The sequence below is a fragment of the Phyllobates terribilis genome, unplaced genomic scaffold (genome assembly GCF_046119375.1).
Source record: "Phyllobates terribilis strain yellow unplaced genomic scaffold, ASM4611937v1 Scaffold_236__1_contigs__length_3049075, whole genome shotgun sequence".
NCBI lineage: Eukaryota > Metazoa > Chordata > Amphibia > Anura > Dendrobatidae > Phyllobates > Phyllobates terribilis.
In genome coordinates this window covers 1-1,066,232 of record NW_027362996.1, presented here as the reverse complement: position 1 = coordinate 1,066,232, position 1,066,232 = coordinate 1, and the positions used below count along the sequence as shown (strand labels likewise).

Genomic DNA, 1,066,232 nt, shown 5'->3' with positions numbered 1-1,066,232 from the left:
GGCGGGATACCTGGATGGCTGAATGTCACTGAGAAGCTCACAGAGACCGCCATAAGCAACAGTTTAAAAGAATGCCACAGACTAATCAACCAAACTTTTTGGGTTGGTTTCTCTTTTATAGTCTGCAGGCATTAAATGAAAGAAGTCAGTGTTCCAGCAGAGGGAGACAACGTTTCAGAAAAGGCATTGTAGCAAACCAAAAAAGAAATTTTAAGCGCAGCAGAGTAACCAGCTCACATACCTGTTAGCTCAGGTGAGTTTAAAAGGCTGCTGTTGATAACAAGGGCATTTGCTAAATAGATGGTGTGTGTGCAACAATATACTGAAAGGTCAATTATATTGTGCAGCTTATCTCACCACCTGTAGTTATTTAGGTGAAAGCTCCAAAATGCTTGCCTAATATGTCTGTTTATCCAAAAGGAAGTATAGAGGGAGAGCTAGATAGATAGCATTGCATTACATTACATTACATGGCAATGCAATGCACAGTTGCTGAAGTTGAACCAAAATGAGCTTGTCATCTGGCTTCTGCAACTTTTAACATGAAAAATCCAATGAGGAGAAGAAAAGCAAAGCCAAAGAGTCCATCCCAAAATCCGACAAACAAGCAAAATGAACAAAAAGCATTGAATTCAATTCTTTCTGATTTTAGAAACTGCATTAAAGAAGGGGTGCACCGGTCCTGGAGATACTGCAATACCAGGTCAATGCGTGGAGTGGACAGAGCAAGCTCTTTTTCCATCTCCCTGTTCTAAAAATCCATTTAATATATGGTCCCCAGATAGGGGACGTATCAGATATTAAACTGATAAGAACAGATACTACACTTGATCTTAGCCAAAAGGCCGAGAAGCGATAACCAGAATTGGTTTCCGACTACGGTGCCACCCAAGGATTCTGAAAAGTCCATTTGTGGAGATGGCCACCTGGACTCCCGTTAAGAAGACATGCTGTCAACCTCTAGATCCCTCACATGCCTGCACTTTTCGGCTTGCTGCTGCTGCAATCCACGCGTTTTAGATCTGCATAACTCCACCTCTTTTAGCACAGTACCCTCAACCCCCGGCTGTTCCCACCCGCCTCAACACCGTTGGAAGGGAGGAGAACCAATTAAGGCGGGGGGGGGGGTGGAACGAGCAGCTGTCTACCCTTAGCAGGAGGGTTGCTGATTAATTACCTCTCCTGCTGCTGCTGCTGCTGGCTGTCCAGCAGCAGACTGAAGGTGGCTGCTGCTGTGCGCAGGTATATAAAGGCTCAGAGCCTATTATGACACGCGCAGCCAGCGTTCCATTGCCACATTCCGTCTACTGCAGGCGGGATACCTGGATGGCTGAATGTCACTGAGAAGCTCACAGAGACCGCCATAAGCAACAGTTTAAAAGAATGCCACAGACTAATCAACCAAACTTTTTGGGTTGGTTTCTCTTTTATAGTCTGCAGGCATTAAATGAAAGAAGTCAGTGTTCCAGCAGAGGGAGACAACGTTTCAGAAAAGGCATTGTAGCAAACCAAAAAAGAAATTTTAAGCGCAGCAGAGTAACCAGCTCACATACCTGTTAGCTCAGGTGAGTTTAAAAGGCTGCTGTTGATAACAAGGGCATTTGCTAAATAGATGGTGTGTGTGCAACAATATACTGAAAGGTCAATTATATTGTGCAGCTTATCTCACCACCTGTAGTTATTTAGGTGAAAGCTCCAAAATGCTTGCCTAATATGTCTGTTTATCCAAAAGGAAGTATAGAGGGAGAGCTAGATAGATAGCATTGCATTACATTACATTACATGGCAATGCAATGCACAGTTGCTGAAGTTGAACCAAAATGAGCTTGTCATCTGGCTTCTGCAACTTTTAACATGAAAAATCCAATGAGGAGAAGAAAAGCAAAGTCAAAGAGTCCATCCCAAAATCCGACAAACAAGCAAAATGAACAAAAAGCATTGAATTCAATTCTTTCTGATTTTAGAAACTGCATTAAAGAAGGGGTGCACCGGTCCTGGAGATACTGCAATACCAGGTCAATGCGTGGAGTGGACAGAGCAAGCTCTTTTTCCATCTCCCTGTTCTAAAAATCCATTTAATATATGGTCCCCAGATAGGGGACGTATCAGATATTAAACTGATAAGAACAGATACTACACTTGATCTTAGCCAAAAGGCCGAGAAGCGATAACCAGAATTGGTTTCCGACTACGGTGCCACCCAAGGATTCTGAAAAGTCCATTTGTGGAGATGGCCACCTGGACTCCCGTTAAGAAGACATGCTGTCAACCTCTAGATCCCTCACATGCCTGCACTTTTCGGCTTGCTGCTGCTGCAATCCACGCATTTTAGATCTGCATAACTCCACCTCTTTTAGCACAGTACCCTCAACCCCCGGCTGTTCCCACCCGCCTCAACACCGTTGGAAGGGAGGAGAACCAATTAAGGCGGGGGGGGGGTGGAACGAGCAGCTGTCTACCCTTAGCAGGAGGGTTGCTGATTAATTACCTCTCCTGCTGCTGCTGCTGCTGGCTGTCCAGCAGCAGACTGAAGGTGGCTGCTGCTGTGCGCAGGTATATAAAGGCTCAGAGCCTATTATGACACGCGCAGCCAGCGTTCCATTGCCACATTCCGTCTACTGCAGGCGGGATACCTGGATGGCTGAATGTCACTGAGAAGCTCACAGAGACCGCCATAAGCAACAGTTTAAAAGAATGCCACAGACTAATCAACCAAACTTTTTGGGTTGGTTTCTCTTTTATAGTCTGCAGGCATTAAATGAAAGAAGTCAGTGTTCCAGCAGAGGGAGACAACGTTTCAGAAAAGGCATTGTAGCAAACCAAAAAAGAAATTTTAAGCGCAGCAGAGTAACCAGCTCACATACCTGTTAGCTCAGGTGAGTTTAAAAGGCTGCTGTTGATAACAAGGGCATTTGCTAAATAGATGGTGTGTGTGCAACAATATACTGAAAGGTCAATTATATTGTGCAGCTTATCTCACCACCTGTAGTTATTTAGGTGAAAGCTCCAAAATGCTTGCCTAATATGTCTGTTTATCCAAAAGGAAGTATAGAGGGAGAGCTAGATAGATAGCATTGCATTACATTACATTACATGGCAATGCAATGCACAGTTGCTGAAGTTGAACCAAAATGAGCTTGTCATCTGGCTTCTGCAACTTTTAACATGAAAAATCCAATGAGGAGAAGAAAAGCAAAGCCAAAGAGTCCATCCCAAAATCCGACAAACAAGCAAAATGAACAAAAAGCATTGAATTCAATTCTTTCTGATTTTAGAAACTGCATTAAAGAAGGGGTGCACCGGTCCTGGAGATACTGCAATACCAGGTCAATGCGTGGAGTGGACAGAGCAAGCTCTTTTTCCATCTCCCTGTTCTAAAAATCCATTTAATATATGGTCCCCAGATAGGGGACGTATCAGATATTAAACTGATAAGAACAGATACTACACTTGATCTTAGCCAAAAGGCCGAGAAGCGATAACCAGAATTGGTTTCCGACTACGGTGCCACCCAAGGATTCTGAAAAGTCCATTTGTGGAGATGGCCACCTGGACTCCCGTTAAGAAGACATGCTGTCAACCTCTAGATCCCTCACATGCCTGCACTTTTCGGCTTGCTGCTGCTGCAATCCACGCGTTTTAGATCTGCATAACTCCACCTCTTTTAGCACAGTACCCTCAACCCCCGGCTGTTCCCACCCGCCTCAACACCGTTGGAAGGGAGGAGAACCAATTAAGGCGGGGGGGGGGGGGTGGAACGAGCAGCTGTCTACCCTTAGCAGGAGGGTTGCTGATTAATTACCTCTCCTGCTGCTGCTGCTGGCTGTCCAGCAGCAGACTGAAGGTGGCTGCTGCTGTGCGCAGGTATATAAAGGCTCAGAGCCTATTATGACACGCGCAGCCAGCGTTCCATTGCCACATTCCGTCTACTGCAGGCGGGATACCTGGATGGCTGAATGTCACTGAGAAGCTCACAGAGACCGCCATAAGCAACAGTTTAAAAGAATGCCACAGACTAATCAACCAAACTTTTTGGGTTGGTTTCTCTTTTATAGTCTGCAGGCATTAAATGAAAGAAGTCAGTGTTCCAGCAGAGGGAGACAACGTTTCAGAAAAGGCATTGTAGAAAACCAAAAAAGAAATTTTAAGCGCAGCAGAGTAACCAGCTCACATACCTGTTAGCTCAGGTGAGTTTAAAAGGCTGCTGTTGATAACAAGGGCATTTGCTAAATAGATGGTGTGTGTGCAACAATATACTGAAAGGTCAATTATATTGTGCAGCTTATCTCACCACCTGTAGTTATTTAGGTGAAAGCTCCAAAATGCTTGCCTAATATGTCTGTTTATCCAAAAGGAAGTATAGAGGGAGAGCTAGATAGATAGCATTGCATTACATTACATTACATGGCAATGCAATGCACAGTTGTTGAAGTTGAACCAAAATGAGCTTGTCATCTGGCTTCTGCAACTTTTAACATGAAAAATCCAATGAGGAGAAGAAAAGCAAAGCCAAAGAGTCCATCCCAAAATCCGACAAACAAGCAAAATGAACAAAAAGCATTGAATTCAATTCTTTCTGATTTTAGAAACTGCATTAAAGAAGGGGTGCACCGGTCCTGGAGATACTGCAATACCAGGTCAATGCGTGGAGTGGACAGAGCAAGCTCTTTTTCCATCTCCCTGTTCTAAAAATCCATTTAATATATGGTCCCCAGATAGGGGACGTATCAGATATTAAACTGATAAGAACAGATACTACACTTGATCTTAGCCAAAAGGCCGAGAAGCGATAACCAGAATTGGTTTCCGACTACGGTGCCACCCAAGGATTCTGAAAAGTCCATTTGTGGAGATGGCCACCTGGACTCCCGTTAAGAAGACATGCTGTCAACCTCTAGATCCCTCACATGCCTGCACTTTTCGGCTTGCTGCTGCTGCAATCCACGCGTTTTAGATCTGCATAACTCCACCTCTTTTAGCACAGTACCCTCAACCCCCGGCTGTTCCCACCCGCCTCAACACCGTTGGAAGGGAGGAGAACCAATTAAGGCGGGGGGGGGGGGGGTGGAACGAGCAGCTGTCTACCCTTAGCAGGAGGGTTGCTGATTAATTACCTCTCCTGCTGCTGCTGGCTGTCCAGCAGCAGACTGAAGGTGGCTGCTGCTGTGCGCAGGTATATAAAGACTCAGAGCCTATTATGACACGCGCAGCCAGCGTTCCATTGCCACATTCCGTCTACTGCAGGCGGGATACCTGGATGGCTGAATGTCACTGAGAAGCTCACAGAGACCGCCATAAGCAACAGTTTAAAAGAATGCCACAGACTAATCAACCAAACTTTTTGGGTTGGTTTCTCTTTTATAGTCTGCAGGCATTAAATGAAAGAAGTCAGTGTTCCAGCAGAGGGAGACAACGTTTCAGAAAAGGCATTGTAGCAAACCAAAAAAGAAATTTTAAGCGCAGCAGAGTAACCAGCTCACATACCTGTTAGCTCAGGTGAGTTTAAAAGGCTGCTGTTGATAACAAGGGCATTTGCTAAATAGATGGTGTGTGTGCAACAATATACTGAAAGGTCAATTATATTGTGCAGCTTATCTCACCACCTGTAGTTATTTAGGTGAAAGCTCCAAAATGCTTGCCTAATATGTCTGTTTATCCAAAAGGAAGTATAGAGGGAGAGCTAGATAGATAGCATTGCATTACATTACATTACATGGCAATGCAATGCACAGTTGCTGAAGTTGAACCAAAATGAGCTTGTCATCTGGCTTCTGCAACTTTTAACATGAAAAATCCAATGAGGAGAAGAAAAGCAAAGCCAAAGAGTCCATCCCAAAATCCGACAAACAAGCAAAATGAACAAAAAGCATTGAATTCAATTCTTTCTGATTTTAGAAACTGCATTAAAGAAGGGGTGCACCGGTCCTGGAGATACTGCAATACCAGGTCAATGCGTGGAGTGGACAGAGCAAGCTCTTTTTCCATCTCCCTGTTCTAAAAATCCATTTAATATATGGTCCCCAAATAGGGGACGTATCAGATATTACACTGATAAGAACAGATACTACACTTGATCTTAGCCAAAAGGCCGAGAAGCGATAACCAGAATTGGTTTCCGACTACGGTGCCACCCAAGGATTCTGAAAAGTCCATTTGTGGAGATGGCCACCTGGACTCCCGTTAAGAAGACATGCTGTCAACCTCTAGATCCCTCACATGCCTGCACTTTTCGGCTTGCTGCTGCTGCAATCCACGCGTTTTAGATCTGCATAACTCCACCTCTTTTAGCACAGTACCCTCAACCCCCGGCTGTTCCCACCCGCCTCAACACCGTTGGAAGGGAGGAGAACCAATTAAGGCGGGGGGGGGGGGGGGTGGAACGAGCAGCTGTCTACCCTTAGCAGGAGGGTTGCTGATTAATTACCTCTCCTGCTGCTGCTGCTGCTGGCTGTCCAGCAGCAGACTGAAGGTGGCTGCTGCTGTGCGCAGGTATATAAAGGCTCAGAGCCTATTATGACACGCGCAGCCAGTGTTCCATTGCCACATTCCGTCTACTGCAGGCGGGATACCTGGATGGCTGAATGTCACTGAGAAGCTCACAGAGACCGCCATAAGCAACAGTTTAAAAGAATGCCACAGACTAATCAACCAAACTTTCTGGGTTGGTTTCTCTTTTATAGTCTGCAGGCATTAAATGAAAGAAGTCAGTGTTCCAGCAGAGGGAGACAACGTTTCAGAAAAGGCATTGTAGCAAACCAAAAAAGAAATTTTAAGCGCAGCAGAGTAACCAGCTCACATACCTGTTAGCTCAGGTGAGTTTAAAAGGCTGCTGTTGATAACAAGGGCATTTGCTAAATAGATGGTGTGTGTGCAACAATATACTGAAAGGTCAATTATATTGTGCAGCTTATCTCACCACCTGTAGTTATTTAGGTGAAAGCTCCAAAATGCTTGCCTAATATGTCTGTTTATCCAAAAGGAAGTATAGAGGGAGAGCTAGATAGATAGCATTGCATTACATTACATTACATGGCAATGCAATGCACAGTTGCTGAAGTTGAACCAAAATGAGCTTGTCATCTGGCTTCTGCAACTTTTAACATGAAAAATCCAATGAGGAGAAGAAAAGCAAAGCCAAAGAGTCCATCCCAAAATCCGACAAACAAGCAAAATGAACAAAAAGCATTGAATTCAATTCTTTCTGATTTTAGAAACTGCATTAAAGAAGGGGTGCACCGGTCCTGGAGATACTGCAATACCAGGTCAATGCGTGGAGTGGACAGAGCAAGCTCTTTTTCCATCTCCCTGTTCTAAAAATCCATTTAATATATGGTCCCCAGATAGGGGACGTATCAGATATTAAACTGATAAGAACAGATACTACACTTGATCTTAGCCAAAAGGCCGAGAAGCGATAACCAGAATTGGTTTCCGACTACGGTGCCACCCAAGGATTCTGAAAAGTCCATTTGTGGAGATGGCCACCTGGACTCCCGTTAAGAAGACATGCTGTCAACCTCTAGATCCCTCACATGCCTGCACTTTTCGGCTTGCTGCTGCTGCAATCCACGCGTTTTAGATCTGCATAACTCCACCTCTTTTAGCACAGTACCCTCAACCCCCGGCTGTTCCCACCCGCCTCAACACCGTTGGAAGGGAGGAGAACCAATTAAGGCGGGGGGGGGGTGGAACGAGCAGCTGTCTACCCTTAGCAGGAGGGTTGCTGATTAATTACCTCTCCTGCTGCTGCTGCTGCTGGCTGTCCAGCAGCAGACTGAAGGTGGCTGCTGCTGTGCGCAGGTATATAAAGGCTCAGAGCCTATTATGACACGCGCAGCCAGCGTTCCATTGCCACATTCCGTCTACTGCAGGCGGGATACCTGGATGGCTGAATGTCACTGAGAAGCTCACAGAGACCGCCATAAGCAACAGTTTAAAAGAATGCCACAGACTAATCAACCAAACTTTTTGGGTTGGTTTCTCTTTTATAGTCTGCAGGCATTAAATGAAAGAAGTCAGTGTTCCAGCAGAGGGAGACAACGTTTCAGAAAAGGCATTGTAGCAAACCAAAAAAGAAATTTTAAGCGCAGCAGAGTAACCAGCTCACATACCTGTTAGCTCAGGTGAGTTTAAAAGGCTGCTGTTGATAACAAGGGCATTTGCTAAATAGATGGTGTGTGTGCAACAATATACTGAAAGGTCAATTATATTGTGCAGCTTATCTCACCACCTGTAGTTATTTAGGTGAAAGCTCCAAAATGCTTGCCTAATATGTCTGTTTATCCAAAAGGAAGTATAGAGGGAGAGCTAGATAGATAGCATCGCATTACATTACATTACATGGCAATGCAATGCACAGTTGCTGAAGTTGAACCAAAATGAGCTTGTCATCTGGCTTCTGCAACTTTTAACATGAAAAATCCAATGAGGAGAAGAAAAGCAAAGCCAAAGAGTCCATCCCAAAATCCGACAAACAAGCAAAATGAACAAAAAGCATTGAATTCAATTCTTTCTGATTTTAGAAACTGCATTAAAGAAGGGGTGCACCGGTCCTGGAGATACTGCAATACCAGGTCAATGCGTGGAGTGGACAGAGCAAGCTCTTTTTCCATCTCCCTGTTCTAAAAATCCATTTAATATATGGTCCCCAGATAGGGGACGTATCAGATATTAAACTGATAAGAACAGATACTACACTTGATCTTAGCCAAAAGGCCGAGAAGCGATAACCAGAATTGGTTTCCGACTACGGTGCCACCCAAGGATTCTGAAAAGTCCATTTGTGGAGATGGCCACCTGGACTCCCGTTAAGAAGACATGCTGTCAACCTCTAGATCCCTCACATGCCTGCACTTTTCGGCTTGCTGCTGCTGCAATCCACGCGTTTTAGATCTGCATAACTCCACCTCTTTTAGCACAGTACCCTCAACCCCCGGCTGTTCCCACCCGCCTCAACACCGTTGGAAGGGAGGAGAACCAATTAAGGCGGGGGGGGGGGGGGTGGAACGAGCAGCTGTCTACCCTTAGCAGGAGGGTTGCTGATTAATTACCTCTCCTGCTGCTGCTGCTGCTGGCTGTCCAGCAGCAGACTGAAGGTGGCTGCTGCTGTGCGCAGGTATATAAAGGCTCAGAGCCTATTATGACACGCGCAGCCAGCGTTCCATTGCCACATTCCGTCTACTGCAGGCGGGATACCTGGATGGCTGAATGTCACTGAGAAGCTCACAGAGACCGCCATAAGCAACAGTTTAAAAGAATGCCACAGACTAATCAACCAAACTTTTTGGGTTGGTTTCTCTTTTATAGTCTGCAGGCATTAAATGAAAGAAGTCAGTGTTCCAGCAGAGGGAGACAACGTTTCAGAAAAGGCATTGTAGCAAACCAAAAAAGAAATTTTAAGCGCAGCAGAGTAACCAGCTCACATACCTGTTAGCTCAGGTGAGTTTAAAAGGCTGCTGTTGATAACAAGGGCATTTGCTAAATAGATGGTGTGTGTGCAACAATATACTGAAAGGTCAATTATATTGTGCAGCTTATCTCACCACCTGTAGTTATTTAGGTGAAAGCTCCAAAATGCTTGCCTAATATGTCTGTTTATCCAAAAGGAAGTATAGAGGGAGAGCTAGATAGATAGCATTGCATTACATTACATTACATGGCAATGCAATGCACAGTTGCTGAAGTTGAACCAAAATGAGCTTGTCATCTGGCTTCTGCAACTTTTAACATGAAAAATCCAATGAGGAGAAGAAAAGCAAAGCCAAAGAGTCCATCCCAAAATCCGACAAACAAGCAAAATGAACAAAAAGCATTGAATTCAATTCTTTCTGATTTTAGAAACTGCATTAAAGAAGGGGTGCACCGGTCCTGGAGATACTGCAATACCAGGTCAATGCATGGAGTGGACAGAGCAAGCTCTTTTTCCATCTACCTGTTCTAAAAATCCATTTAATATATGGTCCCCAGATAGGGGACGTATCAGATATTAAACTGATAAGAACAGATACTACACTTGATCTTAGCCAAAAGGCCGAGAAGCGATAACCAGAATTGGTTTCCGACTACGGTGCCACCCAAGGATTCTGAAAAGTCCATTTGTGGAGATGGCCACCTGGACTCCCGTTAAGAAGACATGCTGTCAACCTCTAGATCCCTCACATGCCTGCACTTTTCGGCTTGCTGCTGCTGCAATCCACGCGTTTTAGATCTGCATAACTCCACCTCTTTTAGCACAGTACCCTCAACCCCCGGCTGTTCCCACCCGCCTCAACACCGTTGGAAGGGAGGAGAACCAATTAAGGCGGGGGGGGGGTGGAACGAGCAGCTGTCTACCCTTAGCAGGAGGGTTGCTGATTAATTACCTCTCCTGCTGCTGCTGCTGGCTGTCCAGCAGCAGACTGAAGGTGGCTGCTGCTGTGCGCAGGTATATAAAGGCTCAGAGCCTATTATGACACGCGCAGCCAGCGTTCCATTGCCACATTCCGTCTATTGCAGGCGGGATACCTGGATGGCTGAATGTCACTGAGAAGCTCACAGAGACCGCCATAAGCAACAGTTTAAAAGAATGCCACAGACTAATCAACCAAACTTTTTGGGTTGGTTTCTCTTTTATAGTCTGCAGGCATTAAATGAAAGAAGTCAGTGTTCCAGCAGAGGGAGACAACGTTTCAGAAAAGGCATTGTAGCAAACCAAAAAAGAAATTTTAAGCGCAGCAGAGTAACCAGCTCACATACCTGTTATCTCAGGTGAGTTTAAAAGGCTGCTGTTGATAACAAGGGCATTTGCTAAATAGATGGTGTGTGTGCAACAATATACTGAAAGGTCAATTATATTGTGCAGCTTATCTCACCACCTGTAGTTATTTAGGTGAAAGCTCCAAAATGCTTGCCTAATATGTCTGTTTATCCAAAAGGAAGTATAGAGGGAGAGCTAGATAGATAGCATTGCATTACATTACATTACATGGCAATGCAATGCACAGTTGCTGAAGTTGAACCAAAATGAGCTTGTCATCTGGCTTCTGCAACTTTTAACATGAAAAATCCAATGAGGAGAAGAAAAGCAAAGCCAAAGAGTCCATCCCAAAATCCGACAAACAAGCAAAATGAACAAAAAGCATTGAATTCAATTCTTTCTGATTTTAGAAACTGCATTAAAGAAGGGGTGCACCGGTCCTGGAGATACTGCAATACCAGGTCAATGCGTGGAGTGGACAGAGCAAGCTCTTTTTCCATCTCCCTGTTCTAAAAATCCATTTAATATATGGTCCCCAGATAGGGGACGTATCAGATATTAAACTGATAAGAACAGATACTACACTTGATCTTAGCCAAAAGGCCGAGAAGCGATAACCAGAATTGGTTTCCGACTACGGTGCCACCCAAGGATTCTGAAAAGTCCATTTGTGGAGATGGCCACCTGGACTCCCGTTAAGAAGACATGCTGTCAACCTCTAGATCCCTCACATGCCTGCACTTTTCGGCTTGCTGCTGCTGCAATCCACGCGTTTTAGATCTGCATAACTCCACCTCTTTTAGCACAGTACCCTCAACCCCCGGCTGCTCCCACCCGCCTCAACACCGTTGGAAGGGAGGAGAACCAATTAAGGCGGGGGGGGGGGGGGTGGAACGAGCAGCTGTCTACCCTTAGCAGGAGGGTTGCTGATTAATTACCTCTCCTGCTGCTGCTGCTGCTGGCTGTCCAGCAGCAGACTGAAGGTGGCTGCTGCTGTGCGCAGGTATATAAAGGCTCAGAGCCTATTATGACACGCGCAGCCAGCGTTCCATTGCCACATTCCGTCTACTGCAGGCGGGATACCTGGATGGCTGAATGTCACTGAGAAGCTCACAGAGACCGCCATAAGCAACAGTTTAAAAGAATGCCACAGACTAATCAACCAAACTTTTTGGGTTGGTTTCTCTTTTATAGTCTGCAGGCATTAAATGAAAGAAGTCAGTGTTCCAGCAGAGGGAGACAACGTTTCAGAAAAGGCATTGTAGCAAACCAAAAAAGAAATTTTAAGCGCAGCAGAGTAACCAGCTCACATACCTGTTAGCTCAGGTGAGTTTAAAAGGCTGCTGTTGATAACAAGGGCATTTGCTAAATAGATGGTGTGTGTGCAACAATATACTGAAAGGTCAATTATATTGTGCAGCTTATCTCACCACCTGTAGTTATTTAGGTGAAAGCTCCAAAATGCTTGCCTAATATGTCTGTTTATCCAAAAGGAAGTATAGAGGGAGAGCTAGATAGATAGCATTGCATTACATTACATTACATGGCAATGCAATGCACAGTTGCTGAAGTTGAACCAAAATGAGCTTGTCATCTGGCTTCTGCAACTTTTAACATGAAAAATCCAATGAGGAGAAGAAAAGCAAAGCCAAAGAGTCCATCCCAAAATCCGACAAACAAGCAAAATGAACAAAAAGCATTGAATTCAATTCTTTCTGATTTTAGAAACTGCATTAAAGAAGGGGTGCACCGGTCCTGGAGATACTGCAATACCAGGTCAATGCGTGGAGTGGACAGAGCAAGCTCTTTTTCCATCTCCCTGTTCTAAAAATCCATTTAATATATGGTCCCCAGATAGGGGACGTATCAGATATTAAACTGATAAGAACAGATACTACACTTGATCTTAGCCAAAAGGCCGAGAAGCGATAACCAGAATTGGTTTCCGACTACGGTGCCACCCAAGGATTCTGAAAAGTCCATTTGTGGAGATGGCCACCTGGACTCCCGTTAAGAAGACATGCTGTCAACCTCTAGATCCCTCACATGCCTGCACTTTTCGGCTTGCTGCTGCTGCAATCCACGCGTTTTAGATCTGCATAACTCCACCTCTTTTAGCACAGTACCCTCAACCCCCGGCTGTTCCCACCCGCCTCAACACCGTTGGAAGGGAGGAGAACCAATTAAGGCGGGGGGGGGGGGGGTGGAACGAGCAGCTGTCTACCCTTAGCAGGAGGGTTGCTGATTAATTACCTCTCCTGCTGCTGCTGCTGCTGGCTGTCCAGCAGCAGACTGAAGGTGGCTGCTGCTGTGCGCAGGTATATAAAGGCTCAGAGCCTATTATGACACGCGCAGCCAGCGTTCCATTGCCACATTCCGTCTACTGCAGGCGGGATACCTGGATGGCTGAATGTCACTGAGAAGCTCACAGAGACCGCCATAAGCAACAGTTTAAAAGAATGCCACAGACTAATCAACCAAACTTTTTGGGTTGGTTTCTCTTTTATAGTCTGCAGGCATTAAATGAAAGAAGTCAGTGTTCCAGCAGAGGGAGACAACGTTTCAGAAAAGGCATTGTAGCAAACCAAAAAAGAAATTTTAAGCGCAGCAGAGTAACCAGCTCACATACCTGTTAGCTCAGGTGAGTTTAAAAGGCTGCTGTTGATAACAAGGGCATTTGCTAAATAGATGGTGTGTGTGCAACAATATACTGAAAGGTCAATTATATTGTGCAGCTTATCTCACCACCTGTAGTTATTTAGGTGAAAGCTCCAAAATGCTTGCCTAATATGTCTGTTTATCCAAAAGGAAGTATAGAGGGAGAGCTAGATAGATAGCATTGCATTACATTACATTACATGGCAATGCAATGCACAGTTGCTGAAGTTGAACCAAAATGAGCTTGTCATCTGGCTTCTGCAACTTTTAACATGAAAAATCCAATGAGGAGAAGAAAAGCAAAGCCAAAGAGTCCATCCCAAAATCCGACAAACAAGCAAAATGAACAAAAAGCATTGAATTCAATTCTTTCTGATTTTAGAAACTGCATTAAAGAAGGGGTGCACCGGTCCTGGAGATACTGCAATACCAGGTCAATGCATGGAGTGGACAGAGCAAGCTCTTTTTCCATCTACCTGTTCTAAAAATCCATTTAATATATGGTCCCCAGATAGGGGACGTATCAGATATTAAACTGATAAGAACAGATACTACACTTGATCTTAGCCAAAAGGCCGAGAAGCGATAACCAGAATTGGTTTCCGACTACGGTGCCACCCAAGGATTCTGAAAAGTCCATTTGTGGAGATGGCCACCTGGACTCCCGTTAAGAAGACATGCTGTCAACCTCTAGATCCCTCACATGCCTGCACTTTTCGGCTTGCTGCTGCTGCAATCCACGCGTTTTAGATCTGCATAACTCCACCTCTTTTAGCACAGTACCCTCAACCCCCGGCTGTTCCCACCCGCCTCAACACCGTTGGAAGGGAGGAGAACCAATTAAGGCGGGGGGGGGGTGGAACGAGCAGCTGTCTACCCTTAGCAGGAGGGTTGCTGATTAATTACCTCTCCTGCTGCTGCTGCTGGCTGTCCAGCAGCAGACTGAAGGTGGCTGCTGCTGTGCGCAGGTATATAAAGGCTCAGAGCCTATTATGACACGCGCAGCCAGCGTTCCATTGCCACATTCCGTCTATTGCAGGCGGGATACCTGGATGGCTGAATGTCACTGAGAAGCTCACAGAGACCGCCATAAGCAACAGTTTAAAAGAATGCCACAGACTAATCAACCAAACTTTTTGGGTTGGTTTCTCTTTTATAGTCTGCAGGCATTAAATGAAAGAAGTCAGTGTTCCAGCAGAGGGAGACAACGTTTCAGAAAAGGCATTGTAGCAAACCAAAAAAGAAATTTTAAGCGCAGCAGAGTAACCAGCTCACATACCTGTTATCTCAGGTGAGTTTAAAAGGCTGCTGTTGATAACAAGGGCATTTGCTAAATAGATGGTGTGTGTGCAACAATATACTGAAAGGTCAATTATATTGTGCAGCTTATCTCACCACCTGTAGTTATTTAGGTGAAAGCTCCAAAATGCTTGCCTAATATGTCTGTTTATCCAAAAGGAAGTATAGAGGGAGAGCTAGATAGATAGCATTGCATTACATTACATTACATGGCAATGCAATGCACAGTTGCTGAAGTTGAACCAAAATGAGCTTGTCATCTGGCTTCTGCAACTTTTAACATGAAAAATCCAATGAGGAGAAGAAAAGCAAAGCCAAAGAGTCCATCCCAAAATCCGACAAACAAGCAAAATGAACAAAAAGCATTGAATTCAATTCTTTCTGATTTTAGAAACTGCATTAAAGAAGGGGTGCACCGGTCCTGGAGATACTGCAATACCAGGTCAATGCGTGGAGTGGACAGAGCAAGCTCTTTTTCCATCTCCCTGTTCTAAAAATCCATTTAATATATGGTCCCCAGATAGGGGACGTATCAGATATTAAACTGATAAGAACAGATACTACACTTGATCTTAGCCAAAAGGCCGAGAAGCGATAACCAGAATTGGTTTCCGACTACGGTGCCACCCAAGGATTCTGAAAAGTCCATTTGTGGAGATGGCCACCTGGACTCCCGTTAAGAAGACATGCTGTCAACCTCTAGATCCCTCACATGCCTGCACTTTTCGGCTTGCTGCTGCTGCAATCCACGCGTTTTAGATCTGCATAACTCCACCTCTTTTAGCACAGTACCCTCAACCCCCGGCTGCTCCCACCCGCCTCAACACCGTTGGAAGGGAGGAGAACCAATTAAGGCGGGGGGGGGGGGGGTGGAACGAGCAGCTGTCTACCCTTAGCAGGAGGGTTGCTGATTAATTACCTCTCCTGCTGCTGCTGCTGCTGGCTGTCCAGCAGCAGACTGAAGGTGGCTGCTGCTGTGCGCAGGTATATAAAGGCTCAGAGCCTATTATGACACGCGCAGCCAGCGTTCCATTGCCACATTCCGTCTACTGCAGGCGGGATACCTGGATGGCTGAATGTCACTGAGAAGCTCACAGAGACCGCCATAAGCAACAGTTTAAAAGAATGCCACAGACTAATCAACCAAACTTTTTGGGTTGGTTTCTCTTTTATAGTCTGCAGGCATTAAATGAAAGAAGTCAGTGTTCCAGCAGAGGGAGACAACGTTTCAGAAAAGGCATTGTAGCAAACCAAAAAAGAAATTTTAAGCGCAGCAGAGTAACCAGCTCACATACCTGTTAGCTCAGGTGAGTTTAAAAGGCTGCTGTTGATAACAAGGGCATTTGCTAAATAGATGGTGTGTGTGCAACAATATACTGAAAGGTCAATTATATTGTGCAGCTTATCTCACCACCTGTAGTTATTTAGGTGAAAGCTCCAAAATGCTTGCCTAATATGTCTGTTTATCCAAAAGGAAGTATAGAGGGAGAGCTAGATAGATAGCATTGCATTACATTACATTACATGGCAATGCAATGCACAGTTGCTGAAGTTGAACCAAAATGAGCTTGTCATCTGGCTTCTGCAACTTTTAACATGAAAAATCCAATGAGGAGAAGAAAAGCAAAGCCAAAGAGTCCATCCCAAAATCCGACAAACAAGCAAAATGAACAAAAAGCATTGAATTCAATTCTTTCTGATTTTAGAAACTGCATTAAAGAAGGGGTGCACCGGTCCTGGAGATACTGCAATACCAGGTCAATGCGTGGAGTGGACAGAGCAAGCTCTTTTTCCATCTCCCTGTTCTAAAAATCCATTTAATATATGGTCCCCAGATAGGGGACGTATCAGATATTAAACTGATAAGAACAGATACTACACTTGATCTTAGCCAAAAGGCCGAGAAGCGATAACCAGAATTGGTTTCCGACTACGGTGCCACCCAAGGATTCTGAAAAGTCCATTTGTGGAGATGGCCACCTGGACTCCCGTTAAGAAGACATGCTGTCAACCTCTAGATCCCTCACATGCCTGCACTTTTCGGCTTGCTGCTGCTGCAATCCACGCGTTTTAGATCTGCATAACTCCACCTCTTTTAGCACAGTACCCTCAACCCCCGGCTGTTCCCACCCGCCTCAACACCGTTGGAAGGGAGGAGAACCAATTAAGGCGGGGGGGGGGGTGGAACGAGCAGCTGTCTACCCTTAGCAGGAGGGTTGCTGATTAATTACCTCTCCTGCTGCTGCTGCTGCTGGCTGTCCAGCAGCAGACTGAAGGTGGCTGCTGCTGTGCGCAGGTATATAAAGGCTCAGAGCCTATTATGACACGCGCAGCCAGCGTTCCATTGCCACATTCCGTCTACTGCAGGCGGGATACCTGGATGGCTGAATGTCACTGAGAAGCTCACAGAGACCGCCATAAGCAACAGTTTAAAAGAATGCCACAGACTAATCAACCAAACTTTTTGGGTTGGTTTCTCTTTTATAGTCTGCAGGCATTAAATGAAAGAAGTCAGTGTTCCAGCAGAGGGAGACAACGTTTCAGAAAAGGCATTGTAGCAAACCAAAAAAGAAATTTTAAGCGCAGCAGAGTAACCAGCTCACATACCTGTTAGCTCAGGTGAGTTTAAAAGGCTGCTGTTGATAACAAGGGCATTTGCTAAATAGATGGTGTGTGTGCAACAATATACTGAAAGGTCAATTATATTGTGCAGCTTATCTCACCACCTGTAGTTATTTAGGTGAAAGCTCCAAAATGCTTGCCTAATATGTCTGTTTATCCAAAAGGAAGTATAGAGGGAGAGCTAGATAGATAGCATTGCATTACATTACATTACATGGCAATGCAATGCACAGTTGCTGAAGTTGAACCAAAATGAGCTTGTCATCTGGCTTCTGCAACTTTTAACATGAAAAATCCAATGAGGAGAAGAAAAGCAAAGCCAAAGAGTCCATCCCAAAATCCGACAAACAAGCAAAATGAACAAAAAGCATTGAATTCAATTCTTTCTGATTTTAGAAACTGCATTAAAGAAGGGGTGCACCGGTCCTGGAGATACTGCAATACCAGGTCAATGCGTGGAGTGGACAGAGCAAGCTCTTTTTCCATCTCCCTGTTCTAAAAATCCATTTAATATATGGTCCCCAGATAGGGGACGTATCAGATATTAAACTGATAAGAACAGATACTACACTTGATCTTAGCCAAAAGGCCGAGAAGCGATAACCAGAATTGGTTTCCGACTACGGTGCCACCCAAGGATTCTGAAAAGTCCATTTGTGGAGATGGCCACCTGGACTCCCGTTAAGAAGACATGCTGTCAACCTCTAGATCCCTCACATGCCTGCACTTTTCGGCTTGCTGCTGCTGCAATCCACGCGTTTTAGATCTGCATAACTCCACCTCTTTTAGCACAGTACCCTCAACCCCCGGCTGTTCCCACCCGCCTCAACACCGTTGGAAGGGAGGAGAACCAATTAAGGCGGGGGGGGGGGTGGAACGAGCAGCTGTCTACCCTTAGCAGGAGGGTTGCTGATTAATTACCTCTCCTGCTGCTGCTGCTGCTGGCTGTCCAGCAGCAGACTGAAGGTGGCTGCTGCTGTGCGCAGGTATATAAAGGCTCAGAGCCTATTATGACACGCGCAGCCAGCGTTCCATTGCCACATTCCGTCTACTGCAGGCGGGATACCTGGATGGCTGAATGTCACTGAGAAGCTCACAGAGACCGCCATAAGCAACAGTTTAAAAGAATGCCACAGACTAATCAACCAAACTTTTTGGGTTGGTTTCTCTTTTATAGTCTGCAGGCATTAAATGAAAGAAGTCAGTGTTCCAGCAGAGGGAGACAACGTTTCAGAAAAGGCATTGTAGCAAACCAAAAAAGAAATTTTAAGCGCAGCAGAGTAACCAGCTCACATACCTGTTAGCTCAGGTGAGTTTAAAAGGCTGCTGTTGATAACAAGGGCATTTGCTAAATAGATGGTGTGTGTGCAACAATATACTGAAAGGTCAATTATATTGTGCAGCTTATCTCACCACCTGTAGTTATTTAGGTGAAAGCTCCAAAATGCTTGCCTAATATGTCTGTTTATCCAAAAGGAAGTATAGAGGGAGAGCTAGATAGATAGCATTGCATTACATTACATTACATGGCAATGCAATGCACAGTTGCTGAAGTTGAACCAAAATGAGCTTGTCATCTGGCTTCTGCAACTTTTAACATGAAAAATCCAATGAGGAGAAGAAAAGCAAAGCCAAAGAGTCCATCCCAAAATCCGACAAACAAGCAAAATGAACAAAAAGCATTGAATTCAATTCTTTCTGATTTTAGAAACTGCATTAAAGAAGGGGTGCACCGGTCCTGGAGATACTGCAATACCAGGTCAATGCGTGGAGTGGACAGAGCAAGCTCTTTTTCCATCTCCCTGTTCTAAAAATCCATTTAATATATGGTCCCCAGATAGGGGACGTATCAGATATTAAACTGATAAGAACAGATACTACACTTGATCTTAGCCAAAAGGCCGAGAAGCGATAACCAGAATTGGTTTCCGACTACGGTGCCACCCAAGGATTCTGAAAAGTCCATTTGTGGAGATGGCCACCTGGACTCCCGTTAAGAAGACATGCTGTCAACCTCTAGATCCCTCACATGCCTGCACTTTTCGGCTTGCTGCTGCTGCAATCCACGCGTTTTAGATCTGCATAACTCCACCTCTTTTAGCACAGTACCCTCAACCCCCGGCTGTTCCCACCCGCCTCAACACCGTTGGAAGGGAGGAGAACCAATTAAGGCGGGGGGGGGGGGTGGAACGAGCAGCTGTCTACCCTTAGCAGGAGGGTTGCTGATTAATTACCTCTCCTGCTGCTGCTGCTGCTGGCTGTCCAGCAGCAGACTGAAGGTGGCTGCTGCTGTGCGCAGGTATATAAAGGCTCAGAGCCTATTATGACACGCGCAGCCAGCGTTCCATTGCCACATTCCGTCTACTGCAGGCGGGATACCTGGATGGCTGAATGTCACTGAGAAGCTCACAGAGACCGCCATAAGCAACAGTTTAAAAGAATGCCACAGACTAATCAACCAAACTTTTTGGGTTGGTTTCTCTTTTATAGTCTGCAGGCATTAAATGAAAGAAGTCAGTGTTCCAGCAGAGGGAGACAACGTTTCAGAAAAGGCATTGTAGCAAACCAAAAAAGAAATTTTAAGCGCAGCAGAGTAACCAGCTCACATACCTGTTAGCTCAGGTGAGTTTAAAAGGCTGCTGTTGATAACAAGGGCATTTGCTAAATAGATGGTGTGTGTGCAACAATATACTGAAAGGTCAATTATATTGTGCAGCTTATCTCACCACCTGTAGTTATTTAGGTGAAAGCTCCAAAATGCTTGCCTAATATGTCTGTTTATCCAAAAGGAAGTATAGAGGGAGAGCTAGATAGATAGCATTGCATTACATTACATTACATGGCAATGCAATGCACAGTTGCTGAAGTTGAACCAAAATGAGCTTGTCATCTGGCTTCTGCAACTTTTAACATGAAAAATCCAATGAGGAGAAGAAAAGCAAAGCCAAAGAGTCCATCCCAAAATCCGACAAACAAGCAAAATGAACAAAAAGCATTGAATTCAATTCTTTCTGATTTTAGAAACTGCATTAAAGAAGGGGTGCACCGGTCCTGGAGATACTGCAATACCAGGTCAATGCGTGGAGTGGACAGAGCAAGCTCTTTTTCCATCTCCCTGTTCTAAAAATCCATTTAATATATGGTCCCCAGATAGGGGACGTATCAGATATTAAACTGATAAGAACAGATACTACACTTGATCTTAGCCAAAAGGCCGAGAAGCGATAACCAGAATTGGTTTCCGACTATGGTGCCACCCAAGGATTCTGAAAAGTCCATTTGTGGAGATGGCCACCTGGACTCCCGTTAAGAAGACATGCTGTCAACCTCTAGATCCCTCACATGCCTGCACTTTTCGGCTTGCTGCTGCTGCAATCCACGCGTTTTAGATCTGCATAACTCCACCTCTTTTAGCACAGTACCCTCAACCCCCGGCTGTTCCCACCCGCCTCAACACCGTTGGAAGGGAGGAGAACCAATTAAGGCGGGGGGGGGGGTGGAACGAGCAGCTGTCTACCCTTAGCAGGAGGGTTGCTGATTAATTACCTCTCCTGCTGCTGCTGCTGCTGGCTGTCCAGCAGCAGACTGAAGGTGGCTGCTGCTGTGCGCAGGTATATAAAGGCTCAGAGCCTATTATGACACGCGCAGCCAGCGTTCCATTGCCACATTCCGTCTACTGCAGGCGGGATACCTGGATGGCTGAATGTCACTGAGAAGCTCACAGAGACCGCCATAAGCAACAGTTTAAAAGAATGCCACAGACTGATCAACCAAACTTTTTGGGTTGGTTTCTCTTTTATAGTCTGCAGGCATTAAATGAAAGAAGTCAGTGTTCCAGCAGAGGGAGACAACGTTTCAGAAAAGGCATTGTAGCAAACCAAAAAAGAAATTTTAAGCGCAGCAGAGTAACCAGCTCACATACCTGTTAGCTCAGGTGAGTTTAAAAGGCTGCTGTTGATAACAAGGGCATTTGCTAAATAGATGGTGTGTGTGCAACAATATACTGAAAGGTCAATTATATTGTGCAGCTTATCTCACCACCTGTAGTTATTTAGGTGAAAGCTCCAAAATGCTTGCCTAATATGTCTGTTTATCCAAAAGGAAGTATAGAGGGAGAGCTAGATAGATAGCATTGCATTACATTACATTACATGGCAATGCAATGCACAGTTGCTGAAGTTGAACCAAAATGAGCTTGTCATCTGGCTTCTGCAACTTTTAACATGAAAAATCCAATGAGGAGAAGAAAAGCAAAGCCAAAGAGTCCATCCCAAAATCCGACAAACAAGCAAAATGAACAAAAAGCATTGAATTCAATTCTTTCTGATTTTAGAAACTGCATTAAAGAAGGGGTGCACCGGTCCTGGAGATACTGCAATACCAGGTCAATGCGTGGAGTGGACAGAGCAAGCTCTTTTTCCATCTCCCTGTTCTAAAAATCCATTTAATATATGGTCCCCAGATAGGGGACGTATCAGATATTAAACTGATAAGAACAGATACTACACTTGATCTTAGCCAAAAGGCCGAGAAGCGATAACCAGAATTGGTTTCCGACTACGGTGCCACCCAAGGATTCTGAAAAGTCCATTTGTGGAGATGGCCACCTGGACTCCCGTTAAGAAGACATGCTGTCAACCTCTAGATCCCTCACATGCCTGCACTTTTCGGCTTGCTGCTGCTGCAATCCACGCGTTTTAGATCTGCATAACTCCACCTCTTTTAGCACAGTACCCTCAACCCCCGGCTGTTCCCACCCGCCTCAACACCGTTGGAAGGGAGGAGAACCAATTAAGGCGGGGGGGAGGGGTGGAACGAGCAGCTGTCTACCCTTAGCAGGAGGGTTGCTGATTAATTACCTCTCCTGCTGCTGCTGCTGCTGGCTGTCCAGCAGCAGACTGAAGGTGGCTGCTGCTGTGCGCAGGTATATAAAGGCTCAGAGCCTATTATGACACGCGCAGCCAGCGTTCCATTGCCACATTCCGTCTACTGCAGGCGGGATACCTGGATGGCTGAATGTCACTGAGAAGCTCACAGAGACCGCCATAAGCAACAGTTTAAAAAAATGCCACAGACTAATCAACCAAACTTTTTGGGTTGGTTTCTCTTTTATAGTCTGCAGGCATTAAATGAAAGAAGTCAGTGTTCCAGCAGAGGGAGACAACGTTTCAGAAAAGGCATTGTAGCAAACCAAAAAAGAAATTTTAAGCGCAGCAGAGTAACCAGCTCACATACCTGTTAGCTCAGGTGAGTTTAAAAGGCTGCTGTTGATAACAAGGGCATTTGCTAAATAGATGGTGTGTGTGCAACAATATACTGAAAGGTCAATTATATTGTGCAGCTTATCTCACCACCTGTAGTTATTTAGGTGAAAGCTCCAAAATGCTTGCCTAATATGTCTGTTTATCCAAAAGGAAGTATAGAGGGAGAGCTAGATAGATAGCATTGCATTACATTACATTATATGGCAATGCAATGCACAGTTGCTGAAGTTGAACCAAAATGAGCTTGTCATCTGGCTTCTGCAACTTTTAACATGAAAAATCCAATGAGGAGAAGAAAAGCAAAGCCAAAGAGTCCATCCCAAAATCCGACAAACAAGCAAAATGAACAAAAAGCATTGAATTCAATTCTTTCTGATTTTAGAAACTGCATTAAAGAAGGGGTGCACCGGTCCTGGAGATACTGCAATACCAGGTCAATGCGTGGAGTGGACAGAGCAAGCTCTTTTTCCATCTCCCTGTTCTAAAAATCCATTTAATATATGGTCCCCAGATAGGGGACGTATCAGATATTAAACTGATAAGAACAGATACTACACTTGATCTTAGCCAAAAGGCCGAGAAGCGATAACCAGAATTGGTTTCCGACTACGGTGCCACCCAAGGATTCTGAAAAGTCCATTTGTGGAGATGGCCACCTGGACTCCCGTTAAGAAGACATGCTGTCAACCTCTAGATCCCTCACATGCCTGCACTTTTCGGCTTGCTGCTGCTGCAATCCACGCGTTTTAGATCTGCATAACTCCACCTCTTTTAGCACAGTACCCTCAACCCCCGGCTGTTCCCACCCGCCTCAACACCGTTGGAAGGGAGGAGAACCAATTAAGGCGGGGGGGGGGGGGTGGAACGAGCAGCTGTCTACCCTTAGCAGGAGGGTTGCTGATTAATTACCTCTCCTGCTGCTGCTGCTGCTGGCTGTCCAGCAGCAGACTGAAGGTGGCTGCTGCTGTGCGCAGGTATATAAAGGCTCAGAGCCTATTATGACACGCGCAGCCAGCGTTCCATTGCCACATTCCGTCTACTGCAGGCGGGATACCTGGATGGCTGAATGTCACTGAGAAGCTCACAGAGACCGCCATAAGCAACAGTTTAAAAGAATGCCACAGACTAATCAACCAAACTTTTTGGGTTGGTTTCTCTTTTATAGTCTGCAGGCATTAAATGAAAGAAGTCAGTGTTCCAGCAGAGGGAGACAACGTTTCAGAAAAGGCATTGTAGCAAACCAAAAAAGAAATTTTAAGCGCAGCAGAGTAACCAGCTCACATACCTGTTAGCTCAGGTGAGTTTAAAAGGCTGCTGTTGATAACAAGGGCATTTGCTAAATAGATGGTGTGTGTGCAACAATATACTGAAAGGTCAATTATATTGTGCAGCTTATCTCACCACCTGTAGTTATTTAGGTGAAAGCTCCAAAATGCTTGCCTAATATGTCTGTTTATCCAAAAGGAAGTATAGAGGGAGAGCTAGATAGATAGCATTGCATTACATTACATTACATGGCAATGCAATGCACAGTTGCTGAAGTTGAACCAAAATGAGCTTGTCATCTGGCTTCTGCAACTTTTAACATGAAAAATCCAATGAGGAGAAGAAAAGCAAAGCCAAAGAGTCCATCCCAAAATCCGACAAACAAGCAAAATGAACAAAAAGCATTGAATTCAATTCTTTCTGATTTTAGAAACTGCATTAAAGAAGGGGTGCACCGGTCCTGGAGATACTGCAATACCAGGTCAATGCGTGGAGTGGACAGAGCAAGCTCTTTTTCCATCTCCCTGTTCTAAAAATCCATTTAATATATGGTCCCCAGATAGGGGCGTATCAGATATTAAACTGATAAGAACAGATACTACACTTGATCTTAGCCAAAAGGCCGAGAAGCGATAACCAGAATTGGTTTCCGACTACGGTGCCACCCAAGGATTCTGAAAAGTCCATTTGTGGAGATGGCCACCTGGACTCCCGTTAAGAAGACATGCTGTCAACCTCTAGATCCCTCACATGCCTGCACTTTTCGGCTTGCTGCTGCTGCAATCCACGCGTTTTAGATCTGCATAACTCCACCTCTTTTAGCACAGTACCCTCAACCCCCGGCTGTTCCCACCCGCCTCAACACCGTTGGAAGGGAGGAGAACCAATTAAGGCGGGGGGGGGGGTGGAACGAGCAGCTGTCTACCCTTAGCAGGAGGGTTGCTGATTAATTACCTCTCCTGCTGCTGCTGCTGCTGGCTGTCCAGCAGCAGACTGAAGGTGGCTGCTGCTGTGCGCAGGTATATAAAGGCTCAGAGCCTATTATGACACGCGCAGCCAGCGTTCCATTGCCACATTCCGTCTACTGCAGGCGGGATACCTGGATGGCTGAATGTCACTGAGAAGCTCACAGAGACCGCCATAAGCTACAGTTTAAAAGAATGCCACAGACTAATCAACCAAACTTTTTGGGTTGGTTTCTCTTTTATAGTCTGCAGGCATTAAATGAAAGAAGTCAGTGTTCCAGCAGAGGGAGACAACGTTTCAGAAAAGGCATTGTAGCAAACCAAAAAAGAAATTTTAAGCGCAGCAGAGTAACCAGCTCACATACCTGTTAGCTCAGGTGAGTTTAAAAGGCTGCTGTTGATAACAAGGGCATTTGCTAAATAGATGGTGTGTGTGCAACAATATACTGAAAGGTCAATTATATTGTGCAGCTTATCTCACCACCTGTAGTTATTTAGGTGAAAGCTCCAAAATGCTTGCCTAATATGTCTGTTTATCCAAAAGGAAGTATAGAGGGAGAGCTAGATAGATAGCATTGCATTACATTACATTACATGGCAATGCAATGCACAGTTGCTGAAGTTGAACCAAAATGAGCTTGTCATCTGGCTTCTGCAACTTTTAACATGAAAAATCCAATGAGGAGAAGAAAAGCAAAGCCAAAGAGTCCATCCCAAAATCCGACAAACAAGCAAAATGAACAAAAAGCATTGAATTCAATTCTTTCTGATTTTAGAAACTGCATTAAAGAAGGGGTGCACCGGTCCTGGAGATACTGCAATACCAGGTCAATGCGTGGAGTGGACAAAGCAAGCTCTTTTTCCATCTCCCTGTTCTAAAAATCCATTTAATATATGGTCCCCAGATAGGGGACGTATCAGATATTAAACTGATAAGAACAGATACTACACTTGATCTTAGCCAAAAGGCCGAGAAGCGATAACCAGAATTGGTTTCCGACTACGGTGCCACCCAAGGATTCTGAAAAGTCCATTTGTGGAGATGGCCACCTGGACTCCCGTTAAGAAGACATGCTGTCAACCTCTAGATCCCTCACATGCCTGCACTTTTCGGCATGCTGCTGCTGCAATCCACGCGTTTTAGATCTGCATAACTCCACCTCTTTTAGCACAGTACCCTCAACCCCCGGCTGTTCCCACCCGCCTCAACACCGTTGGAAGGGAGGAGAACCAATTAAGGCGGGGGGGGGGGGGGTGGAACGAGCAGCTGTCTACCCTTAGCAGGAGGGTTGCTGATTAATTACCTCTCCTGCTGCTGCTGCTGCTGGCTGTCCAGCAGCAGACTGAAGGTGGCTGCTGCTGTGCGCAGGTATATAAAGGCTCAGAGCCTATTATGACACGCGCAGCCAGCTTTCCATTGCCACATTCCGTCTACTGCAGGCGGGATACCTGGATGGCTGAATGTCACTGAGAAGCTCACAGAGACCGCCATAAGCAACAGTTTAAAAGAATGCCACAGACTAATCAACCAAACTTTTTGGGTTGGTTTCTCTTTTATAGTCTGCAGGCATTAAATGAAAGAAGTCAGTGTTCCAGCAGAGGGAGACAACGTTTCAGAAAAGGCATTGTAGCAAACCAAAAAAGAAATTTTAAGCGCAGCAGAGTAACCAGCTCACATACCTGTTAGCTCAGGTGAGTTTAAAAGGCTGCTGTTGATAACAAGGGCATTTGCTAAATAGATGGTGTGTGTGCAACAATATACTGAAAGGTCAATTATATTGTGCAGCTTATCTCACCACCTGTAGTTATTTAGGTGAAAGCTCCAAAATGCTTGCCTAATATGTCTGTTTATCCAAAAGGAAGTATAGAGGGAGAGCTAGATAGATAGCATTGCATTACATTACATTACATGGCAATGCAATGCACAGTTGCTGAAGTTGAACCAAAATGAGCTTGTCATCTGGCTTCTGCAACTTTTAACATGAAAAATCCAATGAGGAGAAGAAAAGCAAAGCCAAAAAGTCCATCCCAAAATCCGACAAACAAGCAAAATGAACAAAAAGCATTGAATTCAATTCTTTCTGATTTTAGAAACTGCATTAAAGAAGGGGTGCACCGGTCCTGGAGATACTGCAATACCAGGTCAATGCGTGGAGTGGACAGAGCAAGCTCTTTTTCCATCTCCCTGTTCTAAAAATCCATTTAATATATGGTCCCCAGATAGGGGACGTATCAGATATTAAACTGATAAGAACAGATACTACACTTGATCTTAGCCAAAAGGCCGAGAAGCGATAACCAGAATTGGTTTCCGACTACGGTGCCACCCAAGGATTCTGAAAAGTCCATTTGTGGAGATGGCCACCTGGACTCCCGTTAAGAAGACATGCTGTCAACCTCTAGATCCCTCACATGCCTGCACTTTTCGGCTTGCTGCTGCTGCAATCCACGCGTTTTAGATCTGCATAACTCCACCTCTTTTAGCACAGTACCCTCAACCCCCGGCTGTTCCCACCCGCCTCAACACCGTTGGAAGGGAGGAGAACCAATTAAGGCGGGGGGGGGGGTGGAACGAGCAGCTGTCTACCCTTAGCAGGAGGGTTGCTGATTAATTACCTCTCCTGCTGCTGCTGCTGCTGGCTGTCCAGCAGCAGACTGAAGGTGGCTGCTGCTGTGCGCAGGTATATAAAGGCTCAGAGCCTATTATGACACGCGCAGCCAGCGTTCCATTGCCACATTCCGTCTACTGCAGGCGGGATACCTGGATGGCTGAATGTCACTGAGAAGCTCACAGAGACCGCCATAAGCAACAGTTTAAAAGAATGCCACAGACTAATCAACCAAACTTTTTGGGTTGGTTTCTCTTTTATAGTCTGCAGGCATTAAATGAAAGAAGTCAGTGTTCCAGCAGAGGGAGACAACGTTTCAGAAAAGGCATTGTAGCAAACCAAAAAAGAAATTTTAAGCGCAGCAGAGTAACCAGCTCACATACCTGTTAGCTCAGGTGAGTTTAAAAGGCTGCTGTTGATAACAAGGGCATTTGCTAAATAGATGGTGTGTGTGCAACAATATACTGAAAGGTCAATTATATTGTGCAGCTTATCTCACCACCTGTAGTTATTTAGGTGAAAGCTCCAAAATGCTTGCCTAATATGTCTGTTTATCCAAAAGGAAGTATAGAGGGAGAGCTAGATAGATAGCATTGCATTACATTACATTACATGGCAATGCAATGCACAGTTGCTGAAGTTGAACCAAAATGAGCTTGTCATCTGGCTTCTGCAACTTTTAACATGAAAAATCCAATGAGGAGAAGAAAAGCAAAGCCAAAGAGTCCATCCCAAAATCCGACAAACAAGCAAAATGAACAAAAAGCATTGAATTCAATTCTTTCTGATTTTAGAAACTGCATTAAAGAAGGGGTGCACCGGTCCTGGAGATACTGCAATACCAGGTCAATGCGTGGAGTGGACAGAGCAAGCTCTTTTTCCATCTCCCTGTTCTAAAAATCCATTTAATATATGGTCCCCAGATAGGGGACGTATCAGATATTAAACTGATAAGAACAGATACTACACTTGATCTTAGCCAAAAGGCCGAGAAGCGATAACCAGAATTGGTTTCCGACTACGGTGCCACCCAAGGATTCTGAAAAGTCCATTTGTGGAGATGGCCACCTGGACTCCCGTTAAGAAGACATGCTGTCAACCTCTAGATCCCTCACATGCCTGCACTTTTCGGCTTGCTGCTGCTGCAATCCACGCGTTTTAGATCTGCATAACTCCACCTCTTTTAGCACAGTACCCTCAACCCCCGGCTGTTCCCACCCGCCTCAACACCGTTGGAAGGGAGGAGAACCAATTAAGGCGGGGGAGGAGGTGAAACGAGCAGCTGTCTACCCTTAGCAGGAGGGTTGCTGATTAATTACCTCTCCTGCTGCTGCTGCTGCTGGCTGTCCAGCAGCAGACTGAAGGTGGCTGCTGCTGTGCGCAGGTATATAAAGGCTCAGAGCCTATTATGACACGCGCAGCCAGCGTTCCATTGCCACATTCCGTCTACTGCAGGCGGGATACCTGGATGGCTGAATGTCACTGAGAAGCTCACAGAGACCGCCATAAGCAACAGTTTAAAAGAATGCCACAGACTAATCAACCAAACTTTTTGGGTTGGTTTCTCTTTTATAGTCTGCAGGCATTAAATGAAAGAAGTCAGTGTTCCAGCAGAGGGAGACAACGTTTCAGAAAAGGCATTGTAGCAAACCAAAAAAGAAATTTTAAGCGCAGCAGAGTAACCAGCTCACATACCTGTTAGCTCAGGTGAGTTTAAAAGGCTGCTGTTGATAACAAGGGCATTTGCTAAATAGATGGTGTGTGTGCAACAATATACTGAAAGGTCAATTATATTGTGCAGCTTATCTCACCACCTGTAGTTATTTAGGTGAAAGCTCCAAAATGCTTGCCTAATATGTCTGTTTATCCAAAAGGAAGTATAGAGGGAGAGCTAGATAGATAGCATTGCATTACATTACATTACATGGCAATGCAATGCACAGTTGCTGAAGTTGAACCAAAATGAGCTTGTCATCTGGCTTCTGCAACTTTTAACATGAAAAATCCAATGAGGAGAAGAAAAGCAAAGCCAAAGAGTCCATCCCAAAATCCGACAAACAAGCAAAATGAACAAAAAGCATTGAATTCAATTCTTTCTGATTTTAGAAACTGCATTAAAGAAGGGGTGCACCGGTCCTGGAGATACTGCAATACCAGGTCAATGCGTGGAGTGGACAGAGCAAGCTCTTTTTCCATCTCCCTGTTCTAAAAATCCATTTAATATATGGTCCCCAGATAGGGGACGTATCAGATATTAAACTGATAAGAACAGATACTACACTTGATCTTAGCCAAAAGGCCGAGAAGCGATAACCAGAATTGGTTTCCGACTACGGTGCCACCCAAGGATTCTGAAAAGTCCATTTGTGGAGATGGCCACCTGGACTCCCGTTAAGAAGACATGCTGTCAACCTCTAGATCCCTCACATGCCTGCACTTTTCGGCTTGCTGCTGCTGCAATCCACGCGTTTTAGATCTGCATAACTCCACCTCTTTTAGCACAGTACCCTCAACCCCCGGCTGTTCCCACCCGCCTCAACACCGTTGGAAGGGAGGAGAACCAATTAAGGCGGGGGGGGGGGGGGGTGGAACGAGCAGCTGTCTACCCTTAGCAGGAGGGTTGCTGATTAATTACCTCTCCTGCTGCTGCTGGCTGTCCAGCAGCAGACTGAAGGTGGCTGCTGCTGTGCGCAGGTATATAAAGGCTCAGAGCCTATTATGACACGCGCAGCCAGCGTTCCATTGCCACATTCCGTCTACTGCAGGCGGGATACCTGGATGGCTGAATGTCACTGAGAAGCTCACAGAGACCGCCATAAGCAACAGTTTAAAAGAATGCCACAGACTAATCAACCAAACTTTTTGGGTTGGTTTCTCTTTTATAGTCTGCAGGCATTAAATGAAAGAAGTCAGTGTTCCAGCAGAGGGAGACAACGTTTCAGAAAAGGCATTGTAGCAAACCAAAAAAGAAATTTTAAGCGCAGCAGAGTAACCAGCTCACATACCTGTTAGCTCAGGTGAGTTTAAAAGGCTGCTGTTGATAACAAGGGCATTTGCTAAATAGATGGTGTGTGTGCAACAATATACTGAAAGGTCAATTATATTGTGCAGCTTATCTCACCACCTGTAGTTATTTAGGTGAAAGCTCCAAAATGCTTGCCTAATATGTCTGTTTATCCAAAAGGAAGTATAGAGGGAGAGCTAGATAGATAGCATTGCATTACATTACATTACATGGCAATGCAATGCACAGTTGCTGAAGTTGAACCAAAATGAGCTTGTCATCTGGCTTCTGCAACTTTTAACATGAAAAATCCAATGAGGAGAAGAAAAGCAAAGCCAAAGAGTCCATCCCAAAATCCGACAAACAAGCAAAATGAACAAAAAGCATTGAATTCAATTCTTTCTGATTTTAGAAACTGCATTAAAGAAGGGGTGCACCGGTCCTGGAGATACTGCAATACCAGGTCAATGCGTGGAGTGGACAGAGCAAGCTCTTTTTCCATCTCCCTGTTCTAAAAATCCATTTAATATATGGTCCCCAGATAGGGGACGTATCAGATATTAAACTGATAAGAACAGATACTACACTTGATCTTAGCCAAAAGGCCGAGAAGCGATAACCAGAATTGGTTTCCGACTACGGTGCCACCCAAGGATTCTGAAAAGTCCATTTGTGGAGATGGCCACCTGGACTCCCGTTAAGAAGACATGCTGTCAACCTCTAGATCCCTCACATGCCTGCACTTTTCGGCTTGCTGCTGCTGCAATCCACGCGTTTTAGATCTGCATAACTCCACCTCTTTTAGCACAGTACCCTCAACCCCCGGCTGTTCCCACCCGCCTCAACACCGTTGGAAGGGAGGAGAACCAATTAAGGCGGGGGGGGGGGGGGTGGAACGAGCAGCTGTCTACCCTTAGCAGGAGGGTTGCTGATTAATTACCTCTCCTGCTGCTGCTGGCTGTCCAGCAGCAGACTGAAGGTGGCTGCTGCTGTGCGCAGGTATATAAAGGCTCAGAGCCTATTATGACACGCGCAGCCAGCGTTCCATTGCCACATTCCGTCTACTGCAGGCGGGATACCTGGATGGCTGAATGTCACTGAGAAGCTCACAGAGACCGCCATAAGCAACAGTTTAAAATAATGCCACAGACTAATCAACCAAACTTTTTGGGTTGGTTTCTCTTTTATAGTCTGCAGGCATTAAATGAAAGAAGTCAGTGTTCCAGCAGAGGGAGACAACGTTTCAGAAAAGGCATTGTAGCAAACCAAAAAAGAAATTTTAAGCGCAGCAGAGTAACCAGCTCACATACCTGTTAGCTCAGGTGAGTTTAAAAGGCTGCTGTTGATAACAAGGGCATTTGCTAAATAGATGGTGTGTGTGCAACAATATACTGAAAGGTCAATTATATTGTGCAGCTTATCTCACCACCTGTAGTTATTTAGGTGAAAGCTCCAAAATGCTTGCCTAATATGTCTGTTTATCCAAAAGGAAGTATAGAGGGAGAGCTAGATAGATAGCATTGCATTACATTACATTACATGGCAATGCAATGCACAGTTGCTGAAGTTGAACCAAAATGAGCTTGTCATCTGGCTTCTGCAACTTTTAACATGAAAAATCCAATGAGGAGAAGAAAAGCAAAGCCAAAGAGTCCATCCCAAAATCCGACAAACAAGCAAAATGAACAAAAAGCATTGAATTCAATTCTTTCTGATTTTAGAAACTGCATTAAAGAAGGGGTGCACCGGTCCTGGAGATACTGCAATACCAGGTCAATGCGTGGAGTGGACAGAGCAAGCTCTTTTTCCATCTCCCTGTTCTAAAAATCCATTTAATATATGGTCCCCAGATAGGGGACGTATCAGATATTAAACTGATAAGAACAGATACTACACTTGATCTTAGCCAAAAGGCCGAGAAGCGATAACCAGAATTGGTTTCCGACTACGGTGCCACCCAAGGATTCTGAAAAGTCCATTTGTGGAGATGGCCACCTGGACTCCCGTTAAGAAGACATGCTGTCAACCTCTAGATCCCTCACATGCCTGCACTTTTCGGCTTGCTGCTGCTGCAATCCACGCGTTTTAGATCTGCATAACTCCACCTCTTTTAGCACAGTACCCTCAACCCCCGGCTGTTCCCACCCGCCTCAACACCGTTGGAAGGGAGGAGAACCAATTAAGGCGGGGGGGGGGGGGTGGAACGAGCAGCTGTCTACCCTTAGCAGGAGGGTTGCTGATTAATTACCTCTCCTGCTGCTGCTGCTGCTGGCTGTCCAGCAGCAGACTGAAGGTGGCTGCTGCTGTGCGCAGGTATATAAAGGCTCAGAGCCTATTATGACACGCGCAGCCAGCGTTCCATTGCCACATTCCGTCTACTGCAGGCGGGATACCTGGATGGCTGAATGTCACTGAGAAGCTCACAGAGACCGCCATAAGCAACAGTTTAAAAGAATGCCACAGACTAATCAACCAAACTTTTTGGGTTGGTTTCTATTTTATAGTCTGCAGGCATTAAATGAAAGAAGTCAGTGTTCCAGCAGAGGGAGACAACGTTTCAGAAAAGGCATTGTAGCAAACCAAAAAAGAAATTTTAAGCGCAGCAGAGTAACCAGCTCACATACCTGTTAGCTCAGGTGAGTTTAAAAGGCTGCTGTTGATAACAAGGGCATTTGCTAAATAGATGGTGTGTGTGCAACAATATACTGAAAGGTCAATTATATTGTGCAGCTTATCTCACCACCTGTAGTTATTTAGGTGAAAGCTCCAAAATGCTTGCCTAATATGTCTGTTTATCCAAAAGGAAGTATAGAGGGAGAGCTAGATAGATAGCATTGCATTACATTACATTACATGGCAATGCAATGCACAGTTGCTGAAGTTGAACCAAAATGAGCTTGTCATCTGGCTTCTGCAACTTTTAACATGAAAAATCCAATGAGGAGAAGAAAAGCAAAGCCAAAGAGTCCATCCCAAAATCCGACAAACAAGCAAAATGAACAAAAAGCATTGAATTCAATTCTTTCTGATTTTAGAAACTGCATTAAAGAAGGGGTGCACCGGTCCTGGAGATACTGCAATACCAGGTCAATGCGTGGAGTGGACAGAGCAAGCTCTTTTTCCATCTCCCTGTTCTAAAAATCCATTTAATATATGGTCCCCAGATAGGGGACGTATCAGATATTAAACTGATAAGAACAGATACTACACTTGATCTTAGCCAAAAGGCCGAGAAGCGATAACCAGAATTGGTTTCCGACTACGGTGCCACCCAAGGATTCTGAAAAGTCCATTTGTGGAGATGGCCACCTGGACTCCCGTTAAGAAGACATGCTGTCAACCTCTAGATCCCTCACATGCCTGCACTTTTCGGCTTGCTGCTGCTGCAATCCACGCGTTTTAGATCTGCATAACTCCACCTCTTTTAGCACAGTACCCTCAACCCCCGGCTGTTCCCACCCGCCTCAACACCGTTGGAAGGGAGGAGAACCAATTAAGGCGGGGGGGGGGTGGAACGAGCAGCTGTCTACCCTTAGCAGGAGGGTTGCTGATTAATTACCTCTCCTGCTGCTGCTGCTGCTGGCTGTCCAGCAGCAGACTGAAGGTGGCTGCTGCTGTGCGCAGGTATATAAAGGCTCAGAGCCTATTATGACACGCGCAGCCAGCGTTCCATTGCCACATTCCGTCTACTGCAGGCGGGATACCTGGATGGCTGAATGTCACTGAGAAGCTCACAGAGACCGCCATAAGCAACAGTTTAAAAGAATGCCACAGACTAATCAACCAAACTTTTTGGGTTGGTTTCTCTTTTATAGTCTGCAGGCATTAAATGAAAGAAGTCAGTGTTCCAGCAGAGGGAGACAACGTTTCAGAAAAGGCATTGTAGCAAACCAAAAAAGAAATTTTAAGCGCAGCAGAGTAACCAGCTCACATACCTGTTAGCTCAGGTGAGTTTAAAAGGCTGCTGTTGATAACAAGGGCATTTGCTAAATAGATGGTGTGTGTGCAACAATATACTGAAAGGTCAATTATATTGTGCAGCTTATCTCACCACCTGTAGTTATTTAGGTGAAAGCTCCAAAATGCTTGCCTAATATGTCTGTTTATCCAAAAGGAAGTATAGAGGGAGAGCTAGATAGATAGCATTGCATTACATTACATTACATGGCAATGCAATGCACAGTTGCTGAAGTTGAACCAAAATGAGCTTGTCATCTGGCTTCTGCAACTTTTAACATGAAAAATCCAATGAGGAGAAGAAAAGCAAAGCCAAAGAGTCCATCCCAAAATCCGACAAACAAGCAAAATGAACAAAAAGCATTGAATTCAATTCTTTCTGATTTTAGAAACTGCATTAAAGAAGGGGTGCACCGGTCCTGGAGATACTGCAATACCAGGTCAATGCGTGGAGTGGACAGAGCAAGCTCTTTTTCCATCTCCCTGTTCTAAAAATCCATTTAATATATGGTCCCCAGATAGGGGACGTATCAGATATTAAACTGATAAGAACAGATACTACACTTGATCTTAGCCAAAAGGCCGAGAAGCGATAACCAGAATTGGTTTCCGACTACGGTGCCACCCAAGGATTCTGAAAAGTCCATTTGTGGAGATGGCCACCTGGACTCCCGTTAAGAAGACATGCTGTCAACCTCTAGATCCCTCACATGCCTGCACTTTTCGGCTTGCTGCTGCTGCAATCCACGCGTTTTAGATCTGCATAACTCCACCTCTTTTAGCACAGTACCCTCAACCCCCGGCTGTTCCCACCCGCCTCAACACCGTTGGAAGGGAGGAGAACCAATTAAGGCGGGGGGGGGGGGGGGGTGGAACGAGCAGCTGTCTACCCTTAGCAGGAGGGTTGCTGATTAATTACCTCTCCTGCTGCTGCTGCTGCTGGCTGTCCAGCAGCAGACTGAAGGTGGCTGCTGCTGTGCGCAGGTATATAAAGGCTCAGAGCCTATTATGACATGCGCAGCCAGCGTTCCATTGCCACATTCCGTCTACTGCAGGCGGGATACCTGGATGGCTGAATGTCACTGAGAAGCTCACAGAGACCGCCATAAGCAACAGTTTAAAAGAATGCCACAGACTAATCAACCAAACTTTTTGGGTTGGTTTCTCTTTTATAGTCTGCAGGCATTAAATGAAAGAAGTCAGTGTTCCAGCAGAGGGAGACAACGTTTCAGAAAAGGCATTGTAGCAAACCAAAAAAGAAATTTTAAGCGCAGCAGAGTAACCAGCTCACATACCTGTTAGCTCAGGTGAGTTTAAAAGGCTGCTGTTGATAACAAGGGCATTTGCTAAATAGATGGTGTGTGTGCAACAATATACTGAAAGGTCAATTATATTGTGCAGCTTATCTCACCACCTGTAGTTATTTAGGTGAAAGCTCCAAAATGCTTGCCTAATATGTCTGTTTATCCAAAAGGAAGTATAGAGGGAGAGCTAGATAGATAGCATTGCATTACATTACATTACATGGCAATGCAATGCACAGTTGCTGAAGTTGAACCAAAATGAGCTTGTCATCTGGCTTCTGCAACTTTTAACATGAAAAATCCAATGAGGAGAAGAAAAGCAAAGCCAAAGAGTCCATCCCAAAATCCGACAAACAAGCAAAATGAACAAAAAGCATTGAATTCAATTCTTTCTGATTTTAGAAACTGCATTAAAGAAGGGGTGCACCGGTCCTGGAGATACTGCAATACCAGGTCAATGCGTGGAGTGGACAGAGCAAGCTCTTTTTCCATCTCCCTGTTCTAAAAATCCATTTAATATATGGTCCCCAGATAGGGGACGTATCAGATATTAAACTGATAAGAACAGATACTACACTTGATCTTAGCCAAAAGGCCGAGAAGCGATAACCAGAATTGGTTTCCGACTACGGTGCCACCCAAGAATTCTGAAAAGTCCATTTGTGGAGATGGCCACCTGGACTCCCGTTAAGAAGACATGCTGTCAACCTCTAGATCCCTCACATGCCTGCACTTTTCGGCTTGCTGCTGCTGCAATCCACGCGTTTTAGATCTGCATAACTCCACCTCTTTTAGCACAGTACCCTCAACCCCCGGCTGTTCCCACCCGCCTCAACACCGTTGGAAGGGAGGAGAACCAATTAAGGCGGGGGGGGGAGTGGAACGAGCAGCTGTCTACCCTTAGCAGGAGGGTTGCTGATTAATTACCTCTCCTGCTGCTGCTGCTGCTGGCTGTCCAGCAGCAGACTGAAGGTGGCTGCTGCTGTGCGCAGGTATATAAAGGCTCAGAGCCTATTATGACACGCGCAGCCAGCGTTCCATTGCCACATTCCGTCTACTGCAGGCGGGATACCTGGATGGCTGAATGTCACTGAGAAGCTCACAGAGACCGCCATAAGCAACAGTTTAAAAGAATGCCACAGACTAATCAACCAAACTTTTTGGGTTGGTTTCTCTTTTATAGTCTGCAGGCATTAAATGAAAGAAGTCAGTGTTCCAGCAGAGGGAGACAACGTTTCAGAAAAGGCATTGTAGCAAACCAAAAAAGAAATTTTAAGCGCAGCAGAGTAACCAGCTCACATACCTGTTAGCTCAGGTGAGTTTAAAAGGCTGCTGTTGATAACAAGGGCATTTGCTAAATAGATGGTGTGTGTGCAACAATATACTGAAAGGTCAATTATATTGTGCAGCTTATCTCACCACCTGTAGTTATTTAGGTGAAAGCTCCAAAATGCTTGCCTAATATGTCTGTTTATCCAAAAGGAAGTATAGAGGGAGAGCTAGATAGATAGCATTGCATTACATTACATTACATGGCAATGCAATGCACAGTTGCTGAAGTTGAACCAAAATGAGCTTGTCATCTGGCTTCTGCAACTTTTAACATGAAAAATCCAATGAGGAGAAGAAAAGCAAAGCCAAAGAGTCCATCCCAAAATCCGACAAACAAGCAAAATGAACAAAAAGCATTGAATTCAATTCTTTCTGATTTTAGAAACTGCATTAAAGAAGGGGTGCACCGGTCCTGGAGATACTGCAATACCAGGTCAATGCGTGGAGTGGACAGAGCAAGCTCTTTTTCCATCTCCCTGTTCTAAAAATCCATTTAATATATAGTCCCCAGATAGGGGACGTATCAGATATTAAACTGATAAGAACAGATACTACACTTGATCTTAGCCAAAAGGCTGAGAAGCGATAACCAGAATTGGTTTCCGACTACGGTGCCACCCAAGGATTCTGAAAAGTCCATTTGTGGAGATGGCAACCTGGACTCCCGTTAAGAAGACATGCTGTCAACCTCTAGATCCCTCACATGCCTGCACTTTTCGGCTTGCTGCTGCTGCAATCCACGCGTTTTAGATCTGCATAACTCCACCTCTTTTAGCACAGTACCCTCAACCCCCGGCTGTTCCCACCCGCCTCAACACCGTTGGAAGGGAGGAGAACCAATTAAGGCGGGGGGGGGGTGGAACGAGCAGCTGTCTACCCTTAGCAGGAGGGTTGCTGATTAATTACCTCTCCTGCTGCTGCTGCTGCTGGCTGTCCAGCAGCAGACTGAAGGTGGCTGCTGCTGTGCGCAGGTATATAAAGGCTCAGAGCCTATTATGACACGCGCAGCCAGCGTTCCATTGCCACATTCCGTCTACTGCAGGCGGGATACCTGGATGGCTGAATGTCACTGAGAAGCTCACAGAGACCGCCATAAGCAACAGTTTAAAAGAATGCCACAGACTAATCAACCAAACTTTTTGGGTTGGTTTCTCTTTTATAGTCTGCAGGCATTAAATGAAAGAAGTCAGTGTTCCAGCAGAGGGAGACAACATTTCAGAAAAGGCATTGTAGCAAACCAAAAAAGAAATTTTAAGCGCAGCAGAGTAACCAGCTCACATACCTGTTAGCTCAGGTGAGTTTAAAAGGCTGCTGTTGATAACAAGGGCATTTGCTAAATAGATGGTGTGTGTGCAACAATATACTGAAAGGTCAATTATATTGTGCAGCTTATCTCACCACCTGTAGTTATTTAGGTGAAAGCTCCAAAATGCTTGCCTAATATGTCTGTTTATCCAAAAGGAAGTATAGAGGGAGAGCTAGATAGATAGCACTGCATTACATTACTTTACATGGCAATGCAATGCACAGTTGCTGAAGTTGAACCAAAATGAGCTTGTCATCTGGCTTCTGCAACTTTTAACATGAAAAATCCAATGAGGAGAAGAAAAGCAAAGCCAAAGAGTCCATCCCAAAATCCGACAAACAAGCAAAATGAACAAAAAGCATTGAATTCAATTCTTTCTGATTTTAGAAACTGCATTAAAGAAGGGGTGCACCGGTCCTGGAGATACTGCAATACCAGGTCAATGCGTGGAGTGGACAGAGCAAGCTCTTTTTCCATCTCCCTGTTCTAAAAATCCATTTAATATATGGTCCCCAGATAGGGGACGTATCAGATATTAAACTGATAAGAACAGATACTACACTTGATCTTAGCCAAAAGGCCGAGAAGCGATAACCAGAATTGGTTTCCGACTACGGTGCCACCCAAGGATTCTGAAAAGTCCATTTGTGGAGATGGCCACCTGGACTCCCGTTAAGAAGACATGCTGTCAACCTCTAGATCCCTCACATGCCTGCACTTTTCGGCTTGCTGCTGCTGCAATCCACGCGTTTTAGATCTGCATAACTCCACCTCTTTTAGCACAGTACCCTCAACCCCCGGCTGTTCCCACCCGCCTCAACACCGTTGGAAGGGAGGAGAACCAATTAAGGCGGGGGGGGGGGGGTGGAACGAGCAGCTGTCTACCCTTAGCAGGAGGGTTGCTGATTAATTACCTCTCCTGCTGCTGCTGCTGCTGCTGGCTGTCCAGCAGGAGACTGAAGGTGGCTGCTGCTGTGCGCAGGTATATAAAGGCTCAGAGCCTATTATGACACGCGCAGCCAGCGTTCCATTGCCACATTCCGTCTACTGCAGGCGGGATACCTGGATGGCTGAATGTCACTGAGAAGCTCACAGAGACCGCCATAAGCAACAGTTTAAAAGAATGCCACAGACTAATCAACCAAACTTTTTGGGTTGGTTTCTCTTTTATAGTCTGCAGGCATTAAATGAAAGAAGTCAGTGTTCCAGCAGAGGGAGACAACGTTTCAGAAAAGGCATTGTAGCAAACCAAAAAAGAAATTTTAAGCGCAGCAGAGTAACCAGCTCACATACCTGTTAGCTCAGGTGAGTTTAAAAGGCTGCTGTTGATAACAAGGGCATTTGCTAAATAGATGGTGTGTGTGCAACAATATACTGAAAGGTCAATTATATTGTGCAGCTTATCTCACCACCTGTAGTTATTTAGGTGAAAGCTCCAAAATGCTTGCCTAATATGTCTGTTTATCCAAAAGGAAGTATAGAGGGAAAGCTAGATAGATAGCATTGCATTACATTACATTACATGGCAATGCAATGCACAGTTGCTGAAGTTGAACCAAAATGAGCTTGTCATCTGGCTTCTGCAACTTTTAACATGAAAAATCCAATGAGGAGAAGAAAAGCAAAGCCAAAGAGTCCATCCCAAAATCCGACAAACAAGCAAAATGAACAAAAAGCATTGAATTCAATTCTTTCTGATTTTAGAAACTGCATTAAAGAAGGGGTGCACCGGTCCTGGAGATACTGCAATACCAGGTCAATGCGTGGAGTGGACAGAGCAAGCTCTTTTTCCATCTCCCTGTTCTAAAAATCCATTTAATATATGGTCCCCAGATAGGGGACGTATCAGATATTAAACTGATAAGAACAGATACTACACTTGATCTTAGCCAAAAGGCCGAGAAGCGATAACCAGAATTGGTTTCCGACTACGGTGCCACCCAAGGATTCTGAAAAGTCCATTTGTGGAGATGGCCACCTGGACTCCCGTTAAGAAGACATGCTGTCAACCTCTAGATCCCTCACATGCCTGCACTTTTCGGCTTGCTGCTGCTGCAATCCACGCGTTTTAGATCTGCATAACTCCACCTCTTTTAGCACAGTACCCTCAACCCCCGGCTGTTCCCACCCGCCTCAACACCGTTGGAAGGGAGGAGAACCAATTAAGGCGGGGGGGGGGGTGGAACGAGCAGCTGTCTACCCTTAGCAGGAGGGTTGCTGATTAATTACCTCTCCTGCTGCTGCTGCTGCTGGCTGTCCAGCAGCAGACTGAAGGTGGCTGCTGCTGTGCGCAGGTATATAAAGGCTCAGAGCCTATTATGACACGCGCAGCCAGCGTTCCATTGCCACATTCCGTCTACTGCAGGCGGGATACCTGGATGGCTGAATGTCACTGAGAAGCTCACAGAGTCCGCCATAAGCAACAGTTTAAAAGAATGCCACAGACTAATCAACCAAACTTTTTGGGTTGGTTTCTCTTTTATAGTCTGCAGGCATTAAATGAAAGAAGTCAGTGTTCCAGCAGAGGGAGACAGCGTTTCAGAAAAGGCATTGTAGCAAACCAAAAAAGAAATTTTAAGCGCAGCAGAGTAACCAGCTCACATACCTGTTAGCTCAGGTGAGTTTAAAAGGCTGCTGTTGATAACAAGGGCATTTGCTAAATAGATGGTGTGTGTGCAACAATATACTGAAAGGTCAATTATATTGTGCAGCTTATCTCACCACCTGTAGTTATTTAGGTGAAAGCTCCAAAATGCTTGCCTAATATGTCTGTTTATCCAAAAGAAAGTATAGAGGGAGAGCTAGATAGATAGCATTGCATTACATTACATTACATGGCAATGCAATGCACAGTTGCTGAAGTTGAACCAAAATGAGCTTGTCATCTGGCTTCTGCAACTTTTAACATGAAAAATCCAATGAGGAGAAGAAAAGCAAAGCCAAAGAGTCCATCCCAAAATCCGACAAACAAGCAAAATGAACAAAAAGCATTGAATTCAATTCTTTCTGATTTTAGAAACTGCATTAAAGAAGGGGTGCACCGGTCCTGGAGATACTGCAATACCAGGTCAATGCGTGGAGTGGACAGAGCAAGCTCTTTTTCCATCTCCCTGTTCTAAAAATCCATTTAATATATGGTCCCCAGATAGGGGACGTATCAGATATTAAACTGATAAGAACAGATACTACACTTGATCTTAGCCAAAAGGCCGAGAAGCGATAACCAGAATTGGTTTCCGACTACGGTGCCACCCAAGGATTCTGAAAAGTCCATTTGTGGAGATGGCCACCTGGACTCCCGTTAAGAAGACATGCTGTCAACCTCTAGATCCCTCACATGCCTGCACTTTTCGGCTTGCTGCTGCTGCAATCCACGCGTTTTAGATCTGCATAACTCCACCTCTTTTAGCACAGTACCCTCAACCCCCGGCTGTTCCCACCCGCCTCAACACCGTTGGAAGGGAGGAGAACCAATTAAGGCGGGGGGGGGGTGGAACGAGCAGCTGTCTACCCTTAGCAGGAGGGTTGCTGATTAATTACCTCTCCTGCTGCTGCTGCTGCTGGCTGTCCAGCAGCAGACTGAAGGTGGCTGCTGCTGTGCGCAGGTATATAAAGGCTCAGAGCCTATTATGACACGCGCAGCCAGCGTTCCATTGCCACATTCCGTCTACTGCAGGCGGGATACCTGGATGGCTGAATGTCACTGAGAAGCTCACAGAGACCGCCATAAGCAACAGTTTAAAAGAATGCCACAGACTAATCAACCAAACTTTTTGGGTTGGTTTCTCTTTTATAGTCTGCAGGCATTAAATGAAAGAAGTCAGTGTTCCAGCAGAGGGAGACAACGTTTCAGAAAAGGCATTGTAGCAAACCAAAAAAGAAATTTTAAGCGCAGCAGAGTAACCAGCTCACATACCTGTTAGCTCAGGTGAGTTTAAAAGGCTGCTGTTGATAACAAGGGCATTTGCTAAATAGATGGTGTGTGTGCAACAATATACTGAAAGGTCAATTATATTGTGCAGCTTATCTCACCACCTGTAGTTATTTAGGTGAAAGCTCCAAAATGCTTGCCTAATATGTCTGTTTATCCAAAAGGAAGTATAGAGGGAGAGCTAGATAGATAGCATTGCATTACATTACATTACATGGCAATGCAATGCACAGTTGCTGAAGTTGAACCAAAATGAGCTTGTCATCTGGCTTCTGCAACTTTTAACATGAAAAATCCAATGAGGAGAAGAAAAGCAAAGCCAAAGAGTCCATCCCAAAATCCGACAAACAAGCAAAATGAACAAAAAGCATTGAATTCAATTCTTTCTGATTTTAGAAACTGCATTAAAGAAGGGGTGCACCGGTCCTGGAGATACTGCAATACCAGGTCAATGCGTGGAGTGGACAGAGCAAGCTCTTTTTCCATCTCCCTGTTCTAAAAATCCATTTAATATATGGTCCCCAGATAGGGGACGTATCAGATATTAAACTGATAAGAACAGATACTACACTTGATCTTAGCCAAAAGGCCGAGAAGCGATAACCAGAATTGGTTTCCGACTACGGTGCCACCCAAGGATTCTGAAAAGTCCATTTGTGGAGATGGCCACCTGGACTCCCGTTAAGAAGACATGCTGTCAACCTCTAGATCCCTCACATACCTGCACTTTTCGGCTTGCTGCTGCTGCAATCCACGCGTTTTAGATCTGCATAACTCCACCTCTTTTAGCACAGTACCCTCAACCCCCGGCTGTTCCCACCCGCCTCAACACCGTTGGAAGGGAGGAGAACCAATTAAGGCGGGGGGGGGGTGGAACGAGCAGCTGTCTACCCTTAGCAGGAGGGTTGCTGATTAATTACCTCTCCTGCTGCTGCTGCTGCTGGCTGTCCAGCAGCAGACTGAAGGTGGCTGCTGCTGTGCGCAGGTATATAAAGGCTCAGAGCCTATTATGACACGCGCAGCCAGCGTTCCATTGCCACATTCCGTCTACTGCAGGCGGGATACCTGGATGGCTGAATGTCACTGAGAAGCTCACAGAGTCCGCCATAAGCAACAGTTTAAAAGAATGCCACAGACTAATCAACCAAACTTTTTGGGTTGGTTTCTCTTTTATAGTCTGCAGGCATTAAATGAAAGAAGTCAGTGTTCCAGCAGAGGGAGACAACGTTTCAGAAAAGGCATTGTAGCAAACCAAAAAAGAAATTTTAAGCGCAGCAGAGTAACCAGCTCACATACCTGTTAGCTCAGGTGAGTTTAAAAGGCTGCTGTTGATAACAAGGGCATTTGCTAAATAGATGGTGTGTGTGCAACAATATACTGAAAGGTCAATTATATTGTGCAGCTTATCTCACCACCTGTAGTTATTTAGGTGAAAGCTCCAAAATGCTTGCCTAATATGTCTGTTTATCCAAAAGGAAGTATAGAGGGAGAGCTAGATAGATAGCATTGCATTACATTACATTACATGGCAATGCAATGCACAGTTGCTGAAGTTGAACCAAAATGAGCTTGTCATCTGGCTTCTGCAACTTTTAACATGAAAAATCCAATGAGGAGAAGAAAAGCAAAGCCAAAGAGTCCATCCCAAAATCCGACAAACAAGCAAAATGAACAAAAAGCATTGAATTCAATTCTTTCTGATTTTAGAAACTGCATTAAAGAAGGGGTGCACCGGTCCTGGAGATACTGCAATACCAGGTCAATGCGTGGAGTGGACAGAGCAAGCTCTTTTTCCATCTCCCTGTTCTAAAAATCCATTTAATATATGGTCCCCAGATAGGGGACGTATCAGATATTAAACTGATAAGAACAGATACTACACTTGATCTTAGCCAAAAGGCCGAGAAGCGATAACCAGAATTGGTTTCCGACTACGGTGCCACCCAAGGATTCTGAAAACTCCATTTGTGGAGATGGCCACCTGGACTCCCGTTAAGAAGACATGCTGTCAACCTCTAGATCCCTCACATGCCTGCACTTTTCGGCTTGCTGCTGCTGCAATCCACGCGTTTTAGATCTGCATAACTCCACCTCTTTTAGCACAGTAACCTCAACCCCCGGCTGTTCCCACCCGCCTCAACACCGTTGGAAGGGAGGAGAACCAATTAAGGCGGGGGGGGGTGGAACGAGCAGCTGTCTACCCTTAGCAGGAGGGTTGCTGATTAATTACCTCTCCTGCTGCTGCTGCTGCTGGCTGTCCAGCAGCAGACTGAAGGTGGCTGCTGCTGTGCGCAGGTATATAAAGGCTCAGAGCCTATTATGACACGCGCAGCCAGCGTTCCATTGCCACATTCCGTCTACTGCAGGCGGGATACCTGGATGGCTGAATGTCACTGAGAAGCTCACAGAGACCGCCATAAGCAACAGTTTAAAAGAATGCCACAGACTAATCAACCAAACTTTTTGGGTTGGTTTCTCTTTTATAGTCTGCAGGCATTAAATGAAAGAAGTCAGTGTTCCAGCAGAGGGAGACAACGTTTCAGAAAAGGCATTGTAGCAAACCAAAAAAGAAATTTTAAGCGCAGCAGAGTAACCAGCTCACATACCTGTTAGCTCAGGTGAGTTTAAAAGGCTGCTGTTGATAACAAGGGCATTTGCTAAATAGATGGTGTGTGTGCAACAATATACTGAAAGGTCAATTATATTGTGCAGCTTATCTCACCACCTGTAGTTATTTAGGTGAAAGCTCCAAAATGCTTGCCTAATATGTCTGTTTATCCAAAAGGAAGTATAGAGGGAGAGCTAGATAGATAGCATTGCATTACATTACATTACATGGCAATGCAATGCACAGTTGCTGAAGTTGAACCAAAATGAGCTTGTCATCTGGCTTCTGCAACTTTTAACATGAAAAATCCAATGAGGAGAAGAAAAGCAAAGCCAAAGAGTCCATCCCAAAATCCGACAAACAAGCAAAATGAACAAAAAGCATTGAATTCAATTCTTTCTGATTTTAGAAACTGCATTAAAGAAGGGGTGCACCGGTCCTGGAGATACTGCAATACCAGGTCAATGCGTGGAGTGGACAGAGCAAGCTCTTTTTCCATCTCCCTGTTCTAAAAATCCATTTAATATATGGTCCCCAGATAGGGGACGTATCAGATATTAAACTGATAAGAACAGATACTACACTTGATCTTAGCCAAAAGGCCGAGAAGCGATAACCAGAATTGGTTTCCGACTACGGTGCCACCCAAGGATTCTGAAAAGTCCATTTGTGGAGATGGCCACCTGGACTCCCGTTAAGAAGACATGCTGTCAACCTCTAGATCCCTCACATACCTGCACTTTTCGGCTTGCTGCTGCTGCAATCCACGCGTTTTAGATCTGCATAACTCCACCTCTTTTAGCACAGTACCCTCAACCCCCGGCTGTTCCCACCCGCCTCAACACCGTTGGAAGGGAGGAGAACCAATTAAGGCGGGGGGGGGGGTGGAACGAGCAGCTGTCTACCCTTAGCAGGAGGGTTGCTGATTAATTACCTCTCCTGCTGCTGCTGCTGCTGGCTGTCCAGCAGCAGACTGAAGGTGGCTGCTGCTGTGCGCAGGTATATAAAGGCTCAGAGCCTATTATGACACGCGCAGCCAGCGTTCCATTGCCACATTCCGTCTACTGCAGGCGGGATACCTGGATGGCTGAATGTCACTGAGAAGCTCACAGAGACCGCCATAAGCAACAGTTTAAAAGAATGCCACAGACTAATCAACCAAACTTTTTGGGTTGGTTTTCTCTTTTATAGTCTGCAGGCATTAAATGAAAGAAGTCAGTGTTCCAGCAGAGGGAGACAACGTTTCAGAAAAGGCATTGTAGCAAACCAAAAAAGAAATTTTAAGCGCAGCAGAGTAACCAGCTCACATACCTGTTAGCTCAGGTGAGTTTAAAAGGCTGCTGTTGATAACAAGGGCATTTGCTAAATAGATGGTGTGTGTGCAACAATATACTGAAAGGTCAATTATATTGTGCAGCTTATCTCACCACCTGTAGTTATTTAGGTGAAAGCTCCAAAATGCTTGCCTAATATGTCTGTTTATCCAAAAGGAAGTATAGAGGGAGAGCTAGATAGATAGCATTGCATTACATTACATTACATGGCAATGCAATGCACAGTTGCTGAAGTTGAACCAAAATGAGCTTGTCATCTGGCTTCTGCAACTTTTAACATGAAAAATCCAATGAGGAGAAGAAAAGCAAAGCCAAAGAGTCCATCCCAAAATCCGACAAACAAGCAAAATGAACAAAAAGCATTGAATTCAATTCTTTCTGATTTTAGAAACTGCATTAAAGAAGGGGTGCACCGGTCCTGGAGATACTGCAATACCAGGTCAATGCGTGGAGTGGACAGAGCAAGCTCTTTTTCCATCTCCCTGTTCTAAAAATCCATTTAATATATGGTCCCCAGATAGGGGACGTATCAGATATTAAACTGATAAGAACAGATACTACACTTGATCTTAGCCAAAAGGCCGAGAAGCGATAACCAGAATTGGTTTCCGACTACGGTGCCACCCAAGGATTCTGAAAAGTCCATTTGTGGAGATGGCCACCTGGACTCCCGTTAAGAAGACATGCTGTCAACCTCTAGATCCCTCACATGCCTGCACTTTTCGGCTTGCTGCTGCTGCAATCCACGCGTTTTAGATCTGCATAACTCCACCTCTTTTAGCACAGTACCCTCAACCCCCGGCTGTTCCCACCCGCCTCAACACCGTTGGAAGGGAGGAGAACCAATTAAGGCGGGGGGGGGGGGGTGGAACGAGCAGCTGTCTACCCTTAGCAGGAGGGTTGCTGATTAATTACCTCTCCTGCTGCTGCTGCTGCTGGCTGTCCAGCAGCAGACTGAAGGTGGCTGCTGCTGTGCGCAGGTATATAAAGGCTCAGAGCCTATTATGACACGCGCAGCCAGCGTTCCATTGCCACATTCCGTCTACTGCAGGCGGGATATCTGGATGGCTGAATGTCACTGAGAAGCTCACAGAGACCGCCATAAGCAACAGTTTAAAAGAATGCCACAGACTAATCAACCAAACTTTTTGGGTTGGTTTCTCTTTTATAGTCTGCAGGCATTAAATGAAAGAAGTCAGTGTTCCAGCAGAGGGAGACAACGTTTCAGAAAAGGCATTGTAGCAAACCAAAAAAGAAATTTTAAGCGCAGCAGAGTAACCAGCTCACATACCTGTTAGCTCAGGTGAGTTTAAAAGGCTGCTGTTGATAACAAGGGCATTTGCTAAATAGATGGTGTGTGTGCAACAATATACTGAAAGGTCAATTATATTGTGCAGCTTATCTCACCACCTGTAGTTATTTAGGTGAAAGCTCCAAAATGCTTGCCTAATATGTCTGTTTATCCAAAAGGAAGTATAGAGGGAGAGCTAGATAGATAGCATTGCATTACATTACATTACATGGCAATGCAATGCACAGTTGCTGAAGTTGAACCAAAATGAGCTTGTCATCTGGCTTCTGCAACTTTTAACATGAAAAATCCAATGAGGAGAAGAAAAGCAAAGCCAAAGAGTCCATCCCAAAATCCGACAAACAAGCAAAATGAACAAAAAGCATTGAATTCAATTCTTTCTGATTTTAGAAACTGCATTAAAGAAGGGGTGCACCGGTCCTGGAGATACTGCAATACCAGGTCAATGCGTGGAGTGGACAGAGCAAGCTCTTTTTCCATCTCCCTGTTCTAAAAATCCATTTAATATATGGTCCCCAGATAGGGGACGTATCAGATATTAAACTGATAAGAACAGATACTACACTTGATCTTAGCCAAAAGGCCGAGAAGCGATAACCAGAATTGGTTTCCGACTACGGTGCCACCCAAGGATTCTGAAAAGTCCATTTGTGGAGATGGCCACCTGGACTCCCGTTAAGAAGACATGCTGTCAACCTCTAGATCCCTCACATGCCTGCACTTTTCGGCTTGCTGCTGCTGCAATCCACGCGTTTTAGATCTGCATAACTCCACCTCTTTTAGCACAGTACCCTCAACCCCCTACTGTTCCCACCCGCCTCAACACCGTTGGAAGGGAGGAGAACCAATTAAGGCGGGGGGGGGGTGGAACGAGCAGCTGTCTACCCTTAGCAGGAGGGTTGCTGATTAATTACCTCTCCTGCTGCTGCTGCTGCTGGCTGTCCAGCAGCAGACTGAAGGTGGCTGCTGCTGTGCGCAGGTATATAAAGGCTCAGAGCCTATTATGACACGCGCAGCCAGCGTTCCATTGCCACATTCCGTCTACTGCAGGCGGGATACCTGGATGGCTGAATGTCACTGAGAAGCTCACAGAGACCGCCATAAGCAACAGTTTAAAAGAATGCCACAGACTAATCAACCAAACTTTTTGGGTTGGTTTTCTCTTTTATAGTCTGCAGGCATTAAATGAAAGAAGTCAGTGTTCCAGCAGAGGGAGACAACGTTTCAGAAAAGGCATTGTAGCAAACCAAAAAAGAAATTTTAAGCGCAGCAGAGTAACCAGCTCACATACCTGTTAGCTCAGGTGAGTTTAAAAGGCTGCTGTTGATAACAAGGGCATTTGCTAAATAGATGGTGTGTGTGCAACAATATACTGAAAGGTCAATTATATTGTGCAGCTTATCTCACCACCTGTAGTTATTTAGGTGAAAGCTCCAAAATGCTTGCCTAATATGTCTGTTTATCCAAAAGGAAGTATAGAGGGAGAGCTAGATAGATAGCATTGCATTACATTACATTACATGGCAATGCAATGCACAGTTGCTGAAGTTGAACCAAAATGAGCTTGTCATCTGGCTTCTGCAACTTTTAACATGAAAAATCCAATGAGGAGAAGAAAAGCAAAGCCAAAGAGTCCATCCCAAAATCCGACAAACAAGCAAAATGAACAAAAAGCATTGAATTCAATTCTTTCTGATTTTAGAAACTGCATTAAAGAAGGGGTGCACCGGTCCTGGAGATACTGCAATACCAGGTCAATGCGTGGAGTGGACAGAGCAAGCTCTTTTTCCATCTCCCTGTTCTAAAAATCCATTTAATATATGGTCCCCAGATAGGGGACGTATCAGATATTAAACTGATAAGAACAGATACTACACTTGATCTTAGCCAAAAGGCCGAGAAGCGATAACCAGAATTGGTTTCCGACTACGGTGCCACCCAAGGATTCTGAAAAGTCCATTTGTGGAGATGGCCACCTGGACTCCCGTTAAGAAGACATGCTGTCAACCTCTAGATCCCTCACATACCTGCACTTTTCGGCTTGCTGCTGCTGCAATCCACGCGTTTTAGATCTGCATAACTCCACCTCTTTTAGCACAGTACCCTCAACCCCCGGCTGTTCCCACCCGCCTCAACACCGTTGGAAGGGAGGAGAACCAATTAAGGCGGGGGGGGGGGTGGAACGAGCAGCTGTCTACCCTTAGCAGGAGGGTTGCTGATTAATTACCTCTCCTGCTGCTGCTGCTGCTGGCTGTCCAGCAGCAGACTGAAGGTGGCTGCTGCTGTGCGCAGGTATATAAAGGCTCAGAGCCTATTATGACACGCGCAGCCAGCGTTCCATTGCCACATTCCGTCTACTGCAGGCGGGATACCTGGATGGCTGAATGTCACTGAGAAGCTCACAGAGACCGCCATAAGCAACAGTTTAAAAGAATGCCACAGACTAATCAACCAAACTTTTTGGGTTGGTTTTCTCTTTTATAGTCTGCAGGCATTAAATGAAAGAAGTCAGTGTTCCAGCAGAGGGAGACAACGTTTCAGAAAAGGCATTGTAGCAAACCAAAAAAGAAATTTTAAGCGCAGCAGAGTAACCAGCTCACATACCTGTTAGCTCAGGTGAGTTTAAAAGGCTGCTGTTGATAACAAGGGCATTTGCTAAATAGATGGTGTGTGTGCAACAATATACTGAAAGGTCAATTATATTGTGCAGCTTATCTCACCACCTGTAGTTATTTAGGTGAAAGCTCCAAAATGCTTGCCTAATATGTCTGTTTATCCAAAAGGAAGTATAGAGGGAGAGCTAGATAGATAGCATTGCATTACATTACATTACATGGCAATGCAATGCACAGTTGCTGAAGTTGAACCAAAATGAGCTTGTCATCTGGCTTCTGCAACTTTTAACATGAAAAATCCAATGAGGAGAAGAAAAGCAAAGCCAAAGAGTCCATCCCAAAATCCGACAAACAAGCAAAATGAACAAAAAGCATTGAATTCAATTCTTTCTGATTTTAGAAACTGCATTAAAGAAGGGGTGCACCGGTCCTGGAGATACTGCAATACCAGGTCAATGCGTGGAGTGGACAGAGCAAGCTCTTTTTCCATCTCCCTGTTCTAAAAATCCATTTAATATATGGTCCCCAGATAGGGGACGTATCAGATATTAAACTGATAAGAACAGATACTACACTTGATCTTAGCCAAAAGGCCGAGAAGCGATAACCAGAATTGGTTTCCGACTACGGTGCCACCCAAGGATTCTGAAAAGTCCATTTGTGGAGATGGCCACCTGGACTCCCGTTAAGAAGACATGCTGTCAACCTCTAGATCCCTCACATGCCTGCACTTTTCGGCTTGCTGCTGCTGCAATCCACGCGTTTTAGATCTGCATAACTCCACCTCTTTTAGCACAGTACCCTCAACCCCCGGCTGTTCCCACCCGCCTCAACACCGTTGGAAGGGAGGAGAACCAATTAAGGCGGGGGGGGGGGGTGGAACGAGCAGCTGTCTACCCTTAGCAGGAGGGTTGCTGATTAATTACCTCTCCTGCTGCTGCTGCTGCTGGCTGTCCAGCAGCAGACTGAAGGTGGCTGCTGCTGTGCGCAGGTATATAAAGGCTCAGAGCCTATTATGACACGCGCAGCCAGCGTTCCATTGCCACATTCCGTCTACTGCAGGCGGGATATCTGGATGGCTGAATGTCACTGAGAAGCTCACAGAGACCGCCATAAGCAACAGTTTAAAAGAATGCCACAGACTAATCAACCAAACTTTTTGGGTTGGTTTCTCTTTTATAGTCTGCAGGCATTAAATGAAAGAAGTCAGTGTTCCAGCAGAGGGAGACAACGTTTCAGAAAAGGCATTGTAGCAAACCAAAAAAGAAATTTTAAGCGCAGCAGAGTAACCAGCTCACATACCTGTTAGCTCAGGTGAGTTTAAAAGGCTGCTGTTGATAACAAGGGCATTTGCTAAATAGATGGTGTGTGTGCAACAATATACTGAAAGGTCAATTATATTGTGCAGCTTATCTCACCACCTGTAGTTATTTAGGTGAAAGCTCCAAAATGCTTGCCTAATATGTCTGTTTATCCAAAAGGAAGTATAGAGGGAGAGCTAGATAGATAGCATTGCATTACATTACATTACATGGCAATGCAATGCACAGTTGCTGAAGTTGAACCAAAATGAGCTTGTCATCTGGCTTCTGCAACTTTTAACATGAAAAATCCAATGAGGAGAAGAAAAGCAAAGCCAAAGAGTCCATCCCAAAATCCGACAAACAAGCAAAATGAACAAAAAGCATTGAATTCAATTCTTTCTGATTTTAGAAACTGCATTAAAGAAGGGGTGCACCGGTCCTGGAGATACTGCAATACCAGGTCAATGCGTGGAGTGGACAGAGCAAGCTCTTTTTCCATCTCCCTGTTCTAAAAATCCATTTAATATATGGTCCCCAGATAGGGGACGTATCAGATATTAAACTGATAAGAACAGATACTACACTTGATCTTAGCCAAAAGGCCGAGAAGCGATAACCAGAATTGGTTTCCGACTACGGTGCCACCCAAGGATTCTGAAAAGTCCATTTGTGAAGATGGCCACCTGGACTCATGTTAAGAAGACATGCTGTCAACCTCTAGATCCCTCACATGCCTGCACTTTTCGGCTTGCTGCTGCTGCAATCCACGCGTTTTAGATCTGCATAACTCCACCTCTTTTAGCACAGTACCCTCAACCCCCGGCTGTTCCCACCCGCCTCAACACCGTTGGAAGGGAGGAGAACCAATTAAGGCGGGGGGGGGGGGGGTGGAACGAGCAGCTGTCTACCCTTAGCAGGAGGGTTGCTGATTAATTACCTCTCCTGCTGCTGCTGCTGCTGGCTGTCCAGCAGCAGACTGAAGGTGGCTGCTGCTGTGCGCAGGTATATAAAGGCTCAGAGCCTATTATGACACGCGCAGCCAGCGTTCCATTGCCACATTCCGTCTACTGCAGGCGGGATACCTGGATGGCTGAATGTCACTGAGAAGCTCACAGAGACCGCCATAAGCAACAGTTTAAAAGAATGCCACAGACTAATCAACCAAACTTTTTGGGTTGGTTTCTCTTTTATAGTCTGCAGGCATTAAATGAAAGAAGTCAGTGTTCCAGCAGAGGGAGACAACGTTTCAGAAAAGGCATTGTAGCAAACCAAAAAAGAAATTTTAAGCGCAGCAGAGTAACCAGCTCACATACCTGTTAGCTCAGGTGAGTTTAAAAGGCTGCTGTTGATAACAAGGGCATTTGCTAAATAGATGGTGTGTGTGCAACAATATACTGAAAGGTCAATTATATTGTGCAGCTTATCTCACCACCTGTAGTTATTTAGGTGAAAGCTCCAAAATGCTTGCCTAATATGTCTGTTTATCCAAAAGGAAGTATAGAGGGAGAGCTAGATAGATAGCATTGCATTACATTACATTACATGGCAATGCAATGCACAGTTGCTGAAGTTGAACCAAAATGAGCTTGTCATCTGGCTTCTGCAACTTTTAACATGAAAAATCCAATGAGGAGAAGAAAAGCAAAGCCAAAGAGTCCATCCCAAAATCCGACAAACAAGCAAAATGAACAAAAAGCATTGAATTCAATTCTTTCTGATTTTAGAAACTGCATTAAAGAAGGTGTGCACCGGTCCTGGAGATACTGCAATACCAGGTCAATGCGTGGAGTGGACAGAGCAAGCTCTTTTTCCATCTCCCTGTTCTAAAAATCCATTTAATATATGGTCCCCAGATAGGGGACGTATCAGATATTAAACTGATAAGAACAGATACTACACTTGATCTTAGCCAAAAGGCCGAGAAGCGATAACCAGAATTGGTTTCCGACTACGGTGCCACCCAAGGATTCTGAAAAGTCCATTTGTGGAGATGGCCACCTGGACTCCCGTTAAGAAGACATGCTGTCAACCTCTAGATCCCTCACATGCCTGCACTTTTCGGCTTGCTGCTGCTGCAATCCACGCGTTTTAGATCTGCATAACTCCACCTCTTTTAGCACAGTACCCTCAACCCCCTACTGTTCCCACCCGCCTCAACACCGTTGGAAGGGAGGAGAACCAATTAAGGCGGGGGGGGGTGGAACGAGCAGCTGTCTACCCTTAGCAGGAGGGTTGCTGATTAATTACCTCTCCTGCTGCTGCTGCTGCTGGCTGTCCAGCAGCAGACTGAAGGTGGCTGCTGCTGTGCGCAGGTATATAAAGGCTCAGAGCCTATTATGACACGCGCAGCCAGCGTTCCATTGCCACATTCCGTCTACTGCAGGCGGGATACCTGGATGGCTGAATGTCACTGAGAAGCTCACAGAGACCGCCATAAGCAACAGTTTAAAAGAATGCCACAGACTAATCAACCAAACTTTTTGGGTTGGTTTTCTCTTTTATAGTCTGCAGGCATTAAATGAAAGAAGTCAGTGTTCCAGCAGAGGGAGACAACGTTTCAGAAAAGGCATTGTAGCAAACCAAAAAAGAAATTTTAAGCGCAGCAGAGTAACCAGCTCACATACCTGTTAGCTCAGGTGAGTTTAAAAGGCTGCTGTTGATAACAAGGGCATTTGCTAAATAGATGGTGTGTGTGCAACAATATACTGAAAGGTCAATTATATTGTGCAGCTTATCTCACCACCTGTAGTTATTTAGGTGAAAGCTCCAAAATGCTTGCCTAATATGTCTGTTTATCCAAAAGGAAGTATAGAGGGAGAGCTAGATAGATAGCATTGCATTACATTACATTACATGGCAATGCAATGCACAGTTGCTGAAGTTGAACCAAAATGAGCTTGTCATCTGGCTTCTGCAACTTTTAACATGAAAAATCCAATGAGGAGAAGAAAAGCAAAGCCAAAGAGTCCATCCCAAAATCCGACAAACAAGCAAAATGAACAAAAAGCATTGAATTCAATTCTTTCTGATTTTAGAAACTGCATTAAAGAAGGGGTGCACCGGTCCTGGAGATACTGCAATACCAGGTCAATGCGTGGAGTGGACAGAGCAAGCTCTTTTTCCATCTCCCTGTTCTAAAAATCCATTTAATATATGGTCCCCAGATAGGGGACGTATCAGATATTAAACTGATAAGAACAGATTTTTTTTTTTTTATCGAAAGCCCGAATTCGTGTACAAAACCCGAGTGCGCTTAAAAAAGTGACAAGTGCCACAAAAAAAGTGCACTAGGATGCTGGTCTTCTTGAAACCCTCTCCAAAAGGAGAAGGGTCCCCCAAACCATTCCCCGTCCCTCCGAGCCAAAAGGCCACAGCGAGGAACAGGGACAAAAAGCCACCTCCAGCCGAAGCCAGAGGCGACCCAATCTTACCCCCAGCACCTGCCCGAGTTCTCACCCGAGCAAGGCACTGGGAGCCAAAGACTGTGCTCCCCTCCCGGAAGAGGGGAGCCAACAACGCTCTCCTCCCGAAAGAGGAGAGCCAGGGGGGTTCAGGGGGGAGCGGAACCTGATGGCCACACACTCCCCCCCTAGACCTGCCAAGAGAGGAACCCGTAAGGGAACCGCATCCCGACAAAATCCTAGTAGGACGTGACACACGTGAATAAGTGGACACACAGTGACAAAGAAATTAAATAAATAGTGAAGGTTTCACAGTATAATACTGCCCGGACCTTCGACCGGGAATTGAAAAATTCCCCATCCTAAGGCCAGAAGGCCCGGAATAAGGGTGTGTGCGAAGAAAGAAAATTTGAAGTGCTTGTGCAAATGTGCCATAAACTCAAGTGGGGTTCCCAATCCCAGTGAGTTAAGGCACCCCAGGGTCACCACTCCTGGGGCACTTCACACTTCGGGCTTTCGATCTTCCCCGGCCCAATGGCGTCGATCCTGGGGGGCCATGCTTTCCACCAGATGACTATATTAGCCACCTGGCGTACTAACAAGCGCCTAAACCCCAGTGTGCATAATGTATCAATCTACTAGGGCGGCCAACATCCAAAACCGCCTTTTCGAAAGATACTACACTTGATCTTAGCCAAAAGGCCGAGAAGCGATAACCAGAATTGGTTTCCGACTACGGTGCCACCCAAGGATTCTGAAAAGTCCATTTGTGGAGATGGCCACCTGGACTCCCGTTAAGAAGACATGCTGTCAACCTCTAGATCCCTCACATGCCTGCACTTTTCGGCTTGCTGCTGCTGCAATCCACGCGTTTTAGATCTGCATAACTCCACCTCTTTTAGCACAGTACCCTCAACCCCCGGCTGTTCCCACCCGCCTCAACACCGTTGGAAGGGAGGAGAACCAATTAAGGCGGTGGGGGGGGTGGAACGAGCAGCTGTCTACCCTTAGCAGGAGGGTTGCTGATTAATTACCTCTCCTGCTGCTGCTGCTGCTGGCTGTCCAGCAGCAGACTGAAGGTGGCTGCTGCTGTGCGCAGGTATATAAAGGCTCAGAGCCTATTATGACACGCGCAGCCAGCGTTCCATTGCCACATTCCGTCTACTGCAGGCGGGATACCTGGATGGCTGAATGTCACTGAGAAGCTCACAGAGACCGCCATAAGCAACAGTTTAAAAGAATGCCACAGACTAATCAACCAAACTTTTTGGGTTGGTTTCTCTTTTATAGTCTGCAGGCATTAAATGAAAGAAGTCAGTGTTCCAGCAGAGGGAGACAACGTTTCAGAAAAGGCATTGTAGCAAACCAAAAAAGAAATTTTAAGCGCAGCAGAGTAACCAGCTCACATACCTGTTAGCTCAGGTGAGTTTAAAAGGCTGCTGTTGATAACAAGGGCATTTGCTAAATAGATGGTGTGTGTGCAACAATATACTGAAAGGTCAATTATATTGTGCAGCTTATCTCACCACCTGTAGTTATTTAGGTGAAAGCTCCAAAATGCTTGCCTAATATGTCTGTTTATCCAAAAGGAAGTATAGAGGGAGAGCTAGATAGATAGCATTGCATTACATTACATTACATGGCAATGCAATGCACAGTTGCTGAAGTTGAACCAAAATGAGCTTGTCATCTGGCTTCTGCAACTTTTAACATGAAAAATCCAATGAGGAGAAGAAAAGCAAAGCCAAAGAGTCCATCCCAAAATCCGACAAACAAGCAAAATGAACAAAAAGCATTGAATTCAATTCTTTCTGATTTTAGAAACTGCATTAAAGAAGGGGTGCACCGGTCCTGGAGATACTGCAATACCAGGTCAATGCGTGGAGTGGACAGAGCAAGCTCTTTTTCCATCTCCCTGTTCTAAAAATCCATTTAATATATGGTCCCCAGATAGGGGACGTATCAGATATTAAACTGATAAGAACAGATACTACACTTGATCTTAGCCAAAAGGCCGAGAAGCGATAACCAGAATTGGTTTCCGACTACGGTGCCACCCAAGGATTCTGAAAAGTCCATTTGTGAAGATGGCCACCTGGACTCATGTTAAGAAGACATGCTGTCAACCTCTAGATCCCTCACATGCCTGCACTTTTCGGCTTGCTGCTGCTGCAATCCACGCGTTTTAGATCTGCATAACTCCACCTCTTTTAGCACAGTACCCTCAACCCCCGGCTGTTCCCACCCGCCTCAACACCGTTGGAAGGGAGGAGAACCAATTAAGGCGGGGGGGGGGGGTGGAACGAGCAGCTGTCTACCCTTAGCAGGAGGGTTGCTGATTAATTACCTCTCCTGCTGCTGCTGCTGCTGGCTGTCCAGCAGCAGACTGAAGGTGGCTGCTGCTGTGCGCAGGTATATAAAGGCTCAGAGCCTATTATGACACGCGCAGCCAGCGTTCCATTGCCACATTCCGTCTACTGCAGGCGGGATACCTGGATGGCTGAATGTCACTGAGAAGCTCACAGAGACCGCCATAAGCAACAGTTTAAAAGAATGCCACAGACTAATCAACCAAACTTTTTGGGTTGGTTTCTCTTTTATAGTCTGCAGGCATTAAATGAAAGAAGTCAGTGTTCCAGCAGAGGGAGACAACGTTTCAGAAAAGGCATTGTAGCAAACCAAAAAAGAAATTTTAAGCGCAGCAGAGTAACCAGCTCTCATACCTGTTAGCTCAGGTGAGATTAAAAGGCTGCTGTTGATAACAAGGGCATTTGCTAAATAGATGGTGTGTGTGCAACAATATACTGAAAGGTCAATTATATTGTGCAGCTTATCTCACCACCTGTAGTTATTTAGGTGAAAGCTCCAAAATGCTTGCCTAATATGTCTGTTTATCCAAAAGGAAGTATAGAGGGAGAGCTAGATAGATAGCATTGCATTACATTACATTACATGGCAATGCAATGCACAGTTGCTGAAGTTGAACCAAAATGAGCTTGTCATCTGGCTTCTGCAACTTTTAACATGAAAAATCCAATGAGGAGAAGAAAAGCAAAGCCAAAGAGTCCATCCCAAAATCCGACAAACAAGCAAAATGAACAAAAAGCATTGAATTCAATTCTTTCTGATTTTAGAAACTGCATTAAAGAAGGTGTGCACCGGTCCTGGAGATACTGCAATACCAGGTCAATGCGTGGAGTGGACAGAGCAAGCTCTTTTTCCATCTCCCTGTTCTAAAAATCCATTTAATATATGGTCCCCAGATAGGGGACGTATCAGATATTAAACTGATAAGAACAGATACTACACTTGATCTTAGCCAAAAGGCCGAGAAGCGATAACCAGAATTGGTTTCCGACTACGGTGCCACCCAAGGATTCTGAAAAGTCCATTTGTGGAGATGGCCACCTGGACTCCCGTTAAGAAGACATGCTGTCAACCTCTAGATCCCTCACATGCCTGCACTTTTCGGCTTGCTGCTGCTGCAATCCACGCGTTTTAGATCTGCATAACTCCACCTCTTTTAGCACAGTACCCTCAACCCCCGGCTGTTCCCACCCGCCTCAACACCGTTGGAAGGGAGGAGAACCAATTAAGGCGGGGGGGGTGGAACGAGCAGCTGTCTACCCTTAGCAGGAGGGTTGCTGATTAATTACCTCTCATGCTGCTGCTGCTGCTGGCTGTCCAGCAGCAGACTGAAGGTGGCTGCTGCTGTGCGCAGGTATATAAAGGCTCAGAGCCTATTATGACACGCGCAGCCAGCGTTCCATTGCCACATTCCGTCTACTGCAGGCGGGATACCTGGATGGCTGAATGTCACTGAGAAGCTCACAGAGACCGCCATAAGCAACAGTTTAAAAGAATGCCACAGACTAATCAACCAAACTTTTTGGGTTGGTTTCTCTTTTATAGTCTGCAGGCATTAAATGAAAGAAGTCAGTGTTCCAGCAGAGGGAGACAACGTTTCAGAAAAGGCATTGTAGCAAACCAAAAAAGAAATTTTAAGCGCAGCAGAGTAACCAGCTCACATACCTGTTAGCTCAGGTGAGTTTAAAAGGCTGCTGTTGATAACAAGGGCATTTGCTTAATAGATGGTGTGTGTGCAACAATATACTGAAAGGTCAATTATATTGTGCAGCTTATCTCACCACCTGTAGTTATTTAGGTGAAAGCTCCAAAATGCTTGCCTAATATGTCTGTTTATCCAAAAGGAAGTATAGAGGGAGAGCTAGATAGATAGCATTGCATTACATTACATTACATGGCAATGCAATGCACAGTTGCTGAAGTTGAACCAAAATGAGCTTGTCATCTGGCTTCTGCAACTTTTAACATGAAAAATCCAATGAGGAGAAGAAAAGCAAAGCCAAAGAGTCCATCCCAAAATCCGACAAACAAGCAAAATGAACAAAAAGCATTGAATTCAATTCTTTCTGATTTTAGAAACTGCATTAAAGAAGGGGTGCACCGGTCCTGGAGATACTGCAATACCAGGTCAATGCGTGGAGTGGACAGAGCAAGCTCTTTTTCCATCTCCCTGTTCTAAAAATCCATTTAATATATGGTCCCCAGATAGGGGACGTATCAGATATTAAACTGATAAGAACAGATACTACACTTGATCTTAGCCAAAAGGCCGAGAAGCGATAACCAGAATTGGTTTCCGACTACGGTGCAACCCAAGGATTCTGAAAAGTCCATTTGTGGAGATGGCCACCTGGACTCCCGTTAAGAAGACATGCTGTCAACCTCTAGATCCCTCACATGCCTGCACTTTTCGGCTTGCTGCTGCTGCAATCCACGCGTTTTAGATCTGCATAACTCCACCTCTTTTAGCACAGTATCCTCAACCCCCGGCTGTTCCCACCCGCCTCAACACCGTTGGAAGGGAGGAGAACCAATTAAGGCGGGGGGGGGGTGGAACGAGCAGCTGTCTACCCTTAGCAGGAGGGTTGCTGATTAATTACCTCTCCTGCTGCTGCTGCTGCTGGCTGTCCAGCAGCAGACTGAAGGTGGCTGCTGCTGTGCGCAGGTATATAAAGGCTCAGAGCCTATTATGACACGCGCAGCCAGCGTTCCATTGCCACATTCCGTCTACTGCAGGCGGGATACCTGGATGGCTGAATGTCACTGAGAAGCTCACAGAGACCGCCATAAGCAACAGTTTAAAAGAATGCCACAGACTAATCAACCAAACTTTTTGGGTTGGTTTCTCTTTTATAGTCTGCAGGCATTAAATGAAAGAAGTCAGTGTTCCAGCAGAGGGAGACAACGTTTCAGAAAAGGCATTGTAGCAAACCAAAAAAGAAATTTTAAGCGCAGCAGAGTAACCAGCTCACATACCTGTTAGCTCAGGTGAGTTTAAAAGGCTGCTGTTGATAACAAGGGCATTTGCTAAATAGATGGTGTGTGTGCAACAATATACTGAAAGGTCAATTATATTGTGCAGCTTATCTCACCACCTGTAGTTATTTAGGTGAAAGCTCCAAAATGCTTGCCTAATATGTCTGTTTATCCAAAAGGAAGTATAGAGGGAGAGCTAGATAGATAGCATTGCATCACATTACATTACATGGCAATGCAATGCACAGTTGCTGAAGTTGAACCAAAATGAGCTTGTCATCTGGCTTCTGCAACTTTTAACATGAAAAATCCAATGAGGAGAAGAAAAGCAAAGCCAAAGAGTCCATCCCAAAATCCGACAAACAAGCAAAATGAACAAAAAGCATTGAATTCAATTCTTTCTGATTTTAGAAACTGCATTAAAGAAGGGGTGCACCGGTCCTGGAGATACTGCAATACCAGGTCAATGCGTGGAGTGGACAGAGCAAGCTCTTTTTCCATCTCCCTGTTCTAAAAATCCATTTAATATATGGTCCCCAGATAGGGGACGTATCAGATATTAAACTGATAAGAACAGATACTACACTTGATCTTAGCCAAAAGGCCGAGAAGCGATAACCAGAATTGGTTTCCGACTACGGTGCCACCCAAGGATTCTGAAAAGTCCATTTGTGGAGATGGCCACCTGGACTCCCGTTAAGAAGACATGCTGTCAACCTCTAGATCCCTCACATGCCTGCACTTTTCGGCTTGCTGCTGCTGCAATCCACGCGTTTTAGATCTGCATAACTCCACCTCTTTTAGCACAGTACCCTCAACCCCCGGCTGTTCCCACCCGCCTCAACACCGTTGGAAGGGAGGAGAACCAATTAAGGCGGGGGGGGGGGTGGAACGAGCAGCTGTATACCCTTAGCAGGAGGGTTGCTGATTAATTACCTCTCCTGCTGCTGCTGCTGCTGGCTGTCCAGCAGCAGACTGAAGGTGGCTGCTGCTGTGCGCAGGTATATAAAGGCTCAGAGCCTATTATGACACGCGCAGCCAGCGTTCCATTGCCACATTCCGTCTACTGCAGGCGGGATACCTGGATGGCTGAATGTCACTGAGAAGCTCACAGAGACCGCCATAAGCAACAGTTTAAAAGAATGCCACAGACTAATCAACCAAACTTTTTGGGTTGGTTTCTCTTTTATAGTCTGCAGGCATTAAATGAAAGAAGTCAGTGTTCCAGCAGAGGGAGACAACGTTTCAGAAAAGGCATTGTAGCAAACCAAAAAAGAAATTTTAAGCGCAGCAGAGTAACCAGCTCACATACCTGTTAGCTCAGGTGAGTTTAAAAGGCTGCTGTTGATAACAAGGGCATTTGCTAAATAGATGGTGTGTGTGCAACAATATACTGAAAGGTCAATTATATTGTGCAGCTTATCTCACCACCTGTAGTTATTTAGGTGAAAGCTCCAAAATGCTTGCCTAATATGTCTGTTTATCCAAAAGGAAGTATAGAGGGAGAGCTAGATAGATAGCATTGCATTACATTACATTACATGGCAATGCAATGCACAGTTGCTGAAGTTGAACCAAAATGAGCTTGTCATCTGGCTTCTGCAACTTTTAACATGAAAAATCCAATGAGGAGAAGAAAAGCAAAGCCAAAGAGTCCATCCCAAAATCCGACAAACAAGCAAAATGAACAAAAAGCATTGAATTCAATTCTTTCTGATTTTAGAAACTGCATTAAAGAAGGGATGCACCGCTCCTGGAGATACTGCAATACCAGGTCAATGCGTGGAGTGGACAGAGCAAGCTCTTTTTCCATCTCCCTGTTCTAAAAATCCATTTAATATATGGTCCCCAGATAGGGGACGTATCAGATATTAAACTGATAAGAACAGATACTACACTTGATCTTAGCCAAAAGGCCGAGAAGCGATAACCAGAATTGGTTTCCGACTACGGTGCCACCCAAGGATTCTGAAAAGTCCATTTGTGGAGATGGCCACCTGGACTCCCGTTAAGAAGACATGCTGTCAACCTCTAGATCCCTCACATGCCTGCACTTTTCGGCTTGCTGCTGCTGCAATCCACGCGTTTTAGATCTGCATAACTCCACCTCTTTTAGCACAGTACCCTCAACCCCCGGCTGTTCCCACCCGCCTCAACACCGTTGGAAGGGAGGAGAACCAATTAAGGCGGGGGGGGGGGGGTGGAACGAGCAGCTGTCTACCCTTAGCAGGAGGGTTGCTGATTAATTACCTCTCCTGCTGCTGCTGCTGCTGGCTGTCCAGCAGCAGACTGAAGGTGGCTGCTGCTGTGCGCAGGTATATAAAGGCTCAGAGCCTATTATGACACGCGCAGCCAGCGTTCCATTGCCACATTCCGTCTACTGCAGGCGGGATACCTGGATGGCTGAATGTCACTGAGAAGCTCACAGAGACCGCCATAAGCAACAGTTTAAAAGAATGCCACAGACTAATCAACCAAACTTTTTGGGTTGGTTTCTCTTTTATAGTCTGCAGGCATTAAATGAAAGAAGTCAGTGTTCCAGCAGAGGGAGACAACGTTTCAGAAAAGGCATTGTAGCAAACCAAAAAAGAAATTTTAAGCGCAGCAGAGTAACCAGCTCACATACCTGTTAGCTCAGGTGAGTTTAAAAGGCTGCTGTTGATAACAAGGGCATTTGCTAAATAGATGGTGTGTGTGCAACAATATACTGAAAGGTCAATTATATTGTGCAGCTTATCTCACCACCTGTAGTTATTTAGGTGAAAGCTCCAAAATGCTTGCCTAATATGTCTGTTTATCCAAAAGGAAGTATAGAGGGAGAGCTAGATAGATAGCATTGCATTACATTACATTACATGGCAATGCAATGCACAGTTGCTGAAGTTGAACCAAAATGAGCTTGTCATCTGGCTTCTGCAACTTTTAACATGAAAAATCCAATGAGGAGAAGAAAAGCAAAGCCAAAGAGTCCATCCCAAAATCCGACAAACAAGCAAAATGAACAAAAAGCATTGAATTCAATTCTTTCTGATTTTAGAAACTGCATTAAAGGAGGGGTGCACCGGTCCTGGAGATACTGCAATACCAGGTCAATGCGTGGAGTGGACAGAGCAAGCTCTTTTTCCATCTCCCTGTTCTAAAAATCCATTTAATATATGGTCCCCAGATAGGGGACGTATCAGATATTAAACTGATAAGAACAGATACTACACTTGATCTTAGCCAAAAGGCCGAGAAGCGATAACCAGAATTGGTTTCCGACTACGGTGCCACCCAAGGATTCTGAAAAGTCCATTTGTGGAGATGGCCACCTGGACTCCCGTTAAGAAGACATGCTGTCAACCTCTAGATCCCTCACATGCCTGCACTTTTCGGCTTGCTGCTGCTGCAATCCACGCGTTTTAGATCTGCATAACTCCACCTCTTTTAGCACAGTACCCTCAACCCCCGGCTGTTCCCACCCGCATCAACACCGTTGGAAGGGAGGAGAACCAATTAAGGCGGGGGGGGGGGTGGAACGAGCAGCTGTCTACCCTTAGCAGGAGGGTTGCTGATTAATTACCTCTCCTGCTGCTGATGCTGCTGGCTGTCCAGCAGCAGACTGAAGGTGGCTGCTGCTGTGCGCAGGTATATAAAGGCTCAGAGCCTATTATGACACGCGCAGCCAGCGTTCCATTGCCACATTCCGTCTACTGCAGGCGGGATACCTGGATGGCTGAATGTCACTGAGAAGCTCACAGAGACCGCCATAAGCAACAGTTTAAAAGAATGCCACAGACTAATCAACCAAACTTTTTGGGTTGGTTTCTCTTTTATAGTCTGCAGGCATTAAATGAAAGAAGTCAGTGTTCCAGCAGAGGGAGACAACGTTTCAGAAAAGGCATTGTAGCAAACCAAAAAAGAAATTTTAAGCGCAGCAGAGTAACCAGCTCACATACCTGTTAGCTCAGGTGAGTTTAAAAGGCTGCTGTTGATAACAAGGGCATTTGCTAAATAGATGGTGTGTGTGCAACAATATACTGAAAGGTCAATTATATTGTGCAGCTTATCTCACCACCTGTAGTTATTTAGGTGAAAGCTCCAAAATGCTTGCCTAATATGTCTGTTTATCCAAAAGGAAGTATAGAGGGAGAGCTAGATAGATAGCATTGCATTACATTACATTACATGGCAATGCAATGCACAGTTGCTGAAGTTGAACCAAAATGAGCTTGTCATCTGGCTTCTGCAACTTTTAACATGAAAAATCCAATGAGGAGAAGAAAAGCAAAGCCAAAGAGTCCATCCCAAAATCCGACAAAAAAGCAAAATGAACAAAAAGCATTGAATTCAATTCTTTCTGATTTTAGAAACTGCATTAAAGAAGGGGTGCACCGGTCCTGGAGATACTGCAATACCAGGTCAATGCGTGGAGTGGACAGAGCAAGCTCTTTTTCCATCTCCCTGTTCTAAAAATCCATTTAATATATGGTCCCCAGATAGGGGACGTATCAGATATTAAACTGATAAGAACAGATACTACACTTGATCTTAGCCAAAAGGCCGAGAAGCGATAACCAGAATTGGTTTCCGACTACGGTGCCACCCAAGGATTCTGAAAAGTCCATTTGTGGAGATGGCCACCTGGACTCCCGTTAAGAAGACATGCTGTCAACCTCTAGATCCCTCACATGCCTGCACTTTTCGGCTTGCTGCTGCTGCAATCCACGCGTTTTAGATCTGCATAACTCCACCTCTTTTAGCACAGTACCCTCAACCCCCGGCTGTTCCCACCCGCCTCAACACCGTTGGAAGGGAGGAGAACCAATTAAGGCGGGGGGGGGGGTGGAACGAGCAGCTGTATACCCTTAGCAGGAGGGTTGCTGATTAATTACCTCTCCTGCTGCTGCTGCTGCTGGCTGTCCAGCAGCAGACTGAAGGTGGCTGCTGCTGTGCGCAGGTATATAAAGGCTCAGAGCCTATTATGACACGCGCAGCCAGCGTTCCATTGCCACATTCCGTCTACTGCAGGCGGGATACCTGGATGGCTGAATGTCACTGAGAAGCTCACAGAGACCGCCATAAGCAACAGTTTAAAAGAATGCCACAGACTAATCAACCAAACTTTTTGGGTTGGTTTCTCTTTTATAGTCTGCAGGCATTAAATGAAAGAAGTCAGTGTTCCAGCAGAGGGAGACAACGTTTCAGAAAAGGCATTGTAGCAAACCAAAAAAGAAATTTTAAGCGCAGCAGAGTAACCAGCTCACATACCTGTTAGCTCAGGTGAGTTTAAAAGGCTGCTGTTGATAACAAGGGCATTTGCTAAATAGATGGTGTGTGTGCAACAATATACTGAAAGGTCAATTATATTGTGCAGCTTATCTCACCACCTGTAGTTATTTAGGTGAAAGCTCCAAAATGCTTGCCTAATATGTCTGTTTATCCAAAAGGAAGTATAGAGGGAGAGCTAGATAGATAGCATTGCATTACATTACATTACATGGCAATGCAATGCACAGTTGCTGAAGTTGAACCAAAATGAGCTTGTCATCTGGCTTCTGCAACTTTTAACATGAAAAATCCAATGAGGAGAAGAAAAGCAAAGCCAAAGAGTCCATCCCAAAATCCGACAAACAAGCAAAATGAACAAAAAGCATTGAATTCAATTCTTTCTGATTTTAGAAACTGCATTAAAGAAGGGATGCACCGCTCCTGGAGATACTGCAATACCAGGTCAATGCGTGGAGTGGACAGAGCAAGCTCTTTTTCCATCTCCCTGTTCTAAAAATCCATTTAATATATGGTCCCCAGATAGGGGACGTATCAGATATTAAACTGATAAGAACAGATACTACACTTGATCTTAGCCAAAAGGCCGAGAAGCGATAACCAGAATTGGTTTCCGACTACGGTGCCACCCAAGGATTCTGAAAAGTCCATTTGTGGAGATGGCCACCTGGACTCCCGTTAAGAAGACATGCTGTCAACCTCTAGATCCCTCACATGCCTGCACTTTTCGGCTTGCTGCTGCTGCAATCCACGCGTTTTAGATCTGCATAACTCCACCTCTTTTAGCACAGTACCCTCAACCCCCGGCTGTTCCCACCCGCCTCAACACCGTTGGAAGGGAGGAGAACCAATTAAGGCGGGGGGGGGGGGGTGGAACGAGCAGCTGTCTACCCTTAGCAGGAGGGTTGCTGATTAATTACCTCTCCTGCTGCTGCTGCTGCTGGCTGTCCAGCAGCAGACTGAAGGTGGCTGCTGCTGTGCGCAGGTATATAAAGGCTCAGAGCCTATTATGACACGCGCAGCCAGCGTTCCATTGCCACATTCCGTCTACTGCAGGCGGGATACCTGGATGGCTGAATGTCACTGAGAAGCTCACAGAGACCGCCATAAGCAACAGTTTAAAAGAATGCCACAGACTAATCAACCAAACTTTTTGGGTTGGTTTCTCTTTTATAGTCTGCAGGCATTAAATGAAAGAAGTCAGTGTTCCAGCAGAGGGAGACAACGTTTCAGAAAAGGCATTGTAGCAAACCAAAAAAGAAATTTTAAGCGCAGCAGAGTAACCAGCTCACATACCTGTTAGCTCAGGTGAGTTTAAAAGGCTGCTGTTGATAACAAGGGCATTTGCTAAATAGATGGTGTGTGTGCAACAATATACTGAAAGGTCAATTATATTGTGCAGCTTATCTCACCACCTGTAGTTATTTAGGTGAAAGCTCCAAAATGCTTGCCTAATATGTCTGTTTATCCAAAAGGAAGTATAGAGGGAGAGCTAGATAGATAGCATTGCATTACATTACATTACATGGCAATGCAATGCACAGTTGCTGAAGTTGAACCAAAATGAGCTTGTCATCTGGCTTCTGCAACTTTTAACATGAAAAATCCAATGAGGAGAAGAAAAGCAAAGCCAAAGAGTCCATCCCAAAATCCGACAAACAAGCAAAATGAACAAAAAGCATTGAATTCAATTCTTTCTGATTTTAGAAACTGCATTAAAGGAGGGGTGCACCGGTCCTGGAGATACTGCAATACCAGGTCAATGCGTGGAGTGGACAGAGCAAGCTCTTTTTCCATCTCCCTGTTCTAAAAATCCATTTAATATATGGTCCCCAGATAGGGGACGTATCAGATATTAAACTGATAAGAACAGATACTACACTTGATCTTAGCCAAAAGGCCGAGAAGCGATAACCAGAATTGGTTTCCGACTACGGTGCCACCCAAGGATTCTGAAAAGTCCATTTGTGGAGATGGCCACCTGGACTCCCGTTAAGAAGACATGCTGTCAACCTCTAGATCCCTCACATGCCTGCACTTTTCGGCTTGCTGCTGCTGCAATCCACGCGTTTTAGATCTGCATAACTCCACCTCTTTTAGCACAGTACCCTCAACCCCCGGCTGTTCCCACCCGCATCAACACCGTTGGAAGGGAGGAGAACCAATTAAGGCGGGGGGGGGGGTGGAACGAGCAGCTGTCTACCCTTAGCAGGAGGGTTGCTGATTAATTACCTCTCCTGCTGCTGATGCTGCTGGCTGTCCAGCAGCAGACTGAAGGTGGCTGCTGCTGTGCGCAGGTATATAAAGGCTCAGAGCCTATTATGACACGCGCAGCCAGCGTTCCATTGCCACATTCCGTCTACTGCAGGCGGGATACCTGGATGGCTGAATGTCACTGAGAAGCTCACAGAGACCGCCATAAGCAACAGTTTAAAAGAATGCCACAGACTAATCAACCAAACTTTTTGGGTTGGTTTCTCTTTTATAGTCTGCAGGCATTAAATGAAAGAAGTCAGTGTTCCAGCAGAGGGAGACAACGTTTCAGAAAAGGCATTGTAGCAAACCAAAAAAGAAATTTTAAGCGCAGCAGAGTAACCAGCTCACATACCTGTTAGCTCAGGTGAGTTTAAAAGGCTGCTGTTGATAACAAGGGCATTTGCTAAATAGATGGTGTGTGTGCAACAATATACTGAAAGGTCAATTATATTGTGCAGCTTATCTCACCACCTGTAGTTATTTAGGTGAAAGCTCCAAAATGCTTGCCTAATATGTCTGTTTATCCAAAAGGAAGTATAGAGGGAGAGCTAGATAGATAGCATTGCATTACATTACATTACATGGCAATGCAATGCACAGTTGCTGAAGTTGAACCAAAATGAGCTTGTCATCTGGCTTCTGCAACTTTTAACATGAAAAATCCAATGAGGAGAAGAAAAGCAAAGCCAAAGAGTCCATCCCAAAATCCGACAAAAAAGCAAAATGAACAAAAAGCATTGAATTCAATTCTTTCTGATTTTAGAAACTGCATTAAAGAAGGGGTGCACCGGTCCTGGAGATACTGCAATACCAGGTCAATGCGTGGAGTGGACAGAGCAAGCTCTTTTTCCATCTCCCTGTTCTAAAAATCCATTTAATATATGGTCCCCAGATAGGGGACGTATCAGATATTAAACTGATAAGAACAGATACTACACTTGATCTTAGCCAAAAGGCCGAGAAGCGATAACCAGAATTGGTTTCCGACTACGGTGCCACCCAAGGATTCTGAAAAGTCCATTTGTGGAGATGGCCACCTGGACTCCCGTTAAGAAGACATGCTGTCAACCTCTAGATCCCTCACATGCCTGCACTTTCGGCTTGCTGCTGCTGCAATCCACGCGTTTTAGATCTGCATAAGTCCACCTCTTTTAGCACAGTACCCTCAACCCCCGGCTGTTCCCACCCGCCTCAACACCGTTGGAAGGGAGGAGAACCAATTAAGGCGGGGGGGGGGGTGGAACGAGCAGCTGTCTACCCTTAGCAGGAGGGTTGCTGATTAATTACCTCTCCTGCTGCTGCTGCTGCTGGCTGTCCAGCAGCAGACTGAAGGTGGCTGCTGCTGTGCGCAGGTATATAAAGGCTCAGAGCCTATTATGACACGCGCAGCCAGCGTTCCATTGCCACATTCCGTCTACTGCAGGCGGGATACCTGGATGGCTGAATGTCACTGAGAAGCTCACAGAGACCGCCATAAGCAACAGTTTAAAAGAATGCCACAGACTAATCAACCAAACTTTTTGGGTTGGTTTCTCTTTTATAGTCTGCAGGCATTAAATGAAAGAAGTCAGTGTTCCAGCAGAGGGAGACAACGTTTCAGAAAAGGCATTGTAGCAAACCAAAAAAGAAATTTTAAGCGCAGCAGAGTAACCAGCTCACATACCTGTTAGCTCAGGTGAGTTTAAAAGGCTGCTGTTGATAACAAGGGCATTTGCTAAATAGATGGTGTGTGTGCAACAATATACTGAAAGGTCAATTATATTGTGCAGCTTATCTCACCACCTGTAGTTATTTAGGTGAAAGCTCCAAAATGCTTGCCTAATATGTCTGTTTATCCAAAAGGAAGTATAGAGGGAGAGCTAGATAGATAGCATTGCATTACATTACATTACATGGCAATGCAATGCACAGTTGCTGAAGTTGAACCAAAATGAGCTTGTCATCTGGCTTCTGCAACTTTTAACATGAAAAATCCAATGAGGAGAAGAAAAGCAAAGCCAAAGAGTCCATCCCAAAATCCGACAAACAAGCAAAATGAACAAAAAGCATTGAATTCAATTCTTTCTGATTTTAGAAACTGCATTAAAGAAGGGATGCACCGCTCCTGGAGATACTGCAATACCAGGTCAATGCGTGGAGTGGACAGAGCAAGCTCTTTTTCCATCTCCCTGTTCTAAAAATCCATTTAATATATGGTCCCCAGATAGGGGACGTATCAGATATTAAACTGATAAGAACAGATACTACACTTGATCTTAGCCAAAAGGCCGAGAAGCGATAACCAGAATTGGTTTCCGACTACGGTGCCACCCAAGGATTCTGAAAAGTCCATTTGTGGAGATGGCCACCTGGACTCCCGTTAAGAAGACATGCTGTCAACCTCTAGATCCCTCACATGCCTGCACTTTTCGGCTTGCTGCTGCTGCAATCCACGCGTTTTAGATCTGCATAACTCCACCTCTTTTAGCACAGTACCCTCAACCCCCGGCTGTTCCCACCCGCCTCAACACCGTTGGAAGGGAGGAGAACCAATTAAGGCGGGGGGGGGGTGGAACGAGCAGCTGTCTACCCTTAGCAGGAGGGCTGCTGATTAATTACCTCTCCTGCTGCTGCTGCTGCTGGCTGTCCAGCAGCAGACTGAAGGTGGCTGCTGCTGTGCGCAGGTATATAAAGGCTCAGAGCCTATTATGACACGCGCAGCCAGCGTTCCATTGCCACATTCCGTCTACTGCAGGCGGGATACCTGGATGGCTGAATGTCACTGAGAAGCTCACAGAGACCGCCATAATCAACAGTTTAAAAGAATGCCACAGACTAATCAACCAAACTTTTTGGGTTGGTTTCTCTTTTATAGTCTGCAGGCATTAAATGAAAGAAGTCAGTGTTCCAGCAGAGGGAGACAACGTTTCAGAAAAGGCATTGTAGCAAACCAAAAAAGAAATTTTAAGCGCAGCAGAGTAACCAGCTCACATACCTGTTAGCTCAGGTGAGTTTAAAAGGCTGCTGTTGATAACAAGGGCATTTGCTAAATAGATGGTGTGTGTGCAACAATATACTGAAAGGTCAATTATATTGTGCAGCTTATCTCACCACCTGTAGTTATTTAGGTGAAAGCTCCAAAATGCTTGCCTAATATGTCTGTTTATCCAAAAGGAAGTATAGAGGGAGAGCTAGATAGATAGCATTGCATTACATTACATTACATGGCAATGCAATGCACAGTTGCTGAAGTTGAACCAAAATGAGCTGGTCATCTGGCTTCTGCAACTTTTAACATGAAAAATCCAATGAGGAGAAGAAAAGCAAAGCCAAAGAGTCCATCCCAAAATCCGACAAACAAGCAAAATGAACAAAAAGCATTGAATTCAATTCTTTCTGATTTTAGAAACTGCATTAAAGGAGGGGTGCACCGGTCCTGGAGATACTGCAATACCAGGTCGATGCGTGGAGTGGACAGAGCAAGCTCTTTTTCCATCTCCCTGTTCTAAAAATCCATTTAATATATGGTCCCCAGATAGGGGACGTATCAGATATTAAACTGATAAGAACAGATACTACACTTGATCTTAGCCAAAAGGCCGAGAAGCGATAACCAGAATTGGTTTCCGACTACGGTGCCACCCAAGGATTCTGAAAAGTCCATTTGTGGAGATGGCCACCTGGACCCCCGTTAAGAAGACATGCTGTCAACCTCTAGATCCCTCACATGCCTGCACTTTTCGGCTTGCTGCTGCTGCAATCCACGCGTTTTAGATCTGCATAACTCCACCTCTTTTAGCACAGTACCCTCAACCCCCGGCTGTTCCCACCCGCATCAACACCGTTGGAAGGGAGGAGAACCAATTAAGGCGGGGGGGGGGGGTGGAACGAGCAGCTGTCTACCCTTAGCAGGAGGGTTGCTGATTAATTACCTCTCCTGCTGCTGCTGCTGCTGGCTGTCCAGCAGCAGACTGAAGGTGGCTGCTGCTGTGCGCAGGTATATAAAGGCTCAGAGCCTATTATGACATGCGCAGCCAGCGTTCCATTGCCACATTCCGTCTACTGCAGGCGGGATACCTGGATGGCTGAATGTCACTGAGAAGCTCACAGAGACCGCCATAAGCAACAGTTTAAAAGAATGCCACAGACTAATCAACCAAACTTTTTGGGTTGGTTTCTCTTTTATAGTCTGCAGGCATTAAATGAAAGAAGTCAGTGTTCCAGCAGAGGGAGACAACGTTTCAGAAAAGGCATTGTAGCAAACCAAAAAAGAAATTTTAAGCGCAGCAGAGTAACCAGCTCACATACCTGTTAGCTCAGGTGAGTTTAAAAGGCTGCTGTTGATAACAAGGGCATTTGCTAAATAGATGGTGTGTGTGCAACAATATACTGAAAGGTCAATTATATTGTGCAGCTTATCTCACCACCTGTAGTTATTTAGGTGAAAGCTCCAAAATGCTTGCCTAATATGTCTGTTTATCCAAAAGGAAGTATAGAGGGAGAGCTAGATAGATAGCATTGCATTACATTACATTACATGGCAATGCAATGCACAGTTGCTGAAGTTGAACCAAAATGAGCTTGTCATCTGGCTTCTGCAACTTTTAACATGAAAAATCCAATGAGGAGAAGAAAAGCAAAGCCAAAGAGTCCATCCCAAAATCCGACAAAAAAGCAAAATGAACAAAAAGCATTGAATTCAATTCTTTCTGATTTTAGAAACTGCATTAAAGAAGGGGTGCACCGGTCCTGGAGATACTGCAATACCAGGTCGATGCGTGGAGTGGACAGAGCAAGCTCTTTTTCCATCTCCCTGTTCTAAAAATCCATTTAATATATGGTCCCCAGATAGGGGACGTATCAGATATTAAACTGATAAGAACAGATACTACACTTGATCTTAGCCAAAAGGCCGAGAAGCGATAACCAGAATTGGTTTCCGACTACGGTGCCACCCAAGGATTCTGAAAAGTCCATTTGTGGAGATGGCCACCTGGACTCCCGTTAAGAAGACATGCTGTCAACCTCTAGATCCCTCACATGCCTGCACTTTCGGCTTGCTGCTGCTGCAATCCACGCGTTTTAGATCTGCATAACTCCACCTCTTTTAGCACAGTACCCTCAACCCCCGGCTGTTCCCACCCGCCTCAACACCGTTGGAAGGGAGGAGAACCAATTAAGGCGGGGGGGGGTGGAACGAGCAGCTGTCTACCCTTAGCAGGAGGGTTGCTGATTAATTACCTCTCCTGCTGCTGCTGCTGCTGGCTGTCCAGCAGCAGACTGAAGGTGGCTGCTGCTGTGCGCAGGTATATAAAGGCTCAGAGCCTATTATGACACGCGCAGCCAGCGTTCCATTGCCACATTCCGTCTACTGCAGGCGGGATACCTGGATGGCTGAATGTCACTGAGAAGCTCACAGAGACCGCCATAAGCAACAGTTTAAAAGAATGCCACAGACTAATCAACCAAACTTTTTGGGTTGGTTTCTCTTTTATAGTCTGCAGGCATTAAATGAAAGAAGTCAGTGTTCCAGCAGAGGGAGACAACGTTTCAGAAAAGGCATTGTAGCAAACCAAAAAAGAAATTTTAAGCGCAGCAGAGTAACCAGCTCACATACCTGTTAGCTCAGGTGAGTTTAAAAGGCTGCTGTTGATAACAAGGGCATTTGCTAAATAGATGGTGTGTGTGCAACAATATACTGAAAGGTCAATTATATTGTGCAGCTTATCTCACCACCTGTAGTTATTTAGGTGAAAGCTCCAAAATGCTTGCCTAATATGTCTGTTTATCCAAAAGGAAGTATAGAGGGAGAGCTAGATAGATAGCATTGCATTACATTACATTACATGGCAATGCAATGCACAGTTGCTGAAGTTGAACCAAAATGAGCTTGTCATCTGGCTTCTGCAACTTTTAACATGAAAAATCCAATGAGGAGAAGAAAAGCAAAGCCAAAGAGTCCATCCCAAAATCCGACAAACAAGCAAAATGAACAAAAAGCATTGAATTCAATTCTTTCTGATTTTAGAAACTGCATTAAAGAAGGGGTGCACCGGTCCTGGAGATACTGCAATACCAGGTCAATGCGTGGAGTGGACAGAGCAAGCTCTTTTTCCATCTCCCTGTTCTAAAAATCCATTTAATATATGGTCCCCAGATAGGGGACGTATCAGATATTAAACTGATAAGAACAGATACTACACTTGATCTTAGCCAAAAGGCCGAGAAGCGATAACCAGAATTGGTTTCCGATTACGGTGCCACCCAAGGATTCTGAAAAGTCCATTTGTGGAGATGGCCACCTGGACTCCCGTTAAGAAGACATGCTGTCAACCTCTAGATCCCTCACATGCCTGCACTTTTCGGCTTGCTGCTGCTGCAATCCACGCGTTTTAGATCTACATAACTCCACCTCTTTTAGCACAGTACCCTCAACCCCCGGCTGTTCCCACCCGCCTCAACACCGTTGGAAGGGAGGAGAACCAATTAAGGCGGGGGGGGGGTGGAACGAGCAGCTGTCTACCCTTAGCAGGAGGGTTGCTGATTAATTACCTCTCCTGCTGCTGCTGCTGCTGGCTGTCCAGCAGCAGACTGAAGGTGGCTGCTGCTGTGCGCAGGTATATAAAGGCTCAGAGCCTATTATGACACGCGCAGCCAGCGTTCCATTGCCACATTCCGTCTACTGCAGGCGGGATACCTGGATGGCTGAATGTCACTGAGAAGCTCACAGAGACCGCCATAAGCAACAGTTTAAAAGAATGCCACAGACTAATCAACCAAACTTTTTGGGTTGGTTTCTCTTTTATAGTCTGCAGGCATTAAATGAAAGAAGTCAGTGTTCCAGCAGAGGGAGACAACGTTTCAGAAAAGGCATTGTAGCAAACCAAAAAAGAAATTTTAAGCGCAGCAGAGTAACCAGCTCACATACCTGTTAGCTCAGGTGAGTTTAAAAGGCTGCTGTTGATAACAAGGGCATTTGCTAAATAGATGGTGTGTGTGCAACAATATACTGAAAGGTCAATTATATTGTGCAGCTTATCTCACCACCTGTAGTTATTTAGGTGAAAGCTCCAAAATGCTTGCCTAATATGTCTGTTTATCCAAAAGGAAGTATAGAGGGAGAGCTAGATAGATAGCATTGCATTACATTACATTACATGGCAATGCAATGCACAGTTGCTGAAGTTGAACCAAAATGAGCTTGTCATCTGGCTTCTGCAACTTTTAACATGAAAAATCCAATGAGGAGAAGAAAAGCAAAGCCAAAGAGTCCATCCCAAAATCCGACAAACAAGCAAAATGAACAAAAAGCATTGAATTCAAATCTTTCTGATTTTAGAAACTGCATTAAAGAAGGGGTGCACCGGTCCTGGAGATACTGCAATACCAGGTCAATGCGTGGAGTGGACAGAGCAAGCTCTTTTTCCATCTCCCTGTTCTAAAAATCCATTTAATATATGGTCCCCAGATAGGGGACGTATCAGATATTAAACTGATAAGAACAGATACTACACTTGATCTTAGCCAAAAGGCCGAGAAGCGATAACCAGAATTGGTTTCCGACTACGGTGCCACCCAAGGATTCTGAAAAGTCCATTTGTGGAGATGGCCACCTGGACTCCCGTTAAGAAGACATGCTGTCAACCTCTAGATCCCTCACATGCCTGCACTTTTCGGCTTGCTGCTGCTGCAATCCACGCGTTTTAGATCTGCATAACTCCACCTCTTTTAGCACAGTACCCTCAACCCCCGGCTGTTCCCACCCGCCTCAACACCGTTGGAAGGGAGGAGAACCAATTAAGGCGGGGGGGGGGTGGAACGAGCAGCTGTCTACCCTTAGCAGGAGGGTTGCTGATTAATTACCTCTCCTGCTGCTGCTGCTGCTGGCTGTCCAGCAGCAGACTGAAGGTGACTGCTGCTGTGCGCAGGTATATAAAGGCTCAGAGCCTATTATGACACGCGCAGCCAGCGTTCCATTGCCACATTCCGTCTACTGCAGGCGGGATACCTGGATGGCTGAATGTCACTGAGAAGCTCACAGAGACCGCCATAAGCAACAGTTTAAAAGAATGCCACAGACTAATCAACCAAACTTTTTGGGTTGGTTTCTCTTTTATAGTCTGCAGGCATTAAATGAAAGAAGTCAGTGTTCCAGCAGAGGGAGACAACGTTTCAGAAAAGGCATTGTAGCAAACCAAAAAAGAAATTTTAAGCGCAGCAGAGTAACCAGCTCACATACCTGTTAGCTCAGGTGAGTTTAAAAGTCTGCTGTTGATAACAAGGGCATTTGCTAAATAGATGGTGTGTGTGCAACAATATACTGAAAGGTCAATTATATTGTGCAGCTTATCTCACCACCTGTAGTTATTTAGGTGAAAGCTCCAAAATGCTTGCCTAATATGTCTGTTTATCCAAAAGGAAGTATAGAGGGAGAGCTAGATAGATAGCATTGCATTACATTACATTACATGGCAATGCAATGCACAGTTGCTGAAGTTGAACCAAAATGAGCTTGTCATCTGGCTTCTGCAACTTTTAACATGAAAAATCCAATGAGGAGAAGAAAAGCAAAGCCAAAGAGTCCATCCCAAAATCCGACAAACAAGCAAAATGAACAAAAAGCATTGAATTCAATTCTTTCTGATTTTAGAAACTGCATTAAAGAAGGGGTGCACCGGTCCTGGAGATACTGCAATACCAGGTCAATGCGTGGAGTGGACAGAGCAAGCTCTTTTTCCATCTCCCTGTTCTAAAAATCCATTTAATATATGGTCCCCAGATAGGGGACGTATCAGATATTAAACTGATAAGAACAGATACTACACTTGATCTTAGCCAAAAGGCCGAGAAGCGATAACCAGAATTGGTTTCCGACTACGGTGCCACCCAAGGATTCTGAAAAGTCCATTTGTGGAGATGGCCACCTGGACTCCCGTTAAGAAGACATGCTGTCAACCTCTAGATCCCTCACATGCCTGCACTTTTCGGCTTGCTGCTTCTGCAATCCACGCGTTTTAGATCTGCATAACTCCACCTCTTTTAGCACAGTACCCTCAACCCCCGGCTGTTCCCACCCGCCTCAACACCGTTGGAAGGGAGGAGAACCAATTAAGGCGGGGGGGGGTGGAACGAGCAGCTGTCTACCCTTAGCAGGAGGGTTGCTGATTAATTACCTCTCCTGCTGCTGCTGCTGGCTGTCCAGCAGCAGACTGAAGGTGGCTGCTGCTGTGCGCAGGTATATAAAGGCTCAGAGCCTATTATGACACGCGCAGCCAGCGTTCCATTGCCACATTCCGTCTACTGCAGGCGGGATACCTGGATGGCTGAATGTCACTGAGAAGCTCACAGAGACCGCCATAAGCAACAGTTTAAAAGAATGCCACAGACTAATCAACCAAACTTTTTGGGTTGGTTTATCTTTTATAGTCTGCAGGCATTAAATGAAAGAAGTCAGTGTTCCAGCAGAGGGAGACAACGTTTCAGAAAAGGCATTGTAGCAAACCAAAAAAGAAATTTTAAGCGCAGCAGAGTAACCAGCTCACATACCTGTTAGCTCAGGTGAGTTTAAAAGGCTGCTGTTGATAACAAGGGCATTTGCTAAATAGATGGTGTGTGTGCAACAATATACTGAAAGGTCAATTATATTGTGCAGCTTATCTCACCACCTGTAGTTATTTAGGTGAAAGCTCCAAAATGCTTGCCTAATATGTCTGTTTATCCAAAAGGAAGTATAGAGGGAGAGCTAGATAGATAGCATTGCATTACATTACATTACATGGCAATGCAATGCACAGTTGCTGAAGTTGAACCAAAATGAGCTTGTCATCTGGCTTCTGCAACTTTTAACATGAAAAATCCAATGAGGAGAAGAAAAGCAAAGCCAAAGAGTCCATCCCAAAATCCGACAAACAAGCAAAATGAACAAAAAGCATTGAATTCAATTCTTTCTGATTTTAGAAACTGCATTAAAGAAGGGGTGCACCGGTCCTGGAGATACTGCAATACCAGGTCAATGCGTGGAGTGGACAGAGCAAGCTCTTTTTCCATCTCCCTGTTCTAAAAATCCATTTAATATATGGTCCCCAGATAGGGGACGTATCAGATATTAAACTGATAAGAACAGATACTACACTTGATCTTAGCCAAAAGGCCGAGAAGCGATAACCAGAATTGGTTTCCGACTACGGTGCAACCCAAGGATTCTGAAAAGTCCATTTGTGGAGATGGCCACCTGGACTCCCGTTAAGAAGACATGCTGTCAACCTCTAGATCCCTCACATGCCTGCACTTTTCGGCTTGCTGCTGCTGCAATCCACGCGTTTTAGATCTGCATAACTCCACCTCTTTTAGCACAGTACCCTCAACCCCCGGCTGTTCCCACCCGCCTCAACACCGTTGGAAGGGAGGAGAACCAATTAAGGCGGGGGGGGGGTGGAACGAGCAGCTGTCTACCCTTAGCAGGAGGGTTGCTGATTAATTACCTCTCCTGCTGCTGCTGCTGCTGGCTGTCCAGCAGCAGACTGAAGGTGGCTGCTGCTGTGCGCAGGTATATAAAGGCTCAGAGCCTATTATGACATGCGCAGCCAGCGTTCCATTGCCACATTCCGTCTACTGCAGGCGGGATACCTGGATGGCTGAATGTCACTGAGAAGCTCACAGAGACCGCCATAAACAACAGTTTAAAAGAATGCCACAGACTAATCAACCAAACTTTTTGGGTTGGTTTCTCTTTTATAGTCTGCAGGCATTAAATGAAAGAAGTCAGTGTTCCAGCAGAGGGAGACAACGTTTCAGAAAAGGCATTGTAGCAAACCAAAAAAGAAATTTTAAGCGCAGCAGAGTAACCAGCTCACATACCTGTTAGCTCAGGTGAGTTTAAAAGGCTGCTGTTGATAACAAGGGCATTTGCTAAATAGATGGTGTGTGTGCAACAATATACTGAAAGGTCAATTATATTGTGCAGCTTATCTCACCACCTGTAGTTATTTAGGTGAAAGCTCCAAAATGCTTGCCTAATATGTCTGTTTATCCAAAAGGAAGTATAGAGGGAGAGCTAGATAGATAGCATTGCATTACATTACATTACATGGCAATGCAATGCACAGTTGCTGAAGTTGAACCAAAATGAGCTTGTCATCTGGCTTCTGCAACTTTTAACATGAAAAATCCAATGAGGAGAAGAAAAGCAAAGCCAAAGAGTCCATCCCAAAATCCGACAAACAAGCAAAATGAACAAAAAGCATTGAATTCAATTCTTTCTGATTTTAGAAACTGCATTAAAGAAGGGGTGCACCGGTCCTGGAGATACTGCAATACCAGGTCAATGCGTGGAGTGGACAGAGCAAGCTCTTTTTCCATCTCCCTGTTCTAAAAATCCATTTAATATATGGTACCCAGATAGGGGACGTATCAGATATTAAACTGATAAGAACAGATACTACACTTGATCTTAGCCAAAAGGCCGAGAAGCGATAACCAGAATTGGTTTCCGACTACGGTGCCACCCAAGGATTCTGAAAAGTCCATTTGTGGAGATGGCCACCTGGACTCCCGTTAAGAAGACATGCTGTCAACCTCTAGATCCCTCACATGCCTGCACTTTTCGGCTTGCTGCTGCTGCAATCCACGCGTTTTAGATCTGCATAACTCCACCTCTTTTAGCACAGTACCCTCAACCCCCGGTTGTTCCCACCCGCCTCAACACCGTTGGAAGGGAGGAGAACCAATTAAGGCGGGGGGGGTGGAACGAGCAGCTGTCTACCCTTAGCAGGAGGGTTGCTGATTAATTACCTCTCCTGCTGCTGCTGCTGCTGGCTGTCCAGCAGCAGACTGAAGGTGGCTGCTGCTGTGCGCAGGTATATAAAGGCTCAGAGCCTATTATGACACGCGCAGCCAGCGTTCCATTGCCACATTCCGTCTACTGCAGGCGGGATACCTGGATGGCTGAATGTCACTGAGAAGCTCACAGAGACCGCCATAAGCAACAGTTTAAAAGAATGCCACAGACTAATCAACCAAACTTTTTGGGTTGGTTTCTCTTTTATAGTCTGCAGGCATTAAATGAAAGAAGTCAGTGTTCCAGCAGAGGGAGACAACGTTTCAGAAAAGGCATTGTAGCAAACCAAAAAAGAAATTTTAAGCGCAGCAGAGTAACCAGCTCACATACCTGTTAGCTCAGGTGAGTTTAAAAGGCTGCTGTTGATAACAAGGGCATTTGCTAAATAGATGGTGTGTGTGCAACAATATACTGAAAGGTCAATTATATTGTGCAGCTTATCTCACCACCTGTAGTTATTTAGGTGAAAGCTCCAAAATGCTTGCCTAATATGTCTGTTTATCCAAAAGGAAGTATAGAGGGAGAGCTAGATAGATAGCATTGCATTACATTACATTACATGGCAATGCAATGCACAGTTGCTGAAGTTGAACCAAAATGAGCTTGTCATCTGGCTTCTGCAACTTTTAACATGAAAAATCCAATGAGGAGAAGAAAAGCAAAGCCAAAGAGTCCATCCCAAAATCCGACAAACAAGCAAAATGAACAAAAAGCATTGAATTCAATTCTTTCTGATTTTAGGAACTGCATTAAAGAAGGGGTGCACCGGTCGTGGAGATACTGCAATACCAGGTCAATGCGTGGAGTGGACAGAGCAAGCTCTTTTTCCATCTCCCTGTTCTAAAAATCCATTTAATATATGGTCCCCAGATAGGGGACGTATCAGATATTAAACTGATAAGAACAGATACTACACTTGATCTTAGCCAAAAGGCCGAGAAGCGATAACCAGAATTGGTTTCCGACTACGGTGCCACCCAAGGATTCTGAAAAGTCCATTTGTGGAGATGGCCACCTGGACTCCCGTTAAGAAGACATGCTGTCAACCTCTAGATCCCTCACATGCCTGCACTTTTCGGCTTGCTGCTGCTGCAATCCACGCGTTTTAGATCTGCATAACTCCACCTCTTTTAGCACAGTACCCTCAACCCCCGGCTGTTCCCACCCGCCTCAACACCGTTGGAAGGGAGGAGAACCAATTAAGGCGGGGGGGGGGTGGAACGAGCAGCTGTCTACCCTTAGCAGGAGGGTTGCTGATTAATTACCTCTCCTGCTGCTGCTGCTGCTGGCTGTCCAGCAGCAGACTGAAGGTGGCTGCTGCTGTGCGCAGGTATATAAAGGCTCAGAGCCTATTATGACACGCGCAGCCAGCGTTCCATTGCCACATTCCGTCTACTGCAGGCGGGATACCTGGATGGCTGAATGTCACTGAGAAGCTCACAGAGACCGCCATAAGCAACAGTTTAAAAGAATGCCACAGACTAATCAACCAAACTTTTTGGGTTGGTTTCTCTTTTATAGTCTGCAGGCATTAAATGAAAGAAGTCAGTGTTCCAGCAGAGGGAGACAACGTTTCAGAAAAGGCATTGTAGCAAACCAAAAAAGAAATTTTAAGCGCAGCAGAGTAACCAGCTCACATACCTGTTAGCTCAGGTGAGTTTAAAAGGCTGCTGTTGATAACAAGGGCATTTGCTAAATAGATGGTGTGTGTGCAACAATATACTGAAAGGTCAATTATATTGTGCAGCTTATCTCACCACCTGTAGTTATTTAGGTGAAAGCTCCAAAATGCTTGCCTAATATGTCTGTTTATCCAAAAGGAAGTATAGAGGGAGAGCTAGATAGATAGCATTGCATTACATTACATTACATGGCAATGCAATGCACAGTTGCTGAAGTTGAACCAAAATGAGCTTGTCATCTGGCTTCTGCAACTTTTAACATGAAAAATCCAATGAGGAGAAGAAAAGCAAAGCCAAAGAGTCCATCCCAAAATCCGACAAACAAGCAAAATGAACAAAAAGCATTGAATTCAATTCTTTCTGATTTTAGAAACTGCATTAAAGAAGGGGTGCACCGGTCCTGGAGATACTGCAATACCAGGTCAATGCGTGGAGTGGACAGAGCAAGCTCTTTTTCCATCTCCCTGTTCTAAAAATCCATTTAATATATTGTCCCCAGATAGGGGACGTATCAGATATTAAACTGATAAGAACAGATACTACACTTGATCTTAGCCAAAAGGCCGAGAAGCGATAACCAGAATTGGTTTCCGACTACGGTGCCACACAAGGATTCTGAAAAGTCCATTTGTGGAGATGGCCACCTGGACTCCCGTTAAGAAGACATGCTGTCAACCTCTAGATCCCTCACATGCCTGCACTTTTCGGCTTGCTGCTGCTGCAATCCACGCGTTTTAGATCTGCATAACTCCACCTCTTTTAGCACAGTACCCTCAACCCCCGGCTGTTCCCACCCGCCTCAACACCGTTGGAAGGGAGGAGAACCAATTAAGGCGGGGGGGGGGTGGAACGAGCAGCTGTCTACCCTTAGCAGGAGGGTTGCTGATTAATTACCTCTCCTGCTGCTGCTGCTGCTGGCTGTCCAGCAGCAGACTGAAGGTGGCTGCTGCTGTGCGCAGGTATATAAAGGCTCAGAGCCTATTATGACACGCGCAGCCAGCGTTCCATTGCCACATTCCGTCTACTGCAGGCGGGATACCTGGATGGCTGAATGTCACTGAGAAGCTCACAGAGACCGCCATAAGCAACAGTTTAAAAGAATGCCACAGACTAATCAACCAAACTTTTTGGGTTGGTTTCTCTTTTATAGTCTGCAGGCATTAAATGAAAGAAGTCAGTGTTCCAGCAGAGGGAGACAACGTTTCAGAAAAGGCATTGTAGCAAACCAAAAAAGAAATTTTAAGCGCAGCAGAGTAACCAGCTCCCATACCTGTTAGCTCAGGTGAGTTTAAAAGGCTGCTGTTGATAACAAGGGCATTTGCTAAATAGATGGTGTGTGTGCAACAATATACTGAAAGGTCAATTATATTGTGCAGCTTATCTCACCACCTGTAGTTATTTAGGTGAAAGCTCCAAAATGCTTGCCTAATATGTCTGTTTATCCAAAAGGAAGTATAGAGGGAGAGCTAGATAGATAGCATTGCATTACATTACATTACATGGCAATGCAATGCACAGTTGCTGAAGTTGAACCAAAATGAGCTTGTCATCTGGCTTCTGCAACTTTTAACATGAAAAATCCAATGAGGAGAAGAAAAGCAAAGCCAAAGAGTCCATCCCAAAATCCGACAAACAAGCAAAATGAACAAAAAGCATTGAATTCAATTCTTTCTGATTTTAGAAACTGCATTAAAGAAGGGGTGCACCGGTCCTGGAGATACTGCAATACCAGGTCAATGCGTGGAGTGGACAGAGCAAGCTCTTTTTCCATCTCCCTGTTCTAAAAATCCATTTAATATATGGTCCCCAGATAGGGGACGTATCAGATATTAAACTGATAAGAACAGATACTACACTTGATCTTAGCCAAAAGGCCGAGAAGCGATAACCAGAATTGGTTTCCGACTACGGTGCCACCCAAGGATTCTGAAAAGTCCATTTGTGGAGATGGCCACCTGGACTCCCGTTAAGAAGACATGCTGTCAACCTCTAGATCCCTCACATGCCTGCACTTTTCGGCTTGCTGCTGCTGCAATCCACGCGTTTTAGATCTGCATAACTCCACCTCTTTTAGCACAGTACCCTCAACCCCCGGCTGTTCCCACCCGCCTCAACACCGTTGGAAGGGAGGAGAACCAATTAAGGCGGGGGGGGGGGGTGGAACGAGCAGCTGTCTACCCTTAGCAGGAGGGTTGCTGATTAATTACCTCTCCTGCTGCTGCTGCTGCTGGCTGTCCAGCAGCAGACTGAAGGTGGCTGCTGCTGTGCGCAGGTATATAAAGGCTCAGAGCCTATTATGACACGCGCAGCCAGCGTTCCATTGCCACATTCCGTCTACTGCAGGCGGGATACCTGGATGGCTGAATGTCACTGAGAAGCTCACAGAGACCGCCATAAGCAACAGTTTAAAAGAATGCCACAGACTAATCAACCAAACTTTTTGGGTTGGTTTCTCTTTTATAGTCTGCAGGCATTAAATGAAAGAAGTCAGTGTTCCAGCAGAGGGAGACAACGTTTCAGAAAAGGCATTGTAGCAAACCAAAAAAGAAATTTTAAGCGCAGCAGAGTAACCAGCTCACATACCTGTTAGCTCAGGTGAGTTTAAAAGGCTGCTGTTGATAACAAGGGCATTTGCTAAATAGATGGTGTGTGTGCAACAATATACTGAAAGGTCAATTATATTGTGCAGCTTATCTCACCACCTGTAGTTATTTAGGTGAAAGCTCCAAAATGCTTGCCTAATATGTCTGTTTATCCAAAAGGAAGTATAGAGGGAGAGCTAGATAGATAGCATTGCATTACATTACATTACATGGCAATGCAATGCACAGTTGCTGAAGTTGAACCAAAATGAGCTTGTCATCTGGCTTCTGCAACTTTTAACATGAAAAATCCAATGAGGAGAAGAAAAGCAAAGCCAAAGAGTCCATCCCAAAATCCGACAAACAAGCAAAATGAACAAAAAGCATTGAATTCAATTCTTTCTGATTTTAGAAACTGCATTAAAGAAGGGGTGCACCGGTCCTGGAGATACTGCAATACCAGGTCAATGCGTGGAGTGGACAGAGCAAGCTCTTTTTCCATCTCCCTGTTCTAAAAATCCATTTAATATATGGTCCCCAGATAGGGGACGTATCAGATATTAAACTGATAAGAACAGATACTACACTTGATCTTAGCCAAAAGGCCGAGAAGCGATAACCAGAATTGGTTTCCGACTACGGTGCCACCCAAGGATTCTGAAAAGTCCATTTGTGGAGATGGCCACCTGGACTCCCGTTAAGAAGACATGCTGTCAACCTCTAGATCCCTCACATGCCTGCACTTTTCGGCTTGCTGCTGCTGCAATCCACGCGTTTTAGATCTGCATAACTCCACCTCTTTTAGCACAGTACCCTCAACCCCCGGCTGTTCCCACCCGCCTCAACACCGTTGGAAGGGAGGAGAACCAATTAAGGCGGGGGGGGGGTGGAACGAGCAGCTGTCTACCCTTAGCAGGAGGGTTGCTGATTAATTACCTCTCCTGCTGCTGCTGCTGCTGGCTGTCCAGCAGCAGACTGAAGGTGGCTGCTGCTGTGCGCAGGTATATAAAGGCTCAGAGCCTATTATGACACGCGCAGCCAGCGTTCCATTGCCACATTCCGTCTACTGCAGGCGGGATACCTGGATGGCTGAATGTCACTGAGAAGCTCACAGAGACCGCCATAAGCAACAGTTTAAAAGAATGCCACAGACTAATCAACCAAACTTTTTGGGTTGGTTTCTCTTTTATAGTCTGCAGGCATTAAATGAAAGAAGTCAGTGTTCCAGCAGAGGGAGACAACGTTTCAGAAAAGGCATTGTAGCAAACCAAAAAAGAAATTTTAAGCGCAGCAGAGTAACCAGCTCACATACCTGTTAGCTCAGGTGAGTTTAAAAGGCTGCTGTTGATAACAAGGGCATTTGCTAAATAGATGGTGTGTGTGCAACAATATACTGAAAGGTCAATTATATTGTGCAGCTTATCTCACCACCTGTAGTTATTTAGGTGAAAGCTCCAAAATGCTTGCCTAATATGTCTGTTTATCCAAAAGGAAGTATAGAGGGAGAGCTAGATAGATAGCATTGCATTACATTACATTACATGGCAATGCAATGCACAGTTGCTGAAGTTGAACCAAAATGAGCTTGTCATCTGGCTTCTGCAACTTTTAACATGAAAAATCCAATGAGGAGAAGAAAAGCAAAGCCAAAGAGTCCATCCCAAAATCCGACAAACAAGCAAAATGAACAAAAAGCATTGAATTCAATTCTTTCTGATTTTAGAAACTGCATTAAAGAAGGGGTGCACCGGTCCTGGAGATACTGCAATACCAGGTCAATGCGTGGAGTGGACAGAGCAAGCTCTTTTTCCATCTCCCTGTTCTAAAAATCCATTTAATATATGGTCCCCAGATAGGGGACGTATCAGATATTAAACTGATAAGAACAGATACTACACTTGATCTTAGCCAAAAGGCCGAGAAGCGATAACCAGAATTGGTTTCCGACTACGGTGCCACCCAAGGATTCTGAAAAGTCCATTTGTGGAGATGGCCACCTGGACTCCCGTTAAGAAGACATGCTGTCAACCTCTAGATCCCTCACATGCCTGCACTTTTCGGCTTGCTGCTGCTGCAATCCACGCGTTTTAGATCTGCATAACTCCACCTCTTTTAGCACAGTACCCTCAACCCCCGGCTGTTCCCACCCGCCTCAACACCGTTGGAAGGGAGGAGAACCAATTAAGGCGGGGGGGGGGTGGAACGAGCAGCTGTATACCCTTAGCAGGAGGGTTGCTGATTAATTACCTCTCCTGCTGCTGCTGCTGCTGGCTGTCCAGCAGCAGACTGAAGGTGGCTGCTGCTGTGCGCAGGTATATAAAGGCTCAGAGCCTATTATGACACGCGCAGCCAGCGTTCCATTGCCACATTCCGTCTACTGCAGGCGGGATACCTGGATGGCTGAATGTCACTGAGAAGCTCACAGAGACCGCCATAAGCAACAGTTTAAAAGAATGCCACAGACTAATCAACCAAACTTTTTGGGTTGGTTTCTCTTTTATAGTCTGCAGGCATTAAATGAAAGAAGTCAGTGTTCCAGCAGAGGGAGACAACGTTTCAGAAAAGGCATTGTAGCAAACCAAAAAAGAAATTTTAAGCGCAGCAGAGTAACCAGCTCACATACCTGTTAGCTCAGGTGAGTTTAAAAGGCTGCTGTTGATAACAAGGGCATATGCTAAATAGATGGTGTGTGTGCAACAATATACTGAAAGGTCAATTATATTGTGCAGCTTATCTCACCACCTGTAGTTATTTAGGTGAAAGCTCCAAAATGCTTGCCTAATATGTCTGTTTATCCAAAAGGAAGTATAGAGGGAGAGCTAGATAGATAGCATTGCATTACATTACATTACATGGCAATGCAATGCACAGTTGCTGAAGTTGAACCAAAATGAGCTTGTCATCTGGCTTCTGCAACTTTTAACATGAAAAATCCAATGAGGAGAAGAAAAGCAAAGCCAAAGAGTCCATCCCAAAATCCGACAAACAAGCAAAATGAACAAAAAGCATTGAATTCAATTCTTTCTGATTTTAGAAACTGCATTAAAGAAGGGATGCACCGCTCCTGGAGATACTGCAATACCAGGTCAATGCGTGGAGTGGACAGAGCAAGCTCTTTTTCCATCTCCCTGTTCTAAAAATCCATTTAATATATGGTCCCCAGATAGGGGACGTATCAGATATTAAACTGATAAGAACAGATACTACACTTGATCTTAGCCAAAAGGCCGAGAAGCGATAACCAGAATTGGTTTCCGACTACGGTGCCACCCAAGGATTCTGAAAAGTCCATTTGTGGAGATGGCCACCTGGACTCCCGTTAAGAAGACATGCTGTCAACCTCTAGATCCCTCACATGCCTGCACTTTTCGGCTTGCTGCTGCTGCAATCCACGCGTTTTAGATCTGCATAACTCCACCTCTTTTAGCACATTATCCTCAACCCCCGGCTGTTCCCACCCGCCTCAACACCGTTGGAAGGGAGGAGAACCAATTAAGGCGGGGGGGGGGGGGTGGAACGAGCAGCTGTCTACCCTTAGCAGGAGGGTTGCTGATTAATTACCTCTCCTGCTGCTGCTGCTGCTGGCTGTCCAGCAGCAGACTGAAGGTGGCTGCTGCTGTGCGCAGGTATATAAAGGCTCAGAGCCTATTATGACACGCGCAGCCAGCGTTCCATTGCCACATTCCGTCTACTGCAGGCGGGATACCTGGATGGCTGAATGTCACTGAGAAGCTCACAGAGACCGCCATAAGCAACAGTTTAAAAGAATGCCACAGACTAATCAACCAAACTTTTTGGGTTGGTTTCTCTTTTATAGTCTGCAGGCATTAAATGAAAGAAGTCAGTGTTCCAGCAGAGGGAGACAACGTTTCAGAAAAGGCATTGTAGCAAACCAAAAAAGAAATTTTAAGCGCAGCAGAGTAACCAGCTCACATACCTGTTAGCTCAGGTGAGTTTAAAAGGCTGCTGTTGATAACAAGGGCATTTGCTAAATAGATGGTGTGTGTGCAACAATATACTGAAAGGTCAATTATATTGTGCAGCTTATCTCACCACCTGTAGTTATTTAGGTGAAAGCTCCAAAATGCTTGCCTAATATGTCTGTTTATCCAAAAGGAAGTATAGAGGGAGAGCTAGATAGATAGCATTGCATTACATTACATTACATGGCAATGCAATGCACAGTTGCTGAAGTTGAACCAAAATGAGCTTGTCATCTGGCTTCTGCAACTTTTAACATGAAAAATCCAATGAGGAGAAGAAAAGCAAAGCCAAAGAGTCCATCCCAAAATCCGACAAACAAGCAAAATGAACAAAAAGCATTGAATTCAATTCTTTCTGATTTTAGAAACTGCATTAAAGGAGGGGTGCACCGGTCCTGGAGATACTGCAATACCAGGTCAATGCGTGGAGTGGACAGAGCAAGCTCTTTTTCCATCTCCCTGTTCTAAAAATCCATTTAATATATGGTCCCCAGATAGGGGACGTATCAGATATTAAACTGATAAGAACAGATACTACACTTGATCTTAGCCAAAAGGCCGAGAAGCGATAACCAGAATTGGTTTCCGACTACGGTGCCACCCAAGGATTCTGAAAAGTCCATTTGTGGAGATGGCCACCTGGACTCCCGTTAAGAAGACATGCTGTCAACCTCTAGATCCCTCACATGCCTGCACTTTTCGGCTTGCTGCTGCTGCAATCCACGCGTTTTAGATCTGCATAACTCCACCTCTTTTAGCACAGTACCCTCAACCCCCGGCTGTTCCCACCCGCATCAACACCGTTGGAAGGGAGGAGAACCAATTAAGGCGGGGGGGGGGGGGGGGGTGGAACGAGCAGCTGTCTACCCTTAGCAGGAGGGTTGCTGATCAATTACCTCTCCTGCTGCTGCTGCTGCTGGCTGTCCAGCAGCAGACTGAAGGTGGCTGCTGCTGTGCGCAGGTATATAAAGGCTCAGAGCCTATTATGACACGCGCAGCCAGCGTTCCATTGCCACATTCCGTCTACTGCAGGCGGGATACCTGGATGGCTGAATGTCACTGAGAAGCTCACAGAGACCGCCATAAGCAACAGTTTAAAAGAATGCCACAGACTAATCAACCAAACTTTTTGGGTTGGTTTCTCTTTTATAGTCTGCAGGCATTAAATGAAAGAAGTCAGTGTTCCAGCAGAGGGAGACAACGTTTCAGAAAAGGCATTGTAGCAAACCAAAAAAGAAATTTTAAGCGCAGCAGAGTAACCAGCTCACATACCTGTTAGCTCAGGTGAGTTTAAAAGGCTGCTGTTGATAACAAGGGCATTTGCTAAATAGATGGTGTGTGTGCAACAATATACTGAAAGGTCAATTATATTGTGCAGCTTATCTCACCACCTGTAGTTATTTAGGTGAAAGCTCCAAAATGCTTGCCTAATATGTCTGTTTATCCAAAAGGAAGTATAGAGGGAGAGCTAGATAGATAGCATTGCATTACATTACATTACATGGCAATGCAATGCACAGTTGCTGAAGTTGAACCAAAATGAGCTTGTCATCTGGCTTCTGCAACTTTTAACATGAAAAATCCAATGAGGAGAAGAAAAGCAAAGCCAAAGAGTCCATCCCAAAATCCGACAAAAAAGCAAAATGAACAAAAAGCATTGAATTCAATTCTTTCTGATTTTAGAAACTGCATTAAAGAAGGGGTGCACCGGTCCTGGAGATACTGCAATACCAGGTCAATGCGTGGAGTGGACAGAGCAAGCTCTTTTTCCATCTCCCTGTTCTAAAAATCCATTTAATATATGGTCCCCAGATAGGGGACGTATCAGATATTAAACTGATAAGAACAGATACTACACTTGATCTTAGCCAAAAGGCCGAGAAGCGATAACCAGAATTGGTTTCCGACTACGGTGCCACCCAAGGATTCTGAAAAGTCCATTTGTGGAGATGGCCACCTGGACTCCCGTTAAGAAGACATGCTGTCAACCTCTAGATCCCTCACATGCCTGCACTTTTCGGCTTGCTGCTGCTGCAATCCACGCGTTTTAGATCTGCATAACTCCACCTCTTTTAGCACAGTACCCTCAACCCCCGGCTGTTCCCACCCGCATCAACACCGTTGGAAGGGAGGAGAACCAATTAAGGCGGGGGGGGGGTGGAACGAGCAGCTGTCTACCCTTAGCAGGAGGGTTGCTGATTAATTACCTCTCCTGCTGCTGCTGCTGCTGGCTGTCCAGCAGCAGACTGAAGGTGGCTGCTGCTGTGCGCAGGTATATAAAGGCTCAGAGCCTATTATGACACGCGCAGCCAGCGTTCCATTGCCACATTCCGTCTACTGCAGGCGGGATACCTGGATGGCTGAATGTCACTGAGAAGCTCACAGAGACCGCCATAAGCAACAGTTTAAAAGATTGCCACAGACTAATCAACCAAACTTTTTGGGTTGGTTTCTCTTTTATAGTCTGCAGGCATTAAATGAAAGAAGTCAGTGTTCCAGCAGAGGGAGACAACGTTTCAGAAAAGGCATTGTAGCAAACCAAAAAAGAAATTTTAAGCGCAGCAGAGTAACCAGCTCACATACCTGTTAGCTCAGGTGAGTTTAAAAGGCTGCTGTTGATAACAAGGGCATTTGCTAAATAGATGGTGTGTGTGCAACAATATACTGAAAGGTCAATTATATTGTGCAGCTTATCTCACCACCTGTAGTTATTTAGGTGAAAGCTCCAAAATGCTTGCCTAATATGTTTGTTTATCCAAAAGGAAGTATAGAGGGAGAGCTAGATAGATAGCATTGCATTACATTACATTACATGGCAATGCAATGCACAGTTGCTGAAGTTGAACCAAAATGAGCTTGTCATCTGGCTTCTGCAACTTTTAACATGAAAAATCCAATGAGGAGAAGAAAAGCAAAGCCAAAGAGTCCATCCCATAATCCGACAAAAAAGCAAAATGAACAAAAAGCATTGAATTCAATTCTTTCTGATTTTAGAAACTGCATTAAAGAAGGGGTGCACCGGTCCTGGAGATACTGCAATACCAGGTCAATGCGTGGAGTGGACAGAGCAAGCTCTTTTTCCATCTCCCTGTTCTAAAAATCCATTTAATATATGGTCCCCAGATAGGGGACGTATCAGATATTAAACTGATAAGAACAGATACTACACTTGATCTTAGCCAAAAGGCCGAGAAGCGATAACCAGAATTGGTTTCCGACTACGGTGCCACCCAAGGATTCTGAAAAGTCCATTTGTGGAGATGGCCACCTGGACTCCCGTTAAGAAGACATGCTGTCAACCTCTAGATCCCTCACATGCCTGCACTTTTCGGCTTGCTGCTGCTGCAATCCACGCGTTTTAGATCTGCATAACTCCACCTCTTTTAGCACAGTACCCTCAACCCCCGGCTGTTCCCACCCGCCTCAACACCGTTGGAAGGGAGGAGAACCAATTAAGGCGGGGGGGGGGGGGGGGGTGGAACGAGCAGCTGTCTACCCTTAGCAGGAGGGTTGCTGATTAATTACCTCTCCTGCTGCTGCTGCTGCTGGCTGTCCAGCAGCAGACTGAAGGTGGCTGCTGCTGTGCGCAGGTATATAAAGGCTCAGAGCCTATTATGACACGCGCAGCCAGCGTTCCATTGCCACATTCCGTCTACTGCAGGCGGGATACCTGGATGGCTGAATGTCACTGAGAAGCTCACAGAGACCGCCATAAGCAACAGTTTAAAAGAATGCCACAGACTAATCAACCAAACTTTTTGGGTTGGTTTCTCTTTTATAGTCTGCAGGCATTAAATGAAAGAAGTCAGTGTTCCAGCAGAGGGAGACAACGTTTCAGAAAAGGCATTGTAGCAAACCAAAAAAGAAATTTTAAGCGCAGCAGAGTAACCAGCTCACATACCTGTTAGCTCAGGTGAGTTTAAAAGGCTGCTGTTGATAACAAGGGCATTTGCTAAATAGATGGTGTGTGTGCAACAATATACTGAAAGGTCAATTATATTGTGCAGCTTATCTCACCACCTGTAGTTATTTAGGTGAAAGCTCCAAAATGCTTGCCTAATATGTCTGTTTATCCAAAAGGAAGTATAGAGGGAGAGCTAGATAGATAGCATTGCATTACATTACATTACATGGCAATGCAATGCACAGTTGCTGAAGTTGAACCAAAATGAGCTTGTCATCTGGCTTCTGCAACTTTTAACATGAAAAATCCAATGAGGAGAAGAAAAGCAAAGCCAAAGAGTCCATCCCAAAATCCGACAAACAAGCAAAATGAACAAAAAGCATTGAATTCAATTCTTTCTGATTTTAGAAACTGCATTAAAGAAGGGGTGCACCGGTCCTGGAGATACTGCAATACCAGGTCAATGCGTGGAGTGGACAGAGCAAGCTCTTTTTCCATCTCCCTGTTCTAAAAATCCATTTAATATATGGTCCCCAGATAGGGGACGTATCAGATATTAAACTGATAAGAACAGATACTACACTTGATCTTAGCCAAAAGGCCGAGAAGCGATAACCAGAATTGGTTTCCGATTACGGTGCCACCCAAGGATTCTGAAAAGTCCATTTGTGGAGATGGCCACCTGGACTCCCGTTAAGAAGACATGCTGTCAACCTCTAGATCCCTCACATGCCTGCACTTTTCGGCTTGCTGCTGCTGCAATCCACGCGTTTTAGATCTGCATAACTCCACCTCTTTTAGCACAGTACCCTCAACCCCCGGCTGTTCCCACCCGCATCAACACCGTTGGAAGGGAGGAGAACCAATTAAGGCGGGGGGGGGGTGGAACGAGCAGCTGTCTACCCTTAGCAGGAGGGTTGCTGATTAATTACCTCTCCTGCTGCTGCTGCTGCTGGCTGTCCAGCAGCAGACTGAAGGTGGCTGCTGCTGTGCGCAGGTATATAAAGGCTCAGAGCCTATTATGACACGCGCAGCCAGCGTTCCATTGCCACATTCCGTCTACTGCAGGCGGGATACCTGGATGGCTGAATGTCACTGAGAAGCTCACAGAGACCGCCATAAGCAACAGTTTAAAAGAATGCCACAGACTAATCAACCAAACTTTTTGGGTTGGTTTCTCTTTTATAGTCTGCAGGCATTAAATGAAAGAAGTCAGTGTTCCAGCAGAGGGAGACAACGTTTCAGAAAAGGCATTGTAGCAAACCAAAAAAGAAATTTTAAGCGCAGCAGAGTAACCAGCTCACATACCTGTTAGCTCAGGTGAGTTTAAAAGGCTGCTGTTGATAACAAGGGCATTTGCTAAATAGATGGTGTGTGTGCAACAATATACTGAAAGGTCAATTATATTGTGCAGCTTATCTCACCACCTGTAGTTATTTAGGTGAAAGCTCCAAAATGCTTGCCTAATATGTCTGTTTATCCAAAAGGAAGTATAGAGGGAGAGCTAGATAGATAGCATTGCATTACATTACATTACATGGCAATGCAATGCACAGTTGCTGAAGTTGAACCAAAATGAGCTTGTCATCTGGCTTCTGCAACTTTTAACATGAAAAATCCAATGAGGAGAAGAAAAGCAAAGCCAAAGAGTCCATCCCAAAATCCGACAAACAAGCAAAATGAACAAAAAGCATTGAATTCAAATATTTCTGATTTTAGAAACTGCATTAAAGAAGGGGTGCACCGGTCCTGGAGATACTGCAATACCAGGTCAATGCGTGGAGTGGACAGAGCAAGCTCTTTTTCCATCTCCCTGTTCTAAAAATCCATTTAATATATGGTCCCCAGATAGGGGACGTATCAGATATTAAACTGATAAGAACAGATACTACACTTGATCTTAGCCAAAAGGCCGAGAAGCGATAACCAGAATTGGTTTCCGACTACGGTGCCACCCAAGGATTCTGAAAAGTCCATTTGTGGAGATGGCCACCTGGACTCCCGTTAAGAAGACATGCTGTCAACCTCTAGATCCCTCACATGCCTGCACTTTTCGGCTTGCTGCTGCTGCAATCCACGCGTTTTAGATCTGCATAACTCCACCTCTTTTAGCACAGTACCCTCAACCCCCGGCTGTTCCCACCCGCCTCAACACCGTTGGAAGGGAGGAGAACCAATTAAGGCGGGGGGGGGGGGTGGAACGAGCAGCTGTCTACCCTTAGCAGGAGGGTTGCTGATTAATTACCTCTCCTGCTGCTGCTGCTGCTGGCTGTCCAGCAGCAGACTGAAGGTGGCTGCTGCTGTGCGCAGGTATATAAAGGCTCAGAGCCTATTATGACACGCGCAGCCAGCGTTCCATTGCCACATTCCGTCTACTGCAGGCGGGATACCTGGATGGCTGAATGTCACTGAGAAGCTCACAGAGACCGCCATAAGCAACAGTTTAAAAGAATGCCACAGACTAATCAACCAAACTTTTTGGGTTGGTTTCTCTTTTATAGTCTGCAGGCATTAAATGAAAGAAGTCAGTGTTCCAGCAGAGGGAGACAACGTTTCAGAAAAGGCATTGTAGCAAACCAAAAAAGAAATTTTAAGCGCAGCAGAGTAACCAGCTCACATACCTGTTAGCTCAGGTGAGTTTAAAAGTCTGCTGTTGATAACAAGGGCATTTGCTAAATAGATGGTGTGTGTGCAACAATATACTGAAAGGTCAATTATATTGTGCAGCTTATCTCACCACCTGTAGTTATTTAGGTGAAAGCTCCAAAATGCTTGCCTCATATGTCTGTTTATCCAAAAGGAAGTATAGAGGGAGAGCTAGATAGATAGCATTGCATTACATTACATTACATGGCAATGCAATGCACAGTTGCTGAAGTTGAACCAAAATGAGCTTGTCATCTGACTTCTGCAACTTTTAACATGAAAAATCCAATGAGGAGAAGAAAAGCAAAGCCAAAGAGTCCATCCCAAAATCCGACAAACAAGCAAAATGAACAAAAAGCATTGAATTCAATTCTTTCTGATTTTAGAAACTGCATTAAAGAAGGGGTGCACCGGTCCTGGAGATACTGCAATACCAGGTCAATGCGTGGAGTGGACAGAGCAAGCTCTTTTTCCATCTCCCTGTTCTAAAAATCCATTTAATATATGGTCCCCAGATAGGGGACGTATCAGATATTAAACTGATAAGAACAGATACTACACTTGATCTTAGCCAAAAGGCCGAGAAGCGATAACCAGAATTGGTTTCCGACTACGGTGCCACCCAAGGATTCTGAAAAGTCCATTTGTGGAGATGGCCACCTGGACTCCCGTTAAGAAGACATGCTGTCAACCTCTAGATCCCTCACATGCCTGCACTTTTCGGCTTGCTGCTTCTGCAATCCACGCGTTTTAGATCTGCATAACTCCACCTCTTTTAGCACAGTACCCTCAACCCCCGGCTGTTCCCACCCGCCTCAACACCGTTGGAAGGGAGGAGAACCAATTAAGGCGGGGGGGGGTGGAACGAGCAGCTGTCTACCCTTAGCAGGAGGGTTGCTGATTAATTACCTCTCCTGCTGCTGCTGCTGCTGGCTGTCCAGCAGCAGACTGAAGGTGGCTGCTGCTGTGCGCAGGTATATAAAGGCTCAGAGCCTATTATGACACGCGCAGCCAGCGTTCCATTGCCACATTCCGTCTACTGCAGGCGGGATACCTGGATGGCTGAATGTCACTGAGAAGCTCACAGAGACCGCCATAAGCAACAGTTTAAAAGAATGCCACAGACTAATCAACCAAACTTTTTGGGTTGGTTTATCTTTTATAGTCTGCAGGCATTAAATGAAAGAAGTCAGTGTTCCAGCAGAGGGAGACAACGTTTCAGAAAAGGCATTGTAGCAAACCAAAAAAGAAATTTTAAGCGCAGCAGAGTAACCAGCTCACATACCTGTTAGCTCAGGTGAGTTTAAAAGGCTGCTGTTGATAACAAGGGCATTTGCTAAATAGATGGTGTGTGTGCAACAATATACTGAAAGGTCAATTATATTGTGCAGCTTATCTCACCACCTGTAGTTATTTAGGTGAAAGCTCCAAAATGCTTGCCTAATATGTCTGTTTATCCAAAAGGAAGTATAGAGGGAGAGCTAGATAGATAGCATTGCATTACATTACATTACATGGCAATGCAATGCACAGTTGCTGAAGTTGAACCAAAATGAGCTTGTCATCTGGCTTCTGCAACTTTTAACATGAAAAATCCAATGAGGAGAAGAAAAGCAAAGCCAAAGAGTCCATCCCAAAATCCGACAAACAAGCAAAATGAACAAAAAGCATTGAATTCAATTCTTTCTGATTTTAGAAACTGCATTAAAGAAGGGGTGCACCGGTCCTGGAGATACTGCAATACCAGGTCAATGCGTGGAGTGGACAGAGCAAGCTCTTTTTCCATCTCCCTGTTCTAAAAATCCATTTAATATATGGTCCCCAGATAGGGGACGTATCAGATATTAAACTGATAAGAACAGATACTACACTTGATCTTAGCCAAAAGGCCGAGAAGCGATAACCAGAATTGGTTTCCGACTACGGTGCAACCCAAGGATTCTGAAAAGTCCATTTGTGGAGATGGCCACCTGGACTCCCGTTAAGAAGACATGCTGTCAACCTCTAGATCCCTCACATGCCTGCACTTTTCGGCTTGCTGCTGCTGCAATCCACGCGTTTTAGATCTGCATAACTCCACCTCTTTTAGCACAGTACCCTCAACCCCCGGCTGTTCCCACCCGCCTCAACACCGTTGGAAGGGAGGAGAACCAATTAAGGCGGGGGGGGGGTGGAACGAGCAGCTGTCTACCCTTAGCAGGAGGGTTGCTGATTAATTACCTCTCCTGCTGCTGCTGCTGCTGGCTGTCCAGCAGCAGACTGAAGGTGGCTGCTGCTGTGCGCAGGTATATAAAGGCTCAGAGCCTATTATGACATGCGCAGCCAGCGTTCCATTGCCACATTCCGTCTACTGCAGGCGGGATACCTGGATGGCTGAATGTCACTGAGAAGCTCACAGAGACCGCCATAAACAACAGTTTAAAAGAATGCCACAGACTAATCAACCAAACTTTTTGGGTTGGTTTCTCTTTTATAGTCTGCAGGCATTAAATGAAAGAAGTCAGTGTTCCAGCAGAGGGAGACAACGTTTCAGAAAAGGCATTGTAGCAAACCAAAAAAGAAATTTTAAGCGCAGCAGAGTAACCAGCTCACATACCTGTTAGCTCAGGTGAGTTTAAAAGGCTGCTGTTGATAACAAGGGCATTTGCTAAATAGATGGTGTGTGTGCAACAATATACTGAAAGGTCAATTATATTGTGCAGCTTATCTCACCACCTGTAGTTATTTAGGTGAAAGCTCCAAAATGCTTGCCTAATATGTCTGTTTATCCAAAAGGAAGTATAGAGGGAGAGCTAGATAGATAGCATTGCATTACATTACATTACATGGCAATGCAATGCACAGTTGCTGAAGTTGAACCAAAATGAGCTTGTCATCTGGCTTCTGCAACTTTTAACATGAAAAATCCAATGAGGAGAAGAAAAGCAAAGCCAAAGAGTCCATCCCAAAATCCGACAAACAAGCAAAATGAACAAAAAGCATTGAATTCAATTCTTTCTGATTTTAGAAACTGCATTAAAGAAGGGGTGCACTGGTCCTGGAGATACTGCAATACCAGGTCAATGCGTGGAGTGGACAGAGCAAGCTCTTTTTCCATCTCCCTGTTCTAAAAATCCATTTAATATATGGTCCCCATATAGGGGACGTATCAGATATTAAACTGATAAGAACAGATACTACACTTGATCTTAGCCAAAAGGCCGAGAAGCGATAACCAGAATTGGTTTCCGACTACGGTGCCACCCAAGGATTCTGAAAAGTCCATTTGTGGAGATGGCCACCTGGACTCCCGTTAAGAAGACATGCTGTCAACCTCTAGATCCCTCACATGCCTGCACTTTTCGGCTTGCTGCTGCTGCAATCCACGCGTTTTAGATCTGCATAACTCCACCTCTTTTAGCACAGTACCCTCAACCCCCGGCTGTTCCCACCCGCCTCAACACCGTTGGAAGGGAGGAGAACCAATTAAGGCGGGGGGGGGGGTGGAACGAGCAGCTGTCTACCCTTAGCAGGAGGGTTGCTGATTAATTACCTCTCCTGCTGCTGCTGCTGCTGGCTGTCCAGCAGCAGACTGAAGGTGGCTGCTGCTGTGCGCAGGTATATAAAGGCTCAGAGCCTATTATGACACGCGCAGCCAGCGTTCCATTGCCACATTCCGTCTACTGCAGGCGGGATACCTGGATGGCTGAATGTCACTGAGAAGCTCACAGAGTCCGCCATAAGCAACAGTTTAAAAGAATGCCACAGACTAATCAACCAAACTTTTTGGGTTGGTTTCTCTTTTATAGTCTGCAGGCATTAAATGAAAGAAGTCAGTGTTCCAGCAGAGGGAGACAACGTTTCAGAAAAGGCATTGTAGCAAACCAAAAAAGAAATTTTAAGCGCAGCAGAGTAACCAGCTCACATACCTGTTAGCTCAGGTGAGTTTAAAAGGCTGCTGTTGATAACAAGGGCATTTGCTAAATAGATGGTGTGTGTGCAACAATATACTGAAAGGTCAATTATATTGTGCAGCTTATCTCACCACCTGTAGTTATTTAGGTGAAAGCTCCAAAATGCTTGCCTAATATGTCTGTTTATCCAAAAGGAAGTATAGAGGGAGAGCTAGATAGATAGCATTGCATTACATTACATTACATGGCAATGCAATGCACAGTTGCTGAAGTTGAACCAAAATGAGCTTGTCATCTGGCTTCTGCAACTTTTAACATGAAAAATCCAATGAGGAGAAGAAAAGCAAAGCCAAAGAGTCCATCCCAAAATCCGACAAACAAGCAAAATGAACAAAAAGCATTGAATTCAATTCTTTCTGATTTTAGAAACTGCATTAAAGAAGGGGTGCACCGGTCCTGGAGATACTGCAATACCAGGTCAATGCGTGGAGTGGACAGAGCAAGCTCTTTTTCCATCTCCCTGTTCTAAAAATCCATTTAATATATGGTCCCCAGATAGGGGACGTATCAGATATTAAACTGATAAGAACAGATACTACACTTGATCTTAGCCAAAAGGCCGAGAAGCGATAACCAGAATTGGTTTCCGACTACGGTGCCACCCAAGGATTCTGAAAAGTCCATTTGTGGAGATGGCCACCTGGACTCCCGTTAAGAAGACATGCTGTCAACCTCTAGATCCCTCACATGCCTGCACTTTTCGGCTTGCTGCTGCTGCAATCCACGCGTTTTAGATCTGCATAACTCCACCTCTTTTAGCACAGTACCCTCAACCCCCGGCTGTTCCCACCCGCCTCAACACCGTTGGAAGGGAGGAGAACCAATTAAGGCGGGGGGGGGTGGAACGAGCAGCTGTCTACCCTTAGCAGGAGGGTTGCTGATTAATTACCTCTCCTGCTGCTGCTGCTGCTGGCTGTCCAGCAGCAGACTGAAGGTGGCTGCTGCTGTGCGCAGGTATATAAAGGCTCAGAGCCTATTATGACACGCGCAGCCAGCGTTCCATTGCCACATTCCGTCTACTGCAGGCGGGATACCTGGATGGCTGAATGTCACTGAGAAGCTCACAGAGACCGCCATAAGCAACAGTTTAAAAGAATGCCACAGACTAATCAACCAAACTTTTTGGGTTGGTTTCTCTTTTATAGTCTGCAGGCATTAAATGAAAGAAGTCAGTGTTCCAGCAGAGGGAGACAACGTTTCAGAAAAGGCATTGTAGCAAACCAAAAAAGAAATTTTAAGCGCAGCAGAGTAACCAGCTCACATACCTGTTAGCTCAGGTGAGTTTAACCCCTTAAGCCCCGCGGGTGGTTTGCACGTTAATGACCGGGCCAATTTTTACAATTCTGACCACTGTCACTTTATGAGGTAATTACTCTCGAACGCTTCAACGGATCCCCCTGATTCTGAGATTGTTTTTTCGTGACATATTGTACTTCATGATTGTGGAAAAATTTCTTCGATATCACTTGCGTTTATTTGTGAAAAAAACGGAAATTTGGCGAAAATTTTGAAAATTTTGCAATTTTCAAAATTTGAATTTTTAAGCCCTGAAATCAGAGCGATATGTCACACAAAAGAGTTAATAAATAACATTTCCCACATGTCTACTTTACATCAGCACAATTTTGGAACCAAAATTTTTTTTTGTTAGGGAGCTATAAGGGTTAAAAGTTGACCAGCGATTTCTCATTTTTCCAACAAAATTTACAAAACCATTTTTTTAGGGACCACATCACATTTGAAGTCACTTTGAGAGGTCTTTATGACAGAAAATACCCAAAAGTGACACCATTCTAAAAACTGCACCCCTCAAGGTGCTCAAAACCACATTCAAGAACTTTATTAACCCTTCAGGTGCTTCACAGGAATTTTTTGAATGTGGAAGAAAAAAATGAACATTTAACTTTTTTCACAAAAATGTTAATTTAGACCCAATTTTTTTTATTTTCACAGGGGTAACAAGAAAAAATGGACCCCAAAATTTGTTGTGCAATTTCCCCTGGGCACGCAGATACCCAATATTTGGGGAAAAAATACTGTTTGGGCGCACGGCAGGGCTCGGAAGGGAAGGAGCGCTATTTGACTTTTTGATTGTAAAATTTGCTTGAATAATTAGCGGACGCCATGTTGTGTTTGGAGAGCCCATGTGTGCCCAAACTTTGGAGCTCCCCCACAAGTGACCCCATTTTGGAAACTAGACCCCCCAAGGCACCTATCTAGATGCATAGTGAGCACTTGGAACCCCCAGGTGCTTCACAAATTGATTCGTAACAATGAAAAAGTGAAAAAAAAAACACTTTTTCATTTTTATGAATCAATTTGTGAAGCACCTGAGTGTTCCAAGTGCTCACAATGCATCTAGATAGGTGCCTTGGGGGGTCTAGTTTCCAAAATGGGGTCACTTGTGGGGGAGCTCCAATGTTTGGGCACACAGCGGCTCTCCAAACGCAACATGGTGTCGCTAACAATTTGAGCCGATTTTCCGTTAAATTTGTTAGAGGACACCATGTTGCATTTAGAGAGTCCCTGTGTGCCCAAACATTGGAGCTCCCCCACAAGTGACCCCATTTTGGAAACTAGACCCCCCAAGGCACCTATCTAGATGCATAGTGAGCACTTGGAACCCCCAGGTGCTTCACAAATTGATTCGTAACAATGAAAAAGTGAAAAAAAAAACACTTTTTCATTTGTATGAATCAATTTGTGAAGCACCTGAGGGTTCCAAGTGCTCACTATGCATCTAGATAGGTGCCTTGGGTGGTCTAGTTTCCAAAATGGGGTCACTTGTGGGGGAGCTCCAATATTTGGGCACACAGCGGCTCTCTAAATGCAACATGGTGTCCGCTAACAAATTTAACGCAAAATTGGCTCAAATTGTTAGCGACACCATGTTGCGTTTGGAGAGCTGCTGTGTGCCCAAACATTGGAGCTCCCCCACAAGTGACCCCATTTTGGAAACTAGACCCCCCAAGGCACCTATCTAGATGCATAGTGAGCACTTGGAACCCCCAGGTGCTTCACAAATTGATTCGTAACAATGAAAAAGTGAAAAAAAAAACACTTTTTCATTTTTATGAATCAATTTGTGAAGCACCTGGGGGTTCCAACTGCTCACTATGCATCTAGATAGGTGCCTTGGGGGGTCTAGTTTCCAAAATGGGGTCACTTGTGGGAGAGCTCCAATGTTTGGGCACACAGGGACTCTCTAAATGCAACATGGTATCCGCTAACAAATTGAATGGAAAATCGGCTCAAATTGTTAGCGGACACCACATTGCGTTTGGAGAGCTTCTCTGTGCCCAAACTTTGGAGCTCCCCCACAAGTGACCCCATTTTGGAAACTAGACCCCCCAAGGCACCTTTCTAGATGCATAGTGAGCACTTGGAACCCCCAGGTGCTTCACAAATTGATTCGTAATAATGAAAAAGTGAAAAAAAAAACACTTTTTCATTTTTACGAATCAATTTGTGAAGCACCTAGGGGTTCCAAGTGCTCACTATGCATCTAGATAGGTGCCTTGGGGGGTCTAGTTTCCAAAATGGGGTCACTTGTGGGGGAGCTCCAATGTTTGGGCACACAGGGACTCTCTAAATGCAACATGGTATCCGCTAACAAATTGAATGGAAAATCGGCTCAAATTGTTAGCGGACGCCACATTGCGTTTGGAGAGCCCCTCTGTGCCCAAACTTTGGAGCTCCCCCACAAGTGACCCCATTTTGGAAACTAGACCCCCCAAGGCACCTTTCTAGATGCATAGTGAGCACTTGGAACCCCCAGGTGCTTCACAAATTGATTCGTAATAATGAAAAAGTGAAAAAAAAAACACTTTTTCATTTTTACGAATCAATTTGTGAAGCACCTAGGGGTTCCAAGTGCTCACTATGCATCTAGATAGGTGCCTTGGGGGGTCTAGTTTCCAAAATGGGGTCACTTGTGGGGGAGCTCCAATGTTTGGGCACACAGGGACTCTCTAAATGCAACATGGTATCCGCTAACAAATTGAATGGAAAATCGGCTCAAATTGTTAGCGGACGCCACATTGCGTTTGGAGAGCCCCTCTGTGCCCAAACTTTGGAGCTCCCCCACAAGTGACCCCATTTTGGAAACTAGACCCCCCAAGGCACCTTTCTAGATGCATAGTGAGCACTTGGAACCCCCAGGTGCTTCACAAATTGATTCGTAATAATGAAAAAGTGAAAAAAAAAACACTTTTTCATTTTTACGAATTAATTTGTGAAGCACCTAGGGGTTCCAAGTGCTCACTATGCATCTAGATAGGTGCCTTGGGGGGTCTAGTTTCCAAAATGGGGTCACTTGTGGAGGAGCTCCAATGTTTGGGCACACAGGGACTCTCCAAATGCAACATGATATCCGCTAACAATTTGAGCCGACAATTTGTTAGCGGATATCATGTTGCATTTGGAGAGTCCCTGTGTGCCCAAACATTGGAGCTCCCCCACAAGTGACCCCATTTTGGAAACTAGACCCCCCAAGGCACCTATCTAGATTCATAGTGAGCACTTGGAACCCCAGGTGCTTCACAAATTGATTCATAAAAATGAAAAAGTGTTTTTTTTTTCACTTTTTCATTTTTACGAATCAATTTGTGAAGCACCTGGGGGTTCCAAGTGCTCACTATGCATCTAGAAAGGTGCCTTGGGGGGTCTAGTTTCCAAAATGGGGTCACTTGTGGGGGAGCTCCAAAGTTTGGGCACAGAGGGGCTCTCCAAACGCAATGTGGTGTCCGCTAACAATTTGAGCCGATTTTCCATTTAATTTGTTAGCGGATACCATGTTGCATTTAGAGAGTCCCTGTGTGCCCAAACATTGGAGCTCCCCCACAAGTGACCCCATTTTGGAAACTAGACCCCCCAAGGCACCTATCTAGATTCATAGTGAGCACTTGGAACCCCAGGTGCTTCACAAATTGATTCATAAAAATGAAAAAGTGTTTTTTTTTTCACTTTTTCATTTTTACGAATCAATTTGTGAAGCACCTGGGGGTTCTAAGTGCTCACTATGCATCTAGATAGGTGCCTTGGGGGGTCTAGTTTCCAAAATGGGGTCACTTGTGGGGGAGCTCCAATGTTTGGACACACAGGGGCTCTCCAAACGCAACATGGCGTCCGCTAACAATTTGAGCCGATTTTCCATTCAATTTGTTAGCGGACACCATGTCGCGTTTGGAGAGCCCGTGATGTGCCTAAACAGTGGAGCTCCCCCACAAGTGTCCCCATTTTGGAAACTATACCCCTCAAAGATTTTATTAAGGTGTATAGTGAACATTTTGAACCCAGAGGTACGGCACATTATTTGTTTACATTAGGTCATCATATTGAATAAGTTTTCATTATTCTTGAGCGCAAGTGCTCGCTACTTGAGTTTGCATCGGGTACTCAGGTATGCACCATGTACAGCGTGTGCTCGAGTGACATGCTCGAGTCCCTGCTCCGCATGTTTCACGGTTATTAGACACCCAAAAAAAAACATGCGGGGATCGCTCGTGCATGGCAGGCAATCCCCGTAAAGTTTTTTGGCCGCGAAGCATATGGGGCAGAGACTCGAGCATGTCACTCAAATACCCACGATACTAAATGCATACCAGAGCACCCGATGCAAACTCAAGTAGCGAGCACTTGCTCTCAACACTAGTCGCCATATCGTCATCTTTTTTTCTTACTTTTGAAAAAAATCCCAACCCCAGCCCTAACCCTAGCACAACCCTAGCCCCAGCACAACCCTAGCCCCAGCACAACCCTAGCCCCAGCACAACCCTAGCCCCAGCACAACCCTAGCCCCAGCACAACCCTAGCCCCAAACCCAGCCCTAACCCTAGCCCAATCCTAACTCAAGAGTTTATTTTTGACGCCGTTCCTTGTGCGGTATAAGTGATTAGACGACTTTATTCTTCGGGTCGGTGTGATTACAGCAATGCCAGAATCATATGGGGTTTTTATGACTGACAGCTGTCACACACTAAAAGACGCATTTTTTGTAAAATCTAGTTTTTGCATCGCCATATTTTGAGAGCTATAATTTTTCCAAATTTTGGCAGACAGTCATGTGACGGCTCGTTTTTTGCGGGATGACTTGACGTTGTTATTGGTGCCATTTTCAGGCACGTGACATTTTTTGATCGCTTTCTATTCCGATTTTTGGGAGGCAGAATAAACAAAAACCAACAATTCAGGAATTGTTTTTTTTTTTTTTTTTTTATTCTGTTCCGCGTGTGGTAAAATTGATGAGGCAGCTTTACTCTTCGGGTCAGTACGTTTACAGCGGTACCACATTTGTATAATTTTTCTATGTTTTGGCGCTTATACACAATAAAAGCTATTTTATAGAAAAAAATATTTTTTAGTATCGCTTTATTCTGAGAGCTATAACTTTTTTATTTTTCGGCTGATGGAGCTATATGGCGGCTTGTTTTTTGCGGGACGAGATGACGTTTTCAGCGGTATCATTTTTATTTATATGCGTCTTTTTGATCGCGTGTTATTCCACTTTTTGTTTGGCGGTATGGTGATAAAGCATTGTTTTTTGCTTGGTTTTTTTTTTTTTTTTTTTACCGTGTTCACTGAAGGGGTTAACTAGTGGGACAGTTTTATAGGTCAGGTTGTTCCGGACGCGGCGATACCAAATATGTGTACTTTTATTGTTTTTTTTTTATTTTTTTTATAATAATATTTATTGATGGGTACATTATATTTTTATTTTTGGTGTATTATTTTTTTTATTTTTTTATAATATTTTTGCACATTTTTTTTTTTTTTTTTTTCCACTTTCACACAGTTTATACACTTTATTACTTTGTCCCACTCTGGGACTTTCACTTTTTTTTTTCTGATCGCCTGCATGGCACAGGAATGGAGCACCATCCCTATGCCATGAAGGCTGTCAGAAGTGCACAGTGTGAAGATTGCTTGGAGATGCACTGCGCATGTCCAAGCAATCTTCCTGCTCTCTGGTGACCCGGATGTTGTCATGACGACATCGGGTCGTCATGGCAACACCCGGGAAGCCTTTGCAGACTGCGCTGGAAGCCGGAAGAGGAGGTGAGTATCGGCGATCACCTCCCCTTGCCCCCGCAATGCCGCGATCGACTTCGATCGACTTCGATCGCAGCATCGCGGGGGTTAATGTGCTGGGAGCGGTGCGTGACCGCTCCCTGCACATAGTACCGGGTGTCAGCTGTGACAATCAGCTGACACCCGGCGGCGATCGCGCCCGCACAGCATGTGTGCGCGCGCGATCGCCATGACGTACTAATACGGGTCTGGCTCTTAAGTCCCAGGGCACAGACGCGTATTAGTACGTCAGATGTTATTAAGGGGTTAAAAGGCTGCTGTTGATAACAAGGGCATTTGCTAAATAGATGGTGTGTGTGCAACAATATACTGAAAGGTCAATTATATTGTGCAGCTTATCTCACCACCTGTAGTTATTTAGGTGAAAGCTCCAAAATGCTTGCCTAATATGTCTGTTTATCCAAAAGGAAGTATAGAGGGAGAGCTAGATAGATAGCATTGCATTACATTACATTACATGGCAATGCAATGCACAGTTGCTGAAGTTGAACCAAAATGAGCTTGTCATCTGGCTTCTGCAACTTTTAACATGAAAAATCCAATGAGGAGAAGAAAAGCAAAGCCAAAGAGTCCATCCCAAAATCCGACAAACAAGCAAAATGAACAAAAAGCATTGAATTCAATTCTTTCTGATTTTAGAAACTGCATTAAAGAAGGGGTGCACCGGTCCTGGAGATACTGCAATACCAGGTCAATGCGTGGAGTGGACAGAGCAAGCTCTTTTTCCATCTCCCTGTTCTAAAAATCCATTTAATATATGGTCCCCAGATAGGGGACGTATCAGATATTAAACTGATAAGAACAGATACTACACTTGATCTTAGCCAAAAGGCCGAGAAGCGATAACCAGAATTGGTTTCCGACTACGGTGCCACCCAAGGATTCTGAAAAGTCCATTTGTGGAGATGGCCACCTGGACTCCCGTTAAGAAGACATGCTGTCAACCTCTAGATCCCTCACATACCTGCACTTTTCGGCTTGCTGCTGCTGCAATCCACGCGTTTTAGATCTGCATAACTCCACCTCTTTTAGCACAGTACCCTCAACCCCCGGCTGTTCCCACCCGCCTCAACACCGTTGGAAGGGAGGAGAACCAATTAAGGCGGGGGGGGGGGGTGGAACGAGCAGCTGTCTACCCTTAGCAGGAGGGTTGCTGATTAATTACCTCTCCTGCTGCTGCTGCTGCTGGCTGTCCAGCAGCAGACTGAAGGTGGCTGCTGCTGTGCGCAGGTATATAAAGGCTCAGAGCCTATTATGACACGCGCAGCCAGCGTTCCATTGCCACATTCCGTCTACTGCAGGCGGGATACCTGGATGGCTGAATGTCACTGAGAAGCTCACAGAGTCCGCCATAAGCAACAGTTTAAAAGAATGCCACAGACTAATCAACCAAACTTTTTGGGTTGGTTTCTCTTTTATAGTCTGCAGGCATTAAATGAAAGAAGTCAGTGTTCCAGCAGAGGGAGACAACGTTTCAGAAAAGGCATTGTAGCAAACCAAAAAAGAAATTTTAAGCGCAGCAGAGTAACCAGCTCACATACCTGTTAGCTCAGGTGAGTTTAAAAGGCTGCTGTTGATAACAAGGGCATTTGCTAAATAGATGGTGTGTGTGCAACAATATACTGAAAGGTCAATTATATTGTGCAGCTTATCTCACCACCTGTAGTTATTTAGGTGAAAGCTCCAAAATGCTTGCCTAATATGTCTGTTTATCCAAAAGGAAGTATAGAGGGAGAGCTAGATAGATAGCATTGCATTACATTACATTACATGGCAATGCAATGCACAGTTGCTGAAGTTGAACCAAAATGAGCTTGTCATCTGGCTTCTGCAACTTTTAACATGAAAAATCCAATGAGGAGAAGAAAAGCAAAGCCAAAGAGTCCATCCCAAAATCCGACAAACAAGCAAAATGAACAAAAAGCATTGAATTCAATTCTTTCTGATTTTAGAAACTGCATTAAAGAAGGGGTGCACCGGTCCTGGAGATACTGCAATACCAGGTCAATGCGTGGAGTGGACAGAGCAAGCTCTTTTTCCATCTCCCTGTTCTAAAAATCCATTTAATATATGGTCCCCAGATAGGGGACGTATCAGATATTAAACTGATAAGAACAGATACTACACTTGATCTTAGCCAAAAGGCCGAGAAGCGATAACCAGAATTGGTTTCCGACTACGGTGCCACCCAAGGATTCTGAAAAGTCCATTTGTGGAGATGGCCACCTGGACTCCCGTTAAGAAGACATGCTGTCAACCTCTAGATCCCTCACATGCCTGCACTTTTCGGCTTGCTGCTGCTGCAATCCACGCGTTTTAGATCTGCATAACTCCACCTCTTTTAGCACAGTACCCTCAACCCCCGGCTGTTCCCACCCGCCTCAACACCGTTGGAAGGGAGGAGAACCAATTAAGGCGGGGGGGGGTGGAACGAGCAGCTGTCTACCCTTAGCAGGAGGGTTGCTGATTAATTACCTCTCCTGCTGCTGCTGCTGCTGGCTGTCCAGCAGCAGACTGAAGGTGGCTGCTGCTGTGCGCAGGTATATAAAGGCTCAGAGCCTATTATGACACGCGCAGCCAGCGTTCCATTGCCACATTCCGTCTACTGCAGGCGGGATACCTGGATGGCTGAATGTCACTGAGAAGCTCACAGAGACCGCCATAAGCAACAGTTTAAAAGAATGCCACAGACTAATCAACCAAACTTTTTGGGTTGGTTTCTCTTTTATAGTCTGCAGGCATTAAATGAAAGAAGTCAGTGTTCCAGCAGAGGGAGACAACGTTTCAGAAAAGGCATTGTAGCAAACCAAAAAAGAAATTTTAAGCGCAGCAGAGTAACCAGCTCACATACCTGTTAGCTCAGGTGAGTTTAAAAGGCTGCTGTTGATAACAAGGGCATTTGCTAAATAGATGGTGTGTGTGCAACAATATACTGAAAGGTCAATTATATTGTGCAGCTTATCTCACCACCTGTAGTTATTTAGGTGAAAGCTCCAAAATGCTTGCCTAATATGTCTGTTTATCCAAAAGGAAGTATAGAGGGAGAGCTAGATAGATAGCATTGCATTACATTACATTACATGGCAATGCAATGCACAGTTGCTGAAGTTGAACCAAAATGAGCTTGTCATCTGGCTTCTGCAACTTTTAACATGAAAAATCCAATGAGGAGAAGAAAAGCAAAGCCAAAGAGTCCATCCCAAAATCCGACAAACAAGCAAAATGAACAAAAAGCATTGAATTCAATTCTTTCTGATTTTAGAAACTGCATTAAAGAAGGGGTGCACCGGTCCTGGAGATACTGCAATACCAGGTCAATGCGTGGAGTGGACAGAGCAAGCTCTTTTTCCATCTCCCTGTTCTAAAAATCCATTTAATATATGGTCCCCAGATAGGGGACGTATCAGATATTAAACTGATAAGAACAGATACTACACTTGATCTTAGCCAAAAGGCCGAGAAGCGATAACCAGAATTGGTTTCCGACTACGGTGCCACCCAAGGATTCTGAAAAGTCCATTTGTGGAGATGGCCACCTGGACTCCCGTTAAGAAGACATGCTGTCAACCTCTAGATCCCTCACATACCTGCACTTTTCGGCTTGCTGCTGCTGCAATCCACGCGTTTTAGATCTGCATAACTCCACCTCTTTTAGCACAGTACCCTCAACCCCCGGCTGTTCCCACCCGCCTCAACACCGTTGGAAGGGAGGAGAACCAATTAAGGCGGGGGGGGGGTGGAACGAGCAGCTGTCTACCCTTAGCAGGAGGGTTGCTGATTAATTACCTCTCCTGCTGCTGCTGCTGCTGGCTGTCCAGCAGCAGACTGAAGGTGGCTGCTGCTGTGCGCAGGTATATAAAGGCTCAGAGCCTATTATGACACGCGCAGCCAGCGTTCCATTGCCACATTCCGTCTACTGCAGGCGGGATACCTGGATGGCTGAATGTCACTGAGAAGCTCACAGAGACCGCCATAAGCAACAGTTTAAAAGAATGCCACAGACTAATCAACCAAACTTTTTGGGTTGGTTTTCTCTTTTATAGTCTGCAGGCATTAAATGAAAGAAGTCAGTGTTCCAGCAGAGGGAGACAACGTTTCAGAAAAGGCATTGTAGCAAACCAAAAAAGAAATTTTAAGCGCAGCAGAGTAACCAGCTCACATACCTGTTAGCTCAGGTGAGTTTAAAAGGCTGCTGTTGATAACAAGGGCATTTGCTAAATAGATGGTGTGTGTGCAACAATATACTGAAAGGTCAATTATATTGTGCAGCTTATCTCACCACCTGTAGTTATTTAGGTGAAAGCTCCAAAATGCTTGCCTAATATGTCTGTTTATCCAAAAGGAAGTATAGAGGGAGAGCTAGATAGATAGCATTGCATTACATTACATTACATGGCAATGCAATGCACAGTTGCTGAAGTTGAACCAAAATGAGCTTGTCATCTGGCTTCTGCAACTTTTAACATGAAAAATCCAATGAGGAGAAGAAAAGCAAAGCCAAAGAGTCCATCCCAAAATCCGACAAACAAGCAAAATGAACAAAAAGCATTGAATTCAATTCTTTCTGATTTTAGAAACTGCATTAAAGAAGGGGTGCACCGGTCCTGGAGATACTGCAATACCAGGTCAATGCGTGGAGTGGACAGAGCAAGCTCTTTTTCCATCTCCCTGTTCTAAAAATCCATTTAATATATGGTCCCCAGATAGGGGACGTATCAGATATTAAACTGATAAGAACAGATACTACACTTGATCTTAGCCAAAAGGCCGAGAAGCGATAACCAGAATTGGTTTCCGACTACGGTGCCACCCAAGGATTCTGAAAAGTCCATTTGTGGAGATGGCCACCTGGACTCCCGTTAAGAAGACATGCTGTCAACCTCTAGATCCCTCACATGCCTGCACTTTTCGGCTTGCTGCTGCTGCAATCCACGCGTTTTAGATCTGCATAACTCCACCTCTTTTAGCACAGTACCCTCAACCCCCGGCTGTTCCCACCCGCCTCAACACCGTTGGAAGGGAGGAGAACCAATTAAGGCGGGGGGGGGGGTGGAACGAGCAGCTGTCTACCCTTAGCAGGAGGGTTGCTGATTAATTACCTCTCCTGCTGCTGCTGCTGCTGGCTGTCCAGCAGCAGACTGAAGGTGGCTGCTGCTGTGCGCAGGTATATAAAGGCTCAGAGCCTATTATGACACGCGCAGCCAGCGTTCCATTGCCACATTCCGTCTACTGCAGGCGGGATATCTGGATGGCTGAATGTCACTGAGAAGCTCACAGAGACCGCCATAAGCAACAGTTTAAAAGAATGCCACAGACTAATCAACCAAACTTTTTGGGTTGGTTTCTCTTTTATAGTCTGCAGGCATTAAATGAAAGAAGTCAGTGTTCCAGCAGAGGGAGACAACGTTTCAGAAAAGGCATTGTAGCAAACCAAAAAAGAAATTTTAAGCGCAGCAGAGTAACCAGCTCACATACCTGTTAGCTCAGGTGAGTTTAAAAGGCTGCTGTTGATAACAAGGGCATTTGCTAAATAGATGGTGTGTGTGCAACAATATACTGAAAGGTCAATTATATTGTGCAGCTTATCTCACCACCTGTAGTTATTTAGGTGAAAGCTCCAAAATGCTTGCCTAATATGTCTGTTTATCCAAAAGGAAGTATAGAGGGAGAGCTAGATAGATAGCATTGCATTACATTACATTACATGGCAATGCAATGCACAGTTGCTGAAGTTGAACCAAAATGAGCTTGTCATCTGGCTTCTGCAACTTTTAACATGAAAAATCCAATGAGGAGAAGAAAAGCAAAGCCAAAGAGTCCATCCCAAAATCCGACAAACAAGCAAAATGAACAAAAAGCATTGAATTCAATTCTTTCTGATTTTAGAAACTGCATTAAAGAAGGGGTGCACCGGTCCTGGAGATACTGCAATACCAGGTCAATGCGTGGAGTGGACAGAGCAAGCTCTTTTTCCATCTCCCTGTTCTAAAAATCCATTTAATATATGGTCCCCAGATAGGGGACGTATCAGATATTAAACTGATAAGAACAGATACTACACTTGATCTTAGCCAAAAGGCCGAGAAGCGATAACCAGAATTGGTTTCCGACTACGGTGCCACCCAAGGATTCTGAAAAGTCCATTTGTGAAGATGGCCACCTGGACTCATGTTAAGAAGACATGCTGTCAACCTCTAGATCCCTCACATGCCTGCACTTTTCGGCTTGCTGCTGCTGCAATCCACGCGTTTTAGATCTGCATAACTCCACCTCTTTTAGCACAGTACCCTCAACCCCCGGCTGTTCCCACCCGCCTCAACACCGTTGGAAGGGAGGAGAACCAATTAAGGCGGGGGGGGGGGGGTGGAACGAGCAGCTGTCTACCCTTAGCAGGAGGGTTGCTGATTAATTACCTCTCCTGCTGCTGCTGCTGCTGGCTGTCCAGCAGCAGACTGAAGGTGGCTGCTGCTGTGCGCAGGTATATAAAGGCTCAGAGCCTATTATGACACGCGCAGCCAGCGTTCCATTGCCACATTCCGTCTACTGCAGGCGGGATACCTGGATGGCTGAATGTCACTGAGAAGCTCACAGAGACCGCCATAAGCAACAGTTTAAAAGAATGCCACAGACTAATCAACCAAACTTTTTGGGTTGGTTTCTCTTTTATAGTCTGCAGGCATTAAATGAAAGAAGTCAGTGTTCCAGCAGAGGGAGACAACGTTTCAGAAAAGGCATTGTAGCAAACCAAAAAAGAAATTTTAAGCGCAGCAGAGTAACCAGCTCACATACCTGTTAGCTCAGGTGAGTTTAAAAGGCTGCTGTTGATAACAAGGGCATTTGCTAAATAGATGGTGTGTGTGCAACAATATACTGAAAGGTCAATTATATTGTGCAGCTTATCTCACCACCTGTAGTTATTTAGGTGAAAGCTCCAAAATGCTTGCCTAATATGTCTGTTTATCCAAAAGGAAGTATAGAGGGAGAGCTAGATAGATAGCATTGCATTACATTACATTACATGGCAATGCAATGCACAGTTGCTGAAGTTGAACCAAAATGAGCTTGTCATCTGGCTTCTGCAACTTTTAACATGAAAAATCCAATGAGGAGAAGAAAAGCAAAGCCAAAGAGTCCATCCCAAAATCCGACAAACAAGCAAAATGAACAAAAAGCATTGAATTCAATTCTTTCTGATTTTAGAAACTGCATTAAAGAAGGTGTGCACCGGTCCTGGAGATACTGCAATACCAGGTCAATGCGTGGAGTGGACAGAGCAAGCTCTTTTTCCATCTCCCTGTTCTAAAAATCCATTTAATATATGGTCCCCAGATAGGGGACGTATCAGATATTAAACTGATAAGAACAGATACTACACTTGATCTTAGCCAAAAGGCCGAGAAGCGATAACCAGAATTGGTTTCCGACTACGGTGCCACCCAAGGATTCTGAAAAGTCCATTTGTGGAGATGGCCACCTGGACTCCCGTTAAGAAGACATGCTGTCAACCTCTAGATCCCTCACATGCCTGCACTTTTCGGCTTGCTGCTGCTGCAATCCACGCGTTTTAGATCTGCATAACTCCACCTCTTTTAGCACAGTACCCTCAACCCCCGGCTGTTCCCACCCGCCTCAACACCGTTGGAAGGGAGGAGAACCAATTAAGGCGGGGGGGGGGTGGAACGAGCAGCTGTCTACCCTTAGCAGGAGGGTTGCTGATTAATTACCTCTCCTGCTGCTGCTGCTGCTGGCTGTCCAGCAGCAGACTGAAGGTGGCTGCTGCTGTGCGCAGGTATATAAAGGCTCAGAGCCTATTATGACACGCGCAGCCAGCGTTCCATTGCCACATTCCGTCTACTGCAGGCGGGATACCTGGATGGCTGAATGTCACTGAGAAGCTCACAGAGACCGCCATAAGCAACAGTTTAAAAGAATGCCACAGACTAATCAACCAAACTTTTTGGGTTGGTTTTCTCTTTTATAGTCTGCAGGCATTAAATGAAAGAAGTCAGTGTTCCAGCAGAGGGAGACAACGTTTCAGAAAAGGCATTGTAGCAAACCAAAAAAGAAATTTTAAGTGCAGCAGAGTAACCAGCTCACATACCTGTTAGCTCAGGTGAGTTTAAAAGGCTGCTGTTGATAACAAGGGCATTTGCTAAATAGATGGTGTGTGTGCAACAATATACTGAAAGGTCAATTATATTGTGCAGCTTATCTCACCACCTGTAGTTATTTAGGTGAAAGCTCCAAAATGCTTGCCTAATATGTCTGTTTATCCAAAAGGAAGTATAGAGGGAGAGCTAGATAGATAGCATTGCATTACATTACATTACATGGCAATGCAATGCACAGTTGCTGAAGTTGAACCAAAATGAGCTTGTCATCTGGCTTCTGCAACTTTTAACATGAAAAATCCAATGAGGAGAAGAAAAGCAAAGCCAAAGAGTCCATCCCAAAATCCGACAAACAAGCAAAATGAACAAAAAGCATTGAATTCAATTCTTTCTGATTTTAGAAACTGCATTAAAGAAGGGGTGCACCGGTCCTGGAGATACTGCAATACCAGGTCAATGCGTGGAGTGGACAGAGCAAGCTCTTTTTCCATCTCCCTGTTCTAAAAATCCATTTAATATATGGTCCCCAGATAGGGGACGTATCAGATATTAAACTGATAAGAAAAGATTTTTTTTTTTTTATCGAAAGCCCGAATTCGTGTACAAAACCCGAGTGCGCTTAAAAAAGTGACAAGTGCCACAAAAAAAGTGCACTAGGATGCTGGTCTTCTTGAAACCCTCTCCAAAAGGAGAAGGGTCCCCCAAACCATTCCCCGTCCCTCCGAGCCAAAAGGCCACAGCGAGGAACAGGGACAAAAAGCCACCTCCAGCCGAAGCCAGAGGCGACCCAATCTTACCCCCAGCACCTGCCCGAGTTCTCACCCGAGCAAGGCACTGGGAGCCAAAGACTGTGCTCCCCTCCCGGAAGAGGGGAGCCAACAACGCTCTCCTCCCGAAAGAGGAGAGCCAGGGGGGTTCAGGGGGGAGCGGAACCTGATGGCCACACACTCCCCCCCTAGACCTGCCAAGAGAGGAACCCGTAAGGGAACCGCATCCCGACAAAATCCTAGTAGGACGTGACACACGTGAATAAGTGGACACACAGTGACAAAGAAATTAAATAAATAGTGAAGGTTTCACAGTATAATACTGCCCGGACCTTCGACCGGGAATTGAAAAATTCCCCATCCTAAGGCCAGAAGGCCCGGAATAAGGGTGTGTGCGAAGAAAGAAAATTTGAAGTGCTTGTGCAAATGTGCCATAAACTCAAGTGGGGTTCCCAATCCCAGTGAGTTAAGACACCCCAGGGTCACCACTCCTGGGGCACTTCACACTTCGGGCTTTCGATCTTCCCCGGCCCAATGGCGTCGATCCTGGGGGGCCATGCTTTCCACCAGATGACTATATTAGCCACCTGGCGTACTAACAAGCGCCTAAACCCCAGTGTGCATAATGTATCAATCTACTAGGGCGGCCAACATCCAAAACCGCCTTTTCGAAAGATACTACACTTGATCTTAGCCAAAAGGCCGAGAAGCGATAACCAGAATTGGTTTCCGACTACGGTGCCACCCAAGGATTCTGAAAAGTCCATTTGTGGAGATGGCCACCTGGACTCCCGTTAAGAAGACATGCTGTCAACCTCTAGATCCCTCACATGCCTGCACTTTTCGGCTTGCTGCTGCTGCAATCCACGCGTTTTAGATCTGCATAACTCCACCTCTTTTAGCACAGTACCCTCAACCCCCGGCTGTTCCCACCCGCCTCAACACCGTTGGAAGGGAGGAGAACCAATTAAGGCGGTGGGGGGGGTGGAACGAGCAGCTGTCTACCCTTAGCAGGAGGGTTGCTGATTAATTACCTCTCCTGCTGCTGCTGCTGCTGGCTGTCCAGCAGCAGACTGAAGGTGGCTGCTGCTGTGCGCAGGTATATAAAGGCTCAGAGCCTATTATGACACGCGCAGCCAGCGTTCCATTGCCACATTCCGTCTACTGCAGGCGGGATACCTGGATGGCTGAATGTCACTGAGAAGCTCACAGAGACCGCCATAAGCAACAGTTTAAAAGAATGCCACAGACTAATCAACCAAACTTTTTGGGTTGGTTTCTCTTTTATAGTCTGCAGGCATTAAATGAAAGAAGTCAGTGTTCCAGCAGAGGGAGACAACGTTTCAGAAAAGGCATTGTAGCAAACCAAAAAAGAAATTTTAAGCGCAGCAGAGTAACCAGCTCACATACCTGTTAGCTCAGGTGAGTTTAAAAGGCTGCTGTTGATAACAAGGGCATTTGCTAAATAGATGGTGTGTGTGCAACAATATACTGAAAGGTCAATTATATTGTGCAGCTTATCTCACCACCTGTAGTTATTTAGGTGAAAGCTCCAAAATGCTTGCCTAATATGTCTGTTTATCCAAAAGGAAGTATAGAGGGAGAGCTAGATAGATAGCATTGCATTACATTACATTACATGGCAATGCAATGCACAGTTGCTGAAGTTGAACCAAAATGAGCTTGTCATCTGGCTTCTGCAACTTTTAACATGAAAAATCCAATGAGGAGAAGAAAAGCAAAGCCAAAGAGTCCATCCCAAAATCCGACAAACAAGCAAAATGAACAAAAAGCATTGAATTCAATTCTTTCTGATTTTAGAAACTGCATTAAAGAAGGGGTGCACCGGTCCTGGAGATACTGCAATACCAGGTCAATGCGTGGAGTGGACAGAGCAAGCTCTTTTTCCATCTCCCTGTTCTAAAAATCCATTTAATATATGGTCCCCAGATAGGGGACGTATCAGATATTAAACTGATAAGAACAGATACTACACTTGATCTTAGCCAAAAGGCCGAGAAGCGATAACCAGAATTGGTTTCCGACTACGGTGCCACCCAAGGATTCTGAAAAGTCCATTTGTGAAGATGGCCACCTGGACTCATGTTAAGAAGACATGCTGTCAACCTCTAGATCCCTCACATGCCTGCACTTTTCGGCTTGCTGCTGCTGCAATCCACGCGTTTTAGATCTGCATAACTCCACCTCTTTTAGCACAGTACCCTCAACCCCCGGCTGTTCCCACCCGCCTCAACACCGTTGGAAGGGAGGAGAACCAATTAAGGCGGGGGGGGGGGGTGGAACGAGCAGCTGTCTACCCTTAGCAGGAGGGTTGCTGATTAATTACCTCTCCTGCTGCTGCTGCTGCTGGCTGTCCAGCAGCAGACTGAAGGTGGCTGCTGCTGTGCGCAGGTATATAAAGGCTCAGAGCCTATTATGACACGCGCAGCCAGCGTTCCATTGCCACATTCCGTCTACTGCAGGCGGGATACCTGGATGGCTGAATGTCACTGAGAAGCTCACAGAGACCGCCATAAGCAACAGTTTAAAAGAATGCCACAGACTAATCAACCAAACTTTTTGGGTTGGTTTCTCTTTTATAGTCTGCAGGCATTAAATGAAAGAAGTCAGTGTTCCAGCAGAGGGAGACAACGTTTCAGAAAAGGCATTGTAGCAAACCAAAAAAGAAATTTTAAGCGCAGCAGAGTAACCAGCTCTCATACCTGTTAGCTCAGGTGAGATTAAAAGGCTGCTGTTGATAACAAGGGCATTTGCTAAATAGATGGTGTGTGTGCAACAATATACTGAAAGGTCAATTATATTGTGCAGCTTATCTCACCACCTGTAGTTATTTAGGTGAAAGCTCCAAAATGCTTGCCTAATATGTCTGTTTATCCAAAAGGAAGTATAGAGGGAGAGCTAGATAGATAGCATTGCATCACATTACATTACATGGCAATGCAATGCACAGTTGCTGAAGTTGAACCAAAATGAGCTTGTCATCTGGCTTCTGCAACTTTTAACATGAAAAATCCAATGAGGAGAAGAAAAGCAAAGCCAAAGAGTCCATCCCAAAATCCGACAAACAAGCAAAATGAACAAAAAGCATTGAATTCAATTCTTTCTGATTTTAGAAACTGCATTAAAGAAGGGGTGCACCGGTCCTGGAGATACTGCAATACCAGGTCAATGCGTGGAGTGGACAGAGCAAGCTCTTTTTCCATCTCCCTGTTCTAAAAATCCATTTAATATATGGTCCCCAGATAGGGGACGTATCAGATATTAAACTGATAAGAACAGATACTACACTTGATCTTAGCCAAAAGGCCGAGAAGCGATAACCAGAATTGGTTTCCGACTACGGTGCCACCCAAGGATTCTGAAAAGTCCATTTGTGGAGATGGCCACCTGGACTCCCGTTAAGAAGACATGCTGTCAACCTCTAGATCCCTCACATGCCTGCACTTTTCGGCTTGCTGCTGCTGCAATCCACGCGTTTTAGATCTGCATAACTCCACCTCTTTTAGCACAGTACCCTCAACCCCCGGCTGTTCCCACCCGCCTCAACACCGTTGGAAGGGAGGAGAACCAATTAAGGCGGGGGGGGGGTGGAACGAGCAGCTGTATACCCTTAGCAGGAGGGTTGCTGATTAATTACCTCTCCTGCTGCTGCTGCTGCTGGCTGTCCAGCAGCAGACTGAAGGTGGCTGCTGCTGTGCGCAGGTATATAAAGGCTCAGAGCCTATTATGACACGCGCAGCCAGCGTTCCATTGCCACATTCCGTCTACTGCAGGCGGGATACCTGGATGGCTGAATGTCACTGAGAAGCTCACAGAGACCGCCATAAGCAACAGTTTAAAAGAATGCCACAGACTAATCAACCAAACTTTTTGGGTTGGTTTCTCTTTTATAGTCTGCAGGCATTAAATGAAAGAAGTCAGTGTTCCAGCAGAGGGAGACAACGTTTCAGAAAAGGCATTGTAGCAAACCAAAAAAGAAATTTTAAGCGCAGCAGAGTAACCAGCTCACATACCTGTTAGCTCAGGTGAGTTTAAAAGGCTGCTGTTGATAACAAGGGCATTTGCTAAATAGATGGTGTGTGTGCAACAATATACTGAAAGGTCAATTATATTGTGCAGCTTATCTCACCACCTGTAGTTATTTAGGTGAAAGCTCCAAAATGCTTGCCTAATATGTCTGTTTATCCAAAAGGAAGTATAGAGGGAGAGCTAGATAGATAGCATTGCATTACATTACATTACATGGCAATGCAATGCACAGTTGCTGAAGTTGAACCAAAATGAGCTTGTCATCTGGCTTCTGCAACTTTTAACATGAAAAATCCAATGAGGAGAAGAAAAGCAAAGCCAAAGAGTCCATCCCAAAATCCGACAAACAAGCAAAATGAACAAAAAGCATTGAATTCAATTCTTTCTGATTTTAGAAACTGCATTAAAGAAGGGATGCACCGCTCCTGGAGATACTGCAATACCAGGTCAATGCGTGGAGTGGACAGAGCAAGCTCTTTTTCCATCTCCCTGTTCTAAAAATCCATTTAATATATGGTCCCCAGATAGGGGACGTATCAGATATTAAACTGATAAGAACAGATACTACACTTGATCTTAGCCAAAAGGCCGAGAAGCGATAACCAGAATTGGTTTCCGACTACGGTGCCACCCAAGGATTCTGAAAAGTCCATTTGTGGAGATGGCCACCTGGACTCCCGTTAAGAAGACATGCTGTCAACCTCTAGATCCCTCACATGCCTGCACTTTTCGGCTTGCTGCTGCTGCAATCCACGCGTTTTAGATCTGCATAACTCCACCTCTTTTAGCACAGTACCCTCAACCCCCGGCTGTTCCCACCCGCCTCAACACCGTTGGAAGGGAGGAGAACCAATTAAGGCGGGGGGGGGGGGTGGAACGAGCAGCTGTCTACCCTTAGCAGGAGGGTTGCTGATTAATTACCTCTCCTGCTGCTGCTGCTGCTGGCTGTCCAGCAGCAGACTGAAGGTGGCTGCTGCTGTGCGCAGGTATATAAAGGCTCAGAGCCTATTATGACACGCGCAGCCAGCGTTCCATTGCCACATTCCGTCTACTGCAGGCGGGATACCTGGATGGCTGAATGTCACTGAGAAGCTCACAGAGACCGCCATAAGCAACAGTTTAAAAGAATGCCACAGACTAATCAACCAAACTTTTTGGGTTGGTTTCTCTTTTATAGTCTGCAGGCATTAAATGAAAGAAGTCAGTGTTCCAGCAGAGGGAGACAACGTTTCAGAAAAGGCATTGTAGCAAACCAAAAAAGAAATTTTAAGCGCAGCAGAGTAACCAGCTCACATACCTGTTAGCTCAGGTGAGTTTAAAAGGCTGCTGTTGATAACAAGGGCATTTGCTAAATAGATGGTGTGTGTGCAACAATATACTGAAAGGTCAATTATATTGTGCAGCTTATCTCACCACCTGTAGTTATTTAGGTGAAAGCTCCAAAATGCTTGCCTAATATGTCTGTTTATCCAAAAGGAAGTATAGAGGGAGAGCTAGATAGATAGCATTGCATTACATTACATTACATGGCAATGCAATGCACAGTTGCTGAAGTTGAACCAAAATGAGCTTGTCATCTGGCTTCTGCAACTTTTAACATGAAAAATCCAATGAGGAGAAGAAAAGCAAAGCCAAAGAGTCCATCCCAAAATCCGACAAACAAGCAAAATGAACAAAAAGCATTGAATTCAATTCTTTCTGATTTTAGAAACTGCATTAAAGGAGGGGTGCACCGGTCCTGGAGATACTGCAATACCAGGTCAATGCGTGGAGTGGACAGAGCAAGCTCTTTTTCCATCTCCCTGTTCTAAAAATCCATTTAATATATGGTCCCCAGATAGGGGACGTATCAGATATTAAACTGATAAGAACAGATACTACACTTGATCTTAGCCAAAAGGCTGAGAAGCGATAACCAGAATTGGTTTCCGACTACGGTGCCACCCAAGGATTCTGAAAAGTCCATTTGTGGAGATGGCCACCTGGACTCCCGTTAAGAAGACATGCTGTCAACCTCTAGATCCCTCACATGCCTGCACTTTTCGGCTTGCTGCTGCTGCAATCCACGCGTTTTAGATCTGCATAACTCCACCTCTTTTAGCACAGTACCCTCAACCCCCGGCTGTTCCCACCCGCATCAACACCGTTGGAAGGGAGGAGAACCAATTAAGGCGGGGGGGGGGGTGGAACGAGCAGCTGTCTACCCTTAGCAGGAGGGTTGCTGATTAATTACCTCTCCTGCTGCTGATGCTGCTGGCTGTCCAGCAGCAGACTGAAGGTGGCTGCTGCTGTGCGCAGGTATATAAAGGCTCAGAGCCTATTATGACACGCGCAGCCAGCGTTCCATTGCCACATTCCGTCTACTGCAGGCGGGATACCTGGATGGCTGAATGTCACTGAGAAGCTCACAGAGACCGCCATAAGCAACAGTTTAAAAGAATGCCACAGACTAATCAACCAAACTTTTTGGGTTGGTTTCTCTTTTATAGTCTGCAGGCATTAAATGAAAGAAGTCAGTGTTCCAGCAGAGGGAGACAACGTTTCAGAAAAGGCATTGTAGCAAACCAAAAAAGAAATTTTAAGCGCAGCAGAGTAACCAGCTCACATACCTGTTAGCTCAGGTGAGTTTAAAAGGCTGCTGTTGATAACAAGGGCATTTGCTAAATAGATGGTGTGTGTGCAACAATATACTGAAAGGTCAATTATATTGTGCAGCTTATCTCACCACCTGTAGTTATTTAGGTGAAAGCTCCAAAATGCTTGCCTAATATGTCTGTTTATCCAAAAGGAAGTATAGAGGGAGAGCTAGATAGATAGCATTGCATTACATTACATTACATGGCAATGCAATGCACAGTTGCTGAAGTTGAACCAAAATGAGCTTGTCATCTGGCTTCTGCAACTTTTAACATGAAAAATCCAATGAGGAGAAGAAAAGCAAAGCCAAAGAGTCCATCCCAAAATCCGACAAAAAAGCAAAATGAACAAAAAGCATTGAATTCAATTCTTTCTGATTTTAGAAACTGCATTAAAGAAGGGGTGCACCGGTCCTGGAGATACTGCAATACCAGGTCAATGCGTGGAGTGGACAGAGCAAGCTCTTTTTCCATCTCCCTGTTCTAAAAATCCATTTAATATATGGTCCCCAGATAGGGGACGTATCAGATATTAAACTGATAAGAACAGATACTACACTTGATCTTAGCCAAAAGGCCGAGAAGCGATAACCAGAATTGGTTTCCGACTACGGTGCCACCCAAGGATTCTGAAAAGTCCATTTGTGGAGATGGCCACCTGGACTCCCGTTAAGAAGACATGCTGTCAACCTCTAGATCCCTCACATGCCTGCACTTTCGGCTTGCTGCTGCTGCAATCCACGCGTTTTAGATCTGCATAAGTCCACCTCTTTTAGCACAGTACCCTCAACCCCCGGCTGTTCCCACCCGCCTCAACACCGTTGGAAGGGAGGAGAACCAATTAAGGCGGGGGGGGGGGTGGAACGAGCAGCTGTCTACCCTTAGCAGGAGGGTTGCTGATTAATTACCTCTCCTGCTGCTGCTGCTGCTGGCTGTCCAGCAGCAGACTGAAGGTGGCTGCTGCTGTGCGCAGGTATATAAAGGCTCAGAGCCTATTATGACACGCGCAGCCAGCGTTCCATTGCCACATTCCGTCTACTGCAGGCGGGATACCTGGATGGCTGAATGTCACTGAGAAGCTCACAGAGACCGCCATAAGCAACAGTTTAAAAGAATGCCACAGACTAATCAACCAAACTTTTTGGGTTGGTTTCTCTTTTATAGTCTGCAGGCATTAAATGAAAGAAGTCAGTGTTCCAGCAGAGGGAGACAACGTTTCAGAAAAGGCATTGTAGCAAACCAAAAAAGAAATTTTAAGCGCAGCAGAGTAACCAGCTCACATACCTGTTAGCTCAGGTGAGTTTAAAAGGCTGCTGTTGATAACAAGGGCATTTGCTAAATAGATGGTGTGTGTGCAACAATATACTGAAAGGTCAATTATATTGTGCAGCTTATCTCACCACCTGTAGTTATTTAGGTGAAAGCTCCAAAATGCTTGCCTAATATGTCTGTTTATCCAAAAGGAAGTATAGAGGGAGAGCTAGATAGATAGCATTGCATTACATTACATTACATGGCAATGCAATGCACAGTTGCTGAAGTTGAACCAAAATGAGCTTGTCATCTGGCTTCTGCAACTTTTAACATGAAAAATCCAATGAGGAGAAGAAAAGCAAAGCCAAAGAGTCCATCCCAAAATCCGACAAACAAGCAAAATGAACAAAAAGCATTGAATTCAATTCTTTCTGATTTTAGAAACTGCATTAAAGAAGGGATGCACCGCTCCTGGAGATACTGCAATACCAGGTCAATGCGTGGAGTGGACAGAGCAAGCTCTTTTTCCATCTCCCTGTTCTAAAAATCCATTTAATATATGGTCCCCAGATAGGGGACGTATCAGATATTAAACTGATAAGAACAGATACTACACTTGATCTTAGCCAAAAGGCCGAGAAGCGATAACCAGAATTGGTTTCCGACTACGGTGCCACCCAAGGATTCTGAAAAGTCCATTTGTGGAGATGGCCACCTGGACTCCCGTTAAGAAGACATGCTGTCAACCTCTAGATCCCTCACATGCCTGCACTTTTCGGCTTGCTGCTGCTGCAATCCACGCGTTTTAGATCTGCATAACTCCACCTCTTTTAGCACAGTACCCTCAACCCCCGGCTGTTCCCACCCGCCTCAACACCGTTGGAAGGGAGGAGAACCAATTAAGGCGGGGGGGGGGGTGGAACGAGCAGCTGTCTACCCTTAGCAGGAGGGCTGCTGATTAATTACCTCTCCTGCTGCTGCTGCTGCTGGCTGTCCAGCAGCAGACTGAAGGTGGCTGCTGCTGTGCGCAGGTATATAAAGGCTCAGAGCCTATTATGACACGCGCAGCCAGCGTTCCATTGCCACATTCCGTCTACTGCAGGCGGGATACCTGGATGGCTGAATGTCACTGAGAAGCTCACAGAGACCGCCATAATCAACAGTTTAAAAGAATGCCACAGACTAATCAACCAAACTTTTTGGGTTGGTTTCTCTTTTATAGTCTGCAGGCATTAAATGAAAGAAGTCAGTGTTCCAGCAGAGGGAGACAACGTTTCAGAAAAGGCATTGTAGCAAACCAAAAAAGAAATTTTAAGCGCAGCAGAGTAACCAGCTCACATACCTGTTAGCTCAGGTGAGTTTAAAAGGCTGCTGTTGATAACAAGGGCATTTGCTAAATAGATGGTGTGTGTGCAACAATATACTGAAAGGTCAATTATATTGTGCAGCTTATCTCACCACCTGTAGTTATTTAGGTGAAAGCTCCAAAATGCTTGCCTAATATGTCTGTTTATCCAAAAGGAAGTATAGAGGGAGAGCTAGATAGATAGCATTGCATTACATTACATTACATGGCAATGCAATGCACAGTTGGTGAAGTTGAACCAAAATGAGCTGGTCATCTGGCTTCTGCAACTTTTAACATGAAAAATCCAATGAGGAGAAGAAAAGCAAAGCCAAAGAGTCCATCCCAAAATCCGACAAAAAAGCAAAATGAACAAAAAGCATTGAATTCAATTCTTTCTGATTTTAGAAACTGCATTAAAGAAGGGGTGCACCGGTCCTGGAGATACTGCAATACCAGGTGATGCGTGGAGTGGACAGAGCAAGCTCTTTTTCCATCTCCCTGTTCTAAAAATCCATTTAATATATGGTCCCCAGATAGGGGACGTATCAGATATTAAACTGATAAGAACAGATACTACACTTGATCTTAGCCAAAAGGCCGAGAAGCGATAACCAGAATTGGTTTCCGACTACGGTGCCACCCAAGGATTCTGAAAAGTCCATTTGTGGAGATGGCCACCTGGACTCCCGTTAAGAAGACATGCTGTCAACCTCTAGATCCCTCACATGCCTGCACTTTCGGCTTGCTGCTGCTGCAATCCACGCGTTTTAGATCTGCATAACTCCACCTCTTTTAGCACAGTACCCTCAACCCCCGGCTGTTCCCACCCGCCTCAACACCGTTGGAAGGGAGGAGAACCAATTAAGGCGGGGGGGGGGTGGAACGAGCAGCTGTCTACCCTTAGCAGGAGGGTTGCTGATTAATTACCTCTCCTGCTGCTGCTGCTGCTGGCTGTCCAGCAGCAGACTGAAGGTGGCTGCTGCTGTGCGCAGGTATATAAAGGCTCAGAGCCTATTATGACACGCGCAGCCAGCGTTCCATTGCCACATTCCGTCTACTGCAGGCGGGATACCTGGATGGCTGAATGTCACTGAGAAGCTCACAGAGACCGCCATAAGCAACAGTTTAAAAGAATGCCACAGACTAATCAACCAAACTTTTTGGGTTGGTTTCTCTTTTATAGTCTGCAGGCATTAAATGAAAGAAGTCAGTGTTCCAGCAGAGGGAGACAACGTTTCAGAAAAGGCATTGTAGCAAACCAAAAAAGAAATTTTAAGCGCAGCAGAGTAACCAGCTCACATACCTGTTAGCTCAGGTGAGTTTAAAAGGCTGCTGTTGATAACAAGGGCATTTGCTAAATAGATGGTGTGTGTGCAACAATATACTGAAAGGTCAATTATATTGTGCAGCTTATCTCACCACCTGTAGTTATTTAGGTGAAAGCTCCAAAATGCTTGCCTAATATGTCTGTTTATCCAAAAGGAAGTATAGAGGGAGAGCTAGATAGATAGCATTGCATTACATTACATTACATGGCAATGCAATGCACAGTTGCTGAAGTTGAACCAAAATGAGCTTGTCATCTGGCTTCTGCAACTTTTAACATGAAAAATCCAATGAGGAGAAGAAAAGCAAAGCCAAAGAGTCCATCCCAAAATCCGACAAACAAGCAAAATGAACAAAAAGCATTGAATTCAATTCTTTCTGATTTTAGAAACTGCATTAAAGAAGGGGTGCACCGGTCCTGGAGATACTGCAATACCAGGTCAATGCGTGGAGTGGACAGAGCAAGCTCTTTTTCCATCTCCCTGTTCTAAAAATCCATTTAATATATGGTCCCCAGATAGGGGACGTATCAGATATTAAACTGATAAGAACAGATACTACACTTGATCTTAGCCAAAAGGCCGAGAAGCGATAACCAGAATTGGTTTCCGATTACGGTGCCACCCAAGGATTCTGAAAAGTCCATTTGTGGAGATGGCCACCTGGACTCCCGTTAAGAAGACATGCTGTCAACCTCTAGATCCCTCACATGCCTGCACTTTTCGGCTTGCTGCTGCTGCAATCCACGCGTTTTAGATCTGCATAACTCCACCTCTTTTAGCACAGTACCCTCAACCCCCGGCTGTTCCCACCCGCCTCAACACCGTTGGAAGGGAGGAGAACCAATTAAGGCGGGGGGGGGGTGGAACGAGCAGCTGTCTACCCTTAGCAGGAGGGTTGCTGATTAATTACCTCTCCTGCTGCTGCTGCTGCTGGCTGTCCAGCAGCAGACTGAAGGTGGCTGCTGCTGTGCGCAGGTATATAAAGGCTCAGAGCCTATTATGACACGCGCAGCCAGCGTTCCATTGCCACATTCCGTCTACTGCAGGCGGGATACCTGGATGGCTGAATGTCACTGAGAAGCTCACAGAGACCGCCATAAGCAACAGTTTAAAAGAATGCCACAGACTAATCAACCAAACTTTTTGGGTTGGTTTCTCTTTTATAGTCTGCAGGCATTAAATGAAAGAAGTCAGTGTTCCAGCAGAGGGAGACAACGTTTCAGAAAAGGCATTGTAGCAAACCAAAAAAGAAATTTTAAGCGCAGCAGAGTAACCAGCTCACATACCTGTTAGCTCAGGTGAGTTTAAAAGGCTGCTGTTGATAACAAGGGCATTTGCTAAATAGATGGTGTGTGTGCAACAATATACTGAAAGGTCAATTATATTGTGCAGCTTATCTCACCACCTGTAGTTATTTAGGTGAAAGCTCCAAAATGCTTGCCTAATATGTCTGTTTATCCAAAAGGAAGTATAGAGGGAGAGCTAGATAGATAGCATTGCATTACATTACATTACATGGCAATGCAATGCACAGTTGCTGAAGTTGAACCAAAATGAGCTTGTCATCTGGCTTCTGCAACTTTTAACATGAAAAATCCAATGAGGAGAAGAAAAGCAAAGCCAAAGAGTCCATCCCAAAATCCGACAAACAAGCAAAATGAACAAAAAGCATTGAATTCAAATCTTTCTGATTTTAGAAACTGCATTAAAGAAGGGGTGCACCGGTCCTGGAGATACTGCAATACCAGGTCAATGCGTGGAGTGGACAGAGCAAGCTCTTTTTCCATCTCCCTGTTCTAAAAATCCATTTAATATATGGTCCCCAGATAGGGGACGTATCAGATATTAAACTGATAAGAACAGATACTACACTTGATCTTAGCCAAAAGGCCGAGAAGCGATAACCAGAATTGGTTTCCGACTACGGTGCCACCCAAGGATTCTGAAAAGTCCATTTGTGGAGATGGCCACCTGGACTCCCGTTAAGAAGACATGCTGTCAACCTCTAGATCCCTCACATGCCTGCACTTTTCGGCTTGCTGCTGCTGCAATCCACGCGTTTTAGATCTGCATAACTCCACCTCTTTTAGCACAGTACCCTCAACCCCCGGCTGTTCCCACCCGCCTCAACACCGTTGGAAGGGAGGAGAACCAATTAAGGCGGGGGGGGGGTGGAACGAGCAGCTGTCTACCCTTAGCAGGAGGGTTGCTGATTAATTACCTCTCCTGCTGCTGCTGCTGCTGGCTGTCCAGCAGCAGACTGAAGGTGACTGCTGCTGTGCGCAGGTATATAAAGGCTCAGAGCCTATTATGACACGCGCAGCCAGCGTTCCATTGCCACATTCCGTCTACTGCAGGCGGGATACCTGGATGGCTGAATGTCACTGAGAAGCTCACAGAGACCGCCATAAGCAACAGTTTAAAAGAATGCCACAGACTAATCAACCAAACTTTTTGGGTTGGTTTCTCTTTTATAGTCTGCAGGCATTAAATGAAAGAAGTCAGTGTTCCAGCAGAGGGAGACAACGTTTCAGAAAAGGCATTGTAGCAAACCAAAAAAGAAATTTTAAGCGCAGCAGAGTAACCAGCTCACATACCTGTTAGCTCAGGTGAGTTTAAAAGTCTGCTGTTGATAACAAGGGCATTTGCTAAATAGATGGTGTGTGTGCAACAATATACTGAAAGGTCAATTATATTGTGCAGCTTATCTCACCACCTGTAGTTATTTAGGTGAAAGCTCCAAAATGCTTGCCTAATATGTCTGTTTATCCAAAAGGAAGTATAGAGGGAGAGCTAGATAGATAGCATTGCATTACATTACATTACATGGCAATGCAATGCACAGTTGCTGAAGTTGAACCAAAATGAGCTTGTCATCTGGCTTCTGCAACTTTTAACATGAAAAATCCAATGAGGAGAAGAAAAGCAAAGCCAAAGAGTCCATCCCAAAATCCGACAAACAAGCAAAATGAACAAAAAGCATTGAATTCAATTCTTTCTGATTTTAGAAACTGCATTAAAGAAGGGGTGCACCGGTCCTGGAGATACTGCAATACCAGGTCAATGCGTGGAGTGGACAGAGCAAGCTCTTTTTCCATCTCCCTGTTCTAAAAATCCATTTAATATATGGTCCCCAGATAGGGGACGTATCAGATATTAAACTGATAAGAACAGATACTACACTTGATCTTAGCCAAAAGGCCGAGAAGCGATAACCAGAATTGGTTTCCGACTACGGTGCCACCCAAGGATTCTGAAAAGTCCATTTGTGGAGATGGCCACCTGGACTCCCGTTAAGAAGACATGCTGTCAACCTCTAGATCCCTCACATGCCTGCACTTTTCGGCTTGCTGCTGCTGCAATCCACGCGTTTTAGATCTGCATAACTCCACCTCTTTTAGCACAGTACCCTCAACCCCCCGCTGTTCCCACCCGCCTCAACACCGTTGGAAGGGAGGAGAACCAATTAAGGCGGGGGGGGGGTGGAACGAGCAGCTGTCTACCCTTAGCAGGAGGGTTGCTGATTAATTACCTCTCCTGCTGCTGCTGCTGCTGGCTGTCCAGCAGCAGACTGAAGGTGACTGCTGCTGTGCGCAGGTATATAAAGGCTCAGAGCCTATTATGACACGCGCAGCCAGCGTTCCATTGCCACATTCCGTCTACTGCAGGCGGGATACCTGGATGGCTGAATGTCACTGAGAAGCTCACAGAGACCGCCATAAGCAACAGTTTAAAAGAATGCCACAGACTAATCAACCAAACTTTTTGGGTTGGTTTCTCTTTTATAGTCTGCAGGCATTAAATGAAAGAAGTCAGTGTTCCAGCAGAGGGAGACAACGTTTCAGAAAAGGCATTGTAGCAAACCAAAAAAGAAATTTTAAGCGCAGCAGAGTAACCAGCTCACATACCTGTTAGCTCAGGTGAGTTTAAAAGTCTGCTGTTGATAACAAGGGCATTTGCTAAATAGATGGTGTGTGTGCAACAATATACTGAAAGGTCAATTATATTGTGCAGCTTATCTCACCACCTGTAGTTATTTAGGTGAAAGCTCCAAAATGCTTGCCTAATATGTCTGTTTATCCAAAAGGAAGTATAGAGGGAGAGCTAGATAGATAGCATTGCATTACATTACATTACATGGCAATGCAATGCACAGTTGCTGAAGTTGAACCAAAATGAGCTTGTCATCTGGCTTCTGCAACTTTTAACATGAAAAATCCAATGAGGAGAAGAAAAGCAAAGCCAAAGAGTCCATCCCAAAATCCGACAAACAAGCAAAATGAACAAAAAGCATTGAATTCAATTCTTTCTGATTTTAGAAACTGCATTAAAGAAGGGGTGCACCGGTCCTGGAGATACTGCAATACCAGGTCAATGCGTGGAGTGGACAGAGCAAGCTCTTTTTCCATCTCCCTGTTCTAAAAATCCATTTAATATATGGTCCCCAGATAGGGGACGTATCAGATATTAAACTGATAAGAACAGATACTACACTTGATCTTAGCCAAAAGGCCGAGAAGCGATAACCAGAATTGGTTTCCGACTACGGTGCCACCCAAGGATTCTGAAAAGTCCATTTGTGGAGATGGCCACCTGGACTCCCGTTAAGAAGACATGCTGTCAACCTCTAGATCCCTCACATGCCTGCACTTTTCGGCTTGCTGCTTCTGCAATCCACGCGTTTTAGATCTGCATAACTCCACCTCTTTTAGCACAGTACCCTCAACCCCCGGCTGTTCCCACCCGCCTCAACACCGTTGGAAGGGAGGAGAACCAATTAAGGCGGGGGGGGGTGGAACGAGCAGCTGTCTACCCTTAGCAGGAGGGTTGCTAATTAATTACCTCTCCTGCTGCTGCTGCTGCTGGCTGTCCAGCAGCAGACTGAAGGTGGCTGCTGCTGTGCGCAGGTATATAAAGGCTCAGAGCCTATTATGACACGCGCAGCCAGCGTTCCATTGCCACATTCCGTCTACTGCAGGCGGGATACCTGGATGGCTGAATGTCACTGAGAAGCTCACAGAGACCGCCATAAGCAACAGTTTAAAAGAATGCCACAGACTAATCAACCAAACTTTTTGGGTTGGTTTATCTTTTATAGTCTGCAGGCATTAAATGAAAGAAGTCAGTGTTCCAGCAGAGGGAGACAACGTTTCAGAAAAGGCATTGTAGCAAACCAAAAAAGAAATTTTAAGCGCAGCAGAGTAACCAGCTCACATACCTGTTAGCTCAGGTGAGTTTAAAAGGCTGCTGTTGATAACAAGGGCATTTGCTAAATAGATGGTGTGTGTGCAACAATATACTGAAAGGTCAATTATATTGTGCAGCTTATCTCACCACCTGTAGTTATTTAGGTGAAAGCTCCAAAATGCTTGCCTAATATGTCTGTTTATCCAAAAGGAAGTATAGAGGGAGAGCTAGATAGATAGCATTGCATTACATTACATTACATGGCAATGCAATGCACAGTTGCTGAAGTTGAACCAAAATGAGCTTGTCATCTGGCTTCTGCAACTTTTAACATGAAAAATCCAATGAGGAGAAGAAAAGCAAAGCCAAAGAGTCCATCCCAAAATCCGACAAACAAGCAAAATGAACAAAAAGCATTGAATTCAATTCTTTCTGATTTTAGAAACTGCATTAAAGAAGGGGTGCACCGGTCCTGGAGATACTGCAATACCAGGTCAATGCGTGGAGTGGACAGAGCAAGCTCTTTTTCCATCTCCCTGTTCTAAAAATCCATTTAATATATGGTCCCCAGATAGGGGACGTATCAGATATTAAACTGATAAGAACAGATACTACACTTGATCTTAGCCAAAAGGCCGAGAAGCGATAACCAGAATTGGTTTCCGACTACGGTGCAACCCAAGGATTCTGAAAAGTCCATTTGTGGAGATGGCCACCTGGACTCCCGTTAAGAAGACATGCTGTCAACCTCTAGATCCCTCACATGCCTGCACTTTTCGGCTTGCTGCTGCTGCAATCCACGCGTTTTAGATCTGCATAACTCCACCTCTTTTAGCACAGTACCCTCAACCCCCGGCTGTTCCCACCCGCCTCAACACCGTTGGAAGGGAGGAGAACCAATTAAGGCGGGGGGGGGGTGGAACGAGCAGCTGTCTACCCTTAGCAGGAGGGTTGCTGATTAATTACCTCTCCTGCTGCTGCTGCTGCTGGCTGTCCAGCAGCAGACTGAAGGTGGCTGCTGCTGTGCGCAGGTATATAAAGGCTCAGAGCCTATTATGACATGCGCAGCCAGCGTTCCATTGCCACATTCCGTCTACTGCAGGCGGGATACCTGGATGGCTGAATGTCACTGAGAAGCTCACAGAGACCGCCATAAACAACAGTTTAAAAGAATGCCACAGACTAATCAACCAAACTTTTTGGGTTGGTTTCTCTTTTATAGTCTGCAGGCATTAAATGAAAGAAGTCAGTGTTCCAGCAGAGGGAGACAACGTTTCAGAAAAGGCATTGTAGCAAACCAAAAAAGAAATTTTAAGCGCAGCAGAGTAACCAGCTCACATACCTGTTAGCTCAGGTGAGTTTAAAAGGCTGCTGTTGATAACAAGGGCATTTGCTAAATAGATGGTGTGTGTGCAACAATATACTGAAAGGTCAATTATATTGTGCAGCTTATCTCACCACCTGTAGTTATTTAGGTGAAAGCTCCAAAATGCTTGCCTAATATGTCTGTTTATCCAAAAGGAAGTATAGAGGGAGAGCTAGATAGATAGCATTGCATTACATTACATTACATGGCAATGCAATGCACAGTTGCTGAAGTTGAACCAAAATGAGCTTGTCATCTGGCTTCTGCAACTTTTAACATGAAAAATCCAATGAGGAGAAGAAAAGCAAAGCCAAAGAGTCCATCCCAAAATCCGACAAACAAGCAAAATGAACAAAAAGCATTGAATTCAATTCTTTCTGATTTTAGAAACTGCATTAAAGAAGGGGTGCACCGGTCCTGGAGATACTGCAATACCAGGTCAATGCGTGGAGTGGACAGAGCAAGCTCTTTTTCCATCTCCCTGTTCTAAAAATCCATTTAATATATGGTACCCAGATAGGGGACGTATCAGATATTAAACTGATAAGAACAGATACTACACTTGATCTTAGCCAAAAGGCCGAGAAGCGATAACCAGAATTGGTTTCCGACTACGGTGCCACCCAAGGATTCTGAAAAGTCCATTTGTGGAGATGGCCACCTGGACTCCCGTTAAGAAGACATGCTGTCAACCTCTAGATCCCTCACATGCCTGCACTTTTCGGCTTGCTGCTGCTGCAATCCACGCGTTTTAGATCTGCATAACTCCACCTCTTTTAGCACAGTACCCTCAACCCCCGGTTGTTCCCACCCGCCTCAACACCGTTGGAAGGGAGGAGAACCAATTAAGGCGGGGGGGGTGGAACGAGCAGCTGTCTACCCTTAGCAGGAGGGTTGCTGATTAATTACCTCTCCTGCTGCTGCTGCTGCTGGCTGTCCAGCAGCAGACTGAAGGTGGCTGCTGCTGTGCGCAGGTATATAAAGGCTCAGAGCCTATTATGACACGCGCAGCCAGCGTTCCATTGCCACATTCCGTCTACTGCAGGCGGGATACCTGGATGGCTGAATGTCACTGAGAAGCTCACAGAGACCGCCATAAGCAACAGTTTAAAAGAATGCCACAGACTAATCAACCAAACTTTTTGGGTTGGTTTCTCTTTTATAGTCTGCAGGCATTAAATGAAAGAAGTCAGTGTTCCAGCAGAGGGAGACAACGTTTCAGAAAAGGCATTGTAGCAAACCAAAAAAGAAATTTTAAGCGCAGCAGAGTAACCAGCTCACATACCTGTTAGCTCAGGTGAGTTTAAAAGGCTGCTGTTGATAACAAGGGCATTTGCTAAATAGATGGTGTGTGTGCAACAATATACTGAAAGGTCAATTATATTGTGCAGCTTATCTCACCACCTGTAGTTATTTAGGTGAAAGCTCCAAAATGCTTGCCTAATATGTCTGTTTATCCAAAAGGAAGTATAGAGGGAGAGCTAGATAGATAGCATTGCATTACATTACATTACATGGCAATGCAATGCACAGTTGCTGAAGTTGAACCAAAATGAGCTTGTCATCTGGCTTCTGCAACTTTTAACATGAAAAATCCAATGAGGAGAAGAAAAGCAAAGCCAAAGAGTCCATCCCAAAATCCGACAAACAAGCAAAATGAACAAAAAGCATTGAATTCAATTCTTTCTGATTTTAGGAACTGCATTAAAGAAGGGGTGCACCGGTCGTGGAGATACTGCAATACCAGGTCAATGCGTGGAGTGGACAGAGCAAGCTCTTTTTCCATCTCCCTGTTCTAAAAATCCATTTAATATATGGTCCCCAGATAGGGGACGTATCAGATATTAAACTGATAAGAACAGATACTACACTTGATCTTAGCCAAAAGGCCGAGAAGCGATAACCAGAATTGGTTTCCGACTACGGTGCCACCCAAGGATTCTGAAAAGTCCATTTGTGGAGATGGCCACCTGGACTCCCGTTAAGAAGACATGCTGTCAACCTCTAGATCCCTCACATGCCTGCACTTTTCGGCTTGCTGCTGCTGCAATCCACGCGTTTTAGATCTGCATAACTCCACCTCTTTTAGCACAGTACCCTCAACCCCCGGCTGTTCCCACCCGCCTCAACACCGTTGGAAGGGAGGAGAACCAATTAAGGCGGGGGGGGGGTGGAACGAGCAGCTGTCTACCCTTAGCAGGAGGGTTGCTGATTAATTACCTCTCCTGCTGCTGCTGCTGCTGGCTGTCCAGCAGCAGACTGAAGGTGGCTGCTGCTGTGCGCAGGTATATAAAGGCTCAGAGCCTATTATGACACGCGCAGCCAGCGTTCCATTGCCACATTCCGTCTACTGCAGGCGGGATACCTGGATGGCTGAATGTCACTGAGAAGCTCACAGAGACCGCCATAAGCAACAGTTTAAAAGAATGCCACAGACTAATCAACCAAACTTTTTGGGTTGGTTTCTCTTTTATAGTCTGCAGGCATTAAATGAAAGAAGTCAGTGTTCCAGCAGAGGGAGACAACGTTTCAGAAAAGGCATTGTAGCAAACCAAAAAAGAAATTTTAAGCGCAGCAGAGTAACCAGCTCACATACCTGTTAGCTCAGGTGAGTTTAAAAGGCTGCTGTTGATAACAAGGGCATTTGCTAAATAGATGGTGTGTGTGCAACAATATACTGAAAGGTCAATTATATTGTGCAGCTTATCTCACCACCTGTAGTTATTTAGGTGAAAGCTCCAAAATGCTTGCCTAATATGTCTGTTTATCCAAAAGGAAGTATAGAGGGAGAGCTAGATAGATAGCATTGCATTACATTACATTACATGGCAATGCAATGCACAGTTGCTGAAGTTGAACCAAAATGAGCTTGTCATCTGGCTTCTGCAACTTTTAACATGAAAAATCCAATGAGGAGAAGAAAAGCAAAGCCAAAGAGTCCATCCCAAAATCCGACAAACAAGCAAAATGAACAAAAAGCATTGAATTCAATTCTTTCTGATTTTAGAAACTGCATTAAAGAAGGGGTGCACCGGTCCTGGAGATACTGCAATACCAGGTCAATGCGTGGAGTGGACAGAGCAAGCTCTTTTTCCATCTCCCTGTTCTAAAAATCCATTTAATATATGGTCCCCAGATAGGGGACGTATCAGATATTAAACTGATAAGAACAGATACTACACTTGATCTTAACCAAAAGGCCGAGAAGCGATAACCAGAATTGGTTTCCGACTACGGTGCCACCCAAGGATTCTGAAAAGTCCATTTGTGGAGATGGCCACCTGGACTCCCGTTAAGAAGACATGCTGTCAACCTCTAGATCCCTCACATGCCTGCACTTTTCGGCTTGCTGCTGCTGCAATCCACGCGTTTTAGATCTGCATAACTCCACCTCTTTTAGCACAGTACCCTCAACCCCCGGCTGTTCCCACCCGCCTCAACACCGTTGGAAGGGAGGAGAACCAATTAAGGCGGGGGGGGGGGTGGAACGAGCAGCTGTCTACCCTTAGCAGGAGGGTTGCTGATTAATTACCTCTCCTGCTGCTGCTGCTGGCTGTCCAGCAGCAGACTGAAGGTGGCTGCTGCTGTGCGCAGGTATATAAAGGCTCAGAGCCTATTATGACACGCGCAGCCAGCGTTCCATTGCCACATTCCGTCTACTGCAGGCGGGATACCTGGATGGCTGAATGTCACTGAGAAGCTCACAGAGACCGCCATAAGCAACAGTTTAAAAGAATGCCACAGACTAATCAACCAAACTTTTTGGGTTGGTTTCTCTTTTATAGTCTGCAGGCATTAAATGAAAGAAGTCAGTGTTCCAGCAGAGGGAGACAACGTTTCAGAAAAGGCATTGTAGCAAACCAAAAAAGAAATTTTAAGCGCAGCAGAGTAACCAGCTCACATACCTGTTAGCTCAGGTGAGTTTAAAAGGCTGCTGTTGATAACAAGGGCATTTGCTAAATAGATGGTGTGTGTGCAACAATATACTGAAAGGTCAATTATATTGTGCAGCTTATCTCACCACCTGTAGTTATTTAGGTGAAAGCTCCAAAATGCTTGCCTAATATGTCTGTTTATCCAAAAGGAAGTATAGAGGGAGAGCTAGATAGATAGCATTGCATTACATTACATTACATGGCAATGCAATGCACAGTTGCTGAAGTTGAACCAAAATGAGCTTGTCATCTGGCTTCTGCAACTTTTAACATGAAAAATCCAATGAGGAGAAGAAAAGCAAAGCCAAAGAGTCCATCCCAAAATCCGACAAACAAGCAAAATGAACAAAAAGCATTGAATTCAATTCTTTCTGATTTTAGAAACTGCATTAAAGAAGGGGTGCACCGGTCCTGGAGATACTGCAATACCAGGTCAATGCGTGGAGTGGACAGAGCAAGCTCTTTTTCCATCTCCCTGTTCTAAAAATCCATTTAATATATTGTCCCCAGATAGGGGACGTATCAGATATTAAACTGATAAGAACAGATACTACACTTGATCTTAGCCAAAAGGCCGAGAAGCGATAACCAGAATTGGTTTCCGACTACGGTGCCACACAAGGATTCTGAAAAGTCCATTTGTGGAGATGGCCACCTGGACTCCCGTTAAGAAGACATGCTGTCAACCTCTAGATCCCTCACATGCCTGCACTTTTCGGCTTGCTGCTGCTGCAATCCACGCGTTTTAGATCTGCATAACTCCACCTCTTTTAGCACAGTACCCTCAACCCCCGGCTGTTCCCACCCGCCTCAACACCGTTGGAAGGGAGGAGAACCAATTAAGGCGGGGGGGGGGGGGTGGAACGAGCAGCTGTCTACCCTTAGCAGGAGGGTTGCTGATTAATTACCTCTCCTGCTGCTGCTGCTGCTGGCTGTCCAGCAGCAGACTGAAGGTGGCTGCTGCTGTGCGCAGGTATATAAAGGCTCAGAGCCTATTATGACACGCGCAGCCAGCGTTCCATTGCCACATTCCGTCTACTGCAGGCGGGATACCTGGATGGCTGAATGTCACTGAGAAGCTCACAGAGACCGCCATAAGCAACAGTTTAAAAGAATGCCACAGACTAATCAACCAAACTTTTTGGGTTGGTTTCTCTTTTATAGTCTGCAGGCATTAAATGAAAGAAGTCAGTGTTCCAGCAGAGGGAGACAACGTTTCAGAAAAGGCATTGTAGCAAACCAAAAAAGAAATTTTAAGCGCAGCAGAGTAACCAGCTCACATACCTGTTAGCTCAGGTGAGTTTAAAAGGCTGCTGTTGATAACAAGGGCATTTGCTAAATAGATGGTGTGTGTGCAACAATATACTGAAAGGTCAATTATATTGTGCAGCTTATCTCACCACCTGTAGTTATTTAGGTGAAAGCTCCAAAATGCTTGCCTAATATGTCTGTTTATCCAAAAGGAAGTATAGAGGGAGAGCTAGATAGATAGCATTGCATTACATTACATTACATGGCAATGCAATGCACAGTTGCTGAAGTTGAACCAAAATGAGCTTGTCATCTGGCTTCTGCAACTTTTAACATGAAAAATCCAATGAGGAGAAGAAAAGCAAAGCCAAAGAGTCCATCCCAAAATCCGACAAACAAGCAAAATGAACAAAAAGCATTGAATTCAATTCTTTCTGATTTTAGAAACTGCATTAAAGAAGGGGTGCACCGGTCCTGGAGATACTGCAATACCAGGTCAATGCGTGGAGTGGACAGAGCAAGCTCTTTTTCCATCTCCCTGTTCTAAAAATCCATTTAATATATGGTCCCCAGATAGGGGACGTATCAGATATTAAACTGATAAGAACAGATACTACACTTGATCTTAGCCAAAAGGCCGAGAAGCGATAACCAGAATTGGTTTCCGACTACGGTGCCACCCAAGGATTCTGAAAAGTCCATTTGTGGAGATGGCCACCTGGACTCCCGTTAAGAAGACATGCTGTCAACCTCTAGATCCCTCACATGCCTGCACTTTTCGGCTTGCTGCTGCTGCAATCCACGCGTTTTAGATCTGCATAACTCCACCTCTTTTAGCACAGTACCCTCAACCCCCGGCTGTTCCCACCCGCCTCAACACCGTTGGAAGGGAGGAGAACCAATTAAGGCGGGGGGGGGGGGGGTGGAACGAGCAGCTGTCTACCCTTAGCAGGAGGGTTGCTGATTAATTACCTCTCCTGCTGCTGCTGCTGCTGGCTGTCCAGCAGCAGACTGAAGGTGGCTGCTGCTGTGCGCAGGTATATAAAGGCTCAGAGCCTATTATGACACGCGCAGCCAGCGTTCCATTGCCACATTCCGTCTACTGCAGGCGGGATACCTGGATGGCTGAATGTCACTGAGAAGCTCACAGAGACCGCCATAAGCAACAGTTTAAAAGAATGCCACAGACTAATCAACCAAACTTTTTGGGTTGGTTTCTCTTTTATAGTCTGCAGGCATTAAATGAAAGAAGTCAGTGTTCCAGCAGAGGGAGACAACGTTTCAGAAAAGGCATTGTAGCAAACCAAAAAAGAAATTTTAAGCGCAGCAGAGTAACCAGCTCACATACCTGTTAGCTCAGGTGAGTTTAAAAGGCTGCTGTTGATAACAAGGGCATTTGCTAAATAGATGGTGTGTGTGCAACAATATACTGAAAGGTCAATTATATTGTGCAGCTTATCTCACCACCTGTAGTTATTTAGGTGAAAGCTCCAAAATGCTTGCCTAATATGTCTGTTTATCCAAAAGGAAGTATAGAGGGAGAGCTAGATAGATAGCATTGCATTACATTACATTACATGGCAATGCAATGCACAGTTGCTGAAGTTGAACCAAAATGAGCTTGTCATCTGGCTTCTGCAACTTTTAACATGAAAAATCCAATGAGGAGAAGAAAAGCAAAGCCAAAGAGTCCATCCCAAAATCCGACAAACAAGCAAAATGAACAAAAAGCATTGAATTCAATTCTTTCTGATTTTAGGAACTGCATTAAAGAAGGGGTGCACCGGTCGTGGAGATACTGCAATACCAGGTCAATGCGTGGAGTGGACAGAGCAAGCTCTTTTTCCATCTCCCTGTTCTAAAAATCCATTTAATATATGGTCCCCAGATAGGGGACGTATCAGATATTAAACTGATAAGAACAGATACTACACTTGATCTTAGCCAAAAGGCCGAGAAGCGATAACCAGAATTGGTTTCCGACTACGGTGCCACCCAAGGATTCTGAAAAGTCCATTTGTGGAGATGGCCACCTGGACTCCCGTTAAGAAGACATGCTGTCAACCTCTAGATCCCTCACATGCCTGCACTTTTCGGCTTGCTGCTGCTGCAATCCACGCGTTTTAGATCTGCATAACTCCACCTCTTTTAGCACAGTACCCTCAACCCCCGGCTGTTCCCACCCGCCTCAACACCGTTGGAAGGGAGGAGAACCAATTAAGGCGGGGGGGGGGTGGAACGAGCAGCTGTCTACCCTTAGCAGGAGGGTTGCTGATTAATTACCTCTCCTGCTGCTGCTGCTGCTGGCTGTCCAGCAGCAGACTGAAGGTGGCTGCTGCTGTGCGCAGGTATATAAAGGCTCAGAGCCTATTATGACACGCGCAGCCAGCGTTCCATTGCCACATTCCGTCTACTGCAGGCGGGATACCTGGATGGCTGAATGTCACTGAGAAGCTCACAGAGACCGCCATAAGCAACAGTTTAAAAGAATGCCACAGACTAATCAACCAAACTTTTTGGGTTGGTTTCTCTTTTATAGTCTGCAGGCATTAAATGAAAGAAGTCAGTGTTCCAGCAGAGGGAGACAACGTTTCAGAAAAGGCATTGTAGCAAACCAAAAAAGAAATTTTAAGCGCAGCAGAGTAACCAGCTCACATACCTGTTAGCTCAGGTGAGTTTAAAAGGCTGCTGTTGATAACAAGGGCATTTGCTAAATAGATGGTGTGTGTGCAACAATATACTGAAAGGTCAATTATATTGTGCAGCTTATCTCACCACCTGTAGTTATTTAGGTGAAAGCTCCAAAATGCTTGCCTAATATGTCTGTTTATCCAAAAGGAAGTATAGAGGGAGAGCTAGATAGATAGCATTGCATTACATTACATTACATGGCAATGCAATGCACAGTTGCTGAAGTTGAACCAAAATGAGCTTGTCATCTGGCTTCTGCAACTTTTAACATGAAAAATCCAATGAGGAGAAGAAAAGCAAAGCCAAAGAGTCCATCCCAAAATCCGACAAACAAGCAAAATGAACAAAAAGCATTGAATTCAATTCTTTCTGATTTTAGAAACTGCATTAAAGAAGGGGTGCACCGGTCCTGGAGATACTGCAATACCAGGTCAATGCGTGGAGTGGACAGAGCAAGCTCTTTTTCCATCTCCCTGTTCTAAAAATCCATTTAATATATTGTCCCCAGATAGGGGACGTATCAGATATTAAACTGATAAGAACAGATACTACACTTGATCTTAGCCAAAAGGCCGAGAAGCGATAACCAGAATTGGTTTCCGACTACGGTGCCACACAAGGATTCTGAAAAGTCCATTTGTGGAGATGGCCACCTGGACTCCCGTTAAGAAGACATGCTGTCAACCTCTAGATCCCTCACATGCCTGCACTTTTCGGCTTGCTGCTGCTGCAATCCACGCGTTTTAGATCTGCATAACTCCACCTCTTTTAGCACAGTACCCTCAACCCCCGGCTGTTCCCACCCGCCTCAACACCGTTGGAAGGGAGGAGAACCAATTAAGGCGGGGGGGGGGGGGGTGGAACGAGCAGCTGTCTACCCTTAGCAGGAGGGTTGCTGATTAATTACCTCTCCTGCTGCTGCTGCTGCTGGCTGTCCAGCAGCAGACTGAAGGTGGCTGCTGCTGTGCGCAGGTATATAAAGGCTCAGAGCCTATTATGACACGCGCAGCCAGCGTTCCATTGCCACATTCCGTCTACTGCAGGCGGGATACCTGGATGGCTGAATGTCACTGAGAAGCTCACAGAGACCGCCATAAGCAACAGTTTAAAAGAATGCCACAGACTAATCAACCAAACTTTTTGGGTTGGTTTCTCTTTTATAGTCTGCAGGCATTAAATGAAAGAAGTCAGTGTTCCAGCAGAGGGAGACAACGTTTCAGAAAAGGCATTGTAGCAAACCAAAAAAGAAATTTTAAGCGCAGCAGAGTAACCAGCTCACATACCTGTTAGCTCAGGTGAGTTTAAAAGGCTGCTGTTGATAACAAGGGCATTTGCTAAATAGATGGTGTGTGTGCAACAATATACTGAAAGGTCAATTATATTGTGCAGCTTATCTCACCACCTGTAGTTATTTAGGTGAAAGCTCCAAAATGCTTGCCTAATATGTCTGTTTATCCAAAAGGAAGTATAGAGGGAGAGCTAGATAGATAGCATTGCATTACATTACATTACATGGCAATGCAATGCACAGTTGCTGAAGTTGAACCAAAATGAGCTTGTCATCTGGCTTCTGCAACTTTTAACATGAAAAATCCAATGAGGAGAAGAAAAGCAAAGCCAAAGAGTCCATCCCAAAATCCGACAAACAAGCAAAATGAACAAAAAGCATTGAATTCAATTCTTTCTGATTTTAGAAACTGCATTAAAGAAGGGGTGCACCGGTCCTGGAGATACTGCAATACCAGGTCAATGCGTGGAGTGGACAGAGCAAGCTCTTTTTCCATCTCCCTGTTCTAAAAATCCATTTAATATATGGTCCCCAGATAGGGGACGTATCAGATATTAAACTGATAAGAACAGATACTACACTTGATCTTAGCCAAAAGGCCGAGAAGCGATAACCAGAATTGGTTTCCGACTACGGTGCCACCCAAGGATTCTGAAAAGTCCATTTGTGGAGATGGCCACCTGGACTCCCGTTAAGAAGACATGCTGTCAACCTCTAGATCCCTCACATGCCTGCACTTTTCGGCTTGCTGCTGCTGCAATCCACGCGTTTTAGATCTGCATAACTCCACCTCTTTTAGCACAGTACCCTCAACCCCCGGCTGTTCCCACCCGCCTCAACACCGTTGGAAGGGAGGAGAACCAATTAAGGCGGGGGGGGGGGGGGGTGGAACGAGCAGCTGTCTACCCTTAGCAGGAGGGTTGCTGATTAATTACCTCTCCTGCTGCTGCTGCTGCTGGCTGTCCAGCAGCAGACTGAAGGTGGCTGCTGCTGTGCGCAGGTATATAAAGGCTCAGAGCCTATTATGACACGCGCAGCCAGCGTTCCATTGCCACATTCCGTCTACTGCAGGCGGGATACCTGGATGGCTGAATGTCACTGAGAAGCTCACAGAGACCGCCATAAGCAACAGTTTAAAAGAATGCCACAGACTAATCAACCAAACTTTTTGGGTTGGTTTCTCTTTTATAGTCTGCAGGCATTAAATGAAAGAAGTCAGTGTTCCAGCAGAGGGAGACAACGTTTCAGAAAAGGCATTGTAGCAAACCAAAAAAGAAATTTTAAGCGCAGCAGAGTAACCAGCTCACATACCTGTTAGCTCAGGTGAGTTTAAAAGGCTGCTGTTGATAACAAGGGCATTTGCTAAATAGATGGTGTGTGTGCAACAATATACTGAAAGGTCAATTATATTGTGCAGCTTATCTCACCACCTGTAGTTATTTAGGTGAAAGCTCCAAAATGCTTGCCTAATATGTCTGTTTATCCAAAAGGAAGTATAGAGGGAGAGCTAGATAGATAGCATTGCATTACATTACATTACATGGCAATGCAATGCACAGTTGCTGAAGTTGAACCAAAATGAGCTTGTCATCTGGCTTCTGCAACTTTTAACATGAAAAATCCAATGAGGAGAAGAAAAGCAAAGCCAAAGAGTCCATCCCAAAATCCGACAAACAAGCAAAATGAACAAAAAGCATTGAATTCAATTCTTTCTGATTTTAGAAACTGCATTAAAGAAGGGGTGCACCGGTCCTGGAGATACTGCAATACCAGGTCAATGCGTGGAGTGGACAGAGCAAGCTCTTTTTCCATCTCCCTGTTCTAAAAATCCATTTAATATATGGTCCCCAGATAGGGGACGTATCAGATATTAAACTGATAAGAACAGATACTACACTTGATCTTAGCCAAAAGGCCGAGAAGCGATAACCAGAATTGGTTTCCGACTACGGTGCCACCCAAGGATTCTGAAAAGTCCATTTGTGGAGATGGCCACCTGGACTCCCGTTAAGAAGACATGCTGTCAACCTCTAGATCCCTCACATGCCTGCACTTTTCGGCTTGCTGCTGCTGCAATCCACGCGTTTTAGATCTGCATAACTCCACCTCTTTTAGCACAGTACCCTCAACCCCCGGCTGTTCCCACCCGCCTCAACACCGTTGGAAGGGAGGAGAACCAATTAAGGCGGGGGGGGGGTGGAACGAGCAGCTGTCTACCCTTAGCAGGAGGGTTGCTGATTAATTACCTCTCCTGCTGCTGCTGCTGCTGGCTGTCCAGCAGCAGACTGAAGGTGGCTGCTGCTGTGCGCAGGTATATAAAGGCTCAGAGCCTATTATGACACGCGCAGCCAGCGTTCCATTGCCACATTCCGTCTACTGCAGGCGGGATACCTGGATGGCTGAATGTCACTGAGAAGCTCACAGAGACCGCCATAAGCAACAGTTTAAAAGAATGCCACAGACTAATCAACCAAACTTTTTGGGTTGGTTTCTCTTTTATAGTCTGCAGGCATTAAATGAAAGAAGTCAGTGTTCCAGCAGAGGGAGACAACGTTTCAGAAAAGGCATTGTAGCAAACCAAAAAAGAAATTTTAAGCGCAGCAGAGTAACCAGCTCACATACCTGTTAGCTCAGGTGAGTTTAAAAGGCTGCTGTTGATAACAAGGGCATTTGCTAAATAGATGGTGTGTGTGCAACAATATACTGAAAGGTCAATTATATTGTGCAGCTTATCTCACCACCTGTAGTTATTTAGGTGAAAGCTCCAAAATGCTTGCCTAATATGTCTGTTTATCCAAAAGGAAGTATAGAGGGAGAGCTAGATAGATAGCATTGCATTACATTACATTACATGGCAATGCAATGCACAGTTGCTGAAGTTGAACCAAAATGAGCTTGTCATCTGGCTTCTGCAACTTTTAACATGAAAAATCCAATGAGGAGAAGAAAAGCAAAGCCAAAGAGTCCATCCCAAAATCCGACAAACAAGCAAAATGAACAAAAAGCATTGAATTCAATTCTTTCTGATTTTAGAAACTGCATTAAAGAAGGGGTGCACCGGTCCTGGAGATACTGCAATACCAGGTCAATGCGTGGAGTGGACAGAGCAAGCTCTTTTTCCATCTCCCTGTTCTAAAAATCCATTTAATATATGGTCCCCAGATAGGGGACGTATCAGATATTAAACTGATAAGAACAGATACTACACTTGATCTTAGCCAAAAGGCCGAGAAGCGATAACCAGAATTGGTTTCCGACTACGGTGCCACCCAAGGATTCTGAAAAGTCCATTTGTGGAGATGGCCACCTGGACTCCCGTTAAGAAGACATGCTGTCAACCTCTAGATCCCTCACATGCCTGCACTTTTCGGCTTGCTGCTGCTGCAATCCACGCGTTTTAGATCTGCATAACTCCACCTCTTTTAGCACATTATCCTCAACCCCCGGCTGTTCCCACCCGCCTCAACACCGTTGGAAGGGAGGAGAACCAATTAAGGCGGGGGGGGGGGGGGTGGAACGAGCAGCTGTCTACCCTTAGCAGGAGGGTTGCTGATTAATTACCTCTCCTGCTGCTGCTGCTGCTGTGCGCAGGTATATAAAGGCTCAGAGCCTATTATGACACGCGCAGCCAGCGTTCCATTGCCACATTCCGTCTACTGCAGGCGGGATACCTGGATGGCTGAATGTCACTGAGAAGCTCACAGAGACCGCCATAAGCAACAGTTTAAAAGAATGCCACAGACTAATCAACCAAACTTTTTGGGTTGGTTTCTCTTTTATAGTCTGCAGGCATTAAATGAAAGAAGTCAGTGTTCCAGCAGAGGGAGACAACGTTTCAGAAAAGGCATTGTAGCAAACCAAAAAAGAAATTTTAAGCGCAGCAGAGTAACCAGCTCACATACCTGTTAGCTCAGGTGAGTTTAAAAGGCTGCTGTTGATAACAAGGGCATTTGCTAAATAGATGGTGTGTGTGCAACAATATACTGAAAGGTCAATTATATTGTGCAGCTTATCTCACCACCTGTAGTTATTTAGGTGAAAGCTCCAAAATGCTTGCCTAATATGTCTGTTTATCCAAAAGGAAGTATAGAGGGAGAGCTAGATAGATAGCATTGCATTACATTACATTACATGGCAATGCAATGCACAGTTGCTGAAGTTGAACCAAAATGAGCTTGTCATCTGGCTTCTGCAACTTTTAACATGAAAAATCCAATGAGGAGAAGAAAAGCAAAGCCAAAGAGTCCATCCCAAAATCCGACAAACAAGCAAAATGAACAAAAAGCATTGAATTCAATTCTTTCTGATTTTAGAAACTGCATTAAAGAAGGGGTGCACCGGTCCTGGAGATACTGCAATACCAGGTCAATGCGTGGAGTGGACAGAGCAAGCTCTTTTTCCATCTCCCTGTTCTAAAAATCCATTTAATATATGGTCCCCAGATAGGGGACGTATCAGATATTAAACTGATAAGAACAGATACTACACTTGATCTTAGCCAAAAGGCCGAGAAGCGATAACCAGAATTGGTTTCCGACTACGGTGCCACCCAAGGATTCTGAAAAGTCCATTTGTGGAGATGGCCACCTGGACTCCCGTTAAGAAGACATGCTGTCAACCTCTAGATCCCTCACATGCCTGCTCTTTTCGGCTTGCTGCTGCTGCAATCCACGCGTTTTAGATCTGCATAACTCCACCTCTTTTAGCACAGTACCCTCAACCCCCGGCTGTTCCCACCCGCCTCAACACCGTTGGAAGGGAGGAGAACCAATTAAGGCGGGGGGGGGGGGGTGGAACGAGCAGCTGTCTACCCTTAGCAGGAGGGTTGCTGATTAATTACCTCTCCTGCTGCTGCTGCTGCTGGCTGTCCAGCAGCAGACTGAAGGTGGCTGCTGCTGTGCGCAGGTATATAAAGGCTCAGAGCCTATTATGACACGCGCAGCCAGCGTTCCATTGCCACATTCCGTCTACTGCAGGCGGGATACCTGGATGGCTGAATGTCACTGAGAAGCTCACAGAGACCGCCATAAGCAACAGTTTAAAAGAATGCCACAGACTAATCAACCAAACTTTTTGGGTTGGTTTCTCTTTTATAGTCTGCAGGCATTAAATGAAAGAAGTCAGTGTTCCAGCAGAGGGAGACAACGTTTCAGAAAAGGCATTGTAGCAAACCAAAAAAGAAATTTTAAGCGCAGCAGAGTAACCAGCTCACATACCTGTTAGCTCAGGTGAGTTTAAAAGGCTGCTGTTGATAACAAGGGCATTTGCTAAATAGATGGTGTGTGTGCAACAATATACTGAAAGGTCAATTATATTGTGCAGCTTATCTCACCACCTGTAGTTATTTAGGTGAAAGCTCCAAAATGCTTGCCTAATATGTCTGTTTATCCAAAAGGAAGTATAGAGGGAGAGCTAGATAGATAGCATTGCATTACATTACATTACATGGCAATGCAATGCACAGTTGCTGAAGTTGAACCAAAATGAGCTTGTCATCTGGCTTCTGCAACTTTTAACATGAAAAATCCAATGAGGAGAAGAAAAGCAAAGCCAAAGAGTCCATCCCAAAATCCGACAAACAAGCAAAATGAACAAAAAGCATTGAATTCAATTCTTTCTGATTTTAGAAACTGCATTAAAGAAGGGGTGCACCGGTCCTGGAGATACTGCAATACCAGGTCAATGCGTGGAGTGGACAGAGCAAGCTCTTTTTCCATCTCCCTGTTCTAAAAATCCATTTAATATATGGTCCCCAGATAGGGGACGTATCAGATATTAAACTGATAAGAACAGATACTACACTTGATCTTAGCCAAAAGGCCGAGAAGCGATAACCAGAATTGGTTTCCGACTACGGTGCCACCCAAGGATTCTGAAAAGTCCATTTGTGGAGATGGCCACCTGGACTCCCGTTAAGAAGACATGCTGTCAACCTCTAGATCCCTCACATGCCTGCACTTTTCGGCTTGCTGCTGCTGCAATCCACGCGTTTTAGATCTGCATAACTCCACCTCTTTTAGCACAGTACCCTCAACCCCCGGCTGTTCCCACCCGCCTCAACACCGTTGGAAGGGAGGAGAACCAATTAAGGCGGGGGGGGGGTGGAACGAGCAGCTGTCTACCCTTAGCAGGAGGGTTGCTGATTAATTACCTCTCCTGCTGCTGCTGCTGCTGGCTGTCCAGCAGCAGACTGAAGGTGGCTGCTGCTGTGCGCAGGTATATAAAGGCTCAGAGCCTATTATGACACGCGCAGCCAGCGTTCCATTGCCACATTCCGTCTACTGCAGGCGGGATACCTGGATGGCTGAATGTCACTGAGAAGCTCACAGAGACCGCCATAAGCAACAGTTTAAAAGAATGCCACAGACTAATCAACCAAACTTTTTGGGTTGGTTTCTCTTTTATAGTCTGCAGGCATTAAATGAAAGAAGTCAGTGTTCCAGCAGAGGGAGACAACGTTTCAGAAAAGGCATTGTAGCAAACCAAAAAAGAAATTTTAAGCGCAGCAGAGTAACCAGCTCACATACCTGTTAGCTCAGGTGAGTTTAAAAGGCTGCTGTTGATAACAAGGGCATTTGCTAAATAGATGGTGTGTGTGCAACAATATACTGAAAGGTCAATTATATTGTGCAGCTTATCTCACCACCTGTAGTTATTTAGGTGAAAGCTCCAAAATGCTTGCCTAATATGTCTGTTTATCCAAAAGGAAGTATAGAGGGAGAGCTAGATAGATAGCATTGCATTACATTACATTACATGGCAATGCAATGCACAGTTGCTGAAGTTGAACCAAAATGAGCTTGTCATCTGGCTTCTGCAACTTTTAACATGAAAAATCCAATGAGGAGAAGAAAAGCAAAGCCAAAGAGTCCATCCCAAAATCCGACAAACAAGCAAAATGAACAAAAAGCATTGAATTCAATTCTTTCTGATTTTAGAAACTGCATTAAAGAAGGGGTGCACCGGTCCTGGAGATACTGCAATACCAGGTCAATGCGTGGAGTGGACAGAGCAAGCTCTTTTTCCATCTCCCTGTTCTAAAAATCCATTTAATATATGGTCCCCAGATAGGGGACGTATCAGATATTAAACTGATAAGAACAGATACTACACTTGATCTTAGCCAAAAGGCCGAGAAGCGATAACCAGAATTGGTTTCCGACTACGGTGCCACCCAAGGATTCTGAAAAGTCCATTTGTGGAGATGGCCACCTGGACTCCCGTTAAGAAGACATGCTGTCAACCTCTAGATCCCTCACATGCCTGCACTTTTCGGCTTGCTGCTGCTGCAATCCACGCGTTTTAGATCTGCATAACTCCACCTCTTTTAGCACATTATCCTCAACCCCCGGCTGTTCCCACCCGCCTCAACACCGTTGGAAGGGAGGAGAACCAATTAAGGCGGGGGGGGGGGGGGTGGAACGAGCAGCTGTCTACCCTTAGCAGGAGGGTTGCTGATTAATTACCTCTCCTGCTGCTGCTGCTGCTGGCTGTCCAGCAGCAGACTGAAGGTGGCTGCTGCTGTGCGCAGGTATATAAAGGCTCAGAGCCTATTATGACACGCGCAGCCAGCGTTCCATTGCCACATTCCGTCTACTGCAGGCGGGATACCTGGATGGCTGAATGTCACTGAGAAGCTCACAGAGACCGCCATAAGCAACAGTTTAAAAGAATGCCACAGACTAATCAACCAAACTTTTTGGGTTGGTTTCTCTTTTATAGTCTGCAGGCATTAAATGAAAGAAGTCAGTGTTCCAGCAGAGGGAGACAACGTTTCAGAAAAGGCATTGTAGCAAACCAAAAAAGAAATTTTAAGCGCAGCAGAGTAACCAGCTCACATACCTGTTAGCTCAGGTGAGTTTAAAAGGCTGCTGTTGATAACAAGGGCATTTGCTAAATAGATGGTGTGTGTGCAACAATATACTGAAAGGTCAATTATATTGTGCAGCTTATCTCACCACCTGTAGTTATTTAGGTGAAAGCTCCAAAATGCTTGCCTAATATGTCTGTTTATCCAAAAGGAAGTATAGAGGGAGAGCTAGATAGATAGCATTGCATTACATTACATTACATGGCAATGCAATGCACAGTTGCTGAAGTTGAACCAAAATGAGCTTGTCATCTGGCTTCTGCAACTTTTAACATGAAAAATCCAATGAGGAGAAGAAAAGCAAAGCCAAAGAGTCCATCCCAAAATCCGACAAACAAGCAAAATGAACAAAAAGCATTGAATTCAATTCTTTCTGATTTTAGAAACTGCATTAAAGGAGGGGTGCACCGGTCCTGGAGATACTGCAATACCAGGTCAATGCGTGGAGTGGACAGAGCAAGCTCTTTTTCCATCTCCCTGTTCTAAAAATCCATTTAATATATGGTCCCCAGATAGGGGACGTATCAGATATTAAACTGATAAGAACAGATACTACACTTGATCTTAGCCAAAAGGCCGAGAAGCGATAACCAGAATTGGTTTCCGACTACGGTGCCACCCAAGGATTCTGAAAAGTCCATTTGTGGAGATGGCCACCTGGACTCCCGTTAAGAAGACATGCTGTCAACCTCTAGATCCCTCACATGCCTGCACTTTTCGGCTTGCTGCTGCTGCAATCCACGCGTTTTAGATCTGCATAACTCCACCTCTTTTAGCACAGTACCCTCAACCCCCGGCTGTTCCCACCCGCATCAACACCGTTGGAAGGGAGGAGAACCAATTAAGGCGGGGGGGGGGGGGGGTGGAACGAGCAGCTGTCTACCCTTAGCAGGAGGGTTGCTGATCAATTACCTCTCCTGCTGCTGCTGCTGCTGGCTGTCCAGCAGCAGACTGAAGGTGGCTGCTGCTGTGCGCAGGTATATAAAGGCTCAGAGCCTATTATGACACGCGCAGCCAGCGTTCCATTGCCACATTCCGTCTACTGCAGGCGGGATACCTGGATGGCTGAATGTCACTGAGAAGCTCACAGAGACCGCCATAAGCAACAGTTTAAAAGAATGCCACAGACTAATCAACCAAACTTTTTGGGTTGGTTTCTCTTTTATAGTCTGCAGGCATTAAATGAAAGAAGTCAGTGTTCCAGCAGAGGGAGACAACGTTTCAGAAAAGGCATTGTAGCAAACCAAAAAAGAAATTTTAAGCGCAGCAGAGTAACCAGCTCACATACCTGTTAGCTCAGGTGAGTTTAAAAGGCTGCTGTTGATAACAAGGGCATTTGCTAAATAGATGGTGTGTGTGCAACAATATACTGAAAGGTCAATTATATTGTGCAGCTTATCTCACCACCTGTAGTTATTTAGGTGAAAGCTCCAAAATGCTTGCCTAATATGTCTGTTTATCCAAAAGGAAGTATAGAGGGAGAGCTAGATAGATAGCATTGCATTACATTACATTACATGGCAATGCAATGCACAGTTGCTGAAGTTGAACCAAAATGAGCTTGTCATCTGGCTTCTGCAACTTTTAACATGAAAAATCCAATGAGGAGAAGAAAAGCAAAGCCAAAGAGTCCATCCCAAAATCCGACAAAAAAGCAAAATGAACAAAAAGCATTGAATTCAATTCTTTCTGATTTTAGAAACTGCATTAAAGAAGGGGTGCACCGGTCCTGGAGATACTGCAATACCAGGTCAATGCGTGGAGTGGACAGAGCAAGCTCTTTTTCCATCTCCCTGTTCTAAAAATCCATTTAATATATGGTCCCCAGATAGGGGACGTATCAGATATTAAACTGATAAGAACAGATACTACACTTGATCTTAGCCAAAAGGCCGAGAAGCGATAACCAGAATTGGTTTCCGACTACGGTGCCACCCAAGGATTCTGAAAAGTCCATTTGTGGAGATGGCCACCTGGACTCCCGTTAAGAAGACATGCTGTCAACCTCTAGATCCCTCACATGCCTGCACTTTCGGCTTGCTGCTGCTGCAATCCACGCGTTTTAGATCTGCATAACTCCACCTCTTTTAGCACAGTACCCTCAACCCCCGGCTGTTCCCACCCGCCTCAACACCGTTGGAAGGGAGGAGAACCAATTAAGGCGGGGGGGGGGTGGAACGAGCAGCTGTCTACCCTTAGCAGGAGGGTTGATGATTAATTACCTCTCCTGCTGCTGCTGCTGCTGGCTGTCCAGCAGCAGACTGAAGGTGGCTGCTGCTGTGCGCAGGTATATAAAGGCTCAGAGCCTATTATGACACGCGCAGCCAGCGTTCCATTGCCACATTCCGTCTACTGCAGGCGGGATACCTGGATGGCTGAATGTCACTGAGAAGCTCACAGAGACCGCCATAAGCAACAGTTTAAAAGAATGCCACAGACTAATCAACCAAACTTTTTGGGTTGGTTTCTCTTTTATAGTCTGCAGGCATTAAATGAAAGAAGTCAGTGTTCCAGCAGAGGGAGACAACGTTTCAGAAAAGGCATTGTAGCAAACCAAAAAAGAAATTTTAAGCGCAGCAGAGTAACCAGCTCACATACCTGTTAGCTCAGGTGAGTTTAAAAGGCTGCTGTTGATAACAAGGGCATTTGCTAAATAGATGGTGTGTGTGCAACAATATACTGAAAGGTCAATTATATTGTGCAGCTTATCTCACCACCTGTAGTTATTTAGGTGAAAGCTCCAAAATGCTTGCCTAATATGTCTGTTTATCCAAAAGGAAGTATAGAGGGAGAGCTAGATAGATAGCATTGCATTACATTACATTACATGGCAATGCAATGCACAGTTGCTGAAGTTGAACCAAAATGAGCTTGTCATCTGGCTTCTGCAACTTTTAACATGAAAAATCCAATGAGGAGAAGAAAAGCAAAGCCAAAGAGTCCATCCCAAAATCCGACAAACAAGCAAAATGAACAAAAAGCATTGAATTCAATTCTTTCTGATTTTAGAAACTGCATTAAAGGAGGGGTGCACCGGTCCTGGAGATACTGCAATACCAGGTCAATGCGTGGAGTGGACAGAGCAAGCTCTTTTTCCATCTCCCTGTTCTAAAAATCCATTTAATATATGGTCCCCAGATAGGGGACGTATCAGATATTAAACTGATAAGAACAGATACTACACTTGATCTTAGCCAAAAGGCCGAGAAGCGATAACCAGAATTGGTTTCCGACTACGGTGCCACCCAAGGATTCTGAAAAGTCCATTTGTGGAGATGGCCACCTGGACTCCCGTTAAGAAGACATGCTGTCAACCTCTAGATCCCTCACATGCCTGCACTTTTCGGCTTGCTGCTGCTGCAATCCACGCGTTTTAGATCTGCATAACTCCACCTCTTTTAGCACAGTACCCTCAACCCCCGGCTGTTCCCACCCGCATCAACACCGTTGGAAGGGAGGAGAACCAATTAAGGCGGGGGGGGGTGGAACGAGCAGCTGTCTACCCTTAGCAGGAGGGTTGCTGATTAATTACCTCTCCTGCTGCTGCTGCTGCTGGCTGTCCAGCAGCAGACTGAAGGTGGCTGCTGCTGTGCGCAGGTATATAAAGGCTCAGAGCCTATTATGACACGCGCAGCCAGCGTTCCATTGCCACATTCCGTCTACTGCAGGCGGGATACCTGGATGGCTGAATGTCACTGAGAAGCTCACAGAGACCGCCATAAGCAACAGTTTAAAAGAATGCCACAGACTAATCAACCAAACTTTTTGGGTTGGTTTCTCTTTTATAGTCTGCAGGCATTAAATGAAAGAAGTCAGTGTTCCAGCAGAGGGAGACAACGTTTCAGAAAAGGCATTGTAGCAAACCAAAAAAGAAATTTTAAGCGCAGCAGAGTAACCAGCTCACATACCTGTTAGCTCAGGTGAGTTTAAAAGGCTGCTGTTGATAACAAGGGCATTTGCTAAATAGATGGTGTGTGTGCAACAATATACTGAAAGGTCAATTATATTGTGCAGCTTATCTCACCACCTGTAGTTATTTAGGTGAAAGCTCCAAAATGCTTGCCTAATATGTTTGTTTATCCAAAAGGAAGTATAGAGGGAGAGCTAGATAGATAGCATTGCATTACATTACATTACATGGCAATGCAATGCACAGTTGCTGAAGTTGAACCAAAATGAGCTTGTCATCTGGCTTCTGCAACTTTTAACATGAAAAATCCAATGAGGAGAAGAAAAGCAAAGCCAAAGAGTCCATCCCATAATCCGACAAAAAAGCAAAATGAACAAAAAGCATTGAATTCAATTCTTTCTGATTTTAGAAACTGCATTAAAGAAGGGGTGCACCGGTCCTGGAGATACTGCAATACCAGGTCAATGCGTGGAGTGGACAGAGCAAGCTCTTTTTCCATCTCCCTGTTCTAAAAATCCATTTAATATATGGTCCCCAGATAGGGGACGTATCAGATATTAAACTGATAAGAACAGATACTACACTTGATCTTAGCCAAAAGGCCGAGAAGCGATAACCAGAATTGGTTTCCGACTACGGTGCCACCCAAGGATTCTGAAAAGTCCATTTGTGGAGATGGCCACCTGGACTCCCGTTAAGAAGACATGCTGTCAACCTCTAGATCCCTCACATGCCTGCACTTTTCGGCTTGCTGCTGCTGCAATCCACGCGTTTTAGATCTGCATAACTCCACCTCTTTTAGCACAGTACCCTCAACCCCCGGCTGTTCCCACCCGCCTCAACACCGTTGGAAGGGAGGAGAACCAATTAAGGCGGGGGGGGGGGGGTGGAACGAGCAGCTGTCTACCCTTAGCAGGAGGGTTGCTGATTAATTACCTCTCCTGCTGCTGCTGCTGCTGGCTGTCCAGCAGCAGACTGAAGGTGGCTGCTGCTGTGCGCAGGTATATAAAGGCTCAGAGCCTATTATGACACGCGCAGCCAGCGTTCCATTGCCACATTCCGTCTACTGCAGGCGGGATACCTGGATGGCTGAATGTCACTGAGAAGCTCACAGAGACCGCCATAAGCAACAGTTTAAAAGAATGCCACAGACTAATCAACCAAACTTTTTGGGTTGGTTTCTCTTTTATAGTCTGCAGGCATTAAATGAAAGAAGTCAGTGTTCCAGCAGAGGGAGACAACGTTTCAGAAAAGGCATTGTAGCAAACCAAAAAAGAAATTTTAAGCGCAGCAGAGTAACCAGCTCACATACCTGTTAGCTCAGGTGAGTTTAAAAGGCTGCTGTTGATAACAAGGGCATTTGCTAAATAGATGGTGTGTGTGCAACAATATACTGAAAGGTCAATTATATTGTGCAGCTTATCTCACCACCTGTAGTTATTTAGGTGAAAGCTCCAAAATGCTTGCCTAATATGTCTGTTTATCCAAAAGGAAGTATAGAGGGAGAGCTAGATAGATAGCATTGCATTACATTACATTACATGGCAATGCAATGCACAGTTGCTGAAGTTGAACCAAAATGAGCTTGTCATCTGGCTTCTGCAACTTTTAACATGAAAAATCCAATGAGGAGAAGAAAAGCAAAGCCAAAGAGTCCATCCCAAAATCCGACAAACAAGCAAAATGAACAAAAAGCATTGAATTCAATTCTTTCTGATTTTAGAAACTGCATTAAAGAAGGGGTGCACCGGTCCTGGAGATACTGCAATACCAGGTCAATGCGTGGAGTGGACAGAGCAAGCTCTTTTTCCATCTCCCTGTTCTAAAAATCCATTTAATATATGGTCCCCAGATAGGGGACGTATCAGATATTAAACTGATAAGAACAGATACTACACTTGATCTTAGCCAAAAGGCCGAGAAGCGATAACCAGAATTGGTTTCCGATTACGGTGCCACCCAAGGATTCTGAAAAGTCCATTTGTGGAGATGGCCACCTGGACTCCCGTTAAGAAGACATGCTGTCAACCTCTAGATCCCTCACATGCCTGCACTTTTCGGCTTGCTGCTGCTGCAATCCACGCGTTTTAGATCTGCATAACTCCACCTCTTTTAGCACAGTACCCTCAACCCCCGGCTGTTCCCACCCGCCTCAACACCGTTGGAAGGGAGGAGAACCAATTAAGGCGGGGGGGGGGGGGTGGAACGAGCAGCTGTCTACCCTTAGCAGGAGGGTTGCTGATTAATTACCTCTCCTGCTGCTGCTGCTGCTGGCTGTCCAGCAGCAGACTGAAGGTGGCTGCTGCTGTGCGCAGGTATATAAAGGCTCAGAGCCTATTATGACACGCGCAGCCAGCGTTCCATTGCCACATTCCGTCTACTGCAGGCGGGATACCTGGATGGCTGAATGTCACTGAGAAGCTCACAGAGACCGCCATAAGCAACAGTTTAAAAGAATGCCACAGACTAATCAACCAAACTTTTTGGGTTGGTTTCTCTTTTATAGTCTGCAGGCATTAAATGAAAGAAGTCAGTGTTCCAGCAGAGGGAGACAACGTTTCAGAAAAGGCATTGTAGCAAACCAAAAAAGAAATTTTAAGCGCAGCAGAGTAACCAGCTCACATACCTGTTAGCTCAGGTGAGTTTAAAAGTCTGCTGTTGATAACAAGGGCATTTGCTAAATAGATGGTGTGTGTGCAACAATATACTGAAAGGTCAATTATATTGTGCAGCTTATCTCACCACCTGTAGTTATTTAGGTGAAAGCTCCAAAATGCTTGCCTAATATGTCTGTTTATCCAAAAGGAAGTATAGAGGGAGAGCTAGATAGATAGCATTGCATTACATTACATTACATGGCAATGCAATGCACAGTTGCTGAAGTTGAACCAAAATGAGCTTGTCATCTGGCTTCTGCAACTTTTAACATGAAAAATCCAATGAGGAGAAGAAAAGCAAAGCCAAAGAGTCCATCCCAAAATCCGACAAACAAGCAAAATGAACAAAAAGCATTGAATTCAATTCTTTCTGATTTTAGAAACTGCATTAAAGAAGGGGTGCACCGGTCCTGGAGATACTGCAATACCAGGTCAATGCGTGGAGTGGACAGAGCAAGCTCTTTTTCCATCTCCCTGTTCTAAAAATCCATTTAATATATGGTCCCCAGATAGGGGACGTATCAGATATTAAACTGATAAGAACAGATACTACACTTGATCTTAGCCAAAAGGCCGAGAAGCGATAACCAGAATTGGTTTCCGACTACGGTGCCACCCAAGGATTCTGAAAAGTCCATTTGTGGAGATGGCCACCTGGACTCCCGTTAAGAAGACATGCTGTCAACCTCTAGATCCCTCACATGCCTGCACTTTTCGGCTTGCTGCTTCTGCAATCCACGCGTTTTAGATCTGCATAACTCCACCTCTTTTAGCACAGTACCCTCAACCCCCGGCTGTTCCCACCCGCCTCAACACCGTTGGAAGGGAGGAGAACCAATTAAGGCGGGGGGGGGTGGAACGAGCAGCTGTCTACCCTTAGCAGGAGGGTTGCTGATTAATTACCTCTCCTGCTGCTGCTGCTGCTGGCTGTCCAGCAGCAGACTGAAGGTGGCTGCTGCTGTGCGCAGGTATATAAAGGCTCAGAGCCTATTATGACACGCGCAGCCAGCGTTCCATTGCCACATTCCGTCTACTGCAGGCGGGATACCTGGATGGCTGAATGTCACTGAGAAGCTCACAGAGACCGCCATAAGCAACAGTTTAAAAGAATGCCACAGACTAATCAACCAAACTTTTTGGGTTGGTTTATCTTTTATAGTCTGCAGGCATTAAATGAAAGAAGTCAGTGTTCCAGCAGAGGGAGACAACGTTTCAGAAAAGGCATTGTAGCAAACCAAAAAAGAAATTTTAAGCGCAGCAGAGTAACCAGCTCACATACCTGTTAGCTCAGGTGAGTTTAAAAGGCTGCTGTTGATAACAAGGGCATTTGCTAAATAGATGGTGTGTGTGCAACAATATACTGAAAGGTCAATTATATTGTGCAGCTTATCTCACCACCTGTAGTTATTTAGGTGAAAGCTCCAAAATGCTTGCCTAATATGTCTGTTTATCCAAAAGGAAGTATAGAGGGAGAGCTAGATAGATAGCATTGCATTACATTACATTACATGGCAATGCAATGCACAGTTGCTGAAGTTGAACCAAAATGAGCTTGTCATCTGGCTTCTGCAACTTTTAACATGAAAAATCCAATGAGGAGAAGAAAAGCAAAGCCAAAGAGTCCATCCCAAAATCCGACAAACAAGCAAAATGAACAAAAAGCATTGAATTCAATTCTTTCTGATTTTAGAAACTGCATTAAAGAAGGGGTGCACCGGTCCTGGAGATACTGCAATACCAGGTCAATGCGTGGAGTGGACAGAGCAAGCTCTTTTTCCATCTCCCTGTTCTAAAAATCCATTTAATATATGGTCCCCAGATAGGGGACGTATCAGATATTAAACTGATAAGAACAGATACTACACTTGATCTTAGCCAAAAGGCCGAGAAGCGATAACCAGAATTGGTTTCCGACTACGGTGCAACCCAAGGATTCTGAAAAGTCCATTTGTGGAGATGGCCACCTGGACTCCCGTTAAGAAGACATGCTGTCAACCTCTAGATCCCTCACATGCCTGCACTTTTCGGCTTGCTGCTGCTGCAATCCACGCGTTTTAGATCTGCATAACTCCACCTCTTTTAGCACAGTACCCTCAACCCCCGGCTGTTCCCACCCGCCTCAACACCGTTGGAAGGGAGGAGAACCAATTAAGGCGGGGGGGGGGTGGAACGAGCAGCTGTCTACCCTTAGCAGGAGGGTTGCTGATTAATTACCTCTCCTGCTGCTGCTGCTGCTGGCTGTCCAGCAGCAGACTGAAGGTGGCTGCTGCTGTGCGCAGGTATATAAAGGCTCAGAGCCTATTATGACATGCGCAGCCAGCGTTCCATTGCCACATTCCGTCTACTGCAGGCGGGATACCTGGATGGCTGAATGTCACTGAGAAGCTCACAGAGACCGCCATAAGCAACAGTTTAAAAGAATGCCACAGACTAATCAACCAAACTTTTTGGGTTGGTTTCTCTTTTATAGTCTGCAGGCATTAAATGAAAGAAGTCAGTGTTCCAGCAGAGGGAGACAACGTTTCAGAAAAGGCATTGTAGCAAACCAAAAAAGAAATTTTAAGCGCAGCAGAGTAACCAGCTCACATACCTGTTAGCTCAGGTGAGTTTAAAAGGCTGCTGTTGATAACAAGGGCATTTGCTAAATAGATGGTGTGTGTGCAACAATATACTGAAAGGTCAATTATATTGTGCAGCTTATCTCACCACCTGTAGTTATTTAGGTGAAAGCTCCAAAATGCTTGCCTAATATGTCTGTTTATCCAAAAGGAAGTATAGAGGGAGAGCTAGATAGATAGCATTGCATTACATTACATTACATGGCAATGCAATGCACAGTTGCTGAAGTTGAACCAAAATGAGCTTGTCATCTGGCTTCTGCAACTTTTAACATGAAAAATCCAATGAGGAGAAGAAAAGCAAAGCCAAAGAGTCCATCCCAAAATCCGACAAACAAGCAAAATGAACAAAAAGCATTGAATTCAATTCTTTCTGATTTTAGGAACTGCATTAAAGAAGGGGTGCACCGGTCGTGGAGATACTGCAATACCAGGTCAATGCGTGGAGTGGACAGAGCAAGCTCTTTTTCCATCTCCCTGTTCTAAAAATCCATTTAATATATGGTCCCCAGATAGGGGACGTATCAGATATTAAACTGATAAGAACAGATACTACACTTGATCTTAGCCAAAAGGCCGAGAAGCGATAACCAGAATTGGTTTCCGACTACGGTGCCACCCAAGGATTCTGAAAAGTCCATTTGTGGAGATGGCCACCTGGACTCCCGTTAAGAAGACATGCTGTCAACCTCTAGATCCCTCACATGCCTGCACTTTTCGGCTTGCTGCTGCTGCAATCCACGCGTTTTAGATCTGCATAACTCCACCTCTTTTAGCACAGTACCCTCAACCCCCGGCTGTTCCCACCCGCCTCAACACCGTTGGAAGGGAGGAGAACCAATTAAGGCGGGGGGGGGGTGGAACGAGCAGCTGTCTACCCTTAGCAGGAGGGTTGCTGATTAATTACCTCTCCTGCTGCTGCTGCTGCTGGCTGTCCAGCAGCAGACTGAAGGTGGCTGCTGCTGTGCGCAGGTATATAAAGGCTCAGAGCCTATTATGACACGCGCAGCCAGCGTTCCATTGCCACATTCCGTCTACTGCAGGCGGGATACCTGGATGGCTGAATGTCACTGAGAAGCTCACAGAGACCGCCATAAGCAACAGTTTAAAAGAATGCCACAGACTAATCAACCAAACTTTTTGGGTTGGTTTCTCTTTTATAGTCTGCAGGCATTAAATGAAAGAAGTCAGTGTTCCAGCAGAGGGAGACAACGTTTCAGAAAAGGCATTGTAGCAAACCAAAAAAGAAATTTTAAGCGCAGCAGAGTAACCAGCTCACATACCTGTTAGCTCAGGTGAGTTTAAAAGGCTGCTGTTGATAACAAGGGCATTTGCTAAATAGATGGTGTGTGTGCAACAATATACTGAAAGGTCAATTATATTGTGCAGCTTATCTCACCACCTGTAGTTATTTAGGTGAAAGCTCCAAAATGCTTGCCTAATATGTCTGTTTATCCAAAAGGAAGTATAGAGGGAGAGCTAGATAGATAGCATTGCATTACATTACATTACATGGCAATGCAATGCACAGTTGCTGAAGTTGAACCAAAATGAGCTTGTCATCTGGCTTCTGCAACTTTTAACATGAAAAATCCAATGAGGAGAAGAAAAGCAAAGCCAAAGAGTCCATCCCAAAATCCGACAAACAAGCAAAATGAACAAAAAGCATTGAATTCAATTCTTTCTGATTTTAGAAACTGCATTAAAGAAGGGGTGCACCGGTCCTGGAGATACTGCAATACCAGGTCAATGCGTGGAGTGGACAGAGCAAGCTCTTTTTCCATCTCCCTGTTCTAAAAATCCATTTAATATATGGTCCCCAGATAGGGGACGTATCAGATATTAAACTGATAAGAACAGATACTACACTTGATCTTAGCCAAAAGGCCGAGAAGCGAGAACCAGAATTGGTTTCCGACTACGGTGCCACCCAAGGATTCTGAAAAGTCCATTTGTGGAGATGGCCACCTGGACTCCCGTTAAGAAGACATGCTGTCAACCTCTAGATCCCTCACATGCCTGCACTTTTCGGCTTGCTGCTGCTGCAATCCACGCGTTTTAGATCTGCATAACTCCACCTCTTTTAGCACAGTACCCTCAACCCCCGGCTGTTCCCACCCGCCTCAACACCGTTGGAAGGGAGGAGAACCAATTAAGGTGGGGGGGGGGGGGTGGAACGAGCAGCTGTCTACCCTTAGCAGGAGGGTTGCTGATTAATTACCTCTCCTGCTGCTGCTGCTGCTGGCTGTCCAGCAGCAGACTGAAGGTGGCTGCTGCTGTGCGCAGGTATATAAAGGCTCAGAGCCTATTATGACACGCGCAGCCAGCGTTCCATTGCCACATTCCGTCTACTGCAGGCGGGATACCTGGATGGCTGAATGTCACTGAGAAGCTCACAGAGACCGCCATAAGCAACAGTTTAAAAGAATGCCACAGACTAATCAACCAAACTTTTTGGGTTGGTTTCTCTTTTATAGTCTGCAGGCATTAAATGAAAGAAGTCAGTGTTCCAGCAGAGGGAGACAACGTTTCAGAAAAGGCATTGTAGCAAACCAAAAAAGAAATTTTAAGCGCAGCAGAGTAACCAGCTCACATACCTGTTAGCTCAGGTGAGTTTAAAAGGCTGCTGTTGATAACAAGGGCATTTGCTAAATAGATGGTGTGTGTGCAACAATATACTGAAAGGTCAATTATATTGTGCAGCTTATCTCACCACCTGTAGTTATTTAGGTGAAAGCTCCAAAATGCTTGCCTAATATGTCTGTTTATCCAAAAGGAAGTATAGAGGGAGAGCTAGATAGATAGCATTGCATTACATTACATTACATGGCAATGCAATGCACAGTTGCTGAAGTTGAACCAAAATGAGCTTGTCATCTGGCTTCTGCAACTTTTAACATGAAAAATCCAATGAGGAGAAGAAAAGCAAAGCCAAAGAGTCCATCCCAAAATCCGACAAACAAGCAAAATGAACAAAAAGCATTGAATTCAATTCTTTCTGATTTTAGAAACTGCATTAAAGAAGGGGTGCACCGCTCCTGGAGATACTGCAATACCAGGTCAATGCGTGGAGTGGACAGAGCAAGCTCTTTTTCCATCTCCCTGTTCTAAAAATCCATTTAATATATGGTCCCCAGATAGGGGACGTATCAGATATTAAACTGATAAGAACAGATACTACACTTGATCTTAGCCAAAAGGCAGAGAAGCGATAACCAGAATTGGTTTCCGACTACGGTGCCACTCAAGGATTCTGAAAAGTCCATTTGTGGAGATGGCCACCTGGACTCCCGTTAAGAAGACATGCTGTCAACCTCTAGATCCCTCACATGCCTGCACTTTTCGGCTTGCTGCTGCTGCAATCCACGCGTTTTAGATCTGCATAACTCCACCTCTTTTAGCACAGTACCCTCAACCCCCGGCTGTTCCCACCCGCCTCAACACCGTTGGAAGGGAGGAGAACCAATTAAGGCGGGGGGGGGGGGGGGTGGAACGAGCAGCTGTCTACCCTTAGCAGGAGGGTTGCTGATTAATTACCTCTCCTGCTGCTGCTGCTGCTGGCTGTCCAGCAGCAGACTGAAGGTGGCTGCTGCTGTGCGCAGGTATATAAAGGCTCAGAGCCTATTATGACACGCGCAGCCAGCGTTCCATTGCCACATTCCGTCTACTGCAGGCGGGATACCTGGATGGCTGAATGTCACTGAGAAGCTCACAGAGACCGCCATAAGCAACAGTTTAAAAGAATGCCACAGACTAATCAACCAAACTTTTTGGGTTGGTTTCTCTTTTATAGTCTGCAGGCATTAAATGAAAGAAGTCAGTGTTCCAGCAGAGGGAGACAACGTTTCAGAAAAGGCATTGTAGCAAACCAAAAAAGAAATTTTAAGCGCAGCAGAGTAACCAGCTCACATACCTGTTAGCTCAGGTGAGTTTAAAAGGCTGCTGTTGATAACAAGGGCATTTGCTAAATAGATGGTGTGTGTGCAACAATATACTGAAAGGTCAATTATATTGTGCAGCTTATCTCACCACCTGTAGTTATTTAGGTGAAAGCTCCAAAATGCTTGCCTAATATGTCTGTTTATCCAAAAGGAAGTATAGAGGGAGAGCTAGATAGATAGCATTGCATTACATTACATTACATGGCAATGCAATGCACAGTTGCTGAAGTTGAACCAAAATGAGCTTGTCATCTGGCTTCTGCAACTTTTAACATGAAAAATCCAATGAGGAGAAGAAAAGCAAAGCCAAAGAGTCCATCCCAAAATCCGACAAAAAAGCAAAATGAACAAAAAGCATTGAATTCAATTCTTTCTGATTTTAGAAACTGCATTAAAGAAGGGGTGCACCGCTCCTGGAGATACTGCAATACCAGGTCAATGCGTGGAGTGGACAGAGCAAGCTCTTTTTCCATCTCCCTGTTCTAAAAATCCATTTAATATATGGTCCCCAGATAGGGGACGTATCAGATATTAAACTGATAAGAACAGATACTACACTTGATCTTAGCCAAAAGGCCGAGAAGCGATAACCAGAATTGGTTTCCGACTACGGTGCCACCCAAGGATTCTGAAAAGTCCATTTGTGGAGATGGCCACCTGGACTCCCGTTAAGAAGACATGCTGTCAACCTCTAGATCCCTCACATGCCTGCACTTTTCGGCTTGCTGCTGCTGCAATCCACGCGTTTTAGATCTGCATAACTCCACCTCTTTTAGCACAGTACCCTCAACCCCCGGCTGTTCCCACCCGCCTCAACACCGTTGGAAGGGAGGAGAACCAATTAAGGCGGGGGGGGGGTGGAACGAGCAGCTGTCTACCCTTAGCAGGAGGGTTGCTGATTAATTACCTCTCCTGCTGCTGCTGCTGCTGGCTGTCCAGCAGCAGACTGAAGGTGGCTGCTGCTGTGCGCAGGTATATAAAGGCTCAGAGCCTATTATGACACGCGCAGCCAGCGTTCCATTGCCACATTCCGTCTACTGCAGGCGGGATACCTGGATGGCTGAATGTCACTGAGAAGCTCACAGAGACCGCCATAAGCAACAGTTTAAAAGAATGCCACAGACTAATCAACCAAACTTTTTGGGTTGGTTTCTCTTTTATAGTCTGCAGGCATTAAATGAAAGAAGTCAGTGTTCCAGCAGAGGGAGACAACGTTTCAGAAAAGGCATTGTAGCAAACCAAAAAAGAAATTTTAAGCGCAGCAGAGTAACCAGCTCACATACCTGTTAGCTCAGGTGAGTTTAAAAGGCTGCTGTTGATAACAAGGGCATTTGCTAAATAGATGGTGTGTGTGCAACAATATACTGAAAGGTCAATTATATTGTGCAGCTTATCTCACCACCTGTAGTTATTTAGGTGAAAGCTCCAAAATGCTTGCCTAATATGTCTGTTTATCCAAAAGGAAGTATAGAGGGAGAGCTAGATAGATAGCATTGCATTACATTACATTACATGGCAATGCAATGCACAGTTGCTGAAGTTGAACCAAAATGAGCTTGTCATCTGGCTTCTGCAACTTTTAACATGAAAAATCCAATGAGGAGAAGAAAAGCAAAGCCAAAGAGTCCATCCCAAAATCCGACAAACAAGCAAAATGAACAAAAAGCATTGAATTCAATTCTTTCTGATTTTAGAAACTGCATTAAAGAAGGGGTGCACCGGTCCTGGAGATACTGCAATACCAGGTCAATGCGTGGAGTGGACAGAGCAAGCTCTTTTTCCATCTCCCTGTTCTAAAAATCCATTTAATATATGGTCCCCAGATAGGGGACGTATCAGATATTAAACTGATAAGAACAGATACTACACTTGATCTTAGCCAAAAGGCCGAGAAGCGATAACCAGAATTGGTTTCCGACTACGGTGCCACCCAAGGATTCTGAAAAGTCCATTTGTGGAGATGGCCACCTGGACTCCCGTTAAGAAGACATGCTGTCAACCTCTAGATCCCTCACATGCCTGCACTTTTCGGCTTGCTGCTGCTGCAATCCACGCGTTTTAGATCTGCATAACTCCACCTCTTTTAGCACAGTACCCTCAACCCCCGGCTGTTCCCACCCGCCTCAACACCGTTGGAAGGGAGGAGAACCAATTAAGGCGGGGGGGGGGTGGAACGAGCAGCTGTCTACCCTTAGCAGGAGGGTTGCTGATTAATTACCTCTCCTGCTGCTGCTGCTGCTGGCTGTCCAGCAGCAGACTGAAGGTGGCTGCTGCTGTGCGCAGGTATATAAAGGCTCAGAGCCTATTATGACACGCGCAGCCAGCGTTCCATTGCCACATTCCGTCTACTGCAGGCGGGATACCTGGATGGCTGAATGTCACTGAGAAGCTCACAGAGACCGCCATAAGCAACAGTTTAAAAGAATGCCACAGACTAATCAACCAAACTTTTTGGGTTGGTTTCTCTTTTATAGTCTGCAGGCATTAAATGAAAGAAGTCAGTGTTCCAGCAGAGGGAGACAACGTTTCAGAAAAGGCATTGTAGCAAACCAAAAAAGAAATTTTAAGCGCAGCAGAGTAACCAGCTCACATACCTGTTAGCTCAGGTGAGTTTAAAAGGCTGCTGTTGATAACAAGGGCATTTGCTAAATAGATGGTGTGTGTGCAACAATATACTGAAAGGTCAATTATATTGTGCAGCTTATCTCACCACCTGTAGTTATTTAGGTGAAAGCTCCAAAATGCTTGCCTAATATGTCTGTTTATCCAAAAGGAAGTATAGAGGGAGAGCTAGATAGATAGCATTGCATTACATTACATTACATGGCAATGCAATGCACAGTTGCTGAAGTTGAACCAAAATGAGCTTGTCATCTGGCTTCTGCAACTTTTAACATGAAAAATCCAATGAGGAGAAGAAAAGCAAAGCCAAAGAGTCCATCCCAAAATCCGACAAACAAGCAAAATGAACAAAAAGCATTGAATTCAATTCTTTCTGATTTTAGAAACTGCATTAAAGAAGGGGTGCACCGGTCCTGGAGATACTGCAATACCAGGTCAATGCGTGGAGTGGACAGAGCAAGCTCTTTTTCCATCTCCCTGTTCTAAAAATCCATTTAATATATGGTCCCCAGATAGGGGACGTATCAGATATTAAACTGATAAGAACAGATACTACACTTGATCTTAGCCAAAAGGCCGAGAAGCGATAACCAGAATTGGTTTCCGACTACGGTGCCACCCAAGGATTCTGAAAAGTCCATTTGTGGAGATGGCCACCTGGACTCCCGTTAAGAAGACATGCTGTCAACCTCTAGATCCCTCACATGCCTGCACTTTTCGGCTTGCTGCTGCTGCAATCCACGCGTTTTAGATCTGCATAACTCCACCTCTTTTAGCACAGTACCCTCAACCCCCAGCTGTTCCCACCCGCCTCAACACCGTTGGAAGGGAGGAGAACCATTTAAGGCGGGGGGGGGGTGGAACGAGCAGCTGTCTACCCTTAGCAGGAGGGTTGCTGATTAATTACCTCTCCTGCTGCTGCTGCTGCTGGCTGTCCAGCAGCAGACTGAAGGTGGCTGCTGCTGTGCGCAGGTATATAAGGCTCAGAGCCTATTATGACACGCGCAGCCAGCGTTCCATTGCCACATTCCGTCTACTGCAGGCGGGATACCTGGATGGCTGAATGTCACTGAGAAGCTCACAGAGACCGCCATAAGCAACAGTTTAAAAGAATGCCACAGACTAATCAACCAAACTTTTTGGGTTGGTTTCTCTTTTATAGTCTGCAGGCATTAAATGAAAGAAGTCAGTGTTCCAGCAGAGGGAGACAACGTTTCAGAAAAGGCATTGTAGCAAACCAAAAAAGAAATTTTAAGCGCAGCAGAGTAACCAGCTCACATACCTGTTAGCTCAGGTGAGTTTAAAAGGCTGCTGTTGATAACAAGGGCATTTGCTAAATAGATGGTGTGTGTGCAACAATATACTGAAAGGTCAATTATATTGTGCAGCTTATCTCACCACCTGTAGTTATTTAGGTGAAAGCTCCAAAATGCTTGCCTAATATGTCTGTTTATCCAAAAGGAAGTATAGAGGGAGAGCTAGATAGATAGCATTGCATTACATTACATTACATGGCAATGCAATGCACAGTTGCTGAAGTTGAACCAAAATGAGCTTGTCATCTGGCTTCTGCAACTTTTAACATGAAAAATCCAATGAGGAGAAGAAAAGCAAAGCCAAAGAGTCCATCCCAAAATCCGACAAACAAGCAAAATGAACAAAAAGCATTGAATTCAGTTCTTTCTGATTTTAGAAACTGCATTAAAGAAGGGGTGCACCGGTCCTGGAGATACTGCAATACCAGGTCAATGCGTGGAGTGGACAGAGCAAGCTCTTTTTCCATCTCCCTGTTCTAAAAATCCATTTAATATATGGTCCCCAGATAGGGGACGTATCAGATATTAAACTGATAAGAACAGATACTACACTTGATCTTAGCCAAAAGGCCGAGAAGCGATAACCAGAATTGGTTTCCGACTACGGTGCCACCCAAGGATTCTGAAAAGTCCATTTGTGGAGATGGCCACCTGGACTCCCGTTAAGAAGACATGCTGTCAACCTCTAGATCCCTCACATGCCTGCACTTTTCGGCTTGCTGCTGCTGCAATCCACGCGTTTTAGATCTGCATAACTCCACCTCTTTTAGCACAGTACCCTCAACCCCCAGCTGTTCCCACCCGCCTCAACACCGTTGGAAGGGAGGAGAACCAATTAAGGCGGGTGGGGGGTGGAACGAGCAGCTGTCTACCCTTAGCAGGAGGGTTGCTGATTAATTACCTCTCCTGCTGCTGCTGCTGCTGGCTGTCCAGCAGCAGACTGAAGGTGGCTGCTGCTGTGCGCAGGTATATAAAGGCTCAGAGCCTATTATGACACGCGCAGCCAGCGTTCCATTGCCACATTCCGTCTACTGCAGGCGGGATACCTGGATGGCTGAATGTCACTGAGAAGCTCACAGAGACCGCCATAAGCAACAGTTTAAAAGAATGCCACAGACTAATCAACCAAACTTTTTGGGTTGGTTTCTCTTTTATAGTCTGCAGGCATTAAATGAAAGAAGTCAGTGTTCCAGCAGAGGGAGACAACGTTTCAGAAAAGGCATTGTAGCAAACCAAAAAAGAAATTTTAAGCGCAGCAGAGTAACCAGCTCACATACCTGTTAGCTCAGGTGAGTTTAAAAGGCTGCTGTTGATAACAAGGGCATTTGCTAAATAGATGGTGTGTGTGCAACAATATACTGAAAGGTCAATTATATTGTGCAGCTTATCTCACCACCTGTAGTTATTTAGGTGAAAGCTCCAAAATGCTTGCCTAATATGTCTGTTTATCCAAAAGGAAGTATAGAGGGAGAGCTAGATAGATAGCATTGCATTACATTACATTACATGGCAATGCAATGCACAGTTGCTGAAGTTGAACCAAAATGAGCTTGTCATCTGGCTTCTGCAACTTTTAACATGAAAAATCCAATGAGGAGAAGAAAAGCAAAGCCAAAGAGTCCATCCCAAAATCCGACAAACAAGCAAAATGAACAAAAAGCATTGAATTCAATTCTTTCTGATTTTAGAAACTGCATTAAAGAAGGGGTGCACCGGTCCTGGAGATACTGCAATACCAGGTCAATGCGTGGAGTGGACAGAGCAAGCTCTTTTTCCATCTCCCTGTTCTAAAAATCCATTTAATATATGGTCCCCAGATAGGGGACGTATCAGATATTAAACTGATAAGAACAGATACTACACTTGATCTTAGCCAAAAGGCCGAGAAGCGATAACCAGAATTGGTTTCCGACTACGGTGCCACCCAAGGATTCTGAAAAGTCCATTTGTGGAGATGGCCACCTGGACTCCCGTTAAGAAGACATGCTGTCAACCTCTAGATCCCTCACATGCCTGCATTTTTCGGCTTGCTGCTGCTGCAATCCACGCGTTTTAGATCTGCATAACTCCACCTCTTTTAGCACAGTACCCTCAACCCCCGGCTGTTCCCACCCGCCTCAACACCGTTGGAAGGGAGGAGAACCAATTAAGGCGGGGGGGGGTGGAACGAGCAGCTGTCTACCCTTAGCAGGAGGGTTGCTGATTAATTACCTCTCCTGCTGCTGCTGCTGCTGGCTGTCCAGCAGCAGACTGAAGGTGGCTGCTGCTGTGCGCAGGTATATAAAGGCTCAGAGCCTATTATGACACGCGCAGCCAGCGTTCCATTGCCACATTCCGTCTACTGCAGGCGGGATACCTGGATGGCTGAATGTCACTGAGAAGCTCACAGAGACCGCCATAAGCAACAGTTTAAAAGAATGCCACAGACTAATCAACCAAACTTTTTGGGTTGGTTTCTCTTTTATAGTCTGCAGGCATTAAATGAAAGAAGTCAGTGTTCCAGCAGAGGGAGACAACGTTTCAGAAAAGGCATTGTAGCAAACCAAAAAAGAAATTTTAAGCGCAGCAGAGTAACCAGCTCACATACCTGTTAGCTCAGGTGAGTTTAAAAGGCTGCTGTTGATAACAAGGGCATTTGCTAAATAGATGGTGTGTGTGCAACAATATACTGAAAGGTCAATTATATTGTGCAGCTTATCTCACCACCTGTAGTTATTTAGGTGAAAGCTCCAAAATGCTTGCCTAATATGTCTGTTTATCCAAAAGGAAGTATAGAGGGAGAGCTAGATAGATAGCATTGCATTACATTACATTACATGGCAATGCAATGCACAGTTGCTGAAGTTGAACCAAAATGAGCTTGTCATCTGGCTTCTGCAACTTTTAACATGAAAAATCCAATGAGGAGAAGAAAAGCAAAGCCAAAGAGTCCATCCCAAAATCCGACAAACAAGCAAAATGAACAAAAAGCATTGAATTCAATTCTTTCTGATTTTAGAAACTGCATTAAAGAAGGGGTGCACCGGTCCTGGAGATACTGCAATACCAGGTCAATGCGTGGAGTGGACAGAGCAAGCTCTTTTTCCATCTCCCTGTTCTAAAAATCCATTTAATATATGGTCCCCAGATAGGGGACGTATCAGATATTAAACTGATAAGAACAGATACTACACTTGATCTTAGCCAAAAGGCCGAGAAGCGATAACCAGAATTGGTTTCCGACTACGGTGCCACCCAAGGATTCTGAAAAGTCCATTTGTGGAGATGGCCACCTGGACTCCCGTTAAGAAGACATGCTGTCAACCTCTAGATCCCTCACATGCCTGCACTTTTCGGCTTGCTGCTGCTGCAATCCACGCGTTTTAGATCTGCATAACTCCACCTCTTTTAGCACAGTACCCTCAACCCCCAGCTGTTCCCACCCGCCTCAACACCGTTGGAAGGGAGGAGAACCATTTAAGGCGGGGGGGGGGTGGAACGAGCAGCTGTCTACCCTTAGCAGGAGGGTTGCTGATTAATTACCTCTCCTGCTGCTGCTGCTGCTGGCTGTCCAGCAGCAGACTGAAGGTGGCTGCTGCTGTGCGCAGGTATATAAGGCTCAGAGCCTATTATGACACGCGCAGCCAGCGTTCCATTGCCACATTCCGTCTACTGCAGGCGGGATACCTGGATGGCTGAATGTCACTGAGAAGCTCACAGAGACCGCCATAAGCAACAGTTTAAAAGAATGCCACAGACTAATCAACCAAACTTTTTGGGTTGGTTTCTCTTTTATAGTCTGCAGGCATTAAATGAAAGAAGTCAGTGTTCCAGCAGAGGGAGACAACGTTTCAGAAAAGGCATTGTAGCAAACCAAAAAAGAAATTTTAAGCGCAGCAGAGTAACCAGCTCACATACCTGTTAGCTCAGGTGAGTTTAAAAGGCTGCTGTTGATAACAAGGGCATTTGCTAAATAGATGGTGTGTGTGCAACAATATACTGAAAGGTCAATTATATTGTGCAGCTTATCTCACCACCTGTAGTTATTTAGGTGAAAGCTCCAAAATGCTTGCCTAATATGTCTGTTTATCCAAAAGGAAGTATAGAGGGAGAGCTAGATAGATAGCATTGCATTACATTACATTACATGGCAATGCAATGCACAGTTGCTGAAGTTGAACCAAAATGAGCTTGTCATCTGGCTTCTGCAACTTTTAACATGAAAAATCCAATGAGGAGAAGAAAAGCAAAGCCAAAGAGTCCATCCCAAAATCCGACAAACAAGCAAAATGAACAAAAAGCATTGAATTCAGTTCTTTCTGATTTTAGAAACTGCATTAAAGAAGGGGTGCACCGGTCCTGGAGATACTGCAATACCAGGTCAATGCGTGGAGTGGACAGAGCAAGCTCTTTTTCCATCTCCCTGTTCTAAAAATCCATTTAATATATGGTCCCCAGATAGGGGACGTATCAGATATTAAACTGATAAGAACAGATACTACACTTGATCTTAGCCAAAAGGCCGAGAAGCGATAACCAGAATTGGTTTCCGACTACGGTGCCACCCAAGGATTCTGAAAAGTCCATTTGTGGAGATGGCCACCTGGACTCCCGTTAAGAAGACATGCTGTCAACCTCTAGATCCCTCACATGCCTGCACTTTTCGGCTTGCTGCTGCTGCAATCCACGCGTTTTAGATCTGCATAACTCCACCTCTTTTAGCACAGTACCCTCAACCCCCAGCTGTTCCCACCCGCCTCAACACCGTTGGAAGGGAGGAGAACCAATTAAGGCGGGGGGGGGTGGAACGAGCAGCTGTCTACCCTTAGCAGGAGGGTTGCTGATTAATTACCTCTCCTGCTGCTGCTGCTGCTGGCTGTCCAGCAGCAGACTGAAGGTGGCTGCTGCTGTGCGCAGGTATATAAAGGCTCAGAGCCTATTATGACACGCGCAGCCAGCGTTCCATTGCCACATTCCGTCTACTGCAGGCGGGATACCTGGATGGCTGAATGTCACTGAGAAGCTCACAGAGACCGCCATAAGCAACAGTTTAAAAGAATGCCACAGACTAATCAACCAAACTTTTTGGGTTGGTTTCTCTTTTATAGTCTGCAGGCATTAAATGAAAGAAGTCAGTGTTCCAGCAGAGGGAGACAACGTTTCAGAAAAGGCATTGTAGCAAACCAAAAAAGAAATTTTAAGCGCAGCAGAGTAACCAGCTCACATACCTGTTAGCTCAGGTGAGTTTAAAAGGCTGCTGTTGATAACAAGGGCATTTGCTAAATAGATGGTGTGTGTGCAACAATATACTGAAAGGTCAATTATATTGTGCAGCTTATCTCACCACCTGTAGTTATTTAGGTGAAAGCTCCAAAATGCTTGCCTAATATGTCTGTTTATCCAAAAGGAAGTATAGAGGGAGAGCTAGATAGATAGCATTGCATTACATTACATTACATGGCAATGCAATGCACAGTTGCTGAAGTTGAACCAAAATGAGCTTGTCATCTGGCTTCTGCAACTTTTAACATGAAAAATCCAATGAGGAGAAGAAAAGCAAAGCCAAAGAGTCCATCCCAAAATCCGACAAACAAGCAAAATGAACAAAAAGCATTGAATTCAATTCTTTCTGATTTTAGAAACTGCATTAAAGAAGGGGTGCACCGGTCCTGGAGATACTGCAATACCAGGTCAATGCGTGGAGTGGACAGAGCAAGCTCTTTTTCCATCTCCCTGTTCTAAAAATCCATTTAATATATGGTCCCCAGATAGGGGACGTATCAGATATTAAACTGATAAGAACAGATACTACACTTGATCTTAGCCAAAAGGCCGAGAAGCGATAACCAGAATTGGTTTCCGACTACGGTGCCACCCAAGGATTCTGAAAAGTCCATTTGTGGAGATGGCCACCTGGACTCCCGTTAAGAAGACATGCTGTCAACCTCTAGATCCCTCACATGCCTGCATTTTTCGGCTTGCTGCTGCTGCAATCCACGCGTTTTAGATCTGCATAACTCCACCTCTTTTAGCACAGTACCCTCAACCCCCGGCTGTTCCCACCCGCCTCAACACCGTTGGAAGGGAGGAGAACCAATTAAGGCGGGGGGGGGTGGAACGAGCAGCTGTCTACCCTTAGCAGGAGGGTTGCTGATTAATTACCTCTCCTGCTGCTGCTGCTGGCTGTCCAGCAGCAGACTGAAGGTGGCTGCTGCTGTGCGCAGGTATATAAAGGCTCAGAGCCTATTATGACACGCGCAGCCAGCGTTCCATTGCCACATTCCGTCTACTGCAGGCGGGATACCTGGATGGCTGAATGTCACTGAGAAGCTCACAGAGACCGCCATAAGCAACAGTTTAAAAGAATGCCACAGACTAATCAACCAAACTTTTTGGGTTGGTTTCTCTTTTATAGTCTGCAGGCATTAAATGAAAGAAGTCAGTGTTCCAGCAGAGGGAGACAACGTTTCAGAAAAGGCATTGTAGCAAACCAAAAAAGAAATTTTAAGCGCAGCAGAGTAACCAGCTCACATACCTGTTAGCTCAGGTGAGTTTAAAAGGCTGCTGTTGATAACAAGGGCATTTGCTAAATAGATGGTGTGTGTGCAACAATATACTGAAAGGTCAATTATATTGTGCAGCTTATCTCACCACCTGTAGTTATTTAGGTGAAAGCTCCAAAATGCTTGCCTAATATGTCTGTTTATCCAAAAGGAAGTATAGAGGGAGAGCTAGATAGATAGCATTGCATTACATTACATTACATGGCAATGCAATGCACAGTTGCTGAAGTTGAACCAAAATGAGCTTGTCATCTGGCTTCTGCAACTTTTAACATGAAAAATCCAATGAGGAGAAGAAAGCAAAGCCAAAGAGTCCATCCCAAAATCCGACAAACAAGCAAAATGAACAAAAAGCATTGAATTCAATTCTTTCTGATTTTAGAAACTGCATTAAAGAAGGGGTGCACCGGTCCTGGAGATACTGCAATACCAGGTCAATGCGTGGAGTGGACAGAGCAAGCTCTTTTTCCATCTCCCTGTTCTAAAAATCCATTTAATATATGGTCCCCAGATAGGGGACGTATCAGATATTAAACTGATAAGAACAGATACTACACTTGATCTTAGCCAAAAGGCCGAGAAGCGATAACCAGAATTGGTTTCCGACTACGGTGCCACCCAAGGATTCTGAAAAGTCCATTTGTGGAGATGGCCACCTGGACTCCCGTTAAGAAGACATGCTGTCAACCTCTAGATCCCTCACATGCCTGCACTTTTCGGCTTGCTGCTGCTGCAATCCACGCGTTTTAGATCTGCATAACTCCACCTCTTTTAGCACAGTACCCTCAACCCCCGGCTGTTCCCACCCGCCTCAACACCGTTGGAAGGGAGGAGAACCAATTAAGGCGGGGGGGGGTGGAACGAGCAGCTGTCTACCCTTAGCAGGAGGGTTGCTGATTAATTACCTCTCCTGCTGCTGCTGCTGCTGGCTGTCCAGCAGCAGACTGAAGGTGGCTGCTGCTGTGCGCAGGTATATAAAGGCTCAGAGCCTATTATGACACGCGCAGCCAGCGTTCCATTGCCACATTCCGTCTACTGCAGGCGGGATACCTGGATGGCTGAATGTCACTGAGAAGCTCACAGAGACCGCCATAAGCAACAGTTTAAAAGAATGCCACAGACTAATCAACCAAACTTTTTGGGTTGGTTTCTCTTTTATAGTCTGCAGGCATTAAATGAAAGAAGTCAGTGTTCCAGCAGAGGGAGACAACGTTTCAGAAAAGGCATTGTAGCAAACCAAAAAAGAAATTTTAAGCGCAGCAGAGTAACCAGCTCACATACCTGTTAGCTCAGGTGAGTTTAAAAGGCTGCTGTTGATAACAAGGGCATTTGCTAAATAGATGGTGTGTGTGCAACAATATACTGAAAGGTCAATTATATTGTGCAGCTTATCTCACCACCTGTAGTTATTTAGGTGAAAGCTCCAAAATGCTTGCCTAATATGTCTGTTTATCCAAAAGGAAGTATAGAGGGAGAGCTAGATAGATAGCATTGCATTACATTACATTACATGGCAATGCAATGCACAGTTGCTGAAGTTGAACCAAAATGAGCTTGTCATCTGGCTTCTGCAACTTTTAACATGAAAAATCCAATGAGGAGAAGAAAAGCAAAGCCAAAGAGTCCATCCCAAAATCCGACAAACAAGCAAAATGAACAAAAAGCATTGAATTCAATTCTTTCTGATTTTAGAAACTGCATTAAAGAAGGGGTGCACCGGTCCTGGAGATACTGCAATACCAGGTCAATGCGTGGAGTGGACAGAGCAAGCTCTTTTTCCATCTCCCTGTTCTAAAAATCCATTTAATATATGGTCCCCAGATAGGGGACGTATCAGATATTAAACTGATAAGAACAGATACTACACTTGATCTTAGCCAAAAGGCCGAGAAGCGATAACCAGAATTGGTTTCCGACTACGGTGCCACCCAAGGATTCTGAAAAGTCCATTTGTGGAGATGGCCACCTGGACTCCCGTTAAGAAGACATGCTGTCAACCTCTAGATCCCTCACATGCCTGCACTTTTCGGCTTGCTGCTGCTGCAATCCACGCGTTTTAGATCTGCATAACTCCACCTCTTTTAGCACAGTACCCTCAACCCCCGGCTGTTCCCACCCGCCTCAACACCGTTGGAAGGGAGGAGAACCAATTAAGGCGGGGGGGGGGGTGGAACGAGCAGCTGTCTACCCTTAGCAGGAGGGTTGCTGATTAATTACCTCTCCTGCTGCTGCTGCTGCTGGCTGTCCAGCAGCAGACTGAAGGTGGCTGCTGCTGTGCGCAGGTATATAAAGGCTCAGAGCCTATTATGACACGCGCAGCCAGCGTTCCATTGCCACATTCCGTCTACTGCAGGCGGGATACCTGGATGGCTGAATGTCACTGAGAAGCTCACAGAGACCGCCATAAGCAACAGTTTAAAAGAATGCCACAGACTAATCAACCAAACTTTTTGGGTTGGTTTCTCTTTTATAGTCTGCAGGCATTAAATGAAAGAAGTCAGTGTTCCAGCAGAGGGAGACAACGTTTCAGAAAAGGCATTGTAGCAAACCAAAATAGAAATTTTAAGCGCAGCAGAGTAACCAGCTCACATACCTGTTAGCTCAGGTGAGTTTAAAAGGTTGCTGTTGATAACAAGGGCATTTGCTAAATAGATGGTGTGTGTGCAACAATATACTGAAAGGTCAATTATATTGTGCAGCTTATCTCACCACCTGTAGTTATTTAGGTGAAAGCTCCAAAATGCTTGCCTAATATGTCTGTTTATCCAAAAGGAAGTATAGAGGGAGAGCTAGATAGATAGCATTGCATTACATTACATTACATGGCAATGCAATGCACAGTTGCTGAAGTTGAACCAAAATGAGCTTGTCATCTGGCTTCTGCAACTTTTAACATGAAAAATCCAATGAGGAGAAGAAAAGCAAAGTCAAAGAGTCCATCCCAAAATCCGACAAACAAGCAAAATGAACAAAAAGCATTGAATTCAATTCTTTCTGATTTTAGAAACTGCATTAAAGAAGGGGTGCACCGGTCCTGGAGATACTGCAATACCAGGTCAATGCGTGGAGTGGACAGAGCAAGCTCTTTTTCCATCTCCCTGTTCTAAAAATCCATTTAATATATGGTCCCCAGATAGGGGACGTATCAGATATTAAACTGATAAGAACAGATACTACACTTGATCTTAGCCAAAAGGCCGAGAAGCGATAACCAGAATTGGTTTCCGACTACGGTGCCACCCAAGGATTCTGAAAAGTCCATTTGTGGAGATGGCCACCTGGACTCCCGTTAAGAAGACATGCTGTCAACCTCTAGATCCCTCACATGCCTGCACTTTTCGGCTTGCTGCTGCTGCAATCCACGCGTTTTAGATCTGCATAACTCCACCTCTTTTAGCACAGTACCCTCAACCCCCGGCTGTTCCCACCCGCCTCAACACCGTTGGAAGGGAGGAGAACCAATTAAGGCGGGGGTGGGGGTGGAACGAGCAGCTGTCTACCCTTAGCAGGAGGGTTGCTGATTAATTACCTCTCCTGCTGCTGCTGGCTGTCCAGCAGCAGACTGAAGGTGGCTGCTGCTGTGCGCAGGTATATAAAGGCTCAGAGCCTATTATGACACGCGCAGCCAGCGTTCCATTGCCACATTCCGTCTACTGCAGGCGGGATACCTGGATGGCTGAATGTCACTGAGAAGCTCACAGAGACCGCCATAAGCAACAGTTGAAAAGAATGCCACAGACTAATCAACCAAACTTTTTGGGTTGGTTTCTCTTTTATAGTCTGCAGGCATTAAATGAAAGAAGTCAGTGTTCCAGCAGAGAGAGACAACGTTTCAGAAAAGGCATTGTAGCAAACCAAAAAAGAAATTTTAAGCGCAGCAGAGTAACCAGCTCACATACCTGTTAGCTCAGGTGAGTTTAAAAGGCTGCTGTTGATAACAAGGGCATTTGCTAAATAGATGGTGTGTGTGCAACAATATACTGAAAGGTCAATTATATTGTGCAGCTTATCTCACCACCTGTAGTTATTTAGGTGAAAGCTCCAAAATGCTTGCCTAATATGTCTGTTTATCCAAAAGGAAGTATAGAGGGAGAGCTAGATAGATAGCATTGCATTACATTACATTACATGGCAATGCAATGCACAGTTGCTGAAGTTGAACCAAAATGAGCTTGTCATCTGGCTTCTGCAACTTTTAACATGAAAAATCCAATGAGGAGAAGAAAAGCAAAGCCAAAGAGTCCATCCCAAAATCCGACAAACAAGCAAAATGAACAAAAAGCATTGAATTCAATTCTTTCTGATTTTAGAAACTGCATTAAAGAAGGGGTGCACCGGTCCTGGAGATACTGCAATACCAGGTCAATGCGTGGAGTGGACAGAGCAAGCTCTTTTTCCATCTCCCTGTTCTAAAAATCCATTTAATATATGGTCCCCAGATAGGGGACGTATCAGATATTAAACTGATAAGAACAGATACTACACTTGATCTTAGCCAAAAGGCCGAGAAGCGATAACCAGAATTGCTTTCCGACTACGGTGCCACCCAAGGATTCTGAAAAGTCCATTTGTGGAGATGGCCACCTGGACTCCCGTTAAGAAGACATGCTGTCAACCTCTAGATCCCTCACATGCCTGCACTTTTCGGCTTGCTGCTGCTGCAATCCACGCGTTTTAGATCTGCATAACTCCACCTCTTTTAGCACAGTACCCTCAACCCCCGGCTGTTCCCACCCGCCTCAACACCGTTGGAAGGGAGGAGAACCAATTAAGGCGGGGGGGGGGTGGAACGAGCAGCTGTCTACCCTTAGCAGGAGGGTTGCTGATTAATTACCTCTCCTGCTGCTGCTGCTGCTGGCTGTCCAGCAGCAGACTGAAGGTGGCTGCTGCTGTGCGCAGGTATATAAAGGCTCAGAGCCTATTATGACACGCGCAGCCAGCGTTCCATTGCCACATTCCGTCTACTGCAGGCGGGATACCTGGATGGCTGAATGTCACTGAGAAGCTCACAGAGACCGCCATAAGCAACAGTTTAAAAGAATGCCACAGACTAATCAACCAAACTTTTTGGGTTGGTTTCTCTTTTATAGTCTGCAGGCATTAAATGAAAGAAGTCAGTGCTCCAGCAGAGGGAGACAACGTTTCAGAAAAGGCATTGTAGCAAACCAAAAAAGAAATTTTAAGCGCAGCAGAGTAACCAGCTCACATACCTGTTAGCTCAGGTGAGTTTAAAAGGCTGCTGTTGATAACAAGGGCATTTGCTAAATAGATGGTGTGTGTGCAACAATATACTGAAAGGTCAATTATATTGTGCAGTTTATCTCACCACCTGTAGTTATTTAGGTGAAAGCTCCAAAATGCTTGCCTAATATGTCTGTTTATCCAAAAGGAAGTATAGAGGGAGAGCTAGATAGATAGCATTGCATTACATTACATTACATGGCAATGCAATGCACAGTTGCTGAAGTTGAACCAAGATGAGCTTGTCATCTGGCTTCTGCAACTTTTAACATGAAAAATCCAATGAGGAGAAGAAAAGCAAAGCCAAAGAGTCCATCCCAACATCCGACAAACAAGCAAAATGAACAAAAAGCATTGAATTCAATTCTTTCTGATTTTAGAAACTGCATTAAAGAAGGGGTGCACCGGTCCTGGAGATACTGCAATACCAGGTCAATGCGTGGAGTGGACAGAGCAAGCTCTTTTTCCATCTCCCTGTTCTAAAAATCCATTTAATATATGGTCCCCAGATAGGGGACGTATCAGATATTAAACTGATAAGAACAGATACTACACTTGATCTTAGCCAAAAGGCCGAGAAGCGATAACCAGAATTGCTTTCCGACTACGGTGCCACCCAAGGATTCTGAAAAGTCCATTTGTGGAGATGGCCACCTGGACTCCCGTTAAGAAGACATGCTGTCAACCTCTAGATCCCTCACATGCCTGCACTTTTCGGCTTGCTGCTGCTGCAATCCACGCGTTTTAGATCTGCATAACTCCACCTCTTTTAGCACAGTACCCTCAACCCCCGGCTGTTCCCACCCGCCTCAACACCGTTGGAAGGGAGGAGAACCAATTAAGGCGGGGGGGGGGTGGAACGAGCAGCTGTCTACCCTTAGCAGGAGGGTTGCTGATTAATTACCTCTCCTGCTGCTGCTGCTGCTGGCTGTCCAGCAGCAGACTGAAGGTGGCTGCTGCTGTGCGCAGGTATATAAAGGCTCAGAGCCTATTATGACACGCGCAGCCAGCGTTCCATTGCCACATTCCGTCTACTGCAGGCGGGATACCTGGATGGCTGAATGTCACTGAGAAGCTCACAGAGACCGCCATAAGCAACAGTTTAAAAGAATGCCACAGACTAATCAACCAAACTTTTTGGGTTGGTTTCTCTTTTATAGTCTGCAGGCATTAAATGAAAGAAGTCAGTGTTCCAGCAGAGGGAGACAACGTTTCAGAAAAGGCATTGTAGCAAACCAAAAAAGAAATTTTAAGCGCAGCAGAGTAACCAGCTCACATACCTGTTAGCTCAGGTGAGTTTAAAAGGCTGCTGTTGATAACAAGGGCATTTGCTAAATAGATGGTGTGTGTGCAACAATATACTGAAAGGTCAATTATATTGTGCAGTTTATCTCACCACCTGTAGTTATTTAGGTGAAAGCTCCAAAATGCTTGCCTAATATGTCTGTTTATCCAAAAGGAAGTATAGAGGGAGAGCTAGATAGATAGCATTGCATTACATTACGTTACATGGCAATGCAATGCACAGTTGCTGAAGTTGAACCAAGATGAGCTTGTCATCTGGCTTCTGCAACTTTTAACATGAAAAATCCAATGAGGAGAAGAAAAGCAAAGCCAAAGAGTCCATCCCAACATCCGACAAACAAGCAAAATGAACAAAAAGCATTGAATTCAATTCTTTCTGATTTTAGAAACTGCATTAAAGAAGGGGTGCACCGGTCCTGGAGATACTGCAATACCAGGTCAATGCGTGGAGTGGACAGAGCAAGCTCTTTTTCCATCTCCCTGTTCTAAAAATCCATTTAATATATGGTCCCCAGATAGGGGACGTATCAGATATTAAACTGATAAGAACAGATACTACACTTGATCTTAGCCAAAAGGCCGAGAAGCGATAACCAGAATTGGTTTCCGACTACGGTGCCACCCAAGGATTCTGAAAAGTCCATTTGTGGAGATGGCCACCTGGACTCCCGTTAAGAAGACATGCTGTCAACCTCTAGATCCCTCACATGCCTGCACTTTTCGGCTTGCTGCTGCTGCAATCCACGCGTTTTAGATCTGCATAACTCCACCTCTTTTAGCACAGTACGCTCAACCCCCGGCTGTTCCCACCCGCCTCAACACCGTTGGAAGGGAGGAGAACCAATTAAGGCGGGGGGGGGGTGGAACGAGCAGCTGTCTACCCTTAGCAGGAGGGTTGCTGATTAATTACCTCTCCTGCTGCTGCTGCTGCTGGCTGTCCAGCAGCAGACTGAAGGTGGCTGCTGCTGTGCGCAGGTATATAAAGGCTCAGAGCCTATTATGACACGCGCAGCCAGCGTTCCATTGCCACATTCCGTCTACTGCAGGCGGGATACCTGGATGGCTGAATGTCACTGAGAAGCTCACAGAGACCGCCATAAGCAACAGTTTAAAAGAATGCCACAGACTAATCAACCAAACTTTTTGGGTTGGTTTCTCTTTTATAGTCTGCAGGCATTAAATGAAAGAAGTCAGTGTTCCAGCAGAGGGAGACAACGTTTCAGAAAAGGCATTGTAGCAAACCAAAAAAGAAATTTTAAGCGCAGCAGAGTAACCAGCTCACATACCTGTTAGCTCAGGTGAGTTTAAAAGGCTGCTGTTGATAACAAGGGCATTTGCTAAATAGATGGTGTGTGTGCAACAATATACTGAAAGGTCAATTATATTGTGCAGCTTATCTCACCACCTGTAGTTATTTAGGTGAAAGCTCCAAAATGCTTGCCTAATATGTCTGTTTATCCAAAAGGAAGTATAGAGGGAGAGCTAGATAGATAGCATTGCATTACATTACATTACATGGCAATGCAATGCACAGTTGCTGAAGTTGAACCAAAATGAGCTTGTCATCTGGCTTCTGCAACTTTTAACATGAAAAATCCAATGAGGAGAAGAAAAGCAAAGCCAAAGAGTCCATCCCAAAATCCGACAAACAAGCAAAATGAACAAAAAGCATTGAATTCAATTCTTTCTGATTTTAGAAACTGCATTAAAGAAGGGGTGCACCGGTCCTGGAGATACTGCAATACCAGGTCAATGCGTGGAGTGGACAGAGCAAGCTCTTTTTCCATCTCCCTGTTCTAAAAATCCATTTAATATATGGTCCCCAGATAGGGGACGTATCAGATATTAAACTGATAAGAACAGATACTACACTTGATCTTAGCCAAAAGGCCGAGAAGCGATAACCAGAATTGGTTTCCGACTACGGTGCCACCCAAGGATTCTGAAAAGTCCATTTGTGGAGATGGCCACCTGGACTCCCGTTAAGAAGACATGCTGTCAACCTCAGATCCCTCACATGCCTGCACTTTTCGGCTTGCTGCTGCTGCAATCCACGCGTTTTAGATCTGCATAACTCCACCTCTTTTAGCACAGTACCCTCAACCCCCGGCTGTTCCCACCCGCCTCAACACCGTTGGAAGGGAGGAGAACCAATTAAGGCGGGGGGGGGGTGGAACGAGCAGCTGTCTACCCTTAGCAGGAGGGTTGCTGATTAATTACCTCTCCTGCTGCTGCTGCTGCTGGCTGTCCAGCAGCAGACTGAAGGTGGCTGCTGCTGTGCGCAGGTATATAAAGGCTCAGAGCCTATTATGACACGCGCAGCCAGCGTTCCATTGCCACATTCCGTCTACTGCAGGCGGGATACCTGGATGGCTGAATGTCACTGAGAAGCTCACAGAGACCGCCATAAGCAACAGTTTAAAAGAATGCCACAGACTAATCAACCAAACTTTTTATGTTGGTTTCTCTTTTATAGTCTGCAGGCATTAAATGAAAGAAGTCAGTGTTCCAGCAGAGGGAGACAACGTTTCAGAAAAGGCATTGTAGCAAACCAAAAAAGAAATTTTAAGCGCAGCAGAGTAACCAGCTCACATACCTGTTAGCTCAGGTGAGTTTAAAAGGCTGCTGTTGATAACAAGGGCATTTGCTAAATAGATGGTGTGTGTGCAACAATATACTGAAAGGTCAATTATATTGTGCAGCTTATCTCACCACCTGTAGTTATTTAGGTGAAAGCTCCAAAATGCTTGCCTAATATGTCTGCTTATCCAAAAGGAAGTATAGAGGGAGAGCTAGATAGATAGCATTGCATTACATTACATTACATGGCAATGCAATGCACAGTTGCTGAAGTTGAACCAAAATGAGCTTGTCATCTGGCTTCTGCAACTTTTAACATGAAAAATCCAATGAGGAGAAGAAAAGCAAAGCCAAAGAGTCCATCCCAAAATCCGACAAACAAGCAAAATGAACAAAAAGCATTGAATTCAATTCTTTCTGATTTTAGAAACTGCATTAAAGAAGGGGTGCACCGGTCCTGGAGATACTGCAATACCAGGTCAATGCGTGGAGTGGACAGAGCAAGCTCTTTTTCCATCTCCCTGTTCTAAAAATCCATATAATATATGGTCCCCAGATAGGGGACGTATCAGATATTAAACTGATAAGAACAGATACTACACTTGATCTTAGCCAAAAGGCCGAGAAGCGATAACCAGAATTGGTTTCCGACTACGGTGCCACCCAAGGATTCTGAAAAGTCCATTTGTGGAGATGGCCACCTGGACTCCCGTTAAGAAGACATGCTGTCAACCTCTAGATCCCTCACATGCCTGCACTTTTCAGCTTGCTGCTGCTGCAATCCACGCGTTTTAGATCTGCATAACTCCACCTCTTTTAGCACAGTACCCTCAACCCCCGGCTGTTCCCACCCGCCTCAACACCGTTGGAATGGAGGAGAACCAATTAAGGCGGGGGGGGGGGGTGGAACGAGCAGCTGTCTACCCTTAGCAGGAGGGTTGCTGATTAATTACCTCTCCTGCTGCTGCTGCTGCTGGCTGTCCAGCAGCAGACTGAAGGTGGCTGCTGCTGTGCGCAGGTATATAAAGGCTCAGAGCCTATTATGACACGCGCAGCCAGCGTTCCATTGCCACATTCCGTCTACTGCAGGCGGGATACCTGGATGGCTGAATGTCACTGAGAAGCTCACAGAGACCGCCATAAGCAACAGTTTAAAAGAATGCCACAGACTAATCAACCAAACTTTTTGGGTTGGTTTCTCTTTTATAGTCTGCAGGCATTAAATGAAAGAAGTCAGTGTTCCAGCAGAGGGAGACAACGTTTCAGAAAAGGCATTGTAGCAAACCAAAAAAGAAATTTTAAGCGCAGCAGAGTAACCAGCTCACATACCTGTTAGCTCAGGTGAGTTTAAAAGGCTGCTGTTGATAACAAGGGCATTTGCTAAATAGATGGTGTGTGTGCAACAATATACTGAAAGGTCAATTATATTGTGCAGCTTATCTCACCACCTGTAGTTATTTAGGTGAAAGCTCCAAAATGCTTGCCTAATATGTCTGTTTATCCAAAAGGAAGTATAGAGGGAGAGCTAGATAGATAGCATTGCATTACATTACATTACATGGCAATGCAATGCACAGTTGCTGAAGTTGAACCAAAATGAGCTTGTCATCTGGCTTCTGCAACTTTTAACATGAAAAATCCAATGAGGAGAAGAAAAGCAAAGCCAAAGAGTCCATCCCAAAATCCGACAAACAAGCAAAATGAACAAAAAGCATTGAATTCAATTCTTTCTGATTTTAGAAACTGCATTAAAGAAGGGGTGCACCGGTCCTGGAGATACTGCAATACCAGGTCAATGCGTGGAGTGGACAGAGCAAGCTCTTTTTCCATCTCCCTGTTCTAAAAATCCATTTAATATATGGTCCCCAGATAGGGGACGTATCAGATATTAAACTGATAAGAACAGATACTACACTTGATCTTAGCCAAAAGGCCGAGAAGCGATAACCAGAATTGGTTTCCGACTACGGTGCCACCCAAGGATTCTGAAAAGTCCATTTGTGGAGATGGCCACCTGGACTCCCGTTAAGAAGACATGCTGTCAACCTCTAGATCCCTCACATGCCTGCACTTTTCGGCTTGCTGCTGCTGCAATCCACGCGTTTTAGATCTGCATAACTCCACCTCTTTTAGCACAGTACCCTCAACCCCCGGCTGTTCCCACCCGCCTCAACACCGTTGGAAGGGAGGAGAACCAATTAAGGCGGGGGGGGGGGTGGAACGAGCAGCTGTCTACCCTTAGCAGGAGGGTTGCTGATTAGTCACCTCTCCTGCTGCTGCTGCTGCTGGCTGTCCAGCAGCAGACTGAAGGTGGCTGCTGCTGTGCGCAGGTATATAAAGGCTCAGAGCCTATTATGACACGCGCAGCCAGCGTTCCATTGCCACATTCCGTCTACTGCAGGCGGAATACCTGGATGGCTGAATGTCACTGAGAAGCTCACAGAGACCGCCATAAGCAACAGTTTAAAAGAATGCCACAGACTAATCAACCAAACTTTTTGGGTTGGTTTCTCTTTTATAGTCTGCAGGCATTAAATGAAAGAAGTCAGTGTTCCAGCAGAGGGAGACAACGTTTCAGAAAAGGCATTGTAGCAAACCAAAAAAGAAATTTTAAGCGCAGCAGAGTAACCAGCTCACATACCTGTTAGCTCAGGTGAGTTTAAAAGGCTGCTGTTGATAACAAGGGCATTTGCTAAATAGATGGTGTGTGTGCAACAATATACTGAAAGGTCAATTATATTGTGCAGCTTATCTCACCATCTGTAGTTATTTAGGTCAAAGCTCCAAAATGCTTGCCTAATATATCTGTTTATCCAAAAGGAAGTATAGAGGGAGAGCTAGATAGATAGCATTGCATTACATTACATTACATGGCAATGCAATGCACAGTTGCTGAAGTTGAACCAAAATGAGCTTGTCATCTGGCTTCTGCAACTTTTAACATGAAAAATCCAATGAGGAGAAGAAAAGCAAAGCCAAAGAGTCCATCCCAAAATCCGACAAACAAGCAAAATGAACAAAAAGCATTGAATTCAATTCTTTCTGATTTTAGAAACTGCATTAAAGAAGGGGTGCACCGGTCCTGGAGATACTGCAATACCAGGTCAATGCGTGGAGTGGACAGAGCAAGCTCTTTTTCCATCTCCCTGTTCTAAAAATCCATTTAATATATGGTCCCCAGATAGGGGACGTATCAGATATTAAACTGATAAGAACAGATACTACACTTGATCTTAGCCAAAAGGCCGAGAAGCGATAACCAGAATTGGTTTCCGACTACGGTGCCACCCAAGGATTCTGAAAAGTCCATTTGTGGAGATGGCCACCTGGACTCCCGTTAAGAAGACATGCTGTCAACCTCTAGATCCCTCACATGCCTGCACTTTTCGGCTTGCTGCTGCTGCAATCCACGCGTTTTAGATCTGCATAACTCCACCTCTTTTAGCACAGTACCCTCAACCCCCGGCTGTTCCCACCCGCCTCAACACCGTTGGAAGGGAGGAGAACCAATTAAGGCGGGGGGGGGGGTGGAACGAGCAGCTGTCTACCCTTAGCAGGAGGGTTGCTGATTAATTACCTCTCCTGCTGCTGCTGCTGCTGGCTGTCCAGCAGCAGACTGAAGGTGGCTGCTGCTGTGCGCAGGTATATAAAGGCTCAGAGCCTATTATGACACGCGCAGCCAGCGTTCCATTGCCACATTCCGTCTACTGCAGGCGGGATACCTGGATGGCTGAATGTCACTGAGAAGCTCACAGAGACCGCCATAAGCAACAGTTTAAAAGAATGCCACAGACTAATCAACCAAACTTTTTGGGTTGGTTTCTCTTTTATAGTCTGCAGGCATTAAATGAAAGAAGTCAGTGTTCCAGCAGAGGGAGACAACGTTTCAGAAAAGGCATTGTAGCAAACCAAAAAAGAAATTTTAAGCGCAGCAGAGTAACCAGCTCACATACCTGTTAGCTCAGGTGAGTTTAAAAGGCTGCTGTTGATAACAAGGGCATTTGCTAAATAGATGGTGTGTGTGCAACAATATACTGAAAGGTCAATTATATTGTGCAGCTTATCTCACCACCTGTAGTTATTTAGGTGAAAGCTCCAAAATGCTTGCCTAATATGTCTGTTTATCCAAAAGGAAGTATAGAGGGAGAGCTAGATAGATAGCATTGCATTACATTACATTACATGGCAATGCAATGCACAGTTGCTGAAGTTGAACCAAAATGAGCTTGTCATCTGGCTTCTGCAACTTTTAACATGAAAAATCCAATGAGGAGAAGAAAAGCAAAGCCAAAGAGTCCATCCCAAAATCCGACAAACAAGCAAAATGAACAAAAAGCATTGAATTCAATTCTTTCTGATTTTAGAAACTGCATTAAAGAAGGGGTGCACCGGTCCTGGAGATACTGCAATACCAGGTCAATGCGTGGAGTGGACAGAGCAAGCTCTTTTTCCATCTCCCTGTTCTAAAAATCCATTTAATATATGGTCCCCAGATAGGGGACGTATCAGATATTAAACTGATAAGAACAGATACTACACTTGATCTTAGCCAAAAGGCCGAGAAGCGATAACCAGAATTGGTTTCCGACTACGGTGCCACCCAAGGATTCTGAAAAGTCCATTTGTGGAGATGGCCACCTGGACTCCCGTTAAGAAGACATGCTGTCAACCTCTAGATCCCTCACATGCCTGCACTTTTCGGCTTGCTGCTGCTGCAATCCATGCGTTTTAGATCTGCATAACTCCACCTCTTTTAGCACAGTACCCTCAACCCCCGGCTGTTCCCACCCGCCTCAACACCGTTGGAAGGGAGGAGAACCAATTAAGGCGGGGGGGGGGTGGAACGAGCAGCTGTCTACCCTTAGCAGGAGGGTTGCTGATTAATTACCTCTCCTGCTGCTGCTGCTGCTGGCTGTCCAGCAGCAGACTGAAGGTGGCTGCTGCTGTGCGCAGGTATATAAAGGCTCAGAGCCTATTATGACACGCGCAGCCAGCGTTCCATTGCCACATTCCGTCTACTGCAGGCGGGATACCTGGATGGCTGAATGTCACTGAGAAGCTCACAGAGACCGCCATAAGCAACAGTTTAAAAGAATGCCACAGACTAATCAACCAAACTTTTTGGGTTGGTTTCTCTTTTATAGTCTGCAGGCATTAAATGAAAGAAGTCAGTGTTCCAGCAGAGGGAGACAACGTTTCAGAAAAGGCATTGTAGCAAACCAAAAAAGAAATTTTAAGCGCAGCAGAGTAACCAGCTCACATACCTGTTAGCTCAGGTGAGTTTAAAAGGCTGCTGTTGATAACAAGGGCATTTGCTAAATAGATGGTGTGTGTGCAACAATATACTGAAAGGTCAATTATATTGTGCAGCTTATCTCACCACCTGTAGTTATTTAGGTGAAAGCTCCAAAATGCTTGCCTAATATGTCTGTTTATCCAAAAGGAAGTATAGAGGGAGAGCTAGATAGATAGCATTGCATTACATTACATTACATGGCAATGCAATGCACAGTTGCTGAAGTTGAACCAAAATGAGCTTGTCATCTGGCTTCTGCAACTTTTAACATGAAAAATCCAATGAGGAGAAGAAAAGCAAAGCCAAAGAGTCCATCCCAAAATCCGACAAACAAGCAAAATGAACAAAAAGCATTGAATTCAATTCTTTCTGATTTTAGAAACTGCATTAAAGAAGGGGTGCACCGGTCCTGGAGATACTGCAATACCAGGTCAATGCGTGGAGTGGACAGAGCAAGCTCTTTTTCCATCTCCCTGTTCTAAAAATCCATTTAATATATGGTCCCCAGATAGGGGACGTATCAGATATTAAACTGATAAGAACAGATACTACACTTGATCTTAGCCAAAAGGCCGAGAAGCGATAACCAGAATTGGTTTCCGACTACGGTGCCACCCAAGGATTCTGAAAAGTCCATTTGTGGAGATGGCCACCTGGACTCCCGTTAAGAAGACATGCTGTCAACCTCTAGATCCCTCACATGCCTGCACTTTTCGGCTTGCTGCTGCTGCAATCCATGCGTTTTAGATCTGCATAACTCCACCTCTTTTAGCACAGTACCCTCAACCCCCGGCTGTTCCCACCCGCCTCAACACCGTTGGAAGGGAGGAGAACCAATTAAGGCGGGGGGGGGGGTGGAACGAGCAGCTGTCTACCCTTAGCAGGAGGGTTGCTGATTAATTACCTCTCCTGCTGCTGCTGCTGCTGGCTGTCCAGCAGCAGACTGAAGGTGGCTGCTGCTGTGCGCAGGTATATAAAGGCTCAGAGCCTATTATGACACGCGCAGCCAGCGTTCCATTGCCACATTCCGTCTACTGCAGGCGGGATACCTGGATGGCTGAATGTCACTGAGAAGCTCACAGAGACCGCCATAAGCAACAGTTTAAAAGAATGCCACAGACTAATCAACCAAACTTTTTGGGTTGGTTTCTCTTTTATAGTCTGCAGGCATTAAATGAAAGAAGTCAGTGTTCCAGCAGAGGGAGACAACGTTTCAGAAAAGGCATTGTAGCAAACCAAAAAAGAAATTTTAAGCGCAGCAGAGTAACCAGCTCACATACCTGTTAGCTCAGGTGAGTTTAAAAGGCTGCTGTTGATAACAAGGGCATTTGCTAAATAGATGGTGTGTGTGCAACAATATACTGAAAGGTCAATTATATTGTGCAGCTTATCTCACCACCTGTAGTTATTTAGGTGAAAGCTCCAAAATGCTTGCCTAATATGTCTGTTTATCCAAAAGGAAGTATAGAGGGAGAGCTAGATAGATAGCATTGCATTACATTACATTACATGGCAATGCAATGCACAGTTGCTGAAGTTGAACCAAAATGAGCTTGTCATCTGGCTTCTGCAACTTTTAACATGAAAAATCCAATGAGGAGAAGAAAAGCAAAGCCAAAGAGTCCATCCCAAAATCCGACAAACAAGCAAAATGAACAAAAAGCATTGAATTCAATTCTTTCTGATTTTAGAAACTGCATTAAAGAAGGGGTGCACCGGTCCTGGAGATACTGCAATACCAGGTCAATGCGTGGAGTGGACAGAGCAAGCTCTTTTTCCATCTCCCTGTTCTAAAAATCCATTTAATATATGGTCCCCAGATAGGGGACGTATCAGATATTAAACTGATAAGAACAGATACTACACTTGATCTTAGCCAAAAGGCCGAGAAGCGATAACCAGAATTGGTTTCCGACTACGGTGCCACCCAAGGATTCTGAAAAGTCCATTTGTGGAGATGGCCACCTGGACTCCCGTTAAGAAGACATGCTGTCAACCTCTAGATCCCTCACATGCCTGCACTTTTCGGCTTGCTGCTGCTGCAATCCACGCGTTTTAGATCTGCATAACTCCACCTCTTTTAGCACAGTACCCTCAACCCCCGGCTGTTCCCACCCGCCTCAACACCGTTGGAAGGGAGGAGAACCAATTAAGGCGGGGGGGGGTGGAACGAGCAGCTGTCTACCCTTAGCAGGAGGGTTGCTGATTAATTACCTCTCCTGCTGCTGCTGCTGCTGGCTGTCCAGCAGCAGACTGAAGGTGGCTGCTGCTGTGCGCAGGTATATAAAGGCTCAGAGCCTATTATGACACGCGCAGCCAGCGTTCCATTGCCACATTCCGTCTACTGCAGGCGGGATACCTGGATGGCTGAATGTCACTGAGAAGCTCACAGAGACCGCCATAAGCAACAGTTTAAAAGAATGCCACAGACTAATCAACCAAACTTTTTGGGTTGGTTTCTCTTTTATAGTCTGCAGGCATTAAATGAAAGAAGTCAGTGTTCCAGCAGAGGGAGACAACGTTTCAGAAAAGGCATTGTAGCAAACCAAAAAAGAAATTTTAAGCGCAGCAGAGTAACCAGCTCACATACCTGTTAGCTCAGGTGAGTTTAAAAGGCTGCTGTTGATAACAAGGGCATATGCTAAATAGATGGTGTGTGTGCAACAATATACTGAAAGGTCAATTATATTGTGCAGCTTATCTCACCACCTGTAGTTATTTAGGTGAAAGCTCCAAAATGCTTGCCTAATATGTCTGTTTATCCAAAAGGAAGTATAGAGGGAGAGCTAGATAGATAGCATTGCATTACATTACATTACATGGCAATGCAATGCACAGTTGCTGAAGTTGAACCAAAATGAGCTTGTCATCTGGCTTCTGCAACTTTTAACATGAAAAATCCAATGAGGAGAAGAAAAGCAAAGCCAAAGAGTCCATCCCAAAATCCGACAAACAAGCAAAATGAACAAAAAGCATTGAATTCAATTCTTTCTGATTTTAGAAACTGCATTAAAGAAGGGGTGCACCGGTCCTGGAGATACTGCAATACCAGGTCAATGCGTGGAGTGGACAGAGCAAGCTCTTTTTCCATCTCCCTGTTCTAAAAATCCATTTAATATATGGTCCCCAGATAGGGGACGTATCAGATATTAAACTGATAAGAACAGATACTACACTTGATCTTAGCCAAAAGGCCGAGAAGCGATAACCAGAATTGGTTTCCGACTACGGTGCCACCCAAGGATTCTGAAAAGTCCATTTGTGGAGATGGCCACCTGGACTCCCGTTAAGAAGACATGCTGTCAACCTCTAGATCCCTCACATGCCTGCACTTTTCGGCTTGCTGCTGCTGCAATCCATGCGTTTTAGATCTGCATAACTCCACCTCTTTTAGCACAGTACCCTCAACCCCCGGCTGTTCCCACCCGCCTCAACACCGTTGGAAGGGAGGAGAACCAATTAAGGCGGGGGGGGGGGTGGAACGAGCAGCTGTCTACCCTTAGCAGGAGGGTTGCTGATTAATTACCTCTCCTGCTGCTGCTGCTGCTGGCTGTCCAACAGCAGACTGAAGGTGGCTGCTGCTGTGCGCAGGTATATAAAGGCTCAGAGCCTATTATGACACGCGCAGCCAGCGTTCCATTGCCACATTCCGTCTACTGCAGGCGGGATATCTGGATGGCTGAATGTCACTGAAAAGCTCACAGAGACCGCCATAAGCAACAGTTTAAAAGAATGCCACAGACTAATCAACCAAACTTTTTGGGTTGGTTTCTCTTTTATAGTCTGCAGGCATTAAATGAAAGAAGTCAGTGTTCCCGCAGAGGGAGACAACGTTTCAGAAAAGGCATTGTAGCAAACCAAAAAAGAAATTTTAAGCGCAGCAGAGTAACCAGCTCACATACCTGTTAGCTCAGGTGAGTTTAAAAGGCTGCTGTTGATAACAAGGGCATTTGCTAAATAGATGGTGTGTGTGCAACAATATACTGAAAGGTCAATTATATTGTGCAGCTTATCTCACCACCTGTAGTTATTTAGGTGAAAGCTCCAAAATGCTTGCCTAATATGTCTGTTTATCCAAAAGGAAGTATAGAGGGAGAGCTAGATAGATAGCATTGCATTACATTACATTACATGGCAATGCAATGCACAGTTGCTGAAGTTGAACCAAAATGAGCTTGTCATCTGGCTTCTGCAACTTTTAACATGAAAAATCCAATGAGGAGAAGAAAAGCAAAGCCAAAGAGTCCATCCCAAAATCCGACAAACAAGCAAAATGAACAAAAAGCATTGAATTCAATTCTTTCTGATTTTAGAAACTGCATTAAAGAAGGGGTGCACCGGTCCTGGAGATACTGCAATACCAGGTCAATGCGTGGAGTGGACAGAGCAAGCTCTTTTTCCATCTCCCTGTTCTAAAAATCCATTTAATATATGGTCCCCAGATAGGGGACGTATCAGATATTAAACTGATAAGAACAGATACTACACTTGATCTTAGCCAAAAGGCCGAGAAGCGATAACCAGAATTGGTTTCCGACTACGGTGCCACCCAAGGATTCTGAAAAGTCCATTTGTGGAGATGGCCACCTGGACTCCCGTTAAGAAGACATGCTGTCAACCTCTAGATCCCTCACATGCCTGCACTTTTCGGCTTGCTGCTGCTGCAATCCACGCGTTTTAGATCTGCATAACTCCACCTCTTTTAGCACAGTACCCTCAACCCCCGGCTGTTCCCACCCGCCTCAACACCGTTGGAAGGGAGGAGAACCAATTAAGGCGGGGGGGGGGGTGGAACGAGCAGCTGTCTACCCTTAGCAGGAGGGTTGCTGATTAATTACCTCTCCTGCTGCTGCTGCTGCTGGCTGTCCAGCAGCAGACTGAAGGTGGCTGCTGCTGTGCGCAGGTATATAAAGGCTCAGAGCCTATTATGACACGCAGAGCCAGCGTTCCATTGCCACATTCCGTCTACTGCAGGCGGGATACCTGGATGGCTGAATGTCACTGAGAAGCTCACAGAGACCGCCATAAGCAACAGTTTAAAAGAATGCCACAGACTAATCAACCAAACTTTTTGGGTTGGTTTCTCTTTTATAGTCTGCAGGCATTAAATGAAAGAAGTCAGTGTTCCAGCAGAGGGAGACAACGTTTCAGAAAAGGCATTGTAGCAAACCAAAAAAGAAATTTTAAGCGCAGCAGAGTAACCAGCTCACATACCTGTTAGCTCAGGTGAGTTTAAAAGGCTGCTGTTGATAACAAGGGCATTTGCTAAATAGATGGTGTGTGTGCAACAATATACTGAAAGGTCAATTATATTGTGCAGCTTATCTCACCACCTGTAGTTATTTAGGTGAAAGCTCCAAAATGCTTGCCTAATATGTCTGTTTATCCAAAAGGAAGTATAGAGGGAGAGCTAGATAGATAGCATTGCATTACATTACATTACATGGCAATGCAATGCACAGTTGCTGAAGTTGAACCAAAATGAGCTTGTCATCTGGCTTCTGCAACTTTTAACATGAAAAATCCAATGAGGAGAAGAAAAGCAAAGCCAAAGAGTCCATCCCAAAATCCGACAAACAAGCAAAATGAACAAAAAGCATTGAATTCAATTCTTTCTGATTTTAGAAAATGCATTAAAGAAGGGGTGCACCGGTCCTGGAGATACTGCAATACCAGGTCAATGCATGGAGTGGACAGAGCAAGCTCTTTTTCCATCTCCCTGTTCTAAAAATCCATTTAATATATGGTCCCCAGATAGGGGACGTATCAGATATTAAACTGATAAGAACAGATACTACACTTGATCTTAGCCAAAAGGCCGAGAAGCGATAACCAGAATTGGTTTCCGACTACGGTGCCACCCAAGGATTCTGAAAAGTCCATTTGTGGAGATGGCCACCTGGACTCCCGTTAAGAAGACATGCTGTCAACCTCTAGATCCCTCACATGCCTGCACTTTTCAGCTTGCTGCTGCTGCAATCCACGCGTTTTAGATCTGCATAACTCCACCTCTTTTAGCACAGTACCCTCAACCCCCGGCTGTTCCCACCCGCCTCAACACCGTTGGAAGGGAGGAGAACCAATTAAGGCGGGGGGGGGGGTGGAACGAGCAGCTGTCTACCCTTAGCAGGAGGGTTGCTGATTAATTACCTCTCCTGCTGCTGCTGCTGCTGGCTGTCCAGCAGCAGACTGAAGGTGGCTGCTGCTGTGCGCAGGTATATAAAGGCTCAGAGCCTATTATGACACGCGCAGCCAGCGTTCCATTGCCACATTCCGTCTACTGCAGGCGGGATACCTGGATGGCTGAATGTCACTGAGAAGCTCACAGAGACCGCCATAAGCAACAGTTTAAAAGAATGCCACAGACTAATCAACCAAACTTTTTGGGTTGGTTTCTCTTTTATAGTCTGCAGGCATTAAATGAAAGAAGTCAGTGTTCCAGCAGAGGGAGACAACGTTTCAGAAAAGGCATTGTAGCAAACCAAAAAAGAAATTTTAAGCGCAGCAGAGTAACCAGCTCACATACCTGTTAGCTCAGGTGAGTTTAAAAGGCTGCTGTTGATAACAAGGGCATTTGCTAAATAGATGGTGTGTGTGCAACAATATACTGAAAGGTCAATTATATTGTGCAGCTTATCTCACCACCTGTAGTTATTTAGGTGAAAGCTCCAAAATGCTTGCCTAATATGTCTGTTTATCCAAAAGGAAGTATAGAGGGAGAGCTAGATAGATAGCATTGCATTACATTACATTACATGGCAATGCAATGCACAGTTGCTGAAGTTGAACCAAAATGAGCTTGTCATCTGGCTTCTGCAACTTTTAACATGAAAAATCCAATGCGGAGAAGAAAAGCAAAGCCAAAGAGTCCATCCCAAAATCCGACAAACAAGCAAAATGAACAAAAAGCATTGAATTCAATTCTTTCTGATTTTAGAAACTGCATTAAAGAAGGGGTGCACCGGTCCTGGAGATACTGCAATACCAGGTCAATGCGTGGAGTGGACAGAGCAAGCTCTTTTTCCATCTCCCTGTTCTAAAAATCCATTTAATATATGGTCCCCAGATAGGGGACGTATCAGATATTAAACTGATAAGAACAGATACTACACTTGATCTTAGCCAAAAGGCCGAGAAGCGATAACCAGAATTGGTTTCCGACTACGGTGCCACCCAAGGATTCTGAAAAGTCCATTTGTGGAGATGGCCACCTGGACTCCCGTTAAGAAGACATGCTGTCAACCTCTAGATCCCTCACATGCCTGCACTTTTCGGCTTGCTGCTGCTGCAATCCACGCGTTTTAGATCTGCATAACTCCACCTCTTTTAGCACAGTACCCTCAACCCCCGGCTGTTCCCACCCGCCTCAAAACCGTTGGAAGGGAGGAGAACCAATTAAGGCGGGGGGGTGGTGGAACGAGCAGCTGTCTACCCTTAGCAGGAGGGTTGCTGATTAATTACCTCTCCTGCTGCTGCTGCTGCTGGCTGTCCAGCAGCAGACTGAAGGTGGCTGCTGCTGTGCGCAGGTATATAAAGGCTCAGAGCCTATTATGACACGCGCAGCCAGCGTTCCATTGCCACATTCCGTCTACTGCAGGCGGGATACCTGGATGGCTGAATGTCACTGAGAAGCTCACAGAGACCGCCATAAGCAACAGTTTAAAAGAATGCCACAGACTAATCAACCAAACTTTTTGGGTTGGTTTCTCTTTTATAGTCTGCAGGCATTAAATGAAAGAAGTCAGTGTTCCAGCAGAGGGAGACAACGTTTCAGAAAAGGCATTGTAGCAAACCAAAAAAGAAATTTTAAGCGCAGCAGAGTAACCAGCTCACATACCTGTTAGCTCAGGTGAGTTTAAAAGGCTGCTGTTGATAACAAGGGCATTTGCTAAATAGATGGTGTGTGTGCAACAATATACTGAAAGGTCAATTATATTGTGCAGCTTATCTCACCATCTGTAGTTATTTAGGTGAAAGCTCCAAAATGCTTGCCTAATATGTCTGTTTATCCAAAAGGAAGTATAGAGGGAGAGCTAGATAGATAGCATTGCATTACATTACATTACATGGCAATGCAATGCACAGTTGCTGAAGTTGAACCAAAATGAGCTTGTCATCTGGCTTCTGCAACTTTTAACATGAAAAATCCAATGAGGAGAAGAAAAGCAAAGCCAAAGAGTCCATCCCAAAATCCGACAAACAAGCAAAATGAACAAAAAGCATTGAATTCAATTCTTTCTGATTTTAGAAACTGCATTAAAGAAGGGGTGCACCGGTCCTGGAGATACTGCAATACCAGGTCAATGCGTGGAGTGGACAGAGCAAGCTCTTTTTCCATCTCCCTGTTCTAAAAATCCATTTAATATATGGTCCCCAGATAGGGGACGTATCAGATATTAAACTGATAAGAACAGATACTACACTTGATCTTAGCCAAAAGGCCGAGAAGCGATAACCAGAATTGGTTTCCGACTACGGTGCCACCCAAGGATTCTGAAAAGTCCATTTGTGGAGATGGCCACCTGGACTCCCGTTAAGAAGACATGCTGTCAACCTCTAGATCCCTCACATGCCTGCACTTTTCGGCTTGCTGCTGCTGCAATCCACGCGTTTTAGATCTGCATAACTCCACCTCTTTTAGCACAGTACCCTCAACCCCCGGCTGTTCCCACCCGCCTCAACACCGTTGGAAGGGAGGAGAACCAATTAAGGCGGGGGGGGGGGGTGGAACGAGCAGCTGTCTACCCTTAGCAGGAGGGTTGCTGATTAATTACCTCTCCTGCTGCTGCTGCTGCTGGCTGTCCAGCAGCAGACTGAAGGTGGCTGCTGCTGTGCGCAGGTATATAAAGGCTCAGAGCCTATTATGACACGCGCAGCCAGCGTTCCATTGCCACATTCCGTCTACTGCAGGCGGGATACCTGGATGGCTGAATGTCACTGAGAAGCTCACAGAGACCGCCATAAGCAACAGTTTAAAAGAATGCCACAGACTAATCAACCAAACTTTTTGGGTTGGTTTCTCTTTTATAGTCTGCAGGCATTAAATGAAAGAAGTCAGTGTTCCAGCAGAGGGAGACAACGTTTCAGAAAAGGCATTGTAGCAAACCAAAAAAGAAATTTTAAGCGCAGCAGAGTAACCAGCTCACATACCTGTTAGCTCAGGTGAGTTTAAAAGGCTGCTGTTGATAACAAGGGCATTTGCTAAATAGATGGTGTGTGTGCAACATTATACTGAAAGGTCAATTATATTGTGCAGCTTATCTCACCACCTGTAGTTATTTAGGTGAAAGCTCCAAAATGCTTGCCTAATATGTCTGTTTATCCAAAAGGAAGTATAGAGGGAGAGCTAGATAGATAGCATTGCATTACATTACATTACATGGCAAAGCAATGCACAGTTGCTGAAGTTGAACCAAAATGAGCTTGTCATCTGGCTTCTGCAACTTTTAACATGAAAAATCCAATGAGGAGAAGAAAAGCAAAGCCAAAGAGTCCATCCCAAAATCCGACAAACAAGCAAAATGAACAAAAAGCATTGAATTCAATTCTTTCTGATTTTAGAAACTGCATTAAAGAAGGGGTGCACCGGTCCTGGAGATACTGCAATACCAGGTCAATGCGTGGAGTGGACAGAGCAAGCTCTTTTTCCATCTCCCTGTTCTAAAAATCCATTTAATATATGGTCCCCAGATAGGGGACGTATCAGATATTAAACTGATAAGAACAGATACTACACTTGATCTTAGCCAAAAGGCCGAGAAGCGATAACCAGAATTGGTTTCCGACTACGGTGCCACCCAAGGATTCTGAAAAGTCCATTTGTGGAGATGGCCACCTGGACTCCCGTTAAGAAGACATGCTGTCAACCTCTAGATCCCTCACATGCCTGCACTTTTCGGCTTGCTGCTGCTGCAATCCACGCGTTTTAGATCTGCATAACTCCACCTCTTTTAGCACAGTACCCTCAACCCCCGGCTGTTCCCACCCGCCTCAACACCGTTGGAAGGGAGGAGAACCAATTAAGGCGGGGGGGGGGGGTGGAACGAGCAGCTGTCTACCCTTAGCAGGAGGGTTGCTGATTAATTACCTCTCCTGCTGCTGCTGCTGCTGGCTGTCCAGCAGCAGACTGAAGGTGGCTGCTGCTGTGCGCAGGTATATAAAGGCTCAGAGCCTATTATGACACGCGCAGCCAGCGTTCCATTGCCACATTCCGTCTACTGCAGGCGGGATACCTGGATGGCTGAATGTCACTGAGAAGCTCACAGAGACCGCCATAAGCAACAGTTTAAAAGAATGCCACAGACTAATCAACCAAACTTTTTGGGTTGGTTTCTCTTTTATAGTCTGCAGGCATTAAATGAAAGAAGTCAGTGTTCCAGCAGAGGGAGACAACGTTTCAGAAAAGGCATTGTAGCAAACCAAAAAAGAAATTTTAAGCGCAGCAGAGTAACCAGCTCACATACCTGTTAGCTCAGGTGAGTTTAAAAGGCTGCTGTTGATAACAAGGGCATTTGCTAAATAGATGGTGTGTGTGCAACAATATACTGAAAGGTCAATTATATTGTGCAGCTTATCTCACCACCTGTAGTTATTTAGGTGAAAGCTCCAAAATGCTTGCCTAATATGTCTGTTTATCCAAAAGGAAGTATAGAGGGAGAGCTAGATAGATAGCATTGCATTACATTACATTACATGGCAATGCAATGCACAGTTGCTGAAGTTGAACCAAAATGAGCTTGTCATCTGGCTTCTGCAACTTTTAACATGAAAAATCCAATGAGGAGAAGAAAAGCAAAGCCAAAGAGTCCATCCCAAAATCCGACAAACAAGCAAAATGAACAAAAAGCATTGAATTCAATTCTTTCTGATTTTAGAAACTGCATTAAAGAAGGGGTGCACCGGTCCTGGAGATACTGCAATACCAGGTCAATGCGTGGAGTGGACAGAGCAAGCTCTTTTTCCATCTCCCTGTTCTAAAAATCCATTTAATATATGGTCCCCAGATAGGGGACGTATCAGATATTAAACTGATAAGAACAGATACTACACTTGATCTTAGCCAAAAGGCCGAGAAGCGATAACCAGAATTGGTTTCCGACTACGGTGCCACCCAAGGATTCTGAAAAGTCCATTTGTGGAGATGGCCACCTGGACTCCCGTTAAGAAGACATGCTGTCAACCTCTAGATCCCTCACATGCCTGCACTTTTCGGCTTGCTGCTGCTGCAATCCACGCATTTTAGATCTGCATAACTCCACCTCTTTTAGCACAGTACCCTCAACCCCCGGCTGTTCCCACCCGCCTCAACACCGTTGGAAGGGAGGAGAACCAATTAAGGCGGGGGGGGGGGTGGAACGAGCAGCTGTCTACCCTTAGCAGGAGGGTTGCTGATTAATTACCTCTCCTGCTGCTGCTGCTGCTGGCTGTCCAGCAGCAGACTGAAGGTGGCTGCTGCTGTGCGCAGGTATATAAAGGCTCAGAGCCTATTATGACACGCGCAGCCAGCGTTCCATTGCCACATTCCGTCTACTGCAGGCGGGATACCTGGATGGCTGAATGTTACTGAGAAGCTCACAGAGACCGCCATAAGCAACAGTTTAAAAGAATGCCACAGACTAATCAACCAAACTTTTTGGGTTGGTTTCTCTTTTATAGTCTGCAGGCATTAAATGAAAGAAGTCAGTGTTCCAGCAGAGGGAGACAACGTTTCAGAAAAGGCATTGTAGCAAACCAAAAAAGAAATTTTAAGCGCAGCAGAGTAACCAGCTCACATACCTGTTAGCTCAGGTGAGTTTAAAAGGCTGCTGTTGATAACAAGGGCATTTGCTAAATAGATGGTGTGTGTGCAACAATATACTGAAAGGTCAATTATATTGTGCAGCTTATCTCACCACCTGTAGTTATTTAGGTGAAAGCTCCAAAATGCTTGCCTAATATGTCTGTTTATCCAAAAGGAAGTATAGAGGGAGAGCTAGATAGATAGCATTGCATTACATTACATTACATGGCAATGCAATGCACAGTTGCTGAAGTTGAACCAAAATGAGCTTGTCATCTGGCTTCTGCAACTTTTAACATGAAAAATCCAATGAGGAGAAGAAAAGCAAAGCCAAAGAGTCCATCCCAAAATCCGACAAACAAGCAAAATGAACAAAAAGCATTGAATTCAATTCTTTCTGATTTTAGAAACTGCATTAAAGAAGGGGTGCACCGGTCCTGGAGATACTGCAATACCAGGTCAATGCGTGGAGTGGACAGAGCAAGCTCTTTTTCCATCTCCCTGTTCTAAAAATCCATTTAATATATGGTCCCCAGATAGGGGACGTATCAGATATTAAACTGATAAGAACAGATTTTTTGATTGAAGCTGCATCCAAGGCACTGAAAAATGTGACCGAAGTCACACCAAAACAGCGCACGAGGCGAGGATTCATGTGGACCCTTCCCGGAGGAGAGGGTCCCCAATAAACCATCCCCATCCCTCCGAGCCAGAAGGCCACAGCGAGGGTCAGGGATCTCCGATGCTCTCCCTAGCCGAAGCCGGAGAAGAGCCGTTTTCGTGCTCCCAGCTTCCATCTAGGCTGCCACCCTAGTGGAGCTGGAGCCTGTGTTGGTTTCTCAGCCCAAAGCTGACCGGACCTCCGACCAGGTTTATAAAAATTCCCCTTCCTAGCCCGGAGGCCAGGAATAGGGGGGGTTGCTCAGAAAGTATGATTGGCAAAGGTGCGGCGTGCTACGAAGCCAAGTCTTTCTGGGGTTCCCAGTCCCAGTAAGCTTGGACTCCCACCAGGGCGCCTACTCCTGGGGCACATTGCTCCAAAGCCCTCACACTTACCCAGCCTAGTGACTTCGATCCTGGAGGGCCATGTTTTCCATCAGATAACTCTATGAGCCACCTGGCGTACTAACAAGTGCACCAAACCAGTGTGTAAAATGCATCAATTTACTAGGGCAGCCCAAGGACAAAACTGCCTTTTCAAAAGATACTACACTTGATCTTAGCCAAAAGGCCGAGAAGCGATAACCAGAATTGGTTTCCGACTACGGTGCCACCCAAGGATTCTGAAAAGTCCATTTGTGGAGATGGCCACCTGGACTCCCGTTAAGAAGACATGCTGTCAACCTCTAGATCCCTCACATGCCTGCACTTTTCGGCTTGCTGCTGCTGCAATCCACGCGTTTTAGATCTGCATAACTCCACCTCTTTTAGCACAGTACCCTCAACCCCCGGCTGTTCCCACCCGCCTCAACACCGTTGGAAGGGAGGAGAACCAATTAAGGCGGGGGGGGGGTGGAACGAGCAGCTGTCTACCCTTAGCAGGAGGGTTGCTGATTAATTACCTCTCCTGCTGCTGCTGCTGCTGGCTGTCCAGCAGCAGACTGAAGGTGGCTGCTGCTGTGCGCAGGTATATAAAGGCTCAGAGCCTATTATGACACGCGCAGCCAGCGTTCCATTGCCACATTCCGTCTACTGCAGGCGGGATACCTGGATGGCTGAATGTCACTGAGAAGCTCACAGAGACCGCCATAAGCAACAGTTTAAAAGAATGCCACAGACTAATCAACCAAACTTTTTGGGTTGGTTTCTCTTTTATAGTCTGCAGGCATTAAATGAAAGAAGTCAGTGTTCCAGCAGAGGGAGACAACGTTTCAGAAAAGGCATTGTAGCAAACCAAAAAAGAAATTTTAAGCGCAGCAGAGTAACCAGCTCACATACCTGTTAGCTCAGGTGAGTTTAAAAGGCTGCTGTTGATAACAAGGGCATTTGCTAAATAGATGGTGTGTGTGCAACAATATACTGAAAGGTCAATTATATTGTGCAGCTTGTCTCACCACCTGTAGTTATTTAGGTGAAAGCTCCAAAATGCTTGCCTAATATGTCTGTTTATCCAAAAGGAAGTATAGAGGGAGAGCTAGATAGATAGCATTGCATTACATTACATTACATGGCAATGCAATGCACAGTTGCTGAAGTTGAACCAAAATGAGCTTGTCATCTGGCTTCTGCAACTATTAACATGAAAAATCCAATGAGGAGAAGAAAAGCAAAGCCAAAGAGTCCATCCCAAAATCCGACAAACAAGCAAAATGAACAAAAAGCATTGAATTCAATTCTTTCTGATTTTAGAAACTGCATTAAAGAAGGGGTGCACCGGTCCTGGAGATACTGCAATACCAGGTCAATGCGTGGAGTGGACAGAGCAAGCTCTTTTTCCATCTCCCTGTTCTAAAAATCCATTTAATATATGGTCCCCAGATAGGGGACGTATCAGATATTAAACTGATAAGAACAGATACTACACTTGATCTTAGCCAAAAGGCCGAGAAGCGATAACCAGAATTGGTTTCCGACTACGGTGCCACCCAAGGATTCTGAAAAGTCCATTTGTGGAGATGGCCACCTGGACTCCCGTTAAGAAGACATGCTGTCAACCTCTAGATCCCTCACATGCCTGCACTTTTCGGCTTGCTGCTGCTGCAATCCACGCGTTTTAGATCTGCATAACTCCACCTCTTTTAGCACAGTACCCTCAACCCCCGGCTGTTCCCACCCGCCTCAACACCGTTGGAAGGGAGGAGAACCAATTAAGGCGGGGGGGGGGTGGAACGAGCAGCTGTCTACCCTTAGCAGGAGGGTTGCTGATTAATTACCTCTCCTGCTGCTGCTGCTGCTGGCTGTCCAGCAGCAGACTGAAGGTGGCTGCTGCTGTGCGCAGGTATATAAAGGCTCAGAGCCTATTATGACACGCGCAGCCAGCGTTCCATTGCCACATTCCGTCTACTGCAAGCGGGATACCTGGATGGCTGAATGTCACTGAGAAGCTCACAGAGACCGCCATAAGCAACAGTTTAAAAGAATGCCACAGACTAATCAACCAAACTTTTTGGGTTGGTTTCTCTTTTATAGTCTGCAGGCATTAAATGAAAGAAGTCAGTGTTCCAGCAGAGGGAGACAACGTTTCAGAAAAGGCATTGTAGCAAACCAAAAAAGAAATTTTAAGCGCAGCAGAGTAACCAGCTCACATACCTGTTAGCTCAGGTGAGTTTAAATGGCTGCTGTTGATAACAAGGGCATTTGCTAAATAGATGGTGTGTGTGCAACAATATACTGAAAGGTCAATTATATTGTGCAGCTTATCTCACCACCTGTAGTTATTTAGGTGAAAGCTCCAAAATGCTTGCCTAATATGTCTGTTTATCCAAAAGGAAGTATAGAGGGAGAGCTAGATAGATAGCATTGCATTACATTACATTACATGGCAATGCAATGCACAGTTGCTGAAGTTGAACCAAAATGAGCTTGTCATCTGGCTTCTGCAACTTTTAACATGAAAAATCCAATGAGGAGAAGAAAAGCAAAGCCAAAGAGTCCATCCCAAAATCCGACAAACAAGCAAAATGAACAAAAAGCATTGAATTCAATTCTTTCTGATTTTAGAAACTGCATTAAAGAAGGGGTGCACCGGTCCTGGAGATACTGCAATACCAGGTCAATGCGTGGAGTGGACAGAGCAAGCTCTTTTTCCATCTCCCTGTTCTAAAAATCCATTTAATATATGGTCCCCAGATAGGGGACGTATCAGATATTAAACTGATAAGAACAGATACTACACTTGATCTTAGCCAAAAGGCCGAGAAGCGATAACCAGAATTGGTTTCCGACTACGGTGCCACCCAAGGATTCTGAAAAGTCCATTTGTGGAGATGGCCACCTGGACTCCCGTTAAGAAGACATGCTGTCAACCTCTAGATCCCTCACATGCCTGCACTTTTCGGCTTGCTGCTGCTGCAATCCACGCGTTTTAGATCTGCATAACTCCACCTCTTTTAGCACAGTACCCTCAACCCCCGGCTGTTCCCACCCGCCTCAACACCGTTGGAAGGGAGGAGAACCAATTAAGGCGGGGGGGGGGGGTGGAACGAGCAGCTGTCTACCCTTAGCAGGAGGGTTGCTGATTAATTACCTCTCCTGCTGCTGCTGCTGCTGGCTGTCCAGCAGCAGACTGAAGGTGGCTGCTGCTGTGCTCAGATATATAAAGGCTCAGAGCCTATTATGACACGCGCAGCCAGCGTTCCATTGCCACATTCCGTCTACTGCAGGCGGGATACCTGGATGGCTGAATGTCACTGAGAAGCTCACAGAGACCGCCATAAGCAACAGTTTAAAAGAATGCCACAGACTAATCAACCAAACTTTTTGGGTTGGTTTCTCTTTTATAGTCTGCAGGCATTAAATGAAAGAAGTCAGTGTTCCAGCAGAGGGAGACAACGTTTCAGAAAAGGCATTGTAGCAAACCAAAAAAGAAATTTTAAGCGCAGCAGAGTAACCAGCTCACATACCTGTTAGCTCAGGTGAGTTTAAAAGGCTGCTGTTGATAACAAGGGCATTTGCTAAATAGATGGTGTGTGTGCAACAATATACTGAAAGGTCAATTATATTGTGCAGCTTGTCTCACCACCTGTAGTTATTTAGGTGAAAGCTCCAAAATGCTTGCCTAATATGTCTGTTTATCCAAAAGGAAGTATAGAGGGAGAGCTAGATAGATAGCATTGCATTACATTACATTACATGGCAATGCAATGCACAGTTGCTGAAGTTGAACCAAAATGAGCTTGTCATCTGGCTTCTGCAACTTTTAACATGAAAAATCCAATGAGGAGAAGAAAAGCAAAGCCAAAGAGTCCATCCCAAAATCCGACAAACAAGCAAAATGAACAAAAAGCATTGAATTCAATTCTTTCTGATTTTAGAAACTGCATTAAAGAAGGGGTGCACCGGTCCTGGAGATACTGCAATACCAGGTCAATGCGTGGAGTGGACAGAGCAAGCTCTTTTTCCATCTCCCTGTTCTAAAAATCCATTTAATATATGGTCCCCAGATAGGGGACGTATCAGATATTAAACTGATAAGAACAGATACTACACTTGATCTTAGCCAAAAGGCCGAGAAGCGATAACCAGAATTGGTTTCCGACTACGGTGCCACCCAAGGATTCTGAAAAGTCCATTTGTGGAGATGGCCACCTGGACTCCCGTTAAGAAGACATGCTGTCAACCTCTAGATCCCTCACATGCCTGCACTTTTCGGCTTGCTGCTGCTGCAATCCACGCGTTTTAGATCTGCATAACTCCACCTCTTTTAGCACAGTACCCTCAACCCCCGGCTGTTCCCACCCGCCTCAACACCGTTGGAAGGGAGGAGAACCAATTAAGGCGGGGGGGGGGTGGAACGAGCAGCTGTCTACCCTTAGCAGGAGGGTTGCTGATTAATTACCTCTCCTGCTGCTGCTGCTGCTGGCTGTCCAGCAGCAGACTGAAGGTGGCTGCTGCTGTGCGCAGGTATATAAAGGCTCAGAGCCTATTATGACATGCGCAGCCAGCGTTCCATTGCCACATTCCGTCTACTGCAGGCGGGATACCTGGATGGCTGAATGTCACTGAGAAGCTCACAGAGACCGCCATAAGCAACAGTTTAAAAGAATGCCACAGACTAATCAACCAAACTTTTTGGGTTGGTTTCTCTTTTATAGTCTGCAGGCATTAAATGAAAGAAGTCAGTGTTCCAGCAGAGGGAGACAACGTTTCAGAAAAGGCATTGTAGCAAACCAAAAAAGAAATTTTAAGCGCAGCAGAGTAACCAGCTCACATACCTGTTAGCTCAGGTGAGTTTAAAAGGCTGCTGTTGATAACAAGGGCATTTGCTAAATAGATGGTGTGTGTGCAACAATATACTGAAAGGTCAATTATATTGTGCAGCTTATCTCACCACCTGTAGTTATTTAGGTGAAAGCTCCAAAATGCTTGCCTAATATGTCTGTTTATCCAAAAGGAAGTATAGAGGGAGAGCTAGATAGATAGCATTGCATTACATTACATTACATGGCAATGCAATGCACAGTTGCTGAAGTTGAACCAAAATGAGCTTGTCATCTGGCTTCTGCAACTTTAACATGAAAAATCCAATGAGGAGAAGAAAAGCAAAGCCAAAGAGTCCATCCCAAAATCCGACAAACAAGCAAAATGAACAAAAAGCATTGAATTCAATTCTTTCTGATTTTAGAAACTGCATTAAAGAAGGGGTGCACCGGTCCTGGAGATACTGCAATACCAGGTCAATGCGTGGAGTGGACAAAGCAAGCTCTTTTTCCATCTCCCTGTTCTAAAAATCCATTTAATATATGGTCCCCAGATAGGGGACGTATCAGATATTAAACTGATAAGAACAGATACTACACTTGATCTTAGCCAAAAGGCCGAGAAGCGATAACCAGAATTGGTTTCCGACTACGGTGCCACCCAAGGATTCTGAAAAGTCCATTTGTGGAGATGGCCACCTGGACTCCCGTTAAGAAGACATGCTGTCAACCTCTAGATCCCTCACATGCCTGCACTTTTCGGCTTGCTGCTGCTGCAATCCACGCGTTTTAGATCTGCATAACTCCACCTCTTTTAGCACAGTACCCTCAACCCCCGGCTGTTCCCACCCGCCTCAACACCGTTGGAAGGGAGGAGAACCAATTAAGGCGGGGGGGGGGGTGGAACGAGCAGCTGTCTACCCTTAGCAGGAGGGTTGCTGATTAATTACCTCTCCTGCTGCTGCTGCAGCTGGCTGTCCAGCAGCAGGCTGAAGGTGGCTGCTGCTGTGCGCAGGTATATAAAGGCTCAGAGCCTATTATGACACGCGCAGCCAGCGTTCCATTGCCACATTCCGTCTACTGCAGGCGGGATACCTGGATGGCTGAATGTCACTGAGAAGCTCACAGAGACCGCCATAAGCAACAGTTTAAAAGAATGCCACAGACTAATCAACCAAACTTTTTGGGTTGGTTTCTCTTTTATAGTCTGCAGGCATTAAATGAAAGAAGTCAGTGTTCCAGCAGAGGGAGACAACGTTTCAGAAAAGGCATTGTAGCAAACCAAAAAAGAAATTTTAAGCGCAGCAGAGTAACCAGCTCACATACCTGTTAGCTCAGGTGAGTTTAAAAGGCTGCTGTTGATAACAAGGGCATTTGCTAAATAGATGGTGTGTGTGCAACAATATACTGAAAGGTCAATTATATTGTGCAGCTTATCTCACCACCTGTAGTTATTTAGGTGAAAGCTCCAAAATGCTTGCCTAATATGTCTGTTTATCCAAAAGGAAGTATAGAGGGAGAGCTAGATAGATAGCATTGCATTACATTACATTACATGGCAATGCAATGCACAGTTGCTGAAGTTGAACCAAAATGAGCTTGTCATCTGGCTTCTGCAACTTTTAACATGAAAAATCCAATGAGGAGAAGAAAAGCAAAGCCAAAGAGTCCATCCCAAAATCCGACAAACAAGCAAAATGAACAAAAAGCATTGAATTCAATTCTTTCTGATTTTAGAAACTGCATTAAAGAAGGCGTGCACCGGTCCTGGAGATACTGCAATACCAGGTCAATGCGTGGAGTGGACAGAGCAAGCTCTTTTTCCATCTCCCTGTTCTAAAAATCCATTTAATATATGGTCCCCAGATAGGGGACGTATCAGATATTAAACTGATAAGAACAGATACTACACTTGATCTTAGCCAAAAGGCCGAGAAGCGATAACCAGAATTGGTTTCCGACTACGGTGCCACCCAAGGATTCTGAAAAGTCCATTTGTGGAGATGGCCACCTGGACTCCCGTTAAGAAGACATGCTGTCAACCTCTAGATCCCTCACATGCCTGCACTTTTCGGCTTGCTGCTGCTGCAATCCACGCGTTTTAGATCTGCATAACTCCACCTCTTTTAGCACAGTACCCTCAACCCCCGGTGGAACGAGCAGCTGTCTACCCTTAGCAGGAGGGTTGCTGATTAATTACCTCTCCTGCTGCTGCTGCTGGCTGTCCAGCAGCAGACTGAAGGTGGCTGCTGCTGTGCGCAGGTATATAAAGGCTCAGAGCCTATTATGACACGCGCAGCCAGCGTTCCATTGCCACATTCCGTCTACTGCAGGCGGGATACCTCGATGGCTGAATGTCACTGAGAAGCTCACAGAGACCGCCATAAGCAACAGTTTAAAAGAATGCCACAGACTAATCAACCAAACTTTTTGGGTTGGTTTCTCTTTTATAGTCTGCAGGCATTAAATGAAAGAAGTCAGTGTTCCAGCAGAGGGAGACAACGTTTCAGAAAAGGCATTGTAGCAAACCAAAAAAGAAATTTTAAGCGCAGCAGAGTAACCAGCTCACATACCTGTTAGCTCAGGTGAGTTTAAAAGGCTGCTGTTGATAACAAGGGCATTTGCTAAATAGATGGTGTGTGTGCAACAATATACTGAAAGGTCAATTATATTGTGCAGCTTATCTCACCACCTGTAGTTATTTAGGTGAAAGCTCCAAAATGCTTGCCTAATATGTCTGTTTATCCAAAAGGAAGTATAGAGGGAGAGCTAGATAGATAGCATTGCATTACATTACATTACATGGCAATGCAATGCACAGTTGCTGAAGTTGAACCAAAATGAGCTTGTCATCTGGCTTCTGCAACTTTTAACATGAAAAATCCAATGAGGAGAAGAAAAGCAAAGCCAAAGAGTCCATCCCAAAATCCGACAAACAAGCAAAATGAACAAAAAGCATTGAATTCAATTCTTTCTGATTTTAGAAACTGCATTAAAGAAGGGGTGCACCGGTCCTGGAGATACTGCAATACCAGGTCAATGCGTGGAGTGGACAGAGCAAGCTCTTTTTCCATCTCCCTGTTCTAAAAATCCATTTAATATATGGTCCCCAGATAGGGGACGTATCAGATATTAAACTGATAAGAACAGATACTACACTTGATCTTAGCCAAAAGGCCGAGAAGCGATAACCAGAATTGGTTTCCGACTACGGTGCCACCCAAGGATTCTGAAAAGTCCATTTGTGGAGATGGCCACCTGGACTCCCGTTAAGAAGACATGCTGTCAACCTCTAGATCCCTCACATGCCTGCACTTTTCGGCTTGCTGCTGCTGCAATCCACGCGTTTTAGATCTGCATAACTCCACCTCTTTTAGCACAGTACCCTCAACCCCCGGCTGTTCCCACCCGTCTCAACACCGTTGGAAGGGAGGAGAACCAATTAAGGCGGGGGGGGGGTGGAACGAGCAGCTGTCTACCCTTAGCAGGAGGGTTGCTGATTAATTACCTCTCCTGCTGCTGCTGCTGCTGGCTGTCCAGCAGCAGACTGAAGGTGGCTGCTGCTGTGCGCAGGTATATAAAGGCTCAGAGCCTATTATGACACGCGCAGCCAGCGTTCCATTGCCACATTCCGTCTACTGCAGGCGGGATACCTGGATGGCTGAATGTCACTGAGAAGCTCACAGAGACCGCCATAAGCAACAGTTTAAAAGAATGCCACAGACTAATCAACCAAACTTTTTGGGTTGGTTTCTCTTTTATAGTCTGCAGGCATTAAATGAAAGAAGTCAGTGTTCCAGCAGAGGGAGACAACGTTTCAGAAAAGGCATTGTAGCAAACCAAAAAAGAAATTTTAAGCGCAGCAGAGTAACCAGCTCACATACCTGTTAGCTCAGGTGAGTTTAAAAGGCTGCTGTTGATAACAAGGGCATTTGCTAAATAGATGGTGTGTGTGCAACAATATACTGAAAGGTCAATTATATTGTGCAGCTTATCTCACCACCTGTAGTTATTTAGGTGAAAGCTCCAAAATGCTTGCCTAATATGTCTGTTTATCGAAAAGGAAGTATAGAGGGAGAGCTAGATAGATAGCATTGCATTACATTACATTACATGGCAATGCAATGCACAGTTGCTGAAGTTGAACCAAAATGAGCTTGTCATCTGGCTTCTGCAACTTTTAACATGAAAAATCCAATGAGGAGAAGAAAAGCAAAGCCAAAGAGTCCATCCCAAAATCCGACAAACAAGCAAAATGAACAAAAAGCATTGAATTCAATTCTTTCTGATTTTAGAAACTGCATTAAAGAAGGGGTGCACCGGTCCTGGAGATACTGCAATACCAGGTCAATGCGTGGAGTGGACAGAGCAAGCTCTTTTTCCATCTCCCTGTTCTAAAAATCCATTTAATATATGGTCCCCAGATAGGGGACGTATCAGATATTAAACTGATAAGAACAGATACTACACTTGATCTTAGCCAAAAGGCCGAGAAGCGATAACCAGAATTGGTTTCCGACTACGGTGCCACCCAAGGATTCTGAAAAGTCCATTTGTGGAGATGGCCACCTGGACTCCCGTTAAGAAGACATGCTGTCAACCTCTAGATCCCTCACATGCCTGCACTTTTCGGCTTGCTGCTGCTGCAATCCACGCGTTTTAGATCTGCATAACTCCACCTCTTTTAGCACAGTACCCTCAACCCCCGGCTGTTCCCACCCGCCTCAACACCGTTGGAAGGGAGGAGAACCAATTAAGGCGGGGGGGGGGGGGTGGAACGAGCAGCTGTCTACCCTTAGCAGGAGGGTTGCTGATTAATTACCTCTCCTGCTGCTGCTGCTGCTGGCTGTCCAGCAGCAGACTGAAGGTGGCTGCTGCTGTGCGCAGGTATATAAAGGCTCAGAGCCTATTATGACACGCGCAGCCAGCGTTCCATTGCCACATTCCGTCTACTGCAGGCGGGATACCTGGATGGCTGAATGTCACTGAGAAGCTCACAGAGACCGCCATAAGCAACAGTTTAAAAGAATGCCACAGACTAATCAACCAAACATTTTGGGTTGGTTTCTCTTTTATAGTCTGCAGGCATTAAATGAAAGAAGTCAGTGTTCCAGCAGAGGGAGACAACGTTTCAGAAAAGGCATTGTAGCAAACCAAAAAAGAAATTTTAAGCGCAGCAGAGTAACCAGCTCACATACCTGTTAGCTCAGGTGAGTTTAAAAGGCTGCTGTTGATAACAAGGGCATTTGCTAAATAGATGGTGTGTGTGCAACAATATACTGAAAGGTCAATTATATTGTGCAGCTTATCTCACCACCTGTAGTTATTTAGGTGAAAGCTCCAAAATGCTTGCCTAATATGTCTGTTTATCCAAAAGGAAGTATAGAGGGAGAGCTAGATAGATAGCATTGCATTACATTACATTACATGGCAATGCAATGCACAGTTGCTGAAGTTGAACCAAAATGAGCTTGTCATCTGGCTTCTGCAACTTTTAACATGAAAAATCCAATGAGGAGAAGAAAAGCAAAGCCAAAGAGTCCATCCCAAAATCCGACAAACAAGCAAAATGAACAAAAAGCATTGAATTCAATTCTTTCTGATTTTAGAAACTGCATTAAAGAAGGGGTGCACCGGTCCTGGAGATACTGCAATACCAGGTCAATGCGTGGAGTGGACAGAGCAAGCTCTTTTTCCATCTCCCTGTTCTAAAAATCCATTTAATATATGGTCCCCAGATAGGGGACGTATCAGATATTAAACTGATAAGAACAGATACTACACTTGATCTTAGCCAAAAGGCCGAGAAGCGATAACCAGAATTGGTTTCCGACTACGGTGCCACCCAAGGATTCTGAAAAGTCCATTTGTGGAGATGGCCACCTGGACTCCCGTTAAGAAGACATGCTGTCAACCTCTAGATCCCTCACATGCCTGCACTTTTCGGCTTGCTGCTGCTGCAATCCACGCGTTTTAGATCTGCATAACTCCACCTCTTTTAGCACAGTACCCTCAACCCCCGGCTGTTCCCACCCGCCTCAACACCGTTGGAAGGGAGGAGAACCAATTAAGGCGGGGGGGGGGGGGTGGAACGAGCAGCTGTCTACCCTTAGCAGGAGGGTTGCTGATTAATTACCTCTCTTGCTGCTGCTGCTGCTGGCTGTCCAGCAGCAGACTGAAGGTGGCTGCTGCTGTGCGCAGGTATATAAAGGCTAAGAGCCTATTATGACACGCGCAGCCAGCGTTCCATTGCCACATTCCGTCTACTGCAGGCGGGATACCTGGATGGCTGAATGTCACTGAGAAGCTCACAGAGACCGCCATAAGCAACAGTTTAAAAGAATGCCACAGACTAATCAACCAAACTTTTTGGGTTGGTTTCTCTTTTATAGTCTGCAGGCATTAAATGAAAGAAGTCAGTGTTCCAGCAGAGGGAGACAACGTTTCAGAAAAGGCATTGTAGCAAACCAAAAAAGAAATTTTAAGCGCAGCAGAGTAACCAGCGCACATACCTGTTAGCTCAGGTGAGTTTAAAAGGCTGCTGTTGATAACAAGGGCATTTGCTAAATAGATGGTGTGTGTGCAACAATATACTGAAAGGTCAATTATATTGTGCAGCTTATCTCACCACCTGTAGTTATTTAGGTGAAAGCTCCAAAATGCTTGCCTAATATGTCTGTTTATCCAAAAGGAAGTATAGAGGGAGAGCTAGATAGATAGCATTGCATTACATTACATTACATGGCAATGCAATGCACAGTTGCTGAAGTTGAACCAAAATGAGCTTGTCATCTGGCTTCTGCAACTTTTAACATGAAAAATCCAATGAGGAGAAGAAAAGCAAAGCCAAAGAGTCCATCCCAAAATCCGACAAACAAGCAAAATGAACAAAAAGCATTGAATTCAATTCTTTCTGATTTTAGAAACTGCATTAAAGAAGGGGTGCACCGGTCCTGGAGATACTGCAATACCAGGTCAATGCGTGGAGTGGACAGAGCAAGCTCTTTTTCCATCTCCCTGTTCTAAAAATCCATTTAATATATGGTCCCCAGATAGGGGACGTATCAGATATTAAACTGATAAGAACAGATACTACACTTGATCTTAGCCAAAAGGCCGAGAAGCGATAACCAGAATTGGTTTCCGACTACGGTGCCACCCAAGGATTCTGAAAAGTCCATTTGTGGAGATGGCCACCTGGACTCCCGTTAAGAAGACATGCTGTCAACCTCTAGATCCCTCACATGCCTGCACTTTTCGGCTTGCTGCTGCTGCAATCCACGCGTTTTAGATCTGCATAACTCCACCTCTTTTAGCACAGTACCCTCAACCCCCGGCTGTTCCCACCCGTCTCAACACCGTTGGAAGGAAGGAGAACCAATTAAGGCGGGGGGGGGGGTGGAACGAGCAGCTGTCTACCCTTAGCAGGAGGGTTGCTGATTAATTACCTCTCCTGCTGCTGCTGCTGCTGGCTGTCCAGCAGCAGACTGAAGGTGGCTGCTGCTGTGCGCAGGTATATAAAGGCTCAGAGCCTATTATGACACGCGCAGCCAGCGTTCCATTGCCACATTCCGTCTACTGCAGGCGGGATACCTGGATGGCTGAATGTCACTGAGAAGCTCACAGAGACCGCCATAAGCAACAGTTTAAAAGAATGCCACAGACTAATCAACCAAACTTTTTGGGTTGGTTTCTCTTTTATAGTCTGCAGGCATTAAATGAAAGAAGTCAGTGTTCCAGCAGAGGGAGACAACGTTTCAGAAAAGGCATTGTAGCAAACCAAAAAAGAAATTTTAAGCGCAGCAGAGTAACCAGCTCACATACCTGTTAGCTCAGGTGAGTTTAAAAGGCTGCTGTTGATAACAAGGGCATTTGCTAAATAGATGGTGTGTGTGCAACAATATACTGAAAGGTCAATTATATTGTGCAGCTTATCTCACCACCTGTAGTTATTTAGGTGAAAGCTCCAAAATGCTTGCCTAATATGTCTGTTTATCCAAAAGGAAGTATAGAGGGAGAGCTAGATAGATAGCATTGCATTACATTACATTACATGGCAATGCAATGCACAGTTGCTGAAGTTGAACCAAAATGAGCTTGTCATCTGGCTTCTGCAACTTTTAACATGAAAAATCCAATGAGGAGAAGAAAAGCAAAGCCAAAGAGTCCATCCCAAAATCCGACAAACAAGCAAAATGAACAAAAAGCATTGAATTCAATTCTTTCTGATTTTAGAAACTGCATTAAAGAAGGGGTGCACCGGTCCTGGAGATACTGCAATACCAGGTCAATGCGTGGAGTGGACAGAGCAAGCTCTTTTTCCATCTCCCTGTTCTAAAAATCCATTTAATATATGGTCCCCAGATAGGGGACGTATCAGATATTAAACTGATAAGAACAGATACTACACTTGATCTTAGCCAAAAGGCCGAGAAGCGATAACCAGAATTGGTTTCCGACTACGGTGCCACCCAAGGATTCTGAAAAGTCCATTTGTGGAGATGGCCACCTGGACTCCCGTTAAGAAGACATGCTGTCAACCTCTAGATCCCTCACATGCCTGCACTTTTCGGCTTGCTGCTGCTGCAATCCACGCGTTTTAGATCTGCATAACTCCACCTCTTTTAGCACAGTACCCTCAACCCCCGGCTGTTCCCACCCGCCTCAACACCGTTGGAAGGGAGGAAAACCAATTAAGGCGGGGGGGTGGGGGTGGAACGAGCAGCTGTCCACCCTTAGCAGGAGGGTTGCTGATTAATTACCTCTCCTGCTGCTGCTGCTGCTGGCTGTCCAGCAGCAGACTGAAGGTGGCTGCTGCTGTGCGCAGGTATATAAAGGCTCAGAGCCTATTATGACACGCGCAGCCAGCGTTCCATTGCCACATTCCGTCTACTGCAGGCGGGATACCTGGATGGCTGAATGTCACTGAGAAGCTCACAGAGACCGCCATAAGCAACAGTTTAAAAGAATGCCACAGACTAATCAACCAAACTTTTTGGGTTGGTTTCTCTTTTATAGTCTGCAGGCATTAAATGAAAGAAGTCAGTGTTCCAGCAGAGGGAGACAACGTTTCAGAAAAGGCATTGTAGCAAACCAAAAAAGAAATTTTAAGCGCAGCAGAGTAACCAGCTCACATACCTGTTAGCTCAGGTGAGTTTAAAAGGCTGCTGTTGATAACAAGGGCATTTGCTAAATAGATGGTGTGTGTGCAACAATATACTGAAAGGTCAATTATATTGTGCAGCTTATCTCACCACCTGTAGTTATTTAGGTGAAAGCTCCAAAATGCTTGCCTAATATGTCTGTTTATCCAAAAGGAAGTATAGAGGGAGAGCTAGATAGATAGCATTGCATTACATTACATTACATGGCAATGCAATGCACAGTTGCTGAAGTTGAACCAAAATGAGCTTGTCATCTGGCTTCTGCAACTTTTAACATGAAAAATCCAATGAGGAGAAGAAAAGCAAAGCCAAAGAGTCCATCCCAAAATCCGACAAACAAGCAAAATGAACAAAAAGCATTGAATTCAATTCTTTCTGATTTTAGAAACTGCATTAAAGAAGGGGTGCACCGGTCCTGGAGATACTGCAGTACCAGGTCAATGCATGGAGTGGACAGAGCAAGCTCTTTTTCCATCTCCCTGTTCTAAAAATCCATTTAATATATGGTCCCCAGATAGGGGACGTGTCAGATATTAAACTGATAAGAACAGATACTACACTTGATCTTAGCCAAAAGGCCGAGAAGCGATAACCAGAATTGGTTTCCGACTACGGTGCCACCCAAGGATTCTGAAAAGTCCATTTGTGGAGATGGCCACCTGGACTCCCGTTAAGAAGACATGCTGTCAACCTCTAGATCCCTCACATGCCTGCACTTTTCGGCTTGCTGCTGCTGCAATCCACGCGTTTTAGATCTGCATAACTCCACCTCTTTTAGCACAGTACCCTCAACCCCCGGCTGTTCCCACCCGTCTCAACACCGTTGGAAGGGAGGAGAACCAATTAAGGCGGGGGGGGGGGGTGGAACGAGCAGCTGTCTACCCTTAGCAGGAGGGTTGCTGATTAATTACCTCTCCTGCTGCTGCTGCTGCTGGCTGTCCAGCAGCAGACTGAAGGTGGCTGCTGCTGTGCGCAGGTATATAAAGGCTCAGAGCCTATTATGACACGCGCAGCCAGCGTTCCATTGCCACATTCCGTCTACTGCAGGCGGGATACCTGGATGGCTGAATGTCACTGAGAAGCTCACAGAGACCGCCATAAGCAACAGTTTAAAAGAATGCCACAGACTAATCAACCAAACTTTTTGGGTTGGTTTCTCTTTTATAGTCTGCAGGCATTAAATGAAAGAAGTCAGTGTTCCAGCAGAGGGAGACAACGTTTCAGAAAAGGCATTGTAGCAAACCAAAAAAGAAATTTTAAGCGCAGCAGAGTAACCAGCTCACATACCTGTTAGCTCAGGTGAGTTTAAAAGGCTGCTGTTGATAACAAGGGCATTTGCTAAATAGATGGTGTGTGTGCAACAATATACTGAAAGGTCAATTATATTGTGCAGCTTATCTCACCACCTGTAGTTATTTAGGTGAAAGCTCCAAAATGCTTGCCTAATATGTCTGTTTATCCAAAAGGAAGTATAGAGGGAGAGCTAGATAGATAGCATTGCATTACATTACATTACATGGCAATGCAATGCACAGTTGCTGAAGTTGAACCAAAATGAGCTTGTCATCTGGCTTCTGCAACTTTTAACATGAAAAATCCAATGAGGAGAAGAAAAGCAAAGCCAAAGAGTCCATCCCAAAATCCGACAAACAAGCAAAATGAACAAAAAGCATTGAATTCAATTCTTTCTGATTTTAGAAACTGCATTAAAGAAGGGGTGCACCGGTCCTGGAGATACTGCAATACCAGGTCAATGCGTGGAGTGGACAGAGCAAGCTCTTTTTCCATCTCCCTGTTCTAAAAATCCATTTAATATATGGTCCCCAGATAGGGGACGTATCAGATATTAAACTGATAAGAACAGATACTACACTTGATCTTAGCCAAAAGGCCGAGAAGCGATAACCAGAATTGGTTTCCGACTACGGTGCCACCCAAGGATTCTGAAAAGTCCATTTGTGGAGATGGCCACCTGGACTCCCGTTAAGAAGACATGCTGTCAACCTCTAGATCCCTCACATGCCTGCACTTTTCGGCTTGCTGCTGCTGCAATCCACGCGTTTTAGATCTGCATAACTCCACCTCTTTTAGCACAGTACCCTCAACCCCCGGCTGTTCCCACCCGCCTCAACACCGTTGGAAGGGAGGAGAACCAATTAAGGCGGGGGGGGGGGGGTGGAACGAGCAGCTGTCTACCCTTAGCAGGAGGGTTGCTGATTAATTACCTCTCCTGCTGCTGCTGCTGCTGGCTGTCCAGCAGCAGACTGAAGGTGGCTGCTGCTGTGCGCAGGTATATAAAGGCTCAGAGCCTATTATGACACGCGCAGCCAGCGTTCCATTGCCACATTCCGTCTACTGCAGGCGGGATACCTGGATGGCTGAATGTCACTGAGAAGCTCACAGAGACCGCCATAAGCAACAGTTTAAAAGAATGCCACAGACTAATCAACCAAACTTTTTGGGTTGGTTTCTCTTTTATAGTCTGCAGGCATTAAATGAAAGAAGTCAGTGTTCCAGCAGAGGGAGACAACGTTTCAGAAAAGGCATTGTAGCAAACCAAAAAAGAAATTTTAAGCGCAGCAGAGTAACCAGCTCACATACCTGTTAGCTCAGGTGAGTTTAAAAGGCTGCTGTTGATAACAAGGGCATTTGCTAAATAGATGGTGTGTGTGCAACAATATACTGAAAGGTCAATTATATTGTGCAGCTTATCTCACCACCTGTAGTTATTTAGGTGAAAGCTCCAAAATGCTTGCCTAATATGTCTGTTTATCCAAAAGGAAGTATAGAGGGAGAGCTAGATAGATAGCATTGCATTACATTACATTACATGGCAATGCAATGCACAGTTGCTGAAGTTGAACCAAAATGAGCTTGTCATCTGGCTTCTGCAACTTTTAACATGAAAAATCCAATGAGGAGAAGAAAAGCAAAGCCAAAGAGTCCATCCCAAAATCCGACAAACAAGCAAAATGAACAAAAAGCATTGAATTCAATTCTTTCTGATTTTAGAAACTGCATTAAAGAAGGGGTGCACCGGTCCTGGAGATACTGCAATACCAGGTCAATGCGTGGAGTGGACAGAGCAAGCTCTTTTTCCATCTCCCTGTTCTAAAAATCCATTTAATATATGGTCCCCAGATAGGGGACGTATCAGATATTAAACTGATAAGAACAGATACTACACTTGATCTTAGCCAAAAGGCCGAGAAGCGATAACCAGAATTGGTTTCCGACTACGGTGCCACCCAAGGATTCTGAAAAGTCCATTTGTGGAGATGGCCACCTGGACTCCCGTTAAGAAGACATGCTGTCAACCTCTAGATCCCTCACATGCCTGCACTTTTCGGCTTGCTGCTGCTGCAATCCACGCGTTTTAGATCTGCATAACTCCACCTCTTTTAGCACAGTACCCTCAACCCCCGGCTGTTCCCACCCGCCTCAACACCGTTGGAAGGGAGGAGAACCAATTAAGGCGGGGGGGGGGGTGGAACGAGCAGCTGTCTACCCTTAGCAGGAGGGTTGCTGATTAATTACCTCTCCTGCTGCTGCTGCTGGCTGTCCAGCAGCAGACTGAAGGTGGCTGCTGCTGTGCGCAGGTATATAAAGGCTCAGAGCCTATTATGACACGCGCAGCCAGCGTTCCATTGCCACATTCCGTCTACTGCAGGCGGGATACCTGGATGGCTGAATGTCACTGAGAAGCTCACAGAGACCGCCATAAGCAACAGTTTAAAAGAATGCCACAGACTAATCAACCAAACTTTTTGGGTTGGTTTCTCTTTTATAGTCTGCAGGCATTAAATGAAAGAAGTCAGTGTTCCAGCAGAGGGAGACAACGTTTCAGAAAAGGCATTGTAGCAAACCAAAAAAGAAATTTTAAGCGCAGCAGAGTAACCAGCTCACATACCTGTTAGCTCAGGTGAGTTTAAAAGGCTGCTGTTGATAACAAGGGCATTTGCTAAATAGATGGTGTGTGTGCAACAATATACTGAAAGGTCAATTATATTGTGCAGCTTATCTCACCACCTGTAGTTATTTAGGTGAAAGCTCCAAAATGCTTGCCTAATATGTCTGTTTATCCAAAAGGAAGTATAGAGGGAGAGCTAGATAGATAGCATTGCATTACATTACATTACATGGCAATGCAATGCACAGTTGCTGAAGTTGAACCAAAATGAGCTTGTCATCTGGCTTCTGCAACTTTTAACATGAAAAATCCAATGAGGAGAAGAAAAGCAAAGCCAAAGAGTCCATCCCAAAATCCGACAAACAAGCAAAATGAACAAAAAGCATTGAATTCAATTCTTTCTGATTTTAGAAACTGCATTAAAGAAGGGGTGCACCGGTCCTGGAGATACTGCAATACCAGGTCAATGCGTGGAGTGGACAGAGCAAGCTCTTTTTCCATCTCCCTGTTCTAAAAATCCATTTAATATATGGTCCCCAGATAGGGGACGTATCAGATATTAAACTGATAAGAACAGATTTTTTTTTTTTTTTTTTTTTATCGAAAGCCCGAATTCGTGTACAAAACCCGAGTGCGCTTAAAAAAGTGACAAGTGCCACAAAAAAAGTGCACTAGGATGCTGGTCTTCTTGAAACCCTCTCCAAAAGGAGAAGGGTCCCCCAAACCATTCCCCGTCCCTCCGAGCCAAAAGGCCACAGCGAGGAACAGGGACAAAAAGCCACCTCCAACCGAAGTCAGAGGCGACCCAATCTTACCCCCAGCACCTGCCCGAGTTCTCACCCGAGCAAGGCACTGGGAGCCAAAGACTGTGCTCCCCTCCCGAAAGAGGGGAGCCAACAACGCTCTCCTCCCGAAAGAGGAGAGCCAGGGGGGTTCAGGGGGGAGCGGAACCTGATGGCCACACACTCCACCCCTAGACCTGCCAAGAGAGGAACCCGTAAGGGAACCGCATCCCGACAAAATCCTAGTAGGACGTGACACACGTGAATAAGTGGACACACAGTGACAAAGAAATTAAATAAATAGTGAAGGTTTCACAGTATAATACTGCCCGGACCTTCGACCGGGAATTGAAAAATTCCCCATCCTAAGGCCAGAAGGCCCGGAATAAGGGTGTGTGCGAAGAAAGAAAATTTGAAGTGCTTGTGCAAATGTGCCATAAACTCAAGTGGGGTTCCCAATCCCAGTGAGTCAAGGCACCCCAGGGTCACCACTCCTGGGGCACTTCACACTTCGGGCTTTCGATCTTCCCCGGCCCAATGGCGTCGATCCTGGGGGGCCATGCTTTCCACCAGATGACTATATTAGCCACCTGGCGTACTAACAAGCGCCTAAACCCCAGTGTGCATAATGTATCAATCTACTAGGGCGGCCAACATCCAAAACCGCCTTTTCGAAAGATACTACACTTGATCTTAGCCAAAAGGCCGAGAAGCGATAACCAGAATTGGTTTCCGACTACGGTGCCACCCAAGGATTCTGAAAAGTCCATTTGTGGAGATGGCCACCTGGACTCCCGTTAAGAAGACATGCTGTCAACCTCTAGATCCCTCACATGCCTGCACTTTTCGGCTTGCTGCTGCTGCAATCCACGCGTTTTAGATCTGCATAACTCCACCTCTTTTAGCACAGTACCCTCAACCCCCGGCTGTTCCCACCCGCCTCAACACCGTTGGAAGGGAGGAGAACCAATTAAGGCGGGGGGGGGGTGGAACGAGCAGCTGTCTACCCTTAGCAGGAGGGTTGCTGATTAATTACCTCTCCTGCTGCTGCTGCTGCTGGCTGTCCAGCAGCAGACTGAAGGTGGCTGCTGCTGTGCGCAGGTATATAAAGGCTCAGAGCCTATTATGACACGCGCAGCCAGCGTTCCATTGCCACATTCCGTCTACTGCAGGCGGGATACCTGGATGGCTGAATGTCACTGAGAAGCTCACAGAGACCGCCATAAGCAACAGTTTAAAAGAATGCCACAGACTAATCAACCAAACTTTTTGGGTTGGTTTCTCTTTTATAGTCTGCAGGCATTAAATGAAAGAAGTCAGTGTTCCAGCAGAGGGAGACAACGTTTCAGAAAAGGCATTGTAGCAAACCAAAAAAGAAATTTTAAGCGCAGCAGAGTAACCAGCTCACATACCTGTTAGCTCAGGTGAGTTTAAAAGGCTGCTGTTGATAACAAGGGCATTTGCTAAATAGATGGTGTGTGTGCAACAATATACTGAAAGGTCAATTATATTGTGCAGCTTATCTCACCACCTGTAGTTATTTAGGTGAAAGCTCCAAAATGCTTGCCTAATATGTCTGTTTATCCAAAAGGAAGTATAGAGGGAGAGCTAGATAGATAGCATTGCATTACATTACATTACATGGCAATGCAATGCACAGTTGCTGAAGTTGAACCAAAATGAGCTTGTCATCTGGCTTCTGCAACTTTTAACATGAAAAATCCAATGAGGAGAAGAAAAGCAAAGCCAAAGAGTCCATCCCAAAATCCGACAAACAAGCAAAATGAACAAAAAGCATTGAATTCAATTCTTTCTGATTTTAGAAACTGCATTAAAGAAGGGGTGCACCGGTCCTGGAGATACTGCAATACCAGGTCAATGCGTGGAGTGGACAGAGCAAGCTCTTTTTCCATCTCCCTGTTCTAAAAATCCATTTAATATATGGTCCCCAGATAGGGGACGTATCAGATATTAAACTGATAAGAACAGATACTACACTTGATCTTAGCCAAAAGGCCGAGAAGCGATAACCAGAATTGGTTTCCGACTACGGTGCCACCCAAGGATTCTGAAAAGTCCATTTGTGGAGATGGCCACCTGGACTCCCGTTAAGAAGACATGCTGTCAACCTCTAGATCCCTCACATGCCTGCACTTTTCGGCCTGCTGCTGCTGCAATCCACGCGTTTTAGATCTGCATAACTCCACCTCTTTTAGCACAGTACCCTCAACCCCCGGCTGTTCCCACCCGCCTCAACACCGTTGGAAGGGAGTAGAACCAATTAAGGCGGGGGGGGGGGGGGTGGAACGAGCAGCTGTCTACCCTTAGCAGGAGGGTTGCTGATTAATTACCTCTCCTGCTGCTGCTGCTGGCTGTCCAGCAGCAGACTGAAGGTAGCTGCTGCTGTGCGCAGGTATATAAAGGCTCAGAGCCTATTATGACACGCGCAGCCAGCGTTCCATTGCCACATTCCGTCTACTGCAGGCGGGATACCTGGATGGCTGAATGTCACTGAGAAGCTCACAGAGACCACCATAAGCAACAGTTTAAAAGAATGCCACAGACTAATCAACCAAACTTTTTGGGTTGGTTTCTCTTTTATAGTCTGCAGGCATTAAATGAAAGAAGTCAGTGTTCCAGCAGAGGGAGACAACGTTTCAGAAAAGGCATTGTAGCAAACCAAAAAAGAAATTTTAAGCGCAGCAGAGTAACCAGCTCACATACCTGTTAGCTCAGGTGAGTTTAAAAGGCTGCTGTTGATAACAAGGGCATTTGCTAAATAGATGGTGTGTGTGCAACAATATACTGAAAGGTCAATTATATTGTGCAGCTTATCTCACCACCTATAGTTATTTAGGTGAAAGCTCCAAAATGCTTGCCTAATATGTCTGTTTATCCAAAAGGAAGTATAGAGGGAGAGCTAGATAGATAGCATTGCATTACATTACATTACATGGCAATGCAATGCACAGTTGCTGAAGTTGAACCAAAATGAGCTTGTCATCTGGCTTCTGCAACTTTTAACATGAAAAATCCAATGAGGAGAAGAAAAGCAAAGCCAAAGAGTCCATCCCAAAATCCGACAAACAAGCAAAATGAACAAAAAGCATTGAATTCAATTCTTTCTGATTTTAGAAACTGCATTAAAGAAGGGGTGCACCGGTCCTGGAGATACTTCAATACCAGGTCAATGCGTGGAGTGGACAGAGCAAGCTCTTTTTCCATCTCCCTGTTCTAAAAATCCATTTAATATATGGTCCCCAGATAGGGGACGTATCAGATATTAAACTGATAAGAACAGATACTACACTTGATCTTAGCCAAAAGGCCGAAAAGCGATAACCAGAATTGGTTTCCGACTACGGTGCCACCCAAGGATTCTGAAAAGTCCATTTGTGGAGATGGCCACCTGGACTCCCGTTAAGAAGACATGCTGTCAACCTCTAGATCCCTCACATGCCTGCACTTTTCGGCTTGCTGCTGCTGCAATCCACGCGTTTTAGATCTGCATAACTCCACCTCTTTTAGCACAGTACCCTCAACCCCCGGCTGTTCCCACCCGCCTCAACACCGTTGGAAGGGAGGAGAACCAATTAAGGCGGGGGGGGGTGGAACGAGCAGCTGTCTACCCTTAGCAGGAGGGTTGCTGATTAATTACCTCTCCTGCTGCTGCTGCTGCTGGCTGTCCAGCAGCAGACTGAAGGTGGCTGCTGCTGTGCGCAGGTATATAAAGGCTCAGAGCCTATTATGACACGCGCAGCCAGCGTTCCATTGCCACATTCCGTCTACTGCAGGCGGGATACCTGGATGGCTGAATGTCACTGAGAAGCTCACAGAGACCGCCATAAGCAACAGTTTAAAAGAATGCCACAGACTAATCAACCAAACTTTTTGGGTTGGTTTCTCTTTTATAGTCTGCAGGCATTAAATGAAAGAAGTCAGTGTTCCAGCAGAGGGAGACAACGTTTCAGAAAAGGCATTGTAGCAAACCAAAAAAGAAATTTTAAGCGCAGCAGAGTAACCGGCTCACATACCTGTTAGCTCAGGTGAGTTTAAAAGGCTGCTGTTGATAACAAGGGCATTTGCTAAATAGATGGTGTGTGTGCAACAATATACTGAAAGGTCAATTATATTGTGCAGCTTATCTCACCACCTGTAGTTATTTAGGTGAAAGCTCCAAAATGCTTGCCTAATATGTCTGTTTATCCAAAAGGAAGTATAGAGGGAGAGCTAGATAGATAGCATTGCATTACATTACATTACATGGCAATGCAATGCACAGTTGCTGAAGTTGAACCAAAATGAGCTTGTCATCTGGCTTCTGCAACTTTTAACATGAAAAATCCAATGAGGAGAAGAAAAGCAAAGCCAAAGAGTCCATCCCAAAATCCGACAAACAAGCAAAATGAACAAAAAGCATTGAATTCAATTCTTTCTGATTTTAGAAACTGCATTAAAGAAGGGGTGCACCGGTCCTGGAGATACTGCAATACCAGGTCAATGCGTGGAGTGGACAGAGCAAGCTCTTTTTCCATCTACCTGTTCTAAAAATCCATTTAATATATGGTCCCCAGATAGGGGACGTATCAGATATTAAACTGATAAGAACAGATACTACACTTGATCTTAGCCAAAAGGCCGAGAAGCGATAACCAGAATTGGTTTCCGACTACGGTGCCACCCAAGGATTCTGAAAAGTCCATTTGTGGAGATGGCCACCTGGACTCCCGTTAAGAAGACATGCTGTCAACCTCTAGATCCCTCACATGCCTGCACTTTTCGGCTTGCTGCTGCTGCAATCCACGCGTTTTAGATCTGCATAACTCCACCTCTTTTAGCACAGTACCATCAACCCCCGGCTGTTCCCACCCGCCTCAACACCGTTGGAAGGGAGGAGAACCAATTAAGGCGGGGGGGGGGGTCTGGGGTGGAACGAGCAGCTGTCTACCCTTAGCAGGAGGGTTGCTGATTAATTACCTCTCCTGCTGCTGCTGCTGCTGGCTGTCCAGCAGCAGACTGAAGGTGGCTGCTGCTGTGCGCAGGTATATAAAGGCTCAGAGCCTATTATGACACGCGCAGCCAGCGTTCCATTGCCACATTCCGTCTACTGAAGGCGGGATACCTGGATGGCTGAATGTCACTGAGAAGCTCACAGAGACCGCCATAAGCAACAGTTTAAAAGAATGCCACAGACTAATCAACCAAACTTTTTGGGTTGGTTTCTCTTTTATAGTCTGCAGGCATTAAATGAAAGAAGTCAGTGTTCCAGCAGAGGGAGACAACGTTTCAGAAAAGGCATTGTAGCAAACCAAAAAAGAAATTTTAAGCGCAGCAGAGTAACCAGCTCACATACCTGTTAGCTCAGGTGAGTTTAAAAGGCTGCTGTTGATAACAAGGGCATTTGCTAAATAGATGGTGTGTGTGCAACAATATACTGAAAGGTCAATTATATTGTGCAGCTTATCTCACCACCTGTAGTTATTTAGGTGAAAGCTCCAAAATGCTTGCCTAATATGTCTGTTTATCCAAAAGGAAGTATAGAGGGAGAGCTAGATAGATAGCATTGCATTACATTACATTACATGGCAATGCAATGCACAGTTGCTGAAGTTGAACCAAAATGAGCTTGTCATCTGGCTTCTGCAACTTTTAACATGAAAAATCCAATGAGGAGAAGAAAAGCAAAGCCAAAGAGTCCATCCCAAAATCCGACAAACAAGCAAAATGAACAAAAGCATTGAATTCAATTCTTTCTGATTTTAGAAACTGCATTAAAGAAGGGGTGCACCGGTCCTGGAGATACTGCAATACCAGGTCAATGCGTGGAGTGGACAGAGCAAGCTCATTTTCCATCTCCCTGTTCTAAAAATCCATTTAATATATGGTCCCCAGATAGGGGACGTATCAGATATTAAACTGATAAGAACAGATACTACACTTGATCTTAGCCAAAAGGCCGAGAAGCGATAACCAGAATTGGTTTCCGACTACGGTGCCACCCAAGGATTCTGAAAAGTCCATTTGTGGAGATGGCCACCTGGACTCCCGTTAAGAAGACATGCTGTCAACCTCTAGATCCCTCACATGCCTGCACTTTTCGGCTTGCTGCTGCTGCAATCCACGCGTTTTAGATCTGCATAACTCCACCTCTTTTAGCACAGTACCCTCAACCCCCGGCTGTTCCCACCCGCCTCAACACCGTTGGAAGGGAGGAGAACCAATTAAGGCGGGGGGGGGGTGGAACGAGCAGCTGTCTACCCTTAGCAGGAGGGTTGCTGATTAATTACCTCTCCTGCTGCTGCTGCTGCTGGCTGTCCAGCAGCAGACTGAAGGTGGCTGCTGCTGTGCGCAGGTATATAAAGGCTCAGAGCCTATTATGACACGCGCAGCCAGCGTTCCATTGCCACATTCCGTCTACTGCAGGCGGGATACCTGGATGGCTGAATGTCACTGAGAAGCTCACAGAGACCGCCATAAGCAACAGTTTAAAAGAATGCCACAGACTAATCAACCAAACTTTTTGGGTTGGTTTCTCTTTTATAGTCTGCAGGCATTAAATGAAAGAAGTCAGTGTTCCAGCAGAGGGAGACAACGTTTCAGAAAAGGCATTGTAGCAAACCAAAAAAGAAATTTTAAGCGCAGCAGAGTAACCAGCTCACATACCTGTTAGCTCAGGTGAGTTTAAAAGGCTGCTGTTGATAACAAGGGCATTTGCTAAATAGATGGTGTGTGTGCAACAATATACTGAAAGGTCAATTATATTGTGCAGCTTATCTCACCACCTGTAGTTATTTAGGTGAAAGCTCCAAAATGCTTGCCTAATATGTCTGTTTATCCAAAAGGAAGTATAGAGGGAGAGCTAGATAGATAGCATTGCATTACATTACATTACATGGCAATGCAATGCACAGTTGCTGAAGTTGAACCAAAATGAGCTTGTCATCTGGCTTCTGCAACTTTTAACATGAAAAATCCAATGAGGAGAAGAAAAGCAAAGCCAAAGAGTCCATCCCAAAATCCGACAAACAAGCAAAATGAACAAAAAGCATTGAATTCAATTCTTTCTGATTTTAGAAACTGCATTAAAGAAGGGGTGCACCGGTCCTGGAGATACTGCAATACCAGGTCAATGCGTGGAGTGGACAGAGCAAGCTCTTTTTCCATCTCCCTGTTCTAAAAATCCATTTAATATATGGTCCCCAGATAGGGGACGTATCAGATATTAAACTGATAAGAACAGATACTACACTTGATCTTAGCCAAAAGGCCGAGAAGCGATAACCAGAATTGGTTTCCGACTACGGTGCCACCCAAGGATTCTGAAAAGTCCATTTGTGGAGATGGCCACCTGGACTCCCGTTAAGAAGACATGCTGTCAACCTCTAGATCCCTCACATGCCTGCACTTTTCGGCTTGCTGCTGCTGCAATCCACGCGTTTTAGATCTGCATAACTCCACCTCTTTTAGCACAGTACCCTCAACCCCCGGCTGTTCCCACCCGCCTCAACACCGTTGGAAGGGAGGAGAACCAATTAAGGCGGGGGGGGGGGTGGAACGAGCAGCTGTCTACCCTTAGCAGGAGGGTTGCTGATTAATTACCTCTCCTGCTGCTGCTGCTGCTGGCTGTCCAGTAGCAGACTGAAGGTGGCTGCTGCTGTGCGCAGGTATATAAAGGCTCAGAGCCTATTATGACACGCGCAGCCAGCGTTCCATTGCCACATTCCGTCTACTGCAGGCGGGATACCTGGATGGCTGAATGTCACTGAGAAGCTCACAGAGACCGCCATAAGCAACAGTTTAAAAGAATGCCACAGACTAATCAACCAAACTTTTTGGGTTGGTTTCTCTTTTATAGTCTGCAGGCATTAAATGAAAGAAGTCAGTGTTCCAGCAGAGAGAGACAACGTTTCAGAAAAGGCATTGTAGCAAACCAAAAAAGAAATTTTAAGCGCAGCAGAGTAACCAGCTCACATACCTGTTAGCTCAGGTGAGTTTAAAAGGCTGCTGTTGATAACAAGGGCATTTGCTAAATAGATGGTGTGTGTGCAACAATATACTGAAAGGTCAATTATATTGTGCAGCTTATCTCACCATCTGTAGTTATTTAGGTGAAAGCTCCAAAATGCTTGCCTAATATGTCTGTTTATCCAAAAGGAAGTATAGAGGGAGAGCTAGATAGATAGCATTGCATTACATTACATTACATGGCAATGCAATGCACAGTTGCTGAAGTTGAACCAAAATGAGCTTGTCATCTGGCTTCTGCAACTTTTAACATGAAAAATCCAATGAGGAGAAGAAAAGCAAAGCCAAAGAGTCCATCCCAAAATCCGACAAACAAGCAAAATGAACAAAAAGCATTGAATTCAATTCTTTCTGATTTTAGAAACTGCATTAAAGAAGGGGTGCACCGGTCCTGGAGATACTGCAATACCAGGTCAATGCGTGGAGTGGACAGAGCAAGCTCTTTTTCCATCTCCCTGTTCTAAAAATCCATTTAATATATGGTCCCCAGATAGGGGATGTATCAGATATTAAACTGATAAGAACAGATACTACACTTGATCTTAGCCAAAAGGCCGAGAAGCGATAACCAGAATTGGTTTCCGACTACGGTGCCACCCAAGGATTCTGAAAAGTCCATTTGTGGAGATGGCCACCTGGACTCCCGTTAAGAACACATGCTGTCAACCTCTAGATCCCTCACATGCCTGCACTTTTCGGCTTGCTGCTGCTGCAATCCACGCGTTTTAGATCTGCATAACTCCACCTCTTTTAGCACAGTACCCTCAACCCCCGGCTGTTCCCACCCGCCTCAACACCGTTGGAAGGGAGGAGAACCAATTAAGGCGGGGGGGGGGTGGAACGAGCAGCTGTCTACCCTTAGCAGGAGGGTTGCTGATTAATTACCTCTCCTGCTGCTGCTGCTGCTGGCTGTCCAGCAGCAGACTGAAGGTGGCTGCTGCTGTGCGCAGGTATATAAAGGCTCAGAGCCTATTATGACACGCGCAGCCAGCGTTCCATTGCCACATTCCGTCTACTGCAGGCGGGATACCTGGATGGCTGAATGTCACTGAGAAGCTCACAGAGACCGCCATAAGCAACAGTTTAAAAGAATGCCACAGACTAATCAACCAAACTTTTTGGGTTGGTTTCTCTTTTATAGTCTGCAGGCATTAAATGAAAGAAGTCAGTGTTCCAGCAGAGGGAGACAACGTTTCAGAAAAGGCATTGTAGCAAACCAAAAAAGAAATTTTAAGCGCAGCAGAGTAACCAGCTCACATACCTGTTAGCTCAGGTGAGTTTAAAAGGCTGCTGTTGATAACAAGGGCATTTGCTAAATAGATGGTGTGTGTGCAACAATATACTGAAAGGTCAATTATATTGTGCAGCTTATCTCACCACCTGTAGTTATTTAGGTGAAAGCTCCAAAATGCTTGCCTAATATGTCTGTTTATCCAAAAGGAAGTATAGAGGGAGAGCTAGATAGATAGCATTGCATTACATTACATTACATGGCAATGCAATGCACAGTTGCTGAAGTTGAACCAAAATGAGCTTGTCATCTGGCTTCTGCAACTTTTAACATGAAAAATCCAATGAGGAGAAGAAAAGCAAAGCCAAAGAGTCCATCCCAAAATCCGACAAACAAGCAAAATGAACAAAAAGCATTGAATTCAATTCTTTCTGATTTTAGAAACTGCATTAAAGAAGGGGTGCACCGGTCCTGGAGATACTGCAATACCAGGTCAATGCGTGGAGTGGACAGAGCAAGCTCTTTTTCCATCTCCCTGTTCTAAAAATCCATTTAATATATGGTCCCCAGATAGGGGATGTATCAGATATTAAACTGATAAGAACAGATACTACACTTGATCTTAGCCAAAAGGCCGAGAAGCGATAACCAGAATTGGTTTCCGACTACGGTGCCACCCAAGGATTCTGAAAAGTCCATTTGTGGAGATGGCCACCTGGACTCCCGTTAAGAAGACATGCTGTCAACCTCTAGATCCCTCACATGCCTGCACTTTTCGGCTTGCTGCTGCTGCAATCCACGCGTTTTAGATCTGCATAACTCCACCTCTTTTAGCACAGTACCCTCAACCCCCGGCTGTTCCCACCCGCCTCAACACCGTTGGAAGGGAGGAGAACCAATTAAGGCGGGGGGGGGGTGGAACGAGCAGCTGTCTACCCTTAGCAGGAGGGTTGCTGATTAATTACCTCTCCTGCTGCTGCTGCTGCTGGCTGTCCAGCAGCAGACTGAAGGTGGCTGCTGCTGTGCGCAGGTATATAAAGGCTCAGAGCCTATTATGACACGCGCAGCCAGCGTTCCTTTGCCACATTCCGTCTACTGCAGGCGGGATACCTGGATGGCTGAATGTCACTGAGAAGCTCACAGAGACCGCCATAAGCAACAGTTTAAAAGAATGCCACAGACTAATCAACCAAACTTTTTGGGTTGGTTTCTCTTTTATAGTCTGCAGGCATTAAATGAAAGAAGTCAGTGTTCCAGCAGAGGGAGACAACGTTTCAGAAAAGGCATTGTAGCAAACCAAAAAAGAAATTTTAAGCGCAGCAGAGTAACCAGCTCACATACCTGTTAGCTCAGGTGAGTTTAAAAGGCTGCTGTTGATAACAAGGGCATTTGCTAAATAGATGGTGTGTGTGCAACAATATACTGAAAGGTCAATTATATTGTGCAGCTTATCTCACCACCTGTAGTTATTTAGGTGAAAGCTCCAAAATGCTTGCCTAATATGTCTGTTTATCCAAAAGGAAGTATAGAGGGAGAGCTAGATAGATAGCATTGCATTACATTACATTACATGGCAATGCAATGCACAGTTGCTGAAGTTGAACCAAAATGAGCTTGTCATCTGGCTTCTGCAACTTTTAACATGAAAAATCCAATGAGGAGAAGAAAAGCAAAGCCAAAGAGTCCATCCCAAAATCCGACAAACAAGCAAAATGAACAAAAAGCATTGAATTCAATTCTTTCTGATTTTAGAAACTGCATTAAAGAAGGGGTGCACCGGTCCTGGAGATACTGCAATACCAGGTCAATGCGTGGAGTGGACAGAGCAAGCTCTTTTTCCATCTCCCTGTTCTAAAAATCCATTTAATATATGGTCCCCAGATAGGGGACGTATCAGATATTAAACTGATAAGAACAGATACTACACTTGATCTTAGCCAAAAGGCCGAGAAGCGATAACCAGAATTGGTTTCCGACTACGGTGCCACCCAAGGATTCTGAAAAGTCCATTTGTGGAGATGGCCACCTGGACTCCCGTTAAGAAGACATGCTGTCAACCTCTAGATCCCTCACATGCCTGCACTTTTCGGCTTGCTGCTGCTGCAATCCACGCGTTTTAGATCTGCATAACTCCACCTCTTTTAGCACAGTACACTCAACCCCCGGCTGTTCCCACCCGCCTCAACACCGTTGGAAGGGAGGAGAACCAATTAAGGCGGGGGGGGGGGTGGAACGAGCAGCTGTCTACCCTTAGCAGGAGGGTTGCTGATTAATTACCTCTCCTGCTGCTGCTGCTGCTGGCTGTCCAGCAGCAGACTGAAGGTGGCTGCTGCTGTGCGCAGGTATATAAAGGCTCAGAGCCTATTATGACACGCGCAGCCAGCGTTCCATTGCCACATTCCGTCTACTGCAGGCGGGATACCTGGATGGCTGAATGTCACTGAGAAGCTCACAGAGACCGCCATAAGCAACAGTTTAAAAGAATGCCACAGACTAATCAACCAAACTTTTTGGGTTGGTTTCTCTTTTATAGTCTGCAGGCATTAAATGAAAGAAGTCAGTGTTCCAGCAGAGGGAGACAACGTTTCAGAAAAGGCATTGTAGCAAACCAAAAAAGAAATTTTAAGCGCAGCAGAGTAACCAGCTCACATACCTGTTAGCTCAGGTGAGTTTAAAAGGCTGCTGTTGATAACAAGGGCATTTGCTAAATAGATGGTGTGTGTGCAACAATATACTGAAAGGTCAATTATATTGTGCAGCTTATCTCACCACCTGTAGTTATTTAGGTGAAAGCTCCAAAATGCTTGCCTAATATGTCTGTTTATCCAAAAGGAAGTATAGAGGGAGAGCTAGATAGATAGCATTGCATTACATTACATTACATGGCAATGCAATGCACAGTTGCTGAAGTTGAACCAAAATGAGCTTGTCATCTGGCTTCTGCAACTTTTAACATGAAAAATCCAATGAGGAGAAGAAAAGCAAAGCCAAAGAGTCCATCCCAAAATCTGACAAACAAGCAAAATGAACAAAAAGCATTGAATTCAATTCTTTCTGATTTTAGAAACTGCATTAAAGAAGGGGTGCACCGGTCCTGGAGATACTGCAATACCAGGTCAATGCGTGGAGTGGACAGAGCAAGCTCTTTTTCCATCTCCCTGTTCTAAAAATCCATTTAATATATGGTCCCCAGACAGGGGACGTATCAGATATTAAACTGATAAGAACAGATTTTTTTTTTTTTTTTTCGAAAGCCCGAATTCGTGTACAAAACCCGAGTGCGCTTAAAAAAGTGACAAGTGCCACAAAAAAAGTGCACTAGGATGCTGGTCTTCTTGGAACCCTCTCCAAAAGGAGAAGGGTCCCCCAAACCATTCCCCGTCCCTCCGAGCCAAAAGGCCACAGCGAGGCACAGGGACAAAAAGCCACCTCCAGCCGAAGCCAGAGGCGACCCAATCTTACCCCCAGCACCTGCCCGAGTTCTCACCCGAGCAAGACACTGGGAGCCAAAGACTGTGCTCCCCTCCCGGAAGAGGGGAGCCAACAACGCTCTCCTCCCGAAAGAGGAGAGCCAGGGGGGTTCAGGGGGTAGCGGAACCTGATGGCCACACACTCCCCCCCTAGACCTGCCAAGAGAGGAACCCGTAAGGGAACCGCATCCTGACAAAATCCTAGTAGGACGTGACACACGTGAATAAGTGGACACACAGTGACAAAGAAATTAAATAAATAGTGAAGGTTTCACAGTATAATACTGCCCGGACCTTCGACCGGGAATTGAAAAATTCCCCATCCTAAGGCCAGAAGGCCCGGAATAAGGGTGTGTGCGAAGAAAGAAAATTTGAAGTGCTTGTGCAAATGTGCCATAAACTCAAGTGGGGTTCCCAATCCCAGTGAGTTAAGGCACCCCAGGGTCACCACTCCTGGGGCACTTCACACTTCGGGCTTTCGATCTTCCCCGGCCCAATGGCGTCGATCCTGGGGGGCCATGCTTTCCACCAGATGACTATATTTGCCACCTGGCGTACTAACAAGCGCCTAAACCCCAGTGTGCATAATGTATCAATCTACTAGGGCGGCCAACATCCAAAACCGCCTTTTCGAAAGATACTACACTTGATCTTAGCCAAAAGGCCGAGAAGCGATAACCAGAATTGGTTTCCGACTACGGTGCCACCCAAGGATTCTGAAAAGTCCATTTGTGGAGATGGCCACCTGGACTCCCGTTAAGAAGACATGCTGTCAACCTCTAGATCCCTCACATGCCTGCACTTTTCGGCTTGCTGCTGCTGCAATCCACGCGTTTTAGATCTGCATAACTCCACCTCTTTTAGCACAGTACCCTCAACCCCCGGCTGTTCCCACCCGCCTCAACACCGTTGGAAGGGAGGAGAACCAATTAAGGCGGGGGGGGGGTGGAACGAGCAGCTGTCTACCCTTAGCAGGAGGGTTGCTGATTAATTACCTCTCCTGCTGCTGCTGCTGCTGGCTGTCCAGCAGCAGACTGAAGGTGGCTGCTGCTGTGCGCAGGTATATAAAGGCTCAGAGCCTATTATGACACGCGCAGCCAGCGTTCCATTGCCACATTCCGTCTACTGCAGGCGGGATACCTGGATGGCTGAATGTCACTGAGAAGCTCACAGAGACCGCCATAAGCAACAGTTTAAAAGAATGCCACAGACTAATCAACCAAACTTTTTGGGTTGGTTTCTCTTTTATAGTCTGCAGGCATTAAATGAAAGAAGTCAGTGTTCCAGCAGAGGGAGACAACGTTTCAGAAAAGGCATTGTAGCAAACCAAAAAAGAAATTTTAAGCGCAGCAGAGTAACCAGCTCACATACCTGTTAGCTCAGGTGAGTTTAAAAGGCTGCTATTGATAACAAGGGCATTTGCTAAATAGATGGTGTGTGTGCAACAATATACTGAAAGGTCAATTATATTGTGCAGCTTATCTCACCACCTGTAGTTATTTAGGTGAAAGCTCCAAAATGCTTGCCTAATATGTCTGTTTATCCAAAAGGAAGTATAGAGGGAGAGCTAGATAGATAGCATTGCATTACATTACATTACATGGCAATGCAATGCACAGTTGCTGAAGTTGAACCAAAATGAGCTTGTCATCTGGCTTCTGCAACTTTTAACATGAAAAATCCAATGAGGAGAAGAAAAGCAAAGCCAAAGAGTCCATCCCAAAATCCGACAAACAAGCAAAATGAACAAAAAGCATTGAATTCAATTCTTTCTGATTTTAGAAACTGCATTAAAGAAGGGGTGCACCGGTCCTGGAGATACTGCAATACCAGGTCAATGCGTGGAGTGGACAGAGCAAGCTCTTTTTCCATCTCCCTGTTCTAAAAATCCATTTAATATATGGTCCCCAGATAGGGGACGTATCAGATATTAAACTGATAAGAACAGATACTACACTTGATCTTAGCCAAAAGGCCGAGAAGCGATAACCAGAATTGGTTTCCGACTACGGTGCCACCCAAGGATTCTGAAAAGTCCATTTGTGGAGATGGCCACCTGGACTCCCGTTAAGAAGACATGCTGTCAACCTCTAGATCCCTCACATGCCTGCACTTTTCGGCTTGCTGCTGCTGCAATCCACGCGTTTTAGATCTGCATAACTCCACCTCTTTTAGCACAGTACCCTCAACCCCCGGCTGTTCCCACCCGCCTCAACACCGTTGGAAGGGAGGAGAACCAATTAAGGCGGGGGGGGGTGGAACGAGCAGCTGTCTACCCTTAGCAGGAGGGTTGCTGATTAATTACCTCTCCTGCTGCTGCTGCTGCTGGCTGTCCAGCAGCAGACTGAAGGTGGCTGCTGCTGTGCGCAGGTATATAAAGGCTCAGAGCCTATTATGACACGCGCAGCCAGCGTTCCATTGCCACATTCCGTCTACTGCAGGCGGGATACCTGGATGGCTGAATGTCACTGAGAAGCTCACAGAGACCGCCATAAGCAACAGTTTAAAAGAATGCCACAGACTAATCAACCAAACTTTTTGGGTTGGTTTCTCTTTTATAGTCTGCAGGCATTAAATGAAAGAAGTCAGTGTTCCAGCAGAGGGAGACAACGTTTCAGAAAAGGCATTGTAGCAAACCAAAAAAGAAATTTTAAGCGCAGCAGAGTAACCAGCTCACATACCTGTTAGATCAGGTGAGTTTAAAAGGCTGCTGTTGATAACAAGGGCATTTGCTAAATAGATGGTGTGTGTGCAACAATATACTGAAAGGTCAATTATATTGTGCAGCTTATCTCACCACCTGTAGTTATTTAGGTGAAAGCTCCAAAATGCTTGCCTAATATGTCTGTTTATCCAAAAGGAAGTATAGAGGGAGAGCTAGATAGATAGCATTGCATTACATTACATTACATGGCAATGCAATGCACAGTTGCTGAAGTTGAACCAAAATGAGCTTGTCATCTGGCTTCTGCAACTTTTAACATGAAAAATCCAATGAGGAGAAGAAAAGCAAAGCCAAAGAGTCCATCCCAAAATCCGACAAACAAGCAAAATGAACAAAAAGCATTGAATTCAATTCTTTCTGATTTTAGAAACTGCATTAAAGAAGGGGTGCACCGGTCCTGGAGATACTGCAATACCAGGTCAATGCGTGGAGTGGACAGAGCAAGCTCTTTTTCCATCTCCCTGTTCTAAAAATCCATTTAATATATGGTCCCCAGATAGGGGACGTATCAGATATTAAACTGATAAGAACAGATTTTTTTGATTGAATATATCTTTTATTAGCACAAAAAATAAGTTAACAGACAGTGTACAGTGCCGCAGCCCAGTACACACAGAATTCTACATCATATTTACATAGCATGAGGATACGACGCACTAACTAGACACATCACACCCCTATGCTACACAAAACACTCAATCTGAAAGAAAAAGCATGTCAATCAATACAGTACGACGGACCGTGATAAGGGATGGGGATTGGGAAAAAGGGGATGGGGAGGGGAAAATCACAGGCCCGAAGCTTTATTGAAAGACAAGACACATAAGGGGAGAGGGGGAGGAGGGGTTTAGTCCTCATCCTCGTCCTCCGGACCGTCCACGAAGGAATAGTCTCTGAGCAGGCTGTGGATCAGCCTGCGGCAGTCCTGGATGGACATCCTCTCCCTCCTCAAGATGAGCCGGTTCCTGGCGAACTGATAAGAACAGATTTTTGATTGAAGCTGCATCCAAGGCACTGAAAAATGTGACCGAAGTCACACCAAAACAGCGCACGAGGGGAGGATTCATGTGGACCCTTCCCGGAGGAGAGGGTCCCCAATAAACCATCCCCATCCCTCCGAGCCAGAAGGCCACAGCGAGGGTCAGGGATCTCCGATGCTCTCCCTAGCCGAAGCCGGAGAAGAGCCGTTTTCGTGCTCCCAGCTTCCATCTAGGCTGCCACCCTAGTGGAGCTGGAGCCTGTGTTGGTTTCTCAGCCCAAAGCTGACCGGACCTCCGACCGGGTTTATAAAAATTCCCCTTCCTAGCCCGGAGGCCAGGAATAGGGGGGGTTGCTCAGAAAGTATGATTGGCAAAGGTGCGGCGTGCTACGAAGCCAAGTCTTTCTGGGGTTCCCAGTCCCAGTAAGCTTGGACTCCCACCAGGGCGCCTACTCCTGGGGCACATTGCTCCAAAGCCCTCACACTTACCCAGCCTAGTGACTTCGATCCTGGAGGGCCATGTTTTCCATCAGATAACTCTATGAGCCACCTGGCGTACTAACAAGTGCACCAAACCAGTGTGTAATATGCATCAATTTACTAGGGCAGCCCAAGGACAAAACTGCCTTTTCAAAAGATACTACACTTGATCTTAGCCAAAAGGCCGAGAAGCGATAACCAGAATTGGTTTCCGACTACGGTGCCACCCAAGGATTCTGAAAAGTCCATTTGTGGAGATGGCCACCTGGACTCCCGTTAAGAAGACATGCTGTCAACCTCTAGATCCCTCACATGCCTGCACTTTTCGGCTTGCTGCTGCTGCAATCCACGCGTTTTAGATCTGCATAACTCCACCTCTTTTAGCACAGTACCCTCAACCCCCGGCTGTTCCCACCCGCCTCAACACCGTTGGAAGGGAGGAGAACCAATTAAGGCGGGGGGGGGGGTGGAACGAGCAGCTGTCTACCCTTAGCAGGAGGGTTGCTGATTAATTACCTCTCCTGCTGCTGCTGCTGCTGGCTGTCCAGCAGCAGACTGAAGGTTGCTGCTGCTGTGCGCAGGTATATAAAGGCTCAGAGCCTATTATGACACGCGCAGCCAGCGTTCCATTGCCACATTCCGTCTACTGCAGGCGGGATACCTGGATGCTGAATGTCACTGAGAAGCTCACAGAGACCGCCATAAGCAACAGTTTAAAAGAATGCCACAGACTAATCAACCAAACTTTTTGGGTTGGTTTCTCTTTTATAGTCTGCAGGCATTAAATGAAAGAAGTCAGTGTTCCAGCAGAGGGAGACAACGTTTCAGAAAAGGCATTGTAGCAAACCAAAAAAGAAATTTTAAGCGCAGCAGAGTAACCAGCTCACATACCTGTTAGCTCAGGTGAGTTTAAAAGGCTGCTGTTGATAACAAGGGCATTTGCTAAATAGATGGTGTGTGTGCAACAATATACTGAAAGGTCAATTATATTGTGCAGCTTATCTCACCACCTGTAGTTATTTAGGTGAAAGCTCCAAAATGCTTGCCTAATATGTCTGTTTATCCAAAAGGAAGTATAGAGGGAGAGCTAGATAGATAGCATTGCATTACATTACATTACATGGCAATGCAATGCACAGTTGCTGAAGTTGAACCAAAATGAGCTTGTCATCTGGCTTCTGCAACTTTTAACATGAAAAATCCAATGAGGAGAAGAAAAGCAAAGCCAAAGAGTCCATCCCAAAATCCGACAAACAAGCAAAATGAACAAAAAGCATTGAATTCAATTCTTTCTGATTTTAGAAACTGCATTAAAGAAGGGGTGCACCGGTCCTGGAGATACTGCAATACCAGGTCAATGCGTGGAGTGGACAGAGCAAGCTCTTTTTCCATCTCCCTGTTCTAAAAATCCATTTAATATATGGTCCCCAGATAGGGGACGTATCAGATATTAAACTGATAAGAACAGATACTACACTTGATCTTAGCCAAAAGGCCGAGAAGCGATAACCAGAATTGGTTTCCGACTACGGTGCCACCCAAGGATTCTGAAAAGTCCATTTGTGGAGATGGCCACCTGGACTCCCGTTAAGAAGACATGCTGTCAACCTCTAGATCCCTCACATGCCTGCACTTTTCGGCTTGCTGCTGCTGCAATCCACGCGTTTTAGATCTGCATAACTCCACCTCTTTTAGCACAGTACCCTCAACCCCCGGCTGTTCCCACCCGCCTCAACACCGTTGGAAGGGAGGAGAACCAATTAAGGCGGGGGGGGGGTTGGAACGAGCAGCTGTCTACCCTTAGCAGGAGGGTTGCTGATTAATTACCTCTCCTGCTGCTGCTGCTGCTGGCTGTCCAGCAGCAGACTGAAGGTGGCTGCTGCTGTGCGCAGGTATATAAAGGCTCAGAGCCTATTATGACACGCGCAGCCAGCGTTCCATTGCCACATTCCGTCTACTGCAGGCGGGATACCTGGATGGCTGAATGTCACTGAGAAGCTCACAGAGACCGCCATAAGCAACAGTTTAAAAGAATGCCACAGACTAATCAACCAAACTTTTTGGGTTGGTTTCTCTTTTATAGTCTGCAGGCATTAAATGAAAGAAGTCAGTGTTCCAGCAGAGGGAGACAACGTTTCAGAAAAGGCATTGTAGCAAACCAAAAAAGAAATTTTAAGCGCAGCAGAGTAACCAGCTCACATACCTGTTAGCTCAGGTGAGTTTAAAAGGCTGCTGTTGATAACAAGGGCATTTGCTAAATAGATGGTGTGTGTGCAACAATATACTGAAAGGTCAATTATATTGTGCAGCTTATCTCACCACCTGTAGTTATTTAGGTGAAAGCTCCAAAATGCTTGCCTAATATGTCTGTTTATCCAAAAGGAAGTATAGAGGGAGAGCTAGATAGATAGCATTGCATTACATTACATTACATGGCAATGCAATGCACAGTTGCTGAAGTTGAACCAAAATGAGCTTGTCATCTGGCTTCTGCAACTTTTAACATGAAAAATCCAATGAGGAGAAGAAAAGCAAAGCCAAAGAGTCCATCCCAAAATCCGACAAACAAGCAAAATGAACAAAAAGCATTGAATTCAATTCTTTCTGATTTTAGAAACTGCATTAAAGAAGGGGTGCACCGGTCCTGGAGATACTGCAATACCAGGTCAATGCGTGGAGTGGACAGAGCAAGCTCTTTTTCCATCTCCCTGTTCTAAAAATCCATTTAATATATGGTCCCCAGATAGGGGACGTATCAGATATTAAACTGATAAGAACAGATACTACACTTGATCTTAGCCAAAAGGCCGAGAAGCGATAACCAGAATTGGTTTCCGACTACGGTGCCACCCAAGGATTCTGAAAAGTCCATTTGTGGAGATGGCCACCTGGACTCCCGTTAAGAAGACATGCTGTCAACCTCTAGATCCCTCACATGCCTGCACTTTTCGGCTTGCTGCTGCTGCAATCCACGCGTTTTAGATCTGCATAACTCCACCTCTTTTAGCACAGTACCCTCAACCCCCGGCTGTTCCCACCCGCCTCAACACCGTTGGAAGGGAGGAGAACCAATTAAGGCGGGGGGGGGGTGGAACGAGCAGCTGTCTACCCTTAGCAGGAGGGTTGCTGATTAATTACCTCTCCTGCTGCTGCTGCTGGCTGTCCAGCAGCAGACTGAAGGTGGCTGCTGCTGTGCGCAGGTATATAAAAGCTCAGAGCCTATTATGACACGCGCAGCCAGCGTTCCATTGCCACATTCCGTCTACTGCAGGCGGGATACCTGGATGGCTGAATGTCACTGAGAAGCTCACAGAGACCGCCATAAGCAACAGTTTAAAAGAATGCCACAGACTAATCAACCAAACTTTTTGGGTTGGTTTCTCTTTTATAGTCTGCAGGCATTAAATGAAAGAAGTCAGTGTTCCAGCAGAGGGAGACAACGTTTCAGAAAAGGCATTGTAGCAAACCAAAAAAGAAATTTTAAGCGCAGCAGAGTAACCAGCTCACATACCTGTTAGCTCAGGTGAGTTTAAAAGGCTGCTGTTGATAACAAGGGCATTTGCTAAATAGATGGTGTGTGTGCAACAATATACTGAAAGGTCAATTATATTGTGCAGCTTATCTCACCACCTGTAGTTATTTAGGTGAAAGCTCCAAAATGCTTGCCTAATATGTCTGTTTATTCAAAAGGAAGTATAGAGGGAGAGCTAGATAGATAGCATTGCATTACATTACATTACATGGCAATGCAATGCACAGTTGCTGAAGTTGAACCAAAATGAGCTTGTCATCTGGCTTCTGCAACTTTTAACATGAAAAATCCAATGAAGAGAAGAAAAGCAAAGCCAAAGAGTCCATCCCAAAATCCGACAAACAAGCAAAATGAACAAAAAGCATTGAATTCAATTCTTTCTGATTTTAGAAACTGCATTAAAGAAGGGGTGCACCGGTCCTGGAGATACTGCAATACCAGGTCAATGCGTGGAGTGGACAGAGCAAGCTCTTTTTCCATCTCCCTGTTCTAAAAATCCATTTAATATATGGTCCCCAGATAGGGGACGTATCAGATATTAAACTGATAAGAACAGATACTACACTTGATCTTAGCCAAAAGGCCGAGAAGCGATAACCAGAATTGGTTTCCGACTACGGTGCCACCCAAGGATTCTGAAAAGTCCATTTGTGGAGATGGCCACCTGGACTCCCGTTAAGAAGACATGCTGTCAACCTCTAGATCACTCACATGCCTGCACTTTTCGGCTTGCTGCTGCTGCAATCCACGCGTTTTAGATCTGCATAACTCCACCTCTTTTAGCACAGTACCCTCAACCCCCGGCTGTTCCCACCCGCCTCAACACCGTTGGAAGGGAGGAGAACCAATTAAGGCGGGGGGGGGGGTGGAACGAGCAGCTGTCTACCCTTAGCAGGAGGGTTGCTGATTAATTACCTCTCCTGCTGCTGCTGCTGCTGCTGGCTGTCCAGCAGCAGACTGAAGGTGGCTGCTGCTGTGCGCAGGTATATAAAGGCTCAGAGCCTATTATGACACGCGCAGCCAGCGTTCCATTGCCACATTCCGTCTACTGCAGGCGGGATACCTGGATGGCTGAATGTCACTGAGAAGCTCACAGAGACCGCCATAAGCAACAGTTTAAAAGAATGCCACAGACTAATCAACCAAACTTTTTGGGTTGGTTTCTCTTTTATAGTCTGCAGGCATTAAATGAAAGAAGTCAGTGTTCCAGCAGAGGGAGACAACGTTTCAGAAAAGGCATTGTAGCAAACCAAAAAAGAAATTTTAAGCACAGCAGAGTAACCAGCTCACATACCTGTTAGCTCAGGTGAGTTTAAAAGGCTGCTGTTGATAACAAGGGCATTTGCTAAATAGATGGTGTGTGTGCAACAATATACTGAAAGGTCAATTATATTGTGCAGCTTATCTCACCACCTGTAGTTATTTAGGTGAAAGCTCCAAAATGCTTGCCTAATATGTCTGTTTATCCAAAAGGAAGTATAGAGGGAGAGCTAGATAGATAGCATTGCATTACATTACATTACATGGCAATGCAATGCACAGTTGCTGAAGTTGAACCAAAATGAGCTTGTCATCTGGCTTCTGCAACTTTTAACATGAAAAATCCAATGAGGAGAAGAAAAGCAAAGCCAAAGAGTCCATCCCAAAATCCGACAAACAAGCAAAATGAACAAAAAGCATTGAATTCAATTCTTTCTGATTTTAGAAACTGCATTAAAGAAGGGGTGCACCGGTCCTGGAGATACTGCAATACCAGGTCAATGCGTGGAGTGGACAGAGCAAGCTCTTTTTCCATCTCCCTGTTCTAAAAATCCATTTAATATATGGTCCCCAGATAGGGGACGTATCAGATATTAAACTGATAAGAACAGATACTACACTTGATCTTAGCCAAAAGGCCGAGAAGCGATAACCAGAATTGGTTTCCGACTACGGTGCCACCCAAGGATTCTGAAAAGTCCATTTGTGGAGATGGCCACCTGGACTCCCGTTAAGAAGACATGCTGTCAACCTCTAGATCCCTCACATGCCTGCACTTTTCGGCTTGCTGCTGCTGCAATCCACGCGTTTTAGATCTGCATAACTCCACCTCTTTTAGCACAGTACCCTCAACCCCCGGCTGTTCCCACCCGCCTCAACATCGTTGGAAGGGAGGAGAACCAATTAAGGCGGGGGGGGGGGGGGTGGAACGAGCAGCTGTCTACCCTTAGCAGGAGGGTTGCTGATTAATTACCTCTCCTGCTGCTGCTGCTGCTGGCTGTCCAGCAGCAGACTGAAGGTGGCTGCTGCTGTGCGCAGGTATATAAAGGCTCAGAGCCTATTATGACACGCGCAGCCAGCGTTCCATTGCCACATTCCGTCTACTGCAGGCGGGATACCTGGATGGCTGAATGTCACTGAGAAGCTCACAGAGACCGCCATAAGCAACAGTTTAAAAGAATGCCACAGACTAATCAACCAAACTTTTTGGGTTGGTTTCTCTTTTATAGTCTGCAGGCATTAAATGAAAGAAGTCAGTGTTCCAGCAGAGGGAGACAACGTTTCAGAAAAGGCATTGTAGCAAACCAAAAAAGAAATTTTAAGCGCAGCAGAGTAACCAGCTCACATACCTGTTAGCTCAGGTGAGTTTAAAAGGCTGCTGTTGATAACAACGGCATTTGCTAAATAGATGGTGTGTGTGCAACAATATACTGAAAGGTCAATTATATTGTGCAGCTTATCTCACCACCTGTAGTTATTTAGGTGAAAGCTCCAAAATGCTTGCCTAATATGTCTGTTTATCCAAAAGGAAGTATAGAGGGAGAGCTAGATAGATAGCATTGCATTACATTACATTACATGGCAATGCAATGCACAGTTGCTGAAGTTGAACCAAAATGAGCTTGTCATCTGGCTTCTGCAACTTTTAACATGAAAAATCCAATGAGGAGAAGAAAAGCAAAGCCAAAGAGTCCATCCCAAAATCCGACAAACAAGCAAAATGAACAAAAAGCATTGAATTCAATTCTTTCTGATTTTAGAAACTGCATTAAAGAAGGGGTGCACCGGTCCTGGAGATACTGCAATACCAGGTCAATGCGTGGAGTGGACAGAGCAAGCTCTTTTTCCATCTCCCTGTTCTAAAAATCCATTTAATATATGGTCCCCAGATAGGGGACGTATCAGATATTAAACTGATAAGAACAGATACTACACTTGATCTTAGCCAAAAGGCCGAGAAGCGATAACCAGAATTGGTTTCCGACTACGGTGCCACCCAAGGATTCTGAAAAGTCCATTTGTGGAGATGGCCACCTGGACTCCCGTTAAGAAGACATGCTGTCAACCTCTAGATCCCTCACATGCCTGCACTTTTCGGCTTGCTGCTGCTGCAATCCACGCGTTTTAGATCTGCATAACTCCACCTCTTTTAGCACAGTACCCTCAACCCCCGGCTGTTCCCACCCGCCTCAACATCGTTGGAAGGGAGGAGAACCAATTAAGGCGGGGGGGGGTGGAACGAGCAGCTGTCTACCCTTAGCAGGAGGGTTGCTGATTAATTACCTCTCCTGCTGCTGCTGCTGCTGGCTGTCCAGCAGCAGACTGAAGGTGGCTGCTGCTGTGCGCAGGTATATAAAGGCTCAGAGCCTATTATGACACGCGCAGCCAGCGTTCCATTGCCACATTCCGTCTACTGCAGGCGGGATACCTGGATGGCTGAATGTCACTGAGAAGCTCACAGAGACCGCCATAAGCAACAGTTTAAAAGAATGCCACAGACTAATCAACCAAACTTTTTGGGTTGGTTTCTCTTTTATAGTCTGCAGGCATTAAATGAAAGAAGTCAGTGTTCCAGCAGAGGGAGACAACGTTTCAGAAAAGGCATTGTAGCAAACCAAAAAAGAAATTTTAAGCGCAGCAGAGTAACCAGCTCACATACCTGTTAGCTCAGGTGAGTTTAAAAGGCTGCTGTTGATAACAACGGCATTTGCTAAATAGATGGTGTGTGTGCAACAATATACTGAAAGGTCAATTATATTGTGCAGCTTATCTCACCACCTGTAGTTATTTAGGTGAAAGCTCCAAAATGCTTGCCTAATATGTCTGTTTATCCAAAAGGAAGTATAGAGGGAGAGCTAGATAGATAGCATTGCATTACATTACATTACATGGCAATGCAATGCACAGTTGCTGAAGTTGAACCAAAATGAGCTTGTCATCTGGCTTCTGCAACTTTTAACATGAAAAATCCAATGAGGAGAAGAAAAGCAAAGCCAAAGAGTCCATCCCAAAATCCGACAAACAAGCAAAATGAACAAAAAGCATTGAATTCAATTCTTTCTGATTTTAGAAACTGCATTAAAGAAGGGGTGCACCGGTCCTGGAGATACTGCAATACCAGGTCAATGCGTGGAGTGGACAGAGCAAGCTCTTTTTCCATCTCCCTGTTCTAAAAATCCATTTAATATATGGTCCCCAGATAGGGGACGTATCAGATATTAAACTGATAAGAACAGATACTACACTTGATCTTAGCCAAAAGGCCGAGAAGCGATAACCAGAATTGGTTTCCGACTACGGTGCCACCCAAGGATTCTGAAAAGTCCATTTGTGGAGATGGCCACCTGGACTCCCGTTAAGAAGACATGCTGTCAACCTCTAGATCCCTCACATGCCTGCACTTTTCGGCTTGCTGCTGCTGCAATCCACGCGTTTTAGATCTGCATAACTCCACCTCTTTTAGCACAGTACCCTCAACCCCCGGCTGTTCCCACCCGCCTCAACACCGTTGGAAGGGAGGAGAACCAATTAAGGCGGGGGGGGGGGTGGAACGAGCAGCTGTCTACCCTTAGCAGGAGGGTTGCTGATTAATTACCTCTCCTGCTGCTGCTGCTGCTGGCTGTCCAGCAGCAGACTGAAGGTGGCTGCTGCTGTGCGCAGGTATATAAAGGCTCAGAGCCTATTATGACACGCGCAGCCAGCGTTCCATTGCCACATTCCGTCTACTGCAGGCGGGATACCTGGATGGCTGAATGTCACTGAGAAGCTCACAGAGACCGCCATAAGCAACAGTTTAAAAGAATGCCACAGACTAATCAACCAAACTTTTTGGGTTGGTTTCTCTTTTATAGTCTGCAGGCATTAAATGAAAGAAGTCAGTGTTCCAGCAGAGGGAGACAACGTTTCAGAAAAGGCATTGTAGCAAACCAAAAAAGAAATTTTAAGCGCAGCAGAGTAACCAGCTCACATACCTGTTAGCTCAGGTGAGTTTAAAAGGCTGCTGTTGATAACAAGGGCATTTGCTAAATAGATGGTGTGTGTGCAACAATATACTGAAAGGTCAATTATATTGTGCAGCTTATCTCACCACCTGTAGTTATTTAGGTGAAAGCTCCAAAATGCTTGCCTAATATGTCTGTTTATCCAAAAGGAAGTATAGAGGGAGAGCTAGATAGATAGCATTGCATTACATTACATTACATGGCAATGCAATGCACAGTTGCTGAAGTTGAACCAAAATGAGCTTGTCATCTGGCTTCTGCAACTTTTAACATGAAAAATCCAATGAGGAGAAGAAAAGCAAAGCCAAAGAGTCCATCCCAAAATCCGACAAACAAGCAAAATGAACAAAAAGCATTGAATTCAATTCTTTCTGATTTTAGAAACTGCATTAAAGAAGGGGTGCACCGGTCCTGGAGATACTGCAATACCAGGTCAATGCGTGGAGTGGACAGAGCAAGCTCTTTTTCCATCTCCCTGTTCTAAAAATCCATTTAATATATGGTCCCCAGATAGGGGAGGTATCAGATATTAAACTGATAAGAACAGATACTACACTTGATCTTAGCCAAAAGGCCGAGAAGCGATAACCAGAATTGGTTTCCGACTACGGTGCCACCCAAGGATTCTGAAAAGTCCATTTGTGGAGATGGCCACCTGGACTCCCGTTAAGAAGACATGCTGTCAACCTCTAGATCCCTCACATGCCTGCACTTTTCGGCTTGCTGCTGCTGCAATCCACGCGTTTTAGATCTGCATAACTCCATCTCTTTTAGCACAGTACCCTCAACCCCCGGCTGTTCCCACCCGCCTCAACACCGTTGGAAGGGAGGAGAACCAATTAAGGCGGGGGGGGGTGGAACGAGCAGCTGTCTACCCTTAGCAGGAGGGTTGCTGATTAATTACCTCTCCTGCTGCTGCTGCTGCTGGCTGTCCAGCAGCAGACTGAAGGTGGCTGCTGCTGTGCGCAGGTATATAAAGGCTCAGAGCCTATTATGACATGCGCAGCCAGCGTTCCATTGCCACATTCCGTCTACTGCAGGCGGGATACCTGGATGGCTGAATGTCACTGAGAAGCTCACAGAGACCGCCATAAGCAACAGTTTAAAAGAATGCCACAGACTAATCAACCAAACTTTTTGGGTTGGTTTCTCTTTTATAGTCTGCAGGCATTAAATGAAAGAAGTCAGTGTTCCAGCAGAGGGAGACAACGTTTCAGAAAAGGCATTGTAGCAAACCAAAAAAGAAATTTTAAGCGCAGCAGAGTAACCAGCTCACATACCTGTTAGCTCAGGTGAGTTTAAAAGGCTGCTGTTGATAACAAGGGCATTTGCTAAATAGATGGTGTGTGTGCAACAATATACTGAAAGGTCAATTATATTGTGCAGCTTATCTCACCACCTGTAGTTATTTAGGTGAAAGCTCCAAAATGCTTGCCTAATATGTCTGTTTATCCAAAAGGAAGTATAGAGGGAGAGCTAGATAGATAGCATTGCATTACATTACATTACATGGCAATGCAATGCACAGTTGCTGAAGTTGAACCAAAATGAGCTTGTCATCTGGCTTCTGCAACTTTTAACATGAAAAATCCAATGAGGAGAAGAAAAGCAAAGCCAAAGAGTCCATCCCAAAATCCGACAAACAAGCAAAATGAACAAAAAGCATTGAATTCAATTCTTTCTGATTTTAGAAACTGCATTAAAGAAGGGGTGCACCGGTCCTGGAGATACTGCAATACCAGGTCAATGCGTGGAGTGGACAGAGCAAGCTCTTTTTCCATCTCCCTGTTCTAAAAATCCATTTAATATATGGTCCCCAGATAGGGGACGTATCAGATATTAAACTGATAAGAACAGATACTACACTTGATCTTAGCCAAAAGGCCGAGAAGCGATAACCAGAATTGGTTTCCGACTACGGTGCCACCCAAGGATTCTGAAAAGTCCATTTGTGGAGATGGCCACCTGGACTCCCGTTAAGAAGACATGCTGTCAACCTCTAGATCCCTCACATGCCTGCACTTTTCGGCTTGCTGCTGCTGCAATCCACGCGTTTTAGATCTGCATAACTCCACCTCTTTTAGCACAGTACCCTCAACCCCCGGCTGTTCCCACCCGCCTCAACACCGTTGGAAGGGAGGAGAACCAATTAAGGCGGGGGGGGGGTGGAACGAGCAGCTGTCTACCCTTAGCAGGAGGGTTGCTGATTAATTACCTCTCCTGCTGCTGCTGCTGCTGGCTGTCCAGCAGCAGACTGAAGGTGGCTGCTGCTGTGCGCAGGTATATAAAGGCTCAGAGCCTATTATGACACGCGCAGCCAGCGTTCCATTGCCACATTCCGTCTACTGCAGGCGGGATACCTGGATGGCTGAATGTCACTGAGAAGCTCACAGAGACCGCCATAAGCAACAGTTTAAAAGAATGCCACAGACTAATCAACCAAACTTTTTGGGTTGGTTTCTCTTTTATAGTCTGCAGGCATTAAATGAAAGAAGTCAGTGTTCCAGCAGAGGGAGACAACGTTTCAGAAAAGGCATTGTAGCAAACCAAAAAAGAAATTTTAAGCGCAGCAGAGTAACCAGCTCACATACCTGTTAGCTCAGGTGAGTTTAAAAGGCTGCTGTTGATAACAAGGGCATTTGCTAAATAGATGGTGTGTGTGCAACAATATACTGAAAGGTCAATTATATTGTGCAGCTTATCTCACCACCTGTAGTTATTTAGGTGAAAGCTCCAAAATGCTTGCCTAATATGTCTGTTTATCCAAAAGGAAGTATAGAGGGAGAGCTAGATAGATAGCATTGCATTACATTACATTACATGGCAATGCAATGCACAGTTGCTGAAGTTGAACCAAAATGAGCTTGTCATCTGGCTTCTGCAACTTTTAACATGAAAAATCCAATGAGGAGAAGAAAAGCAAAGCCAAAGAGTCCATCCCAAAATCCGACAAACAAGCAAAATGAACAAAAAGCATTGAATTCAATTCTTTCTGATTTTAGAAACTGCATTAAAGAAGGGGTGCACCGGTCCTGGAGATACTGCAATACCAGGTCAATGCGTGGAGTGGACAGAGCAAGCTCTTTTTCCATCTCCCTGTTCTAAAAATCCATTTAATATATGGTCCCCAGATAGGGGACGTATCAGATATTAAACTGATAAGAACAGATACTACACTTGATCTTAGCCAAAAGGCCGAGAAGCGATAACCAGAATTGGTTTCCAACTACGGTGCCACCCAAGGATTCTGAAAAGTCCATTTGTGGAGATGGCCACCTGGACTCCCGTTAAGAAGACATGCTGTCAACCTCTAGATCCCTCACATGCCTGCACTTTTCGGCTTGCTGCTGCTGCAATCCACGCATTTTAGATCTGCATAACTCCACCTCTTTTAGCACAGTACCCTCAACCCCCGGCTGTTCCCACCCGCCTCAACACCGTTGGAAGGGAGGAGAACCAATTAAGGCGGGGGGGGGGGTGGAACGAGCAGCTGTCTACCCTTAGCAGGAGGGTTGCTGATTAATTACCTCTCCTGCTGCTGCTTCTGCTGGCTGTCCAGCAGCAGACTGAAGGTGGCTGCTGCTGTGCGCAGGTATATAAAGGCTCAGAGCCTATTATGACACGCGCAGCCAACGTTCCATTGCCACATTCCGTCTACTGCAGGCGGGATACCTGGATGGCTGAATGTCACTGAGAAGCTCACAGAGACCGCCATAAGCAACAGTTTAAAAGAATGCCACAGACTAATCAACCAAACTTTTTGGGTTGGTTTCTCTTTTATAGTCTGCAGGCATTAAATGAAAGAAGTCAGTGTTCCAGCAGAGGGAGACAACGTTTCAGAAAAGGCATTGTAGCAAACCAAAAAAGAAATTTTAAGCGCAGCAGAGTAACCAGCTCACATACCTGTTAGCTCAGGTGAGTTTAAAAGGCTGCTGTTGATAACAAGGGCATTTGCTAAATAGATGGTGTGTGTGCAACAATATACTGAAAGGTCAATTATATTGTGCAGCTTATCTCACCACCTGTAGTTATTTAGGTGAAAGCTCCAAAATGCTTGCCTAATATGTCTGTTTATCCAAAAGGAAGTATAGAGGGAGAGCTAGATAGATAGCATTGCATTACATTACATTACATGGCAATGCAATGCACAGTTGCTGAAGTTGAACCAAAATGAGCTTGTCATCTGGCTTCTGCAACTTTTAACATGAAAAATCCAATGAGGAGAAGAAAAGCAAAGCCAAAGAGTCCATCCCAAAATCCGACAAACAAGCAAAATGAACAAAAAGCATTGAATTCAATTCTTTCTGATTTTAGAAACTGCATTAAAGAAGGGGTGCACCGGTCCTGGAGATACTGCAATACCAGGTCAATGCGTGGAGTGGACAGAGCAAGCTCTTTTTCCATCTCCCTGTTCTAAAAATCCATTTAATATATGGTCCCCAGATAGGGGACGTATCAGATATTAAACTGATAAGAACAGATACTACACTTGATCTTAGCCAAAAGGCCGAGAAGCGATAACCAGAATTGGTTTCCGACTACGGTGCCACCCAAGGATTCTGAAAAGTCCATTTGTGGAGATGGCCACCTGGACTCCCGTTAAGAAGACATGCTGTCAACCTCTAGATCCCTCACATGCCTGCACTTTTCGGCTTGCTGCTGCTGCAATCCACGCGTTTTAGATCTGCATAACTCCACCTCTTTTAGCACAGTACCCTCAACCCCCGGCTGTTCCCACCCGCCTCAACACCGTTGGAAGGGAGGAGAACCAATTAAGGCGGGGGGGGGGTGGAACGAGCAGCTGTCTACCCTTAGCAGGAGGGTTGCTGATTAATTACCTCTCCTGCTGCTGCTGCTGCTGGCTGTCCAGCAGCAGACTGAAGGTGGCTGCTGCTGTGCGCAGGTATATAAAGGCTCAGAGCCTATTATGACACGCGCAGCCAGCGTTCCATTGCCACATTCCGTCTACTGCAGGCGGGATACCTGGATGGCTGAATGTCACTGAAAAGCTCACAGAGACCGCCATAAGCAACAGTTTAAAAGAATGCCACAGACTAATCAACCAAACTTTTTGGGTTGGTTTCTCTTTTATAGTCTGCAGGCATTAAATGAAATGCAGCCTATCAATTTCTGGTATATATTTTTCACTGCTTGTGTGATCTGTCCTGAAAACTGCATTATATCTCCATGCAATGCTCTGCAGCCTATCAATTTCTGGTATATATTTTTCACTGCTTGTGTGATCTGTCCTGAAAACTGCATTATATCTCCATGCAATGCTCTGCAGCCTATCAATTTCTGGTATATATTTTTCACTGCTTGTGTGATCTGTCCTGAAAACTGCATTATATCTCCATGCAATGCTCTGCAGCCTATCAATTTCTGGTATATATTTTTCACTGCTTGTGTGATCTGTCCTGAAAACTGCATTATATCTCCATGCAATGCTCTGCAGCCTATCAATTTCTGGTATATATTTTTCACTGCTTGTGTGATCTGTCCTGAAAACTTCATTATATCTCCATGCAATGCTCTGCAGCCTATCAATTTCTGGTATATATTTTTCACTCCTCTAGCTTTTTTATTCCATGATACTTAAAGGTCATCACACTTACTTTAAGAGTTTATGATCCATGCCGAGTTTACTAGTCTGTTTTTTTTTTTTTTTTTTTTCCCTGCACTTTATGGTCTCCTGTTGTCTTTTAAGCTAGTGATTGATTGTTAATGAGTTAAATCTGTGCAGATCTAAGCAGATACGTCCCTATATATTGAGACTTAGTTAAGGGGAGGCATTTATGCGGGGGCATTTATGCATATAGCATTTATGCATACTTTATCGAAGTGCCATAATTTAGCAAAGTGCCCTGGCAGTTAGAAAATGGCAGTTGGACAGGGCAGGAGACAGGTAAGACATGCAAGACAATTAAACAAACTTGCTTCCAGGTCATCTTTTTGGCAAACAGTATTCACCATTTGTATCTGTGCCATTTATACTCTGGTTGCTACAATCATCCACATTCACCGTTCACCCACAAATGCGGCACACTTCATCCATATTAATCCCTCACTCCTCTCTTCTCCTATGTACAGTTGTCATGCTCTCTTCACAATGTTATACCACGCAGATCCATTCATTCCCACCATACAACGCAGGAAACGCTCTCACAAATTACTCAATCATCTGCTCACTCTCTGTATCTTCCTTCTATTAGTCGCAGGTGATATTTCTCCCAACCCAGGACCCTCCAGTAATAATAACACTAACTCTTTCCCTGTTACATTCAGAAACCCTGCTAATCTCATTAATATTCCCTGCATATCTTCTGTCTCATTCAACTGTGCCCTTTGGAATGCACGCTCAGCTTGTAATAAACTCTCTTACATCCATGACTTTTTCCTCTCTAATTCCCTCAACCTTCTGGCTCTCACTGAAACCTGGATCCAGCAGTCGGACACCACCGCCGCTGCAGCTCTCTCCTATGGTGGCCTACATTTCTCTCATACCCCGCGACCTGACAACAGATCAGGTGGAGGTGTTGGTCTGCTTTTTTCAACAAAATGTACTTTTCAGGTTATCCCCCCTGTACCCTCCCTTATCTTCCCGTCCTTTGAGGCCCACACAGTCAGACTCTACCGGCCCTTCTCCCTGCGAGTGGCGGTTGTCTATCGCCCCCCAGGTCCCCCCCGTCAATTCCTGGATCACTTTGCTGCCTGGCTTACAAATTTTCTATCCTGCGACATCCCCACGATAATCATGGGAGACTTTAACATCCCAATTGGCGATCCTCTTTCCCCATCTGCCACGCATCTTTTATCATTAACCTCCTCCTTCGGCCTTTCACAGCTTGCTAATTCTCCTACACATGAGGACGGGAACACATTGGACCTGATCTTCTCCCGGCTTTGCTCAGTACATGACTTTACTAACTCTCCCCTTCCACTCTCTGACCATAATCTTCTTTCATTCTCTGTCAAGAACTGTGACTTTACTCAAGACACTCCCACCGTCCACACTTATAGAAATTTACGCGCCATTAACACCCAGAAATTTATAAAAAGGTTGCAATCATCATTGGCCCCAATCTCCTCCCTCTCATGTCCCGAATCTGCATTGAAGCATTATAACAAAATAATGCTATGCGCCCTGGATGAAGCCGCACCTCCTACACAAAGAACAATTCGGCATAGACGGCGACAACCCTGGCACACGCCTCAAACACGTCTTCTCCAGAGGTACTCCAGGTGCGCTGAACGGCTGTGGAGAAAATCAAATCTGCCCGAAGATTTCCTCCACTATAAATTTATGCTGAAAACATATAACTCTGCCCTTCACCTCTCCAAACAAACCTACTTTAACAACCTCATCATCTCACTTTCCAATAATCCTAAACGACTCTTTGACACGTTTCATTCTCTCCTCAATCAAACAGCACAGGCCCCGACCACCGACCTCAGCGCTGACGATCTGGCTAACTATTTCAAAGAAAAAATTGACCATATCCGACAGGAAATTTTCTCCCAATCCCCAAATGTTATGCATGCTCCCCCCCGCCACATTGTATCTTGCTCATTTTCTGACTTCGAACCAGTCACGGAAGATGAAGTGATCAGGCTCCTTGCATCTTCTCGCCCTACCACCTGCACCAGCGACCCTATTCCCTCACATCTCCTTCAGTCCCTTGCTCCAGCTGTCACCTCTCACCTAACTAAAATTTTCAACCTTTCCCTCTCATCTGGTATCTTTCCCTCTTCTTTTAAACACGCCAGCATACAACCATTACTTAAAAAACCATCCCTCGACCAGAACTGCAAGGCCAACTACAGACCTGTTTCCAATCTTCCCTTTATCTCTAAACTCCTGGAACGCCTGGTCCACTCCCGTCTAATCCGCTATCTCTCAGACAACTCTCTTCTTGACCCTTTACAATCTGGTTTCCGCTCTTTACATTCTACTGAAACTGCCCTCACTAAAGTCTCTAATGATCTACTAACAGCTAAATCTAATGGTCACTACTCCCTGCTGATTCTCCTGGATCTCTCTGCAGCATTTGACACTGTGGATCACCAGCTCCTCCTCACTATGCTCCGCACTATTGGCCTCAAGGACACGGTTCTCTCCTGGTTCTCCTCTTATCTCTCTGACCGCTCCTTCTCTGTGTCTTTTGCCGGCTCCTCCTCCTCCCTACTTCCTCTTACTGTCGGGGTTCCTTAAGGATCAGTCCTAGGCCCCCTTCTTTTCTCCTTATACACCGCTCCTATTGGACAAACAATCAGTAGATTCGGTTTTCAGTACCATCTCTATGCTGATGACACCCAATTATACACCGCTGCTCCGGACATCACCCCTGCATTACTACAAAAGACCAGTGATTGTCTTTCTGCTGTGTCTAACACTATGTCCTCCCTCTACCTAAAACTGAATCTGTCAAAAACTGAACTACTCGTCTTTCCTCCCTCCATTAATCTACCTGTGCCCGATATTGCCATCTCCGTTTGTGGCTCAACCATTACTCCCCAGCTACAAGCCCGCTGTCTTGGGGTCATTTTTGATTCAGATCTTTCTTTCACTCCTCACATCAAATCACTCGCTCGTTCATGTCATCTACACCTCAAAAACATCTCAAGAATCAGGACTTTTCTCACCTTTGACTCGGCAAAAACTCTTACTGTCGCTCTTATTCATTCTCGTCTTGACTATTGCAACGCTCTACTAATCGGTCTCCCTCTTACTAAACTCTCCCCTCTCCAATCCGTCCTGAACGCAGCAGCCAGGATCATATTCCTCGCCAACCGCTACTCAGATGCCTCTTCCCTGTGCCAGTCATTGCATTGGTTGCCCATCCAATATAGAGTTCGTTTTAAACTTATCACGCTTACCCACAAAGCGCTCCATGCTTCAGTACCCCCCTACATCTCCTCCCTTGTCTCAGTCTACCACCCTACACGTGCCCTCCGTTCTGCAAATGACTTGAAACTAAAATCCTCCATAATCCGAACTTCCCACTCCCGTCTCCAAGATTTCTCGCGTGCTGCGCCAATTCTCTGGAATGCATTACCCAGGACAGTTCGATTAATTCCCAATACCCACAGTTTCAAGCGAACCCTAAAAACACATTTCTTTAGACTGGCGTATCACCTAAACACACTCTGTCCATCCCAGCTTTCCCCCATATTAAAATCTTCTTCAACTTCGGGTTCAAACCAACCATGCACATAAAAGCCTCTGTCAGGACTGTACACATACTGGCTGGCGACCAGTCCATGTATTATTATTTATCCTATTCAGTATATCAAGGCTGCATTATACAATATATGTACTTTTTACCTTTTGTGTCTCCCCCACTTCCTCATAGACTGTAAGCTCGCGAGCAGGGCCCTCACTCCGTTCGATATGAGATATGCTTATTCTGTATTGTCTGTATAAGTCCCCCCTAAAATTTGTAAAGTGCTGCGGAATATGTTGGCGCTATAAAAATAAACTATTATTATTATTATTATAGTGTTCCAGCAGAGGGAGACAACGTTTCAGAAAAGGCATTGTAGCAAACCAAAAAAGAAATTTTAAGCGCAGCAGAGTAACCAGCTCACATACCTGTTAGCTCAGGTGAGTTTAAAAGGCTGCTGTTGATAACAAGGGCATTTGCTAAATAGATGGTGTGTGTGCAACAATATACTGAAAGGTCAATTATATTGTGCAGCTTATCTCACCACCTGTAGTTATTTAGGTGAAAGCTCCAAAATGCTTGCCTAATATGTCTGTTTATCCAAAAGGAAGTATAGAGGGAGAGCTAGATAGATAGCATTGCATTACATTACATTACATGGCAATGCAATGCACAGTTGCTGAAGTTGAACCAAAATGAGCTTGTCATCTGGCTTCTGCAACTTTTAACATGAAAAATCCAATGAGGAGAAGAAAAGCAAAGCCAAAGAGTCCATCCCAAAATCCGACAAACAAGCAAAATGAACAAAAAGCATTGAATTCAATTCTTTCTGATTTTAGAAACTGCATTAAAGAAGGGGTGCACCGGTCCTAGAGATACTGCAATACCAGGTCAATGCGTGGAGTGGACAGAGCAAGCTCTTTTTCCATCTCCCTGTTCTAAAAATCCATTTAATATATGGTCCCCAGATAGGGGACGTATCAGATATTAAACTGATAAGAACAGATACTACACTTGATCTTAGCCAAAAGGCCGAGAAGCGATAACCAGAATTGGTTTCCGACTACGGTGCCACCCAAGGATTCTGAAAAGTCCATTTGTGGAGATGGCCACCTGGACTCCCGTTAAGAAGACATGCTGTCAACCTCTAGATCCCTCACATGCCTGCACTTTTCGGCTTGCTGCTGCTGCAATCCACGCATTTTAGATCTGCATAACTCCACCTCTTTTAGCACAGTACCCTCAACCCCCGGCTGTTCCCACCCGCCTCAACACCGTTGGAAGGGAGGAGAACCAATTAAGGCGGGGGGGGGGTGGAACGAGCAGCTGTCTACCCTTAGCAGGAGGGTTGCTGATTAATTACCTCTCCTGCTGCTGCTGCTGCTGGCTGTCCAGCAGCAGACTGAAGGTGGCTGCTGCTGTGCGCAGGTATATAAAGGCTCAGAGCCTATTATGACACGCGCAGCCAGCGTTCCATTGCCACATTCCGTCTACTGCAGGCGGGATACCTGGATGGCTGAATGTCACTGAGAAGCTCACAGAGACCGCCATAAGCAACAGTTTAAAAGAATGCCACAGACTAATCAACCAAACTTTTTGGGTTGGTTTCTCTTTTATAGTCTGCAGGCATTAAATGAAAGAAGTCAGTGTTCCAGCAGAGGGAGACAACGTTTCAGAAAAGGCATTGTAGCAAACCAAAAAAGAAATTTTAAGCGCAGCAGAGTAACCAGCTCACATACCTGTTAGCTCAGGTGAGTTTAAAAGGCTGCTGTTGATAACAAGGGCATTTGCTAAATAGATGGTGTGTGTGCAACAATATACTGAAAGGTCAATTATATTGTGCAGCTTATCTCACCACCTGTAGTTATTTAGGTGAAAGCTCCAAAATGCTTGCCTAATATGTCTGTTTATCCAAAAGGAAGTATAGAGGGAGAGCTAGATAGATAGCATTGCATTACATTACATTACATGGCAATGCAATGCACAGTTGCTGAAGTTGAACCAAAATGAGCTTGTCATCTGGCTTCTGCAACTTTTAACATGAAAAATCCAATGAGGAGAAGAAAAGCAAAGCCAAAGAGTCCATCCCAAAATCCGACAAACAAGCAAAATGAACAAAAAGCATTGAATTCAATTCTTTCTGATTTTAGAAACTGCATTAAAGAAGGGGTGCACCGGTCCTGGAGATACTGCAATACCAGGTCAATGCGTGGAGTGGACAGAGCAAGCTCTTTTTCCATCTCCCTGTTCTAAAAATCCATTTAATATATGGTCCCCAGATAGGGGACGTATCAGATATTAAACTGATAAGAACAGATACTACACTTGATCTTAGCCAAAAGGCCGAGAAGCGATAACCAGAATTGGTTTCCGACTACGGTGCCACCCAAGGATTCTGAAAAGTCGATTTGTGGAGATGGCCACCTGGACTCCCGTTAAGAAGACATGCTGTCAACCTCTAGATCCCTCACATGCCTGCACTTTTCGGCTTGCTGCTGCTGCAATCCACGCGTTTTAGATCTGCATAACTCCACCTCTTTTAGCACAGTACCCTCAACCCCCGGCTGTTCCCACCCGCCTCAACACCGTTGGAAGGGAGGAGAACCAATTAAGGCGGGGGGGGGGTGGAACGAGCAGCTGTCTACCCTTAGCAGGAGGGTTGCTGATTAATTACCTCTCCTGCTGCTGCTGCTGCTGGCTGTCCAGCAGCAGACTGAAGGTGGCTGCTGCTGTGCGCAGGTATATAAAGGCTCAGAGCCTATTATGACACGCGCAGCCAGCGTTCCATTGCCACATTCCGTCTACTGCAGGCGGGATACCTGGATGGCTGAATGTCACTGAGAAGCTCACAGAGACCGCCATAAGCAACAGTTTAAAAGAATGCCACAGACTAATCAACCAAACTTTTTGGGTTGGTTTCTCTTTTATAGTCTGCAGGCATTAAATGAAATAAGTCAGTGTTCCAGCAGAGGGAGACAACGTTTCAGAAAAGGCATTGTAGCAAACCAAAAAAGAAATTTTAAGCGCAGCAGAGTAACCAGCTCACATACCTGTTAGCTCAGGTGAGTTTAAAAGGCTGCTGTTGATAACAAGGGCATTTGCTAAATAGATGGTGTGTGTGCAACAATATACTGAAAGGTCAATTATATTGTGCAGCTTATCTCACCACCTGTAGTTATTTAGGTGAAAGCTCCAAAATGCTTGCCTAATATGTCTGTTTATCCAAAAGGAAGTATAGAGGGAGAGCTAGATAGATAGCATTGTATTACATTACATTACATGGCAATGCAATGCACAGTTGCTGAAGTTGAACCAAAATGAGCTTGTCATCTGGCTTCTGCAACTTTTAACATGAAAAATCCAATGAGGAGAAGAAAAGCAAAGCCAAAGAGTCCATCCCAAAATCCGACAAACAAGCAAAATGAACAAAAAGCATTGAATTCAATTCTTTCTGATTTTAGAAACTGCATTAAAGAAGGGGTGCACCGGTCCTGGAGATACTGCAATACCAGGTCAATGCGTGGAGTGGACAGAGCAAGCTCTTTTTCCATCTCCCTGTTCTAAAAATCCATTTAATATATGGTCCCCAGATAGGGGACGTATCAGATATTAAACTGATAAGAACAGATACTACACTTGATCTTAGCCAAAAGGCCGAGAAGCGATAACCAGAATTGGTTTCCGACTACGGTGCCACCCAAGGATTCTGAAAAGTCCATTTGTGGAGATGGCCACCTGGACTCCCGTTAAGAAGACATGCTGTCAACCTCTAGATCCCTCACATGCCTGCACTTTTCGGCTTGCTGCTGCTGCAATCCACGCGTTTTAGATCTGCATAACTCCACCTCTTTTAGCATAGTACCCTCAACCCCCGGCTGTTCCCACCCGCCTCAACACCGTTGGAAGGGAGGAGAACCAATTAAGGCGGGGGGGGGGGTGGAACGAGCAGCTGTCTACCCTTAGCAGGAGGGTTGCTGATTAATTACCTCTCCTGCTGCTGCTGCTGCTGGCTGTCCAGCAGCAGACTGAAGGTGGCTGCTGCTGTGCGCAGGTATATAAAGGCTCAGAGCCTATTATGACACGCGCAGCCAGCGTTCCATTGCCACATTCCGTCTACTGCAGGCGGGATACCTGGATGGCTGAATGTCACTGAGAAGCTCACAGAGACCGCCATAAGCAACAGTTTAAAAGAATGCCACAGAATAATCAACCAAACTTTTTGGGTTGGTTGCTCTTTTATAGTCTGCAGGCATTAAATGAAAGAAGTCAGTGTTCCAGCAGAGGGAGACAACGTTTCAGAAAAGGCATTGTAGCAAACCAAAAAAGAAATTTTAAGCGCAGCAGAGTAACCAGCTCACATACCTGTTAGCTCAGGTGAGTTTAAAAGGCTGCTGTTGATAACAAGGGCATTTGCTAAATAAATGGTGTGTGTGCAACAATATACTGAAAGGTCAATTATATTGTGCAGCTTATCTCACCACCTGTAGTTATTTAGGTGAAAGCTCCAAAATGCTTGCCTAATATGTCTGTTTATCCAAAAGGAAGTATAGAGGGAGAGCTAGATAGATAGCATTGCATTACATTACATTACATGGCAATGCAATGCACAGTTGCTGAAGTTGAACCAAAATGAGCTTGTCATCTGGCTTCTGCAACTTTTAACATGAAAAATCCAATGAGGAGAAGAAAAGCAAAGCCAAAGAGTCCATCCCAAAATCCGACAAACAAGCAAAATGAACAAAAAGCATTGAATTCAATTCTTTCTGATTTTAGAAACTGCATTAAAGAAGGGGTGCACCGGTCCTGGAGATACTGCAATACCAGGTCAATGCGTGGAGTGGACAGAGCAAGCTCTTTTTCCATCTCCCTGTTCTAAAAATCCATTTAATATATGGTCCCCAGATAGGGGACGTATCAGATATTAAACTGATAAGAACAGATACTACACTTGATCTTAGCCAAAAGGCCGAGAAGCGATAACCAGAATTGGTTTCCGACTACGGTGCCACCCAAGGATTCTGAAAAGTCCATTTGTGGAGATGGCCACCTGGACTCCCGTTAAGAAGACATGCTGTCAACCTCTAGATCCCTCACATGCCTGCACTTTTCGGCTTGCTGCTGCTGCAATCCACGCGTTTTAGATCTGCATAACTCCACCTCTTTTAGCACAGTACCCTCAACCCCCGGCTGTTCCCACCCGCCTCAACACCGTTGGAAGGGAGGAGAACCAATTAAGGCGGGGGGGGGGGGGTGGAACGAGCAGCTGTCTACCCTTAGCAGGAGGGTTGCTGATTAATTACCTCTCCTGCTGCTGCTGCTGCTGGCTGTCCAGCAGCAGACTGAAGGTGGCTGCTGCTGTGCGCAGGTATATAAAGGCTCAGAGCCTATTATGACACGCGCAGCCAGCGTTCCATTGCCACATTCCGTCTACTGCAGGCGGGATACCTGGATGGCTGAATGTCACTGAGAAGCTCACAGAGACCGCCATAAGCAACAGTTTAAAAGAATGCCACAGACTAATCAACCAAACTTTTTGGGTTGGTTTCTCTTTTATAGTCTGCAGGCATTAAATGAAAGAAGTCAGTGTTCCAGCAGAGGGAGACAACGTTTCAGAAAAGGCATTGTAGCAAACCAAAAAAGAAATTTTAAGCGCAGCAGAGTAACCAGCTCACATACCTGTTAGCTCAGGCGAGTTTAAAAGGCTGCTGTTGATAACAAGGGCATTTGCTAAATAGATGGTGTGTGTGCAACAATATACTGAAAGGTCAATTATATTGTGCAGCTTATCTCACCACCTGTAGTTATTTAGGTGAAAGCTCCAAAATGCTTGCCTAATATGTCTGTTTATCCAAAAGGAAGTATAGAGGGAGAGCTAGATAGATAGCATTGCATTACATTACATTACATGGCAATGCAATGCACAGTTGCTGAAGTTGAACCAAAATGAGCTTGTCATCTGGCTTCTGCAACTTTTAACATGAAAAATCCAATGAGGAGAAGAAAAGCAAAGCAAAAGAGTCCATCCCAAAATCCGACAAACATGCAAAATGAAGAAAAAGCATTGAATTCAATTCTTTCTGATTTTAGAAACTGCATTAAAGAAGGGGTGCACCGGTCCTGGAGATACTGCAATACCAGGTCAATGCGTGGAGTGGACAGAGCAAGCTCTTTTTCCATCTCCCTGTTCTAAAAATCCATTTAAAATATGGTCCCCAGATAGGGGACGTATCAGATATTAAACTGATAAGAACAGATACTACACTTGATCTTAGCCAAAAGGCCGAGAAGCGATTACCAGAATTGGTTTCCGACTACGGTGCCACCCAAGGATTCTGAAAAGTCCATTTGTGGAGATGGCCACCTGGACTCCCGTTAAGAAGACATGCTGTCAACCTCTAGATCCCTCACATGCCTGCACTTTTCGGCTTGCTGCTGCTGCAATCCACGCGTTTTAGATCTGCATAACTCCACCTCTTTTAGCACAGTACCCTCAACCCCCGGCTGTTCCCACCCGCCTCAACACCGTTGAAAGGGAGGAGAACCAATTAAGGCGGGGGTGGGGTGGAACGAGCAGCTGTCTACCCTTAGCAGGAGGGTTGCTGATTAATTACCTCTCCTGCTGCTGCTGCTGCTGGCTGTCCAGCAGCAGACTGAAGGTGGCTGCTGCTGTGCGCAGGTATATAAAGGCTCAGAGCCTATTATGACACGCGCAGCCAGCGTTCCATTGCCACATTCCGTCTACTGCAGGCGGGATACCTGGATGGCTGAATGTCACTGAGAAGCTCACAGAGACCGCCATAAGCAACAGTTTAAAAGAATGCCACAGACTAATCAACCAAACTTTTTGGGTTGGTTTCTCTTTTATAGTCTGCAGGCATTAAATGAAAGAAGTCAGTGTTCCAGCAGCGGGAGACAACGTTTCAGAAAAGGCATTGTAGCAAACCAAAAAAGAAATTTTAAGCGCAGCAGAGTAACCAGCTCACATACCTGTTAGCTCAGGTGAGTTTAAAAGGCTGCTGTTGATAACAAGGGCATTTGCTAAATAGATGGTGTGTGTGCAACAATATACTGAAAGGTCAATTATATTGTGCAGCTTATCTCACCACCTGTAGTTATTTAGGTGAAAGCTCCAAAATGCTTGCCTAATATGTCTGTTTATCCAAAAGGAAGTATAGAGGGAGAGCTAGATAGATAGCATTGCATTACATTACATTACATGGCAATGCAATGCACAGTTGCTGAAGTTGAACCAAAATGAGCTTGTCATCTGGCTTCTGCAACTTTTAACATGAAAAATCCAATGAGGAGAAGAAAAGCAAAGCCAAAGAGTCCATCCCAAAATCCGACAAACAAGCAAAATGAACAAAAAGCATTGAATTCAATTCTTTCTGATTTTAGAAACTGCATTAAAGAAGGGGTGCACCGGTCCTGGAGATACTGCAATACCAGGTCAATGCGTGGAGTGGACAGAGCAAGCTCTTTTTCCATCTCCCTGTTCTAAAAATCCATTTAATATATGGTCCCCAGATAGGGGACGTATCAGATATTAAACTGATAAGAACAGATTTTTTGATTGAAGCTGCATCCAAGGCACTGAAAAATGTGACCGAAGTCACACCAAAACAGCGCACGAGGCGAGGATTCATGTGGACCCTTCCCGGAGGAGAGGGTCCCCAATAAACCATCCCCATCCCTCCGAGCCAGAAGGCCACAGCGAGGGTCAGGGATCTCCGATGCTCTCCCTAGCCGAAGCCGGAGAAGAGCCGTTTTCGTGCTCCCAGCTTCCATCTAGGCTGCCACCCTAGTGGAGCTGGAGCCTGTGTTGGTTTCTCAGCCCAAAGCTGACCGGACCTCCGACCGGGTTTATAAAAATTCCCCTTCCTAGCCCGGAGGCCAGGAATAGGGGGGGTTGCTCAGAAAGTATGATTGGCAAAGGTGCGGCGTGCTACGAAGCCAAGTCTTTCTGGGGTTCCCAGTCCCAGTAAGCTTGGACTCCCACCAGGGCGCCTACTCCTGGGGCACATTGCTCCAAAGCCCTCACACTTACCCAGCCTAGTGACTTCGATCCTGGAGGGCCATGTTTTCCATCAGATAACTCTATGAGCCACCTGGCGTACTAACAAGTGCACCAAACCAGTGTGTAATATGCATCAATTTACTAGGGCAGCCCAAGGACAAAACTGCCTTTTCAAAAGATACTACACTTGATCTTAGCCAAAAGGCCGAGAAGCGATAACCAGAATTGGTTTCCGACTACGGTGCCACCCAAGGATTCTGAAAAGTCCATTTGTGGAGATGGCCACCTGGACTCCCGTTAAGAAGACATGCTGTCAACCTCTAGATCCCTCACATGCCTGCACTTTTCGGCTTGCTGCTGCTGCAATCCACGCGTTTTAGATCTGCATAACTCCACCTCTTTTAGCACAGTACCCTCAACCCCCGGCTGTTCCCACCCGCCTCAACACCGTTGGAAGGGAGGAGAACCAATTAAGGCGGGGGGGGGGGGGTGGAACGAGCAGCTGTCTACCCTTAGCAGGAGGGTTGCTGATTAATTACCTCTCCTGCTGCTGCTGGCTGTCCAGCAGCAGACTGAAGGTGGCTGCTGCTGTGCGCAGGTATATAAAGGCTCAGAGCCTATTATGACACGCGCAGCCAGCGTTCCATTGCCACATTCCGTCTACTGCAGGCGGGATACCTGGATGGCTGAATGTCACTGAGAAGCTCACAGAGACCGCCATAAGCAACAGTTTAAAAGAATGCCACAGACTAATCAACCAAACTTTTTGGGTTGGTTTCTCTTTTATAGTCTGCAGGCATTAAATGAAAGAAGTCAGTGTTCCAGCAGAGGGAGACAACGTTTCAGAAAAGGCATTGTAGCAAACCAAAAAAGAAATTTTAAGCGCAGCAGAGTAACCAGCTCACATACCTGTTAGCTCAGGCGAGTTTAAAAGGCTGCTGTTGATAACAAGGGCATTTGCTAAATAGATGGTGTGTGTGCAACAATATACTGAAAGGTCAATTATATTGTGCAGCTTATCTCACCACCTGTAGTTATTTAGGTGAAAGCTCCAAAATGCTTGCCTAATATGTCTGTTTATCCAAAAGGAAGTATAGAGGGAGAGCTAGATAGATAGCATTGCATTACATTACATTACATGGCAATGCAATGCACAGTTGCTGAAGTTGAACCAAAATGAGCTTGTCATCTGGCTTCTGCAACTTTTAACATGAAAAATCCAATGAGGAGAAGAAAAGCAAAGCAAAAGAGTCCATCCCAAAATCCGACAAACAAGCAAAATGAAGAAAAAGCATTGAATTCAATTCTTTCTGATTTTAGAAACTGCATTAAAGAAGGGGTGCACCGGTCCTGGAGATACTGCAATACCAGGTCAATGCGTGGAGTGGACAGAGCAAGCTCTTTTTCCATCTCCCTGTTCTAAAAATCCATTTAATATATGGTCCCCAGATAGGGGACGTATCAGATATTAAACTGATAAGAACAGATACTACACTTGATCTTAGCCAAAAGGCCGAGAAGCGATTACCAGAATTGGTTTCCGACTACGGTGCCACCCAAGGATTCTGAAAAGTCCATTTGTGGAGATGGCCACCTGGACTCCCGTTAAGAAGACATGCTGTCAACCTCTAGATCCCTCACATGCCTGCACTTTTCGGCTTGCTGCTGCTGCAATCCACGCGTTTTAGATCTGCATAACTCCACCTCTTTTAGCACAGTACCCTCAACCCCCAGCTGTTCCCACCCGCCTCAACACCGTTGGAAGGGAGGAGAACCAATTAAGGCGGGGGTGGGGTGGAACGAGCAGCTGTCTACCCTTAGCAGGAGGGTTGCTGATTAATTACCTCTCCTGCTGCTGCTGCTGCTGGCTGTCCAGCAGCAGACTGAAGGTGGCTGCTGCTGTGCGCAGGTATATAAAGGCTCAGAGCCTATTATGACACGCGCAGCCAGCGTTCCATTGCCACATTCCGTCTACTGCAGGCGGGATACCTGGATGGCTGAATGTCACTGAGAAGCTCACAGAGACCGCCATAAGCAACAGTTTAAAAGAATGCCACAGACTAATCAACCAAACTTTTTGGGTTGGTTTCTCTTTTATAGTCTGCAGGCATTAAATGAAAGAAGTCAGTGTTCCAGCAGCGGGAGACAACGTTTCAGAAAAGGCATTGTAGCAAACCAAAAAAGAAATTTTAAGCGCAGCAGAGTAACCAGCTCACATACCTGTTAGCTCAGGTGAGTTTAAAAGGCTGCTGTTGATAACAAGGGCATTTGCTAAATAGATGGTGTGTGTGCAACAATATACTGAAAGGTCAATTATATTGTGCAGCTTATCTCACCACCTGTAGTTATTTAGGTGAAAGCTCCAAAATGCTTGCCTAATATGTCTGTTTATCCAAAAGGAAGTATAGAGGGAGAGCTAGATAGATAGCATTGCATTACATTACATTACATGGCAATGCAATGCACAGTTGCTGAAGTTGAACCAAAATGAGCTTGTCATCTGGCTTCTGCAACTTTTAACATGAAAAATCCAATGAGGAGAAGAAAAGCAAAGCCAAAGAGTCCATCCCAAAATCCGACAAACAAGCAAAATGAACAAAAAGCATTGAATTCAATTCTTTCTGATTTTAGAAACTGCATTAAAGAAGGGGTGCACCGGTCCTGGAGATACTGCAATACCAGGTCAATGCGTGGAGTGGACAGAGCAAGCTCTTTTTCCATCTCCCTGTTCTAAAAATCCATTTAATATATGGTCCCCAGATAGGGGACGTATCAGATATTAAACTGATAAGAACAGATTTTTTGATTGAAGCTGCATCCAAGGCACTGAAAAATGTGACCGAAGTCACACCAAAACAGCGCACGAGGCGAGGATTCATGTGGACCCTTCCCGGAGGAGAGGGTCCCCAATAAACCATCCCCATCCCTCCGAGCCAGAAGGCCACAGCGAGGGTCAGGGATCTCCGATGCTCTCCCTAGCCGAAGCCGGAGAAGAGCCGTTTTCGTGCTCCCAGCTTCCATCTAGGCTGCCACCCTAGTGGAGCTGGAGCCTGTGTTGGTTTCTCAGCCCAAAGCTGACCGGACCTCCGACCGGGTTTATAAAAATTCCCCTTCCTAGCCCGGAGGCCAGGAATAGGGGGGGTTGCTCAGAAAGTATGATTGGCAAAGGTGCGGCGTGCTACGAAGCCAAGTCTTTCTGGGGTTCCCAGTCCCAGTAAGCTTGGACTCCCACCAGGGCGCCTACTCCTGGGGCACATTGCTCCAAAGCCCTCACACTTACCCAGCCTAGTGACTTCGATCCTGGAGGGCCATGTTTTCCATCAGATAACTCTATGAGCCACCTGGCGTACTAACAAGTGCACCAAACCAGTGTGTAATATGCATCAATTTACTAGGGCAGCCCAAGGACAAAACTGCCTTTTCAAAAGATACTACACTTGATCTTAGCCAAAAGGCCGAGAAGCGATAACCAGAATTGGTTTCCGACTACGGTGCCACCCAAGGATTCTGAAAAGTCCATTTGTGGAGATGGCCACCTGGACTCCCGTTAAGAAGACATGCTGTCAACCTCTAGATCCCTCACATGCCTGCACTTTTCGGCTTGCTGCTGCTGCAATCCACGCGTTTTAGATCTGCATAACTCCACCTCTTTTAGCACAGTACCCTCAACCCCCGGCTGTTCCCACCCGCCTCAACACCGTTGGAAGGGAGGAGAACCAATTAAGGCGGGGGGGGGGGTGGAACGAGCAGCTGTCTACCCTTAGCAGGAGGGTTGCTGATTAATTACCTCTCCTGCTGCTGCTGCTGCTGGCTGTCCAGCAGCAGACTGAAGGTTGCTGCTGCTGTGCGCAGGTATATAAAGGCTCAGAGCCTATTATGACACGCGCAGCCAGCGTTCCATTGCCACATTCCGTCTACTGCAGGCGGGATACCTGGATGGCTGAATGTCACTGAGAAGCTCACAGAGACCGCCATAAGCAACAGTTTAAAAGAATGCCACAGACTAATCAACCAAACTTTTTGGGTTGGTTTCTCTTTTATAGTCTGCAGGCATTAAATGAAAGAAGTCAGTGTTCCAGCAGAGGGAGACAACGTTTCAGAAAAGGCATTGTAGCAAACCAAAAAAGAAATTTTAAGCGCAGCAGAGTAACCAGCTCACATACCTGTTAGCTCAGGTGAGTTTAAAAGGCTGCTGTTGATAACAAGGGCATTTGCTAAATAGATGGTGTGTGTGCAACAATATACTGAAAGGTCAATTATATTGTGCAGCTTATCTCACCACCTGTAGTTATTTAGGTGAAAGCTCCAAAATGCTTGCCTAATATGTCTGTTTATCCAAAAGGAAGTATAGAGGGAGAGCTAGATAGATAGCATTGCATTACATTACATTACATGGCAATGCAATGCACAGTTGCTGAAGTTGAACCAAAATGAGCTTGTCATCTGGCTTCTGCAACTTTTAACATGAAAAATCCAATGAGGAGAAGAAAAGCAAAGCAAAAGAGTCCATCCCAAAATCCGACAAACAAGCAAAATGAACAAAAAGCATTGAATTCAATTCTTTCTGATTTTAGAAACTGCATTAAAGAAGGGGTGCACCGGTCCTGGAGATACTGCAATACCAGGTCAATGCGTGGAGTGGACAGAGCAAGCTCTTTTTCCATCTCCCTGTTCTAAAAATCCATTTAATATATGGTCCCCAGATAGGGGACGTATCAGATATTAAACTGATAAGAACAGATACTACACTTGATCTTAGCCAAAAGGCCGAGAAGCGATTACCAGAATTGGTTTCCGACTACGGTGCCACCCAAGGATTCTGAAAAGTCCATTTGTGGAGATGGCCACCTGGACTCCCGTTAAGAAGACATGCTGTCAACCTCTAGATCCCTCACATGCCTGCACTTTTCGGCTTGCTGCTGCTGCAATCCACGCGTTTTAGATCTGCATAACTCCACCTCTTTTAGCACAGTACCCTCAACCCCCGGCTGTTCCCACCCGCCTCAACACCGTTGGAAGGGAGGAGAACCAATTAAGGCGGGGGGGGGGTGGAACGAGCAGCTGTCTACCCTTAGCAGGAGGGTTGCTGATTAATTACCTCTCCTGCTGCTGCTGCTGCTGGCTGTCCAGCAGCAGACTGAAGGTGGCTGCTGCTGTGCGCAGGTATATAAAGGCTCAGAGCCTATTATGACACGCGCAGCCAGCGTTCCATTGCCACATTCCGTCTACTGCAGGCGGGATACCTGGATGGCTGAATGTCACTGAGAAGCTCACAGAGACCGCCATAAGCAACAGTTTAAAAGAATGCCACAGACTAATCAACCAAACTTTTTGGGTTGGTTTCTCTTTTATAGTCTGCAGGCATTAAATGAAAGAAGTCAGTGTTCCAGCAGAGGGAGACAACGTTTCAGAAAAGGCATTGTAGCAAACCAAAAAAGAAATTTTAAGCGCAGCAGAGTAACCAGCTCACATACCTGTTAGCTCAGGTGAGTTTAAAAGGCTGCTGTTGATAACAAGGGCATTTGCTAAATAGATGGTGTGTGTGCAACAATATACTGAAAGGTCAATTATATTGTGCAGCTTATCTCACCACCTGTAGTTATTTAGGTGAAAGCTCCAAAATGCTTGCCTAATATGTCTGTTTATCCAAAAGGAAGTATAGAGGGAGAGCTAGATAGATAGCATTGCATTACATTACATTACATGGCAATGCAATGCACAGTTGCTGAAGTTGAACCAAAATGAGCTTGTCATCTGGCTTCTGCAACTTTTAACATGAAAAATCCAATGAGGAGAAGAAAAGCAAAGCCAAAGAGTCCATCCCAAAATCCGACAAACAAGCAAAATGAACAAAAAGCATTGAATTCAATTCTTTCTGATTTTAGAAACTGCATTAAAGAAGGGGTGCACCGGTCCTGGAGATACTGCAATACCAGGTCAATGCGTGGAGTGGACAGAGCAAGCTCTTTTTCCATCTCCCTGTTCTAAAAATCCATTTAATATATGGTCCCCAGATAGGGGACGTATCAGATATTAAACTGATAAGAACAGATACTACACTTGATCTTAGCCAAAAGGCCGAGAAGCGATAACCAGAATTGGTTTCCGACTACGGTGCCACCCAAGGATTCTGAAAAGTCCATTTGTGGAGATGGCCACCTGGACTCCCGTTAAGAAGACATGCTGTCAACCTCTAGATCCCTCACATGCCTGCACTTTTCGGCTTGCTGCTGCTGCAATCCACGCGTTTTAGATCTGCATAACTCCACCTCTTTTAGCACAGTACCCTCAACCCCCGGCTGTTCCCACCCGCCTCAACACCGTTGGAAGGGAGGAGAACCAATTAAGGCGGGGGGGGGGTGGAACAAGCAGCTGTCTACCCTTAGCAGGAGGGTTGCTGATTAATTACCTCTCCTGCTGCTGCTGCTGCTGGCTGTCCAGCAGCAGACTGAAGGTGGCTGCTGCTGTGCGCAGGTATATAAAGGCTCAGAGCCTATTATGACACGCGCAGCCAGCGTTCCATTGCCACATTCCGTCTACTGCAGGCGGGATACCTGGATGGCTGAATGTCACTGAGAAGCTCACAGAGACCGCCATAAGCAACAGTTTAAAAGAATGCCACAGACTAATCAACCAAACTTTTTGGGTTGGTTTCTCTTTTATAGTCTGCAGGCATTAAATGAAAGAAGTCAGTGTTCCAGCAGAGGGAGACAACGTTTCAGAAAAGGCATTGTAGCAAACCAAAAAAGAAATTTTAAGCGCAGCAGAGTAACCAGCTCACATACCTGTTAGCTCAGGTGAGTTTAAAAGGCTGCTGTTGATAACAAGGGCATTTGCTAAATAGATGGTGTGTGTGCAACAATATACTGAAAGGTCAATTATATTGTGCAGCTTATCTCACCACCTGTAGTTATTTAGGTGAAAGCTCCAAAATGCTTGCCTAATATGTCTGTTTATCCAAAAGGAAGTATAGAGGGAGAGCTAGATAGATAGCATTGCATTACATTACATTACATGGCAATGCAATGCACAGTTGCTGAAGTTGAACCAAAATGAGCTTGTCATCTGGCTTCTGCAACTTTTAACATGAAAAATCCAATGAGGAGAAGAAAAGCAAAGCAAAAGAGTCCATCCCAAAATCCGACAAACAAGCAAAATGAACAAAAAGCATTGAATTCAATTCTTTCTGATTTTAGAAACTGCATTAAAGAAGGGGTGCACCGGTCCTGGAGATACTGCAATACCAGGTCAATGCGTGGAGTGGACAGAGCAAGCTCTTTTTCCATCTCCCTGTTCTAAAAATCCATTTAATATATGGTCCCCAGATAGGGGACGTATCAGATATTAAACTGATAAGAACAGATACTACACTTGATCTTAGCCAAAAGGCCGAGAAGCGATTACCAGAATTGGTTTCCGACTACGGTGCCACCCAAGGATTCTGAAAAGTCCATTTGTGGAGATGGCCACCTGGACTCCCGTTAAGAAGACATGCTGTCAACCTCTAGATCCCTCACATGCCTGCACTTTTCGGCTTGCTGCTGCTGCAATCCACGCGTTTTAGATCTGCATAACTCCACCTCTTTTAGCACAGTACCCTCAACCCCCGGCTGTTCCCACCCGAATCAACACCGTTGGAAGGGAGGAGAACCAATTAAGGCGGGGGGGGGGGGGTGGAACGAGCAGCTGTCTACCCTTAGCAGGAGGGTTGCTGATTAATTACCTCTCCTGCTGCTGCTGCTGCTGGCTGTCCAGCAGCAGACTGAAGGTGGCTGCTGCTGTGCGCAGGTATATAAAGGCTCAGAGCCTATTATGACACGCGCAGCCAGCGTTCCATTGCCACATTCCGTCTACTGCAGGCGGGATACCTGGATGGCTGAATGTCACTGAGAAGCTCACAGAGACCGCCATAAGCAACAGTTTAAAAGAATGCCACAGACTAATCAACCAAACTTTTTGGGTTGGTTTCTCTTTTATAGTCTGCAGGCATTAAATGAAAGAAGTCAGTGTTCCAGCAGAGGGAGACAACATTTCAGAAAAGGCATTGTAGCAAACCAAAAAAGAAATTTTAAGCGCAGCAGAGTAACCAGCTCACATACCTGTTAGCTCAGGTGAGTTTAAAAGGCTGCTGTTGATAACAAGGGCATTTGCTAAATAGATGGTGTGTGTGCAACAATATACTGAAAGGTCAATTGTATTGTGCAGCTTATCTCACCACCTGTAGTTATTTAGGTGAAAGCTCCAAAATGCTTGCCTAATATGTCTGTTTATCCAAAAGGAAGTATAGAGGGAGAGCTAGATAGATAGCATTGCATTACATTACATTACATGGCAATGCAATGCACAGTTGCTGAAGTTGAACCAAAATGAGCTTGTCATCTGGCTTCTGCAACTTTTAACATGAAAAATCCAATGAGGAGAAGAAAAGCAAAGCCAAAGAGTCCATCCCAAAATCCGACAAACAAGCAAAATGAACAAAAAGCATTGAATTCAATTCTTTCTGATTTTAGAAACTGCATTAAAGAAGGGGTGCACCGGTCCTGGAGATACTGCAATACCAGGTCAATGCGTGGAGTGGACAGAGCAAGCTCTTTTTCCATCTCCCTGTTCTAAAAATCCATTTAATATATGGTCCCCAGATAGGGGACGTATCAGATATTAAACTGATAAGAACAGATACTACACTTGATCTTAGCCAAAAGGCCGAGAAGCGATAACCAGAATTGGTTTCCGACTACGGTGCCACCCAAGGATTCTGAAAAGTCCATTTGTGGAGATGGCCACCTGGACTCCCGTTAAGAAGACATGCTGTCAACCTCTAGATCCCTCACATGCCTGCACTTTTCGGCTTGCTGCTGCTGCAATCCACGCGTTTTAGATCTGCATAACTCCACCTCTTTTAGCACAGTACCCTCAACCCCCGGCTGTTCCCACCCGCCTCAACACCGTTGGAAGGGAGGAGAACCAATTAAGGCGGGGGGGGGTGGAACGAGCAGCTGTCTACCCTTAGCAGGAGGGTTGCTGATTAATTACCTCTCCTGCTGCTGCTGCTGCTGGCTGTCCAGCAGCAGACTGAAGGTGGCTGCTGCTGTGCTCAGGTATATAAAGGCTCAGAGCCTATTATGACACGCGCAGCCAGCGTTCCATTGCCACATTCCGTCTACTGCAGGCGGGATACCTGGATGGCTGAATGTCACTGAGAAGCTCACAGAGACCGCCATAAGCAACAGTTTAAAAGAATGCCACAAACTAATCAACCAAACTTTTTGGGTTGGTTTCTCTTTTATAGTCTGCAGGCATTAAATGAAAGAAGTCAGTGTTCCAGCAGAGGGAGACAACGTTTCAGAAAAGGCATTGTAGCAAACCAAAAAAGAAATTTTAAGCGCAGCAGAGTAACCAGCTCACATACCTGTTAGCTCAGGTGAGTTTAAAAGGCTGCTGTTGATAACAAGGGCATTTGCTAAATAGATGGTGTGTGTGCAACAATATACTGAAAGGTCAATTATATTGTGCAGCTTATCTCACCACCTGTAGTTATTTAGGTGAAAGCTCCAAAATGCTTGCCTAATATGTCTGTTTATCCAAAAGGAAGTATAGAGGGAGAGCTAGATAGATAGCATTGCATTACATTACATTACATGGCAATGCAATGCACAGTTGCTGAAGTTGAACCAAAATGAGCTTGTCATCTGGCTTCTGCAACTTTTAACATGAAAAATCCAATGAGGAGAAGAAAAGCAAAGCCAAAGAGTCCATCCCAAAATCCGACAAACAAGCAAAATGAACAAAAAGCATTGAATTCAATTCTTTCTGATTTTAGAAACTGCATTAAAGAAGGGGTGCACCGGTCCTGGAGATACTGCAATACCAGGTCAATGCGTGGAGTGGACAGAGCAAGCTCTTTTTCCATCTCCCTGTTCTAAAAATCCATTTAATATATGGTCCCCAGATAGGGGACGTATCAGATATTAAACTGATAAGAACAGATACTACACTTGATCTTAGCCAAAAGGCCGAGAAGCGATAACCAGAATTGGTTTCCGACTACGGTGCCACCCAAGGATTCTGAAAAGTCCATTTGTGGAGATGGCCACCTGGACTCCCGTTAAGAAGACATGCTGTCAACCTCTAGATCCCTCACATGCCTGCACTTTTCGGCTTGCTGCTGCTGCAATCCACGCGTTTTAGATCTGCATAACTCCACCTCTTTTAGCACAGTACCCTCAACCCCCGGCTGTTCCCACCCGCCTCAACATCGTTGGAAGGGAGGAGAACCAATTAAGGCGGGGGGGGGGGTGGAACGAGCAGCTGTCTACCCTTAGCAGGAGGGTTGTTGATTAATTACCTCTCCTGCTGCTGCTGCTGCTGGCTGTCCAGCAGCAGACTGAAGGTGGCTGCTGCTGTGCGCAGGTATATAAAGGCTCAGAGCCTATTATGACACGCGCAGCCAGCGTTCCATTGCCACATTCCGTCTACTGCAGGCGGGATACCTGGATGGCTGAATGTCACTGAGAAGCTCACAGAGACCGCCATAAGCAACAGTTTAAAAGAATGCCACAGACTAATCAACCAAACTTTTTGGGTTGGTTTCTCTTTTATAGTCTGCAGGCATTAAATGAAAGAAGTCAGTGTTCCAGCAGAGGGAGACAACGTTTCAGAAAAGGCATTGTAGCAAACCAAAAAAGAAATTTTAAGCGCAGCAGAGTAACCAGCTCACATACCTGTTAGCTCAGGTGAGTTTAAAAGGCTGCTGTTGATAACAAGGGCATTTGCTAAATAGATGGTGTGTGTGCAACAATATACTGAAAGGTCAATTATATTGTGCAGCTTATCTCACCACCTGTAGTTATTTAGGTGAAAGCTCCAAAATGCTTGCCTAATATGTCTGTTTATCCAAAAGGAAGTATAGAGGGAGAGCTAGATAGATAGCATTGCATTACATTACATTACATGGCAATGCAATGCACAGTTGCTGAAGTTGAACCAAAATGAGCTTGTCATCTGGCTTCTGCAACTTTTAACATGAAAAATCCAATGAGGAGAAGAAAAGCAAAGCCAAAGAGTCCATCCCAAAATCCGACAAACAAGCAAAATGAACAAAAAGCATTGAATTCAATTCTTTCTGATTTTAGAAACTGCATTAAAGAAGGGGTGCACCGGTCCTGGAGATACTGCAATACCAGGTCAATGCGTGGAGTGGACAGAGCAAGCTCTTTTTCCATCTCCCTGTTCTAAAAATCCATTTAATATATGGTCCCCAGATAGGGGACGTATCAGATATTAAACTGATAAGAACAGATACTACACTTGATCTTAGCCAAAAGGCCGAGAAGCGATAACCAGAATTGGTTTCCGACTACGATGCCACCCAAGGATTCTGAAAAGTCCATTTGTGGAGATGGCCACCTGGACTCCCGTTAAGAAGACATGCTGTCAACCTCTAGATCCCTCACATGCCTGCACTTTTCGGCTTGCTGCTGCTGCAATCCACGCGTTTTAGATCTGCATAACTCCACCTCTTTTAGCACAGTACCCTCAACCCCCGGCTGTTCCCACCCGCCTCAACACCGTTGGAAGGGAGGAGAACCAATTAAGGCGGGGGGGGGGGTGGAACGAGCAGCTGTCTACCCTTAGCAGGAGGGTTGCTGATTAATTACCTCTCCTGCTGCTGCTGCTGCTGGCTGTCCAGCAGCAGACTGAAGGTGGCTGCTGCTGTGCGCAGGTATATAAAGGCTCAGAGCCTATTATGACACGCGCAGCCAGCGTTCCATTGCCACATTCCGTCTACTGCAGGCGGGATACCTGGATGGCTGAATGTCACTGAGAAGCTCACAGAGACCGCCATAAGCAACAGTTTAAAAGAATGCCACAAACTAATCAACCAAACTTTTTGGGTTGGTTTCTCTTTTATAGTCTGCAGGCATTAAATGAAAGAAGTCAGTGTTCCAGCAGAGGGAGACAACGTTTCAGAAAAGGCATTGTAGCAAACCAAAAAAGAAATTTTAAGCGCAGCAGAGTAACCAGCTCACATACCTGTTAGCTCAGGTGAGTTTAAAAGGCTGCTGTTGATAACAAGGGCATTTGCTAAATAGATGGTGTGTGTGCAACAATATACTGAAAGGTCAATTATATTGTGCAGCTTATCTCACCACCTGTAGTTATTTAGGTGAAAGCTCCAAAATGCTTGCCTAATATGTCTGTTTATCCAAAAGGAAGTATAGAGGGAGAGCTAGATAGATAGCATTGCATTACATTACATTACATGGCAATGCAATGCACAGTTGCTGAAGTTGAACCAAAATGAGCTTGTCATCTGGCTTCTGCAACTTTTAACATGAAAAATCCAATGAGGAGAAGAAAAGCAAAGCCAAAGAGTCCATCCCAAAATCCGACAAACAAGCAAAATGAACAAAAAGCATTGAATTCAATTCTTTCTGATTTTAGAAACTGCATTAAAGAAGGGGTGCACCGGTCCTGGAGATACTGCAATACCAGGTCAATGCGTGGAGTGGACAGAGCAAGCTCTTTTTCCATCTCCCTGTTCTAAAAATCCATTTAATATATGGTCCCCAGATAGGGGACGTATCAGATATTAAACTGATAAGAACAGATACTACACTTGATCTTAGCCAAAAGGCCGAGAAGCGATAACCAGAATTGGTTTCCGACTACGGTGCCACCCAAGGATTCTGAAAAGTCCATTTGTGGAGATGGCCACCTGGACTCCCGTTAAGAAGACATGCTGTCAACCTCTAGATCCCTCACATGCCTGCACTTTTCGGCTTGCTGCTGCTGCAATCCACGCGTTTTAGATCTGCATAACTCCACCTCTTTTAGCACAGTACCCTCAACCCCCGGCTGTTCCCACCCGCCTCAACATCGTTGGAAGGGAGGAGAACCAATTAAGGCGGGGGGGGGGGGGGAACGAGCAGCTGTCTACCCTTAGCAGGAGGGTTGTTGATTAATTACCTCTCCTGCTGCTGCTGCTGCTGGCTGTCCAGCAGCAGACTGAAGGTGGCTGCTGCTGTGCGCAGGTATATAAAGGCTCAGAGCCTATTATGACACGCGCAGCCAGCGTTCCATTGCCACATTCCGTCTACTGCAGGCGGGATACCTGGATGGCTGAATGTCACTGAGAAGCTCACAGAGACCGCCATAAGCAACAGTTTAAAAGAATGCCACAGACTAATCAACCAAACTTTTTGGGTTGGTTTCTCTTTTATAGTCTGCAGGCATTAAATGAAAGAAGTCAGTGTTCCAGCAGAGGGAGACAACGTTTCAGAAAAGGCATTGTAGCAAACCAAAAAAGAAATTTTAAGCGCAGCAGAGTAACCAGCTCACATACCTGTTAGCTCAGGTGAGTTTAAAAGGCTGCTGTTGATAACAAGGGCATTTGCTAAATAGATGGTGTGTGTGCAACAATATACTGAAAGGTCAATTATATTGTGCAGCTTATCTCACCACCTGTAGTTATTTAGGTGAAAGCTCCAAAATGCTTGCCTAATATGTCTGTTTATCCAAAAGGAAGTATAGAGGGAGAGCTAGATAGATAGCATTGCATTACATTACATTACATGGCAATGCAATGCACAGTTGCTGAAGTTGAACCAAAATGAGCTTGTCATCTGGCTTCTGCAACTTTTAACATGAAAAATCCAATGAGGAGAAGAAAAGCAAAGCCAAAGAGTCCATCCCAAAATCCGACAAACAAGCAAAATGAACAAAAAGCATTGAATTCAATTCTTTCTGATTTTAGAAACTGCATTAAAGAAGGGGTGCACCGGTCCTGGAGATACTGCAATACCAGGTCAATGCGTGGAGTGGACAGAGCAAGCTCTTTTTCCATCTCCCTGTTCTAAAAATCCATTTAATATATGGTCCCCAGATAGGGGACGTATCAGATATTAAACTGATAAGAACAGATACTACACTTGATCTTAGCCAAAAGGCCGAGAAGCGATAACCAGAATTGGTTTCCGACTACGATGCCACCCAAGGATTCTGAAAAGTCCATTTGTGGAGATGGCCACCTGGACTCCCGTTAAGAAGACATGCTGTCAACCTCTAGATCCCTCACATGCCTGCACTTTTCGGCTTGCTGCTGCTGCAATCCACGCGTTTTAGATCTGCATAACTCCACCTCTTTTAGCACAGTACCCTCAACCCCCGGCTGTTCCCACCCGCCTCAACACCGTTGGAAGGGAGGAGAACCAATTAAGGCGGGGGGGGGGGTGGAACGAGCAGCTGTCTACCCTTAGCAGGAGGGTTGCTGATTAATTACCTCTCCTGCTGCTGCTGCTGCTGGCTGTCCAGCAGCAGACTGAAGGTGGCTGCTGCTGTGCGCAGGTATATAAAGGCTCAGAGCCTATTATGACACGCGCAGCCAGCGTTCCATTGCCACATTCCGTCTACTGCAGGCGGGATACCTGGATGGCTGAATGTCACTGAGAAGCTCACAGAGACCGCCATAAGCAACAGTTTAAAAGAATGCCACAGACTAATCAACCAAACTTTTTGGGTTGGTTTCTCTTTTATAGTCTGCAGGCATTAAATGAAAGAAGTCAGTGTTCCAGCAGAGGGAGACAACGTTTCAGAAAAGGCATTGTAGCAAACCAAAAAAGAAATTTTAAGCGCAGCAGAGTAACCAGCTCACATACCTGTTAGCTCAGGTGAGTTTAAAAGGCTGCTGTTGATAACAAGGGCATTTGCTAAATAGATGGTGTGTGTGCAACAATATACTGAAAGGTCAATTATATTGTGCAGCTTATCTCACCACCTGTAGTTATTTAGGTGAAAGCTCCAAAATGCTTGCCTAATATGTCTGTTTATCCAAAAGGAAGTATAGAGGGAGAGCTAGATAGATAGCATTGCATTACATTACATTACATGGCAATGCAATGCACAGTTGCTGAAGTTGAACCAAAATGAGCTTGTCATCTGGCTTCTGCAACTTTTAACATGAAAAATCCAATGAGGAGAAGAAAAGCAAAGCCAAAGAGTCCATCCCAAAATCCGACAAACAAGCAAAATGAACAAAAAGCATTGAATTCAATTCTTTCTGATTTTAGAAACTGCATTAAAGAAGGGGTGCACCGGTCCTGGAGATACTGCAATACCAGGTCAATGCGTGGAGTGGACAGAGCAAGCTCTTTTTCCATCTCCCTGTTCTAAAAATCCATTTAATATATGGTCCCCAGATAGGGGACGTATCAGATATTAAACTGATAAGAACAGATACTACACTTGATCTTAGCCAAAAGGCCGAGAAGCGATAACCAGAATTGGTTTCCGACTACGGTGCCACCCAAGGATTCTGAAAAGTCCATTTGTGGAGATGGCCACCTGGACTCCCGTTAAGAAGACATGCTGTCAACCTCTAGATCCCTCACATGCCTGCACTTTTCAGCTTGCTGCTGCTGCAATCCACGCGTTTTAGATCTGCATAACTCCACCTCTTTTAGCACAGTACCCTCAACCCCCGGCTGTTCCCACCCGCCTCAACACCGTTGGAAGGGAGGAGAACCAATTAAGGCGGGGGGGGGGGGTGGAACGAGCAGCTGTCTACCCTTAGCAGGAGGGTTGCTGATTAATTACCTCTCCTGCTGCTGCTGCTGCTGGCTGTCCAGCAGCAGACTGAAGGTGGCTGCTGCTGTGCGCAGGTATATAAAGGCTCAGAGCCTATTATGACACGCGCAGCCAGCGTTCCATTGCCACATTCCGTCTACTGCAGGCGGGATACCTGGATGGCTGAATGTCACTGAGAAGCTCACAGAGACCGCCATAAGCAACAGTTTAAAAGAATGCCACAGACTAATCAACCAAACTTTTTGGGTTGGTTTCTCTTTTATAGTCTGCAGGCATTAAATGAAAGAAGTCAGTGTTCCAGCAGAGGGAGACAACGTTTCAGAAAAGGCATTGTAGCAAACCAAAAAAGAAATTTTAAGCGCAGCAGAGTAACCAGCTCACATACCTGTTAGCTCAGGTGAGTTTAAAAGGCTGCTGTTGATAACAAGGGCATTTGCTAAATAGATGGTGTGTGTGCAACAATATACTGAAAGGTCAATTATATTGTGCAGCTTATCTCACCACCTGTAGTTATTTAGGTGAAAGCTCCAAAATGCTTGCCTAATATGTCTGTTTATCCAAAAGGAAGTATAGAGGGAGAGCTAGATAGATAGCATTGCATTACATTACATTACATGGCAATGCAATGCACAGTTGCTGAAGTTGAACCAAAATGAGCTTGTCATCTGGCTTCTGCAACTTTTAACATGAAAAATCCAATGAGGAGAAGAAAAGCAAAGCCAAAGAGTCCATCCCAAAATCCGACAAACAAGCAAAATGAACAAAAAGCATTGAATTCAATTCTTTCTGATTTTAGAAACTGCATTAAAGAAGGGGTGCACCGGTCCTGGAGATACTGCAATACCAGGTCAATGCGTGGAGTGGACAGAGCAAGCTCTTTTTCCATCTCCCTGTTCTAAAAATCCATTTAATATATGGTCCCCAGATAGGGGACGTATCAGATATTAAACTGATAAGAACAGATACTACACTTGATCTTAGCCAAAAGGCCGAGAAGCGATAACCAGAATTGGTTTCCGACTACGGTGCCACCCAAGGATTCTGAAAAGTCCATTTGTGGAGATGGCCACCTGGACTCCCGTTAAGAAGACATGCTGTCAACCTCTAGATCCCTCACATGCCTGCACTTTTCGGCTTGCTGCTGCTGCAATCCACGCGTTTTAGATCTGCATAACTCCACCTCTTTTAGCACAGTACCCTCAACCCCCAGCTGTTCCCACCCGCCTCAACACCGTTGGAAGGGAGGAGAACCAATTAAGGCGGGGGGGGGGGTGGAACGAGCAGCTGTCTACCCTTAGCAGGAGGGTTGCTGATTAATTACCTCTCCCGCTGCTGCTGCTGCTGGCTGTCCAGCAGCAGACTGAAGGTGGCTGCTGCTGTGCGCAGGTATATAAAGGCTCAGAGCCTATTATGACACGCGCAGCCAGCGTTCCATTGCCACATTCCGTCTACTGCAGGCGGGATACCTGGATGGCTGAATGTCACTGAGAAGCTCACAGAGACCGCCATAAGCAACAGTTTAAAAGAATGCCACAGACTAATCAACCAAACTGTTTGGGTTGGTTTCTCTTTTATAGTCTGCAGGCATTAAATGAAAGAAGTCAGTGTTCCAGCAGAGGGAGACAACGTTTCAGAAAAGGCATTGTAGCAAACCAAAAAAGAAATTTTAAGCGCAGCAGAGTAACCAGCTCACATACCTGTTAGCTCAGGTGAGTTTAAAAGGCTGCTGTTGATAACAAGGGCATTTGCTAAATAGATGGTGTGTGTGCAACAATATACTGAAAGGTCAATTATATTGTGCAGCTTATCTCACCACCTGTAGTTATTTAGGTGAAAGCTCCAAAATGCTTGCCTAATATGTCTGTTTATCCAAAAGGAAGTATAGAGGGAGAGCTAGATAGATAGCATTGCATTACATTACATTACATGGCAATGCAATGCACAGTTGCTGAAGTTGAACCAAAATGAGCTTGTCATCTGGCTTCTGCAACTTTTAACATGAAAAATCCAATGAGGAGAAGAAAAGCAAAGCCAAAGAGTCCATCCCAAAATCCGACAAACAAGCAAAATGAACAAAAAGCATTGAATTCAATTCTTTCTGATTTTAGAAACTGCATTAAAGAAGGGGTGCACCGGTCTTGGAGATACTGCAATACCAGGTCAATGCGTGGAGTGGACAGAGCAAGCTCTTTTTCCATCTCCCTGTTCTAAAAATCCATTTAATATATGGTCCCCAGATAGGGGACGTATCAGATATTAAACTGATAAGAACAGATACTACACTTGATCTTAGCCAAAAGGCCGAGAAGCGATAACCAGAATTGGTTTCCGACTACGGTGCCACCCAAGGATTCTGAAAAGTCCATTTGTGGAGATGGCCACCTGGACTCCCGTTAAGAAGACATGCTGTCAACCTCTAGATCCCTCACATGCCTGCACTTTTCGGCTTGCTGCTGCTGCAATCCACGCGTTTTAGATCTGCATAACTCCACCTCTTTTAGCACAGTACCCTCAACCCCCGGCTGTTCCCACCCGCCTCAACACCGTTGGAAGGGAGGAGAACCAATTAAGGCGGGGGGGGGGTGGAACGAGCAGCTGTCTACCCTTAGCAGGAGGGTTGCTGATTAATTACCTCTCCTGCTGCTGCTGCTGCTGGCTGTCCAGCAGCAGACTGAAGGTGGCTGCTGCTGTGCGCAGGTATATAAAGGCTCAGAGCCTATTATGACACGCGCAGCCAGCGTTCCATTGCCACATTCCGTCTACTGCAGGCGGGATACCTGGATGGCTGAATGTCACTGAGAAGCTCACAGAGACCGCCATAAGCAGCAGTTTAAAAGAATGCCACAGACTAATCAACCAAACTTTTTGGGTTGGTTTCTCTTTTATAGTCTGCAGGCATTAAATGAAAGAAGTCAGTGTTCCAGCAGAGGGAGACAACGTTTCAGAAAAGGCATTGTAGCAAACCAAAAAAGAAATTTTAAGCGCAGCAGAGTAACCAGCTCACATACCTGTTAGCTCAGGTGAGTTTAAAAGGCTGCTGTTGATAACAAGGGCATTTGCTAAATAGATGGTGTGTGTGCAACAATATACTGAAAGGTCAATTATATTGTGCAGCTTATCTCACCACCTGTAGTTATTTAGGTGAAAGCTCCAAAATGCTTGCCTAATATGTCTGTTTATCCAAAAGGAAGTATAGAGGGAGAGCTAGATAGATAGCATTGCATTACATTACATTACATGGCAATGCAATGCACAGTTGCTGAAGTTGAACCAAAATGAGCTTGTCATCTGGCTTCTGCAACTTTTAACATGAAAAATCCAATGAGGAGAAGAAAAGCAAAGCCAAAGAGTCCATCCCAAAATCCGACAAACAAGCAAAATGAACAAAAAGCATTGAATTCAATTCTTTCTGATTTTAGAAACTGCATTAAAGAAGGGGTGCACCGGTCCTGGAGATACTGCAATACCAGGTCAATGCGTGGAGTGGACAGAGCAAGCTCTTTTTCCATCTCCCTGTTCTAAAAATCCATTTAATATATGGTCCCCAGATAGGGGACGTATCAGATATAGTGTTGAGCCACCCCCGTAGTGTTCGGGTTCGGTTCGGTTCGTCGAACACCGGGATGTTCGAGGAACTGTTCGTCGAACTGTTCGTCGAACACCTTAGAACACCGTCGAACACCGTTAAAACCAATGGCAGGCAAACAAAAACACATAGAAACACATAGAAAACACCTGCAAAGGTGTCCAAAAGCTGACAAACTGCTCAGAAGACACTCTCTTTAAAAAAGCCGGCCGGCAAATTCAGCAGCGGCATACACCGGTACCCGACAATTTAGACAAGAAGGAATAGAGCATCACACATAGATTAGATAGATAGAAACATGTCAGTCACACATATAAGAAGCACAGTGACAGTGTTGGTTACTGCACTTGTCATTTAGTGTAAAGGATTTATTAAAAAAAATATTAGTGTTTTCATGCACCGTCTCTTTAAAAAAGCCGGCCGGCAATTCAGCATCTGTACCCGACAATTTAGAACAGAAAGAATAGAGCTTCACACATAGATTAGATAGATAGAAACATGTCAGTCACATATATAATAAGTACAGTGATAGTGTTGCTTACTGTACTTGTCATTTAGTGTAAAGGATTTATTTAAAAAAATAATAGTGTTTTCATGCACTGTCTCTTTAAAAAAGCCGGCCGGCAATTCAGCAGCGGTACCCGACAATTTATAACAGACAGAATAGAGCTTCACACATAGATTAGATAGATAGAAACATGTCAGTCACATATATATGAAGTACAGTGATAGTGTTGGTTACTGTACTTGTCATTTAGTATTAAAATAAAGGATTTATTATTAAAAAAATTGGCGTGGGGTTCCCCTTAATTTTAGGCTCTAGCGGAGGTTAAGCAGACGGCTGGGGCAGATGTTTGAAGCCTGGGAAGGGGGTAATACCCACGGAGCTTCCCAGGCTACTAATATCAGCCCCCAGCTGAATACATAGCCTTTACTAGCTATTAAAATGGGGGACCCCCCCAAAAAAATGACGTGGGGTCCCCCCTAATTTAATAGCTAGCAAAGGCTAGGCAGACAGCTGGGGGCTGATATTAATAGCCCAGGAAGGGAGCCATGAATATTGGCCCCCTCCCAGGCTAGAAACACCAGCCGTCAGCCGCCCCAGAAATGGCGCATTCATAGGATGCGCCAATTCTGGCACTTAGCCTCGCTCTTCCACGCTGCCCTGGTGCGGTGGCAGGGGGTAATAGGGTTGGGGTTGATGTCAGCTTATAATGCCAGCTGACATCAAGCCCAGGTTAGTAATGTAGAGGCGTCTATAAGACACCCCCATTACTAACCCCATAGTCAAAGTTAAAAAAAACACAAACACCCAGAATAAAGTCCTTTAATTGAAATAAAGACACAATCCTTTATTGTTCTAAATTAAACCATACTTACCATCACGCCCATTCCAGCTGAAGCCAACGATCTCCTGCAATAAAAGAAAAATAATAAAGCAACCTCATCCTTACCTTTCCATGGTTCCCACGACAGCTTCAGCTCTGCTACATCGAGATGACAGGCTGGACCGCAGCAGAACGCTGCCATCCAGCCTGTCATCCCGCAGACACTGAGAAGCGCAGGCTTGCTTGCGCTGCTCAGCGTCTCTCTGTGACGACATCCAGAAGAGCCGAGTTCATGTCCAATTAACTCGGCTCACCTCATGCACGTCACTGACAGCGTGGGAAAATTCTCACGCTGAAGCGCTGATTGCAGGAGAATTTTCCCACGCTGTCAGTGACGTGCAGGAGGTGAGCTGAGTTCATTGGACATGAGCTCACCTCATGCACATCACTGACAGCGTGGGAGAATTCTCCTGCACTCAGCACTTCAGCGTGAGAATTTTCCCACGCTGTCAGTGACGTGCATGAGGTGAGCCGAGTTCATTGGACATGACCTCGGCTCATCTGGATGCCGTCACAGCGAGACAGTGAGGAGCGCAAGCATGCCTGCGCTTCTCAGTGTCTGCGGGATGACAGACTGGATGGCAGCGTTCTGCTGCGGTCCAGCCAGTCATCTCGATGTAGCAGAGCTGAAGCTGTCGTGGGAACCATGGAAAGGTAAGGATGAGGTTGGTTTATTATTTTTCTTTTATTTCAGGAGATCGTTGGCTTCAGCTGGAATGGGTGTGATGGTAAGTATGGTTTAATTTAGAACAATAAAGAATTGTGTCTTTATTTCAATTAAAGGACTTTATTCTGGGTGTTGTGTTTTTTTTAAATACTTTACTAGAAATTCATGGCGGTCATGTCTAATACTGGCGTGACCCCATGAATTTTGGGCTTGGGGCCAGCTGATAATACCAAGCTGGCCCTAACCCCTTTATTACCCAGTGAGCCACCGCACCAGGGCCCTGGATGAGTTGGGCACAGCGCCAGAAGATGGCGCTTCTATGAAAGCGCCATTTTCCGGGGTGGCTGCGGACTGCAATTTGTAGCGGGGGGGGGCCCAGAAAGCTTGGGCCTCCCTGCGCTGCAGATTCCAGCCCCCAGCTGCCTAGTTGTACCTGGCTGGACACAAAAATAGGGCGAAGCCCCACGTACTTTTTTTTTTAATTATTTCATGAAATTCATGAAATAATTAAGAAAAAAAGGGCTTCCCTATATTGTTGTGTCCGGCCAGGTACAAATAGGCAGCTGGTGGATGGGGGCAGCCCGTTCCTGCCTGCTGTACCTGGCTGGACACAAATATAGTGCGAAGCCCCACTTAAATTTTTTTAAATTATTTCAGGAAATTCATGAAATAATTTAAAAAAAATTGACGTGGGGCTTCGCACTATATTTGTGTCCAGCCAGGTACAGCAGGCAGGAACGGGCTGCCCCCAACCACCAGCTGCCTATTTGTACCTGGCCGGACACAACAATATAGGGAAGCCCTTTTTTTCTTAATTATTTCATGAAATAATTTAAAGAAAATTGACGTGGGGCTTCGCCCTGTTTTTGTGTCCAGCCAGGTACAACTAGGCAGCTGGGGGCTGGAATCCGCAGCGCAGGGAGGCCCAAGCTTTCTGGGCCACCCCCGCTGCAAATTGCAGTCCGCAGCCATCCCGGAAAATGGCGCGTTCATAGAAGCGCCATCTTCTGGCGCTGTACCCAACTCATCCAGGGCCCTGATGCGGTGGCTCACTGGGTAATAAAGGGGTTAGGGCCAGCTTGGCATTATCAGCTGGCCCTAAGCCCGAAATTCATGGGGTCACGCCAATATTAGACATGACCACCATGAATTTCTAGTAAAGTATTTAAAAAAAACACAACACCCAGAAAAAAGTCCTTTAATTGAAATAAAGACACAATTCTTTATTGTTCTAAATTAAACCATACTTACCATCACACCCATTCCAGCTGAAGCCAACGATCTCCTGAAATAAAAGAAAAATAATAAAGCAACATCATCCTTACCTTTCCATGGTTCCCATGACAGCTTCAGCTCTGCTACATCGAGATGACAGGCTGGACCGCAGCAGAACGCTGCCATCCAGCCTGTCATCCCGCAGACACTGAGAAGCGCAGGCTTGCTTGCGCTCCACAGTGTCTCTCTGTGAGGGCATCCAGATGAGCCGAGTTAATGTCCAATGAACTCGGCTCACCTCATGCACGTCACTGACAGCGTGGGAAAATTCTCCTGCACTCAGCGCTTCAGCGTGGGAGAATTCTCACACTGAAGCGCTGAGTGCAGGAGAATTCTCCCACGCTGTCAGTGACGTGCAGGAGGTGAGCTGAGTTCATTGGACATGAGCTCACCTTATGCACGTCACTGACAGCGTGGGAAAATTTTCCTCCACTCACCGCTTCAGCGTGAGAATTTTCCCACGCTGTCAGTGACGTGCATGAGGTGAGCCGAGTTCATTGGACATGAACTCGGCTCATCTGGATGTCGTCACAGAGAGACGCTGAGCAGCGCAAGCAAGCCTGCGCTTCTCAGTGTCTGCGGGATGACAGGCTGGATGGCAGCGTTCTGCTGCGGTCCAGCCTGTCATCTCGATGTAGCAGAGCTGAAGCTGTCGTGGGAACCATGGAAAGGTAAGGATGAGGTTGCTTTATTATTTTTCTTTTATTGCAGGAGATCGTTGGCTTCAGCTGGAATGGGCGTGACGGTAAGTATGGTTTAATTTAGAACAATAAAGGATTGTGTCTTTATTTCAATTAAAGGACTTTATTCTGGGTGTTTGTGTTTTTTTTAACTTTGACTATGGGGTTAGTAATGGGGGTGTCTTATAGACGCCTCTCCATTACTAACCTGGGCTTGATGTCAGCTGGCATTATAAGCTGACATCAACCCCAACCCTATTACCCCCTGCCACCGCACCAGGGCAGCGTGGAAGAGCGAGGCTAAGTGCCAGAATTGGCGCATCCTATGAATGCGCCATTTCTGGGGCGGCTGACGGCTGGTGTTTCTAGCCTGGGAGGGGGCCAATATTCATGGCTCCCTTCCTGGGCTATTAATATCAGCCCCCAGCTGTCTGCCTAGCCTTTGCTAGCTATTAAATTAGGGGGGACCCCACGTCATTTTTTTTGGGGGGTCCCCCATTTTAATAGCTAGTAAAGGCTATGTATTCAGCTGGGGGCTGATATTAGTAGCCTGGGAAGCTCCGTGGGTATTACCCCCTTCCCAGGCTTCAAACATCTGCCCCAGCCGTCTGCTTAACCTCCGCTAGAGCCTAAAATTAAGGGGAACCCCACGCCTATTTTCTTAATAATAAATCCTTTATTTTAATACTAAATGACAAGTACAGTAACCAACACTATCACTGTACTTCATATATATGTGACTGACATGTTTCTATCTATCTAATCTATGTGTGAAGCTCTATTCTGTCTGTTATAAATTGTCGGGTACCGCTGCTGAATTGCCCGCCGGCTTTTTTAAAGAGACGGTGCATGAAAACACTATTATTTTTTTTGATAAATCCTTTACGCTAAATGACAAGTACAGTAAGCAACACTGTCACTGTACTTCATATATATGTGGCTGACATGTTTCTATCTATCTAATCTATGTGTGATTCTCTATTCTTTCTATTCTAAATTGTCGGGTACCGCTGCTGAATTGCCGGCCGGCTTTTTTAAAGAGACGGTGCATGAAAACACTATTATTTTTTTTGATAAATCCTTTACACTAAATGACAAGTACAGTAAGCAACACTGTCACTGTACTTCATATATATGTGGCTGACATGTTTCTATCTATCTAATCTATGTGTGAAGCTCTATTCTGTCTGTTATAAATTGTCGGGTACCGCTGCTGAATTGCCCGCCGGCTTTTTTAAAGAGACGGTGCATGAAAACACTATTATTTTTTTTGATAAATCCTTTACGCTAAATGACAAGTACAGTAAGCAACACTGTCACTGTACTTCATATATATGTGGCTGACATGTTTCTATCTATCTAATCTATGTGTGATTCTCTATTCTTTCTATTCTAAATTGTCGGGTACCGCTGCTGAATTGCCGGCCGGCTTTTTTAAAGAGACGGTGCATGAAAACACTATTATTTTTTTTGATAAATCCTTTACGCTAAATGACAAGTACAGTAAGCAACACTGTCACTGTACTTCATATATATGTGACTGACATGTTTATATCTATCTAATCTATGTGTGAAGCTCTATTCTTTCGGTTCTAAATTGTCGGGTACCGGTGTATGCCGCTGATGAATTGCCGGCTTTTCATGTTTCACTGTTGGCACTGTTCCCATCGATTTGGGCAATCACTGTAATGCCACAACCACCATGGCTGCGGCATTACAGTGAGTGGCAGACAATCCCTGCATGATTGGTGCTCTAAATAGCGCCAGACATGCAGGACACGCTTTTGGTGCACGAACAGTTATCGAACATAACCTCGAACAGCCGAATTTTTTGCAAATCGTTCGGGTTCGTGGAACAACTCGAACACCGCCCAAAACAGCTCGAATTTGAGATTGGCGAACAGTTCTAGTCGAACACCGCTCATCTCTAATCAGATATTAAACTGATAAGAACAGATACTACACTTGATCTTAGCCAAAAGGCCGAGAAGCGATAACCAGAATTGGTTTCCGACTACGGTGCCACCCAAGGATTCTGAAAAGTCCATTTGTGGAGATGGCCACCTGGACTCCCGTTAAGAAGACATGCTGTCAACCTCTAGATCCCTCACATGCCTGCACTTTTCGGCTTGCTGCTGCTGCAATCCACGCGTTTTAGATCTGCATAACTCCACCTCTTTTAGCACAGTACCCTCAACCCCCGGCTGTTCCCACCCGCCTCAACACCGTTGGAAGGGAGGAGAACCAATTAAGGCGGGGGGGGGGGTGGAACGAGCAGCTGTCTACCCTTAGCAGGAGGGTTGCTGATTAATTACCTCTCCTGCTGCTGCTGCTGCTGGCTGTCCAGCAGCAGACTGAAGGTGGCTGCTGCTGTGCGCAGGTATATAAAGGCTCAGAGCCTATTATGACACGCGCAGCCAGCGTTCCATTGCCACATTCCGTCTACTGCAGGCGGGATACCTGGATGGCTGAATGTCACTGAGAAGCTCACAGAGACCGCCATAAGCAACAGTTTAAAAGAATGCCACAGACTAATCAACCAAACTTTTTGGGTTGGTTTCTCTTTTATAGTCTGCAGGCATTAAATGAAAGAAGTCAGTGTTCCAGCAGAGGGAGACAACGTTTCAGAAAAGGCATTGTAGCAAACCAAAAAAGAAATTTTAAGCGCAGCAGAGTAACCAGCTCACATACCTGTTAGCTCAGGTGAGTTTAAAAGGCTGCTGTTGATAACAAGGGCATTTGCTAAATAGATGGTGTGTGTGCAACAATATACTGAAAGGTCAATTATATTGTGCAGCTTATCTCACCACCTGTAGTTATTTAGGTGAAAGCTCCAAAATGCTTGCCTAATATGTCTGTTTATCCAAAAGGAAGTATAGAGGGAGAGCTAGATAGATAGCATTGCATTACATTACATTACATGGCAATGCAATGCACAGTTGCTGAAGTTGAACCAAAATGAGCTTGTCATCTGGCTTCTGCAACTTTTAACATGAAAAATCCAATGAGGAGAAGAAAAGCAAAGCCAAAGAGTCCATCCCAAAATCCGACAAACAAGCAAAATGAACAAAAAGCATTGAATTCAATTCTTTCTGATTTTAGAAACTGCATTAAAGAAGGGGTGCACCGGTCCTGGAGATACTGCAATACCAGGTCAATGCGTGGAGTGGACAGAGCAAGCTCTTTTTCCATCTCCCTGTTCTAAAAATCCATTTAATATATGGTCCCCAGATAGGGGACGTATCAGATATTAAACTGATAAGAACAGATACTACACTTGATCTTAGCCAAAAGGCCGAGAAGCGATAACCAGAATTGGTTTCCGACTACGGTGCCACCCAAGGATTCTGAAAAGTCCATTTGTGGAGATGGCCACCTGGACTCCCGTTAAGAAGACATGCTGTCAACCTCTAGATCCCTCACATGCCTGCACTTTTCGGCTTGCTGCTGCTGCAATCCACGCGTTTTAGATCTGCATAACTCCACCTCTTTTAGCACAGTACCCTCAACCCCCAGCTGTTCCCACCCGCCTCAACACCGTTGGAAGGGAGGAGAACCAATTAAGGCGGGGGGGGGGGTGGAACGAGCAGCTGTCTACCCTTAGCAGGAGGGTTGCTGATTAATTACCTCTCCCGCTGCTGCTGCTGCTGGCTGTCCAGCAGCAGACTGAAGGTGGCTGCTGCTGTGCGCAGGTATATAAAGGCTCAGAGCCTATTATGACACGCGCAGCCAGCGTTCCATTGCCACATTCCGTCTACTGCAGGCGGGATACCTGGATGGCTGAATGTCACTGAGAAGCTCACAGAGACCGCCATAAGCAACAGTTTAAAAGAATGCCACAGACTAATCAACCAAACTGTTTGGGTTGGTTTCTCTTTTATAGTCTGCAGGCATTAAATGAAAGAAGTCAGTGTTCCAGCAGAGGGAGACAACGTTTCAGAAAAGGCATTGTAGCAAACCAAAAAAGAAATTTTAAGCGCAGCAGAGTAACCAGCTCACATACCTGTTAGCTCAGGTGAGTTTAAAAGGCTGCTGTTGATAACAAGGGCATTTGCTAAATAGATGGTGTGTGTGCAACAATATACTGAAAGGTCAATTATATTGTGCAGCTTATCTCACCACCTGTAGTTATTTAGGTGAAAGCTCCAAAATGCTTGCCTAATATGTCTGTTTATCCAAAAGGAAGTATAGAGGGAGAGCTAGATAGATAGCATTGCATTACATTACATTACATGGCAATGCAATGCACAGTTGCTGAAGTTGAACCAAAATGAGCTTGTCATCTGGCTTCTGCAACTTTTAACATGAAAAATCCAATGAGGAGAAGAAAAGCAAAGCCAAAGAGTCCATCCCAAAATCCGACAAACAAGCAAAATGAACAAAAAGCATTGAATTCAATTCTTTCTGATTTTAGAAACTGCATTAAAGAAGGGGTGCACCGGTCTTGGAGATACTGCAATACCAGGTCAATGCGTGGAGTGGACAGAGCAAGCTCTTTTTCCATCTCCCTGTTCTAAAAATCCATTTAATATATGGTCCCCAGATAGGGGACGTATCAGATATTAAACTGATAAGAACAGATACTACACTTGATCTTAGCCAAAAGGCCGAGAAGCGATAACCAGAATTGGTTTCCGACTACGGTGCCACCCAAGGATTCTGAAAAGTCCATTTGTGGAGATGGCCACCTGGACTCCCGTTAAGAAGACATGCTGTCAACCTCTAGATCCCTCACATGCCTGCACTTTTCGGCTTGCTGCTGCTGCAATCCACGCGTTTTAGATCTGCATAACTCCACCTCTTTTAGCACAGTACCCTCAACCCCCGGCTGTTCCCACCCGCCTCAACACCGTTGGAAGGGAGGAGAACCAATTAAGGCGGGGGGGGGGTGGAACGAGCAGCTGTCTACCCTTAGCAGGAGGGTTGCTGATTAATTACCTCTCCTGCTGCTGCTGCTGCTGGCTGTCCAGCAGCAGACTGAAGGTGGCTGCTGCTGTGCGCAGGTATATAAAGGCTCAGAGCCTATTATGACACGCGCAGCCAGCGTTCCATTGCCACATTCCGTCTACTGCAGGCGGGATACCTGGATGGCTGAATGTCACTGAGAAGCTCACAGAGACCGCCATAAGCAGCAGTTTAAAAGAATGCCACAGACTAATCAACCAAACTTTTTGGGTTGGTTTCTCTTTTATAGTCTGCAGGCATTAAATGAAAGAAGTCAGTGTTCCAGCAGAGGGAGACAACGTTTCAGAAAAGGCATTGTAGCAAACCAAAAAAGAAATTTTAAGCGCAGCAGAGTAACCAGCTCACATACCTGTTAGCTCAGGTGAGTTTAAAAGGCTGCTGTTGATAACAAGGGCATTTGCTAAATAGATGGTGTGTGTGCAACAATATACTGAAAGGTCAATTATATTGTGCAGCTTATCTCACCACCTGTAGTTATTTAGGTGAAAGCTCCAAAATGCTTGCCTAATATGTCTGTTTATCCAAAAGGAAGTATAGAGGGAGAGCTAGATAGATAGCATTGCATTACATTACATTACATGGCAATGCAATGCACAGTTGCTGAAGTTGAACCAAAATGAGCTTGTCATCTGGCTTCTGCAACTTTTAACATGAAAAATCCAATGAGGAGAAGAAAAGCAAAGCCAAAGAGTCCATCCCAAAATCCGACAAACAAGCAAAATGAACAAAAAGCATTGAATTCAATTCTTTCTGATTTTAGAAACTGCATTAAAGAAGGGGTGCACCGGTCCTGGAGATACTGCAATACCAGGTCAATGCGTGGAGTGGACAGAGCAAGCTCTTTTTCCATCTCCCTGTTCTAAAAATCCATTTAATATATGGTCCCCAGATAGGGGACGTATCAGATATAGTGTTGAGCCACCCCCGTAGTGTTCGGGTTCGGTTCGGTTCGTCGAACACCGGGATGTTCGAGGAACTGTTCGTCGAACTGTTCGTCGAACACCTTAGAACACCGTCGAACACCGTTAAAACCAATGGCAGGCAAACAAAAACACATAGAAACACATAGAAAACACCTGCAAAGGTGTCCAAAAGCTGACAAACTGCTCAGAAGACACTCTCTTTAAAAAAGCCGGCCGGCAAATTCAGCAGCGGCATACACCGGTACCCGACAATTTAGACAAGAAGGAATAGAGCATCACACATAGATTAGATAGATAGAAACATGTCAGTCACACATATAAGAAGCACAGTGACAGTGTTGGTTACTGCACTTGTCATTTAGTGTAAAGGATTTATTAAAAAAAATATTAGTGTTTTCATGCACCGTCTCTTTAAAAAAGCCGGCCGGCAATTCAGCATCTGTACCCGACAATTTAGAACAGAAAGAATAGAGCTTCACACATAGATTAGATAGATAGAAACATGTCAGTCACATATATAATAAGTACAGTGATAGTGTTGCTTACTGTACTTGTCATTTAGTGTAAAGGATTTATTTAAAAAAATAATAGTGTTTTCATGCACTGTCTCTTTAAAAAAGCCGGCCGGCAATTCAGCAGCGGTACCCGACAATTTATAACAGACAGAATAGAGCTTCACACATAGATTAGATAGATAGAAACATGTCAGTCACATATATATGAAGTACAGTGATAGTGTTGGTTACTGTACTTGTCATTTAGTATTAAAATAAAGGATTTATTATTAAAAAAATTGGCGTGGGGTTCCCCTTAATTTTAGGCTCTAGCGGAGGTTAAGCAGACGGCTGGGGCAGATGTTTGAAGCCTGGGAAGGGGGTAATACCCACGGAGCTTCCCAGGCTACTAATATCAGCCCCCAGCTGAATACATAGCCTTTACTAGCTATTAAAATGGGGGACCCCCCCAAAAAAATGACGTGGGGTCCCCCCTAATTTAATAGCTAGCAAAGGCTAGGCAGACAGCTGGGGGCTGATATTAATAGCCCAGGAAGGGAGCCATGAATATTGGCCCCCTCCCAGGCTAGAAACACCAGCCGTCAGCCGCCCCAGAAATGGCGCATTCATAGGATGCGCCAATTCTGGCACTTAGCCTCGCTCTTCCACGCTGCCCTGGTGCAGTGGCAGGGGGTAATAGGGTTGGGGTTGATGTCAGCTTATAATGCCAGCTGACATCAAGCCCAGGTTAGTAATGTAGAGGCGTCTATAAGACACCCCCATTACTAACCCCATAGTCAAAGTTAAAAAAAACACAAACACCCAGAATAAAGTCCTTTAATTGAAATAAAGACACAATCCTTTATTGTTCTAAATTAAACCATACTTACCATCACGCCCATTCCAGCTGAAGCCAACGATCTCCTGCAATAAAAGAAAAATAATAAAGCAACCTCATACTTACGTTTCCATGGTTCCCACGACAGCTTCAGCTCTGCTACATCGAGATGACAGGCTGGACCGCAGCAGAACGCTGCCATCCAGCCTGTCATCCCGCAGACACTGAGAAGCGCAGGCTTGCTTGCGCTGCTCAGCGTCTCTCTGTGACGACATCCAGAAGAGCCGAGTTCATGTCCAATTAACTCGGCTCACCTCATGCACGTCACTGACAGCGTGGGAAAATTCTCACGCTGAAGCGCTGATTGCAGGAGAATTTTCCCACGCTGTCAGTGACGTGCAGGAGGTGAGCTGAGTTCATTGGACATGAGCTCACCTCATGCACATCACTGACAGCGTGGGAGAATTCTCCTGCACTCAGCACTTCAGCGTGAGAATTTTCCCACGCTGTCAGTGACGTGCATGAGGTGAGCCGAGTTCATTGGACATGACCTCGGCTCATCTGGATGCCGTCACAGCGAGACAGTGAGGAGCGCAAGCATGCCTGCGCTTCTCAGTGTCTGCGGGATGACAGACTGGATGGCAGCGTTCTGCTGCGGTCCAGCCAGTCATCTCGATGTAGCAGAGCTGAAGCTGTCGTGGGAACCATGGAAAGGTAAGGATGAGGTTGGTTTATTATTTTTCTTTTATTTCAGGAGATCGTTGGCTTCAGCTGGAATGGGTGTGATGGTAAGTATGGTTTAATTTAGAACAATAAAGAATTGTGTCTTTATTTCAATTAAAGGACTTTATTCTGGGTGTTGTGTTTTTTTTAAATACTTTACTAGAAATTCATGGCGGTCATGTCTAATACTGGCGTGACCCCATGAATTTTGGGCTTGGGGCCAGCTGATAATACCAAGCTGGCCCTAACCCCTTTATTACCCAGTGAGCCACCGCACCAGGGCCCTGGATGAGTTGGGCACAGCGCCAGAAGATGGCGCTTCTATGAAAGCGCCATTTTCCGGGGTGGCTGCGGACTGCAATTTGTAGCGGGGGGGGGCCCAGAAAGCTTGGGCCTCCCTGCGCTGCAGATTCCAGCCCCCAGCTGCCTAGTTGTACCTGGCTGGACACAAAAATAGGGCGAAGCCCCACGTACTTTTTTTTTTAATTATTTCATGAAATTCATGAAATAATTAAGAAAAAAAGGGCTTCCCTATATTGTTGTGTCCGGCCAGGTACAAATAGGCAGCTGGTGGATGGGGGCAGCCCGTTCCTGCCTGCTGTACCTGGCTGGACACAAATATAGTGCGAAGCCCCACTTAAATTTTTTTAAATTATTTCAGGAAATTCATGAAATAATTTAAAAAAAATTGACGTGGGGCTTCGCACTATATTTGTGTCCAGCCAGGTACAGCAGGCAGGAACGGGCTGCCCCCAACCACCAGCTGCCTATTTGTACCTGGCCGGACACAACAATATAGGGAAGCCCTTTTTTTCTTAATTATTTCATGAAATAATTTAAAGAAAATTGACGTGGGGCTTCGCCCTGTTTTTGTGTCCAGCCAGGTACAACTAGGCAGCTGGGGGCTGGAATCCGCAGCGCAGGGAGGCCCAAGCTTTCTGGGCCACCCCCGCTGCAAATTGCAGTCCGCAGCCATCCCGGAAAATGGCGCGTTCATAGAAGCGCCATCTTCTGGCGCTGTACCCAACTCATCCAGGGCCCTGATGCGGTGGCTCACTGGGTAATAAAGGGGTTAGGGCCAGCTTGGCATTATCAGCTGGCCCTAAGCCCGAAATTCATGGGGTCACGCCAATATTAGACATGACCACCATGAATTTCTAGTAAAGTATTTAAAAAAAACACAACACCCAGAAAAAAGTCCTTTAATTGAAATAAAGACACAATTCTTTATTGTTCTAAATTAAACCATACTTACCATCACACCCATTCCAGCTGAAGCCAACGATCTCCTGAAATAAAAGAAAAATAATAAAGCAACATCATCCTTACCTTTCCATGGTTCCCATGACAGCTTCAGCTCTGCTACATCGAGATGACAGGCTGGACCGCAGCAGAACGCTGCCATCCAGCCTGTCATCCCGCAGACACTGAGAAGCGCAGGCTTGCTTGCGCTCCACAGTGTCTCTCTGTGAGGGCATCCAGATGAGCCGAGTTAATGTCCAATGAACTCGGCTCACCTCATGCACGTCACTGACAGCGTGGGAAAATTCTCCTGCACTCAGCGCTTCAGCGTGGGAGAATTCTCACACTGAAGCGCTGAGTGCAGGAGAATTCTCCCACGCTGTCAGTGACGTGCAGGAGGTGAGCTGAGTTCATTGGACATGAGCTCACCTTATGCACGTCACTGACAGCGTGGGAAAATTTTCCTCCACTCACCGCTTCAGCGTGAGAATTTTCCCACGCTGTCAGTGACGTGCATGAGGTGAGCCGAGTTCATTGGACATGAACTCGGCTCATCTGGATGTCGTCACAGAGAGACGCTGAGCAGCGCAAGCAAGCCTGCGCTTCTCAGTGTCTGCGGGATGACAGGCTGGATGGCAGCGTTCTGCTGCGGTCCAGCCTGTCATCTCGATGTAGCAGAGCTGAAGCTGTCGTGGGAACCATGGAAAGGTAAGGATGAGGTTGCTTTATTATTTTTCTTTTATTGCAGGAGATCGTTGGCTTCAGCTGGAATGGGCGTGACGGTAAGTATGGTTTAATTTAGAACAATAAAGGATTGTGTCTTTATTTCAATTAAAGGACTTTATTCTGGGTGTTTGTGTTTTTTTTAACTTTGACTATGGGGTTAGTAATGGGGGTGTCTTATAGACGCCTCTCCATTACTAACCTGGGCTTGATGTCAGCTGGCATTATAAGCTGACATCAACCCCAACCCTATTACCCCCTGCCACCGCACCAGGGCAGCGTGGAAGAGCGAGGCTAAGTGCCAGAATTGGCGCATCCTATGAATGCGCCATTTCTGGGGCGGCTGACGGCTGGTGTTTCTAGCCTGGGAGGGGGCCAATATTCATGGCTCCCTTCCTGGGCTATTAATATCAGCCCCCAGCTGTCTGCCTAGCCTTTGCTAGCTATTAAATTAGGGGGGACCCCACGTCATTTTTTTTGGGGGGTCCCCCATTTTAATAGCTAGTAAAGGCTATGTATTCAGCTGGGGGCTGATATTAGTAGCCTGGGAAGCTCCGTGGGTATTACCCCCTTCCCAGGCTTCAAACATCTGCCCCAGCCGTCTGCTTAACCTCCGCTAGAGCCTAAAATTAAGGGGAACCCCACGCCTATTTTCTTAATAATAAATCCTTTATTTTAATACTAAATGACAAGTACAGTAACCAACACTATCACTGTACTTCATATATATGTGACTGACATGTTTCTATCTATCTAATCTATGTGTGAAGCTCTATTCTGTCTGTTATAAATTGTCGGGTACCGCTGCTGAATTGCCCGCCGGCTTTTTTAAAGAGACGGTGCATGAAAACACTATTATTTTTTTTGATAAATCCTTTACGCTAAATGACAAGTACAGTAAGCAACACTGTCACTGTACTTCATATATATGTGGCTGACATGTTTCTATCTATCTAATCTATGTGTGATTCTCTATTCTTTCTATTCTAAATTGTCGGGTACCGCTGCTGAATTGCCGGCCGGCTTTTTTAAAGAGACGGTGCATGAAAACACTATTATTTTTTTTGATAAATCCTTTACACTAAATGACAAGTACAGTAAGCAACACTGTCACTGTACTTCATATATATGTGGCTGACATGTTTCTATCTATCTAATCTATGTGTGAAGCTCTATTCTGTCTGTTATAAATTGTCGGGTACCGCTGCTGAATTGCCCGCCGGCTTTTTTAAAGAGACGGTGCATGAAAACACTATTATTTTTTTTGATAAATCCTTTACGCTAAATGACAAGTACAGTAAGCAACACTGTCACTGTACTTCATATATATGTGGCTGACATGTTTCTATCTATCTAATCTATGTGTGATTCTCTATTCTTTCTATTCTAAATTGTCGGGTACCGCTGCTGAATTGCCGGCCGGCTTTTTTAAAGAGACGGTGCATGAAAACACTATTATTTTTTTTGATAAATCCTTTACGCTAAATGACAAGTACAGTAAGCAACACTGTCACTGTACTTCATATATATGTGACTGACATGTTTATATCTATCTAATCTATGTGTGAAGCTCTATTCTTTCGGTTCTAAATTGTCGGGTACCGGTGTATGCCGCTGATGAATTGCCGGCTTTTCATGTTTCACTGTTGGCACTGTTCCCATCGATTTGGGCAATCACTGTAATGCCACAACCACCATGGCTGCGGCATTACAGTGAGTGGCAGACAATCCCTGCATGATTGGTGCTCTAAATAGCGCCAGACATGCAGGACACGCTTTTGGTGCACGAACAGTTATCGAACATAACCTCGAACAGCCGAATTTTTTGCAAATCGTTCGGGTTCGTGGAACAACTCGAACACCGCCCAAAACAGCTCGAATTTGAGATTGGCGAACAGTTCTAGTCGAACACCGCTCATCTCTAATCAGATATTAAACTGATAAGAACAGATACTACACTTGATCTTAGCCAAAAGGCCGAGAAGCGATAACCAGAATTGGTTTCCGACTACGGTGCCACCCAAGGATTCTGAAAAGTCCATTTGTGGAGATGGCCACCTGGACTCCCGTTAAGAAGACATGCTGTCAACCTCTAGATCCCTCACATGCCTGCACTTTTCGGCTTGCTGCTGCTGCAATCCACGCGTTTTAGATCTGCATAACTCCACCTCTTTTAGCACAGTACCCTCAACCCCCGGCTGTTCCCACCCGCCTCAACACCGTTGGAAGGGAGGAGAACCAATTAAGGCGGGGGGGGGGGGGGGTGGAATGAGCAGCTGTCTACCCTTAGCAGGAGGGTTGCTGATTAATTACCTCTCCTGCTGCTGCTGCTGCTGGCTGTCCAGCAGCAGACTGAAGGTGGCTGCTGCTGTGCGCAGGTATATAAAGGCTCAGAGCCTATTATGACACGCGCAGCCAGCGTTCCATTGCCACATTCCGTCTACTGCAGGCGGGATACCTGGATGGCTGAATGTCACTGAGAAGCTCACAGAGACCGCCATAAGCAACAGTTTAAAAGAATGCCACAGACTAATCAACCAAACTTTTTGGGTTGGTTTCTCTTTTATAGTCTGCAGGCATTAAATGAAAGAAGTCAGTGTTCCAGCAGAGGGAGACAACGTTTCAGAAAAGGCATTGTAGCAAACCAAAAAAGAAATTTTAAGCGCAGCAGAGTAACCAGCTCACATACCTGTTAGCTCAGGTGAGTTTAAAAGGCTGCTGTTGATAACAAGGGCATTTGCTAAATAGATGGTGTGTGTGCAACAATATACTGAAAGGTCAATTATATTGTGCAGCTTATCTCACCACCTGTAGTTATTTAGGTGAAAGCTCCAAAATGCTTGCCTAATATGTCTGTTTATCCAAAAGGAAGTATAGAGGGAGAGCTAGATAGATAGCATTGCATTACATTACATTACATGGCAATGCAATGCACAGTTGCTGAAGTTGAACCAAAATGAGCTTGTCATCTGGCTTCTGCAACTTTTAACATGAAAAATCCAATGAGGAGAAGAAAAGCAAAGCCAAAGAGTCCATCCCAAAATCCGACAAACAAGCAAAATGAACAAAAAGCATTGAATTCAATTCTTTCTGATTTTAGAAACTGCATTAAAGAAGGGGTGCACCGGTCCTGGAGATACTGCAATACCAGGTCAATGCGTGGAGTGGACAGAGCAAGCTCTTTTTCCATCTCCCTGTTCTAAAAATCCATTTAATATATGGTCCCCAGATAGGGGACGTATCAGATATTAAACTGATAAGAACAGATACTACACTTGATCTTAGCCAAAAGGCCGAGAAGCGATAACCAGAATTGGTTTCCGACTACGGTGCCACCCAAGGATTCTGAAAAGTCCATTTGTGGAGATGGCCACCTGGACTCCCGTTAAGAAGACATGCTGTCAACCTCTAGATCCCTCACATGCCTGCACTTTTCGGCTTGCTGCTGCTGCAATCCACGCGTTTTAGATCTGCATAACTCCACCTCTTTTAGCACAGTACCCTCAACCCCCGGCTGTTCCCACCCGCCTCAACACCGTTGGAAGGGAGGAGAACCAATTAAGGCGGGGGGGGGGGGTGGAACGAGCAGCTGTCTACCCTTAGCAGGAGGGTTGCTGATTAATTACCTCTCCTGCTGCTGCTGCTGGCTGTCCAGCAGCAGACTGAAGGTGGCTGCTGCTGTGCGCAGGTATATAAAGGCTCAGAGCCTATTATGACACGCGCAGCCAGCGTTCCATTGCCACATTCCGTCTACTGCAGGCGGGATACCTGGATGGCTGAATGTCACTGAGAAGCTCACAGAGACCGCCATAAGCAACAGTTTAAAAGAATGCCACAGACTAATCAACCAAACTTTTTGGGTTGGTTTCTCTTTTATAGTCTGCAGGCATTAAATGAAAGAAGTCAGTGTTCCAGCAGAGGGAGACAACGTTTCAGAAAAGGCATTGTAGCAAACCAAAAAAGAAATTTTAAGCGCAGCAGAGTAACGAGCTCACATACCTGTTAGTTCAGGTGAGTTTAAAAGGCTGCTGTTGATAACAAGGGCATTTGCTAAATAGATGGTGTGTGTGCAACAATATACTGAAAGGTCATTTATATTGTGCAGCTTATCTCACCACCTGTAGTTATTTAGGTGAAAGCTCCAAAATGCTTGCCTAATATGTCTGTTTATCCAAAAGGAAGTATAGAGGGAGAGCTAGATAGATAGCATTGCATTACATTACATTACATGGCAATGCAATGCACAGTTGCTGAAGTTGAACCAAAATGAGCTTGTCATCTGGCTTCTGCAACTTTTAACATGAAAAATCCAATGAGGAGAAGAAAAGCAAAGCCAAAGAGTCCATCCCAAAATCCGACAAACAAGCAAAATGAACAAAAAGCATTGAATTCAATTCTTTCTGATTTTAGAAACTGCATTAAAGAAGGGGTGCACCGGTCCTGGAGATACTGCAATACCAGGTCAATGCGTGGAGTGGACAGAGCAAGCTCTTTTTCCTTCTCCCTGTTCTAAAAATCCATTTAATATATGGTCCCCAGATAGGGGACGTATCAGATATTAAACTGATAAGAACAGATACTACACTTGATCTTAGCCAAAAGGCCGAGAAGCGATAACCAGAATTGGTTTCCGACTACGGTGCCACCCAAGGATTCTGAAAAGTCCATTTGTGGAGATGGCCACCTGGACTCCCGTTAAGAAGACATGCTGTCAACCTCTAGATCCCTCACATGCCTGCACTTTTCGGCTTGCTGCTGCTGCAATCCACGCGTTTTAGATCTGCATAACTCCACCTCTTTTAGCACAGTACCCTCAACCCCCGGCTGTTCCCACCCGCCTCAACACCGTTGGAAGGGAGGAGAACCAATTAAGGCGGGGGGGGGGGTGGAACGAGCAGCTGTCTACCCTTAGCAGGAGGGTTGCTGATTAATTACCTCTCCTGCTGCTGCTGCTGCTGGCTGTCGAGCAGCAGACTGAAGGTGGCTGCTGCTGTGCGCAGGTATATAAAGGCTCAGAGCCTATTATGACACGCGCAGCCAGCGTTCCATTGCCACATTCCGTCTACTGCAGGCGGGATACCTGGATGGCTGAATGTCACTGAGAAGCTCACAGAGACCGCCATAAGCAACAGTTTAAAAGAATGCCACAGACTAATCAACCAAACTTTTTGGGTTGGTTTCTCTTTTATAGTCTGCAGGCATTAAATGAAAGAAGTCAGTGTTCCAGCAGAGGGAGACAACGTTTCAGAAAAGGCATTGTAGCAAACCAAAAAATAAATTTTAAGCGCAGCAGAGTAACCAGCTCACATACCTGTTAGCTCAGGTGAGTTTAAAAGGCTGCTGTTGATAACAAGGGCATTTGCTAAATAGATGGTGTGTGTGCAACAATATACTGAAAGGTCAATTATATTGTGCAGCTTATCTCACCACCTGTAGTTATTTAGGTGAAAGCTCCAAAATGCTTGCCTAATATGTCTGTTTATCCAAAAGGAAGTATAGAGGGAGAGCTAGATAGATAGCATTGCATTACATTACATTACATGGCAATGCAATGCACAGTTGCTGAAGTTGAACCAAAATGAGCTTGTCATCTGGCTTCTGCAACTTTTAACATGAAAAATCCAATGAGGAGAAGAAAAGCAAAGCCAAAGAGTTCATCCCAAAATCCGACAAACAAGCAAAATGAACAAAAAGCATTGAATTCAATTCTTTCTGATTTTAGAAACTGCATTAAAGAAGGGGTGCACCGGTCCTGGAGATACTGCAATACCAGGTCAATGCGTGGAGTGGACAGAGCAAGCTCTTTTTCCATCTCCCTGTTCTAAAAATCCATTTAATATATGGTCCCCAGATAGGGGACGTATCAGATATTAAACTGATAAGAACAGATACTACACTTGATCTTAGCCAAAAGGCCGAGAAGCGATAACCAGAATTGGTTTCCGACTACGGTGCCACCCAAGGATTCTGAAAAGTCCATTTGTGGAGATGGCCACCTGGACTCCCGTTAAGAAGACATGCTGTCAACCTCTAGATCCCTCACATGCCTGCACTTTTCGGCTTGCTGCTGCTGCAATCCACGCGTTTTAGATCTGCATAACTCCACCTCTTTTAGCACAGTACCCTCAACCCCCGGCTGTTCCCACCCGCCTCAACACCGTTGGAAGGGAGGAGAACCAATTAAGGCGGGGGGGGGTGGAACGAGCAGCTGTCTACCCTTAGCAGGAGGGTTGCTGATTAATTACCTCTCCTGCTGCTGCTGCTGCTGGCTGTCCAGCAGCAGACTGAAGGTGGCTGCTGCTGTGCGCAGGTATATAAAGGCTCAGAGCCTATTATGACACGCGCAGCCAGCGTTCCATTGCCACATTCTGTCTACTGCAGGCGGGATACCTGGATGGCTGAATGTCACTGAGAAGCTCACAGAGACCGCCATAAGCAACAGTTTAAAAGAATGCCACAGACTAATCAACCAAACTTTTTGGGTTGGTTTCTCTTTTATAGTCTGCAGGCATTAAATGAAAGAAGTCAGTGTTCCAGCAGAGGGAGACAACGTTTCAGAAAAGGCATTGTAGCAAACCAAAAAAGAAATTTTAAGCGCAGCAGAGTAACCAGCTCACATACCTGTTAGCTCAGGTGAGTTTAAAAGGCTGCTGTTGATAACAAGGGCATTTGCTAAATAGATGGTGTGTGTGCAACAATATACTGAAAGGTCAATTATATTGTGCAGCTTATCTCACCACCTGTAGTTATTTAGGTGAAAGCTCCAAAATGCTTGCCTAATATGTCTGTTTATCCAAAAGGAAGTATAGAGGGAGAGCTAGATAGATAGCATTGCATTACATTACATTACATGGCAATGCAATGCACAGTTGCTGAAGTTGAACCAAAATGAGCTTGTCATCTGGCTTCTGCAACTTTTAACATGAAAAATCCAATGAGGAGAAGAAAAGCAAAGCCAAAGAGTCCATCCCAAAATCCGACAAACAAGCAAAATGAACAAAAAGCATTGAATTCAATTCTTTCTGATTTTAGAAACTGCATTAAAGAAGGGGTGCACCGGTCCTGGAGATACTGCAATACCAGGTCAATGCGTGGAGTGGACAGAGCAAGCTCTTTTTCCATCTCCCTGTTCTAAAAATCCATTTAATATATGGTCCCCAGATAGGGGACGTATCAGATATTAAACTGATAAGAACAGATACTACACTTGATCTTAGCCAAAAGGCCGAGAAGCGATAACCAGAATTGGTTTCCGACTATGGTGCCACCCAAGGATTCTGAAAAGTCCATTTGTGGAGATGGCCACCTGGACTCCCGTTAAGAAGACATGCTGTCAACCTCTAGATCCCTCACATGCCTGCACTTTTCGGCTTGCTGCTGCTGCAATCCACGCGTTTTAGATCTGCATAACTCCACCTCTTTTAGCACAGTACCCTCAACCCCCGGCTGTTCCCACCCGCCTCAACACCGTTGGAAGGGAGGAGAACCAATTAAGGCGGGGGGGGGTGGAACGAGCAGCTGTCTACCCTTAGCAGGAGGGTTGCTGATTAATTACCTCTCCTGCTGCTGCTGCTGCTGGCTGTCCAGCAGCAGACTGAAGGTGGCTGCTGCTGTGCGCAGGTATATAAAGGCTCAGAGCCTATTATGACACGCGCAGCCAGCGTTCCATTGCCACATTCCGTCTACTGCAGGCGGGATACCTGGATGGCTGAATGTCACTGAGAAGCTCACAGAGACCGCCATAAGCAACAGTTTAAAAGAATGCCACAAACTAATCAACCAAACTTTTTGGGTTGGTTTCTCTTTTATAGTCTGCAGGCATTAAATGAAAGAAGTCAGTGTTCCAGCAGAGGGAGACAACGTTTCAGAAAAGGCATTGTAGCAAACCAAAAAAGAAATTTTAAGCGCAGCAGAGTAACCAGCTCACATACCTGTTAGCTCAGGTGAGTTTAAAAGGCTGCTGTTGATAACAAGGGCATTTGCTAAATAGATGGTGTGTGTGCAACAATATACTGAAAGGTCAATTATATTGTGCAGCTTATCTCACCACCTGTAGTTATTTAGGTGAAAGCTCCAAAATGCTTGCCTAATATGTCTGTTTATCCAAAAGGAAGTATAGAGGGAGAGCTAGATAGATAGCATTGCATTACATTACATTACATGGCAATGCAATGCACAGTTGCTGAAGTTGAACCAAAATGAGCTTGTCATCTGGCTTCTGCAACTTTTAACATGAAAAATCCAATGAGGAGAAGAAAAGCAAAGCCAAAGAGTCCATCCCAAAATCCGACAAACAAGCAAAATGAACAAAAAGCATTGAATTCAATTCTTTCTGATTTTAGAAACTGCATTAAAGAAGGGGTGCACCGGACCTGGAGATACTGCAATACCAGGTCAATGCGTGGAGTGGACAGAGCAAGCTCTTTTTCCATCTCCCTGTTCTAAAAATCCATTTAATATATGGTCCCCAGATAGGGGACGTATCAGATATTAAACTGATAAGAACAGATACTACACTTGATCTTAGCCAAAAGGCCGAGAAGCGATAACCAGAATTGGTTTCCGACTACGGTGCCACCCAAGGATTCTGAAAAGTCCATTTGTGGAGATGGCCACCTGGACTCCCGTTAAGAAGACATGCTGTCAACCTCTAGATCCCTCACATGCCTGCACTTTTCGGCTTGCTGCTGCTGCAATCCACGCGTTTTAGATCTGCATAACTCCACCTCTTTTAGCACAGTACCCTCAACCCCCGGCTGTTCCCACCCGCCTCAACATCGTTGGAAGGGAGGAGAACCAATTAAGGCGGGGGGGGGGGTGGAACGAGCAGCTGTCTACCCTTAGCAGGAGGGTTGTTGATTAATTACCTCTCCTGCTGCTGCTGCTGCTGGCTGTCCAGCAGCAGACTGAAGGTGGCTGCTGCTGTGCGCAGGTATATAAAGGCTCAGAGCCTATTATGACACGCGCAGCCAGCGTTCCATTGCCACATTCCGTCTACTGCAGGCGGGATACCTGGATGGCTGAATGTCACTGAGAAGCTCACAGAGACCGCCATAAGCAACAGTTTAAAAGAATGCCACAGACTAATCAACCAAACTTTTTGGGTTGGTTTCTCTTTTATAGTCTGCAGGCATTAAATGAAAGAAGTCAGTGTTCCAGCAGAGGGAGACAACGTTTCAGAAAAGGCATTGTAGCAAACCAAAAAAGAAATTTTAAGCGCAGCAGAGTAACCAGCTCACATACCTGTTAGCTCAGGTGAGTTTAAAAGGCTGCTGTTGATAACAAGGGCATTTGCTAAATAGATGGTGTGTGTGCAACAATATACTGAAAGGTCAATTATATTGTGCAGCTTATCTCACCACCTGTAGTTATTTAGGTGAAAGCTCCAAAATGCTTGCCTAATATGTCTGTTTATCCAAAAGGAAGTATAGAGGGAGAGCTAGATAGATAGCATTGCATTACATTACATTACATGGCAATGCAATGCACAGTTGCTGAAGTTGAACCAAAATGAGCTTGTCATCTGGCTTCTGCAACTTTTAACATGAAAAATCCAATGAGGAGAAGAAAAGCAAAGCCAAAGAGTCCATCCCAAAATCCGACAAACAAGCAAAATGAACAAAAAGCATTGAATTCAATTCTTTCTGATTTTAGAAACTGCATTAAAGAAGGGGTGCACCGGTCCTGGAGATACTGCAATACCAGGTCAATGCGTGGAGTGGACAGAGCAAGCTCTTTTTCCATCTCCCTGTTCTAAAAATCCATTTAATATATGGTCCCCAGATAGGGGACGTATCAGATATTAAACTGATAAGAACAGATACTACACTTGATCTTAGCCAAAAGGCCGAGAAGCGATAACCAGAATTGGTTTCCGACTATGGTGCCACCCAAGGATTCTGAAAAGTCCATTTGTGGAGATGGCCACCTGGACTCCCGTTAAGAAGACATGCTGTCAACCTCTAGATCCCTCACATGCCTGCACTTTTCGGCTTGCTGCTGCTGCAATCCACGCGTTTTAGATCTGCATAACTCCACCTCTTTTAGCACAGTACCCTCAACCCCCGGCTGTTCCCACCCGCCTCAACACCGTTGGAAGGGAGGAGAACCAATTAAGGCGGGGGGGGGTGGAACGAGCAGCTGTCTACCCTTAGCAGGAGGGTTGCTGATTAATTACCTCTCCTGCTGCTGCTGCTGCTGGCTGTCCAGCAGCAGACTGAAGGTGGCTGCTGCTGTGCGCAGGTATATAAAGGCTCAGAGCCTATTATGACACGCGCAGCCAGCGTTCCATTGCCACATTCCGTCTACTGCAGGCGGGATACCTGGATGGCTGAATGTCACTGAGAAGCTCACAGAGACCGCCATAAGCAACAGTTTAAAAGAATGCCACAAACTAATCAACCAAACTTTTTGGGTTGGTTTCTCTTTTATAGTCTGCAGGCATTAAATGAAAGAAGTCAGTGTTCCAGCAGAGGGAGACAACGTTTCAGAAAAGGCATTGTAGCAAACCAAAAAAGAAATTTTAAGCGCAGCAGAGTAACCAGCTCACATACCTGTTAGCTCAGGTGAGTTTAAAAGGCTGCTGTTGATAACAAGGGCATTTGCTAAATAGATGGTGTGTGTGCAACAATATACTGAAAGGTCAATTATATTGTGCAGCTTATCTCACCACCTGTAGTTATTTAGGTGAAAGCTCCAAAATGCTTGCCTAATATGTCTGTTTATCCAAAAGGAAGTATAGAGGGAGAGCTAGATAGATAGCATTGCATTACATTACATTACATGGCAATGCAATGCACAGTTGCTGAAGTTGAACCAAAATGAGCTTGTCATCTGGCTTCTGCAACTTTTAACATGAAAAATCCAATGAGGAGAAGAAAAGCAAAGCCAAAGAGTCCATCCCAAAATCCGACAAACAAGCAAAATGAACAAAAAGCATTGAATTCAATTCTTTCTGATTTTAGAAACTGCATTAAAGAAGGGGTGCACCGGACCTGGAGATACTGCAATACCAGGTCAATGCGTGGAGTGGACAGAGCAAGCTCTTTTTCCATCTCCCTGTTCTAAAAATCCATTTAATATATGGTCCCCAGATAGGGGACGTATCAGATATTAAACTGATAAGAACAGATACTACACTTGATCTTAGCCAAAAGGCCGAGAAGCGATAACCAGAATTGGTTTCCGACTACGGTGCCACCCAAGGATTCTGAAAAGTCCATTTGTGGAGATGGCCACCTGGACTCCCGTTAAGAAGACATGCTGTCAACCTCTAGATCCCTCACATGCCTGCACTTTTCGGCTTGCTGCTGCTGCAATCCACGCGTTTTAGATCTGCATAACTCCACCTCTTTTAGCACAGTACCCTCAACCCCCGGCTGTTCCCACCCGCCTCAACATCGTTGGAAGGGAGGAGAACCAATTAAGGCGGGGGGGGGGGTGGAACGAGCAGCTGTCTACCCTTAGCAGGAGGGTTGTTGATTAATTACCTCTCCTGCTGCTGCTGCTGCTGGCTGTCCAGCAGCAGACTGAAGGTGGCTGCTGCTGTGCGCAGGTATATAAAGGCTCAGAGCCTATTATGACACGCGCAGCCAGCGTTCCATTGCCACATTCCGTCTACTGCAGGCGGGATACCTGGATGGCTGAATGTCACTGAGAAGCTCACAGAGACCGCCATAAGCAACAGTTTAAAAGAATGCCACAGACTAATCAACCAAACTTTTTGGGTTGGTTTCTCTTTTATAGTCTGCAGGCATTAAATGAAAGAAGTCAGTGTTCCAGCAGAGGGAGACAACGTTTCAGAAAAGGCATTGTAGCAAACCAAAAAAGAAATTTTAAGCGCAGCAGAGTAACCAGCTCACATACCTGTTAGCTCAGGTGAGTTTAAAAGGCTGCTGTTGATAACAAGGGCATTTGCTAAATAGATGGTGTGTGTGCAACAATATACTGAAAGGTCAATTATATTGTGCAGCTTATCTCACCACCTGTAGTTATTTAGGTGAAAGCTCCAAAATGCTTGCCTAATATGTCTGTTTATCCAAAAGGAAGTATAGAGGGAGAGCTAGATAGATAGCATTGCATTACATTACATTACATGGCAATGCAATGCACAGTTGCTGAAGTTGAACCAAAATGAGCTTGTCATCTGGCTTCTGCAACTTTTAACATGAAAAATCCAATGAGGAGAAGAAAAGCAAAGCCAAAGAGTCCATCCCAAAATCCGACAAACAAGCAAAATGAACAAAAAGCATTGAATTCAATTCTTTCTGATTTTAGAAACTGCATTAAAGAAGGGGTGCACCGGTCCTGGAGATACTGCAATACCAGGTCAATGCGTGGAGTGGACAGAGCAAGCTCTTTTTCCATCTCCCTGTTCTAAAAATCCATTTAATATATGGTCCCCAGATAGGGGACGTATCAGATATTAAACTGATAAGAACAGATACTACACTTGATCTTAGCCAAAAGGCCGAGAAGCGATAACCAGAATTGGTTTCGACTACGATGCCACCCAAGGATTCTGAAAAGTCCATTTGTGGAGATGGCCACCTGGACTCCCGTTAAGAAGACATGCTGTCAACCTCTAGATCCCTCACATGCCTGCACTTTTCGGCTTGCTGCTGCTGCAATCCACGCGTTTTAGATCTGCATAACTCCACCTCTTTTAGCACAGTACCCTCAACCCCCGGCTGTTCCCACCCGCCTCAACACCGTTGGAAGTGAGGAGAACCAATTAAGGCGGGGGGGGGGTGGAACGAGCAGCTGTCTACCCTTAGCAGGAGGGTTGCTGATTAATTACCTCTCCTGCTGCTGCTGCTGCTGGCTGTCCAGCAGCAGACTGAAGGTGGCTGCTGCTGTGCGCAGGTATATAAAGGCTCAGAGCCTATTATGACACGCGCAGCCAGCGTTCCATTGCCACATTCCGTCTACTGCAGGCGTGATACCTGGATGGCTGAATGTCACTGAGAAGCTCACAGAGACCGCCATAAGCAACAGTTTAAAAGAATGCCACAAACTAATCAACCAAACTTTTTGGGTTGGTTTCTCTTTTATAGTCTGCAGGCATTAAATGAAAGAAGTCAGTGTTCCAGCAGAGGGAGACAACGTTTCAGAAAAGGCATTGTAGCAAACCAAAAAAGAAATTTTAAGCGCAGCAGAGTAACCAGCTCACATACCTGTTAGCTCAGGTGAGTTTAAAAGGCTGCTGTTGATAACAAGGGCATTTGCTAAATAGATGGTGTGTGTGCAACAATATACTGAAAGGTCAATTATATTGTGCAGCTTATCTCACCACCTGTAGTTATTTAGGTGAAAGCTCCAAAATGCTTGCCTAATATGTCTGTTTATCCAAAAGGAAGTATAGAGGGAGAGCTAGATAGATAGCATTGCATTACATTACATTACATGGCAATGCAATGCACAGTTGCTGAAGTTGAACCAAAATGAGCTTGTCATCTGGCTTCTGCAACTTTTAACATGAAAAATCCAATGAGGAGAAGAAAAGCAAAGCCAAAGAGTCCATCCCAAAATCCGACAAACAAGCAAAATGAACAAAAAGCATTGAATTCAATTCTTTCTGATTTTAGAAACTGCATTAAAGAAGGGGTGCACCGGTCCTGGAGATACTGCAATACCAGGTCAATGCGTGGAGTGGACAGAGCAAGCTCTTTTTCCATCTCCCTGTTCTAAAAATCCATTTAATATATGGTCCCCAGATAGGGGACGTATCAGATATTAAACTGATAAGAACAGATACTACACTTGATCTTAGCCAAAAGGCCGAGAAGCGATAACCAGAATTGGTTTCCGACTACGGTGCCACCCAAGGATTCTGAAAAGTCCATTTGTGCAGATGGCCACCTGGACTCCCGTTAAGAAGACATGCTGTCAACCTCTAGATCCCTCACATGCCTGCACTTTTCGGCTTGCTGCTGCTGCAATCCACGCGTTTTAGATCTGCATAACTCCACCTCTTTTAGCACAGTACCCTCAACCCCCGGCTGTTCCCACCCGCCTCAACACCGTTGGAAGGGAGGAGAACCAATTAAGGCGGGGGGGGGGGGTGGAACGAGCAGCTGTCTACCCTTAGCAGGAGGGTTGCTGATTAATTACCTCTCCTGCTGCTGCTGCTGCTGGCTGTCCAGCAGCAGACTGAAGGTGGCTGCTGCTGTGCGCAGGTATATAAAGGCTCAGAGCCTATTATGACACGCGCAGCCAGTGTTCCATTGCCACATTCCGTCTACTGCAGGCGGGATACCTGGATGGCTGAATGTCACTGAGAAGCTCACAGAGACCGCCATAAGCAACAGTTTAAAAGAATGCCACAGACTAATCAACCAAACTTTTTGGGTTGGTTTCTCTTTTATAGTCTGCAGGCATTAAATGAAAGAAGTCAGTGTTCCAGCAGAGGGAGACAACGTTTCAGAAAAGGCATTGTAGCAAACCAAAAAAGAAATTTTAAGCGCAGCAGAGTAACCAGCTCACATACCTGTTAGCTCAGGTGAGTTTAAAAGGCTGCTGTTGATAACAAGGGCATTTGCTAAATAGATGGTGTGTGTGCAACAATATACTGAAAGGTCAATTATATTGTGCAGCTTATCTCACCACCTGTAGTTATTTAGGTGAAAGCTCCAAAATGCTTGCCTAATATGTCTGTTTATCCAAAAGGAAGTATAGAGGGAGAGCTAGATAGATAGCATTGCATTACATTACATTACATGGCAATGCAATGCACAGTTGCTGAAGTTGAACCAAAATGAGCTTGTCATCTGGCTTCTGCAACTTTTAACATGAAAAATCCAATGAGGAGAAGAAAAGCAAAGCCAAAGAGTCCATCCCAAAATCCGACAAACAAGCAAAATGAACAAAAAGCATTGAATTCAATTCTTTCTGATTTTAGAAACTGCATTAAAGAAGGGGTGCACCGGTCCTGGAGATACTGCAATACCAGGTCAATGCGTGGAGTGGACAGAGCAAGCTCTTTTTCCATCTCCCTGTTCTAAAAATCCATTTAATATATGGTCCCCAGATAGGGGACGTATCAGATATTAAACTGATAAGAACAGATACTACACTTGATCTTAGCCAAAAGGCCGAGAAGCGATAACCAGAATTGGTTTCCGACTACGGTGCCACCCAAGGATTCTGAAAAGTCCATTTGTGGAGATGGCCACCTGGACTCCCGTTAAGAAGACATGCTGTCAACCTCTAGATCCCTCACATGCCTGCACTTTTCGGCTTGCTGCTGCTGCAATCCACGCGTTTTAGATCTGCATAACTCCACCTCTTTTAGCACAGTACCCTCAACCCCCGGCTGTTCCCACCCGCCTCAACACCGTTGGAAGGGAGGAGAACCAATTAAGGCGGGGGGGGGGGTGGAACGAGCAGCTGTCTACCCTTAGCAGGAGGGTTGCTGATTAATTACCTCTCCTGCTGCTGCTGCTGCTGGCTGTCCAGCAGCAGACTGAAGGTGGCTGCTGCTGTGCGCAGGTATATAAAGGCTCAGAGCCTATTATGACACGCGCAGCCAGCGTTCCATTGCCACATTCCGTCTACTGCAGGCGGGATACCTGGATGGCTGAATGTCACTGAGAAGCTCACAGAGACCGCCATAAGCAACAGTTTAAAAGAATGCCACAGGCTAATCAACCAAACTTTTTGGGTTGGTTTCTCTTTTATAGTCTGCAGGCATTAAATGAAAGAAGTCAGAGTTCCAGCAGAGGGAGACAACGTTTCAGAAAAGGCATTGTAGCAAACCAAAAAAGAAATTTTAAGCGCAGCAGAGTAACCAGCTCACATACCTGTTAGCTCAGGTGAGTTTAAAAGGCTGCTGTTGATAACAAGGGCATTTGCTAAATAGATGGTGTGTGTGCAACAATATACTGAAAGGTCAATTATATTGTGCAGCTTATCTCACCACCTGTAGTTATTTAGGTGAAAGCTCCAAAATGCTTGCCTAATATGTCTGTTTATCCAAAAGGAAGTATAGAGGGAGAGCTAGATAGATAGCATTGCATTACATTACATTACATGGCAATGCAATGCACAGTTGCTGAAGTTGAACCAAAATGAGCTTGTCATCTGGCTTCTGCAACTTTTAACATGAAAAATCCAATGAGGAGAAGAAAAGCAAAGCCAAAGAGTCCATCCCAAAATCCGACAAACAAGCAAAATGAACAAAAAGCATTGAATTCAATTCTTTCTGATTTTAGAAACTGCATTAAAGAAGGGGTGCACCGGTCCTGGAGATACTGCAATACCAGGTCAATGCGTGGAGTGGACAGAGCAAGCTCTTTTTCCATCTCCCTGTTCTAAAAATCCATTTAATATATGGTCCCCAGATAGGGGACGTATCAGATATTAAACTGATAAGAACAGATACTACACTTGATCTTAGCCAAAAGGCCGAGAAGCGATGACCAGAATTGGTTTCCGACTACGGTGCCACCCAAGGATTCTGAAAAGTCCATTTGTGGAGATGGCCACCTGGACTCCCGTTAAGAAGACATGCTGTCAACCTCTAGATCCCTCACATGCCTGCACTTTTCGGCTTGCTGCTGCTGCAATCCACGCGTTTTAGATCTGCATAACTCCACCTCTTTTAGCACAGTACCCTCAACCCCCGGCTGTTCCCACCCGCCTCAACACCGTTGGAAGGGAGGAGAACCAATTAAGGCGGGGGGGGGGTGGAACGAGCAGCTGTCTACCCTTAGCAGGAGGGTTGCTGATTAATTACCTCTCCTGCTGCTGCTGCTGCTGGCTGTCCAGCAGCAGACTGAAGGTGGCTGCTGCTGTGCGCAGGTATATAAAGGCTCAGAGCCTATTATGACACGCGCAGCCAGCATTCCATTGCCACATTCCGTCTACTGCAGGCGGGATACCTGGATGGCTGAATGTCACTGAGAAGCTCACAGAGACCGCCATAAGCAACAGTTTAAAAGAATGCCACAGACTAATCAACCAAACTTTTTGGGTTGGTTTCTCTTTTATAGTCTGCAGGCATTAAATGAAAGAAGTCAGTGTTCCAGCAGAGGGAGACAACGTTTCAGAAAAGGCATTGTAGCAAACCAAAAAAGAAATTTTAAGCGCAGCAGAGTAACCAGCTCACATACCTGTTAGCTCAGGTGAGTTTAAAAGGCTGCTGTTGATAACAAGGGCATTTGCTAAATAGATGGTGTGTGTGCAACAATATACTGAAAGGTCAATTATATTGTGCAGCTTATCTCACCACCTGTAGTTATTTAGGTGAAAGCTCCAAAATGCTTGCCTAATATGTCTGTTTATCCAAAAGGAAGTATAGAGGGAGAGCTAGATAGATAGCATTGCATTACATTACATTACATGGCAATGCAATGCACAGTTGCTGAAGTTGAACCAAAATGAGCTTGTCAACTGGCTTCTGCAACTTTTAACATGAAAAATCCAATGAGGAGAAGAAAACCAAAGCCAAAGAGTCCATCCCAAAATCCGACAAACAAGCAAAATGAACAAAAAGCATTGAATTCAATTCTTTCTGATTTTAGAAACTGCATTAAAGAAGGGGTGCACCGGTCCTGGAGATACTGCAATACCAGGTCAATGCGTGGAGTGGACAGAGCAAGCTCTTTTTCCATCTCCCTGTTCTAAAAATCCATTTAATATATGGTCCCCAGATAGGGGACGTATCAGATATTAAACTGATAAGAACAGATTTTTTTTTTATCGAAAGCCCGAATTCGTGTACAAAACCCGAGTGCGCTTAAAAAAGTGACAAGTGCCACAAAAAAAGTGCACTAGGATGCTGGTCTTCTTGAAACCCTCTCCAAAAGGAAAAGGGTCCCCCAAACCATTCCCCGTCCCTCCGAGCCAAAAGGCCACAGCGAGGAACAGGGACAAAAAGCCACCTCCAGCCGAAGCCAGAGGCGACCCAATCTTACCCCCAGCACCTGCCCGAGTTCTCACCCGAGCAAGGCACTGGGAGCCAAAGACTGTGCTCCCCTCCCGGAAGAGGGGAGCCAACAATGCTCTCCTCCCGAAAGAGGAGAGCCAGGGGGGTTCAGGGGGGAGCGGAACCTGATGGCCACACACTCCCCCCCTAGACCTGCCAAGAGAGGAACCCGTAAGGGAACCGCATCCCGACAAAATCCTAGTAGGACGTGACACACGTGAATAAGTGGACACACAGTGACAAAGAAATTAAATAAATAGTGAAGGTTTCACAGTATAATACTGCCCGGACCTTCGACCGGGAATTGAAAAATTCCCCATCCTAAGGCCAGAAGGCCCGGAATAAGGGTGTGTGCGAAGAAAGAAAATTTGAAGTGCTTGTGCAAATGTGCCATAAACTCAAGTGGGGTTCCCAATCCCAGTGAGTTAAGGCACCCCAGGGTCACCACTCCTGGGGCACTTCACACTTCGGGCTTTCGATCTTCCCCGGCCCAATGGCGTCGATCCTGGGGGGCCATGCTTTCCACCAGATGACTATATTAGCCACCTGGCGTACTAACAAGCGCCTAAACCCCAGTGTGCATAATGTATCAATCTACTAGGGCGGCCAACATCCAAAACCGCCTTTTCGAAAGATACTACACTTGATCTTAGCCAAAAGGCCGAGAAGCGATAACCAGAATTGGTTTCCGACTACGGTGCCACCCAAGGATTCTGAAAAGTCCATTTGTGGAGATGGCCACCTGGACTCCCGTTAAGAAGACATGCTGTCAACCTCTAGATCCCTCACATGCCTGCACTTTTCGGCTTGCTGCTGCTGCAATCCACGCGTTTTAGATCTGCATAACTCCACCTCTTTTAGCACAGTACCCTCAACCCCCGGCTGTTCCCACCCGCCTCAACACCGTTGGAAGGGAGGAGAACCAATTAAGGCGGGGGGGGGGGTGGAACGAGCAGCTGTCTACCCTTAGCAGGAGGGTTGCTGATTAATTACCTCTCCTGCTGCTGCTGCTGCTGGCTGTCCAGCAGCAGACTGAAGGTGGCTGCTGCTGTGCGCAGGTATATAAAGGCTCAGAGCCTATTATGACACGCGCAGCCAGCGTTCCATTGCCACATTCCGTCTACTGCAGGCGGGATACCTGGATGGCTGAATGTCACTGAGAAGCTCACAGAGACCGCCATAAGCAACAGTTTAAAAGAATGCCACAGACTAATCAACCAAACTTTTTGGGTTGGTTTCTCTTTTATAGTCTGCAGGCATTAAATGAAAGAAGTCAGTGTTCCAGCAGAGGGAGACAACGTTTCAGAAAAGGCATTGTAGCAAACCAAAAAAGAAATTTTAAGCGCAGCAGAGTAACCAGCTCACATACCTGTTAGCTCAGGTGAGTTTAAAAGGCTGCTGTTGATAACAAGGGCATTTGCTAAATAGATGGTGTGTGTGCAACAATATACTGAAAGGTCAATTATATTGTGCAGCTTATCTCACCACCTGTAGTTATTTAGGTGAAAGCTCCAAAATGCTTGCCTAATATGTCTGTTTATCCAAAAGGAAGTATAGAGGGAGAGCTAGATAGATAGCATTGCATTACATTACATTACATGGCAATGCAATGCACAGTTGCTGAAGTTGAACCAAAATGAGCTTGTCATCTGGCTTCTGCAACTTTTAACATGAAAAATCCAATGAGGAGAAGAAAAGCAAAGCCAAAGAGTCCATCCCAAAATCCGACAAACAAGCAAAATGAACAAAAAGCATTGAATTCAATTCTTTCTGATTTTAGAAACTGCATTAAAGAAGGGGTGCACCGGTCCTGGAGATACTGCAATACCAGGTCAATGCGTGGAGTGGACAGAGCAAGCTCTTTTTCCATCTCCCTGTTCTAAAAATCCATTTAATATATGGTCCCCAGATAGGGGACGTATCAGATATTAAACTGATAAGAACAGATACTACACTTGATCTTAGCCAAAAGGCCGAGAAGCGATAACCAGAATTGGTTTCCGACTATGGTGCCACCCAAGGATTCTGAAAAGTCCATTTGTGGAGATGGCCACCTGGACTCCCGTTAAGAAGACATGCTGTCAACCTCTAGATCCCTCACATGCCTGCACTTTTCGGCTTGCTGCTGCTGCAATCCACGCGTTTTAGATCTGCATAACTCCACCTCTTTTAGCACAGTACCCTCAACCCCCGGCTGTTCCCACCCGCCTCAACACCGTTGGAAGGGAGGAGAACCAATTAAGGCGGGGGGGGGGGGGGTGGAACGAGCAGCTGTCTACCCTTAGCAGGAGGGTTGCTGATTAATTACCTCTCCTGCTGCTGCTGCTGCTGGCTGTCCAGCAGCAGACTGAAGGTGGCTGCTGCTGTGCGCAGGTATATAAAGGCTCAGAGCCTATTATGACACGCGCAGCCAGCGTTCCATTGCCACATTCCGTCTACTGCAGGCGGGGTACCTGGATGGCTGAATGTCACTGACAAGCTCACAGAGACCGCCATAAGCAACAGTTTAAAAGAATGCCACAGACTAATCAACCAAACTATTTGGGTTGGTTTCTCTTTTATAGTCTGCAGGCATTAAATGAAAGAAGTCAGTGTTCCAGCAGAGGGAGACAACGTTTCAGAAAAGGCATTGTAGCAAACCAAAAAAGAAATTTTAAGCGCAGCAGAGTAACCAGCTCACATACCTGTTAGCTCAGGTGAGTTTAAAAGGCTGCTGTTGATAACAAGGGCATTTGCTAAATAGATGGTGTGTGTGCAACAATATACTGAAAGGTCAATTATATTGTGCAGCTTATCTCACCACCTGTAGTTATTTAGGTGAAAGCTCCAAAATGCTTGCCTAATATGTCTGTTTATCCAAAAGGAAGTATAGAGGGAGAGCTAGATAGATAGCATTGCATTACATTACATTACATGGCAATGCAATGCACAGTTGCTGAAGTTGAACCAAAATGAGCTTGTCATCTGGCTTCTGCAACTTTTAACATGAAAAATCCAATGAGGAGAAGAAAAGCAAAGCCAAAGAGTCCATCCCAAAATCCGAAAAACAAGCAAAATGAACAAAAAGCATTGAATTCAATTCTTTCTGATTTTAGAAACTGCATTAAAGAAGGGGTGCACCGGTCCTGGAGATACTGCAATACCAGGTCAATGCGTGGAGTGGACAGAGCAAGCTCTTTTTCCATCTCCCTGTTCTAAAAATCCATTTAATATATGGTCCCCAGATAGGGGACGTATCAGATATTAAACTGATAAGAACAGATACTACACTTGATCTTAGCCAAAAGGCCGAGAAGCGATAACCAGAATTGGTTTCCGACTACGGTGCCACCCAAGGATTCTGAAAAGTCCATTTGTGGAGATGGCCACCTGGACTCCCGTTAAGAAGACATGCTGTCAACCTCTAGATCCCTCACATGCCTGCACTTTTCGGCTTGCTGCTGCTGCAATCCACGCGTTTTAGATCTGCATAACTCCACCTCTTTTAGCACAGTACCCTCAACCCCCGGCTGTTCCCACCCGCCTCAACACCGTTGGAAGGGAGGAGAACCAATTAAGGCGGGGGGGGGGTGGAACGAGCAGCTGTCTACCCTTAGCAGGAGGGTTGCTGATTAATTACCTCTCCTGCTGCTGCTGCTGCTGGCTGTCCAGCAGCAGACTGAAGGTGGCTGCTGCTGTGCGCAGGTATATAAAGGCTCAGAGCCTATTATGACACGCGCAGCCAGTGTTCCATTGCCACATTCCGTCTACTGCAGGCGGGATACCTGGATGGCTGAATGTCACTGAGAAGCTCACAGAGACCGCCATAAGCAACAGTTTAAAAGAATGCCACAGACTAATCAACCAAACTTTTTGGGTTGGTTTCTCTTTTATAGTCTGCAGGCATTAAATGAAAGAAGTCAGTGTTCCAGCAGAGGGAGACAACGTTTCAGAAAAGGCATTGTAGCAAACCAAAAAAGAAATTTTAAGCGCAGCAGAGTAACCAGCTCACATACCTGTTAGCTCAGGTGAGTTTAAAAGGCTGCTGTTGATAACAAGGGCATTTGCTAAATAGATGGTGTGTGTGCAACAATATACTGAAAGGTCAATTATATTGTGCAGCTTATCTCACCACCTGTAGTTATTTAGGTGAAAGCTCCAAAATGCTTGCCTAATATGTCTGTTTATCCAAAAGGAAGTATAGAGGGAGAGCTAGATAGATAGCATTGCATTACATTACATTACATGGCAATGCAATGCACAGTTGCTGAAGTTGAACCAAAATGAGCTTGTCATCTGGCTTCTGCAACTTTTAACATGAAAAATCCAATGAGGAGAAGAAAAGCAAAGCCAAAGAGTCCATCCCAAAATCCGACAAACAAGCAAAATGAACAAAAAGCATTGAATTCAATTCTTTCTGATTTTAGAAACTGCATTAAAGAAGGGGTGCACCGGTCCTGGAGATACTGCAATACCAGGTCAATGCGTGGAGTGGACAGAGCAAGCTCTTTTTCCATCTCCCTGTTCTAAAAATCCATTTAATATATGGTCCCCAGATAGGGGACGTATCAGATATTAAACTGATAAGAACAGATACTACACTTGATCTTAGCCAAAAGGCCGAGAAGCGATAACCAGAATTGGTTTCCGACTACGGTGCCACCCAAGGATTCTGAAAAGTCCATTTGTGGAGATGGCCACCTGGACTCCCGTTAAGAAGACATGCTGTCAACCTCTAGATCCCTCACATGCCTGCACTTTTCGGCTTGCTGCTGCTGCAATCCACGCGTTTTAGATCTGCATAACTCCACCTCTTTTAGCACAGTACCCTCAACCCCCGGCTGTTCCCACCCGCCTCAACACCGTTGGAAGGGAGGAGAACCAATTAAGGCGGGGGGGGGGGTGGAACGAGCAGCTGTCTACCCTTAGCAGGAGGGTTGCTGATTAATTACCTCTCCTGCTGCTGCTGCTGCTGGCTGTCCAGCAGCAGACTGAAGGTGGCTGCTGCTGTGCGCAGGTATATAAAGGCTCAGAGCCTATTATGACACGCGCAGCCAGCGTTCCATTGCCACATTCCGTCTACTGCAGGCGGGATACCTGGATGGCTGAATGTCACTGAGAAGCTCACAGAGACCGCCATAAGCAACAGTTTAAAAGAATGCCACAGGCTAATCAACCAAACTTTTTGGGTTGGTTTCTCTTTTATAGTCTGCAGGCATTAAATGAAAGAAGTCAGAGTTCCAGCAGAGGGAGACAACGTTTCAGAAAAGGCATTGTAGCAAACCAAAAAAGAAATTTTAAGCGCAGCAGAGTAACCAGCTCACATACCTGTTAGCTCAGGTGAGTTTAAAAGGCTGCTGTTGATAACAAGGGCATTTGCTAAATAGATGGTGTGTGTGCAACAATATACTGAAAGGTCAATTATATTGTGCAGCTTATCTCACCACCTGTAGTTATTTAGGTGAAAGCTCCAAAATGCTTGCCTAATATGTCTGTTTATCCAAAAGGAAGTATAGAGGGAGAGCTAGATAGATAGCATTGCATTACATTACATTACATGGCAATGCAATGCACAGTTGCTGAAGTTGAACCAAAATGAGCTTGTCATCTGGCTTCTGCAACTTTTAACATGAAAAATCCAATGAGGAGAAGAAAAGCAAAGCCAAAGAGTCCATCCCAAAATCCGACAAACAAGCAAAATGAACAAAAAGCATTGAATTCAATTCTTTCTGATTTTAGAAACTGCATTAAAGAAGGGGTGCACCGGTCCTGGAGATACTGCAATACCAGGTCAATGCGTGGAGTGGACAGAGCAAGCTCTTTTTCCATCTCCCTGTTCTAAAAATCCATTTAATATATGGTCCCCAGATAGGGGACGTATCAGATATTAAACTGATAAGAACAGATACTACACTTGATCTTAGCCAAAAGGCCGAGAAGCGATGACCAGAATTGGTTTCCGACTACGGTGCCACCCAAGGATTCTGAAAAGTCCATTTGTGGAGATGGCCACCTGGACTCCCGTTAAGAAGACATGCTGTCAACCTCTAGATCCCTCACATGCCTGCACTTTTCGGCTTGCTGCTTCTGCAATCCACGCGTTTTAGATCTGCATAACTCCACCTCTTTTAGCACAGTACCCTCAACCCCCGGCTGTTCCCACCCGCCTCAACACCGTTGGAAGGGAGGAGAACCAATTAAGGCGGGGGGGGGGGTGGAACGAGCAGCTGTCTACCCTTAGCAGGAGGGTTGCTGATTAATTACCTCTCCTGCTGCTGCTGCTGCTGGCTGTCCAGCAGCAGACTGAAGGTGGCTGCTGCTGTGCGCAGGTATATAAAGGCTCAGAGCCTATTATGACACGCGCAGCCAGCATTCCATTGCCACATTCCGTCTACTGCAGGCGGGATACCTGGATGGCTGAATGTCACTGAGAAGCTCACAGAGACCGCCATAAGCAACAGTTTAAAAGAATGCCACAGACTAATCAACCAAACTTTTTGGGTTGGTTTCTCTTTTATAGTCTGCAGGCATTAAATGAAAGAAGTCAGTGTTCCAGCAGAGGGAGACAACGTTTCAGAAAAGGCATTGTAGCAAACCAAAAAAGAAATTTTAAGCGCAGCAGAGTAACCAGCTCACATACCTGTTAGCTCAGGTGAGTTTAAAAGGCTGCTGTTGATAACAAGGGCATTTGCTAAATAGATGGTGTGTGTGCAACAATATACTGAAAGGTCAATTATATTGTGCAGCTTATCTCACCACCTGTAGTTATTTAGGTGAAAGCTCCAAAATGCTTGCCTAATATGTCTGTTTATCCAAAAGGAAGTATAGAGGGAGAGCTAGATAGATAGCATTGCATTACATTACATTACATGGCAATGCAATGCACAGTTGCTGAAGTTGAACCAAAATGAGCTTGTCAACTGGCTTCTGCAACTTTTAACATGAAAAATCCAATGAGGAGAAGAAAACCAAAGCCAAAGAGTCCATCCCAAAATCCGACAAACAAGCAAAATGAACAAAAAGCATTGAATTCAATTCTTTCTGATTTTAGAAACTGCATTAAAGAAGGGGTGCACCGGTCCTGGAGATACTGCAATACCAGGTCAATGCGTGGAGTGGACAGAGCAAGCTCTTTTTCCATCTCCCTGTTCTAAAAATCCATTTAATATATGGTCCCCAGATAGGGGACGTATCAGATATTAAACTGATAAGAACAGATTTTTTTTTTATCGAAAGCCCGAATTCGTGTACAAAACCCGAGTGCGCTTAAAAAAGTGACAAGTGCCACAAAAAAAGTGCACTAGGATGCTGGTCTTCTTGAAACCCTCTCCAAAAGGAAAAGGGTCCCCCAAACCATTCCCCGTCCCTCCGAGCCAAAAGGCCACAGCGAGGAACAGGGACAAAAAGCCACCTCCAGCCGAAGCCAGAGGCGACCCAATCTTACCCCCAGCACCTGCCCGAGTTCTCACCCGAGCAAGGCACTGGGAGCCAAAGACTGTGCTCCCCTCCCGGAAGAGGGGAGCCAACAATGCTCTCCTCCCGAAAGAGGAGAGCCAGGGGGGTTCAGGGGGGAGCGGAACCTGATGGCCACACACTCCCCCCCTAGACCTGCCAAGAGAGGAACCCGTAAGGGAACCGCATCCCGACAAAATCCTAGTAGGACGTGACACACGTGAATAAGTGGACACACAGTGACAAAGAAATTAAATAAATAGTGAAGGTTTCACAGTATAATACTGCCCGGACCTTCGACCGGGAATTGAAAAATTCCCCATCCTAAGGCCAGAAGGCCCGGAATAAGGGTGTGTGCGAAGAAAGAAAATTTGAAGTGCTTGTGCAAATGTGCCATAAACTCAAGTGGGGTTCCCAATCCCAGTGAGTTAAGGCACCCCAGGGTCACCACTCCTGGGGCACTTCACACTTCGGGCTTTCGATCTTCCCCGGCCCAATGGCGTCGATCCTGGGGGGCCATGCTTTCCACCAGATGACTATATTAGCCACCTGGCGTACTAACAAGCGCCTAAACCCCAGTGTGCATAATGTATCAATCTACTAGGGCGGCCAACATCCAAAACCGCCTTTTCGAAAGATACTACACTTGATCTTAGCCAAAAGGCCGAGAAGCGATAACCAGAATTGGTTTCCGACTACGGTGCCACCCAAGGATTCTGAAAAGTCCATTTGTGGAGATGGCCACCTGGACTCCCGTTAAGAAGACATGCTGTCAACCTCTAGATCCCTCACATGCCTGCACTTTTCGGCTTGCTGCTGCTGCAATCCACGCGTTTTAGATCTGCATAACTCCACCTCTTTTAGCACAGTACCCTCAACCCCCGGCTGTTCCCACCCGCCTCAACACCGTTGGAAGGGAGGAGAACCAATTAAGGCGGGGGGGGGGGTGGAACGAGCAGCTGTCTACCCTTAGCAGGAGGGTTGCTGATTAATTACCTCTCCTGCTGCTGCTGCTGCTGGCTGTCCAGCAGCAGACTGAAGGTGGCTGCTGCTGTGCGCAGGTATATAAAGGCTCAGAGCCTATTATGACACGCGCAGCCAGCGTTCCATTGCCACATTCCGTCTACTGCAGGCGGGATACCTGGATGGCTGAATGTCACTGAGAAGCTCACAGAGACCGCCATAAGCAACAGTTTAAAAGAATGCCACAGACTAATCAACCAAACTTTTTGGGTTGGTTTCTCTTTTATAGTCTGCAGGCATTAAATGAAAGAAGTCAGTGTTCCAGCAGAGGGAGACAACGTTTCAGAAAAGGCATTGTAGCAAACCAAAAAAGAAATTTTAAGCGCAGCAGAGTAACCAGCTCACATACCTGTTAGCTCAGGTGAGTTTAAAAGGCTGCTGTTGATAACAAGGGCATTTGCTAAATAGATGGTGTGTGTGCAACAATATACTGAAAGGTCAATTATATTGTGCAGCTTATCTCACCACCTGTAGTTATTTAGGTGAAAGCTCCAAAATGCTTGCCTAATATGTCTGTTTATCCAAAAGGAAGTATAGAGGGAGAGCTAGATAGATAGCATTGCATTACATTACATTACATGGCAATGCAATGCACAGTTGCTGAAGTTGAACCAAAATGAGCTTGTCATCTGGCTTCTGCAACTTTTAACATGAAAAATCCAATGAGGAGAAGAAAAGCAAAGCCAAAGAGTCCATCCCAAAATCCGACAAACAAGCAAAATGAACAAAAAGCATTGAATTCAATTCTTTCTGATTTTAGAAACTGCATTAAAGAAGGGGTGCACCGGTCCTGGAGATACTGCAATACCAGGTCAATGCGTGGAGTGGACAGAGCAAGCTCTTTTTCCATCTCCCTGTTCTAAAAATCCATTTAATATATGGTCCCCAGATAGGGGACGTATCAGATATTAAACTGATAAGAACAGATACTACACTTGATCTTAGCCAAAAGGCCGAGAAGCGATAACCAGAATTGGTTTCCGACTATGGTGCCACCCAAGGATTCTGAAAAGTCCATTTGTGGAGATGGCCACCTGGACTCCCGTTAAGAAGACATGCTGTCAACCTCTAGATCCCTCACATGCCTGCACTTTTCGGCTTGCTGCTGCTGCAATCCACGCGTTTTAGATCTGCATAACTCCACCTCTTTTAGCACAGTACCCTCAACCCCCGGCTGTTCCCACCCGCCTCAACACCGTTGGAAGGGAGGAGAACCAATTAAGGCGGGGGGGGGGGGGGGTGGAACGAGCAGCTGTCTACCCTTAGCAGGAGGGTTGCTGATTAATTACCTCTCCTGCTGCTGCTGCTGCTGGCTGTCCAGCAGCAGACTGAAGGTGGCTGCTGCTGTGCGCAGGTATATAAAGGCTCAGAGCCTATTATGACACGCGCAGCCAGCGTTCCATTGCCACATTCCGTCTACTGCAGGCGGGGTACCTGGATGGCTGAATGTCACTGACAAGCTCACAGAGACCGCCATAAGCAACAGTTTAAAAGAATGCCACAGACTAATCAACCAAACTATTTGGGTTGGTTTCTCTTTTATAGTCTGCAGGCATTAAATGAAAGAAGTCAGTGTTCCAGCAGAGGGAGACAACGTTTCAGAAAAGGCATTGTAGCAAACCAAAAAAGAAATTTTAAGCGCAGCAGAGTAACCAGCTCACATACCTGTTAGCTCAGGTGAGTTTAAAAGGCTGCTGTTGATAACAAGGGCATTTGCTAAATAGATGGTGTGTGTGCAACAATATACTGAAAGGTCAATTATATTGTGCAGCTTATCTCACCACCTGTAGTTATTTAGGTGAAAGCTCCAAAATGCTTGCCTAATATGTCTGTTTATCCAAAAGGAAGTATAGAGGGAGAGCTAGATAGATAGCATTGCATTACATTACATTACATGGCAATGCAATGCACAGTTGCTGAAGTTGAACCAAAATGAGCTTGTCATCTGGCTTCTGCAACTTTTAACATGAAAAATCCAATGAGGAGAAGAAAAGCAAAGCCAAAGAGTCCATCCCAAAATCCGACAAACAAGCAAAATGAACAAAAAGCATTGAATTCAATTCTTTCTGATTTTAGAAACTGCATTAAAGAAGGGGTGCACCGGTCCTGGAGATACTGCAATACCAGGTCAATGCGTGGAGTGGACAGAGCAAGCTCTTTTTCCATCTCCCTGTTCTAAAAATCCATTTAATATATGGTCCCCAGATAGGGGACGTATCAGATATTAAACTGATAAGAACAGATACTACACTTGATCTTAGCCAAAAGGCCGAGAAGCGATAACCAGAATTGGTTTCCGACTACGGTGCCACCCAAGGATTCTGAAAAGTCCATTTGTGGAGATGGCCACCTGGACTCCCGTTAAGAAGACATGCTGTCAACCTCTAGATCCCTCACATGCCTGCACTTTTCGGCTTGCTGCTGCTGCAATCCACGCGTTTTAGATCTGCATAACTCCACCTCTTTTAGCACAGTACCCTCAACCCCCGGCTGTTCCCACCCGCCTCAACACCGTTGGAAGGGAGGAGAACCAATTAAGGCGGGGGGGGGGTGGAACGAGCAGCTGTCTACCCTTAGCAGGAGGGTTGCTGATTAATTACCTCTCCTGCTGCTGCTGCTGCTGGCTGTCCAGCAGCAGACTGAAGGTGGCTGCTGCTGTGCGCAGGTATATAAAGGCTCAGAGCCTATTATGACACGGGCAGCCAGCGTTCCATTGCCACATTCCGTCTACTGCAGGCGGGATACCTGGATGGCTGAATGTCACTGAGAAGCTCACAGAGACCGCCATAAGCAACAGTTTAAAAGAATGCCACAGACTAATCAACCAAACTTTTTGGGTTGGTTTCTCTTTTATAGTCTGCAGGCATTAAATGAAAGAAGTCAGTGTTCCAGCAGAGGGAGACAACGTTTCAGAAAAGGCATTGTAGCAAACCAAAAAAGAAATTTTAAGCGCAGCAGAGTAACCAGCTCACATACCTGTTAGCTCAGGTGAGTTTAAAAGGCTGCTGTTGATAACAAGGGCATTTGCTAAATAGATGGTGTGTGTGCAACAATATACTGAAAGGTCAATTATATTGTGCAGCTTATCTCACCACCTGTAGTTATTTAGGTGAAAGCTCCAAAATGCTTGCCTAATATGTCTGTTTATCCAAAAGGAAGTATAGAGGGAGAGCTAGATAGATAGCATTGCATTACATTACATTACATGGCAATGCAATGCACAGTTGCTGAAGTTGAACCAAAATGAGCTTGTCATCTGGCTTCTGCAACTTTAACATGAAAAATCCAACGAGGAGAAGAAAAGCAAAGCCAAAGAGTCCATCCCAAAATCCGACAAACAAGCAAAATGAACAAAAAGCATTGAATTCAATTCTTTCTGATTTTAGAAACTGCATTAAAGAAGGGGTGCACCGGTCCTGGAGATACTGCAATACCAGGTCAATGCGTGGAGTGGACAGAGCAAGCTCTTTTTCCATCTCCCTGTTCTAAAAATCCATTTAATATATGGTCCTCAGATAGGGGACGTATCAGATATTAAACTGATAAGAACAGATACTACACTTGATCTTAGCCAAAAGGCCGAGAAGCGATAACCAGAATTGGTTTCCGACTACGGTGCCACCCAAGGATTCTGAAAAGTCCATTTGTGGAGATGGCCACCTGGACTCCCGTTAAGAAGACATGCTGTCAACCTCTAGATCCCTCACATGCCTGCACTTTTCGGCTTGCTGCTGCTGCAATCCACGCGTTTTAGATCTGCATAACTCCACCTCTTTTAGCACAGTACCCTCAACCCCCGGCTGTTCCCACCCGCCTCAACACCGTTGGAAGGGAGGAGAACCAATTAAGGCGGGGGGGGGGGGGTGGAACGAGCAGCTGTCTACCCTTAGCAGGAGGGTTGCTGATTAATTACCTCTCCTGCTGCTGCTGCTGCTGGCTGTCCAGCAGCAGACTGAAGGTGGCTGCTGCTGTGCGCAGGTATATAAAGGCTCAGAGCCTATTATGACACGCGCAGCCAGCGTTCCATTGCCACATTCCGTCTACTGCAGGCGGGATACCTGGATGGCTGAATGTCACTGAGAAGCTCACAGAGACCGCCATAAGCAACAGTTTAAAAGAATGCCACAGACTAATCAACCAAACTATTTGGGTTGGTTTCTCTTTTATAGTCTGCAGGCATTAAATGAAAGAAGTCAGTGTTCCAGCAGAGGGAGACAACGTTTCAGAAAAGGCATTGTAGCAAACCAAAAAAGAAATTTTAAGCGCAGCAGAGTAACCAGCTCACATACCTGTTAGCTCAGGTGAGTTTAAAAGGCTGCTGTTGATAACAAGGGCATTTGCTAAATAGATGGTGTGTGTGCAACAATATACTGAAAGGTCAATTATATTGTGCAGCTTATCTCACCACCTGTAGTTATTTAGGTGAAAGCTCCAAAATGCTTGCCTAATATGTCTGTTTATCCAAAAGGAAGTATAGAGGGAGAGCTAGATAGATAGCATTGCATTACATTACATTACATGGCAATGCAATGCACAGTTGCTGAAGTTGAACCAAAATGAGCTTGTCATCTGGCTTCTGCAACTTTTAACATGAAAAATCCAATGAGGAGAAGAAAAGCAAAGCCAAAGAGTCCATCCCAAAATCCGACAAACAAGCAAAATTAACAAAAAGCATTGAATTCAATTCTTTCTGATTTTAGAAACTGCATTAAAGAAGGGGTGCACCGGTCCTGGAGATACTGCAATACCAGGTCAATGCGTGGAGTGGACAGAGCAAGCTCTTTTTCCATCTCCCTGTTCTAAAAATCCATTTAATATATGGTCCCCAGATAGGGGACGTATCAGATATTAAACTGATAAAACAGATACTACACTTGATCTTAGCCAAAAGGCCGAGAAGCGATAACCAGAATTGGTTTCCGACTACGGTGCCACCCAAGGATTCTGAAAAGTCCATTTTTGGAGATGGCCACCTGGACTCCCGTTAAGAAGACATGCTGTCAACCTCTAGATCCCTCACATGCCTGCACTTTTCGGCTTGCTGCTGCTGCAATCCACGCGTTTTAGATCTGCATAACTCCACCTCTTTTAGCACAGTACCCTCAACCCCCGGCTGTTCCCACCCGCCTCAACACCGTTGGAAGGGAGGAGAACCAATTAAGGCGGGGGGGGGGTGGAACGAGCAGCTGTCTACCCTTAGCAGGAGGGTTGCTGATTAATTATGACGCGCCCCTGGGCCTGTGTCGCGCTGCGTTGCGCACGCGGGAGCTTACCCGGAGCCGGATCTGTTTAGGGTTGTAGTCTCGTGGCGGTGACCCGGTCCGTGCCCAGGGAGTCAAACTGGACGGCAGTCTGTTAGCGGTAGAAAATGGTTGATGACTACGCCACCCGTTGAATGCAGCCAGGGGGCTGCTGCTGCAGGGCAGACCGCTGAGGCCGGTGGAAGGATGGTGCAGCGTGATAGTATAACCCCCAACGGGAGGGGTATGGCCTCAGGGCAGCCGACGTGGATGATGGGGGTAGCAGGAACCACTCAGAGACGGTATGGTAGCGTTCAGGGTCTTTACTGGTAACAACGATAGACCCTCCCGGAGTACTTGCTAGCGAACGGGGCCTGGTCAGTCCTTGAGCAGATGGGATCTCCCCTGGCCAGGCGTAGTTGTAGGCCTCCCAAGCTGACTGTACTCTTCTGGCTACCTTGCTAGAAGCTGATGTAAGTAGCCCACGTCCCTGAGTGTACCGTGTGGTGCTCACCCGTATGGCCGGTGACTCGGGGCCTTCTAATGGCTTCCGCTCCACGATGGCGGTGCTGGTCCCACGCGTGTGACCGGGCCTTCGGGCTTCTGGGCCAGGGGACCTGAAATCCCCTGCCTGACGGATTCTGCTGCTGGGTAGAAGTTAGTCCCCACAGCCTCGGACTCCGGGTCCGGTAAAGAATCTTCTTAGTCAGGGCGAGCTCTTTAGCTGCCAGCCCCTGACTCCTTGTGACTCTGCTGCTTCCTATGCTGCTCTTGTCTCTACTCTTCCTGGACTCACTAACTCTGCCTCAGCCCCGGGTTTATACAGGGGAAGTTCTTCCCCTCCCAAGGCTGGGCAGGAGGTGTGGCATGCACAGGATCCCTGACCAAAGGACCTCCCACCTGCTCTCAGACGTAATATCTCTATCACTGTGACAACCAGACCCCTGGGGTGTCACACTCCCCCCTAGTGAAATTTAGTACTCCGGGACTAAACACTTTTAGAAAAATATAACAAGGTATATCAAAGAACAATAACATACAATAAGGAAACACAATAAGATGGTCACGGATGTCCGCAACCGGGTGCAGTCTTTGAAGAAAAGCAAAGGTGTCCATTTCACCAACACAGGGAGACGTAACCAGGTAGGGGTCTGTCCTACCCCAAGTCCTTAACAGTCTCTAGTCCATCCTGGGTTACGCTCCAACTATATACAAAGGATTCCCGGTAAATCCACCGAAGACTCCTAAAAACAACTAGAAACACAAAATTACACACAAGCAACAATAAACAGGTAAACATTGTAAAACAACTTAAACATTTAGATCCTCCAACGTGCGGGTAACTGGCCTCTAGTGGCCCTAGTGGACCTACGGAGCTGACTGTCTGGCCCTGAACTACAGGGTGTAGGAGCTGTCAAGGGTAAACTGGGCAGCTGTCTACCGGCTCTTTGTCTCACTAGGGGTACGGCAGGCTCACTATAAGCAGAGGGTGGATTCTCCTGTTCCGCTTGGGTGGAGTCTTCTGCCTCCTGGACCGGCTGCTCTTCCAGCTCTACCCGTTGCTCCGTAGGTTCTTGGGATGATGGTTGGAGGAAGGTGAGTACGGGTACCACAACTGCACCATTGACTTGAGTCCAAGACCGAGGGAAGTCCCCGAGCACGGTACTAACCATATCTTCCCTTTCTTCCACGGGTCGATGGTCTTCCTGTTCCTCCTCAGGGTTCCTCAGTTGTTCGGGGCACTTCTTCAGGTGGTCCCGGGATACAATGGCTGTGGTTTCCCCTCCGTCTTTACTGATGGTACAGACCTTCGGGTTCTCGTGGCTTGAGGGCAGTACGGTGTAGAGGATGAAGGGCTGGCTATAGTCCGGGTACGCCAAGATTTCATCCCCCGTGAGGGCCATCTTCAGCTGGCGGAAGGACTCTTCTTCTAGCTTTTCCCATTTGAAGGGCGGCTTCTGGTTCTTGGCCTTCCGGGACTGGCCTATCAGGAGGTCCTGCATAGGTGCTGCCTTTTTGGTGAAACCGGGAATAAACCTTCGGTAGTAGCCTACCAACCCTAGGAACTGCCGCACTTCTTTTACGCTGGAGGGGCTTGGCCATCCCTTAATTGCGGTGATCTTATCGGGGTCGGGAGCCACTCCGTCAGCGCTCACCACGTGTCCCAGGTATTGCACCTTTGGTTTCAGGAGGTGACACTTGGAGGGTTTCACCTTTAGGCCGTAACTCGCCAGAGCTTCGAACACCTCCGCCAGGTGTTTCAGGTGGTCCTCATAAGTTTTGGAGTATACGATGACATCGTCCAGGTACAACAGGACCGTCTCGAAGTTTCTGTGGCCCAGACAGCACTCCATTAATCGTTGGAAGGTTCCTGGGGCGTTGCAGAGTCCGAACGGCATGCAGGTGAACTCGCTAAGTCCCATCGGGGTGGTGAATGCGGTCTTCTCCCGGTCCGCCTCTGCTACAGGAACCTGCCAGTACCCGCTAGTGAGATCCAAGGTAGAGAAGAAGTTAGCAGATCTTAAAGCAGCCAATGACTCCTCTATCCTTGGTAAGGGGTACGCATCCTTGTGTGTGATACGGTTGATTTTCCGGTAATCTACACACATCCTCATGGTGTTGTCTTTCTTTTTGACTAAAACTAGTGGGGCTGCCCAGGGGCTACAGCTATCCCGGATTACCCCAGCCTCCTTCATGTCTCTAAGCATCCCCTTGGCGTGTTGGTAATGTGCAGGGGGTACGGGTCGATACCTCTCTTTTATGGGAGGATGATCTCCCGTGGGGATGCGGTGTTCTACCCCCTTGACTCGCCCGAAGTCTAACGGGTGTTTACTAAACACTCTCTCATACTCTTGAACCACCCGATAGACTCCTTGTTTCTGGTGTGAGGGAGTGGAGTCAGTACCCAGATGTAGTTGCTGACACCAGTCCTCCATGTCTTTCTTAGAGCCGTTACCTTCCTCCGGGTGAGATGGAGGCAAGGGTTCCACAGATTGTATAGAATTTTGATTAGTGGTATATAATTTGGCTAGCGTGGCATACCGGGGCAGGTACACTTCCCTCTCCCCGATATTTATTATGCGAACGGGCACCCTCCCATGGCGTACATTGACCACCCCCCGTGCTGTCAAAATGGTGGGCCTACTGTCTGAGTAAACTGGTTCTACCATTGCCTGGTAATCTCTACCTCTCAGACCAATAGCTGCCCGGCACCAAATCATCATTTCACTTTTTGGGGGCATGGCAATAGGAAAAGGGTCACACATTCTTACGCTACCAATCTCACCGCCGGAGAGTTCCACTTGTTGCCGTTGCATCAGTGCCCGGATCTCTTTCTGGAGCACCCGCTGCTCGCCGGAGCTGGCATTCTTGGCAACCTGCTGTAAAAGGAAAATCACCTCTGCAAGACAATTTTCAATTACATTAGTTCCTAGAGTTATTTTTGGGTGACTCTCATGTTTGTCAATATCTACAATGATCAGTCCCTGTGCGGCCAGTTCGACTCTACCAATTTTGATGGTCACCTCTTTAAATCCGATCTGTGGCACGGGCTGACCATTGCTGGCGATGATACTCAAGTCGTCGTCAGGGTAGCGGGTAATATCCGAGTCATTCCAGTACTGCTTGAAGAGCACGTACGGGATGGTGGTAACCTGTGACCCGGTGTCCAGTAGGGCACTCATGGGAATGCCATCCAGTACCACAGGCAAGACTGGACGTCCTCCCACATATCTGTCGCGCCAGTTCGATGGGCCTGGTGATCTTTTTCCTGGGGGTTGGCCCTCTACCCCAGGTTGTGCCCGTTTAAAGAACAGTACCTTTCCATATGTCCGGGTTGATTGCAGCGGCGGCAGATGGGTCGTCCGTCCTCGCTGTATCGGTCACTGGGTCTTCCTCTGGCCGGTGGGGTCCTCCTTGGTCGACGCCACGGGATGTCCTCCGGTCCGGATGCCAGCTGGATCTTCCCTGGAGTGGAAACCTGTAAAGACTGCACAGTTCGGGTTAGCGCAGCAACGCTTTTAGCTAGCTCTTGGACCTGATGGTGCAGGTCTGGAGCCGGGTCATTGTCCAAAGCCTGCGCATCAGCTCCCACAGGCCCTGCTGACAAGGGCGCCGCCTCCTGGTAGTAAGCGGTAGTGGGGCGTCTGTGGGTCACAACGCCACCTGGTGCCGGTTCTCGGAGCACCCGGATGGCTCTGTCCTTGAACTGTGCAAATTCTAGATGAGGGTCCTGTAAGGCCATTGCCCGCAACTGGGTGCGGTGGGCATTGCAATATAAACCCTCTATAAATTGTTCGGTCAACAGCCTGTCCTCGTTTCCCACTCCATTAGGGTCGGTCTGCTTAATGGCCCTCAGGGCCTCTTGTAGGTTGAGTGCATAGTCCCTTATACTCTCATGCGCTCGCTGCTTGCACCCGTAGAATCTAAGTTTAATCTCGGCTGAGGTGCGGGTATCAAAGGTGTCCTTCAGCCGGGTTAGTATCCCTGCGACAGTCTTCCTCCCAGGTGGCCAGGATTTTACTTCCCTTTTGGCTGCCCCAGTTAGTTGGGCCACCAGGATGCTCACTTTTTGCTCTTCTGTGAGGGGGTACACCTGGAAGAGGCTATCCAGCTTTTCTCTAAAGTCATGCAGGGTATGTGACTCCCCTGAGTACTGGGGTAGCCAAGCTGCTCCCGGGATATAGGGCATGGTGAAGGGCATAACTGCAACAGCGGTAGCGCTGGCGGGGGTTGAGGCAGTGGAGCTCTCCTCCGTATCCGACATCTTCCTCCCCCCTAGTGGACCGTGGCCTACCTTGCGATGATCCTGTTCCGTAGGCCGCGGCTCCGCAGTGGATCGTCAGGGTTGAGGACCTTCCGTCGCGCTCCTGTGACGTCGGCGTCTGCTGGGCTCCTTCCAGGACCTTACGCAACGTCCGGACGTGAGGCGGGGCTTCAGTTCTCGCGCGCTTTCGGAGTCCACGCCCCTCTTCTTCCCGCGCGGCGTCCTCAAGATGGCGTCCAATGGCGGGAAAACTCCACGGATGGCGGGAAGAAGGCTGAAGATGGCGCCGGATGGCGGGAAACTTCACCGATGGCGGGAAGAAGGCTGAAGATGGCGCCGGATGGCGGGAATCTTCACCGATGGCGGGAATCTTCACCACTGGTAAGTTTGAACAGTCTTTGCTTTTCAGGCACGCAGTACCCGGTGGTTGCGGGCACGTGATCCTGCCGGCTACGCCAAAATTGACGCGCCCCTGGGCCTGTGTCGCGCTGCGTTGCGCACGCGGGAGCTTACCCGGAGCCGGATCTGTTTAGGGTTGTAGTCTCGTGGCGGTGACCCGGTCCGTGCCCAGGGAGTCAAACTGGACGGCAGTCTGTTAGCGGTAGAAAATGGTTGATGACTACGCCACCCGTTGAATGCAGCCAGGGGGCTGCTGCTGCAGGGCAGACCGCTGAGGCCGGTGGAAGGATGGTGCAGCGTGATAGTATAACCCCCAACGGGAGGGGTATGGCCTCAGGGCAGCCGACGTGGATGATGGGGGTAGCAGGAACCACTCAGAGACGGTATGGTAGCGTTCAGGGTCTTTACTGGTAACAACGATAGACCCTCCCGGAGTACTTGCTAGCGAACGGGGCCTGGTCAGTCCTTGAGCAGATGGGATCTCCCCTGGCCAGGCGTAGTTGTAGGCCTCCCAAGCTGACTGTACTCTTCTGGCTACCTTGCTAGAAGCTGATGTAAGTAGCCCACGTCCCTGAGTGTACCGTGTGGTGCTCACCCGTATGGCCGGTGACTCGGGGCCTTCTAATGGCTTCCGCTCCACGATGGCGGTGCTGGTCCCACGCGTGTGACCGGGCCTTCGGGCTTCTGGGCCAGGGGACCTGAAATCCCCTGCCTGACGGATTCTGCTGCTGGGTAGAAGTTAGTCCCCACAGCCTCGGACTCCGGGTCCGGTAAAGAATCTTCTTAGTCAGGGCGAGCTCTTTAGCTGCCAGCCCCTGACTCCTTGTGACTCTGCTGCTTCCTATGCTGCTCTTGTCTCTACTCTTCCTGGACTCACTAACTCTGCCTCAGCCCCGGGTTTATACAGGGGAAGTTCTTCCCCTCCCAAGGCTGGGCAGGAGGTGTGGCATGCACAGGATCCCTGACCAAAGGACCTCCCACCTGCTCTCAGACGTAATATCTCTATCACTGTGACAACCAGACCCCTGGGGTGTCACAATTACCTCTCCTGCTGCTGCTGCTGCTGGCTGTCCAGCAGCAGACTGAAGGTGGCTGCTGCTGTGCGCAGGTATATAAAGGCTCAGAGCCTATTATGACACGCGCAGCCAGCGTTCCATTGCCACATTCCGTCTACTGCAGGCGGGATACCTGGATGGCTGAATGTCACTGAGAAGCTCACAGAGACCGCTATAAGCAACAGTTTAAAAGAATGCCACAGACTAATCAACCAAACTTTTTGGGTTGGTTTCTCTTTTATAGTCTGCAGGCATTAAATGAAAGAAGTCAGTGTTCCAGCAGAGGGAGACAACGTTTCAGAAAAGGCATTGTAGCAAACCAAAAAAGAAATTTTAAGCGCAGCAGAGTAACCAGCTCACATACCTGTTAGCTCAGGTGAGTTTAAAAGGCTGCTGTTGATAACAAGGGCATTTGCTAAATAGATGGTGTGTGTGCAACAATATACTGAAAGGTCAATTATATTGTGCAGCTTATCTCACCACCTGTAGTTATTTAGGTGAAAGCTCCAAAATGCTTGCCTAATATGTCTGTTTATCCAAAAGGAAGTATAGAGGGAGAGCTAGATAGATAGCATTGCATTACATTACATTACATGGCAATGCAATGCACAGTTGCTGAAGTTGAACCAAAATGAGCTTGTCATCTGGCTTCTGCAACTTTTAACATGAAAAATCCAATGAGGAGAAGAAAAGCAAAGCCAAAGAGTCCATCCCAAAATCCGACAAACAAGCAAAATGAACAAAAAGCATTGAATTCAATTCTTTCTGATTTTAGAAACTGCATTAAAGAAGGGGTGCACCGGTCCTGGAGATACTGCAATACCAGGTCAATGCGTGGAGTGGACAGAGCAAGCTCTTTTTCCATCTCCCTGTTCTAAAAATCCATTTAATATATTGTCCCCAGATAGGGGACGTATCAGATATTAAACTGATAAGAACAGATACTACACTTGATCTTAGCCAAAAGGCCGAGAAGCGATAACCAGAATTGGTTTCCGACTACGGTGCCACCCAAGGATTCTGAAAAGTCCATTTGTGGAGATGGCCACCTGGACTCCCGTTAAGAAGACATGCTGTCAACCTCTAGATCCCTCACATGCCTGCACTTTTCGGCTTGCTGCTGCTGCAATCCACGCGTTTTAGATCTGCATAACTCCACCTCTTTTAGCACAGTACCCTCAACCCCCGGCTGTTCCCACCCGCCTCAACACCGTTGGAAGGGAGGAGAACCAATTAAGGCGGGGGGGGGGTGGAACGAGCAGCTGTCTACCCTTAGCAGGAGGGTTGCTGATTAATTACCTCTCCTGCTGCTGCTGCTGCTGGCTGTCCAGCAGCAGACTGAAGGTGGCTGCTGCTGTGCGCAGGTATATAAAGGCTCAGAGCCTATTATGACACGCGCAGCCAACGTTCCATTGCCACATTCCGTCTACTGCAGGCGGGATACCTGGATGGCTGAATGTCACTGAGAAGCTCACAGAGACCGCCATAAGCAACAGTTTAAAAGAATGCCACAGACTAATCAACCAAACTTTTTGGGTTGGTTTCTCTTTTATAGTCTGCAGGCATTAAATGAAAGAAGTCAGTGTTCCAGCAGAGGGAGACAACGTTTCAGAAAAGGCATTGTAGCAAACCAAAAAAGAAATTTTAAGCGCAGCAGAGTAACCAGCTCACATACCTGTTAGCTCAGGTGAGTTTAAAAGGCTGCTGTTGATAACAAGGGCATTTGCTAAATAGATGGTGTGTGTGCAACAATATACTGAAAGGTCAATTATATTGTGCAGCTTATCTCACCACCTGTAGTTATTTAGGTGAAAGCTCCAAAATGCTTGCCTAATATGTCTGTTTATCCAAAAGGAAGTATAGAGGGAGAGCTAGATAGATAGCATTGCATTACATTACATTACATGGCAATGCAATGCACAGTTGCTGAAGTTGAACCAAAATGAGCTTGTCATCTGGCTTCTGCAACTTTAACATGAAAAATCCAATGAGGAGAAGAAAAGCAAAGCCAAAGAGTCCATCCCAAAATCCGACAAACAAGCAAAATGAACAAAAAGCATTGAATTCAATTCTTTCTGATTTTAGAAACTGCATTAAAGAAGGGGTGCACCGGTCCTGGAGATACTGCAATACCAGGTCAATGCGTGGAGTGGACAGAGCAAGCTCTTTTTCCATCTCCCTGTTCTAAAAATCCATTTAATATATGGTCCTCAGATAGGGGACGTATCAGATATTAAACTGATAAGAACAGATACTACACTTGATCTTAGCCAAAAGGCCGAGAAGCGATAACCAGAATTGGTTTCCGACTACGGTGCCACCCAAGGATTCTGAAAAGTCCATTTGTGGAGATGGCCACCTGGACTCCCGTTAAGAAGACATGCTGTCAACCTCTAGATCCCTCACATGCCTGCACTTTTCGGCTTGCTGCTGCTGCAATCCACGCATTTTAGATCTGCATAACTCCACCTCTTTTAGCACAGTACCCTCAACCCCCGGCTGTTCCCACCCGCCTCAACACCGTTGGAAGGGAGGAGAACCAATTAAGGCGGGGGGGGGGGTGGAACGAGCAGCTGTCTACCCTTAGCAGGAGGGTTGCTGATTAATTACCTCTCCTGCTGCTGCTGCTGCTGGCTGTCCAGCAGCAGACTGAAAGTGGCTGCTGCTGTGCGCAGGTATATAAAGGCTCAGAGCCTATTATGACACGCGCAGCCAACGTTCCATTGCCACATTCCGTCTACTGCAGGCGGGATACCTGGATGGCTGAATGTCACTGAGAAGCTAACAGAGACCGCCATAAGCAACAGTTTAAAAGAATGCCACAGACTAATCAACCAAACTTTTTGGGTTGGTTTCTCTTTTATAGTCTGCAGGCATTAAATGAAAGAAGTCAGTGTTCCAGCAGAGGGAGACAACGTTTCAGAAAAGGCATTGTAGCAAACCAAAAAAGAAATTTTAAGCGCAGCAGAGTAACCAGCTCACATACCTGTTAGCTCAGGTGAGTTTAAAAGGCTGCTGTTGATAACAAGGGCATTTGCTAAATAGATGGTGTGTGTGCAACAATATACTGAAAGGTCAATTATATTGTGCAGCTTATCTCACCACCTGTAGTTATTTAGGTGAAAGCTCCAAAATGCTTGCCTAATATGTCTGTTTATCCAAAAGGAAGTATAGAGGGAGAGCTAGATAGATAGCATTGCATTACATTACATTACATGGCAATGCAATGCACAGTTGCTGAAGTTGAACCAAAATGAGCTTGTCATCTGGCTTCTGCAACTTTAACATGAAAAATCCAATGAGGAGAAGAAAAGCAAAGCCAAAGAGTCCATCCCAAAATCCGACAAACAAGCAAAATGAACAAAAAGCATTGAATTCAATTCTTTCTGATTTTAGAAACTGCATTAAAGAAGGGGTGCACCGGTCCTGGAGATACTGCAATACCAGGTCAATGCGTGGAGTGGACAGAGCAAGCTCTTTTTCCATCTCCCTGTTCTAAAAATCCATTTAATATATGGTCCTCAGATAGGGGACGTATCAGATATTAAACTGATAAGAACAGATACTACACTTGATCTTAGCCAAAAGGCCGAGAAGCGATAACCAGAATTGGTTTCCGACTACGGTGCCACCCAAGGATTCTGAAAAGTCCATTTGTGGAGATGGCCACCTGGACTCCCGTTAAGAAGACATGCTGTCAACCTCTAGATCCCTCACATGCCTGCACTTTTCGGCTTGCTGCTGCTGCAATCCACGCATTTTAGATCTGCATAACTCCACCTCTTTTAGCACAGTACCCTCAACCCCCGGCTGTTCCCACCCGCCTCAACACCGTTGGAAGGGAGGAGAACTAATTAAGGCGGGGGGGGGGTGGAACGAGCAGCTGTCTACCCTTAGCAGGAGGGTTGCTGATTAATTACCTCTCCTGCTGCTGCTGCTGCTGGCTGTCCAGCAGCAGACTGAAGGTGGCTGCTGCTGTGCGCAGGTATATAAAGGCTCAGAGCCTATTATGACACGCGCAGCCAGCGTTCCATTGCCACATTCCGTCTACTGCAGGCGGGATACCTGGATGGCTGAATGTCACTGAGAAGCTCACAGAGACCGCCATAAGCAACAGTTTAAAAGAATGCCACAGACTAATCAACCAAACTTTTTGGGTTGGTTTCTCTTTTATAGTCTGCAGGCATTAAATGAAAGAAGTCAGTGTTCCAGCAGAGGGAGACAACGTTTCAGAAAAGGCATTGTAGCAAACCAAAAAAGAAATTTTAAGCGCAGCAGAGTAACCAGCTCACATACCTGTTAGCTCAGGTGAGTTTAAAAGGCTGCTGTTGATAACAAGGGCATTTGCTAAATAGATGGTGTGTGTGCAACAATATACTGAAAGGTCAATTATATTGTGCAGCTTATCTCACCACCTGTAGTTATTTAGGTGAAATCTCCAAAATGCTTGCCTAATATGTCTGTTTATCCAAAAGGAAGTATAGAGGGAGAGCTAGATAGATAGCATTGCATTACATTACATTATATGGCAATGCAATGCACAGTTGCTGAAGTTGAACCAAAATGAGCTTGTCATCTGGCTTCTGCAACTTTTAACATGAAAAATCCAATGAGGAGAAGAAAAGCAAAGCCAAAGAGTCCATCCCAAAATCCGACAAACAAGCAAAATGAACAAAAAGCATTGAATTCAATTCTTTCTGATTTTAGAAACTGCATTAAAGAAGGGGTGCACCGGTCCTGGAGATACTGCAATACCAGGTCAATGCGTGGAGTGGACAGAGCAAGCTCTTTTTCCATCTCCCTGTTCTAAAAATCCATTTAATATATGGTCCCCAGATAGGGGACGTATCAGATATTAAACTGATAAGAACAGATACTACACTTGATCTTAGCCAAAAGGCCGAGAAGCGATAACCAGAATTGGTTTCCGACTACGGTGCCACCCAAGGATTCTGAAAAGTCCATTTGTGGAGATGGCCACCTGGACTCCCGTTAAGAAGACATGCTGTCAACCTCTAGATCCCTCACATGCCTGCACTTTTCGGCTTGCTGCTGCTGCAATCCACGCGTTTTAGATCTGCACAACTCCACCTCTTTTAGCACAGTACCCTCAACCCCCGGCTGTTCCCACCCGCCTCAACACCGTTGGAAGGGAGGAGAGCCAATTAAGGCGGGGGGGGGGGTGGAACGAGCAGCTGTCTACCCTTAGCAGGAGGGTTGCTGATTAATTACCTCTCCTGCTGCTGCTGCTGCTGGCTGTCCAGCAGCAGACTGAAGGTGGCTGCTGCTGTGCGCAGGTATATAAAGGCTCAGAGCCTATTATGACACGCGCAGCCAGCGTTCCATTGCCACATTCCGTCTACTGCAGGCGGGATACCTGGATGGCTGAATGTCACTGAGAAGCTCACAGAGACCGCCATAAGCAACAGTTTAAAAGAATGCCACAGACTAATCAACCAAACTTTTTGGGTTGGTTTCTCTTTTATAGTCTGCAGGCATTAAATGAAAGAAGTCAGTGTTCCAGCAGAGGGAGACAACGTTTCAGAAAAGGCATTGTAGCAAACCAAAAGAGAAATTTTAAGCGCAGCAGAGTAACCAGCTCACATACCTGTTAGCTCAGGTGAGTTTAAAAGGCTGCTGTTGATAACAAGGGCATTTGCTAAATAGATGGTGTGTGTGCAACAATATACTGAAAGGTCAATTATATTGTGCAGCTTATCTCACCACCTGTAGTTATTTAGGTGAAAGCTCCAAAATGCTTGCCTAATATGTCTGTTTATCCAAAAGGAAGTATAGAGGGAGAGCTAGATAGATAGCATTGCATTACATTACATTACATGGCAATGCAATGCACAGTTGCTGAAGTTGAACCAAAATGAGCTTGTCATCTGGCTTCTGCAACTTTTAACATGAAAAATCCAATGAGGAGAAGAAAAGCAAAGCCAAAGAGTCCATCCCAAAATCCGACAAACAAGCAAAATGAACAAAAAGCATTGAATTCAATTCTTTCTGATTTTAGAAACTGCATTAAAGAAGGGGTGCACCGGTCCTGGAGATACTGCAATACCAGGTCAATGCGTGGAGTGGACAGAGCAAGCTCTTTTTCCATCTCCCTGTTCTAAAAATCCATTTAATATATGGTCCCCAGATAGGGGACGTATCAGATATTAAACTGATAAGAACAGATACTACACTTGATCTTAGCCAAAAGGCCGAGAAGCGATAACCAGAATTGCTTTCCGACTACGGTGCCACCCAAGGATTCTGAAAAGTCCATTTGTGGAGATGGCCACCTGGACTCCCGTTAAGAAGACATGCTGTCAACCTCTAGATCCCTCACATGCCTGCACTTTTCGGCTTGCTGCTGCTGCAATCCACGCGTTTTAGATCTGCATAACTCCACCTCTTTTAGCACAGTACCCTCAACCCCCGGCTGTTCCCACCCGCCTCAACACCGTTGGAAGGGAGGAGAACCAATTAAGGCGGGGGGGGGGGGGGGTGGAACGAGCAGCTGTCTACCCTTAGCAGGAGGGTTGCTGATTAATTACCTCTCCTGCTGCTGCTGCTGCTGGCTGTCCAGCAGCAGACTGAAGGTGGCTGCTGCTGTGCGCAGGTATATAAAGGCTCAGAGCCTATTATGACACGCGCAGCCAGCGTTCCATTGCCACATTCCGTCTACTGCAGGCGGGATACCTGGATGGCTGAATGTCACTGAGAAGCTCACAGAGACCGCCATAAGCAACAGTTTAAAAGAATGCCACAGACTAATCAACCAAACTTTTTGGGTTGGTTTCTCTTTTATAGTCTGCAGGCATTAAATGAAAGAAGTCAGTGTTCCAGCAGAGGGAGACAACGTTTCAGAAAAGGCATTGTAGCAAACCAAAAAAGAAATTTTAAGCCCAGCAGAGTAACCAGCTCACATACCTGTTAGCTCAGGTGAGTTTAAAAGGCTGCTGTTGATAACAAGGGCATTTGCTAAATAGATGGTGTGTGTGCAACAATATACTGAAAGGTCAATTATATTGTGCAGCTTATCTCACCACCTGTAGTTATTTAGGTGAAAGCTCCAAAATGCTTGCCTAATATGTCTGTTTATCCAAAAGGAAGTATAGAGGGAGAGCTAGATAGATAGCATTGCATTACATTACATTACATGGCAATGCAATGCACAGTTGCTGAAGTTGAACCAAAATGAGCTTGTCATCTGGCTTCTGCAACTTTTAACATGAAAAATCCAATGAGGAGAAGAAAAGCAAAGCCAAAGAGTCCATCCCAAAATCCGACAAACAAGCAAAATGAACAAAAAGCATTGAATTCAATTCTTTCTGATTTTAGAAACTGCATTAAAGAAGGGGTGCACCGGTCCTGGAGATACTGCAATACCAGGTCAATGCGTGGAGTGGACAGAGCAAGCTCTTTTTCCATCTCCCTGTTCTAAAAATCCATTTAATATATGGTCCCCAGATAGGGGACGTATCAGATATTAAACTGATAAGAACAGATACTACACTTGATCTTAGCCAAAAGGCCGAGAAGCGATAACCAGAATTGGTTTCCGACTACGGTGCCACCCAAGGATTTTGAAAAGTCCATTTGTGGAGATGGCCACCTGGACTCCCGTTAAGAAGACATGCTGTCAACCTCTAGATCCCTCACATGCCTGCACTTTTCGGCTTGCTGCTGCTGCAATCCACGCGTTTTAGATCTGCATAACTCCACCTCTTTTAGCACAGTACCCTCAACCCCCGGCTGTTCCCACCCGCCTCAACACCGTTGGAAGGGAGGAGAACCAATTAAGGCGGGGGGGGGGGGGTGGAACGAGCAGCTGTCTACCCTTAGCAGGAGGGTTGCTTATTAATTACCTCTCCTGCTGCTGCTGCTGCTGGCTGTCCAGCAGCAGACTGAAGGTGGCTGCTGCTGTGCGCAGGTATATAAAGGCTCAGAGCCTATTATGACACGCGCAGCCAGCGTTCCATTGCCACATTCCGTCTACTGCAGGCGGGATACCTGGATGGCTGAATGTCACTGAGAAGCTCACAGAGACCGCCATAAGCAACAGTTTAAAAGAATGCCACAGACTAATCAACCAAACTTTTTGGGTTGGTTTCTCTTTTATATTCTGCAGGCATTAAATGAAAGAAGTCAGTGTTCCAGCAGAGGGAGACAACGTTTCAGAAAAGGCATTGTAGCAAACCAAAAAAGAAATTTTAAGCGCAGCAGAGTAACCAGCTCACATACCTGTTAGCTCAGGTGAGTTTAAAAGGCTGCTGTTGATAACAAGGGCATTTACTAAATAGATGGTGTGTGTGCAACAATATACTGAAAGGTCAATTATATTGTGCAGCTTATCTCACCACCTGTAGTTATTTAGGTGAAAGCTCCAAAATGCTTGCCTAATATGTCTGTTTATCCAAAAGGAAGTATAGAGGGAGAGCTAGATAGATAGCATTGCATTACATTACATTACATGGCAATGCAATGCACAGTTGCTGAAGTTGAACCAAAATGAGCTTGTCATCTGGCTTCTGCAACTTTTAACATGAAAAATCCAATGAGGAGAAGAAAAGCAAAGCCAAAGAGTCCATCCCAAAATCCGACAAACAAGCAAAATGAACAAAAAGCATTGAATTCAATTCTTTCTGATTTTAGAAACTGCATTAAAGAAGGGGTGCACCGGTCCTGGAGATACTGCAATACCAGGTCAATGCGTGGAGTGGACAGAGCAAGCTCTTTTTCCATCTCCCTGTTCTAAAAATCCATTTAATATATGGTCCCCAGATAGGGGACGTATCAGATATTAAACTGATAAGAACAGATTTTTTTTTTTTTTTAATTTGGCTATCCCCCACATGGGGATAAAAACCGTTTATTTAAAATTTAACAAATTACAGAAATAAAACCATTACATCCACATTACACTTTCGGGACTTCAAAGAAAAATAAATATTCCATCACAGCAAATTTTACAAGACTTCAAATATTCCATAGGTTAAAAAGCCATTTGCCTGCCAATGTTACATTCTTTTTCCTGTCCAATAAATAGTATATGTACATTTCACTTTTACAAAAGGCTAAAACATCATCTACTGGTAACATTTCATGTTTAAAAACAGCAATATTTCTAGCATTCCAGAGCGCTATCTTGGCACAATTCACTATCTTCCACGCCATTATTTTTTGGTCCATTGTTGGGCATTCCAGAAGACCATATAACACTCATGCAAAATTAAAGTCCTTGAGGTCCACCATTTTCTCCAGCAGGGGGATTAGTCTTCTCCAGAACTCTTTAGCAAAAGCACAAGTCCATAAAAGATGCTTCACTGTCTCTTCTTCTTGACAACCTTCTCTTGGGCAGATGGCAGACCTCACAAAACCTCTTCTGTACTGGAATGCCCGGCAAGGAAGACAGTGGTGTGCGCAGCTCCAAGACATGTCTTTCTGTACATTAAAAAGATAAGGGGCGTTAATCATTTTCCATATGTGTACAGTTTTGTCATCATCATAACGTTCAATATCACACAACGTCACATCAGTACTAATTTGTTTGAGTAGTGTCTTGCTGTTACATAGATCCCCTGTCTGTTTCTTATTCAATTTAAAATCAAGAATAATTTTCTTTAAAATCTCATAATGTGCAGGTAGGTTAAAAGCATAAGGAGAGGATAAAACTGTTTCAAACCAACCAAACCTTCTCATGAGAAAACCAGTGTTAAAACGCATAAAATAGGAAAGGTAATTATCTTTAAAAAGGGTTTTAAAACAGAAACAGAAAAAATGTATTAAAAGAAACTTATCTAAAACAGGGAAATCTTTCCCACCTTTAACCTTTGGCTTTGTCACAATTTCTCTTTTGAGTTTCTCCATTTCTGAGCCCCAAAAAAAGGTAAAACATACTTTTGTAATTCGTTTCAAAAAATTTGTAGGAGGGGGGAACACCAAACTAAGATATAACAGGATAGGTAATATCACCATTTTTACAATCAGAACTTTACCTTCCATTGACAGCTTTCTCATATTCCACATGCAGATTTTCTGATTAATTTTCTGTGCTGCCGCATCCCAGCTATTAAAACCATTATTAGATTCATTAAAAGAAACACCTAAAATAGTAATGGAATCTGTAACTGCAATTGGTACATCATGTAAACTCATCCCCCCGACATTTAAAATATTACATTTAGTAAGATTAATTTTAAAACCGGAAACTGTACAAAAAGACTGAATTTGGCTTATCGTTTTTTGTATTGAAGGTACATCACATCCAAACACTGCTACATCATCGATATAGCTTACAACTTTAACTTGTAGACCGTTCCCTCCGGGTAAGGGTACTCCACATATTTGCTTATCCCGGCGTATTGTACATAAAAGGGGTTCTATAGCACATATAAAAAGCAGGGGGGACAAAGGGCAACCCTGCTTCACCCCTGATTTTAAAACTACCTCTTTTGTTTTAAAACCATTAACTAAAATCTTACTCGTACAATCATTATAAAAAGCTTTAAGAGACAATAAAAACCCACCCGGAATGCCCATTTTTTCTAAAACTTTAAAAAGATAAAAATGAGACACGCGGTCAAAAGCTTTCTCAAAATCCACCGCTAGGATTGACATCTTTGTCTTTCTGGTTTTTACATCTTCAATACAATCTTTCACCAGGTTTAAATTGTCCCAGATACTACGCCCAGGTACCCCGCATACCTGATTTGCATGAATTACTTTATGTATCACTTTTTTCAACCGATTTGCACAGATCTTAGCCATAATTTTGTAATCACTATTTAAAAGAGTTATCGGCCTCCAGTTTTTAAGATCCGTTTTGTCACCTTTTTTGTATAGTAGTGATACCTCACCTTTCTTCCATGAGTTGAGTAAAACCTTATTATTAAAAACTTCGGAAAACAAATTAAACAAATCATCTTTTAAAATATCATAAAAACTTATATAAAACTCTATGGGGATACCATCAGGGCCGGGCACTTTACCATTTTTAAAACTCTTCATGGTTTCTAAAATCTCTTAGTCACATAGAGGTTGGGATAAAAAACTTTGGGCATCAGCATCTAGGGTGGACTTGATCTCCCCCAGGAAAGTGTGTATTAAATCATGGTCTACAGTTTTTACATTAAAAAGATCATTAAAATAGACATTTACCTTATCCAATATAACGTTGATATTATTATCTCCATCTATGTTATCAATTATTGTTTTCGCCTGTTTGTTTTTCTTAAAAAAATACCTGGAACAAGTCTCATCCTCTTCTACGTGTTTTACCTTTGAACGAAAAATCAGTTCTTTTCCTTTTTGTTCCAACCACTTTGAAATTTCTCCTTTAAGACTCAATATATCATTACCTACATCCAGACCATTGTCTTTGAATTTGTACAATGTCTGTAACCTGATATTAAGAAAATTATAGATCTCAAACTTTTCTTTAGCTTTTTGTATGCTTTTCTTTATAAAGAAATCTTTAATGCTTATTTTCATTCTATCCCACCAGGAGCTAAAAGAAATATTGGGGTTTTTCCTTTTTCTACAGTTTACATAAAACTCAATAAAATCCGATAAAATTTGTGGATCTTTTAAAAGGGACACATTCAATTTCCAAGATTTCTTACCACATTTCTTCTTTCCATTAATCCTCACTCTAAAAGATAAAACCTTGTGATCTGAGAGAATATTAGTTAAAACTTCACATTTCACTGGCAGTATTTTTTCTGAACCTAAAACAAAATCTATCCTGGAGCTACATGTAGAATTGCTCCAGGTGAAACCAGCGTCTATAGGGCTATCCTTGTTACATTCTTTATACACATCAGTTAATTTACAATCATTTATAATATTGCTTAACATTCCAGACGTTTTGTCATAATTTCTACTCACGGAACCCGAGCGTCGGCTTTCGCCTTTTAAAATACAATTAAAATCACCTGCCAGGATAAAAGGTTCTGAAATGTTAATAAATAAAGGTAAAATTTCCAGCATATCAGCCCTTTCATTTTTATCAGGTGACCCATAAAAATTTAAAAACTGCCATCTTGTCCCATCAATAAAAGCCTTAACTAAAAGAATACGACCCGGTAAAATATCTTGGATAAAATCAATAGACACATTTCCCTTAAAAAGTATAGCTACCCCGGCTGATCCGGTTGCATTTGATCCAGACCAGACCGATGGACCATGTTTCCACTCTTCCTTATATTTTTTGTAAGAAATCTTATGAGGGATATGACATTCTTGTAAAAAGAAAACAGAAGCTGTAAAACAGGTTAAAAAATGTAAAACAGTAGCTCTTCTGGTCTTGGATCCTATGCCTCTCACATTGAGGGAAACACCACTAATGTCAGCCATCATAACAAATGGTTAGGAAGAAACAAAAACTGGACTTTACCTATCCGATGGACGGATCAGACCACTTGGACTTTCACCAACGCCCTCTTCTGAATCCACCGTTATCAAAGAGTCTTCATCATCGGAGAAGGAACATTCACTTAAATTAAGACCCGACGCTACTGGGGTGTAGCTCGGAAGGATATTGTGAGAAAGGTTACACTGGGTCTCCATAGGCTGACCATTTAGGTCCTCGTCAGGTGGGTCTCCGAGAGGCTCCGCACTCCCCTGCTGACCCGCAGAGGGTCGTAACACAGGGGCAGGCTGCGCACATGGCGGAGCCTCAGAGTCCCCGGAGGCAGCCAGGTTCGGGGCCCCACCTGGGGCAGCAGAGCCCCGGGACCTCGGGATTCCAGAGTCTACACCCCCGTGAGGGGATGTATCCATCTCCTCCCTATTAGCCACCTCCACGGAACCATTCTTTTTCTTATTATGAGACCTCACCAAATGCCACGTACCGCCCTCGCTCTCGTGAGACCCAGTGGGAATTTTGGGCTCGGTGTCAGCCTTTTGGCGTTCTTTTTTGGCCTTACCGACCGCCCCTTTATGATCTTTCTCAGCCTTACTTTTAGCCTCCTTATGGTCTTTCAGCCAGCTCCTGGGCTCCTGTGAGTTACCTGTCATTGACTCGGAGGGATTGTTACTAGTCGAAGCGCCCTTATCACCTCCCGAGGCTCCAGGTTGCTGTTCCTCCTCCTGAGGGGTGGTCTGATTGGCCCGTCCATTCCCGGATGTCTTGGACTTCTCCTTTTGTTTTTGTTCATCCTCTCTGAACCTGTGAGGGCAAGAAAAATAGAAATGACCAGGTGTCCGACAAAAAGAGCATTTTTTTTCATTTGGGCACTCCTTTGTGTCATGTTCAGTACTGGCACAATTTCTACAAGTGGCACCACAACTATCCTTAGAGTGCCCATAGAGACCACAATACCTACAGAAAAGTGGCATTCCTGAGAAAAAAAAATCCCCATTAGTTTGCCCTATTTTAAATCGAGCTGGAGGAAGTCTCACACCTCCAGGGAATTTAGGGTCTCTTTCACATTTTACTAAAAACTTCCATTTTGAGGTCCAGATGTTAAACTCATTCAACACTTTCCCAATCAATTTCACACTTTTAAAATAAACTGACAAAAAGGAAATAACCTCTGGTGCTGTTATGAAGGGTGAGAAGATTTTCACAACCACCATCTTTACCTCATCCAGGACGTGCTCGATGATCTGAATCCCTTTTAGACCAGGGCTATTTTCTACCGACTTAACTCTGGACAAAACATCTTTGAAAATACCTTCGCCAGTAAAGGTTACATCATAATCTCCACGTCGAGGATAATCCTGGATAGAAAGGATTTCGTTGGTTCTGACGTGGAGCAGTTTCTCAAGCACGTCCTGGACTACATATCCCAGATTCCGCATATCGGAACCACCAGCCGTAAAGCGGACCCTTATGGTGTTCTTAAGCCTCGCATATAGAGGCACGAGGTTGGGGTCAACCTCCATGGTATGGCGCAACAAAATGCAAATTGCAACCGCCTGCAATCTGCGCCTTCAGAGCTTTGAGATAAAGCACCTGAAGGCTGGGGGATCGCTGCCCGTTACCCTAGGACTAATCCCTCTCCCTAATAGCAGCAGGCAGGTGAAGCCCACCGAAGTGGACGATCCTGCCAGGCCAAGGAGAGGGGTACCTGAGTGCCCTTCAACTGAAACCTCCTGCTGTGAAGCACTTGGTCTCAGCCAAAAGGCCGAGAAGCGATAACCAGAATTGGTTTCGAACTAGGGAGCCACCCAAGGATCCTGAAGAGTGTTATGTTCTGCTACCAAAGCTAAGGAAAGAGAGGAGATCTGTCCCTACTATAAGACTCAGCTGAATCCCTACGATGTAACAGGGAACCTGATCCTGCGATCAGACCTGCTAAAGTCCTAATCTAGTCTGTACGGAGACCTATAGATGTGAGGAGGGAATCCCTACAAGTACTAAGGACTGGGAGGAATATGGGACACCTCCTAACAGAAATAGTAGCAGACAGACGAACAAACAAAATAGATAGAACATAGAGGTCCGTAGACCAAGCAAACTAACAGAGTTAGATACAGAGCACAGGCTAGCTAGAAAGTAGATATACAATGAAGTCCAGCAAAGCCAGAAGGGCGGAGCAGGATTAAATAGGCCAACAAGGTCATGTGACCAGCAAAGGAAAAAAAACCTAACAGCAAGGTTCTAACAGTACCCCCCCTTCTAAGAGGATCCTCCGGATCCCCTAGGACCAGGCTTATCAGGAAATCTCCTGTGAAACGCTCTGATAAGTCTGGACGCGGAAACATCATCTGACCTCACCCAAGAGTTATCCTCGGGTCCGAAACCTTTCCAGGCCACAAGATACTGCAAACTACCTCTATACCGTCTAGAGTCAAGGATGCGAGAAATTTCATATTCCCCGTCCTCCACCACCGGAGGAACAGAGGCAGAGGCGTCACCATCCGACACAACAGCTTTTTTTAACAGAGAGACATGAAAGACCGGATTAATTCTCCAGGAGGTAGGAACCTCCAACCTAACAGCAGATTGGTTGACAACCTGAAGCACCTTAAAGGGCCCTACAAACTTGGGACCCAATTTCTTAGAAGGAATCCTCAACCGCAGATTCCTAGAGGACAACCAAACCATGTCACCAACAGCGAACAAAACCTCCTGTCGTTTCCTATCAAAGTAGTCTTTAGATTTTCTGTTGGCCTCCTGAAGATTACCACGCACATCCGTCCAAACTCTTTCCAAATCACCGGAAAAATTCTCCTCCTCAGGCACGGCAGATCCCAACTTGGAGAACGACCCAAACGACGGATGTCTCCCAGAACAACAAAAAAAAGGCGAACAACCAGCAGAAGAAGATGTATGATTGTTCAGAGCAAATTCGGCAAGTGGCAGAAACTCAGACCACCCCTCTTGATTGTCTGCCACAAAACAACGCAAGAACTGCTCAACATCCTGGTTTTTCCTTTCTGTCTGGCCATTAGATTCAGGATGATATCCGGACGAAAACGACAAATGAATTCCCAACCTGTCACAAAAGGCACGCCAAAAACGAGCCACGAACTGAGGACCCCTATCAGAAACAATGTCAGTAGGAACGCCATGAAGTCTGACAATTTCCTTGACAAAGGCCTTAGCGAGAGTTTTAGTGCAGGGCAGTTTGACGAAGGGAACCAAGTGACACATCTTGCTAAAACGGTCCACGACCACCCAGATGACAGTAAAACCCTCAGAGGAGGGAAGGTCAGTTATAAAGTCCATAGCCAAATGTGTCCAAGGAGCACTGGGGACCTCCAAAGGACAAAGCAACCCCGCAGCAGGAGTATGTGAGGACTTAGATCTAGCACATATAGTACATTGGCGCACCCACTTAATGACTTCCTTCTGCCATCCAGGCCACCAAAAACTGCGACCCACCAGTCTCTTGGTCTCAGAGATTCCGGGATGACCTGCCAACCGAGATTCGTGACACTCAACAAACAAATCTCTCCTAAAGGTCCCAGGCACAAACAACCTCCCATGAGGAGTGTTAGATGGGGCATTCTCCTGAGCTTTAAGAATCTCATCTTCCAAAACGGAGTCTAAAGCAGCTATCACAACACCTTCTTGTAAAATGTTTTCCTCTTTCTCAACACCGACTATGGGAGAAAAACTGCGAGACAAGGCATCCGCCTTAACATTCTTAGTACCAGGGATGTAAGTAACGGAGAAATTAAACCGCGAGAAAAACAGTGCCCACCTAGCCTGACGGGCATTCAGGCGCTTGGCAGCATCAAGATATATCAGATTTTTATGATCCGTAAGAACCTGAACGGGAAATTCCGCACCTTCCAAGAAGTGACGCCAGTGTTCAAATGCGAGTTTAATAGCCAATAATTCCCGATTACCAATATCGTAATTCAGTTCAGTCTCCGAAAATTTTTTTGAAAAAAAGGCACAGGGATGTAATCCATCCCCGTTATCCTGAGACAATACTGCGCCAACCCCCACAGAGGAAGCATCAACCTCAACCAAAAACGGCCTAGTAACATCAGGCTGCATAAGGATGGGAGCAGAGGTGAACCTCTCCTTGAGATACACAAAAGCTTCAATGGCCTCAGAAGACCACTGAACCGCATCAGCACCTTTCCTGGTGAGATCAGTCAGAGGTTTGACAATACTAGAAAATTTTTTTATGAATTTTCTGTAGTAATTGGCGAAACCCAAAAACCTCTGTATCGATTTCAAACCAATAGGCCTAGGCCATTCCTGCACAGCCTGAACCTTAACCGGATCCATCTCAAAACCTTTGCTGGAGATAATGTAGCCCAAAAAACTAATTCTCTGTACAGCGAACTCACATTTCTCCAGCTTAGCAAAAAGCGAATTGTCCATTAATAACTGTAATACCTCACGCACGCTCCGCCAATGAGACTCCAGATCTGGCGAATAAATCAAAATGTCATCCAAATACACAACCACATTTTTACCGATCAAAGGTCTAAGGATGTCATTAATCAGATTCTGAAAAAATGCAGGAGCATTAGTAAGACCAAAAGGCATAACCAGATTCTCAAAATGACCCACAGGAGTGTTAAAAGCAGTCTTCCATTCATCACCCTCCTTCATGCGCAACAGATTGTATGCCCCCTTAAGGTCAATTTTAGAGAACCACTTGGCCCCCAATAACTGGTTAAACAGATCAGGAATCAATGGCAGTGGGTAAGGATTGCGTACCGTAATTTTGTTAATCTCACGAAAATCCAGACAAGGACGTAAACCGCCGTCCTTTTTTTTTACAAAAAAAAATCCAACCGCCACAGGAGACTTAGAGGGCCTAATGTGACCGGCGGCCAAACTTGTCTGTATGTATTCCTCCAAAGCCTTCCTCTCAGGAATGGTAAGGTTAAATAAACGACTTTTAGGAAGAGTCGCTCCAGGGAAAAATTCAATAGAACAATCATTGTCTCTATGGGGAGGCAAAACCTGCGATTCCTTCTCAGAAAAAACTCTCCAAAAATCCTGAATAGGAACAGGCAATTCTCCCCTATCCAAAGCTGCAATACGCCCGTTACAACACTTGTCATAACATTTATGGCTCCAGGATTTAATTTCACTGGTAGACCAATCCAGTACAGGATTGTGAAATTAACCAGGGCAAACCCAATATTACTGGAGAAGGCAAGTTATTCAACACTACCAAATCCAATTTCTCATGGTGAACACCATTAATAGTGAGAGGAAATTCACTGACCTTGAGAGTAATATTCTTCAAAGGGGAGCCATCCACAGAAACCACAGCAATGGGGGATGATAAAGGTTCAGGTTTTAAATTGAGTTTTTCCACGAATCCCCCATCAATTACATTCAGTGTAGACCCGCAATCAACAAACACCCGAAATTCCATTAATTTTTCCTGAGCAATCGTGGAAGCAGCTAAAAATATACCCTTGGAATTTAAACAGGCAATACGGGCGTGACTGACCATTTTTTTTTCTTTCTTCATACGAAGCTCACAGCCTTTAATCAAATGACCAGATTTTCCGCAATAGAAACACAAGCCTTCTGAAAAACGACGGTCTTTTTCTTGAGAGCGAGGTGCCACCGATCCAATCTCCATCGGTTCACCACTGTTAGTACACACATTATCATAACCAGAAACTGACATAGCAGAGGATTTGCTCTCATTAACCCTAGCACGCAGTCTTCTATCCACCCGTATAGCTAATTGCATAGCCTGTTTCAAATCCTCAGGTGTAGGATAAGCAATTAGCAGGTCTTTAACCCTTTCACTGAGCCCAGCAAGAAATAGACTTTTCAGAGCAGAATCGTTCCACCCTGTTTGAGTGGACCAACGACGAAAATGAGTACAATATTTTTCGACATTACCTGATCCTTGTTTTAAACGTCTCAACTCAGTCTCAGCTGATGCCACACGGTCAGGATCATCATATAATAGTCCTAAAGCAGAAAAAAAACTATCCACTGATCTGAAGCATGTATCACTAGGTTGCAAAGAAAAGGCCCACTCCTGAGGGTCTTTGCGCAAAAGTGACATTATGAACCCTATGCGCTGGGATTCATCCCCAGAGGACTTGGGTCTCAAACGAAAATACAATAAGCAAGCATTTTTAAATGAAAAAAATTCTCGATGTTCACCAAAAAATAAATCCGGCAAACATACCTTAGGCTCCAAGAAATATGCTCCAGGACAGTTACTCACGTGCTGACGGAGCTCGGCCACTTCCAGAGAGAGTCCCTGCAGGTGTTTAGCCAAATCCTGAACCGACACCATGATGGAACAAAAAAAAAAAAAAAAAATCTTTCCTTAGAGAATTTGCAGGCTGGACTTACTGTTATGTTCTGCTACCAAAGCTAAGGAAAGAGAGGAGATCTGTCCCTACTATAAGACTCAGCTGAATCCCTACGATGTAACAGGGAACCTGATCCTGCGATCAGACCTGCTAAAGTCCTAATCTAGTCTGTACGGAGACCTATAGATGTGAGGAGGGAATCCCTACAAGTACTAAGGACTGGGAGGAATATGGGACACCTCCTAACAGAAATAGTAGCAGACAGACGAACAAACAAAATAGATAGAACATAGAGGTCCGTAGACCAAGCAAACTAACAGAGTTAGATACAGAGCACAGGCTAGCTAGAAAGTAGATATACAATGAAGTCCAGCAAAGCCAGAAGGGCGGAGCAGGATTAAATAGGCCAACAAGGTCATGTGACCAGCAAAGGAAAAAAAACCTAACAGCAAGGTTCTAACAAAGAGTCCATTTGTGGAGATGAGCGCCTGGACTCCCGTTAAGAAGACATGTTGTCAACCTCTAGATCCCTTACATGCCTGCACTTTTCGGCTTGCTGCTGCTGCAATCCACGCGTTTTAGATCTGCATAACTCCACCTCTTTAAACACAGCACCCTCACCCCCTGCTGTTCCCACCCGCCTCAACACCGTTGGAAGGGAGGAGAACCAATTAAGGCGGGGGGTGGGGTGGAACGAGCAGCTGTCCACCCTTAGCAGGAGGGCTGCTGATTACTTACCTCTCCTGCTGCTGCTGGCTGTCCAGCAGCAGACTGAAGGTGGCTGCTGCTGTGCGCAGGTATATAAAGGCTCAGAGCCTATTATGACACGCGCAGCCAGCGTTCCATTGCCACATTCCATCTACTGCAGGCAGGATACCTGGCTGGCTGAATGTCGCTGAGAAGCTCACAGAGACCGCCATAAGCAACAGTTTAACAGAATGCCACAGACTAATCAACCAAACTTTTTGGGTTGGGTTCTCTTTTATAGTCTGCAGGCATTAATTGAAAGAAGTCAGTGTTCCAGCAGAGGGAGACAACATTTCAGAAAAGGCATTGTAGCAAACCAAAAAAGAAATTTTAAGCGCAGCAGAGTAACCAGCGCACATACCTGTTAGCTCAGGTGAGTTTAAAAGGCTGCTGTTGATAACAAGGGCATTTGCTAAATAGATGGTGTGTGTGCAACAATATACTGAAAGGTCAATTATATTGTGCAGCTTATCTCACCACCTGTAGTTATTTAGGTGAAAGCTCCAAAATGCTTGCCTAATATGTCTGTTTATCCAAAAGGAAGTAAAGAGGGAGAGCTAGAAAGATAGCATTGCGTTACATTACATGGCAATGCAATGCACAGTTGCTGAAGTTGAACCAAAATGAGCTTGTCATCTGGCTTCTGCAACTTTGAACATGAAAAATCCAATGAGGAGAAGAAAAGCAAAGCCAAAGAGTCCATCCCAAAATCCGACAAACAAGCAAAATGAACAAAAAACATTGAATTCAATACTTTCTGATTTTAGAAACTGCATTAAAGAAGGGGTGCACCGGTCCTGGAGATACTGTAATACCAGGTCAATGCGTGGAGTGGACAGAGCAAGCTCTTTTTCCATCTCCCTGTTCTAAAAATCCATTTAATATATGGTCCCCAGATAGGGGACGTATCAGATATTAAACTGATAAGAACAGATACTACACTTGATCTTAGCCAAAAGGCCGAGAAGCGATAACCAGAATTGGTTTCGAACTACGGAGCCACCCAAGGATCCTGAAGAGTCCATTTGTGGAGATGAGCTCCTGGACTCCCGTTAAGAAGACATGTTGTCAACCTCTAGCTCCCTTACATGCCTGCACTTTTCGGCTTGCTGCTGCTGCAATCCACGCGTTTTAGATCTGCATAACTCCACCTCTTTAAACACAGCACCCTCACCCCCTGCTGTTCCCACCCGCCTCAACACCGTTGGAAGGGAGGAGAACCAATTAAGGCGGGGGTGGGGTGGAACGAGCAGCTGTCTACCCTTAGCAGGAGGGCTGCTGATTACTTACCTCTCCTGCTGCTGCTGGCTGTCCAGCAGCAGACTGAAGGTGGCTGCTGCTGTGCGCAGGTATATAAAGGCTCAGAGCCTATTATGACACGCGCAGCCAGCGTTCCATTGCCACATTCCATCTACTGCAGGCAGGATACCTGGCTGGCTGAATGTCGCTGAGAAGCTCACAGAGACCGCCATAAGCAACAGTTTAACAGAATGCCACAGACTAATCAACCAAACTTTTTGGGTTGGGTTCTCTTTTATAGTCTGCAGGCATTAATTGAAAGAAGTCAGTGTTCCAGCAGAGGGAGACAACGTTTCAGAAAAGGCATTGTAGCAAACCAAAAAAGAAATTTTAAGCGCAGCAGAGTAACCAGCGCACATACCTGTTAGCTCAGGTGAGTTTAAAAGGCTGCTGTTGATAACAAGGGCATTTGCTAAATAGATGGTGTGTGTGCAACAATATACTGAAAGGTCAATTATATTGTGCAGCTTATCTCACCACCTGTAGTTAATTAGGTGAAAGCTCCAAAATGCTTGCCTAATATGTCTGTTTATCCAAAAGGAAGTAAAGAGGGAGAGCTAGAAAGATAGCATTGCGTTACATTACATGGCAATGCAATGCACAGTTGCTGAAGTTGAACCAAAATGAGCTTGTCATCTGGCTTCTGCAACTTTGAACATGAAAAATCCAATGAGGAGAAGAAAAGCAAAGCCAAAGAGTCCATCCAAAAATCCGACAAACAAGCAAAATGAACAAAAAACATTGAATTCAATACTTTCTGATTTTAGAAACTGCATTAAAGAAGGGGTGCACCGGTCCTGGAGATACTGTAATACCAGGTCAATGCGTGGAGTGGACAGAGCAAGCTCTTTTTCCATCTCCCTGTTCTAAAAATCCATTTAATATATGGTCCCCAGATAGGGGACGTATCAGATATTAAACTGATAAGAACAGATACTACACTTGATCTTAGCCAAAAGGCCGAGAAGCGATAACCAGAATTGGTTTCGAACTACGGAGCCACCCAAGGATCCTGAAGAGTCCATTTGTGGAGATGAGCTCCTGGACTCCCGTTAAGAAGACATGTTGTCAACCTCTAGATCCCTTACATGCCTGCACTTTTCGGCTTGCTGCTGCTGCAATCCACGCGTTTTAGATCTGCATAACTCCACCTCTTTAAACACAGCACCCTCACCCCCTGCTGTTCCCACCCGCCTCAACACCGTTGGAAGGGAGGAGAACCAATTAAGGCGGGGGGTGGGGTGGAACGAGCAGCTGTCTACCCTTAGCAGGAGGGCTGCTGATTACTTACCTCTCCTGCTGCTGCTGGCTGTCCAGCAGCAGACTGAAGGTGGCTGCTGCTGTGCGCAGGTATATAAAGGCTCAGAGCCTATTATGACACGCGCAGCCAGCGTTCCATTGCCACATTCCATCTACTGCAGGCAGGATACCTGGCTGGCTGAATGTCGCTGAGAAGCTCACAGAGACCGCCATAAGCAACAGTTTAACAGAATGCCACAGACTAATCAACCAAACTTTTTGGGTTGGGTTCTCTTTTATAGTCTGCAGGCATTAATTGAAAGAAGTCAGTGTTCCAGCAGAGGGAGACAACGTTTCAGAAAAGGCATTGTAGCAAACCAAAAAAGAAATTTTAAGCGCAGCAGAGTAACCAGCGCACATACCTGTTAGCTCAGGTGAGTTTAAAAGGCTGCTGTTGATAACAAGGGCATTTGCTAAATAGATGGTGTGTGTGCAACAATATACTGAAAGGTCAATTATATTGTGCAGCTTATCTCACCACCTGTAGTTATTTAGGTGAAAGCTCCAAAATGCTTGCCTAATATGTCTGTTTATCCAAAAGGAAGTAAAGAGGGAGAGCTAGAAAGATAGCATTGCGTTACATTACATGGCAATGCAATGCACAGTTGCTGAAGTTGAACCAAAATGAGCTTGTCATCTGGCTTCTGCAACTTTGAACATGAAAAATCCAATGAGGAGAAGAAAAGCAAAGCCAAAGAGTCCATCCCAAAATCCGACAAACAAGCAAAATGAACAAAAAACATTGAATTCAATACTTTCTGATTTTAGAAACTGCATTAAAGAAGGGGTGCACCGGTCCTGGAGATACTGCAATACCAGGTCAATGCGTGGAGTGGACAGAGCAAGCTCTTTTTCCATCTCCCTGTTCTAAAAATCCATTTAATATATGGTCCAAAGATAGGGGACGTATCAGATATTAAACTGATAAGAACAGATACTACACTTGATCTTAGCCAAAAGGCCGAGAAGCGATAACCAGAATTGGTTTCGAACTACGGAGCCACCCAAGGATCCTGAAGAGTTCATTTGTGGAGATGAGCTCCTGGACTCCCGTTAAGAAGACATGTTGTCAACCTCTAGATCCCTTACATGCCTGCACTTTTCGGCTTGCTGCTGCTGCAATCCACGCGTTTTAGATCTGCATAACTCCACCTCTTTAAACACAGCACCCTCACCCCCTGCTGTTCCCACCCGCCTCAACACCGTTGGAAGGGAGGAGAACCAATTAAGGCGGGGGTGGGGTGGAACGAGCAGCTGTCTACCCTTAGCAGGAGGGCTGCTGATTACTTACCTCTCCTGCTGCTGCTGGCTGTCCAGCAGCAGACTGAAGGTGGCTGCTGCTGTGCGCAGGTATATAAAGGCTCAGAGCCTATTATGACACGCGCAGCCAGCGTTCCATTGCCACATTCCATCTACTGCAGGCAGGATACCTGGCTGGCTGAATGTCGCTGAGAAGCTCACAGAGACCGCCATAAGCAACAGTTTAACAGAATGCCACAGACTAATCAACCAAACTTTTTGGGTTGGGTTCTCTTTTATAGTCTGCAGGCATTAATTGAAAGAAGTCAGTGTTCCAGCAGAGGGAGACAACGTTTCAGAAAAGGCATTGTAGCAAACCAAAAAAGAAATTTTAAGCGCAGCAGAGTAACCAGCGCACATACCTGTTAGCTCAGGTGAGTTTAAAAGGCTGCTGTTGATAACAAGGGCATTTGCTAAATAGATGGTGTGTGTGCAACAATATACTGAAAGGTCAATTATATTGTGCAGCTTATCTCACCACCTGTAGTTAATTAGGTGAAAGCTCCAAAATGCTTGCCTAATATGTCTGTTTATCCAAAAGGAAGTAAAGAGGGAGAGCTAGAAAGATAGCATTGCGTTACATTACATGGCAATGCAATGCACAGTTGCTGAAGTTGAACCAAAATGAGCTTGTCATCTGGCTTCTGCAACTTTGAACATGAAAAATCCAATGAGGAGAAGAAAAGCAAAGCCAAAGAGTCCATCCCAAAATCCGACAAACAAGCAAAATGAACAAAAAACATTGAATTCAATACTTTCTGATTTTAGAAACTGCATTAAAGAAGGGGTGCACCGGTCCTGGAGATACTGTAATACCAGGTCAATGCGTGGAGTGGACAGAGCAAGCTCTTTTTCCATCTCCCTGTTCTAAAAATCCATTTAATATATGGTCCCCAGATAGGGGACGTATCAGATATTAAACTGATAAGAACAGATACTACACTTGATCTTAGCCAAAAGGCCGAGAAGCGATAACCAGAATTGGTTTCGAACTACGGAGCCACCCAAGGATCCTGAAGAGTCCATTTGTGGAGATGAGCTCCTGGACTCCCGTTAAGAAGACATGTTGTCAACCTCTAGATCCCTTACATGCCTGCACTTTTCGGCTTGCTGCTGCTGCAATCCACGCGTTTTAGATCTGCATAACTCCACCTCTTTAAACACAGCACCCTCACCCCCTGCTGTTCCCACCCGCCTCAACACCGTTGGAAGGGAGGAGAACCAATTAAGGCGGGGGTGGGGTGGAACGAGCAGCTGTCTACCCTTAGCAGGAGGGCTGCTGATTACTTACCTCTCCTGCTGCTGCTGGCTGTCCAGCAGCAGACTGAAGGTGGCTGCTGCTGTGCGCAGGTATATAAAGGCTCAGAGCCTATTATGACACGCGCAGCCAGCGTTCCATTGCCACATTCCATCTACTGCAGGCAGGATACCTGGCTGGCTGAATGTCGCTGAGAAGCTCACAGAGACCGCCATAAGCAACAGTTTAACAGAATGCCACAGACTAATCAACCAAACTTTTTGGGTTGGGTTCTCTTTTATAGTCTGCAGGCATTAATTGAAAGAAGTCAGTGTTCCAGCAGAGGGAGACAACGTTTCAGAAAAGGCATTGTAGCAAACCAAAAAAGAAATTTTAAGCGCAGCAGAGTAACCAGCGCACATACCTGTTAGCTCAGGTGAGTTTAAAAGGCTGCTGTTGATAACAAGGGCATTTGCTAAATAGATGGTGTGTGTGCAACAATATACTGAAAGGTCAATTATATTGTGCAGCTTATCTCACCACCTGTAGTTAATTAGGTGAAAGCTCCAAAATGCTTGCCTAATATGTCTGTTTATCCAAAAGGAAGTAAAGAGGGAGAGCTAGAAAGATAGCATTGCGTTACATTACATGGCAATGCAATACACAGTTGCTGAAGTTGAACCAAAATGAGCTTGTCATCTGGCTTCTGCAACTTTGAACATGAAAAATCCAATGAGGAGAAGAAAAGCAAAGCCAAAGAGTCCATCCCAAAATCCGACAAACAAGCAAAATGAACAAAAAACATTGAATTCAATACTTTCTGATTTTAGAAACTGCATTAAAGAAGGGGTGCACCGGTCCTGGAGATACTGTAATACCAGGTCAATGCGTGGAGTGGACAGAGCAAGCTCTTTTTCCATCTCCCTGTTCTAAAAATCCATTTAATATATGGTCCCCAGATAGGGGACGTATCAGATATTAAACTGATAAGAACAGATACTACACTTGATCTTAGCCAAAAGGCCGAGAAGCGATAACCAGAATTGGTTTCGAACTACGGAGCCACCCAAGGATCCTGAAGAGTCCATTTGTGGAGATGAGCTCCTGGACTCCCGATAAGAAGACATGTTGTCAACCTCTAGATCCCTTACATGCCTGCACTTTTCGGCTTGCTGCTGCTGCAATCCACGCGTTTTAGATCTGCATAACTCCACCTCTTTAAACACAGCACCCTCACCCCCTGCTGTTCCCACCCGCCTCAACACCGTTGGAAGGGAGGAGAACCAATTAAGGCGGGGGGTGGGGTGGAACGAGCAGCTGTCTACCCTTAGCAGGAGGGCTGCTGATTACTTACCTCTCCTGCTGCTGCTGGCTGTCCAGCAGCAGACTGAAGGTGGCTGCTGCTGTGCGCAGGTATATAAAGGCTCAGAGCCTATTATGACACGCGCAGCCAGCGTTCCATTGCCACATTCCATCTACTGCAGGCAGGATACCTGGCTGGCTGAATGTCACTGAGAAGCTCACAGAGACCGCCATAAGCAACAGTTTAACAGAATGCCACAGACTAATCAACCAAACTTTTTGGGTTGGGTTCTCTTTTATAGTCTGCAGGCATTAATTGAAAGAAGTCAGTGTTCCAGCAGAGGGAGACAACGTTTCAGAAAAGGCATTGTAGCAAACCAAAAAAGAAATTTTAAGCGCAGCAGAGTAACCAGCGCACATACCTGTTAGCTCAGGTGAGTTTAAAAGGCTGCTGTTGATAACAAGGGCATTTGCTAAATAGATGGTGTGTGTGCAACAATATACTGAAAGGTCAATTATATTGTGCAGCTTATCTCACCACCTGTAGTTATTTAGGTGAAAGCTCCAAAATGCTTGCCAAATATGTCTGTTTATCCAAAAGGAAGTAAAGAGGGAGAGCTAGAAAGATAGCATTGCGTTACATTACATGGCAATGCAATGCACAGTTGCTGAAGTTGAACCAAAATGAGCTTGTCATCTGGCTTCTGCAACTTTGAACATGAAAAATCCAATGAGGAGAAGAAAAGCAAAGCCAAAGAGTCCATCCCAAAATCCGACAAACAAGCAAAATGAACAAAAAACATTGAATTCAATACTTTCTGATTTTAGAAACTGCATTAAAGAAGGGGTGCACCGGTCCTGGAGATACTGCAATACCAGGTCAATGCGTGGAGTGGACAGAGCAAGCTCTTTTTCCATCTCCCTGTTCTAAAAATCCATTTAATATATGGTCCCCAGATAGGGGACGTATCAGATATTAAACTGATAAGAACAGATACTACACTTGATCTTAGCCAAAAGGCCGAGAAGCGATAACCAGAATTGGTTTCGAACTACGGAGCCACCCAAGGATCCTGAAGAGTCCATTTGTGGAGATGAGCTCCTGGACTCCCGTTAAGAAGACATGTTGTCAACCTCTAGATCCCTTACATGCCTGCACTTTTCGGCTTGCTGCTGCTGCAATCCACGCGTTTTAGATCTGCATAACTCCACCTCATTAAACACAGCACCCTCACCCCCTGCTGTTCCCACCCGCCTCAACACCGTTGGAAGGGAGGAGAACCAATTAAGGCGGGGGGTGGGGTGGAACGAGCAGCTGTCTACCCTTAGCAGGAGGGCTGCTGATTACTTACCTCTCCTGCTGCTGCTGGCTGTCCAGCAGCAGACTGAAGGTGGCTGCTGCTGTGCGCAGGTATATAAAGGCTCAGAGCCTATTATGACACGCGCAGCCAGCGTTCCATTGCCACATTCCATCTACTGCAGGCAGGATACCTGGCTGGCTGAATGTCGCTGAGAAGCTCACAGAGACCGCCATAAGCAACAGTTTAACAGAATGCCACAGACTAATCAACCAAACTTTTTGGGTTGGGTTCTCTTTTATAGTCTGCAGGCATTAATTGAAAGAAGTCAGTGTTCCAGCAGAGGGAGACAACGTTTCAGAAAAGGCATTGTAGCAAGCCAAAAAAGAAATTTTAAGCGCAGCAGAGTAACCAGCGCACATACCTGTTAGCTCAGGTGAGTTTAAAAGGCTGCTGTTGATAACAAGGGCATTTGCTAAATAGATGGTGTGTGTGCAACAATATACTGAAAGGTCAATTATATTGTGCAGCTTATCTCACCACCTGTAGTTATTTAGGTGAAAGCTCCAAAATGCTTGCCTAATATGTCTGTTTATCCAAAAAGAAGTAAAGAGGGAGAGCTAGAAAGATAGCATTGCGTTACATTACATGGCAATGCAATGCACAGTTGCTGAAGTTGAACCAAAATGAGCTTGTCATCTGGCTTCTGCAACTTTGAGCATGAAAAATCCAATGAGGAGAAGAAAAGCAAAGCCAAAGAGTCCATCCCAAAATCCGACAAACAAGCAAAATGAACAAAAAACATTGAATTCAATACTTTCTGATTTTAGAAACTGCATTAAAGAAGGGGTGCACCGGTCCTGGAGATACTGCAATACCAGGTCAATGCGTGGAGTGGACAGAGCAAGCTCTTTTTCCATCTCCCTGTTCTAAAAATCCATTTAATATATGGTCCCCAGATAGGGGACGTATCAGATATTAAACTGATAAGAACAGATACTACACTTGATCTTAGCCAAAAGGCCGAGAAGCGATAACCAGAATTGGTTTCGAACTACGGAGCCACCCAAGGATCCTGAAGAGTCCATTTGTGGAGATGAGCTCCTGGACTCCCGTTAAGAAGACATGTTGTCAACCTCTAGATCCCTTACATGCCTGCACTTTTCGGCTTGCTGCTGCTGCAATCCACGCGTTTTAGATCTGCATAACTCCACCTCTTTAAACACAGCACCCTCACCCCCTGCTGTTCCCACCCGCCTCAACACCGTTGGAAGGGAGGAGAACCAATTAAGGCGGGGGGTGGGGTGGAACGAGCAGCTGTCTACCCTTAGAAGGAGGGCTGCTGATTACTTACCTCTCCTGCTGCTGCTGGCTGTCCAGCAGCAGACTGAAGGTGGCTGCTGCTGTGCGCAGGTATATAAAGGCTCAGAGCCTATTATGACACGCGCAGCCAGCGTTCCATTGCCACATTCCATCTACTGCAGGCAGGATACCTGGCTGGCTGAATGTCGCTGAGAAGCTCACAGAGACCGCCATAAGCAACAGTTTAACAGAATGCCACAGACTAATCAACCAAACTTTTTGGGTTGGGTTCTCTTTTATAGTCTGCAGGCATTAATTGAAAGAAGTCAGTGTTCCAGCAGAGGGAGACAACGTTTCAGAAAAGGCATTGTAGCAAACCAAAAAAGAAATTTTAAGCGCAGCAGAGTAACCAGCGCACATACCTGTTAGCTCAGGTGAGTTTAAAAGGCTGCTGTTGATAACAAGGGCATTTGCTAAATAGATGGTGTGTGTGCAACAACATACTGAAAGGTCAATTATATTGTGCAGCTTATCTCACCACCTGTAGTTATTTAGGTGAAAGCTCCAAAATGCTTGCCTAATATGTCTGTTTATCCAAAAGGAAGTAAAGAGGGAGAGCTAGAAAGATAGCATTGCGTTACATTACATGGCAATGCAATGCACAGTTGCTGAAGTTGAACCAAAATGAGCTTGTCATCTGGCTTCTGCAACTTTGAACATGAAAAATCCAATGAGGAGAAGAAAAGCAAAGCCAAAGAGTCCATCCCAAAATCCGACAAACAAGCAAAATGAACAAAAAACATTGAATTCAATACTTTCTGATTTTAGAAACTGCATTAAAGAAGGGGTGCACCGGTCCTGGAGATACTGCAATACCAGGTCAATGCGTGGAGTGGACAGAGCAAGCTCTTTTTCCATCTCCCTGTTCTAAAAATCCATTTAATATATGGTCCCCAGATAGGGGACGTATCAGATATTAAACTGATAAGAACAGATACTACACTTGATCTTAGCCAAAAGGCCGAGAAGCGATAACCAGAATTGGTTTCGAACTACGGAGCCACCCAAGGATCCTGAAGAGTCCATTTGTGGAGATGAGCTCCTGGACTCCCGTTAAGAAGACATGTTGTCAACCTCTAGATCCCTTACATGCCTGCACTTTTCGGCTTGCTGCTGCTGCAATCCACGCGTTTTAGATCTGCATAACTCCACCTCTTTAAACACAGCACCCTCACCCCCTGCTGTTCCCACCCGCCTCAACACCGTTGGAAGGGAGGAGAACCAATTAAGGCGGGGGGTGGGGTGGAACGAGCAGCTGTCTACCCTTAGCAGGAGGGCTGCTGATTACTTACCTCTCCTGCTGCTGCTGGCTGTCCAGCAGCAGACTGAAGGTGGCTGCTGCTGTGCGCAGGTATATAAAGGCTCAGAGCCTATTATGACACGCGCAGCCAGCGTTCCATTGCCACATTCCATCTACTGCAGGCAGGATACCTGGCTGGCTGAATGTCGCTGAGAAGCTCACAGAGACCGCCATAAGCAACAGTTTAACAGAATGCCACAGACTAATCAACCAAACTTTTTGGGTTGGGTTCTCTTTTATAGTCTGCAGGCATTAATTGAAAGAAGTCAGTGTTCCAGCAGAGGGAGACAACGTTTCAGAAAAGGCATTGTAGCAAACCAAAAAAGAAATTTTAAGCGCAGCAGAGTAACCAGCGCACATACCTGTTAGCTCAGGTGAGTTTAAAAGGCTGCTGTTGATAACAAGGGCATTTGCTAAATAGATGGTGTGTGTGCAACAATATACTGAAAGGTCAATTATATTGTGCAGCTTATCTCACCACCTGTAGTTATTTAGGTGAAAGCTCCAAAATGCTTGCCTAATATGTCTGTTTATCCAAAAGGAAGTAAAGAGGGAGAGCTAGAAAGATAGCATTGCGTTACATTACATGGCAATGCAATGCACAGTTGCTGAAGTTGAACCAAAATGAGCTTGTCATCTGGCTTGTGCAGCTTTGAACATGAAAAATCCAATGAGGAGAAGAAAAGCAAAGCCAAAGAGTCCATCCCAAAATCCGACAAACAAGCAAAATGAACAAAAAACATTGAATTCAATACTTTCTGATTTTAGAAACTGCATTAAAGAAGGGGTGCACCGGTCCTGGAGATACTGCAATACCAGGTCAATGCGTGGAGTGGACAGAGCAAGCTCTTTTTCCATCTCCCTGTTCTAAAAATCCATTTAATATATGGTCCCCAGATAGGGGACGTATCAGATATTAAACTGATAAGAACAGATACTACACTTGATCTTAGCCAAAAGGCCGAGAAGCGATAACCAGAATTGGTTTCGAACTACGGAGCCACCCAAGGATCCTGAAGAGTCCATTTGTGGAGATGAGCTCCTGGACTCCCGTTAAGAAGACATGTTGTCAACCTCTAGATCCCTTACATGCCTGCACTTTTCGGCTTGCTGCTGCTGCAATCCACGCGTTTTAGATCTGCATAACTCCACCTCTTTAAACACAGCACCCTCACCCCCTGCTGTTCCCACCCGCCTCAACACCGTTGGAAGGGAGGAGAACCAATTAAGGCGGGGGGTGGGGTGGAACGAGCAGCTGTCTACCCTTAGCAGGAGGGCTGCTGATTACTTACCTCTCCTGCTGCTGCTGGCTGTCCAGCAGCAGACTGAAGGTGGCTGCTGCTGTGCGCAGGTATATAAAGGCTCAGAGCCTATTATGACACGCGCAGCCAGCGTTCCATTGCCACATTCCATCTACTGCAGGCAGGATACCTGGCTGGCTGAATGTCGCTGAGAAGCTCACAGAGACCGCCATAAGCAACAGTTTAACAGAATGCCACAGACTAATCAACCAAACTTTTTGGGTTGGGTTCTCTTTTATAGTCTGCAGGCATTAATTGAAAGAAGTCAGTGTTCCAGCAGAGGGAGACAACGTTTCAGAAAAGGCATTGTAGCAAACCAAAAAAGAAATTTTAAGCGCAGCAGAGTAACCAGCGCACATACCTGTTAGCTCAGGTGAGTTTAAAAGGCTGCTGTTGATAACAAGGGCATTTGCTAAATAGATGGTGTGTGTGCAACAATATACTGAAAGGTCAATTATATTGTGCAGCTTATCTCACCACCTGTAGTTATTTAGGTGAAAGCTCCAAAATGCTTGCCTAATATGTCTGTTTATCCAAAAAGAAGTAAAGAGGGAGAGCTAGAAAGATAGCATTGCGTTACATTACATGGCAATGCAATGCACAGTTGCTGAAGTTGAACCAAAATGAGCTTGTCATCTGGCTTCTGCAACTTTGAACATGAAAAATCCAATGAGGAGAAGAAAAGCAAAGCCAAAGAGTCCATCCCAAAATCCGACAAACAAGCAAAATGAACAAAAAACATTGAATTCAATACTTTCTGATTTTAGAAACTGCATTAAAGAAGGGGTGCACCGGTCCTGGAGATACTGCAATACCAGGTCAATGCGTGGAGTGGACAGAGCAAGCTCTTTTTCCATCTCCCTGTTCTAAAAATCCATTTAATATATGGTCCCCAGATAGGGGACGTATCAGATATTAAACTGATAAGAACAGATACTACACTTGATCTTAGCCAAAAGGCCGAGAAGCGATAACCAGAATTGGTTTCGAACTACGGAGCCACCCAAGGATCCTGAAGAGTCCATTTGTGGAGATGAGCTCCTGGACTCCCGTTAAGAAGACATGTTGTCAACCTCTAGATCCCTTACATGCCTGCACTTTTCGGCTTGCTGCTGCTGCAATCCACGCGTTTTAGATCTGCATAACTCCACCTCTTTAAACACAGCACCCTCACCCCCTGCTGTTCCCACCCGCCTCAACACCGTTGGAAGGGAGGAGAACCAATTAAGGCGGGGGGTGGGGTGGAACGAGCAGCTGTCTACCCTTAGCAGGAGGGCTGCTGATTACTTACCTCTCCTGCTGCTGCTGGCTGTCCAGCTGCAGACTGAAGGTGGCTGCTGCTGTGCGCAGGTATATAAAGGCTCAGAGCCTATTATGACTCGCGCAGCCAGCGTTCCATTGCCACATTCCATCTACTGCAGGCAGGATACCTGGCTGGCTGAATGTCGCTGAGAAGCTCACAGAGACCGCCATAAGCAACAGTTTAACAGAATGCCACAGACTAATCAACCAAACTTTTTGGGTTGGGTTCTCTTTTATAGTCTGCAGGCATTAATTGAAAGAAGTCAGTGTTCCAGCAGAGGGAGACAACGTTTCAGAAAAGGCATTGTAGCAAACCAAAAAAGAAATTTTAAGCGCAGCAGAGTAACCAGCGCACATACCTGTTAGCTCAGGTGAGTTTAAAAGGCTGCTGTTGATAACAAGGGCATTTGCTAAATAGATGGTGTGTGTGCAACAATATACTGAAAGGTCAATTATATTGTGCAGCTTATCTCACCACCTGTAGTTATTTAGGTGAAAGCTCCAAAATGCTTGCCTAATATGTCTGTTTATCCAAAAGGAAGTAAAGAGGGAGAGCTAGAAAGATAGCATTGCGTTACATTACATGGCAATGCAATGCACAGTTGCTGAAGTTGAACCAAAATGAGCTTGTCATCTGGCTTCTGCAACTTTGAACATGAAAAATCCAATGAGGAGAAGAAAAGCAAAGCCAAAGAGTCCATCCCAAAATCCGACAAACAAGCAAAATGAACAAAAAACATTGAATTCAATACTTTCTGATTTTAGAAACTGCATTAAAGAAGGGTGCACCGGTCCTGGAGATACTGCAATACCAGGTCAATGCGTGGAGTGGACAGAGCAAGCTCTTTTTCCATCTCCCTGTTCTAAAAATCCATTTAATATATGGTCCCCAGATAGGGGACGTATCAGATATTAAACTGATAAGAACAGATTTTTTTTTTTTTTTTTTTTTTTCTCCTCAGACGAGGAAATTCCACAGTCTATGGAAACCAGACAAAGGAAAATTCCATCAAAACAGCTGCGTCAAATCCAATACGCAATTTGCTGTCCCCATCATCATCGGAAATATTTATTTCATATTTCAAAACAACAATAACAAAAATCAAGAGGTACTAACAATATATCTCCACTTTTTAACTTTCCATATTCCCTCCGCATCCACTTCCCCTCTCCTCTTTTTGTCCCATAGGAAACACACATACATCTTCCCCAAAATCACCTTCACACTATCCTTTACAGCAATTTCCTTCCTTTTAAACACATACACATTCCTCACATCCCATAACACTTCCTTTATACATGCAAGCATCAACCACAAGACTCTTTCCTTCGTCCCATCACATATTCCCAAACCAAACATAAACAACTCAAAAGACAACAAATTCACACCACACAATTCTTTACACAAAGGCCCCATTCTCCCAATCACATCTCTAGCATACTGGCAATTCCAAAAAACATACAACACACTTTCCCTTCCACCACAGCCATTTCTTGGACACATTTCACTCCTCACCAAACCTCTATTCCTCTGAAACTCTCTCACAGGTAATACTCCATGTAAAGACTGCCACACAACTTCACTCTGTTTGTTGGTCATACCACTCATCCGCACTTTCTTCCAAACCTTCTGCACATCACCACCCCTAACCATATTTATTCCACATTCTACCTCTCTACATTCAATCATCCTATACACAGCCTTCTTATTCTCCAGCAATCTCACATCTGCATCACACAGTTCATACCTCACCAAAAACGTATAAACCCACACATACCATACAGGCACCTCAAAAGCAATCGGACATCGCAAATCCCTTTCTTGCCACTTTAAACGAAACAAATACGCTCCAAATAAATACCTACACATAGATGAAAACTTTCCATCCGCCCTAATCACTTTCAAAACAAACACAACGATATTCACACCAAAAAACACGTCCAAATTCGGAAAACCCAAACCACCTTTTTCCACTCTTTTAACCAAAATTTCTCTCCTAGCTCTCTCCATTTTCGAGTTCCACAAAAAAACAAATAAAATTCTATTCAAGCTTCTCATACACATATATCCTGGTGGAAATACTACCGCAATATATAAAAATATTGGCAACACCACACTCTTAACAATTAAAATCTTCCCAAAAAAGGATAAACTCCTCAATTTTCAAAAATTCAACTTCTGCTCAACTTTTCCTTTCGCATCATCCCAACTTTCTTTCCCATCCAAACTCTCTGAAAACTTCACACCCAAAACTTTAATAGGTCCATTCACTACATTCACACCTACATCCCTACTTAAACTTCCGCCTCCAAAACCCTTACACTCACTCTTTTCCCAATTCACTTTAAACGCAGATGCACCACAAAAAATAGACACTAACAACTTCACCCGCCTCACCGAACATTCAGAATCACATAATACACACACGTCATCCATATAACCACTCACCTTCCATTCTTTTCCTCCACCTCCCGGCACTTGCACACCACGAATTACCTTATCTTTCCTCAGCATACACAACAATGGCTCAATTGCACAAATAAATGCTACAGGGGACAAAGGACACCCCTGTCGCACACCCGAAAACACATTCACTTTCCTACCCACATACCCATTCATTAAAACACAGCTATAAACACCCGCATACAAACTTCTCACTCGCCCAACAAAATCAGCCGGAAAACCCATTTTTAACAACACTCTGAACAAAAAACCATGCGACAACCTATCATAAGCCTTTTCAAAATCCAAACTTAACAAAAATACACTCTTCTTACGACCCATGCAATCCCATAGACAATCTCTTAACATACACACACACTCATGAATCCGCCTCCCAGGTACCGCACAACACTGCTCATCCCCAATCACACTCTCTATCACATCACGCATCCTATTAGCCATAAGTTTTGCATAGATTTTATAATCACAATTAAGTTTTTTACCAGGATATATAAAGATTACCCAGTAAAACATGAAGTACCAAAATAATTTTAAAATAAATATTTTATTTAAACATATTAAAATCCAGAATTAGACCATAAAAAGAGAAAGGTACCAAACATGAGGAGGCAGGAGAAACAACACTGAAATCTTAGGAAAGTTTGAGCAGTCTTATAATAATTTGATTATGCTATGAATGAAGCACTAATCACAAATGAAAAGAGTGTAGTGGTGTAATATATAGCAGCATAGGATGTCAAAAAGAAATTAATTCATCATGCCACACATTGGATCAAATCAACAGGGCAGCAGTGCTGTGGCATACTAGTGCTCTCGTGCATACAGATGTATAGACCCGCATTATTCATTAATTGCATGGACAGCACCTGCGGCCGAAGTGATCGATTCAGTGCATATAAATAAATAAAAGATCTCCTGCTGTCACTAACACCTAATACTAGATGGATACATTCAATACATAAGTATATCTAAACAATGAAGTGTAAGAAACTTATTCCATACCAGTGTGGATGCTCCTGCTTCCTGCCCCGACGCGCACGTTTCGCATTAGCTTCTTCGGAAGGCGTGTGACTGCTCAAACTTTCCTAAGATTTCAGTGTTGTTTCTCCTGCCTCCTCATGTTTGGTACCTTTCTCTTTTTATGGTCTAATTCTGGATTTTAATATGTTTAAATAAAATATTTATTTTAAAATTATTTTGGTACTTCATGTTTTACTGGGTAATCTTTATATATCCTGGTAAAAAACTTTTGTGGTAATAATTGAATGTTCGGAAGTACTATTAACTTAATCTGGACACTTCTTGTGAAAAATAATCACAATTAAGTAACGTTATTGGCCTCCAATTCCTCAGACTTTTCAAATCCCCTTTCTTAGGAATTAACACAACCATACCTGCACGCATACTCTCAGCCACCTCCATGTTTCCCCACATATACTTACATACATCCACAAAGTCCTTACCAATCACACCCCACATCACACGATAAAATTCTACTGGGAGGCCATCCTCCCCCGGCGTCTTATTCAAAGCCATACTACACATAACCTTCCATACCTCATCACCAGTCACCTCACCCATCACTCTCTCTCTTTCTGCTTCACTCAACTTACTCTCTAACACACTCAAAACATCATTCTCCAAACATTCATCCCTCTGTTTCACTGCATACAGATCCTCATAAAACTTAGCCACCTCTTCACACATATCCTCTCCACTCACCTCACTTCCATCTGCTCCATACACCACGCTCATACTCTGTTTCTTTCCAAAAACTTTTTTAAAGAAAAACCGAGAACATTTCTCATCCTGCTCCATCTTATCAATCTTTGCCCTAAACACTATGCTTCTCCCTCTCTCCAACAAAAACTCACTAATCTCCTTTTTTACCTCTAAAATATCCTCCTCCACCTCAACTCCTCCTTCCCTTAACTTATACAAACCGCTCAACCGCGAGTTCAGTTTAACAAAACTCTCTCTTTTAATTGCTGCATACTTGTATCCTAAATTTTTAAAGAACATTTTTGTTTGTTTCTTCACCCAGTCCCACCACTCACAAACATTCCCAAACTCATTTTTATGCTTACACCATTCTTCATACCGCCTTTCATACTCCTTTCTCACATCTTCATTCTCTAACAGTTTAACATTTAACTTCCACAATCCTCTCCCAAACACTCCATCAACTTTTATATCCAACTCACACAACATACACACATGATCTGAAAAAAGAACGTTTTCCTGCCTATAATTAACAGAAACCATATTTTTAGAAATAAAACAATAATCCAATCTGGATTGTACCCTACCACTCTCAGAAAAGAAAGTGTTCAACAAAGGATTCATGTTACACACGCGCTGCATATCACACAACCCAAAATCATTCACTAACTCCAATAATGCTTTCCCAGACACATCCACATTCACTCTCCCCACATCACAGTTCATATCACCCACAATTACCACAGGTATTCTTCCTGGAACAAAAAGCTTAATTTTTTCAAATAAATTTTTGCGCTCATTTTTTTCAACTGGCGCATAAACATTAATAACACAAAACTTTACATTCTTGTATACAAAATTAGCAAGGATACATCTCCCCACCTCAATAACCAAATAATCACTCAAAACAACCTCCCTTCCTTTAACCAAAATACCCACACCATCATTCTTATTACATGCACTCCCCGACCACACAGACGCTCCATAAGACCATTCATCCCCTTTCACACCATCCACTACCCCACATTGTTGTAAACAAAAATAGATGCATTTTGCATAGCTAAAAACTCAAAAATAGCAGCTCTTCTTACTTTACTTTTAAACACTCTTACGTTTTGGGACACTATGGTAAATCCCATAATACTTCTACTCCTTCACCAATTACACAAAGAAATAGCCTTTGGCCTAAACCAAAGCTCACAAGAGGACAAAAAGAAAAAACATTTACAATATTATATGGTGACACTATCCAGCACCACCACTATCCTCCTCCGCCATCAGAACAGAACAGCTGGTTTCCGACCCGCTGGCTTCACCAGCCACACTCCTCATTCTGGCAGTTCTGATCTTCCTCTGAGGCTCACTAAAATCTGCATCATCACTGCCCCCACCATCCTCCCTACGACTCTTCTTTGCACCCCTATCATCCTCCGAAGAAAAATCTTCAATGTTTTCAGGACCCGAAGGGTGTTCAGGACTGTCGGGTTCCGAGATTTGCACTTCACATCCTGTTGCGTCCATTGCCTCTCCAAAAGTCATCATCTCAGGCAGCTCTGCTTCCACCACTTTCCTAGATATTCTCGCAGACACTGCCTTTTTCTCCACCTTTGCCACTTCCCTCCAGAACTCCTTTTCTTCCCTCCGCTTCTTCCTCATTTCTTCAGCAGAAGAAGAACATGGTCTCAGGGACACCTCCTCTGGCGCCGTAGAGGGAGAGGCTCTACCAGTTTCCCGCCTCCTTCCCTCTCTCTCCTCCCTCTCCAATCTTTCCAGCACTTTCAGTGCGCTTGCCATCTGCCTCCTCTCCAGCTCCTCCTCCTTCTGTTCTTTATCAGAACGTCTAGGTGCACTCATAGGACAGTCCTTATACATGTGATCACTACTGCCACAGACATCACAGGACTTGGCCTCTGGACACTGGTTGGCCATATGCCCCTCCTTTCTGCAATTTCGGCAACACTGCCCTTTAAGGCATGTTACCATGGTATGTCCGAAAGAAAAGCATCTACGGCAAAACATGGGCTGGCCTGGGTAAAAGAGGAAACCTCTATGGCCTGCAACGGAAAAATTTGATGGAGGGTGTCTAAAGCCCCCCACACTGTCAGGATGCCTTTTCAATTTCACACGGAATTTATACTGACAGTTAAAGATTCCTAGACAATTGACTTGCTTCACTCCCTTCCGCACATATTCACAGTAGCGAGAGAGGAAGCACTCCAGCAGCTCAGGGTCTGTAAAAGGGTTATAGACAGTCACAGTCACCTCCTTTTCTTGCAGACCAAACAAAGGTTCCCATCTAACTCCTTCCAAGCAGGGGTCACTAGAGTGACCAGGGAGCCATTCAAAGACATTAAGGCAAACATCCTGGTCCATAAAGGTAACGTCATAATTACCTTGACGTGAAAATTCGTTGACACTGAAGATCTCAGAACGTCTTGCTCCAGCTTTGCCTTCAACGATGTCTTGGACAATGAAAACCACGTTGTTCTTGTTCTGGTCAGATGGATCCACGGACAAACGGATGGTGTTCTTCACAAAAGACATCTTGGATTCTGTCGGTATGGAATACCACAGGAAAAAGCAGAAAATCCTCCACAAAAGGGTCCGGATTCCTCCAGGAGACTCGCACCAATCAAGGTACAGTCATACGATCGCAGCCAAAAGGCCGAGAAGCGATAACCAGAATTGGTTTCGGAATACGGTGCCACCCAAGGATCCTGAAGAGTCCATTTGTGGAGATGAGCTCCTGGACTCCCGTTAAGAAGACATGTTGTCAACCTCTAGATCCCTTACATGCCTGCACTTTTCGGCTTGCTGCTGCTGCAATCCACGCGTTTTAGATCTGCATAACTCCACCTCTTTAAACACAGCACCCTCACCCCCTGCTGTTCCCACCCGCCTCAACACCGTTGGAAGGGAGGAGAACCAATTAAGGCGGGGGGTGGGGTGGAACGAGCAGCTGTCTACCCTTAGCAGGAGGGCTGCTGATTACTTACCTCTCCTGCTGCTGCTGGCTGTCCAGCAGCAGACTGAAGGTGGCTGCTGCTGTGCGCAGGTATATAAAGGCTCAGAGCCTATTATGACACGCGCAGCCAGCGTTCCATTGCCACATTCCATCTACTGCAGGCAGGATACCTGGCTGGCTGAATGTCGCTGAGAAGCTCACAGAGACCGCCATAAGCAACAGTTTAACAGAATGCCACAGACTAATCAACCAAACTTTTTGGGTTGGGTTCTCTTTTATAGTCTGCAGGCATTAATTGAAAGAAGTCAGTGTTCCAGCAGAGGGAGACAACGTTTCAGAAAAGGCATTGTAGCAAACCAAAAAAGAAATTTTAAGCGCAGCAGAGTAACCAGCGCACATACCTGTTAGCTCAGGTGAGTTTAAAAGGCTGCTGTTGATAACAAGGGCATTTGCTAAATAGATGGTGTGTGTGCAACAATATACTGAAAGGTCAATTATATTGTGCAGCTTATCTCACCACCTGTAGTTATTTAGGTGAAAGCTCCAAAATGCTTGCCTAATATGTCTGTTTATCCAAAAGGAAGTAAAGAGGGAGAGCTAGAAAGATAGCATTGCGTTACATTACATGGCAATGCAATGCACAGTTGCTGAAGTTGAACCAAAATGAGCTTGTCATCTGGCTTCTGCAACTTTGAACATGAAAAATCCAATGAGGAGAAGAAAAGCAAAGCCAAAGAGTCCATCCCAAAATCCGACAAACAAGCAAAATGAACAAAAAACATTGAATTCAATACTTTCTGATTTTAGAAACTGCATTAAAGAAGGGGTGCACCGGTCCTGGAGATACTGCAATACCAGGTCAATGAGTGGAGTGGACAGAGCAAGCTCTTTTTCCATCTCCCTGTTCTAAAAATCCATTTAATATATGGTCCCCAGATAGGGGACGTATCAGATATTAAACTGATAAGAACAGATACTACACTTGATCTTAGCCAAAAGGCCGAGAAGCGATAACCAGAATTGGTTTCGAACTACGGAGCCACCCAAGGATCCTGAAGAGTCCATTTGTGGAGATGAGCTCCTGGACTCCCGTTAAGAAGACATGTTGTCAACCTCTAGATCCCTTACATGCCTGCACTTTTCGGCTTGCTGCTGCTGCAATCCACGCGTTTTAGATCTGCATAACTCCACCTCTTTAAACACAGCACCCTCACCCCCTGCTGTTCCCACCCGCCTCAACACCGTTGGAAGGGAGGAGAACCAATTAAGGCAGGGGGTGGGGTGGAACGAGCAGCTGTCTACCCTTAGCAGGAGGGCTGCTGATTACTTACCTCTCCTGCTGCTGCTGGCTGTCCAGCAGCAGACTGAAGGTGGCTGCTGCTGTGCGCAGGTATATAAAGGCTCAGAGCCTATTATGACATGCGCAGCCAGCGTTCCATTGCCACATTCCATCTACTGCAGGCAGGATACCTGGCTGGCTGAATGTCGCTGAGAAGCTCACAGAGACCGCCATAAGCAACAGTTTAACAGAATGCCACAGACTAATCAACCAAACTTTTTGGGTTGGGTTCTCTTTTATAGTCTGCAGGCATTAATTGAAAGAAGTCAGTGTTCCAGCAGAGGGAGACAACGTTTCAGAAAAGGCATTGTAGCAAACCAAAAAAGAAATTTTAAGCGCAGCAGAGTAACCAGCGCACATACCTGTTAGCTCAGGTGAGTTTAAAAGGCTGCTGTTGATAACAAGGGCATTTGCTAAATAGATGGTGTGTGTGCAACAATATACTGAAAGGTCAATTATATTGTGCAGCTTATCTCACCACCTGTAGTTATTTAGGTGAAAGCTCCAAAATGCTTGCCTAATATGTCTGTTTATCCAAAAGGAAGTAAAGAGGGAGAGCTAGAAAGATAGCATTGCGTTACATTACATGGCAATGCAATGCACAGTTGCTGAAGTTGAACCAAAATGAGCTTGTCATCTGGCTTCTGCAACTTTGAACATGAAAAATCCAATGAGGAGAAGAAAAGCAAAGCCAAAGAGTCCATCCCAAAATCCAACAAACAAGCAAAATGAACAAAAAACATTGAATTCAATACTTTCTGATTTTAGAAACTGCATTAAAGAAGGGGTGCACCGGTCCTGGAGATACTGCAATACCAGGTCAATGCGTGGAGTGGACAGAGCAAGCTCTTTTTCCATCTCCCTGTTCTAAAAATCCATTTAATATATGGTCCCCAGATAGGGGACGTATCAGATATTAAACTGATAAGAACAGATTTTTTTTTTTTTTTTTTTTTAAAACCACTCAGGTTTAGATATAAGCAAACAGTTAACCAGACTTCGTCATAAGTTATACTGCCACTTCATAAACATCATTGTGGTTTCTTTATTAAAGTATTATTCAACAAAAATACATCCAAGTAATCCTATGCCAGAGACATTTCCAGAAAAAATATCAACGGTATTTAACCATATCCTGCCACTTAAGGTATTTCCACACACCTTCAGAATCTGTTCCACCACCACCACCTTCTCTTGTATCCCACAAATAGATTACATATAGTCTTGCTAAGATCAACCTAATACAATCATTTACTGTTAAATTTACTCTTTTAAACACACACAAATTTCTCACATCCCACAAGCTCTCCTGCACACACACCATAATAAACCACATCATCCTTTCTAGGCCACGACGACTAGCACCAAAACCAAACATAGCCACTCTCCAATCAATAAACTTCACACCAGCAACCCCTTTACACAGTCCACCCACACCTTTCCACACATCATACGCAAAATTACAATCCCACATAAGGTGCCTCACCGTCTCATTCGCTCCACAACCATCCCTTGGACATACTGCAGATCTTATGAGATCTCTTTTCTTCTGAAAATCCCTCACTGGCAAAATATTATGAAGGCCCATCCATACTATATCTCGCTGTCTATTCGACACACCTTGAATGCTTAACTTCTTCCATACCCGCGCAACTTCCATAGAACGCAATCCCACCACATTACTCTCACACTCATTCACACACATCTTCCCCATCACCTTCTTAACCAACATAAAGTCTTTCATTGCAACTGCTAACAAATCATTCTTCCTCACAAACTTCTCAATCAAACCATACCACTCAGGACACTTAAAAGCAACAGGCACATTCTTATCACGCTTCACCCAATTCAGACCATACAGCATCCATCCAGCCAAATACTTACACATAAATGCCCCTTTATTATTCTTCCCAATCAAAATGACCGTAGTCTTAATAAAATGCAATGTTAGAAACACTTCAATATTCGGAAACTTCAGTCCCCCATACAAATATTGCTTAAACAAAATCTCTCTCTTAAGTCTTTCCATCCTACTGCCCCAAAAAAACACAAAAATTAGTTTCTCCACTTTTTTAATTTTCCTATAGGGCACTGGAAAAATACAAGAAACATAAAGCAAAATAGGGAGAATAACAGCCTTAATAATAAGAACCTTCCCTACCAAAGACAAAGAACGTAACTTCCAAAAATTCATCTTCCGCACAATCCGCTCACCACATTCATCCCAACTCTCATAACCTTTCAAATCATCATTAAAAAAAACTCCCAACACTTTAATTGCACCATTCACACCAGCCACACCATCCATCTTAATCCTATTGTCACCAAAACATTTAAACATGCATTTGTTCCAATTCACACGAAACGCTGACGCGCCACAAAAAAAATTCAACAACAATTTTACTCTCTCCATAGAGGCCACACTCTCACTCACCACTACTACATCATCCATATATCCTAAGACTTTCACAGTCATTCCACCACTCCCTGGCACTAACAAACCACGCACCACTTTCTCTTTCCGAATCATACACAGCAGTGGCTCAATCACACACACAAATAATACCGGTGACATGGGACAACCTTGCCTCACACCAGACCTAATACACACTTTCTCACTCAAAAACCCATTCACCAGAAATTCACTCACCACCTCCCCATACAATCCTCTCACGGCACGCACAAATTTCTCCGGAAAACCCATTCTACGCAAAACCTCAAATAGAAACACATGAGACACGCGATCAAACGCCTTTTCAAAGTCAACAGCCATCACCATACACTTCTGCTTTCTTACTTTACAATCCCACAACACATCTCTTAAAAGACACAGATTATCCGTCATACATCTACCAGGCACTGCACACACTTGATCTTTACCAATCACATCAGCTACAACCACACGCATCCGACACGCCAAAATTTTACTGAATACCTTGTAATCGGCGTTCAGAAGCGTAATTGGCCTCCAATTACTCAAACACCTTTTATCCCCTTTCTTATGGATTAAGACCACCACTCCCTCCTTCATTGAACTCGCAAGCATCCCATTCTCCCACATAAACTGACACACTTCCACTAAATCCATACCCATCACTTCCCACATCATAACATATAGCTCCACAGGCAAACCATCCTTCCCAGGCGTCACATTTTTCCTTGCACCAAACACCGCTTTCTTAACTTCCTCCTCAATCACTGCCTCACATAGACCAGAACATCCATCCTTATCCACCTTACAATCCAAAGTCTTAAGCACTTCTTCTTTCAAACTCTCATCCACCCACTTCCTGCCAAACAACTCAGCATAAAACGTGACCACTTCCTTCATTACATCCTCCCCACTCACACAAACACCATCCACATCAAAAATCTCCTCCATACCCTCCTTCTTACCATTTATTTTTTTAAAGAAATATCTTGAACACTTTTCATCTTTATCAAGATGGACCACCTTTGACCTAAAAATTATTTCCCTTCCCTTCCTCTCCAAAGTCCTCTTCAAATCCTCTCTCGCACTTCTTAACAAATCATCCACATCCACACCACACATCCTCATTTTCTCCAGCCATTCCACCCTCATCATTAAATCTTTATATTGACTCCTAACCATGGCAGCCTTTTTATAGCCCCATCGACGAAAAAACTTTTGCACTTCATACTTCATCCAATCCCACCACACCAACACACTTTCAAACTTACTCTTTTGAGATTTACACCAACTATATTTTTTCTTAAAATCATTCACAATTCTCTCATCCTCAAGCAAACTCACATTCAATTTCCACACACCTCTCCCATGCACCCGCCTTAAATCCCCTCTAAACTCACCTTTCAGGCACACATGGTCCGAAAAAGGAACTGAAAATTGAGAAAAACCATCACATATTATATTTTTAGAAAAAAACATCCTATCAATCCTAGATGTTATCCCACCCCTGTCAGCTTTATAGGTTGGTGGTGGTGGCTTCCCCAAATAAACCTCAGCAGCATCAAAAAAGAAAAAATCAGAAATAATGTTTGCCAATTTTTTTCCTGAGGCATCAACTTTCCCCTCAGTTACACAGTTAAAATCACCTGTTACTATCACAGGGACCCTACCAGGTAATTCTAAACATAATTTATCTAATAAACTTAACCTGTCTTCTTTTTTTGTAGGACCATAAATATTTATAATTTTAACTTTCCACCCCCTCCCACACACAACTGCAGAGATGCAACGACCCACCTCTATTACCTTATAATATTCAAAAACAAAATTTCTATTATTTAATACTATCCCAACTCCATCATTTTTATTCCCACTAGAGCCAGACCAGATATGCTGGCCATATGGCCAATCAGCGTCTTCCAGGGGTTCTTCTATACCACACTCCTGTAGACACATAATATCAAAAGAATGGTTATGTAAGAAGTCCAGAATCACAGATCTTCTAACTCTAGACTTTAAAAGTCTTACATTAAGGGACGCAATGTCCCAATTTGGTTTAGAGACCATTCTTTGGCTCAAAAACCAGAAACACCAGTCTCAGCAAAAAAACATGCCTTCCTTATCCTTTGTCATCCGGCGAACTCCCACTTAGCTGAAAGATAGTGGACTCCAAATTCTCCTCCAGGTAAGCCGTTGACGCAGGAGAAAGAGAAACCACTGGGTAATCCCGCTCACTCACCGGACTTGCCACGCATTGGCTACTTGATGGTTCAGACAACCGGGCCCTTTTATTCTTAGCGCGGTCCGGTTCCTCAGAAGACCTCACCCCAGTCTCAGTGAAGTCTCCTTGACCTCCAGCTCCCTCTTCATCCATACTTTCACTGCTCCAACTGAGAGCCGGGTCCCCTGGGATTTCCAAGGCTCCCTCACGTTCTTCACAAAAGGAGTCAATGAAACCCCCCTGATAGGAAGAAATGTCCATCTCAGCTGCCAGAACCTCTTCCACTCTCCCGGGCTCCACCAGTAGGTCAGCAGACGCCCTCACTGGAGCAGTCTCCACACGCTGTTCCACTACCTTCACCCTGGAAGAAACTGCGGCCTCAGGTGCCACACTCTTAGGCCTCGGAGAGTTCGAGACCACCTCAGAGTATGCCCTTGCCTTGCCCTCGTTCGCACGACGAGTACAATCCTTAAAGGCATGCCCCTCCATACCACAAGCATTGCAAACAATTGGATTGGTACAGTCCTTAGCAACATGCCCACTTTGGTTGCACTTGGAGCAAACAGGCACAGCAGTACAAACCTCTTGTAAGTGTCCGTACTTCTTACATTTCCTGCAAAAAACTGGGGCCTCAGGAAAGAAGAGAATACCCCTATCTCTCCCGATAGAGAAACTTTGGGGAGGGTAATGAACACCTCCAGGCTCCGAAGAACTTTCCCCAAATCTGACAAAATATCTGTATTTGCCAGTCCATAAGTTCTCCTCGTTCATGATTTTGTGACTGTTGCTCACAAAGTCACAATGCCTCTTAAGAAAAGTCGCAATGTCATGTTCGTGCACAAAGGGATTATACATAAATATGACTAGGGGAACATTGTCACGGGTGTGTTGCCACGAAGATCGTCACGAGTACACAGCCTGACTTCTCGCAGCTGACTTGTTGGTGCTTTGTGTTTTTTCGGCAGTGTAGGAGTTAATTCTCTCTCTCTCTGGGCTAGCTGAGGTCCAGCCTCGCCCAGCTGCAATCAATGCTTCTTTAGTGAGACTCCTTTATATTCCTGCAGGTCTGTTTGGGAGGTGTCGGTGAAAGCTTTTCATTCTGACTTACAGAGCGGATCGTGGTGTTTGGAGTTGCTGAGATAAGTGCATTTGGAAGTGTTTTTTCCCTTTCCTCGCTTTATCATTTATCTCCTTTCCCGTTGGTGTTCCCTCTGTTGTAGTTGTGTAGAAGTTGTATGCAAGGTGGTTTTGGTTTTTCCCTTGTACTGTCTCGTTCGTCTAAATACTGTGTGTGGGCATATTATTTCTGGTTCCCTATTGTTGTGATCGGGGTCCTTCTCAGGACTAGATTACTTAGGTGCAGGGATCCTCAGGAGGTAGGGGTTACGCTGGCGGCCTGGACCTCTGTACCTTTAACAGTACCTCCAGGTTGAGGGGTTAGTCAGGGTCCCAGCTTAGGGTCAGCTTAGGCCCCCTACCTCCAGTATTCTGTGACAGTGTGACATTTTCACCGACCATCTTAGTTTTCTCCAGCTACCATGGATCCAGTAGCCGGTCTAGCTCGGCAGTTGCAGAGTTTGTCCATGGGGCTGGCGGACGTTAAGTCCAAGGTTTTGCATCCTCCGGAGCAAGCCGGACCAGAACCTAAAGTAGCTCTCCCTGACAGGTTCACTGGGGGGCGAGACAAGTTTTTTGTTTTCCGGGAGGCATGCAAATTGTACTTTCGGCTGCGGCCTCGGTCATCGGGCAGTGAAGAACAAAGGGTGGGAATTGTCATCTCGCTCCTACAAGGGGACCCTCAATCTTGGGCGTTCTCTCTTCCCCCAAGCTCCCCGGTTCTCCAGTCAGTGGATAGGTTTTTCGCTGCTCTGGGACTCGTATATGATGACCCAGATCGGATCTCCCTTGCTGAGTCTAAGTTACGTAGGATTCAGCAGGGAGATCGTCCGGCGGAGGAATTCTGTTCGGAGTTCCGTAGGTGGGCCACGGACACCCAGTGGAATGACCCGGCTCTTAGGAGCCAGTTTTGTCATGGTTTATCCGACAAATTACAGGATGTGTTGGCACAGTATGACTCTCCCGCGTCACTGGAAGCCGCTATGGCCCTTGCTATTCGTGTTGACAGACGGCTTCGGGAGAGGTGCGGGATAACTCTACCCCCTGTAATGTCTCCACCTCCTACAAGGTCCCCTCATATGGTGGTTCCCCTGGTCAGTCCGGAGGAGCCTATGCAATTAGGAGGGACATCATTTCGGGGAAGGGGACCGGTGGTGCGCCATAAGACAGGAAGGTGTTTCCTCTGCGGGAAAAAGGGACATTTTATTGGGGGGTGTCCATCCCGTCCCTTGCAGAGTAAAGAGTCGTCGAAAAAACTGTTGATCCCAGGTTGTGTGGTGGACGGCAATCTGGGAGTAGGTATTTCGTCCCTAGGTTCGTCTCAGTTTCTCGTACCGGCGGAGGTGGTGGTGGGTACGAGAACTGAGAGGATATCTGTTCTTCTGGATAGTGGGGCCGGGGCTAATCTGGTTGATGCTCGGTTTGCCCGGGTTCAAGGTATGCGATTGAGTGAGTTGGCTAAACCCATCCCCATATTCTCGATCGATGCCAGGCCTCTCGGTCAGGGAAGTTTTTTGCAAGCTGTGCATGGTGTAAAACTTCAAGTGGGGGCAATACATAAAGAACTGTTGTCTTGCTACGTGTTGGAGGGTCTTCCCACTCCTATAGTGTTGGGCCTTCCTTGGTTAGCTAAGCATAACCCGGTTATTAATTGGCAAACCAGAGAGATAAGCCAATGGAGTAAATTCTGTAATAAAAACTGCATGAACACGGTCATCGGTGCAGTTACTCCTTGGGTCTTACCTCCATTTCTGGCGGACTTTGAGGATGTATTCTCGGAGAATGGGTGTCAGGAACTACCTCCTCATCGCGAGTATGACTGTTCTGTAAAACTGCTCCCTGAGGCCAAGTTACCTAAAGCTAGGTTGTATAACCTTTCTGGTCCTGAGAGGCAGGCCATGAAGGATTATATTTCTGAAAGTCTGGCTAAGGGGCATATTAGACCTTCATCTTCACCGGTGGCCGCGGGGTTCTTCTTTGTTAAGAAGAAAGATGGAGGCCTACGCCCTTGCCTGGATTTCCGTGAACTTAATCGGATTACGGTCCGAGATCCGTATCCGCTCCCACTTATTCCCGATCTCTTTAATCAGATCGTGGGCGCCAAATGGTTCTCTAAGTTGGATCTCAGGGGGGCGTACAATCTGATTAGGATGAAGGAGGGGGATGAGTGGAAGACGGCTTTTAACACTCCGGAGGGGCATTATGAGAACCTTGTCATGCCATTCGGTCTGACTAATGCCCCGGCGGTGTTTCAACACTTTGTTAATGATATTTTTCGCCACCTGGTGGGACAGTTTGTTGTCATATATCTGGATGATATCTTAATTTACTCGCCGGATCTGGTGTCTCATCAGGAGCACGTTAGACAGGTGTTACAGATCTTGTGGGATAATAAACTGTATGCCAAGTGGGAAAAGTGTGTGTTCGCCGTACAGGAACTCCAGTTTTTAGGCTTCCTGGTTTCAGCGTCCGGTTTTCGTATGGACCCTGGGAAAGTGCAGGCAGTTCTTGAGTGGGATCGGCCGGAGAATCTTAAGGCACTACAACGTTTCCTGGGGTTTGCTAACTATTACCGGAAGTTCATTCGTAATTTCTCGTCCATGGTTAAGCCTCTCACAGACATGACTAAAAAGGGGACGGATTTTTCTAGGTGGTCTGACAAGGCTTGTCAAGCATTCTCCTCCTTGAAAAAATGTTTTGCCTCGGCACCCATTCTCATTCAACCTGATGCGTCTCAGCCATTCTTTGTAGAGGTAGACGATTCCGAGGTAGGGGTGGGAGCAGCATTGTCACAGGGTTCGTCCCCTGGTAAGTGGCATCCATGCGCCTTTTTCTCTAAAAAGTTGTCGTCCGCTGAGAGGAATTACGATGTCGGCAATAGGGAACTCTTGGCCATTAAGTTAGCTTTTGAGGAGTGGCGCCATTTTTTGGAGGGGGCAGTTCATCCGGTCACCGTCATCACCGATCACAAGAACCTGCTATATCTGGAGTCCGCTAAACGTCTGAATCCCAGACAAGCTAGGTGGTCATTGTTTTTTACCAGGTTTAATTTCGTCGTTACATATCGTCCTGGGTCTAAAAATGTAAAGGCGGATGCCTTATCTCGCAGTTTCCCTGGGGCCGGGAATACGGACGACCCGATTCCTATTCTTCAGGAGGGGGTGGTGGTTTCGGCAGTATGCTCTGAGCTGGAGGAGGAGATATTGGAGGCTCAGGGGGACGCCCCTGTTGGACCTTCGGGGAGACTGTTCGTTCCAGATCAGTTGCGACAAAAGGTGATCGAGGCACACCATAACTCAGTTTTTGCAGGACACCCGGGGAGTAAAGCAACTGTGGATCTCCTCTCGCGTCGGTTTTGGTGGCCTAACTTACATAAAGAGGTGGTAACTTTTGTCGCGTCCTGTGGGGTTTGTGCGCGCTCTAAGACCTCACATACCCGTCCGTCTGGGGCCCTCTTACCTTTGAAGATCCCGGAGCGTCCTTGGACTCATCTGTCTATGGACTTTATTACGGACCTCCCTCCGTCTTCGGGTAAAACGGTCATACTCGTTGTAGTGGACAGGTTCAGCAAGATGGCACATTTTATCGCTCTTCCGGCTCTTCCTAATGCTAAAACTCTTGCGCAGGTATTCATTGGGGAGATTGTGAGGCTTCACGGGGTACCCTCCGAGGTGGTGTCTGATCGGGGGTCTCAGTTTGTGTCCAAGTTCTGGAAGGCGTTTTGTGCTCGGCGGGGGATGCATTTGTCATTCTCGTCGGCTTTTCATCCTCAGACCAATGGTCAGACGGAACGTATGAACCAGAGCTTGGAGACATATCTTCGGTGTTTTGTGTCAGAGAACCAGGAGGACTGGGCTTCTTTCCTACCTCTGGCAGAGTTTGCTCTCAATAATAGGCGGAGCGAGTCCACTGGTAAGTCCCCGTTTTTTGGGGCATATGGTTTTCACCCCCAGTTTTGTACTTTCAGTAGGGGGGGCTCTTCGGGGGTTCCGGAGGAGGAACGATTTTCCTCATCTCTCGCTTCAGTATGGAGAGGGGTGCTGAAGAATCTGAATACTATGGGGAACCGATACAAACGTATGGCTGATAGGAGGAGAGTATCTGGTCCGGACCTAAGTGTGAACGATCAGGTATGGTTGTCTACCAGGAATATTAAACTTAAGGTTCCCTCCTGGAAACTGGGTCCCAGGTTCATCGGGCCGTACAGAATCAGTTCTGTTATTAATCCGGTGGCATTCCGTCTTGACCTCCCCCCTACGTTTAAAATTCACAACGTGTTTCACAGATCATTGCTTAAGAGGTATGTGGCGCCGGTGGTACCGTCACCTTTACCTCCCCCTCCTGTGGTTGTCAATGGTAACTTGGAGTTCCAGGTATCGAGGGTCATTGATTCACGCTTTAATCGCCGGTCCCTTCAGTACTTGGTTCATTGGAAGGGGTATGGTCCTGAGGAGAGGATGTGGGTTCCTGCGTCGGATATTAACGCAGACCGATTAGTTCGGGCCTTCCACTCGACTCACCCGGATAAACCTGGCCCTGAGGGTCCGGAGGCCCCTCGTAGAAGGAGGGGTACTGTCACGGGTGTGTTGCCACGAAGATCGTCACGAGTACACAGCCTGACTTCTCGCAGCTGACTTGTTGGTGCTTTGTGTTTTTTCGGCAGTGTAGGAGTTAATTCTCTCTCTCTCTGGGCTAGCTGAGGTCCAGCCTCGCCCAGCTGCAATCAATGCTTCTTTAGTGAGACTCCTTTATATTCCTGCAGGTCTGTTTGGGAGGTGTCGGTGAAAGCTTTTCATTCTGACTTACAGAGCGGATCGTGGTGTTTGGAGTTGCTGAGATAAGTGCATTTGGAAGTGTTTTTTCCCTTTCCTCGCTTTATCATTTATCTCCTTTCCCGTTGGTGTTCCCTCTGTTGTAGTTGTGTAGAAGTTGTATGCAAGGTGGTTTTGGTTTTTCCCTTGTACTGTCTCGTTCGTCTAAATACTGTGTGTGGGCATATTATTTATGGTTCCCTATTGTTGTGATCGGGGTCCTTCTCAGGACTAGATTACTTAGGTGCAGGGATCCTCAGGAGGTAGGGGTTACGCTGGCGGCCTGGACCTCTGTACCTTTAACAGTACCTCCAGGTTGAGGGGTTAGTCAGGGTCCCAGCTTAGGGTCAGCTTAGGCCCCCTACCTCCAGTATTCTGTGACAGTGTGACAAACATCACCTTTGGAGCACAAGACTGTAAAAGTCAAACCATGCAAGGTTGGATTCTTCTCCTGCTCCCTCAACTTCTTATACAGGTTCCGGCAAGCCGCCATAGATTGCAGCACCAAGACATACCGTCCTTCTTTCCGGGATTCCTGCAGGCAGACGATGTTTTCTCTTGTCACTTCCAGGATTTTGAAGATCACCTCGTGCACCATATACGACAGATTGAAACGCTCTCTCACAGCAGCATCAACTTCAATGCGGAATGCATTGCGAACCCGATTGTCATCGGTCCCAGCATAGCGTATCTTCACGCCCATTATGATCACTCTCTCGTTCCTCCTCGTTCTCCCCCTAAAGCAGCAACCGGCTTAAGCCATCAAGATGGCGATGACGGAAGGCCAAGGGAAAACACTCAAGGACCCCAGACAAGACACTTGGTCTTAGCCAAAAGGCCGAGAAGCGATAACCAGAATTGGTTTCGAACTACAGAGCCACCCAAGGATCCTGAAGAGTCCATTTGTGGAGATGAGCTCCTGGACTCCCGTTAAGAAGACATGTTGTCAACCTCTAGATCCCTTACATGCCTGCACTTTTCGGCTTGCTGCTGCTGCAATCCACGCGTTTTAGATCTGCATAACTCCACCTCTTTAAACACAGCACCCTCACCCCCTGCTGTTCCCACCCGCCTCAACACCGTTGGAAGGGAGGAGAACCAATTAAGGCGGGGGGTGGGGTGGAACTAGCAGCTGTCTACCCTTAGCAGGAGGGCTGCTGATTACTTACCTCTCCTGCTGCTGCTGGCTGTCCAGCAGCAGACTGAAGGTAGCTGCTGCTGTGCGCAGGTATATAAAGGCTCAGAGCCTATTATGACACGCGCAGCCAGCGTTCCATTGCCACATTCCATCTACTGCAGGCAGGATACCTGGCTGGCTGAATGTCGCTGAGAAGCTCACAGAGACCGCCATAAGCAACAGTTTAACAGAATGCCACAGACTAATCAACCAAACTTTTTGGGTTGGGTTCTCTTTTATAGTCTGCAGGCATTAATTGAAAGAAGTCAGTGTTCCAGCAGAGGGAGACAACGTTTCAGAAAAGGCATTGTAGCAAACCAAAAAAGAAATTTTAAGCGCAGCAGAGTAACCAGCGCACATACCTGTTAGCTCAGGTGAGTTTAAAAGGCTGCTGTTGATAACAAGGGCATTTGCTAAATAGATGGTGTGTGTGCAACAATATACTGAAAGGTCAATTATATTGTGCAGCTTATCTCACCACCTGTAGTTATTTAGGTGAAAGCTCCAAAATGCTTGCCTAATATGTCTGTTTATCCAAAAGGAAGTAAAGAGGGAGAGCTAGAAAGATAGCATTGCGTTACATTACATGGCAATGCAATGCACAGTTGCTGAAGTTGAACCAAAATGAGCTTGTCATCTGGCTTCTGCAACTTTGAACATGAAAAATCCAATGAGGAGAAGAAAAGCAAAGCCAAAGAGTCCATCCCAAAATCCGACAAACAAGCAAAATGAACAAAAAACATTGAATTCAATACTTTCTGATTTTAGAAACTGCATTAAAGAAGGGGTGCACCGGTCCTGGAGATACTGCAATACCAGGTCAATGAGTGGAGTGGACAGAGCAAGCTCTTTTTCCATCTCCCTGTTCTAAAAATCCATTTAATATATGGTCCCCAGATAGGGGACGTATCAGATATTAAACTGATAAGAACAGATACTACACTTGATCTTAGCCAAAAGGCCGAGAAGCGATAACCAGAATTGGTTTCGAACTACGGAGCCACCCAAGGATCCTGAAGAGTCCATTTGTGGAGATGAGCTCCTGGACTCCCGTTAAGAAGACATGTTGTCAACCTCTAGATCCCTTACATGCCTGCACTTTTCGGCTTGCTGCTGCTGCAATCCACGCGTTTTAGATCTGCATAACTCCACCTCTTTAAACACAGCACCCTCACCCCCTGCTGTTCCCACCCGCCTCAACACCGTTGGAAGGGAGGAGAACCAATTAAGGCGGGGGGTGGGGTGGAACGAGCAGCTGTCTACCCTTAGCAGGAGGGCTGCTGATTACTTACCTCTTCTGCTGCTGCTGGCTGTCCAGCAGCAGACTGAAGGTGGCTGCTGCTGTGCGCAGGTATATAAAGGCTCAGAGCCTATTATGACACGCGCAGCCAGCGTTCCATTGCCACATTCCATCTACTGCAGGCAGGATACCTGGCTGGCTGAATGTCGCTGTGAAGCTCACAGAGACCGCCATAAGCAACAGTTTAACAGAATGCCACAGACTAATCAACCAAACTTTTTGGGTTGGGTTCTCTTTTATAGTCTGCAGGCATTAATTGAAAGAAGTCAGTGTTCCAGCAGAGGGAGACAACGTTTCAGAAAAGGCATTGTAGCAAACCAAAAAAGAAATTTTAAGCGCAGCAGAGTAACCAGCGCACATACCTGTTAGCTCAGGTGAGTTTAAAAGGCTGCTGTTGATAACAAGGGCATTTGCTAAATAGATGGTGTGTGTGCAACAATATACTGAAAGGTCAATTATATTGTGCAGCTTATCTCACCACCTGTAGTTATTTAGGTGAAAGCTCCAAAATGCTTGCCTAATATGTCTGTTTATCCAAAAGGAAGTAAAGAGGGAGAGCTAGAAAGATAGCATTGCGTTACATTACATCGCAATGCAATGCACAGTTGCTGAAGTTGAACCAAAATGAGCTTGTCATCTGGCTTCTGCAACTTTGAACATGAAAAATCCAATGAGGAGAAGAAAAGCAAAGCCAAAGAGTCCATCCCAAAATCCGACAAACAAACAAAATGAACAAAAAACATTGAATTCAATACTTTCTGATTTTAGAAACTGCATTAAAGAAGGGGTGCACCGGTCCTGGAGATACTGCAATACCAGGTCAATGCGTGGAGTGGACAGAGCAAGCTCTTTTTCCATCTCCCTGTTCTAAAAATCCATTTAATATATGGTCCCCAGATAGGGGACGTATCAGATATTAAACTGATAAGAACAGATACTACACTTGATCTTAGCCAAAAGGCCGAGAAGCGATAACCAGAATTGGTTTCGAACTACGGAGCCACCCAAGGATCCTGAAGAGTCCATTTGTGGAGATGAGCTCCTGGACTCCCGTTAAGAAGACATGTTGTCAACCTCTAGATCCCTTACATGCCTGCACTTTTCGGCTTGCTGCTGCTGCAATCCACGCGTTTTAGAGCTGCATAACTCCACTTCTTTAAACACAGCACCCTCACCCCCTGCTGTTCCCACCCGCCTCAACACCGTTGGAAGGGAGGAGAACCAATTAAGGCGGGGGGTGGGGTGGAACGAGCAGCTGTCTACCCTTAGCAGGAGGGCTGCTGATTACTTACCTCTCCTGCTGCTGCTGGCTGTCCAGCAGCAGACTGAAGGTGGCTGCTGCTGTGCGCAGGTATATAAAGGCTCAGAGCCTATTATGACACGCGCAGCCAGCGTTCCATTGCCACATTCCATCTACTGCAGGCAGGATACCTGGCTGGCTGAATGTCGCTGAGAAGCTCACAGAGACCGCCATAAGCAACAGTTTAACAGAATGCCACAGACTAATCAACCAAACTTTTTGGGTTGGGTTCTCTTTTATAGTCTGCAGGCATTAATTGAAAGAAGTCAGTGTTCCAGCAGAGGGAGACAACGTTTCAGAAAAGGCATTGTAGCAAACCAAAAAAGAAATTTTAAGCGCAGCAGAGTAACCAGCGCACATACCTGTTAGCTCAGGTGAGTTTAAAAGGCTGCTGTTGATAACAAGGGCATTTGCTAAATAGATGGTGTGTGTGCAACAATATACTGAAAGGTCAATTATATTGTGCAGCTTATCTCACCACCTGTAGTTATTTAGGTGAAAGCTCCAAAATGCTTGCCTAATATGTCTGTTTATCCAAAAGGAAGTAAAGAGGGAGAGCTAGAAAGATAGCATTGCGTTACATTACATGGCAATGCAATGCACAGTTGCTGAAGTTGAACCAAAATGAGCTTGTCATCTGGCTTCTGCAACTTTGAACATGAAAAATCCAATGAGGAGAAGAAAAGCAAAGCCAAAGAGTCCATCCCAAAATCCGACAAACAAGCAAAATGAACAAAAAACATTGAACTCAATACTTTCTGATTTTAGAAACTGCATTAAAGAAGGGTTCACCGGTCCTGGAGATACTGCAATACCAGGTCAATGCGTGGAGTGGACAGAGCAAGCTCTTTTTCCATCTCCCTGTTCTAAAAATCCATTTAATATATGGTCCCCAGATAGGGGACGTATCAGATATTAAACTGATAAGAACAGATACTACACTTGATCTTAGCCAAAAGGCCGAGAAGCGATAACCAGAATTGGTTTCGAACTACGGAGCCACCCAAGGATCCTGAAGAGTCCATTTGTGGAGATGAGCTCCTGGACTCCCGTTAAGAAGACATGTTGTCAACCTCTAGATCCCTTACATGCCTGCACTTTTCGGCTTGCTGCTGCTGCAATCCACGCGTTTTAGATCTGCATAACTCCACCTCTTTAAACACAGCACCCTCACCCCCTGCTGTTCCCACCCGCCTCAACACCGTTGGAAGGGAGGAGAACCAATTAAGGCGGGGGGTGGGGTGGAACGAGCAGCTGTCTACCCTTAGCAGGAGGGTTGCTGATTACTTACCTCTCCTGCTGCTGCTGGCTGTCCAGCAGCAGACTGAAGGTGGCTGCTGCTGTGCGCAGGTATATAAAGGCTCAGAGCCTATTATGACACGCGCAGCCAGCGTTCCATTGCCACATTCCATCTACTGCAGGCAGGATACCTGGCTGGCTGAATGTCGCTGAGAAGCTCACAGAGACCGCCATAAGCAACAGTTTAATAGAATGCCACAGACTAATCAACCAAACTTTTTGGGTTGGGTTCTCTTTTATAGTCTGCAGGCATTAATTGAAAGAAGTCAGTGTTCCAGCAGAGGGAGACAACGTTTCAGAAAAGGCATTGTAGCAAACCAGCAAACCAAAAAAGAAATTTTAAGCGCAGCAGAGTAACCAGCGCACATACCTGTTAGCTCAGGTGAGTTTAAAAGGCTGCTGTTGATAACAAGGGCATTTGCTAAATAGATGGTGTGTGTGCAACAATATACTGAAAGGTCAATTATATTGTGCAGCTTATCTCACCACCTGTAGTTATTTAGGTGAAAGCTCCAAAATGCTTGCCTAATATGTCTGTTTATCCAAAAGGAAGTAAAGAGGGAGAGCTAGAAAGATAGCATTGCGTTACATTACATGGCAATGCAATGCACAGTTGCTGAAGTTGAACCAAAATGAGCTTGTCATCTGGCTTCTGCAACTTTGAACATGAAAAATCCAATGAGGAGAAGAAAAGCAAAGCCAAAGAGTCCATCCCAAAATCCGACAAACAAGCAAAATGAACAAAAAACATTGAATTCAATACTTTCTGATTTTAGAAACTGCATTAAAGAAGGGGTGCACCGGTCCTGGAGATACTGCAATACCAGGTCAATGCGTGGAGTGGACAGAGCAAGCTCTTTTTCCATCTACCTGTTCTAAAAATCCATTTAATATATGGTCCCCAGATAGGGGACGTATCAGATATTAAACTGATAAGAACAGATACTACACTTGATCTTAGCCAAAAGGCCGAGAAGCGATAACCAGAATTGGTTTCGAACTACGGAGCCACCCAAGGATCCTGAAGAGTCCATTTGTGGAGATGAGCTCCTGGACTCCCGTTAAGAAGACATATTGTCAACCTCTAGATCCCTTACATGCCTGCACTTTTCGGCTTGCTGCTGCTGCAATCCACGCGTTTTAGATCTGCATAACTCCACCTCTTTAAACACAGCACCCTCACCCCCTCCTGTTCCCACCCGCCTCAACACCGTTGGAAGGGAGGAGAACCAATTAAGGCGGGGGGTGGGGTGGAACGAGCAGCTGTCTACCACTAGCAGGAGGGCTGCTGATTACTTACCTCTCCTGCTGCTGCTGGCTGACCAGCAGCAGACTGAAGGTGGCTGCTGCTGTGCGCAGGTATATAAAGGCTCAGAGCCTATTATGACACGCGCAGCCAGCGTTCCATTGCCACATTCCATCTACTGCAGGCAGGATACCTGGCTGGCTGAATGTCGCTGAGAAGCTCAAAGAGACCGCCATAAGCAACAGTTTAACAGAATGCCACAGACTAATCAACCAAACTTTTTGGGTTGGGTTCTCTTTTATAGTCTGCAGGCATTAATTGAAAGAAGTCAGTGTTCCAGCAGAGGGAGACAACGTTTCAGAAAAGGCATTGTAGCAAACAAAAAAAGAAATTTTAAGCGCAGCAGAGTAACCAGCGCACATACCTGTTAGCTCAGGTGAGTTTAAAAGGCTGCTGTTGATAACAAGGGCATTTGCTAAATAGATGGTGTGTGTGCAACAATATACTGAAAGGTCAATTATATTGTGCAGCTTATCTCACCACCTGTAGTTATTTAGGTGAAAGCTCCAAAATGCTTGCCTAATATGTCTGTTTATCCAAAAGGAAGTAAAGAGGGAGAGCTAGAAAGATAGCATTGCGTTACATTACATGGCAATGCAATGCACAGTTGCTGAAGTTGAACCAAAATGAGCTTGTCATCTGGCTTCTGCAACTTTGAACATGAAAAATCCAATGAGGAGAAGAAAAGCAAAGCCAAAGAGTCCATCCCAAAATCCGACAAACAAGCAAAATGAACAAAAAACATTGAATTCAATACTTTCTGATTTTAGAAACTGCATTAAAGAAGGGGTGCACCGGTCCTGGAGATACTGCAATACCAGGTCAATGCGTGGAGTGGACAGAGCAAGCTCTTTTTCCATCTACCTGTTCTAAAAATCCATTTAATATATGGTCCCCAGATAGGGGACGTATCAGATATTAAACTGATAAGAACAGATACTACACTTGATCTTAGCCAAAAGGCCGAGAAGCGATAACCAGAATTGGTTTCGAACTACGGAGCCACCCAAGGATCCTGAAGAGTCCATTTGTGGAGATGAGCTCCTGGACTCCCGTTAAGAAGACATGTTGTCAACCTCTAGATCCCTTACATGCCTGCACTTTTCGGCTTGCTGCTGCTGCAATCCACGCGTTTTAGATCTGCATAACTCCACCTCTTTAAACACAGCACCCTCACCCCCTGCTGTTCCCACCCGCCTCAACACCGTTGGAAGGGAGGAGAACCAATTAAGGCGGGGGGTGGGGTGGAACGAGCAGCTGTCTACCCTTAGCAGGAGGGCTGCTGATTACTTACCTCTCCTGCTGCTGCTGGCTGTCCAGCAGCAGACTGAAGGTGGCTGCTGCTGTGCGCAGGTATATAAAGGCTCAGAGCCTATTATGACACGCGCAGCCAGCGTTCCATTGCCACATTCCATCTACTGCAGGCAGGATACCTGGCTGGCTGAATGTCGCTGAGAAGCTCAAAGAGACCGCCATAAGCAACAGTTTAACAGAATGCCACAGACTAATCAACCAAACTTTTTGGGTTGGGTTCTCTTTTATAGTCTGCAGGCGTTAATTGAAAGAAGTCAGTGTTCCAGCAGAGGGAGACAACGTTTCAGAAAAGGCATTGTAGCAAACCAAAAAAGAAATTTTAAGCGCAGCAGAGTAACCAGCGCACATACCTGTTAGCTCAGGTGAGTTTAAAAGGCTGCTGTTGATAACAAGGGCATTTGCTAAATAGATGGTGTGTGTGCAACAATATACTGAAAGGTCAATTATATTGTGCAGCTTATCTCACCACCTGTAGTTATTTAGGTGAAAGCTCCAAAATGCTTGCCTAATATGTCTGTTTATCCAAAAGGAAGTAAAGAGGGAGAGCTAGAAAGATAGCATTGCGTTACATTACATGGCAATGCAATGCACAGTTGCTGAAGTTGAACCAAAATGAGCTTGTCATCTGGCTTCTGCAACTTTGAACATGAAAAATCCAATGAGGAGAAGAAAAGCAAAGCCAAAGAGTCCATCCCAAAATCCGACAAACAAGCAAAATGAACAAAAAACATTGAATTCAATACTTTCTGATTTTAGAAACTGCATTAAAGAAGGGGTGCACCGGTCCTGGAGATACTGCAATACCAGGTCAATGCGTGGAGTGGACAGAGCAAGCTCTTTTTCCATCTCCCTGTTCTAAAAATCCATTTAATATATGGTCCCCAGATAGGGGACGTATCAGATATTAAACTGATAAGAACAGATACTACACTTGATCTTAGCCAAAAGGCCGAGAAGCGATAACCAGAATTGGTTTCGAACTACGGAGCCACCCAAGGATCCTGAAGAGTCCATTTGTGGAGATGAGCTCCTGGACTCCCGTTAAGAAGACATGTTGTCAACCTCTAGATCCCTTACATGCCTGCACTTTTCGGCTTGCTGCTGCTGCAATCCACGCGTTTTAGATCTGCATAACTCCACCTCTTTAAACACAGCACCCTCACCCCCTGCTGTTCCCACCCGCCTCAACACCGTTGGAAGGGAGGAGAACCAATTAAGGCGGGATGTGGGGTGGAACGAGCAGCTGTCTACCCTTAGCAGGAGGGCTGCTGATTACTTACCTCTCCTGCTGCTGCTGGCTGTCCAGCAGCAGACTGAAGGTGGCTGCTGCTGTGCGCAGGTATATAAAGGCTCAGAGCCTATTATGACACGCGCAGCCAGCGTTCCATTGCCACATTCCATCTACTGCAGGCAGGATACCTGGCTGGCTGAATGTCGCTGAGAAGCTCACAGAGACCGCCATAAGCAACAGTTTAACAGAATGCCACAGACTAATCAACCAAACTTTTTGGGTTGGGTTCTCTTTTATAGTCTGCAGGCATTAATTGAAAGAAGTCAGTGTTCCAGCAGAGGGAGACAACGTTTCAGAAAAGGCATTGTAGCAAACCAAAAAAGAAATTTTAAGCGCAGCAGAGTAACCAGCGCACATACCTGTTAGCTCAGGTGAGTTTAAAAGGCTGCTGTTGATAACAAGGGCATTTGCTAAATAGATGGTGTGTGTGCAACAATATACTGAAAGGTCAATTATATTGTGCAGCTTATCTCACCACCTGTAGTTATTTAGGTGAAAGCTCCAAAATGCTTGCCTAATATGTCTGTTTATCCAAAAGGAAGTAAAGAGGGAGAGCTAGAAAGATAGCATTGCGTTACATTACATGGCAATGCAATGCACAGTTGCTGAAGTTGAACCAAAATGAGCTTGTCATCTGGCTTCTGCAACTTTGAACATGAAAAATCCAATGAGGAGAAGAAAAGCAAAGCCAAAGAGTCCATCCCAAAATCCGACAAACAAGCAAAATGAACAAAAAACATTGAATTCAATACTTTCTGATTTTAGAAACTGCATTAAAGAAGGGGTGCACCGGTCCTGGAGATACTGCAATACCAGGTCAATGCGTGGAGTGGACAGAGCAAGCTCTTTTTCCATCTCCCTGTTCTAAAAATCCATTTAATATATGGTCCCCAGATAGGGGACGTATCAGATATTAAACTGATAAGAACAGATACTACACTTGATCTTAGCCAAAAGGCCGAGAAGCGATAACCAGAATTGGTTTCGAACTACGGAGCCACCCAAGGATCCTGAAGAGTCCATTTGTGGAGATGAGCTCCTGGACTCCCGTTAAGAAGACATGTTGTCAACCTCTAGATCCCTTACATGCCTGCACTTTTCGGCTTGCTGCTGCTGCAATCCACGCGTTTTAGATCTGCATAACTCCACCTCTTTAAACACAGCACCCTCACCCCCTGCTGTTCCCACCCGCCTCAACACCGTTGGAAGGGAGGAGAACCAATTAAGGCGGGGGGTGGGGTGGAACGAGCAGCTGTCTACCCTTAGCAGGAGGGCTGCTGATTACTTACCTCTCCTGCTGCTGCTGGCTGTCCAGCAGCAGACTGAAGGTGGCTGCTGCTGTGCGCAGGTATATAAAGGCTCAGAGCCTATTATGACACGCGCAGCCAGCGTTCCATTGCCACATTCCATCTACTGCAGGCAGGATACCTGGCTGGCTGAATGTCGCTGAGAAGCTCACAGAGACCGCCATAAGCAACAGTTTAATAGAATGCCACAGACTAATCAACCAAACTTTTTGGGTTGGGTTCTCTTTTATAGTCTGCAGGCATTAATTGAAAGAAGTCAGTGTTCCAGCAGAGGGAGACAACGTTTCAGAAAAGGCATTGTAGCAAACCAGCAAACCAAAAAAGAAATTTTAAGCGCAGCAGAGTAACCAGCGCACATACCTGTTAGCTCAGGTGAGTTTAAAAGGCTGCTGTTGATAACAAGGGCATTTGCTAAATAGATGGTGTGTGTGCAACAATATACTGAAAGGTCAATTATATTGTGCAGCTTATCTCACCACCTGTAGTTATTTAGGTGAAAGCTCCAAAATGCTTGCCTAATATGTCTGTTTATCCAAAAGGAAGTAAAGAGGGAGAGCTAGAAAGATAGCATTGCGTTACATTACATGGCAATGCAATGCACAGTTGCTGAAGTTGAACCAAAATGAGCTTGTCATCTGGCTTCTGCAACTTTGAACATGAAAAATCCAATGAGGAGAAGAAAAGCAAAGCCAAAGAGTCCATCCCAAAATCCGACAAACAAGCAAAATGAACAAAAAACATTGAATTCAATACTTTCTGATTTTAGAAACTGCATTAAAGAAGGGGTGCACCGGTCCTGGAGATACTGCAATACCAGGTCAATGCGTGGAGTGGACAGAGCAAGCTCTTTTTCCATCTACCTGTTCTAAAAATCCATTTAATATATGGTCCCCAGATAGGGGACGTATCAGATATTAAACTGATAAGAACAGATACTACACTTGATCTTAGCCAAAAGGCCGAGAAGCGATAACCAGAATTGGTTTCGAACTACGGAGCCACCCAAGGATCCTGAAGAGTCCATTTGTGGAGATGAGCTCCTGGACTCCCGTTAAGAAGACATATTGTCAACCTCTAGATCCCTTACATGCCTGCACTTTTCGGCTTGCTGCTGCTGCAATCCACGCGTTTTAGATCTGCATAACTCCACCTCTTTAAACACAGCACCCTCACCCCCTCCTGTTCCCACCCGCCTCAACACCGTTGGAAGGGAGGAGAACCAATTAAGGCGGGGGGTGGGGTGGAACGAGCAGCTGTCTACCACTAGCAGGAGGGCTGCTGATTACTTACCTCTCCTGCTGCTGCTGGCTGACCAGCAGCAGACTGAAGGTGGCTGCTGCTGTGCGCAGGTATATAAAGGCTCAGAGCCTATTATGACACGCGCAGCCAGCGTTCCATTGCCACATTCCATCTACTGCAGGCAGGATACCTGGCTGGCTGAATGTCGCTGAGAAGCTCAAAGAGACCGCCATAAGCAACAGTTTAACAGAATGCCACAGACTAATCAACCAAACTTTTTGGGTTGGGTTCTCTTTTATAGTCTGCAGGCATTAATTGAAAGAAGTCAGTGTTCCAGCAGAGGGAGACAACGTTTCAGAAAAGGCATTGTAGCAAACAAAAAAAGAAATTTTAAGCGCAGCAGAGTAACCAGCGCACATACCTGTTAGCTCAGGTGAGTTTAAAAGGCTGCTGTTGATAACAAGGGCATTTGCTAAATAGATGGTGTGTGTGCAACAATATACTGAAAGGTCAATTATATTGTGCAGCTTATCTCACCACCTGTAGTTATTTAGGTGAAAGCTCCAAAATGCTTGCCTAATATGTCTGTTTATCCAAAAGGAAGTAAAGAGGGAGAGCTAGAAAGATAGCATTGCGTTACATTACATGGCAATGCAATGCACAGTTGCTGAAGTTGAACCAAAATGAGCTTGTCATCTGGCTTCTGCAACTTTGAACATGAAAAATCCAATGAGGAGAAGAAAAGCAAAGCCAAAGAGTCCATCCCAAAATCCGACAAACAAGCAAAATGAACAAAAAACATTGAATTCAATACTTTCTGATTTTAGAAACTGCATTAAAGAAGGGGTGCACCGGTCCTGGAGATACTGCAATACCAGGTCAATGCGTGGAGTGGACAGAGCAAGCTCTTTTTCCATCTACCTGTTCTAAAAATCCATTTAATATATGGTCCCCAGATAGGGGACGTATCAGATATTAAACTGATAAGAACAGATACTACACTTGATCTTAGCCAAAAGGCCGAGAAGCGATAACCAGAATTGGTTTCGAACTACGGAGCCACCCAAGGATCCTGAAGAGTCCATTTGTGGAGATGAGCTCCTGGACTCCCGTTAAGAAGACATGTTGTCAACCTCTAGATCCCTTACATGCCTGCACTTTTCGGCTTGCTGCTGCTGCAATCCACGCGTTTTAGATCTGCATAACTCCACCTCTTTAAACACAGCACCCTCACCCCCTGCTGTTCCCACCCGCCTCAACACCGTTGGAAGGGAGGAGAACCAATTAAGGCGGGGGGTGGGGTGGAACGAGCAGCTGTCTACCCTTAGCAGGAGGGCTGCTGATTACTTACCTCTCCTGCTGCTGCTGGCTGTCCAGCAGCAGACTGAAGGTGGCTGCTGCTGTGCGCAGGTATATAAAGGCTCAGAGCCTATTATGACACGCGCAGCCAGCGTTCCATTGCCACATTCCATCTACTGCAGGCAGGATACCTGGCTGGCTGAATGTCGCTGAGAAGCTCAAAGAGACCGCCATAAGCAACAGTTTAACAGAATGCCACAGACTAATCAACCAAACTTTTTGGGTTGGGTTCTCTTTTATAGTCTGCAGGCGTTAATTGAAAGAAGTCAGTGTTCCAGCAGAGGGAGACAACGTTTCAGAAAAGGCATTGTAGCAAACCAAAAAAGAAATTTTAAGCGCAGCAGAGTAACCAGCGCACATACCTGTTAGCTCAGGTGAGTTTAAAAGGCTGCTGTTGATAACAAGGGCATTTGCTAAATAGATGGTGTGTGTGCAACAATATACTGAAAGGTCAATTATATTGTGCAGCTTATCTCACCACCTGTAGTTATTTAGGTGAAAGCTCCAAAATGCTTGCCTAATATGTCTGTTTATCCAAAAGGAAGTAAAGAGGGAGAGCTAGAAAGATAGCATTGCGTTACATTACATGGCAATGCAATGCACAGTTGCTGAAGTTGAACCAAAATGAGCTTGTCATCTGGCTTCTGCAACTTTGAACATGAAAAATCCAATGAGGAGAAGAAAAGCAAAGCCAAAGAGTCCATCCCAAAATCCGACAAACAAGCAAAATGAACAAAAAACATTGAATTCAATACTTTCTGATTTTAGAAACTGCATTAAAGAAGGGGTGCACCGGTCCTGGAGATACTGCAATACCAGGTCAATGCGTGGAGTGGACAGAGCAAGCTCTTTTTCCATCTCCCTGTTCTAAAAATCCATTTAATATATGGTCCCCAGATAGGGGACGTATCAGATATTAAACTGATAAGAACAGATACTACACTTGATCTTAGCCAAAAGGCCGAGAAGCGATAACCAGAATTGGTTTCGAACTACGGAGCCACCCAAGGATCCTGAAGAGTCCATTTGTGGAGATGAGCTCCTGGACTCCCGTTAAGAAGACATGTTGTCAACCTCTAGATCCCTTACATGCCTGCACTTTTCGGCTTGCTGCTGCTGCAATCCACGCGTTTTAGATCTGCATAACTCCACCTCTTTAAACACAGCACCCTCACCCCCTGCTGTTCCCACCCGCCTCAACACCGTTGGAAGGGAGGAGAACCAATTAAGGCGGGGGGTGGGGTGGAACGAGCAGCTGTCTACCCTTAGCAGGAGGGCTGCTGATTACTTACCTCTCCTGCTGCTGCTGGCTGTCCAGCAGCAGACTGAAGGTGGCTGCTGCTGTGCGCAGGTATATAAAGGCTCAGAGCCTATTATGACACGCGCAGCCAGCGTTCCATTGCCACATTCCATCTACTGCAGGCAGGATACCTGGCTGGCTGAATGTCGCTGAGAAGCTCACAGAGACCGCCATAAGCAACAGTTTAACAGAATGCCACAGACTAATCAACCAAACTTTTTGGGTTGGGTTCTCTTTTATAGTCTGCAGGCATTAATTGAAAGAAGTCAGTGTTCCAGCAGAGGGAGACAACGTTTCAGAAAAGGCATTGTAGCAAACCAAAAAAGAAATTTTAAGCGCAGCAGAGTAACCAGCGCACATACCTGTTAGCTCAGGTGAGTTTAAAAGGCTGCTGTTGATAACAAGGGCATTTGCTAAATAGATGGTGTGTGTGCAACAATATACTGAAAGGTCAATTATATTGTGCAGCTTATCTCACCACCTGTAGTTATTTAGGTGAAAGCTCCAAAATGCTTGCCTAATATGTCTGTTTATCCAAAAGGAAGTAAAGAGGGAGAGCTAGAAAGATAGCATTGCGTTACATTACATGGCAATGCAATGCACAGTTGCTGAAGTTGAACCAAAATGAGCTTGTCATCTGGCTTCTGCAACTTTGAACATGAAAAATCCAATGAGGAGAAGAAAAGCAAAGCCAAAGAGTCCATCCCAAAATCCGACAAACAAGCAAAATGAACAAAAAACATTGAATTCAATACTTTCTGATTTTAGAAACTGCATTAAAGAAGGGGTGCACCGGTCCTGGAGATACTGCAATACCAGGTCAATGCGTGGAGTGGACAGAGCAAGCTCTTTTTCCATCTCCCTGTTCTAAAAATCCATTTAATATATGGTCCCCAGATAGGGGACGTATCAGATATTAAACTGATAAGAACAGATCAGGTTTCAACATATTTTATTAAGTGCCTAAAAGATGGTTTACAATCAAAAACAACAACACAAACAGTACATTATTAAAACACAGAATTCCACCCATAAAAACCCCATATACGATTGGCATCCCTTCTCCCAATACATTTGACATCCCTCAAGTAATAAATATACATCTGGCTAAAAGCAATTTTAAGACAATCCTTCACAGAAATAGCATCACGTTAAAAAAGTAAAATATTGCGTGCCTTCCAAAGGGCGTCTTTAAAACAGTTAATCATACACCAACATATACAATACTGTTGAGGGGTCGGACATTTAAAAAGGCCATATAAAACATATTCATGGTTAAAATCTCTTAAACCGCAAGTCCATTTTAAAAGAATCCCAACTTTGTGCCAAAGTTCCTGTGCAAATGGGCAATTCCACATAAGGTGCAAGGTGGTTTCGTCATTAACACATGAGTCTTTGGGGCATTTGGCTCTGGCCACCAGGCCTCTCCTGTGTTGAAACTCTCTGGTGGGGAGGCACTGGTGGACCACCATCCATGCGATATCCTTATGTCCATTTGCTAAGAATTTCCCGAAGACATTCTTCCAAACTTGCTTCGACCTCTCTTCTGAGAAATTTACTATGGGGGTCACATCTTCATTCCTCCTCAGAAAAGATAAAAGCTTCTTGCGGTCTTTAAAAATGTCCATATTAAAATCACCAAGGCTATAAAATCGAACAGTCTTTTCTAAGATTGCTTGGTGTTTGGGGGGGCATAGTAAAACAGGGGAATTCAACGACAACTTAAACCATCTTTTAAAAATCATCCCACAAGTATATTTTAAAAAATAACTTAGCGCACTATTACCATTAAAATGTTTGAAACAAAAGCAGAAATAATTTAAATACAAATAAATATGTAAGTCGGAGACATCCCTTCCGCCGTTCATTTTATTCTTCCTCATTATTTCTCGCCTTAATTTTTCCATTTTGGAGTTCCATAAAAACATAAAGATCATCCTAGTCATTTTTTTAATTAAAACATCAGAGGGGGGGTACACCATAGCTATATACAGTATGAGGGGTAACAACACTGATTTTATAATTAAAATTTTCCCCTCCATTGTTAGGGACCTCAAACCCCAAAATGATATTTTCTTTGACATTTTTTCTATGACATTCTCCCAGCTTTGAGTTCCCACATTCTCCTCGTTAAAAACAACTCCAAGAATTTTTACATTGTCTCGTTTTATAGTGAGCTGCGGGAGTTGGGCGGTGTCCCAGGATCCCAAAGTCAGACATTCAGATTTATTTAAATTAAGTTTCAAACCGGATGCCTGGGAAAAAAAATCAATGCGCAACACCGCCCTCCGGAGGGAAGCAGGGTTCACGCACACAACCGTCACGTCATCCATGTAGCCAAAGACTCTCACATCACTGCCACCTCCGCCAGGAACAGGAACCCCTCTAATCACTTTGTCTTTTCTTATTGCGCTCAGCAGGGGCTCCATGGCGCAGATGAACAGGATGGGCGACAAGGGGCATCCCTGCTTCACTTTGGACTCACGGGGAACTCCATCTGTTAAAAAGCCATTAAGAGAAATTTGACTAAAACAATTTTTATATAAAATCTTAATACAATTTAAAAGCATATTAGGGATACCCATTCTTTTTAAAACTCTAAAAAGAAATCTATGAGAGACTCTATCGAAAGCTTTTTCAAAATCTAGGGCTAAAAGAGCTACATTTTGACCCCGGTCTCTGGAATACCAAATTCCATCCCTTAATACGTTTAAAACCTCTGAAATACTTCTGCCTGGTACACTACATACCTGCTCAGGCCGGATCAGTTTGGCAATGACACTCCTGAGCCGGTCAGCAACCACCTTAGCAAGTACCTTGTAATCAACATTTAGGAGAGTTATAGGTCTCCAATTCACTAGAGCACTGCGGTCACCTTTTTTATATATCAAAGACACCACTCCTCTCCTCCACGAAAATGGCAACTGTTCAGAAATAAAAACTTCTTTAAAAAGCATAAAAAGGTCCTCTTTTAAAATGTCCCAAAAAGTAAGGTAAAATTCTTCAGGTAGTCCGTCACACCCAGGTGCTTTACCCTTAGAGAAACTTTTAAAAACATAAAATAATTCCTCTAAAACAATATCGCGTTCTAAAAACTCCTGGTCTGTAAAATTTAACTTAAAATCGAGATCATTAAGAGCATCAGATAAAAAGGACTCATCTATACACTTTTTACTAAAAAGATGCTTATAAAAGTTAAAAGTAGCATTCAACATTCCCTGCATAGATGTTTCACCCTCTAGATTTGTGATCACTTCTCTTTTATCCATGACTTTTTTGAAGAAGAAGCGAGAGCACTTCTCCCCCTCCTCCAAGTGCTGCACTCTAGAGTTAAAAATAATCTCTTTCCCCTTTGTGTCTATGCAGTTCTGGATTTCAGTTTTTAGGCTAGCAATATCATCTCCCACCTCCACCCCTAGCTCTTTGAATTTAAAAAGTGTTTGCAGTTTGGTGTTAAGATCACTAAAACATCTTTTTTTCTCTCTAGCTTTACGTCTCCCTGCTTTTATAAAAAACATTCTGACTTTTTTTTTCAAATTTTCCCACCAGGTTACCATAGGGGCATCAGAAGGTTTTTGTCGCCGCCAGGCTTGATAGGCTTTACCAAAGTCTTGTCGAATCAGAGGGTCCTCCAGCAGGTAAGTACTTAGACGCCAGAGGCCCCTGTTGACCCTCTGTTCATCCCGGTATTCTAGGTGCACCTCCAAGCCCTTATGGTCAGAAAATATATTTGATGTTAAAACACATTTTACAGGGTTAAAATCATCTGATAGGAAAATAAAATCGATCCTGGAAGACACCCCTCTTCCGGACCACGTATAACCAGGGTCCGTCGGCAGAAGTGACCTCCACGCATCGCATAATTTAAAATCAGTTATAAAATCTTTCAATAGATGACATGACTTATCCAATTTGCGTAAAGGGTCACCCCCCGCTCGTTGTTCACTAGCACAAAGACAATTAAAATCACCCCCTACGATCAGGGGAGATGACCCAGTACAGTACAATGGCAATATCCCAAATAAATTAATTCTCTCTTGCTTATCAGGGGAAGCATAAACATTCATTACACGTAGGGTAAAACCATTACATTTAAAATGCACTAAAACCACTCTGCCTGGTACTATTTCTGTGACAGTATTTATAGTAATATTTCTCCCACGACAGAGGAAGCCCACCCCCGCTGACTTGTTGTCATTGGAGCCAGACCAGATGGAGGGCCCCAGTCTCCAATCTGTCTTGATGTCATTATAATTTAGTGCATGTTGTATCCTGCATTCCTGTAATAAACATATGTCAAAGTCAGTGGTTTCTAAGTACTTAAATAGAGCAGCCCTACGAACTGGGCTCTTTAATGACCTCACATTCAGTGAGACAAGTCTTAATGTGGGCATTCATAGGTCAGGGTGGTGGATCTTCCATGAGGACACCTGACTCAAAGCCCTGTATGTCAAATTGCTCCAGGACATCCGGGCTAGAGGACCCAAACGACTGATATTCTGTGAGCCGGCGGTTGCCCCCTCGTAGGTCACGGTTCCCAGCCACATTCCAGGAGACGCTGGGGCTTCGACATTCCGTCTCTTTTTCGGGGCAGACTCCACCAGGTCACTGGTGCAGTCCTCCTCTTCCTCCACCTCCTCCAGGGGGAGAGACTGGTCCATCAGGATAAGATCACCAACACAGATTCCCTGATGTTCGCCACCTAGAAGCAAAGCCCCCTCATCTGGCTGGCTAATCGCCCTGGAAGATCCTGAGGCCATCGCTGCGTGGTCCCCTGTAGCCAACCGCACAGGGGCACCACCCTCCAGCCCAACAGGATCGGTATCGGGAACCATCGACACGGAGGATACCCTCCCAGAAGGAGGACCCCTCCGCTCCGGTCCATGCGAGGTCCGCCCATCGTTAAGGGACTTCGATGCAGGGGCCGCCCCAGAGGGGCCTCCGGCTCCCTGCTCCATCCCAGCCTTCTCGCCCTTCGAACCGCCCTCCGACGCCGGCCCGCCAGTGAAGACCGGCGGGCGCATCGGCTCAGCTGCAGAAGATGCAGCTTCTGCGTAGGTCCTGGTCCTGGTCCTGTTGGGGCATCCTCGGAACATGTGCCCCGCCTCACCACAAAGATTGCATTTCCTCCCAGTGGGACAGTCCTTCATTAAATGTCCGTAACAGCTGCAATTATTGCAGCGGTCTACTTTCCTGCCCGTGCAGGACGTTTGGGTATGACCCATTTGTCCACAGTTCCTGCAACATACCGGCATTCCAGGGTAAAATAAGTAGCCTCTGCTCTTACCGATCACAAATGTTGAGGGAGGGTGTAGCATTCCTCCCACTCCGCTTGGGTCCCTCTTTAGACGGGCCATGTACCTCCTCTTGCCGCACCAGAAGCCTACCGCGTTCTTCACAGTGCCCAGGTATCTCAGATCATCACAATAACGGATAAGGTAGGTCGAGATGTCTGCAGCTTCCACAAAGGGGTTCGGGAAATGCACCACGATAGGGATCTCGTCATAGGCATACAAGAGACAAAAGGTTAGTCCATCCAATTCATCTAAGTAGTTTTTCTCATTTAACTTTTGTACGAGTTGGTGACAGCATCCCTGGCTCTTGAAGGTGATGGTGTAAGTCCCCTTGTACTCATTGTCCTGGAAGCAGAATATGTCTTCCCGCCGAAACTCCAGAACTCCAAGCAGAATCCTATGGCAGATGTAGTCCAAGTTCTTCTCCGTCCTCGATCCTGCTCCAACTTCAATCCTCACGGTGTTCCACATCCGGGCATCACCCGATGAATATGTGAGCGTTGCCGGCATCCTTCACTCAGGAACGTACCGACTCTTCTCTCTGAAAGGCGCAAGCCTTCATGGGATCCCTTCCCGTTGCTCCCGGACTAATCCTTCCTCCCAATAGCAGCAGGGGGGTTAAGTCCCTCCGAAGAGGAACGATCCCCCCAGGCCGAGAGAAAGGGTACCAAGAGCACCTCACAGGCAAGACCACACAGGTAAACCTGATAGATCGTGCCAAAAGGCCAAGAAGCGATCACCAGAATTGGTTTCGAACTACGGAGCCACCCAAGGATCCTGAAGAGTCCATTTGTGGAGATGAGCTCCTGGACTCCCGTTAAGAAGACATGTTGTCAACCTCTAGATCCCTTACATGCCTGCACTTTTCGGCTTGCTGCTGCTGCAATCCACGCGTTTTAGATCTGCATAACTCCACCTCTTTAAACACAGCACCCTCACCCCCTGCTGTTCCCACCCGCCTCAACACCGTTGGAAGGGAGGAGAACCAATTAAGGCGGGGGGTGGGGTGGAACGAGCAGCTGTCTACCCTTAGCAGGAGGGCTGCTGATTACTTACCTCTCCTGCTGCTGCTGGCTGTCCAGCAGCAGACTGAAGGTGGCTGCTGCTGTGCGCAGGTATATAAAGGCTCAGAGCCTATTATGACACGCGCAGCCAGCGTTCCATTGCCACATTCCATCTACTGCAGGCAGGATACCTGGCTGGCTGAATGTCGCTGAGAAGCTCACAGAGACCGCCATAAGCAACAGTTTAACAGAATGCCACAGACTAATCAACCAAACTTTTTGGGTTGGGTTCTCTTTTATAGTCTGCAGGCATTAATTGAAAGAAGTCAGTGTTCCAGCAGAGGGAGACAACGTTTCAGAAAAGGCATTGTAGCAAACCAAAAAAGAAATTTTAAGCGCAGCAGAGTAACCAGCGCACATACCTGTTAGCTCAGGTGAGTTTAAAAGGCTGCTGTTGATAACAAGGGCATTTGCTAAATAGATGGTGTGTGTGCAACAATATACTGAAAGGTCAATTATATTGTGCAGCTTATCTCACCACCTGTAGTTATTTAGGTGAAAGCTCCAAAATGCTTGCCTAATATGTCTGTTTATCCAAAAGGAAGTAAAGAGGGAGAGCTAGAAAGATAGCATTGCGTTACATTACATGGGAATGCAATGCACAGTTGCTGAAGTTGAACCAAAATGAGCTTGTCATCTGGCTTCTGCAACTTTGAACATGAAAAATCCAATGAGGAGAAGAAAAGCAAAGCCAAAGAGTCCATCCCAAAATCCGACAAACAAGCAAAATGAACAAAAAACATTGAATTCAATACTTTCTGATTTTAGAAACTGCTTTAAAGAAGGGGTGCACCGGTCCTGGAGATACTGCAATACCAGGTCAATGCGTGGAGTGGACAGAGCAAGCTCTTTTTCCATCTCCCTGTTCTAAAAATCCATTTAATATATGGTCCCCAGATAGGGGACGTATCAGATATTAAACTGATAAGAACAGATACTACACTTGATCTTAGCCAAAAGGCCGAGAAGCGATAACCAGAATTGGTTTCGAACTACGGAGCCACCCAAGGATCCTGAAGAGTCCATTTGTGGAGATGAGCTCCTGGACTCCCGTTAAGAAGACAAGTTGTCAACCTCTAGATCCCTTACATGCCTGCACTTTTCGGCTTGCTGCTGCTGCAATCCACGCGTTTTAGATCTGCATAACTCCACCTCTTTAAACACAGCACCCTCACCCCCTGCTGTTCCCACCCGCCTCAACACCGTTGGAAGGGAGGAGAACCAATTAAGGCGGGGGGTGGGGTGGAACGAGCAGCTGTCTACCCTTAGCAGGAGGGCTGCTGATTACTTACCTCTCCTGCTGCTGCTGGCTGTCCAGCAGCAGACTGAAGGTGGCTGCTGCTGTGCGCAGGTATATAAAGGCTCAGAGCCTATTATGACACGCGCAGCCAGCGTTCCATTGCCACATTCCATCTACTGCAGGCAGTATACCTGGCTGGCTGAATGTCGCTGAGAAGCTCACAGAGACCACCATAAGCAACAGTTTAACAGAATGCCACAGACTAATCAACCAAACTTTTTGGGTTGGGTTCTCTTTTATAGTCTGCAGGCATTAATTGAAAGAAGTCAGTGTTCCAGCAGAGGGAGACAACGTTTCAGAAAAGGCATTGTAGCAAACCAAAAAAGAAATTTTAAGCGCAGCAGAGTAACCAGCGCACATACCTGTTAGCTCAGGTGAGTTTAAAAGGCTGCTGTTGATAACAAGGGCATTTGCTAAATAGATGGTGTGTGTGCAACAATATACTGAAAGGTCAATTATATTGTGCAGCTTATCTCACCACCTGTAGTTATTTAGGTGAAAGCTCCAAAATGCTTGCCTAATATGTCTGTTTATCCAAAAGGAAGTAAAGAGGGAGAGCTAGAAAGATAGCATTGCGTTACATTACATGGCAATGCAATGCACAGTTGCTGAAGTTGAACCAAAATGAGCTTGCCATCTGGCTTCTGCAACTTTGAACATGAAAAATCCAATGAGGAGAAGAAAAGCAAAGCCAAAGAGTCCATCCCAAAATCCGACAAACAAGCAAAATGAACAAAAAACATTGAATTCAATACTTTCTGATTTTAGAAACTGCATTAAAGAAGGGGTGCACCGGTCCTGGAGATACTGCAATACCAGGTCAATGCGTGGAGTGGACAGAGCAAGCTCTTTTTCCATCTCCCTGTTCTAAAAATCCATTTAATATATGGTCCCCAGATAGGGGACGTATCAGATATTAAACTGATAAGAACAGATACTACACTTGATCTTAGCCAAAAGGCCGAGAAGCGATAACCAGAATTGGTTTCGAACTACGGAGCCACCCAAGGATCCTGAAGAGTCCATTTGTGGAGATGAGCTCCTGGACTCCCGTTAAGAAGACATGTTGTCAACCTCTAGATCCCTTACATGCCTGCACTTTTCGGCTTGCTGCTGCTGCAATCCACGCGTTTTAGATCTGCATAACTCCACCTCTTTAAACTCAGCACCCTCACCCCCTGCTGTTCCCACCCGCCTCAACACCGTTGGAAGGGAGGAGAACCAATTAAGGCGGGGGGTGGGGTGGAACGAGCAGCTGTCTACCCTTAGCAGGAGGGCTGCTGATTACTTACCTCTCTTGCTCCTGCTGGCTGTCCAGCAGCAGACTGAAGGTGGCTGCTGCTGTGCGCAGGTATATAAAGGCTCAGAGCCTATTATGACACGCGCAGCCAGCGTTCCATTGCCACATTCCATCTACTGCAGGCAGGATACCTGGCTGGCTGAATGTCGCTGAGAAGCTCACAGAGACCGCCATAAGCAACAGTTTAACAGAATGCCACAGACTAATCAACCAAACTTTTTGGGTTGGGTTCTCTTTTATAGTCTGCAGGCATTAATTGAAAGAAGTCAGTGTTCCAGCAGAGGGAGACAACGTTTCAGAAAAGGCATTGTAGCAAACCAAAAAAGAAATTTTAAGCGCAGCAGAGTAACCAGCGCACATACCTGTTAGCTCAGGTGAGTTTAAAAGGCTGCTGTTGATAACAAGGGCATTTGCTAAATAGATGGTGTGTGTGCAACAATATACTGAAAGGTCAATTATATTGTGCAGCTTATCTCACCACCTGTAGTTATTTAGGTGAAAGCTCCAAAATGCTTGCCTAATATGTCTGTTTATCCAAAAGGAAGTAAAGAGGGAGAGCTAGAAAGATAGCATTGCGTTACATTACATGGCAATGCAATACACAGTTGCTGAAGTTGAACCAAAATGAGCTTGTCATCTGGCTTCTGCAACTTTGAACATGAAAAATCCAATGAGGAGAAGAAAAGCAAAGCCAAAGAGTCCATCCCAAAATCCGACAAACAAGCAAAATGAACAAAAAACAATGAATTCAATACTTTCTGATTTTAGAAACTGCATTAAAGAAGGGGTGCACCGGTCCTGGAGATACTGCAATACCAGGTCAATGCGTGGAGTGGACAGAGCAAGCTCTTTTTCCATCTCCCTGTTCTAAAAATCCATTTAATATATGGTCCCCAGATAGGGGACGTATCAGATATTAAACTGATAAGAACAGATTTTTTTTTTTTTTTTTTTTTTTTTATCGAAAGCCCGAATTCGTGTACAAAACCCGAGTGCGCTTAAAAAAGTGACAAGTGCCACAAAAAAAGTGCACTAGGATGCTGGTCTTCTTGAAACCCTCTTCAAAAGGAGAAGGGTCCCCCAAACCATTCCCCGTCCCTCCGAGCCAGAAGGCCACAGCGAGAAACAGGGACAAATAGCCACCTCCAGCCGGAGCCAGAGGCGACCCAATCTTACCCCCAGCACCTGCCCGAGTTCTCACCCGAGCAAGGCACTGGGAGCCAAAGACTGTGCTCCCCTCCCGGAAGAGGGGAGCCAACAACGCTCTCCTCCCGAAAGAGGAGAGCCAGGGGGGTTCAGGGGGGAGCAGAACCTGATGGCCACACACTCCCCCCCTAGACCTGCCAAGAGAGGAACCCATAAGGGAACCGCATCCCGACAAAATCCTAGTAGGACGTGACACACGTGAATAAGTGGACACACAGTGACAAAGAAATGAAATAAATAGTGAAGGTTTCACAGTATAATACTGCCCGGACCTTCGACCGGGAATTGAAAAATTCCCCATCCTAAGACCAGAAGGCCCGGAATAAGGGTGTGTGCGAAGAAAGAAAATTTGAAGTGCTTGTGCAAATGTGCCATAAACTCAAGTGGGGTTCCCAATCCCAGTGAGTTAAGGCACCCCAGGGTCACCACTCCTGAGGCACTTCACACTTCGGGCTTTCGATCTTCCCCGGCCCAATGGCGTCGATCCTGGGGGGCCATGCTTTCCACCAGATGACTATATTAGCCACCTGGCGTACTAACAAGCGCCTAAACCCCAGTGTGCATAATGTATCAATCTACTAGGGCGGCTAACATCCAAAACCGCCTTTTCGAAAGATACTACACTTGATCTTAGCCAAAAGGCCGAGAAGCGATAAGAACAGATTTTTTTTTTTTTTTTTTTTTTTTTTAAAAACCACTCAGGTTTAGATATAAGCAAACAGTTAACCAGACTTCGTCATAAGTTATACTGCCACTTCATAAACATCATTGTGGTTTCTTTATTAAAGTATTATTCAACAAAAATACATCCAAGTAATCCTATGCCAGAGACATTTCCAGAAAAAATATCAACGGTATTTAACCATATCCTGCCACTTAAGGTATTTCCACACCCCTTCAGAATCTGTTCCACCACCACCACCTTCTCTTGTATCCCACAAATAGATTACATATAGTCTTGCTAAGATCAACCTAATACAATCATTTACTGTTAAATTTACTCTTTTAAACACACACAAATTTCTCACATCCCACAAGCTCTCCTGCACACACACCATAATAAACCACATCATCCTTTCTAGGCCACGACGACTAGCACCAAAACCAAACATAGCCACTCTCCAATCAATAAACTTCACACCAGCAACCCCTTTACACAGTCCACCCACACCTTTCCACACATCATACGCAAAATTACAATCCCACATAAGGTGCCTCACCGTCTCATTCGCTCCACAACCATCCCTTGGACATACTGCAGATCTTATGAGATCTCTTTTCTTCTGAAAATCCCTCACTGGCAAAATATTATGAAGGCCCATCCATACTATATCTCGCTGTCTATTCGACACACCTTGAATGCTTAACTTCTTCCATACCCGCGCAACTTCCATAGAACGCAATCCCACCACATTACTCTCACACTCATTCACACACATCTTCCCCATCACCTTCTTAACCAACATAAAGTCTTTCATTGCAACTGCTAACAAATCATTCTTCCTCACAAACTTCTCAATCAAACCATACCACTCAGGACACTTAAAAGCAACAGGCACATTCTTATCACGCTTCACCCAATTCAGACCATACAGCATCCATCCAGCCAAATACTTACACATAAATGCCCCTTTATTATTCTTCCCAATCAAAATGACCGTAGTCTTAATAAAATGCAATGTTAGAAACACTTCAATATTCGGAAACTTCAGTCCCCCATACAAATATTGCTTAAACAAAATCTCTCTCTTAAGTCTTTCCATCCTACTGCCCCAAAAAAACACAAAAATTAGTTTCTCCACTTTTTTAATTTTCCTATAGGGCACTGGAAAAATACAAGAAACATAAAGCAAAATAGGGAGAATAACAGCCTTAATAATAAGAACCTTCCCTACCAAAGACAAAGAACGTAACTTCCAAAAATTCATCTTCCGCACAATCCGCTCACCACATTCATCCCAACTCTCATAACCTTTCAAATCATCATTAAAAAAAACTCCCAACACTTTAATTGCACCATCCACACCAGCCACACCATCCATCTTAATACTATTGTCACCAAAACATTTAAACATGCATTTGTTCCAATTCACACGAAACGCTGACGCGCCACAAAAAAAATTCAACAACAATTTTACTCTCTCCATAGAGGCCACACTCTCACTCACCACTACTACATCATCCATATATCCTAAGACTTTCACAGTCATTCCACCACTCCCTGGCACTAACAAACCACGCACCACTTTCTCTTTCCGAATCATACACAGCAGTGGCTCAATCACACACACAAATAATACCGGTGACATGGGACAACCTTGCCTCACACCAGACCTAATACACACTTTCTCACTCAAAAACCCATTCACCAGAAATTCACTCACCACCTCCCCATACAATTCTCTCACGGCACGCACAAATTTCTCCGGAAAACCCATTCTACGCAAAACCTCAAATAGAAACACATGAGACACGCGATCAAACGCCTTTTCAAAGTCAACAGCCATCACCATACACTTCTGCTTTCTTACTTTACAATCCCACAACACATCTCTTAAAAGACACAGATTATCCGTCATACATCTACCAGGCACTGCACACACTTGATCTTTACCAATCACATCAGCTACAACCACACGCATCCGACACGCCAAAATTTTACTGAATACCTTGTAATCGGCGTTCAGAAGCGTAATTGGCCTCCAATTACTCAAACACCTTTTATCCCCTTTCTTATGGATTAAGACCACCACTCCCTCCTTCATTGAACCCGCAAGCATCCCATTCTCCCACATAAACTGACACACTTCCACTAAATCCATACCCATCACTTCCCACATCATAACATATAGCTCCACAGGCAAACCATCCTTCCCAGGCGTCACATTTTTCCTTGCACCAAACACCGCTTTCTTAACTTCCTCCTCAATCACTGCCTCACATAGACCAGAACATCCATCCTTATCCACCTTACAATCCAAAGTCTTAAGCACTTCTTCTTTCAAACTCTCATCCACCCACTTCCTGCCAAACAACTCAGCATAAAACGTGACCACTTCCTTCATTACATCCTCCCCACTCACACAAACACCATCCACATCAAAAATCTCCTCCATACCCTCCTTCTTACCATTTATTTTTTTAAAGAAATATCTTGAACACTTTTCATCTTTATCAAGATGGACCACCTTTGACCTAAAAATTATTTCCCTTCCCTTCCTCTCCAAAGTCCTCTTCAAATCCTCTCTCGCACTTCTTAACAAATCATCCACATCCACACCACACATCCTCATTTTCTCCAGCCATTCCACCCTCATCATTAAATCTTTATATTGACTCCTAACCATGGCAGCCTTTTTATAGCCCCATCGACGAAAAAACTTTTGCACTTCATACTTCATCCAATCCCACCACACCAACACACTTTCAAACTTACTCTTTTGAGATTTACACCAACTATATTTTTTCTTAAAATCATTCACAATACTCTCATCCTCAAGCAAACTCACATTCAATTTCCACACACCTCTCCCATGCACCCGCCTTAAATCCCCTCTAAACTCACCTTTCAGGCACACATGGTCCGAAAAAGGAACTGAAAATTGAGAAAAACCATCACATATTATATTTTTAGAAAAAAACATCCTATCAATCCTAGATGTTATCCCACCCCTGTCAGCTTTATAGGTTGGTGGTGGTGGCTTCCCCAAATAAACCTCAGCAGCATCAAAAAAGAAAAAATCAGAAATAATGTTTGCCAATTTTTTTCCTGAGGCATCAACTTTCCCCTCAGTTACACAGTTAAAATCACCTGTTACTATCACAGGGATCCTACCAGGTAATTCTAAACATAATTTATCTAATAAACTTAACCTGTCTTCTTTTTTTGTAGGACCATAAATATTTATAATTTTAACTTTCCACCCCCTCCCACACACAACTGCAGAGATGCAACGACCCACCTCTATTACCTTATAATATTCAAAAACAAAATTTCTATTATTTAATACTATCCCAACTCCATCATTTTTATTCCCACTAGAGCCAGACCAGATATGCTGGCCATATGGCCAATCAGCGTCTTCCAGGGGTTCTTCTATACCACACTCCTGTAGACACATAATATCAAAAGAATGGTTATGTAAGAAGTCCAGAATCACAGATCTTCTAACTCTAGACTTTAAAAGTCTTACATTAAGGGACGCAATGTCCCAATTTGGTTTAGAGACCATTCTTTGGCTCAAAAACCAGAAACACCAGTCTCAGCAAAAAAAACATGCCTTCCTTATCCTTTGTCAGCCGGCGAACTGCCACTTAGCTGAAAGATAGTGGACTCCAAATTCTCCTCCAGGTAAGCCGTTGACACAGGAGAAAGAGAAACCACTGGGTAATCCCGCTCACTCACCGGACTTGCCACGCATTGGCTACTTGATGGTTCAGACAACCGGGCCCTTTTATTCTTAGCGCGGTCCGGTTCCTCAGAAGACCTCACCCCAGTCTCAGTGAAGTCTCCTTGACCTCCAGCTCCCTCTTCATCCATTTCACTGCTCCAACTGAGAGCCGGGTCCCCTGGGATTTCCAAGGCTCCCTCACGTTCTTCACAAAAGGAGTCAATGAAACCCCCCTGATAGGAAGAAATGTCCATCTCAGCTGCCAGAACCTCTTCCACTCTCCCGGGCTCCACCAGTAGGTCAGCAGATGCCCTCACTGGAGCAGTCTCCACACGCTGTTCCACTACCTTCACCCTGGAAGAAACTGCGGCCTCAGGTGCCACACTCTTAGGCCTCGGAGAGTTCGAGACCACCTCAGAGTATGCCCTTGCCTTGCCCTCGTTCGCACGACGAGTACAATCCTTAAAGGCATGCCCCTCCATACCACAAGCATTGCAAACAATTGGATTGGTACAGTCCTTAGCAACATGCCCACTTTGGTTGCACTTGGAGCAAACAGGCACAGCAGTACAAACCTCTTGTAAGTGTCCGTACTTCTTACATTTCCTGCAAAAAACTGGGGCCTCAGGAAAGAAGAGAATACCCCTATCTCTCCCGATAGAGAAACTTTGGGGAGGGTAATGAACACCTCCAGGCTCCGAAGAACTTTCCCCAAATCTGACAAAATATCTGTATTTGCCAGTCCATAAGTTCTCCTCGTTCATAATTTTGTGACTGTTGCTCACAAAGTCACAATGCCTCTTAAGAAAAGTCGCAATGTCATGTTCGTGCACAAAGGGATTATACATAAATATGACTAGGGGAACATCACCTTTGGAGTACAAGACTGTAAAAGTCAAACCATGCAAGGTTGGATTCTTCTCCTGCTCCCTCAACTTCTTATACAGGTTCCGGCAAGCCGCCATAGATTGCAGCACCAAGACATACCGTCCTTCTTTCCGGGATTCCTGCAGGCAGACGATGTTTTCTCTTGTCACTTCCAGGATTTTGAAGATCACCTCGTGCACCATATACGACAGATTGAAACGCTCTCTGACAGCAGCATCAACTTCAATGCGGAATGCATTGCGAACCCGATTGTCATCGGTCCCAGCATAGCGTATCTTCACGCCCATTATGATCACTCTCTCGTTCCTCCTCGTTCTCCCCCTAAAGCAGCAACCGGCTTAAGCCATCAAGATGGCGATGCCGGAAGGCCAAGGGAAAACACTCAAGGACCCCAGACAAGTCACTTGGTCTTAGCCAAAAGGCCGAGAAGCGATAACCAGAATTGGTTTCAAACTACGGAGCCACCCAAGGATCCTGAAAAGTCCATTTGTGGAGATGAGCTCCTGGACTCCCGTTAAGAAGACATGTTGTCAACCTCTAGATCCCTTACATGCCTGCACTTTTCGGCTTGCTGCTGCTGCAATCCACGCGTTTTAGATCTGCATAACTCCACCTCTTTAAACACAGCACCTTCACCCCCTGCTGTTCCCACCCGCCTCAACACCGTTGGAAGGGAGGAGAACCAATTAAGGCGGGGGTGGGGTGGAACGAGCAGCTATCTACCCTTAGCAGGAGGGCTGCTGATTACATACCTCTCCTGCTGCTGCTGCTGCTGCTGGCTGTCCAGCAGCAGACTGAAGGTGGCTGCTGCTGTGCACAGGTATATAAAGGCTCAGAGCCTATTATGACACGCGCAGCCAGCGTTCCATTGCCACATTCCATCTACTGCAGGCAGGATACCTGGCTGGCTGAATGTCGCTGAGAAGCTCACAGAGACCGCCATAAGCAACAGTTTAACAGAATGCCACAGACTAATCAACCAAACTTTTTGGGTTGGGTTCTCTTTTATAGTCTGCAGGCATTAAATGAAAGAAGTCAGTGTTCCAGCAGAGGGAGACAACGTTTCAGAAAAGGCATTGTAGCAAACCAAAAAAGAAATTTTAAGCGCAGCAGAGTAACCAGCGCACATACCTGTTAGCTCAGGTGAGTTTAAAAGGCTGCTGTTGATAACAAGGGCATTTGCTAAATAGATGGTGTGTGTGCAACAATATACTGAAAGGTCAATTATATTGTGCAGCTTATCTCACCACCTGTAGTTATTTAGGTGAAAGCTCCAAAATGCTTGCCTAATATGTCTGTTTATCCAAAAGGAAGTAAAAAGGGAGAGCTAGAAAGATAGCATTTCATTACATTACATGGCAATGCAATGCACAGTTGCTGAAGTTGAACCAAAATGAGCTTGTAATCTGGCTTCTGCAACTTTGAACATGAAAAATCCAATGAGGAGAAGAAAAGCAAAGCCAAAGAGTCCATCCCAAAATCCGACAAACAAGCAAAATGAACAAAAAACATTGAATTCAATTCTTTCTGATTTTAGAAACTGCATTAAAGAAGGGGTGCACCGGTCCTGGAGATACTGCAATACCAGGTCAATGCGTGGAGTGGACAGAGCAAGCTCTTTTTCCATCTCCCTGTTCTAAAAATCCATTTAATATATGGTCCCCAGATAGGGGACGTATCAGATATTAAACTGATAAGAACAGATTTTTTTTTTTTTTTTTTTAAACCATTCAGGTTAGTTTTATAGCAAATCAGTAGGATATACCAAAACTGTTGCAAAAAAAACTTCTCATCATCATGGCCATATTTATTAAGCATAAAGTAACCTAATATTACAGAAAGAAGAACATCTTATTAATATAAACCAAAAGATCACTGAAATTTTACAATATGCCTCCACTTTTCAATTTCCATATTCCCTCGGCATCTGTTCCACCACCGCTACTACTATCCATCTTGTAAATCAAAAATAGCCTAGAAAGAATAATCCTAATACATTCATTTACTGTAATTGATTTCCTTTTAAATACACAAAGATTCCTCACATCCCACAAACTTTCTAACACACAAGCCATAATTAACCACAAAACTCTCTCCTTTACACGTCCACTTGCACCAATACCAAACATAACCACACGCCAATCCACAAAAGTCACTCCCGCCAAACTCCTACACAACCCCCCTACACATTTCCACACGTCTTGCGCAAAATCACAATTCCACATCAGATGCATAACCGTCTCACAACCATTACATCCATCTCTTGGACAAACATCCGACCTAATCAAACCTCTCTTCTTTTGAACGTCTCTCACTGGAAGAATATTGTGAAACGCCATCCACACTACATCCTTCTGTTTGTTGGACATCCCATACATACCCAACTTTCTCCAAGCATCCGCAACCTCATTCCCTCTCAAACCAACAATATTAGACTCGACCTCATTTGCACACAATTTCCTATACACCCTCTTAGTCATTCTAAACTCATCCACCGGCACACTCAGCAAATCATACTTCTTGACAAACTTCTCAATCACCTCATACCACACCGGACACTTAAAAGACACAGGCACTCTCGCATCCCTCTTTCTCCAACCTAACCCATACAACATCCATCCTGCAGAATAACTTGCCATACATGCACCCTTATTACCTTTACCCAACAATACCACAATCGTCTTAATATAATGGAGCCCTAAAAAAAACCTCAACATTAGGAAATCCCAAACCACCATGCTGGCAGGCCTTATAAAGGCTTTCCCTCTTCAGCTTCTCCATCTTGCTGCACCAGAAAAAGGAAAAAATCATTTTCTCAACTCTCTTCACTTTCCTAAAAGGGGATGGAAAAATTATGGCCACAAAAAGCAGAATGGGTAAGATCACTGCTTTGATAACTAGAACTTTGCCCCGCAAAGAAAGATCTCTCATTCTCCAAAAATTCAATTTTCGCTCAACACGCATACCACACTCGTCCCAACTCTCATTTCCTTTCAGATCATCATTGAAAAATACCCCTAAAACCTTAATTGCACTCTCCTCATACTTAACACCTTCCATACGAATACTGTCATCTCCAAAGCATTTGAAACTACACTTAGTCCAGTTAACTCTAAAACCTGATGCACCACAGAAAAAATCCAAAAGCAACCTCACCCTACTCATTGAAGCCATACTTTCACTCACCATCACAACATCATCCATGTAACCTAACACCTTCACATGCTTACCACCACTCCCAGGCACTAACAATCCTCTCATCATTTTCTCACGTCTCACTAAACACAGCAAAGGCTCAATCACACATACAAACAAGACAGGGGACATAGGGCACCCCTGTCTTACACCAGACCTAATCATCACTTTGTCAGACAACCATCCATTCACTAAAAACTCACTTGACACATAATCATATAAAGACTTAACTCCATTCAGAAAAACCCTAGGGAAACCCATCCTCTCCAATACTTTAAACAGAAACACATGCGAAACTCTATCAAAAGCCTTTTCGAAATCAATTGCTAACACCATACACTTCTGCTTTCTAGTCTTACAATCCCCAAGCATATCCCTTAACAATAACAAATTATCACTTATACTCCGACCAGGCACGGCACACACTTGGTCATCCTCCACAACCCTACCAATCACCTCACGCATACGATTTGCTAACAATTTACTGTAGACCTTATAATCAGCGTTAAGCAATGATATGGGTCTCCAGTTCTCCAAACGCTTTTTCTCACCCTTCTTAAACACAAGAACCACTATACCCTCTTTCATACTGTCACACAAAACACCATTCATCCACATATACCTACAAACCTCAGTCAAGTCCTTACCCAAAAACTCCCAAGCTTTCACATACAGCTCCACAGGCAACCCATCCTTCCCAGGCGTCTTATTCTTTTTAGCACTCATAACAACATTCCTCACCTCATCCAAAATAACATCCTCACACAAAGCATCACATTCATCCGAACCAAGTCTCTTCTCCATACCACTCAATACATGCGACACAAGTCCAGGATCAATCCATTTCTCATCGTACAACTTACTATAGAAGCCATTCACCTCATTCAACACATTCTTCCCAACCACACTAGATCCATCTTCACCTACCACTTCACTCAAATCCAACTTCCTTCCATTCATTTTTTTAAAAAAGTACCTGGTGCACTTTTCATTCTTTTCCAAATGCTCTAACTTGGTACGGTAAATAATCTCTTTACCTTTTTCATCCAGAAGACATTTTAACTCATTCTTAGCAACCTCAAGCTGATCAGACATATCCATTCCTTTCCTAACACACCCACGCAACCAATCAATCCGTCTACTTAAGTCATTAAATCTATTACGATATCTGGCAGCTTTTTTGTAGCCCCATTTTTTAAAGAAAGTTTTTAACTGTAATTTCACCCAATCCCACCATTCAAGCACACTACCAAAATCACGCTTACGCCACCTCCAACTTGCATACCTTTTCTCCAACTCACTCATCACCTCCTCATCCTCCAACAACCTCGTATTCAATTTCCAAACCCCACCCCCAAACACCATGTCCCCATTCGCACTAAAAACTCCACGCAAACACTCATGATCAGAAAAAGGTACCTTATGTTGAACATAACTTGAACAAACCATATTTTTGGAAAATAACATCCTATCTATCCTCGATGAAATATTACCACGGTCAGCATAATATGTAGGCGGTGGTGGAATGCCATACTCAAGTATTGCAGCGTCTAAGAAAGAAAAATCAGAAATAAGTTGAGATAACTTTTTTCCCGTAATGTCCACATTACCTTCTGTGACACAATTACAGTCACCAACAAAAACTGTAGGAATTTTTCCAGGGAGAAAAAAACTCAATTTCTCAAGAAGAGCAAGCCGCTCCTCTTTTTTAGTAGGACAATATAAATTAATCATTCTAACCTTCCACCCTCTATAACTCAAAAAAACAATAATGCAGCGACCCACCTCCACAACCGTGTAACTATCAATAGTAATATTCTTATTACCAACTAAAATCCCCACACCATCATTTTTGTTAAAGCTGGACCCCGACCAAACATACTGGCCATAAGGCCAGTCCTTATCCCCTGGAGATTCAGTAATCCCACACTCTTGTAGACAATAGACATCTGCACTCAAACCCTTTAGATAATCCAGAACTGTTGTTCTTCGGGTAACAGATCTAATTTGCCTAACATTAAGGGACACAATGTCCCATCCAGAATGATGCGGCATAACTAAAGGGGATCACACATAACCTGAAAAAAAAAGAAAGAAAACATCAACTCAACCTTCATCAAGCAAAGCAAAGCTATTACCATCTGGCTGAATGCCAAATGTAACAATGTCAGGAGAAAATACATCTGACGGGTAAGCACGAGAGTCCACCGGGCTATCACACACGGCAGCAATGGATGAACACTCAGTCCTTGGCTTCTTCTTGACCACATCAGGATCCTCCTCATCAGAGAAACGGACAGCAGACAAGTCCCCTTGGCCACCGCCCCCGATCTCCTCTGAAGCAGTATTGCACCAAGATATGACAGGAGAATTGGACAAGTCCATTTCCCCCTCACCACGGACACCAAACTGGGGAGGGAAAGGTGACATCACCTCTGGAATCACCATGTCAAAGCCTCCTGACGCAGGAGGCTGAAGCTGGGCATCTTCAAATATGTCGTCCATCTGAGTGCCATCCTCTTCCTCTTGGGGAGCAGTTGCCTCCCCGACATCCGGAAGGGGACCTTGTGGAACCCTAGTAGAAGTCGAAGGAACAGCAGGCCCCTCCGCGACCACTTGAGCAAAAGACTTAGGAGTGGTTCTAGCTTGACACTGCCTAAGAACATGCCCCTCCTCACCACAAGCATCACACTTTACCTGGTTCTTGCAGTCTTTCGCCATATGACCAGACGTGTTACACCTCCTGCAGGTTGGCGGATACCTGCAGGACTCCTGGACATGACCATACTTGTTACATCTTCTGCAGAAAAAAGGAGCATCAGGAAAGTACAAGAAACCAGTGTCTCTCCCAATAGAGAAACTCATAGGAGGATAATGTATGCCCCCTGGCCCCTCGGGGTCTGTAGCAAAACGAACAAAGTACTTGTATTTGCCAGTCCACAAGCCTTCTTCATTCGAGATCTTGTGGGAAAAATGCACATAAGTACAATGCCTCCTCAAGAATACAGTAATGTCCTCCTGGGGGATAAAGGGATTGTGCATAAACACAACAACAGGAACATCCCCCTTTGAATAGAGGACAGTAAAAGTGAGTCCATCTAGGAGGGAGTTCTCAGTATGGCCTTTCAAGGTTCTATAAAGATTTTGGCAAGCAGCCATAGTAGAAAGAACCAGCACATACCTTCCATGACTTCTAAATTCCTGCAGGCAAAGAATGTCCGACTTCTTAATCTTCAATGCTTCATAGAAGATGGCATTCACCAGGTAGGACATGGAAAAATGTCCCTTCTTCTCCTCGGAAATCTCAATGCGAAATCCATTCTTGACCCGGGGGTCCCCGGTCCCAGCAAATTTCAGCTTGACTCCCATAGTCAGCCACGGAAATCGCCTTCCCGTTTCCTCCTCACTCTCCCCATATAGCAGCATCCAGCTTAAGCCACCGGAGTGGCGATGCTGGAAGGCCGAGGGCTAGCACTCAAGGAACCTGATGTCCAGACACTTGATCTGAGCCAAAAGGCCGAGAAGCGATAACCAGAATTGGTTTCAAACTACGGAGCCACCCAAGGATCCTGAAAAGTCCATTTGTGGAGATGAGCTCCTGGACTCCCGTTAAGAAGACATGTTGTCAACCTCTAGATCCCTTACATGCCTGCACTTTTCGGCTTGCTGCTGCTGCAATCCACGCGTTTTAGATCTGCATAACTCCACCTCTTTAAACACAGCACCTTCACCCCCTGCTGTTCCCACCCGCCTCAACACCGTTGGAAGGGAGGAGAACCAATTAAGGCGGGGGGTGGGGTGGAACGAGCAGCTGTCTACCCTTAGCAGGAGGGCTGCTGATTACATACCTCTCCTGCTGCTGCTGCTGCTGCTGGCTGTCCAGCAGCAGACTGAAGGTGGCTGCTGCTGTGCACAGGTATATAAAGGCTCAGAGCCTATTATGACACGCGCAGCCAGCGTTCCATTGCCACATTCCATCTACTGCAGGCAGGATACCTGGCTGGCTGAATGTCGCTGAGAAGCTCACAGAGACCGCCATAAGCAACAGTTTAACAGAATGCCACAGACTAATCAACCAAACTTTTTGGGTTGGGTTCTCTTTTATAGTCTGCAGGCATTAAATGAAAGAAGTCAGTGTTCCAGCAGAGGGAGACAACGTTTCAGAAAAGGCATTGTAGCAAACCAAAAAAGAAATTTTAAGCGCAGCAGAGTAACCAGCGCACATACCTGTTAGCTCAGGTGAGTTTAAAAGGCTGCTGTTGATAACAAGGGCATTTGCTAAATAGATGGTGTGTGTGCAACAATATACTGAAAGGTCAATTATATTGTGCAGCTTATCTCACCACCTGTAGTTATTTAGGTGAAAGCTCCAAAATGCTTGCCTAATATGTCTGTTTATCCAAAAGGAAGTAAAAAGGGAGAGCTAGAAAGATAGCATTTCATTACATTACATGGCAATGCAATGCACAGTTGCTGAAGTTGAACCAAAATGAGCTTGTAATCTGGCTTCTGCAACTTTGAACATGAAAAATCCAATGAGGAGAAGAAAAGCAAAGCCAAAGAGTCCATCCCAAAATCCGACAAACAAGCAAAATGAACAAAAAACATTGAATTCAATTCTTTCTGATTTTAGAAACTGCATTAAAGAAGGGGTGCACCGGTCCTGGAGATACTGCAATACCAGGTCAATGCGTGGAGTGGACAGAGCAAGCTCTTTTTCCATCTCCCTGTTCTAAAAATCCATTTAATATATGGTCCCCAGATAGGGGACGTATCAGATATTAAACTGATAAGAACAGATACTACACTTGATCTTAGCCAAAAGGCCGAGAAGCGATAACCAGAATTGGTTTCAAACTACGGAGCCACCCAAGGATCCTGAAAAGTCCATTTGTGGAGATGAGCTCCTGGACTCCCGTTAAGAAGACATGTTGTCAACCTCTAGATCCCTTACATGCCTGCACTTTTCGGCTTGCTGCTGCTGCAATCCACGCGTTTTAGATCTGCATAACTCCACCTCTTTAAACACAGCACCTTCACCCCCTGCTGTTCCCACCCGCCTCAACACCGTTGGAAGGGAGGAGAACCAATTAAGGCGGGGTGTGGGGTGGAACGAGCAGCTGTCTACCCTTAGCAGGAGGGCTGCTGATTACATACCTCTCCTGCTGCTGCTGCTGCTGCTGCTGGCTGTCCAGCAGCAGACTGAAGGTGGCTGCTGCTGTGCACAGGTATATAAAGGCTCAGAGCCTATTATGACACGCGCAGCCAGCGTTCCATTGCCACATTCCATCTACTGCAGGCAGGATACCTGGCTGGCTGAATGTCGCTGAGAAGCTCACAGAGACCGCCATAAGCAACAGTTTAACAGAATGCCACAGACTAATCAACCAAACTTTTTGGGTTGGGTTCTCTTTTATAGTCTGCAGGCATTAAATGAAAGAAGTCAGTGTTCCAGCAGAGGGAGACAACGTTTCAGAAAAGGCATTGTAGCAAACCAAAAAAGAAATTTTAAGTGCAGCAGAGTAACCAGCGCACATACCTGTTAGCTCAGGTGAGTTTAAAAGGCTGCTGTTGATAACAAGGGCATTTGCTAAATAGATGGTGTGTGTGCAACAATATACTGAAAGGTCAATTATATTGTGCAGCTTATCTCACCACCTGTAGTTATTTAGGTGAAAGCTCCAAAATGCTTGCCTAATATGTCTGTTTATCCAAAAGGAAGTAAAAAGGGAGAGCTAGAAAGATAGCATTTCATTACATTACATGGCAATGCAATGCACAGTTGCTGAAGTTGAACCAAAATGAGCTTGTAATCTGGCTTCTGCAACTTTGAACATGAAAAATCCAATGAGGAGAAGAAAAGCAAAGCCAAAGAGTCCATCCCAAAATCCGACAAACAAGCAAAATGAACAAAAAACATTGAATTCAATTCTTTCTGATTTTAGAAACTGCATTAAAGAAGGGGTGCACCGGTCCTGGAGATACTGCAATACCAGGTCAATGCGTGGAGTGGACAGAGCAAGCTCTTTTTCCATCTCCCTGTTCTAAAAATCCATTTAATATATGGTCCCCAGATAGGGGACGTATCAGATATTAAACTGATAAGAACAGATACTACACTTGATCTTAGCCAAAAGGCCGAGAAGCGATAACCAGAATTGGTTTCAAACTACGGAGCCACCCAAGGATCCTGAAAAGTCCATTTGTGGAGATGAGCTCCTGAACTCCCGTTAAGAAGACATGTTGTCAACCTCTAGATCCCTTACATGCCTGCACTTTTCGGCTTGCTGCTGCTGCAATCCACGCGTTTTAGATCTGCATAACTCCACCTCTTTAAACACAGCACCTTCACCCCCTGCTGTTCCCACCCGCCTCAACACCGTTGGAAGGGAGGAGAACCAATTAAGGCGGGGGGTGGGGTGGAACGAGCAGCTGTCTACCCTTAGCAGGAGGGCTGCTGATTACATACCTCTCCTGCTGCTGCTGCTGCTGCTGCTGGCTGTCCAGCAGCAGACTGAAGGTGGCTGCTGCTGTGCACAGGTATATAAAGGCTCAGAGCCTATTATGACACGCGCAGCCAGCGTTCCATTGCCACATTCCATCTACTGCAGGCAGGATACCTGGCTGGCTGAATGTCGCTGAGAAGCTCACAGAGACCGCCATAAGCAACAGTTTAACAGAATGCCACAGACTAATCAATCAAACTTTTTGGGTTGGGTTCTCTTTTATAGTCTGCAGGCATTAAATGAAAGAAGTCAGTGTTCCAGCAGAGGGAGACAACGTTTCAGAAAAGGCATTGTAGCAAACCAAAAAAGAAATTTTAAGCGCAGCAGAGTAACCAGCGCACATACCTGTTAGCTCAGGTGAGTTTAAAAGGCTGCTGTTGATAACAAGGGCATTTGCTAAATAGATGGTGTGTGTGCAACAATATACTGAAAGGTCAATTATATTGTGCAGCTTATCTCACCACCTGTAGTTATTTAGGTGAAAGCTCCAAAATGCTTGCCTAATATGTCTGTTTATCCAAAAGGAAGTAAAAAGGGAGAGCTAGAAAGATAGCATTGTGTTACATTACATGGCAATGCAATGCACAGTTGCTGAAGTTGAACCAAAATGAGCTTGTAATCTGGCTTCTGCAACTTTGAACATGAAAAATCCAATGAGGAGAAGAAAAGCAAAGCCAAAGAGTCCATCCCAAAATCCGACAAACAAGCAAAATGAACAAAAAACATTGAATTCAATTCTTTCTGATTTTAGAAACTGCATTAAAGAAGGGGTGCACCGGTCCTTTAGATACTGCAATACCAGGTCAATGCGTGGAGTGGACAGAGCAAGCTCTTTTTCCATCTCCCTGTTCTAAAAATCCATTTAATATATGGTCCCCAGATAGGGGACGTATCAGATATTAAACTGATAAGAACAGATTTTTGATTGAATATATCTTTTATTAGCACAAAAAATAAGTTAACAGACAGTGTACAGTGCCGCAGCCCAGTACACACAGAATTCTACATCATATTTACATAGCATGAGGATACGACGCACTAACTAGACACATCGCACCCCTATGCTACACAAAACACTCAATCTGAAAGAAAAAGCATGTCAATCAATACAGTACGACGAACCGTGATAAGGGATAGGGATTGGGAAAAAGGGGATGGGGAGGGGAAAATCACAGGCCCGAAGCTTTATTGAAAGACAAGACATATAAGGGGAGAGGGGGAGGAGGGGTTTAGTCCTCATCCTCGTCCTCCGGACCGTCCATGATGGAATAGTCTCTGAGCAGGCTGTGGATCAGCCTGCGGCAGTCCTGGATGGACATCCTCTCCCTCCTCAAGATGAGCCGGTTCCTGGCGACCCAAACGGCATCCTTGAAGCAGTTCATAAGGCGCCAAGCCTCCTGGATGGCTCCGACGGTATGAACCCCAGGGAATAGTCCATAAAGCACAGAATGGTGCGATAGGCTCGCCCTGGGGACAGAGTTCCTCAGGTCGTCCTCAAGTGCAGTCAATAGGCGCTGTGCAAATCCGCAGTCCCAAAAAGTGTGCAAAGATGTTTCCTCCACGAAGGGGCACCTTGGGCAGTACCGGGTCTTGCACAGGTTCCGGGCATGCATGAATGACCGGACGGGCAGTCCGCCCTGAATCGCCATCCACGACAAGTCCTTGTGCCCGTTGGTCAGCCTGTCAGACGACACATTTGTCCACACAGTCTCCAGCGTGTCCTGGTGAAGTCCTGTGATGTTCTCCACGTCATCCTTGGCTCTGATTAGCTTGTGGATAGTTTTGGGCTTCCACAAGTCGGGCTTGAGTCCCTCCAGTTGATGCTCCCCCACAAATCGAACGACGTCTCCGTAGAACCATGGCGTCGTCCAGTTGTAGGGGAAGGAGCTGTCCCACTTGTCCCAGCCGAGTCGCCTCCAAAGAGGAAGCAGGAAGAAGTGAGACATGGACTTGCCCGCGGAGCCATTCTTGACTTGCAAAGTCCGGCGGACACAATCACACACAAAAGAGGATCGCAGGAGGGTGGGGATTTCTGGAACGCCCTTCCCACCCTTGCGAGGCTCCTTGTACATGACGGCCCGCCTGACTCTGTCCATCTTGGATCCCCAGACAAAGTGAAACACTGTCTTGGTAATGGCCCTGCACACAGTGACGTGTGGGGGCCAGGCCTGCGCCGTGTACTGCAAGACGGGCAGGACCTCATTACGCAGGACGAGTGCCTTACCCTCACAAGTGAGGTGTCTGAGGCTCCAGAGTCCGATCCGTTGCTTCACCTTGGCCAAGCGTTCTTGCCAGGACTTGAGGGCCGCTCCTTCCTTCCCGAACCAGACTCCCAGCACCTTGAGGAAATCCGGTTGAATGTTGAAGGGGAAGGGGGCAGAGGAGGCCGGCTGCCAATCCCCGAAGAGCATGGCTTCCGACTTCCTGCAGTTGACTTTGGCCCCTGAAGCCCGGCCGAACCTCTCACACGTCTGGACGAGGGCGTCGACTGAACCACGATCAGCGCAGAAGACGGTGACGTCGTCCATGTAGAGCGAGCACTTGACCTCGTGTCGTCCCGGACCCGGTGCGGTGATCCCTCTGAGCTCTCCATTCTGCCGGATAGCCTCTGCGAAGAGTTCTATAACACAAACAAAAAGAAGAGGTGATAGAGGGCAGCCTTGTCTGACCCCAGAGAGGACAGGGAAGGGGTCAGTCTTCCAGCCGTTCACCAACACCGAGCTGTGGATATCAAAATACATCAGACGGACATACGAACAAAACATGTTACCCAAACCTAACCGGTGCAGAGCTCGGCCCATGAACTCGTGGGAAACCCGGTCGAAGGCCTTCTCCTGATCCAAGGAGACCAGGGCCGCGTGTGCGCGGCGGACCTTGATGTACTCGACCGTGTCCCGCACGAGAGCGAGGCTGTCTGCGATGCGACGTCCAGGGATGCCGCAGGTCTGGTCCGGGTGGATGATCCGTCCGATGACCGTCTTAAGTCGTGTCGCCATCGTCTTGGCCAGGATCTTGTAGTCCACGTTGAGCAGAGTGATGGGACGCCAATTCCTCAGGTCGCACCTCTCTCCCTTCCGCTTGTACAGGATCGTGACCATTCCTTCCCTCAAAGATGGAGGCATTCTACCCTCCACCACCATCTCCTCGTACAGGTCCAACAGGTCCGGACAGATGAGGTCTCCCAGCGCTACATAGAGCTCCGCTGGAAGACCATCACTGCCCGGGGTCCTGCCGGTCCTAAAGGATTTAGCGGCAGAGAGCAATTCGCCCACCATCAGAGGTTTGTCCAAGGCTGCCGTGCCTGCAGGATCAAGATGGTTAGTGATACCTGACAGGAACTTATCAGCAGCGTCGGGGTCGGTAGTCTTGTGGGAGTAGAGTTCGCTGTAGAAGTCGCTGACGACCCTCATCACGTCCTCCTTCCCACGTCGCATGTTTCCGCTCTCGTCTCGCAGCTCGTTCAGGGGCGTGTGACCGGCATGAAGTTTCCTGAAAAAGAATGAGTTACATTTCTCACCCTTCTCCAGATTCTCCACTTTGGAACGGAAGACGATTCGCTTGGACTCCTCCTCAAAGTGCCTTTTCAGGCTCTTCTTGGTCTCCTCCAGCTCCTCCCTCACGTCCCAGCCGCAGTGAAGAAGGTCCTGCAGCGACCGCAGCTCGCGCTGCAGCCCTCTGAAGTCCCTCCTCTTCTCACACGCCTGTTGTCGACCCTTGGCCTGAAAGAAACAGCGAAACTCAAGTTTAACATATTCCCACCAATCAGAGACTGTTTGGAAGCTACCCTTGTAGGACTGCCACATTGCGTAGGCTGCTCTCAGCTCCTCCACGACTTCATCCTGAGCCAGCAGAGCACAATTCAGCTTCCAGGAGCCGGGGCCGGACGGAAAACCGTCGCCGAGGACACCTTGTAAGTGAATGGCTCTGTGGTCGGAGAAGAAGCAGGAGACCATCGAGTGCCTACTCTGCCTGACTGCCCGAGAGGTGAACACAAAGTCAATCCTGGAGCGGAGTGAGCCATCGGGTCGGCTCCACGAATAGTTCGTGGAGCCTCTCCCCATGGAGCCCACCACGTCCTGAAGAGAGGCCTCGGTTACCATCTCGATGAGCAGCTTGGACGTGATGTCCAACTTGGCAGATGTGCCAGAACTACGACCATCCTCCTCGATGGGGCAGTTGAAATCCCCGGCCATCACTAAGGTCCTGGTGGTGGCAAGCTGAAGCCGCAGGGTCTGGAAAAGCTCCAAACGCTCATTCTTCAGTGGGGACGCATACACGTTGATGAACCTGACAGGTTCTCCCGCCCAGTTGCCATCTACAACAAGAGCCCTGCCGCAGATGAGCTCCTGGACGGACTCAAGCGTGAATGCGCCCCCCCTGATCAGAATTGCGACCCCCGCAGACTTGCAGTCACCCCCACCGGACCAGTAGGATGGACCGTGGGACCACTCCCTGGCCAGATGTTTGAAGGACCTAGAGGAGGGAAGGGAACATTCCTGCAACATATAAACATCACACAACTGGGAAGTAAGGAAGGCATAAATAGTCTGACGTCTGAACTTGTCCTTGATGCTCCTGACATTAATGGAAAATAAGTTAATATTAGCCATCATGTAGGGAAAAAAAGAAAAAGTTAGCGCAGGCAATACACCTTAGTTACCACTCCGGTCGGGTGGTCCCTCGTCGGTGTTGACTTCTGGTGACGGGATCACCAGCAGGCCCTCTTCCTCCATCTGGTCAAGCAGCGTGGCCTCGATCTCGGCGACCACCAGTTCCTCCTCTTCTGGCTCGGCCACCAGGGTCTCAACCATGTGCTCCATCTCTTCTGGCTCAGGGAGGGTATCCTCCTTTTCGCCTACGAAATCCAGAATCTTCTTTTTGGAGGATTCAGTAGCAGGGCTGTCCTCCACCTTCCTCTTTCCCCGGGTTGGAACTGGGGAGACAAGAAGGGGAAAATCCTCCTCGGAATAGATAGCGGCGGGTGGAGGAAAGGTTAATTCCACCGCTACCATGGTCTGGGGAGGGAGAGTGGCTGCCGGGGCAGGGGAAAGGACACCTGCTGAGGAGTAGGGGAAGGAGGAAGAGGAAGTGGAATCCTCAGCAGGGGTGGCCGGGGTGGGGGGGGATTGGACGGGGGTGGCAGGGGGAGGGATCGAGAGAGGGGTGACAGAACTCTTACCCTCCTTTGACTTTTTCTTCTGCTTCGGAGCTGCTGGGACCGTCGCTGGGGCTTTGGCCACCGACTCCTTGACCGCTTTGGCCTTGGTCGTCTCGGCCTTGGCCGCTGGGGCCTTGGTCGTCGCGTCCTTGACCTTCACAGGCCTGGTCATCGGGGCCTTGTCCTCCGTAGCTGGGGTCGTCGCAACCACTGATGCCCAGGATCTCTCACACTTGGGGCAATCCTTGTACAGATGAGCCGCCAGCCCACACAGGTTGCAGGACGTCTTCTTCGGGCAGTCCTTCGAGCTGTGTCCCGTCACTCGACAAATCCTGCAGGCATCCTCCTTGCAGTCCTTCATCTCGTGGCCGTTCTTGCCGCATCTCCTGCAGTTCCGCGGCATGTCCGGGTAATAGATGAGGCCGTAGGAGTTGCCCAGGGAGAATGTCGGGGGCAGGTGCCGAAGTCCGTCTGAGTACGCCAGGTCCCTGTGAAGTCTAACGGTCACCGACCACTTACCTGTCCAGAAGCCGAGTCCATTCAGGATGTGAGAAGGTTCCTTCACAACCAAACAGAAGCGTCTCAGGAAGGTACAGATGTCTTGGCCTGGGGTGTGCGGGTTGCGCATGGAGACCGTGATCCTCCTTTCGTCCCTCTGGATAGGGCAGCTACCTGTAAAGGCAGAGAAAGAATTATCCGGTCCTTTTGCGCTTACCATTTCCCAGAACCTCCTGCAGGTGTTCACAGTGGCGAAGGTGACGAAGAAGATCCCCGTCAAGAAGGTCTGGATGCTGAGGGTGTCCGACCTGGAGAAGCCTCGATCCAGCAGCATCTTCTAGCAGAACACGTCCGAGGACATGTCCGGCACCCTCCCATCCACTTCCTTCAGCTTCAGGGCCACCGTCTGCCGCATCCATGGCTCCAGGGCTGGAGCTTCGTGGCGGGGCTTCTGGGGTCCCTTCTGCTGGCCAGCCGTGGAGGCAGAGTCCTTGGGGTCAGAATCGGCTCCTGGCTGGGCCCTCCTGGCTGTCCCCTGCTCCAGGCTCTTCTTTTCGGCCTTCCTCGCAGCGCTTGCCATGGCTTTCCTCCTGCAGTTACTTCTTGGAGCTGGATCTGGAACTTTTCCCGGAATGGGTGGAGCTATGCAGATTCTTCTCCCGTCGTGTTCTGGACAAATTCCCCGAAAGGTCTTTGTCTCGATGATTTTCTTCCTCGAAGATTCCACAGGACAGCCCGATTCTTCTCCGAGTCTTCGTCTTCTTCTGGATTCTTTAGAGCTTCTTCCTCCCACCGATATCCGCCTTCCTTCTCCGATGTCAGCTGGGCTCCGAAGCTCTTCTCCTTCCGAGTTCGATCGCTCTCGTCAAGTGTAGATCGTAGCTCTTGTGTTCTTATAAGAACAGATACTACACTTGATCTTAGCCAAAAGGCCGAGAAGCGATAACCAGAATTGGTTTCGAACTACGGAGCCACCCAAGGATCCTGAAGAGTCCATTTGTGGAGATGAGCTCCTGGACTCCCGTTAAGAAGACATGTTGTCAACCTCTAGATCCCTTACATGCCTGCACTTTTCGGCTTGCTGCTGCTGCAATCCACGCGTTTTAGATCTGCATAACTCCACCTCTTTAAACACAGCACCCTCACCCCCTGCTGTTCCCACCCGCCTCAACACCGTTGGAAGGGAGGAGAACCAATTAAGGCGGGGGGTGATGTGGAACGAGCAGCTGTCTACCCTTAGCAGGAGGGCTGCTGATTACATACCTCTCCTGCTGCTGCTGCTGCTGCTGCTGGCTGTCCAGCAGCAGACTGAAGGTGGCTGCTGCTGTGCACAGGTATATAAAGGCTCAGAGCCTATTATGACACGCGCAGCCAGCGTTCCATTGCCACATTCCATCTACTGCAGGCAGGATACCTGGCTGGCTGAATGTCGCTGAGAAGCTCACAGAGACCGCCATAAGCAACAGTTTAACAGAATGCCACAGACTAATCAACCAAACTTTTTGGGTTGGGTTCTCTTTTATAGTCTGCAGGCATTAAATGAAAGAAGTCAGTGTTCCAGCAGAGGGAGACAACGTTTCAGAAAAGGCATTGTAGCAAACCAAAAAAGAAATTTTAAGCGCAGCAGAGTAACCAGCGCACATACCTGTTAGCTCAGGTGAGTTTAAAAGGCTGCTGTTGATAACAAGGGCATTTGCTAAATAGATGGTGTGTGTGCAACAATATACTGAAAGGTCAATTATATTGTGCAGCTTATCTCACCACCTGTAGTTATTTAGGTGAAAGCTCCAAAATGCTTGCCTAATATGTCTGTTTATCCAAAAGGAAGTAAAAAGGGAGAGCTAGAAAGATAGCATTTCATTACATTACATGGCAATGCAATGCACAGTTGCTGAAGTTGAACCAAAATGAGCTTGTAATCTGGCTTCTGCAACTTTGAACATGAAAAATCCAATGAGGAGAAGAAAAGCAAAGCCAAAGAGTCCATCCCAAAATCCGACAAACAAGCAAAATGAACAAAAAACATTGAATTCAATTCTTTCTGATTTTAGAAACTGCATTAAAGAAGGGGTGCACCGGTCCTGGAGATACTGCAATACCAGGTCAATGCGTGGAGTGGACAGAGCAAGCTCTTTTTCCATCTCCCTGTTCTAAAAATCCATTTAATATATGGTCCCCAGATAGGGGACGTATCAGATATTAAACTGATAAGAACAGATTTTTTTTTTTTTTTTTTTCTTTTTTTTTTTAACCAAATCAGATAGGCCGGAGCATAAGCTCAATCAAATCGACTTACAAAAGCCTTTCATTGACACTTAGCCTTTCATCACACTTGGTATATAATCAAAAATAAAACCAAACCTTATCATCAGGTACATTATACACTACTAATTAAACTTTACCAAAAACCTCCACTTTTTAAACTTCCAGATCCCTTCAGCATCTATAATACTTCCACGTTCCTGATCCCAGAGGTATATTACATACATACGTGACAGAATCAATCTCAAACATTCATTAACTGACATTTTCTTCCTTTTAAAAACTAACAAATTCCTCGCATCCCACAAACTTTCAATTACACACACCACCAACAACCATAAAATCCTATCCTTAATTCTACTACATGCACCCATCCCAAACATAGCAAGTTTCCAATTAACATACTTTACACCCACCAATTCCTTGCAAAGTCCCCCTATACCCTTCCATACATCATATGCAAAATCACAATCCCATACCATATGTCTAACATGCTCTCTCAAACCACATCCATCCCTCGGGCATACCTCAGATTTAACTAAATCCCTCTTCTTTTGCACATCTCTAACAGGCAAAATGTCATGCAATATCATCCAAGCGATATCTCTCTGTCTGTTAGTCACACCATCTATACTTAATTTTCTCCACATCTCGGTTACTTCCTCCCCTCTCAACCCATTGATATTACATACCACCTCACGCTCACGCACCATCCTAATGACTTTCTTCTTTTGCCTAAAATCACTCATGTTAACGGACAACAAATCATACTTCCTTACAAATTTCTCAACACAACCATACCATACAGGACACTTAAAAGCAACAGGCACTCTAGCATCCCTTTTGACCCACTTTAAGCCATAAAGCATCCATCCAGCCGAATACTTCATCATATAAGCACACTTATTACTTTTCCCTAGAACCACCACCACCATTTTCACGTAACTAATCCCTAAAAAGAAATCAATATTTGGAAAATCCAAACCTCCATTTACACATAACTTATAGACATATTCCCGTTTCAATTTCTCCATGCGACTTCCCCAAAGAAAATTAAAGATGAATTTCTCAGTTTTCCTAATTTTCTTAAAAGCAGCAGGATATACATTCGCAACAAACAACAAAATAGGCAAAATAACCGCCTTAATAATCAGAACTTTCCCAGTCAGAGTTAGTTCTCTCATTCGCCAAAAATTCAACTTGCGCACCACTCTCACCCCACAATCTTCCCAACTCTCATTTCCTTTCAAATCATCATTAAACTTAATCCCAAGCACCTTTATTGCACCATCCTCACACCTCACACCATCCATCCGTACATTCCTCTCACCAAAACATTTAAAGGAACTCTTAGTCCAATTGACCTTAAAAGCTGAGACACTACAAAACAAACTTAATATCAACCTTGCCCTACTCATCGCAGCCATATTCCCACTCACAATCACTACATCATCCATGTAACCTAGAATTCTCACATCCTTTCCATTACTCCCAGGAATCATCACACCTCTCATAACCTTATCCTTCCTAACCATACACATCAACACTTCAATCACACTAATAAACAAAAAAGGGGACATAGGGCACCCCTGACGCACTCCTGATTTAATTCTCACTTTCTCACTCAACCACCCATTCACCAAAAATTCACTTGAAACATTACAATACAAACTCCTAACACAGTTTACAAAATTCCTGGAATAACCCATCTTAGACAAAACCTTAAACATAAAGCTATGTGACACACGGTCAAAAGCTTTTTCAAAATCAACCGAAAACAACAAACATTTCTGCTTACGACTCATACAATCCCCAATCACATCACGCAGCAACACCAAATTTTCAGTCATACTTCTCCCAGGCACTGCACACACTTGATCTTCATCCACCACACCGCCAATCACTTCCCGCATCCGGCTAGCCAACAATTTACTAAAGACCTTATAGTCTGCATTCAAAAGGGTGATTGGCCTCCAATTCCCCAAATCCTTTTTATCACCTTTCTTATGAACCAAAACCACCACCCCATCTCTCATAGATTCACTCAACATATTCTCCGTGAACATATACTGGCACACCTCCAATAAGTCATTTCCCATCGTGTCCCATTCCTTAACATATAACTCCACGGGCAGTCCATCCTTCCCAGGTGTTTTATTCTTACTCGCAGACATCACCACTTTTTTAACTTCATCCAACACAATTACATCATCCAATATTTCACGTTCATCCTCACCCAAACAACCTTCTAAACACCCCAAAGCATCAGTCAACATCCTATCATCAACCCATTTTTCCCCATACAACTCCTTATAAAACAACACCACCTCCTGCATCACATCCTTCCCACTCACACACACCCCATCACCATTCACCACCTCATCCATATCTACTTTCTTCCCAAAAACTTTTTTGAAAAAAAATCTTGTGCATTTCTCATTTTTCTCCAAATGTTCAATCTTAGAACGGTAAATAATTTCTTTCCCTTTACCCTCAATATATTTCTTAATCTCTTCTTTCACTTGACACATCAAAACATCCACATCCACTCCAATCATCCTTAACTTCCTCAGCCACTCCAGTCTAGAGCTTAAATCATTAAATTTTGCTCTATTCATTGCTGCTTTCCTCCTGCCCCTTTTTCTAAAGAAAAAAACAATCTCACTCTTCATCCAGTCCCACCACTCAAGCACATTCCTGAAATCACTTTTTTTATCCCTCCACCTAACATACATTCGCCTAAAATCACGCATGATCCTATTATCTTCCAGCAAACGCACATTAAGTTTCCACACGCCACCACCATATACAAAGGAAATCTTACCTTCTAGACGTGCCCTCAAACACACATGGTCAGAGAAGGGAACATCTTCCTGCTGGAAATTCCTACAAATAACATTTTGTGAAGAAAAGAAGATACGGTCTATTCTAGACTCTATGCCTCCCCTGTCGGCCTTATAGGTCGCAGGAGGTGGATTACCTAAAAAAACTTCCGCAGCATCCTGTAAGGAAAAATCCGCCACAAGACTCTTGAGTCTTTTACCTGTAACATCCATCTTATCCCCCTCCGTCACACAATTGAAATCTCCAACAAAAATTATTGGCATTTTGCCAGATAAAAAAAAACATAATTTCTCAAAAATTTCCAGCCTCTCCCCTTTATCTATTGGTGCATACATATTTACCACCCTAACCCTCCACCCCCTACAATTTAACTTACATATTACACACCTCCCCGCCTCCACCACCATGTAACTTTCTATCTTAACACTATAACCCTTCACCAAAACACCTACCCCACAATTTTTATTACATACAGAACCAGACCACACACTTTGACCTAAAGGCCATGCATTTTCACTTAAGGGATCGGAGATCCCACACTCCTGGACACAGTATACGTCCGCATCCAAGTTGCTCAAGTAGTCCAAAATTGCCACTCTTCTCGACTCAGATTTAATCAGCCGAACATTTAGCGACAAGATGCTGAGAGCAACTTGGGCACCCATCTATTAATTTGATGTGGCAGGTCACGACAACATGCCCACCTGTACATCATCCTAACCCTTCTGGGGGTAGGACGCTGGACGTGCAGATATCGTAGTTTGTGCCTTCCCCCAAAAAAGACACATCTTGGGGATCGGATGCAGTAGGGTACACCCGGGCTGGACTCACACTGCAGTCACTTAAAGGGGAAAAGGATGGTTCGGTTTTCTTGTTTTTCTTCACTGAAGCGCCTCCATCTTCATCTGAACTATAATCCCGCCGCTGGGGGTCAAAGTCCCCCTGACCTCCCTCCTCCTCAAGGTCAGAAACGACATCGCTCCAGGCCACATGCGGTGTTCTGGTCAGATCAGACTCCTCTTCCCCCTGCAATGTAACCATCATGTCTGGAATTTCAGCCTCCAGATCCTCCACCGGGGCCACTTCCATGCCTATACGATCATCAGTTATCGTCTCAGACTCACTGACATCTGAAGCCACAGACGCGGCCCTCTGCACCGGTGGCTCAGGTGCCAGCTCCATATTTCCTCTTACATTCACACGAACCAGTTCTGGAAAAGCAACCCGAGCCTCCTCCTCATCCAGTAAAGCCAGAGTAGATATCGGAGCAGTCGGAGTTGGAGCAGTCGGAGTTGTAGCTGTGGGTGCAGGAGATTCATTTCTTCTCCTTCCCCTTCCCGCTGCCCCCGCATATGAACCAGGATGGAATATACAGTCTCTGAAGGCATGCCCCTTCTCTCCGCAGAGGTTACAGACTATTTCATTTTTGCAATTATTGGAAGAATGACCCACCTCATTGCACTTCCTGCAAATAATCTGTCTGATGTCGCATGCTTCCTGAGTATGGCCATACCTCCTACAATGACGACAAAACCTGGGCGCATTGGGGAAGAACAGGTAACCCCGCTCACTCCCAATGGAAAAATTTGATGGAGGATAATGTATACCCCCTGGTTCATCAGGACTTTCCCGGAACTTGACCATGAAACGATATTTACCGGTCCATAGTTCCTCCTCATTCATGACTTTTACTGCCACCTTGGTAATATAGCAGTGCCTATTTAGAAAGGCATAAATCAAAGCCAAGTCCACATGTGGGTTGTACATGAAAACAGTCAGAGGTACCTCTTTGGAGCAATACAAGATGACAAAAGTCAGCCCATCCAAATATTGATTGTCCAGATTCTTTTTCAAACAATCATAGAAATTGTTGCAAACAGCCATAGAAGTAAATACAAGATTATACTTGCTTTTGAATTGCTGGAGGCACAAGATTTCTTCCTTCTTCACTTCAAGGAGTCCAAACAAAATCTCCTTCACCACGAAGCTGAGGGTAAAGATTCCTTCTTTGCCTTCTTCCACATCAATCTGGATTCCAAACTTCACTCGAGCCTCACCGGGCCCAACGTATCGAATGCGTCCCATTATCGCTAGTCGTGTCTACTGGCCAACTCCTTATAGCAGCAAGTGGCTTAAGCCATAAAATGGCGATGCCACAGGGCCAAGAGTTAACGCACAGACAGCCAAATGACTAGACCCATTACAGATCTGAGCCAAAAGGCCGAGAAGCGATAACCAGAATTGGTTTCGAACTATGGAGCCACCCAAGGATCCTGAAGAGTCCATTTGTGGAGATGAGCTCCTGGACTCCCGTTAAGAAGACATGTTGTCAACCTCTAGATCCCTTACATGCCTGCACTTTTCGGCTTGCTGCTGCTGCAATCCACGCGTTTTAGATCTGCATAACTCCACCTCTTTAAACACAGCACCCTCACCCCCTGCTGTTCCCACCCGCCTCAACACCGTTGGAAGGGAGGAGAACCAATTAAGGCGGGGGGTGGGGTGGAACGAGCAGCTGTCTACCCTTAGCAGGAGGGCTGCTGATTACTTACCTCTCCTGCTGCTGCTGGCTGTCCAGCAGCAGACTGAAGGTGGCTGCTGCTGTGCGGAGGTATATAAAGGCTCAGAGCCTATTATGACACGCGCAGCCAGCGTTCCATTGCCACATTCCATCTACTGCAGGCAGGATACCTGGCTGGCTGAATGTCGCTGAGAAGCTCACAGAGACCGCCATAAGCAACAGTTTAACAGAATGCCACAGACTAATCAACCAAACTTTTTGGGTTGGGTTCTCTTTTATAGTCTGCAGGCATTAATTGAAAGAAGTCAGTGTTCCAGCAGAGGGAGACAACGTTTCAGAAAAGGCATTGTAGCAAACCAAAAAAGAAATTTTAAGCGCAGCAGAGTAACCAGCGCACATACCTGTTAGCTCAGGTGAGTTTAAAAGGCTGCTGTTGATAACAAGGGCATTTGCTAAATAGATGGTGTGTGTGCAACAATATACTGAAAGGTCAATTATATTGTGCAGCTTATCTCACCACCTGTAGTTATTTAGGTGAAAGCTCCAAAATGCTTGCCTAATATGTCTGTTTATCCAAAAGGAAGTAAAGAGGGAGAGCTAGAAAGATAGCATTGCGTTACATTACATGGCAATGCAATGCACAGTTGCTGAAGTTGAACCAAAATGAGCTTGTCATCTGGCTTCTGCAACTTTGAACATGAAAAATCCAATGAGGAGAAGAAAAGCAAAGCCAAAGAGTCCATCCCAAAATCCGACAAACAAGCAAAATGAACAAAAAACATTGAATTCAATACTTTCTGATTTTAGAAACTGCATTAAAGAAGGGGTGCACCGGTCCTGGAGATACTGCAATACCAGGTCAATGCGTGGAGTGGACAGAGCAAGCTCTTTTTCCATCTCCCTGTTCTAAAAATCCATTTAATATATGGTCCCCAGATAGGGGACGTATCAGATATTAAACTGATAAGAACAGATACTACACTTGATCTTAGCCAAAAGGCCGAGAAGCGATAACCAGAATTGGTTTCGAACTACGGAGCCACCCAAGGATCCTGAAGAGTCCATTTGTGGAGATGAGCTCCTGGACTCCCGTTAAGAAGACATGTTGTCAACCTCTAGATCCCTTACATGCCTGCACTTTTCGGCTTGCTGCTGCTGCAATCCACGCGTTTTAGATCTGCATAACTCCACCTCTTTAAACACAGCACCCTCACCCCCTGCTGTTCCCACCCGCCTCAACACCGTTGGAAGGGAGGAGAACCAATTAAGGTGGGGGGTGGGGTGGAACGAGCAGCTGTCTACCCTTAGCAGGAGGGCTGCTGATTACTTACCTCTCCTGCTGCTGCTGGCTGTCCAGCAGCAGACTGAAGGTGGCTGCTGCTGTGCGCAGGTATATAAAGGCTCAGAGCCTATTATGACACGCGCAGCCAGCGTTCCATTGCCACATTCCATCTACTGCAGGCAGGATACCTGGCTGGCTGAATGTCGCTGAGAAGCTCACAGAGACCGCCATAAGCAACAGTTTAACAGAATGCCACAGACTAATCAACCAAACTTTTTGGGTTGGGTTCTCTTTTATAGTCTGAAGGCATTAATTGAAAGAAGTCAGTGTTCCAGCAGAGGGAGACAACGTTTCAGAAAAGGCATTGTAGCAAACCAAAAAAGAAATTTTAAGCGCAGCAGAGTAACCAGCGCACATACCTGTTAGCTCAGGTGAGTTTAAAAGGCTGCTGTTGATAACAAGGGCATTTGCTAAATAGATGGTGTGTGTGCAACAATATACTGAAAGGTCAATTATATTGTGCAGCTTATCTCACCACCTGTAGTTATTTAGGTGAAAGCTCCAAAATGCTTGCCTAATATGTCTGTTTATCCAAAAGGAAGTAAAGAGGGAGAGCTAGAAAGAGAGCATTGCGTTACATTACATGGCAATGCAATGCACAGTTGCTGAAGTTGAACCAAAATGAGCTTGTCATCTGGCTTCTGCAACTTTGAACATGAAAAATCCAATGAGGAGAAGAAAAGCAAAGCCAAAGAGTCCATCCCAAAATCCGACAAACAAGCAAAATGAACAAAAAACATTGAATTCAATACTTTCTGATTTTAGAAACTGCATTAAAGAAGGGGTGCACCGGTCCTGGAGATACTGCAATACCAGGTCAATGCGTGGAGTGGACAGAGCAAGCTCTTTTTCCATCTCCCTGTTCTAAAAATCCATTTAATATATGGTCCCCAGATAGGGGACGTATCAGATATTAAACTGATAAGAACAGATACTACACTTGATCTTAGCCAAAAGGCCGAGAAGCGATAACCAGAATTGGTTTCGAACTACGGAGCCACCCAAGGATCCTGAAGAGTCCATTTGTGGAGATGAGCTCCTGGACTCCCGTTAAGAAGACATGTTGTCAACCTCTAGATCCCTTACATGCCTGCACTTTTCGGCTTGCTGCTGCTGCAATCCACGCGTTTTAGATCTGCATAACTCCACCTCTTTAAACACAGCACCCTCACCCCCTGCTGTTCCCACCCGCCTCAACACCGTTGGAAGGGAGGAGAACCAATTAAGGCGGGGGGTGGGGTGGAACGAGCAGCTGTCTACCCTTAGCAGGAGGGCTGCTGATTACTTACCTCTCCTGCTGCTGCTGGCTGTCCAGCAGCAGACTGAAGGTGGCTGCTGCTGTGCGCAGGTATATAAAGGCTCAGAGCCTATTATGACACGCGCAGCCAGCGTTCCATTGCCACATTCCATCTACTGCAGGCAGGATACCTGGCTGGCTGAATGTCGCTGAGAAGCTCACAGAGACCGCCATAAGCAACAGTTTAACAGAATGCCACAGACTAATCAACCAAACTTTTTGGGTTGGGTTCTCTTTTATAGTCTGCAGGCATTAATTGAAAGAAGTCAGTGTTCCAGCAGAGGGAGACAACGTTTCAGAAAAGGCATTGTAGCAAACCAAAAAAGAAATTTTAAGCGCAGCAGAGTAACCAGCGCACATACCTGTTAGCTCTGGTGAGTTTAAAAGGCTGCTGTTGATAACAAGGGCATTTGCTAAATAGATGGTGTGTGTGCAACAATATACTGAAAGGTCAATTATATTGTGCAGCTTATCTCACCACCTGTAGTTATTTAGGTGAAAGCTCCAAAATGCTTGCCTAATATGTCTGTTTATCCAAAAGGAAGTAAAGAGGGAGAGCTAGAAAGATAGCATTGCGTTACATTACATGGCAATGCAATGCACAGTTGCTGAAGTTGAACCAAAATGAGCTTGTCATCTGGCTTCTGCAACTTTGAACATGAAAAATCCAATGAGGAGAAGAAAAGCAAAGCCAAAGAGTCCATCCCAAAATCCGACAAACAAGCAAAATGAACAAAAAACATTGAATTCAATACTTTCTGATTTTAGAAACTGCATTAAAGAAGGGGTGCACCGGTCCTGGAGATACTGCAATACCAGGTCAATGCGTGGAGTGGACAGAGCAAGCTCTTTTTCCATCTCCCTGTTCTAAAAATCCATTTAATATATGGTCCCCAGATAGGGGACGTATCAGATATTAAACTGATAAGAACAGATACTACACTTGATCTTAGCCAAAAGGCCGAGAAGCGATAACCAGAATTGGTTTCGAACTACGGAGCCACCCAAGGATCCTGAAGAGTCCATTTGTGGAGATGAGCTCCTGGACTCCCGTTAAGAAGACATGTTGTCAACCTCTAGATCCCTTACATGCCTGCACTTTTCGGCTTGCTGCTGCTGCAATCCACGCGTTTTAGATCTGCATAACTCCACCTCTTTAAACACAGCACCCTCACCCCCTGCTGTTCCCACCCGCCTCAACACCGTTGGAAGGGAGGAGAACCAATTAAGGTGGGGGGTGGGGTGGAACGAGCAGCTGTCTACCCTTAGCAGGAGGGCTGCTGATTACTTACCTCTCCTGCTGCTGCTGGCTGTCCAGCAGCAGACTGAAGGTGGCTGCTGCTGTGCGCAGGTATATAAAGGCTCAGAGCCTATTATGACACGCGCAGCCAGCGTTCCATTGCCACATTCCATCTACTGCAGGCAGGATACCTGGCTGGCTGAATGTCGCTGAGAAGCTCACAGAGACCGCCATAAGCAACAGTTTAACAGAATGCCACAGACTAATCAACCAAACTTTTTGGGTTGGGTTCTCTTTTATAGTCTGAAGGCATTAATTGAAAGAAGTCAGTGTTCCAGCAGAGGGAGACAACGTTTCAGAAAAGGCATTGTAGCAAACCAAAAAAGAAATTTTAAGCGCAGCAGAGTAACCAGCGCACATACCTGTTAGCTCAGGTGAGTTTAAAAGGCTGCTGTTGATAACAAGGGCATTTGCTAAATAGATGGTGTGTGTGCAACAATATACTGAAAGGTCAATTATATTGTGCAGCTTATCTCACCACCTGTAGTTATTTAGGTGAAAGCTCCAAAATGCTTGCCTAATATGTCTGTTTATCCAAAAGGAAGTAAAGAGGGAGAGCTAGAAAGAGAGCATTGCGTTACATTACATGGCAATGCAATGCACAGTTGCTGAAGTTGAACCAAAATGAGCTTGTCATCTGGCTTCTGCAACTTTGAACATGAAAAATCCAATGAGGAGAAGAAAAGCAAAGCCAAAGAGTCCATCCCAAAATCCGACAAACAAGCAAAATGAACAAAAAACATTGAATTCAATACTTTCTGATTTTAGAAACTGCATTAAAGAAGGGGTGCACCGGTCCTGGAGATACTGCAATACCAGGTCAATGCGTGGAGTGGACAGAGCAAGCTCTTTTTCCATCTCCCTGTTCTAAAAATCCATTTAATATATGGTCCCCAGATAGGGGACGTATCAGATATTAAACTGATAAGAACAGATACTACACTTGATCTTAGCCAAAAGGCCGAGAAGCGATAACCAGAATTGGTTTCGAACTACGGAGCCACCCAAGGATCCTGAAGAGTCCATTTGTGGAGATGAGCTCCTGGACTCCCGTTAAGAAGACATGTTGTCAACCTCTAGATCCCTTACATGCCTGCACTTTTCGGCTTGCTGCTGCTGCAATCCACGCGTTTTAGATCTGCATAACTCCACCTCTTTAAACACAGCACCCTCACCCCCTGCTGTTCCCACCCGCCTCAACACCGTTGGAAGGGAGGAGAACCAATTAAGGCGGGGGGTGGGGTGGAACGAGCAGCTGTCTACCCTTAGCAGGAGGGCTGCTGATTACTTACCTCTCCTGCTGCTGCTGGCTGTCCAGCAGCAGACTGAAGGTGGCTGCTGCTGTGCGCAGGTATATAAAGGCTCAGAGCCTATTATGACACGCGCAGCCAGCGTTCCATTGCCACATTCCATCTACTGCAGGCAGGATACCTGGCTGGCTGAATGTCGCTGAGAAGCTCACAGAGACCGCCATAAGCAACAGTTTAACAGAATGCCACAGACTAATCAACCAAACTTTTTGGGTTGGGTTCTCTTTTATAGTCTGCAGGCATTAATTGAAAGAAGTCAGTGTTCCAGCAGAGGGAGACAACGTTTCAGAAAAGGCATTGTAGCAAACCAAAAAAGAAATTTTAAGCGCAGCAGAGTAACCAGCGCACATACCTGTTAGCTCAGGTGAGTTTAAAAGGCTGCTGTTGATAACAAGGGCATTTGCTAAATAGATGGTGTGTGTGCAACAATATACTGAAAGGTCAATTATATTGTGCAGCTTATCTCACCACCTGTAGTTATTTAGGTGAAAGCTCCAAAATGCTTGCCTAATATGTCTGTTTATCCAAAAGGAAGTAAAGAGGGAGAGCTAGAAAGATAGCATTGCGTTACATTACATGGCAATGCAATGCACAGTTGCTGAAGTTGAACCAAAATGAGCTTGTCATCTGGCTTCTGCAACTTTGAACATGAAAAATCCAATGAGGAGAAGAAAAGCAAAGCCAAAGAGTCCATCCCAAAATCCGACAAACAAGCAAAATGAACAAAAAACATTGAATTCAATACTTTCTGATTTTAGAAACTGCATTAAAGAAGGGGTGCACTGGTCCTGGAGATACTGCAATACCAGGTCAATGCGTGGAGTGGACAGAGCAAGCTCTTTTTCCATCTCCCTGTTCTAAAAATCCATTTAATATATGGTCCCCAGATAGGGGACGTATCAGATATTAAACTGATAAGAACAGATTTTTTATCGAAAGCCCGAATTCGTGTACAAAACCCGAGTGCGCTTAAAAAAGTGACAAGTGCCACAAAAAAAGTGCACTAGGATGCTGGTCTTCTTGAAACCCTCTCCAAAAGGAGAAGGGTCCCCCAAACCATTCCCCGTCCCTCCGAGCCAAAAGGCCACAGCGAGGAACAGGGACAAAAAGCCACCTCCAGCCGAAGCCAGAGGCGACCCAATCTTACCCCCAGCACCTGCCCGAGTTCTCACCCGAGCAAGGCACTGGGAGCCAAAGACTGTGCTCCCCTCCCGGAAGAGGGGAGCCAACAACGCTCTCCTCCCGAAAGAGGAGAGCCAGGGGGTTTCAGGGGGGAGCGGAACCTGATGGCCACACACTCCCCCCCTAGACCTGCCAAGAGAGGAACCCGTAAGGGAACCGCATCCCGACAAAATCCTAGTAGGACGTGACACACGTGAATAAGTGGACACACAGTGACAAAGAAATTAAATAAATAGTGAAGGTTTCACAGTATAATACTGCCCGGACCTTCGACCGGGAATTGAAAAATTCCCCATCCTAAGGCCAGAAGGCCCGGAATAAGGGTGTGTGCGAAGAAAGAAAATTTGAAGTGCTTGTGCAAATGTGCCATAAACTCAAGTGGGGTTCCCAATCCCAGTGAGTTAAGGCACCCCAGGGTCACCACTCCTGGGGCACTTCACACTTCGGGCTTTCGATCTTCCCCGGCCCAATGGCGTCGATCCTGGGGGGCCATGCTTTCCACCAGATGACTATATTAGCCACCTGGTGTACTAACAAGCGCCTAAACCCCAGTGTGCATAATATATCAATCTACTAGGGCAGCCAACATCCAAAACCGCCTTTTCGAAAGATACTACACTTGATCTTAGCCAAAAGGCCGAGAAGCGATAACCAGAATTGGTTTCGAACTACGGAGCCACCCAAGGATCCTGAAGAGTCCATTTGTGGAGATGAGCTCCTGGACTCCCGTTAAGAAGACATGTTGTCAACCTCTAGATCCCTTACATGCCTGCACTTTTCGGCTTGCTGCTGCTGCAATCCACGCGTTTTAGATCTGCATAACTCCACCTCTTTAAACACAGCACCCTCACCCCCTGCTGTTCCCACCCGCCTCAACACCGTTGGAAGGGAGGAGAACCAATTAAGGCGGGGGGTGGGGTGGAACGAGCAGCTGTCTACCCTTAGCAGGAGGGCTGCTGATTACTTACCTCTCCTGCTGCTGCTGGCTGTCCAGCAGCAGACTGAAGGTGGCTGCTGCTGTGCGCAGGTATATAAAGGCTCAGAGCCTATTATGACACGCGCAGCCAGCGTTCCATTGCCACATTCCATCTACTGCAGGCAGGATACCTGGCTGGCTGAATGTCGCTGAGAAGCTCACAGAGACCGCCATAAGCAACAGTTTAACAGAATGCCACAGACTAATCAACCAAACTTTTTGGGTTGGGTTCTCTTTTATAGTCTGCAGGCATTAATTGAAAGAAGTCAGTGTTCCAGCAGAGGGAGACAACGTTTCAGAAAAGGCATTGTAGCAAACCAAAAAAGAAATTGTAAGCGCAGCAGAGTAACCAGCGCACATACCTGTTAGCTCAGGTGAGTTTAAAAGGCTGCTGTTGATAACAAGGGCATTTGCTAAATAGATGGTGTGTGTGCAACAATATACTGAAAGGTCAATTATATTGTGCAGCTTATCTCACCACCTGTAGTTATTTAGGTGAAAGCTCCAAAATGCTTGCCTAATATGTCTGTTTATCCAAAAGGAAGTAAAGAGGGAGAGCTAGAAAGATAGCATTGCGTTACATTACATGGCAATGCAATGCTCAGTTGCTGAAGTTGAACCAAAATGAGCTTGTCATCTGGCTTCTGCAACTTTGAACATGAAAAATCCAATGAGGAGAAGAAAAGCAAAGCCAAAGAGTCCATCCCAAAATCCGACAAACAAGCAAAATGAACAAAAAACATTGAATTCAATACTTTCTGATTTTAGAAACTGCATTAAAGAAGGGGTGCACCGGTCCTGGAGATACTGCAATACCAGGTCAATGCGTGCAGTGGACAGAGCAAGCTCTTTTTCCATCTCCCTGTTCTAAAAATCCATTTAATATATGGTCCCCAGATAGGGGACGTATCAGATATTAAACTGATAAGAACAGATACTACACTTGATCTTAGCCAAAAGGCCGAGAAGCGATAACCAGAATTGGTTTCGAACTACGGAGCCACCCAAGGATCCTGAAGAGTCCATTTGTGGAGATGAGCTCCTGGACTCCCGTTAAGAAGACATGTTGTCAACCTCTAGATCCCTTACATGCCTGCACTTTTCGGCTTGCTGCTGCTGCAATCCACGCGTTTTAGATCTGCATAACTCCACCTCTTTAAACACAGCACCCTCACCCCCTGCTGTTCCCACCCGCCTCAACACCGTTGGAAGGGAGGAGAACCAATTAAGGCGGGGGGTGGGGTGGAACGAGCAGCTGTCTACCCTTAGCAGGAGGGCTGCTGATTACTTACCTCTCCTGCTGCTGCTGGCTGTCCAGCAGCAGACTGAAGGTGGCTGCTGCTGTGCGCAGGTATATAAAGGCTCAGAGCCTATTATGACACGCGCAGCCAGCGTTCCATTGCCACATTCCATCTACTGCAGGCAGGATACCTGGCTGGCTGAATGTCGCTGAGAAGCTCACAGAGACCGCCATAAGCAACAGTTTAACAGAATGCCACAGACTAATCAACCAAACTTTTTGGGTTGGGATCTCTGTTATTGTCTGCAGGCATTAATTGAAAGAAGTCAGTGTTCCAGCAGAGGGAGACAACATTTCAGAAAAGGCATTGTAGCAAACCAAAAAAGAAATTTTAAGCGCAGCAGAGTAACCAGCGCACATACCTGTTAGCTCAGGTGAGTTTAAAAGGCTGCTGTTGATAACAAGGGCATTTGCTAAATAGATGGTGTGTGTGCAACAATATACTGAAAGGTCAATTATATTGTGCAGCTTATCTCACCACCTGTAGTTATTTAGGTGAAAGCTCCAAAATGCTTGCCTAATATGTCTGTTTATCCAAAAGGAAGTAAAGAGGGAGAGCTAGAAAGATAGCATTGCGTTACATTACATGGCAATGCAATGCACAGTTGCTGAAGTTGAACCAAAATGAGCTTGTCATCTGGCTTCTGCAACTTTGAACATGAAAAATCCAATGAGGAGAAGAAAAGCAAAGCCAAAGAGTCCATCCCAAAATCCGACAAACAAGCAAAATGAACAAAAAACATTGAATTCAATACTTTCTGATTTTAGAAACTGCATTAAAGAAGGGGTGCACTGGTCCTGGAGATACTGCAATACCAGGTCAATGCGTGGAGTGGACAGAGCAAGCTCTTTTTCCATCTCCCTGTTATAAAAATCCATTTAATATATGGTCCCCAGATAGGGGACGTATCAGATATTAAACTGATAAGAACAGATTTTTTATCGAAAGCCCGAATTCGTGTACAAAACCCGAGTGCGCTTAAAAAAGTGACAAGTGCCACAAAAAAAGTGCACTAGGATGCTGGTCTTCTTGAAACCCTCTCCAAAAGGAGAAGGGTCCCCCAAACCATTCCCCGTCCCTCCGAGCCAAAAGGCCACAGCGAGGAACAGGGACAAAAAGCCACCTCCAGCCGAAGCCAGAGGCGACCCAATCTTACCCCCAGCACCTGCCCGAGTTCTCACCCGAGCAAGGCACTGGGAGCCAAAGACTGTGCTCCCCTCCCGGAAGAGGGGAGCCAACAACGCTCTCCTCCCGAAAGAGGAGAGCCAGGGGGTTTCAGGGGGAAGCGGAACCTGATGGCCACACACTCCCCCCCTAGACCTGCCAAGAGAGGAACCCGTAAGGGAACCGCATCCCGACAAAATCCTAGTAGGACGTGACACACGTGAATAAGTGGACACACAGTGACAAAGAAATTAAATAAATAGTGAAGGTTTCACAGTATAATACTGCCCGGACCTTCGACCGGGAATTGAAAAATTCCCCATCCTAAGGCCAGAAGGCCCGGAATAAGGGTGTGTGCGAAGAAAGAAAATTTGAAGTGCTTGTGCAAATGTGCCATAAACTCAAGTGGGGTTCCCAATCCCAGTGAGTTAAGGCACCCCAGGGTCTCCACTCCTGGGGCACTTCACACTTCGGGCTTTCGATCTTCCCCGGCCCAATGGCGTCGATCCTGGGGGGCCATGCTTTCCACCAGATGACTATATTAGCCACCTGGCGTACTAACAAGCGCCTAAACCCCAGTGTGCATAATATATCAATCTACTAGGGCGGCCAACATCCAAAACCGCCTTTTCGAAAGATACTACGCTTGATCTTAGCCAAAAGGCCGAGAAGCGATAACCAGAATTGGTTTCGAACTACGGAGCCACCCAAGGATCCTGAAGAGTCCATTTGTGGAGATGAGCTCCTGGACTCCCGTTAAGAAGACATGTTGTCAACCTCTAGATCCCTTACATGCCTGCACTTTTCGGCTTGCTGCTGCTGCAATCCACGCGTTTTAGATCTGCATAACTCCACCTCTTTAAACACAGCACCCTCACCCCCTGCTGTTCCCACCCGCCTCAACACCGTTGGAAGGGAGGAGAACCAATTAAGGCGGGGGGTGGGGTGGAACGAGCAGCTGTCTACCCTTAGCAGGAGGGCTGCTGATTACTTACCTCTCCTGCTGCTGCTGGCTGTCCAGCAGCAGACTGAAGGTGGCTGCTGCTGTGCGCAGGTATATAAAGGCTCAGAGCCTATTATGACACGCGCAGCCAGCGTTCCATTGCCACATTCCATCTACTGCAGGCAGGATACCTGGCTGGCTGAATGTCGCTGAGAAGCTCACAGAGACCGCCATAAGCAACAGTTTAACAGAATGCCACAGACTAATCAACCAAACTTTTTGGGTTGGGTTCTCTTTTATAGTCTGCAGGCATTAATTGAAAGAAGTCAGTGTTCCAGCAGAGGGAGACAACGTTTCAGAAAAGGCATTGTAGCAAACCAAAAAAGAAATTGTAAGCGCAGCAGAGTAACCAGCGCACATACCTGTTAGCTCAGGTGAGTTTAAAAGGCTGCTGTTGATAACAAGGGCATTTGCTAAATAGATGGTGTGTGTGCAACAATATACTGAAAGGTCAATTATATTGTGCAGCTTATCTCACCACCTGTAGTTATTTAGGTGAAAGCTCCAAAATGCTTGCCTAATATGTCTGTTTATCCAAAAGGAAGTAAAGAGGGAGAGCTAGAAAGATAGCATTGCGTTACATTACATGGCAATGCAATGCTCAGTTGCTGAAGTTGAACCAAAATGAGCTTGTCATCTGGCTTCTGCAACTTTGAACATGAAAAATCCAATGAGGAGAAGAAAAGCAAAGCCAAAGAGTCCATCCCAAAATCCGACAAACAAGCAAAATGAACAAAAAACATTGAATTCAATACTTTCTGATTTTAGAAACTGCATTAAAGAAGGGGTGCACCGGTCCTGGAGATACTGCAATACCAGGTCAATGCGTGGAGTGGACAGAGCAAGCTCTTTTTCCATCTCCCTGTTCTAAAAATCCATTTAATATATGGTCCCCAGATAGGGGACGTATCAGATATTAAACTGATAAGAACAGATTTTTTTTTTTAATTTGGCTATCCCCCACATGGGGATAAAAACCGTTGATTTAAAAATTAAACAAATTACAGAAATAAAACCATTACATCCACATTACACTTTCGGGACTTCAAAGAAAAATAAAAATTCCATCACAGCAAATTTTACAAGACTTCAAATATTCCATAGGTTAAAAAGCCATTTGCCTGCCAACGTTACATTCTTTTTCCTGTCCAATAAATAGTATATGTACATTTCACTTTTACAAAAGGCTAAAACATCATCTACTGGTAACATTTCATGTTTAAAAACAGCAATATTTCTAGCATTCCAGAGCGCTATCTTGGCACAATTCACTATCTTCCACGCCATTATTTTTTGGTCCATTGTTGGGCATTCCAGAAGACCATATAACACTGATGCAAAATTAAAGTCCTTGAGGTCCACCATTTTCTCCAGCAGGGGGATTAATCTTCTCCAGAACTCTTTAGCAAAAGCACAAGTCCATAAAAGATGCTTCACTGTCTCTTCTTCTTGACAACCTTCTCTTGGGCAGATGGCAGACCTCACAAAACCTCTTCTGTACTGGAATGCCCGGCAAGGAAGACAGTGGTGTGCGCAGCTCCAAGACATGTCTTTCTGTACATTAAAAAGATAAGGGGCGTTAATCATTTTCCATATGTGTACAGTTTTGTCATCATCATAACGCTCAATATCACACAACGTCACATCAGTACTAATTTGTTTGAGTAGTGTCTTGCTGTTACATAGATCCCCTGTCTGTTTCTTATTCAAATTAAAATCAAGAATAATTTTCTTTAAAATCTCATAATGTGCAGGTAGGTTAAAAGCATAAGGAAAGGATAAAACCGTTTCAAACCAACCAAACCTTCTCATGAGAAAACCAGTGTTAAAACGCATAAAATAGGAAAGGTAATTATCTTTAAAAAGGGTTTTAAAACAGAAACAGAAAAAATGTATTAAAAGAAACTTATCTAAAACAGGGAAATCTTTCCCACCTTTAACCTTTGGCTTTGTCACAATTTCTCTTTTGAGTTTCTCCATTTTTGAGCCCCAAAAAAAGGTAAAACATACTTTTGTAATTCGTTTCAACAAATTTGTAGGAGGGGGGAACACCAAACTAAGATATAACAGGATAGGTAATATCACCATTTTTACAATCAGAACTTTACCTTCCATTGACAGCTTTCTCATATTCCACATGCAGATTTTCTGATTAATTTTCTGTGCTGCCGCATCCCAGCTATTAAAACCATTATTAGATTCATTAAAAGAAACACCTAAAATAGTAATGGAATCTGTAACTGCAATTGGTACATCATGTAAATGTGACACCCCAGGGGTCTGGTTGCCACAGTGATAGAGATATTATGTCTGAGAGCAGGTGGGAGGTCCTTTGGTCAGGGATCCTGTGCATGCCACACCTCCTGCCCAGTCTTGGGAGGGGAAGAACTTCCCCTGTATAAACCCGGGGCTGAGGCAGGGTGAGTCAGACAAGGAGAGTGGAGAAGAGAAGCAGCATAGGAAACAGCAGAGTTACAAGGAGTCAGGGGCTGGCAGCTACAGAGCTCGCCCTGACTAAGAAGATTCTTTACCGGACCCGGAGTCCGAGGCTGTGGGGACTAACTCCTACCCAGCAGCAGAATCCGTCGGGCAGGGGATTTCAGGTCCTCTGGCCCAGAAGCCCGAAGGCACGGTCACACGCGTGGGACCAGCACCGCCATCGTGGAGCGGAAGCCATTAGAAGGCCCCGAGTCACCGGCCATACGGGTGAGCACCCCACGGTACACTCAGGGACGTGGGCTACTTACATCAGCTTCTAGCAAGGTAGCCAGAAGAGTACAGTCAGTTTGGGAGGCCTACAACTACGCCTGGCCAGGGGAGATCCCATCTGCTCAAAGACTGACCAGGCCCCGTTTGCTAGCAAGTACTCCGGGAGGGTCTGTCGTTGTTACCAGTAAAGACCCTGAACTACACCGTACCGTCTCTGAGTGGTTCCTGCTACCCCCATCATCCACGTCGGCTGCCCTGAGGCCATACCCCTCCCGTTGGGGGTTATACTATCACGCTGCACAATCCTACCACCGGCCTCAGCGGTCTGCCCTGCAGCAGCAGCTTCCTGGCTGCACTCAACGGGTGGCGTAGTCATCAACTATTTACTACTAATAGACTGCCGTCTAGTTTGACTCCCTGGGCACGGACCGGGTCACCGCCACGAGATTACAACCCTCCACGGATCCGGCTCCGGGTAAGCGCCCGCGTGCGCACCGCAGCGCGACACAGGCCCAGGGGCGCGTCAACTTTGGCGTAGTCGGCAGGATTTCGTGCCCGCAACCACCGGGTACTGCGTGCCTGAAAAGCAAAGACTGTTCAAACTTACCAGTGGTGAAGGTTTCCCGCCATCCGGCGCCATCTTCTACCTTCTTCCCGCCATCCGCGAAGTTTTCCCGCCATCCGGCGCCATCTTCGACCTTCTTCCCGCCATCCGTGGAGTTTTCCCGCCATTGGACGCCATCTTGAGGACGCCGCGCGGGAAGAAGAGGGGCGTGGACTCCGAAAGCGCGCGAGAACTGAAGCCCCGCCTCACGTCCGGACGTTGCGTAAGGTCCTGGAAGGAGCCCAGCAGACGCCGACGTCACAGGAGCGCGACGGAAGGTCCTCAACCCTGACGATCCACTGCGGAGCCGCGGCCTACGGAAGAGGATCATCGCAAGGTAGGCCACGGTCCACTAGGGGGGAGGAAGATGTCGGATACGGAGGAGAGCTTCACTGCCTCAACCCCCGCCAGCGCTACCGCTGCTGCAGTTATGCCCTTCACCATGCCCTATATCCCGGGAGCAGCTTGGCTACCCCAGTACTCAGGGGAGTCACATACCCTGCATGACTTTAGAGAAAAGCTGGATAGCCTCTTCCAGGTGTACCCCCTCACAGAAGAGCAAAAAGTGAGCATCCTGGTGGCCCAACTAACCGGGGCAGCCAAAAGGGAAGTAAAATCCTGGCCACCTGGGAGGAAGACTGTCGCAGGGATACTAACCCGGCTGAAGGACACCTTTGATACCCGCACCTCAGCCGAGATTAAGCTTAGATTCTACGGGTGCAAGCAGCGAGCGCATGAGAGTATAAGGGACTATGCACTAAACCTACAAGAGGCCCTGAGGGCCATAAAGCAGACCGACCCTGATGGGGTGGGAAACGAGGACAGGCTGTTGACTGAACAATTTATAGAGGGTTTATATTGCAATGCCCACCGAACCCAGTTGCGGGCAATGGCCTTACAGGATCCCCATCTGGACTTTGCACAGTTCAAGGACAGAGCCATCCGGGTGCTCCGAGAACCGGCACCAGGTGGCGTTGTGACCCACAGACGCCCCACTACCACTTACTACCAGGAGGCGGCGCCCTTGTCAGCAGGGCCTGTGGGAGCTGATGCGCAGGCTTTGGACAATGACCCGGCTCCAGACCTACACCATCAGGTCCAAGAGCTAGCTAAGAGCGTTGCTGCGCTAACCCGAACTGTGCAGTCTTTACAGGTTTCCACCCCAGGGAAGATCCAGCTGGCATCCGGACCGGAGGACATCCCGTGGCGTCGACCAAGGAGGACCCCACCGGCCAGAGGAAGACCCAGTGACCGATACAGTGAGGACGGACGACCCATCTGCCGCCGCTGCAATCAACCCGGACATATGGCAAGGTACTGTTCTTTAAACGGGCACAACCTGGGGTAGAGGGCCAACCCCCAGGAAAAAGATCACCAGGCCCATCGAACTGGCGCGACAGATATGTGGGAGGACGTCCAGTCTTGCCTGTGGTACTGGATGGCATTCCCATGAGTGCCCTACTGGACACCGGGTCACAGGTCACCACCATCCCGTACGTGCTCTTCAAGCAGTACTGGAATGACTCGGATATTACCCGCTACCCCGACGACGACTTGAGTATCATCGCCAGCAATGGTCAGCCCGTGCCACAGATCGGATTTAAAGAGGTGACCATCAAAATTGGTAGAGTCGAACTGGCCGCACAGGGACTGATCATTGTAGATATCGATAAACATGAGAGTCACCCAAAAATAACTCTAGGAACTAATGTAATTGAAAATTGTCTTGCAGAGGTGATTTTCCTTTTACAGCAGGTTGCCAAGAATGCCAGCTCCGGCGAGCAGCGGGTGCTCCAGAAAGAGATCCGGGCACTGATGCAACGGCAACAAGTGGAACTCTCCGGCGGTGAGATTGGTAGCGTAAGAATGTGTGACCCTTTTCCTATTGCCATGCCCCCAAAAAGTGAAATGATGATTTGGTGCCGGGCAGCTATTGGTCTGAGAGGTAGAGATTACCAGGCAATGGTAGAACCAGTTTACTCAGACAGTAGGCCCACCATTTTGACAGCACGGGGGGTGGTCAATGTACGCCATGGGAGGGTGCCCATTCGCATAATAAATATCGGGGAGAGGGAAGTGTACCTGCCCCGGTATGCCACGCTAGCCAAATTATATACCACTAATCAAAGTTCTATACAATCTGTGGAACCCTTGCCTCCATCTCACCCGGAGGAAGGTAACGGCTCTAAGAAAGACATGGAGGACTGGTGTCAGCAACTACATTTGGGTACTGACTCCACTCCCTCACATCAGAAACAAGGAGTCTATCGGGTGGTTCAAGAGTATGAGAGAGTGTTTAGTAAACACCCGTTAGACTTCGGGCGAGTCAAGGGGGTAGAACATCGCATCCCCACGGGAGATCATCCTCCCATAAAAGAGAGGTATCGACCCGTACCCCCTGCACATTACCAACACGCCAAGGGGATGCTTAGAGATATGAAGGAGGCTGGGGTAATCCGGGATAGTTGTAGCCCCTGGGCAGCCCCATTAGTTTTAGTCAAAAAGAAAGACAACACCATGAGGATGTGTGTAGATTACCGGAAAATCAACCGTATCACACACAAGGATGCGTACCCCTTACCAAGGATAGAGGAGTCATTGGCTGCTTTAAGATCTGCTAACTTCTTCTCTACCTTGGATCTCACTAGCGGGTACTGGCAGGTTCCTGTAGCAGAGGCGGACCGGGAGAAGACCGCATTCACCACCCCGATGGGACTTAGCGAGTTCACCTGCATGCCGTTCGGACTCTGCAACGCACCAGGAACCTTCCAACGCCTAATGGAGTGTTGTCTGGGCCACAGAAACTTCGAGACGGTCCTGTTGTACCTGGACGATGTCATCGTATATTCCAAGACGTATGAGGACCACCTGAAACACCTGGCGGAAGTGTTCGAGGCTCTGGCGAGTTACGGCCTAAAGGTGAAACCCTCCAAGTGTCACCTCCTGAAACCAAAGGTGCAGTACCTGGGACACGTGGTGAGCGCTGACGGAGTGGCTCCCGACCCCGATAAGATCACCGCAATTAAGGGATGGCCAAGCCCCTCCAGCGTAAAAGAAGTGCGGCAGTTCCTCGGGTTGGTAGGCTACTACCGAAGGTTTATTCCCGGTTTCACCAAAAAGGCAGCACCTATGCAGGACCTCCTGATAGGCCAGTCCCGGAAGGCCAAGAACCAGAAGCCGCCCTTCAAATGGGAAGAGCTGGAAGAAGAGTCCTTCCGCCAGCTGAAGATGGCCCTCACGGGGGACGAAATCCTGGCGTACCCGGATTATAGCCAGCCCTTTATCCTCTACACCGACGCCAGTAACATCGGGCTAGGAGCCGTACTGTCCCAGATCCAGCAGGGGAAGGAACGAGTAATCGCCTACGCCAGCCGAAAGCTGCGACCCACCGAAAGGAACCCCGAGAATTACAGCTCATTTAAGTTAGAGTTCCTGGCCGTAGTATGGGCAATCACTGAGCGCTTTAAGCATTACCTCGCTTCTTCCCGGTTCACCGTGTACACGGATAACAACCCGCTGACACACCTGGACACGGCAAGACTCGGTGCCCTGGAGCAGAGGTGGATGGCCCGTCTGTCCAACTACGAGTTCGCAATTAAATACCGGGCAGGACGCTCCAATACCAACGCGGACGCCCTGTCCAGGATGCCCAACCTGCCGGACGGAGGAGAAGATCCGGAGGGACTGGAAGAAGTTGAACTCCCTGCGTTCCACCGTCATGGGACTATTCAGTATTCCCACCGGGTAAGGAGTAAGCAGGCTGCTACGTTGAACCCCTTACCCCACTACAACTGGGCGGAAACGCAAGACAGCGACCCTGCCGTCCGACTGGTGAAGGAGATGCTGACTCGGCCGGAGGCTCGCCTTGAACCAGACGCTCCGGAGGAAGCCAAACAACTATGGGCAGAGAAGAGTCGACTGTTCCTTTACAAAGGGAAGTTGTGCCGCAGAATGGTTAACTCCCGGACGCATGAATTACTCTGGCAAGTAGTGGTGCCACGAAGAGACGCAGCCATGGTGATGGAGGCATACCACGACGGAGCTGGACACTTTGGGTGGAAAAAGCTGGAGTTCCTGCTGCGCGAGCGGTTCCACTGGGTAGGCATGAGGGGAACCATCGAGAAGTGGTGCAGAGATTGTGGCCCGTGCAACCTGAGAAGGAAGGACCGAGCCAGCCAGAAGACTCCCCTGCAGTCCATCGTCACCCGGCAACCGTTGGAACTGGTAGCCTTGGATCATGTAAAACTGACCCCAAGCAGAAGTGGCTACGTCTACGCGTTAACCATCGTGGATCATTACTCCCGGTTCTTGGTTGTCGTCCCCGTCAAGGACTTAACGGCTCAAACAGCAGCTAGAGCCTTCCAGCAGCACTTCTGCCGTCCACACGGGTACCCGGACCAAGTGCTGACGGACCAGGGACCTGCCTTTGAAGCGGAGGTCTTTCAGGAATTCTGCAATCTGTATGGCTGCCGGAAGATAAGGACGACACCCTACCATCCGCAGACTAATGGACTTTGTGAAAAAATGAACCAGGTGGTAATGGATCTTCTAAAAACGTTGCCCCTGGAAGAACGCAGTCTGTGGCCTGAAAAGTTGCCCGATCTGGTGGACCTATACAACCACATCCCGGTAGGTTCCACCAACTGTACCCCGGCTTACCTAATGAGGGCAAGACCTGGTAAGTTACCTGTTGACCTGGAAATGGGAGTCCTGACCCCCGAGGACACTTCACCAGAGACAGACTGGGACACAGAGAGGCAGCAGCAGTACCGGAGAGTACAGGAGAGCGTGGAGCGAAGTCTCTGTCAGGCTAGGGAAAGACAAGAGAAAACTTACAACCAGTATGCTCCCGCTGTTCCCCTGGTACCCGGAGAGCAGGTCTTGAAGAGGAAGAGACGGCTCCACAAGTTGGACGACCAGTGGGAGAAGGACCCGTACACCGTACTGCCCTCAAGCCACGAGAACCCGAAGGTCTGTACCATCAGTAAAGACGGAGGGGAAACCACAGCCATGGTATCCCGGGACCACCTGAAGAAGTGTCCCGAACAACTGAGGAACCCTGAAGAGGAACAAGAAGACCATCGACCCGTGGAAGAAAGGGAAGATATGGTTAGTACCGTGCTCGGGGACTTTCCTCAGTCTTGGACTCAAGTCAATGGTGCAGTTGTGGTACCCGTACTCACCTTCCTCCAACCATCATCCCAAGAACCTACGGAGCAACGGGTAGAGCTGGAAGAACAGCCGGTCCAGGAGGCAGAAGACTCCACACAAGCAGAACAGGAGAATCAACCCTCTGCTTATAGTGAGCCTGCCGTACCCCTAGTGAGACAAAGAGCCGGTAGACAGCTGCCCAGTTTACCCTTGACAGCTCCTACACCCTGTAGTTCAGGGCCAGACAGTCAGCTCCGTAGGTCCACTCGGGCCACTAGAGGCCAGTTACCCGCACGCTGGAGAATTTAAAGTGTATAAATTGTTTTATTTATGTTTTTCTGTGTCTTGTTGCTTGTGTATAATTTTGTGTTTCTAGTTATTTTTAGGAAACCTTGGTGGATTTACCGGGAATCCTTGTATATAGTTGGAGCGTAACCCAGGATGGACTAGAGACTGTTAAGGACTCGGGGTAGGACAGACCCCTACCTGGTTACGTCTCCCTGTGTTGGTGAAATGGACACCTTTGCTTTTCTTCAAAGACTGCATCCGGTTGCGGACACGCCGTAACCATCTTATGTGTTTTTCTTATAGTATTGTTATTGTTATACTTTGTTATGTTTTTCTAAATGTGTTTAGTCCCGGAGTACTAAATTTCACTAGGGGGGAATGTGACACCCCAGGGGTCTGGTTGCCACAGTGATAGAGATATTATGTCTGAGAGCAGGTGGGAGGTCCTTTGGTCAGGGATCCTGTGCATGCCACACCTCCTGCCCAGTCTTGGGAGGGGAAGAACTTCCCCTGTATAAACCCGGGGCTGAGGCAGGGTGAGTCAGACAAGGAGAGTGGAGAAGAGAAGCAGCATAGGAAACAGCAGAGTTACAAGGAGTCAGGGGCTGGCAGCTACAGAGCTCGCCCTGACTAAGAAGATTCTTTACCGGACCCGGAGTCCGAGGCTGTGGGGACTAACTCCTACCCAGCAGCAGAATCCGTCGGGCAGGGGATTTCAGGTCCTCTGGCCCAGAAGCCCGAAGGCACGGTCACACGCGTGGGACCAGCACCGCCATCGTGGAGCGGAAGCCATTAGAAGGCCCCGAGTCACCGGCCATACGGGTGAGCACCCCACGGTACACTCAGGGACGTGGGCTACTTACATCAGCTTCTAGCAAGGTAGCCAGAAGAGTACAGTCAGTTTGGGAGGCCTACAACTACGCCTGGCCAGGGGAGATCCCATCTGCTCAAAGACTGACCAGGCCCCGTTTGCTAGCAAGTACTCCGGGAGGGTCTGTCGTTGTTACCAGTAAAGACCCTGAACTACACCGTACCGTCTCTGAGTGGTTCCTGCTACCCCCATCATCCACGTCGGCTGCCCTGAGGCCATACCCCTCCCGTTGGGGGTTATACTATCACGCTGCACAATCCTACCACCGGCCTCAGCGGTCTGCCCTGCAGCAGCAGCTTCCTGGCTGCACTCAACGGGTGGCGTAGTCATCAACTATTTACTACTAATAGACTGCCGTCTAGTTTGACTCCCTGGGCACGGACCGGGTCACCGCCACGAGATTACAACCCTCCACGGATCCGGCTCCGGGTAAGCGCCCGCGTGCGCACCGCAGCGCGACACAGGCCCAGGGGCGCGTCATAAACTCATCCCCCCGACATTTAAAATATTACATTTAGTAAGATTAATTTTAAAACCGGAAACTGTACAAAAAGACTGAATTTGGCTTATCGTTTTTTGTATTGAAGGTACATCACATCCAAACACTGCTACATCATCCATATAGCTTACAACTTTAACTTGTAGACCGTTCCCTCCGGGTAAGGGTACTCCACATATTTGCTTATCCTGGCGTATTGTACATAAAAGGGGTTCTATAGCACATATAAAAAGCAGGGGGGACAAAGGGCAACCCTGCTTCACCCCTGATTTTAAAACTACCTCTTTTGTTTTAAAACCATTAACTAAAATCTTACTCGTACAATCATTATAAAAAGCTTTAAGAGACAATAAAAACCCACCCGGAATGCCCATTTTTTCTAAAACTTTAAAAAGATAAAAATGAGACACGCGGTCAAAAGCTTTCTCAAAATCCACCGCTAGGATTGACATCTTTGTCTTTCTGGTTTTTACATCTTCAATACAATCTTTCACCAGGTTTAAATTGTCCCAGATACTACGCCCAGGTACCCCGCATACCTGATTTGCATGAATTACTTTATGTATCACCTTTTTCAACCGATTTGCACAGATCTTAGCCATAATTTTGTAATCACTATTTAAAAGAGTTATCGGCCTCCAGTTTTTAAGATCCGTTTTGTCACCTTTTTTGTATAGTAGTGATACCTCACCTTTCTTCCATGAGTTGAGTAAAACCTTATTATTAAAAACTTCGGAAAACAAATTAAACAAATCATCTTTTAAAATATCATAAAAACTTATATAAAACTCTATGGGGATACCATCAGGGCCCGGCACTTTACCATTTTTAAAACTCTTCATGGTTTCTAAAATCTCTTCCTCACATAGAGGTTGGGATAAAAAACTTTGGGCATCAGCATCTAGGGTGGACTTGATCTCCTCCAGGAAAGTGTGTATTAAATCATGGTCTACAGTTTTTACATTAAAAAGATCATTAAAATAGACATTTACCTTATCCAATATAACGTTGATATTATTATCTCCATTTATGTTATCAATTATTGTTTTCGCCTGTTTGTTTTTCTTAAAAAAATACCTGGAACAAGTCTCATCCTCTTCTACGTGTTTTACCTTTGAACGAAAAATCAGTTCTTTTCCTTTTTGTTCCAACCACTTTGAAATTTCTCCTTTAAGACTCAATATATCATTACCTACATCCAGACCATTGTCTTTGAATTTGTACAATGTCTGTAACCTGATATTAAGAAAATTATAGATCTCAAACTTTTCTTTAGCTTTTTGTATGCTTTTCTTTATAAAAAAATCTTTAATGCTTATTTTCATTCTATCCCACCAGGAGCTAAAAGAAATATTGGGGTTTTTCCTTTTTCTACAGTTTACATAAAACTCAATAAAATCCGATAAAATTTGTGGATCTTTTAAAAGGGACACATTCAATTTCCAAGATTTCTTACCACATTTCTTCTTTCCATTAATCCTCACTCTAAAAGATAAAACCTTGTGATCTGAGAGAATATTAGTTAAAACTTCACATTTCACTGGCAGTATTTTTTCTGAACCTAAAACAAAATCTATCCTGGAGCTACATGTAGAATTGCTCCAGGTGAAACCAGCGTCTATAGGGCTATCCTTGTTACATTCTTTATACACATCAGTTAATTTACAATCATTTATAATATTGCTTAACATTCCAGACGTTTTGTCATAATTTCTACTCACGGAACCGGAGCGTCGGCTTTCGCCTTTTAAAATACAATTAAAATCACCTGCCAGGATAAAAGGTTCAGAAATGTTAATAAATAAAGGTAAAATTTCCAGCATATCAGCCCTTTCATTTTTATCAGGTGACCCATAAAAATTTAAAAACTGCCATCTTGTCCCATCAATAAAAGCCTTAACTAAAAGAATACGACCCGGTAAAATATCTTGGATAAAATCAATAGACACATTTCCCTTAAAAAGTATAGCTACCCCGGCTGATCCGGTTGCATTTGATCCAGACCAGACCGATGGACCATGTTTCCACTCTTCCTTATATTTTTTGTAAGAAATCTTATGAGGGATATGACATTCTTGTAAAAAGAAAACAGAAGCTGTAAAACAGGTTAAAAAATGTAAAACAGTAGCTCTTCTGGTCTTGGATCCTATGCCTCTCACATTGAGGGAAACACCACTAATGTCAGCCATCATAACAAATGGTTAGGAAGAAACAAAAACTGGACTTTACCTATCCGATGGACGGATCAGACCACTTGGACTTTCACCAACGCCCTCTTCTGAATCCACCGTTATCAAAGAGTCTTCATCATCGGAGAAGGAACATTCACTTAAATTAAGACCCGACGCTACTGGGGTGTAGCTCGGAAGGATATTGTGAGAAAGGTTACACTGGGTCTCCATAGGCTGACCATTTAGGTCCTCGTCAGGTGGGTCTCCGAGAGGCTCCGCACTCCCCTGCTGACCCGCAGAGGGTCGTAACACAGGGGCAGGCTGCGCACATGGCGGAGCCTCAGAGTCCCCGGAGGCAGCCAGGTTCGGGGCCCGACCTGGGGCAGCAGAGCCCCGGGATCTCGGGATTCCAGAGTCTACACCCCCGTGAGGGGATGTATCCATCTCCTCCCTATTAGCCACCTCCACGGAACCATTCTTTTTCTTATTATGAGACCTCACCAAATGCCACGTACCGCCCTCGCTCTCGTGAGACCCAGTGGGAATTTTGGGCTCGGTGTCAGCCTTTTGGCGTTTCTCTTTTGGCCTTACCGACCTCCCCTTTATGATCTTTCTCAGCCTTCCTTTTAGCCTCCTTATGGTCTTTCAGCCAGCTCCTGGGCTCCTGTGAGTTACCTGTCATTGACTCGGAGGGATTGTTACTAGTCGAAGCGCCCTTATCACCTCCCGAGGCTCCAGGTTGCTGTTCCTCCTCCTGAGGGGTGGTCTGATTGGCCCGTCCATTCCCGGATGTCTTGGACTTCTCCTTTTGTTTTTGTTCATCCTCTCTGAACCTGTGAGGGCAAGAAAAATAGAAATGACCAGGTGTCCGACAAAAAGAGCATTTTTTTTCATTTGGGCACTCCTTTGTGTCATGTTCAGTACTGGCACAATTTCTACAAGTGGCACCACAACTATCCTTAGAGTGCCCATAGAGACCACAATACCTACAGAAAAGTGGCATTCCTGAGAAAAAAAAATCCCCATTAGTTTGCCCTATTTTAAATCGAGCTGGAGGAAGTCTCACACCTCCAGGGAATTTAGGGTCTCTTTCACATTTTACTAAAAACTTCCATTTTGAGGTCCAGATGTTAAACTCATTCAACACTTTCCCAATCAATTTCACACTTTTAAAATAAACTGACAAAAAGGAAATAACCTATGGTGCTGTTATGAAGGGTGAGAAGATTTTCACAACCACCATCTTTACCTCATCCAGGACGTGCTCGATGATCTGAATCCCTTTTAGACCAGGGCTATTTTCTACAGACTTAACTCTGGACAAAACATCTTTGAAAATACCTTCGCCAGTAAAGGTTACATCATAATCTCCACGTCGAGGATAATCCTGGATAGAAAGGATTTCGTTGGTTCTGACGTGGAGCAGTTTCTCAAGCACGTCCTGGACTACATATCCCAGATTCCGCATATCGGAACCACCAGCCGTAAAGCGGACCCTTATGGTGTTCTTAAGCCTCGCATATAGAGGCACGAGGTTGGGGTCAACCTCCATGGTATGGCGCAACAAAATGCAAATTGCAACCGCCTGCAATCTGCGCCTTCAGAGCTTTGAGATAAAGCACCTGAAGGCTGGGGGATCGCTGCCCGTTACCCTAGGACTAATCCCTCTCCCTAATAGCAGCAGGCAGGTGAAGCCCACCGAAGTGGACGATCCTGCCAGGCCAAGGAGAGGGGTACCTGAGTGCCCTTCAACTGAAACCTCCTGCTGTGAAGCACTTGGTCTCAGCCAAAAGGCCGAGAAGCGATAACCAGAATTGGTTTCGAACTACGGAGCCACCCAAGGATCCTGAAGAGTCCATTTGTGGAGATGAGCTCCTGGACTCCCGTTAAGAAGACATGTTGTCAACCTCTAGATCCCTTACATGCCTGCACTTTTCGGCTTGCTGCTGCTGCAATCCACGCGTTTTAGATCTGCATAACTCCACCTCTTTAAACACAGCACCCTCACCCCCTGCTGTTCCCACCCGCCTCAACACCGTTGGAAGGGAGGAGAACCAATTAAGGCGGGGGGTGGGGTGGAACGAGCAGCTGTCTACCCTTAGCAGGAGGGCTGCTGATTACTTACCTCTCCTGCTGCTGCTGGCTGTCCAGCAGCAGACTGAAGGTGGCTGCTGCTGTGCGCAGGTATATAAAGGCTCAGAGCCTATTATGACACGCGCAGCCAGCGTTCCATTGCCACATTCCATCTACTGCAGGCAGGATACCTGGCTGGCTGAATGTCGCTGAGAAGCTCACAGAGACCGCCATAAGCAACAGTTTAACAGAATGCCACAGACTAATCAACCAAACTTTTTGGGTTGGGTTCTCTTTTATAGTCTGCAGGCATTAATTGAAAGAAGTCAGTGTTCCAGCAGAGGGAGACAACGTTTCAGAAAAGGCATTGTAGCAAACCAAAAAAGAAATTTTAAGCGCAGCAGAGTAACCAGCGCACATACCTGTTAGCTCAGGTGAGTTTAAAAGGCTGCTGTTGATAACAAGGGCATTTGCTAAATAGATGGTGTGTGTGCAACAATATACTGAAAGGTCAATTATATTGTGCAGCTTATCTCACCACCTGTAGTTATTTAGGTGAAAGCTCCAAAATGCTTGCCTAATATGTCTGTTTATCCAAAAGGAAGTAAAGAGGGAGAGCTAGAAAGATAGCATTGCGTTACATTACATGGCAATGCAATGCACAGTTGCTGAAGTTGAACCAAAATGAGCTTGTCATCTGGCTTCTGCAACTTTGAACATGAAAAATCCAATGAGGAGAAGAAAAGCAAAGCCAAAGAGTCCATCCCAAAATCCGACAAACAAGCAAAATGAACAAAAAACATTGAATTCAATACTTTCTGATTTTAGAAACTGCATTAACGAAGGGGTGCACCGGTCCTGGAGATACTGCAATACCAGGTCAATGCGTGGAGTGGACAGAGCAAGCTCTTTTTCCATCTCCCTGTTCTAAAAATCCATTTAATATATGGTCCCCAGATAGGGGACGTATCAGATATTAAACTGATAAGAACAGATACTACACTTGATCTTAGCCAAAAGGCCGAGAAGCGATAACCAGAACTGGTTTCGAACTACGGAGCCACCCAAGGATCCTGAAGAGTCCATTTGTGGAGATGAGCTCCTGGACTCCCGTTAAGAAGACATGTTGTCAACCTCTAGATCCCTTACATGCCTGCACTTTTCGGCTTGCTGCTGCTGCAATCCACGCGTTTTAGATCTGCATAACTCCACCTCTTTAAACACAGCACCCTCACCCCCTGCTGTTCCCACCCGCCTCAACACCGTTGGAAGGGAGGAGAACCAATTAAGGCGGGGGGTGGGGTGGAACGAGCAGCTGTCTACCCTTAGCAGGAGGGCTGCTGATTACTTACCTCTCCTGCTGCTGCTGGCTGTCCAGCAGCAGACTGAAGGTGGCTGCTGCTGTGCGCAGGTATATAAAGGCTCAGAGCCTATTATGACACGCGCAGCCAGCGTTCCATTGCCACATTCCATCTACTGCAGGCAGGATACCTGGCTGGCTGAATGTCGCTGAGAAGCTCACAGAGACCACCATAAGCAACAGTTTAACAGAATGCCACAGACTAATCAACCAAACTTTTTGGGTTGGGTTCTCTTTTATAGTCTGCAGGCATTAATTGAAAGAAGTCAGTGTTCCAGCAGAGGGAGACAACGTTTCAGAAAAGGCATTGTAGCAAACCAAAAAAGAAATTTTAAGCGCAGCAGAGTAACCAGCGCACATACCTGTTAGCTCAGGTGAGTTTAAAAGGCTGCTGTTGATAACAAGGGCATTTGCTAAATAGATGGTGTGTGTGCAACAATATACCGAAAGGTCAATTATATTGTGCAGCTTATCTCACCACCTGTAGTTATTTAGGTGAAAGCTCCAAAATGCTTGCCTAATATGTCTGTTTATCCAAAAGGAAGTAAAGAGGGAGAGCTAGAAAGATAGCATTGCGTTACATTACATGGCAATGCAATGCACAGTTGCTGAAGTTGAACCAAAATGAGCTTGTCATCTGGCTTCTGCAACTTTGAACATGAAAAATCCAATGAGGAGAAGAAAAGCAAAGCCAAAGAGTCCATCCCAAAATCCGACAAACAAGCAAAATGAACAAAAAACATTGAATTCAATACTTTCTGATTTTAGAAACTGCATTAAAGAAGGGGTGCACCGGTCCTGGAGATACTGCAATACCAGGTCAATGCGTGGAGTGGACAGAGCAAGCTCTTTTTCCATCTCCCTGTTCTAAAAATCCATTTAATATATGGTCCCCAGATAGGGGACGTATCAGATATTAAACTGATAAGAACAGATTTTTTGATTGAATATATCTTTTATTAGCACAAAAAATAAGTTAACAGACAGTGTACAGTGCCGCAGCCCAGTACACACAGAATTCTACATCATATTTACATAGCATGAGGATACGACGCACTAACTAGACACATCACACCCCTATGCTACACAAAACACTCAATCTGAAAGAAAAAGCATGTCAATCAATACAGTACGACGAACTGTGATAAGGGATGGGGATTGGGAAAAAGGGGATGGGGAGGGGAAAATCACAGGCCCGAAGCTTTATTGAAAGACAAGACACATAAGGGGAGAGGGGGAGGAGGGGTTTAGTCCTCATCCTCGTCCTCCGGACCGTCCATGATGGAATAGTCTCTGAGCAGGCTGTGGATCAGCCTGCGGCAGTCCTGGATGGACATCCTCTCCCTCCTCAAGATGAGCCGGTTCCTGGCGACCCAAACGGCATCCTTGAAGCAGTTCATAAGGCGCCAAGCCTCCTGGATGGCTCCGACGGTATGAACCCCAGGGAAGAGTCCGTAAAGCACAGAATGGTGCGATAGGCTCGCCCTGGGGACAGAGTTCCTCAGGTCGTCCTCAAGTGCAGTCAATAGGCGCTGTGCAAATCCGCAGTCCCAAAAAGTGTGCAAAGATGTTTCCTCCACGAAGGGGCACCTTGGGCAGTACCGGGTCTTGCACAGGTTCCGGGCATGCATGAATGACCGGACGGGCAGTCCGCCCTGAATTGCCATCCACGACAAGTCCTTGTGCCCGTTGGTCAGCCTGTCAGACGACACATTTGTCCACACAGTCTCCAGCGTGTCCTGGTGAAGTCCTGTGATGTTCTCCACGTCATCCTTGGCTCTGATTAGCTTGTGGATAGTTTTGGGCTTCCACAAGTCGGGATTGAGTCCCTCCAGTTGATGCTCCCCCACAAATCGAACGACGTCTCCGTAGAACCATGGCGTCGTCCAGTTGTAGGGGAAGGAGCTGTCCCACTTGTCCCAGCCGAGTCGCCTCCAAAGAGGAAGCAGGAAGAAGCGAGACATGGACCTGCCCGCGGAGCCATTCTTGACTTGCAAAGTCCGGCGGACACAATCACACACAAAAGAGGATCGCAGGAGGGTGGGGATATCTGGAACGCCCTTCCCACCCTTGCGAGGCTCCTTGTACATGACGGCCCGCCTGACTCTGTCCATCTTGGATCCCCAGACAAAGTGAAACACTGTCCTGGTAATGGCCCTGCACACAGTGACGTGTGGGGGCCAGGCCTGCGCCGTGTACTGCAAGACGGGCAGGACCTCATTACGCAGGACGAGTGCCTTACCCTCACAAGTGAGGTGTCTGAGGCTCCAGAGTCCGATCCGTTGCTTCACCTTGGCCAAGCGTTCTTGCCAGGACTTGAGGGCCGCTCCTTCCTTCCCAAACCAGACTCCCAGCACCTTGAGGAAATCCGGTTGAATGTTGAAGGGGAAGGGGGCGGAGGAGGCCGGCTGCCAATCCCCGAAGAGCATGGCTTCCGACTTCCTGCAGTTGACTTTGGCCCCTGAAGCCCGGCCGAACCTCTCACACGTCTGGACGAGGGCGTCGACTGAACCACGATCAGCGCAGAAGACGGTGACGTCGTCCATGTAGAGCGAGCACTTGACCTCGTGTCGTCCCGGACCCGGTGCGGTGATCCCTCTGATCTCTCCATTCTGCCGGATAGCCTCTGCGAAGAGTTCTATAACACAAACAAAAAGAAGAGGTGATAGAGGGCAGCCTTGTCTGACCCCAGAGAGGACAGGGAAGGGGTCAGTCTTCCAGCCGTTCACCAACACCGAGCTGTGGATATCAAAATACATCAGACGGACATACGAACAAAACATGTTACCCAAACCTAACCGGTGCAGAGCTCGGCCCATGAACTCGTGGGAAACCCGGTCGAAGGCCTTCTCCTGATCCAAGGAGACCAGGGCCGCGTGTGCGCGGCGGACCTTGATGTACTCGACCGTGTCCCGCACGAGAGCGAGGCTGTTTGCGATGCGACGTCCAGGGATGCCGCAGGTCTGGTCCGGGTGGATGATCCGTCCGATGACCGTCTTAAGTCGTGTCGCCATCGTCTTGGCCAGGATCTTGTAGTCCACGTTGAGCAGAGTGATGGGACGCCAATTCCTCAGGTCGCACCTCTCTCCCTTCCGCTTGTACAGGATCGTGACCATTCCTTCCCTCAAAGATGGAGGCATTCTACCCTCCACCACCATCTCCTCGTACAGGTCCAACAGGTCCGGACAGATGAGGTCTCCCAGCGCTACATAGAGCTCCGCTGGAAGACCATCACTGCCCGGGGTCCTGCCGGTCCTAAAGGATTTAGCGGCAGAGAGCAATTCGCCCACCATCAGAGGTTTGTCCAAGGCTGCCGTGCCTGCAGGATCAAGATGGTTAGTGATACCTGACAGGAACTTAGCAGCGTCGGGGTCGGTAGTCTTGTGGGAGTAGAGTTCACTGTAGAAGTCGCTGACGACCCTCATCACGTCCTCCTTCCCACGTCGCATGTTTCCGCTCTCGTCTCGCAGCTCGTTCAGGGGCGTGTGACCGGCATGAAGTTTCCTGAAAAAGAATGAGTTACATTTCTCACCCTTCTCCAGATTCTCCACTTTGGAACGGAAGACGATTCGCTTGGACTCCTCCTCAAAGTGCCTTTTCAGGCTCTTCTTGGTCTCCTCCAGCTCCTCCCTCACGTCCCAGCCGCAGTGAAGAAGGTCCTGCAGCGACCGCAGCTCGCGCTGCAGCCCTCTGAAGTCCCTCCTCTTCTCACACGCCTGTTGTCGACCCTTGGCCTGAAAGAAACAGCGAAACTCAAGTTTAACATATTCCCACCAATCAGAGACTGTTTGGAAGCTACCCTTGTAGGACTGCCACATTTCGTAGGCTGCTCTCAGCTACTCCACGACTTCATCCTGAGCCAGCAGAGCACAATTCAGCTTCCAGGAGCCGGGGCCGGACGGAAAACCGTCGCCGAGGACACCTTGTAAGTGAATGGCTCTGTGGTCGGAGAAGAAGCAGGAGACCATCGAGTGCCTACTCTGCCTGACTGCCCGAGAGGTGAACACAAAGTCAATCCTGGAGCGGAGTGAGCCATCGGGTCGGCTCCACGAATAGTTCGTGGAGCCTCTCCCCATGGAGCCCACCACGTCCTGAAGAGAGGCCTCGGTTACCATCTCGATGAGCAGCTTGGACGTGATGTCCAACTTGGCAGATGTGCCAGAACTACGACCATCCTCCTCGATGGGGCAGTTGAAATCCCCGGCCATCACTAAGGTCCTGGTGGTGGCAAGCTGAAGCCGCAGGGTCTGGAAAAGCTCCAAACGCTCATTCTTCAGTGGGGACGCATACACGTTGATGAACCTGACAGGTTCTCCCGCCCAGTTGCCATCTACAACAAGAGCCCTGCCGCAGATGAGCTCCTGGACGGACTCAAGCGTGAATGCGCCCCCCCTGATCAGAATTGCGACCCCCGCAGACTTGCAGTCACCCCCACCGGACCAGTAGGATGGACCGTGGGACCACTCCCTGGCCAGATGTTTGAAGGACCTAGAGGAGGGAAGGGAACATTCCTGCAACATATAAACATCACACAACTGGGAAGTAAGGAAGGCATAAATAGTCTGACGTCTGAACTTGTCCTTGATGCTCCTGACATTAATGGAAAATAAGTTAATATTAGCCATCATGTAGGGAAAAAAGAAAAAGTTAGCGCAGGCAATACACCTTAGTTACCACTCCGGTCGGGTGGTCCCTCGTCGGTGTTGACTGCTGGTGACGGGATCACCAGCAGGCCCTCTTCCTCCATCTGGTCAAGCAGCGCGGCCTCGATCACGGCGACCACCAGTTCCTCCTCTTCTGGCTCGGCCACCAGGGTCTCAACCATGTGCTCCATCTCTTCTGGCTCAGGGAGGGTATCCTCCTTTTCGCCTACGAAATCCAAAATCTTCTTTTTGGAGGATTCAGTAGCAGGGCTGTCCTCCACCTTCCTCTTTCCCCGGGTTGGAACTGGGGAGACAAGAAGGGGAAAATCCTCCTCGGAATAGATAGCGGCGGGTGGAGGAAAGGTTAATTCCACCGCTACCATGGTCTGGGGAGGGAGAGTGGCTGCCGGGGCAGGGGAAAGGACACCTGCTGAGGAGTAGGGGAAGGAGGAAGAGGAAGTGGAATCCTCAGCAGGGGTGGCCGGGGTGGGGGGGAATTGGACGGGGGTGGCAGGGGGAGGGATCGAGAGAGGGGTGACAGAACTCTTACCCTCCTTTGACTTTTTCTTCTGCTTCGGAGCTGCTGGGACCGTCGCTGGGGCTTTGGCCACCGACTCCTTGACCGCTTTGGCCTTGGTCGTCTCGGCCTTGGCCGCTGGGGCCTTGGTCGTCGCGTCCTTGACCTTCACAGGCCTGGTCGTCGGGGCCTTGTCCTCCGTAGCTGGGGTCGTCGCAACCACCGATGCCCAGGATCTCTCACGCTTGGGGCAATCCTTGTACAGATGAGCCGCCAGCCCACACAGGTTGCAGGATGTCTTCTTCGGGCAGTCCTTCGAGCTGTGTCCCGTCACTCGACAAATCCTGCAGGCATCCTCCTTGCAGTCCTTCATCTCGTGGCCGTTCTTGCCGCATCTCCTGCAGTTCCGCGGCATGTCCGGGTAATAGATGAGGCCGTAGGAGTTGCCCAGGGAGAATGTCGGGGGCAGGTGCCGAAGTCCGTCTGAGTACGCCAGGTCCCTGTGAAGTCTAACGGTCACCGACCACTTACCTGTCCAGAAGCCGAGTCCATTCAGGATGTGAGAGGGTTCCTTCACAACCAAACAGAAGCGTCTCAGGAAGGTACAGATGTCTTGGCCTGGGGTGTGCGGGTTGCGCATGGAGACCGTGATCCTCCTTTCGTCCCTCTGGATAGGGCAGCTACCTGTAAAGGCAGAGAAAGAATTATCCGGTCCTTTTGCGCTTACCATTTCCCAGAACCTCCTGCAGGTGTTCACAGTGGCGAAGTTGACGAAGAAGATCCCCGTCAAGAAGGTCTGGATGCTGAGGGTGTCCGACCTGGAGAAGCCTCGATCCAGCAGCATCTTCTGGCAGAACACGTCCGAGGACATGTCCGGCACCCTCCCATCCACTTCCTTCAGCTTCAGGGCCACCGTGTGCCGCATCCATGGCTCCAGGGCTGGAGCTTCGTGGCGGGGCTTCTGGGGTCCCTTCTGCTGGCCAGTCGTGGAGGCAGAGTCCTTGGGGTCAGAATCGGCTCCTGGCTGGGCCCTCCTGGCTGTCCCCTGCTCCAGGCTCTTCTTTTCGGCCTTCCTCGCAGCGCTTGCCATGGCTTTCCTCCTGCAGTTACTTCTTGGAGCTGGATCTGGAACTCTTCCCGGAATGGGTGGAGCTATGCAGATTCTTCTCCCGTCGTGTTCTGGACAAATTCCCCGAAAGGTCTTTGTCTCGATGATTTTCTTCCTCGAAGATTCCACAGGACAGCCCGATTCTTCTCCGAGTCTTCGTCTTCTTCTGGATTCTTTAGAGCTTCTTCCTCCCACCGATATCCGCCTTCCTTCTCCGATGTCAGCTGGGCTCCGAAGCTCTTCTCCTTCCGAGTTCGATCGCTCTCGTCAAGTGTAGATCGTAGCTCTTGTGTTCTTAAAAGAACAGATACTACACTTGATCTTAGACAAAAGGCCGAGAAGCGATAACCAGAATTGGTTTCGAACTACGGAGCCACCCAAGGATCCTGAAGAGTCCATTTGTGGAGATGAGCTCCTGGACTCCCGTTAAGAAGACATGTTGTCAACCTCTAGATCCCTTACATGCCTGCACTTTTCGGCTTGCTGCTGCTGCAATCCACGCGTTTTAGATCTGCATAACTCCACCTCTTTAAACACAGCACCCTCACCCCCTGCTGTTCCCACCCGCCTCAACACCGTTGGAAGGGAGGAGAACCAATTAAGGCGGGGGGTGGGGTGGAACGAGCAGCTGTCTACCCTTAGCAGGAGGGCTGCTGATTACTTACCTCTCCTGCTGCTGCTGGCTGTCCAGCAGCAGACTGAAGGTGGCTGCTGCTGTGCGCAGGTATATAAAGGCTCAGAGCCTATTATGACACGCGCAGCCAGCGTTCCATTGCCACATTCCATCTACTGCAGGCAGGATACCTGGCTGGCTGAATGTCGCTGAGAAGCTCACAGAGACCGCCATAAGCAACAGTTTAACAGAATGCCACAGACTAATCAACCAAACTTTTTGGGTTGGGTTCTCTTTTATAGTCTGCAGGCATTAATTGAAAGAAGTCAGTGTTCCAGCAGAGGGAGACAACGTTTCAGAAAAGGCATTGTAGCAAACCAAAAAAGAAATTTTAAGCGCAGCAGAGTAACCAGCGCACATACCTGTTAGCTCAGGTGAGTTTAAAAGGCTGCTGTTGATAACAAGGGCATTTGCTAAATAGATGGTGTGTGTGCAACAATATACTGAAAGGTCAATTATATTGTGCAGCTTATCTCACCACCTGTAGTTATTTAGGTGAAAGCTCCAAAATGCTTGCCTAATATGTCTGTTTATCCAAAAGGAAGTAAAGAGGGAGAGCTAGAAAGATAGCATTGCGTTACATTACATGGCAATGCAATGCACAGTTGCTGAAGTTGAACCAAAATGAGCTTGTCATCTGGCTTCTGCAACTTTGAACATGAAAAATCCAATGAGGAGAAGAAAAGCAAAGCCAAAGAGTCCATCCCAAAATCCGACAAACAAGCAAAATGAACAAAAAACATTGAATTCAATACTTTCTGATTTTAGAAACTGCATTAAAGAAGGGGTGCACCGGTCCTGGAGATACTGCAATACCAGGTCAATGCGTGGAGTGGACAGAGCAAGCTCTTTTTCCATCTCCCTGTTCTAAAAATCCATTTAATATATGGTCCCCAGATAGGGGACGTATCAGATATTAAACTGATAAGAACAGATACTACACTTGATCTTAGCCAAAAGGCCGAGAAGCGATAACCAGAATTGGTTTCGAACTACGGAGCCACCCAAGGATCCTGAAGAGTCCATTTGTGGAGATGAGCTCCTGGACTCCCGTTAAGAAGACATGTTGTCAACCTCTAGATCCCTTACATGCCTGCACTTTTCGGCTTGCTGCTGCTGCAATCCACGCGTTTTAGATCTGCATAACTCCACCTCTTTAAACACAGCACCCTCACCCCCTGCTGTTCCCACCCGCCTCAACACCGTTGGAAGGGAGGAGAACCAATTAAGGCGGGGGGTGGGGTGGAACGAGCAGCTGTCTACCCTTAGCAGGAGGGCTGCTGATTACTTACCTCTCCTGCTGCTGCTGGCTGTCCAGCAGCAGACTGAAGGTGGCTGCTGCTGTGCGCAGGTATATAAAGGCTCAGAGCCTATTATGACACGCGCAGCCAGCGTTCCATTGCCACATTCCATCTACTGCAGGCAGGATACCTGGCTGGCTGAATGTCGCTGAGAAGCTCACAGAGACCGCCATAAGCAACAGTTTAACAGAATGCCACAGACTAATCAACCAAACTTTTTGGGTTGGGTTCTCTTTTATAGTCTGCAGGTATTAATTGAAAGAAGTCAGTGTTCCAGCAGAGGGAGACAACGTTTCAGAAAAGGCATTGTAGCAAACCAAAAAAGAAATTTTAAGCGCAGCAGAGTAACCAGCGCACATACCTGTTAGCTCAGGTGAGTTTAAAAGGCTGCTGTTGATAACAAGGGCATTTTCTAAATAGATGGTGTGTGTGCAACAATATACTGAAAGGTCAATTATATTGTGCAGCTTATCTCACCACCTGTAGTTATTTAGGTGAAAGCTCCAAAATGCTTGCCTAATATGTCTGTTTATCCAAAAGGAAGTAAAGAGGGAGAGCTAGAAAGATAGCATTGCGTTACATTACATGGCAATGCAATGCACAGTTGCTGAAGTTGAACCAAAATGAGCTTGTCATCTGGCTTCTGCAACTTTGAACATGAAAAATCCAATGAGGAGAAGAAAAGCAAAGCCAAAGAGTCCATCCCAAAATCCGACAAACAAGCAAAATGAACAAAAAACATTGAATTCAATACTTTCTGATTTTAGAAACTGCATTAAAGAAGGGGTGCACCGGTCCTGGAGATACTGCAATACCAGGTCAATGCGTGGAGTGGACAGAGCAAGCTCTTTTTCCATCTCCCTGTTCTAAAAATCCATTTAATATATGGTCCCCAGATAGGGGACGTATCAGATATTAAACTGATAAGAACAGATACTACACTTGATCTTAGCCAAAAGGCCGAGAAGCGATAACCAGAATTGGTTTCGAACTACGGAGCCACCCAAGGATCCTGAAGAGTCCATTTGTGGAGATGAGCTCCTGGACTCCCGTTAAGAAGACATGTTGTCAACCTCTAGATCCCTTACATGCCTGCACTTTTCGGCTTGCTGCTGCTGCAATCCACGCGTTTTAGATCTGCATAACTCCACCTCTTTAAACACAGCACCCTCACCCCCTGCTGTTCCCACCCGCCTCAACACCGTTGGAAGGGAGGAGAACCAATTAAGGCGGGGGGTGGGGTGGAACGAGCAGCTGTCTACCCTTAGCAGGAGGGCTGCTGATTACTTACCTCTCCTGCTGCTGCTGGCTGTCCAGCAGCAGACTGAAGGTGGCTGCTGCTGTGCGCAGGTATATAAAGGCTCAGAGCCTATTATGACACGCGCAGCCAGCGTTCCATTGCCACATTCCATCTACTGCAGGCAGGATACCTGGCTGGCTGAATGTCGCTGAGAAGCTCACAGAGACCGCCATAAGCAACAGTTTAACAGAATGCCACAGACTAATCAACCAAACTTTTTGGGTTGGGTTCTCTTTTATAGTCTGCAGGCATTAATTGAAAGAAGTCAGTGTTCCAGCAGAGGGAGACAACGTTTCAGAAAAGGCATTGTAGCAAACCAAAAAAGAAATTTTAAGCGCAGCAGAGTAACCAGCGCACATACCTGTTAGCTCAGGTGAGTTTAAAAGGCTGCTGTTGATAACAAGGGCATTTGCTAAATAGATGGTGTGTGTGCAACAATATACTGAAAGGTCAATTATATTGTGCAGCTTATCTCACCACCTGTAGTTATTTAGGTGAAAGCTCCAAAATGCTTGCCTAATATGTCTGTTTATCCAAAAGGAAGTAAAGAGGGAGAGCTAGAAAGATAGCATTGCGTTACATTACATGGCAATGCAATGCACAGTTGCTGAAGTTGAACCAAAATGAGCTTGTCATCTGGCTTCTGCAACTTTGAACATGAAAAATCCAATGAGGAGAAGAAAAGCAAAGCCAAAGAGTCCATCCCAAAATCCGACAAACAAGCAAAATGAACAAAAAACATTGAATTCAATACTTTCTGATTTTAGAAACTGCATTAAAGAAGGGGTGCACCGGTCCTGGAGATACTGCAATACCAGGTCAATGCGTGGAGTGGACAGAGCAAGCTCTTTTTCCATCTCCCTGTTCTAAAAATCCATTTAATATATGGTCCCCAGATAGGGGACGTATCAGATATTAAACTGATAAGAACAGATACTACACTTGATCTTAGCCAAAAGGCCGAGAAGCGATAACCAGAATTGGTTTCGAACTACGGAGCCACCCAAGGATCCTGAAGAGTCCATTTGTGGAGATGAGCTCCTGGACTCCCGTTAAGAAGACATGTTGTCAACCTCTAGATCCCTTACATGCCTGCACTTTTCGGCTTGCTGCTGCTGCAATCCACGCGTTTTAGATCTGCATAACTCCACCTCTTTAAACACAGCACCCTCACCCCCTGCTGTTCCCACCCGCCTCAACACCGTTGGAAGGGAGGAGAACCAATTAAGGCGGGGGGTGGGGTGGAACGAGCAGCTGTCTACCCTTAGCAGGAGGGCTGCTGATTACTTACCTCTCCTGCTGCTGCTGGCTGTCCAGCAGCAGACTGAAGGTGGCTGCTGCTGTGCGCAGGTATATAAAGGCTCAGAGCCTATTATGACACGCGCAGCCAGCGTTCCATTGCCACATTCCATCTACTGCAGGCAGGATACCTGGCTGGCTGAATGTCGCTGAGAAGCTCACAGAGACCGCCATAAGCAACAGTTTAACAGAATGCCACAGACTAATCAACCAAACTTTTTGGGTTGGGTTCTCTTTTATAGTCTGCAGGTATTAATTGAAAGAAGTCAGTGTTCCAGCAGAGGGAGACAACGTTTCAGAAAAGGCATTGTAGCAAACCAAAAAAGAAATTTTAAGCGCAGCAGAGTAACCAGCGCACATACCTGTTAGCTCAGGTGAGTTTAAAAGGCTGCTGTTGATAACAAGGGCATTTGCTAAATAGATGGTGTGTGTGCAACAATATACTGAAAGGTCAATTATATTGTGCAGCTTATCTCACCACCTGTAGTTATTTAGGTGAAAGCTCCAAAATGCTTGCCTAATATGTCTGTTTATCCAAAAGGAAGTAAAGAGGGAGAGCTAGAAAGATAGCATTGCGTTACATTACATGGCAATGCAATGCACAGTTGCTGAAGTTGAACCAAAATGAGCTTGTCATCTGGCTTCTGCAACTTTGAACATGAAAAATCCAATGAGGAGAAGAAAAGCAAAGCCAAAGAGTCCATCCCAAAATCCGACAAACAAGCAAAATGAACAAAAAACATTGAATTCAATACTTTCTGATTTTAGAAACTGCATTAAAGAAGGGGTGCACCGGTCCTGGAGATACTGCAATACCAGGTCAATGCGTGGAGTGGACAGAGCAAGCTCTTTTTCCATCTCCCTGTTCTAAAAATCCATTTAATATATGGTCCCCAGATAGGGGACGTATCAGATATTAAACTGATAAGAACAGATACTACACTTGATCTTAGCCAAAAGGCCGAGAAGCGATAACCAGAATTGGTTTCGAACTACGGAGCCACCCAAGGATCCTGAAGAGTCCATTTGTGGAGATGAGCTCCTGGACTCCCGTTAAGAAGACATGTTGTCAACCTCTAGATCCCTTACATGCCTGCACTTTTCGCCTTGCTGCTGCTGCAATCCACGCGTTTTAGATCTGCATAACTCCACCTCTTTAAACACAGCACCCTCACCCCCTGCTGTTCCCACCCGCCTCAACACCGTTGGAAGGGAGGAGAACCAATTAAGGCGGGGGGTGGGGTGGAACGAGCAGCTGTCTACCCTTAGCAGGAGGGCTGCTGATTACTTACCTCTCCTGCTGCTGCTGGCTGTCCAGCAGCAGACTGAAGGTGGCTGCTGCTGTGCGCAGGTATATAAAGGCTCAGAGCCTATTATGACACGCGCAGCCAGCGTTCCATTGCCACATTCCATCTACTGCAGGCAGGATACCTGGCTGGCTGAATGTCGCTGAGAAGCTCACAGAGACCGCCATAAGCAACAGTTTAACAGAATGCCACAGACTAATCAACCAAACTTTTTGGGTTGGGTTCTCTTTTATAGTCTGCAGGCATTAATTGAAAGAAGTCAGTGTTCCAGCAGAGGGAGACAACGTTTCAGAAAAGGCATTGTAGCAAACCAAAAAAGAAATTTTAAGCGCAGCAGAGTAACCAGCGCACATACCTGTTAGCTCAGGTGAGTTTAAAAGGCTGCTGTTGATAACAAGGGCATTTGCTAAATAGATGGTGTGTGTGCAACAATATACTGAAAGGTCAATTATATTGTGCAGCTTATCTCACCACCTGTAGTTATTTAGGTGAAAGCTCCAAAATGCTTGCCTAATATGTCTGTTTATCCAAAAGGAAGTAAAGAGGGAGAGCTAGAAAGATAGCATTGCGTTACATTACATGGCAATGCAATGCACAGTTGCTGAAGTTGAACCAAAATGAGCTTGTCATCTGGCTTCTGCAACTTTGAACATGAAAAATCCAATGAGGAGAAGAAAAGCAAAGCCAAAGAGTCCATCCCAAAATCCGACAAACAAGCAAAATGAACAAAAAACATTGAATTCAATACTTTCTGATTTTAGAAACTGCATTAAAGAAGGGGTGCACCGGTCCTGGAGATACTGCAATACCAGGTCAATGCGTGGAGTGGACAGAGCAAGCTCTTTTTCCATCTCCCTGTTCTAAAAATCCATTTAATATATGGTCCCCAGATAGGGGACGTATCAGATATTAAACTGATAAGAACAGATACTACACTTGATCTTAGCCAAAAGGCCGAGAAGCGATAACCAGAATTGGTTTCGAACTACGGAGCCACCCAAGGATCCTGAAGAGTCCATTTGTGGAGATGAGCTCCTGGACTCCCGTTAAGAAGACATGTTGTCAACCTCTAGATCCCTTACATGCCTGCACTTTTCGGCTTGCTGCTGCTGCAATCCACGCGTTTTAGATCTGCATAACTCCACCTCTTTAAACACAGCACCCTCACCCCCTGCTGTTCCCACCCGCCTCAACACCGTTGGAAGGGAGGAGAACCAATTAAGGTGGGGGGTGGGGTGGAACGAGCAGCTGTCTACCCTTAGCAGGAGGGCTGCTGATTACTTACCTCTCCTGCTGCTGCTGGCTGTCCAGCAGCAGACTGAAGGTGGCTGCTGCTGTGTGCAGGTATATAAAGTCTCAGAGCCTATTATGACATGCGCAGCCAGCGTTCCATTGCCACATTCCATCTACTGCAGGCAGGATACCTGGCTGGCTGAATGTCGCTGAGAAGCTCACAGAGACCGCCATAAGCAACAGTTTAACAGAATGCCACAGACTAATCAACCAAACTTTTTGGGTTGGGTTCTCTTTTATAGTCTGCAGGCATTAATTGAAAGAAGTCAGTGTTCCAGCAGAGGGAGACAACGTTTCAGAAAAGGCATTGTAGCAAACCAAAAAAGAATTTTTAAGCGCAGCAGAGTAACCAGCGCACATACCTGTTAGCTCAGGTGAGTTTAAAAGGCTGCTGTTGATAACAAGGGCATTTGCTAAATAGATGGTGTGTGTGCAACAATATACTGAAAGGTCAATTATATTGTGCAGCTTATCTCACCACCTGTAGTTATTTAGGTGAAGGCTCCAAAATGCTTGCCTAATATGTCTGTTTATCCAAAAGGAAGTAAAGAGGGAGAGCTAGAAAGATACCATTGCGTTACATTACATGGCAATGCAATGCACAGTTGCTGAAGTTGAACCAAAATGAGCTTGTCATCTGGCTTCTGCAACTTTGAACATGAAAAATCCAATGAGGAGAAGAAAAGCAAAGCCAAAGAGTCCATCCCAAAATCCGACAAACAAGCAAAATGAACAAAAAACATTGAATTCAATACTTTCTGATTTTAGAAACTGCATTAAAGAAGGGGTGCACCGGTCCTGGAGATACTGCAATACCAGGTCAATGCGTGGAGTGGACAGAGCAAGCTCTTTTTCCATCTCCCTGTTCTAAAAATCCATTTAATATATGGTCCCCAGATAGGGGACGTATCAGATATTAAACTGATAAGAACAGATACTACACTTGATCTTAGCCAAAAGGCCGAGAAGCGATAACCAGAATTGGTTTCGAACTACGGAGCCACCCAAGGATCCTGAAGAGTCCATTTGTGGAGATGAGCTCCTGGACTCCCGTTAAGAAGACATGTTGTCAACCTCTAGATCCCTTACATGCCTGCACTTTTCGGCTTGCTGCTGCTGCAATCCACGCGTTTTAGATCTGCATAACTCCACCTCTTTAAACACAGCACCCTCACCCCCTGCTGTTCCCACCCGCCTCAACACCGTTGGAAGGGAGGAGAACCAATTAAGGCGGGGGGTGGGGTGGAACGAGCAGCTGTCTACCCTTAGCAGGAGGGCTGCTGATTACTTACCTCTCCTGCTGCTGCTGGCTGTCCAGCAGCAGACTGAAGGTGGCTGCTGCTGTGCGCAGGTATATAAAGGCTCAGAGCCTATTATGACACGCGCAGCCAGCGTTCCATTGCCACATTCCATCTACTGCAGGCAGGATACCTGGCTGGCTGAATGTCGCTGAGAAGCTCACAGAGACCGCCATAAGCAACAGTTTAACAGAATGCCACAGACTAATCAACCAAACTTTTTGGGTTGGGTTCTCTTTTATAGTCTGCAGGCATTAATTGAAAGAAGTCAGTGTTCCAGCAGAGGGAGACAACGTTTCAGAAAAGGCATTGTAGCAAACCAAAAAAGAAATTTTAAGCGCAGCAGAGTAACCAGCGCACATACCTGTTAGCTCAGGTGAGTTTAAAAGGCTGCTGTTGATAACAAGGGCATTTGCTAAATAGATGGTGTGTGTGCAACAATATACTGAAAGGTCAATTATATTGTGCAGCTTATCTCACCACCTGTAGTTATTTATGTGAAAGCTCCAAAATGCTTGCCTAATATGTCTGTTTATCCAAAAGGAAGTAAAGAGGGAGAGCTAGAAAGATAGCATTGCGTTACATTACATGGCAATGCAATGCACAGTTGCTGAAGTTGAACCAAAATGAGCTTGTCATCTGGCTTCTGCAACTTTGAACATGAAAAATCCAATGAGGAGAAGAAAAGCAAAGCCAAAGAGTCCATCCCAAAATCCGACAAACAAGCAAAATGAACAAAAAACTTTGAATTCAATACTTTCTGATTTTAGAAACTGCATTAAAGAAGGGGTGCACCGGTCCTGGAGATACTGCAATACCAGGTCAATGCGTGGAGTGGACAGAGCAAGCTCTTTTTCCATCTCCCTGTTCTAAAAATCCATTTAATATATGGTCCGCAGATAGGGGACGTATCAGATATTAAACTGATAAGAACAGATTTTTTTGATTGAATATATCTTTTATTAGCACAAAAAATAAGTTAACAGACAGTGTACAGTGCCGCAGCCCAGTACACACAGAATTCTACATCATATTTACATAGCATGAGGATACGACGCACTAACTAGACACATCACACCCCTATGCTACACAAAACACTCAATCTGAAAGAAAAAGCATGTCAATCAATACAGTACGACGAACCGTGATAAGGGATGGGGATTGGGAAAAAGGGGATGGGGAGGGGAAAAACACAGGCCCGAAGCTTTATTGAAAGACAAGACACATAAGGGGAGAGGGGGAGGAGGGGTTTAGTCCTCATCCTCGTCCTCCGGACCGTCCACGATGGAATAGTCTCTGAGCAGGCTGTGTATCAGCCTGCGGCAGTCCTGGATGGACATCCTCTCCCTCCTCAAGATGAGCCGGTTCCTGGCGACCCAAACGGCATCCTTGAAGCAGTTCATAAGGCGCCAAGCCTCCTGGATGGCTCCGACGGTATGAACCCCAGGGAAGAGTCCGTAAAGTACAGAATGGTGCGATAGGCTCGCCCTGGGGACAGAGTTCCTCAGGTCGTCCTCAAAGGCAGTCAACAGGCGCTGTGCAAATCCGCAGTCCCAAAAAGTGTGCAAAGATGTTTCCTCCACGAAGGGGCACCTTGGGCAGTACCGGGTCTTGCACAGGTTCCGGGCATGCATGAATGACCGGACTGGCAGTCCGCCCTGAATCGCCATCCACGACAAGTCCTTGTGCCCGTTGGTCAGCCTGTCAGACGACACATTTGTCCACACAGTCTCCAGCGTGTCCTGGTGAAGTCCTGTGATGTTCTCCACGTCATCCTTGGCTCTGATGAGCTTGTAGATAGTTTTGGGCTTCCACAAGTCGGGCTTGAGTCCCTCCAGTTGATGTTCCCCCACAAATTGAACGACGTCTCCGTAGAACCATGGCGTCGTCCAGTTGTAGGGGAAGGAGCTGTCCCACTTGTCCCAGCCGAGTCGCCTCCAAAGAGGAAGCAGGAAGAAGCGAGACATGGACCTGCCCGCGGAGCCATTCTTGACTTGCAAAGTCCGGCGGACACAATCACACACAAAAGAGGATCGCAGGAGGGTGGGGATATCTGGAACGCCCTTCCCACCCTTGCGAGGCTCCTTGTACATGACGGCCCGCCTGACTCTGTCCATCTTGGATCCCCAGACAAAGTGTAACACTGTCCTGGTAATGGCCCTGCACACAGTGACGTGTGGGGGCCAGGCCTGCGCCGTGTACTGCAAGACGGGCAGGACCTCATTACGCAGGACGAGTGCCTTACCCTCACAAGTGAGGTGTCTGAGGCTCCAGAGTCCGATCCGTTGCTTCACCTTGGCCAAGCGTTCTTGCCAGGACTTGAGGGCCGCTCCTTCCTTCCCGAACCAGACTCCCAGCACCTTGAGGAAATCCGGTTGAATGTTGAAGGGGAAGGGGGCGGAGGAGGCCGGCTGCCAATCCCCGAAGAGCATGGCTTCTGACTTCCTGCAGTTGACTTTGGCCCCTGAAGCCCGGCCGAACCTCTCACACGTCTGGACGAGGGCGTCGACTGAACCACGATCAGCGCAGAAGACGGTGACGTCGTCCATGTAGAGCGAGCACTTGACCTCGTGTCGTCCCGGACCCGGTGCGGTGATCCCTCTGATCTCTCCATTCTGCCGGATAGCCTCTGCGAAGAGTTCTATAACACAAACAAAAAGAAGAGGTGATAGAGGGCAGCCTTGTCTGACCCCAGAGAGGACAGGGAAGGGGTCAGTCTTCCAGCCGTTCACCAACACCGAGCTGTGGATATCAAAATACATCAGACGGACATACGAACAAAACATGTTACCCAAACCTAACCGGTGCAGAGCTCGGCCCATGAACTCGTGGGAAACCCGGTCGAAGGCCTTCTCCTGATCCAAGGAGACCAGGGCCGCGTGTGCGCGGCGGACCTTGATGTACTCGACCGTGTCCCGCACGAGAGCGAGGCTGTCTGCGATGCGACGTCCAGGGATACCGCAGGTCTGGTCCGGGTGGATGATCCGTCCGATGACCGTCTTAAGTCGTGTCGCCATCGTCTTGGCCAGGATCTTGTAGTCCACGTTGAGCAGAGTGATGGGACGCCAATTCCTCAGGTCGCACCTCTCTCCCTTCCGCTTGTACAGGATCGTGACCATTCCTTCCCTCAAAGATGGAGGCATTCTACCCTCCACCACCATCTCCTCGTACAGGTCCAACAGGTCCGGACAGATGAGGTCTCCCAGCGCTACATAGAGCTCCGCTGGAAGACCATCACTGCCCGGGGTCCTGCCGGTCCTAAAGGATTTAGCGGCAGAGAGCAATTCGCCCACCATCAGAGGTTTGTCCAAGGCTGCCGTGCCTGCAGGATCAAGATGGTTAGTGATACCTGACAGGAACTTATCAGCAGCGTCGGGGTCGGTAGTCTTGTGGGAGTAGAGTTCGCTGTAGAAGTCGCTGACGACCCTCATCACGTCCTCCTTCCCACGTCGCATGTTTCCGCTCTCGTCTCGCAGCTCGTTCAGGGGCGTGTGACCGGCATGAAGTTTCCTGAAAAAGAATGAGTTACATTTCTCACCCTTCTCCAGATTCTCCACTTTGGAACGGAAGACGATTCGCTTGGACTCCTCCTCAAAGTGCCTTTTCAGGCTCTTCTTGGTCTCCTCCAGCTCCTCCCTCACGTCCCAGCCGCAGTGAAGAAGGTCCTGCAGCGACCGCAGCTCGCGCTGCAGCCCTCTGAAGTCTCTCCTCTTCTCACACGCCTGTTGTCGACCCTTGGCCTGAAAGAAACAGCGAAACTCAAGTTTAACATATTCCCACCAATCAGAGACTGTTTGGAAGCTACCCTTGTAGGACTGCCACATTGCGTAGGCTGCTCTCAGCTCCTCCACGACTTCATCCTGAGCCAGCAGAGCACAATTCAGCTTCCAGGAGCCGGGGCCGGACGGAAAACCGTCGCCGAGGACACCTTGTAAGTGAATGGCTCTGTGGTCGGAGAAGAAGCAGGGGACCATCGAGTGCCTACTCTGCCTGACTGCCCGAGAGGTGAACACAAAGTCAATCCTGTAGTGGAGTGAGCCATCGGGTCGGCTCCACGAATAGTTTGTGGAGCCTCTCCCCATGGAGCCCACCACGTCCTGAAGAGAGGCCTCGGTTACCATCTCGATGAGCAGCTTGGACGTGATGTCCAACTTGGCAGATGTGCCAGAACTACGACCATCCTCCTCGATGGGGCAGTTGAAATCCCCGGCCATCACTAAGGTCCTGGTGGTGGCAAGCTGAAGCCGCAGGGTCTGGAAAAGCAACAAACGCTCATTCTTCAGTGGGGACGCATACACGTTGATGAACCTGACAGGTTCTCCCGCCCAGTTGCCATCTACAACAAGAGCCCTGCCGCAGATGAGCTCCTGGACGGACTCAAGCGTGAATGCGCCCCCCCTGGTCAGAATTGCGACCCCCGCAGACTTGCAGTCACCCCCACCGGACCAGTAGGATGGACCGTGGGACCACTCCCTGGCCAGATGTTTGAAGGACCTAGAGGAGGGAAGGGAACATTCCTGCAACATATAAACATCACACAACTGGGAAGTAAGGAAGGCATAAATAGTCTGACGTCTGAACTTGTCCTTGATGCTCCTGACATTAATGGAAAATAAGTTAATATTAGCCATCATGTAGGGAAAAAAGAAAATGTTAGCGCAGGCAATACACCTTAGTTACCACTCCGGTCGGGTGGTCCCTCGTCGGTGTTGACTGTTGGTGACGGGATCACCAGCAGGCCCTCTTCCTCCATCTGGTCAAGCAGCGTGGCCTCGATCTCGGCGACCACCAGTTCCTCCTCTTCTGGCTCGGCCACCAGGGTCTCAACCATGTGCTCCATCTCTTCTGGCTCAGGGAGGGTATCCTCCTTTTCGCCTACGAAATCCAGAATCTTCTTTTTGGAGGATTCAGTAGCAGGGATGTCCTCCACCTTCCTCTTTCCCCGAGTTGGAACTGGGGAGACAAGAAGGGGAAAATCCTCCTCGGAATAGATAGCGGCAGGTGGAGGAAAGGTTAATTCCACCGCTACCATGGTCTGGGGAGGGAGAGTGGCTGCCGGGGCAGGGGAAAGGACACCTGCTGAGGAGTAGGGGAAGGAGGAAGAGGAAGTGGAATCCTCAGCAGGGGTGGCCGGGGTGGGGGGGAATTGGACGGGGGTGGCAGGGGGAGGGATCGAGAGAGGGGTGACAGAACTCTTACCCTCCTTTGACTTTTTCTTCTGCTTCGGAGCTGCTGGGACCGTCGCTGGGGCTTTGGCCACCGACTCCTTGACCGCTTTGGCCTTGGTCGTCTCGGCCTTGGCCGCTGGGGCCTTGGTCGTCGCGTCCTTGACCTTCACAGGCCTGGTCGTCGGGGCCTTGTCCTCCGTAGCTGGGGTCATCGCAACCACCGATGCCCAGGATCTCTCACGCTTGGGGCAATCCTTGTACAGATGAGCCGCCAGCCCACACAGGTTGCAGGATGTCTTCTTCGGGCAGTCCTTCGAGCTGTGTCCCGTCACTCGACAAATCCTGCAGGCATCCTCCTTGCAGTCCTTCATCTCGTGGCCGTTCTTGCCGCATCTCCTGCAGTTCCGCGGCATGTCCGGGTAATAGATGAGGCCGTAGGAGTTGCCCAGGGAGAATGTCGGGGGCAGGTGCCGAAGTCCGTCTGAGTATGCCAGGTCCCTGTGAAGTCTAACGGTCACCGACCACTTACCTGTCCAGAAGCCGAGTCCATTCAGGATGTGAGAGGGTTCCTTCACAACCAAACAGAAGCGTCTCAGAAAGGTACAGATGTCTTGGCCTGGGGTGTGCGGGTTGCGCATGGAGACCGTGATCCTCCTTTCGTCCCTCTGGATAGGGCAGCTACCTGTAAAGGCAGAGAAAGAATTATCCGGTCCTTTTGCGCTTACCATTTCCCAGAACCTCCTGCAGGTGTTCACAGTGGCGAAGGTGACGAAGAAGATCCCCGTCAAGAAGGTCTGGATGCTGAGGGTGTCCGACCTGGAGAAGCCTCGATCCAGCAGCATCTTCTGGCAGAACACGTCCGAGGACATGTCCGGCACCCTCCCATCCACTTCCTTCAGCTTCAGGGCCACCGTCTGCCGCATCCATGGCTCCAGGGCTGGAGCTTCATGGCGGGGCTTCTGGGGTCCCTTCTGCTGGCCAGTCGTGGAGGCAGAGTCCTTGGGGTCAGAATCGGCTCCTGGCTGGGCCCTCCTGGCTGTCCCCTGCTCCAGGCTCTTCTTTTCGGCCTTCCTCGCAGCGCTTGCCATGGCTTTCCTCCTGCAGTTACTTCTTGGAGCTGGATCTGGAACTCTTCCCGGAATGGGTGGAGCTATGCAGATTCTTCTCCCGTCGTGTTCTGGACAAATTCCCCGAAAGGTCTTTGTCTCGATGATTTTCTTCCTCGAAGATTCCACAGGACAGCCCAATTCTTCTCCGAGTCTTCGTCTTCTTCTGGATTCTTTAGAGCTTCTTCCTCCCACCGATATCCGCCTTCCTTCTCCGATGTCAGCTGGGCTCCGAAGCTCTTCTCCTTCCGAGTTCGATCGCTCTCGTCAAGTATAGATCGTAGCTCTTGTGTTCTTAAAAGAACAGATACTACACTTGATCTTAGCCAAAAGGCCGAGAAGCGATAACCAGAATTGGTTTCGAACTACGGAGCCACCCAAGGATCCTGAAGAGTCCATTTGTGGAGATGAGCTCCTGGACTCCCGTTAAGAAGACATGTTGTCAACCTCTAGATCCCTTACATGCCTGCACTTTTCGGCTTGCTGCTGCTGCAATCCACGCGTTTTAGATCTGCATAACTCCACCTCTTTAAACACAGCACCCTCACCCCCTGCTGTTCCCACCCGCCTCAACACCGTTGGAAGGGAGGAGAACCAATTAAGGCGGGGGGTGGGGTGGAACGAGCAGCTGTCTACCCTTAGCAGGAGGGCTGCTGATTACTTACCTCTCCTGCTGCTGCTGGCTGTCCAGCAGCAGACTGAAGGTGGCTGCTGCTGTGTGCAGGTATATAAAGGCTCAGAGCCTATTATGACACGCGCAGCCAGCGTTCCATTGCCACATTCCATCTACTGCAGGCAGGATACCTGGCTGGCTGAATGTCGCTGAGAAGCTCACAGAGACCGCCATAAGCAACAGTTTAACAGAATGCCACAGACTAATCAACCAAACTTTTTGGGTTGGGTTCTCTTTTATAGTCTACAGGCATTAATTGAAAGAAGTCAGTGTTCCAGCATAGGGAGACAACGTTTCAGAAAAGGCATTGTAGCAAACCAAAAAAGAAATTTTAAGCGCAGCAGAGTAACCAGCGCACATACCTGTTAGCTCAGGTGAGTTTAAAAGGCTGCTGTTGATAACAAGGCCATTTGCTAAATAGATGGTGTGTGTGCAACAATATACTGAAAGGTCAATTATATTGTGCAGCTTATCTCACCACCTGTAGTTATTTAGGTGAAAGCTCCAAAATGCTTGCCTAATATGTCTGTTTATCCAAAAGGAAGTAAAGAGGGAGAGCTAGAAAGATAGCATTGGGTTACATTACATGGCAATGCAATGCACAGTTGCTGAAGTTGAACCAAAATGAGCTTGTCATCTGGCTTCTGCAACTTTGAACATGAAAAATCCAATGAGGAGAAGAAAAGCAAAGCCAAAGAGTCCATCCCAAAATCCGGCAAACAAGCAAAATGAACAAAAAACATTGAATTCAATACTTTCTGATTTTAGAAACTGCATTAAAGAAGGGGTGCACCGGTCCTGGAGATATTGCAATACCAGGTCAATGCGTGGAGTGGACAGAGCAAGCTCTTTTTCCATCTCCCTGTTCTAAAAATCCATTTAATATATGGTCCCCAGATAGGGGACGTATCAGATATTAAACTGATAAGAACAGATACTACACTTGATCTTAGCCAAAAGGCCGAGAAGCGATAACCAGAATTGGTTTCGAACTACGGAGCCACCCAAGGATCCTGAAGAGTCCATTTGTGGAGATGAGCTCCTGGACTCCCGTTAAGAAGACATGTTGTCAACCTCTAGATCCCTTACATGCCTGCACTTTTCGGCTTGCTGCTGCTGCAATCCACGCGTTTTAGATCTGCATAACTCCACCTCTTTAAACACAGCACCCTCACCCCCTGCTGTTCCCACCCGCCTCAACACCGTTGGAAGGGGGGAGAACCAATTAAGGCGGGGGGTGGGGTGGAACGAGCAGCTGTCTACCCTTAGCAGGAGGGCTGCTGATTACTTACCTCTCCTGCTGCTGCTCTCTGTCCAGCAGCAGACTGAAGGTGGCTGCTGCTGTGCGCAGGTATATAAAGGCTCAGAGCCTATTATGACACGCGCAGCCAGCGTTCCATTGCCACATTCCATCTACTGCAGGCAGGATACCTGGCTGGCTGAATGTCGCTGAGAAGCTCACAGAGACCGCCATAAGCAACAGTTTAACAGAATGCCACAGACTAATCAACCAAACTTTTTGGGTTGGGTTCTCTTTTATAGTCTGCAGGCATTAATTGAAAGAAGTCAGTGTTCCAGCAGAGGGAGACAACGTTTCAGAAAAGGCATTGTAGCAAACCAAAAAAGAAATTTTAAGCGCAGCAGAGTAACCAGCGCACATACCTGTTAGCTCAGGTGAGTTTAAAAGGCTGCTGTTGATAACAAGGGCATTTGCTAAATAGATGGTGTGTGTGCAACAATATACTGAAAGGTCAATTATATTGTGCAGCTTATCTCACCACCTGTAGTTATTTAGGTGAAAGCTCCAAAATGCTTGCCAAATATGTCAATTTATCCAAAAGGAAGTAAAGAGGGAGAGCTAGAAAGATAGCATTGCGTTACATTACATGGCAATGCAATGCACAGTTGCTGAAGTTGAACCAAAATGAGCTTGTCATCTGGCTTCTGCAACTTTGAACATGAAAAATCCAATGAGGAGAAGAAAAGCAAAGCCAAAGAGTCCATCCCAAAATCCGACAAACAAGCAAAATGAACAAAAAACATTGAATTCAATACTTTCTGATTTTAGAGACTGCATTAAAGAAGGGGTGCACCGGTCCTGGAGATACTGCAATACCAGGTCAATGCGTGGAGTGGACAGAGCAAGCTCTTTTTCCATCTCCCTGTTCTAAAAATCCATTTAATATATGGTCCCCAGATAGGGGACGTATCAGATATTAAACTGATAAGAACAGATTTTTTTTTTTTTTTTTTTTAAACCAAATCAGATAGGCCGGAGCATAAGCTCAATCAAATCGACTTACAAAAGCCTTTCATTGACACTTAGCCTTTCATCACACTTGGTATATAATCAAAAATAAAACCAAACCTTATCATCAGGTACATTATACACTACTAATTAAACTTTACCAAAAACCTCCACTTTTTAAACTTCCAGATCCCTTCAGCATCTATAATACTTCCACGTTCCTGATCCCAGAGGTATATTACATACATACGTGACAGAATCAATCTCAAACATTCATTAACTGACATTTTCTTCCTTTTAAAAACTAACAAATTCCTCGCATCCCACAAACTTTCAATTACACACACCACCAACAACCATAAAATCCTATCCTTAATTCTACTACATGCACCCATCCCAAACATAGCAAGTTTCCAATTAACATACTTTACACCCACCAATTCCTTGCAAAGTCCCCCTATACCCTTCCATACATCATATGCAAAATCACAATCCCATACCATATGTCTAACATGCTCTCTCAAACCACATCCATCCCTCGGGCATACCTCAGATTTAACTAAATCCCTCTTCTTTTGCACATCTCTAACAGGCAAAATGTCATGCAATATCATCCAAGCGATATCTCTCTGTCTGTTAGTCACACCATCTATACTTAATTTTCTCCACATCTCGGTTACTTCCTCCCCTCTCAACCCATTGATATTACATACCACCTCACGCTCACGCACCATCCTAATGACTTTCTTCTTTTGCCTAAAATCACTCATGTTAACGGACAACAAATCATACTTCCTTACAAATTTCTCAACACAACCATACCATACAGGACACTTAAAAGCAACAGGCACTCTAGCATCCCTTTTGACCCACTTTAAGCCATAAAGCATCCATCCAGCCGAATAATTCATCATATAAGCACACTTATTACTTTTCCCTAGAACCACCACCACCATTTTCACGTAACTAATCCCTAAAAAGAAATCAATATTTGGAAAATCCAAACCACCATTTACACATAACTTATAGACATATTCCCGTTTCAATTTCTCCATGCGACTTCCCCAAAGAAAATTAAAGATGAATTTCTCAGTTTTCCTAATTTTCTTAAAATCAGCAGGATATACATTCGCAACAAACAACAAAATAGGCAAAATAACCGCCTTAATAATCAGAACTTTCCCAGTCAGAGTTAGTTCTCTCATTCGCCAAAAATTCAACTTGCGCACCACTCTCACCCCACAATCTTCCCAACTCTCATTTCCTTTCAAATCATCATTAAACTTAATCCCAAGCACCTTTATTGCACCATCCTCACACCTCACACCATCCATCCGTACATTCCTCTCACCAAAACATTTAAAGGAACTCTTAGTCCAATTGACCTTAAAAGCTGAGACACTACAAAACAAACTTAATATCAACCTTGCCCTACTCATCGCAGCCATATTCCCACTCACAATCACTACATCATCCATGTAACCTAGAATTCTCACATCCTTTCCATTACTCCCAGGAATCATCACACCTCTCATAACCTTATCCTTCCTAACCATAGACATCAACACTTCAATCACACTAATAAACAAAAAAGGGGACATAGGGCACCCCTGACGCACTCCTGATTTAATTCTCACTTTCTCACTCAACCACTCATTCACCAAAAATTCACTTGAAACATTACAATACAAACTTCTAACACAGTTTACAAAATTCCTGGAATAACCCATCTTAGACAAAACCTTAAACATAAAGCTATGTGACACACGGTCAAAAACTTTTTCAAAATCAACCGAAAACAACAAACATTTCTGCTTACAACTCATACAATCCCCAATCACATCACGCAACAACACCAAATTTTCAGTCCTACTTCTCCCAGGCACTGCACACACTTGATCTTCATCCACCACACCGCCAATCACTTCCCGCATCCGGCTAGCCAACAATTTACTAAACACCTTATAGTCTGCATTCAAAAGGGTGATTGGCCTCCAATTCCCCAAATCCTTTTTATCACCTTTCTTGTGAACCAAAACCACCACCCCATCTCTCATAGATTCACTCAACATATTCTCCGTGAACATATACTGGCACACCTCCAATAAGTCATTTCCCATCGTGTCCCATTCCTTAACATATAACTCCACGGGCAGTCCATCCTTCCCAGGTGTTTTATTCTTACTCGCAGACATCACCACTTTTTTAACTTCATCCAACACAATTACATCATCCAATATTTCACGTTCATCCTCACCCAAACAACCTTCTAAACACCCCAAAGCATCAGTCAACATCCTATCATCAACCCATTTTTCCCCATACAACTCCTTATAAAACAACACCACCTCCTGCATCACATCCTTCCCACTCACACACACCCCATCACCATTCACCACCTCATCCATATCTACTTTCTTCCCAAAAACTTTTTTGAAAAAAAACCTTGTGCATTTCTCATTTTTCTCCAAATGTTCAATCTTAGAACGGTAAATAATTTCTTTCCCTTTACCCTCAATATATTTCTTAATCTCTTCTTTCACTTGACACATCAAAACATCCACATCCACTCCAATCATCCTTAACTTCCTCAGCCACTCCAGTCTAGAGCTTAAATCATTAAATTTTGCTCTATTCATTGCTGCTTTCCTCCTGCCCCTTTTTCTAAAGAAAAAAACAATCTCACTCTTCATCCAGTCCCACCACTCAAGCACATTCCTGAAATCACTTTTTTTATCCCTCCACCTAACATACATTCGCCTAAAATCACGCATGATCCTATTATCTTCCAGCAAACGCACATTAAGTTTCCACACGCCACCACCATATACAAAGGAAATCTTACCTTCTAGACGTGCCCTCAAACACACATGGTCAGAGAAGGGAACATCTTCCTGCTGGAAATTCCTACAAATAACATTTTGTGAAGAAAAGAAGATACGGTCTATTCTAGACTCTATGCCTCCCCTGTCGGCCTTATAGGTCGCAGGAGGTGGATTACCTAAAAAAACTTCCGCAGCATCCTGTAAGGAAAAATCCGCCACAAGACTCTTGAGTCTTTTACCTGTAACATCCATCTTATCCCCCTCCGTCACACAATTGAAATCTCCAACAAAAATTATTGGCATTTTGCCAGATAAAAAAAAACATAATTTCTCAAAAATTTCCAGCCTCTCCCCTTTATCTATTGGTGCATACATATTTACCACCCTAACCCTCCACCCCCTACAATTTAACTCACATATTACACACCTCCCCGCCTCCACCACCATGTAACTTTCTATCTTAACACTATAACCCTTCACCAAAACACCTACCCCACAATTTTTATTACATACAGAACCAGACCACACACTTTGACCTAAAGGCCATGCATTTTCACTTAAGGGATCGGAGATCCCACACTCCTGGACACAGTATACGTCCGCATCCAAGTTGCTCAAGTAGTCCAAAATTGCCACTCTTCTCGACTCAGATTTAATCAGCCTAACATTTAGCGACAAGATGCTGAGAGCAACTTGGGCACCCATCTATTAATTTGATGTGGCAGGTCACGACAACATGCCCACCTGTACATCATCCTAACCCTTCTGGGGGTAGGACGCTGGACGTGCAGATATCGTAGTTTGTGCCTTCCCCCAAAAAAGACACATCTTGGGGATCGGATGCAGTAGGGTAAACCCGGGCTGGACTCACACTGCAGTCACTTAAAGGGGAAAAGGATGGTTCAGTTTTCTTCTTTTTCTTCACTGAAGCGCCTCCATCTTCATCTGAACTATAATCCCGCCGCTGGGGGTCAAGTCCCCCTGACCTCCCTCCTCCTCAAGGTCAGAAACGACATCGCTCCAGGCCACATGCGGTGTTCTGGTCAGATCAGACTCCTCTTCCCCCTGCAATGTAACCATCATGTCTGGAATTTCAGCCTCCAGATCCTCCACCGGGGCCACTTCCATGCCTATACGATCATCAGTTATCGTCTCAGACTCACTGACATCTGAAGCCACAGACGCGGCCCTCTGCACCGGTGGCTCAGGTGCCAGCTCCATATTTCCTCTTACATTCACACGAACCAGTTCTGGAAAAGCAACCCGAGCCTCCTCCTCATCCAGGAAAGCCAGAGTAGATATCGGAGCAGTCGGAGTTGGAGCAGTCGGAGTTGTAGCTGTGGGTGCAGGAGATTCATTTCTTCTCCTTCCCCTTCCCGCTGCCCCCGCATATGAACCAGGATGGAATATACAGTCTCTGAAGGCATGCCCCTTCTCTCCGCAGAGATTACAGACTATTTCATTTTTGCAATTATTGGAAGAATGACCCACCTCATTGCACTTCCTGCAAATAATCTGTCTGATGTCGCATGCTTCCTGAGTATGGCCATACCTCCTACAATGACGACAAAACCTGGGCGCATTGGGGAAGAACAGGTAACCCCGCTCACTCCCAATGGAAAAATTTGATGGAGGATAATGTATACCCCCTGGTTCATCAGGACTTTCCCGGAACTTGACCATGAAACGATATTTACCGGTCCATAGTTCCTCCTCATTCATGACTTTTACTGCCACCTTGGTAATATAGCAGTGCCTATTTAGAAAGGCATAAATCAAAGCCAAGTCCACATGTGGGTTGTACATGAAAACAGTCAGAGGTACCTCTTTGGAGCAATACAAGATGACAAAAGTCAGCCCATCCAAATATTGATTGTCCAGATTCTTTTTCAAACAATCATAGAAATTGTTGCAAACAGCCATAGAAGTAAATACAAGATTATACTTGCTTTTGAATTGCTGGAGGCACAAGATTTCTTCCTTCTTCACTTCAAGGAGTCCAAACAAAATCTCCTTCACCACGAAGCTGAGGGTAAAGATTCCTTCTTTGCCTTCTTCCACATCAATCTGGATTCCAAACTTCACTCGAGCCTCACCGGGCCCAGCGTATCGAATGCGTCCCATTATCGCTAGTCGTGTCTACTGGCCAACTCCTTATAGCAGCAAGTGGCTTAAGCCATAAAATGGCGATGCCACAGGGCCAAGAGTTAACGCACAGACAGCCAAATGACTAGACCCATTACAGATCTGAGCCAAAAGGCCGAGAAGCGATAACCAGAATTGGTTTCGAACTACGGAGCCACCCAAGGATCCTGAAGAGTCCATTTGTGGAGATGAGCTCCTGGACTCCCGTTAAGAAGACATGTTGTCAACCTCTAGATCCCTTACATGCCTGCACTTTTCGGCTTGCTGCTGCTGCAATCCACGCGTTTTAGATCTGCATAACTCCACCTCTTTAAACACAGCACCCTCACCCCCTGCTGTTCCCACCCGCCTCAACACCGTTGGAAGGGAGGAGAACCAATTAAGACGGGGGGTGGGGTGGAACGAGCAGCTGTCTACCCTTAGCAGGAGGGCTGCTGATTACTTACCTCTCCTGCTGCTGCTGGCTGTCCAGCAGCAGACTGAAGGTGGCTGCTGCTGTGCGCAGGTATATAAAGGCTCAGAGCCTATTATGACACGCGCAGCCAGCGTTCCATTGCCACATTCCATCTACTGCAGGCAGGATACCTGGCTGGCTGAATGTCGCTGAGAAGCTCACAGAGACCGCCATAAGCAACAGTTTAACAGAATGCCACAGACTAATCAACCAAACTTTTTGGGTTGGGTTCTCTTTTATAGTCTGCAGGCATTAATTGAAAGAAGTCAGTGTTCCAGCAGAGGGAGACAACGTTTCAGAAAAGGCATTGTAGCAAACCAAAAAAGAAATTTTAAGCGCAGCAGAGTAACCAGCGCACATACCTGTTAGCTCAGGTGAGTTTAAAAGGCTGCTGTTGATAACAAGGGCATTTGCTAAATAGATGGTGTGTGTGCAACAATATACTGAAAGGTCAATTATATTGTGCAGCTTATCTCACCACCTGTAGTTATTTAGGTGAAAGCTCCAAAATGCTTGCCTAATATGTCTGTTTATCCAAAAGGAAGTAAAGAGGGAGAGCTAGAAAGATAGCATTGCGTTACATTACATGGCAATGCAATGCACAGTTGCTGAAGTTGAACCAAAATGAGCTTGTCATCTGGCTTCTGCAACTTTGAACATGAAAAATCCAATGAGGAGAAGAAAAGCAAAGCCAAAGAGTCCATCCCAAAATCCGACAAACAAGCAAAATGAACAAAAAACATTGAATTCAATACTTTCTGATTTTAGAAACTGCATTAAAGAAGGGGTGCACCGGTCCTGGAGATACTGCAATACCAGGTCAATGCGTGGAGTGGACAGAGCAAGCTCTTTTTCCATCTCCCTGTTCTAAAAATCCATTTAATATATGGTCCCCAGATAGGGGACGTATCAGATATTAAACTGATAAGAACAGATTTTTTCTTTTTTTTTTTTTTTACACTCAGATTACAAAGTCTTGGAATCAACAAAAAGATAAGAAGACTCAAATCCATCATCGTGCATTCTACCAATTTTAATACTTCTCCAAATCTTTTATTTTCTTTTTCTTTTATATATATATATTTATTTATTTTTTCCCTCTTTTTTTTTTAAAAAAAAATTATATAGTTTTGGCTATTTTTTTTTGTTTGTTTTTGTTCTTCTTTTTTTGTTTTTCCACAGGTTTTCAAAAAATCAAAGCTTACAAGGTAAGTTCATTCCATTTACATTGTTTCCATTTCTCATTTGCTTTCACCTTGCCAAGCGTCATTTTGTCCCTCCAGAAATACATGTACAAATAACTTAGACATAATTTAATACACTGGTCGACTGTTACTTCCTTATGTTTAAACACTAAAATGTTCCTTGCTTTCCACAATGCCGCCTTCACACATGCAATAATAATCCATACAATTTTAAAATCCTCCTCTCTTATCCCCATCCCATAAAATACTCTGTTAAAATCCAAAAAATTAACAGTACTCACAGCTCTCACTATATTGCACACTTTCCTCCATATTGTCTGTGCAAAATTACAATTCCAGAAGATGTGCATGGGTGTTTCACTATTCCCACACCTGGATCTTGGGCACACTTCAGATCTTACCAACCCACGCCTGTGTTGGAACTCACGGGTTGGCAGGCAGTCTTTTACTATACACCAGAGTAAATCCCTGTGTTCATTAGATAACACACTATAATTTACATTCATCCAGATTCTTTCCACAATTTTGAATGAAAAATGTTCCACAGGACTGATACCTATTCTCTCTTCCAGGATTTTTAGGATTTTTTTATGGCATTTAAGAACATTTATTTCGACCATCTTAAGTTTAAAATCTCTTAAAATTTTTTCTAAAACAATATAATTTCCTGGAGGTAAAAACCTATAAGGCCTATTTAGAGACATCTCCAACCATTTATAATTTCTAATATAGAAACCTAAATTATATATAGAAAACAACTTTAGCTTAGAGCCTGGTCCTAATAAAGTGCATACACAGTTCGCTACATACTTTGCATATAAAAAGGACCTAATATCCGGAAAACCTTTCCCACCTTTTTTCTTTGATTTATATATCTCCTCTCTCTTTACTCTTTCCATCTTGGATCTCCATAAAAAATTAAAACATACCTTAATAACTCTCTTCATGATATTATTTTGGGGGATAAAAACTGTTGAGACATATAAAAACATTGGGAGTAAAACCTGTCTAATAATTAAAATTTTTCCTTCCAGGGTAAGATCTCTCAACTGCCAGAAAGTAATCTTTTTCTTAACTCTTTCCAGCAGAGACTCCCAATTTCTTACATTACCACCTGACTCTGAGAAATAAATACCTAAAATTTTTACTTCATTCATTCTTGTTAATTTACACTCAGAATCTACAATAAAATCACCAACAGTTAAAATACCAGATTTTTCCATGTTAATTTTAAAACCCGATGCGCCCCCAAACCAATCCACTGTTCTTATGGCTCTGTTCATGCTTCTAGTGTCTTTAACTAAAACCGTCACATCATCCATATATGCCACCACTTTAACTTGTTCATTGCAACTCCCGGGAATAAAAAAACCATTGATTACCTTATCTCTCCTAAAAGCTGCTAAAAGTGGTTCAATTGCACAAATAAAAAGAATAGGGGATAAGGGACACCCCTGTTTAACGCCACAGTTTATTTTTACATTATCAGATAAAAAACCATTAATAGATATTTTGCTAAAACATGATTTGTAAAGAGATTTAATACGTTTGCTAAAAACATCCGGGCATCCCATTTTCTCTAAAACTGCAAATAAAAAATCATGGGCAACTCTATCGTACGCTTTTTCAAAATCCAAAGTAATTAGAGCAAGCTTTTGTTTTCTGTCTAAAACATCCCATAAAACATCCCTGATTAAAATCAATGAGTCGCTGATTCTCCGATTTGGCACTGCACACGTCTGATCCACTTCTATTACTGAGCCGATTACCTTTTTTAATCTATTTGCTAGTAACTTTGCATATACCTTACAGTCCGTATTTAAAAGGGTTATTGGTCTCCAATTTTTAATCAGTTCTTTATTTCCTTTCTTAAATAATAAAACAATAAGACCCTCCCACCACGACTCTGGGACACTAAAAGATGCTTCTGCTTCTAAAATTACTTCATAAAAATCCTCACCCATGATCTCCCATAAACACTTGTAAAATTCAACAGGTAGTCCATCTGCTCCCGGCGTTTTGTTATTTTGTAGCGTATTAATTGTATTAAAAACTTCCTCTTTAGTAAAATTCCCTATTAAAAAAGATTTATCTTCCGCATTAAAATTTTTTTCCAGTCCTTCTAAAAAATGTTTTTTTAGAGACACATCCGTGTTTTTAACAGAAAATAAATCATCATAAAATTCTTTTGCTTTCATCTTCTTCCCCTCCAAACTTGTTTCTCCTTCCAAAACCTTCATATAATCCTTCTTGTCACATATTTTTTTAAAAAAGAATTTTGTGCATTTTTCATCCTCGTCTAAAACTTTTACTTGGGAATTAAAAATAATTTCTTTACCTTTTTCTTTCAGGCAGTTTTGGATCTTTTCTTTTGTTGTTCGGATCGCCTCCTCCATATCACATCCGTTATTTTCGAGGTGAAAAAAACATTGCAGTTTAGCATTAAGATCATTATAAAAAATACGTTTTGCAGCAGCTTTCTTCTTTCCTTCTTTAATAAAAAATATTTTTACCTCCTTCTTGACAAAATCCCACCAATTAAAAATAGATTTAAAAAACGTTTTTTTTAGCTTCAGTTTTTCATACAGCTTTTTAAAACCTTCCATAACCACCTCGTCTTGTAGTAGGGATACATTAAATTTCCAGTGTGACGGTCTTTTATCCACATCTGATTCTATTTTAAAACTACATTCTATTATTTTATGATCTGAAAAAGGTGTTGAATGCGTTTTAAAACCTGAGCATGTTAGGGCTTGAGATATAAAAATATAATCTATTCTGGATGAAACACCTCTCCCCACCCAAGTGACTTCATGCTCCTTTTTTTGTCCATCTAATGCCCATGTATCTTTAAGATTAAAAGCTGCTAAAATATTTCTAAGACATGAAGCTGACCCATCTTTTACATTTTTTAAATGACAATTAAAATCCCCACCTAAAACTAATGGATCTACTCCAGGTAAAAACAGCTGCAACAGTTCAAACAAATGTAATCTCAAGGCTTTTTCTGCATTTGCATACACATTAAAACACCTCACTTTCTTCCCATTTTTCTGCACATCAATTCTTAAAATCCTCCCAGGGTATATCTCTTCATAATTTACAATCTCCCAATCTTTAGAGCATAAAAACCCCACACCATCACTTTTTGACTCGTTCCCACCAGAAAAGCATAAGTTACCCTTCCATATACCCTGTAAATATTCATAGCTTATTTTTTTTGTCAAATTACATTCTTGTAGAAAGATAAAATCAATATTTTCATTATTTAAAAAATCATATAAAGCAGTTCTCTTATATAGGTCGTTAAACCCCTGAACATTCAGAGACATTGAGCGGATCATCTTCTAACATTTAGTGCAGGGCTCTTCCCTCCGCCCTCATTCTCTACTGCCGGAGAAGATGGGTCTACCTCCAGATCTGATACATCCGAAGATGACACACTCCCCAGCAGACTTGTTGCTTCTAATGCCTTTACTTTCCCACCACATGGTATTCCTTCATTATCACTTCTATCCACACTTCTTTTTAGAGATTTTTCTGTGCAGTCCATTTGTACCTGCGCGCAAGGTAAGCTCTGCGACAGGGAATTAGTAGGAGTGGACTCCACTACTTCTGGAATATCACTTTCCCCTCCACAACTACTCCCTTTACTTAGTGGAGAAATTTCTTGCAACATTTGACTCTTCTCTTCTCTCTTCTGATCTTCTTTCTTCTGTTCTTCTATCTTCTTCTTTTCATTCTTATCTTCTTTCTTCTTATCTTCTTTCTTCTGCTCTTCTCTCTTTTTCCTTTCCATCTGTTTCTTTATCTCCATGGCCCTTTTTTCTATGTCCTCTATCCTCTTCTGTTTTTCCTCTTCCTTCTTTCTCTTCCTTTCTTCCAACTTCCTTTCCTCTTCTTCTTGTGATTTTTTAACCCGTTCCTCCTTCTTCTTCTCCTTCATTGCCCGTCCCTCCTCTTCCTCTTTTCTCTTTCTTTCTGTCTCCTCCTTCTCACTCCTTTCTTTCTCCTCTTCCCCTTTTTCCTCTTCAGCAGCAATGCCTGCTTCCACATCGTCTTTAGCTTCTTGTTGCTGTTCTTCAGGCGATGTGTCCATCTCCTCTACATCCTTTTTCTTATTTTTAGGGCACTCATCCATCTGGTGAGGAGTACCCATGCAACTAAAACACTTGTTACATTCTGCATCCAGATGTCCATATTTTTTACACACACGGCAGTAGTGTGGCATCCCTGGGAAGAATAAATAACCGCGGCTATGGTTGATATAAACCTGCGGCGGAGGTCTGGACACGCCCCCCTCCTCATTCGGGTTCTTCCTAAATGATACCACATACACACGTTTCCCGTTCCACACTCCAAACTGTGTTTCCCCGCGTCTCTTAGGGATGATTTTGTCACAATACATTGATAGGTAACTTTCAACCTCAGAGTCTGTAATAAATGGACTAAACAAATGAATCGTCAGTACTTTCATTGAAAACTGAAAAGAGGGGATTACTTTCACCCCCTCCAGCTCTACCTTCTCTTTATTTACTTCATAAAGAGCGTAGGCACTTTCACACTGCGAGGCTTTATTAAGCGTAACATCATAAAGTCCTCGAGAAAAAAAAGATTGAAAGCAAAAAAGATGCTCCTTGTCGATCTTCAAGAGCTTACAAATAACATTGAAAATAAATTGAGAATCTTTCACCTGCCGGTGGTCAGGAGCAACCACGAACCTGATGGTGTCCTTCAGCGGATGCTCCTCCGAGAAATAATCATTCGGGTTGCTTGCTTGATTCTCCTTCCTTCCTCCAGGGTTTCTCCTTGTCTCCATGATTTTCCTCTTCTTTTCCAGATACCAAGGAAAATATCACACACGGATCGCAGCCTCCACGAAGTTCGTCCTCCCTCCAACACACCGTCCTCCGTAAAGAAAAGGCACTGCAGCTTTAGCACCGATTCCCAAAAGCAGCACTGGATATCTCCAAAGGCCAAGAATCGGTTCTGCCACCACAGTAACCTTCAGCCCAATGTCACAACCCACTACAGATCGTGCCAAAAGGCCGAGAAGCGATAACCAGAATTGGTTTCAAACTACGGAGCCACCCAAGGATCCTGAAAAGTCCATTTGTGGAGATGAGCTCCTGGACTCCCGTTAAGAAGACATGTTGTCAACCTCTAGATCCCTTACATGCCTGCACTTTTCGGCTTGCTGCTGCTGCAATCCACGCGTTTTAGATCTGCATAACTCCACCTCTTTAAACACAGCACCTTCACCCCCTGCTGTTCCCACCCGCCTCAACACCGTTGGAAGGGAGGAGAACCAATTAAGGCGGGGGGTGGGGTGGAACGAGCAGCTGTCTACCCTTAGCAGGAGGGCTCCTGATTACATACCTCTCCTGCTGCTGCTGCTGCTGGCTGTCCAGCAGCAGACTGAAGGTGGCTGCTGCTGTGCACAGGTATATAAAGGCTCAGAGCCTATTATGACACGCGCAGCCAGCGTTCCATTGCCACATTCCATCTACTGCAGGCAGGATACCTGGCTGGCTGAATGTCGCTGAGAAGCTCACAGAGACCGCCATAAGCAACAGTTTAACAGAATGCCACAGACTAATCAACCAAACTTTTTGGGTTGGGTTCTCTTTTATAGTCTGCAGGCATTAAATGAAAGAAGTCAGTGTTCCAGCAGAAGGAGACAACGTTTCAGAAAAGGCATTGTAGCAAACCAAAAAAGAAATTTTAAGCGCAGCAGAGTAACCAGCGCACATACCTGTTAGCTCAGGTGAGTTTAAAAGGCTGCTGTTGATAACAAGGGCATTTGCTAAATAGATGGTGTGTGTGCAACAATATACTGAAAGGTCAATTATATTGTGCAGCTTATCTCACCACCTGTAGTTATTTAGGTGAAAGCTCCAAAATGCTTGCCTACTATGTCTGTTTATCCAAAAGGAAGTAAAAAGGGAGAGCTAGAAAGATAGCATTGCATCACATTACATGGCAATGCAATGCACAGTTGCTGAAGTTGAACCAAAATGAGCTTGTAATCTGGCTTCTGCAACTTTGAACATGAAAAATCCAATGAGGAGAAGAAAAGCAAAGCCAAAGAGTCCATCCCAAAATCCGACAAACAAGCAAAATGAACAAAAAACATTGAATTCAATTCTTTCTGATTTTAGAAACTGCATTAAAGAAGGGGTGCACCGGTCCTGGAGATACTGCAATACCAGGTCAATGCGTGGAGTGGACAGAGCAAGCTCTTTTTCCATCTCCCTGTTCTAAAAATCCATTTAATATATGGTCCCCAGATAGGGGACGTATCAGATATTAAACTGATAAGAACAGATACTACACTTGATCTTAGCCAAAAGGCCGAGAAGCGATAACCAGAATTGGTTTCAAACTACGGAGCCACCCAAGGATCCTGAAAAGTCCATTTGTGGAGATGAGCTCCTGGACTCCCGTTAAGAAGACATGTTGTCAACCTCTAGATCCCTTACATGCCTGCACTTTTCGGCTTGCTGCTGCTGCAATCCACGCGTTTTAGATCTGCATAACTCCACCTCTTTAAACACAGCACCTTCACCCCCTGCTGTTCCCACCCGCCTCAACACCGTTGGAAGGGAGGAGAACCAATTAAGGCGGGGGGTGGGGTGGAACGAGCAGCTGTCTACCCTTAGCAGGAGGGCTCCTGATTACATACCTCTCCTGCTGCTGCTGCTGCTGGCTGTCCAGCAGCAGACTGAAGGTGGCTGCTGCTGTGCACAGGTATATAAAGGCTCAGAGCCTATTATGACACGCGCAGCCAGCGTTCCATTGCCACATTCCATCTACTGCAGGCAGGATACCTGGCTGGCTGAATGTCGCTGAGAAGCTCACAGAGACCGCCATAAGCAACAGTTTAACAGAATGCCACAGACTAATCAACCAAACTTTTTGGGTTGGGTTCTCTTTTATAGTCTGCAGGCATTAAATGAAAGAAGTCAGTGTTCCAGCAGAAGGAGACAACGTTTCAGAAAAGGCATTGTAGCAAACCAAAAAAGAAATTTTAAGCGCAGCAGAGTAACCAGCGCACATACCTGTTAGCTCAGGTGAGTTTAAAAGGCTGCTGTTGATAACAAGGGCATTTGCTAAATAGATGGTGTGTGTGCAACAATATACTGAAAGGTCAATTATATTGTGCAGCTTATCTCACCACCTGTAGTTATTTAGGTGAAAGCTCCAAAATGCTTGCCTAATATGTCTGTTTATCCAAAAGGAAGTAAAAAGGGAGAGCTAGAAAGATAGCATTGCATCACATTACATGGCAATGCAATACACAGTTGCTGAAGTTGAACCAAAATGAGCTTGTAATCTGGCTTCTGCAACTTTGAACATGAAAAATCCAATGAGGAGAAGAAAAGCAAAGCCAAAGAGTCCATCCCAAAATCCGACAAACAAGCAAAATGAACAAAAAACATTGAATTCAATTCTTTCTGATTTTAGAAACTGCATTAAAGAAGGGGTGCACCGGTCCTGGAGATACTGCAATACCAGGTCAATGCGTGGAGTGGACAGAGCAAGCTCTTTTTCCATCTCCCTGTTCTAAAAATCCATTTAATATATGGTCCCCAGATAGGGGACGTATCAGATATTAAACTGATAAGAACAGATACTACACTTGATCTTAGCCAAAAGGCCGAGAAGCGATAACCAGAATTGGTTTCAAACTACGGAGCCACCCAAGGATCCTGAAAAGTCCATTTGTGGAGATGAGCTCCTGGACTCCCGTTAAGAAGACATGTTGTCAACCTCTAGATCCCTTACATGCCTGCACTTTTCGGCTTGCTGCTGCTGCAATCCACGCGTTTTAGATCTGCATAACTCCACCTCTTTAAACACAGCACCTTCACCCCCTGCTGTTCCCACCCGCCTCAACACCGTTGGAAGGGAGGAGAACCAATTAAGGCGGGGGGTGGGGTGGAACGAGCAGCTGTCTACCCTTAGCAGGAGGGCTCCTGATTACATACCTCTCCTGCTGCTGCTGCTGCTGGCTGTCCAGCAGCAGACTGAAGGTGGCTGCTGCTGTGCACAGGTATATAAAGGCTCAGAGCCTATTATGACACGCGCAGCCAGCGTTCCATTGCCACATTCCATCTACTGCAGGCAGGATACCTGGCTGGCTGAATGTCGCTGAGAAGCTCACAGAGACCGCCATAAGCAACAGTTTAACAGAATGCCACAGACTAATCAACCAAACTTTTTGGGTTGGGTTCTCTTTTATAGTCTGCAGGCATTAAATGAAAGAAGTCAGTGTTCCAGCAGAAGGAGACAACGTTTCAGAAAAGGCATTGTAGCAAACCAAAAAAGAAATTTTAAGCGCAGCAGAGTAACCAGCGCACATACCTGTTAGCTCAGGTGAGTTTAAAAGGCTGCTGTTGATAACAAGGGCATTTGCTAAATAGATGGTGTGTGTGCAACAATATACTGAAAGGTCAATTATATTGTGCAGCTTATCTCACCACCTGTAGTTATTTAGGTGAAAGCTCCAAAATGCTTGCCTACTATGTCTGTTTATCCAAAAGGAAGTAAAAAGGGAGAGCTAGAAAGATAGCATTGCATCACATTACATGGCAATGCAATGCACAGTTGCTGAAGTTGAACCAAAATGAGCTTGTAATCTGGCTTCTGCAACTTTGAACATGAAAAATCCAATGAGGAGAAGAAAAGCAAAGCCAAAGAGTCCATCCCAAAATCCGACAAACAAGCAAAATGAACAAAAAACATTGAATTCAATTCTTTCTGATTTTAGAAACTGCATTAAAGAAGGGGTGCACCGGTCCTGGAGATACTGCAATACCAGGTCAATGCGTGGAGTGGACAGAGCAAGCTCTTTTTCCATCTCCCTGTTCTAAAAATCCATTTAATATATGGTCCCCAGATAGGGGACGTATCAGATATTAAACTGATAAGAACAGATACTACACTTGATCTTAGCCAAAAGGCCGAGAAGCGATAACCAGAATTGGTTTCAAACTACGGAGCCACCCAAGGATCCTGAAAAGTCCATTTGTGGAGATGAGCTCCTGGACTCCCGTTAAGAAGACATGTTGTCAACCTCTAGATCCCTTACATGCCTGCACTTTTCGGCTTGCTGCTGCTGCAATCCACGCGTTTTAGATCTGCATAACTCCACCTCTTTAAACACAGCACCTTCACCCCCTGCTGTTCCCACCCGCCTCAACACCGTTGGAAGGGAGGAGAACCAATTAAGGCGGGGGGTGGGGTGGAACGAGCAGCTGTCTACCCTTAGCAGGAGGGCTCCTGATTACATACCTCTCCTGCTGCTGCTGCTGCTGGCTGTCCAGCAGCAGACTGAAGGTGGCTGCTGCTGTGCACAGGTATATAAAGGCTCAGAGCCTATTATGACACGCGCAGCCAGCGTTCCATTGCCACATTCCATCTACTGCAGGCAGGATACCTGGCTGGCTGAATGTCGCTGAGAAGCTCACAGAGACCGCCATAACCAACAGTTTAACAGAATGCCACAGACTAATCAACCAAACTTTTTGGGTTGGGTTCTCTTTTATAGTCTGCAGGCATTAAATGAAAGAGGTCAGTGTTCCAGCAGAAGGAGACAACGTTTCAGAAAAGGCATTGTAGCAAACCAAAAAAGAAATTTTAAGCGCAGCAGAGTAACCAGCGCACATACCTGTTAGCTCAGGTGAGTTTAAAAGGCTGCTGTTGATAACAAGGGCATTTGCTAAATAGATGGTGTGTGTGCAACAATATACTGAAAGGTCAATTATATTGTGCAGCTTATCTCACCACCTGTAGTTATTTAGGTGAAAGCTCCAAAATGCTTGCCTAATATGTCTGTTTATCCAAAAGGAAGTAAAAAGGGAGAGCTAGAAAGATAGCATTGCATCACATTACATGGCAATGCAATACACAGTTGCTGAAGTTGAACCAAAATGAGCTTGTAATCTGGCTTCTGCAACTTTGAACATGAAAAATCCAATGAGGAGAAGAAAAGCAAAGCCAAAGAGTCCATCCCAAAATCCGACAAACAAGCAAAATGAACAAAAAACATTGAATTCAATTCTTTCTGATTTTAGAAACTGCATTAAAGAAGGGGTGCACCGGTCCTGGAGATACTGCAATACCAGGTCAATGCGTGGAGTGGACAGAGCAAGCTCTTTTTCCATCTCCCTGTTCTAAAAATCCATTTAATATATGGTCCCCAGATAGGGGACGTATCAGATATTAAACTGATAAGAACAGATACTACACTTGATCTTAGCCAAAAGGCCGAGAAGCGATAACCAGAATTGGTTTCAAACTACGGAGCCACCCAAGGATCCTGAAAAGTCCATTTGTGGAGATGAGCTCCTGGACTCCCGTTAAGAAGACATGTTGTCAACCTCTAGATCCCTTACATGCCTGCACTTTTCGGCTTGCTGCTGCTGCAATCCACGCGTTTTAGATCTGCATAACTCCACCTCTTTAAACACAGCACCTTCACCCCCTGCTGTTCCCACCCGCCTCAACACCGTTGGAAGGGAGGAGAACCAATTAAGGCGGGGGGTGGGGTGGAACGAGCAGCTGTCTACCCTTAGCAGGAGGGCTCCTGATTACATACCTCTCCTGCTGCTGCTGCTGCTGGCTGTCCAGCAGCAGACTGAAGGTGGCTGCTGCTGTGCACAGGTATATAAAGGCTCAGAGCCTATTATGACACGCGCAGCCAGCGTTCCATTGCCACATTCCATCTACTGCAGGCAGGATACCTGGCTGGCTGAATGTCGCTGAGAAGCTCACAGAGACCGCCATAAGCAACAGTTTAACAGAATGCCACAGACTAATCAACCAAACTTTTTGGGTTGGGTTCTCTTTTATAGTCTGCAGGCATTAAATGAAAGAAGTCAGTGTTCCAGCAGAAGGAGACAACGTTTCAGAAAAGGCATTGTAGCAAACCAAAAAAGAAATTTTAAGCGCAGCAGAGTAACCAGCGCACATACCTGTTAGCTCAGGTGAGTTTAAAAGGCTGCTGTTGATAACAAGGGCATTTGCTAAATAGATGGTGTGTGTGCAACAATATACTGAAAGGTCAATTATATTGTGCAGCTTATCTCACCACCTGTAGTTATTTAGGTGAAAGCTCCAAAATGCTTGCCTAATATGTCTGTTTATCCAAAAGGAAGTAAAAAGGGAGAGCTAGAAAGATAGCATTGCATCACATTACATGGCAATGCAATACACAGTTGCTGAAGTTGAACCAAAATGAGCTTGTAATCTGGCTTCTGCAACTTTGAACATGAAAAATCCAATGAGGAGAAGAAAAGCAAAGCCAAAGAGTCCATCCCAAAATCCGACAAACAAGCAAAATGAACAAAAAACATTGAATTCAATTCTTTCTGATTTTAGAAACTGCATTAAAGAAGGGGTGCACCGGTCCTGGAGATACTGCAATACCAGGTCAATGCGTGGAGTGGACAGAGCAAGCTCTTTTTCCATCTCCCTGTTCTAAAAATCCATTTAATATATGGTCCCCAGATAGGGGACGTATCAGATATTAAACTGATAAGAACAGATACTACACTTGATCTTAGCCAAAAGGCCGAGAAGCGATAACCAGAATTGGTTTCAAACTACGGAGCCACCCAAGGATCCTGAAAAGTCCATTTGTGGAGATGAGCTCCTGGACTCCCGTTAAGAAGACATGTTGTCAACCTCTAGATCCCTTACATGCCTGCACTTTTCGGCTTGCTGCTGCTGCAATCCACGCGTTTTAGATCTGCATAACTCCACCTCTTTAAACACAGCACCTTCACCCCCTGCTGTTCCCACCCGCCTCAACACCGTTGGAAGGGAGGAGAACCAATTAAGGCGGGGGGTGGGGTGGAACGAGCAGCTGTCTACCCTTAGCAGGAGGGCTCCTGATTACATACCTCTCCTGCTGCTGCTGCTGCTGGCTGTCCAGCAGCAGACTGAAGGTGGCTGCTGCTGTGCACAGGTATATAAAGGCTCAGAGCCTATTATGACACGCGCAGCCAGCGTTCCATTGCCACATTCCATCTACTGCAGGCAGGATACCTGGCTGGCTGAATGTCGCTGAGAAGCTCACAGAGACCGCCATAAGCAACAGTTTAACAGAATGCCACAGACTAATCAACCAAACTTTTTGGGTTGGATTCTCTTTTATAGTCTGCAGGCATTAAATGAAAGAAGTCAGTGTTCCAGCAGAAGGAGACAACGTTTCAGAAAAGGCATTGTAGCAAACCAAAAAAGAAATTTTAAGCGCAGCAGAGTAACCAGCACACATACCTGTTAGCTCAGGTGAGTTTAAAAGGCTGCTGTTGATAACAAGGGCATTTGCTAAATAGATGGTGTGTGTGCAACAATATACTGAAAGGTCAATTATATTGTGCAGCTTATCTCACCACCTGTAGTTATTTAGGTAAAAGCTCCAAAATGCTTGCCTAATATGTCTGTTTATCCAAAAGGAAGTAAAAAGGGAGAGCTAGAAAGATAGCATTGCATCACATTACATGGCAATGCAATGCACAGTTGCTGAAGTTGAACCAAAATGAGCTTGTAATCTGGCTTCTGCAACTTTGAACATGAAAAATCCAATGAGGAGAAGAAAAGCAAAGCCAAAGAGTCCATCCCAAAATCCGACAAACAAGCAAAATGAACAAAAAACATTGAATTCAATTCTTTCTGATTTTAGAAACTGCATTAAAGAAGGGGTGCACCGGTCCTGGAGATACTGCAATACCAGGTCAATGCGTGGAGTGGACAGAGCAAGCTCTTTTTCCATCTCCCTGTTCTAAAAATCCATTTAATATATGGTCCCCAGATAGGGGATGTATCAGATATTAAACTGATAAGAACAGATACTACACTTGATCTTAGCCAAAAGGCCGAGAAGCGATAACCAGAATTGGTTTCAAACTACGGAGCCACCCAAGGATCCTGAAAAGTCCATTTGTGGAGATGAGCTCCTGGACTCCCGTTAAGAAGACATGTTGTCAACCTCTAGATCCCTTACATGCCTGCACTTTTCGGCTTGCTGCTGCTGCAATCCACGCGTTTTAGATCTGCATAACTCCACCTCTTTAAACACAGCACCTTCACCCCCTGCTGTTCCCACCCGCCTCAACACCGTTGGAAGGGAGGAGAACCAATTAAGGCGGGGGGTGGGGTGGAACGAGCAGCTGTCTACCCTTAGCAGGAGGGCTCCTGATTACATACCTCTCCTGCTGCTGCTGCTGCTGGCTGTCCAGCAGCAGACTGAAGGTGGCTGCTGCTGTGCACAGGTATATAAAGGCTCAGAGCCTATTATGACACGCGCAGCCAGCGTTCCATTGCCACATTCCATCTACTGCAGGCAGGATACCTGGCTGGCTGAATGTCGCTGAGAAGCTCACAGAGACCGCCATAAGCAACAGTTTAACAGAATGCCACAGACTAATCAACCAAACTTTTTGGGTTGGGTTCTCTTTTATAGTCTGCAGGCATTAAATGAAAGAAGTCAGTGTTCCAGCAGAAGGAGACAACGTTTCAGAAAAGGCATTGTAGCAAACCAAAAAAGAAATTTTAAGCGCAGCAGAGTAACCAGCGCACATACCTGTTAGCTCAGGTGAGTTTAAAAGGCTGCTGTTGATAACAAGGGCATTTGCTAAATAGATGGTGTGTGTGCAACAATATACTGAAAGGTCAATTATATTGTGCAGCTTATCTCACCACCTGTAGTTATTTAGGTGAAAGCTCCAAAATGCTTGCCTAATATGTCTGTTTATCCAAAAGGAAGTAAAAAGGGAGAGCTAGAAAGATAGCATTGCATCACATTACATGGCAATGCAATGCACAGTTGCTGAAGTTGAACCAAAATGAGCTTGTAATCTGGCTTCTGCAACTTTGAACATGAAAAATCCAATGAGGAGAAGAAAAGCAAAGCCAAAGAGTCCATCCCAAAATCCGACAAACAAGCAAAATGAACAAAAAACATTGAATTCAATTCTTTCTGATTTTAGAAACTGCATTAAAGAAGGGGTGCACCGGTCCTGGAGATACTGCAATACCAGGTCAATGCGTGGAGTGGACAGAGCAAGCTCTTTTTCCATCTCCCTGTTCTAAAAATCCATTTAATATATGGTCCCCAGATAGGGGACGTATCAGATATTAAACTGATAAGAACAGATACTACACTTGATCTTAGCCAAAAGGCCGAGAAGCGATAACCAGAATTGGTTTCAAACTACGGAGCCACCCAAGGATCCTGAAAAGTCCATTTGTGGAGATGAGCTCCTGGACTCCCGTTAAGAAGACATGTTGTCAACCTCTAGATCCCTTACATGCCTGCACTTTTCGGCTTGCTGCTGCTGCAATCCACGCGTTTTAGATCTGCATAACTCCACCTCTTTAAACACAGCACCTTCACCCCCTGCTGTTCCCACCCGCCTCAACACCGTTGGAAGGGAGGAGAACCAATTAAGGCGGGGGGTGGGGTGGAACGAGCAGCTGTCTACCCTTAGCAGGAGGGCTCCTGATTACATACCTCTCCTGCTGCTGCTGCTGCTGGCTGTCCAGCAGCAGACTGAAGGTGGCTGCTGCTGTGCACAGGTATATAAAGGCTCAGAGCCTATTATGACACGCGCAGCCAGCGTTCCATTGCCACATTCCATCTACTGCAGGCAGGATACCTGGCTGGCTGAATGTCGCTGAGAAGCTCACAGAGACCGCCATAAGCAACAGTTTAACAGAATGCCACAGACTAATCAACCAAACTTTTTGGGTTGGGTTCTCTTTTATAGTCTGCAGGCATTAAATGAAAGAAGTCAGTGTTCCAGCAGAAGGAGACAACGTTTCAGAAAAGGCATTGTAGCAAACCAAAAAAGAAATTTTAAGCGCAGCAGAGTAACCAGCGCACATACCTGTTAGCTCAGGTGAGTTTAAAAGGCTGCTGTTGATAACAAGGGCATTTGCTAAATAGATGGTGTGTGTGCAACAATATACTGAAAGGTCAATTATATTGTGCAGCTTATCTCACCACCTGTAGTTATTTAGGTGAAAGCTCCAAAATGCTTGCCTACTATGTCTGTTTATCCAAAAGGAAGTAAAAAGGGAGAGCTAGAAAGATAGCATTGCATCACATTACATGGCAATGCAATGCACAGTTGCTGAAGTTGAACCAAAATGAGCTTGTAATCTGGCTTCTGCAACTTTGAACATGAAAAATCCAATGAGGAGAAGAAAAGCAAAGCCAAAGAGTCCATCCCAAAATCCGACAAACAAGCAAAATGAACAAAAAACATTGAATTCAATTCTTTCTGATTTTAATAACTGCATTAAAGAAGGGGTGCACCGGTCCTGGAGATACTGCAATACCAGGTCAATGCGTGGAGTGGACAGAGCAAGCTCTTTTTCCATTTCCCTGTTCTAAAAATCCATTTAATATATGGTCCCCAGATAGGGGACGTATCAGATATTAAACTGATAAGAACAGATACTACACTTGATCTTAGCCAAAAGGCCGAGAAGCGATAACCAGAATTGGTTTCAAACTACGGAGCCACCCAAGGATCCTGAAAAGTCCATTTGTGGAGATGAGCTCCTGGACTCCCGTTAAGAAGACATGTTGTCAACCTCTAGATCCCTTACATGCCTGCACTTTTCGGCTTGCTGCTGCTGCAATCCACGCGTTTTAGATCTGCATAACTCCACCTCTTTAAACACAGCACCTTCACCCCCTGCTGTTCCCACCCGCCTCAACACCGTTGGAAGGGAGGAGAACCAATTAAGGCGGGGGGTGGGGTGGAACGAGCAGCTGTCTACCCTTAGCAGGAGGGCTCCTGATTACATACCTCTCCTGCTGCTGCTGCTGCTGGCTGTCCAGCAGCAGACTGAAGGTGGCTGCTGCTGTGCACAGGTATATAAAGGCTCAGAGCCTATTATGACACGCGCAGCCAGCGTTCCATTGCCACATTCCATCTACTGCAGGCAGGATACCTGGCTGGCTGAATGTCGCTGAGAAGCTCACAGAGACCGCCATAAGCAACAGTTTAACAGAATGCCACAGACTAATCAACCAAACTTTTTGGGTTGGGTTCTCTTTTATAGTCTGCAGGCATTAAATGAAAGAAGTCAGTGTTCCAGCAGAAGGAGACAACGTTTCAGAAAAGGCATTGTAGCAAACCAAAAAAGAAATTTTAAGCGCAGCAGAGTAACCAGCGCACATACCTGTTAGCTCAGGTGAGTTTAAAAGGCTGCTGTTGATAATAAGGGCATTTGCTAAATAGATGGTGTGTGTGCAACAATATACTGAAAGGTCAATTATATTGTGCAGCTTATCTCACCACCTGTAGTTATTTAGGTGAAAGCTCCAAAATGCTTGCCTAATATGTCTGTTTATCCAAAAGGAAGTAAAAAGGGAGAGCTAGAAAGATAGCATTGCATCACATTACATGGCAATGCAATACACAGTTGCTGAAGTTGAACCAAAATGAGCTTGTAATCTGGCTTCTGCAACTTTGAACATGAAAAATCCAATGAGGAGAAGAAAAGCAAAGCCAAAGAGTCCATCCCAAAATCCGACAAACAAGCAAAATGAACAAAAAACATTGAATTCAATTCTTTCTGATTTTAGAAACTGCATTAAAGAAGGGGTGCACCGGTCCTGGAGATACTGCAATACCAGGTCAATGCGTGGAGTGGACAGAGCAAGCTCTTTTTCCATCTCCCTGTTCTAAAAATCCATTTAATATATGGTCCCCAGATAGGGGACGTATCAGATATTAAACTGATAAGAACAGATACTACACTTGATCTTAGCCAAAAGGCCGAGAAGCGATAACCAGAATTGGTTTCAAACTACGGAGCCACCCAAGGATCCTGAAAAGTCCATTTGTGGAGATGAGCTCCTGGACTCCCGTTAAGAAGACATGTTGTCAACCTCTAGATCCCTTACATGCCTGCACTTTTCGGCTTGCTGCTGCTGCAATCCACGCGTTTTAGATCTGCATAACTCCACCTCTTTAAACACAGCACCTTCACCCCCTGCTGTTCCCACCCGCCTCAACACCGTTGGAAGGGAGGAGAACCAATTAAGGCGGGGGGTGGGGTGGAACGAGCAGCTGTCTACCCTTAGCAGGAGGGCTCCTGATTACATACCTCTCCTGCTGCTGCTGCTGCTGGCTGTCCAGCAGCAGACTGAAGGTGGCTGCTGCTGTGCACAGGTATATAAAGGCTCAGAGCCTATTATGACACGCGCAGCCAGCGTTCCATTGCCACATTCCATCTACTGCAGGCAGGATACCTGGCTGGCTGAATGTCGCTGAGAAGCTCACAGAGACCGCCATAAGCAACAGTTTAACAGAATGCCACAGACTAATCAACCAAACTTTTTGGGTTGGGTTCTCTTTTATAGTCTGCAGGCATTAAATGAAAGAAGTCAGTGTTCCAGCAGAAGGAGACAACGTTTCAGAAAAGGCATTGTAGCAAACCAAAAAAGAAATTTTAAGCGCAGCAGAGTAACCAGCGCACATACCTGTTAGCTCAGGTGAGTTTAAAAGGCTGCTGTTGATAACAAGGGCATTTGCTAAATAGATGGTGTGTGTGCAACAATATACTGAAAGGTCAATTATATTGTGCAGCTTATCTCACCACCTGTAGTTATTTAGGTGAAAGCTCCAAAATGCTTGCCTAATATGTCTGTTTATCCAAAAGGAAGTAAAAAGGGAGAGCTAGAAAGATAGCATTGCATCACATTACATGGCAATGCAATGCACAGTTGCTGAAGTTGAACCAAAATGAGCTTGTAATCTGGCTTCTGCAACTTTGAACATGAAAAATCCAATGAGGAGAAGAAAAGCAAAGCCAAAGAGTCCATCCCAAAATCCGACAAACAAGCAAAATGAACAAAAAACATTGAATTCAATTCTTTCTGATTTTAGAAACTGCATTAAAGAAGGGGTGCACCGGTCCTGGAGATACTGCAATACCAGGTCAATGCATGGAGTGGACAGAGCAAGCTCTTTTTCCATCTCCCTGTTCTAAAAATCCATTTAATATATGGTCCCCAGATAGGGGACGTATCAGATATTAAACTGATAAGAACAGATACTACACTTGATCTTAGCCAAAAGGCCGAGAAGCGATAACCAGAATTGGTTTCAAACTACGGAGCCACCCAAGGATCCTGAAAAGTCCTTTTGTGGAGATGAGCTCCTGGACTCCCGTTAAGAAGACATGTTGTCAACCTCTAGATCCCTTACATGCCTGCACTTTTCGGCTTGCTGCTGCTGCAATCCACGCGTTTTAGATCTGCATAACTCCACCTCTTTAAACACAGCACCTTCACCCCCTGCTGTTCCCACCCGCCTCAACACCGTTGGAAGGGAGGAGAACCAATTAAGGCGGGGGGTGGGGTGGAACGAGCAGCTGTCTACCCTTAGCAGGAGGGCTCCTGATTACATACCTCTCCTGCTGCTGCTGCTGCTGGCTGTCCAGCAGCAGACTGAAGGTGGCTGCTGCTGTGCACAGGTATATAAAGGCTCAGAGCCTATTATGACACGCGCAGCCAGCGTTCCATTGCCACATTCCATCTACTGCAGGCAGGATACCTGGCTGGCTGAATGTCGCTGAGAAGCTCACAGAGACCGCCATAAGCAACAGTTTAACAGAATGCCACAGACTAATCAACCAAACTTTTTGGGTTGGGTTCTCTTTTATAGTCTGCAGGCATTAAATGAAAGAAGTCAGTGTTCCAGCAGAAGGAGACAACGTTTCAGAAAAGGCATTGTAGCAAACCAAAAAAGAAATTTTAAGCGCAGCAGAGTAACCAGCGCACATACCTGTTAGCTCAGGTGAGTTTAAAAGGCTGCTGTTGATAACAAGGGCATTTGCTAAATAGATGGTGTGTGTGCAACAATATACTGAAAGGTCAATTATATTGTGCAGCTTATCTCACCACCTGTAGTTATTTAGGTGAAAGCTCCAAAATGCTTGCCTAATATGTCTGTTTATCCAAAAGGAAGTAAAAAGGGAGAGCTAGAAAGATAGCATTGCATCACATTACATGGCAATGCAATGCACAGTTGCTGAAGTTGAACCAAAATGAGCTTGTAATCTGGCTTCTGCAACTTTGAACATGAAAAATCCAATGAGGAGAAGAAAAGCAAAGCCAAAGAGTCCATCCCAAAATCCGACAAACAAGCAAAATGAACAAAAAACATTGAATTCAATTCTTTCTGATTTTAGAAACTGCATTAAAGAAGGGGTGCACCGGTCCTGGAGATACTGCAATACCAGGTCAATGCGTGGAGTGGACAGAGCAAGCTCTTTTTCCATCTCCCTGTTCTAAAAATCCATTTAATATATGGTCCCCAGATAGGGGACGTATCAGATATTAAACTGATAAGAACAGATACTACACTTGATCTTAGCCAAAAGGCCGAGAAGCGATAGCCAGAATTGGTTTCAAACTACGGAGCCACCCAAGGATCCTGAAAAGTCCATTTGTGGAGATGAGCTCCTGGACTCCCGTTAAGAAGACATGTTGTCAACCTCTAGATCCCTTACATGCCTGCACTTTTCGGCTTGCTGCTGCAGCAATCCACGCGTTTTAAATCTGCATAACTCCACCTCTTTAAACACAGCACCTTCACCCCCTGCTGTTCCCACCCGCCTCAACACCGTTGGAAGGGAGGAGAACCAATTAAGGCGGGGGGTGGGGTGGAACGAGCAGCTGTCTACCCTTAGCAGGAGGGCTCCTGATTACATACCTCTCCTGCTGCTGCTGCTGCTGGCTGTCCAGCAGCAGACTGAAGGTGGCTGCTGCTGTGCACAGGTATATAAAGGCTCAGAGCCTATTATGACACGCGCAGCCAGCGTTCCATTGCCACATTCCATCTACTGCAGGCAGGATACCTGGCTGGCTGAATGTCGCTGAGAAGCTCACAGAGACCGCCATAAGCAACAGTTTAACAGAATGCCACAGACTAATCAACCAAACTTTTTGGGTTGGGTTCTCTTTTATAGTCTGCAGGCATTAAATGAAAGAAGTCAGTGTTCCAGCAGAAGGAGACAACGTTTCAGAAAAGGCATTGTAGCAAACCAAAAAAGAAATTTTAAGCGCAGCAGAGTAACCAGCGCACATACCTGTTAGCTCAGGTGAGTTTAAAAGGCTGCTGTTGATAACAAGGGCATTTGCTAAATAGATGGTGTGTGTGCAACAATATACTGAAAGGTCAATTATATTGTGCAGCTTATCTCACCACCTGTAGTTATTTAGGTGAAAGCTCCAAAATGCTTGCCTAATATGTCTGTTTATCCAAAAGGAAGTAAAAAGGGAGAGCTAGAAAGATAGCATTGCATCACATTACATGGCAATGCAATGCACAGTTGCTGAAGTTGAACCAAAATGAGCTTGTAATCTGGCTTCTGCAACTTTGAACATGAAAAATCCAATGAGGAGAAGAAAAGCAAAGCCAAAGAGTCCATCCCAAAATCCGACAAACAAGCAAAATGAACAAAAAACATTGAATTCAATTCTTTCTGATTTTAGAAACTGCATTAAAGAAGGGGTGCACCGGTCCTGGAGATACTGCAATACCAGGTCAATGCGTGGAGTGGACAGAGCAAGCTCTTTTTCCATCTCCCTGTTCTAAAAATCCATTTAATATATGGTCCCCAGATAGGGGACGTATCAGATATTAAACTGATAAGAACAGATACTACACTTGATCTTAGCCAAAAGGCCGAGAAGCGATAACCAGAATTGGTTTCAAACTACGGAGCCACCCAAGGATCCTGAAAAGTCCATTTGTGGAGATGAGCTCCTGGACTCCCGTTAAGAAGACATGTTGTCAACCTCTAGATCCCTTACATGCCTGCACTTTTCGGCTTGCTGCTGCTGCAATCCACGCGTTTTAGATCTGCATAACTCCACCTCTTTAAACACAGCACCTTCACCCCCTGCTGTTCCCACCCGCCTCAACACCGTTGGAAGGGAGGAGAACCAATTAAGGCGGGGGGTGGGGTGGAACGAGCAGCTGTCTACCCTTAGCAGGAGGGCTCCTGATTACATACCTCTCCTGCTGCTGCTGCTGCTGGCTGTCCAGCAGAGGACTGAAGGTGGCTGCTGCTGTGCACAGGTATATAAAGGCTCAGAGCCTATTATGACACGCGCAGCCAGCGTTCCATTGCCACATTCCATCTACTGCAGGCAGGATACCTGGCTGGCTGAATGTCGCTGAGAAGCTGACAGAGACCGCCATAAGCAACAGTTTAACAGAATGCCACAGACTAATCAACCAAACTTTTTGGGTTGGGTTCTCTTTTATAGTCTGCAGGCATTAAATGAAAGAAGTCAGTGTTCCAGCAGAAGGAGACAACGTTTCAGAAAAGGCATTGTAGCAAACCAAAAAAGAAATTTTAAGCGCAGCAGAGTAACCAGCGCACATACCTGTTAGCTCAGGTGAGTTTAAAAGGCTGCTGTTGATAACAAGGGCATTTGCTAAATAGATGGTGTGTGTGCAACAATATACTGAAAGGTCAATTATATTGTGCAGCTTATCTCACCACCTGTAGTTATTTAGGTGAAAGCTCCAAAATGCTTGCCTAATATGTCTGTTTATCCAAAAGGAAGTAAAAAGGGAGAGCTAGAAAGATAGCATTGCATCACATTACATGGCAATGCAATGCACAGTTGCTGAAGTTGAACCAAAATGAGCTTGTAATCTGGCTTCTGCAACTTTGAACATGAAAAATCCAATGAGGAGAAGAAAAGCAAAGCCAAAGAGTCCATCCCAAAATCCGACAAACAAGCAAAATGAACAAAAAACATTGAATTCAATTCTTTCTGATTTTAGAAACTGCATTAAAGAAGGGGTGCACCGGTCCTGGAGATACTGCAATACCAGGTCAATGCGTGGAGTGGACAGAGCAAGCTCTTTTTCCATCTCCCTGTTCTAAAAATCCATTTAATATATGGTCCCCAGATAGGGGACGTATCAGATATTAAACTGATAAGAACAGATACTACACTTGATCTTAGCCAAAAGGCCGAGAAGCGATAACCAGAATTGGTTTCAAACTACGGAGCCACCCAAGGATCCTGAAAAGTCCATTTGTGGAGATGAGCTCCTGGACTCCCGTTAAGAAGACATGTTGTCAACCTCTAGATCCCTTACATGCCTGCACTTTTCGGCTTGCTGCTGCTGCAATCCACGCGTTTTAGATCTGCATAACTCCACCTCTTTAAACACAGCACCTTCACCCCCTGCTGTTCCCACCCGCCTCAACACCGTTGGAAGGGAGGAGAACCAATTAAGGCGGGGGGTGGGGTGGAACGAGCAGCTGTCTACCCTTAGCAGGAGGGCTCCTGATTACATACCTCTCCTGCTGCTGCTGCTGGCTGTCCAGCAGCAGACTGAAGGTGGCTGCTGCTGTGCACAGGTATATAAAGGCTCAGAGCCTATTATGACACGCGCAGCCAGCGTTCCATTGCCACATTCCATCTACTGCAGGCAGGATACCTGGCTGGCTGAATGTCGCTGAGAAGCTCACAGAGACCGCCATAAGCAACAGTTTAACAGAATGCCACAGACTAATCAACCAAACTTTTTGGGTTGGGTTCTCTTTTATAGTCTGCAGGCATTAAATGAAAGAAGTCAGTGTTCCAGCAGAAGGAGACAACGTTTCAGAAAAGGCATTGTAGCAAACCAAAAAAGAAATTTTAAGCGCAGCAGAGTAACCAGCGCACATACCTGTTAGCTCAGGTGAGTTTAAAAGGCTGCTGTTGATAACAAGGGCATTTGCTAAATAGATGGTGTGTGTGCAACAATATACTGAAAGGTCAATTATATTGTGCAGCTTATCTCACCACCTGTAGTTATTTAGGTGAAAGCTCCAAAATGCTTGCCTAATATGTCTGTTTATCCAAAAGGAAGTAAAAAGGGAGAGCTAGAAAGATAGCATTGCATCACATTACATGGCAATGCAATGCACAGTTGCTGAAGTTGAACCAAAATGAGCTTGTAATCTGGCTTCTGCAACTTTGAACATGAAAAATCCAATGAGGAGAAGAAAAGCAAAGCCAAAGAGTCCATCCCAAAATCCGACAAACAAGCAAAATGAACAAAAAACATTGAATTCAATTCTTTCTGATTTTAGAAACTGCATTAAAGAAGGGGTGCACCGGTCCTGGAGATACTGCAATACCAGGTCAATGCGTGGAGTGGACAGAGCAAGCTCTTTTTCCATCTCCCTGTTCTAAAAATCCATTTAATATATGGTCCCCAGATAGGGGACGTATCAGATATTAAACTGATAAGAACAGATACTACACTTGATCTTAGCCAAAAGGCCGAGAAGCGATAACCAGAATTGGTTTCAAACTACGGAGCCACCCAAGGATCCTGAAAAGTCCATTTGTGGAGATGAGCTCCTGGACTCCCGTTAAGAAGACATGTTGTCAACCTCTAGATCCCTTACATGCCTGCACTTTTCGGCTTGCTGCTGCTGCAATCCACGCGTTTTAGATCTGCATAACTCCACCTCTTTAAACACAGCACCTTCACCCCCTGCTGTTCCCACCCGCCTCAACACCGTTGGAAGGGAGGAGAACCAATTAAGGCGGGGGGTGGGGTGGAACGAGCAGCTGTCTACCCTTAGCAGGAGGGCTCCTGATTACATACCTCTCCTGCTGCTGCTGGCTGTCCAGCAGCAGACTGAAGGTGGCTGCTGCTGTGCACAGGTATATAAAGGCTCAGAGCCTATTATGACACGCGCAGCCAGCGTTCCATTGCCACATTCCATCTACTGCAGGCAGGATACCTGGCTGGCTGAATGTCGCTGAGAAGCTCACAGAGACCGCCATAAGCAACAGTTTAACAGAATGCCACAGACTAATCAACCAAACTTTTTGGGTTGGGTTCTCTTTTATAGTCTGCAGGCATTAAATGAAAGAAGTCAGTGTTCCAGCAGAAGGAGACAACGTTTCAGAAAAGGCATTGTAGCAAACCAAAAAAGAAATTTTAAGCGCAGCAGAGTAACCAGCGCACATACCTGTTAGCTCAGGTGAGTTTAAAAGGCTGCTGTTGATAACAAGGGCATTTGCTAAATAGATGGTGTGTGTGCAACAATATACTGAAAGGTCAATTATATTGTGCAGCTTATCTCACCACCTGTAGTTATTTAGGTGAAAGCTCCAAAATGCTTGCCTAATATGTCTGTTTATCCAAAAGGAAGTAAAAAGGGAGAGCTAGAAAGATAGCATTGCATCACATTACATGGCAATGCAATGCACAGTTGCTGAAGTTGAACCAAAATGAGCTTGTAATCTGGCTTCTGCAACTTTGAACATGAAAAATCCAATGAGGAGAAGAAAAGCAAAGCCAAAGAGTCCATCCCAAAATCCGACAAACAAGCAAAATGAACAAAAAACATTGAATTCAATTCTTTCTGATTTTAGAAACTGCATTAAAGAAGGGGTGCACCGGTCCTGGAGATACTGCAATACCAGGTCAATGCGTGGAGTGGACAGAGCAAGCTCTTTTTCCATCTCCCTGTTCTAAAAATCCATTTAATATATGGTCCCCAGATAGGGGACGTATCAGATATTAAACTGATAAGAACAGATACTACACTTGATCTTAGCCAAAAGGCCGAGAAGCGATAACCAGAATTGGTTTCAAACTACGGAGCCACCCAAGGATCCTGAAAAGTCCATTTGTGGAGATGAGCTCCTGGACTCCCGTTAAGAAGACATGTTGTCAACCTCTAGATCCCTTACATGCCTGCACTTTTCGGCTTGCTGCTGCTGCAATCCACGCGTTTTAGATCTGCATAACTCCACCTCTTTAAACACAGCACCTTCACCCCCTGCTGTTCCCACCCGCCTCAACACCGTTGGAAGGGAGGAGAACCAATTAAGGCGGGGGGTGGGGTGGAACGAGCAGCTGTCTACCCTTAGCAGGAGGGCTCCTGATTACATACCTCTCCTGCTGCTGCTGCTGGCTGTCCAGCAGCAGACTGAAGGTGGCTGCTGCTGTGCACAGGTATATAAAGGCTCAGAGCCTATTATGACACGCGCAGCCAGCGTTCCATTGCCACATTCCATCTACTGCAGGCAGGATACCTGGCTGGCTGAATGTCGCTGAGAAGCTCACAGAGACCGCCATAAGCAACAGTTTAACAGAATGCCACAGACTAATCAACCAAACTTTTTGGGTTGGGTTCTCTTTTATAGTCTGCAGGCATTAAATGAAAGAAGTCAGTGTTCCAGCAGAAGGAGACAACGTTTCAGAAAAGGCATTGTAGCAAACCAAAAAAGAAATTTTAAGCGCAGCAGAGTAACCAGCGCACATACCTGTTAGCTCAGGTGAGTTTAAAAGGCTGCTGTTGATAACAAGGGCATTTGCTAAATAGATGGTGTGTGTGCAGCAATATACTGAAAGGTCAATTATATTGTGCAGCTTATCTCACCACCTGTAGTTATTTAGGTGAAAGCTCCAAAATGCTTGCCTAATATGTCTGTTTATCCAAAAGGAAGTAAAAAGGGAGAGCTAGAAAGATAGCATTGCATCACATTACATGGCAATGCAATGCACAGTTGCTGAAGTTGAACCAAAATGAGCTTGTAATCTGGCTTCTGCAACTTTGAACATGAAAAATCCAATGAGGAGAAGAAAAGCAAAGCCAAAGAGTCCATCCCAAAATCCGACAAACAAGCAAAATGAACAAAAAACATTGAATTCAATTCTTTCTGATTTTAGAAACTGCATTAAAGAAGGGGTGCACCGGTCCTGGAGATACTGCAATACCAGGTCAATGCGTGGAGTGGACAGAGCAAGCTCTTTTTCCATCTCCCTGTTCTAAAAATCCATTTAATATATGGTCCCCAGATAGGGGACGTATCAGATATTAAACTGATAAGAACAGATTTTTTTTTGATTGAATATATCTTTTATTAGCACAAAAAATAAGTTAACAGACAGTGTACAGTGCCGCAGCCCAGTACACACAGAATTCTACATCATATTTACATAGCATGAGGATACGACGCACTAACTAGACACATCACACCCCTATGCTACACAAAACACTCAATCTGAAAGAAAAAGCATGTCAATCAATGCAGTACGACGAACTGTGATAAGGGATGGGGATTGAGAAAAAGGGGATGGGGAGGGGAAAATCACAGGCCCGAAGCTTTATTGAAAGACAAGACACATAAGGGGAGAGGGGGAGGAGGGGTTTAGTCCTCGTCCTCGTCCTCCGGACCGTCCATGATGGAATAGTCTCTGAGCAGGCTGTGGATCAGCCTGCGGCAGTCCTGGATGGACATCCTCTCCCTCCTCAAGATGAGCCGGTTCCTGGCGACCCAAACGGCATCCTTGAAGCAGTTCATAAGGCGCCAAGCCTCCTGGATGGCTCCGACGGTATGAACCCCAGGGAAGAGTCCGTAAAGCACAGAATGGTGCGATAGGCTCGCCCTGGGGACAGAGTTCCTCAGGTCGTCCTCAAGTGCAGTCAATAGGCGCTGTGCAAATCCGCAGTCCCAAAAAGTGTGCAAAGATGTTTCCTCCACGAAGGGGCACCTTGGGCAGTACCGGGTCTTGCACAGGTTCCGGGCATGCATGAATGACCGGACGGGCAGTCCGCCCTGAATCGCCATCCACGACAAGTCCTTGTGCCCGTTGGTCAGCCTGTCAGACGACACATTTGTCCACACAGTCTCCAGCGTGTCCTGGTGAAGTCCTGTGATGTTCTCCACGTCATCCTTGGCTCTGATTAGCTTGTGGATAGTTTTGGGCTTCCACAAGTCGGGCTTGAGTCCCTCCAGTTGATGCTCCCCCACAAATCGAACGACGTCTCCGTAGAACCATGGCGTCGTCCAGTTGTAGGGGAAGGAGCTGTCCCACTTGTCCCAGCCGAGTCGCCTCCAAAGAGGAAGCAGGAAGAAGCGAGACATGGACCTGCCCGCGGAGCCATTCAGAACAGATTTTTTTTTTTTTTTTTTGTTCGAAAGCCCGAATTCGTGTACAAAACCCGAGTGCGCTTAAAAAAGTGACAAGTGCCACAAAAAAAGTGCACTAGGATGCTGGTCTTCTTGAAACCCTCTCCAAAAGGAGAAGGGTCCCCCAAACCATTCCCCGTCCCTCCGAGCCAGAAGGCCACAGCGAGGAACAGGGACAAATAGCCACCTCCAGCCGGAGCCAGAGGCGACCCAATCTTACCCCCAATACCTGCCCGAGTTCTCACCCGAGCAAGGCACTGGGAGCCAAAGACTGTGCTCCCCTCCCGGAAGAGGGGAGCCAACAACGCTCTCCTCCCGAAAGAGGAGAGCCAGGGGGGTTCAGGGGGGAGCGGAACCTGATGGCCACACACTCCCCCCCTAGACCTGCCAAGAGAGGAATCCGTAAGGGAACCGCATCCCGACAAAATCCTAGTAAGGACGTGGACACACGTGAAAAAGTGGACACACAGTGACAAAAAAAATTTAAATAAATAGTGAAGGTTTCACAGTATAATACTGCCCGGACCTTCGACCGGGAATTGAAAAATTCCCCATCCTAAGGCCAGAAGGCCCGGAATAAGGGTGTGTGTGAAGAAAGAAATATTGAAGTGCTAGTGCAAATGTGCCATAAACTCAAGTGGGGTTCCCAATCCCAGTGAGTTAAGGCACCCCAGGGTCACCACTCCTGGGGCACTTCACACTTCGGGCTTTCGATCTTCCCCGGCCCAATGGCGTCGATCCTGGGGGGCCATGCTTTCCACCAGATGACTATATTAGCCACCTGGCGTACTAACAAGCGCCTAAACCCCAGTGTGCATAATGTATCAATCTACTAGGGCGGCCAACATCCAAAACCGCCTTTTCGAAAGATACTACACTTGATCTTAGCCAAAAGGCCGAGAAACTACGGAGCCACCCAAGGATCCTGAAAAGTCCATTTGTGGAGATGAGCTCCTGGACTCCCGTTAAGAAGACATGTTGTCAACCTCTAGATCCCTTACATGCCTGCACTTTTCGGCTTGCTGCTGCTGCAATCCACGCGTTTTAGATCTGCATAACTCCACCTCTTTAAACACAGCACCTTCACCCCCTGCTGTTCCCACCCGCCTCAACACCGTTGGAAGGGAGGAGAACCAATTAAGGCGGGGGGTGGGGTGGAACGAGCAGCTGTCTACCCTTAGCAGGAGGGCTCCTGATTACATACCTCTCCTGCTGCTGCTGCTGCTGGCTGTCCAGCAGCAGACTGAAGGTGGCTGCTGCTGTGCACAGGTATATAAAGGCTCAGAGCCTATTATGACACGCGCAGCCAGCGTTCCATTGCCACATTCCATCTACTGCAGGCAGGATACCTGGCTGGCTGAATGTCGCTGAGAAGCTCACAGAGACCGCCATAAGCAACAGTTTAACAGAATGCCACAGACTAATCAACCAAACTTTTTGGGTTGGGTTCTCTTTTATAGTCTGCAGGCATTAAATGAAAGAAGTCAGTGTTCCAGCAGAAGGAGACAACGTTTCAGAAAAGGCATTGTAGCAAACCAAAAAAGAAATTTTAAGCGCAGCAGAGTAACCAGCGCACATACCTGTTAGCTCAGGTGAGTTTAAAAGGCTGCTGTTGATAACAAGGGCATTTGCTAAATAGATGGTGTGTGTGCAACAATATACTGAAAGGTCAATTATATTGTGCAGCTTATCTCACCACCTGTAGTTATTTAGGTGAAAGCTCCAAAATGCTTGCCTAATATGTCTGTTTATCCAAAAGGAAGTAAAAAGGGAGAGCTAGAAAGATAGCATTGCATCACATTACATGGCAATGCAATGCACAGTTGCTGAAGTTGAACCAAAATGAGCTTGTAATCTGGCTTCTGCAACTTTGAACATGAAAAATCCAATGAGGAGAAGAAAAGCAAAGCCAAAGAGTCCATCCCAAAATCCGACAAACAAGCAAAATGAACAAAAAACATTGAATTCAATTCTTTCTGATTTTAGAAACTGCATTAAAGAAGGGGTGCACCGGTCCTGGAGATACTGCAATACCAGGTCAATGCGTGGAGTGGACAGAGCAAGCTCTTTTTCCATCTCCCTGTTCTAAAAATCCATTTAATATATGGTCCCCAGATAGGGGACGTATCAGATATTAAACTGATAAGAACAGATTTTTTTTTGATTGAATATATCTTTTATTAGCACAAAAAATAAGTTAACAGACAGTGTACAGTGCCGCAGCCCAGTACACACAGAATTCTACATCATATTTACATAGCATGAGGATACGACGCACTAACTAGACACATCACACCCCTATGCTACACAAAACACTCAATCTGAAAGAAAAAGCATGTCAATCAATGCAGTACGACGAACTGTGATAAGGGATGGGGATTGAGAAAAAGGGGATGGGGAGGGGAAAATCACAGGCCCGAAGCTTTATTGAAAGACAAGACACATAAGGGGAGAGGGGGAGGAGGGGTTTAGTCCTCGTCCTCGTCCTCCGGACCGTCCATGATGGAATAGTCTCTGAGCAGGCTGTGGATCAGCCTGCGGCAGTCCTGGATGGACATCCTCTCCCTCCTCAAGATGAGCCGGTTCCTGGCGACCCAAACGGCATCCTTGAAGCAGTTCATAAGGCGCCAAGCCTCCTGGATGGCTCCGACGGTATGAACCCCAGGGAAGAGTCCGTAAAGCACAGAATGGTGCGATAGGCTCGCCCTGGGGACAGAGTTCCTCAGGTCGTCCTCAAGTGCAGTCAATAGGCGCTGTGCAAATCCGCAGTCCCAAAAAGTGTGCAAAGATGTTTCCTCCACGAAGGGGCACCTTGGGCAGTACCGGGTCTTGCACAGGTTCCGGGCATGCATGAATGACCGGACGGGCAGTCCGCCCTGAATCGCCATCCACGACAAGTCCTTGTGCCCGTTGGTCAGCCTGTCAGACGACACATTTGTCCACACAGTCTCCAGCGTGTCCTGGTGAAGTCCTGTGATGTTCTCCACGTCATCCTTGGCTCTGATTAGCTTGTGGATAGTTTTGGGCTTCCACAAGTCGGGCTTGAGTCCCTCCAGTTGATGCTCCCCCACAAATCGAACGACGTCTCCGTAGAACCATGGCGTCGTCCAGTTGTAGGGGAAGGAGCTGTCCCACTTGTCCCAGCCGAGTCGCCTCCAAAGAGGAAGCAGGAAGAAGCGAGACATGGACCTGCCCGCGGAGCCATTCAGAACAGATTTTTTTTTTTTTTTTTTGTTCGAAAGCCCGAATTCGTGTACAAAACCCGAGTGCGCTTAAAAAAGTGACAAGTGCCACAAAAAAAGTGCACTAGGATGCTGGTCTTCTTGAAACCCTCTCCAAAAGGAGAAGGGTCCCCCAAACCATTCCCCGTCCCTCCGAGCCAGAAGGCCACAGCGAGGAACAGGGACAAATAGCCACCTCCAGCCGGAGCCAGAGGCGACCCAATCTTACCCCCAATACCTGCCCGAGTTCTCACCCGAGCAAGGCACTGGGAGCCAAAGACTGTGCTCCCCTCCCGGAAGAGGGGAGCCAACAACGCTCTCCTCCCGAAAGAGGAGAGCCAGGGGGGTTCAGGGGGGAGCGGAACCTGATGGCCACACACTCCCCCCCTAGACCTGCCAAGAGAGGAATCCGTAAGGGAACCGCATCCCGACAAAATCCTAGTAAGGACGTGGACACACGTGAAAAAGTGGACACACAGTGACAAAAAAAATTTAAATAAATAGTGAAGGTTTCACAGTATAATACTGCCCGGACCTTCGACCGGGAATTGAAAAATTCCCCATCCTAAGGCCAGAAGGCCCGGAATAAGGGTGTGTGTGAAGAAAGAAATATTGAAGTGCTAGTGCAAATGTGCCATAAACTCAAGTGGGGTTCCCAATCCCAGTGAGTTAAGGCACCCCAGGGTCACCACTCCTGGGGCACTTCACACTTCGGGCTTTCGATCTTCCCCGGCCCAATGGCGTCGATCCTGGGGGGCCATGCTTTCCACCAGATGACTATATTAGCCACCTGGCGTACTAACAAGCGCCTAAACCCCAGTGTGCATAATGTATCAATCTACTAGGGCGGCCAACATCCAAAACCGCCTTTTCGAAAGATACTACACTTGATCTTAGCCAAAAGGCCGAGAAACTACGGAGCCACCCAAGGATCCTGAAAAGTCCATTTGTGGAGATGAGCTCCTGGACTCCCGTTAAGAAGACATGTTGTCAACCTCTAGATCCCTTACATGCCTGCACTTTTCGGCTTGCTGCTGCTGCAATCCACGCGTTTTAGATCTGCATAACTCCACCTCTTTAAACACAGCACCTTCACCCCCTGCTGTTCCCACCCGCCTCAACACCGTTGGAAGGGAGGAGAACCAATTAAGGCGGGGGGTGGGGTGGAACGAGCAGCTGTCTACCCTTAGCAGGAGGGCTCCTGATTACATACCTCTCCTGCTGCTGCTGCTGCTGGCTGTCCAGCAGCAGACTGAAGGTGGCTGCTGCTGTGCACAGGTATATAAAGGCTCAGAGCCTATTATGACACGCGCAGCCAGCGTTCCATTGCCACATTCCATCTACTGCAGGCAGGATACCTGGCTGGCTGAATGTCGCTGAGAAGCTCACAGAGACCGCCATAAGCAACAGTTTAACAGAATGCCACAGACTAATCAACCAAACTTTTTGGGTTGGGTTCTCTTTTATAGTCTGCAGGCATTAAATGAAAGAAGTCAGTGTTCCAGCAGAAGGAGACAACGTTTCAGAAAAGGCATTGTAGCAAACCAAAAAAGAAATTTTAAGCGCAGCAGAGTAACCAGCGCACATACCTGTTAGCTCAGGTGAGTTTAAAAGGCTGCTGTTGATAACAAGGGCATTTGCTAAATAGATGGTGTGTGTGCAACAATATACTGAAAGGTCAATTATATTGTGCAGCTTATCTCACCACCTGTAGTTATTTAGGTGAAAGCTCCAAAATGCTTGCCTAATATGTCTGTTTATCCAAAAGGAAGTAAAAAGGGAGAGCTAGAAAGATAGCATTGCATCACATTACATGGCAATGCAATGCACAGTTGCTGAAGTTGAACCAAAATGAGCTTGTAATCTGGCTTCTGCAACTTTGAACATGAAAAATCCAATGAGGAGAAGAAAAGCAAAGCCAAAGAGTCCATCCCAAAATCCGACAAACAAGCAAAATGAACAAAAAACATTGAATTCAATTCTTTCTGATTTTAGAAACTGCATTAAAGAAGGGGTGCACCGGTCCTGGAGATACTGCAATACCAGGTCAATGCGTGGAGTGGACAGAGCAAGCTCTTTTTCCATCTCCCTGTTCTAAAAATCCATTTAATATATGGTCCCCAGATAGGGGACGTATCAGATATTAAACTGATAAGAACAGATACTACACTTGATCTTAGCCAAAAGGCCGAGAAGCGATAACCAGAATTGGTTTCAAACTACGGAGCCACCCAAGGATCCTGAAAAGTCCATTTGTGGAGATGAGCTCCTGGACTCCCGTTAAGAAGACATGTTGTCAACCTCTAGATCCCTTACATGCCTGCACTTTTCGGCTTGCTGCTGCTGCAATCCACGCGTTTTAGATCTGCATAACTCCACCTCTTTAAACACAGCACCTTCACCCCCTGCTGTTCCCACCCGCCTCAACACCGTTGGAAGGGAGGAGAACCAATTAAGGCGGGGGGTGGGGTGGAACGAGCAGCTGTCTACCCTTAGCAGGAGGGCTCCTGATTACATACCTCTCCTGCTGCTGCTGCTGCTGGCTGTCCAGCAGCAGACTGAAGGTGGCTGCTGCTGTGCACAGGTATATAAAGGCTCAGAGCCTATTATGACATGCGCAGCCAGCGTTCCATTGCCACATTCCATCTACTGCAGGCAGGATACCTGGCTGGCTGAATGTCGCTGAGAAGCTCACAGAGACCGCCATAAGCAACAGTTTAACAGAATGCCACAGACTAATCAACCAAACTTTTTGGGTTGGGTTCTCTTTTATAGTCTGCAGGCATTAAATGAAAGAAGTCAGTGTTCCAGCAGAAGGAGACAACGTTTCAGAAAAGGCATTGTAGCAAACCAAAAAAGAAATTTTAAGCGCAGCAGAGTAACCAGCGCACATACCTGTTAGCTCAGGTGAGTTTAAAAGGCTGCTGTTGATAACAAGGGCATTTGCTAAATAGATGGTGTGTGTGCAACAATATACTGAAAGGTCAATTATATTATGCAGCTTATCTCACCACCTGTAGTTATTTAGGTGAAAGCTCCAAAATGCTTGCCTAATATGTCTGTTTATCCAAAAGGAAGTAAAAAGGGAGAGCTAGAAAGATAGCATTGCATCACATTACATGGCAATGCAATGCACAGTTGCTGAAGTTGAACCAAAATGAGCTTGTAATCTGGCTTCTGCAACTTTGAACATGAAAAATCCAATGAGGAGAAGAAAAGCAAAGCCAAAGAGTCCATCCCAAAATCCGACAAACAAGCAAAATGAACAAAAAACATTGAATTCAATTCTTTCTGATTTTAGAAACTGCATTAAAGAAGGGGTGCACCGGTCCTGGAGATACTGCAATACCAGGTCAATGCGTGGAGTGGACAGAGCAAGCTCTTTTTCCATCTCCCTGTTCTAATAATCCATTTAATATATGGTCCCCAGATAGGGGACGTATCAGATATTAAACTGATAAGAACAGATACTACACTTGATCTTAGCCAAAAGGCCGAGAAGCGATAACCAGAATTGGTTTCAAACTACGGAGCCACCCAAGGATCCTGAAAAGTCCATTTGTGGAGATGAGCTCCTGGACTCCCGTTAAGAAGACATGTTGTCAACCTCTAGATCCCTTACATGCCTGCACTTTTCGGCTTGCTGCTGCTGCAATCCACGCGTTTTAGATCTGCATAACTCCACCTCTTTAAACACAGCACCTTCACCCCCTGCTGTTCCCACCCGCCTCAACACCGTTGGAAGGGAGGAGAACCAATTAAGGCGGGGGGTGGGGTGGAACGAGCAGCTGTCTACCCTTAGCAGGAGGGCTCCTGATTACATACCTCTCCTGCTGCTGCTGCTGCTGGCTGTCCAGCAGCAGACTGAAGGTGGCTGCTGCTGTGCACAGGTATATAAAGGCTCAGAGCCTATTATGACACGCGCAGCCAGCGTTCCATTGCCACATTCCATCTACTGCAGGCAGGATACCTGGCTGGCTGAATGTCGCTGAGAAGCTCACAGAGACCGCCATAAGCAACAGTTTAACAGAATGCCACAGACTAATCAACCAAACTTTTTGGGTTGGGTTCTCTTTTATAGTCTGCAGGCATTAAATGAAAGAAGTCAGTGTTCCAGCAGAAGGAGACAACGTTTCAGAAAAGGCATTGTAGCAAACCAAAAAAGAAATTTTAAGCGCAGCAGAGTAACCAGCGCACATACCTGTTAGCTCAGGTGAGTTTAAAAGGCTGCTGTTGATAACAAGGGCATTTGCTAAATAGATGGTGTGTGTGCAACAATATACTGAAAGGTCAATTATATTGTGCAGCTTATCTCACCACCTGTAGTTATTTAGGTGAAAGCTCCAAAATGCTTGCCTAATATGTCTGTTTATCCAAAAGGAAGTAAAAAGGGAGAGCTAGAAAGATAGCATTGCATCACATTACATGGCAATGCAATGCACAGTTGCTGAAGTTGAACCAAAATGAGCTTGTAATCTGGCTTCTGCAACTTTGAACATGAAAAATCCAATGAGGAGAAGAAAAGCAAAGCCAAAGAGTCCATCCCAAAATCCGACAAACAAGCAAAATGAACAAAAAACATTGAATTCAATTCTTTCTGATTTTAGAAACTGCATTAAAGAAGGGGTGCACCGGTCCTGGAGATACTGCAATACCAGGTCAATGCGTGGAGTGGACAGAGCAAGCTCTTTTTCCATCTCCCTGTTCTAAAAATCCATTTAATATATGGTCCCCAGATAGGGGACGTATCAGATATTAAACTGATAAGAACAGATACTACACTTGATCTTAGCCAAAAGGCCGAGAAGCGATAACCAGAATTGGTTTCAAACTACGGAGCCACCCAAGGATCCTGAAAAGTCCATTTGTGGAGATGAGCTCCTGGACTCCCGTTAAGAAGACATGTTGTCAACCTCTAGATCCCTTACATGCCTGCACTTTTCGGCTTGCTGCTGCTGCAATCCACGCGTTTTAGATCTGCATAACTCCACCTCTTTAAACACAGCACCTTCACCCCCTGCTGTTCCCACCCGCCTCAACACCGTTGGAAGGGAGGAGAACCAATTAAGGCGGGGGGTGGGGTGGAACGAGCAGCTGTCTACCCTTAGCAGGAGGGCTCCTGATTACATACCTCTCCTGCTGCTGCTGCTGCTGGCTGTCCAGCAGCAGACTGAAGGTGGCTGCTGCTGTGCACAGGTATATAAAGGCTCAGAGCCTATTATGACACGCGCAGCCAGAGTTCCATTGCCACATTCCATCTACTGCAGGCAGGATACCTGGCTGGCTGAATGTCGCTGAGAAGCTCACAGAGACCGCCATAAGCAACAGTTTAACAGAATGCCACAGACTAATCAACCAAACTTTTTGGGTTGGGTTCTCTTTTATAGTCTGCAGGCATTAAATGAAAGAAGTCAGTGTTCCAGCAGAAGGAGACAACGTTTCAGAAAAGGCATTGTAGCAAGCCAAAAAAGAAATTTTAAGCGCAGCAGAGTAACCAGCGCACATACCTGTTAGCTCAGGTGAGTTTAAAAGGCTGCTGTTGATAACAAGGGCATTTGCTAAATAGATGGTGTGTGTGCAACAATATACTGAAAGGTCAATTATATTGTGCAGCTTATCTCACCACCTGTAGTTATTTAGGTGAAAGCTCCAAAATGCTTGCCTAATATGTCTGTTTATCCAAAAGGAAGTAAAAAGGGAGAGCTAGAAAGATAGCATTGCATCACATTACATGGCAATGCAATGCACAGTTGCTGAAGTTGAACCAAAATGAGCTTGTAATCTGGCTTCTGCAACTTTGAACATGAAAAATCCAATGAGGAGAAGAAAAGCAAAGCCAAAGAGTCCATCCCAAAATCCGACAAACAAGCAAAATGAACAAAAAACATTGAATTCAATTCTTTCTGATTTTAGAAACTGCATTAAAGAAGGGGTGCACCGGTCCTGGAGATACTGCAATACCAGGTCAATGCGTGGAGTGGACAGAGCAAGCTCTTTTTCCATCTCCCTGTTCTAAAAATCCATTTAATATATGGTCCCCAGATAGGGGACGTATCAGATATTAAACTGATAAGAACAGATTTTTTTTTTTTTTTTTTAAACCATTCAGTTTAGTTTTTTAGCAAACAGTATGAATTTCTCCAAAATTTGCTACTTAAAACTTCTCATCATCATGGTTCTATTTATTTAGCAGTAGTATAAGACGAAATATAATCACAAGGGAACATCCTTTACGTAACACAAATGCAGAAACTTCAAGGAATCACAAAGAAAAAAATCACTGGTATTTGATAAGGTAATGCCACTTTTTAAATTTCCAAATCCCTTCGGCATCTGTGCCACCACCGCCTCTGCTGTCCAACTTATATATCAGGTATAGTCTTGAAAGAATAAGTCTAACACATTCATTCACTGATAAAGATTTCCTTTTGAAAAGTCCAAGGTTCCTTGCATCCCACAAACTCTCCATCACACAAGCCATTATCAACCATAAAATTCTATCTTTAGACCGACTACACGCACCAATTCCAAACATCGCCACACGCCAATCCACAAAATTCACGCCTGCTAAACCCTTACACAATCCACCTACACACTTCCACACACTGTACGCGTACTCACAATCCCACATAACATGCCTGACAGTCTCACAACCACCACATCCCACTCTCGGACACACATCTGTTCTTATCAACTCTCTTTTCTTCTGCACTTCTCTCACAGGTAAAATATTATGTAAAGTCATCCACACAACATCCTTCTGTTTGTTTGACATCCCATACGTATCTAACTTCTTCCATGCATCTGAAACCTCATTCCCTCTCAGCCCAACAATATTACACTCTACCTCATTTGCACTCATTCTTTTCACCACATTCTTGGTCATTCTAAAATCATTCATTCCCACACTCAACAAATCATGCTTTCTCACAAATTTCTCAATCACCTCATACCAAACAGGACACTTAAAGGCCACAGGCACACTCGCATCTCTCTTCCTCCAGCATAACCCATACAACATCCATCCAGCAGAATAATTAGCCATAAAAGCACCTTTATTGCCTTTACCCAGCAAAATAACCACAGTCTTAATATAATTAAGACCTAAAAAAACTTCAATATTGGGAAAGGCCAGCCCACCATGCTGACAAGCCTTAAAAAGGCTCTCCCGCTTCAACTTCTCCATCTTACTACACCACAGGAATGTGAATACCAACTTCTCTATTCTCTTAATTTTCCTGTAAGGAGAAGGAAAAACAGTCGCCACATAAAGCAGGATAGGGAGAATCACTGCTTTGATAATTAACACCTTACCACGCAGAGTCAATTCTCTCATTCGCCAAAAATTCAATTTACGTTCAACCCGCATACCACACTCTTCCCAACTTTCATTCCCTTTTAAGTCATCATTAAATAATACGCCCAAAATCTTGATTGCACCCTCTTCACACTTTACACCATCCATACGAATACTACTATCTCCAAAACATTTAAAACTACATTTATTCCAATTTACCCTAAAACCAGACGCACCAACAAAAAAATCCAAAAGCAATTTAATTCTACTCAAAGAAGCCATACTTTCACTCACAACCACAACATCATCCATATAACCTAACACTTTCACATGCTTACCACCACTACCAGGCACCAACAAACCTCTCATCATTTTATCCCGTCTAATCAAACATAACAATGGTTCTATTACACATACAAATAAGACGGGGGACATAGGACACCCCTGCCTTACTCCTGACCTAATCTTCACTTTGTCACACAGCCACCCATTAACCAAGAACTCACTTGACACACAATCATACAATGATTTTACACAATTCACAAATTCTCTAGGAAACCCCATTCTTTCCAGTACTTTAAACAAAAACACATGCGAAACCCTGTCAAACGCCTTCTCAAAATCAATAGCTAAAGTCATACATTTCTGCTTTCTATCCTTGCAATCCCCAATCATATCTCTCAACAATAACAAGTTATCACTCATACTTCTTCCAGGCACTGCACATACTTGGTCCTCCTCCACAACACTACCAATCACTTCACGCATACGATTTGCCAGTAACTTACTGTAGACCTTATAATCCGAATTCAGCAGTGTTATTGGTCTCCAGTTTTCCAAACGTTTCCTCTCACCCTTTTTATACACAAGCACAACCACTCCTTCTTTCATTGATTCACACAACCTACCATTCACCCACATATACTTACATACCTCAGTCAAATCTGTTCCCAAAACTTCCCATGCTTTCACATACAACTCTACAGGTATACCATCTTTCCCAGGAGTCTTACTCTTTTTAGCACTCCACACCACATTCTTCACTTCATCCAGAACTACATCCTCACACAATAGATCACGCTCCTCAGAATCAAGTTTTTTCTCCACACCATTCAGAACATATGACACAAGCCCAGAGTCAATCCATTTCTCATCATACAACTTGCTATAAAACCTATTCACTTCTTTCAGCACATCCTCACCCATACAGTTGGTTCCACTTTCATTCACAACTTCATTCATATCAGTCTTCCTACCATTCATTTTTTTAAAAAAGAACCTCGTACACTTCTCATTTTTCTCCAGGTGCTCAATTTTAGTACGATATATAATTTCCTTTCCTTTCTCATCCAACACACGCTTCAATTCATTCTTAGCCTCAGTAAGTTGATCAGACATCTCCAAACCACTTGCAACACACTTTCTCAACCAGTCAATCCGTCTATTAAGGTCATTAAACCTATTCCTATATCTGGCAGCTTTTCTATAGCCCCACTTTTTGAAGAAAGTTTTAAATTGCACTTTCACCCAGTCCCACCAGTCAAGAACACACACAAAATCCTTCTTACGCATTCTCCATCTTTCATACTTTACATTAAACTCATTCATCACCTCATCATCCTCTAACAGCCTTGCATTCAACTTCCATACCCCACCGCCATACACTTGGTCACCATTCGCACAAAACACGCCTCTCAAACATTCATGGTCCGAAAAAGGTACCTTTTGTTGAGAAAAATCCAAACATACCATATTTTTAGAAAATAACATTAAATCAATTCTGGAATGAATCTCACCACGGTCAGCATGGTATGTCGGCGGTGGTGGCATGCCAAGAACAACAACTGCTGCATCTAAAAAGGAAAAATCACAAATTAAATGGGACAATTTCTTTCCTGTTATGTCACACTTTCCTTCTGTGACACAATTAACGTCCCCAACAAAAATAGTGGGAGATTTCCCTGGAAGAAAAAAACTTAATTTTTCAAGAAGAGCAAGCCGCTCTTCCTTCCCTGTAGGGCAATATAAATTAATAATTCTGACCCGCCACCCTCTATAACTCAAAAATGCAATTAAACATCGGCCCACCTCCACCACAATATAACTATCAATAGAGATTTCTTTATTCCCAACTAATATCCCCACCCCATCATTTTTATTATGATTAGACCCTGACCAGATATGCTGTCCGTAAGGCCAGTCTTTGTCACAAGGAGCATCCTGAATCCCACACTCCTGAAGGCAAAAAACATCAGCACCTAAATGTTTCAGGTAGTCCAGAACAGTTGTTCTTCTGATTTTAGATCTGATCTGCCTTACATTTAGGGACACTACATCCCAACCAGATTGGCAAGACATTAATTAATGAAAAGAAATACATGACTCAATGTTGATCACACCATACTCATCCATTATCATCAGACTGGGAAAGCACCCCAAAGGTGTTGATGCTCTCAGGGATGCCAAGGTAAGGAGCATCAGGGGAGAAGACATCCTGCGGGTAAATGCGGTCACTTGCAGGACTGTCGCACCCTCCGCTGGCAGGTGAGTACTCTCGTCTGGGTTTTTTATTGGCCAGTTCAGGAGTATCATCATCATCAAAAGACCTCCCAGAAGTAAAGTCTCCTTGGCCACCATCCCTGGCCACCTCTTCGTCTGTAGCACCCCAGGACAATGCAGGGGTTCGAGCTAGAGACACATCCATGTCACCCTCACCACATATTTCGGACTGATGAGGGAGGTCCACATCCAACTCGGAGATCTCCATACCTGGCCCAGCAGGGGCCGGAGGGTCCAACAGGTTCTGGGCCTCACCCACCAGATCTTCAACCTCAGGGGGCTCCGTCTCAGCATTGATCTCTGCAGTAGTCACCTGTGGGGTAACAGCAGGGACAGTAGGCTTACCTTTGGTCACTTCGGAGAAGGACCTAGGCTTGACTTTAGCCTTACAATCCCGAATCACATGTCCTTCCTCCCCGCAGGCATCACATACCACCGGGTTGGAACAATCCTTCGCCAGATGACCGTACTTGTTGCACTTTCTACAGTTTGGCAATTGCTTGCAGAAATCCTGGATATGCCCGAACATGTTGCATCTCCTGCAGAACAATGGCGCCTCGGGAAAAAACAGATATCCAGAGTCTCTTCCAATTGTAAAGTTCAGGGGAGGATAGTGAATACCTCCAGGACCATGAGGGTCTATCCCAAACCTCACAAAGTATTTATACTTCCCAGTCCACAGCCCTTCTCCATTTAAGATTTTATGGGAGAATTGCACAAAAATGCAGTGTCTTCTCAGGAATGCAGTGATATCATCCCGGGAGATAAAGGGGTTGTGCATGAATATTACCACCGGGATATCCCCCTTAGAGTAGAGTACAGTGAAGATAAGTCCATCCAGCTGAGGGTGCTCTGAAAGGACTTGAAGAGTTTTGAAAAGGTTTTGGCAAGCCGCCATAGAAGAAAGCACCAAGACGTACCTATGCTCCCTTCTGAACTCCTGCAAACAGATGATCTCCGACTTCTGGATCTTCAGGATTTCATAGAAAATGGCGTTGACCAGGTATGACAACGAGAAATGGTCCTTCTTCTCCTCAGAGACGTCGATACGGAAAGCATTCTTGACCCGGGGATCCCCGGTCCCAGCAAAACGAAGCTTGACACCCATGGTCGCTTCAGGAATCGCCTTCTCGTTTCCTCCTCACTCTCCCCCTATAGCAGCATCCAGCTTAAGCCACCGAAGTGGCGATGCTGGAAGGCTGAGGGCTAGTACACAAGGAACCTCTTGTCCAAACACTAGGTCTGAGCCAAAAGGCCGAGAAGCGATAACCAGAATTGGTTTCAAACTACGGAGCCACCCAAGGATCCTGAAAAGTCCATTTGTGGAGATGAGCTCCTGGACTCCCGTTAAGAAGACATGTTGTCAACCTCTAGATCCCTTACATGCCTGCACTTTTCGGCTTGCTGCTGCTGCAATCCACGCGTTTTAGATCTGCATAACTCCACCTCTTTAAACACAGCACCTTCACCCCCTGCTGTTCCCACCCGCCTCAACACCGTTGGAAGGGAGGAGAACCAATTAAGGCGGGGGGTGGGGTGGAACGAGCAGCTGTCTACCCTTAGCAGGAGGGCTCCTGATTACATACCTCTCCTGCTGCTGCTGCTGCTGGCTGTCCAGCAGCAGACTGAAGGTGGCTGCTGCTGTGCACAGGTATATAAAGGCTCAGAGCCTATTATGACACGCGCAGCCAGCGTTCCATTGCCACATTCCATCTACTGCAGGCAGGATACCTGGCTGGCTGAATGTCGCTGAGAAGCTCACAGAGACCGCCATAAGCAACAGTTTAACAGAATGCCACAGACTAATCAACCAAACTTTTTGGGTTGGGTTCTCTTTTATAGTCTGCAGGCATTAAATGAAAGAAGTCAGTGTTCCAGCAGAAGGAGACAACGTTTCAGAAAAGGCATTGTAGCAAACCAAAAAAGAAATTTTAAGCGCAGCAGAGTAACCAGCGCACATACCTGTTAGCTCAGGTGAGTTTAAAAGGCTGCTGTTGATAACAAGGGCATTTGCTAAATAGATGGTGTGTGTGCAACAATATACTGAAAGGTCAATTATATTGTGCAGCTTATCTCACCACCTGTAGTTATTTAGGTGAAAGCTCCAAAATGCTTGCCTAATATGTCTGTTTATCCAAAAGGAAGTAAAAAGGGAGAGCTAGAAAGATAGCATTGCATCACATTACATGGCAATGCAATGCACAGTTGCTGAAGTTGAACCAAAATGAGCTTGTAATCTGGCTTCTGCAACTTTGAACATGAAAAATCCAATGAGGAGAAGAAAAGCAAAGCCAAAGAGTCCATCCCAAAATCCGACAAACAAGCAAAATGAACAAAAATCATTGAATTCAATTCTTTCTGATTTTAGAAACTGCATTAAAGAAGGGGTGCACCGGTCCTGGAGATACTGCAATACCAGGTCAATGCGTGGAGTGGACAGAGCAAGCTCTTTTTCCATCTCCCTGTTCTAAAAATCCATTTAATATATGGTCCCCAGATAGGGGACGTATCAGATATTAAACTGATAAGAACAGATACTACACTTGATCTTAGCCAAAAGGCCGAGAAGCGATAACCAGAATTGGTTTCAAACTACGGAGCCACCCAAGGATCTTGAAAAGTCCATTTGTGGAGATGAGCTCCTGGACTCCCGTTAAGAAGACATGTTGTCAACCTCTAGCTCCCTTACATGCCTGCACTTTTCGGCTTGCTGCTGCTGCAATCCACGCGTTTTAGATCTGCATAACTCCACCTCTTTAAACACAGCACCTTCACCCCCTGCTGTTCCCACCCGCCTCAACACCGTTGGAAGGGAGGAGAACCAATTAAGGCGGGGGGTGGGGTGGAACGAGCAGCTGTCTACCCTTAGCAGGAGGGCTCCTGATTACATACCTCTCCTGCTGCTGCTGCTGCTGGCTGTCCAGCAGCAGACTGAAGGTGGCTGCTGCTATGCACAGGTATATAAAGGCTCAGAGCCTATTATGACACGCGCAGCCAGCGTTCCATTGCCACATTCCATCTACTGCAGGCAGGATACCTGGCTGGCTGAATGTCGCTGAGAAGCTCACAGAGACCGCCATAAGCAACAGTTTAACAGAATGCCACAGACTAATCAGCCAAACTTTTTGGGTTGGGTTCTCTTTTATAGTCTGCAGGCATTAAATGAAAGAAGTCAGTGTTCCAGCAGAAGGAGACAACGTTTCAGAAAAGGCATTGTAGCAAACCAAAAAAGAAATTTTAAGCGCAGCAGAGTAACCAGCGCACATACCTGTTAGCTCAGGTGAGTTTAAAAGGCTGCTGTTGATAACAAGGGCATTTGCTAAATAGATGGTGTGTGTGCAACAATATACTGAAAGGTCAATTATATTGTGCAGCTTATCTCACCACCTGTAGTTATTTAGGTGAAAGCTCCAAAATGCTTGCCTAATATGTCTGTTTATCCAAAAGGAAGTAAAAAGGGAGAGCTAGAAAGATAGCATTGCATCACATTACATGGCAATGCAATGCACAGTTGCTGAAGTTGAACCAAAATGAGCTTGTAATCTGGCTTCTGCAACTTTGAACATGAAAAATCCAATGAGGAGAAGAAAAGCAAAGCCAAAGAGTCCATCCCAAAATCCGACAAACAAGCAAAATGAACAAAAAACATTGAATTCAATTCTTTCTGATTTTAGAAACTGCATTAAAGAAGGGGTGCACCGGTCCTGGAGATACTGCAATACCAGGTCAATGCGTGGAGTGGACAGAGCAAGCTCTTTTTCCATCTCCCTGTTCTAAAAATCCATTTAATATATGGTCCCCAGATAGGGGACGTATCAGATATTAAACTGATAAGAACAGATACTACACTTGATCTTAGCCAAAAGGCCGAGAAGCGATAACCAGAATTGGTTTCAAACTACGGAGCCACCCAAGGATCCTGAAAAGTCCATTTGTGGAGATGAGCTCCTGGACTCCCGTTAAGAAGACATGTTGTCAACCTCTAGATCCCTTACATGCCTGCACTTTTCGGCTTGCTGCTGCTGCAATCCACGCGTTTTAGATCTGCATAACTCCACCTCTTTAAACACAGCACCTTCACCCCCTGCTGTTCCCACCCGCCTCAACACCGTTGGAAGGGAGGAGAACCAATTAAGGCGGGGGGTGGGGTGGAACGAGCAGCTGTCTACCCTTAGCAGGAGGGCTCCTGATTACATACCTCTCCTGCTGCTGCTGCTGCTGGCTGTCCAGCAGCAGACTGAAGGTGGCTGCTGCTGTGCACAGGTATATAAAGGCTCAGAGCCTATTATGACACGCGCAGCCAGCGTTCCATTGCCACATTCCATCTACTGCAGGCAGGATACCTGGCTGGCTGAATGTCGCTGAGAAGCTCACAGAGACCGCCATAAGCAACAGTTTAACAGAATGCCACAGACTAATCAACCAAACTTTTTGGGTTGGGTTCTCTTTTATAGTCTGCAGGCATTAAATGAAAGAAGTCAGTGTTCCAGCAGAAGGAGACAACGTTTCAGAAAAGGCATTGTAGCAAGCCAAAAAAGAAATTTTAAGCGCAGCAGAGTAACCAGCTCACATACCTGTTAGCTCAGGTGAGTTTAAAAGGCTGCTGTTGATAACAAGGGCATTTGCTAAATAGATGGTGTGTGTGCAACAATATACTGAAAGGTCAATTATATTGTGCAGCTTATCTCACCACCTGTAGTTATTTAGGTGAAAGCTCCAAAATGCTTGCCTAATATGTCTGTTTATCCAAAAGGAAGTAAAAAGGGAGAGCTAGAAAGATAGCATTGCATCACATTACATGGCAATGCAATGCACAGTTGCTGAAGTTGAACCAAAATGAGCTTGTAATCTGGCTTCTGCAACTTTGAACATGAAAAATCCAATGAGGAGAAGAAAAGCAAAGCCAAAGAGTCCATCCCAAAATCCGACAAACAAGCAAAATGAACAAAAAACATTGAATTCAATTCTTTCTGATTTTAGAAACTGCATTAAAGAAGGGGTGCACCGGTCCTGGAGATACTGCAATACCAGGTCAATGCGTGGAGTGGACAGAGCAAGCTCTTTTTCCATCTCCCTGTTCTAAAAATCCATTTAATATATGGTCCCCAGATAGGGGACGTATCAGATATTAAACTGATAAGAACAGATTTTTTTTTTTTTTTTTTAAACCATTCAGTTTAGTTTTTTAGCAAACAGTATGAATTTCTCCAAAATTTGCTACTTAAAACTTCTCATCATCATGGTTCTATTTATTTAGCAGTAGTATAAGACGAAATATAATCACAAGGGAACATCCTTTACGTAACACAAATGCAGAAACTTCAAGGAATCACAAAGAAAAAAATCACTGGTATTTGATAAGGTAATGCCACTTTTTAAATTTCCAAATCCCTTCGGCATCTGTGCCACCACCGCCTCTGCTGTCCAACTTATATATCAGGTATAGTCTTGAAAGAATAAGTCTAACACATTCATTCACTGATAAAGATTTCCTTTTGAAAAGTCCAAGGTTCCTTGCATCCCACAAACTCTCCATCACACAAGCCATTATCAACCATAAAATTCTATCTTTAGACCGACTACACGCACCAATTCCAAACATCGCCACACGCCAATCCACAAAATTCACGCCTGCTAAACCCTTACACAATCCACCTACACACTTCCACACACTGTACGCGTACTCACAATCCCACATAACATGCCTGACAGTCTCACAACCACCACATCCCACTCTCGGACACACATCTGTTCTTATCAACTCTCTTTTCTTCTGCACTTCTCTCACAGGTAAAATATTATGTAAAGTCATCCACACAACATCCTTCTGTTTGTTTGACATCCCATACGTATCTAACTTCTTCCATGCATCTGAAACCTCATTCCCTCTCAGCCCAACAATATTACACTCTACCTCATTTGCACTCATTCTTTTCACCACATTCTTGGTCATTCTAAAATCATTCATTCCCACACTCAACAAATCATGCTTTCTCACAAATTTCTCAATCACCTCATACCAAACAGGACACTTAAAGGCCACAGGCACACTCGCATCTCTCTTCCTCCAGCATAACCCATACAACATCCATCCAGCAGAATAATTAGCCATAAAAGCACCTTTATTGCCTTTACCCAGCAAAATAACCACAGTCTTAATATAATTAAGACCTAAAAAAACTTCAATATTGGGAAAGGCCAGCCCACCATGCTGACAAGCCTTAAAAAGGCTCTCCCGCTTCAACTTCTCCATCTTACTACACCACAGGAATGTGAATACCAACTTCTCTATTCTCTTAATTTTCCTGTAAGGAGAAGGAAAAACAGTCGCCACATAAAGCAGGATAGGGAGAATCACTGCTTTGATAATTAACACCTTACCACGCAGAGTCAATTCTCTCATTCGCCAAAAATTCAATTTACGTTCAACCCGCATACCACACTCTTCCCAACTTTCATTCCCTTTTAAGTCATCATTAAATAATACGCCCAAAATCTTGATTGCACCCTCTTCACACTTTACACCATCCATACGAATACTACTATCTCCAAAACATTTAAAACTACATTTATTCCAATTTACCCTAAAACCAGACGCACCAACAAAAAAATCCAAAAGCAATTTAATTCTACTCAAAGAAGCCATACTTTCACTCACAACCACAACATCATCCATATAACCTAACACTTTCACATGCTTACCACCACTACCAGGCACCAACAAACCTCTCATCATTTTATCCCGTCTAATCAAACATAACAATGGTTCTATTACACATACAAATAAGACGGGGGACATAGGACACCCCTGCCTTACTCCTGACCTAATCTTCACTTTGTCACACAGCCACCCATTAACCAAGAACTCACTTGACACACAATCATACAATGATTTTACACAATTCACAAATTCTCTAGGAAACCCCATTCTTTCCAGTACTTTAAACAAAAACACATGCGAAACCCTGTCAAACGCCTTCTCAAAATCAATAGCTAAAGTCATACATTTCTGCTTTCTATCCTTGCAATCCCCAATCATATCTCTCAACAATAACAAGTTATCACTCATACTTCTTCCAGGCACTGCACATACTTGGTCCTCCTCCACAACACTACCAATCACTTCACGCATACGATTTGCCAGTAACTTACTGTAGACCTTATAATCCGAATTCAGCAGTGTTATTGGTCTCCAGTTTTCCAAACGTTTCCTCTCACCCTTTTTATACACAAGCACAACCACTCCTTCTTTCATTGATTCACACAACCTACCATTCACCCACATATACTTACATACCTCAGTCAAATCTGTTCCCAAAACTTCCCATGCTTTCACATACAACTCTACAGGTATACCATCTTTCCCAGGAGTCTTACTCTTTTTAGCACTCCACACCACATTCTTCACTTCATCCAGAACTACATCCTCACACAATAGATCACGCTCCTCAGAATCAAGTTTTTTCTCCACACCATTCAGAACATATGACACAAGCCCAGAGTCAATCCATTTCTCATCATACAACTTGCTATAAAACCTATTCACTTCTTTCAGCACATCCTCACCCATACAGTTGGTTCCACTTTCATTCACAACTTCATTCATATCAGTCTTCCTACCATTCATTTTTTTAAAAAAGAACCTCGTACACTTCTCATTTTTCTCCAGGTGCTCAATTTTAGTACGATATATAATTTCCTTTCCTTTCTCATCCAACACACGCTTCAATTCATTCTTAGCCTCAGTAAGTTGATCAGACATCTCCAAACCACTTGCAACACACTTTCTCAACCAGTCAATCCGTCTATTAAGGTCATTAAACCTATTCCTATATCTGGCAGCTTTTCTATAGCCCCACTTTTTGAAGAAAGTTTTAAATTGCACTTTCACCCAGTCCCACCAGTCAAGAACACACACAAAATCCTTCTTACGCATTCTCCATCTTTCATACTTTACATTAAACTCATTCATCACCTCATCATCCTCTAACAGCCTTGCATTCAACTTCCATACCCCACCGCCATACACTTGGTCACCATTCGCACAAAACACGCCTCTCAAACATTCATGGTCCGAAAAAGGTACCTTTTGTTGAGAAAAATCCAAACATACCATATTTTTAGAAAATAACATTAAATCAATTCTGGAATGAATCTCACCACGGTCAGCATGGTATGTCGGCGGTGGTGGCATGCCAAGAACAACAACTGCTGCATCTAAAAAGGAAAAATCACAAATTAAATGGGACAATTTCTTTCCTGTTATGTCACACTTTCCTTCTGTGACACAATTAACGTCCCCAACAAAAATAGTGGGAGATTTCCCTGGAAGAAAAAAACTTAATTTTTCAAGAAGAGCAAGCCGCTCTTCCTTCCCTGTAGGGCAATATAAATTAATAATTCTGACCCGCCACCCTCTATAACTCAAAAATGCAATTAAACATCGGCCCACCTCCACCACAATATAACTATCAATAGAGATTTCTTTATTCCCAACTAATATCCCCACCCCATCATTTTTATTATGATTAGACCCTGACCAGATATGCTGTCCGTAAGGCCAGTCTTTGTCACAAGGAGCATCCTGAATCCCACACTCCTGAAGGCAAAAAACATCAGCACCTAAATGTTTCAGGTAGTCCAGAACAGTTGTTCTTCTGATTTTAGATCTGATCTGCCTTACATTTAGGGACACTACATCCCAACCAGATTGGCAAGACATTAATTAATGAAAAGAAATACATGACTCAATGTTGATCACACCATACTCATCCATTATCATCAGACTGGGAAAGCACCCCAAAGGTGTTGATGCTCTCAGGGATGCCAAGGTAAGGAGCATCAGGGGAGAAGACATCCTGCGGGTAAATGCGGTCACTTGCAGGACTGTCGCACCCTCCGCTGGCAGGTGAGTACTCTCGTCTGGGTTTTTTATTGGCCAGTTCAGGAGTATCATCATCATCAAAAGACCTCCCAGAAGTAAAGTCTCCTTGGCCACCATCCCTGGCCACCTCTTCGTCTGTAGCACCCCAGGACAATGCAGGGGTTCGAGCTAGAGACACATCCATGTCACCCTCACCACATATTTCGGACTGATGAGGGAGGTCCACATCCAACTCGGAGATCTCCATACCTGGCCCAGCAGGGGCCGGAGGGTCCAACAGGTTCTGGGCCTCACCCACCAGATCTTCAACCTCAGGGGGCTCCGTCTCAGCATTGATCTCTGCAGTAGTCACCTGTGGGGTAACAGCAGGGACAGTAGGCTTACCTTTGGTCACTTCGGAGAAGGACCTAGGCTTGACTTTAGCCTTACAATCCCGAATCACATGTCCTTCCTCCCCGCAGGCATCACATACCACCGGGTTGGAACAATCCTTCGCCAGATGACCGTACTTGTTGCACTTTCTACAGTTTGGCAATTGCTTGCAGAAATCCTGGATATGCCCGAACATGTTGCATCTCCTGCAGAACAATGGCGCCTCGGGAAAAAACAGATATCCAGAGTCTCTTCCAATTGTAAAGTTCAGGGGAGGATAGTGAATACCTCCAGGACCATGAGGGTCTATCCCAAACCTCACAAAGTATTTATACTTCCCAGTCCACAGCCCTTCTCCATTTAAGATTTTATGGGAGAATTGCACAAAAATGCAGTGTCTTCTCAGGAATGCAGTGATATCATCCCGGGAGATAAAGGGGTTGTGCATGAATATTACCACCGGGATATCCCCCTTAGAGTAGAGTACAGTGAAGATAAGTCCATCCAGCTGAGGGTGCTCTGAAAGGACTTGAAGAGTTTTGAAAAGGTTTTGGCAAGCCGCCATAGAAGAAAGCACCAAGACGTACCTATGCTCCCTTCTGAACTCCTGCAAACAGATGATCTCCGACTTCTGGATCTTCAGGATTTCATAGAAAATGGCGTTGACCAGGTATGACAACGAGAAATGGTCCTTCTTCTCCTCAGAGACGTCGATACGGAAAGCATTCTTGACCCGGGGATCCCCGGTCCCAGCAAAACGAAGCTTGACACCCATGGTCGCTTCAGGAATCGCCTTCTCGTTTCCTCCTCACTCTCCCCCTATAGCAGCATCCAGCTTAAGCCACCGAAGTGGCGATGCTGGAAGGCTGAGGGCTAGTACACAAGGAACCTCTTGTCCAAACACTAGGTCTGAGCCAAAAGGCCGAGAAGCGATAACCAGAATTGGTTTCAAACTACGGAGCCACCCAAGGATCCTGAAAAGTCCATTTGTGGAGATGAGCTCCTGGACTCCCGTTAAGAAGACATGTTGTCAACCTCTAGATCCCTTACATGCCTGCACTTTTCGGCTTGCTGCTGCTGCAATCCACGCGTTTTAGATCTGCATAACTCCACCTCTTTAAACACAGCACCTTCACCCCCTGCTGTTCCCACCCGCCTCAACACCGTTGGAAGGGAGGAGAACCAATTAAGGCGGGGGGTGGGGTGGAACGAGCAGCTGTCTACCCTTAGCAGGAGGGCTCCTGATTACATACCTCTCCTGCTGCTGCTGCTGCTGGCTGTCCAGCAGCAGACTGAAGGTGGCTGCTGCTGTGCACAGGTATATAAAGGCTCAGAGCCTATTATGACACGCGCAGCCAGCGTTCCATTGCCACATTCCATCTACTGCAGGCAGGATACCTGGCTGGCTGAATGTCGCTGAGAAGCTCACAGAGACCGCCATAAGCAACAGTTTAACAGAATGCCACAGACTAATCAACCAAACTTTTTGGGTTGGGTTCTCTTTTATAGTCTGCAGGCATTAAATGAAAGAAGTCAGTGTTCCAGCAGAAGGAGACAACGTTTCAGAAAAGGCATTGTAGCAAACCAAAAAAGAAATTTTAAGCGCAGCAGAGTAACCAGCGCACATACCTGTTAGCTCAGGTGAGTTTAAAAGGCTGCTGTTGATAACAAGGGCATTTGCTAAATAGATGGTGTGTGTGCAACAATATACTGAAAGGTCAATTATATTGTGCAGCTTATCTCACCACCTGTAGTTATTTAGGTGAAAGCTCCAAAATGCTTGCCTAATATGTCTGTTTATCCAAAAGGAAGTAAAAAGGGAGAGCTAGAAAGATAGCATTGCATCACATTACATGGCAATGCAATGCACAGTTGCTGAAGTTGAACCAAAATGAGCTTGTAATCTGGCTTCTGCAACTTTGAACATGAAAAATCCAATGAGGAGAAGAAAAGCAAAGCCAAAGAGTCCATCCCAAAATCCGACAAACAAGCAAAATGAACAAAAAACATTGAATTCAATTCTTTCTGATTTTAGAAACTGCATTAAAGAAGGGGTGCACCGGTCCTGGAGATACTGCAATACCAGGTCAATGCGTGGAGTGGACAGAGCAAGCTCTTTTTCCATCTCCCTGTTCTAAAAATCCATTTAATATATGGTCCCCAGATAGGGGACGTATCAGATATTAAACTGATAAGAACAGATACTACACTTGATCTTAGCCAAAAGGCCGAGAAGCGATAACCAGAATTGGTTTCAAACTACGGAGCCACCCAAGGATCCTGAAAAGTCCATTTGTGGAGATGAGCTCCTGGACTCCCGTTAAGAAGACATGTTGTCAACCTCTAGATCCCTTACATGCCTGCACTTTTCGGCTTGCTGCTGCTGCAATCCACGCGTTTTAGATCTGCATAACTCCACCTCTTTAAACACAGCACCTTCACCCCCTGCTGTTCCCACCCGCCTCAACACCGTTGGAAGGGAGGAGAACCAATTAAGGCGGGGGGTGGGGTGGAACGAGCAGCTGTCTACCCTTAGCAGGAGGGCTCCTGATTACATACCTCTCCTGCTGCTGCTGCTGCTGGCTGTCCAGCAGCAGACTGAAGGTGGCTGCTGCTGTGCACAGGTATATAAAGGCTCAGAGCCTATTATGACACGCGCAGCCAGCGTTCCATTGCCACATTCCATCTACTGCAGGCAGGATACCTGGCTGGCTGAATGTCGCTGAGAAGCTCACAGAGACCGCCATAAGCAACAGTTTAACAGAATGCCACAGACTAATCAACCAAACTTTTTGGGTTGGGTTCTCTTTTATAGTCTGCAGGCATTAAATGAAAGAAGTCAGTGTTCCAGCAGAAGGAGACAACGTTTCAGAAAAGGCATTGTAGCAAACCAAAAAAGAAATTTTAAGCGCAGCAGAGTAACCAGCGCACATACCTGTTAGCTCAGGTGAGTTTAAAAGGCTGCTGTTGATAACAAGGGCATTTGCTAAATAGATGGTGTGTGTGCAACAATATACTGAAAGGTCAATTATATTGTGCAGCTTATCTCACCACCTGTAGTTATTTAGGTGAAAGCTCCAAAATGCTTGCCTAATATGTCTGTTTATCCAAAAGGAAGTAAAAAGGGAGAGCTAGAAAGATAGCATTGCATCACATTACATGGCAATGCAATGCACAGTTGCTGAAGTTGAACCAAAATGAGCTTGTAATCTGGCTTCTGCAACTTTGAACATGAAAAATCCAATGAGGAGAAGAAAAGCAAAGCCAAAGAGTCCATCCCCAAATCCGACAAACAAGCAAAATGAACAAAAAACATTGAATTCAATTCTTTCTGATTTTAGAAACTGCATTAAAGAAGGGGTGCACCGGTCCTGGAGATACTGCAATACCAGGTCAATGCGTGGAGTGGACAGAGCAAGCTCTTTTTCCATCTCCCTGTTCTAAAAATCCATTTAATATATGGTCCCCAGATAGGGGACGTATCAGGTATTAAACTGATAAGAACAGATACTACACTTGATCTTAGCCAAAAGGCCGAGAAGCGATAACCAGAATTGGTTTCAAACTACGGAGCCACCCAAGGATCCTGAAAAGTCCATTTGTGGAGATGAGCTCCTGGACTCCCGTTAAGAAGACATGTTGTCAACCTCTAGATCCCTTACATGCCTGCACTTTTCGGCTTGCTGCTGCTGCAATCCACGCGTTTTAGATCTGCATAACTCCACCTCTTTAAACACAGCACCTTCACCCCCTGCTGTTCCCACCCGCCTCAACACCGTTGGAAGGGAGGAGAACCAATTAAGGCGGGGGGTGGGGTGGAACGAGCAGCTGTCTACCCTTAGCAGGAGGGCTCCTGATTACATACCTCTCCTGCTGCTGCTGCTGCTGGCTGTCCAGCAGCAGACTGAAGGTGGCTGCTGCTGTGCACAGGTATATAAAGGCTCATAGCCTATTATGACACGCGCAGCCAGCGTTCCATTGCCACATTCCATCTACTGCAGGCAGGATACCTGGCTGGCTGAATGTCGCTGAGAAGCTCACAGAGACCGCCATAAGCAACAGTTTAACAGAATGCCACAGACTAATCAACCAAACTTTTTGGGTTGGGTTCTCTTTTATAGTCTGCAGGCATTAAATGAAAGAAGTCAGTGTTCCAGCAGAAGGAGACAACGTTTCAGAAAAGGCATTGTAGCAAACCAAAAAAGAAATTTTAAGCGCAGCAGAGTAACCAGCGCACATACCTGTTAGCTCAGGTGAGTTTAAAAGGCTGCTGTTGATAACAAGGGCATTTGCTAAATAGATGGTGTGTGTGCAACAATATACTGAAAGGTCAATTATATTGTGCAGCTTATCTCACCACCTGTAGTTATTTAGGTGAAAGCTCCAAAATGCTTGCCTAATATGTCTGTTTATCCAAAAGGAAGTAAAAAGGGAGAGCTAGAAAGATAGCATTGCATCACATTACATGGCAATGCAATGCACAGTTGCTGAAGTTGAACCAAAATGAGCTTGTAATCTGGCTTCTGCAACTTTGAACATGAAAAATCCAATGAGGAGAAGAAAAGCAAAGCCAAAGAGTCCATCCCCAAATCCGACAAACAAGCAAAATGAACAAAAAACATTGAATTCAATTCTTTCTGATTTTAGAAACTGCATTAAAGAAGGGGTGCACCGGTCCTGGAGATACTGCAATACCAGGTCAATGCGTGGAGTGGACAGAGCAAGCTCTTTTTCCATCTCCCTGTTCTAAAAATCCATTTAATATATGGTCCCCAGATAGGGGACGTATCAGATATTAAACTGATAAGAACAGATACTACACTTGATCTTAGCCAAAAGGCCGAGAAGCGATAACCAGAATTGGTTTCAAACTATGGAGCCACCCAAGGATCCTGAAAAGTCCATTTGTGGAGATGAGCTCCTGGACTCCCGTTAAGAAGACATGTTGTCAACCTCTAGATCCCTTACATGCCTGCACTTTTCGGCTTGCTGCTGCTGCAATCCACGCGTTTTAGATCTGCATAACTCCACCTCTTTAAACACAGCACCTTCACCCCCTGCTGTTCCCACCCGCCTCAACACCGTTGGAAGGGAGGAGAACCAATTAAGGCGGGGGGTGGGGTGGAACGAGCAGCTGTCTACCCTTAGCAGGAGGGCTCCTGATTACATACCTCTCCTGCTGCTGCTGCTGCTGGCTGTCCAGCAGCAGACTGAAGGTGGCTGCTGCTGTGCGCAGGTATATAAAGGCTCAGAGCCTATTATGACACGCGCAGCCAGCGTTCCATTGCCACATTCCATCTACTGCAGGCAGGATACCTGGCTGGCTGAATGTCGCTGAGAAGCTCACAGAGACCGCCATAAGCAACAGTTTAACAGAATGCCACAGACTAATCAACCAAACTTTTTGGGTTGGGTTCTCTTTTATAGTCTGCAGGCATTAAATGAAAGAAGTCAGTGTTCCAGCAGAAGGAGACAACGTTTCAGAAAAGGCATTGTAGCAAACCAAAAAAGAAATTTTAAGCGCAGCAGAGTAACCAGCGCACATACCTGTTAGCTCAGGTGAGTTTAAAAGGCTGCTGTTGATAACAAGGGCATTTGCTAAATAGATGGTGTGTGTGCAACAATATACTGAAAGGTCAATTATATTGTGCAGCTTATCTCACCACCTGTAGTTATTTAGGTGAAAGCTCCAAAATGCTTGCCTAATATGTCTGTTTATCCAAAAGGAAGTAAAAAGGGAGAGCCAGAAAGATAGCATTGCATCACATTACATGGCAATGCAATGCACAGTTGCTGAAGTTGAACCAAAATGAGCTTGTAATCTGGCTTCTGCAACTTTGAACATGAAAAATCCAATGAGGAGAAGAAAAGCAAAGCCAAAGAGTCCATCCCCAAATCCGACAAACAAGCAAAATGAACAAAAAACATTGAATTCAATTCTTTCTGATTTTAGAAACTGCATTAAAGAAGGGGTGCACCGGTCCTGGAGATACTGCAATACTAGGTCAATGCGTGGAGTGGACAGAGCAAGCTCTTTTTCCATCTCCCTGTTCTAAAAATCCATTTAATATATGGTCCCCAGATAGGGGACGTATCAGATATTAAACTGATAAGAACAGATACTACACTTGATCTTAGCCAAAAGGCCGAGAAGCGATAACCAGAATTGGTTTCAAACTACGGAGCCACCCAAGGATCCTGAAAAGTCCATTTGTGGAGATGAGCTCCTGGACTCCCGTTAAGAAGACATCTTGTCAACCTCTAGATCCCTTACATGCCTGCACTTTTCGGCTTGCTGCTGCTGCAATCCACGCGTTTTAGATCTGCATAACTCCACCTCTTTAAACACAGCACCTTCACCCCCTGCTGTTCCCACCCGCCTCAACACCGTTGGAAGGGAGGAGAACCAATTAAGGCGGGGGGTGGGGTGGAACGAGCAGCTGTCTACCCTTAGCAGGAGGGCTCCTGATTACATACCTCTCCTGCTGCTGCTGCTGCTGGCTGTCCAGCAGCAGACTGAAGGTGGCTGCTGCTGTGCACAGGTATATAAAGGCTCAGAGCCTATTATGACACGCGCAGCCAGCGTTCCATTGCCACATTCCATCTACTGCAGGCAGGATACCTGGCTGGCTGAATGTCGCTGAGAAGCTCACAGAGACCGCCATAAGCAACAGTTTAACAGAATGCCACAGACTAATCAACCAAACTTTTTGGGTTGGGTTCTCTTTTATAGTCTGCAGGCATTAAATGAAAGAAGTCAGTGTTCCAGCAGAAGGAGACAACGTTTCAGAAAAGGCATTGTAGCAAACCAAAAAAGAAATTTTAAGCGCAGCAGAGTAACCAGCGCACATACCTGTTAGCTCAGGTGAGTTTAAAAGGCTGCTGTTGATAACAAGGGCATTTGCTAAATAGATGGTGTGTGTGCAACAATATACTGAAAGGTCAATTATATTGTGCAGCTTATCTCACCACCTGTAGTTATTTAGGTGAAAGCTCCAAAATGCTTGCCTAATATGTCTGTTTATCCAAAAGGAAGTAAAAAGGGAGAGCCAGAAAGATAGCATTGCATCACATTACATGGCAATGCAATGCACAGTTGCTGAAGTTGAACCAAAATGAGCTTGTAATCTGGCTTCTGCAACTTTGAACATGAAAAATCCAATGAGGAGAAGAAAAGCAAAGCCAAAGAGTCCATCCCCAAATCCGACAAACAAGCAAAATGAACAAAAAACATTGAATTCAATTCTTTCTGATTTTAGAAACTGCATTAAAGAAGGGGTGCACCGGTCCTGGAGATACTGCAATACTAGGTCAATGCGTGGAGTGGACAGAGCAAGCTCTTTTTCCATCTCCCTGTTCTAAAAATCCATTTAATATATGGTCCCCAGATAGGGGACGTATCAGATATTAAACTGATAAGAACAGATACTACACTTGATCTTAGCCAAAAGGCCGAGAAGCGATAACCAGAATTGGTTTCAAACTACGGAGCCACCCAAGGATCCTGAAAAGTCCATTTGTGGAGATGAGCTCCTGGACTCCCGTTAAGAAGACATCTTGTCAACCTCTAGATCCCTTACATGCCTGCACTTTTCGGCTTGCTGCTGCTGCAATCCACGCGTTTTAGATCTGCATAACTCCACCTCTTTAAACACAGCACCTTCACCCCCTGCTGTTCCCACCCGCCTCAACACCGTTGGAAGGGAGGAGAACCAATTAAGGCGGGGGGTGGGGTGGAACGAGCAGTTGTCTACCCTTAGCAGGAGGGCTCCTGATTACATACCTCTCCTGCTGCTGCTGCTGCTGGCTGTCCAGCAGCAGACTGAAGGTGGCTGCTGCTGTGCACAGGTATATAAAGGCTCAGAGCCTATTATGACACGCGCAGCCAGCGTTCCATTGCCACATTCCATCTACTGCAGGCAGGATACCTGGCTGGCTGAATGTCGCTGAGAAGCTCACAGAGACCGCCATAAGCAACAGTTTAACAGAATGCCACAGACTAATCAACCAAACTTTTTGGGTTGGGTTCTCTTTTATAGTCTGCAGGCATTAAATGAAAGAAGTCAGTGTTCCAGCAGAAGGAGACAACGTTTCAGAAAAGGCATTGTAGCAAACCAAAAAAGAAATTTTAAGCGCAGCAGAGTAACCAGCGCACATACCTGTTAGCTCAGGTGAGTTTAAAAGGCTGCTGTTGATAACAAGGGCATTTGCTAAATAGATGGTGTGTGTGCAACAATATACTGAAAGGTCAATTATATTGTGCAGCTTATCTCACCACCTGTAGTTATTTAGGTGAAAGCTCCAAAATGCTTGCCTAATATGTCTGTTTATCCAAAAGGAAGTAAAAAGGGAGAGCTAGAAAGATAGCATTGCATCACATTACATGGCAATGCAATGCACAGTTGCTGAAGTTGAACCAAAATGAGCTTGTAATCTGGCTTCTGCAACTTTGAACATGAAAAATCCAATGAGGAGAAGAAAAGCAAAGCCAAAGAGTCCATCCCCAAATCCGACAAACAAGCAAAATGAACAAAAAACATTGAATTCAATTCTTTCTGATTTTAGAAACTGCATTAAAGAAGGGGTGCACCGGTCCTGGAGATACTGCAATACCAGGTCAATGCGTGGAGTGGACAGAGCAAGCTCTTTTTCCATCTCCCTGTTCTAAAAATCCATTTAATATATGGTCCCCAGATAGGGGACGTATCAGATATTAAACTGATAAGAACAGATACTACACTTGATCTTAGCCAAAAGGCCGAGAAGCGATAACCAGAATTGGTTTCAAACTACGGAGCCACCCAAGGATCCTGAAAAGTCCATTTGTGGAGATGAGCTCCTGGACTCCCGTTAAGAAGACATGTTGTCAACCTCTAGATCCCTTACATGCCTGCACTTTTCGGCTTGCTGCTGCTGCAATCCACGCGTTTTAGATCTGCATAACTCCACCTCTTTAAACACAGCACCTTCACCCCCTGCTGTTCCCACCCGCCTCAACACCGTTGGAAGGGAGGAGAACCAATTAAGGCGGGGGGTGGGGTGGAACGAGCAGCTGTCTACCCTTAGCAGGAGGGCTCCTGATTACATACCTCTCCTGCTGCTGCTGCTGCTGGCTGTCCAGCAGCAAACTGAAGGTGGCTGCTGCTGTGCACAGGTATATAAAGGCTCAGAGCCTATTATGACACGCGCAGCCAGCGTTCCATTGCCACATTCCATCTACTGCAGGCAGGATACCTGGCTGGCTGAATGTCGCTGAGAAGCTCACAGAGACCGCCATAAGCAACAGTTTAACAGAATGCCACAGACTAATCAACCAAACTTTTTGGGTTGGGTTCTCTTTTATAGTCTGCAGGCATTAAATGAAAGAAGTCAGTGTTCCAGCAGAAGGAGACAACGTTTCAGAAAAGGCATTGTAGCAAACCAAAAAAGAAATTTTAAGCGCAGCAGAGTAACCAGCGCACATACCTGTTAGCTCAGGTGAGTTTAAAAGGCTGCTGTTGATAACAAGGGCATTTGCTAAATAGATGGTGTGTGTGCAACAATATACTGAAAGGTCAATTATATTGTGCAGCTTATCTCACCACCTGTAGTTATTTAGGTGAAAGCTCCAAAATGCTTGCCTAATATGTCTGTTTATCCAAAAGGAAGTAAAAAGGGAGAGCTAGAAAGATAGCATTGCATTACATTACATTACATGGCAATGCAATGCACAGTTGCTGAAGTTGAACCAAAATGAGCTTGTAATCTGGCTTCTGCAACTTTGAACATGAAAAATCCAATGAGGAGAAGAAAAGCAAAGCCAAAGAGTCCATCCCCAAATCCGACAAACAAGCAAAATGAACAAAAAACATTGAATTCAATTCTTTCTGATTTTAGAAACTGCATTAAAGAAGGGGTGCACCGGTCCTGGAGATACTGCAATACCAGGTCAATGCGTGGAGTGGACAGAGCAAGCTCTTTTTCCATCTCCCTGTTCTAAAAATCCATTTAATATATGGTCCCCAGATAGGGGACGTATCAGATATTAAACTGATAAGAACAGATACTACACTTGATCTTAGCCAAAAGGCCGAGAAGCGATAACCAGAATTGGTTTCAAACTACGGAGCCACCCAAGGATCCTGAAAAGTCCATTTGTGGAGATGAGCTCCTGGACTCCCGTTAAGAAGACATGTTGTCAACCTCTAGATCCCTTACATGCCTGCACTTTTCGGCTTGCTGCTGCTGCAATCCACGCGTTTTAGATCTGCATAACTCCACCTCTTTAAACACAGCACCTTCACCCCCTGCTGTTCCCACCCGCCTCAACACCCTTGGAAGGGAGGAGAACCAATTAAGGCGGGGGGTGGGGTGGAACGAGCAGCTGTCTACCCTTAGCAGGAGGGCTCCTGATTACATACCTCTCCTGCTGCTGCTGCTGCTGGCTGTCCAGCAGCAGACTGAAGGTGGCTGCTGCTGTGCACAGGTATATAAAGGCTCAGAGCCTATTATGACACGCGCAGCCAGCGTTCCATTGCCACATTCCATCTACTGCAGGCAGGATACCTGGCTGGCTGAATGTCGCTGAGAAGCTCACAGAGACCGCCATAAGCAACAGTTTAACAGAATGCCACAGACTAATCAACCAAACTTTTTGGGTTGGGTTCTCTTTTATAGTCTGCAGGCATTAAATGAAAGAAGTCAGTGTTCCAGCAGAAGGAGACAACGTTTCAGAAAAGGCATTGTAGCAAACCAAAAAAGAAATTTTAAGCGCAGCAGAGTAACCAGCGCACATACCTGTTAGCTCAGGTGAGTTTAAAAGGCTGCTGTTGATAACAAGGGCATTTGCTAAATAGATGGTGTGTGTGCAACAATATACTGAAAGGTCAATTATATTGTGCAGCTTATCTCACCACCTGTAGTTATTTAGGTGAAAGCTCCAAAATGCTTGCCTAATATGTCTGTTTATCCAAAAGGAAGTAAAAAGGGAGAGCTAGAAAGATAGCATTGCATCACATTACATGGCAATGCAATGCACAGTTGCTGAAGTTGAACCAAAATGAGCTTGTAATCTGGCTTCTGCAACTTTGAACATGAAAAATCCAATGAGGAGAAGAAAAGCAAAGCCAAAGAGTCCATCCCCAAATCCGACAAACAAGCAAAATGAACAAAAAACATTGAATTCAATTCTTTCTGATTTTAGAAACTGCATTAAAGAAGGGGTGCACCGGTCCTGGAGATACTGCAATACCAGGTCAATGCGTGGAGTGGACAGAGCAAGCTCTTTTTCCATCTCCCTGTTCTAAAAATCCATTTAATATATGGTCCCCAGATAGGGGACGTATCAGATATTAAACTGATAAGAACAGATTTTTTTTTTTTTTTTTTTCTTAACACTCAGATTACAAGTACCATCTCGATTCCATACTTCTGAAAACGGTGATGGACCAAATCCATCATCGTGTCATTTTAAAACAAAAAAACATTATTTAATGCATATACAAAAAAAACAAAACAACAACCAGTATTTCCTCTCAGACACATAATATATAGAGGAAGGAAACAAAACACATTACTGCATTCCTCCCTTCAACGCATAATATGTTAGATACTCCAACAGTCCTTTCTCTTGCGAGAAAGATTCAAAGTTTGTATTCACATAATCTATCCATGTCCTTCCCACCTTATAGGTTTCAAAAAACCTCTCTTTATTTGCCTTCACACTTGCGATTACCTTTGGAAAAAAAGCTTCAAAACACACACCACTTCCCTTCATTTCCGCAATTCCTTTTTTAACTTTGTCCATTTCTTTATCAGCTTCCTCCTCTTCTGTTTGCCTCTGAACCTCTACCGTCTTCTTTTTTTCTTTCTTTTCCGCCTTTGCACTTTCCATCTTCTCCTTATTACTCTTTCTCTTTGGGCATTCCTTAAACCTATGCCCAATTTCCATACACAGGTTACACTTATTCCTTTCTACTGGACATGATTTAGAAACATGTCCTTCCGCTTTACACTTCCAACACTTTTCTGCAGTACAGTCTTCACGTTTATGACCATATACCTCACAAATTGAACAAAAGGAATCCATCCCATTAAAGAATAAATTCCCACTTACTTTACCAAGCTTAAACCTTTGAGGCGGGTAGGAAAAACTCCTATCCTTGTTCATGTTAAATTCCACAAAAAATTTCCACTTTCCCGTCCATACTCCGAATTCATTCATTACTTTACCTTTTGATACTACAGACTTGGCAAAACCACTCAAAAACGTGACAATGTCCTCTTCTGGAACCAGTGGTGAAAACATTTTCACTGTCACCATCTTTTCACTACTAAATACGTGACGTTGAAACCGAATTCCAACAAACTTCTCATGTCTCAATTCATCAAAAGAATCCATATAGTTCTCCAAAATCTTCCTAGACTCAAAAAACACGTCATAGACACCCTTTTGGGGATAATCCATAACTGCCACGATGTCTTCTTTATTCACCTTTGCGACACCCAAGATGATCTCCTTCATAATAAACCGAAAGTCCTTAACCTTCTGACAGTCTCTCCGGACAAAAATCCGGAAAGCGGTCTCCACACGTGCATGTTCTGGAACCTCCAACTTCGGCCACAACTCCGCCTCTGTTGCCATGATTCTCCAACAGAATGAGCGTAATCTCCACTCCAACACACAGAAGGAGCGAGTATGATCACTTCCCGTTGTCTGGGGACTAAGCCGACACGCCTATAGCAGCAAGGGGGTGAAGTCCCCACAATTAGGTAAGGACGATCCCCCAAGGCCGACGAGCCAGGTACCCTAGACACCTCCAACCAAAACCAAGGCAGCAATCGCTAAATCACTGCACTTGATCTTAGCCAAAAGGCCGAGAAGCGATAACCAGAATTGGTTTCAAACTACGGAGCCACCCAAGGATCCTGAAAAGTCCATTTGTGGAGATGAGCTCCTGGACTCCCGTTAAGAAGACATGTTGTCAACCTCTAGATCCCTTACATGCCTGCACTTTTCGGCTTGCTGCTGCTGCAATCCACGCGTTTTAGATCTGCATAACTCCACCTCTTTAAACACAGCACCTTCACCCCCTGCTGTTCCCACCCGCCTCAACACCGTTGGAAGGGAGGAGAACCAATTAAGGCGGGGGGTGGTGTGGAACGAGCAGCTGTCTACCCTTAGCAGGAGGGCTCCTGATTACATACCTCTCCTGCTGCTGCTGCTGCTGGCTGTCCAGCAGCAGACTGAAGGTGGCTGCTGCTGTGCACAGGTATATAAAGGCTCAGAGCCTATTATGACACGCGCAGCCAGCGTTCCATTGCCACATTCCATCTACTGCAGGCAGGATACCTGGCTGGCTGAATGTCGCTGAGAAGCTCACAGAGACCGCCATAAGCAACAGTTTAACAGAATGCCACAGACTAATCAACCAAACTTTTTGGGTTGGGTTCTCTTTTATAGTCTGCAGGCATTAAATGAAAGAAGTCAGTGTTCCAGCAGAAGGAGACAACGTTTCAGAAAAGGCATTGTAGCAAACCAAAAAAGAAATTTTAAGCGCAGCAGAGTAACCAGCGCACATACCTGTTAGCTCAGGTGAGTTTAAAAGGCTGCTGTTGATAACAAGGGCATTTGCTAAATAGATGGTGTGTGTGCAACAATATACTGAAAGGTCAATTATATTGTGCAGCTTATCTCACCACCTGTAGTTATTTAGGTGAAAGCTCCAAAATGCTTGCCTAATATGTCTGTTTATCCAAAAGGAAGTAAAAAGGGAGAGCTAGAAAGATAGCATTGCATCACATTACATGGCAATGCAATCCACAGTTGCTGAAGTTGAACCAAAATGAGCTTGTAATCTGGCTTCTGCAACTTTGAACATGAAAAATCCAATGAGGAGAAGAAAAGCAAAGCCAAAGAGTCCATCCCCAAATCCGACAAACAAGCAAAATGAACAAAAAACATTGAATTCAATTCTTTCTGATTTTAGAAACTGCATTAAAGAAGGGGTGCACCAGTCCTGGAGATACTGCAATACCAGGTCAATGCGTGGAGTGGACAGAGCAAGCTCTTTTTCCATCTCCCTGTCCTAAAAATCCATTTAATATATGGTCCCCAGATAGGGGACGTATCAGATATTAAACTGATAAGAACAGATACTACACTTGATCTTAGCCAAAAGGCCGAGAAGCGATAACCAGAATTGGTTTCAAACTACGGAGCCACCCAAGGATCCTGAAAAGTCCATTTGTGGAGATGAGCTCCTGGACTCCCGTTAAGAAGACATGTTGTCAACCTCTAGATCCCTTACATGCCTGCACTTTTCGGCTTGCTGCTGCTGCAATCCACGCGTTTTAGATCTGCATAACTCCACCTCTTTAAACACAGCACCTTCACCCCCTGCTGTTCCCACCCGCCTCAACACCGTTGGAAGGGAGGAGAACCAATTAAGGCGGGGGGTGGGGTGGAACGAGCAGCTGTCTACCCTTAGCAGGAGGGCTCCTGATTACATACCTCTCCTGCTGCTGCTGCTGCTGGCTGTCCAGCAGCAGACTGAAGGTGGCTGCTGCTGTGCACAGGTATATAAAGGCTCAGAGCCTATTATGACACGCGCAGCCAGCGTTCCATTGCCACATTCCATCTACTGCAGGCAGGATACCTGGCTGGCTGAATGTCGCTGAGAAGCTCACAGAGACCGCCATAAGCAACAGTTTAACAGAATGCCACAGACTAATCAACCAAACTTTTTGGGTTGGGTTCTCTTTTATAGTCTGCAGGCATTAAATGAAAGAAGTCAGTGTTCCAGCAGAAGGAGACAACGTTTCAGAAAAGGCATTGTAGCAAACCAAAAAAGAAATTTTAAGCGCAGCAGAGTAACCAGCGCACATACCTGTTAGCTCAGGTGAGTTTAAAAGGCTGCTGTTGATAACAAGGGCATTTGCTAAATAGATGGTGTGTGTGCAACAATATACTGAAAGGTCAATTATATTGTGCAGCTTATCTCACCACCTGTAGTTATTTAGGTGAAAGCTCCAAAATGCTTGCCTAATATGTCTGTTTATCCAAAAGGAAGTAAAAAGGGAGAGCTAGAAAGATAGCATTGCATCACATTACATGGCAATGCAATGCACAGTTGCTGAAGTTGAACCAAAATGAGCTTGTAATCTGGCTTCTGCAACTTTGAACATGAAAAATCCAATGAGGAGAAGAAAAGCAAAGCCAAAGAGTCCATCCCCAAATCCGACAAACAAGCAAAATGAACAAAAAACATTGAATTCAATTCTTTCTGATTTTAGAAACTGCATTAAAGAAGGGGTGCACCGGTCCTGGAGATACTGCAATACCAGGTCAATGCGTGGAGTGGACAGAGCAAGCTCTTTTTCCATCTCCCTGTTCTAAAAATCCATTTAATATATGGTCCCCAGATAGGGGACGTATCAGATATTAAACTGATAAGAACAGATACTACACTTGATCTTAGCCAAAAGGCCGAGAAGCGATAACCAGAATTGGTTTCAAACTACGGAGCCACCCAAGGATCCTGAAAAGTCCATTTGTGGAGATGAGCTCCTGGACTCCCGTTAAGAAGACATGTTGTCAACCTCTAGATCCCTTACATGCCTGCACTTTTCGGCTTGCTGCTGCTGCAATCCACGCGTTTTAGATCTGCATAACTCCACCTCTTTAAACACAGCACCTTCACCCCCTGCTGTTCCCACCCGCCTCAACACCGTTGGAAGGGAGGAGAACCAATTAAGGCGGGGGGTGGGGTGGAACGAGCAGCTGTCTACCCTTAGCAGGAGGGCTCCTGATTACATACCTCTCCTGCTGCTGCTGCTGCTGGCTGTCCAGCAGCAGACTGAAGGTGGCTGCTGCTGTGCACAGGTATATAAAGGCTCAGAGCCTATTATGACACGCGCAGCCAGCGTTCCATTGCCACATTCCATCTACTGCAGGCAGGATACCTGGCTGGCTGAATGTCGCTGAGAAGCTCACAGAGACCGCCATAAGCAACAGTTTAACAGAATGCCACAGACTAATCAACCAAACTTTTTGGGTTGGGTTCTCTTTTATAGTCTGCAGGCATTAAATGAAAGAAGTCAGTGTTCCAGCAGAAGGAGACAACGTTTCAGAAAAGGCATTGTAGCAAACCAAAAAAGAAATTTTAAGCGCAGCAGAGTAACCAGCGCACATACCTGTTAGCTCAGGTGAGTTTAAAAGGCTGCTGTTGATAACAAGGGCATTTGCTAAATAGATGGTGTGTGTGCAACAATATACTGAAAGGTCAATTATATTGTGCAGCTTATCTCACCACCTGTAGTTATTTAGGTGAAAGCTCCAAAATGCTTGCCTAATATGTCTGTTTATCCAAAAGGAAGTAAAAAGGGAGAGCTAGAAAGATAGCATTGCATCACATTACATGGCAATGCAATGCACAGTTGCTGAAGTTGAACCAAAATGAGCTTGTAATCTGGCTTCTGCAACTTTGAACATGAAAAATCCAATGAGGAGAAGAAAAGCAAAGCCAAAGAGTCCATCCAGAAATCCGACAAACAAGCAAAATGAACAAAAAACATTGAATTCAATTCTTTCTGATTTTAGAAACTGCATTAAAGAAGGGGTGCACCGGTCCTGGAGATACTGCAATACCAGGTCAATGCGTGGAGTGGACAGAGCAAGCTCTTTTTCCATCTCCCTGTTCTAAAAATCCATTTAATATATGGTCCCCAGATAGGGGACGTATCAGATATTAAACTGATAAGAACAGATACTACACTTGATCTTAGCCAAAAGGCCGAGAAGCGATAACCAGAATTGGTTTCAAACTACGGAGCCACCCAAGGATCCTGAAAAGTCCATTTGTGGAGATGAGCTCCTGGACTCCCGTTAAGAAGACATGTTGTCAACCTCTAGATCCCTTACATGCCTGCACTTTTCGGCTTGCTGCTGCTGCAATCCACGCGTTTTAGATCTGCATAACTCCACCTCTTTAAACACAGCACCTTCACCCCCTGCTGTTCCCACCCGCCTCAACACCGTTGGAAGGGAGGAGAACCAATTAAGGCGGGGGGTGGGGTGGAACGAGCAGCTGTCTACCCTTAGCAGGAGGGCTCCTGATTACATACCTCTCCTGCTGCTGCTGCTGCTGCTGGCTGTCCAGCAGCAGACTGAAGGTGGCTGCTGCTGTGCACAGGTATATAAAGGCTCAGAGCCTATTATGACACGCGCAGCCAGCGTTCCATTGCCACATTCCATCTACTGCAGGCAGGATACCTGGCTGGCTGAATGTCGCTGAGAAGCTCACAGAGACCGCCATAAGCAACAGTTTAACAGAATGCCACAGACTAATCAACCAAACTTTTTGGGTTGGGTTCTCTTTTATAGTCTGCAGGCATTAAATGAAAGAAGTCAGTGTTCCAGCAGAAGGAGACAACGTTTCAGAAAAGGCATTGTAGCAAACCAAAAAAGAAATTTTAAGCGCAGCAGAGTAACCAGCGCACATACCTGTTAGCTCAGGTGAGTTTAAAAGGCTGCTGTTGATAACAAGGGCATTTGCTAAATAGATGGTGTGTGTGCAACAATATACTGAAAGGTCAATTATATTGTGCAGCTTATCTCACCACCTGTAGTTATTTAGGTGAAAGCTCCAAAATGCTTGCCTAATATGTCTGTTTATCCAAAAGGAAGTAAAAAGGGAGAGCTAGAAAGATAGCATTGCATCACATTACATGGCAATGCAATGCACAGTTGCTGAAGTTGAACCAAAATGAGCTTGTAATCTGGCTTCTGCAACTTTGAACATGAAAAATCCAATGAGGAGAAGAAAAGCAAAGCCAAAGAGTCCATCCCCAAATCCGACAAACAAGCAAAATGAACAAAAAACATTGAATTCAATTCTTTCTGATTTTAGAAACTGCATTAAAGAAGGGGTGCACCGGTCCTGGAGATACTGCAATACCAGGTCAATGCGTGGAGTGGACAGAGCAAGCTCTTTTTCCATCTCCCTGTTCTAAAAATCCATTTAATATATGGTCCCCAGATAGGGGACGTATCAGATATTAAACTGATAAGAACAGATACTACACTTGATCTTAGCCAAAAGGCCGAGAAGCGATAACCAGAATTGGTTTCAAACTACGGAGCCACCCAAGGATCCTGAAAAGTCCATTTGTGGAGATGAGCTCCTGGACTCCCGTTAAGAAGACATGTTGTCAACCTCTAGATCCCTTACATGCCTGCACTTTTCGGCTTGCTGCTGCTGCAATCCACGCGTTTTAGATCTGCATAACTCCACCTCTTTAAACACAGCACCTTCACCCCCTGCTGTTCCCACCCGCCTCAACACCGTTGGAAGGGAGGAGAACCAATTAAGGCGGGGGGTGGGGTGGAACGAGCAGCTGTCTACCCTTAGCAGGAGGGCTCCTGATTACATACCTCTCCTGCTGCTGCTGCTGCTGGCTGTCCAGCAGCAGACTGAAGGTGGCTGCTGCTGTGCACAGGTATATAAAGGCTCAGAGCCTATTATGACACGCGCAGCCAGCGTTCCATTGCCACATTCCATCTACTGCAGGCAGGATACCTGGCTGGCTGAATGTCGCTGAGAAGCTCACAGAGACCGCCATAAGCAACAGTTTAACAGAATGCCACAGACTAATCAACCAAACTTTTTGGGTTGGGTTCTCTTTTATAGTCTGCAGGCATTAAATGAAAGAAGTCAGTGTTCCAGCAGAAGGAGACAACGTTTCAGAAAAGGCATTGTAGCAAACCAAAAAAGAAATTTTAAGCGCAGCAGAGTAACCAGCGCACATACCTGTTAGCTCAGGTGAGTTTAAAAGGCTGCTGTTGATAACAAGGGCATTTGCTAAATAGATGGTGTGTGTGCAACAATATACTGAAAGGTCAATTATATTGTGCAGCTTATCTCACCACCTGTAGTTATTTAGGTGAAAGCTCCAAAATGCTTGCCTAATATGTCTGTTTATCCAAAAGGAAGTAAAAAGGGAGAGCTAGAAAGATAGCATTGCATCACATTACATGGCAATGCAATGCACAGTTGCTGAAGTTGAACCAAAATGAGCTTGTAATCTGGCTTCTGCAACTTTGAACATGAAAAATCCAATGAAGAGAAGAAAAGCAAAGCCAAAGAGTCCATCCCCAAATCCGACAAACAAGCAAAATGAACAAAAAACATTGAATTCAATTCTTTCTGATTTTAGAAACTGCATTAAAGAAGGGGTGCACCGGTCCTGGAGATACTGCAATACCAGGTCAATGCGTGGAGTGGACAGAGCAAGCTCTTTTTCCATCTCCCTGTTCTAAAAATCCATTTAATATATGGTCCCCAGATAGGGGACGTATCAGATATTAAACTGATAAGAACAGATTTTTTTGATTGAATATATCTTTTATTAGCACAAAAAATAAGTTAACAGACAGTGTACAGTGCCGCAGCCCAGTACACACAGAATTCTACATCATATTTACATAGCATGAGGATACGACGCACTAACTAGACACATCACACCCCTATGCTACACAAAACACTCAATCTGAAAGAAAAAGCATGTCAATCAATACAGTACGACGAACCGTGATAAGGGATGGGGATTGGGAAAAAGGGGATGGGGAGGGGAAAATCACAGGCCCGAAGCTTTATTGAAAGACAAGACACATAAGGGGAGAGGGGGAGGAGGGGTTTAGTCCTCGTCCTCGTCCTCCGGACCGTCCATGATGGAATAGTCTCTGAGCAGGCTGTGGATCAGCCTGCGGCAGTCCTGGATGGACATCCTCTCCCTCCTCAAGATGAGCCGGTTCCTGGCGACCCAAACGGCATCCTTGAAGCAGTTCATAAGGCGCCAAGCCTCCTGGATGGCTCCGACGGTATGAACCCCAGGGAAGAGTCCGTAAAGCACAGAATGGTGCGATAGGCTCGCCCTGGGGACAGAGTTCCTCAGGTCGTCCTCAAGTGCAGTCAATAGGCGCTGTGCAAATCCGCAGTCCCAAAAAGTGTGCAAAGATGTTTCCTCCACGAAGGGGCACCTTGGGCAGTACCGGGTCTTGCACAGATTCCGGGCATGCAAGAATGACCGGACGGGCAGTCCGCCCTGAATCGCCATCCACGACAAGTCCTTGTGCCCGTTGGTCAGCCTGTCAGACGACACATTTGTCCACACAGTCTCCAGCGTGTCCTGGTGAAGTCCTGTGATGTTCTCCACGTCATCCTTGGCTCTGATTAGCTTGTGGATAGTTTTGGGCTTCCACAAGTCGGGCTTGAGTCCCTCCAGTTGATAAGAACAGATACTACACTTGATCTTAGCCAAAAGGCCGAGAAGCGATAACCAGAATTGGTTTCAAACTACGGAGCCACCCAAGGATCCTGAAAAGTCCATTTGTGGAGATGAGCTCCTGGACTCCCGTTAAGAAGACATGTTGTCAACCTCTAGATCCCTTACATGCCTGCACTTTTCGGCTTGCTGCTGCTGCAATCCACGCGTTTTAGATCTGCATAACTCCACCTCTTTAAACACAGCACCTTCACCCCCTGCTGTTCCCACCCGCCTCAACACCGTTGGAAGGGAGGAGAACCAATTAAGGCGGGGGGTGGGGTGGAACGAGCAGCTGTCTACCCTTAGCAGGAGGGCTCCTGATTACATACCTCTCCTGCTGCTGCTGCTGCTGGCTGTCCAGCAGCAGACTGAAGGTGGCTGCTGCTGTGCACAGGTATATAAAGGCTCAGAGCCTATTATGACACGCGCAGCCAGCGTTCCATTGCCACATTCCATCTACTGCAGGCAGGATACCTGGCTGGCTGAATGTCGCTGAGAAGCTCACAGAGACCGCCATAAGCAACAGTTTAACAGAATGCCACAGACTAATCAACCAAACTTTTTGGGTTGGGTTCTCTTTTATAGTCTGCAGGCATTAAATGAAAGAAGTCAGTGTTCCAGCAGAAGGAGACAACGTTTCAGAAAAGGCATTGTAGCAAACCAAAAAAGAAATTTTAAGCGCAGCAGAGTAACCAGCGCACATACCTGTTAGCTCAGGTGAGTTTAAAAGGCTGCTGTTGATAACAAGGGCATTTGCTAAATAGATGGTGTGTGTGCAACAATATACTGAAAGGTCAATTATATTGTGCAGCTTATCTCACCACCTGTAGTTATTTAGGTGAAAGCTCCAAAATGCTTGCCTAATATGTCTGTTTATCCAAAAGGAAGTAAAAAGGGAGAGCTAGAAAGATAGCATTGCATCACATTACATGGCAATGCAATGCACAGTTGCTGAAGTTGAACCAAAATGAGCTTGTAATCTGGCTTCTGCAACTTTGAACATGAAAAATCCAATGAGGAGAAGAAAAGCAAAGCCAAAGAGTCCATCCCCAAATCCGACAAACAAGCAAAATGAACAAAAAACATTGAATTCAATTCTTTCTGATTTTAGAAACTGCATTAAAGAAGGGGTGCACCGGTCCTGGAGATACTGCAATACCAGGTCAATGCGTGGAGTGGACAGAGCAAGCTCTTTTTCCATCTCCCTTTTCTAAAAATCCATTTAATATATGGTCCCCAGATAGGGGACGTATCAGATATTAAACTGATAAGAACAGATTTTTTTTTTTTTTAACCAAATCAGATAGGCCGGAGCATAAGCTCAATCAAATCGACTTACAAAAGCCTTTCATTGACACTTAGCCTTTCATCACACTTGGTATATAATCAAAAATAAAACCAAACCTTATCATCAGGTACATTATACACTACTAATTAAACTTTACCAAAAACCTCCACTTTTTAAACTTCCAGATCCCTTCAGCATCTATAATACTTCCACGTTCCTGATCCCAGAGGTATATTACATACATACGTGACAGAATCAATCTCAAACATTCATTAACTGACATTTTCTTCCTTTTAAAAACTAACAAATTCCTCGCATCCCACAAACTTTCAATTACACACACCACCAACAACCATAAAATCCTATCCTTAATTCTACTACATGCACCCATCCCAAACATAGCAAGTTTCCAATTAACATACTTTACACCCACCAATTCCTTGCAAAGTCCCCCTATACCCTTCCATACATCATATGCAAAATCACAATCCCATACCATATGTCTAACATGCTCTCTCAAACCACATCCATCCCTCGGGCATACCTCAGATTTAACTAAATCCTTCTTCTTTTGCACATCTCTAACAGGCAAAATGTCATGCAATATCATCCAAGCGATATCTCTCTGTCTGTTAGTCACACCATCTATACTTAATTTTCTCCACATCTCGGTTACTTCCTCCCCTCTCAACCCATTGATATTACATACCACCTCACGCTCACGCACCATCCTAATGACTTTCTTCTTTTGCCTAAAATCACTCATGTTAACGGACAACAAATCATACTTCCTTACAAATTTCTCAACACAACCATACCATACAGGACACTTAAAAGCAACAGGCACTCTAGCATCCCTTTTGACCCACTTTAAGCCATAAAGCATCCATCCAGCCGAATACTTCATCATATAAGCACACTTATTACTTTTCCCTAGAACCACCACCACCATTTTCACGTAACTAATCCCTAAAAAGAAATCAATATTTGGAAAATCCAAACCACCATTTACACATAACTTATAGACATATTTCCGTTTCAATTTCTCCATGCGACTTCCCCAAAGAAAATTAAAGATGAATTTCTCAGTTTTCCTAATTTTCTTAAAAGCAGCAGGATATACATTCGCAACAAACAACAAAATAGGCAAAATAACCGCCTTAATAATCAGAACTTTCCCAGTCAGAGTTAATTCTCTCATTCGCCAAAAATTCAACTTGCGCACCACTCTCACCCCACAATCTTCCCAACTCTCATTTCCTTTCAAATCATCATTAAACTTAATCCCAAGCACCTTTATTGCACCATCCTCACACCTCACACCATCCATCCGTACATTCCTCTCACCAAAACATTTAAAGGAACTCTTAGTCCAATTGACCTTAAAAGCTGAGACACTACAAAACAAACTTAATATCAACCTTGCCCTACTCATCGCAGCCATATTCCCACTCACAATCACTACATCATCCATGTAACCTAGAATTCTCACATCCTTTCCATTACTCCTAGGAATAATCACACCTCTCATAACCTTATCCTTCCTAACCATACACATCAACACTTCAATCACACTAATAAACAAAAAAGGGGACATAGGGCACCCCTGACGCACTCCTGATTTAATTCTCACTTTCTCACTCAACCACCCATTCACCAAAAATTCACTTGAAACATTACAATACAAACTCCTAACACAGTTTACAAAATTCCTGGAATAACCCATCTTAGACAAAACCTTAAACATAAAGCTATGTGACACACGGTCAAAAGCTTTTTCAAAATCAACCGAAAACAATAAACATTTCTGCTTACGACTCATACAATCCCCAATCACATCACGCAACAACACCAAATTTTCAGTCATACTTCTCCCAGGCACTGCACACACTTGATCTTCATCCACCACACCGCCAATCACTTCCCGCATCCGGCTAGCCAACAATTTACTAAACACCTTATAGTCTGCATTCAAAAGGGTGATTGGCCTCCAATTCCCCAAATCCTTTTTATCACCTTTCTTATGAACCAAAACCACCACCCCATCTCTCATAGATTCACTCAACATATTCTCCGTGAACATATACTGGCACACCTCCAATAAGTCATTTCCCATCGTGTCCCATTCCTTAACATATAACTCCACGGGCAGTCCATCCTTCCCAGGTGTTTTATTCTTACTCGCAGACATCACCACTTTTTTAACTTCATCCAACACAATTACATCATCCAATATTTCACGTTCATCCTCACCCAAACAACCTTCTAAACACCCCAAAGCATCAGTCAACATCCTATCATCAACCCATTTTTCCCCATACAACTCCTTATAAAACAACACCACCTCCTGCATCACATCCTTCCCACTCACACACACCCCATCACCATTCACCACCTCATCCATATCTACTTTCTTCCCAAAAACTTTTTTGAAAAAAAACCTTGTGCATTTCTCATTTTTCTCCAAATGTTCAATCTTAGAACGGTAAATAATTTCTTTCCCTTTACCCTCAATATATTTCTTAATCTCTTCTTTCACTTGACACATCAAAACATCCACATCCACTCCAATCATCCTTAACTTCCTCAGCCACTCCAGTCTAGAGCTTAAATCATTAAATTTTGCTCTATTCATTGCTGCTTTCCTCCTGCCCCTTTTTCTAAAGAAAAAAACAATCTCACTCTTCATCCAGTCCCACCACTCAAGCACATTCCTGAAATCACTTTTTTTATCCCTCCACCTAACATACATTCGCCTAAAATCACGCATGATCCTATTATCTTCCAGCAAACGCACATTAAGTTTCCACACGCCACCACCATATACAAAGGAAATCTTACCTTCTAGACGTGCCCTCAAACACACATGGTCAGAGAAGGGAACATCTTCCTGCTGGAAATTCCTACAAATAACATTTTGTGAAGAAAAGAAGATACGGTCTATTCTAGACTCTATTCCTCCCCTGTCGGCCTTATAGGTCGCAGGAGGTGGATTACCTAAAAAAACTTCCGCAGCATCCTGTAAGGAAAAATCCGCCACAAGACTCTTGAGTCTTTTACCTGTAACATCCATCTTATCCCCCTCCGTCACACAATTGAAATCTCCAACAAAAATTATTGGCATTTTGCCAGATAAAAAAAAACATAATTTCTCAAAAATTTCCAGCCTCTCCCCTTTATCTATTGGTGCATACATATTTACCACCCTAACCCTCCACCCCCTACAATTTAACTTACATATTACACACCTCCCCGCCTCCACCACCATGTAACTTTCTATCTTAACACTATAACCCTTCACCAAAACACCTACCCCACAATTTTTATTACATACAGAACCAGACCACACACTTTGACCTAAAGGCCATGCATTTTCACTTAAGGGATCGGAGATCCCACACTCCTGGACACAGTATACGTCCGCATCCAAGTTGCTCAAGTAGTCCAAAATTGCCACTCTTCTCGACTCAGATTTAATCAGCCTAACATTTAGCGACAAGATGCTGAGAGCAACTTGGGCACCCATCTATTAATTTGATGTGGCAGGTCACGACAACATGCCCACCTGTACATCATCCTAACCCTTCTGGGGGTAGGACGCTGGACGTGCAGATATCGTAGTTTGTGCCTTCCCCCAAAAAAGACACATCTTGGGGATCGGATGCAGTAGGGTACACCCGGGCTGGACTCACACTGCAGTCACTTAAAGGGGAAAAGGATGGTTCAGTTTTCTTCTTTTTCTTCACTGAAGCGCCTCCATCTTCATCTGAACTATAATCCCGCCGCTGGGGGTCAAAGTCCCCCTGACCTCCCTCCTCCTCAAGGTCAGAAACGACATCGCTCCAGGCCACATGCGGTGTTCTGGTCAGATCAGACTCCTCTTCCCCCTGCAATGTAACCATCATGTCTGGAATTTCAGCCTCCAGATCCTCCACCGGGGCCACTTCCATGCCTATACGATCATCAGTTATTGTCTCAGACTCACTGACATCTGAAGCCACAGACGCGGCCCTCTGCACCGGTGGCTCAGGTGCCAGCTCCATATTTCCTCTTACATTCACACGAACCAGTTCTGGAAAAGCAACCCGAGCCTCCTCCTCATCCAGGAAAGCCAGAGTAGATATCGGAGCAGTCGGAGTTGGAGCAGTCGGAGTTGTAGCTGTGGGTGCAGGAGATTCATTTCTTCTCCTTCCCCTTCCCGCTGCCCCTGCATATGAACCAGGATGGAATATACAGTCTCTGAAGGCATGCCCCTTCTCTCCGCAGAGATTACAGACTATTTCATTTTTGCAATTATTGGAAGAATGACCCACCTCATTGCACTTCCTGCAAATAATCTGTCTGATGTCGCATGCTTCCTGAGTATGGCCATACCTCCTACAATGACGACAAAACCTGGGCGCATTGGGGAAGAACAGGTAACCCCGTTCACTCCCAATGGAAAAATTTGATGGAGGATAATGTATACCCCCTGGTTCATCAGGACTTTCCCGGAACTTGACCATGAAACGATATTTACCGGTCCATAGTTCCTCCTCATTCATGACTTTTACTGCCACCTTGGTAATATAGCAGTGCCTATTTAGAAAGGCATAAATCAAAGCCAAGTCCACATGTGGGTTGTACATGAAAACAGTCAGAGGTACCTCTTTGGAGCAATACAAGATGACAAAAGTCAGCCCATCCAAATATTGATTGTCCAGATTCTTTTTCAAACAATCATAGAAATTGTTGCAAACAGCCATAGAAGTAAATACAAGATTATACTTGCTTTTGAATTGCTGGAGGCACAAGATTTCTTCCTTCTTCACTTCAAGGAGTCCAAACAAAATCTCCTTCACCACGAAGCTGAGGGTAAAGATTCCTTCTTTGCCTTCTTCCACATCAATCTGGGTTCCAAACTTCACTCGAGCCTCACCGGGCCCAGCGTATCGAATGCGTCCCATTATCGCTAGTCGTGTCTACTGGCCAACTCCTTATAGCAGCAAGTGACTTAAGCCATAAAATGGCGATGCCACAGGGACAAGAGTTAACGCACAGACAGCCAAATGACTAGACCCATTACAGATCTGAGCCAAAAGGCCGAGAAGCGATAACCAGAATTGGTTTCAAACTACGGAGCCACCCAAGGATCCTGAAAAGTCCATTTGTGGAGATGAGCTCCTGGACTCCCATTAAGAAGACATGTTGTCAACCTCTAGATCCCTTACATGCCTGCACTTTTCGGCTTGCTGCTGCTGCAATCCACGCGTTTTAGATCTGCATAACTCCACCTCTTTAAACACAGCACCTTCACCCCCTGCTGTTCCCACCCGCCTCAACACCGTTGGAAGGGAGGAGAACCAATTAAGGCGGGGGGTGGGGTGGAACGAGCAGCTGTCTACCCTTAGCAGGAGGGCTCCTGATTACATACCTCTCCTGCTGCTGCTGCTGCTGGCTGTCCAGCAGCAGACTGAAGGTGGCTGCTGCTGTGCACAGGTATATAAAGGCTCAGAGCCTATTATGACACGCGCAGCCAGCGTTCCATTGCCACATTCCATCTACTGCAGGCAGGATACCTGGCTGGCTGAATGTCGCTGAGAAGCTCACAGAGACCGCCATAAGCAACAGTTTAACAGAATGCCACAGACTAATCAACCAAACTTTTTGGGTTGGGTTCTCTTTTATAGTCTGCAGGCATTAAATGAAAGAAGTCAGTGTTCCAGCAGAAGGAGGCAACGTTTCAGAAAAGGCATTGTAGCAAACCAAAAAAGAAATTTTAAGCGCAGCAGAGTAACCAGCGCACATACCTGTTAGCTCAGGTGAGTTTAAAAGGCTGCTGTTGATAACAAGGGCATTTGCTAAATAGATGGTGTGTGTGCAACAATATACTGAAAGGTCAATTATATTGTGCAGCTTATCTCACCACCTGTAGTTATTTAGGTGAAAGCTCCAAAATGCTTGCCTAATATGTCTGTTTATCCAAAAGGAAGTAAAAAGGGAGAGCTAGAAAGATAGCATTGCATCACATTACATGGCAATGCAATGCACAGTTGCTGAAGTTGAACCAAAATGAGCTTGTAATCTGGCTTCTGCAACTTTGAACATGAAAAATCCAATGAGGAGAAGAAAAGCAAAGCCAAAGAGTCCATCCCCAAATCCGACAAACAAGCAAAATGAACAAAAAACATTGAATTCAATTCTTTCTGATTTTAGAAACTGCATTAAAGAAGGGGTGCACCGGTCCTGGAGATACTGCAATACCAGGTCAATGCGTGGAGTGGACAGAGCAAGCTCTTTTTCCATCTCCCTGTTCTAAAAATCCATTTAATATATGGTCCCCAGATAGGGGACGTATCAGATATTAAACTGATAAGAACAGATACTACACTTGATCTTAGCCAAAAGGCCGAGAAGCGATAACCAGAATTGGTTTCAAACTACGGAGCCACCCAAGGATCCTGAAAAGTCCATTTGTGGAGATGAGCTCCTGGACTCCCGTTAAGAAGACATGTTGTCAACCTCTAGATCCCTTACATGCCTGCACTTTTCGGCTTGCTGCTGCTGCAATCCACGCGTTTTAGATCTGCATAACTCCACCTCTTTAAACACAGCACCTTCACCCCCTGCTGTTCCCACCCGCCTCAACACCGTTGGAAGGGAGGAGAACCAATTAAGGCGGGGGGTGGGGTGGAACGAGCAGCTGTCTACCCTTAGCAGGAGGGCTCCTGATTACATACCTCTCCTGCTGCTGCTGCTGCTGGCTGTCCATCAGCAGACTGAAGGTGGCTGCTGCTGTGCACAGGTATATAAAGGCTCAGAGCCTATTATGACACGCGCAGCCAGCGTTCCATTGCCACATTCCATCTACTGCAGGCAGGATACCTGGCTGGCTGAATGTCGCTGAGAAGCTCACAGAGACCGCCATAAGCAACAGTTTAACAGAATGCCACAGACTAATCAACCAAACTTTTTGGGTTGGGTTCTCTTTTATAGTCTGCAGGCATTAAATGAAAGAAGTCAGTGTTCCAGCAGAAGGAGACAACGTTTCAGAAAAGGCATTGTAGCAAACCAAAAAAGAAATTTTAAGCGCAGCAGAGTAACCAGCGCACATACCTGTTAGCTCAGGTGAGTTTAAAAGGCTGCTGTTGATAACAAGGGCATTTGCTGAATAGATGGTGTGTGTGCAACAATATACTGAAAGGTCAATTATATTGTGCAGCTTATCTCACCACCTGTAGTTATTTAGGTGAAAGCTCCAAAATGCTTGCCTAATATGTCTGTTTATCCAAAAGGAAGTAAAAAGGGAGAGCTAGAAAGATAGCATTGCATCACATTACATGGCAATGCAATGCACAGTTGCTGAAGTTGAACCAAAATGAGCTTGTAATCTGGCTTCTGCAACTTTGAACATGAAAAATCCAATGAGGAGAAGAAAAGCAAAGCCAAAGAGTCCATCCCCAAATCCGACAAACAAGCAAAATGAACAAAAAACATTGAATTCAATTCTTTCTGATTTTAGAAACTGCATTAAAGAAGGGGTGCACCGGTCCTGGAGATACTGCAATACCAGGTCAATGCGTGGAGTGGACAGAGCAAGCTCTTTTTCCATCTCCCTGTTCTAAAAATCCATTTAATATATGGTCCCCAGATAGGGGACGAATCAGATATTAAACTGATAAGAACAGATTTTTTTTTTTTGATTGAATATATCTTTTATTAGCACAAAAAATAAGTTAACAGACAGTGTACAGTGCCGCAGCCCAGTACACACAGAATTCTACATCATATTTACATAGCATGAGGATACGACGCACTAACTAGACACATCACACCCCTATGCTACACAAAACACTCAATCTGAAAGAAAAGCATGTCAATCAATACAGTACGACGAACCGTGATAAGGGATGGGGATTGAGAAAAAGGGGATGGGGAGGGGAAAATCACAGGCCCGAAGCTTTATTGAAAGACAAGACACATAAGGGGAGAGGGGGAGGAGGGGTTTAGTCCTCGTCCTCGTCCTCCGGACCGTCCATGATGGAATAGTCTCTGAGCAGGCTGTGGATCAGCCTGCGGCAGTCCTGGATGGACATCCTCTCCCTCCTCAAGATGAGCCGGTTCCTGGCGACCCAAACGGCATCCTTGAAGCAGTTCATAAGGCGCCAAGCCTCCTGGATGGCTCCGACGGTATGAACCCCAGGGAAGAGTCCGTAAAGCACAGAATGGTGCGATAGGCTCGCCCTGGGGACAGAGTTCCTCAGGTCGTCCTCAAGTGCAGTCAATAGGCGCTGTGCAAATCCGCAGTCCCAAAAAGTGTGCAAAGATGTTTCCTCCACGAAGGGGCACCTTGGGCAGTACCGGGTCTTGCACAGGTTCCGGGCATGCATGAATGACCGGACGGGCAGTCCGCCCTGAATCGCCATCCACGACAAGTCCTTGTGCCCGTTGGTCAGCCTGTCAGACGACACATTTGTCCACACAGTCTCCAGCGTGTCCTGGTGAAGTCCTGTGATGTTCTCCACGTCATCCTTGGCTCTGATTAGCTTGTGGATAGTTTTGGGCTTCCACAAGTCGGGCTTGAGTCCCTCCAGTTGATGCTCCCCCACAAATCGAACGACGTCTCCGTAGAACCATGGCGTCGTCCAGTTGTAGGGGAAGGAGCTGTCCCACTTGTCCCAGCCGAGTCGCCTCCAAAGAGGAAGCAGGAAGAAGCGAGACATGGACCTGCCCGCGGAGCCATTCTTGACTTGCAAAGTCCGGCGGACACAATCACACACAAAAGAGGATCGCAGGAGGGTGGGGATATCTGGAACGCCCTTCCCACCCTTGCGAGGCTCCTTGTACATGACGGCCCGCCTGACTCTGTCCATCTTGGATCCCCAGACAAAGTGAAACACTGTCCTGGTAATGGCCCTGCACACAGTGACGTGTGGGGGCCAGGCCTGCGCCGTGTACTGCAAGACGGGCAGGACCTCATTACGCAGGATGAGTGCCTTACCCTCACAAGTGAGGTGTCTGAGGCTCCAGAGTCCGATCCGTTGCTTCACCTTGGCCAAGCGTTCTTGCCAGGACTTGAGGGCCGCTCCTTCCTTCCCGAACCAGACTCCCAGCACCTTGAGGAAATCCGGTTGAATGTTGAAGGGGAAGGGGGCGGAGGAGGCCGGCTGCCAATCCCCGAAGAGCATGGCTTCCGACTTCCTGCAGTTGACTTTGGCCCCTGAAGCCCGGCCGAACCTCTCACACGTCTGGACGAGGGCGTCGACTGAACCACGATCAGCGCAGAAGACGGTGACGTCGTCCATGTAGAGCGAGCACTTGACCTCGTGTCGTCCCGGACCCGGTGCGGTGATCCCTCTGATCTCTCCATTCTGCCGGATAGCCTCTGCGAAGAGTTCTATAACACAAACAAAAAGAAGAGGTGATAGAGGGCAGCCTTGTCTGACCCCAGAGAGGACAGGGAAGGGGTCAGTCTTCCAGCCGTTCACCAACACCGAGCTGTGGATATCAAAATACATCAGACGGACATACGAACAAAACATGTTACCCAAACCTAACCGGTGCAGAGCTCGGCCCATGAACTCGTGGGAAACCCGGTCGAAGGCCTTCTCCTGATCCAAGGAGACCAGGGCCGCGTGTGCGCGGCGGACCTTGATGTACTCGACCGTGTCCCGCACGAGAGCAAGGCTGTCTGCGATGCGACGTCCAGGGATGCCGCAGGTCTGGTCCGGGTGGATGATCCGTCCGATGATCGTCTTAAGTCGTGTCGCCATCGTCTTGGCCAGGATCTTGTAGTCCACGTTGAGCAGAGTGATGGGACGCCAATTCCTCAGGTCGCACCTCTCTCCCTTCCGCTTGTACAGGATCGTGACCATTCCTTCCCTCAAAGATGGAGGCATTCTACCCTCCACCACCATCTCCTCGTACAGGTCCAACAGGTCCGGACAGATGAGGTCTCCCAGCGCTACATAGAGCTCCGCTGGAAGACCATCACTGCCCGGGGTCCTGCCGGTCCTAAAGGATTTAGCGGCAGAGAGCAATTCGCCCACCATCAGAGGTTTGTCCAAGGCTGCCGTGCCTGCAGGATCAAGATGGTTAGTGATACCTGACAGGAACTTATCAGCAGCATCGGGGTCGGTAGTCTTGTGGGAGTAGAGTTCGCTGTAGAAGTCGCTGACGACCCTCATCACGTCCTCCTTCCCACGTCGCATGTTTCCGCTCTCGTCTCGCAGCTCGTTCAGGGGCGTGTGACCGGCATGAAGTTTCCTGAAAAAGAATGAGTTACATTTCTCACCCTTCTCCAGATTCTCCACTTTGGAACGGAAGATGATTCGCTTGGACTCCTCCTCAAAGTGCCTTTTCAGGCTCTTCTTGGTCTCCTCCAGCTCCTCCCTCACGTCCCAGCCGCAGTGAAGAAGGTCCTGCAGCGACCGCAGCTCGCGCTGCAGCCCTCTGAAGTCCCTCCTCTTCTCACACGCCTGTTGTCGACCCTTGGCCTGAAAGAAACAGCGAAACTCAAGTTTAACATATTCCCACCAATCAGAGACTGTTTGGAAGCTACCCTTGTAGGACTGCCACATTGCGTAGGCTGCTCTCAGCTCCTCCACGACTTCATCCTGAGCCAGCAGAGCACAATTCAGCTTCCAGGAGCCGGGGCCGGACGGAAAACCGTCGCCGAGGACACCTTGTAAGTGAATGGCTCTGTGGTCGGAGAAGAAGCAGGAGACCATCGAGTGCCTACTCTGCCTGACTGCCCGAGAGGTGAACACAAAGTCAATCCTGGAGCGGAGTGAGCCATAGGGTCGGCTCCACGAATAGTTCGTGGAGCCTCTCCCCATGGAGCTCACCACGTCCTGAAGAGAGGCCTCGGTTACCATCTCGATGAGCAGCTTGGACGTGATGTCCAACTTGGCAGATGTGCCAGAACTACGACCGTCCTCCTCGATGGGGCAGTTGAAATCCCCGGCCATCACTAAGGTCCTGGTGGTGGCAAGCTGAAGCCGCAGGGTCTGGAAAAGCTCCAAACGCTCATTCTTCAGTGGGGACGCATACACGTTGATGAACCTGACAGGTTCTCCCGCCCAGTTGCCATCTACAACAAGAGCCCTGCCGCAGATGAGCTCCTGGACGGACTCAAGCGTGAATGCGCCCCCCCTGATCAGAATTGCGACCCCCGCAGACTTGCAGTCACCCCCACCGGACCAGTAGGATGGACCGTGGGACCACTCCCTGGCCAGATGTTTGAAGGACCTAGAGGAGGGAAGGGAACATTCCTGCAACATATAAACATCACACAACTGGGAAGTAAGGAAGGCATAAATAGTCTGACGTCTGAACTTGTCCTTGATGCTCCTGACATTAATGGAAAATAAGTTAATATTAGCCATCATGTAGGGAAAAAAGAAAAAGTTAGCGCAGGCAATACACCTTAGTTACCACTCCGGTCGGGTGGTCCCTCGTCGGTGTTGACTGCTGGTGACGGGATCACCAGCAGGCCCTCTTCCTCCATCTGGTCAAGCAGCGCGGCCTCGATCTCGGCGACCACCAGTTCCTCCTCTTTTGGCTCGGCCACCAGGGTCTCAACCATGTGCTCCATCTCTTCTGGCTCAGGGAGGGTATCCTCCTTTTCGCCTACGAAATCCAGAATCTTCTTTTTGGAGGATTCAGTAGCAGGGCTGTCCTCCACCTTCCTCTTTCCCCGGGTTGGAACTGGGGAGACAAGAAGGGGAAAATCCTCCTCGGAATAGATAGCGGCGGGTGGAGGAAAGGTTAATTCCACCGCTACCATGGTCTGGGGAGGGAGAGTGGCTGCCGGGGCAGGGGAAAGGACACCTGCTGAGGAGTAGGGGAAGGAGGAAGAGGAAGTGGAATCCTCAGCAGGGGTGGCCGGGGTGGGGGGGGATTGGACGGGGGTGGCAGGGGGAGGGATCGAGAGAGGGGTGACAGAACTCTTACCCTCCTTTGACTTTTTCTTCTGCTTCGGAGCTGCTGGGACCGTCGCTGGGGCTTTGGCCACCGACTCCTTGACCGCTTTGGCCTTGGTCGTCTCGGCCTTGGCCGCTGGGGCCTTGGTCGTCGCGTCCTTGACCTTCACAGGCCTGGTCGTCGGGGCCTTGTCCTCCGTAGCTGGGGTCGTCGCAACCACCGATGCCCAGGATCTCTCACGCCTGGGGCAATCCTTGTACAGATGAGCCGCCAGCCCACACAGGTTGCAGGACGTCTTCTTCGGGCAGTCCTTCGAGCTGTGTCCCGTCACTCGACAAATCCTGCAGGCATCCTCCTTGCAGTCCTTCATCTCGTGGCCGTTCTTGCCGCATCTCCTGCAGTTCCGCGGCATGTCCGGGTAATAGATGAGGCCGTAGGAGTTGCCCAGGGAGAATGTCGGGGGCAGGTGCCGAAGTCCGTCTGAGTACGCCAGGTCCCTGTGAAGTCTAACGGTCACCGACCACTTACCTGTCCAGAAGCCGAGTCCATTCAGGATGTGAGAGGGTTCCTTCACAACCAAACAGAAGCGTCTCAGGAAGGTACAGATGTCTTGGCCTGGGGTGTGCGGGTTGCGCATGGAGACCGTGATCCTCCTTTCATCCCTCTGGATAGGGCAGCTACCTGTAAAGGCAGAGAAAGAATTATCCGGTCCTTTTGCGCTTACCATTTCCCAGAACCTCCTGCAGGTGTTCACAGTGGCGAAGGTGACGAAGAAGATCCCCGTCAAGAAGGTCTGGATGCTGAGGGTGTCCGACCTGGAGAAGCCTCGATCCAGCAGCATCTTCTGGCAGAACACGTCCGAGGACATGTCCGGCACCCTCCCATCCACTTCCTTCAGCTTCAGGGCCACCGTCTGCCGCATCCATGGCTCCAGGGCTGGAGCTTCGTGGCGGGGCTTCTGGGGTCCCTTCTGCTGGCCAGTCGTGGAGGCAGAGTCCTTGGGGTCAGAATCGGCTCCTGGCTGGGCCCTCCTGGCTGTCCCCAGCTCCAGGCTCTTCTTTTCGGCCTTCCTCGCAGCGCTTGCCATGGCTTTCCTCCTGCAGTTACTTCTTGGAGCTGGATCTGGAACTCTTCCCGGAATGGGTGGAGCTATGCAGATTCTTCTCCCGTCGTGTTCTGGACAAATTCCCCGAAAGGTCTTTGTCTCGATGATTTTCTTCCTCGAAGATTCCACAGGACAGCCCGATTCTTCTCCGAGTCTTCGTCTTCTTCTGGATTCTTTAGAGCTTCTTCCTCCCACCGATATCCGCCTTCGTTCTCCGATGTCAGCTGGGATCCGAAGCTCTTCTCCTTCCGAGTTCGATCGCTCTCGTCAAGTGTAGATCGTAGCTCTTGTGTTCTTAAAAGAACAGATACTACACTTGATCTTAGCCAAAAGGCCGAGAAGCGATAACCAGAATTGGTTTCAAACTACGGAGCCACCCAAGGATCCTGAAAAGTCCATTTGTGGAGATGAGCTCCTGGACTCCCGTTAAGAAGACATGTTGTCAACCTCTAGATCCCTTACATGCCTGCACTTTTCGGCTTGCTGCTGCTGCAATCCACGCGTTTTAGATCTGCATAACTCCACCTCTTTAAACACAGCACCTTCACCCCCTGCTGTTCCCACCCGCCTCAACACCGTTGGAAGGGAGGAGAACCAATTAAGGCGGAGGGTGGGGTGGAACGAGCAGCTGTCTACCCTTAGCAGGAGGGCTCCTGATTACATACCTCTCCTGCTGCTGCTGCTGCTGGCTGTCCAGCAGCAGACTGAAGGTGGCTGCTGCTGTGCACAGGTATATAAAGGCTCAGAGCCTATTATGACACGCGCAGCCAGCGTTCCATTGCCACATTCCATCTACTGCAGGCAGGATACCTGGCTGGCTGAATGTCGCTGAGAAGCTCACAGAGACCGCCATAAGCAACAGTTTAACAGAATGCCACAGACTAATCAACCAAACTTTTTGGGTTGGGTTCTCTTTTATAGTCTGCAGGCATTAAATGAAAGAAGTCAGTGTTCCAGCAGAAGGAGACAACGTTTCAGAAAAGGCATTGTAGCAAACCAAAAAAGAAATTTTAAGCGCAGCAGAGTAACCAGCGCACATACCTGTTAGCTCAGGTGAGTTTAAAAGGCTGCTGTTGATAACAAGGGCATTTGCTAAATAGATGGTGTGTGTGCAACAATATACTGAAAGGTCAATTATATTGTGCAGCTTATCTCACCACCTGTAGTTATTTAGGTGAAAGCTCCAAAATGCTTGCCTAATATGTCTGTTTATCCAAAAGGAAGTAAAAAGGGAGAGCTAGAAAGATAGCATTGCATCACATTACATGGCAATGCAATGCACAGTTGCTGAAGTTGAACCAAAATGAGCTTGTAATCTGGCTTCTGCAACTTTGAACATGAAAAATCCAATGAGGAGAAGAAAAGCAAAGCCAAAGAGTCCATCCCCAAATCCGACAAACAAGCAAAATGAACAAAAAACATTGAATTCAATTCTTTCTGATTTTAGAAACTGCATTAAAGAAGGGGTGCACCGGTCCTGGAGATACTGCAATACCAGGTCAATGCGTGGAGTGGACAGAGCAAGCTCTTTTTCCATCTCCCTGTTCTAAAAATCCATTTAATATATGGTCCCCAGATAGGGGACGTATCAGATATTAAACTGATAAGAACAGATACTACACTTGATCTTAGCCAAAAGGCCGAGAAGCGATAACCAGAATTGGTTTCAAACTACGGAGCCACCCAAGGATCCTGAAAAGTCCATTTGTGGAGATGAGCTCCTGGACTCCCGTTAAGAAGACATGTTGTCAACCTCTAGATCCCTTACATGCCTGCACTTTTCGGCTTGCTGCTGCTGCAATCCACGCGTTTTAGATCTGCATAACTCCACCTCTTTAAACACAGCACCTTCACCCCCTGCTGTTCCCACCCGCCTCAACACCGTTGGAAGGGAGGAGAACCAATTAAGGCGGGGGGTGGGGTGGAACGAGCAGCTGTCTACCCTTAGCAGGAGGGCTCCTGATTACATACCTCTCCTGCTGCTGCTGCTGCTGGCTGTCCAGCAGCAGACTGAAGGTGGCTGCTGCTGTGCACAGGTATATAAAGGCTCAGAGCCTATTATGACACGCGCAGCCAGCGTTCCATTGCCACATTCCATCTACTGCAGGCAGGATACCTGGCTGGCTGAATGTCGCTGAGAAGCTCACAGAGACCGCCATAAGCAACAGTTTAACAGAATGCCACAGACTAATCAACCAAACTTTTTGGGTTGGGTTCTCTTTTATAGTCTGCAGGCATTAAATGAAAGAAGTCAGTGTTCCAGCAGAAGGAGACAACGTTTCAGAAAAGGCATTGTAGCAAATCAAAAAAGAAATTTTAAGCGCAGCAGAGTAACCAGCGCACATACCTGTTAGCTCAGGTGAGTTTAAAAGGCTGCTGTTGATAACAAGGGCATTTGCTAAATAGATGGTGTGTGTGCAACAATATACTGAAAGGTCAATTATATTGTGCAGCTTATCTCACCACCTGTAGTTATTTAGGTGAAAGCTCCAAAATGCTTGCCTAATATGTCTGTTTATCCAAAAGGAAGTAAAAAGGGAGAGCTAGAAACATAGCATTGCATCACATTACATGGCAATGCAATGCACAGTTGCTGAAGTTGAACCAAAATGAGCTTGTAATCTGGCTTCTGCAACTTTGAACATGAAAAATCCAATGAGGAGAAGAAAAGCAAAGCCAAAGAGTCCATCCCCAAATCCGACAAACAAGCAAAATGAACAAAAAACATTGAATTCAATTCTTTCTGATTTTAGAAACTGCATTAAAGAAGGGGTGCACCGGTCCTGGAGATACTGCAATACCAGGTCAATGCGTGGAGTGGACAGAGCAAGCTCTTTTTCCATCTCCCTGTTCTAAAAATCCATTTAATATATGGTCCCCAGATAGGGGACGTATCAGATATTAAACTGATAAGAACAGATACTACACTTGATCTTAGCCAAAAGGCCGAGAAGCGATAACCAGAATTGGTTTCAAACTACGGAGCCACCCAAGGATCCTGAAAAGTCCATTTGTGGAGATGAGCTCCTGGACTCCCGTTAAGAAGACATGTTGTCAACCTCTAGATCCCTTACATGCCTGCACTTTTCGGCTTGCTGCTGCTGCAATCCACGCGTTTTAGATCTGCATAACTCCACCTCTTTAAACACAGCACCTTCACCCCCTGCTGTTCCCACCCGCCTCAACACCGTTGGAAGGGAGGAGAACCAATTAAGGCGGGGGGTGGGGTGGAACGAGCAGCTGTCTACCCTTAGCAGGAGGGCTCCTGATTACATACCTCTCCTGCTGCTGCTGCTGCTGGCTGTCCAGCAGCAGACTGAAGGTGGCTGCTGCTGTGCACAGGTATATAAAGGCTCAGAGCCTATTATGACACGCGCAGCCAGCGTTCCATTGCCACATTCCATCTACTGCAGGCAGGATACCTGGCTGGCTGAATGTCGCTGAGAAGCTCACAGAGACCGCCATAAGCAACAGTTTAACAGAATGCCACAGACTAATCAACCAAACTTTTTGGGTTGGGTTCTCTTTTATAGTCTGCAGGCATTAAATGAAAGAAGTCAGTGTTCCAGCAGAAGGAGACAACGTTTCAGAAAAGGCATTGTAGCAAACCAAAAAAGAAATTTTAAGCGCAGCAGAGTAACCAGCGCACATACCTGTTAGCTCAGGTGAGTTTAAAAGGCTGCTGTTGATAACAAGGGCATTTGCTAAATAGATGGTGTGTGTGCAACAATATACTGAAAGGTCAATTATATTGTGCAGCTTATCTCACCACCTGTAGTTATTTAGGTGAAAGCTCCAAAATGCTTGCCTAATATGTCTGTTTATCCAAAAGGAAGTAAAAAGGGAGAGCTAGAAAGATAGCATTGCATCACATTACATGGCAATGCAATGCACAGTTGCTGAAGTTGAACCAAAATGAGCTTGTAATCTGGCTTCTGCAACTTTGAACATGAAAAATCCAATGAGGAGAAGAAAAGCAAAGCCAAAGAGTCCATCCCCAAATCCGACAAACAAGCAAAATGAACAAAAAACATTGAATTCAATTCTTTCTGATTTTAGAAACTGCATTAAAGAAGGGGTGCACCGGTCCTGGAGATACTGCAATACCAGGTCAATGCGTGGAGTGGACAGAGCAAGCTCTTTTTCCATCTCCCTGTTCTAAAAATCCATTTAATATATGGTCCCCAGATAGGGGACGTATCAGATATTAAACTGATAAGAACAGATACTACACTTGATCTTAGCCAAAAGGCCGAGAAGCGATAACCAGAATTGGTTTCAAACTACGGAGCCACCCAAGGATCCTGAAAAGTCCATTTGTGGAGATGAGCTCCTGGACTCCCGTTAAGAAGACATGTTGTCAACCTCTAGATCCCTTACATGCCTGCACTTTTCGGCTTGCTGCTGCTGCAATCCACGCGTTTTAGATCTGCATAACTCCACCTCTTTAAACACAGCACCTTCACCCCCTGCTGTTCCCACCCGCCTCAACACCGTTGGAAGGGAGGAGAACCAATTAAGGCGGGGGGTGGGGTGGAACGAGCAGCTGTCTACCCTTAGCAGGAGGGCTCCTGATTACATACCTCTCCTGCTGCTGCTGCTGCTGGCTGTCCAGCAGCAGACTGAAGGTGGCTGCTGCTGTGCACAGGTATATAAAGGCTCAGAGCCTATTATGACACGCGCAGCCAGCGTTCCATTGCCACATTCCATCTACTGCAGGCAGGATACCTGGCTGGCTGAATGTCGCTGAGAAGCTCACAGAGACCGCCATAAGCAACAGTTTAACAGAATGCCACAGACTAATCAACCAAACTTTTTGGGTTGGGTTCTCTTTTATAGTCTGCAGGCATTAAATGAAAGAAGTCAGTGTTCCAGCAGAAGGAGACAACGTTTCAGAAAAGGCATTGTAGCAAACCAAAAAAGAAATTTTAAGCGCAGCAGAGTAACCAGCGCACATACCTGTTAGCTCAGGTGAGTTTAAAAGGCTGCTGTTGATAACAAGGGCATTTGCTAAATAGATGGTGTGTGTGCAACAATATACTGAAAGGTCAATTATATTGTGCAGCTTATCTCACCACCTGTAGTTATTTAGGTGAAAGCTCCAAAATGCTTGCCTAATATGTCTGTTTATCCAAAAGGAAGTAAAAAGGGAGAGCTAGAAACATAGCATTGCATCACATTACATGGCAATGCAATGCACAGTTGCTGAAGTTGAACCAAAATGAGCTTGTAATCTGGCTTCTGCAACTTTGAACATGAAAAATCCAATGAGGAGAAGAAAAGCAAAGCCAAAGAGTCCATCCCCAAATCCGACAAACAAGCAAAATGAACAAAAAACATTGAATTCAATTCTTTCTGATTTTAGAAACTGCATTAAAGAAGGGGTGCACCGGTCCTGGAGATACTGCAATACCAGGTCAATGCGTGGAGTGGACAGAGCAAGCTCTTTTTCCATCTCCCTGTTCTAAAAATCCATTTAATATATGGTCCCCAGATAGGGGACGTATCAGATATTAAACTGATAAGAACAGATACTACACTTGATCTTAGCCAAAAGGCCGAGAAGCGATAACCAGAATTGGTTTCAAACTACGGAGCCACCCAAGGATCCTGAAAAGTCCATTTGTGGAGATGAGCTCCTGGACTCCCGTTAAGAAGACATGTTGTCAACCTCTAGATCCCTTACATGCCTGCACTTTTCGGCTTGCTGCTGCTGCAATCCACGCGTTTTAGATCTGCATAACTCCACCTCTTTAAACACAGCACCTTCACCCCCTGCTGTTCCCACCCGCCTCAACACCGTTGGAAGGGAGGAGAACCAATTAAGGCGGGGGGTGGGGTGGAACGAGCAGCTGTCTACCCTTAGCAGGAGGGCTCCTGATTACATACCTCTCCTGCTGCTGCTGCTGCTGGCTGTCCAGCAGCAGACTGAAGGTGGCTGCTGCTGTGCACAGGTATATAAAGGCTCAGAGCCTATTATGACACGCGCAGCCAGCGTTCCATTGCCACATTCCATCTACTGCAGGCAGGATACCTGGCTGGCTGAATGTCGCTGAGAAGCTCACAGAGACCGCCATAAGCAACAGTTTAACAGAATGCCACAGACTAATCAACCAAACTTTTTGGGTTGGGTTCTCTTTTATAGTCTGCAGGCATTAAATGAAAGAAGTCAGTGTTCCAGCAGAAGGAGACAACGTTTCAGAAAAGGCATTGTAGCAAACCAAAAAAGAAATTTTAAGCGCAGCAGAGTAACCAGCGCACATACCTGTTAGCTCAGGTGAGTTTAAAAGGCTGCTGTTGATAACAAGGGCATTTGCTAAATAGATGGTGTGTGTGCAACAATATACTGAAAGGTCAATTATATTGTGCAGCTTATCTCACCACCTGTAGTTATTTAGGTGAAAGCTCCAAAATGCTTGCCTAATATGTCTGTTTATCCAAAAGGAAGTAAAAAGGGAGAGCTAGAAAGATAGCATTGCATCACATTACATGGCAATGCAATGCACAGTTGCTGAAGTTGAACCAAAATGAGCTTGTAATCTGGCTTCTGCAACTTTGAACATGAAAAATCCAATGAGGAGAAGAAAAGCAAAGCCAAAGAGTCCATCCCCAAATCCGACAAACAAGCAAAATGAACAAAAAACATTGAATTCAATTCTTTCTGATTTTAGAAACTGCATTAAAGAAGGGGTGCACCGGTCCTGGAGATACTGCAATACCAGGTCAATGCGTGGAGTGGACAGAGCAAGCTCTTTTTCCATCTCCCTGTTCTAAAAATCCATTTAATATATGGTCCCCAGATAGGGGACGTATCAGATATTAAACTGATAAGAACAGATACTACACTTGATCTTAGCCAAAAGGCCGAGAAGCGATAACCAGAATTGGTTTCAAACTACGGAGCCACCCAAGGATCCTGAAAAGTCCATTTGTGGAGATGAGCTCCTGGACTCCCGTTAAGAAGACATGTTGTCAACCTCTAGATCCCTTACATGCCTGCACTTTTCGGCTTGCTGCTGCTGCAATCCACGCGTTTTAGATCTGCATAACTCCACCTCTTTAAACACAGCACCTTCACCCCCTGCTGTTCCCACCCGCCTCAACACCGTTGGAAGGGAGGAGAACCAATTAAGGCGGGGGGTGGGGTGGAACGAGCAGCTGTCTACCCTTAGCAGGAGGGCTCCTGATTACATACCTCTCCTGCTGCTGCTGCTGCTGGCTGTCCAGCAGCAGACTGAAGGTGGCTGCTGCTGTGCACAGGTATATAAAGGCTCAGAGCCTATTATGACACGCGCAGCCAGCGTTCCATTGCCACATTCCATCTACTGCAGGCAGGATACCTGGCTGGCTGAATGTCGCTGAGAAGCTCACAGAGACCGCCATAAGCAACAGTTTAACAGAATGCCACAGACTAATCAACCAAACTTTTTGGGTTGGGTTCTCTTTTATAGTCTGCAGGCATTAAATGAAAGAAGTCAGTGTTCCAGCAGAAGGAGACAACGTTTCAGAAAAGGCATTGTAGCAAACCAAAAAAGAAATTTTAAGCGCAGCAGAGTAACCAGCGCACATACCTGTTAGCTCAGGTGAGTTTAAAAGGCTGCTGTTGATAACAAGGGCATTTGCTAAATAGATGGTGTGTGTGCAACAATATACTGAAAGGTCAATTATATTGTGCAGCTTATCTCACCACCTGTAGTTATTTAGGTGAAAGCTCCAAAATGCTTGCCTAATATGTCTGTTTATCCAAAAGGAAGTAAAAAGGGAGAGCTAGAAAGATAGCATTGCATCACATTACATGGCAATGCAATGCACAGTTGCTGAAGTTGAACCAAAATGAGCTTGTAATCTGGCTTCTGCAACTTTGAACATGAAAAATCCAATGAGGAGAAGAAAAGCAAAGCCAAAGAGTCCATCCCCAAATCCGACAAACAAGCAAAATGAACAAAAAACATTGAATTCAATTCTTTCTGATTTTAGAAACTGCATTAAAGAAGGGGTGCACCGGTCCTGGAGATACTGCAATACCAGGTCAATGCGTGGAGTGGACAGAGCAAGCTCTTTTTCCATCTCCCTGTTCTAAAAATCCATTTAATATATGGTCCCCAGATAGGGGACGTATCAGATATTAAACTGATAAGAACAGATACTACACTTGATCTTAGCCAAAAGGCCGAGAAGCGATAACCAGAATTGGTTTCAAACTACGGAGCCACCCAAGGATCCTGAAAAGTCCATTTGTGGAGATGAGCTCCTGGACTCCCGTTAAGAAGACATGTTGTCAACCTCTAGATCCCTTACATGCCTGCACTTTTCGGCTGGCTGCTGCTGCAATCCACGCGTTTTAGATCTGCATAACTCCACCTCTTTAAACACAGCACCTTCACCCCCTGCTGTTCCCACCCGCCTCAACACCGTTGGAAGGGAGGAGAACCAATTAAGGCGGGCTGTGGGGTGGAACGAGCAGCTGTCTACCCTTAGCAGGAGGGCTCCTGATTACATACCTCTCCTGCTGCTGCTGCTGCTGGCTGTCCAGCAGCAGACTGAAGGTGGCTGCTGCTGTGCACAGGTATATAAAGGCTCAGAGCCTATTATGACACGCGCAGCCAGCGTTCCATTGCCACATTCCATCTACTGCAGGCAGGATACCTGGCTGGCTGAATGTCGCTGAGAAGCTCACAGAGACCGCCATAAGCAACAGTTTAACAGAATGCCACAGACTAATCAACCAAACTTTTTGGGTTGGGTTCTCTTTTATAGTCTGCAGGCATTAAATGAAAGAAGTCAGTGTTCCAGCAGAAGGAGACAACGTTTCAGAAAAGGCATTGTAGCAAACCAAAAAAGAAATTTTAAGCGCAGCAGAGTAACCAGCGCACATACCTGTTAGCTCAGGTGAGTTTAAAAGGCTGCTGTTGATAACAAGGGCATTTGCTAAATAGATGGTGTGTGTGCAACAATATACTGAAAGGTCAATTATATTGTGCAGCTTATCTCACCACCTGTAGTTATTTAGGTGAAAGCTCCAAAATGCTTGCCTAATATGTCTGTTTATCCAAAAGGAAGTAAAAAGGGAGAGCTAGAAAGATAGCATTGCATCACATTACATGGCAATGCAATGCACAGTTGCTGAAGTTGAACCAAAATGAGCTTGTAATCTGGCTTCTGCAACTTTGAACATGAAAAATCCAATGAGGAGAAGAAAAGCAAAGCCAAAGAGTCCATCCCCAAATCCGACAAACAAGCAAAATGAACAAAAAACATTGAATTCAATTCTTTCTGATTTTAGAAACTGCATTAAAGAAGGGGTGCACCGGTCCTGGAGATACTGCAATACCAGGTCAATGCGTGGAGTGGACAGAGCAAGCTCTTTTTCCATCTCCCTGTTCTAAAAATCCATTTAATATATGGTCCCCAGATAGGGGACGTATCAGATATTAAACTGATAAGAACAGATACTACACTTGATCTTAGCCAAAAGGCCGAGAAGCGATAACCAGAATTGGTTTCAAACTACGGAGCCACCCAAGGATCCTGAAAAGTCCATTTGTGGAGATGAGCTCCTGGACTCCCGTTAAGAAGACATGTTGTCAACCTCTAGATCCCTTACATGCCTGCACTTTTCGGCTTGCTGCTGCTGCAATCCACGCGTTTTAGATCTGCATAACTCAACCTCTTTAAACACAGCACCTTCACCCCCTGCTGTTCCCACCCGCCTCAACACCGTTGGAAGGGAGGAGAACCAATTAAGGCGGGGGGTGGGGTGGAACGAGCAGCTGTCTACCCTTAGCAGGAGGGCTCCTGATTACATACCTCTCCTGCTGCTGCTGCTGCTGGCTGTCCAGCAGCAGACTGAAGGTGGCTGCTGCTGTGCACAGGTATATAAAGGCTCAGAGCCTATTATGACACGCGCAGCCAGCGTTCCATTGCCACATTCCATCTACTGCAGGCAGGATACCTGGCTGGCTGAATGTCGCTGAGAAGCTCACAGAGACCGCCATAAGCAACAGTTTAACAGAATGCCACAGACTAATCAACCAAACTTTTTGGGTTGGGTTCTCTTTTATAGTCTGCAGGCATTAAATGAAAGAAGTCAGTGTTCCAGCAGAAGGAGACAACGTTTCAGAAAAGGCATTGTAGCAAACCAAAAAAGAAATTTTAAGCGCAGCAGAGTAACCAGCGCATATACCTGTTAGCTCAGGTGAGTTTAAAAGGCTGCTGTTGATAACAAGGGCATTTGCTAAATAGATGGTGTGTGTGCAACAATATACTGAAAGGTCAATTATATTGTGCAGCTTATCTCACCACCTGTAGTTATTTAGGTGAAAGCTCCAAAATGCTTGCCTAATATGTCTGTTTATCCAAAAGGAAGTAAAAAGGGAGAGCTAGAAAGATAGCATTGCATCACATTACATGGCAATGCAATGCACAGTTGCTGAAGTTGAACCAAAATGAGCTTGTAATCTGGCTTCTGCAACTTTGAACATGAAAAATCCAATGAGGAGAAGAAAAGCAAAGCCAAAGAGTCCATCCCCAAATCCGACAAACAAGCAAAATGAACAAAAAACATTGAATTCAATTCTTTCTGATTTTAGAAACTGCATTAAAGAAGGGGTGCACCGGTCCTGGAGATACTGCAATACCAGGTCAATGCGTGGAGTGGACAGAGCAAGCTCTTTTTCCATCTCCCTGTTCTAAAAATCCATTTAATATATGGTCCCCAGATAGGGGACGTATCAGATATTAAACTGATAAGAACAGATACTACACTTGATCTTAGCCAAAAGGCCGAGAAGCGATAACCAGAATTGGTTTCAAACTACGGAGCCACCCAAGGATCCTGAAAAGTCCATTTGTGGAGATGAGCTCCTGGACTCCCGTTAAGAAGACATGTTGTCAACCTCTAGATCCCTTACATGCCTGCACTTTTCGGCTTGCTGCTGCTGCAATCCACGCGTTTTAGATCTGCATAACTCCACCTCTTTAAACACAGCACCTTCACCCCCTGCTGTTCCCACCCGCCTCAACACCGTTGGAAGGGAGGAGAACCAATTAAGGCGGGGGGTGGGGTGGAACGAGCAGCTGTCTACCCTTAGCAGGAGGGCTCCTGATTACATACCTCTCCTGCTGCTGCTGCTGCTGGCTGTCCAGCAGCAGACTGAAGGTGGCTGCTGCTGTGCACAGGTATATAAAGGCTCAGAGCCTATTATGACACGCGCAGCCAGCGTTCCATTGCCACATTCCATCTACTGCAGGCAGGATACCTGGCTGGCTGAATGTCGCTGAGAAGCTCACAGAGACCGCCATAAGCAACAGTTTAACAGAATGCCACAGACTAATCAACCAAACTTTTTGGGTTGGGTTCTCTTTTATAGTCTGCAGGCATTAAATGAAAGAAGTCAGTGTTCCAGCAGAAGGAGACAACGTTTCAGAAAAGGCATTGTAGCAAACCAAAAAAGAAATTTTAAGCGCAGCAGAGTAACCAGCGCACATACCTGTTAGCTCAGGTGAGTTTAAAAGGCTGCTGTTGATAACAAGGGCATTTGCTAAATAGATGGTGTGTGTGCAACAATATACTGAAAGGTCAATTATATTGTGCAGCTTATCTCACCACCTGTAGTTATTTAGGTGAAAGCTCCAAAATGCTTGCCTAATATGTCTGTTTATCCAAAAGGAAGTAAAAAGGGAGAGCTAGAAAGATAGCATTGCATCACATTACATGGCAATGCAATGCACAGTTGCTGAAGTTGAACCAAAATGAGCTTGTAATCTGGCTTCTGCAACTTTGAACATGAAAAATCCAATGAGGAGAAGAAAAGCAAAGCCAAAGAGTCCATCCCCAAATCCGACAAACAAGCAAAATGAACAAAAAACATTGAATTCAATTCTTTCTGATTTTAGAAACTGCATTAAAGAAGGGGTGCACCGGTCCTGGAGATACTGCAATACCAGGTCAATGCGTGGAGTGGACAGAGCAAGCTCTTTTTCCATCTCCCTGTTCTAAAAATCCATTTAATATATGGTCCCCAGATAGGGGACGTATCAGATATTAAACTGATAAGAACAGATACTACACTTGATCTTAGCCAAAAGGCCGAGAAGCGATAACCAGAATTGGTTTCAAACTACGGAGCCACCCAAGGATCCTGAAAAGTCCATTTGTGGAGATGAGCTCCTGGACTCCCGTTAAGAAGACATGTTGTCAACCTCTAGATCGCTTACATGCCTGCACTTTTCGGCTTGCTGCTGCTGCAATCCACGCGTTTTAGATCTGCATAACTCCACCTCTTTAAACACAGCACCTTCACCCCCTGCTGTTCCCACCCGCCTCAACACCGTTGGAAGGGAGGAGAACCAATTAAGGCGGGGGGTGGGGTGGAACGAGCAGCTGTCTACCCTTAGCAGGAGGGCTCCTGATTACATACCTCTCCTGCTGCTGCTGCTGCTGGCTGTCCAGCAGCAGACTGAAGGTGGCTGCTGCTGTGCACAGGTATATAAAGGCTCAGAGCCTATTATGACACGCGCAGCCAGCGTTCCATTACCACATTCCATCTACTGCAGGCAGGATACCTGGCTGGCTGAATGTCGCTGAGAAGCTCACAGAGACCGCCATAAGCAACAGTTTAACAGAATGCCACAGAATAATCAACCAAACTTTTTGGGTTGGGTTCTCTTTTATAGTCTGCAGGCATTAAATGAAAGAAGTCAGTGTTCCAGCAGAAGGAGACAACGTTTCAGAAAAGGCATTGTAGCAAACCAAAAAAGAAATTTTAAGCGCAGCAGAGTAACCAGCGCACATACCTGTTAGCTCAGGTGAGTTTAAAAGGCTGCTGTTGATAACAAGGGCATTTGCTAAATAGATGGTGTGTGTGCAACAATATACTGAAAGGTCAATTATATTGTGCAGCTTATCTCACCACCTGTAGTTATTTAGGTGAAAGCTCCAAAATGCTTGCCTAATATGTCTGTTTATCCAAAAGGAAGTAAAAAGGGAGAGCTAGAAAGATAGCATTGCATCACATTACATGGCAATGCAATGCACAGTTGCTGAAGTTGAACCAAAATGAGCTTGTAATCTGGCTTCTGCAACTTTGAACATGAAAAATCCAATGAGGAGAAGAAAAGCAAAGCCAAAGAGTCCATCCCCAAATCCGACAAACAAGCAAAATGAACAAAAAACATTGAATTCAATTCTTTCTGATTTTAGAAACTGCATTAAAGAAGGGGTGCACCGGTCCTGGAGATACTGCAATACCAGGTCAATGCGTGGAGTGGACAGAGCAAGCTCTTTTTCCATCTCCCTGTTCTAAAAATCCATTTAATATATGGTCCCCAGATAGGGGACGTATCAGATATTAAACTGATAAGAACAGATACTACACTTGATCTTAGCCAAAAGGCCGAGAAGCGATAACCAGAATTGGTTTCAAACTACGGAGCCACCCAAGGATCCTGAAAAGTCCATTTGTGGAGATGAGCTCCTGGACTCCCGTTAAGAAGACATGTTGTCAACCTCTAGATCCCTTACATGCCTGCACTTTTCGGCTTGCTGCTGCTGCAATCCACGCGTTTTAGATCTGCATAACTCCACCTCTTTAAACACAGCACCTTCACCCCCTGCTGTTCCCACCCGCCTCAACACCGTTGGAAGGGAGGAGAACCAATTAAGGCGGGGGGTGGGGTGGAACGAGCAGCTGTCTACCCTTAGCAGGAGGGCTCCTGATTACATACCTCTCCTGCTGCTGCTGCTGCTGGCTGTCCAGCAGCAGACTGAAGGTGGCTGCTGCTGTGCACAGGTATATAAAGGCTCAGAGCCTATTATGACACGCGCAGCCAGCGTTCCATTGCCACATTCCATCTACTGCAGGCAGGATACCTGGCTGGCTGAATGTCGCTGAGAAGCTCACAGAGACCGCCATAAGCAACAGTTTAACAGAATGCCACAGACTAATCAACCAAACTTTTTGGGTTGGGTTCTCTTTTATAGTCTGCAGGCATTAAATGAAAGAAGTCAGTGTTCCAGCAGAAGGAGACAACGTTTCAGAAAAGGCATTGTAGCAAACCAAAAAAGAAATTTTAAGCGCAGCAGAGTAACCAGCGCACATACCTGTTAGCTCAGGTGAGTTTAAAAGGCTGCTGTTGATAACAAGGGCATTTGCTAAATAGATGGTGTGTGTGCAACAATATACTGAAAGGTCAATTATATTGTGCAGCTTATCTCACCACCTGTAGTTATTTAGGTGAAAGCTCCAAAATGCTTGCCTAATATGTCTGTTTATCCAAAAGGAAGTAAAAAGGGAGAGCTAGAAAGATAGCATTGCATCACATTACATGGCAATGCAATGCACAGTTGCTGAAGTTGAACCAAAATGAGCTTGTCATCTGGCTTCTGCAACTTTGAACATGAAAAATCCAATGAGGAGAAGAAAAGCAAAGCCAAAGAGTCCATCCCCAAATCCGACAAACAAGCAAAATGAACAAAAAACATTGAATTCAATTCTTTCTGATTTTAGAAACTGCATTAAAGAAGGGGTGCACCGGTCCTGGAGATACTGCAATACCAGGTCAATGCGTGGAGTGGACAGAGCAAGCTCTTTTTCCATCTCCCTGTTCTAAAAATCCATTTAATATATGGTCCCCAGATAGGGGACGTATCAGATATTAAACTGATAAGAACAGATACTACACTTGATCTTAGCCAAAAGGCCGAGAAGCGATAACCAGAATTGGTTTCAAACTACGGAGCCACCCAAGGATCCTGAAAAGTCCATTTGTGGAGATGAGCTCCTGGACTCCCGTTAAGAAGACATGTTGTCAACCTCTAGATCCCTTACATGCCTGCACTTTTCGGCTTGCTGCTGCTGCAATCCACGCGTTTTAGATCTGCATAACTCCACCTCTTTAAACACAGCACCTTCACCCCCTGCTGTTCCCACCCGCCTCAACACCGTTGGAAGGGAGGAGAACCAATTAACGCGGGGGGTGGGGTGGAACGAGCAGCTGTCTACCCTTAGCAGGAGGGCTCCTGATTACATACCTCTCCTGCTGCTGCTGCTGCTGGCTGTCCAGCAGCAGACTGAAGGTGGCTGCTGCTGTGCACAGGTATATAAAGGCTCAGAGCCTATTATGACACGCGCAGCCAGCGTTCCATTGCCACATTCCATCTACTGCAGGCAGGATACCTGGCTGGCTGAATGTCGCTGAGAAGCTCACAGAGAAAGCCATAAGCAACAGTTTAACAGAATGCCACAGACTAATCAACCAAACTTTTTGGGTTGGGTTCTCTTTTATAGTCTGCAGGCATTAAATGAAAGAAGTCAGTGTTCCAGCAGAAGGAGACAACGTTTCAGAAAAGGCATTGTAGCAAACCAAAAAAGAAATTTTAAGCGCAGCAGAGTAACCAGCGCACATACCTGTTAGCTCAGGTGAGTTTAAAAGGCTGCTGTTGATAACAAGGGCATTTGCTAAATAGATGGTGTGTGTGCAACAATATACTGAAAGGTCAATTATATTGTGCAGCTTATCTCACCACCTGTAGTTATTTAGGTGAAAGCTCCAAAATGCTTGCCTAATATGTCTGTTTATCCAAAAGGAAGTAAAAAGGGAGAGCTAGAAAGATAGCATTGCATCACATTACATGGCAATGCAATGCACAGTTGCTGAAGTTGAACCAAAATGAGCTTGTAATCTGGCTTCTGCAACTTTGAACATGAAAAATCCAATGAGGAGAAGAAAAGCAAAGCCAAAGAGTCCATCCCCAAATCCGACAAACAAGCAAAATGAACAAAAAACATTGAATTCAATTCTTTCTGATTTTAGAAACTGCATTAAAGAAGGGGTGCACCGGTCCTGGAGATACTGCAATACCAGGTCAATGCGTGGAGTGGACAGAGCAAGCTCTTTTTCCATCTCCCTGTTCTAAAAATCCATTTAATATATGGTCCCCAGATAGGGGACGTATCAGATATTAAACTGATAAGAACAGATACTACACTTGATCTTAGCCAAAAGGCCGAGAAGCGATAACCAGAATTGGTTTCAAACTACGGAGCCACCCAAGGATCCTGAAAAGTCCATTTGTGGAGATGAGCTCCTGGACTCCCGTTAAGAAGACATGTTGTCAACCTCTTGATCCCTTACATGCCTGCACTTTTCGGCTTGCTGCTGCTGCAATCCACGCGTTTTAGATCTGCATAACTCCACCTCTTTAAACACAGCACCTTCACCCCCTGCTGTTCCCACCCGCCTCAACACCGTTGGAAGGGAGGAGAACCAATTAAGGCGGGGGGTGGGGTGGAACGAGCAGCTGTCTACCCTTAGCAGGAGGGCTCCTGATTACATACCTCTCCTGCTGCTGCTGCTGCTGGCTGTCCAGCAGCAGACTGAAGGTGGCTGCTGCTGTGCACAGGTATATAAAGGCTCAGAGCCTATTATGACACGCGCAGCCAGCGTTCCATTGCCACATTCCATCTACTGCAGGCAGGATACCTGGCTGGCTGAATGTCGCTGAGAAGCTCACAGAGACCGCCATAAGCAACAGTTTAACAGAATGCCACAGACTAATCAACCAAACTTTTTGGGTTGGGTTCTCTTTTATAGTCTGCAGGCATTAAATGAAAGAAGTCAGTGTTCCAGCAGAAGGAGACAACGTTTCAGAAAAGGCATTGTAGCAAACCAAAAAAGAAATTTTAAGCGCAGCAGAGTAACCAGCGCACATACCTGTTAGCTCAGGTGAGTTTAAAAGGCTGCTGTTGATAACAAGGGCATTTGCTAAATAGATGGTGTGTGTGCAACAATATACTGAAAGATCAATTATATTGTGCAGCTTATCTCACCACCTGTAGTTATTTAGGTGAAAGCTCCAAAATGCTTGCCTAATATGTCTGTTTATCCAAAAGGAAGTAAAAAGGGAGAGCTAGAAAGATAGCATTGCATCACATTACATGGCAATGCAATGCACAGTTGCTGAAGTTGAACCAAAATGAGCTTGTAATCTGGCTTCTGCAACTTTGAACATGAAAAATCCAATGAGGAGAAGAAAAGCAAAGCCAAAGAGTCCATCCCCAAATCCGACAAACAAGCAAAATGAACAAAAAACATTGAATTCAATTCTTTCTGATTTTAGAAACTGCATTAAAGAAGGGGTGCACCGGTCCTGGAGATACTGCAATACCAGGTCAATGCGTGGAGTGGACAGAGCAAGCTCTTTTTCCATCTCCCTGTTCTAAAAATCCATTTAATATATGGTCCCCAGATAGGGGACGTATCAGATATTAAACTGATAAGAACAGATACTACACTTGATCTTAGCCAAAAGGCCGAGAAGCGATAACCAGAATTGGTTTCAAACTACGGAGCCACCCAAGGATCCTGAAAAGTCCATTTGTGGAGATGAGCTCCTGGACTCCCGTTAAGAAGACATGTTGTCAACCTCTAGATCCCTTACATGCCTGCACTTTTCGGCTTGCTGCTGCTGCAATCCACGCGTTTTAGATCTGCATAACTCCACCTCTTTAAACACAGCACCTTCACCCCCTGCTGTTCCCACCCGCCTCAACACCGTTGGAAGGGAGGAGAACCAATTAAGGCGGGGGGTGGGGTGGAACGAGCAGCTGTCTACCCTTAGCAGGAGGGCTCCTGATTACATACCTCTCCTGCTGCTGCTGCTGGCTGTCCAGCAGCAGACTGAAGGTGGCTGCTGCTGTGCACAGGTATATAAAGGCTCAGAGCCTATTATGACACGCGCAGCCAGCGTTCCATTGCCACATTCCATCTACTGCAGGCAGGATACCTGGCTGGCTGAATGTCGCTGAGAAGCTCACAGAGACCGCCATAAGCAACAGTTTAACAGAATGCCACAGACTAATCAACCAAACTTTTTGGGTTGGGTTCTCTTTTATAGTCTGCAGGCATTAAATGAAAGAAGTCAGTGTTCCAGCAGAAGGAGACAACGTTTCAGAAAAGGCATTGTAGCAAACCAAAAAAGAAATTTTAAGCGCAGCAGAGTAACCAGCGCACATACCTGTTAGCTCAGGTGAGTTTAAAAGGCTGCTGTTGATAACAAGGGCATTTGCTAAATAGATGGTGTGTGTGCAACAATATACTGAAAGGTCAATTATATTGTGCAGCTTATCTCACCACCTGTAGTTATTTAGGTGAAAGCTCCAAAATGCTTGCCTAATATGTCTGTTTATCCAAAAGGAAGTAAAAAGGGAGAGCTAGAAAGATAGCATTGCATCACATTACATGGCAATGCAATGCACAGTTGCTGAAGTTGAACCAAAATGAGCTTGTAATCTGGCTTCTGCAACTTTGAACATGAAAAATCCAATGAGGAGAAGAAAAGCAAAGCCAAAGAGTCCATCCCCAAATCCGACAAACAAGCAAAATGAACAAAAAACATTGAATTCAATTCTTTCTGATTTTAGAAACTGCATTAAAGAAGGGGTGCACCGGTCCTGGAGATACTGCAATACCAGGTCAATGCGTGGAGTGGACAGAGCAAGCTCTTTTTCCATCTCCCTGTTCTAAAAATCCATTTAATATATGGTCCCCAGATAGGGGACGTATCAGATATTAAACTGATAAGAACAGATACTACACTTGATCTTAGCCAAAAGGCCGAGAAGCGATAACCAGAATTGGTTTCAAACTACGGAGCCACCCAAGGATCCTGAAAAGTCCATTTGTGGAGATGAGCTCCTGGACTCCCGTTAAGAAGACATGTTGTCAACCTCTAGATCCCTTACATGCCTGCACTTTTCGGCTTGCTGCTGCTGCAATCCACGCGTTTTAGATCTGCATAACTCCACCTCTTTAAACACAGCACCTTCACCCCCTGCTGTTCCCACCCGCCTCAACACCGTTGGAAGGGAGGAGAACCAATTAAGGCGGGGGGTGGGGTGGAACGAGCAGCTGTCTACCCTTAGCAGGAGGGCTCCTGATTACATACCTCTCCTGCTGCTGCTGCTGCTGCTGGCTGTCCAGCAGCAGACTGAAGGTGGCTGCTGCTGTGCACAGGTATATAAAGGCTCAGAGCCTATTATGACACGCGCAGCCAGCGTTCCATTGCCACATTCCATCTACTGCAGGCAGGATACCTGGCTGGCTGAATGTCGCTGAGAAGCTCACAGAGACCGCCATAAGCAACAGTTTAACAGAATGCCACAGACTAATCAACCAAACTTTTTGGGTTGGGTTCTCTTTTATAGTCTGCAGGCATTAAATGAAAGAAGTCAGTGTTCCAGCAGAAGGAGACAACGTTTCAGAAAAGGCATTGTAGCAAACCAAAAAAGAAATTTTAAGCGCAGCAGAGTAACCAGCGCACATACCTGTTAGCTCAGGTGAGTTTAAAAGGCTGCTGTTGATAACAAGGGCATTTGCTAAATAGATGGTGTGTGTGCAACAATATACTGAAAGGTCAATTATATTGTGCAGCTTATCTCACCACCTGTAGTTATTTAGGTGAAAGCTCCAAAATGCTTGCCTAATATGTCTGTTTATCCAAAAGGAAGTAAAAGGGAGAGCTAGCAAGATAGCATTGCATCACATTACATGGCAATGCAATGCACAGTTGCTGAAGTTGAACCAAAATGAGCTTGTAATCTGGCTTCTGCAACTTTGAACATGAAAAATCCAATGAGGAGAAGAAAAGCAAAGCCAAAGAGTCCATCCCCAAATCCGACAAACAAGCAAAATGAACAAAAAACATTGAATTCAATTCTTTCTGATTTTAGAAACTGCATTAAAGAAGGGGTGCACCGGTCCTGGAGATACTGCAATACCAGGTCAATGCGTGGAGTGGACAGAGCAAGCTCTTTTTCCATCTCCCTGTTCTAAAAATCCATTTAATATATGGTCCCCAGATAGGGGACGTATCAGATATTAAACTGATAAGAACAGATACTACACTTGATCTTAGCCAAAAGGCCGAGAAGCGATAACCAGAATTGGTTTCAAACTACGGAGCCACCCAAGGATCCTGAAAAGTCCATTTGTGGAGATGAGCTCCTGGACTCCCGTTAAGAAGACATGTTGTCAACCTCTAGATCCCTTACATGCCTGCACTTTTCGGCTTGCTGCTGCTGCAATCCACGCGTTTTAGATCTGCATAACTCCACCTCTTTAAACACAGCACCTTCACCCCCTGCTGTTCCCACCCGCCTCAACACCGTTGGAAGGGAGGAGAACCAATTAAGGCGGGGGGTGGGGTGGAACGAGCAGCTGTCTACCCTTAGCAGGAGGGCTCCTGATTACATACCTCTCCTGCTGCTGCTGCTGCTGGCTGTCCAGCAGCAGACTGAAGGTGGCTGCTGCTGTGCACAGGTATATAAAGGCTCAGAGCCTATTATGACACGCGCAGCCAGCGTTCCATTGCCACATTCCATCTACTGCAGGCAGGATACCTGGCTGGCTGAATGTCGCTGAGAAGCTCACAGAGACCGCCATAAGCAACAGTTTAACAGAATGCCACAGACTAATCAACCAAACTTTTTGGGTTGGGTTCTCTTTTATAGTCTGCAGGCATTAAATGAAAGAAGTCAGTGTTCCAGCAGAAGGAGACAACGTTTCAGAAAAGGCATTGTAGCAAACCAAAAAAGAAATTTTAAGCGCAGCAGAGTAACCAGCGCACATACCTGTTAGCTCAGGTGAGTTTAAAAGGCTGCTGTTGATAACAAGGGCATTTGCTAAATAGATGGTGTGTGTGCAACAATATACTGAAAGGTCAATTATATTGTGCAGCTTATCTCACCACCTGTAGTTATTTAGGTGAAAGCTCCAAAATGCTTGCCTAATATGTCTGTTTATCCAAAAGGAAGTAAAAAGGGAGAGCTAGAAAGATAGCATTGCATCACATTACATGGCAATGCAATGCACAGTTGCTGAAGTTGAACCAAAATGAGCTTGTAATCTGGCTTCTGCAACTTTGAACATGAAAAATCCAATGAGGAGAAGAAAAGCAAAGCCAAAGAGTCCATCCCCAAATCCGACAAACAAGCAAAATGAACAAAAAACATTGAATTCAATTCTTTCTGATTTTAGAAACTGCATTAAAGAAGGGGTGCACCGGTCCTGGAGATACTGCAATACCAGGTCAATGCGTGGAGTGGACAGAGCAAGCTCTTTTTCCATCTCCCTGTTCTAAAAATCCATTTAATATATGGTCCCCAGATAGGGGACGTATCAGATATTAAACTGATAAGAACAGATACTACACTTGATCTTAGCCAAAAGGCCGAGAAGCGATAACCAGAATTGGTTTCAAACTACGGAGCCACCCAAGGATCCTGAAAAGTCCATTTGTGGAGATGAGCTCCTGGACTCCCGTTAAGAAGACATGTTGTCAACCTCTAGATCCCTTACATGCCTGCACTTTTCGGCTTGCTGCTGCTGCAATCCACGCGTTTTAGATCTGCATAACTCCACCTCTTTAAACACAGCACCTTCACCCCCTGCTGTTCCCACCCGCCTCAACACCGTTGGAAGGGAGGAGAACCAATTAAGGCGGGGGGTGGGGTGGAACGAGCAGCTGTCTACCCTTAGCAGGAGGGCTCCTGATTACATACCTCTCCTGCTGCTGCTGCTGCTGGCTGTCCAGCAGCAGACTGAAGGTGGCTGCTGCTGTGCACAGGTATATAAAGGCTCAGAGCCTATTATGACACGCGCAGCCAGCGTTCCATTGCCACATTCCATCTACTGCAGGCAGGATACCTGGCTGGCTGAATGTCGCTGAGAAGCTCACAGAGACCGCCATAAGCAACAGTTTAACAGAATGCCACAGACTAATCAACCAAACTTTTTGGGTTGGGTTCTCTTTTATAGTCTGCAGGCATTAAATGAAAGAAGTCAGTGTTCCAGCAGAAGGAGACAACGTTTCAGAAAAGGCATTGTAGCAAACCAAAAAAGAAATTTTAAGCGCAGCAGAGTAACCAGCGCACATACCTGTTAGCTCAGGTGAGTTTAAAAGGCTGCTGTTGATAACAAGGGCATTTGCTAAATAGATGGTGTGTGTGCAACAATATACTGAAAGGTCAATTATATTGTGCAGCTTATCTCACCACCTGTAGTTATTTAGGTGAAAGCTCCAAAATGCTTGCCTAATATGTCTGTTTATCCAAAAGGAAGTAAAAAGGGAGAGCTAGAAAGATAGCATTGCATCACATTACATGGCAATGCAATGCACAGTTGCTGAAGTTGAACCAAAATGAGCTTGTAATCTGGCTTCTGCAACTTTGAACATGAAAAATCCAATGAGGAGAAGAAAAGCAAAGCCAAAGAGTCCATCCCCAAATCCGACAAACAAGCAAAATGAACAAAAAACATTGAATTCAATTCTTTCTGATTTTAGAAACTGCATTAAAGAAGGGGTGCACCGGTCCTGGAGATACTGCAATACCAGGTCAATGCGTGGAGTGGACAGAGCAAGCTCTTTTTCCATCTCCCTGTTCTAAAAATCCATTTAATATATGGTCCCCAGATAGGGGACGTATCAGATATTAAACTGATAAGAACAGATACTACACTTGATCTTAGCCAAAAGGCCGAGAAGCGATAACCAGAATTGGTTTCAAACTACGGAGCCACCCAAGGATCCTGAAAAGTCCATTTGTGGAGATGAGCTCCTGGACTCCCGTTAAGAAGACATGTTGTCAACCTCTAGATCCCTTACATGCCTGCACTTTTCGGCTTGCTGCTGCTGCAATCCACGCGTTTTAGATCTGCATAACTCCACCTCTTTAAACACAGCACCTTCACCCCCTGCTGTTCCCACCCGCCTCAACACCGTTGGAAGGGAGGAGAACCAATTAAGGCGGGGGGTGGGGTGGAACGAGCAGCTGTCTACCCTTAGCAGGAGGGCTCCTGATTACATACCTCTCCTGCTGCTGCTGCTGCTGGCTGTCCAGCAGCAGACTGAAGGTGGCTGCTGCTGTGCACAGGTATATAAAGGCTCAGAGCCTATTATGACACGCGCAGCCAGCGTTCCATTGCCACATTCCATCTACTGCAGGCAGGATACCTGGCTGGCTGAATGTCGCTGAGAAGCTCACAGAGACCGCCATAAGCAACAGTTTAACAGAATGCCACAGACTAATCAACCAAACTTTTTGGGTTGGGTTCTCTTTTATAGTCTGCAGGCATTAAATGAAAGAAGTCAGTGTTCCAGCAGAAGGAGACAACGTTTCAGAAAAGGCATTGTAGCAAACCAAAAAAGAAATTTTAAGCGCAGCAGAGTAACCAGCGCACATACCTGTTAGCTCAGGTGAGTTTAAAAGGCTGCTGTTGATAACAAGGGCATTTGCTAAATAGATGGTGTGTGTGCAACAATATACTGAAAGGTCAATTATATTGTGCAGCTTATCTCACCACCTGTAGTTATTTAGGTGAAAGCTCCAAAATGCTTGCCTAATATGTCTGTTTATCCAAAAGGAAGTAAAAAGGGAGAGCTAGAAAGATAGCATTGCATCACATTACATGGCAATGCAATGCACAGTTGCTGAAGTTGAACCAAAATGAGCTTGTAATCTGGCTTCTGCAACTTTGAACATGAAAAATCCAATGAGGAGAAGAAAAGCAAAGCCAAAGAGTCCATCCCCACATCCGACAAACAAGCAAAATGAACAAAAAACATTGAATTCAATTCTTTCTGATTTTAGAAACTGCATTAAAGAAGGGGTGCACCGGTCCTGGAGATACTGCAATACCAGGTCAATGCGTGGAGTGGACAGAGCAAGCTCTTTTTCCATCTCCCTGTTCTAAAAATCCATTTAATATATGGTCCCCAGATAGGGGACGTATCAGATATTAAACTGATAAGAACAGATACTACACTTGATCTTAGCCAAAAGGCCGAGAAGCGATAACCAGAATTGGTTTCAAACTACGGAGCCACCCAAGGATCCTGAAAAGTCCATTTGTGGAGATGAGCTCCTGGACTCCCGTTAAGAAGACATGTTGTCAACCTCTAGATCCCTTACATGCCTGCACTTTTCGGCTTGCTGCTGCTGCAATCCACGCGTTTTAGATCTGCATAACTCCACCTCTTTAAACACAGCACCTTCACCCCCTGCTGTTCCCACCCGCCTCAACACCGTTGGAAGGGAGGAGAACCAATTAAGGCGGGGGGTGGGGTGGAACGAGCAGCTGTCTACCCTTAGCAGGAGGGCTCCTGATTACATACCTCTCCTGCTGCTGCTGCTGCTGGCTGTCCAGCAGCAGACTGAAGGTGGCTGCTGCTGTGCACAGGTATATAAAGGCTCAGAGCCTATTATGACACGCGCAGCCAGCGTTCCATTGCCACATTCCATCTACTGCAGGCAGGATACCTGGCTGGCTGAATGTCGCTGAGAAGCTCACAGAGACCGCCATAAGCAACAGTTTAACAGAATGCCACAGACTAATCAACCAAACTTTTTGGGTTGGGTTCTCTTTTATAGTCTGCAGGCATTAAATGAAAGAAGTCAGTGTTCCAGCAGAAGGAGACAACGTTTCAGAAAAGGCATTGTAGCAAACCAAAAAAGAAATTTTAAGCGCAGCAGAGTAACCAGCGCACATACCTGTTAGCTCAGGTGAGTTTAAAAGGCTGCTGTTGATAACAAGGGCATTTGCTAAATAGATGGTGTGTGTGCAACAATATACTGAAAGGTCAATTATATTGTGCAGCTTATCTCACCACCTGTAGTTATTTAGGTGAAAGCTCCAAAATGCTTGCCTAATATGTCTGTTTATCCAAAAGGAAGTAAAAAGGGAGAGCTAGAAAGATAGCATTGCATCACATTACATGGCAATGCAATGCACAGTTGCTGAAGTTGAACCAAAATGAGCTTGTAATCTGGCTTCTGCAACTTTGAACATGAAAAATCCAATGAGGAGAAGAAAAGCAAAGCCAAAGAGTCCATCCCCAAATCCGACAAACAAGCAAAATGAACAAAAAACATTGAATTCAATTCTTTCTGATTTTTGAAACTGCATTAAAGAAGGGGTGCACCGGTCCTGGAGATACTGCAATACCAGGTCAATGCGTGGAGTGGACAGAGCAAGCTCTTTTTCCATCTCCCTGTTCTAAAAATCCATTTAATATATGGTCCCCAGATAGGGGACGTATCAGATATTAAACTGATAAGAACAGATACTACACTTGATCTTAGCCAAAAGGCCGAGAAGCGATAACCAGAATTGGTTTCAAACTACGGAGCCACCCAAGGATCCTGAAAAGTCCATTTGTGGAGATGAGCTCCTGGACTCCCGTTAAGAAGACATGTTGTCAACCTCTAGATCCCTTACATGCCTGCACTTTTCGGCTTGCTGCTGCTGCAATCCACGCGTTTTAGATCTGCATAACTCCACCTCTTTAAACACAGCACCTTCACCCCCTGCTGTTCCCACCCGCCTCAACACCGTTGGAAGGGAGGAGAACCAATTAAGGCGGGGGGTGGGGTGGAACGAGCAGCTGTCTACCCTTAGCAGGAGGGCTCCTGATTACATACCTCTCCTGCTGCTGCTGCTGCTGGCTGTCCAGCAGCAGACTGAAGGTGGCTGCTGCTGTGCACAGGTATATAAAGGCTCAGAGCCTATTATGACACGCGCAGCCAGCGTTCCATTGCCACATTCCATCTACTGCAGGCAGGATACCTGGCTGGCTGAATGTCGCTGAGAAGCTCACAGAGACCGCCATAAGCAACAGTTTAACAGAATGCCACAGACTAATCAACCAAACTTTTTGGGTTGGGTTCTCTTTTATAGTCTGCAGGCATTAAATGAAAGAAGTCAGTGTTCCAGCAGAAGGAGACAACGTTTCAGAAAAGGCATTGTAGCAAACCAAAAAAGAAATTTTAAGCGCAGCAGAGTAACCAGCGCACATACCTGTTAGCTCAGGTGAGTTTAAAAGGCTGCTGTTGATAACAAGGGCATTTGCTAAATAGATGGTGTGTGTGCAACAATATACTGAAAGGTCAATTATATTGTGCAGCTTATCTCACCACCTGTAGTTATTTAGGTGAAAGCTCCAAAATGCTTGCCTAATATGTCTGTTTATCCAAAAGGAAGTAAAAAGGGAGAGCTAGAAAGATAGCATTGCATCACATTACATGGCAATGCAATGCACAGTTGCTGAAGTTGAACCAAAATGAGCTTGTAATCTGGCTTCTGCAACTTTGAACATGAAAAATCCAATGAGGAGAAGAAAAGCAAAGCCAAAGAGTCCATCCCCAAATCCGACAAACAAGCAAAATGAACAAAAAACATTGAATTCAATTCTTTCTGATTTTAGAAACTGCATTAAAGAAGGGGTGCACCGGTCCTGGAGATACTGCAATACCAGGTCAATGCGTGGAGTGGACAGAGCAAGCTCTTTTTCCATCTCCCTGTTCTAAAAATCCATTTAATATATGGTCCCCAGATAGGGGACGTATCAGATATTAAACTGATAAGAACAGATACTACACTTGATCTTAGCCAAAAGGCCGAGAAGCGATAACCAGAATTGGTTTCAAACTACGGAGCCACCCAAGGATCCTGAAAAGTACATTTGTGGAGATGAGCTCCTGGACTCCCGTTAAGAAGACATGTTGTCAACCTCTAGATCCCTTACATGCCTGCACTTTTCGGCTTGCTGCTGCTGCAATCCACGCGTTTTAGATCTGCATAACTCCACCTCTTTAAACACAGCACCTTCACCCCCTGCTGTTCCCACCCGCCTCAACACCGTTGGAAGGGAGGAGAACCAATTAAGGCGGGGGGTGGGGTGGAACGAGCAGCTGTCTACCCTTAGCAGGAGGGCTCCTGATTACATACCTCTCCTGCTGCTGCTGCTGCTGGCTGTCCAGCAGCAGACTGAAGGTGGCTGCTGCTGTGCACAGGTATATAAAGGCTCAGAGCCTATTATGACACGCGCAGCCAGCGTTCCATTGCCACATTCCATCTACTGCAGGCAGGATACCTGGCTGGCTGAATGTCGCTGAGAAGCTCACAGAGACCGCCATAAGCAACAGTTTAACAGAATGCCACAGACTAATCAACCAAACTTTTTGGGTTGGGTTCTCTTTTATAGTCTGCAGGCATTAAATGAAAGAAGTCAGTGTTCCAGCAGAAGGAGACAACGTTTCAGAAAAGGCATTGTAGCAAACCAAAAAAGAAATTTTAAGCGCAGCAGAGTAACCAGCTCACATACCTGTTAGCTCAGGTGAGTTTAAAAGGCTGCTGTTGATAACAAGGGCATTTGCTAAATAGATGGTGTGTGTGCAACAATATACTGAAAGGTCAATTATATTGTGCAGCTTATCTCACCACCTGTAGTTATTTAGGTGAAAGCTCCAAAATGCTTGCCTAATATGTCTGTTTATCCAAAAGGAAGTAAAAAGGGAGAGCTAGAAAGATAGCATTGCATCACATTACATGGCAATGCAATGCACAGTTGCTGAAGTTGAACCAAAATGAGCTTGTAATCTGGCTTCTGCAACTTTGAACATGAAAAATCCAATGAGGAGAAGAAAAGCAAAGCCAAAGAGTCCATCCCCAAATCCGACAAACAAGCAAAATGAACAAAAAACATTGAATTCAATTCTTTCTGATTTTAGAAACTGCATTAAAGAAGGGGTGCACCGGTCCTGGAGATACTGCAATACCAGGTCAATGCGTGGAGTGGACAGAGCAAGCTCTTTTTCCATCTCCCTGTTCTAAAAATCCATTTAATATATGGTCCCCAGATAGGGGACGTATCAGATATTAAACTGATAAGAACAGATACTACACTTGATCTTAGCCAAAAGGCCGAGAAGCGATAACCAGAATTGGTTTCAAACTACGGAGCCACCCAAGGATCCTGAAAAGTCCATTTGTGGAGATGAGCTCCTGGACTCCCGTTAAGAAGACATGTTGTCAACCTCTAGATCCCTTACATGCCTGCACTTTTCGGCTTGCTGCTGCTGCAATCCACGCGTTTTAGATCTGCATAACTCCACCTCTTTAAACACAGCACCTTCACCCCCTGCTGTTCCCACCCGCCTCAACACCGTTGGAAGGGAGGAGAACCAATTAAGGCGGGGGGTGGGGTGGAACGAGCAGCTGTCTACCCTTAGCAGGAGGGCTCCTGATTACATACCTCTCCTGCTGCTGCTGCTGCTGGCTGTCCAGCAGCAGACTGAAGGTGGCTGCTGCTGTGCACAGGTATATAAAGGCTCAGAGCCTATTATGACACGCGCAGCCAGCGTTCCATTGCCACATTCCATCTACTGCAGGCAGGATACCTGGCTGGCTGAATGTCACTGAGAAGCTCACAGAGACCGCCATAAGCAACAGTTTAACAGAATGCCACAGACTAATCAACCAAACTTTTTGGGTTGGGTTCTCTTTTATAGTCTGCAGGCATTAAATGAAAGAAGTCAGTGTTCCAGCAGAAGGAGACAACGTTTCAGAAAAGGCATTGTAGCAAACCAAAAAAGAAATTTTAAGCGCAGCAGAGTAACCAGCGCACATACCTGTTAGCTCAGGTGAGTTTAAAAGGCTGCTGTTGATAACAAGGGCATTTGCTAAATAGATGGTGTGTGTGCAACAATATACTGAAAGGTCAATTATATTGTGCAGCTTATCTCACCACCTGTAGTTATTTAGGTGAAAGCTCCAAAATGCTTGCCTAATATGTCTGTTTATCCAAAAGGAAGTAAAAAGGGAGAGCTAGAAAGATAGCATTGCATCACATTACATGGCAATGCAATGCACAGTTGCTGAAGTTGAACCAAAATGAGCTTGTAATCTGGCTTCTGCAACTTTGAACATGAAAAATCCAATGAGGAGAAGAAAAGCAAAGCCAAAGAGTCCATCCCCAAATCCCACAAACAAGCAAAATGAACAAAAAACATTGAATTCAATTCTTTCTGATTTTAGAAACTGCATTAAAGAAGGGGTGCACCGGTCCTGGAGATACTGCAATACCAGGTCAATGCGTGGAGTGGACAGAGCAAGCTCTTTTTCCATCTCCCTGTTCTAAAAATCCATTTAATATATGGTCCCCAGATAGGGGACGTATCAGATATTAAACTGATAAGAACAGATACTACACTTGATCTTAGCCAAAAGGCCGAGAAGCGATAACCAGAATTGGTTTCAAACTACGGAGCCACCCAAGGATCCTGAAAAGTCCATTTGTGGAGATGAGCTCCTGGACTCCCGTTAAGAAGACATGTTGTCAACCTCTAGATCCCTTACATGCCTGCACTTTTCGACTTGCTGCTGCTGCAATCCACGCGTTTTAGATCTGCATAACTCCACCTCTTTAAACACAGCACCTTCACCCCCTGCTGTTCCCACCCGCCTCAACACCGTTGGAAGGGAGGAGAACCAATTAAGGCGGGGGGTGGGGTGGAACGAGCAGCTGTCTACCCTTAGCAGGAGGGCTCCTGATTACATACCTCTCCTGCTGCTGCTGCTGCTGGCTGTCCAGCAGCAGACTGAAGGTGGCTGCTGCTGTGCACAGGTATATAAAGGCTCAGAGCCTATTATGACACGCGCAGCCAGCGTTCCATTGCCACATTCCATCTACTGCAGGCAGGATACCTGGCTGGCTGAATGTCGCTGAGAAGCTCACAGAGACCGCCATAAGCAACAGTTTAACAGAATGCCACAGACTAATCAACCAAACTTTTTGGGTTGGGTTCTCTTTTATAGTCTGCAGGCATTAAATGAAAGAAGTCAGTGTTCCAGCAGAAGGAGACAACGTTTCAGAAAAGGCATTGTAGCAAACCAAAAAAGAAATTTTAAGCGCAGCAGAGTAACCAGCGCACATACCTGTTAGCTCAGGTGAGTTTAAAAGGCTGCTGTTGATAACAAGGGCATTTGCTAAATAGATGGTGTGTGTGCAACAATATACTGAAAGGTCAATTATATTGTGCAGCTTATCTCACCACCTGTAGTTATTTAGGTGAAAGCTCCAAAATGCTTGCCTAATATGTCTGTTTATCCAAAAGGAAGTAAAAAGGGAGAGCTAGAAAGATAGCATTGCATCACATTACATGGCAATGCAATGCACAGTTGCGGAGGTTGAACCAAAATGAGCTTGTAATCTGGCTTCTGCAACTTTGAACATGAAAAATCCAATGAGGAGAAGAAAAGCAAAGCCAAAGAGTCCATCCCAAAATCCGACAAACAAGCAAAATGAACAAAAAACATTGAATTCAATTCTTTCTGATTTTAGAAACTGCATTAAAGAAGGGGTGCACCGGTCCTGGAGATACTGCAATACCAGGTCAATGCGTGGAGTGGACAGAGCAAGCTCTTTTTCCATCTCCCTGTTCTAAAAATCCATTTAATATATGGTCCCCAGATAGGGGACGTATCAGATATTAAACTGATAAGAACAGATACTACACTTGATCTTAGCCAAAAGGCCGAGAAGCGATAACCAGAATTGGTTTCAAACTACGGAGCCACCCAAGGATCCTGAAAAGTCCATTTGTGGAGATGAGCTCCTGGACTCCCGTTAAGAAGACATGTTGTCAACCTCTAGATCCCTTACATGCCTGCACTTTTCGGCTTGCTGCTGCTGCAATCCACGCGTTTTAGATCTGCATAACTCCACCTCTTTAAACACAGCACCTTCACCCCCTGCTGTTCCCACCCGCCTCAACACCGTTGGAAGGGAGGAGAACCAATTAAGGCGGGGGGTGGGGTGGAACGAGCAGCTGTCTACCCTTAGCAGGAGGGCTCCTGATTACATACCTCTCCTGCTGCTGCTGCTGCTGGCTGTCCAGCAGCAGACTGAAGGTGGCTGCTGCTGTGCACAGGTATATAAAGGCTCAGAGCCTATTATGACACGCGCAGCCAGCGTTCCATTGCCACATTCCATCTACTGCAGGCAGGATACCTGGCTGGCTGAATGTCGCTGAGAAGCTCACAGAGACCGCCATAAGCAACAGTTTAACAGAATGCCACAGACTAATCAACCAAACTTTTTGGGTTGGGTTCTCTTTTATAGTCTGCAGGCATTAAATGAAAGAAGTCAGTGTTCCAGCAGAAGGAGACAACGTTTCAGAAAAGGCATTGTAGCAAACCAAAAAAGAAATTTTAAGCGCAGCAGAGTAACCAGCGCACATACCTGTTAGCTCAGGTGAGTTTAAAAGGCTGCTGTTGATAACAAGGGCATTTGCTAAATAGATGGTGTGTGTGCAACAATATACTGAAAGGTCAATTATATTGTGCAGCTTATCTCACCACCTGTAGTTATTTAGGTGAAAGCTCCAAAATGCTTGCCTAATATGTCTGTTTATCCAAAAGGAAGTAAAAAGGGAGAGCTAGAAAGATAGCATTGCATCACATTACATGGCAATGCAATGCACAGTTGCTGAAGTTGAACCAAAATGAGCTTGTAATCTGGCTTCTGCAACTTTGAACATGAAAAATCCAATGAGGAGAAGAAAAGCAAAGCCAAAGAGTCCATCCCCAAATCCGACAAACAAGCAAAATGAACAAAAAACATTGAATTCAATTCTTTCTGATTTTAGAAACTGCATTAAAGAAGGGGTGCACCGGTCCTGGAGATACTGCAATACCAGGTCAATGCGTGGAGTGGACAGAGCAAGCTCTTTTTCCATCTCCCTGTTCTAAAAATCCATTTAATATATGGTCCCCAGATAGGGGACGTATCAGATATTAAACTGATAAGAACAGATACTACACTTGATCTTAGCCAAAAGGCCGAGAAGCGATAACCAGAATTGGTTTCAAACTACGGAGCCACCCAAGGATCCTGAAAAGTCCATTTGTGGAGATGAGCTCCTGGACTCCCGTTAAGAAGACATGTTGTCAACCTCTAGATCCCTTACATGCCTGCACTTTTCGGCTTGCTGCTGCTGCAATCCACGCGTTTTAGATCTGCATAACTCCACCTCTTTAAACACAGCACCTTCACCCCCTGCTGTTCCCACCCGCCTCAACACCGTTGGAAGGGAGGAGAACCAATTAAGGCGGGGGGTGGGGTGGAACGAGCAGCTGTCTACCCTTAGCAGGAGGGCTCCTGATTACATACCTCTCCTGCTGCTGCTGCTGCTGGCTGTCCAGCAGCAGACTGAAGGTGGCTGCTGCTGTGCACAGGTATATAAAGGCTCAGAGCCTATTATGACACGCGCAGCCAGCGTTCCATTGCCACATTCCATCTACTGCAGGCAGGATACCTGGCTGGCTGAATGTCGCTGAGAAGCTCACAGAGACCGCCATAAGCAACAGTTTAACAGAATGCCACAGACTAATCAACCAAACTTTTTGGGTTGGGTTCTCTTTTATAGTCTGCAGGCATTAAATGAAAGAAGTCAGTGTTCCAGCAGAAGGAGACAACGTTTCAGAAAAGGCATTGTAGCAAACCAAAAAAGAAATTTTAAGCGCAGCAGAGTAACCAGCGCACATACCTGTTAGCTCAGGTGAGTTTAAAAGGCTGCTGTTGATAACAAGGGCATTTGCTAAATAGATGGTGTGTGTGCAACAATATACTGAAAGGTCAATTATATTGTGCAGCTTATCTCACCACCTGTAGTTATTTAGGTGAAAGCTCCAAAATGCTTGCCTAATATGTCTGTTTATCCAAAAGGAAGTAAAAAGGGAGAGCTAGAAAGATAGCATTGCATCACATTACATGGCAATGCAATGCACAGTTGCGGAGGTTGAACCAAAATGAGCTTGTAATCTGGCTTCTGCAACTTTGAACATGAAAAATCCAATGAGGAGAAGAAAAGCAAAGCCAAAGAGTCCATCCCCAAATCCGACAAACAAGCAAAATGAACAAAAAACATTGAATTCAATTCTTTCTGATTTTAGAAACTGCATTAAAGAAGGGGTGCACCGGTCCTGGAGATACTGCAATACCAGGTCAATGCGTGGAGTGGACAGAGCAAGCTCTTTTTCCATCTCCCTGTTCTAAAAATCCATTTAATATATGGTCCCCAGATAGGGGACGTATCAGATATTAAACTGATAAGAACAGATACTACACTTGATCTTAGCCAAAAGGCCGAGAAGCGATAACCAGAATTGGTTTCAAACTACGGAGCCACCCAAGGATCCTGAAAAGTCCATTTGTGGAGATGAGCTCCTGGACTCCCGTTAAGAAGACATGTTGTCAACCTCTAGATCCCTTACATGCCTGCACTTTTCGGCTTGCTGCTGCTGCAATCCACGCGTTTTAGATCTGCATAACTCCACCTCTTTAAACACAGCACCTTCACCCCCTGCTGTTCCCACCCGCCTCAACACCGTTGGAAGGGAGGAGAACCAATTAAGGCGGGGGGTGGGGTGGAACGAGCAGCTGTCTACCCTTAGCAGGAGGGCTCCTGATTACATACCTCTCCTGCTGCTGCTGCTGCTGGCTGTCCAGCAGCAGACTGAAGGTGGCTGCTGCTGTGCACAGGTATATAAAGGCTCAGAGCCTATTATGACATGCGCAGCCAGCGTTCCATTGCCACATTCCATCTACTGCAGGCAGGATACCTGGCTGGCTGAATGTCGCTGAGAAGCTCACAGAGACCGCCATAAGCAACAGTTTAACAGAATGCCACAGACTAATCAACCAAACTTTTTGGGTTGGGTTCTCTTTTATAGTCTGCAGGCATTAAATGAAAGAAGTCAGTGTTCCAGCAGAAGGAGACAACGTTTCAGAAAAGGCATTGTAGCAAACCAAAAAAGAAATTTTAAGCGCAGCAGAGTAACCAGCGCACATACCTGTTAGCTCAGGTGAGTTTAAAAGGCTGCTGTTGATAACAAGGGCATTTGCTAAATAGATGGTGTGTGTGCAACAATATACTGAAAGGTCAATTATATTGTGCAGCTTATCTCACCACCTGTAGTTATTTAGGTGAAAGCTCCAAAATGCTTGCCTAATATGTCTGTTTATCCAAAAGGAAGTAAAAAGGGAGAGCTAGAAAGATAGCATTGCATCACATTACATGGCAATGCAATGCACAGTTGCTGAAGTTGAACCAAAATGAGCTTGTAATCTGGCTTCTGCAACTTTGAACATGAAAAATCCAATGAGGAGAAGAAAAGCAAAGCCAAAGAGTCCATCCCCAAATCCGACAAACAAGCAAAATGAACAAAAAACATTGAATTCAATTCTTTCTGATTTTAGAAACTGCATTAAAGAAGGGGTGCACCGGTCCTGGAGATACTGCAATACCAGGTCAATGCGTGGAGTGGACAGAGCAAGCTCTTTTTCCATCTCCCTGTTCTAAAAATCCATTTAATATATGGTCCCCAGATAGGGGACGTATCAGATATTAAACTGATAAGAACAGATACTACACTTGATCTTAGCCAAAAGGCCGAGAAGCGATAACCAGAATTGGTTTCAAACTACGGAGCCACCCAAGGATCCTGAAAAGTCCATTTGTGGAGATGAGCTCCTGGACTCCCGTTAAGAAGACATGTTGTCAACCTCTAGATCCCTTACATGCCTGCACTTTTCGGCTTGCTGCTGCTGCAATCCACGCGTTTTAGATCTGCATAACTCCACCTCTTTAAACACAGCACCTTCACCCCCTGCTGTTCCCACCCGCCTCAACACCGTTGGAAGGGAGGAGAACCAATTAAGGCGGGGGGTGGGGTGGAACGAGCAGCTGTCTACCCTTAGCAGGAGGGCTCCTGATTACATACCTCTCCTGCTGCTGCTGCTGCTGGCTGTCCAGCAGCAGACTGAAGGTGGCTGCTGCTGTGCACAGGTATATAAAGGCTCAGAGCCTATTATGACACGCGCAGCCAGCGTTCCATTGCCACATTCCATCTACTGCAGGCAGGATACCTGGCTGGCTGAATGTCGCTGAGAAGCTCACAGAGACCGCCATAAGCAACAGTTTAACAGAATGCCACAGACTAATCAACCAAACTTTTTGGGTTGGGTTCTCTTTTATAGTCTGCAGGCATTAAATGAAAGAAGTCAGTGTTCCAGCAGAAGGAGACAACGTTTCAGAAAAGGCATTGTAGCAAACCAAAAAAGAAATTTTAAGCGCAGCAGAGTAACCAGCGCACATACCTGTTAGCTCAGGTGAGTTTAAAAGGCTGCTGTTGATAACAAGGGCATTTGCTAAATAGATGGTGTGTGTGCAACAATATACTGAAAGGTCAATTATATTGTGCAGCTTATCTCACCACCTGTAGTTATTTAGGTGAAAGCTCCAAAATGCTTGCCTAATATGTCTGTTTATCCAAAAGGAAGTAAAAAGGGAGAGCTAGAAAGATAGCATTGCATCACATTACATGGCAATGCAATGCACAGTTGCTGAAGTTGAACCAAAATGAGCTTGTAATCTGGCTTCTGCAACTTTGAACATGAAAAATCCAATGAGGAGAAGAAAAGCAAAGCCAAAGAGTCCATCCCCAAATCCGACAAACAAGCAAAATGAACAAAAAACATTGAATTCAATTCTTTCTGATTTTAGAAACTGCATTAAAGAAGGGGTGCACCGGTCCTGGAGATACTGCAATACCAGGTCAATGCGTGGAGTGGACAGAGCAAGCTCTTTTTCCATCTCCCTGTTCTAAAAATCCATTTAATATATGGTCCCCAGATAGGGGACGTATCAGATATTAAACTGATAAGAACAGATACTACACTTGATCTTAGCCAAAAGGCCGAGAAGCGATAACCAGAATTGGTTTCAAACTACGGAGCCACCCAAGGATCCTGAAAAGTCCATTTCTGGAGATGAGCTCCTGGACTCCCGTTAAGAAGACATGTTGTCAACCTCTAGATCCCTTACATGCCTGCACTTTTCGGCTTGCTGCTGCTGCAATCCACGCGTTTTAGATCTGCATAACTCCACCTCTTTAAACACAGCACCTTCACCCCCTGCTGTTCCCACCCGCCTCAACACCGTTGGAAGGGAGGAGAACCAATTAAGGCGGGGGGTGGGGTGGAACGAGCAGCTGTCTACCCTTAGCAGGAGGGCTCCTGATTACATACCTCTCCTGCTGCTGCTGCTGCTGGCTGTCCAGCAGCAGACTGAAGGTGGCTGCTGCTGTGCACAGGTATATAAAGGCTCAGAGCCTATTATGACATGCGCAGCCAGCGTTCCATTGCCACATTCCATCTACTGCAGGCAGGATACCTGGCTGGCTGAATGTCGCTGAGAAGCTCACAGAGACCGCCATAAGCAACAGTTTAACAGAATGCCACAGACTAATCAACCAAACTTTTTGGGTTGGGTTCTCTTTTATAGTCTGCAGGCATTAAATGAAAGAAGTCAGTGTTCCAGCAGAAGGAGACAACGTTTCAGAAAAGGCATTGTAGCAAACCAAAAAAGAAATTTTAAGCGCAGCAGAGTAACCAGCGCACATACCTGTTAGCTCAGGTGAGTTTAAAAGGCTGCTGTTGATAACAAGGGCATTTGCTAAATAGATGGTGTGTGTGCAACAATATACTGAAAGGTCAATTATATTGTGCAGCTTATCTCACCACCTGTAGTTATTTAGGTGAAAGCTCCAAAATGCTTGAATAATATGTCTGTTTATCCAAAAGGAAGTAAAAAGGGAGAGCTAGAAAGATAGCATTGCATCACATTACATGGCAATGCAATGCACAGTTGCTGAAGTTGAACCAAAATGAGCTTGTAATCTGGCTTCTGCAACTTTGAACATGAAAAATCCAATGAGGAGAAGAAAAGCAAAGCCAAAGAGTCCATCCCCAAATCCGACAAACAAGCAAAATGAACAAAAAACATTGAATTCAATTCTTTCTGATTTTAGAAACTGCATTAAAGAAGGGGTGCACCGGTCCTGGAGATACTGCAATACCAGGTCAATGCGTGGAGTGGACAGAGCAAGCTCTTTTTCCATCTCCCTGTTCTAAAAATCCATTTAATATATGGTCCCCAGATAGGGGACGTATCAGATATTAAACTGATAAGAACAGATACTACACTTGATCTTAGCCAAAAGGCCGAGAAGCGATAACCAGAATTGGTTTCAAACTACGGAGCCACCCAAGGATCCTGAAAAGTCCATTTGTGGAGATGAGCTCCTGGACTCCCGTTAAGAAGACATGTTGTCAACCTCTAGATCCCTTACATGCCTGCACTTTTCGGCTTGCTGCTGCTGCAATCCACGCGTTTTAGATCTGCATAACTCCACCTCTTTAAACACAGCACCTTCACCCCCTGCTGTTCCCACCCGCCTCAACACCGTTGGAAGGGAGGAGAACCAATTAAGGCGGGGGGTGGGGTGGAACGAGCAGCTGTCTACCCTTAGCAGGAGGGCTCCTGATTACATACCTCTCCTGCTGCTGCTGCTGCTGGCTGTCCAGCAGCAGACTGAAGGTGGCTGCTGCTGTGCACAGGTATATAAAGGCTCAGAGCCTATTATGACACGCGCAGCCAGCGTTCCATTGCCACATTCCATCTACTGCAGGCAGGATACCTGGCTGGCTGAATGTCGCTGAGAAGCTCACAGAGACCGCCATAAGCAACAGTTTAACAGAATGCCACAGACTAATCAACCAAACTTTTTGGGTTGGGTTCTCTTTTATAGTCTGCAGGCATTAAATGAAAGAAGTCAGTGTTCCAGCAGAAGGAGACAACGTTTCAGAAAAGGCATTGTAGCAAACCAAAAAAGAAATTTTAAGCGCAGCAGAGTAACCAGCGCACATACCTGTTAGCTCAGGTGAGTTTAAAAGGCTGCTGTTGATAACAAGGGCATTTGCTAAATAGATGGTGTGTGTGCAACAATATACTGAAAGGTCAATTATATTGTGCAGCTTATCTCACCACCTGTAGTTATTTAGGTGAAAGCTCTAAAATGCTTGCCTAATATGTCTGTTTATCCAAAAGGAAGTAAAAAGGGAGAGCTAGAAAGATAGCATTGCATCACATTACATGGCAATGCAATGCACAGTTGCTGAAGTTGAACCAAAATGAGCTTGTAATCTGGCTTCTGCAACTTTGAACATGAAAAATCCAATGAGGAGAAGAAAAGCAAAGCCAAAGAGTCCATCCCCAAATCCGACAAACAAGCAAAATGAACAAAAAACATTGAATTCAATTCTTTCTGATTTTAGAAACTGCATTAAAGAAGGGGTGCACCGGTCCTGGAGATACTGCAATACCAGGTCAATGCGTGGAGTGGACAGAGCAAGCTCTTTTTCCATCTCCCTGTTCTAAAAATCCATTTAATATATGGTCCCCAGATAGGGGACGTATCAGATATTAAACTGATAAGAACAGATACTACACTTGATCTTAGCCAAAAGGCCGAGAAGCGATAACCAGAATTGGTTTCAAACTACGGAGCCACCCAAGGATCCTGAAAAGTCCATTTGTGGAGATGAGCTCCTGGACTCCCGTTAAGAAGACATGTTGTCAACCTCTAGATCCCTTACATGCCTGCACTTTTCGGCTTGCTGCTGCTGCAATCCACGCGTTTTAGATCTGCATAACTCCACCTCTTTAAACACAGCACCTTCACCCCCTGCTGTTCCCACCCGCCTCAACACCGTTGGAAGGGAGGAGAACCAATTAAGGCGGGGGGTGGGGTGGAACGAGCAGCTGTCTACCCTTAGCAGGAGGGCTCCTGATTACATACCTCTCCTGCTGCTGCTGCTGCTGGCTGTCCAGCAGCAGACTGAAGGTGGCTGCTGCTGTGCACAGGTATATAAAGGCTCAGAGCCTATTATGACACGCGCAGCCAGCGTTCCATTGCCACATTCCATCTACTGCAGGCAGGATACCTGGCTGGCTGAATGTCGCTGAGAAGCTCACAGAGACCGCCATAAGCAACAGTTTAACAGAATGCCACAGACTAATCAACCAAACTTTTTGGGTTGGGTTCTCTTTTATAGTCTGCAGGCATTAAATGAAAGAAGTCAGTGTTCCAGCAGAAGGAGACAACGTTTCAGAAAAGGCATTGTAGCAAACCAAAAAAGAAATTTTAAGCGCAGCAGAGTAACCAGCGCACATACCTGTTAGCTCAGGTGAGTTTAAAAGGCTGCTGTTGATAACAAGGGCATTTGCTAAATAGATGGTGTGTGTGCAACAATATACTGAAAGGTCAATTATATTGTGCAGCTTATCTCACCACCTGTAGTTATTTAGGTGAAAGCTCCAAAATGCTTGCCTAATATGTCTGTTTATCCAAAAGGAAGTAAAAAGGGAGAGCTAGAAAGATAGCATTGCATCACATTACATGGCAATGCAATGCACAGTTGCTGAAGTTGAACCAAAATGAGCTTGTAATCTGGCTTCTGCAACTTTGAACATGAAAAATCCAATGAGGAGAAGAAAAGCAAAGCCAAAGAGTCCATCCCCAAATCCGACAAACAAGCAAAATGAACAAAAAACATTGAATTCAATTCTTTCTGATTTTAGAAACTGCATTAAAGAAGGGGTGCACCGGTCCTGGAGATACTGCAATACCAGGTCAATGCGTGGAGTGGACAGAGCAAGCTCTTTTTCCATCTCCCTGTTCTAAAAATCCATTTAATATATGGTCCCCAGATAGGGGACGTATCAGATATTAAACTGATAAGAACAGATACTACACTTGATCTTAGCCAAAAGGCCGAGAAGCGATAACCAGAATTGGTTTCAAACTACGGAGCCACCCAAGGATCCTGAAAAGTCCATTTGTGGAGATGAGCTCCTGGACTCCCGTTAAGAAGACATGTTGTCAACCTCTAGATCCCTTACATGCCTGCACTTTTCGGCTTGCTGCTGCTGCAATCCACGCGTTTTAGATCTGCATAACTCCACCTCTTTAAACACAGCACCTTCACCCCCTGCTGTTCCCACCCGCCTCAACACCGTTGGAAGGGAGGAGAACCAATTAAGGCGGGGGGTGGGGTGGAACGAGCAGCTGTCTACCCTTAGCAGGAGGGCTCCTGATTACATACCTCTCCTGCTGCTGCTGCTGCTGGCTGTCCAGCAGCAGACTGAAGGTGGCTGCTGCTGTGCACAGGTATATAAAGGCTCAGAGCCTATTATGACACGCGCAGCCAGCGTTCCATTGCCACATTCCATCTACTGCAGGCAGGATACCTGGCTGGCTGAATGTCGCTGAGAAGCTCACAGAGACCGCCATAAGCAACAGTTTAACAGAATGCCACAGACTAATCAACCAAACTTTTTGGGTTGGGTTCTCTTTTATAGTCTGCAGGCATTAAATGAAAGAAGTCAGTGTTCCAGCAGAAGGAGACAACGTTTCAGAAAAGGCATTGTAGCAAACCAAAAAAGAAATTTTAAGCGCAGCAGAGTAACCAGCGCACATACCTGTTAGCTCAGGTGAGTTTAAAAGGCTGCTGTTGATAACAAGGGCATTTGCTAAATAGATGGTGTGTGTGCAACAATATACTGAAAGGTCAATTATATTGTGCAGCTTATCTCACCACCTGTAGTTATTTAGGTGAAAGCTCCAAAATGCTTGCCTAATATGTCTGTTTATCCAAAAGGAAGTAAAAAGGGAGAGCTAGAAAGATAGCATTGCATCACATTACATGGCAATGCAATGCACAGTTGCTGAAGTTGAACCAAAATGAGCTTGTAATCTGGCTTCTGCAACTTTGAACATGAAAAATCCAATGAGGAGAAGAAAAGCAAAGCCAAAGAGTCCATCCCCAAATCCGACAAACAAGCAAAATGAACAAAAAACATTGAATTCAATTCTTTCTGATTTTAGAAACTGCATTAAAGAAGGGGTGCACCGGTCCTGGAGATACTGCAATACCAGGTCAATGCGTGGAGTGGACAGAGCAAGCTCTTTTTCCATCTCCCTGTTCTAAAAATCCATTTAATATATGGTCCCCAGATAGGGGACGTATCAGATATTAAACTGATAAGAACAGATACTACACTTGATCTTAGCCAAAAGGCCGAGAAGCGATAACCAGAATTGGTTTCAAACTACGGAGCCACCCAAGGATCCTGAAAAGTCCATTTGTGGAGATGAGCTCCTGGACTCCCGTTAAGAAGACATGTTGTCAACCTCTAGATCCCTTACATGCCTGCACTTTTCGACTTGCTGCTGCTGCAATCCACGCGTTTTAGATCTGCATAACTCCACCTCTTTAAACACAGCACCTTCACCCCCTGCTGTTCCCACCCGCCTCAACACCGTTGGAAGGGAGGAGAACCAATTAAGGCGGGGGGTGGGGTGGAACGAGCAGCTGTCTACCCTTAGCAGGAGGGCTCCTGATTACATACCTCTCCTGCTGCTGCTGCTGCTGGCTGTCCAGCAGCAGACTGAAGGTGGCTGCTGCTGTGCACAGGTATATAAAGGCTCAGAGCCTATTATGACACGCGCAGCCAGCGTTCCATTGCCACATTCCATCTACTGCAGGCAGGATACCTGGCTGGCTGAATGTCGCTGAGAAGCTCACAGAGACCGCCATAAGCAACAGTTTAACAGAATGCCACAGACTAATCAACCAAACTTTTTGGGTTGGGTTCTCTTTTATAGTCTGCAGGCATTAAATGAAAGAAGTCAGTGTTCCAGCAGAAGGAGACAACGTTTCAGAAAAGGCATTGTAGCAAACCAAAAAAGAAATTTTAAGCGCAGCAGAGTAACCAGCGCACATACCTGTTAGCTCAGGTGAGTTTAAAAGGCTGCTGTTGATAACAAGGGCATTTGCTAAATAGATGGTGTGTGTGCAACAATATACTGAAAGGTCAATTATATTGTGCAGCTTATCTCACCACCTGTAGTTATTTAGGTGAAAGCTCCAAAATGCTTGCCTAATATGTCTGTTTATCCAAAAGGAAGTAAAAAGGGAGAGCTAGAAAGATAGCATTGCATCACATTACATGGCAATGCAATGCACAGTTGCTGAAGTTGAACCAAAATGAGCTTGTAATCTGGCTTCTGCAACTTTGAACATGAAAAATCCAATGAGGAGAAGAAAAGCAAAGCCAAAGAGTCCATCCCCAAATCCGACAAACAAGCAAAATGAACAAAAAACATTGAATTCAATTCTTTCTGATTTTAGAAACTGCATTAAAGAAGGGGTGCACCGGTCCTGGAGATACTGCAATACCAGGTCAATGCGTGGAGTGGACAGAGCAAGCTCTTTTTCCATCTCCCTGTTCTAAAAATCCATTTAATATATGGTCCCCAGATAGGGGACGTATCAGATATTAAACTGATAAGAACAGATACTACACTTGATCTTAGCCAAAAGGCCGAGAAGCGATAACCAGAATTGGTTTCAAACTACGGAGCCACCCAAGGATCCTGAAAAGTCCATTTGTGGAGATGAGCTCCTGGACTCCCGTTAAGAAGACATGTTGTCAACCTCTAGATCCCTTACATGCCTGCACTTTTCGGCTTGCTGCTGCTGCAATCCACGCGTTTTAGATCTGCATAACTCCACCTCTTTAAACACAGCACCTTCACCCCCTGCTGTTCCCACCCGCCTCAACACCGTTGGAAGGGAGGAGAACCAATTAAGGCGGGGGGTGGGGTGGAACGAGCAGCTGTCTACCCTTAGCAGGAGGGCTCCTGATTACATACCTCTCCTGCTGCTGCTGCTGCTGGCTGTCCAGCAGCAGACTGAAGGTGGCTGCTGCTGTGCACAGGTATATAAAGGCTCAGAGCCTATTATGACACGCGCAGCCAGCGTTCCATTGCCACATTCCATCTACTGCAGGCAGGATACCTGGCTGGCTGAATGTCGCTGAGAAGCTCACAGAGACCGCCATAAGCAACAGTTTAACAGAATGCCACAGACTAATCAACCAAACTTTTTGGGTTGGGTTCTCTTTTATAGTCTGCAGGCATTAAATGAAAGAAGTCAGTGTTCCAGCAGAAGGAGACAACGTTTCAGAAAAGGCATTGTAGCAAACCAAAAAAGAAATTTTAAGCGCAGCAGAGTAACCAGCGCACATACCTGTTAGCTCAGGTGAGTTTAAAAGGCTGCTGTTGATAACAAGGGCATTTGCTAAATAGATGGTGTGTGTGCAACAATATACTGAAAGGTCAATTATATTGTGCAGCTTATCTCACCACCTGTAGTTATTTAGGTGAAAGCTCCAAAATGCTTGCCTAATATGTCTGTTTATCCAAAAGGAAGTAAAAAGGGAGAGCTAGAAAGATAGCATTGCATCACATTACATGGCAATGCAATGCACAGTTGCTGAAGTTGAACCAAAATGAGCTTGTAATCTGGCTTCTGCAACTTTGAACATGAAAAATCCAATGAGGAGAAGAAAAGCAAAGCCAAAGAGTCCATCCCCAAATCCGACAAACAAGCAAAATGAACAAAAAACATTGAATTCAATTCTTTCTGATTTTAGAAACTGCATTAAAGAAGGGGTGCACCGGTCCTGGAGATACTGCAATACCAGGTCAATGCGTGGAGTGGACAGAGCAAGCTCTTTTTCCATCTCCCTGTTCTAAAAATCCATTTAATATATGGTCCCCAGATAGGGGACGTATCAGATATTAAACTGATAAGAACAGATTTTTTTCTTTTTCATTTTGTTCTTATATTTCAGTTGTTATTTCTCTTCTAATATTTCTCTTGCCTTATAATCTGTTCATGCTACAAGGTTCCACAGATGAAAGTTCCATAGACTCTTGGCTCTTTTTTTCCCAATTCTCTTCAGATCTAACAGGTAATAAATATATATTTCACTTAGTGCTAATTTTATGCATTCACTTTCACTTATAAAATCTCTTTTAAAAAGCAATATGTTTCGGACTTTCCATAGCGCATTCTTTATTCCATTTATCATTATCCAAATGACTCTTTCTTTTTCTTTTGATTGACATGTAAAATTTCCATATAAAACTACTTCGTGATTTAAAAACTTAAGACCAGTAACAAACTTTAAGAGACTTCCAACTTCTTTCCAGACATTTTGGGCATAAAAACAGTTCCAAAAGGTGTGTAAAACTGTTTCCTCTCTAACACAGCCTGTTCTAGGGCATCTTGCAGTATTGCACAATCCCCTTCTGTGTTGAAAAAATCTAACAGGAACACATTCTTGCACTATTGCCCATGCCAAGTCTTTATATTCATTTGTTAGATAAGGTGCATAAGTCATTCTCCAAATTCTTCCACTTTTAGTGTATGTAAAGTTTGCCACTGCTGTCATCGTTTCTTTTCTCTTTGTCTCTAGAGCCAGTCTTCTTGAATTTGACAGCATCTCCACATCTACTTCAGGTAAGTTATAAAGTCTAATTGTTTTTTCTAGTAAGACATATTGTTTTGGCGGTGTAATTAGGACAGGAGAATTTGGGGGCAATGTTATCCACTTTCTTTTCCTAAAGATATCTCCAGCTGCATATCTTAAGTAGAAAGACCAATGAGTTCTTAGATTGGTCATTTTGAAGCAAAAACTAAAGAACTTTAGGTACAAAATTTTTTTGATATTTGGGATATTCTTTCCACCATATTTATGCTGCTTGTACATTGTCTCTCTTCGAACCTTCTCCATTTTTGATCCCCACAGAAAAAGAAAAATTTGTCTCTGGAGAAACTTTATTGTGTTCTCATTCGGGGGGTACACCATACTTAAAAACAACATTATCGGCAACAACAAAGACTTAATGATCAAGTTTTTACCTTCCATTGATAATTTTCTGAGTTTCCATAAACTTATCTTCTTTTGCATTTTCTCCTTCACCAACTGCCAACTTTCTTCTCCATCATTCTTTTTTGTAAACACAACACCTAAAATTTTGATCTTATCACTTCTTATTTTAAGTTGAGGAATCTGCGCATCTGACCAATCACCGAATCCAAGACATTCGCTCTTCTCCAAGTTCAGTTTGAAGGCAGATGCTAAACAGAAAAAATCAGTAGTTCTTACTGCTCTTCTCAGCGATTGTTCTGAGTCGCACAGGATCGTGATGTCATCCATGTACCCCAGTGACTTAGTACTTAGTCCATTTCCACCTGGTATGGGTACACCTTTCACCATCTTATCTTTCCTCAACATTGCCAGTAGAGGCTCGATTGCGCAGATAAAGAGCAGAGGCGAAAGTGGGCATCCTTGTTTGACGCCCGACTTTAGAAAAACTTCTGAAGATAAAAAACCATTAATTAAAATCCTGCTAAAACTTCCATCATATAAAAGTGCAATGTGCTTAATAAAAACATCCGGGAATTTCATTTTCTTTAACACAGAATACAGGTACTTATGAGAGACTCTGTCGTACGCTTTCTGGAAATCAAGGGACAGAAGAGCTAGCTTTTGCTTCCTCTCTTGCTGATACCAAATTGCGTCCCGTATAATATTCAAGTTTTCTGCAATTGTACGACCAGGCACACCACATACCTGATCAGGATGCACGACCTTCTCTATCACCTTCTTCATTCTGTTCACCATGATTTTTGCCATAATTTTATAATCTACGTTGAGTAACGTGATTGGTCTCCAGTTCTCTAGATTAGTCTTATCTCCTTTTTTAAAAAGCAGGGTGACCACACCACTTCTCCAAGATTCAGGCAATTTGTCACATAAAAAGACAGCTTTAAAAATCTCAAACAGGTCGTCTTTTAAAATCTCCCAAAAAGTAAGATAAAATTCAATTTGTAGTCCGTCAGTACCCGGTGTTTTTCCTCTAGAAAAGCTTTTGATTGCACTTAGCAGTTCTTCTTCACAGATATCTTCAATCAACAACTCTTGATCTTGCTTTTCAAGGTGATTCTGCAATGAATTAAGAGCATCAGGTAAAAAATCAGCGTCAATTTTCTTTTCGCTAAAAAGATTTTGATAAAAAGTTTGCGCTTTGTCCAACAGTCCATCTTTAGTTGTTTCACCATCAAGTTCTTTAATTAATTCTTTGCGTTCTAAAGATTTTTTGAAAAAGAACCTGGAACATGTTTCATTTTTTTCCATATGTTCTACCTTGGCGTTGAAAATTATTTCTTTGCCTTTCTGTTCAATTGCTTTTTTAATGTCTTCTTTGACTTGTAAAATAACATCCTCCATATCTATCCCTGCATTTCTGAGTTTGTAACCTGTTTGCAGTTTTGTATTCAGGTCTTTAAACCATTTCTGATTCTGTCTGGCCTTCCTTTTGCCAGCTAAGAGAAAAAAATGTCTAATTTGAGACTTCACATACTCCCACCATTCTAGAATTCTTTTGTAATAACGTTTTTTCCCCTGTAGTTTTTTATAAAATTTCAAAAATTCCTCTTTTATACTTTCATCTTCCAGCAGCAGAGTGTTCAACTTCCAGACACCTCGCCCTTTCTCTAGACTGGGCAATTCCAAGTGAGTAATTAACGTTTTGTGGTCAGAAAAGATGTTACCTGTTAGATCCACTTTATTCACTTTAAAACTCTGTGATGTCAGAACAAAGTCAATTCTTGATTTTAGAAGATTGTTCTCCCAAGTGTATCCTGGTTCAGAGGTATTCTTTACTCTCCAGACATCATTCAGGCAAGTATCGTCGATTAGATTTTTTAACTGCATCTCAGTTTTGTCTTTCCTTCTAGTACCTGATGTCCTATTTTCATCAGACCGGATACAATTGAAGTCACCGCCAACCACAGTTGGTGTAGGACCAGGTATAAAGAGTTTGATGATATCTAATAAACTGGATCTTTCCTCTTTAATCGGAGATGCATAAACATTAATCAGCTTGAACTCGGATCCACAGTAACTCACATTAACAACTAGTGCACGTCCAGGTTCAACTTCAGTGAACGAGGTAACCTTAAAGTCTTTGTTTTTAAACAGGACACCAACACCAGTAGCACGCGATCCATTTTCACTGGACCAGATGGAAGGTCCGTTCGCCCAATCTTCCCTTAGTTTGTTATAGTTAGGGTCATGGTCAATGCCGCATTCTTGAAGTAAAAAAATATCAGCATCTAAAGTCATCAGGTAAGAAAATAAAGCAGCTCTCTTGACAGAGCCCTTTAAACTCCTCACATTTAGTGAGGCAATTTTGAGTGTAGCCATAAATCATTTAAACAGAGCTTGAGTCCGTATCTGACATGAATCCGACCGGGGTAGAGGGACCCGCAGAAACGTCCGTGTCTGAGAATTCCTCGATGTTCACTGGATCAGATGGGTTTACAGGTTTAGGAACTGAGATGATCGGTTTAGGTGAGTAATTAGGGAGGACTATTTTCAAACGCCCAGCAGGTCTTTTGCTGGCGCTCTCTCCCTTAAACAAACTCGACTTCTCCTTTTTCCTTTTCCTCAAAACCTCCACGTCAATGTCAATCTCCTCCTCCTCCTCCTCACCACCAGCCTCCTTAGAAGACTCCTCTCCCATCTCCACTTCAGACTCAGCTGGATTCTCCTCCACCACATGACCATCTGGACTCTCCGACCAATCCTTGAGAACAATGCTATCCCCAGGCGGGTCCCCAGCAGTGTCCTTGGGCGGATCCCCAGAAGGGTTCCCGGGAGGGTCCTTGGATTTGTCTGTTTGTTCTTCAGGACTGGACCGCTTCGGAGGGGCTCCCCCCCGAGCTGCATCTGCATAGCTGAAGGTCTTTTTTCTCAACGGACAATCCCGAAAAGAGTGCCCAGGGATACGGCAGATATTACAGATCATCTGATTTGGGCAGTTCAGAGTGACATGTCCTTTTTGATAGCACTTCTTGCAAAGAGCGTTCTCCTCCTTGCAGCTCTCAAAGGAATGCCCAAAGTCCATACATTTTCTGCAGAAGATAGGCATCCCTGGATAGAAGAGTCTTCCTCTCTCTCTGCCAATCAGGAAGCTCTGAGGCGGATGAATGAGTCCACCAATTCCCAAACCTTCTCTCAGCTTCACGATGAACTTGTATTTTCCGGTCCACAACCTCTCAGAGTTCATGATTTTGTGAGAAAAGTGGACCTCAGAGCAATAGTTATGCAGAAACGCAGCCACATCCTTTTCAGAGACATGCGGATTGCTCATATGAACCACCACAGACTTCTCTTCTGCCAGGCAGAGGGTCACAAAACACAGTCCTTTAAGATCTTCCTCCTGAAGTCTCAGCTTGATCTGATGGTAAAAATTCTGAGATGCCACTTCAGAGGTCAGGGTAAGCACAAAGCGTCCAGGAGCATCTTGAAGTGCCAGAATGTTCTCCCTTTTCACCTGCAGGATCTCAAGCAGGACCTTCCTCACGAAGAAAGACAGGGAGAACTTGTCACGGGCTCGCTCTTCAACTTCAATCTTGAAAGAGTTCTTGATCTTCAAGTCGCCAGCTCCAGCAGAACGGAGAGTAGCCGATGTCGCCATCGCCATATTCAGGTAAGTCGATCGCCTTCTTGGTTCTCTTCAGCACGCACACCCCCTATAGCAGCAGGAGGCTTAAGACAGTAGAACTGCCGATGCCTCAAGGCCGAGGATGCGATAGGCTTTGGAGTCTTCCAGCAACAACACTTGGTCGTAGCCAAAAGGCCGAGAAGCGATAACCAGAATTGGTTTCCGACTACGGTGCCACCCAAGGATTCTGAAAAGTCCATTTGTGGAGATGGCCACCTGGACTCCCGTTAAGAAGACATGCTGTCAACCTCTAGATCCCTCACATGCCTGCACTTTTCGGCTTGCTGCTGCTGCAATCCACGCGTTTTAGATCTGCATAACTCCACCTCTTTTAGCACAGTACCCTCAACCCCCGGCTGTTCCCACCCGCCTCAACACCGTTGGAAGGGAGGAGAACCAATTAAGGCGGGGGGGGGGTGGAACGAGCAGCTGTCTACCCTTTGCAGGAGGGTTGCTGATTAATTACCTCTCCTGCTGCTGCTGCTGCTGGCTGTCCAGCAGCAGACTGAAGGTGGCTGCTGCTGTGCGCAGGTATATAAAGGCTCAGAGCCTATTATGACACGCGCAGCCAGCGTTCCATTGCCACATTCCGTCTACTGCAGGCGGGATACCTGGATGGCTGAATGTCACTGAGAAGCTCACAGAGACCGCCATAAGCAACAGTTTAAAAGAATGCCACAGACTAATCAACCAAACTTTTTGGGTTGGTTTCTCTTTTATAGTCTGCAGGCATTAAATGAAAGAAGTCAGTGTTCCAGCAGAGGGAGACAACGTTTCAGAAAAGGCATTGTAGCAAACCAAAAAAGAAATTTTAAGCGCAGCAGAGTAACCAGCTCACATACCTGTTAGCTCAGGTGAGTTTAAAAGGCTGCTGTTGATAACAAGGGCATTTGCTAAATAGATGGTGTGTGTGCAACAATATACTGAAAGGTCAATTATATTGTGCAGCTTATCTCACCACCTGTAGTTATTTAGGTGAAAGCTCCAAAATGCTTGCCTAATATGTCTGTTTATCCAAAAGGAAGTATAGAGGGAGAGCTAGATAGATAGCATTGCATTACATTACATTACATGGCAATGCAATGCACAGTTGCTGAAGTTGAACCAAAATGAGCTTGTCATCTGGCTTCTGCAACTTTTAACATGAAAAATCCAATGAGGAGAAGAAAAGCAAAGCCAAAGAGTCCATCCCAAAATCCGACAAACAAGCAAAATGAACAAAAAGCATTGAATTCAATTCTTTCTGATTTTAGAAACTGCATTAAAGAAGGGGTGCACCGGTCCTGGAGATACTGCAATACCAGGTCAATGCGTGGAGTGGACAGAGCAAGCTCTTTTTCCATCTCCCTGTTCTAAAAATCCATTTAATATATGGTCCCCAGATAGGGGACGTATCAGATATTAAACTGATAAGAACAGATACTACACTTGATCTTAGCCAAAAGGCCGAGAAGCGATAACCAGAATTGGTTTCCGACTACGGTGCCACCCAAGGATTCTGAAAAGTCCATTTGTGGAGATGGCCACCTGGACTCCCGTTAAGAAGACATGCTGTCAACCTCTAGATCCCTCACATGCCTGCACTTTTCGGCTTGCTGCTGCTGCAATCCACGCGTTTTAGATCTGCATAACTCCACCTCTTTTAGCACAGTACCCTCAACCCCCGGCTGTTCCCACCCGCCTCAACACCGTTGGAAGGGAGGAGAACCAATTAAGGCGGGGGGGGGGTGGAACGAGCAGCTGTCTACCCTTAGCAGGAGGGTTGCTGATTAATTACCTCTCCTGCTGCTGCTGCTGCTGGCTATCCAGCAGCAGACTGAAGGTGGCTGCTGCTGTGCGCAGGTATATAAAGGCTCAGAGCCTATTATGACATGCGCAGCCAGCGTTCCATTGCCACATTCCGTCTACTGCAGGCGGGATACCTGGATGGCTGAATGTCACTGAGAAGCTCACAGAGACCGCCATAAGCAACAGTTTAAAAGAATGCCACAGACTAATCAACCAAACTTTTTGGGTTGGTTTCTCTTTTATAGTCTGCAGGCATTAAATGAAAGAAGTCAGTGTTCCAGCAGAGGGAGACAACGTTTCAGAAAAGGCATTGTAGCAAACCAAAAAAGAAATTTTAAGCGCAGCAGAGTAACCAGCTCACATACCTGTTAGCTCAGGTGAGTTTAAAAGGCTGCTGTTGATAACAAGGGCATTTGCTAAATAGATGGTGTGTGTGCAACAATATACTGAAAGGTCAATTATATTGTGCAGCTTATCTCACCACCTGTAGTTATTTAGGTGAAAGCTCCAAAATGCTTGCCTAATATGTCTGTTTATCCAAAAGGAAGTATAGAGGGAGAGCTAGATAGATAGCATTGCATTACATTACATTACATGGCAATGCAATGCACAGTTGCTGAAGTTGAACCAAAATGAGCTTGTCATCTGGCTTCTGCAACTTTTAACATGAAAAATCCAATGAGGAGAAGAAAAGCAAAGCCAAAGAGTCCATCCCAAAATCCGACAAACAAGCAAAATGAACAAAAAGCATTGAATTCAATTCTTTCTGATTTTAGAAACTGCATTAAAGAAGGGGTGCACCGGTCCTGGAGATACTGCAATACCAGGTCAATGCGTGGAGTGGACAGAGCAAGCTCTTTTTCCATCTCCCTGTTCTAAAAATCCATTTAATATATGGTCCCCAGATAGGGGACGTATCAGATATTAAACTGATAAGAACAGATACTACACTTGATCTTAGCCAAAAGGCCGAGAAGCGATAACCAGAATTGGTTTCCGACTACGGTGCCACCCAAGGATTCTGAAAAGTCCATTTGTGGAGATGGCCACCTGGACTCCCGTTAAGAAGACATGCTGTCAACCTCTAGATCCCTCACATGCCTGCACTTTTCGGCTTGCTGCTGCTGCAATCCACGCGTTTTAGATCTGCATAACTCCACCTCTTTTAGCACAGTACCCTCAACCCCCGGCTGTTCCCACCCGCCTCAACACCGTTGAAAGGGCGGAGAACCAATTAAGGCGGGGGGGGGGGGGAACGAGCAGCTGTCTACCCTTAGCAAGAGGGTTGCTGATTAATTACCTCTCCTGCTGCTGCTGCTGCTGGCTGTCCAGCAGCAGACTGAAGGTGGCTGCTGCTGTGCGCAGGTATATAAAGGCTCAGAGCCTATTATGACACGCGCAGCCAGCGTTCCATTGCCACATTCCGTCTACTGCAGGCGGGATACCTGGATGGCTGAATGTCACTGAGAAGCTCACAGAGACCGCCATAAGCAACAGTTTAAAAGAATGCCACAGACTAATCAACCAAACTTTTTGGGTTGGTTTCTCTTTTATAGTCTGCAGGCATTAAATGAAAGAAGTCAGTGTTCCAGCAGAGGGAGACAACGTTTCAGAAAAGGCATTGTAGCAAACCAAAAAAGAAATTTTAAGCGCAGCAGAGTAACCAGCTCACATACCTGTTAGCTCAGGTGAGTTTAAAAGGCTGCTGTTGATAACAAGGGCATTTGCTAAATAGATGGTGTGTGTGCAACAATATACTGAAAGGTCAATTATATTGTGCAGCTTATCTCACCACCTGTAGTTATTTAGGTGAAAGCTCCAAAATGCTTGCCTAATATGTCTGTTTATCCAAAAGGAAGTATAGAGGGAGAGCTAGATAGATAGCATTGCATTACATTACATTACATGGCAATGCAATGCACAGTTGCTGAAGTTGAACCAAAATGAGCTTGTCATCTGGCTTCTGCAACTTTTAACATGAAAAATCCAATGAGGAGAAGAAAAGCAAAGCCAAAGAGTCCATCCCAAAATCCGACAAACAAGCAAAATGAACAAAAAGCATTGAATTCAATTCTTTCTGATTTTAGAAACTGCATTAAAGAAGGGGTGCACCGGTCCTGGAGATACTGCAATACCAGGTCAATGCGTGGAGTGGACAGAGCAAGCTCTTTTTCCATCTCCCTGTTCTAAAAATCCATTTAATATATGGTCCCCAGATAGGGGACGTATCAGATATTAAACTGATAAGAACAGATACTACACTTGATCTTAGCCAAAAGGCCGAGAAGCGATAACCAGAATTGGTTTCCGACTACGGTGCCACCCAAGGATTCTGAAAAGTCCATTTGTGGAGATGGCCACCTGGACTCCCGTTAAGAAGACATGCTGTCAACCTCTAGATCCCTCACATGCCTGCACTTTTCGGCTTGCTGCTGCTGCAATCCACGCGTTTTAGATCTGCATAACTCCACCTCTTTTAGCACAGTACCCTCAACCCCCGGCTGTTCCCACCCGCCTCAACACCGTTGAAAGGGCGGAGAACCAATTAAGGCGGGGGGGGGGGGGAACGAGCAGCTGTCTACCCTTAGCAAGAGGGTTGCTGATTAATTACCTCTCCTGCTGCTGCTGCTGCTGGCTGTCCAGCAGCAGACTGAAGGTGGCTGCTGCTGTGCGCAGGTATATAAAGGCTCAGAGCCTATTATGACACGCGCAGCCAGCGTTCCATTGCCACATTCCGTCTACTGCAGGCGGGATACCTGGATGGCTGAATGTCACTGAGAAGCTCACAGAGACCGCCATAAGCAACAGTTTAAAAGAATGCCACAGACTAATCAACCAAACTTTTTGGGTTGGTTTCTCTTTTATAGTCTGCAGGCATTAAATGAAAGAAGTCAGTGTTCCAGCAGAGGGAGACAACGTTTCAGAAAAGGCATTGTAGCAAACCAAAAAAGAAATTTTAAGCGCAGCAGAGTAACCAGCTCACATACCTGATAGCTCAGGTGAGTTTAAAAGGCTGCTGTTGATAACAAGGGCATTTGCTAAATAGATGGTGTGTGTGCAACAATATACTGAAAGGTCAATTATATTGTGCAGCTTATCTCACCACCTGTAGTTATTTAGGTGAAAGCTCCAAAATGCTTGCCTAATATGTCTGTTTATCCAAAAGGAAGTATAGAGGGAGAGCTAGATAGATAGCATTGCATTACATTACATTACATGGCAATGCAATGCACAGTTGCTGAAGTTGAACCAAAATGAGCTTGTCATCTGGCTTCTGCAACTTTTAACATGAAAAATCCAATGAGGAGAAGAAAAGCAAAGCCAAAGAGTCCATCCCAAAATCCGACAAACAAGCAAAATGAACAAAAAGCATTGAATTCAATTCTTTCTGATTTTAGAAACTGCATTAAAGAAGGGGTGCACCGGTCCTGGAGATACTGCAATACCAGGTCAATGCGTGGAGTGGACAGAGCAAGCTCTTTTTCCATCTCCCTGTTCTAAAAATCCATTTAATATATGGTCCCCAGATAGGGGACGTATCAGATATTAAACTGATAAGAACAGATACTACACTTGATCTTAGCCAAAAGGCCGAGAAGCGATAACCAGAATTGGTTTCCGACTACGGTGCCACCCAAGGATTCTGAAAAGTCCATTTGTGGAGATGGCCACCTGGACTCCCGTTAAGAAGACATGCTGTCAACCTCTAGATCCCTCACATGCCTGCACTTTTCGGCTTGCTGCTGCTGCAATCCACGCGTTTTAGATCTGCATAACTCCACCTCTTTTAGCACAGTACCCTCAAAGCCCGGCTGTTCCCACCCGCCTCAACACCGTTGGAAGGGAGGAGAACCAATTAAGGCGGGGGGGGGGGTGGAACGAGCAGCTGTCTACCCTTAGCAGGAGGGTTGCTGATTAATTACCTCTCCTGCTGCTGCTGCTGCTGGCTGTCCAGCAGCAGACTGAAGGTGGCTGCTGCTGTGCGCAGGTATATAAAGGCTCAGAGCCTATTATGACACGCGCAGCCAGCGTTCCATTGCCACATTCCGTCTACTGCAGGCGGGATACCTGGATGGCTGAATGTCACTGAGAAGCTCACAGAGACCGCCATAAGCAACAGTTTAAAAGAATGCCACAGACTAATCAACCAAACTTTTTGGGTTGGTTTCTCTTTTATAGTCTGCAGGCATTAAATGAAAGAAGTCAGTGTTCCAGCAGAGGGAGACAACGTTTCAGAAAAGGCATTGTAGCAAACCAAAAAAGAAATTTTAAGCGCAGCAGAGTAACCAGCTCACATACCTGTTAGCTCAGGTGAGTTTAAAAGGCTGCTGTTGATAACAAGGGCATTTGCTAAATAGATGGTGTGTGTGCAACAATATACTGAAAGGTCAATTATATTGTGCAGCTTATCTCACCACCTGTAGTTATTTAGGTGAAAGCTCCAAAATGCTTGCCTAATATGTCTGTTTATCCAAAAGGAAGTATAGAGGGAGAGCTAGATAGATAGCATTGCATTACATTACATTACATGGCAATGCAATGCACAGTTGCTGAAGTTGAACCAAAATGAGCTTGTCATCTTTCTTCTGCAACTTTTAACATGAAAAATCCAATGAGGAGAAGAAAAGCAAAGCCAAAGAGTCCATCCCAAAATCCGACAAACAAGCAAAATGAACAAAAAGCATTGAATTCAATTCTTTCTGATTTTAGAAACTGCATTAAAGAAGGGGTGCACCGGTCCTGGAGATACTGCAATACCAGGTCAATGCGTGGAGTGGACAGAGCAAGCTCTTTTTCCATCTCCCTGTTCTAAAAATCCATTTAATATATGGTCCCCAGATAGGGGACGTATCAGATATTAAACTGATAAGAACAGATACTACACTTGATCTTAGCCAAAAGGCCGAGAAGCGATAACCAGAATTGGTTTCCGACTACGGTGCCACCCAAGGATTCTGAAAAGTCCATTTGTGGAGATGGCCACCTGGACTCCCGTTAAGAAGACATGCTGTCAACCTCTAGATCCCTCACATGCCTGCACTTTTCGTCTTGCTGCTGCTGCAATCCACGCGTTTTAGATCTGCATAACTCCACCTCTTTTAGCACAGTACCCTCAACCCCCGGCTGTTCCCACCCGCCTCAACACCGTTGGAAGGGAGGAGAACCAATTAAGGCGGGGGGGGGTGGAACGAGCAGCTGTCTACCCTTAGCAGGAGGGTTGCTGATTAATTACCTCTCCTGCTGCTGCTGCTGCTGGCTGTCCAGCAGCAGACTGAAGGTGGCTGCTGCTGTGCGCAGGTATATAAAGGCTCAGAGCCTATTATGACACGCGCAGCCAGCGTTCCATTGCCACATTCCGTCTACTGCAGGCGGGATACCTGGATGGCTGAATGTCACTGAGAAGCTCACAGAGACCGCCATAAGCAACAGTTTAAAAGAATGCCACAGACTAATCAACCAAACTTTTTGGGTTGGTTTCTCTTTTATAGTCTGCAGGCATTAAATGAAAGAAGTCAGTGTTCCAGCAGAGGGAGACAACGTTTCAGAAAAGGCATTGTAGCAAACCAAAAAAGAAATTTTAAGCGCAGCAGAGTAACCAGCTCACATACCTGTTAGCTCAGGTGAGTTTAAAAGGCTGCTGTTGATAACAAGGGCATTTGCTAAATAGATGGTGTGTGTGCAACAATATACTGAAAGGTCAATTATATTGTGCAGCTTATCTCACCACCTGTAGTTATTTAGGTGAAAGCTCCAAAATGCTTGCCTAATATGTCTGTTTATCCAAAAGGAAGTATAGAGGGAGAGCTAGATAGATAGCATTGCATTACATTACATTACATGGCAATGCAATGCACAGTTGCTGAAGTTGAACCAAAATGAGCTTGTCATCTGGCTTCTGCAACTTTTAACATGAAAAATCCAATGAGGAGAAGAAAAGCAAAGCCAAAGAGTCCATCCCAAAATCCGACAAACAAGCAAAATGAACAAAAAGCATTGAATTCAATTCTTTCTGATTTTAGAAACTGCATTAAAGAAGGGGTGCACCGGTCCTGGAGATACTGCAATACCAGGTCAATGCGTGGAGTGGACAGAGCAAGCTCTTTTTCCATCTCCCTGTTCTAAAAATCCATTTAATATATGGTCCCCAGATAGGGGACGTATCAGATATTAAACTGATAAGAACAGATACTACACTTGATCTTAGCCAAAAGGCCGAGAAGCGATAACCAGAATTGGTTTCCGACTACGGTGCCACCCAAGGATTCTGAAAAGTCCATTTGTGGAGATGGCCACCTGGACTCCCGTTAAGAAGACATGCTGTCAACCTCTAGATCCCTCACATGCCTGCACTTTTCGGCTTGCTGCTGCTGCAATCCACGCGTTTTAGATCTGCATAACTCCACCTCTTTTAGCACAGTACCCTCAAAGCCCGGCTGTTCCCACCCGCCTCAACACCGTTGGAAGGGAGGAGAACCAATTAAGGCGGGGGGGGGGGTGGAACGAGCAGCTGTCTACCCTTAGCAGGAGGGTTGCTGATTAATTACCTCTCCTGCTGCTGCTGCTGCTGGCTGTCCAGCAGCAGACTGAAGGTGGCTGCTGCTGTGCGCAGGTATATAAAGGCTCAGAGCCTATTATGACACGCGCAGCCAGCGTTCCATTGCCACATTCCGTCTACTGCAGGCGGGATACCTGGATGGCTGAATGTCACTGAGAAGCTCACAGAGACCGCCATAAGCAACAGTTTAAAAGAATGCCACAGACTAATCAACCAAACTTTTTGGGTTGGTTTCTCTTTTATAGTCTGCAGGCATTAAATGAAAGAAGTCAGTGTTCCAGCAGAGGGAGACAACGTTTCAGAAAAGGCATTGTAGCAAACCAAAAAAGAAATTTTAAGCGCAGCAGAGTAACCAGCTCACATACCTGTTAGCTCAGGTGAGTTTAAAAGGCTGCTGTTGATAACAAGGGCATTTGCTAAATAGATGGTGTGTGTGCAACAATATACTGAAAGGTCAATTATATTGTGCAGCTTATCTCACCACCTGTAGTTATTTAGGTGAAAGCTCCAAAATGCTTGCCTAATATGTCTGTTTATCCAAAAGGAAGTATAGAGGGAGAGCTAGATAGATAGCATTTCATTACATTACATTACATGGCAATGCAATGCACAGTTGCTGAAGTTGAACCAAAATGAGCTTGTCATCTTTCTTCTGCAACTTTTAACATGAAAAATCCAATGAGGAGAAGAAAAGCAAAGCCAAAGAGTCCATCCCAAAATCCGACAAACAAGCAAAATGAACAAAAAGCATTGAATTCAATTCTTTCTGATTTTAGAAACTGCATTAAAGAAGGGGGGCACCGGTCCTGGAGATACTGCAATACCAGGTCAATGCGTGGAGTGGACAGAGCAAGCTCTTTTTCCATCTCCCTGTTCTAAAAATCCATTTAATATATGGTCCCCAGATAGGGGACGTATCAGATATTAAACTGATAAGAACAGATACTACACTTGATCTTAGCCAAAAGGCCGAGAAGCGATAACCAGAATTGGTTTCCGACTACGGTGCCACCCAAGGATTCTGAAAAGTCCATTTGTGGAGATGGCCACCTGGACTCCCGTTAAGAAGACATGCTGTCAACCTCTAGATCCCTCACATGCCTGCACTTTTCGTCTTGCTGCTGCTGCAATCCACGCGTTTTAGATCTGCATAACTCCACCTCTTTTAGCACAGTACCCTCAACCCCCGGCTGTTCCCACCCGCCTCAACACCGTTGGAAGGGAGGAGAACCAATTAAGGCGGGGGGGGGTGGAACGAGCAGCTGTCTACCCTTAGCAGGAGGGTTGCTGATTAATTACCTCTCCTGCTGCTGCTGCTGCTGGCTGTCCAGCAGCAGACTGAAGGTGGCTGCTGCTGTGCGCAGGTATATAAAGGCTCAGAGCCTATTATGACACGCGCAGCCAGCGTTCCATTGCCACATTCCGTCTACTGCAGGCGGGATACCTGGATGGCTGAATGTCACTGAGAAGCTCACAGAGACCGCCATAAGCAACAGTTTAAAAGAATGCCACAGACTAATCAACCAAACTTTTTGGGTTGGTTTCTCTTTTATAGTCTGCAGGCATTAAATGAAAGAAGTCAGTGTTCCAGCAGAGGGAGACAACGTTTCAGAAAAGGCATTGTAGCAAACCAAAAAAGAAATTTTAAGCGCAGCAGAGTAACCAGCTCACATACCTGTTAGCTCAGGTGAGTTTAAAAGGCTGCTGTTGATAACAAGGGCATTTGCTAAATAGATGGTGTGTGTGCAACAATATACTGAAAGGTCAATTATATTGTGCAGCTTATCTCACCACCTGTAGTTATTTAGGTGAAAGCTCCAAAACGCTTGCCTAATATGTCTGTTTATCCAAAAGGAAGTATAGAGGGAGAGCTAGATAGATAGCATTGCATTACATTACATTACATGGCAATGCAATGCACAGTTGCTGAAGTTGAACCAAAATGAGCTTGTCATCTGGCTTCTGCAACTTTTAACATGAAAAATCCAATGAGGAGAAGAAAAGCAAAGCCAAAGAGTCCATCCCAAAATCCGACAAACAAGCAAAATGAACAAAAAGCATTGAATTCAATTCTTTCTGATTTTAGAAACTGCATTAAAGAAGGGGTGCACCGGTCCTGGAGATACTGCAATACCAGGTCAATGCGTGGAGTGGACAGAGCAAGCTCTTTTTCCATCTCCCTGTTCTAAAAATCCATTTAATATATGGTCCCCAGATAGGGGACGTATCAGATATTAAACTGATAAGAACAGATAAGGTTTCAACGCAATTTTATTGATTCAAAAGTATATTTACAAAGGTTTTAAAAAAGAACATTTATAACATTACAATAAAATGATAAAACATGATAATAATCAATTCAAGTTTTTTGTAAAAACACAATTTACCATCATAAAACCATTGTAACAATTAAGAATATCATAATTACAGATGTACTTGGGTTTATTTAATTACCACTAATTGTGTTCCATAATTGTACACACCACATAGAAGCCGCTTCTTTTGCTCCATACAGTTTTTTATCTCTGAGATAGTAAATATACATTTCACTTAAAGCAATTTTTATACAGTCTGTTGAATCAATATGATCATGTTTGAAGAGTAAAATATTTCTAACTTTCCACATGGCATTTTTAAAACAATTAATAATAATCCAGGCAACTCGGAATTGTTTAAAATTTGGACACTTAAAAAGACCATAAAAGACATAAAAGTGATTAAAATCTTTCAGGCCACATGCCCATTTTAAAAGTGGGCCTACCTTTCTCCAAACCTCCTGTGCAAAAGGACAATTCCAAAAGAGATGCAATACAGACTCACTTTCCCCGCATATATCTCTTGGACATTTGGCTCTCGCCACCAGCCCCCGCCTATGTTGAAACTCACGGGTAGGGAGGCACTGGTGGACGATAGCCCAGGCAAGGTCCTTGTGTACATTTGCAAGATATTTCCCGTACACATTTCGCCACACCGTTTTGGACCTTGCCTGTGAAAAATTGGAGACAGGAATTGTGTCCTCAGAGTGTCTGCAAGCAATAGATACCTTCCTTTGGTCCCCCAATATATCAGGCTCCAATTCCTGGAGACCTAAAAGCCTGACCGTTTTCTCAAGTATCACATACTGTTTAGGTGGGCACAGGAGCACAGGAGAACTTAAAGGTAGGCTAAACCACCTTTTAAAAATCATTCCTGCTGCATATTTTAAAAAATAACTAAAAATGCCATCAGATTTAAAAACCTTAAAACAGAAGCAGAAATACTTTATATGGAAAAAGGTAAAAAAATTGGGTACATCTTTACCTCCATTAGATTTACATTTGTACATCAGATCTCTTTTTAACTTTTCCATTTTTGAACCCCATAAAAACATAAAAACAATTCTTGTTACTTTCTTGATTTGTAAATTGGAAGGGGGAAACACCATTGCAACATACAACATAATGGGAATTAAAACGGCTTTAATAATTAAAATTTTACCTTCCATACTAAGGTTCCTTAAATTCCACAATGAGATCTTTTTTTCAATTTTATCCATTGCAGAGTCCCAGTTAGGGTCCCCCTCATTGTCTTGGTTAAAAATAATTCCTAAAATTTTTATGTGATTTTTCTGTATCACTATCCCAGGGGTCAAAGAGGAGTCCCATCCCCCCACATTAAAACAGTCACATTTATCTATATTTAATTTAAAACCTGAGGCTTCACAGAAAAATTGTGTGTTTCTCAATACCCTCCTCAGTGATGTGGAATCTGGACATAGTATGGTAACATCATCCATGTAACTTAGGGCTTTAAGTTGCATACCCCTACTCCCGGGAATAGGTACCCCTTTAATTACTTTATCTTTTCTCAGTATGGTTAATAGTGGTTCCATAACACAGATAAAGAGCAGTGGTGAGAGAGGGCACCCTTGTTTCACCCCTGATAATAGAGGAACCCCCTTCGTTAAAAACCCATTTACAGAAATTTGACTAAAACAAGAATGATATAAAAGCATAATGCGGGTTAAAATTTTCTCTGGAAATGCCATTTTTTTAAGAACCATAAAAAGAAATTCATGCGATACCCTGTCAAAAGCTTTTTCAAAGTCTAAGGATAAAATAGCAAGGTTTTGACTTCTCTCTTTTGAATACCATATGGTATCCCTAATTATGTTGAGGGACTCAGCTATGGTTCTTCCGGGAACACCACATACCTGGTTAGGGTGAATTAATTTGGCTATAAAGGGTTTTAAACGGACTGCAATAAGTTTAGCTAAAATTTTATAATCAAGGTTTAAAAGCGTAATAGGCCGCCAGTTTTTAAGTTGGCTCCTATCCCCTTTTTTATATATTAAAGATACCAGACCTCTCCTCCAAGATGGGGGTAATTTATTAGTATTAAAAGCTTCTTTAAACAATAAAAACATATCGTTCTTTAAAATTCCCCAAAAAGTCAGATAAAACTCAATCGGTAGACCGTCTTCCCCAGGGGCTTTCCCACTGGAGAAACTTTTAAAAATCTGTAAAAGTTCCTCACTGGTGAGATCCCTAGATAAAATACCCTGGTCTAAAATATCTAACTTAAAATCAAGGGAATTAATAGCATACTCTAAAAAGGATGGATCTATAACTTTAGTGTTAAAAAGAAGTTGATAAAAATTAAAAGCTTTTCCTAACATACCCTTAATATCATTTTCACCTTCAAGATTTAGGATTGCATCCCTCCTCCCCATTACCTTTTTGAAGAAGAATTGGGAGCATTTCTCTCCTTCCTCCAGGTGATGTACATGGGAGTTAAAAATTATTTGTTTTCCTTTTTCATTAAGAGCATTTTTTATTTCAGACTTAAGATTTGCAATATCATCATCCACATCAATACCAACTTCTTTTAGTTTAAAGAGTACTTGTAATCTCATATTAAAAACATAAAACCACTGCTTTTTCTTTTTTGCTTTCATTTTCCCTGCCTTAATAAAAAATAATTTAATCTTAGGTTTAATGCTCTCCCACCAATCCAGCATCGAGGCGCGGGGGTCTCTCTTTGATTGCCAGCACTGGTAGGCCTGCACAAACCTCTTTTGAATATCAATATCCTCTAGGAGAGTTGTATTTAATCTCCATGGGCCTCTTGAGGTATTTTGTTCCCCTGCTAACTCTAAAAACACAGATAAAACTTTATGATCAGAGAATAAATTAGATAAAAGAAAACATTTACAAGGTTTAAAGGCAGTAGAAGCAAATATGAAATCAATTCTAGAAGAAACTCTTCCATTGGACCATGTAACACCTGGATCCGCCGGCAAGAGCTCCTTCCAGCAGTCCTGTAATCTAAAATCATCAATTAAACTTTTCAACAAATAGGAGGTACGGTCTTTACGATTCACATCCCCACCCTGCCGGGATTCCCCATCACGTAAACAATTAAAATCTCCTCCCACTAGCAGGGGGGTTGACCCAACACAAAATAATGGCAATATTTCAAGTAAATCCGCCCTTTCCTGCTTCCCAGGAGGAGCGTACACATTTAATAAACGTAAAGAAAGTCCATTAAAAACAAGATGTATTAAAATAGCTCTGCCAGGTATAATTTCAGTCACAGATTGAATGATGGTAGAATGTCCACGGCAAAGTAGTCCAACTCCGGCAGCACGACAGTCATTAGCACCGGACCACACAGAAGCGCCCAGTTTCCAGTCTTCTTTTAAGTCCTTATAATTTAAATTACTCTGTATACCACATTCTTGTAGAAAGCAGAAATCAAAGTCCAATGTCTCTAAATAAGAAAATAAAGCAGCCCTACGTGTAGGGCTCTTTAGGGACCTCACATTTAGTGAGGAGATTTTAAGAGGAACAGACATTAAGAAGAATCAGGATCTGAAGATGGGAAGAAGTCAATACACGGCACCTCCTCCTCCGCATCTCCAGGGGTCAGGATTTGTTTAATATTACCGGGATCTGAAGCAGGCAAAAAGGCATCATCCACTTTTGGCTCCTCATCTGGACCTCGACATCCGTGTTTTCTTTGGATATCAGGTTGCTTTACGTCCTCCCGTTGCCTTTTCAGAGGCTGGGAGCTGTCCATCTTTTCCAAGTCCTGTGCATCTGCAGTCCTCATGGCGGTCTGGTCTATGGAACGGGTGTCATCCCTCTGGGTCGTCTTGTCCTCTGGTCTGGTCACGGAACTACTGCGACTTCTGGTTCGAGGACCAGGGCTCGACTGGGTCTTAGCCGGGTCCTTTTTACTTCGCGCCCTAGAGGTCTCTCTTTCCGACACACTGGTTGATCGATTAAGGAGCGTACCCTTTTTGCCCTTACTCAAGATCACCGATGATGGTGTGGCGAATCTGGGTGCTTGCTTAATCGGGGTACTAGAGGTCTCCTCAGTTCCACATAATGCCGGTGGTGCATTCATGCTGGATGAGGACCCTTCCTCTTGACTCTGAGATACGGCAACATCTAGAGCCAGAACATCGATCAATTCCACAGAGAGCGAACCCTCGGTTAATCTTATGGAGCCCCTACGACCGTCCTTCTGTGGAACTACCAGCGGGCCCTCTGGCGGAGCCGTTGAAGGATTTGGTCCGGACCCGTCAGCGTGCGCCAACCCAGGTCCAGGGGCAGGTGTAGTAATACTCCCTCCGAAGTATTCTTGGATAGTCAGTTAACCTGACTTAAACATGTCATATGTTTTTGACTTTTTGCTCGGACAATTCCTGAAGGCGTGACCTGCCTTCCCACATAGGTTACATACGATCTCAGAGTCACACGTAGCGGAGGTGTGCCCACTCTTACCGCACTTGTTGCAAAAGACTACATGAGCCCTTGTACAATTTTCTCGTGTATGCCCATATTCATGACAATTCCGGCATTGAAGGGGCATTCCTGGGTAGCGTAGGAATCCCCTGACATTACCAATGGCAAAATTAGCAGGCGGGTGGTGAAGACCACCAATGCCGCTCTGATCTGGATGGAACTTCACCAGTTATTTCCTCTTCCCATTCCAGAAGCGCTGGGAGTTGAGGATATCATGTGAGAAGCGCACTGACTTGCAGTAACGCTTCAAAAAGGTTTCGATATCGCCCTCAGAGACGAATGGGCTGTACATGAAGATCACCAAGGGTACTTCCTCTTCACCGTACAGGAAGTCAAAGCTCAGCCCGTTCAGTCTCTCATCGTCCTTGTCCGCAACCATCAGTGCTGCATGGATATTATCACAGCATGATTTAGCCATAAAGGAAATGGTATATCGCCCACGGAATTCCTGATCGTAAAGACACAGGATCTTATCTCGCTCCAGGTGGAAGAACCCAAAAAGAATCTCATGCACGATGTACTGCAGATTCTTCTCATGGCGCTGGCATTCATCCACCATGATTCTAATGGACTGTCGCAGTGGAGTCTCCCCCACCGCAAATCCAAAAGAAAAAGGCATTTTCGGCCCTCAGGGACTAAGCCCTCCCCCAATAGTAACAAGGGAATGAATCCCACAAAAGCAGGAACAAACCCAAGACCGAGGGAGGGGTACCCCAAGAACTTACACAGCCCACTAAGCGATAAAGCTCAGCAAAGGAAAACGCCCTTATTTCCTCGGGTCGCCCCGAAGACAAGACGCGATCGCTCCCCGTTGTCCGGGGACTAAGCAGACCTGCCAATAGCTGCAAGGGGGTGAAGCTCCCTCCGTTAAGAGAGAGCGATCCCCCAAGGCCAACAAGTCGGGTACCCCAGGCACCTCCTAGCCGAGACCAAGGCAGCAACCGTTAGATCACTGTACCTGATCCTAGCCAAAAGGCCGAGAAGCGATAACCAGAATTGGTTTCCGACTACGGTGCCACCCAAGGATTCTGAAAAGTCCATTTGTGGAGATGGCCACCTGGACTCCCGTTAAGAAGACATGCTGTCAACCTCTAGATCCCTCACATGCCTGCACTTTTCGGCTTGCTGCTGCTGCAATCCACGCGTTTTAGATCTGCATAACTCCACCTCTTTTAGCACAGTACCCTCAACCCCCGGCTGTTCCCACCCGCCTCAACACCGTTGGAAGGGAGGAGAACCAATTAAGGCGGGGGGGGGGGGTGGAACGAGCAGCTGTCTACCCTTAGCAGGAGGGTTGCTGATTAATTACCTCTCCTGCTGCTGCTGCTGCTGGCTGTCCAGCAGCAGACTGAAGGTGGCTGCTGCTGTGCGCAGGTATATAAAGGCTCAGAGCCTATTATGACACGCGCAGCCAGCGTTCCATTGCCACATTCCGTCTACTGCAGGCGGGATACCTGGATGGCTGAATGTCACTGAGAAGCTCACAGAGACCGCCATAAGCAACAGTTTAAAAGAATGCCACAGACTAATCAACCAAACTTTTTGGGTTGGTTTCTCTTTTATAGTCTGCAGGCATTAAATGAAAGAAGTCAGTGTTCCAGCAGAGGGAGACAACGTTTCAGAAAAGGCATTGTAGCAAACCAAAAAAGAAATTTTAGGCGCAGCAGAGTAACCAGCTCACATACCTGTTAGCTCAGGTGAGTTTAAAAGGCTGCTGTTGATAACAAGGGCATTTGCTAAATAGATGGTGTGTGTGCAGCAATATACTGAAAGGTCAATTATATTGTGCAGCTTATCTCACCACCTGTAGTTATTTAGGTGAAAGCTCCAAAATGCTTGCCTAATATGTCTGTTTATCCAAAAGGAAGTATAGGGGGAGAGCTAGATAGATAGCATTGCATTACATTACATTACATGGCAATGCAATGCACAGTTGCTGAAGTTGAACCAAAATGAGCTTGTCATCTGGCTTCTGCAACTTTTAACATGAAAAATCCAATGAGGAGAAGAAAAGCAAAGCCAAAGAGTCCATCCCAAAATCCGACAAACAAGCAAAATGAACAAAAAGCATTGAATTCAATTCTTTCTGATTTTAGAAACTGCATTAAAGAAGGGGTGCACCGGTCCTGGAGATACTGCAATACCAGGTCAATGCGTGGAGTGGACAGAGCAAGCTCTTTTTCCATCTCCCTGTTCTAAAAATCCATTTAATATATGGTCCCCAGATAGGGGACGTATCAGATATTAAACTGATAAGAACAGATACTACACTTGATCTTAGCCAAAAGGCCGAGAAGCGATAACCAGAATTGGTTTCCGACTACGGTGCCACCCAAGGATTCTGAAAAGTCCATTTGTGGAGATGGCCACCTGGACTCCCGTTAAGAAGACATGCTGTCAACCTCTAGATCCCTCACATGCCTGCACTTTTCGGCTTGCTGCTGCTGCAATCCACGCGTTTTAGATCTGCATAACTCCACCTCTTTTAGCACAGTACCCTCAACCCCCGGCTGTTCCCACCCGCCTCAACACCGTTGGAAGGGAGGAGAACCAATTAAGGCGGGGGGGGGGTGGAACGAGCAGCTGTCTACCCTTAGCAGGAGGGTTGCTGATTAATTACCTCTCCTGCTGCTGCTGCTGCTGGCTGTCCAGCAGCAGACTGAAGGTGGCTGCTGCTGTGCGCAGGTATATAAAGGCTCAGAGCCTATTATGACACGCGCAGCCAGCATTCCATTGCCACATTCCGTCTACTGCAGGCGGGATACCTGGATGGCTGAATGTCACTGAGAAGCTCACAGAGACCGCCATAAGCAACAGTTTAAAAGAATGCCACAGACTAATCAACCAAACTTTTTGGGTTGGTTTCTCTTTTATAGTCTGCAGGCATTAAATGAAAGAAGTCAGTGTTCCAGCAGAGGGAGACAACGTTTCAGAAAAGGCATTGTAGCAAACCAAAAAAGAAATTTTAAGCGCAGCAGAGTAACCAGCTCACATACCTGTTAGCTCAGGTGAGTTTAAAAGGCTGCTGTTGATAACAAGGGCATTTGCTAAATAGATGGTGTGTGTGCAACAATATACTGAAAGGTCAATTATATTGTGCAGCTTATCTCACCACCTGTAGTAATTTAGGTGAAAGCTCCAAAATGCTTGCCTAATATGTCTGTTTATCCAAAAGGAAGTATAGATATAGAGCTAGATAGATAGCATTGCATTACATTACATTACATGGCAATGCAATGCACAGTTGCTGAAGTTGAACCAAAATGAGCTTGTCATCTGGCTTCTGCAACTTTTAACATGAAAAATCCAATGAGGAGAAGAAAAGCAAAGCCAAAGAGTCCATCCCAAAATCCGACAAACAAGCAAAATGAACAAAAAGCATTGAATTCAATTCTTTCTGATTTTAGAAACTGCATTAAAGAAGGGGTGCACCGGTCCTGGAGATACTGCAATACCAGGTCAATGCGTGGAGTGGACAGAGCAAGCTCTTTTTCCATCTCCCTGTTCTAAAAATCCATTTAATATATGGTCCCCAGATAGGGGACGTATCAGATATTAAACTGATAAGAACAGATACTACACTTGATCTTAGCCAAAAGGCCGAGAAGCGATAACCAGAATTGGTTTCCGACTACGGTGCCACCCAAGGATTCTGAAAAGTCCATTTGTGGAGATGGCCACCTGGACTCCCGTTAAGAAGACATGCTGTCAACCTCTAGATCCCTCACATGCCTGCACTTTTCGGCTTGCTGCTGCTGCAATCCACGCGTTTTAGATCTGCATAACTCCACCTCTTTTAGCACAGTACCCTCAACCCCCGGCTGTTCCCACCCGCCTCAACACCGTTGGAAGGGAGGAGAACCAATTAAGGCGGGGGGGGGGTGGAACGAGCAGCTGTCTACCCTTAGCAGGAGGGTTGCTGATTAATTACCTCTCCTGCTGCTGCTGCTGCTGGCTGTCCAGCAGCAGACTGAAGGTGGCTGCTGCTGTGCGCAGGTATATAAAGGCTCAGAGCCTATTATGACACGCGCAGCCAGCGTTCCATTGCCACATTCCGTCTACTGCAGGCGGGATACCTGGATGGCTGAATGTCACTGAGAAGCTCACAGAGACCGCCATAAGCAACAGTTTAAAAGAATGCCACAGACTAATCAACCAAACTTTTTGGGTTGGTTTCTCTTTTATAGTCTGCAGGCATTAAATGAAAGAAGTCAGTGTTCCAGCAGAGGGAGACAACGTTTCAGAAAAGGCATTGTAGCATACCAAAAAAGAAATTTTAAGCGCAGCAGAGTAACCAGCTCACATACCTGTTAGCTCAGGTGAGTTTAAAAGGCTGCTGTTGATAACAAGGGCATTTGCTAAATAGATGGTGTGTGTGCAACAATATACTGAAAGGTCAATTATATTGTGCAGCTTATCTCACCACCTGTAGTTATTTAGGTGAAAGCTCCAAAATGCTTGCCTAATATGTCTGTTTATCCAAAAGGAAGTATAGATATAGAGCTAGATAGATAGCATTGCATTACATTACATTACATGGCAATGCAATGCACAGTTGCTGAAGTTGAACCAAAATGAGCTTGTCATCTGGCTTCTGCAACTTTTAACATGAAAAATCCAATGAGGAGAAGAAAAGCAAAGCCAAAGAGTCCATCCCAAAATCCGACAAACAAGCAAAATGAACAAAAAGCATTGAATTCAATTCTTTCTGATTTTAGAAACTGCATTAAAGAAGGGGTGCACCGGTCCTGGAGATACTGCAATACCAGGTCAATGCGTGGAGTGGACACAGCAAGCTCTTTTTCCATCTCCCTGTTCTAAAAATCCATTTAATATATGGTCCCCAGATAGGGGACGTATCAGATATTAAACTGATAAGAACAGATACTACACTTGATCTTAGCCAAAAGGCCGAGAAGCGATAACCAGAATTGGTTTCCGACTACGGTGCCACCCAAGGATTCTGAAAAGTCCATTTGTGGAGATGGCCACCTGGACTCCCGTTAAGAAGACATGCTGTCAACCTCTAGATCCCTCACATGCCTGCACTTTTCGGCTTGCTGCTGCTGCAATCCACGCGTTTTAGATCTGCATAACTCCACCTCTTTTAGCACAGTACCCTCAACCCCCGGCTGTTCCCACCCGCCTCAACACCGTTGGAAGGGAGGAGAACCAATTAAGGCGGGGGGGGGGGTGGAACGAGCAGCTGTCTACCCTTAGCAGGAGGGTTGCTGATTAATTACCTCTCCTGCTGCTGCTGCTGCTGGCTGTCCAGCAGCAGACTGAAGGTGGCTGCTGCTGTGCGCAGGTATATAAAGGCTCAGAGCCTATTATGACACGCGCAGCCAGCGTTCCATTGCCACATTCCGTCTACTGCAGGCGGGATACCTGGATGGCTGAATGTCACTGAGAAGCTCACAGAGACCGCCATAAGCAACAGTTTAAAAGAATGCCACAGACTAATCAACCAAACTTTTTGGGTTGGTTTCTCTTTTATAGTCTGCAGGCATTAAATGAAAGAAGTCAGTGTTCCAGCAGAGGGAGACAACGTTTCAGAAAAGGCATTGTAGCAAACCAAAAAAGAAATTTTAAGCGCAGCAGAGTAACCAGCTCACATACCTGTTAGCTCAGGTGAGTTTAAAAGGCTGCTGTTGATAACAAGGGCATTTGCTAAATAGATGGTGTGTGTGCAACAATATACTGAAAGGTCAATTATATTGTGCAGCTTATCTCACCACCTGTAGTTATTTAGGTGAAAGCTCCAAAATGCTTGCCTAATATGTCTGTTTATCCAAAAGGAAGTATAGAGGGAGAGCTAGATAGATAGCATTGCATTACATTACATTACATGGCAATGCAATGCACAGTTGCTGAAGTTGAACCAAAATGAGCTTGTCATCTGGCTTCTGCAACTTTTAACATGAAAAATCCAATGAGGAGAAGAAAAGCAAAGCCAAAGAGTCCATCCCAAAATCCGACAAACAAGCAAAATGAACAAAAAGCATTGAATTCAATTCTTTCTGATTTTAGAAACTGCATTAAAGAAGGGGTGCACCGGTCCTGGAGATACTGCAATACCAGGTCAATGCGTGGAGTGGACAGAGCAAGCTCTTTTTCCATCTCCCTGTTCTAAAAATCCATTTAATATATGGTCCCCAGATAGGGGACGTATCAGATATTAAACTGATAAGAACAGATACTACACTTGATCTTAGCCAAAAGGCCGAGAAGCGATAACCAGAATTGGTTTCCGACTACGGTGCCACCCAAGGATTCTGAAAAGTCCATTTGTGGAGATGGCCACCTGGACTCCCGTTAAGAAGACATGCTGTCAACCTCTAGATCCCTCACATGCCTGCACTTTTCGGCTTGCTGCTGCTGCAATCCACGCGTTTTAGATCTGCATAACTCCACCTCTTTTAGCACAGTACCCTCAACCCCCGGCTGTTCCCACCCGCCTCAACACCGTTGGAAGGGAGGAGAACCAATTAAGGCGGGGGGGGGGGTGGAACGAGCAGCTGTCTACCCTTAGCAGGAGGGTTGCTGATTAATTACCTCTCCTGCTGCTGCTGCTGCTGGCTGTCCAGCAGCAGACTGAAGGTGGCTGCTGCTGTGCGCAGGTATATAAAGGCTCAGAGCCTATTATGACACGCGCAGCCAGCGTTCCATTGCCACATTCCGTCTACTGCAGGCGGGATACCTGGATGGCTGAATGTCACTGAGAAGCTCACAGAGACCGCCATAAGCAACAGTTTAAAAGAATGCCACAGACTAATCAACCAAACTTTTTGGGTTGGTTTCTCTTTTATAGTCTGCAGGCATTAAATGAAAGAAGTCAGTGTTCCAGCAGAGGGAGACAACGTTTCAGAAAAGGCATTGTAGCAAACCAAAAAAGAAATTTTAAGCGCAGCAGAGTAACCAGCTCACATACCTGTTAGCTCAGGTGAGTTTAAAAGGCTGCTGTTGATAACAAGGGCATTTGCTAAATAGATGGTGTGTGTGCAACAATATACTGAAAGGTCAATTATATTGTGCAGCTTATCTCACCACCTGTAGTTATTTAGGTGAAAGCTCCAAAATGCTTGCCTAATATGTCTGTTTATCCAAAAGGAAGTATAGAGGGAGAGCTAGATAGATAGCATTGCATTACATTACATTACATGGCAATGCAATGCACAGTTGCTGAAGTTGAACCAAAATGAGCTTGTCATCTGGCTTCTGCAACTTTTAACATGAAAAATCCAATGAGGAGAAGAAAAGCAAAGTAAAGAGTCCATCCCAAAATCCGACAAACAAGCAAAATGAACAAAAAGCATTGAATTCAATTCTTTCTGATTTTAGAAACTGCATTAAAGAAGGGGTGCACCGGTCCTGGAGATACTGCAATACCAGGTCAATGCGTGGAGTGGACAGAGCAAGCTCTTTTTCCATCTCCCTGTTCTAAAAATCCATTTAATATATGGTCCCCAGATAGGGGACGTATCAGATATTAAACTGATAAGAACAGATACTACACTTGATCTTAGCCAAAAGGCCGAGAAGCGATAACCAGAATTGGTTTCCGACTACGGTGCCACCCAAGGATTCTGAAAAGTCCATTTGTGGAGATGGCCACCTGGACTCCCGTTAAGAAGACATGCTGTCAACCTCTAGATCCCTCACATGCCTGCACTTTTCGGCTTGCTGCTGCTGCAATCCACGCGTTTTAGATCTGCATAACTCCACCTCTTTTAGCACAGTACCCTCAACCCCCGGATGTTCCCACCCGCCTCAACACCGTTGGAAGGGAGGAGAACCAATTAAGGCGGGGGGGGGTGGAACGAGCAGCTGTCTACCCTTAGCAGGAGGGTTGCTGATTAATTACCTCTCCTGCTGCTGCTGCTGCTGGCTGTCCAGCAGCAGACTGAAGGTGGCTGCTGCTGTGCGCAGGTATATAAAGGCTCAGAGCCTATTATGACACGCGCAGCCAGCGTTCCATTGCCACATTCCGTCTACTGCAGGCGGGATACCTGGATGGCTGAATGTCACTGAGAAGCTCACAGAGACCGCCATAAGCAACAGTTTAAAAGAATGCCACAGACTAATCAACCAAACTTTTTGGGTTGGTTTCTCTTTTATAGTCTGCAGGCATTAAATGAAAGAAGTCAGTGTTCCAGCAGAGGGAGACAACGTTTCAGAAAAGGCATTGTAGCAAACCAAAAAAGAAATTTTAAGCGCAGCAGAGTAACCAGCTCACATACCTGTTAGCTCAGGTGAGTTTAAAAGGCTGCTGTTGATAACAAGGGCATTTGCTAAATAGATGGTGTGTGTGCAACAATATACTGAAAGGTCAATTATATTGTGCAGCTTATCTCACCACCTGTAGTTATTTAGGTGAAAGCTCCAAAATGCTTGCCTAATATGTCTGTTTATCCAAAAGGAAGTATAGAGGGAGAGCTAGATAGATAGCATTGCATTACATTACATTACATGGCAATGCAATGCACAGTTGCTGATGTTGAACCAAAATGAGCTTGTCATCTGGCTTCTGCAACTTTTAACATGAAAAATCCAATGAGGAGAAGAAAAGCAAAGCCAAAGAGTCCATCCCAAAATCCGACAAACAAGCAAAATGAACAAAAAGCATTGAATTCAATTCTTTCTGATTTTAGAAACTGCATTAAAGAAGGGGTGCACCGGTCCTGGAGATACTGCAATACCAGGTCAATGCGTGGAGTGGACAGAGCAAGCTCTTTTTCCATCTCCCTGTTCTAAAAATCCATTTAATATATGGTCCCCAGATAGGGGACGTATCAGATATTAAACTGATAAGAACAGATACTACACTTGATCTTAGCCAAAAGGCCGAGAAGCGATAACCAGAATTGGTTTCCGACTACGGTGCCACCCAAGGATTCTGAAAAGTCCATTTGTGGAGATGGCCACCTGGACTCCCGTTAAGAAGACATGCTGTCAACCTCTAGATCCCTCACATGCCTGCACTTTTCGGCTTGCTGCTGCTGCAATCCACGCGTTTTAGATCTGCATAACTCCACCTCTTTTAGCACAGTACCCTCAACCCCCGGCTGTTCCCACCCGCCTCAACACCGTTGGAAGGGAGGAGAACCAATTAAGGCGGGGGGGGGGTGGGTGGAACGAGCAGCTGTCTACCCTTAGCAGGAGGGTTGCTGATTAATTACCTCTCCTGCTGCTGCTGCTGCTGGCTGTCCAGCAGCAGACTGAAGGTGGCTGCTGCTGTGCGCAGGTATATAAAGGCTCAGAGCCTATTATGACACGCGCAGCCAGCGTTCCATTGCCACATTCCGTCTACTGCAGGCGGGATACCTGGATGGCTGAATGTCACTGAGAAGCTCACAGAGACCGCCATAAGCAACAGTTTAAAAGAATGCCACAGACTAATCAACCAAACTTTTTGGGTTGGTTTCTCTTTTATAGTCTGCAGGCATTAAATGAAAGAAGTCAGTGTTCCAGCAGAGGGAGACAACGTTTCAGAAAAGGCATTGTAGCAAACCAAAAAAGAAATTTTAAGCGCAGCAGAGTAACCAGCTCACATACCTGTTAGCTCAGGTGAGTTTAAAAGGCTGCTGTTGATAACAAGGGCATTTGCTAAATAGATGGTGTGTGTGCAACAATATACTGAAAGGTCAATTATATTGTGCAGCTTATCTCACCACCTGTAGTTATTTAGGTGAAAGCTCCAAAATGCTTGCCTAATATGTCTGTTTATCCAAAAGGAAGTATAGAGGGAGAGCTAGATAGATAGCATTGCATTACATTACATTACATGGCAATGCAATGCACAGTTGCTGAAGTTGAACCAAAATGAGCTTGTCATCTGGCTTCTGCAACTTTTAACATGAAAAATCCAATGAGGAGAAGAAAAGCAAAGCCAAAGAGTCCATCCCAAAATCCGACAAACAAGCAAAATGAACAAAAAGCATTGAATTCAATTCTTTCTGATTTTAGAAACTGCATTAAAGAAGGGGTGCACCGGTCCTGGAGATACTGCAATACCAGGTCAATGCGTGGAGTGGACAGAGCAAGCTCTTTTTCCATCTCCCTGTTCTAAAAATCCATTTAATATATCGTCCCCAGATAGGGGACGTATCAGATATTAAACTGATAAGAACAGATACTACACTTGATCTTAGCCAAAAGGCCGAGAAGCGATAACCAGAATTGGTTTCCGACTACGGTGCCACCCAAGGATTCTGAAAAGTCCATTTGTGGAGATGGCCACTTGGACTCCCGTTAAGAAGACATGCTGTCAACCTCTAGATCCCTCACATGCCTGCACTTTTCGGCATGCTGCTGCTGCAATCCACGCGTTTTAGATCTGCATAACTCCACCTCTTTTAGCACAGTACCCTCAACCCCCGGCTGTTCCCACCCGCCTCAACACTGTTGGAAGGGAGGAGAACCAATTAAGGCGGGGGGGGGGTGGAACGAGCAGCTGTCTACCCTTAGCAGGAGGGTTGCTGATTAATTACCTCTCCTGCTGCTGCTGCTGCTGGCTGTCCAGCAGCAGACTGAAGGTGGCTGCTGCTGTGCGCAGGTATATAAAGGCTCAGAGCCTATTATGACACGCGCAGCCAGCGTTCCATTGCCACATTCCGTCTACTGCAGGCGGGATACCTGGATGGCTGAATGTCACTGAGAAGCTCACAGAGACCGCCATAAGCAACAGTTTAAAAGAATGCCACAGACTAATCAACCAAACTTTTTGGGTTGGTTTCTCTTTTATAGTCTGCAGGCATTAAATGAAAGAAGTCAGTGTTCCAGCAGAGGGAGACAACGTTTCAGAAAAGGCATTGTAGCAAACCAAAAAAGAAATTTTAAGCGCAGCAGAGTAACCAGCGCACATACCTGTTAGCTCAGGTGAGTTTAAAAGGCTGCTGTTGATAACAAGGGCATTTGCTAAATAGATGGTGTGTGTGCAACAATATACTGAAAGGTCAATTATATTGTGCAGCTTATCTCACCACCTGTAGTTATTTAGGTGAAAGCTCCAAAATGCTTGCCTAATATGTCTGTTTATCCAAAAGGAAGTATAGAGGGAGAGCTAGATACATAGCATTGCATTACATTACATTACATGGCAATGCAATGCACAGTTGCTGAAGTTGAACCAAAATGAGCTTGTCATCTGGCTTCTGCAACTTTTAACATGAAAAATCCAATGAGGAGAAGAAAAGCAAAGCCAAAGAGTCCATCCCAAAATCCGACAAACAAGCAAAATGAACAAAAAGCATTGAATTCAATTCTTTCTGATTTTAGAAACTGCATTAAAGAAGGGGTGCACCGGTCCTGGAGATACTGCAATACCAGGTCAATGCGTGGAGTGGACAGAGCAAGCTCTTTTTCCATCTCCCTGTTCTAAAAATCCATTTAATATATGGTCCCCAGATAGGGGACGTATCAGATATTAAACTGATAAGAACAGATACTACACTTGATCTTAGCCAAAAGGCCGAGAAGCGATAACCAGAATTGGTTTCCGACTACGGTGCCACCCAAGGATTCTGAAAAGTCCATTTGTGGAGATGGCCACCTGGACTCCCGTTAAGAAGACATGCTGTCAACCTCTAGATCCCTCACATGCCTGCACTTTTCGGCTTGCTGCTGCTGCAATCCACGCGTTTTAGATCTGCATAACTCCACCTCTTTTAGCACAGCACCCTCAACCCCCGGCTGTTCCCACCCGCCTCAACACCGTTGGAAGGGAGGAGAACCAATTAAGGCGGGGGGGGGGGGTGGAACGAGCAGCTGTCTACCCTTAGCAGGAGGGTTGCTGATTAATTACCTCTCCTGCTGCTGCTGCTGCTGGCTGTCCAGCAGCAGACTGAAGGTGGCTGCTGCTGTGCGCAGGTATATAAAGGCTCAGAGCCTATTATGACACGCGCAGCCAGCGTTCCATTGCCACATTCCGTCCACTGCAGGCGGGATACCTGGATGGCTGAATGTCACTGAGAAGCTCATAGAGACCGCCATAAGCAACAGTTTAAAAGAATGCCACAGACTAATCAACCAAACTTTTTGGGTTGGTTTCTCTTTTATAGTCTGCAGGCATTAAATGAAAGAAGTCAGTGTTCCAGCAGAGGGAGACAACGTTTCAGAAAAGGCATTGTAGCAAACCAAAAAAGAAATTTTAAGCGCAGCAGAGTAACCAGCTCACATACCCGTTAGCTCAGGTGAGTTTAAAAGGCTGCTGTTGATAACAAGGGCATTTGCTAAATAGATGGTGTGTGTGCAACAATATACTGAAAGGTCAATTATATTGTGCAGCTTATCTCACCACCTGTAGTTATTTAGGTGAAAGCTCCAAAATGCTTGCCTAATATGTCTGTTTATCCAAAAGGAAGTATAGAGGGAGAGCTAGATAGATAGCATTGCATTACATTACATTACATGGCAATGCAATGCACAGTTGCTGAAGTTGAACCAAAATGAGCTTGTCATCTGGCTTCTGCAACTTTTAACATGAAAAATCCAATGAGGAGAAGAAAAGCAAAGCCAAAGAGTCCATCCCAAAATCCGACAAACAAGCAAAATGAACAAAAAGCATTGAATTCAATTCTTTCTGATTTTAGAAACTGCATTAAAGAAGGGGTGCACCGGTCCTGGAGATACTGCAATACCAGGTCAATGCGTGGAGTGGACAGAGCAAGCTCTTTTTCCAACCCCCTGTTCTAAAAATCCATTTAATATATGGTCCCCAGATAGGGGACGTATCAGATATTAAACTGATAAGAACAGATACTACACTTGATCTTAGCCAAAAGGCCGAGAAGCGATAACCAGAATTGGTTTCCGACTACGGTGCCACCCAAGGATTCTGAAAAGTCCATTTGTGGAGATGGCCACCTGGACTCCCGTTAAGAAGACATGCTGTCAACCTCTAGATCCCTCACATGCCTGCACTTTTCGGCTTGCTGCTGCTGCAATCCACGCGTTTTAGATCTGCATAACTCCACCTCTTTTAGCACAGTACCCTCAACCCCCGGCTGTTCCCACCCGCCTCAACACCGTTGGAAGGGAGGAGAACCAATTAAGGCGGGGGGGGGGTGGAACGAGCAGCTGTCTACCCTTAGCAGGAGGGTTGCTGATTAATTACCTCTCCTGCTGCTGCTGCTGCTGGCTGTCCAGCAGCAGACTGAAGGTGGCTGCTGCTGTGCGCAGGTATATAAAGGCTCAGAGCCTATTATGACACGCGCAGCCAGCGTTCCATTGCCACATTCCGTCTACTGCAGGCGGGATACCTGGATGGCTGAATGTCACTGAGAAGCTCACAGAGACCGCCATAAGTAACAGTTTAAAAGAATGCCACAGACTAATCAACCAAACTTTTTGTGTTGGTTTCTCTTTTATAGTCTGCAGGCATTAAATGAAAGAAGTCAGTGTTCCAGCAGAGGGAGACAACTTTTCAGAAAAGGCATTGTAGCAAACCAAAAAAGAAATTTTAAGCGCAGCAGAGTAACCAGCTCACATACCTGTTAGCTCAGGTGAGTTTAAAAGGCTGCTGTTGATAACAAGGGCATTTGCTAAATAGATGGTGTGTGTGCAACAATGTACTGAAAGGTCAATTATATTGTGCAGCTTATCTCACCACCTGTAGTTATTTAGGTGAAAGCTCCAAAATGCTTGCCTAATATGTCTGTTTATCCAAAAGGAAGTATAGAGGGAGAGCTAGATAGATAGCATTGCATTACATTACATTACATGGCAATGCAATGCACAGTTGCTGAAGTTGAACCAAAATGAGCTTGTCATCTGGCTTCTGCAACTTTTAACATGAAAAATCCAATGAGGAGAAGAAAAGCAAAGCCAAAGAGTCCATCCCAAAATCCGACAAACAAGCAAAATGAACAAAAAGCATTGAATTCAATTCTTTCTGATTTTAGAAACTGCATTAAAGAAGGGGTGCACCGGTCCTGGAGATACTGCAATACCAGGTCAATGCGTGGAGTGGACAGAGCAAGCTCTTTTTCCATCTCCCTGTTCTAAAAATCCATTTAATATATGGTCCCCAGATAGGGGACGTATCAGATATTAAACTGAGAAGAACAGATACTACACTTGATCTTAGCCAAAAGGCCGAGAAGCGATAACCAGAAATGGTTTCCGACTACGGTGCCACCCAAGGATTCTGAAAAGTCCATTTGTGGAGATGGCCACCTGGACTCCCGTTAAGAAGACATGCTGTCAACCTCTAGATCCCTCACATGCCTGCACTTTTCGGCTTGCTGCTGCTGCAATCCACGCGTTTTAGATCTGCATAACTCCACCTCTTTTAGCACAGTACCCTCAACCCCCGGCTGTTCCCACCCGCCTCAACACCGTTGGAAGGGAGGAGAACCAATTAAGGCGGGGGGGGGTGGAACGAGCAGCTGTCTACCCTTAGCAGGAGGGTTGCTGATTAATTACCTCTCCTGCTGCTGCTGCTGCTGGCTGTCCAGCAGCAGACTGAAGGTGGCTGCTGCTGTGCGCAGGTATATAAAGGCTCAGAGCCTATTATGACACGCGCAGCCAGCGTTCCATTGCCACATTCCGTCTACTGCAGGCGGGATACCTGGATGGCTGAATGTCACTGAGAAGCTCACAGAGACCGCCATAAGCAACAGTTTAAAAGAATGCCACAGACTAATCAACCAAACTTTTTGGGTTGGTTTCTCTTTTATAGTCTGCAGGCATTAAATGAAAGAAGTCAGTGTTCCAGCAGAGGGAGACAACGTTTCAGAAAAGGCATTGTAGCAAACCAAAAAAGAAATTTTAAGCGCAGCAGAGTAACCAGCTCACATACCTGTTAGCTCAGGTGAGTTTAAAAGGCTGCTGTTGATAACAAGGGCATTTGCTAAATAGATGGTGTGTGTGCAACAATATACTGAAAGGTCAATTATATTGTGCAGCTTATCTCACCACCTGTAGTTATTTAGGTGAAAGCTCCAAAATGCTTGCCTAATATGTCTGTTTATCCAAAAGGAAGTATAGAGGGAGAGCTAGATAGATAGCATTGCATTACATTACATTACATGGCAATGCAATGCACAGTTGCTGAAGTTGAACCAAAATGAGCTTGTCATCTGGCTTCTGCAACTTTTAACATGAAAAATCCAATGAGGAGAAGAAAAGCAAAGCCAAAGAGTCCATCCCAAAATCCGACAAACAAGCAAAATGAACAAAAAGCATTGAATTCAATTCTTTCTGATTTTAGAAACTGCATTAAAGAAGGGGTGCACCGGTCCTGGAGATACTGCAATACCAGGTCAATGCGTGGAGTGGACAGAGCAAGCTCTTTTTCCATCTCCCTGTTCTAAAAATCCATTTAATATATGGTCCCCAGATAGGGGACGTATCAGATATTAAACTGATAAGAACAGATACTACACTTGATCTTAGCCAAAAGGCCGAGAAGCGATAACCAGAATTGGTTTCCGACTACGGTGCCACCCAAGGATTCTGAAAAGTCCATTTGTGGAGATGGCCACCTGGACTCCCGTTAAGAAGACATGCTGTCAACCTCTAGATCCCTCACATGCCTGCACTTTTCGGCTTGCTGCTGCTGCAATCCACGCGTTTTAGATCTGCATAACTCCACCTCTTTTAGCACAGTACCCTCAACCCCCGGCTGTTCCCACCCGCCTCAACACCGTTGGAAGGGAGGAGAACCAATTAAGGCGGGGGGGGGGGGTGGAACGAGCAGCTGTCTACCCTTAGCAGGAGGGTTGCTGATTAATTACCTCTCCTGCTGCTGCTGCTGCTGGCTGTCCAGCAGCAGACTGAAGGTGGCTGCTGCTGTGCGCAGGTATATAAAGGCTCAGAGCCTATTATGACACGCGCAGCCAGCGTTCCATTGCCACATTCCGTCTACTGCAGGCGGGATACCTGGATGGCTGAATGTCACTGAGAAGCTCACAGAGACCGCCATAAGCAACCGTTTAAAAGAATGCCACAGACTAATCAACCAAACTTTTTGGGTTGGTTTCTCTTTTATAGTCTGCAGGCATTAAATGAAAGAAGTCAGTGTTCCAGCAGAGGGAGACAACGTTTCAGAAAAGGCATTGTAGCAAACCAAAAAAGAAATTTTAAGCGCAGCAGAGTAACCAGCTCACATACCCGTTAGCTCAGGTGAGTTTAAAAGGCTGCTGTTGATAACAAGGGCATTTGCTAAATAGATGGTGTGTGTGCAACAATATACTGAAAGGTCAATTATATTGTGCAGCTTATCTCACCACCTGTAGTTATTTAGGTGAAAGCTCCAAAATGCTTGCCTAATATGTCTGTTTATCCAAAAGGAAGTATAGAGGGAGAGCTAGATAGATAGCATTGTATTACATTACATTACATGGCAATGCAATGCACAGTTGCTGAAGTTGAACCAAAATGAGCTTGTCATCTGGCTTCTGCAACTTTTAACATGAAAAATCCAATGAGGAGAAGAAAAGCAAAGCCAAAGAGTCCATCCCAAAATCCGACAAACAAGCAAAATGAACAAAAAGCATTGAATTCAATTCTTTCTGATTTTAGAAACTGCATTAAAGAAGGGGTGCACCGGTCCTGGAGATACTGCAATACCAGGTCAATGCGTGGAGTGGACAGAGCAAGCTCTTTTTCCAACTCCCTGTTCTAAAAATCCATTTAATATATGGTCCCCAGATAGGGGACGTATCAGATATTAAACTGATAAGAACAGATACTACACTTGATCTTAGCCAAAAGGCCGAGAAGCGATAACCAGAATTGGTTTCCGACTACGGTGCCACCCAAGGATTCTGAAAAGTCCATTTGTGGAGATGGCCACCTGGACTCCCGTTAAGAAGACATGCTGTCAACCTCTAGATCCCTCACATGCCTGCACTTTTCGGCTTGCTGCTGCTGCAATCCACGCGTTTTAGATCTGCATAACTCCACCTCTTTTAGCACAGTACCCTCAACCCCCGGCTGTTCCCACCCGCCTCAACACCGTTGGAAGGGAGGAGAACCAATTAAGGCGGGGGGGGGGTGGAACGAGCAGCTGTCTACCCTTAGCAGGAGGGTTGCTGATTAATTACCTCTCCTGCTGCTGCTGCTGCTGGCTGTCCAGCAGCAGACTGAAGGTGGCTGCTGCTGTGCGCAGGTATATAAAGGCTCAGAGCCTATTATGACACGCGCAGCCAGCGTTCCATTGCCACATTCCGTCTACTGCAGGCGGGATACCTGGATGGCTGAATGTCACTGAGAAGCTCACAGAGACCGCCATAAGCAACAGTTTAAAAGAATGCCACAGACTAATCAACCAAACTTTTTGGGTTGGTTTCTCTTTTATAGTCTGCAGGCATTAAATGAAAGAAGTCAGTGTTCCAGCAGAGGGAGACAACTTTTCAGAAAAGGCATTGTAGCAAACCAAAAAAGAAATTTTAAGCGCAGCAGAGTAACCAGCTCACATACCTGTTAGCTCAGGTGAGTTTAAAAGGCTGCTGTTGATAACAAGGGCATTTGCTAAATAGATGGTGTGTGTGCAACAATGTACTGAAAGGTCAATTATATTGTGCAGCTTATCTCACCACCTGTAGTTATTTAGGTGAAAGCTCCAAAATGCTTGCCTAATATGTCTGTTTATCCAAAAGGAAGTATAGAGGGAGAGCTAGATAGATAGCATTGCATTACATTACATTACATGGCAATGCAATGCACAGTTGCTGAAGTTGAACCAAAATGAGCTTGTCATCTGGCTTCTGCAACTTTTAACATGAAAAATCCAATGAGGAGAAGAAAAGCAAAGCCAAAGAGTCCATCCCAAAATCCGACAAACAAGCAAAATGAACAAAAAGCATTGAATTCAATTCTTTCTGATTTTAGAAACTGCATTAAAGAAGGGGTGCACCGGTCCTGGAGATACTGCAATACCAGGTCAATGCGTGGAGTGGACAGAGCAAGCTCTTTTTCCATCTCCCTGTTCTAAAAATCCATTTAATATATGGTCCCCAGATAGGGGACGTATCAGATATTAAACTGAGAAGAACAGATACTACACTTGATCTTAGCCAAAAGGCCGAGAAGCGATAACCAGAAATGGTTTCCGACTACGGTGCCACCCAAGGATTCTGAAAAGTCCATTTGTGGAGATGGCCACCTGGACTCCCGTTAAGAAGACATGCTGTCAACCTCTAGATCCCTCACATGCCTGCACTTTTCGGCTTGCTGCTGCTGCAATCCACGCGTTTTAGATCTGCATAACTCCACCTCTTTTAGCACAGTACCCTCAACCCCCGGCTGTTCCCACCCGCCTCAACACCGTTGGAAGGGAGGAGAACCAATTAAGGCGGGGGGGGGTGGAACGAGCAGCTGTCTACCCTTAGCAGGAGGGTTGCTGATTAATTACCTCTCCTGCTGCTGCTGCTGCTGGCTGTCCAGCAGCAGACTGAAGGTGGCTGCTGCTGTGCGCAGGTATATAAAGGCTCAGAGCCTATTATGACACGCGCAGCCAGCGTTCCATTGCCACATTCCGTCTACTGCAGGCGGGATACCTGGATGGCTGAATGTCACTGAGAAGCTCACAGAGACCGCCATAAGCAACAGTTTAAAAGAATGCCACAGACTAATCAACCAAACTTTTTGGGTTGGTTTCTCTTTTATAGTCTGCAGGCATTAAATGAAAGAAGTCAGTGTTCCAGCAGAGGGAGACAACGTTTCAGAAAAGGCATTGTAGCAAACCAAAAAAGAAATTTTAAGCGCAGCAGAGTAACCAGCTCACATACCTGTTAGCTCAGGTGAGTTTAAAAGGCTGCTGTTGATAACAAGGGCATTTGCTAAATAGATGGTGTGTGTGCAACAATATACTGAAAGGTCAATTATATTGTGCAGCTTATCTCACCACCTGTAGTTATTTAGGTGAAAGCTCCAAAATGCTTGCCTAATATGTCTGTTTATCCAAAAGGAAGTATAGAGGGAGAGCTAGATAGATAGCATTGCATTACATTACATTACATGGCAATGCAATGCACAGTTGCTGAAGTTGAACCAAAATGAGCTTGTCATCTGGCTTCTGCAACTTTTAACATGAAAAATCCAATGAGGAGAAGAAAAGCAAAGCCAAAGAGTCCATCCCAAAATCCGACAAACAAGCAAAATGAACAAAAAGCATTGAATTCAATTCTTTCTGATTTTAGAAACTGCATTAAAGAAGGGGTGCACCGGTCCTGGAGATACTGCAATACCAGGTCAATGCGTGGAGTGGACAGAGCAAGCTCTTTTTCCATCTCCCTGTTCTAAAAATCCATTTAATATATGGTCCCCAGATAGGGGACGTATCAGATATTAAACTGATAAGAACAGATACTACACTTGATCTTAGCCAAAAGGCCGAGAAGCGATAACCAGAATTGGTTTCCGACTACGGTGCCACCCAAGGATTCTGAAAAGTCCATTTGTGGAGATGGCCACCTGGACTCCCGTTAAGAAGACATGCTGTCAACCTCTAGATCCCTCACATGCCTGCACTTTTCGGCTTGCTGCTGCTGCAATCCACGCGTTTTAGATCTGCATAACTCCACCTCTTTTAGCACAGTACCCTCAACCCCCGGCTGTTCCCACCCGCCTCAACACCGTTGGAAGGGAGGAGAACCAATTAAGGCGGGGGGGGGGGTGGAACGAGCAGCTGTCTACTCTTAGCAGGAGGGTTGCTGATTAATTACCTCTCCTGCTGCTGCTGCTGCTGGCTGTCCAGCAGCAGACTGAAGGTGGCTGCTGCTGTGCGCAGGTATATAAAGGCTCAGAGCCTATTATGACACGCGCAGCCAGCGTTCCATTGCCACATTCCGTCTACTGCAGGCGGGATACCTGGATGGCTGAATGTCACTGAGAAGCTCACAGAGACCGCCATAAGCAACCGTTTAAAAGAATGCCACAGACTAATCAACCAAACTTTTTGGGTTGGTTTCTCTTTTATAGTCTGCAGGCATTAAATGAAAGAAGTCAGTGTTCCAGCAGAGGGAGACAACGTTTCAGAAAAGGCATTGTAGCAAACCAAAAAAGAAATTTTAAGCGCAGCAGAGTAACCAGCTCACATACCTGTTAGCTCAGGTGAGTTTAAAAGGCTGCTGTTGATAACAAGGGCATTTGCTAAATAGATGGTGTGTGTGCAACAATATACTGAAAGGTCAATTATATTGTGCAGCTTATCTCACCACCTGTAGTTATTTAGGTGAAAGCTCCAAAATGCTTGCCTAATATGTCTGTTTATCCAAAAGGAAGTATAGAGGGAGAGCTAGATAGATAGCATTGCATTACATTACATTACATGGCAATGCAATGCACAGTTGCTGAAGTTGAACCAAAATGAGCTTGTCATCTGGCTTCTGCAACTTTTAACATGAAAAATCCAATGAGGAGAAGAAAAGCAAAGCCAAAGAGTCCATCCCAAAATCCGACAAACAAGCAAAATGAACAAAAAGCATTGAATTCAATTCTTTCTGATTTTAGAAACTGCATTAAAGAAGGGGTGCACCGGTCCTGGAGATACTGCAATACCAGGTCAATGCGTGGAGTGGACAGAGCAAGCTCTTTTTCCATCTCCCTGTTCTAAAAATCCATTTAATATATGGTCCCCAGATAGGGGACGTATCAGATATTAAACTGATAAGAACAGATAAGGTTTCAACATAATTTTATTGTGCATAAGTCAGATTACAAGACAATCAATGCGAAACCTTTCAAGTACAAAAAAACCCATAAAAACATTTAACAATTATACATTACAGAGAATAATCAATATAAAATAGAATTCCACATATAAAAGCACCATCTACGGTTCGCTTCCTTCTTGCCCATATCTTTTACATTTTTTAAATAATAAACATACATTTCACTAAAAGCCAGTTTAATACAATCAAGCACAGAAATAAAATCACGATTAAACAATAAAATATTCCTTGCTTTCCAAATTGCATTCTTGGCACAGTTTATTATACACCAGCAGATTTCAGATTGGTATGCAGTAGGGCAATTAAAAAGTCCGTATAAAACATATTCATAATAAAAGTCCTTTAAACCGCAAACCCACTTTAAAAGAATCCCCAATTTCACCCAGAGTTCTTGTGCAAAGGTGCAGTTCCAAAAAAGGTGCATAACGGTCTCATCACAATGGCAAGAGTCTCTTGGGCATTTTGCCCGTGCCACCAGGCCTCTCCGGTGTTGGAATTCTCTGGTTGGGAGGCACTGGTGGACGGACATCCAGGCAAGGTCTTTATGGACATTGGCGAGGAACTTCCCGAAGACATTCCTCCACACACGTTTGGATCTGTTCCATGAGTAGTTGCAAACTGGGGATGTCTCTTCTTCTCTCCTCAAGTGGACAAATAGCTTCTTCCGGTCCAGAATGATGTCAGCTCCAAGGTCTTTTAAATTATGAGTCTTTGTAACTTTTTCTAAAATAATAAGGTGCTTTGGACACAATAAAACAGGCGCTGATAAGGATGGCCTAAACCATCTCTTAAAGATAAAACCACACGTGTATTTTAAAAACAGGCCAAAAGTAGTATCAGACTTAAAAGCTTTAAAACAAAAACAGAAAAAATTTACATATAAAAACAGGCGAAGATCGGGAACATCTTTTCCTCCATTCTGCTTTCTCTTATACATTTCTGATCGTTTAAGCTTTTCCATTTTAGAGCCCCATATAAACATAAAAATACAACGAGTTAGTTTTTTTAGCATTAAGTCAGAGGGAGGATACACCATGGCAATATATAAAATCATAGGTAATAAAACAGATTTAATAACAAGGACTTTCCCTTCGATCGAAAGATTCCTCAGGGTCCAAAAGGAAAGTTTCTTTGCCATTTTATCTTGAACCTCTCCCCAACTCACAAGCCCATCATTATTTGCATCAAATACAACCCCTAAAATTTTTACATTGTCATATTTCACATTAACAGTCGGTAAGTCATTTCTATCCCAGGCACCCATAATCAAACACTCAGTTTTATTAAAATTCATTTTAAAACCAGAAGCTTGACTAAAAAGATTGGTGCACAATACTACTCTCCGGAGTGAAGCAGGATCAGTGCAAATAGCCGTCACGTCATCCATATATCCAAGCACTTTAACCTGAGCCCCTCCCCCTCCTGGGACAGGAACCCCCCGGACTACCTTGTCTTTCCGGATCATGCATAAAAGGGGTTCCATAGCACAAATAAACAGAATTGGGGATAATGGACATCCCTGCTTCACTCCGGATTCCAGTGGGATAAAATCAGTTAAAAAACCATTGACAGAGATTTGTGAAAACATATTGTTATATAAACTCTTAATGCGAGATAAAAACCAGTCTGGGATTGCCATTTGTTTTAAAACTTTAAAAAGATACTCATGAGAAACCCTGTCAAACGCTTTCTCGAAGTCTAGCGCTAACAGGGCCAGCCCTTGATCCCTGTCTTTACTGTACCATATTACGTCTCTGATCGTATTTAGGGTCTCTGTAATACTCCTCCCTGGTACACCACATACTTGTTCGGGTTGTATTAACACATTAATAACAGTTTTAAAACGACATGCAATAATCTTAGCTAAAACCTTGTAATCCATGTTAAGGAGGGTGATAGGTCTCCAATTTTTGAGGTCGTCCCGAGCGCCCTTCTTCTTGTATATTAAGGACACTATCCCCCTCCTCCATGACTTGGGTAACTTATCACACAAAAAAACCTCTTTAAAAAGTGCTAAAAGATCCTCTTTTAAAATATCCCAAAAGGATAAATAAAATTCCACAGGAAGGCCATCAGCTCCTGGGGCTTTCCCTCTTGAAAAACTTTTAAAAACACTAAAAAGTTCTTCTAAAGTAATATCTTTTGTTAAAAACCCCTGATCTGCAGAATTTAGCCTAAAATCCAGGACATTAAGAGCATCTTGTAAAAACACATTATTAACACTTTTTTTGCTAAAAAGGTTTCTATAAAAATTAAAAGCTACCCTCTTCATACCTTGTATTGTGCTATCTCCATCTAGGCAGGTAATCGTTTCTTTCCTCTCCACCACTTTTTTGAAAAAGAAACGTGTACACTTTTCCCCTTCTTCTAAAAATTGCACCTTAGAATTAAATATTATTTCCTTCCCTTTTTGTTCAAGGTATGACTGTATCTCATTTTTAAGGCTTACAATATCATCATGCACCTCTAAGCCTATCTCTTTGAATTTAAGGAGAGTCTGCAGTCTAGTATTCAAATTTGCATAGCCCTGCTTCTTCTGCCTCGCCTTCCTCTTCCCAGCCCTGATAAAAAAATGTTGGATCTTGTCTTTAATCCCTTCCCACCAGGACAGCATTTTAAAATATGGGGGTTTGAGCTGCCTCCATTGTTGGTACTTTTTGATAAAATCTGACCTTACCAGGGGGTCTTCCAATAGGTGTACCCCCAGGCGCCACAACCCTCTATTCACCTTTAGTTCCCCCTGGTATTCTATCTCTAATTTTAATATGTTATGGTCAGAAAATAAATTAGGAATTAAAACAAAATATACAGGGCTAAAAGTTTCAGATAAAAAGATAAAATCGATCCTGGAGGTCACTCCCCGACCGGACCACGTAAATCCCGGGTCCGTCGGCGATAGCGACCTCCAGGCATCGCGCAACTTAAAATCTGTCTGCAAATTACTTAATAAAAAACATGATTTATCTAATTTACGGATTGGGTCACCTCCTCCTCGGCGCTCATTTACACTGAGGCAATTAAAGTCCCCAGCTACCAAAAGAGGAGATGACCCTACACAGAACAACGGTAAAATCTCAAACAATTGTATCCGCTCTTGTTTATCTGGAGGGGCATACACATTTATAACACGAAAGTTAAAATTATTAAAACATAAATGTACTAATATAGCTCTGCCGGGCACAATCTCAGTGACAGAGGAGATTATAAAAGCATTACCTCGGCAGAGCAGACCCACACCAGCTGATTTATTCTCATTAGAGCCGGACCAAATGGAGGGCCCTAGTTTCCAGTCTTTCTTTAGCTCATTATACCGTAGTCCGTGTTGCAGACCGCATTCCTGTAGGAAACAAATATCAAAGTCTAATGTTTTGAAAAAATCAAAGAGAGCAGCCCTGCGGACAGGGCTCTTTAAAGATCTCACATTGAGTGAGAGACACTTAATAGATGGCATTTGTGTCATGGGGGAGGGGAGTCATCCATTATATCCCCTGCAGACCCCGTCAAGCTCTCGAGTGTTGAGGAGAAGCAGAGAATATTCTGGGGGTCCGAACCGGATATCGGATACCCGGAGGAACCGGGTTGCCATATATCGTCCCTGGCAAGGCACACATCAGGCGAGTCTGGATTAAATGCCGGAGGATCGTCCGCTCTCAACTTTTTGCCACACGACTCAATCACGTCGCTCGTGCAGTCATCCTCCGCTATTGCTGTGTGGCCTCTCACTTCCTGAAGACTCTCCAGGTCAGACATGAAAACCTCACCATCATTGCCACCTGCTGGACAAAGAACCGTGGTCTGCTGGCACGAGTCCCTAGGTATGTCTGGGGTCTTCGACACAGAGCCCCCCACCGCCAACTCATTGGGGGCGCCCTGCTCCAACACACCAGGGACCATCGACGCAGTGGTCTTCTCCCTGACGGGAGAGTCCCTCTGCTCCGGTCTTTGGGTGGTCCGCCCTCCGCCCTTTTTCTGGGACTTCGCCACAGGAGGCTCTCCACGGGGGAGACCCGACTCCTGCTCCATCCTCTCCGTCTCCTTCCTCGCGCCCTTGACCTTCTCCGCCACCTCCTCTGTTGTGGAAACAGAAGGACGAGGCTCAGGTCCTTTACTGGTCTCCGGAACACGAACTGGTCCTTCCCGTGGCATAGGTCCTCCAGCAGCTTCCGCATATGTTCGGGTCTTGGTCTTCAGTGGGCACTCCCGAAATATATGGCCGTCCACGCCACAAAGGTTGCAAGAATCCTTATGGGGGCAATCCTTAAATAAATGTCCTAGTAGACCACAGTTATTACAACGGAATGCCTTGGACTCTGCACAATTGCTCTGGACATGCCCCATTTTCCCACAATTTCGACAGTACATAGGCATGCCAGCATAAAATAAATACCCCCGACTTTTCCCGATAGTGATAGTAGAGGGGGGGTGATGTGTTCCTCCATAGCCCTGGGGATCCTTCCGCAACCGCACAAGAAACCTCCGCTTCCCACCCCAGAAGCCAACAGAGTTCTTCACAGGCCCAATGTATCTCACCTCATCACAGTGACGGCTCAAACAGGTTTGGATGTCCTGCCTCTCCACAAAAGGGTTGGGAAAATACGTTGTTATTTGTACCTCCTCATGGACGAAAAGCAGGGAAAACACCAGGCCATCCATCTCATCTCTCCAACCATGCTCGTTCACCTTCTGGACCAACTGTTGGCAGCATCCTTGGTTCTTAAAAGTGATGGTATAAATACCTTTGAGTTCATTGTCCTGGAAGCAAAAGATGTCATCTCTGTCGAACTCCAGGATCCCAAGGAGGATGGTATTGCAGACGAAGCGGATACCTTTCTGCTCTCTGAAACTTTCCAAGACCTCGATACGGATTGTGTTCCTCATCCGGGGCTCTCCCGATGCAAAAGAAATTGTAGCAGGCATCCTTCCACGAAAGCGTACCAACTACAGAAGAAAAGAAAAAAGGCGTGAGCCTTTTTAAGGGATCGCAACACGTTGTAAGGGGACTAAGCCAGCTCCCTAATAGCAGCAGGGGGGTGAAGCCCCACCGTAAGGTGGGACGATCCCCCCAGGCCAAGGAGCCGGGTACCCCAAACACCTATCAGCCAAGACCAGATGCAATGCCTAAACACCACACCCAATCTTAGCCAAAAGGCCGAGAAGCGATAACCAGAATTGGTTTCCGACTACGGTGCCACCCAAGGATTCTGAAAAGTCCATTTGTGGAGATGGCCACCTGGACTCCCGTTAAGAAGACATGCTGTCAACCTCTAGATCCCTCACATGCCTGCACTTTTCGGCTTGCTGCTGCTGCAATCCATGCGTTTTAGATCTGCATAACTCCACCTCTTTTAGCACAGTACCCTCAACCCCCGGCTGTTCCCACCTGCCTCAACACCGTTGGAAGGGAGGAGAACCAATTAAGGCGGGGGGGGGGGGGTGGAACGAGCAGCTGTCTACCCTTAGCAGGAGGGTTGCTGATTAATTACCTCTCCTGCTGCTGCTGCTGCTGGCTGTCCAGCAGCAGATTGAAGGTGGCTGCTGCTGTGCGCAGGTATATAAAGGCTCAGTGCCTATTATGACACGCGCAGCCAGCGTTCCATTGCCACATTCCGTCTACTGCAGGCGGGATACCTGGATGGCTGAATGTCACTGAGAAGCTCACAGAGACCGCCATAAGCAACAGTTTAAAAGAATGCCACAGACTAATCAACCAAACTTTTTGGGTTGGTTTCTCTTTTATAGTCTGCAGGCATTAAATGAAAGAAGTCAGTGTTCCAGCAGAGGGAGACAACGTTTCAGAAAAGGCATTGTAGCAAACCAAAAAAGAAATTTTAAGCGCAGCAGAGTAACCAGCTCACATACCTGTTAGCTCAGGTGAGTTTAAAAGGCTGCTGTTGATAACAAGGGCATTTGCTAAATAGATGGTGTGTGTGCAACAATATACTGAAAGGTCAATTATATTGTGCAGCTTATCTCACCACCTGTAGTTATTTAGGTGAAAGCTCCAAAATGCTTGCCTAATATGTCTGTTTATCCAAAAGGAAGTATAGAGGGAGAGCTAGATAGATAGAATTGCATTACATTACATTACATGGCAATGCAATGCACAGTTGCTGAAGTTGAACCAAAATGAGCTTGTCATCTGGCTTCTGCAACTTTTAACATGAAAAATCCAATGAGGAGAAGAAAAGCAAAGCCAAAGAGTCCATCCCAAAATCCGACAAACAAGCAAAATGAACAAAAAGCATTGAATTCAATTCTTTCTGATTTTAGAAACTGCATTAAAGAAGGGGTGCACCGGTCCTGGAGATACTGCAATACCAGGTCAATGCGTGGAGTGGACAGAGCAAGCTCTTTTTCCATCTCCCTGTTCTAAAAATCCATTTAATATATGGTCCCCAGATAGGGGACGTATCAGATATTAAACTGATAAGAACAGATACTACACTTGATCTTAGCCAAAAGGCCGAGAAGCGATAACCAGAATTGGTTTCCGACTACGGTGCCACCCAAGGATTCTGAAAAGTCCATTTGTGGAGATGGCCACCTGGACTCCCGTTAAGAAGACATGCTGTCAACCTCTAGATCCCTCACATGCCTGCACTTTTCGGCTTGCTGCTGCTGCAATCCACGCGTTTTAGATCTGCATAACTCCACCTCTTTTAGCACAGTACCCTCAACCCCCGGCTGTTCCCACCCGCCTCAACACCGTTGGAAGGGAGGAGAACCAATTAAGGCGGGGGGGGGGTGGAACGAGCAGCTGTCTACCCTTAGCAGGAGGGTTGCTGATTAATTACCTCTCCTGCTGCTGCTGCTGCTGGCTGTCCAGCAGCAGACTGAAGGTGGCTGCTGCTGTGCGCAGGTATATAAAGGCTCAGAGCCTATTATGACACGCGCAGCCAGCGTTCCATTGCCACATTCCGTCTACTGCAGGCGGGATACCTGGATGGCTGAATGTCACTGAGAAGCTCACAGAGACCGCCATAAGCAACAGTTTAAAAGAATGCCACAGACTAATCAACCAAACTTTTTGGGTTGGTTTCTCTTTTATAGTCTGCAGGCATTAAAAGAAAGAAGTCAGTGTTCCAGCAGAGGGAGACAACGTTTCAGAAAAGGCATTGTAGCAAACCACAAAAGAAATTTTAAGCGCAGCAGAGTAACCAGCTCACATACCTGTTAGCTCAGGTGAGTTTAAAAGGCTGCTGTTGATAACAAGGGCATTTGCTAAATAGATGGTGTGTGTGCAACAATATACTGAAAGGTCAATTATATTGTGCAGCTTATCTCACCACCTGTAGTTATTTAGGTGAAAGCTCCAAAATGCTTGCCTAATATGTCTGTTTATCCAAAAGGAAGTATAGAGGGAGAGCTAGATAGATAGCATTGCATTACATTACATTACATGGCAATGCAATGCACAGTTGCTGAAGTTGAACCAAAATGAGCTTGTCATCTGGCTTCTGCAACTTTTAACATGAAAAATCCAATGAGGAGAAGAAAAGCAAAGCCAAAGAGTCCATCCCAAAATCCGACAAACAAGCAAAATGAACAAAAAGCATTGAATTCAATTCTTTCTGATTTTAGAAACTGCATTAAAGAAGGGGTGCACCGGTCCTGGAGATACTGCAATACCAGGTCAATGCGTGGAGTGGACAGAGCAAGCTCTTTTTCCATCTCCCTGTTCTAAAAATCCATTTAATATATGGTCCCCAGATAGGGGACGTATCAGATATTAAACTGATAAGAACAGATACTACACTTGATCTTAGCCAAAAGGCCGAGAAGCGATAACCAGAATTGGTTTCCGACTACGGTGCCACCCAAGGATTCTGAAAAGTCCATTTGTGGAGATGGCCACCTGGACTCCCGTTAAGAAGACATGCTGTCAACCTCTAGATCCCTCACATGCCTGCACTTTTTGGCTTGCTGCTGCTGCAATCCACGCGTTTTAGATCTGCATAACTCCACCTCTTTTAGCACAGTACCCTCAACCCCCGGCTGTTCCCACCCGCCTCAACACCGTTGGAAGGGAGGAGAACCAATTAAGGCGGGGGGGGGGGTGGAACGAGCAGCTGTCTACCCTTAGCAGGAGGGTTGCTGATTAATTACCTCTCCTGCTGCTGCTGCTGCTGGCTGTCCAGCAGCAGACTGAAGGTGGCTGCTGCTGTGCGCAGGTATATAAAGGCTCAGAGCCTATTATGACACGCGCAGCCAGCGTTCCATTGCCACATTCCGTCTACTGCAGGCGGGATACCTGGATGGCTGAATGTCACTGAGAAGCTCACAGAGACCGCCATAAGCAACAGTTTAAAAGAATGCCACAGACTAATCAACCAAACTTTTTGGGTTGGTTTCTCTTTTATAGTCTGCAGGCATTAAATGAAAGAAGTCAGTGTTCCAGCAGAGGGAGACAACGTTTCAGAAAAGGCATTGTAGCAAACCAAAAAAGAAATTTTAAGCGCAGCAGAGTAACCAGCTCACATACCTGTTAGCTCAGGTGAGTTTAAAAGGCTGCTGTTGATAACAAGGGCATTTGCTAAATAGATGGTGTGTGTGCAACAATATACTGAAAGGTCAATTATATTGTGCAGCTTATCTCACCACCTGTAGTTATTTAGGTGAAAGCTCCAAAATGCTTGCCTAATATGTCTGTTTATACAAAAGGAAGTATAGAGGGAGAGCTAGATAGATAGCATTGCATTACATTACATTACATGGCAATGCAATGCACAGTTGCTGAAGTTGAACCAAAATGAGCTTGTCATCTGGCTTCTGCAACTTTTAACATGAAAAATCCAATGAGGAGAAGAAAAGCAAAGCCAAAGAGTCCATCCCAAAATCCGACAAACAAGCAAAATGAACAAAAAGCATTGAATTCAATTCTTTCTGATTTTAGAAACTGCATTAAAGAAGGGGTGCACCGGTCCTGGAGATACTGCAATACCAGGTCAATGCGTGGAGTGGACAGAGCAAGCTCTTTTTCCATCTCCCTGTTCTAAAAATCCATTTAATATATGGTCCCCAGATAGGGGACGTATCAGATATTAAACTGATAAGAACAGATACTACACTTGATCTTAGCCAAAAGGCCGAGAAGTGATAACCAGAATTGGTTTCCGACTACGGTGCCACCCAAGGATTCTGAAAAGTCCATTTGTGGAGATGGCCACCTGGACTCCCGTTAAGAAGACATGCTGTCAACCTCTAGATCCCTCACATGCCTGCACTTTTCGGCTTGCTGCTGCTGCAATCCACGCGTTTTAGATCTGCATAACTCAACCTCTTTTAGCACAGTACCCTCAACCCCCGGCTGTTCCCACCCGCCTCAACACCGTTGGAAGGGAGGAGAACCAATTAAGGCGGGGGGGGGGGGGGGTGGAACGAGCAGCTGTCTACCCTTAGCAGGAGGGTTGCTGATTAATTACCTCTCCTGCTGCTGCTGCTGCTGGCTGTCCAGCAGCAGACTGAAGGTGGCTGCTGCTGTGCGCAGGTATATAAAGGCTCAGAGCCTATTATGACACGCGCAGCCAGCGTTCCATTGCCACATTCCGTCTACTGCAGGCGGGATACCTGGATGGCTGAATGTCACTGAGAAGCTCACAGAGACCGCCATAAGCAACAGTTTAAAAGAATGCCACAGACTAATCAACCAAACTTTTTGGGTTGGTTTCTCTTTTATAGTCTGCAGGCATTAAATGAAAGAAGTCAGTGTTCCAGCAGAGGGAGACAACGTTTCAGAAAAGGCATTGTAGCAAACCAAAAAAGAAATTTTAAGCGCAGCAGAGTAACCAGCTCACATACCTGTTAGCTCAGGTGAGTTTAAAAGGCTGCTGTTGATAACAAGGGCATTTGCTAAATAGATGGTGTGTGTGCAACAATATACTGAAAGGTCAATTATATTGTGCAGCTTATCTCACCACCTGTAGTTATTTAGGTGAAAGCTCCAAAATGCTTGCCTAATATGTCTGTTTATCCAAAAGGAAGTATAGAGGGAGAGCTAGATAGATAGCATTGCATTACATTACATTACATGGCAATGCAATGCACAGTTGCTGAAGTTGAACCAAAATGAGCTTGTCATCTGGCTTCTGCAACTTTTAACATGAAAAATCCAATGAGGAGAAGAAAAGCAAAGCCAAAGAGTCCATCCCAAAATCCGACAAACAAGCAAAATGAACAAAAAGCATTGAATTCAATTCTTTCTGATTTTAGAAACTGCATTAAAGAAGGGGTGCACCGGTCCTGGAGATACTGCAATACCAGGTCAATGCGTGGAGTGGACAGAGCAAGCTCTTTTTCCATCTCCCTGTTCTAAAAATCCATTTAATATATGGTCCCCAGATAGGGGACGTATCAGATATTAAACTGATAAGAACAGATACTACACTTGATCTTAGCCAAAAGGCCGAGAAGCGATAACCAGAATTGGTTTCCGACTACAGTGCCACCCAAGGATTCTGAAAAGTCCATTTGTGGAGATGGCCACCTGGACTCCCGTTAAGAAGACATGCTGTCAACCTCTAGATCCCTCACATGCCTGCACTTTTTGGCTTGCTGCTGCTGCAATCCACGCGTTTTAGATCTGCATAACTCCACCTCTTTTAGCACAGTACCCTCAACCCCCGGCTGTTCCCACCCGCCTCAACACCGTTGGAAGGGAGGAGAACCAATTAAGGCGGGGGGGGGGGTGGAACGAGCAGCTGTCTACCCTTAGCAGGAGGGTTGCTGATTAATTACCTCTCCTGCTGCTGCTGCTGCTGGCTGTCCAGCAGCAGACTGAAGGTGGCTGCTGCTGTGCGCAGGTATATAAAGGCTCAGAGCCTATTATGACACGCGCAGCCAGCGTTCCATTGCCACATTCCGTCTACTGCAGGCGGGATACCTGGATGGCTGAATGTCACTGAGAAGCTCACAGAGACCGCCATAAGCAACAGTTTAAAAGAATGCCACAGACTAATCAACCAAACTTTTTGGGTTGGTTTCTCTTTTATAGTCTGCAGGCATTAAATGAAAGAAGTCAGTGTTCCAGCAGAGGGAGACAACGTTTCAGAAAAGGCATTGTAGCAAACCAAAAAAGAAATTTTAAGCGCAGCAGAGTAACCAGCTCACATACCTGTTAGCTCAGGTGAGTTTAAAAGGCTGCTGTTGATAACAAGGGCATTTGCTAAATAGATGGTGTGTGTGCAACAATATACTGAAAGGTCAATTATATTGTGCAGCTTATCTCACCACCTGTAGTTATTTAGGTGAAAGCTCCAAAATGCTTGCCTAATATGTCTGTTTATACAAAAGGAAGTATAGAGGGAGAGCTAGATAGATAGCATTGCATTACATTACATTACATGGCAAGGCAATGCACAGTTGCTGAAGTTGAACCAAAATGAGCTTGTCATCTGGCTTCTGCAACTTTTAACATGAAAAATCCAATGAGGAGAAGAAAAGCAAAGCCAAAGAGTCCATCCCAAAATCCGACAAACAAGCAAAATGAACAAAAAGCATTGAATTCAATTCTTTCTGATTTTAGAAACTGCATTAAAGAAGGGGTGCACCGGTCCTGGAGATACTGCAATACCAGGTCAATGCGTGGAGTGGACAGAGCAAGCTCTTTTTCCATCTCCCTGTTCTAAAAATCCATTTAATATATGGTCCCCAGATAGGGGACGTATCAGATATTAAACTGATAAGAACAGATACTACACTTGATCTTAGCCAAAAGGCCGAGAAGCGATAACCAGAATTGGTTTCCGACTACGGTGCCACCCAAGGATTCTGAAAAGTCCATTTGTGGAGATGGCCACCTGGACTCCCGTTAAGAAGACATGCTGTCAACCTCTAGATCCCTCACATGCCTGCACTTTTCGGCTTGCTGCTGCTGCAATCCACGCGTTTTAGATCTGCATAACTCCACCTCTTTTAGCACAGTACCCTCAACCCCCAGCTGTTCCCACCCGCCTCAACACCGTTGGAAGGGAGGAGAACCAATTAAGGCGGGGGGGGGGGTGGAACGAGCAGCTGTCTACCCTTAGCAGGAGGGTTGCTGATTAATTACCTCTCCTGCTGCTGATGCTGCTGGCTGTCCAGCAGCAGACTGAAGGTGGCTGCTGCTGTGCGCAGGTATATAAAGGCTCAGAGCCTATTATGACACGCGCAGCCAGCGTTCCATTGCCACATTCCGTCTACTGCAGGCGGGATACCTGGATGGCTGAATGTCACTGAGAAGCTCACAGAGACCGCCATAAGCAACAGTTTAAAAGAATGCCACAGACTAATCAACCAAACTTTTTGGGTTGGTTTCTCTTTTATAGTCTGCAGGCATTAAATGAAAGAAGTCAGTGTTCCAGCAGAGGGAGACAACGTTTCAGAAAAGGCATTGTAGCAAACCAAAAAAGAAATTTTAAGCGCAGCAGAGTAACCAGCTCACATACCTGTTAGCTCAGGTGAGTTTAAAAGGCTGCTGTTGATAACAAGGGCATTTGCTAAATAGATGGTGTGTGTGCAACAATATACTGAAAGGTCAATTATATTGTGCAGCTTATCTCACCACCTGTAGTTATTTAGGTGAAAGCTCCAAAATGCTTGCCTAATATGTCTGTTTATCCAAAAGGAAGTATAGAGGGAGAGCTAGATAGATAGCATTGCATTACATTACATTACATGGCAATGCAATGCACAGTTGCTGAAGTTGAACCAAAATGAGCTTGTCATCTGGCTTCTGCAACTTTTAACATGAAAAATCCAATGAGGAGAAGAAAAGCAAAGCCAAAGAGTCCATCCCAAAATCCGACAAACAAGCAAAATGAACAAAAAGCATTGAATTCAATTCTTTCTGATTTTAGAAACTGCATTAAAGAAGGGGTGCACCGGTCCTGGAGATACTGCAATACCAGGTCAATGCGTGGAGTGGACAGAGCAAGCTCTTTTTCCATCTCCCTGTTCTAAAAATCCATTTAATATATGGTCCCCAGATAGGGGACGTATCAGATATTAAACTGATAAGAACAGATACTACACTTGATCTTAGCCAAAAGGCCGAGAAGCGATAACCAGAATTGGTTTCCGACTACGGTGCCACCCAAGGATTCTGAAAAGTCCATTCGTGGAGATGGCCACCTGGACTCCCGTTAAGAAGACATGCTGTCAACCTCTAGATCCCTCACATGCCTGCACTTTTCGGCTTGCTGCTGCTGCAATCCACGCGTTTTAGATCTGCATAACTCCACCTCTTTTAGCACAGTACCCTCAACCCCCGGCTGTTCCCACCCGCCTCAACACCGTTGGAAGGGAGGAGAACCAATTAAGGCGGGGGGGGGGTGGAACGAGCAGCTGTCTACCCTTAGCAGGAGGGTTGCTGATTAATTACCTCTCCTGCTGCTGCTGCTGGCTGTCCAGCAGCAGACTGAAGGTGGTTGCTGCTGTGCGCAGGTATATAAAGGCTCAGAGCCTATTATGACACGCGCAGCCAGCGTTCCATTGCCACATTCCGTCTACTGCAGGCGGGATACCTGGATGGCTGAATGTCACTGAGAAGCTCACAGAGACCGCCATAAGCAACAGTTTAAAAGAATGCCACAGACTAATCAACCAAACTTTTTGGGTTGGTTTCTCTTTTATAGTCTGCAGGCATTAAATGAAAGAAGTCAGTGTTCCAGCAGAGGGAGACAACGTTTCAGAAAAGGCATTGTAGCAAACCAAAAAAGAAATTTTAAGCGCAGCAGAGTAACCAGCTCACATACCTGTTAGCTCAGGTGAGTTTAAAAGGCTGCTGTTGATAACAAGGGCATTTGCTAAATAGATGGTGTGTGTGCAACAATATACTGAAAGGTCAATTATATTGTGCAGCTTATCTCACCACCTGTAGTTATTTAGGTGAAAGCTCCAAAATGCTTGCCTAATATGTCTGTTTATCCAAAAGGAAGTATAGAGGGAGAGCTAGATAGATAGCATTGCATTACATTACATTACATGGCAATGCAATGCACAGTTGCTGAAGTTGAACCAAAATGAGCTTGTCATCTGGCTTCTGCAACTTTTAACATGAAAAATCCAATGAGGAGAAGAAAAGCAAAGCCAAAGAGTCCATCCCAAAATCCGACAAACAAGCAAAATGAACAAAAAGCATTGAATTCAATTCTTTCTGATTTTAGAAACTGCATTAAAGAAGGGGTGCACCGGTCCTGGAGATACTGCAATACCAGGTCAATGCGTGGAGTGGACAGAGCAAGCTCTTTTTCCATCTCCCTGTTCTAAAAATCCATTTAATATATGGTCCCCAGATAGGGGACGTATCAGATATTAAACTGATAAGAACAGATACTACACTTGATCTTAGCCAAAAGGCCGAGAAGCGATAACCAGAATTGGTTTCCGACTACGGTGCCACCCAAGGATTCTGAAAAGTCCATTTGTGGAGATGGCCACCTGGACTCCCGTTAAGAAGACATGCTGTCAACCTCTAGATCCCTCACATGCCTGCACTTTTCGGCTTGCTGCTGCTGCAATCCACGCGTTTTAGATCTGCATAACTCCACCTCTTTTAGCACAGTACCCTCAACCCCCGGCTGTTCCCACCCGCCTCAACACCGTTGGAAGGGAGGAGAACCAATTAAGGCGGGGGGGGGGTGGAAAGAGCAGCTGTCTACCCTTAGCAGGAGGGTTGCTGATTAATTATCTCTCCTGCTGCTGCTGCTGCTGGCTGTCCAGCAGCAGACTGAAGGTGGCTGCTGCTGTGCGCAGGTATATAAAGGCTCAGAGCCTATTATGACACGCGCAGCCAGCGTTCCATTGCCACATTCCGTCTACTGCAGGCGGGATACCTGGATGGCTGAATGTCACTGAGAAGCTCACAGAGACCGCCATAAGCAACAGTTTAAAAGAATGCCACAGACTAATCAACCAAACTTTTTGGGTTGGTTTCTCTTTTATAGTCTGCAGGCATTAAATGAAAGAAGTCAGTGTTCCAGCAGAGGGAGACAACGTTTCAGAAAAGGCATTGTAGCAAACCAAAAAAGAAATTTTAAGCGCAGCAGAGTAACCAGCTCACATACCTGTTAGCTCAGGTGAGTTTAAAAGGCTGCTGTTGATAACAAGGGCATTTGCTAAATAGATGGTGTGTGTGCAACAATATACTGAAAGGTCAATTATATTGTGCAGCTTATCTCACCACTTGTAGTTATTTAGGTGAAAGCTCCAAAATGCTTGCCTAATATGTCTGTTTATCCAAAAGGAAGTATAGAGGGAGAGCTAGATAGATAGCATTGCATTACATTACATTACATGGCAATGCAATGCACAGTTGCTGAAGTTGAACCAAAATGAGCTTGTCATCTGGCTTCTGCAACTTTTAACATGAAAAATCCAATGAGGAGAAGAAAAGCAAAGCCAAAGAGTCCATCCCAAAATCCGACAAACAAGCAAAATGAACAAAAAGCATTGAATTCAATTCTTTCTGATTTTAGAAACTGCATTAAAGAAGGGGTGCACCGGTCCTGGAGATACTGCAATACCAGGTCAATGCGTGGAGTGGACAGAGCAAGCTCTTTTTCCATCTCCCTGTTCTAAAAATCCATTTAATATATGGTCCCCAGATAGGGGACGTATCAGATATTAAACTGATAAGAACAGATACTACACTTGATCTTAGCCAAAAGGCCGAGAAGCGATAACCAGAATTGGTTTCCGACTACGGTGCCACCCAAGGATTCTGAAAAGTCCATTTGTGGAGATGGCCACCTGGACTCCCGTTAAGAAGACATGCTGTCAACCTCTAGATCCCTCACATGCCTGCACTTTTCGGCTTGCTGCTGCTGCAATCCACGCGTTTTAGATCTGCATAACTCCACCTCTTTTAGCACAGTACCCTCAACCCCCGGCTGTTCCCACCCGCCTCAACACCGTTGGAAGGGAGGAGAACCAATTAAGGCTGGGGGGGGTGGAACGAGCAGCTGTCTACCCTTAGCAGGAGGGTTGCTGATTAATTACCTCTCCTGCTGCTGCTGCTGCTGGCTGTCCAGCAGCAGACTGAAGGTGGCTGCTGCTGTGCGCAGGTATATAAAGGCTCAGAGCCTATTATGACACGCGCAGCCAGCGTTCCATTGCCACATTCCGTCTACTGCAGGCGGGATACCTGGATGGCTGAATGTCACTGAGAAGCTCACAGAGACCGCCATAAGCAACAGTTTAAAAGAATGCCACAGACTAATCAACCAAACTTTTTGGGTTGGTTTCTCTTTTATAGTCTGCAGGCATTAAATGAAAGAAGTCAGTGTTCCAGCAGAGGGAGACAACGTTTCAGAAAAGGCATTGTAGCAAACCAAAAAAGAAATTTTAAGCGCAGCAGAGTAACCAGCCCACATACCTGTTAGCTCAGGTGAGTTTAAAAGGCTGCTGTTGATAACAAGGGCATTTGCTAAATAGATGGTGTGTGTGCAACAATATACTGAAAGGTCAATTATATTGTGCAGCTTATCTCACCACCTGTAGTTATTTAGGTGAAAGCTCCAAAATGCTTGCCTAATATGTCTGTTTATCCAAAAGGAAGTATAGAGGGAGAGCTAGATAGATAGCATTGCATTACATTACATTACATGGCAATGCAATGCACAGTTGCTGAAGTTGAACCAAAATGAGCTTGTCATCTGGCTTCTGCAACTTTTAACATGAAAAATCCAATGAGGAGAAGAAAAGCAAAGCCAAAGAGTCCATCCCAAAATCCGACAAACAAGCAAAATGAACAAAAAGCATTGAATTCAATTCTTTCTGATTTTAGAAACTGCATTAAAGAAGGGGTGCACCGGTCCTGGAGATACTGCAATACCAGGTCAATGCGTGGAGTGGACAGAGCAAGCTCTTTTTCCATCTCCCTGTTCTAAAAATCCATTTAATATATGGTCCCCAGATAGGGGACGTATCAGATATTAAACTGATAAGAACAGATACTACACTTGATCTTAGCCAAAAGGCCGAGAAGCGATAACCAGAATTGGTTTCCGACTACGGTGCCACCCAAGGATTCTGAAAAGTCCATTTGTGGAGATGGCCACCTGGACTCCCGTTAAGAAGACATGCTGTCAACCTCTAGATCCCTCACATGCCTGCACTTTTCGGCTTGCTGCTGCTGCAATCCACGCGTTTTAGATCTGCATAACTCCACCTCTTTTAGCACAGTACCCTCAACCCCCGGCTGTTCCCACCCGCCTCAACACCGTTGGAAGGGAGGAGAACCAATTAAGGCGGGGGGGGGGGTGGAACGAGCAGCTGTCTACCCTTAGCAGGAGGGTTGCTGATTAATTACCTCTCCTGCTGCTGCTGCTGCTGGCTGTCCAGCAGCAGACTGAAGGTGGCTGCTGCTGTGCGCAGGTATATAAAGGCTCAGAGCCTATTATGACACGCGCAGCCAGCGTTCCATTGCCACATTCCGTCTACTGCAGGCGGGATACCTGGATGGCTGAATGTCACTGAGAAGCTCACAGAGACCGCCATAAGCAACAGTTTAAAAGAATGCCACAGACTAATCAACCAAACTTTTTGGGTTGGTTTCTCTTTTATAGTCTGCAGGCATTAAATGAAAGAAGTCAGTGTTCCAGCAGAGGGAGACGTTTCAGAAAAGGCATTGTAGCAAACCAAAAAAGAAATTTTAAGCGCAGCAGAGTAACCAGCTCACATACCTGTTAGCTCAGGTGAGTTTAAAAGGCTGCTGTTGATAACAAGGGCATTTGCTAAATAGATGGTGTGTGTGCAACAATATACTGAAAGGTCAATTATATTGTGCAGCTTATCTCACCACCTGTAGTTATTTAGGTGAAAGCTCCAAAATGCTTGCCTAATATGTCTGTTTATCCAAAAGGAAGTATAGAGGGAGAGCTAGATAGATAGCATTGCATTACATTACATTACATGGCAATGCAATGCACAGTTGCTGAAGTTGAACCAAAATGAGCTTGTCATCTGGCTTCTGCAACTCTTAACATGAAAAATCCAATGAGGAGAAGAAAAGCAAAGCCAAAGAGTCCATCCCAAAATCCGACAAACAAGCAAAATGAACAAAAAGCATTGAATTCAATTCTTTCTGATTTTAGAAACTGCATTAAAGAAGGGGTGCACCGGTCCTGGAGATACTGCAATACCAGGTCAATGCGTGGAGTGGACAGAGCAAGCTCTTTTTCCATCTCCCTGTTCTAAAAATCCATTTAATATATGGTCCCCAGATAGGGGACGTATCAGATATTAAACTGATAAGAACAGATACTACACTTGATCTTAGCCAAAAGGCCGAGAAGCGATAACCAGAATTGGTTTCCGACTACGGTGCCACCCAAGGATTCTGAAAAGTCCATTTGTGGAGATGGCCACCTGGACTCCCGTTAAGAAGACATGCTGTCAACCTCTAGATCCCTCACATGCCTGCACTTTTCGACTTGCTGCTGCTGCAATCCACGCGTTTTAGATCTGCATAACTCCACCTCTTTTAGCACAGTACCCTCAACCCCCGGCTGTTCCCACCCGCCTCAACACCGTTGGAAGGGAGGAGAACCAATTAAGGCGGGGGGGGGGTGGAACGAGCAGCTGTCTACCCTTAGCAGGAGGGTTGCTGATTAATTACCTCTCCTGCTGCTGCTGCTGGCTGTCCAGCAGCAGACTGAAGGTGGCTGCTGCTGTGCGCAGGTATATAAAGGCTCAGAGCCTATTATGACATGCGCAGCCAGCGTTCCATTGCCACATTCCGTCTACTGCAGGCGGGATACCTGGATGGCTGAATGTCACTGAGAAGCTCACAGAGACCGCCATAAGCAACAGTTTAAAAGAATGCCACAGACTAATCAACCAAACTTTTTGGGTTGGTTTCTCTTTTATAGTCTGCAGGCATTAAATGAAAGAAGTCAGTGTTCCAGCAGAGGGAGACAACGTTTCAGAAAAGGCATTGTAGCAAACCAAAAAAGAAATTTTAAGCGCAGCAGAGTAACCAGCTCACATACCTGTTAGCTCAGGTGAGTTTAAAAGGCTGCTGTTGATAACAAGGGCATTTGCTAAATAGATGGTGTGTGTGCAACAATATACTGAAAGGTCAATTATATTGTGCAGCTTATCTCACCACCTGTAGTTATTTAGGTGAAAGCTCCAAAATGCTTGCCTAATATGTCTGTTTATCCAAAAGGAAGTATAGAGGGAGAGCTAGATAGATAGCATTGCATTACATTACATTACATGGCAATGCAATGCACAGTTGCTGAAGTTGAACCAAAATGAGCTTGTCATCTGGCTTCTGCAACTTTTAACATGAAAAATCCAATGAGGAGAAGAAAAGCAAAGCCAAAGAGTCCATCCCAAAATCCGACAAACAAGCAAAATGAACAAAAAGCATTGAATTCAATTCTTTCTGATTTTAGAAACTGCATTAAAGAAGGGGTGCACCGGTCCTGGAGATACTGCAATACCAGGTCAATGCGTGGAGTGGACAGAGCAAGCTCTTTTTCCATCTCCCTGTTCTAAAAATCCATTTAATATATGGTCCCCAGATAGGGGACGTATCAGATATTAAACTGATAAGAACAGATACTACACTTGATCTTAGCCAAAAGGCCGAGAAGCGATAACCAGAATTGGTTTCCGACTACGGTGCCACCCAAGGATTCTGAAAAGTCCATTTGTGGAGATGGCCACCTGGACTCCCGTTAAGAAGACATGCTGTCAACCTCTAGATCCCTCACATGCCTGCACTTTTCGGCTTGCTGCTGCTGCAATCCACGCGTTTTAGATCTGCATAACTCCACCTCTTTTAGCACAGTACCCTCAACCCCCGGCTGTTCCCACCCGCCTCAACACCGTTGGAAGGGAGGAGAACCAATTAAGGCGGGGGGGGGGGTGGAACGAGCAGCTGTCTACCCTTAGCAGGAGGGTTGCTGATTAATTACCTCTCCTGCTGCTGCTGCTGCTGGCTGTCCAGCAGCAGACTGAAGGTGGCTGCTGCTGTGCGCAGGTATATAAAGGCTCAGAGCCTATTATGACACGCGCAGCCAGCGTTCCATTGCCACATTCCGTCTACTGCAGGCGGGATACCTGGATGGCTGAATGTCACTGAGAAGCTCACAGAGACCGCCATAAGCAACAGTTTAAAAGAATGCCACAGACTAATCAACCAAACTTTTTGGGTTGGTTTCTCTTTTATAGTCTGCAGGCATTAAATGAAAGAAGTCAGTGTTCCAGCAGAGGGAGACAACGTTTCAGAAAAGGCATTGTAGCAAACCAAAAAAGAAATTTTAAGCGCAGCAGAGTAACCAGCTCACATACCTGTTAGCTCAGGTGAGTTTAAAAGGCTGCTGTTGATAACAAGGGCATTTGCTAAATAGATGGTGTGTGTGCAACAATATACTGAAAGGTCAATTATATTGTGCAGCTTATCTCACCACCTGTAGTTATTTAGGTGAAAGCTCCAAAATGCTTGCCTAATATGTCTGTTTATCCAAAAGGAAGTATAGAGGGAGAGCTAGATAGATAGCATTGCATTACATTACATTACATGGCAATGCAATGCACAGTTGCTGAAGTTGAACCAAAATGAGCTTGTCATCTGGCTTCTGCAACTTTTAACATGAAAAATCCAATGAGGAGAAGAAAAGCAAAGCCAAAGAGTCCATCCCAAAATCCGACAAACAAGCAAAATGAACAAAAAGCATTGAATTCAATTCTTTCTGATTTTAGAAACTGCATTAAAGAAGGGGTGCACCGGTCCTGGAGATACTGCAATACCAGGTCAATGCGTGGAGTGGACAGAGCAAGCTCTTTTTCCATCTCCCTGTTCTAAAAATCCATTTAATATATGGTCCCCAGATAGGGGACGTATCAGATATTAAACTGATAAGAACAGATTTTTTTTTTTTTTATCGAAAGCCCGAATTCGTGTACAAAACCCGAGTGCGCTTAAAAAAGTGACAAGTGCCACAAAAAAAGTGCACTAGGATGCTGGTCTTCTTGAAACCCTCTCCAAAAGGAGAAGGGTCCCCCAAACCATTCCCCGTCCCTCCGAGCCAAAAGGCCACAGCGAGGAACAGGGACAAAAAGCCACCTCCAGCCGAAGCCAGAGGCGACCCAATCTTACCCCCAGCACCTGCCCGAGTTCTCACCCGAGCAAGGCACTGGGAGCCAAAGACTGTGCTCCCCTCCCGGAAGAGGGGAGCCAACAACGCTCTCCTCCCGAAAGAGGAGAGCCAGGGGGGTTCAGGGGGGAGCGGAACCTGATGGCCACACACTCCCCCCCTAGACCTGCCAAGAGAGGAACCCGTAAGGGAACCGCATCCCGACAAAATCCTAGTAGGACGTGACACACGTGAATAAGTGGACACACAGTGACAAAGAAATTAAATAAATAGTGAAGGTTTCACAGTATAATACTGCCCGGACCTTCGACCGGGAATTGAAAAATTCCCCACCCTAAGGCCAGAAGGCCCGGAATAAGGGTGTGTGCGAAGAAAGAAAATTTGAAGTGCTTGTGCAAATGTGCCATAAACTCAAGTGGGGTTCCCAATCCCAGTGAGTTAAGGCACCCCAGGGTCACCATTCCTGGGGCACTTCACACTTCGGGCTTTCGATCTTCCCCGGCCCAATGGCGTCGATCCTGGGGGGCCATGCTTTCCACCAGATGACTATATTAGCCACCTGGCGTACTAACAAGCGCCTAAACCCCAGTGTGCATAATGTATCAATCTACTAGGGCGGCCAACATCCAAAACCGCCTTTTCGAAAGATACTACACTTGATCTTAGCCAAAAGGCCGAGAAGCGATAACCAGAATTGGTTTCCGACTACGGTGCCACCCAAGGATTCTGAAAAGTCCATTTGTGGAGATGGCCACCTGGACTCCCGTTAAGAAGACATGCTGTCAACCTCTAGATCCCTCACATGCCTGCACTTTTCGGCTTGCTGCTGCTGCAATCCACGCGTTTTAGATCTGCATAACTCCACCTCTTTTAGCACAGTACCCTCAACCCCCGGCTGTTCCCACCCGCCTCAACACCGTTGGAAGGGAGGAGAACCAATTAAGGCGGGGGGGGGTGGAACGAGCAGCTGTCTACCCTTAGCAGGAGGGTTGCTGATTAATTACCTCTCCTGCTGCTGCTGCTGCTGGCTGTCCAGCAGCAGACTGAAGGTGGCTGCTGCTGTGCGCAGGTATATAAAGGCTCAGAGCCTATTATGACACGCGCAGCCAGCGTTCCATTGCCACATTCCGTCTACTGCAGGCGGGATACCTGGATGGCTGAATGTCACTGAGAAGCTCACAGAGACCGCCATAAGCAACAGTTTAAAAGAATGCCACAGACTAATCAACCAAACTTTTTGGGTTGGTTTCTCTTTTATAGTCTGCAGGCATTAAATGAAAGAAGTCAGTGTTCCAGCAGAGGGAGACAACGTTTCAGAAAAGGCATTGTAGCAAACCAAAAAAGAAATTTTAAGCGCAGCAGAGTAACCAGCTCACATACCTGTTAGCTCAGGTGAGTTTAAAAGGCTGCTGTTGATAACAAGGGCATTTGCTAAATAGATGGTGTGTGTGCAACAATATACTGAAAGGTCAATTATATTGTGCAGCTTATCTCACCACCTGTAGTTATTTAGGTGAAAGCTCCAAAATGCTTGCCTAATATGTCTGTTTATCCAAAAGGAAGTATAGAGGGAGAGCTAGATAGATAGCATTGCATTACATTACATTACATGGCAATGCAATGCACAGTTGCTGAAGTTGAACCAAAATGAGCTTGTCATCTGGCTTCTGCAACTTTTAACATGAAAAATCCAATGAGGAGAAGAAAAGCAAAGCCAAAGAGTCCATCCCAAAATCCGACAAACAAGCAAAATGAACAAAAAGCATTGAATTCAATTCTTTCTGATTTTAGAAACTGCATTAAAGAAGGGGTGCACCGGTCCTGGAGATACTGCAATACCAGGTCAATGCGTGGAGTGGACAGAGAAAGCTCTTTTTCCATCTCCCTGTTCTAAAAATCCATTTAATATATGGTCCCCAGATAGGGGACGTATCAGATATTAAACTGATAAGAACAGATTTTTTTTTTTTTTATCGAAAGCCCGAATTCGTGTACAAAACCCGAGTGCGCTTAAAAAAGTGACAAGTGCCACAAAAAAAGTGCACTAGGATGCTGGTCTTCTTGAAACCCTCTCCAAAAGGAGAAGGGTCCCCCAAACCATTCCCCGTCCCTCCGAGCCAAAAGGCCACAGCGAGGAACAGGGACAAAAAGCCACCTCCAGCCGAAGCCAGAGGCGACCCAATCTTACCCCCAGCACCTGCCCGAGTTCTCACCCGAGCAAGGCACTGGGAGCCAAAGACTGTGCTCCCCTCCCGGAAGAGGGGAGCCAACAACGCTCTCCTCCCGAAAGAGGAGAGCCAGGGGGGTTCAGGGGGGAGCGGAACCTGATGGCCACACACTCCCCCCCTAGACCTGCCAAGAGAGGAACCCGTAAGGGAACCGCATCCCGACAAAATCCTAGTAGGACGTGACACACGTGAATAAGTGGACACACAGTGACAAAGAAATTAAATAAATAGTGAAGGTTTCACAGTATAATACTGCCCGGACCTTCGACCGGGAATTGAAAAATTCCCCATCCTAAGGCCAGAAGGCCCGGAATAAGGGTGTGTGCGAAGAAAGAAAATTTGAAGTGCTTGTGCAAATGTGCCATAAACTCAAGTGGGGTTCCCAATCCCAGTGAGTTAAGGCACCCCAGGGTCACCATTCCTGGGGCACTTCAAACTTCGGGCTTTCGATCTTCCCCGGCCCAATGGCGTCGATCCTGGGGGGCCATGCTTTCCACCAGATGACTATATTAGCCACCTGGCGTACTAACAAGCGCCTAAACCCCAGTGTGCATAATGTATCAATCTACTAGGGCGGCCAACATCCAAAACCGCCTTTTCGAAAGATACTACACTTGATCTTAGCCAAAAGGCCGAGAAGCGATAACCAGAATTGGTTTCCGACTACGGTGCCACCCAAGGATTCTGAAAAGTCCATTTGTGGAGATGGCCACCTGGACTCCCGTTAAGAAGACATGCTGTCAACCTCTAGATCCCTCACATGCCTGCACTTTTCGGCTTGGTGCTGCTGCAATCCACGCGTTTTAGATCTGCATAACTCCACCTCTTTTAGCACAGTACCCTCAACCCCCGGCTGTTCCCACCCGCCTCAACACCGTTGGAAGGGAGGAGAACCAATTAAGGCGGGGGGGGGTGGAACGAGCAGCTGTCTACCCTTAGCAGGAGGGTTGCTGATTAATTACCTCTCCTGCTGCTGCTGCTGCTGGCTGTCCAGCAGCAGACTGAAGGTGGCTGCTGCTGTGCGCAGGTATATAAAGGCTCAGAGCCTATTATGACACGCGCAGCCAGCGTTCCATTGCCACATTCCGTCTACTGCAGGCGGGATACCTGGATGGCTGAATGTCACTGAGAAGCTCACAGAGACCGCCATAAGCAACAGTTTAAAAGAATGCCACAGACTAATCAACCAAACTTTTTGGGTTGGTTTCTCTTTTATAGTCTGCAGGCATTAAATGAAAGAAGTCAGTGTTCCAGCAGAGGGAGACAACGTTTCAGAAAAGGCATTGTAGCAAACCAAAAAAGAAATTTTAAGCGCAGCAGAGTAACCAGCTCACATACCTGTTAGCTCAGGTGAGTTTAAAAGGCTGCTGTTGATAACAAGGGCATTTGCTAAATAGATGGTGTGTGTGCAACAATATACTGAAAGGTCAATTATATTGTGCAGCTTATCTCACCACCTGTAGTTATTTAGGTGAAAGCTCCAAAATGCTTGCCTAATATGTCTGTTTATCCAAAAGGAAGTATAGAGGGAGAGCTAGATAGATAGCATTGCATTACATTACATTACATGGCAATGCAATGCACAGTTGCTGAAGTTGAACCAAAATGAGCTTGTCATCTGGCTTCTGCAACTTTTAACATGAAAAATCCAATGAGGAGAAGAAAAGCAAAGCCAAAGAGTCCATCCCAAAATCCGACAAACAAACAAAATGAACAAAAAGCATTGAATTCAATTCTTTCTGATTTTAGAAACTGCATTAAAGAAGGGGTGCACCGGTCCTGGAGATACTGCAATACCAGGTCAATGCGTGGAGTGGACAGAGCAAGCTCTTTTTCCATCTCCCTGTTCTAAAAATCCATTTAATATATGGTCCCCAGATAGGGGACGTATCAGATATTAAACTGATAAGAACAGATTTTTTTTTTTTTTATCGAAAGCCCGAATTCGTGTACAAAACCCGAGTGCGCTTAAAAAAGTGACAAGTGCCACAAAAAAAGTGCACTAGGATGCTGGTCTTCTTGAAACCCTCTCCAAAAGGAGAAGGGTCCCCCAAACCATTCCCCGTCCCTCCGAGCCAAAAGGCCACAGCGAGGAACAGGGACAAAAAGCCACCTCCAGCCGAAGCCAGAGGCGACCCAATCTTACCCCCAGCACCTGCCCGAGTTCTCACCCGAGCAAGGCACTGGGAGCCAAAGACTGTGCTCCCCTCCCGGAAGAGGGGAGCCAACAACGCTCTCCTCCCGAAAGAGGAGAGCCAGGGGGGTTCAGGGGGGAGCGGAACCTGATGGCCACACACTCCCCCCCTAGACCTGCCAAGAGAGGAACCCGTAAGGGAACCGCATCCCGACAAAATCCTAGTAGGACGTGACACACGTGAATAAGTGGACACACAGTGACAAAGAAATTAAATAAATAGTGAAGGTTTCACAGTATAATACTGCCCGGACCTTCGACCGGGAATTGAAAAATTCCCCATCCTAAGGCCAGAAGGCCCGGAATAAGGGTGTGTGCGAAGAAAGAAAATTTGAAGTGCTTGTGCAAATGTGCCATAAACTCAAGTGGGGTTCCCAATCCCAGTGAGTTAAGGCACCCCAGGGTCACCATTCCTGGGGCACTTCACACTTCGGGCTTTCGATCTTCCCCGGCCCAATGGCGTCGATCCTGGGGGGCCATGCTTTCCACCAGATGACTATATTAGCCACCTGGCGTACTAACAAGCGCCTAAACCCCAGTGTGCATAATGTATCAATCTACTAGGGCGGCCAACATCCAAAACCGCCTTTTCGAAAGATACTACACTTGATCTTAGCCAAAAGGCCGAGAAGCGATAACCAAAATTGGTTTCTGACTACGGTGCCACCCAAGGATTCTGAAAAGTCCATTTGTGGAGATGGCCACCTGGACTCCCGTTAAGAAGACATGCTGTCAACCTCTAGATCCCTCACATGCCTGCACTTTTCGGCTTGCTGCTGCTGCAATCCACGCGTTTTAGATCTGCATAACTCCACCTCTTTTAGCACAGTACCCTCAACCCCCGGCTGTTCCCACCCGCCTCAACACCGTTGGAAGGGAGGAGAACCAATTAAGGCGGGGGGGGGGTGGAACGAGCAGCTGTCTACCCTTAGCAGGAGGGTTGCTGATTAATTACCTCTCCTGCTGCTGCTGCTGCTGGCTGTCCAGCAGCAGACTGAAGGTGGCTGCTGCTGTGCGCAGGTATATAAAGGCTCAGAGCCTATTATGACACGCGCAGCCAGCGTTCCATTGCCACATTCCGTCTACTGCAGGCGGGATACCTGGATGGCTGAATGTCACTGAGAAGCTCACAGAGACCGCCATAAGCAACAGTTTAAAAGAATGCCACAGACTAATCAACCAAACTTTTTGGGTTGGTTTCTCTTTTATAGTCTGCAGGCATTAAATGAAAGAAGTCAGTGTTCCAGCAGAGGGAGACAACGTTTCAGAAAAGGCATTGTAGCAAACCAAAAAAGAAATTTTAAGCGCAGCAGAGTAACCAGCTCACATACCTGTTAGCTCAGGTGAGTTTAAAAGGCTGCTGTTGATAACAAGGGCATTTGCTAAATAGATGGTGTGTGTGCAACAATATACTGAAAGGTCAATTATATTGTGCAGCTTATCTCACCACCTGTAGTTATTTAGGTGAAAGCTCCAAAATGCTTGCCTAATATGTCTGTTTATCCAAAAGGAAGTATAGAGGGAGAGCTAGATAGATAGCATTGCATTACATTACATTACATGGCAATGCAATGCACAGTTGCTGAAGTTGAACCAAAATGAGCTTGTCATCTGGCTTCTGCAACTTTTAACATGAAAAATCCAATGAGGAGAAGAAAAGCAAAGCCAAAGAGTCCATCCCAAAATCCAACAAACAAGCAAAATGAACAAAAAGCATTGAATTCAATTCTTTCTGATTTTAGAAACTGCATTAAAGAAGGGGTGCACCGGTCCTGGAGATACTGCAATACCAGGTCAATGCGTGGAGTGGACAGAGCAAGCTCTTTTTCCATCTCCCTGTTCTAAAAATCCATTTAATATATGGTCCCCAGATAGGGGACGTATCAGATATTAAACTGATAAGAACAGATACTACACTTGATCTTAGCCAAAAGGCCGAGAAGCGATAACCAGAATTGGTTTCCGACTACGGTGCCACCCAAGGATTCTGAAAAGTCCATTTGTGGAGATGGCCACCTGGACTCCCGTTAAGAAGACATGCTGTCAACCTCTAGATCCCTCACATGCCTGCACTTTTCGGCTTGCTGCTGCTGCAATCCACGCGTTTTAGATCTGCATAACTCCACCTCTTTTAGCACAGTACCCTCAACCCCCGGCTGTTCCCACCCGCCTCAACACCGTTGGAAGGGAGGAGAACCAATTAAGGCGGGGGGGGGGGTGGAACGAGCAGCTGTCTACCCTTAGCAGGAGGGTTGCTGATTAATTACCTCTCCTGCTGCTGCTGCTGCTGGCTGTCCAGCAGCAGACTGAAGGTGGCTGCTGCTGTGCGCAGGTATATAAAGGCTCAGAGCCTATTATGACACGCGCAGCCAGCGTTCCATTGCCACATTCCGTCTACTGCAGGCGGGATACCTGGATGGCTGAATGTCACTGAGAAGCTCACAGAGACCGCCATAAGCAACAGTTTAAAAGAATGCCACAGACTAATCAACCAAACTTTTTGGGTTGGTTTCTCTTTTATAGTCTGCAGGCATTAAATGAAAGAAGTCAGTGTTCCAGCAGAGGGAGACAACGTTTCAGAAAAGGTATTGTAGCAAACCAAAAAAGAAATTTTAAGCGCAGCAGAGTAACCAGCTCACATACCTGTTAGCTCAGGTGAGTTTAAAAGGCTGCTGTTGATAACAAGGGCATTTGCTAAATAGATGGTGTGTGTGCAACAATATACTGAAAGGTCAATTATATTGTGCAGCTTATCTCACCACCTGTAGTTATTTAGGTGAAAGCTCCAAAATGCTTGCCTAATATGTCTGTTTATCCAAAAGGAAGTATAGAGGGAGAGCTAGATAGATAGCATTGCATTACATTACATTACATGGCAATGCAATGCACAGTTGCTGAAGTTGAACCAAAATGAGCTTGTCATCTGGCTTCTGCAACTTTTAACATGAAAAATCCAATGAGGAGAAGAAAAGCAAAGCCAAAGAGTCCATCCCAAAATCCGACAAACAAGCAAAATGAACAAAAAGCATTGAATTCAATTCTTTCTGATTTTAGAAACTGCATTAAAGAAGGGGTGCACCGGTCCTGGAGATACTGCAATACCAGGTCAATGCGTGGAGTGGACAGAGCAAGCTCTTTTTCCATCTCCCTGTTCTAAAAATCCATTTAATATATGGTCCCCAGATAGGGGACGTATCAGATATTAAACTGATAAGAACAGATACTACACTTGATCTTAGCCAAAAGGCCGAGAAGCGATAACCAGAATTGGTTTCCGACTACGGTGCCACCCAAGGATTCTGAAAAGTCCATTTGTGGAGATGGCCACCTGGACTCCCGTTAAGAAGACATGCTGTCAACCTCTAGATCCCTCACATGCCTGCACTTTTCGGCTTGCTGCTGCTGCAATCCACGCGTTTTAGATCTGCATAACTCCACCTCTTTTAGCACAGTACCCTCAACCCCCGGCTGTTCCCACCCGCCTCAACACCGTTGGAAGGGAGGAGAACCAATTAAGGCGGGGGGGGTGGAACGAGCAGCTGTCTACCCTTAGCAGGAGGGTTGCTGATTAATTACCTCTCCTGCTGCTGCTGCTGCTGGCTGTCCAGCAGCAGACTGAAGGTGGCTGCTGCTGTGCGCAGGTATATAAAGGCTCAGAGCCTATTATGACACGCGCAGCCAGCGTTCCATTGCCACATTCCGTCTACTGCAGGCGGGATACCTGGATGGCTGAATGTCACTGAGAAGCTCACAGAGACCGCCATAAGCAACAGTTTAAAAGAATGCCACAGACTAATCAACCAAACTTTTTGGGTTGGTTTCTCTTTTATAGTCTGCAGGCATTAAATGAAAGAAGTCAGTGTTCCAGCAGAGGGAGACAACGTTTCAGAAAAGGCATTGTAGCAAACCAAAAAAGAAATTTTAAGCGCAGCAGAGTAACCAGCTCACATACCTGTTAGCTCAGGTGAGTTTAAAAGGCTGCTGTTGATAACAAGGGCATTTGCTAAATAGATGGTGTGTGTGCAACAATATACTGAAAGGTCAATTATATTGTGCAGCTTATCTCACCACCTGTAGTTATTTAGGTGAAAGCTCCAAAATGCTTGCCTAATATGTCTGTTTATCCAAAAGGAAGTATAGAGGGAGAGCTAGATAGATAGCATTGCATTACATTACATTACATGGCAATGCAATGCACAGTTGCTGAAGTTGAACCAAAATGAGCTTGTCATCTGGCTTCTGCAACTTTTAACATGAAAAATCCAATGAGGAGAAGAAAAGCAAAGCCAAAGAGTCCATCCCAAAATCCGACAAACAAGCAAAATGAACAAAAAGCATTGAATTCAATTCTTTCTGATTTTAGAAACTGCATTAAAGAAGGGGTGCACCGGTCCTGGAGATACTGCAATACCAGGTCAATGCGTGGAGTGGACAGAGCAAGCTCTTTTTCCATCTCCCTGTTCTAAAAATCCATTTAATATATGGTCCCCAGATAGGGGACGTATCAGATATTAAACTGATAAGAACAGATACTACACTTGATCTTAGCCAAAAGGCCGAGAAGCGATAACCAGAATTGGTTTCCGACTACGGTGCCACCCAAGGATTCTGAAAAGTCCATTTGTGGAGATGGCCACCTGGACTCCCGTTAAGAAGACATGCTGTCAACCTCTAGATCCCTCACATGCCTGCACTTTTCGGCTTGCTGCTGCTGCAATCCACGCGTTTTAGATCTGCATAACTCCACCTCTTTTAGCACAGTACCCTCAACCCCCGGCTGTTCCCACCCGCCTCAACACCGTTGGAAGGGAGGAGAACCAATTAAGGCGGGGGGGGGGTGGAACGAGCAGCTGTCTACCCTTAGCAGGAGGGTTGCTGATTAATTACCTCTCCTGCTGCTGCTGCTGCTGGCTGTCCAGCAGCAGACTGAAGGTGGCTGCTGCTGTGCGCAGGTATATAAAGGCTCAGAGCCTATTATGACACGCGCAGCCAGCGTTCCATTGCCACATTCCGTCTACTGCAGGCGGGATACCTGGATGGCTGAATGTCACTGAGAAGCTCACAGAGACCGCCATAAGCAACAGTTTAAAAGAATGCCACAGACTAATCAACCAAACTTTTTGGGTTGGTTTCTCTTTTATAGTCTGCAGGCATTAAATGAAAGAAGTCAGTGTTCCAGCAGAGGGAGACAACGTTTCAGAAAAGGCATTGTAGCAAACCAAAAAAGAAATTTTAAGCGCAGCAGAGTAACCAGCTCACATACCTGTTAGCTCAGGTGAGTTTAAAAGGCTGCTGTTGATAACAAGGGCATTTGCTAAATAGATGGTGTGTGTGCAACAATATACTGAAAGGTCAATTATATTGTGCAGCTTATCTCACCACCTGTAGTTATTTAGGTGAAAGCTCCAAAATGCTTGCCTAATATGTCTGTTTATCCAAAAGGAAGTATAGAGGGAGAGCTAGATAGATAGCATTGCATTACATTACATTACATGGCAATGCAATGCACAGTTGCTGAAGTTGAACCAAAATGAGCTTGTCATCTGGCTTCTGCAACTTTTAACATGAAAAATCCAATGAGGAGAAGAAAAGCAAAGCCAAAGAGTCCATCCCAAAATCCGACAAACAAGCAAAATGAACAAAAAGCATTGAATTCAATTCTTTCTGATTTTAGAAACTGCATTAAAGAAGGGGTGCACCGGTCCTGGAGATACTGCAATACCAGGTCAATGCGTGGAGTGGACAGAGCAAGCTCTTTTTCCATCTCCCTGTTCTAAAAATCCATTTAATATATGGTCCCCAGATAGGGGACGTATCAGATATTAAACTGATAAGAACAGATACTACACTTGATCTTAGCCAAAAGGCCGAGAAGCGATAACCAGAATTGGTTTCCGACTACGGTGCCACCCAAGGATTCTGAAAAGTCCATTTGTGGAGATGGCCACCTGGACTCCCGTTAAGAAGACATGCTGTCAACCTCTAGATCCCTCACATGCCTGCACTTTTCGGCTTGCTGCTGCTGCAATCCACGCGTTTTAGATCTGCATAACTCCACCTCTTTTAGCACAGTACCCTCAACCCCCGGCTGTTCCCACCCGCCTCAACACCGTTGGAAGGGAGGAGAACCAATTAAGGCGGGGGGGGGTGGAACGAGCAGCTGTCTACCCTTAGCAGGAGGGTTGCTGATTAATTACCTCTCCTGCTGCTGCTGCTGCTGGCTGTCCAGCAGCAGACTGAAGGTGGCTGCTGCTGTGCGCAGGTATATAAAGGCTCAGAGCCTATTATGACACGCGCAGCCAGCGTTCCATTGCCACATTCCGTCTACTGCAGGCGGGATACCTGGATGGCTGAATGTCACTGAGAAGCTCACAGAGACCACCATAAGCAACAGTTTAAAAGAATGTCACAGACTAATCAACCAAACTTTTTGGGTTGGTTTCTCTTTTATAGTCTGCAGGCATTAAATGAAAGAAGTCAGTGTTCCAGCAGAGGGAGACAACGTTTCAGAAAAGGCATTGTAGCAAACCAAAAAAGAAATTTTAAGCGCAGCAGAGTAACCAGCTCACATACCTGTTAGCTCAGGTGAGTTTAAAAGGCTGCTGTTGATAACAAGGGCATTTGCTAAATAGATGGTGTGTGTGCAACAATATACTGAAAGTTCAATTATATTGTGCAGCTTATCTCACCACCTGTAGTTATTTAGGTGAAAGCTCCAAAATGCTTGCCTAATATGTCTGTTTATCCAAAAGGAAGTATAGAGGGAGAGCTAGATAGATAGCATTGCATTACATTACATTACATGGCAATGCAATGCACAGTTGCTGAAGTTGAACCAAAATGAGCTTGTCATCTGGCTTCTGCAACTTTTAACATGAAAAATCCAATGAGGAGAAGAAAAGCAAAGCCAAAGAGTCCATCCCAAAATCCGACAAACAAGCAAAATGAACAAAAAGCATTGAATTCAATTCTTTCTGATTTTAGAAACTGCATTAAAGAAGGGGTGCACCGGTCCTGGAGATACTGCAATACCAGGTCAATGCGTGGAGTGGACAGAGCAAGCTCTTTTTCCATCTCCCTGTTCTAAAAATCCATTTAATATATGGTCCCCAGATAGGGGACGTATCAGATATTAAACTGATAAGAACAGATACTACACTTGATCTTAGCCAAAAGGCCGAGAAGCGATAACCAGAATTGGTTTCCGACTACGGTGCCACCCAAGGATTCTGAAAAGTCCATTTGTGGAGATGGCCACCTGGACTCCCGTTAAGAAGACATGCTGTCAACCTCTAGATCCCTCACATGCCTGCACTTTTCGGCTTGCTGCTGCTGCAATCCACGCGTTTTAGATCTGCATAACTCCACCTCTTTTAGCACAGTACCCTCAACCCCCGGCTGTTCCCACCCGCCTCAACACCGTTGGAAGGGAGGAGAACCAATTAAGGCGGGGGGGGGTGGAACGAGCAGCTGTCTACCCTTAGCAGGAGGGTTGCTGATTAATTACCTCTCCTGCTGCTGCTGCTGCTGGCTGTCCAGCAGCAGACTGAAGGTGGCTGCTGCTGTGCGCAGGTATATAAAGGCTCAGAGCCTATTATGACACGCGCAGCCAGCGTTCCATTGCCACATTCCGTCTACTGCAGGCGGGATACCTGGATGGCTGAATGTCACTGAGAAGCTCACAGAGACCGCCATAAGCAACAGTTTAAAAGAATGCCACAGACTAATCAACCAAACTTTTTGGGTTGGTTTCTCTTTTATAGTCTGCAGGCATTAAATGAAAGAAGTCAGTGTTCCAGCAGAGGGAGACAACGTTTCAGAAAAGGCATTGTAGCAAACCAAAAAAGAAATTTTAAGCGCAGCAGAGTAACCAGCTCACATACCTGTTAGCTCAGGTGAGTTTAAAAGGCTGCTGTTGATAACAAGGGCATTTGCTAAATAGATGGTGTGTGTGCAACAATATACTGAAAGGTCAATTATATTGTGCAGCTTATCTCACCACCTGTAGTTATTTAGGTGAAAGCTCCAAAATGCTTGCCTAATATGTCTGTTTATCCAAAAGGAAGTATAGAGGGAGAGCTAGATAGATAGCATTGCATTACATTACATTACATGGCAATGCAATGCACAGTTGCTGAAGTTGAACCAAAATGAGCTTGTCATCTGGCTTCTGCAACTTTTAACATGAAAAATCCAATGAGGAGAAGAAAAGCAAAGCCAAAGAGTCCATCCCAAAATCCGACAAACAAGCAAAATGAACAAAAAGCATTGAATTCAATTCTTTCTGATTTTAGAAACTGCATTAAAGAAGGGGTGCACCGGTCCTGGAGATACTGCAATACCAGGTCAATGCGTGGAGTGGACAGAGCAAGCTCTTTTTCCATCTCCCTGTTCTAAAAATCCATTTAATATATGGTCCCCAGATAGGGGACGTATCAGATATTAAACTGATAAGAACAGATACTACACTTGATCTTAGCCAAAAGGCCGAGAAGCGATAACCAGAATTGGTTTCCGACTACGGTGCCACCCAAGGATTCTGAAAAGTCCATTTGTGGAGATGGCCACCTGGACTCCCGTTAAGAAGACATGCTGTCAACCTCTAGATCCTTCACATGCCTGCACTTTTCGGCTTGCTGCTGCTGCAATCCACGCGTTTTAGGTCTGCATAACTCCACCTCTTTTAGCACAGTACCCTCAACCCCCGGCTGTTCCCACCCGCCTCAACACCGTTGGAAGGGAGGAGAACCAATTAAGGCGGGGGGGGGGGGTGGAACGAGCAGCTGTCTACCCTTAGCAGGAGGGTTGCTGATTAATTACCTCTCCTGCTGCTGCTGCTGCTGGCTGTCCAGCAGCAGACTGAAGGTGGCTGCTGCTGTGCGCAGGTATATAAAGGCTCAGAGCCTATTATGACACGCGCAGCCAGCGTTCCATTGCCACATTCCGTCTACTGCAGGCGGGATACCTGGATGGCTGAATGTCACTGAGAAGCTCACAGAGACCGCCATAAGCAACAGTTTAAAAGAATGCCACAGACTAATCAACCAAACTTTTTGGGTTGGTTTCTCTTTTGTAGTCTGCAGGCATTAAATGAAAGAAGTCAGTGTTCCAGCAGAGGGAGACAACGTTTCAGAAAAGGCATTGTAGCAAACCAAAAAAGAAATTTTAAGCGCAGCAGAGTAACCAGCTCACATACCTGTTAGCTCAGGTGAGTTTAAAAGGCTGCTGTTGATAACAAGGGCATTTGCTAAATAGATGGTGTGTGTGCAACAATATACTGAAAGGTCAATTATATTGTGCAGCTTATCTCACCACCTGTAGTTATTTAGGTGAAAGCTCCAAAATGCTTGCCTAATATGTATGTTTATCCAAAAGGAAGTATAGAGGGAGAGCTAGATAGATAGCATTGCATTACATTACATTACATGGCAATGCAATGCACAGTTGCTGAAGTTGAACCAAAATGAGCTTGTCATCTGGCTTCTGCAACTTTTAACATGAAAAATCCAATGAGGAGAAGAAAAGCAAAGCCAAAGAGTCCATCCCAAAATCCGACAAACAAGCAAAATGAACAAAAAGCATTGAATTCAATTCTTTCTGATTTTAGAAACTGCATTAAAGAAGGGGTGCACCGGTCCTGGAGATACTGCAATACCAGGTCAATGCGTGGAGTGGACAGAGCAAGCTCTTTTTCCATCTCCCTGTTCTAAAAATCCATTTAATATATGGTCCCCAGATAGGGGACGTATCAGATATTAAACTGATAAGAACAGATACTACACTTGATCTTAGCCAAAAGGCCGAGAAGCAATAACCAGAATTGGTTTCCGACTACGGTGCCACCCAAGGATTCTGAAAAGTCCATTTGTGGAGATGGCCACCTGGACTCCCGTTAAGAAGACATGCTGTCAACCTCTAGATCCCTCACATGCCTGCACTTTTCGGCTTGCTGCTGCTGCAATCCACGCGTTTTAGATCTGATTAACTCCACCTCTTTTAGCACAGTACCCTCAACCCCCGGCTGTTCCCACCCGCCTCAACACCGTTGGAAGGGAGGAGAGCCAATTAAGGCGGGGGGGGGGGGGTGGAACGAGCAGCTGTCTACCCTTAGCAGGAGGGTTGCTGATTAATTACCTCTCCTGCTGCTGCTGCTGCTGGCTGTCCAGCAGCAGACTGAAGGTGGCTGCTGCTGTGCGCAGGTATATAAAGGCTCAGAGCCTATTATGACACGCGCAGCCAGCGTTCCATTGCCACATTCCGTCTACTGCAGGCGGGATACCTGGATGGCTGAATGTCACTGAGAAGCTCACAGAGACCGCCATAAGCAACAGTTTAAAAGAATGCCACAGACTAATCAACCAAACTTTTTGGGTTGGTTTCTCTTTTATAGTCTGCAGGCATTAAATGAAAGAAGTCAGTGTTCCAGCAGAGGGAGACAACGTTTCAGAAAAGGCATTGTAGCAAACCAAAAAAGAAATTTTAAGCGCAGCAGAGTAACCAGCTCACATACCTGTTAGCTCAGGTGAGTTTAAAAGGCTGCTGTTGATAACAAGGGCATTTGCTAAATAGATGGTGTGTGTGCAACAATATACTGAAAGGTCAATTATATTGTGCAGCTTATCTCACCACCTGTAGTTATTTAGGTGAAAGCTCCAAAATGCTTGCCTAATATGTCTGTTTATCCAAAAGGAAGTATAGAGGGAGAGCTAGATAGATAGCATTGCATTACATTACATTACATGGCAATGCAATGCACAGTTGCTGAAGTTGAACCAAAATGAGCTTGTCATCTGGCTTCTGCAACTTTTAACATGAAAAATCCAATGAGGAGAAGAAAAGCAAAGCCAAAGAGTCCATCCCAAAATCCGACAAACAAGCAAAATGAACAAAAAGCATTGAATTCAATTCTTTCTGATTTTAGAAACTGCATTAAAGAAGGGGTGCACCGGTCCTGGAGATACTGCAATACCAGGTCAATGCGTGGAGTGGACAGAGCAAGCTCTTTTTCCATCTCCCTGTTCTAAAAATCCATTTAATATATGGTCCCCAGATAGGGGACGTATCAGATATTAAACTGATAAGAACAGATACTACACTTGATCTTAGCCAAAAGGCCGAGAAGCGATAACCAGAATTGGTTTCCGACTACGGTGCCACCCAAGGATTCTGAAAAGTCCATTTGTGGAGATGGCCACCTGGACTCCCGTTAAGAAGACATGCTGTCAACCTCTAGATCCCTCACATGCCTGCACTTTTCGGCTTGCTGCTGCTGCAATCCACGCGTTTTAGATCTGCATAACTCCACCTCTTTTAGCACAGTACCCTCAACCCCCGGCTGTTCCCACCCGCCTCAACACCGTTGGAAGGGAGGAGAACCAATTAAGGCGGGGGGGGGGGTGGAACGAGCAGCTGTCTACCCTTAGCAGGAGGGTTGCTGATTAATTACCTCTCCTGCTGCTGCTGCTGCTGGCTGTCCAGCAGCAGACTGAAGGTGGCTGCTGCTGTGTGCAGGTATATAAAGGCTCAGAGCCTAATATGACACGCGCAGCCAGCGTTCCATTGCCACATTCCGTCTACTGCAGGCGGGATACCTGGATGGCTGAATGTCACTGAGAAGCTCACAGAGACCGCCATAAGCAACAGTTTAAAAGAATGCCACAGACTAATCAACCAAACTTTTTGGGTTGGTTTCTCTTTTATAGTCTGCAGGCATTAAATGAAAGAAGTCAGTGTTCCAGCAGAGGGAGACAACGTTTCAGAAAAGGCATTGTAGCAAACCAAAAAAGAAATTTTAAGCGCAGCAGAGTAACCAGCTCACATACCTGTTAGCTCAGGTGAGTTTAAAAGGCTGCTGTTGATAACAAGGGCATTTGCTAAATAGATGGTGTGTGTGCAACAATATACTGAAAGGTCAATTATATTGTGCAGCTTATCTCACCACCTGTAGTTATTTAGGTGAAAGCTCCAAAATGCTTGCCTAATATGTCTGTTTATCCAAAAGGAAGTATAGAGGGAGAGCTAGATAGATAGCATTGCATTACATTACATTACATGGCAATGCAATGCACAGTTGCTGAAGTTGAACCAAAATGAGCTTGTCATCTGGCTTCTGCAACTTTTAACATGAAAAATCCAATGAGGAGAAGAAAAGCAAAGCCAAAGAGTCCATCCCAAAATCCGACAAACAAGCAAAATGAACAAAAAGCATTGAATTCAATTCTTTCTGATTTTAGAAACTGCATTAAAGAAGGGGTGCACCGGTCCTGGAGATACTGCAATACCAGGTCAATGCGTGGAGTGGACAGAGCAAGCTCTTTTTCCATCTCCCTGTTCTAAAAATCCATTTAATATATGGTCCCCAGATAGGGGACGTATCAGATATTAAACTGATAAGAACAGATACTACACTTGATCTTAGCCAAAAGGCCGAGAAGCGATAACCAGAATTGGTTTCCGACTACGGTGCCACCCAAGGATTCTGAAAAGTCCATTTGTGGAGATGGCCACCTGGACTCCCGTTAAGAAGACATGCTGTCAAACTCTAGATCCCTCACATGCCTGCACTTTTCGGCTTGCTGCTGCTGCAATCCACGCGTTGTAGATCTGCATAACTCCACCTCTTTTAGCACAGTACCCTCAACCCCCGGCTGTTCCCACCCGCCTCAACACCGTTGGAAGGGAGGAGAACCAATTAAGGCGGGGGGGGGGGTGGAACGAGCAGCTGTCTACCCTTAGCAGGAGGGTTGCTGATTAATTACCTCTCCTGCTGCTGCTGCTGCTGGCTGTCCAGCAGCAGACTGAAGGTGGCTGCTGCTGTGCGCAGGTATATAAAGGCTCAGAGCCTATTATGACACGCGCAGCCAGCGTTCCATTGCCACATTCCGTCTACTGCAGGCGGGATACCTGGATGGCTGAATGTCACTGAGAAGCTCACAGAGACCGCCATAAGCAACAGTTTAAAAGAATGCCACAGACTAATCAACCAAACTTTTTGGGTTGGTTTCTCTTTTATAGTCTGCAGGCATTAAATGAAAGAAGTCAGTGTTCCAGCAGAGGGAGACAACGTTTCAGAAAAGGCATTGTAGCAAACCAAAAAAGAAATTTTAAGCGCAGCAGAGTAACCAGCTCACATACCTGTTAGCTCAGGTGAGTTTAAAAGGCTGCTGTTGATAACAAGGGCATTTGCTAAATAGATGGTGTGTGTGCAACAATATACTGAAAGGTCAATTATATTGTGCAGCTTATCTCACCACCTGTAGTTATTTAGGTGAAAGCTCCAAAATGCTTGCCTAATATGTCTGTTTATCCAAAAGGAAGTATAGAGGGAGAGCTAGATAGATAGCATTGCATTACATTACATTACATGGCAATGCAATGCACAGTTGCTGAAGTTGAACCAAAATGAGCTTGTCATCTGGCTTCTGCAACTTTTAACATGAAAAATCCAATGAGGAGAAGAAAAGCAAAGCCAAAGAGTCCATCCCAAAATCCGACAAACAAGCAAAATGAACAAAAAGCATTGAATTCAATTCTTTCTGATTTTAGAAACTGCATTAAAGAAGGGGTGCACCGGTCCTGGAGATACTGCAATACCAGGTCAATGCGTGGAGTGGACAGAGCAAGCTCTTTTTCCATCTCCCTGTTCTAAAAATCCATTTAATATATGGTCCCCATATAGGGGACGTATCAGATATTAAACTGATAAGAACAGATACTACACTTGATCTTAGCCAAAAGGCCGAGAAGCGATAACCAGAATTGGTTTCCGACTACGGTGCCACCCAAGGATTCTGAAAAGTCCATTTGTGGAGATGGCCACCTGGACTCCCGTTAAGAAGACATGCTGTCAACCTCTAGATCCCTCACATGCCTGCACTTTCGGCTTGCTGCTGCTGCAATCCACGCGTTTTAGATCTGCATAACTCCACCTCTTTTAGCACAGTACCCTCAACCCCCGGCTGTTCCCACCCGCCTCAACACCGTTGGAAGGGAGGAGAACCAATTAAGGCGGGGGGGGGGGTGGAACGAGCAGCTGTCTACCCTTAGCAGGAGGGTTGCTGATTAATTACCTCTCCTGCTGCTGCTGCTGCTGGCTGTCCAGCAGCAGACTGAAGGTGGCTGCTGCTGTGCGCAGGTATATAAAGGCTCAGAGCCTATTATGACACGCGCAGCCAGCGTTCCATTGCCACATTCCGTCTACTGCAGGCGGGATACCTGGATGGCTGAATGTCACTGAGAAGCTCACAGAGACCGCCATAAGCAACAGTTTAAAAGAATGCCACAGACTAATCAACCAAACTTTTTGGGTTGGTTTCTCTTTTATAGTCTGCAGGCATTAAATGAAAGAAGTCAGTGTTCCAGCAGAGGGAGACAACGTTTCAGAAAAGGCATTGTAGCAAACCAAAAAAGAAATTTTAAGCGCAGCAGAGTAACCAGCTCACATACCTGTTAGCTCAGGTGAGTTTAAAAGGCTGCTGTTGATAACAAGGGCATTTGCTAAATAGATGGTGTGTGTGCAACAATATACTGAAAGGTCAATTATATTGTGCAGCTTATCTCACCACCTGTAGTTATTTAGGTGAAAGCTCCAAAATGCTTGCCTAATATGTCTGTTTATCCAAAAGGAAGTATAGAGGGAGAGCTAGATAGATAGCATTGCATTACATTACATTACATGGCAATGCAATGCACAGTTGCTGAAGTTGAACCAAAATGAGCTTGTCATCTGGCTTCTGCAACTTTTAACATGAAAAATCCAATGAGGAGAAGAAAAGCAAAGCCAAAGAGTCCATCCCAAAATCCGACAAACAAGCAAAATGAACAAAAAGCATTGAATTCAATTCTTTCTGATTTTAGAAACTGCATTAAAGAAGGGGTGCACCGGTCCTGGAGATACTGCAATACCAGGTCAATGCGTGGAGTGGACAGAGCAAGCTCTTTTTCCATCTCCCTGTTCTAAAAATCCATTTAATATATGGTCCCCAGATAGGGGACGTATCAGATATTAAACTGATAAGAACAGATACTACACTTGATCTTAGCCAAAAGGCCGAGAAGCGATAACCAGAATTGGTTTCCGACTACGGTGCCACCCAAGGATTCTGAAAAGTCCATTTGTGGAGATGGCCACCTGGACTCCCGTTAAGAAGACATGCTGTCAACCTCTAGATCCCTCACATGCCTGCACTTTTCGGCTTGCTGCTGCTGCAATCCACGCGTTTTAGATCTGCATAACTCCACCTCTTTTAGCACAGTACCCTCAACCCCCGGCTGTTCCCACCCGCCTCAACACCGTTGGAAGGGAGGAGAACCAATTAAGGCGGGGGGGGGGGGGTGGAACGAGCAGCTGTCTACCCTTAGCAGGAGGGTTGCTGATTAATTACCTCTCCTGCTGCTGCTGCTGCTGGCTGTCCAGCAGCAGACTGAAGGTGGCTGCTGCTGTGCGCAGGTATATAAAGGCTCAGAGCCTATTATGACACACGCAGCCAGCGTTCCATTGCCACATTCCGTCTACTGCAGGCGGGATACCTGGATGGCTGAATGTCACTGAGAAGCTCACAGAGACCGCCATAAGCAACAGTTTAAAAGAATGCCACAGACTAATCAACCAAACTTTTTGGGTTGGTTTCTCTTTTATAGTCTGCAGGCATTAAATGAAAGAAGTCAGTGTTCCAGCAGAGGGAGACAACGTTTCAGAAAAGGCATTGTAGCAAACCAAAAAAGAAATTTTAAGCGCAGCAGAGTAACCAGCTCACATACCTGTTAGCTCAGGTGAGTTTAAAAGGCTGCTGTTGATAACAAGGGCATTTGCTAAATAGATGGTGTGTGTGCAACAATATACTGAAAGGTCAATTATATTGTGCAGCTTATCTCACCACCTGTAGTTATTTAGGTGAAAGCTCCAAAATGCTTGCCTAATATGTCTGTTTATCCAAAAGGAAGTATAGAGGGAGAGCTAGATAGATAGCATTGCATTACATTACATTACATGGCAATGCAATGCACAGTTGCTGAAGTTGAACCAAAATGAGCTTGTCATCTGGCTTCTGCAACTTTTAACATGAAAAATCCAATGAGGAGAAGAAAAGCAAAGCCAAAGAGTCCATCCCAAAATCCGACAAACAAGCAAAATGAACAAAAAGCATTGAATTCAATTCTTTCTGATTTTAGAAACTGCATTAAAGAAGGGGTGCACCGGTCCTGGAGATACTGCAATACCAGTTCAATGCGTGGAGTGGACAGAGCAAGCTCTTTTTCCATCTCCCTGTTCTAAAAATCCATTTAATATATGGTCCCCAGATAGGGGACGTATCAGATATTAAACTGATAAGAACAGATACTACACTTGATCTTAGCCAAAAGGCCGAGAAGCGATAACCAGAATTGGTTTCCGACTACGGTGCCACCCAAGGATTCTGAAAAGTCCATTTGTGGAGATGGCCACCTGGACTCCCGTTAAGAAGACATGCTGTCAACCTCTAGATCCCTCACATGCCTGCACTTTTCGGCTTGCTGCTGCTGCAATCCACGCGTTTTAGATCTGCATAACTCCACCTCTTTTAGCACAGTACCCACAACCCCCGGCTGTTCCCACCCGCCTCAACACCGTTGGAAGGGAGGAGAACCAATTAAGGCGGGGGGGGGGTGGAACGAGCAGCTGTCTACCCTTAGCAGGAGGGTTGCTGATTAATTACCTCTCCTGCTGCTGCTGCTGGCTGTCCAGCAGCAGACTGAAGGTGGCTGCTGCTGTGCGCAGGTATATAAAGGCTCAGAGCCTATTATGACACGCGCAGCCAGCGTTCCATTGCCACATTCCGTCTACTGCAGGCGGGATACCTGGATGGCTGAATGTCACTGAGAAGCTCACAGAGACCGCCATAAGCAACAGTTTAAAAGAATGCCACAGACTAATCAACCAAACTTTTTGGGTTGGTTTCTCTTTTATAGTCTGCAGGCATTAAATGAAAGAAGTCAGTGTTCCAGCAGAGGGAGACAACGTTTCAGAAAAGGCATTGTAGCAAACCAAAAAAGAAATTTTAAGCGCAGCAGAGTAACCAGCTCACATACCTGTTAGCTCAGGTGAGTTTAAAAGGCTGCTGTTGATAACAAGGGCATTTGCTAAATAGATGGTGTGTGTGCAACAATATACTGAAAGGTCAATTATATTGTGCAGCTTATCTCACCACCTGTAGTTATTTAGGTGAAAGCTCCAAAATGCTTGCCTAATATGTCTGTTTATCCAAAAGGAAGTATAGAGGGAGAGCTAGATAGATAGCATTGCATTACATTACATTACATGGCAATGCAATGCACAGTTGCTGAAGTTGAACCAAAATGAGCTTGTCATCTGGCTTCTGCAACTTTTAACATGAAAAATCCAATGAGGAGAAGAAAAGCAAAGCCAAAGAGTCCATCCCAAAATCCGACAAACAAGCAAAATGAACAAAAAGCATTGAATTCAATTCTTTCTGATTTTAGAAACTGCATTAAAGAAGGGGTGCACCGGTCCTGGAGATACTGCAATACCAGGTCAATGCGTGGAGTGGACAGAGCAAGCTCTTTTTCCATCTCCCTGTTCTAAAAATCCATTTAATATATGGTCCCCAGATAGGGGACGTATCAGATATTAAACTGATAAGAACAGATACTACACTTGATCTTAGCCAAAAGGCCGAGAAGCGATAACCAGAATTGGTTTCCGACTACGGTGCCACCCAAGGATTCTGAAAAGTCCATTTGTGGAGATGGCCACCTGGACTCCCGTTAAGAAGACATGCTGTCAACCTCTAGATCCCTCACATGCCTGCACTTTCGGCTTGCTGCTGCTGCAATCCACGCGTTTTAGATCTGCATAACTCCACCTCTTTTAGCACAGTACCCTCAACCCCCGGCTGTTCCCACCCGCCTCAACACCGTTGGAAGGGAGGAGAACCAATTAAGGCGGGGGGGGGGGTGGAACGAGCAGCTGTCTACCCTTAGCAGGAGGGTTGCTGATTAATTACCTCTCCTGCTGCTGCTGCTGCTGGCTGTCCAGCAGCAGACTGAAGGTGGCTGCTGCTGTGCGCAGGTATATAAAGGCTCAGAGCCTATTATGACACGCGCAGCCAGCGTTCCATTGCCACATTCCGTCTACTGCAGGCGGGATACCTGGATGGCTGAATGTCACTGAGAAGCTCACAGAGACCGCCATAAGCAACAGTTTAAAAGAATGCCACAGACTAATCAACCAAACTTTTTGGGTTGGTTTCTCTTTTATAGTCTGCAGGCATTAAATGAAAGAAGTCAGTGTTCCAGCAGAGGGAGACAACGTTTCAGAAAAGGCATTGTAGCAAACCAAAAAAGAAATTTTAAGCGCAGCAGAGTAACCAGCTCACATACCTGTTAGCTCAGGTGAGTTTAAAAGGCTGCTGTTGATAACAAGGGCATTTGCTAAATAGATGGTGTGTGTGCAACAATATACTGAAAGGTCAATTATATTGTGCAGCTTATCTCACCACCTGTAGTTATTTAGGTGAAAGCTCCAAAATGCTTGCCTAATATGTCTGTTTATCCAAAAGGAAGTATAGAGGGAGAGCTAGATAGATAGCATTGCATTACATTACATTACATGGCAATGCAATGCACAGTTGCTGAAGTTGAACCAAAATGAGCTTGTCATCTGGCTTCTGCAACTTTTAACATGAAAAATCCAATGAGGAGAAGAAAAGCAAAGCCAAAGAGTCCATCCCAAAATCCGACAAACAAGCAAAATGAACAAAAAGCATTGAATTCAATTCTTTCTGATTTTAGAAACTGCATTAAAGAAGGGGTGCACCGGTCCTGGAGATACTGCAATACCAGGTCAATGCGTGGAGTGGACAGAGCAAGCTCTTTTTCCATCTCCCTGTTCTAAAAATCCATTTAATATATGGTCCCCAGATAGGGGACGTATCAGATATTAAACTGATAAGAACAGATACTACACTTGATCTTAGCCAAAAGGCCGAGAAGCGATAACCAGAATTGGTTTCCGACTACGGTGCCACCCAAGGATTCTGAAAAGTCCATTTGTGGAGATGGCCACCTGGACTCCCGTTAAGAAGACATGCTGTCAACCTCTAGATCCCTCACATGCCTGCACTTTTCGGCTTGCTGCTGCTGCAATCCACGCGTTTTAGATCTGCATAACTCCACCTCTTTTAGCACAGTACCCTCAACCCCCGGCTGTTCCCACCCGCCTCAACACCGTTGGAAGGGAGGAGAACCAATTAAGGCGGGGGGGGGGGTGGAACGAGCAGCTGTCTACCCTTAGCAGGAGGGTTGCTGATTAATTACCTCTCCTGCTGCTGCTGCTGCTGGCTGTCCAGCAGCAGACTGAAGGTGGCTGCTGCTGTGCGCAGGTATATAAAGGCTCAGAGCCTATTATGACACACGCAGCCAGCGTTCCATTGCCACATTCCGTCTACTGCAGGCGGGATACCTGGATGGCTGAATGTCACTGAGAAGCTCACAGAGACCGCCATAAGCAACAGTTTAAAAGAATGCCACAGACTAATCAACCAAACTTTTTGGGTTGGTTTCTCTTTTATAGTCTGCAGGCATTAAATGAAAGAAGTCAGTGTTCCAGCAGAGGGAGACAACGTTTCAGAAAAGGCATTGTAGCAAACCAAAAAAGAAATTTTAAGCGCAGCAGAGTAACCAGCTCACATACCTGTTAGCTCAGGTGAGTTTAAAAGGCTGCTGTTGATAACAAGGGCATTTGCTAAATAGATGGTGTGTGTGCAACAATATACTGAAAGGTCAATTATATTGTGCAGCTTATCTCACCACCTGTAGTTATTTAGGTGAAAGCTCCAAAATGCTTGCCTAATATGTCTGTTTATCCAAAAGGAAGTATAGAGGGAGAGCTAGATAGATAGCATTGCATTACATTACATTACATGGCAATGCAATGCACAGTTGCTGAAGTTGAACCAAAATGAGCTTGTCATCTGGCTTCTGCAACTTTTAACATAAAAAATCCAATGAGGAGAAGAAAAGCAAAGCCAAAGAGTCCATCCCAAAATCCGACAAACAAGCAAAATGAACAAAAAGCATTGAATTCAATTCTTTCTGATTTTAGAAACTGCATTAAAGAAGGGGTGCACCGGTCCTGGAGATACTGCAATACCAGTTCAATGCGTGGAGTGGACAGAGCAAGCTCTTTTTCCATCTCCCTGTTCTAAAAATCCATTTAATATATGGTCCCCAGATAGGGGACGTATCAGATATTAAACTGATAAGAACAGATACTACACTTGATCTTAGCCAAAAGGCCGAGAAGCGATAACCAGAATTGGTTTCCGACTACGGTGCCACCCAAGGATTCTGAAAAGTCCATTTGTGGAGATGGCCACCTGGACTCCCGTTAAGAAGACATGCTGTCAACCTCTAGATCCCTCACATGCCTGCACTTTTCGGCTTGCTGCTGCTGCAATCCACGCGTTTTAGATCTGCATAACTCCACCTCTTTTAGCACAGTACCCACAACCCCCGGCTGTTCCCACCCGCCTCAACACCGTTGGAAGGGAGGAGAACCAATTAAGGCGGGGGGGGGGGGGTGGAACGAGCAGCTGTCTACCCTTAGCAGGAGGGTTGCTGATTAATTACCTCTCCTGCTGCTGCTGCTGGCTGTCCAGCAGCAGACTGAAGGTGGCTGCTGCTGTGCGCAGGTATATAAAGGCTCAGAGCCTATTATGACACGCGCAGCCAGCGTTCCATTGCCACATTCCGTCTACTGCAGGCGGGATACCTGGATGGCTGAATGTCACTGAGAAGCTCACAGAGACCGCCATAAGCAACAGTTTAAAAGAATGCCACAGACTAATCAACCAAACTTTTTGGGTTGGTTTCTCTTTTATAATCTGCAGGCATTAAATGAAAGAAGTCAGTGTTCCAGCAGAGGGAGACAACGTTTCAGAAAAGGCATTGTAGCAAACCAAAAAAGAAATTTTAAGCGCAGCAGAGTAACCAGCTCACATACCTGTTAGCTCAGGTGAGTTTAAAAGGCTGCTGTTGATAACAAGGGCATTTGCTAAATAGATGGTGTGTGTGCAACAATATACTGAAAGGTCAATTATATTGTGCAGCTTATCTCACCACCTGTAGTTATTTAGGTGAAAGCTCCAAAATGCTTGCCTAATATGTCTGTTTATCCAAAAGGAAGTATAGAGGGAGAGCTAGATAGATAGCATTGCATTACATTACATTACATGGCAATGCAATGCACAGTTGCTGAAGTTGAACCAAAATGAGCTTGTCATCTGGCTTCTGCAACTTTTAACATGAAAAATCCAATGAGGAGAAGAAAAGCAAAGCCAAAGAGTCCATCCCAAAATCCGACAAACAAGCAAAATGAACAAAAAGCATTGAATTCAATTCTTTCTGATTTTAGAAACTGCATTAAAGAAGGGGTGCACCGGTCCTGGAGATACTGCAATACCAGGTCAATGCGTGGAGTGGACAGAGCAAGCTCTTTTTCCATCTCCCTGTTCTAAAAATCCATTTAATATATGGTCCCCAGATAGGGGACGTATCAGATATTAAACTGATAAGAACAGATACTACACTTGATCTTAGCCAAAAGGCCAAGAAGCGATAACCAGAATTGGTTTCCGACTACGGTGCCACCCAAGGATTCTGAAAAGTCCATTTGTGGAGATGGCCACCTGGACTCCCGTTAAGAAGACATGCTGTCAACCTCTAGATCCCTCACATGCCTGCACTTTTCGGCTTGCTGCTGCTGCAATCCACGCGTTTTAGATCTGCATAACTCCACCTCTTTTAGCACAGTACCCTCAACCCCCGGCTGTTCCCACCCGCCTCAACACCGTTGGAAGGGAGGAGAACCAATTAAGGCGGGGGGGGGGTGGAACGAGCAGCTGTCTACCCTTAGCAGGAGGGTTGCTGATTAATTACCTCTCCTGCTGCTGCTGCTGCTGGCTGTCCAGCAGCAGACTGAAGGTGGCTGCTGCTGTGCGCAGGTATATAAAGGCTCAGAGCCTATTATGACACGCGCAGCCAGTGTTCCATTGCCACATTCCGTCTACTGCAGGCGGGATACCTGGATGGCTGAATGTCACTGAGAAGCTCACAGAGACCGCCATAAGCAACAGTTTAAAAGAATGCCACAGACTAATCAACCAAACTTTTTGGGTTGGTTTCTCTTTTATAGTCTGCAGGCATTAAATGAAAGAAGTCAGTGTTCCAGCAGAGGGAGACAACGTTTCAGAAAAGGCATTGTAGCAAACCAAAAAAGAAATTTTAAGCGCAGCAGAGTAACCAGCTCACATACCTGTTAGCTCAGGTGAGTTTAAAAGGCTGCTGTTGATAACAAGGGCATTTGCTAAATAGATGGTGTGTGTGCAACAATATACTGAAAGGTCAATTATATTGTGCAGCTTATCTCACCACCTGTAGTTATTTAGGTGAAAGCTCCAAAATGCTTGCCTAATATGTCTGTTTATCCAAAAGGAAGTATAGAGGGAGAGCTAGATAGATAGCATTGCATTACATTACATTACATGGCAATGCAATGCACAGTTGCTGAAGTTGAACCAAAATGAGCTTGTCATCTGGCTTCTGCAACTTTTAACATGAAAAATCCAATGAGGAGAAGAAAAGCAAAGCCAAAGAGTCCATCCCAAAATCCGACAAACAAGCAAAATGAACAAAAAGCATTGAATTCAATTCTTTCTGATTTTAGAAACTGCATTAAAGAAGGGGTGCACCGGTCCTGGAGATACTGCAATACCAGGTCAATGCGTGGAGTGGACAGAGCAAGCTCTTTTTCCATCTCCCTGTTCTAAAAATCCATTTAATATATGGTCCCCAGATAGGGGACGTATCAGATATTAAACTGATAAGAACAGATACTACACTTGATCTTAGCCAAAAGGCCGAGAAGCGATAACCAGAATTGGTTTCCGACTACGGTGCCACCCAAGGATTCTGAAAAGTCCATTTGTGGAGATGGCCACCTGGACTCCCGTTAAGAAGACATGCTGTCAACCTCTAGATCCCTCACATGCCTGCACTTTTCGGCTTGCTGCTGCTGCAATCCACGCGTTTTAGATCTGCATAACTCCACCTCTTTTAGCACAGTACCCTCAACCCCCGGCTGTTCCCACCCGCCTCAACACCGTTGGAAGGGAGGAGAACCAATTAAGGCGGGGGGGGGGTGGAACGAGCAGCTGTCTACCCTTAGCAGGAGGGTTGCTGATTAATTACCTCTCCTGCTGCTGCTGCTGCTGGCTGTCCAGCAGCAGACTGAAGGTGGCTGCTGCTGTGCGCAGGTATATGAAGGCTCAGAGCCTATTATGACACGCGCAGCCAGCGTTCCATTGCCACATTCCGTCTACTGCAGGCGGGATACCTGGATTGCTGAATGTCCCTGAGAAGCTCACAGACACCGCCATAAGCAACAGTTTAAAAGAATGCCACAGACTAATCAACCAAACTTTTTGGGTTGGTTTCTCTTTTATAGTCTGCAGGCATTAAATGAAAGAAGTCAGTGTTCCAGCAGAGGGAGACAACGTTTCAGAAAAGGCATTGTAGCAAACCAAAAAAGAAATTTTAAGCGCAGCAGAGTAACCAGCTCACATACCTGTTAGCTCAGGTGAGTTTAAAAGGCTGCTGTTGATAACAAGGGCATTTGCTAAATAGATGGTGTGTGTGCAACAATATACTGAAAGGTCAATTATATTGTGCAGCTTATCTCACCACCTGTAGTTATTTAGGTGAAAGCTCCAAAATGCTTGCCTAATATGTCTGTTTATCCAAAAGGAAGTATAGAGGGAGAGCTAGATAGATAGCATTGCATTACATTACATTACATGGCAATGCAATGCACAGTTGCTGAAGTTGAACCAAAATGAGCTTGTCATCTGGCTTCTGCAACTTTTAACATGAAAAATCCAATGAGGAGAAGAAAAGCAAAGCCAAAGAGTCCATCCCAAAATCCGACAAACAAGCAAAATGAACAAAAAGCATTGAATTCAATTCTTTCTGATTTTAGAAACTGCATTAAAGAAGGGGTGCACCGGTCCTGGAGATACTGCAATACCAGGTCAATGCGTGGAGTGGACAGAGCAAGCTCTTTTTCCATCTCCCTGTTCTAAAAATCCATTTAATATATGGTCCCCAGATAGGGGACGTATCAGATATTAAACTGATAAGAACAGATACTACACTTGATCTTAGCCAAAAGGCCGAGAAGCGATAACCAGAATTGGTTTCCGACTACGGTGCCACCCAAGGATTCTGAAAAGTCCATTTGTGGAGATGGCCACCTGGACTCCCGTTAAGAAGACATGCTGTCAACCTCTAGATCCCTCACATGCCTGCACTTTTCGGCTTGCTGCTGCTGCAATCCACGCGTTTTAGATCTGCATAACTCCACCTCTTTTAGCACAGTACCCTCAACCCCCGGCTGTTCCCACCCGCCTCAACACCGTTGGAAGGGAGGAGAACCAATTAAGGCGGGGGGGGGGTGGAACGAGCAGCTGTCTACCCTTAGCAGGAGGGTTGCTGATTAATTACCTCTCCTGCTGCTGCTGCTGCTGGCTGTCCAGCAGCAGACTGAAGGTGGCTGCTGCTGTGCGCAGGTATATAAAGGCTCAGAGCCTATTATGACACGCGCAGCCAGCGTTCCATTGCCACATTCCGTCTACTGCAGGCGGGATACCTGGATGGCTGAATGTCACTGAGAAGCTCACAGAGACCGCCATAAGCAACAGTTTAAAAGAATGCCACAGACTAATCAACCAAACTTTTTGGGTTGGTTTCTCTTTTATAGTCTGCAGGCATTAAATGAAAGAAGTCAGTGTTCCAGCAGAGGGAGACAACGTTTCAGAAAAGGCATTGTAGCAAACCAAAAAAGAAATTTTAAGCGCAGCAGAGTAACCAGCTCACATACCTGTTAGCTCAGGTGAGTTTAAAAGGCTGCTGTTGATAACAAGGGCATTTGCTAAATAGATGGTGTGTGTGCAACAATATACTGAAAGGTCAATTATATTGTGCAGCTTATCTCACCACCTGTAGTTATTTAGGTGAAAGCTCCAAAATGCTTGCCTAATATGTCTGTTTATCCAAAAGGAAGTATAGAGGGAGAGCTAGATAGATAGCATTGCATTACATTACATTACATGGCAATGCAATGCACAGTTGCTGAAGTTGAACCAAAATGAGCTTGTCATCTGGCTTCTGCAACTTTTAACATGAAAAATCCAATGAGGAGAAGAAAAGCAAAGCCAAAGAGTCCATCCCAAAATCCGACAAACAAGCAAAATGAACAAAAAGCATTGAATTCAATTCTTTCTGATTTTAGAAACTGCATTAAAGAAGGGGTGCACCGGTCCTGGAGATACTGCAATACCAGGTCAATGCGTGGAGTGGACAGAGCAAGCTCTTTTTCCATCTCCCTGTTCTAAAAATCCATTTAATATATGGTCCCCAGATAGGGGACGTATCAGATATTAAACTGATAAGAACAGATTTTTTTGATTGAATATATCTTTTATTAGCACAAAAAATAAGTTAACAGACAGTGTACAGTGCCGCAGCCCAGTACACACAGAATTCTACATCATATTTACATAGCATGAGGATACGACGCACTAACTAGACACATCACACCCCTATGCTACACAAAACACTCAATCTGAAAGAAAAAGCATGTCAATCAATACAGTACGACGAACCGTGATAAGGGATGGGGATTGGGAAAAAGGGGATGGGGAGGGGAAAATCACAGGCCCGAAGCTTTATTGAAAGACAAGACACATAAGGGGAGAGGGGGAGGAGGGGTTTAGTCCTCATCATCGTCCTCCGGACCGTCCACGATGGAATAGTCTCTGAGCAGACTGTGGATCAGCCTGCGGCAGTCCTGGATGGACATCCTCTCCCTCCTCAAGATGAGCCGGTTCCTGGCGACCCAAACGGCATCCTTGAAGCAGTTCATAAGGCGCCAAGCCTCCTGGATGGCTCCGACGGTATGAACCCCAGGGAAGAGTCCGTAAAGCACAGAATGGTGCGATAGGCTCGCCCTGAGGACAGAGTTCCTCAGGTCGTCCTCAAGGGCAGTCAACAGGCGCTGTGCAAATCCGCAGTCCCAAAAAGTGTGCAAAGATGTTTCCTCCACGAAGGGGCACCTTGGGCAGTACCGGGTCTTGCACAGGTTCCGGGCATGCATGAATGACCGGACGGGCAGTCCGCCCTGAATCGCCATCCACGACAAGTCCTTGTGCCCGTTGGTCAGCCTGTCAGACGACACATTTGTCCACACAGTCTCCAGCGTGTCCTGGTGAAGTCCTGTGATGTTCTCCACGTCATCCTTGGCTCTGATGAGCTTGTGGATAGTTTTGGGCTTCCACAAGTCGGGCTTGAGTCCCTCCAGTTGATGTTCCCCCACAAATCGAACGACGTCTCCGTAGAACCATGGCGTCGTCCAGTTGTAGGGGAAGGAGCTGTCCCACTTGTCCCAGCCGAGTCGCCTCCAAAGAGGAAGCAGGAAGAAGCGAGACATGGACCTGCCCGCGGAGCCATTCTTGACTTGCAAAGTCCGGCGAACACAATCACACACAAAAGAGGATCGCAGGAGGGTGGGGATATCTGGAACGCCCTTCCCACCCTTGCGAGGCTCCTTGTACATGACGGCCCGCCTGACTCTGTCCATCTTGGATCCCCAGACAAAGTGAAACACTGTCCTGGTAATGGCCCTGCACACAGTGACGTGTGGGGGCCAGGCCTGCGCCGTGTACTGCAAGACGGGCAGGACCTCATTACGCAGGACGAGTGCCTTACCCTCACAAGTGAGGTGTCTGAGGCTCCAGAGTCCGATCCGTTGCTTCACCTTGGCCAAGCGTTCTTGCCAGGACTTGAGGGCCGCTCCTTCCTTCCCGAACCAGACTCCCAGCACCTTGAGGAAATCCGGTTGAATGTTGAAGGGGAAGGGGGCGGAGGAGGCCGGCTGCCAATCCCCGAAGAGCATGGCTTCCGACTTCCTGCAGTTGACTTTGGCCCCTGAAGCCCGGCCGAACCTCTCACACGTCTGGACGAGGGCGTCGACTGAACCACGATCAGAGCAGAAGACGGTGACGTCGTCCATGTAGAGCGAGCACTTGACCTCGTGTCGTCCCGGACCCGGTGCGGTGATCCCTCTGATCTCTCCATTCTGCCGGATAGCCTCTGCGAAGAGTTCTATAACACAAACAAAAAGAAGAGGTGATAGAGGGCAGCCTTGTCTGACCCCAGAGAGGACAGGGAAGGGGTCAGTCTTCCAGCCTTTCACCAACACCGAGCTGTGGATATCAAAATACATCAAACGGACATACGAACAAAACATGTTACCCAAACCTAACCGGTGCAGAGCTCGGCCCATGAACTCGTGGGAAACCCGGTCGAAGGCCTTCTCCTGATCCAAGGAGACCAGGGCCGCGTGTGCGCGGCGGACCTTGATGTACTCGACCGTGTCCCGCACGAGAGCGAGGCTGTCTGCGATGCGACGTCCAGGGATGCCGCAGGTCTGGTCCGGGTGGATGATCCGTCCGATGACCGTCTTAAGTCGTGTCGCCATCGTCTTGGCCAGGATCTTGTAGTCCACGTTGAGCAGAGTGATGGGACGCCAATTCCTCAGGTCGCACCTCTCTCCCTTCCGCTTGTACAGGATCGTGACCATTCCTTCCCTCAAAGATGGAGGCATTCTACCCTCCACCACCATCTCCTCGTACAGGTCCAACAGGTCCGGACAGATGAGGTCTCCCAGCGCTACATAGAGCTCCGCTGGAAGACCATCACTGCCTGGGGTCCTGCCGGTCCTAAAGGATTTAGCGGCAGAGAGCAATTCGCCCACCATCAGAGGTTTGTCCAAGGCTGCCGTGCCTGCAGGATCAAGATGGTTAGTGATACCTGACAGGAACTTATCAGCAGCGTCGGGGTCGGTAGTCTTGTGGGAGTAGAGTTCGCTGTAGAAGTCGCTGACGACCCTCATCACGTCCTCCTTCCCACGTCGCATGTTTCCGCTCTCGTCTCGCAGCTCGTTCAGGGGCGTGTGACCGGCATGAAGTTTCCTGAAAAAGAATGAGTTACATTTCTCACCCTTCTCCAGATTCTCCACTTTGGAACGGAAGACGATTCGCTTGGACTCCTCCTCAAAGTGCCTTTTCAGGCTCTTCTTGGTCTCCTCCAGCTCCTCCCTCACGTCCCAGCCGCAGTGAAGAAGGTCCTGCAGCGACCGCAGCTCGCGCTGCAGCCCTCTGAAGTCCCTCCTCTTCTCACATGCCTGTTGTCGACCCTTGGCCTGAAAGAAACAGCGAAACTCAAGTTTAACATATTCCCACCAATCAGAGACTGTTTGGAAGCTACCCTTGTAGGACTGCCACATTGCGTAGGCTGCTCTCAGCTCCTCCACGACTTCATCCTGAGCCAGCAGAGCACAATTAAGCTTCCAGGAGCCGGGGCCGGACGGAAAACCGTTGCCGAGGACACCTTGTAAGTGAATGGCTCTGTGGTCGGAGAAGAAGCAGGGGACCATCGAGTGCCTACTCTGCCTGACTGCCCGAGAGGTGAACACAAAGTCAATCCTGGAGCGGAGTGAGCCATCGGGTCGGCTCCACGAATAGTTCGTGGAGCCTCTCCCCATGGAGCCCACCACGTCCTGAAGAGAGGCCTCGGTTACCATCTCGATGAGCAGCTTGGACGTGATGTCCAACTTGGCAGATGTGCCAGAACTACGACCATCCTCCTCGATGGGGCAGTTGAAATCCCCGGCCATCACTAAGGTCCTGGTGGTGGCAAGCTGAAGCCGCAGGGTCTGGAAAAGCTCCAAACGCTCATTCTTCAGTGGGGACGCATACACGTTGATGAACCTGACAGGTTCTCCCGCCCAGTTGCCATCTACAACAAGAGCCCTGCCGCAGATGAGCTCCTGGATGGACTCAAGCGTGAATGCGCCCCCCCTGATCAGAATTGCGACCCCCGCAGACTTGCAGTCACCCCCACCGGACCAGTAGGATGGACCGTGGGACCACTCCCTGGCCAGATGTTTGAAGGACCTAGAGGAGGGAAGGGAACATTCCTGCAACATATAAACATCACACAACTGGGAAGTAAGGAAGGCATAAATAGTCTGACGTCTGAACTTGTCCTTGATGCTCCTGACATTAATGGAAAATAAGTTAATATTAGCCATCATGTAGGGAAAAAAGAAAAAGTTAGCGCAGGCAATACACCTTAGTTACCACTCCGGTCGGGTGGTCCCTCGTCGGTGTTGACTGCTGGTGACGGGATCACCAGCAGGCCCTCTTCCTCCATCTGGTCAAGCAGCGCGGCCTCGATCTCGGCAACCACCAGTTCCTCCTCTTCTGGCTCGGCCACCAGGGTCTCAACCATGTGCTCCATCTCTTCTGGCTCAGGGAGGGTATCCTCCTTTTCGCCTACGAAATCCAGAATCTTCTTTTTGGAGGATTCAGTAGCAGGGCTGTCCTCCACCTTCCTCTTTCCCCGGGTTGGAACTGGGGAGACAAGAAGGGGAAAATCCTCCTCGGAATAGATAGCGGCAGGTGGAGGAAAGGTTAATTCCACCGCTACCATGGTCTGGGGAGGGAGAGTGGCTGCCGGGGCAGGGGAAAGGACACCTGCTGAGGAGTAGGGGAAGGAGGAAGAGGAAGTGGAATCCTCAGCAGGGGTGGCCGGGGTGGGGGGGGTTGGACGGGGGTGGCAGGGGGAGGGATCGAGAGAGGGGTGACAGAACTCTTACCCTCCTTTGACTTTTTCTTCTGCTTCGGAGCTGCTGGGACCGTCGCTGGGGCTTTGGCCACCGACTCCTTGACCGCTTTGGCCTTGGTCGTCTCGGCCTTGGCCGCTGGGGCCTTGGTCGTCGCGTCCTTGACCTTCACAGGCCTGGTCGTCGGGGCCTTGTCCTCCGGAGCTGGGGTCGTCGCAACCACCGATGCCCAGGATCTCTCACGCTTGGGGCAATCCTTGTACAGATGAGCCGCCAGCCCACACAGGTTGCAAGACGTCTTCTTCGGGCAGTCTTTCGAGCTGTGTCCCGTCACTCGACAAATCCTGCAGGCATCCTCCTTGCAGTCCTTCATCTCGTGGCCGTTCTTGCCGCATCTCCTGCAGTTCCGCGGCATGTCCGGGTAATAGATGAGGCCGTAGGAGTTGCCCAGGGAGAATGTCGGGGGCAGGTGCCGAAGTCCGTCTGAGTACGCCAGGTCCCTGTGAAGTCTAACAGTCACCGACCACTTACCTGTCCAGAAGCCGAGTCCATTCAGGATGTGAGAGGGTTCCTTCACAACCAAACAGAAGCGTCTCAGGAAGGTACAGATGTCTTGGCCTGGGGTGTGCGGGTTGCGCATGGAGACCGTGATCCTCCTTTCGTCCCTCTGGATAGGGCAGCTACCTGTAAAGGCAGAGAAAGAATTATCCGGTCCTTTTGCGCTTACCATTTCCCAGAACCTCCTGCAGGTGTTCACAGTGGCGAAGGTGACGAAGAAGATCCCCGTCAAGAAGGTCTGGATGCTGAGGGTGTCCGACCTGGAGAAGCCTCGATCCAGCAGCATCTTCTGGCAGAACACGTCCGAGGACATGTCCGGCACCCTCCCATCCACTTCCTTCAGTTTCAGGGCCACCGTCTGCCGCATCCATGGCTCCAGGGCTGGAGCTTCTTGGCGGGGCTTCTGGGGTCCCTTCTGCTGGCCAGTCGTGGAGGCAGAGTCCTTGGGGTCAGAATCGGCTCCTGGCTGGGCCCTCCTGGCTGTCCCCTGCTCCAGGCTCTTCTTTTCGGCCTTCCTCGCAGCGCTTGCCATGGCTTTCCTCCTGCAGTTACTTCTTGGAGCTGGATCTGGAGCTCTTCCCGAAATGGGTGGAGCTATGCAGATTCTTCTCCCGTCGTGTTCTGGACAAATTCCCCGAAAGGTCTTTGTCTCGATGATTTTCTTACTCGAAGATTCCACAGGACAGCCCGATTCTTCTCCGAGTCTTCGTCTTCTTCTGGATTCTTTAGAGCTTCTTCCTCCCACCGATATCCGCCTTCCTTCTCCGATGTCAGCTGGACTCCGAAGCTCTTCTCCTTCCGAGTTCGATCGCTCTCGTCAAGTGTAGATCGTAGCTCTTGTGTTCTTAAAAGAACAGATACTACACTTGATCTTAGCCAAAAGGCAGAGAAGCGATAACCAGAATTGGTTTCCGACTACGGTGCCACCCAAGGATTCTGAAAAGTCCATTTGTGGAGATGGCCACCTGGACTCCCGTTAAGAAGACATGCTGTCAACCTCTAGATCCCTCACATGCCTGCACTTTTCGGCTTGCTGCTGCTGCAATCCACGCGTTTTAGATCTGCATAACTCCACCTCTTTTAGCACAGTACCCTCAACCCCCGGCTGTTCCCACCCGCCTCAACACCGTTGGAAGGGAGGAGAACCAATTAAGGCGGGGGGGGGGTGGAACGAGCAGCTGTCTACCCTTAGCAGGAGGGTTGCTGATTAATTACCTCTCCTGCTGCTGCTGCTGCTGGCTGTCCAGCAGCAGACTGAAGGTGGCTGCTGCTGTGCGCAGGTATATAAAGGCTCAGAGCCTATTATGACACGCGCAGCCAGCGTTCCATTGCCACATTCCGTCTACTGCAGGCGGGATACCTGGATGGCTGAATGTCACTGAGAAGCTCACAGAGACCGCCATAAGCAACAGTTTAAAAGAATGCCACAGACTAATCAACCAAACTTTTTGGGTTGGTTTCTCTTTTATAGTCTGCAGGCATTAAATGAAAGAAGTCAGTGTTCTAGCAGAGGGAGACAACGTTTCAGAAAAGGCATTGTAGCAAACCAAAAAAGAAATTTTAAGCGCAGCAGAGTAACCAGCTCACATACCTGTTAGCTCAGGTGAGTTTAAAAGGCTGCTGTTGATAACAAGGGCATTTGCTAAATAGATGGTGTGTGTGCAACAATATACTGAAAGGTCAATTATATTGTGCAGCTTATCTCACCACCTGTAGTTATTTAGGTGAAAGCTCCAAAATGCTTGCCTAATATGTCTGTTTATCCAAAAGGAAGTATAGAGGGAGAGCTAGATAGATAGCATTGCATTACATTACATTACATGGCAATGCAATGCACAGTTGCTGAAGTTGAACCAAAATGAGCTTGTCATCTGGCTTCTGCAACTTTTAACATGAAAAATCCAATGAGGAGAAGAAAAGCAAAGCCAAAGAGTCCATCCCAAAATCCGACAAACAAGCAAAATGAACAAAAAGCATTGAATTCAATTCTTTCTGATTTTAGAAACTGCATTAAAGAAGGGGTGCACCGGTCCTGGAGATACTGCAATACCAGGTCAATGCGTGGAGTGGACAGAGCAAGCTCTTTTTCCATCTCCCTGTTCTAAAAATCCATTTAATATATGGTCCCCAGATAGGGGACGTATCAGATATTAAACTGATAAGAACAGATACTACACTTGATCTTAGCCAAAAGGCCGAGAAGCGATAACCAGAATTGGTTTCCGACTACGGTGCCACCCAAGGATTCTGAAAAGTCCATTTGTGGAGATGGCCACCTGGACTCCCGTTAAGAAGACATGCTGTCAACCTCTAGATCCCTCACATGCCTGCACTTTTCGGCTTGCTGCTGCTGCAATCCACGCGTTTTAGATCTGCATAACTCCACCTCTTTTAGCACAGTACCCTCAACCCCCGGCTGTTCCCACCCGCCTCAACACCGTTGGAAGGGAGGAGAACCAATTAAGGCGGGGGGGAGGGTGGAACGAGCAGCTGTCTACCCTTAGCAGGAGGGTTGCTGATTAATTACCTCTCCTGCTGCTGCTGCTGCTGGCTGTCCAGCAGCAGACTGAAGGTGGCTGCTGCTGTGCGCAGGTATATAAAGGCTCAGAGCCTATTATGACACGCGCAGCCAGCGTTCCATTGCCACATTCCGTCTACTGCAGGCGGGATACCTGGATGGCTGAATGTCACTGAGAAGCTCACAGAGACCGCCATAAGCAACAGTTTAAAAGAATGCCACAGACTAATCAACCAAACTTTTTGGGTTGGTTTCTCTTTTATAGTCTGCAGGCATTAAATGAAAGAAGTCAGTGTTCCAGCAGAGGGAGACAACGTTTCAGAAAAGGCATTGTAGCAAACCAAAAAAGAAATTTTAAGCGCAGCAGAGTAACCAGCTCACATACCTGTTAGCTCAGGTGAGTTTAAAAGGCTGCTGTTGATAACAAGGGCATTTGCTAAATAGATGGTGTGTGTGCAACAATATACTGAAAGGTCAATTATATTGTGCAGCTTATCTCACCACCTGTAGTTATTTAGGTGAAAGCTCCAAAATGCCTGCCTAATATGTCTGTTTATCCAAAAGGAAGTATAGAGGGAGAGCTAGATAGATAGCATTGCATTACATTACATTACATGGCAATGCAATGCACAGTTGCTGAAGTTGAACCAAAATGAGCTTGTCATCTGGCTTCTGCAACTTTTAACATGAAAAATCCAATGAGGAGAAGAAAAGCAAAGCCAAAGAGTCCATCCCAAAATCCGACAAACAAGCAAAATGAACAAAAAGCATTGAATTCAATTCTTTCTGATTTTAGAAACTGCATTAAAGAAGGGGTGCACCGGTCCTGGAGATACTGCAATACCAGGTCAATGCGTGGAGTGGACAGAGCAAGCTCTTTTTCCATCTCCCTGTTCTAAAAATCCATTTAATATATGGTCCCCAGATAGGGGACGTATCAGATATTAAACTGATAAGAACAGATACTACACTTGATCTTAGCCAAAAGGCCGAGAAGCGATAACCAGAATTGGTTTCCGACTACGGTGCCACCCAAGGATTCTGAAAAGTCCATTTGTGGAGATGGCCACCTGGACTCACGTTAAGAAGACATGCTGTCAACCTCTAGATCCCTCACATGCCTGCACTTTTCGGCTTGCTGCTGCTGCAATCCACGCGTTTTAGATCTGCATAACTCCACCTCTTTTAGCACAGTACCCTCAACCCCCGGCTGTTCCCACCCGCCTCAACACCGTTGGAAGGGAGGAGAACCAATTAAGGCGGGGGGGGGGGTGGAACGAGCAGCTGTCTACCCTTAGCAGGAGGGTTGCTGATTAATTACCTCTCCTGCTGCTGCTGCTGCTGGCTGTCCAGCAGCAGACTGAAGGTGGCTGCTGCTGTGCGCAGGTATATAAAGGCTCAGAGCCTATTATGACACGCGCAGCCAGCGTTCCATTGCCACATTCCGTCTACTGCAGGCGGGATACCTGGATGGCTGAATGTCACTGAGAAGCTCACAGAGACTGCCATAAGCAACAGTTTAAAAGAATGCCACAGACTAATCAACCAAACTTTTTGGGTTGGTTTCTCTTTTATAGTCTGCAGGCATTAAATGATAGAAGTCAGTGTTCCAGCAGAGGGAGACAACGTTTCAGAAAAGGCATTGTAGCAAACCAAAAAAGAAATTTTAAGCGCAGCAGAGTAACCAGCTCACATACCTGTTAGCTCAGGTGAGTTTAAAAGGCTGCTGTTGATAACAAGGGCATTTGCTAAATAGATGGTGTGTGTGCAACAATATACTGAAAGGTCAATTATATTGTGCAGCTTATCTCACCACCTGTAGTTATTTAGGTGAAAGCTCCAAAATGCTTGCCTAATATGTCTGTTTATCCAAAAGGAAGTATAGAGGGAGAGCTAGATAGATAGCATTGCATTACATTACATTACATGGCAATGCAATGCACAGTTGCTGAAGTTGAACCAAAATGAGCTTGTCATCTGGCTTCTGCAACTTTTAACATGAAAAATCCAATGAGGAGAAGAAAAGCAAAGCCAAAGAGTCCATCCCAAAATCCGACAAACAAGCAAAATGAACAAAAAGCATTGAATTCAATTCTTTCTGATTTTAGAAACTGCATTAAAGAAGGGGTGCACCGGTCCTGGAGATACTGCAATACCAGGTCAATGCGTGGAGTGGACAGAGCAAGCTCTTTTTCCATCTCCCTGTTCTAAAAATCCATTTAATATATGGTCCCCAGATAGGGGACGTATCAGATATTAAACTGATAAGAACAGATACTACACTTGATCTTAGCCAAAAGGCCGAGAAGCGATAACCAGAATTGGTTTCCGACTACGGTGCCACCCAAGGATTCTGAAAAGTCCATTTGTGGAGATGGCCACCTGGACTCCCGTTAAGAAGACATGCTGTCAACCTCTAGATCCCTCACATGCCTGCACTTTTCGGCTTGCTGCTGCTGCAATCCACGCGTTTTAGATCTGCATAACTCCACCTCTTTTAGCACAGTACCCTCAACCCCCAGCTGTTTCCACCCGCCTCAACACCGTTGGAAGGGAGGAGAGCCAATTAAGGCGGGGGGGGGTGGAACGAGCAGCTGTCTACCCTTAGCAGGAGGGTTGCTGATTAATTACCTCTCCTGCTGCTGCTGCTGCTGGCTGTCCAGCAGCAGACTGAAGTTGGCTGCTGCTGTGCGCAGGTATATAAAGGCTCAGAGCCTATTATGACACGCGCAGCCAGCGTTCCATTGCCACATTCCGTCTACTGCAGGCGGGATACCTGGATGGCTGAATGTCACTGAGAAGCTCACAGAGACCGCCATAAGCAACAATTTAAAAGAATGCCACAGACTAATCAACCAAACTTTTTGGGTTGGTTTCTCTTTTATAGTCTGCAGGCATTAAATGAAAGAAGTCAGTGTTCCAGCAGAGGGAGACAACGTTTCAGAAAAGGCATTGTAGCAAACCAAAAAAGAAATTTTAAGCGCAGCAGAGTAACCAGCTCACATACCTGTTAGCTCAGGTGAGTTTAAAAGGCTGCTGTTGATAACAAGGGCATTTGCTAAATAGATGGTGTGTGTGCAACAATATACTGAAAGGTCAATTATATTGTGCAGCTTATCTCACCACCTGTAGTTATTTAGGTGAAAGCTCCAAAATGCTTGCCTAATATGTCTGTTTATCCAAAAGGAAGTATAGAGGGAGAGCTAGATAGATAGCATTGCATTACATTACATTACATGGCAATGCAATGCACAGTTGCTGAAGTTGAACCAAAATGAGCTTGTCATCTGGCTTCTGCAACTTTTAACATGAAAAATCCAATGAGGAGAAGAAAAGCAAAGCCAAAGAGTCCATCCCAAAATCCGACAAACAAGCAAAATGAACAAAAAGCATTGAATTCAATTCTTTCTGATTTTAGAAACTGCATTAAAGAAGGGGTGCACCGGTCCTGGAGATACTGCAATACCAGGTCAATGCGTGGAGTGGACAGAGCAAGCTCTTTTTCCATCTCCCTGTTCTAAAAATCCATTTAATATATGGTCCCCAGATAGGGGACGTATCAGATATTAAACTGATAAGAACAGATTTTTTTTTATCGAAAGCCCGAATTCGTGTACAAAACCCGAGTGCGCTTAAAAAAGTGACAAGTGCCACAAAAAAAGTGCAGTAGGATGCTGGTCTTCTTGAAACCCTCTCCAAAAGGAGAAGGGTCCCCCAAACCATTCCCCGTCCCTCCGAGCCAGAAGGCCACAGCGAGGAACAGGGACAAATAGCCACCTCCAGCCGAAGCCAGAGGCGACCCAATCTTACCCCCAGCACCTGCCCGAGTTCTCACCCGAGCAAGGCACTGGGAGCCAAAGACTGTGCTCCCCTCCCGGAAGAGGGGAGCCAACAACGCTCTCCTCCCGAAAGAGGAGAGCCAGGGGGGTTCAGGGGAGAGCGGAACCTGATGGCCACACACTCCCCCCCTAGACCTGCCAAGAGAGGAACCCATAAGGGAACCGCATCCCGACAAAATCCTAGTAGGACGTGACACACGTGAATAAGTGGACACACAGTGACAAAGAAATTAAATAAATAGTGAAGGTTTCACAGTATAATACTGCCCGGACCTTCGACCGGGAATTGAAAAAATTCCCCATCCTAAGGCCAGAAGGCCCAGAATAAGGGTGTGTGCGAAGAAAGAAATATTGAAGTGCTTGTGCAAATGTGCCATAAACTCAAGTGGGGTTCCCAATCCCAGTGAGTTAAGGCACCCCAGGGTCACCACTCCTGGGGCACTTCACACTTCGGGCTTTCGATCTTCCCCGGCCCAATGGCGTCGATCCTGGGGGGCCATGCTTTCCACCAGATGACTATATTAGCCACCTGGCGTACTAACAAGCGCCTAAACCCCAGTGTGCATAATGTATCAATCTACTAGGGCGGCCAACATACAAAACCGCCTTTTCGAAAGATACTACACTTGATCTTAGCCAAAATGCCGAGAAGCGATAACCAGAATTGGTTTCCGACTACGGTGCCACCCAAGGATTCTGAAAAGTCCATTTGTGGAGATGGCCACCTGGACTCCCGTTAAGAAGACATGCTGTCAACCTCTAGATCCCTCACATGCCTGCACTTTTCGGCTTGCTGCTGCTGCAATCCACGCGTTTTAGATCTGCATAACTCCACCTCTTTTAGCACAGTACCCTCAACTTCCGGCTGTTCCCACCCGCCTCAACACCGTTGGAAGGGAGGAGAACCAATTAAGGCGGGGGGGGGGGGGGTGGAACGAGCAGCTGTCTACCCTTAGCAGGAGGGTTGCTGATTAATTACCTCTCCTGCTGCTGCTGCTGCTGCTGGCTGTCCAGCAGCAGACTGAAGGTGGCTGCTGCTGTGCGCAGGTATATAAAGGCTCAGAGCCTATTATGACACGCGCAGCCAGCGTTCCATTGCCACATTCCGTCTACTGCAGGCGGGATACCTGGATGGCTGAATGTCACTGAGAAGCTCACAGAGACCGCCATAAGCAACAGTTTAAAAGAATGCCACAGACTAATCAACCAAACTTTTTGGGTTGGTTTCTCTTTTATAGTCTGCAGGCATTAAATGAAAGAAGTCAGTGTTCCAGCAGAGGGAGACAACGTTTCAGAAAAGGCATTGTAGCAAACCAAAAAAGAAATTTTAAGCGCAGCAGAGTAACCAGCTCACATACCTGTTAGCTCAGGTGAGTTTAAAAGGCTGCTGTTGATAACAAGGGCATTTGCTAAATAGATGGTGTGTGTGCAACAATATACTGAAAGGTCAATTATATTGTGCAGCTTATCTCACCACCTGTAGTTATTTAGGTGAAAGCTCCAAAATGCTTGCCTAATATGTCTGTTTATCCAAAAGGAAGTATAGAGGGAGAGCTAGATAGATAGCATTGCATTACATTACATTACATGGCAATGCAATGCACAGTTGCTGAAGTTGAACCAAAATGAGCTTGTCATCTGGCTTCTGCAACTTTTAACATGAAAAATCCAATGAGGAGAAGAAAAGCAAAGCCAAAGAGTCCATCCCAAAATCCGACAAACAAGCAAAATGAACAAAAAGCATTGAATTCAATTCTTTCTGATTTTAGAAACTGCATTAAAGAAGGGGTGCACCGGTCCTGGAGATACTGCAATACCAGGTCAATGCGTGGAGTGGACAGAGCAAGCTCTTTTTCCATCTCCCTGTTCTAAAAATCCATTTAATATATGGTCCCCAGATAGGGGACGTATCAGATATTAAACTGATAAGAACAGATACTACACTTGATCTTAGCCAAAAGGCCGAGAAGCGATAACCAGAATTGGTTTCCGACTACGGTGCCACCCAAGGATTCTGAAAAGTCCATTTGTGGAGATGGCCACCTGGACTCCCGTTAAGAAGACATGCTGTCAACCTCTAGATCCCTCACATGCCTGCACTTTTCGGCTTGCTGCTGCTGCAATCCACGCGTTTTAGATCTGCATAACTCCACCTCTTTTAGCACAGTACCCTCAACCCCCGGCTGTTCCCACCCGCCTCAACACCGTTGGAAGGGAGGAGAACCAATTAAGGCGTGGGGGGGGGGGGGGTGGAACGAGCAGCTGTCTACCCTTAGCAGGAGGGTTGCTGATTAATTACCTCTCCTGCTGCTGCTGCTGCTGGCTGTCCAGCAGCAGACTGAAGGTGGCTGCTGCTGTGCGCAGGTATATAAAGGCTCAGAGCCTATTATGACACGCGCAGCCAGCGTTCCATTGCCACATTCCGTCTACTGCAGGCGGGATACCTGGATGGCTGAATGTCACTGAGAAGCTCACAGAGACCGCCATAAGCAACAGTTTAAAAGAATGCCACAGACTAATCAACCAAACTTTTTGGGTTGGTTTCTCTTTTATAGTCTGCAGGCATTAAATGAAAGAAGTCAGTGTTCCAGCAGAGGGAGACAACGTTTCAGAAAAGGCATTGTAGCAAACCAAAAAAGAAATTTTAAGCGCAGCAGAGTAACCAGCTCACATACCTGTTAGCTCAGGTGAGTTTAAAAGGCTGCTGTTGATAACAAGGGCATTTGCTAAATAGATGGTGTGTGTGCAACAATATACTGAAAGGTCAATTATATTGTGCAGCTTATCTCACCACCTGTAGTTATTTAGGTGAAAGCTCCAAAATGCTTGCCTAATATGTCTGTTTATCCAAAAGGAAGTATAGAGGGAGAGCTAGATAGATAGCATTGCATTACATTACATTACATGGCAATGCAATGCACAGTTGCTGAAGTTGAACCAAAATGAGCTTGTCATCTGGCTTCTGCAACTTTTAACATGAAAAATCCAATGAGGAGAAGAAAAGCAAAGCCAAAGAGTCCATCCCAAAATCCGACAAACAAGCAAAATGAACAAAAAGCATTGAATTCAATTCTTTCTGATTTTAGAAACTGCATTAAAGAAGGGGTGCACCGGTCCTGGAGATACTGCAATACCAGGTCAATGCGTGGAGTGGACAGAGCAAGCTCTTTTTCCATCTCCCTGTTCTAAAAATCCATTTAATATATGGTCCCCAGATAGGGGACGTATCAGATATTAAACTGATAAGAACAGATACTACACTTGATCTTAGCCAAAAGGCCGAGAAGCGATAACCAGAATTGGTTTCCGACTACGGTGCCACCCAAGGATTCTGAAAAGTCCATTTGTGGAGATGGCCACCTGGACTCCCGTTAAGAAGACATGCTGTCAACCTCTAGATCCCTCACATGCCTGCACTTTTCGGCTTGCTGCTGCTGCAATCCACGCGTTTTAGATCTGCATAACTCCACCTCTTTTAGCACAGTACCCTCAACCCCCGGCTGTTCCCACCCGCCTCAACACCGTTGGAAGGGAGGAGAACCAATTAAGGCGGGGGGGGGGGGGTGGAACGAGCAGCTGTCTACCCTTAGCAGGAGGGTTGCTGATTAATTACCTCTCCTGCTGCTGCTGCTGCTGGCTGTCCAGCAGCAGACTGAAGGTGGCTGCTGCTGTGCGCAGGTATATAAAGGCTCAGAGCCTATTATGACACGCGCAGCCAGCGTTCCATTGCCACATTCCGTCTACTGCAGGCGGGATACCTGGATGGCTGAATGTCACTGAGAAGCTCACAGAGACCGCCATAAGCAACAGTTTAAAAGAATGCCACAGACTAATCAACCAAACTTTTTGGGTTGGTTTCTCTTTTATAGTCTGCAGGCATTAAATGAAAGAAGTCAGTGTTCCAGCAGAGGGAGACAACGTTTCAGAAAAGGCATTGTAGCAAACCAAAAAAGAAATTTTAAGCGCAGCAGAGTAACCAGCTCACATACCTGTTAGCTCAGGTGAGTTTAAAAGGCTGCTGTTGATAACAAGGGCATTTGCTAAATAGATGGTGTGTGTGCAACAATATACTGAAAGGTCAATTATATTGTGCAGCTTATCTCACCACCTGTAGTTATTTAGGTGAAAGCTCCAAAATGCTTGCCTAATATGTCTGTTTATCCAAAAGGAAGTATAGAGGGAGAGCTAGATAGATAGCATTGCATTACATTACATTACATGGCAATGCAATGCACAGTTGCTGAAGTTGAACCAAAATGAGCTTGTCATCTGGCTTCTGCAACTTTTAACATGAAAAATCCAATGAGGAGAAGAAAAGCAAAGCCAAAGAGTCCATCCCAAAATCCGACAAACAAGCAAAATGAACAAAAAGCATTGAATTCAATTCTTTCTGATTTTAGAAACTGCATTAAAGAAGGGGTGCACCGGTCCTGGAGATACTGCAATACCAGGTCAATGCGTGGAGTGGACAGAGCAAGCTCTTTTTCCATCTCCCTGTTCTAAAAATCCATTTAATATATGGTCCCCAGATAGGGGACGTATCAGATATTAAACTGATAAGAACAGATACTACACTTGATCTTAGCCAAAAGGCCGAGAAGCGATAACCAGAATTGGTTTCCGACTACGGTGCCACCCAAGGATTCTGAAAAGTCCATTTGTGGAGATGGCCACCTGGACTCCCGTTAAGAAGACATGCTGTCAACCTCTAGATCCCTCACATGCCTGCACTTTTCGGCTTGCTGCTGCTGCAATCCACGCGTTTTAGATCTGCATAACTCCACCTCTTTTAGCACAGTACCCTCAACCCCCGGCTGTTCCCACCCGCCTCAACACCGTTGGAAGGGAGGAGAACCAATTAAGGCGGGGGGGGGGGGTGGAACGAGCAGCTGTCTACCCTTAGCAGGAGGGTTGCTGATTAATTACCTCTCCTGCTGCTGCTGCTGCTGGCTGTCCAGCAGCAGACTGAAGGTGGCTGCTGCTGTGCGCAGGTATATAAAGGCTCAGAGCCTATTATGACACGCGCAGCCAGCGTTCCATTGCCACATTCCGTCTACTGCAGGCGGGATACCTGGATGGCTGAATGTCACTGAGAAGCTCACAGAGACCGCCATAAGCAACAGTTTAAAAGAATGCCACAGACTAATCAACCAAACTTTTTGGGTTGGTTTCTCTTTTATAGTCTGCAGGCATTAAATGAAAGAAGTCAGTGTTCCAGCAGAGGGAGACAACGTTTCAGAAAAGGCATTGTAGCAAACCAAAAAAGAAATTTTAAGCGCAGCAGAGTAACCAGCTCACATACCTGTTAGCTCAGGTGAGTTTAAAAGGCTGCTGTTGATAACAAGGGCATTTGCTAAATAGATGGTGTGTGTGCAACAATATACTGAAAGGTCAATTATATTGTGCAGCTTATCTCACCACCTGTAGTTATTTAGGTGAAAGCTCCAAAATGCTTGCCTAATATGTCTGTTTATCCAAAAGGAAGTATAGAGGGAGAGCTAGATAGATAGCATTGCATTACATTACATTACATGGCAATGCAATGCACAGTTGCTGAAGTTGAACCAAAATGAGCTTGTCATCTGGCTTCTGCAACTTTTAACATGAAAAATCCAATGAGGAGAAGAAAAGCAAAGCCAAAGAGTCCATCCCAAAATCCGACAAACAAGCAAAATGAACAAAAAGCATTGAATTCAATTCTTTCTGATTTTAGAAACTGCATTAAAGAAGGGGTGCACCGGTCCTGGAGATACTGCAATACCAGGTCAATGCGTGGAGTGGACAGAGCAAGCTCTTTTTCCATCTCCCTGTTCTAAAAATCCATTTAATATATGGTCCCCAGATAGGGGACGTATCAGATATTAAACTGATAAGAACAGATACTACACTTGATCTTAGCCAAAAGGCCGAGAAGCGATAACCAGAATTGGTTTCTGACTACGGTGCCACCCAAGGATTCTGAAAAGTCCATTTGTGGAGATGGCCACCTGGACTCCCGTTAAGAAGACATGCTGTCAACCTCTAGATCCCTCACATGCCTGCACTTTTCGGCTTGCTGCTGCTGCAATCCACGCGTTTTAGATCTGCATAACTCCACCTCTTTTAGCACAGTACCCTCAACCCCCGGCTGTTCCCACCCGCCTCAACACCGTTGGAATGGAGGAGAACCAATTAAGGCGGGGGGGGGTGGAACGAGCAGCTGTCTACCCTTAGCAGGAGGGTTGCTGATTAATTACCTCTCCTGCTGCTGCTGCTGCTGGCTGTCCAGCAGCAGACTGAAGGTGGCTGCTGCTGTGCGCAGGTATATAAAGGCTCAGAGCCTATTATGACACGCGCAGCCAGCGTTCCATTGCCACATTCCGTCTACTGCAGGCGGGATACCTGGATGGCTGAATGTCACTGAGAAGCTCACAGAGACCGCCATAAGCAACAGTTTAAAAGAATGCCACAGACTAATCAACCAAACTTTTTGGGTTGGTTTCTCTTTTATAGTCTGCAGGCATTAAATGAAAGAAGTCAGTGTTCCAGCAGAGGGAGACAACGTTTCAGAAAAGGCATTGTAGCAAACCAAAAAAGAAATTTTAAGCGCAGCAGAGTAACCAGCTCACATACCTGTTAGCTCAGGTGAGTTTAAAAGGCTGCTGTTGATAACAAGGGCATTTGCTAAATAGATGGTGTGTGTGCAACAATATACTGAAAGGTCAATTATATTGTGCAGCTTATCTCACCACCTGTAGTTATTTAGGTGAAAGCTCCAAAATGCTTGCCTAATATGTCTGTTTATCCAAAAGGAAGTATAGAGGGAGAGCTAGATAGATAGCATTGCATTACATTACATTACATGGCAATGCAATGCACAGTTGCTGAAGTTGAACCAAAATGAGCTTGTCATCTGGCTTCTGCAACTTTTAACATGAAAAATCCAATGAGGAGAAGAAAAGCAAAGCCAAAGAGTCCATCCCAAAATCCGACAAACAAGCAAAATGAACAAAAAGCATTGAATTCAATTCTTTCTGATTTTAGAAACTGCATTAAAGAAGGGGTGCACCGGTCCTGGAGATACTGCAATACCAGGTCAATGCGTGGAGTGGACAGAGCAAGCTCTTTTTCCATCTCCCTGTTCTAAAAATCCATTTAATATATGGTCCCCAGATAGGGGACGTATCAGATATTAAACTGATAAGAACAGATACTACACTTGATCTTAGCCAAAAGGCCGAGAAGCGATAACCAGAATTGGTTTCCGACTACGGTGCCACCCAAGGATTCTGAAAAGTCCATTTGTGGAGATGGCCACCTGGACTCCCGTTAAGAAGACATGCTGTCAACCTCTAGATCCCTCACATGCCTGCACTTTTCGGCTTGCTGCTGCTGCAATCCACGCGTTTTAGATCTGCATAACTCCACCTCTTTTAGCACAGTACCCTCAACCCCCGGCTGTTCCCACCCGCCTCAACACCGTTGGAAGGGAGGAGAACCAATTAAGGCGGGGGGGGGGGTGGAACGAGCAGCTGTCTACCCTTAGCAGGAGGGTTGCTGATTAATTACCTCTCCTGCTGCTGCTGCTGCTGGCTGTCCAGCAGCAGACTGAAGGTGGCTGCTGCTGTGCGCAGGTATATAAAGGCTCAGAGCCTATTATGACACGCGCAGCCAGCGTTCCATTGCCACATTCTGTCTACTGCAGGCGGGATACCTGGATGGCTGAATGTCACTGAGAAGCTCACAGAGACCGCCATAAGCAACAGTTTAAAAGAATGCCACAGACTAATCAACCAAACTTTTTGGGTTGGTTTCTCTTTTATAGTCTGCAGGCATTAAATGAAAGAAGTCAGTGTTCCAGCAGAGGGAGACAACGTTTCAGAAAAGGCATTGTAGCAAACCAAAAAAGAAATTTTAAGCGCAGCAGAGTAACCAGCTCACATACCTGTTAGCTCAGGTGAGTTTAAAAGGCTGCTGTTGATAACAAGGGCATTTACTAAATAGATGGTGTGTGTGCAACAATATACTGAAAGGTCAATTATATTGTGCAGCTTATCTCACCACCTGTAGTTATTTAGGTGAAAGCTCCAAAATGCTTGCCTAATATGTCTGTTTATCCAAAAGGAAGTATAGAGGGAGAGCTAGATAGATAGCATTGCATTACATTACATTACATGGCAATGCAATGCACAGTTGCTGAAGTTGAACCAAAATGAGCTTGTCATCTGGCTTCTGCAACTTTTAACATGAAAAATCCAATGAGGAGAAGAAAAGCAAAGCCAAAGAGTCCATCCCAAAATCCGACAAACAAGCAAAATGAACAAAAAGCATTGAATTCAATTTTTTCTGATTTTAGAAACTGCATTAAAGAAGGGGTGCACCGGTCCTGGAGATACTACAATACCAGGTCAATGCGTGGAGTGGACAGAGCAAGCTCTTTTTCCATCTCCCTGTTCTAAAAATCCATTTAATATATGGTCCCCAGATAGGGGACGTATCAGATATTAAACTGATAAGAACAGATACTACACTTGATCTTAGCCAAAAGGCCGAGAAGCGATAACCAGAATTGGTTTCCGACTACGGTGCCACCCAAGGATTCTGAAAAGTCCATTTGTGGAGATGGCCACCTGGACTCCCGTTAAGAAGACATGCTGTCAACCTCTAGATCCCTCACATGCCTGCACTTTTCGGCTTGCTGCTGCTGCAATCCACGCGTTTTAGATCTGCATAACTCCACCTCTTTTAGCACAGTACCCTCAACCCCCGGCTGTTCCCACCCGCCTCAACACCGTTGGAAGGGAGGAGAACCAATTAAGGCGGGGGGGGGGGGTGGAACGAGCAGCTGTCTACCCTTAGCAGGAGGGTTGCTGATTAATTACCTCTCCTGCTGCTGCTGCTGCTGGCTGTCCAGCAGCAGACTGAAGGTGGCTGCTGCTGTGCGCAGGTATATAAAGGCTCAGAGCCTATTATGACACGCGCAGCCAGCGTTCCATTGCCACATTCCGTCTACTGCAGGCGGGATACCTGGATGGCTGAATGTCACTGAGAAGCTCACAGAGACCACCATAAGCAACAGTTTAAAAGAATGCCACAGACTGATCAACCAAACTTTTTGGGTTGGTTTCTCTTTTATAGTCTGCAGGCATTAAATGAAAGAAGTCAGTGTTCCAGCAGAGGGAGACAACGTTTCAGAAAAGGCATTGTAGCAAACCAAAAAAGAAATTTTAAGCGCAGCAGAGTAACCAGCTCACATACCTGTTAGCTCAGGTGAGTTTAAAAGGCTGCTGTTGATAACAAGGGCATTTGCTAAATAGATGGTGTGTGTGCAACAATATACTGAAAGGTCAATTATATTGTGCAGCTTATCTCACCACCTGTAGTTATTTAGGTGAAAGCTCCAAAATGCTTGCCTAATATGTCTGTTTATCCAAAAGGAAGTATAGAGGGAGAGCTAGATAGATAGCATTGCATTACATTACATTACATGGCAATGCAATGCACAGTTGCTGAAGTTGAACCAAAATGAGCTTGTCATCTGGCTTCTGCAACTTTTAACATGAAAAATCCAATGAGGAGAAGAAAAGCAAAGCCAAAGAGTCCATCCCAAAATCCGACAAACAAGCAAAATGAACAAAAAGCATTGAATTCAATTCTTTCTGATTTTAGAAACTGCATTAAAGAAGGGGTGCACCGGTCCTGGAGATACTGCAATACCAGGTCAATGCGTGGAGTGGACAGAGCAAGCTCTTTTTCCATCTCCCTGTTCTAAAAATCCATTTAATATATGGTCCCCAGATAGGGGACGTATCAGATATTAAACTGATAAGAACAGATACTACACTTGATCTTAGCCAAAAGGCCGAGAAGCGATAACCAGAATTGGTTTCCGACTACGGTGCCACCCAAGGATTCTGAAAAGTCCATTTGTGGAGATGGCCACCTGGACTCCCGTTAAGAAGACATGCTGTCAACCTCTAGATCCCTCACATGCCTGCACTTTTCGGCTTGCTGCTGCTGCAATCCACGCGTTTTAGATCTGCATAACTCCACCTCTTTTAGCACAGTACCCTCAACCCCCGGCTGTTCCCACCCGCCTCAACACCGTTGGAAGGGAGGAGAACCAATTAAGACGGGGGGGGGGGGTGGAACGAGCAGCTGTCTACCCTTAGCAGGAGGGTTGCTGATTAATTACCTCTCCTGCTGCTGCTGCTGCTGGCTGTCCAGCAGCAGACTGAAGGTGGCTGCTGCTGTGCGCAGGTATATAAAGGCTCAGAGCCTATTATGACACGCGCAGCCAGCGTTCCATTGCCACATTCCGTCTACTGCAGGAGGGATACCTGGATGGCTGAATGTCACTGAGAAGCTCACAGAGACCGCCATAAGCAACAGTTTAAAAGAATGCCACAGACTAATCAACCAAACTTTTTGGGTTGGTTTCTCTTTTATAGTCTGCAGGCATTAAATGAAAGAAGTCAGTGTTCCAGCAGAGGGAGACAACGTTTCAGAAAAGGCATTGTAGCAAACCAAAAAAGAAATTTTAAGCGCAGCAGAGTAACCAGCTCACATACCTGTTAGCTCAGGTGAGTTTAAAAGGCTGCTGTTGATAACAAGGGCATTTGCTAAATAGATGGTGTGTGTGCAACAATATACTGAAAGGTCAATTATATTGTGCAGCTTATCTCACCACCTGTAGTTATTTAGGTGAAAGCTCCAAAATGCTTGCCTAATATGTCTGTTTATCCAAAAGGAAGTATAGAGGGAGAGCTAGATAGATAGCATTGCATTACATTACATTACATGGCAATGCAATGCACAGTTGCTGAAGTTGAACCAAAATGAGCTTGTCATCTGGCTTCTGCAACTTTTAACATGAAAAATCCAATGAGGAGAAGAAAAGCAAAGCCAAAGAGTCCATCCCAAAATCCGACAAACAAGCAAAATGAACAAAAAGCATTGAATTCAATTCTTTCTGATTTTAGAAACTGCATTAAAGAAGGGGTGCACCGGTCCTGGAGATACTGCAATACCAGGTCAATGCGTGGAGTGGACAGAGCAAGCTCTTTTTCCATCTCCCTGTTCTAAAAATCCATTTAATATATGGTCCCCAGATAGGGGACGTATCAGATATTAAACTGATAAGAACAGATACTACACTTGATCTTAGCCAAAAGGCCAAGAAGCGATAACCAGAATTGGTTTCCGACTACGGTGCCACCCAAGGATTCTGAAAAGTCCATTTGTGGAGATGGCCACCTGGACTCCCGTTAAGAAGACATGCTGTCAACCTCTAGATCCCTCACATGCCTGCACTTTTCGGCTTGCTGCTGCTGCAATCCACGCGTTTTAGATCTGCATAACTCCACCTCTTTTAGCACAGTACCCTCAACCCCCGGCTGTTCCCACCCGCCTCAACACCGTTGGAAGGGAGGAGAACCAATTAAGGCGGGGGGGGGGGGGGTGGAACGAGCAGCTGTCTACCCTTAGCAGGAGGGTTGCTGATTAATTACCTCTCCTGCTGCTGCTGCTGCTGGCTGTCCAGCAGCAGACTGAAGGTGGCTGCTGCTGTGCGCAGGTATATAAAGGCTCAGAGCCTATTATGACACGCGCAGCCAGCGTTCCATTGCCACATTCCGTCTACTGCAGGCGGGATACCTGGATGGCTGAATGTCACTGAGAAGCTCACAGAGACCGCCATAAGCAACAGTTTAAAAGAATGCCACAGACTAATCAACCAAACTTTTTGGGTTGGTTTCTCTTTTATAGTCTGCAGGCATTAAATGAAAGAAGTCAGTGTTCCAGCAGAGGGAGACAACGTTTCAGAAAAGGCATTGTAGCAAACCAAAAAAGAAATTTTAAGCGCAGCAGAGTAACCAGCTCACATACCTGTTAGCTCAGGTGAGTTTAAAAGGCTGCTGTTGATAACAAGGGCATTTGCTAAATAGATGGTGTGTGTGCAACAATATACTGAAAGGTCAATTATATTGTGCAGCTTATCTCACCACCTGTAGTTATTTAGGTGAAAGCTCCAAAATGCTTGCCTAATATGTCTGTTTATCCAAAAGGAAGTATAGAGGGAGAGCTAGATAGATAGCATTGCATTACATTACATTACATGGCAATGCAATGCACAGTTGCTGAAGTTGAACCAAAATGAGCTTGTCATCTGGCTTCTGCAACTTTTAACATGAAAAATCCAATGAGGAGAAGAAAAGCAAAGCCAAAGAGTCCATCCCAAAATCCGACAAACAAGCAAAATGAACAAAAAGCATTGAATTCAATTCTTTCTGATTTTAGAAACTGCATTAAAGAAGGGGTGCACCGGTCCTGGAGATACTGCAATACCAGGTCAATGCGTGGAGTGGACAGAGCAAGCTCTTTTTCCATCTCCCTGTTCTAAAAATCCATTTAATATATGGTCCCCAGATAGGGGACGTATCAGATATTAAACTGATAAGAACAGATACTACACTTGATCTTAGCCAAAAGGCCGAGAAGCGATAACCAGAATTGGTTTCCGACTACGGTGCCACCCAAGGATTCTGAAAAGTCCATTTGTGGAGATGGCCACCTGGACTCCCGTTAAGAAGACATGCTGTCAACCTCTAGATCCCTCACATGCCTGCACTTTTCGGCTTGCTGCTGCTGCAATCCACGCGTTTTAGATCTGCATAACTCCACCTCTTTTAGCACAGTACCCTCAACCCCCGGCTGTTCCCACCCGCCTCAACACCGTTGGAAGGGAGGAGAACCAATTAAGGCGGGGGGGTGGGTGGAACGAGCAGCTGTCTACCCTTAGCAGGAGGGTTGCTGATTAATTACCTCTCCTGCTGCTGCTGCTGCTGGCTGTCCAGCAGCAGACTGAAGGTGGCTGCTGCTGTGCGCAGGTATATAAAGGCTCAGAGCCTATTATGACACGCGCAGCCAGCGTTCCATTGCCACATTCCGTCTACTGCAGGCGGGATACCTGGATGGCTGAATGTCACTGAGAAGCTCACAGAGACCGCCATAAGCAACAGTTTAAAAGAATGCCACAGACTAATCAACCAAACTTTTTGGGTTGGTTTCTCTTTTATAGTCTGCAGGCATTAAATGAAAGAAGTCAGTGTTCCAGCAGAGGGAGACAACGTTTCAGAAAAGGCATTGTAGCAAACCAAAAAAGAAATTTTAAGCGCAGCAGAGTAACCAGCTCACATACCTGTTAGCTCAGGTGAGTTTAAAAGGCTGCTGTTGATAACAAGGGCATTTGCTAAATAGATGGTGTGTGTGCAACAATATACTGAAAGGTCAATTATATTGTGCAGCTTATCTCACCACCTGTAGTTATTTAGGTGAAAGCTCCAAAATGCTTGCCTAATATGTCTGTTTATCCAAAAGGAAGTATAGAGGGAGAGCTAGATAGATAGCATTGCATTACATTACATTACATGGCAATGCAATGCACAGTTGCTGAAGTTGAACCAAAATGAGCTTGTCATCTGGCTTCTGCAACTTTTAACATGAAAAATCCAATGAGGAGAAGAAAAGCAAAGCCAAAGAGTCCATCCCAAAATCCGACAAACAAGCAAAATGAACAAAAAGCATTGAATTCAATTCTTTCTGATTTTAGAAACTGCATTAAAGAAGGGGTGCACCGGTCCTGGAGATACTGCAATACCAGGTCAATGCGTGGAGTGGACAAAGCAAGCTCTTTTTCCATCTCCCTGTTCTAAAAATCCATTTAATATATGGTCCCCAGATAGGGGACGTATCAGATATTAAACTGATAAGAACAGATACTACACTTGATCTTAGCCAAAAGGCCGAGAAGCGATAACCAGAATTGGTTTCCGACTACGGTGCCACCCAAGGATTCTGAAAAGTCCATTTGTGGAGATGGCCACCTGGACTCCCGTTAAGAAGACATGCTGTCAACCTCTAGATCCCTCACATGCCTGCACTTTTCGGCTTGCTGCTGCTGCAATCCACGCGTTTTAGATCTGCATAACTCCACCTCTTTTAGCACAGTACCCTCAACCCCCGGCTGTTCCCACCCGCCTCAACACCGTTGGAAGGGAGGAGAACCAATTAAGGCGGGGGGGGGGGTGGAACGAGCAGCTGTCTACCCTTAGCAGGAGGGTTGCTGATTAATTACCTCTCCTGCTGCTGCTGCTGCTGGCTGTCCAGCAGCAGACTGAAGGTGGCTGCTGCTGTGCGCAGGTATATAAAGGCTCAGAGCCTATTATGACACGCGCAGCCAGCGTTCCATTGCCACATTCTGTCTACTGCAGGCGGGATACCTGGATGGCTGAATGTCACTGAGAAGCTCACAGAGACCGCCATAAGCAACAGTTTAAAAGAATGCCACAGACTAATCAACCAAACTTTTTGGGTTGGTTTCTCTTTTATAGTCTGCAGGCATTAAATGAAAGAAGTCAGTGTTCCAGCAGAGGGAGACAACGTTTCAGAAAAGGCATTGTAGCAAACCAAAAAAGAAATTTTAAGCGCAGCAGAGTAACCAGCTCACATACCTGTTAGCTCAGGTGAGTTTAAAAGGCTGCTGTTGATAACAAGGGCATTTGCTAAATAGATGGTGTGTGTGCAACAATATACTGAAAGGTCAATTATATTGTGCAGCTTATCTCACCACCTGTAGTTATTTAGGTGAAAGCTCCAAAATGCTTGCCTAATATGTCTGTTTATCCAAAAGGAAGTATAGAGGGAGAGCTAGATAGATAGCATTGCATTACATTACATTACATGGCAATGCAATGCACAGTTGCTGAAGTTGAACCAAAATGAGCTTGTCATCTGGCTTCTGCAACTTTTAACATGAAAAATCCAATGAGGAGAAGAAAAGCAAAGCCAAAGAGTCCATCCCAAAATCCGACAAACAAGCAAAATGAACAAAAAGCATTGAATTCAATTCTTTCTGATTTTAGAAACTGCATTAAAGAAGGGGTGCACGGGTCCTGGAGATACTACAATACCAGGTCAATGCGTGGAGTGGACAGAGCAAGCTCTTTTTCCATCTCCCTGTTCTAAAAATCCATTTAATATATGGTCCCCAGATAGGGGACGTATCAGATATTAAACTGATAAGAACAGATACTACACTTGATCTTAGCCAAAAGGCCGAGAAGCGATAACCAGAATTGGTTTCCGACTACGGTGCCACCCAAGGATTCTGAAAAGTCCATTTGTGGAGATGGCCACCTGGACTCCCGTTAAGAAGACATGCTGTCAACCTCTAGATCCCTCACATGCCTGCACTTTTCGGCTTGCTGCTGCTGCAATCCACGCGTTTTAGATCTGCATAACTCCACCTCTTTTAGCACAGTACCCTCAACCCCCGGCTGTTCCCACCCGCCTCAACACCGTTGGAAGGGAGGAGAACCAATTAAGGCGGGGGGGGGAGTGGAACGAGCAGCTGTCTACCCTTAGCAGGAGGGTTGCTGATTAATTACCTCTCCTGCTGCTGCTGCTGCTGGCTGTCCAGCAGCAGACTGAAGGTGGCTGCTGCTGTGCGCAGGTATATAAAGGCTCAGAGCCTATTATGACACGCGCAGCCAGCGTTCCATTGCCACATTCCGTCTACTGCAGGCGGGATACCTGGATGGCTGAATGTCACTGAGAAGCTCACAGAGACCGCCATAAGCAACAGTTTAAAAGAATGCCACAGACTAATCAACCAAACTTTTTGGGTTGGTTTCTCTTTTATAGTCTGCAGGCATTAAATGAAAGAAGTCAGTGTTCCAGCAGAGGGAGACAACGTTTCAGAAAAGGCATTGTAGCAAACCAAAAAAGAAATTTTAAGCGCAGCAGAGTAACCAGCTCACATACCTGTTAGCTGAGGTGAGTTTAAAAGGCTGCTGTTGATAACAAGGGCATTTGCTAAATAGATGGTGTGTGTGCAACAATATACTGAAAGGTCAATTATATTGTGCAGCTTATCTCACCACCTGTAGTTATTTAGGTGAAAGCTCCAAAATGCTTGCCTAATATGTCTGTTTATCCAAAAGGAAGTATAGAGGGAGAGCTAGATAGATAGCATTGCATTACATTACATTACATGGCAATGCAATGCACAGTTGCTGAAGTTGAACCAAAATGAGCTTGTCATCTGGCTTCTGCAACTTTTAACATGAAAAATCCAATGAGGAGAAGAAAAGCAAAGCCAAAGAGTAAATCCCAAAATCCGACAAACAAGCAAAATGAACAAAAAGCATTGAATTCAATTCTTTCTGATTTTAGAAACTGCATTAAAGAAGGGGTGCACCGGTCCTGGAGATACTGCAATACCAGGTCAATGCGTGGAGTGGACAGAGCAAGCTCTTTTTCCATCTCCCTGTTCTAAAAATCCATTTAATATATGGTCCCCAGATAGGGGACGTATCAGATATTAAACTGATAAGAACAGATACTACACTTGATCTTAGCCAAAAGGCTGAGAAGCGATAACCAGAATTGGTTTCCGACTACGGTGCCACCCAAGGATTCTGAAAAGTCCATTTGTGGAGATGGCAACCTGGACTCCCGTTAAGAAGACATGCTGTCAACCTCTAGATCCCTCACATGCCTGCACTTTTCGGCTTGCTGCTGCTGCAATCCACGCGTTTTAGATCTGCATAACTCCACCTCTTTTAGCACAGTACCCTTAACCCCCGGCTGTTCCCACCCGCCTCAACACCGTTGGAAGGGAGGAGAACCAATTAAGGCGGGGGGGGGGGGTGGAACGAGCAGCTGTCTACCCTTAGCAGGAGGGTTGCTGATTAATTACCTCTCCTGCTGCTGCTGCTGCTGGCTGTCCAGCAGCAGACTGAAGGTGGCTGCTGCTGTGCGCAGGTATATAAAGGCTCAGAGCCTATTATGACACGCGCAGCCAGCGTTCCAATGCCACATTCCGTCTACTGCAGGCGGGATACCTGGATGGCTGAATGTCACTGAGAAGCTCACAGAGACCGCCATAAGCAACAGTTTAAAAGAATGCCACAGACTAATCAACCAAACTTTTTGGGTTGGTTTCTCTTTTATAGTCTGCAGGCATTAAATGAAAGAAGTCAGTGTTCCAGCAGAGGGAGACAACGTTTCAGAAAAGGCATTGTAGCAAACCAAAAAAGAAATTTTAAGTGCAGCAGAGTAACCAGCTCACATACCTGTTAGCTCAGGTGAGTTTAAAAGGCTGCTGTTGATAACAAGGGCATTTGCTAAATTGATGGTGTGTGTGCAACAATATACTGAAAGGTCAATTATATTGTGCAGCTTATCTCACCACCTGTAGTTATTTAGGTGAAAGCTCCAAAATGCTTGCCTAATATGTCTGTTTACCCAAAAGGAAGTATAGAGGGAGAGCTAGATAGATAGCATTGCATTACATTACATTACATGGCAATGCAATGCACAGTTGCTGAAGTTGAACCAAAATGAGCTTTTCATCTGGCTTCTGCAACTTTTAACATGAAAAATCCAATGAGGAGAAGAAAAGCAAAGCCAAAGAGTCCATCCCAAAATCCGACAAACAAGCAAAATGAACAAAAAGCATTGAATTCAATTCTTTCTGATTTTAGAAACTGCATTAAAGAAGGGGTGCACCGGTCCTGGAGATACTGCAATACCAGGTCAATGCGTGGAGTGGACAGAGCAAGCTCTTTTTCCATCTCCCTGTTCTAAAAATCCATTTAATATATGGTCCCCAGATAGGGGACGTATCAGATATTAAACTGATAAGAACAGATACTACACTTGATCTTAGCCAAAAGGCCGAGAAGCGATAACCAGAATTGGTTTCCGACTACGGTGCCACCCAAGGATTCTGAAAAGTCCATTTGTGGAGATGGCCACCTGGACTCCCGTTAAGAAGACATGCTGTCAACCTCTAGATCCCTCACATGCCTGCACTTTTCGGCTTGCTGCTGCTGCAATCCACGCGTTTTAGATCTGCATAACTCCACCTCTTTTAGCACAGTACCCTCAACCCCCGGCTGTTCCCACCCGCCTCAACACCGTTGGAAGGGAGGAGAACCAATTAAGGCGGGGGGGGGGGTGGAACGAGCAGCTGTCTACCCTTAGCAGGAGGGTTGCTGATTAATTACCTCTCCTGCTGCTGCTGCTGGCTGTCCAGCAGCAGACTGAAGGTGGCTGCTGCTGTGCGCAGGTATATAAAGGCTCAGAGCCTATTATGACACGCGCAGCCAGCGTTCCATTGCCACATTCCGTCTACTGCAGGCGGGATACCTGGATGGCTGAATGTCACTGAGAAGCTCACAGAGACCGCCATAAGCAACAGTTTAAAAGAATGCCACAGACTAATCAACCAAACTTTTTGGTTGGTTTCTCTTTTATAGTCTGCAGGCATTAAATGAAAGAATTCAGTGTTCCAGCAGAGGGAGACAACGTTTCAGAAAAGGCATTGTAGCAAACCAAAAAAGAAATTTTAAGCGCAGCAGAGTAACCAGCTCACATACCTGTTAGCTCAGGTGAGTTTAAAAGGCTGCTGTTGATAACAAGGGCATTTGCTAAATAGATGGTGTGTGTGCAACAATATACTGAAAGGTCAATTATATTGTGCAGCTTATCTCACCACCTGTAGTTATTTAGGTGAAAGCTCCAAAATGCTTGCCTAATATGTCTGTTTATCCAAAAGGAAGTATAGAGGGAGAGCTAGATAGATAGCATTGCATTACATTACATTACATGGCAATGCAATGCACAGTTGCTGAAGTTGAACCAAAATGAGCTTGTCATCTGGCTTCTGCAACTTTTAACATGAAAAATCCAATGAGGAGAAGAAAAGCAAAGCCAAAGAGTCCATCCCAAAATCCGACAAACAAGCAAAATGAACAAAAAGCATTGAATTCAATTCTTTCTGATTTTAGAAACTGCATTAAAGAAGGGGTGCACCGGTCCTGGAAATACTGCAATACCAGGTCAATGCGTGGAGTGGACAGAGCAAGCTCTTTTTCCATCTCCCTGTTCTAAAAATCCATTTAATATATGGTCCCCAGATAGGGGACGTATCAGATATTAAACTGATAAGAACAGATACTACACTTGATCTTAGCCAAAAGGCCGAGAAGCGATAACCAGAATTGGTTTCCGACTACGGTGCCACCCAAGGATTCTGAAAAGTCCATTTGTGGAGATGGCCACCTGGACTCCCGTTAAGAAGACATGCTGTCAACCTCTAGATCCCTCACATGCCTGCACTTTTCGGCTTGCTGCTGCTGCAATCCACGCGTTTTAGATCTGCATAACTCCACCTCTTTTAGCACAGTACCCTCAACCCCCGGCTGTTCCCACCCGCCTCAACACCGTTGGAAGGGAGGAGAACCAATTAAGGCGGGGGGGGGGTGGAACGAGCAGCTGTCTACCCTTAGCAGGAGGGTTGCTGATTAATTACCTCTCCTGCTGCTGCTGCTGCTGGCTGTCCAGCAGCAGACTGAAGGTGGCTGCTGCTGTGCGCAGGTATATAAAGGCTCAGAGCCTATTATGACACGCGCAGCCAGCGTTCCATTGCCACATTCCGTCTACTGCAGGCGGGATACCTGGATGGCTGAATGTCACTGAGAAGCTCACAGAGACCGCCATAAGCAACAGTTTAAAAGAATGCCACAGACTAATCAACCAAACTTTTTGGGTTGGTTTCTCTTTTATAGTCTGCAGGCATTAAATGAAAGAAGTCAGTGTTCCAGCAGAGGGAGACAACGTTTCAGAAAAGGCATTGTAGCAAACCAAAAAAGAAATTTTAAGCGCAGCAGAGTAACCAGCTCACATACCTGTTAGCTCAGGTGAGTTTAAAAGGCTGCTGTTGATAACAAGGGCATTTGCTAAATAGATGGTGTGTGTGCAACAATATACTGAAAGGTCAATTATATTGTGCAGCTTATCTCACCACCTGTAGTTATTTAGGTGAAAGCTCCAAAATGCTTGCCTAATATGTCTGTTTATCCAAAAGGAAGTATAGAGGGAGAGCTAGATAGATAGCACTGCATTACATTACTTTACATGGCAATGCAATGCACAGTTGCTGAAGTTGAACCAAAATGAGCTTGTCATCTGGCTTCTGCAACTTTTAACATGAAAAATCCAATGAGGAGAAGAAAAGCAAAGCCAAAGAGTCCATCCCAAAATCCGACAAACAAGCAAAATGAACAAAAAGCATTGAATTCAATTCTTTCTGATTTTAGAAACTGCATTAAAGAAGGGGTGCACCGGTCCTGGAGATACTGCAATACCAGGTCAATGCGTGGAGTGGACAGAGCAAGCTCTTTTTCCATCTCCCTGTTCTAAAAATCCATTTAATATATGGTCCCCAGATAGGGGACGTATCAGATATTAAACTGATAAGAACAGATACTACACTTGATCTTAGCCAAAAGGCCGAGAAGCGATAACCAGAATTGGTTTCCGACTACGGTGCCACCCAAGGATTCTGAAAAGTCCATTTGTGGAGATGGCCACCTGGACTCCCGTTAAGAAGACATGCTGTCAACCTCTAGATCCCTCACATGCCTGCACTTTTCGGCTTGCTGCTGCTGCAATCCACGCGTTTTAGATCTGCATAACTCCACCTCTTTTAGCACAGTACCCTCAACCCCCGGCTGTTCCCACCCGCCTCAACACCGTTGGAAGGGAGGAGAACCAATTAAGGCGGGGGGGGGGGTGGAACGAGCAGCTGTCTACCCTTAGCAGGAGGGTTGCTGATTAATTACCTCTCCTGCTGCTGCTGCTGCTGCTGGCTGTCCAGCAGCAGACTGAAGGTGGCTGCTGCTGTGCGCAGGTATATAAAGGCTCAGAGCCTATTATGACACGCGCAGCCAGCGTTCCATTGCCACATTCCGTCTACTGCAGGCGGGATACCTGGATGGCTGAATGTCACTGAGAAGCTCACAGAGACCGCCATAAGCAACAGTTTAAAAGAATGCCACAGACTAATCAACCAAACTTTTTGGGTTGGTTTCTCTTTTATAGTCTGCAGGCATTAAATGAAAGAAGTCAGTGTTCCAGCAGAGGGAGACAACGTTTCAGAAAAGGCATTGTAGCAAACCAAAAAAGAAATTTTAAGCGCAGCAGAGTAACCAGCTCACATACCTGTTAGCTCAGGTGAGTTTAAAAGGCTGCTGTTGATAACAAGGGCATTTGCTAAATAGATGGTGTGTGTGCAACAATATACTGAAAGGTCAATTATATTGTGCAGCTTATCTCACCACCTGTAGTTATTTAGGTGAAAGCTCCAAAATGCTTGCCTAATATGTCTGTTTATCCAAAAGGAAGTATAGAGGGAGAGCTAGATAGATAGCATTGCATTACATTACATTACATGGCAATGCAATGCACAGTTGCTGAAGTTGAACCAAAATGAGCTTGTCATCTGGCTTCTGCAACTTTTAACATGAAAAATCCAATGAGGAGAAGAAAAGCAAAGCCAAAGAGTCCATCCCAAAATCCGACAAACAAGCAAAATGAACAAAAAGCATTGAATTCAATTCTTTCTGATTTTAGAAACTGCATTAAAGAAGGGGTGCACCGGTCCTGGAGATACTGCAATACCAGGTCAATGCGTGGAGTGGACAGAGCAAGCTCTTTTTCCATCTCCCTGTTCTAAAAATCCATTTAATATATGGTCCCCAGATAGGGGACGTATCAGATATTAAACTGATAAGAACAGATACTACACTTGATCTTAGCCAAAAGGCCGAGAAGCGATAACCAGAATTGGTTTCCGACTACGGTGCCACCCAAGGATTCTGAAAAGTCCATTTGTGGAGATGGCCACCTGGACTCCCGTTAAGAAGACATGCTGTCAACCTCTAGATCCCTCACATGCCTGCACTTTTCGGCTTGCTGCTGCTGCAATCCACGCGTTTTAGATCTGCATAACTCCACCTCTTTTAGCACAGTACCCTCAACCCCCGGCTGTTCCCACCCGCCTCAACACCGTTGGAAGGGAGGAGAACCAATTAAGGCGGGGGGGGGGGGGTGGAACGAGCAGCTGTCTACCCTTAGCAGGAGGGTTGCTGATTAATTACCTCTCCTGCTGCTGCTGCTGCTGGCTGTCCAGCAGCAGACTGAAGGTGGCTGCTGCTGTGCGCAGGTATATAAAGGCTCAGAGCCTATTATGACACGCGCAGCCAGCGTTCCATTGCCACATTCCGTCTACTGCAGGCGGGATACCTGGATGGCTGAATGTCACTGAGAAGCTCACAGAGACCGCCATAAGCAACAGTTTAAAAGAATGCCACAGACTAATCAACCAAACTTTTTGGGTTGGTTTCTCTTTTATAGTCTGCAGGCATTAAATGAAAGAAGTCAGTGTTCCAGCAGAGGGAGACAACGTTTCAGAAAAGGCATTGTAGCAAACCAAAAAAGAAATTTTAAGCGCAGCAGAGTAACCAGCTCACATACCTGTTAGATCAGGTGAGTTTAAAAGGCTGCTGTTGATAACAAGGGCATTTGCTAAATAGATGGTGTGTGTGCAACAATATACTGAAAGGTCAATTATATTGTGCAGCTTATCTCACCACCTGTAGTTATTTAGGTGAAAGCTCCAAAATGCTTGCCTAATATGTCTGTTTATCCAAAAGGAAGTATAGAGGGAGAGCTAGATAGATAGCATTGCATTACATTACATTACATGGCAATGCAATGCACAGTTGCTGAAGTTGAACCAAAATGAGCTTGTCATCTGGCTTCTGCAACTTTTAACATGAAAAATCCAATGAGGAGAAGAAAAGCAAAGCCAAAGAGTCCATCCCAAAATCCGACAAACAAGCAAAATGAACAAAAAGCATTGAATTCAATTCTTTCTGATTTTAGAAACTGCATTAAAGAAGGGGTGCACCGGTCCTGGAGATACTGCAATACCAGGTCAATGCGTGGAGTGGACAGAGCAAGCTCTTTTTCCATCTCCCTGTTCTAAAAATCCATTTAATATATGGTCCCCAGATAGGGGACGTATCAGATATTAAACTGATAAGAACAGATACTACACTTGATCTTAGCCAAAAGGCCGAGAAGCGATAACCAGAATTGGTTTCCGACTACGGTGCCACCCAAGGATTCTGAAAAGTCCATTTGTGGAGATGGCCACCTGGACTCCCGTTAAGAAGACATGCTGTCAACCTCTAGATCCCTCACATACCTGCACTTTTCGGCTTGCTGCTGCTGCAATCCACGCGTTTTAGATCTGCATAACTCCACCTCTTTTAGCACAGTACCCTCAACCCCCGGCTGTTCCCACCCGCCTCAACACCGTTGGAAGGGAGGAGAACCAATTAAGGCGGGGGGGGGGTGGAACGAGCAGCTGTCTACCCTTAGCAGGAGGGTTGCTGATTAATTACCTCTCCTGCTGCTGCTGCTGCTGGCTGTCCAGCAGCAGACTGAAGGTGGCTGCTGCTGTGCGCAGGTATATAAAGGCTCAGAGCCTATTATGACACGCGCAGCCAGCGTTCCATTGCCACATTCCGTCTACTGCAGGCGGGATACCTGGATGGCTGAATGTCACTGAGAAGCTCACAGAGACCGCCATAAGCAACAGTTTAAAAGAATGCCACAGACTAATCAACCAAACTTTTTGGGTTGGTTTCTCTTTTATAGTCTGCAGGCATTAAATGAAAGAAGTCAGTGTTCCAGCAGAGGGAGACAACGTTTCAGAAAAGGCATTGTAGCAAACCAAAAAAGAAATTTTAAGCGCAGCAGAGTAACCAGCTCACATACCTGTTAGCTCAGGTGAGTTTAAAAGGCTGCTGTTGATAACAAGGGCATTTGCTAAATAGATGGTGTGTGTGCAACAATATACTGAAAGGTCAATTATATTGTGCAGCTTATCTCACCACCTGTAGTTATTTAGGTGAAAGCTCCAAAATGCTTGCCTAATATGTCTGTTTATCCAAAAGGAAGTATAGAGGGAGAGCTAGATAGATAGCATTGCATTACATTACATTACATGGCAATGCAATGCACAGTTGCTGAAGTTGAACCGAAATGAGCTTGTCATCTGGCTTCTGCAACTTTTAACATGAAAAATCCAATGAGGAGAAGAAAAGCAAAGCCAAAGAGTCCATCCCAAAATCCGACAAACAAGCAAAATGAACAAAAAGCATTGAATTCAATTCTTTCTGATTTTAGAAACTGCATTAAAGAAGGGGTGCACCGGTCCTGGAGATACTGCAATACCAGGTCAATGCGTGGAGTGGACAGAGCAAGCTCTTTTTCCATCTCCCTGTTCTAAAAATCCATTTAATATATGGTCCCCAGATAGGGGACGTATCAGATATTAAACTGATAAGAACAGATACTACACTTGATCTTAGCCAAAAGGCCGAGAAGCGATAACCAGAATTGGTTTCCGACTACGGTGCCACCCAAGGATTCTGAAAAGTCCATTTGTGGAGATGGCCACCTGGACTCCCGTTAAGAAGACATGCTGTCAACCTCTAGATCCCTCACATGCCTGCACTTTTCGGCTTGCTGCTGCTGCAATCCACGCGTTTTAGATCTGCATAACTCCACCTCTTTTAGCACAGTACCCTCAACCCCCGGCTGTTCCCACCCGCCTCAACACCGTTGGAAGGGAGGAGAACCAATTAAGGCGGGGGGGGGGGTGGAACGAGCAGCTGTCTACCCTTAGCAGGAGGGTTGCTGATTAATTACCTCTCCTGCTGCTGCTGCTGCTGGCTGTCCAGCAGCAGACTGAAGGTGGCTGCTGCTGTGCGCAGGTATATAAAGGCTCAGAGCCTATTATGACACGCGCAGCCAGCGTTCCATTGCCACATTCCGTCTACTGCAGGCGGGATACCTGGATGGCTGAATGTCACTGAGAAGCTCACAGAGACCGCCATAAGCAACAGTTTAAAAGAATGCCACAGACTAATCAACCAAACTTTTTGGGTTGGTTTCTCTTTTATAGTCTGCAGGCATTAAATGAAAGAAGTCAGTGTTCCAGCAGAGGGAGACAACGTTTCAGAAAAGGCATTGTAGCAAACCAAAAAAGAAATTTTAAGCGCAGCAGAGTAACCAGCTCACATACCTGTTAGATCAGGTGAGTTTAAAAGGCTGCTGTTGATAACAAGGGCATTTGCTAAATAGATGGTGTGTGTGCAACAATATACTGAAAGGTCAATTATATTGTGCAGCTTATCTCACCACCTGTAGTTATTTAGGTGAAAGCTCCAAAATGCTTGCCTAATATGTCTGTTTATCCAAAAGGAAGTATAGAGGGAGAGCTAGATAGATAGCATTGCATTACATTACATTACATGGCAATGCAATGCACAGTTGCTGAAGTTGAACCAAAATGAGCTTGTCATCTGGCTTCTGCAACTTTTAACATGAAAAATCCAATGAGGAGAAGAAAAGCAAAGCCAAAGAGTCCATCCCAAAATCCGACAAACAAGCAAAATGAACAAAAAGCATTGAATTCAATTCTTTCTGATTTTAGAAACTGCATTAAAGAAGGGGTGCACCGGTCCTGGAGATACTGCAATACCAGGTCAATGCGTGGAGTGGACAGAGCAAGCTCTTTTTCCATCTCCCTGTTCTAAAAATCCATTTAATATATGGTCCCCAGATAGGGGACGTATCAGATATTAAACTGATAAGAACAGATACTACACTTGATCTTAGCCAAAAGGCCGAGAAGCGATAACCAGAATTGGTTTCCGACTACGGTGCCACCCAAGGATTCTGAAAAGTCCATTTGTGGAGATGGCCACCTGGACTCCCGTTAAGAAGACATGCTGTCAACCTCTAGATCCCTCACATACCTGCACTTTTCGGCTTTGTGCTGCTGCAATCCACGCGTTTTAGATCTGCATAACTCCACCTCTTTTAGCACAGTACCCTCAACCCCCGGCTGTTCCCACCCGCCTCAACACCGTTGGAAGGGAGGAGAACCAATTAAGGCGGGGGGGGGGTGGAACGAGCAGCTGTCTACCCTTAGCAGGAGGGTTGCTGATTAATTACCTCTCCTGCTGCTGCTGCTGCTGGCTGTCCAGCAGCAGACTGAAGGTGGCTGCTGCTGTGCGCAGGTGTATAAAGGCTCAGAGCCTATTATGACACGCGCAGCCAGCGTTCCATTGCCACATTCCGTCTACTGCAGGCGGGATACCTGGATGGCTGAATGTCACTGAGAAGCTCACAGAGACCGCCATAAGCAACAGTTTAAAAGAATGCCACAGACTAATCAACCAAACTTTTTGGGTTGGTTTCTCTTTTATAGTCTGCAGGCATTAAATGAAAGAAGTCAGTGTTCCAGCAGAGGGAGACAACGTTTCAGAAAAGGCATTGTAGCAAACCAAAAAAGAAATTTTAAGCGCAGCAGAGTAACCAGCTCACATACCTGTTAGCTCAGGTGAGTTTAAAAGGCTGCTGTTGATAACAAGGGCATTTGCTAAATAGATGGTGTGTGTGCAACAATATACTGAAAGGTCAATTATATTGTGCAGCTTATCTCACCACCTGTAGTTATTTAGGTGAAAGCTCCAAAATGCTTGCCTAATATGTCTGTTTATCCAAAAGGAAGTATAGAGGGAGAGCTAGATAGATAGCATTGCATTACATTACATTACATGGCAATGCAATGCACAGTTGCTGAAGTTGAACCGAAATGAGCTTGTCATCTGGCTTCTGCAACTTTTAACATGAAAAATCCAATGAGGAGAAGAAAAGCAAAGCCAAAGAGTCCATCCCAAAATCCGACAAACAAGCAAAATGAACAAAAAGCATTGAATTCAATTCTTTCTGATTTTAGAAACTGCATTAAAGAAGGGGTGCACCGGTCCTGGAGATACTGCAATACCAGGTCAATGCGTGGAGTGGACAGAGCAAGCTCTTTTTCCATCTCCCTGTTCTAAAAATCCATTTAATATATGGTCCCCAGATAGGGGACGTATCAGATATTAAACTGATAAGAACAGATACTACACTTGATCTTAGCCAAAAGGCCGAGAAGCGATAACCAGAATTGGTTTCCGACTACGGTGCCACCCAAGGATTCTGAAAAGTCCATTTGTGGAGATGGCCACCTGGACTCCCGTTAAGAAGACATGCTGTCAACCTCTAGATCCCTCACATGCCTGCACTTTTCGGCTTGCTGCTGCTGCAATCCACGCGTTTTAGATCTGCATAACTCCACCTCTTTTAGCACAGTACCCTCAACCCCCGGCTGTTCCCACCCGCCTCAACACCGTTGGAAGGGAGGAGAACCAATTAAGGCGGGGGGGGGGGGTGGAACGAGCAGCTGTCTACCCTTAGCAGGAGGGTTGCTGATTAATTACCTCTCCTGCTGCTGCTGCTGCTGGCTGTCCAGCAGCAGACTGAAGGTGGCTGCTGCTGTGCGCAGGTATATAAAGGCTCAGAGCCTATTATGACACGCGCAGCCAGCGTTCCATTGCCACATTCCGTCTACTGCAGGCGGGATACCTGGATGGCTGAATGTCACTGAGAAGCTCACAGAGACCGCCATAAGCAACAGTTTAAAAGAATGCCACAGACTAATCAACCAAACTTTTTGGGTTGGTTTCTCTTTTATAGTCTGCAGGCATTAAATGAAAGAAGTCAGTGTTCCAGCAGAGGGAGACAACGTTTCAGAAAAGGCATTGTAGCAAACCAAAAAAGAAATTTTAAGCGCAGCAGAGTAACCAGCTCACATACCTGTTAGCTCAGGTGAGTTTAAAAGGCTGCTGTTGATAACAAGGGCATTTGCTAAATAGATGGTGTGTGTGCAACAATATACTGAAAGGTCAATTATATTGTGCAGCTTATCTCACCACCTGTAGTTATTTAGGTGAAAGCTCCAAAATGCTTGCCTAATATGTCTGTTTATCCAAAAGGAAGTATAGAGGGAGAGCTAGATAGATAGCATTGCATTACATTACATTACATGGCAATGCAATGCACAGTTGCTGAAGTTGAACCAAAATGAGCTTGTCATCTGGCTTCTGCAACTTTTAACATGAAAAATCCAATGAGGAGAAGAAAAGCAAAGCCAAAGAGTCCATCCCAAAATCCGACAAACAAGCAAAATGAACAAAAAGCATTGAATTCAATTCTTTCTGATTTTAGAAACTGCATTAAAGAAGGGGTGCACCGGTCCTGGAGATACTGCAATACCAGGTCAATGCGTGGAGTGGACAGAGCAAGCTCTTTTTCCATCTCCCTGTTCTAAAAATCCATTTAATATATGGTCCCCAGATAGGGGACGTATCAGATATTAAACTGATAAGAACAGATACTACACTTGATCTTAGCCAAAAGGCCGAGAAGCGATAACCAGAATTGGTTTCCGACTACGGTGCCACCCAAGGATTCTGAAAAGTCCATTTGTGGAGATGGCCACCTGGACTCCCGTTAAAAAGACATGCTGTCAACCTCTAGATCCCTCACATGCCTGCACTTTTCGGCTTGCTGCTGCTGCAATCCACGCGTTTTAGATCTGCATAACTCCACCTCTTTTAGCACAGTACCCTCAACCCCCGGCTGTTCCCACCCGCCTCAACACCGTTGGAAGGGAGGAGAACCAGTTAAGGCGGGGGGGGGGGGGGTGGAACGAGCAGCTGTCTACCCTTAGCAGGAGGGTTGCTGATTAATTACCTCTCCTGCTGCTGCTGCTGCTGGCTGTCCAGCAGCAGACTGAAGGTGGCTGCTGCTGTGCGCAGGTATATAAAGGCTCAGAGCCTATTATGACACGCGCAGCCAGCGTTCCATTGCCACATTCCGTCTACTGCAGGCGGGATACCTGGATGGCTGAATGTCACTGAGAAGCTCACAGAGACCGCCATAAGCAACAGTTTAAAAGAATGCCACAGACTAATCAACCAAACTTTTTGGGTTGGTTTCTCTTTTATAGTCTGCAGGCATTAAATGAAAGAAGTCAGTGTTCCAGCAGAGGGAGACAACGTTTCAGAAAAGGCATTGTAGCAAACCAAAAAAGAAATTTTAAGCGCAGCAGAGTAACCAGCTCACATACCTGTTAGATCAGGTGAGTTTAAAAGGCTGCTGTTGATAACAAGGGCATTTGCTAAATAGATGGTGTGTGTGCAACAATATACTGAAAGGTCAATTATATTGTGCAGCTTATCTCACCACCTGTAGTTATTTAGGTGAAAGCTCCAAAATGCTTGCCTAATATGTCTGTTTATCCAAAAGGAAGTATAGAGGGAGAGCTAGATAGATAGCATTGCATTACATTACATTACATGGCAATGCAATGCACAGTTGCTGAAGTTGAACCAAAATGAGCTTGTCATCTGGCTTCTGCAACTTTTAACATGAAAAATCCAATGAGGAGAAGAAAAGCAAAGCCAAAGAGTCCATCCCAAAATCCGACAAACAAGCAAAATGAACAAAAAGCATTGAATTCAATTCTTTCTGATTTTAGAAACTGCATTAAAGAAGGGGTGCACCGGTCCTGGAGATACTGCAATACCAGGTCAATGCGTGGAGTGGACAGAGCAAGCTCTTTTTCCATCTCCCTGTTCTAAAAATCCATTTAATATATGGTCCCCAGATAGGGGACGTATCAGATATTAAACTGATAAGAACAGATACTACACTTGATCTTAGCCAAAAGGCCGAGAAGCGATAACCAGAATTGGTTTCCGACTACGGTGCCACCCAAGGATTCTGAAAAGTCCATTTGTGGAGATGGCCACCTGGACTCCCGTTAAGAAGACATGCTGTCAACCTCTAGATCCCTCACATACCTGCACTTTTCGGCTTGCTGCTGCTGCAATCCACGCGTTTTAGATCTGCATAACTCCACCTCTTTTAGCACAGTACCCTCAACCCCCGGCTGTTCCCACCCGCCTCAACACCGTTGGAAGGGAGGAGAACCAATTAAGGCGGGGGGGGGGTGGAACGAGCAGCTGTCTACCCTTAGCAGGAGGGTTGCTGATTAATTACCTCTCCTGCTGCTGCTGCTGCTGGCTGTCCAGCAGCAGACTGAAGGTGGCTGCTGCTGTGCGCAGGTGTATAAAGGCTCAGAGCCTATTATGACACGCGCAGCCAGCGTTCCATTGCCACATTCCGTCTACTGCAGGCGGGATACCTGGATGGCTGAATGTCACTGAGAAGCTCACAGAGACCGCCATAAGCAACAGTTTAAAAGAATGCCACAGACTAATCAACCAAACTTTTTGGGTTGGTTTCTCTTTTATAGTCTGCAGGCATTAAATGAAAGAAGTCAGTGTTCCAGCAGAGGGAGACAACGTTTCAGAAAAGGCATTGTAGCAAACCAAAAAAGAAATTTTAAGCGCAGCAGAGTAACCAGCTCACATACCTGTTAGCTCAGGTGAGTTTAAAAGGCTGCTGTTGATAACAAGGGCATTTGCTAAATAGATGGTGTGTGTGCAACAATATACTGAAAGGTCAATTATATTGTGCAGCTTATCTCACCACCTGTAGTTATTTAGGTGAAAGCTCCAAAATGCTTGCCTAATATGTCTGTTTATCCAAAAGGAAGTATAGAGGGAGAGCTAGATAGATAGCATTGCATTACATTACATTACATGGCAATGCAATGCACAGTTGCTGAAGTTGAACCAAAATGAGCTTGTCATCTGGCTTCTGCAACTTTTAACATGAAAAATCCAATGAGGAGAAGAAAAGCAAAGCCAAAGAGTCCATCCCAAAATCCGACAAACAAGCAAAATGAACAAAAAGCATTGAATTCAATTCTTTCTGATTTTAGAAACTGCATTAAAGAAGGGGTGCACCGGTCCTGGAGATACTGCAATACCAGGTCAATGCGTGGAGTGGACAGAGCAAGCTCTTTTTCCATCTCCCTGTTCTAAAAATCCATTTAATATATGGTCCCCAGATAGGGGACGTATCAGATATTAAACTGATAAGAACAGATACTACACTTGATCTTAGCCAAAAGGCCGAGAAGCGATAACCAGAATTGGTTTCCGACTACGGTGCCACCCAAGGATTCTGAAAAGTCCATTTGTGGAGATGGCCACCTGGACTCCCGTTAAGAAGACATGCTGTCAACCTCTAGATCCCTCACATGCCTGCACTTTTCGGCTTGCTGCTGCTGCAATCCACGCGTTTTAGATCTGCATAACTCCACCTCTTTTAGCACAGTACCCTCAACCCCCGGCTGTTCCCACCCGCCTCAACACCGTTGGAAGGGAGGAGAACCAATTAAGGCGGGGGGGGGGTGGAACGAGCAGCTGTCTACCCTTAGCAGGAGGGTTGCTGATTAATTACCTCTCCTGCTGCTGCTGCTGCTGGCTGTCCAGCAGCAGACTGAAGGTGGCTGCTGCTGTGCGCAGGTATATAAAGGCTCAGAGCCTATTATGACACGCGCAGCCAGCGTTCCATTGCCACATTCCGTCTACTGCAGGCGGGATACCTGGATGGCTGAATGTCACTGAGAAGCTCACAGAGACCGCCATAAGCAACAGTTTAAAAGAATGCCACAGACTAATCAACCAAACTTTTTGGGTTGGTTTCTCTTTTATAGTCTGCAGGCATTAAATGAAAGAAGTCAGTGTTCCAGCAGAGGGAGACAACGTTTCAGAAAAGGCATTGTAGCAAACCAAAAAAGAAATTTTAAGCGCAGCAGAGTAACCAGCTCACATACCTGTTAGCTCAGGTGAGTTTAAAAGGCTGCTGTTGATAACAAGGGCATTTGCTAAATAGATGGTGTGTGTGCAACAATATACTGAAAGGTCAATTATATTGTGCAGCTTATCTCACCACCTGTAGTTATTTAGGTGAAAGCTCCAAAATGCTTGCCTAATATGTCTGTTTATCCAAAAGGAAGTATAGAGGGAGAGCTAGATAGATAGCATTGCATTACATTACATTACATGGCAATGCAATGCACAGTTGCTGAAGTTGAACCAAAATGAGCTTGTCATCTGGCTTCTGCAACTTTTAACATGAAAAATCCAATGAGGAGAAGAAAAGCAAAGCCAAAGAGTCCATCCCAAAATCCGACAAACAAGCAAAATGAACAAAAAGCATTGAATTCAATTCTTTCTGATTTTAGAAACTGCATTAAAGAAGGGGTGCACCGGTCCTGGAGATACTGCAATACCAGGTCAATGCGTGGAGTGGACAGAGCAAGCTCTTTTTCCATCTCCCTGTTCTAAAAATCCATTTAATATATGGTCCCCAGATAGGGGACGTATCAGATATTAAACTGATAAGAACAGATACTACACTTGATCTTAGCCAAAAGGCCGAGAAGCGATAACCAGAATTGGTTTCCGACTACGGTGCCACCCAAGGATTCTGAAAAGTCCATTTGTGGAGATGGCCACCTGGACTCCCGTTAAAAAGACATGCTGTCAACCTCTAGATCCCTCACATGCCTGCACTTTTCGGCTTGCTGCTGCTGCAATCCACGCGTTTTAGATCTGCATAACTCCACCTCTTTTAGCACAGTACCCTCAACCCCCGGCTGTTCCCACCCGCCTCAACACCGTTGGAAGGGAGGAGAACCAATTAAGGCGGGGGGGGGGGGGGTGGAACGAGCAGCTGTCTACCCTTAGCAGGAGGGTTGCTGATTAATTACCTCTCCTGCTGCTGCTGCTGCTGGCTGTCCAGCAGCAGACTGAAGGTGGCTGCTGCTGTGCGCAGGTATATAAAGGCTCAGAGCCTATTATGACACGCGCAGCCAGCGTTCCATTGCCACATTCCGTCTACTGCAGGCGGGATACCTGGATGGCTGAATGTCACTGAGAAGCTCACAGAGACCGCCATAAGCAACAGTTTAAAAGAATGCCACAGACTAATCAACCAAACTTTTTGGGTTGGTTTCTCTTTTATAGTCTGCAGGCATTAAATGAAAGAAGTCAGTGTTCCAGCAGAGGGAGACAACGTTTCAGAAAAGGCATTGTAGCAAACCAAAAAAGAAATTTTAAGCGCAGCAGAGTAACCAGCTCACATACCTGTTAGCTCAGGTGAGTTTAAAAGGCTGCTGTTGATAACAAGGGCATTTGCTAAATAGATGGTGTGTGTGCAACAATATACTGAAAGGTCAATTATATTGTGCAGCTTATCTCACCACCTGTAGTTATTTAGGTGAAAGCTCCAAAATGCTTGCCTAATATGTCTGTTTATCCAAAAGGAAGTATAGAGGGAGAGCTAGATAGATAGCATTGCATTACATTACATTACATGGCAATGCAATGCACAGTTGCTGAAGTTGAACCAAAATGAGCTTGTCATCTGGCTTCTGCAACTTTTAACATGAAAAATCCAATGAGGAGAAGAAAAGCAAAGCCAAAGAGTCCATCCCAAAATCCGACAAACAAGCAAAATGAACAAAAAGCATTGAATTCAATTCTTTCTGATTTTAGAAACTGCATTAAAGAAGGGGTGCACCGGTCCTGGAGATACTGCAATACCAGGTCAATGCGTGGAGTGGACAGAGCAAGCTCTTTTTCCATCTCCCTGTTCTAAAAATCCATTTAATATATGGTCCCCAGATAGGGGACGTATCAGATATTAAACTGATAAGAACAGATACTACACTTGATCTTAGCCAAAAGGCCGAGAAGCGATAACCAGAATTGGTTTCCGACTACGGTGCCACCCAAGGATTCTGAAAAGTCCATTTGTGGAGATGGCCACCTGGACTCCCGTTAAGAAGACATGCTGTCAACCTCTAGATCCCTCACATGCCTGCACTTTTCGGCTTGCTGCTGCTGCAATCCACGCGTTTTAGATCTGCATAACTCCACCTCTTTTAGCACAGTACCCTCAACCCCCGGCTGTTCCCACCCGCCTCAACACCGTTGGAAGGGAGGAGAACCAATTAAGGCGGGGGGGGGGTGGAACGAGCAGCTGTCTACCCTTAGCAGGAGGGTTGCTGATTAATTACCTCTCCTGCTGCTGCTGCTGCTGGCTGTCCAGCAGCAGACTGAAGGTGGCTGCTGCTGTGCGCAGGTATATAAAGGCTCAGAGCCTATTATGACACGCGCAGCCAGCGTTCCATTGCCACATTCCGTCTACTGCAGGCGGGATACCTGGATGGCTGAATGTCACTGAGAAGCTCACAGAGACCGCCATAAGCAACAGTTTAAAAGAATGCCACAGACTAATCAACCAAACTTTTTGGGTTGGTTTCTCTTTTATAGTCTGCAGGCATTAAATGAAAGAAGTCAGTGTTCCAGCAGAGGGAGACAACGTTTCAGAAAAGGCATTGTAGCAAACCAAAAAAGAAATTTTAAGCGCAGCAGAGTAACCAGCTCACATACCTGTTAGCTCAGGTGAGTTTAAAAGGCTGCTGTTGATAACAAGGGCATTTGCTAAATAGATGGTGTGTGTGCAACAATATACTGAAAGGTCAATTATATTGTGCAGCTTATCTCACCACCTGTAGTTATTTAGGTGAAAGCTCCAAAATGCTTGCCTAATATGTCTGTTTATCCAAAAGGAAGTATAGAGGGAGAGCTAGATAGATAGCATTGCATTACATTACATTACATGGCAATGCAATGCACAGTTGCTGAAGTTGAACCGAAATGAGCTTGTCATCTGGCTTCTGCAACTTTTAACATGAAAAATCCAATGAGGAGAAGAAAAGCAAAGCCAAAGAGTCCATCCCAAAATCCGACAAACAAGCAAAATGAACAAAAAGCATTGAATTCAATTCTTTCTGATTTTAGAAACTGCATTAAAGAAGGGGTGCACCGGTCCTGGAGATACTGCAATACCAGGTCAATGCGTGGAGTGGACAGAGCAAGCTCTTTTTCCATCTCCCTGTTCTAAAAATCCATTTAATATATGGTCCCCAGATAGGGGACGTATCAGATATTAAACTGATAAGAACAGATACTACACTTGATCTTAGCCAAAAGGCCGAGAAGCGATAACCAGAATTGGTTTCCGACTACGGTGCCACCCAAGGATTCTGAAAAGTCCATTTGTGAAGATGGCCACCTGGACTCATGTTAAGAAGACATGCTGTCAACCTCTAGATCCCTCACATGCCTGCACTTTTCGGCTTGCTGCTGCTGCAATCCACGCGTTTTAGATCTGCATAACTCCACCTCTTTTAGCACAGTACCCTCAACCCCCGGCTGTTCCCACCCGCCTCAACACCGTTGGAAGGGAGGAGAACCAATTAAGGCGGGGGGGGGGGGGTGGAACGAGCAGCTGTCTACCCTTAGCAGGAGGGTTGCTGATTAATTACCTCTCCTGCTGCTGCTGGCTGTCCAGCAGCAGACTGAAGGTGGCTGCTGCTGTGCGCAGGTATATAAAGGCTCAGAGCCTATTATGACACGCGCAGCCAGCGTTCCATTGCCACATTCCGTCTACTGCAGGCGGGATACCTGGATGGCTGAATGTCACTGAGAAGCTCACAGAGACCGCCATAAGCAACAGTTTAAAAGAATGCCACAGACTAATCAACCAAACTTTTTGGGTTGGTTTCTCTTTTATAGTCTGCAGGCATTAAATGAAAGAAGTCAGTGTTCCAGCAGAGGGAGACAACGTTTCAGAAAAGGCATTGTAGCAAACCAAAAAAGAAATTTTAAGCGCAGCAGAGTAACCAGCTCACATACCTGTTAGCTCAGGCGAGATTAAATGCTGCTGTTGATAACAAGGGCATTTGCTAAATAGATGGTGTGTGTGCAACAATATACTGAAAGGTCAATTATATTGTGCAGCTTATCTCACCACCTGTAGTTATTTAGGTGAAAGCTCCAAAATGCTTGCCTAATATGTCTGTTTATCCAAAAGGAAGTATAGAGGGAGAGCTAGATAGATAGCATTGCATTACATTACATTACATGGCAATGCAATGCACAGTTGCTGAAGTTGAACCAAAATGAGCTTGTCATCTGGCTTCTGCAACTTTTAACATGAAAAATCCAATGAGGAGAAGAAAAGCAAAGCCAAAGAGTCCATCCCAAAATCCGACAAACAAGCAAAATGAACAAAAAGCATTGAATTCAATTCTTTCTGATTTTAGAAACTGCATTAAAGAAGGGGTGCACCGGTCCTGGAGATACTGCAATACCAGGTCAATGCGTGGAGTGGACAGAGCAAGCTCTTTTTCCATCTCCCTGTTCTAAAAATCCATTTAATATATGGTCCCCAGATAGGGGACGTATCAGATATTAAACTGATAAGAACAGATACTACACTTGATCTTAGCCAAAAGGCCGAGAAGCGATAACCAGAATTGGTTTCCGACTACGGTGCCACCCAAGGATTCTGAAAAGTCCATTTGTGGAGATGGCCACCTGGACTCCCGTTAAGAAGACATGCTGTCAACCTCTAGATCCCTCACATGCCTGCACTTTTCGGCTTGCTGCTGCTGCAATCCACGCGTTTTAGATCTGCATAACTCCACCTCTTTTAGCACAGTACCCTCAACCCCCGGCTGTTCCCACCCGCCTCAACACCGTTGGAAGGGAGGAGAACCAATTAAGGCGGGGGGGGGGTGGAACGAGCAGCTGTCTACCCTTAGCAGGAGGGTTGCTGATTAATTACCTCTCCTGCTGCTGCTGCTGCTGGCTGTCCAGCAGCAGACTGAAGGTGGCTGCTGCTGTGCGCAGGTATATAAAGGCTCAGAGCCTATTATGACACGCGCAGCCAGCGTTCCATTGCCACATTCCGTCTACTGCAGGCGGGATACCTGGATGGCTGAATGTCACTGAGAAGCTCACAGAGACCGCCATAAGCAACAGTTTAAAAGAATGCCACAGACTAATCAACCAAACTTTTTGGGTTGGTTTCTCTTTTATAGTCTGCAGGCATTAAATGAAAGAAGTCAGTGTTCCAGCAGAGGGAGACAACGTTTCAGAAAAGGCATTGTAGCAAACCAAAAAAGAAATTTTAAGCGCAGCAGAGTAACCAGCTCACATACCTGTTAGCTCAGGTGAGTTTAAAAGGCTGCTGTTGATAACAAGGGCATTTGCTAAATAGATGGTGTGTGTGCAACAATATACTGAAAGGTCAATTATATTGTGCAGCTTATCTCACCACCTGTAGTTATTTAGGTGAAAGCTCCAAAATGCTTGCCTAATATGTCTGTTTATCCAAAAGGAAGTATAGAGGGAGAGCTAGATAGATAGCATTGCATTACATTACATTACATGGCAATGCAATGCACAGTTGCTGAAGTTGAACCAAAATGAGCTTGTCATCTGGCTTCTGCAACTTTTAACATGAAAAATCCAATGAGGAGAAGAAAAGCAAAGCCAAAGAGTCCATCCCAAAATCCGACAAACAAGCAAAATGAACAAAAAGCATTGAATTCAATTCTTTCTGATTTTAGAAACTGCATTAAAGAAGGGGTGCACCGGTCCTGGAGATACTGCAATACCAGGTCAATGCGTGGAGTGGACAGAGCAAGCTCTTTTTCCATCTCCCTGTTCTAAAAATCCATTTAATATATGGTCCCCAGATAGGGGACGTATCAGATATTAAACTGATAAGAACAGATACTACACTTGATCTTAGCCAAAAGGCCGAGAAGCGATAACCAGAATTGGTTTCCGACTACGGTGCAACCCAAGGATTCTGAAAAGTCCATTTGTGGAGATGGCCACCTGGACTCCCGTTAAGAAGACATGCTGTCAACCTCTAGATCCCTCACATGCCTGCACTTTTCGGCTTGCTGCTGCTGCAATCCACGCGTGTTAGATCTGCATAACTCCACCTCTTTTAGCACAGTACCCTCAACCCCCGGCTGTTCCCACCCGCCTCAACACCGTTGGAAGGGAGGAGAACCAATTAAGGCGGGGGGGGGGGTGGAACGAGCAGCTGTCTACCCTTAGCAGGAGGGTTGCTGATTAATTACCTCTCCTGCTGCTGCTGCTGCTGGCTGTCCAGCAGCAGACTGAAGGTGGCTGCTGCTGTGCGCAGGTATATAAAGGCTCAGAGCCTATTATGACACGCGCAGCCAGCGTTCCATTGCCACATTCCGTCTACTGCAGGCGGGATACCTGGATGGCTGAATGTCACTGAGAAGCTCACAGAGACCGCCATAAGCAACAGTTTAAAAGAATGCCACAGACTAATCAACCAAACTTTTTGGGTTGGTTTCTCTTTTATAGTCTGCAGGCATTAAATGAAAGAAGTCAGTGTTCCAGCAGAGGGAGACAACGTTTCAGAAAAGGCATTGTAGCAAACCAAAAAAGAAATTTTAAGCGCAGCAGAGTAACCAGCTCACATACCTGTTAGCTCAGGTGAGTTTAAAAGGCTGCTGTTGATAACAAGGGCATTTGCTAAATAGATGGTGTGTGTGCAACAATATACTGAAAGGTCAATTATATTGTGCAGCTTATCTCACCACCTGTAGTTATTTAGGTGAAAGCTCCAAAATGCTTGCCTAATATGTCTGTTTATCCAAAAGGAAGTATAGAGGGAGAGCTAGATAGATAGCATTGCATTACATTACATTACATGGCAATGCAATGCACAGTTGCTGAAGTTGAACCAAAATGAGCTTGTCATCTGGCTTCTGCAACTTTTAACATGAAAAATCCAATGAGGAGAAGAAAAGCAAAGCCAAAGAGTCCATCCCAAAATCCGACAAACAAGCAAAATGAACAAAAAGCATTGAATTCAATTCTTTCTGATTTTAGAAACTGCATTAAAGAAGGGGTGCACCGGTCCTGGAGATACTGCAATACCAGGTCAATGCGTGGAGTGGACAGAGCAAGCTCTTTTTCCATCTCCCTGTTCTAAAAATCCATTTAATATATGGTCCCCAGATAGGGGACGTATCAGATATTAAACTGATAAGAACAGATACTACACTTGATCTTAGCCAAAAGGCCGAGAAGCGATAACCAGAATTGGTTTCCGACTACGGTGCCACCCAAGGATTCTGAAAAGTCCATTTGTGGAGATGGCCACCTGGACTCCCGTTAAGAAGACATGCTGTCAACCTCTAGATCCCTCACATGCCTGCACTTTTCGGCTTGCTGCTGCTGCAATCCACGCGTTTTAGATCTGCATAACTCCACCTCTTTTAGCACAGTACCCTCAACCCCCGGCTGTTCCCACCCGCCTCAACACCGGTGGAAGGGAGGAGAACCAATTAAGGCGGGGGGGGGGGGGGGTTGAACGAGCAGCTGTCTAACCTTAGCAGGAGGGTTGCTGATTAATTACCTCTGCTGCTGCTGCTGGCTGTCCAGCAGCAGACTGAAGGTGGCTGCTGCTGTGCGCAGGTATATAAAGGCTCAGAGCCTATTATGACACGCGCAGCCAGCGTTCCATTGCCACATTCCGTCTACTGCAGGCGGGATACCTGGATGGCTGAATGTCACTGAGAAGCTCACAGAGACCGCCATAAGCAACAGTTTAAAAGAATGCCACAGACTAATCAACCAAACTTTTTGGGTTGGTTTCTCTTTTATAGTCTGCAGGCATTAAATGAAAGAAGTCAGTGTTCCAGCAGAGGGAGACAACGTTTCAGAAAAGGCATTGTAGCAAACCAAAAAAGAAATTTTAAGCGCAGCAGAGTAACCAGCTCACATACCTGTTAGCTCAGGTGAGTTTAAAAGGCTGCTGTTGATAACAAGGGCATTTGCTAAATAGATGGTGTGTGTGCAACAATATACTGAAAGGTCAATTATATTGTGCAGCTTATCTCACCACCTGTAGTTATTTAGGTGAAAGCTCCAAAATGCTTGCCTAATATGTCTGTTTATCCAAAAGGAAGTATAGAGGGAGAGCTAGATAGATAGCATTGCATTACATTACATTACATGGCAATGCAATGCACAGTTGCTGAAGTTGAACCAAAATGAGCTTGTCATCTGGCTTCTGCAACTTTTAACATGAAAAATCCAATGAGGAGAAGAAAAGCAAAGCCAAAGAGTCCATCCCAAAATCCGACAAACAAGCAAAATGAACAAAAAGCATTGAATTCAATTCTTTCTGATTTTAGAAACTGCATTAAAGAAGGGGTGCACCGGTCCTGGAGATACTGCAATACCAGGTCAATGCGTGGAGTGGACAGAGCAAGCTCTTTTTCCATCTCCCTGTTCTAAAAATCCATTTAATATATGGTCCCCAGATAGGGGACGTATCAGATATTAAACTGATAAGAACAGATACTACACTTGATCTTAGCCAAAAGGCCGAGAAGCGATAACCAGAATTGGTTTCCGACTACGGTGCAACCCAAGGATTCTGAAAAGTCCATTTGTGGAGATGGCCACCTGGACTCCCGTTAAGAAGACATGCTGTCAACCTCTAGATCCCTCACATGCCTGCACTTTTCGGCTTGCTGCTGCTGCAATCCACGCGTTTTAGATCTGCATAACTCCACCTCTTTTAGCACAGTACCCTCAACCCCCGGCTGTTCCCACCCGCCTCAACACCGTTGGAAGGGAGGAGAACCAATTAAGGCGGGGGGGGGGGTGGAACGAGCAGCTGTCTACCCTTAGCAGGAGGGTTGCTGATTAATTACCTCTCCTGCTGCTGCTGCTGCTGGCTGTCCAGCAGCAGACTGAAGGTGGCTGCTGCTGTGCGCAGGTATATAAAGGCTCAGAGCCTATTATGACACGCGCAGCCAGCGTTCCATTGCCACATTCCGTCTACTGCAGGCGGGATACCTGGATGGCTGAATGTCACTGAGAAGCTCACAGAGACCGCCATAAGCAACAGTTTAAAAGAATGCCACAGACTAATCAACCAAACTTTTTGGGTTGGTTTCTCTTTTATAGTCTGCAGGCATTAAATGAAAGAAGTCAGTGTTCCAGCAGAGGGAGACAACGTTTCAGAAAAGGCATTGTAGCAAACCAAAAAAGAAATTTTAAGCGCAGCAGAGTAACCAGCTCACATACCTGTTAGCTCAGGTGAGTTTAAAAGGCTGCTGTTGATAACAAGGGCATTTGCTAAATAGATGGTGTGTGTGCAACAATATACTGAAAGGTCAATTATATTGTGCAGCTTATCTCACCACCTGTAGTTATTTAGGTGAAAGCTCCAAAATGCTTGCCTAATATGTCTGTTTATCCAAAAGGAAGTATAGAGGGAGAGCTAGATAGATAGCATTGCATTACATTACATTACATGGCAATGCAATGCACAGTTGCTGAAGTTGAACCAAAATGAGCTTGTCATCTGGCTTCTGCAACTTTTAACATGAAAAATCCAATGAGGAGAAGAAAAGCAAAGCCAAAGAGTCCATCCCAAAATCCGACAAACAAGCAAAATGAACAAAAAGCATTGAATTCAATTCTTTCTGATTTTAGAAACTGCATTAAAGAAGGGGTGCACCGGTCCTGGAGATACTGCAATACCAGGTCAATGCGTGGAGTGGACAGAGCAAGCTCTTTTTCCATCTCCCTGTTCTAAAAATCCATTTAATATATGGTCCCCAGATAGGGGACGTATCAGATATTAAACTGATAAGAACAGATACTACACTTGATCTTAGCCAAAAGGCCGAGAAGCGATAACCAGAATTGGTTTCCGACTACGGTGCCACCCAAGGATTCTGAAAAGTCCATTTGTGGAGATGGCCACCTGGACTCCCGTTAAGAAGACATGCTGTCAACCTCTAGATCCCTCACATGCCTGCACTTTTCGGCTTGCTGCTGCTGCAATCCACGCGTTTTAGATCTGCATAACTCCACCTCTTTTAGCACAGTACCCTCAACCCCCGGCTGTTCCCACCCGCCTCAACACCGGTGGAAGGGAGGAGAACCAATTAAGGCGGGGGGGGGGGGGGGTTGAACGAGCAGCTGTCTACCCTTAGCAGGAGGGTTGCTGATTAATTACCTCTCCTGCTGCTGCTGCTGGCTGTCCAGCAGCAGACTGAAGGTGGCTGCTGCTGTGCGCAGGTATATAAAGGCTCAGAGCCTATTATGACACGCGCAGCCAGCGTTCCATTGCCACATTCCGTCTACTGCAGGCGGGATACCTGGATGGCTGAATGTCACTGAGAAGCTCACAGAGACCGCCATAAGCAACAGTTTAAAAGAATGCCACAGACTAATCAACCAAACTTTTTGGGTTGGTTTCTCTTTTATAGTCTGCAGGCATTAAATGAAAGAAGTCAGTGTTCCAGCAGAGGGAGACAACGTTTCAGAAAAGGCATTGTAGCAAACCAAAAAAGAAATTTTAAGCGCAGCAGAGTAACCAGCTCACATACCTGTTAGCTCAGGTGAGTTTAAAAGGCTGCTGTTGATAACAAGGGCATTTGCTAAATAGATGGTGTGTGTGCAACAATATACTGAAAGGTCAATTATATTGTGCAGCTTATCTCACCACCTGTAGTTATTTAGGTGAAAGCTCCAAAATGCTTGCCTAATATGTCTGTTTATCCAAAAGGAAGTATAGAGGGAGAGCTAGATAGATAGCATTGCATTACATTACATTACATGGCAATGCAATGCACAGTTGCTGAAGTTGAACCAAAATGAGCTTGTCATCTGGCTTCTGCAACTTTTAACATGAAAAATCCAATGAGGAGAAGAAAAGCAAAGCCAAAGAGTCCATCCCAAAATCCGACAAACAAGCAAAATGAACAAAAAGCATTGAATTCAATTCTTTCTGATTTTAGAAACTGCATTAAAGGAGGGGTGCACCGGTCCTGGATATACTGCAATACCAGGTCAATGCGTGGAGTGGACAGAGCAAGCTCTTTTTCCATCTCCCTGTTCTAAAAATCCATTTAATATATGGTCCCCAGATAGGGGACGTATCAGATATTAAACTGATAAGAACAGATACTACACTTGATCTTAGCCAAAAGGCCGAGAAGCGATAACCAGAATTGGTTTCCGACTACGGTGCCACCCAAGGATTCTGAAAAGTCCATTTGTGGAGATGGCCACCTGGACTCCCGCTAAGAAGACATGCTGTCAACCTCTAGATCCCTCACATGCCTGCACTTTTCGGCTTGCTGCTGCTGCAATCCACGCGTTTTAGATCTGCATAACTCCACCTCTTTTAGCACAGTACCCTCAACCCCCGGCTGTTCCCACCCGCATCAACACCGTTGGAAGGGAGGAGAACCAATTAAGGCGGGGGGGGGGAGGGTGGAACGAGCAGCTGTCTACCCTTAGCAGGAGGGTTGCTGATTAATTACCTCTCCTGCTGCTGCTGCTGCTGGCTGTCCAGCAGCAGACTGAAGGTGGCTGCTGCTGTGCGCAGGTATATAAAGGCTCAGAGCCTATTATGACACGCGCAGCCAGCGTTCCATTGCCACATTCCGTCTACTGCAGGCGGGATACCTGGATGGCTGAATGTCACTGAGAAGCTCACAGAGACCGCCATAAGCAACAGTTTAAAAGAATGCCACAGACTAATCAACCAAACTTTTTGGGTTGGTTTCTCTTTTATAGTCTGCAGGCATTAAATGAAAGAAGTCAGTGTTCCAGCAGAGGGAGACAACGTTTCAGAAAAGGCATTGTAGCAAACCAAAAAAGAAATTTTAAGCGCAGCAGAGTAACCAGCTCACATACCTGTTAGCTCAGGTGAGTTTAAAAGGCTGCTGTTGATAACAAGGGCATTTGCTAAATAGATGGTGTGTGTGCAACAATATACTGAAAGGTCAATTATATTGTGCAGCTTATCTCACCACCTGTAGTTATTTAGGTGAAAGCTCCAAAATGCTTGCCTAATATGTCTGTTTATCCAAAAGGAAGTATAGAGGGAGAGCTAGATTGATAGCATTGCATTACATTACATTACATGGCAATGCAATGCACAGTTGCTGAAGTTGAACCAAAATGAGCTTGTCATCTGGCTTCTGCAACTTTTAACATGAAAAATCCAATGAGGAGAAGAAAAGCAAAGCCAAAGAGTCCATCCCAAAATCCGACAAACAAGCAAAATGAACAAAAAGCATTGAATTCAATTCTTTCTGATTTTAGAAACTGCATTAAAGAAGGGGTGCACCGGTCCTGGAGATACTGCAATACCAGGTCAATGCGTGGAGTGGACAGAGCAAGCTCTTTTTCCATCTCCCTGTTCTAAAAATCCATTTAATATATGGTCCCCAGATAGGGGACGTATCAGATATTAAACTGATAAGAACAGATACTACACTTGATCTTAGCCAAAAGGCCGAGAAGCGATAACCAGAATTGGTTTCCGACTACGGTGCCACCCAAGGATTCTGAAAAGTCCATTTGTGGAGATGGCCACCTGGACTCTCGTTAAGAAGACATGCTGTCAATCTCTAGATCCCTCACATGCCTGCACTTTTCGGCTTGCTGCTGCTGCAATCCACGCGTTTTAGATCTGCATAACTCCACCTCTTTTAGCACAGTACCCTCAACCCCCGGCTGTTCCCACCCGCATCAACACCGTTGGAAGGGAGGAGAACCAATTAAGGCGGGGGGGGGGGGTGGAACGAGCAGCTGTCTACCCTTAGCAGGAGGGTTGCTGATTAATTACCTCTCCTGCTGCTGCTGCTGCTGGCTGTCCAGCAGCAGACTGAAGGTGGCTGCTGCTGTGCGCAGGTATATAAAGGCTCAGAGCCTATTATGACACGCGCAGCCAGCGTTCCATTGCCACATTCCGTCTACTGCAGGCGTGATACCTGGATGGCTGAATGTCACTGAGAAGCTCACAGAGACCGCCATAAGCAACAGTTTAAAAGAATGCCACAGACTAATCAACCAAACTTTTTGGGTTGGTTTCTCTTTTATAGTCTGCAGGCATTAAATGAAAGAAGTCAGTGTTCCAGCAGAGGGAGACAACGTTTCAGAAAAGGCATTGTAGCAAACCAAAAAAGAAATTTTAAGCGCAGCAGAGTAACCAGCTCACATACCTGTTAGCTCAGGTGAGTTTAAAAGGCTGCTGTTGATAACAAGGGCATTTGCTAAATAGATGGTGTGTGTGCAACAATATACTGAAAGGTCAATTATATTGTGCAGCTTATCTCACCACCTGTAGTTATTTAGGTGAAAGCTCCAAAATGCTTGCCTAATATGTCTGTTTATCCAAAAGGAAGTATAGAGGGAGAGCTAGATAGATAGCATTGCATTACATTACATTACATGGCAATGCAATGCACAGTTGCTGAAGTTGAACCAAAATGAGCTTGTCATCTGGCTTCTGCAACTTTTAACATGAAAAATCCAATGAGGAGAAGAAAAGCAAAGCCAAAGAGTCCATCCCAAAATCCGACAAACAAGCAAAATGAACAAAAAGCATTGAATTCAATTCTTTCTGATTTTAGAAACTGCATTAAAGAAGGGGTGCACCGGTCCTGGAGATACTGCAATACCAGGTCAATGCGTGGAGTGGACAGAGCAAGCTCTTTTTCCATCTCCCTGTTCTAAAAATCCATTTAATATATGGTCCCCAGATAGGGGACGTATCAGATATTAAACTGATAAGAACAGATACTACACTTGATCTTAGCCAAAAGGCCGAGAAGCGATAACCAGAATTGGTTTCCGACTACGGTGCCACCCAAGGATTCTGAAAAGTCCATTTGTGGAGATGGCCACCTGGACTCTCGTTAAGAAGACATGCTGTCAACCTCTAGATCCCTCACATGCCTGCACTTTTCGGCTTGCTGCTGCTGCAATCCACGCGTTTTAGATCTGCATAACTCCACCTCTTTTAGCACAGTACCCTCAACCCCCGGCTGTTCCCACCCGCCTCAACACCGTTGGAAGGGAGGAGAACCAATTAAGGCGGGGGGGGGGGTGGAACGAGCAGCTGTCTACCCTTAGCAGGAGGGTTGCTGATTAATTACCTCTCCTGCTGCTGCTGCTGCTGGCTGTCCAGCAGCAGACTGAAGGTGGCTGCTGCTGTGCGCAGGTATATAAAGGCTCAGAGCCTATTATGACACGCGCAGCCAGCGTTCCATTGCCACATTCCGTCTACTGCAGGCGGGATACCTGGATGGCTGAATGTCACTGAGAAGCTCACAGAGACCGCCATAAGCAACAGTTTAAAAGAATGCCACAGACTAATCAACCAAACTTTTTGGGTTGGTTTCTCTTTTATAGTCTGCAGGCATTAAATGAAAGAAGTCAGTGTTCCAGCAGAGGGAGACAACGTTTCAGAAAAGGCATTGTAGCAAACCAAAAAAGAAATTTTAAGCGCAGCAGAGTAACCAGCTCACATACCTGTTAGCTCAGGTGAGTTTAAAAGGCTGCTGTTGATAACAAGGGCATTTGCTAAATAGATGGTGTGTGTGCAACAATATACTGAAAGGTCAATTATATTGTGCAGCTTATCTCACCACCTGTAGTTATTTAGGTGAAAGCTCCAAAATGCTTGCCTAATATGTTTGTTTATCCAAAAGGAAGTATAGAGGGAGAGCTAGATAGATAGCATTGCATTACATTACATTACATGGCAATGCAATGCACAGTTGCTGAAGTTGAACCAAAATGAGCTTGTCATCTGGCTTCTGCAACTTTTAACATGAAAAATCCAATGAGGAGAAGAAAAGCAAAGCCAAAGAGTCCATCCCAAAATCCGACAAAAAAGCAAAATGAACAAAAAGCATTGAATTCAATTCTTTCTGATTTTAGAAACTGCATTAAAGAAGGGGTGCACCGGTCCTGGAGATACTGCAATACCAGGTCAATGCGTGGAGTGGACAGAGCAAGCTCTTTTTCCATCTCCCTGTTCTAAAAATCCATTTAATATATGGTCCCCAGATAGGGGACGTATCAGATATTAAACTGATAAGAACAGATACTACACTTGATCTTAGCCAAAAGGCCGAGAAGCGATAACCAGAATTGGTTTCCGACTACGGTGCCACCCAAGGATTCTGAAAAGTCCATTTGTGGAGATGGCCACCTGGACTCCCGTTAAGAAGACATGCTGTCAACCTCTAGATCCCTCACATGCCTGCACTTTTCGGCTTGCTGCTGCTGCAATCCACGCGTTTTAGATCTGCATAACTCCACCTCTTTTAGCACAGTACCCTCAACCCCCGGCTGTTCCCACCCGCCTCAACACCGTTGGAAGGGAGGAGAACCAATTAAGGCGGGGGGGGGGTGGAACGAGCAGCTGTCTACCCTTAGCAGGAGGGTTGCTGATTAATTACCTCTCCTGCTGCTGCTGCTGCTGGCTGTCCAGCAGCAGACTGAAGGTGGCTGCTGCTGTGCGCAGGTATATAAAGGCTCAGAGCCTATTATGACACGCGCAGCCAGCGTTCCATTGCCACATTCCGTCTACTGCAGGCGGGATACCTGGATGGCTGAATGTCACTGAGAAGCTCACAGAGACCGCCATAAGCAACAGTTTAAAAGAATGCCACAGACTAATCAACCAAACTTTTTGGGTTGGTTTCTCTTTTATAGTCTGCAGGCATTAAATGAAAGAAGTCAGTGTTCCAGCAGAGGGAGACAACGTTTCAGAAAAGGCATTGTAGCAAACCAAAAAAGAAATTTTAAGCGCAGCAGAGTAACCAGCTCACATACCTGTTAGCTCAGGTGAGTTTAAAAGGCTGCTGTTGATAACAAGGGCATTTGCTAAATAGATGGTGTGTGTGCAACAATATACTGAAAGGTCAATTATATTGTGCAGCTTATCTCACCACCTGTAGTTATTTAGGTGAAAGCTCCAAAATGCTTGCCTAATATGTCTGTTTATCCAAAAGGAAGTATAGAGGGAGAGCTAGATAGATAGCATTGCATTACATTACATTACATGGCAATGCAATGCACAGTTGCTGAAGTTGAACCAAAATGAGCTTGTCATCTGGCTTCTGCAACTTTTAACATGAAAAATCCAATGAGGAGAAGAAAAGCAAAGCCAAAGAGTCCATCCCAAAATCCGACAAACAAGCAAAATGAACAAAAAGCATTGAATTCAATTCTTTCTGATTTTAGAAACTGCATTAAAGAAGGGGTGCACCGGTCCTGGAGATACTGCAATACCAGGTCAATGCGTGGAGTGGACAGAGCAAGCTCTTTTTCCATCTCCCTGTTCTAAAAATCCATTTAATATATGGTCCCCAGATAGGGGACGTATCAGATATTAAACTGATAAGAACAGATACTACACTTGATCTTAGCCAAAAGGCCGAGAAGCGATAACCAGAATTGGTTTCCGACTACGGTGCCACCCAAGGATTCTGAAAAGTCCATTTGTGGAGATGGCCACCTGGACTCCCGTTAAGAAGACATGCTGTCAACCTCTAGATCCCTCACATGCCTGCACTTTTCGGCTTGCTGCTGCTGCAATCCACGCGTTTTAGATCTGCATAACTCCACCTCTTTTAGCACAGTACCCTCAACCCCCGGCTGTTCCCACCCGCCTCAACACCGTTGGAAGGGAGGAGAACCAATTAAGGCGGGGGGGGGGGTGGAACGAGCAGCTGTCTACCCTTAGCAGGAGGGTTGCTGATTAATTACCTCTCCTGCTGCTGCTGCTGCTGGCTGTCCAGCAGCAGACTGAAGGTGGCTGCTGCTGTGCGCAGGTATATAAAGGCTCAGAGCCTATTATGACACGCGCAGCCAGCGTTCCATTGCCACATTCCGTCTACTGCAGGCGGGATACCTGGATGGCTGAATGTCACTGAGAAGCTCACAGAGACCGCCATAAGCAACAGTTTAAAAGAATGCCACAGACTAATCAACCAAACTTTTTGGGTTGGTTTCTCTTTTATAGTCTGCAGGCATTAAATGAAAGAAGTCAGTGTTCCAGCAGAGGGAGACAACGTTTCAGAAAAGGCATTGTAGCAAACCAAAAAAGAAATTTTAAGCGCAGCAGAGTAACCAGCTCACATACCTGTTAGCTCAGGTGAGTTTAAAAGGCTGCTGTTGATAACAAGGGCATTTGCTAAATAGATGGTGTGTGTGCAACAATATACTGAAAGGTCAATTATATTGTGCAGCTTATCTCACCACCTGTAGTTATTTAGGTGAAAGCTCCAAAATGCTTGCCTAATATGTCTGTTTATCCAAAAGGAAGTATAGAGGGAGAGCTAGATAGATAGCATTGCATTACATTACATTACATGGCAATGCAATGCACAGTTGCTGAAGTTGAACCAAAATGAGCTTGTCATCTGGCTTCTGCAACTTTTAACATGAAAAATCCAATGAGGAGAAGAAAAGCAAAGCCAAAGAGTCCATCCCAAAATCCGACAAACAAGCAAAATGAACAAAAAGCATTGAATTCAATTCTTTCTGATTTTAGAAACTGCATTAAAGAAGGGGTGCACCGGTCCTGGAGATACTGCAATACCAGGTCAATGCGTGGAGTGGACAGAGCAAGCTCTTTTTCCATCTCCCTGTTCTAAAAATCCATTTAATATATGGTCCCCAGATAGGGGACGTATCAGATATTAAACTGATAAGAACAGATACTACACTTGATCTTAGCCAAAAGGCCGAGAAGCGATAACCAGAATTGGTTTCCGACTACGGTGCCACCCAAGGATTCTGAAAAGTCCATTTGTGGAGATGGCCACCTGGACTCCCGTTAAGAAGACATGCTGTCAACCTCTAGATCCCTCACATGCCTGCACTTTTCGGCTTGCTGCTGCTGCAATCCACGCGTTTTAGATCTGCATAACTCCACCTCTTTTAGCACAGTACCCTCAACCCCCGGCTGTTCCCACCCGCCTCAACACCGTTGGAAGGGAGGAGAACCAATTAAGGCGGGGGGGGGGGTGGAACGAGCAGCTGTCTACCCTTAGCAGGAGGGTTGCTGATTAATTACCTCTCCTGCTGCTGCTGCTGCTGGCTGTCCAGCAGCAGACTGAAGGTGGCTGCTGCTGTGCGCAGGTATATAAAGGCTCAGAGCCTATTATGACACGCGCAGCCAGCGTTCCATTGCCACATTCCGTCTACTGCAGGCGGGATACCTGGATGGCTGAATGTCACTGAGAAGCTCACAGAGACCGCCATAAGCAACAGTTTAAAAGAATGCCACAGACTAATCAACCAAACTTTTTGGGTTGGTTTCTCTTTTATAGTCTGCAGGCATTAAATGAAAGAAGTCAGTGTTCCAGCAGAGGGAGACAACGTTTCAGAAAAGGCATTGTAGCAAACCAAAAAAGAAATTTTAAGCGCAGCAGAGTAACCAGCTCACATACCTGTTAGCTCAGGTGAGTTTAAAAGGCTGCTGTTGATAACAAGGGCATTTGCTAAATAGATGGTGTGTGTGCAACAATATACTGAAAGGTCAATTATATTGTGCAGCTTATCTCACCACCTGTAGTTATTTAGGTGAAAGCTCCAAAATGCTTGCCTAATATGTCTGTTTATCCAAAAGGAAGTATAGAGGGAGAGCTAGATAGATAGCATTGCATTACATTACATTACATGGCAATGCAATGCACAGTTGCTGAAGTTGAACCAAAATGAGCTTGTCATCTGGCTTCTGCAACTTTTAACATGAAAAATCCAATGAGGAGAAGAAAAGCAAAGCCAAAGAGTCCATCCCAAAATCCGACAAACAAGCAAAATGAACAAAAAGCATTGAATTCAATTCTTTCTGATTTTAGAAACTGCATTAAAGAAGGGGTGCACCGGTCCTGGAGATACTGCAATACCAGGTCAATGCGTGGAGTGGACAGAGCAAGCTCTTTTTCCATCTCCCTGTTCTAAAAATCCATTTAATATATGGTCCCCAGATAGGGGACGTATCAGATATTAAACTGATAAGAACAGATACTACACTTGATCTTAGCCAAAAGGCCGAGAAGCGATAACCAGAATTGGTTTCCGACTACGGTGCCACCCAAGGATTCTGAAAAGTCCATTTGTGGAGATGGCCACCTGGACTCCCGTTAAGAAGACATGCTGTCAACCTCTAGATCCCTCACATGCCTGCACTTTTCGGCTTGCTGCTGCTGCAATCCACGCGTTTTAGATCTGCATAACTCCACCTCTTTTAGCACAGTACCCTCAACCCCCGGCTGTTCCCACCCGCCTCAACACCGTTGGAAGGGAGGAGAACCAATTAAGGCGGGGGGGGGGGGTGGAACGAGCAGCTGTCTACCCTTAGCAGGAGGGTTGCTGATTAATTACCTCTCCTGCTGCTGCTGCTGCTGGCTGTCCAGCAGCAGACTGAAGGTGGCTGCTGCTGTGCGCAGGTATATAAAGGCTCAGAGCCTATTATGACACGCGCAGCCAGCGTTCCATTGCCACATTCCGTCTACTGCAGGCGGGATACCTGGATGGCTGAATGTCACTGAGAAGCTCACAGAGACCGCCATAAGCAACAGTTTAAAAGAATGCCACAGACTAATCAACCAAACTTTTTGGGTTGGTTTCTCTTTTATAGTCTGCAGGCATTAAATGAAAGAAGTCAGTGTTCCAGCAGAGGGAGACAACGTTTCAGAAAAGGCATTGTAGCAAACCAAAAAAGAAATTTTAAGCGCAGCAGAGTAACCAGCTCACATACCTGTTAGCTCAGGTGAGTTTAAAAGGCTGCTGTTGATAACAAGGGCATTTGCTAAATAGATGGTGTGTGTGCAACAATATACTGAAAGGTCAATTATATTGTGCAGCTTATCTCACCACCTGTAGTTATTTAGGTGAAAGCTCCAAAATGCTTGCCTAATATGTCTGTTTATCCAAAAGGAAGTATAGAGGGAGAGCTAGATAGATAGCATTGCATTACATTACATTACATGGCAATGCAATGCACAGTTGCTGAAGTTGAACCAAAATGAGCTTGTCATCTGGCTTCTGCAACTTTTAACATGAAAAATCCAATGAGGAGAAGAAAAGCAAAGCCAAAGAGTCCATCCCAAAATCCGACAAACAAGCAAAATGAACAAAAAGCATTGAATTCAATTCTTTCTGATTTTAGAAACTGCATTAAAGAAGGGGTGCACCGGTCCTGGAGATACTGCAATACCAGGTCAATGCGTGGAGTGGACAGAGCAAGCTCTTTTTCCATCTCCCTGTTCTAAAAATCCATTTAATATATGGTCCCCAGATAGGGGACGTATCAGATATTAAACTGATAAGAACAGATACTACACTTGATCTTAGCCAAAAGGCCGAGAAGCGATAACCAGAATTGGTTTCCGACTACGGTGCCACCCAAGGATTCTGAAAAGTCCATTTGTGGAGATGGCCACCTGGACTCCCGTTAAGAAGACATGCTGTCAACCTCTAGATCCCTCACATGCCTGCACTTTTCGGCTTGCTGCTGCTGCAATCCACGCGTTTTAGATCTGCATAACTCCACCTCTTTTAGCACAGTACCCTCAACCCCCGGCTGTTCCCACCCGCCTCAACACCGTTGGAAGGGAGGAGAACCAATTAAGGCGGGGGGGGGGGGTGGAACGAGCAGCTGTCTACCCTTAGCAGGAGGGTTGCTGATTAATTACCTCTCCTGCTGCTGCTGCTGCTGGCTGTCCAGCAGCAGACTGAAGGTGGCTGCTGCTGTGCGCAGGTATATAAAGGCTCAGAGCCTATTATGACACGCGCAGCCAGCGTTCCATTGCCACATTCCGTCTACTGCAGGCGGGATACCTGGATGGCTGAATGTCACTGAGAAGCTCACAGAGACCGCCATAAGCAACAGTTTAAAAGAATGCCACAGACTAATCAACCAAACTTTTTGGGTTGGTTTCTCTTTTATAGTCTGCAGGCATTAAATGAAAGAAGTCAGTGTTCCAGCAGAGGGAGACAACGTTTCAGAAAAGGCATTGTAGCAAACCAAAAAAGAAATTTTAAGCGCAGCAGAGTAACCAGCTCACATACCTGTTAGCTCAGGTGAGTTTAAAAGTCTGCTGTTGATAACAAGGGCATTTGCTAAATAGATGGTGTGTGTGCAACAATATACTGAAAGGTCAATTATATTGTGCAGCTTATCTCACCACCTGTAGTTATTTAGGTGAAAGCTCCAAAATGCTTGCCTAATATGTCTGTTTATCCAAAAGGAAGTATAGAGGGAGAGCTAGATAGATAGCATTGCATTACATTACATTACATGGCAATGCAATGCACAGTTGCTGAAGTTGAACCAAAATGAGCTTGTCATCTGGCTTCTGCAACTTTTAACATGAAAAATCCAATGAGGAGAAGAAAAGCAAAGCCAAAGAGTCCATCCCAAAATCCGACAAACAAGCAAAATGAACAAAAAGCATTGAATTCAATTCTTTCTGATTTTAGAAACTGCATTAAAGAAGGGGTGCACCGGTCCTGGAGATACTGCAATACCAGGTCAATGCGTGGAGTGGACAGAGCAAGCTCTTTTTCCATCTCCCTGTTCTAAAAATCCATTTAATATATGGTCCCCAGATAGGGGACGTATCAGATATTAAACTGATAAGAACAGATACTACACTTGATCTTAGCCAAAAGGCCGAGAAGCGATAACCAGAATTGGTTTCCGACTACGGTGCCACCCAAGGATTCTGAAAAGTCCATTTGTGGAGATGGCCACCTGGACTCCCGTTAAGAAGACATGCTGTCAACCTCTAGATCCCTCACATGCCTGCACTTTTCGGCTTGCTGCTTCTGCAATCCACGCGTTTTAGATGTGCATAACTCCACCTCTTTTAGCACAGTACCCTCAACCCCCGGCTGTTCCCACCCGCCTCAACACCGTTGGAAGGGAGGAGAACCAATTAAGGCGGGGGGGGGTGGAACGAGCAGCTGTCTACCCTTAGCAGGAGGGTTGCTGATTAATTACCTCTCCTGCTGCTGCTGCTGCTGGCTGTCCAGCAGCAGACTGAAGGTGGCTGCTGCTGTGCGCAGGTATATAAAGGCTCAGAGCCTATTATGACATGCGCAGCCAGCGTTCCATTGCCACATTCCGTCTACTGCAGGCGGGATACCTGGATGGCTGAATGTCACTGAGAAGCTCACAGAGACCGCCATAAGCAACAGTTTAAAAGAATGCCACAGACTAATCAACCAAACTTTTTGGGTTGGTTTCTCTTTTATAGTCTGCAGGCATTAAATGAAAGAAGTCAGTGTTCCAGCAGAGGGAGACAACGTTTCAGAAAAGGCATTGTAGCAAACCAAAAAAGAAATTTTAAGCGCAGCAGAGTAACCAGCTCACATACCTGTTAGCTCAGGTGAGTTTAAAAGGCTGCTGTTGATAACAAGGGCATTTGCTAAATAGATGGTGTGTGTGCAACAATATACTGAAAGGTCAATTATATTGTGCAGCTTATCTCACCACCTGTAGTTATTTAGGTGAAAGTTTCAAAATGCTTGCCTAATATGTCTGTTTATCCAAAAGGAAGTATAGAGGGAGAGCTAGATAGATAGCATTGCATTACATTACATTACATGGCAATGCAATGCACAGTTGCTGAAGTTGAACCAAAATGAGCTTGTCATCTGGCTTCTGCAACTTTTAACATGAAAAATCCAATGAGGAGAAGAAAAGCAAAGCCAAAGTGTCCATCCCAAAATCCGACAAACAAGCAAAATGAACAAAAAGCATTGAATTCAATTCTTTCTGATTTTAGAAACTGCATTAAAGAAGGGGTGCACCGGTCCTGGAGATACTGCAATACCAGGTCAATGCGTGGAGTGGACAGAGCAAGCTCTTTTTCCATCTCCCTGTTCTAAAAATCCATTTAATATATGGTCCCCAGATAGGGGACGTATCAGATATTAAACTGATAAGAACAGATACTACACTTGATCTTAGCCAAAAGGCCGAGAAGCGATAACCAGAATTGGTTTCCGACTACGGTGCCACCCAAGGATTCTGAAAAGTCCATTTGTGGAGATGGCCACCTGGACTCCCGTTAAGAAGACATGCTGTCAACCTCTAGATCCCTCACATGCCTGCACTTTTCGGCTTGCTGCTTCTGCAATCCACGCGTTTTAGATCTGCATAACTCCACCTCTTTTAGCACAGTACCCTCAACCCCCGGCTGTTCCCACCCGCCTCAACACCGTTGGAAGGGAGGAGAACCAATTAAGGCGGGGGGGGGTGGAACGAGCAGCTGTCTACCCTTAGCAGGAGGGTTGCTGATTAATTACCTCTCCTGCTGCTGCTGCTGGCTGTCCAGCAGCAGACTGAAGGTGGCTGCTGCTGTGCGCAGGTATATAAAGGCTCAGAGCCTATTATGACACGCGCAGCCAGCGTTCCATTGCCACATTCCGTCTACTGCAGGCGGGATACCTGGATGGCTGAATGTCACTGAGAAGCTCACAGAGACCGCCATAAGCAACAGTTTAAAAGAATGCCACAGACTAATCAACCAAACTTTTTGGGTTGGTTTATCTTTTATAGTCTGCAGGCATTAAATGAAAGAAGTCAGTGTTCCAGCAGAGGGAGACAACGTTTCAGAAAAGGCATTGTAGCAAACCAAAAAAGAAATTTTAAGCGCAGCAGAGTAACCAGCTCACATACCTGTTAGCTCAGGTGAGTTTAAAAGGCTGCTGTTGATAACAAGGGCATTTGCTAAATAGATGGTGTGTGTGCAACAATATACTGAAAGGTCAATTATATTGTGCAGCTTATCTCACCACCTGTAGTTATTTAGGTGAAAGCTCCAAAATGCTTGCCTAATATGTCTGTTTATCCAAAAGGAAGTATAGAGGGAGAGCTAGATAGATAGCATTGCATTACATTACATTACATGGCAATGCAATGCACAGTTGCTGAAGTTGAACCAAAATGAGCTTGTCATCTGGCTTCTGCAACTTTTAACATGAAAAATCCAATGAGGAGAAGAAAAGCAAAGCCAAAGAGTCCATCCCAAAATCCGACAAACAAGCAAAATGAACAAAAAGCATTGAATTCAATTCTTTCTGATTTTAGAAACTGCATTAAAGAAGGGGTGCACCGGTCCTGGAGATACTGCAATACCAGGTCAATGCGTGGAGTGGACAGAGCAAGCTCTTTTTCCATCTCCCTGTTCTAAAAATCCATTTAATATATGGTCCCCAGATAGGGGACGTATCAGATATTAAACTGATAAGAACAGATACTACACTTGATCTTAGCCAAAAGGCCGAGAAGCGATAACCAGAATTGGTTTCCGACTACGGTGCAACCCAAGGATTCTGAAAAGTCCATTTGTGGAGATGGCCACCTGGACTCCCGTTAAGAAGACATGCTGTCAACCTCTAGATCCCTCACATGCCTGCACTTTTCGGCTTGCTGCTGCTGCAATCCACGCGTTTTAGATCTGCATAACTCCACCTCTTTTAGCACAGTACCCTCAACCCCCGGCTGTTCCCACCCGCCTCAACACCGTTGGAAGGGAGGAGAACCAATTAAGGCGGGGGGGGGTGGAACGAGCAGCTGTCTACCCTTAGCAGGAGGGTTGCTGATTAATTACCTCTCCTGCTGCTGCTGCTGCTGGCTGTCCAGCAGCAGACTGAAGGTGGCTGCTGCTGTGCGCAGGTATATAAAGGCTCAGAGCCTATTATGACACGCGCAGCCAGCGTTCCATTGCCACATTCCGTCTACTGCAGGCGGGATACCTGGATGGCTGAATGTCACTGAGAAGCTCACAGAGACCGCCATAAACAACAGTTTAAAAGAATGCCACAGACTAATCAACCAAACTTTTTGGGTTGGTTTCTCTTTTATAGTCTGCAGGCATTAAATGAAAGAAGTCAGTGTTCCAGCAGAGGGAGACAACATTTCAGAAAAGGCATTGTAGCAAACCAAAAAAGAAATTTTAAGCGCAGCAGAGTAACCAGCTCACATACCTGTTAGCTCAGGTGAGTTTAAAAGGCTGCTGTTGATAACAAGGGCATTTGCTAAATAGATGGTGTGTGTGCAACAATATACTGAAAGGTCAATTATATTGTGCAGCTTATCTCACCACCTGTAGTTATTTAGGTGAAAGCTCCAAAATGCTTGCCTAATATGTCTGTTTATCCAAAAGGAAGTATAGAGGGAGAGCTAGATAGATAGCATTGCATTACATTACATTACATGGCAATGCAATGCACAGTTGCTGAAGTTGAACCAAAATGAGCTTGTCATCTGGATTCTGCAACTTTTAACATGAAAAATCCAATGAGGAGAAGAAAAGCAAAGCCAAAGAGTCCATCCCAAAATCCGACAAACAAGCAAAATGAACAAAAAGCATTGAATTCAATTCTTTCTGATTTTAGAAACTGCATTAAAGAAGGGGTGCACCGGTCCTGGAGATACTGCAATACCAGGTCAATGCGTGGAGTGGACAGAGCAAGCTCTTTTTCCATCTCCCTGTTCTAAAAATCCATTTAATATATGGTCCCCAGATAGGGGACGTATCAGATATTAAACTGATAAGAACAGATACTACACTTGATCTTAGCCAAAAGGCCGAGAAGCGATAACCAGAATTGGTTTCCGACTACGGTGCAACCCAAGGATTCTGAAAAGTCCATTTGTGGAGATGGCCACCTGGACTCCCGTTAAGAAGACATGCTGTCAACCTCTAGATCCCTCACATGCCTGCACTTTTCGGCTTGCTGCTGCTGCAATCCACGCGTTTTAGATCTGCATAACTCCACCTCTTTTAGCACAGTACCCTCAACCCCCGGCTGTTCCCACCCGCCTCAACACCGTTGGAAGGGAGGAGAACCAATTAAGGCGGGGGGGGGTGGAACGAGCAGCTGTCTACCCTTAGCAGGAGGGTTGCTGATTAATTACCTCTCCTGCTGCTGCTGCTGCTGGCTGTCCAGCAGCAGACTGAAGGTGGCTGCTGCTGTGCGCAGGTATATAAAGGCTCAGAGCCTATTATGACACGCGCAGCCAGCGTTCCATTGCCACATTCCGTCTACTGCAGGCGGGATACCTGGATGGCTGAATGTCACTGAGAAGCTCACAGAGACCGCCATAAACAACAGTTTAAAAGAATGCCACAGACTAATCAACCAAACTTTTTGGGTTGGTTTCTCTTTTATAGTCTGCAGGCATTAAATGAAAGAAGTCAGTGTTCCAGCAGAGGGAGACAACGTTTCAGAAAAGGCATTGTAGCAAACCAAAAAAGAAATTTTAAGCGCAGCAGAGTAACCAGCTCACATACCTGTTAGCTCAGGTGAGTTTAAAAGGCTGCTGTTGATAACAAGGGCATTTGCTAAATAGATGGTGTGTGTGCAACAATATACTGAAAGGTCAATTATATTGTGCAGCTTATCTCACCACCTGTAGTTATTTAGGTGAAAGCTCCAAAATGCTTGCCTAATATGTCTGTTTATCCAAAAGGAAGTATAGAGGGAGAGCTAGATAGATAGCATTGCATTACATTACATTACATGGCAATGCAATGCACAGTTGCTGAAGTTGAACCAAAATGAGCTTGTCATCTGGCTTCTGCAACTTTTAACATGAAAAATCCAATGAGGAGAAGAAAAGCAAAGCCAAAGAGTCCATCCCAAAATCCGACAAACAAGCAAAATGAACAAAAAGCATTGAATTCAATTCTTTCTGATTTTAGAAACTGCATTAAAGAAGGGGTGCACCGGTCCTGGAGATACTGCAATACCAGGTCAATGCGTGGAGTGGACAGAGCAAGCTCTTTTTCCATCTCCCTGTTCTAAAAATCCATTTAATATATGGTCCCCAGATAGGGGACGTATCAGATATTAAACTGATAAGAACAGATACTACACTTGATCTTAGCCAAAAGGCCGAGAAGCGATAACCAGAATTGGTTTCCGACTACGGTGCAACCCAAGGATTCTGAAAAGTCCATTTGTGGAGATGGCCACCTGGACTCCCGTTAAGAAGACATGCTGTCAACCTCTAGATCCCTCACATGCCTGCACTTTTCGACTTGCTGCTGCTGCAATCCACGCGTTTTAGATCTGCATAACTCCACCTCTTTTACCACAGTACCCTCAACCCCCGGCTGTTCCCACCCGCCTCAACACCGTTGGAAGGGAGGAGAACCAATTAAGGCGGGGGGGGTGGAACGAGCAGCTGTCTACCCTTAGCAGGAGGGTTGCTGATTAATTACCTCTCCTGCTGCTGCTGCTGCTGGCTGTCCAGCAGCAGACTGAAGGTGGCTGCTGCTGTGCGCAGGTATATAAAGGCTCAGAGCCTATTATGACACGCGCAGCCAGCGTTCCATTGCCACATTCCGTCTACTGCAGGCGGGATACCTGGATGGCTGAATGTCACTGAGAAGCTCACAGAGACCGCCATAAGCAACAGTTTAAAAGAATGCCACAGACTAATCAACCAAACTTTTTGGGTTGGTTTCTCTTTTATAGTCTGCAGGCATTAAATGAAAGAAGTCAGTGTTCCAGCAGAGGGAGACAACGTTTCAGAAAAGGCATTGTAGCAAACCAAAAAAGAAATTTTAAGCGCAGCAGAGTAACCAGCTCACATACCTGTTAGCTCAGGTGAGTTTAAAAGGCTGCTGTTGATAACAAGGGCATTTGCTAAATAGATGGTGTGTGTGCAACAATATACTGAAAGGTCAATTATATTGTGCAGCTTATCTCACCACCTGTAGTTATTTAGGTGAAAGCTCCAAAATGCTTGCCTAATATGTCTGTTTATCCAAAAGGAAGTATAGAGGGAGAGCTAGATAGATAGCATTGCATTACATTACATTACATGGCAATGCAATGCACAGTTGCTGAAGTTGAACCAAAATGAGCTTGTCATCTGGCTTCTGCAACTTTTAACATGAAAAATCCAATGAGGAGAAGAAAAGCAAAGCCAAAGAGTCCATCCCAAAATCCGACAAACAAGCAAAATGAACAAAAAGCATTGAATTCAATTCTTTCTGATTTTAGAAACTGCATTAAAGAAGGGGTGCACCGGTCCTGGAGATACTGCAATACCAGGTCAATGCGTGGAGTGGACAGAGCAAGCTCTTTTTCCATCTCCCTGTTCTAAAAATCCATTTAATATATGGTCCCCAGATAGGGGACGTATCAGATATTAAACTGATAAGAACAGATACTACACTTGATCTTAGCCAAAAGGCCGAGAAGCGATAACCAGAATTGGTTTCCGACTACGGTGCCACCCAAGGATTCTGAAAAGTCCATTTGTGGAGATGGCCACCTGGACTCCCGTTAAGAAGACATGCTGTCAACCTCTAGATCCCTCACATGCCTGCACTTTTCGGCTTGCTGCTGCTGCAATCCACGCGTTTTAGATCTGCATAACTCCACCTCTTTTAGCACAGTACCCTCAACCCCCGGCTGTTCCCACCCGCCTCAACACCGTTGGAAGGGAGGAGAACCAATTAAGGCGGGGGGGGGGTGGAACGAGCAGCTGTCTACCCTTAGCAGGAGGGTTGCTGATTAATTACCTCTCCTGCTGCTGCTGCTGCTGGCTGTCCAGCAGCAGACTGAAGGTGGCTGCTGCTGTGTGCAGGTATATAAAGGCTCAGAGCCTATTATGACACGCGCAGCCAGCGTTCCATTGCCACATTCCGTCTACTGCAGGCGGGATACCTGGATGGCTGAATGTCACTGAGAAGCTCACAGAGACCGCCATAAGCAACAGTTTAAAAGAATGCCACAGACTAATCAACCAAACTTTTTGGGTTGGTTTCTCTTTTATAGTCTGCAGGCATTAAATGAAAGAAGTCAGTGTTCCAGCAGAGGGAGACAACGTTTCAGAAAAGGCATTGTAGCAAACCAAAAAAGAAATTTTAAGCGCAGCAGAGTAACCAGCTCACATACCTGTTAGCTCAGGTGAGTTTAAAAGGCTGCTGTTGATAACAAGGGCATTTGCTAAATAGATGGTGTGTGTGCAACAATATACTGAAAGGTCAATTATATTGTGCAGCTTATCTCACCACCTGTAGTTATTTAGGTGAAAGCTCCAAAATGCTTGCCTAATATGTCTGTTTATCCAAAAGGAAGTATAGAGGGAGAGCTAGATAGATAGCATTGCATTACATTACATTACATGGCAATGCAATGCACAGTTGCTGAAGTTGAACCAAAATGAGCTTGTCATCTGGCTTCTGCAACTTTTAACATGAAAAATCCAATGAGGAGAAGAAAAGCAAAGCCAAAGAGTCCATCCCAAAATCCGACAAACAAGCAAAATGAACAAAAAGCATTGAATTCAATTCTTTCTGATTTTAGAAACTGCATTAAAGAAGGGGTGCACCGGTCCTGGAGATACTGCAATACCAGGTCAATGCGTGGAGTGGACAGAGCAAGCTCTTTTTCCATCTCCCTGTTCTAAAAATCCATTTAATATATGGTCCCCAGATAGGGGACGTATCAGATATTAAACTGATAAGAACAGATACTACACTTGATCTTAGCCAAAAGGCCGAGAAGCGATAACCAGAATTGGTTTCCGACTACGGTGCCACCCAAGGATTCTGAAAAGTCCATTTGTGGAGATGGCCACCTGGACTCCCGTTAAGAAGACATGCTGTCAACCTCTAGATCCCTCACATGCCTGCACTTTTCGGCTTGCTGCTGCTGCAATCCATGCGTTTTAGATCTGCATAACTCCACCTCTTTTAGCACAGTACCCTCAACCCCCGGCTGTTCCCACCCGCCTCAACACCGTTGGAAGGGAGGAGAACCAATTAAGGCGGGGGGGGGGGTGGAACGAGCAGCTGTCTACCCTTAGCAGGAGGGTTGCTGATTAATTACCTCTCCTGCTGCTGCTGCTGCTGGCTGTCCAGCAGCAGACTGAAGGTGGCTGCTGCTGTGCGCAGGTATATAAAGGCTCAGAGCCTATTATGACACGCGCAGCCAGCGTTCCATTGCCACATTCCGTCTACTGCAGGCGGGATACCTGGATGGCTGAATGTCACTGAGAAGCTCACAGAGACCGCCATAAGCAACAGTTTAAAAGAATGCCACAGACTAATCAACCAAACTTTTTGGGTTGGTTTCTCTTTTATAGTCTGCAGGCATTAAATGAAAGAAGTCAGTGTTCCAGCAGAGGGAGACAACGTTTCAGAAAAGGCATTGTAGCAAACCAAAAAAGAAATTTTAAGCGCAGCAGAGTAACCAGCTCACATACCTGTTAGCTCAGGTGAGTTTAAAAGGCTGCTGTTGATAACAAGGGCATTTGCTAAATAGATGGTGTGTGTGCAACAATATACTGAAAGGTCAATTATATTGTGCAGCTTATCTCACCACCTGTAGTTATTTAGGTGAAAGCTCCAAAATGCTTGCCTAATATGTCTGTTTATCCAAAAGGAAGTATAGAGGGAGAGCTAGATAGATAGCATTGCATTACATTACATTACATGGCAATGCAATGCACAGTTGCTGAAGTTGAACCAAAATGAGCTTGTCATCTGGCTTCTGCAACTTTTAACATGAAAAATCCAATGAGGAGAAGAAAAGCAAAGCCAAAGAGTCCATCCCAAAATCCGACAAACAAGCAAAATGAACAAAAAGCATTGAATTCAATTCTTTCTGATTTTAGAAACTGCATTAAAGAAGGGGTGCACCGGTCCTGGAGATACTGCAATACCAGGTCAATGCGTGGAGTGGACAGAGCAAGCTCTTTTTCCATCTCCCTGTTCTAAAAATCCATTTAATATATGGTCCCCAGATAGGGGACGTATCAGATATTAAACTGATAAGAACAGATACTACACTTGATCTTAGCCAAAAGGCCGAGAAGCGATAACCAGAATTGGTTTCCGACTACGGTGCCACCCAAGGATTCTGAAAAGTCCATTTGTGGAGATGGCCACCTGGACTCCCGTTAAGAAGACATGCTGTCAACCTCTAGATCCCTCACATGCCTGCACTTTTCGGCTTGCTGCTGCTGCAATCCACGCGTTTTAGATCTGCATAACTCCACCTCTTTTAGCACAGTACCCTCAACCCCCGGCTGTTCCCACCCGCCTCAACACCGTTGGAAGGGAGGAGAACCAATTAAGGCGGGGGGGGGGTGGAACGAGCAGCTGTCTACCCTTAGCAGGAGGGTTGCTGATTAATTACCTCTCCTGCTGCTGCTGCTGGCTGTCCAGCAGCAGACTGAAGGTGGCTGCTGCTGTGCGCAGGTATATAAAGGCTCAGAGCCTATTATGACACGCGCAGCCAGCGTTCCATTGCCACATTCCGTCTACTGCAGGCGGGATACCTGGATGGCTGAATGTCACTGAGAAGCTCACAGAGACCGCCATAAGCAACAGTTTAAAAGAATGCCACAGACTAATCAACCAAACTTTTTGGGTTGGTTTCTCTTTTATAGTCTGCAGGCATTAAATGAAAGAAGTCAGTGTTCCAGCAGAGGGAGACAACGTTTCAGAAAAGGCATTGTAGCAAACCAAAAAAGAAATTTTAAGCGCAGCAGAGTAACCAGCTCACATACCTGTTAGCTCAGGTGAGTTTAAAAGGCTGCTGTTGATAACAAGGGCATTTGCTAAATAGATGGTGTGTGTGCAACAATATACTGAAAGGTCAATTATATTGTGCAGCTTATCTCACCACCTGTAGTTATTTAGGTGAAAGCTCCAAAATGCTTGCCTAATATGTCTGTTTATCCAAAAGGAAGTATAGAGGGAGAGCTAGATAGATAGCATTGCATTACATTACATTACATGGCAATGCAATGCACAGTTGCTGAAGTTGAACCAAAATGAGCTTGTCATCTGGCTTCTGCAACTTTTAACATGAAAAATCCAATGAGGAGAAGAAAAGCAAAGCCAAAGAGTCCATCCCAAAATCCGACAAACAAGCAAAATGAACAAAAAGCATTGAATTCAATTCTTTCTGATTTTAGAAACTGCATTAAAGAAGGGGTGCACCGGTCCTGGAGATACTGCAATACCAGGTCAATGCGTGGAGTGGACAGAGCAAGCTCTTTTTCCATCTCCCTGTTCTAAAAATCCATTTAATATATGGTCCCCAGATAGGGGACGTATCAGATATTAAACTGATAAGAACAGATACTACACTTGATCTTAGCCAAAAGGCCGAGAAGCGATAACCAGAATTGGTTTCCGACTACGGTGCCACCCAAGGATTCTGAAAAGTCCATTTGTGGAGATGGCCACCTGGACTCCCGTTAAGAAGACATGCTGTCAACCTCTAGATCCCTCACATGCCTGCACTTTTCGGCTTGCTGCTGCTGCAATCCACGCGTTTTAGATCTGCATAACTCCACCTCTTTTAGCACAGTACGCTCAACCCCCGGCTGTTCCCACCCGCCTCAACACCGTTGGAAGGGAGGAGAACCAATTAAGGCGGGGGGGGGGGTGGAACGAGCAGCTGTCTACCCTTAGCAGGAGGGTTGCTGATTAATTACCTCTCCTGCTGCTGCTGCTGCTGGCTGTCCAGCAGCAGACTGAAGGTGGCTGCTGCTGTGCGCAGGTATATAAAGGCTCAGAGCCTATTATGACACGCGCAGCCAGCGTTCCATTGCCACATTCCGTCTACTGCAGGCGGGATACCTGGATGGCTGAATGTCACTGAGAAGCTCACAGAGACCGCCATAAGCAACAGTTTAAAAGAATGCCACAGACTAATCAACCAAACTTTTTGGGTTGGTTTCTCTTTTATAGTCTGCAGGCATTAAATGAAAGAAGTCAGTGTTCCAGCAGAGGGAGACAACGTTTCAGAAAAGGCATTGTAGCAAACCAAAAAAGAAATTTTAAGCGCAGCAGAGTAACCAGCTCACATACCTGTTAGCTCAGGTGAGTTTAAAAGGCTGCTGTTGATAACAAGGGCATTTGCTAAATAGATGGTGTGTGTGCAACAATATACTGAAAGGTCAATTATATTGTGCAGCTTATCTCACCACCTGTAGTTATTTAGGTGAAAGCTCCAAAATGCTTGCCTAATATGTCTGTTTATCCAAAAGGAAGTATAGAGGGAGAGCTAGATAGATAGCATTGCATTACATTACATTACATGGCAATGCAATGCACAGTTGCTGAAGTTGAACCAAAATGAGCTTGTCATCTGGCTTCTGCAACTTTTAACATGAAAAATCCAATGAGGAGAAGAAAAGCAAAGCCAAAGAGTCCATCCCAAAATCCGACAAACAAGCAAAATGACAAAAAGCATTGAATTCAATTCTTTCTGATTTTAGAAACTGCATTAAAGAAGGGGTGCACCGGTCCTGGAGATACTGCAATACCAGGTCAATGCGTGGCGTGGACAGAGCAAGCTCTTTTTCCATCTCCCTGTTCTAAAAATCCATTTAATATATGGTCCCCAGATAGGGGACGTATCAGATATTAAACTGATAAGAACAGATACTACACTTGATCTTAGCCAAAAGGCCGAGAAGCGATAACCAGAATTGGTTTCCGACTACGGTGCCACCCAAGGATTCTGAAAAGTCCATTTGTGGAGATGGCCACCTGGACTCCCGTTAAGAAGACATGCTGTCAACCTCTAGATCCCTCACATGCCTGCACTTTTCGGCTTGCTGCTGCTGCAATCCACGCGTTTTAGATCTGCATAACTCCACCTCTTTTAGCACAGTACCCTCAACCCCCGGCTGTTCCCACCCGCCTCAACACCGTTGGAAGGGAGGAGAACCAATTAAGGCGGGGGGGGGGGTGGAACGAGCAGCTGTCTACCCTTAGCAGGAGGGTTGCTGATTAATTACCTCTCCTGCTGCTGCTGCTGCTGGCTGTCCAGCAGCAGACTGAAGGTGGCTGCTGCTGTGCGCAGGTATATAAAGGCTCAGAGCCTATTATGACACGCGCAGCCAGCGTTCCATTGCCACATTCCGTCTACTGCAGGCGGGATACCTGGATGGCTGAATGTCACTGAGAAGCTCACAGAGACCGCCATAAGCAACAGTTTAAAAGAATGCCACAGACTAATCAACCAAACTTTTTGGGTTGGTTTCTCTTTTATAGTCTGCAGGCATTAAATGAAAGAAGTCAGTGTTCCAGCAGAGGGAGACAACGTTTCAGAAAAGGCATTGTAGCAAACCAAAAAAGAAATTTTAAGCGCAGCAGAGTAACCAGCTCACATACCTGTTAGCTCAGGTGAGTTTAAAAGGCTGCTGTTGATAACAAGGGCATTTGCTAAATAGATGGTGTGTGTGCAACAATATACTGAAAGGTCAATTATATTGTGCAGCTTATCTCACCACCTGTAGTTATTTAGGTGAAAGCTCCAAAATGCTTGCCTAATATGTCTGTTTATCCAAAAGGAAGTATAGAGGGAGAGCTAGATAGATAGCATTGCATTACATTACATTACATGGCAATGCAATGCACAGTTGCTGAAGTTGAACCAAAATGAGCTTGTCATCTGGCTTCTGCAACTTTTAACATGAAAAATCCAATGAGGAGAAGAAAAGCAAAGCCAAAGAGTCCATCCCAAAATCCGACAAACAAGCAAAATGAACAAAAAGCATTGAATTCAATTCTTTCTGATTTTAGAAACTGCATTAAAGAAGGGGTGCACCGGTCCTGGAGATACTGCAATACCAGGTCAATGCGTGGAGTGGACAGAGCAAGCTCTTTTTCCATCTCCCTCTTCTAAAAATCCATTTAATATATGGTCCCCAGATAGGGGACGTATCAGATATTAAACTGATAAGAACAGATACTACACTTGATCTTAGCCAAAAGGCCGAGAAGCGATAACCAGAATTGGTTTCCGACTACGGTGCCACCCAAGGATTCTGAAAAGTCCATTTGTGGAGATGGCCACCTGGACTCCCGTTAAGAAGACATGCTGTCAACCTCTAGATCCCTCACATGCCTGCACTTTTCGGCTTGCTGCTGCTGCAATCCACGCGTTTTAGATCTGCATAACTCCACCTCTTTTAGCACAGTACCCTCAACCCCCGGCTGTTCCCACCCGCCTCAACACCGTTGGAAGGGAGGAGAACCAATTAAGGCGGGGGGGGGTGGAACGAGCAGCTGTCTACCCTTAGCAGGAGGGTTGCTGATTAATTACCTCTCCTGCTGCTGCTGCTGCTGGCTGTCCAGCAGCAGACTGAAGGTGGCTGCTGCTGTGCGCAGGTATATAAAGGCTCAGAGCCTATTATGACACGCGCAGCCAGCGTTCCATTGCCACATTCCGTCTACTGCAGGCGGGATACCTGGATGGCTGAATGTCACTGAGAAGCTCACAGAGACCGCCATAAGCAACAGTTTAAAAGAATGCCACAGACTAATCAACCAAACTTTTTGGGTTGGTTTCTCTTTTATAGTCTGCAGGCATTAAATGAAAGAAGTCAGTGTTCCAGCAGAGGGAGACAACGTTTCAGAAAAGGCATTGTAGCAAACCAAAAAAGAAATTTTAAGCGCAGCAGAGTAACCAGCTCACATACCTGTTAGCTCAGGTGAGTTTAAAAGGCTGCTGTTGATAACAAGGGCATTTGCTAAATAGATGGTGTGTGTGCAACAATATACTGAAAGGTCAATTATATTGTGCAGCTTATCTCACCACCTGTAGTTATTTAGGTGAAAGCTCCAAAATGCTTGCCTAATATGTCTGTTTATCCAAAAGGAAGTATAGAGGGAGAGCTAGATAGATAGCATTGCATTACATTACATTACATGGCAATGCAATGCACAGTTGCTGAAGTTGAACCAAAATGAGCTTGTCATCTGGCTTCTGCAACTTTTAACATGAAAAATCCAATGAGGAGAAGAAAAGCAAAGCCAAAGAGTCCATCCCAAAATCCGACAAACAAGCAAAATGAACAAAAAGCATTGAATTCAATTCTTTCTGATTTTAGAAACTGCATTAAAGAAGGGGTGCACCGGTCCTGGAGATACTGCAATACCAGGTCAATGCGTGGAGTGGACAGAGCAAGCTCTTTTTCCATCTCCCTGTTCTAAAAATCCATTTAATATATGGTCCCCAGATAGGGGACGTATCAGATATTAAACTGATAAGAACAGATACTACACTTGATCTTAGCCAAAAGGCCGAGAAGCGATAACCAGAATTGGTTTCCGACTACGGTGCCACCCAAGGATTCTGAAAAGTCCATTTGTGGAGATGGCCACCTGGACTCCCGTTAAGAAGACATGCTGTCAACCTCTAGATCCCTCACATGCCTGCACTTTTCGGCTTGCTGCTGCTGCAATCCACGCGTTTTAGATCTGCATAACTCCACCTCTTTTAGCACAGTACCCTCAACCCCCGGCTGTTCCCACCCGCCTCAACACCGTTGGAAGGGAGGAGAACCAATTAAGGCGGGGGGGGGGTGGAACGAGCAGCTGTCTACCCTTAGCAGGAGGGTTGCTGATTAATTACCTCTCCTGCTGCTGCTGCTGCTGGCTGTCCAGCAGCAGACTGAAGGTGGCTGCTGCTGTGCGCAGGTATATAAAGGCTCAGAGCCTATTATGACACGCGCAGCCAGCGTTCCATTGCCACATTCCGTCTACTGCAGGCGGGATACCTGGATGGCTGAATGTCACTGAGAAGCTCACAGAGACCGCCATAAGCAACAGTTTAAAAGAATGCCACAGACTAATCAACCAAACTTTTTGGGTTGGTTTCTCTTTTATAGTCTGCAGGCATTAAATGAAAGAAGTCAGTGTTCCAGCAGAGGGAGACAACGTTTCAGAAAAGGCATTGTAGCAAACCAAAAAAGAAATTTTAAGCGCAGCAGAGTAACCAGCTCACATACCTGTTAGCTCAGGTGAGTTTAAAAGGCTGCTGTTGATAACAAGGGCATTTGCTAAATAGATGGTGTGTGTGCAACAATATACTGAAAGGTCAATTATATTGTGCAGCTTATCTCACCACCTGTAGTTATTTAGGTGAAAGCTCCAAAATGCTTGCCTAATATGTCTGTTTATCCAAAAGGAAGTATAGAGGGAGAGCTAGATAGATAGCATTGCATTACATTACATTACATGGCAATGCAATGCACAGTTGCTGAAGTTGAACCAAAATGAGCTTGTCATCTGGCTTCTGCAACTTTTAACATGAAAAATCCAATGAGGAGAAGAAAAGCAAAGCCAAAGAGTCCATCCCAAAATCCGATAAACAAGCAAAATGAACAAAAAGCATTGAATTCAATTCTTTCTGATTTTAGAAACTGCATTAAAGAAGGGGTGCACCGGTCCTGGAGATACTGCAATACCAGGTCAATGCGTGGAGTGGACAGAGCAAGCTCTTTTTCCATCTCCCTGTTCTAAAAATCCATTTAATATATGGTCCCCAGATAGGGGACGTATCAGATATTAAACTGATAAGAACAGATACTACACTTGATCTTAGCCAAAAGGCCGAGAAGCGATAACCAGAATTGGTTTCCGACTACGGTGCCACCCAAGGATTCTGAAAAGTCCATTTGTGGAGATGGCCACCTGGACTCCCGTTAAGAAGACATGCTGTCAACCTCTAGATCCCTCACATGCCTGCACTTTTCGGCTTGCTGCTGCTGCAATCCACGCGTTTTAGATCTGCATAACTCCACCTCTTTTAGCACAGTACCCTCAACCCCCGGCTGTTCCCACCCGCCTCAACACCGTTGGAAGGGAGGAGAACCAATTAAGGCGGGGGGGGGTGGAACGAGCAGCTGTCTACCCTTAGCAGGAGGGTTGCTGATTAATTACCTCTCCTGCTGCTGCTGCTGCTGGCTGTCCAGCAGCAGACTGAAGGTGGCTGCTGCTGTGCGCAGGTATATAAAGGCTCAGAGCCTATTATGACACGCGCAGCCAGCGTTCCATTGCCACATTCCGTCTACTGCAGGCGGGATACCTGGATGGCTGAATGTCACTGAGAAGCTCACAGAGACTGCCATAAGCAACAGTTTAAAAGAATGCCACAGACTAATCAACCAAACTTTTTGGGTTGGTTTCTCTTTTATAGTCTGCAGGCATTAAATGAAAGAAGTCAGTGTTCCAGCAGAGGGAGACAACGTTTCAGAAAAGGCATTGTAGCAAACCAAAAAAGAAATTTTAAGCGCAGCAGAGTAACCAGCTCACATACCTGTTAGCTCAGGTGAGTTTAAAAGGCTGCTGTTGATAACAAGGGCATTTGCTAAATAGATGGTGTGTGTGCAACAATATACTGAAAGGTCAATTATATTGTGCAGCTTATCTCACCACCTGTAGTTATTTAGGTGAAAGCTCCAAAATGCTTGCCTAATATGTCTGTTTATCCAAAAGGAAGTATAGAGGGAGAGCTAGATAGATAGCATTGCATTACATTACATTACATGGCAATGCAATGCACAGTTTCTGAAGTTGAACCAAAATGAGCTTGTCATCTGGCTTCTGCAACTTTTAACATGAAAAATCCAATGAGGAGAAGAAAAGCAAAGCCAAAGAGTCCATCCCAAAATCCGACAAACAAGCAAAATGAACAAAAAGCATTGAATTCAATTCTTTCTGATTTTAGAAACTGCATTAAAGAAGGGGTGCACCGGTCCTGGAGATACTGCAATACCAGGTCAATGCGTGGAGTGGACAGAGCAAGCTCTTTTTCCATCTCCCTGTTCTAAAAATCCATTTAATATATGGTCCCCAGATAGGGGACGTATCAGATATTAAACTGATAAGAACAGATACTACACTTGATCTTAGCCAAAAGGCCGAGAAGCGATAACCAGAATTGGTTTCCGACTACGGTGCCACCCAAGGATTCTGAAAAGTCCATTTGTGGAGATGGCCACCTGGACTCCCGTTAAGAAGACATGCTGTCAACCTCTAGATCCCTCACATGCCTGCACTTTTCGGCTTGCTGCTGCTGCAATCCACGCGTTTTAGATCTGCATAACTCCACCTCTTTTAGCACAGTACCCTCAACCCCCGGCTGTTCCCACCCGCCTCAACACCGTTGGAAGGGAGGAGAACCAATTAAGGCGGGGGGGGGGGGGTGGAACGAGCAGCTGTCTACCCTTAGCAGGAGGGTTGCTGATTAATTACCTCTCCTGCTGCTGCTGCTGCTGGCTGTCCAGCAGCAGACTGAAGGTGGCTGCTGCTGTGCGCAGGTATATAAAGGCTCAGAGCCTATTATGACACGCGCAGCCAGCGTTCCATTGCCACATTCCGTCTACTGCAGGCGGGATACCTGGATGGCTGAATGTCACTGAGAAGCTCACAGAGACCGCCATAAGCAACAGTTTAAAAGAATGCCACAGACTAATCAACCAAACTTTTTGGGTTGGTTTCTCTTTTATAGTCTGCAGGCATTAAATGAAAGAAGTCAGTGTTCCAGCAGAGGGAGACAACGTTTCAGAAAAGGCATTGTAGCAAACCAAAAAAGAAATTTTAAGCGCAGCAGAGTAACCAGCTCACATACCTGTTAGCTCAGGTGAGTTTAAAAGGCTGCTGTTGATAACAAGGGCATTTGCTAAATAGATGGTGTGTGTGCAACAATATACTGAAAGGTCAATTATATTGTGCAGCTTATCTCACCACCTGTAGTTATTTAGGTGAAAGCTCCAAAATGCTTGCCTAATATGTCTGTTTATCCAAAAGGAAGTATAGAGGGAGAGCTAGATAGATAGCATTGCATTACATTACATTACATGGCAATGCAATGCACAGTTGCTGAAGTTGAACCAAAATGAGCTTGTCATCTGGCTTCTGCAACTTTTAACATGAAAAATCCAATGAGGAGAAGAAAAGCAAAGCCAAAGAGTCCATCCCAAAATCCGACAAACAAGCAAAATGAACAAAAACCATTGAATTCAATTCTTTCTGATTTTAGAAACTGCATTAAAGAAGGGGTGCACCGGTCCTGGAGATACTGCAATACCAGGTCAATGCGTGGAGTGGACAGAGCAAGCTCTTTTTCCATCTCCCTGTTCTAAAAATCCATTTAATATATGGTCCCCAGATAGGGGACGTATCAGATATTAAACTGATAAGAACAGATACTACACTTGATCTTAGCCAAAAGGCCGAGAAGCGATAACCAGAATTGGTTTCCGACTACGGTGCCACCCAAGGATTCTGAAAAGTCCATTTGTGGAGATGGCCACCTGGACTCCCGTTAAGAAGACATGCTGTCAACCTCTAGATCCCTCACATGCCTGCACTTTTCGGCTTGCTGCTGCTGCAATCCACGCGTTTTAGATCTGCATAACTCCACCTCTTTTAGCACAGTACCCTCAACCCCCGGCTGTTCCCACCCGCCTCAACACCGTTGGAAGGGAGGAGAACCAATTAAGGCGGGGGGGGGGGGGGGGGTGGAACGAGCAGCTGTCTACCCTTAGCAGGAGGGTTGCTGATTAATTACCTCTCCTGCTGCTGCTGCTGCTGGCTGTCCAGCAGCAGACTGAAGGTGGCTGCTGCTGTGCGCAGGTACATAAAGGCTCAGAGCCTATTATGACACGCGCAGCCAGCGTTCCATTGCCACATTCCGTCTACTGCAGGCGGGATACCTGGATGGCTGAATGTCACTGAGAAGCTCACAGAGACCGCCATAAGCAACAGTTTAAAAGAATGCCACAGACTAATCAACCAAACCTTTTGGGTTGGTTTCTCTTTTATAGTCTGCAGGCATTAAATGAAAGAAGTCAGTGTTCCAGCAGAGGGAGACAACGTTTCAGAAAAGGCATTGTAGCAAACCAAAAAAGAAATTTTAAGCGCAGCAGAGTAACCAGCTCACATACCTGTTAGCTCAGGTGAGTTTAAAAGGCTGCTGTTGATAACAAGGGCATTTGCTAAATAGATGGTGTGTGTGCAACAATATACTGAAAGGTCAATTATATTGTGCAGCTTATCTCACCACCTGTAGTTATTTAGGTGAAAGCTCCAAAATGCTTGCCTAATATGTCTGTTTATCCAAAAGGAAGTATAGAGGGAGAGCTAGATAGATAGCATTGCATTACATTACATTACATGGCAATGCAATGCACAGTTGCTGAAGTTGAACCAAAATGAGCTTGTCATCTGGCTTCTGCAACTTTTAACATGAAAAATCCAATGAGGAGAAGAAAAGCAAAGCCAAAGAGTCCATCCCAAAATCCGACAAACAAGCAAAATGAACAAAAAGCATTGAATTCAATTCTTTCTGATTTTAGAAACTGCATTAAAGAAGGGGTGCACCGGTCCTGGAGATACTGCAATACCAGGTCAATGCGTGGAGTGGACAGAGCAAGCTCTTTTTCCATCTCCCTGTTCTAAAAATCCATTTAATATATGGTCCCCAGATAGGGGACGTATCAGATATTAAACTGATAAGAACAGATACTACACTTGATCTTAGCCAAAAGGCCGAGAAGCGATAACCAGAATTGGTTTCCGACTACGGTGCCACCCAAGGATTCTGAAAAGTCCATTTGTGGAGATGGCCACCTGGACTCCCGTTAAGAAGACATGCTGTCAACCTCTAGATCCCTCACATGCCTGCACTTTTCGGCTTGCTGCTGCTGCAATCCACGCGTTTTAGATCTGCATAACTCCACCTCTTTTAGCACAGTACCCTCAACCCCCGGCTGTTCCCACCCGCCTCAACACCGTTGGAAGGGAGGAGAACCAATTAAGGCGGGGGGGGGGGCTGGAACGAGCAGCTGTCTACCCTTAGCAGGAGGGTTGCTGATTAATTACCTCTCCTGCTGCTGCTGCTGCTGGCTGTCCAGCAGCAGACTGAAGGTGGCTGCTGCTGTGCGCAGGTATATAAAGGCTCAGAGCCTATTATGACACACGCAGCCAGCGTTCCATTGCCACATTCCGTCTACTGCAGGCGGGATACCTGGATGGCTGAATGTCACTGAGAAGCTCACAGAGACCGCCATAAGCAACAGTTTAAAAGAATGCCACAGACTAATCAACCAAACTTTTTGGGTTGGTTTCTCTTTTATAGTCTGCAGGCATTAAATGAAAGAAGTCAGTGTTCCAGCAGAGGGAGACAACGTTTCAGAAAAGGCATTGTAGCAAACCAAAAAAGAAATTTTAAGCGCAGCAGAGTAACCAGCTCACATACCTGTTAGCTCAGGTGAGTTTAAAAGGCTGCTGTTGATAACAAGGGCATTTGCTAAATAGATGGTGTGTGTGCAACAATATACTGAAAGGTCAATTATATTGTGCAGCTTATCTCACCACCTGTAGTTATTTAGGTGAAAGCTCCAAAATGCTTGCCTAATATGTCTGTTTATCCAAAAGGAAGTATAGAGGGAGAGCTAGATAGATAGCATTGCATTACATTACATTACATGGCAATGCAATGCACAGTTGCTGAAGTTGAACCAAAATGAGCTTGTCATCTGGCTTCTGCAACTTTTAACATGAAAAATCCAATGAGGAGAAGAAAAGCAAAGTCAAAGAGTCCATCCCAAAATCCGACAAACAAGCAAAATGAACAAAAAGCATTGAATTCAATTCTTTCTGATTTTAGAAACTGCATTAAAGAAGGGGTGCACCGGTCCTGGAGATACTGCAATACCAGGTCAATGCGTGGAGTGGACAGAGCAAGCTCTTTTTCCATCTCCCTGTTCTAAAAATCCATTTAATATATGGTCCCCAGATAGGGGACGTATCAGATATTAAACTGATAAGAACAGATACTACACTTGATCTTAGCCAAAAGGCCGAGAAGCGATAACCAGAATTGGTTTCCGACTACGGTGCCACCCAAGGATTCTGAAAAGTCCATTTGTGGAGATGGCCACCTGGACTCCCGTTAAGAAGACATGCTGTCAACCTCTAGATCCCTCACATGCCTGCACTTTTCGGCTTGCTGCTGCTGCAATCCACGCGTTTTAGATCTGCATAACTCCACCTCTTTTAGCACAGTACCCTCAACCCCCGGCTGTTCCCACCCGCCTCAACACCGTTGGAAGGGAGGAGAACCAATTAAGGCGGGGGTGGGGGTGGAACGAGCAGCTGTCTACCCTTAGCAGGAGGGTTGCTGATTAATTACCTCTCCTGCTGCTGCTGGCTGTCCAGCAGCAGACTGAAGGTGGCTGCTGCTGTGCGCAGGTATATAAAGGCTCAGAGCCTATTATGACACGCGCAGCCAGCGTTCCATTGCCACATTCCGTCTACTGCAGGCGGGATACCTGGATGGCTGAATGTCACTGAGAAGCTCACAGAGACCGCCATAAGCAACAGTTGAAAAGAATGCCACAGACTAATCAACCAAACTTTTTGGGTTGGTTTCTCTTTTATAGTCTGCAGGCATTAAATGAAAGAAGTCAGTGTTCCAGCAGAGGGAGACAACGTTTCAGAAAAGGCATTGTAGCAAACCAAAAAAGAAATTTTAAGCGCAGCAGAGTAACCAGCTCACATACCTGTTAGCTCAGGTGAGTTTAAAAGGCTGCTGTTGATAACAAGGGCATTTGCTAAATAGATGGTGTGTGTGCAACAATATACTGAAAGGTCAATTATATTGTGTAGCTTATCTCACCACCTGTAGTTATTTAGGTGAAAGCTCCAAAATGCTTGCCTAATATGTCTGTTTATCCAAAAGGAAGTATAGAGGGAGAGCTAGATAGATAGCATTGCATTACATTACATTACATGGCAATGCAATGCACAGTTGCTGAAGTTGAACCAAAATGAGCTTGTCATCTGGCTTCTGCAACTTTTAACATGAAAAATCCAATGAGGAGAAGAAAAGCAAAGCCAAAGAGTCCATCCCAAAATCCGACAAACAAGCAAAATGAACAAAAAGCATTGAATTCAATTCTTTCTGATTTTAGAAACTGCATTAAAGAAGGGGTGCACCGGTCCTGGAGATACTGCAATACCAGGTCAATGCGTGGAGTGGACAGAGCAAGCTCTTTTTCCATCTCCCTGTTCTAAAAATCCATTTAATATATGGTCCCCAGATAGGGGACGTATCAGATATTAAACTGATAAGAAAAGATACTACACTTGATCTTAGCCAAAAGGCCGAGAAGCGATAACCAGAATTGGTTTCCGACTACGGTGCCACCCAAGGATTCTGAAAAGTCCATTTGTGGAGATGGCCACCTGGACTCCCGTTAAGAAGACATGCTGTCAACCTCTAGATCCCTCACATGCCTGCACTTTTCGGCTTGCTGCTGCTGCAATCCACGCGTTTTAGATCTGCATAACTCCACCTCTTTTAGCACAGTACCCTCAACCCCCGGCTGTTCCCACCCGCCTCAACACCGTTGGAAGGGAGGAGAACCAATTAAGGCGGGGGGGGGGTGGAACGAGCAGCTGTCTACCCTTAGCAGGAGGGTTGCTGATTAATTACCTCTCCTGCTGCTGCTGCTGCTGGCTGTCCAGCAGCAGACTGAAGGTGGCTGCTGCTGTGCGCAGGTATATAAAGGCTCAGAGCCTATTATGACACGCGCAGCCAGCGTTCCATTGCCACATTCCGTCTACTGCAGGCGGGATACCTGGATGGCTGAATGTCACTGAGAAGCTCACAGAGACCGCCATAAGCAACAGTTTAAAAGAATGCCACAGACTAATCAACCAAACTTTTTGGGTTGGTTTCTCTTTTATAGACTGCAGGCATTAAATGAAAGAAGTCAGTGTTCCAGCAGAGGGAGACAACGTTTCAGAAAAGGCATTGTAGCAAACCAAAAAAGAAATTTTAAGCGCAGCAGAGTAACCAGCTCACATACCTGTTAGCTCAGGTGAGTTTAAAAGGCTGCTGTTGATAACAAGGGCATTTGCTAAATAGATGGTGTGTGTGCAACAATATACTGAAAGGTCAATTATATTGTGCAGCTTATCTCACCACCTGTAGTTATTTAGGTGAAAGCTCCAAAATGCTTGCCTAATATGTCTGTTTATCCAAAAGGAAGTATAGAGGGAGAGCTAGATAGATAGCATTGCATTACATTACATTACATGGCAATGCAATGCACAGTTGCTGAAGTTGAACCAAAATGAGCTTGTCATCTGGCTTCTGCAACTTTTAACATGAAAAATCCAATGAGGAGAAGAAAAGCAAAGCCAAAGAGTCCATCCCAAAATCCGACAAACAAGCAAAATGAACAAAAAGCATTGAATTCAATTCTTTCTGATTTTAGAAACTGCATTAAAGAAGGGGTGCACCGGTCCTGGAGATACTGCAATACCAGGTCAATGCGTGGAGTGGACAGAGCAAGCTCTTTTTCCATCTCCCTGTTCTAAAAATCCATTTAATATATGGTCCCCAGATAGGGGACGTATCAGATATTAAACTGATAAGAACAGATACTACACTTGATCTTAGCCAAAAGGCCGAGAAGCGATAACCAGAATTGGTTTCCGACTACGGTGCCACCCAAGGATTCTGAAAAGTCCATTTGTGGAGATGGCCACCTGGACTCCCGTTAAGAAGACATGCTGTCAACCTCTAGATCCCTCACATGCCTGCACTTTTCGGCTTGCTGCTGCTGCAATCCACGCGTTTTAGATCTGCATAACTCCACCTCTTTTAGCACAGTACCCTCAACCCCCGGCTGTTCCCACCCGCCTCAACACCGTTGGAAGGGAGGAGAACCAATTAAGGCGGGGGGGGGGGGGGTGGAACGAGCAGCTGTCTACCCTTAGCAGGAGGGTTGCTGATTAATTACCTCTCCTGCTGCTGCTGCTGCTGGCTGTCCAGCAGCAGACTGAAGGTGGCTGCTGCTGTGCGCAGGTATATAAAGGCTCAGGGCCTATTATGACACGCGCAGCCAGCGTTCCATTGCCACATTCCGTCTACTGCAGGCGGGATACCTGGATGGCTGAATGTCACTGAGAAGCTCACAGAGACCGCCATAAGCAACAGTTTAAAAGAATGCCACAGACTAATCAACCAAACTTTTTGGGTTGGTTTCTCTTTTATAGTCTGCAGGCATTAAATGAAAGAAGTCAGTGTTCCAGCAGAGGGAGACAACGTTTCAGAAAAGGCATTGTAGCAAACCAAAAAAGAAATTTTAAGCGCAGCAGAGTAACCAGCTCACATACCTGTTAGCTCAGGTGAGTTTAAAAGGCTGCTGTTGATAACAAGGGCATTTGCTAAATAGATGGTGTGTGTGCAACAATATACTGAAAGGTCAATTATATTGTGCAGCTTATCTCACCACCTGTAGTTATTTAGGTGAAAGCTCCAAAATGCTTGCCTAATATGTCTGTTTATCCAAAAGGAAGTATAGAGGGAGAGCTAGATAGATAGCATTGCATTACATTACATTACATGGCAATGCAATGCACAGTTGCTGAAGTTGAACCAAAATGAGCTTGTCATCTGGCTTCTGCAACTTTTAACATGAAAAATCCAATGAGGAGAAGAAAAGCAAAGCCAAAGAGTCCATCCCAAAATCCGACAAACAAGCAAAATGAACAAAAAGCATTGAATTCAATTCTTTCTGATTTTAGAAACTGCATTAAAGAAGGGGTGCACCGGTCCTGGAGATACTGCAATACCAGGTCAATGCGTGGAGTGGACAGAGCAAGCTCTTTTTCCATCTCCCTGTTCTAAAAATCCATTTAATATATGGTCCCCAGATAGGGGACGTATCAGATATTAAACTGATAAGAACAGATACTACACTTGATCTTAGCCAAAAGGCCGAGAAGCGATAATCAGAATTGGTTTCCGACTACGGTGCCACCCAAGGATTCTGAAAAGTCCATTTGTGGAGATGGCCACCTGGACTCCCGTTAAGAAGACATGCTGTCAACCTCTAGATCCCTCACATGCCTGCACTTTTCGGCTTGCTGCTGCTGCAATCCACGCGTTTTAGATCTGCATAACTCCACCTCTTTTAGCACAGTACCCTCAACCCCCGGCTGTTCCCACCCGCCTCAACACCGTTGGAAGGGAGGAGAACCAATTAAGGCGGGGGGGGGGTGGAACGAGCAGCTGTCTACCCTTAGCAGGAGGGTTGCTGATTAATTACCTCTCCTGCTGCTGCTGCTGCTGGCTGTCCAGCAGCAGACTGAAGGTGGCTGCTGCTGTGCGCAGGTATATAAAGGCTCAGAGCCTATTATGACACGCGCAGCCAGCGTTCCATTGCCACATTCCGTCTACTGCAGGCGGGATACCTGGATGGCTGAATGTCACTGAGAAGCTCACAGAGACCGCCATAAGCAACAGTTTAAAAGAATGCCACAGACTAATCAACCAAACTTTTTGGGTTGGTTTCTCTTTTATAGTCTGCAGGCATTAAATGAAAGAAGTCAGTGTTCCAGCAGAGGGAGACAACGTTTCAGAAAAGGCATTGTAGCAAACCAAAAAAGAAATTTTAAGCGCAGCAGAGTAACCAGCTCACATACCTGTTAGCTCAGGTGAGTTTAAAAGGCTGCTGTTGATAACAAGGGCATTTGCTAAATAGATGGTGTGTGTGCAACAATATACTGAAAGGTCAATTATATTGTGCAGCTTATCTCACCACCTGTAGTTATTTAGGTGAAAGCTCCAAAATGCTTGCCTAATATGTCTGTTTATCCAAAAGGAAGTATAGAGGGAGAGCTAGATAGATAGCATTGCATTACATTACATTACATGGCAATGCAATGCACAGTTGCTGAAGTTGAACCAAAATGAGCTTGTCATCTGGCTTCTGCAACTTTTAACATGAAAAATCCAATGAGGAGAAGAAAAGCAAAGCCAAAGAGTCCATCCCAAAATCCGACAAACAAGCAAAATGAACAAAAAGCATTGAATTCAATTCTTTCTGATTTTAGAAACTGCATTAAAGAAGGGGTGCACCGGTCCTGGAGATACTGCAATACCAGGTCAATGCGTGGAGTGGACAGAGCAAGCTCTTTTTCCATCTCCCTGTTCTAAAAATCCATTTAATATATGGTCCCCAGATAGGGGACGTATCAGATATTAAACTGATAAGAACAGATACTACACTTGATCTTAGCCAAAAGGCCGAGAAGCGATAACCAGAATTGGTTTCCGACTACGGTGCCACCCAAGGATTCTGAAAAGTCCATTTGTGGAGATGGCCACCTGGACTCCCGTTAAGAAGACATGCTGTCAACCTCAGATCCCTCACATGCCTGCACTTTTCGGCTTGCTGCTGCTGCAATCCACGCGTTTTAGATCTGCATAACTCCACCTCTTTTAGCACAGTACCCTCAACCCCCGGCTGTTCCCACCCGCCTCAACACCGTTGGAAGGGAGGAGAACCAATTAAGGCGGGGGGGGGGTGGAACGAGCAGCTGTCTACCCTTAGCAGGAGGGTTGCTGATTAATTACCTCTCCTGCTGCTGCTGCTGCTGGCTGTCCAGCAGCAGACTGAAGGTGGCTGCTGCTGTGCGCAGGTATATAAAGGCTCAGAGCCTATTATGACACGCGCAGCCAGCGTTCCATTGCCACATTCCGTCTACTGCAGGCGGGATACCTGGATGGCTGAATGTCACTGAGAAGCTCACAGAGACCGCCATAAGCAACAGTTTAAAAGAATGCCACAGACTAATCAACCAAACTTTTTGGGTTGGTTTCTCTTTTATAGTCTGCAGGCATTAAATGAAAGAAGTCAGTGTTCCAGCAGAGGGAGACAACGTTTCAGAAAAGGCATTGTAGCAAACCAAAAAATAAATTTTAAGCGCAGCAGAGTAACCAGCTCACATACCTGTTAGCTCAGGTGAGTTTAAAAGGCTGCTGTTGATAACAAGGGCATTTGCTAAATAGATGGTGTGTGTGCAACAATATACTGAAAGGTCAATTATATTGTGCAGCTTATCTCACCACCTGTAGTTATTTAGGTGAAAGCTCCAAAATGCTTGCCTAATATGTCTGTTTATCCAAAAGGAAGTATAGAGGGAGAGCTAGATAGATAGCATTGCATTACATTACATTACATGGCAATGCAATGCACAGTTGCTGAAGTTGAACCAAAATGAGCTTGTCATCTGGCTTCTGCAACTTTTAACATGAAAAATCCAATGAGGAGAAGAAAAGCAAAGCCAAAGAGTCCATCCCAAAATCCGACAAACAAGCAAAATGAACAAAAAGCATTGAATTCAATTCTTTCTGATTTTAGAAACTGCATTAAAGAAGGGGTGCACCGGTCCTGGAGATACTGCAATACCAGGTCAATGCGTGGAGTGGACAGAGCAAGCTCTTTTTCCATCTCCCTGTCCTAAAAATCCATTTAATATATGGTCCCCAGATAGGGGACGTATCAGATATTAAACTGATAAGAACAGATACTACACTTGATCTTAGCCAAAAGGCCGAGAAGCGATAACCAGAATTGGTTTCCGACTACGGTGCCACCCAAGGATTCTGAAAAGTCCATTTGTGGAGATGGCCACCTGGACTCCCGTTAAGAAGACATGCTGTCAACCTCTAGATCCCTCACATGCCTGCACTTTTCGGCTTGCTGCTGCTGCAATCCACGCGTTTTAGATCTGCATAACTCCACCTCTTTTAGCACAGTACCCTCAACCCCCGGCTGTTCCCACCCGCCTCAACACCGTTGGAAGGGAGGAGAACCAATTAAGGCGGGGGGGGGGGGTGGAACGAGCAGCTGTCTACCCTTAGCAGGAGGGTTGCTGATTAATTACCTCTCCTGCTGCTGCTGCTGCTGGCTGTCCAGCAGCAGACTGAAGGTGGCTGCTGCTGTGCGCAGGTATATAAAGGCTCAGAGCCTATTATGACACGCGCAGCCAGCGTTCCATTGCCACATTCCGTCTACTGCAGGCGGGATACCTGGATGGCTGAATGTCACTGAGAAGATCACAGAGACCGCCATAAGCAACAGTTTAAAAGAATGCCACAGACTAATCAACCAAACTTTTTGGGTTGGTTTCTCTTTTATAGTCTGCAGGCATTAAATGAAAAAAGTCAGTGTTCCAGCAGAGGGAGACAACGTTTCAGAAAAGGCATTGTAGCAAACCAAAAAAGAAATTTTAAGCGCAGCAGAGTAACCAGCTCACATACCTGTTAGCTCAGGTGAGTTTAAAAGGCTGCTGTTGATAACAAGGGCATTTGCTAAATAGATGGTGTGTGTGCAACAATATACTGAAAGGTCAATTATATTGTGCAGCTTATCTCACCACCTGTAGTTATTTAGGTGAAAGCTCCAAAATGCTTGCCTAATATGTCTGTTTATCCAAAAGGAAGTATAGAGGGAGAGCTAGATAGATAGCATTGCATTACATTACATTACATGGCAATGCAATGCACAGTTGCTGAAGTTGAACCAAAATGAGCTTGTCATCTGGCTTCTGCAACTTTTAACATGAAAAATCCAATGAGGAGAAGAAAAGCAAAGCCAAAGAGTCCATCCCAAAATCCGACAAACAAGCAAAATGAACAAAAAGCATTGAATTCAATTCTTTCTGATTTTAGAAACTGCATTAAAGAAGGGGTGCACCGGTCCTGGAGATACTGCAATACCAGGTCAATGCGTGGAGTGGACAGAGCAAGCTCTTTTTCCATCTCCCTGTTCTAAAAATCCATTTAATATATGGTCCCCAGATAGGGGACGTATCAGATATTAAACTGATAAGAACAGATACTACACTTGATCTTAGCCAAAAGGCCGAGAAGCGATAACCAGAATTGGTTTCCGACTACGGTGCCACCCAAGGATTCTGAAAAGTCCATTTGTGGAGATGGCCACCTGGACTCCCGTTAAGAAGACATGCTGTCAACCTCTAGATCCCTCACATGCCTGCACTTTTCGGCTTGCTGCTGCTGCAATCCACGCGTTTTAGATCTGCATAACTCCACCTCTTTTAGCACAGTACCCTCAACCCCCGGCTGTTCCCACCCGCCTCAACACCGTTGGAAGGGAGGAGAACCAATTAAGGCGGGGGGGGGGTGGAACGAGCAGCTGTCTACCCTTAGCAGGAGGGTTGCTGATTAATTACCTCTCCTGCTGCTGCTGCTGCTGGCTGTCCAGCAGCAGACTGAAGGTGGCTGCTGCTGTGCGCAGGTATATAAAGGCTCAGAGCCTATTATGACACGCGCAGCCAGCGTTCCATTGCCACATTCCGTCTACTGCAGGCGGGATACCTGGATGGCTGAATGTCACTGAGAAGCTCACAGAGACCGCCATAAGCAACAGTTTAAAAGAATGCCACAGACTAATCAACCAAACTTTTTGGGTTGGTTTCTCTTTTATAGTCTGCAGGCATTAAATGAAAGAAGTCAGTGTTCCAGCAGAGGGAGACAACGTTTCAGAAAAGGCATTGTAGCAAACCAAAAAATAAATTTTAAGCGCAGCAGAGTAACCAGCTCACATACCTGTTAGCTCAGGTGAGTTTAAAAGGCTGCTGTTGATAACAAGGGCATTTGCTAAATAGATGGTGTGTGTGCAACAATATACTGAAAGGTCAATTATATTGTGCAGCTTATCTCACCACCTGTAGTTATTTAGGTGAAAGCTCCAAAATGCTTGCCTAATATGTCTGTTTATCCAAAAGGAAGTATAGAGGGAGAGCTAGATAGATAGCATTGCATTACATTACATTACATGGCAATGCAATGCACAGTTGCTGAAGTTGAACCAAAATGAGCTTGTCATCTGGCTTCTGCAACTTTTAACATGAAAAATCCAATGAGGAGAAGAAAAGCAAAGCCAAAGAGTCCATCCCAAAATCCGACAAACAAGCAAAATGAACAAAAAGCATTGAATTCAATTCTTTCTGATTTTAGAAACTGCATTAAAGAAGGGGTGCACCGGTCCTGGAGATACTGCAATACCAGGTCAATGCGTGGAGTGGACAGAGCAAGCTCTTTTTCCATCTCCCTGTCCTAAAAATCCATTTAATATATGGTCCCCAGATAGGGGACGTATCAGATATTAAACTGATAAGAACAGATACTACACTTGATCTTAGCCAAAAGGCCGAGAAGCGATAACCAGAATTGGTTTCCGACTACGGTGCCACCCAAGGATTCTGAAAAGTCCATTTGTGGAGATGGCCACCTGGACTCCCGTTAAGAAGACATGCTGTCAACCTCTAGATCCCTCACATGCCTGCACTTTTCGGCTTGCTGCTGCTGCAATCCACGCGTTTTAGATCTGCATAACTCCACCTCTTTTAGCACAGTACCCTCAACCCCCGGCTGTTCCCACCCGCCTCAACACCGTTGGAAGGGAGGAGAACCAATTAAGGCGGGGGGGGGGGGGGGTGGAACGAGCAGCTGTCTACCCTTAGCAGGAGGGTTGCTGATTAATTACCTCTCCTGCTGCTGCTGCTGCTGGCTGTCCAGCAGCAGACTGAAGGTGGCTGCTGCTGTGCGCAGGTATATAAAGGCTCAGAGCCTATTATGACACGCGCAGCCAGCGTTCCATTGCCACATTCCGTCTACTGCAGGCGGGATACCTGGATGGCTGAATGTCACTGAGAAGATCACAGAGACCGCCATAAGCAACAGTTTAAAAGAATGCCACAGACTAATCAACCAAACTTTTTGGGTTGGTTTCTCTTTTATAGTCTGCAGGCATTAAATGAAAAAAGTCAGTGTTCCAGCAGAGGGAGACAACGTTTCAGAAAAGGCATTGTAGCAAACCAAAAAAGAAATTTTAAGCGCAGCAGAGTAACCAGCTCACATACCTGTTAGCTCAGGTGAGTTTAAAAGGCTGCTGTTGATAACAAGGGCATTTGCTAAATAGATGGTGTGTGTGCAACAATATACTGAAAGGTCAATTATATTGTGCAGCTTATCTCACCACCTGTAGTTATTTAGGTGAAAGCTCCAAAATGCTTGCCTAATATGTCTGTTTATCCAAAAGGAAGTATAGAGGGAGAGCTAGATAGATAGCATTGCATTACATTACATTACATGGCAATGCAATGCACAGTTGCTGAAGTTGAACCAAAATGAGCTTGTCATCTGGCTTCTGCAACTTTTAACATGAAAAATCCAATGAGGAGAAGAAAAGCAAAGCCAAAGAGTCCATCCCAAAATCCGACAAACAAGCAAAATGAACAAAAACCATTGAATTCAATTCTTTCTGATTTTAGAAACTGCATTAAAGAAGGGGTGCACCGGTCCTGGAGATACTGCAATACCAGGTCAATGCGTGGAGTGGACAGAGCAAGCTCTTTTTCCATCTCCCTGTTCTAAAAATCCATTTAATATATGGTCCCCAGATAGGGGACGTATCAGATATTAAACTGATAAGAACAGATACTACACTTGATCTTAGCCAAAAGGCCGAGAAGCGATAACCAGAATTGGTTTCCGACTACGGTGCCACCCAAGGATTCTGAAAAGTCCATTTGTGGAGATGGCCACCTGGACTCCCGTTAAGAAGACATGCTGTCAACCTCTAGATCCCTCACATGCCTGCACTTTTCGGCTTGCTGCTGCTGCAATCCACGCGTTTTAGATCTGCATAACTCCACCTCTTTTAGCACAGTACCCTCAACCCCCGGCTGTTCCCACCCGCCTCAACACCGTTGGAAGGGAGGAGAACCAATTAAGGCGGGGGGGGGGGTGGAACGAGCAGCTGTCTACCCTTAGCAGGAGGGTTGCTGATTAATTACCTCTCCTGCTGCTGCTGCTGCTGGCTGTCCAGCAGCAGACTGAAGGTGGCTGCTGCTGTGCGCAGGTATATAAAGGCTCAGAGCCTATTATGACACGCGCAGCCAGCGTTCCATTGCCACATTCCGTCTACTGCAGGCGGGATACCTGGATGGCTGAATGTCACTGAGAAGCTCACAGAGACCGCCATAAGCAACAGTTTAAAAGAATGCCACAGACTAATCAACCAAACTTTTTGGGTTGGTTTCTCTTTTATAGTCTGCAGGCATTAAATGAAAGAAGTCAGTGTTCCAGCAGAGGGAGACAACGTTTCAGAAAAGGCATTGTAGCAAACCAAAAAAGAAATTTTAAGCGCAGCAGAGTAACCAGCGCACATACCTGTTAGCTCAGGTGAGTTTAAAAGGCTGCTGTTGATAACAAGGGCATTTGCTAAATAGATGGTGTGTGTGCAACAATATACTGAAAGGTCAATTATATTGTGCAGCTTATCTCACCACCTGTAGTTATTTAGGTGAAAGCTCCAAAATGCTTGCCTAATATGTCTGTTTATCCAAAAGGAAGTATAGAGGGAGAGCTAGATAGATAGCATTGCATTACATTACATTACATGGCAATGCAATGCACAGTTGCTGAAGTTGAACCAAAATGAGCTTGTCATCTGGCTTCTGCAACTTTTAACATGAAAAATCCAAGGAGGAGAAGAAAAGCAAAGCCAAAGAGTCCATCCCAAAATCCGACAAACAAGCAAAATGAACAAAAAGCATTGAATTCAATTCTTTCTGATTTTAGAAACTGCATTAAAGAAGGGGTGCACCGGTCCTGGAGATACTGCAATACCAGGTCAATGCGTGGAGTGGACAGAGCAAGCTCTTTTTCCATCTCCCTGTTCTAAAAATCCATTTAATATATGGTCCCCAGATAGGGGACGTATCAGATATTAAACTGATAAGAACAGATACTACACTTGATCTTAGCCAAAAGGCCGAGAAGCGATAACCAGAATTGGTTTCCGACTACGGTGCCACCCAAGGATTCTGAAAAGTCCATTTGTGGAGATGGCCACCTGGACTCCCGTTAAGAAGACATGCTGTCAACCTCTAGATCCCTCACATGCCTGCACTTTTCGGCTTGCTGCTGCTGCAATCCACGCGTTTTAGATCTGCATAACTCCACCTCTTTTAGCACAGTACCCTCAACCCCCGGCTGTTCCCACCCGCCTCAACACCGTTGGAAGGGAGGAGAACCAATTAAGGCGGGGGGGGGTGGAACGAGCAGCTGTCTACCCTTAGCAGGAGGGTTGCTGATTAATTACCTCTCCTGCTGCTGCTGCTGCTGGCTGTCCAGCAGCAGACTGAAGGTGGCTGCTGCTGTGCGCAGGTATATAAAGGCTCAGAGCCTATTATGACACGCGCAGCCAGCGTTCCATTGCCACATTCCGTCTACTGCAGGCGGGATACCTGGATGGCTGAATGTCACTGAGAAGCTCACAGAGACCGCCATAAGAAACAGTTTAAAAGAATGCCACAGACTAATCAACCAAACTTTTTGGGTTGGTTTCTCTTTTATAGTCTGCAGGCATTAAATGAAAGAAGTCAGTGTTCCAGCAGAGGGAGACAACGTTTCAGAAAAGGCATTGTAGCAAACCAAAAAAGAAATTTTAAGCGCAGCAGAGTAACCAGCTCACATACCTGTTAGCTCAGGTGAGTTTAAAAGGCTGCTGTTGATAACAAGGGCATTTGCTAAATAGATGGTGTGTGTGCAACAGTATACTGAAAGGTCAATTATATTGTGCAGCTTATCTCACCACCTGTAGTTATTTAGGTGAAAGCTCCAAAATGCTTGCCTAATATGTCTGTTTATCCAAAAGGAAGTATAGAGGGAGAGCTAGATAGATAGCATTGCATTACATTACATTACATGGCAATGCAATGCACAGTTGCTGAAGTTGAACCAAAATGAGCTTGTCATCTGGCTTCTGCAACTTTTAACATGAAAAATCCAATGAGGAGAAGAAAAGCAAAGCCAAAGAGTCCATCCCAAAATCCGACAAACAAGCAAAATGAACAAAAAGCATTGAATTCAATTCTTTCTGATTTTAGAAACTGCATTAAAGAAGGGGTGCACCGGTCCTGGAGATACTGCAATACCAGGTCAATGCGTGGAGTGGACAGAGCAAGCTCTTTTTCCATCTCCCTGTTCTAAAAATCCATTTAATATATGGTCCCCAGATAGGGGACGTATCAGATATTAAACTGATAAGAACAGATACTACACTTGATCTTAGCCAAAAGGCCGAGAAGCGATAACCAGAATTGGTTTCCGACTACGGTGCCACCCAAGGATTCTGAAAAGTCCATTTGTGGAGATGGCCACCTGGACTCCCGTTAAGAAGACATGCTGTCAACCTCTAGATCCCTCACATGCCTGCACTTTTCGGCTTGCTGCTGCTGCAATCCACGCGTTTTAGATCTGCATAACTCCACCTCTTTTAGCACAGTACCCTCAACCCCCGGCTGTTCCCACCCGCCTCAACACCGTTGGAAGGGAGGAGAACCAATTAAGGCGGGGGGGGGGGGGTGGAACGAGCAGCTGTCTACCCTTAGCAGGAGGGTTGCTGATTAATTACCTCTCCTGCTGCTGCTGCTGCTGGCTGTCCAGCAGCAGACTGAAGGTGGCTGCTGCTGTGCGCAGGTATATAAAGGCTCAGAGCCTATTATGACACGCGCAGCCAGCGTTCCATTGCCACATTCCGTCTACTGCAGGCGGGATACCTGGATGGCTGAATGTCACTGAGAAGCTCACAGAGACCGCCATAAGCAACAGTTTAAAAGAATGCCACAGACTAATCAACCAAACTTTTTGGGTTGGTTTCTCTTTTATAGTCTGCAGGCATTAAATGAAAGAAGTCAGTGTTCCAGCAGAGGGAGACAACGTTTCAGAAAAGGCATTGTAGCAAACCAAAAAAGAAATTTTAAGCGCAGCAGAGTAACCAGCTCACATACCTGTTAGCTCAGGTGAGTTTAAAAGGCTGCTGTTGATAACAAGGGCATTTGCTAAATAGATGGTGTGTGTGCAACAATATACTGAAAGGTCAATTATATTGTGCAGCTTATCTCACCACCTGTAGTTATTTAGGTGAAAGCTCCAAAATGCTTGCCTAATATGTCTGTTTATCCAAAAGGAAGTATAGAGGGAGAGCTAGATAGATAGCATTGCATTACATTACATTACATGGCAATGCAATGCACAGTTGCTGAAGTTGAACCAAAATGAGCTTGTCATCTGGCTTCTGCAACTTTTAACATGAAAAATCCAATGAGGAGAAGAAAAGCAAAGCCAAAGAGTCCATCCCAAAATCCGACAAACAAGCAAAATGAACAAAAAGCATTGAATTCAATTCTTTCTGATTTTAGAAACTGCATTAAAGAAGGGGTGCACCGGTCCTGGAGATACTGCAATACCAGGTCAATGCGTGGAGTGGACAGAGCAAGCTCTTTTTCCATCTCCCTGTTCTAAAAATCCATTTAATATATGGTCCCCAGATAGGGGACATATCAGATATTAAACTGATAAGAACAGATACTACACTTGATCTTAGCCAAAAGGCCGAGAAGCGATAACCAGAATTGGTTTCCGACTACGGTGCCACCCAAGGATTCTGAAAAGTCCATTTGTGGAGATGGCCACCTGGACTCCCGTTAAGAAGACATGCTGTCAACCTCTAGATCCCTCACATGCCTGCACTTTTCGGCTTGCTGCTGCTGCAATCCACGCGTTTTAGATCTGCATAACTCCACCTCTTTTAGCACAGTACCCTCAACCCCCGGCTGTTCCCACCCGCCTCAACACCGTTGGAAGGGAGGAGAACCAATTAAGGCGGGGGGGGGGGGTGGAACGAGCAGCTGTCTACCCTTAGCAGGAGGGTTGCTGATTAATTACCTCTCCTGCTGCTGCTGCTGCTGGCTGTCCAGCAGCAGACTGAAGGTGGCTGCTGCTGTGCGCAGGTATATAAAGGCTCAGAGCCTATTATGACACGCGCAGCCAGCGTTCCATTGCCACATTCCGTCTACTGCAGGCGGAATACCTGGATGGCTGAATGTCACTGAGAAGCTCACAGAGACCGCCATAAGCAACAGTTTAAAAGAATGCCACAGACTAATCAACCAAACTTTTTGGGTTGGTTTCTCTTTTATAGTCTGCAGGCATTAAATGAAAGAAGTCAGTGTTCCAGCAGAGGGAGACAACGTTTCAGAAAAGGCATTGTAGCAAACCAAAAAAGAAATTTTAAGCGCAGCAGAGTAACCAGCTCACATACCTGTTAGCTCAGGTGAGTTTAAAAGGCTGCTGTTGATAACAAGGGCATTTGCTAAATAGATGGTGTGTGTGCAACAATATACTGAAAGGTCAATTATATTGTGCAGCTTATCTCACCACCTGTAGTTATTTAGGTGAAAGCTCCAAAATGCTTGCCTAATATATCTGTTTATCCAAAAGGAAGTATAGAGGGAGAGCTAGATAGATAGCATTGCATTACATTACATTACATGGCAATGCAATGCACAGTTGCTGAAGTTGAACCAAAATGAGCTTGTCATCTGGCTTCTGCAACTTTTAACATGAAAAATCCAATGAGGAGAAGAAAAGCAAAGCCAAAGAGTCCATCCCAAAATCCGACAAACAAGCAAAATGAACAAAAAGCATTGAATTCAATTCTTTCTGATTTTAGAAACTGCATTAAAGAAGGGGTGCACCGGTCCTGGAGATACTGCAATACCAGGTCAATGCGTGGAGTGGACAGAGCAAGCTCTTTTTCCATCTCCCTGTTCTAAAAATCCATTTAATATATGGTCCCCAGATAGGGGACGTATCAGATATTAAACTGATAAGAACAGATACTACACTTGATCTTAGCCAAAAGGCCGAGAAGCGATAACCAGAATTGGTTTCCGACTACGGTGCCACCCAAGGATTCTGAAAAGTCCATTTGTGGAGATGGCCACCTGGACTCCCGTTAAGAAGACATGCTGTCAACCTCTAGATCCCTCACATGCCTGCACTTTTCGGCTTGCTGCTGCTGCAATCCACGCGTTTTAGATCTGCATAACTCCACCTCTTTTAGCACAGTACCCTCAACCCCCGGCTGTTCCCACCCGCCTCAACACCGTTGGAAGGGAGGAGAACCAATTAAGGCGGGGGGGGGGGTGGAACGAGCAGCTGTCTACCCTTAGCAGGAGGGTTGCTGATTAATTACCTCTCCTGCTGCTGCTGCTGCTGGCTGTCCAGCAGCAGACTGAAGGTGGCTGCTGCTGTGCGCAGGTATATAAAGGCTCAGAGCCTATTATGACACGCGCAGCCAGCGTTCCATTGCCACATTCCGTCTACTGCAGGCGGGATACCTGGATGGCTGAATGTCACTGAGAAGCTCACAGAGACCGCCATAAGCAACAGTTTAAAAGAATGCCACAGACTAATCAACCAAACTTTTTGGGTTGGTTTCTCTTTTATAGTCTGCAGGCATTAAATGAAAGAAGTCAGTGTTCCAGCAGAGGGAGACAACGTTTCAGAAAAGGCATTGTAGCAAACCAAAAAAGAAATTTTAAGCGCAGCAGAGTAACCAGCTCACATACCTGTTAGCTCAGGTGAGTTTAAAAGGCTGCTGTTGATAACAAGGGCATTTGCTAAATAGATGGTGTGTGTGCAACAATATACTGAAAGGTCAATTATATTGTGCAGCTTATCTCACCACCTGTAGTTATTTAGGTGAAAGCTCCAAAATGCTTGCCTAATATGTCTGTTTATCCAAAAGGAAGTATAGAGGGAGAGCTAGATAGATAGCATTGCATTACATTACATTACATGGCAATGCAATGCACAGTTGCTGAAGTTGAACCAAAATGAGCTTGTCATCTGGCTTCTGCAACTTTTAACATGAAAAATCCAATGAGGAGAAGAAAAGCAAAGCCAAAGAGTCCATCCCAAAATCCGACAAACAAGCAAAATGAACAAAAAGCATTGAATTCAATTCTTTCTGATTTTAGAAACTGCATTAAAGAAGGGGTGCACCGGTCCTGGAGATACTGCAATACCAGGTCAATGCGTGGAGTGGACAGAGCAAGCTCTTTTTCCATCTCCCTGTTCTAAAAATCCATTTAATATATGGTCCCCAGATAGGGGACGTATCAGATATTAAACTGATAAGAACAGATACTACACTTGATCTTAGCCAAAAGGCCGAGAAGCGATAACCAGAATTGGTTTCCGACTACGGTGCCACCCAAGGATTCTGAAAAGTCCATTTGTGGAGATGGCCACCTGGACTCCCGTTAAGAAGACATGCTGTCAACCTCTAGATCCCTCACATGCCTGCACTTTTCGGCTTGCTGCTGCTGCAATCCACGCGTTTTAGATCTGCATAACTCCACCTCTTTTAGCACAGTACCCTCAACCCCCGGCTGTTCCCACCCGCCTCAACACCGTTGGAAGGGAGGAGAACCAATTAATGCGGGGGGGGGGTGGAACGAGCAGCTGTCTACCCTTAGCAGGAGGGTTGCTGATTAATTACCTCTCCTGCTGCTGCTGCTGCTGGCTGTCCAGCAGCAGACTGAAGGTGGCTGCTGCTGTGCGCAGGTATATAAAGGCTCAGAGCCTATTATGACACGCGCAGCCAGCGTTCCATTGCCACATTCCGTCTACTGCAGGCGGGATACCTGGATGGCTGAATGTCACTGAGAAGCTCACAGAGACCGCCATAAGCAACAGTTTAAAAGAATGCCACAGACTAATCAACCAAACTTTTTGGGTTGGTTTCTCTTTTATAGTCTGCAGGCATTAAATGAAAGAAGTCAGTGTTCCAGCAGAGGGAGACAACGTTTCAGAAAAGGCATTGTAGCAAACCAAAAAAGAAATTTTAAGCGCAGCAGAGTAACCAGCTCACATACCTGTTAGCTCAGGTGAGTTTAAAAGGCTGCTGTTGATAACAAGGGCATTTGCTAAATAGATGGTGTGTGTGCAACAATATACTGAAAGGTCAATTATATTGTGCAGCTTATCTCACCACCTGTAGTTATTTAGGTGAAAGCTCCAAAATGCTTGCCTAATATGTCTGTTTATCCAAAAGGAAGTATAGAGGGAGAGCTAGATAGATAGCATTGCATTACATTACATTACATGGCAATGCAATGCACAGTTGCTGAAGTTGAACCAAAATGAGCTTGTCATCTGGCTTCTGCAACTTTTAACATGAAAAATCCAATGAGGAGAAGAAAAGCAAAGCCAAAGAGTCCATCCCAAAATCCGACAAACAAGCAAAATGAACAAAAAGCATTGAATTCAATTCTTTCTGATTTTAGAAACTGCATTAAAGAAGGGGTGCACCGGTCCTGGAGATACTGCAATACCAGGTCAATGCGTGGAGTGGACAGAGCAAGCTCTTTTTCCATCTCCCTGTTCTAAAAATCCATTTAATATATGGTCCCCAGATAGGGGACGTATCAGATATTAAACTGATAAGAACAGATACTACACTTGATCTTAGCCAAAAGGCCGAGAAGCGATAACCAGAATTGGTTTCCGACTACGGTGCCACCCAAGAATTCTGAAAAGTCCATTTGTGGAGATGGCCACCTGGACTCCCGTTAAGAAGACATGCTGTCAACCTCTAGATCCCTCACATGCCTGCACTTTTCGGCTTGCTGCTGCTGCAATCCACGCGTTTTAGATCTGCATAACTCCACCTCTTTTAGCACAGTACCCTCAACCCCCGGCTGTTCCCACCCGCCTCAACACCGTTGGAAGGGAGGAGAACCAATTAAGGCGGGGGGGGGTGGAACGAGCAGCTGTCTACCCTTAGCAGGAGGGTTGCTGATTAATTACCTCTCCTGCTGCTGCTGCTGCTGGCTGTCCAGCAGCAGACTGAAGGTGGCTGCTGCTGTGCGCAGGTATATAAAGGCTCAGAGCCTATTATGACACGCGCAGCCAGCGTTCCATTGCCACATTCCGTCTACTGCAGGCGGGATACCTGGATGGCTGAATGTCACTGAGAAGCTCACAGAGACCGCCATAAGCAACAGTTTAAAAGAATGCCACAGACTAATCAACCAAACTTTTTGGGTTGGTTTCTCTTTTATAGTCTGCAGGCATTAAATGAAAGAAGTCAGTGTTCCAGCAGAGGGAGACAACGTTTCAGAAAAGGCATTGTAGCAAACCAAAAAAGAAATTTTAAGCGCAGCAGAGTAACCAGCTCACATACCTGTTAGCTCAGGTGAGTTTAAAAGGCTGCTGTTGATAACAAGGGCATTTGCTAAATAGATGGTGTGTGTGCAACAATATACTGAAAGGTCAATTATATTGTGCAGCTTATCTCACCACCTGTAGTTATTTAGGTGAAAGCTCCAAAATGCTTGCCTAATATGTCTGTTTATCCAAAAGGAAGTATAGAGGGAGAGCTAGATAGATAGCATTGCATTACATTACATTACATGGCAATGCAATGCACAGTTGCTGAAGTTGAACCAAAATGAGCTTGTCATCTGGCTTCTGCAACTTTTAACATGAAAAATCCAATGAGGAGAAGAAAAGCAAAGCCAAAGAGTCCATCCCAAAATCCGACAAACAAGCAAAATGAACAAAAAGCATTGAATTCAATTCTTTCTGATTTTAGAAACTGCATTAAAGAAGGGGTGCACCGGTCCTGGAGATACTGCAATACCAGGTCAATGCGTGGAGTGGACAGAGCAAGCTCTTTTTCCATCTCCCTGTTCTAAAAATCCATTTAATATATGGTCCCCAGATAGGGGACGTATCAGATATTAAACTGATAAGAACAGATACTACACTTGATCTTAGCCAAAAGGCCGAGAAGCGATAACCAGAATTGGTTTCCGACTACGGTGCCACCCAAGGATTCTGAAAAGTCCATTTGTGGAGATGGCCACCTGGACTCCCGTTAAGAAGACATGCTGTCAACCTCTAGATCCCTCACATGCCTGCACTTTTCGGCTTGCTGCTGCTGCAATCCACGCGTTTTAGATCTGCATAACTCCACCTCTTTTAGCACAGTACCCTCAACCCCCGGCTGTTCCCACCCGCCTCAACACCGTTGGAAGGGAGGAGAACCAATTAAGGCGGGGGGGGGGTGGAACGAGCAGCTGTCTACCCTTAGCAGGAGGGTTGCTGATTAATTACCTCTCCTGCTGCTGCTGCTGCTGGCTGTCCAGCAGCAGACTGAAGGTGGCTGCTGCTGTGCGCAGGTATATAAAGGCTCAGAGCCTATTATGACACGCGCAGCCAGCGTTCCATTGCCACATTCCGTCTACTGCAGGCGGGATACCTGGATGGCTGAATGTCACTGAGAAGCTCACAGAGACCGCCATAAGCAACAGTTTAAAAGAATGCCACAGACTAATCAACCAAACTTTTTGGGTTGGTTTCTCTTTTATAGTCTGCAGGCATTAAATGAAAGAAGTCAGTGTTCCAGCAGAGGGAGACAACGTTTCAGAAAAGGCATTGTAGCAAACCAAAAAAGAAATTTTAAGCGCAGCAGAGTAACCAGCTCACATACCTGTTAGCTCAGGTGAGTTTAAAAGGCTGCTGTTGATAACAAGGGCATTTGCTAAATAGATGGTGTGTGTGCAACAATATACTGAAAGGTCAATTATATTGTGCAGCTTATCTCACCACCTGTAGTTATTTAGGTGAAAGCTCCAAAATGCTTGCCTAATATGTCTGTTTATCCAAAAGGAAGTATAGAGGGAGAGCTAGATAGATAGCATTGCATTACATTACATTACATGGCAATGCAATGCACAGTTGCTGAAGTTGAACCAAAATGAGCTTGTCATCTGGCTTCTGCAACTTTTAACATGAAAAATCCAATGAGGAGAAGAAAAGCAAAGCCAAAGAGTCCATCCCAAAATCCGACAAACAAGCAAAATGAACAAAAAGCATTGAATTCAATTCTTTCTGATTTTAGAAACTGCATTAAAGAAGGGGTGCACCGGTCCTGGAGATACTGCAATACCAGGTCAATGCGTGGAGTGGACAGAGCAAGCTCTTTTTCCATCTCCCTGTTCTAAAAATCCATTTAATATATGGTCCCCAGATAGGGGACGTATCAGATATTAAACTGATAAGAACAGATACTACACTTGATCTTAGCCAAAAGGCCGAGAAGCGATAACCAGAATTGGTTTCCGACTACGGTGCCACCCAAGGATTCTGAAAAGTCCATTTGTGGAGATGGCCACCTGGACTCCCGTTAAGAAGACATGCTGTCAACCTCTAGATCCCTCACATGCCTGCACTTTTCGGCTTGCTGCTGCTGCAATCCACGCGTTTTAGATCTGCATAACTCCACCTCTTTTAGCACAGTACCCTCAACCCCCGGCTGTTCCCACCTGCCTCAACACCGTTGGAAGGGAGGAGAACCAATTAAGGCGGGGGGGGGGGGGGTGGAACGAGCAGCTGTCTACCCTTAGCAGGAGGGTTGCTGATTAATTACCTCTCCTGCTGCTGCTGCTGCTGGCTGTCCAGCAGCAGACTGAAGGTGGCTGCTGCTGTGCGCAGGTATATAAAGGCTCAGAGCCTATTATGACACGCGCAGCCAGCGTTCCATTGCCACATTCCGTCTACTGCAGGCGGGATACCTGGATGGCTGAATGTCACTGAGAAGCTCACAGAGACCGCCATAAGCAACAGTTTAAAAGAATGCCACAGACTAATCAACCAAACTTTTTGGGTTGGTTTCTCTTTTATAGTCTGCAAGCATTCAATGAAAGAAGTCAGTGTTCCAGCAGAGGGAGACAACGTTTCAGAAAAGGCATTGTAGCAAACCAAAAAAGAAATTTTAAGCGCAGCAGAGTAACCAGCTCACATACCTGTTAGCTCAGGTGAGTTTAAAAGGCTGCTGTTGATAACAAGGGCATTTGCTAAATAGATGGTGTGTGTGCAACAATATACTGAAAGGTCAATTATATTGTGCAGCTTATCTCACCACCTGTAGTTATTTAGGTGAAAGCTCCAAAATGCTTGCCTAATATGTCTGTTTATCCAAAAGGAAGTATAGAGGGAGAGCTAGATAGATAGCATTGCATTACATTACATTACATGGCAATGCAATGCACAGTTGCTGAAGTTGAACCAAAATGAGCTTGTCATCTGGCTTCTGCAACTTTTAACATGAAAAATCCAATGAGGAGAAGAAAAGCAAAGCCAAAGAGTCCATCCCAAAATCCGACAAACAAGCAAAATGAACAAAAAGCATTGAATTCAATTCTTTCTGATTTTAGAAACTGCATTAAAGAAGGGGTGCACCGGTCCTGGAGATACTGCAATACCAGGTCAATGCGTGGAGTGGACAGAGCAAGCTCTTTTTCCATCTCCCTCTTCTAAAAATCCATTTAATATATGGTCCCCAGATAGGGGACGTATCAGATATTAAACTGATAAGAACAGATACTACACTTGATCTTAGCCAAAAGGCCGAGAAGCGATAACCAGAATTGGTTTCCGACTACGGTGCCACCCAAGGATTCTGAAAAGTCCATTTGTGGAGATGGCCACCTGGACTCCCGTTAAGAAGACATGCTGTCAACCTCTAGATCCCTCACATGCCTGCACTTTTCGGCTTGCTGCTGCTGCAATCCACGCGTTTTAGATCTGCATAACTCCACCTCTTTTAGCACAGTACCCTCAACCCCCGGCTGTTCCCACCCGCCTCAACACCGTTGGAAGGGAGGAGAACCAATTAAGGCGGGGGGGGGGGTGGAACGAGCAGCTGTCTACCCTTAGCAGGAGGGTTGCTGATTAATTACCTCTCCTGCTGCTGCTGCTGCTGGCTGTCCAGCAGCAGACTGAAGGTGGCTGCTGCTGTGCGCAGGTATATAAAGGCTCAGAGCCTATTATGACACGCGCAGCCAGCGTTCCATTGCCACATTCCGTCTACTGCAGGCGGGATACCTGGATGGCTGAATGTCACTGAGAAGCTCACAGAGACCGCCATAAGCAACAGTTTAAAAGAATGCCACAGACTAATCAACCAAACTTTTTGGTTGGTTTCTCTTTTATAGTCTGCAGGCATTAAATGAAAGAAGTCAGTGTTCCAGCAGAGGGAGACAACGTTTCAGAAAAGGCATTGTAGCAAACCAAAAAAGAAATTTTAAGCGCAGCAGAGTAACCAGCTCACATACCTGTTAGCTCAGGTGAGTTTAAAAGGCTGCTGTTGATAACAAGGGCATTTGCTAAATAGATGGTGTGTGTGCAACAATATACTGAAAGGTCAATTATATTGTGCAGCTTATCTCACCACCTGTAGTTATTTAGGTGAAAGCTCCAAAATGCTTGCCTAATATGTCTGTTTATCCAAAAGGAAGTATAGAGGGAGAGCTAGATAGATAGCATTGCATTACATTACATTACATGGCAATGCAATGCACAGTTGCTGAAGTTGAACCAAAATGAGCTTGTCATCTGGCTTCTGCAACTTTTAACATGAAAAATCCAATGAGGAGAAGAAAAGCAAAGCCAAAGAGTCCATCCCAAAATCCGACAAACAAGCAAAATGAACAAAAAGCATTGAATTCAATTCTTTCTGATTTTAGAAAATGCATTAAAGAAGGGGTGCACCGGTCCTGGAGATACTGCAATACCAGGTCAATGCATGGAGTGGACAGAGCAAGCTCTTTTTCCATCTCCCTGTTCTAAAAATCCATTTAATATATGGTCCCCAGATAGGGGACGTATCAGATATTAAACTGATAAGAACAGATACTACACTTGATCTTAGCCAAAAGGCCGAGAAGCGATAACCAGAATTGGTTTCCGACTACGGTGCCACCCAAGGATTCTGAAAAGTCCATTTGTGGAGATGGCCACCTGGACTCCCGTTAAGAAGACATGCTGTCAACCTCTAGATCCCTCACATGCCTGCACTTTTCGGCTTGCTGCTGCTGCAATCCACGCGTTTTAGATCTGCATAACTCCACCTCTTTTAGCACAGTACCCTCAACCCCCGGCTGTTCCCACCCGCCTCAACACCGTTGGAAGGGAGGAGAACCAATTAAGGCGGGGGGGGTGGAACGAGCAGCTGTCTACCCTTAGCAGGAGGGTTGCTGATTAATTACCTCTCCTGCTGCTGCTGCTGCTGGCTGTCCAGCAGCAGACTGAAGGTGGCTGCTGCTGTGCGCAGGTATATAAAGGCTCAGAGCCTATTATGACACGCGCAGCCAGCGTTCCATTGCCACATTCCGTCTACTGCAGGCGGGATACCTGGATGGCTGAATGTCACTGAGAAGCTCACAGAGACCGCCATAAGCAACAGTTTAAAAGAATGCCACAGACTAATCAACCAAACTTTTTGGGTTGGTTTCTCTTTTATAGTCTGCAGGCATTAAATGAAAGAAGTCAGTGTTCCAGCAGAGGGAGACAACGTTTCAGAAAAGGCATTGTAGCAAACCAAAAAAGAAATTTTAAGCGCAGCAGAGTAACCAGCTCACATACCTGTTAGCTCAGGTGAGTTTAAAAGGCTGCTGTTGATAACAAGGGCATTTGCTAAATAGATGGTGTGTGTGCAACAATATACTGAAAGGTCAATTATATTGTGCAGCTTATCTCACCACCTGTAGTTATTTAGGTGAAAGCTCCAAAATGCTTGCCTAATATGTCTGTTTATCCAAAAGGAAGTATAGAGGGAGAGCTAGATAGATAGCATTGCATTACATTACATTACATGGCAATGCAATGCACAGTTGCTGAAGTTGAACCAAAATGAGCTTGTCATCTGGCTTCTGCAACTTTTAACATGAAAAATCCAATGAGGAGAAGAAAAGCAAAGCCAAAGAGCCATCCCAAAATCCGACAAACAAGCAAAATGAACAAAAAGCATTGAATTCAATTCTTTCTGATTTTAGAAACTGCATTAAAGAAGGGGTGCACCGGTCCTGGAGATACTGCAATACCAGGTCAATGCGCGGAGTGGACAGAGCAAGCTCTTTTTCCATCTCCCTGTTCTAAAAATCCATTTAATATATGGTCCCCAGATAGGGGACGTATCAGATACTAAACTGATAAGAACAGATACTACACTTGATCTTAGCCAAAAGGCCGAGACGCGATAACCAGAATTGGTTTCCGACTACGGTGCCACCCAAGGATTCTGAAAAGTCCATTTGTGGAGATGGCCACCTGGACTCCCGTTAAGAAGACATGCTGTCAACCTCTAGATCCCTCACATGCCTGCACTTTTCGGCTTGCTGCTGCTGCATTCCACGCGTTTTAGATCTGCATAACTCCACCTCTTTTAGCACAGTACCCTCAACCCCCGGCTGTTCCCACCCGCCTCAAAACCGTTGGAAGGGAGGAGAACCAATTAAGGCGGGGGGGTGGTGGAACGAGCAGCTGTCTACCCTTAGCAGGAGGGTTGCTGATTAATTACCTCTCCTGCTGCTGCTGCTGCTGGCTGTCCAGCAGCAGACTGAAGGTGGCTGCTGCTGTGCGCAGGTATATAAAGGCTCAGAGCCTATTATGACACGCGCAGCCAGCGTTCCATTGCCACATTCCGTCTACTGCAGGCGGGATACCTGGATGGCTGAATGTCACTGAGAAGCTCACAGAGACCGCCATAAGCAACAGTTTAAAAGAATGCCACAGACTAATCAACCAAACTTTTTGGGTTGGTTTCTCTTTTATAGTCTGCAGGCATTAAATGAAAGAAGTCAGTGTTCCAGCAGAGGGAGACAACGTTTCAGAAAAGGCATTGTAGCAAACCAAAAAAGAAATTTTAAGCGCAGCAGAGTAACCAGCTCACATACCTGTTAGCTCAGGTGAGTTTAAAAGGCTGCTGTTGATAACAAGGGCATTTGCTAAATAGATGGTGTGTGTGCAACAATATACTGAAAGGTCAATTATATTGTGCAGCTTATCTCACCACCTGTAGTTATTTAGGTGAAAGCTCCAAAATGCTTGCCTAATATGTCTGTTTATCCAAAAGGAAGTATAGAGGGAGAGCTAGATAGATAGCATTGCATTACATTACATTACATGGCAATGCAATGCACAGTTGCTGAAGTTGAACCAAAATGAGCTTGTCATCTGGCTTCTGCAACTTTTAACATGAAAAATCCAATGAGAAGAAGAAAAGCAAAGCCAAAGAGTCCATCCCAAAATCCGACAAACAAGCAAAATGAACAAAAAGCATTGAATTCAATTCTTTCTGATTTTAGAAACTGCATTAAAGAAGGGGTGCACCGGTCCTGGAGATACTGCAATACCAGGTCAATGCGTGGAGTGGACAGAGCAAGCTCTTTTTCCATCTCCCTGTTCTAAAAATCCATTTAATATATGGTCCCCAGATAGGGGACGTATCAGATATTAAACTGATAAGAACAGATACTACACTTGATCTTAGCCAAAAGGCCGAGAAGCGATAACCAGAATTGGTTTCCGACTACGGTGCCACCCAAGGATTCTGAAAAGTCCATTTGTGGAGATGGCCACCTGGACTCCCGTTAAGAAGACATGCTGTCAACCTCTAGATCCCTCACATGCCTGCACTTTTCGGCTTGCTGCTGCTGCAATCCACGCGTTTTAGATCTGCATAACTCCACCTCTTTTAGCACAGTACCCTCAACCCCCGGCTGTTCCCACCCGCCTCAACACCGTTGGAAGGGAGGAGAACCAATTAAGGCGGGGGGGGGGGTGGAACGAGCAGCTGTCTACCCTTAGCAGGAGGGTTGCTGATTAATTACCTCTCCTGCTGCTGCTGCTGCTGGCTGTCCAGCAGCAGACTGAAGGTGGCTGCTGCTGTGCGCAGGTATATAAAGGCTCAGAGCCTATTATGACACGCGCAGCCAGCGTTCCATTGCCACATTCCGCCTACTGCAAGCGGGATACCTGGATGGCTGAATGTCACTGAGAAGCTCACAGAGACCGCCATAAGCAACAGTTTAAAAGAATGCCACAGACTAATCAACCAAACTTTTTGGGTTGGTTTCTCTTTTATAGTCTGCAGGCATTAAATGAAAGAAGTCAGTGTTCCAGCAGAGGGAGACAACGTTTCAGAAAAGGCATTGTAGCAAACCAAAAAAGAAATTTTAAGCGCAGCAGAGTAACCAGCTCACATACCTGTTAGCTCAGGTGAGTTTAAAAGGCTGCTGTTGATAACAAGGGCATTTGCTAAATAGATGGTGTGTGTGCAACAATATACTGAAAGGTCAATTATATTGTGCAGCTTATCTCACCACCTGTAGTTATTTAGGTGAAAGCTCCAAAATGCTTGCCTAATATGTCTGTTTATCCAAAAGGAAGTATAGAGGGAGAGCTAGATAGATAGCATTGCATTACATTACATTACATGGCAATGCAATGCACAGTTGCTGAAGTTGAACCAAAATGAGCTTGTCATCTGGCTTCTGCAACTTTTAACATGAAAAATCCAATGAGGAGAAGAAAAGCAAAGCCAAAGAGTCCATCCCAAAATCCGACAAACAAGCAAAATGAACAAAAAGCATTGAATTCAATTCTTTCTGATTTTAGAAACTGCATTAAAGAAGGGGTGCACCGGTCCTGGAGATACTGCAATACCAGGTCAATGCGTGGAGTGGACAGAGCAAGCTCTTTTTCCATCTCCCTGTTCTAAAAATCCATTTAATATATGGTCCCCAGATAGGGGACGTATCAGATATTAAACTGATAAGAACAGATACTACACTTGATCTTAGCCAAAAGGCCGAGAAGCGATAACCAGAATTGGTTTCCGACTACGGTGCCACCCAAGGATTCTGAAAAGTCCATTTGTGGAGATGGCCACCTGGACTCCCGTTAAGAAGACATGCTGTCAACCTCTAGATCCCTCACATGCCTGCACTTTTCGGCTTGCTGCTGCTGCAATCCACGCGTTTTAGATCTGCATAACTCCACCTCTTTTAGCACAGTACCCTCAACCCCCGGCTGTTCCCACCCGCCTCAACACCGTTGGAAGGGAGGAGAACCAATTAAGGCGGGGGGGGGGGTGGAACGAGCAGCTGTCTACCCTTAGCAGGAGGGTTGCTGATTAATTACCTCTCCTGCTGCTGCTGCTGCTGGCTGTCCAGCAGCAGACTGAAGGTGGCTGCTGCTGTGCGCAGGTATATAAAGGCTCAGAGCCTATTATGACACGCGCAGCCAGCGTTCCATTGCCACATTCCGCCTACTGCAAGCGGGATACCTGGATGGCTGAATGTCACTGAGAAACTCACAGAGACCGCCATAAGCAACAGTTTAAAAGAATGCCACAGACTAATCAACCAAACTTTTTGGGTTGGTTTCTCTTTTATAGTCTGCAGGCATTAAATGAAAGAAGTCAGTGTTCCAGCAGAGGGAGACAACGTTTCAGAAAAGGCATTGTAGCAAACCAAAAAAGAAATTTTAAGCGCAGCAGAGTAACCAGCTCACATACCTGTTAGCTCAGGTGAGTTTAAAAGGCTGCTGTTGATAACAAGGGCATTTGCTAAATAGATGGTGTGTGTGCAACAATATACTGAAAGGTCAATTATATTGTGCAGCTTATCTCACCACCTGTAGTTATTTAGGTGAAAGCTCCAAAATGCTTGCCTAATATGTCTGTTTATCCAAAAGGAAGTATAGAGGGAGAGCTAGATAGATAGCATTGCATTACATTACATTACATGGCAATGCAATGCACAGTTGCTGAAGTTGAACCAAAATGAGCTTGTCATCTGGCTTCTGCAACTTTTAACATGAAAAATCCAATGAGGAGAAGAAAAGCAAAGCCAAAGAGTCCATCCCAAAATCCGACAAACAAGCAAAATGAACAAAAAGCATTGAATTCAATTCTTTCTGATTTTAGAAACTGCATTAAAGAAGGGGTGCACCGGTCCTGGAGATACTGCAATACCAGGTCAATGCGTGGAGTGGACAGAGCAAGCTCTTTTTCCATCTCCCTGTTCTAAAAATCCATTTAATATATGGTCCCCAGATAGGGGACGTATCAGATATTAAACTGATAAGAACAGATACTACACTTGATCTTAGCCAAAAGGCCGAGAAGCGATAACCAGAATTGGTTTCCGACTACGGTGCCACCCAAGGATTCTGAAAAGTCCATTTGTGGAGATGGCCACCTGGACTCCCGTTAAGAAGACATGCTGTCAACCTCTAGATCCCTCACATGCCTGCACTTTTCGGCTTGCTGCTGCTGCAATCCACGCGTTTTAGATCTGCATAACTCCACCTCTTTTAGCACAGTACCCTCAACCCCCGGCTGTTCCCACCCGCCTCAACACCGTTGGAAGGGAGGAGAACCAATTAAGGCGGGGGGGGGGGGGGTGGAACGAGCAGCTGTCTACCCTTAGCAGGAGGGTTGCTGATTAATTACCTCTCCTGCTGCTGCTGCTGCTGGCTGTCCAGCAGCAGACTGAAGGTGGCTGCTGCTGTGCGCAGATATATAAAGGCTCAGAGCCTATTATGACACGCGCAGCCAGCGTTCCATTGCCACATTCCGTCTACTGCAGGCGGGATACCTGGATGGCTGAATGTCACTGAGAAGCTCACAGAGACCGCCATAAGCAACAGTTTAAAAGAATGCCACAGACTAATCAACCAAACTTTTTGGGTTGGTTTCTCTTTTATAGTCTGCAGGCATTAAATGAAAGAAGTCAGTGTTCCAGCAGAGGGAGACAACGTTTCAGAAAAGGCATTGTAGCAAACCAAAAAAGAAATTTTAAGCGCAGCAGAGTAACCAGCTCACATACCTGTTAGCTCAGGTGAGTTTAAAAGGCTGCTGTTGATAACAAGGGCATTTGCTAAATAGATGGTGTGTGTGCAACAATATACTGAAAGGTCAATTATATTGTGCAGCTTGTCTCACCACCTGTAGTTATTTAGGTGAAAGCTCCAAAATGCTTGCCTAATATGTCTGTTTATCCAAAAGGAAGTATAGAGGGAGAGCTAGATAGATAGCATTGCATTACATTACATTACATGGCAATGCAATGCACAGTTGCTGAAGTTGAACCAAAATGAGCTTGTCATCTGGCTTCTGCAACTTTTAACATGAAAAATCCAATGAGGAGAAGAAAAGCAAAGCCAAAGAGTCCATCCCAAAATCCGACAAACAAGCAAAATGAACAAAAAGCATTGAATTCAATTCTTTCTGATTTTAGAAACTGCATTAAAGAAGGGGTGCACCGGTCCTGGAGATACTGCAATACCAGGTCAATGCGTGGAGTGGACAGAGCAAGCTCTTTTTCCATCTCCCTGTTCTAAAAATCCATTTAATATATGGTCCCCAGATAGGGGACGTATCAGATATTAAACTGATAAGAACAGATACTACACTTGATCTTAGCCAAAAGGCCGAGAAGCGATAACCAGAATTGGTTTCCGACTACGGTGCCACCCAAGGATTCTGAAAAGTCCATTTGTGGAGATGGCCACCTGGACTCCCGTTAAGAAGACATGCTGTCAACCTCTAGATCCCTCACATGCCTGCACTTTTCGGCTTGCTGCTGCTGCAATCCACGCGTTTTAGATCTGCATAACTCCACCTCTTTTAGCACAGTACCCTCAACCCCCGGCTGTTCCCACCCGCCTCAACACCGTTGGAAGGGAGGAGAACCAATTAAGGCGGGGGGGGGGTGGAACGAGCAGCTGTCTACCCTTAGCAGGAGGGTTGCTGATTAATTACCTCTCCTGCTGCTGCTGCTGCTGGCTGTCCAGCAGCAGACTGAAGGTGGCTGCTGCTGTGCGCAGGTATATAAAGGCTCAGAGCCTATTATGACACGCGCAGCCAGCGTTCCATTGCCACATTCCGTCTACTGCAGGCGGGATACCTGGATGGCTGAATGTCACTGAGAAGCTCACAGAGACCGCCATAAGCAACAGTTTAAAAGAATGCCACAGACTAATCAACCAAACTTTTTGGGTTGGTTTCTCTTTTATAGTCTGCAGGCATTAAATGAAAGAAGTCAGTGTTCCAGCAGAGGGAGACAACGTTTCAGAAAAGGCATTGTAGCAAACCAAAAAAGAAATTTTAAGCGCAGCAGAGTAACCAGCTCACATACCTGTTAGCTCAGGTGAGTTTAAAAGGCTGCTGTTGATAACAAGGGCATTTGCTAAATAGATGGTGTGTGTGCAACAATATACTGAAAGGTCAATTATATTGTGCAGCTTATCTCACCACCTGTAGTTATTTAGGTGAAAGCTCCAAAATGCTTGCCTAATATGTCTGTTTATCCAAAAGGAAGTATAGAGGGAGAGCTAGATAGATAGCATTGCATTACATTACATTACATGGCAATGCAATGCACAGTTGCTGAAGTTGAACCAAAATGAGCTTGTCATCTGGCTTCTGCAACTTTTAACATGAAAAATCCAATGAGGAGAAGAAAAGCAAAGCCAAAGAGTCCATCCCAAAATCCGACAAACAAGCAAAATGAACAAAAAGCATTGAATTCAATTCTTTCTGATTTTAGAAACTGCATTAAAGAAGGGGTGCACCGGTCCTGGAGATACTGCAATACCAGGTCAATGCGTGGAGTGGACAGAGCAAGCTCTTTTTCCATCTCCCTGTTCTAAAAATCCATTTAATATATGGTCCCCAGATAGGGGACGTATCAGATATTAAACTGATAAGAACAGATACTACACTTGATCTTAGCCAAAAGGCCGAGAAGCGATAACCAGAATTGGTTTCCGACTACGGTGCCACCCAAGGATTCTGAAAAGTCCATTTGTGGAGATGGCCACCTGGACTCCCGTTAAGAAGACATGCTGTCAACCTCTAGATCCCTCACATGCCTGCACTTTTCGGCTTGCTGCTGCTGCAATCCACGCGTTTTAGATCTGCATAACTCCACCTCTTTTAGCACAGTACCCTCAACCCCCGGCTGTTCCCACCCGCCTCAACACCGTTGGAAGGGAGGAGAACCAATTAAGGCGGGGGGGTGGTGGAACGAGCAGCTGTCTACCCTTAGCAGGAGGGTTGCTGATTAATTACCTCTCCTGCTGCTGCTGCTGCTGGCTGTCCAGCAGCAGACTGAAGGTGGCTGCTGCTGTGCGCAGGTATATAAAGGCTCAGAGCCTATTATGACACGCGCAGCCAGCGTTCCATTGCCACATTCCGTCTACTGCAGGCGGGATACCTGGATGGCTGAATGTCACTGAGAAGCTCACAGAGACCGCCATAAGCAACAGTTTAAAAGAATGCCACAGACTAATCAACCAAACTTTTTGGGTTGGTTTCTCTTTTATAGTCTGCAGGCATTAAATGAAAGAAGTCAGTGTTCCAGCAGAGGGAGACAACGTTTCAGAAAAGGCATTGTAGCAAACCAAAAAAGAAATTTTAAGCGCAGCAGAGTAACCAGCTCACATACCTGTTAGCTCAGGTGAGTTTAAAAGGCTGCTGTTGATAACAAGGGCATTTGCTAAATAGATGGTGTGTGTGCAACAATATACTGAAAGGTCAATTATATTGTGCAGCTTATCTCACCACCTGTAGTTATTTAGGTGAAAGCTCCAAAATGCTTGCCTAATATGTCTGTTTATCCAAAAGGAAGTATAGAGGGAGAGCTAGATAGATAGCATTGCATTACATTACATTACATGGCAATGCAATGCACAGTTGCTGAAGTTGAACCAAAATGAGCTTGTCATCTGGCTTCTGCAACTTTTAACATGAAAAATCCAATGAGAAGAAGAAAAGCAAAGCCAAAGAGTCCATCCCAAAATCCGACAAACAAGCAAAATGAACAAAAAGCATTGAATTCAATTCTTTCTGATTTTAGAAACTGCATTAAAGAAGGGGTGCACCGGTCCTGGAGATACTGCAATACCAGGTCAATGCGTGGAGTGGACAGAGCAAGCTCTTTTTCCATCTCCCTGTTCTAAAAATCCATTTAATATATGGTCCCCAGATAGGGGACGTATCAGATATTAAACTGATAAGAACAGATACTACACTTGATCTTAGCCAAAAGGCCGAGAAGCGATAACCAGAATTGGTTTCCGACTACGGTGCCACCCAAGGATTCTGAAAAGTCCATTTGTGGAGATGGCCACCTGGACTCCCGTTAAGAAGACATGCTGTCAACCTCTAGATCCCTCACATGCCTGCACTTTTCGGCTTGCTGCTGCTGCAATCCACGCGTTTTAGATCTGCATAACTCCACCTCTTTTAGCACAGTACCCTCAACCCCCGGCTGTTCCCACCCGCCTCAACACCGTTGGAAGGGAGGAGAACCAATTAAGGCGGGGGGGGGGGTGGAACGAGCAGCTCTCTACCCTTAGCAGGAGGGTTGCTGATTAATTACCTCTCCTGCTGCTGCTGCTGCTGGCTGTCCAGCAGCAGACTGAAGGTGGCTGCTGCTGTGCGCAGGTATATAAAGGCTCAGAGCCTATTATGACACGCGCAGCCAGCGTTCCATTGCCACATTCCGTCTACTGCAGGCGGGATACCTGGATGGCTGAATGTCACTGAGAAGCTCACAGAGACTGCCATAAGCAACAGTTTAAAAGAATGCCACAGACTAATCAACCAAACTTTTTGGGTTGGTTTCTCTTTTATAGTCTGCAGGCATTAAATGAAAGAAGTCAGTGTTCCAGCAGAGGGAGACAACGTTTCAGAAAAGGCATTGTAGCAAACCAAAAAAGAAATTTTAAGCGCAGCAGAGTAACCAGCTCACATACCTGTTAGCTCAGGTGAGTTTAAAAGGCTGCTGTTGATAACAAGGGCATTTGCTAAATAGATGGTGTGTGTGCAACAATATACTGAAAGGTCAATTATATTGTGCAGCTTATCTCACCACCTGTAGTTATTTAGGTGAAAGCTCCAAAATGCTTGCCTAATATGTCTGTTTATCCAAAAGGAAGTATAGAGGGAGAGCTAGATAGATAACATTGCATTACATTACATTACATGGCAATGCAATGCACAGTTGCTGAAGTTGAACCAAAATGAGCTTGTCATCTGGCTTCTGCAACTTTTAACATGAAAAATCCAATGAGGAGAAGAAAAGCAAAGCCAAAGAGTCCATCCCAAAATCCGACAAACAAGCAAAATGAACAAAAAGCATTGAATTCAATTCTTTCTGATTTTAGAAACTGCATTAAAGAAGGGGTGCACCGGTCCTGGAGATACTGCAATACCAGGTCAATGCGTGGAGTGGACAGAGCAAGCTCTTTTTCCATCTCCCTGTTCTAAAAATCCATTTAATATATGGTCCCCAGATAGGGGACGTATCAGATATTAAACTGATAAGAACAGATACTACACTTGATCTTAGCCAAAAGGCCGAGAAGCGATAACCAGAATTGGTTTCCGACTACGGTGCCACCCAAGGATTCTGAAAAGTCCATTTGTGGAGATGGCCACCTGGACTCCCGTTAAGAAGACATGCTGTCAACCTCTAGATCCCTCACATGCCTGCACTTTTCGGCTTGCTGCTGCTGCAATCCACGCGTTTTAGATCTGCATAACTCCACCTCTTTTAGCACAGTACCCTCAACCCCCGGCTGTTCCCACCCGCCTCAACACCGTTGGAAGGGAGGAGAACCAATTAAGGCGGGGGGGGGGGTGGAACGAGCAGCTGTCTACCCTTAGCAGGAGGGTTGCTGATTAATTACCTCTCCTGCTGCTGCTGCTGCTGGCTGTCCAGCAGCAGACTGAAGGTGGCTGCTGCTGTGCGCAGGTATATAAAGGCTCAGAGCCTATTATGACACGCGCAGCCAGCGTTCCATTGCCACATTCCGCCTACTGCAAGCGGGATACCTGGATGGCTGAATGTCACTGAGAAGCTCACAGAGACCGCCATAAGCAACAGTTTAAAAGAATGCCACAGACTAATCAACCAAACTTTTTGGGTTGGTTTCTCTTTTATAGTCTGCAGGCATTAAATGAAAGAAGTCAGTGTTCCAGCAGAGGGAGACAACGTTTCAGAAAAGGCATTGTAGCAAACCAAAAAAGAAATTTTAAGCGCAGCAGAGTAACCAGCTCACATACCTGTTAGCTCAGGTGAGTTTAAAAGGCTGCTGTTGATAACAAGGGCATTTGCTAAATAGATGGTGTGTGTGCAACAATATACTGAAAGGTCAATTATATTGTGCAGCTTGTCTCACCACCTGTAGTTATTTAGGTGAAAGCTCCAAAATGCTTGCCTAATATGTCTGTTTATCCAAAAGGAAGTATAGAGGGAGAGCTAGATAGATAGCATTGCATTACATTACATTACATGGCAATGCAATGCACAGTTGCTGAAGTTGAACCAAAATGAGCTTGTCATCTGGCTTCTGCAACTTTTAACATGAAAAATCCAATGAGGAGAAGAAAAGCAAAGCCAAAGAGTCCATCCCAAAATCCGACAAACAAGCAAAATGAACAAAAAGCATTGAATTCAATTCTTTCTGATTTTAGAAACTGCATTAAAGAAGGGGTGCACCGGTCCTGGAGATACTGCAATACCAGGTCAATGCGTGGAGTGGACAGAGCAAGCTCTTTTTCCATCTCCCTGTTCTAAAAATCCATTTAATATATGGTCCCCAGATAGGGGACGTATCAGATATTAAACTGATAAGAACAGATACTACACTTGATCTTAGCCAAAAGGCCGAGAAGCGATAACCAGAATTGGTTTCCGACTACGGTGCCACCCAAGGATTCTGAAAAGTCCATTTGTGGAGATGGCCACCTGGACTCCCGTTAAGAAGACATGCTGTCAACCTCTAGATCCCTCACATGCCTGCACTTTTCGGCTTGCTGCTGCTGCAATCCACGCGTTTTAGATCTGCATAACTCCACCTCTTTTAGCACAGTACCCTCAACCCCCGGCTGTTCCCACCCGCCTCAACACCGTTGGAAGGGAGGAGAACCAATTAAGGCGGGGGGGGGTGGAACGAGCAGCTGTCTACCCTTAGCAGGAGGGTTGCTGATTAATTACCTCTCCTGCTGCTGCTGCTGCTGGCTGTCCAGCAGCAGACTGAAGGTGGCTGCTGCTGTGCGCAGGTATATAAAGGCTCAGAGCCTATTATGACACGCGCAGCCAGCGTTCCATTGCCACATTCCGTCTACTGCAGGCGGGATACCTGGATGGCTGAATGTCACTGAGAAGCTCACAGAGACCGCCATAAGCAACAGTTTAAAAGAATGCCACAGACTAATCAACCAAACTTTTTGGGTTGGTTTCTCTTTTATAGTCTGCAGGCATTAAATGAAAGAAGTCAGTGTTCCAGCAGAGGGAGACAACGTTTCAGAAAAGGCATTGTAGCAAACCAAAAAAGAAATTTTAAGCGCAGCAGAGTAACCAGCTCACATACCTGTTAGCTCAGGTGAGTTTAAAAGGCTGCTGTTGATAACAAGGGCATTTGCTAAATAGATGGTGTGTGTGCAACAATATACTGAAAGGTCAATTATATTGTGCAGCTTGTCTCACCACCTGTAGTTATTTAGGTGAAAGCTCCAAAATGCTTGCCTAATATGTCTGTTTATCCAAAAGGAAGTATAGAGGGAGAGCTAGATAGATAGCATTGCATTACATTACATTACATGGCAATGCAATGCACAGTTGCTGAAGTTGAACCAAAATGAGCTTGTCATCTGGCTTCTGCAACTTTTAACATGAAAAATCCAATGAGGAGAAGAAAAGCAAAGCCAAAGAGTCCATCCCAAAATCCGACAAACAAGCAAAATGAACAAAAAGCATTGAATTCAATTCTTTCTGATTTTAGAAACTGCATTAAAGAAGGGGTGCACCGGTCCTGGAGATACTGCAATACCAGGTCAATGCGTGGAGTGGACAGAGCAAGCTCTTTTTCCATCTCCCTGTTCTAAAAATCCATTTAATATATGGTCCCCAGATAGGGGACGTATCAGATATTAAACTGATAAGAACAGATACTACACTTGATCTTAGCCAAAAGGCCGAGAAGCGATAACCAGAATTGGTTTCCGACTACGGTGCCACCCAAGGATTCTGAAAAGTCCATTTGTGGAGATGGCCACCTGGACTCCCGTTAAGAAGACATGCTGTCAACCTCTAGATCCCTCACATGCCTGCACTTTTCGGCTTGCTGCTGCTGCAATCCACGCGTTTTAGATCTGCATAACTCCACCTCTTTTAGCACAGTACCCTCAACCCCCGGCTGTTCCCACCCGCCTCAACACCGTTGGAAGGGAGGAGAACCAATTAAGGCGGGGGGGTGGTGGAACGAGCAGCTGTCTACCCTTAGCAGGAGGGTTGCTGATAAATTACCTCTCCTGCTGCTGCTGCTGCTGGCTGTCCAGCAGCAGACTGAAGGTGGCTGCTGCTGTGCGCAGGTATATAAAGGCTCAGAGCCTATTATGACACGCGCAGCCAGCGTTCCATTGCCACATTCCGTCTACTGCAGGCGGGATACCTGGATGGCTGAATGTCACTGAGAAGCTCACAGAGACCGCCATAAGCAACAGTTTAAAAGAATGCCACAGACTAATCAACCAAACTTTTTGGGTTGGTTTCTCTTTTATAGTCTGCAGGCATTAAATGAAAGAAGTCAGTGTTCCAGCAGAGGGAGACAACGTTTCAGAAAAGGCATTGTAGCAAACCAAAAAAGAAATTTTAAGCGCAGCAGAGTAACCAGCTCACATACCTGTTAGCTCAGGTGAGTTTAAAAGGCTGCTGTTGATAACAAGGGCATTTGCTAAATAGATGGTGTGTGTGCAACAATATACTGAAAGGTCAATTATATTGTGCAGCTTATCTCACCACCTGTAGTTATTTAGGTGAAAGCTCCAAAATGCTTGCCTAATATGTCTGTTTATCCAAAAGGAAGTATAGAGGGAGAGCTAGATAGATAGCATTGCATTACATTACATTACATGGCAATGCAATGCACAGTTGCTGAAGTTGAACCAAAATGAGCTTGTCATCTGGCTTCTGCAACTTTTAACATGAAAAATCCAATGAGAAGAAGAAAAGCAAAGCCAAAGAGTCCATCCCAAAATCCGACAAACAAGCAAAATGAACAAAAAGCATTGAATTCAATTCTTTCTGATTTTAGAAACTGCATTAAAGAAGGGGTGCACCGGTCCTGGAGATACTGCAATACCAGGTCAATGCGTGGAGTGGACAGAGCAAGCTCTTTTTCCATCTCCCTGTTCTAAAAATCCATTTAATATATGGTCCCCAGATAGGGGACGTATCAGATATTAAACTGATAAGAACAGATACTACACTTGATCTTAGCCAAAAGGCCGAGAAGCGATAACCAGAATTGGTTTCCGACTACGGTGCCACCCAAGGATTCTGAAAAGTCCATTTGTGGAGATGGCCACCTGGACTCCCGTTAAGAAGACATGCTGTCAACCTCTAGATCCCTCACATGCCTGCACTTTTCGGCTTGCTGCTGCTGCAATCCACGCGTTTTAGATCTGCATAACTCCACCTCTTTTAGCACAGTACCCTCAACCCCCGGCTGTTCCCACCCGCCTCAACACCGTTGGAAGGGAGGAGAACCAATTAAGGCGGGGGGGGGGGTGGAACGAGCAGCTCTCTACCCTTAGCAGGAGGGTTGCTGATTAATTACCTCTCCTGCTGCTGCTGCTGCTGGCTGTCCAGCAGCAGACTGAAGGTGGCTGCTGCTGTGCGCAGGTATATAAAGGCTCAGAGCCTATTATGACACGCGCAGCCAGCGTTCCATTGCCACATTCCGTCTACTGCAGGCGGGATACCTGGATGGCTGAATGTCACTGAGAAGCTCACAGAGACTGCCATAAGCAACAGTTTAAAAGAATGCCACAGACTAATCAACCAAACTTTTTGGGTTGGTTTCTCTTTTATAGTCTGCAGGCATTAAATGAAAGAAGTCAGTGTTCCAGCAGAGGGAGACAACGTTTCAGAAAAGGCATTGTAGCAAACCAAAAAAGAAATTTTAAGCGCAGCAGAGTAACCAGCTCACATACCTGTTAGCTCAGGTGAGTTTAAAAGGCTGCTGTTGATAACAAGGGCATTTGCTAAATAGATGGTGTGTGTGCAACAATATACTGAAAGGTCAATTATATTGTGCAGCTTATCTCACCACCTGTAGTTATTTAGGTGAAAGCTCCAAAATGCTTGCCTAATATGTCTGTTTATCCAAAAGGAAGTATAGAGGGAGAGCTAGATAGATAACATTGCATTACATTACATTACATGGCAATGCAATGCACAGTTGCTGAAGTTGAACCAAAATGAGCTTGTCATCTGGCTTCTGCAACTTTTAACATGAAAAATCCAATGAGGAGAAGAAAAGCAAAGCCAAAGAGTCCATCCCAAAATCCGACAAACAAGCAAAATGAACAAAAAGCATTGAATTCAATTCTTTCTGATTTTAGAAACTGCATTAAAGAAGGGGTGCACCGGTCCTGGAGATACTGCAATACCAGGTCAATGCGTGGAGTGGACAGAGCAAGCTCTTTTTCCATCTCCCTGTTCTAAAAATCCATTTAATATATGGTCCCCAGATAGGGGACGTATCAGATATTAAACTGATAAGAACAGATACTACACTTGATCTTAGCCAAAAGGCCGAGAAGCGATAACCAGAATTGGTTTCCGACTACGGTGCCACCCAAGGATTCTGAAAAGTCCATTTGTGGAGATGGCCACCTGGACTCCCGTTAAGAAGACATGCTGTCAACCTCTAGATCCCTCACATGCCTGCACTTTTCGGCTTGCTGCTGCTGCAATCCACGCGTTTTAGATCTGCATAACTCCACCTCTTTTAGCACAGTACCCTCAACCCCCGGCTGTTCCCACCCGCCTCAACACCGTTGGAAGGGAGGAGAACCAATTAAGGCGGGGGGGGGGGTGGAACGAGCAGCTGTCTACCCTTAGCAGGAGGGTTGCTGATTAATTACCTCTCCTGCTGCTGCTGCTGCTGGCTGTCCAGCAGCAGACTGAAGGTGGCTGCTGCTGTGCGCAGGTATATAAAGGCTCAGAGCCTATTATGACACGCGCAGCCAGCGTTCCATTGCCACATTCCGCCTACTGCAAGCGGGATACCTGGATGGCTGAATGTCACTGAGAAGCTCACAGAGACCGCCATAAGCAACAGTTTAAAAGAATGCCACAGACTAATCAACCAAACTTTTTGGGTTGGTTTCTCTTTTATAGTCTGCAGGCATTAAATGAAAGAAGTCAGTGTTCCAGCAGAGGGAGACAACGTTTCAGAAAAGGCATTGTAGCAAACCAAAAAAGAAATTTTAAGCGCAGCAGAGTAACCAGCTCACATACCTGTTAGCTCAGGTGAGTTTAAAAGGCTGCTGTTGATAACAAGGGCATTTGCTAAATAGATGGTGTGTGTGCAACAATATACTGAAAGGTCAATTATATTGTGCAGCTTGTCTCACCACCTGTAGTTATTTAGGTGAAAGCTCCAAAATGCTTGCCTAATATGTCTGTTTATCCAAAAGGAAGTATAGAGGGAGAGCTAGATAGATAGCATTGCATTACATTACATTACATGGCAATGCAATGCACAGTTGCTGAAGTTGAACCAAAATGAGCTTGTCATCTGGCTTCTGCAACTTTTAACATGAAAAATCCAATGAGGAGAAGAAAAGCAAAGCCAAAGAGTCCATCCCAAAATCCGACAAACAAGCAAAATGAACAAAAAGCATTGAATTCAATTCTTTCTGATTTTAGAAACTGCATTAAAGAAGGGGTGCACCGGTCCTGGAGATACTGCAATACCAGGTCAATGCGTGGAGTGGACAGAGCAAGCTCTTTTTCCATCTCCCTGTTCTAAAAATCCATTTAATATATGGTCCCCAGATAGGGGACGTATCAGATATTAAACTGATAAGAACAGATACTACACTTGATCTTAGCCAAAAGGCCGAGAAGCGATAACCAGAATTGGTTTCCGACTACGGTGCCACCCAAGGATTCTGAAAAGTCCATTTGTGGAGATGGCCACCTGGACTCCCGTTAAGAAGACATGCTGTCAACCTCTAGATCCCTCACATGCCTGCACTTTTCGGCTTGCTGCTGCTGCAATCCACGCGTTTTAGATCTGCATAACTCCACCTCTTTTAGCACAGTACCCTCAACCCCCGGCTGTTCCCACCCGCCTCAACACCGTTGGAAGGGAGGAGAACCAATTAAGGCGGGGGGGGGTGGAACGAGCAGCTGTCTACCCTTAGCAGGAGGGTTGCTGATTAATTACCTCTCCTGCTGCTGCTGCTGCTGGCTGTCCAGCAGCAGACTGAAGGTGGCTGCTGCTGTGCGCAGGTATATAAAGGCTCAGAGCCTATTATGACACGCGCAGCCAGCGTTCCATTGCCACATTCCGTCTACTGCAGGCGGGATACCTGGATGGCTGAATGTCACTGAGAAGCTCACAGAGACCGCCATAAGCAACAGTTTAAAAGAATGCCACAGACTAATCAACCAAACTTTTTGGGTTGGTTTCTCTTTTATAGTCTGCAGGCATTAAATGAAAGAAGTCAGTGTTCCAGCAGAGGGAGACAACGTTTCAGAAAAGGCATTGTAGCAAACCAAAAAAGAAATTTTAAGCGCAGCAGAGTAACCAGCTCACATACCTGTTAGCTCAGGTGAGTTTAAAAGGCTGCTGTTGATAACAAGGGCATTTGCTAAATAGATGGTGTGTGTGCAACAATATACTGAAAGGTCAATTATATTGTGCAGCTTGTCTCACCACCTGTAGTTATTTAGGTGAAAGCTCCAAAATGCTTGCCTAATATGTCTGTTTATCCAAAAGGAAGTATAGAGGGAGAGCTAGATAGATAGCATTGCATTACATTACATTACATGGCAATGCAATGCACAGTTGCTGAAGTTGAACCAAAATGAGCTTGTCATCTGGCTTCTGCAACTTTTAACATGAAAAATCCAATGAGGAGAAGAAAAGCAAAGCCAAAGAGTCCATCCCAAAATCCGACAAACAAGCAAAATGAACAAAAAGCATTGAATTCAATTCTTTCTGATTTTAGAAACTGCATTAAAGAAGGGGTGCACCGGTCCTGGAGATACTGCAATACCAGGTCAATGCGTGGAGTGGACAGAGCAAGCTCTTTTTCCATCTCCCTGTTCTAAAAATCCATTTAATATATGGTCCCCAGATAGGGGACGTATCAGATATTAAACTGATAAGAACAGATACTACACTTGATCTTAGCCAAAAGGCCGAGAAGCGATAACCAGAATTGGTTTCCGACTACGGTGCCACCCAAGGATTCTGAAAAGTCCATTTGTGGAGATGGCCACCTGGACTCCCGTTAAGAAGACATGCTGTCAACCTCTAGATCCCTCACATGCCTGCACTTTTCGGCTTGCTGCTGCTGCAATCCACGCGTTTTAGATCTGCATAACTCCACCTCTTTTAGCACAGTACCCTCAACCCCCGGCTGTTCCCACCCGCCTCAACACCGTTGGAAGGGAGGAGAACCAATTAAGGCGGGGGGGGGGGTGGAACGAGCAGCTGTCTACCCTTAGCAGGAGGGTTGCTGATTAATTACCTCTCCTGCTGCTGCTGCAGCTGGCTGTCCAGCAGCAGACTGAAGGTGGCTGCTGCTGTGCGCAGGTATATAAAGGCTCAGAGCCTATTATGACACGCGCAGCCAGCGTTCCATTGCCACATTCCGTCTACTGCAGGCGGGATACCTGGATGGCTGAATGTCACTGAGAAGCTCACAGAGACCGCCATAAGCAACAGTTTAAAAGAATGCCACAGACTAATCAACCAAACTTTTTGGGTTGGTTTCTCTTTTATAGTCTGCAGGCATTAAATGAAAGAAGTCAGTGTTCCAGCAGAGGGAGACAACGTTTCAGAAAAGGCATTGTAGCAAACCAAAAAAGAAATTTTAAGCGCAGCAGAGTAACCAGCTCACATACCTGTTAGCTCAGGTGAGTTTAAAAGGCTGCTGTTGATAACAAGGGCATTTGCTAAATAGATGGTGTGTGTGCAACAATATACTGAAAGGTCAATTATATTGTGCAGCTTATCTCACCACCTGTAGTTATTTAGGTGAAAGCTCCAAAATGCTTGCCTAATATGTCTGTTTATCCAAAAGGAAGTATAGAGGGAGAGCTAGATAGATAGCATTGCATTACATTACATTACATGGCAATGCAATGCACAGTTGCTGAAGTTGAACCAAAATGAGCTTGTCATCTGGCTTCTGCAACTTTTAACATGAAAAATCCAATGAGGAGAAGAAAAGCAAAGCCAAAGAGTCCATCCCAAAATCCGACAAACAAGCAAAATGAACAAAAAGCATTGAATTCAATTCTTTCTGATTTTAGAAACTGCATTAAAGAAGGGGTGCACCGGTCCTGGAGATACTGCAATACCAGGTCAATGCGTGGAGTGGACAGAGCAAGCTCTTTTTCCATCTCCCTGTTCTAAAAATCCATTTAATATATGGTCCCCAGATAGGGGACGTATCAGATATTAAACTGATAAGAACAGATTTTTTTTTTTTTTTTTTTTTATCGAAAGCCCGAATTCGTGTACAAAACCCGAGTGCGCTTAAAAAAGTGACAAGTGCCACAAAAAAAGTGCACTAGGATGCTGGTCTTCTTGAAACCCTCTCCAAAAGGAGAAGGGTCCCCCAAACCATTCCCCGTCCCTCCGAGCCAAAAGGCCACAGCGAGGAACAGGGACAAAAAGCCACCTCCAGCCGAAGCCAGAGGCGACCCAATCTTACCCCCAGCACCTGCCCGAGTTCTCACCCGAGCATGGCACTGGGAGCCAAAGACTGTGCTCCCCTCCCGGAAGAGGGGAGCCAACAACGCTCTCCTCCCGAAAGAGGAGAGCCAGGGGGGTTCAGGGGGGAGCGGAACCGGATGGCCACACACTCCCCCCCTAGACCTGCCAAGAGAGGAACCCGTAAGGGAACCGCATCCCGACAAAATCCTAGTAGGACGTGACACACGTGAATAAGTGGACACACAGTGACAAAGAAATTAAATAAATAGTGAAGGTTTCACAGTATAATACTGCCCGGACCTTCGACCGGGAATTGAAAAATTCCCCATCCTAAGGCCAGAAGGCCCGGAATAAGGGTGTGTGCGAAGAAAGAAAATTTGAAGTGCTTGTGCAAATGTGCCATAAACTCAAGTGGGGTTCCCAATCCCAGTGAGTTTAGGCACCCCAGGGTCACCACTCCTGGGGCACTTCACACTTCGGGCTTTCGATCTTCCCCGGCCCAATGGCGTCGATCCTGGGGGGCCATGCTTTCCACCAGATGACTATATTAGCCACCTGGCGTACTAACAAGCGCCTAAACCCCAGTGTGCATAATGTATCAATCTACTAGGGCGGCCAACATCCAAAACCGCCTTTTCGAAAGATACTACACTTGATCTTAGCCAAAAGGCCGAGAAGCGATAACCAGAATTGGTTTCCGACTACGGTGCCACCCAAGGATTCTGAAAAGTCCATTTGTGGAGATGGCCACCTGGACTCCCGTTAAGAAGACATGCTGTCAACCTCTAGATCCCTCACATGCCTGCACTTTTCGGCTTGCTGCTGCTGCAATCCACGCGTTTTAGATCTGCATAACTCCACCTCTTTTAGCACAGTACCCTCAACCCCCGGCTGTTCCCACCCGCCTCAACACCGTTGGAGAGGAGGAGAACCAATTAAGGCGGGGGGGGGGTGGAACGAGCAGCTGTCTACCCTTAGCAGGAGGGTTGCTGATTAATTACCTCTCCTGCTGCTGCTGCTGCTGGCTGTCCAGCAGCAGACTGAAGGTGGCTGCTGCTGTGCGCAGGTATATAAAGGCTCAGAGCCTATTATGACACGCGCAGCCAGCGTTCCATTGCCACATTCCGTCTACTGCAGGCGGGATACCTGGATGGCTGAATGTCACTGAGAAGCTCACAGAGACCGCCATAAGCAACAGTTTAAAAGAATGCCACAGACTAATCAACCAAACTTTTTGGGTTGGTTTCTCTTTTATAGTCTGCAGGCATTAAATGAAAGAAGTCAGTGTTCCAGCAGAGGGAGACAACGTTTCAGAAAAGGCATTGTAGCAAACCAAAAAAGAAATTTTAAGCGCAGCAGAGTAACCAGCTCACATACCTGTTAGCTCAGGTGAGTTTAAAAGGCTGCTGTTGATAACAAGGGCATTTGCTAAATAGATGGTGTGTGTGCAACAATATACTGAAAGGTCAATTATATTGTGCAGCTTATCTCACCACCTGTAGTTATTTAGGTGAAAGCTCCAAAATGCTTGCCTAATATGTCTGTTTATCCAAAAGGAAGTATAGAGGGAGAGCTAGATAGATAGCATTGCATTACATTACATTACATGGCAATGCAATGCACAGTTGCTGAAGTTGAACCAAAATGAGCTTGTCATCTGGCTTCTGCAACTTTTAACATGAAAAATCCAATGAGGAGAAGAAAAGCAAAGCCAAAGAGTCCATCCCAAAATCCGACAAACAAGCAAAATGAACAAAAAGCATTGAATTCAATTCTTTCTGATTTTAGAAACTGCATTAAAGAAGGGGTGCACCGGTCCTGGAGATACTGCAATACCAGGTCAATGCGTGGAGTGGACAGAGCAAGCTCTTTTTCCATCTCCCTGTTCTAAAAATCCATTTAATATATGGTCCCCAGATAGGGGACGTATCAGATATTAAACTGATAAGAACAGATTTTTTTTTTTTTTTTTTTTTATCGAAAGCCCGAATTCGTGTACAAAACCCGAGTGCGCTTAAAAAAGTGACAAGTGCCACAAAAAAAGTGCACTAGGATGCTGGTCTTCTTGAAACCCTCTCCAAAAGGAGAAGGGTCCCCCAAACCATTCCCCGTCCCTCCGAGCCAAAAGGCCACAGCGAGGAACAGGGACAAAAAGCCACCTCCAGCCGAAGCCAGAGGCGACCCAATCTTACCCCCAGCACCTGCCCGAGTTCTCACCCGAGCATGGCACTGGGAGCCAAAGACTGTGCTCCCCTCCCGGAAGAGGGGAGCCAACAACGCTCTCCTCCCGAAAGAGGAGAGCCAGGGGGGTTCAGGGGGGAGCGGAACCGGATGGCCACACACTCCCCCCCTAGACCTGCCAAGAGAGGAACCCGTAAGGGAACCGCATCCCGACAAAATCCTAGTAGGACGTGACACACGTGAATAAGTGGACACACAGTGACAAAGAAATTAAATAAATAGTGAAGGTTTCACAGTATAATACTGCCCGGACCTTCGACCGGGAATTGAAAAATTCCCCATCCTAAGGCCAGAAGGCCCGGAATAAGGGTGTGTGCGAAGAAAGAAAATTTGAAGTGCTTGTGCAAATGTGCCATAAACTCAAGTGGGGTTCCCAATCCCAGTGAGTTTAGGCACCCCAGGGTCACCACTCCTGGGGCACTTCACACTTCGGGCTTTCGATCTTCCCCGGCCCAATGGCGTCGATCCTGGGGGGCCATGCTTTCCACCAGATGACTATATTAGCCACCTGGCGTACTAACAAGCGCCTAAACCCCAGTGTGCATAATGTATCAATCTACTAGGGCGGCCAACATCCAAAACCGCCTTTTCGAAAGATACTACACTTGATCTTAGCCAAAAGGCCGAGAAGCGATAACCAGAATTGGTTTCCGACTACGGTGCCACCCAAGGATTCTGAAAAGTCCATTTGTGGAGATGGCCACCTGGACTCCCGTTAAGAAGACATGCTGTCAACCTCTAGATCCCTCACATGCCTGCACTTTTCGGCTTGCTGCTGCTGCAATCCACGCGTTTTAGATCTGCATAACTCCACCTCTTTTAGCACAGTACCCTCAACCCCCGGCTGTTCCCACCCGCCTCAACACCGTTGGAGAGGAGGAGAACCAATTAAGGCGGGGGGGGGGTGGAACGAGCAGCTGTCTACCCTTAGCAGGAGGGTTGCTGATTAATTACCTCTCCTGCTGCTGCTGCTGCTGGCTGTCCAGCAGCAGACTGAAGGTGGCTGCTGCTGTGCGCAGGTATATAAAGGCTCAGAGCCTATTATGACACGCGCAGCCAGCGTTCCATTGCCACATTCCGTCTACTGCAGGCGGGATACCTGGATGGCTGAATGTCACTGAGAAGCTCACAGAGACCGCCATAAGCAACAGTTTAAAAGAATGCCACAGACTAATCAACCAAACTTTTTGGGTTGGTTTCTCTTTTATAGTCTGCAGGCATTAAATGAAAGAAGTCAGTGTTCCAGCAGAGGGAGACAACGTTTCAGAAAAGGCATTGTAGCAAACCAAAAAAGAAATTTTAAGCGCAGCAGAGTAACCAGCTCACATACCTGTTAGCTCAGGTGAGTTTAAAAGGCTGCTGTTGATAACAAGGGCATTTGCTAAATAGATGGTGTGTGTGCAACAATATACTGAAAGGTCAATTATATTGTGCAGCTTATCTCACCACCTGTAGTTATTTAGGTGAAAGCTCCAAAATGCTTGCCTAATATGTCTGTTTATCCAAAAGGAAGTATAGAGGGAGAGCTAGATAGATAGCATTGCATTACATTACATTACATGGCAATGCAATGCACAGTTGCTGAAGTTGAACCAAAATGAGCTTGTCATCTGGCTTCTGCAACTTTTAACATGAAAAATCCAATGAGGAGAAGAAAAGCAAAGCCAAAGAGTCCATCCCAAAATCCGACAAACAAGCAAAATGAACAAAATGCATTGAATTCAATTCTTTCTGATTTTAGAAACTGCATTAAAGAAGGGGTGCACCGGTCCTGGAGATACTGCAATACCAGGTCAATGCGTGGAGTGGACAGAGCAAGCTCTTTTTCCATCTCCCTGTTCTAAAAATCCATTTAATATATGGTCCCCAGATAGGGGACGTATCAGATATTAAACTGATAAGAACAGATACTACACTTGATCTTAGCCAAAAGGCCGAGAAGCGATAACCAGAATTGGTTTCCGACTACGGTGCCACCCAAGGATTCTGAAAAGTCCATTTGTGGAGATGGCCACCTGGACTCCCGTTAAGAAGACATGCTGTCAACCTCTAGATCCCTCACATGCCTGCACTTTTCGGCTTGCTGCTGCTGCAATCCACGCGTTTTGGATCTGCATAACTCCACCTCTTTTAGCACAGTACCCTCAACCCCCGGCTGTTCCCACCCGTCTCAACACCGTTGGAAGGGAGGAGAACCAATTAAGGCGAGGGGGGGGGGTGGAACGAGCAGCTGTCTACCCTTAGCAGGAGGGTTGCTGATTAATTACCTCTCCTGCTGCTGCTGCTGCTGGCTGTCCAGCAGCAGACTGAAGGTGGCTGCTGCTGTGCGCAGGTATATAAAGGCTCAGAGCCTATTATGACACGCGCAGCCAGCGTTCCATTGCCACATTCCGTCTACTGCAGGCGGGATATCTGGATGGCTGAATGTCACTGAGAAGCTCACAGAGACCGCCATAAGCAACAGTTTAAAAGAATGCCACAGACTAATCAACCAAACTTTTTGGGTTGGTTTCTCTTTTATAGTCTGCAGGCATTAAATGAAAGAAGTCAGTGTTCCAGCAGAGGGAGACAACGTTTCAGAAAAGGCATTGTAGCAAACCAAAAAAGAAATTTAAAGCGCAGCAGAGTAACCAGCTCACATACCTGTTAGCTCAGGTGAGTTTAAAAGGCTGCTGTTGATAACAAGGGCATTTGCTAAATAGATGGTGTGTGTGCAACAATATACTGAAAGGTCAATTATATTGTGCAGCTTATCTCACCACCTGTAGTTATTTAGGTGAAAGCTCCAAAATGCTTGCCTAATATGTCTGTTTATCCAAAAGGAAGTATAGAGGGAGAGCTAGATAGATAGCATTGCATTACATTACATTACATGGCAATGCAATGCACAGTTGCTGAAGTTGAACCAAAATGAGCTTGTCATCTGGCTTCTGCAACTTTTAACATGAAAAATCCAATGAGGAGAAGAAAAGCAAAGCCAAAGAGTCCATCCCAAAATCCGACAAACAAGCAAAATGAACAAAAAGCATTGAATTCAATTCTTTCTGATTTTAGAAACTGCATTAAAGAAGGGGTGCACCGGTCCTGGAGATACTGCAATACCAGGTCAATGCGTGGAGTGGACAGAGCAAGCTCTTTTTCCATCTCCCTGTTCTAAAAATCCATTTAATATATGGTCCCCAGATAGGGGACGTATCAGATATTAAACTGATAAGAACAGATACTACACTTGATCTTAGCCAAAAGGCCGAGAAGCGATAACCAGAATTGGTTTCCGACTACGGTGCCACCCAAGGATTCTGAAAAGTCCATTTGTGGAGATGGCCACCTGGACTCCCGTTAAGAAGACATGCTGTCAACCTCTAGATCCCTCACATGCCTGCACTTTTCGGCTTGCTGCTGCTGCAATCCACGCGTTTTAGATCTGCATAACTCCACCTCTTTTAGCACAGTACCCTCAACCCCCGGCTGTTCCCACCCGCCTCAACACCGTTGGAAGGGAGGAGAACCAATTAAGGCGGGGGGGGGGGGTGGAACGAGCAGCTGTCTACCCTTAGCAGGAGGGTTGCTGATTAATTACCTCTCCTGCTGCTGCTGCTGCTGGCTGTCCAGCAGCAGACTGAAGGTGGCTGCTGCTGTGCGCAGGTATATAAAGGCTCAGAGCCTATTATGACACGCGCAGCCAGCGTTCCATTGCCACATTCCGTCTACTGCAGGCGGGATACCTGGATGGCTGAATGTCACTGAGAAGCTCACAGAGACCGCCATAAGCAACAGTTTAAAAGAATGCCACAGACTAATCAACCAAAATTTTTGGGTTGGTTTCTCTTTTATAGTCTGCAGGCATTAAATGAAAGAAGTCAGTGTTCCAGCAGAGGGAGACAACGTTTCAGAAAAGGCATTGTAGCAAACCAAAAAAGAAATTTTAAGCGCAGCAGAGTAACCAGCTCACATACCTGTTAGCTCAGGTGAGTTTAAAAGGCTGCTGTTGATAACAAGGGCATTTGCTAAATAGATGGTGTGTGTGCAACAATATACTGAAAGGTCAATTATATTGTGCAGCTTATCTCACCACCTGTAGTTATTTAGGTGAAAGCTCCAAAATGCTTGCCTAATATGTCTGTTTATCCAAAAGGAAGTATAGAGGGAGAGCTAGATAGATAGCATTGCATTACATTACATTACATGGCAATGCAATGCACAGTTGCTGAAGTTGAACCAAAATGAGCTTGTCATCTGGCTTCTGCAACTTTTAACATGAAAAATCCAATGAGGAGAAGAAAAGCAAAGCCAAAGAGTCCATCCCAAAATCCGACAAACAAGCAAAATGAACAAAAAGCATTGAATTCAATTCTTTCTGATTTTAGAAACTGCATTAAAGAAGGGGTGCACCGGTCCTGGAGATACTGCAATACCAGGTCAATGCGTGGAGTGGACAGAGCAAGCTCTTTTTCCATCTCCCTGTTCTAAAAATCCATTTAATATATGGTCCCCAGAAAGGGGACGTATCAGATATTAAACTGATAAGAACAGATACTACACTTGATCTTAGCCAAAAGGCCGAGAAGCGATAACCAGAATTGGTTTCCGACTACGGTGCCACCCAAGGATTCTGAAAAGTCCATTTGTGGAGATGGCCACCTGGACTCCCGTTAAGAAGACATACTGTCAACCTCTAGATCCCTCACATGCCTGCACTTTTCGGCTTGCTGCTGCTGCAATCCACGCGTTTTAGATCTGCATAACTCCACCTCTTTTAGCACAGTACCCTCAACCCCCGGCTGTTCCCACCCGCCTCAACACCGTTGGAAGGGAGGAGAACCAATTAAGGCGGGGGGGGGGGGTGGAACGAGCAGCTGTCTACCCTTAGCAGGAGGGTTGCTGATTAATTACCTCTCCTGCTGCTGCTGCTGCTGGCTGTCCAGCAGCAGACTGAAGGTGGCTGCTGCTGTGCGCAGGTATATAAAGGCTCAGAGCCTATTATGACATGCGCAGCCAGCGTTCCATTGCCACATTCCGTCTACTGCAGGCGGGATACCTGGATGGCTGAATGTCACTGAGAAGCTCACAGAGACCGCCATAAGCAACAGTTTAAAAGAATGCCACAGACTAATCAACCAAACTTTTTGGGTTGGTTTCTCTTTTATAGTCTGCAGGCATTAAATGAAAGAAGTCAGTGTTCCAGCAGAGGGAGACAACATTTCAGAAAAGGCATTGTAGCAAACCAAAAAAGAAATTTTAAGCGCAGCAGAGTAACCAGCTCACATACCTGTTAGCTCAGGTGAGTTTAAAAGGCTGCTGTTGATAACAAGGGCATTTGCTAATTAGATGGTGTGTGTGCAACAATATACTGAAAGGTCAATTATATTGTGCAGCTTATCTCACCACCTGTAGTTATTTAGGTGAAAGCTCCAAAATGCTTGCCTAATATGTCTGTTTATCCAAAAGGAAGTATAGAGGGAGAGCTAGATAGATAGCATTGCATTACATTACATGGCAATGCAATGCACAGTTGCTGAAGTTGAACCAAAATGAGCTTGTCATCTGGCTTCTGCAACTTTTAACATGAAAAATCCAATGAGGAGAAGAAAAGCAAAGCCAAAGAGTCCATCCCAAAATCCGACAAACAAGCAAAATGAACAAAAAGCATTGAATTCAATTCTTTCTGATTTTAGAAACTGCATTAAAGAAGGGGTGCACCGGTCCTGGAGATACTGCAATACCAGGTCAATGCGTGGAGTGGACAGAGCAAGCTCTTTTTCCATCTCCCTGTTCTAAAACTCCATTTAATATATGGTCCCCAGATAGGGGACGTATCAGATATTAAACTGATAAGAACAGATACTACACTTGATCTTAGCCAAAAGGCCGAGAAGCGATAACCAGAATTGGTTTCCGACTACGGTGCCACCCAAGGATTCTGAAAAGTCCATTTGTGGAGATGGCCACCTGGACTCCCGTTAAGAAGACATGCTGTCAACCTCTAGATCCCTCACATGCCTGCACTTTTCGGCTTGCTGCTGCTGCAATCCACGCGTTTTGGATCTGCATAACTCCACCTCTTTTAGCACAGTACCCTCAACCCCCGGCTGTTCCCACCCGTCTCAACACCGTTGGAAGGGAGGAGAACCAATTAAGGCGAGGGGGGGGGGTGGAACGAGCAGCTGTCTACCCTTAGCAGGAGGGTTGCTGATTAATTACCTCTCCTGCTGCTGCTGCTGCTGGCTGTCCAGCAGCAGACTGAAGGTGGCTGCTGCTGTGCGCAGGTATATAAAGGCTCAGAGCCTATTATGACACGCGCAGCCAGCGTTCCATTGCCACATTCCGTCTACTGCAGGCGGGATATCTGGATGGCTGAATGTCACTGAGAAGCTCACAGAGACCGCCATAAGCAACAGTTTAAAAGAATGCCACAGACTAATCAACCAAACTTTTTGGGTTGGTTTCTCTTTTATAGTCTGCAGGCATTAAATGAAAGAAGTCAGTGTTCCAGCAGAGGGAGACAACGTTTCAGAAAAGGCATTGTAGCAAACCAAAAAAGAAATTTAAAGCGCAGCAGAGTAACCAGCTCACATACCTGTTAGCTCAGGTGAGTTTAAAAGGCTGCTGTTGATAACAAGGGCATTTGCTAAATAGATGGTGTGTGTGCAACAATATACTGAAAGGTCAATTATATTGTGCAGCTTATCTCACCACCTGTAGTTATTTAGGTGAAAGCTCCAAAATGCTTGCCTAATATGTCTGTTTATCCAAAAGGAAGTATAGAGGGAGAGCTAGATAGATAGCATTGCATTACATTACATTACATGGCAATGCAATGCACAGTTGCTGAAGTTGAACCAAAATGAGCTTGTCATCTGGCTTCTGCAACTTTTAACATGAAAAATCCAATGAGGAGAAGAAAAGCAAAGCCAAAGAGTCCATCCCAAAATCTGACAAACAAGCAAAATGAACAAAAAGCATTGAATTCAATTCTTTCTGATTTTAGAAACTGCATTAAAGAAGGGGTGCACCGGTCCTGGAGATACTGCAATACCAGGTCAATGCGTGGAGTGGACAGAGCAAGCTCTTTTTCCATCTCCCTGTTCTAAAAATCCATTTAATATATGGTCCCCAGATAGGGGACGTATCAGATATTAAACTGATAAGAACAGATACTACACTTGATCTTAGCCAAAAGGCCGAGAAGCGATAACCAGAATTGGTTTCCGACTACGGTGCCACCCAAGGATTCTGAAAAGTCCATTTGTGGAGATGGCCACCTGGACTCCCGTTAAGAAGACATGCTGTCAACCTCTAGATCCCTCACATGCCTGCACTTTTCGGCTTGCTGCTGCTGCAATCCACGCGTTTTAGATCTGCATAACTCCACCTCTTTTAGCACAGTACCCTCAACCCCCGGCTGTTCCCACCCGCCTCAACACCGTTGGAAGGGAGGAGAACCAATTAAGGCGGGGGGGGGGGGGTGGAACGAGCAGCTGTCTACCCTTAGCAGGAGGGTTGCTGATTAATTACCTCTCCTGCTGCTGCTGCTGCTGGCTGTCCAGCAGCAGACTGAAGGTGGCTGCTGCTGTGCGCAGGTATATAAAGGCTCAGAGCCTATTATGACACGCGCAGCCAGCGTTCCATTGCCACATTCCGTCTACTGCAGGCGGGATACCTGGATGGCTGAATGTCACTGAGAAGCTCACAGAGACCGCCATAAGCAACAGTTTAAAAGAATGCCACAGACTAATCAACCAAAATTTTTGGGTTGGTTTCTCTTTTATAGTCTGCAGGCATTAAATGAAAGAAGTCAGTGTTCCAGCAGAGGGAGACAACGTTTCAGAAAAGGCATTGTAGCAAACCAAAAAAGAAATTTTAAGCGCAGCAGAGTAACCAGCTCACATACCTGTTAGCTCAGGTGAGTTTAAAAGGCTGCTGTTGATAACAAGGGCATTTGCTAAATAGATGGTGTGTGTGCAACAATATACTGAAAGGTCAATTATATTGTGCAGCTTATCTCACCACCTGTAGTTATTTAGGTGAAAGCTCCAAAATGCTTGCCTAATATGTCTGTTTATCCAAAAGGAAGTATAGAGGGAGAGCTAGATAGATAGCATTGCATTACATTACATTACATGGCAATGCAATGCACAGTTGCTGAAGTTGAACCAAAATGAGCTTGTCATCTGGCTTCTGCAACTTTTAACATGAAAAATCCAATGAGGAGAAGAAAAGCAAAGCCAAAGAGTCCATCCCAAAATCCGACAAACAAGCAAAATGAACAAAAAGCATTGAATTCAATTCTTTCTGATTTTAGAAACTGCATTAAAGAAGGGGTGCACCGGTCCTGGAGATACTGCAATACCAGGTCAATGCGTGGAGTGGACAGAGCAAGCTCTTTTTCCATCTCCCTGTTCTAAAAATCCATTTAATATATGGTCCCCAGAAAGGGGACGTATCAGATATTAAACTGATAAGAACAGATACTACACTTGATCTTAGCCAAAAGGCCGAGAAGCGATAACCAGAATTGGTTTCCGACTACGGTGCCACCCAAGGATTCTGAAAAGTCCATTTGTGGAGATGGCCACCTGGACTCCCGTTAAGAAGACATACTGTCAACCTCTAGATCCCTCACATGCCTGCACTTTTCGGCTTGCTGCTGCTGCAATCCACGCGTTTTAGATCTGCATAACTCCACCTCTTTTAGCACAGTACCCTCAACCCCCGGCTGTTCCCACCCGCCTCAACACCGTTGGAAGGGAGGAGAACCAATTAAGGCGGGGGGGGGGGGTGGAACGAGCAGCTGTCTACCCTTAGCAGGAGGGTTGCTGATTAATTACCTCTCCTGCTGCTGCTGCTGCTGGCTGTCCAGCAGCAGACTGAAGGTGGCTGCTGCTGTGCGCAGGTATATAAAGGCTCAGAGCCTATTATGACATGCGCAGCCAGCGTTCCATTGCCACATTCCGTCTACTGCAGGCGGGATACCTGGATGGCTGAATGTCACTGAGAAGCTCACAGAGACCGCCATAAGCAACAGTTTAAAAGAATGCCACAGACTAATCAACCAAACTTTTTGGGTTGGTTTCTCTTTTATAGTCTGCAGGCATTAAATGAAAGAAGTCAGTGTTCCAGCAGAGGGAGACAACATTTCAGAAAAGGCATTGTAGCAAACCAAAAAAGAAATTTTAAGCGCAGCAGAGTAACCAGCTCACATACCTGTTAGCTCAGGTGAGTTTAAAAGGCTGCTGTTGATAACAAGGGCATTTGCTAATTAGATGGTGTGTGTGCAACAATATACTGAAAGGTCAATTATATTGTGCAGCTTATCTCACCACCTGTAGTTATTTAGGTGAAAGCTCCAAAATGCTTGCCTAATATGTCTGTTTATCCAAAAGGAAGTATAGAGGGAGAGCTAGATAGATAGCATTGCATTACATTACATGGCAATGCAATGCACAGTTGCTGAAGTTGAACCAAAATGAGCTTGTCATCTGGCTTCTGCAACTTTTAACATGAAAAATCCAATGAGGAGAAGAAAAGCAAAGCCAAAGAGTCCATCCCAAAATCCGACAAACAAGCAAAATGAACAAAAAGCATTGAATTCAATTCTTTCTGATTTTAGAAACTGCATTAAAGAAGGGGTGCACCGGTCCTGGAGATACTGCAATACCAGGTCAATGCGTGGAGTGGACAGAGCAAGCTCTTTTTCCATCTCCCTGTTCTAAAACTCCATTTAATATATGGTCCCCAGATAGGGGACGTATCAGATATTAAACTGATAAGAACAGATACTACACTTGATCTTAGCCAAAAGGCCGAGAAGCGATAACCAGAATTGGTTTCCGACTACGGTGCCACCCAAGGATTCTGAAAAGTCCATTTGTGGAGATGGCCACCTGGACTCCCGTTAAGAAGACATGCTGTCAACCTCTAGATCCCTCACATGCCTGCACTTTTCGGCTTGCTGCTGCTGCAATCCACGCGTTTTAGATCTGCATAACTCCACCTCTTTTAGCACAGTACCCTCAACCCCCGGCTGTTCCCACCCGCCTCAACACCGTTGGAAGGGAGGAGAACCAATTAAGGCGGGGGGGGGGTGGAACGAGCAGCTGTCTACCCTTAGCAGGAGGGTTGCTGATTAATTACCTCTCCTGCTGCTGCTGCTGCTGGCTGTCCAGCAGCAGACTGAAGGTGGCTGCTGCTGTGCGCAGGTATATAAAGGCTCAGAGCCTATTATGACACGCGCAGCCAGCGTTCCATTGCCACATTCCGTCTACTGCAGGCGGGATACCTGGATGGCTGAATGTCACTGAGTGTCACACTGTCACAGAATACTGGAGGTAGGGGGCCTAAGCTGACCCTAAGCTGGGGCCCTGACTAATCCCTCATCCTGGAGGTACTGTTAAAGGTACAGAGGTCCAGGCCGCCAGCGTAACCCCTACCTTCTGAGGATCCCTGCACCTAAGTAATCTAGTCCTGAGAAGGACCCCGATCACAACAATAGGGAACCAGAAATAATATGCCCACACACAGTATTTAGACGAACGAGACAGTACAAGGGAAAAACCAAAACCACCTTGCATACAACTTCTAAACAACTACAACAGAGGGAACACCAACGGGAAAGGAGATAAATGATAAAGCGAGGAAAGGGAAAACACACTTCCAAATACACTTATCTCAGCAACTCCAAACACCACGATCCGCTCTGTAAGTCAGAATGAAAAGCTTTCACCGACACCTCCCAAACAGACCTGCAGGAATATAAAGGAGTCTCACTAAAGAAGCATTGATTGCAGCTGGGCGAGGCTGGACCTCAGCTAACCCAGAGAGAGAGAGAATTAACTCCTACACTGCCGAGAAAACACAAAGCACCAACAAGTCAGCTGCGAGAAGTCAGGCTGTGTGCTCATGACGATCTTCGTGGCAACACACCCGTGACAGTACCTCCCCTTCTACGAGGGGCCTCTGGACCCTCAGGGCCAGGTTTATCCGGGTGAGTCGTGTGGAAGGCCCGAACTAATCGGTCTGCGTTAATATCCGACGCAGGAACCCACATCCTCTCCTCAGGACCATACCCCTTCCAATGAACCAAGTACTGAAGGGACCGGCGATTAAAGCGTGAATCAATGACCCTCGATACCTGGAACTCCAAGTTACCATTGACAACCACAGGAGGGGGAGGTAAAGGTGACGGTACCACCGGCGCCACATACCTCTTAAGCAATGATCTGTGAAACACGTTGTGAATTTTAAACGTAGGGGGGAGGTCAAGACGGAATGCCACCGGATTAATAACAGAACTGATTCTGTACGGCCCGATGAACCTGGGACCCAGTTTCCAGGAGGGAACCTTAAGTTTAATATTCCTGGTAGACAACCATACCTGATCGTTCACACTTAGGTCCGGACCAGACACTCTCCTCCTATCAGCCATACGTTTGTATCGGTTCCCCATAGTATTCAGATTCTTCAGCACCCCTCTCCATACTGAAGCGAGAGATGAGGAAAATCGTTCCTCCTCCGGAACCCCCGAAGAGCCCCCCCTACTGAAAGTACAAAACTGGGGGTGAAAACCATATGCCCCAAAAAACGGGGACTTACCAGTGGACTCGCTCCGCCTATTATTAAGAGCAAACTCTGCCAGAGGTAAGAAAGAAGCCCAGTCCTCCTGGTTCTCTGACACAAAACACCGGAGATATGTCTCCAAGCTCTGGTTCATACGTTCCGTCTGACCATTGGTCTGAGGATGAAAAGCCGACGAGAATGACAAATGCATCCCCCGCCGTGCACAAAAGGCCTTCCAGAACTTGGACACAAACTGAGACCCCCGATCAGACACCACCTCGGAGGGTACCCCGTGAAGCCTCACAATCTCCCCAATGAACACCTGCGCAAGAGTTTTAGCATTAGGGAGAGCCGGAAGAGCGATAAAATGTGCCATCTTGCTGAACCTGTCCACTACAACGAGTATGACCGTTTTACCCGAAGACAGAGGGAGGTCCGTAATAAAGTCCATAGACAGATGAGTCCAAGGACGCTCCGGGATCTTCAAAGGTAAAAGGGCCCCAGACGGACGGGTATGTGAGGTCTTAGAGCGCGCACAAACCCCACAGGACGCGACAAAAGTTACCACCTCTTTATGTAAGTTAGGCCACCAAAACCGACGCGAGAGGAGATCCACAGTTGCTTTACTCCCCGGGTGTCATGCCAAAACTGAGTTATGGTGTGCCTCGATCACCTTCTGTCGCAACTGATCTGGAACGAACAGTCTCCCCGGAGGTCCAACAGGGGCGTCCCCCTGAGCCTCCAATATCTCCTCCTCCAGCTCAGAGCATACTGCCGAAACCACCACCCCCTCCTGAAGGATAGGAATCGGGTCGTCCGTATTCCCGGCCCCAGGGAAACTACGAGATAAGGCATCCGCCTTTACATTTTTAGACCCAGGACGATATGTAACGACGAAATTAAACCTGGTAAAAAACAATGACCACCTAGCTTGTCTGGGATTCAGACGTTTAGCGGACTCCAGATATAGCAGGTTCTTGTGATCGGTGATGACGGTGACCGGATGAACTGCCCCCTCCAAAAAATGGCGCCACTCCTCAAAAGCTAACTTAATGGCCAAGAGTTCCCTATTGCCGACATCGTAATTCCTCTCAGCGGACGACAATTTTTTAGAGAAAAAGGCGCACGGATGCCACTTACCAGGGGACGAACCCTGTGACAATACTGCTCCCACCCCTACCTCGGAAGCGTCTACCTCTACAAAGAATGGCTGAGACGCATCAGGTTGAATGAGTATGGGTGCCGAGGCAAAACATTTTTTCAAGGAGGAGAATGCTTGACAAGCCTTGTCAGACCACCTAGAAAAATCCGTCCCCTTTTTAGTCATGTCTGTGAGAGGCTTAACCATGGACGAGAAATTACGAATGAACTTCCGGTAATAGTTAGCAAACCCCAGGAAACGTTGTAGTGCCTTAAGATTCTCCGGCCGATCCCACTCAAGAACTGCCCGCACTTTCCCAGGGTCCATACGAAAACCGGACGCTGAAACCAGGAAGCCTAAAAACTGGAGTTCCTGTACGGCGAACACACACTTTTCCCATTTGGCATACAGTTTATTATCCCGCAAGATCTGTAACACCTGTCTAACGTGCTCCTGATGAGACACCAGATCCGGCGAGTAAATTAAGATATCATCCAGATATATGACAACAAACTGTCCCACCAGGTGGCGAAAAATATCATTAACAAAGTGTTGAAACACCGCCGGGGCATTAGTCAGACCGAATGGCATGACAAGGTTCTCATAATGCCCCTCCGGAGTGTTAAAAGCCGTCTTCCACTCATCCCCCTCCTTCATCCTAATCAGATTGTACGCCCCCCTGAGATCCAACTTAGAGAACCATTTGGCGCCCACGATCTGATTAAAGAGATCGGGAATAAGTGGGAGCGGATACGGATCTCGGACCGTAATCCGATTAAGTTCACGGAAATCCAGGCAAGGGCGTAGGCCTCCATCTTTCTTCTTAACAAAGAAGAACCCCGCGGCCACCGGAGAAGATGAAGGTCTAATATGCCCCTTAGCCAGACTTTCAGAAATATAATCCTTCATGGCCTGCCTCTCAGGACCAGAAAGGTTATACAACCTAGCTTTAGGTAACTTGGCCTCAGGGAGCAGTTTTACAGAACAGTCATACACGCGATGAGGAGGTAGTTCCTGACACCCATTCTCCGAGAATACATCCTCAAAGTCCGCCAGAAATGGAGGTAAGACCCAAGGAGTAACCGCACCGATGACCGTGTTCATGCAGTTTTTATTACAGAATTTACTCCATTGGCTTATCTCTCTGGTTTGCCAATTAATAACCGGGTTATGCTTAGCTAACCAAGGAAGGCCCAACACTATAGGAGTGGGAAGACCCTCCAACACGTAGCAAGACAACAGTTCTTTATGTATTGCCCCCACTTGAAGTTTTATGCCATGCACAGCTTGCAAAAAACTTCCCTGACCGAGAGGTCTGGCATCGATTGAGAATATGGGGATGGGTTTAGCCAACTCACTCAATCGCATACCTTGAACCCGGGCAAACCGAGCATCAACCAGATTAGCCCCGGCCCCACTATCCAGAAGAACAGATATCCTCTCAGTTCTCGTACCCACCACCACCTCCGCCGGTACGAGAAACTGAGACGAACCAAGGGACGAAATACCTACTCCCAGATTGCCGTCCACCACACAACCTGGGATCAACAGTTTTTTCGACGACTCTTTACTCTGCAAGGGACGGGATGGACACCCCCCAATAAAATGTCCTTTTTTCCCACAGAGAAAACACCTTCCTGTCTTATGGCGCACCACCGGTCCCCTTCCCCGAAATGATGTCCCTCCTAATTGCATAGGCTCCTCCAGACTGACCAGGGGAACCACCATATGAGGGGACCTTGTAGGAGGTGGAGACATTACAGGGGGTAGAGTTATCCCGCACCTCTCCCGAAGCCGTCTGTCAACGCGAATAGCAAGGGCCATAGCGGCTTCCAGTGACGCGGGAGAGTCATACTGTGCCAACACATCCTGTAATTTGTCGGATAAACCATGACAAAACTGGCTCCTAAGAGCCGGGTCATTCCACTGGGTGTCCGTGGCCCACCTACGGAACTCCGAACAGAATTCCTCCGCCGGACGATCTCCCTGCTGAATCCTACGTAACTTAGACTCAGCAAGGGAGATCCGATCTGGGTCATCATATACGAGTCCCAGAGCAGCGAAAAACCTATCCACTGACTGGAGAACCGGGGAGCTTGGGGGAAGAGAGAACGCCCAAGATTGTGGGTCCCCTTGTAGGAGCGAGATGACAATTCCCACCCTTTGTTCTTCACTGCCCGATGACCGAGGCCGCAGCCGAAAGTACAATTTGCATGCCTCCCGGAAAACAAAAAACTTGTCCCGCCCCCCAGTGAACCTGTCAGGGAGAGCTACTTTAGGTTCTGGTCCGGCTTGCTCCAGAGGATGCAAAACCTTGGACCTAACGTCCGCCAGCCCCATGGACAAACTCTGCAACTGCCGAGCTAGACCGGCTACTGGATCCATGGTAGCTGGAGAAAAAACTAAGATGGTCGGTGAAAATGTCACACTGTCACAGAATACTGGAGGTAGGGGGCCTAAGCTGACCCTAAGCTGGGGCCCTGACTAATCCCTCATCCTGGAGGTACTGTTAAAGGTACAGAGGTCCAGGCCGCCAGCGTAACCCCTACCTTCTGAGGATCCCTGCACCTAAGTAATCTAGTCCTGAGAAGGACCCCGATCACAACAATAGGGAACCAGAAATAATATGCCCACACACAGTATTTAGACGAACGAGACAGTACAAGGGAAAAACCAAAACCACCTTGCATACAACTTCTAAACAACTACAACAGAGGGAACACCAACGGGAAAGGAGATAAATGATAAAGCGAGGAAAGGGAAAACACACTTCCAAATACACTTATCTCAGCAACTCCAAACACCACGATCCGCTCTGTAAGTCAGAATGAAAAGCTTTCACCGACACCTCCCAAACAGACCTGCAGGAATATAAAGGAGTCTCACTAAAGAAGCATTGATTGCAGCTGGGCGAGGCTGGACCTCAGCTAACCCAGAGAGAGAGAGAATTAACTCCTACACTGCCGAGAAAACACAAAGCACCAACAAGTCAGCTGCGAGAAGTCAGGCTGTGTGCTCGTGACGATCTTCGTGGCAACACACCCGTGACACTGAGAAGCTCACAGAGACCGCCATAAGCAACAGTTTAAAAGAATGCCACAGACTAATCAACCAAACTTTTTGGGTTGGTTTCTCTTTTATAGTCTGCAGGCATTAAATGAAAGAAGTCAGTGTTCCAGCAGAGGGAGACAACGTTTCAGAAAAGGCATTGTAGCAAACCAAAAAAGAAATTTTAAGCGCAGCAGAGTAACCAGCTCACATACCTGTTAGCTCAGGTGAGTTTAAAAGGCTGCTGTTGATAACAAGGGCATTTGCTAAATAGATGGTGTGTGTGCAACAATATACTGAAAGGTCAATTATATTGTGCAGCTTATCTCACCACCTGTAGTTATTTAGGTGAAAGCTCCAAAATGCTTGCCTAATATGTCTGTTTATCCAAAAGGAAGTATAGAGGGAGAGCTAGATAGATAGCATTGCATTACATTACATTACATGGCAATGCAATGCACAGTTGCTGAAGTTGAACCAAAATGAGCTTGTCATCTGGCTTCTGCAACTTTTAACATGAAAAATCCAATGAGGAGAAGAAAAGCAAAGCCAAAGAGTCCATCCCAAAATCCGACAAACAAGCAAAATGAACAAAAAGCATTGAATTCAATTCTTTCTGATTTTAGAAACTGCATTAAAGAAGGGGTGCACCGGTCCTGGAGATACTGCAATACCAGGTCAATGCGTGGAGTGGACAGAGCAAGCTCTTTTTCCATCTCCCTGTTCTAAAAATCCATTTAATATATGGTCCCCAGATAGGGGACGTATCAGATATTAAACTGATAAGAACAGATACTACACTTGATCTTAGCCAAAAGGCCGAGAAGCGATAACCAGAATTGGTTTCCGACTACGGTGCCACCGAAGGATTCTGAAAAGTCCATTTGTGGAGATGGCCACCTGGACTCCCGTTAAGAAGACATGCTGTCAACCTCTAGATCCCTCACATGCCTGCACTTTTCGGCTTGCTGCTGCTGCAATCCACGCGTTTTAGATCTGCATAACTCCACCTCTTTTAGCACAGTACCCTCAACCCCCGGCTGTTCCCACCCGCCTCAACACCGTTGGAAGGGAGGAGAACCAATTAAGGCGGGGGGGGGGGTGGAACGAGCAGCTGTCTACCCTTAGCAGGAGGGTTGCTGATTAATTACCTCTCCTGCTGCTGCTGCTGCTGGCTGTCCAGCAGCAGACTGAAGGTGGCTGCTGCTGTGCGCAGGTATATAAAGGCTCAGAGCCTATCATGACACGCGCAGCCAGCGTTCCATTGCCACATTCCGTCTACTGCAGGCGGGATACCTGGATGGCTGAATGTCACTGAGAAGCTCACAGAGACCGCCATAAGCAACAGTTTAAAAGAATGCCACAGACTAATCAACCAAACTTTTTGGGTTGGTTTCTCTTTTATAGTCTGCAGGCATTAAATGAAAGAAGTCAGTGTTCCAGCAGAGGGAGACAACGTTTCAGAAAAGGCATTGTAGCAAACCAAAAAAGAAATTTTAAGCGCAGCAGAGTAACCAGCTCACATACCTGTTAGCTCAGGTGAGTTTAAAAGGCTGCTGTTGATAACAAGGGCATTTGCTAAATAGATGGTGTGTGTGCAACAATATACTGAAAGGTCAATTATATTGTGCAGCTTATCTCACCACCTGTAGTTATTTAGGTGAAAGCTCCAAAATGCTTGCCTAATATGTCTGTTTATCCAAAAGGAAGTATAGAGGGAGAGCTAGATAGATAGCATTGCATTACATTACATTACATGGCAATGCAATGCACAGTTGCTGAAGTTGAACCAAAATGAGCTTGTCATCTGGCTTCTGCAACTTTTAACATGAAAAATCCAATGAGGAGAAGAAAAGCAAAGCCAAAGAGTCCATCCCAAAATCCGACAAACAAGCAAAATGAACAAAAAGCATTGAATTCAATTCTTTCTGATTTTAGAAACTGCATTAAAGAAGGGGTGCACCGGTCCTGGAGATACTGCAATACCAGGTCAATGCGTGGAGTGGACAGAGCAAGCTCTTTTTCCATCTCCCTGTTCTAAAAATCCATTTAATATATGGTCCCCAGATAGGGGACGTATCAGATATTAAACTGATAAGAACAGATACTACACTTGATCTTAGCCAAAAGGCCGAGAAGCGATAACCAGAATTGGTTTCCGACTACGGTGCCACCCAAGGATTCTGAAAAGTCCATTTGTGGAGATGGCCACCTGGACTCCCGTTAAGAAGACATGCTGTCAACCTCTAGATCCCTCACATGCCTGCACTTTTCGGCTTGCTGCTGCTGCAATCCACGCGTTTTAGATCTGCATAACTCCACCTCTTTTAGCACAGTACCCTCAACCCCCGGCTGTTCCCACCCGCCTCAACACCGTTGGAAGGGAGGAGAACCAACTAAGGCGGGGGGGGGGTGGAACGAGCAGCTGTCTACCCTTAGCAGGAGGGTTGCTGATTAATTACCTCTCCTGCTGCTGCTGCTGCTGGCTGTCCAGCAGCAGACTGAAGGTGGCTGCTGCTGTGCGCAGGTATATAAAGGCTCAGAGCCTATTATGACACGCGCAGCCAGCGTTCCATTGCCACATTCCGTCTACTGCAGGCGGGATACCTGGATGGCTGAATGTCACTGAGAAGCTCACAGAGACCGCCATAAGCAACAGTTTAAAAGAATGCCACAGACTAATCAACCAAACTTTTTGGGTTGGTTTCTCTTTTATAGTCTGCAGGCATTAAATGAAAGAAGTCAGTGTTCCAGCAGAGGGAGACAACGTTTCAGAAAAGGCATTGTAGCAAACCAAAAAAGAAATTTTAAGCGCAGCAGAGTAACCAGCTCACATACCTGTTAGCTCAGGTGAGTTTAAAAGGCTGCTGTTGATAACAAGGGCATTTGCTAAATAGATGGTGTGCGTGCAACAATATACTGAAAGGTCAATTATATTGTGCAGCTTATCTCACCACCTGTAGTTATTTAGGTGAAAGCTCCAAAATGCTTGCCTAATATGTCTGTTTATCCAAAAGGAAGTATAGAGGGAGAGCTAGATAGATAGCATTGCATTACATTACATTACATGGCAATGCAATGCACAGTTGCTGAAGTTGAACCAAAATGAGCTTGTCATCTGGCTTCTGCAACTTTTAACATGAAAAATCCAATGATGAGAAGAAAAGCAAAGCCAAAGAGTCCATCCCAAAATCCGACAAACAAGCAAAATGAACAAAAAGCATTGAATTCAATTCTTTCTGATTTTAGAAACTGCATTAAAGAAGGGGTGCACCGGTCCTGGAGATACTGCAATACCAGGTCAATGCGTGGAGTGGACAGAGCAAGCTCTTTTTCCATCTCCCTGTTCTAAAAATCCATTTAATATATGGTCCCCAGATAGGGGACGTATCAGATATTAAACTGATAAGAACAGATACTACACTTGATCTTAGCCAAAAGGCAGAGAAGCGATAACCAGAATTGGTTTCCGACTACGGTGCCACCCAAGGATTCTGAAAAGTCCATTTGTGGAGATGGCCACCTGGACTCCCGTTAAGAAGACATGCTGTCAACCTCTAGATCCCTCACATGCCTGCACTTTTCGGCTTGCTGCTGCTGCAATCCACGCGTTTTAGATCTGCATAACTCCACCTCTTTTAGCACAGTACCCTCAACCCCCGGCTGTTCCCACCCGCCTCAACACCGTTGGAAGGGAGGAGAACCAATTAAGGCGGGGGGGGGTGGAACGAGCAGCTGTCTACCCTTAGCAGGAGGGTTGCTGATTAATTACCTCTCCTGCTGCTGCTGCTGCTGGCTGTCCAGCAGCAGACTGAAGGTGGCTGCTGCTGTGCGCAGGTATATAAAGGCTCAGAGCCTATTATGACACGCGCAGCCAGCGTTCCATTGCCACATTCCGTCTACTGCAGGCGGGATACCTGGATGGCTGAATGTCACTGAGAAGCTCACAGAGACCGCCATAAGCAACAGTTTAAAAGAATGCCACAGACTAATCAACCAAACTTTTTGGGTTGGTTTCTCTTTTATAGTCTGCAGGCATTAAATGAAAGAAGTCAGTGTTCCAGCAGAGGGAGACAACGTTTCAGAAAAGGCATTGTAGCAAACCAAAAAAGAAATTTTAAGCGCAGCAGAGTAACCAGCTCACATACCTGTTAGCTCAGGTGAGTTTAAAAGGCTGCTGTTGATAACAAGGGCATTTGCTAAATAGATGGTGTGTGTGCAACAATATACTGAAAGGTCAATTATATTGTGCAGCTTATCTCACCACCTGTAGTTATTTAGGTGAAAGCTCCAAAATGCTTGCCTAATATGTCTGTTTATCCAAAAGGAAGTATAGAGGGAGAGCTAGATAGATAGCATTGCATTACATTACATTACATGGCAATGCAATGCACAGTTGCTGAAGTTGAACCAAAATGAGCATGTGATCTGGCTTCTGCAACTTTTAACATGAAAAATCCAATGAGGAGAAGAAAAGCAAAGCCAAAGAGTCCATCCCAAAATCCGACAAACAAGCAAAATGAACAAAAAGCATTGAATTCAATTCTTTCTGATTTTAGAAACTGCATTAAAGAAGGGGTGCACCGGTCCTGGAGATACTTCAATACCAGGTCAATGCGTGGAGTGGACAGAGCAAGCTCTTTTTCCATCTCCCTGTTCTAAAAATCCATTTAATATATGGTCCCCAGATAGGGGACGTATCAGATATTAAACTGATAAGAACAGATACTACACTTGATCTTAGCCAAAAGGCCGAGAAGCGATAACCAGAATTGGTTTCCGACTACGGTGCCACCCAAGGATTCTGAAAAGTCCATTTGTGGAGATGGCCACCTGGACTCCCGTTAAGAAGACATGCTGTCAACCTCTAGATCCCTCACATGCCTGCACTTTTCGGCTTGCTGCTGCTGCAATCCACGCGTTTTAGATCTGCATAACTCCACCTCTTTTAGCACAGTACCCTCAACCCCCGGCTGTTCCCACCCGCCTCAACACCGTTGGAAGGGAGGAGAACCAATTAAGGCGGGGGGGGGTGGAACGAGCAGCTGTCTACCCTTAGCAGGAGGGTTGCTGATTAATTACCTCTCCTGCTGCTGCTGCTGCTGGCTGTCCAGCAGCAGACTGAAGGTGGCTGCTGCTGTGCGCAGGTATATAAAGGCTCAGAGCCTATTATGACACGCGCAGCCAGCGTTCCATTGCCACATTCCGTCTACTGCAGGTGGGATACCTGGATGGCTGAATGTCACTGAGAAGCTCACAGAGACCGCCATAAGCAACAGTTTAAAAGAATGCCACAGACTAATCAACCAAACTTTTTGGGTTGGTTTCTCTTTTATATTCTGCAGGCATTAAATGAAAGAAGTCAGTGTTCCAGCAGAGGGAGACAACGTTTCAGAAAAGGCATTGTAGCAAACCAAAAAAGAAATTTTAAGCGCAGCAGAGTAACCAGCTCACATACCTGTTAGCTCAGGTGAGTTTAAAAGGCTGCTGTTGATAACAAGGGCATTTGCTAAATAGATGGTGTGTGTGCAACAATATACTGAAAGGTCAATTATATTGTGCAGCTTATCTCACCACCTGTAGTTATTTAGGTGAAAGCTCCAAAATGCTTGCCTAATATGTCTGTTTATCCAAAAGGAAGTATAGAGGGAGAGCTAGATAGATAGCATTGCATTACATTACATTACATGGCAATGCAATGCACAGTTGCTGAAGTTGAACCAAAATGAGCTTGTCATCTGGCTTCTGCAACTTTTAACATGAAAAATCCAATGAGGAGAAGAAAAGCAAAGCCAAAGAGTCCATCCCAAAATCCGACAAACAAGCAAAATGAACAAAAAGCATTGAATTCAATTCTTTCTGATTTTAGAAACTGCATTAAAGAAGGGGTGCACCGGTCCTGGAGATACTGCAATACCAGGTCAATGCGTGGAGTGGACAGAGCAAGCTCTTTTTCCATTTCCCTGTTCTAAAAATCCATTTAATATATGGTCCCCAGATAGGGGACGTATCAGATATTAAACTGATAAGAACAGATACTACACTTGATCTTAGCCAAAAGGCCGAGAAGCGATAACCAGAATTGGTTTCCGACTACGGTGCCACCCAAGGATTCTGAAAAGTCCATTTGTGGAGATGGCCACCTGGACTCCCGTTAAGACGACATGCTGTCAACCTCTAGATCCCTCACATGCCTGCACTTTTCGGCTTGCTGCTGCTGCAATCCACGCGTTTTAGATCTGCATAACTCCACCTCTTTTAGCACAGTACCCTCAACCCCCGGCTGTTCCCACCCGCCTCAACACCGTTGGAAGGGAGGAGAACCAATTAAGGCGGGGGGGGGGGTCTGGGGTGGAACGAGCAGCTGTCTACCCTTAGCAGGAGGGTTGCTGATTAATTACCTCTCCTGCTGCTGCTGCTGCTGGCTGTCCAGCAGCAGACTGAAGGTGGCTGCTGCTGTGCGCAGGTATATAAAGGCTCAGAGCCTATTATGACACGCGCAGCCAGCGTTCCATTGCCACATTCCGTCTACTGCAGGCGGGATACCTGGATGGCTGAATGTCACTGAGAAGCTCACAGAGACCGCCATAAGCAACAGTTTAAAAGAATGCCACAGACTAATCAACCAAACTTTTTGGGTTGGTTTCTCTTTTATAGTCTGCAGGCATTAAATGAAAGAAGTCAGTGTTCCAGCAGAGGGAGACAACGTTTCAGAAAAGGCATTGTAGCAAACCAAAAAAGAAATTTTAAGCGCAGCAGAGTAACCAGCTCACATACCTGTTAGCTCAGGTGAGTTTAAAAGGCTGCTGTTGATAACAAGGGCATTTGCTAAATAGATGGTGTGTGTGCAACAATATACTGAAAGGTCAATTATATTGTGCAGCTTATCTCACCACCTGTAGTTATTTAGGTGAAAGCTCCAAAATGCTTGCCTAATATGTCTGTTTATCCAAAAGGAAGTATAGAGGGAGAGCTAGATAGATAGCATTGCATTACATTACATTACATGGCAATGCAATGCACAGTTGCTGAAGTTGAACCAAAATGAGCTTGTCATCTGGCTTCTGCAACTTTTAACATGAAAAATCCAATGAGGAGAAGAAAAGCAAAGCCAAAGAGTCCATCCCAAAATCCGACAAACAAGCAAAATGAACAAAAAGCATTGAATTCAATTCTTTCTGATTTTAGAAACTGCATTAAAGAAGGGGTGCACCGGTCCTGGAGATACTGCAATACCAGGTCAATGCGTGGAGTGGACAGAGCAAGCTCATTTTCCATCTCCCTGTTCTAAAAATCCATTTAATATATGGTCCCCAGATAGGGGACGTATCAGATATTAAACTGATAAGAACAGATACTACACTTGATCTTAGCCAAAAGGCCGAGAAGCGATAACCAGAATTGGTTTCCGACTACGGTGCCACCCAAGGATTCTGAAAAGTCCATTTGTGGAGATGGCCACCTGGACTCCCGTTAAGAAGACATGCTGTCAACCTCTAGATCCCTCACATGCCTGCACTTTTCGGCTTGCTGCTGCTGCAATCCACGCGTTTTAGATCTGCATAACTCCACCTCTTTTAGCACAGTACCCTCAACCCCCGGCTGTTCCCACCCGCCTCAACACCGTTGGAAGGGAGGAGAACCAATTAAGGCGGGGGGGGGGGGGGTGGAACGAGCAGCTGTCTACCCTTAGCAGGAGGGTTGCTGATTAATTACCTCTCCTGCTGCTGCTGCTGCTGGCTGTCCAGCAGCAGACTGAAGGTGGCTGCTGCTGTGCGCAGGTATATAAAGGCTCAGAGCCTATTATGACACGCGCAGCCAGCGTTCCATTGCCACATTCCGTCTACTGCAGGCGGGATACCTGGATGGCTGAATGTCACTGAGAAGCTCACAGAGACCGCCATAAGCAACAGTTTAAAAGAATGCCACAGACTAATCAACCAAACTTTTTGGGTTGGTTTCTCTTTTATAGTCTGCAGGCATTAAATGAAAGAAGTCAGTGTTCCAGCAGAGGGAGACAACGTTTCAGAAAAGGCATTGTAGCAAACCAAAAAAGAAATTTTAAGCGCAGCAGAGTAACCAGCTCACATACCTGTTAGCTCAGGTGAGTTTAAAAGGCTGCTGTTGATAACAAGGGCATTTGCTAAATAGATGGTGTGTGTGCAACAATATACTGAAAGGTCAATTATATTGTGCAGCTTATCTCACCACCTGTAGTTATTTAGGTGAAAGCTCCAAAATGCTTGCCTAATATGTCTGTTTATCCAAAAGGAAGTATAGAGGGAGAGCTAGATAGATAGCATTGCATTACATTACATTACATGGCAATGCAATGCACAGTTGCTGAAGTTGAACCAAAATGAGCTTGTCATCTGGCTTCTGCAACTTTTAACATGAAAAATCCAATGAGGAGAAGAAAAGCAAAGCCAAAGAGTCCATCCCAAAATCCGACAAACAAGCAAAATGAACAAAAGCATTGAATTCAATTCTTTCTGATTTTAGAAACTGCATTAAAGAAGGGGTGCACCGGTCCTGGAGATACTGCAATACCAGGTCAATGCGTGGAGTGGACAGAGCAAGCTCATTTTCCATCTCCCTGTTCTAAAAATCCATTTAATATATGGTCCCCAGATAGGGGACGTATCAGATATTAAACTGATAAGAACAGATACTACACTTGATCTTAGCCAAAAGGCCGAGAAGCGATAACCAGAATTGGTTTCCGACTACGGTGCCACCCAAGGATTCTGAAAAGTCCATTTGTGGAGATGGCCACCTGGACTCCCGTTAAGAAGACATGCTGTCAACCTCTAGATCCCTCACATGCCTGCACTTTTCGGCTTGCTGCTGCTGCAATCCACGCGTTTTAGATCTGCATAACTCCACCTCTTTTAGCACAGTACCCTCAACCCCCGGCTGTTCCCACCCGCCTCAACACCGTTGGAAGGGAGGAGAACCAATTAAGGCGGGGGGGGGGTGGAACGAGCAGCTGTCTACCCTTAGCAGGAGGGTTGCTGATTAATTACCTCTCCTGCTGCTGCTGCTGCTGGCTGTCCAGCAGCAGACTGAAGGTGGCTGCTGCTGTGCGCAGGTATATAAAGGCTCAGAGCCTATTATGACACGCGCAGCCAGCGTTCCATTGCCACATTCCGTCTACTGCAGGCGGGATACCTGGATGGCTGAATGTCACTGAGAAGCTCACAGAGACCGCCATAAGCAACAGTTTAAAAGAATGCCACAGACTAATCAACCAAACTTTTTGGGTTGGTTTCTCTTTTATAGTCTGCAGGCATTAAATGAAAGAAGTCAGTGTTCCAGCAGAGGGAGACAACGTTTCAGAAAAGGCATTGTAGCAAACCAAAAAAGAAATTTTAAGCGCAGCAGAGTAACCAGCTCACATACCTGTTAGCTCAGGTGAGTTTAAAAGGCTGCTGTTGATAACAAGGGCATTTGCTAAATAGATGGTGTGTGTGCAACAATATACTGAAAGGTCAATTATATTGTGCAGCTTATCTCACCACCTGTAGTTATTTAGGTGAAAGCTCCAAAATGCTTGCCTAATATGTCTGTTTATCCAAAAGGAAGTATAGAGGGAGAGCTAGATAGATAGCATTGCATTACATTACATTACATGGCAATGCAATGCACAGTTGCTGAAGTTGAACCAAAATGAGCTTGTCATCTGGCTTCTGCAACTTTTAACATGAAAAATCCAATGAGGAGAAGAAAAGCAAAGCCAAAGAGTCCATCCCAAAATCCGACAAACAAGCAAAATGAACAAAAAGCATTGAATTCAATTCTTTCTGATTTTAGAAACTGCATTAAAGAAGGGGTGCACCGGTCCTGGAGATACTGCAATACCAGGTCAATGCGTGGAGTGGACAGAGCAAGCTCTTTTTCCATCTCCCTGTTCTAAAAATCCATTTAATATATGGTCCCCAGATAGGGGACGTATCAGATATTAAACTGATAAGAACAGATACTACACTTGATCTTAGCCAAAAGGCCGAGAAGCGATAACCAGAATTGGTTTCCGACTACGGTGCCACCCAAGGATTCTGAAAAGTCCATTTGTGGAGATGGCCACCTGGACTCCCGTTAAGAAGACATGCTGTCAACCTCTAGATCCCTCAAATGCCTGCACTTTTCGGCTTGCTGCTGCTGCAATCCACGCGTTTTAGATCTGCATAACTCCACCTCTTTTAGCACAGTACCCTCAACCCCCGGCTGTTCCCACCCGCCTCAACACCGTTGGAAGGGAGGAGAACCAATTAAGGCGGGGGGGGGGGGGGGGGTGGAACGAGCAGCTGTCTACCCTTAGCAGGAGGGTTGCTGATTAATTACCTCTCCTGCTGCTGCTGCTGGCTGTCCAGCAGCAGACTGAAGGTGGCTGCTGCTGTGCGCAGGTATATAAAGGCTCAGAGCCTATTATGACACGCGCAGCCAGCGTTCCATTGCCACATTCCGTCTACTGCAGGTGGGATACCTGGATGGCTGAATGTCACTGAGAAGCTCACAGAGACCGCCATAAGCAACAGTTTAAAAGAATGCCACAGACTAATCAACCAAACTTTTTGGGTTGGTTTCTCTTTTATAGTCTGCAGGCATTAAATGAAAGAAGTCAGTGTTCCAGCAGAGGGAGACAACGTTTCAGAAAAGGCATTGTAGCAAACCAAAAAAGAAATTTTAAGCGCAGCAGAGTAACCAGCTCACATACCTGTTAGCTCAGGTGAGTTTAAAAGGCTGCTGTTGATAACAAGGGCATTTGCTAAATAGATGGTGTGTGTGCAACAATATACTGAAAGGTCAATTATATTGTGCAGCTTATCTCACCACCTGTAGTTATTTAGGTGAAAGCTCCAAAATGCTTGCCTAATATGTCTGTTTATCCAAAAGGAAGTATAGAGGGAGAGCTAGATAGATAGCATTGCATTACATTACATTACATGGCAATGCAATGCACAGTTGCTGAAGTTGAACCAAAATGAGCTTGTCATCTGGCTTCTGCAACTTTTAACATGAAAAATCCAATGAGGAGAAGAAAAGCAAAGCCAAAGAGTCCATCCCAAAATCCGACAAACAAGCAAAATGAACAAAAAGCATTGAATTCAATTCTTTCTGATTTTAGAAACTGCATTAAAGAAGGGGTGCACCGGTCCTGGAGATACTGCAATACCAGGTCAATGCGTGGAGTGGACAGAGCAAGCTCTTTTTCCATCTCCCTGTTCTAAAAATCCATTTAATATATGGTCCCCAGATAGGGGACGTATCAGATATTAAACTGATAAGAACAGATACTACACTTGATCTTAGCCAAAAGGCCGAGAAGCGATAACCAGAATTGGTTTCCGACTACGGTGCCACCCAAGGATTCTGAAAAGTCCATTTGTGGAGATGGCCACCTGGACTCCCGTTAAGAAGACATGCTGTCAACCTCTAGATCCCTCACATGCCTGCACTTTTCGGCTTGCTGCTGCTGCAATCCACGCGTTTTAGATCTGCATAACTCCACCTCTTTTAGCACAGTACCCCCGGCTGTTCCCACCCGCCTCAACACCGTTGGAAGGGAGGAGAACCAATTAAGGCGGGGGGGGGGGTGGAACGAGCAGCTGTCTACCCTTAGCAGGAGGGTTGCTGATTAATTACCTCTCCTGCTGCTGCTGCTGCTGGCTGTCCAGCAGCAGACTGAAGGTGGCTGCTGCTGTGCGCAGGTATATAAAGGCTCAGAGCCTATTATGACACACGCAGCCAGCGTTCCATTGCCACATTCCGTCTACTGCAGGCGGGATACCTGGATGGCTGAATGTCACTGAGAAGCTCACAGAGACCGCCATAAGCAACAGTTTAAAAGAATGCCACAGACTAATCAACCAAACTTTTTGGGTTGGTTTCTCTTTTATAGTCTGCAGGCATTAAATGAAAGAAGTCAGTGTTCCAGCAGAGGGAGACAACGTTTCAGAAAAGGCATTGTAGCAAACCAAAAAAGAAATTTTAAGCGCAGCAGAGTAACCAGCTCACATACCTGTTAGCTCAGGTGAGTTTAAAAGGCTGCTGTTGATAACAAGGGCATTTGCTAAATAGATGGTGTGTGTGCAACAATATACTGAAAGGTCAATTATATTGTGCAGCTTATCTCACCACCTGTAGTTATTTAGGTGAAAGCTCCAAAATGCTTGCCTAATATGTCTGTTTATCCAAAAGGAAGTATAGAGGGAGAGCTAGATAGATAGCATTGCATTACATTACATTACATGGCAATGCAATGCACAGTTGCTGAAGTTGAACCAAAATGAGCTTGTCATCTGGCTTCTGCAACTTTTAACATGAAAAATCCAATGAGGAGAAGAAAAGCAAAGCCAAAGAGTCCATCCCAAAATCCGACAAACAAGCAAAATGAACAAAAAGCATTGAATTCAATTCTTTCTGATTTTAGAAACTGCATTAAAGAAGGGGTGCACCGGTCCTGGAGATACTGCAATACCAGGTCAATGCGTGGAGTGGACAGAGCAAGCTCTTTTTCCATCTCCCTGTTCTAAAAATCCATTTAATATATGGTCCCCAGATAGGGGACGTATCAGATATTAAACTGATAAGAACAGATACTACACTTGATCTTAGCCAAAAGGCCGAGAAGCGATAACCAGAATTGGTTTCCGACTACGGTGCCACCCAAGGATTCTGAAAAGTCCATTTGTGGAGATGGCCACCTGGACTCCCGTTAAGAAGACATGCTGTCAACCTCTAGATCCCTCACATGCCTGCACTTTTCGGCTTGCTGCTGCTGCAATCCACGCGTTTTAGATCTGCATAACTCCACCTCTTTTAGCACAGTACCCTCAACCCCCGGCTGTTCCCACCCGCCTCAACACCGTTGGAAGGGAGGAGAACCAATTAAGGCGGGGGGAGGGTGGAACGAGCAGCTGTCTACCCTTAGCAGGAGGGTTGCTGATTAATTACCTCTCCTGCTGCTGCTGCTGCTGGCTGTCCAGCAGCAGACTGAAGGTGGCTGCTGCTGTGCGCAGGTATATAAAGGCTCAGAGCCTATTATGACACGCGCAGCCAGCGTTCCATTGCCACATTCCGTCTACTGCAGGCGGGATACCTGGATGGCTGAATGTCACTGAGAAGCTCACAGAGACCGCCATAAGCAACAGTTTAAAAGAATGCCACAGACTAATCAACCAAACTTTTTGGGTTGGTTTCTCTTTTATAGTCTGCAGGCATTAAATGAAAGAAGTCAGTGTTCCAGCAGAGGGAGACAACGTTTCAGAAAAGGCATTGTAGCAAACCAAAAAAGAAATTTTAAGCGCAGCAGAGTAACCAGCTCACATACCTGTTAGCTCAGGTGAGTTTAAAAGGCTGCTGTTGATAACAAGGGCATTTGCTAAATAGATGGTGTGTGTGCAACAATATACTGAAAGGTCAATTATATTGTGCAGCTTATCTCACCACCTGTAGTTATTTAGGTGAAAGCTCCAAAATGCTTGCCTAATATGTCTGTTTATCCAAAAGGAAGTATAGAGGGAGAGCTAGATAGATAGCATTGCATTACATTACATTACATGGCAATGCAATGCACAGTTGCTGAAGTTGAACCAAAATGAGCTTGTCATCTGGCTTCTGCAACTTTTAACATGAAAAATCCAATGAGGAGAAGAAAAGCAAAGCCAAAGAGTCCATCCCAAAATCCGACAAACAAGCAAAATGAACAAAAAGCATTGAATTCAATTCTTTCTGATTTTAGAAACTGCATTAAAGAAGGGGTGCACCGGTCCTGGAGATACTGCAATACCAGGTCAATGCGTGGAGTGGACAGAGCAAGCTCTTTTTCCATCTCCCTGTTCTAAAAATCCATTTAATATATGGTCCCCAGATAGGGGACGTATCAGATATTAAACTGATAAGAACAGATACTACACTTGATCTTAGCCAAAAGGCCGAGAAGCGATAACCAGAATTGGTTTCCGACTACGGTGCCACCCAAGGATTCTGAAAAGTCCATTTGTGGAGATGGCCACCTGGACTCCCGTTAAGAAGACATGCTGTCAACCTCTAGATCCCTCACATGCCTGCACTTTTCGGCTTGCTGCTGCTGCAATCCACGCGTTTTAGATCTGCATAACTCCACCTCTTTTAGCACAGTACCCTCAACCCCCGGCTGTTCCCACCCGCCTCAACACCGTTGGAAGGGAGGAGAACCAATTAAGGCGGGGGGGGGGTGGAACGAGCAGCTGTCTACCCTTAGCAGGAGGGTTGCTGATTAATTACCTCTCCTGCTGCTGCTGCTGCTGGCTGTCCAGCAGCAGACTGAAGGTGGCTGCTGCTGTGCGCAGGTATATAAAGGCTCAGAGCCTATTATGACACGCGCAGCCAGCGTTCCATTGCCACATTCCGTCTACTGCAGGCGGGATACCTGGATGGCTGAATGTCACTGAGAAGCTCACAGAGACCGCCATAAGCAACAGTTTAAAAGAATGCCACAGACTAATCAACCAAACTTTTTGGGTTGGTTTCTCTTTTATAGTCTGCAGGCATTAAATGAAAGAAGTCAGTGTTCCAGCAGAGGGAGACAACGTTTCAGAAAAGGCATTGTAGCAAACCAAAAAAGAAATTTTAAGCGCAGCAGAGTAACCAGCTCACATACCTGTTAGCTCAGGTGAGTTTAAAAGGCTGCTGTTGATAACAAGGGCATTTGCTAAATAGATGGTGTGTGTGCAACAATATACTGAAAGGTCAATTATATTGTGCAGCTTATCTCACCACCTGTAGTTATTTAGGTGAAAGCTCCAAAATGCTTGCCTAATATGTCTGTTTATCCAAAAGGAAGTATAGAGGGAGAGCTAGATAGATAGCATTGCATTACATTACATTACATGGCAATGCAATGCACAGTTGCTGAAGTTGAACCAAAATGAGCTTGTCATCTGGCTTCTGCAACTTTTAACATGAAAAATCCAATGAGGAGAAGAAAAGCAAAGCCAAAGAGTCCATCCCAAAATCCGACAAACAAGCAAAATGAACAAAAAGCATTGAATTCAATTCTTTCTGATTTTCGAAACTGCATTAAAGAAGGGGTGCACCGGTCCTGGAGATACTGCAATACCAGGTCAATGCGTGGAGTGGACAGAGCAAGCTCTTTTTCCATCTCCCTGTTCTAAAAATCCATTTAATATATGGTCCCCAGATAGGGGACGTATCAGATATTAAACTGATAAGAACAGATACTACACTTGATCTTAGCCAAAAGGCCGAGAAGCGATAACCAGAATTGGTTTCCGACTACGGTGCCACCCAAGGATTCTGAAAAGTCCATTTGTGGAGATGGCCACCTGGACTCCCGTTAAGAAGACATGCTGTCAACCTCTAGATCCCTCACATGCCTGCACTTTTCGGCTTGCTGCTGCTGCAATCCACGCGTTTTAGATCTGCATAACTCCACCTCTTTTAGCACAGTACCCTCAACCCCCGGCTGTTCCCACCCGCCTCAACACCGTTGGAAGGGAGGAGAACCAATTAAGGCAGGGGGGGGGGGTGGAACGAGCAGCTGTCTACCCTTAGCAGGAGGGTTGCTGATTAATTACCTCTCCTGCTGCTGCTGCTGCTGGCTGTCCAGCAGCAGACTGAAGGTGGCTGCTGCTGTGCGCAGGTATATAAAGGCTCAGAGCCTATTATGACACGCGCAGCCAGCGTTCCATTGCCACATTCCGTCTACTGCAGGCGGGATACCTGGATGGCTGAATGTCACTGAGAAGCTCACAGAGACCGCCATAAGCAACAGTTTAAAAGAATGCCACAGACTAATCAACCAAACTTTTTGGGTTGGTTTCTCTTTTATAGTCTGCAGGCATTAAATGAAAGAAGTCAGTGTTCCAGCAGAGGGAGACAACGTTTCAGAAAAGGCATTGTAGCAAACCAAAAAAGAAATTTTAAGCGCAGCAGAGTAACCAGCTCACATACCTGTTAGCTCAGGTGAGTTTAAAAGGCTGCTGTTGATAACAAGGGCATTTGCTAAATAGATGGTGTGTGTGCAACAATATACTGAAAGGTCAATTATATTGTGCAGCTTATCTCACCACCTGTAGTTATTTAGGTGAAAGCTCCAAAATGCTTGCCTAATATGTCTGTTTATCCAAAAGGAAGTATAGAGGGAGAGCTAGATAGATAGCATTGCATTACATTACATTACATGGCAATGCAATGCACAGTTGCTGAAGTTGAACCAAAATGAGCTTGTCATCTGGCTTCTGCAACTTTTAACATGAAAAATCCAATGAGGAGAAGAAAAGCAAAGCCAAAGAGTCCATCCCAAAATCCGACAAACAAGCAAAATGAACAAAAAGCATTGAATTCAATTCTTTCTGATTTTAGAAACTGCATTAAAGAAGGGGTGCACCGGTCCTGGAGATACTGCAATACCAGGTCAATGCGTGGAGTGGACAGAGCAAGCTCTTTTTCTATCTCCCTGTTCTAAAAATCCATTTAATATATGGTCCCCAGATAGGGGACGTATCAGATATTAAACTGATAAGAACAGATTTTTTGATTGAAGCTGCATCCAAGGCACTGAAAAATGTGACCGAAGTCACACCAAAACAGCGCACGAGGCGAGGATTCATGTGGACCCTTCCCGGAGGAGAGGGTCCCCAATAAACCATCCCCATCCCTCCGAGCCAGAAGGCCACAGCGAGGGTCAGGGATCTCCGATGCTCTCCCTAGCCGAAGCCGGAGAAGAGCCGTTTTCGTGCTCCCAGCTTCCATCTAGGCTGCCACCCTAGTGGAGCTGGAGCCTGTGTTGGTTTCTCAGCCCAAAGCTGACCGGACCTCCGACCGGGTTTATAAAAATTCCCCTTCCTAGCCCGGAGGCCAGGAATAGGGGGGGTTGCTCAGAAAGTATGATTGGCAAAGGTGCGGCGTGCTACGAAGCCAAGTCTTTCTGGGGTTCTCAGTCCCAGTAAGCTTGGACTCCCACCAGGGCGCCTACTCCTGGGGCACATTGCTCCAAAGCCCTCACACTTACCAAGCCTAGTGACTTCGATCCTGGAGGGCCATGTTTTCCATCAGATAACTCTATGAGCCACCTGGCGTACTAACAAGTGCACCAAACCAGTGTGTAATATGCATCAATTTACTAGGGCAGCCCAAGGACAAAACAGCCTTTTCAAAAGATACTACACTTGATCTTAGCCAAAAGGCCGAGAAGCGATAACCAGAATTGGTTTCCGACTACGGTGCCACCCAAGGATTCTGAAAAGTCCATTTGTGGAGATGGCCACCTGGACTCCCGTTAAGAAGACATGCTGTCAACCTCTAGATCCCTCACATGCCTGCACTTTTCGGCTTGCTGCTGCTGCAATCCACGCGTTTTAGATCTGCATAACTCCACCTCTTTTAGCACAGTACCCTCAACCCCCGGCTGTTCCCACCCGCCTCAACACCGTTGGAAGGGAGGAGAACCAATTAAGGCGGGGGGGGGGTGGAACGAGCAGCTGTCTACCCTTAGCAGGAGGGTTGCTGATTAATTACCTCTCCTGCTGCTGCTGCTGCTGGCTGTCCAGCAGCAGACTGAAGGTGGCTGCTGCTGTGCGCAGGTATATAAAGGCTCAGAGCCTATTATGACACGCGCAGCCAGCGTTCCATTGCCACATTCCGTCTACTGCAGGCGGGATACCTGGATGGCTGAATGTCACTGAGAAGCTCACAGAGACCGCCATAAGCAACAGTTTAAAAGAATGCCACAGACTAATCAACCAAACTTTTTGGGTTGGTTTCTCTTTTATAGTCTGCAGGCATTAAATGAAAGAAGTCAGTGTTCCAGCAGAGGGAGACAACGTTTCAGAAAAGGCATTGTAGCAAACCAAAAAAGAAATTTTAAGCGCAGCAGAGTAACCAGCTCACATACCTGTTAGCTCAGGTGAGTTTAAAAGGCTGCTGTTGATAACAAGGGCATTTGCTAAATAGATGGTGTGTGTGCAACAATATACTGAAAGGTCAATTATATTGTGCAGCTTATCTCACCACCTGTAGTTATTTAGGTGAAAGCTCCAAAATGCTTGCCTAATATGTCTGTTTATCCAAAAGGAAGTATAGAGGGAGAGCTAGATAGATAGCATTGCATTACATTACATTACATGGCAATGCAATGCACAGTTGCTGAAGTTGAACCAAAATGAGCTTGTCATCTGGCTTCTGCAACTTTTAACATGAAAAATCCAATGAGGAGAAGAAAAGCAAAGCCAAAGAGTCCATCCCAAAATCCGACAAACAAGCAAAATGAACAAAAAGCATTGAATTCAATTCTTTCTGATTTTAGAAACTGCATTAAAGAAGGGGTGCACCGGTCCTGGAGATACTGCAATACCAGGTCAATGCGTGGAGTGGACAGAGCAAGCTCTTTTTCCATCTCCCTGTTCTAAAAATCCATTTAATATATGGTCCCCAGATAGGGGACGTATCAGATATTAAACTGATAAGAACAGATACTACACTTGATCTTAGCCAAAAGGCCGAGAAGCGATAACCAGAATTGGTTTCCGACTACGGTGCCACCCAAGGATTCTGAAAAGTCCATTTGTGGAGATGGCCACCTGGACTCCCGTTAAGAAGACATGCTGTCAACCTCTAGATCCCTCACATGCCTGCACTTTTCGGCTTGCTGCTGCTGCAATCCACGCGTTTTAGATCTGCATAACTCCACCTCTTTTAGCACAGTACCCTCAACCCCCGGCTGTTCCCACCCGCCTCAACACCGTTGGAAGGGAGGAGAACCAATTAAGGCAGGGGGGGGGTGGAACGAGCAGCTGTCTACCCTTAGCAGGAGGGTTGCTGATTAATTACCTCTCCTGCTGCTGCTGCTGCTGGCTGTCCAGCAGCAGACTGAAGGTGGCTGCTGCTGTGCGCAGGTATATAAAGGCTCAGAGCCTATTATGACACGCGCAGCCAGCGTTCCATTGCCACATTCCGTCTACTGCAGGCGGGATACCTGGATGGCTGAATGTCACTGAGAAGCTCACAGAGACCGCCATAAGCAACAGTTTAAAAGAATGCCACAGACTAATCAACCAAACTTTTTGGGTTGGTTTCTCTTTTATAGTCTGCAGGCATTAAATGAAAGAAGTCAGTGTTCCAGCAGAGGGAGACAACGTTTCAGAAAAGGCATTGTAGCAAACCAAAAAAGAAATTTTAAGCGCAGCAGAGTAACCAGCTCACATACCTGTTAGCTCAGGTGAGTTTAAAAGGCTGCTGTTGATAACAAGGGCATTTGCTAAATAGATGGTGTGTGTGCAACAATATACTGAAAGGTCAATTATATTGTGCAGCTTATCTCACCACCTGTAGTTATTTAGGTGAAAGCTCCAAAATGCTTGCCTAATATGTCTGTTTATCCAAAAGGAAGTATAGAGGGAGAGCTAGATAGATAGCATTGTATTACATTACATTACATGGCAATGCAATGCACAGTTGCTGAAGTTGAACCAAAATGAGCTTGTCATCTGGCTTCTGCAACTTTTAACATGAAAAATCCAATGAGGAGAAGAAAAGCAGAGCCAAAGAGTCCATCCCAAAATCCGACAAACAAGCAAAATGAACAAAAAGCATTGAATTCAATTCTTTCTGATTTTAGAAACTGCATTAAAGAAGGGGTGCACCGGTCCTGGAGATACTGCAATACCAGGTCAATGCGTGGAGTGGACAGAGCAAGCTCTTTTTCCATCTCCCTGTTCTAAAAATCCATTTAATATATGGTCCCCAGATAGGGGACGTATCAGATATTAAACTGATAAGAACAGATACTACACTTGATCTTAGCCAAAAGGCCGAGAAGCGATAACCAGAATTGGTTTCCGACTACGGTGCCACCCAAGGATTCTGAAAAGTCCATTTGTGGAGATGGCCACCTGGACTCCCGTTAAGAAGACATGCTGTCAACCTCTAGATCCCTCACATGCCTGCACTTTTCGGCTTGCTGCTGCTGCAATCCACGCGTTTTAGATCTGCATAACTCCACCTCTTTTAGCACAGTACCCTCAACCCCCGGCTGTTCCCACCCGCCTCAACACCGTTGGAAGGGAGGAGAACCAATTAAGGCGGGGGGGGGGTGGAACGAGCAGCTGTCTACCCTTAGCAGGAGGGTTGCTGATTAATTACCTCTCCTGCTGCTGCTGCTGCTGCTGGCTGTCCAGCAGCAGACTGAAGGTGGCTGCTGCTGTGCGCAGGTATATAAAGGCTCAGAGCCTATTATGACACGCGCAGCCAGCGTTCCATTGCCACATTCCGTCTACTGCAGGCGGGATACCTGGATGGCTGAATGTCACTGAGAAGCTCACAGAGACCGCCATAAGCAACAGTTTAAAAGAATGCCACAGACTAATCAACCAAACTTTTTGGGTTGGTTTCTCTTTTATAGTCTGCAGGCATTAAATGAAAGAAGTCAGTGTTCCAGCAGAGGGAGACAACGTTTCAGAAAAGGCATTGTAGCAAACCAAAAAAGAAATTTTAAGCGCGGCAGAGTAACCAGCTCACATACCTGTTAGCTCAGGTGAGTTTAAAAGGCTGCTGTTGATAACAAGGGCAATTGCTAAATAGATGGTGTGTGTGCAACAATATACTGAAAGGTCAATTATATTGTGCAGCTTATCTCACCACCTGTAGTTATTTAGGTGAAAGCTCCAAAATGCTTGCCTAATATGTCTGTTTATCCAAAAGGAAGTATAGAGGGAGAGCTAGATAGATAGCATTGCATTACATTACATTACATGGCAATGCAATGCACAGTTGCTGAAGTTGAACCAAAATGAGCTTGTCATCTGGCTTCTGCAACTTTTAACATGAAAAATCCAATGAGGAGAAGAAAAGCAAAGCCAAAGAGTCCATCCCAAAATCCGACAAACAAGCAAAATGAACAAAATGCATTGAATTCAATTCTTTCTGATTTTAGAAACTGCATTAAAGAAGGGGTGCACCGGTCCTGGAGATACTGCAATACCAGGTCAATGCGTGGAGTGGACAGAGCAAGCTCTTTTTCCATCTCCCTGTTCTAAAAATCCATTTAATATATGGTCCCCAGATAGGGGACGTATCAGATATTAAACTGATAAGAACAGATACTACACTTGATCTTAGCCAAAAGGCCGAGAAGCGATAACCAGAATTGGTTTCCGACTACGGTGCCACCCAAGGATTCTGAAAAGTCCATTTGTGGAGATGGCCACCTGGACTCCCGTTAAGAAGACATGCTGTCAACCTCTAGATCCCTCACATGCCTGCACTTTTCGGCTTGCTGCTGCTGCAATCCACGCGTTTTAGATCTGCATAACTCCACCTCTTTTAGCACAGTACCCTCAACCCCCGGCTGTTCCCACCCGCCTCAACACCGTTGGAAGGGAGGAGAACCAATTAAGGCGGGGGGGGGGTGGAACGAGCAGCTGTCTACCCTTAGCAGGAGGGTTGCTGATTAATTACCTCTCCTGCTGCTGCTGCTGGCTGTCCAGCAGCAGACTGAAGGTGGCTGCTGCTGTGCGCAGGTATATAAAGGCTCAGAGCCTATTATGACACGCGCAGCCAGCGTTCCATTGCCACATTCCGTCTACTGCAGGCGGGATACCTGGATGGCTGAATGTCACTGAGAAGCTCACAGAGACCGCCATAAGCAACAGTTTAAAAGAATGCCACAGACTAATCAACCAAACTTTTTGGGTTGGTTGCTCTTTTATAGTCTGCAGGCATTAAATGAAAGAAGTCAGTGTTCAGCAGAGGGAGACAACGTTTCAGAAAAGGCATTGTAGCAAACCAAAAAAGAAATTTTAAGCGCAGCAGAGTAACCAGCTCACATACCTGTTAGCTCAGGTGAGTTTAAAAGGCTGCTGTTGATAACAAGGGCATTTGCTAAATAGATGGTGTGTGTGCAACAATATACTGAAAGGTCAATTATATTGTGCAGCTTATCTCACCACCTGTAGTTATTTAGGTGAAAGCTCCAAAATGCTTGCCTAATATGTCTGTTTATCCAAAAGGAAGTATAGGGGGAGAGCTAGATAGATAGCATTGCATTACATTACATTACATGGCAATGCAATGCACAGTTGCTGAAGTTGAACCAAAATGAGCTTGTCATCTGGCTTCTGCAACTTTTAACATGAAAAATCCAATGAGGAGAAGAAAAGCAAAGCCAAAGAGTCCATCCCAAAATCCGACAAACAAGCAAAATGAACAAAAAGCATTGAATTCAATTCTTTCTGATTTTAGAAACTGCATTAAAGAAGGGGTGCACCGGTCCTGGAGATACTGCAATACCAGGTCAATGCGTGGAGTGGACAGAGCAAGCTCTTTTTCCATCTCCCTGTTCTAAAAATCCATTTAATATATGGTCCCCAGATAGGGGACGTATCAGATATTAAACTGATAAGAACAGATACTACACTTGATCTTAGCCAAAAGGCCGAGAAGCGATAACCAGAATTGGTTTCCGACTACGGTGCCACCCAAGGATTCTGAAAAGTCCATTTGTGGAGATGGCCACCTGGACTCCCGTTAAGAAGACATGCTGTCAACCTCTAGATCCCTCACATGCCTGCACTTTTCGGCTTGCTGCTGCTGCAATCCACGCGTTTTAGATCTGCATAACTCCACCTCTTTTAGCACAGTACCCTCAACCCCCGGCTGTTCCCACCCGCCTCAACACCGTTGGAAGGGAGGAGAACCAATTAAGGCGGGGGGGGGGTTGGAACGAGCAGCTGTCTACCCTTAGCAGGAGGGTTGCTGATTAATTACCTCTCCTGCTGCTGCTGCTGCTGGCTGTCCAGCAGCAGACTGAAGGTGGCTGCTGCTGTGCGCAGGTATATAAAGGCTCAGAGCCTATTATGACACGCGCAGCCAGCGTTCCATTGCCACATTCCGTCTACTGCAGGCGGGATACCTGGATGGCTGAATGTCACTGAGAAGCTCACAGAGACCGCCATAAGCAACAGTTTAAAAGAATGCCACAGACTAATCAACCAAACTTTTTGGGTTGGTTTCTCTTTTATAGTCTGCAGGCATTAAATGAAAGAAGTCAGTGTTCCAGCAGAGGGAGACAACGTTTCAGAAAAGGCATTGTAGCAAACCAAAAAAGAAATTTTAAGCGCAGCAGAGTAACCAGCTCACATACCTGTTAGCTCAGGTGAGTTTAAAAGGCTGCTGTTGATAACAAGGGCATTTGCTAAATAGATGGTGTGTGTGCAACAATATACTGAAAGGTCAATTATATTGTGCAGCTTATCTCACCACCTGTAGTTATTTAGGTGAAAGCTCCAAAATGCTTGCCTAATATGTCTGTTTATCCAAAAGGAAGTATAGAGGGAGAGCTAGATAGATAGCATTGCATTACATTACATTACATGGCAATGCAATGCACAGTTGCTGAAGTTGAACCAAAATGAGCTTGTCATCTGGCTTCTGCAACTTTTAACATGAAAAATCCAATGAGGAGAAGAAAAGCAAAGCCAAAGAGTCCATCCCAAAATCCGACAAACAAGCAAAATGAACAAAAAGCATTGAATTCAATTCTTTCTGATTTTAGAAACTGCATTAAAGAAGGGGTGCACCGGTCCTGGAGATACTGCAATACCAGGTCAATGCGTGGAGTGGACAGAGCAAGCTCTTTTTCCATCTCCCTGTTCTAAAAATCCATTTAATATATGGTCCCCAGATAGGGGACGTATCAGATATTAAACTGATAAGAACAGATACTACACTTGATCTTAGCCAAAAGGCCGAGAAGCGATAACCAGAATTGGTTTCCGACTACGGTGCCACCCAAGGATTCTGAAAAGTCCATTTGTGGAGATGGCCACCTGGACTCCCGTTAAGAAGACATGCTGTCAACCTCTAGATCCCTCACATGCCTGCACTTTTCGGCTTGCTGCTGCTGCAATCCACGCGTTTTAGATCTGCATAACTCCACCTCTTTTAGCACAGTACCCTCAACCCCCGGCTGTTCCCACCCGCCTCAACACCGTTGGAAGGGAGGAGAACCAATTAAGGTGGGGGGGGGGTGGAACGAGCAGCTGTCTACCCTTAGCAGGAGGGTTGCTGATTAATTACCTCTCCTGCTGCTGCTGCTGCTGGCTGTCCAGCAGCAGACTGAAGGTGGCTGCTGCTGTGCGCAGGTATATAAAGGCTCAGAGCCTATTATGACACGCGCAGCCAGCGTTCCATTGCCACATTCCGTCTACTGCAGGCGGGATACCTGGATGGCTGAATGTCACTGAGAAGCTCACAGAGACCGCCATAAGCAACAGTTTAAAAGAATGCCACAGACTAATCAACCAAACTTTTTGGGTTGGTTTCTCTTTTATAGTCTGCAGGCATTAAATGAAAGAAGTCAGTGTTCCAGCAGAGGGAGACAACGTTTCAGAAAAGGCATTGTAGCAAACCAAAAAAGAAATTTTCAGCGCAGCAGAGTAACCAGCTCACATACCTGTTAGCTCAGGTGAGTTTAAAAGGCTGCTGTTGATAACAAGGGCATTTGCTAAATAGATGGTGTGTGTGCAACAATATACTGAAAGGTCAATTATATTGTGCAGCTTATCTCACCACCTGTAGTTATTTAGGTGAAAGCTCCAAAATGCTTGCCTAATATGTCTGTTTATCCAAAAGGAAGTATAGAGGGAGAGCTAGATAGATAGCATTGCATTACATTACATTACATGGCAATGCAATGCACAGTTGCTGAAGTTGAACCAAAATGAGCTTGTCATCTGGCTTCTGCAACTTTTAACATGAAAAATCCAATGAGGAGAAGAAAAGCAAAGCCAAAGAGTCCATCCCAAAATCCGACAAACAAGCAAAATGAACAAAAAGCATTGAATTCAATTCTTTCTGATTTTAGAAACTGCATTAAAGAAGGGGTGCACCGGTCCTGGAGATACTGCAATACCAGGTCAATGCGTGGAGTGGACAGAGCAAGCTCTTTTTCCATCTCCCTGTTCTAAAAATCCATTTAATATATGGTCCCCAGATAGGGGACGTATCAGATATTAAACTGATAAGAACAGATACTACACTTGATCTTAGCCAAAAGGCCGAGAAGCGATAACCAGAATTGGTTTCCGACTACGGTGCCACCCAAGGATTCTGAAAAGTCCATTTGTGGAGATGGCCACCTGGACTCCCGTTAAGAAGACATGCTGTCAACCTCTAGATCCCTCACATGCCTGCACTTTTCGGCTTGCTGCTGCTGCAATCCACGCGTTTTAGATCTGCATAACTCCACCTCTTTTAGCACAGTACCCTCAACCCCCGGCTGTTCCCACCCGCCTCAACACCGTTGGAAGGGAGGAGAACCAATTAAGGCGGGGGGGGGGTGGAACGAGCAGCTGTCTACCCTTAGCAGGAGGGTTGCTGATTAATTACCTCTCCTGCTGCTGCTGCTGCTGCTGGCTGTCCAGCAGCAGACTGAAGGTGGCTGCTGCTGTGCGCAGGTATATAAAGGCTCAGAGACTATTATGACACGCGCAGCCAGCGTTCCATTGCCACATTCCGTCTACTGCAGGCGGGATACCTGGATGGCTGAATGTCACTGAGAAGCTCACAGAGACCGCCATAAGCAACAGTTTAAAAGAATGCCACAGACTAATCAACCAAACTTTTTGGGTTGGTTGCTCTTTTATAGTCTGCAGGCATTAAATGAAAGAAGTCAGTGTTCCAGCAGAGGGAGACAACGTTTCAGAAAAGGCATTGTAGCAAACCAAAAAAGAAATTTTAAGCGCAGCAGAGTAACCAGCTCACATACCTGTTAGCTCAGGTGAGTTTAAAAGGCTGCTGTTGATAACAAGGGCATTTGCTAAATAGATGGTGTGTGTGCAACAATATACTGAAAGGTCAATTATATTGTGCAGCTTATCTCACCACCTGTAGTTATTTAGGTGAAAGCTCCAAAATGCTTGCCTAATATGTCTGTTTATCCAAAAGGAAGTATAGGGGGAGAGCTAGATAGATAGCATTGCATTACATTACATTACATGGCAATGCAATGCACAGTTGCTGAAGTTGAACCAAAATGAGCTTGTCATCTGGCTTCTGCAACTTTTAACATGAAAAATCCAATGAGGAGAAGAAAAGCAAAGCCAAAGAGTCCATCCCAAAATCCGACAAACAAGCAAAATGAACAAAAAGCATTGAATTCAATTCTTTCTGATTTTAGAAACTGCATTAAAGAAGGGGTGCACCGGTCCTGGAGATACTGCAATACCAGGTCAATGCGTGGAGTGGACAGAGCAAGCTCTTTTTCCATCTCCCTGTTCTAAAAATCCATTTAATATATGGTCCCCAGATAGGGGACGTATCAGATATTAAACTGATAAGAACAGATACTACACTTGATCTTAGCCAAAAGGCCGAGAAGCGATAACCAGAATTGGTTTCCGACTACGGTGCCACCCAAGGATTCTGAAAAGTCCATTTGTGGAGATGGCCACCTGGACTCCCGTTAAGAAGACATGCTGTCAACCTCTAGATCCCTCACATGCCTGCACTTTTCGGCTTGCTGCTGCTGCAATCCACGCGTTTTAGATCTGCATAACTCCACCTCTTTTAGCACAGTACCCTCAACCCCCGGCTGTTCCCACCCGCCTCAACACCGTTGGAAGGGAGGAGAACCAATTAAGGCGGGGGGGGGGTTGGAACGAGCAGCTGTCTACCCTTAGCAGGAGGGTTGCTGATTAATTACCTCTCCTGCTGCTGCTGCTGCTGGCTGTCCAGCAGCAGACTGAAGGTGGCTGCTGCTGTGCGCAGGTATATAAAGGCTCAGAGCCTATTATGACACGCGCAGCCAGCGTTCCATTGCCACATTCCGTCTACTGCAGGCGGGATACCTGGATGGCTGAATGTCACTGAGAAGCTCACAGAGACCGCCATAAGCAACAGTTTAAAAGAATGCCACAGACTAATCAACCAAACTTTTTGGGTTGGTTTCTCTTTTATAGTCTGCAGGCATTAAATGAAAGAAGTCAGTGTTCCAGCAGAGGGAGACAACGTTTCAGAAAAGGCATTGTAGCAAACCAAAAAAGAAATTTTAAGCGCAGCAGAGTAACCAGCTCACATACCTGTTAGCTCAGGTGAGTTTAAAAGGCTGCTGTTGATAACAAGGGCATTTGCTAAATAGATGGTGTGTGTGCAACAATATACTGAAAGGTCAATTATATTGTGCAGCTTATCTCACCACCTGTAGTTATTTAGGTGAAAGCTCCAAAATGCTTGCCTAATATGTCTGTTTATCCAAAAGGAAGTATAGAGGGAGAGCTAGATAGATAGCATTGCATTACATTACATTACATGGCAATGCAATGCACAGTTGCTGAAGTTGAACCAAAATGAGCTTGTCATCTGGCTTCTGCAACTTTTAACATGAAAAATCCAATGAGGAGAAGAAAAGCAAAGCCAAAGAGTCCATCCCAAAATCCGACAAACAAGCAAAATGAACAAAAAGCATTGAATTCAATTCTTTCTGATTTTAGAAACTGCATTAAAGAAGGGGTGCACCGGTCCTGGAGATACTGCAATACCAGGTCAATGCGTGGAGTGGACAGAGCAAGCTCTTTTTCCATCTCCCTGTTCTAAAAATCCATTTAATATATGGTCCCCAGATAGGGGACGTATCAGATATTAAACTGATAAGAACAGATACTACACTTGATCTTAGCCAAAAGGCCGAGAAGCGATAACCAGAATTGGTTTCCGACTACGGTGCCACCCAAGGATTCTGAAAAGTCCATTTGTGGAGATGGCCACCTGGACTCCCGTTAAGAAGACATGCTGTCAACCTCTAGATCCCTCACATGCCTGCACTTTTCGGCTTGCTGCTGCTGCAATCCACGCGTTTTAGATCTGCATAACTCCACCTCTTTTAGCACAGTACCCTCAACCCCCGGCTGTTCCCACCCGCCTCAACACCGTTGGAAGGGAGGAGAACCAATTAAGGTGGGGGGGGGGTGGAACGAGCAGCTGTCTACCCTTAGCAGGAGGGTTGCTGATTAATTACCTCTCCTGCTGCTGCTGCTGCTGGCTGTCCAGCAGCAGACTGAAGGTGGCTGCTGCTGTGCGCAGGTATATAAAGGCTCAGAGCCTATTATGACACGCGCAGCCAGCGTTCCATTGCCACATTCCGTCTACTGCAGGCGGGATACCTGGATGGCTGAATGTCACTGAGAAGCTCACAGAGACCGCCATAAGCAACAGTTTAAAAGAATGCCACAGACTAATCAACCAAACTTTTTGGGTTGGTTTCTCTTTTATAGTCTGCAGGCATTAAATGAAAGAAGTCAGTGTTCCAGCAGAGGGAGACAACGTTTCAGAAAAGGCATTGTAGCAAACCAAAAAAGAAATTTTCAGCGCAGCAGAGTAACCAGCTCACATACCTGTTAGCTCAGGTGAGTTTAAAAGGCTGCTGTTGATAACAAGGGCATTTGCTAAATAGATGGTGTGTGTGCAACAATATACTGAAAGGTCAATTATATTGTGCAGCTTATCTCACCACCTGTAGTTATTTAGGTGAAAGCTCCAAAATGCTTGCCTAATATGTCTGTTTATCCAAAAGGAAGTATAGAGGGAGAGCTAGATAGATAGCATTGCATTACATTACATTACATGGCAATGCAATGCACAGTTGCTGAAGTTGAACCAAAATGAGCTTGTCATCTGGCTTCTGCAACTTTTAACATGAAAAATCCAATGAGGAGAAGAAAAGCAAAGCCAAAGAGTCCATCCCAAAATCCGACAAACAAGCAAAATGAACAAAAAGCATTGAATTCAATTCTTTCTGATTTTAGAAACTGCATTAAAGAAGGGGTGCACCGGTCCTGGAGATACTGCAATACCAGGTCAATGCGTGGAGTGGACAGAGCAAGCTCTTTTTCCATCTCCCTGTTCTAAAAATCCATTTAATATATGGTCCCCAGATAGGGGACGTATCAGATATTAAACTGATAAGAACAGATACTACACTTGATCTTAGCCAAAAGGCCGAGAAGCGATAACCAGAATTGGTTTCCGACTACGGTGCCACCCAAGGATTCTGAAAAGTCCATTTGTGGAGATGGCCACCTGGACTCCCGTTAAGAAGACATGCTGTCAACCTCTAGATCCCTCACATGCCTGCACTTTTCGGCTTGCTGCTGCTGCAATCCACGCGTTTTAGATCTGCATAACTCCACCTCTTTTAGCACAGTACCCTCAACCCCCGGCTGTTCCCACCCGCCTCAACACCGTTGGAAGGGAGGAGAACCAATTAAGGCGGGGGGGGGTGGAACGAGCAGCTGTCTACCCTTAGCAGGAGGGTTGCTGATTAATTACCTCTCCTGCTGCTGCTGCTGCTGCTGGCTGTCCAGCAGCAGACTGAAGGTGGCTGCTGCTGTGCGCAGGTATATAAAGGCTCAGAGACTATTATGACACGCGCAGCCAGCGTTCCATTGCCACATTCCGTCTACTGCAGGCGGGATACCTGGATGGCTGAATGTCACTGAGAAGCTCACAGAGACCGCCATAAGCAACAGTTTAAAAGAATGCCACAGACTAATCAACCAAACTTTTTGGGTTGGTTGCTCTTTTATAGTCTGCAGGCATTAAATGAAAGAAGTCAGTGTTCCAGCAGAGGGAGACAACGTTTCAGAAAAGGCATTGTAGCAAACCAAAAAAGAAATTTTAAGCGCAGCAGAGTAACCAGCTCACATACCTGTTAGCTCAGGTGAGTTTAAAAGGCTGCTGTTGATAACAAGGGCATTTGCTAAATAGATGGTGTGTGTGCAACAATATACTGAAAGGTCAATTATATTGTGCAGCTTATCTCACCACCTGTAGTTATTTAGGTGAAAGCTCCAAAATGCTTGCCTAATATGTCTGTTTATCCAAAAGGAAGTATAGGGGGAGAGCTAGATAGATAGCATTGCATTACATTACATTACATGGCAATGCAATGCACAGTTGCTGAAGTTGAACCAAAATGAGCTTGTCATCTGGCTTCTGCAACTTTTAACATGAAAAATCCAATGAGGAGAAGAAAAGCAAAGCCAAAGAGTCCATCCCAAAATCCGACAAACAAGCAAAATGAACAAAAAGCATTGAATTCAATTCTTTCTGATTTTAGAAACTGCATTAAAGAAGGGGTGCACCGGTCCTGGAGATACTGCAATACCAGGTCAATGCGTGGAGTGGACAGAGCAAGCTCTTTTTCCATCTCCATGTTCTAAAAATCCATTTAATATATGGTCCCCAGATAGGGGACGTATCAGATATTAAACTGATAAGAACAGATACTACACTTGATCTTAGCCAAAAGGCCGAGAAGCGATAACCAGAATTGGTTTCCGACTACGGTGCCACCCAAGGATTCTGAAAAGTCCATTTGTGGAGATGGCCACCTGGACTCCCGTTAAGAAGACATGCTGTCAACCTCTAGATCCCTCACATGCCTGCACTTTTCGGCTTGCTGCTGCTGCAATCCACGCGTTTTAGATCTGCATAACTCCACCTCTTTTAGCACAGTACCCTCAACCCCCGGCTGTTCCCACCCGCCTCAACACCGTTGGAAGGGAGGAGAACCAATTAAGGCGGGGGGGGGGTTGGAACGAGCAGCTGTCTACCCTTAGCAGGAGGGTTGCTGATTAATTACCTCTCCTGCTGCTGCTGCTGCTGGCTGTCCAGCAGCAGACTGAAGGTGGCTGCTGCTGTGCGCAGGTATATAAAGGCTCAGAGCCTATTATGACACGCGCAGCCAGCGTTCCATTGCCACATTCCGTCTACTGCAGGCGGGATACCTGGATGGCTGAATGTCACTGAGAAGCTCACAGAGACCGCCATAAGCAACAGTTTAAAAGAATGCCACAGACTAATCAACCAAACTTTTTGGGTTGGTTTCTCTTTTATAGTCTGCAGGCATTAAATGAAAGAAGTCAGTGTTCCAGCAGAGGGAGACAACGTTTCAGAAAAGGCATTGTAGCAAACCAAAAAAGAAATTTTAAGCGCAGCAGAGTAACCAGCTCACATACCTGTTAGCTCAGGTGAGTTTAAAAGGCTGCTGTTGATAACAAGGGCATTTGCTAAATAGATGGTGTGTGTGCAACAATATACTGAAAGGTCAATTATATTGTGCAGCTTATCTCACCACCTGTAGTTATTTAGGTGAAAGCTCCAAAATGCTTGCCTAATATGTCTGTTTATCCAAAAGGAAGTATAGAGGGAGAGCTAGATAGATAGCATTGCATTACATTACATTACATGGCAATGCAATGCACAGTTGCTGAAGTTGAACCAAAATGAGCTTGTCATCTGGCTTCTGCAACTTTTAACATGAAAAATCCAATGAGGAGAAGAAAAGCAAAGCCAAAGAGTCCATCCCAAAATCCGACAAACAAGCAAAATGAACAAAAAGCATTGAATTCAATTCTTTCTGATTTTAGAAACTGCATTAAAGAAGGGGTGCACCGGTCCTGGAGATACTGCAATACCAGGTCAATGCGTGGAGTGGACAGAGCAAGCTCTTTTTCCATCTCCCTGTTCTAAAAATCCATTTAATATATGGTCCCCAGATAGGGGACGTATCAGATATTAAACTGATAAGAACAGATACTACACTTGATCTTAGCCAAAAGGCCGAGAAGCGATAACCAGAATTGGTTTCCGACTACGGTGCCACCCAAGGATTCTGAAAAGTCCATTTGTGGAGATGGCCACCTGGACTCCCGTTAAGAAGACATGCTGTCAACCTCTAGATCCCTCACATGCCTGCACTTTTCGGCTTGCTGCTGCTGCAATCCACGCGTTTTAGATCTGCATAACTCCACCTCTTTTAGCACAGTACCCTCAACCCCCGGCTGTTCCCACCCGCCTCAACACCGTTGGAAGGGAGGAGAACCAATTAAGGCGGGGGGGGGGGTGGAACGAGCAGCTGTCTACCCTTAGCAGGAGGGTTGCTGATTAATTACCTCTCCTGCTGCTGCTGCTGCTGCTGGCTGTCCAGCAGCAGACTGAAGGTGGCTGCTGCTGTGGGCAGGTATATAAAAGCTCAGAGCCTATTATGACACGCGCAGCCAGCGTTCCATTGCCACATTCCGTCTACTGCAGGCGGGATACCTGGATGGCTGAATGTCACTGAGAAGCTCACAGAGACCGCCATAAGCAACAGTTTAAAAGAATGCCACAGACTAATCAACCAAACTTTTTGGGTTGGTTTCTCTTTTATAGTCTGCAGGCATTAAATGAAAGAAGTCAGTGTTCCAGCAGAGGGAGACAACGTTTCAGAAAAGGCATTGTAGCAAACCAAAAAAGAAATTTTAAGCGCAGCAGAGTAACCAGCTCACATACCTGTTAGCTCAGGTGAGTTTAAAAGGCTGCTGTTGATAACAAGGGCATTTGCTAAATAGATGGTGTGTGTGCAACAATATACTGAAAGGTCAATTATATTGTGCAGCTTATCTCACCACCTGTAGTTATTTAGGTGAAAGCTCCAAAATGCTTGCCTAATATGTCTGTTTATCCAAAAGGAAGTATAGAGGGAGAGCTAGATAGATAGCATTGCATTACATTACATTACATGGCAATGCAATGCACAGTTGCTGAAGTTGAACCAAAATGAGCTTGTCATCTGGCTTCTGCAACTTTTAACATGAAAAATCCAATGAAGAGAAGAAAAGCAAAGCCAAAGAGTCCATCCCAAAATCCGACAAACAAGCAAAATGAACAAAAAGCATTGAATTCAATTCTTTCTGATTTTAGAAACTGCATTAAAGAAGGGGTGCACCGGTCCTGGAGATACTGCAATACCAGGTCAATGCGTGGAGTGGACAGAGCAAGCTCTTTTTCCATCTCCCTGTTCTAAAAATCCATTTAATATATGGTCCCCAGATAGGGGACGTACCAGATATTAAACTGATAAGAACAGATACTACACTTGATCTTAGCCAAAAGGCCGAGAAGCGATAACCAGAATTGGTTTCCGACTACGGTGCCACCCAAGGATTCTGAAAAGTCCATTTGTGGAGATGGCCACCTGGACTCCCGTTAAGAAGACATGCTGTCAACCTCTAGATCCCTCACATGCCTGCACTTTTCGGCTTGCTGCTGCTGCAATCCACGCGTTTTAGATCTGCATAACTCCACCTCTTTTAGCACAGTACCCTCAACCCCCGGCTGTTCCCACCCGCCTCAACACCGTTGGAAGGGAGGAGAACCAATTAAGGCGGGGGGGGGGGGTGGAACGAGCAGCTGTCTACCCTTAGCAGGAGGGTTGCTGATTAATTACCTCTCCTGCTGCTGCTGCTGCTGCTGGCTGTCCAGCAGCAGACTGAAGGTGGCTGCTGCTGTGCGCATGTATATAAAGGCTCAGAGCCTATTATGACACGCGCAGCCAGCGTTCCATTGCCACATTCCGTCTACTGCAGGCGGGATACCTGGATGGCTGAATGTCACTGAGAAGCTCACAGAGACCGCCATAAGCAACAGTTTAAAAGAATGCCACAGACTAATCAACCAAACTTTTTGGGTTGGTTTCTCTTTTATAGTCTGCAGGCATTAAATGAAAGAAGTCAGTGTTCCAGCAGAGGGAGACAACGTTTCAGAAAAGGCATTGTAGCAAACCAAAAAAGAAATTTTAAGCGCAGCAGAGTAACCAGCTCACATACCTGTTAGCTCAGGTGAGTTTAAAAGGCTGCTGTTGATAACAAGGGCATTTGCTAAATAGATGGTGTGTGTGCAACAATATACTGAAAGGTCAATTATATTGTGCAGCTTATCTCACCACCTGTAGTTATTTAGGTGAAAGCTCCAAAATGCTTGCCTAATATGTCTGTTTATCCAAAAGGAAGTATAGAGGGAGAGCTAGATAGATAGCATTGCATTACATTACATTACATGGCAATGCAATGCACAGTTGCTGAAGTTGAACCAAAATGAGCTTGTCATCTGGCTTCTGCAACTTTTAACATGAAAAATCCAATGAGGAGAAGAAAAGCAAAGCCAAAGAGTCCATCCCAAAATCCGACAAACAAGCAAAATGAACAAAAAGCATTGAATTCAATTCTTTCTGATTTTAGAAACTGCATTAAAGAAGGGGTGCACCGGTCCTGGAGATACTGCAATACCAGGTCAATGCGTGGAGTGGACAGAGCAAGCTCTTTTTCCATCTCCCTGTTCTAAAAATCCATTTAATATATGGTCCCCAGATAGGGGACGTATCAGATATTAAACTGATAAGAACAGATACTACACTTGATCTTAGCCAAAAGGCCGAGAAGCGATAACCAGAATTGGTTTCCGACTACGGTGCCACCCAAGGATTCTGAAAAGTCCATTTGTGGAGATGGCCACCTGGACTCCCGTTAAGAAGACATGCTGTCAACCTCTAGATCCCTCACATGCCTGCACTTTTCGGCTTGCTGCTGCTGCAATCCACGCGTTTTAGATCTGCATAACTCCACCTCTTTTAGCACAGTACCCTCAACCCCCGGCTGTTCCCACCCGCCTCAACACCGTTGGAAGGGAGGAGAACCAATTAAGGCGGGGGGGGGGTGGAACGAGCAGCTGTCTACCCTTAGCAGGAGGGTTGCTGATTAATTACCTCTCCTGCTGCTGCTGCTGCTGGCTGTCCAGCAGCAGACTGAAGGTGGCTGCTGCTGTGCGCAGGTATATAAAGGCTCAGAGCCTATTATGACACGCGCAGCCAGCGTTCCATTGCCACATTCCGTCTACTGCAGGCGGGGTACCTGGATGGCTGAATGTCACTGAGAAGCTCACAGAGACCGCCATAAGCAACAGTTTAAAAGAATGCCACAGACTAATCAACCAAACTTTTTGGGTTGGTTTCTCTTTTATAGTCTGCAGGCATTAAATGAAAGAAGTCAGTGTTCCAGCAGAGGGAGACAACGTTTCAGAAAAGGCATTGTAGCAAACCAAAAAAGAAATTTTAAGCGCAGCAGAGTAACCAGCTCACATACCTGTTAGCTCAGGTGAGTTTAAAAGGCTGCTGTTGATAACAAGGGCATTTGCTAAATAGATGGTGTGTGTGCAACAATATACTGAAAGGTCAATTATATTGTGCAGCTTATCTCACCACCTGTAGTTATTTAGGTGAAAGCTCCAAAATGCTTGCCTAATATGTCTGTTTATCCAAAAGGAAGTATAGAGGGAGAGCTAGATAGATAGCATTGCATTACATTACATTACATGGCAATGCAATGCACAGTTGCTGAAGTTGAACCAAAATGAGCTTGTCATCTGGCTTCTGCAACTTTTAACATGAAAAATCCAATGAGGAGAAGAAAAGCAAAGCCAAAGAGTCCATCCCAAAATCCGACAAACAAGCAAAATGAACAAAAAGCATTGAATTCAATTCTTTCTGATTTTAGAAACTGCATTAAAGAAGGTGTGCACCGGTCCTGGAGATACTGCAATACCAGGTCAATGCGTGGAGTGGACAGAGCAAGCTCTTTTTCCATCTCCCTGTTCTAAAAATCCATTTAATATATGGTCCCCAGATAGGGGACGTATCAGATATTAAACTGATAAGAACAGATACTACACTTGATCTTAGCCAAAAGGCCGAGAAGCGATAACCAGAATTGGTTTCCGACTACGGTGCCACCCAAGGATTCTGAAAAGTCCATTTGTGGAGATGGCCACCTGGACTCCCGTTAAGAAGACATGCTGTCAACCTCTAGATCCCTCACATGCCTGCACTTTTCGGCTTGCTGCTGCTGCAATCCACGCGTTTTAGATCTGCATAACTCCACCTCTTTTAGCACAGTACCCTCAACCCCCGGCTGTTCCCACCCGCCTCAACACCGTTGGAAGGGAGGAGAACCAATTAAGGCGGGGGGGGGGGGGGGGGTGGAACGAGCAGCTGTCTACCCTTAGCAGGAGGGTTGCTGATTAATTACCTCTCCTGCTGCTGCTGCTGCTGGCTGTCCAGCAGCAGACTGAAGGTGGCTGCTGCTGTGCGCAGGTATATAAAGGCTCAGAGCCTATTATGACACGCGCAGCCAGCGTTCCATTGCCACATTCCGTCTACTGCAGGCGGGATACCTGGATGGCTGAATGTCACTGAGAAGCTCACAGAGACCGCCATAAGCAACAGTTTAAAAGAATGCCACAGACTAATCAACCAAACTTTTTGGGTTGGTTTCTCTTTTATAGTCTGCAGGCATTAAATGAAAGAAGTCAGTGTTCCAGCAGAGGGAGACAATGTTTCAGAAAAGGCATTGTAGCAAACCAAAAAAGAAATTTTAAGCGCAGCAGAGTAACCAGCTCACATACCTGTTAGCTCAGGTGAGTTTAAAAGGCTGCTGTTGATAACAAGGGCATTTGCTAAATAGATGGTGTGTGTGCAACAATATACTGAAAGGTCAATTATATTGTGCAGCTTATCTCACCACCTGTAGTTATTTAGGTGAAAGCTCCAAAATGCTTGCCTAATATGTCTGTTTATCCAAAAGGAAGTATAGAGGGAGAGCTAGATAGATAGCATTGCATTACATTACATTACATGGCAATGCAATGCACAGTTGCTGAAGTTGAACCAAAATGAGCTTGTCATCTGGCTTCTGCAACTTTTAACATGAAAAATCCAATGAGGAGAAGAAAAGCAAAGCCAAAGAGTCCATCCCAAAATCCGACAAACAAGCAAAATGAACAAAAAGCATTGAATTCAATTCTTTCTGATTTTAGAAACTGCATTAAAGAAGGGGTGCACCGGTCCTGGAGATACTGCAATACCAGGTCAATGCGTGGAGTGGACAGAGCAAGCTCTTTTTCCATCTCCCTGTTCTAAAAATCCATTTAATATATGGTCCCCAGATAGGGGACGTATCAGATATTAAACTGATAAGAACAGATACTACACTTGATCTTAGCCAAAAGGCCGAGAAGCGATAACCAGAATTGGTTTCCGACTACGGTGCCACCCAAGGATTCTGAAAAGTCCATTTGTGGAGATGGCCACCTGGACTCCCGTTAAGAAGACATGCTGTCAACCTCTAGATCCCTCACATGCCTGCACTTTTCGGCTTGCTGCTGCTGCAATCCACGCGTTTTAGATCTGCATAACTCCACCTCTTTTAGCACAGTACCCTCAACCCCCGGCTGTTCCCACCCGCCTCAACACCGTTGGAAGGGAGGAGAACCAATTAAGGCGGGGGGGGGGTGGAACGAGCAGCTGTCTACCCTTAGCAGGAGGGTTGCTGATTAATTACCTCTCCTGCTGCTGCTGCTGCTGGCTGTCCAGCAGCAGACTGAAGGTGGCTGCTGCTGTGCGCAGGTATATAAAGGCTCAGAGCCTATTATGACACGCGCAGCCAGCGTTCCATTGCCACATTCCGTCTACTGCAGGCGGGATACCTGGATGGCTGAATGTCACTGAGAAGCTCACAGAGACCGCCATAAGCAACAGTTTAAAAGAATGCCACAGACTAATCAACCAAACTTTTTGGGTTGGTTGCTCTTTTATAGTCTGCAGGCATTAAATGAAAGAAGTCAGTGTTCCAGCAGAGGGAGACAACGTTTCAGAAAAGGCATTGTAGCAAACCAAAAAAGAAATTTTAAGCGCAGCAGAGTAACCAGCTCACATACCTGTTAGCTCAGGTGAGTTTAAAAGGCTGCTGTTGATAACAAGGGCATTTGCTAAATAGATGGTGTGTGTGCAACAATATACTGAAAGGTCAATTATATTGTGCAGCTTATCTCACCACCTGTAGTTATTTAGGTGAAAGCTCCAAAATGCTTGCCTAATATGTCTGTTTATCCAAAAGGAAGTATAGAGGGAGAGCTAGATAGATAGCATTGCATTACATTACATTACATGGCAATGCAATGCACAGTTGCTGAAGTTGAACCAAAATGAGCTTGTCATCTGGCTTCTGCAACTTTTAACATGAAAAATCCAATGAGGAGAAGAAAAGCAAAGCCAAAGAGTCCATCCCAAAATCCGACAAACAAGCAAAATGAACAAAAAGCATTGAATTCAATTCTTTCTGATTTTAGAAACTGCATTAAAGAAGGGGTGCACCGGTCCTGGAGATACTGCAATACCAGGTCAATGCGTGGAGTGGACAGAGCAAGCTCTTTTTCCATCTCCCTGTTCTAAAAATCCATTTAATATATGGTCCCCAGATAGGGGACGTATCAGATATTAAACTGATAAGAACAGATACTACACTTGATCTTAGCCAAAAGGCCGAGAAGCGATAACCAGAATTGGTTTCCGACTACGGTGCCACCCAAGGATTCTGAAAAGTCCATTTGTGGAGATGGCCACCTGGACTCCCGTTAAGAAGACATGCTGTCAACCTCTAGATCCCTCACATGCCTGCACTTTTCGGCTTGCTGCTGCTGCAATCCACGCGTTTTAGATCTGCATAACTCCACCTCTTTTAGCACAGTACCCTCAACCCCCGGCTGTTCCCACCCGCCTCAACACCGTTGGAAGGGAGGAGAACCAATTAAGGCGGGGGGGGGGTGGAACGAGCAGCTGTCTACCCTTAGCAGGAGGGTTGCTGATTAATTACCTCTCCTGCTGCTGCTGCTGCTGGCTGTCCAGCAGCAGACTGAAGGTGGCTGCTGCTGTGCGCAGGTATATAAAGGCTCAGAGCCTATTATGACACGCGCAGCCAGCGTTCCATTGCCACATTCCGTCTACTGCAGGCGGGATACCTGGATGGCTGAATGTCACTGAGAAGCTCACAGAGACCGCCATAAGCAACAGTTTAAAAGAATGCCACAGACTAATCAACCAAACTTTTTGGGTTGGTTGCTCTTTTATAGTCTGCAGGCATTAAATGAAAGAAGTCAGTGTTCCAGCAGAGGGAGACAACGTTTCAGAAAAGGCATTGTAGCAAACCAAAAAAGAAATTTTAAGCGCAGCAGAGTAACCAGCTCACATACCTGTTAGCTCAGGTGAGTTTAAAAGGCTGCTGTTGATAACAAGGGCATTTGCTAAATAGATGGTGTGTGTGCAACAATATACTGAAAGGTCAATTATATTGTGCAGCTTATCTCACCACCTGTAGTTATTTAGGTGAAAGCTCCAAAATGCTTGCCTAATATGTCTGTTTATCCAAAAGGAAGTATAGAGGGAGAGCTAGATAGATAGCATTGCATTACATTACATTACATGGCAATGCAATGCACAGTTGCTGAAGTTGAACCAAAATGAGCTTGTCATCTGGCTTCTGCAACTTTTAACATGAAAAATCCAATGAGGAGAAGAAAAGCAAAGCCAAAGAGTCCATCCCAAAATCCGACAAACAAGCAAAATGAACAAAAAGCATTGAATTCAATTCTTTCTGATTTTAGAAACTGCATTAAAGAAGGGGTGCACCGGTCCTGGAGATACTGCAATACCAGGTCAATGCGTGGAGTGGACAGAGCAAGCTCTTTTTCCATCTCCCTGTTCTAAAAATCCATTTAATATATGGTCCCCAGATAGGGGACGTATCAGATATTAAACTGATAAGAACAGATACTACACTTGATCTTAGCCAAAAGGCCGAGAAGCGATAACCAGAATTGGTTTCCGACTACGGTGCCACCCAAGGATTCTGAAAAGTCCATTTGTGGAGATGGCCACCTGGACTCCCGTTAAGAAGACATGCTGTCAACCTCTAGATCCCTCACATGCCTGCACTTTTCGGCTTGCTGCTGCTGCAATCCACGCGTTTTAGATCTGCATAACTCCACCTCTTTTAGCACAGTACCCTCAACCCCCGGCTGTTCCCACCCGCCTCAACACCGTTGGAAGGGAGGAGAACCAATTAAGGCGGGGGGGGGGTGGAACGAGCAGCTGTCTACCCTTAGCAGGAGGGTTGCTGATTAATTACCTCTCCTGCTGCTGCTGCTGCTGGCTGTCCAGCAGCAGACTGAAGGTGGCTGCTGCTGTGCGCAGGTATATAAAGGCTCAGAGCCTATTATGACACGCGCAGCCAGCGTTCCATTGCCACATTCCGTCTACTGCAGGCGGGATACCTGGATGGCTGAATGTCACTGAGAAGCTCACAGAGACCGCCATAAGCAACAGTTTAAAAGAATGCCACAGACTAATCAACCAAACTTTTTGGGTTGGTTGCTCTTTTATAGTCTGCAGGCATTAAATGAAAGAAGTCAGTGTTCCAGCAGAGGGAGACAACGTTTCAGAAAAGGCATTGTAGCAAACCAAAAAAGAAATTTTAAGCGCAGCAGAGTAACCAGCTCACATACCTGTTAGCTCAGGTGAGTTTAAAAGGCTGCTGTTGATAACAAGGGCATTTGCTAAATAGATGGTGTGTGTGCAACAATATACTGAAAGGTCAATTATATTGTGCAGCTTATCTCACCACCTGTAGTTATTTAGGTGAAAGCTCCAAAATGCTTGCCTAATATGTCTGTTTATCCAAAAGGAAGTATAGAGGGAGAGCTAGATAGATAGCATTGCATTACATTACATTACATGGCAATGCAATGCACAGTTGCTGAAGTTGAACCAAAATGAGCTTGTCATCTGGCTTCTGCAACTTTTAACATGAAAAATCCAATGAGGAGAAGAAAAGCAAAGCCAAAGAGTCCATCCCAAAATCCGACAAACAAGCAAAATGAACAAAAAGCATTGAATTCAATTCTTTCTGATTTTAGAAACTGCATTAAAGAAGGGGTGCACCGGTCCTGGAGATACTGCAATACCAGGTCAATGCGTGGAGTGGACAGAGCAAGCTCTTTTTCCATCTCCCTGTTCTAAAAATCCATTTAATATATGGTCCCCAGATAGGGGACGTATCAGATATTAAACTGATAAGAACAGATACTACACTTGATCTTAGCCAAAAGGCCGAGAAGCGATAACCAGAATTGGTTTCCGACTACGGTGCCACCCAAGGATTCTGAAAAGTCCATTTGTGGAGATGGCCACCTGGACTCCCGTTAAGAAGACATGCTGTCAACCTCTAGATCCCTCACATGCCTGCACTTTTCGGCTTGCTGCTGCTGCAATCCACGCGTTTTAGATCTGCATAACTCCACCTCTTTTAGCACAGTACCCTCAACCCCCGGCTGTTCCCACCCGCCTCAACACCGTTGGAAGGGAGGAGAACCAATTAAGGCGGGGGGGGGGGTGGAACGAGCAGCTGTCTACCCTTAGCAGGAGGGTTGCTGATTAATTACCTCTCCTGCTGCTGCTGCTGCTGGCTGTCCAGCAGCAGACTGAAGGTGGCTGCTGCTGTGCGCAGGTATATAAAGGCTCAGAGCCTATTATGACACGCGCAGCCAGCGTTCCATTGCCACATTCCGTCTACTGCAGGCGGGATACCTGGATGGCTGAATGTCACTGAGAAGCTCACAGAGACCGCCATAAGCAACAGTTTAAAAGAATGCCACAGACTAATCAACCAAACTTTTTGGGTTGGTTGCTCTTTTATAGTCTGCAGGCATTAAATGAAAGAAGTCAGTGTTCCAGCAGAGGGAGACAACGTTTCAGAAAAGGCATTGTAGCAAACCAAAAAAGAAATTTTAAGCGCAGCAGAGTAACCAGCTCACATACCTGTTAGCTCAGGTGAGTTTAAAAGGCTGCTGTTGATAACAAGGGCATTTGCTAAATAGATGGTGTGTGTGCAACAATATACTGAAAGGTCAATTATATTGTGCAGCTTATCTCACCACCTGTAGTTATTTAGGTGAAAGCTCCAAAATGCTTGCCTAATATGTCTGTTTATCCAAAAGGAAGTATAGAGGGAGAGCTAGATAGATAGCATTGCATTACATTACATTACATGGCAATGCAATGCACAGTTGCTGAAGTTGAACCAAAATGAGCTTGTCATCTGGCTTCTGCAACTTTTAACATGAAAAATCCAATGAGGAGAAGAAAAGCAAAGCCAAAGAGTCCATCCCAAAATCCGACAAACAAGCAAAATGAACAAAAAGCATTGAATTCAATTCTTTCTGATTTTAGAAACTGCATTAAAGAAGGGGTGCACCGGTCCTGGAGATACTGCAATACCAGGTCAATGCGTGGAGTGGACAGAGCAAGCTCTTTTTCCATCTCCCTGTTCTAAAAATCCATTTAATATATGGTCCCCAGATAGGGGACGTATCAGATATTAAACTGATAAGAACAGATACTACACTTGATCTTAGCCAAAAGGCCGAGAAGCGATTACCAGAATTGGTTTCCGACTACGGTGCCACCCAAGGATTCTGAAAAGTCCATTTGTGGAGATGGCCACCTGGACTCCCGTTAAGAAGACATGCTGTCAACCTCTAGATCCCTCACATGCCTGCACTTTTCGGCTTGCTGCTGCTGCAATCCACGCGTTTTAGATCTGCATAACTCCACCTCTTTTAGCACAGTACCCTCAACCCCCGGCTGTTCCCACCCGCCTCAACACCGTTGGAAGGGAGGAGAACCAATTAAGGCGGGGGGGGGGTGGAACGAGCAGCTGTCTACCCTTAGCAGGAGGGTTGCTGATTAATTACCTCTCCTGCTGCTGCTGCTGCTGGCTGTCCAGCAGCAGACTGAAGGTGGCTGCTGCTGTGCGCAGGTATATAAAGGCTCAGAGCCTATTATGACACGCGCAGCCAGCGTTCCATTGCCACATTCCGTCTACTGCAGGCGGGATACCTGGATGGCTGAATGTCACTGAGAAGCTCACAGAGACCGCCATAAGCAACAGTTTAAAAGAATGCCACAGACTAATCAACCAAACTTTTTGGGTTGGTTTCTCTTTTATAGTCTGCAGGCATTAAATGAAAGAAGTCAGTGTTCCAGCAGAGGGAGACAACGTTTCAGAAAAGGCATTGTAGCAAACCAAAAAAGAAATTTTAAGCGCAGCAGAGTAACCAGCTCACATACCTGTTAGCTCAGGTGAGTTTAAAAGGCTGCTGTTGATAACAAGGGCATTTGCTAAATAGATGGTGTGTGTGCAACAATATACTGAAAGGTCAATTATATTGTGCAGCTTATCTCACCACCTGTAGTTATTTAGGTGAAAGCTCCAAAATGCTTGCCTAATATGTCTGTTTATCCAAAAGGAAGTATAGAGGGAGAGCTAGATAGATAGCATTGCATTACATTACATTACATGGCAATGCAATGCACAGTTGCTGAAGTTGAACCAAAATGAGCTTGTCATCTGGCTTCTGCAACTTTTAACATGAAAAATCCAATGAGGAGAAGAAAAGCAAAGCCAAAGAGTCCATCCCAAAATCCGACAAACAAGCAACATGAACAAAAAGCATTGAATTCAATTCTTTCTGATTTCAGAAACTGCATTAAAGAAGGGGTGCACCGGTCCTGGAGTTACTGCAATACCAGGTCAATGCGTGGAGTGGACAGAGCAAGCTCTTTTTCCATCTCCCTGTTCTAAAAATCCATTTAATATATGGTCCCCAGATAGGGGACGTATCAGATATTAAACTAATAAGAACAGATACTACACTTGATCTTAGCCAAAAGGCCGAGAAGCGATAACCAGAATTGGTTTCCGACTACGGTGCCACCCAAGGATTCTGAAAAGTCCATTTGTGGAGATGGCCACCTGGACTCCCGTTAAGAAGACATGCTGTCAACCTCTAGATCCCTCACATGCCTGCACTTTTCGGCTTGCTGCTGCTGCAATCCACGCGTTTTAGATCTGCATAACTCCACCTCTTTTAGCACAGTACCCTCAACCCCCGGCTGTTCCCACCCGCCTCAACACCGTTGGAAGGGAGGAGAACCAATTAAGGCGGGGGGGGGGGTGGAACGAGCAGCTGTCTACCCTTAGCAGGAGGGTTGCTGATTAATTACCTCTCCCGCTGCTGCTGCTGCTGGCTGTCCAGCAGCAGACTGAAGGTGGCTGCTGCTGTGCGCAGGTATATAAAGGCTCAGAGCCTGTTATGACACGCGCAGCCAGCGTTCCATTGCCACATTCCGTCTACTGCAGGCGGGATACCTGGATGGCTGAATGTCACTGAGAAGCTCACAGAGACCGCCATAAGCAACAGTTTAAAAGAATGCCACAGACTAATCAACCAAACTGTTTGGGTTGGTTTCTCTTTTATAGTCTGCAGGCATTAAATGAAAGAAGTCAGTGTTCCAGCAGAGGGAGACAACGTTTCAGAAAAGGCATTGTAGCAAACCAAAAAAGAAATTTTAAGCGCAGCAGAGTATCCAGCTCACATACCTGTTAGCTCAGGTGAGTTTAAAAGGCTGCTGTTGATAACAAGGGCATTTGCTAAATAGATGGTGTGTGTGCAACAATATACTGAAAGGTCAATTATATTGTGCAGCTTATCTCACCACCTGTAGTTATTTAGGTGAAAGCTCCAAAATGCTTGCCTAATATGTCTGTTTATCCAAAAGGAAGTATAGAGGGAGAGCTAGATAGATAGCATTGCATTACATTACATTACATGGCAATGCAATGCACAGTTGCTGAACTTGAACCAAAATGAGCTTGTCATCTGGCTTCTGCAACTTTTAACATGAAAAATCCAATGAGGAGAAGAAAAGCAAAGCCAAAGAGTCCATCCCAAAATCCGACAAACAAGCAAAATGAACAAAAAGCATTGAATTCAATTCTTTCTGATTTTAGAAACTGCATTAAAGAAGGGGTGCACCGGTCCTGGAGATACTGCAATACCAGGTCAATGCGTGGAGTGGACAGAGCAAGCTCTTTTTCCATCTCCCTGTTCTAAAAATCCATTTAATATATGGTCCCCAGATAGGGGACGTATCAGATATTAAACTGATAAGAACAGATTTTTTGATTGAATATATCTTTTATTAGCACAAAAAATAAGTTAACAGACAGTGTACAGTGCCGCAGCCCAGTACACACAGAATTCTACATCATATTTACATAGCATGAGGATACGACGCACTAACTAGACACATCACACCCCTATGCTACACAAAACACTCAATCTGAAAGAAAAAGCATGTCAATCAATACAGTACGACGAACCGTGATAAGGGATGGGGATTGGGAAAAAGGGGATGGGGAGGGGAAAATCACAGGCCCGAAGCTTTATTGAAAGACAAGACACATAAGGGGAGAGGGGGAGGAGGGGTTTAGTCCTCGTCCTCGTCCTCCGGACCGTCCATGATGGAATAGTCTCTGAGCAGGCTGTGGATCAGCCTGCGGCAGTCCTGGATGGACATCCTCTCCCTCCTCAAGATGAGCCGGTTCCTGGCGACCCAAACGGCATCCTTGAAGCAGTTCATAAGGCGCCAAGCCTCCTGGATGGCTCCGACGGTATGAACCCCAGGGAAGAGTCCGTAAAGCACAGAATGGTGCGATAGGCTCGCCCTGGGGACAGAGTTCCTCAGGTCGTCCTCAAGTGCAGTCAATAGGCGCTGTGCAAATCCGCAGTCCCAAAAAGTGTGCAAAGATGTTTCCTCCACGAAGGGGCACCTTGGGCAGTACCGGGTCTTGCACAGGTTCCGGGCATGCATGAATGACCGGACGGGCAGTCCGCCCTGAATCGCCATCCACGACAAGTCCTTGTGCCCGTTGGTCAGCCTGTCAGACGACACATTTGTCCACACAGTCTCCAGCGTGTCCTGGTGAAGTCCTGTGATGTTCTCCACGTCATCCTTGGCTCTGATTAGCTTGTGGATAGTTTTGGGCTTCCACAAGTCGGGCTTGAGTCCCTCCAGTTGATGCTCCCCCACAAATCGAACGACGTCTCCGTAGAACCATGGCGTCGTCCAGTTGTAGGGGAAGGAGCTGTCCCACTTGTCCCAGCCGAGTCGCCTCCAAAGAGGAAGCAGGAAGAAGCGAGACATGGACCTGCCCGCGGAGCCATTCTTGACTTGCAAAGTCCGGCGGACACAATCACACACAAAAGAGGATCGCAGGAGGGTGGGGATATCTGGAACGCCCTTCCCACCCTTGCGAGGCTCCTTGTACATGACGGCCCGCCTGACTCTGTCCATCTTGGATCCCCAGACAAAGTGAAACACTGTCCTAGTAATGGCCCTGCACACAGTGACGTGTGGGGGCCAGGCCTGCGCCGTGTACTGCAAGACGGGCAGGACCTCATTACGCAGGACGAGTGCCTTACCCTCACAAGTGAGGTGTCTGAGGCTCCAGAGTCCGATCCGTTGCTTCACCTTGGCCAAGCGTTCTTGCCAGGACTTGAGGGCCGCTCCTTCCTTCCCGAACCAGACTCCCAGCACCTTGAGGAAATCCGGTTGAATGTTGAAGGGGAAGGGGGCGGAGGAGGCCGGCTGCCAATCCCCGAAGAGCATGGCTTCCGACTTCCTGCAGTTGACTTTGGCCCCTGAAGCCCGGCCGAACCTCTCACACGTCTGGACGAGGGCGTCGACTGAACCACGATCAGCGCAGAAGACGGTGACGTCGTCCATGTAGAGCGAGCACTTGACCTCGTGTCGTCCCGGACCCGGTGCGGTGATCCCTCTGATCTCTCCATTCTGCCGGATAGCCTCTGCGAAGAGTTCTATAACACAAACAAAAAGAAGAGGTGATAGAGGGCAGCCTTGTCTGACCCCAGAGAGGACAGGGAAGGGGTCAGTCTTCCAGCCGTTCACCAACACCGAGCTGTGGATATCAAAATACATCAGACGGACATACGAACAAAACATGTTACCCAAACCTAACCGGTGCAGAGCTCGGCCCATGAACTCGTGGGAAACCCGGTCGAAGGCCTTCTCCTGATCCAAGGAGACCAGGGCCGCGTGTGCGCGGCGGACCTTGATGTACTCGACCGTGTCCCGCACGAGAGCGAGGCTGTCTGCGATGCGACGTCCAGGGATGCCGCAGGTCTGGTCCGGGTGGATGATCCGTCCGATGACCGTCTTAAGTCGTGTCGCCATCGTCTTGGCCAGGATCTTGTAGTCCACGTTGAGCAGAGTGATGGGACGCCAATTCCTCAGGTCGCACCTCTCTCCCTTCCGCTTGTACAGGATCGTGACCATTCCTTCCCTCAAAGATGGAGGCATTCTACCCTCCACCACCATCTCCTCGTACAGGTCCAACAGGTCCGGACAGATGAGGTCTCCCAGCGCTACATAGAGCTCCGCTGGAAGACCATCACTGCCCGGGGTCCTGCCGGTCCTAAAGGATTTAGCGGCAGAGAGCAATTCGCCCACCATCAGAGGTTTGTCCAAGGCTGCCGTGCCTGCAGGATCAAGATGGTTAGTGATACCTGACAGGAACTTATCAGCAGCGTCGGGGTCGGTAGTCTTGTGGGAGTAGAGTTCGCTGTAGAAGTCGCTGACGACCCTCATCACGTCCTCCTTCCCACGTCGCATGTTTCCGCTCTCGTCTCGCAGCTCGTTCAGGGGCGTGTGACCGGCATGAAGTTTCCTGAAAAAGAATGAGTTACATTTCTCACCCTTCTCCAGATTCTCCACTTTGGAACGGAAGATGATTCGCTTGGACTCCTCCTCAAAGTGCCTTTTCAGGCTCTTCTTGGTCTCCTCCAGCTCCTCCCTCACGTCCCAGCCGCAGTGAAGAAGGTCCTGCAGCGACCGCAGCTCGCGCTGCAGCCCTCTGAAGTCCCTCCTCTTCTCACACTCCTGTTGTCGACCCTTGGCCTGAAAGAAACAGCGAAACTCAAGTTTAACATATTCCCACCAATCAGAGACTGTTTGGAAGCTACCCTTGTAGGACTGCCACATTGCGTAGGCTGCTCTCAGCTCCTCCACGACTTCATCCTGAGCCAGCAGAGCACAATTCAGCTTCCAGGAGCCGGGGCCGGACGGAAAACCGTCGCCGAGGACACCTTGTAAGTGAATGGCTCTGTGGTCGGAGAAGAAGCAGGAGACCATCGAGTGCCTACTCTGCCTGACTGCCCGAGAGGTGAACACAAAGTCAATCCTGGAGCGGAGTGAGCCATCGGGTCGGCTCCACGAATAGTTCGTGGAGCCTCTCCCCATGGAGCCCACCACGTCCTGAAGAGAGGCCTCGGTTACCATCTCGATGAGCAGCTTGGACGTGATGTCCAACTTGGCAGATGTGCCAGAACTACGACCGTCCTCCTCGATGGGGCAGTTGAAATCCCCGGCCATCACTAAGGTCCTGGTGGTGGCAAGCTGAAGCCGCAGGGTCTGGAAAAGCTCCAAACGCTCATTCTTCAGTGGGGACGCATACACGTTGATGAACCTGACAGGTTCCCCCGCCCAGTTGCCATCTACAACAAGAGCCCTGCCGCAGATGAGCTCCTGGACGGACTCAAGCGTGAATGCGCCCCCCCTGATCAGAATTGCGACCCCCGCAGACTTGCAGTCACCCCCACCGGACCAGTAGGATGGACCGTGGGACCACTCCCTGGCCAGATGTTTGAAGGACCTAGAGGAGGGAAGGGAACATTCCTGCAACATATAAACATCACACAACTGGGAAGTAAGGAAGGCATAAATAGTCTGACGTCTGAACTTGTCCTTGATGCTCCTGACATTAATGGAAAATAAGTTAATATTAGCCATCATGTAGGGAAAAAAGAAAAAGTTAGCGCAGGCAATACACCTTAGTTACCACTCCGGTCGGGTGGTCCCTCGTCGGTGTTGACTGCTGGTGACGGGATCACCAGCAGGCCCTCTTCCTCCATCTGGTCAAGCAGCGCGGCCTCAATCTCGGCGACCACCAGTTCCTCCTCTTCTGGCTCGGCCACCAGGGTCTCAACCATGTGCTCCATCTCTTCTGGCTCAGGGAGGGTATCCTCCTTTTCGCCTACGAAATCCAGAATCTTCTTTTTGGAGGATTCAGTAGCAGGGCTGTCCTCCACCTTCCTCTTTCCCCGGGTTGGAACTGGGGAGACAAGAAGGGGAAAATCCTCCTCGGAATAGATAGCGGCGGGTGGAGGAAAGGTTAATTCCACCGCTACCATGGTCTGGGGAGGGAGAGTGGCTGCCGGGGCAGGGGAAAGGACACCTGCTGAGGAGTAGGGGAAGGAGGAAGAGGAAGTGGAATCCTCAGCAGGGGTGGCCGGGGTGGGGGGGGATTGGACGGGGGTGGCAGGGGGAGGGATCGAGAGAGGGGTGACAGAACTCTTACCCTCCTTTGACTTTTTCTTCTGCTTCGGAGCTGCTGGGACCGTCGCTGGGGCTTTGGCCACCGACTCCTTGACCGCTTTGGCCTTGGTCGTCTCGGCCTTGGCCGCTGTGGCCTTGGTCGTCGCGTCCTTGACCTTCACAGGCCTGGTCGTCGGGGCCTTGTCCTCCGTAGCTGGGGTCGTCGCAACCACCGATGCCCAGGATCTCTCACGCCTGGGGCAATCCTTGTACAGATGAGCCGCCAGCCCACACAGGTTGCAGGACGTCTTCTTCGGGCAGTCCTTCGAGCTGTGTCCCGTCACTCGACAAATCCTGCAGGCATCCTCCTTGCAGTCCTTCATCTCGTGGCCGTTCTTGCCGCATCTCCTGCAGTTCCGCGGCATGTCCGGGTAATAGATGAGGCCGTAGGAGTTGCCCAGGGAGAATGTCGGGGGCAGGTGCCGAAGTCCGTCTGAGTACGCCAGGTCCCTGTGAAGTCTAACGGTCACCGACCACTTACCTGTCCAGAAGCCGAGTCCATTCAGGATGTGAGAGGGTTCCTTCACAACCAAACAGAAGCGTCTCAGGAAGGTACAGATGTCTTGGCCTGGGGTGTGCGGGTTGCGCATGGAGACCGTGATCCTCCTTTCATCCCTCTGGATAGGGCAGCTACCTGTAAAGGCAGAGAAAGAATTATCCGGTCCTTTTGCGCTTACCATTTCCCAGAACCTCCTGCAGGTGTTCACAGTGGCGAAGGTGACGAAGAAGATCCCCGTCAAGAAGGTCTGGATGCTGAGGGTGTCCGACCTGGAGAAGCCTCGATCCAGCAGCATCTTCTGGCAGAACACGTCCGAGGACATGTCCGGCACCCTCCCATCCACTTCCTTCAGCTTCAGGGCCACCGTCTGCCGCATCCATGGCTCCAGGGCTGGAGCTTCGTGGCGGGGCTTCTGGGGTCCCTTCTGCTGGCCAGTCGTGGAGGCAGAGTCCTTGGGGTCAGAATCGGCTCCTGGCTGGGCCCTCCTGGCTGTCCCCAGCTCCAGGCTCTTCTTTTCGGCCTTCCTCGCAGCGCTTGCCATGGCTTTCCTCCTGCAGTTACTTCTTGGAGCTGGATCTGGAACTCTTCCCGGAATGGGTGGAGCTATGCAGATTCTTCTCCCGTCGTGTTCTGGACAAATTCCCCGAAAGGTCTTTGTCTCGATGATTTTCTTCCTCGAAGATTCCACAGGACAGCCCGATTCTTCTCCGAGTCTTCGTCTTCTTCTGGATTCTTTAGAACTTCTTCCTCCCACCGATATCCGCCTTCGTTCTCTGATGTCAGCTGGGCTCCGAAGCTCTTCTCCTTCCGAGTTCGATCGCTCTCATCAAGTGTAGATCGTAGCTCTTGTGTTCTTAAAAGAACAGATACTACACTTGATCTTAGCCAAAAGGCCGAGAAGCGATAACCAGAATTGGTTTCCGACTACGGTGCCACCCAAGGATTCTGAAAAGTCCATTTGTGGAGATGGCCACCTGGACTCCCGTTAAGAAGACATGCTGTCAACCTCTAGATCCCTCACATGCCTGCACTTTTCGGCTTGCTGCTGCTGCAATCCACGCGTTTTAGATCTGCATAACTCCACCTCTTTTAGCACAGTACCCTCAACCCCCGGCTGTTCCCACCCGCCTCAACACCGTTGGAAGGGAGGAGAACCAATTAAGGCGGGGGGGGGGGTGGAACGAGCAGCTGTCTACCCTTAGCAGGAGGGTTGCTGATTAATTACCTCTCCTGCTGCTGCTGCTGGCTGTCCAGCAGCAGACTGAAGGTGGCTGCTGCTGTGCGCAGGTATATAAAGGCTCAGAGCCTATTATGACACGCGCAGCCAGCGTTCCATTGCCACATTCCGTCTACTGCAGGCGGGATACCTGGATGGCTGAATGTCACTGAGAAGCTCACAGAGACCGCCATAAGCAACAGTTTAAAAGAATGCCACAGACTAATCAACCAAACTTTTTGGGTTGGTTTCTCTTTTATAGTCTGCAGGCATTAAATGAAAGAAGTCAGTGTTCCAGCAGAGGGAGACAACGTTTCAGAAAAGGCATTGTAGCAAACCAAAAAAGAAATTTTAAGCGCAGCAGAGTAACCAGCTCACATACCTGTTAGCTCAGGTGAGTTTAAAAGGCTGCTGTTGATAACAAGGGCATTTGCTAAATAGATGGTGTGTGTGCAACAATATACTGAAAGGTCAATTATATTGTGCAGCTTATCTCACCACCTGTAGTTATTTAGGTGAAAGCTCCAAAATGCTTGCCTAATATGTCTGTTTATCCAAAAGGAAGTATAGAGGGAGAGCTAGATAGATAGCATTGCATTACATTACATTACATGGCAATGCAATGCACAGTTGCTGAACTTGAACCAAAATGAGCTTGTCATCTGGCTTCTGCAACTTTTAACATGAAAAATCCAATGAGGAGAAGAAAAGCAAAGCCAAAGAGTCCATCCCAAAATCCGACAAACAAGCAAAATGAACAAAAAGCATTGAATTCAATTCTTTCTGATTTTAGAAACTGCATTAAAGAAGGGGTGCACCGGTCCTGGAGATACTGCAATACCAGGTCAATGCGTGGAGTGGACAAAGCAAGCTCTTTTTCCATCTCCCTGTTCTAAAAATCCATTTAATATATGGTCCCCAGATAGGGGACGTATCAGATATTAAACTGATAAGAACAGATTTTTTTTTTTTTATCGAAAGCCCGAATTCGTGTACAAAACCCGAGTGCGCTTAAAAAAGTGACAAATGCCACAAAAAAAGTGCACTAGGATGCTGGTCTTCTTGAAACCCTCTCCAAAAGGAGAAGGGTCCCCCAAACCATTCCCCGTCCCTCCGAGCCAAAAGGCCACAGCGAGGAACAGGGACAAAAAGCCACCTCCAGCCGAAGCCAGAGGCGACCCAATCTTACCCCCAGCACCTGCCCGAGTTCTCACCCGAGCAAGGCACTGGGAGCCAAAGACTGTGCTCCCCTCCCGGAAGAGGGGAGCCAACAACGCTCTCCTTCCGAAAGAGGAGAGCCAGGGGGGTTCAGGGGGGAGCGGAACCTGATGGCCACACACTCCCCCCCTAGACCTGCCAAGAGAGGAACCCGTAAGGGAACCGCATCCCGACAAAATCCTAGTAGGACGTGACACACGTGAATAAGTGGACACACAGTGACAAAGAAATTAAATAAATAGTGAAGGTTTCACAGTATAATACTGCCCGGACCTTCGACCGGGAATTGAAAAATTCCCCATCCTAAGACCAGAAGGCCCGGAATAAGGGTGTGTGCAAAGAAAGAAAATTTGAAGTGCTTGTGCAAATGTGCCATAAACTCAAGTGGGGTTCCCAATCCAAGTGAGTTAAGGCACCCCAGGGTCACCACTCCTGGGGCACTTCACACTTCGGGCTTTCGATCTTCCCCGGCCCAATGGCGTCGGTCCTGGGGGGCCATGCTTTCCACCAGATGACTATATTAGCCACCTGGCGTACTAACAAGCACCTAAACCCCAGTGTGCATAATGTATCAATCTACTAGGGCGGCCAACATCCAAAACCGCCTTTTCGAAAGATACTACACTTGATCTTAGCCAAAAGGCCGAGAAGCGATAACCAGAATTGGTTTCCGACTACGGTGCCACCCAAGGATTCTGAAAAGTCCATTTGTGGAGATGGCCACCTGGACTCCCGTTAAGAAGACATGCTGTCAACCTCTAGATCCCTCACATGCCTGCACTTTTCGGCTTGCTGCTGCTGCAATCCACGCGTTTTAGATCTGCATAACTCCACCTCTTTTAGCACAGTACCCTCAACCCCCGGCTGTTCCCACCCGCCTCAACACCGTCGGAAGGGAGGAGAACCAATTAAGGCGGGGGGGGGGTGGAACGAGCAGCTGTCTACCCTTAGCAGGAGGGTTGCTGATTAATTACCTCTCCTGCTGCTGCTGCTGGCTGTCCAGCAGCAGACTGAAGGTGGCTGCTGCTGTGCGCAGGTATATAAAGGCTCAGAGCCTATTATGACACGCGCAGCCAGCGTTCCATTGCCACATTCCGTCTACTGCAGGCGGGATACCTGGATGGCTGAATGTCACTGAGAAGCTCACAGAGACCGCCATAAGCAACAGTTTAAAAGAATGCCACAGACTAATCAACCAAACTTTTTGGGTTGGTTTCTCTTTTATAGTCTGCAGGCATTAAATGAAAGAAGTCAGTGTTCCAGCAGAGGGAGACAACGTTTCAGAAAAGGCATTGTAGCAAACCAAAAAAGAAATTTTAAGCGCAGCAGAGTAACCAGCTCACATACCTGTTAGCTCAGGTGAGTTTAAAAGGCTGCTGTTGATAACAAGGGCATTTGCTAAATAGATGGTGTGTGTGCAACAATATACTGAAAGGTCAATTATATTGTGCAGCTTATCTCACCACCTGTAGTTATTTAGGTGAAAGCTCCAAAATGCTTGCCTAATATGTCTGTTTATCCAAAAGGAAGTATAGAGGGAGAGCTAGATAGATAGCATTGCATTACATTACATTACATGGCAATGCAATGCACAGTTGCTGAAGTTGAACCAAAATGAGCTTGTCATCTGGCTTCTGCAACTTTTAACATGAAAAATCCAATGAGGAGAAGAAAAGCAAAGCCAAAGAGTCCATCCCAAAATCCGACAAACAAGCAAAATGAACAAAAAGCATTGAATTCAATTCTTTCTGATTTTAGAAACTGCATTAAAGAAGGGGTGCACCGGTCCTGGAGATACTGCAATACCAGGTCAATGCGTGGAGTGGACAGAGCAAGCTCTTTTTCCATCTCCCTGTTCTAAAAATCCATTTAATATATGGTCCCCAGATAGGGGACGTATCAGATATAGTGTTGAGCCACCCCCGAAGTGTTCGGGTTCGGTTCGGTTCGTCGAACACCGGGATGTTCGAGGAACTGTTCGTCGAACTGTTCGTCGAACACCTTAGAACACCGTCGAACACAGTTAAAACCAATGGCAGGCAAACAAAAACACATAGAAACACATAGAAAACACCTGCAAAGGTGTCCAAAAGCTGACAAACTGCTCAGAAGACACTCTCTTTAAAAAAGCCGGCCGGCAAATTCAGCAGCGGCATACACCGGTACCCGACAATTTAGACAAGAAGGAATAGAGCATCACACATAGATTAGACAGATAGAAACATGTCAGTCACACATATAAGAAGCACAGTGACAGTGTTGGTTACTGCACTTGTCATTTAGTGTAAAGGATTTATTAAAAAAAATATTAGTGTTTTCATGCACCGTCTCTTTAAAAAAGCCGGCCGGCAATTCAGCATCTGTACCCGACAATTTAGAACAGAAAGAATAGAGCTTCACACATAGATTAGATAGATAGAAACATGTCAGTCACATATATAATAAGTACAGTGATAGTGTTGCTTACTGTACTTGTCATTTAGTGTAAAGGATTTATTTAAAAAAATAATAGTGTTTTCATGCACTGTCTCTTTAAAAAAGCCGGCCGGCAATTCAGCAGCGGTACCCGACAATTTATAACAGACAGAATAGAGCTTCACACATAGATTAGATAGATAGAAACATGTCAGTCACATATATATGAAGTACAGTGATAGTGTTGGTTACTGTACTTGTCATTTAGTATTAAAATAAAGGATTTATTATTAAAAAAATTGGCGTGGGGTTCCCCTTAATTTTAGGCTCTAGCGGAGGTTAAGCAGACGGCTGGGGCAGATGTTTGAAGCCTGGGAAGGGGGTAATACCCACGGAGCTTCCCAGGCTACTAATATCAGCCCCCAGCTGAATACATAGCCTTTACTAGCTATTAAAATGGGGGACCCCCCCAAAAAAATGACGTGGGGTCCCCCCTAATTTAATAGCTAGCAAAGGCTAGGCAGACAGCTGGGGGCTGATATTAATAGCCCAGGAAGGGAGCCATGAATATTGGCCCCCTCCCAGGCTAGAAACACCAGCCGTCAGCCGCCCCAGAAATGGCGCATTCATAGGATGCGCCAATTCTGGCACTTAGCCTCGCTCTTCCACGCTGCCCTGGTGCGGTGGCAGGGGGTAATAGGGTTGGGGTTGATGTCAGCTTATAATGCCAGCTGACATCAAGCCCAGGTTAGTAATGTAGAGGCGTCTATAAGACACCGCCATTACTAACCCCATAGTCAAAGTTAAAAAAAACACAAACACCCAGAATAAAGTCCTTTAATTGAAATAAAGACACAATCCTTTATTGTTCTAAATTAAACCATACTTACCATCACGCCCATTCCAGCTGAAGCCAACGATCTCCTGCAATAAAAGAAAAATAATAAAGCAACCTCATCCTTACGTTTCCATGGTTCCCACGACAGCTTCAGCTCTGCTACATCGAGATGACAGGCTGGACCGCAGCAGAACGCTGCCATCCAGCCTGTCATCCCGCAGACACTGAGAAGCGCAGGCTTGCTTGCGCTGCTCAGCGTCTCTCTGTGACGACATCCAGAAGAGCCGAGTTCATGTCCAATTAACTCGGCTCACCTCATGCACGTCACTGACAGCGTGGGAAAATTCTCACGCTGAAGCGCTGATTGCAGGAGAATTTTCCCACGCTGTCAGTGACGTGCAGGAGGTGAGCTGAGTTCATTGGACATGAGCTCACCTCATGCACATCACTGACAGCGTGGGAGAATTCTCCTGCACTCAGCACTTCAGCGTGAGAATTTTCCCACGCTGTCAGTGACGTGCATGAGGTGAGCCGAGTTCATTGGACATGACCTCGGCTCATCTGGATGCCGTCACAGCGAGACAGTGAGGAGCGCAAGCATGCCTGCGCTTCTCAGTGTCTGCGGGATGACAGACTGGATGGCAGCGTTCTGCTGCGGTCCAGCCAGTCATCTCGATGTAGCAGAGCTGAAGCTGTCGTGGGAACCATGGAAAGGTAAGGATGAGGTTGGTTTATTATTTTTCTTTTATTGCAGGAGATCGTTGGCTTCAGCTGGAATGGGTGTGATGGTAAGTATGGTTTAATTTAGAACAATAAAGAATTGTGTCTTTATTTCAATTAAAGGACTTTATTCTGGGTGTTGTGTTTTTTTTAAATACTTTACTAGAAATTCATGGCGGTCATGTCTAATACTGGCGTGACCCCATGAATTTTGGGCTTGGGGCCAGCTGATAATACCAAGCTGGCCCTAACCCCTTTATTACCCAGTGAGCCACCGCACCAGGGCCCTGGATGAGTTGGGCACAGCGCCAGAAGATGGCGCTTCTATGAAAGCGCCATTTTCCGGGGTGGCTGCGGACTGCAATTTGTAGCGGGGGGGGGGCCCAGAAAGCTTGGGCCTCCCTGCGCTGCAGATTCCAGCCCCCAGCTGCCTAGTTGTACCTGGCTGGACACAAAAATAGGGCGAAGCCCCACGTACTTTTTTTTTTAATTATTTCATGAAATTCATGAAATAATTAAGAAAAAAAGGGCTTCCCTATATTGTTGTGTCCGGCCAGGTACAAATAGGCAGCTGGTGGATGGGGGCAGCCCGTTCCTGCCTGCTGTACCTGGCTGGACACAAATATAGTGCGAAGCCCCACTTAAATTTTTTTAAATTATTTCAGGAAATTCATGAAATAACTTTAAAAAAATTGACGTGGGGCTTCGCACTATATTTGTGTCCAGCCAGGTACAGCAGGCAGGAACGGGCTGCCCCCAACCACCAGCTGCCTATTTGTACCTGGCCGGACACAACAATATAGGGAAGCCCTTTTTTTCTTAATTATTTCATGAAATAATTTAAAGAAAATTGACGTGGGGCTTCGCCCTGTTTTTGTGTCCAGCCAGGTACAACTAGGCAGCTGGGGGCTGGAATCCGCAGCGCAGGGAGGCCCAAGCTTTCTGGGCCACCCCCGCTGCAAATTGCAGTCCGCAGCCATCCCGGAAAATGGCGCGTTCATAGAAGCGCCATCTTCTGGCGCTGTACCCAACTCATCCAGGGCCCTGATGCGGTGGCTCACTGGGTAATAAAGGGGTTAGGGCCAGCTTGGCATTATCAGCTGGCCCTAAGCCCGAAATTCATGGGGTCACGCCAATATTAGACATGACCACCATGAATTTCTAGTAAAGTATTTAAAAAAAACACAACACCCAGAAAAAAGTCCTTTAATTGAAATAAAGACACAATTCTTTATTGTTCTAAATTAAACCATACTTACCATCACACCCATTCCAGCTGAAGCCAACGATCTCCTGAAATAAAAGAAAAATAATAAAGCAACATCATCCTTACCTTTCCATAGTTCCCATGACAGCTTCAGCTCTGCTACATCGAGATGACAGGCTGGACCGCAGCAGAACGCTGCCATCCAGCCTGTCATCCCGCAGACACTGAGAAGCGCAGGCTTGCTTGCGCTCCACAGTGTCTCTCTGTGAGGGCATCCAGATGAGCCGAGTTAATGTCCAATGAACTCGGCTCACCTCATGCACGTCACTGACAGCGTGGGAAAATTCTCCTGCACTCAGCGCTTCAGCGTGGGAGAATTCTCACACTGAAGCGCTGAGTGCAGGAGAATTCTCCCACGCTGTCAGTGACGTGCAGGAGGTGAGCTGAGTTCATTGGACATGAGCTCACCTTATGCACGTCACTGACAGCGTGGGAAAATTTTCCTGCACTCACCGCTTCAGCGTGAGAATTTTCCCACGCTGTCAGTGACGTGCATGAGGTGAGCCGAGTTCATTGGACATGAACTCGGCTCATCTGGATGTCGTCACAGAGAGACGCTGAGCAGCGCAAGCAAGCCTGCGCTTCTCAGTGTCTGCGGGATGACAGGCTGGATGGCAGCGTTCTGCTGCGGTCCAGCCTGTCATCTCGATGTAGCAGAGCTGAAGCTGTCGTGGGAACCATGGAAAGGTAAGGATGAGGTTGCTTTATTATTTTTCTTTTATTGCAGGAGATCGTTGGCTTCAGCTGGAATGGGCGTGACGGTAAGTATGGTTTAATTTAGAACAATAAAGGATTGTGTCTTTATTTCAATTAAAGGACTTTATTCTGGGTGTTTGTGTTTTTTTTAACTTTGACTATGGGGTTAGTAATGGGGGTGTCTTATAGACGCCTCTCCATTACTAACCTGGGCTTGATGTCAGCTGGCATTATAAGCTGACATCAACCCCAACCCTATTACCCCCTGCCACCGCACCAGGGCAGCGTGGAAGAGCGAGGCTAAGTGCCAGAATTGGCGCATCCTATGAATGCGCCATTTCTGGGGCGGCTGACGGCTGGTGTTTCTAGCCTGGGAGGGGGCCAATATTCATGGCTCCCTTCCTGGGCTATTAATATCAGCCCCCAGCTGTCTGCCTAGCCTTTGCTAGCTATTAAATTAGGGGGGACCCCACGTCATTTTTTTTGGGGGGTCCCCCATTTTAATAGCTAGTAAAGGCTATGTATTCAGCTGGGGGCTGATATTAGTAGCCTGGGAAGCTCCGTGGGTATTACCCCCTTCCCAGGCTTCAAACATCTGCCCCAGCCGTCTGCTTAACCTCCGCTAGAGCCTAAAATTAAGGGGAACCCCACGCCTATTTTCTTAATAATAAATCCTTTATTTTAATACTAAATGACAAGTACAGTAACCAACACTATCACTGTACTTCATATATATGTGACTGACATGTTTCTATCTATCTAATCTATGTGTGAAGCTCTATTCTGTCTGTTATAAATTGTCGGGTACCGCTGCTGAATTGCCCGCCGGCTTTTTTAAAGAGACGGTGCATGAAAACACTATTATTTTTTTTGATAAATCCTTTACGCTAAATGACAAGTACAGTAAGCAACACTGTCACTGTACTTCATATATATGTGGCTGACATGTTTCTATCTATCTAATCTATGTGTGATTCTCTATTCTTTCTATTCTAAATTGTCGGGTACCGCTGCTGAATTGCCGGCCGGCTTTTTTAAAGAGACGGTGCATGAAAACACTATTATTTTTTTTGATAAATCCTTTACACTAAATGACAAGTACAGTAAGCAACACTGTCACTGTACTTCATATATATGTGGCTGACATGTTTCTATCTATCTAATCTATGTGTGAAGCTCTATTCTGTCTGTTATAAATTGTCGGGTACCGCTGCTGAATTGCCCGCCGGCTTTTTTAAAGAGACGGTGCATGAAAACACTATTATTTTTTTTGATAAATCCTTTACGCTAAATGACAAGTACAGTAAGCAACACTGTCACTGTACTTCATATATATGTGGCTGACATGTTTCTATCTATCTAATCTATGTGTGATTCTCTATTCTTTCTATTCTAAATTGTCGGGTACCGCTGCTGAATTGCCGGCCGGCTTTTTTAAAGAGACGGTGCATGAAAACACTATTATTTTTTTTGATAAATCCTTTACGCTAAATGACAAGTACAGTAAGCAACACTGTCACTGTACTTCATATATATGTGACTGACATGTTTATATCTATCTAATCTATGTGTGAAGCTCTATTCTTTCGGTTCTAAATTGTCGGGTACCGGTGTATGCCGCTGATGAATTGCCGGCTTTTCATGTTTCACTGTTGGCACTGTTCCCATCGATTTGGGCAATCACTGTAATGCCACAACCACCATGGCTGCGGCATTACAGTGAGTGGCAGACAATCCCTGCATGATTGGTGCTCTAAATAGCGCCAGACATGCAGGACACGCTTTTGGTGCACGAACAGTTATCGAACATAACCTCGAACAGCCGAATTTTTTGCAAATCGTTCGGGTTCGTGGAACAACTCGAACACCGCCCAAAACAGCTCGAATTTGAGATTGGCGAACAGTTCTAGTCGAACACCGCTCATCTCTAATCAGATATTAAACTGATAAGAACAGATACTACACTTGATCTTAGCCAAAAGGCCGAGAAGCGATAACCAGAATTGGTTTCCGACTACGGTGCCACCCAAGGATTCTGAAAAGTCCATTTGTGGAGATGGCCACCTGGACTCCCGTTAAGAAGACATGCTGTCAACCTCTAGATCCCTCACATGCCTGCACTTTTCGGCTTGCTGCTGCTGCAATCCACGCGTTTTAGATCTGCATAACTCCACCTCTTTTAGCACAGTACCCTCAACCCCCGGCTGTTCCCACCCGCCTCAACACCGTTGGAAGGGAGGAGAACCAATTAAGGCGGGGGGGGGGGGTGGAACGAGCAGCTGTCTACCCTTAGCAGGAGGGTTGCTGATTAATTACCTCTCCTGCTGCTGCTGCTGCTGGCTGTCCAGCAGCAGACTGAAGGTGGCTGCTGCTGTGCGCAGGTATATAAAGGCTCAGAGCCTATTATGACACGCGCAGCCAGCGTTCCATTGCCACATTCCGTCTACTGCAGGCGGGATACCTGGATGGCTGAATGTCACTGAGAAGCTCACAGAGACCGCCATAAGCAACAGTTTAAAAGAATGCCACAGACTAATCAACCAAACTTTTTGGGTTGGTTTCTCTTTTATAGTCTGCAGGCATTAAATGAAAGAAGTCAGTGTTCCAGCAGAGGGAGACAACGTTTCAGAAAAGGCATTGTAGCAAACCAAAAAAGAAATTTTAAGCGCAGCAGAGTAACCAGCTCACATACCTGTTAGCTCAGGTGAGTTTAAAAGGCTGCTGTTGATAACAAGGGCATTTGCTAAATAGATGGTGTGTGTGCAACAATATACTGAAAGGTCAATTATATTGTGCAGCTTATCTCACCACCTGTAGTTATTTAGGTGAAAGCTCCAAAATGCTTGCCTAATATGTCTGTTTATCCAAAAGGAAGTATAGAGGGAGAGCTAGATAGATAGCATTGCATTACATTACATTACATGGCAATGCAATGCACAGTTGCTGAAGTTGAACCAAAATGAGCTTGTCATCTGGCTTCTGCAACTTTTAACATGAAAAATCCAATGAGGAGAAGAAAAGCAAAGCCAAAGAGTCCATCCCAAAATCCGACAAACAAGCAAAATGAACAAAAAGCATTGAATTCAATTCTTTCTGATTTTAGAAACTGCATTAAAGAAGGGGTGCACCGGTCCTGGAGATACTGCAATACCAGGTCAATGCGTGGAGTGGACAGAGCAAGCTCTTTTTCCATCTCCCTGTTCTAAAAATCCATTTAATATATGGTCCCCAGATAGGGGACGTATCAGATATTAAACTGATAAGAACAGATACTACACTTGATCTTAGCCAAAAGGCCGAGAAGCGATAACCAGAATTGGTTTCCGACTACGATGCCACCCAAGGATTCTGAAAAGTCCATTTGTGGAGATGGCCACCTGGACTCCCGTTAAGAAGACATGCTGTCAACCTCTAGATCCCTCACATGCCTGCACTTTTCGGCTTGCTGCTGCTGCAATCCACGCGTTTTAGATCTGCATAACTCCACCTCTTTTAGCACAGTACCCTCAACCCCCGGCTGTTCCCACCCGCCTCAACACCGTTGGAAGGGAGCAGAACCAATTAAGGCGGGGGGGGGTGGAACGAGCAGCTGTCTACCCTTAGCAGGAGGGTTGCTGATTAATTACCTCTCCTGCTGCTGCTGCTGCTGGCTGTCCAGCAGCAGACTGAAGGTGGCTGCTGCTGTGCGCAGGTATATAAAGGCTCAGAGCCTATTATGACACGCGCAGCCAGCGTTCCATTGCCACATTCCGTCTACTGCAGGCGGGATACCTGGATGGCTGAATGTCACTGAGAAGCTCACAGAGACCGCCATAAGCAACAGTTTAAAAGAATGCCACAGACTAATCAACCAAACTTTTTGGGTTGGTTTCTCTTTTATAGTCTGCAGGCATTAAATGAAAGAAGTCAGTGTTCCAGCAGAGGGAGACAACGTTTCAGAAAAGGCATTGTAGCAAACCAAAAAAGAAATTTTAAGCGCAGCAGAGTAACCAGCTCACATACCAGTTAGCTCAGGTGAGTTTAAAAGGCTGCTGTTGATAACAAGGGCATTTGCTAAATAGATGGTGTGTGTGCAACAATATACTGAAAGGTCAATTATATTGTGCAGCTTATCTCACCACCTGTAGTTATTTAGGTGAAAGCTCCAAAATGCTTGCCTAATATGTCTGTTTATCCAAAAGGAAGTATAGAGGGAGAGCTAGATAGATAGCATTGCATTACATTACATTACATGGCAATGCAATGCACAGTTGCTGAAGTTGAACCAAAATGAGCTTGTCATCTGGCTTCTGCAACTTTTAACATGAAAAATCCAATGAGGAGAAGAAAAGCAAAGCCAAAGAGTCCATCCCAAAATCCGACAAACAAGCAAAATGAACAAAAAGCATTGAATTCAATTCTTTCTGATTTTAGAAACTGCATTAAAGAAGGGGTGCACCGGTCCTGGAGATACTGCAATACCAGGTCAATGCGTGGAGTGGACAGAGCAAGCTCTTTTTCCTTCTCCCTGTTCTAAAAATCCATTTAATATATGGTCCCCAGATAGGGGACGTATCAGATATTAAACTGATAAGAACAGATACTACACTTGATCTTAGCCAAAAGGCCGAGAAGCGATAACCAGAATTGGTTTCCGACTACGGTGCCACCCAAGGATTCTGAAAAGTCCATTTGTGGAGATGGCCACCTGGACTCCCGTTAAGAAGACATGCTGTCAACCTCTAGATCCCTCACATGCCTGCACTTTTCGGCTTGCTGCTGCTGCAATCCACGCGTTTTAGATCTGCATAACTCCACCTCTTTTAGCACAGTACCCTCAACCCCCGGCTGTTCCCACCCGCCTCAACACCGTTGGAAGGGAGGAGAACCAATTAAGGCGGGGGGGGGGGGGTGGAACGAGCAGCTGTCTACCCTTAGCAGGAGGGTTGCTGATTAATTACCTCTCCTGCTGCTGCTGCTGCTGGCTGTCCAGCAGCAGACTGAAGGTGGCTGCTGCTGTGCGCAGGTATATAAAGGCTCAGAGCCTATTATGACACGCGCAGCCAGCGTTCCATTGCCACATTCCGTCTACTGCAGGCGGGATACCTGGATGGCTGAATGTCACTGAGAAGCTCACAGAGACCGCCATAAGCAACAGTTTAAAAGAATGCCACAGACTAATCAACCAAACTTTTTGGGTTGGTTTCTCTTTTATAGTCTGCAGGCATTAAATGAAAGAAGTCAGTGTTCCAGCAGAGGGAGACAACGTTTCAGAAAAGGCATTGTAGCAAACCAAAAAATAAATTTTAAGCGCAGCAGAGTAACCAGCTCACATACCTGTTAGCTCAGGTGAGTTTAAAAGGCTGCTGTTGATAACAAGGGCATTTGCTAAATAGATGGTGTGTGTGCAACAATATACTGAAAGGTAAATTATATTGTGCAGCTTATCTCACCACCTGTAGTTATTTAGGTGAAAGCTCCAAAATGCTTGCCTAATATGTCTGTTTATCCAAAAGGAAGTATAGAGGGAGAGCTAGATAGATAGCATTGCATTACATTACATTACATGGCAATGCAATGCACAGTTGCTGAAGTTGAACCAAAATGAGCTTGTCATCTGGCTTCTGCAACTTTTAACATGAAAAATCCAATGAGGAGAAGAAAAGCAAAGCCAAAGAGTCCATCCCAAAATCCGACAAACAAGCAAAATGAACAAAAAGCATTGAATTCAATTCTTTCTGATTTTAGAAACTGCATTAAAGAAGGGGTGCACCGGTCCTGGAGATACTGCAATACCAGGTCAATGCGTGGAGTGGACAGAGCAAGCTCTTTTTCCATCTCCCTGTTCTAAAAATCCATTTAATATATGGTCCCCAGATAGGGGACGTATCAGATATTAAACTGATAAGAACAGATACTACACTTGATCTTAGCCAAAAGGCCGAGAAGCGATAACCAGAATTGGTTTCCGACTACGGTGCCACCCAAGGATTCTGAAAAGTCCATTTGTGGAGATGGCCACCTGGACTCCCGTTAAGAAGACATGCTGTCAACCTCTAGATCCCTCACATGCCTGCACTTTTCGGCTTGCTGCTGCTGCAATCCACGCGTTTTAGATCTGCATAACTCCACCTCTTTTAGCACAGTACCCTCAACCCCCGGCTGTTCCCACCCGCCTCAACACCGTTGGAAGGGAGGAGAACCAATTAAGGCGGGGGGGGGGGTGGAACGAGCAGCTGTCTACCCTTAGCAGGAGGGTTGCTGATTAATTACCTCTCCTGCTGCTGCTGCTGCTGCTGGCTGTCCAGCAGCAGACTGAAGGTGGCTGCTGCTGTGCGCAGGTATATAAAGGCTCAGAGCCTATTATGACACGCGCAGCCAGCGTTCCATTGCCACATTCCGTCTACTGCAGGCGGGATACCTGGATGGCTGAATGTCACTGAGAAGCTCACAGAGACCGCCATAAGCAACAGTTTAAAAGAATGCCACAGACTAATCAACCAAACTTTTTGGGTTGGTTTCTCTTTTATAGTCTGCAGGCATTAAATGAAAGAAGTCAGTGTTCCAGCAGAGGGAGACAACGTTTCAGAAAAGGCATTGTAGCAAACCAAAAAAGAAATTTTAAGGGCAGCAGAGTAACCAGCTCACATACCTGTTAGCTCAGGTGAGTTTAAAAGGCTGCTGTTGATAACAAGGGCATTTGCTAAATAGATGGTGTGTGTGCAACAATATACTGAAAGGTCAATTATATTGTGCAGCTTATCTCACCACCTGTAGTTATTTAGGTGAAAGCTCCAAAATGCTTGCCTAATATGTCTGTTTATCCAAAAGGAAGTATAGAGGGAGAGCTAGATAGATAGCATTGCATTACATTACATTACATGGCAATGCAATGCACAGTTGCTGAAGTTGAACCAAAATGAGCTTGTCATCTGGCTTCTGCAACTTTTAACATGAAAAATCCAATGAGGAGAAGAAAAGCAAAGCCAAAGAGTCCATCCCAAAATCCGACAAACAAGCAAAATGAACAAAAAGCATTGAATTCAATTCTTTCTGATTTTAGAAACTGCATTAAAGAAGGGGTGCACCGGTCCTGGAGATACTGCAATACCAGGTCAATGCGTGGAGTGGACAGAGCAAGCTCTTTTTCCATCTCCCTGTTCTAAAAATCCATTTAATATATGGTCCCCAGATAGGGGACGTATCAGATATTAAACTGATAAGAACAGATACTACACTTGATCTTAGCCAAAAGGCCGAGAAGCGATAACCAGAATTGGTTTCCGACTACGGTGCCACCCAAGGATTCTGAAAAGTCCATTTGTGGAGATGGCCACCTGGACTCCCGTTAAGAAGACATGCTGTCAACCTCTAGATCCCTCACATGCCTGCACTTTTCGGCTTGCTGCTGCTGCAATCCACGCGTTTTAGATCTGCATAACTCCACCTCTTTTAGCACAGTACCCTCAACCCCCGGCTGTTCCCACCCGCCTCAACACCGTTGGAAGGGAGGAGAACCAATTAAGGCGGGGGGGGGGGTGGAACGAGCAGCTGTCTACCCTTAGCAGGAGGGTTGCTGATTAATTACCTCTCCTGCTGCTGCTGCTGCTGGCTGTCCAGCAGCAGACTGAAGGTGGCTGCTGCTGTGCGCAGGTATATAAAGGCTCAGAGCCTATTATGACACGCGCAGCCAGCGTTCCATTGCCACATTCCGTCTACTGCAGGCGGGATACCTGGATGGCTGAATGTCACTGAGAAGCTCACAGAGACCGCCATAAGCAACAGTTTAAAAGAATGCCACAAACTAATCAACCAAACTTTTTGGGTTGGTTTCTCTTTTATAGTCTGCAGGCATTAAATGAAAGAAGTCAGTGTTCCAGCAGAGGGAGACAACGTTTCAGAAAAGGCATTGTAGCAAACCAAAAAAGAAATTTTAAGCGCAGCAGAGTAACCAGCTCACATACCTGTTAGCTCAGGTGAGTTTAAAAGGCTGCTGTTGATAACAAGGGCATTTGCTAAATAGATGGTGTGTGTGCAACAATATACTGAAAGGTCAATTATATTGTGCAGCTTATCTCACCACCTGTAGTTATTTAGGTGAAAGCTCCAAAATGCTTGCCTAATATGTCTGTTTATCCAAAAGGAAGTATAGAGGGAGAGCTAGATAGATAGCATTGCATTACATTACATTACATGGCAATGCAATGCACAGTTGCTGAAGTTGAACCAAAATGAGCTTGTCATCTGGCTTCTGCAACTTTTAACATGAAAAATCCAATGAGGAGAAGAAAAGCAAAGCCAAAGAGTTCATCCCAAAATCCGACAAACAAGCAAAATGAACAAAAAGCATTGAATTCAATTCTTTCTGATTTTAGAAACTGCATTAAAGAAGGGGTGCACCGGTCCTGGAGATACTGCAATACCAGGTCAATGCGTGGAGTGGACAGAGCAAGCTCTTTTTCCATCTCCCTGTTCTAAAAATCCATTTAATATATGGTCCCCAGATAGGGGACGTATCAGATATTAAACTGATAAGAACAGATACTACACTTGATCTTAGCCAAAAGGCCGAGAAGCGATAACCAGAATTGGTTTCCGACTACGGTGCCACCCAAGGATTCTGAAAAGTCCATTTGTGGAGATGGCCACCTGGACTCCCGTTAAGAAGACATGCTGTCAACCTCTAGATCCCTCACATGCCTGCACTTTTCGGCTTGCTGCTGCTGCAATCCACGCGTTTTAGATCTGCATAACTCCACCTCTTTTAGCACAGTACCCTCAACCCCCGGCTGTTCCCACCCGCCTCAACACCGTTGGAAGGGAGGAGAACCAATTAAGGCGGGGGGGGGGGTGGAACGAGCAGCTGTCTACCCTTAGCAGGAGGGTTGCTGATTAATTACCTCTCCTGCTGCTGCTGCTGCTGCTGGCTGTCCAGCAGCAGACTGAAGGTGGCTGCTGCTGTGCGCAGGTATATAAAGGCTCAGAGCCTATTATGACACGCGCAGCCAGCGTTCCATTGCCACATTCCGTCTACTGCAGGCGGGATACCTGGATGGCTGAATGTCACTGAGAAGCTCACAGAGACCGCCATAAGCAACAGTTTAAAAGAATGCCACAAACTAATCAACCAAACTTTTTGGGTTGGTTTCTCTTTTATAGTCTGCAGGCATTAAATGAAAGAAGTCAGTGTTCCAGCAGAGGGAGACAACGTTTCAGAAAAGGCATTGTAGCAAACCAAAAAAGAAATTTTAAGCGCAGCAGAGTAACCAGCTCACATACCTGTTAGCTCAGGTGAGTTTAAAAGGCTGCTGTTGATAACAAGGGCATTTGCTAAATAGATGGTGTGTGTGCAACAATATACTGAAAGGTCAATTATATTGTGCAGCTTATCTCACCACCTGTAGTTATTTAGGTGAAAGCTCCAAAATGCTTGCCTAATATGTCTGTTTATCCAAAAGGAAGTATAGAGGGAGAGCTAGATAGATAGCATTGCATTACATTACATTACATGGCAATGCAATGCACAGTTGCTGAAGTTGAACCAAAATGAGCTTGTCATCTGGCTTCTGCAACTTTTAACATGAAAAATCCAATGAGGAGAAGAAAAGCAAAGCCAAAGAGTCCATCCCAAAATCCGACAAACAAGCAAAATGAACAAAAAGCATTGAATTCAATTCTTTCTGATTTTAGAAACTGCATTAAAGAAGGGGTGCACCGGTCCTGGAGATACTGCAATACCAGGTCAATGCGTGGAGTGGACAGAGCAAGCTCTTTTTCCATCTCCCTGTTCTAAAAATCCATTTAATATATGGTCCCCAGATAGGGGACGTATCAGATATTAAACTGATAAGAACAGATACTACACTTGATCTTAGCCAAAAGGCCGAGAAGCGATAACCAGAATTGGTTTCCGACTACGGTGCCACCCAAGGATTCTGAAAAGTCCATTTGTGGAGATGGCCACCTGGACTCCCGTTAAGAAGACATGCTGTCAACCTCTAGATCCCTCACATGCCTGCACTTTTCGGCTTGCTGCTGCTGCAATCCACGCGTTTTAGATCTGCATAACTCCACCTCTTTTAGCACAGTACCCTCAACCCCCGGCTGTTCCCACCCGCCTCAACACCGTTGGAAGGGAGGAGAACCAATTAAGGCGGGGGGGGGTGGAACGAGCAGCTGTCTACCCTTAGCAGGAGGGTTGCTGATTAATTACCTCTCCTGCTGCTGCTGCTGCTGGCTGTCCAGCAGCAGACTGAAGGTGGCTGCTGCTGTGCGCAGGTATATAAAGGCTCAGAGCCTATTATGACACGCGCAGCCAGCGTTCCATTGCCACATTCCGTCTACTGTAGGCGGGATACCTGGATGGCTGAATGTCACTGAGAAGCTCACAGAGACCGCCATAAGCAACAGTTTAAAAGAATGCCACAAACTAATCAACCAAACTTTTTGGGTTGGTTTCTCTTTTATAGTCTGCAGGCATTAAATGAAAGAAGTCAGTGTTCCAGCAGAGGGAGACAACGTTTCAGAAAAGGCATTGTAGCAAACCAAAAAAGAAATTTTAAGCGCAGCAGAGTAACCAGCTCACATACCTGTTAGCTCAGGTGAGTTTAAAAGGCTGCTGTTGATAACAAGGGCATTTGCTAAATAGATGGTGTGTGTGCAACAATATACTGAAAGGTCAATTATATTGTGCAGCTTATCTCACCACCTGTAGTTATTTAGGTGAAAGCTCCAAAATGCTTGCCTAATATGTCTGTTTATCCAAAAGGAAGTATAGAGGGAGAGCTAGATAGATAGCATTGCATTACATTACATTACATGGCAATGCAATGCACAGTTGCTGAAGTTGAACCAAAATGAGCTTGTCATCTGGCTTCTGCAACTTTTAACATGAAAAATCCAATGAGGAGAAGAAAAGCAAAGCCAAAGAGTCCATCCCAAAATCCGACAAACAAGCAAAATGAACAAAAAGCATTGAATTCAATTCTTTCTGATTTTAGAAACTGCATTAAAGAAGGGGTGCACCGGTCCTGGAGATACTGCAATACCAGGTCAATGCGTGGAGTGGACAGAGCAAGCTCTTTTTCCATCTCCCTGTTCTAAAAATCCATTTAATATATGGTCCCCAGATAGGGGACGTATCAGATATTAAACTGATAAGAACAGATACTACACTTGATCTTAGCCAAAAGGCCGAGAAGCGATAACCAGAATTGGTTTCCGACTACGGTGCCACCCAAGGATTCTGAAAAGTCCATTTGTGGAGATGGCCACCTGGACTCCCGTTAAGAAGACATGCTGTCAACCTCTAGATCCCTCACATGCCTGCACTTTTCGGCTTGCTGCTGCTGCAATCCACGCGTTTTAGATCTGCATAACTCCACCTCTTTTAGCACAGTACCCTCAACCCCCGGCTGTTCCCACCCGCCTCAACACCGTTGGAAGGGAGGAGAACCAATTAAGGCGGGGGGGGGGGTGGAACGAGCAGCTGTCTACCCTTAGCAGGAGGGTTGCTGATTAATTACCTCTCCTGCTGCTGCTGCTGCTGGCTGTCCAGCAGCAGACTGAAGGTGGCTGCTGCTGTGCGCAGGTATATAAAGGCTCAGAGCCTATTATGACACACGCAGCCAGCGTTCCATTGCCACATTCCGTCTACTGCAGGCGGGATACCTGGATGGCTGAATGTCACTGAGAAGCTCACAGAGACCGCCATAAGCAACAGTTTAAAAGAATGCCACAGACTAATCAACCAAACTTTTTGGGTTGGTTTCTCTTTTATAGTCTGCAGGCATTAAATGAAAGAAGTCAGTGTTCCAGCAGAGGGAGACAACGTTTCAGAAAAGGCATTGTAGCAAACCAAAAAAGAAATTTTAAGCGCAGCAGAGTAACCAGCTCACATACCTGTTAGCTCAGGTGAGTTTAAAAGGCTGCTGTTGATAACAAGGGCATTTGCTAAATAGATGGTGTGTGTGCAACAATATACTGAAAGGTCAATTATATTGTGCAGCTTATCTCACCACCTGTAGTTATTTAGGTGAAAGCTCCAAAATGCTTGCCTAATATGTCTGTTTATCCAAAAGGAAGTATAGAGGGAGAGCTAGATAGATAGCATTGCATTACATTACATTACATGGCAATGCAATGCACAGTTGCTGAAGTTGAACCAAAATGAGCTTGTCATCTGGCTTCTGCAACTTTTAACATGAAAAATCCAATGAGGAGAAGAAAAGCAAAGCCAAAGAGTCCATCCCAAAATCCGACAAACAAGCAAAATGAACAAAAAGCATTGAATTCAATTCTTTCTGATTTTAGAAACTGCATTAAAGAAGGGGTGCACCGGTCCTGGAGATACTGCAATACCAGGTCAATGCGTGGAGTGGACAGAGCAAGCTCTTTTTCTATCTCCCTGTTCTAAAAATCCATTTAATATATGGTCCCCAGATAGGGGACGTATCAGATATTAAACTGATAAGAACAGATACTACACTTGATCTTAGCCAAAAGGCCGAGAAGCGATAACCAGAATTGGTTTCCGACTACGGTGCCACCCAAGGATTCTGAAAAGTCCATTTGTGGAGATGGCCACCTGGACTCCCGTTAAGAAGACATGCTGTCAACCTCTAGATCCCTCACATGCCTGCACTTTTCGGCTTGCTGCTGCTGCAATCCACGCGTTTTAGATCTGCATAACTCCACCTCTTTTAGCACAGTACCCTCAACCCCCGGCTGTTCCCACCCGCCTCAACACCGTTGGAAGGGAGGAGAACCAATTAAGGCGGGGGGGGGGGTGGAACGAGCAGCTGTCTACCCTTAGCAGGAGGGTTGCTGATTAATTACCTCTCCTGCTGCTGCTGCTGCTGGCTTTCCAGCAGCAGACTGAAGGTGGCTGCTGCTGTGCGCAGGTATATAAAGGCTCAGAGCCTATTATGACACGCGCAGCCAGCGTTCCATTGCCACATTCCGTCTACTGCAGGCGGGATACCTGGATGGCTGAATGTCACTGAGAAGCTCACAGAGACCGCCATAAGCAACAGTTTAAAAGAATGCCACAGACTAATCAACCAAACTTTTTGGGTTGGTTTCTCTTTTATAGTCTGCAGGCATTAAATGAAAGAAGTCAGTGTTCCAGCAGAGGGAGACAACATTTCAGAAAAGGCATTGTAGCAAACCAAAAAAGAAATTTTAAGCGCAGCAGAGTAACCAGCTCACACACCTGTTAGCTCAGGTGAGTTTAAAAGGCTGCTGTTGATAACAAGGGCATTTGCTAAATAGATGGTGTGTGTGCAACAATATACTGAAAGGTCAATTATATTGTGCAGCTTATCTCACCACCTGTAGTTATTTAGGTGAAAGCTCCAAAATGCTTGCCTAATATGTCTGTTTATCCAAAAGGAAGTATAGAGGGAGAGCTAGATAGATAGCATTGCATTACATTACATTACATGGCAATGCAATGCACAGTTGCTGAAGTTGAACCAAAATGAGCTTGTCATCTGGCTTCTGCAACTTTTAACATGAAAAATCCAATGAGGAGAAGAAAAGCAAAGCCAAAGAGTCCATCCCAAAATCCGACAAACAAGCAAAATGAACAAAAAGCATTGAATTCAATTCTTTCTGATTTTAGAAACTGCATTAAAGAAGGGGTGCACCGGTCCTGGAGATACTGCAATACCAGGTCAATGCGTGGAGTGGACAGAGCAAGCTCTTTTTCCATCTCCCTGTTCTAAAAATCCATTTAATATATGGTCCCCAGATAGGGGACGTATCAGATATTAAACTGATAAGAACAGATACTACACTTGATCTTAGCCAAAAGGCCGAGAAGCGATAACCAGAATTGGTTTCCGACTACGGTGCCACCCAAGGATTCTGAAAAGTCCATTTGTGGAGATGGCCACCTGGACTCCCGTTAAGAAGACATGCTGTCAACCTCTAGATCCCTCACATGCCTGCACTTTTCGGCTTGCTGCTGCTGCAATCCACGCGTTTTAGATCTGCATAACTCCACCTCTTTTAGCACAGTACCCTCAACCCCCGGCTGTTCCCACCCGCCTCAACATCGTTGGAAGGGAGGAGAACCAATTAAGGCGGGGGGGGGTGGAACGAGCAGCTGTCTACCCTTAGCAGGAGGGTTGCTGATTAATTACCTCTCCTGCTGCTGCTGCTGCTGGCTGTCCAGCAGCAGACTGAAGGTGGCTGCTGCTGTGCGCAGGTATATAAAGGCTCAGAGCCTATTATGACACGCGCAGCCAGCGTTCCATTGCCACATTCCGTCTACTGCAGGCGGGATACCTGGATGGCTGAATGTCACTGAGAAGCTCACAGAGACCGCCATAAGCAACAGTTTAAAAGAATGCCACAGACTAATCAACCAAACTTTTTGGGTTGGTTTCTCTTTTATAGTCTGCAGGCATTAAATGAAAGAAGTCAGTGTTCCAGCAGAGGGAGACAACGTTTCAGAAAAGGCATTGTAGCAAACCAAAAAAGAAATTTTAAGCGCAGCAGAGTAACCAGCTCACATACCTGTTAGCTCAGGTGAGTTTAAAAGGCTGCTGTTGATAACAAGGGCATTTGCTAAATAGATGGTGTGTGTGCAACAATATACTGAAAGGTCAATTATATTGTGCAGCTTATCTCACCACCTGTAGTTATTTAGGTGAAAGCTCCAAAATGCTTGCCTAATATGTCTGTTTATCCAAAAGGAAGTATAGAGGGAGAGCTAGATAGATAGCATTGCATTACATTACATTACATGGCAATGCAATGCACAGTTGCTGAAGTTGAACCAAAATGAGCTTGTCATCTGGCTTCTGCAACTTTTAACATGAAAAATCCAATGAGGAGAAGAAAAGCAAAGCCAAAGAGTCCATCCCAAAATCCGACAAACAAGCAAAATGAACAAAAAGCATTGAATTCAATTCTTTCTGATTTTAGAAACTGCATTAAAGAAGGGGTGCACCGGTCCTGGAGATACTGCAATACCAGGTCAATGCGTGGAGTGGACAGAGCAAGCTCTTTTTCCATCTCCCTGTTCTAAAAATCCATTTAATATATGGTCCCCAGATAGGGGACGTATCAGATATTAAACTGATAAGAAAAGATACTACACTTGATCTTAGCCAAAAGGCCGAGAAGCGATAACCAGAATTGGTTTCCGACTACGATGCCACCCAAGGATTCTGAAAAGTCCATTTGTGGAGATGGCCACCTGGACTCCCGTTAAGAAGACATGCTGTCAACCTCTAGATCCCTCACATGCCTGCACTTTTCGGCTTGCTGCTGCTGCAATCCACGCGTTTTAGATCTGCATAACTCCACCTCTTTTAGCACAGTACCCTCAACCCCCGGCTGTTCCCACCCGCCTCAACACCGTTGGAAGGGAGGAGAACCAATTAAGGCGGGGGGGGGGGTGGAACGAGCAGCTGTCTACCCTTAGCAGGAGGGTTGCTGATTAATTACCTCTCCTGCTGCTGCTGCTGCTGGCTGTCCAGCAGCAGACTGAAGGTGGCTGCTGCTGTGCGCAGGTATATAAATGCTCAGAGCCTATTATGACACGCGCAGCCAGCGTTCTATTGCCACATTCCGTCTACTGCAGGCGGGATACCTGGATGGCTGAATGTCACTGAGAAGCTCACAGAGACCGCCATAAGCAACAGTTTAAAAGAATGCCACAGACTAATCAACCAAACTTTTTGGGTTGGTTTCTCTTTTATAGTCTGCAGGCATTAAATGAAAGAAGTCAGTGTTCCAGCAGAGGGAGACAACGTTTCAGAAAAGGCATTGTAGCAAACCAAAAAATAAATTTTAAGCGCAGCAGAGTAACCAGCTCACATACCTGTTAGCTCAGGTGAGTTTAAAAGGCTGCTGTTGATAACAAGGGCATTTGCTAAATAGATGGTGTGTGTGCAACAATATACTGAAAGGTCAATTATATTGTGCAGCTTATCTCACCACCTGTAGTTATTTAGGTGAAAGCTCCAAAATGCTTGCCTAATATGTCTGTTTATCCAAAAGGAAGTATAGAGGGAGAGCTAGATAGATAGCATTGCATTACATTACATTACATGGCAATGCAATGCACAGTTGCTGAACTTGAACCAAAATGAGCTTGTCATCTGGCTTCTGCAACTTTTAACATGAAAAATCCAATGAGGAGAAGAAAAGCAAAGCCAAAGAGTCCATCCCAAAATCCGACAAACAAGCAAAATGAACAAAAAGCATTGAATTCAATTCTTTCTGATTTTAGAAACTGCATTAAAGAAGGGGTGCACCGGTCCTGGAGATACTGCAATACCAGGTCAATGCGTGGAGTGGACAGAGCAAGCTCTTTTTCCATCTCCCTGTTCTAAAAATCCATTTAATATATGGTCCCCAGATAGGGGACGTATCAGATATTAAACTGATAAGAACAGATACTACACTTGATCTTAGCCAAAAGGCCGAGAAGCGATAACCAGAATTGGTTTCCGACTACGGTGCCACCCAAGGATTCTGAAAAGTCCATTTGTGCAGATGGCCACCTGGACTCCCGTTAAGAAGACATGCTGTCAACCTCTAGATCCCTCACATGCCTGCACTTTTCGGCTTGCTGCTGCTGCAATCCACGCGTTTTAGATCTGCATAACTCCACCTCTTTTAGCACAGTACCCTCAACCCCCGGCTGTTCCCACCCGCCTCAACACCGTTGGAAGGGAGGAGAACCAATTAAGGCGGGGGGGGGGGGTGGAACGAGCAGCTGTCTACCCTTAGCAGGAGGGTTGCTGATTAATTACCTCTCCTGCTGCTGCTGCTGCTGGCTGTCCAGCAGCAGACTGAAGGTGGCTGCTGCTGTGCGCAGGTATATAAAGGCTCAGAGCCTATTATGACACGCGCAGCCAGCGTTCCATTGCCACATTCCGTCTACTGCAGGCGGGATACCTGGATGGCTGAATGTCACTGAGAAGCTCACAGAGACCGCCATAAGCAACAGTTTAAAAGAATGCCACAGACTAATCAACCAAACTTTTTGGGTTGGTTTCTCTTTTATAGTCTGCAGGCATTAAATGAAAGAAGTCAGTGTTCCAGCAGAGGGAGACAACGTTTCAGAAAAGGCATTGTAGCAAACCAAAAAAGAAATTTTAAGCGCAGCAGAGTAACCAGCTCACATACCTGTTAGCTCAGGTGAGTTTAAAAGGCTGCTGTTGATAACAAGGGCATTTGCTAAATAGATGGTGTGTGTGCAACAATATACTGAAAGGTCAATTATATTGTGCAGCTTATCTCACCACCTGTAGTTATTTAGGTGAAAGCTCCAAAATGCTTGCCTAATATGTCTGTTTATCCAAAAGGAAGTATAGAGGGAGAGCTAGATAGATAGCATTGCATTACATTACATTACATGGCAATGCAATGCACAGTTGCTGAAGTTGAACCAAAATGAGCTTGTCATCTGGCTTCTGCAACTTTTAACATGAAAAATCCAATGAGGAGAAGAAAAGCAAAGCCAAAGAGTCCATCCCAAAATCCGACAAACAAGCAAAATGAACAAAAAGCATTGAATTCAATTCTTTCTGATTTTAGAAACTGCATTAAAGAAGGGGTGCACCGGTCCTGGAGATACTGCAATACCAGGTCAATGCGTGGAGTGGACAGAGCAAGCTCTTTTTCCATCTCCCTGTTCTAAAAATCCATTTAATATATGGTCCCCAGATAGAGGACGTATCAGATATTAAACTGATAAGAACAGATACTACACTTGATCTTAGCCAAAAGGCCGAGAAGCGATAACCAGAATTGGTTTCCGACTACGGTGCCACCCAAGGATTCTGAAAAGTCCATTTGTGGAGATGGCCACCTGGACTCCCGTTAAGAAGACATGCTGTCAACCTCTAGATCCCTCACATGCCTGCACTTTTCGGCTTGCTGCTGCTGCAATCCACGCGTTTTAGATCTGCATAACTCCACCTCTTTTAGCACAGTACCCTCAACCCCTTGCTGTTCCCACCCGCCTCAACACCGTTGGAAGGGAGGAGAACCAATTAAGGCGGGGGGGGGGGTGGAACGAGCAGCTGTCTACCCTTAGCAGGAGGGTTGCTGATTAATTACCTCTCCTGCTGCTGCTGCTGCTGGCTGTCCAACAGCAGACTGAAGGTGGCTGCTGCTGTGCGCAGGTATATAAAGGCTCAGAGCCTATTATGACACGCGCAGCCAGCGTTCCATTGCCACATTCCGTCTACTGCAGGCGGGATACCTGGATGGCTGAATGTCGCTGAGAAGCTCACAGAGACCGCCATAAGCAACAGTTTAAAAGAATGCCACAGACTAATCAACCAAACTTTTTGGGTTGGTTTCTCTTTTATAGTCTGCAGGCATTAAATGAAAGAAGTCAGTGTTCCAGCAGAGGGAGACAACGTTTCAGAAAAGGCATTGTAGCAAACCAAAAAAGAAATTTTAAGCGCAGCAGAGTAACCAGCTCACATACCTGTTAGCTCAGGTGAGTTTAAAAGGCTGCTGTTGATAACAAGGGCATTTGCTAAATAGATGGTGTGTGTGCAACAATATACTGAAAGGTCAATTATATTGTGCAGCTTATCTCACCACCTGTAGTTATTTAGGTGAAAGCTCCAAAATGCTTGCCTAATATGTCTGTTTATCCAAAAGGAAGTATAGAGGGAGAGCTAGATAGATAGCATTGCATTACATTACATTACATGGCAATGCAATGCACAGTTGCTGAAGTTGAACCAAAATGAGCTTGTCATCTGGCTTCTGCAACTTTTAACATGAAAAATCCAATGAGGAGAAGAAAAGCAAAGCCAAAGAGTCCATCCCAAAATCCGACAAACAAGCAAAATGAACAAAAAGCATTGAATTCAATTCTTTCTGATTTTAGAAACTGCATTAAAGAAGGGGTGCACCGGTCCTGGAGATACTGCAATACCAGGTCAATGCGTGGAGTGGACAGAGCAAGCTCTTTTTCCATCTCCCTGTTCTAAAAATCCATTTAATATATGGTCCCCAGATAGGGGACGTATCAGATATTAAACTGATAAGAACAGATACTACACTTGATCTTAGCCAAAAGGCCGAGAAGCGATAACCAGAATTGGTTTCCGACTACGGTGCCACCCAAGGATTCTGAAAAGTCCATTTGTGGAGATGGCCACCTGGACTCCCGTTAAGAAGACATGCTGTCAACCTCTAGATCCCTCACATGCCTGCACTTTTCGGCTTGCTGCTGCTGCAATCCACGCGTTTTAGATCTGCACAACTCCACCTCTTTTAGCACAGTACCCTCAACCCCCGGCTGTTCCCACCCGCCTCAACACCGTTGGAAGGGAGGAGAACCAATTAAGGCGGGGGGGGGGTGGAACGAGCAGCTGTCTACCCTTAGCAGGAGGGTTGCTGATTAATTACCTCTCCTGCTGCTGCTGCTGCTGGCTGTCCAGCAGCAGACTGAAGGTGGCTGCTGCTGTGCGCAGGTATATAAAGGCTCAGAGCCTATTATGACACGCGCAGCCAGCGTTCCATTGCCACATTCCGTCTACTGCAGGCGGGATACCTGGATGGCTGAATGTCACTGAGAAGCTCACAGAGACCGCCATAAGCAACAGTTTAAAAGAATGCCACAGACTAATCAACCAAACTTTTTGGGTTGGTTTCTCTTTTATAGTCAGCAGGCATTAAATGAAAGAAGTCAGTGTTCCAGCAGAGGGAGACAACGTTTCAGAAAAGGCATTGTAGCAAACCAAAAAAGAAATTTTAAGCGCAGCAGAGTAACCAGCTCACATACCTGTTAGCTCAGGTGAGTTTAAAAGGCTGCTGTTGATAACAAGGGCATTTGCTAAATAGATGGTGTGTGTGCAACAATATACTGAAAGGTCAATTATATTGTGCAGCTTATCTCACCACCTGTAGTTATTTAGGTGAAAGCTCCAAAATGCTTGCCTAATATGTCTGTTTATCCAAAAGGAAGTATAGAGGGAGAGCTAGATAGATAGCATTGCATTACATTACATTACATGGCAATGCAATGCACAGTTGCTGAAGTTGAACCAAAATGAGCTTGTCATCTGGCTTCTGCAACTTTTAACATGAAAAATCCAATGAGGAGAAGAAAAGCAAAGCCAAAGAGTCCATCCCAAAATCCGACAAACAAGCAAAATGAACAAAAAGCATTGAATTCAATTCTTTCTGATTTTAGAAACTGCATTAAAGAAGGGGTGCACCGGTCCTGGAGATACTGCAATACCAGGTCACTGCGTGGAGTGGACAGAGCAAGCTCTTTTTCCATCTCCCTGTTCTAAAAATCCATTTAATATATGGTCCCCAGATAGGGGACGTATCAGATATTAAACTGATAAGAAAAGATACTACACTTGATCTTAGCCAAAAGGCCGAGAAGCGATAACCAGAATTGGTTTCCGACTACGATGCCACCCAAGGATTCTGAAAAGTCCATTTGTGGAGATGGCCACCTGGACTCCCGTTAAGAAGACATGCTGTCAACCTCTAGATCCCTCACATGCCTGCACTTTTCGGCTTGCTGCTGCTGCAATCCACGCGTTTTAGATCTGCATAACTCCACCTCTTTTAGCACAGTACCCTCAACCCCCGGCTGTTCCCACCCGCCTCAACACCGTTGGAAGGGAGGAGAACCAATTAAGGCGGGGGGGGGGGGGGTGGAACGAGCAGCTGTCTACCCTTAGCAGGAGGGTTGCTGATTAATTACCTCTCCTGCTGCTGCTGCTGCTGGCTGTCCAGCAGCAGACTGAAGGTGGCTGCTGCTGTGCGCAGGTATATAAAGGCTCAGAGCCTATTATGACACGCGCAGCCAGCGTTCCATTGCCACATTCCGTCTACTGCAGGCGGGATACCTGGATGGCTGAATGTCACTGAGAAGCTCACAGAGACCGCCATAAGCAACAGTTTAAAAGAATGCCACAGACTAATCAACCAAACTTTTTGGGTTGGTTTCTCTTTTATAGTCTGCAGGCATTAAATGAAAGAAGTCAGTGTTCCAGCAGAGGGAGACAACGTTTCAGAAAAGGCATTGTAGCAAACCAAAAAATAAATTTTAAGCGCAGCAGAGTAACCAGCTCACATACCTGTTAGCTCAGGTGAGTTTAAAAGGCTGCTGTTGATAACAAGGGCATTTGCTAAATAGATGGTGTGTGTGCAACAATATACTGAAAGGTCAATTATATTGTGCAGCTTATCTCACCACCTGTAGTTATTTAGGTGAAAGCTCCAAAATGCTTGCCTAATATGTCTGTTTATCCAAAAGGAAGTATAGAGGGAGAGCTAGATAGATAGCATTGCATTACATTACATTACATGGCAATGCAATGCACAGTTGCTGAAGTTGAACCAAAATGAGCTTGTCATCTGGCTTCTGCAACTTTTAACATGAAAAATCCAATGAGGAGAAGAAAAGCAAAGCCAAAGAGTCCATCCCAAAATTCGACAAACAAGCAAAATGAACAAAAAGCATTGAATTCAATTCTTTCTGATTTTAGAAACTGCATTAAAGAAGGGGTGCACCGGTCCTGGAGATACTGCAATACCAGATCAATGCGTGGAGTGGACAGAGCAAGCTCTTTTTCCATCTCCCTGTTCTAAAAATCCATTTAATATATGGTCCCCAGATAGGGGACGTATCAGATATTAAACTGATAAGAACAGATACTACACTTGATCTTAGCCAAAAGGCCGAGAAGCGATAACCAGAATTGGTTTCCGACTACGGTGCCACCCAAGGATTCTGCAAAGTCCATTTGTGGAGATGGCCACCTGGACTCCCGTTAAGAAGACATGCTGTCAACCTCTAGATCCCTCACATGCCTGCACTTTTCGGCTTGCTGCTGCTGCAATCCACGCGTTTTAGATCTGCATAACTCCACCTCTTTTAGCACAGTACCCTCAACCCCCGGCTGTTCCCACCCGCCTCAACACCGTTGGAAGGGAGGAGAACCAATTAAGGCGGGGGGGGGGGTGGAACGAGCAGCTGTCTACCCTTAGCAGGAGGGTTGCTGATTAATTACCTCTCCTGCTGCTGCTGCTGCTGGCTGTCCAGCAGCAGACTGAAGGTGGCTGCTGCTGTGCGCAGGTATATAAAGGCTCAGAGCCTATTATGACACGCGCAGCCAGCGTTCCATTGCCACATTCCGTCTACTGCAGGCGGGATACCTGGATGGCTGAATGTCACTGAGAAGCTCACAGAGACCGCCATAAGCAACAGTTTAAAAGAATGCCACAGACTAATCAACCAAACTTTTTGGGTTGGTTTCTCTTTTATAGTCTGCAGGCATTAAATGAAAGAAGTCAGTGTTCCAGCAGAGGGAGACAACGTTTCAGAAAAGGCATTGTAGCAAACCAAAAAAGAAATTTTAAGCGCAGCAGAGTAACCAGCTCACATACCTGTTAGCTCAGGTGAGTTTAAAAGGCTGCTGTTGATAACAAGGGCATTTGCTAAATAGATGGTGTGTGTGCAACAATATACTGAAAGGTCAATTATATTGTGCAGCTTATCTCACCACCTGTAGTTATTTAGGTGAAAGCTCCAAAATGCTTGCCTAATATGTCTGTTTATCCAAAAGAAGTATAGAGGGAGAGCTAGATAGATAGCATTGCATTACATTACATTACATGGCAATGCAATGCACAGTTGCTGAAGTTGAACCAAAATGAGCTTGTCATCTGGCTTCTGCAACTTTTAACATGAAAAATCCAATGAGGAGAAGAAAAGCAAAGCCAAAGAGTCCATCCCAAAATCCGACAAACAAGCAAAATGAACAAAAAGCATTGAATTCAATTCTTTCTAAATTTAAGAAACTGCATTAAAGAAGGGGTGCACCGGTCCTGGAGATACTGCAATACCAGGTCAATGCGTGGAGTGGACAGAGCAAGCTCTTTTTCCATCTCCCTGTTCTAAAAATCCATTTAATATATGGTCCCCAGATAGGGGACGTATCAGATATTAAACTGATAAGAACAGATACTACACTTGATCTTAGCCAAAAGGCCGAGAAGCGATAACCAGAATTGGTTTCCGACTACGGTGCCACCCAAGGATTCTGAAAAGTCCATTTGTGGAGATGGCCACCTGGACTCCCGTTAAGAAGACATGCTGTCAACCTCTAGATCCCTCACATGCCTGCACTTTTCGGCTTGCTGCTGCTGCAATCCACGCGTTTTAGATCTGCATAACTCCACCTCTTTTAGCACAGTACCCTCAACCCCCGGCTGTTCCCACCCGCCTCAACACCGTTGGAAGGGAGGAGAACCAATTAAGGCGGGGGGGGGGGGGGTGGAACGAGCAGCTGTCTACCCTTAGCAGGAGGGTTGCTGATTAATTACCTCTCCTGCTGCTGCTGCTGCTGGCTGTCCAGCAGCAGACTGAAGGTGGCTGCTGCTGTGCGCAGGTATATAAAGGCTCAGAGCCTATTATGACACGCGCAGCCAGCGTTCCATTGCCACATTCCGTCTACTGCAGGCGGGATACCTGGATGGCTGAATGTCACTGAGAAGCTCACAGAGACCGCCATAAGCAACAGTTTAAAAGAATGCCACAGACTAATCAACCAAACTATTTGGGTTGGTTTCTCTTTTATAGTCTGCAGGCATTAAATGAAAGAAGTCAGTGTTCCAGCAGAGGGAGACAACGTTTCAGAAAAGGCATTGTAGCAAACCAAAAAAGAAATTTTAAGCGCAGCAGAATAACCAGCTCACATACCTGTTAGCTCAGGTGAGTTTAAAAGGCTGCTGTTGATAACAAGGGCATTTGCTAAATAGATGGTGTGTGTGCAACAATATACTGAAAGGTCAATTATATTGTGCAGCTTATCTCACCACCTGTAGTTATTTAGGTGAAAGCTCCAAAATGCTTGCCTAATATGTCTGTTTATCCAAAAGGAAGTATAGAGGGAGAGCTAGATAGATAGCATTGCATTACATTACATTACATGGCAATGCAATGCACAGTTGCTGAAGTTGAACCAAAATGAGCTTGTCATCTGGCTTCTGCAACTTTTAACATGAAAAATCCAATGAGGAGAAGAAAAGCAAAGCCAAAGAGTCCATCCCAAAATCCGACAAACAAGCAAAATTAACAAAAAGCATTGAATTCAATTCTTTCTGATTTTAGAAACTGCATTAAAGAAGGGGTGCACCGGTCCTGGAGATACTGCAATACCAGGTCAATGCGTGGAGTGGACAGAGCAAGCTCTTTTTCCATCTCCCTGTTCTAAAAATCCATTTAATATATGGTCCCCAGATAGGGGACGTATCAGATATTAAACTGATAAGAACAGATACTACACTTGATCTTAGCCAAAAGGCCGAGAAGCGATAACCAGAATTGGTTTCCGACTACGGTGCCACCCAAGGATTCTGAAAAGTCCATTTGTGGAGATGGCCACCTGGACTCCCGTTAAGAAGACATGCTGTCAACCTCTAGATCCCTCACATGCCTGCACTTTTCGGCTTGCTGCTGCTGCAATCCACGCGTTTTAGATCTACATAACTCCACCTCTTTTAGCACAGTACCCTCAACCCCCGGCTGTTCCCACCCGCCTCAACACCGTTGGAAGGGAGGAGAACCAATTAAGGCGGGGGGGGGTGGAACGAGCAGCTGTCTACCCTTAGCAGGAGGGTTGCTGATTAATTACCTCTCCTGCTGCTGCTGCTGCTGGCTGTCCAGCAGCAGACTGAAGGTGGCTGCTGCTGTGCGCAGGTATATAAAGGCTCAGAGCCTATTATGACACGCGCAGCCAGCGTTCCATTGCCACATTCCGTCTACTGCAGGCGGGATACCTGGATGGCTGAATGTCACTGAGAAGCTCACAGAGACCGCCATAAGCAACAGTTTAAAAGAATGCCACAGACTAATCAACCAAACTTTTTGGGTTGGTTTCTCTTTTATAGTCTGCAGGCATTAAATGAAAGAAGTCAGTGTTCCAGCAGAGGGAGACAACATTTCAGAAAAGGCATTGTAGCAAACCAAAAAAGAAATTTTAAGCGCAGCAGAGTAACCAGCTCACATACCTGTTAGCTCAGGTGAGTTTAAAAGGCTGCTGTTGATAACAAGGGCATTTGCTAAATAGATGGTGTGTGTGCAACAATATACTGAAAGGTCAATTATATTGTGCAGCTTATCTCACCACCTGTAGTTATTTAGGTGAAAGCTCCAAAATGCTTGCCTAATATGTCTGTTTATCCAAAAGGAAGTATAGAGGGAGAGCTAGATAGATAGCATTGCATTACATTACATTACATGGCAATGCAATGCACAGTTGCTGAAGTTGAACCAAAATGAGCTTGTCATCTGGCTTCTGCAACTTTTAACATGAAAAATCCAATGAGGAGAAGAAAAGCAAAGCCAAAGAGTCCATCCCAAAATCCGACAAACAAGCAAAATGAACAAAAAGCATTGAATTCAATTCTTTCTGATTTTAGAAACTGCATTAAAGAAGGGGTGCACCGGTCCTGGAGATACTGCAATACCAGGTCAATGCGTGGAGTGGACAGAGCAAGCTCTTTTTCCATCTCCCTGTTCTAAAAATCCATTTAATATATGGTCCCCAGATAGGGGACGTATCAGATATTAAACTGATAAGAACAGATACTACACTTGATCTTAGCCAAAAGGCCGAGAAGCGATAACCAGAATTGGTTTCCGACTACGGTGCCACCCAAGGATTCTGAAAAGTCCATTTGTGGAGATGGCCACCTGGACTCCCATTAAGAAGACATGCTGTCAACCTCTAGATCCCTCACATGCCTGCACTTTTCGGCTTGCTGCTGCTGCAATCCACGCGTTTTAGATCTGCATAACTCCACCTCTTTTAGCACAGTACCCTCAACCCCCGGCTGTTCCCACCCGCCTCAACACCGTTGGAAGGGAGGAGAACCAATTAAGGCGGGGGGGGGTGGAACGAGCAGCTGTCTACCCTTAGCAGGAGGGTTGCTGATTAATTACCTCTCCTGCTGCTGCTGCTGCTGGCTGTCCAGCAGCAGACTGAAGGTGGCTGCTGCTGTGCCCAGGTATATAAAGGCTCAGAGCCTATTATGACACGCGCAGCCAGCGTTCCATTGCCACATTCCGTCTACTGCAGGCGGGATACCTGGATGGCTGAATGTCACTGAGAAGCTCACAGAGACCGCCATAAGCAACAGTTTAAAAGAATGCCACAGACTAATCAACCAAACTTTTTGGGTTGGTTTCTCTTTTATAGTCTGCAGGCATTAAATGAAAGAAGTCAGTGTTCCAGCAGAGGGAGACAACGTTTCAGAAAAGGCATTGTAGCAAACCAAAAAAGAAATTTTAAGCGCAGCAGAGTAACCAGCTCACATACCTGTTAGCTCAGGTGAGTTTAAAAGGCTGCTGTTGATAACAAGGGCATTTGCTAAATAGATGGTGTGTGTGCAACAATATACTGAAAGGTCAATTATATTGTGCAGCTTATCTCACCACCTGTAGTTATTTAGGTGAAAGCTCCAAAATGCTTGCCTAATATGTCTGTTTATCCAAAAGGAAGTATAGAGGGAGAGCTAGATAGATAGCATTGCATTACATTACATTACATGGCAATGCAATGCACAGTTGCTGAAGTTGAACCAAAATGAGCTTGTCATCTGGCTTCTGCAACTTTTAACATGAAAAATCCAATGAGGAGAAGAAAAGCAAAGCCAAAGAGTCCATCCCAAAATCCGACAAACAAGCAAAATGAACAAAAAGCATTGAATTCAATTCTTTCTGATTTTAGAAACTGCATTAAAGAAGGGGTGCACCGGTCCTGGAGATACTGCAATACCAGGTCAATGCGTGGAGTGGACAGAGCAAGCTCTTTTTCCATCTCCCTGTTCTAAAAATCCATTTAATATATGGTCCCCAGATAGGGGACGTATCAGATATTAAACTGATAAGAACAGATACTACACTTGATCTTAGCCAAAAGGCCGAGAAGCGATAACCAGAATTGGTTTCCGACTACGATGCCACCCAAGGATTCTGAAAAGTCCATTTGTGGAGATGGCCACCTGGACTCCCGTTAAGAAGACATGCTGTCAACCTCTAGATCCCTCACATGCCTGCACTTTTCGGCTTGCTGCTGCTGCAATCCACGCGTTTTAGATCTGCATAACTCCACCTCTTTTAGCACAGTACCCTCAACCCCCGGCTGTTCCCACCCGCCTCAACACCGTTGGAAGGGAGGAGAACCAATTAAGGCGGGGGGGGGGGGTGGAACGAGCAGCTGTCTACCCTTAGCAGGAGGGTTGCTGATTAATTACCTCTCCTGCTGCTGCTGCTGCTGGCTGTCCAGCAGCAGACTGAAGGTGGCTGCTGCTGTGCGCAGGTATATAAAGGCTCAGAGCCTATTATGACACGCGCAGCCAGCGTTCCATTGCCACATTCCGTCTACTGCAGGCGGGATACCTGGATGGCTGAATGTCACTGAGAAGCTCACAGAGACCGCCATAAGCAACAGTTTAAAAGAATGCCACAGACTAATCAACCAAACTTTTTGGGTTGGTTTCTCTTTTATAGTCTGCAGGCATTAAATGAAAGAAGTCAGTGTTCCAGCAGAGGGAGACAACGTTTCAGAAAAGGCATTGTAGCAAACCAAAAAAGAAATTTTAAGCGCAGCAGAGTAACCAGCTCACATACCTGTTAGCTCAGGTGAGTTTAAAAGGCTGCTGTTGATAACAAGGGCATTTGCTAAATAGATGGTGTGTGTGCAACAATATACTGAAAGGTCAATTATATTGTGCAGCTTATCTCACCACCTGTAGTTATTTAGGTGAAAGCTCCAAAATGCTTGCCTAATATGTCTGTTTATCCAAAAGGAAGTATAGAGGGAGAGCTAGATAGATAGCATTGCATTACATTACATTACATGGCAATGCAATGCACAGTTGCTGAAGTTGAACCAAAATGAGCTTGTCATCTGGCTTCTGCAACTTTTAACATGAAAAATCCAATGAGGAGAAGAAAAGCAAAGCCAAAGAGTCCATCCCAAAATCCGACAAACAAGCAAAATGAATAAAAAGCATTGAATTCAATTCTTTCTGATTTTAGAAACTGCATTAAAGAAGGGGTGCACCGGTCCTGGAGATACTGCAATACCAGGTCAATGCGTGGAGTGGACAGAGCAAGCTCTTTTTCCATCTCCCTGTTCTAAAAATCCATTTAATATATGGTCCCCAGATAGGGGACGTATCAGATATTAAACTGATAAGAACAGATACTACACTTGATCTTAGCCAAAAGGCCGAGAAGCGATAACCAGAATTGGTTTCCGACTACGGTGCCACCCAAGGATTCTGAAAAGTCCATTTGTGGAGATGGCCACCTGGACTCCCGTTAAGAAGACATGCTGTCAACCTCTAGATCCCTCACATGCCTGCACTTTTCGGCTTGCTGCTGCTGCAATCCACGCGTTTTAGATCTGCATAACTCCACCTCTTTTAGCACAGTACCCTCAACCCCCGGCTGTTCCCACCCGCCTCAACACCGTTGGAAGGGAGGAGAACCAATTAAGGCGGGGGGGGGGGGGTGGAACGAGCAGCTGTCTACCCTTAGCAGGAGGGTTGCTGATTAATTACCTCTCCTGCTGCTGCTGCTGCTGGCTGTCCAGCAGCAGACTGATGGTGGCTGCTGCTGTGCGCAGGTATATAAAGGCTCAGAGCCTATTATGACACGCGCAGCCAGCGTTCCATTGCCACATTCCGTCTACTGCAGGCGGGATACCTGGATGGCTGAATGTCACTGAGAAGCTCACAGAGACCGCCATAAGCAACAGTTTAAAAGAATGCCACAGACTAATCAACCAAACTTTTTGGGTTGGTTTCTCTTTTATAGTCTGCAGTCATTAAATGAAAGAAGTCAGTGTTCCAGCAGAGGGAGACAACGTTTCAGAAAAGGCATTGTAGCAAACAAAAAAAGAAATTTTAAGCGCAGCAGAGTAACCAGCTCACATACCTGTTAGCTCAGGTGAGTTTAAAAGGCTGCTGTTGATAACAAGGGCATTTGCTAAATAGATGGTGTGTGTGCAACAATATACTGAAAGGTCAATTATATTGTGCAGCTTATCTCACCACCTGTAGTTATTTAGGTGAAAGCTCCAAAATGCTTGCCTAATATGTCTGTTTATCCAAAAGGAAGTATAGAGGGAGAGCTAGATAGATAGCATTGCATTACATTACATTACATGGCAATGCAATGCACAGTTGCTGAAGTTGAACCAAAATGAGCTTGTCATCTGGCTTCTGCAACTTTTAACATGAAAAATCCAATGAGGAGAAGAAAAGCAAAGCCAAAGAGTCCATCCCAAAATCCGACAAACAAGCAAAATGAACAAAAAGCATTGAATTCAATTCTTTCTGATTTTAGAAACTGCATTAAAGAAGGGGTGCACCGGTCCTGGAGATACTGCAATACCAGGTCAATGCGTGGAGTGGACAGAGCAAGCTCTTTTTCCATCTCCCTGTTCTAAAAATCCATTTAATATATGGTCCCCAGATAGGGGACGTATCAGATATTAAACTGATAAGAACAGATACTACACTTGATCTTAGCCAAAAGGCCGAGAAGCGATAACCAGAATTGGTTTCCGACTACGGTGCCACCCAAGGATTCTGAAAAGTCCATTTGTGGAGATGGCCACCTGGACTCCCGTTAAGAAGACATGCTGTCAACCTCTAGATCCCTCACATGCCTGCACTTTTCGGCTTGCTGCTGCTGCAATCCACGCGTTTTAGATCTGCATAACTCCACCTCTTTTAGCACAGTACCCTCAACCCCCGGCTGTTCCCACCCGCTTCAACACCGTTGGAAGGGAGGAGAACCAATTAAGGCGGGGGGGGGTGGAACGAGCAGCTGTCTACCCTTAGCAGGAGGGTTGCTGATTAATTACCTCTCCTGCTGCTGCTGCTGCTGGCTGTCCAGCAGCAGACTGAAGGTGGCTGCTGCTGTGCGCAGGTATATAAAGGCTCAGAGCCTATTATGACACGCGCAGCCAGCGTTCCATTGCCACATTCCGTCTACTGCAGGCGGGATACCTGGATGGCTGAATGTCACTGAGAAGCTCACAGAGACCGCCATAAGCAACAGTTTAAAAGAATGCCACAGACTAATCAACCAAACTTTTTGGGTTGGTTTCTCTTTTATAGTCTGCAGGCATTAAATGAAAGAAGTCAGTGTTCCAGCAGAGGGAGACAACGTTTCAGAAAAGGCATTGTAGCAAACCAAAAAAGAAATTTTAAGCGCAGCAGAGTAACCAGCTCACATACCTGTTAGCTCAGGTGAGTTTAAAAGGCTGCTGTTGATAACAAGGGCATTTGCTAAATAGATGGTGTGTGTGCAACAATATACTGAAAGGTCAATTATATTGTGCAGCTTATCTCACCACCTGTAGTTATTTAGGTGAAAGCTCCAAAATGCTTGCCTAATATGTCTGTTTATCCAAAAGGAAGTATAGAGGGAGAGCTAGATAGATAGCATTGCATTACATTACATTACATGGCAATGCAATGCACAGTTGCTGAAGTTGAACCAAAATGAGCTTGTCATCTGGCTTCTGCAACTTTTAACATGAAAAATCCAATGAGGAGAAGAAAAGCAAAGCCAAAGAGTCCATCCCAAAATCCGACAAACAAGCAAAATGAACAAAAAGCATTGAATTCAATTCTTTCTGATTTTAGAAACTGCATTAAAGAAGGGGTGCACCGGTCCTGGAGATACTGCAATACCAGGTCAATGCGTGGAGTGGACAGAGCAAGCTCTTTTTCCATCTCCCTGTTCTAAAAATCCATTTAATATATGGTCCCCAGATAGGGGACATATCAGATATTAAACTGATAAGAACAGATACTACACTTGATCTTAGCCAAAAGGCCGAGAAGCGATAACCAGAATTGGTTTCCGACTACGGTGCCACCCAAGGATTCTGAAAAGTCCATTTGTGGAGATGGCCACCTGGACTCCCGTTAAGAAGACATGCTGTCAACCTCTAGATCCCTCACATGCCTGCACTTTTCGGCTTGCTGCTGCTGCAATCCACGCGTTTTAGATCTGCATAACTCCACCTCTTTTAGCACAGTACCCTCAACCCCCGGCTGTTCCCACCCGCCTCAACACCGTTGGAAGGGAGGAGAACCAATTAAGGCGGGGGGGGGGTGGAACGAGCAGCTGTCTACCCTTAGCAGGAGGGTTGCTGATTAATTACCTCTCCTGCTGCTGCTGCTGCTGGCTGTCCAGCAGCAGACTGAAGGTGGCTGCTGCTGTGCGCAGGTATATAAAGGCTCAGAGCCTATTATGACACGCGCAGCCAGCGTTCCATTGCCACATTCCGTCTACTGCAGGCGGGATACCTGGATGGCTGAATGTCACTGAGAAGCTCACAGAGACCGCCATAAGCAACAGTTTAAAAGAATGCCACAGACTAATCAACCAAACTTTTTGGGTTGGTTTCTCTTTTATAGTCTGCAGGCATTAAATGAAAGAAGTCAGTGTTCCAGCAGAGGGAGACAATGTTTCAGAAAAGGCATTGTAGCAAACCAAAAAAGAAATTTTAAGCGCAGCAGAGTAACCAGCTCACATACCTGTTAGCTCAGGTGAGTTTAAAAGGCTGCTGTTGATAACAAGGGCATTTGCTAAATAGATGGTGTGTGTGCAACAATATACTGAAAGGTCAATTATATTGTGCAGCTTATCTCACCACCAGTAGTTATTTAGGTGAAAGCTCCAAAATGCTTGCCTAATATGTCTGTTTATCCAAAAGGAAGTATAGAGGGAGAGCTAGATAGATAGCATTGCATTACATTACATTACATGGCAATGCAATGCACAGTTGCTGAAGTTGAACCAAAATGAGCTTGTCATCTGGCTTCTGCAACTTTTAACATGAAAAATCCAATGAGGAGAAGAAAAGCAAAGCCAAAGAGTCCATCCCAAAATCCGACAAACAAGCAAAATGAACAAAAAGCATTGAATTCAATTCTTTCTGATTTTAGAAACTGCATTAAAGAAGGGGTGCACCGGTCCTGGAGATACTGCAATACCAGGTCAATGCGTGGAGTGGACAGAGCAAGCTCTTTTTCCATCTCCCTGTTCTAAAAATCCATTTAATATATGGTCCCCAGATAGGGGACGTATCAGATATTAAACTGATAAGAACAGATACTACACTTGATCTTAGCCAAAAGGCCGAGAAGCGATAACCAGAATTGGTTTCCGACTACGGTGCCACCCAAGGATTCTGAAAAGTCCATTTGTGGAGATGGCCACCTGGACTCCCGTTAAGAAGACATGCTGTCAACCTCTAGATCCCTCACATGCCTGCACTTTTCGGCTTGCTGCTGCTGCAATCCACGCGTTTTAGATCTGCATAACTCCACCTCTTTTAGCACAGTACCCTCAACCCCCGGCTGTTCCCACCCGCCTCAACATCGTTGGAAGGGAGGAGAACCAATTAAGGCGGGGGGGGGGGTGGAACGAGCAGCTGTCTACCCTTAGCAGGAGGGTTGCTGATTAATTACCTCTCCTGCTGCTGCTGCTGCTGGCTGTCCAGCAGCAGACTGAAGGTGACTGCTGCTGTGCGCAGGTATATAAAGGCTCAGAGCCTATTATGACACGCGCAGCCAGCGTTCTATTGCCACATTCCGTCTACTGCAGGCGGGATACCTGGATGGCTGAATGTCACTGAGAAGCTCACAGAGACCGCCATAAGCAACAGTTTAAAAGAATGCCACAGACTAATCAACCAAACTTTTTGGGTTGGTTTCTCTTTTATAGTCTGCAGGCATTAAATGAAAGAAGTCAGTGTTCCAGCAGAGGGAGACAACGTTTCAGAAAAGGCATTGTAGCAAACCAAAAAAGAAATTTTAAGCGCAGCAGAGTAACCAGCTCACATACCTGTTAGCTCAGGTGAGTTTAAAAGGCTGCTGTTGATAACAAGGGCATTTGCTAAATAGATGGTGTGTATGCAACAATATACTGAAAGGTCAATTATATTGTGCAGCTTATCTCACCACCTGTAGTTATTTAGGTGAAAGCTCCAAAATGCTTGCCTAATATGTCTGTTTATCCAAAAGGAAGTATAGAGGGAGAGCTAGATAGATAGCATTGCATTACATTACATTACATGGCAATGCAATGCACAGTTGCTGAAGTTGAACCAAAATGAGCTTGTCATGTGGCTTCTGCAACTTTTAACATGAAAAATCCAATGAGGAGAAGAAAAGCAAAGCCAAAGAGTCCATCCCAAAATCCGACAAACAAGCAAAATGAACAAAAAGCATTGAATTCAATTCTTTCTGATTTTAGAAACTGCATTAAAGAAGGGGTGCACCGGTCCTGAAGATACTGCAATACCAGGTCAATGCGTGGAGTGGACAGAGCAAGCTCTTTTTCCATCTCCCTGTTCTAAAAATCCATTTAATATATGGTCCCCAGATAGGGGACGTATCAGATATTAAACTGATAAGAACAGATACTACACTTGATCTTAGCCAAAAGGCCGAGAAGCGATAACCAGAATTGGTTTCCGACTACGGTGCCACCCAAGGATTCTGAAAAGTCCATTTGTGGAGATGGCCACCTGGACTCCCGTTAAGAAGACATGCTGTCAACCTCTAGATCCCTCACATGCCTGCACTTTTCGGCTTGCTGCTGCTGCAATCCACGCGTTTTAGATCTGCATAACTCCACCTCTTTTAGCACAGTACCCTCAACCCCCGGCTGTTCCCACCCGCCTCAACACCGTTGGAAGGGAGGAGAACCAATTAAGGCGGGGGGGGGGGTGGAACGAGCAGCTGTCTACCCTTAGCAGGAGGGTTGCTGATTAATTACCTCTCCTGCTGCTGCTGCTGCTGGCTGTCCAGCAGCAGACTGAAGGTGGCTGCTGCTGTGCGCAGGTATATAAAGGCTCAGAGCCTATTATGACACGCGCAGCCAGCGTTCCATTGCCACATTCCGTCTACTGCAGGCGGGATACCTGGATGGCTGAATGTCACTGAGAAGCTCACAGAGACCGCCATAAGCAACAGTTTAAAAGAATGCCACAGACTAATCAACCAAACTTTTTGGGTTGGTTTCTCTTTTATAGTCTGCAGGCATTAAATGAAAGAAGTCAGTGTTCCAGCAGAGGGAGACAACGTTTCAGAAAAGGCATTGTAGCAAACCAAAAAAGAAATTTTAAGCGCAGCAGAGTAACCAGCTCACATACCTGTTAGCTCAGGTGAGTTTAAAAGGCTGCTGTTGATAACAAGGGCATTTGCTAAATAGATGGTGTGTGTGCAACAATATACTGAAAGGTCAATTATATTGTGCAGCTTATCTCACCACCTGTAGTTATTTAGGTGAAAGCTCCAAAATGCTTGCCTAATATGTCTGTTTATCCAAAAGGAAGTATAGAGGGAGAGCTAGATAGATAGCATTGCATTACATTACATTACATGGCAATGCAATGCACAGTTGCTGAAGTTGAACCAAAATGAGCTTGTCATCTGGCTTCTGCAACTTTTAACATGAAAAATCCAATGAGGAGAAGAAAAGCAAAGCCAAAGAGTCCATCCCAAAATCCGACAAACAAGCAAAATGAACAAAAAGCATTGAATTCAATTCTTTCTGATTTTAGAAACTGCATTAAAGAAGGGGTGCACCGGTCCTGGAGATACTGCAATACCAGGTCAATGCGTGGAGTGGACAGAGCAAGCTCTTTTTCCATCTCCCTGTTCTAAAAATCCATTTAATATATGGTCCCCAGATAGGGGACGTATCAGATATTAAACTGATAAGAACAGATACTACACTTGATCTTAGCCAAAAGGCCGAGAAGCGATAACCAGAATTGGTTTCCGACTACGGTGCCACCCAAGGATTCTGAAAAGTCCATTTGTGGAGATGGCCACCTGGACTCCCGTTAAGAAGACATGCTGTCAACCTCTAGATCCCTCACATGCCTGCACTTTTCGGCTTGCTGCTGCTGCAATCCACGCGTTTTAGATCTGCATAACTCCACCTCTTTTAGCACAGTACCCTCAACCCCCGGCTGTTCCCACCCGCCTCAACACCGTTGGAAGGGAGGAGAACCAATTAAGGCGGGGTGGGGGGGGGTGGAACGAGCAGCTGTCTACCCTTAGCAGGAGGGTTGCTGATTAATTACCTCTCCTGCTGCTGCTGCTGCTGGCTGTCCAGCAGCAGACTGAAGGTGGCTGCTGCTGTGCGCAGGTATATAAAGGCTCAGAGCCTATTATGACACGCGCAGCCAGCGTTCCATTGCCACATTCCGTCTACTGCAGGCGGGATACCTGGATGGCTGAATGTCACTGAGAAGCTCACAGAGACCGCCATAAGCAACAGTTTAAAAGAATGCCACAGACTAATCAACCAAACTTTTTGGGTTGGTTTCTCTTTTATAGTCTGCAGGCATTAAATGAAAGAAGTCAGTGTTCCAGCAGAGGGAGACAACGTTTCAGAAAAGGCATTGTAGCAAACCAAAAAAGAAATTTTAAGCGCAGCAGAGTAACCAGCTCACATACCTGTTAGCTCAGGTGAGTTTAAAAGGCTGCTGTTGATAACAAGGGCATTTGCTAAATAGATGGTGTGTGTGCAACAATATACTGAAAGGTCAATTATATTGTGCAGCTTATCTTACCACCTGTAGTTATTTAGGTGAAAGCTCCAAAATGCTTGCCTAATATGTCTGTTTATCCAAAAGGAAGTATAGAGGGAGAGCTAGATAGATAGCATTGCATTACATTACATTACATGGCAATGCAATGCACAGTTGCTGAAGTTGAACCAAAATGAGCTTGTCATCTGGCTTCTGCAACTTTTAACATGAAAAATCCAATGAGGAGAAGAAAAGCAAAGCCAAAGAGTCCATCCCAAAATCCGACAAACAAGCAAAATGAACAAAACGCATTGAATTCAATTCTTTCTGATTTTAGAAACTGCATTAAAGAAGGGGTGCACCGGTCCTGGAGATACTGCAATACCAGGTCAATGCGTGGAGTGGACAGAGCAAGCTCTTTTTCCATCTCCCTGTTCTAAAAATCCATTTAATATATGGTCCCCAGATAGGGGACGTATCAGATATTAAACTGATAAGAACAGATACTACACTTGATCTTAGCCAAAAGGCCGAGAAGCGATAACCAGAATTGGTTTCCGACTACGGTGCCACCCAAGGATTCTGAAAAGTCCATTTGTGGAGATGGCCACCTGGACTCCCGTTAAGAAGACATGCTGTCAACCTCTAGATCCCTCACATGCCTGCACTTTTCGGCTTGCTGCTGCTGCAATCCACGCGTTTTAGATCTGCATAACTCCACCTCTTTTAGCACAGTACCCTCAACCCCCGGCTGTTCCCACCCGCCTCAACACCGTTGGAAGGGAGGAGAACCAATTAAGGCGGGGGGGGGGGTGGAACGAGCAGCTGTCTACCCTTAGCAGGAGGGTTGCTGATTAATTACCTCTCCTGCTGCTGCTGCTGCTGGCTGTCCAGCAGCAGACTGAAGGTGGCTGCTGCTGTGCGCAGGTATATAAAGGCTCAGAGCCTATTATGACACGCGCAGCCAGCGTTCCATTGCCACATTCCGTCTACTGCAGGCGGGATACCTGGATGGCTGAATGTCACTGAGAAGCTCACAGAGACCGCCATAAGCAACAGTTTAAAAGAATGCCACAGACTAATCAACCAAACTTTTTGGGTTGGTTTCTCTTTTATAGTCTGCAGGCATTAAATGAAAGAAGTCAGTGTTCCAGCAGAGGGAGACAACGTTTCAGAAAAGGCATTGTAGCAAACCAAAAAAGAAATTTTAAGCGCAGCAGAGTAACCAGCTCACATACCTGTTAGCTCAGGTGAGTTTAAAAGGCTGCTGTTGATAACAAGGGCATTTGCTAAATAGATGGTGTGTGTGCAACAATATACTGAAAGGTCAATTATATTGTGCAGCTTATCTCACCACCTGTAGTTATTTAGGTGAAAGCTCCAAAATGCTTGCCTAATATGTCTGTTTATCCAAAAGGAAGTATAGAGGGAGAGCTAGATAGATAGCATTGCATTACATTACATTACATGGCAATGCAATGCACAGTTGCTGAAGTTGAACCAAAATGAGCTTGTCATCTGGCTTCTGCAACTTTTAACATGAAAAATCCAATGAGGAGAAGAAAAGCAAAGCCAAAGAGTCCATCCCAAAATCCGACAAACAAGCAAAATGAACAAAAAGCATTGAATTCAATTCTTTCTGATTTTAGAAACTGCATTAAAGAAGGGGTGCACCGGTCCTGGAGATACTGCAATACCAGGTCAATGCGTGGAGTGGACAGAGCAAGCTCTTTTTCCATCTCCCTGTTCTAAAAATCCATTTAATATATGGTCCCCAGATAGGGGACGTATCAGATATTAAACTGATAAGAACAGATACTACACTTGATCTTAGCCAAAAGGCCGAGAAGCGATAACCAGAATTGGTTTCCGACTACGGTGCCACCCAAGGATTCTGAAAAGTCCATTTGTGGAGATGGCCACCTGGACTCCCGTTAAGAAGACATGCTGTCAACCTCTAGATCCCTCACATGCCTGCACTTTTCGGCTTGCTGCTGCTGCAATCCACGCGTTTTAGATCTGCATAACTCCACCTCTTTTAGCACAGTACCCTCAACCCCCGGCTGTTCCCACCCGCCTCAACACCGTTGGAAGGGAGGAGAACCAATTAAGGCGGGGTGGGGGGGGGTGGAACGAGCAGCTGTCTACCCTTAGCAGGAGGGTTGCTGATTAATTACCTCTCCTGCTGCTGCTGCTGCTGGCTGTCCAGCAGCAGACTGAAGGTGGCTGCTGCTGTGCGCAGGTATATAAAGGCTCAGAGCCTATTATGACACGCGCAGCCAGCGTTCCATTGCCACATTCCGTCTACTGCAGGCGGGATACCTGGATGGCTGAATGTCACTGAGAAGCTCACAGAGACCGCCATAAGCAACAGTTTAAAAGAATGCCACAGACTAATCAACCAAACTTTTTGGGTTGGTTTCTCTTTTATAGTCTGCAGGCATTAAATGAAAGAAGTCAGTGTTCCAGCAGAGGGAGACAACGTTTCAGAAAAGGCATTGTAGCAAACCAAAAAAGAAATTTTAAGCGCAGCAGAGTAACCAGCTCACATACCTGTTAGCTCAGGTGAGTTTAAAAGGCTGCTGTTGATAACAAGGGCATTTGCTAAATAGATGGTGTGTGTGCAACAATATACTGAAAGGTCAATTATATTGTGCAGCTTATCTCACCACCTGTAGTTATTTAGGTGAAAGCTCCAAAATGCTTGCCTAATATGTCTGTTTATCCAAAAGGAAGTATAGAGGGAGAGCTAGATAGATAGCATTGCATTACATTACATTACATGGCAATGCAATGCACAGTTGCTGAAGTTGAACCAAAATGAGCTTGTCATCTGGCTTCTGCAACTTTTAACATGAAAAATCCAATGAGGAGAAGAAAAGCAAAGCCAAAGAGTCCATCCCAAAATCCGACAAACAAGCAAAATGAACAAAACGCATTGAATTCAATTCTTTCTGATTTTAGAAACTGCATTAAAGAAGGGGTGCACCGGTCCTGGAGATACTGCAATACCAGGTCAATGCGTGGAGTGGACAGAGCAAGCTCTTTTTCCATCTCCCTGTTCTAAAAATCCATTTAATATATGGTCCCCAGATAGGGGACGTATCAGATATTAAACTGATAAGAACAGATACTACACTTGATCTTAGCCAAAAGGCCGAGAAGCGATAACCAGAATTGGTTTCCGACTACGGTGCCACCCAAGGATTCTGAAAAGTCCATTTGTGGAGATGGCCACCTGGACTCCCGTTAAGAAGACATGCTGTCAACCTCTAGATCCCTCACATGCCTGCACTTTTCGGCTTGCTGCTGCTGCAATCCACGCGTTTTAGATCTGCATAACTCCACCTCTTTTAGCACAGTACCCTCAACCCCCGGCTGTTCCCACCCGCCTCAACACCGTTGGAAGGGAGGAGAACCAATTAAGGCGGGGGGGGGGGGTGGAACGAGCAGCTGTCTACCCTTAGCAGGAGGGTTGCTGATTAATTACCTCTCCTGCTGCTGCTGCTGCTGGCTGTCCAGCAGCAGACTGAAGGTGGCTGCTGCTGTGCGCAGGTATATAAAGGCTCAGAGCCTATTATGACACGCGCAGCCAGCGTTCCATTGCCACATTCCGTCTACTGCAGGCGGGATACCTGGATGGCTGAATGTCACTGAGAAGCTCACAGAGACCGCCATAAGCAACAGTTTAAAAGAATGCCACAGACTAATCAACCAAACTTTTTGGGTTGGTTTCTCTTTTATAGTCTGCAGGCATTAAATGAAAGAAGTCAGTGTTCCAGCAGAGGGAGACAACGTTTCAGAAAAGGCATTGTAGCAAACCAAAAAAGAAATTTTAAGCGCAGCAGAGTAACCAGCTCACATACCTGTTAGCTCAGGTGAGTTTAAAAGGCAGCTGTTGATAACAAGGGCATTTGCTAAATAGATGGTGTGTGTGCAACAATATACTGAAAGGTCAATTATATTGTGCAGCTTATCTCACCACCTGTAGTTATTTAGGTGAAAGCTCCAAAATGCTTGCCTAATATGTCTGTTTATCCAAAAGGAAGTATAGAGGGAGAGCTAGATAGATAGCATTGCATTACATTACATTACATGGCAATGCAATGCACAGTTGCTGAAGTTGAACCAAAATGAGCTTGTCATCTGGCTTCTGCAACTTTTAACATGAAAAATCCAATGAGGAGAAGAAAAGCAAAGCCAAAGAGTCCATCCCAAAATCCGACAAACAAGCAAAATGAACAAAAAGCATTGAATTCAATTCTTTCTGATTTTAGAAACTGCATTAAAGAAGGGGTGCACCGGTCCTGGAGATACTGCAATACCAGGTCAATGCGTGGAGTGGACAGAGCAAGCTCTTTTTCCATCTCCCTGTTCTAAAAATCCATTTAATATATGGTCCCCAGATAGGGGACGTATCAGATATTAAACTGATAAGAACAGATACTACACTTGATCTTAGCCAAAAGGCCGAGAAGCGATAACCAGAATTGGTTTCCGACTACGGTGCCACCCAAGGATTCTGAAAAGTCCATTTGTGGAGATGGCCACCTGGACTCCCGTTAAGAAGACATGCTGTCAACCTCTAGATCCCTCACATGCCTGCACTTTTCGGCTTGCTGCTGCTGCAATCCACGCGTTTTAGATCTGCATAACTCCACCTCTTTTAGCACAGTACCCTCAACCCCCGGCTGTTCCCACCCGCCTCAACATCGTTGGAAGGGAGGAGAACCAATTAAGGCGGGGGGGGGGGTGGAACGAGCAGCTGTCTACCCTTAGCAGGAGGGTTGCTGATTAATTACCTCTCCTGCTGCTGCTGCTGCTGGCTGTCCAGCAGCAGACTGAAGGTGACTGCTGCTGTGCGCAGGTATATAAAGGCTCAGAGCCTATTATGACACGCGCAGCCAGCGTTCCATTGCCACATTCCGTCTACTGCAGGCGGGATACCTGGATGGCTGAATGTCACTGAGAAGCTCACAGAGACCGCCATAAGCAACAGTTTAAAAGAATGCCACAGACTAATCAACCAAACTTTTTGGGTTGGTTTCTCTTTTATAGTCTGCAGGCATTAAATGAAAGAAGTCAGTGTTCCAGCAGAGGGAGACAACGTTTCAGAAAAGGCATTGTAGCAAACCAAAAAAGAAATTTTAAGCGCAGCAGAGTAACCAGCTCACATACCTGTTAGCTCAGGTGAGTTTAAAAGGCTGCTGTTGATAACAAGGGCATTTGCTAAATAGATGGTGTGTATGCAACAATATACTGAAAGGTCAATTATATTGTGCAGCTTATCTCACCACCTGTAGTTATTTAGGTGAAAGCTCCAAAATGCTTGCCTAATATGTCTGTTTATCCAAAAGGAAGTATAGAGGGAGAGCTAGATAGATAGCATTGCATTACATTACATTACATGGCAATGCAATGCACAGTTGCTGAAGTTGAACCAAAATGAGCTTGTCATCTGGCTTCTGCAACTTTTAACATGAAAAATCCAATGAGGAGAAGAAAAGCAAAGCCAAAGAGTCCATCCCAAAATCCGACAAACAAGCAAAATGAACAAAAAGCATTGAATTCAATTCTTTCTGATTTTAGAAACTGCATTAAAGAAGGGGTGCACCGGTCCTGGAGATACTGCAATACCAGGTCAATGCGTGGAGTGGACAGAGCAAGCTCTTTTTCCATCTCCCTGTTCTAAAAATCCATTTAATATATGGTCCCCAGATAGGGGACGTATCAGATATTAAACTGATAAGAACAGATACTACACTTGATCTTAGCCAAAAGGCCGAGAAGCGATAACCAGAATTGGTTTCCGACTACGGTGCCACCCAAGGATTCTGAAAAGTCCATTTGTGGAGATGGCCACCTGGACTCCCGTTAAGAAGACATGCTGTCAACCTCTAGATCCCTCACATGCCTGCACTTTTCGGCTTGCTGCTGCTGCAATCCACGCGTTTTAGATCTGCATAACTCCACCTCTTTTAGCACAGTACCCTCAACCCCCGGCTGTTCCCACCCGCCTCAACACCGTTGGAAGGGAGGAGAACCAATTAAGGCGGGGGGGGGGGGGGGTGGAACGAGCAGCTGTCTACCCTTAGCAGGAGGGTTGCTGATTAATTACCTCTCCTGCTGCTGCTGCTGCTGGCTGTCCAGCAGCAGACTGAAGGTGGCTGCTGCTGTGCGCAGGTATATAAAGGCTCAGAGCCTATTATGACACGCGCAGCCAGCGTTCCATTGCCACATTCCGTCTACTGCAGGCGGGATACCTGGATGGCTGAATGTCACTGAGAAGCTCACAGAGACCGCCATAAGCAACAGTTTAAAAGAATGCCACAGACTAATCAACCAAACTTTTTGGGTTGGTTTCTCTTTTATAGTCTGCAGGCATTAAATGAAAGAAGTCAGTGTTCCAGCAGAGGGAGACAACGTTTCAGAAAAGGCATTGTAGCAAACCAAAAAAGAAATTTTAAGCGCAGCAGAGTAACCAGCTCACATACCTGTTAGCTCAGGTGAGTTTAAAAGGCTGCTGTTGATAACAAGGGCATTTGCTAAATAGATGGTGTGTGTGCAACAATATACTGAAAGGTCAATTATATTGTGCAGCTTATCTCACCACCTGTAGTTATTTAGGTGAAAGCTCCAAAATGCTTGCCTAATATGTCTGTTTATCCAAAAGGAAGTATAGAGGGAGAGCTAGATAGATAGCATTGCATTACATTACATTACATGGCAATGCAATGCACAGTTGCTGAAGTTGAACCAAAATGAGCTTGTCATCTGGCTTCTGCAACTTTTAACATGAAAAATCCAATGAGGAGAAGAAAAGCAAAGCCAAAGAGTCCATCCCAAAATCCGACAAACAAGCAAAATGAACAAAAAGCATTGAATTCAATTCTTTCTGATTTTAGAAACTGCATTAAAGAAGGGGTGCACCGGTCCTGGAGATACTGCAATACCAGGTCAATGCGTGGAGTGGACAGAGCAAGCTCTTTTTCCATCTCCCTGTTCTAAAAATCCATTTAATATATGGTCCCCAGATAGGGGACGTATCAGATATTAAACTGATAAGAACAGATACTACACTTGATCTTAGCCAAAAGGCCGAGAAGCGATAACCAGAATTGGTTTCCGACTACGGTGCCACCCAAGGATTCTGAAAAGTCCATTTGTGGAGATGGCCACCTGGACTCCCGTTAAGAAGACATGCTGTCAACCTCTAGATCCCTCACATGCCTGCACTTTTCGGCTTGCTGCTGCTGCAATCCACGCGTTTTAGATCTGCATAACTCCACCTCTTTTAGCACAGTACCCTCAACCCCCGGCTGTTCCCACCCGCCTCAACACCGTTGGAAGGGAGGAGAACCAATTAAGGCGGGGGGGGGGGGGGTGGAACGAGCAGCTGTCTACCCTTAGCAGGAGGGTTGCTGATTAATTACCTCTCCTGCTGCTGCTGCTGCTGGCTGTCCAGCAGCAGACTGAAGGTGGCTGCTGCTGTGCGCAGGTATATAAAGGCTCAGAGCCTATTATGACACGCGCAGCCAGCGTTCCATTGCCACATTCCGTCTACTGCAGGCGGGATACCTGGATGGCTGAATGTCACTGAGAAGCTCACAGAGACCGCCATAAGCAACAGTTTAAAAGAATGCCACAGACTAATCAACCAAACTTTTTGGGTTGGTTTCTCTTTTATAGTCTGCAGGCATTAAATGAAAGAAGTCAGTGTTCCAGCAGAGGGAGACAACGTTTCAGAAAAGGCATTGTAGCAAACCAAAAAAGAAATTTTAAGCGCAGCAGAGTAACCAGCTCACATACCTGTTAGCTCAGGTGAGTTTAAAAGGCTGCTGTTGATAACAAGGGCATTTGCTAAATAGATGGTGTGTGTGCAACAATATACTGAAAGGTCAATTATATTGTGCAGCTTATCTCACCACCTGTAGTTATTTAGGTGAAAGCTCCAAAATGCTTGCCTAATATGTCTGTTTATCCAAAAGGAAGTATAGAGGGAGAGCTAGATAGATAGCATTGCATTACATTACATTACATGGCAATGCAATGCACAGTTGCTGAAGTTGAACCAAAATGAGCTTGTCATCTGGCTTCTGCAACTTTTAACATGAAAAATCCAATGAGGAGAAGAAAAGCAAAGCCAAAGAGTCCATCCCAAAATCCGACAAACAAGCAAAATGAACAAAAAGCATTGAATTCAATTCTTTCTGATTTTAGAAACTGCATTAAAGAAGGGGTGCACCGGTCCTGGAGATACTGCAATACCAGGTCAATGCGTGGAGTGGACAGAGCAAGCTCTTTTTCCATCTCCCTGTTCTAAAAATCCATTTAATATATGGTCCCCAGATAGGGGACGTATCAGATATTAAACTGATAAGAACAGATACTACACTTGATCTTAGCCAAAAGGCCGAGAAGCGATAACCAGAATTGGTTTCCGACTACGGTGCCACCCAAGGATTCTGAAAAGTCCATTTGTGGAGATGGCCACCTGGACTCCCGTTAAGAAGACATGCTGTCAACCTCTAGATCCCTCACATGCCTGCACTTTTCGGCTTGCTGCTGCTGCAATCCACGCGTTTTAGATCTGCATAACTCCACCTCTTTTAGCACAGTACCCTCAACCCCCGGCTGTTCCCACCCGCCTCAACACCGTTGGAAGGGAGGAGAACCAATTAAGGCGGGGGGGGGGGGTGGAACGAGCAGCTGTCTACCCTTAGCAGGAGGGTTGCTGATTAATTACCTCTCCTGCTGCTGCTGCTGCTGCTGGCTGTCCAGCAGCAGACTGAAGGTGGCTGCTGCTGTGCGCAGGTATATAAAGGCTCAGAGCCTATTATGACACGCGCAGCCAGCGTTCCATTGCCACATTCCGTCTACTGCAGGCGGGATACCTGGATGGCTGAATGTCACTGAGAAGCTCACAGAGACCGCCATAAGCAACAGTTTAAAAGAATGCCACAGACTAATCAACCAAACTTTTTGGGTTGGTTTCTCTTTTATAGTCTGCAGGCATTAAATGAAAGAAGTCAGTGTTCCAGCAGAGGGAGACAACGTTTCAGAAAAGGCATTGTAGCAAACCAAAAAAGAAATTTTAAGCGCAGCAGAGTAACCAGCTCACATACCTGTTAGCTCAGGTGAGTTTAAAAGGCTGCTGTTGATAACAAGGGCATTTGCTAAATAGATGGTGTGTGTGCAACAATATACTGAAAGGTCAATTATATTGTGCAGCTTATCTCACCACCTGTAGTTATTTAGGTGAAAGCTCCAAAATGCTTGCCTAATATGTCTGTTTATCCAAAAGGAAGTATAGAGGGAGAGCTAGATAGATAGCATTGCATTACATTACATTACATGGCAATGCAATGCACAGTTGCTGAAGTTGAACCAAAATGAGCTTGTCATCTGGCTTCTACAACTTTTAACATGAAAAATCCAATGAGGAGAAGAAAAGCAAAGCCAAAGAGTCCATCCCAAAATCCGACAAACAAGCAAAATGAACAAAAAGCATTGAATTCAATTCTTTCTGATTTTAGAAACTGCATTAAAGAAGGGGTGCACCGGTCCTGGAGATACTGCAATACCAGGTCAATGCGTGGAGTGGACAGAGCAAGCTCTTTTTCCATCTCCCTGTTCTAAAAATCCATTTAATATATGGTCCCCAGATAGGGGACGTATCAGATATTAAACTGATAAGAACAGATACTACACTTGATCTTAGCCAAAAGGCCGAGAAGCGATAACCAGAATTGGTTTCCGACTACGGTGCCACCCAAGGATTCTGAAAAGTCCATTTGTGGAGATGGCCACCTGGACTCCCGTTAAGAAGACATGCTGTCAACCTCTAGATCCCTCACATGCCTGCACTTTTCGGCTTGCTGCTGCTGCAATCCACGCGTTTTAGATCTGCATAACTCCACCTCTTTTAGCACAGTACCCTCAACCCCCGGCTGTTCCCACCCGCCTCAACACCGTTGGAAGGGAGGAGAACCAATTAAGGCGGGGGGGGGGGGTGGAACGAGCAGCTGTCTACCCTTAGCAGGAGGGTTGCTGATTAATTACCTCTCCTGCTGCTGCTGCTGCTGGCTGTCCAGCAGCAGACTGAAGGTGGCTGCTGCTGTGCGCAGGTATATAAAGGCTCAGAGCCTATTATGACACGCGCAGCCAGCGTTCCATTGCCACATTCCGTCTACTGCAGGCGGGATACCTGGATGGCTGAATGTCACTGAGAAGCTCACAGAGACCGCCATAAGCAACAGTTTAAAAGAATGCCACAGACTAATCAACCAAACTTTTTGGGTTGGTTTCTCTTTTATAGTCTGCAGGCATTAAATGAAAGAAGTCAGTGTTCCAGCAGAGGGAGACAACGTTTCAGAAAAGGCATTGTAGCAAACCAAAAAAGAAATTTTAAGCGCAGCAGAGTAACCAGCTCACATACCTGTTAGCTCAGGTGAGTTTAAAAGGCTGCTGTTGATAACAAGGGCATTTGCTAAATAGATGGTGTGTGTGCAACAATATACTGAAAGGTCAATTATATTGTGCAGCTTATCTCACCACCTGTAGTTATTTAGGTGAAAGCTCCAAAATGCTTGCCTAATATGTCTGTTTATCCAAAAGGAAGTATAGAGGGAGAGCTAGATAGATAGCATTGCATTACATTACATTACATGGCAATGCAATGCACAGTTGCTGAAGTTGAACCAAAATGAGCTTGTCATCTGGCTTCTGCAACTTTTAACATGAAAAATCCAATGAGGAGAAGAAAAGCAAAGCCAAAGAGTCCATCCCAAAATCCGACAAACAAGCAAAATGAACAAAAAGCATTGAATTCAATTCTTTCTGATTTTAGAAACTGCATTAAAGAAGGGGTGCACCGGTCCTGGAGATACTGCAATACCAGGTCAATGCGTGGAGTGGACAGAGCAAGCTCTTTTTCCATCTCCCTGTTCTAAAAATCCATTTAATATATGGTCCCCAGATAGGGGACGTATCAGATATTAAACTGATAAGAACAGATACTACACTTGATCTTAGCCAAAAGGCCGAGAAGCGATAACCAGAATTGGTTTCCGACTACGGTGCCACCCAAGGATTCTGAAAAGTCCATTTGTGGAGATGGCCACCTGGACTCCCGTTAAGAAGACATGCTGTCAACCTCTAGATCCCTCACATGCCTGCACTTTTCGGCTTGCTGCTGCTGCAATCCACGCGTTTTAGATCTGCATAACTCCACCTCTTTTAGCACAGTACCCTCAACCCCCGGCTGTTCCCACCCGCCTCAACACCGTTGGAAGGGAGGAGAACCAATTAAGGCGGGGGGGGGGGGGGGTGGAACGAGCAGCTGTCTACCATTAGCAGGAGGGTTGCTGATTAATTACCTCTCCTGCTGCTGCTGCTGCTGGCTGTCCAGCAGCAGACTGAAGGTGGCTGCTGCTGTGCGCAGGTATATAAAGGCTCAGAGCCTATTATGACACGCGCAGCCAGCGTTCCATTGCCACATTCCGTCTACTGCAGGCGGGATACCTGGATGGCTGAATGTCACTGAGAAGCTCACAGAGACCGCCATAAGCAACAGTTTAAAAGAATGCCACAGACTAATCAACCAAACTTTTTGGGTTGGTTTCTCTTTTATAGTCTGCAGGCATTAAATGAAAGAAGTCAGTGTTCCAGCAGAGGGAGACAACGTTTCAGAAAAGGCATTGTAGCAAACCAAAAAAGAAATTTTAAGCGCAGCAGAGTAACCAGCTCACATACCTGTTAGCTCAGGTGAGTTTAAAAGGCTGCTGTTGATAACAAGGGCATTTGCTAAATAGATGGTGTGTGTGCAACAATATACTGAAAGGTCAATTATATTGTGCAGCTTATCTCACCACCTGTAGTTATTTAGGTGAAAGCTCCAAAATGCTTGCCTAATATGTCTGTTTATCCAAAAGGAAGTATAGAGGGAGAGCTAGATAGATAGCATTGCATTACATTACATTACATGGCAATGCAATGCACAGTTGCTGAAGTTGAACCAAAATGAGCTTGTCATCTGGCTTCTGCAACTTTTAACATGAAAAATCCAATGAGGAGAAGAAAAGCAAAGCCAAAGAGTCCATCCCAAAATCCGACAAACAAGCAAAATGAACAAAAAGCATTGAATTCAATTCTTTCTGATTTTAGAAACTGCATTAAAGAAGGGGTGCACCGGTCCTGGAGATACTGCAATACCAGGTCAATGCGTGGAGTGGACAGAGCAAGCTCTTTTTCCATCTCCCTGTTCTAAAAATCCATTTAATATATGGTCCCCAGATAGGGGACGTATCAGATATTAAACTGATAAGAACAGATACTACACTTGATCTTAGCCAAAAGGCCGAGAAGCGATAACCAGAATTGGTTTCCGACTACGGTGCCACCCAAGGATTCTGAAAAGTCCATTTGTGGAGATGGCCACCTGGACTCCCGTTAAGAAGACATGCTGTCAACCTCTAGATCCCTCACATGCCTGCACTTTTCGGCTTGCTGCTGCTGCAATCCACGCGTTTTAGATCTGCATAACTCCACCTCTTTTAGCACAGTACCCTCAACCCCCGGCTGTTCCCACCCGCCTCAACACCGTTGGAAGGGAGGAGAACCAATTAAGGCGGGGGGGGGGGGGGTGGAACGAGCAGCTGTCTACCCTTAGCAGGAGGGTTGCTGATTAATTACCTCTCCTGCTGCTGCTGCTGCTGGCTGTCCAGCAGCAGACTGAAGGTGGCTGCTGCTGTGCGCAGGTATATAAAGGCTCAGAGCCTATTATGACACGCGCAGCCAGCGTTCCATTGCCACATTCCGTCTACTGCAGGCGGGATACCTGGATGGCTGAATGTCACTGAGAAGCTCACAGAGACCGCCATAAGCAACAGTTTAAAAGAATGCCACAGACTAATCAACCAAACTTTTTGGGTTGGTTTCTCTTTTATAGTCTGCAGGCATTAAATGAAAGAAGTCAGTGTTCCAGCAGAGGGAGACAACGTTTCAGAAAAGGCATTGTAGCAAACCAAAAAAGAAATTTTAAGCGCAGCAGAGTAACCAGCTCACATACCTGTTAGCTCAGGTGAGTTTAAAAGGCTGCTGTTGATAACAAGGGCATTTGCTAAATAGATGGTGTGTGTGCAACAATATACTGAAAGGTCAATTATATTGTGCAGCTTATCTCACCACCTGTAGTTATTTAGGTGAAAGCTCCAAAATGCTTGCCTAATATGTCTGTTTATCCAAAAGGAAGTATAGAGGGAGAGCTAGATAGATAGCATTGCATTACATTACATTACATGGCAATGCAATGCACAGTTGCTGAAGTTGAACCAAAATGAGCTTGTCATCTGGCTTCTGCAACTTTTAACATGAAAAATCCAATGAGGAGAAGAAAAGCAAAGCCAAAGAGTCCATCCCAAAATCCGACAAACAAGCAAAATGAACAAAAAGCATTGAATTCAATTCTTTCTGATTTTAGAAACTGCATTAAAGAAGGGGTGCACCGGTCCTGGAGATACTGCAATACCAGGTCAATGCGTGGAGTGGACAGAGCAAGCTCTTTTTCCATCTCCCTGTTCTAAAAATCCATTTAATATATGGTCCCCAGATAGGGGACGTATCAGATATTAAACTGATAAGAACAGATACTACACTTGATCTTAGCCAAAAGGCCGAGAAGCGATAACCAGAATTGGTTTCCGACTACGGTGCCACCCAAGGATTCTGAAAAGTCCATTTGTGGAGATGGCCACCTGGACTCCCGTTAAGAAGACATGCTGTCAACCTCTAGATCCCTCACATGCCTGCACTTTTCGGCTTGCTGCTGCTGCAATCCACGCGTTTTAGATCTGCATAACTCCACCTCTTTTAGCACAGTACCCTCAACCCCCGGCTGTTCCCACCCGCCTCAACACCGTTGGAAGGGAGGAGAACCAATTAAGGCGGGGGGGGGGGGGTGGAACGAGCAGCTGTCTACCATTAGCAGGAGGGTTGCTGATTAATTACCTCTCCTGCTGCTGCTGCTGCTGGCTGTCCAGCAGCAGACTGAAGGTGGCTGCTGCTGTGCGCAGGTATATAAAGGCTCAGAGCCTATTATGACACGCGCAGCCAGCGTTCCATTGCCACATTCCGTCTACTGCAGGCGGGATACCTGGATGGCTGAATGTCACTGAGAAGCTCACAGAGACCGCCATAAGCAACAGTTTAAAAGAATGCCACAGACTAATCAACCAAACTTTTTGGGTTGGTTTCTCTTTTATAGTCTGCAGGCATTAAATGAAAGAAGTCAGTGTTCCAGCAGAGGGAGACAACGTTTCAGAAAAGGCATTGTAGCAAACCAAAAAAGAAATTTTAAGCGCAGCAGAGTAACCAGCTCACATACCTGTTAGCTCAGGTGAGTTTAAAAGACTGCTGTTGATAACAAGGGCATTTGCTAAATAGATGGTGTGTGTGCAACAATATACTGAAAGGTCAATTATATTGTGCAGCTTATCTCACCACCTGTAGTTATTTAGGTGAAAGCTCCAAAATGCTTGCCTAATATGTCTGTTTATCCAAAAGGAAGTATAGAGGGAGAGCTAGATAGATAGCATTGCATTACATTACATTACATGGCAATGCAATGCACAGTTGCTGAAGTTGAACCAAAATGAGCTTGTCATCTGGCTTCTGCAACTTTTAACATGAAAAATCCAATGAGGAGAAGAAAAGCAAAGCCAAAGAGTCCATCCCAAAATCCGACAAACAAGCAAAATGAACAAAAAGCATTGAATTCAATTCTTTCTGATTTTAGAAACTGCATTAAAGAAGGGGTGCACCGGTCCTGGAGATACTGCAATACCAGGTCAATGCGTGGAGTGGACAGAGCAAGCTCTTTTTCCATCTCCCTGTTCTAAAAATCCATTTAATATATGGTCCCCAGATAGGGGACGTATCAGATATTAAACTGATAAGAACAGATACTACACTTGATCTTAGCCAAAAGGCCGAGAAGCGATAACCAGAATTGGTTTCCGACTACGGTGCCACCCAAGGATTCTGAAAAGTCCATTTGTGGAGATGGCCACCTGGACTCCCGTTAAGAAGACATGCTCTCAACCTCTAGATCCCTCACATGCCTGCACTTTTCGGCTTGCTGCTGCTGCAATCCACGCGTTTTACATCTGCATAACTCCACCTCTTTTAGCACAGTACCCTCAACCCCCGGCTGTTCCCACCCGCCTCAACACCGTTGGAAGGGAGGAGAACCAATTAAGGCGGGGGGGGGGGGGTGGAACGAGCAGCTGTCTACCCTTAGCAGGAGGGTTGCTGATTAATTACCTCTCCTGCTGCTGCTGCTGCTGGCTGTCCAGCAGCAGACTGAAGGTGGCTGCTGCTGTGCGCAGGTATATAAAGGCTCAGAGCCTATTATGACACGCGCAGCCAGCGTTCCATTGCCACATTCCGTCTACTGCAGGCGGGATACCTGGATGGCTGAATGTCACTGAGAAGCTCACAGAGACCGCCATAAGCAACAGTTTAAAAGAATGCCACAGACTAATCAACCAAACTTTTTGGGTTGGTTTCTCTTTTATAGTCTGCAGGCATTAAATGAAAGAAGTCAGTGTTCCAGCAGAGGGAGACAACGTTTCAGAAAAGGCATTGTAGCAAACCAAAAAAGAAATTTTAAGCGCAGCAGAGTAACCAGCTCACATACCTGTTAGCTCAGGTGAGTTTAAAAGGCTGCTGTTGATAACAAGGGCATTTGCTAAATAGATGGTGTGTGTGCAACAATATACTGAAAGGTCAATTATATTGTGCAGCTTATCTCACCACCTGTAGTTATTTAGGTGAAAGCTCCAAAATGCTTGCCTAGTATGTCTGTTTATCCAAAAGGAAGTATAGAGGGAGAGCTAGATAGATAGCATTGCATTACATTACATTACATGGCAATGCAATGCACAGTTGCTGAAGTTGAACCAAAATGAGCTTGTCATCTGGCTTCTGCAACTTTTAACATGAAAAATCCAATGAGGAGAAGAAAAGCAAAGCCAAAGAGTCCATCCCAAAATCCGACAAACAAGCAAAATGAACAAAAAGCATTGAATTCAATTCTTTCTGATTTTAGAAACTGCATTAAAGAAGGGGTGCACCGGTCCTGGAGATAGTGCAATACCAGGTCAATGCGTGGAGTGGACAGAGCAAGCTCTTTTTCCATCTCCCTGTTCTAAAAATCCATTTAATATATGGTCCCCAGATAGGGGACATATCAGATATTAAACTGATAAGAACAGATACTACACTTGATCTTAGCCAAAAGGCCGAGAAGCGATAACCAGAATTGGTTTCCGACTACGGTGCCACCCAAGGATTCTGAAAAGTCCATTTGTGGAGATGGCCACCTGGACTCCCGTTAAGAAGACATGCTGTCAACCTCTAGATCCCTCACATGCCTGCACTTTTCGGCTTGCTGCTGCTGCAATCCACGCGTTTTAGATCTGCATAACTCCACCTCTTTTAGCACAGTACCCTCAACCCCCGGCTGTTCCCACCCGCCTCAACACCGTTGGAAGGGAGGAGAACCAATTAAGGCGTGGGGGGGGGGGGTGGAACGAGCAGCTGTCTACCCTTAGCAGGAGGGTTGCTGATTAATTACCTCTCCTGCTGCTGCTGCTGGCTGTCCAGCAGCTGACTGAAGGTGGCTGCTGCTGTGCGCAGGTATATAAAGGCTCAGAGCCTATTATGACACGCGCAGCCAGCGTTCCATTGCCACATTCCGTCTACTGCAGGCGGGATACCTGGATGGCTGAATGTCACTGAGAAGCTCACAGAGACCGCCATAAGCAACAGTTTAAAAGAATGCCACAGACTAATCAACCAAACTTTTTGGGTTGGTTTCTCTTTTATAGTCTGCAGGCATTAAATGAAAGAAGTCAGTGTTCCAGCAGAGGGAGACAACGTTTCAGAAAAGGCATTGTAGCAAACCAAAAAAGAAATTTTAAGCGCAGCAGAGTAACCAGCTCACATACCTGTTAGCTCAGGTGAGTTTAAAAGGCTGCTGTTGATAACAAGGGCATTTGCTAAATAGATGGTGTGTGTGCAACAATATACTGAAAGGTCAATTATATTGTGCAGCTTATCTCACCACCTGTAGTTATTTAGGTGAAAGCTCCAAAATGCTTGCCTAATATGTCTGTTTATCCAAAAGGAAGTATAGAGGGAGAGCTAGATAGATAGCATTGCATTACATTACATTACATGGCAATGCAATGCACAGTTGCTGAAGTTGAACCAAAATGAGCTTGTCATCTGGCTTCTGCAACTTTTAACATGAAAAATCCAATGAGAAGAAAAGCAAAGCCAAAGAGTCCATCCCAAAATCCGACAAACAAGCAAAATGAACAAAAAGCATTGAATTCAATTCTTTCTGATTTTAGAAACTGCATTAAAGAAGGGGTGCACCGGTCCTGGAGATACTGCAATACCAGGTCAATGCGTGGAGTGGACAGAGCAAGCTCTTTTTCCATCTCCCTCTTCTAAAAATCCATTTAATATATGGTCCCCAGATAGGGGACGTATCAGATATTAAACTGATAAGAACAGATACTACACTTGATCTTAGCCAAAAGGCCGAGAAGCGATAACCAGAATTGGTTTCCGACTACGGTGCCACCCAAGGATTCTGAAAAGTCCATTTGTGGAGATGGCCACCTGGACTCCCGTTAAGAAGACATGCTGTCAACCTCTAGATCCCTCACATGCCTGCACTTTTCGGCTTGCTGCTGCTGCAATCCACGCGTTTTACATCTGCATAACTCCACCTCTTTTAGCACAGTACCCTCAACCCCCGGCTGTTCCCACCCGCCTCAACACCGTTGGAAGGGAGGAGAACCAATTAAGGCGGGGGGGGGGGTGGAACGAGCAGCTGTCTACCCTTAGCAGGAGGGTTGCTGATTAATTACCTCTCCTGCTGCTGCTGCTGCTGGCTGTCCAGCAGCAGACTGAAGGTGGCTGCTGCTGTGCGCAGGTATATAAAGGCTCAGAGCCTATTATGACACGCGCAGCCAGCGTTCCATTGCCACATTCCGTCTACTGCAGGCGGGATACCTGGATGGCTGAATGTCACTGAGAAGCTCACAGAGACCGCCATAAGCAACAGTTTAAAAGAATGCCACAGACTAATCAACCAAACTTTTTGGGTTGGTTTCTCTTTTATAGTCTGCAGGCATTAAATGAAAGAAGTCAGTGTTCCAGCAGAGGGAGACAACGTTTCAGAAAAGGCATTGTAGCAAACCAAAAAAGAAATTTTAAGCGCAGCAGAGTAACCAGCTCACATACCTGTTAGCTCAGGTGAGTTTAAAAGGCTGCTGTTGATAACAAGGGCATTTGCTAAATAGATGGTGTGTGTGCAACAATATACTGAAAGGTCAATTATATTGTGCAGCTTATCTCACCACCTGTAGTTATTTATGTGAAAGCTCCAAAATGCTTGCCTAGTATGTCTGTTTATCCAAAAGGAAGTATAGAGGGAGAGCTAGATAGATAGCATTGCATTACATTACATTACATGGCAATGCAATGCACAGTTGCTGAAGTTGAACCAAAATGAGCTTGTCATCTGGCTTCTGCAACTTTTAACATGAAAAATCCAATGAGGAGAAGAAAAGCAAAGCCAAAGAGTCCATCCCAAAATCCGACAAACAAGCAAAATGAACAAAAAGCATTGAATTCAATTCTTTCTGATTTTAGAAACTGCATTAAAGAAGGGGTGCACCGGTCCTGGAGATACTGCAATACCAGGTCAATGCGTGGAGTGGACAGAGCAAGCTCTTTTTCCATCTCCCTGTTCTAAAAATCCATTTAATATATGGTCCCCAGATAGGGGACGTATCAGATATTAAACTGATAAGAACAGATTTTTTGATTGAATATATCTTTTATTAGCACAAAAAATAAGTTAACAGACAGTGTACAGTGCCGCAGCCCAGTACACACAGAATTCTACATCATATTTACATAGCATGAGGATACGACGCACTAACTAGACACATCACACCCCTATGCTACACAAAACACTCAATCTGAAAGAAAAAGCATGTCAATCAATACAGTACGACGAATCGTGATAAGGGATGGGGATTGGGAAAAAGGGGATGGGGAGGGGAAAATCACAGGCCCGAAGCTTTATTGAAAGACAAGACACATAAGGGGAGAGGGGGAGGAGGGGTTTAGTCCTCATCCTCGTCCTCCGGACCGTCCACGATGGAATAGTCTCTGAGCAGGCTGTGGATCAGCCTGCGGCAGTCCTGGATGGACATCCTCTCCCTCCTCAAGATGAGCCGGTTCCTGGCGACCCAAACGGCATCCTTGAAGCAGTTCATAAGGCGCCAAGCCTCCTGGATGGCTCCGACGGTATGAACCCCAGGGAAGAGTCCGTAAAGCACAGAATGGTGCGATAGGCTCGCCCTGGGGACAGAGTTCCTCAGGTCGTCCTCAAGGGCAGTCAACAGGCGCTGTGCAAATCCGCAGTCCCAAAAAGTGTGCAAAGATGTTTCCTCCACGAAGGGGCACCTTGGGCAGTACCGGGTCTTGCACAGGTTCCGGGCATGCATGAATGACCGGACGGGCAGTCCGCCCTGAATCGCCATCCACGACAAGTCCTTGTGCCCGTTGGTCAGCCTGTCAGACGACACATTTGTCCACACAGTCTCCAGCGTGTCCTGGTGAAGTCCTGTGATGTTCTCCACGTCATCCTTGGCTCTGATGAGCTTGTGGATAGTTTTGGGCTTCCACAAGTCGGGCTTGAGTCCCTCCAGTTGATGTTCCCCCACAAATCGAACGACGTCTCCGTAGAACCATGGCGTCGTCCAGTTGTAGGGGAAGGAGCTGTCCCACTTGTCCCAGCCGAGTCGCCTCCAAAGAGGAAGCAGGAAGAAGCGAGACATGGACCTGCCCGCGGAGCCATTCTTGACTTGCAAAGTCCGGCGGACACAATCACACACAAAAGAGGATCGCAGGAGGGTGGGGATATCTGGAACGCCCTTCCCACCCTTGCGAGGCTCCTTGTACATGACGGCCCGCCTGACTCTGTCCATCTTGGATCCCCAGACAAAGTGAAACACTGTCCTGGTAATGGCCCTGCACACAGTGACGTGTGGGGGCCAGGCCTGCGCCGTGTACTGCAAGACGGGCAGGACCTCATTACGCAGGACGAGTGCCTTACCCTCACAAGTGAGGTGTCTGAGGCTCCAGAGTCCGATCCGTTGCTTCACTTTGGCCAAGCGTTCTTGCCAGGACTTGAGGGCCGCTCCTTCCTTCCCGAACCAGACTCCCAGCACCTTGAGGAAATCCGGTTGAATGTTGAAGGGGAAGGGGGCGGAGGAGGCCGGCTGCCAATCCCCGAAGAGCATGGCTTCCGACTTCCTGCAGTTGACTTTGGCCCCTGAAGCCCGGCCGAACCTCTCACACGTCTGGACGAGGGCGTCGACTGAACCACGATCAGCGCAGAAGACGGTGACGTCGTCCATGTAGAGCGAGCACTTGACCTCGTGTCGTCCCGGACCCGGTGCGGTGATCCCTCTGATCTCTCCATTCTGCCGGATAGCCTCTGCGAAGAGTTCTATAACACAAACAAAAAGAAGAGGTGATAGAGGGCAGCCTTGTCTGACCCCAGAGAGGACAGGGAAGGGGTCAGTCTTCCAGCCGTTCACCAACACCGAGCTGTGGATATCAAAATACATCAGACGGACATACGAACAAAACATGTTACCCAAACCTAACCGGTGCAGAGCTCGGCCCATGAACTCGTGGGAAACCCGGTCGAAGGCCTTCTCCTGATCCAAGGAGACCAGGGCCGCGTGTGCGCGGCGGACCTTGATGTACTCGACCGTGTCCCGCACGAGAGCGAGGCTGTCTGCGATGCGACGTCCAGGGATGCCGCAGGTCTGGTCCGGTTTGATGATCCGTCCGATGACAGTCTTAAGTCGTGTCGCCATCGTCTTGGCCAGGATCTTGTAGTCCACGTTGAGCAGAGTGATGGGACGCCAATTCCTCAGGTCGCACCTCTTTCCCTTCCGCTTGTACAGGATCATGACCATTCCTTCCCTCAAAGATGGAGGCATTCTACCCTCCACCACCATCTCCTCGTACAGGTCCAACAGGTCCGGACAGATGAGGTCTCCCAGCGCTACATAGAGCTCCGCTGGAAGACCATCACTGCCCGGGGTCCTGCCGGTCCTAAAGGATTTAGCGGCAGAGAGCAATTCGCCCACCATCAGAGGTTTGTCCAAGGCTGCCGTGCCTGCAGGATCAAGATGGTTAGTGATACCTGAAAGGAACTTATCAGCAGCGTCGGGGTCGGTAGTCTTGTGGGAGTAGAGTTCGCTGTAGAAGTCGCTGACGACCCTCATCACGTCCTCCTTCCCACGTCGCATGTTTCCGCTCTCGTCTCGCAGCTCGTTCAGGGGCGTGTGACCGGCATGAAGTTTCCTGAAAAAGAATGAGTTACATTTCTCACCCTTCTCCAGATTCTCCACTTTGGAACGGAAGACGATTCGCTTGGACTCCTCCTCAAAGTGCCTTTTCAGGCTCTTCTTGGTCTCCTCCAGCTCCTCCCTCACGTCCCAGCCGCAGTGAAGAAGGTCCTGCAGCGACCGCAGCTCGCGCTGCAGCCCTCTGAAGTCCCTCCTCTTCTCACACGCCTGTTGTCGACCCTTGGCCTGAAAGAAACAGCGAAACTCAAGTTTAACATATTCCCACCAATCAGAGACTGTTTGGAAGCTACCCTTGTAGGACTGCCACATTGCGTAGGCTGCTCTCAGCTCCTCCACGACTTCATCCTGAGCCAGCAGAGCACAATTCAGCTTCCAGGAGCCGGGGCCGGACGGAAAACCGTCGCCGAGGACACCTTGTAAGTGAATGGCTCTGTGGTCGGAGAAGAAGCAGGGGACCATCGAGTGCCTACTCTGCCTGACTGCCCGAGAGGTGAACACAAAGTCAATCCTGGAGCGGAGTGAGCCATCGGGTCGGCTCCACGAATAGTTCGTGGAGCCTCTCCCCATGGAGCCCACCACGTCCTGAAGAGAGGCCTCGGTTACCATCTCGATGAGCAGCTTGGACGTGATGTCCAACTTGGCAGATGTGCCAGAACTACGACCATCCTCCTCGATGGGGCAGTTGAAATCCCCGGCCATCACTAAGGTCCTGGTGGTGGCAAGCTGAAGCCGCAGGGTCTGGAAAAGCTCCAAACGCTCATTCTTCAGTGGGGACGCATACACGTTGATGAACCTGACAGGTTCTCCTGCCCAGTTGCCATCTACAACAAGAGCCCTGCCGCAGATGAGCTCCTGGACGGACTCAAGCGTGAATGCGCCCCCCCTGATCAGAATTGCGACCCCCGCAGACTTGCAGTCACCCCCACCGGACCAGTAGGATGGACCGTGGGACCACTCCCTGGCCAGATGTTTGAAGGACCTAGAGGAGGGAAGGGAACATTCCTGCAACATATAAACATCACACAACTGGGAAGTAAGGAAGGCATAAATAGTCTGACGTCTGAACTTGTCCTTGATGCTCCTGACATTAATGGAAAATAACTTAATATTAGCCATCATGTAGGGAAAAAAGAAAAAGTTAGCGCAGGCAATACACCTTAGTTACCACTCCGGTCGGGTGGTCCCTCGTCGGTGTTGACTGCTGGTGACGGGATCACCAGCAGGCCCTCTTCCTCCATCTGGTCAAGCAGCGCGGCCTCGATCTCGGCGACCACCAGTTCCTCCTCTTCTGGCTCGGCCACCAGGGTCTCAACCATGTGCTCCATCTCTTCTGGCTCAGGGAGGGTATCCTCCTTTTCGCCTACGAAATCCAGAATCTTCTTTTTGGAGGATTCAGTAGCAGGGCTGTCCTCCACCTTCCTCTTTCCCCGGGTTGGAACTGGGGAGACAAGAAGGGGAAAATCCTCCTCGGAATAGATAGCGGCGGGTGGAGGAAAGGTTAATTCCACCGCTACCATGGTCTGGGGAGGGAGAGTGGCTGCCGGGGCAGGGGAAAGGACACCTGCTGAGGAGTAGGGGAAGGAGGAAGAGGAAGTGGAATCCTCAGCAGGGGTGGCCGGGGTGGGGGGGGATTGGACGGGGGTGGCAGGGGGAGGGATCGAGAGAGGGGTGACAGAACTCTTACCCTCCTTTGAATTTTTCTTCTGCTTCGGAGCTGTTGGGACCGTCGCTGGGGCTTTGGCCACCGACTCCTTGACCGCTTTGGCCTTGGTCGTCTCGGCCTTGGCCGCTGGGGCCTTGGTCGTCGCGTCCTGGTCGTCGGGGCCTTGTCCTCCGGAGCTGGGGTCGTCGCAACCACCGATGCCCAGGATCTCTCACGCTTGGGGCAATCCTTGTATAGATGAGCCGCCAGCCCACACAGGTTGCAGGACGTCTTCTTCGGGCAGTCCTTCGAGCTGTGTCCCGTCACTCGACAAATCCTGCAGGCATCCTCCTTGCAGTCCTTCATCTCGTGGCCGTTCTTGCCGCATCTCCTGCAGTTCCGCGGCATGTCCGGGTAATAGATGAGGCCGTAGGAGTTGCCCAGGGAGAATGTCGGGGGCAGGTGCCGAAGTCCGTCTGAGTACGCCAGGTCCCTGTGAAGTCTAACGGTCACCGACCACTTACCTGTCCAGAAGCCGAGTCCATTCAGGATGTGAGAGGGTTCCTTCACAACCAAACAGAAGCGTCTCAGGAAGGTACAGATGTCTTGGCCTGGGGTGTGCGGGTTGCGCATGGAGACCGTGATCCTCCTTTCGTCCCTCTGGATAGGGCAGCTACCTGTAAAGGCAGAGAAAGAATTATCCGGTCCTTTTGCGCTTACCATTTCCCAGAACCTCCTGCAGGTGTTCACAGTGGCGAAGGTGACGAAGAAGATCCCCGTCAAGAAGGTCTGGATGCTGAGGGTGTCCGACCTGGAGAAGCCTCGATCCAGCAGCATCTTCTGGCAGAACACGTCCGAGGACATGTCCGGCACCCTCCCATCCACTTCCTTCAGCTTCAGGGCCACCGTCTGCCGCATCCATGGCTCCAGGGCTGGAGCTTCGTGGCGGGGCTTCTGGTTTCCCTTCTGCTGGCCAGTCGTGGAGGCAGAGTCCTTGGGGTCAGAATCGGCTCCTGGCTGGGCCCTCCTGGCTGTCCCCTGCTCCAGGCTCTTCTTTTCAGCCTTCCTCGCAGCGCTTGCCATGGCTTTCCTCCTGCAGTTACTTCTTGGAGCTGGATCTGGAACTCTTCCCGGAATGGGTGGAGCTATGCAGATTCTTCTCCCGTCGTGTTCTGGACAAATTCCCCGAAAGGTCTTTGTCTCGATGATTTTCTTCCTCGAAGATTCCACAGGACAGCCCGATTCTTCTCCGAGTCTTCGTCTTCTTCTGGATTCTTTAGAGCTTCTTCCTCCCACCGATATCCGCCTTCCTTCTCCGATGTCAGCTGGGCTCCGAAGCTCTTCTCCTTCCGAGTTCGATCGCTCTCGTCAAGTGTAGATCGTAGCTCTTGTGTTCTTAAAAGAACAGATACTACACTTGATCTTAGCCAAAAGGCCGAGAAGCGATAACCAGAATTGGTTTCCGACTACGGTGCCACCCAAGGATTCTGAAAAGTCCATTTGTGGAGATGGCCACCTGGACTCCCGTTAAGAAGACATGCTGTCAACCTCTAGATCCCTCACATGCCTGCACTTTTTGGCTTGCTGCTGCTGCAATCCACGCGTTTTAGATCTGCATAACTCCACCTCTTTTAGCACAGTACCCTCAACCCCCGGCTGTTCCCACCCGCCTCAACACCGTTGGAAGGGAGGAGAACCAATTAAGGCGGGGGGGGGGGGGGTGGAACGAGCAGCTGTCTACCCTTAGCAGGAGGGTTGCTGATTAATTACCTCTCCTGCTGCTGCTGCTGCTGGCTGTCCAGCAGCAGACTGAAGGTGGCTGCTGCTGTGCGCAGGTATATAAAGGCTCAGAGCCTATTATGACACGCGCAGCCAGCGTTCCATTGCCACATTCCGTCTACTGCAGGCGGGATACCTGGATGGCTGAATGTCACTGAGAAGCTCACAGAGACCGCCATAAGCAACAGTTTAAAAGAATGCCACAGACTAATCAACCAAACTTTTTGGGTTGGTTTCTCTTTTATAGTCTGCAGGCATTAAATGAAAGAAGTCAGTGTTCCAGCAGAGGGAGACAACGTTTCAGAAAAGGCATTGTAGCAAACCAAAAAAGAAATTTTAAGCGCAGCAGAGTAACCAGCTCACATACCTGTTAGCTCAGGTGAGTTTAAAAGGCTGCTGTTGATAACAAGGGCATTTGCTAAATAGATGGTGTGTGTGCAACAATATACTGAAAGGTCAATTATATTGTGCAGCTTATCTCACCACCTGTAGTTATTTAGGTGAAAGCTCCAAAATGCTTGCCTAATATGTCTGTTTATCCAAAAGGAAGTATAGAGGGAGAGCTAGATAGATAGCATTGCATTACATTACATTACATGGCAATGCAATGCACAGTTGCTGAAGTTGAACCAAAATGAGCTTGTCATCTGGCTTCTGCAACTTTTAACATGAAAAATCCAATGAGGAGAAGAAAAGCAAAGCCAAAGAGTCCATCCCAAAATCCGACAAACAAGCAAAATGAACAAAAAGCATTGAATTCAATTCTTTCTGATTTTAGAAACTGCATTAAAGAAGGGGTGCACCGGTCCTGGAGATACTGCAATACCAGGTCAATGCGTGGAGTGGACAGAGCAAGCTCTTTTTCCATCTCCCTGTTCTAAAAATCCATTTAATATATGGTCCCCAGATAGGGGACGTATCAGATATTAAACTGATAAGAACAGATACTACACTTGATCTTAGCCAAAAGGCCGAGAAGCGATAACCAGATTTGGTTTCCGACTACGGTGCCACCCAAGGATTCTGAAAAGTCCATTTGTGGAGATGGCCACCTGGACTCCCGTTAAGAAGACATGCTGTCAACCTCTAGATCCCTCACATGCCTGCACTTTTCGGCTTGCTGCTGCTGCAATCCACGCGTTTTAGATCTGCATAACTCCACCTCTTTTAGCACAGTACCCTCAACCCCCGGCTGTTCCCACCCGCCTCAACACCGTTGGAAGGGAGGAGAACCAATAAAGGCGGGGGGGGGGGTGGAACGAGCAGCTGTCTACCCTTAGCAGGAGGGTTGCTGATTAATTACCTCTCCTGCTGCTGCTGCTGCTGGCTGTCCAGCAGCAGACTGAAGGTGGCTGCTGCTGTGCGCAGGTATATAAAGGCTCAGAGCCTATTATGACACGCGCAGCCAGCGTTCCATTGCCACATTCCGTCTACTGCAGGCAGGATACCTGGATGGCTGAATGTCACTGAGAAGCTCACAGAGACCGCCATAAGCAACAGTTTAAAAGAATGCCACAGACTAATCAACCAAAATTTTTGGGTTGGTTTCTCTTTTATAGTCTGCAGGCATTAAATGAAAGAAGTCAGTGTTCCAGCAGAGGGAGACAACGTTTCAGAAAAGGCATTGTAGCAAACCAAAAAAGAAATTTTAAGCGCAGCAGAGTAACCAGCTCACATACCTGTTAGCTCATGTGAGTTTAAAAGGCTGCTGTTGATAACAAGGGCATTTGCTAAATAGATGGTGTGTGTGCAACAATATACTGAAAGGTCAATTATATTGTGCAGCTTATCTCACCACCTGTAGTTATTTAGGTGAAAGCTCCAAAATGCTTGCCTAATATGTCTGTTTATCCAAAAGGAAGTATAGAGGGAGAGCTAGATAGATAGCATTGCATTACATTACATTACATGGCAATGCAATGCACAGTTGCTGAAGTTGAACCAAAATGAGCTTGTCATCTGGCTTCTGCAACTTTTAACATGAAAAATCCAATGAGGAGAAGAAAAGCAAAGCCAAAGAGTCCATCCCAAAATCCGACAAACAAGCAAAATGAACAAAAAGCATTGAATTCAATTCTTTCTGATTTTAGAAACTGCATTAAAGAAGGGGTGCACCGGTCCTGGAGATACTGCAATACCAGGTCAATGCGTGGAGTGGACAGAGCAAGCTCTTTTTCCATCTCCCTGTTCTAAAAATCCATTTAATATATGGTCCCCAGATAGGGGACCTATCAGATATTAAACTGATAAGAACAGATACTACACTTGATCTTAGCCAAAAGGCCGAGAAGCGATAACCAGAATTGGTTTCCGACTACGGTGCCACCCAAGGATTCTGAAAAGTCCATTTGTGGAGATGGCCACCTGGACTCCCGTTAAGAAGACATGCTGTCAACCTCTAGATCCCTCACATGCCTGCACTTTTCGGCTTGCTGCTGCTGCAATCCACGCGTTTTAGATCTGCATAACTCCACCTCTTTTAGCACAGTACCCTCAACCCCCGGCTGTTCCCACCCGCCTCAACACCGTTGGAAGGGAGGAGAACCAATTAAGGCGGGGGGGGGGGTGGAACGAGCAGCTGTCTACCCTTAGCAGGAGGGTTGCTGATTAATTACCTCTCCTGCTGCTGCTGCTGCTGGCTGTCCAGCAGCAGACTGAAGGTGGCTGCTGCTGTGCGCAGGTATATAAAGGCTCAGAGCCTATTATGACACGCGCAGCCAGCGTTCCATTGCCACATTCCGTCTACTGCAGGCGGGATACCTGGATGGCTGAATGTCACTGAGAAGCTCACAGAGACCGCCATAAGCAACAGTTTAAAAGAATGCCACAGACTAATCAACCAAACTTTTTGGGTTGGTTTCTCTTTTATAGTCTGCAGGCATTAAATGAAAGAAGTCAGTGTTCCAGCAGAGGGAGACAACGTTTCAGAAAAGGCATTGTAGCAAACCAAAAAAGAAATTTTAAGCGCAGCAGAGTAACCAGCTCACATACCTGTTAGCTCAGGTGAGTTTAAAAGGCTGCTGTTGATAACAAGGGCATTTGCTAAATAGATGGTGTGTGTGCAACAATATACTGAAAGGTCAATTATATTGTGCAGCTTATCTCACCACCTGTAGTTATTTAGGTGAAAGCTCCAAAATGCTTGCCTAATATGTCTGTTTATCCAAAAGGAAGTATAGAGGGAGAGCTAGATAGATAGCATTGCATTACATTACATTACATGGCAATGCAATGCACAGCTGCTGAAGTTGAACCAAAATGAGCTTGTCATCTGGCTTCTGCAACTTTTAACATGAAAAATCCAATGAGGAGAAGAAAAGCAAAGCCAAAGAGTCCATCCCAAAATCCGACAAACAAGCAAAATGAACAAAAAGCATTGAATTCAATTCTTTCTGATTTTAGAAACTGCATTAAAGAAGGGGTGCACCGGTCCTGGAGATACTGCAATACCAGGTCAATGCGTGGAGTGGACAGAGCAAGCTCTTTTTCCATCTCCCTGTTCTAAAAATCCATTTAATATATGGTCCCCAGATAGGGGACCTATCAGATATTAAACTGATAAGAACAGATACTACACTTGATCTTAGCCAAAAGGCCGAGAAGCGATAACCAGAATTGGTTTCCGACTACGGTGCCACCCAAGGATTCTGAAAAGTCCATTTGTGGAGATGGCCACCTGGACTCCCGTTAAGAAGACATGCTGTCAACCTCTAGATCCCTCACATGCCTGCGCTTTTCGGCTTGCTGCTGCTGCAATCCACGCGTTTTAGATCTGCATAACTCCACCTCTTTTAGCACAGTACCCTCAACCCCCGGCTGTTCCCACCCGCCTCAACACCGTTGGAAGGGAGGAGAACCAATTAAGGCGGGGGGGGGGGTGGAACGAGCAGCTGTCTACCCTTAGCAGGAGGGTTGCTGATTAATTACCTCTCCTGCTGCTGCTGCTGCTGGCTGTCCAGCAGCAGACTGAAGGTGGCTGCTGCTGTGCGCAGGTATATAAAGGCTCAGAGCCTATTATGACACGCGCAGCCAGCGTTCCATTGCCACATTCCGTCTACTGCAGGCGGGATACCTGGATGGCTGAATGTCACTGAGAAGCTCACAGAGACCGCCATAAGCAACAGTTTAAAAGAATGCCACAGACTAATCAACCAAACTTTTTGGGTTGGTTTCTCTTTTATAGTCTGCAGGCATTAAATGAAAGAAGTCAGTGTTCCAGCAGAGGGAGACAACGTTTCAGAAAAGGCATTGTAGCAAACCAAAAAAGAAATTTTAAGCGCAGCAGAGTAACCAGCTCACATACCTGTTAGCTCAGGTGAGTTTAAAAGGCTGCTGTTGATAACAAGGGCATTTGCTAAATAGATGGTGTGTGTGCAACAATATACTGAAAGGTCAATTATATTGTGCAGCTTATCTCACCACCTGTAGTTATTTAGGTGAAAGCTCCAAAATGCTTGCCTAATATGTCTGTTTATCCAAAAGGAAGTATAGAGGGAGAGCTAGATAGATAGCATTGCATTACATTACATTACATGGCAATGCAATGCACAGTTGCTGAAGTTGAACCAAAATGAGCTTGTCATCTGGCTTCTGCAACTTTTAACATGAAAAATCCAATGAGGAGAAGAAAAGCAAAGCCAAAGAGTCCATCCCAAAATCCGACAAACAAGCAAAATGAACAAAAAGCATTGAATTCAATTCTTTCTGATTTTAGAAACTGCATTAAAGAAGGGGTGCACCGGTCCTGGAGATACTGCAATACCAGGTCAATGCGTGGAGTGGACAGAGCAAGCTCTTTTTCCATCTCCCTGTTCTAAAAATCCATTTAATATATGGTCCCCAGATAGGGGACGTATCAGATATTAAACTGATAAGAACAGATACTACACTTGATCTTAGCCAAAAGGCCGAGAAGCGATAACCAGAATTGGTTTCCGACTACGGTGCCACCCAAGGATTCTGAAAAGTCCATTTGTGGAGATGGCCACCTGGACTCCCGTTAAGAAGACATGCTGTCAACCTCTAGATCCCTCACATGCCTGCACTTTTCGGCTTGCTGCTGCTGCAATCCACGCGTTTTAGATCTGCATAACTCCACCTCTTTTAGCACAGTACCCTCAACCCCCGGCTGTTCCCACCCGCCTCAACACCGTTGGAAGGGAGGAGAACCAATTAAGGCGGGGGGGGGGTGGAACGAGCAGCTGTCTACCCTTAGCAGGAGGGTTGCTGATTAATTACCTCTCCTGCTGCTGCTGCTGCTGGCTGTCCAGCAGCAGACTGAAGGTGGCTGCTGCTGTGCGCAGGTATATAAAGGCTCAGAGCCTATTATGACACGCGCAGCCAGCGTTCCATTGCCACATTCCGTCTACTGCAGGCGGGATACCTGGATGGCTGAATGTCACTGAGAAGCTCACAGAGACCGCCATAAGCAACAGTTTAAAAGAATGCCACAGACTAATCAACCAAACTTTTTGGGTTGGTTTCTCTTTTATAGTCTGCAGGCATTAAATGAAAGAAGTCAGTGTTCCAGCAGAGGGAGACAACGTTTCAGAAAAGGCATTGTAGCAAACCAAAAAAGAAATTTTAAGCGCAGCAGAGTAACCAGCTCACATACCTGTTAGCTCAGGTGAGTTTAAAAGGCTGCTGTTGATAACAAGGGCATTTGCTAAATAGATGGTGTGTGTGCAACAATATACTGAAAGGTCAATTATATTGTGCAGCTTATCTCACCACCTGTAGTTATTTAGGTGAAAGCTCCAAAATGCTTGCCTAATATGTCTGTTTATCCAAAAGGAAGTATAGAGGGAGAGCTAGATAGATAGCATTGCATTACATTACATTACATGGCAATGCAATGCACAGTTGCTGAAGTTGAACCAAAATGAGCTTGTCATCTGGCTTCTGCAACTTTTAACATGAAAAATCCAATGAGGAGAAGAAAAGCAAAGCCAAAGAGTCCATCCCAAAATCCGACAAACAAGCAAAATGAACAAAAAGCATTGAATTCAATTCTTTCTGATTTTAGAAACTGCATTAAAGAAGGGGTGCACCGGTCCTGGAGATACTGCAATACCAGGTCAATGCGTGGAGTGGACAGAGCAAGCTCTTTTTCCATCTCCCTGTTCTAAAAATCCATTTAATATATGGTCCCCAGATAGGGGACGTATCAGATATTAAACTGATAAGAACAGATACTACACTTGATCTTAGCCAAAAGGCCGAGAAGCGATAACCAGAATTGGTTTCCGACTACGGTGCCACCCAAGGATTCTGAAAAGTCCATTTGTGGAGATGGCCACCTGGACTCCCGTTAAGAAGACATGCTGTCAACCTCTAGATCCCTCACATGCCTGCACTTTTCGGCCTGCTGCTGCTGCAATCCACGCGTTTTAGATCTGCATAACTCCACCTCTTTTAGCACAGTACCCTCAACCCCCGGCTGTTCCCACCCGCCTCAACACCGTTGGAAGGGAGGAGAAATAATTAAGGCGGGGGGGGGGGTGGAACGAGCAGCTGTCTACCCTTAGCAGGAGGGTTGCTGATTAATTACCTCTCCTGCTGCTGCTGCTGCTGGCTGTCCAGCAGCAGACTGAAGGTGGCTGCTGCTGTGCGCAGGTATATAAAGGCTCAGAGCCTATTATGACACGCGCAGCCAGCGTTCCATTGCCACATTCCGTCTACTGCAGGCGGGATACCTGGATGGCTGAATGTCACTGAGAAGCTCACAGAGACCGCCATAAGCAACAGTTTAAAAGAATGCCACAGACTAATCAACCAAACTTTTTGGGTTGGTTTCTCTTTTATAGTCTGCAGGCATTAAATGAAAGAAGTCAGTGTTCCAGCAGAGGGAGACAACGTTTCAGAAAAGGCATTGTAGCAAACCAAAAAAGAAATTTTAAGCGCAGCAGAGTAACCAGCTCACATACCTGTTAGCTCAGGTGAGTTTAAAAGGCTGCTGTTGATAACAAGGGCATTTGCTAAATAGATGGTGTGTGTGCAACAATATACTGAAAGGTCAATTATATTGTGCAGCTTATCTCACCACCTGTAGTTATTTAGGTGAAAGCTCCAAAATGCTTGCCTAATATGTCTGTTTATCCAAAAGGAAGTATAGAGGGAGAGCTAGATAGATTGCATTGCATTACATTACATTACATGGCAATGCAATGCACAGTTGCTGAAGTTGAACCAAAATGAGCTTGTCATCTGGCTTCTGCAACTTTTAACATGAAAAATCCAATGAGGAGAAGAAAAGCAAAGCCAAAGAGTCCATCCCAAAATCCGACAAACAAGCAAAATGAACAAAAAGCATTGAATTCAATTCTTTCTGATTTTAGAAACTGCATTAAAGAAGGGGTGCACCGGTCCTGGAGATACTGCAATACCAGGTCAATGCGTGGAGTGGACAGAGCAAGCTCTTTTTCCATCTCCCTGTTCTAAAAATCCATTTAATATATGGTCCCCAGATAGGGGACGTATCAGATATTAAACTGATAAGAACAGATACTACACTTGATCTTAGCCAAAAGGCCGAGAAGCGATAACCAGAATTGGTTTCCGACTACGGTGCCACCCAAGGATTCTGAAAAGTCCATTTGTGGAGATGGCCACCTGGACTCCCGTTAAGAAGACATGCTGTCAACCTCTAGATCCCTCACATGCCTGCACTTTTTGGCTTGCTGCTGCTGCAATCCACGCGTTTTAGATCTGCATAACTCCACCTCTTTTAGCACAGTACCCTCAACCCCCGGCTGTTCCCACCCGCCTCAACACCGTTGGAAGGGAGGAGAACCAATTAAGGCGGGGGGGGGGGGTGGAACGAGCAGCTGTCTACCCTTAGCAGGAGGGTTGCTGATTAATTATCTCTCCTGCTGCTGCTGCTGCTGGCTGTCCAGCAGCAGACTGAAGGTGGCTGCTGCTGTGCGCAGGTATATAAAGGCTCAGAGCCTATTATGACACGCGCAGCCAGCGTTCCATTGCCACATTCCGTCTACTGCAGGCGGGATACCTGGATGGCTGAATGTCACTGAGAAGCTCACAGAGACCGCCATAAGCAACAGTTTAAAAGAATGCCACAGACTAATCAACCAAACTTTTTGGGTTGGTTTCTCTTTTATAGTCTGCAGGCATTAAATGAAAGAAGTCAGTGTTCCAGCAGAGGGAGACAACGTTTCAGAAAAGGCATTGTAGCAAACCAAAAAAGAAATTTTAAGCGCAGCAGAGTAACCAGCTCACATACCTGTTAGCTCAGGTGAGTTTAAAAGGCTGCTGTTGATAACAAGGGCATTTGCTAAATAGATGGTGTGTGTGCAACAATATACTGAAAGGTCAATTATATTGTGCAGCTTATCTCACCACCTGTAGTTATTTAGGTGAAAGCTCCAAAATGCTTGCCTAATATGTCTGTTTATCCAAAAGGAAGTATAGAGGGAGAGCTAGATAGATAGCATTGCATTACATTACATTACATGGCAATGCAATGCACAGTTGCTGAAGTTGAACCAAAATGAGCTTGTCATCTGGCTTCTGCAACTTTTAACATGAAAAATCCAATGAGGAGAAGAAAAGCAAAGCCAAAGAGTCCATCCCAAAATCCGACAAACAAGCAAAATGAACAAAAAGCATTGAATTCAATTCTTTCTGATTTTAGAAACTGCATTAAAGAAGGGGTGCACCGGTCCTGGAGATACTGCAATACCAGGTCAATGCGTGGAGTGGACAGAGCAAGCTCTTTTTCCATCTCCCTGTTCTAAAAATCCATTTAATATATGGTCCCCAGATAGGGGACGTATCAGATATTAAACTGATAAGAACAGATACTACACTTGATCTTAGCCAAAAGGCCGAGAAGCGATAACCAGAATTGGTTTCCGACTACGGTGCCACCCAAGGATTCTGAAAAGTCCATTTGTGGAGATGGCCACCTGGACTCCCGTTAAGAAGACATGCTGTCAACCTCTAGATCCCTCACATGCCTGCACTTTTCGGCTTGCTGCTGCTGCAATCCACGCGTTTTACATCTGCATAACTCCACCTCTTTTAGCACAGTACCCTCAACCCCCGGCTGTTCCCACCCGCCTCAACACCGTTGGAAGGGAGGAGAACCAATTAAGGCGGAGGGGGGGGTGGAACGAGCAGCTGTCTACCCTTAGCAGGAGGGTTGCTGATTAATTACCTCTCCTGCTGCTGCTGCTGCTGCTGGCTGTCCAGCAGCAGACTGAAGGTGGCTGCTGCTGTGCGCAGGTATATAAAAGCTCAGAGCCTATTATGACACGCGCAGCCAGCGTTCCATTGCCACATTCCGTCTACTGCAGGCGGGATACCTGGATGGCTGAATGTCACTGAGAAGCTCACAGAGACCGCCATAAGCAACAGTTTAAAAGAATGCCACAGACTAATCAACCAAACTTTTTGGGTTGGTTTCTCTTTTATAGTCTGCAGGCATTAAATGAAAGAAGTCAGTGTTCCAGCAGAGGGAGACAACGTTTCAGAAAAGGCATTGTAGCAAACCAAAAAAGAAATTTTAAGCGCAGCAGAGTAACCAGCTCACATACCTGTTAGCTCAGGTGAGTTTAAAAGGCTGCTGTTGATAACAAGGGCATTTGCTAAATAGATGGTGTGTGTGCAACAATATACTGAAAGGTCAATTATATTGTGCAGCTTATCTCACCACCTGTAGTTATTTAGGTGAAAGCTCCAAAATGCTTGCCTAATATGTCTGTTTATCCAAAAGGAAGTATAGAGGGAGAGCTAGATAGATAGCATTGCATTACATTACATTACATGGCAATGCAATGCACAGTTGCTGAAGTTGAACCAAAATGAGCTTGTCATCTGGCTTCTGCAACTTTTAACATGAAAAATCCAATGAGGAGAAGAAAAGCAAAGCCAAAGAGTCCATCCCAAAATCCGACAAACAAGCAAAATGAACAAAAAGCATTGAATTCAATTCTTTCTGATTTTAGAAACTGCATTAAAGAAGGGGTGCACCGGTCCTGGAGATACTGCAATACCAGGTCAATGCGTGGAGTGGACAGAGCAAGCTCTTTTTCCATCTCCCTGTTCTAAAAATCCATTTAATATATGGTCCCCAGATAGGGGACGTATCAGATATTAAACTGATAAGAACAGATACTACACTTGATCTTAGCCAAAAGGCCGAGAAGCGATAACCAGAATTGGTTTCCGACTACGGTGCCACCCAAGGATTCTGAAAAGTCCATTTGTGGAGATGGCCACCTGGACTCCCGTTAAGAAGACATGCTGTCAACCTCTAGATCCCTCACATGCCTGCACTTTTCGGCTTGCTGCTGCTGCAATCCACGCGTTTTAGATCTGCATAACTCCACCTCTTTTAGCACAGTACCCTCAACCCCCGGCTGTTCCCACCCGCCTCAACACCGTTGGAAGGGAGGAGAACCAATTAAGGCGGGGGGGGGGGTGGAACGAGCAGCTGTCTACCCTTAGCAGGAGGGTTGCTGATTAATTACCTCTCCTGCTGCTGCTGGCTGTCCAGCAGCAGACTGAAGGTGGCTGCTGCTGTGCGCAGGTATATAAAGGCTCAGAGCCTATTATGACACGCGCAGCCAGCGTTCCATTGCCACATTCCGTCTACTGCAGGCGGGATACCTGGATGGCTGAATGTCACTGAGAAGCTCACAGAGACCGCCATAAGCAACAGTTTAAAAGAATGCCACAGACTAATCAACCAAACTTTTTGGGTTGGTTTCTCTTTTATAGTCTGCAGGCATTAAATGAAAGAAGTCAGTGTTCCAGCAGAGGGAGACAACGTTTCAGAAAAGGCATTGTAGCAAACCAAAAAAGAAATTTTAAGCGCAGCAGAGTAACCAGCTCACATACCTGTTAGCTCAGGTGAGTTTAAAAGGCTGCTGTTGATAACAAGGGCATTTGCTAAATAGATGGTGTGTGTGCAACAATATACTGAAAGGTCAATTATATTGTGCAGCTTATCTCACCACCTGTAGTTATTTCATAGAATCATAGAATCATAGAATCATAGAATGGTAGAGTTGGAAGGGACCTCCTGGGTCATCTGGTCCAACCCCCTGCTCAAAGCAGGATTCACTAAATCATCTCAGACAGATGTCTGTCCAGCCTCTGTTTGAAGACGTCCATTGAAGGGGAACTCACCACCTCTCGTGGCAGCCTGTTCCACTCATTAATCACCCTAACTGTCAAAAAGTTTTTTCTAATATCTAATCTGTGTCTCCTCCCATTTAGTTTCATCCCATTGCTTCTAGTCTTTCCTTGTGCAAATGAGAATAAAGATGATCCTTCTACAATGTGACAGCCCTTGACATATTTGTAGACAGCTATTAAGTCTCCTCTCAGTCTTCTTTTTTGCAAGCTAAACATTCCCAAATCCTGCAACCGTTCCTCATAGGACATGGTTTGCAGACCAGTCACCATTCTGGTCGCTCTTCTCTGAACTTGCTCCAGTTTGTCTATGTCTTTTTTAAAATGTGGTGCCCAAAACTGTACACAGTATTCCAGATGAGGTCTGACCAAAGAGGAGTAAAGACCGATAATGACTTCACGTGATCTAGACTGTATGCTTCTGTTAATACATCCCAGAATTGTATTTGCCTTTTTTGCTGCTGCATCACACTGTTGACTCATGTTCAGTCTATGATCTATTAGTATACCTAAGTCTTTTTCACATGTACTGTTGCTTAGCTCTATTCCTCCCATTCTGTATATGCTTTTTTCATTTTTATTGCCCAGATGTAGTACTTTGCATTTTTCCCTGTTAAAAACCATTCTGTTGGTTGCTGCCCACTGCTCCAGTTTATTTAGGTCTTTTTGAATCCTCTCTCTCTCTTCTCTAGTATTAGCTATCCCTCCTAGCTAATTTAGGTGAAAGCTCCAAAATGCTTGCCTAATATGTCTGTTTATCCAAAAGGAAGTATAGAGGGAGAGCTAGATAGATAGCATTGCATTACATTACATTACATGGCAATGCAATGCACAGTTGCTGAAGTTGAACCAAAATGAGCTTGTCATCTGGCTTCTGCAACTTTTAACATGAAAAATCCAATGAGGAGAAGAAAAGCAAAGCCAAAGAGTCCATCCCAAAATCCGACAAACAAGCAAAATGAACAAAAAGCATTGAATTCAATTCTTTCTGATTTTAGAAACTGCATTAAAGAAGGGGTGCACCGGTCCTGGAGATACTGCAATACCAGGTCAATGCGTGGAGTGGACAGAGCAAGCTCTTTTTCCATCTCCCTGTTCTAAAAATCCATTTAATATATGGTCCCCAGATAGGGGACGTATCAGATATTAAACTGATAAGAACAGATACTACACTTGATCTTAGCCAAAAGGCCGAGAAGCGATAACCAGAATTGGTTTCCGACTACGGTGCCACCCAAGGATTCTGAAAAGTCCATTTGTGGAGATGGCCACCTGGACTCCCGTTAAGAAGACATGCTGTCAACCTCTAGATCCCTCACATGCCTGCACTTTTCGGCTTGCTGCTGCTGCAATCCACGCGTTTTAGATCTGCATAACTCCACCTCTTTTAGCACAGTACCCTCAACCCCCGGCTGTTCCCACCCGCCTCAACACCGTTGGAAGGGAGGAGAACCAATTAAGGCGGGGGGGGGGGTGGAACGAGCAGCTGTCTACCCTTAGCAGGAGGGTTGCTGATTAATTACCTCTCCTGCTGCTGCTGGCTGTCCAGCAGCAGACTGAAGGTGGCTGCTGCTGTGCGCAGGTATATAAAGGCTCAGAGCCTATTATGACACGCGCAGCCAGCGTTCCATTGCCACATTCCGTCTACTGCAGGCGGGATACCTGGATGGCTGAATGTCACTGAGAAGCTCACAGAGACCGCCATAAGCAACAGTTTAAAAGAATGCCACAGACTAATCAACCAAACTTTTTGGGTTGGTTTCTCTTTTATAGTCTGCAGGCATTAAATGAAAGAAGTCAGTGTTCCAGCAGAGGGAGACAACGTTTCAGAAAAGGCATTGTAGCAAACCAAAAAAGAAATTTTAAGCGCAGCAGAGTAACCAGCTCACATACCTGTTAGCTCAGGTGAGTTTAAAAGGCTGCTGTTGATAACAAGGGCATTTGCTAAATAGATGGTGTGTGTGCAACAATATACTGAAAGGTCAATTATATTGTGCAGCTTATCTCACCACCTGTAGTTATTTAGGTGAAAGCTCCAAAATGCTTGCCTAATATGTCTGTTTATCCAAAAGGAAGTATAGAGGGAGAGCTAGATAGATAGCATTGCATTACATTACATTACATGGCAATGCAATGCACAGTTGCTGAAGTTGAACCAAAATGAGCTTGTCATCTGGCTTCTGCAACTTTTAACATGAAAAATCCAATGAGGAGAAGAAAAGCAAAGCCAAAGAGTCCATCCCAAAATCCGACAAACAAGCAAAATGAACAAAAAGCATTGAATTCAATTCTTTCTGATTTTAGAAACTGCATTAAAGAAGGGGTGCACCGGTCCTGGAGATACTGCAATACCAGGTCAATGCGTGGAGTGGACAGAGAAAGCTCTTTTTCCATCTCCCTGTTCTAAAAATCCATTTAATATATGGTCCCCAGATAGGGGACGAATCAGATATTAAACTGATAAGAACAGATACTACACTTGATCTTAGCCAAAAGGCCGAGAAGCGATAACCAGAATTGGTTTCCGACTACGGTGCCACCCAAGGATTCTGAAAAGTCCATTTGTGGAGATGGCCACCTGGACTCCCGTTAAGAAGACATGCTGTCAACCTCTAGATCCCTCACATGCCTGCACTTTTCGGCTTGCTGCTGCTGCAATCCACGCGTTTTAGATCTGCATAACTCCACCTCTTTTAGCACAGTACCCTCAACCCCCGGCTGTTCCCACCCGCCTCAACACCGTTGGAAGGGAGGAGAACCAATTAAGGCGGGGGGGGGGTGGAACGAGCAGCTGTCTACCCTTAGCAGGAGGGTTGCTGATTAATTACCTCTCCTGCTGCTGCTGCTGCTGGCTGTCCAGCAGCAGACTGAAGGTGGCTGCTGCTGTGCGCAGGTATATAAAGGCTCAGAGCCTATTATGACACGCGCAGCCAGCGTTCCATTGCCACATTCCGTCTACTGCAGGCGGGATACCTGGATGGCTGAATGTCACTGAGAAGCTCACAGAGACCGCCATAAGCAACAGTTTAAAAGAATGCCACAGACTAATCAACCAAACTTTTTGGGTTGGTTTCTCTTTTATAGTCTGCAGGCATTAAATGAAAGAAGTCAGTGTTCCAGCAGAGGGAGACAACGTTTCAGAAAAGGCATTGTAGCAAACCAAAAAAGAAATTTTAAGCGCAGCAGAGTAACCAGCTCACATACCTGTTAGCTCAGGTGAGTTTAAAAGGCTGCTGTTGATAACAAGGGCATTTGCTAAATAGATGGTGTGTGTGCAACAATATACTGAAAGGTCAATTATATTGTGCAGCTTATCTCACCACCTGTAGTTATTTCATAGAATCATAGAATCATAGAATCATAGAATGGTAGAGTTGGAAGGGACCTCCTGGGTCATCTGGTCCAACCCCCTGCTCAAAGCAGGATTCACTAAATCATCTCAGACAGATGTCTGTCCAGCCTCTGTTTGAAGACGTCCATTGAAGGGGAACTCACCACCTCTCGTGGCAGCCTGTTCCACTCATTAATCACCCTAATTGTCAAAAAGTTTTTTCTAATATCTAATCTGTGTCTCCTCCCATTTAGTTTCATCCCATTGCTTCTAGTCTTTCCTTGTGCAAATGAGAATAAAGATGATCCTTCTACAATGTGACAGCCCTTGACATATTTGTAGACAGCTATTAAGTCTCCTCTCAGTCTTCTTTTTTGCAAGCTAAACATTCCCAAATCCTGCAACCGTTCCTCATAGGACATGGTTTGCAGACCAGTCACCATTCTGGTCGCTCTTCTCTGAACTTGCTCCAGTTTGTCTATGTCTTTTTTAAAATGTGGTGCCCAAAACTGTACACAGTATTCCAGATGAGGTCTGACCAAAGAGGAGTAAAGACCGATAATGACTTCACGTGATCTAGACTGTATGCTTCTGTTAATACATCCCAGAATTGTATTTGCCTTTTTTGCTGCTGCATCACACTGTTGACTCATGTTCAGTCTATGATCTATTAGTATACCTAAGTCTTTTTCACATGTACTGTTGCTTAGCTCTATTCCTCCCATTCTGTATATGCTTTTTTCATTTTTATTGCCCAGATGTAGTACTTTGCATTTTTCCCTGTTAAAAACCATTCTGTTGGTTGCTGCCCACTGCTCCAGTTTATTTAGGTCTTTTTGAATCCTCTCTCTCTCTTCTCTAGTATTAGCTATCCCTCCTAGCTAATTTAGGTGAAAGCTCCAAAATGCTTGCCTAATATGTCTGTTTATCCAAAAGGAAGTATAGAGGGAGAGCTAGATAGATAGCATTGCATTACATTACATTACATGGCAATGCAATGCACAGTTGCTGAAGTTGAACCAAAATGAGCTTGTCATCTGGCTTCTGCAACTTTTAACATGAAAAATCCAATGAGGAGAAGAAAAGCAAAGCCAAAGAGTCCATCCCAAAATCCGACAAACAAGCAAAATGAACAAAAAGCATTGAATTCAATTCTTTCTGATTTTAGAAACTGCATTAAAGAAGGGGTGCACCGGTCCTGGAGATACTGCAATACCAGGTCAATGCGTGGAGTGGACAGAGCAAGCTCTTTTTCCATCTCCCTGTTCTAAAAATCCATTTAATATATGGTCCCCAGATAGGGGACGTATCAGATATTAAACTGATAAGAACAGATACTACACTTGATCTTAGCCAAAAGGCCGAGAAGCGATAACCAGAATTGGTTTCCGACTACGGTGCCATCCAAGGATTCTGAAAAGTCCATTTGTGGAGATGGCCACCTGGACTCCCGTTAAGAAGACATGCTGTCAACCTCTAGATCCCTCACATGCCTGCACTTTTCGGCTTGCTGCTGCTGCAATCCACGCGTTTTAGATCTGCATAACTCCACCTCTTTTAGCACAGTACCCTCAACCCCCGGCTGTTCCCACCCGCCTCAACACCGTTGGAAGGGAGGAGAACCAATTAAGGCGGGGGGGGTGGAACGAGCAGCTGTCTACCCTTAGCAGGAGGGTTGCTGATTAATTACCTCTCCTGCTGCTGCTGCTGCTGGCTGTCCAGCAGCAGACTGAAGGTGGCTGCTGCTGTGCGCAGGTATATAAAGGCTCAGAGCCTATTATGACACGCGCAGCCAGCGTTCCATTGCCACATTCCGTCTACTGCAGGCGGGATACCTGGATGGCTGAATGTCACTGAGAAGCTCACAGAGACCGCCATAAGCAACAGTTTAAAAGAATGCCACAGACTAATCAACCAAACTTTTTGGGTTGGTTTCTCTTTTATAGTCTGCAGGCATTAAATGAAAGAAGTCAGTGTTCCAGCAGAGGGAGACAACGTTTCAGAAAAGGCATTGTAGCAAACAAAAAAAGAAATTTTAAGCGCAGCAGAGTAACCAGCTCACATACCTGTTAGCTCAGGTGAGTTTAAAAGGCTGCTGTTGATAACAAGGGAATTTGCTAAATAGATGGTGTGTGTGCAACAATATACTGAAAGGTCAATTATATTGTGCAGCTTATCTCACCACCTGTAGTTATTTAGGTGAAAGCTCCAAAATGCTTGCCTAATATGTCTGTTTATCCAAAAGGAAGTATAGAGGGAGAGCTAGATAGATAGCATTGCATTACATTACATTACATGGCAATGCAATGCACAGTTGCTGAAGTTGAACCAAAATGAGCTTGTCATCTGGCTTCTGCAACTTTTAACATGAAAAATCCAATGAGGAGAAGAAAAGCAAAGCCAAAGAGTCCATCCCAAAATCCGACAAACAAGCAAAATGAACAAAAAGCATTGAATTCAATTCTTTCTGATTTTAGAAACTGCATTAAAGAAGGGGTGCACCGGTCCTGGAGATACTGCAATACCAGGTCAATGCGTGGAGTGGACAGAGCAAGCTCTTTTTCCATCTCCCTGTTCTAAAAATCCATTTAATATATGGTCCCCAGATAGGGGACGTATCAGATATTAAACCGATAAGAACAGATACTACACTTGATCTTAGCCAAAAGGCCGAGAAGCGATAACCAGAATTGGTTTCCGACTACGGTGCCACCCAAGGATTCTGAAAAGTCCATTTGTGGAGATGGCCACCTGGACTCCCGTTAAGAAGACATGCTGTCAACCTCTAGATCCCTCACATGCCTGCACTTTTCGGCTTGCTGCTGCTGCAATCCACGCGTTTTAGATCTGCATAACTCCACCTCTTTTAGCACAGTACCCTCAACCCCCGGCTGTTCCCACCCGCCTCAACACCGTTGGAAGGGAGGAGAACCAATTAAGGCGGGGGGGGGGTGGAACGAGCAGCTGTCTACCCTTAGCAGGAGGGTTGCTGATTAATTACCTCTCCTGCTGCTGCTGCTGCTGGCTGTCCAGCAGCAGACTGAAGGTGGCTGCTGCTGTGCGCAGGTATATAAAGGCTCAGAGCCTATTATGACACGCGCAGCCAGCGTTCCATTGCCACATTCCGTCTACTGCAGGCGGGATACCTGGATGGCTGAATGTCACTGAGAAGCTCACAGAGACCGCCATAAGCAACAGTTTAAAAGAATGCCACAGACTAATCAACCAAACTTTTTGGGTTGGTTTCTCTTTTATAGTCTGCAGGCATTAAATGAAAGAAGTCAGTGTTCCAGCAGAGGGAGACAACGTTTCAGAAAAGGCATTGTAGCAAACCAAAAAAGAAATTTTAAGCGCAGCAGAGTAACCAGCTCACATACCTGTTAGCTCAGGTGAGTTTAAAAGGCTGCTGTTGATAACAAGGGCATTTGCTAAATAGATGGTGTGTGTGCAACAATATACTGAAAGGTCAATTATATTGTGCAGCTTATCTCACCACCTGTAGTTATTTAGGTGAAAGCTCCAAAATGCTTGCCTAATATGTCTGTTTATCCAAAAGGAAGTATAGAGGGAGAGCTAGATAGATAGCATTGCATTACATTACATTACATGGCAATGCAATGCACAGTTGCTGAAGTTGAACCAAAATGAGCTTGTCATCTGGCTTCTGCAACTTTTAACATGAAAAATCCAATGAGGAGAAGAAAAGCAAAGCCAAAGAGTCCATCCCAAAATCCGACAAACAAGCAAAATGAACAAAAAGCATTGAATTCAATTCTTTCTGATTTTAGAAACTGCATTAAAGAAGGGGTGCACCGGTCCTGGAGATACTGCAATACCAGGTCAATGCGTGGAGTGGACAGAGCAAGCTCTTTTTCCATCTCCCTGTTCTAAAAATCCATTTAATATATGGTCCCCAGATAGGGGACGTATCAGATATTAAACTGATAAGAACAGATACTACACTTGATCTTAGCCAAAAGGCCGAGAAGCGATAACCAGAATTGGTTTCCGACTACGGTGCCACCCAAGGATTCTGAAAAGTCCATTTGTGGAGATGGCCACCTGGACTCCCGTTAAGAAGACATGCTGTCAACCTCTAGATCCCTCACATGCCTGCACTTTTCGGCTTGCTGCTGCTGCAATCCACGCGTTTTAGATCTGCATAACTCCACCTCTTTTAGCACAGTACCCTCAACCCCCGGCTGTTCCCACCCGCCTCAACACCGTTGGAAGGGAGGAGAACCAATTAAGGCGGGGGGGGTGGAACGAGCAGCTGTCTACCCTTAGCAGGAGGGTTGCTGATTAATTACCTCTCCTGCTGCTGCTGCTGCTGGCTGTCCAGCAGCAGACTGAAGGTGGCTGCTGCTGTGCGCAGGTATATAAAGGCTCAGAGCCTATTATGACACGCGCAGCCAGCGTTCCATTGCCACATTCCGTCTACTGCAGGCGGGATACCTGGATGGCTGAATGTCACTGAGAAGCTCACAGAGACCGCCATAAGCAACAGTTTAAAAGAATGCCACAGACTAATCAACCAAACTTTTTGGGTTGGTTTCTCTTTTATAGTCTGCAGGCATTAAATGAAAGAAGTCAGTGTTCCAGCAGAGGGAGACAACGTTTCAGAAAAGGCATTGTAGCAAACCAAAAAAGAAATTTTAAGCGCAGCAGAGTAACCAGCTCACATACCTGTTAGCTCAGGTGAGTTTAAAAGGCTGCTGTTGATAACAAGGGCATTTGCTAAATAGATGGTGTGTGTGCAACAATATACTGAAAGGTCAATTATATTGTGCAGCTTATCTCACCACCTGTAGTTATTTAGGTGAAAGCTCCAAAATGCTTGCCTAATATGTCTGTTTATCCAAAAGGAAGTATAGAGGGAGAGCTAGATAGATAGCATTGCATTACATTACATTACATGGCAATGCAATGCACAGTTGCTGAAGTTGAACCAAAATGAGCTTGTCATCTGGCTTCTGCAACTTTTAACATGAAAAATCCAATGAGGAGAAGAAAAGCAAAGCCAAAGAGTCCATCCCAAAATCCGACAAACAAGCAAAATGAACAAAAAGCATTGAATTCAATTCTTTCTGATTTTAGAAACTGCATTAAAGAAGGGGTGCACCGGTCCTGGAGATACTGCAATACCAGGTCAATGCGTGGAGTGGACAGAGCAAGCTCTTTTTCCATCTCCCTGTTCTAAAAATCCATTTAATATATGGTCCCCAGATAGGGGACGTATCAGATATTAAACTGATAAGAACAGATACTACACTTGATCTTAGCCAAAAGGCCGAGAAGCGATAACCAGAATTGGTTTCCGACTACGGTGCCACCCAAGGATTCTGAAAAGTCCATTTGTGGAGATGGCCACCTGGACTCCCGTTAAGAAGACATGCTGTCAACCTCTAGATCCCTCACATGCCTGCACTTTTCGGCTTGCTGCTGCTGCAATCCACGCGTTTTAGATCTGCATAACTCCACCTCTTTTAGCACAGTACCCTCAACCCCCGGCTGTTCCCACCCGCCTCAACACCGTTGGAAGGGAGGAGAACCAATTAAGGCGGGGGGGGGGGTGGAACGAGCAGCTGTCTACCCTTAGCAGGAGGGTTGCTGATTAATTACCTCTCCTGCTGCTGCTGCTGCTGGCTGTCCAGCAGCAGACTGAAGGTGGCTGCTGCTGTGCGCAGGTATATAAAGGCTCAGAGCCTATTATGACACGCGCAGCCAGCGTTCCATTGCCACATTCCGTCTACTGCAGGCGGGATACCTGGATGGCTGAATGTCACTGAGAAGCTCACAGAGACCGCCATAAGCAACAGTTTAAAAGAATGCCACAGACTAATCAACCAAACTTTTTGGGTTGGTTTCTCTTTTATAGTCTGCAGGCATTAAATGAAAGAAGTCAGTGTTCCAGCAGAGGGAGACAACGTTTCAGAAAAGGCATTGTAGCAAACCAAAAAAGAAATTTTAAGCGCAGCAGAGTAACCAGCTCACATACCTGTTAGCTCAGGTGAGTTTAAAAGGCTGCTGTTGATAACAAGGGCATTTGCTAAATAGATGGTGTGTGTGCAACAATATACTGAAAGGTCAATTATATTGTGCAGCTTATCTCACCACCTGTAGTTATTTAGGTGAAAGCTCCAAAATGCTTGCCTAATATGTCTGTTTATCCAAAAGGAAGTATAGAGGGAGAGCTAGATAGATAGCATTGCATTACATTACATTACATGGCAATGCAATGCACAGTTGCTGAAGTTGAACCAAAATGAGCTTGTCATCTGGCTTCTGCAACTTTTAACATGAAAAATCCAATGAGGAGAAGAAAAGCAAAGCCAAAGAGTCCATCCCAAAATCCGACAAACAAGCAAAATGAACAAAAAGCATTGAATTCAATTCTTTCTGATTTTAGAAACTGCATTAAAGAAGGGGTGCACCGGTCCTGGAGATACTGCAATACCAGGTCAATGCGTGGAGTGGACAGAGCAAGCTCTTTTTCCATCTCCCTGTTCTAAAAATCCATTTAATATATGGTCCCCAGATAGGGGACGTATCAGATATTAAACTGATAAGAACAGATACTACACTTGATCTTAGCCAAAAGGCCGAGAAGCGATAACCAGAATTGGTTTCCGACTACGGTGCCACCCAAGGATTCTGAAAAGTCCATTTGTGGAGATGGCCACCTGGACTCCCGTTAAGAAGACATGCTGTCAACCTCTAGATCCCTCACATGCCTGCACTTTTCGGCTTGCTGCTGCTGCAATCCACGCGTTTTAGATCTGCATAACTCCACCTCTTTTAGCACAGTACCCTCAACCCCCGGCTGTTCCCACCCGCCTCAACACCGTTGGAAGGGAGGAGAACCAATTAAGGCGGGGGGGGGGTGGAACGAGCAGCTGTCTACCCTTAGCAGGAGGGTTGCTGATTAAATACCTCTCCTGCTGCTGCTGCTGCTGGCTGTCCAGCAGCAGACTGAAGGTGGCTGCTGCTGTGCGCAGGTATATAAAGGCTCAGAGCCTATTATGACACGCGCAGCCAGCGTTCCATTGCCACATTCCGTCTACTGCAGGCGGGATACCTGGATGGCTGAATGTCACTGAGAAGCTCACAGAGACCGCCATAAGCAACAGTTTAAAAGAATGCCACAGACTAATCAACCAAACTTTTTGGGTTGGTTTCTCTTTTATAGTCTGCAGGCATTAAATGAAAGAAGTCAGTGTTCCAGCAGAGGGAGACAACGTTTCAGAAAAGGCATTGTAGCAAACCAAAAAAGAAATTTTAAGCGCAGCAGAGTAACCAGCTCACATACCTGTTAGCTCAGGTGAGTTTAAAAGGCTGCTGTTGATAACAAGGGCATTTGCTAAATAGATGGTGTGTGTGCAACAATATACTGAAAGGTCAATTATATTGTGCAGCTTATCTCACCACCTGTAGTTATTTAGGTGAAAGCTCCAAAATGCTTGCCTAATATGTCTGTTTATCCAAAAGGAAGTATAGAGGGAGAGCTAGATAGATAGCATTGCATTACATTACATTACATGGCAATGCAATGCACAGTTGCTGAAGTTGAACCAAAATGAGCTTGTCATCTGGCTTCTGCAACTTTTAACATGAAAAATCCAATGAGGAGAAGAAAAGCAAAGCCAAAGAGTCCATCCCAAAATCCGACAAACAAGCAAAATGAACAAAAAGCATTGAATTCAATTCTTTCTGATTTTAGAAACTGCATTAAAGAAGGGGTGCACCGGTCCTGGAGATACTGCAATACCAGGTCAATGCGTGGAGTGGACAGAGCAAGCTCTTTTTCCATCTCCCTGTTCTAAAAATCCATTTAATATATGGTCCCCAGATAGGGGACGTATCAGATATTAAACTGATAAGAACAGATACTACACTTGATCTTAGCCAAAAGGCCGAGAAGCGATAACCAGAATTGGTTTCCGACTACGGTGCCACCCAAGGATTCTGAAAAGTCCATTTGTGGAGATGGCCACCTGGACTCCCGTTAAGAAGACATGCTGTCAACCTCTAGATCCCTCACATGCCTGCACTTTTCGGCTTGCTGCTGCTGCAATCCACGCGTTTTAGATCTGCATAACTCCACCTCTTTTAGCACAGTACCCTCAACCCCCGGCTGTTCCCACCCGCCTCAACACCGTTGGAAGGGAGGAGAACCAATTAAGGCGGGGGGGGGGTGGAACGAGCAGCTGTCTACCCTTAGCAGGAGGGTTGCTGATTAATTACCTCTCCTGCTGCTGCTGCTGCTGGCTGTCCAGCAGCAGACTGAAGGTGGCTGCTGCTGTGCGCAGGTATATAAAGGCTCAGAGCCTATTATGACACGCGCAGCCAGCGTTCCATTGCCACATTCCGTCTACTGCAGGCGGGATACCTGGATGGCTGAATGTCACTGAGAAGCTCACAGAGACCGCCATAAGCAACAGTTTAAAAGAATGCCACAGACTAATCAACCAAACTTTTTGGGTTGGTTTCTCTTTTATAGTCTGCAGGCATTAAATGAAAGAAGTCAGTGTTCCAGCAGAGGGAGACAACGTTTCAGAAAAGGCATTGTAGCAAACCAAAAAAGAAATTTTAAGCGCAGCAGAGTAACCAGCTCACATACCTGTTAGCTCAGGTGAGTTTAAAAGGCTGCTGTTGATAACAAGGGCATTTGCTAAATAGATGGTGTGTGTGCAACAATATACTGAAAGGTCAATTATATTGTGCAGCTTATCTCACCACCTGTAGTTATTTAGGTGAAAGCTCCAAAATGCTTGCCTAATATGTCTGTTTATCCAAAAGGAAGTATAGAGGGAGAGCTAGATAGATAGCATTGCATTACATTACATTACATGGCAATGCAATGCACAGTTGCTGAAGTTGAACCAAAATGAGCTTGTCATCTGGCTTTTGCAACTTTTAACATGAAAAATCCAATGAGGAGAAGAAAAGCAAAGCCAAAGAGTCCATCCCAAAATCCGACAAACAAGCAAAATGAACAAAAAGCATTGAATTCAATTCTTTCTGATTTTAGAAACTGCATTAAAGAAGGGGTGCACCGGTCCTGGAGATACTGCAATACCAGGTCAATGCGTGGAGTGGACAGAGCAAGCTCTTTTTCCATCTCCCTGTTCTAAAAATCCATTTAATATATGGTCCCCAGATAGGGGACGTATCAGATATTAAACTGATAAGAACAGATACTACACTTGATCTTAGCCAAAAGGCCGAGAAGCGATAACCAGAATTGGTTTCCGACTACGGTGCCACCCAAGGATTCTGAAAAGTCCATTTGTGGAGATGGCCACCTGGACTCCCGTTAAGAAGACATGCTGTCAACCTCTAGATCCCTCACATGCCTGCACTTTTCGGCTTGCTGCTGCTGCAATCCACGCGTTTTAGATCTGCATAACTCCACCTCTTTTAGCACAGTACCCTCAACCCCCGGCTGTTCCCACCCGCCTCAACACCGTTGGAAGGGAGGAGAACCAATTAAGGCGGGGGGGGTGGAACGAGCAGCTGTCTACCCTTAGCAGGAGGGTTGCTGATTAATTACCTCTCCTGCTGCTGCTGCTGCTGGCTGTCCAGCAGCAGACTGAAGGTGGCTGCTGCTGTGCGCAGGTATATAAAGGCTCAGAGCCTATTATGACACGCGCAGCCAGCGTTCCATTGCCACATTCCGTCTACTGCAGGCGGGATACCTGGATGGCTGAATGTCACTGAGAAGCTCACAGAGACCGCCATAAGCAACAGTTTAAAAGAATGCCACAGACTAATCAACCAAACTTTTTGGGTTGGTTTCTCTTTTATAGTCTGCAGGCATTAAATGAAAGAAGTCAGTGTTCCAGCAGAGGGAGACAACGTTTCAGAAAAGGCATTGTAGCAAACCAAAAAAGAAATTTTAAGCGCAGCAGAGTAACCAGCTCACATACCTGTTAGCTCAGGTGAGTTTAAAAGGCTGCTGTTGATAACAAGGGCATTTGCTAAATAGATGGTGTGTGTGCAACAATATACTGAAAGGTCAATTATATTGTGCAGCTTATCTCACCACCTGTAGTTATTTAGGTGAAAGCTCCAAAATGCTTGCCTAATATGTCTGTTTATCCAAAAGGAAGTATAGAGGGAGAGCTAGATAGATAGCATTGCATTACATTACATTACATGGCAATGCAATGCACAGTTGCTGAAGTTGAACCAAAATGAGCTTGTCATCTGGCTTCTGCAACTTTTAACATGAAAAATCCAATGAGGAGAAGAAAAGCAAAGCCAAAGAGTCCATCCCAAAATCCGACAAACAAGCAAAATGAACAAAAAGCATTGAATTCAATTCTTTCTGATTTTAGAAACTGCATTAAAGAAGGGGTGCACCGGTCCTGGAGATACTGCAATACCAGGTCAATGCGTGGAGTGGACAGAGCAAGCTCTTTTTCCATCTCCCTGTTCTAAAAATCCATTTAATATATGGTCCCCAGATAGGGGACGTATCAGATATTAAACTGATAAGAACAGATACTACACTTGATCTTAGCCAAAAGGCCGAGAAGCGATAACCAGAATTGGTTTCCGACTACGGTGCCACCCAAGGATTCTGAAAAGTCCATTTGTGGAGATGGCCACCTGGACTCCCGTTAAGAAGACATGCTGTCAACCTCTAGATCCCTCACATGCCTGCACTTTTCGGCTTGCTGCTGCTGCAATCCACGCGTTTTAGATCTGCATAACTCCACCTCTTTTAGCACAGTACCCTCAACCCCCGGCTGTTCCCACCCGCCTCAACACCGTTGGAAGGGAGGAGAACCAATTAAGGCGGGGGGGGTGGAACGAGCAGCTGTCTACCCTTAGCAGGAGGGTTGCTGATTAATTACCTCTCCTGCTGCTGCTGCTGCTGGCTGTCCAGCAGCAGACTGAAGGTGGCTGCTGCTGTGCGCAGGTATATAAAGGCTCAGAGCCTATTATGACACGCGCAGCCAGCGTTCCATTGCCACATTCCGTCTACTGCAGGCGGGATACCTGGATGGCTGAATGTCACTGAGAAGCTCACAGAGACCGCCATAAGCAACAGTTTAAAAGAATGCCACAGACTAATCAACCAAACTTTTTGGGTTGGTTTCTCTTTTATAGTCTGCAGGCATTAAATGAAAGAAGTCAGTGTTCCAGCAGAGGGAGACAACGTTTCAGAAAAGGCATTGTAGCAAACCAAAAAAGAAATTTTAAGCGCAGCAGAGTAACCAGCTCACATACCTGTTAGCTCAGGTGAGTTTAAAAGGCTGCTGTTGATAACAAGGGCATTTGCTAAATAGATGGTGTGTGTGCAACAATATACTGAAAGGTCAATTATATTGTGCAGCTTATCTCACCACCTGTAGTTATTTAGGTGAAAGCTCCAAAATGCTTGCCTAATATGTCTGTTTATCCAAAAGGAAGTATAGAGGGAGAGCTAGATAGATAGCATTGCATTACATTACATTACATGGCAATGCAATGCACAGTTGCTGAAGTTGAACCAAAATGAGCTTGTCATCTGGCTTCTGCAACTTTTAACATGAAAAATCCAATGAGGAGAAGAAAAGCAAAGCCAAAGAGTCCATCCCAAAATCCGACAAACAAGCAAAATGAACAAAAAGCATTGAATTCAATTCTTTCTGATTTTAGAAACTGCATTAAAGAAGGGGTGCACCGGTCCTGGAGATACTGCAATACCAGGTCAATGCGTGGAGTGGACAGAGCAAGCTCTTTTTCCATCTCCCTGTTCTAAAAATCCATTTAATATATGGTCCCCAGATAGGGGACGTATCAGATATTAAACTGATAAGAACAGATACTACACTTGATCTTAGCCAAAAGGCCGAGAAGCGATAACCAGAATTGGTTTCCGACTACGGTGCCACCCAAGGATTCTGAAAAGTCCATTTGTGGAGATGGCCACCTGGACTCCCGTTAAGAAGACATGCTGTCAACCTCTAGATCCCTCACATGCCTGCACTTTTCGGCTTGCTGCTGCTGCAATCCACGCGTTTTAGATCTGCATAACTCCACCTCTTTTAGCACAGTACCCTCAACCCCCGGCTGTTCCCACCCGCCTCAACACCGTTGGAAGGGAGGAGAACCAATTAAGGCGGGGGGGGGTGGAACGAGCAGCTGTCTACCCTTAGCAGGAGGGTTGCTGATTAATTACCTCTCCTGCTGCTGCTGCTGCTGCTGGCTGTCCAGCAGCAGACTGAAGGTGGCTGCTGCTGTGCGCAGGTATATAAAGGCTCAGAGCCTATTATGACACGCGCAGCCAGCGTTCCATTGCCACATTCCGTCTACTGCAGGCGGGATACCTGGATGGCTGAATGTCACTGAGAAGCTCACAGAGACCGCCATAAGCAACAGTTTAAAAGAATGCCACAGACTAATCAACCAAACTTTTTGGGTTGGTTTCTCTTTTATAGTCTGCAGGCATTAAATGAAAGAAGTCAGTGTTCCAGCAGAGGGAGACAACGTTTCAGAAAAGGCATTGTAGCAAACCAAAAAAGAAATTTTAAGCGCAGCAGAGTAACCAGCTCACATACCTGTTAGCTCAGGTGAGTTTAAAAGGCTGCTGTTGATAACAAGGGCATTTGCTAAATAGATGGTGTGTGTGCAACAATATACTGAAAGGTCAATTATATTGTGCAGCTTATCTCACCACCTGTAGTTATTTAGGTGAAAGCTCCAAAATGCTTGCCTAATATGTCTGTTTATCCAAAAGGAAGTATAGAGGGAGAGCTAGATAGATAGCATTGCATTACATTACATTACATGGCAATGCAATGCACAGTTGCTGAAGTTGAACCAAAATGAGCTTGTCATCTGGCTTCTGCAACTTTTAACATGAAAAATCCAATGAGGAGAAGAAAAGCAAAGCCAAAGAGTCCATCCCAAAATCCGACAAACAAGCAAAATGAACAAAAAGCATTGAATTCAATTCTTTCTGATTTTAGAAACTGCATTAAAGAAGGGGTGCACCGGTCCTGGAGATACTGCAATACCAGGTCAATGCGTGGAGTGGACAGAGCAAGCTCTTTTTCCATCTCCCTGTTCTAAAAATCCATTTAATATATGGTCCCCAGATAGGGGACGTATCAGATATTAAACTGATAAGAACAGATACTACACTTGATCTTAGCCAAAAGGCCGAGAAGCGATAACCAGAATTGGTTTCCGACTACGGTGCCACCCAAGGATTCTGAAAAGTCCATTTGTGGAGATGGCCACCTGGACTCCCGTTAAGAAGACATGCTGTCAACCTCTAGATCCCTCACATGCCTGCACTTTTCGGCTTGCTGCTGCTGCAATCCACGCGTTTTAGATCTGCATAACTCCACCTCTTTTAGCACAGTACCCTCAACCCCCGGCTGTTCCCACCCGCCTCAACACCGTTGGAAGGGAGGAGAACCAATTAAGGCGGGGGGGGGGGTGGAACGAGCAGCTGTCTACCCTTAGCAGGAGGGTTGCTGATTAATTACCTCTCCTGCTGCTGCTGCTGCTGGCTGTCCAGCAGCAGACTGAAGGTGGCTGCTGCTGTGCGCAGGTATATAAAGGCTCAGAGCCTATTATGACACGCGCAGCCAGCGTTCCATTGCCACATTCCGTCTACTGCAGGCGGGATACCTGGATGGCTGAATGTCACTGAGAAGCTCACAGAGACCGCCATAAGCAACAGTTTAAAAGAATGCCACAGACTAATCAACCAAACTTTTTGGGCTGGTTTCTCTTTTATAGTCTGCAGGCATTAAATGAAAGAAGTCAGTGTTCCAGCAGAGGGAGACAACGTTTCAGAAAAGGCATTGTAGCAAACCAAAAAAGAAATTTTAAGTGCAGCAGAGTAACCAGCTCACATACCTGTTAGCTCAGGTGAGTTTAAAAGGCTGCTGTTGATAACAAGGGCATTTGCTAAATAGATGGTGTGTGTGCAACAATATACTGAAAGGTCAATTATATTGTGCAGCTTATCTCACCACCTGTAGTTATTTAGGTGAAAGCTCCAAAATGCTTGCCTAATATGTCTGTTTATCCAAAAGGAAGTATAGAGGGAGAGCTAGATAGATAGCATTGCATTACATTACAATACATGGCAATGCAATGCACAGTTGCTGAAGTTGAACCAAAATGAGCTTGTCATCTGGCTTCTGCAACTTTTAACATGAAAAATCCAATGAGGAGAAGAAAAGCAAAGCCAAAGAGTCCATCCCAAAATCCGACAAACAAGCAAAATGAACAAAAAGCATTGAATTCAATTCTTTCTGATTTTAGAAACTGCATTAAAGAAGGGGTGCACCGGTCCTGGAGATACTGCAATACCAGGTCAATGCGTGGAGTGGACAGAGCAAGCTCTTTTTCCATCTCCCTGTTCTAAAAATCCATTTAATATATGGTCCCCAGATAGGGGACGTATCAGATATTAAACTGATAAGAACAGATACTACACTTGATCTTAGCCAAAAGGCCGAGAAGCGATAACCAGAATTGGTTTCCGACTACGGTGCCACCCAAGGATTCTGAAAAGTCCATTTGTGGAGATGGCCACCTGGACTCCCGTTAAGAAGACATGCTGTCAACCTCTAGATCCCTCACATGCCTGCACTTTTCGGCTTGCTGCTGCTGCAATCCACGCGTTTTAGATCTGCATAACTCCACCTCTTTTAGCACAGTACCCTCAACCCCCGGCTGTTCCCACCCGCCTCAACACCGTTGGAAGGGAGGAGAACCAATTAAGGCGGGGGGGGGGTGGAACGAGCAGCTGTCTACCCTTAGCAGGAGGGTTGCTGATTAATTACCTCTCCTGCTGCTGCTGCTGCTGGCTGTCCAGCAGCAGACTGAAGGTGGCTGCTGCTGTGCGCAGGTATATAAAGGCTCAGAGCCTATTATGACACGCGCAGCCAGCGTTCCATTGCCACATTCCGTCTACTGCAGGCGGGATACCTGGATGGCTGAATGTCACTGAGAAGCTCACAGAGACCGCCATAAGCAACAGTTTAAAAGAATGCCACAGACTAATCAACCAAACTTTTTGGGTTGGTTTCTCTTTTATAGTCTGCAGGCATTAAATGAAAGAAGTCAGTGTTCCAGCAGAGGGAGACAACGTTTCAGAAAAGGCATTGTAGCAAACCAAAAAAGAAATTTTAAGCGCAGCAGAGTAACCAGCTCACATACCTGTTAGCTCAGGTGAGTTTAAAAGGCTGCTGTTGATAACAAGGGCATTTGCTAAATAGATGGTGTGTGTGCAACAATATACTGAAAGGTCAATTATATTGTGCAGCTTATCTCACCACCTGTAGTTATTTAGGTGAAAGCTCCAAAATGCTTGCCTAATATGTCTGTTTATCCAAAAGGAAGTATAGAGGGAGAGCTAGATAGATAGCATTGCATTACATTACATTACATGGCAATGCAATGCACAGTTGCTGAAGTTGAACCAAAATGAGCTTGTCATCTGGCTTCTGCAACTTTTAACATGAAAAATCCAATGAGGAGAAGAAAAGCAAAGCCAAAGAGTCCATCCCAAAATCCGACAAACAAGCAAAATGAACAAAAAGCATTGAATTCAATTCTTTCTGATTTTAGAAACTGCATTAAAGAAGGGGTGCACCGGTCCTGGAGATACTGCAATACCAGGTCAATGCGTGGAGTGGACAGAGCAAGCTCTTTTTCCATCTCCCTGTTCTAAAAATCCATTTAATATATGGTCCCCAGATAGGGGACGTATCAGATATTAAACTGATAAGAACAGATACTACACTTGATCTTAGCCAAAAGGCCGAGAAGCGATAACCAGAATTGGTTTCCGACTACGGTGCCACCCAAGGATTCTGAAAAGTCCATTTGTGGAGATGGCCACCTGGACTCCCGTTAAGAAGACATGCTGTCAACCTCTAGATCCCTCACATGCCTGCACTTTTCGGCTTGCTGCTGCTGCAATCCACGCGTTTTAGATCTGCATAACTCCACCTCTTTTAGCACAGTACCCTCAACCCCCGGCTGTTCCCACCCGCCTCAACACCGTTGGAAGGGAGGAGAACCAATTAAGGCGGGGGGGGGGGGTGGAACGAGCAGCTGTCTACCCTTAGCAGGTGGGTTGCTGATTAATTACCTCTCCTGCTGCTGCTGCTGCTGGCTGTCCAGCAGCAGACTGAAGGTGGCTGCTGCTGTGCGCAGGTATATAAAGGCTCAGAGCCTATTATGACACGCGCAGCCAGCGTTCCATTGCCACATTCCGTCTACTGCAGGCGGGATACCTGGATGGCTGAATGTCACTGAGAAGCTCACAGAGACCGCCATAAGCAACAGTTTAAAAGAATGCCACAGACTAATCAACCAAACTTTTTGGGTTGGTTTCTCTTTTATAGTCTGCAGGCATTAAATGAAAGAAGTCAGTGTTCCAGCAGAGGGAGACAACGTTTCAGAAAAGGCATTGTAGCAAACCAAAAAAGAAATTTTAAGCGCAGCAGAGTAACCAGCTCACATACCTGTTAGCTCAGGTGAGTTTAAAAGGCTGCTGTTGATAACAAGGGCATTTGCTAAATAGATGGTGTGTGTGCAACAATATACTGAAAGGTCAATTATATTGTGCAGCTTATCTCACCACCTGTAGTTATTTAGGTGAAAGCTCCAAAATGCTTGCCTAATATGTCTGTTTATCCAAAAGGAAGTATAGAGGGAGAGCTAGATAGATAGCATTGCATTACATTACAATACATGGCAATGCAATGCACAGTTGCTGAAGTTGAACCAAAATGAGCTTGTCATCTGGCTTCTGCAACTTTTAACATGAAAAATCCAATGAGGAGAAGAAAAGCAAAGCCAAAGAGTCCATCCCAAAATCCGACAAACAAGCAAAATGAACAAAAAGCATTGAATTCAATTCTTTCTGATTTTAGAAACTGCATTAAAGAAGGGGTGCACCGGTCCTGGAGATACTGCAATACCAGGTCAATGCGTGGAGTGGACAGAGCAAGCTCTTTTTCCATCTCCCTGTTCTAAAAATCCATTTAATATATGGTCCCCAGATAGGGGACGTATCAGATATTAAACTGATAAGAACAGATACTACACTTGATCTTAGCCAAAAGGCCGAGAAGCGATAACCAGAATTGGTTTCCGACTACGGTGCCACCCAAGGATTCTGAAAAGTCCATTTGTGGAGATGGCCACCTGGACTCCCGTTAAGAAGACATGCTGTCAACCTCTAGATCCCTCACATGCCTGCACTTTTCGGCTTGCTGCTGCTGCAATCCACGCGTTTTAGATCTGCATAACTCCACCTCTTTTAGCACAGTACCCTCAACCCCCGGCTGTTCCCACCCGCCTCAACACCGTTGGAAGGGAGGAGAACCAATTAAGGCGGGGGGGGGTGGAACGAGCAGCTGTCTACCCTTAGCAGGAGGGTTGCTGATTAATTACCTCTCCTGCTGCTGCTGCTGCTGGCTGTCCAGCAGCAGACTGAAGGTGGCTGCTGCTGTGCGCAGGTATATAAAGGCTCAGAGCCTATTATGACACGCGCAGCCAGCGTTCCATTGCCACATTCCGTCTACTGCAGGCGGGATACCTGGATGGCTGAATGTCACTGAGAAGCTCACAGAGACCGCCATAAGCAACAGTTTAAAAGAATGCCACAGACTAATCAACCAAACTTTTTGGGTTGGTTTCTCTTTTATAGTCTGCAGGCATTAAATGAAAGAAGTCAGTGTTCCAGCAGAGGGAGACAACGTTTCAGAAAAGGCATTGTAGCAAACCAAAAAAGAAATTTTAAGCGCAGCAGAGTAACCAGCTCACATACCTGTTAGCTCAGGTGAGTTTAAAAGGCTGCTGTTGATAACAAGGGCATTTGCTAAATAGATGGTGTGTGTGCAACAATATACTGAAAGGTCAATTATATTGTGCAGCTTATCTCACCACCTGTAGTTATTTAGGTGAAAGCTCCAAAATGCTTGCCTAATATGTCTGTTTATCCAAAAGGAAGTATAGAGGGAGAGCTAGATAGATAGCATTGCATTACATTACATTACATGGCAATGCAATGCACAGTTGCTGAAGTTGAACCAAAATGAGCTTGTCATCTGGCTTCTGCAACTTTTAACATGAAAAATCCAATGAGGAGAAGAAAAGCAAAGCCAAAGAGTCCATCCCAAAATCCGACAAACAAGCAAAATGAACAAAAAGCATTGAATTCAATTCTTTCTGATTTTAGAAACTGCATTAAAGAAGGGGTGCACCGGTCCTGGAGATACTGCAATACCAGGTCAATGCGTGGAGTGGACAGAGCAAGCTCTTTTTCCATCTCCCTGTTCTAAAAATCCATTTAATATATGGTCCCCAGATAGGGGACGTATCAGATATTAAACTGATAAGAACAGATACTACACTTGATCTTAGCCAAAAGGCCAAGAAGCGATAACCAGAATTGGTTTCCGACTACGGTGCCACCCAAGGATTCTGAAAAGTCCATTTGTGGAGATGGCCACCTGGACTCCCGTTAAGAAGACATGCTGTCAACCTCTAGATCCCTCACATGCCTGCACTTTTCGGCTTGCTGCTGCTGCAATCCACGCGTTTTAGATCTGCATAACTCCACCTCTTTTAGCACAGTACCCTCAACCCCCGGCTGTTCCCACCCGCCTCAACACCGTTGGAAGGGAGGAGAACCAATTAAGGCGGGGGGGGTGGAACGAGCAGCTGTCTACCCTTAGCAGGAGGGTTGCTGATTAATTACCTCTCCTGCTGCTGCTGCTGCTGGCTGTCCAGCAGCAGACTGAAGGTGGCTGCTGCTGTGCGCAGGTATATAAAGGCTCAGAGCCTATTATGACACGCGCAGCCAGCGTTCCATTGCCACATTCCGTCTACTGCAGGCGGGATACCTGGATGGCTGAATGTCACTGAGAAGCTCACAGAGACCGCCATAAGCAACAGTTTAAAAGAATGCCACAGACTAATCAACCAAACTTTTTGGGTTGGTTTCTCTTTTATAGTCTGCAGGCATTAAATGAAAGAAGTCAGTGTTCCAACAGAGGGAGACAACGTTTCAGAAAAGGCATTGTAGCAAACCAAAAAAGAAATTTTAAGCGCAGCAGAGTAACCAGCTCACATACCTGTTAGCTCAGGTGAGTTTAAAAGGCTGCTGTTGATAACAAGGGCATTTGCTAAATAGATGGTGTGTGTGCAACAATATACTGAAAGGTCAATTATATTGTGCAGCTTATCTCACCACCTGTAGTTATTTAGGTGAAAGCTCCAAAATGCTTGCCTAATATGTCTGTTTATCCAAAAGGAAGTATAGAGGGAGAGCTAGATAGATAGCATTGCATTACATTACATTACATGGCAATGCAATGCACAGTTGCTGAAGTTGAACCAAAATGAGCTTGTCATCTGGCTTCTGCAACTTTTAACATGAAAAATCCAATGAAGAGAAGAAAAGCAAAGCCAAAGAGTCCATCCCAAAATCCGACAAACAAGCAAAATGAACAAAAAGCATTGAATTCAATTCTTTCTGATTTTAGAAACTGCATTAAAGAAGGGGTGCACCGGTCCTGGAGATACTGCAATACCAGGTCAATGCGTGGAGTGGACAGAGCAAGCTCTTTTTCCATCTCCCTGTTCTAAAAATCCATTTAATATATGGTCCCCAGATAGGGGACGTATCAGATATTAAACTGATAAGAACAGATACTACACTTGATCTTAGCCAAAAGGCCGAGAAGCGATAACCAGAATTGGTTTCCGACTACGGTGCCACCCAAGGATTCTGAAAAGTCCATTTGTGGAGATGGCCACCTGGACTCCCGTTAAGAAGACATGCTGTCAACCTCTAGATCCCTCACATGCCTGCACTTTTCGGCTTGCTGCTGCTGCAATCCACGCGTTTTAGATCTGCATAACTCCACCTCTTTTAGCACAGTACCCTCAACCCCCGGCTGTTCCCACCCGCCTCAACACCGTTGGAAGGGAGGAGAACCAATTAAGGCGGGGGGGGTGGAACGAGCAGCTGTCTACCCTTAGCAGGAGGGTTGCTGATTAATTACCTCTCCTGCTGCTGCTGCTGCTGGCTGTCCAGCAGCAGACTGAAGGTGGCTGCTGCTGTGCGCAGGTATATAAAGGCTCAGAGCCTATTATGACACGCGCAGCCAGCGTTCCATTGCCACATTCCGTCTACTGCAGGCGGGATACCTGGATGGCTGAATGTCACTGAGAAGCTCACAGAGACCGCCATAAGCAACAGTTTAAAAGAATGCCACAGACTAATCAACCAAACTTTTTGGGTTGGTTTCTCTTTTATAGTCTGCAGGCATTAAATGAAAGAAGTCAGTGTTCCAGCAGAGGGAGACAACGTTTCAGAAAAGGCATTGTAGCAAACCAAAAAAGAAATTTTAAGCGCAGCAGAGTAACCAGCTCACATACCTGTTAGCTCAGGTGAGTTTAAAAGGCTGCTGTTGATAACAAGGGCATTTGCTAAATAGATGGTGTGTGTGCAACAATATACTGAAAGGTCAATTATATTGTGCAGCTTATCTCACCACCTGTAGTTATTTAGGTGAAAGCTCCAAAATGCTTGCCTAATATGTCTGTTTATCCAAAAGGAAGTATAGAGGGAGAGCTAGATAGATAGCATTGCATTACATTACATTACATGGCAATGCAATGCACAGTTGCTGAAGTTGAACCAAAATGAGCTTGTCATCTGGCTTCTGCAACTTTTAACATGAAAAATCCAATGAGGAGAAGAAAAGCAAAGCCAAAGAGTCCATCCCAAAATCCGACAAACAAGCAAAATGAACAAAAAGCATTGAATTCAATTCTTTCTGATTTTAGAAACTGCATTAAAGAAGGGGTGCACCGGTCCTGGAGATACTGCAATACCAGGTCAATGCGTGGAGTGGACAGAGCAAGCTCTTTTTCCATCTCCCTGTTCTAAAAATCCATTTAATATATGGTCCCCAGATAGGGGACGTATCAGATATTAAACTGATAAGAACAGATACTACACTTGATCTTAGCCAAAAGGCCGAGAAGCGATAACCAGAATTGGTTTCCGACTACGGTGCCACCCAAGGATTCTGAAAAGTCCATTTGTGGAGATGGCCACCTGGACTCCCGTTAAGAAGACATGCTGTCAACCTCTAGATCCCTCACATGCCTGCACTTTTCGGCTTGCTGCTGCTGCAATCCACGCGTTTTAGATCTGCATAACTCCACCTCTTTTAGCACAGTACCCTCAACCCCCGGCTGTTCCCACCCGCCTCAACACCGTTGGAAGGGAGGAGAACCAATTAAGGCGGGGGGGGGGTGGAACGAGCAGCTGTCTACCCTTAGCAGGAGGGTTGCTGATTAATTACCTCTCCTGCTGCTGCTGCTGCTGGCTGTCCAGCAGCAGACTGAAGGTGGCTGCTGCTGTGCGCAGGTATATAAAGGCTCAGAGCCTATTATGACACGCGCAGCCAGCGTTCCATTGCCACATTCCGTCTACTGCAGGCGGGATACCTGGATGGCTGAATGTCACTGAGAAGCTCACAGAGACCGCCATAAGCAACAGTTTAAAAGAATGCCACAGACTAATCAACCAAACTTTTTGGGTTGGTTTCTCTTTTATAGTCTGCAGGCATTAAATGAAAGAAGTCAGTGTTCCAGCAGAGGGAGACAACGTTTCAGAAAAGGCATTGTAGCAAACCAAAAAAGAAATTTTAAGCGCAGCAGAGTAACCAGCTCACATACCTGTTAGCTCAGGTGAGTTTAAAAGGCTGCTGTTGATAACAAGGGCATTTGCTAAATAGATGGTGTGTGTGCAACAATATACTGAAAGGTCAATTATATTGTGCAGCTTATCTCACCACCTGTAGTTATTTAGGTGAAAGCTCCAAAATGCTTGCCTAATATGTCTGTTTATCCAAAAGGAAGTATAGAGGGAGAGCTAGATAGATAGCATTGCATTACATTACATTACATGGCAATGCAATGCACAGTTGCTGAAGTTGAACCAAAATGAGCTTGTCATCTGGCTTCTGCAACTTTTAACATGAAAAATCCAATGAGGAGAAGAAAAGCAAAGCCAAAGAGTCCATCCCAAAATCCGACAAACAAGCAAAATGAACAAAAAGCATTGAATTCAATTCTTTCTGATTTTAGAAACTGCATTAAAGAAGGGGTGCACCGGTCCTGGAGATACTGCAATACCAGGTCAATGCGTGGAGTGGACAGAGCAAGCTCTTTTTCCATCTCCCTGTTCTAAAAATCCATTTAATATATGGTCCCCAGATAGGGGACGTATCAGATATTAAACTGATAAGAACAGATACTACACTTGATCTTAGCCAAAAGGCCGAGAAGCGATAACCAGAATTGGTTTCCGACTACGGTGCCACCCAAGGATTCTGAAAAGTCCATTTGTGGAGATGGCCACCTGGACTCCCGTTAAGAAGACATGCTGTCAACCTCTAGATCCCTCACATGCCTGCACTTTTCGGCTTGCTGCTGCTGCAATCCACGCGTTTTAGATCTGCATAACTCCACCTCTTTTAGCACAGTACCCTCAACCCCCGGCTGTTCCCACCCGCCTCAACACCGTTGGAAGGGAGGAGAACCAATTAAGGCGGGGGGGGGTGGAACGAGCAGCTGTCTTCCCTTAGCAGGAGGGTTGCTGATTAATTACCTCTCCTGCTGCTGCTGCTGCTGGCTGTCCAGCAGCAGACTGAAGGTGGCTGCTGCTGTGCGCAGGTATATAAAGGCTCAGAGCCTATTATGACACGCGCAGCCAGCGTTCCATTGCCACATTCCGTCTACTGCAGGCGGGATACCTGGATGGCTGAATGTCACTGAGAAGCTCACAGAGACCGCCATAAGCAACAGTTTAAAAGAATGCCACAGACTAATCAACCAAACTTTTTGGGTTGGTTTCTCTTTTATAGTCTGCAGGCATTAAATGAAAGAAGTCAGTGTTCCAGCAGAGGGAGACAACGTTTCAGAAAAGGCATTGTAGCAAACCAAAAAAGAAATTTTAAGCGCAGCAGAGTAACCAGCTCACATACCTGTTAGCTCAGGTGAGTTTAAAAGGCTGCTGTTGATAACAAGGGCATTTGCTAAATAGATGGTGTGTGTGCAACAATATACTGAAAGGTCAATTATATTGTGCAGCTTATCTCACCACCTGTAGTTATTTAGGTGAAAGCTCCAAAATGCTTGCCTAATATGTCTGTTTATCCAAAAGGAAGTATAGAGGGAGAGCTAGATAGATAGCATTGCATTACATTACATTACATGGCAATGCAATGCACAGTTGCTGAAGTTGAACCAAAATGAGCTTGTCATCTGGCTTCTGCAACTTTTAACATGAAAAATCCAATGAGGAGAAGAAAAGCAAAGCCAAAGAGTCCATCCCAAAATCCGACAAACAAGCAAAATGAACAAAAAGCATTGAATTCAATTCTTTCTGATTTTAGAAACTGCATTAAAGAAGGGGTGCACCGGTCCTGGAGATACTGCAATACCAGGTCAATGCGTGGAGTGGACAGAGCAAGCTCTTTTTCCATCTCCCTGTTCTAAAAATCCATTTAATATATGGTCCCCAGATAGGGGACGTATCAGATATTAAACTGATAAGAACAGATACTACACTTGATCTTAGCCAAAAGGCCGAGAAGCGATAACCAGAATTGGTTTCCGACTACGGTGCCACCCAAGGATTCTGAAAAGTCCATTTGTGGAGATGGCCACCTGGACTCCCGTTAAGAAGACATGCTGTCAACCTCTAGATCCCTCACATGCCTGCACTTTTCGGCTTGCTGCTGCTGCAATCCACGCGTTTTAGATCTGCATAACTCCACCTCTTTTAGCACAGTACCCTCAACCCCCGGCTGTTCCCACCCGCCTCAACACCGTTGGAAGGGAGGAGAACCAATTAAGGCGGGGGGGGTGGAACGAGCAGCTGTCTACCCTTAGCAGGAGGGTTGCTGATTAATTACCTCTCCTGCTGCTGCTGCTACTGGCTGTCCAGCAGCAGACTGAAGGTGGCTGCTGCTGTGCGCAGGTATATAAAGGCTCAGAGCCTATTATGACACGCGCAGCCAGCGTTCCATTGCCACATTCTGTCTACTGCAGGCAGGATACCTGGATGGCTGAATGTCACTGAGAAGCTCACAGAGACCGCCATAAGCAACAGTTTAAAAGAATGCCACAGACTAATCAACCAAACTTTTTGGGTTGGTTTCTCTTTTATAGTCTGCAGGCATTAAATGAAAGAAGTCAGTGTTCCAGCAGAGGGAGACAACGTTTCAGAAAAGGCATTGTAGCAAACCAAAAAAGAAATTTTAAGCGCAGCAGAGTAACCAGCTCACATACCTGTTAGCTCAGGTGAGTTTAAAAGGCTGCTGTTGATAACAAGGGCATTTGCTAAATAGATGGTGTGTGTGCAACAATATACTGAAAGGTCAATTATATTGTGCAGCTTATCTCACCACCTGTAGTTATTTAGGTGAAAGCTCCAAAATGCTTGCCTAATATGTCTGTTTATCCAAAAGGAAGTATAGAGGGAGAGCTAGATAGATAGCATTGCATTACATTACATTACATGGCAATGCAATGCACAGTTGCTGAAGTTGAACCAAAATGAGCTTGTCATCTGGCTTCTGCAACTTTTAACATGAAAAATCCAATGAGGAGAAGAAAAGCAAAGCCAAAGAGTCCATCCCAAAATCCGACAAACAAGCAAAATGAACAAAAAGCATTGAATTCAATTCTTTCTGATTTTAGAAACTGCATTAAAGAAGGGGTGCACCGGTCCTGGAGATACTGCAATACCAGGTCAATGCGTGGAGCGGACAGAGCAAGCTCTTTTTCCATCTCCCTGTTCTAAAAATCCATTTAATATATGGTCCCCAGATAGTGGACGTATCAGATATTAAACTGATAAGAACAGATACTACACTTGATCTTAGCCAAAAGGCCGAGAAGCGATAACCAGAATTGGTTTCCGACTACGGTGCCACCCAAGGATTCTGAAAAGTCCATTTGTGGAGATGGCCACCTGGACTCCCGTTAAGAAGACATGCTGTCAACCTCTAGATCCCTCACATGCCTGCACTTTTCGGCTTGCTGCTGCTGCAATCCACGCGTTTTAGATCTGCATAACTCCACCTCTTTTAGCACAGTACCCTCAACCCCCGGCTGTTCCCACCCGCCTCAACACCGTTGGAAGGGAGGAGAACCAATTAAGGCGGGGGGGGGGGTGGAACGAGCAGCTGTCTACCCTTAGCAGGAGGGTTGCTGATTAATTACCTCTCCTGCTGCTGCTGCTGCTGGCTGTCCAGCAGCAGACTGAAGGTGGCTGCTGCTGTGCGCAGGTATATAAAGGCTCAGAGCCTATTATGACACGCGCAGCCAGCGTTCCATTGCCACATTCCGTCTACTGCAGGCGGGATACCTGGATGGCTGAATGTCACTGAGAAGCTCACAGAGACCGCCATAAGCAACAGTTTAAAAGAATGCCACAGACTAATCAACCAAACTTTTTGGGTTGGTTTCTCTTTTATAGTCTGCAGGCATTAAATGAAAGAAGTCAGTGTTCCAGCAGAGGGAGACAACGTTTCAGAAAAGGCATTGTAGCAAACCAAAAAAGAAATTTTAAGCGCAGCAGAGTAACCAGCTCACATACCTGTTAGCTCAGGTGAGTGTAAAAGGCTGCTGTTGATAACAAGGGCATTTGCTAAATAGATGGTGTGTGTGCAACAATATACTGAAAGGTCAATTATATTGTGCAGCTTATCTCACCACCTGTAGTTATTTAGGTGAAAGCTCCAAAATGCTTGCCTAATATGTCTGTTTATCCAAAAGGAAGTATAGAGGGAGAGCTAGATAGATAGCATTGCATTACATTACATTACATGGCAATGCAATGCACAGTTGCTGAAGTTGAACCAAAATGAGCTTGTCATCTGGCTTCTGCAACTTTTAACATGAAAAATCCAATGAGGAGAAGAAAAGCAAAGCCAAAGAGTCCATCCCAAAATCCGACAAACAAGCAAAATGAACAAAAAGCATTGAATTCAATTCTTTCTGATTTTAGAAACTGCATTAAAGAAGGGGTGCACCGGTCGTGGAGATACTTCAATACCAGGTCAATGCATGGAGTGGACAGAGCAAGCTCTTTTTCCATCTCCCTGTTCTAAAAATCCATTTAATATATGGTCCCCAGATAGGGGACGTATCAGATATTAAACTGATAAGAACAGATACTACACTTGATCTTAGCCAAAAGGCCGAGAAGCGATAACCAGAATTGGTTTCCGACTACGGTGCCACCCAAGGATTCTGAAAAGTCCATTTGTGGAGATGGCCACCTGGACTCCCGTTAAGAAGACATGCTGTCAACCTCTAGATCCCTCACATGCCTGCACTTTTCGGCTTGCTGCTGCTGCAATCCACGCGTTTTAGATCTGCATAACTCCACCTCTTTTAGCACAGTACCCTCAACCCCCGGCTGTTCCCACCCGCCTCAACACCGTTGGAAGGGAGGAGAACCAATTAAGGCGGGGGGGGGGGGGTGGAACGAGCAGCTGTCTACCCTTAGCAGGAGGGTTGCTGATTAATTACCTCTCCTGCTGCTGCTGCTGCTGGCTGTCCAGCAGCAGACTGAAGGTGGCTGCTGCTGTGCGCAGGTATATAAAGGCTCAGAGCCTATTATGACACGCGCAGCCAGCGTTCCATTGCCACATTCCGTCTACTGCAGGCGGGATACCTGGATGGCTGAATGTCACTGAGAAGCTCACAGAGACCGCCATAAGCAACAGTTTAAAAGAATGCCACAGACTAATCAACCAAACTTTTTGGGTTGGTTTCTCTTTTATAGTCTGCAGGCATTAAATGAAAGAAGTCAGTGTTCCAGCAGAGGGAGACAACGTTTCAGAAAAGGCATTGTAGCAAACCAAAAAAGAAATTTTAAGCGCAGCAGAGTAACCAGCTCACATACCTGTTAGCTCAGGTGAGTTTAAAAGGCTGCTGTTGATAACAAGGGCATTTGCTAAATAGATGGTGTGTGTGCAACAATATACTGAAAGGTCAATTATATTGTGCAGCTTATCTCACCACCTGTAGTTATTTAGGTGAAAGCTCCAAAATGCTTGCCTAATATGTCTGTTTATCCAAAAGGAAGTATAGAGGGAGAGCTAGATAGATAGGATTGCATTACATTACATTACATGGCAATGCAATGCACAGTTGCTGAAGTTGAACCAAAATGAGCTTGTCATCTGGCTTCTGCAACTTTTAACATGAAAAATCCAATGAGGAGAAGAAAAGCAAAGCCAAAGAGTCCATCCCAAAATCCAACAAACAAGCAAAATGAACAAAAAGCATTGAATTCAATTCTTTCTGATTTTAGAAACTGCATTAAAGAAGGGGTGCACCGGTCCTGGAGATACTGCAATACCAGGTCAATGCGTGGAGTGGACAGAGCAAGCTCTTTTTCCATCTCCCTGTTCTAAAAATCCATTTAATATATGGTCCCCAGATAGGGGACGTATCAGATATTAAACTGATAAGAACAGATACTACACTTGATCTTAGCCAAAAGGCCGAGAAGCGATAACCAGAATTGGTTTCCGACTACGGTGCCACCCAAGGATTCTGAAAAGTCCATTTGTGGAGATGGCCACCTGGACTCCCGTTAAGAAGACATGCTGTCAACCTCTAGATCCCTCACATGCCTGCACTTTTCGGCTTGCTGCTGCTGCAATCCACGCGTTTTAGATCTGCATAACTCCACCTCTTTTAGCACAGTACCCTCAACCCCCGGCTGTTCCCACCCGCCTCAACACCGTTGGAAGGGAGGAGAACCAATTAAGGCGGGGGGGGGGGGTGGAACGAGCAGCTGTCTACCCTTAGCAGGAGGGTTGCTGATTAATTACCTCTCCTGCTGCTGCTTCTGCTGGCTGTCCAGCAGCAGACTGAAGGTGGCTGCTGCTGTGCGCAGGTATATAAAGGCTCAGAGCCTATTATGACACGCGCAGCCAGCGTTCCATTGCCACATTCCGTCTACTGCAGGCGGGATACCTGGATGGCTGAATGTCACTGAGAAGCTCACAGAGACCGCCATAAGCAACAGTTTAAAAGAATGCCACAGACTAATCAACCAAACTTTTTGGGTTGGTTTCTCTTTTATAGTCTGCAGGCATTAAATGAAAGAAGTCAGTGTTCCAGCAGAGGGAGACAACGTTTCAGAAAAGGCATTGTAGCAAACCAAAAAAGAAATTTTAAGCGCAGCAGAGTAACCAGCTCACATACCTGTTAGCTCAGGTGAGTTTAAAAGGCTGCTGTTGATAACAAGGGCATTTGCTAAATAGATGGTGTGTGTGCAACAATATACTGAAAGGTCAATTATATTGTGCAGCTTATCTCACCACCTGTAGTTATTTAGGTGAAAGCTCCAAAATGCTTGCCTAATATGTCTGTTTATCCAAAAGGAAGTATAGAGGGAGAGCTAGATAGATAGCATTGCATTACATTACATTACATGGCAATGCAATGCACAGTTGCTGAAGTTGAACCAAAATGAGCTTGTCATCTGGCTTCTGCAACTTTTAACATGAAAAATCCAATGAGGAGAAGAAAAGCAAAGCCAAAGAGTCCATCCCAAAATCCGACAAACAAGCAAAATGAACAAAAAGCATTGAATTCAATTCTTTCTGATTTTAGAAACTGCATTAAAGAAGGGGTGCACCGGTCCTGGAGATACTTCAATACCAGGTCAATGCATGGAGTGGACAGAGCAAGCTCTTTTTCCATCTCCCTGTTCTAAAAATCCATTTAATATATGGTCCCCAGATAGGGGACGTATCAGATATTAAACTGATAAGAACAGATACTACACTTGATCTTAGCCAAAAGGCCGAGAAGCGATAACCAGAATTGGTTTCCGACTACGGTGCCACCCAAGGATTCTGAAAAGTCCATTTGTGGAGATGGCCACCTGGACTCCCGTTAAGAAGACATGCTGTCAACCTCTAGATCCCTCACATGCCTGCACTTTTCGGCTTGCTGCTGCTGCAATCCACGCGTTTTAGATCTGCATAACTCCACCTCTTTTAGCACAGTACCCTCAACCCCCGGCTGTTCCCACCCGCCTCAACACCGTTGGAAGGGAGGAGAACCAATTAAGGCGGGGGGGGTGGAACGAGCAGCTGTCTACCCTTAGCAGGAGGGTTGCTGATTAATTACCTCTCCTGCTGCTGCTGCTGCTGGCTGTCCAGCAGCAGACTGAAGGTGGCTGCTGCTGTGCGCAGGTATATAAAGGCTCAGAGCCTATTATGACACGCGCAGCCAGCGTTCCATTGCCACATTCCGTCTACTGCAGGCGGGATACCTGGATGGCTGAATGTCACTGAGAAGCTCACAGAGACCGCCATAAGCAACAGTTTAAAAGAATGCCACAGACTAATCAACCAAACTTTTTGGGTTGGTTTCTCTTTTATAGTCTGCAGGCATTAAATGAAAGAAGTCAGTGTTCCAGCAGAGGGAGACAACGTTTCAGAAAAGGCATGGTAGCAAACCAAAAAAGAAATTTTAAGCGCAGCAGAGTAACCAGCTCACATACCTGTTAGCTCAGGTGAGTTTAAAAGGCTGCTGTTGATAACAAGGGCATTTGCTAAATAGATGGTGTGTGTGCAACAATATACTGAAAGGTCAATTATATTGTGCAGCTTATCTCACCACCTGTAGTTATTTAGGTGAAAGCTCCAAAATGCTTGCCTAATATGTCTGTTTATCCAAAAGGAAGTATAGAGGGAGAGCTAGATAGATAGGATTGCATTACATTACATTACATGGCAATGCAATGCACAGTTGCTGAAGTTGAACCAAAATGAGCTTGTCATCTGGCTTCTGCAACTTTTAACATGAAAAATCCAATGAGGAGAAGAAAAGCAAAGCCAAAGAGTCCATCCCAAAATCCAACAAACAAGCAAAATGAACAAAAAGCATTGAATTCAATTCTTTCTGATTTTAGAAACTGCATTAAAGAAGGGGTGCACCGGTCCTGGAGATACTGCAATACCAGGTCAATGCGTGGAGTGGACAGAGCAAGCTCTTTTTCCATCTCCCTGTTCTAAAAATCCATTTAATATATGGTCCCCAGATAGGGGACGTATCAGATATTAAACTGATAAGAACAGATACTACACTTGATCTTAGCCAAAAGGCCGAGAAGCGATAACCAGAATTGGTTTCCGACTACGGTGCCACCCAAGGATTCTGAAAAGTCCATTTGTGGAGATGGCCACCTGGACTCCCGTTAAGAAGACATGCTGTCAACCTCTAGATCCCTCACATGCCTGCACTTTTCGGCTTGCTGCTGCTGCAATCCACGCGTTTTAGATCTGCATAACTCCACCTCTTTTAGCACAGTACCCTCAACCCCCGGCTGTTCCCACCCGCCTCAACACCGTTGGAAGGGAGGAGAACCAATTAAGGCGGGGGGGGGGTGGAACGAGCAGCTGTCTACCCTTAGCAGGAGGGTTGCTGATTAATTACCTCTCCTGCTGCTGCTGCTGCTGGCTGTCCAGCAGCAGACTGAAGGTGGCTGCTGCTGTGCGCAGGTATATAAAGGCTCAGAGCCTATTATGACACGCGCAGCCAGCGTTCCATTGCCACATTCCGTCTACTGCAGGCGGGATACCTGGATGGCTGAATGTCACTGAGAAGCTCACAGAGACCGCCATAAGCAACAGTTTAAAAGAATGCCACAGACTAATCAACCAAACTTTTTGGGTTGGTTTCTCTTTTATAGTCTGCAGGCATTAAATGAAAGAAGTCAGTGTTCCAGCAGAGGGAGACAACGTTTCAGAAAAGGCATTGTAGCAAACCAAAAAAGAAATTTTAAGCGCAGCAGAGTAACCAGCTCACATACCTGTTAGCTCAGGTGAGTTTAAAAGGCTGCTGTTGATAACAAGGGCATTTGCTAAATAGATGGTGTGTGTGCAACAATATACTGAAAGGTCAATTATATTGTGCAGCTTATCTCACCACCTGTAGTTATTTAGGTGAAAGCTCCAAAATGCTTGCCTAATATGTCTGTTTATCCAAAAGGAAGTATAGAGGGAGAGCTAGATAGATAGCATTGCATTACATTACATTACATGGCAATGCAATGCACAGTTGCTGAAGTTGAACCAAAATGAGCTTGTCATCTGGCTTCTGCAACTTTTAACATGAAAAATCCAATGAGGAGAAGAAAAGCAAAGCCAAAGAGTCCATCCCAAAATCCGACAAACAAGCAAAATGAACAAAAAGCATTGAATTCAATTCTTTCTGATTTTAGAAACTGCATTAAAGAAGGGGTGCACCGGTCCTGGAGATACTGCAATACCAGGTCAATGCGTGGAGTGGACAGAGCAAGCTCTTTTTCCATCTCCCTGTTCTAAAAATCCATTTAATATATGGTCCCCAGATAGGGGACGTATCAGATATTAAACTGATAAGAACAGATACTACACTTGATCTTAGCCAAAAGGCCGAGAAGCGATAACCAGAATTGGTTTCCGACTACGGTGCCACCCAAGGATTCTGAAAACTCCATTTGTGGAGATGGCCACCTGGACTCCCGTTAAGAAGACATGCTGTCAACCTCTAGATCCCTCACATGCCTGCACTTTTCGGCTTGCTGCTGCTGCAATCCACGCGTTTTAGATCTGCATAACTCCACCTCTTTTAGCACAGTACCCTCAACCCCCGGCTGTTCCCACCCGCCTCAACACCGTTGGAAGGGAGGAGAACCAATTAAGGCGGGGGGGGGGGTGGAACGAGCAGCTGTCTACCCTTAGCAGGAGGGTTGCTGATTAATTACCTCTCCTGCTGCTGCTGCTGCTGGCTGTCCAGCAGCAGACTGAAGGTGGCTGCTGCTGTGCGCAGGTATATAAAGGCTCAGAGCCTATTATGACACGCGCAGCCAGCGTTCCATTGCCACATTCCGTCTACTGCAGGCGGGATACCTGGATGGCTGAATGTCACTGAGAAGCTCACAGAGACCGCCATAAGCAACAGTTTAAAAGAATGCCACAGACTAATCAACCAAACTTTTTGGGTTGGTTTCTCTTTTATAGTCTGCAGGCATTAAATGAAAGAAGTCAGTGTTCCAGCAGAGGGAGACAACGTTTCAGAAAAGGCATTGTAGCAAACCAAAAAAGAAATTTTAAGCGCAGCAGAGTAACCAGCTCACATACCTGTTAGCTCAGGTGAGTTTAAAAGGCTGCTGTTGATAACAAGGGCATTTGCTAAATAGATGGTGTGTGTGCAACAATATACTGAAAGGTCAATTATATTGTGCAGCTTATCTCACCACCTGTAGTTATTTAGGTGAAAGCTCCAAAATGCTTGCCTAATATGTCTGTTTATCCAAAAGGAAGTATAGAGGGAGAGCTAGATAGATAGCATTGCATTACATTACATTACATGGCAATGCAATGCACAGTTGCTGAAGTTGAACCAAAATGAGCTTGTCATCTGGCTTCTGCAACTTTTAACATGAAAAATCCAATGAGGAGAAGAAAAGCAAAGCCAAAGAGTCCATCCCAAAATCCGACAAACAAGCAAAATGAACAAAAAGCATTGAATTCAATTCTTTCTGATTTTAGAAACTGCATTACAGAAGGGGTGCACCGGTCCTGGAGATACTGCAATACCAGGTCAATGCGTGGAGTGGACAGAGCAAGCTCTTTTTCCATCTCCCTGTTCTAAAAATCCATTTAATATATGGTCCCCAGATAGGGGACGTATCAGATATTAAACTGATAAGAACAGATACTACACTTGATCTTAGCCAAAAGGCCGAGAAGCGATAACCAGAATTGGTTTCCGACTACTGTGCCACCCAAGGATTCTGAAAAGTCCATTTGTGGAGATGGCCACCTGGACTCCCGTTAAGAAGACATGCTGTCAACCTCTAGATCCCTCACATACCTGCACTTTTCGGCTTGCTGCTGCTGCAATCCACGCGTTTTAGATCTGCATAACTCCACCTCTTTTAGCACAGTACCCTCAACCCCCGGCTGTTCCCACCCGCCTCAACACCGTTGGAAAGGAGGAGAACCAATTAAGGTGGGGGGGGGGTGGAACGAGCAGCTGTCTACCCTTAGCAGGAGGGTTGCTGATTAATTACCTCTCCTGCTGCTGCTGCTGCTGGCTGTCCAGCAGCAGACTGAAGGTGGCTGCTGCTGTGCGCAGGTATATAAAGGCTCAGAGCCTATTATGACACGCGCAGCCAGCGTTCCATTGCCACATTCCGTCTACTGCAGGCGGGATACCTGGATGGCTGAATGTCACTGAGAAGCTCACAGAGACCGCCATAAGCAACAGTTTAAAAGAATGCCACAGACTAATCAACCAAACTTTTTGGGTTGGTTTCTCTTTTATAGTCTGCAGGCATTAAATGAAAGAAGTCAGTGTTCCAGCAGAGGGAGACAACGTTTCAGAAAAGGCATTGTAGCAAACCAAAAAAGAAATTTTAAGCGCAGCAGAGTAACCAGCTCACATACCTGTTAGCTCAGGTGAGTTTAAAAGGCTGCTGTTGATAACAAGGGCATTTGCTAAATAGATGGTGTGTGTGCAACAATATACTGAAAGGTCAATTATATTGTGCAGCTTATCTCACCACCTGTAGTTATTTAGGTGAAAGCTCCAAAATGCTTGCCTAATATGTCTGTTTATCCAAAAGGAAGTATAGAGGGAGAGCTAGATAGATAGCATTGCATTACATTACATTACATGGCAATGCAATGCACAGTTGCTGAAGTTGAACCAAAATGAGCTTGTCATCTGGCTTCTGCAACTTTTAACATGAAAAATCCAATGAGGAGAAGAAAAGCAAAGCCAAAGAGTCCATCCCAAAATCCGACAAACAAGCAGAATGAACAAAAAGCATTGAATTCAATTCTTTCTGATTTTAGAAACTGCATTAAAGAAGGGGTGCACCGGTCCTGGAGATACTGCAATACCAGGTCAATGCGTGGAGTGGACAGAGCAAGCTCTTTTTCCATCTCCCTGTTCTAAAAATCCATTTAATATATGGTCCCCAGATAGGGGACGTATCAGATATTAAACTGATAAGAACAGATACTACACTTGATCTTAGCCAAAAGGCCGAGAAGCGATAACCAGAATTGGTTTCCGACTACGGTGCCACCCAAGGATTCTGAAAAGTCCATTTGTGGAGATGGCCACCTGGACTCCCGTTAAGAAGACATGCTGTCAACCTCTAGATCCCTCACATACCTGCACTGTTCGGCTTGCTGCTGCTGCAATCCACGCGTTTTAGATCTGCATAACTCCACCTCTTTTAGCACAGTACCCTCAACCCCCGGCTGTTCCCACCCGCCTCAACACCGTTGGAAAGGAGGAGAACCAATTAAGGCGGGGGGGGGGGGGTGGAACGAGCAGCTGTCTACCCTTAGCAGGAGGGTTGCTGATTAATTACCTCTCCTGCTGCTGCTGCTGCTGGCTGTCCAGCAGCAGACTGAAGGTGGCTGCTGCTGTGCGCAGGTATATAAAGGCTCAGAGCCTATTATGACACGCGCAGCCAGCGTTCCATTGCCACATTCCGTCTACTGCAGGCGGGATACCTGGATGGCTGAATGTCACTGAGAAGCTCACAGAGACCGCCATAAGCAACAGTTTAAAAGAATGCCACAGACTAATCAACCAAACTTTTTGGGTTGGTTTCTCTTTTATAGTCTGCAGGCATTAAATGAAAGAAGTCAGTGTTCCAGCAGAGGGAGACAACGTTTCAGAAAAGGCATTGTAGCAAACCAAAAAAGAAATTTTAAGCGCAGCAGAGTAACCAGCTCACATACCTGTTAGCTCAGGTGAGTTTAAAAGGCTGCTGTTGATAACAAGGGCATTTGCTAAATAGATGGTGTGTGTGCAACAATATACTGAAAGGTCAATTATATTGTGCAGCTTATCTCACCACCTGTAGTTATTTAGGTGAAAGCTCCAAAATGCTTGCCTAATATGTCTGTTTATCCAAAAGGAAGTATAGAGGGAGAGCTAGATAGATAGCATTGCATTACATTACATTACATGGCAATGCAATGCACAGTTGCTGAAGTTGAACCAAAATGAGCTTGTCATCTGGCTTCTGCAACTTTTAACATGAAAAATCCAATGAGGAGAAGAAAAGCAAAGCCAAAGAGTCCATCCCAAAATCCGACAAACAAGCAGAATGAACAAAAAGCATTGAATTCAATTCTTTCTGATTTTAGAAACTGCATTAAAGAAGGGGTGCACCGGTCCTGGAGATACTGCAATACCAGGTCAATGCGTGGAGTGGACAGAGCAAGCTCTTTTTCCATCTCCCTGTTCTAAAAATCCATTTAATATATGGTCCCCAGATAGGGGACGTATCAGATATTAAACTGATAAGAACAGATACTACACTTGATCTTAGCCAAAAGGCCGAGAAGCGATAACCAGAATTGGTTTCCGACTACGGTGCCACCCAAGGATTCTGAAAAGTCCATTTGTGGAGATGGCCACCTGGACTCCCGTTAAGAAGACATGCTGTCAACCTCTAGATCCCTCACATACCTGCACTTTTCAGCTTGCTGCTGCTGCAATCCACGCGTTTTAGATCTGCATAACTCCACCTCTTTTAGCACAGTACCCTCAACCCCCGGCTGTTCCCACCCGCCTCAACACCGTTGGAAAGGAGGAGAACCAATTAAGGCGGGGGGGGAGGGGGTGGAACGAGCAGCTGTCTACCCTTAGCAGGAGGGTTGCTGATTAATTACCTCTCCTGCTGCTGCTGCTGCTGGCTGTCCAGCAGCAGACTGAAGGTGGCTGCTGCTGTGCGCAGGTATATAAAGGCTCAGAGCCTATTATGACACGCGCAGCCAGCGTTCCATTGCCACATTCCGTCTACTGCAGGCGGGATACCTGGATGGCTGAATGTCACTGAGAAGCTCACAGAGACCGCCATAAGCAACAGTTTAAAAGAATGCCACAGACTAATCAACCAAACTTTTTGGGTTGGTTTCTCTTTTATAGTCTGCAGGCATTAAATGAAAGAAGTCAGTGTTCCAGCAGAGGGAGACAACGTTTCAGAAAAGGCATTGTAGCAAACCAAAAAAGAAATTTTAAGCGCAGCAGAGTAACCAGCTCACATACCTGTTAGCTCAGGTGAGTTTAAAAGGCTGCTGTTGATAACAAGGGCATTTGCTAAATAGATGGTGTGTGTGCAACAATATACTGAAAGGTCAATTATATTGTGCAGCTTATCTCACCACCTGTAGTTATTTAGGTGAAAGCTCCAAAATGCTTGCCTAATATGTCTGTTTATCCAAAAGGAAGTATAGAGGGAGAGCTAGATAGATAGCATTGCATTACATTACATTACATGGCAATGCAATGCACAGTTGCTGAAGTTGAACCAAAATGAGCTTGTCATCTGGCTTCTGCAACTTTTAACATGAAAAATCCAATGAGGAGAAGAAAAGCAAAGCCAAAGAGTCCATCCCAAAATCCGACAAACAAGCAAAATGAACAAAAAGCATTGAATTCAATTCTTTCTGATTTTAGAAACTGCATTAAAGAAGGGGTGCACCGGTCCTGGAGATACTGCAATACCAGGTCAATGCGTGGAGTGGACAGAGCAAGCTCTTTTTCCATCTCCCTGTTCTAAAAATCCATTTAATATATGGTCCCCAGATAGGGGACGTATCAGATATTAAACTGATAAGAACAGATACTACACTTGATCTTAGCCAAAAGGCCGAGAAGCGATAACCAGAATTGGTTTCCGACTACGGTGCCACCCAAGGATTCTGAAAAGTCCATTTGTGGAGATGGCCACCTGGACTCCCGTTAAGAAGACATGCTGTCAACCTCTAGATCCCTCACATGCCTGCACTTTTCGGCTTGCTGCTGCTGCAATCCACGCGTTTTAGATCTGCATAACTCCACCTCTTTTAGCACAGTACCCTCAACCCCCGGCTGTTCCCACCCGCCTCAACACCGTTGGAAGGGAGGAGAACCAATTAAGGCGGGGGAGGGGGTGGAACGAGCAGCTGTCTACCCTTAGCAGGAGGGTTGCTGATTAATTACCTCTCCTGCTGCTGCTGCTGCTGGCTGTCCAGCAGCAGACTGAAGGTGGCTGCTGCTGTGCGCAGGTATATAAAGGCTCAGAGCCTATTATGACACGCGCAGCCAGCGTTCCATTGCCACATTCCGTCTACTGCAGGCGGGATACCTGGATGGCTGAATGTCACTGAGAAGCTCACAGAGACCGCCATAAGCAACAGTTTAAAAGAATGCCACAGACTAATCAACCAAACTTTTTGGGTTGGTTTCTCTTTTATAGTCTGCAGGCATTAAATGAAAGAAGTCAGTGTTCCAGCAGAGGGAGACAACGTTTCAGAAAAGGCATTGTAGCAAACCAAAAAAGAAATTTTAAGCGCAGCAGAGTAACCAGCTCACATACCTGTTAGCTCAGGTGAGTTTAAAAGGCTGCTGTTGATAACAAGGGCATTTGCTAAATAGATGGTGTGTGTGCAACAATATACTGAAAGGTCAATTATATTGTGCAGCTTATCTCACCACCTGTAGTTATTTAGGTGAAAGCTCCAAAATGCTTGCCTAATATGTCTGTTTATCCAAAAGGAAGTATAGAGGGAGAGCTAGATAGATAGCATTGCATTACATTACATTACATGGCAATGCAATGCACAGTTGCTGAAGTTGAACCAAAATGAGCTTGTCATCTGGCTTCTGCAACTTTTAACATGAAAAATCCAATGAGGAGAAGAAAAGCAAAGCCAAAGAGTCCATCCCAAAATCCGACAAACAAGCAAAATGAACAAAAAGCATTGAATTCAATTCTTTCTGATTTTAGAAACTGCATTAAAGAAGGGGTGCACCGGTCCTGGAGATACTGCAATACCAGGTCAATGCGTGGAGTGGACAGAGCAAGCTCTTTTTCCATCTCCCTGTTCTTAAAATCCATTTAATATATGGTCCCCAGATAGGGGACGTATCAGATATTAAACTGATAAGAACAGATACTACACTTGATCTTAGCCAAAAGGCCGAGAAGCGATAACCAGAATTGGTTTCCGACTACGGTGCCACCCAAGGATTCTGAAAAGTCCATTTGTGGAGATGGCCACCTGGACTCCCGTTAAGAAGACATGCTGTCAACCTCTAGATCCCTCACATGCCTGCACTTTTCGGCTTGCTGCTGCTGCAATCCACGCGTTTTAGATCTGCATAACTCCACCTCTTTTAGCACAGTACCCTCAACCCCCGGCTGTTCCCACCCGCCTCAACACCGTTGGAAGGGAGGAGAACCAATTAAGGCGGGGGGGGTGGAACGAGCAGCTGTCTACCCTTAGCAGGAGGGTTGCTGATTAATTACCTCTCCTGCTGCTGCTGCTGCTGGCTGTCCAGCAGCAGACTGAAGGTGGCTGCTGCTGTGCGCAGGTATATAAAGGCTCAGAGCCTATTATGACACGCGCAGCCAGCGTTCCATTGCCACATTCCGTCTACTGCAGGCGGGATACCTGGATGGCTGAATGTCACTGAGAAGCTCACAGAGACCGCCATAAGCAACAGTTTAAAAGAATGCCACAGACTAATCAACCAAACTTTTTGGGTTGGTTTCTCTTTTATAGTCTGCAGGCATTAAATGAAAGAAGTCAGTGTTCCAGCAGAGGGAGACAACGTTTCAGAAAAGGCATTGTAGCAAACCAAAAAAGAAATTTTAAGCGCAGCAGAGTAACCAGCTCACATACCTGTTAGCTCAGGTGAGTTTAAAAGGCTGCTGTTGATAACAAGGGCATTTGCTAAATAGATGGTGTGTGTGCAACAATATACTGAAAGGTCAATTATATTGTGCAGCTTATCTCACCACCTGTAGTTATTTAGGTGAAAGCTCCAAAATGCTTGCCTAATATGTCTGTTTATCCAAAAGGAAGTATAGAGGGAGAGCTAGATAGATAGCATTGCATTACATTACATTACATGGCAATGCAATGCACAGTTGCTGAAGTTGAACCAAAATGAGCTTGTCATCTGGCTTCTGCAACTTTTAACATGAAAAATCCAATGAGGAGAAGAAAAGCAAAGCCAAAGAGTCCATCCCAAAATCCGACAAACAAGCAAAATGAACAAAAAGCATTGAATTCAATTCTTTCTGATTTTAGAAACTGCATTAAAGAAGGGGTGCACCGGTCCTGGAGATACTGCAATACCAGGTCAATGCGTGGAGTGGACAGAGCAAGCTCTTTTTCCATCTCCCTGTTCTTAAAATCCATTTAATATATGGTCCCCAGATAGGGGATGTATCAGATATTAAACTGATAAGAACAGATACTACACTTGATCTTAGCCAAAAGGCCGAGAAGCGATAACCAGAATTGGTTTCCGACTACGGTGCCACCCAAGGATTCTGAAAAGTCCATTTGTGGAGATGGCCACCTGGACTCCCGTTAAGAAGACATGCTGTCAACCTCTAGATCACTCACATGCCTGCACTTTTCAGCTTGCTGCTGCTGCAATCCACGCGTTTTAGATCTGCATAACTCCACCTCTTTTAGCACAGTACCCTCAACCCCCGGCTGTTCGCACCCGCCTCAACACCGTTGGAAGGGAGGAGAACCAATTAAGGCGGGGGGGGGGTGGAACGAGCAGCTGTCTACCCTTAGCAGGAGGGTTGCTGATTAATTACCTCTCCTGCTGCTGCTGCTGCTGGCTGTCCAGCAGCAGACTGAAGGTGGCTGCTGCTGTGCGCAGGTATATAAAGGCTCAGAGCCTATTATGACACGCGCAGCCAGCGTTCCATTGCCACATTCCGTCTACTGCAGGCGGGATACCTGGATGGCTGAATGTCACTGAGAAGCTCACAGAGACCGCCATAAGCAACAGTTTAAAAGAATGCCACAGACTAATCAACCAAACTTTTTGGGTTGGTTTCTCTTTTATAGTCTGCAGGCATTAAATGAAAGAAGTCAGTGTTATAGCAGAGGGAGACAACGTTTCAGAAAAGGCATTGTAGCAAACCAAACAAGAAATTTTAAGCGCAGCAGAGTAACCAGCTCACATACCTGTTAGCTCAGGTGAGTTTAAAAGGCTGCTGTTGATAACAAGGGCATTTGCTAAATAGATGGTGTGTGTGCAACAATATACTGAAAGGTCAATTATATTGTGCAGCTTATCTCACCACCTGTAGTTATTTAGGTGAAAGCTCCAAAATGCTTGCCTAATATGTCTGTTTATCCAAAAGGAAGTATAGAGGGAGAGCTAGATAGATAGCATTGCATTACATTACATTACATGGCAATGCAATGCACAGTTGCTGAAGTTGAACCAAAATGAGCTTGTCATCTGGCTTCTGCAACTTTTAACATGAAAAATCCAATGAGGAGAAGAAAAGCAAAGCCAAAGAGTCCATCCCAAAATCCGACAAACAAGCAAAATGAACAAAAAGCATTGAATTCAATTCTTTCTGATTTTAGAAACTGCATTAAAGAAGGGGTGCACCGGTCCTGGAGATACTGCAATACCAGGTCAATGCGTGGAGTGGACAGAGCAAGCTCTTTTTCCATCTCCCTGTTCTAAAAATCCATTTAATATATGGTCCCCAGATAGGGGACGTATCAGATATTAAACTGATAAGAACAGATACTACACTTGATCTTAGCCAAAAGGCCGAGAAGCGATAACCAGAATTGGTTTCCGACTACGGTGCCACCCAAGGATTCTGAAAAGTCCATTTGTGGAGATGGCCACCTGGACTCCCGTTAAGAAGACATGCTGTCAACCTCTAGATCCCTCACATGCCTGCACTTTTCGGCTTGCTGCTGCTGCAATCCACGCGTTTTAGATCTGCATAACTCCACCTCTTTTAGCACAGTACCCTCAACCCCCGGCTGTTCCCACCCGCCTCAACACCGTTGGAAGGGAGGAGAACCAATTAAGGCGGGGGGGGGGGTGGAACGAGCAGCTGTCTACCCTTAGCAGGAGGGTTGCTGATTAATTACCTCTCCTGCTGCTGCTGCTGCTGGCTGTCCAGCAGCAGACTGAAGGTGGCTGCTGCTGTGCGCAGGTATATAAAGGCTCAGAGCCTATTATGACACGCGCAGCCAGCGTTCCATTGCCACATTCTGTCTACTGCAGGCGGGATACCTGGATGGCTGAATGTCACTGAGAAGCTCACAGAGACCGCCATAAGCAACAGTTTAAAAGAATGCCACAGACTAATCAATCAAACTTTTTGGGTTGGTTTCTCTTTCATAGTCTGCAGGCATTAAATGAAAGAAGTCAGTGTTCCAGCAGAGGGAGACAACGTTTCAGAAAAGGCATTGTAGCAAACCAAACAAGAAATTTTAAGCGCAGCAGAGTAACCAGCTCACATACCTGTTAGCTCAGGTGAGTTTAAAAGGCTGCTGTTGATAACAAGGGCATTTGCTAAATAGATGGTGTGTGTGCAACAATATACTGAAAGGTCAATTATATTGTGCAGCTTATCTCACCACCTGTAGTTATTTAGGTGAAAGCTCCAAAATGCTTGCCTAATATGTCTGTTTATCCAAAAGGAAGTATAGAGGGAGAGCTAGATAGATAGCATTGCATTACATTACATTACATGGCAATGCAATGCACAGTTGCTGAAGTTGAACCAAAATGAGCTTGTCATCTGGCTTCTGCAACTTTTAACATGAAAAATCCAATGAGGAGAAGAAAAGCAAAGCCAAAGAGTCCATCCCAAAATCCGACAAACAAGCAAAATGAACAAAAAGCATTGAATTCAATTCTTTCTGATTTTAGAAACTGCATTAAAGAAGGGGTGCACCGGTCCTGGAGATACTGCAATACCAGGTCAATGCGTGGAGTGGACAGAGCAAGCTCTTTTTCCATCTCCCTGTTCTAAAAATCCATTTAATATATGGTCCCCAGATAGGGGACGTATCAGATATTAAACTGATAAGAACAGATACTACACTTGATCTTAGCCAAAAGGCCGAGAAGCGATAACCAGAATTGGTTTCCGACTACGGTGCCACCCAAGGATTCTGAAAAGTCCATTTGTGGAGATGGCCACCTGGACTCCCGTTAAGAAGACATGCTGTCAACCTCTAGATCCCTCACATGCCTGCACTTTTCGGCTTGCTGCTGCTGCAATCCACGCGTTTTAGATCTGCATAACTCCACCTCTTTTAGCACAGTACCCTCAACCCCCGGCTGTTCCCACCCGCCTCAACACCGTTGGAAGGGAGGAGAACCAATTAAGGCGGGGGGGGGGGTGGAACGAGCAGCTGTCTACCCTTAGCAGGAGGGTTGCTGATTAATTACCTCTCCTGCTGCTGCTGCTGCTGGCTGTCCAGCAGCAGACTGAAGGTGGCTGCTGCTGTGCGCAGGTATATAAAGGCTCAGAGCCTATTATGACACGCGCAGCCAGCGTTCCATTGCCACATTCTGTCTACTGCAGGCGGGATACCTGGATGGCTGAATGTCACTGAGAAGCTCACAGAGACCGCCATAAGCAACAGTTTAAAAGAATGCCACAGACTAATCAACCAAACTTTTTGGGTTGGTTTCTCTTTCATAGTCTGCAGGCATTAAATGAAAGAAGTCAGTGTTCCAGCAGAGGGAGACAACGTTTCAGAAAAGGCATTGTAGCAAACCAAACAAGAAATTTTAAGCGCAGCAGAGTAACCAGCGCACATACCTGTTAGCTCAGGTGAGTTTAAAAGGCTGCTGTTGATAACAAGGGCATTTGCTAAATAGATGGTGTGTGTGCAACAATATACTGAAAGGTCAATTATATTGTGCAGCTTATCTCACCACCTGTAGTTATTTAGGTGAAAGCTCCAAAATGCTTGCCTAATATGTCTGTTTATCCAAAAGGAAGTATAGAGGGAGAGCTAGATAGATAGCATTGCATTACATTACATTACATGGCAATGCAATGCACAGTTGCTGAAGTTGAACCAAAATGAGCTTGTCATCTGGCTTCTGCAACTTTTAACATGAAAAATCCAATGAGGAGAAGAAAAGCAAAGCCAAAGAGTCCATCCCAAAATCCGACAAACAAGCAAAATGAACAAAAAGCATTGAATTCAATTCTTTCTGATTTTAGAAACTGCATTAAAGAAGGGGTGCACCGGTCCTGGAGATACTGCAATACCAGGTCAATGCGTGGAGTGGACAGAGCAAGCTCTTTTTCCATCTCCCTGTTCTAAAAATCCATTTAATATATGGTACCCAGATAGGGGACGTATCAGATATTAAACTGATAAGAACAGATACTACACTTGATCTTAGCCAAAAGGCCGAGAAGCGATAACCAGAATTGGTTTCCGACTACGGTGCCACCCAAGGATTCTGAAAAGTCCATTTGTGGAGATGGCCACCTGGACTCCCGTTAAGAAGACATGCTGTCAACCTCTAGATCCCTCACATGCCTGCACTTTTCGGCTTGCTGCTGCTGCAATCCACGCGTTTTAGATCTGCATAACTCCACCTCTTTTAGCACAGTACCCTCAACCCCCGGCTGTTCCCACCCGCCTCAACACCGTTGGAAGGGAGGAGAACCAATTAAGGCGGGGGGGGGGGGTGGAACGAGCAGCTGTCTACCCTTAGCAGGAGGGTTGCTGATTAATTACCTCTCCTGCTGCTGCTGCTGCTGGCTGTCCAGCAGCAGACTGAAGGTGGCTGCTGCTGTGCGCAGGTATATAAAGGCTCAGAGCCTATTATGACACGCGCAGCCAGCGTTCCATTGCCACATTCTGTCTACTGCAGGCGGGATACCTGGATGGCTGAATGTCACTGAGAAGCTCACAGAGACCGCCATAAGCAACAGTTTAAAAGAATGCCACAGACTAATCAATCAAACTTTTTGGGTTGGTTTCTCTTTCATAGTCTGCAGGCATTAAATGAAAGAAGTCAGTGTTCCAGCAGAGGGAGACAACGTTTCAGAAAAGGCATTGTAGCAAACCAAACAAGAAATTTTAAGCGCAGCAGAGTAACCAGCTCACATACCTGTTAGCTCAGGTGAGTTTAAAAGGCTGCTGTTGATAACAAGGGCATTTGCTAAATAGATGGTGTGTGTGCAACAATATACTGAAAGGTCAATTATATTGTGCAGCTTATCTCACCACCTGTAGTTATTTAGGTGAAAGCTCCAAAATGCTTGCCTAATATGTCTGTTTATCCAAAAGGAAGTATAGAGGGAGAGCTAGATAGATAGCATTGCATTACATTACATTACATGGCAATGCAATGCACAGTTGCTGAAGTTGAACCAAAATGAGCTTGTCATCTGGCTTCTGCAACTTTTAACATGAAAAATCCAATGAGGAGAAGAAAAGCAAAGCCAAAGAGTCCATCCCAAAATCCGACAAACAAGCAAAATGAACAAAAAGCATTGAATTCAATTCTTTCTGATTTTAGAAACTGCATTAAAGAAGGGGTGCACCGGTCCTGGAGATACTGCAATACCAGGTCAATGCGTGGAGTGGACAGAGCAAGCTCTTTTTCCATCTCCCTGTTCTAAAAATCCATTTAATATATGGTCCCCAGATAGGGGACGTATCAGATATTAAACTGATAAGAACAGATACTACACTTGATCTTAGCCAAAAGGCCGAGAAGCGATAACCAGAATTGGTTTCCGACTACGGTGCCACCCAAGGATTCTGAAAAGTCCATTTGTGGAGATGGCCACCTGGACTCCCGTTAAGAAGACATGCTGTCAACCTCTAGATCCCTCACATGCCTGCACTTTTCGGCTTGCTGCTGCTGCAATCCACGCGTTTTAGATCTGCATAACTCCACCTCTTTTAGCACAGTACCCTCAACCCCCGGCTGTTCCCACCCGCCTCAACACCGTTGGAAGGGAGGAGAACCAATTAAGGCGGGGGGGGGGTGGAACGAGCAGCTGTCTACCCTTAGCAGGAGGGTTGCTGATTAATTACCTCTCCTGCTGCTGCTGCTGCTGGCTGTCCAGCAGCAGACTGAAGGTGGCTGCTGCTGTGCGCAGGTATATAAAGGCTCAGAGCCTATTATGACACGCGCAGCCAGCGTTCCATTGCCACATTCTGTCTACTGCAGGCGGGATACCTGGATGGCTGAATGTCACTGAGAAGCTCACAGAGACCGCCATAAGCAACAGTTTAAAAGAATGCCACAGACTAATCAACCAAACTTTTTGGGTTGGTTTCTCTTTCATAGTCTGCAGGCATTAAATGAAAGAAGTCAGTGTTCCAGCAGAGGGAGACAACGTTTCAGAAAAGGCATTGTAGCAAACCAAACAAGAAATTTTAAGCGCAGCAGAGTAACCAGCTCACATACCTGTTAGCTCAGGTGAGTTTAAAAGGCTGCTGTTGATAACAAGGGCATTTGCTAAATAGATGGTGTGTGTGCAACAATATACTGAAAGGTCAATTATATTGTGCAGCTTATCTCACCACCTGTAGTTATTTAGGTGAAAGCTCCAAAATGCTTGCCTAATATGTCTGTTTATCCAAAAGGAAGTATAGAGGGAGAGCTAGATAGATAGCATTGCATTACATTACATTACATGGCAATGCAATGCACAGTTGCTGAAGTTGAACCAAAATGAGCTTGTCATCTGGCTTCTGCAACTTTTAACATGAAAAATCCAATGAGGAGAAGAAAAGCAAAGCCAAAGAGTCCATCCCAAAATCCGACAAACAAGCAAAATGAACAAAAAGCATTGAATTCAATTCTTTCTGATTTTAGAAACTGCATTAAAGAAGGGGTGCACCGGTCCTGGAGATACTGCAATACCAGGTCAATGCGTGGAGTGGACAGAGCAAGCTCTTTTTCCATCTCCCTGTTCTAAAAATCCATTTAATATATGGTCCCCAGATAGGGGACGTATCAGATATTAAACTGATAAGAACAGATACTACACTTGATCTTAGCCAAAAGGCCGAGAAGCGATAACCAGAATTGGTTTCCGACTACGGTGCCACCCAAGGATTCTGAAAAGTCCATTTGTGGAGATGGCCACCTGGACTCCCGTTAAGAAGACATGCTGTCAACCTCTAGATCCCTCACATGCCTGCACTTTTCGGCTTGCTGCTGCTGCAATCCACGCGTTTTAGATCTGCATAACTCCACCTCTTTTAGCACAGTACCCTCAACCCCCGGCTGTTCCCACCCGCCTCAACACCGTTGGAAGGGAGGAGAACCAATTAAGGCGGGGGGGATGTGGAACGAGCAGCTGTCTACCCTTAGCAGGAGGGTTGCTGATTAATTACCTCTCCTGCTGCTGCTGCTGCTGGCTGTCCAGCAGCAGACTGAAGGTGGCTGCTGCTGTGCGCAGGTATATAAAGGCTCAGAGCCTATTATGACACGCGCAGCCAGCGTTCCATTGCCACATTCCGTCTACTGCAGGCGGGATACCTGGATGGCTGAATGTCACTGAGAAGCTCACAGAGACCGCCATAAGCAACAGTTTAAAAGAATGCCACAGACTAATCAACCAAACTTTTTGGGTTGGTTTCTCTTTTATAGTCTGCAGGCATTAAATGAAAGAAGTCAGTGTTCCAGCAGAGGGAGACAACATTTCAGAAAAGGCATTGTAGCAAACCAAACAAGAAATTTTAAGCGCAGCAGAGTAACCAGCTCACATACCTGTTAGCTCAGGTGAGTTTAAAAGGCTGCTGTTGATAACAAGGGCATTTGCTAAATAGATGGTGTGTGTGCAACAATATACTGAAAGGTCAATTATATTGTGCAGCTTATCTCACCACCTGTAGTTATTTAGGTGAAAGCTCCAAAATGCTTGCCTAATATGTCTGTTTATCCAAAAGGAAGTATAGAGGGAGAGCTAGATAGATAGCATTGCATTACATTACATTACATGGCAATGCAATGCACAGTTGCTGAAGTTGAACCAAAATGAGCTTGTCATCTGGCTTCTGCAACTTTTAACATGAAAAATCCAATGAGGAGAAGAAAAGCAAAGCCAAAGAGTCCATCCCAAAATCCGACAAACAAGCAAAATGAACAAAAAGCATTGAATTCAATTCTTTCTGATTTTAGAAACTGCATTAAAGAAGGGGTGCACCGGTCCTGGAGATACTGCAATACCAGGTCAATGCGTGGAGTGGACAGAGCAAGCTCTTTTTCCATCTCCCTGTTCTAAAAATCCATTTAATATATGGTCCCCAGATAGGGGACGTATCAGATATTAAACTGATAAGAACAGATACTACACTTGATCTTAGCCAAAAGGCCGAGAAGCGATAACCAGAATTGGTTTCCGACTACGGTGCCACCCAAGGATTCTGAAAAGTCCATTTGTGGAGATGGCCACCTGGACTCCCGTTAAGAAGACATGCTGTCAACCTCTAGATCCCTCACATGCCTGCACTTTTCGGCTTGCTGCTGCTGCAATCCACGCGTTTTAGATCTGCATAACTCCACCTCTTTTAGCACAGTACCCTCAACCCCCGGCTGTTCCCACCCGCCTCAACACCGTTGGAAGGGAGGAGAACCAATTAAGGCGGGGGGGGTGGAACGAGCAGCTGTCTACCCTTAGCAGGAGGGTTGCTGATTAATTACCTCTCCTGCTGCTGCTGCTGGCTGTCCAGCAGCAGACTGAAGGTGGCTGCTGCTGTGCGCAGGTATATAAAGGCTCAGAGCCTATTATGACACGCGCAGCCAGCGTTCCATTGCCACATTCCGTCTACTGCAGGCGGGATACCTGGATGGCTGAATGTCACTGAGAAGCTCACAGAGACCGCCATAAGCAACAGTTTAAAAGAATGCCACAGACTAATCAACCAAACTTTTTGGGTTGGTTTCTCTTTTATAGTCTGCAGGCATTAAATGAAAGAAGTCAGTGTTACAGCAGAGGGAGACAACGTTTCAGAAAAGGCATTGTAGCAAACCAAAAAAGAAATTTTAAGCGCAGCAGAGTAACCAGCTCACATACCTGTTAGCTCAGGTGAGTTTAAAAGGCTGCTGTTGATAACAAGGGCATTTGCTAAATAGATGGTGTGTGTGCAACAATATACTGAAAGGTCAATTATATTGTGCAGCTTATCTCACCACCTGTAGTTATTTAGGTGAAAGCTCCAAAATGCTTGCCTAATATGTCTGTTTATCCAAAAGGAAGTATAGAGGGAGAGCTAGATAGATAGCATTGCATTGCATTACATTACATGGCAATGCAATGCACAGTTGCTGAAGTTGAACCAAAATGAGCTTGTCATCTGGCTTCTGCAACTTTTAACATGAAAAATCCAATGAGGAGAAGAAAAGCAAAGCCAAAGAGTCCATCCCAAAATCCGACAAACAAGCAAAATGAACAAAAAGCATTGAATTCAATTCTTTCTGATTTTAGAAACTGCATTAAAGAAGGGGTGCACCGGTCCTGGAGATACTGCAATACCAGGTCAATGCGTGGAGTGGACAGAGCAAGCTCTTTTTCCATCTCCCTGTTCTAAAAATCCATTTAATATATGGTCCCCAGATAGGGGACGTATCAGATATTAAACTGATAAGAACAGATACTACACTTGATCTTAGCCAAAAGGCCGAGAAGCGATAACCAGAATTGGTTTCCGACTACGGTGCCACCCAAGGATTCTGAAAAGTCCATTTGTGGAGATGGCCACCTGGACTCCCGTTAAGAAGACATGCTGTCAACCTCTAGATCCCTCACATGCCTGCACTTTTCGGCTTGCTGCTGCTGCAATCCACGCGTTTTAGATCTGCATAACTCCACCTCTTTTAGCACAGTACCCTCAACCCCCGGCTGTTCCCACCCGCCTCAACACCGTTGGAAGGGAGGAGAACCAATTAAGGCGGGGGGGGTGGAACGAGCAGCTGTCTACCCTTAGCAGGAGGGTTGCTGATTAATTACCTCTCCTGCTGCTGCTGCTGCTGGCTGTCCAGCAGCAGACTGAAGGTGGCTGCTGCTGTGCGCAGGTATATAAAGGCTCAGAGCCTATTATGACACGCGCAGCCAGCGTTCCATTGCCACATTCCGTCTACTGCAGGCGGGATACCTGGATGGCTGAATGTCACTGAGAAGCTCACAGAGACCGCCATAAGCAACAGTTTAAAAGAATGCCACAGACTAATCAACCAAACTTTTTGGGTTGGTTTCTCTTTTATAGTCTGCAGGCATTAAATGAAAGAAGTCAGTGTTCCAGCAGAGGGAGACAACGTTTCAGAAAAGGCATTGTAGCAAACCAAAAAAGAAATTTTAAGCGCAGCAGAGTAACCAGCTCACATACCTGTTAGCTCAGGTGAGTTTAAAAGGCTGCTGTTGATAACAAGGGCATTTGCTAAATAGATGGTGTGTGTGCAACAATATACTGAAAGGTCAATTATATTGTGCAGCTTATCTCACCACCTGTAGTTATTTAGGTGAAAGCTCCAAAATGCTTGCCTAATATGTCTGTTTATCCAAAAGGAAGTATAGAGGGAGAGCTAGATAGATAGCATTGCATTACATTACATTACATGGCAATGCAATGCACAGTTGCTGAAGTTGAACCAAAATGAGCTTGTCATCTGGCTTCTGCAACTTTTAACATGAAAAATCCAATGAGGAGAAGAAAAGCAAAGCCAAAGAGTCCATCCCAAAATCCGACAAACAAGCAAAATGAACAAAAAGCATTGAATTCAATTCTTTCTGATTTTAGAAACTGCATTAAAGAAGGGGTGCACCGGTCCTGGAGATACTGCAATACCAGGTCAATGCGTGGAGTGGACAGAGCAAGCTCTTTTTCCATCTCCCTGTTCTAAAAATCCATTTAATATATGGTCCCCAGATAGGGGACGTATCAGATATTAAACTGATAAGAACAGATACTACACTTGATCTTAGCCAAAAGGCCGAGAAGCGATAACCAGAATTGGTTTCCGACTACGGTGCCACCCAAGGATTCTGAAAAGTCCATTTGTGGAGATGGCCACCTGGACTCCCGTTAAGAAGACATGCTGTCAACCTCTAGATCCCTCACATGCCTGCACTTTTCGGCTTGCTGCTGCTGCAATCCACGCGTTTTAGATCTGCATAACTCCACCTCTTTTAGCACAGTACCCTCAACCCCCGGCTGTTCCCACCCGCCTCAACACCGTTGGAAGGGAGGAGAACCAATTAAGGCGGGGGGGATGTGGAACGAGCAGCTGTCTACCCTTAGCAGGAGGGTTGCTGATTAATTACCTCTCCTGCTGCTGCTGCTGCTGGCTGTCCAGCAGCAGACTGAAGGTGGCTGCTGCTGTGCGCAGGTATATAAAGGCTCAGAGCCTATTATGACACGCGCAGCCAGCGTTCCATTGCCACATTCCGTCTACTGCAGGCGGGATACCTGGATGGCTGAATGTCACTGAGAAGCTCACAGAGACCGCCATAAGCAACAGTTTAAAAGAATGCCACAGACTAATCAACCAAACTTTTTGGGTTGGTTTCTCTTTTATAGTCTGCAGGCATTAAATGAAAGAAGTCAGTGTTCCAGCAGAGGGAGACAACATTTCAGAAAAGGCATTGTAGCAAACCAAACAAGAAATTTTAAGCGCAGCAGAGTAACCAGCTCACATACCTGTTAGCTCAGGTGAGTTTAAAAGGCTGCTGTTGATAACAAGGGCATTTGCTAAATAGATGGTGTGTGTGCAACAATATACTGAAAGGTCAATTATATTGTGCAGCTTATCTCACCACCTGTAGTTATTTAGGTGAAAGCTCCAAAATGCTTGCCTAATATGTCTGTTTATCCAAAAGGAAGTATAGAGGGAGAGCTAGATAGATAGCATTGCATTACATTACATTACATGGCAATGCAATGCACAGTTGCTGAAGTTGAACCAAAATGAGCTTGTCATCTGGCTTCTGCAACTTTTAACATGAAAAATCCAATGAGGAGAAGAAAAGCAAAGCCAAAGAGTCCATCCCAAAATCCGACAAACAAGCAAAATGAACAAAAAGCATTGAATTCAATTCTTTCTGATTTTAGAAACTGCATTAAAGAAGGGGTGCACCGGTCCTGGAGATACTGCAATACCAGGTCAATGCGTGGAGTGGACAGAGCAAGCTCTTTTTCCATCTCCCTGTTCTAAAAATCCATTTAATATATGGTCCCCAGATAGGGGACGTATCAGATATTAAACTGATAAGAACAGATACTACACTTGATCTTAGCCAAAAGGCCGAGAAGCGATAACCAGAATTGGTTTCCGACTACGGTGCCACCCAAGGATTCTGAAAAGTCCATTTGTGGAGATGGCCACCTGGACTCCCGTTAAGAAGACATGCTGTCAACCTCTAGATCCCTCACATGCCTGCACTTTTCGGCTTGCTGCTGCTGCAATCCACGCGTTTTAGATCTGCATAACTCCACCTCTTTTAGCACAGTACCCTCAACCCCCGGCTGTTCCCACCCGCCTCAACACCGTTGGAAGGGAGGAGAACCAATTAAGGCGGGGGGGGTGGAACGAGCAGCTGTCTACCCTTAGCAGGAGGGTTGCTGATTAATTACCTCTCCTGCTGCTGCTGCTGGCTGTCCAGCAGCAGACTGAAGGTGGCTGCTGCTGTGCGCAGGTATATAAAGGCTCAGAGCCTATTATGACACGCGCAGCCAGCGTTCCATTGCCACATTCCGTCTACTGCAGGCGGGATACCTGGATGGCTGAATGTCACTGAGAAGCTCACAGAGACCGCCATAAGCAACAGTTTAAAAGAATGCCACAGACTAATCAACCAAACTTTTTGGGTTGGTTTCTCTTTTATAGTCTGCAGGCATTAAATGAAAGAAGTCAGTGTTACAGCAGAGGGAGACAACGTTTCAGAAAAGGCATTGTAGCAAACCAAAAAAGAAATTTTAAGCGCAGCAGAGTAACCAGCTCACATACCTGTTAGCTCAGGTGAGTTTAAAAGGCTGCTGTTGATAACAAGGGCATTTGCTAAATAGATGGTGTGTGTGCAACAATATACTGAAAGGTCAATTATATTGTGCAGCTTATCTCACCACCTGTAGTTATTTAGGTGAAAGCTCCAAAATGCTTGCCTAATATGTCTGTTTATCCAAAAGGAAGTATAGAGGGAGAGCTAGATAGATAGCATTGCATTGCATTACATTACATGGCAATGCAATGCACAGTTGCTGAAGTTGAACCAAAATGAGCTTGTCATCTGGCTTCTGCAACTTTTAACATGAAAAATCCAATGAGGAGAAGAAAAGCAAAGCCAAAGAGTCCATCCCAAAATCCGACAAACAAGCAAAATGAACAAAAAGCATTAAATTCAATTCTTTCTGATTTTAGAAACTGCATTAAAGAAGGGGTGCACCGGTCCTGGAGATACTGCAATACCAGGTCAATGCGTGGAGTGGACAGAGCAAGCTCTTTTTCCATCTCCCTGTTCTAAAAATCCATTTAATATATGGTCCCCAGATAGGGGACGTATCAGATATTAAACTGATAAGAACAGATACTACACTTGATCTTAGCCAAAAGGCCGAGAAGCGATAACCAGAATTGGTTTCCGACTACGGTGCCACCCAAGGATTCTGAAAAGTCCATTTGTGGAGATGGCCACCTGGACTCCCGTTAAGAAGACATGCTGTCAACCTCTAGATCCCTCACATGCCTGCACTTTTCGGCTTGCTGCTGCTGCAATCCACGCGTTTTAGATCTGCATAACTCCACCTCTTTTAGCACAGTACCCTCAACCCCCGGCTGTTCCCACCCGCCTCAACACCGTTGGAAGGGAGGAGAACCAATTAAGGCGGGGGGGGTGGAACGAGCAGCTGTCTACCCTTAGCAGGAGGGTTGCTGATTAATTACCTCTCCTGCTGCTGCTGCTGCTGGCTGTCCAGCAGCAGACTGAAGGTGGCTGCTGCTGTGCGCAGGTATATAAAGGCTCAGAGCCTATTATGACACGCGCAGCCAGCGTTCCATTGCCACATTCCGTCTACTGCAGGCGGGATACCTGGATGGCTGAATGTCACTGAGAAGCTCACAGAGACCGCCATAAGCAACAGTTTAAAAGAATGCCACAGACTAATCAACCAAACTTTTTGGGTTGGTTTCTCTTTTATAGTCTGCAGGCATTAAATGAAAGAAGTCAGTGTTCCAGCAGAGGGAGACAACGTTTCAGAAAAGGCATTGTAGCAAACCAAAAAAGAAATTTTAAGCGCAGCAGAGTAACCAGCTCACATACCTGTTAGCTCAGGTGAGTTTAAAAGGCTGCTGTTGATAACAAGGGCATTTGCTAAATAGATGGTGTGTGTGCAACAATATACTGAAAGGTCAATTATATTGTGCAGCTTATCTCACCACCTGTAGTTATTTAGGTGAAAGCTCCAAAATGCTTGCCTAATATGTCTGTTTATCCAAAAGGAAGTATAGAGGGAGAGCTAGATAGATAGCATTGCATTGCATTACATTACATGGCAATGCAATGCACAGTTGCTGAAGTTGAACCAAAATGAGCTTGTCATCTGGCTTCTGCAACTTTTAACATGAAAAATCCAATGAGGAGAAGAAAAGCAAAGCCAAAGAGTCCATCCCAAAATCCGACAAACAAGCAAAATGAACAAAAAGCATTGAATTCAATTCTTTCTGATTTTAGAAACTGCATTAAAGAAGGGGTGCACCGGTCCTGGAGATACTGCAATACCAGGTCAATGCGTGGAGTGGACAGAGCAAGCTCTTTTTCCATCTCCCTGTTCTAAAAATCCATTTAATATATGGTCCCCAGATAGGGGACGTATCAGATATTAAACTGATAAGAACAGATACTACACTTGATCTTAGCCAAAAGGCCGAGAAGCGATAACCAGAATTGGTTTCCGACTACGGTGCCACCCAAGGATTCTGAAAAGTCCATTTGTGGAGATGGCCACCTGGACTCCCGTTAAGAAGACATGCTGTCAACCTCTAGATCCCTCACATGCCTGCACTTTTCGGCTTGCTGCTGCTGCAATCCACGCGTTTTAGATCTGCATAACTCCACCTCTTTTAGCACAGTACCCTCAACCCCCGGCTGTTCCCACCCGCCTCAACACCGTTGGAAGGGAGGAGAACCAATTAAGGCGGGGGGGTGGAACGAGCAGCTGTCTACCCTTAGCAGGAGGGTTGCTGATTAATTACCTCTCCTGCTGCTGCTGCTGCTGGCTGTCCAGCAGCAGACTGAAGGTGGCTGCTGCTGTGCGCAGGTATATAAAGGCTCAGAGCCTATTATGACACGCGCAGCCAGCGTTCCATTGCCACATTCCGTCTACTGCAGGCGGGATACCTGGATGGCTGAATGTCACTGAGAAGCTCACAGAGACCGCCATAAGCAACAGTTTAAAAGAATGCCACAGACTAATCAACCAAACTTTTTGGGTTGGTTTCTCTTTTATAGTCTGCAGGCATTAAATGAAAGAAGTCAGTGTTCCAGCAGAGGGAGACAACGTTTCAGAAAAGGCATTGTAGCAAACCAAAAAAGAAATTTTAAGCGCAGCAGAGTAACCAGCTCACATACCTGTTAGCTCAGGTGAGTTTAAAAGGCTGCTGTTGATAACAAGGGCATTTGCTAAATAGATGGTGTGTGTGCAACAATATACTGAAAGGTCAATTATATTGTGCAGCTTATCTCACCACCTGTAGTTATTTAGGTGAAAGCTCCAAAATGCTTGCCTAATATGTCTGTTTATCCAAAAGGAAGTATAGAGGGAGAGCTAGATAGATAGCATTGCATTACATTACATTACATGGCAATGCAATGCACAGTTGCTGAAGTTGAACCAAAATGAGCTTGTCATCTGGCTTCTGCAACTTTTAACATGAAAAATCCAATGAGGAGAAGAAAAGCAAAGCCAAAGAGTCCATCCCAAAATCCGACAAACAAGCAAAATGAACAAAAAGCATTGAATTCAATTCTTTCTGATTTTAGAAACTGCATTAAAGAAGGGGTGCACCGGTCCTGGAGATACTGCAATACCAGGTCAATGCGTGGAGTGGACAGAGCAAGCTCTTTTTCCATCTCCCTGTTCTAAAAATCCATTTAATATATGGTCCCCAGATAGGGGACGTATCAGATATTAAACTGATAAGAACAGATTTTTTGATTGAAGCTGCATCCAAGGCACTGAAAAATGTGACCGAAGTCACACCAAAACAGCGCACGAGGCGAGGATTCATGTGGACCCTTCCCGGAGGAGAGGGTCCCCAATAAACCATCCCCATCCCTCCGAGCCAGAAGGCCACAGCGAGGGTCAGGGATCTCCGATGCTCTCCCTAGCCGAAGCCGGAGAAGAGCCGTTTTCGTGCTCCCAGCTTCCATCTAGGCTGCCACCCTAGTGGAGCTGGAGCCTGTGTTGGTTTCTCAGCCCAAAGCTGACCGGACCTCCGACCGGGTTTATAAAAATTCCCCTTCCTAGCCCGGAGGCCAGGAATAGGGGGGGTTGCTCAGAAAGTATGATTGGCAAAGGTGCGGCGTGCTACGAAGCCAAGTCTTTCTGGGGTTCCCAGTCCCAGTAAGCTTGGACTCCCACCAGGGCGCCTACTGCTGGGGCACATTGCTCCAAAGCCCTCACACTTACCCAGCCTAGTGACTTCGATCCTGGAGGGCCATGTTTTCCATCAGATAGCTCTATGAGCCACCTGGCGTACTAACAAGTGCACCAAACCAGTGTGTAATATGCATCAATTTACTAGGGCAGCCCAAGGACAAAACTGCCTTTTCAAAAGATACTACACTTGATCTTAGCCAAAAGACCGAACAGATACTACACTTGATCTTAGCCAAAAGGCCGAGAAGCGATAACCAGAATTGGTTTCCGACTACGGTGCCACCCAAGGATTCTGAAAAGTCCATTTGTGGAGATGGCCACCTGGACTCCCGTTAAGAAGACATGCTGTCAACCTCTAGATCCCTCACATGCCTGCACTTTTCGGCTTGCTGCTGCTGCAATCCACGCGTTTTAGATCTGCATAACTCCACCTCTTTTAGCACAGTACCCTCAACCCCCGGCTGTTCCCACCCGCCTCAACACCGTTGGAAGGGAGGAGAACCAATTAAGGCGGGGGGGGGGGTGGAACGAGCAGCTGTCTACCCTTAGCAGGAGGGTTGCTGATTAATTACCTCTCCTGCTGCTGCTGCTGGCTGTCCAGCAGCAGACTGAAGGTGGCTGCTGCTGTGCGCAGGTATATAAAGGCTCAGAGCCTATTATGACACGCGCAGCCAGCGTTCCATTGCCACATTCCGTCTACTGCAGGCGGGATACCTGGATGGCTGAATGTCACTGAGAAGCTCACAGAGACCGCCATAAGCAACAGTTTAAAAGAATGCCACAGACTAATCAACCAAACTTTTTGGGTTGGTTTCTCTTTTATAGTCTGCAGGCATTAAATGAAAGAAGTCAGTGTTCCAGCAGAGGGAGACAACGTTTCAGAAAAGGCATTGTAGCAAACCAAAAAAGAAATTTTAAGCGCAGCAGAGTAACCAGCTCACATACCTGTTAGCTCAGGTGAGTTTAAAAGGCTGCTGTTGATAACAAGGGCATTTGCTAAATAGATGGTGTGTGTGCAACAATATACTGAAAGGTCAATTATATTGTGCAGCTTATCTCACCACCAGTAGTTATTTAGGTGAAAGCTCCAAAATGCTTGCCTAATATGTCTGTTTATCCAAAAGGAAGTATAGAGGGAGAGCTAGATAGATAGCATTGCATTACATTACATTACATGGCAATGCAATGCACAGTTGCTGAAGTTGAACCAAAATGAGCTTGTCATCTGGCTTCTGCAACTTTTAACATGAAAAATCCAATGAGGAGAAGAAAAGCAAAGCCAAAGAGTCCATCCCAAAATCCGACAAACAAGCAAAATGAACAAAAAGCATTGAATTCAATTCTTTCTGATTTTAGAAACTGCATTAAAGAAGGGGTGCACCGGTCCTGGAGATACTGCAATACCAGGTCAATGCGTGGAGTGGACAGAGCAAGCTCTTTTTCCATCTCCCTGTTCTAAAAATCCATTTAATATATGGTCCCCAGATAGGGGACGTATCAGATATTAAACTGATAAGAACAGATACTACACTTGATCTTAGCCAAAAGGCCGAGAAGCGATAACCAGAATTGGTTTCCGACTACGGTGCCACCCAAGGATTCTGAAAAGTCCATTTGTGGAGATGGCCACCTGGACTCCCGTTAAGAAGACATGCTGTCAACCTCTAGATCCCTCACATGCCTGCACTTTTCGGCTTGCTGCTGCTGCAATCCACGCGTTTTAGATCTGCATAACTCCACCTCTTTTAGCACAGTACCCTCAACCCCCGGCTGTTCCCACCCGCCTCAACACCGTTGGAAGGGAGGAGAACCAATTAGGGCGGGGGGGGGGGTGGAACGAGCAGCTGTCTACCCTTAGCAGGAGGGTTGCTGATTAATTACCTCTCCTGCTGCTGCTGCTGGCTGTCCAGCAGCAGACTGAAGGTGGCTGCTGCTGTGCGCAGGTATATAAAGGCTCAGAGCCTATTATGACACGCGCAGCCAGCGTTCCATTGCCACATTCCGTCTACTGCAGGCGGGATACCTGGATGGCTGAATGTCACTGAGAAGCTCACAGAGACCGCCATAAGCAACAGTTTAAAAGAATGCCACAGACTAATCAACCAAACTTTTTGGGTTGGTTTCTCTTTTATAGTCTGCAGGCATTAAATGAAAGAAGTCAGTGTTCCAGCAGAGGGAGACAACGTTTCAGAAAAGGCATTGTAGCAAACCAAAAAAGAAATTTTAAGCGCAGCAGAGTAACCAGCTCACATACCTGTTAGCTCAGGTGAGTTTAAAAGGCTGCTGTTGATAACAAGGGCATTTGCTAAATAGATGGTGTGTGTGCAACAATATACTGAAAGGTCAATTATATTGTGCAGCTTATCTCACCACCTGTAGTTATTTAGGTGAAAGCTCCAAAATGCTTGCCTAATATGTCTGTTTATCCAAAAGGAAGTATAGAGGGAGAGCTAGATAGATAGCATTGCATTACATTACATTACATGGCAATGCAATGCACAGTTGCTGAAGTTGAACCAAAATGAGCTTGTCATCTGGCTTCTGCAACTTTTAACATGAAAAATCCAATGAGGAGAAGAAAAGCAAAGCCAAAGAGTCCATCCCAAAATCCGACAAACAAGCAAAATGAACAAAAAGCATTGAATTCAATTCTTTCTGATTTTAGAAACTGCATTAAAGAAGGGGTGCACCGGTCCTGGAGATACTGCAATACCAGGTCAATGCGTGGAGTGGACAGAGCAAGCTCTTTTTCCATCTCCCTGTTCTAAAAATCCATTTAATATATGGTCCCCAGATAGGGGACGTATCAGATATTAAACTGATAAGAACAGATACTACACTTGATCTTAGCCAAAAGGCCGAGAAGCGATAACCAGAATTGGTTTCCGACTACGGTGCCACCCAAGGATTCTGAAAAGTCCATTTGTGGAGATGGCCACCTGGACTCCCGTTAAGAAGACATGCTGTCAACCTCTAGATCCCTCACATGCCTGCACTTTTCGACTTGCTGCTGCGGCAATCCACGCGTTTTAGATCTGCATAACTCCACCTCTTTTAGCACAGTACCCTCAACCCCCGGCTGTTCCCACCCGCCTCAACACCGTTGGAAGGGAGGAGAACCAATTAAGGCGGGGGGGGGTGGAACGAGCAGCTGTCTACCCTTAGCAGGAGGGTTGCTGATTAATTACCTCTCCTGCTGCTGCTGCTGCTGGCTGTCCAGCAGCAGACTGAAGGTGGTTGCTGCTTTGCGCAGGTATATAAAGGCTCAGAGCCTATTATGACACGCGCAGCCAGCGTTCCATTGCCACTTTCCGTCTACTGCAGGCGGGATACCTGGATGGCTGAATGTCACTGAGAAGCTCACAGAGACCGCCATAAGCAACAGTTTAAAAGAATGCCACAGACTAATCAACCAAACTTTTTGGGTTGGTTTCTCTTTTATAGTCTGCAGGCATTAAATGAAAGAAGTCAGTGTTCCAGCAGAGGGAGACAACGTTTCAGAAAAGGCATTGTAGCAAACCAAAAAAGAAATTTTAAGCGCAGCAGAGTAACCAGCTCACATACCTGTTAGCTCAGGTGAGTTTAAAAGGCTGCTGTTGATAACAAGGGCATTTGCTAAATAGATGGTGTGTGTGCAACAATATACTGAAAGGTCAATTATATTGTGCAGCTTATCTCACCACCTGTAGTTATTTAGGTGAAAGCTCCAAAATGCTTGCCTAATATGTCTGTTTATCCAAAAGGAAGTATAGAGGGAGAGCTAGATAGATAGCATTGCATTGCATTACATTACATGGCAATGCAATGCACAGTTGCTGAAGTTGAACCAAAATGAGCTTGTCATCTGGCTTCTGCAACTTTTAACATGAAAAATCCAATGAGGAGAAGAAAAGCAAAGCCAAAGAGTCCATCCCAAAATCCGACAAACAAGCAAAATGAACAAAAAGCATTAAATTCAATTCTTTCTGATTTTAGAAACTGCATTAAAGAAGGGGTGCACCGGTCCTGGAGATACTGCAATACCAGGTCAATGCGTGGAGTGGACAGAGCAAGCTCTTTTTCCATCTCCCTGTTCTAAAAATCCATTTAATATATGGTCCCCAGATAGGGGACGTATCAGATATTAAACTGATAAGAACAGATACTACACTTGATCTTAGCCAAAAGGCCGAGAAGCGATAACCAGAATTGGTTTCCGACTACGGTGCCACCCAAGGATTCTGAAAAGTCCATTTGTGGAGATGGCCACCTGGACTCCCGTTAAGAAGACATGCTGTCAACCTCTAGATCCCTCACATGCCTGCACTTTTCGGCTTGCTGCTGCTGCAATCCACGCGTTTTAGATCTGCATAACTCCACCTCTTTTAGCACAGTACCCTCAACCCCCGGCTGTTCCCACCCGCCTCAACACCGTTGGAAGGGAGGAGAACCAATTAAGGCGGGGGGGGTGGAACGAGCAGCTGTCTACCCTTAGCAGGAGGGTTGCTGATTAATTACCTCTCCTGCTGCTGCTGCTGCTGGCTGTCCAGCAGCAGACTGAAGGTGGCTGCTGCTGTGCGCAGGTATATAAAGGCTCAGAGCCTATTATGACACGCGCAGCCAGCGTTCCATTGCCACATTCCGTCTACTGCAGGCGGGATACCTGGATGGCTGAATGTCACTGAGAAGCTCACAGAGACCGCCATAAGCAACAGTTTAAAAGAATGCCACAGACTAATCAACCAAACTTTTTGGGTTGGTTTCTCTTTTATAGTCTGCAGGCATTAAATGAAAGAAGTCAGTGTTCCAGCAGAGGGAGACAACGTTTCAGAAAAGGCATTGTAGCAAACCAAAAAAGAAATTTTAAGCGCAGCAGAGTAACCAGCTCACATACCTGTTAGCTCAGGTGAGTTTAAAAGGCTGCTGTTGATAACAAGGGCATTTGCTAAATAGATGGTGTGTGTGCAACAATATACTGAAAGGTCAATTATATTGTGCAGCTTATCTCACCACCTGTAGTTATTTAGGTGAAAGCTCCAAAATGCTTGCCTAATATGTCTGTTTATCCAAAAGGAAGTATAGAGGGAGAGCTAGATAGATAGCATTGCATTGCATTACATTACATGGCAATGCAATGCACAGTTGCTGAAGTTGAACCAAAATGAGCTTGTCATCTGGCTTCTGCAACTTTTAACATGAAAAATCCAATGAGGAGAAGAAAAGCAAAGCCAAAGAGTCCATCCCAAAATCCGACAAACAAGCAAAATGAACAAAAAGCATTGAATTCAATTCTTTCTGATTTTAGAAACTGCATTAAAGAAGGGGTGCACCGGTCCTGGAGATACTGCAATACCAGGTCAATGCGTGGAGTGGACAGAGCAAGCTCTTTTTCCATCTCCCTGTTCTAAAAATCCATTTAATATATGGTCCCCAGATAGGGGACGTATCAGATATTAAACTGATAAGAACAGATACTACACTTGATCTTAGCCAAAAGGCCGAGAAGCGATAACCAGAATTGGTTTCCGACTACGGTGCCACCCAAGGATTCTGAAAAGTCCATTTGTGGAGATGGCCACCTGGACTCCCGTTAAGAAGACATGCTGTCAACCTCTAGATCCCTCACATGCCTGCACTTTTCGGCTTGCTGCTGCTGCAATCCACGCGTTTTAGATCTGCATAACTCCACCTCTTTTAGCACAGTACCCTCAACCCCCGGCTGTTCCCACCCGCCTCAACACCGTTGGAAGGGAGGAGAACCAATTAAGGCGGGGGGGTGGAACGAGCAGCTGTCTACCCTTAGCAGGAGGGTTGCTGATTAATTACCTCTCCTGCTGCTGCTGCTGCTGGCTGTCCAGCAGCAGACTGAAGGTGGCTGCTGCTGTGCGCAGGTATATAAAGGCTCAGAGCCTATTATGACACGCGCAGCCAGCGTTCCATTGCCACATTCCGTCTACTGCAGGCGGGATACCTGGATGGCTGAATGTCACTGAGAAGCTCACAGAGACCGCCATAAGCAACAGTTTAAAAGAATGCCACAGACTAATCAACCAAACTTTTTGGGTTGGTTTCTCTTTTATAGTCTGCAGGCATTAAATGAAAGAAGTCAGTGTTCCAGCAGAGGGAGACAACGTTTCAGAAAAGGCATTGTAGCAAACCAAAAAAGAAATTTTAAGCGCAGCAGAGTAACCAGCTCACATACCTGTTAGCTCAGGTGAGTTTAAAAGGCTGCTGTTGATAACAAGGGCATTTGCTAAATAGATGGTGTGTGTGCAACAATATACTGAAAGGTCAATTATATTGTGCAGCTTATCTCACCACCTGTAGTTATTTAGGTGAAAGCTCCAAAATGCTTGCCTAATATGTCTGTTTATCCAAAAGGAAGTATAGAGGGAGAGCTAGATAGATAGCATTGCATTACATTACATTACATGGCAATGCAATGCACAGTTGCTGAAGTTGAACCAAAATGAGCTTGTCATCTGGCTTCTGCAACTTTTAACATGAAAAATCCAATGAGGAGAAGAAAAGCAAAGCCAAAGAGTCCATCCCAAAATCCGACAAACAAGCAAAATGAACAAAAAGCATTGAATTCAATTCTTTCTGATTTTAGAAACTGCATTAAAGAAGGGGTGCACCGGTCCTGGAGATACTGCAATACCAGGTCAATGCGTGGAGTGGACAGAGCAAGCTCTTTTTCCATCTCCCTGTTCTAAAAATCCATTTAATATATGGTCCCCAGATAGGGGACGTATCAGATATTAAACTGATAAGAACAGATTTTTTGATTGAAGCTGCATCCAAGGCACTGAAAAATGTGACCGAAGTCACACCAAAACAGCGCACGAGGCGAGGATTCATGTGGACCCTTCCCGGAGGAGAGGGTCCCCAATAAACCATCCCCATCCCTCCGAGCCAGAAGGCCACAGCGAGGGTCAGGGATCTCCGATGCTCTCCCTAGCCGAAGCCGGAGAAGAGCCGTTTTCGTGCTCCCAGCTTCCATCTAGGCTGCCACCCTAGTGGAGCTGGAGCCTGTGTTGGTTTCTCAGCCCAAAGCTGACCGGACCTCCGACCGGGTTTATAAAAATTCCCCTTCCTAGCCCGGAGGCCAGGAATAGGGGGGGTTGCTCAGAAAGTATGATTGGCAAAGGTGCGGCGTGCTACGAAGCCAAGTCTTTCTGGGGTTCCCAGTCCCAGTAAGCTTGGACTCCCACCAGGGCGCCTACTGCTGGGGCACATTGCTCCAAAGCCCTCACACTTACCCAGCCTAGTGACTTCGATCCTGGAGGGCCATGTTTTCCATCAGATAGCTCTATGAGCCACCTGGCGTACTAACAAGTGCACCAAACCAGTGTGTAATATGCATCAATTTACTAGGGCAGCCCAAGGACAAAACTGCCTTTTCAAAAGATACTACACTTGATCTTAGCCAAAAGACCGAACAGATACTACACTTGATCTTAGCCAAAAGGCCGAGAAGCGATAACCAGAATTGGTTTCCGACTACGGTGCCACCCAAGGATTCTGAAAAGTCCATTTGTGGAGATGGCCACCTGGACTCCCGTTAAGAAGACATGCTGTCAACCTCTAGATCCCTCACATGCCTGCACTTTTCGGCTTGCTGCTGCTGCAATCCACGCGTTTTAGATCTGCATAACTCCACCTCTTTTAGCACAGTACCCTCAACCCCCGGCTGTTCCCACCCGCCTCAACACCGTTGGAAGGGAGGAGAACCAATTAAGGCGGGGGGGGGGGTGGAACGAGCAGCTGTCTACCCTTAGCAGGAGGGTTGCTGATTAATTACCTCTCCTGCTGCTGCTGCTGGCTGTCCAGCAGCAGACTGAAGGTGGCTGCTGCTGTGCGCAGGTATATAAAGGCTCAGAGCCTATTATGACACGCGCAGCCAGCGTTCCATTGCCACATTCCGTCTACTGCAGGCGGGATACCTGGATGGCTGAATGTCACTGAGAAGCTCACAGAGACCGCCATAAGCAACAGTTTAAAAGAATGCCACAGACTAATCAACCAAACTTTTTGGGTTGGTTTCTCTTTTATAGTCTGCAGGCATTAAATGAAAGAAGTCAGTGTTCCAGCAGAGGGAGACAACGTTTCAGAAAAGGCATTGTAGCAAACCAAAAAAGAAATTTTAAGCGCAGCAGAGTAACCAGCTCACATACCTGTTAGCTCAGGTGAGTTTAAAAGGCTGCTGTTGATAACAAGGGCATTTGCTAAATAGATGGTGTGTGTGCAACAATATACTGAAAGGTCAATTATATTGTGCAGCTTATCTCACCACCAGTAGTTATTTAGGTGAAAGCTCCAAAATGCTTGCCTAATATGTCTGTTTATCCAAAAGGAAGTATAGAGGGAGAGCTAGATAGATAGCATTGCATTACATTACATTACATGGCAATGCAATGCACAGTTGCTGAAGTTGAACCAAAATGAGCTTGTCATCTGGCTTCTGCAACTTTTAACATGAAAAATCCAATGAGGAGAAGAAAAGCAAAGCCAAAGAGTCCATCCCAAAATCCGACAAACAAGCAAAATGAACAAAAAGCATTGAATTCAATTCTTTCTGATTTTAGAAACTGCATTAAAGAAGGGGTGCACCGGTCCTGGAGATACTGCAATACCAGGTCAATGCGTGGAGTGGACAGAGCAAGCTCTTTTTCCATCTCCCTGTTCTAAAAATCCATTTAATATATGGTCCCCAGATAGGGGACGTATCAGATATTAAACTGATAAGAACAGATACTACACTTGATCTTAGCCAAAAGGCCGAGAAGCGATAACCAGAATTGGTTTCCGACTACGGTGCCACCCAAGGATTCTGAAAAGTCCATTTGTGGAGATGGCCACCTGGACTCCCGTTAAGAAGACATGCTGTCAACCTCTAGATCCCTCACATGCCTGCACTTTTCGGCTTGCTGCTGCTGCAATCCACGCGTTTTAGATCTGCATAACTCCACCTCTTTTAGCACAGTACCCTCAACCCCCGGCTGTTCCCACCCGCCTCAACACCGTTGGAAGGGAGGAGAACCAATTAGGGCGGGGGGGGGGGTGGAACGAGCAGCTGTCTACCCTTAGCAGGAGGGTTGCTGATTAATTACCTCTCCTGCTGCTGCTGCTGGCTGTCCAGCAGCAGACTGAAGGTGGCTGCTGCTGTGCGCAGGTATATAAAGGCTCAGAGCCTATTATGACACGCGCAGCCAGCGTTCCATTGCCACATTCCGTCTACTGCAGGCGGGATACCTGGATGGCTGAATGTCACTGAGAAGCTCACAGAGACCGCCATAAGCAACAGTTTAAAAGAATGCCACAGACTAATCAACCAAACTTTTTGGGTTGGTTTCTCTTTTATAGTCTGCAGGCATTAAATGAAAGAAGTCAGTGTTCCAGCAGAGGGAGACAACGTTTCAGAAAAGGCATTGTAGCAAACCAAAAAAGAAATTTTAAGCGCAGCAGAGTAACCAGCTCACATACCTGTTAGCTCAGGTGAGTTTAAAAGGCTGCTGTTGATAACAAGGGCATTTGCTAAATAGATGGTGTGTGTGCAACAATATACTGAAAGGTCAATTATATTGTGCAGCTTATCTCACCACCTGTAGTTATTTAGGTGAAAGCTCCAAAATGCTTGCCTAATATGTCTGTTTATCCAAAAGGAAGTATAGAGGGAGAGCTAGATAGATAGCATTGCATTACATTACATTACATGGCAATGCAATGCACAGTTGCTGAAGTTGAACCAAAATGAGCTTGTCATCTGGCTTCTGCAACTTTTAACATGAAAAATCCAATGAGGAGAAGAAAAGCAAAGCCAAAGAGTCCATCCCAAAATCCGACAAACAAGCAAAATGAACAAAAAGCATTGAATTCAATTCTTTCTGATTTTAGAAACTGCATTAAAGAAGGGGTGCACCGGTCCTGGAGATACTGCAATACCAGGTCAATGCGTGGAGTGGACAGAGCAAGCTCTTTTTCCATCTCCCTGTTCTAAAAATCCATTTAATATATGGTCCCCAGATAGGGGACGTATCAGATATTAAACTGATAAGAACAGATACTACACTTGATCTTAGCCAAAAGGCCGAGAAGCGATAACCAGAATTGGTTTCCGACTACGGTGCCACCCAAGGATTCTGAAAAGTCCATTTGTGGAGATGGCCACCTGGACTCCCGTTAAGAAGACATGCTGTCAACCTCTAGATCCCTCACATGCCTGCACTTTTCGACTTGCTGCTGCGGCAATCCACGCGTTTTAGATCTGCATAACTCCACCTCTTTTAGCACAGTACCCTCAACCCCCGGCTGTTCCCACCCGCCTCAACACCGTTGGAAGGGAGGAGAACCAATTAAGGCGGGGGGGGGTGGAACGAGCAGCTGTCTACCCTTAGCAGGAGGGTTGCTGATTAATTACCTCTCCTGCTGCTGCTGCTGCTGGCTGTCCAGCAGCAGACTGAAGGTGGTTGCTGCTTTGCGCAGGTATATAAAGGCTCAGAGCCTATTATGACACGCGCAGCCAGCGTTCCATTGCCACTTTCCGTCTACTGCAGGCGGGATACCTGGATGGCTGAATGTCACTGAGAAGCTCACAGAGACCGCCATAAGCAACAGTTTAAAAGAATGCCACAGACTAATCAACCAAACTTTTTGGGTTGGTTTCTCTTTTATAGTCTGCAGGCATTAAATGAAAGAAGTCAGTGTTCCAGCAGAGGGAGACAACGTTTCAGAAAAGGCATTGTAGCAAACCAAAAAAGAAATTTTAAGCGCAGCAGAGTAACCAGCTCACATACCTGTTAGCTCAGGTGAGTTTAAAAGGCTGCTGTTGATAACAAGGGCATTTGCTAAATAGATGGTGTGTGTGCAACAATATACTGAAAGGTCAATTATATTGTGCAGCTTATCTCACCACCTGTAGTTATTTAGGTGAAAGCTCCAAAATGCTTGCCTAATATGTCTGTTTATCCAAAAGGAAGTATAGAGGGAGAGCTAGATAGATAGCATTGCATTACATTACATTACATGGCAATGCAATGCACAGTTGCTGAAGTTGAACCAAAATGAGCTTGTCATCTGGCTTCTGCAACTTTTAACATGAAAAATCCAATGAGGAGAAGAAAAGCAAAGCCAAAGAGTCCATCCCAAAATCCGACAAACAAGCAAAATGAACAAAAAGCATTGAATTCAATTCTTTCTGATTTTAGAAACTGCATTAAAGAAGGGGTGCACCGGTCCTGGAGATACTGCAATACCAGGTCAATGCGTGGAGTGGACAGAGCAAGCTCTTTTTCCATCTCCCTGTTCTAAAAATCCATTTAATATATGGTCCCCAGATAGGGGACGTATCAGATATTAAACTGATAAGAACAGATACTACACTTGATCTTAGCCAAAAGGCTGAGAAGCGATAACCAGAATTGGTTTCCGACTACGGTGCCACCCAAGGATTCTGAAAAGTCCATTTGTGGAGATGGCCACCTGGACTCCCGTTAAGAAGACATGCTGTCAACCTCTAGATCCCTCACATGCCTGCACTTTTCGGCTTGCTGCTGCTGCAATCCACGCGTTTTAGATCTGCATAACTCCACCTCTTTTAGCACAGTACCCTCAACCCCCGGCTGTTCCCACCCGCCTCAACACCGTTGGAAGGGAGGAGAACCAATTAAGGCGGGGGGGGGGTGGAACGAGCAGCTGTCTACCCTTAGCAGGAGGGTTGCTGATTAATTACCTCTCCTGCTGCTGCTGCTGCTGGCTGTCCAGCAGCAGACTGAAGGTGGCTGCTGCTGTGCGCAGGTATATAAAGGCTCAGAGCCTATTATGACACGCGCAGCCAGCGTTCCATTGCCACATTCCGTCTACTGCAGGCGGGATACCTGGATGGCTGAATGTCACTGAGAAGCTCACAGAGACCGCCATAAGCAGCAGTTTAAAAGAATGCCACAGACTAATCAACCAAACTTTTTGGGTTGGTTTCTCTTTTATAGTCTGCAGGCATTAAATGAAAGAAGTCAGTGTTCCAGCAGAGGGAGACAACGTTTCAGAAAAGGCATTGTAGCAAACCAAAAAAGAAATTTTAAGCGCAGCAGAGTAACCAGCTCACATACCTGTTAGCTCAGGTGAGTTTAAAAGGCTGCTGTTGATAACAAGGGCATTTGCTAAATAGATGGTGTGTGTGCAACAATATACTGAAAGGTCAATTATATTGTGCAGCTTATCTCACCACCTGTAGTTATTTAGGTGAAAGCTCCAAAATGCTTGCCTAATATGTCTGTTTATCCAAAAGGAAGTATAGAGGGAGAGCTAGATAGATAGCATTGCATTACATTACATTACATGGCAATGCAATGCACAGTTGCTGAAGTTGAACCAAAATGAGCTTGTCATCTGGCTTCTGCAACTTTTAACATGAAAAATCCAATGAGGAGAAGAAAAGCAAAGCCAAAGAGTCCATCCCAAAATCCGACAAACAAGCAAAATGAACAAAAAGCATTGAATTCAATTCTTTCTGATTTTAGAAACTGCATTAAAGAAGGGGTGCACCGGTCCTGGAGATACTGCAATACCAGGTCAATGCGTGGAGTGGACAGAGCAAGCTCTTTTTCCATCTCCCTGTTCTAAAAATCCATTTAATATATGGTCCCCAGATAGGGGACGTATCAGATATTAAACTGATAAGAACAGATACTACACTTGATCTTAGCCAAAAGGCCGAGAAGCGATAACCAGAATTGGTTTCCGACTACGGTGCCACCCAAGGATTCTGAAAAGTCCATTTGTGGAGATGGCCACCTGGACTCCCGTTAAGAAGACATGCTGTCAACCTCTAGATCCCTCACATGCCTGCACTTTTCGGCTTGCTGCTGCTGCAATCCACGCGTTTTAGATCTGCATAACTCCACCTCTTTTAGCACAGTACCCTCAACCCCCGGCTGTTCCCACCCGCCTCAACACCGTTGGAAGGGAGGAGAACCAATTAAGGCGAGGGGGGGGGGGTGGAACGAGCAGCTGTCTACCCTTAGCAGGAGGGTTGCTGATTAATTACCTCTCCTGCTGCTGCTGCTGCTGGCTGTCCAGCAGCAGACTGAAGGTGGCTGCTGCTGTGCGCAGGTATATAAAGGCTCAGAGCATATTATGACACGCGCAGCCAGCGTTCCATTGCCACATTCCGTCTACTGCAGGCGGGATACCTGGATGGCTGAATGTCACTGAGAAGCTCACAGAGACCGCCATAAGCAACAGTTTAAAAGAATGCCACAGACTAATCAACCAAACTTTTTGGGTTGGTTTCTCTTTTATAGTCTGCAGGCATTAAATGAAAGAAGTCAGTGTTCCAGCAGAGGGAGACAACGTTTCAGAAAAGGCATTGTAGCAAACCAAAAAAGAAATTTTAAGCGCAGCAGAGTAACCAGCTCACATACCTGTTAGCTCAGGTGAGTTTAAAAGGCTGCTGTTGATAACAAGGGCATTTGCTAAATAGATGGTGTGTGTGCAACAATATACTGAAAGGTCAATTATATTGTGCAGCTTATCTCACCACCTGTAGTTATTTAGGTGAAAGCTCCAAAATGCTTGCCTAATATGTCTGTTTATCCAAAAGGAAGTATAGAGGGAGAGCTAGATAGATAGCATTGCATTACATTACATTACATGGCAATGCAATGCACAGTTGCTGAAGTTGAACCAAAATGAGCTTGTCATCTGGCTTCTGCAACTTTTAACATGAAAAATCCAATGAGGAGAAGAAAAGCAAAGCCAAAGAGTCCATCCCAAAATCCGACAAACAAGCAAAATGAACAAAAAGCATTGAATTCAATTCTTTCTGATTTTAGAAACTGCATTAAAGAAGGGGTGCACCGGTCCTGGAGATACTGCAATACCAGGTCAATGCGTGGAGTGGACAGAGCAAGCTCTTTTTCCATCTCCCTGTTCTAAAAATCCATTTAATATATGGTCCCCAGATAGGGGACGTATCAGATATTAAACTGATAAGAACAGATACTACACTTGATCTTAGCCAAAAGGCCGAGAAGCGATAACCAGAATTGGTTTCCGACTACGGTGCCACCCAAGGATTCTGAAAAGTCCATTTGTGGAGATGGCCACCTGGACTCCCGTTAAGAAGACATGCTGTCAACCTCTAGATCCCTCACATGCCTGCACTTTTTGGCTTGCTGCTGCTGCAATCCACGCGTTTTAGATCTGCATAACTCCACCTCTTTTAGCACAGTACCCTCAACCCCCGGCTGTTCCCACCCGCCTCAACACCGTTGGAAGGGAGGAGAACCAATTAAGGCGGGGGGGGGGTGGAACGAGCAGCTGTCTACCCTTAGCAGGAGGGTTGCTGATTAATTACCTCTCCTGCTGCTGCTGCTGCTGGCTGTCCAGCAGCAGACTGAAGGTGGCTGCTGCTGTGCACAGGTATATAAAGGCTCAGAGCCTATTATGACACGCGCAGCCAGCGTTCCATTGCCACATTCCGTCTACTGCAGGCGGGATACCTGGATGGCTGAATGTCACTGAGAAGCTCACAGAGACCGCCATAAGCAACAGTTTAAAAGAATGCCACAGACTAATCAACCAAACTTTTTGGGTTGGTTTCTCTTTTATAGTCTGCAGGCATTAAATGAAAGAAGTCAGTGTTCCAGCAGAGGGAGACAACGTTTCAGAAAAGGCATTGTAGCAAACCAAAAAAGAAATTTTAAGCGCAGCAGAGTAACCAGCTCACATACCTGTTAGCTCAGGTGAGTTTAAAAGGCTGCTGTTGATAACAAGGGCATTTGCTAAATAGATGGTGTGTGTGCAACAATATACTGAAAGGTCAATTATATTGTGCAGCTTATCTCACCACCTGTAGTTATTTAGGTGAAAGCTCCAAAATGCTTGCCTAATATGTCTGTTTATCCAAAAGGAAGTATAGAGGGAGAGCTAGATAGATAGCATTGCATTACATTACATTACATGGCAATGCAATGCACAGTTGCTGAAGTTGAACCAAAATGAGCTTGTCATCTGGCTTCTGCAACTTTTAACATGAAAAATCCAATGAGGAGAAGAAAAGCAAAGCCAAAGAGTCCATCCCAAAATCCGACAAACAAGCAAAATGAACAAAAAGCATTGAATTCAATTCTTTCTGATTTTAGAAACTGCATTAAAGAAGGGGTGCACCGGTCCTGGAGATACTGCAATACCAGGTCAATGCGTGGAGTGGACAGAGCAAGCTCTTTTTCCATCTCCCTGTTCTAAAAATCCATTTAATATATGGTCCCCAGATAGGGGACGTATCAGATATTAAACTGATAAGAACAGATACTACACTTGATCTTAGCCAAAAGGCCGAGAAGCGATAACCAGAATTGGTTTCCGACTACGGTGCCACCCAAGGATTCTGAAAAGTCCATTTGTGGAGATGGCCACCTGGACTCCCGTTAAGAAGACATGCTGTCAACCTCTAGATCCCTCACATGCCTGCACTTTTCGGCTTGCTGCTGCTGCAATCCACGCGTTTTAGATCTGCATAACTCCACCTCTTTTAGCACAGTACCCTCAACCCCCGGCTGTTCCCACCCGCCTCAACACCGTTGGAAGGGAGGAGAACCAATTAAGGCGGGGGGGGGGGTGGAACGAGCAGCTGTCTACCCTTAGCAGGAGGGTTGCTGATTAATTACCTCTCCTGCTGCTGCTGCTGCTGGCTGTCCAGCAGCAGACTGAAGGTGGCTGCTGCTGTGCGCAGGTATATAAAGGCTCAGAGCCTATTATGACACGCGCAGCCAGCGTTCCATTGCCACATTCCGTCTACTGCAGGCGGGATACCTGGATGGCTGAATGTCACTGAGAAGCTCACAGAGACCGCCATAAGCAACAGTTTAAAAGAATGCCACAGACTAATCAACCAAACTTTTTGGGTTGGTTTCTCTTTTATAGTCTGCAGGCATTAAATGAAAGAAGTCAGTGTTCCAGCAGAGGGAGACAACGTTTCAGAAAAGGCATTGTAGCAAACCAAAAAAGAAATTTTAAGCGCAGCAGAGTAACCAGCTCACATACCTGTTAGCTCAGGTGAGTTTAAAAGGCTGCTGTTGATAACAAGGGCATTTGCTAAATAGATGGTGTGTGTGCAACAATATACTGAAAGGTCAATTATATTGTGCAGCTTATCTCACCACCTGTAGTTATTTAGGTGAAAGCTCCAAAATGCTTGCCTAATATGTCTGTTTATCCAAAAGGAAGTATAGAGGGAGAGCTAGATAGATAGCATTGCATTACATTACATTACATGGCAATGCAATGCACAGTTGCTGAAGTTGAACCAAAATGAGCTTGTCATCTGGCTTCTGCAACTTTTAACATGAAAAATCCAATGAGGAGAAGAAAAGCAAAGCCAAAGAGTCCATCCCAAAATCCGACAAACAAGCAAAATGAACAAAAAGCATTGAATTCAATTCTTTCTGATTTTAGAAACTGCATTAAAGAAGGGGTGCACCGGTCCTGGAGATACTGCAATACCAGGTCAATGCGTGGAGTGGAAAGAGCAAGCTCTTTTTCCATCTCCCTGTTCTAAAAATCCATTTAATATATGGTCCCCAGATAGGGGACGTATCAGATATTAAACTTATAAGAACAGATACTACACTTGATCTTAGCCAAAAGGCCGAGAAGCGATAACCAGAATTGGTTTCCGACTACGGTGCCACCCAAGGATTCTGAAAAGTCCATTTGTGGAGATGGCCACCTGGACTCCCGTTAAGAAGACATGCTGTCAACCTCTAGATCCCTCACATGCCTGCACTTTTCGGCTTGCTGCTGCTGCAATCCACGCGTTTTAGATCTGCATAACTCCACCTCTTTTAGCACAGTACCCTCAACCCCCGGCTGTTCCCACCCGCCTCAACACCGTTGGAAGGGAGGAGAACCAATTAAGGCGGGGGGGGGGGGTGGAACGAGCAGCTGTCTACCCTTAGCAGGAGGGTTGCTGATTAATTACCTCTCCTGCTGCTGCTGCTGCTGGCTGTCCAGCAGCAGACTGAAGGTGGCTGCTGCTGTGCGCAGGTATATAAAGGCTCAGAGCCTATTATGACACGCGCAGCCAGCGTTCCATTGCCACATTCCGTCTACTGCAGGCGGGATACCTGGATGGCTGAATGTCACTGAGAAGCTCACAGAGACCGCCATAAGCAACAGTTTAAAAGAATGCCACAGACTAATCAACCAAACTTTTTGGGTTGGTTTCTCTTTTATAGTCTGCAGGCATTAAATGAAAGAAGTCAGTGTTCCAGCAGAGGGAGACAACGTTTCAGAAAAGGCATTGTAGCAAACCAAAAAAGAAATTTTAAGCGCAGCAGAGTAACCAGCTCACATACCTGTTAGCTCAGGTGAGTTTAAAAGGCTGCTGTTGATAACAAGGGCATTTGCTAAATAGATGGTGTGTGTGCAACAATATACTGAAAGGTTAATTATATTGTGCAGCTTATCTCACCACCTGTAGTTATTTAGGTGAAAGCTCCAAAATGCTTGCCTAATATGTCTGTTTATCCAAAAGGAAGTATAGAGGGAGAGCTAGATAGATAGCATTGCATTACATTACATTACATGGCAATGCAATGCACAGTTGCTGAAGTTGAACCAAAATGAGCTTGTCATCTGGCTTCTGCAACTTTTAACATGAAAAATCCAATGAGGAGAAGAAAAGCAAAGCCAAAGAGTCCATCCCAAAATCCGACAAACAAGCAAAATGAACAAAAAGCATTGAATTCAATTCTTTCTGATTTTAGAAACTGCATTAAAGAAGGGGTGCACCGGTCCTGGAGATACTGCAATACCAGGTCAATGCGTGGAGTGGACAGAGCAAGCTCTTTTTCCATCTCCCTGCTCTAAAAATCCATTTAATATATGGTCCCCAGATAGGGGACGTATCAGATATTAAACTGATAAGAACAGATACTACACTTGATCTTAGCCAAAAGGCTGAGAAGCGATAACCAGAATTGGTTTCCGACTACGGTGCCACCCAAGGATTCTGAAAAGTCCATTTGTGGAGATGGCCACCTGGACTCCCGTTAAGAAGACATGCTGTCAACCTCTAGATCCCTCACATGCCTGCACTTTTCGGCTTGCTGCTGCTGCAATCCACGCGTTTTAGATCTGCATAACTCCACCTCTTTTAGCACAGTACCCTCAACCCCCGGCTGTTCCCACCCGCCTCAACACCGTTGGAAGGGAGGAGAACCAATTAAGGCGGGGGGGGGGTGGAACGAGCAGCTGTCTACCCTTAGCAGGAGGGTTGCTGATTAATTACCTCTCCTGCTGCTGCTGCTGCTGGCTGTCCAGCAGCAGACTGAAGGTGGCTGCTGCTGTGCGCAGGTATATAAAGGCTCAGAGCCTATTATGACACGCGCAGCCAGCGTTCCATTGCCACATTCCGTCTACTGCAGGCGGGATACCTGGATGGCTGAATGTCACTGAGAAGCTCACAGAGACCGCCATAAGCAGCAGTTTAAAAGAATGCCACAGACTAATCAACCAAACTTTTTGGGTTGGTTTCTCTTTTATAGTCTGCAGGCATTAAATGAAAGAAGTCAGTGTTCCAGCAGAGGGAGACAACGTTTCAGAAAAGGCATTGTAGCAAACCAAAAAAGAAATTTTAAGCGCAGCAGAGTAACCAGCTCACATACCTGTTAGCTCAGGTGAGTTTAAAAGGCTGCTGTTGATAACAAGGGCATTTGCTAAATAGATGGTGTGTGTGCAACAATATACTGAAAGGTCAATTATATTGTGCAGCTTATCTCACCACCTGTAGTTATTTAGGTGAAAGCTCCAAAATGCTTGCCTAATATGTCTGTTTATCCAAAAGGAAGTATAGAGGGAGAGCTAGATAGATAGCATTGCATTACATTACATTACATGGCAATGCAATGCACAGTTGCTGAAGTTGAACCAAAATGAGCTTGTCATCTGGCTTCTGCAACTTTTAACATGAAAAATCCAATGAGGAGAAGAAAAGCAAAGCCAAAGAGTCCATCCCAAAATCCGACAAACAAGCAAAATGAACAAAAAGCATTGAATTCAATTCTTTCTGATTTTAGAAACTGCATTAAAGAAGGGGTGCACCGGTCCTGGAGATACTGCAATACCAGGTCAATGCGTGGAGTGGACAGAGCAAGCTCTTTTTCCATCTCCCTGTTCT

The 1,066,232-nt window shown here is 45.6% G+C and overlaps 646 non-coding genes and 42 pseudogenes across 646 annotated transcripts; all 688 read right to left on the bottom strand.

Moving 5' to 3' along the window:
- Positions 1–666: 666 nt before the first annotated feature.
- On the bottom strand, positions 667–857 carry LOC141217335 (U2 spliceosomal RNA). The gene has a single exon (XR_012286200.1). It is a non-coding gene; the product is annotated as a U2 spliceosomal RNA (small nuclear RNA).
- Positions 858–1,978: 1,121 nt separating this feature from the next.
- LOC141217334 (U2 spliceosomal RNA) lies at positions 1,979–2,169 on the bottom strand. Its single transcript, XR_012286199.1, has one exon. It is a non-coding gene; the product is annotated as a U2 spliceosomal RNA (small nuclear RNA).
- Positions 2,170–3,289: 1,120 nt separating this feature from the next.
- LOC141217333 (U2 spliceosomal RNA) lies at positions 3,290–3,480 on the bottom strand. The gene has a single exon (XR_012286198.1). It is a non-coding gene; the product is annotated as a U2 spliceosomal RNA (small nuclear RNA).
- Positions 3,481–4,600: 1,120 nt separating this feature from the next.
- Positions 4,601–4,791, bottom strand: LOC141217332 (U2 spliceosomal RNA). The gene has a single exon (XR_012286197.1). It is a non-coding gene; the product is annotated as a U2 spliceosomal RNA (small nuclear RNA).
- A 1,118-nt stretch (positions 4,792–5,909) lies between these two features.
- LOC141216272 (U2 spliceosomal RNA) lies at positions 5,910–6,100 on the bottom strand. Its single transcript, XR_012285312.1, has one exon. It is a non-coding gene; the product is annotated as a U2 spliceosomal RNA (small nuclear RNA).
- Positions 6,101–7,225: 1,125 nt separating this feature from the next.
- Positions 7,226–7,416, bottom strand: LOC141217330 (U2 spliceosomal RNA). The gene has a single exon (XR_012286195.1). It is a non-coding gene; the product is annotated as a U2 spliceosomal RNA (small nuclear RNA).
- A 1,120-nt stretch (positions 7,417–8,536) lies between these two features.
- Positions 8,537–8,727, bottom strand: LOC141217329 (U2 spliceosomal RNA). The gene has a single exon (XR_012286194.1). It is a non-coding gene; the product is annotated as a U2 spliceosomal RNA (small nuclear RNA).
- A 1,124-nt stretch (positions 8,728–9,851) lies between these two features.
- Positions 9,852–10,042, bottom strand: LOC141216601 (U2 spliceosomal RNA). The gene has a single exon (XR_012285628.1). It is a non-coding gene; the product is annotated as a U2 spliceosomal RNA (small nuclear RNA).
- A 1,117-nt stretch (positions 10,043–11,159) lies between these two features.
- On the bottom strand, positions 11,160–11,350 carry LOC141217328 (U2 spliceosomal RNA). Its single transcript, XR_012286193.1, has one exon. It is a non-coding gene; the product is annotated as a U2 spliceosomal RNA (small nuclear RNA).
- A 1,124-nt stretch (positions 11,351–12,474) lies between these two features.
- LOC141217327 (U2 spliceosomal RNA) lies at positions 12,475–12,665 on the bottom strand. Its single transcript, XR_012286192.1, has one exon. It is a non-coding gene; the product is annotated as a U2 spliceosomal RNA (small nuclear RNA).
- A 1,124-nt stretch (positions 12,666–13,789) lies between these two features.
- Positions 13,790–13,980, bottom strand: LOC141216600 (U2 spliceosomal RNA). The gene has a single exon (XR_012285627.1). It is a non-coding gene; the product is annotated as a U2 spliceosomal RNA (small nuclear RNA).
- Positions 13,981–15,097: 1,117 nt separating this feature from the next.
- On the bottom strand, positions 15,098–15,288 carry LOC141217326 (U2 spliceosomal RNA). Its single transcript, XR_012286191.1, has one exon. It is a non-coding gene; the product is annotated as a U2 spliceosomal RNA (small nuclear RNA).
- Positions 15,289–16,412: 1,124 nt separating this feature from the next.
- LOC141217324 (U2 spliceosomal RNA) lies at positions 16,413–16,603 on the bottom strand. Its single transcript, XR_012286190.1, has one exon. It is a non-coding gene; the product is annotated as a U2 spliceosomal RNA (small nuclear RNA).
- Positions 16,604–17,724: 1,121 nt separating this feature from the next.
- On the bottom strand, positions 17,725–17,915 carry LOC141217323 (U2 spliceosomal RNA). Its single transcript, XR_012286189.1, has one exon. It is a non-coding gene; the product is annotated as a U2 spliceosomal RNA (small nuclear RNA).
- Positions 17,916–19,036: 1,121 nt separating this feature from the next.
- Positions 19,037–19,227, bottom strand: LOC141217322 (U2 spliceosomal RNA). Its single transcript, XR_012286188.1, has one exon. It is a non-coding gene; the product is annotated as a U2 spliceosomal RNA (small nuclear RNA).
- A 1,122-nt stretch (positions 19,228–20,349) lies between these two features.
- Positions 20,350–20,540, bottom strand: LOC141217321 (U2 spliceosomal RNA). Its single transcript, XR_012286187.1, has one exon. It is a non-coding gene; the product is annotated as a U2 spliceosomal RNA (small nuclear RNA).
- Positions 20,541–21,661: 1,121 nt separating this feature from the next.
- Positions 21,662–21,852, bottom strand: LOC141217320 (U2 spliceosomal RNA). Its single transcript, XR_012286186.1, has one exon. It is a non-coding gene; the product is annotated as a U2 spliceosomal RNA (small nuclear RNA).
- Positions 21,853–22,974: 1,122 nt separating this feature from the next.
- On the bottom strand, positions 22,975–23,165 carry LOC141217318 (U2 spliceosomal RNA). Its single transcript, XR_012286184.1, has one exon. It is a non-coding gene; the product is annotated as a U2 spliceosomal RNA (small nuclear RNA).
- Positions 23,166–24,288: 1,123 nt separating this feature from the next.
- Positions 24,289–24,478, bottom strand: LOC141216678 (U2 spliceosomal RNA). The gene has a single exon (XR_012285702.1). It is a non-coding gene; the product is annotated as a U2 spliceosomal RNA (small nuclear RNA).
- A 1,121-nt stretch (positions 24,479–25,599) lies between these two features.
- On the bottom strand, positions 25,600–25,790 carry LOC141216424 (U2 spliceosomal RNA). Its single transcript, XR_012285458.1, has one exon. It is a non-coding gene; the product is annotated as a U2 spliceosomal RNA (small nuclear RNA).
- Positions 25,791–26,914: 1,124 nt separating this feature from the next.
- On the bottom strand, positions 26,915–27,105 carry LOC141217317 (U2 spliceosomal RNA). The gene has a single exon (XR_012286183.1). It is a non-coding gene; the product is annotated as a U2 spliceosomal RNA (small nuclear RNA).
- A 1,121-nt stretch (positions 27,106–28,226) lies between these two features.
- Positions 28,227–28,417, bottom strand: LOC141217316 (U2 spliceosomal RNA). The gene has a single exon (XR_012286182.1). It is a non-coding gene; the product is annotated as a U2 spliceosomal RNA (small nuclear RNA).
- Positions 28,418–29,538: 1,121 nt separating this feature from the next.
- On the bottom strand, positions 29,539–29,729 carry LOC141217315 (U2 spliceosomal RNA). The gene has a single exon (XR_012286181.1). It is a non-coding gene; the product is annotated as a U2 spliceosomal RNA (small nuclear RNA).
- Positions 29,730–30,848: 1,119 nt separating this feature from the next.
- On the bottom strand, positions 30,849–31,039 carry LOC141217314 (U2 spliceosomal RNA). Its single transcript, XR_012286180.1, has one exon. It is a non-coding gene; the product is annotated as a U2 spliceosomal RNA (small nuclear RNA).
- A 1,118-nt stretch (positions 31,040–32,157) lies between these two features.
- LOC141217313 (U2 spliceosomal RNA) lies at positions 32,158–32,348 on the bottom strand. The gene has a single exon (XR_012286179.1). It is a non-coding gene; the product is annotated as a U2 spliceosomal RNA (small nuclear RNA).
- A 1,123-nt stretch (positions 32,349–33,471) lies between these two features.
- LOC141217312 (U2 spliceosomal RNA) lies at positions 33,472–33,662 on the bottom strand. Its single transcript, XR_012286178.1, has one exon. It is a non-coding gene; the product is annotated as a U2 spliceosomal RNA (small nuclear RNA).
- Positions 33,663–34,782: 1,120 nt separating this feature from the next.
- LOC141217311 (U2 spliceosomal RNA) lies at positions 34,783–34,973 on the bottom strand. Its single transcript, XR_012286177.1, has one exon. It is a non-coding gene; the product is annotated as a U2 spliceosomal RNA (small nuclear RNA).
- A 1,126-nt stretch (positions 34,974–36,099) lies between these two features.
- LOC141217310 (U2 spliceosomal RNA) lies at positions 36,100–36,290 on the bottom strand. The gene has a single exon (XR_012286176.1). It is a non-coding gene; the product is annotated as a U2 spliceosomal RNA (small nuclear RNA).
- Positions 36,291–37,411: 1,121 nt separating this feature from the next.
- LOC141216269 (U2 spliceosomal RNA) lies at positions 37,412–37,602 on the bottom strand. The gene has a single exon (XR_012285309.1). It is a non-coding gene; the product is annotated as a U2 spliceosomal RNA (small nuclear RNA).
- A 1,120-nt stretch (positions 37,603–38,722) lies between these two features.
- LOC141217309 (U2 spliceosomal RNA) lies at positions 38,723–38,913 on the bottom strand. Its single transcript, XR_012286175.1, has one exon. It is a non-coding gene; the product is annotated as a U2 spliceosomal RNA (small nuclear RNA).
- Positions 38,914–40,039: 1,126 nt separating this feature from the next.
- Positions 40,040–40,230, bottom strand: LOC141217307 (U2 spliceosomal RNA). Its single transcript, XR_012286173.1, has one exon. It is a non-coding gene; the product is annotated as a U2 spliceosomal RNA (small nuclear RNA).
- A 1,121-nt stretch (positions 40,231–41,351) lies between these two features.
- On the bottom strand, positions 41,352–41,542 carry LOC141217306 (U2 spliceosomal RNA). Its single transcript, XR_012286172.1, has one exon. It is a non-coding gene; the product is annotated as a U2 spliceosomal RNA (small nuclear RNA).
- A 1,120-nt stretch (positions 41,543–42,662) lies between these two features.
- LOC141217305 (U2 spliceosomal RNA) lies at positions 42,663–42,853 on the bottom strand. Its single transcript, XR_012286171.1, has one exon. It is a non-coding gene; the product is annotated as a U2 spliceosomal RNA (small nuclear RNA).
- Positions 42,854–43,973: 1,120 nt separating this feature from the next.
- On the bottom strand, positions 43,974–44,164 carry LOC141217304 (U2 spliceosomal RNA). The gene has a single exon (XR_012286170.1). It is a non-coding gene; the product is annotated as a U2 spliceosomal RNA (small nuclear RNA).
- Positions 44,165–45,283: 1,119 nt separating this feature from the next.
- On the bottom strand, positions 45,284–45,474 carry LOC141217303 (U2 spliceosomal RNA). Its single transcript, XR_012286169.1, has one exon. It is a non-coding gene; the product is annotated as a U2 spliceosomal RNA (small nuclear RNA).
- A 1,122-nt stretch (positions 45,475–46,596) lies between these two features.
- LOC141217302 (U2 spliceosomal RNA) lies at positions 46,597–46,787 on the bottom strand. The gene has a single exon (XR_012286168.1). It is a non-coding gene; the product is annotated as a U2 spliceosomal RNA (small nuclear RNA).
- A 1,123-nt stretch (positions 46,788–47,910) lies between these two features.
- Positions 47,911–48,101, bottom strand: LOC141217301 (U2 spliceosomal RNA). The gene has a single exon (XR_012286167.1). It is a non-coding gene; the product is annotated as a U2 spliceosomal RNA (small nuclear RNA).
- A 1,121-nt stretch (positions 48,102–49,222) lies between these two features.
- On the bottom strand, positions 49,223–49,413 carry LOC141217300 (U2 spliceosomal RNA). The gene has a single exon (XR_012286166.1). It is a non-coding gene; the product is annotated as a U2 spliceosomal RNA (small nuclear RNA).
- Positions 49,414–50,535: 1,122 nt separating this feature from the next.
- On the bottom strand, positions 50,536–50,726 carry LOC141217298 (U2 spliceosomal RNA). Its single transcript, XR_012286165.1, has one exon. It is a non-coding gene; the product is annotated as a U2 spliceosomal RNA (small nuclear RNA).
- Positions 50,727–51,848: 1,122 nt separating this feature from the next.
- LOC141217297 (U2 spliceosomal RNA) lies at positions 51,849–52,039 on the bottom strand. Its single transcript, XR_012286164.1, has one exon. It is a non-coding gene; the product is annotated as a U2 spliceosomal RNA (small nuclear RNA).
- A 1,124-nt stretch (positions 52,040–53,163) lies between these two features.
- On the bottom strand, positions 53,164–53,354 carry LOC141216355 (U2 spliceosomal RNA). The gene has a single exon (XR_012285391.1). It is a non-coding gene; the product is annotated as a U2 spliceosomal RNA (small nuclear RNA).
- A 1,120-nt stretch (positions 53,355–54,474) lies between these two features.
- On the bottom strand, positions 54,475–54,659 carry LOC141216790 (U2 spliceosomal RNA). Its single transcript, XR_012285798.1, has one exon. It is a non-coding gene; the product is annotated as a U2 spliceosomal RNA (small nuclear RNA).
- Positions 54,660–55,448: 789 nt separating this feature from the next.
- On the bottom strand, positions 55,449–55,540 carry LOC141216956 (U2 spliceosomal RNA; annotated as a pseudogene).
- A 1,121-nt stretch (positions 55,541–56,661) lies between these two features.
- LOC141217295 (U2 spliceosomal RNA) lies at positions 56,662–56,852 on the bottom strand. The gene has a single exon (XR_012286162.1). It is a non-coding gene; the product is annotated as a U2 spliceosomal RNA (small nuclear RNA).
- Positions 56,853–57,974: 1,122 nt separating this feature from the next.
- On the bottom strand, positions 57,975–58,165 carry LOC141216354 (U2 spliceosomal RNA). Its single transcript, XR_012285390.1, has one exon. It is a non-coding gene; the product is annotated as a U2 spliceosomal RNA (small nuclear RNA).
- Positions 58,166–59,283: 1,118 nt separating this feature from the next.
- Positions 59,284–59,474, bottom strand: LOC141217294 (U2 spliceosomal RNA). The gene has a single exon (XR_012286161.1). It is a non-coding gene; the product is annotated as a U2 spliceosomal RNA (small nuclear RNA).
- A 1,120-nt stretch (positions 59,475–60,594) lies between these two features.
- LOC141217293 (U2 spliceosomal RNA) lies at positions 60,595–60,785 on the bottom strand. The gene has a single exon (XR_012286160.1). It is a non-coding gene; the product is annotated as a U2 spliceosomal RNA (small nuclear RNA).
- Positions 60,786–61,906: 1,121 nt separating this feature from the next.
- On the bottom strand, positions 61,907–62,097 carry LOC141216306 (U2 spliceosomal RNA). The gene has a single exon (XR_012285344.1). It is a non-coding gene; the product is annotated as a U2 spliceosomal RNA (small nuclear RNA).
- A 1,123-nt stretch (positions 62,098–63,220) lies between these two features.
- Positions 63,221–63,411, bottom strand: LOC141216328 (U2 spliceosomal RNA). Its single transcript, XR_012285365.1, has one exon. It is a non-coding gene; the product is annotated as a U2 spliceosomal RNA (small nuclear RNA).
- A 1,121-nt stretch (positions 63,412–64,532) lies between these two features.
- On the bottom strand, positions 64,533–64,723 carry LOC141217292 (U2 spliceosomal RNA). Its single transcript, XR_012286159.1, has one exon. It is a non-coding gene; the product is annotated as a U2 spliceosomal RNA (small nuclear RNA).
- A 1,121-nt stretch (positions 64,724–65,844) lies between these two features.
- LOC141216305 (U2 spliceosomal RNA) lies at positions 65,845–66,035 on the bottom strand. Its single transcript, XR_012285343.1, has one exon. It is a non-coding gene; the product is annotated as a U2 spliceosomal RNA (small nuclear RNA).
- Positions 66,036–67,158: 1,123 nt separating this feature from the next.
- LOC141216327 (U2 spliceosomal RNA) lies at positions 67,159–67,349 on the bottom strand. The gene has a single exon (XR_012285364.1). It is a non-coding gene; the product is annotated as a U2 spliceosomal RNA (small nuclear RNA).
- A 1,121-nt stretch (positions 67,350–68,470) lies between these two features.
- On the bottom strand, positions 68,471–68,661 carry LOC141217291 (U2 spliceosomal RNA). Its single transcript, XR_012286158.1, has one exon. It is a non-coding gene; the product is annotated as a U2 spliceosomal RNA (small nuclear RNA).
- Positions 68,662–69,781: 1,120 nt separating this feature from the next.
- LOC141216304 (U2 spliceosomal RNA) lies at positions 69,782–69,972 on the bottom strand. The gene has a single exon (XR_012285342.1). It is a non-coding gene; the product is annotated as a U2 spliceosomal RNA (small nuclear RNA).
- Positions 69,973–71,092: 1,120 nt separating this feature from the next.
- LOC141216995 (U2 spliceosomal RNA) lies at positions 71,093–71,283 on the bottom strand. The gene has a single exon (XR_012285873.1). It is a non-coding gene; the product is annotated as a U2 spliceosomal RNA (small nuclear RNA).
- Positions 71,284–72,405: 1,122 nt separating this feature from the next.
- On the bottom strand, positions 72,406–72,596 carry LOC141215902 (U2 spliceosomal RNA). The gene has a single exon (XR_012284953.1). It is a non-coding gene; the product is annotated as a U2 spliceosomal RNA (small nuclear RNA).
- A 1,118-nt stretch (positions 72,597–73,714) lies between these two features.
- On the bottom strand, positions 73,715–73,905 carry LOC141217290 (U2 spliceosomal RNA). The gene has a single exon (XR_012286157.1). It is a non-coding gene; the product is annotated as a U2 spliceosomal RNA (small nuclear RNA).
- Positions 73,906–75,025: 1,120 nt separating this feature from the next.
- LOC141217289 (U2 spliceosomal RNA) lies at positions 75,026–75,216 on the bottom strand. The gene has a single exon (XR_012286156.1). It is a non-coding gene; the product is annotated as a U2 spliceosomal RNA (small nuclear RNA).
- Positions 75,217–76,336: 1,120 nt separating this feature from the next.
- Positions 76,337–76,527, bottom strand: LOC141217288 (U2 spliceosomal RNA). The gene has a single exon (XR_012286155.1). It is a non-coding gene; the product is annotated as a U2 spliceosomal RNA (small nuclear RNA).
- Positions 76,528–77,643: 1,116 nt separating this feature from the next.
- On the bottom strand, positions 77,644–77,834 carry LOC141217287 (U2 spliceosomal RNA). Its single transcript, XR_012286154.1, has one exon. It is a non-coding gene; the product is annotated as a U2 spliceosomal RNA (small nuclear RNA).
- Positions 77,835–78,954: 1,120 nt separating this feature from the next.
- Positions 78,955–79,145, bottom strand: LOC141216591 (U2 spliceosomal RNA). The gene has a single exon (XR_012285619.1). It is a non-coding gene; the product is annotated as a U2 spliceosomal RNA (small nuclear RNA).
- Positions 79,146–80,263: 1,118 nt separating this feature from the next.
- LOC141216565 (U2 spliceosomal RNA) lies at positions 80,264–80,454 on the bottom strand. Its single transcript, XR_012285593.1, has one exon. It is a non-coding gene; the product is annotated as a U2 spliceosomal RNA (small nuclear RNA).
- A 1,120-nt stretch (positions 80,455–81,574) lies between these two features.
- LOC141215327 (U2 spliceosomal RNA) lies at positions 81,575–81,765 on the bottom strand. Its single transcript, XR_012284396.1, has one exon. It is a non-coding gene; the product is annotated as a U2 spliceosomal RNA (small nuclear RNA).
- Positions 81,766–82,885: 1,120 nt separating this feature from the next.
- On the bottom strand, positions 82,886–83,076 carry LOC141217286 (U2 spliceosomal RNA). The gene has a single exon (XR_012286153.1). It is a non-coding gene; the product is annotated as a U2 spliceosomal RNA (small nuclear RNA).
- Positions 83,077–84,198: 1,122 nt separating this feature from the next.
- LOC141217284 (U2 spliceosomal RNA) lies at positions 84,199–84,389 on the bottom strand. The gene has a single exon (XR_012286151.1). It is a non-coding gene; the product is annotated as a U2 spliceosomal RNA (small nuclear RNA).
- A 1,120-nt stretch (positions 84,390–85,509) lies between these two features.
- LOC141217282 (U2 spliceosomal RNA) lies at positions 85,510–85,700 on the bottom strand. Its single transcript, XR_012286150.1, has one exon. It is a non-coding gene; the product is annotated as a U2 spliceosomal RNA (small nuclear RNA).
- Positions 85,701–86,820: 1,120 nt separating this feature from the next.
- LOC141216303 (U2 spliceosomal RNA) lies at positions 86,821–87,011 on the bottom strand. Its single transcript, XR_012285341.1, has one exon. It is a non-coding gene; the product is annotated as a U2 spliceosomal RNA (small nuclear RNA).
- Positions 87,012–88,134: 1,123 nt separating this feature from the next.
- Positions 88,135–88,325, bottom strand: LOC141216326 (U2 spliceosomal RNA). The gene has a single exon (XR_012285363.1). It is a non-coding gene; the product is annotated as a U2 spliceosomal RNA (small nuclear RNA).
- Positions 88,326–89,452: 1,127 nt separating this feature from the next.
- On the bottom strand, positions 89,453–89,643 carry LOC141217281 (U2 spliceosomal RNA). Its single transcript, XR_012286149.1, has one exon. It is a non-coding gene; the product is annotated as a U2 spliceosomal RNA (small nuclear RNA).
- Positions 89,644–90,763: 1,120 nt separating this feature from the next.
- LOC141217280 (U2 spliceosomal RNA) lies at positions 90,764–90,954 on the bottom strand. Its single transcript, XR_012286148.1, has one exon. It is a non-coding gene; the product is annotated as a U2 spliceosomal RNA (small nuclear RNA).
- Positions 90,955–92,081: 1,127 nt separating this feature from the next.
- LOC141217279 (U2 spliceosomal RNA) lies at positions 92,082–92,272 on the bottom strand. Its single transcript, XR_012286147.1, has one exon. It is a non-coding gene; the product is annotated as a U2 spliceosomal RNA (small nuclear RNA).
- Positions 92,273–93,392: 1,120 nt separating this feature from the next.
- LOC141217277 (U2 spliceosomal RNA) lies at positions 93,393–93,583 on the bottom strand. The gene has a single exon (XR_012286145.1). It is a non-coding gene; the product is annotated as a U2 spliceosomal RNA (small nuclear RNA).
- A 1,122-nt stretch (positions 93,584–94,705) lies between these two features.
- LOC141217276 (U2 spliceosomal RNA) lies at positions 94,706–94,896 on the bottom strand. Its single transcript, XR_012286144.1, has one exon. It is a non-coding gene; the product is annotated as a U2 spliceosomal RNA (small nuclear RNA).
- Positions 94,897–96,015: 1,119 nt separating this feature from the next.
- LOC141217275 (U2 spliceosomal RNA) lies at positions 96,016–96,206 on the bottom strand. The gene has a single exon (XR_012286143.1). It is a non-coding gene; the product is annotated as a U2 spliceosomal RNA (small nuclear RNA).
- Positions 96,207–97,326: 1,120 nt separating this feature from the next.
- LOC141216826 (U2 spliceosomal RNA) lies at positions 97,327–97,517 on the bottom strand. The gene has a single exon (XR_012285823.1). It is a non-coding gene; the product is annotated as a U2 spliceosomal RNA (small nuclear RNA).
- A 1,121-nt stretch (positions 97,518–98,638) lies between these two features.
- Positions 98,639–98,829, bottom strand: LOC141217274 (U2 spliceosomal RNA). Its single transcript, XR_012286142.1, has one exon. It is a non-coding gene; the product is annotated as a U2 spliceosomal RNA (small nuclear RNA).
- A 7,171-nt stretch (positions 98,830–106,000) lies between these two features.
- LOC141217273 (U2 spliceosomal RNA) lies at positions 106,001–106,191 on the bottom strand. Its single transcript, XR_012286141.1, has one exon. It is a non-coding gene; the product is annotated as a U2 spliceosomal RNA (small nuclear RNA).
- Positions 106,192–107,313: 1,122 nt separating this feature from the next.
- On the bottom strand, positions 107,314–107,504 carry LOC141217271 (U2 spliceosomal RNA). Its single transcript, XR_012286139.1, has one exon. It is a non-coding gene; the product is annotated as a U2 spliceosomal RNA (small nuclear RNA).
- Positions 107,505–108,623: 1,119 nt separating this feature from the next.
- LOC141217270 (U2 spliceosomal RNA) lies at positions 108,624–108,814 on the bottom strand. Its single transcript, XR_012286138.1, has one exon. It is a non-coding gene; the product is annotated as a U2 spliceosomal RNA (small nuclear RNA).
- Positions 108,815–109,935: 1,121 nt separating this feature from the next.
- LOC141217269 (U2 spliceosomal RNA) lies at positions 109,936–110,126 on the bottom strand. The gene has a single exon (XR_012286137.1). It is a non-coding gene; the product is annotated as a U2 spliceosomal RNA (small nuclear RNA).
- Positions 110,127–111,247: 1,121 nt separating this feature from the next.
- LOC141217268 (U2 spliceosomal RNA) lies at positions 111,248–111,438 on the bottom strand. The gene has a single exon (XR_012286136.1). It is a non-coding gene; the product is annotated as a U2 spliceosomal RNA (small nuclear RNA).
- Positions 111,439–112,561: 1,123 nt separating this feature from the next.
- LOC141216353 (U2 spliceosomal RNA) lies at positions 112,562–112,752 on the bottom strand. Its single transcript, XR_012285389.1, has one exon. It is a non-coding gene; the product is annotated as a U2 spliceosomal RNA (small nuclear RNA).
- Positions 112,753–113,873: 1,121 nt separating this feature from the next.
- Positions 113,874–114,058, bottom strand: LOC141216859 (U2 spliceosomal RNA). Its single transcript, XR_012285842.1, has one exon. It is a non-coding gene; the product is annotated as a U2 spliceosomal RNA (small nuclear RNA).
- A 789-nt stretch (positions 114,059–114,847) lies between these two features.
- Positions 114,848–114,939, bottom strand: LOC141216955 (U2 spliceosomal RNA; annotated as a pseudogene).
- A 1,121-nt stretch (positions 114,940–116,060) lies between these two features.
- LOC141217267 (U2 spliceosomal RNA) lies at positions 116,061–116,251 on the bottom strand. The gene has a single exon (XR_012286135.1). It is a non-coding gene; the product is annotated as a U2 spliceosomal RNA (small nuclear RNA).
- Positions 116,252–117,373: 1,122 nt separating this feature from the next.
- LOC141217266 (U2 spliceosomal RNA) lies at positions 117,374–117,564 on the bottom strand. Its single transcript, XR_012286134.1, has one exon. It is a non-coding gene; the product is annotated as a U2 spliceosomal RNA (small nuclear RNA).
- A 1,120-nt stretch (positions 117,565–118,684) lies between these two features.
- Positions 118,685–118,875, bottom strand: LOC141216302 (U2 spliceosomal RNA). Its single transcript, XR_012285340.1, has one exon. It is a non-coding gene; the product is annotated as a U2 spliceosomal RNA (small nuclear RNA).
- A 1,122-nt stretch (positions 118,876–119,997) lies between these two features.
- LOC141216399 (U2 spliceosomal RNA) lies at positions 119,998–120,188 on the bottom strand. The gene has a single exon (XR_012285434.1). It is a non-coding gene; the product is annotated as a U2 spliceosomal RNA (small nuclear RNA).
- Positions 120,189–121,309: 1,121 nt separating this feature from the next.
- On the bottom strand, positions 121,310–121,500 carry LOC141217265 (U2 spliceosomal RNA). Its single transcript, XR_012286133.1, has one exon. It is a non-coding gene; the product is annotated as a U2 spliceosomal RNA (small nuclear RNA).
- Positions 121,501–122,620: 1,120 nt separating this feature from the next.
- LOC141216301 (U2 spliceosomal RNA) lies at positions 122,621–122,811 on the bottom strand. Its single transcript, XR_012285339.1, has one exon. It is a non-coding gene; the product is annotated as a U2 spliceosomal RNA (small nuclear RNA).
- A 1,121-nt stretch (positions 122,812–123,932) lies between these two features.
- LOC141216624 (U2 spliceosomal RNA) lies at positions 123,933–124,122 on the bottom strand. The gene has a single exon (XR_012285650.1). It is a non-coding gene; the product is annotated as a U2 spliceosomal RNA (small nuclear RNA).
- Positions 124,123–125,241: 1,119 nt separating this feature from the next.
- LOC141217264 (U2 spliceosomal RNA) lies at positions 125,242–125,432 on the bottom strand. Its single transcript, XR_012286132.1, has one exon. It is a non-coding gene; the product is annotated as a U2 spliceosomal RNA (small nuclear RNA).
- Positions 125,433–126,552: 1,120 nt separating this feature from the next.
- LOC141217263 (U2 spliceosomal RNA) lies at positions 126,553–126,743 on the bottom strand. The gene has a single exon (XR_012286131.1). It is a non-coding gene; the product is annotated as a U2 spliceosomal RNA (small nuclear RNA).
- A 1,120-nt stretch (positions 126,744–127,863) lies between these two features.
- Positions 127,864–128,054, bottom strand: LOC141217262 (U2 spliceosomal RNA). The gene has a single exon (XR_012286130.1). It is a non-coding gene; the product is annotated as a U2 spliceosomal RNA (small nuclear RNA).
- Positions 128,055–129,174: 1,120 nt separating this feature from the next.
- LOC141217260 (U2 spliceosomal RNA) lies at positions 129,175–129,365 on the bottom strand. Its single transcript, XR_012286128.1, has one exon. It is a non-coding gene; the product is annotated as a U2 spliceosomal RNA (small nuclear RNA).
- A 1,119-nt stretch (positions 129,366–130,484) lies between these two features.
- On the bottom strand, positions 130,485–130,675 carry LOC141217259 (U2 spliceosomal RNA). Its single transcript, XR_012286127.1, has one exon. It is a non-coding gene; the product is annotated as a U2 spliceosomal RNA (small nuclear RNA).
- A 1,120-nt stretch (positions 130,676–131,795) lies between these two features.
- Positions 131,796–131,986, bottom strand: LOC141216590 (U2 spliceosomal RNA). The gene has a single exon (XR_012285618.1). It is a non-coding gene; the product is annotated as a U2 spliceosomal RNA (small nuclear RNA).
- Positions 131,987–133,104: 1,118 nt separating this feature from the next.
- Positions 133,105–133,295, bottom strand: LOC141216564 (U2 spliceosomal RNA). The gene has a single exon (XR_012285592.1). It is a non-coding gene; the product is annotated as a U2 spliceosomal RNA (small nuclear RNA).
- Positions 133,296–134,415: 1,120 nt separating this feature from the next.
- On the bottom strand, positions 134,416–134,606 carry LOC141216569 (U2 spliceosomal RNA). The gene has a single exon (XR_012285597.1). It is a non-coding gene; the product is annotated as a U2 spliceosomal RNA (small nuclear RNA).
- Positions 134,607–135,724: 1,118 nt separating this feature from the next.
- LOC141217278 (U2 spliceosomal RNA) lies at positions 135,725–135,915 on the bottom strand. Its single transcript, XR_012286146.1, has one exon. It is a non-coding gene; the product is annotated as a U2 spliceosomal RNA (small nuclear RNA).
- Positions 135,916–137,038: 1,123 nt separating this feature from the next.
- LOC141217258 (U2 spliceosomal RNA) lies at positions 137,039–137,229 on the bottom strand. The gene has a single exon (XR_012286126.1). It is a non-coding gene; the product is annotated as a U2 spliceosomal RNA (small nuclear RNA).
- A 1,124-nt stretch (positions 137,230–138,353) lies between these two features.
- Positions 138,354–138,544, bottom strand: LOC141216563 (U2 spliceosomal RNA). Its single transcript, XR_012285591.1, has one exon. It is a non-coding gene; the product is annotated as a U2 spliceosomal RNA (small nuclear RNA).
- A 1,120-nt stretch (positions 138,545–139,664) lies between these two features.
- On the bottom strand, positions 139,665–139,855 carry LOC141217165 (U2 spliceosomal RNA). Its single transcript, XR_012286035.1, has one exon. It is a non-coding gene; the product is annotated as a U2 spliceosomal RNA (small nuclear RNA).
- A 1,124-nt stretch (positions 139,856–140,979) lies between these two features.
- Positions 140,980–141,170, bottom strand: LOC141217257 (U2 spliceosomal RNA). Its single transcript, XR_012286125.1, has one exon. It is a non-coding gene; the product is annotated as a U2 spliceosomal RNA (small nuclear RNA).
- A 1,125-nt stretch (positions 141,171–142,295) lies between these two features.
- Positions 142,296–142,486, bottom strand: LOC141217256 (U2 spliceosomal RNA). The gene has a single exon (XR_012286124.1). It is a non-coding gene; the product is annotated as a U2 spliceosomal RNA (small nuclear RNA).
- Positions 142,487–143,606: 1,120 nt separating this feature from the next.
- On the bottom strand, positions 143,607–143,797 carry LOC141217255 (U2 spliceosomal RNA). The gene has a single exon (XR_012286123.1). It is a non-coding gene; the product is annotated as a U2 spliceosomal RNA (small nuclear RNA).
- A 1,089-nt stretch (positions 143,798–144,886) lies between these two features.
- Positions 144,887–145,077, bottom strand: LOC141217254 (U2 spliceosomal RNA). The gene has a single exon (XR_012286122.1). It is a non-coding gene; the product is annotated as a U2 spliceosomal RNA (small nuclear RNA).
- A 1,123-nt stretch (positions 145,078–146,200) lies between these two features.
- LOC141217253 (U2 spliceosomal RNA) lies at positions 146,201–146,391 on the bottom strand. Its single transcript, XR_012286121.1, has one exon. It is a non-coding gene; the product is annotated as a U2 spliceosomal RNA (small nuclear RNA).
- A 1,120-nt stretch (positions 146,392–147,511) lies between these two features.
- On the bottom strand, positions 147,512–147,702 carry LOC141217252 (U2 spliceosomal RNA). Its single transcript, XR_012286120.1, has one exon. It is a non-coding gene; the product is annotated as a U2 spliceosomal RNA (small nuclear RNA).
- A 1,124-nt stretch (positions 147,703–148,826) lies between these two features.
- Positions 148,827–149,017, bottom strand: LOC141216325 (U2 spliceosomal RNA). Its single transcript, XR_012285362.1, has one exon. It is a non-coding gene; the product is annotated as a U2 spliceosomal RNA (small nuclear RNA).
- Positions 149,018–150,142: 1,125 nt separating this feature from the next.
- Positions 150,143–150,333, bottom strand: LOC141217251 (U2 spliceosomal RNA). Its single transcript, XR_012286119.1, has one exon. It is a non-coding gene; the product is annotated as a U2 spliceosomal RNA (small nuclear RNA).
- Positions 150,334–151,452: 1,119 nt separating this feature from the next.
- On the bottom strand, positions 151,453–151,643 carry LOC141216324 (U2 spliceosomal RNA). The gene has a single exon (XR_012285361.1). It is a non-coding gene; the product is annotated as a U2 spliceosomal RNA (small nuclear RNA).
- A 1,119-nt stretch (positions 151,644–152,762) lies between these two features.
- LOC141217249 (U2 spliceosomal RNA) lies at positions 152,763–152,953 on the bottom strand. Its single transcript, XR_012286117.1, has one exon. It is a non-coding gene; the product is annotated as a U2 spliceosomal RNA (small nuclear RNA).
- Positions 152,954–154,076: 1,123 nt separating this feature from the next.
- Positions 154,077–154,267, bottom strand: LOC141217248 (U2 spliceosomal RNA). The gene has a single exon (XR_012286116.1). It is a non-coding gene; the product is annotated as a U2 spliceosomal RNA (small nuclear RNA).
- A 1,123-nt stretch (positions 154,268–155,390) lies between these two features.
- On the bottom strand, positions 155,391–155,581 carry LOC141217246 (U2 spliceosomal RNA). Its single transcript, XR_012286115.1, has one exon. It is a non-coding gene; the product is annotated as a U2 spliceosomal RNA (small nuclear RNA).
- A 1,119-nt stretch (positions 155,582–156,700) lies between these two features.
- LOC141217245 (U2 spliceosomal RNA) lies at positions 156,701–156,891 on the bottom strand. Its single transcript, XR_012286114.1, has one exon. It is a non-coding gene; the product is annotated as a U2 spliceosomal RNA (small nuclear RNA).
- Positions 156,892–158,011: 1,120 nt separating this feature from the next.
- LOC141216562 (U2 spliceosomal RNA) lies at positions 158,012–158,202 on the bottom strand. The gene has a single exon (XR_012285590.1). It is a non-coding gene; the product is annotated as a U2 spliceosomal RNA (small nuclear RNA).
- Positions 158,203–159,322: 1,120 nt separating this feature from the next.
- Positions 159,323–159,513, bottom strand: LOC141216417 (U2 spliceosomal RNA). Its single transcript, XR_012285451.1, has one exon. It is a non-coding gene; the product is annotated as a U2 spliceosomal RNA (small nuclear RNA).
- A 1,123-nt stretch (positions 159,514–160,636) lies between these two features.
- LOC141216330 (U2 spliceosomal RNA) lies at positions 160,637–160,827 on the bottom strand. The gene has a single exon (XR_012285367.1). It is a non-coding gene; the product is annotated as a U2 spliceosomal RNA (small nuclear RNA).
- Positions 160,828–161,952: 1,125 nt separating this feature from the next.
- On the bottom strand, positions 161,953–162,143 carry LOC141217182 (U2 spliceosomal RNA). The gene has a single exon (XR_012286052.1). It is a non-coding gene; the product is annotated as a U2 spliceosomal RNA (small nuclear RNA).
- A 1,120-nt stretch (positions 162,144–163,263) lies between these two features.
- On the bottom strand, positions 163,264–163,454 carry LOC141217244 (U2 spliceosomal RNA). Its single transcript, XR_012286113.1, has one exon. It is a non-coding gene; the product is annotated as a U2 spliceosomal RNA (small nuclear RNA).
- A 1,120-nt stretch (positions 163,455–164,574) lies between these two features.
- Positions 164,575–164,765, bottom strand: LOC141217243 (U2 spliceosomal RNA). Its single transcript, XR_012286112.1, has one exon. It is a non-coding gene; the product is annotated as a U2 spliceosomal RNA (small nuclear RNA).
- A 1,119-nt stretch (positions 164,766–165,884) lies between these two features.
- Positions 165,885–166,075, bottom strand: LOC141217242 (U2 spliceosomal RNA). The gene has a single exon (XR_012286111.1). It is a non-coding gene; the product is annotated as a U2 spliceosomal RNA (small nuclear RNA).
- Positions 166,076–167,195: 1,120 nt separating this feature from the next.
- Positions 167,196–167,386, bottom strand: LOC141217241 (U2 spliceosomal RNA). Its single transcript, XR_012286110.1, has one exon. It is a non-coding gene; the product is annotated as a U2 spliceosomal RNA (small nuclear RNA).
- Positions 167,387–168,505: 1,119 nt separating this feature from the next.
- Positions 168,506–168,696, bottom strand: LOC141217240 (U2 spliceosomal RNA). Its single transcript, XR_012286109.1, has one exon. It is a non-coding gene; the product is annotated as a U2 spliceosomal RNA (small nuclear RNA).
- A 1,119-nt stretch (positions 168,697–169,815) lies between these two features.
- On the bottom strand, positions 169,816–170,006 carry LOC141217239 (U2 spliceosomal RNA). Its single transcript, XR_012286108.1, has one exon. It is a non-coding gene; the product is annotated as a U2 spliceosomal RNA (small nuclear RNA).
- A 1,119-nt stretch (positions 170,007–171,125) lies between these two features.
- LOC141217237 (U2 spliceosomal RNA) lies at positions 171,126–171,316 on the bottom strand. The gene has a single exon (XR_012286106.1). It is a non-coding gene; the product is annotated as a U2 spliceosomal RNA (small nuclear RNA).
- A 1,115-nt stretch (positions 171,317–172,431) lies between these two features.
- LOC141217236 (U2 spliceosomal RNA) lies at positions 172,432–172,622 on the bottom strand. The gene has a single exon (XR_012286105.1). It is a non-coding gene; the product is annotated as a U2 spliceosomal RNA (small nuclear RNA).
- Positions 172,623–173,741: 1,119 nt separating this feature from the next.
- Positions 173,742–173,932, bottom strand: LOC141217235 (U2 spliceosomal RNA). The gene has a single exon (XR_012286104.1). It is a non-coding gene; the product is annotated as a U2 spliceosomal RNA (small nuclear RNA).
- A 1,121-nt stretch (positions 173,933–175,053) lies between these two features.
- LOC141217234 (U2 spliceosomal RNA) lies at positions 175,054–175,244 on the bottom strand. Its single transcript, XR_012286103.1, has one exon. It is a non-coding gene; the product is annotated as a U2 spliceosomal RNA (small nuclear RNA).
- A 1,115-nt stretch (positions 175,245–176,359) lies between these two features.
- Positions 176,360–176,550, bottom strand: LOC141217233 (U2 spliceosomal RNA). The gene has a single exon (XR_012286102.1). It is a non-coding gene; the product is annotated as a U2 spliceosomal RNA (small nuclear RNA).
- Positions 176,551–177,670: 1,120 nt separating this feature from the next.
- Positions 177,671–177,861, bottom strand: LOC141217232 (U2 spliceosomal RNA). Its single transcript, XR_012286101.1, has one exon. It is a non-coding gene; the product is annotated as a U2 spliceosomal RNA (small nuclear RNA).
- Positions 177,862–178,981: 1,120 nt separating this feature from the next.
- On the bottom strand, positions 178,982–179,172 carry LOC141217231 (U2 spliceosomal RNA). Its single transcript, XR_012286100.1, has one exon. It is a non-coding gene; the product is annotated as a U2 spliceosomal RNA (small nuclear RNA).
- Positions 179,173–180,292: 1,120 nt separating this feature from the next.
- LOC141217230 (U2 spliceosomal RNA) lies at positions 180,293–180,483 on the bottom strand. Its single transcript, XR_012286099.1, has one exon. It is a non-coding gene; the product is annotated as a U2 spliceosomal RNA (small nuclear RNA).
- Positions 180,484–181,602: 1,119 nt separating this feature from the next.
- On the bottom strand, positions 181,603–181,793 carry LOC141216332 (U2 spliceosomal RNA). Its single transcript, XR_012285369.1, has one exon. It is a non-coding gene; the product is annotated as a U2 spliceosomal RNA (small nuclear RNA).
- Positions 181,794–182,915: 1,122 nt separating this feature from the next.
- LOC141217229 (U2 spliceosomal RNA) lies at positions 182,916–183,106 on the bottom strand. Its single transcript, XR_012286098.1, has one exon. It is a non-coding gene; the product is annotated as a U2 spliceosomal RNA (small nuclear RNA).
- A 1,121-nt stretch (positions 183,107–184,227) lies between these two features.
- On the bottom strand, positions 184,228–184,418 carry LOC141217228 (U2 spliceosomal RNA). The gene has a single exon (XR_012286097.1). It is a non-coding gene; the product is annotated as a U2 spliceosomal RNA (small nuclear RNA).
- A 1,121-nt stretch (positions 184,419–185,539) lies between these two features.
- On the bottom strand, positions 185,540–185,730 carry LOC141217226 (U2 spliceosomal RNA). Its single transcript, XR_012286095.1, has one exon. It is a non-coding gene; the product is annotated as a U2 spliceosomal RNA (small nuclear RNA).
- A 1,120-nt stretch (positions 185,731–186,850) lies between these two features.
- Positions 186,851–187,041, bottom strand: LOC141217225 (U2 spliceosomal RNA). The gene has a single exon (XR_012286094.1). It is a non-coding gene; the product is annotated as a U2 spliceosomal RNA (small nuclear RNA).
- A 1,121-nt stretch (positions 187,042–188,162) lies between these two features.
- On the bottom strand, positions 188,163–188,353 carry LOC141217224 (U2 spliceosomal RNA). The gene has a single exon (XR_012286093.1). It is a non-coding gene; the product is annotated as a U2 spliceosomal RNA (small nuclear RNA).
- A 1,119-nt stretch (positions 188,354–189,472) lies between these two features.
- On the bottom strand, positions 189,473–189,663 carry LOC141217223 (U2 spliceosomal RNA). The gene has a single exon (XR_012286092.1). It is a non-coding gene; the product is annotated as a U2 spliceosomal RNA (small nuclear RNA).
- Positions 189,664–190,784: 1,121 nt separating this feature from the next.
- LOC141217222 (U2 spliceosomal RNA) lies at positions 190,785–190,975 on the bottom strand. Its single transcript, XR_012286091.1, has one exon. It is a non-coding gene; the product is annotated as a U2 spliceosomal RNA (small nuclear RNA).
- A 1,121-nt stretch (positions 190,976–192,096) lies between these two features.
- LOC141216313 (U2 spliceosomal RNA) lies at positions 192,097–192,287 on the bottom strand. Its single transcript, XR_012285351.1, has one exon. It is a non-coding gene; the product is annotated as a U2 spliceosomal RNA (small nuclear RNA).
- Positions 192,288–193,408: 1,121 nt separating this feature from the next.
- Positions 193,409–193,599, bottom strand: LOC141217221 (U2 spliceosomal RNA). Its single transcript, XR_012286090.1, has one exon. It is a non-coding gene; the product is annotated as a U2 spliceosomal RNA (small nuclear RNA).
- Positions 193,600–194,719: 1,120 nt separating this feature from the next.
- Positions 194,720–194,910, bottom strand: LOC141217220 (U2 spliceosomal RNA). Its single transcript, XR_012286089.1, has one exon. It is a non-coding gene; the product is annotated as a U2 spliceosomal RNA (small nuclear RNA).
- A 1,122-nt stretch (positions 194,911–196,032) lies between these two features.
- On the bottom strand, positions 196,033–196,223 carry LOC141217219 (U2 spliceosomal RNA). The gene has a single exon (XR_012286088.1). It is a non-coding gene; the product is annotated as a U2 spliceosomal RNA (small nuclear RNA).
- Positions 196,224–197,345: 1,122 nt separating this feature from the next.
- Positions 197,346–197,536, bottom strand: LOC141217218 (U2 spliceosomal RNA). Its single transcript, XR_012286087.1, has one exon. It is a non-coding gene; the product is annotated as a U2 spliceosomal RNA (small nuclear RNA).
- A 1,121-nt stretch (positions 197,537–198,657) lies between these two features.
- LOC141216708 (U2 spliceosomal RNA) lies at positions 198,658–198,839 on the bottom strand. Its single transcript, XR_012285730.1, has one exon. It is a non-coding gene; the product is annotated as a U2 spliceosomal RNA (small nuclear RNA).
- Positions 198,840–199,363: 524 nt separating this feature from the next.
- LOC141216904 (U2 spliceosomal RNA) lies at positions 199,364–199,479 on the bottom strand (annotated as a pseudogene).
- Positions 199,480–200,599: 1,120 nt separating this feature from the next.
- LOC141217217 (U2 spliceosomal RNA) lies at positions 200,600–200,790 on the bottom strand. The gene has a single exon (XR_012286086.1). It is a non-coding gene; the product is annotated as a U2 spliceosomal RNA (small nuclear RNA).
- A 1,120-nt stretch (positions 200,791–201,910) lies between these two features.
- LOC141217215 (U2 spliceosomal RNA) lies at positions 201,911–202,101 on the bottom strand. Its single transcript, XR_012286084.1, has one exon. It is a non-coding gene; the product is annotated as a U2 spliceosomal RNA (small nuclear RNA).
- Positions 202,102–203,223: 1,122 nt separating this feature from the next.
- On the bottom strand, positions 203,224–203,414 carry LOC141217214 (U2 spliceosomal RNA). The gene has a single exon (XR_012286083.1). It is a non-coding gene; the product is annotated as a U2 spliceosomal RNA (small nuclear RNA).
- Positions 203,415–204,533: 1,119 nt separating this feature from the next.
- Positions 204,534–204,724, bottom strand: LOC141216423 (U2 spliceosomal RNA). Its single transcript, XR_012285457.1, has one exon. It is a non-coding gene; the product is annotated as a U2 spliceosomal RNA (small nuclear RNA).
- A 1,121-nt stretch (positions 204,725–205,845) lies between these two features.
- On the bottom strand, positions 205,846–206,036 carry LOC141216395 (U2 spliceosomal RNA). Its single transcript, XR_012285430.1, has one exon. It is a non-coding gene; the product is annotated as a U2 spliceosomal RNA (small nuclear RNA).
- A 1,056-nt stretch (positions 206,037–207,092) lies between these two features.
- On the bottom strand, positions 207,093–207,283 carry LOC141217213 (U2 spliceosomal RNA). Its single transcript, XR_012286082.1, has one exon. It is a non-coding gene; the product is annotated as a U2 spliceosomal RNA (small nuclear RNA).
- A 1,120-nt stretch (positions 207,284–208,403) lies between these two features.
- LOC141217212 (U2 spliceosomal RNA) lies at positions 208,404–208,594 on the bottom strand. The gene has a single exon (XR_012286081.1). It is a non-coding gene; the product is annotated as a U2 spliceosomal RNA (small nuclear RNA).
- A 1,123-nt stretch (positions 208,595–209,717) lies between these two features.
- LOC141217211 (U2 spliceosomal RNA) lies at positions 209,718–209,908 on the bottom strand. The gene has a single exon (XR_012286080.1). It is a non-coding gene; the product is annotated as a U2 spliceosomal RNA (small nuclear RNA).
- A 1,123-nt stretch (positions 209,909–211,031) lies between these two features.
- On the bottom strand, positions 211,032–211,222 carry LOC141217210 (U2 spliceosomal RNA). Its single transcript, XR_012286079.1, has one exon. It is a non-coding gene; the product is annotated as a U2 spliceosomal RNA (small nuclear RNA).
- A 1,121-nt stretch (positions 211,223–212,343) lies between these two features.
- LOC141217209 (U2 spliceosomal RNA) lies at positions 212,344–212,534 on the bottom strand. The gene has a single exon (XR_012286078.1). It is a non-coding gene; the product is annotated as a U2 spliceosomal RNA (small nuclear RNA).
- A 1,123-nt stretch (positions 212,535–213,657) lies between these two features.
- On the bottom strand, positions 213,658–213,848 carry LOC141216655 (U2 spliceosomal RNA). The gene has a single exon (XR_012285679.1). It is a non-coding gene; the product is annotated as a U2 spliceosomal RNA (small nuclear RNA).
- A 1,122-nt stretch (positions 213,849–214,970) lies between these two features.
- On the bottom strand, positions 214,971–215,161 carry LOC141217208 (U2 spliceosomal RNA). Its single transcript, XR_012286077.1, has one exon. It is a non-coding gene; the product is annotated as a U2 spliceosomal RNA (small nuclear RNA).
- Positions 215,162–216,284: 1,123 nt separating this feature from the next.
- On the bottom strand, positions 216,285–216,475 carry LOC141217207 (U2 spliceosomal RNA). The gene has a single exon (XR_012286076.1). It is a non-coding gene; the product is annotated as a U2 spliceosomal RNA (small nuclear RNA).
- A 1,118-nt stretch (positions 216,476–217,593) lies between these two features.
- On the bottom strand, positions 217,594–217,781 carry LOC141216845 (U2 spliceosomal RNA). The gene has a single exon (XR_012285835.1). It is a non-coding gene; the product is annotated as a U2 spliceosomal RNA (small nuclear RNA).
- A 794-nt stretch (positions 217,782–218,575) lies between these two features.
- Positions 218,576–218,667, bottom strand: LOC141216953 (U2 spliceosomal RNA; annotated as a pseudogene).
- Positions 218,668–219,787: 1,120 nt separating this feature from the next.
- On the bottom strand, positions 219,788–219,978 carry LOC141217206 (U2 spliceosomal RNA). The gene has a single exon (XR_012286075.1). It is a non-coding gene; the product is annotated as a U2 spliceosomal RNA (small nuclear RNA).
- A 1,121-nt stretch (positions 219,979–221,099) lies between these two features.
- On the bottom strand, positions 221,100–221,290 carry LOC141216677 (U2 spliceosomal RNA). The gene has a single exon (XR_012285701.1). It is a non-coding gene; the product is annotated as a U2 spliceosomal RNA (small nuclear RNA).
- A 1,119-nt stretch (positions 221,291–222,409) lies between these two features.
- Positions 222,410–222,600, bottom strand: LOC141216555 (U2 spliceosomal RNA). The gene has a single exon (XR_012285583.1). It is a non-coding gene; the product is annotated as a U2 spliceosomal RNA (small nuclear RNA).
- Positions 222,601–223,727: 1,127 nt separating this feature from the next.
- On the bottom strand, positions 223,728–223,918 carry LOC141216409 (U2 spliceosomal RNA). Its single transcript, XR_012285443.1, has one exon. It is a non-coding gene; the product is annotated as a U2 spliceosomal RNA (small nuclear RNA).
- Positions 223,919–225,038: 1,120 nt separating this feature from the next.
- Positions 225,039–225,229, bottom strand: LOC141217204 (U2 spliceosomal RNA). The gene has a single exon (XR_012286073.1). It is a non-coding gene; the product is annotated as a U2 spliceosomal RNA (small nuclear RNA).
- A 1,121-nt stretch (positions 225,230–226,350) lies between these two features.
- LOC141216464 (U2 spliceosomal RNA) lies at positions 226,351–226,541 on the bottom strand. Its single transcript, XR_012285497.1, has one exon. It is a non-coding gene; the product is annotated as a U2 spliceosomal RNA (small nuclear RNA).
- Positions 226,542–227,661: 1,120 nt separating this feature from the next.
- On the bottom strand, positions 227,662–227,852 carry LOC141216463 (U2 spliceosomal RNA). Its single transcript, XR_012285496.1, has one exon. It is a non-coding gene; the product is annotated as a U2 spliceosomal RNA (small nuclear RNA).
- Positions 227,853–228,972: 1,120 nt separating this feature from the next.
- LOC141217203 (U2 spliceosomal RNA) lies at positions 228,973–229,163 on the bottom strand. Its single transcript, XR_012286072.1, has one exon. It is a non-coding gene; the product is annotated as a U2 spliceosomal RNA (small nuclear RNA).
- A 1,121-nt stretch (positions 229,164–230,284) lies between these two features.
- LOC141216865 (U2 spliceosomal RNA) lies at positions 230,285–230,466 on the bottom strand. Its single transcript, XR_012285846.1, has one exon. It is a non-coding gene; the product is annotated as a U2 spliceosomal RNA (small nuclear RNA).
- A 794-nt stretch (positions 230,467–231,260) lies between these two features.
- Positions 231,261–231,352, bottom strand: LOC141216952 (U2 spliceosomal RNA; annotated as a pseudogene).
- A 1,120-nt stretch (positions 231,353–232,472) lies between these two features.
- LOC141217202 (U2 spliceosomal RNA) lies at positions 232,473–232,663 on the bottom strand. The gene has a single exon (XR_012286071.1). It is a non-coding gene; the product is annotated as a U2 spliceosomal RNA (small nuclear RNA).
- A 1,119-nt stretch (positions 232,664–233,782) lies between these two features.
- LOC141216737 (U2 spliceosomal RNA) lies at positions 233,783–233,976 on the bottom strand. Its single transcript, XR_012285756.1, has one exon. It is a non-coding gene; the product is annotated as a U2 spliceosomal RNA (small nuclear RNA).
- Positions 233,977–234,940: 964 nt separating this feature from the next.
- On the bottom strand, positions 234,941–235,056 carry LOC141216909 (U2 spliceosomal RNA; annotated as a pseudogene).
- A 1,120-nt stretch (positions 235,057–236,176) lies between these two features.
- Positions 236,177–236,367, bottom strand: LOC141217201 (U2 spliceosomal RNA). Its single transcript, XR_012286070.1, has one exon. It is a non-coding gene; the product is annotated as a U2 spliceosomal RNA (small nuclear RNA).
- Positions 236,368–237,488: 1,121 nt separating this feature from the next.
- On the bottom strand, positions 237,489–237,679 carry LOC141217200 (U2 spliceosomal RNA). Its single transcript, XR_012286069.1, has one exon. It is a non-coding gene; the product is annotated as a U2 spliceosomal RNA (small nuclear RNA).
- Positions 237,680–238,796: 1,117 nt separating this feature from the next.
- Positions 238,797–238,987, bottom strand: LOC141217199 (U2 spliceosomal RNA). The gene has a single exon (XR_012286068.1). It is a non-coding gene; the product is annotated as a U2 spliceosomal RNA (small nuclear RNA).
- Positions 238,988–240,111: 1,124 nt separating this feature from the next.
- Positions 240,112–240,302, bottom strand: LOC141217198 (U2 spliceosomal RNA). Its single transcript, XR_012286067.1, has one exon. It is a non-coding gene; the product is annotated as a U2 spliceosomal RNA (small nuclear RNA).
- A 1,124-nt stretch (positions 240,303–241,426) lies between these two features.
- Positions 241,427–241,617, bottom strand: LOC141217197 (U2 spliceosomal RNA). The gene has a single exon (XR_012286066.1). It is a non-coding gene; the product is annotated as a U2 spliceosomal RNA (small nuclear RNA).
- Positions 241,618–242,736: 1,119 nt separating this feature from the next.
- Positions 242,737–242,927, bottom strand: LOC141217196 (U2 spliceosomal RNA). The gene has a single exon (XR_012286065.1). It is a non-coding gene; the product is annotated as a U2 spliceosomal RNA (small nuclear RNA).
- Positions 242,928–244,048: 1,121 nt separating this feature from the next.
- Positions 244,049–244,239, bottom strand: LOC141216534 (U2 spliceosomal RNA). Its single transcript, XR_012285564.1, has one exon. It is a non-coding gene; the product is annotated as a U2 spliceosomal RNA (small nuclear RNA).
- Positions 244,240–245,358: 1,119 nt separating this feature from the next.
- LOC141217195 (U2 spliceosomal RNA) lies at positions 245,359–245,549 on the bottom strand. Its single transcript, XR_012286064.1, has one exon. It is a non-coding gene; the product is annotated as a U2 spliceosomal RNA (small nuclear RNA).
- A 1,120-nt stretch (positions 245,550–246,669) lies between these two features.
- Positions 246,670–246,860, bottom strand: LOC141217193 (U2 spliceosomal RNA). Its single transcript, XR_012286062.1, has one exon. It is a non-coding gene; the product is annotated as a U2 spliceosomal RNA (small nuclear RNA).
- Positions 246,861–247,981: 1,121 nt separating this feature from the next.
- Positions 247,982–248,172, bottom strand: LOC141217192 (U2 spliceosomal RNA). The gene has a single exon (XR_012286061.1). It is a non-coding gene; the product is annotated as a U2 spliceosomal RNA (small nuclear RNA).
- Positions 248,173–253,670: 5,498 nt separating this feature from the next.
- LOC141216451 (U2 spliceosomal RNA) lies at positions 253,671–253,861 on the bottom strand. The gene has a single exon (XR_012285485.1). It is a non-coding gene; the product is annotated as a U2 spliceosomal RNA (small nuclear RNA).
- A 1,120-nt stretch (positions 253,862–254,981) lies between these two features.
- Positions 254,982–255,172, bottom strand: LOC141217190 (U2 spliceosomal RNA). The gene has a single exon (XR_012286060.1). It is a non-coding gene; the product is annotated as a U2 spliceosomal RNA (small nuclear RNA).
- Positions 255,173–256,292: 1,120 nt separating this feature from the next.
- Positions 256,293–256,483, bottom strand: LOC141217189 (U2 spliceosomal RNA). The gene has a single exon (XR_012286059.1). It is a non-coding gene; the product is annotated as a U2 spliceosomal RNA (small nuclear RNA).
- Positions 256,484–257,604: 1,121 nt separating this feature from the next.
- LOC141217188 (U2 spliceosomal RNA) lies at positions 257,605–257,795 on the bottom strand. The gene has a single exon (XR_012286058.1). It is a non-coding gene; the product is annotated as a U2 spliceosomal RNA (small nuclear RNA).
- A 1,123-nt stretch (positions 257,796–258,918) lies between these two features.
- Positions 258,919–259,109, bottom strand: LOC141216284 (U2 spliceosomal RNA). The gene has a single exon (XR_012285324.1). It is a non-coding gene; the product is annotated as a U2 spliceosomal RNA (small nuclear RNA).
- Positions 259,110–260,229: 1,120 nt separating this feature from the next.
- LOC141216707 (U2 spliceosomal RNA) lies at positions 260,230–260,411 on the bottom strand. Its single transcript, XR_012285729.1, has one exon. It is a non-coding gene; the product is annotated as a U2 spliceosomal RNA (small nuclear RNA).
- Positions 260,412–260,935: 524 nt separating this feature from the next.
- Positions 260,936–261,051, bottom strand: LOC141216908 (U2 spliceosomal RNA; annotated as a pseudogene).
- Positions 261,052–262,168: 1,117 nt separating this feature from the next.
- On the bottom strand, positions 262,169–262,359 carry LOC141217187 (U2 spliceosomal RNA). The gene has a single exon (XR_012286057.1). It is a non-coding gene; the product is annotated as a U2 spliceosomal RNA (small nuclear RNA).
- A 1,120-nt stretch (positions 262,360–263,479) lies between these two features.
- Positions 263,480–263,661, bottom strand: LOC141216705 (U2 spliceosomal RNA). The gene has a single exon (XR_012285727.1). It is a non-coding gene; the product is annotated as a U2 spliceosomal RNA (small nuclear RNA).
- Positions 263,662–264,185: 524 nt separating this feature from the next.
- Positions 264,186–264,301, bottom strand: LOC141216907 (U2 spliceosomal RNA; annotated as a pseudogene).
- Positions 264,302–265,422: 1,121 nt separating this feature from the next.
- LOC141217186 (U2 spliceosomal RNA) lies at positions 265,423–265,613 on the bottom strand. The gene has a single exon (XR_012286056.1). It is a non-coding gene; the product is annotated as a U2 spliceosomal RNA (small nuclear RNA).
- A 1,120-nt stretch (positions 265,614–266,733) lies between these two features.
- Positions 266,734–266,924, bottom strand: LOC141217185 (U2 spliceosomal RNA). Its single transcript, XR_012286055.1, has one exon. It is a non-coding gene; the product is annotated as a U2 spliceosomal RNA (small nuclear RNA).
- A 1,120-nt stretch (positions 266,925–268,044) lies between these two features.
- LOC141217184 (U2 spliceosomal RNA) lies at positions 268,045–268,235 on the bottom strand. The gene has a single exon (XR_012286054.1). It is a non-coding gene; the product is annotated as a U2 spliceosomal RNA (small nuclear RNA).
- A 1,123-nt stretch (positions 268,236–269,358) lies between these two features.
- On the bottom strand, positions 269,359–269,549 carry LOC141217183 (U2 spliceosomal RNA). Its single transcript, XR_012286053.1, has one exon. It is a non-coding gene; the product is annotated as a U2 spliceosomal RNA (small nuclear RNA).
- Positions 269,550–270,668: 1,119 nt separating this feature from the next.
- LOC141217181 (U2 spliceosomal RNA) lies at positions 270,669–270,859 on the bottom strand. The gene has a single exon (XR_012286051.1). It is a non-coding gene; the product is annotated as a U2 spliceosomal RNA (small nuclear RNA).
- A 1,121-nt stretch (positions 270,860–271,980) lies between these two features.
- Positions 271,981–272,171, bottom strand: LOC141217180 (U2 spliceosomal RNA). Its single transcript, XR_012286050.1, has one exon. It is a non-coding gene; the product is annotated as a U2 spliceosomal RNA (small nuclear RNA).
- A 1,121-nt stretch (positions 272,172–273,292) lies between these two features.
- LOC141217179 (U2 spliceosomal RNA) lies at positions 273,293–273,483 on the bottom strand. The gene has a single exon (XR_012286049.1). It is a non-coding gene; the product is annotated as a U2 spliceosomal RNA (small nuclear RNA).
- A 1,121-nt stretch (positions 273,484–274,604) lies between these two features.
- Positions 274,605–274,795, bottom strand: LOC141217178 (U2 spliceosomal RNA). Its single transcript, XR_012286048.1, has one exon. It is a non-coding gene; the product is annotated as a U2 spliceosomal RNA (small nuclear RNA).
- Positions 274,796–275,916: 1,121 nt separating this feature from the next.
- On the bottom strand, positions 275,917–276,107 carry LOC141217177 (U2 spliceosomal RNA). Its single transcript, XR_012286047.1, has one exon. It is a non-coding gene; the product is annotated as a U2 spliceosomal RNA (small nuclear RNA).
- A 1,122-nt stretch (positions 276,108–277,229) lies between these two features.
- Positions 277,230–277,420, bottom strand: LOC141217176 (U2 spliceosomal RNA). Its single transcript, XR_012286046.1, has one exon. It is a non-coding gene; the product is annotated as a U2 spliceosomal RNA (small nuclear RNA).
- A 1,121-nt stretch (positions 277,421–278,541) lies between these two features.
- LOC141216519 (U2 spliceosomal RNA) lies at positions 278,542–278,732 on the bottom strand. The gene has a single exon (XR_012285548.1). It is a non-coding gene; the product is annotated as a U2 spliceosomal RNA (small nuclear RNA).
- Positions 278,733–279,859: 1,127 nt separating this feature from the next.
- On the bottom strand, positions 279,860–279,957 carry LOC141216882 (U2 spliceosomal RNA; annotated as a pseudogene).
- A 5,866-nt stretch (positions 279,958–285,823) lies between these two features.
- Positions 285,824–286,010, bottom strand: LOC141216871 (U2 spliceosomal RNA). Its single transcript, XR_012285852.1, has one exon. It is a non-coding gene; the product is annotated as a U2 spliceosomal RNA (small nuclear RNA).
- A 1,121-nt stretch (positions 286,011–287,131) lies between these two features.
- LOC141217175 (U2 spliceosomal RNA) lies at positions 287,132–287,322 on the bottom strand. The gene has a single exon (XR_012286045.1). It is a non-coding gene; the product is annotated as a U2 spliceosomal RNA (small nuclear RNA).
- Positions 287,323–288,443: 1,121 nt separating this feature from the next.
- LOC141216518 (U2 spliceosomal RNA) lies at positions 288,444–288,634 on the bottom strand. Its single transcript, XR_012285547.1, has one exon. It is a non-coding gene; the product is annotated as a U2 spliceosomal RNA (small nuclear RNA).
- Positions 288,635–289,761: 1,127 nt separating this feature from the next.
- On the bottom strand, positions 289,762–289,859 carry LOC141216881 (U2 spliceosomal RNA; annotated as a pseudogene).
- A 5,866-nt stretch (positions 289,860–295,725) lies between these two features.
- LOC141216870 (U2 spliceosomal RNA) lies at positions 295,726–295,912 on the bottom strand. The gene has a single exon (XR_012285851.1). It is a non-coding gene; the product is annotated as a U2 spliceosomal RNA (small nuclear RNA).
- A 1,125-nt stretch (positions 295,913–297,037) lies between these two features.
- LOC141217174 (U2 spliceosomal RNA) lies at positions 297,038–297,228 on the bottom strand. Its single transcript, XR_012286044.1, has one exon. It is a non-coding gene; the product is annotated as a U2 spliceosomal RNA (small nuclear RNA).
- Positions 297,229–298,347: 1,119 nt separating this feature from the next.
- LOC141216349 (U2 spliceosomal RNA) lies at positions 298,348–298,538 on the bottom strand. The gene has a single exon (XR_012285385.1). It is a non-coding gene; the product is annotated as a U2 spliceosomal RNA (small nuclear RNA).
- Positions 298,539–299,659: 1,121 nt separating this feature from the next.
- LOC141217173 (U2 spliceosomal RNA) lies at positions 299,660–299,850 on the bottom strand. The gene has a single exon (XR_012286043.1). It is a non-coding gene; the product is annotated as a U2 spliceosomal RNA (small nuclear RNA).
- A 1,119-nt stretch (positions 299,851–300,969) lies between these two features.
- LOC141217172 (U2 spliceosomal RNA) lies at positions 300,970–301,160 on the bottom strand. Its single transcript, XR_012286042.1, has one exon. It is a non-coding gene; the product is annotated as a U2 spliceosomal RNA (small nuclear RNA).
- A 1,119-nt stretch (positions 301,161–302,279) lies between these two features.
- LOC141217171 (U2 spliceosomal RNA) lies at positions 302,280–302,470 on the bottom strand. The gene has a single exon (XR_012286041.1). It is a non-coding gene; the product is annotated as a U2 spliceosomal RNA (small nuclear RNA).
- Positions 302,471–303,591: 1,121 nt separating this feature from the next.
- LOC141217170 (U2 spliceosomal RNA) lies at positions 303,592–303,782 on the bottom strand. Its single transcript, XR_012286040.1, has one exon. It is a non-coding gene; the product is annotated as a U2 spliceosomal RNA (small nuclear RNA).
- A 1,119-nt stretch (positions 303,783–304,901) lies between these two features.
- LOC141217159 (U2 spliceosomal RNA) lies at positions 304,902–305,092 on the bottom strand. The gene has a single exon (XR_012286029.1). It is a non-coding gene; the product is annotated as a U2 spliceosomal RNA (small nuclear RNA).
- Positions 305,093–306,213: 1,121 nt separating this feature from the next.
- Positions 306,214–306,404, bottom strand: LOC141217169 (U2 spliceosomal RNA). The gene has a single exon (XR_012286039.1). It is a non-coding gene; the product is annotated as a U2 spliceosomal RNA (small nuclear RNA).
- A 1,119-nt stretch (positions 306,405–307,523) lies between these two features.
- Positions 307,524–307,714, bottom strand: LOC141217168 (U2 spliceosomal RNA). Its single transcript, XR_012286038.1, has one exon. It is a non-coding gene; the product is annotated as a U2 spliceosomal RNA (small nuclear RNA).
- Positions 307,715–308,836: 1,122 nt separating this feature from the next.
- Positions 308,837–309,027, bottom strand: LOC141217167 (U2 spliceosomal RNA). Its single transcript, XR_012286037.1, has one exon. It is a non-coding gene; the product is annotated as a U2 spliceosomal RNA (small nuclear RNA).
- A 1,121-nt stretch (positions 309,028–310,148) lies between these two features.
- On the bottom strand, positions 310,149–310,339 carry LOC141217166 (U2 spliceosomal RNA). The gene has a single exon (XR_012286036.1). It is a non-coding gene; the product is annotated as a U2 spliceosomal RNA (small nuclear RNA).
- Positions 310,340–311,459: 1,120 nt separating this feature from the next.
- On the bottom strand, positions 311,460–311,641 carry LOC141216762 (U2 spliceosomal RNA). The gene has a single exon (XR_012285776.1). It is a non-coding gene; the product is annotated as a U2 spliceosomal RNA (small nuclear RNA).
- Positions 311,642–312,430: 789 nt separating this feature from the next.
- LOC141216951 (U2 spliceosomal RNA) lies at positions 312,431–312,522 on the bottom strand (annotated as a pseudogene).
- A 1,121-nt stretch (positions 312,523–313,643) lies between these two features.
- Positions 313,644–313,834, bottom strand: LOC141217164 (U2 spliceosomal RNA). Its single transcript, XR_012286034.1, has one exon. It is a non-coding gene; the product is annotated as a U2 spliceosomal RNA (small nuclear RNA).
- Positions 313,835–314,958: 1,124 nt separating this feature from the next.
- On the bottom strand, positions 314,959–315,149 carry LOC141217163 (U2 spliceosomal RNA). Its single transcript, XR_012286033.1, has one exon. It is a non-coding gene; the product is annotated as a U2 spliceosomal RNA (small nuclear RNA).
- A 1,120-nt stretch (positions 315,150–316,269) lies between these two features.
- LOC141217162 (U2 spliceosomal RNA) lies at positions 316,270–316,460 on the bottom strand. The gene has a single exon (XR_012286032.1). It is a non-coding gene; the product is annotated as a U2 spliceosomal RNA (small nuclear RNA).
- A 1,121-nt stretch (positions 316,461–317,581) lies between these two features.
- Positions 317,582–317,772, bottom strand: LOC141217161 (U2 spliceosomal RNA). The gene has a single exon (XR_012286031.1). It is a non-coding gene; the product is annotated as a U2 spliceosomal RNA (small nuclear RNA).
- Positions 317,773–318,893: 1,121 nt separating this feature from the next.
- On the bottom strand, positions 318,894–319,075 carry LOC141216761 (U2 spliceosomal RNA). The gene has a single exon (XR_012285775.1). It is a non-coding gene; the product is annotated as a U2 spliceosomal RNA (small nuclear RNA).
- Positions 319,076–319,864: 789 nt separating this feature from the next.
- On the bottom strand, positions 319,865–319,956 carry LOC141216950 (U2 spliceosomal RNA; annotated as a pseudogene).
- Positions 319,957–321,077: 1,121 nt separating this feature from the next.
- On the bottom strand, positions 321,078–321,268 carry LOC141217160 (U2 spliceosomal RNA). Its single transcript, XR_012286030.1, has one exon. It is a non-coding gene; the product is annotated as a U2 spliceosomal RNA (small nuclear RNA).
- Positions 321,269–322,393: 1,125 nt separating this feature from the next.
- LOC141217158 (U2 spliceosomal RNA) lies at positions 322,394–322,584 on the bottom strand. The gene has a single exon (XR_012286028.1). It is a non-coding gene; the product is annotated as a U2 spliceosomal RNA (small nuclear RNA).
- Positions 322,585–323,703: 1,119 nt separating this feature from the next.
- LOC141216559 (U2 spliceosomal RNA) lies at positions 323,704–323,894 on the bottom strand. Its single transcript, XR_012285587.1, has one exon. It is a non-coding gene; the product is annotated as a U2 spliceosomal RNA (small nuclear RNA).
- Positions 323,895–325,017: 1,123 nt separating this feature from the next.
- Positions 325,018–325,207, bottom strand: LOC141216687 (U2 spliceosomal RNA). Its single transcript, XR_012285711.1, has one exon. It is a non-coding gene; the product is annotated as a U2 spliceosomal RNA (small nuclear RNA).
- A 7,344-nt stretch (positions 325,208–332,551) lies between these two features.
- Positions 332,552–332,742, bottom strand: LOC141217047 (U2 spliceosomal RNA). The gene has a single exon (XR_012285924.1). It is a non-coding gene; the product is annotated as a U2 spliceosomal RNA (small nuclear RNA).
- A 1,119-nt stretch (positions 332,743–333,861) lies between these two features.
- Positions 333,862–334,052, bottom strand: LOC141216558 (U2 spliceosomal RNA). The gene has a single exon (XR_012285586.1). It is a non-coding gene; the product is annotated as a U2 spliceosomal RNA (small nuclear RNA).
- Positions 334,053–335,172: 1,120 nt separating this feature from the next.
- LOC141216557 (U2 spliceosomal RNA) lies at positions 335,173–335,363 on the bottom strand. The gene has a single exon (XR_012285585.1). It is a non-coding gene; the product is annotated as a U2 spliceosomal RNA (small nuclear RNA).
- Positions 335,364–336,483: 1,120 nt separating this feature from the next.
- LOC141217157 (U2 spliceosomal RNA) lies at positions 336,484–336,674 on the bottom strand. Its single transcript, XR_012286027.1, has one exon. It is a non-coding gene; the product is annotated as a U2 spliceosomal RNA (small nuclear RNA).
- Positions 336,675–337,795: 1,121 nt separating this feature from the next.
- LOC141217156 (U2 spliceosomal RNA) lies at positions 337,796–337,986 on the bottom strand. The gene has a single exon (XR_012286026.1). It is a non-coding gene; the product is annotated as a U2 spliceosomal RNA (small nuclear RNA).
- A 1,125-nt stretch (positions 337,987–339,111) lies between these two features.
- LOC141217155 (U2 spliceosomal RNA) lies at positions 339,112–339,302 on the bottom strand. Its single transcript, XR_012286025.1, has one exon. It is a non-coding gene; the product is annotated as a U2 spliceosomal RNA (small nuclear RNA).
- Positions 339,303–340,425: 1,123 nt separating this feature from the next.
- LOC141216797 (U2 spliceosomal RNA) lies at positions 340,426–340,628 on the bottom strand (annotated as a pseudogene).
- Positions 340,629–351,995: 11,367 nt separating this feature from the next.
- Positions 351,996–352,186, bottom strand: LOC141216360 (U2 spliceosomal RNA). Its single transcript, XR_012285396.1, has one exon. It is a non-coding gene; the product is annotated as a U2 spliceosomal RNA (small nuclear RNA).
- A 1,108-nt stretch (positions 352,187–353,294) lies between these two features.
- LOC141216359 (U2 spliceosomal RNA) lies at positions 353,295–353,485 on the bottom strand. Its single transcript, XR_012285395.1, has one exon. It is a non-coding gene; the product is annotated as a U2 spliceosomal RNA (small nuclear RNA).
- A 1,109-nt stretch (positions 353,486–354,594) lies between these two features.
- On the bottom strand, positions 354,595–354,785 carry LOC141216689 (U2 spliceosomal RNA). Its single transcript, XR_012285712.1, has one exon. It is a non-coding gene; the product is annotated as a U2 spliceosomal RNA (small nuclear RNA).
- A 1,108-nt stretch (positions 354,786–355,893) lies between these two features.
- On the bottom strand, positions 355,894–356,084 carry LOC141216358 (U2 spliceosomal RNA). The gene has a single exon (XR_012285394.1). It is a non-coding gene; the product is annotated as a U2 spliceosomal RNA (small nuclear RNA).
- A 1,108-nt stretch (positions 356,085–357,192) lies between these two features.
- On the bottom strand, positions 357,193–357,383 carry LOC141216356 (U2 spliceosomal RNA). The gene has a single exon (XR_012285392.1). It is a non-coding gene; the product is annotated as a U2 spliceosomal RNA (small nuclear RNA).
- Positions 357,384–358,492: 1,109 nt separating this feature from the next.
- LOC141217154 (U2 spliceosomal RNA) lies at positions 358,493–358,683 on the bottom strand. Its single transcript, XR_012286024.1, has one exon. It is a non-coding gene; the product is annotated as a U2 spliceosomal RNA (small nuclear RNA).
- Positions 358,684–359,792: 1,109 nt separating this feature from the next.
- Positions 359,793–359,983, bottom strand: LOC141217153 (U2 spliceosomal RNA). Its single transcript, XR_012286023.1, has one exon. It is a non-coding gene; the product is annotated as a U2 spliceosomal RNA (small nuclear RNA).
- Positions 359,984–361,092: 1,109 nt separating this feature from the next.
- On the bottom strand, positions 361,093–361,283 carry LOC141217152 (U2 spliceosomal RNA). Its single transcript, XR_012286022.1, has one exon. It is a non-coding gene; the product is annotated as a U2 spliceosomal RNA (small nuclear RNA).
- Positions 361,284–362,392: 1,109 nt separating this feature from the next.
- LOC141217151 (U2 spliceosomal RNA) lies at positions 362,393–362,583 on the bottom strand. Its single transcript, XR_012286021.1, has one exon. It is a non-coding gene; the product is annotated as a U2 spliceosomal RNA (small nuclear RNA).
- A 1,109-nt stretch (positions 362,584–363,692) lies between these two features.
- Positions 363,693–363,883, bottom strand: LOC141217149 (U2 spliceosomal RNA). Its single transcript, XR_012286020.1, has one exon. It is a non-coding gene; the product is annotated as a U2 spliceosomal RNA (small nuclear RNA).
- Positions 363,884–364,991: 1,108 nt separating this feature from the next.
- On the bottom strand, positions 364,992–365,185 carry LOC141216833 (U2 spliceosomal RNA). Its single transcript, XR_012285827.1, has one exon. It is a non-coding gene; the product is annotated as a U2 spliceosomal RNA (small nuclear RNA).
- Positions 365,186–372,185: 7,000 nt separating this feature from the next.
- LOC141216495 (U2 spliceosomal RNA) lies at positions 372,186–372,376 on the bottom strand. The gene has a single exon (XR_012285526.1). It is a non-coding gene; the product is annotated as a U2 spliceosomal RNA (small nuclear RNA).
- Positions 372,377–373,485: 1,109 nt separating this feature from the next.
- Positions 373,486–373,668, bottom strand: LOC141216800 (U2 spliceosomal RNA). The gene has a single exon (XR_012285805.1). It is a non-coding gene; the product is annotated as a U2 spliceosomal RNA (small nuclear RNA).
- Positions 373,669–385,241: 11,573 nt separating this feature from the next.
- LOC141216494 (U2 spliceosomal RNA) lies at positions 385,242–385,432 on the bottom strand. Its single transcript, XR_012285525.1, has one exon. It is a non-coding gene; the product is annotated as a U2 spliceosomal RNA (small nuclear RNA).
- A 1,109-nt stretch (positions 385,433–386,541) lies between these two features.
- On the bottom strand, positions 386,542–386,732 carry LOC141217148 (U2 spliceosomal RNA). The gene has a single exon (XR_012286019.1). It is a non-coding gene; the product is annotated as a U2 spliceosomal RNA (small nuclear RNA).
- Positions 386,733–387,840: 1,108 nt separating this feature from the next.
- Positions 387,841–388,031, bottom strand: LOC141216522 (U2 spliceosomal RNA). Its single transcript, XR_012285551.1, has one exon. It is a non-coding gene; the product is annotated as a U2 spliceosomal RNA (small nuclear RNA).
- Positions 388,032–389,148: 1,117 nt separating this feature from the next.
- On the bottom strand, positions 389,149–389,339 carry LOC141216554 (U2 spliceosomal RNA). Its single transcript, XR_012285582.1, has one exon. It is a non-coding gene; the product is annotated as a U2 spliceosomal RNA (small nuclear RNA).
- A 1,109-nt stretch (positions 389,340–390,448) lies between these two features.
- Positions 390,449–390,639, bottom strand: LOC141216552 (U2 spliceosomal RNA). The gene has a single exon (XR_012285581.1). It is a non-coding gene; the product is annotated as a U2 spliceosomal RNA (small nuclear RNA).
- A 1,109-nt stretch (positions 390,640–391,748) lies between these two features.
- Positions 391,749–391,939, bottom strand: LOC141217146 (U2 spliceosomal RNA). Its single transcript, XR_012286017.1, has one exon. It is a non-coding gene; the product is annotated as a U2 spliceosomal RNA (small nuclear RNA).
- Positions 391,940–393,048: 1,109 nt separating this feature from the next.
- On the bottom strand, positions 393,049–393,239 carry LOC141217145 (U2 spliceosomal RNA). The gene has a single exon (XR_012286016.1). It is a non-coding gene; the product is annotated as a U2 spliceosomal RNA (small nuclear RNA).
- Positions 393,240–394,356: 1,117 nt separating this feature from the next.
- LOC141216551 (U2 spliceosomal RNA) lies at positions 394,357–394,547 on the bottom strand. Its single transcript, XR_012285580.1, has one exon. It is a non-coding gene; the product is annotated as a U2 spliceosomal RNA (small nuclear RNA).
- Positions 394,548–395,656: 1,109 nt separating this feature from the next.
- On the bottom strand, positions 395,657–395,847 carry LOC141216550 (U2 spliceosomal RNA). Its single transcript, XR_012285579.1, has one exon. It is a non-coding gene; the product is annotated as a U2 spliceosomal RNA (small nuclear RNA).
- A 1,109-nt stretch (positions 395,848–396,956) lies between these two features.
- LOC141217144 (U2 spliceosomal RNA) lies at positions 396,957–397,147 on the bottom strand. Its single transcript, XR_012286015.1, has one exon. It is a non-coding gene; the product is annotated as a U2 spliceosomal RNA (small nuclear RNA).
- A 1,109-nt stretch (positions 397,148–398,256) lies between these two features.
- Positions 398,257–398,448, bottom strand: LOC141216772 (U2 spliceosomal RNA). Its single transcript, XR_012285785.1, has one exon. It is a non-coding gene; the product is annotated as a U2 spliceosomal RNA (small nuclear RNA).
- A 6,166-nt stretch (positions 398,449–404,614) lies between these two features.
- LOC141217143 (U2 spliceosomal RNA) lies at positions 404,615–404,805 on the bottom strand. Its single transcript, XR_012286014.1, has one exon. It is a non-coding gene; the product is annotated as a U2 spliceosomal RNA (small nuclear RNA).
- Positions 404,806–405,914: 1,109 nt separating this feature from the next.
- Positions 405,915–406,105, bottom strand: LOC141217142 (U2 spliceosomal RNA). Its single transcript, XR_012286013.1, has one exon. It is a non-coding gene; the product is annotated as a U2 spliceosomal RNA (small nuclear RNA).
- A 1,109-nt stretch (positions 406,106–407,214) lies between these two features.
- On the bottom strand, positions 407,215–407,406 carry LOC141216850 (U2 spliceosomal RNA). The gene has a single exon (XR_012285839.1). It is a non-coding gene; the product is annotated as a U2 spliceosomal RNA (small nuclear RNA).
- Positions 407,407–408,200: 794 nt separating this feature from the next.
- Positions 408,201–408,292, bottom strand: LOC141216935 (U2 spliceosomal RNA; annotated as a pseudogene).
- A 6,176-nt stretch (positions 408,293–414,468) lies between these two features.
- LOC141216813 (U2 spliceosomal RNA) lies at positions 414,469–414,647 on the bottom strand (annotated as a pseudogene).
- A 6,112-nt stretch (positions 414,648–420,759) lies between these two features.
- LOC141217141 (U2 spliceosomal RNA) lies at positions 420,760–420,950 on the bottom strand. Its single transcript, XR_012286012.1, has one exon. It is a non-coding gene; the product is annotated as a U2 spliceosomal RNA (small nuclear RNA).
- Positions 420,951–422,071: 1,121 nt separating this feature from the next.
- LOC141217140 (U2 spliceosomal RNA) lies at positions 422,072–422,262 on the bottom strand. Its single transcript, XR_012286011.1, has one exon. It is a non-coding gene; the product is annotated as a U2 spliceosomal RNA (small nuclear RNA).
- A 1,121-nt stretch (positions 422,263–423,383) lies between these two features.
- LOC141216857 (U2 spliceosomal RNA) lies at positions 423,384–423,575 on the bottom strand. The gene has a single exon (XR_012285841.1). It is a non-coding gene; the product is annotated as a U2 spliceosomal RNA (small nuclear RNA).
- Positions 423,576–429,140: 5,565 nt separating this feature from the next.
- On the bottom strand, positions 429,141–429,218 carry LOC141216902 (U2 spliceosomal RNA; annotated as a pseudogene).
- Positions 429,219–430,339: 1,121 nt separating this feature from the next.
- On the bottom strand, positions 430,340–430,536 carry LOC141216824 (U2 spliceosomal RNA). The gene has a single exon (XR_012285821.1). It is a non-coding gene; the product is annotated as a U2 spliceosomal RNA (small nuclear RNA).
- Positions 430,537–436,722: 6,186 nt separating this feature from the next.
- On the bottom strand, positions 436,723–436,913 carry LOC141217139 (U2 spliceosomal RNA). Its single transcript, XR_012286010.1, has one exon. It is a non-coding gene; the product is annotated as a U2 spliceosomal RNA (small nuclear RNA).
- Positions 436,914–438,022: 1,109 nt separating this feature from the next.
- Positions 438,023–438,213, bottom strand: LOC141217138 (U2 spliceosomal RNA). The gene has a single exon (XR_012286009.1). It is a non-coding gene; the product is annotated as a U2 spliceosomal RNA (small nuclear RNA).
- Positions 438,214–439,322: 1,109 nt separating this feature from the next.
- Positions 439,323–439,513, bottom strand: LOC141217137 (U2 spliceosomal RNA). Its single transcript, XR_012286008.1, has one exon. It is a non-coding gene; the product is annotated as a U2 spliceosomal RNA (small nuclear RNA).
- Positions 439,514–440,622: 1,109 nt separating this feature from the next.
- LOC141217135 (U2 spliceosomal RNA) lies at positions 440,623–440,813 on the bottom strand. The gene has a single exon (XR_012286006.1). It is a non-coding gene; the product is annotated as a U2 spliceosomal RNA (small nuclear RNA).
- A 1,109-nt stretch (positions 440,814–441,922) lies between these two features.
- On the bottom strand, positions 441,923–442,100 carry LOC141216747 (U2 spliceosomal RNA; annotated as a pseudogene).
- A 723-nt stretch (positions 442,101–442,823) lies between these two features.
- LOC141216934 (U2 spliceosomal RNA) lies at positions 442,824–442,981 on the bottom strand (annotated as a pseudogene).
- Positions 442,982–444,090: 1,109 nt separating this feature from the next.
- LOC141216592 (U2 spliceosomal RNA) lies at positions 444,091–444,281 on the bottom strand. Its single transcript, XR_012285620.1, has one exon. It is a non-coding gene; the product is annotated as a U2 spliceosomal RNA (small nuclear RNA).
- A 1,109-nt stretch (positions 444,282–445,390) lies between these two features.
- On the bottom strand, positions 445,391–445,568 carry LOC141216754 (U2 spliceosomal RNA; annotated as a pseudogene).
- Positions 445,569–447,558: 1,990 nt separating this feature from the next.
- Positions 447,559–447,748, bottom strand: LOC141216782 (U2 spliceosomal RNA). Its single transcript, XR_012285792.1, has one exon. It is a non-coding gene; the product is annotated as a U2 spliceosomal RNA (small nuclear RNA).
- A 14,236-nt stretch (positions 447,749–461,984) lies between these two features.
- LOC141217134 (U2 spliceosomal RNA) lies at positions 461,985–462,175 on the bottom strand. The gene has a single exon (XR_012286005.1). It is a non-coding gene; the product is annotated as a U2 spliceosomal RNA (small nuclear RNA).
- A 1,109-nt stretch (positions 462,176–463,284) lies between these two features.
- LOC141216734 (U2 spliceosomal RNA) lies at positions 463,285–463,477 on the bottom strand. The gene has a single exon (XR_012285753.1). It is a non-coding gene; the product is annotated as a U2 spliceosomal RNA (small nuclear RNA).
- Positions 463,478–469,038: 5,561 nt separating this feature from the next.
- LOC141216931 (U2 spliceosomal RNA) lies at positions 469,039–469,116 on the bottom strand (annotated as a pseudogene).
- A 1,109-nt stretch (positions 469,117–470,225) lies between these two features.
- LOC141217133 (U2 spliceosomal RNA) lies at positions 470,226–470,416 on the bottom strand. Its single transcript, XR_012286004.1, has one exon. It is a non-coding gene; the product is annotated as a U2 spliceosomal RNA (small nuclear RNA).
- A 1,109-nt stretch (positions 470,417–471,525) lies between these two features.
- Positions 471,526–471,716, bottom strand: LOC141217132 (U2 spliceosomal RNA). The gene has a single exon (XR_012286003.1). It is a non-coding gene; the product is annotated as a U2 spliceosomal RNA (small nuclear RNA).
- A 1,109-nt stretch (positions 471,717–472,825) lies between these two features.
- LOC141217131 (U2 spliceosomal RNA) lies at positions 472,826–473,016 on the bottom strand. The gene has a single exon (XR_012286002.1). It is a non-coding gene; the product is annotated as a U2 spliceosomal RNA (small nuclear RNA).
- Positions 473,017–474,125: 1,109 nt separating this feature from the next.
- On the bottom strand, positions 474,126–474,316 carry LOC141217130 (U2 spliceosomal RNA). The gene has a single exon (XR_012286001.1). It is a non-coding gene; the product is annotated as a U2 spliceosomal RNA (small nuclear RNA).
- Positions 474,317–475,425: 1,109 nt separating this feature from the next.
- LOC141217129 (U2 spliceosomal RNA) lies at positions 475,426–475,616 on the bottom strand. Its single transcript, XR_012286000.1, has one exon. It is a non-coding gene; the product is annotated as a U2 spliceosomal RNA (small nuclear RNA).
- A 1,109-nt stretch (positions 475,617–476,725) lies between these two features.
- On the bottom strand, positions 476,726–476,916 carry LOC141217128 (U2 spliceosomal RNA). The gene has a single exon (XR_012285999.1). It is a non-coding gene; the product is annotated as a U2 spliceosomal RNA (small nuclear RNA).
- Positions 476,917–478,025: 1,109 nt separating this feature from the next.
- On the bottom strand, positions 478,026–478,219 carry LOC141216791 (U2 spliceosomal RNA). The gene has a single exon (XR_012285799.1). It is a non-coding gene; the product is annotated as a U2 spliceosomal RNA (small nuclear RNA).
- A 5,552-nt stretch (positions 478,220–483,771) lies between these two features.
- Positions 483,772–483,861, bottom strand: LOC141216884 (U2 spliceosomal RNA; annotated as a pseudogene).
- A 1,109-nt stretch (positions 483,862–484,970) lies between these two features.
- Positions 484,971–485,161, bottom strand: LOC141216283 (U2 spliceosomal RNA). The gene has a single exon (XR_012285323.1). It is a non-coding gene; the product is annotated as a U2 spliceosomal RNA (small nuclear RNA).
- Positions 485,162–486,270: 1,109 nt separating this feature from the next.
- Positions 486,271–486,457, bottom strand: LOC141216775 (U2 spliceosomal RNA). The gene has a single exon (XR_012285787.1). It is a non-coding gene; the product is annotated as a U2 spliceosomal RNA (small nuclear RNA).
- A 6,185-nt stretch (positions 486,458–492,642) lies between these two features.
- Positions 492,643–492,857, bottom strand: LOC141216773 (U2 spliceosomal RNA; annotated as a pseudogene).
- A 6,383-nt stretch (positions 492,858–499,240) lies between these two features.
- Positions 499,241–499,431, bottom strand: LOC141217127 (U2 spliceosomal RNA). The gene has a single exon (XR_012285998.1). It is a non-coding gene; the product is annotated as a U2 spliceosomal RNA (small nuclear RNA).
- Positions 499,432–500,546: 1,115 nt separating this feature from the next.
- LOC141217126 (U2 spliceosomal RNA) lies at positions 500,547–500,737 on the bottom strand. The gene has a single exon (XR_012285997.1). It is a non-coding gene; the product is annotated as a U2 spliceosomal RNA (small nuclear RNA).
- A 1,115-nt stretch (positions 500,738–501,852) lies between these two features.
- LOC141217123 (U2 spliceosomal RNA) lies at positions 501,853–502,043 on the bottom strand. The gene has a single exon (XR_012285995.1). It is a non-coding gene; the product is annotated as a U2 spliceosomal RNA (small nuclear RNA).
- A 1,115-nt stretch (positions 502,044–503,158) lies between these two features.
- LOC141217122 (U2 spliceosomal RNA) lies at positions 503,159–503,349 on the bottom strand. Its single transcript, XR_012285994.1, has one exon. It is a non-coding gene; the product is annotated as a U2 spliceosomal RNA (small nuclear RNA).
- A 1,115-nt stretch (positions 503,350–504,464) lies between these two features.
- LOC141217121 (U2 spliceosomal RNA) lies at positions 504,465–504,655 on the bottom strand. The gene has a single exon (XR_012285993.1). It is a non-coding gene; the product is annotated as a U2 spliceosomal RNA (small nuclear RNA).
- Positions 504,656–505,770: 1,115 nt separating this feature from the next.
- LOC141216462 (U2 spliceosomal RNA) lies at positions 505,771–505,961 on the bottom strand. The gene has a single exon (XR_012285495.1). It is a non-coding gene; the product is annotated as a U2 spliceosomal RNA (small nuclear RNA).
- Positions 505,962–507,076: 1,115 nt separating this feature from the next.
- On the bottom strand, positions 507,077–507,267 carry LOC141217120 (U2 spliceosomal RNA). The gene has a single exon (XR_012285992.1). It is a non-coding gene; the product is annotated as a U2 spliceosomal RNA (small nuclear RNA).
- A 1,115-nt stretch (positions 507,268–508,382) lies between these two features.
- Positions 508,383–508,573, bottom strand: LOC141216499 (U2 spliceosomal RNA). Its single transcript, XR_012285530.1, has one exon. It is a non-coding gene; the product is annotated as a U2 spliceosomal RNA (small nuclear RNA).
- A 1,115-nt stretch (positions 508,574–509,688) lies between these two features.
- Positions 509,689–509,879, bottom strand: LOC141217119 (U2 spliceosomal RNA). The gene has a single exon (XR_012285991.1). It is a non-coding gene; the product is annotated as a U2 spliceosomal RNA (small nuclear RNA).
- Positions 509,880–510,994: 1,115 nt separating this feature from the next.
- On the bottom strand, positions 510,995–511,185 carry LOC141216312 (U2 spliceosomal RNA). The gene has a single exon (XR_012285350.1). It is a non-coding gene; the product is annotated as a U2 spliceosomal RNA (small nuclear RNA).
- A 1,115-nt stretch (positions 511,186–512,300) lies between these two features.
- Positions 512,301–512,491, bottom strand: LOC141217118 (U2 spliceosomal RNA). Its single transcript, XR_012285990.1, has one exon. It is a non-coding gene; the product is annotated as a U2 spliceosomal RNA (small nuclear RNA).
- Positions 512,492–513,606: 1,115 nt separating this feature from the next.
- On the bottom strand, positions 513,607–513,797 carry LOC141217117 (U2 spliceosomal RNA). Its single transcript, XR_012285989.1, has one exon. It is a non-coding gene; the product is annotated as a U2 spliceosomal RNA (small nuclear RNA).
- Positions 513,798–514,912: 1,115 nt separating this feature from the next.
- LOC141217116 (U2 spliceosomal RNA) lies at positions 514,913–515,103 on the bottom strand. Its single transcript, XR_012285988.1, has one exon. It is a non-coding gene; the product is annotated as a U2 spliceosomal RNA (small nuclear RNA).
- Positions 515,104–516,215: 1,112 nt separating this feature from the next.
- LOC141217115 (U2 spliceosomal RNA) lies at positions 516,216–516,406 on the bottom strand. The gene has a single exon (XR_012285987.1). It is a non-coding gene; the product is annotated as a U2 spliceosomal RNA (small nuclear RNA).
- Positions 516,407–517,515: 1,109 nt separating this feature from the next.
- On the bottom strand, positions 517,516–517,706 carry LOC141217114 (U2 spliceosomal RNA). Its single transcript, XR_012285986.1, has one exon. It is a non-coding gene; the product is annotated as a U2 spliceosomal RNA (small nuclear RNA).
- Positions 517,707–518,818: 1,112 nt separating this feature from the next.
- LOC141216749 (U2 spliceosomal RNA) lies at positions 518,819–519,014 on the bottom strand. The gene has a single exon (XR_012285766.1). It is a non-coding gene; the product is annotated as a U2 spliceosomal RNA (small nuclear RNA).
- Positions 519,015–522,048: 3,034 nt separating this feature from the next.
- On the bottom strand, positions 522,049–522,244 carry LOC141216748 (U2 spliceosomal RNA). The gene has a single exon (XR_012285765.1). It is a non-coding gene; the product is annotated as a U2 spliceosomal RNA (small nuclear RNA).
- A 3,034-nt stretch (positions 522,245–525,278) lies between these two features.
- On the bottom strand, positions 525,279–525,469 carry LOC141217112 (U2 spliceosomal RNA). The gene has a single exon (XR_012285984.1). It is a non-coding gene; the product is annotated as a U2 spliceosomal RNA (small nuclear RNA).
- A 1,115-nt stretch (positions 525,470–526,584) lies between these two features.
- On the bottom strand, positions 526,585–526,775 carry LOC141216450 (U2 spliceosomal RNA). The gene has a single exon (XR_012285484.1). It is a non-coding gene; the product is annotated as a U2 spliceosomal RNA (small nuclear RNA).
- A 1,115-nt stretch (positions 526,776–527,890) lies between these two features.
- LOC141217111 (U2 spliceosomal RNA) lies at positions 527,891–528,081 on the bottom strand. The gene has a single exon (XR_012285983.1). It is a non-coding gene; the product is annotated as a U2 spliceosomal RNA (small nuclear RNA).
- Positions 528,082–529,196: 1,115 nt separating this feature from the next.
- On the bottom strand, positions 529,197–529,401 carry LOC141216807 (U2 spliceosomal RNA; annotated as a pseudogene).
- A 6,106-nt stretch (positions 529,402–535,507) lies between these two features.
- LOC141217110 (U2 spliceosomal RNA) lies at positions 535,508–535,698 on the bottom strand. Its single transcript, XR_012285982.1, has one exon. It is a non-coding gene; the product is annotated as a U2 spliceosomal RNA (small nuclear RNA).
- Positions 535,699–536,813: 1,115 nt separating this feature from the next.
- Positions 536,814–537,004, bottom strand: LOC141217109 (U2 spliceosomal RNA). Its single transcript, XR_012285981.1, has one exon. It is a non-coding gene; the product is annotated as a U2 spliceosomal RNA (small nuclear RNA).
- A 1,115-nt stretch (positions 537,005–538,119) lies between these two features.
- On the bottom strand, positions 538,120–538,324 carry LOC141216805 (U2 spliceosomal RNA; annotated as a pseudogene).
- A 6,106-nt stretch (positions 538,325–544,430) lies between these two features.
- On the bottom strand, positions 544,431–544,621 carry LOC141217107 (U2 spliceosomal RNA). Its single transcript, XR_012285980.1, has one exon. It is a non-coding gene; the product is annotated as a U2 spliceosomal RNA (small nuclear RNA).
- Positions 544,622–545,736: 1,115 nt separating this feature from the next.
- Positions 545,737–545,927, bottom strand: LOC141216386 (U2 spliceosomal RNA). Its single transcript, XR_012285421.1, has one exon. It is a non-coding gene; the product is annotated as a U2 spliceosomal RNA (small nuclear RNA).
- Positions 545,928–547,042: 1,115 nt separating this feature from the next.
- Positions 547,043–547,233, bottom strand: LOC141217106 (U2 spliceosomal RNA). The gene has a single exon (XR_012285979.1). It is a non-coding gene; the product is annotated as a U2 spliceosomal RNA (small nuclear RNA).
- A 1,115-nt stretch (positions 547,234–548,348) lies between these two features.
- On the bottom strand, positions 548,349–548,539 carry LOC141216597 (U2 spliceosomal RNA). The gene has a single exon (XR_012285624.1). It is a non-coding gene; the product is annotated as a U2 spliceosomal RNA (small nuclear RNA).
- A 1,115-nt stretch (positions 548,540–549,654) lies between these two features.
- On the bottom strand, positions 549,655–549,845 carry LOC141216595 (U2 spliceosomal RNA). The gene has a single exon (XR_012285622.1). It is a non-coding gene; the product is annotated as a U2 spliceosomal RNA (small nuclear RNA).
- Positions 549,846–550,960: 1,115 nt separating this feature from the next.
- LOC141217105 (U2 spliceosomal RNA) lies at positions 550,961–551,151 on the bottom strand. Its single transcript, XR_012285978.1, has one exon. It is a non-coding gene; the product is annotated as a U2 spliceosomal RNA (small nuclear RNA).
- Positions 551,152–552,271: 1,120 nt separating this feature from the next.
- Positions 552,272–552,462, bottom strand: LOC141217104 (U2 spliceosomal RNA). The gene has a single exon (XR_012285977.1). It is a non-coding gene; the product is annotated as a U2 spliceosomal RNA (small nuclear RNA).
- Positions 552,463–553,577: 1,115 nt separating this feature from the next.
- Positions 553,578–553,763, bottom strand: LOC141216847 (U2 spliceosomal RNA). Its single transcript, XR_012285837.1, has one exon. It is a non-coding gene; the product is annotated as a U2 spliceosomal RNA (small nuclear RNA).
- Positions 553,764–556,362: 2,599 nt separating this feature from the next.
- LOC141216491 (U2 spliceosomal RNA) lies at positions 556,363–556,553 on the bottom strand. Its single transcript, XR_012285522.1, has one exon. It is a non-coding gene; the product is annotated as a U2 spliceosomal RNA (small nuclear RNA).
- Positions 556,554–557,668: 1,115 nt separating this feature from the next.
- On the bottom strand, positions 557,669–557,859 carry LOC141217103 (U2 spliceosomal RNA). The gene has a single exon (XR_012285976.1). It is a non-coding gene; the product is annotated as a U2 spliceosomal RNA (small nuclear RNA).
- A 1,115-nt stretch (positions 557,860–558,974) lies between these two features.
- LOC141217102 (U2 spliceosomal RNA) lies at positions 558,975–559,165 on the bottom strand. Its single transcript, XR_012285975.1, has one exon. It is a non-coding gene; the product is annotated as a U2 spliceosomal RNA (small nuclear RNA).
- Positions 559,166–560,283: 1,118 nt separating this feature from the next.
- LOC141217100 (U2 spliceosomal RNA) lies at positions 560,284–560,474 on the bottom strand. The gene has a single exon (XR_012285973.1). It is a non-coding gene; the product is annotated as a U2 spliceosomal RNA (small nuclear RNA).
- Positions 560,475–561,589: 1,115 nt separating this feature from the next.
- On the bottom strand, positions 561,590–561,783 carry LOC141216736 (U2 spliceosomal RNA). The gene has a single exon (XR_012285755.1). It is a non-coding gene; the product is annotated as a U2 spliceosomal RNA (small nuclear RNA).
- An 818-nt stretch (positions 561,784–562,601) lies between these two features.
- Positions 562,602–562,695, bottom strand: LOC141216900 (U2 spliceosomal RNA; annotated as a pseudogene).
- Positions 562,696–563,810: 1,115 nt separating this feature from the next.
- LOC141216789 (U2 spliceosomal RNA) lies at positions 563,811–563,990 on the bottom strand (annotated as a pseudogene).
- Positions 563,991–570,182: 6,192 nt separating this feature from the next.
- LOC141217099 (U2 spliceosomal RNA) lies at positions 570,183–570,373 on the bottom strand. The gene has a single exon (XR_012285972.1). It is a non-coding gene; the product is annotated as a U2 spliceosomal RNA (small nuclear RNA).
- Positions 570,374–571,488: 1,115 nt separating this feature from the next.
- Positions 571,489–571,687, bottom strand: LOC141216827 (U2 spliceosomal RNA). Its single transcript, XR_012285824.1, has one exon. It is a non-coding gene; the product is annotated as a U2 spliceosomal RNA (small nuclear RNA).
- Positions 571,688–577,250: 5,563 nt separating this feature from the next.
- On the bottom strand, positions 577,251–577,328 carry LOC141216898 (U2 spliceosomal RNA; annotated as a pseudogene).
- A 1,115-nt stretch (positions 577,329–578,443) lies between these two features.
- Positions 578,444–578,634, bottom strand: LOC141217098 (U2 spliceosomal RNA). Its single transcript, XR_012285971.1, has one exon. It is a non-coding gene; the product is annotated as a U2 spliceosomal RNA (small nuclear RNA).
- Positions 578,635–579,749: 1,115 nt separating this feature from the next.
- Positions 579,750–579,940, bottom strand: LOC141217097 (U2 spliceosomal RNA). The gene has a single exon (XR_012285970.1). It is a non-coding gene; the product is annotated as a U2 spliceosomal RNA (small nuclear RNA).
- Positions 579,941–581,055: 1,115 nt separating this feature from the next.
- LOC141217096 (U2 spliceosomal RNA) lies at positions 581,056–581,246 on the bottom strand. The gene has a single exon (XR_012285969.1). It is a non-coding gene; the product is annotated as a U2 spliceosomal RNA (small nuclear RNA).
- A 1,115-nt stretch (positions 581,247–582,361) lies between these two features.
- Positions 582,362–582,552, bottom strand: LOC141217095 (U2 spliceosomal RNA). The gene has a single exon (XR_012285968.1). It is a non-coding gene; the product is annotated as a U2 spliceosomal RNA (small nuclear RNA).
- Positions 582,553–583,667: 1,115 nt separating this feature from the next.
- On the bottom strand, positions 583,668–583,858 carry LOC141217094 (U2 spliceosomal RNA). Its single transcript, XR_012285967.1, has one exon. It is a non-coding gene; the product is annotated as a U2 spliceosomal RNA (small nuclear RNA).
- Positions 583,859–584,973: 1,115 nt separating this feature from the next.
- Positions 584,974–585,164, bottom strand: LOC141217093 (U2 spliceosomal RNA). Its single transcript, XR_012285966.1, has one exon. It is a non-coding gene; the product is annotated as a U2 spliceosomal RNA (small nuclear RNA).
- A 1,115-nt stretch (positions 585,165–586,279) lies between these two features.
- LOC141217091 (U2 spliceosomal RNA) lies at positions 586,280–586,470 on the bottom strand. Its single transcript, XR_012285965.1, has one exon. It is a non-coding gene; the product is annotated as a U2 spliceosomal RNA (small nuclear RNA).
- A 1,115-nt stretch (positions 586,471–587,585) lies between these two features.
- Positions 587,586–587,776, bottom strand: LOC141217090 (U2 spliceosomal RNA). The gene has a single exon (XR_012285964.1). It is a non-coding gene; the product is annotated as a U2 spliceosomal RNA (small nuclear RNA).
- Positions 587,777–588,891: 1,115 nt separating this feature from the next.
- LOC141217088 (U2 spliceosomal RNA) lies at positions 588,892–589,082 on the bottom strand. Its single transcript, XR_012285962.1, has one exon. It is a non-coding gene; the product is annotated as a U2 spliceosomal RNA (small nuclear RNA).
- A 1,115-nt stretch (positions 589,083–590,197) lies between these two features.
- LOC141217087 (U2 spliceosomal RNA) lies at positions 590,198–590,388 on the bottom strand. The gene has a single exon (XR_012285961.1). It is a non-coding gene; the product is annotated as a U2 spliceosomal RNA (small nuclear RNA).
- Positions 590,389–591,503: 1,115 nt separating this feature from the next.
- Positions 591,504–591,694, bottom strand: LOC141217086 (U2 spliceosomal RNA). Its single transcript, XR_012285960.1, has one exon. It is a non-coding gene; the product is annotated as a U2 spliceosomal RNA (small nuclear RNA).
- Positions 591,695–592,809: 1,115 nt separating this feature from the next.
- On the bottom strand, positions 592,810–593,000 carry LOC141217085 (U2 spliceosomal RNA). The gene has a single exon (XR_012285959.1). It is a non-coding gene; the product is annotated as a U2 spliceosomal RNA (small nuclear RNA).
- A 1,115-nt stretch (positions 593,001–594,115) lies between these two features.
- On the bottom strand, positions 594,116–594,306 carry LOC141217084 (U2 spliceosomal RNA). Its single transcript, XR_012285958.1, has one exon. It is a non-coding gene; the product is annotated as a U2 spliceosomal RNA (small nuclear RNA).
- Positions 594,307–595,418: 1,112 nt separating this feature from the next.
- LOC141217083 (U2 spliceosomal RNA) lies at positions 595,419–595,609 on the bottom strand. The gene has a single exon (XR_012285957.1). It is a non-coding gene; the product is annotated as a U2 spliceosomal RNA (small nuclear RNA).
- A 1,117-nt stretch (positions 595,610–596,726) lies between these two features.
- LOC141217082 (U2 spliceosomal RNA) lies at positions 596,727–596,917 on the bottom strand. Its single transcript, XR_012285956.1, has one exon. It is a non-coding gene; the product is annotated as a U2 spliceosomal RNA (small nuclear RNA).
- A 1,115-nt stretch (positions 596,918–598,032) lies between these two features.
- Positions 598,033–598,223, bottom strand: LOC141217081 (U2 spliceosomal RNA). Its single transcript, XR_012285955.1, has one exon. It is a non-coding gene; the product is annotated as a U2 spliceosomal RNA (small nuclear RNA).
- Positions 598,224–599,338: 1,115 nt separating this feature from the next.
- On the bottom strand, positions 599,339–599,529 carry LOC141217080 (U2 spliceosomal RNA). The gene has a single exon (XR_012285954.1). It is a non-coding gene; the product is annotated as a U2 spliceosomal RNA (small nuclear RNA).
- Positions 599,530–600,644: 1,115 nt separating this feature from the next.
- On the bottom strand, positions 600,645–600,835 carry LOC141217079 (U2 spliceosomal RNA). The gene has a single exon (XR_012285953.1). It is a non-coding gene; the product is annotated as a U2 spliceosomal RNA (small nuclear RNA).
- A 1,115-nt stretch (positions 600,836–601,950) lies between these two features.
- On the bottom strand, positions 601,951–602,141 carry LOC141217077 (U2 spliceosomal RNA). The gene has a single exon (XR_012285951.1). It is a non-coding gene; the product is annotated as a U2 spliceosomal RNA (small nuclear RNA).
- Positions 602,142–603,256: 1,115 nt separating this feature from the next.
- Positions 603,257–603,447, bottom strand: LOC141217075 (U2 spliceosomal RNA). The gene has a single exon (XR_012285950.1). It is a non-coding gene; the product is annotated as a U2 spliceosomal RNA (small nuclear RNA).
- Positions 603,448–604,562: 1,115 nt separating this feature from the next.
- LOC141217074 (U2 spliceosomal RNA) lies at positions 604,563–604,753 on the bottom strand. Its single transcript, XR_012285949.1, has one exon. It is a non-coding gene; the product is annotated as a U2 spliceosomal RNA (small nuclear RNA).
- A 1,115-nt stretch (positions 604,754–605,868) lies between these two features.
- Positions 605,869–606,059, bottom strand: LOC141217073 (U2 spliceosomal RNA). The gene has a single exon (XR_012285948.1). It is a non-coding gene; the product is annotated as a U2 spliceosomal RNA (small nuclear RNA).
- A 1,115-nt stretch (positions 606,060–607,174) lies between these two features.
- Positions 607,175–607,365, bottom strand: LOC141217072 (U2 spliceosomal RNA). Its single transcript, XR_012285947.1, has one exon. It is a non-coding gene; the product is annotated as a U2 spliceosomal RNA (small nuclear RNA).
- A 1,115-nt stretch (positions 607,366–608,480) lies between these two features.
- On the bottom strand, positions 608,481–608,671 carry LOC141217071 (U2 spliceosomal RNA). The gene has a single exon (XR_012285946.1). It is a non-coding gene; the product is annotated as a U2 spliceosomal RNA (small nuclear RNA).
- Positions 608,672–609,786: 1,115 nt separating this feature from the next.
- On the bottom strand, positions 609,787–609,977 carry LOC141217070 (U2 spliceosomal RNA). The gene has a single exon (XR_012285945.1). It is a non-coding gene; the product is annotated as a U2 spliceosomal RNA (small nuclear RNA).
- Positions 609,978–611,092: 1,115 nt separating this feature from the next.
- Positions 611,093–611,283, bottom strand: LOC141217069 (U2 spliceosomal RNA). Its single transcript, XR_012285944.1, has one exon. It is a non-coding gene; the product is annotated as a U2 spliceosomal RNA (small nuclear RNA).
- A 1,115-nt stretch (positions 611,284–612,398) lies between these two features.
- LOC141217068 (U2 spliceosomal RNA) lies at positions 612,399–612,589 on the bottom strand. Its single transcript, XR_012285943.1, has one exon. It is a non-coding gene; the product is annotated as a U2 spliceosomal RNA (small nuclear RNA).
- A 1,115-nt stretch (positions 612,590–613,704) lies between these two features.
- Positions 613,705–613,895, bottom strand: LOC141217067 (U2 spliceosomal RNA). The gene has a single exon (XR_012285942.1). It is a non-coding gene; the product is annotated as a U2 spliceosomal RNA (small nuclear RNA).
- Positions 613,896–615,010: 1,115 nt separating this feature from the next.
- On the bottom strand, positions 615,011–615,201 carry LOC141217064 (U2 spliceosomal RNA). The gene has a single exon (XR_012285940.1). It is a non-coding gene; the product is annotated as a U2 spliceosomal RNA (small nuclear RNA).
- Positions 615,202–616,316: 1,115 nt separating this feature from the next.
- Positions 616,317–616,507, bottom strand: LOC141217063 (U2 spliceosomal RNA). The gene has a single exon (XR_012285939.1). It is a non-coding gene; the product is annotated as a U2 spliceosomal RNA (small nuclear RNA).
- A 1,115-nt stretch (positions 616,508–617,622) lies between these two features.
- On the bottom strand, positions 617,623–617,813 carry LOC141217062 (U2 spliceosomal RNA). The gene has a single exon (XR_012285938.1). It is a non-coding gene; the product is annotated as a U2 spliceosomal RNA (small nuclear RNA).
- Positions 617,814–618,928: 1,115 nt separating this feature from the next.
- LOC141217061 (U2 spliceosomal RNA) lies at positions 618,929–619,119 on the bottom strand. Its single transcript, XR_012285937.1, has one exon. It is a non-coding gene; the product is annotated as a U2 spliceosomal RNA (small nuclear RNA).
- Positions 619,120–620,234: 1,115 nt separating this feature from the next.
- On the bottom strand, positions 620,235–620,416 carry LOC141216817 (U2 spliceosomal RNA). The gene has a single exon (XR_012285815.1). It is a non-coding gene; the product is annotated as a U2 spliceosomal RNA (small nuclear RNA).
- Positions 620,417–626,414: 5,998 nt separating this feature from the next.
- On the bottom strand, positions 626,415–626,605 carry LOC141217060 (U2 spliceosomal RNA). Its single transcript, XR_012285936.1, has one exon. It is a non-coding gene; the product is annotated as a U2 spliceosomal RNA (small nuclear RNA).
- Positions 626,606–627,725: 1,120 nt separating this feature from the next.
- On the bottom strand, positions 627,726–627,916 carry LOC141217059 (U2 spliceosomal RNA). Its single transcript, XR_012285935.1, has one exon. It is a non-coding gene; the product is annotated as a U2 spliceosomal RNA (small nuclear RNA).
- Positions 627,917–629,036: 1,120 nt separating this feature from the next.
- LOC141217058 (U2 spliceosomal RNA) lies at positions 629,037–629,227 on the bottom strand. Its single transcript, XR_012285934.1, has one exon. It is a non-coding gene; the product is annotated as a U2 spliceosomal RNA (small nuclear RNA).
- A 1,120-nt stretch (positions 629,228–630,347) lies between these two features.
- Positions 630,348–630,538, bottom strand: LOC141217057 (U2 spliceosomal RNA). Its single transcript, XR_012285933.1, has one exon. It is a non-coding gene; the product is annotated as a U2 spliceosomal RNA (small nuclear RNA).
- A 1,121-nt stretch (positions 630,539–631,659) lies between these two features.
- Positions 631,660–631,850, bottom strand: LOC141217056 (U2 spliceosomal RNA). Its single transcript, XR_012285932.1, has one exon. It is a non-coding gene; the product is annotated as a U2 spliceosomal RNA (small nuclear RNA).
- Positions 631,851–632,969: 1,119 nt separating this feature from the next.
- LOC141217055 (U2 spliceosomal RNA) lies at positions 632,970–633,160 on the bottom strand. The gene has a single exon (XR_012285931.1). It is a non-coding gene; the product is annotated as a U2 spliceosomal RNA (small nuclear RNA).
- Positions 633,161–634,281: 1,121 nt separating this feature from the next.
- Positions 634,282–634,472, bottom strand: LOC141216436 (U2 spliceosomal RNA). Its single transcript, XR_012285470.1, has one exon. It is a non-coding gene; the product is annotated as a U2 spliceosomal RNA (small nuclear RNA).
- A 1,119-nt stretch (positions 634,473–635,591) lies between these two features.
- On the bottom strand, positions 635,592–635,780 carry LOC141216779 (U2 spliceosomal RNA). Its single transcript, XR_012285789.1, has one exon. It is a non-coding gene; the product is annotated as a U2 spliceosomal RNA (small nuclear RNA).
- A 6,612-nt stretch (positions 635,781–642,392) lies between these two features.
- LOC141217053 (U2 spliceosomal RNA) lies at positions 642,393–642,583 on the bottom strand. The gene has a single exon (XR_012285929.1). It is a non-coding gene; the product is annotated as a U2 spliceosomal RNA (small nuclear RNA).
- A 1,120-nt stretch (positions 642,584–643,703) lies between these two features.
- On the bottom strand, positions 643,704–643,894 carry LOC141217052 (U2 spliceosomal RNA). Its single transcript, XR_012285928.1, has one exon. It is a non-coding gene; the product is annotated as a U2 spliceosomal RNA (small nuclear RNA).
- Positions 643,895–645,014: 1,120 nt separating this feature from the next.
- LOC141216545 (U2 spliceosomal RNA) lies at positions 645,015–645,205 on the bottom strand. Its single transcript, XR_012285575.1, has one exon. It is a non-coding gene; the product is annotated as a U2 spliceosomal RNA (small nuclear RNA).
- Positions 645,206–646,326: 1,121 nt separating this feature from the next.
- On the bottom strand, positions 646,327–646,517 carry LOC141217051 (U2 spliceosomal RNA). The gene has a single exon (XR_012285927.1). It is a non-coding gene; the product is annotated as a U2 spliceosomal RNA (small nuclear RNA).
- Positions 646,518–647,637: 1,120 nt separating this feature from the next.
- LOC141217050 (U2 spliceosomal RNA) lies at positions 647,638–647,828 on the bottom strand. The gene has a single exon (XR_012285926.1). It is a non-coding gene; the product is annotated as a U2 spliceosomal RNA (small nuclear RNA).
- A 1,119-nt stretch (positions 647,829–648,947) lies between these two features.
- Positions 648,948–649,138, bottom strand: LOC141217048 (U2 spliceosomal RNA). The gene has a single exon (XR_012285925.1). It is a non-coding gene; the product is annotated as a U2 spliceosomal RNA (small nuclear RNA).
- A 1,124-nt stretch (positions 649,139–650,262) lies between these two features.
- LOC141216271 (U2 spliceosomal RNA) lies at positions 650,263–650,453 on the bottom strand. The gene has a single exon (XR_012285311.1). It is a non-coding gene; the product is annotated as a U2 spliceosomal RNA (small nuclear RNA).
- Positions 650,454–651,573: 1,120 nt separating this feature from the next.
- On the bottom strand, positions 651,574–651,764 carry LOC141217046 (U2 spliceosomal RNA). The gene has a single exon (XR_012285923.1). It is a non-coding gene; the product is annotated as a U2 spliceosomal RNA (small nuclear RNA).
- A 1,122-nt stretch (positions 651,765–652,886) lies between these two features.
- On the bottom strand, positions 652,887–653,077 carry LOC141217227 (U2 spliceosomal RNA). The gene has a single exon (XR_012286096.1). It is a non-coding gene; the product is annotated as a U2 spliceosomal RNA (small nuclear RNA).
- Positions 653,078–654,197: 1,120 nt separating this feature from the next.
- LOC141216616 (U2 spliceosomal RNA) lies at positions 654,198–654,388 on the bottom strand. Its single transcript, XR_012285642.1, has one exon. It is a non-coding gene; the product is annotated as a U2 spliceosomal RNA (small nuclear RNA).
- Positions 654,389–655,507: 1,119 nt separating this feature from the next.
- LOC141217045 (U2 spliceosomal RNA) lies at positions 655,508–655,698 on the bottom strand. Its single transcript, XR_012285922.1, has one exon. It is a non-coding gene; the product is annotated as a U2 spliceosomal RNA (small nuclear RNA).
- A 1,122-nt stretch (positions 655,699–656,820) lies between these two features.
- LOC141216421 (U2 spliceosomal RNA) lies at positions 656,821–657,011 on the bottom strand. Its single transcript, XR_012285455.1, has one exon. It is a non-coding gene; the product is annotated as a U2 spliceosomal RNA (small nuclear RNA).
- Positions 657,012–658,131: 1,120 nt separating this feature from the next.
- LOC141216615 (U2 spliceosomal RNA) lies at positions 658,132–658,322 on the bottom strand. Its single transcript, XR_012285641.1, has one exon. It is a non-coding gene; the product is annotated as a U2 spliceosomal RNA (small nuclear RNA).
- Positions 658,323–659,441: 1,119 nt separating this feature from the next.
- On the bottom strand, positions 659,442–659,632 carry LOC141217044 (U2 spliceosomal RNA). Its single transcript, XR_012285921.1, has one exon. It is a non-coding gene; the product is annotated as a U2 spliceosomal RNA (small nuclear RNA).
- A 1,121-nt stretch (positions 659,633–660,753) lies between these two features.
- LOC141216804 (U2 spliceosomal RNA) lies at positions 660,754–660,939 on the bottom strand. The gene has a single exon (XR_012285808.1). It is a non-coding gene; the product is annotated as a U2 spliceosomal RNA (small nuclear RNA).
- Positions 660,940–667,244: 6,305 nt separating this feature from the next.
- Positions 667,245–667,435, bottom strand: LOC141217043 (U2 spliceosomal RNA). The gene has a single exon (XR_012285920.1). It is a non-coding gene; the product is annotated as a U2 spliceosomal RNA (small nuclear RNA).
- A 1,120-nt stretch (positions 667,436–668,555) lies between these two features.
- On the bottom strand, positions 668,556–668,746 carry LOC141217042 (U2 spliceosomal RNA). Its single transcript, XR_012285919.1, has one exon. It is a non-coding gene; the product is annotated as a U2 spliceosomal RNA (small nuclear RNA).
- A 1,121-nt stretch (positions 668,747–669,867) lies between these two features.
- On the bottom strand, positions 669,868–670,058 carry LOC141216320 (U2 spliceosomal RNA). Its single transcript, XR_012285357.1, has one exon. It is a non-coding gene; the product is annotated as a U2 spliceosomal RNA (small nuclear RNA).
- A 1,125-nt stretch (positions 670,059–671,183) lies between these two features.
- LOC141217040 (U2 spliceosomal RNA) lies at positions 671,184–671,374 on the bottom strand. The gene has a single exon (XR_012285917.1). It is a non-coding gene; the product is annotated as a U2 spliceosomal RNA (small nuclear RNA).
- A 1,121-nt stretch (positions 671,375–672,495) lies between these two features.
- Positions 672,496–672,686, bottom strand: LOC141217039 (U2 spliceosomal RNA). The gene has a single exon (XR_012285916.1). It is a non-coding gene; the product is annotated as a U2 spliceosomal RNA (small nuclear RNA).
- A 1,121-nt stretch (positions 672,687–673,807) lies between these two features.
- Positions 673,808–673,998, bottom strand: LOC141217038 (U2 spliceosomal RNA). The gene has a single exon (XR_012285915.1). It is a non-coding gene; the product is annotated as a U2 spliceosomal RNA (small nuclear RNA).
- A 1,117-nt stretch (positions 673,999–675,115) lies between these two features.
- LOC141217037 (U2 spliceosomal RNA) lies at positions 675,116–675,306 on the bottom strand. The gene has a single exon (XR_012285914.1). It is a non-coding gene; the product is annotated as a U2 spliceosomal RNA (small nuclear RNA).
- A 1,120-nt stretch (positions 675,307–676,426) lies between these two features.
- LOC141217036 (U2 spliceosomal RNA) lies at positions 676,427–676,617 on the bottom strand. Its single transcript, XR_012285913.1, has one exon. It is a non-coding gene; the product is annotated as a U2 spliceosomal RNA (small nuclear RNA).
- A 1,119-nt stretch (positions 676,618–677,736) lies between these two features.
- On the bottom strand, positions 677,737–677,927 carry LOC141217035 (U2 spliceosomal RNA). The gene has a single exon (XR_012285912.1). It is a non-coding gene; the product is annotated as a U2 spliceosomal RNA (small nuclear RNA).
- A 1,118-nt stretch (positions 677,928–679,045) lies between these two features.
- LOC141217034 (U2 spliceosomal RNA) lies at positions 679,046–679,236 on the bottom strand. The gene has a single exon (XR_012285911.1). It is a non-coding gene; the product is annotated as a U2 spliceosomal RNA (small nuclear RNA).
- A 1,117-nt stretch (positions 679,237–680,353) lies between these two features.
- On the bottom strand, positions 680,354–680,544 carry LOC141217033 (U2 spliceosomal RNA). Its single transcript, XR_012285910.1, has one exon. It is a non-coding gene; the product is annotated as a U2 spliceosomal RNA (small nuclear RNA).
- Positions 680,545–681,665: 1,121 nt separating this feature from the next.
- Positions 681,666–681,851, bottom strand: LOC141216803 (U2 spliceosomal RNA). Its single transcript, XR_012285807.1, has one exon. It is a non-coding gene; the product is annotated as a U2 spliceosomal RNA (small nuclear RNA).
- Positions 681,852–682,640: 789 nt separating this feature from the next.
- On the bottom strand, positions 682,641–682,732 carry LOC141216948 (U2 spliceosomal RNA; annotated as a pseudogene).
- A 1,119-nt stretch (positions 682,733–683,851) lies between these two features.
- LOC141216868 (U2 spliceosomal RNA) lies at positions 683,852–684,037 on the bottom strand. Its single transcript, XR_012285849.1, has one exon. It is a non-coding gene; the product is annotated as a U2 spliceosomal RNA (small nuclear RNA).
- A 789-nt stretch (positions 684,038–684,826) lies between these two features.
- LOC141216947 (U2 spliceosomal RNA) lies at positions 684,827–684,918 on the bottom strand (annotated as a pseudogene).
- A 1,119-nt stretch (positions 684,919–686,037) lies between these two features.
- Positions 686,038–686,223, bottom strand: LOC141216802 (U2 spliceosomal RNA). Its single transcript, XR_012285806.1, has one exon. It is a non-coding gene; the product is annotated as a U2 spliceosomal RNA (small nuclear RNA).
- Positions 686,224–687,012: 789 nt separating this feature from the next.
- On the bottom strand, positions 687,013–687,104 carry LOC141216946 (U2 spliceosomal RNA; annotated as a pseudogene).
- Positions 687,105–688,224: 1,120 nt separating this feature from the next.
- LOC141217032 (U2 spliceosomal RNA) lies at positions 688,225–688,415 on the bottom strand. Its single transcript, XR_012285909.1, has one exon. It is a non-coding gene; the product is annotated as a U2 spliceosomal RNA (small nuclear RNA).
- A 1,121-nt stretch (positions 688,416–689,536) lies between these two features.
- On the bottom strand, positions 689,537–689,727 carry LOC141217031 (U2 spliceosomal RNA). Its single transcript, XR_012285908.1, has one exon. It is a non-coding gene; the product is annotated as a U2 spliceosomal RNA (small nuclear RNA).
- Positions 689,728–690,845: 1,118 nt separating this feature from the next.
- Positions 690,846–691,036, bottom strand: LOC141217029 (U2 spliceosomal RNA). Its single transcript, XR_012285906.1, has one exon. It is a non-coding gene; the product is annotated as a U2 spliceosomal RNA (small nuclear RNA).
- Positions 691,037–692,156: 1,120 nt separating this feature from the next.
- Positions 692,157–692,347, bottom strand: LOC141217028 (U2 spliceosomal RNA). The gene has a single exon (XR_012285905.1). It is a non-coding gene; the product is annotated as a U2 spliceosomal RNA (small nuclear RNA).
- A 1,119-nt stretch (positions 692,348–693,466) lies between these two features.
- On the bottom strand, positions 693,467–693,657 carry LOC141217027 (U2 spliceosomal RNA). The gene has a single exon (XR_012285904.1). It is a non-coding gene; the product is annotated as a U2 spliceosomal RNA (small nuclear RNA).
- Positions 693,658–694,776: 1,119 nt separating this feature from the next.
- LOC141217026 (U2 spliceosomal RNA) lies at positions 694,777–694,967 on the bottom strand. Its single transcript, XR_012285903.1, has one exon. It is a non-coding gene; the product is annotated as a U2 spliceosomal RNA (small nuclear RNA).
- A 1,122-nt stretch (positions 694,968–696,089) lies between these two features.
- On the bottom strand, positions 696,090–696,280 carry LOC141216319 (U2 spliceosomal RNA). The gene has a single exon (XR_012285356.1). It is a non-coding gene; the product is annotated as a U2 spliceosomal RNA (small nuclear RNA).
- A 1,123-nt stretch (positions 696,281–697,403) lies between these two features.
- Positions 697,404–697,594, bottom strand: LOC141217025 (U2 spliceosomal RNA). Its single transcript, XR_012285902.1, has one exon. It is a non-coding gene; the product is annotated as a U2 spliceosomal RNA (small nuclear RNA).
- A 1,121-nt stretch (positions 697,595–698,715) lies between these two features.
- Positions 698,716–698,906, bottom strand: LOC141217024 (U2 spliceosomal RNA). The gene has a single exon (XR_012285901.1). It is a non-coding gene; the product is annotated as a U2 spliceosomal RNA (small nuclear RNA).
- Positions 698,907–700,027: 1,121 nt separating this feature from the next.
- On the bottom strand, positions 700,028–700,218 carry LOC141216298 (U2 spliceosomal RNA). Its single transcript, XR_012285336.1, has one exon. It is a non-coding gene; the product is annotated as a U2 spliceosomal RNA (small nuclear RNA).
- Positions 700,219–701,338: 1,120 nt separating this feature from the next.
- Positions 701,339–701,529, bottom strand: LOC141217022 (U2 spliceosomal RNA). Its single transcript, XR_012285900.1, has one exon. It is a non-coding gene; the product is annotated as a U2 spliceosomal RNA (small nuclear RNA).
- A 1,123-nt stretch (positions 701,530–702,652) lies between these two features.
- On the bottom strand, positions 702,653–702,843 carry LOC141216568 (U2 spliceosomal RNA). The gene has a single exon (XR_012285596.1). It is a non-coding gene; the product is annotated as a U2 spliceosomal RNA (small nuclear RNA).
- Positions 702,844–703,960: 1,117 nt separating this feature from the next.
- Positions 703,961–704,151, bottom strand: LOC141217021 (U2 spliceosomal RNA). Its single transcript, XR_012285899.1, has one exon. It is a non-coding gene; the product is annotated as a U2 spliceosomal RNA (small nuclear RNA).
- Positions 704,152–705,271: 1,120 nt separating this feature from the next.
- Positions 705,272–705,462, bottom strand: LOC141217020 (U2 spliceosomal RNA). The gene has a single exon (XR_012285898.1). It is a non-coding gene; the product is annotated as a U2 spliceosomal RNA (small nuclear RNA).
- A 1,121-nt stretch (positions 705,463–706,583) lies between these two features.
- On the bottom strand, positions 706,584–706,774 carry LOC141216566 (U2 spliceosomal RNA). The gene has a single exon (XR_012285594.1). It is a non-coding gene; the product is annotated as a U2 spliceosomal RNA (small nuclear RNA).
- Positions 706,775–707,894: 1,120 nt separating this feature from the next.
- Positions 707,895–708,085, bottom strand: LOC141216278 (U2 spliceosomal RNA). The gene has a single exon (XR_012285318.1). It is a non-coding gene; the product is annotated as a U2 spliceosomal RNA (small nuclear RNA).
- A 1,120-nt stretch (positions 708,086–709,205) lies between these two features.
- On the bottom strand, positions 709,206–709,396 carry LOC141217019 (U2 spliceosomal RNA). The gene has a single exon (XR_012285897.1). It is a non-coding gene; the product is annotated as a U2 spliceosomal RNA (small nuclear RNA).
- Positions 709,397–710,516: 1,120 nt separating this feature from the next.
- Positions 710,517–710,707, bottom strand: LOC141217017 (U2 spliceosomal RNA). The gene has a single exon (XR_012285894.1). It is a non-coding gene; the product is annotated as a U2 spliceosomal RNA (small nuclear RNA).
- Positions 710,708–711,827: 1,120 nt separating this feature from the next.
- Positions 711,828–712,021, bottom strand: LOC141216735 (U2 spliceosomal RNA). The gene has a single exon (XR_012285754.1). It is a non-coding gene; the product is annotated as a U2 spliceosomal RNA (small nuclear RNA).
- Positions 712,022–717,584: 5,563 nt separating this feature from the next.
- Positions 717,585–717,662, bottom strand: LOC141216903 (U2 spliceosomal RNA; annotated as a pseudogene).
- A 1,120-nt stretch (positions 717,663–718,782) lies between these two features.
- Positions 718,783–718,973, bottom strand: LOC141217016 (U2 spliceosomal RNA). The gene has a single exon (XR_012285893.1). It is a non-coding gene; the product is annotated as a U2 spliceosomal RNA (small nuclear RNA).
- A 1,121-nt stretch (positions 718,974–720,094) lies between these two features.
- On the bottom strand, positions 720,095–720,285 carry LOC141217015 (U2 spliceosomal RNA). Its single transcript, XR_012285892.1, has one exon. It is a non-coding gene; the product is annotated as a U2 spliceosomal RNA (small nuclear RNA).
- Positions 720,286–721,406: 1,121 nt separating this feature from the next.
- Positions 721,407–721,597, bottom strand: LOC141217014 (U2 spliceosomal RNA). Its single transcript, XR_012285891.1, has one exon. It is a non-coding gene; the product is annotated as a U2 spliceosomal RNA (small nuclear RNA).
- Positions 721,598–722,716: 1,119 nt separating this feature from the next.
- LOC141216756 (U2 spliceosomal RNA) lies at positions 722,717–722,897 on the bottom strand (annotated as a pseudogene).
- A 2,009-nt stretch (positions 722,898–724,906) lies between these two features.
- Positions 724,907–725,097, bottom strand: LOC141217013 (U2 spliceosomal RNA). Its single transcript, XR_012285890.1, has one exon. It is a non-coding gene; the product is annotated as a U2 spliceosomal RNA (small nuclear RNA).
- Positions 725,098–726,223: 1,126 nt separating this feature from the next.
- On the bottom strand, positions 726,224–726,414 carry LOC141217011 (U2 spliceosomal RNA). Its single transcript, XR_012285889.1, has one exon. It is a non-coding gene; the product is annotated as a U2 spliceosomal RNA (small nuclear RNA).
- Positions 726,415–727,537: 1,123 nt separating this feature from the next.
- On the bottom strand, positions 727,538–727,728 carry LOC141217010 (U2 spliceosomal RNA). The gene has a single exon (XR_012285888.1). It is a non-coding gene; the product is annotated as a U2 spliceosomal RNA (small nuclear RNA).
- A 1,122-nt stretch (positions 727,729–728,850) lies between these two features.
- Positions 728,851–729,041, bottom strand: LOC141217009 (U2 spliceosomal RNA). The gene has a single exon (XR_012285887.1). It is a non-coding gene; the product is annotated as a U2 spliceosomal RNA (small nuclear RNA).
- A 1,119-nt stretch (positions 729,042–730,160) lies between these two features.
- On the bottom strand, positions 730,161–730,351 carry LOC141217008 (U2 spliceosomal RNA). Its single transcript, XR_012285886.1, has one exon. It is a non-coding gene; the product is annotated as a U2 spliceosomal RNA (small nuclear RNA).
- Positions 730,352–731,472: 1,121 nt separating this feature from the next.
- Positions 731,473–731,663, bottom strand: LOC141216445 (U2 spliceosomal RNA). The gene has a single exon (XR_012285479.1). It is a non-coding gene; the product is annotated as a U2 spliceosomal RNA (small nuclear RNA).
- Positions 731,664–732,785: 1,122 nt separating this feature from the next.
- LOC141217007 (U2 spliceosomal RNA) lies at positions 732,786–732,976 on the bottom strand. Its single transcript, XR_012285885.1, has one exon. It is a non-coding gene; the product is annotated as a U2 spliceosomal RNA (small nuclear RNA).
- Positions 732,977–734,098: 1,122 nt separating this feature from the next.
- Positions 734,099–734,289, bottom strand: LOC141216277 (U2 spliceosomal RNA). Its single transcript, XR_012285317.1, has one exon. It is a non-coding gene; the product is annotated as a U2 spliceosomal RNA (small nuclear RNA).
- Positions 734,290–735,413: 1,124 nt separating this feature from the next.
- Positions 735,414–735,604, bottom strand: LOC141217005 (U2 spliceosomal RNA). The gene has a single exon (XR_012285883.1). It is a non-coding gene; the product is annotated as a U2 spliceosomal RNA (small nuclear RNA).
- Positions 735,605–736,725: 1,121 nt separating this feature from the next.
- On the bottom strand, positions 736,726–736,916 carry LOC141216422 (U2 spliceosomal RNA). The gene has a single exon (XR_012285456.1). It is a non-coding gene; the product is annotated as a U2 spliceosomal RNA (small nuclear RNA).
- A 1,121-nt stretch (positions 736,917–738,037) lies between these two features.
- LOC141216631 (U2 spliceosomal RNA) lies at positions 738,038–738,228 on the bottom strand. Its single transcript, XR_012285656.1, has one exon. It is a non-coding gene; the product is annotated as a U2 spliceosomal RNA (small nuclear RNA).
- Positions 738,229–739,349: 1,121 nt separating this feature from the next.
- Positions 739,350–739,540, bottom strand: LOC141216362 (U2 spliceosomal RNA). The gene has a single exon (XR_012285398.1). It is a non-coding gene; the product is annotated as a U2 spliceosomal RNA (small nuclear RNA).
- Positions 739,541–740,662: 1,122 nt separating this feature from the next.
- On the bottom strand, positions 740,663–740,853 carry LOC141217004 (U2 spliceosomal RNA). Its single transcript, XR_012285882.1, has one exon. It is a non-coding gene; the product is annotated as a U2 spliceosomal RNA (small nuclear RNA).
- Positions 740,854–741,970: 1,117 nt separating this feature from the next.
- LOC141216270 (U2 spliceosomal RNA) lies at positions 741,971–742,161 on the bottom strand. The gene has a single exon (XR_012285310.1). It is a non-coding gene; the product is annotated as a U2 spliceosomal RNA (small nuclear RNA).
- A 1,120-nt stretch (positions 742,162–743,281) lies between these two features.
- On the bottom strand, positions 743,282–743,472 carry LOC141217003 (U2 spliceosomal RNA). The gene has a single exon (XR_012285881.1). It is a non-coding gene; the product is annotated as a U2 spliceosomal RNA (small nuclear RNA).
- A 1,124-nt stretch (positions 743,473–744,596) lies between these two features.
- Positions 744,597–744,787, bottom strand: LOC141217002 (U2 spliceosomal RNA). The gene has a single exon (XR_012285880.1). It is a non-coding gene; the product is annotated as a U2 spliceosomal RNA (small nuclear RNA).
- A 1,123-nt stretch (positions 744,788–745,910) lies between these two features.
- On the bottom strand, positions 745,911–746,101 carry LOC141217001 (U2 spliceosomal RNA). Its single transcript, XR_012285879.1, has one exon. It is a non-coding gene; the product is annotated as a U2 spliceosomal RNA (small nuclear RNA).
- Positions 746,102–747,221: 1,120 nt separating this feature from the next.
- LOC141217000 (U2 spliceosomal RNA) lies at positions 747,222–747,412 on the bottom strand. The gene has a single exon (XR_012285878.1). It is a non-coding gene; the product is annotated as a U2 spliceosomal RNA (small nuclear RNA).
- A 1,121-nt stretch (positions 747,413–748,533) lies between these two features.
- Positions 748,534–748,724, bottom strand: LOC141216999 (U2 spliceosomal RNA). The gene has a single exon (XR_012285877.1). It is a non-coding gene; the product is annotated as a U2 spliceosomal RNA (small nuclear RNA).
- A 1,120-nt stretch (positions 748,725–749,844) lies between these two features.
- On the bottom strand, positions 749,845–750,035 carry LOC141216998 (U2 spliceosomal RNA). Its single transcript, XR_012285876.1, has one exon. It is a non-coding gene; the product is annotated as a U2 spliceosomal RNA (small nuclear RNA).
- Positions 750,036–751,157: 1,122 nt separating this feature from the next.
- On the bottom strand, positions 751,158–751,348 carry LOC141216997 (U2 spliceosomal RNA). The gene has a single exon (XR_012285875.1). It is a non-coding gene; the product is annotated as a U2 spliceosomal RNA (small nuclear RNA).
- Positions 751,349–752,472: 1,124 nt separating this feature from the next.
- Positions 752,473–752,663, bottom strand: LOC141216996 (U2 spliceosomal RNA). The gene has a single exon (XR_012285874.1). It is a non-coding gene; the product is annotated as a U2 spliceosomal RNA (small nuclear RNA).
- Positions 752,664–753,783: 1,120 nt separating this feature from the next.
- Positions 753,784–753,974, bottom strand: LOC141216994 (U2 spliceosomal RNA). Its single transcript, XR_012285872.1, has one exon. It is a non-coding gene; the product is annotated as a U2 spliceosomal RNA (small nuclear RNA).
- Positions 753,975–755,094: 1,120 nt separating this feature from the next.
- On the bottom strand, positions 755,095–755,285 carry LOC141216993 (U2 spliceosomal RNA). Its single transcript, XR_012285871.1, has one exon. It is a non-coding gene; the product is annotated as a U2 spliceosomal RNA (small nuclear RNA).
- A 1,124-nt stretch (positions 755,286–756,409) lies between these two features.
- On the bottom strand, positions 756,410–756,600 carry LOC141216992 (U2 spliceosomal RNA). Its single transcript, XR_012285870.1, has one exon. It is a non-coding gene; the product is annotated as a U2 spliceosomal RNA (small nuclear RNA).
- A 1,120-nt stretch (positions 756,601–757,720) lies between these two features.
- On the bottom strand, positions 757,721–757,911 carry LOC141216991 (U2 spliceosomal RNA). Its single transcript, XR_012285869.1, has one exon. It is a non-coding gene; the product is annotated as a U2 spliceosomal RNA (small nuclear RNA).
- A 1,116-nt stretch (positions 757,912–759,027) lies between these two features.
- On the bottom strand, positions 759,028–759,218 carry LOC141216990 (U2 spliceosomal RNA). Its single transcript, XR_012285868.1, has one exon. It is a non-coding gene; the product is annotated as a U2 spliceosomal RNA (small nuclear RNA).
- Positions 759,219–760,338: 1,120 nt separating this feature from the next.
- Positions 760,339–760,529, bottom strand: LOC141216989 (U2 spliceosomal RNA). The gene has a single exon (XR_012285867.1). It is a non-coding gene; the product is annotated as a U2 spliceosomal RNA (small nuclear RNA).
- Positions 760,530–761,650: 1,121 nt separating this feature from the next.
- Positions 761,651–761,841, bottom strand: LOC141216984 (U2 spliceosomal RNA). The gene has a single exon (XR_012285866.1). It is a non-coding gene; the product is annotated as a U2 spliceosomal RNA (small nuclear RNA).
- Positions 761,842–762,960: 1,119 nt separating this feature from the next.
- On the bottom strand, positions 762,961–763,151 carry LOC141216973 (U2 spliceosomal RNA). Its single transcript, XR_012285865.1, has one exon. It is a non-coding gene; the product is annotated as a U2 spliceosomal RNA (small nuclear RNA).
- Positions 763,152–764,272: 1,121 nt separating this feature from the next.
- Positions 764,273–764,463, bottom strand: LOC141216961 (U2 spliceosomal RNA). The gene has a single exon (XR_012285864.1). It is a non-coding gene; the product is annotated as a U2 spliceosomal RNA (small nuclear RNA).
- A 1,122-nt stretch (positions 764,464–765,585) lies between these two features.
- Positions 765,586–765,776, bottom strand: LOC141216398 (U2 spliceosomal RNA). Its single transcript, XR_012285433.1, has one exon. It is a non-coding gene; the product is annotated as a U2 spliceosomal RNA (small nuclear RNA).
- Positions 765,777–766,900: 1,124 nt separating this feature from the next.
- LOC141216949 (U2 spliceosomal RNA) lies at positions 766,901–767,091 on the bottom strand. The gene has a single exon (XR_012285863.1). It is a non-coding gene; the product is annotated as a U2 spliceosomal RNA (small nuclear RNA).
- Positions 767,092–768,213: 1,122 nt separating this feature from the next.
- Positions 768,214–768,404, bottom strand: LOC141216936 (U2 spliceosomal RNA). The gene has a single exon (XR_012285859.1). It is a non-coding gene; the product is annotated as a U2 spliceosomal RNA (small nuclear RNA).
- A 1,121-nt stretch (positions 768,405–769,525) lies between these two features.
- On the bottom strand, positions 769,526–769,716 carry LOC141216925 (U2 spliceosomal RNA). Its single transcript, XR_012285858.1, has one exon. It is a non-coding gene; the product is annotated as a U2 spliceosomal RNA (small nuclear RNA).
- Positions 769,717–770,836: 1,120 nt separating this feature from the next.
- On the bottom strand, positions 770,837–771,027 carry LOC141216912 (U2 spliceosomal RNA). The gene has a single exon (XR_012285857.1). It is a non-coding gene; the product is annotated as a U2 spliceosomal RNA (small nuclear RNA).
- A 1,121-nt stretch (positions 771,028–772,148) lies between these two features.
- Positions 772,149–772,339, bottom strand: LOC141216901 (U2 spliceosomal RNA). The gene has a single exon (XR_012285856.1). It is a non-coding gene; the product is annotated as a U2 spliceosomal RNA (small nuclear RNA).
- Positions 772,340–773,460: 1,121 nt separating this feature from the next.
- LOC141216889 (U2 spliceosomal RNA) lies at positions 773,461–773,651 on the bottom strand. Its single transcript, XR_012285855.1, has one exon. It is a non-coding gene; the product is annotated as a U2 spliceosomal RNA (small nuclear RNA).
- Positions 773,652–774,773: 1,122 nt separating this feature from the next.
- Positions 774,774–774,964, bottom strand: LOC141216878 (U2 spliceosomal RNA). Its single transcript, XR_012285854.1, has one exon. It is a non-coding gene; the product is annotated as a U2 spliceosomal RNA (small nuclear RNA).
- A 1,122-nt stretch (positions 774,965–776,086) lies between these two features.
- On the bottom strand, positions 776,087–776,277 carry LOC141216867 (U2 spliceosomal RNA). Its single transcript, XR_012285848.1, has one exon. It is a non-coding gene; the product is annotated as a U2 spliceosomal RNA (small nuclear RNA).
- A 1,119-nt stretch (positions 776,278–777,396) lies between these two features.
- Positions 777,397–777,587, bottom strand: LOC141216856 (U2 spliceosomal RNA). The gene has a single exon (XR_012285840.1). It is a non-coding gene; the product is annotated as a U2 spliceosomal RNA (small nuclear RNA).
- A 1,116-nt stretch (positions 777,588–778,703) lies between these two features.
- Positions 778,704–778,894, bottom strand: LOC141216844 (U2 spliceosomal RNA). Its single transcript, XR_012285834.1, has one exon. It is a non-coding gene; the product is annotated as a U2 spliceosomal RNA (small nuclear RNA).
- Positions 778,895–780,013: 1,119 nt separating this feature from the next.
- Positions 780,014–780,204, bottom strand: LOC141216832 (U2 spliceosomal RNA). The gene has a single exon (XR_012285826.1). It is a non-coding gene; the product is annotated as a U2 spliceosomal RNA (small nuclear RNA).
- Positions 780,205–781,323: 1,119 nt separating this feature from the next.
- On the bottom strand, positions 781,324–781,514 carry LOC141216819 (U2 spliceosomal RNA). The gene has a single exon (XR_012285817.1). It is a non-coding gene; the product is annotated as a U2 spliceosomal RNA (small nuclear RNA).
- Positions 781,515–782,632: 1,118 nt separating this feature from the next.
- Positions 782,633–782,823, bottom strand: LOC141216808 (U2 spliceosomal RNA). The gene has a single exon (XR_012285809.1). It is a non-coding gene; the product is annotated as a U2 spliceosomal RNA (small nuclear RNA).
- A 1,120-nt stretch (positions 782,824–783,943) lies between these two features.
- LOC141216796 (U2 spliceosomal RNA) lies at positions 783,944–784,134 on the bottom strand. Its single transcript, XR_012285803.1, has one exon. It is a non-coding gene; the product is annotated as a U2 spliceosomal RNA (small nuclear RNA).
- Positions 784,135–785,255: 1,121 nt separating this feature from the next.
- On the bottom strand, positions 785,256–785,446 carry LOC141216785 (U2 spliceosomal RNA). The gene has a single exon (XR_012285795.1). It is a non-coding gene; the product is annotated as a U2 spliceosomal RNA (small nuclear RNA).
- Positions 785,447–786,563: 1,117 nt separating this feature from the next.
- On the bottom strand, positions 786,564–786,754 carry LOC141216774 (U2 spliceosomal RNA). The gene has a single exon (XR_012285786.1). It is a non-coding gene; the product is annotated as a U2 spliceosomal RNA (small nuclear RNA).
- A 1,120-nt stretch (positions 786,755–787,874) lies between these two features.
- On the bottom strand, positions 787,875–788,065 carry LOC141216502 (U2 spliceosomal RNA). The gene has a single exon (XR_012285532.1). It is a non-coding gene; the product is annotated as a U2 spliceosomal RNA (small nuclear RNA).
- Positions 788,066–789,186: 1,121 nt separating this feature from the next.
- LOC141216309 (U2 spliceosomal RNA) lies at positions 789,187–789,377 on the bottom strand. The gene has a single exon (XR_012285347.1). It is a non-coding gene; the product is annotated as a U2 spliceosomal RNA (small nuclear RNA).
- Positions 789,378–790,496: 1,119 nt separating this feature from the next.
- Positions 790,497–790,687, bottom strand: LOC141216763 (U2 spliceosomal RNA). The gene has a single exon (XR_012285777.1). It is a non-coding gene; the product is annotated as a U2 spliceosomal RNA (small nuclear RNA).
- A 1,120-nt stretch (positions 790,688–791,807) lies between these two features.
- LOC141216752 (U2 spliceosomal RNA) lies at positions 791,808–791,998 on the bottom strand. Its single transcript, XR_012285769.1, has one exon. It is a non-coding gene; the product is annotated as a U2 spliceosomal RNA (small nuclear RNA).
- A 1,119-nt stretch (positions 791,999–793,117) lies between these two features.
- On the bottom strand, positions 793,118–793,308 carry LOC141216741 (U2 spliceosomal RNA). The gene has a single exon (XR_012285759.1). It is a non-coding gene; the product is annotated as a U2 spliceosomal RNA (small nuclear RNA).
- Positions 793,309–794,431: 1,123 nt separating this feature from the next.
- On the bottom strand, positions 794,432–794,622 carry LOC141216729 (U2 spliceosomal RNA). Its single transcript, XR_012285748.1, has one exon. It is a non-coding gene; the product is annotated as a U2 spliceosomal RNA (small nuclear RNA).
- Positions 794,623–795,749: 1,127 nt separating this feature from the next.
- On the bottom strand, positions 795,750–795,940 carry LOC141216718 (U2 spliceosomal RNA). Its single transcript, XR_012285740.1, has one exon. It is a non-coding gene; the product is annotated as a U2 spliceosomal RNA (small nuclear RNA).
- Positions 795,941–797,062: 1,122 nt separating this feature from the next.
- Positions 797,063–797,253, bottom strand: LOC141216706 (U2 spliceosomal RNA). The gene has a single exon (XR_012285728.1). It is a non-coding gene; the product is annotated as a U2 spliceosomal RNA (small nuclear RNA).
- Positions 797,254–798,368: 1,115 nt separating this feature from the next.
- On the bottom strand, positions 798,369–798,559 carry LOC141216620 (U2 spliceosomal RNA). Its single transcript, XR_012285646.1, has one exon. It is a non-coding gene; the product is annotated as a U2 spliceosomal RNA (small nuclear RNA).
- Positions 798,560–799,679: 1,120 nt separating this feature from the next.
- Positions 799,680–799,870, bottom strand: LOC141216694 (U2 spliceosomal RNA). The gene has a single exon (XR_012285717.1). It is a non-coding gene; the product is annotated as a U2 spliceosomal RNA (small nuclear RNA).
- Positions 799,871–800,994: 1,124 nt separating this feature from the next.
- On the bottom strand, positions 800,995–801,185 carry LOC141216682 (U2 spliceosomal RNA). Its single transcript, XR_012285706.1, has one exon. It is a non-coding gene; the product is annotated as a U2 spliceosomal RNA (small nuclear RNA).
- Positions 801,186–802,305: 1,120 nt separating this feature from the next.
- On the bottom strand, positions 802,306–802,496 carry LOC141216671 (U2 spliceosomal RNA). The gene has a single exon (XR_012285695.1). It is a non-coding gene; the product is annotated as a U2 spliceosomal RNA (small nuclear RNA).
- A 1,119-nt stretch (positions 802,497–803,615) lies between these two features.
- LOC141216412 (U2 spliceosomal RNA) lies at positions 803,616–803,806 on the bottom strand. Its single transcript, XR_012285446.1, has one exon. It is a non-coding gene; the product is annotated as a U2 spliceosomal RNA (small nuclear RNA).
- Positions 803,807–804,928: 1,122 nt separating this feature from the next.
- Positions 804,929–805,119, bottom strand: LOC141216660 (U2 spliceosomal RNA). The gene has a single exon (XR_012285684.1). It is a non-coding gene; the product is annotated as a U2 spliceosomal RNA (small nuclear RNA).
- A 1,120-nt stretch (positions 805,120–806,239) lies between these two features.
- LOC141216411 (U2 spliceosomal RNA) lies at positions 806,240–806,430 on the bottom strand. The gene has a single exon (XR_012285445.1). It is a non-coding gene; the product is annotated as a U2 spliceosomal RNA (small nuclear RNA).
- Positions 806,431–807,555: 1,125 nt separating this feature from the next.
- LOC141216649 (U2 spliceosomal RNA) lies at positions 807,556–807,746 on the bottom strand. The gene has a single exon (XR_012285673.1). It is a non-coding gene; the product is annotated as a U2 spliceosomal RNA (small nuclear RNA).
- Positions 807,747–808,867: 1,121 nt separating this feature from the next.
- LOC141216637 (U2 spliceosomal RNA) lies at positions 808,868–809,058 on the bottom strand. The gene has a single exon (XR_012285662.1). It is a non-coding gene; the product is annotated as a U2 spliceosomal RNA (small nuclear RNA).
- A 1,119-nt stretch (positions 809,059–810,177) lies between these two features.
- On the bottom strand, positions 810,178–810,368 carry LOC141216625 (U2 spliceosomal RNA). Its single transcript, XR_012285651.1, has one exon. It is a non-coding gene; the product is annotated as a U2 spliceosomal RNA (small nuclear RNA).
- Positions 810,369–811,491: 1,123 nt separating this feature from the next.
- Positions 811,492–811,682, bottom strand: LOC141217089 (U2 spliceosomal RNA). Its single transcript, XR_012285963.1, has one exon. It is a non-coding gene; the product is annotated as a U2 spliceosomal RNA (small nuclear RNA).
- A 1,122-nt stretch (positions 811,683–812,804) lies between these two features.
- On the bottom strand, positions 812,805–812,995 carry LOC141216614 (U2 spliceosomal RNA). Its single transcript, XR_012285640.1, has one exon. It is a non-coding gene; the product is annotated as a U2 spliceosomal RNA (small nuclear RNA).
- Positions 812,996–814,116: 1,121 nt separating this feature from the next.
- LOC141216602 (U2 spliceosomal RNA) lies at positions 814,117–814,307 on the bottom strand. The gene has a single exon (XR_012285629.1). It is a non-coding gene; the product is annotated as a U2 spliceosomal RNA (small nuclear RNA).
- A 1,120-nt stretch (positions 814,308–815,427) lies between these two features.
- Positions 815,428–815,618, bottom strand: LOC141216589 (U2 spliceosomal RNA). The gene has a single exon (XR_012285617.1). It is a non-coding gene; the product is annotated as a U2 spliceosomal RNA (small nuclear RNA).
- A 1,119-nt stretch (positions 815,619–816,737) lies between these two features.
- LOC141216578 (U2 spliceosomal RNA) lies at positions 816,738–816,928 on the bottom strand. The gene has a single exon (XR_012285606.1). It is a non-coding gene; the product is annotated as a U2 spliceosomal RNA (small nuclear RNA).
- A 1,120-nt stretch (positions 816,929–818,048) lies between these two features.
- On the bottom strand, positions 818,049–818,239 carry LOC141216567 (U2 spliceosomal RNA). The gene has a single exon (XR_012285595.1). It is a non-coding gene; the product is annotated as a U2 spliceosomal RNA (small nuclear RNA).
- Positions 818,240–819,363: 1,124 nt separating this feature from the next.
- On the bottom strand, positions 819,364–819,554 carry LOC141216308 (U2 spliceosomal RNA). Its single transcript, XR_012285346.1, has one exon. It is a non-coding gene; the product is annotated as a U2 spliceosomal RNA (small nuclear RNA).
- Positions 819,555–820,674: 1,120 nt separating this feature from the next.
- LOC141216310 (U2 spliceosomal RNA) lies at positions 820,675–820,865 on the bottom strand. Its single transcript, XR_012285348.1, has one exon. It is a non-coding gene; the product is annotated as a U2 spliceosomal RNA (small nuclear RNA).
- A 1,117-nt stretch (positions 820,866–821,982) lies between these two features.
- LOC141216684 (U2 spliceosomal RNA) lies at positions 821,983–822,173 on the bottom strand. Its single transcript, XR_012285708.1, has one exon. It is a non-coding gene; the product is annotated as a U2 spliceosomal RNA (small nuclear RNA).
- A 1,120-nt stretch (positions 822,174–823,293) lies between these two features.
- LOC141216556 (U2 spliceosomal RNA) lies at positions 823,294–823,484 on the bottom strand. Its single transcript, XR_012285584.1, has one exon. It is a non-coding gene; the product is annotated as a U2 spliceosomal RNA (small nuclear RNA).
- A 1,121-nt stretch (positions 823,485–824,605) lies between these two features.
- Positions 824,606–824,796, bottom strand: LOC141216543 (U2 spliceosomal RNA). Its single transcript, XR_012285573.1, has one exon. It is a non-coding gene; the product is annotated as a U2 spliceosomal RNA (small nuclear RNA).
- A 1,121-nt stretch (positions 824,797–825,917) lies between these two features.
- Positions 825,918–826,108, bottom strand: LOC141216532 (U2 spliceosomal RNA). The gene has a single exon (XR_012285562.1). It is a non-coding gene; the product is annotated as a U2 spliceosomal RNA (small nuclear RNA).
- A 1,124-nt stretch (positions 826,109–827,232) lies between these two features.
- Positions 827,233–827,423, bottom strand: LOC141216521 (U2 spliceosomal RNA). Its single transcript, XR_012285550.1, has one exon. It is a non-coding gene; the product is annotated as a U2 spliceosomal RNA (small nuclear RNA).
- Positions 827,424–828,543: 1,120 nt separating this feature from the next.
- LOC141216509 (U2 spliceosomal RNA) lies at positions 828,544–828,734 on the bottom strand. The gene has a single exon (XR_012285539.1). It is a non-coding gene; the product is annotated as a U2 spliceosomal RNA (small nuclear RNA).
- Positions 828,735–829,854: 1,120 nt separating this feature from the next.
- LOC141216497 (U2 spliceosomal RNA) lies at positions 829,855–830,045 on the bottom strand. Its single transcript, XR_012285528.1, has one exon. It is a non-coding gene; the product is annotated as a U2 spliceosomal RNA (small nuclear RNA).
- A 1,121-nt stretch (positions 830,046–831,166) lies between these two features.
- LOC141216486 (U2 spliceosomal RNA) lies at positions 831,167–831,357 on the bottom strand. The gene has a single exon (XR_012285517.1). It is a non-coding gene; the product is annotated as a U2 spliceosomal RNA (small nuclear RNA).
- A 1,121-nt stretch (positions 831,358–832,478) lies between these two features.
- LOC141216473 (U2 spliceosomal RNA) lies at positions 832,479–832,669 on the bottom strand. Its single transcript, XR_012285505.1, has one exon. It is a non-coding gene; the product is annotated as a U2 spliceosomal RNA (small nuclear RNA).
- A 1,119-nt stretch (positions 832,670–833,788) lies between these two features.
- On the bottom strand, positions 833,789–833,979 carry LOC141216461 (U2 spliceosomal RNA). Its single transcript, XR_012285494.1, has one exon. It is a non-coding gene; the product is annotated as a U2 spliceosomal RNA (small nuclear RNA).
- Positions 833,980–835,099: 1,120 nt separating this feature from the next.
- Positions 835,100–835,290, bottom strand: LOC141216449 (U2 spliceosomal RNA). Its single transcript, XR_012285483.1, has one exon. It is a non-coding gene; the product is annotated as a U2 spliceosomal RNA (small nuclear RNA).
- A 1,121-nt stretch (positions 835,291–836,411) lies between these two features.
- On the bottom strand, positions 836,412–836,602 carry LOC141216438 (U2 spliceosomal RNA). The gene has a single exon (XR_012285472.1). It is a non-coding gene; the product is annotated as a U2 spliceosomal RNA (small nuclear RNA).
- A 1,121-nt stretch (positions 836,603–837,723) lies between these two features.
- On the bottom strand, positions 837,724–837,914 carry LOC141216427 (U2 spliceosomal RNA). Its single transcript, XR_012285461.1, has one exon. It is a non-coding gene; the product is annotated as a U2 spliceosomal RNA (small nuclear RNA).
- A 1,119-nt stretch (positions 837,915–839,033) lies between these two features.
- On the bottom strand, positions 839,034–839,224 carry LOC141216415 (U2 spliceosomal RNA). The gene has a single exon (XR_012285449.1). It is a non-coding gene; the product is annotated as a U2 spliceosomal RNA (small nuclear RNA).
- Positions 839,225–840,345: 1,121 nt separating this feature from the next.
- On the bottom strand, positions 840,346–840,533 carry LOC141216843 (U2 spliceosomal RNA). The gene has a single exon (XR_012285833.1). It is a non-coding gene; the product is annotated as a U2 spliceosomal RNA (small nuclear RNA).
- A 794-nt stretch (positions 840,534–841,327) lies between these two features.
- On the bottom strand, positions 841,328–841,419 carry LOC141216945 (U2 spliceosomal RNA; annotated as a pseudogene).
- A 1,120-nt stretch (positions 841,420–842,539) lies between these two features.
- Positions 842,540–842,727, bottom strand: LOC141216842 (U2 spliceosomal RNA). The gene has a single exon (XR_012285832.1). It is a non-coding gene; the product is annotated as a U2 spliceosomal RNA (small nuclear RNA).
- Positions 842,728–843,521: 794 nt separating this feature from the next.
- LOC141216944 (U2 spliceosomal RNA) lies at positions 843,522–843,613 on the bottom strand (annotated as a pseudogene).
- A 1,120-nt stretch (positions 843,614–844,733) lies between these two features.
- Positions 844,734–844,924, bottom strand: LOC141216403 (U2 spliceosomal RNA). Its single transcript, XR_012285438.1, has one exon. It is a non-coding gene; the product is annotated as a U2 spliceosomal RNA (small nuclear RNA).
- Positions 844,925–846,046: 1,122 nt separating this feature from the next.
- On the bottom strand, positions 846,047–846,237 carry LOC141216392 (U2 spliceosomal RNA). The gene has a single exon (XR_012285427.1). It is a non-coding gene; the product is annotated as a U2 spliceosomal RNA (small nuclear RNA).
- Positions 846,238–847,359: 1,122 nt separating this feature from the next.
- Positions 847,360–847,550, bottom strand: LOC141216401 (U2 spliceosomal RNA). Its single transcript, XR_012285436.1, has one exon. It is a non-coding gene; the product is annotated as a U2 spliceosomal RNA (small nuclear RNA).
- A 1,117-nt stretch (positions 847,551–848,667) lies between these two features.
- LOC141216478 (U2 spliceosomal RNA) lies at positions 848,668–848,858 on the bottom strand. Its single transcript, XR_012285510.1, has one exon. It is a non-coding gene; the product is annotated as a U2 spliceosomal RNA (small nuclear RNA).
- A 1,122-nt stretch (positions 848,859–849,980) lies between these two features.
- On the bottom strand, positions 849,981–850,171 carry LOC141216381 (U2 spliceosomal RNA). The gene has a single exon (XR_012285416.1). It is a non-coding gene; the product is annotated as a U2 spliceosomal RNA (small nuclear RNA).
- A 1,123-nt stretch (positions 850,172–851,294) lies between these two features.
- LOC141216400 (U2 spliceosomal RNA) lies at positions 851,295–851,485 on the bottom strand. The gene has a single exon (XR_012285435.1). It is a non-coding gene; the product is annotated as a U2 spliceosomal RNA (small nuclear RNA).
- A 1,117-nt stretch (positions 851,486–852,602) lies between these two features.
- LOC141216477 (U2 spliceosomal RNA) lies at positions 852,603–852,793 on the bottom strand. Its single transcript, XR_012285509.1, has one exon. It is a non-coding gene; the product is annotated as a U2 spliceosomal RNA (small nuclear RNA).
- A 6,570-nt stretch (positions 852,794–859,363) lies between these two features.
- Positions 859,364–859,554, bottom strand: LOC141216369 (U2 spliceosomal RNA). Its single transcript, XR_012285405.1, has one exon. It is a non-coding gene; the product is annotated as a U2 spliceosomal RNA (small nuclear RNA).
- A 1,121-nt stretch (positions 859,555–860,675) lies between these two features.
- Positions 860,676–860,866, bottom strand: LOC141216357 (U2 spliceosomal RNA). Its single transcript, XR_012285393.1, has one exon. It is a non-coding gene; the product is annotated as a U2 spliceosomal RNA (small nuclear RNA).
- A 1,120-nt stretch (positions 860,867–861,986) lies between these two features.
- LOC141216344 (U2 spliceosomal RNA) lies at positions 861,987–862,177 on the bottom strand. Its single transcript, XR_012285380.1, has one exon. It is a non-coding gene; the product is annotated as a U2 spliceosomal RNA (small nuclear RNA).
- Positions 862,178–863,296: 1,119 nt separating this feature from the next.
- LOC141216506 (U2 spliceosomal RNA) lies at positions 863,297–863,487 on the bottom strand. Its single transcript, XR_012285536.1, has one exon. It is a non-coding gene; the product is annotated as a U2 spliceosomal RNA (small nuclear RNA).
- A 1,119-nt stretch (positions 863,488–864,606) lies between these two features.
- On the bottom strand, positions 864,607–864,797 carry LOC141216498 (U2 spliceosomal RNA). The gene has a single exon (XR_012285529.1). It is a non-coding gene; the product is annotated as a U2 spliceosomal RNA (small nuclear RNA).
- Positions 864,798–865,925: 1,128 nt separating this feature from the next.
- LOC141216408 (U2 spliceosomal RNA) lies at positions 865,926–866,116 on the bottom strand. The gene has a single exon (XR_012285442.1). It is a non-coding gene; the product is annotated as a U2 spliceosomal RNA (small nuclear RNA).
- A 1,123-nt stretch (positions 866,117–867,239) lies between these two features.
- On the bottom strand, positions 867,240–867,430 carry LOC141216407 (U2 spliceosomal RNA). The gene has a single exon (XR_012285441.1). It is a non-coding gene; the product is annotated as a U2 spliceosomal RNA (small nuclear RNA).
- Positions 867,431–868,550: 1,120 nt separating this feature from the next.
- LOC141216346 (U2 spliceosomal RNA) lies at positions 868,551–868,741 on the bottom strand. The gene has a single exon (XR_012285382.1). It is a non-coding gene; the product is annotated as a U2 spliceosomal RNA (small nuclear RNA).
- A 1,124-nt stretch (positions 868,742–869,865) lies between these two features.
- On the bottom strand, positions 869,866–870,056 carry LOC141216335 (U2 spliceosomal RNA). Its single transcript, XR_012285371.1, has one exon. It is a non-coding gene; the product is annotated as a U2 spliceosomal RNA (small nuclear RNA).
- Positions 870,057–871,170: 1,114 nt separating this feature from the next.
- LOC141216323 (U2 spliceosomal RNA) lies at positions 871,171–871,361 on the bottom strand. The gene has a single exon (XR_012285360.1). It is a non-coding gene; the product is annotated as a U2 spliceosomal RNA (small nuclear RNA).
- Positions 871,362–872,481: 1,120 nt separating this feature from the next.
- LOC141216311 (U2 spliceosomal RNA) lies at positions 872,482–872,672 on the bottom strand. Its single transcript, XR_012285349.1, has one exon. It is a non-coding gene; the product is annotated as a U2 spliceosomal RNA (small nuclear RNA).
- A 1,120-nt stretch (positions 872,673–873,792) lies between these two features.
- LOC141216300 (U2 spliceosomal RNA) lies at positions 873,793–873,983 on the bottom strand. The gene has a single exon (XR_012285338.1). It is a non-coding gene; the product is annotated as a U2 spliceosomal RNA (small nuclear RNA).
- Positions 873,984–875,105: 1,122 nt separating this feature from the next.
- LOC141216731 (U2 spliceosomal RNA) lies at positions 875,106–875,287 on the bottom strand. Its single transcript, XR_012285750.1, has one exon. It is a non-coding gene; the product is annotated as a U2 spliceosomal RNA (small nuclear RNA).
- Positions 875,288–875,811: 524 nt separating this feature from the next.
- Positions 875,812–875,927, bottom strand: LOC141216930 (U2 spliceosomal RNA; annotated as a pseudogene).
- A 1,120-nt stretch (positions 875,928–877,047) lies between these two features.
- On the bottom strand, positions 877,048–877,238 carry LOC141216287 (U2 spliceosomal RNA). The gene has a single exon (XR_012285327.1). It is a non-coding gene; the product is annotated as a U2 spliceosomal RNA (small nuclear RNA).
- A 1,120-nt stretch (positions 877,239–878,358) lies between these two features.
- Positions 878,359–878,549, bottom strand: LOC141216276 (U2 spliceosomal RNA). Its single transcript, XR_012285316.1, has one exon. It is a non-coding gene; the product is annotated as a U2 spliceosomal RNA (small nuclear RNA).
- Positions 878,550–879,672: 1,123 nt separating this feature from the next.
- Positions 879,673–879,863, bottom strand: LOC141216265 (U2 spliceosomal RNA). Its single transcript, XR_012285305.1, has one exon. It is a non-coding gene; the product is annotated as a U2 spliceosomal RNA (small nuclear RNA).
- A 1,116-nt stretch (positions 879,864–880,979) lies between these two features.
- LOC141216254 (U2 spliceosomal RNA) lies at positions 880,980–881,170 on the bottom strand. Its single transcript, XR_012285294.1, has one exon. It is a non-coding gene; the product is annotated as a U2 spliceosomal RNA (small nuclear RNA).
- A 1,121-nt stretch (positions 881,171–882,291) lies between these two features.
- On the bottom strand, positions 882,292–882,482 carry LOC141216242 (U2 spliceosomal RNA). The gene has a single exon (XR_012285282.1). It is a non-coding gene; the product is annotated as a U2 spliceosomal RNA (small nuclear RNA).
- Positions 882,483–883,602: 1,120 nt separating this feature from the next.
- LOC141216230 (U2 spliceosomal RNA) lies at positions 883,603–883,793 on the bottom strand. The gene has a single exon (XR_012285271.1). It is a non-coding gene; the product is annotated as a U2 spliceosomal RNA (small nuclear RNA).
- Positions 883,794–884,916: 1,123 nt separating this feature from the next.
- Positions 884,917–885,107, bottom strand: LOC141216219 (U2 spliceosomal RNA). Its single transcript, XR_012285259.1, has one exon. It is a non-coding gene; the product is annotated as a U2 spliceosomal RNA (small nuclear RNA).
- Positions 885,108–886,228: 1,121 nt separating this feature from the next.
- LOC141216208 (U2 spliceosomal RNA) lies at positions 886,229–886,419 on the bottom strand. The gene has a single exon (XR_012285248.1). It is a non-coding gene; the product is annotated as a U2 spliceosomal RNA (small nuclear RNA).
- A 1,120-nt stretch (positions 886,420–887,539) lies between these two features.
- Positions 887,540–887,730, bottom strand: LOC141216196 (U2 spliceosomal RNA). Its single transcript, XR_012285237.1, has one exon. It is a non-coding gene; the product is annotated as a U2 spliceosomal RNA (small nuclear RNA).
- Positions 887,731–888,852: 1,122 nt separating this feature from the next.
- Positions 888,853–889,043, bottom strand: LOC141217238 (U2 spliceosomal RNA). The gene has a single exon (XR_012286107.1). It is a non-coding gene; the product is annotated as a U2 spliceosomal RNA (small nuclear RNA).
- Positions 889,044–890,164: 1,121 nt separating this feature from the next.
- Positions 890,165–890,355, bottom strand: LOC141216184 (U2 spliceosomal RNA). The gene has a single exon (XR_012285226.1). It is a non-coding gene; the product is annotated as a U2 spliceosomal RNA (small nuclear RNA).
- A 1,124-nt stretch (positions 890,356–891,479) lies between these two features.
- LOC141216435 (U2 spliceosomal RNA) lies at positions 891,480–891,670 on the bottom strand. The gene has a single exon (XR_012285469.1). It is a non-coding gene; the product is annotated as a U2 spliceosomal RNA (small nuclear RNA).
- Positions 891,671–892,795: 1,125 nt separating this feature from the next.
- On the bottom strand, positions 892,796–892,986 carry LOC141216173 (U2 spliceosomal RNA). The gene has a single exon (XR_012285215.1). It is a non-coding gene; the product is annotated as a U2 spliceosomal RNA (small nuclear RNA).
- Positions 892,987–894,106: 1,120 nt separating this feature from the next.
- On the bottom strand, positions 894,107–894,297 carry LOC141216352 (U2 spliceosomal RNA). The gene has a single exon (XR_012285388.1). It is a non-coding gene; the product is annotated as a U2 spliceosomal RNA (small nuclear RNA).
- A 1,127-nt stretch (positions 894,298–895,424) lies between these two features.
- On the bottom strand, positions 895,425–895,615 carry LOC141216162 (U2 spliceosomal RNA). The gene has a single exon (XR_012285204.1). It is a non-coding gene; the product is annotated as a U2 spliceosomal RNA (small nuclear RNA).
- Positions 895,616–896,735: 1,120 nt separating this feature from the next.
- On the bottom strand, positions 896,736–896,926 carry LOC141216151 (U2 spliceosomal RNA). Its single transcript, XR_012285193.1, has one exon. It is a non-coding gene; the product is annotated as a U2 spliceosomal RNA (small nuclear RNA).
- A 1,120-nt stretch (positions 896,927–898,046) lies between these two features.
- LOC141216139 (U2 spliceosomal RNA) lies at positions 898,047–898,237 on the bottom strand. The gene has a single exon (XR_012285182.1). It is a non-coding gene; the product is annotated as a U2 spliceosomal RNA (small nuclear RNA).
- Positions 898,238–899,357: 1,120 nt separating this feature from the next.
- Positions 899,358–899,548, bottom strand: LOC141216127 (U2 spliceosomal RNA). The gene has a single exon (XR_012285170.1). It is a non-coding gene; the product is annotated as a U2 spliceosomal RNA (small nuclear RNA).
- Positions 899,549–900,669: 1,121 nt separating this feature from the next.
- Positions 900,670–900,860, bottom strand: LOC141216116 (U2 spliceosomal RNA). The gene has a single exon (XR_012285159.1). It is a non-coding gene; the product is annotated as a U2 spliceosomal RNA (small nuclear RNA).
- A 1,120-nt stretch (positions 900,861–901,980) lies between these two features.
- On the bottom strand, positions 901,981–902,171 carry LOC141216533 (U2 spliceosomal RNA). Its single transcript, XR_012285563.1, has one exon. It is a non-coding gene; the product is annotated as a U2 spliceosomal RNA (small nuclear RNA).
- A 1,121-nt stretch (positions 902,172–903,292) lies between these two features.
- On the bottom strand, positions 903,293–903,485 carry LOC141216733 (U2 spliceosomal RNA). The gene has a single exon (XR_012285752.1). It is a non-coding gene; the product is annotated as a U2 spliceosomal RNA (small nuclear RNA).
- A 5,562-nt stretch (positions 903,486–909,047) lies between these two features.
- Positions 909,048–909,127, bottom strand: LOC141216885 (U2 spliceosomal RNA; annotated as a pseudogene).
- A 1,118-nt stretch (positions 909,128–910,245) lies between these two features.
- On the bottom strand, positions 910,246–910,430 carry LOC141216820 (U2 spliceosomal RNA). The gene has a single exon (XR_012285818.1). It is a non-coding gene; the product is annotated as a U2 spliceosomal RNA (small nuclear RNA).
- Positions 910,431–911,219: 789 nt separating this feature from the next.
- Positions 911,220–911,311, bottom strand: LOC141216987 (U2 spliceosomal RNA; annotated as a pseudogene).
- Positions 911,312–912,428: 1,117 nt separating this feature from the next.
- Positions 912,429–912,588, bottom strand: LOC141216875 (U2 spliceosomal RNA; annotated as a pseudogene).
- Positions 912,589–918,400: 5,812 nt separating this feature from the next.
- Positions 918,401–918,587, bottom strand: LOC141216869 (U2 spliceosomal RNA). The gene has a single exon (XR_012285850.1). It is a non-coding gene; the product is annotated as a U2 spliceosomal RNA (small nuclear RNA).
- Positions 918,588–919,709: 1,122 nt separating this feature from the next.
- Positions 919,710–919,900, bottom strand: LOC141216105 (U2 spliceosomal RNA). Its single transcript, XR_012285148.1, has one exon. It is a non-coding gene; the product is annotated as a U2 spliceosomal RNA (small nuclear RNA).
- Positions 919,901–921,019: 1,119 nt separating this feature from the next.
- LOC141216348 (U2 spliceosomal RNA) lies at positions 921,020–921,210 on the bottom strand. The gene has a single exon (XR_012285384.1). It is a non-coding gene; the product is annotated as a U2 spliceosomal RNA (small nuclear RNA).
- Positions 921,211–922,333: 1,123 nt separating this feature from the next.
- Positions 922,334–922,524, bottom strand: LOC141216094 (U2 spliceosomal RNA). Its single transcript, XR_012285137.1, has one exon. It is a non-coding gene; the product is annotated as a U2 spliceosomal RNA (small nuclear RNA).
- Positions 922,525–923,648: 1,124 nt separating this feature from the next.
- Positions 923,649–923,839, bottom strand: LOC141216083 (U2 spliceosomal RNA). Its single transcript, XR_012285126.1, has one exon. It is a non-coding gene; the product is annotated as a U2 spliceosomal RNA (small nuclear RNA).
- Positions 923,840–924,960: 1,121 nt separating this feature from the next.
- On the bottom strand, positions 924,961–925,151 carry LOC141216071 (U2 spliceosomal RNA). Its single transcript, XR_012285115.1, has one exon. It is a non-coding gene; the product is annotated as a U2 spliceosomal RNA (small nuclear RNA).
- A 1,124-nt stretch (positions 925,152–926,275) lies between these two features.
- LOC141216060 (U2 spliceosomal RNA) lies at positions 926,276–926,466 on the bottom strand. The gene has a single exon (XR_012285104.1). It is a non-coding gene; the product is annotated as a U2 spliceosomal RNA (small nuclear RNA).
- A 1,119-nt stretch (positions 926,467–927,585) lies between these two features.
- LOC141216048 (U2 spliceosomal RNA) lies at positions 927,586–927,776 on the bottom strand. Its single transcript, XR_012285093.1, has one exon. It is a non-coding gene; the product is annotated as a U2 spliceosomal RNA (small nuclear RNA).
- A 1,121-nt stretch (positions 927,777–928,897) lies between these two features.
- LOC141216459 (U2 spliceosomal RNA) lies at positions 928,898–929,088 on the bottom strand. Its single transcript, XR_012285492.1, has one exon. It is a non-coding gene; the product is annotated as a U2 spliceosomal RNA (small nuclear RNA).
- Positions 929,089–930,209: 1,121 nt separating this feature from the next.
- LOC141216037 (U2 spliceosomal RNA) lies at positions 930,210–930,400 on the bottom strand. The gene has a single exon (XR_012285082.1). It is a non-coding gene; the product is annotated as a U2 spliceosomal RNA (small nuclear RNA).
- Positions 930,401–931,519: 1,119 nt separating this feature from the next.
- LOC141216619 (U2 spliceosomal RNA) lies at positions 931,520–931,710 on the bottom strand. Its single transcript, XR_012285645.1, has one exon. It is a non-coding gene; the product is annotated as a U2 spliceosomal RNA (small nuclear RNA).
- A 1,121-nt stretch (positions 931,711–932,831) lies between these two features.
- Positions 932,832–933,022, bottom strand: LOC141216024 (U2 spliceosomal RNA). Its single transcript, XR_012285071.1, has one exon. It is a non-coding gene; the product is annotated as a U2 spliceosomal RNA (small nuclear RNA).
- A 1,122-nt stretch (positions 933,023–934,144) lies between these two features.
- Positions 934,145–934,335, bottom strand: LOC141216418 (U2 spliceosomal RNA). Its single transcript, XR_012285452.1, has one exon. It is a non-coding gene; the product is annotated as a U2 spliceosomal RNA (small nuclear RNA).
- A 1,121-nt stretch (positions 934,336–935,456) lies between these two features.
- Positions 935,457–935,647, bottom strand: LOC141216012 (U2 spliceosomal RNA). The gene has a single exon (XR_012285059.1). It is a non-coding gene; the product is annotated as a U2 spliceosomal RNA (small nuclear RNA).
- Positions 935,648–936,767: 1,120 nt separating this feature from the next.
- Positions 936,768–936,958, bottom strand: LOC141216693 (U2 spliceosomal RNA). The gene has a single exon (XR_012285716.1). It is a non-coding gene; the product is annotated as a U2 spliceosomal RNA (small nuclear RNA).
- A 1,124-nt stretch (positions 936,959–938,082) lies between these two features.
- Positions 938,083–938,273, bottom strand: LOC141216432 (U2 spliceosomal RNA). Its single transcript, XR_012285466.1, has one exon. It is a non-coding gene; the product is annotated as a U2 spliceosomal RNA (small nuclear RNA).
- Positions 938,274–939,394: 1,121 nt separating this feature from the next.
- LOC141216000 (U2 spliceosomal RNA) lies at positions 939,395–939,585 on the bottom strand. Its single transcript, XR_012285048.1, has one exon. It is a non-coding gene; the product is annotated as a U2 spliceosomal RNA (small nuclear RNA).
- A 1,124-nt stretch (positions 939,586–940,709) lies between these two features.
- LOC141215988 (U2 spliceosomal RNA) lies at positions 940,710–940,900 on the bottom strand. Its single transcript, XR_012285037.1, has one exon. It is a non-coding gene; the product is annotated as a U2 spliceosomal RNA (small nuclear RNA).
- Positions 940,901–942,019: 1,119 nt separating this feature from the next.
- LOC141215977 (U2 spliceosomal RNA) lies at positions 942,020–942,210 on the bottom strand. Its single transcript, XR_012285026.1, has one exon. It is a non-coding gene; the product is annotated as a U2 spliceosomal RNA (small nuclear RNA).
- Positions 942,211–943,329: 1,119 nt separating this feature from the next.
- LOC141215966 (U2 spliceosomal RNA) lies at positions 943,330–943,520 on the bottom strand. Its single transcript, XR_012285015.1, has one exon. It is a non-coding gene; the product is annotated as a U2 spliceosomal RNA (small nuclear RNA).
- Positions 943,521–944,642: 1,122 nt separating this feature from the next.
- LOC141215954 (U2 spliceosomal RNA) lies at positions 944,643–944,833 on the bottom strand. The gene has a single exon (XR_012285004.1). It is a non-coding gene; the product is annotated as a U2 spliceosomal RNA (small nuclear RNA).
- Positions 944,834–945,956: 1,123 nt separating this feature from the next.
- LOC141215942 (U2 spliceosomal RNA) lies at positions 945,957–946,147 on the bottom strand. Its single transcript, XR_012284992.1, has one exon. It is a non-coding gene; the product is annotated as a U2 spliceosomal RNA (small nuclear RNA).
- Positions 946,148–947,266: 1,119 nt separating this feature from the next.
- On the bottom strand, positions 947,267–947,457 carry LOC141217078 (U2 spliceosomal RNA). Its single transcript, XR_012285952.1, has one exon. It is a non-coding gene; the product is annotated as a U2 spliceosomal RNA (small nuclear RNA).
- A 1,120-nt stretch (positions 947,458–948,577) lies between these two features.
- Positions 948,578–948,768, bottom strand: LOC141215930 (U2 spliceosomal RNA). The gene has a single exon (XR_012284981.1). It is a non-coding gene; the product is annotated as a U2 spliceosomal RNA (small nuclear RNA).
- Positions 948,769–949,889: 1,121 nt separating this feature from the next.
- Positions 949,890–950,080, bottom strand: LOC141216442 (U2 spliceosomal RNA). The gene has a single exon (XR_012285476.1). It is a non-coding gene; the product is annotated as a U2 spliceosomal RNA (small nuclear RNA).
- Positions 950,081–951,201: 1,121 nt separating this feature from the next.
- On the bottom strand, positions 951,202–951,392 carry LOC141215919 (U2 spliceosomal RNA). Its single transcript, XR_012284970.1, has one exon. It is a non-coding gene; the product is annotated as a U2 spliceosomal RNA (small nuclear RNA).
- Positions 951,393–952,516: 1,124 nt separating this feature from the next.
- On the bottom strand, positions 952,517–952,707 carry LOC141215908 (U2 spliceosomal RNA). Its single transcript, XR_012284959.1, has one exon. It is a non-coding gene; the product is annotated as a U2 spliceosomal RNA (small nuclear RNA).
- A 1,121-nt stretch (positions 952,708–953,828) lies between these two features.
- Positions 953,829–954,019, bottom strand: LOC141215896 (U2 spliceosomal RNA). Its single transcript, XR_012284947.1, has one exon. It is a non-coding gene; the product is annotated as a U2 spliceosomal RNA (small nuclear RNA).
- Positions 954,020–955,143: 1,124 nt separating this feature from the next.
- LOC141215884 (U2 spliceosomal RNA) lies at positions 955,144–955,334 on the bottom strand. The gene has a single exon (XR_012284936.1). It is a non-coding gene; the product is annotated as a U2 spliceosomal RNA (small nuclear RNA).
- A 1,122-nt stretch (positions 955,335–956,456) lies between these two features.
- On the bottom strand, positions 956,457–956,647 carry LOC141215872 (U2 spliceosomal RNA). The gene has a single exon (XR_012284925.1). It is a non-coding gene; the product is annotated as a U2 spliceosomal RNA (small nuclear RNA).
- A 1,121-nt stretch (positions 956,648–957,768) lies between these two features.
- Positions 957,769–957,959, bottom strand: LOC141215861 (U2 spliceosomal RNA). The gene has a single exon (XR_012284914.1). It is a non-coding gene; the product is annotated as a U2 spliceosomal RNA (small nuclear RNA).
- A 1,125-nt stretch (positions 957,960–959,084) lies between these two features.
- LOC141215850 (U2 spliceosomal RNA) lies at positions 959,085–959,275 on the bottom strand. Its single transcript, XR_012284903.1, has one exon. It is a non-coding gene; the product is annotated as a U2 spliceosomal RNA (small nuclear RNA).
- Positions 959,276–960,399: 1,124 nt separating this feature from the next.
- On the bottom strand, positions 960,400–960,590 carry LOC141215839 (U2 spliceosomal RNA). The gene has a single exon (XR_012284892.1). It is a non-coding gene; the product is annotated as a U2 spliceosomal RNA (small nuclear RNA).
- A 1,125-nt stretch (positions 960,591–961,715) lies between these two features.
- LOC141215828 (U2 spliceosomal RNA) lies at positions 961,716–961,906 on the bottom strand. The gene has a single exon (XR_012284881.1). It is a non-coding gene; the product is annotated as a U2 spliceosomal RNA (small nuclear RNA).
- Positions 961,907–963,028: 1,122 nt separating this feature from the next.
- On the bottom strand, positions 963,029–963,219 carry LOC141215817 (U2 spliceosomal RNA). Its single transcript, XR_012284870.1, has one exon. It is a non-coding gene; the product is annotated as a U2 spliceosomal RNA (small nuclear RNA).
- Positions 963,220–964,344: 1,125 nt separating this feature from the next.
- LOC141215806 (U2 spliceosomal RNA) lies at positions 964,345–964,535 on the bottom strand. Its single transcript, XR_012284859.1, has one exon. It is a non-coding gene; the product is annotated as a U2 spliceosomal RNA (small nuclear RNA).
- A 1,124-nt stretch (positions 964,536–965,659) lies between these two features.
- Positions 965,660–965,850, bottom strand: LOC141215795 (U2 spliceosomal RNA). Its single transcript, XR_012284848.1, has one exon. It is a non-coding gene; the product is annotated as a U2 spliceosomal RNA (small nuclear RNA).
- Positions 965,851–966,973: 1,123 nt separating this feature from the next.
- LOC141215783 (U2 spliceosomal RNA) lies at positions 966,974–967,164 on the bottom strand. The gene has a single exon (XR_012284836.1). It is a non-coding gene; the product is annotated as a U2 spliceosomal RNA (small nuclear RNA).
- Positions 967,165–968,287: 1,123 nt separating this feature from the next.
- On the bottom strand, positions 968,288–968,478 carry LOC141215269 (U2 spliceosomal RNA). Its single transcript, XR_012284340.1, has one exon. It is a non-coding gene; the product is annotated as a U2 spliceosomal RNA (small nuclear RNA).
- A 1,118-nt stretch (positions 968,479–969,596) lies between these two features.
- Positions 969,597–969,787, bottom strand: LOC141216307 (U2 spliceosomal RNA). Its single transcript, XR_012285345.1, has one exon. It is a non-coding gene; the product is annotated as a U2 spliceosomal RNA (small nuclear RNA).
- A 1,121-nt stretch (positions 969,788–970,908) lies between these two features.
- On the bottom strand, positions 970,909–971,101 carry LOC141216732 (U2 spliceosomal RNA). Its single transcript, XR_012285751.1, has one exon. It is a non-coding gene; the product is annotated as a U2 spliceosomal RNA (small nuclear RNA).
- Positions 971,102–976,649: 5,548 nt separating this feature from the next.
- On the bottom strand, positions 976,650–976,727 carry LOC141216896 (U2 spliceosomal RNA; annotated as a pseudogene).
- A 1,124-nt stretch (positions 976,728–977,851) lies between these two features.
- LOC141215772 (U2 spliceosomal RNA) lies at positions 977,852–978,042 on the bottom strand. The gene has a single exon (XR_012284825.1). It is a non-coding gene; the product is annotated as a U2 spliceosomal RNA (small nuclear RNA).
- Positions 978,043–979,163: 1,121 nt separating this feature from the next.
- Positions 979,164–979,354, bottom strand: LOC141216375 (U2 spliceosomal RNA). Its single transcript, XR_012285411.1, has one exon. It is a non-coding gene; the product is annotated as a U2 spliceosomal RNA (small nuclear RNA).
- Positions 979,355–980,475: 1,121 nt separating this feature from the next.
- LOC141216374 (U2 spliceosomal RNA) lies at positions 980,476–980,666 on the bottom strand. Its single transcript, XR_012285410.1, has one exon. It is a non-coding gene; the product is annotated as a U2 spliceosomal RNA (small nuclear RNA).
- Positions 980,667–981,787: 1,121 nt separating this feature from the next.
- LOC141215761 (U2 spliceosomal RNA) lies at positions 981,788–981,978 on the bottom strand. The gene has a single exon (XR_012284814.1). It is a non-coding gene; the product is annotated as a U2 spliceosomal RNA (small nuclear RNA).
- Positions 981,979–983,098: 1,120 nt separating this feature from the next.
- On the bottom strand, positions 983,099–983,289 carry LOC141215750 (U2 spliceosomal RNA). The gene has a single exon (XR_012284803.1). It is a non-coding gene; the product is annotated as a U2 spliceosomal RNA (small nuclear RNA).
- Positions 983,290–984,410: 1,121 nt separating this feature from the next.
- LOC141215739 (U2 spliceosomal RNA) lies at positions 984,411–984,601 on the bottom strand. Its single transcript, XR_012284792.1, has one exon. It is a non-coding gene; the product is annotated as a U2 spliceosomal RNA (small nuclear RNA).
- Positions 984,602–985,723: 1,122 nt separating this feature from the next.
- Positions 985,724–985,914, bottom strand: LOC141215728 (U2 spliceosomal RNA). The gene has a single exon (XR_012284781.1). It is a non-coding gene; the product is annotated as a U2 spliceosomal RNA (small nuclear RNA).
- Positions 985,915–987,038: 1,124 nt separating this feature from the next.
- On the bottom strand, positions 987,039–987,229 carry LOC141215716 (U2 spliceosomal RNA). Its single transcript, XR_012284770.1, has one exon. It is a non-coding gene; the product is annotated as a U2 spliceosomal RNA (small nuclear RNA).
- Positions 987,230–989,228: 1,999 nt separating this feature from the next.
- Positions 989,229–989,419, bottom strand: LOC141215704 (U2 spliceosomal RNA). The gene has a single exon (XR_012284759.1). It is a non-coding gene; the product is annotated as a U2 spliceosomal RNA (small nuclear RNA).
- Positions 989,420–990,534: 1,115 nt separating this feature from the next.
- Positions 990,535–990,725, bottom strand: LOC141216696 (U2 spliceosomal RNA). The gene has a single exon (XR_012285719.1). It is a non-coding gene; the product is annotated as a U2 spliceosomal RNA (small nuclear RNA).
- A 2,004-nt stretch (positions 990,726–992,729) lies between these two features.
- LOC141215692 (U2 spliceosomal RNA) lies at positions 992,730–992,920 on the bottom strand. Its single transcript, XR_012284748.1, has one exon. It is a non-coding gene; the product is annotated as a U2 spliceosomal RNA (small nuclear RNA).
- Positions 992,921–994,038: 1,118 nt separating this feature from the next.
- On the bottom strand, positions 994,039–994,229 carry LOC141216520 (U2 spliceosomal RNA). The gene has a single exon (XR_012285549.1). It is a non-coding gene; the product is annotated as a U2 spliceosomal RNA (small nuclear RNA).
- Positions 994,230–995,349: 1,120 nt separating this feature from the next.
- On the bottom strand, positions 995,350–995,540 carry LOC141215681 (U2 spliceosomal RNA). Its single transcript, XR_012284737.1, has one exon. It is a non-coding gene; the product is annotated as a U2 spliceosomal RNA (small nuclear RNA).
- A 1,118-nt stretch (positions 995,541–996,658) lies between these two features.
- Positions 996,659–996,849, bottom strand: LOC141215668 (U2 spliceosomal RNA). The gene has a single exon (XR_012284725.1). It is a non-coding gene; the product is annotated as a U2 spliceosomal RNA (small nuclear RNA).
- A 1,121-nt stretch (positions 996,850–997,970) lies between these two features.
- LOC141215656 (U2 spliceosomal RNA) lies at positions 997,971–998,161 on the bottom strand. Its single transcript, XR_012284714.1, has one exon. It is a non-coding gene; the product is annotated as a U2 spliceosomal RNA (small nuclear RNA).
- A 1,120-nt stretch (positions 998,162–999,281) lies between these two features.
- Positions 999,282–999,472, bottom strand: LOC141215644 (U2 spliceosomal RNA). The gene has a single exon (XR_012284703.1). It is a non-coding gene; the product is annotated as a U2 spliceosomal RNA (small nuclear RNA).
- Positions 999,473–1,000,592: 1,120 nt separating this feature from the next.
- On the bottom strand, positions 1,000,593–1,000,783 carry LOC141215633 (U2 spliceosomal RNA). The gene has a single exon (XR_012284692.1). It is a non-coding gene; the product is annotated as a U2 spliceosomal RNA (small nuclear RNA).
- A 1,118-nt stretch (positions 1,000,784–1,001,901) lies between these two features.
- On the bottom strand, positions 1,001,902–1,002,092 carry LOC141215621 (U2 spliceosomal RNA). Its single transcript, XR_012284681.1, has one exon. It is a non-coding gene; the product is annotated as a U2 spliceosomal RNA (small nuclear RNA).
- Positions 1,002,093–1,003,210: 1,118 nt separating this feature from the next.
- Positions 1,003,211–1,003,401, bottom strand: LOC141215609 (U2 spliceosomal RNA). Its single transcript, XR_012284670.1, has one exon. It is a non-coding gene; the product is annotated as a U2 spliceosomal RNA (small nuclear RNA).
- Positions 1,003,402–1,004,523: 1,122 nt separating this feature from the next.
- LOC141215598 (U2 spliceosomal RNA) lies at positions 1,004,524–1,004,714 on the bottom strand. The gene has a single exon (XR_012284659.1). It is a non-coding gene; the product is annotated as a U2 spliceosomal RNA (small nuclear RNA).
- Positions 1,004,715–1,005,835: 1,121 nt separating this feature from the next.
- Positions 1,005,836–1,006,026, bottom strand: LOC141215587 (U2 spliceosomal RNA). The gene has a single exon (XR_012284648.1). It is a non-coding gene; the product is annotated as a U2 spliceosomal RNA (small nuclear RNA).
- Positions 1,006,027–1,007,146: 1,120 nt separating this feature from the next.
- Positions 1,007,147–1,007,337, bottom strand: LOC141215576 (U2 spliceosomal RNA). The gene has a single exon (XR_012284637.1). It is a non-coding gene; the product is annotated as a U2 spliceosomal RNA (small nuclear RNA).
- Positions 1,007,338–1,008,459: 1,122 nt separating this feature from the next.
- Positions 1,008,460–1,008,650, bottom strand: LOC141215564 (U2 spliceosomal RNA). Its single transcript, XR_012284626.1, has one exon. It is a non-coding gene; the product is annotated as a U2 spliceosomal RNA (small nuclear RNA).
- A 1,119-nt stretch (positions 1,008,651–1,009,769) lies between these two features.
- LOC141216275 (U2 spliceosomal RNA) lies at positions 1,009,770–1,009,960 on the bottom strand. Its single transcript, XR_012285315.1, has one exon. It is a non-coding gene; the product is annotated as a U2 spliceosomal RNA (small nuclear RNA).
- Positions 1,009,961–1,011,078: 1,118 nt separating this feature from the next.
- On the bottom strand, positions 1,011,079–1,011,269 carry LOC141215552 (U2 spliceosomal RNA). Its single transcript, XR_012284614.1, has one exon. It is a non-coding gene; the product is annotated as a U2 spliceosomal RNA (small nuclear RNA).
- A 1,118-nt stretch (positions 1,011,270–1,012,387) lies between these two features.
- LOC141215540 (U2 spliceosomal RNA) lies at positions 1,012,388–1,012,578 on the bottom strand. Its single transcript, XR_012284603.1, has one exon. It is a non-coding gene; the product is annotated as a U2 spliceosomal RNA (small nuclear RNA).
- Positions 1,012,579–1,013,698: 1,120 nt separating this feature from the next.
- Positions 1,013,699–1,013,889, bottom strand: LOC141215529 (U2 spliceosomal RNA). Its single transcript, XR_012284592.1, has one exon. It is a non-coding gene; the product is annotated as a U2 spliceosomal RNA (small nuclear RNA).
- Positions 1,013,890–1,015,008: 1,119 nt separating this feature from the next.
- LOC141215517 (U2 spliceosomal RNA) lies at positions 1,015,009–1,015,199 on the bottom strand. Its single transcript, XR_012284581.1, has one exon. It is a non-coding gene; the product is annotated as a U2 spliceosomal RNA (small nuclear RNA).
- A 1,118-nt stretch (positions 1,015,200–1,016,317) lies between these two features.
- On the bottom strand, positions 1,016,318–1,016,508 carry LOC141216632 (U2 spliceosomal RNA). Its single transcript, XR_012285657.1, has one exon. It is a non-coding gene; the product is annotated as a U2 spliceosomal RNA (small nuclear RNA).
- A 1,121-nt stretch (positions 1,016,509–1,017,629) lies between these two features.
- Positions 1,017,630–1,017,820, bottom strand: LOC141216679 (U2 spliceosomal RNA). Its single transcript, XR_012285703.1, has one exon. It is a non-coding gene; the product is annotated as a U2 spliceosomal RNA (small nuclear RNA).
- A 1,123-nt stretch (positions 1,017,821–1,018,943) lies between these two features.
- Positions 1,018,944–1,019,134, bottom strand: LOC141215505 (U2 spliceosomal RNA). The gene has a single exon (XR_012284570.1). It is a non-coding gene; the product is annotated as a U2 spliceosomal RNA (small nuclear RNA).
- A 1,122-nt stretch (positions 1,019,135–1,020,256) lies between these two features.
- On the bottom strand, positions 1,020,257–1,020,447 carry LOC141216530 (U2 spliceosomal RNA). Its single transcript, XR_012285559.1, has one exon. It is a non-coding gene; the product is annotated as a U2 spliceosomal RNA (small nuclear RNA).
- Positions 1,020,448–1,021,565: 1,118 nt separating this feature from the next.
- On the bottom strand, positions 1,021,566–1,021,756 carry LOC141215494 (U2 spliceosomal RNA). Its single transcript, XR_012284559.1, has one exon. It is a non-coding gene; the product is annotated as a U2 spliceosomal RNA (small nuclear RNA).
- A 1,120-nt stretch (positions 1,021,757–1,022,876) lies between these two features.
- Positions 1,022,877–1,023,067, bottom strand: LOC141215482 (U2 spliceosomal RNA). The gene has a single exon (XR_012284548.1). It is a non-coding gene; the product is annotated as a U2 spliceosomal RNA (small nuclear RNA).
- A 1,121-nt stretch (positions 1,023,068–1,024,188) lies between these two features.
- LOC141215471 (U2 spliceosomal RNA) lies at positions 1,024,189–1,024,379 on the bottom strand. The gene has a single exon (XR_012284537.1). It is a non-coding gene; the product is annotated as a U2 spliceosomal RNA (small nuclear RNA).
- Positions 1,024,380–1,025,499: 1,120 nt separating this feature from the next.
- On the bottom strand, positions 1,025,500–1,025,690 carry LOC141215460 (U2 spliceosomal RNA). Its single transcript, XR_012284526.1, has one exon. It is a non-coding gene; the product is annotated as a U2 spliceosomal RNA (small nuclear RNA).
- Positions 1,025,691–1,026,813: 1,123 nt separating this feature from the next.
- On the bottom strand, positions 1,026,814–1,027,004 carry LOC141215448 (U2 spliceosomal RNA). Its single transcript, XR_012284515.1, has one exon. It is a non-coding gene; the product is annotated as a U2 spliceosomal RNA (small nuclear RNA).
- A 1,124-nt stretch (positions 1,027,005–1,028,128) lies between these two features.
- On the bottom strand, positions 1,028,129–1,028,319 carry LOC141215436 (U2 spliceosomal RNA). Its single transcript, XR_012284502.1, has one exon. It is a non-coding gene; the product is annotated as a U2 spliceosomal RNA (small nuclear RNA).
- A 1,121-nt stretch (positions 1,028,320–1,029,440) lies between these two features.
- LOC141216448 (U2 spliceosomal RNA) lies at positions 1,029,441–1,029,631 on the bottom strand. The gene has a single exon (XR_012285482.1). It is a non-coding gene; the product is annotated as a U2 spliceosomal RNA (small nuclear RNA).
- A 1,118-nt stretch (positions 1,029,632–1,030,749) lies between these two features.
- LOC141216621 (U2 spliceosomal RNA) lies at positions 1,030,750–1,030,940 on the bottom strand. Its single transcript, XR_012285647.1, has one exon. It is a non-coding gene; the product is annotated as a U2 spliceosomal RNA (small nuclear RNA).
- A 1,120-nt stretch (positions 1,030,941–1,032,060) lies between these two features.
- On the bottom strand, positions 1,032,061–1,032,251 carry LOC141215424 (U2 spliceosomal RNA). Its single transcript, XR_012284491.1, has one exon. It is a non-coding gene; the product is annotated as a U2 spliceosomal RNA (small nuclear RNA).
- A 1,121-nt stretch (positions 1,032,252–1,033,372) lies between these two features.
- On the bottom strand, positions 1,033,373–1,033,563 carry LOC141215413 (U2 spliceosomal RNA). Its single transcript, XR_012284480.1, has one exon. It is a non-coding gene; the product is annotated as a U2 spliceosomal RNA (small nuclear RNA).
- Positions 1,033,564–1,034,684: 1,121 nt separating this feature from the next.
- On the bottom strand, positions 1,034,685–1,034,875 carry LOC141216588 (U2 spliceosomal RNA). The gene has a single exon (XR_012285616.1). It is a non-coding gene; the product is annotated as a U2 spliceosomal RNA (small nuclear RNA).
- Positions 1,034,876–1,035,997: 1,122 nt separating this feature from the next.
- LOC141215401 (U2 spliceosomal RNA) lies at positions 1,035,998–1,036,188 on the bottom strand. Its single transcript, XR_012284468.1, has one exon. It is a non-coding gene; the product is annotated as a U2 spliceosomal RNA (small nuclear RNA).
- A 1,120-nt stretch (positions 1,036,189–1,037,308) lies between these two features.
- LOC141215390 (U2 spliceosomal RNA) lies at positions 1,037,309–1,037,499 on the bottom strand. Its single transcript, XR_012284457.1, has one exon. It is a non-coding gene; the product is annotated as a U2 spliceosomal RNA (small nuclear RNA).
- A 1,120-nt stretch (positions 1,037,500–1,038,619) lies between these two features.
- On the bottom strand, positions 1,038,620–1,038,810 carry LOC141215378 (U2 spliceosomal RNA). Its single transcript, XR_012284446.1, has one exon. It is a non-coding gene; the product is annotated as a U2 spliceosomal RNA (small nuclear RNA).
- A 1,115-nt stretch (positions 1,038,811–1,039,925) lies between these two features.
- On the bottom strand, positions 1,039,926–1,040,116 carry LOC141215367 (U2 spliceosomal RNA). The gene has a single exon (XR_012284435.1). It is a non-coding gene; the product is annotated as a U2 spliceosomal RNA (small nuclear RNA).
- Positions 1,040,117–1,041,234: 1,118 nt separating this feature from the next.
- On the bottom strand, positions 1,041,235–1,041,425 carry LOC141215355 (U2 spliceosomal RNA). The gene has a single exon (XR_012284424.1). It is a non-coding gene; the product is annotated as a U2 spliceosomal RNA (small nuclear RNA).
- Positions 1,041,426–1,042,545: 1,120 nt separating this feature from the next.
- Positions 1,042,546–1,042,736, bottom strand: LOC141215344 (U2 spliceosomal RNA). Its single transcript, XR_012284413.1, has one exon. It is a non-coding gene; the product is annotated as a U2 spliceosomal RNA (small nuclear RNA).
- A 1,115-nt stretch (positions 1,042,737–1,043,851) lies between these two features.
- LOC141215333 (U2 spliceosomal RNA) lies at positions 1,043,852–1,044,042 on the bottom strand. The gene has a single exon (XR_012284402.1). It is a non-coding gene; the product is annotated as a U2 spliceosomal RNA (small nuclear RNA).
- Positions 1,044,043–1,045,160: 1,118 nt separating this feature from the next.
- LOC141215321 (U2 spliceosomal RNA) lies at positions 1,045,161–1,045,351 on the bottom strand. Its single transcript, XR_012284390.1, has one exon. It is a non-coding gene; the product is annotated as a U2 spliceosomal RNA (small nuclear RNA).
- A 1,117-nt stretch (positions 1,045,352–1,046,468) lies between these two features.
- On the bottom strand, positions 1,046,469–1,046,650 carry LOC141216703 (U2 spliceosomal RNA). The gene has a single exon (XR_012285726.1). It is a non-coding gene; the product is annotated as a U2 spliceosomal RNA (small nuclear RNA).
- Positions 1,046,651–1,047,174: 524 nt separating this feature from the next.
- Positions 1,047,175–1,047,325, bottom strand: LOC141216877 (U2 spliceosomal RNA; annotated as a pseudogene).
- A 1,118-nt stretch (positions 1,047,326–1,048,443) lies between these two features.
- Positions 1,048,444–1,048,634, bottom strand: LOC141215309 (U2 spliceosomal RNA). Its single transcript, XR_012284379.1, has one exon. It is a non-coding gene; the product is annotated as a U2 spliceosomal RNA (small nuclear RNA).
- A 1,118-nt stretch (positions 1,048,635–1,049,752) lies between these two features.
- LOC141215298 (U2 spliceosomal RNA) lies at positions 1,049,753–1,049,943 on the bottom strand. Its single transcript, XR_012284368.1, has one exon. It is a non-coding gene; the product is annotated as a U2 spliceosomal RNA (small nuclear RNA).
- A 1,119-nt stretch (positions 1,049,944–1,051,062) lies between these two features.
- On the bottom strand, positions 1,051,063–1,051,253 carry LOC141215287 (U2 spliceosomal RNA). Its single transcript, XR_012284357.1, has one exon. It is a non-coding gene; the product is annotated as a U2 spliceosomal RNA (small nuclear RNA).
- Positions 1,051,254–1,052,371: 1,118 nt separating this feature from the next.
- LOC141215276 (U2 spliceosomal RNA) lies at positions 1,052,372–1,052,562 on the bottom strand. The gene has a single exon (XR_012284346.1). It is a non-coding gene; the product is annotated as a U2 spliceosomal RNA (small nuclear RNA).
- A 1,117-nt stretch (positions 1,052,563–1,053,679) lies between these two features.
- On the bottom strand, positions 1,053,680–1,053,861 carry LOC141216702 (U2 spliceosomal RNA). Its single transcript, XR_012285725.1, has one exon. It is a non-coding gene; the product is annotated as a U2 spliceosomal RNA (small nuclear RNA).
- Positions 1,053,862–1,054,385: 524 nt separating this feature from the next.
- LOC141216876 (U2 spliceosomal RNA) lies at positions 1,054,386–1,054,536 on the bottom strand (annotated as a pseudogene).
- Positions 1,054,537–1,055,654: 1,118 nt separating this feature from the next.
- Positions 1,055,655–1,055,845, bottom strand: LOC141217331 (U2 spliceosomal RNA). The gene has a single exon (XR_012286196.1). It is a non-coding gene; the product is annotated as a U2 spliceosomal RNA (small nuclear RNA).
- Positions 1,055,846–1,056,963: 1,118 nt separating this feature from the next.
- On the bottom strand, positions 1,056,964–1,057,154 carry LOC141217319 (U2 spliceosomal RNA). Its single transcript, XR_012286185.1, has one exon. It is a non-coding gene; the product is annotated as a U2 spliceosomal RNA (small nuclear RNA).
- Positions 1,057,155–1,058,273: 1,119 nt separating this feature from the next.
- LOC141216361 (U2 spliceosomal RNA) lies at positions 1,058,274–1,058,464 on the bottom strand. Its single transcript, XR_012285397.1, has one exon. It is a non-coding gene; the product is annotated as a U2 spliceosomal RNA (small nuclear RNA).
- Positions 1,058,465–1,059,584: 1,120 nt separating this feature from the next.
- On the bottom strand, positions 1,059,585–1,059,775 carry LOC141217308 (U2 spliceosomal RNA). Its single transcript, XR_012286174.1, has one exon. It is a non-coding gene; the product is annotated as a U2 spliceosomal RNA (small nuclear RNA).
- Positions 1,059,776–1,060,898: 1,123 nt separating this feature from the next.
- On the bottom strand, positions 1,060,899–1,061,089 carry LOC141217296 (U2 spliceosomal RNA). Its single transcript, XR_012286163.1, has one exon. It is a non-coding gene; the product is annotated as a U2 spliceosomal RNA (small nuclear RNA).
- Positions 1,061,090–1,062,209: 1,120 nt separating this feature from the next.
- On the bottom strand, positions 1,062,210–1,062,400 carry LOC141217285 (U2 spliceosomal RNA). The gene has a single exon (XR_012286152.1). It is a non-coding gene; the product is annotated as a U2 spliceosomal RNA (small nuclear RNA).
- A 1,121-nt stretch (positions 1,062,401–1,063,521) lies between these two features.
- LOC141216633 (U2 spliceosomal RNA) lies at positions 1,063,522–1,063,712 on the bottom strand. Its single transcript, XR_012285658.1, has one exon. It is a non-coding gene; the product is annotated as a U2 spliceosomal RNA (small nuclear RNA).
- Positions 1,063,713–1,064,834: 1,122 nt separating this feature from the next.
- Positions 1,064,835–1,065,025, bottom strand: LOC141216387 (U2 spliceosomal RNA). Its single transcript, XR_012285422.1, has one exon. It is a non-coding gene; the product is annotated as a U2 spliceosomal RNA (small nuclear RNA).
- Positions 1,065,026–1,066,145: 1,120 nt separating this feature from the next.
- LOC141216928 (U2 spliceosomal RNA) lies at positions 1,066,146–1,066,232 on the bottom strand (annotated as a pseudogene; the record flags this gene model as incomplete).